The 1,084,070-nt window shown below is 46.0% G+C and overlaps 17 protein-coding genes, 1 long non-coding RNA gene and 2 other non-coding genes across 60 annotated transcripts; 12 read left to right on the forward strand and 8 right to left on the reverse strand.

The window, feature by feature from the left end:
• The first annotated feature begins 4,635 nt into the window (after positions 1-4,635).
• On the forward strand, positions 4,636-50,032 carry HAP1 (huntingtin associated protein 1). Of its 5 annotated transcripts, none has more exons than XM_077917300.1 (16): positions 4,636-4,821; positions 11,006-11,200; positions 28,249-28,325; positions 30,683-30,799; positions 31,891-31,991; positions 33,418-33,526; positions 33,945-34,023; positions 35,414-35,544; positions 36,661-36,735; positions 38,274-38,411; positions 39,262-39,332; positions 40,534-40,761; positions 40,923-41,221; positions 42,994-43,212; positions 44,560-44,662; positions 48,179-50,032. In XM_077917300.1, exons 5-16 carry the CDS (start codon positions 31,918-31,920, stop codon positions 48,639-48,641), a joined length of 1,989 nt encoding a protein of 662 aa, XP_077773426.1. In that variant the 5' UTR covers positions 4,636-4,821; positions 11,006-11,200; positions 28,249-28,325; positions 30,683-30,799; positions 31,891-31,917; the 3' UTR covers positions 48,642-50,032. The 5 variants fall into 5 exon arrangements, 4 of the variants coding, with proteins under 4 accessions (XP_077773426.1, XP_028558451.2, XP_077773427.1 ...); XR_013390416.1 differs by lacking the exons at positions 4,636-4,821; positions 11,006-11,200 and adding exons at positions 16,634-17,267; positions 44,816-44,880 and having other exon boundaries at positions 48,179-48,216; XM_028702618.2 differs by lacking the exons at positions 4,636-4,821; positions 11,006-11,200 and adding an exon at positions 16,630-17,267.
• On the forward strand, positions 29,798-29,879 carry TRNAK-CUU (transfer RNA lysine (anticodon CUU)). The gene has a single exon. It is a non-coding gene; the product is annotated as a tRNA-Lys (tRNA).
• A 4,737-nt stretch (positions 50,033-54,769) lies between the features above and the next one.
• LOC114582073 (Golgi-associated RAB2 interactor protein 4-like) lies at positions 54,770-72,171 on the reverse strand. Its single transcript, XM_077918296.1, has 8 exons — positions 72,150-72,171; positions 71,217-71,380; positions 63,022-63,221; positions 60,183-60,432; positions 58,622-58,934; positions 58,170-58,227; positions 56,612-56,751; positions 54,770-55,271 (listed from the first exon to the last, which is right to left on the reverse strand). Exons 1-8 carry the CDS (start codon positions 72,169-72,171, stop codon positions 55,156-55,158), a joined length of 1,263 nt encoding a protein of 420 aa, XP_077774422.1. The 3' UTR covers positions 54,770-55,155.
• A 57,959-nt stretch (positions 72,172-130,130) lies between these two features.
• CRHR1 (corticotropin releasing hormone receptor 1) lies at positions 130,131-192,498 on the forward strand. 5 transcript variants are annotated; one of them, XM_028703155.2, is made up of 13 exons: positions 130,131-130,249; positions 152,755-152,839; positions 169,023-169,142; positions 174,381-174,466; positions 178,077-178,183; positions 178,489-178,609; positions 179,956-180,109; positions 180,706-180,766; positions 184,279-184,351; positions 188,685-188,770; positions 189,549-189,684; positions 190,438-190,479; positions 191,395-192,498. In XM_028703155.2, exons 1-13 carry the CDS (start codon positions 130,223-130,225, stop codon positions 191,533-191,535), a joined length of 1,239 nt encoding a protein of 412 aa, XP_028558988.1. In that variant the 5' UTR covers positions 130,131-130,222; the 3' UTR covers positions 191,536-192,498. The 5 variants fall into 5 exon arrangements, with proteins under 5 accessions (XP_028558988.1, XP_028558989.1, XP_028558993.1 ...); XM_028703156.2 differs by lacking the exon at positions 190,438-190,479; XM_028703160.2 differs by lacking the exon at positions 152,755-152,839 and having other exon boundaries at positions 130,145-130,249.
• Positions 192,499-194,436: 1,938 nt separating this feature from the next.
• Positions 194,437-209,121, reverse strand: LOC114582256 (uncharacterized). 6 transcript variants are annotated; one of them, XM_028703146.2, is made up of 6 exons: positions 208,913-209,121; positions 206,067-206,183; positions 201,840-201,956; positions 201,229-201,303; positions 199,362-199,616; positions 194,437-197,531 (listed from the first exon to the last, which is right to left on the reverse strand). In XM_028703146.2, the coding sequence occupies exons 3-6, from the start codon at positions 201,871-201,873 to the stop codon at positions 196,018-196,020; spliced, it is 1,878 nt and encodes a 625-aa protein (XP_028558979.2). In that variant the 5' UTR covers positions 201,874-201,956; positions 206,067-206,183; positions 208,913-209,121; the 3' UTR covers positions 194,437-196,017. The 6 variants fall into 6 exon arrangements, with proteins under 6 accessions (XP_028558979.2, XP_028558980.2, XP_077773430.1 ...); XM_028703147.2 differs by lacking the exons at positions 206,067-206,183; positions 208,913-209,121 and adding exons at positions 203,473-203,659; positions 204,453-204,633; XM_077917304.1 differs by lacking the exon at positions 208,913-209,121 and having other exon boundaries at positions 206,067-206,198.
• Positions 209,122-209,273: 152 nt separating this feature from the next.
• SMARCD2 (SWI/SNF related BAF chromatin remodeling complex subunit D2) lies at positions 209,274-238,564 on the forward strand. Of its 2 annotated transcripts, none has more exons than XM_028703150.2 (13): positions 209,274-209,640; positions 222,811-222,998; positions 229,155-229,197; positions 229,784-229,906; positions 230,135-230,254; positions 231,307-231,402; positions 232,374-232,475; positions 233,135-233,296; positions 233,401-233,498; positions 234,445-234,649; positions 235,964-236,086; positions 237,103-237,204; positions 237,608-238,564. In XM_028703150.2, exons 1-13 carry the CDS (start codon positions 209,464-209,466, stop codon positions 237,659-237,661), a joined length of 1,593 nt encoding a protein of 530 aa, XP_028558983.2. In that variant the 5' UTR covers positions 209,274-209,463; the 3' UTR covers positions 237,662-238,564. The 2 variants fall into 2 exon arrangements, with proteins under 2 accessions (XP_028558983.2, XP_028558984.2); XM_028703151.2 differs by having other exon boundaries at positions 209,289-209,640; positions 234,514-234,649.
• Positions 238,565-239,915: 1,351 nt separating this feature from the next.
• Positions 239,916-247,938, reverse strand: PSMC5 (proteasome 26S subunit, ATPase 5). The gene is made up of 12 exons (XM_028703154.2): positions 247,784-247,938; positions 246,548-246,619; positions 245,578-245,647; positions 244,899-244,996; positions 244,119-244,175; positions 243,694-243,924; positions 242,978-243,104; positions 241,840-242,030; positions 241,358-241,456; positions 241,095-241,205; positions 240,558-240,644; positions 239,916-240,071 (listed from the first exon to the last, which is right to left on the reverse strand). The coding sequence occupies exons 1-12, from the start codon at positions 247,829-247,831 to the stop codon at positions 240,018-240,020; spliced, it is 1,245 nt and encodes a 414-aa protein (XP_028558987.1). The 5' UTR covers positions 247,832-247,938; the 3' UTR covers positions 239,916-240,017.
• Positions 247,939-248,486: 548 nt separating this feature from the next.
• FTSJ3 (FtsJ RNA 2'-O-methyltransferase 3) lies at positions 248,487-273,515 on the forward strand. The gene is made up of 21 exons (XM_077917303.1): positions 248,487-248,645; positions 251,559-251,664; positions 253,966-254,012; positions 255,659-255,738; positions 256,348-256,447; positions 257,518-257,712; positions 258,271-258,386; positions 261,917-262,021; positions 262,343-262,443; positions 263,404-263,484; positions 263,597-263,758; positions 264,584-264,719; positions 265,710-265,915; positions 267,171-267,282; positions 267,661-267,754; positions 268,461-268,620; positions 270,217-270,305; positions 271,089-271,191; positions 271,769-271,952; positions 272,122-272,216; positions 272,993-273,515. The coding sequence occupies exons 1-21, from the start codon at positions 248,579-248,581 to the stop codon at positions 273,189-273,191; spliced, it is 2,538 nt and encodes an 845-aa protein (XP_077773429.1). The 5' UTR covers positions 248,487-248,578; the 3' UTR covers positions 273,192-273,515.
• A 15,020-nt stretch (positions 273,516-288,535) lies between these two features.
• Positions 288,536-320,620, reverse strand: PRR29 (proline rich 29). 5 transcript variants are annotated; one of them, XM_077917312.1, is made up of 7 exons: positions 311,975-312,159; positions 310,646-310,716; positions 296,406-296,539; positions 293,411-293,586; positions 292,633-292,728; positions 290,881-290,962; positions 288,536-290,519 (listed from the first exon to the last, which is right to left on the reverse strand). In XM_077917312.1, exons 1-7 carry the CDS (start codon positions 312,056-312,058, stop codon positions 290,365-290,367), a joined length of 798 nt encoding a protein of 265 aa, XP_077773438.1. In that variant the 5' UTR covers positions 312,059-312,159; the 3' UTR covers positions 288,536-290,364. The 5 variants fall into 5 exon arrangements, with proteins under 5 accessions (XP_077773438.1, XP_028559037.2, XP_028559036.2 ...); XM_028703204.2 differs by lacking the exons at positions 310,646-310,716; positions 311,975-312,159 and adding exons at positions 297,855-297,965; positions 302,928-303,034; XM_028703203.2 differs by lacking the exons at positions 310,646-310,716; positions 311,975-312,159 and adding an exon at positions 297,855-302,869.
• A 3,071-nt stretch (positions 320,621-323,691) lies between these two features.
• On the reverse strand, positions 323,692-717,362 carry LOC114581749 (acid-sensing ion channel 2). 4 transcript variants are annotated; one of them, XR_003703390.2, is made up of 11 exons: positions 716,361-717,362; positions 389,396-389,546; positions 362,161-362,288; positions 347,310-347,460; positions 344,389-344,445; positions 343,556-343,709; positions 340,786-340,877; positions 333,788-333,867; positions 329,022-329,090; positions 327,307-327,370; positions 323,692-324,944 (listed from the first exon to the last, which is right to left on the reverse strand). XR_003703390.2 is itself a non-coding variant. In XM_028702285.2 (10 exons), the coding sequence occupies exons 1-10, from the start codon at positions 716,940-716,942 to the stop codon at positions 327,092-327,094; spliced, it is 1,566 nt and encodes a 521-aa protein (XP_028558118.1). In that variant the 5' UTR covers positions 716,943-717,361; the 3' UTR covers positions 326,117-327,091. The 4 variants fall into 4 exon arrangements, 2 of the variants coding, with proteins under 2 accessions (XP_028558118.1, XP_077773433.1); XR_003703389.2 differs by lacking the exon at positions 323,692-324,944 and adding an exon at positions 326,117-327,193; XM_028702285.2 differs by lacking the exons at positions 323,692-324,944; positions 327,307-327,370 and adding an exon at positions 326,117-327,193 and having other exon boundaries at positions 716,361-717,361.
• On the forward strand, positions 623,092-634,759 carry LOC114581750 (uncharacterized). Its single transcript, XM_077917789.1, has 7 exons — positions 623,092-623,216; positions 624,668-624,864; positions 626,176-626,464; positions 626,762-627,069; positions 627,154-627,170; positions 629,502-629,618; positions 634,528-634,759. Exons 1-7 carry the CDS (start codon positions 623,133-623,135, stop codon positions 634,641-634,643), a joined length of 1,128 nt encoding a protein of 375 aa, XP_077773915.1. The 5' UTR covers positions 623,092-623,132; the 3' UTR covers positions 634,644-634,759.
• Positions 717,363-730,191: 12,829 nt separating the features above from the next.
• On the reverse strand, positions 730,192-774,200 carry ATP6V0A1 (ATPase H+ transporting V0 subunit a1). Of its 10 annotated transcripts, none has more exons than XM_028702365.2 (23): positions 774,076-774,200; positions 771,468-771,629; positions 770,690-770,768; positions 769,826-769,923; positions 767,610-767,738; positions 760,433-760,536; positions 758,726-758,852; positions 756,694-756,776; positions 756,457-756,550; positions 753,800-754,012; positions 752,729-752,879; positions 751,035-751,174; positions 750,242-750,399; positions 749,867-749,957; positions 748,786-748,904; positions 748,360-748,573; positions 747,748-747,855; positions 746,822-746,896; positions 744,248-744,355; positions 742,809-742,826; positions 739,590-739,707; positions 738,884-739,055; positions 730,192-731,929 (listed from the first exon to the last, which is right to left on the reverse strand). In XM_028702365.2, the coding sequence occupies exons 2-23, from the start codon at positions 771,582-771,584 to the stop codon at positions 731,836-731,838; spliced, it is 2,610 nt and encodes an 869-aa protein (XP_028558198.1). In that variant the 5' UTR covers positions 771,585-771,629; positions 774,076-774,200; the 3' UTR covers positions 730,192-731,835. The 10 variants fall into 10 exon arrangements, with proteins under 10 accessions (XP_028558198.1, XP_028558202.1, XP_028558197.1 ...); XM_028702369.2 differs by having other exon boundaries at positions 760,433-760,515; positions 774,049-774,190; XM_028702364.2 differs by having other exon boundaries at positions 774,049-774,190.
• A 185-nt stretch (positions 774,201-774,385) lies between these two features.
• CAVIN1 (caveolae associated protein 1) lies at positions 774,386-809,099 on the forward strand. Its single transcript, XM_028702374.2, has 3 exons — positions 774,386-774,528; positions 782,723-783,193; positions 805,977-809,099. Exons 2-3 carry the CDS (start codon positions 782,768-782,770, stop codon positions 806,658-806,660), a joined length of 1,110 nt encoding a protein of 369 aa, XP_028558207.1. The 5' UTR covers positions 774,386-774,528; positions 782,723-782,767; the 3' UTR covers positions 806,661-809,099.
• A 9,820-nt stretch (positions 809,100-818,919) lies between these two features.
• Positions 818,920-860,504, forward strand: STAT3 (signal transducer and activator of transcription 3). 5 transcript variants are annotated; one of them, XM_077917308.1, is made up of 24 exons: positions 818,920-819,046; positions 838,481-838,630; positions 840,791-840,935; positions 841,648-841,746; positions 843,935-844,030; positions 844,161-844,242; positions 845,214-845,308; positions 845,738-845,889; positions 846,326-846,484; positions 846,694-846,786; positions 847,829-847,888; positions 849,268-849,297; positions 850,034-850,127; positions 850,242-850,289; positions 850,760-850,843; positions 851,973-852,071; positions 852,196-852,331; positions 853,442-853,494; positions 853,595-853,689; positions 854,598-854,737; positions 855,751-855,966; positions 856,608-856,650; positions 857,137-857,249; positions 858,185-860,504. In XM_077917308.1, exons 2-24 carry the CDS (start codon positions 838,503-838,505, stop codon positions 858,241-858,243), a joined length of 2,319 nt encoding a protein of 772 aa, XP_077773434.1. In that variant the 5' UTR covers positions 818,920-819,046; positions 838,481-838,502; the 3' UTR covers positions 858,244-860,504. The 5 variants fall into 5 exon arrangements, with proteins under 5 accessions (XP_077773434.1, XP_077773436.1, XP_077773435.1 ...); XM_077917310.1 differs by lacking the exon at positions 818,920-819,046 and adding an exon at positions 824,147-824,266; XM_077917309.1 differs by lacking the exon at positions 818,920-819,046 and adding an exon at positions 827,351-827,527.
• Positions 860,505-892,953: 32,449 nt separating this feature from the next.
• LOC114583662 (signal transducer and activator of transcription 5B) lies at positions 892,954-961,474 on the forward strand. 7 transcript variants are annotated; one of them, XM_077917313.1, is made up of 20 exons: positions 899,546-899,775; positions 906,152-906,193; positions 907,457-907,499; positions 934,964-935,059; positions 941,282-941,419; positions 943,199-943,355; positions 943,536-943,625; positions 943,833-944,007; positions 944,778-944,908; positions 945,010-945,161; positions 947,509-947,664; positions 948,400-948,579; positions 949,815-949,902; positions 950,690-951,112; positions 952,779-952,873; positions 952,980-953,110; positions 955,014-955,169; positions 956,384-956,435; positions 957,444-957,551; positions 958,258-961,474. In XM_077917313.1, exons 5-20 carry the CDS (start codon positions 941,292-941,294, stop codon positions 958,382-958,384), a joined length of 2,349 nt encoding a protein of 782 aa, XP_077773439.1. In that variant the 5' UTR covers positions 899,546-899,775; positions 906,152-906,193; positions 907,457-907,499; positions 934,964-935,059; positions 941,282-941,291; the 3' UTR covers positions 958,385-961,474. The 7 variants fall into 7 exon arrangements, with proteins under 7 accessions (XP_028560811.1, XP_028560813.1, XP_028560810.1 ...); XM_028704978.2 differs by lacking the exons at positions 899,546-899,775; positions 907,457-907,499 and adding an exon at positions 892,954-893,121; XM_028704977.2 differs by lacking the exon at positions 934,964-935,059 and having other exon boundaries at positions 899,545-899,775.
• Positions 961,475-973,342: 11,868 nt separating this feature from the next.
• Positions 973,343-1,008,779, forward strand: LOC114581487 (inactive phospholipase C-like protein 2). Its single transcript, XM_028701665.2, has 6 exons — positions 973,343-973,883; positions 994,462-996,945; positions 1,000,666-1,000,875; positions 1,002,531-1,002,606; positions 1,003,309-1,003,418; positions 1,006,247-1,008,779. The coding sequence occupies exons 1-6, from the start codon at positions 973,650-973,652 to the stop codon at positions 1,006,430-1,006,432; spliced, it is 3,300 nt and encodes a 1,099-aa protein (XP_028557498.2). The 5' UTR covers positions 973,343-973,649; the 3' UTR covers positions 1,006,433-1,008,779.
• Positions 1,008,780-1,008,878: 99 nt separating this feature from the next.
• Positions 1,008,879-1,016,804, forward strand: HCRT (hypocretin neuropeptide precursor). The gene is made up of 2 exons (XM_028701666.2): positions 1,008,879-1,010,600; positions 1,016,152-1,016,804. The coding sequence occupies exons 1-2, from the start codon at positions 1,010,580-1,010,582 to the stop codon at positions 1,016,584-1,016,586; spliced, it is 456 nt and encodes a 151-aa protein (XP_028557499.2). The 5' UTR covers positions 1,008,879-1,010,579; the 3' UTR covers positions 1,016,587-1,016,804.
• Positions 1,016,805-1,023,608: 6,804 nt separating this feature from the next.
• Positions 1,023,609-1,078,148, forward strand: KCNH4 (potassium voltage-gated channel subfamily H member 4). Its single transcript, XM_028702496.2, has 16 exons — positions 1,023,609-1,023,994; positions 1,036,209-1,036,442; positions 1,041,291-1,041,422; positions 1,043,570-1,043,697; positions 1,047,079-1,047,322; positions 1,050,390-1,050,547; positions 1,053,993-1,054,194; positions 1,054,888-1,055,082; positions 1,062,961-1,063,160; positions 1,063,690-1,063,939; positions 1,065,080-1,065,294; positions 1,070,831-1,070,869; positions 1,071,279-1,071,643; positions 1,072,532-1,072,638; positions 1,074,060-1,074,136; positions 1,075,684-1,078,148. The coding sequence occupies exons 1-16, from the start codon at positions 1,023,919-1,023,921 to the stop codon at positions 1,076,215-1,076,217; spliced, it is 3,156 nt and encodes a 1,051-aa protein (XP_028558329.2). The 5' UTR covers positions 1,023,609-1,023,918; the 3' UTR covers positions 1,076,218-1,078,148.
• TRNAI-GAU (transfer RNA isoleucine (anticodon GAU)) lies at positions 1,041,051-1,041,124 on the reverse strand. Its single transcript has one exon. It is a non-coding gene; the product is annotated as a tRNA-Ile (tRNA).
• LOC114581844 (uncharacterized) lies at positions 1,049,463-1,055,709 on the reverse strand. Its single transcript, XR_003703401.2, has 3 exons — positions 1,055,441-1,055,709; positions 1,053,475-1,053,581; positions 1,049,463-1,049,724 (listed from the first exon to the last, which is right to left on the reverse strand). It is a non-coding gene; the product is annotated as an uncharacterized LOC114581844 (long non-coding RNA).
• Positions 1,078,149-1,084,070: the final 5,922 nt, after the last annotated feature.

The following is a 1,084,070-nucleotide window of genomic DNA, read 5'->3' on the forward strand; positions in this document are numbered from 1 at the left end:
TATCTACTTGCACTTTGACATGCTTTCAAACTGCTAGGTTGGCAGGAGCAGGGACCGAACAACGGGAGCTCACCCCATTGCGGGGATTCGAACCGCCGTCCTTCTGATCAGCAAGTCCTAGACTCTGTGGTTTAACCCACAGTGCCACCTGTGTCCCTTAGGGTGAATACATGCCATCAAAGGTGGGACAGGTAAAGGCGGGGTTTTGGATGAAAGACGCTTTGCAGGCACTGACAATCAGCAGGTGGGAGGTGCCTGCAAAGCACTTTGTGCAGCATTTTCCCAAGCACTGCCCACAGGACTTCCCAGGAGTCCACCGGCAGCTCATTGTCAATGCCTGGATAGCGCTGCATGCAAGACTTCTCCCAGGGCTGATAACCTGTAGAATTTTGGTGCTAGGAAGTAGTGCCTGCCTGGTTTTATTTCAGAGCACATGGGGACGAAACAGGCCAACTGATGCCATTGTGACATCAGGTGATTGGCAGCTGGGTGGCCCCACCCAGATGCCAAAGGGTGCCCTGCGGAGGTGTATGGAGATCAGGATCTGGTCCAGGGCTGGCCCAAGACATTTGGCCACCTGAGGCAAACCACAAAATAGTGACTCCCCCTTCCCCAGATTGGGAAGAAGGTATAAGTGAAGACCTACACTGGGAACAAAGTGGGAATTGAATCAACCTTACGTGAAGTTTGAAGTGGGAATCCAAGGCCATTGTGGGGCGAAAAGGGGCCTGCTCTGAATCACACCAGGTGGGTGCAGACCCCAGGAGTCCCTAGAGGGCAGTCCCTGCCATTTGCTCCCTAGGGGTGGGAGGAAACCAGCAGCACCTCCTCTTTGCCAAGAGTTCGCTGTAGAGGCACCATTGTGGGGGCTGCCAAAGAGAAGGCAGATCCAGGCTCCAAGGAGTTTGCCACAGCTGTTGCTGCTACTGCAGCAGTGGGCAGTTCATTCCGTGGAAGCCAGATCTGCTGTCCCTGTGGCTCCTGCTGCCTGAGGCAACCACCTCACCTTGACTCATGGGTGGGCCGGCCCTGATTGAGTCTGCCAGCCAGATCCAATTCCTCACTCGTCGGACTGAGACCTGGGAGACCACCACTCGGCCATGAAGCTCCCTGGGTGACCTTGGGCCAGTTGTCATCTCTCAGCCTAACCTACCTCACAGGATTGTTGTTGAAGATGCAGTGAAGATGCAGCTCCTGTGAAGAAAGGATGGCTGTGCTGTGCCTGCTATTGTGGACTCGACACAGTGGGATATACTCCCAGTAAAAGCACAATATCCCACCCAAGTGTGGAAGGAAGCCCATTGCAAACCCACTTGGTGCTGATGACAGAAGAGCAATTATTCAGTTTGCTCTGGGACCCTGGAAGCACACCAGGACTGGGGACTTAACAGTGTTCGGAATGTGTTGTTTAAGAACCTTGGCTTAGCTGATGGGAAGGCCACCTCTGCAACTGCGAGGGATAAAGGAGAAGGAATTGAAATTCAGCCGAAGTTCTAAGCGGGAGACAGCTGTCTGAGAGCATCTGATAATAACCTACCCTGCTGATGATGCCTTGTGGCTCCAAATGGCAGTCACAAGGCAGACGAGGAAGAGGAGCGGCCGTTGGCTCGGATAATAAACAAACATGATGGGTTGAGGCCTTCGTGCCCTAGGAGAGAGTTTCTGTCAGGGAGTTGCCCTTGTCGTAAAAGGCTCCTTTATTGCGCTTCTCCAAATAAAAACAGAACACGTGAGTTCAGTTGAGTTCTGAGGAGAAAAACTTGGGTTCCCCTTTTGGTTGGCTAGTGGATCTCTTTGCCAGGGGCTTCAAGTTTTGAAATTGGGCCCAGGGGCAAATTGGGAGCCGGTCCAGCTGCTTCGAGACAGGTGAAAACAAATGGAAAGAAGGCAAAGCCCCGACCAGAGAAGAATGGCAGATTAAGTTGATGGATTATGCCGAAATGGCAAAAATGACTGGAAGAATCAGGAAGACTAAAATTTTAATAAGGAATGGGGAAAATTGATAATTCACCATAAAAACCATTGTAAACAGTTAAAATCATTGGTAGAATTGGAATAACACTTGTAGTTTAATGGTGAATTTTGGATATAATGGAGATGTAAAAGATTTGCATTATTATAAAAGATGAAGGAGGAAATTAATAATAGGACCCACAAAGGGGCGGAGAGAAGTCCAGCAGATTCTATGGAATCTTGTCGTATGTTGGATATGTGATTGTAAAATTCTAATCTGAAAACCCCCCCCCAAAAAAAATTATTAAAAAAATTAAAAAGATAGATGGAAACAAAAGATGGGTCTGCGTCATCCGAGGCCCTTCTTTGTGTGTTTCCCCCTTTATGGGAGGTTTGGAGGGGTGGGCAACGCAAGAGCCTTTTCAGTGGTGGCCCCTTGCTTGTGGAGTGCTCTCTCCAGGGAGGCGTGTCTGATGGCATCTTTATTTTTAGGTACCTTTACCTGGGATTCTGGGCCTTTAATTTGAAGGGTGGCATTGTGGCCTTTTATCTGCATAGCTGTGTTTTTGTTTAACCTCGCAAGTAGTTTAGTCCTCAAATCTGCTTGCTCAAGACCCCAGCAAGGAGAGAATGAACGGAATTGGGGGGAGGAAGTGCTAAGGTATGATTTAACTCAGTAGCTGACACTCCACTCTAGATCCTTATTTTGATCTGCATTGTGATGCCTAGCTCTCTGGAGCCTCGTGACCTAGGGAGGAAAGTCCACCTTCCTTCAACCTTGCCACCTGGTACGTGATGTTTTACGCATCTACAACAACCCTCACTCCCACGTCACACCCACAGCTATTTGTGCTATAAATCCAGCGCAAGACCAGCCATAAATCTCCAATGTTGTGCCAGTGTCCAAGCGGGCACGTCCTAGCCAGGAAAGCAACCTCAAACAGCTCATTTTGTTTTGTTCCTATATAAAGAACTGCCAACCTAGTAGTTCGAAAGCATGCCAGTGCAAGTAGATAAATAGGTACCACTGCAGCGGGAAGGTAAACGGCATTTCCGTACGCTCTGGTTTCCGTCACGGTGTTCTGTTGGGCCAGAAGCGTCTCAGTCATGCTGGCCACATGACCCAGAAGCTGTCTGTGGACAAATGCTGGCTCCCTTGGCCTGAAAGTGAGATGAGCGCCACAACCCCATAGTTGCCTTTGACTGGACTGGACTGTCCAGGGGTCCTTTACCTTATTTATATGTATATATATAGAGAGAGAGAGATACCAGGAGCACAATGGAATAGGAAGAACAGGGTGCCCTGCCTTTGGTGCCTTGAAAGTTTATCTTGATGAAATGACAGGGAACCAAGTTGATGTCAAGCTCCCGGTTTATTATTTTTGTCTGGCTGTCTGTCTGTCTGTCTGTTCACCTGTCTTCCATTTAAGGCATTCATTCACTCAAGGGATTCCCCCAGGGATCAGTTCCCCGCTTTGGAGGAATCTCTCTGAGCATTGGAGAGGTCACTTTATTTTGTCTTTGCTAACCACATCAATCAGGGGCTGCGTACAGTCACACCATATATACAATATACATTTTCTCTTCTCCCCCCCCCCCCTGCAAGGCTCCTGGGAACTGTAGTTTGTTCAGTGTGCTGGGAATTGTAGCTCTGTGAGGGGCAAACGATAAGGGCCAGGCAAAAATGTTCCTCTACAACTAGGCCTTTAACTACTTGTGGCCTTTGGGAAGTGAGTGGGATGTTTTTAATGTATTTATCCCCCCTCCATTGGTTTTAAAGTATCTATGTGAATTTTTTTGTTTGTTTGTTAGCTTGCTTGCTTGGTTGTAAGTCACTTTGGGTTGTTCTGGGCAAGGTAAAGTGACTAATAAAATTTAATAAATAATAATACTAATAAAACAACTAGGCAGTTGGTGCAAGAGCGTGGTGCTGATAACACCAAGGTTGCAGGTTCGATCCCTGTATGGGACAGCTGCATATTCCTGCATTGCAGGGGGTTGGACTAGATGATCCTCAGGGTCCCTTCCAACTCTACAATTCTTTAATCTCTAAAAAATCTATGAACTAGAGTTTCCAGAATTCTTTGGTTGGGGGAGGGAGAAATGTGTTTTAAATGTAGGGTTGCCACCTGTACTGCATAATACAGGATTGTCCCGTATTTCAATGTAAAATGCTACGTTTTGTATTGATGCAGTTTTGTCCTGTATTTCAGGTCTCTCTCCCCCCCCCCCCCCCATTTTCAGGCAAGTTAGGGATCTTCTCCAAATGCATGTCTTTGAAAGGGTGTGTGAAAGGTCATGCATTTAAGCTCTGGGTAGCCAAGCACAGACAGATTTGCAGATTTGTGTGTGTGTGTGACAAATTCCTGAGGGGCCATCTTGTTAGGCTGCAATAGATTGCAATGGGTTGCTCTGAAGTCACTTCGGTACAACGCCTCTCAGAACGAGTGCCGGCTCATCCTTCTCCCGGAGTTCAGCGGCGATGGAAATAGGGACATTCCGGGTTCAAATCAGAAGCTGGGATGATAGCTTTCATAATTCTTGGACTGTCCCTGCAAAAACAGGACGCTCGGAGGGTATGCTAACGCTTTTTCTTTACCTTTCCCTAGGTGTGGAGCAGAGGTAGAGTCCTGCACCATTCTCCCTTACCCACACCTGGTACTGTGTGGCGCACGTGACAGCTACATCCTGCCCCCCCACCCCCCGTGACACCAGCCAAACTGGACACATCAGCTTTGGAGCAGGCACAGCCAGGCCGGAGCCTTCCTGATAGTAGCCAGCCCGTTTTCCTCCTCAGCGAAGCACCGGCAGCTTCTGCCTCAACCCCGGATGGGCGACGGAAGCAACATGATGCAACCACCCTCACTGGTGGGTACTGCCAGGGGAGCACGCCTGTATTTTGACAGCCAACCTCTCTTCACAGGGAACTCTGGGAATTGCAGCTCTGTGAGGGGAACAGGGGTCTCCTCACAACGCTTAGCCCCCTTAACAAACTACAGATCCCAGCATTCTTTGTGGGAAGCCATGACTGTTTAAAGTGCTATCAGAGAGTGCTTTTCTTTCCTCAGGGAATTCAGGGAAATGTAGTTCTGGAAGGAGGGCAGCGCTAGAGATGTACAGTAAAGGATTCTTAGAAGCCTGCTGCAATTCTCGGGGTGGGTGGGTGTGTTGGAAGAAGCCTTAGCTGTTAAATGAGTATAAATTCAATATACAGTGGAACCTTGGTTCTCGAAGGGCTTAGTTGATGAACAAATCAGCTCCCAAATGGCAAAAACCTGGAAGTGCTCCGGTTTTCAAACGTCTTTCGGAAGCCAAACATCCAATGCGGCTTCTGATTGAGTGCAGGAAGCTCCTGCAGCCAATTGGAAGCCATGCCTTGGTTTTCAAACGGTTTTGGGAGTCGAACAGACTTCCGAAATGGATTATATTCAAGAATCAAGGTACTACTGTAAAGTTGTATATGCCCTTCAAAAAAGTTCTCAGAATAATTCCTATTTTCCTCACAAGTAATTGAACTGGAATAGTTTATTTTGCATGTGTTCTTATTCAGCGCAATCTTATGCATGTCTACTCAGAAGTAAGTCTCCTTAGGGGTATTCATGTGAAATGTGTTAAGCCACTCCTGTTACATTTGGGGGGGGGATCCTGCTCATTCTTCTTAATGGGGCTCAGGACATTGCTCTGATGGTACCACCGCAGCCAGAAATATTATCTCACACATTATCTCACACATAAAGAGGAAGGTCCGTATTATTATCTTCGCATTGCAAGTTCAGGACTAAGGCTGAGATAACAGCAACTCACCTAAAGTTTATCCTCGGGGTGCAATTTGAGCCAGGGACTTCCTGGTTCACAGCTTGCCCACTTAAACTCTCCACTATGACACAAGCCCTCTTTGGGAATGGAAGGGCATTGCACTATCTTCAATTAAGGAAATGAAACGATGCTTTATGGAAATATGACCTTTCTGCCAACAGCAGGGACAGTCCCAAAGTTGGGGTCCTTATCCTATTTGGCCCATGCACCAACCCAGAAAACCTAGAATCTAACTTGATGCCCACTGGAGAGACCCGTTCCCCCATGGCAGTTTCTATCCACTTGTAAATACGATGGCAACTAACTTAGAAAAAAGACCACCCTAGGCTGCTGCTTTGCCTTTTACAGTAGCTTTATTGACAGCAAGGATGGAGAACCGGAGGCACTCTGGTTCCTGCTGGACTTTTGTCCAATGCTGACCGGCGTTCGTGCCAATTAGGGTTGATTGGAGTTCAACAAAACCTGTAGGTTGAACCCTGTTTTACAGCATGGAGATTGCGTCTTCGCCTTCTGCAGTTTGCAGATCATGGCACAGGAGAAGTGGCTGGCTTAAAAGCAGCTGTAAAAAAAAAAAAAGTTTGCAGCTGTAGATGTAATGCACCAGGAGAGCAAAACAAGAACTGCAGCAAGCAAGAACTCCAGCTCTTATAAGCCACACCCATTTCATAGAATCATAGAATTGTAGAGTTGGAAGGGACTGTGATCGTCATCTAGACCTGCGATGTAGCAATCTTTTGCCCAGCATGGGGCTCAAACCCACAACCCAGAGATTAAGAGTCTTGTGCTCTGCTGACTGAGCCATCCCAGCTTTAAAAGGGACTTTAGAGTTGAGTAGGAATATGGCTTAGGACTGTTTGTAAGGGAGGCAGAATTTAGTGGGTGCAACATTTCCCCTGCACAAAGTTGCAGAGATGGGAAGCCTGTTGAATTTCTACCTGTTAGAGATACAGGAACCTTCCTAGGGTGAAAAAAGAAAGTTGGCAGAGAGAGACAATCCTGCCTGTGGGCATGGGATTCACCAGAAAACTTTGCTCTGGTCCCAGCAGCTGTGGCCGTTCTCAATCTTTGCCACCTTAAAGAAGCCCTGAACAATTTCCTGTAGGAAAGGGAACCCAGATCCTGAGAACAGTCTTCACAAGTACAGGCCTGCAGTTCTCCAGGAGATCAGACTGCGCCACTCCCTGCCAAGATAGCTGGTTTGGCTCCAATCACGCCTAAGTTGGCAACTTCTGATTAAAATGAAATCGAACCATTGTGCCTGGGTGGAGCCGATACGGAAAAAAGGATGTCTGTTTGCCATTGGGACTAGTGCTGGCAAGCCCAATGGGCTGCGCTGAGTCTGTCTTTCAGTTCAAGCTGCCCTGCTTTCCCCAATGAATCATTCTCCACCGGCTGCCGGCTGTTACAATGAGGCTCCCAGGATATGGGACAACTGTGGACCTTCCTTCTGTGTGGATTTCTAAGGTCTCTGTGTAGCAGGAGGAGGTACATGTGGCCCTCCTGATGCTGATGGACTACTGCAGCTCTCATACCTGGGACCGGTTTGACCTACGAGATGGCCTTACCATCATGTGTGCCCACACGACTGCTTCAATCAGCGGAATTGGCACTGCCACTGGTGCTGCATAATACCCGTGCTGCATTGGTAAGAACTTGGTCATTTGGCATGGCAGCACCAGAAGTGTAGGTGGGTTCCCACGAGGCAAGACACAGTGATAACAGCAAGAACCTCTACTTGAACAGAACTGGACAACAGGGGCAAAACAACTGCTTATATACATTTCTGAAGGTCTGGGCTACTCCCACTCCCAACGTGATTGGCTGTCTAAACTTCCAAGCTGCGAATCATGACTCAGAGTTTAAGGGCCAGTGGCAGATTCCCAAATCCTGAAATGTTCTGGGATTGGATATCATGTATCAAATCAGAACACGGGGGCTCAAATTCCTTAGTCCAGACTCAAGCTCAGGCCACTGAATACATAAGAGCACCGACACTTTGGAACTCCCTGCCTATGGATATCAAGCAGGCATCTTCACTGCGCTCTTCTTAGCTGAAAGCATTCTTATTTAGACAAGTCTGCCTAAATGCTTAGAAAGCTGAGTCAATTTATAATCTGCTTTGCTATTTTAACTTTTGTATGTTTTACAGTGTTGTTGCAATTTTTAAAATTGAGTTTATTGTTTTTTCCTTTTTGCAAACCAATTTGAGGTTTTGTTTTTGTTTTTGTTTTAACAATCAAGCAGTGTATAAATTTTATTAAATAAGTAAATGAGCCCTGAAGGTTGCTCATGCTGGCTAGGGTTGAACATTGGTTAAAATCCAGTGGCATTTGGCAGCACACGTGCCTGGTTCTGCCCAACTTTTTGTGGGCCTGCCGCAGCCTTGGGAAGGCCCAACAGGGCCCACCACAGCTGCAGAATATTGAGGGAGCTTGGCCCCCTCCTTGAATTTTTTTGGGGGACTCAGCCCCCCGCCTCCCCCCAATGGCACTCCTGTTTGGCAGGCCTCTATGGTATAGCCACAGGCTCTTGTGGTCCTTCTGCCAAGTGTTAGAACATAGCTCTGCTTTCCGAAAACTGACAAGGTGTAAGGGCAAGGCACCATATACAGTGGTACCTCAGGTTAAGAACTTAATTCGTTCTGGAGGTCCGATCTTAACCTGAAACTGTTCTTAACCTGAGGCACGACTTTAGCTAATGGGGCCTCTGACTGCCGCCGTGCCGCTGCAGCACGATTTTTGTTCTCATCCTAAAGCAAAGTTCTTAACCCGAGGTACTATTTCTGGGTTAGCGGAGTCTGTAACCTGAAGTGTCTGTAACATGAAGCGTCTGTAACCCAAGGTACCACTGTATTTAAAGCGCTATGATACCATGGCTTCCCCCAAAGCATTATGGGAGCTGTGGTTTGTTAAGGGGGCTGAGAGGGTTTTTTGAGGGGAGGTGCCTATTCCCCTCACAGAATTACAATTCTCAGAGTGCTTTCGCAGTCAATCCCTCTTCCAAGGAAACTCTGGGAATTGTAGCTCTGAGGGGAATAGGGATCTTCTCACAGCCTCTCAGTACCCATAACAAGCTACACTTCCCAGGATGCTTTGGGGGAAGCCATGGCTGTTCAAAGTGGTATCATGGAGACATAACTCAGCAAGGCAATCCTGCTGTGATTTACACCCACCCACCCATTTATACCTGAATCCCATACTCCTTGAAGAAAGTTTGAAAACGAAGGCCACTGTTAATCAACTTTCTCTCATGAGCCGAGGAGCTTGGAGGCAGATAATAGCCTTTAAGGGAGCTGGAAGTGGTTTGAGAGAGGCTTGGCTTACCAGTGTGATCAGCAGCCTTCAACTGCGTGATGCCAAGCAGATGGAAGGCACCAGCTGGCATCTGTGGCGGCTGCTGCACAAGGCATCCCTCTCTTCCTGCTGCCTCTTGCTAAACCAGTTTTGCAGCTTTTCGGAACAGTTACAAAACCTTGCAGCAGCTGCTTGACTGAAAACAAGACTGGATGAGCATTCACACACAGGAGCAGCAACTCCTCATTCAAACCAACTTCCGTCCCTCTGGAATAGTTGTTACCTGACTCCGGTTCTCTCCCCCTGAAAACCTCCAATTTCTTTCTTGCCGCATTATCTACCCACATCTGCCCACAAGGAGGCAGCAGTTCTCTTTCAGTAGGAGAGAAAGCAGCGGTTTATTGCTGGTTCAAAGAGGCAAAGAAGCAGAGCTGCTCTCTTTGCAATTGCTAGACATTCTCGAAAAAGGGGATGTGTGTGGCCCTTCTGCACACCCTCACGTTCCAGGTTTCGCAATTACAGAAAATGGGCCGGAATTAGTATTGTATATTTATTACATTGCAGAAAATTCCCTATACCATGCTAATTATTCCAGATCTCGAGCACGTGAGTCAACTCACAAACTGCAAAGGAAGCCAGCTCCCCCACTCACAAACCCCCAAAAGTTCTTAAAAAGAAAAGACCTCCATATTTTTATGGAATGTATGTATGCATTGGGACATGGGCGGCGCTGTGGGTTAAACCAGAGCCTAGGGCTTGCCGATCAGAAGGTCGGCGGTTCGAATCCCCTCAATGAGGTGAGCTCCTGTTGTTCGGTCCCTGCTCCTCCCAACCTAGCAGTTCAAAAGCACGTCAAAGTGCAAGTAGATAAATAGGTACCGCTCCAGTGGGAAGGTAAACGGTGTTTCCGTGCGCTGCTCTGGTTCGCCAGAAGCGGCTTAGTCATGCTGGCCACGTGACCCGGAAGCTGTACGCCAGCTCCCTCGGCCAATAAAGCGAGATGAGCGCCGCAACCTGAGTCGGTCATGACTGGATCTAATGGTCAGGGGTCATGTATGCATTATGTTCATATCTCACCTTTCTTTCAAGGAGCTCAAAGTAGTATCTCCCTCCTTTTCCATTTTATCCTCACACAACAACCCTTCGAGGTAGGTTAAGATAAGCACCTGTGACTGGCCCAAGGCCACCCAGGGAGTTGCACAGCTGAGCGGGGATTTGAACCCTGGTCACCCTAATCTGACACGCTAACCACAACACCACCACACTGGGCTAGATGATTCTGTATGTTCTGCAGAGCCACGGGTGCCCCATACCTGCAGTACGGACTCCCCCGGTTGGATGGTGTTTCCCAGGTAGAATAGCCAGGTGACAGGTTGGGTGGGGAAGGGCAGGGTTCCTGCACACCCCTTTATTTGTTGTGTAGAAAGTGGGGGGGTTAGCAAGTCCCCTTATCCTCTCCCCTCCATCCCTGGCTACCCTAATCCCAGGGCTGATATTTTAATGGAGATATGGGAGCAATCACTTTGGGAAGCAGCAGATTTTGTGGGGCCCTGTCTCATTCCTGCTCCTAATCTGCCTCTCTTTGTACTGGTGAGCTAGTCCAAAACAGGGGTGCATGTGGGAAAGCTCACTTTGGGTGTGTAAATGCTTAAAGCTGGCACTGGGGCCACATATGGTGGTTCTATCTCTGGCAGTGGGGAACCTGTAGCTCTAGCTTGTATCTTGACTACCATCAGGCCTGTGACTGTTGGGATCGGGGAGTCCAGCAGCATCTCAGAGAGTCAAAGGTTCTCCAGGGCAGATCTATCAGACTGGAGCTGATGGGAGTCAGAAACACCTGAACTGCACCGGGTTGGCAAAGGCTCAGAACCAAAGACCCCTTTTCTGTCCTTCCCAAATCCTTTTTAGCCGAAGCCATAATATTTCTTTACTCTTCCCCACAGAGCTCTGCAGTAGCACCAATGTCCCCGAGGTTGAAATCATCAGCCTCCTGGGAGAGCAGCTACCCCTGTACCAACTCCGGGCAGACACCGTGTTTGGGTACGACCACGGCGATTGGATTCACACGCCGCTCATCGCTCTCGACGCTGCCAGCAGCCTCACGCCGCAGCAGACTGAGGAGACCCTGGAGTATTTCTGTAAGTGACCTCCAGGGGAACCGGGACCCTAGGGGGCATATGCACACTGTGGGATAATGTGAACACAGTACCGGATGCAGGCAACTTTTCAGGGTACTGTACACATGATGTCACCCTCTCCATGTCAACCCTGTCCTAGGCTATTTGTCAATCTAAGGCTCATTCTGCTGGAATGGCTATAATTTGTCTGGTGCTGAGAATGCCCTCACTGCCTCCATGTGTATACAGAGTGCTTTCTCAGGTCACTTCCTGGTAGGGCAGACCTACTGGCTCTGCAGAGATGTGCCACTCTCCCTCACCATGTTTAACTCGTCTAAGAATCCAATAGGCAAAAGAGGAAGCAGGATGGTAACTTGGCCACCTCTGCAAAATACAGACATGGTATAGATATGAAGGTCTGTGTATACGTGCATTGAGGCGATAGGAATAGAGAACACGGTTGCACACTAGTCTGAAAACACACCACCCCGTGTGTACAGACAACTCTTGAGAGCCTGTGTGGTGCAGTGGTCAGAGGGTTGGACTAGGACATGGGTAGGCAAACTAAGGCTCGGGGACCAGATCCGGCCCAATCGCCTTCTAAATCTGGCCTGCGGACAGTCCGGGAATCAGCGTACTTTTATATGAGTAGAATATGTGTTTTTATCTAAAATGCATCTCTGGGTTATTTGTGGAGCCTAGGAATGCTTTCATTGTTTTTTCCCCAAAATATAGTCTGGCCCCCCACAAGGTCTGAGGGACAGTGGACTGGCCCCCTGCTGAAATAGTTTGCTGACTAGGATCTGGGTAGACCAGACTTCAAATCCCCACCTGGCTCAAAATTTGGAGAAATGTGCATTTCAAAAGATGGCTGTGTTTTGGTTTGCATATTCTTTTGGTAAAATGCGAATTTGGTTGGTTGGCATTTAAATGTGAACTGAATCAAATTTCTCCCTAAGCCCTAGACACTTTTCAGTCTGGGTTTGGCACTGAAATGGCCTTGCTCACTCTGGCTGATTACCTTTACTGGGAGGGTGTGACCTTGTTGATTCTCCTTGATCCTTCTGTGGCTTAGGGTGCCATTGACCCATGGCATCATCCTGGATCCGATCTGCTGGCTTCCACATATTTTCCACAGGCTTCCAGCTTGTTTCCAGGGCTTTTCAACATCTCTGTGTGTGCAGGCAGCTGTCATCCAGGGATATGGAGTTGAGTGTTGGCAGTACGAAGATGATACCCAACCCTATCTCTCAATTCCACCTGAGTTAGGAAAGGCCATTCAGATGCAGGACCAGTGTCTCAAGGCAGTAATGGGGGCCTGGAGACTGAATCCCAGTGGCTCCTGGATTCAGGAGTTGGGTAGGCAACTTTTTGTGGCTAGAGCTGCACTTCTCCTGAAGAACAGGTGTGCAGCTTGGGGGGGGGGTGCTCCCTGAACAGGTTGGTGGGGAACCCCTTCTCAGGCTGAGGGCCACATACCCTCATGGACAATCTTTTGGAGGCCGCATGCTTAAAAGGTGGGTGGGACTAGAGACAAGACGGGGCATGGCCAGATGAAAAAAATGAGCACAACAATAGCTGTGGCTCTTAGCTTTGTACAGCAGGTGACATCCCAGCTATGAACAACTGAGAGGTTCCTCCCTCTACTTGCCAGCCCCTGCTTTGAGATCTGCAGGAGAGGCACTGCTTGTGGTTCCACCAGTGGGAGCGATCCATAGGGTGGTGGCACATGCCAGGGCCTTTTCTCTGGTGGCCCCTATACGTGGAACTCCCTCCCCGGGGAAGTGTGGTTCTTTCCTCTCCCTGATGGTTTTTAAATGTCAAATAAAAGCATTGCAGTTTATTCAAGCCTCTGGCACGTAGTTTGAAGAATGCGAGTCTACCCAGGTCTGACTGCTAGCTATTGGGCTTATGTTTTTATGCAGTGGATTCTGCTATATAGGTTTTTAACTAATGCTTTATAGTTTTGTTGTGATGGCTGCTTAGGGGTGGGTGGGATAACTTTGTGGGCGGCTCTGAGTTTCCATGGGAGGAAAGGTGAAAACAAGGAAGCCCAACAAATGAATGGATGATATTCACTAACATATGCCTGGTTAATTCCTTTGGCTGGCCTCTGGTTGGCGATTCTGAGAAGAGAACTCTGGGCTAAAATGGTGGTCCAGAAGGAGCTGTTCCTATGTCCTTGCCTGGGAAACTCGTTCTGAGGTGGAAGCGCCCCCTCCAGCTCAAATGAAAGCCAGCTGGACAGCTCTGCTGGTGGCCCTAAATCAGTATCCACCCTACTTACCCTCTGGACAAGGTCACCAAGAGCTAATCGTGTCTTAACAAGGTTAGCCGGGGAGATTTCCGGACTCCTAGAACATCCCTGCTATTTCTGAGTCTGAGCTGCGGCATCTTCTTACTATCAGCTATTAAATACACACACCCCACCACCCTCCTGCTGCTCTGCCCTTCCTGATTCCACAAGGGACTAGGAAATTGCATTAAACGGGGGGAAGGCGCACTCTGAAGGACAATGAACAAGCGGTCCCCCCTTCCCAGCTGTCTAAAGCACTCTCCCCATTCAACAAAGGTGGCCTGCCTTCCTATAAATGGAATCCCAGAAAAGCATATAACAGTAGGTAGGGTTTAGCAATGTGTGCCTGGACTCTGCCACTGTGCTCACATGAATTATATAATTGAAGAGCTGGAAGGGACCTCAAGGGTCATCTAGCCCAACCCCCCCCTGCAATGCAGGAATCTCATTCAGTCATGTGAACAGACTGAAGTGGCACAACCCAGGCATGGATACACATGGGACTCAGCTATACAGCTGCAAATAGAACGTTTTAAGTGTGCTTAAAGTGCATTATACAAATGTGACGCTAGATGGCCAATGGTGAGCTAATGACAAATTCAATATAAATTTTAAACCTTTTTTTTTAATAAAAAAAAGCATTTTCACAGTGGTGGTTTCCCCCCCATGTGTCTAGATTCAGCCACACACCCCTCCCCATCCCTGTCAGGGAAAAGGCTAGAACACTCTGCTACATTACTGTGTGCAAGGACTTTTTTGTATTAGAGGGTTTGTTTGGAGGATACTTTATTTGCTTTCGCAATGACATGATCTCCTACCAGCAGTCTGAAGTAGTACAGCTCAGACACAGACTGCTAGCTGATGCGTTTTATATTGTGGGCCCTGAGACCTGTGAGTACAGGGCGCTATACAAATTTAGGGTAATAAAGAAGGAGTGGGAGGAGGAAGAGGAGGAACGGCTTGAATTGACATTAGCTCCCCATGTAGGAGCCATTGTCTAGGATCAGAAGTTGCCTTCTTACCATTTGGGGGGGCTGTTCACGCAGCACTTTCCACATCCGCACAAGCAGTTTGGGGGACTCGTTCCTTGGGAGTAAACTTGTGGCATGCAGGGAAAACGTGTTGTGTGAACAGCCCTCCACTTACAGGTATGGTCCAGCAGCATAATGAAGATCTGCTCCTTTCTCCAATTGCCGCAGTCACCAGAATTGTCACCGGCTGCCTCCGTTCTGGGAGGGTTCATGTTCTGCTCTTCAGCCGAAGATGTATTGCTGCCCTAGGCCAAAATTACCTTGTTCTTCTCTTTGAGTTATCTTTAGTATGCTGTGTGTTCTTTTTCTGAGTGGGTGGGCGCATTTGAGGCTGTGCATGTGTAGGATCGTGTGCTCGAAAGCATGGCTTGCATTGTGACACCCCCCTCCCCAAACTGAGCTCTCCATCTAATCTCCCTCTCCAAAGATCCCCTGGGTAGCTAAGCAGATTGCACTGTAACCAAAACAGGACAGCTAATTATGGAGGGGGATTACCTGCCTCCTGTGCGCCACTTACCTCTGTCCATATTTGCTTCTATCTATAGCTGTCTCAGCCACACAGGGCCGTCTGCTTCCCTTCTGTGCAGTGCTGGGGAACGGTTGTAGCTCAGCAGGAGAGCATATGCTTGGCATGCAGAAGGTCACAGGTTCAATCCCCAGGGAAGTTTATCTGGCACCTTCATTTTTGATCCCCTCGAAATCCAAACCTCCCTCTAAAACAGAGGGTGGCTAACCCATGGCCCTGGATCCACATATTATGGGACTCCAGCTCACATCTGCCTTAACTAGCAGAGCCCAATAGTCAGGGATTATGGGAGTTGTAGTCCACCAGACACATGGAGAGCCACAGGTGAGCTGCCTCTTCTCTAAAATGCAAACCTTGGTGATGTTGCTGTCTTTCCTGCTGCCCTGTCATTCTCCACAATCCTTGGCAAGAGCTCCCTTCCTCCTCCTTCCAGCAAAAATGTCTTCCATTATTAAAGCCCCTACGTAAATTATTCAGAACTCCCTCGAAACCTTTTCACGCTGCCTGAAATGCCACGTCTGATGGAAGCTCTGCAGCTGCCAAAACCCTACGCTATGCAATATGTAGGTGACCTGGACATAGGGGACTGGTATTGAGCCAACAGAACCATATAAAGTGATAGCAGCAGTACTAGCAGTTCCCCAAGGGTGGGGGAAAACTGATCATGATGGATTACTTTTATATAAAAAGGTGGGGGCGCTTAAATAATTCCTAGCTAACTCCAAAGGCAGATCCTTGGTGAGAGTCTGCCCAGGGTTTGCACAATGGGCTGCAGCGAAGTTGCAGCAACAGGCACACCAGCTTGACATGAAGAGGCTCTTCCTAGAGACCCCCGTTTAACCACTTCTCAAATGCTTAACCTGATCACACTGGGATCCGCTTCAGTCTCCTGTAACTGTCCCTAAAATACATCGCAGGAAAGTCCCAGTCATGCCACACTGAGTTATTTCACTCCCCACAAAGTGCCTATGGAAATCTGATTGCTCTCTTTTTAGAAACTACCCTAGTCCCTCTAATGCAGATAATGAAATCCTTCTCAAGAGGCGCTGCCCGTATGCTGTACTGTTGTTAAGTACCACACCATGCATTCACACCAAAGTTAGGACCACCAACTTTTTTTTGTTTTGTTTTCTCTAGCTCCTTTGCCTTTAACAACAGCCCAAACTGCATGCAGTAGCAGGTGATAATGCTGATCAGTATTCCATTAAAAGATTCCTCCACATACAAGCCCAGGAAGGGCTCAGAGACTGGAAACTACTACCAGATCTCTAGTCCTTGACAATTTCTAGTAAAGGCAGACTGCCAATACCTTATGTGTGTAAACATGCTTACATAAGTCCTCACACCCTTTCCAGCCTCCTTTGCTCAGATGCATGTAACACTAAGACGATTAAATATGGCTATCTATCTATCTATCTATCTATCTATCTATCTATCTATCCTTCCCCTCCCCAATGCATTGTTATGCATGGGGTAAAGAGTCCGACTGATCTATGCTACTGAGTACAAAATCAGCATGTGGTGGTTAGTTTGGGTGAATTGATCCAGAGAGGAAGAAAGCGTGTCCGTGGTGAAATAGCTGAAACCACACCAACCCACACCCTCCCATTCAGAAAAAAATACTGCATAAAGATGGAGCTGGGAGTGGGATAGACCATTCTGCTGCATAACAACAGGGGGAGGATGGCTGCTTCTCCCCCCCCCCGTCCCCCGCCCATTCCCCATTTTCCATTTGCAACTCTACTACCCAAGCCTTCGGTTCTCAGCTAGCAAGCTGCGCCCTTCTGTGCTTTGCGCAGCTCTTTTGACGAGATGCTCTGAGCTGTGCGAATGGTCTATTTTCGCCCCTCCCTCCTGTAGACCCCCCTATTTGTTGAGGCCACAGTGGACTCTTCCCAAGCAGGTGGACAGCAGACTCTATAAATAGGGGTGGGTAGGGGCAAGTAGAGGCTGCATTGCAAAACAGCGCAGGAGGGGAGCGTGGGTTGCGTTTGCTCCGCTTATACACGCGTTTGCAGCCCCTCTGCTTGCTTTGCACAACTGTTTGGCCTCTTGCTGGGAGGAAAGGAAGAGGCGCGTGTCCTCCTGTTAGATTCATGTTGCCCACGGAGGTCGGGGAATTGCTGGTCTCGCAGGGGATGGAATTCTGGACCAGCCCTGCCTCTTACGACGAAGTCAACGGGAACACGGAGCTGGCTGATAACACGGACTTGATATCCCAGGAGCTGGAGGAGGGTAAGAAGGCAGGGGGATAAATGGGAGGTAGGGTTGGGAAGAGAGGGCAGCGCGGGTGCCAGGAATGATATTGCGGTCTCTGACCTTCAGTCTCCTTTGAGCTCCTGAAGATGTTTGTGAACAGACGATCTGACTTGGTGGTGGGGAGATTGCAAAGCATTGTCTCTGGACCCAGATGCTATATGGTAGGGATAGACGATGGGTTTCTGGTGTGTATGTATATATATATAAAAAATCTTCATCCACCTGTGTGCTGAGATGGAACAGAGTTGTTGGAAGGCTTGCCTGTTAGTATTTTACTTACTGGACTTACGCACCACTTTTTTTCTCCCTTTACAAAATGTAAAGCGACTTACAATATAATGCAATGCAAAAATCAAAAGCGAGATGAAACCAAAACAAAAGGAAAACGAAAAACAGTTTAAAAAGCAGGCCAACAAATCCCAGCCACAGAGAGAGAGGCTGCAGTGTCTGGACCCTGCTATAGCTGACTGCAATAGATGCTGGGCAGGTGTGTGTCTGGGAGAAGCTGGCAGTTACTGCCTGTAACCCACTTTTCTTCCAGAAGGTTATCGAGGAAGTGTGACTGTTCTTTCCCGCTTTCTGTAGGGCTGGCATTCCCAACCCCACCCAGGCTCTGCCCCTGTAGCTTCAGCATCCACCTGACACACACTTGCAGGTGTGTGCTTTCTCCACCATTTCGTTGTCACGGCTGAAATAGCCTCCCTGGTTTTGTTCCTGCCTTTCAGGGATGCTCTTGAAGGCCCCAGGAGCGCACCCAGTTTTAAGGGACAAAGCTGGCTCCCAGCTCAGTGGTTTAATCCACTTTGTTGGAGCTTGCCTCTTCAGGCTGAGAAAAGAACCCAGAAGTCCTGACTGACTCTTAGTTTACTCCTCTGAGTCTTGTTTGTTTTATTTAGCATTGCACTTCCATCCCACTTTTCCCACAAGAAGTGCAAGGTGGTGCACGTAGCTCTCCCCCCCCCCCACCTCTGCTTTTAGCCTCGCAACCATCCTGTGAGAGAGATTGTGTAGAGAAACAAGGCCTGGCCCAAGGTCACCCAAGTGGCTGAGTCAGGATTCGAACTCTGGTACCCCAGGTACTGGTTGGACACACTAACCTCTACACTGACACCTTCCTCAGTTGGGAGTAGAGAGAAATCTGGAGTCTGGGATCACCATTGTAGGTAGATGGTCTGTCCTGCCTTTCAACAGGTGAATTAGATCAAATGACCTTTGCAGATTTTTCCATCTTAATTCCCACTTCTTTCTCTTCTCCACCCACCAAAGCGAAGCTGGAAGTGAAACTTCATGATATTTGGAGTTTAAGATCCCATGCAGACAGTTAAACAAAAATTATATGGGTGTGTGGCAATTCATTACTGTTTACTGGCATCTCATAGGGAGGAATGGGGCAAGGCCTGATAGTTTAAAGAGCCCTGGAAGTGTTTTTTTGGAGTGAGGGAGGAGGAGAATAGCTGTTTTCTTCCCCTCAGAGTTGTCTCTCTATTAAACTGACAAAGAAGTGTTCCTATTAGACCCTTGTTTAAATGTAATTAAGCATGGTGATTTTGAGGGGCTGGGTGGTCTCCCTTGTGTGAAAAACAATGAAACGCTTGAGGTGAGCAGAGGGTTCCCTGATCTATAGAGAGAGAAGTTTTGTAAATAAGAGTTTTAATCAACATTTCCTGTAGAAGAATGTTGGCCCTCTAAAAGCAGGGCAATCAAGGACAACAGACTTCGAAAAGGGAGGCGCTCCGTTTTCTGTTAAAAAATAAATGAGGCGTCTGAGGATCTGCACAATCTCTGGGCCTCATATGTTCTTTCATACATCTTTGTATAGGAATAAGACCTGGCTCTGGGAGAAAAATGTATTATGCAGGATTACTTGCCAAGAGAACTGGGGACAGACTGCAGGTTCTTTTCGTTGTTGAATATATACATTTTTTTCTGTGTTCATATAAAAAATTGCCATGTGTGCAATGGGACGCTGCGAGTTCAATAGAGCTGAATTCACATATGCCTCTCTTGATGACTCAGCATTAGATTTTCAGCACCTGCACTTATGGCTGCCTTGTCGGAAAATAAATTATCTTGTGGTTGAAAGGATTCCAGGTGATGGGGGAGCACTGCCTTTGAGGTTTGAAATGCAATGGCTCTTTCCTACATGCAATGCCATAGTTGGGCTATGATCGAACCATTGAACTTGTTTGTGTGAATTTGGCTCCATATTATTTTTTCCATGGGTTTTTTAATGAACTTGGAGGTGTGGGGTAGGAATGTCCACTCGATGAATCATAGGAATGCTCTGCAAAAAGCAGGTGTCCTACCAATCGTGTGGTGGTCCCTGGGCAGGATAAGGTAGACCAGCCTTGCAAATAAGACAAGGAAACTCACTAGTTGAAGTCTTGGGTAATTTGTCTGAATGTGCTGCATTGTTTCCTAGGTATTGTAGTATATCAGCCTTGGTGTGAGCAAGGCCCCTTGCACCTCCAGTAGTTTAGCATCACTGTTAGGTTTTAATAGCTGGCTTCTTTCTTTCAATTGGTGCTGGCTGGGGACAGGTAGAGCAGAAGACAGGGAGAAGGCGGAGCTGGTGCCAATGGGGACTGGTAGGGTGGGAGGCAGGGAGATCAACAGTAGGGGGCGCCAGAGCTAATGCCACCACTCTCTGATTGGTTGCAAGAAAGAAGGCAGTCAGGTAGGGGCTGGCTGAGCCTGAGAGCAAACTCAGGTGGGTGGGGCAGGCTCTCATTCACTCTAATGCACCATCCTTCTCTGCTAATTTGATGGCATGCGTGTGTAAGATTGGTTGCTCTTTTTGTGTGTGTGTAAGATGCCTTGGCATTCTATCTATATCATCTATATATCTCTATATATATATATATATATCTCAGACTACACTGTACTGTTATTATTTTCTAAAACATCATTGGAGACAGTGTCCATGAGATCAGCCAATACGCTCATACCTATGTAGGATCTGGAATATCCACCAATACTTAAATCAACATCCAAACAATTCTGTTCCCAGCTACCTGTTTCCTCCTTTTCCTTGGGGCTTTTGTGTCTCGAGTTGACCTGCTTCGTGGGCCGAGATTTGGGTTGACCGTCTGGCTGCGAAAGGGATCAAGGATGCCTTCTGCCCGCATCCCATTTTGAAGTTTACCTCACGGTAGCTGCCCATTGTTTCATTTATCACTATTAAGCTCCTGGATTAAGGCCTAAATAAAGGCCTTAATCCGAAAGCTCAATAAAGATAAAATAAATACTGATCATTTATCTTCCTTCTGAAGTATTGAGGGGGTATTTTCTCTCCAAGGTATTTGAGGACCGTTACAATGAGAGACAGGAGGACAATATTTCTGTTTTAGTGCTTATTGATTTATTTTTTATATATATAGAAAATGTCGGTTTTATTGCTTTGTCCTGCCCTAAGATTATTTGACAGTGAAGGGAGGGAAGGAAGTTTTGTAAATAAACTAAAATAATGCTGAAACAGAAATTGATTTCCTTTTGGGAAGACCTAGTGGCTGTGTTTTGCTTGATGCTTAGGAATTCTAATTCTGCTTTATGTGGGGTGAGGGAGTCATTTTCCTGCCAGCACACTGACTTTGAGTTTGGGGCTACAGATTTTTCTTTCAGCTTGCCATTCTTAAGCCTATTGAAAGTTTCCTGGCTTGCTTGAAATGTATGGTGTTATGTTATCTTGTGCTGTGTACTATATAGATTATTTGGTGTGATGTATGCGGGGGGTATATGTGTGTGTGTGTGTGTGTGTGGAGGATTTAGCCGGGAGGCAAGACTTGAACTTGTTGATCTGAGCTCTGTGGACCCATTGGAAGCCATATTCCTCCATGGCTGCAAGGATTTCACCTGTTTAAAAGCCTTGATGAAGTGCTTAAAAACAATGTTATTCATTAATCACTTAAACATGCCCTTATTTCAGGCTTGGACAGTTTTCGAAATTCGCCAGGTGCATTTTGCAATTGCCATGGGTCCAAATGTGACCACACGAAAATCTCTGGATGCCTAGAGGACCTGAAATATTTTCCTTGAAGCTTGAACTAGTTTTATTCTGGATTGTTTTGTGTAATGTTTTAATGTGTTGTAAACCACTTTGAGATTTGTTCCTTAAAATATAGAGAGGTATAGAAAGGAAATGAGCAATATTATCAATATTCATCCAGCGGGGAGGGGAATGGCACCTGGACGTTCCATTGTGGCAACTGTAACCTAGGTTTAAGGTAGCATTTGGCGCCTAGCTTACCTATCTGAGTTTCTAGCACTGCTACCTGGTGATGCCAGGGATTGAACATTCCTGCATCCTCCTGCAGACTGAGTTGTGATCTATGGATCACAAGTATTGCCAGCATTCTGGTTCTTGTTCATCAGGTCACTCTTATCTCCCCTGTGCACCAACCCACCAAAAAGGGAGCGACATGTAATATCAAAATTGTTGGGAGCAGACATGTCTGAAAGCTGGGGGTGTACCAATGTTTAGAGTAAATAATGGAAGCTGCCTGATATGTGTAATGAACCACCCTTTGACAACAGGGTGCTCTTGATGCACTAGCTATAATGTGTAGACCAGCCTTTCCGATGGAGGGCGAAAAACGGAAGGCGCAAAGGGAAGCATATTAGTAACGTGCCCCTAAAAACTTCAGTTTTGGAAATCCCACTAGCAACGGTGCTTCACATGCCTTGCACTTAGTAATCCTCACCACACCCCTGCAAAGTAGGTCAATACTGTTTACTTTTAATGTTACGGCTTATAACAGGACTGCCTGATGTGTTTTCAAAGGGAGCATATTTTGTAATGCTAGACCCGGAAAGACTGGAATGTCCGAATCCTTAAAATCTTGGACACTGACTTGTTTCCTATGTTTGTGATACAGAAGTGAAGGAGAGGGTAGAACTGCAAGTCCCTTCTGGCTATGCACGGGAATAGCTAGGTGAACAAGGGCCTTGGGCATCTACGCAGCTGTCTTGTTTATCCCTGCTCTGCTGGAATTCATGCTCCAATTATTTCCAATTATGGCTCACATGGATGATGAGGTGCCAAAGGGAGGGGGTCCCCGTATGGCACGAAGGGGGCTGGGCAGGCAGGGCGGCATGCCGACTGCAGGACCATCATGGCGTCTCCCCGCTGTGCAGACATGCCACTAGGCACGCACGCGAGAAAGAAAGGAGGCGGGGTTAGCCGGCTGGCTTGCTTTAATGGCAGCCGGGCGGGGAAGGACTGGACGTCCCGCCTGGCTGGGTGGGGGAGTGGACAGGGATCATAACCGCTTTGACTGTGGCCCGACTCCATCGCGTAACAGCCTCATCCGAGAAGTGCATAATGGGATTTGATGTCGTCTCCGATAGTTCCAGCTAACCTACTTTCCTTGCGTCAGACGGCTGTGGCTGGGAACAGATAGGCTTAGCTCTGCAGGGCAATGATCTGCAGTTGCTTGAACCCAACAGCGTAAGGGTGAGAAGCCGAGGTGAGCAGGAGGGACTTATTTGGGACCGTGGCTCTGAGTGAAACCTTCAGAGCGTTCTGGATCTCTGGTGTCCCCTTGCTTGGACATTTCTCTGCTCCCTTTATTTCAGACTACAGTGGTACCTCAGGTTACATACGCTTCAGGTTACAGACTCCGCTAACCCAGAAATATTACCTCGGGTTAAGAACTTTGCTTCAGGATGAGAACAGAAATCGTGCTCTGGCAGCGCGGCGGCAGCAGGAGGCACCATTAGCTAAAGTGGTGCTTCAGGTTAAGAACAGTTTCAGGTTAAGAATGGACCTCCGGAATGAATTAAGTACTTAACCCGAGGTATCACTGTATTAGCACAGTGCATAACTCCTGTTGGAACGGTTGCAGGGACAAAAGCCCCCAAGAAGGGCAACGTGGTTTCTGGATCTTGGATCTCTATTCGATCCGGTGGAATGTGAAATATTCTTTCCCCTCACCTACAGCAGATTGTGCTTGAACAAAATGGAAATTTAGAGGCAACTGTTTACAGCTGATTTCCTAGTGGGATGGGTCGTATCTCTGAGGTGGATCACATGGTTTGCCTGAATAAGGTCCCAGGTTGAGCCCTGGTGTTTCCAGGCAAGGCAGCGAATCACTCCTGTCAGTCTGCATAGACAGGAGGTAGCCAATGTGTTTTCCTCCAGATGTGGTTGGACTCCAGCTGCCATAATCCCTAGCCGTTGGTCATGCTGGGAGTCAGGAGACCAACGTCGGCAGGACAAGAGCTATCCTTGATATGGACAATATTGAGGTGGATGGATCAGTGGTTTAACTATGCATAAGGCAGCATCCAAATACAGCCTAGATCTAGGCCCTCAAGCTGCGGTTCCCCTATCAGCTTCATCCAACATGGCCGATGTTAAGTTGTGGGTTGACATAGCAGACGACACAGCGATTTCTCCAAAGCAGCTCTTTATTTGTAAGCTGGAACAGAACTAACTGAGGAGCTCAGTCAGCCTGCTTATACAGAGCTCCAGAACAATGTAACTGTTGCCATTTTCTAAAACTAGCCAATCACTGAATGGCACTTTCGATCCTTCATTTGCATACAAACTATCCAATCACTGAATGTCACTTTCGATCCTTCATTTGCATACAAACTATCCAATCACTGAACGTCACTTTCGATCCTTCATTTGCATAACTATCTACAGTATCCCCCTGCTGGCCCAGGGTGAGAACTTCAGTACATAACAGCCGACATCCAAGAATAATGGAAGTTCTCCGCCTTTGTAGGGAAGGTTTCTCCAGAGTTCCCTAACTACCTACTTCACGCATGACCTTGAGTGCCTTTTAGAAACAAAACAGCTTACTATTGTGCTGAAAATTTTGGAGAACAGGTTGAATCACATTGGATGAAACATTCATCATAAAGGCACTTCAGCCCAACAGAGGCCATGGTGGAAACATATTCTTTTTATTTTCTTCTGACAAACGTATGTTGAATTCTTCCTGTCCCTCATTAACATACATCCACAGAGTGGATAAAAAGCAATGATTTTTTAAAAAAAATTAAGAAAGGATGTTTTTTTGATTTACATCGGGGTTTTTTGATTTACATTGGATTTTAAAAATAAAATGCTTTTGGAGGAAAAATCTTTCTAAAGATAGTTTTCTATTTAAGTTACATTATAGTCCAAAGGCTATTCATCAGGAAATAAGGATTTGTTTTAAGTTTTTCATGTGTGCTAAAACTCAACAAACATTATACATTATACATTTGCTATAACGTTACTGTTTAAATTAAATAAACTGTTTAAATTGTTTTTAAGGAAATGATTATTTTTCTCCTTCCAGTAAAGTACAGCAGAAAAGTTGTCCAAATATAAATATTTAACTTATTAAACCTCACAATAATTTCATAATTATCTGTCAATGTATTTCTAATAGTATAACCGAACCAGCAATTTTTGATATAACTATGAAAACTACTCTAAAAATTTATTATTCCAAAAATGAAACTTTTATCTGGTTGTTTAATATTAAGATTATACCAGCAACAATGAGTCTTTCTGTAAAAGAAAAAGAAAAAAGAATTCAATCAAGTCTTGCTGAGTACTGATTTAAATCGTGATTTAAATCGATTTGATTTCAATCAAACCCACCCTGTACATCCATAAGACGCCACACTTATAGATAACCATTTTGTAATTGACATCCTGTTGTCGGTCCCTTTCAGTGGCTCCGCTGCACAGTTCCTGGCTTTAAGAGGGGAGAGAGGTCACTTCCTTCAGTCTCTTGTATTGAGAGATGTCAGATTTTCCCTTGCAAAGAAAGACCATGAAGCCAACCTCTGTTAAGGAGCCTTGGGCAAAAGGTGTGTGTGGGGAAGTGATGCAAATCTGATTGGAACTGACATTCCCTTAGAGAGAGGCTAAATAGGGCAAGATTGACTCCGTAGAGTAGCTTGTTTGAGCACCGGAAATGTCTCCTTCAATCCCATCTTGGCCTGGCTGTTTTTCCTTTTTTATTCTTTTCCAGCTCGAGACAACATGCATTTCGCTTAGCACCAACACGCTTCTGCTTCTGCTTCGGAACGGGACTTGTCCCTGCCAGGAACCAAATTTAGTAAATGCAATTTATACCATCTACTTGGCCCTTAGGCTAGAGTGGAGCATTTTCACACACTGCATTATAAAAAAAACACCTTTGAAGCATTTCTTGCGTTCTATGTGAATATTGTTAACTGTTGGTTGGAAAGTGGGAAGAGAGCAGTTTATAAATGGAGCGAGTCTTCTGGCCTACGTAGCTGACACTGTTGAGTTTCAGATGTGGGGGAATGAAAAAGGTAATTGTTACCTGGAAAAAGCTTAGGATCTGGAAAATCTGGGTTCAAATTCCGGTACAGTGGTACCTCGGGTTACATATGCTTCAAGTTACATATGCTTCAGGTTACAGACTCTGCTAACCCAGAAATAGTGCTTCAGGTTAAGAACTTTGCTTCAGGATGAGAACAGAAATTGTGCAGTGGCGGCGCGGCGGCAGCAGGAGGCCCCATTAGCTAAAGTGGTGCTTCAGGTTAAGAACAGTTTCAGGTTAAGAACAGACTTCCAGAACAAATTAAGTTCTTAACCTGAGGTACCACTGTAGTCTTGAGGGTTCACTGAGTGGTTTTAAGCAAACAGAGAAAGTGGGAGTGTCTGTGACTGTTACTCCTTGCAGAAAACCGGTTTCTGTAGTGCAAGTTTTTTACAGTTTTTTTAAGATGCATGATTTTGGCTAAAGAGATGGAAATGTGGTTTGGGGTGTGTGTGCTATTATTGTTGTTAAAAAATAATTCAAAGGACAAAATCAACCGTCTAAGTTGAAACAAATGTGACAGCCAGTGCAGCTGGCACAATACAGTACTGGCATAATGCTAGCAGAATGCTTGACTCCGTTGTTTTCACAATAAATTTGTGCGCTAAGCTTTGGGGAGTGTTCCCTCCTCCTGGAATAAAATTATCTCATGGCTGGGTGTGTTCTATGCCAGCACCGAAAAACTACTGATGATGATGATGACTATTATTAACAACAGAATTCAGCATTCTGCAAATCTCCACTTTCATGATTTACCGTAGTTATAAGTCTCTGTCCATAATGGCTGAAAACATATGCTTTGAATAGTATGGGAGGTGCCTGCTGAACAGGGATGGTGATGGTGCAAGGTTCTTAAAAAACTTGTGTCATCGCACAAATTTGCATTATATTTGCATCTGCTTCTTTGTAAGTGTGAATGCAGATTTGGGCTGGATTTCAGACTTGGGGGGGCAGAGGGAACCTCAAACTCTGGCTGTTGTTGTCAGGGCATAGGAGCCAACTCCTAGGGGCTAAGGGGGCTTTGCCCCCACCCAATAAAATATTTGAGGGGGCCGAACCCACCCTAAAGATGATGGGCATTGCCATTCAAATGGTATGTGTGTGTGTGTGCGTGCATCACATCATGTGATCAATTATATGTGGCAGGGCTTACCTGCCCCCCCTCCCCAATATTTTATTCAAGTTGGCACCCTTGTGGCAGGGCTTGCTCTGATGAGCAATAACAGGCTTTTCTGAGCCCAGTGCATTGGATGTGGATTGGGCCCTCAGCCCTGCCTGAAATCTGTTGGCCACAACAGCTTGGGTAGATATCAAAACTTAAACAAGCCTGGGCAAATAAAGATGGCAGATGTCTTGGGGTCTCGCTGGCACTCTGGTATGCAGTATGCCCAGCTGCTCTGTAAGCAAAGGTTTTTTTTTTTAAAGATCATTTGTGTTTGTGTGTGTGTTTTCAGTAGACTTTCTTCTGGTGAAGGGGATAGATAGCTCAGCAGCTGAGCCACTGCTTTGCATGCAGAAGTCTCAGGTCTCAGGTTTAGTCCCTGGCATCTCCAGGTAGGACGCGGATGGCACTGTGGGTTAAACCACAGAGCCTAGGGCTTGCTGATCAGAAGGTCAGCGGTTCAAATCCCCGCGATGGGGTGAGCTCCCGTTGCTCGATCCCTGCTCCTGCCAACCTAGCAGTTTGAAAGCACGTCAAAGTGCCAGTAGATGTATAGGTACCGCTCCGGCAAGAAGGTAAACGGCATTTCTATGCGCTGCTCTGGTTCGCCAGAAGCGGCTTAGTCATGCTGGCCACATGACCCGGAAGCTGTACGCCGGCTCCCTCAGCCAATAAAGCAAGATGAGCGCCGCAACCCCAGACTCGGCCATGACTGGACCTAATGGTCAGGGGTCCCTTTACCTTTACCTTATCTCCAGGTAGGGCTAGGAGAGACCAACCTCTTGCCTACTATCCTGGAGAGGTGCTGCCAGCCAGTGTCCACAGTGCAGAGCTCACTGGAACAATGGTCTGGTTCTGTATAAGGCAGCTTCAGGCTAGAGAGTGAATTAAAGGTGCCTCAAGGCTCACTTTTTTGCAGGAGGGATATAACTGCATTCCCAAACTTCAGGTTTGCACATTTGAAGTGGAATGATGAAGGACTCTCTTGCCCTAGTGCAACAAACCCACTTTAAAAAAATGACCGCACTATTTGCTGCATGGAAATGCTGATGGTGTCTGTGTGTGTGTGTGTGTGTGTGTGTGTGTGAATGTGAATGAACGATTAACTGAAAGACACACAAACACTCCATAAGCAAATTGGGACGAATGCAGGATGAATGTTCATTATCGTGTAACTGCCCTGTATGCATGCTCAGTAAAGGCTGGATATGGTCTGACCTCTCTGTAAGCTATGCACAAAAAACCAGGGTGCATGTTGAACAATCAGGCCATCTTGAGGGGCCCTAAGTTTTGCAAACTTAAGAGGATGCATGCGAAATATGTTTATGTGCATAATTCATACGGACCACAGAATCCAGATTTACTTTGTTTAGGATTTTGCTCTTTGATCTTGACGCTTTGTAGCACGAGGTACACTGCCCTAAGTTGTTCCTGACTTAACAGGATTACTGATGTACAGATGTCAACTAACTCTTTCCCCCCGCCCTCTGTTTTCCCACAGTGCTCTGTTCTGAGCGGGTTAGCAGGATCACTAAGACCTACCATGACATAGATGCCGTCACCAGCCTCCTAGAAGAGGTAACCTTCATTTGCTACTGACTATTTGAAGATCAAACACTGCGCCAAGTCCTGTTCAAGTCATATAGTGGGGTCGGAGAGCTGAAAGAAAAAAAATGCATACATGCATAGAAAAATGATGTATAGATAGTATTTAACTCCAACTAAATTACCGTAGCTAAAATGTATAGAATGAGAAGAGGGACGCGGGTGGTGCTGTGGGTTAAACCACAGAGCCTAGGGCTTACCGATCAGAAGGCCGGCGGTTCGAATCCCCGCAACGGGGTGAGCTCCCGTTGCTCAATCCCTTCTCCTACCAACCTAGCAGTTCAAAAGCACGTCAAAGTGCAAGTAGATAAACAGGTACCACCCTGGTGGGAAGGTAAATGGCGTTTCCGTGCACTGCTTTGGTTCGTCAGAAGCGGCTTAGTCATGCTGGCCACATGACCTGGAAGCTGTACGCCGGCTCCCTTGGCCAGTAAAGCAAGATGAGCGCCACAACCCCAGAGTCGGCCACAACTGGACCTAATGGTCAGGGGTCCCTTTACCCTTTACTTTTATAGAATGAGAAATAAGAATTGTTGGAAAAGTAATGCTAAAGAAGGGGATTTTTACCATATGTGGTGGGCATGCGATAAAGCTGAACTATTTTGGGAAAATATGAGTTAAAAAAAAATGTTTAGTTATACCTTCCCAAAAAACCCTGAAGCATTTCTGTTGGGTATGACAGGAGAGGAAATACCAAAAGTCGACCAGAAATTGTTCATGTATGCCACTACGGCAGCTAGAACTTTATTAGCCCCAAAGTGAAAACAGCAAGAATTACCGACGGTTGAAGAATCGCAGATGAAGATGATGGACTATGCGGAATTGGCAAAGCTGACGGGGAAAATCTGAAACCAGAGTGACCAGGTGTTCCAGAGAGAGTGGAGTAAATAGACAATCATTGTAAACATATAAAGACACTAGCAGGATTGAGATAAACCTCACAATGTTTAATAGAAAGAACCTTCTACATGTGCTTGAAGACTAAAATAATTATGTACTGAGTTGAATAGGATCCAAACTGCAGCAGTCTGATTGGTCCAATATTAAGGGAAAAAGCTAGAATTGAGATGATAACAAATGTGTGGAAATATGATGTAGGTATACAAAAACCAGATGACAGGATGGAGGGAAGTTGAGTGGCTCAGTAGAGCTAAAAAATTGTAAAAGGAAATAAGACGTTATATTAATGTTAAAAATGGAAAACCAATAAAATATATATAAAAAGAAAGAAATCACATCTGGCAATCAATGTGCCCCTTTAGTTTCAGATAGCACATGGGTAGACAAGTCTAAAAAGCCCAGGACACAAATTTTCATATGCCCCCCCCCCCCCCAGCAGCTATGGTGGGTCATTTACCAAAAGTAATGTATTCAGCGTTTGCTCTGGAGGTGTATACTCAATTTTGACCAAACTAAGCCTTCTGATGTATATTTTAATCTAGGAGGCTTAGTGCTCTGACATAGCTCAGTTGGTAGAGCATGAGACTCTTAATCTCAGGGTCGTGGGTTCAAACCCCATACTGGGCAAAATATTCCTGCATTGCAGGGGCTTGGACTACAGGGCCCTCTTGCTCCCTTCCAATGCTACGATTCTACAGCTCAGCCTACCCATGTACTATCTGAAACCCAAGGGGTGCGTTGGTTACTGGAGGTGAAATATATTTGCATTATGTTCAGCTCTCCTACCCCACTGATAGAAGTGATGGCAGTCCCCGATAGATGGATAAAGCCAGCTGGCTATTCAACAGTCAGGAAAAGTCCCCCAAGAAGGATCTTTGTTTGGAGTGGCATGGGCAAGAAGGGAATAATAATAATAATAATAATAATAATAATAATAATAATAATAATAATAAATATTTTTAATCTATACCCCGCCCATCTGGCTGGGCTTCCCCAGCCACTCTGGGTGGCTCTCAACAAAATATTAAAAAGACAATAAAGCATCAAACATTAAAAACTTCCCTAAACAGGGCTGTCTTCAGATGTCTTCTAAAAGCCTGGTAGTTGTTGTTCTCTTTGACATCTGGTGGGAGGGTGTTCCACAGGGAAGGCGCCACTACCGAGAAGGCCCTCTGCCTGGTTCCCTGTAACTTGGCTTCTCGCAGTGAGGAAACCGCCAGAAGGCCCTCGGTGCTGGACCTCAGTGTCCGGGTAGAACGATGGGGGTGGAGACGCTCCTTCAGATATGCTGGACCAAAGAGCTCTTGAAAAGTGGATGTTTCAGAATCAAATTTCAGCAGGCAGCATGGAGCAGGGAAGGGAGAAGGAGGAGGCAAGAAGCCTGCTCTGTTATAACTGCTCCTGGGCTTCCCCCCCCCCCATCCCCACAGAAGGAGCATGACCTGGAGCTAGCCGCCCGCATCGGACAATCGCTACTGAAGCAGAACCGGAGCTTGTCGGAACGCAATGCACTCTTGGAAGAACAGCTTGAATTGGCAAAGGAAGAGGTGAGGAAGCCCCTTCTGGTGCCCGTTGCTGACCAGGGAGGAAGCTGACACTACGTACGCGTACATGAAACACAGGGAGTTTGTTTGCCCCCCCCCCCCACTCGGGTTGGATAGGAAGTGGAGAGATAAGCTGAGGGCTGGGAGAAAAAGTGAGCTGGTAGTGTGTATGGCAGTAAATGCAGGAAGGATGCATGCAGGGAATATTTTTCTGTTGGGTGCATAGGGTACTTCTCAAGCTTGGGTCCCCAGCGGTTGTTGGGACTACAACTCCCATCATCCCTGACCACAGGCCCTGCCAGCTAAGGATGATGGGAGTTGTAGTCCAACAACAGCTGGAGACCCAAGTTTGAGAAAAGCCGGTCTGTGAGCTGCATCCAGCTGAAGTTTATTCAGAATAGGACCACTGAAATTAATGGAGCTAAGTTGGCCGTGTCGGTGGGTCTGCTGTTGAGTAGAACTAGCATTGGTTGCAATGCTGTAATTTATAGCAAGGGCGAGGACCCTCAGGCGTAGAGGCCAAAGGTGAACTCCAGGCCTCTCTCACCAGCCCTTAGGACTCTCCCTAAGGGCCTGCCCCTCACCAACTCTACTTTGCACCCTCCTTGAGTGCTTTCGCTTGGCTGGAATGTGTCCTTGAACTGTAATAAGGCCTCTTGCTTGCCTGGATGGAGAGATGGGTGTCTGTGTATTAAAACTTCTGACTTTGCAGGGCTGGAATGTAGCCTCCTCAAGTTAGGATGTATAGCTCAGTCAGTAGAGCATGGGCCTCTTAATCTGAAGGTTGTGGGTTCAAGTCCCAAGCTGGGCAGAAGATTCCTGTATTAAACAGGGTTTGAACAGATGACCCTTTTAGTCCCCTCTGATTCTTTGCTGTGCTCAGTTTTGCCTCTGACGCCACTGGTGTGCAGTCCCTGGAAAGTTGTCCACAAGGAAATGCAACCTTCTGGGGCTCAAAATGTCCCCCACCTCTGAGCGACTGTATCATCTGAAGTTAAGGGCTAGCAGGGCTTTCAGATTAGAAGGTTTAACTTCTACTTTTTTCTTTCATGGGACCCATTGTGCCTCTTCTCTCTCCCCCTCCCCACTTCAAGATAGCTCAGCTTCGCCATGAGATATCAATGCGGGACGACCTTCTGCACCTGTACACCAACAGCACAGAGGAGAGCGAGCCGACCTCTGCCACCTCCACTCCGTGAGTATCTCAAGCTGGGGTGGAAGGGGAGACCTTCTGCACAAGTCAAACCGTTTAATTTCTGCTGCCGTCCTCCTGGCGAGGCCCTCCGGCGGTCACAGCTGACTGCCCACCCTCCCCATGTAGTGAGACGAATCCAATGTGGGATGAGGAGAAAGAAACACCACCCAAAGTCTTCAGAAATTCTGCAGTGTACACTGTTCATGCCAGCAGATCCAAAAAAATGGCTAGCATCTCCCCTGTGCTGTTCTCTAATTGCATTAAATGCAAAATTAAAACGGGCAGAGCCATCTGTTTGTAACACAGAGCTGTTGTTCTTCGTTTAACCACCAGGTGGTGTGAGAGATGCAATGGCCTTGCGGGCGAGGGGGGAGACGGGAAGAAATACCGTATTTACTGGAATCTAAGGCTCACCTTTTTGGGCCAAATTACTTTGCGCAAACTAAGGTGCGCTTTAGATCCGATGGCACATTTACATTCGCCAGCAAATACTTTCTTTGGATTCAAGGTTCTGAAAATGGAGGTGTGCATGAGATTCGATGGCACATTAGGTAAAGGTAAAGGGACCCCTGACCATTAGGTCCAGTCATGACCGACTCTGGGGTTGCGGCGCTCATCTTGCTTTATTGGCCAAGGGAGCCGGCGTACAGCTTCCAGGTCATGTGGCCAGCATGACTAAGCCGCTTCTGGCAAACCAGAGCAGCGCATGGAAATGCTGTTTACCTTCCCTCCGGAGCGGTACCTATTTATCTACTTGCACTTTGATGTGCTTTTGAACTGCCAGGTTGGCAGGAGCATGTTAGACTCAAGTAAATACAGTACTACAGTTCTCATGGCTGAACTTGAACTTGGGTGTTCCTCGCCCAATAATATCTTTTCTAGCTACATTGCCACTCACCTCAACTCCTGTGTTGTTGCTATTATTATTATTATTACTATTATTAATTTATTTATTATACTGCCCTTTATCAAAAGATCCCAGGGCAGTGTCCAACAATAAAATCACATTACAAAGCACCAATAATATAAAGCACAATAAGAGACAGAATAATAATAACAACAACAACAGCCACCTACTCCCCCAAGCTTTAACAGGCCATAGATTATTTAATGGCTAAAGGCCTGGGTAAAGAGGAATGTTTTTGCCTGGTACCTAAAGACATGTAAAGATGGCTCCAGGTACTCCAACCATCTGCAAAACCCCTCTTTCACCATTCTGTGATTGTATCCAGGCCAGATCCAAGCTAGGAGTAGGCCAACGGAAGACTCTCCAGGTCAGAAGGCCTGGCTCCTGGGCGAGATTGAGCCCTGCAGTACTTCTAGAAATGAAACATTAATTCCAGGAGCCGTCTCAGGCCACTGCTGTCTCCCCTCCCCTCTGCCCTTCTCATGACTACATCTCTCTCTCCCCCCCTCCTCCCCACAGGTTGCGGAGGAATGAATCCGCCCTCTCTTTGCAGCAGTGTTTTCAGTATGACACCCTACAGCAGAAGCTCAAAGGGCTGGAGGAGGAGAACCAGAAACTGCGGACAGAGGTGAGATTCTGAGCTGGGCTGGGCTGCAGGTGTATGTGATGTGTATGTGATTTGTCTTCTCTATCTCATTGTCCGGTGATCAAGGAAAGACACTCGGCACATGCTCAGATGCTTTCGCCCAGTTGTATTACCGAGCTGAAATCCTAGAATCCAAATTGGAACGCAAGAATCATGCAGCGTCTAGCACAGGGTGTATTGCGATTGCTACAACAGGCAGGAAAATCATTAAGTGGTCTGCGAAGACCGCCGGCCATTTTGAAGTGGTCGATGGAGGGGGGCATAAAAAAAGCTCGGGAACCACTGTCTTAGAAGGTTTTAGGTGCATTATCTCCCAGAGCGCTGCTACCTTTTCACAACGTCTTGGTGTAACATAAAGATAACCCCTTAATGTTATATATGTCTGTCTCTTTGAACCCAGGTCACAAGCATTGCCACGGAAACCTCTCAGTATGAGGAACAGGAGCAGAAGCTGATGATCGACTGCGTGGAGCAATTTTGTAGGTTCTTAGTTTGGGACAGGGAGCTTGAAATTAAAGCCCTGTTAATACCAATAGAAGGCTGCTTTCAGGCATAATTCCAGGACTGGAGGGATGATATTGGGGGGGGGGTTCTGGTGGGGTGGGGAGGCAAAGAATAACCCAGTCCTCTGTATCTGCTCTCACCTGCCTCTGCTCTGGAATTAAGTTTTGAAACAGTCCTCTATTATTTGTCTGTGTGTGTGAGAAAGGAGGTGTGGGGGGGGCACATATTTACACATGTGTGTTGCCCTGCCCTCGGAGGGTTGGCAAAGAGGGAGCATTGCTCTTGGTGTAAACAAACAAAAAAAGGTTCCCCATCCCTGCTATACACACTTACCTGGGAGTAAGTCCCCTTGAGCTCAGTGGTCCTGCTTCTGAGTAGATACACATAGGAGCACACAGAAAGAGTTTCCATTAAAACACATTCATGCATTTATGTCCCACCATTTCTCAAAGGAGCACAAGGTGACACACACGACTCTCCCCCTCTTCACTGAATCCCCACGACAACCCTGTGGGGTAGGTTAGGCTGACAGGCAGGGACTGTCTCAGGGTCACATCCTGCAAGCTTTTATTCATGGCTGAGTGGGGATTTGAACTCTGGTCTCCCTGGTCCTAGTCTTAACTGCTACACCACAAAGCATGTGTACAAACTCCAAAAGTGAGGTTCTGATCCCAACCACCTTCTGTGGAAGGAGACAGTTCATACATGTTCCCCCTTTAGTATCATCATAACTGAAAAATACTTGAGGTGTGGGGCATATATGAAAGTAGGTGGCTTTTGACGTGGGAAAGGGTGGCGTAAAATGACCTCTGATTACAGACGTTCCTGACTTTCAGGGATGCTTAAGGAAGGTGTGGCACACGAATAATAATAATAATAATAATAATAATAATAATAATAATAATAATAATAACAACATACCCCACCCACTGGCTGGGTTTTCCCAGCCACTCTGGGCGGCTCCCAACAGAATATTAAAAACACAATAAAACATCAAACATTAAAACTTCCCTAAACAGGGCTGCCTTCAGATGTCTTCTAAAAGTCAGATCGTTGTTTATCTCCTTGACATCTGAGGGCATTCCACAGGGAGGGCACAACTACCGAGAAGGCCCTCTGCCTGGTTCCCTGTAACCTCCCAGTGAGGGAACCACCAGAAGAACCTCGGAGCTGGACCTCTGTGGGACAGAAAACATGTACGGGGGTGGTGGAGGGTGGGTGGAGTGGGCTGGGGTGGCAGAAAGCTTTGCCCCACTTTCTGGTCTGCTGGATCCTGCTGTGGGCATATTGGAAGCTGCGTCCTGGTGCATTGCATGCTGCTGGTGTCTCTTGAGTTGTAATGATCCTGTGTGTCTCTTCCGACAGCGGATGCTAGTCGAGAAGTGGTCCTGCTCTCCGAGGAGCTGGCCCGCAAGACGGAGGACACGGCACGGCAGCAGGAGGAGATCAGCCAGCTGCTGGCACAGATTGTGGAGCTGCAGCAGAAGTGCCGCACGGTAAGCATAAAGCAAAGGGCTGGTTGGGGCCAGAATGGGCACCCAGAAACAAGGCTGCTCCTTTGTGAAGTCAAGGGTGCCTCAGGGAGGTGGGTGTGATACAAGGGAACATTCCTAGCATATCTAGGAAGTCAAGATGAGCAGCCCTGTGTTGCGGTGGATGTGTCAATGTGTTCAGCACTCCCTTTAATTAAAGAAACAACAACCAATTAAACTCTTGGATTATGCCAAAATGGCAAAAGTGACCAGGAAGCTCAGGAAACAAGAAGACCAAATGAATGAATGAATGAATGAATCTTTATTTGCGCCAGCCATCGGCGATGGCAATAAAACAATACAACAGACAAAGAATAGAAATGAAAAGTCAATTATATAAAATACATTTTAGGGTTTTGAATCAATAGTCAAATAGTGGATCTTATTCGGATTGCCCCAGCTAAAAACCTTGCAACTTTTGCTGTCACCTGCTCATCTTGATCTGCCAAGAGAAAGGACACTGTGGCAGTGGCTGGGCGACCTGGAATGGACAATAAAAGAGGGTTGATCTCATTCCTCAAGTCTTTATAAAGAGTACAAGAATACCAAAACTTGTAACAAAGAGTGTGTGGGGAGGGTGGAATTATGGGAGGGTGTGGGGAGGGTGCCTCAGCTCGATTGGGTGTCAAATGTTCCGGCTCCTGAACGATCAAAAACCTGAAGTGAGTGTTCCGGTTTTTGAACATTTTTTTGGAAGCCGAACGTCCGACGCAGCTTCTGATTGGCTGCATGAGCTTCCTGCAGCCAATCGGAAGCCGCGTCTTGGTTTCTGAACATTTTGGAAGTCGAACGGATGTCCGGAACGGATTCCGTCAGACTACCGAGGTACGACTGTACTATGGAGACAATGGAGTGTTACAAAATATGAACTGCTGAATAATATGCAGTTGAAAGGGTTGACAATAGGACCCATGGAGGGGAAGGTGGGAAGTCCAGAGATTCGGAGGGATCTTTAAATATGAATGTGTATGATTGTATTGCCATATTCTTATAATTGTAAAATCATTTTTTTAAAAAACAAAACCCCAAGGGCACTGTGGATGTTCCTGGTGGCAATAACTCTTATCTTTCTTCCTCCAGTATGGTTCAGAAGTGGAGGAGCTGCAGCAGCATCTTGCTGCTGCCAAGGAGGTTCAGCAGCAGCTACGAACAGAGGTTTGTATCCTTGGAGACGGGGGGGGGGGCGGCGGCGGCAGGGGTGGTGTTGGCGGGTGATGGCCGGTTGAATCTGTCCAGTACAGAGAGGAATCTGAACAACAACAAGCAACACGTCAGCTAATAATATACTGGCAATATTTTTATAACGCTATGCTGTTTCAATATTCATAAACAGAAGACATATAATATGTGCCTGGAGTCACAAACTAACAGCAATCAAATAAATGTTCCGTGAATAGGAATGGTAGGATGGTTAAGTCACTGTCAAAGATCACGGAAACGGAGGCAGAATGCCTTTCCCACAGTCAATATCCTACAGACGTCGCAATAGGGTGATCCAAGCACAGCAGCAGGCAGTACAGTTCTTCCAGGATAATGAACTATTTCAATGATAAATCTTCATCAGCAAATTAATAGTCCCCAAAGGTACATCAAATGGCCATGGGTCAGCTATCACTAAAAAGTGTAGTAAGCTGATGTGTTGCTTGTTGTTATTCCGAGTGTCCTGTTTTGCAACACGGGGGATTTTCTTTGGTGTACAGTACAGGGAGTAAGGCAGAGATAGAATTGTAGAGTTGGGAGAGACCACGAGGGTCATTCAGTCCAACCCCCTGCAATGCAGGAATCTTTTTGCTCAATGGGGGGCTGGAAACCATGACCCTGAGATTGAGAGTCTCACACTTTACTGGCTGAGCCACTTCTCAGCTTCTGTTGGAGGAAGTGCGCTTCTGAACACCAGTTGCAGGCAGCCACAGATGGGGCAGACCGCCATTGCACTCATGCACAGCTTGCCATCTTCCCCTAAGTATCTGGCCAGCCATGGTGAGAATGGGATGTTGTTGGACTAGCTGGGTCTTGGGCCTGGTCCAACAGGGCCCTGTATCTGTTTTGTGCCAGCCTGCTTTGGCTCTCCCCACTCACATACATTTCCCAGGGGTTCTCCGACAGAAGGGCATAACTGTTGAACAAGTTTTAATGCCAATAAAGACCTATTGTAATGAAAAAAAGGGGGGGGGTAAAAAGGTCAGGAGATCATCACTGTTGACTGAAATCACAGCAAGTTCAATCACATGTTTTAATTGAACCTGAACATGTAACTGGTGTAATAATAAATAATAATAAAAATAATTTTTTATTTGTATCCCGCCCATCTGGCTGGGTTTCCCCAGCCACTCTGGGCGGCTTCCAACAAAGATTAAAAATACATTAAAATGTCTTCTAAAAGTTTATTTCTTTGACATCTGATGGGAGGGTGTTCCACAGGACAGGCACCACTACCGAGAAGGCCCTCTGCCTGGTTCCTGTAAACTCGCAGTGAGGGAACCGCCAGAAGGCCCTCAGCGCTGGACCTCAGTGTCCAGGTTGAATGATGGGGGTGGAGACGCTCCTTCAGGTATACTGGGCCAGAGTTGCAGCAGAGTTATGCACTGCAAATCAATTGTAGAGTAAAACAAGCTGCACAGGGAGCCCCTAGTTTCTCTTCTCATTGTGGCTTGGCCTGATTAAGATGGGATCCTCTCCTCTTGCACTTTCAGCTCCGAGACCTGCAGGAGAAATACGTGGAGTGTGGGGCAATGTTGCACGAAGCCCAGGAGGAGATGAAAAACCTCCGGAACCGCAGCCTTCCCAACAGCACCATCCACCGTCACAGCTCCCCTACTTTTTTGCCCCTGGTAAGTACAGCGCATTTGGGGGGTGGGGGGGTGGGGGTGGGGCTGGGTCCTGCGTAAAGGAGGAGATATTGGGGAAACAGAATTGGTTTGTAAAAGAGAGCACTCTTGATAGGAGGCAGAGCAGTGGGGATGGCAGAAGGTGGTTTTTTTAGGAGGAGACAAAGAGCATGTCTCCTTATTGGGAACAGCAGCCAGGTTGCTTCCTTCACATTCCAACAGGTGCATTTCAAGCTCCTAGTCCTCAACGAGGGAGGAGGGGAAAGTGGGATAAAATATTTTATTTTTTACCAACCACCAAAACACAAACAGTGAAACCCCCCAGGCGGCTGATACATTGGGTATACATATTCAATAATATACATATTCAATAATATTCAATAATAACATATTCAAATCAACCATATGCACACTTCTATATATCTTAACACTCCTCCCTCCACAAGGTTTATTTAACTTTTAACAATTTTAATTGCCCGCCTCGGGATTTCATTTGAGTCAGGACTGAATTATGGGGATTTGGTTTTTCCTCAATGGGTTCTGTTCCATGAACCATGCTAACAGTGCCTCTGAGCATGCACAGTCCGACCACTAAGCAGCTCCAGCGTGTTTTCCTCACTTCCCCATTCCCCAGTCTGACATTCCTGTCTGGTTTGAACACAGGCACAGAAGCCCCCCCCCCCCCCCCGGTTATAGGTGAGGGTTTTAGCCAGCCCAGTCTGCTCTGCTCTCTGTTCCTACCTCCTGGGGAAGCACAAGTGGAGTAGAATAAAAAGAAAATGATTCTGGGAATTCCCTGGGCATCTTTTACTAGTGAAAGACCACCTGCCCACTGTGACTTTTTCAATTGCAGGATTCCCTGGCTGCAGAGATCAAGGGCACAATGAGAAAGAGCGTGGACAGCTCTGGTTCCTCGGAGTGCAAGTAAGTGGGAAGGGCGCAAGATACCTGGTGTGTGTGTGTGTGTTCGTGTGAGCAAGATAGACCCATAAAAATGAGTGGCGAGAGCAAGAAGCTCTCAAAGGATGGTGTTGTGAATGCAGCACAACCTCTGAGGCCAAACGGGGGAAGAAGGAGGAACCTTTGAATCAGCAGGTGAAATTCAGAATGATGGCAGGGGGAGCGGTCCGTGTTTTGTTAGCCCAAAAATTAGAAAACGAGTGAGGTCCCAACTAAAGAAGAATGGCAACTTAAGCTGACGGAATATGCGCAGCTTGCAGACTTAACATATAGAATAAGAGAACAAGAAGAGCATACGTATAGAGAAGATTGGAAAACATTGATTGAATATATGGGGGCAAATTATGTACACTTGAAAACGTTAGCAGCATTAAGATAATGAATTCAACAGTGTAAGTAAGTTATGATGGATGCAAGAATGGAATGCTGAATGGTATAGTTTCTGTAAAATATGCAGGCATTTATGATATGTAAAACGAACCATGGAAAGAGAAGAAGGGAAGTCATTGATATTTTAAGGATGTAAAAAGGAGTACTTTAAATTGTAAAACAGAAAATTTAATAAAAATATTAAATACGGAATGATGGCAGGGGAGAACCTGTGTGGCTCTCCAGCTGTCCTTGGACTCCATTTCCCATCAGCCCCCCTCAGCAGTCCCTGGTTTAAAAACTTGGGTTGGGGGCAGAGCTAGGGTTAGAAAAGGTAACTCTTGGGGACCAGAGGAGGAGGAACCAGTGCAAAATTTAGGGTGCTGCAAATGGTTCCCCCGCACAGGGCGCTGAGCTGAGGGGGCACAAAATAACAACAACAACAACAACAACATCAGGATTTCCCAAGCTTGGGTCTCCAGCTGCTTTTGGACTACAACTCCCATCATCCCTAGCTAGCAGGACCAGCTGTCAGGGATGATGGGAGTTGTAGTCCAAAAAACAGCTAGGGACCCACGTTTGGGAAATGCTGGCCTATATTAGTATCATGAGAAGATCCATTAAAAAAAACAACTGGACCAAAAGGAATTACTGTGACAAATTAAGAAATATGGGAGGAGGAGGCATGCTAATTTTGTCCTTGCTCCGGGTGCCATATTGCCAGAGTCCTGCCCTGCCATGACCTCCCTTTGTTTCCTGCTACTGACCCAGTCTACGTCTTGTGTGTTGATCTCAGGGGTGTCCGTCGGGTCTTTGAGACGGTGAAGGCTGTGAACCAGGTGGCGAAAGCCAGATCGCGGGCAGAGTCTCCCCTGAGCCTCCCTGTGTACTCTCCCAAATTTTCCTCGCTGGGCTGCAGCCGCCTGAGCACCCCGCGCACCAGCTTCTACGGTTCAGACAGCCCCATTGCCGGAGGCCTGGAGGGGCAGGACGGCCATGCTTCTGAAGGGCCGGACGAAGCGCGGTGAGTCCTGCCGAGACACGGCATAGCCACCTTGCCACAACCTATTTTCAGATGGTAGTTTCCTCGGAGCAGAGACCTGTCTCCTGTACAATGCCACAGGCCTTGGTGGTGGCAGTGATCAGCGTGGCTAATTCCACTCCCTGTTCTGTGGTTTCATTTAGCCGGCGCGAGGCTGGCACACCGGGCACACCCGGCCGGCACGACTTGGAAGCTGCCGTCCGGTGCTTGTCAGCCCGCCAGGAAAGCCACAGCACCGAGCGCTCATTCTTCGAGATGGAGAGGGAAAGCAAGCTGAGGCGGCTGGCGAGGGACGCTGAGGACTCCAGCGGGTTCCTCACGCCCAACGAAAGCATCACGTCCACCGGCACCAACTATTCGGGCAGCTCTGGCGGTTCCGGGTTCTCTCTGGGCTCCTTCTCTTGTTTCCCCGACAAGCTTCAAATCATCAAGCCTCTGGAAGGTCAGTGGGAGACGGCAGTCAAGAACTGAGGGGCAGGGATGCTCCCTTGGAGGGAGGGAGTGATCCGTGGGCACACTTTGGGCTATATTTTGCTGAATTTATTCCGATGCGTCCGTCTGTTGAATTAGCTTGCAAGTGCATAGGGACTGGAAGCATGTGATTGTTTTTAAAAAGTCATTTGGCAGTATTCATTTATTTGTTTATACACTTTAGATACCACTTAGGGTTTAAACAGATCTCTAAGCAGTTTTCAACACAAGCTGAAACATCTTAAATCAGTGGTGGCCAAACTTGGCCCTCCAGCTGTTTTTGGACTAGAACTCCCATCATCCCTAGCTAACAGGACCAGTGGTCAAGGATGATGGGAAATGTGTGGGAGGGAGTGAAATCTAGTTAAAGAATCCCCATCTGGTGCGCCAAGGGGCTGAGGCAGTTCCCCCCCACCATTATTTTTTTAAAGGGGCTGAGCCCCCCAATATTCAGGGGGTGTTTGGCTCGGCCTCCTGGCTCCTCGTGACATTGTGCAATGTTGTGTGCATGATGTCATGCCGTTGCACAGTGTTGCACATGAGCCCCCTCAATCATATTAAGAAGGTGGCGCCTCTGATCCCCATGATCCCTTGCCCTGGAAAAGAGGGAAAGTGAAAACTGGGGTTGCAAGGAAGAAGTGCCTGTCCATTGCTCTGGGATCTGCGTGAGGAAAATCCCCGTTTATGTAGCATCTGTGCAAGAGTATTTCCAGTTTTAATGGGATGGATTGGGGCTTGGGGGAAGATCTGCACCCTCAGCATCAAAAGTGTCAGTACAACTGGCAATTAGTCAGGTCTATGTTTCTATGTTGGGACGCAGGTGGCGCTGTGGGTTAAAGCCTCAGCACCTAGGACTTGCCGATCGAAAGGTCGGCGGTTCGAATCCCTGCGGCGGGGTGCGCTCCTGTCGTTCGGTCCCAGCGCCTGCCAACCTAGCAGTTCGAAAGCAGCTCCGGGTGCAAGTAGATAAATAGGGACCGCTTACTGGCGGGAAGGTAAACGGTGTTCCGTGTGCTGCGCTGGGCTGCCAGAGCAGCGATGTCACGCTGGCCACGTGACCCGGAAGTGTTCTGCGGACAGCACTGGCTCCCGGCCTATAGAGTGAGATGAGCGCACAACCCTAGAGTCTGGCAAGACTGGCCCATACGGGCAGGGGTACCTTTACTTTTTATGTTTCTATGTTAGGGATGCAGGTGGCGCTGTGGGTTAAATCACAGAGCCTAGGACTTGCCGATCAGAAGGTCAGCGGTTTGAATCCCCGCGATGGGGTGATCTCCCGTTGCTCGGTCCCTGCTTCTGCCAACCTAGCAGTTCGAAAGCACGTCAAAGTGCAAGTAGATAAATAGGTACCACTCCGGCGGGAAGGTAAACGGCGTTTCCGTGCGCTGCTCTGGTTCGCCAGAAGCGGCTTAGTCATGCTGGCCACATGACCCGGAAGCTGTACGCCGGCTCCCTCGGCCAATAAAGCGAGATGAGCGCCTCAACCCCAGAGTCGGTCATGACTGGACCTAATGGTCAGGGGTCCCTTTACCCTTTACCTTTATGTTTCTGGCTATTCTCTGGCTCTAAAGATATGGGGTGCAAAACATAACACTAAGGAGCTGGACCAGTCCTGTTGCAAGGTGTTTGATATTCTTGCTTCTGTCCAGCTTTGCTAACCTTGGCCAGCTGACTTTAAATGCAAGTTACTTGGCATAGCTTGCATTCCTGCCTACGTCCCTTTCCCTCCCGGTCTCTCTTTAGGCTCCATGACCCTCCACCACTGGCAGCAGCTAGCCCGACCTCACCTGGCAGGGATCCTGGACCCTCGGCCAGGTGTGCTCACCAAAGATTTCCGGCAGCTTGACACAGACCTGGAGGAGGTCTACAACCTGAATGACCTGGAAGAAGACGATGTGGATGCAGGCTCCTTCCCAGCCCTTGCTACCTCGACACCTGCCAAGGCCAAGGAAAGGCCTAGTGGTGAGTCTGTTGGTTCATTTCTAAACGTTGTGTGCCAGTAGGAAAGCTTGGGGAGTTTCCCGGACAAGTTTCTGTCATATGGCATCCCCATGGTGTGATAACCACAATCTGAGCATATGCGCCAGATCCTAGGGGCTGAGGCACTTTTGACCCCCACAAGGTCCTTTTTTTGAGGGGGGCATTGATCCCCCCTCAGTGTTAAGAGGGCCTTTGGCTCCACCTCCCAGCTCCTTACAACGTCAGGATATTGCATCGGGCCCCCTCAATCATCTTGAGAAGTTGGCGCCTCTGTCCCCGAGTCACACTACTTTTGCTTGAAGTCCGCTGGCAGCCATTTTGTGAACCAACTTTTGAGGTGCTCTGTAACAAATTGGCAGCTGTTGTGTGTGTTTGTGTCTTGCCCTGAACTGCTAGGGGCTCGCAGGCTGGGGGGCTGCTGTTCTAGTGACCCCCAGTTCTGCCAGTCAGTCCCGTCTCCCCTGTCCACTTGGGAGCAGAGATACTACAAACAAAACACCCATATTCCCCCCCCCCCCCCGTGAGGTATACCTAGGTGGTGGTTTGGCAGTCTCGTTTAACTCTTCATGACTCCCTCAGTTTTTAAAAACACGTATGAAGAATAAGTTCCACCACCTCAGGTTTGTGTGTTTTAACGTGATTCCGGAGGTTTCAAAGCTGATGGTTTGATTTCTCCTTAACCACCAAACATTCACAAACCATGAATTTATAACTCCTACTGTTGCCCTTTCTAATTTGAAGGTGGGAGCAAAATAGTATTTGGGGGCACAGACAGTGGGGGGGGGGGGGGAAGAGAAGAGGAAAATTCAGGGAGGATGGGGAAAATACCCTGCTTACGTTGTCAAAAAACCCAGTGTACTTGCAATTTCCTTTCATATTTTTTTTAAATACTTGACAATAACTAGCATAAACATGGGGCAAACAGCCATTGCTAAGACCTGACCTCTGCAAAAGCACCTAGACCTTTGGGTTTGTATTCAGCTTACGTCCCACTCCATTAAAATGGAGATATGAGGACCATTTATTTGAGGGGGTGGGGTCTGTCCTGAATAAAACTTAAGTTGAATACAGCCCACACAGTCCACAAGTTGAGGGTGAGGGATGTCCTTTCCCACAGGAAAAGCATTTCCTGAAAATCACCTCTAACAACATGAAGGGGTTGGGGGTGGGGGCAGAGGGAGAGGGCTTCATCCCTGTCGGCATTTATGAAAAACATCTTCCTCCATACGTCCCCCTTAGATAACCTGGCATTTGTCTCTGTCTGTCTCCACACCCCACCAACACCACCCTGCCCCACTCATTAACCCTCCGTTTTCCTGTCCGTTTCAGTATTTCACTCCGTTAACAATCTGCCCCAGACCCCGCCTACTTTCACCATCACCACCTGTTGCTTCTCGCACCCTAGCAACGAGGTTACCATGGTGACACCCAGGTAAGCATCCTCTGTGGTCCTCCCTTCCGCCAGCTTTCCATCATCCTTTAGCTTCTGCTCCTCTGTCATCGCCGTAAGGAGGATTTCCCTCTGTGTGTGTCTTGTCTGCCATTTTTAACCTGCAATCTCCCTCCCCACCATTTTGGATCCTAGGCACTGCTGACCCCGGTATGGGCATCTCCTGCAGCCCTTGGCGTATTGATGGGGTGGGCTCCGAAGTAAGAAAACTCTTCCCTGCCTCTTTTCTCTCTATCCTACCTGGGGAGAGCTGGGCAAGGAAACCTCCCTCACCCGTTCACTCTCCTTCTTGAGCAATGCTGGCTTGAGGACAAGGGATCCCAAGGCCCACCAGCTAATGCCTGCAGAGGAGGACCAAGGCCTTTATCTAGGAAAATACAGGCACCCAAAAGTGGTCATGTGGCTCATTCTCAGGTGCTGCGGCTCAAACCTGTCTGGAAAGTCCACCTGCGAGACGTTGAGGGTCCTGCCCTTTAATATAAGGCACTGGGGAGGGGGCGTTGATGTTCAGAAGGAAAGGCACTCTGCACATGGTCAGAGGCACACTTGCTCCACATTTCCTGGAGCCCAAGCTGTGGCATCTTAAGAGCAGCTGGGGTTTGAAACCTTTTTGCTGCTGTTGTTGCTCTGATCCACATTAAGCCATAACCTGGAGGAGTCCTTGAACATCACGATGGCTTAAGAAGTCAGAGTGGGCTCCTCCCAGGTGATGTGGAGCCTTGCCTTGAACCAATGTCAAGTCTTGATGTGTCTGATAAAAATATTTCCACGGGACCCTTAGGTCAATCGGCAGCTGCTGCAGCAGCCTTCCCCCTCCACTTGTCTCTCAGCCAGCGGTCTTGTTTTTATGAAGGAGAATGGGAAGTTTCCTGCCCAGGGTTCAGAGAAATCAGAGGTTGAATGAGCTGGCCCTCCCCACCCGAAGGGAATCCAAACCTCCTTATGTGCTCTTTTAGCGATAAAAAAACTCTTGCAGCAGGATTCATTCCCTGTCCCTAGAATTCAGGTTGGCTAATGGCAATAATTTTGAGCAGTACGAGAATAACAGAAAGAAAGAAAAGTGGCAGCCTTATAAACGCCACCTTCAAATACACTCTATTCATATACTAGTTATAGAATCATAGAGTTGGAAGAGGGTCCCCAAGGATCATCTAGTCCAACCCCCTGAAATGCAGGAATCACATTGACCTGTATAACTAGAGAACCTTGTAAGTAACAGCCTTAAGGTTTGTTTGTTTTTTTATAATATTAAAGCCCACATATCATAATATACAATTCCCTTTTTTTAAAAAAACAAGCTGTCCAAAATTAAAAGCCTTTTTAAAGTACCTGTTTAAGAAAATCTCCAGCTTTTTAAAAACAATAATAATAATAATAATAATAATAATAATAATAATAATAATAATAATAATTTTATTATTTATATGCCACCCATCTGATTGGGTTGCCCCAGCCGCTCTGGGCGGCTCCCAACAAAATACTAAGAGCACAATAAAAACATTGACCATTAAAAACTTCCCTGTACAGAGCTGCCTTCAGACAACTTCTAAAAGTCATACAGTTCTGTATCTGTTTGATATCTGGTAGGAGGGGCTGTCCACAGGATAGGGCAGCCCTACTGACTTGTGAATCGACTTCCCTGCCCCAAACCATATGCTACAGGCCGTTGATGACTTATTACCCTTTCTTTCAAGGGTAGTATCCATGCTTCTTCCTCCTCCCCATTTTATCCTTGCAAGAGCCCCATGAGGGTAGGAGAGGCTGAGAGGTAGTGACTGACCCAAGGCCACCCAGCAAGTTTGGTCTAGAACCCCCGTTCTCCCAGCCCAGCACTCCGACCACTGCACCGCACTGCCTTGCTTTGAAGAACACGAAAAGAAGAGGATTTGACGGTGGGGACAGGCAGCTACATTCAGCCACTGGGCGCAGCCACATCTAATTAACCCACTAACCTTTCTCTCTAGCCTTAGCACTAACCCATCTGCTTTGCACAGGTTAAAGGGGCACTAATATTGCGGGGGCAGACCGAAAGGTGGCAGGGGCTGCCTCCCTTACTCCCATTTCCTTGACTGCACAGAGGAGTAGGGAGAAGGGGGTAGGAAGAGGAACAGACAACTAACTAACTTGTGTGTCTGATTTATAACATGAACTTCTGATAACGAGAGCAATGGATGGCAGTGTTTGTGAGCAAAGAAGTTATGACTCAGTGTGTCTCTGTCCTGGTGGTGTTTTCAACCAGCAGGAGGCAGTGTCGCTACCTTGCCTGCCCTTTTCTCCAGTCCCCTAAAAACAGATTCACACATTCAGAATCTCTGGGTTAGTTCAGGCATGGCACCCAGCCCGCTAGCATCTGTAGATGTGCCGCAGGGCCAGCTCAAGGGCAGCTGCCACATCCTGGCGCCTCCCAATGTCATTGTGACTACAACTCCCATCATCCCTGACCACTGGCCGTGCTGATGGGAGTTGGAGTCCAGCAATGCCCGAAAGGGTCCAGGATGGGGAAGGCTGGCGATGGCAGTGCTCGGGCAAGGAAAATCCAGCCGGCACATTGCCCGCCCCGCCCCCCGCTTTGTCTCAGTATTGAGCAACGGGTCACAGTCCATCAGGGTAGGAAGAAGGTGTAGCCCCACTTGTGCCTTTATTGGCACTTCTGGGTTGTTTTGTCGTGCTGATGACCAGAACGAGGGCTATGGGGCTTTCCCCACAGAGATTACAAAGAGAGATTCCACTCTGCACCCAATAGAGAAACATGGCGCATAGTGGCTTTCCATTTTAACCCTGGCAGGTCCAAGCTATGTGGCATCTGCATCTCCCTCTCTGTGCCCTGAAGACGATCGGTGCAAATCCCTACTTCCTGCTGGATTGGGTCCCAATAGATAGATCAAATCCCTCTGGTTCTCAACCTGACCAGGCTTAATGGCAACCCCAAAGTCACAGCCCAAGGCAGCCACATCATGGGGTAGCGTACTGTTGTTCTGTGCCTTCAGTCCCCTTGCGGGATGGAACAGGAATAAATTCAGGAGTCAACTCAAAAGGATTTGCACCACAAACAGCTTGTGATTTTTTGCAAGAAGGTGGCAGGCAGAGAATGCTGCATTCAGATGGAAGTGGCTCCTCTGTTCATTTGATTTAGTTCTGGTCTCTTTTGTGCTCTGAATGGCGACAAACTTGGGGGAAGCTGCCTGTTCTCTGTATGTGTTCTCTTAGCTCAGTCTCTTGGGTTGCCAACTTCCCACATATAGTAGGAGGTTCAGCATTTTCATGGCTCTGCTTGGGGATTTTCTAGTGAGCTGTAATGTCAGCCTGAGCCAACCTGCTTGGCCACCAATGCTGCACATTAAAGAATGCACCTACCGCTGCAGAAGGAAGCTGAACTTGTTCCTGAGCGTCCTATGCATGTCTTTAGTGACTGCAGCTACTCCTGCCTCCAGTCCATGGAACTGAATTTCTCTCCTCTTTTTTTGTTTTTGTCTTTGTGTCCACCCCTTCCTTCTCCAGTCTTTATAATACAGTTGTGCCCTCTTGTGGGTCCGGCACGGGGCTGAGCCCCCCTCACCCTCCCCAGCTCCCCCTGCAGGAAGAGCCCAGCTGTGAAGAGCAGCAGCAGGAGGACCCCCCTCTTGGACTAGTGACTCTGCTGACGGAGCAAGGCATTTCTGCACAGAGAGGGGCAGCCTCAGCCTTGGCCCTCTTCCCCAGAGGCTCAGGCACCCTGTCTTGGCTGTCTCCTCCTTTGGGCTCCCTGTGGCGCTGCCGCTGGGGCGGCCTAGGGGAGTGGGCCTTGGGATCACCTCGGTTGCGGCAGAGGGAGGAGGAGGAGGACAAGCCCAGCATCTTCAGCTTGAACCTGGTGGAGAAGCTGCAGCAGCTGGGGCTGGACAAGGTGGTGAGAAGAGGGGAGGCCTCGTACGCAGCTTCACACCTGCAGGGGCTTCATCGCAGGAAGAGGTGTCTGTCGTGAGGACTCTGCAATTTTTGTTCTGCCCTCCACTGGTGAGACAGAGGGGGCTTCATGCGGACTGCCTCCTGGACAAATCCCAACTGTGATCCTGAAGTTTGGGGTGTGGTTGTGGGGAGGGACCCTGCAGGGCTTGGCAGCAAACAGGGGGTCTGCCAACCACAGTGCCCTGTTGCCATTCTGTCATCTGCTTCCTGTGGATCAGGAAAGTTGGGGAATCATTGTTTCGATGTCTACCCTTGCTGATAAAGCTTTTCACAGCTTCCTTCTGCCTCCATCCTAGGAACCCTGGGCGTTGTGGTTCTGTGGGCCCTTTTTTCTGTGGGGCCCTTTTGCAAAACTGCAATCCCCAATGTACTTTCTCTATGAAGGCTATGGGGCATGGGTAAGAGGAATGATCCCTGTGGAACGAGCTGGCCCAAAGTCCCAAAAGCACACAGCTCCAAGTTATCTTCACGGACCATGACTCTCCCTGCTTCCTGCACTATAGTCACTGCCTTCACTGCTAATTTCCTTAAGAAATGCACACCTTCTCTGTCTCTCTCTGTGTGTAGTGTGTAAAGGCAAGTAGTGGTATAGGCAGGACTTGTGGGAGTAATAGGTTGGGCTTTTTGCATGCATGATGGGCTTGAGAGGGGATGTTTCTGTCCTTTACCTCTCCTGCCAACTTCAATTTTCTTAGCCTCGGGCAAACGCAATAGTTGGGTCTATTTCTCATCTGGATCTGGTGAGGTTTTCTCCATTAAAAGACACTGTCTCAGATCAACGAGGAAAAGGGACAAAGAAAGCTGACTGGGATCCTCTTGTGCCCCCCCCAAAAAATGACACTCCCCTGTGGACCCATTTAGTGCCCCTTCCTTTGCCAACACTTAGCCACCCAGAGCTGGCTTTGTTCACCCCACACCCTGAGCTCCCCTTTTGGGGAGGCAAAGGTCTCCTCTCTTGTGTTGCTGAGAATTCTGCTGCACTTTACTCTCCTCCTCCTCCTCCTCCTCCTCCTCCTTCTCTCACCACTGAAGTTTTTAATATTGCATTGCCCCTGCAACCACAGAATCTGCCTCATGTCTGTTTCGTCCTTACCGGAGCAGGGCAGCTCTGTTTGTCTTCCTCCAAAGCGTCTTCTAACAACAGTTACAGTAATTCTCAGACTTGGGCAGCTGTATGGCTGGTTTCCACAGATTGCTCTGTTGTGGGTCTCCCCCCTTCAGTGGACGTTCGTATTTTCCCATTTATAAATGTTAACTTAAAGTCCCACACCCATTCCTTGCACGCTCCTGTATGTGTTCTGCACACCACTTTGCATAGCCAGCCCCTCATTTTGACACATGCGTATTCCTGTTACGTTCCTGTGTCTCCTTTCGGTGAAATAAACATGGTGTTGCTGTTGCTCCTGATCTCTGTCTCTTGTGGTGTTTGGCCGGTGTACAGTAGCTCTGCTGTTGCCTCTCTCTTTCCTTTTTGCCCACCTCTTCACGACAGCCTGGGCTTGGTTTTCGTAACCAGCTGACTCGCATGGCAAAGCTTCTTTAAAGACCTAAACCGCTACAGGCAATAGGGGTGAGTTAACAGGGTAGTCGGGATGCGGGTGGCGCTGTGGGTTAAAGCCTCAGCGCCCAGGACTTGCCGATCGAAAGGTCGGCGGTTCGAATCCCCGCAGCGGGGTGCGCTCCCGTTGCTCAGTCCCAGCGCCTGCCAACCTAGCAGTTCGAAAGCACCCCCAGGTGCAAGTAGATAAATAGGGACCGCTTACTAGCGGGAAGGTAAACGGCGTTCCGTGTGCTGCGCTGGCTCGCCAGATGCAGCTTGTCACGCTGGCCATGTGACCCGGAAGTGTCTGCGGACAGCGCTGGCCCCCGGCCTATAGAGTGAGATGGGCACACAACCCCAGAGTCTGTCAAGACTGGCCCATATGGGCAGGGGTACCTTTACCTTTTTAACAGGGTAGTCATCAAGGGAGCAGGGAATGAATGAAACTATAGCAACGTTTCCTGATGCCGAATGAAATTGAGGGGCACCAGTGCAAAGAAGGAAGGTGGCACCACTGCGGGGAGCGATTCTGCTTCTGCTTCACATACCATGGTGGTCAAATGGAAAGTAAGGTTATATCTAACTTTCCTAACTTGTGGCTGTTGGATCAATCCATCAACCTCTGATGGATGAGAAGGATTGGGTCTGGCATTACTTTTGCTGTGCATGTGTGCCAGTATCCATACTTGGCAGAGTCACATCTCAACGCAGCTCCTTCCTTGGAAGCGTCTTGGAAGGGGTTGAAGGTACACACAGGAGGCGATAAACACTCATGGATGCCATAAAGATTCAGTCAAGTGTAGAGGTTTACTTGGCAAGCATAAAAGCATATCGGTAGCAAATATATACAGACATTCACCACTGGTCGTGGTCAAGGCATGCTTAGAGTCCAACAAGAGTACAAGACTCACTGCTTCTCTCACCGCAAGGTGCAAGTAAGAGATTCACAGAACCATTGTTATCAGTACTTCCTGTCACACTGCACATGTCCAAAGAACAGTTCCCACAGAAAACGTCCTTGCATAGACAAAACAATCTCAGCCCTCTGCTGCTTCTTGAAATTACTTCTCTGCTCTTCTGTGTTTCTGGAACAAATGGTTCTCTCACACACACACAGAATATCCAACAGTGGCTGTATGTTTCTGTGCAGCCCCCGCCACCTGCTTCAGCCGGTAGGTTTTGTTGACTTCCAACAGGTTTTGTGCTGCCTCTTCGCTTCCTTGTTTCATAACTATTTGGAGCAAGGGTGGGGACCCTGTGCTGCTTCAGGCATCGTGCTCCCTGTCATACACCCATCAGCTCCAGCCAGCCTGGCCAGTGTTGAGGGGTGATGGGGGATGTAGTCCAGCAACAACTGGAAGACCACAGGTCCCCAATTGGTGGGGATAGCCTTAAAATGTTGAATTAGGCTACCATCTCAGAACTGGTATCCTCATGGGGGAGCAAACCAAGTCGTGTAGGTTTTTTGCAGTCTGTGTGTGTATCATACAGAAACAGGACTGGGCTGTGGTCTTGTACATGCACACCAACTGGTGGATAAATCCTGCAGCTTTGGTCCATTTCTGCTAGAGCAGTGTTTCTCAACCTTGGGTCTCTTGCTGTTGTTGGATTACAACTCCCACCATCCCTTAGCTAGTGGGACAAGTGGTCATGGATGATGGGACAGCTTTGGGAAACTGTGTTAGAGGCTGAGTGTCAATGTGTTTAGGGCTATTCCTGGCCTAGAGGCAGTGGGATAAGGGGCTGCAGTTACATGGTTTTTCCACTAGAGGTAGGAATGGGCAAGTGGGAAAAGCTGAAAAGCAAGCAAAAGGGGGAAATGGGAAGTGAAATGGCTTCATCTGACCACCAGGTGGCTGCAGAGATTTGTGGCAAGCGCTGCCTGCATTGTGGAATGTTCCTTCCTTACTCAGTGGTACGTGAATGTCCAGTCCAAATGCTCAGAAACCCCCTTGTTGGATCCCACTTCATGCATTCCAGGTTGAGGTGTGTGTGTTTTAAAATAACTGGTTCTAGAATTCAGCCCTGGGAAGCATTGATTCAAACTAGGCACAAACTAGTACACCTCTGTACATGCACAAGACATTTGAGGATCAGACCAGCCTCCATGCCCTGAGCCACTTGAAATTGGTTTGTAGTAGATGCATGTTAACCCAATTTAAATGCTGCTTGATGCCTTGCGGCTGAGCATGGGCACAGACTGCACTGAGGAGAGTCGGGGCCTGGAAGTTCTGTCCGTGGTGCTGGATCTGTGATGGTGCATCCACAGTCACAAGTCATTTCCTTCACGTGGTTGATTAAAATACGCATATCTTGCCTTTCGGCTCTCATGTCTGTTCAGGGTGTTTCATGTGAAGCTGCCTGTTACTACTCCACAGGGCCTGGGAGCGGCCCACACAGACTTGTCATGGTGGCAAGTTGTCAAGTGTTGAGTATGGGCTCAAGACATTTGCTGGCTGAGCAAAATGGTTGCTGCCTCCGACTCTATTCCATCTACTGAACGAGATGGGCAGTTGACACTTTGGTGATGAGGTAGTGCCCTCCATTACAAGGGTGCATGTAGGACCCATTGCTGTGTACGCCAGCAGAGGGTAGGAGCTCAGGAGATGGCCATTTCTGCCTGCCCCCTCAGGATCCGCTGCTCGAAGCAGTTACCTCATTCCGCCTGATGGTAGGGCTGGCCCTTCCCCACTGCCTGTTGTGCTACAGCAAGGGTAGCCATCTTGGCTGACCCATGTCCACCTGCCAATCACCTAACATTACATATTACATATGCGGGAGGCAGTGGAAGACAGGAGTGCCTGGTGTGCTCTGGTCCATGGGGTCACAAAGAGTCAGACATGACTAAACGACTAAACAACAACAATGGGGCAGGCAGCTACAAAAGCACCTGCCCTGGAGTGGCTGGCTGACAGGTGGGTTGCCCTGCTGTCCACAGGAAGGGAATTACTCGCATGGAGTGCTGCAGACAAATAACAGCCCCTGTATCACCACCTGTCTATTGATGGGGACATCTGGAGAAGGGCATTAGGAGATGAGCTGAATACCTGAGCAGCCTGAAATGGAATCAGGCATCCCTTTATGTACCTGTGTTCCAAATGTTTAGTGTTTTATAGGTAAGCAGACTCTGCCCAGGAGATATTGTAGATGTCCTATCAGCCAAAGCTCTTAAAAAGCATGCTAAGCCACCAAATCTGCTTGGGCCTCAATGACAAACTAGATCTAGAAGCACATTCAAGCTGCACAGCATCCTTTTTCTGGGGAACTTCACCTGGAATTAGGGAATCGCTCACCCCATGAACCACCGTCTTGTCAGGATTTAATTTGTTGACTGGGCCTCAACCAGGCCATTACTTTTTTATTATTATTGTTTCATTGATTTGCACATAAGCCCAAAGTTTAGAAAAGCAAAATAAATAAATATTAATACTTTACTGATAACCCCAAAGAACGGCAACACCAAAATGACAGGTTGGACTTTGGCAAACTTAACTGGATTGACTGTCCTGGAGAGGGAGAAGTGGGTCTTTTTGGTAATTGTTATATATTGGAAATCAGTAAAACTGTATTTTTTTTTGGGGGGGGGGGAGAAATCTCCCAAAGTATAATACAATGTATAATAATATAACAAAAAAGGTCATAAGTATATTGTATGGTTTTTGTAATTGTCAAGGGAGTCAACAAACATTAATAAATAACAGTGTCCCCGGGTGTTTTGAAAAGAATCACATAGTCTAGTCTGTAACTGATTTGGAGGGACCATTCGGCCCACCCACTGCCTTGCTTGACTTACAGTGTCATGCTATAAATACCTCCTCAGAAATGGGGCCTAATCCCAGGTAAGCAGGAGTGGGTAACAAGGAGAGACACAGCTGGCTTGTTGTCAGCATTCTGGTGACACATCACATCTGGACCTAGTTTGTAGTGTCTACCTGGCCCCTACTGAATTGGCCAGGCATGTCTTTTGATGGAAATCAGGCTGGTATAATTCCCATCTGGAGATCCTAATTGTTATGTGAGGAGGGCTGTTAGGTGAGAAGTCCACCTGTTGAGTTTTGTTATTTGGCCGGGTAAAAAATAATAATTTGAAAGGCGATTTGTAATTATCTTCCTTTATGTGGGGGAGTAAAGGGAGGGGGGACCCAAAAAACATTTGTACCTTGAAACGTGCTTTAGGAAGGGCAAATAAGGGTGTTTCTGAGGCAATTTTTACCTCAAAATTCATTTCAGTGCCGTTTCCCAGCATACCTACCTGCCTCTTGGTATAGCACACCCTCGGTGCTTGTGGTTGCAAAGACTCAATTCTAGTGCCTATTCACACACCCACTTTCCTTTTTCAAGCACAATCTCGTCAGAGTGATAATTTCATGGCTTGCCAGGGGTCACAAGCCCCTCTCCATTCTGCCTGAGTTAATTAGCGGACCCCATGGCAGAAAGTGGCAAAATCCATCAGGTGACCTTGGCAAACAGAGGCAGTCGAAAGTTAATGTTCCTGGCACTCCCCTGAGAATTTTAATGAAGGTGGCCCCAAGTGGAGAAATGGAGGGGATCCGGTAATAATTGCCTCTGGCCGCATTGGAACAGGCCAATCCAAAGGTGTGAGGCCTTATTGATTACCAGTGGAGGGATTTTCATCTTGGGGTTCAACAGAAAGGACAGCACGTCCAAGAAGGAAACAATTTAGTCCTGTACAGAGCTTTTGCTCCCTCAGTCTGCTTCTGGCCTCGTCTGGAAGTTTCTTAAGCTAGGCCGGCCCTACCATTTGGCGGTGCTGCAGTTGCAGAGCAGCGACACAGTGTCAGAAAATGGAACTGTCTTTGCTGTTCAGTGTGCCCTGCACCCCCTTAACTTTGACCCTTGCTTCTCATTTCCCTCATACCCACAATGCTTTGCGCTTTTTTGGTGTTCTTTGTTTTTATTATAACCAGTCTCTTTAGTAATGTTGAGGTGGCCAAGAGGCTCCGGAATTTGGGTTCTCCTTTCTCTCCGCTCAGCGTTTCTTTCCTTTGCCCCGGGACCTGGCATCTCGGCTCTTGCTCCTCTTCCGCCTCCCCCAGGAGCAGGATCTGATGAGGGAGATAATCTTGCTGGGCCTCCGGCTTGAACCTGCGGAGGAAACAGGAAAAGGAAGTAGACACATGAGTCCCTGGAGCACAAGGGCCTGCTCATGGACACAGCGTGCAGGCAAACAAGGAAGTGGGAGAGATGGAAAGATCAGGCAGGCAGGGTTAGGAGCCTGAGTTGAAAAAGAGAGACCCATTAACTTAAACTGGGTTAATAGCCATTTCCTCCTCTTAGAGAAATATGGGAATTGTAGTTCTGTGATGGAGAGGAGGGATAGTCTAGGCCTAATCCAGGGATGGGAAGCTTGCAGCCTTCCAGATGATGTTGGTCTCCAGCACCCATCATCTCAAGCCAGCATGGCCTAGTGGGTAGAGAAGTCGGGAGTTGGGGGCCACCAACATCCTCAGCATGTGAGAAGGTCTGAGCTGGTTGCTCCAAGCTCAGACCACATGGCTTTAACAAGCCATTCTTGTGTTCCTATACCACTTGGCTTCTGTAACTAAGCCAGGCTTTCCTTCCTTTGCAACATTTTCTGAATGCTGTGTGGAAGAGCACATGAATCTGACCTTCAGAGAGTTTGTAAGTAAACCATTTTAATGTGGTCTTTTTCTATGCTGGGGGAAGAGGAGACTATTTTGTAACTCACAAGGGCATATATTAAAGGTTCAACAGTCTATATTTCCACGTTTTCCTAGCTGCATATTTTGTGATTTTAAATCTCTGCTGGGGTTCTCCCACCAAATAATAATTGCCCCAAGCCGAGATCTAGGCAGCCATTGAATTCTCCTTTTATACCTATTTCCCCCCCTTGTCACCAACAGGTAGGGCGTAAGGCAGGAGGCCAACAGTAGGGGGAGCTAGAGTCAATGATGGGCAGAGCCAACTAATTCTGGTTTTGCCTCCATCTTCATCCCTGCTGATGTCTATAAGGACAACACTGAAACTAAGGAGGAGGAAGCTGATAGGAAACAGGTTGTAAGTAAGAAGGCAAAAAAATGGAGTCTCGCTGAAGACAGACTGAACATTGAGCGTGGAGGCTCAGCCTCCACTGTGGGGCTTTATAGTGGCCTTTGAAGGGCTGCATGGCACTGGTCTGGCTTAAAGAAGAAGCCTAAGAACAGAGACTTGATATTGCCCATCAGCAGTGGACACCTGGGCAGCAGACTGAACCAGGGGCACTGGTCACACTATGGCGAGATGCATTTCTCTTTAAGCAACCATAATGACAAAACTGTGGCCTGTTTTATCCTCATCTTTGGCAATGCAAGAAGTGGCCATCCTAAGTTCAGAACCTAAGCAGGGCTGGTTATCAGCTAGAGTAGGAAGGTGATTGATAGGAGCCACCAAAGGGCAGAACTGTCAGAACATTTAGCATCTCTTACTTCTCCGGGGAGACTTCCTTCTGCTACTTCTGCTCTTACTGGATTTCCTGAAACGAGAACAGCCCGTCAAGACCACTCCATCCAATGACATCACACAATTCCCTATGGCCACCATGGGAAATTTCCCCAGCTTTGGGTCCCTGGGAAAATTTAGTTACCTTGCAACCTTATTTTTTAGGATGCAAGCAGGCTTGCCTTCAATACCCGCCCCCTCTGGTCTCCTGGTTTCTTAACCCACTAGATGCACGCCCACAACCAGTAACATATGTATACTGGAGGTGAAACCTACCTAAAGGTTGTCCAGACTTCCTTTCACACCATGTTTCCAGGCACAGATCCAAGCTCTAAAGCTCTGTGATGGAAACGGGTGTTCTTCTGCCCTATCGCTTTCCCAGGAAAACCCACATTTTACCACTGAGTTGGAGCAAATGGCAATCAGGTTTTCTGCCAGTTGCAATTTGCTCCAATTCAGCATTAAAATGTGGGTTCTCAGGGCCTGGATAGCTCAGTTGGTGAGAGCATGCATGGTGCTGATAACACCAAAGTTGCAGGTTCGATCCCCATATGGGACAGCTGCAGATTCCTGTATTGCAGGGGGTTGGACTAGATGACCCTTGGGGTCCCTTCCAACTCTACAATTCTATGATTCCATGAAAGCGCCGTGATAACAACTGCTTGGACAGGGAGCTTTAAAGTGCAGGCCTGGGCCTGGAAAGCATGGCACAAAAAGAAGTCCAGATGAACCCTAAGTCCGAAAATCAGTTTCAACATTTGATGTGTTTCAATTTGGGGTGGTTGCAACTCAGCTTTCAGGGGGCCACAAAACAAACAACCCAACTCTGAAATCTGTTTTCCAAATTGCAGAGCTATAACGCTGTTTGTCAAATCCAATACTGAATAGTAATTCTGTTCTAAAAGTTGCGTTTTAGGTGTTAAGACACCCTGGGATCTGTATGTGGAAGGTTGGGATAAAGAAATAATAATAATGAAAATAAAAATAAGCAATAAGCAATAAAATACATTTCACTGTTTGATTAAATAACCAATAGATACTGGTTTGCTAATCCCCAATCGTAGGGTGGCGCTATGGGTTAAACCACAGAGCCTAGGACTTGACGATCAGAAGGTTGGCGCTTCACCCCACAACGGGGTGAGCTCCCATTGCTCAGTCCCAGCTCCTGCCGACCTAGCAGTTCGAAAGCACTTCAAAGTGCAAGTAGATAAATAGGTACCACCCTGGCTGGAAGGTAAATGGTGTTTCCGTGCTCTGGTCGCAGCGTTTCCGTGTGCTGCTCTGGTTCGCCAGAAGCTGCTTAGTCATGCAGGCCACATGACCCGGAAGCTGTACGCCGGCTCCCTCGGCCAATAAAGCAAGATGAGCGCCGCAACCCCAAAGTCGGCGACGACTGGACCTAATGGTCAGGGATCCCTTTACCTTTTTAATCCCCAATCATTCCTAGTCCAACAACATCTCAGAGGCTTATAGGTGCCACCCTTCCCCGTTTACAGGCTGAAATGACTTGCATCTTCCAGGTTCCTAAAGGGTTTGGTTGACTACCAAGTGATGGTGGTGGTTCTCTGTGGTATCCCCTGCAATCTTTTCAGCAACTTTATGGCTGCGTACAAACAGCATACATTTAAAGCATGTGGCTTTCCCTCAAAGAACCCTGGGAGCTGTAGTTTGTGAGGGGTGCTGGGAATTGTAGCTCTGTGAGAGGTAAGTTGCCATTCCCAGGGGGTGCACATGCGTGCCTAGGGAAATGCGCTTTCAATGTCTGCTATGTACACAGCCTCTGTATGGCGCCTGGCCCCAGGGCACTCAAATCAGCTTCACGGTCGAGTGGGGATTTGAAGCCAGGTCTCCCACTGTCCTGGTCTGTTGCTCTGACCACTACACCCCACTGCCTCCCAGTAGTTGCTTGCTCTCTCTCTGCTGCTTTTCAAAACATTGTGTTTGAGCTGGAGTGCTGCAAATTTCAGCTCCCTTAACACTCCTCCCCTCTCCCAAACAAGCCCTAACCCAGTACCTGCTCATCCTAGGGCTCCTCTCAGTCCTCTCGGGCTGACTGCCCTGACTCCTGGTGCTGGGCGGGCGCTCCAATGGCTCTGGCACCCCCAGGTCCTCAAACTCAGTTGTCCTTCCTTCGCTTTCAAATGGAGAAGGGCTGGGGGCTCTGGAGCTGGGCTGGCTCCCCATTGAGAAAACCAGGCTGTGCCTGCTCCTGACGTCCTCTTGGGCAGGGCTGCGAACTTCAGCGGGTGAATAGATACTACGGATGCTCACGGTTTCTTCTAGGTTTAAGGATCTCAGGCTCTGGGGCAGAGAGATGGATCAGGACTGTTGAACGCACCACCAAATAATTCTAACCCTTATCTTCACAATAACCCTGCCAGGTAGGTTCGGCTGAGAACCAGTGGCTGGCTCAAGGGAACCCAGCGAGCTTCGTGGCTTTGGGACTGGAACCCAGGTCTCCCAGGTGCTAGTCCAACACTCTGACCAGTACACCACACTGCCAGGGTCTGGAGTGGGCTGTAGTCTTGGAAGCAAGGTTCAGATGCAACATTTCTGTGCGCACAATTGGCACATGAGGGCCCGCACACTCCTGTCTCTTCCCTTATCATACCTATGGCTATTCCATCACTTGCCATCTACACCAATGGGTGGAGCAGCACAGAAAATATCCCAGGTGTGTGCGTGTGTGTGTGCTGTGTGTGTGTGTGTGTGTGTGTGTGTGTGTGCGTGCGTGCTTTGTGTGTGTGTCCCTTTCCACCAACCATCCCCTCCACCCAGCTTCCGGTATCAATCTGCCGTTTGCTCTTTCTTTAAAAAAGCAGAAATGTTCATACAAATCTGATTTAACAGACTCCTGCAAGAGCTGTAAGAGAAGCAACCTGATTTGGGGGCTGCTTCGTGTTCTTCGTGATATGTGAGTGCATGTACCAAGCTGTTTGTAAATTAAAAGATAACTCCTCTCTCTCTCTCTCTGCCTTCTCTCCAACGGATGTCCAACCAGCTTAAAGCATCCAAGGATCGAATTGTGTTGCTAAGAGGTGGGAGGGGAATCAAATCAGTTCTGAGTGTCTTCTTACTGCTTCTCCCTGTTTTTCCCACCCTAGACCTCTCCCATGAGCTTCCAGCAGCATCAGAGATATTGGTATGGCACAGAAAAAAGGGGACATGGAGAAGGCAGAAGGCAGCAAGGGTAAGGTTACCAGACATCCCCATTTCCCGGGGACAGTCCCCAGATTTACAAATCAGTCCCTTGGCAAAACCCATCTATTTAGTAGTGTTGCCGGATTCATTGGAAAAAATCTGGTAACCTTAAGCAAGGGGGCATGGAGACATGGGGAAGGGCTGTAGCCGAGTAGCAGAGCATCTGAAGAAGGTTCCAGGTTTGATCCGTGGCATCTTCCTGGAGGCCTGGGAGAAACCCCTCTCAGCAATCCTGGATAGCTGCTGCCAGTCTGTGTAGGTAATACTAAGCTAGATAGACCCGTTTCCTGTGCTCATGTTGCCCTGCAAAGTGTCTTGTATAGCGATTACACAATATAAACAGAAGGAGTTGCACACCTGTGGCCTATCGGTCAGGGCCTCCCCAGACCCCCCAGGGTCTTCGCTCTTGCTGTGCAATAGGGGCCCTTGGTCCGAGGGTGGCCGCAGCATGTTGACCACCTTGACCCACAGTTTGAAGACATCTTCTTTCGCGCCAGGCTGGGGGCAGAGCTGCAAGTAGAAGGTGCGGCCGCTCGCCAGCTTGAATCGCAGCTGCTTCTTCTCTGCGTTGTGGAGCGAGATCTTGACAAAATGCAGAGGGATAAGCCTGTAGGCGGTGGAAAAGAAGAATTAGGGGCATGATTCAGTTTGGGCACTGATTCAGCACGTACAAAAACAGCCCCAATTTGGTCCAAACAGCTTCAGAAGGTGTCTGATTCAGTTTGGAGTCCAAAACTGAACCCCAATTAAGAAAGACATGAAGTTTTTGTGCCTCCCAGTTCACTATTAGTGAGGAAAATGAAGAAATGGTTTTAGCCTCTCTCTTGTTCTCTGTTTGGCAGAACTGGATGAACTTTGCAAGCATAGCCTGGATGGATAAATCCCGCCAAATTCTAGACAAATAGGTCCAGGGTTCTTCATCTATTTAAAAAACCAACAAATATTTCTGCACTGTCAGGCTGCTCTCTGCAATCCCTTTCAAGCAGGTGAGCCTTGTCTAGTAGCCGGTAGCCAACAACCATCAAGACCGCTGAGTAAACACCTAGCAAATGATACAAAACCCTCCAGAAATGGTCACGGTGCACATTCAAAGCAGGTGCTTGTAACAATACAAAATTGCCTCTGTTTTTCCTCCCTTTACCATACAAAACTGACAACACACACACACACACACACACACACACACACAGGCACAGCTCCACCTGCCACCTTCCATTCCTAGATGACCTTGGTTGCTCATTAATCAGCATTCATTGTTAGTAGCCAGCCCACCAAGAAGGATTGCAAACCCTTCCAGGAAAAGTTGGCCAAGAGGGGTGGGAGACAGAGAGCCTCTGCCAATCAGTGTAGACAGCCCTGGGCTAGACAGACTAATGGTCTAACTCAGCATGGCAGTTTGCTGTGGACTTGGGGACTGAGGAATCCAAATAGGACAGGAAGCAGAGCTGAATCGAAGCCACGCTCAGTCACGGAAGCTGTCAGCTGTGCCAAAGCTACTAGTCTCCTACCTGCCTGTAGCTGTCTGCCCACGGTCCTTGCCTGCCTTTGAATCTGAGTATTAAATGGGAGCTGTTAAATTAAATCAGTGCTGTTCACCCCACTTCTCCAAGCAGCAAGGATGTTCCAGAGATGCAGTGCTTGCCTGGGTTCAGTTTCCTTTGGAAGGAGGTCACTTGTTGCATTTTTTATTATTATAAATGTACAGGTTGAGCATAGGTGGAGGAGGACCGGACAGCCAAAACTGTCCTCCTCCAGCAAGGCAGTTAGCACCCCAAAGTGCTCCCAGAGTTTACAGCTCAGTTCTCTCTCCCTCACCCCATTCTGTCTCATTCAAAATTTCAGTCTGTAGCCCAAAATGCTTGTCCTGTTCTCCACTCACACATAGCATGCCTGCTACCTTTCACTGGAGGGGGGATGGATAAGGATAGCGCAACTTCTCCAAGCATCACCTAATCACCTTGGACAAGTTTCCCTGTCCAAAAGATGAGCCTGACAACTTTGCTGCAGTACAATGAATCATAGAATTATAGAGTGGGGCGGGACCATGAGGGGCGTCTAGCCCAGGGGTCAGCAAACTTTTTCAGCAGGGGCCAGTCCACTGTCCCTCAGACCTTGTGGGGGGCCGGACTATATATTGGGAAAAAAGAAGGGAAAAAAAGAATGAATTCCTGTGCCCCACAAATAATCCAGAGATGCATTTTAAATAAAAGGACACATTCTACTCATGTAAAAACCCACTGATTCCCGGACCACCTGTGGGCCGGATATAGAAGGCGATTGGGCCGGATAGTCCAACCCCCTGCAATGCAGTAATCTTTTGCCCAATGTGGGGCTCAAACCCACAAATCTCATTAAGAGATTAAGAGTCTCATGCTCTACTGGCTGAGCCATGAGCCGTGATAAAGGACACCACCATCATAATGAGTACCGTACTTTTCCGTGTATAAGACTAGGTATTTTTAAATTTAAAATTATGCTAAAAAGTGGGGGGGTCATCTTATACATGGATAGTGCATAGGTTCCTGCCGTGGCTGTCAGCGGCTATTGGGCGTGTTATTGGTTGCTGCATCAATAGCTGGTGTTGATTGGCTGATGCTGCGGCAATTGGGCAGGTGATTGGCAGCTTCTGCCAGTGAGGGGACAGATGAGAGGTGGATTTTGCGACGTGTGTGGGTGAGCGATTTTAGGCATCCCCCCCAAAAAAAAAACACAACTCTGTGCTATCTCCCCTCGTTTTCTTAAATTGGAGTCCCCAAAAATAGGGGATGTCTTATACACGGAAAAATACAGGGAAAAAATCCAGCAGGTCCCAGGCCACCTCATGACAATTTAAAATTCAGGATTAAAAACAGTTAAAACAAATTTCAGAAGTCATAGTGTGGTCATTTGGGTTCTATCAACCCTATCCTGTCCACCCCCACCCCAAACTCACCCTTGTAAGATTGCCAACCTTTTAAAAAAGGGATTGCGAGAGTCTTCAGTCCAGGAAAAGCTGTGGCGTAACAGGCAGAAATGAACAAGTGAAGCTTTTTTTTACAGCCTAGAGATACCATGAACACTTCACCTATGAGTTTGACCTGTTCAAGTTGCAGCATCTCAATCCATTAAAAATGGTGGCCTGTCTTACGTTACGAAGCCTTGAAAGGCATTGCAGCATCTGCAGGATTTTCTGTATGGAGCTGGGAGCTGGGCTTACCTGGTGAGCTCTAATCCCAGCGACGAGGAAGACTGGCGGAGCAAGGTTTTAAACTTCTGGGGTGTCTCTTCGGGAAGGCAGGTGGGGCGAGCCAGAAGCAGCACATTGGGAACCGTCATGCTGGAGGAGGTGCAAGCAACCCCGACAGTCACGGTCTGGACTTGGTTGTGTACGTCAATCACCTCTCCTCGTTTGTTAATCTGCAGAGAGCAGGAAAGGGCAGTGGCAGATATACAGGGCCTCATTCAACAGAATGAGCAGGCACTGATGGTGTATCACATCGTAAGTCTTTCATAAGACCATCTCAAGAAGGGCGGTGCCTGAGACCTCACTGTGCCACTCAGAATGCTGTTGGCATCAACAGAGCATAAAAGTAAATTCCTGGAATGTTTTGTTTCCTCAGTTTTCTGACAGGCCATCTCAAACAAACTTTATGAAAGCTGCTCAGCCTAAGCAGCCAAATCCCAGTTGTTTTGGGTTGTTCTTGTTTAAATACTGTGTGGAAATCACCATAGAATCTGAATCTTTGGTGGACATGAGTGTTTTAAGAAGTCTAGTTTATGAATGGGATCCAAAGGATTGCTTCAGATATGACCAAAAGACTGGCAATTATGCCCAGTGAAGTTGACCACTTTTAAGCAAGTTGGTGCTTCTCCCATATTACAAACTTTATGAGGAATGGTTGAGGGCGTTGGGTATGTTTAGCCTGGAAAAGAGGAAAATGAGAGGAGATATGATAGTCATCTTCAAATATCTTAAGGATGGAAGAGGGAGCAAGCTTGTTTTCTCCTGCTCTGGAGAGTAGGATTTAAACCAATGAATTCAAGTTACAAAAAAGGAGATTCCGCCTAAACATCAGGAAGAACTGTATTGACAATAAGACTCCCATGAGAGGGGGTGGACTCGCCTTCACCGGAGGTTTTTAAGCAGAGGTTGGAGGGCTATCTGTCACAGATCCTTTAGCTGAGATTCCTGCATAGCTTCACCATTAATTTCTGGGGGGTGGAAGATGTCAGATTGATTGTGTGTCATTTATGCTTTAAGTAACCTTAACATTCAGTATGGCAAGTTCCATTAAAAAAGCGATAGAGGAAAGAAAAACAGCTTTGGACACACTGCTTACTATTGGCATTCTTCAGCAGATATTTGCTGAACAAATAAAATCTTACAGATCAGAGACAAACGAAATGAGGAACGAAATTAAGCCAGAGATGAATGAAATGGGAAAAGGGATCAGAAATGATATAGATGCTCTAGACAACGAAAAACTGGGAAGACTGAGAGATGAAACCATGGCAAAACTAGAAAGAGCAACTATTGAAATGGAAGAACCCACTATACAAGTGTATGGAGAAATGAAGCAACCAAATGATAAAGCTGAGATTTTGGAAAACAAAAATAAAGTTCTAAATGGAGAGATGCGGAGTTATCTGGATAATCTGACATCAATGGAATTGAGAGAGAAAGAGTTCTACCTATGACTTGGAGTGATCCAAGGGGATAAAGCAATTTTTCATTTATTTGTTTTTTGGAAAAAGAATGGAAGAAACACAAGTGGAAGAATCAATACTAAATAAGGCTGGAAGAATATAGCAAATGCAACATGAAGTGGAAACTAAAGATACAGAACTGGGTGTGGACCAATGGATAATAAGAAAAGGATTATGGAATATTATCTCAATATATGATCACAACGGAGAGACTTTTACATGAGCAAATAGGGGAAAGTTTGTCATTAGTTAATAAGGAGTCATGGTTGCTGAAATTGTTGGAGGCAAAGTTGATATGTCTTTCCTACAGAGGAAACCAAAGAGTGCTGCATTCTCAAACCTATTTAGGCTTCTCTTGTAGGCAGGTTTTCAATTAAAGTTTCCACCTGCTTAACAACATATGGAGTGGTCTTAATTTGGAAGCTCTCTTTCCACAAGGAGGATCGGGACAAATTTCAGTGAGTCCTGCCTTCAATTTAATTAATTAATTAATTAATTAATTAATTAAATGTGTTTGAGAAAGAGAGGGGAGCTTCTGAATGTAACAACAAGCCGAAGCTGATATGCTTAAAAAGAAGAAAAATCAGAATAAGGAAATCTAAGCTGTTTTGCAGAAACATAACACAAATTACTCTTGTCCTGCCTGTCAGGCACTCGCTCTGAAGTCTGAAATTGCTGCATAGGATAATAAGGGCCTATAATGACTGCCAGTTAACTGCTTTTACATCTCCGTAAGAACGGGGAAGATAATTTAAGGGAATGTGAGTAACGTGCCACCCTACATTTCACAAATGAAAGCAGGGACACACTTGGAGGAGGAGGACGGCTGTCGCTGAGTGGGTAGAGCACCTGCTTGGCATGCAGAAGGTCCCAGGTTCAGTCCTTGGCATTTCCACATAGGCCTGGGAAAGGCTCCCTGTCTGATACCTCAGAGAGCTGCTGCTAGTTACTATAAATAATAACTACGCGGATGGACCAGTGGTCCGATTTGGTCTATTATTTGATTGATTGATTACCTGCCCTTCACGCTAAGCTCCCAGGGCAAGTTGCGGCATAAAAACACAATATAGAAACAATTCAAAACAACTAGCAACCATAAAAATAAGTTGGGTCTTATTTTGACGCCTCAAGTATCAAAAGCTGAGGTAAAAAGGCACGTCCTTAGCTGTATATAATGACGGTGACGCACCTTTCACACACATTTCTCTGATGAAAATAGAGACATCCTATTTCATCATGATAATTTTACTATTTATACCCTGCCCATCTGACTGGGTTGCCCCAGCCATTCTGGGCGACTTCTAACATATATGAAAGCATACTAAAACATTAAGCATCACAAAGATTCCCTATACCCTATGCCTTCAGGTGGCTCGGGGGTCGGGTAACTCCATACCCTCCAACATTTCTCTGAGGAAAATAGGAACGTCCCAAGGAAAAGTGGAATATTCTGGGATCAAATCAGAAACCAGGACAGCTTCTGTAAATCCAGGACTGCCCCTGGAAAATAAGGTAAAAGGTATAGGACCGCTGGACAGTTAAGTCCAGTCAAAGGCGACTATGGGGTTGCGGCGCTCATCTTGCTTTCAGGTCGAGGGAGCTGGCGTTTGTCCACAGACAGCTTTCTGTGTCATGTGACCAGCATAACTAAACCGCTTCTGGTGCAATGGGACACCATGACAGAAACCAGAGCGCATGGAAACGCCATTTACCTTCCCGCTGCAGCGGTACCTATTTATCTACTTGTACTGGTGTGCTTTCAAACTGCTAGGTTCGAATTTTTGAACCTATTTTCCCTGGAAAATAAGGATATTTGGAGGGTCTGACCTCTGTGGGGAGGGAGTTCCACAGTTTGGGGGCTGCCACAGAGACTATCTTCTCCCAAGCTGCTACTCTCTCCCCACCCCAAGCAAAAGAAATACTAATAGGGCCCCCTCCACCAGTCTCAGCACCCAAGAAGGTCTATAGGGAATGAAGGCCGGAGCCCCCAAAGCAGCTTCGTATCTATAAATTTGCAGCTGCCATATTCCCACACAGAAAGTACCTGAGGTATTGCCACAGCTCTCAACTCTGCATTGGTTTTTCTTTTTCATTTTAAACCCAGCTATATTCAATAACTCTGCAACAGCTGGTTCTACACTAGCTTCTAAAGCAGGGCTTGTTAGTAAACTGATCAAAGCAGTGTCCCTTAAACAAACAAACAAGAACATTTAATCTCCCGTGGATCTGGCCGTGTTAATTGCAGAAGAAATTACAGTCAAACTCATTCAGCGGCAATCTGACAGGTGGTTTTGTGTGTGGCACCGGGGGCAAGTAGTAGCATTTTGTATCCAGGAAGAACTGACTTTGTCATAGCCTGGATCTAAGTCCTATCGTATGATCTAATATTAAAATCACAAAGATGTTGCACTAAGGGGAAAACATCTCATAATTGCTGTTTGTGATAAATGGCTGTGTTTTGTTGTTCAAAACAGGCATCCTCTTTCTGAGCCACAGTTCAAAATGAATTGCATCAAATGCAAAGTGTGAAGTGGGAGACAGTGCGCTCGATGTTGCCTTGGTGTTTGTGAATGTGCGTCTGCAGGCAAGTGCGCTAGGGATATAACTTCTAGAGCTGTGGGGAGGGAGTTCCATAACTTGGGGGGCACCCCAGGGAATGTCTGGTCCTCTGTATATCACACACACCATCCTTCACATCCTGGTTGTGTTGTTCAGCAGGGATGCTGGCAGCACCAGGAAGCAGGAGGGTGGGATTAGGGGCTGCACTGAGGAAGCATAGTCCACAGGCAGATGAGGCTGGTCCATTTGGGTATATGGGGCACTGCCCCCCACCAACCTCAGTCTGGCCAGACACCAGCTGTGTATCAGTTTCTTTCTCCTTAGTCTCAGTGCCGCTACTTGTGGAAGGGTGGAAGAGGGGCAAATATATAATTAGTTGATTCTGCCTCTCATTGGTTCTGGCTCATTAACGCCACCTACTGTTGGTCTCTCCGCCTTCCACCCTATTGGTACCAATGGGCATCAGTCATCGCAGGCTGTGGGTTCCCCACCTAAATTCAACTGGTTTGTCATTCAGGAACAGCAGAAGGTAAAGGGAGGAACAAAAGAGGAACAATGGTTTGCATGGGACAGATGTCAGAATAGGAACCATCCCTAGGATTTAAGAGTCATTTGGGCATCTGTAGTATCAGTTCCTCTGCTGTAGACCACCCCTTCCATAATGTATGTATGATGTACAGGTATTGGGGGGTGGTCTTGGGCTACAGGGTGGCAGTTTCAAAAGGCAGTTTCAAAAGTCTATACAGCAGTACCTTGGGTTAAGAACTTAATTCGTTCTGGAGGTCCATTCTTAACCTGAAACTGTTCTTAACCTGAGACACCACTTTAGCTAATGGGGCCTCCCGCTGCTGCTGCTGCACGATTTCTGTTCTCATCCTGAAGCAAAGTTCTTAACCCAAGGTACTATTTCTGGGTTAGCGGAGTCTGTAACCTGAAGCGTCTGTAACCCGAGGTACCACTGTATAAGAGCTTGCACACCTTTGTTCTGAGTTCCTCCTCCCTCCTGCATGTGGTGAGTGAGGACCCTGTTGCAACAGTTCAAGAAAGATCAGACTTACTAGCTGCTTTGCTTCTCAATATTCTCTGGTTGCCCTCTGTTATTTTCTCCTACCGACAGGGAACCCCCTTACGGACTCTATACAGTGGTACCTCTGGTTAAGAACTTAATTCGTTCTGGAGGTCTGTTCTTAACCTGAAACTGTTCTTAATTTTAGCTAATGGGGGTCTCCCGCTGCTGCCGCCACACGATTTCTTTTCTCATCCTGAAGCAAGTTCTTAACCCGAGGTACTATTTCTGGGTTAGCAGAGTCTGTAACCTGAAGCATCTGTAACCCAAGGTACCACTGTACGGGCTCTTGGGTACCCCATAAGGGAGAAGGAGCAGATTTTGTTTACATCATTGTTAAGACTGCCAACTTTCAAACTCCTCTTGTAAACTATGTTTAACAGTCAATTACCCTACAATAGGTAATCATGCTCACCATCTCCAAGTCTTAAAAAGATTCCCTGGCCGTTTTCTTAAAGTCACGCCCGTGCTAAAAGCTCAGAAGTTGTCTTAGATGTTTGCTTACTTTTTAGAAACTGGTCATTGGGCAAGCCTATTTATTTTCCTGTCAGTTCTCCGTGCAAAGGCAGAAATTCAACCAGTGAAGCCTGGAGAGGCAACAACGAGAGAGACTTCATCCATTCAGGTTCTGCCTGCCCAGCAGCTATTAAAGGCACAGGAGCTGCTGCTGCTGCTTCTGTTGTTTTTAAAGGTGCAGCCTCTGAGGATAAGGAAGGGCTGATAATACTTGCTAAATGATAAATGCCTAATAAAGAACAACCATTTCATGCAGCCTTGAGCCCCAGAATTTCTCCCTTGGAAGACGAGAAGCTGCCTTATAATGAGTCAGACCATTGGTCCGTCTTGCTCAGTATGGTCTACTGTGATTGGCAGAAGTTCTCCAGGGCTAAAGACAAGGGTCTCTCTCAGCCGTCCCTGTCAGGGAGTGAACCTGGCACCTTCTGCATGCCAAGCATGTGCTTCACCACGGAGCTTCATCCCTTCCCCTATTACCTGAGAGATTAAGTCATCAGGAGAGATGGGAAGGGGGGCGGGCCTAGAGTGGCCATCTTCTTCCTCTTCTTTTAACTTGCTCTGTCCCTGTGCTTTTAGGAGCAGCCTGCCAGGAAGGAAATGAAGCAGCTTCGGTTCTTCCTGTCCTTTTTAATCTCAGCGCTCAAGATATGGCTGCATCTGCTACAATTCTGGGCAGAGAAACACCTCACACATTTCCAGGGCAGGCCTGAAGGGCAAAATGGCGCACGCAAGCCCCTTTCCACATATAGAAGCCAAACAGACAAGCAATTTAATACTGAATAATAATAATAATCAGAGCCAGATTAGGACCTTTAGAGCCCTAAGCACTTAAAAGATTTTAGTGCCCCCATATATATCCAACTCAAAGTATAAATAAAATTTAAAAATGTTTTTCAAAATGGGAATAACCCTACAGTAAGATGGAAAATGATTTTTTTAATATGTATGTATACTTCCACTTTATCTATATTTGAATTTTTTTCCTCCTACTTTTTCCTAATTGCAAATTCTTTGATCGGCTCCTCAAAACTAATCTCACATAACTCATCTGCTTCTATACTCAGTAGAGATAAGGCTAGCTGGTCAGCCTTGTCGCATAGTGGTTCTGCTGGGATTTTTTAGTAGGCTTCAATTGAGAAAATGAATGCTCAGCTGAGCAATCTGTGACCATTCATGTTAAAAATCCAGCCATGGAAAATCTCTGTGGCAACCCACTTCCCTTGTTTCCTTAAGCTTGTGCTTATTTTGCCAACCCTAATACCGTATTGGCCCTTATATAAGCTGCACCCAAATATAAGCCACACCTTGAAAATTGGAGGGGGGGAGAAGAAAAAAGAAAAAACACCCGAAAATAAGCCCCTCCATTCCTCGCTGCTCCTGGCTGCATACTGGGGGGGGGGGGCGGGGAGCTGCGCTGTATTGCCGGCAGCCTTTCTCCTTCCTCACTTTCTCCCTTCCTGGTCTTGGGGGAGAGGACAGGGGACTACGCACAGGGTGGGCGCCACTTTGCCACACTGCTGGCGCTGTTTGCCCCGTGCTCCTGGCTGCATACTGTAAGGTTGTGAATATAAGCCGCACTTTAACTTTTATGGTGGGAATTTGGGGAAAAAGTGAAGCTTATATTCAGGCCAATATGGTAATAATAATAATAATAATAATAATAATAATAATAATAATAATAATAATAATAATGCTGGTTGGTTTATTACCTGTCCTTCACCCTCCCTGTGAGGGAGGCTTGCGACAATTTAAAACGCAACTTTAAAAACAGTGTTACCCAGATTACAACCGCAAGTGTAGGGTGGGTCTTAAAACATACATTGCAGGGGTCAGAGGCAAGGGCGGAAGCGAAGACACTTGATTCAGGCAGTGGATCTGAGACTCCCCCCTCCCCTGTCTTTGTACTGCTGCTGTGTTGTGGCCGCGGCCAGCACAGCCACAGGTGTGGTGATGGGGCTGGCAGCAGTGCCGGGGACCTGGATCTGTGGGGTGCGGTGGGTGTTGTGGGGTGGAGATGGCAGCACTGGGGAGGGGGTGGTGTTGGGGCCTTTTGCCTACAGCAGCAAAATGTCTCAGGCTGGCCCTGGTCAAAGGCCGGGATGAAGAGGTGCATCTTCAGAATTTGCCGGAAACTTCTATTGAGAGCCAGCGTGGTGTAGTGGTTAAGAGCAGTAGACTCGTAATCTGGTGAACCGGGTTCGATTCCCTGCTCCTCCACATGCAGCTGCTGGGTGACCTTGGGCCAGTCACACTTCTTTGAAGTCTCTCAGCCCCACTCACCTCACAGAGTGTTGTGGGGGAGGAAGGGAAAGGAGAATGTTAGCCACTTTGAGACTCCTTCAGGTAGTGATAAAGCGGGATATCAAATCCAAACTCTTATTCTCTGCCACCCTCCTATGCCCCACCACTGCTTCTTGCTGCCTCGTATCCTTCAACTGACTCAGGCGTCTCACTTGGCAACAGCAGGGCCCGCTTTCTAGGGAAGAGGTGCCCTTGGGGAAAGGGTGACGAGAACAAAATTCATCTGGCAACCAGAAGGGTTATTTGATCTTGCTGCAAGTTACCTGCACAAAGTCACTTTCCAACATGGGAGCAAGCCTGAGTAAGGCGTATTCCCCTTGACTAAGCTGGCTCTGCAATGGTCCCATCTCCCTGTTGAAAAGTCCTTTGCCGTAGTCGCCTCCCGCTGAGACGCTGGGCAGCTGGGATCTCACCGTCTTCCCTCGTCCTGAACCCACAATGGCGTGCAGTTGGGGGAGAAACAGGGAGGAAGAACCTCTGTGAGTTAGACATGCTAGGTAGGCCAATGACCAGCAGGCGAGACAACTGTGAGCCAGTGTGGTGTAGTGGTTAAGGGACTGGAGTGGGGACCTGCGAGATCAGGGTTCAAATCTCCACTCAGCCATGAAGCTCACTGGGTGACCTGGGCCAGTCACAGCCTAGCCTACCTCATGGTTTGGGTTGTGAGGATAAAATGGAGAGGGTGAGGAACTTAGATTTCAGTTTCACATGCTTGGCTCAGGGGAAAAAATGGGGTTGGGAGAGTGAGGGAAAGCCATCAGCAATCTTACCCACTATTGAACTCAATCTGGGAGAGTGTTTGGGTACAACTGGACACCATTTTGAATCAAGATGGCAGGCGGAACCTTTCAAAACTGCACTGATTTCAACCACTGATTCCATAAGTGCCCACATTTCTTTTTTTAATTCCTGAGGAACATATGGCACTATAATTCCTGAAGGTCATAAAAAATAACTAAGTTCTATTTCTGCCAGAGAGCCCATCTCCAGCTTTCCCAGAAAGAGCTGGTTGATTTCTGGAATGTACTACTGCAGATGACAGGGGGAGGTGCTATCTATGATCCAGCCTGCTAAAAACACCCCCTGCATTCTGTAAATGCAGGTGTAGAGTAACGGCTAAGAGACTGAGCTACCAATAATGAATTTCCCTATTTGATCCCTTCCAATTCTACAATTATATGATTCTATGAACTCACCAGGAGGCCTTAGGAAAGCCATTCTCTCGCTTTGTTTCTTCCAGAGTCCCTTCATCTGCAGTATAGGGAAATAATACTACTTCTTTATCTCACAGGGGCGTTATAAAGATTACAATGAGGAAATTCATGTGCTTTGAACAGCACTGTACAAATGCTAAGTACATGAGGTTGAAGACTCAGTTGTAGTAGCATCCCCCCTCCCTTGTTTATGGAATGCTCCCCCAAGGAGACCTGCCTGGCTCCAACCTTGGGATGGTTTTGAATTTTCATTTTTCTGGGCAGCAACTAATGATTTGGAATTGTTATCATTGTATTGTTCTTTTTTATTGGCTTATAGCCTGCTTTGGGACTTCTTAATGAGAAGCTATATACAAATTTAATAAACCTAAACCTAATAATGAGGGAGATGGGGAGTTTTCAAAAATATGACCTCTTCTCCTGAATCCCAGAATTCTGACATCTCATTCTGAGCTCAGTCATTCTCACCCAGACTCAGTTTCCCTTTGATAAAATAGACTGAAACTATGCACACTGCTTTGAGCTTTTTGGGCGAAATGCAGGATACAGGAGTATTGTTTGGGGGGGGGTGTTCCAGTACTCTCCAGAACTTCTGCTCCACCCCCTTTTAAAAAAGCAAAATATACTTTGCTTTACAGGGCAGATTTCCCTCTGAAACTTTGCCTAAATTTGCATCTAAACTTATAAAGGAGCATATGCACAAATATGGCCCATAGTCCTGTGTCTTGATTTGTTTAAGGATCTTGCAAGGCTCCTGGCAGGATAAACTACTGTTAGTACTGCTAATTGTATAATTTGCATCGATAATAATGCCATCAGCTTCTCAGTTCGAGGTGTTTTGATCACATGACCAAAAGGGGATCCCTCCCTTCTATAAACAGTACACATAACGCATTTCTGTCACTCACTGAGTTCAGCATCTGAGTGGCGATGTGAATGATCAAATACTTTTGCCCCACCTCCCATAACTTCAGACGCAATGAAGTTTTCAATGGAGTTGGTTTGTGCAGGTTCAGCTCTGCTTCATCAAGGATTGTATAATCAAGTGCACACATCAAGTGCACACATACACACCCATGTGAAGGGCCCCTCTGGGAAACTGTAACAAGCAGTGAGTTCTAATATCCTCAAGGGCATGCTGGGAAATGCTCTCTGGTAAGAGAACAAATGTTTGTGCTTGGGATGTCTGTTGACTATTTCAGTAGCCTAGCACCTGTTTTCCCCCATCTCCTGCAACTGTGTACACACCATACATTTAAAACATATGAGCCTCCCCCCTAAAAAAAAACCCACAATAATCATGGGAACTGTAGTTTTTTGGATGTACTATGAAGGGGTAACCTACAGTTCCCACAATTCTTTGAAGAAGTAATGTGCTTTAAATGAGTGGTGTGTATGCAGCCTCAGAGAGAAAGGCCTATCCTTGCCGTTTATTTGTCTCTAGGGAATAGTCACCATTCATAGGACTTTACAGCCTCCCTTATTAGAAGACCATCTCAGGCAACTGCTTGTAGTAGCCTTGGTTATCACCCTCCCTGCCTCTCTCCCAGAATCCCGCCAAAAATCTCTAGGTCTAGGAGTCACTGACCGTCTTTTTGTAGCTTGTAACATAAGGTCTTCAATGTTAACTCCCCACAGCTGCTGCCTCTGTGCTCCCCCCTCCCTTGGCTTGGGGGATGAATGTTGTGATGTCATCATTGCCTCTATGACCTTTTTAGCCCAGGCCTTAATGGGTGGCTGGGGTAAAGAGGAAGGGGTTAGCGGCGAGGAGTCCGTCTCCACTCCCTGGACTGGTAGGTTCAGGATCTGGGCTGGTTCTCTTCATGACATATGGTGCGTATGAACTTAGGAAGTGGCCATATTGGAATCAAACCACTGGTCCATCCAGCTCAATATTGTCAACACTGATTGGCAGCTCTCTGGGGTTCCAGGCAAGGGTATCTCACCACCCCACTTGGAGATGGCAAGGATTGAACCGGGGACCGGCAAGGCAGGTGCTGAGCCTTGGTGGTGCCTTTCCCTCCAACGAAGGCTAGAGTCAAAAAAAGGTAAACAGACTGTGCTGCTGGAAAGCTGCAGCCAACGTGTGGTTTCCCCCTCTTCCCTCCTAGAACCCCAAACTTTTTCAGCTTCCTAGTCCAACCCTCTTCTCTCCCCAGATCCCTTTCCTGCTATGGTGGTGATCAGGTGTGATGGAGGAAGACAGAGCTCCTGTAGCTTTGGCTAGACAAAGGGATGAAAACAGGTGCGGCCTTTATCCCCTCCCACTAGGCAGAATGAGGTCATAGAGTCATAGTCAAAGAATCATAGAGTTGGAAGGGACTACAAGAACCATCTGGTCCAGCCCCCTGCAATGCAGGAATCTTTTGCCCAACAAGATTAAGAGCCTTGTGCTCTACTGCCTGATCTGACTGCTTCAGGCAAATTAGGACCATAGGAAATTACCTGACACTGAGGCTGATCATTGGTTTATCTAGCTGAGTATTCTCTATACCAGGGGTCAGCAAACTTACCGCGCCTTGGCCGGTGTCTCCAGCGCCGATCGCGCGGTGGGCCGGAGGGCAGGGGAGTTCTGGGTCAGAGGAGCACTGGAAATAGCTTGTGCGTATGTGCATGGGCCTCCTCGGACCTGGATGTGCACTGGAAATAACGCTCATGCGCAAATAACGTATGCGCACAAGCTATTTCCAGTGCTCCTCCGACCCAGAAGTGGGTAGCCATGCAGCACAGCGCCAGTAAAAGCGGGTGGCGGCAGTGGGTGTCGTCGTGGACCGGATAAACGAGTCCCTCGGGCGTTATCTGGCCCACGGGCCTTAGTTTGGGGACCCCTGCTCTATACTAATGAGCAGAGGCTCTTCAGATTTGAGCCTTTCCAGGCCTTCCTGGAAATGTCACAGATTGCACCTGGACCTCCTGTATGCAAAGCAAATGGTTTGCCACAGAGCTACAGCCCTTCCTGAAAATGATCTGCGTGATCCTTGCATGTTTGTTTTCCAGCGATGGGGAGAGGAGGGCTTTTCTGTCCAAGGTACTGAAATAACATGGCCAGCCTTGCTGATCTGCCTCAGGCAGCACCTTGGGGCCACCCTGTGCACCTACCCAAATGGCCTTGGAATACCTGTAGATATAGAAACCTGTGCACAACGGGAGATATTGCAAATGGTCTCTGAGAACACCCGCTGTCCTAAGCCAGATGATGCTAAGGAGATCTGAGGAAAGACGGCCTGGGAACTCACAGCCTTGAGGTCCACAATGGAAGCAAGATAAGATAGAGAATTACTAAGTAGAATAATCCTGCTGAAGTTATTTCCTCTTCCTTTAATGTGTGTTCAGATTCCTGAAGTTGAACCACACCAAGAGCAACTTCAGCTGAAATGCAGCATCAGTTCCAATTGCAAATCGCTGCCCCTACCAAATTTCAAGGTGAGTGAAAAGCAGCCTGGGTCACCAAATAGGCAGCAGATTAACTAAGATTGAGCCAAAACCACCCCTCTTCCCTTTTCCAAAAATATACACCCCTTGCAAAAATGGTAACTGCTTTTCTGTTCCTTTGGGGGATTGGGCGGATCAATTTATCTCACTTGGGGTGGGTGTGTTGCCACTTAACTTACTGAGGGCTTATCCACACTTCATTTTGTCCCACTGTTTCCCTCCCCCCACCCAAAGGTGGGGGAAACCACTCTTTAGCACTCAATTGGAGCGGCAATATGGGGTTTTTACCCAGATTGATGTTTACTCTGGTTTAGAGTCAGTGCTAAAGAGTGGGTCTTCCCTTGAAAAGGAGCCAGGCAAGGGGGACGACTGCTCAGAAGCATGCCTAGAAAGAGCAGTTCAAGTGGGAAACTGCTCAGACTCATGCTTTCTAGGCAGAGGATAAGCAGAAGTGTGGATGGGCCCCTAGTCTCTTGTCCGTAAGTTCAGCAGATGGAAAGATGGAGAGGGAGTCTCACATGTGGCTTTACTTCCCAGAATGCCTTGGGAGTGATGGGATGAGACATGGCAGTGCTTCCTAAGCCTTCCAGGAACTGTACCCCGTGGGAAGCAACAAAGAGTGTCTTTTGCTGCTGTTACCAGCTATGGACTTTTTTTTAAAGTTGAAACAAGCAAGGAAAAAATAGATCATGGACTACCTTGATGTTTTGTTTTGTTTTTTGGTTAAATAATTTTTATTTACCTTTACATTTATATCATAGTAATATCCAATAAGGGACACGGGTGGCGCTGTGGGTTAAACCACAGAGCCTAGGACTTGCCGATCAGAAGGTCGGCAGTTCGAATCCCCGCGACGGGGTGAGCTCCCGTTGCTCGGTCCCAGCTCCTGCCAACCTAGCAGTTCGAAAGCACATCAAAAGTGCAAGTAGATAAATAGGTACCGCTCCAGCAGGAAGGTAAATGGCGTTTCCGTGCGCTGCTCTTGTTTGCCAGAAGCGGCTTAGTCATGCTGGCCACATGACCCGGAAGCTGTCTGCGGACAAATGCCGGCTCCCTTGGCCAATAAAGCAAGATGAGCGCCGCAACCCCAGAGTCAGCCACGACTGGACCTAATGGTCAGGGGTCCCTTTACCTTTACTTAATATCGAATAACATAACGTACATTTTCTAAATCCCCCCCACGACTTCCCTCAACTTCCTCTTCTGTTTTTTTTTTAACATATAAATTTCCTTGCTTATTTTGTTAACTCTTGAAATTAAACTTAACTTACATGTTATCATCCTCTTTACATTCTAACATTAATTTATATTTTCTATTGCTATATTTATTTTGTCTATTGTAAGTGTTTACTCAAAACCTCCTAGTGAGTCCAGTTCTTTACATTGTTTCTGTAAATACAGCATGAATGGTTCCCATTCTTTTTTAAAGTCTCTATTGTCTTTGTCTCTTAATCCTTCAGTTAGCTTTGCCATTTCCACATATTCCACCAGTTTTTCTTGCCATTGTTCTTTAGCTGGCATTTCATCGCTTTTCCATCTTTGGGCCAGTAATATTCTAGCCGCTGTTGTCGCATACATGAAAAGTTTCTTCTGATCATGGACTACCTTGTAAAGCTGAGGAAGGTAAGTGAACATTTCAGAAAAATCCCCTCTCCTGATTTTTCAGGAGGGTTTAATTTCTCCCCAATCACCTAATGAATAGTTGAAAACGTCGGTCTTGGAATTTTCAGCACAGCTCTAGTATTAACTATACTCATCAGAGCAGCGCTTCCGCCATGTCGGGTCCCGTGGTTAAACTATTATTGCTGGATAGCAAAAGTCACCGTTCTTGGCCACGAAAATGATTTCAAGCCCCCTCTCCTCAATATGCCTTTGCTTCCCCCACACCTCCTCCTCCTTGCCGGAGTGAGCATCTCATTCTCAGCAGCTAATGAAGAAGAAGAAAAATGCCTTGATAGGAAAATAGTGGAGAGAGAGAGATTGGCAGGCAGAATCTTGAGGAGAGATGTAATTGACCTGGAATTGAAAAGGACGAGCGCTGTCTAGGCGAGGCAATGGGGTGGAGGGAGGCAGATGTGGCTGGTCTGAAAATTATGATACTACAGAAGGCAACAGGGCTGCTCCGAAACTTTTTTTCGAATCAGCCAGGGACAAACAATACTGAAGAGGTATTACGTGACTCTGCAAAGAGATTGCCACTCTTCTCCCCCCCCCCCAAAACCCCACAATGTCTTTGTGGCTTGGCAGGTGCATGACAGGCCGGAATTCAACAGGCAGCACACTAGTCACTGCAGCTGGGAAATCAATGCCTGGGAAAGCATTGCCTGTTGAATTTCAGCCTGTCACAGAGCTTTTAAAAATAACAGATCTTCCATCTGTGTCGGAGAGGGCCAATTCTAATCAATCTGGCTGGTGTGTGGGTGTGCGTTTTGGAGGATATTGGGTGTCTGGTGTTTTTCCTATAACAGGAAATAGAAAAAGGTGGGGTGGAGGGTGGGGGGGAAGGAACCATTTACCTCCCAACATCTATAAGTGGCAGATTTTGTTTATTGTAAGTTAGTTATCACCCTACTTCCTTTTGCTATCTGAAAATGGCACTTATATTGACGCTTTCCCAGCATGCAAATGTATTTAAAAGTAATCAGTTGGTGAAAAAGACAAATTAGTTGACTGAAATTCTTCTTAGTTGGCTGGAAACTCGGTACATATGAAAGGCAGGTGAGCATCCTGTGGTCCATATGCTGGCAGGAACCCCTCGCTTCAATAAGTAGGAGGGTGCAGGGATGGTTAGGAGGGAGCCTTTGACTGCAAAGAAGCGGAGGTGTTTCGAAACGGCAGTTTGAGGCAGTCTGCTGCGGCTCCATCCCTGGTGCACGACCAAGGACGCCTTTCAAGCTGATCCACCTGACACCATGTCAAGCAAAGCAATAGGCAGGAGAGACAGATGAAAGCTAAGGAAGATGTGGGTTGACAGGATGCAATCGACAATTATTAAGCCCCGCTGGAAGATTCCAGAGGGAAACAGGCACAAGGTTGCTGAGAGCTGAGGAGGCCGCTTACCTGTCTCATCTTTCTGTAAAACGGCACATTTGTACAGCCCCCGTCGCTTTTCGCTCTGCAGCCCAGTTGGTTATATCAATTGTGCCAGAAATGTAGTAAATGCTTCAGCTGAAAGGCAGCATTCTTTTCTGCAGAACCTTCCAGGGACTTCTGAGGCAACAGTAAGCTGAGCAATGGCTGCTACGCTTACTTTTCTACTCTTCTAGCTAAGTTTCTGTACACACACACACACACACACAACCCTAACCTCCAGCCATGCAAGCAAGAGATATTGCCATGGTTCAAGGGCACATTCCAGCCAGGCAAAATCGCTTGAGGAATGGGCAAAGCAGGGCCTGTCAGAGGAGCGGCCTGAGGAAAACGGGATGCAAAGAGGTTGAGGGAACATTCTTTCACATGTGGTAGACTTGTAAAAGGGTAAAAGAGTATTAGGAAATAATCCATAATGAATTGAAAAAAATGTTTAAAAGTACTCCCCCCACAAAATTACCCCCAGAGACCTATTTGTTGAGGATAATTCATACTGAAATTCCCAGGTGTCAAAAAAGGTTATTTATGTATGCCACTACTGCGGCCCGTGTTTTGTTAGCCCCAAAAAGGGGAACGAGTGAGAAAAAGAAAATGATTCTGGGAATTCCCTGAGCATCTTTTACTAGTGAAAGACCACCTGTGACTTTTTCAATTGCAGGATTCCCTGGCTGCAGAGATCAAGGGCACGATCAGAAAGAGCGTGGACAGCTCTGGTTCCTCGGAGTGCAAGTAAGTGGGAAGGGCGCAAGATACCTGGTGTGTGTGTTCATGGGTGCAAGATAGACCCATAAAAATGAATGTCGAGAGCAAGAAGCTCTCAGAGAATGGCGTTATGAATGCAGCACAATCCCTGAAGCCAAACAGGGGAAAGAGGAGGAGCCTTTGGATCAGGAGGTGAAATTCAGAATGATGGCAGGGGGAGTGGCTTGTGTTTTGTTAGCCCCGAAAATGGAAAACTAGTGAGGTCCCAACTAAAGAAGAATGACAACTTAAGCTGACAGAATATGCACAGCTTGCAGATTTAACATATAGAATAAGAGAACAAGAAGAGGCCAGGGATTGAATCTGGGACCTTCTGCATGCAAAACAGATGTTCTCTTCCTGAGCTGCGGCCACCCTTCCCTTGAGTGGGGCCCAAGAAGAGGTTTGCATCACAGTCCCCTGCTAAAACTGAGTCGTCCTCTCCCCCACCCCATCCCCTCATTGTTTTACCTGCGCAGGACCTGTTGCTCAAACAATGCCTCCATCGTAACGGGGGTTCCATGCAAAGTCCTTCCTGAAACAGAAAGAGATGAACATTGACATCTCTTACTAAAATGGATTTCTGTCCATTCTTTTAGCAGGGGATTCCATGGATGCCTGCATGGAAACCCCTGCCGAAACATTGGGAGAAAAGTCTTTCACAGTGACTCTGTTGCACACCCCTCCCTGAACCAGTTTGAATCCTGCTCGGTTTGATTGCAGGCTCCTGTTCCTCCCACCCCTCCTGTTCATACTGCCCACCTCACACCAACAAGACCATTTCGGCCTCAGCGGCAGTGGAAGGCAAGGAGGAGGCAGGTGGTGATAGAGCAAAACAGCTAGGGAGCTGCAAAGCCTGTCCTTACAGTTCCTCCATCACTTGGGCCTCTGTCTCTGTCTGCATCTCCCTCCACTCTCTCCCTTCTCATCAGTGTCCAATGCGGCTACAATGGCGAAGCAGCGCTAGGAAATCTGTGGTGATACTGTGCTGGTAAAGTGAACTGCAGTGTGACAACAGTCTTACAGGGCCTCTCCTCCTCCCAGAGGGGAGGGGTTGTGAGCGGGAACAGCTTCCTGCTGGGGCAGGGAGGCGTGCTCGGCTGGAATATGTGTGCTGTGTTGGAGGATTGGGTATGCGCCATCATCTACCCCTCCTCTTTTGGGTATTCCATTAAAGGAATCCGGGAGTCGTGGATCCTGTCTGATGCCCTGCTGGTGGCAAGGGCAATGGCATGACCCCCGGTGACGTCATGGGGGAGCTTCCAGTTGTATTTGCATCAACAAGCTCCTCCCATTGGTTGTGGGGTGGAGTCTGGTATTGCTGTTTCATCCAATGCCTAAGCCAATACTACTCACATGCTGTAACCAATAAAAGTTGTGGCCTAATTTTGCACATTAACCTAAAATAATGTGTCTTTGTGTCTTACTATACTCCTATGCAGGTGGCGGGTCCTCGACTCACAGAGAGAGAGAGAGAGAGAGAGGGAGAGAGATTTCCTATGAGAAATCTCTAAACCATTTAATAGATTTAGACACACACACACACACATTCTGGTAAGGCTGTCTCCATGCATACCATTCCAGCTGCTCTTTGCTGGGTGCGGTCTGTTGGGCAAGAGGGCAACCTCCAAGAGAAGACTGCCCTGGCGCGATTGCCTGCGTTTCCTCTTGGCATCGCATGCTATGCTGCTTCTGAGGTTCCAGCGATACCCTCTGGAGCGGCAAATCAGCAAAAGAGTTGACTTCAGCTTCTGTCCCACAAGATTTAGTGCAGGAGAGTCGCTCTATATTTGTAGGAACAATAACCGTGATATTTATAGGACAAGCCCAGCCAAAATGCTTTGGTTTCTCTTTTTTTCTCTCCCTCTGCTTCCCCTCCCCCCCTTGCTTGGCAGAACTGGAGAATCTCATCTCTCTCCCCATTCCCACGATTCCACCATCAGCTGCTGCAGCTGGCAAAATTTATAACTCCTGAGGAAGTGCAAGCAGCAAGGGGAAGATGAACGGTGTCTTACCTGCCAAGCAAGCTAGCCAAAGGGCTCCATGATTGACTGCCACAGTCAGCTGCCTCTCCCGACTTCGCTCCGCAAGTAATGATCCATCCTAAACATCTGCTGTTGAGCAGCAGGAATCAATGGCACCCGGCCAACATTCTGTGCTTCTGATCATGTGCAGAGTGCATTTCCCTCATTGCTCGGGAATCACAGCTTTTAATCTATTTTATTGTTTAGTAACAATCTATTCTTTTATTTAGGGATGCGGGTGGCGCTGTGGGTTAAACCACAGAGCCTAGGACTTGCCGATCAGAAGGTCGGTGGTTTGAATCCCCGCGACGGTGTGATCTCCCGTTGCTCGGTCCCTGCTCCTGCCAACCTAGCAGTTCGAAAGCACATCAAAGTGCAAGTAGATAAATAGGTACTGCTCCGGTGGGAAGGTAAACGGCGTTTCCGTTCGCTGCTCTGGTTCGCCAGAAGCGGCTTAGTCATGCTGGCCACATGACCCGGAAGCTGTATACCAGCTCCCTCGGCCAATAAAGCGAGATGAGCGCCACAACCTCAGAGTCGGTCACGACTGGACCTAATGGTCAGGGGTCCCTTTACCTTTACCTATTCTTTTATTTATTTTTAAAAAACCAATGTTTTTCAGAAGAAATTCAGGGCGGCCAACAGTCATAAAACAATCCATATTTCAAGCAAATTGCATGTTGAAACAGTAACTCAAAAAACATTTTTGTGATGATAATTGCAATTTAAGAGGCCCAACTAGAGGCGACGCTGAGAGACTTTGTGAGCTCCTTGTGGGATCAGCTCAGATCTCCATAGCCCAATCTGCCCAGATCATGTCTCCATATTTCTGGAGATCCACATTATTATTTTTTTGCCTCAGACGTTTCAGGCAGGTGGTTGCTAGCAAATTTTCAGTCAGAGGAAGGGCTCCTCCGACTGCATAATCCCGAGACTGCTTTGCCTGGGTTAATTAAAACTAAATATAGACCCTGCCGGCTGGGCAAATTGCAAGGGGAGTTTCAAAGTGTCTGAGTATTTCTTCCACCTACTTTCACCTGGAGCAGAGCTCTTTGGGATGCCGTTCAAAAGTGTGAGGGGAGAGAGAGAAAGCAGGGAGAGACTATTCTGGGATGCCTCTGTTCTAAAACAGGGTGGAGGAGAGGAGGGCGGATGCAGAGCCCTGTAGGAATGAAATCATGTTGGCTGGAGAGAACCTCTTGCTGCCTTCATCGGCTAGTCTTCAAATTTGGCCGGGCAAAATCCAGTCCCCTGAGGAATGAGGACTGGCTGGCCTACTGAGGGCAAGGCCTTTCCAGCAATTGCAGCCAGTTAGAACAATGCACACCCTCTCTCCCAAGTGACATTGCTTACTCTCTTTTAGCCCTTAAGAAGGAGGCAAAATCCTTGGCTGATTTACTTGCTTGCTTTAGATTTAGATTTGCTCGCTCTGCCGTTTTGTATAAGCTTGACTTTGATTCAGTTTTAATTAGCACTGTTATTTCATTGTGATATATATTTATCTAATCTTTTAGGACAATTTTATTGCCTCGTGGACCCAGTTTGGGATGCAAAAGCATGATAGGAATGTATTTCAGATTAATTGGCCAATACTGGCGTGCTGTTTGTATCATCAGGTTGTAGATAGCTATGCATCTGATTGCTGCATTTTTAGGCAGGGAATGTGCCTCCCTCCATCAATTGCTTATTGGAGAAGCCCCTTCAATCTTATTTATGACTATCAACCTAGAATTGTTTTTAATGTGTGAGGGTTTTTTTAATGCTCAGTGTTTTATGGTGTTTTTATATATGCTGGAAGCTGCCCAGAGTGGCTGGGGCAGCCCAATCAGATGGACAGCCTATTATTATTATTATTATTATTATTATTATTATTATTATTATTATTAGGTTTTGAGTCTCTTTGAGGTATGCAGCGATTTTTGTAGTTAATATCTTTTAAACAAGTTCCTAATCTCTTCTTTCTTGCATTTCATGTCTTTCTTTAATAAAAAAATATTTTTAGAAAATGTCTATAGAGCTAGAAAGTAGCAAAAGGCCATTTATTCGAAAGGACTACTTGTCCGAAGTGTGAGAGGTGGGGGTGAGCACCCACCCTTAGCCCCGCACAACCTTCAGAAACTGGACAACAGTGTGTCTTGCCAGCACCCAGTGATCAGTAATCTCTGGGCTGGTTGCAGTCATTCAGCAGTGCCGGAAGAATCATTCTGTACCTGCTCAGGCGTAGTCAATATGATGAAGTGGACCCTAGTCCACGAAAGCTTGTGCTATAATAAATCCATCTGTCTTTAAGGTTTCCCCAAGGCTCTTGCTTGTTTTTCCTGTGAAATACTAACAGTGCTGCTCCTCTGGAAATATTACAAGCTTCAGGGCTAAAACTGGGATTATAAACAAACAGATTCTGGACCTGAACACCTGAGCAAATAGAATCCATTCCTTCATCAAAGTTTTCACAGCATGGTTAGAGTTCCCTAAGCTTGATGCTGACCTATCAGTGATACTGTGGTTGATTTTATTATTATTATTTTTATTGCAATGGGGTTGGACTAGATGAACTTCAGCGTTCTTTCTAACCGCACATTTGTAAAATCCTGCTTTTTGCCCTGTAGACTTTCTTGTGGCATGATCAGCTGTCCTGCCGTGTCCTGGAAGGCATGCCTGCAGGTGCAGCACCACGGACAGCTCCGAGTGAGCAACTTGCTCCAGCAAACCCTGGAGTTGGATGGAGGCCTTTTATGCCTCTAGTTTGCCCCTCCCAGACTCCGCCCCTTTCTTGATGATGAATGGAGGGCCTTAAAGGGGCAGGCTGGGGTGTAACACGTCTCTCAGAAAACACCTTCCTAGTTTGTGACAGGCCTACTTGGCAGTGCTTCCCTTGTGTAGAGAGGATTGCTTCCTCAAGAGATTCATATTCTGAGGGTCCAGGTTCTGAAGATCCCAATTTAGGGGTCCCTGGTGCAAGGACCACCAAACCACAAGGTTCTAGAGCTTAGGCCCAGTTGTGATGATGAGCCCATGTTGGTTTCTAGCGCCTCTGCCTCCACTGCCCTTGGGCTGCTGGACTGGATCAGTCAAACCAATCCAGTTTATTGAAATGAACTTGACAGCTATTGAATGCCCTCAGCTAGCTGGCCGACAGTTCAAGGATCTGTTAGAGTTAGTGCTATGAGCTGTTCATCTTATGCTCAGTTGGTACAGATGTGCAAATAAACCATGTGTCACTCTGACAGCATTCTCCTTTTAGAAAAAGGGGGGGGTGATCTCAAAGTTGCTCACTCTCTTTCAGTTGTTTCTTGAGCCACACCTGAGAGTTGGCATCTGGGTATTAGCTACTGGCTCAGATGGGGTTAAAGAGCGCTTGTTGCACTTCATGCAGAAATAGGCAGAGACTATGGTTTGGGCATCTTACATTTATTTTGTATTTTATTTATTCACTGGTTCATTTGCACCATTTTTAATCCTGCTGAAAAGCTGGAAAACTCCCAGAGAGCAGCTTGCATGAGATAACGAACACACAATAAAATCCCTGCCTGCAGGCTTACAGTCAAAAAGGTGTGGCACAAAATGAACAAGGGATGAGGAGGAAAGAGGAAGACAAGCAAACTCAAGCACCGGTTCTTAAATGTACAAAACTGTTCTGAGCACCACCAGGGATGGAAAACCATTCAGGTAGGTAAGGTAAAAAGGTAAAGGACCCCTGGATGGTTAAGTCCAGTCAAAGGCGACTATGGGGTTGTGGTGCTCATCTCGCTTCAGGCTGAGTGAACTGGCCTTTGTCCACAGCAGCTTTCCAGGTCACATGGCCAGCATGACTAAACCACTTCTGGCGCAACAGGACACCAAGACCGGAACCAGAGCACACGGAAATGCCGTTTACCTTCCTGCCACAGCAGTACCTATTTATCTACTTGCACTGGCATGCTTTTGAACTACTAGGTTGGCAGGAGCTGGGACAGAGCAACGGGAGCTCACCCCTTTGCAGGGATTTGAACCGTCACCTTCTGATCGGCAAGCCCAAGAGGCTCAGTTCTTTAGACCACAGCGCCACCCGCATCCCAGTTCAGGTAGAGGAGAAGCCAAATGGAGCAGTTCTTTCAGCAGAACTTGACGGTGTGGTCCAGTACTATAGCCTGAAAGCAGTTTTTGGCTGCCAAATGACAGTGACACACTACAGAACAAATCAGAGACTGTGTGTGTGTCATCCCCCAGTTGCATTTTAAGACTTCCACTCATTCACACCAGATGCTGCTCTGGAAACAAAATCCCCCTTTAAAAATGAGTTCCTATAAGCAGAGGAAAGAAACCCAGGACGCTATTTAAGTAGCATGACCGGGAACCGAACAATACGACACAGTGTAAATTTTCATTATTCTGCTCTGTGTGCAGAATTCATTTGCATCCCCTGCCTTGCTTGCTGCTGGCGGAGGAACAAAAGGGCGGCTTGTAAAAGGAGGCCTCTGTGGCAGGTTTAGCAAAGCTTAATTTAATCCTTTGGTAAGTCAAGGTGGCCTAAGGCTTTGTGTGACAACAGCACAATTAGGGGCGGGGGGAGTCAGATGTCAACCTTGGAGTGGCAAGCATGGAGAGATGAGCCTGAAAAAGATTTGCCTGGTCTGGGGCTTCCTCCTCCTCCGCCTTCTCCTCCGCCTCCTCACTGGAGATCTGCGGCCAAGAGTTCCACTGCTCACGGAGGCAGAGATGCAGGCCAAGGTGATGGATGGAAGCATCCATTCTCCTAGCCTGGCGAGGCAGGCTTTTCCTCTCAAGGGGACGCCTGGGTAATTAGCACTGAATCCTAAGCACTTTTAATTAAACACTAAAGTTCTCTGAGCCATCTGCTTTCGCCACAAATTTGCTCACTAGTCAAGTCGCTGGTAGCAGGGGAGGGATTTGAATTGTTATATTTTTTTTCTTTAGACAGCAAAATCGAGCTTTCTAATTCTCTCCATGTTTAACTGGAGCCACGCTGACTCGCCGGGCCCGGCTTAGACTGGAATATCCAAATGCTAGAGTCTGCTGCTAAAACAAATGAACTCGAGGAGAGCATATGTGAGCATGTGCAGAGTGTACCTTCCCTGTCAGGTCTGGATCCACAACTAGACACTTACATATCTGGGCTGAGAGGCAAGAGATAGTGAGGTGGGGTTCCTGGCAGGCTGAAAAACAGTACTATTGTGGATCTGATATATATATATAATTGGGGTTGACTTTTACAGCCCAACTGTCCGTCAAGGGACTCAGTATCCCCTAAGTCCATTATCGGTCAGAGAAGAATGAAAGGAGCCAGGAATCAGTCAAAGCAAGGCAGATATTTATTTTTCTGTTGCAACAGAGTCCCACTCCCTTCCCCCAACCCAGTGGTCAGCAAACATTTTCAGCAGGGGGCTGGTCCGCTGTCCCTCAGACCTTGGGGGGGGCAGACTATATTTTTTGGGGGAAATGAACGAATTCCTATGCCCCACAAATAACCCAGAGACACATTATAAATAAAAGCACACATTCTACTCATGTAAAAACACCAGGCAGGCCCCACAAATGACCCAGAGATGCATTTTAAATAAAAGGACACATTCTACTCATGTAAAAACATGCTGATTCCTGGACCGTCCACGGGCCGGATTGAGAAGGCGATTGGGCTGGATCCGGCCCCCAGGCCTTAGTTTGCCTACCCATGCCCCAACCGCCTTACAAGGAAGTGGGGACCCAGAACAAAGCTGTTTAACAACTTTTAAAGGCTTTAGAAATTGCCCAACCCCTTAGCCACAGACCACCCGAAAGCATCCTACAAACATTGCAGAAATGGGTTGCACATGTAAATCAGGCAAAGCTCAGAGCTCGGGTTTCTGCAACATGCTTACAAGTTTGTCGCTCAGAGATTTGAACAATACGAGCTCATTGCTTTCCTGGGCTTGCCAGATCATCCTACTGAAATGCTGAATACACAGGTACAGAATCTATTCCCATTGGCTCCCATTCCTACCAAAATGTTTAAGTTTTAACAGGGCTTGAGACATTAGCCATTGTGAAGACTGCTGACTGTGGAAGAATGATTTTAGCAAGAACTTCCTTCTATCTGTTTGAAAGTGGGTCTTCACAGTTCAACTGTCTTCTTCTTCTTTGGCGATCACTCATAGCCAAGTAAGATTGTCTTCCATAAACATGGTTTTAACAGTGAGTCCATAAGTGACTGTGGAGGCCAATTCTGGATCCACACATCCTTCCACAGTGGGGACATCGGTTTCCGGGCGGGAGTTGATCACGGTGAGGGTTTGCCAACGTGCCTTCCTCTTAGCACGTTTCTCCCTTTCGTCCTGAGTTTGAGTGTCTTCAAAGCCCATGGTACCTTTGGTAAAGGTTGTTCTCCAACTGGAGCGCTCGAAGGCCAATGTTTCCCAGTTGTCGGTGTTTATACTACATTTTTAAAGATTTGCCTTGAGGGAGTCTTTAAACCTATTTTGTTGACCACCAGCATTACACTTTCCATTTTTAATTTTGGAATAGAGTAGTTGCTTTAGGCTAAAGATGGCCTTACTTTTGCTCTGTGAACTGTCTTAAGTGTGTCTTTTTCCAGATAATACCCCCCAAATTGTTGAAGGATCAGCTTTCGGGGGGGGTGCTCGGTATGTGTGCGTAAATTGCAAATTACTGCAAAATGTGGAGAGCTGAATTAAAGTTTGGGAAAATGAGAAACAGAGAGAACCAAAATGGACAGCTCCTTCCATCCCTACTCACGAGTGTTCGAATCCTCCTTCCTGTGGGATCCACCTGAAAGTGGGGGCAGGTGGGTGTATGGACGGCACATGTCTAATGTGACACCATCATGAATGTTGCGAGTTTCCTTGCCCCCGGAACCGTTTCATTGGCTGCCACTTGCAGAAGTGGGTGGGTGGGGCAGGTCTCATCGCAGTGATGTCGTGACAACACCTCACTAGCCATTAGGTGGGTGAGAATGAGGAGATGTGGGGCAATGGCTTCCTGTAGTGACCGAGAACATGTAAACCACTGAGGTGGCAGGGATGGGGGCCATAGCTGTCAACTTTTCCCTTTTCTTGCGAGGAATCCTATTCAGAATAAGGGGATTTCCCTTTAAAAAGGGGAAATGTTGACAGCTATGATGGGGGCCGTGAAGCCGTTCGTGCCTCGTCTACATATTGAACTAGCTCCCTTGATGCACAACAAAGAGAACGTGGCCTCTGCTCCTTCCCAGATATGAGAATATAGAGATAATAGTTGTTTGCTTTGTGTTGTCTTTAGTATTCTAGCCCTTGCTCTCTCTCTCTCTCTTTCCCTCTCCGGGCTTCTGTTTTCTCTGCCTTGCCCTGGGAGCTGATCTCTCCAACAATGGGAAGCTGCCCTTGTCTGGCTCCACCAGACAGCATTGTCACTGTGCTAACACCTTCCGGCGTGACCTTTGCATTCTATATTTTTATCGGGATGCGTCTTCATTATCGTGGAAGACGAAAATTGCTATGGTAACTCCTCCAGTGAGCGAAATTTCAGGCACACCCTCCAAGAACACCAGAGCCCTGGCGGATCAGATCGAGGAAGTCTTGTCCAGCCCAGATTCCTGCTTCCAACTCATGGCCAGTCAAATGGGCTTTTCAGACATTAGGTACGGGGTGGGGGGGAAACATCTGCCTGTTGAATTTCTCCTCTTTTGCTTATCAACGTTAGAGGAAAATAATTTGCTTTCCTGGATCAGACAAAGGGCCGCCGTCTCATGACGGGATTCTGGTTCCCATCAGCCCCAGCCAACATGGCCCAATGGTCAGTGATGATGGGAGTTGTAGTCCAGGAGCATCTGGTGAGCCGCAAGTTAGTCACCATCCTTTTAAAGTTTGTTTGATTTGAAATAAACAAGGGCAGCCCTTGGTATGACAAAACGCATCCTTCCGGCTGAAAGTAAGCATCGTGCCTATTCCAGCCCCCAATACACCCACATTTCTCTCTCTTTTCTGCCATAGTTTCACAGCTGCACCTGCTTTAACAATGCTCTATTTTTAATCCATGCGCAACTTCAAATGATAAGCTGTGGAACATGGGAGATAGTACCAGTAAGCTTTGGCTCCATTTCCGCCTGGATATTCTTACGAATATTATGAATATTATGCAAATCAGCACATTGACGTACTGTGCATATCATGCAAATACTATTCGCGTGCCGCCAACATGACATTTACGCAAACTGTTCTGACATCTAAATAGCATTTGACTTTAAATCACCTTATGCTAATGTATAAGATTAAATGCTTACCTTGAAAAGTGTACAGTATTGGTGTGTGTACCACACAAGCTTTAACAAAACAGAGAGAGGAAAGCAAACGTAATAATCTATAAAGTTAAGTTTGCTATGGTGCCATTCACATTCACCACTAATTTTACGGATGCTACCAGTGGCATAGTGTGGGGGGCACAGGGGCGGTTGCCCCGGGCGCAAAATTGTTAGGGCCACAAAATTTCAACACCCAATGCTGCCTCAGTACAGCCTCATGCTTCCATCTGTGGGCTCCGTTGAAAACGGCTTCTCATTAGGGGTGAATATGACTTCTAATAACGTTAATCTATTTAAAGACAATTACGAGAAGTGTTGGTCAGAAGTGAAAAAAGATCTTGAAATTTGGACAAATTTGAAGCTTTCCTTATTGGGTAGAATTGCGGTTATTAAAATGAATGTATTGCCAAGAATGTTGTTTTTGTTTCAGACTTTACAAATTATTGACAAGATGGACTGTTTCAAGAAGTGGCAAAAGGAAATATCTAGATTTGTCTGGCAGGGCAAAAAGCCCAGAATAAAATATAAAATTCTTACCGATACTAAGAACAGAGGGGGGTTTGCCCTGCCGGACTTTAAGTTATATTATGAAGCAGCAGCTTTCTGCTGGCTGAAGGAATGGCTACTTCTTGAGAACACGGACATTCTGGACTTAGAAGGTTTTAACAACGCTTTTGGGTGGCATGCGTATCTATGGTACGATAAGGTTAAAGCTCATAAAGGTTTTAGAAACCATATTGTTAGGAAAGCACTATTTAATGTCTGGACAAGATATAAAGATTGGTTGGAAAATAAGACCCCCAGGTGGCTGTCGTCAATGGAGGCCAAAGCTGTGAAAAAGCTTAATATGCAATCTAAATGGCCGAGATATTCGGAAATTTTGGAACAAGAAGGAGATAGACTGAAATTGCAGAGTTATGAGAAACTTAAGAACAAGGTACAGGACTGGTTACACTACTTGCAGATAAGAGAGGCCTATAATTTGGATAGGAAAAATGGCTTCCAGGTGGAAAAATCAAAGTTAGAAACTGAACTGTTAGAACCCAATGCTAAGATATTGTCGAAAATGTACGATCTGCTGTTGAAATGGAATACTGAGGATGAGACGGTTAAGTCGGCTATGATAAAATGGGCACAAGACATTGGTCATAATATTATGTTTGCTGACTGGGAACAGTTGTGGACCACCGGTATAAAATTTACGGCATGTAATGCCTTAAGAGAAAATATTATGAAAATGATGTATAGGTGGTACATGACACCAGTCAAGCTTGCTAAAATCTATCATCTACCAGATAATAAATGTTGGAAATGCAAAGAGACTGAAGGTACCTTCTTTCACCTTTGGTGGACGTGCCCGAGGATTAAGGTGTTCTGGGAAATGATCTATAATGAACTGAAAAAGGTATTTAAATATACTTTTTTGAAGAAACCAGAGGCCTTTCTCCTGGGCATAGTCGGCCAATTGGTGCCAAAGAAGGATAGAACCTTTTTTATGTATGCTACAGCAGCAGCAAGAATACTCATCGCAAAGCATTGGAAGACGCAAGACCTACCCACCTTGGAAGAATGGCAGATGCAAGTAATAGACTATATGGAACTGGCAGAGATGACCGGCAGAATTCGAGATCAAGGAGAAGAGCAGGTGGAAGAGGACTGGAAGAAGTTTAAGGTTTATCTACAAAGACATTGTAAAATCAATGAGTGTTAAGGGCTTTGAAAATGTAATGAAGGGGTTCTTGCGACCAAGATGAGTAGAATGTAATGGGAAGGATAAAAGTTAGTACGAGTAATTGATGATTTGCTGAATTAACTTTTAAAATAAAAATACAAGAAGGGAAGGTGGGTGGAAGCAAAGAAAATAAGGTACTGAAAGTTACAATGTAAGAAAAAGTTTCTTTTTAGTGTTAATTTTGTATTTTACTTCTTTTTTCTTTTTTCTTTTTTTTCTTTTTTGATGTATGAATTGTAGTTTTTTCTGTTTTTCTGTCTGATGTTTGTCTGATGTTGTTAATGTTTGAAAATTTGAATAAATATTATTCTAAAAAAAGAAAAAAGAAAACGGCTTCTCATTGTGAACCAGGAAGTGACCTTTTCACACAATTGAAGGACTCTCCTCATCTCTGCGGATGCAATTTCCCAGGTGACGCAGATGGCGTTAGGCAGTCGAATGCACATGCGTACTCCATCTGTTTCCCTCCCTCACCCCCCCCCTTCTGTGCAGCCCCAGGCACTGGCAACCCATGCTACACCACTGGTTGTTGCTTGTCAAGTCTAGGAACATGGGACCATACGAAGCTGAGTTATACTGAGTCAGATCATTGGTCCGTCTAGATCATTATTGTCTATTTCAGGCAGGGTCTCTCCCAGACCTACCTGGAGATGCCAGGGATTGAACCCGATACCTTCTGCATGCAAAACAGTTGGCCCACCACTATGCTGCAGCCAGCCTTCCCATGCCAACTGCAAAGCAAAGAGCACATGGGCAGAGTCCATTGCATGAGTCCTTCCCACCTGATCATCATTTGGTTGGGTGAATGGGTAGGATGCATCCAGCACCCACACGGATGAATTGGCCCATGTGGTTCCTGTATTCAGAGCTGCCACAGAGAAGCAACACCTCTGCTGCCAGTCATAACTGGAAGTGAATCCTTTGACTTGACAACAACGCTCTTGCGTGACTGTGATTTCTTTTATTTTGATGGCGTTTTCACTGAAGAACTTCCTGGCGTGTTACATACCCCTGCGGTCTCCCGGTCTGCAGCTCCTCATAACTCCCTGAACCCATCTTGTCTCATGGCAGGTTCCACCTCTGGACCTGAATCCAGCTGATAAATAATTTGCATTGATGAATCCAGGCAGCCTCAATTAATATGTAGCTCTGAATGCAGAGTCACATAGATCAAGCCTGTTCTCCCCTGCATCTTATTAACTGATTGGCTCATGTTTGTTCATTTATTTGTTTTGTTCTCCAAGAGAGAACAATTAAACTTTAATCAGCCTGTTATTAACTTCCAGCACGGAAGACTCTTTGAAAGCTCCACCCGTGGTCATATCTATTAGCCATTATTAAAATACACAGCGAGGCAGATGTGGAGACAGTGATGGCATTTTGCTGCTTTGGAAGAGACTTTGCGAAATAGCCTTTGTAGGCTGTCACAGTCTCACAAATCAATAGGCAAGGAGGGTGGTGCGGGGAGAGGGAACGAATCCCTCCAGGGTTTGGGAACTCTGCGTGAGACATTTCCTGCAGCCTCCAGGCTTGGTGGATGTTACTGAGAGCCTGTACAATTTGCTGAGTAAGAGAGAAGTTAATGTAGTGTTGAATGGGCAATAGATTGCGACCTGCAATCCAAGACTTGGTGTGAGCAAGGGGCTCACCAAGGCTAAGCCCTAAAACTGTGGTCAATGCCAGGGGCTTAGCCTTTGGGTGCTTCCGAGCATGTGCAGAGTGCCTTGGATTTACAGTTGAGTAAAAACAACTGATGCTGGTGGCGCTGTGAGTTAAACCACAAAGCCTAGGACTTGCCAATCAGAAGGTCGGCGGTTCGAATCCCCGTGACGGGGTGAGCTCCCGCTGCTCGGTCCCTGCTCCTGCCAACCTAGCAGTTCCAAGGCACGTCAAAGTGCAAGTAGATAAATAGGTACCGCTCCGGCGGGAAGGTAAACGGCGTTTCCATGCGCTGCTCTGGTTCGCCAGAAGCGGCTTAGTCATGCTGGCCACATGACATGGAAGCTGTACGCCGGCTCCCTCGCCCAATAAAGCGAGATGAGCGCTGCAACCCCAGAGTCAGCCACGACTGGACTGGTCAGGGGTCCCTTTAACTTTACCTAAAAACAACTGATCCTCATCCGCCTTTGGTGGCAGGCACACCACATATTTTAAAGTACGTACCGTCCCCCAAAGAATCATGGGAATTGCAGCTGACCCACCCCCACTCACAGAGCTACAGCTCCCAGCATCCTTAACAAACTACAGCTCCCAAAATTCTTTGGGGGAAGTTATGTGATTTAAATGTAGAGGGTGTGTATGCAGTAGGGAATAGGGACTCAAGGACAGAAGATAATGTGGCTGTCAGACAGGCTTGTGAAAAACTGGAAGTGAGACTGATTGCAGGGCACCATGGGGAAAGAGGAAAAAAGTGGTCATTTTAAACAATGGTCGAGGTTTAAGTAGAATGTGCAGGGGTGACATTGGGAGGGAATGGCAAGGTTTGAGTACAGCAGGAAAGGAGTTGGAAAGGCTCTGTTGCAGTAGCTTTTTGGTGTTAGCTTTTGCGTTGTACCCATCTCTGCTGTTTCTCCTTCCTAAAACTGGTTTGTTTGGGGGTTGTTGTTGTTTTTAAACTCGGGACTCAGCTATACAGCTGCAAATAAAATGTCTGATGTGTGTTTTAAGTGCAATATACAATGTGACACTAAGACGGCGATGGTTAACCTTATGGAAAACGCTTTTTAAAAATAGCATTTGCAGAACATTTTTAATATGTATGTAGATTCCACCTCAGTGTTGGTCCATCCCTGCTTTTCTCAAATTCCTGCTGTTGTTATAAAGCAGCTCTTTTCCTCTCAGTGCTTCCCCACCTCTGCTTTTTTCTGTCATTTGCTTGGGAGTGAGCAACACAGAAATACTTCTTACTATTTCTGAGCAAAGTTGCACCATTAATCACACGAAGGGCTCATTCAGACATCCACTTGTCCCCCCGTTACTCCCCGGGGAAACCCAATCTTTACTGCTGAATTAGAGCAAGCATCCATGGGGTTTTCTGCAAACTGACTTTTGTGCTGATTCAGCACAAAAGAGTGGCTTTTCCCAGGGCAAACAGAAAACTGCTTGGACCCATGCTTTCTGAGCATGGGGTGAGCAGATGTTTGGACGACCCCTTACTAGGGAGTAAGCCCCACCGAACACAGAGCAGCAGGATCATGCATGAAGCGGTGCATCGGATTGTTCCATAAAACATTTGTGCCGAATACCAAAAATACAATTTGCTCGGATGCAGCGGCACAAAGGTGGTGAATATATTTGCTCTTCCAAATATAGATGCGATGAACCACTATTAACAGCTTTCTACGGGATTGCAATTCTGCTCTCTGGCTTCTTCTCCGCTGTCATCTGGGCTGAAGGAAAATGAAAAATTTCCTGGCCCTGGTAAATCCCAAATGGATATATTTTTTTAATCCCAATTTGTCTTGTTCTGCTTTTTGCATCTTCCCTTCTACCCATTGTTGGTTATTCCCCCCCCCCCAACAAACCCTGTCTTGGACAGAGTGACGAGCATCCAAATGGGAAAGAGGAAAATAAGACTTTGAAGGGTGTTTTTTTGGGGGGGGTTACCCTGGCTATTGGTTTCCTAATAAAGTGAGAGAACTGCTGAAGCGTGAAGCAAGGTCGGAAAAGGTCTGTGCTCAGAGGGCTTCTCCCGTCAATTAAGCGGCTTGCAGGGTGGGTAGAGGGGAAACCTCTTAAAATCTTAGCCAGCATGTGATTGGCAGAGGCTAAAACAAGGCTAGTTCCAGTCAGGACCATACACTATGGAAGCTTGATTCTGAGGGCCAAATCAAACATCACACAGGAGAAGATTTCTGAGTGGCTCTTCCCATGTTTTCTTAAAAAAACAAAAGATATTTAAAAGGAGCTGCTATGACCCTGAATTACAGCAGGGTCGTAACATTGGAGGCTGAGAAAATGTTTCCCCAGCCCCATCAGTAGGGTGGCCCCTCATCCACCAGTGTGCCCTCACAGCCAGTATAGTATAGTGGTTAGGGTGTAGAGATCAGCAATCTTTTTCAGCAGGGGGCCGGTCCACTGTTCCTCAGACCTTGTGGGGGGCCGGACTATATATTTTTTTGGGGGGGGGGGGTAATGAACGCATTCCTATGCCCCACAAATAACCCAGAGATGCATTTTAAATAAAAGGACACATTCTACTCATGTAAAAACACACTGATTCCTGGACTGTCCGCGGGCCGGATTTAGAAGGTGATTGGGCCAAATCTGGCCCTCGGGCCTTAGTTTGCCTACCCAAGGTGTAGGACCTGGGAGACCAGGGTTCAAATCCCTGCTTGGCCATGGAGTTCGCTGGGTGACCTTGGGTCAGTCACTAAGGAAAACAAAGGAAATGCGTCACCAAACAAGACAACGAAAGAGGACACCCCTTTGCAGAAAATTGGCATAAAATAGATTTATCTGCAGAGGTGCAAATGTAGAAATAATCTCTTATAATTTAAACAGAACGACATTTCACCATAGTGGAGAAGGCAGGGACCAGGTGGCTTTGGATGAGACAAATTCACAATGGCTATGAGCCGTGGTATCTGAAAGAGCCTGCATGTGTAGAGGCAGTATATCAGCCTTATATTTAAGCACTATGTGGCAAGGACTTGCAGGCAGGCAGGCAAATGGACTGCACAGAGGAAGGATATAATGCTCTTAGTCTCTCCCTTGTCCACCCTCAGCAGGTTAATAAAAAAGATTGCAGTAATATTTATGTCCTTATTTAGAAAGCTGCAGTGCACTGTGGTACTCAGTGCTCCTGTGGATAGTGCAATTCTACAGCTTAGTCACTAGGTGGCAGTTGTTTCCGGGTGGAGTCAGGAGCTTCCTGTGTCTGTTCCCTGCTTGTTTTGAGAGAGACACCATAAAGTTCTTGTCCAGCTTCCTGCCTGGAATGTCCCCCCTGGTCTTCCATGATTTAGAGGCAAACCACAGAGGATGGCTATTGACTTTGTGCCCTGCTGGGAGGCACCTATAGGACTTCTGTTGGGAGGAGAATGTCAGATGAGATGGATCCCTGGGATTGATCCAGCACCTAAGTTCCTAGGCAGTAAGAAAACTGGAACTGGTTATTTTTTAACTCCCACAATTTGAAGGCACATTTGTGATTTAAAGCACCTATTTTGTGCAAGCAGGTAGAACTGGAACCATTAGCATTTTGACAGTCTCTCAGCAGAGGGGAAGGGAGGGTTTGTGATGGCTGCTTGGGGGTGCATAAGAGATGCCTCAATGCGCTGGTTTCCTCCTCATCTCACCAGCAAGCTCCCCCTGGCTGCTCATTTCCCCTCCTCATAAATCCACACACTGACTGATACAGCCAAGCCAATTAACGTTCCAACTTTGGAAATTACCGCTCAGGTTCTACTCCTCCATAGCCTGAGAGCTGGGATTCCTCTCACGGGAAGCACAAACACATAACACACACACACACACACACACACACACACACACCTTTCTCCTTTACAGCTATTTTGACTACAAATAAGCATTTCTAAAACAGACTGGATCTGCAGAGCTCCAATTTGCAATTACGGCTCCCTTGATTTACTGACTTTGGGACTCGCCCTTTTGGAAGCCGCAAAGGCATTTCAATGAATTGCAAATCATGAGTTAGGGCCTGTGGAAGTGGCTTGTCTTCACAATCCTGCCATCTGTGACTTGCACATCATTTTTAAGGTGAAAGGTTAAGCAAGGCTCGAAGTTAGTCCTTTTGAATTCATCAGGCCTTACTCCCAGGTAAATGGGGTTAGGATCGCAGCCTAAGTTTGCTGGACTTCCCATTCCCATTGAGGTCAGCAGAACTTAAGTCACGGTTCGCTTTCCGCATTAATTTCAGTGGGGCCCATGTTCTGCTCATTTAGTCTGCATCCAGCCCACGGAGTTGTGTTTATTTTCCAAAGCAAGTTACTAGCCCTCAAGGAAATGCTTCAATGGCTCCTTGCTTGAGGTCCAAGCCATTGGTCAACTGAAAACTCAGGTTGTATAATGTTCAAGCTGCATAATGGCTTGAACAATAAGCTTTCATTCGACTCCTTACGAAGTTCCCAGTATTTTTTGCCTGGTGTCCTTTCCACACAGAGCCTGGCAAAACGGTTGCACTATTATAGGGCTCGGTTGTGCTGAAGGGACACAACTTAGCTCACGCAGAGACATAAACCCGGAGCTCCAAAGTGGAAGCACTCGTCCGTTGCGGTAGGCTACACAGCCTCACGTGTGCTATGTTTTCTCCCCCTTATTGTCTCTCTCGCTCTGTGCCCTTTTGAAATCCATGCTTTGCGTAACCCGCCCAGGGGCCAAGAGCACAAAGGGCCGTGAAAGGACACTTCCCCTATTGTGTACTCTCACCTTGCTAGCTCCAATCTCTGCCCATGGCAGCAGCTGATTAAGATTTATGCCTCCAAGCTGTCAAGGCAGCGGGGGAATCAAACTGATTGTCCGGGTGAGGATCACAGGAACCCAAACACAAATCCTGCAGCCTTTATCTGACAAGACCCGAGCAGGCCTTTCAATCACTCATCTCTTCAGAAAGACAGTGTTTGGGAGCGTTTGCATGACAATGAGGCAGAGGCTGGTGGAATGCAGAGAAGAGAGGAAAGTGACAGGTCACATTCCACTAGGCCAGAGGGGATTAATCCCCCCCCCATTTATTTTCCATTTTTATTTTGCAACACAAACACACACACTAATAAAAGGGAAAAGGAAATAGAGCGTGAAAAAGAAAAGAAAATATCAAAGGTAAATACAAAAACTTACACTAAACAAATATTAAACAATATGTATATGCGTACAGTGGTACCTCGGGTTAAGAACTTAATTCGTTCTGGAGGTCTGTTCTTAACCTGAAACTGTTCTTAACCTGAGGTACCACGTTAGCTAATGGGGCCTCGTGCCACCGCCGCACGATTTTTGTTCTCATCCTGAAGCAAAGTTCTTAATCCGAGGTACTATTTCTAGGTTAGCGGAGTCTGTAACCTGAAGCGTCTGTAACCTGAAGCGCCTGTAACCTGAGGTACCACTGTATTCCTGTTCTTCTTTTCTTCCAGTTGACTTCCTTCATCCTCAGCGTGGTTCTGTTTTCATCTTTAGTAAACTGTTTCCATCTCATTTCATTTTAACCTTTTTCTTTCTGTTTTTAGCTTTTACCCCATAATTTGTTTTGCAAAAGTTAATCAAAACAGGTCCAAGTATTAATTTGAGGACATTGCTTTTTAAGGTATTCTCTATATTTCCCCCATTTTTCTGGAATTTTTGTTTGTTCTGACCCCCTAATTGCATCTGTCATTCTGGCCAATTCTATGTAATAAAATAATTTATCTTGCCATTTTTTTTTATCGGTGTTACTTCTTTTTTTCAATTTTTGGCAATTAATGTTCTCCCTGCCGCTGTGGCATAAAGAAATATTTTCTTATTTTCCTTCGCTATCTCTATATCCAATATCCCCCAGAGAAAAGCTTCTGTTTTCTTGGCAAAATTTTGTTTGAACACTTTCTTTAGTTCTTCATGTACCATAAGCCAGAAGCCTTTAATTTTATCACACAACCACCAAATATGCAAAAGCGTCTGGAGGGGATTAATCTGAACCACGTCTCTCACCAGAGCACAGGGCAGTTTCCTATGTTCCTGAACAATAATAATAAGAGTGTCTCTGAGCATGTGAAGATTGCTTGCTGCTCACCACTGACAGGGACTCGTGAGGCAGATCCATGGTGGAGCCCCTTGAGTCATAGCTCTGCTGCCATTTTATTGGTTATGCTATTAGTGTCAACTACTAAAACCTAATTGATTGATTTATTACCATAATCCCAGTTCTTCGTGTTACATGTCACATTGTTACACTTTTATTGGGAAGGCAGTTAGGCAGTTCTGAATGCCATATGCTTATTAATGAATCCGACATCACATTTAAAATATAAAAATAGACTTTTTGGCTTCTCCCTGGCTGACCAATGTGAATATTTTTTCCCCAAAGACTTGAAAGAGTTATGGTGTACTCAGTGGTGTCTCCAGAACCAAATATTCCTGCTTTCCGTCCTGCCGCATTCTCTGGTTAAACAGGTGAGTCTTGCCAGGTTTTGTAGCACTTCAAAGCCCTGCAAAATGTGTTTGACCACACACAAGAGCAGCAAAAAAGAGAAGGGGTGTCCGATGCACTGCATGGACTCTAGCACATTAACTTCAAATCTCTGGAAAATTCTTAATCTGCACACAGCCTTCATATTACTGGCAGAATTCCTCTTTCTCGGAAAGAAGGAGGAGGAGTGAAGTGACTGTATTATGCTTCTGCACGAGCGTGCCAAAGCTTACATCTGCCAGAGATACCTCTGAATATTCATGAAGCTGATTCAGCTGCTCACGGCTAGATGGATTTCGATGGATTGGCCTCTGTGGATCCCACTCAGAGGTCCATTGAGATGCACAGCGACTGCTGGCATATAAAGGGTGGAAGCGAAGAGAAAGGAAGTGGCTTCCATGTTTATCCTCAGGCCTACACAAACTTTAGCCACCGTTTGTGTGACCTCTAAAGCTGGGCATTGGGAATTGTAGCCCTCTGGATGTTGTTGGACTCCAACTCCCAGCAGCCCCCAGCCAGCATGGCCAATGGGTCGGGGATGATGGGAGTTGAAGTCTGGTAGGCCACAGGTTCCCCATCCCTGGCCTAAGGACACCTATTCCAAGTCGTGTGAGCTGCCTGTCAACCTGGCTGAAGGGCTTCAAACTGCAAACCAATGGCCTTTAGTGAGCAATTCACATTGGTGTTTTGTTGTTTTTTTAGTTATAATTTATTATATTTTCAGAAATTTCACATATACGTTCCAGTACATGATAGGTTTTTCTTCTGTTTCGTCAACTTCCCATCCCATTTTCCATTTTTTTTTATTTCTTCCACCTTGCAGCACCCTATCTTCTCTCTCTCATATCATTGCAATAACACAATAATCTCTCGTTCCTTCTGTTGCTCGTTGTTTGAATCCTGCTCTTGTGAATTCATCATACTATAATACTTCTATAAATAGTCTGAAAAGAGCTTCCATTCTTCTGCAAAACAATCATCATTAGGTTCTCTTATATTAGCCGTTCGCCTTGCTGATCCCACATGGTCCAGCGATTCACATTGGTTAAGCTACCACAAACACAAATCTGTCCCCATTTTAATTGGCAGTCTTTCGCCATATTATTTAGGCTGGTCGATATAAGGTATCTGAATGTTACCAGCATTTCAAATTAAGAACCTAAGAACTGTCTTCCCGGATGGCACTTGAGGCCCACTTAGTCTAGCATAGTGGTCAAGGATGACCTGTCAGATGCCTCAGGGAAGCAGAAGTGATAGCTGGTGGTGACTACCCTCTGCTGTTTGTCTCCAGTATTTGGTATTCAGAGACTGCCTCTGAACATGGAAGCTCTTTTTAGCTGACTTTTAGCCATGGGTGGACTCTCCCTCCAAGAATTTGTTCCTTTTTTCAGATCTATTATGCATTCCATTATTATTATTATTATTATTATTATTATTATTATTATTATTATTATTATTAAAGCCATCTTAATTAGCAGCCATAGCTACAGACTACTTCAGATCCACCTCAATGGCAGTTCAGGCTGGCTCCATGCAGCTTGGGCCTTCCCCCCCCCCTTCATTGTTCTCTATGGTATGTCCCTCATATGTCAATGGGCCTCCCAGCATGCTTAGCAGCAGCAATCCTCCAATCAGCAGTGGGTGTTGCTATGGGGCATTGTGGGAAATTTCAAATGGTGCCTCTTAGTCACCACTGCCTGGCAGTAGCCTAGAGATGCCCTGTGCCAACACCAGCCTCCCCCGCTCCCGCCTTTGTTTTATTTTTAATTGCCTTCTGCAAGGATCTCACTGGGCTGGACAAACCCTGGGTTGCTGCCTTGCCCTTTGCACAACAGCTGGATCTGCAGAAATCTGAACTTTCTTGCAGTGGGGAGAACAAGCTTCAGCCACCTGCTAATGCCCATGCATCAAGTTGCTGTTAAGGCACAGGAGCAGGGCCAGCAAAAAAGTCTGGCAACCCGTCCCCTTCCATTAGCCTCCTTTTCAGTAATGCTCATGGGTGAGGGGAAAGCTGGCGAGAGTGCAAAGAAACGAGGCTTGCTGCCAGATTTGTAGGCCTATGTACTCTGTGGGACATGATTGCTTCTAGGAAGAGAAGGCAGGAAACTGTGTAATCATCCAAGATCCCTAGAAATCACTAGGGCAGGAATCCAGCCTCCCACATCCTTCCTCTTCTGGGCTGAAAATCTGCTCAGGAGCTGCAGCCCCATCAGGCTGAATAGGAAGAACTGGCTGGGTTGGGGAGAGGGAGTAGCTGAATCACTCAGATAGGGAGTCAGGAGGGTGGGAAGCCTTTGGAAGCAAGGGACTCATATGTCATATAGCTACTCCACTTTTTTATTGTCCCCTGATGTTGCTGGACTACACTTCCCATCAGCCCTTGCCAGCATTGCCAGTGATTTAGGTTGATGGGAGTTGTAGTTCAGCATCATCTGCAGGCTGCCATTTTGGCTAGTCCGGTCAATTTCAGTCCACTCAATTTCTCATTTTCCCCATTATTAAATTCAGTTATCCACCTTTCTGCAGCAATCCATGAATTTTAGTTATTCTTGAAAACTCGCAGCATTTTTTTTTTACAGTGAATTTCTCCTGATAAACAGAGTTTTGTAAGCAATTATAATCTACGTTGATTTTTGCAAGCCATTTCCCCTGTTGCAATGCCTTTTTTGTATGCTATTTTTACTCATATGTGCATTTATGTGCACACTTTACTTCTTTGCACACAGTGCATATGCATTTTGGTACACATTGCCTGGCCGGAGAACTACATTGCAAAATTCGCAGAAGTGCAAATTTCAAAGGATGGCCGTGTTCCAGTTTGCAGAATGTGCACACTTTTCTTCTTTGCACACAGTGCGTATGTGTTTTGGTACACATTACCTGGCTGGACAACTACATTGCAAAATTCGCAGAAGTGCAAATTTCAAAGGATGGCCGCGTTCTGGTTCGTAGATTGTTTCAGAAAGTGTGAATGAGGTCAGTTCACCTTTAAGTGGGAATTGAACTGAATCTCTCCTCTGTCCCTACATGATGAGGAAAGTCCCCCCGCCCCCGTTGGGTTCCTGCCAGCCAACCCATTGAGACATGCAAGGGCCTTTTCAGATGGGTGAGAGAGAATTTTAGCTTACACATAACCTGCTAGAATTGAAGCAGAAGTGAAGCAGATGTGCCCCAGAGATTTCTTTCCTTTGCAGGGGTGGAGGAGTGGAGGTATCTCTGTGGCTGCAACTGATAAGGATAAGGATAAGGCTGTCAGCCTTAATGGGAAGGTGGGCGCTGATCAACCAAGCTTTGCTGAAGTTGTCAGCTGCTAATCGAGTCCCCTGGGGAGGCAGAACTGTTCAGATGTTGGTTGGTGGCAGCATGTAGAAAGCGGGGAGAGACAGAATCAGTAATAACAGGAGAAAGTAGTGTGTCGAGTGCAATGGTACCAATAAGCCAGGGCTTTGCCGCAGAAGCCCAGGGCCCTGCTCAGAATGCAGAATGAACAAGAGCGCCCCCAAATGGCACACTATGGGCAGATCCAGACCATACAAGCAAAGCTCGTTTATTGTCATCATCCCCTCACCGAGCTATGATTCACAGGTGCATTTCCCAAGATTCTTTGGGGAAGTCATGTGCCTCAACCCAGTATACCTGAAGGAGCGTCTCCACCCCCATCGTTCAGCCCGGACACTGAGGTCCAGCTCCAAGAGCCTTCTGGCGGTTCCCTCCCTGTGAGAAGTGAGGTTCCAGGGAACCAGGCAGAGGGCCTTCTCAGTGGTGGCACCCTTCCATCAGATGTCAATGAAATAAACAACTACCTGACTTTTAGAGGACATCTGAAGGCAATCCTGTTTAGGGAAGTTTTTAAAGTTTGATGTTTTATTGTGTTTACCTGGCATTTCCAGGTAGTTCTGGGAGAAAACTCTGCCTGGAATCCTGGAAAGTCACTGCCCAATCGGTGTAGACAACACTGAGCCAGATGGACAAATGGTCTGACTGAGTATAAGGCTCCTGTGTTCCTTCCTAAGTCAGCAAGTGATGTACACCTGGTCTGTGAAGCAGCCTTTAAAAAGCAAGTCTTGGAGAGGGGTGTGGACCCAGACCTGATCTAAGGTGCCCAGGCAGTCAGACAAGCTTCTGTAATGCCTGCTCCTCTACTGAGTGACAGAGGTTGACTCATTCCCTTTGGAACCGAGTTGAAGCTGAGGAGTGAATTTGTGGTAAACTGTTTCAGCGTGTCAAAACAGATTAGTGGAGCTTTTCTGGATAATTCCCCTCCATCAGCTAAATGGCCTCATTTTCAGGAGAAAGCTGACAGAAATCCATGTGCATCTTCAACAATGCTCAGGCTGAAAAGCACAAAGCTGATGCCCCTTTGCACTTCGCCTGTTCCTTGGATTCCTGCTCATCTCTTTAATTTCTTTAATTTCCTCTTCAACCTTTTTGTTCTGGCTGAGGGCCTCTTGTGTGGCTTCCTCCGGGTGCGGGAGGAGGGAGGACTCAGCTAGCTTCTAAATTGAGAGGTGCTGGGGCTCAAATCCTTTCAAAAGCCACATGCTCTGATCCTAAAACCTTTTCGCCACATCCCAGATGAATGAAGCATGTGGCTGATATAACTCAGTAGCAAGGAGAAAGCACAGGGCTGGATGAAGACGTTTTGCTGCCCGAGGAGAAGGCAAGATACCACCACTAATTTATTAAATTGTGCGTGCAATTGTTATATTTGTCTGAGAAGGGATTTGTGGGAAATTGCAGACAAACATAACTATGCATGAGTGCCAGTTAGTGCATGAAGGGGTTAAGACCAGAGAGTCTTGTTCCTAGACTCAGCTAGGTCATGCCTCCTCTTCTCCATGAGAGAGGAAGTGAAGAGGCTTCTCTTCCTGTTCCTCACTCTCTTCACACCATGCAGCTGACCAAGGAAGAAGTGCCTAAGCAAGCTCCAAGCTTAGAGCATGCATTTGAAGCTGTCTTTCTGTATTTTCTACCCAAGAATATTCTGCCGGTGTTCGCCTTGCTGCTACTTTGATAAATGCATGAATCTGACCTTTGGAACATTTTGTAAGTAAAGCATTTTAAGCTTACTTAGCACAGTGTAGTCTGTTTATTGCAAGAGGGGTAGAAAGAGAAGGTCACTGTTTGCAAGCAGTGCAACGACCTGTATGCCTAATGCTATACCTCTGCTTGACTTTTGTGAGTTTAAACTCTGCTACGGGGCCTCTCTCCTGCTGGAGAGTGAGTTTAGCCCTGTGTTTTGAATCTAGGCACCCAGCTGATTCTTTTGTTATTTACTCCTCACATGTGGGTTGTGGGGATTTTTATTCTTCCCACACAAAGCTTAAAGGGGAGATTTCTCTGCAAAGGAGAACAGCATGACTCGCAATACCAGTGCAGAACTGTTCTTCTTCTGAACTAGAACCTTTCCAGCATCTTAAAATTGCAGCCTCTCGGGGAAACCCAAAGACCCATTTAGCTCACAGAGGGGAAATGATCAAGGGAGACATAATTGCCACTTTAATACATTGACAAGGGTGCCTTATGTCACATGATTCACAAGCCTTTCATGACCATCCTCTGCAGTGCTGTTCTTTGAGTCTTCTCCAATCCTCTTATGCCCTTCATAAAATATGTCAATTGGATCTCCAGCTGAGATTTCAAAGGGGTAGGTTTTCTCCCACATCTTGTGCATGCTGTCAGTGCATTGTTGAATGGCCTTTGCTGTCCCTGCAACAGAATCTGCATTCCTGCTGATTCAATGTTTTGCTAAAATCACTGAGCAACCCCCTCTCCCATTAGTGAGGCTGCCCTGGACTTGGCATCACCTGCTTGTGCCATGCATGGTAATTACACCAGTGATGCATTAGGGGTGTCATGTTCTTGGAGAAGTCATGAAATTGGCTTTGGCCGGGTCCAGGGCTCCTAAGTGGAATAATGAGGTTAATAGCTCCCTTTTTTGGCAGCCGCTGGTGCATTTACGCTCCCCCCGCCTCATTCACTGTAGAGGAGGCACTGATAGAACACCAAGAACTTACCAGGAGCTCATCTACATGATATGAGACAGAGCAAAAACCAAGAAAAGGGAGATTCAAAGCTGGGAAGTATCCAGCTATGTGCTTCCTAAGGAAGCCAGGATCACTTTAGAAGTGGAATTACCGTACTTCCTCATTGTGGTTTTGCCTTTCAATCGAGTGCTTTTAGGGGCTCCTCCAGACAGACTTTTTCTCGTGCATTTATGGTTATTTGTGCTCATGATCTCATGTGTGATTCTGCTTTCAATGCTGTTTTGAGCCTGGAAATGTCTCAGGGCAGACACCTTGCTTCGTTTCCTAGTGGTGCCATGTGCTGCAGCTTCCTGCAGAAATCGTGTGATTTTTCATACTGGAAATGTTCTGAGGGTGGTGGTGGTGTTGCTGCCGTTGCCTGCACCTCTTTTGAATCACAATAATGCGGTAAGATTTGAGAAGTGTCGCAGAACAGCTACGGAAGTGGAATGGTGTGTGGGTGCTCCAGGATAAATCCACCGCTAATGCGGTAGGATTGCATCAATGACAAGTTGCAGGAAACACCTGCAGAAACCTAAACTCCATTGGGAGGGGCTCCAGAGCTGGCACAAGTTGGATCCAAGATGGGTAGAGGTAGGAAATGCAGCGCAAGCAGGGGTAGGATCCAGAAATGTACACTATTAAAAAGAAGCCTGCTGTCTTCAACTCGTCAAAAGACCTGCCCTTCCCCTTCATGAGTTTGCTGTTCATTTGTTGCTCTGTGATGATATGAAGACAATTAAATTTAGACTACCCAGCCCAGAATTGCTTGCTTAAATGAAGAAGGAAGCAATTCACTATGAAATATTCCTGCTTCAAGGGCACTCCCACTGATTTCCATAAAACACACAGCGAAGAGCTTCCTGATGGGCTATGCCCTAGGTTTATGCCTCGCAATTTCTAAATATTGTTGTCTTTCTCTCTCAAATTATTCACTACAGCTAATTAAAATCTATTTCTGGTGTCTGTCTGCTGTGTATCTGAAACACCGCTTCTGAACAGAGAGGCAGTGACTTCTGTTTAGAATGATGAGCTTTTGGGATATTTGTTTATTACATTTATATTCCACCTTTCTTTCAAGGTGCTCAAGGAAGCATGCATCGTTCCCCACCACCACCTCCATTTTCTCCTCAAAACAACCCTGTGAGGTAGGTTAGATTGAGAGAGGTGGTCACCCAGTGAGTTTCATGGCCCAGTGGGGGATTTGAACCCTGGTCTCCCTGGTCCTGGATGGACACTCCAACCACTACACCACGCTGGCTCCAGACACATTGGATGATTCGGACACCTCTACAGTATGTATGGTCTAGTTCCAGCTGATGGGATGACAAAACAATACCCACGTGGTGTCATTTTAGATGGGAGGAGTTGAGGTGTCATTATTCACTTGACATTACAATTTTTGCCCACATTTCTGCCTGTGGACACACAAAATGGCTTCCAGTGGCTTCTCCGTCAGTATTATTGGTCTCTAGAATAGAAGAATAGAATTTCCCCAGCCACTCTGGGCAGCTTCCAACAAAGTATTAAAATACAGTCGTCTGTTAAACATTAAAAGCTTCCCTAAACAGGGCTGCCTTCAGATGTCTTCCAAAAGTCTGGTAGTTGTTCTTCTCTTGGACATCTGGTGGGAGGGTATTCCACAGGGCAGGCGCCACTACCGAGAAGGCCCTCTGCCTGGTTCCCTGTAACCTTACTTCTTGCAATGAGGGAACCGCCAGAAGGCCCTTGGCACTGGACCTCAGTATCCGGGCAGAATGATGGGGATGGAGACACTCCTTCAGGTATACTGGACCGAGGCCATTTAGGGCTTTAAAGGTCAACACCAACACTTTGAATTGTGCTGGGAGCCAATGTAGATCTTTCAAGACCGGTGTTATGTGGTCTCGGTGGCCGCTCCCAGTCACCAGTCTAGCTGCTGCATTCTGGCATCTCTGCTTGTCATCCATGGAGATGGGCAGAGGGTCGAAGGAAGCTGAAGAATCTGTCATACCCATCCAGAGAGTGAGGACCAGCCACTCTAAAAAAAATATGCACAGAGCTCTGTGGACTTTAAAATGATGGTGACCCTCTGCCTCAAAGGTGACTTCATGGAGCCCGTGGTTCTTTGTACAAGGTGGACACTACTGTTGACTCATTCATGTCTCACCAGGAGCCACATCAGATGTCACGGCTAAAAGACTCGTGAAAGGGGATGGGTTGAGCTCGGTGCCTGAAATGAATTAAATTGTTTTGCCTGCAAGGAAGGAGGCTCCTTTTGGTTCCAGGAAGCCTTTTTAATGGTTTGTTTATTGTGGCTCCCATCCTCCACAGTTCTATTTGGATCCCTTCCTAAATTAGAGCATTTCATTAAGTTCATTGACAAAGAAACCCATTACTCAGAAGGTGGCAAACAGCAGGGCAACTCGGCATTTTGGAAGAAGGTATTGTAGGAAAAGATGGAGAACGTTTCCTCTTTTGGGGTCTTGAGTGGCACGAGCCATTAATTGGTATCTACTCCCTCCACGGCCTCTGTGGGCCTTTGCCACCTGTGTCCCTCAATGAGCCCACTCTACTTATTGTCATGATGAAAGCAAGAGGAAGTATAGTGCAATGAGTAGTTTGTTCCACTTGGATATATACAGGAGTCCATCTCTTGCCAGGCTCAGTCAACACACATTCAGCTGTTCAGGTAACTAGCAGAGAGAGGCTCAAAAACAAATATTGTTAGCCTCTTTTGCCAGTTCTGGGCACAAATGCTTGTTTGTTCGTGTTTTGTTTCAAAGACACACTTTGAATTCAGTTTGTTAGGTCTTCCAGGTTGAAATTGCTTTGCAATCTTGGTGGTCCCTGTGGGTGACAAGTTGGCCATCTCTGAGCTACAGAATCACTTCTATAGCCCATCTAAGGCAGGCAGGCTGCATTTTATATTAGAAGGTTAGAACATGAGGATTGTTTTCACCAGATCAGCTATCGGACGTATCGTCTGCATTTCAGGAGCAGCTACAAACTTTCCCACGGGGACAAGAGATCCGCAAGCATGATATTTATATCTATCCTAGAAGGAGGGAAGCTATTTCAGCCTGAGGTTCACATTCCCGTTCGAGGCCACTTGCTGTGGGATTTCCAGTCAAAATCACAAATGCATGATTGGCAGACAGTCACATGAAGGGCTGACACTCAGAGTTCCTGAATCAATACAGAAGGGACTGTATGAGGTCACTTCTTTAATGTTTCGGTCGGCATTTCTAACAAAGGAAATAATCCAATGTATTTCCTTCCTGCCTGAGTGCGCTCTCTCTCTCTCTCTCTCTCTCTCTCTCTCTCTCTCTCTCTCTCTCTCCTTTAAGCCAGGAATGTGAGAAGACATACCTGCCTGGGCTCTGCTCAGATCCCAAACTCCGTTTTGGAAACTAATTGTGTATTGTGAAGGCCGGGCTCAGAGCGGCTTACAAGCAATAATAAAATCAAGTTGAATGATTACAACTTAAAAACAAAATTAAAATACAAGATTTAAATATTGAAACATTAAAATATTAAAATGTAGCCTCATTGCAGGAGGAGAAGGAAAGGAAAAAAGAAAGAGAGGGAGAGAATCAAATTGGCTCCAAGCCAAAGGCCAGGCGGAACAACTCAGTCTTACAGGCCCTGAGGAAAGAAATCAGATCCTGCAGGGCCCTGGTCTCATGAGGCAGAGCGTTCCACCAGGCTGGAGCCAGAGTTGAAAAGGCCCTGGCTCTGGTTGAAGCTAATCTAACTTCCTTAGGGCCCGGGACCACTAGGGTGTTGCTATTTATGGACCTTGAGGCTTTCCGTGGGGCATACCGGGAGAGGCGGTCCCGTAGGTACAAGGGTCCTAGATTTTTATTCTTACAGATACATGTGGTTTATTCTTAGCAATGGGGACAGACAAGGAAAAAGGGATACAATATGTAATTGCCTAATTCCTAGCTTTCAGTAAGCTGCAAAAGTGTGTAAGTGTTTTTGCTCTGCTAAAAAGGGCTTCACTGCCTGCTTATTCTCATATTTCTCCCACACACATGGGACGGGAGGTTTAAATGTTAACATTCCATTCAGGCAAAACCACTCAAGGATAATGTGAAGCAAGGTGGGTGATGGGGTGTGGCTGGAGTGGGGATGTGGAAAGGGGACAGTCCCAAGGGCCAGACAGGACAGGAGGGCCATATTTCGCCCCCGCTTCCAGGCCTGAGGTTCCACTTCCCTGTTGTTAGCTCTCAGCATGTGGTGGTCAGAGGGGAAGATTGCTGATGCTGCAGGTGGATGTTCTGACTTTTTGGTACCATCTGCAGTGGTTGATGCACACTGATAGAGCAGAAGGCAGGGAGGCTAACAGTAGGTGGCGCCAGAGCGAAGGACAGGCGGAGCCTCCAGCCCCATCCTCCTTCCTGCTGAGTTCTACAAGGGCAACAACACCGGGACTGAGGAGGAGGAAGCTGCCCTGCACTGGATGTAAGTAAGAAGGCAGGCAGGCAGGTGGGGGCTGACTGTGGGCAGAGAGAGGTTGGTGGGGCAGTGTCCCATTAGCCCTAATGAAGTAGCCCCCACCGGTTGGCACGGCTGATAGCTAGTCACTGATAGACCCATCTTCCATCATGCAGTCATCAGCCACCAGACTGAGCCAATTTCTGCCGGGGCTTCTCATAACATTGGGTGAATAATTTTACTTTAATTATGTATTAGTCTTTTAAAACATTCATGTCCTACCTCTCTTTCAAAATGAACTCAAGGCAGCTCATCGCGAAAAAGGTAAACACAAAGCCGCTGAAAGCATATACAATGCCTGAATTAAAACCACGTAGGACGGAGCCAAGCTCACATTAAGTAGTCAACAGCAAGAACCATTGGTGATAAAATGGGCTATTAAGATCAAGAAGTATATCGTTTTGTTTGCTCTTCCCAGGCTGCCTATCAGTTTCGGTGGATGACTGGAATTTTTTTAAAAAAATTATGAGACAGGAGGCAGAAGGGAGAGAGAGATAGACAGGCAGGGAGAAAGGGAATGTATTTTCCCCACTTTGCTTTCTTGGTGTCACTCATCACTTTTAAAAATTATTCATTGCACTTTGCCGAGGAAGCTCAGATCACTTACATACCACTCCACCCTTTTACCCTCACAACAACCCTGTAATTAATATTATTAATAATAATTTGTACCCCGCCCATCTGACTGGGTTGCCTCAGCCACAATGGGCGGCTTCCAACATATATAAAAACATAATAAAACATTAAACATTAAAAAGCTTCCCTATACAGGGCTGCCTTCAGATGTCTTCTAAAGGTTATATCATCTCCTTGACATGTGATGGGAGGGCGTTCCACAGGGTGGGTGCTACTACCGAGAAGGCCCTCTGCCTGGTTCCCTGTAGCTTCACTTCTTGCAGTGAGAGAACTGCCAGAAGGCCCTTGGAGCTGGATCTCAGTGTCTGGGCTCAACATGGGGGTAGATATGCTCCTTCGGGTAAGGTAGGTTAGATGAAGCTATCATGACTAGTTCTGTCTGAGCACTTTCTTCTTCTGTGCCTTCTTGCCACCTCCACCCCCCCCCCCCCCGTGAAAAAAACACCTCACTTGTTCTTTCTAAGAATAGTCAAATGGCTGTATTGACAGCTGCATCGATCCATTCACAGGATCAGTGAATTAGGCCCAAGCGATGATTACAATGCACTGTAAGGTGTGTGTTTTCCAAGTTACACAACTCTTTCCCAAGCCGGATATTAAAGGTAAGGAGAGAGGATGGGGGGGGGGAGATGTCTCCTTGAAAGAGAACTTTGTTAAATCCTGTGTGCGGTTTATTTCACAAGGCGATAACAGTGGAAACTTCTGCAGTCTTCATTGGATTAAGTCTGTGCCTTGTGCCAAGTTACATATTATATTGTCAGAGTTGCTTGAGGACAAGGAAGCCATGGAGGATTTGCACAACCCTTTGAAAATATAACCACAGCATAACCCTGGGGTGGGGAATACGTGTCCCTGCAGATGTTGCTGGACTCCGACTCCCATCAGCCCCAGCCAACATGGCTATTGGTCGGGGATGATGGGAGTTGTAGTTCAGCAACATCTAGAGGCCCACACCTTGGTTCAGATAATGAACCATTCCTCTAATACCATTTTATCTGCCCGTATTTTACTCTGTACCTTCTCTAAAAGAAGACAGGTTCAATGAAAGAAGGAGTTGCTGGGAAGAGGAGATGGAAAGTCTGAAAGAAATTGAATTCAGACTGTCAGCAGAGAGAAGAACCTAACGGAACTTTAATGCCCTTATCTGCCTCCATACAGGCACAATGTGGCAGCATATCATCGGCAAGGTACGTATTCATTATCAAAGCTCAGCCATCAAACAGACAACTATGTTCCAATTCACATATTATTCCAGGAAGTGCAAATCACGTCAAATTTGCCTCAATGTTAATTGCTGACCAAATGAAAGCCTCAAGCATCCCTAGTTCATGGTAAACAAAATCTGAAGTGGGTTCCCCCCCACACACACACACACATACCTGGTTCATATCTATTCCTCTTAACCACTATGGCAGACAACCCCACTCCCAAATGACTTTGAATATCTTGAAAAGACACTATCTGCTGGGGGGTGGCTCTCTGTACCATCCTGGCTTTGGTGGAGCTAATGGAGGAGAATGCCCTGCTCAAAAGAATCTCTGACCAGTGTTTAATGTCTGCATTGTTGCAGCATTTGTCAGTTCAGCTGAGAATTTAAGAACCAGCCTCCCGCTCCCCTCCCCCATCCCTCTGTATTTTCCTGCATGCAGATAAAATTGACTGCCGTAAAATGTTAGTTCATTGTGGGTGTGAATGTTTTATTTTCACCTCTGCTCCCCATTAATAGCTGCTGATTTTTTAAAAAAAGAGAGAGGGGGAGGAAGGGGGAATGAAAGAGAAAGAAAACCCACTGCCTATGGAACGGGGATGCTGCTAAGCAGGCAGTGGCCTTTGCACGCTCACACACCCCTTTGGTTCTTGCGAGGCGACAACAGCCTCCCATGAATCTCTCCGTTTTGGGGGCTGACGGCCTGACAAATGCCAGCCTCGTAATTAAGCTGCGGGAGACACCGAGAGAATCCGAGATGAGAGGAAACCACAGAGAAAGGGGGAAAGAGGTGGAGGAGGAGGCTGAAATGTTTGTGATTCTTGTTCATCCCATCTTCTCATTGATCCTGGTCCCGTCTACATCCCAGTGTATGACAGCATCTCGTACCACAGGGGAGGGGAACTTTTTCCAGCCCGAGAGCCGCATTCCCTCATTGGTAACCTACCAGGAGCCGCATGCCAGAGGTGGCCAGTGGATGTGGCTCTTTGTTCTTTGCACAATAAGATGCCAGGCAAAAGTCTCAAGCCTGCTGCAGTGAAAGGTTTCAAGGTACAGGCAAGCGGCTCAACGAAAGAGTCAACCTTTCCAGATGGGCAAGAGCTAGGTGGTGGATTCCTCGCACAGTGAAGGGGAAGAGGCGTGGCTCAGTGGGAGTGGGATTTGCATGCAGAAGGTTAAAGTGCAATCCCTGGCATTTCCAGATCGGGCTGGGAGTGCCCCTTGTCTGAATCACTGGAGAGCTGCTGTCAGATGGTGTACTGTAGAACATGCTGAGCGAGATTCAGCTCTCTCTGTTCCGCAACGTCTTCCATACTTTCTGCCACAAGGAGGCACTGGGCAGATCAAGCTGCCTCACTCAAATCAGGAAGAAACACATATTTGCCGAGGCTGCAGGCTACGCTGGCAGCCCACTTAGATTTCTCGAAATTCCAGCAACAACCTGCTTGCAGTCCTTCCTGTTTTGATCCTTGACCCTGTTACGTCTGGTTAGCAATGCTGCACTTCTTATCTTCTGAAAAAGCAGCTGGTGCTCAAACCGGCAGCTGACAGCAAAACAAACAAACAGACCTCCATTTATTCAAAACATTGGGTAAAGTCTGAATGCTTGGATCATTCTGTTTGCAAAAGTTTTTTGTTTTTTGTTTAAAAAGGATAAATAGATAGTAGGGAATGAGCATCAGTTCTGCACGTACCCTGAATGGCAAAGCAAATCAGATTCTCACATTTCTGAATTGGATCATGCCACTAAGAAAGCGTTTCAGATCAAACTGGGCACTCCCAGAGCTTCTGAGTGACTCTCTGGCCTCAGGTGTCAAACACACACAACACACACAGCCCAAAGTCAAGCTGGCTAGATAAACTCTCAAGAGCCCAGGAGGGGGTGGGGAAATGAGTAGTGGGATCTTTTATTTTGATGGACAGGGTTAACTTTTAATCCCAATGAATTATTTCCTCACAGCCCCCAAACACAGCAATTTTGGGGAAGGGATTAAATGTGGTATTTGCTTTGCATGAGAATCTGTGCCTTCCCTTACGCAAGTCAATGGAGACATCTCCATTGTATTCCCCAAAAGTCCATGAATGAGGTGGGGAGGGGATAGAACGCCACCTCCCACCAGTGGCCCCTGGAATAATAGGGTCCATGCTCAGGCAAGGATGTTTGCCACACCCTAGACTTTCCTGTAGATTTATTTTATTTTTCCTTCATTCACTTCCCCTATGAAAATCAAGGGAGATATATCTCTTTCCAAGGAAAAGAGGCTGTCTCCCAAGGGCTAGGGAAGAAGAAATATGCACCCCATCAATAACTCTTGGGGTAGCAGCAGGATGTTTGCTAGGAGAGCCAGTGTGGTGTAGTGGTTAAGAGCGGTAGTCTCGTAATCTGGGGAACCAGGTTCGTGTCTCCGCTCCTCCACATGCAGCTGCTGGGTGACCTTGGGCCAGTCACACTTCTTTGAAGTCTCTCAGCCCCACTCACCTCACAGAGTGTTTGTTGTGGGGGAGGAAGGGAAAGGAGAATGTTAGCCGCTTTGAGACTCCTTAAAGGGAGTGAAAGGCAGGATATCAAATCCAAACTCTTCTTCTTCTCTTCTAGGAGGGACGAATTCATAGTCATTTTCCCACTACCCTCTTTCCCATGCAAGTCAACGGAGAGCTCTCTCTCTCCTAGGGAGAAGAAGCTGTATCCCAAAAAATCTAGGGGGGACACCAACAACCTGGGTCCTGACTGAGGTACATTTCCCCCACCCCAGCAATTCCTTGGGATTCATGGTGTTCCCTTTTACAGCTCTATGATTCTTCCTGTACCCACAATAAAATGGTGAAGTCTGTCTTTGCAGGATAATCACTGTAGCTGCCATTCTGAACTTGGGCAGGCTCCATCTCATCACAAGGGGCAACCATGCCTCGAAATTATATCCAATTGTAGATAAAACCCATTCAAATAAAGCAGCAAATAAATCCAATTCAAATAAAACAACATCAAACTTTAAACCCCTGGATGTACCTGCCTATAACCCAGGAGGCTTAATTCGCTTTAGAAGGACAGCTATAGCTGCAAATTTCAATCAATTCTGTGAAAAGCAAGCGAGGAGTTATAGCATTTTTTTTTAATTCCCCATTATAGTGAATAGAAGATGGGAAGACAGAGCTCCACTTTTTAATAGGTCTAATTCAACCCCAAATAACGTGTTGAATTGGAAAGACACAGGGAGACTCTGAAGCAGAGCAGGCTATTTCTCGAAGCTGCAGATACAGATAGAAGTCAAATCTTCTGGCTAGTGAACACCATAAATATATAGATAAATAGCACAATGCTGATCCCCGTATGGGCACAGCCTGGCACATGGGGAAGTGGGTGCCAATATGTTGAATGGAAACCTCTTTCCCTCTCCCAGCCAGTCCTTGGAACAACTTGGTGCAAGCAATATTCCTTACACTGAGTTCAATAGGGAGGGAGATTTTGATGCCACTGATGCAATAATAGTGTGTTAGCGGTGGATTCATACGGGGCCATCTGCACATCGCTCCACTTGATTGGTGGTTCTTTGGTGCTTCCCCTGTGTTGCTGCATAATTGTTATCTGGAGGGGGCACTCTTGCACATTAGCGTCACAAAGGTGGGGCACAAATAACAACAACAGCCCCAGAACATTTGTGGTATAAAAAGTCATGGGATTTTAGTAGGTCATTGCAAGGCACGTACTTACTGGGAACAAAGCAGTGCTCCCACCCCAAAACCTTGCCAGGTACAACAGGGTACTGAAAGTGGGAATACTGTCACACTAGGTCAGGTGTGCGTGCAGGAGCCAGGCCCTGTGACCAGTAGGGCTTTGCAGGACTGGGGCCTTCCTAAGTTTGTTCTGAGGAGGCAAGGCACAGCCTCACAGGTGAGGCCGATTGGTAACTCACAGCACCTGGTGGCAAGAGCTGGGAAGGGATATAAGGTCAGCATTTCCCTTCGGCTCTTTGCCACAGCAACACGCTTCCTGCCTTGCTGTGTTTGGCTTCTTGATCCTTGAACCTCGGCTACTTGACTCATTGCTTCTTGATCCTCGGACCCCTGACTTTGTAACTCTTTGCTTCCTGACCCTCAGACCCTTGGCATCTTGACTCCCGGCTCTCTGACCCTCAGACTCTTGGCTCCTGACTCCTGGCTTCTGGACACCCATTCCTGCTCCCACCCCGCCATCTTGCCCCCAGTCCTGACGTCCCCTGCTGGGACTTCGATAGCCCGTGAACCGAACAGTGACACAATAACGTCATGCGCACAGTTCATCCTGAATGTCCAATGGAAAGAGTCCCCTCAAGCTTAAAGTGAGAACCTTGATGATGTGAAACTGGGAGAAAGGACACTTTGCAAACAGCTTGTCTCCTGAACACCCCATGGAACTTGAGCACAACGTCAGCATGACTCTTCTCAGAGCTTTCACACATACTTCACCTTAGGACTCAGTCAAAAACACCCAACAGCATCCGCCACCCCACTCCAACAACTGGCCAGTGGAGACAAGGCCAGCACACCTCGTGCAGATAACTAAGGTAAGAGAGCAGCCATACTACGAATCAGGACCACAGAGACCCTTTCATGGGATTTCATCCACTCTCCCAGCTTTGCTACATGTAAATAACAATAGTCTTGTCTGAGCTTCAGTGCTCTACAACAGTGTTTCCCAACCGGTGTTCCGCGGCACACTAGTGTGCCGTGAGACGTTGCCTAGTGTGCCATGGGAGGGAGGCGGGCGAGTCGGGCGGCGAGAGGCGGGGCGGCGGCGGCGAGCACACGCGGGGCGGCGAGCGAGCTCCCTCCCACATCCCATCGCCGCGAATGCAGGCTTTCGCTGAAGCCTGGAGAGCGAGAGGGGTCGGTGCGCACCGACCCCTCTTGCTCTCCAGGCTTAAGGAAGCTATCCCCCCAGCCGCGCAAGCTCCCAGAGCGATGCCAAAGCTGCGAGCACCTTCGCCATCGCTCTCCGACCCGTTCGGGGGGCTGGGGACGGGAGAAGCTCCGGCTTCCCCCGCCCCCAGCCCGCGCAAGGTCCCAGAGCGATGGCGAAGGTGCGCGCACCTTCGCCATCGCTCTCCGACCCGCTCTGGGGGCTGGGGACGGGAGAAGCTCCGGCTTCCCCCGCCCCCAGCCCGCGCAAGGTCCCAGAGCGATGCGGAAGGTGCGCGCACCTTCGCCATCGCTCTCCGACCCGCTCTGGGGGCTGGGGACGGGAGAAGCTCCGGCTTCCCCCGCCCCCAGCCCGTGCAAGGTCCCAGAGCGATGGCGAAGGTGCGCGCACCTTCGCCATCGCTCTCCGACCCGTTCGGGGGGCTGGGGACGGGAGAAGCTCCGGCTTCCCCCGCCCCCAGCCCGCGCAAGGTCCCAGAGCGATGCGGAAGGTGCGCGCACCTTCGCCATTGCTCTCCGACCTGCTCTGGGGGCTGGGGACGGGAGAAGCTCCGGCTTCCCCCGCCCCCAGCCCGCGCAAGGTCCCAGAGCGATGCGGAAGGTGCGCGCACCTTCGCCATCGCTCTCCGACCTGCTCTGGGGGCTGGGGACGGGAGAAGCTCCGGCTTCCCCCGCCCCCAGCCCGCGCAAGGTCCCAGAGCGATGCCGAAGGTGCGCACACCTTCACCATCGCTCTCTGACCTGCTCTGGCGGCTGGGGGCGGGAGAAGCTCCGGCTTCCCCCGCCCCCAGCCCGTGCAAGGTCCCAGAGCGATGCCAAAGGTGCGCACACCTTCGCCATCGCTCTCTGACCTGCTCTGGCGGCTGGGGGCGGGGGAAGCTCGGGCTTCCACCACCCCCAGCTCCTGCAAGCTCCGGGAGCAATGGCAAAGGTGCGCTCACCTTCGCCATCGCTCTCGGACCCTTTCTGGGGGCTGGGGGTGGGGGAAGCTCTGGCTTCCCCCACCTCCAGCCCCGCAAGCTCTGGGAGTGATGGCGAAGGTGCGCTCACCTTTGCCATCGTTCTCGGACCCTTTCTGGGGGCTGGGGGCGGGGGAAGCTCGGGCTTCCCCCACCCCCAGTCCCGCAAGCTCCGGGAGCCACTCTGGCTCCCATTCTGGGGGCTGGGGTCGGGGGAAGCTCGGGCTTCTCCCGCCCCAGCCCCGCGTCTGGGGGGGGGGAATAATTTTTTCCCCTTTATTTCCCCCCCAAAATCTAGGTGCGTCCTATGGGCCGGTGCGTCCTATGGGGCGAAAAATACGGTAGTCAATATAGGCACAGAGTTAATTTTTTAAACATTTTCTAATGGTGGTGTGCCTCGAGATTTTTTTCATGAAACAAGTGTGCCTTTGCCCAAAAAAGGTTGGGAAACACTGCTCTACAATGGGAGATGTTCCCCTCCTCCACCATGCAAATTGCAGACATTGGTTCTCCATCTGGATCAGGGCCATAGCAATGTGGGGAGGATGAAGCCCCTGCTACTTCCCACCACTAGCACCACAATTCGGATCAGTGTCCCTGTGCCTGCAATTTATGTAAAAACACCCTGCCTTTAGATGCAGCTATGTAGCTAATGGAATGTTTGGTTTCCCCTTTTTGTTACTATACTATTTATGACAGTCCCTCCAATTGTGCCCTTAGCCTCATCTTCGCCTGCAACACACACACACACACACACACACACACACACACACTTAGCTTCAGACCTAGCTGCAGGATCCATTCTGCCCTGTTTTCAAGTTTATTGGACACTGCCACTTCACCCCAAAGCTTGTTGGCACTGTTTGCACAATCACTCTCTAGTGTGACTAGTCTTTGACAAAGGCGTTCTGGCATAGTAATTGCAAATATCCACTTGGGAATGCACACTGTCCTCTTGGAAGGAGGGGGGAGGAGAATGCCCACAACAGGAGTCACAGGACAGGGAAATGGACCTGGCATTTGATGTACAGCCTCCCCAGTGATAAAACGAGGGCTGCTTTCCAAGCTGTGTTTTTAATGCCCTTCATAAAAAAGAGAGGGGAAATTCCACTGCACTGGAAACAACTCTTGCAAGCAAAAACAGGACCCAGGGAGCTGGGAGCCTGAAAAGTGAAACTGCACTGTACATGTGAGGAATGAATAGGAGTTGGTAGCAATGAAGGCGGAATCCAATTTAAACAGATTTATACACTGAATTTGATGGTTCTGACCCAATGAAGTGTCTGCTTATGTCTGAGTCACCCATGCACTGTATTAAAGCATTGATCCGCATGCATAATTTTATAAATATGAATACGTAAGTATTTTTATACCATTGCATGTAACATGCATGCATCTGGTTCCTTTAGGAAACCTGGATCATATACATATATAGTATGTGTTTAATATGTTCTTTAAAAAATGCATTTTAACAGAACCTGTTAAAAATTAACCCACTTCTTCTTGAGATCAAGGAGCAAGGTAGGAATTGGGGGGGGGCAACAACCCTGTGCATATACACTCAACATGAAGAGCTTCAGAAAATTCCATCCTTAATCACTGGTTTTGGTTTCGCCTTCATCAACTAGGTTTAATAGCTAGTTTCACAAGTTCTGGTGCAACAGCAGAGGGCAACCTTCCTGCCTCATGTGAAGATAGTGTGAGACCTAAAAGTCTCCTATCCCACACCTACCCATAGACATAACATTAATTTTGATTGCATCATTTGGCCACAATCCCACTTCAAATTCTGGATCCAGAAAAGCCTCATAAAGCACCGCCAAAAATATAATGAAATGCTTGTTATCTCTCTGGGAGACTGGAGCTATCTTGCATCTGATGAAGTGGACTCCCTAGTCCATAAAAGCTTACGCACCCACCATAAATCTGCTCATGTTTGTAATGTTGCACAAGGCTCTTTACAGATCCCCCCCCCCCCTGCAGCAGCCTAAGATGTCTACTCTATGTAGAGTAGTATCAGACACTCATTTGTGGCCAGGGTGTGGAGGAGGAGAATAACCATGAGCACTGTGCTGTCTAGGGCACACCAGATTTCTCAAGCATCCTCTCTGTCCACCACCATTGACGCTTTTTAGCGTTCTAAACTGGGATTCCCAAAGAATAGTCCATTTCAGGACCCTGGAGAGCAACACATTTGCTGCGTGCACATTGCCAGCTTAAAACACAGCTAGGTTGCTCTTTTTCTCAGTTCTGATCCAAACTGGGTTTTGTTTTTGTTTTTTTGGCAGGGGGGGGGTGGACACACGTCAAAATGCAGTATTTCCTAAGAAATAACGGGAAATATATGGGTTATGGCAAATATAAAGGGAATGTACACAGAGCCTTCCTCAAAAGTCTTTCCCGGATAAATGTCCTTTCTTTTTCTTTTTTTGCTGTGATAGCTACCTAACATGCAATTGTTCCACATAGGTTAAATGATATCCCAGATTCCTGTACAAGGGCAAGGGTAACTTTTTAATGTGTGGTGAGGAAGGCAGTACTTTTTTAAAAAAAGTAGATTGTGTATACCAAAACCACAAAAAATTAAGGAATTAAAAAGAAAATAGGGTGTCAAGTGTTCAAAATTATTCTGATAGGTAGAAGGGGGTGTCTTCCTTTAGGTGATGTCATGAACACCTTAAGTACTTCCTGTGCACTTTCTTCATGGCATGCACAATCTCTGAACCTTTTCCAACTCTGAAGTCATTTTTGAAAGACAGATAGAGTGGCAGAAAAGGAGATTCTGACCTCGACAAAGCCCTTAAAAATCACCACCACCACCCCTCCTTCTCTCCTTCTCCTCCTCTCTCAGCTATTTTTTCCTATTCCTTTTATATTTTGAGGTTGGCTGAATTCAGCATGATGCAATGAGGTTTGGGGCATTGGTTTCCCTCTGCTCGTACCTTAAAGACTTGAGGAGGATAGTCTGGCATGAAAGTGACCTCAGGCAGTGCCTCTTTGTAATATCTGAACTCCCCCAATTTGCCACCGTGTGTAAAATTTACTGGTCTGGTAAAAAAGACCTGTCTACCCACCCAGGCAGCCATTAGCTTGGACCTGCAAATGAACAAAGGGAGGGAGGACAACTATTGACGAAACCTCCAGACCTGCAAAGCCAGCCCTGTGAGTCAAGACGTTTTGCAACATTGAGCAACAGCTAGAGCCAAATAAAAATCCATACTGTACCAGACATCAGGAGGGCCCAGAGAATGGTGCGAAGGCTCGTGATAAGACTGAAGCTAAACTAATCTGGTCCTGCCAGCTGCATGGATGTGGGGACTGTACAGGAGCCAGATGTATAATGCTCTGAGCCAAAAAACATGTGGTAAATAAGAAACTAATTGCAAATAGAAAATAAATAATAAATGTTAATAACAAATAAGATGTGCCACAACAGGCATGAATGCGGTTCTGTGCAATGTAAGAACATAAGAAGAGCCAGCAGGATCAGGCCAATGGCCCATCTAGTCCAGCAACCTGTTCTAACATCTGAAGCAATAGGAAAGATTGTGCATCCAAGCATGTGCAGAGTGCATTAGGCTACCACCAGGTAACATGAGAACAGGCCTTTTCTGCAGTGGCTCCCTGTTTGTGGAATGCTCTCCCCAAAGAGGTTCGGCTGACGCCTTCATTATCCACCTTTAGGTGCCAGGCAAAAACATTTATGTATTTTGTGGTTTTTATATTGTAATTTTATGTTGTAAACTGCCCTGAGATCTATGGATGGTGGCATAAATTTAACAGACAGTAATATAATAATAACAACAGCAAGAGGTCAGAGAGTAAAGTTTCCCAGCTGGCTTGAGCCCCAACAAATCAAGGTAGATAATTGAAATATTGAAAATAAACCTCAGCAGCAATCCGCATCACATGAAACAGGAAACTACTAGTTTGTAGTCCAACAATTTGGCTACAGGGAATTTTCATTGCTAGTCTGAAATTGGGCAATCTGTTATTCCCTGGAAGTAAAAGAAAAAGCTACCAACTGAGTCTTCCTGGGGAGATGGAAATGTGGGGATTTGGAGGGTCTTGTTGCGGTTTGCCATTATTTTCTCTGCCTTGTGCTTCTGCCATGCCATTCAGATTGCCTAAATAAAACTGTTCCACACACCACAGTCACTGATGGGCCTTCACACAGTCACTCAACTGCTAATGCAGCCTAGCAGGGCTGTGACCTGGGAGAGCTGGACTGTCAAAATCCACTACAAGGAAGACAAATGGTCTAAAAAGATAGTGGAAGTAACCAAGGTGACCTATTGCATGCTTAAAACACCCCCTTTCCCCTTAAAATCCCCCCAAGACAGTCCTTCCTGCAACCCCAATGGCTTATAGTGGTGCTGAGCTACTCACAGTGATTCGGTTTGTAGAGATCATTTTGAACTGTTAGCTTAACTACTCCAGAGTGTTTGCAATCAAGCCGATGAAAATTTGGTTCACACCTTCGGTTGTAATTATGACGTGAGAAATTCATTCTCTATTAATGCCTCCTAATTACTGCTGGTACAATGGGCTGAGCCATTGAATTGATGCTGATAGATCTCTATGTAACACATCTAGTCAGCTCTCCGGGTGCTATTCAGAATGCAGGAGTGAGGCACATCCCTTGGCTAGAGATCTTGCAAGTGAGGTTAGAATGTCCTTGCTGGCGACAGTTTTGTACCGCAGAAACTATTGTGAATCACAGGGATGCAACTGTACCTTTGAGATCACCTACACAAATCTGCATCTGTAAAGCACATAATCCCACACAAGCCAACCTAGGCCCCCACTTTTTAATAGTCACTTGAAGATTATCTCACACAAAGCTGCCTGTGGTTCAAGCAAGGGACAAATTAATCAAAGGACTGGACTATAGTTTTACTACCCATTAACTATAGTTTTACTACCCACATACTCTTTAAATAACAACAACTTGCACTAGTATAGTATCATTTTTACACTATGACAAGCTGCATCTTGCAACCTCTAGCAAGTGTGCAAATCACATGTGTATATTCTAGTTTGGAAAGGCAAAAAACCCTACCAAGGGAACTGAAATCCCATTTTCTAACTGCATGAAATCTCTCCTCACCTTTCCCTTCATAAATTCCACCAGCCATTGTCTGCATTTTTAAAAAGCCTCCCAGCCATCGAGGGAGAAGATGACCTTTTCTTTAATTGTTTAGGAAGCAGTTAATGATTTTTTTTTGCATTAGGCACTAATGACTTGGAAGATTTTTCTTCAACAGCTTTTGATGGCTGGTGGTTCCTAGGTATGACACGCCCCACCTCCCTGAGTACAGGCTGGAGAGAAGTGGTCCAGCTGTTGGACTCTGGCCAGGGAAGGAGACAAGTGTTTTACAGCTGGAGGCACCAATATTATGATATTTTTTTTTAAGGGAACAGATGATGATCGCCATCATGATATCTTCACATCCATGAACACAAGAAGCTTGCGTTTAAAAGTAGATAGTAAGGTGTTGTTCTAAGGGTGCTGATTTCTGGGCCCAGCACATGCCTGGTCCAAATACAGAATCCACACAGGCTTTTGGAAAACGCCCAGCAGGGTCGATGGCATGATCAAAGTCTCCCTCCTCCATCCCACTCTCGGCTCAATCTGCCGTATGCTGTGCCAAGGAATCCAGAGTTAAGCATGACAAATGGACTGATTTTCCTCATCCTTGGGAGTGTTTTATTTTGCCTCTGCCACCTCTGACAAGTTGCATTTTGCTATAAATCCCCTCAATTAGGCTCCAAAACAGCTCCGCAGTCATTTCCCTGATGTATGGCGATGGAATTAGCTTAATGTCCCTGGCAACCAATTCCTTGACTAAAAATAGTTCTCGAGTGCTTCTTTCCCTACCCCCCACATATCTCTTGCCGCCCCCCCCCCCCCGTCGTCACCAATATTTCACACAAAAAATTGTCATTGAAGACCTCTTCCACCCAGTGAGGAACTGGGAAGGACTGTGAAGGTGCTTCTTGCCGTTGTGCTGCAGGTACCAGATTTAAGGAGCTGAAAGGAAGCGATGGAACTAATCCTTGGCCAAGGAAGGAGTGCCAACCAAACTGGAGGTGTCCAAGCAAGATAAATTCCTGCTCTTTTGCAGTGGAGGCTGGTTCACTGAGGCCAATGGGCCACTGCCTCCCTCCCCTCAAGCTGCCCCCACCTGCCTACCTTCTTCCTTACAACCAATCAGCTGGGTGGCTCTGCCTGCCATTGACTCTGGCTCCCCCTAGTGTTGGTCTCCCTGACTTCTACCCTACCAGCCCCTAATGGGCACCAGCCACCGGTGACCTTTTTCTAAAACCAATGAGCAAATGAGGATAGGAAGGTATGACAGACCAGTCTCTTGCCTGCCTCATTATTACTGCTTCACGTCGCTCAATTCCCCCAAGTGATAGGAAGTTTCAGGGACAGCATTTTGCAAGGGAGGAGGGGTTCTGTGGGAAGTAAGAGGACTGAAGAGATGCATGCTTTTTCCCAGAATATCTGCTGATCTACAGCGTGTGGGGGCAGGTACGCAACCAGACAGTGCCAGACATTTAAAGTGGCATCAGTCATTGTCCCCCAAGAGAAACAGCATGCACACACAGCTGGAGCACACACACCAGAGAAACAGGCTTTTGCTTTTGCAACCTTCCAACTCCGAAATTGCTCAGGTCCACGCTTCGATATCATCCCACCACCACCACCCCAGACACACTTTTGTAGGTAGGCATGAGCATTCCTGGTTCTACAAATATCAACTGGCCAATTTGCAATCAAAGAAGCTATACAAAAGCCTAGAGACGATGTCATCCTGGAACCACATACGAGCTTTTCAGTGGTGTTGTTACATGCATGATCTGCATGCCATGAGAGGGCTTTACTGACTGGGCTCCAGCTCCAATTTTAAGACTGTAGCGCTCTACAGAAATCACTTGCCTGTCCATTTTGTTCCACTTAGATAGCATCGTGTTACAAACAAATGTGCCATCTTTTCTCCCCAAGGAGTGTTAGGAGAATGGCGAGGAAAGTAGGAACAGAGCTGGGGCTACCAAGGGACGAGGGGAACATAAATTAATTCAAATACACAGGCTCCTGGTCTGCTTCTGTTTCACATCTTCATTGTAAAACAAAGACTGCAAATAGGCAACAGCTTCTCAGGAGAGTGGAGGTGGTATGATGGAGGCACAATTACATGTGGCTTGTACACAACCCCTACTGTTTGCTTCTTTTGTTGCAAAATGAATAAATCATTACGTATATGTGCTACAAATAATACTTCACAACTATCCAAAATTTTGATATCATAACTGTCAGGAGCCCAGGCTGCCATCTTGATAACGCAGCACACAAGTCGTAATTAGCTTGAAGATTTATTGCAAAACAAACAATCAGTCTCGGACACTATATCGGAGCTTCCATACCTTACGATTCAGTTGACCCTTCTGAGGAGCACTTCCTGGTTCTGCAGAATATCCTGAACCTATAACCCTTACGTTTCTGGGTTTGTTTCCTGTCTAATACCTTTCCCATACGTCTATTCCTTGGACTCAGGGGATTAATAGCCTCCTCTTCCAGTGAGGAAATGCTACCCCTCCTGCTTTCCAAGCCTGCCTGTGCTTCTTGAGCGAGTTGGCTTCTCTCCATCTCGCTCTCTGCTAACGTCTTATCAACATCCCAATGTCAGGGGGAGTAGACAGCCGACTGCTCTCAGCTGTCTGGCTGCTTTCTAACTCATGCTATGCTTCTCTACTTGAGGCAGATGTGTTCATGACAATAACCTTTTCAAGGGATCCAGAATGGTTTGTCCTACACCAGGGAAACCTGTAGCCCTCCTGTTGTTATTGGAATTCCATTTCCCAGCAGCCCCAGCCAGCAAGCCCAATGGCCAGGGATGATGGGAGTTGTAGTCCCAACGTCTGGTGGAGGATCAGACAGTTCCCACAACTATCATTTACATTCATTTATTTAGTTCTGTTGTTGTCTCTGAGCAAGCTAAGCAGTCTTGCAGATACCTGAAGGACCGCACAACCCTGAACATTCCATTTATCAGCAACAATAGTGGGATGAGTTGGTAAATCACACGCATTGTGTCTGTCATACCTTCAGCATTCTCTCTGGGGGAGGACTTTTTCACAGTCTCTATCACACTTTTAAGGGTGTTGTGGACCCATTAGACCTCCTTCGATTCCCCCTCGTCCATGCGGCGTTCTCCTCCAACTACTACTGACATTCTGCTCCCTAAATCCGGATGTCTCCCATCCTTTGAAAACCCAAATAGCAGAGCTAAAACTCCAGATTTAGGGAGGAGAAAGTGTGGGGACAGCAGTAGTTGGAGAACGCAACATGGACGATGGGGGGGATCGAAGGAGGCCCAAGAGGTTCGTGATCCACATTGAACTGAGTCTGATCAGGCCCTAACACACTGTCCTGCAGAGTGCTTGAAAGGGGCTCAGCAAGACTCAACAATCTCTTGTCGCCAGGGCTTGCTAAACCCCGGCCAAGTGTTCTCTTCTGCAGCTCTTGCAAGGAGCTTTGCAAGCTGGTGGCTGGGTTTTGCCAAGGCCTCTTGCAAAGCCCCAGGCACAGTGCTTTGCATGGCTAGGGCTTGGCATGTGCTACCCACCAGCTGATCCGTGGGTGCCTGCAAATGCCTCTTTAGCTGAGTCACGTCTTTACCTGCCCCACACATTGATGTCATATATGATGTGGGGTGTGGTTTCAGTGAAATGGCTTTGCAAGCCTGCGGGATAGCTCAGTCAGTAGAGCATGAGACTCTTGATCTCAGGGTCACGGGTTCAAGCCCCACATTGGGCAAAAGATTCCTGCATTGAAGGGGGTTGGACTAGATGACCCTTAGGATCCCTTCCAACTCTACAATTCTAGGACACCAAATGGAGAAGCCTGGCAGGGCCTAACTGGGCCCATGGGCTGGGGATTCCCCACATCTGCTCTAAGAGAAAGCTTGCCATCTGTCTCATTTCCTAGAGAAAGGAATGGGCAGCACATTCCTAAAATCCACAGACAGTACAAAACTGAGAGGATTTAGTGAACACTTTAGAGGACAGGAGAAAAAAAATCCCAAGGCAACTTGACACACTTGAAGAGCTGGGCTGACAACTTTAAAATAAAACTGCAAAAGGGTAAATGCACACTTCTGCTCAAGGGGAGGACCAAAACGAGGCTCCAAAACCGGTGCTGAAAATTGAAAGGGGGCTGAGCATGAGCTGACCATGTGATGCTGTAGCAAAAAGGGAGCCTTTTGGTTCAAATTAGTAAATGCAAAAATATCCAACTCTTAGGAGGTAATTTCAGCTCCACACTTAGTAGCTCCAAGAGCACGTTTCATATGTGAAGCTTAAATATGGCCGTGGGCCTTTCTTACGCTATTTACAAGGATGTTTGATAATGTTAATGCGGAAAGAGAGGCATCTGCAGTGCAAAGCAAAAGAGGATCGTATTGCAAAGTGAATGAGGCAAGACCCTCTTTCCTTTAAGCTTCACATGCAAAAAGAATCTACAACCAGACTCCCACCCTGGGAGTCCTCTGTTCAGTTTAAAGGTAAAGGTAAAGGGACCCCTGACCATTAGGTCCAGTCGTGGCCGACTCTGGGGTTGCGGTGCTCATCTCGCTTTATTGGCTGAGGGAGGTGGCGTACAGCTTCTGGGTCATGTGGCCAGCATGACTAAGCCGCTTCTGGCGAATCAGAGCAGCGCACGGAAACGCCGTTTACCTTCCCGCTGGAGCAGTACCTATTTATCTACTTGCACTTTGATGTGCTTTTGAACTGCTAGGTTGGCAGGAGCAGGGACCGAGCAACGGGCGCTCACCCCGTCGCAGGGATTCGAACCGCCAACCTTCTGATCAGCAAGTCCTAGGCTCTGTGGTTTAACCCACAGTGCCACCCGTGTCCCATCCGTGTCTGTTCAGTTTGGGGGGCCCTAATTTAAGGAGAATGTTGCTAAACTGGGAAGAGGAGTTGCAAGGAGATCTACAAGAGACTTGGAGACAAGCCCTATGAGGAAAGGCTTGAAGCAGCAAATTGCAATCTGTGTGACAGGGCACAATAACACACTGTAAGAGAACTGCTCATGTGCCTGCAAAAAGAACTATTTCAATCATATACTGTGGGGATCAAAGTAGCCACTGCCTCTTTGCATGTTTAAGTACTCTGAACTTACTTCCTTCCAATCTTGAGCATGCTCAGATCAGTGACTCATGCAGAAACACAGAGGGCATACTCCTATGAAGGTACATAGCGTTCGATTTTACAAACTAAGCCCTTTCATTCATGGAGGGGGAAACACGCCTCGTTTATCAGACGTTGGGGAAACACTGGCTTCGGTGTGTGTTCAGTCTGGGGGGAGGGGAGTAGGTTCAGGATGTGGGTGACAACGAAAAGTGTGTCCCAAAGTGGAGAGAAATTATTAATGCACCTTATCCTCTAAGACAGGGGAAGGGAGACCTGTAGTCCTTCAGATGTTGCTCGATTCTAACTCACATCAGCCTCAGCCAGCATGGCCAATAGCCAGAGATGGTGGAAATTCTAAAGCACCTTTTAAATGCAATGCTATTCATGTGAAACAGCTAGATAGGCAAGTGCTTTCCCTATTATTTCCCACTTCTGCTCGAAGAACTTGACAGAGAGCAGCAGCTTCAAATTATAGGACTGTAGATTTAAGCCAAATGCCAGGACAAATTTCTTAATAGGGCAGTTCAGCAGTGAACCGATGGCCTTTGAAGCGTCTGGAACCTCCTCTTGAAGGTCTTCTATGGGAAGGTCAAACCATTAAGCAGTGCGTGAAGTAGCCTTGAATGGCAGGTGTTGGGCACCATTAAAACGCACCACACATTGATGTAATTATGATTTTCTTTTTTTAATAGAGACTGTGTGGCTTTAGTCTCAGGTTGGGTTTGAGATCCTACGTTTAATCTTGGATGGTTCATCAGGGATCTTGCCCCAGAGCAGAAAACTGGAACTCGGTGGCCAGCTGAGACTTGGTTCATCTCAAGGCAGATAGGCTGATTTTATTGCACTGGCAACAAGTCCTTCTCTCCCCTTTCGTTATTCTAATTCTGTAGTGGTTCAAGACTGCACTCTGTTTACATCACACACACAAAGACAGGCCCATCAGAGAGAAGCAATGGGGTTGAATGGCTATGATATTATTATTATTAGCCCTAAATGGCCTCAGTCCAGTATACCTGAAGGAGCGTCTCCACCCCATCATTCTGCCCGGACACTGAGGTCCAGCGCCGAGGGCCTTCTGGCGGTTCCCTCACTGTGAGAGGCCAAGTTACAAGGAACCAGGCAGAGGGCCTTCTCGGTAGTGGCACCCGCCCTGTGGAACACCCTCCCACCAGATGTCAAAGAGAAAACAACTACCAGACTTTTAGAAGACATCTGAAGGCAGCCCTGTTTATGGAAGCTTTTATTTAATGTTTAATAGATTATTGTATTTTAATATTCTGTTGGAAGCTGCCCAGAGTGGCTGGGGAAACCCAGCCAAATGGGGTATAAATAATAAATTATTATAATATTATTATTATATGATGGCTTCCTCCCCAAAGGCACAGCCAGGCCACCTCCCCACTCTCCACCTATAGCAAAAATGGGGAACCTGTGGTCCTCCAGGTGTGGTTGGATGCCAACTCCCATCAGCTCCAGCCAGCAGAGCGAAGGGCCAAAGAGGTAGTCCAACAATATCTGGAGAGCACCAGGTTCTCCATCTGTGACCTACAATGTGTGCAGTAAACCGCCAACAGGTGCACGATGGGGAAGGGCTGTAGCTCAGTGACAGAGCATCTGAAGGTCCCAGCTTCAATCGCTGGCATCTCCAGGTAGGGTTGGGGGAGAGAGAGGGGGGGGGAAACCTTGTCTGAAATCCAAGAGCTCCACTGCCCACCAGTTTAGAGACAATGCTCCGCTAGATGGGCCAGCGGTCTGACTCAAGCAGCACCCTTTGTTCCTACGCCTTCAGAACAAATGGGTCCAGGTGAGTCAGGTATGAGCTGGAACTTGAGCAGTTTTACTGGGGCACAGTGGGGTGAAATGAGAGAGACGGTGCTCAAGCCCAAATCAGATGGCGTTCAAAAGCCGGTGGTGGTGGTAGGTGACCGCAGAGCGGTGTCCTGGGCGATGTGAGCATCTTCGCCTCCAGCTCAGGTGTGCGTAGGAGAGGGGGGAGTGTCCCCGCCTGCTTCTTAAACTGCAGGGGCCCTGCAATCTCCTGCTGGGGGGCGGGGAGGAGGCCACCCGAGGCTGCCTGTAGGCAGACCCTTCCCAAGACATGAAGCGGAGGCAGGTGGGGGCGGGGCAGGCCGGGGGAGGAGGCTGCCGCGGCGGCGGCGGCGGCTCGCCTGGCTCTTAGCTTAGTTTGGCTCGGCTGCTGCAGGAGATTTCTGGACTGGACGGGGACGACTTGAGCTGCAGAGCGATGGAAGCCCGGAGCAGGGGGTTGCAGGTAAGAGGCGGGCTGCGGTTTGACCTAGAGTGGGCAGAGAGGGGGGGAGGGTTCTGGATCCCTCCCACTCCCCCTCGATTCAACTTTCCACTCCCCGGGGTACGCTGGTGGTGGTGGTTGGGGGCGTTGAAGTGAAGGGGGTTAGAGGAAAGAGTGGGGATATACACACACCAGACTGGCAAATGTGAGCGGGGTGGGGGGGGGGGGAGAGAAAAGATCCCCTCTTCCTTCTCCTCTTCTTCCTGCCCCTTCTCTTCCTCATTCAGCCTTCCAACCCCGGGGTGGGCAGCGAAACCGGGGGTGAGTTAGGGGTGCTCTGATCCAGTATGGGCAGTGGAGACTGGGAGAGGAAGGGGAGTCTCGCCTCCCTCTCTTTTTAAATTTCCCCTCCCCTTTCTCCCATCTGTGGGTACGGAGTCTGTGTTTGTGTGTTTTGTTGTGTGAAGCCGGGAGCAGAGCCTCTTCCTCCTCTTCCATCACTGCCCCCCCCCCCCCGGCTTTTTTCGCCTCTCTGCTGGAGCGCCTCAAAAAACGCCAGCCCAGCTTTCGAGTCAAAGACTCCCTGGCCAGCTTGCTTGCTTGCTTGTGTGTGAGCAAGTAACCCCAGCCTCTGAGTAACCCATGGAGTAAGCAGGCTGCGGGGCGGAGTGCTGTTCGTGATGGGATCTTTTAAATAAATAAATAAATCCTGGTTAATTAATCTGTGATAACTGCTCCATTACTTAATGATCCCTAACACAGATTAGAATCTCCGCTCAGCCCCACTAAACATGCAATGTCCCTGATTACGAGGAAGGAAGTGTAGTTGAAGCTATCAGGGCAACTGATAGCGCTCTCTCTCTCTGTGAGTGTGTGTGTGAGAGTGTGTAGCTTTCTTCCACACAGACCAAGAAATCTGTATAGCATTGTAGGAAAGGCAAAACCCACGGCAAATTGAAGATTCATATATTGTATTTGGAAACCAGCAATATTACTTTGTACTCTAACCTGATGTCTTTCAGAATTTTGACCTTCAGGAAATGCCTTTTTTCTTCCGCACAGCTTCCAAGGAGCCCTTAAGTGCAAGTTTGTGTGGGTGGGGTGGGGGGACTCTGGGGGAACCTTGTTTCCAACAGAGGAGACAGCCGCAGTACTCAGAGCAGCGCTGGGCAGTTCCATATAGCTGCTCTGTTAATTTCCCATAATGCCCCAGACATAATAGGACTCCAGAGCATTGTGGGAAATTGAAACAGTGGCTAGCCTGGGGTTTGTTTTTTTTAAAGAGGTGTTAACCGTGAACCCTGCTGGAGCACTGGAGGCCTGGCAACTGTGGAAAGCCGGTGGGAGCTGTTCTTCAGTATCTGTTTTATGACCACTACACACTGCCGAGGATTTTGGGGCACATTCTAGCAATTCATAGTCTGGTCAGGTGAGCCTTGCCATGGTTTGTTGGGCCAGAGACTGTTCATAAGTGGTGAACTAAGGGTCTGCCTGCTGGTTGTACGTCGACGGGAAAATTGGCATTGGTGGGCAAGCTGCCCTTCAGCAAAGCAGGGGGTTGGACTAGATGGCCCTTAGGGTCCCTTCCAACTCTACAATGCTATGATTCTACGAAAACTGAGCTACCATTATTGAGTTTCCCACTGAGAAATCCCTGATAGACTTTCAGCAAAGAACGTGAGAGCCACTGCTCTGCTCAGCATTCCATGTGACATGGGTGGTGCTGGAATAATGGGATGCGAGGTTGTGCAACTCTTCAGAAATATCGGGACGGATTGTACCCAATTAAAAAAACAAAACACTACGCATTTGCAAAGGCTCCCTAGCTGGCTTTTGTTTGTGTTGACGATTTGAATATTATATTTTCATACACCTCGGAGCAGTCCCCCCCTCCAGGTCATTGACTGGTGGTCCCAATTTTCGAAGCCTTCCCCTGTAGCAAGTAGCTCGACTCAGCGCATTCTTACGAAATTATTTGCTCTGAGGGCAGCTTTGGGCAGTTCAACAGCTCTCTGCTTGCGGCACGAGGAGGACTAGAGCAGGACCGGTGTCAGGCTTGGGAGGACCCTTGGCAGGGTGCCCCCACCCCACAACCCAACACTTGCACACACAATGAAGGGCAGGCTCCAACCCTGCTTGTGATGGTGACAGCACCTCTGTGCTTTTGCTGCTGCCACTGTTGTGGTGCTCCCTGCCTCAATGCCAAACCCAGGGCAGAGGCACTTTTGAATGGGAGATAAGCTTCACTGCCTTCTATGATGGTCACCTGTCATTGTAAGTTACCCCAAATGGAGTGCCCTGGCAGCTCACAGATCTATGAAATTTTCATGTTTTAGACTACAGATCAACGAAATACAAATCAGGGGTGCCAACTTGAATAAAATATGGGGGGGGGGGTAGATAAGCCCAGCCCTGTGTATTCGATCACAATACACCATTTGAATGGCAATGCCCATCAATGGGGGGGGGGGCAGCCTTCCCAAATATTTTATTGGGAAGGGGCCCGAAGGGACCTTGGCCCCTAGGAGTCGGCTCCTGTGAACCATCCTATAGGCTGGAGCATTACATTTTCGACGACTTAAAAGGGCTGTTGGGAGAGGAGTGTGGCTCCTCTTCAAAAGTGCTGCTACTCCATCCAGAGCTGAAGAATATCCTTGTTGAGAGCAAAAACAGTGGCAGAGAAATCTGTGGCTGCCATTGCCACAAGTGAAACTGGACTCTGACCTGATGGTGGTGATGGGATTTAGGGGAAGTGGGGGGCCCCATCACCAGACCTGTGCCAAGGTCCCTGCAAAATCCGGCATTGGCCCTGCCGCAATCCTCTGTTTGCCACAAATAGATCACAAGGTGCACTGCCGACTGTTGAAAAGCACCTGGGGGTTGGATCAGTGGGGAGGGTGGTGAGTGGCAGCATGACTGGTTCAGGCCAGTGAGGGACCCTTCCAAATTCTTGAGAGCCCTGGCCAGTGACTGATATAGTTGACAGCTGGCACCAGGCATGGACTGACGGTATGCCTTGATAGGTGCAAAGTGTCGGGTGCAAAGTGTTCAAAACAGGAGCCTTGTATTTTATTCCACACTCTGTAATGTCTAGGACAGCTTACCCATGTCATGGCACGGTGGTGTTGTGGTTTCCCCATCCCACATCATTAGTGGGAAAATGCACGACACTGTGACATCCAGTTACAGGGAAATTGTCCTAGGCATTATGGAAAGCAGGGTGGGCAGGGAAGTGGACAAATCGTTGCCATTGCTGGCTGCAACTGTGCATTTAAGCTCACTTGTAGTTTTGGTGTGAGGCACCGTCACAAGCTATGTTAAAAATGCAAAGTCTGAATTGAAATCAAACCAATAGTTTTCACAAAAGGAAAACAAAAGGGCATTTGTGTCAGATAAGCTTAAAACAGAACACCACTGCTGAAATTGGAGCACGTTTCTGCTATGTGATTAGGTATAACTTTACTGCAGGAAAAGGATCTCTCCATCTCTCAAACACATTCATGTTTCCCTGGTGATGGTCGTAGTAGTGGAGGACAATAATAATTGTGGAATAAATACGGGACACAAATTGCAGATGAGGCATGCTATTAGCCACAATGCCCATGTTCCGCCTCCTCTTTTTTTAAAAAAAAAAAATATTAAATTTTCCATTTTAACAATCCAATAAAACCACATTAAAAATATTCCAAATCATAATACAATTCAAAAAAACAATTTTTATATCTTTGGGTGACTTCCCATGCTCTGAAGTTCAGATGAGGCATGCTAGTAGCCACAATGCCCATCTTCCACCTCCTCTGTCTTCTTGTATTCTTATGCTCTTCTGCAGTATTTTCCCCACACCCATGCTCAAGAACATCCATTTCTCCAGAAAATAATGTGTCCTGGGCATGGTTCGAAGTTAGCCAGGCACCAGGTACATTTTGCAACCGGGGATTGGCAGATTGCAAGCACTTTGAGAAGTCTTGGCACCACATGTGGCGATTTGAGACTCCAGAAGAAAATTGCCACCACTGACCACTGAGGGCGCAGGAAGAGAAATGCTTCTATGCCCTGCATGCAAGTGAGATAGCTGGCTGCTCCCTTCCCTTTTCTGCTTTGCCTCCCCACCCCCCAAAAGCATGTGAGTTCAAATCTAGCACAACACTTTACATAACAATAAAATAAAAATATAATATAATTATTATACAGTGGTACCTTGGTTCTAGAACGTCTCTGTTGACAAACATTTCAGAAAACCCAGAAGCACCGTATTTTTCGCCCTATAGGACGCACTTTTTCCCCTCCAAAAATGAAGGGGAAATGTGTGTGCGTCCTATGGGGCGAATGCAGGCTTTCGCTGAAGCGCACCGACCCCTCTCGCTCTCCAGGCTTCACTGACCTCTCCGCAAGCAGTGGGAGCGCTCCCACTGCTTGCGGAGAGTTGCCGGCATGCCGAAGCCTGCACGCACTGAGATCAGCGCGTCCAGGCTTCGCAGATCTCTCCACAAGCAGCGGGAGCCAGCGCTGGGCTCCCACGGCTTGCAGAGAGCTGCCTGTTTGGGGGCTGGGGTCGGGGGAAGCTCCGGCCTCCCCCGCCCCAGCCCCGCGCCTGGGGGGGAAATAATTTTTTCCCCTTTATTTCCCCCCCAAAAAACTAGGTGTGCCTTATGGGACGGTGCGTCCTATAGGGCGAAAAATATGGTAAATGCTTCCGTTTTCGAACATGCCTCAGAAGTCGAATGGCTTCCACTGCGTGTTTTTACATTTTCTCAATTGAATTTGCAGACAGCCCTTTGCACCTCGGTTTTCGAATGTTTTGGAACTCAAACGGTCTTCCAGAATGGATTACGTTTGAGAACCAAGGTACCACTGTAATTAAAATAAAATAAAATAATAATGTCAGCCTTTGTAAATATCAATTATTCAATTGACTTATGGTTTTGGCCACGATTGCAGGGGCCAAGCTCCATTTACGTTTGTGGTGTCCAATTAAGAATTGCTATTAAAAATGTGATATTGACAATGTGTCACTGATGTGAACTGTGTGTTAGTTCATGTGTTTCAAAAATATAAATAGAAAGTATGGCAGAATTGGGGGGAAGAGGGGAAATAATGTGACTAGACATTGTGTTGTGGTGCCCGTAACCTAGGTTCCAGAGGCCAACAGCTTTTCAAACACTGGCCTGGGTCCTGCCACTGTATTAACATCTGGAATCTGGAGCAGCATGGGCAGGGCAGATCCCATGGGTTCTTTCCGCTTGATTGTCAGGCCCTTTCCTGGCTGAGACACAATTGGGCAGAAAGGACCCAAATATTTGGCTCTGGCTATGTGATTGCTGGTATTCATACATATATTGTAACAGCACAAGAAGACTGTTGGGGAAGTGGATCCCACAGTGATGTAAGCATGTGTGAATGGTGTCCCCCTTGTTTGGATGAAGTATAATAGGCTCCACAAACATGGATGGAGCTTCCAAACATTCCTGTGAAGTCATGGGATGAAGTCATAGGAAATGTCACCTCATTGCTTTGCTAACATAGAGAGTTATAGGTGGGTTCCAAAATAGAATTTGTGCCTTTGAACACATTTCCCCACCATATCTCAGTTCTGGAACATATGAATTAACAATGTGCAGAGTGTCTCCCTCTCCCTCTCTCCCTCTGAGTAACCATAGTCTTTGATGTGCCCTGATTCTTCTGGGGTTTAGTGGCGACATCATCCAGGTCAGAGGTATGGCTTTCAAGCAGACCGAAGACCCAGCACCCCTCTCCTTCCTCAAGATGAAAGCAGCAGGCAGCTCCCAATTTCCACAGACGAATTAATGCATTTTGTGGTGTGCATAATCCACACACATCCATTACTCCTTTGAGCAAATATAGTTGGCATAATTTTCCCCAACATATATTCATTCTGAATTCAGACAGGAATTAATGAATCAACAATGGCAGTTATTTTTACACCTTGGGAAAGATACCCTTTTCTGAGGAGAACTTCGAGCCCATCCAGTGCTGTCGAAAGCATGAATATGTGAGAGGATGATTATAGTTTGCAGGCCCCCTTGGCAAAGGAATGTGGCAAAGTGCCTGAAGAAGCCATGAGTCGACTTCAGGTCTTGTGCGGTCAGGTTTTTTTTTAAATAAAAAAGAATAGAATTCCCCCTGTGTTCCACCAATGTGCTTTATGTTTGCAAAAGTACAATGCATACTCAAGACCTCTTACTAGTTTATTTGTATTAAGTAAAAGGTAAAAGGATAAAGGACCCCTGGACGGTTAAGTCCAGTCGAAGACGACTATGGGGTTGCGACGCTTATCTCGCTTTCGGGCCAAGGGAGTCGGCGTTTGTCCACAGACAGCTTTCCGGGTCATGTGGCCAGTATGACTGAACCGCTTCTGGTGCAACGGAACACCGTGATGAAAACCAGATCACACGGAAACGCTGTTTACCTTCCCGCCACCACAGTACCTATTTATCTACTTGCAATGGCATGCTTTCGAACTGCTACGTTGGCAGGAGCTGGGACAGAGCAATGGGAGCTCACCCCGTGGTGGGGATTTGAACTGCCAACTTTCCAATCGGCAAGGCCAAGAGCAGGCATCCCCAAACCCGCCCTCCAGATGTTTTGGGACTACAATTCCCATCATCCCTGACCACTGGTCCTGTTAGCTAGGGATGATGGGAGTTGTAGTCACAAAACATCTGGAGGGCCGAGTTTGGGGGTGCCTGTCCAAGAGGCTCAGTGGTTTAAACCACAGTGCCACCCACGTCCCTCATCTGTATTAAGTGATCCCAAGTGTTCACCCTGGCTTAAGAATGTAGGAAGTACTTTCCTTATCAGATCAGAGAGAAAACCAGAATTATTTGCAAGAATACCCTCAAACAGCAGGCATTAGATAGCCCACCAGAAATTAGCCAATGGTGCACCAAAGTCACTCATCACATGTGTGTATGGCTATTATTTGTACACACAACCCCCCCCCCCCACAACCCAGCTGTTAAAAACTGAATGTGGATCATGGTTGGGAATAGGGACTGGGGCATTTTCAAGGGAAGGTATTATAACAGAAACATAGGAATGTTCATATTCTTCGCGCGCATTATCTCAGAAGTCCTTACCACATCTCTGATAGGTAGATCAATATTTACAAATGCGGCAGATTCAGGGGGCTGAGGCTAACAAAAAAAGAATGGATTCCCTAAGTCCACTGAATGGGTTTTATTCATGGCTGACAGCACAAGATGCTGATTTTAGTGAGATACTGATTTTCACAGATACACACATACTTAAGTGTGGTGCTGTGTAAGGTTAATGAAATGAAAAGGGGGGGTTGAAATACAGATGATGGACTCCAGCTCCCAGCATTCCTGACCACTGGCTGATGGGAGCTGGAGTCCAACAACCTGGTTTTTGCCACTTTGGGGCTCCTTTGGGAGCAAGGAGGGGATATAAATTTAATAAATAGAATTAAGATATCTGGAGGGCCACAGCTATAGTTTCTAAAAGAAATGCTTGAGCTGTAGCATTCTTGTTTGTAGAATTTGGAGTTAACCCGATACATTTTTTTTGTCTTGAGGAAGAAATGTCAAAGTACGGCCCCTCTCCTGCATGTGAGGAAAATCGGCTGCAGAGTTCTCTGTGGAAGTCTAATGGAGAGGAATGAGAGCTGGCCAAGAACGTAGTAGCGGATTCTCCCGCAGGAGTTCAATCTCCCTATCTTTATTAATTTATTGCATAAAATATATTTAAACTGCCCTTCATCCTTATGGAAACCAAGCCGGTATGCAATGGGCATTGTCAAATTCGCTATGCCAAGATAGAACAACTGGATAGCTCAGTTGGTTAGAGCATAGTGCTGATAAAATCAAGGTTGCGGGTTCGATCCCCATATGGGACAGTTGCAGATTCCTGCATTGCAGGGGGTTGGACTAGATGATCCTCAGGGTCCCTTCCAAACGCCACAATCTATGAAATGCACTAGTACAAGGAAAAAAAACCCCACAAATCTGCCAGTAAAACAGATTTTGAAACACCTGTCTTCCCACTCTGCTGACCTTAATGATTCATGGAAAGTCAACTGTGGATAGACTCTGTGCCCTGAGGTCAGACTCCTTTAGTACTGACATTGCTTGTTCTGGTTGCTGTTTGCCTCTCATTCACTGGCAAGCTGTAACTTACGAGCAAATTGATTTATTATTTCCTTTTTACAAAACTACCGTAAATCTCCAGTGCCCTTTTCCCTTGTCGGAAGAAAACTGACAATTCAAAAATGCTCTGAAGCTAACATCTCTCGAACAAGCAGAGCACAGCAGAGCCACAGCTCTGCTTTCCATGTTCAGAAAAACTACAGTGGCTTTTGCCTCCCGGAATATGGGTACTGAATATCCCTCACAGGCTAGTGTAATAATAGCAGTGGGTTGCGAATTACCGGTCTATCCCATCTTAATGCAGGGGAGAAGGGAAGTCTAAAAGATTTACAGTTGTTTTAGAGTCATGGTGATTTGCAGTTAAATGAAACAACTACATCCAGTGATTATAAATCCCTATAACTTTAGACCAGGGATGGAGAACCTGGCTGTTGCCATTCAGAGGTTGATGGACTCTAGATCCTATAAAGTCATGTCCCAGAGTGTGGCTGCTGTCAGCTACTAGGAGCCACAGGTGAGAGCTGAGCGCCACATACTAAATCTTTACAAATAACATCAACCTACCGCTTCCCTCCCAAATCCCTGCTTCTCACTTAAACATATATTGAGTGGTCTCTCATAACACAGTTAACGCTAACCTGTTCCAAATTGTTCAAGGCACAGTTAAGAAAATGCCACCAGCTGTCTGCTTGTTAGCAAAATTACCTCAGGAAGGCTCGCGCCTCACAGTCGTTCTGCTGCCTGACTTCTGAGGGTGGGACTCTGGAGGCAAAAACAGATGCCCAGAATTGCTCTGGAAAGCAGAGGAGAACAGTGCAGTGTCTTCGTCAATAAACATCAGAACTCTTGTCTTCCATAGGTAGTATCCAAACATATGTGAAACTGGGAACAGAAATGCATCATCACTTTTAATATAAGAGCAGACAGGACGACATTTCTATATGTTATGGGTGGGTGTGGACTTAAGAAATGCCCAGAGCCTACATATATACATAGCAGGATTACTGATTACAGTGGTACCTCGGGTTAACTACTTAATTTGTTCTGGAGGTCCGTTATTAACATGAATCTGTTCTTAACCTGAAGCACCACTTTAGCTAATGGGGCCTCCTGCTGCTGCTGCCATGCCGCCGGAGCACGATTTCTGTTCTTATCCTGAAGTAAAGTTCTTAACCTGAGGTACTATTTCTGGGTTAGTGGAGTCTGTAACCTGAAACGCATGTAACCCGAGGTACCTCTGTATATGGAAAGAAGCCAGCATCTATCAGAAACCCTGCTTCTCAGTTGTTCGTGTACACCAGCTTTTGCCAACTTAATGCCCTTCAGACATTTTGGACTACAACTCCCATCAGCCAGTAGGGGTTGATGAGAGTTGTAGTCCCTCCATAACTGGAGGACACCCCCTTGCCTACCACTGAACTACGGCTTGGGTTCACTTGTAGTACTTGCATCATGATGGATAGTGCCCTCTCAAGAACTGTCTCTGCATGTGTGCAGAGAGAATTGTCACCAAAAGACAGGCTAGGGGATGTATAATGAGCCGTTCTGAGGTAATTTTAGTCTGTGGGCAGTCAATGGTACCACAAGACAGCACTCGGGTTGTAGGAGATTTTCAGTGTGGGTTAAACAAGATCAATGGTTTATTGAGAGACATGTGTATTATTTGAGATTGTGTATTGGTGTGTTGTGTTCTTTCATCCTGGTGGAATGTTTGATTTGGGTGGGGCGAACTTGAAGTGTGCACTTTGCATAGCACAGTGACAATAAGCCTGTCTTGAGTAATCAAAACTGTCCAGTGTGGTGTAGTGGTTAAGAGCAGTAGTCTCATAATCTGGGAAACCGGGTTCGAGTCTCCGCTCCTCCACATGCAGCTGCTGGGTGACCTTGGGCCAGTCACACTTCTTTGAAGTCTCTCAGCCCCACTCACCTCACAGAGTGTTTGTTGTGGGGGAGGAAGGGAAAGGAGAATGTTAGCCGCTTTGAGACTCCTTAAAAGGGAGTGAAAGGCGGGATATCAAATCCAAACTCTTCTTCTTCTTCTTCTCATTCTTGGACAGCTGTTTAGCCCAAACATATGGGCTAGCAAGCCAAACTCCTAAACTTTCCCAATTTAATTGGGAGATTGCAGCCCCAAAAGACATTTTTTTTGCACTGTGCTCTTGCATGGGTCTGTTGACGCGCATGGGAGCATGGCCCCAAAAGACACATGTCTTGGAAACTATGGCAAGCATTGGATGCTGCCCCACTGGGGCAAATGGGGCACTGCCCCACCAACCTCTGCCTACTCTCAGCCTGCTCCCACCTGTCTGCTTTCTTATTTACAACGAGTCCAGCAGGCAGCCCTGTCTGTCAACTGCCTCCTCTTTAGTTTGGATGTTGCCTTTGTATAACTCAGTGGGGAGAAGAATGGGGACCAAACTAGAATTAGTTGGTTCTGCCTCTTGTTGGCTCTGGATCCAACTACTGTTGACCTCTCTGCCTTCCTCCCTGCCCTACCCAGGAAGCACCAGTCACTAGTGCAAGCAAGTGAGCACCAAAGAGATCAAAACTTAACTTTGGTGTGAATATGCATAGGATCAGACTGTCAATGTACAAGGAAATATAACTTTTAAAGCTCATGTACAGAGTTACAACAGATGGTCCTATACAGGCACTGTGAATGATGAGAAGTTACCAGGAATTAGCCTCCCTTGGAAGAAGAGATCACTAGAGACTTGCGGGGTTTTATAATATTTGGATAAGCCTGCAATTCAATGCACAATTACTTGGAAGTACTGTAAGCTCCACTGGCCTCAGTGGGACTACTTTCTGGGTAAAGATGCATAAGATTGTACTACTGTTCAGTGTCCAAGTGCTGACTGTTGAAGGACAACTTGAAAGCCCCTCCCTCTCTCTCTGTTTAGGGTTTTATTTTTACCTTTAAACCATATATTGGCTGGACAGCCGTTCAAACAGAGGGGATATCCTCTGCAAGAGACACAGTTTGAATCCCCGCGACAGGGTGAGCTCCCGTTGCTCGGTCCCAGTTCCTGCCAACCCAGCAGTTCGAAAGCACATCAAAGTGCAAGAAGATAAATAGGTACCGCTCCAGCAGGAAGGTAAACGGCATTTCCGTGCGCTGCTCTGGTTCACCAGAAGCAGCTTAGTCATGCTGGCCGCATGACCTGGAAGCTGTCTGCGGACAAATGCCAGCTCCCTCGGCCTATAGAGAGGGATGAGCGCCGCAACCCCAAAGTCGTCCATGACTGGACCTAATGGTCAGGGGTACCTTTACCTTTATCCTCTGCAGAGGACAACACCTGGCCACCCGAATGCTTTCAGATCCCCAGAGTCATTCTCCCCTAAGTTGCTTTTATCATTTAGCTCACACTCTGCCTCTCCTCTTCAGTCTGGAGTCACTTTCCAACGTCAGAAAAATGCTTCTTTAGTTACCTCTCACACAAAGACTTTCCCATCAGCTTCATTCTCTCCATCAGTGGGAGTCATCTTCTGGTAGCTCTCTGGTTCAGAATATTTCAGAAATATCTCCAATAATTTCCCTGCCATTAGCACCATTAAGGAGCCATCAGCAACTCATCTCAAGTCATCATTTGTGCAGTCCTGTAGCTGATTGTGTGTGTGTTTGTTTCTGTGTGAGAGAAAGGCTTGCTGGCCCATTATGCTCCCATGTTGCAGATCTGCAATTTTGGACAAACGCAGCCCAAGATGTCAGATTATTAGAAAAATCTGGAAGCTGGACATGTATACACTTCTACATTGATTGGGGTAGGGACTGTTAGTGTATGTCGTAAAGGAACAGTAGCAAGAAATCTGACTTGCATATGGTCTGAACCACTGAGATTATAAGAAAAAGTGGTACCTGGACTTTTTAGAACCTTTCCCCAGATACCATTTTCTGTTTGGAGCAATATTATTAGCAGTACCAGGAGCAATGATAGTATGTTTATATACTGCTTAATGCCAAAATAGGTTCCTAAACAGTTTACAAAGTGAGGAAGAGGTAAGTGCCCTGAGATCATCTGGCCCAAGCTCTTTCCCTCTTGATCCTGGAGTTGGTAATTAAGGGCTAGGATTTTGGGGAGAGGGGAGGAGAAAAGAACAGCAGACACCATGTATCTCTTTTTACTTCTCTCTTTCTCTTTCTGATGCTGGCATGCAGCTTAGAAACAGTGACCTCTTCTGTGAAAGAAATTATCTTCCAGCAGTAGTGGAAAGAGAGATGAAATGTTGTGGTGGAGGAGGGAATGATTAACAGGGCAAAAACAAGTTATTTGCCTCCCCCTCATTCTTCCTGGAGATTTCTGAACAGTTACAGCTTGCTCACAAGGCGAGCGAGATGCTTAAATGGTGTCTGCACTGCCATCGTGAAAAACGATTTAACATTTTTGCTTCTGAATGCAACGTCCCCTTGTTTTCCCCCATAGGGTGTGCTTCTTTGAGTCTCGCCCACAGTTATATATTTACACATGCTTCTGAGGCATTTCTTTCTATTTGGGAGTCGAGTTAATCCCCTTTTTTGCCTCTGTCCGCCATTTTACTGGGTGGGTGGGCAGAGTTGTTTTAAACTGACACAGGAACAAGTCTTGCAGCGGCTCTCAACCACAGACTCACACATGCCCGCGTATTGTGTTATGCACCTGAATGGGGTTTACGTGGCGCCTAGGGGTTGGGACTGGGAGTCTGGCCCTACCCCTGGTATCAGACGGCTGCCATGGGGTATCTGCTCAGGGAGTGCAGGCATTTGAAAAGGAGCTATCTGCACAGGATCAGCTACCGGTATTCATGCCTAGAAGCTCCAGGTCCACACTCAAATCAAGGGCGTGATGGGGCTCTTCTTCATCAGAGGTTTTTAAACAGAGTTTGGATGACCATCTGTCAGGGACGCTTTAGTTGTCCTTCCTGCATTGCAGTTCTATGAGTCTATGTTGCAAGTGGGGCTAACTCAGTCATGTGACCCTTCATGCATGTAATATACATATGGAGAGGGCTGCACTATTCCTGATTTGTGATTTCCTGAGGCCTCCCTCCGTCTTTCTGTGAACTCAACTCCCAACAACATCCAGTAAGATCACAGTTTTGTTCCAATTGTTTTTTAAAAAGTGAATCACTTCGCAAACTCATGTCCCATTGGAAAGCTGGGGTGTTCCCCCAAATATATAGAAGCCACTGACTGATTTTGGAGGGCTCTGCTCTAGGCTGATGTAAACTCAAGCACCTAAATAACTTAGTAGACAGCATATCATCCTTTGTCTACTGACCTGCACTTGTAAGATACAATACCCCAATCCCACCTCTTCCGCTGTATATTAAAGGCAGCCCAATGCTTTCTTCTTCTTTTTTAACATCTTTATTGAAAGTTCAAAAATTACATAATTATATGTGCACGAAACATGGTGAGACTTAAATTAAAAAGAGAGAAAGAGAAACAGCCCGCGTAGAAGGGAAAATAAAGGGGGGGGACCCAAAACTGTATATTTTACAAGGTTATTATTGTACTTCACCAGATCTTAACCTATTACAGTATTTGTAAGAATGGATTCCAAATATCATTGAATTAGTCCATGGCAAGTCTGCATTTATATGCAAGTTGTTCATATGTTGCGAGTTTGTATAAGTCTTTTTTATTTTTCCATTTTATCGGTATCAGTCTTTTTGCTGTGGTAAGTGTACGGAGAGTCCACTTATACTGCCCTTTTGTAAGGTTCCATGTGCTGGGTATATAATTCAAGAGGATATTTTTGCTCGGTAAATGTAAGGTTGTTCCACACAGTTCTGTTGATGGTATCAGTTACTTTCTGCCAAAAACCTTTCGCTATAGGACAATGGAAAAACATATGTTTTAAAGAAGCATTATCCCTATTGCGTCTCCAACAAGGGGGTCCAGTATATTCTAAATATTATTGTTTTGTTGTATGAGCCTCAATTTAAGATTTAAGCCCAGTGCTTTCTTTGACTCACAACCTGGCCAACCCATCCATGGAAGAACTTCAGAAAGATGGCCTTATCATTCAGGCAGGTTGATGTGGGAGCAAGGAAGATTCTTCTTAGACTTATGAGGATTTACGTTGCTGGGAGCAGCCTTGTGACCAGGAACTGCATGCAGATGAGTGAGTGGGCTGGCAGAGGAACGGAACGTTGTGTCCCAACTCCAACATCCTTCTCTGTTTCCATGCTAGCTCAGAAGGCAGGAAAGTCTCTTCTTCCTCCATGACCAGTGTGGTAATGCAGAGCAGGGTGGGGGGAGTGTGGTGACCTGACCCTCCTCTCCCAGCCCATCTCGTGGAAGTCGGCTTTTTTGTTTGTTTGTTTGCTTGCTTGCTTGCTTGCTTGCTTGCTTGCTTGCTTGCTAGCCTAGTAGACTGATTTTCAGTGCTGGGCATGAAGAAGGAGGAGGCTTCACAGAATCTAAAATGCTCATGGAAACTTCCACAAGTAATAAAACATGCTGACCTCCTCTGCCCTGTACATTTAAGGCAGCGTTATTCCACTTTAAGCAGTCGTGGCTTCCCTCAAAGAACCATGGGAACTGTAGTTTGCTGGACTTTGTTGAGAGACTCCTCTTCCCCTCACAGAGCTACAATTCTCAGAGTTCTCTGGGGACACGGGTCGACTGTAAAATCACACTGGGGCCTGTAGCTCTGTGAGGGCACTAGGGGTCTCCTAGCAACCCTCAACACCCTTAATGAACTACAGTTCCCAGGATTCTTTGGGGAGAGCCATGACTGTTTAAAGATACTGCTTGAAATCTCTGGTGCAGACGAGGCCTTAGTGGGCATCACATTTTTGTATGTGGTGCTCTCTGTGTGCTATCTCTACTTTTTCTACTAGTCCAGAGCACTATCTTTTTAAAAAGAAAGAAAGAAAAGAAAGCTCTTAGGACTAGGACTAAAAGTCTTAATTGCCGTGATTAATTGCAGATTAAAAGTGTGGGCTGTTAATCACAGTAGTACCCCATGAGGTGGGGTGGGGGAAGGAGCTAATGGCAGTGTTGCTAAACAAGCACTATGCATTGCTTGACTGGAGGTTTCCCACACAGTGAATTATTTTCCTGTGCCACTTAGTAAAGAGAAACTCTTCTCTCCACCCTCGCCACTAAATAGCTTGGAAATATCACCTGAACTGAGGCTGCACCACAATACCTTTGAAGCACATTCAAGGCACATTCTTTACCTCAAAGGATTCTGGGCACTGTAGTTTGTTAAGGGTTGCTGGGGGTTGTGACTCTGTGAGGGGTAAACTACATTGCCCAGAATTCTATGAGGGAAAGAATGTGCTTTAAAGATATGGCGTGCCTATGGTACCTGAGATAGTTGTTTGGCATTTCAGGTGAGATACCCACACAGTTGCTCCCAGTACCATTCACCACAAGGAAGCAGCTTAAGGTCCAAATTAATGTGGTAGAAGACAAGGCTCAGTAAAACAGTTCTGGACATAGATACAGACATATACAGATACTTACAAGTGCAAAGTATCTCCGTTGCTCCAAATAAACTGCAGTAATTCAAGATGTAACATGGACAAGTTATACCAACAGACTGACAACTCACAGACAAACTGACGTAGTTGACATACATTAATACCAACAGACTGACAACAGACAAACTGACGGAGTTGACATACATTAATCACAGATATAGTCAGGGTACTCGGCCTTTGACATAGCAACTGGCTTGGCTGACCTTGCACCTGTGATTAGCTCATCCACTGAGTTATTTTCAGCTCATGAATGAAATCAACCCCTTCTCATGTTCATTTATTCCAACAGTAGTGACATATTGATTTTTAAGCAGATAATTAACTAAATAAGCATTTGTTGTGTACAACTATGGGCCAGTGTAGATGGTACAATAAATATGTGGCTGCTGAGAGTGTTTTCTGAATATAGGGAAAGCCAAATGTGTCACTTTCGATTTCTCATATTTCTAATCTTAAATTCAGTCTTCCACATTTCCTCATCAGGTTGCAATTTTATTTTTTTAAAAACCTCTTAAAGATTTATCAGTGTTTAGTCTTTGTTTTCCTAATGTACAGTTGTTTGAATGCAATTTTGTTTAATATACTCATTTTTGCAAAGCAGTTTCCTCTAATGTATGCTATTTTCACTACTATGTGCATTTTTCTGCACACTTTGGTATATGCTTTTTTTTGTACACATTGCTTGGCCAGAGAACTGCACTGCAAAATTTCAAGAAGTGTGAATTTCAATGGATGGTTCTTGTCTACTTGGGAAAGTGCAGATGATGTAGGTTCGCCTTTAAATGCGAACTGAATCAAATTTCTGCCCCATCCCTAGCTGTATATGTATTAGATGTGTATGTGGTCTGTATATCTGTATACATTGTGTGTGCGCGCATGTGCATGCGTGCATATGCTTTGACCACACCCACTGCTACCATGATCCCCAGAGGGTGGTTAATCATCAAATGTGGCCCCAAGGCAGAAAATGTTAGCCATTCCTGTACTAGACATCAATGAGGGAGAGCTAAATTAACTTTTGCCATAGTTTTGCTGGCAGCCATGTGTTTAATATAAAGTGCAAAAACAAGCACCAGATTCTCTGGTGGCCCACTGGAATGCAGAGTTAACCAGGACTATTGGCTGTCTGGCTCTGAAGCGTCCTCTCTGATTGCATGGTTTTCCAAGAGCTGAGGGCGATGAAACAATCGCTGAGACGGTTAGAGCACCAGTGAAGGAAAACTCATTCTGAATCAGACTGAAAATGGGTTAGAGCTCGACGTCGAGCCTACCATGTGGTAATAGCGACAGAGAAGAGGACCTTATTTGCCACCTCTATTGCATCTGCAGAAAACAGCAGGTGGTCTTTCAGGTGGTCCGCAATCTAACAGAACCACCTTCACCATTGGGATCTTGTAAGGACCCCAAGATCTCCTGCAATGATTTTGCAAAGTTTTTTTGCAGATAAAGTTGCTCAGATTCGAAAAGAGGTAGATTCCACAGTGGTAGTGGGGCCAGGGCAGGAGAGTGCTAGAGTCCTGTCTGGTCAAGTTGCATGGGATCAATTCCAATCTGTTACCTCTGAGGATGTGGACAGGCTGCTTGGACGAGTGAAACCGACCACCTGTCTTCTTGTTCCTTGCCCATCCTGGCCCATAAAAGGGAGCTGGGAAGGGCTGGGCGATAGGCTCCGCGGGGTGGTGAATGCCTCCCTCTGTGAGGGAGTCTTCCTAGACCTGCTTAAAGAAGTGGTTATTAAACCGCTTCTTTAAAAACCATCTTTGGACCTGGCCAATATGTCCAACTATCGCCCAGTCTCAAATCTTCCATTCTTGGGCAAGGTGATTGAGCGGGTGGTCGCTGAACAACTCCAGGCATGCTTGGAGGATGCGGATCACTTGGATCCCTTCCAATCAGGATTCAGGCCTCATCATGGGACTGAGACTGCTTTGGTCACCCTAGTCGATGATCTCCGGTGGGCCAGGGACTGAGGTAAAAGCTGTGTTCTGGTCCTGCTGGATCTCTCAACTGCCTATGGCATCCTTCAGGACCATCTAGAAGAGTTGGGAGCTGGGGGCACTGTTATACAGTGGTTCCATTCCTTCCTCCTGGGCCATGTCCAGAAAGTGGTGGTAGGGGGTGAGTGTTCAGACCCCTGGGCTCTCACTTGTGGGGTGCCTCAGGGCTCTGTTCTCTCCCCCATGCTTTTTAACATCTATATGAAGCCACTGGGAGAGATCATCTGGGGGTTTGGGCTAGGCGTTCACCAGTATGCAGGTGATACCCAGTTCTACCTCTCCTTCAAATCTGAACCTGTGAAGGCAGTGAAAGTCCTGTGTAAGTATCTGGAGGCAGTTGGAGGATGGATGGTGGCTAACAGATTGAGGTTGAATCCTGACAAGACAGAAGTACTGTTTTGGGGAAACAGGTGGCGGGCAGGCATGGGGGACTCCCACGTCCTGAATGGGGTAACTGTGCCCCTGAAGGACCAGGTGCACAGCCTGGGAGTCATTTTGGACTCACAGATGTCCATGGAGGTGCAGGTCAATTCTGTGCCCAGAGCAGCTGCCCAGGGTGGCTGGGGAAACCCAGCCAGATAGGTGGGGTATAAATAAAATCATCATCATCTTCATCATCATCAATGGTTGCTACCAAATACTGACAAATACTAACTGCCATTACATGTCAACTGTCATATATTGCCAAGTATCAAATACTGAACAAAAAGCATTGCTTGTAAAAGATAGCACATAAGCAGTGTATATATCCAGCAAATATTCAAATAATCAGACAACAGATGGTGAATATTTGACCTTGAAATTTCGAAAGGAAGAGTTCTGAAAGCATATTTGATTCAGATCCAGATTTAACCCTTTCGTTATTAGAAGATGTCTACACAGTGCACTTAAATCAACAGTTTGGGTATGGAAATAATAGAATTGTAGAGTTGGAAGGGACCCCGAGGGTCATCTAGTCCAACCCCCTGCAATGCAGGAATCTCAACTAAAGCATCCATGACAGATGGCCAACGTCTGCTTAAAAACCTCCAAGGAAGGACAGTCCACCACTTCTCATGGTAGTCTGTTCCACTGTGAAACAACTCTGACTATCACCAGGTTGGGCGCTGCATCCACCAAACTTAATTCCCCCTCCAGGCTCCTTTAGAACATGAATTAGTAGTTCTCTTCAGGAGGTTAAATTTCAAGGGAGAATGTGCTTCCCCCGTAATCCAATTTAATCACCCCAAAGGGGCTGTGAAGGCACAGAGCCCTTTCAGCTTAAGGGATCCCATAGAGAGGGAGAATCAGACCCATTCCCTGACCTCATCCAGTGTGCAACTTATAACACCAACTTTCCTTCTAAAAGCAGAAAGGGAGCTGGCTTTGCCCTAAAGGCCTGTGTGTTTCTGAAGTCTGCTGCCATGCTCTGCCAAGACTCCTTCCAGGGAATTTCAGGTTGTACAATTAAATATGATTTTGTGTTCTTGGAGAACCTGCCTACTCAGAGAAATCTGACTTTCTTTCCCCTCTTTTTTTAACTGTAAGGAAAGTGACCAGGAAATGCACTTGAAAGTATGGAGATAAAAATGTTTGATGTGATGACGTATAACCTCCCCACAAACAATGAATAATACATAATAAACAGGTTGTCTGGAAGTGAACTAAGGTACCCTGGCAGCATGTAAATGTTCAACTCTTGGTGTTGCCATGCTGGGTGCCCTCCTCCCTTTTAATTAAGCGTTAAAGGCCAATTTGTCAGCTGTATTAGGTGACCTGCCACCAGCCTTCTTCAAAGCTTGCTGATTCCTTTTCCTAAACAAGCCCATCACTTTTAATCCCTGTTCATAAGAGCAGAAGGTACTCTACTGCAAAGGCCATTTTAAAAAAAATAGCATTCAGGGGAAGCTCATCATGAATGAGAATTAACTGAGCCATGGATCAGTGAAAAAAAGGACCTGGGGTGGTGTTCTTTTTTGTTTCCAAATTGCTCAAATGAGTTAATAACTTTTCAGATTTATCCTACAGTTTGTGTGGCATACGGATGACACTCCAAAGAAATCAGCTTGCCATTCATGTGCTCACATTTATTCAATCAAACTCTCATGATTATCCATTAGTGGTTCTGTCAGATGAAATAGTGCAGGGGATACAAGTAGGGTTCAACAAGATAATTTAACCCATCATTGCCTCGTCTTCAATTGTTACACCTCCAGAATACGTAAATCTTCATTCTTGGGTTTCATTTGAGCTGGGGCTTCACTCCAGCCCTGGAGCATGTGAAATAGCAATAAGGAGAAGGATGATGAGCTCACAGAGGCTGTATTTGGACATCATGGTTAATGATAGTTTGCTGTAATGGGAATTAACTAGGCTCCTTCCTATACTTGCATGCGCCCCTCAAGGTGTAGATCAGAAGCTTTCACTTCTGATTTCAGTTCAGCAAAGTTTTGGATTAGTCTGAATCCTATATATGGTTAATGTTGACTATGGGTTTTTTTTGTTTTGTTTTTTTAAAAGATGGATTCACTAACCATGGTTGGAAGTTGGCTTCTTTCAAACAAACCATAGTTAAGATCAAGCACAATGTGCTGGGTTCAGTTAATGGGAAATGGAAGCAAAAAATTCCAAACTTCTCCCTGTGGCCATGCTAAAAGAGGAGGGGGAGTACATGAGACTGAAAGGAGCTAGGCATGTTTCCATCACACTACACCGTAGTTTACTGTGTTGCCCAGACACAGCCTGTATATGCTCAGATACCCTCTTTTTCTTTATTTCTGTTTCACATACTCCTGGGCTAAAGCCTGTTTAAACCCATAGTTTATCCTGACATCTAAACACAGGCATTATGTGCTCAGTCTCCCCATTTTCATTATTACTACTTAATACACTCCAGGGCTAAACCATGGTTTATTGTTACCCACTCTGAGACCCCACAGCTAATTCTCCCCTGGCCTCCTCGCTGGCCCAAGTAGGACCAATTCAGCCAGCTAGCCCTAATGCTTATTTCCCCTAAATTGATTTCTGAATTTTGAATTTTATTGTTATTCATGTTTTTATACTGTATTTTAGGCTGCTTTTACAATTAAGTGTTTTAAATTTGTTGTTAGCCACCCTGAGCCCAGTTTTTGAACCGGGAAGGGTGGGGTATAAATAAAAATTATTATTATTATTATTATTATTATTATTATTATTATTATTATTAATTGTGCAGTCCGAATGCAGCTGCATAGACCACAGAGATTACAAGAGAGGGTCTCCTGGTCAAAGGGCATGCATTTCAGAGAGTCTTGAGCTGTGACATCTTTCCTTTTAGAAATCAAATTCTGCCTTTTTAATTCAAAGCATCTCTCCCCCTCTCTCCCAGACATTGTTCTGTTTGGCTGTAAACAGCAGGAAGAATTATTTGCCCAATAAAGTGCGGCAATTATCTTGTAACAAGAGTGTCCAGAGCCCTGTTGGCGAATTCTTCCGAAGCTGCAACCCCATCCATCTTCCTTCTCCAGAGCTGTCAGGGCACTTCCTGACACAGCAATCACATCTTGTTGCAGACACTGAAATGTCTGGACCAACAGTGTACCCTTCTCATCAGCATATATCTGCATGTGTTACTTAGGCTGAAGGAAGGCATCCTTCTTCACATTTGCCTTTCATATGTTATAGCATCTTCAAGGTTTACCCAGAGCAATATAGGTGCCTGCTCACTCCACAAGCAGGTAATTACACTATCAGAGGACAGCGCTTTCATTTTTATTTTTTAATACGATGCGCTATAAACAGGAGCGAAGAAAAGGATGGAAAGATTTCTCCTCCCAGAATCCAGCAGACCTGGCAACCCTACTTACAGCAGGCTGCTATAATCATCTCACACTGCTTGTGACCCTCACTGCAGTTTTGAAAAGGAATATTCATTGAGGGGAGAGATGGCACTTTACAGGCGATCAGTGGGTGATGAAGGAAAATGGATAGAGGAATTCCCATGCTGAAAATACTCTGAATGATCAAATATGTCCCAGGTATAACAGAATATTGGACATTTACATGAGCTTTCCTTGTTAAGTGGGGCCTGCCAAAGAAATTAAAATATGCCAATATATCTGAAGCACATTTAGTACCTTCAGAAACATTAGCTCGTTTGTTTTTTTTTAAGTCACCATTCAGCATTTAAATTACAAGGTCTCCTTTTTGCCAATTTTGAACAATTTGTTTCAGTTTTTCTCACAGTTCTGCTCTCCAAAGTTTGTGCTGGTGGAGTGAAAAACCACATTACTGCAGTCATTCCTACACTCCACTCAGCCTTTCAGAATGAGCTGCCATAGACTCATAACGTTACTGAATTTTAAGAGTTGGAAGCAGCCTCAGAGGTCGTCCAGTCCAGTCCCGTTATTTGTAAGTCACATTTTCCACAAGTGCATTGGATTGGCTCCAAATTAAGTTAGTCGCACTTCAATGCAATCAATTCAACAAGCTAGTCATGACTTAATTTTAAGACCCATTGATTCCAAAGGGAGCAAAGTACAACTAGCTTACAGCACGGTCCTATACATGATTACTCCAAAGTGTGCTCCACTGACTTCTATGGGACTTGCTCACAGGTAAGTTGGTATAGGAATTGCAGCCTTACTCTGGTTCCAATCTACTGCACCCAGAGCAGTTCACAGAAAATAGCAGAAAAGTCATAATCCATAATAACATTTTTAATACCGCTACAACATGACAATTCCAGTTAGCAATTCATTTAAGGCACATCAAAGATTTGAGCATACTAATAAGTCAATTAACAACCTACAGAACCCCTCGATAGAATACATCTGGCAAAGCAGACTGCCTCTCTTCTGGAGGACCTTGCCCCAAAACTATCAATTGAGAGAGGGAATCGGACAGAGATGGTATGAAGACCATTTCCTCCCCTGCAGCCTCACGGCATTAGCCTCTCCTTCTCACACAGGTTATTCTCTTCTGGATCAACCTTGCCGCAGCTTCCATCCAGGATGAACACTGTGAGAACCTTTCTCTGGCCACCAACATCACTGGTAAGTGGGCTCCTGCTATTTGGGTGAACCCCACCACCGAGACCATTCCATTGTAACTATCCAACCTCCCAAAATTTCAACACCTCTTACGTTTTAACGGTACAAATTCTACAAACACCCTCCATATCTCCTCAAAATAATTTCTCCTGCATATTCCCCGTCTTACTTTAATGGCATATGTTAATTTATCACCAATTGCTATACCCCACACCTCTTTACACCACTCTTCCATTTTGTATTCTGCTTGCCTCTTCCACTTCCTAGCTACAATAATACGTGCAGCTGTCAATAAATTTATGAGCAAGTCCTTCATAGCCTGTGAACCTTCCACCCCATCGTAAATTGCTAAAAATGCTAGGTTTTTAATGTTAAGGAAGGGTTGAGGAATGGTTTTGATAACCATATGGCCACATGATGTTCTACTTTTAACGTTCATAATGCGTTACTAAAATATGACACCAGAGGGTCACCATGGACCAGAGCACGCCAGGCACTCGTGTCTTCCACTGCCTCCTGCAGTTTGGTCCAATATAAAAGCCAACAAAGCAACTTTCTATAAACAAACATTATCTTCAAACCTCAAATGCCCCTTTCCTGAAACTTTTCCAACTATAGGTTCCTGGAAGGTTGCCTAATGTCACCCTCAAACTGAAAAAGATTCATTCCGGCAGCAGAAGAGCAAGCCGATCGGGCACCTAGGGTGGCGCGCATGCCCTGCGCCCAGGGCCAAGGCCAGTCGCCTGCGGGGCAGGGCAAGCCGGGGCAGGACGCTCCTTGGGGCCTCCAAGGAGTCTGCCTGCCTCCTTCCACTCAGCCGCCCTACAGCTGAGGCAGGGGCAGCAGGCGGACCATTTGGGGCAGCGCGGAGCCCCCGGGCGCCCAAGCCACCAAGTCACTTCCTGGAGAGACACATGACTCAGGTGCGCTGCAGGCCCCGCGGTGAGTGCCGCCCGGCATTTTGTCACCCCCCTCAGTGGTGACACCCAGGGCGACCGCCCCCACCGCACCCCTCTTCTTCCGCCTCTGCATCCCGGTCCTGATTAGGCTCTAATCCCCTAAAGAGTGGGGAACGAGGCTGATATTGACTCATGAGTGAGGCAGGAGCCATTGTTAGATGAGCCATCTTGGCATCTGAGCATCATGCTTCCTAGCCCTGAGGATAGTTCAGTGATTTGTTTGGAGTGGGGTAGGAGACCCGAAGGACACAGTATGGAAAAACTCCCTTCTCCAGCTTGTGTTTGACAACACTGGGCTTAGAATCATACTAGTCAAGACTCTCCTCCACCCAATCCAGAAATGCCCGGTGTAAATGGCATTCATTAAATTCATATTAATTAACTTGCAAGTTAATTTCCTGCCTAATTAAGGAGCACGCTTTGCCGCAGCTACTCCTTCGTGTGGATTGCATCTGCCAAGTCATTAAATCATACTGAGTAATTTTATAAAGCACGCTCGCACGAAGAGTTTCTGATTTGGGTCATGGGTTAAGTGTAAAGGGAATGGAGAGTGTTCTAGGCTAGGCAGGAGACAGAAAGCGAGACCTGTTTGGCTAGTTGCTCCTCCCCAGGGCCTTATACATCTGTCAGGGCTCCTTTGATAAACACCTGACACCCTCCGTTAAAGGGTAAAGGGACCCCTGACCATTAGGTCCAGTCGTCACCAACTCTGGGGTTGCAGCGCTCATCTCGCTTTATTGGCCGAGGGAGCCGGCGTACAGCTCCCGCGTCATGTGGCCAGCATGACTAAGCCGCTTCTGGCAAACCACAGCAGCGCACAGAAACGCCGTTTACCTTCCCGCCAGAGCAGTACCTATTTATCTACTTGCACTTTGACGTGCTTTCGAACTGCTAGGTTGGCAGGAGCAGGGACTGAGGAACGGGAACTCACCCCGTTGCGGGGATTCGAACCGCCGACCTTCTGATCGGCAAGCCCTAGGCTCTGTGGTTTAACCCACAGTGCCACCCGCGTCCCAGACACCCTCCGTTATAACTGGCCTTTTATCGGATTTGCAGCTGTGGCTCAGCGCTCTCTTCTTTCCTCCTGGAGGCCTCGTGGAAATCCATCACAGGTAGAATAAATGTTTGATGGTGCCCTCTGTTTGAGGACTATCCAGTCAGTTTGAAGATAAGGAACTAGAAAAAGGGAAAGCAGGAGCCTTGAAGTTGCCCATCAGAAGCTGGCAGCAGCTGGTGCCTGCAACCAAGTCGCCCAGTGTCTTCACCGTTATGCTGAGATGTATTGCATTTCTACTGAAATTATAGCAGTTATTTCTAAATCTCCCATCTATGCATATGAATTCTCATGTGCAAATTAAATGCAAATTGGTGGCCTCTTTTCCCCCTCCCCCCACCATTATGGGAGGGGGGTGATAAAAGACCTTCTTCTTTGGCGACGCATTACTGGTCACCCTATTGCTTCTGCTTCAATGGTTCTCTGTCCTGGTATGCAGAGGGGCAAAGGCAACTGGGTAGGGAAGGAAATGGAGCAGGTGAGTCAAATGTTCTCCACCCAAAGGCAGTATTAAAACCCACAGTTTTCAAGCATCACCTAATACAGGTTGAGGGGGCCCCCACTGAATGTGTCTTGCCTAAGGATCCCCAGATTTTTGGAGCCAGCATTGTGGCCAAGGGTCATTTTTCAGAATCTGAAGAATGCCAGAGCCAGTGTGGTGTAATGGTTAGAGCGCTGGGCTTGGACCTGGGAGTCCCAGGGTTTGAATCCCCACTTGGCCATGAAACTCGCTGGTTGACCTTCGGCCAGCCCACCATCTCTAAGAAAATCAGATATAAGAAAGACCACAAGTTGACTGAGGACTGGAAAAAGTTTACGATTTATCTGGAAAACATCTGTGATGAACAGACAACGCTAGTTGGGTTTAAAGAGGCTTTGTGATGATAAAGGGTATTGTAATAGAAATAAGAAGAGAGGATTTATTAACTGGCAATATAATATAAAGAAAATGCGTAACAAATATATGAATATGAGGATTGTGGGAGGAACCGGTGGAAGTCAAAAAGTTGTAATCTGTGAAATGGAAATATGGATATGTTTATTTAATTTGTAAAAGGAAAATTTGCTAAAAAATTTAATTAAAAAAAAGAAAAGAAACTCGCTGGTTGACCTTTGGCCAGCCCACCATCTCTAAGCCTAACCTACCTTACAGGGTTGCTGTGAGGATGAAATGGAGAGGAAGAGAACCACATACACCACTTTGAGATCCTTGGGAGATAAAAGTGATATATACAGTGGTACCTCGGGTTAAGTACTTAATTCGTTCCAGAGGTCCGTTCTTAACCTGAAACTGTTCTTAACCTGAAGCACCACTTTAGCTAATGGGGCCTCCTGCTGCCACTGTAAATGGAATAACTAACTAACACAGGAAGCTAGCTTAGAATGAGTTAGACCATGCATCCCTTTAGCTCAATGTTACCTGCACTGGCTGTCTCCAGGGTTTCTGGCTGGCACTTTCCCCCACTCTACCTGGGCACACCAGTGGATTGAAGCTGAGACCTTCTGCATGCAAAGCCAGTGTGGTGCAGTGGTTAAGAGCAGTAGACTCGGAATCTGGTGAACCGGGTTCACGTCTCCTCCACATGCAGCTGCTGGGTGACCTTGGGCTAGTCACACTTCTCTGAAGTCTCTCAGCCCCACTCACCTCACAGAGTGTTTGTTGTGGGGGAGGAAGGGAAAGGAGAATGTTAGCCGCTTTGAGACTCCCTAGGGTAGTGATAAAGCGGGATATCAAATCCAAACTCCTCCTCCTCCTCTTCTTCTTCTTCTTCTTCTTCTTCTTCTTCTTCTTCTTCTTCTTCTTCGTCTTCTTCTTCCTAACACCAAGCTACAGTCTATCCTAGGATTCCCGGCCCTCTGTGGATACAGGTTCCAACACATGCATCAAAATATGCACAAACATTTTCTTGCTTTTCCTCCTTTGGTTTCAGATCCATTTTACTCACTTACCTATGAGGAGGTGGGGAGGGTGAGGGAGGATAAAACTCTGGATAGTGGCAGCCAACTACATTTTTCTCAGAATAAACTCATTGATGCGAATGGACCTAACTTAGTCCTACTAATTCTTATGAGTCTGCTGTGAGCAAAACTGAGCTGAAGACCAACCAGGGGCATTGCAGGTAGGCAGCCTCCTTAGGCCAGTTCTGTAGAAAGACCAGTGCTGGGGAGGAGAGACAGAGGGAGAGGAGGATGTGTGCTTGCAAAACACCTGGCCAAACGCTGCCACTGGCTGAGGAATCGTGGGCTTGTTTTTGGGGTTGATGGATGGGCCTGACGGATTGCGGATGATAGATGTCTCTGCCAAGCTGCTCATTTACAGGGCTTTGCAAAACTGCTGCCTGAAATTAAGTATTGGCATTTTCAGCAGGTGAGTCAGTCCTGTTTGAAAGAGGCTGCAGGGAGAACCATAAGGTCACCCTTTTCCTGCCCCCATTTCTCCAGACATAATTTACCTCTGGCCTGCCAATGGTCAGCAGGCCTCTCCACATAGACCAACATCATTAGCACTGTCGTGTGGAAGCGGAAGCGTTAGTAACAAATGGTTGGTTAGTAACTTTTCTGACTTTATTTACAAGGCATGCCATAAATGAAACCCTGTATGTAAGTGGCCCCCTTGGCCCTTTCTATCGGCCCATATGGGACCAGCACGGGTGACCGGGCCTGGCGAATATTTAATATTCCTACCTTCATGGCTGTGATTAGTGGGTTGGCCACTTAATTTTATTTTGGTTTTACTGTGATTTTGAGCTGTGTTTTAATCAATTGTTTGATTTTGTGTTTTTAATGTATTATATATTTGGTTTTAGCCGCCCTGAGCCCGGCCTTGGCCAGGGAGGGCGGGGTATAAAATTATTATTTTATTATTATTATTATTATTATTATTATTATTATTATTATTGAAAACCAGGGCTGTGGGTAAATTGTGATTCTGCAGGTGCACATGTAAAAAAATGAGCATAAATCCAGTTTCCTAAGCATCTACTTGCTCTATTAACCCCCCCCCAAAACAAAAACCCCACTGGATGCCATCTTTCATATATATTTTTAACCCCTCTTTAACTTGAAAAGCAAAATACGACACTTTTTGAAACCCATAATACTGCTGGGTCTTAAACTGGTGCAGAACCTCATGTCATCTATTCATTACTTTTTCCTTTTGTGACTTGATTCGTGTTCTCCTTCACACTTTTCCTTATTTACCCCACACAATAGATTCATCTTATCTGAATTCATGTATCAACCCATTTGTATATACCCACCGATCAATGAATACCCAGAAAAAGGAGAAATATATCTGTTTGAGAAAAGGCAACGCTTTTTAAACGCGGCTTGCAAACTCTTCAGACACTGAACACATTATATTAGATTAGTATTAAAGAATGTGTTCGGAGAGGTATGTCTGCTCATTGATAGGATATCAAGATTTGGATCGATGATGGAGGGAGTCACAGCCGCATTGAGGGTGCCCTTGCACCACTCACCTCTGTTGATGTACACAGTTGGATCAAATTTTAGCATCAAAAAGGAGGTGTGCATGAGGGTAGCTAGGGCTCTCCACCCTCCGATATCTTGCTTCCCTACAATCTGTCTTCTATCAGAACCCTGGCACCTCCTTCCGAAAGTCCAAGAAGCTTCTGTCTGGCTAAGAGATGGAGGGGTGATGCCCACATGCATGATGCCAGGACGTCAAGATGTCATACGCCCCCTCCCCAATCTCCCTCGCAAGCTGGCACTTCTGGCCCTACGGAAAATTTCAGCGCACGCCACTGCTGCCAACCTCTCTACCTAATTTATATCTTGGCTTTCCTCTGAAGAGTCTTAGGGTGGAATGCACAGTTCCACAGCAACTGGAGGTCTCAGAGCTGTGAATTTATTTCCCGCACATTTTCAGCCAGGCAGACTCAAGAGGAATGCCTCTTAGCGTGCACAGAAAATCTTCCCAGTAGCAGAAAACCATCTAGACTGAGGATGTTCACAGTCAAAGGATGCAGCTTCCCAGAAAACTCCAGAGCTTCTAAACTAGAGTCATCTGTCCAGTAAATATGTGACAAAATGCTTCCCTCCCCTCTTTGGCTGGGAAAGGAACCTGCCTTCTTGTTTCTCATTTGTTTTCCACCCTAAAGGACCTTTTTCCTTTTGCTTTGGTAGCTGCCGCGTGCCCTTGGGTGCCAGCCGTGATGGATGGCCGCTGCTTTCCCCTGCCATTTGTCATGCCCAAACCTGTAGTGCCAGTGGCTTCTTGGGCTCCTCGTCCATTAATATCCCAGAGAGTGTCTGGGTGATGCACTGTTTGCTTGCCGCTTGCTACACGCCTGCCAAGATTGATACAGCAAAGAAAGCGGCAAGCAGATGGGAAGATGCACAAGCGAGCCAACCCATAATCAAACTGTCCGTCTCATGGCAGAGTGGTGGTGCTGGTGGGAACTATTAGCAAGATGTTCGGCACTGGGGGTCCTAAGTTAAATCAGTGGTGCTGTTACGTAATTTTAGACTCTGGACTTAATGGTGACACTGGTTTTTCCAGTCTTAATTTCACAGGAGCAGCCCCCCCCCCATTAGATGATTGTGTGTTTTATTCCACTAACTTCATAATCAGGTATGCCAACCCTGCTGTGTTTAGGGGCCTTCCTGCTCATTCTGCTGAGTCCTGCTGAGTCCCAGTCCTGCTCTGGTGGCACCACTGAGTTCAGTTAATTGTGGAAGTGCTCCATAACATCAATGGAGGGAAAATAAAGGAGTGCAGCTCTTGAACTTTTTTTAGTGATGGCATTATCTTCCGGAGCGCCAGGGCAAGTGGTTTGATGAGGGAATAAGTTGACCATGAAGCTTTCCACTTTTCTATTATTTATGACAGATTAGCATAGAGAATGAGGGAAACAGCCAAACAGAGGCTAGGCACTTCTTTCCTTTCCTTTGATGGAATCCCTACTTCAGCCACGGAGTTTTAATGATAACCCTTCTTTACAAAACTGTTTGCGTTTCTAATTAAAAGCTAAATGTCGCATTTCAGCTGCCTTAAAATCAGTGTGTTTTACAAGGTGAATCTGTGCTGTCAGAAGCAAGCACCACTGAGTACGTTGCAGCCTACTCCCAGAAAACTATACAATTACATCCAATAATTTTCCCAGGGTATGTACATTTCATTGTTTGTTTGTTTTGTAACAGAAGAAAATCCTTAATAAAAACGAATTAAAAACAAAGCAAAACTATACTCCCAGGAAGCTATATAATTAATTTCATGCTGATCCTAATGAACTGGGTATTGTGCTATGTATTGCTGCTCATGTGTCTGTTTGTAATTATTATTATGTCAACAATTACACTATTTCCCGCCTTCTTTTTGGCATTTCCCTTCCATTGAAATACATTTGAATCAATTGTGTGATTCGTTATGTAATTAATTTTGTTAGTTTCAGCCATAGCAGATAGGTTTTAGCACGAGCCGGGGAGAAGCCGAACAGCAGCAGAAGGCAAACAGTGCTGATTGTGACAAACACAGGACAGCACAGAAACTGCTGCCTCCATACATCTCTAGACACAGGTGACCCAATAGCACATCCCAGCTATGAATTCCTGGACTTCAGAATTTAGCATGACACCACTGCATTGCATTCTACTGGGGCTCTTCAGCAGCTCCTGTTTATATCGGTGGAGGCGGTGTAGCTGAAGTCTTTGTGACTTGTGCCTTGTGTGAGGCCAGCATAATATCCCTAACTCTGGGTTGTGATATCAGGTAGTGAAAGGTGTATTTACTGGAAGTGTCAATGGAGGGTTTTTAAAATCAATCAATCAATCAATCAATCAATCAATCAATCAATCAAGGGGTGTGGGTGGCACTGTGATCTAAACCACAGAGCCTCTTGGGCTTGCCAATCAGAAGGTAGGTGGTTTGAATCCCCGCAACGGAGTGAGCTCCCGTTGCTCTGTCTCAGCTCCTGCCAACCTAGCAGTTCGAAAGTGAAATATACTCAGAGTCAAGAGTGGATTTCATGCTCTTTATTCAGCTCATAGTGATGAGGAGGAATGGAAGTTCCCCCAGAATGTCTGCTTTATATACATTATTTACACAATGGGCCCCACGTGATTGGCTAATTCCGGGATTCTCCTGTAGGCCAATCAAGTTGCGGATTCACTTCCACCTGGAGCTGGATTGGGTGGCTCCTGTGGACCAATCAGACTGCTGCATTCTGAATCCTATTGTTCTAGGACCAATCACTGCTGCATTTTGGATCCTATTCAACTCAGTACATAACAGAAAGCATGCCAAAAGTGCAAGTAGATAAATAGGTAGCGCTGCACTGGGAAGGTAAACAGCATTTCTGTGCACTCTGGCTTCTGTCACGGTGTCCCATTGTGCCAGAAGTGGTTTAGTCATGCTGGCCGCATGACCCAGAAAGATGTCTGTGGACAAACGCCGGCTCCCTTGGCCTGAAAGCGAGATGAGCGTTGCAACCCCATAGTCGCCTTTGATTGGACTTAACTGTCCAGGGGTCCTTTACCTTTTAAAAGAAAGAAAGAAAGAAAGAAAGAAAGAAAGAAAGAAAGAAAGAAAGAAAGAAAGAAAGAATGAAAGAATAATTCTCAGGCTCTATCTGTTAATTGATCCCATTTGCAAACTGTGATTGACATTCATCAGTATGCCTTTGGAGAGGGCCCAGAAGAAAGGGGACAGTCTTAAGTGTGAGGTGACTTGGTATTTTGTAAGCAAAAGCTAGGACCTACCAAGTGGGGGCATGCAATGAAAAGTTGTGATGTGGAATGCTCCAAGGATCCATCCTATCGTGTTCCAGGATACTCCATTACATTCCTCCTGCCTGCTGTTTTTCCATTCCCCTCCCTTGCTGCCAGCACTCTGTGGCCAGTGAAGCATACTTAGTTCCCACTGGGCTGTTTTTATCCCCACACGCAAACACTTTCGGAAGGATTCTAAATAATTTTTTGTACTTCTGCAAATCTTGGGGTTCTTCCAAGCCCAACCTCTTTCTTGTGTATGGATAGTGCCATTCTGACTACATAAGGATCCACACTCAGAGAACTGCATTTCTTTGATATTATTTCCTCGTTCATTGCGCTTGGGAAATTTTGAATATGGAGTCATTCTCCTGTGGTCTTAAATTGCCAAACAGTGTGACTGACAGGCAAGGATGCAAGAAACTCTTCAATTTCAGTTCCCCATGTTTTTCATCATTCCACTCTTAAATTCGGTTCTCCACATCTCTGCAGTATGTTATGATTTATTTATTTTTAAACAATCCTCCTGAAAACTTGTCTGTATTTTACTGTGTGTTTCTTCCAATATGCAGCCTTTTTAATGCGACTTTGACGTTTTTTCAAAAAGTTTCACCTAATACAATGCGCTTTGCATGTAATTTTCACTCCCATGTGCATCTTTCCCCCTAATATTATTCATTTTGTACTTTCTGTTTGGCTGGAGAACTGCCTTGCAAAATTTGGAGAAATGGAAATTTCAAAGGATAGCTGTGTTTTAATTCTCATATTCATGCAAATAAGGTAAAAAAGTAAAGGGATCCCTGACCATTAGGTGCAGTCGTGACCGACTCTGGGGTTGTGGTGCTCATCTCGCTTTATTGGCCGAGGGAGCCGGCGTACAGCTTCTGGGTCATGTGGCAAGCATGACTAAGCCGCTTCTGGCGAACCCTAACCGTTTACCTTCCTGCCGGAGTGGTACCTATTTATCTACTTGCACTTTGACGTGCTTTTGAACTGCTAGGTTGGCAGGAGCAGGGACCGAGCAATGGGAGCTCACCCTGTCGCGGGGATTCGAACCACTGACCTTCTGATTGGCAAGTCCTAGGCTCTGTGGTTCAACCCACAGCGCCACCCACGTCCCTGCAAATAAGGTAGTTTCTCATTAAAATCAAACAACAACAGTTCTCTCGTCCAGCCCTACCAACAAGCTACATGGGTGTGCCGCTGGAAATCAATTAAACTGCTGAGGCTGCAAACAATGTCATGCTTAGCTGAGAGCAAGCCCCAGCAAACTCAGTGGGGCTTGATTCGGAGTAAACATGCATAGGCTTGCTCTGCAAAAGCTGTTGTGGTTCCCAAAGATCCAGAGGTGCAATTAGTTAATTTTTATCACTCTGGACTTTGTGGACTTAATTTTTGTGGCGGCGGGGTGTGTGTGTGTGTCTTTAGATGGTAAATGTGCATTGTTTCACTTATTTCAAAATACAGTGGTACCTTGGGTCTCAAATGCCTTGGTACTCAAACAACTTGGATCCCAAACACTGCAAACCCAGAAGTAAGTGTTCCAGTTTGTGAACTTTTTTCAGAAGCTGAATGTGCTCCATTTTGAGTGTTACGCTTCTGATTTGAATGACACACTTTCATTTTGAGTGCCACACTTCCGTTTTGAGTATTATGCTGAGGTCTGTCTATTTTTGCTATTTATTTTGTGTTTTTGCGGCTCTTTTTGTTTTTGTGACTGTGTGGAACCCAGTTCAGCTACTGATGGATTGTGTGACTGCAATACATTGTTTATTGCTTTCATTTTATGGATCTATGTTCTTGTTAGATAGTAAAATTCATGTTAAATTGCTGTATTAGGGGTTGTTTTTAAAAGTCTGGAACGGATTAATCCATTTTGCATTACTTTCTGTGGGAAAGTGCACCTTGGTTTTGGAATGCTTTGGTTTTAGAACGGACTTCCGGAACGGATTAAGTTTGAGGACCAGGGTACCACTGTATGCTAAGCCAACTCTACTGTCCAGCTGTCCAGCTGGCCTAAAGTTCTGCCCTAATGGCACGACTACTAAGTCTCACTGTGCTTTAATGGGGCTTATCCCCAAATAAAGGTGCCAAAGTTTGCAGCCTAAGTTATACTTGAGACAGGTAGTGCTTGCCTGGACACACAGAGAATTCTTTGCCTACCACAGAAGGTGGTGGTATGGATATATAAATGAAATTAGAGTTCGGAAACACTTTTTACAAAGAAAAGTGCTAGAGAAATGGCTATGAATAAGTTTTTAAAAAATACATCAGGGCTCAGAGCTGTGGTTAATGGTTATTTTTATTCCTTATCGTCTAGCTTTCTTCCAGCAGGATCAGAATCCAATTTTGACAGAGGCAGGCACTCAAAAGCTTTCAAAAGGCACAGGTTCTTTTCCTCCCTGCCACAATGGCCAGTAACGAAATAAACGCAGCAGGGACTTAACTTAAAAACCACAGAGCCGCTTCCAAGTAAAATATAAATGATACACCCATACAATCTGCTTAATGGAACTCTAAGTACAATGAAGTTAAAATGATTTCATGCAAGCTTTATTTCATCCTTTAGCCACAAAGCATTTTACCTCTGTCCTTTTTTTCCTTTTATGGTGTGAAATACAGAAAAGTCGTGGGCATCTGTGACGAGCTGGGCAGGATGTGTATGACAGGCCACGAGAAACATGACATTACTCATCTTTGTTTGTTTTTAAGTGTGCTTCAGCATGTCACATTTGCTTGGAAGGAAAAGCACACCTATCTGGAGCATGCTCCTTGTCTCTGAACCTGTGCCAACTTCCCACCCAAAATTGCACCCACACTCCTCCCAGCAGCCATTTGTCATTGAAGGTGATGATTGCAGTAAAAGTTCAAGGCTAAGAGTTGTTACCCAAATGGGGTTCTGCCCCATGATTTCTAGGCCCATGAGAGTCTTTTTCCTTTCCTCCCACCTGTTTCCCTAGGAAAACCTGCGGTTTACTGCAGAATCGGAACATATGTCAACTCTGAGTCACAATTCGCACCTTGGAAGTTTAGACAGCCAATCAGATTGGGAGTGGGAGTGGCCCAGGCTTTCAGAAATGTATATAAGGAGTTGCTTTGCACCTGTTGTCCAGTTCTGTTAGTTCAATAAAGGTTTTTGCTGTTATCACTGTGTCTTGTCTTGTGGGACCCCACCTACACTTAGTCTAGGTAAAAGCCAAAAGTACATGTTTCTGCTGCTCCCTTTCATTTACATCTTGTAATTGCTATGGATTTCTCTCATGCAAGGTGTGGAGGGATGTCCTTTGCTCTCGGGCACAGGGAAGCCTGTCGGATGACAAGGACAATCAAAGTTGATTAAGTGGGCAATTAGTTGCGGAAGGAAGCCCTGTAACGAATCTGTCTCTAGCCACCAACACGGCATATTGCTTGCAACATGCTCTTTTAAGTAGGAGCAGCTGGTGGAAAGAGAGCTTTCCCCCTAGTGCTGACTTGGTTAAAGCAGGCATCAGTAGCTTCCTGCACCCTCAGGTTGGTGTAGAAGCAGGATTCTTTTAGAGTGTTGCATATATGATTCTTGAGAGTGTTGCAAGTGCTTCAGAAGGACCCAGGTATTGAATGCTAAGCGTGTGTCCTGGCCACTGAGCCTCGGAAGCTACGTAGCTACATAGAAATTTTCCAAGGAAGCAGTTTTGTTAATGATAATTAAGAAGCAAGCCTGCTATCACACGATAATTGTTCTCTTCCAAACAAATGTGTTTTGGACTGGAAACCAGTTAATTTTGAAAGTTTCCTAAAATCGAAGAGCACGGCAGCAGAACAGCTGAAGTATGCATGGGATCTGAAATGAATAATGATTAGATTTTCAACATCCGATAATCCAGCTGTGTATTTGAATATATTCTGGGAGTTGTGTTGCTGTGTTACGAAAAGTGACTTTCCATATTTTTGTGTGTGTGTGTGTGTGTGTGTGTGTGGCTTGCTGCCTAACGAAGGACTACGTGCATTGGGCTGCTCCAAATATCTTGAGTGTGCCTCACATCTACCTATTATGGTGAGAACTGGAGCTAGTTTTTTTTACTTAGGTTGTGCACAAAGAGATTGGAATCCCAGCAGCAGCTGATCTGGCTGGTGCAAAGCATATTAGACTGTGGGTGGTCATGGGGTATAGAATCATAGAGTTGTAGAGTTGGAAGGGATCCCAAGAGTCATCTATTCCACCCCCTTCCAATTCAGGTTATGTTTATCTATAGGCAGAGTGGCCGTAGCTCAGAAGCAAAGCTCATGTTGCATGTAGAAATTCTAAATCTCAGCCCCTAGCATTTCCCACTTAAAAATGGATCTCAAGAGGCAGGACTGGGAGCACCCACTCCCTGATTTAAAAAAGTAGACAGTACTGAGACAGCTGAACTCATCTGGTATGAAACGGTTTCAAGTAGTCACTGTACTTGCATGCTTGCACCCGTCTCTCTTTAATATCTGCTCAAGTGGTGTGTTACATCCATACAGGGATCTGTGCATTCTGACTCGGGTGAATGGAGTGGTAAATCCGATGCCAAAAGAAAAAGATCACCTTCTGCCAGTTGGCTCCTTATGCGTACGCCATTTCGACGGTTAGAAGAAGGAAGGCTCAGAAATAGCTGTGCCAGCCTTCTGTTACCAATTTTGGGCACAGATAATGAATCAAGAGCATGAATGGAAACTGGATAAACCGCTTCTGAATTTGATCCTGCCTACGTACAGGCTGTACTTGAACAACACACAGTCGCATATCTCTTATAAGTGAATCCATCAAATCATTATCAAACTGTATCCTCTTTTTGCCCCTGTTGCAGTGACCTAGCTGGTCTTCCAAAGAAATACATCAAGGGTTTTCCAAGGCTCTGTAATATTATGAAGAGGTCACCTGGGAGGTACCAAAAGGTTAATTTCAACACTTTGATTGAATACCAAATTCCATACAGGGCAGTTTGACTAATTAGTCTTATTCTGAAGGCACACAGGGTGGTCTTGGTCCCCCCTCTTTAGAGATCAGCACAGCTGGGTTGCATTCTGGTTTTGAGGAGTGTGCTCCAAATATATTCACTACTGTCCCTTTGGGAGCAGTGTGGTGAGGTCTGAAAAGATGCTATAAATATGTGGGGATATTAGCAGGGAGACATTCCGGGGAGGGGGGGCTGATGGAGAAAGCATGGCCCCTGGAGAGTTAATTCTCATCTGTGGATATCTTGGCAGAAGGAAGCTCTGCAGACACTTTTTTTCCTGTGCTGGTCCAGGGAGATGGTCTTAGGGTTCTTGGTACCTTAGTACTACTCCAATGCACGGACTCCTGAGTCCAGGTCATTTTGAGTTATGCATGGCTCAGTCTCTGTAGGGTCCAGGGTGAACATTAAGTGGCCCAGGCCCACCCAAGTCAGCATCAAATCATGTTCAATATGCAATCTTGTTGATGCAGCTTCAGGAAATAATATCAAGTTGCTGAACTCTGTACTTCAAATCCTGTTTTCTAAACTCAACAGCATCACACACAAAGACACAATTTGAATTAGTGGGATTTATATCGTGTATCTTTGCAAACAATCTAGGTGTTAGAACACTTCCCCAAATTAATTTCATCTCAGAGGTCTTCACCTCCCTCTCCTTGCTGCCATCAGGCACAGGGTTTTAGGGAAATATTCTTCCGATTCCTTATCTCTGGTATTATGTTTCTTATGAGGATAAGAAAAATCATGGTGGCAAAACAAAACAAATGTGGTGGCCCAAATAGAGATAATTATAGAGAGTTTTGAATCTCTCCACTTTCAAAGCAGGTGAATGGCTCCATGTGGGATGAGGTTCAGAGATGCAATGTTCTTGGCGATGGATTTTATAATTTTATTTAATTTTAAATTTTTTGCTGCTTTGGAGAACTGCCTGTTCTAGGGCACACCAGAGGAGAGGCTGCTGTTTTCAGCATGGTCTTAAGTAATTTGAAGGAGCTAATTCCAGAAGCATTCAGAAATGACTCACTTAATAACAGAGACCACGGGCTAATTAGGTTCAGCATTCCAGAGGGAGGGAAGGAACCACGAAATGACATTTATTAAACAGTAGGACCCGGGTGCTTTCTGCAAATGTGACAAGCTGCATGCTGCCACCCAACCCCTTCCGATGTCAAACCAAACAAGGGGGAAAACATGCGAGGCACAGAAGTTGCGTGGGAAAGCCAATGGAATTCATGGAGTCCTGGAAGAGACCAAAGGCCATGTAGGCCACATTAAACTACCCTCCTCCCTGCTCCAGGTTGCGCCAGCCAGGCTGTCCTGTTCCGCAAGCAGAGAGCAACTGCCCTTCAGAAATGGTGCTGGCAGCAGAGCAAATTGCTCCCAAGATGATTCAAGCAAGGGAGTCAAATCACACACCAGTCAAGTGGCAAACAAACCAAGATTGCCAGTCAATGGATGGAACTTTTCTTCCTAACCCCCAATATGGCAGTCGTCCTGAGCAAGAACAAAATGAAACCTCATCCGCTGAGGGTTGCTTCAAACCCTTCAAACCCTTCTCTGCAGGAGACACTTTCATCTAGGAATTACAAACCCTCCAAGCGTGTGTATTTTCCAGGGACAGTACTTGTTAAGTTGTGGGCGAACATATCAGATGACACAGCGATTCTTCCAAAGCAGCTCTTTATTTGTAAGCTGGAACTGAACTGAACTGAGGAGCTCAGTCAGCCTGCTTATATAGAGCTCCACTAGAATGCAACAGTAACCATTTTCTGTAACTAGCCAATCACTGAACGTCACTTTCGATCCTTCATTTGCATAACTATCTACAGTATACCCCTGCTGGCCCAGGGTGAGAACTTCAGTACATAACAGTACTGGGTTTACAGAAGCCAGCCCGGTTTCTGATTTGATCCCGGAATATCCCGCTTTTCCTTAGAACATCCCTATTTTCATCAGAGAAATGTTGCTCAGTAGGGTCAGCATACGTCCAGACAGAAATCGCTGAAATGAAATGTCTGGGGAAATCGGGCAATGAAAGCTCAACAACTTTGCCAAAAAAAGCTCGACAACTTTTCTGTCTGGATTTTCAGTCTTTGAAATATGGCAACCCTAGTATGTGACCCCTGAGCCAAGGAGATAAGTAAGTGTACAACCTTTAGAAGACATCTGAAGGCAGCCCTGTATAGGGAAGTTTTTAATGTTTAATGTTTAATTATTTTTTATATATGTTGGAAGCTGCCCAGAGTATGGAACGGGACGTCCCTATTTTCACTGGAGAAATGTCAGAGGGTATGTGGTGGTGGTTGTTTCAAATTCTTCTCATTAGATAAGTTCTGCATCCATGCAATTGTCTCAGCTACGCTTCTTTGGCAGTACAATTCTAGCCTACTGGGCCTCTGGATGGGCTTGTAAAAATAAATAAATTATGATGTCATTGTGATTATTTTGCTAATTCCTCTTTGCTTTCTTCCCTGTAGGTCCCCAGTGCTATGCCTTGGTGGATCTGATAGGGACATGTTGGCCTCGCAGTGCAGCAGGGCAGATGGTGGCCCGCCCCTGTCCCGAGTATTTCTTCGGAGTGCGATACAACACTTCAAGTAAGCCGGAAGAGGGTGGGGCTGCAGGCGGGCACCTCGAGATAGACAGATCAGCCTGTTTTCATTCGTGGGCTGGAGATTCGACATGTTGCCTTCAGTTCCTTTAAGCAAAAGTTTGCAAAAAAAAACCTCAGTGGGTTCACATTTTTCCTGCAATTTCTAGACACAGATCCAAGAGGTTTTTCCATTTGTCCCACCACATTCCCCAGGAAAATCTGTGGTTTACTGTTGAATCAGAACAAATGTCAATCAGGTTTACTGCAGATTGATGTTTGTTCCGATTCAGCAGTAACAGAGGGTTTTCCCGGGGAAAGAAGGCGGGACAAAAGAAAAACCCCATGGACCTGCGCCTACAAATGCTGCGACAAAGGGGTGTGTGGATGAGGCCAATGTTGTCTCTTAACAGAGATGTAAGAAAGGGAAGAACCCCAGTGATGATAGTGTCAGAAGCTCAAATTTTGCAGTTAAATGGGGTGATGGTTATGAATCAGAATGACATGTTACCCTTCCAGGATAAGATGCTAATGTCTCTGATACCCATGGTCTTGGGAGATTTTATCTACCAGTGCTAAAAAGGATATTTTGTCATCTTGGCTATTCCTCCTGGAGGGTTTTTTTTTTTTTTTTTTTTTTTAGTGAGGAGCCTTTTTGTGAGGTTGACCAAGTTGAGATTTGCAGAGTTTTGTCCTGGGGGCAATTTTCAAGGCTAGGAAAGTGCCTGCATTTGTTCCACATTACAGTACATTTATCTAAGTAGATAAATAGGTACCGCTCTGGCGGGAAGGTAAACGGCGTTTCCGTGCGCTGCTCTGGTTTGCCAGAAGCGCCTTAGTGTCATGCTGGCCACATGACCCGGAAGCTGTACGCCGGCTCCCTCGGCCAATAAAGCGAGATGAGCGCCGCAACCCCAGAGTCGGTCATGACTGGACCTAATGGTCAGGGGTTCCCTTTACCTTTTACAGTACTGACATAAATGCTGCGTACACATTAGTGGCTTAAAACACAGAGAAAATGCAGGGATGTCTTCACCCAACGTGCATTACATGATTTGTTTTCCCACGCTTGCAAACACACGCCCTACACAAATCCTATTCAATAAAGCTGTTATCGGCACATGCACAACGGTTGCCCCAAATTGTACACACCTCAGCATAACTGCAAAATGAACGTAGCAGATGTTTTCGAATCGGATAGAATCTAGCTTGAGGGAAAGCACATTAAACAGCAGTATTTCTTAAGGAACTACACGATAGATGTGGGTTGTGACTAACATCATGTGCATGCCCCTTCAAATACTAGCAGTGAGAGTGCACAGGAGCCAGAGTAAACCAGAATATGTACACAACCGAAGTCCTCCTTTTTGTTAGCGCCAAACACATAGCCTTGCAGCCGTTTCTAAAAAGAAAGAACCAGACCTTGTGGGGAGTGGGAATGGCCAGGAAGAGAGAAATGGGGGTGAGGAGTGTCATGCCTAACTCCAAAGCAACTCCACGGGAGTGTAACCACTTCGGTTGCACTATGATGTCCAACGGAAGGCAAGAAGTGGGGGCGCCGGATTTTGGCACACTGCACAGGGCGCCACTGAAATTTGAGGTGCCAAGGTCCACCACTGCTTAACCCTTTCCACACCTACTCCCCCCACTGCTCCTGCCGCTCACCGTGGCAGCAGGGTTCAAAATGCATGTTTGAACTGGGGATACCCCTGGTGTGTGTGTGGGGGGGGGTGTCTCGGGCAGGGAAACAGCAAGTACAGAAAGGAGCTCCCTTCTTCCACTCCTCCTGCCCCGTACTTCTGTGTTCTAAAGTTCCACCTTAAAAAATAAAAAAGAGGTCACTGCACTAGTATTAACATGTAACGTGCAAATTGAATCACGGGGATCGTCTATACTGCCTCCTCAGTGCTTGGATTATGCTGACCTCTTTGCAGACTTTTCTGCTTGATTTCCAGCTTCTCAGGAAGAGCCATGGTCCTGTCGCAACGCTGAACATCATACTGGGGAAGAAAGCAGGCCATCTTCCTGCTCTCTTTGGATGGTGTCCTATTTTTCCAGTTCAGTTCTTTTGCACTTTGTTGTGTTGAGCACTGCTAGGAATTGGGGGGGGGGGGGGCAGGGAGCAGGAATAAAAACTGGGAGGGACAAGGGGCCTTGGCAAGCCTCAAGGGTCTGAGGCTGCCATGTTGTCCACTGCCACCATCTTGGCCACCAGCATCACATACCCTCCAACATGTTGTGTCCCAAAACCGGGGCATGTGTCTTCCTGTCTGTGCTCCCTTCGCGAGTCACGTGACCCATGTGAGATCGCAGCCCCCCCAAAGTGCTTTTTCGGTGCGAGATCTCAACACAAAATCATGCGATATCACGGCACCCAAAATGGCCGCCATGCTCTTGTGAGGGGGAGGGAGAAATGGGATGTCCCTATTTTTCCAGGGCACTTGTGGGGTATGGGATCAGGGGTTCAAGTTGGTTTGGGCCTAGTGGCAGGAATACTGCCTGCCACACAATACCTTTGAGTCCAAGCCAAGTCCTTTCCCAACACTGTAGGAGCTAAATGGCAGAGACGGCAGGATGCCTCACCATCCTGCTTATTTGAAGTCTATCCACATTTCACTTGGCTTGCTCTGCCGAAGCAGCTATGGCTTATCACCCTTCCAATCTGACCTGACAGCTTTGATTTGAAATGAGTGGGAATAGCCTCATAGTTTCTGAGGGGATGAACGGCCAGCAATGAAGCTGTCATGTGAGCAAAAACGATCCTGTCACACAGTTTCAACAAAGGTTTAGCTTTCCCCTTTCCCTCCTTTCTCCTGTCAAGAGGGAAAAGCAGTGTGTGCGTCCGTCTGTCCCCCCCCCCCATCTCATTCTCCAGGGGCTAAAGCTTATTAAGACCTTGACTTGCCACGGCCATTCCTATCTTTGCTAAGGTTATCTGCAAGACTCCTGAGGAAAATAAAATGGGCCAAGAAGCTCTGAGGAATTCACCAAAGCTGGGAGAAAAGCTCAACCCCAGGAGCGCAGGCCCAGCACAGATACAAGAATCACCTCAGAAATCTGTCTCAGGTTGTCTCTCTAAGATTCCCTGTCTAAGATTGTGAGTTTAGACAAGGGCTGAAAGCTGAGGGTAGGAGAAATGGCAAGGTGGTGTGAAGATAGACTGCTGGAGATTATGGAGGGTATGATGTCTATGGGACATGCGAGTGTCATGGCAAGATCAAATGCAGAAGAAACTTCCTGTCCTTCTTGCACCGCAATATAAAGGTGTGCAGTTTTTTCACCCTTCCTCCTCACCTTGCCCTCACTTGGGACACTTTGAGTACTTAGGTCGTGTAAAATGCAGTAATTTCTAATGTGGCTATTGTAGTGAAGTGTGTTTTTTCCGGGGGGAAGGCCATCAATAGAGTTCCTTGCCACCCCTTTGCAGCCAGCACAAGTTCATCCCAAAGTATGAACGCAAGGTCAAGGGTGAAGCCAGCAGGCGCAAAATCAATTTTCTCCATCTTATCCATGGTTATGTCACAGGGCAATTGTGTAAGAACTTTGCCCGATTTGAAAACACCCTCTGATTATGTGTAATCCAATTCCGCTGCTGCTCAGACCACCTTTGTCCTAAAGAATACTAGACTGGGCCAAATTACATGTTCTGTATCAACTGTGTTTTTCAAATTGCGTTCTGAAGGGAGCGGGAGGCGCTTTCAGCAGACAATGACTGCAGAAGCATCAAAGACTGACTTGGCTGCGAAAACTCATCAAACATCAGAGGCTGGGCTTTCACATTATCTCAAGAACAATACTTTTCACTGAGTGCACTGCAGCTGAGTGGCTCGAGTTATGAGACACTCAGAGATACATGTGTGTGTGAGCTATAAGTCTTCAGCCTGAATTTGTAACATCTTGTTTTATTGTTTGGGGGGTGGGGCATGATTAAGAAGGAGCTTAATTTGCAAATGGGTCAGTGAGATAATCACAAACGTGTCATTGTCAGCAATTTTATTTCCTTATTGGGTTTTCCATGGAATGGGTAGATCAGGATTATAGGGCGCAGGGATACGGGCTGGAATTTTGAGGCCAACATTGTTGTGTGGACAGTACCAATTTTTTTAAAAAAATCATAGACTTGTAGAGTCATCTAGCCCACCCACTTGCAATGCAGGAACCGCAGCTAAAGAAATAGAATCAAACCTGCATGCATGTGAAGCACTGACCCCGCCATAAACACCCACCTGGAAACATTTAAATACCACAGTTTGACACAGGCAGAGTGTGTCATTCGAAAGCTTAACTTCTGTAACAGGGTGGGGAATCTGTGGCTCTCCAGATGTTGTTGGACCCCAACTCTACAAGTAGCCAGCAAGGCCAATGGCCAGGGATGATGGAAGTTGTAATCTGATAACATCTGGAAGGCCAAAGGTTCCCCTCCCTTGTTCTATAGACTAACAAGATAATCCTCAGCAATGAGGAACCTGTAGCCCTAAACTACATCTCCCAGCATCCTTCACCATTGGCATCACTGGTTGGGCCAGATGAGAGATGGAGTCCAGCGACTCTGTAGAGCAGAAGACACTTAATCTCAGGGTTGTGGGTCCAAGCCCTACGTTGGGCAAAAGATTGCTGAATTACAGGAAGTTGGACCAGATGACCTTCATGGTCCTTTCCAACTCTACGATTCTATGATTCTGTGACTATGTTCCCCACCACCTGCTACGCATGTTTATTCAGAGGCAAATCCCACATTGTTCAGTAGGGCTTCCTTAGTGTTTACAGAACTTCAGGCTGGTTAAAATAAGAAAGCCAGGGATTGTTTTGCTTGTTCTGTCAGCATATCTTGTTCTAGCCCTCTTATTGGATAGAGAGAGGCAACTGAGGCTTCAGGCAACTGATTCCGAGTGTCATGAAATGGCAGCAAATTATTAGTTGTTTGATTTATTATCATTGTACTTTGATAGTCAGGGACAGGGAGAGATTTCTGTGGGACGGTATGGCTCAGGTACGAAAATAACTTGGCTAACCTTGAGTACTTAAGGTTAGACATGCTGACGATTAAGCAGTATACAAATGCCTTAAATATTATAATAATGCCTAATTAAGGGGGTTGGGCAGAGGCGCCATTTGCTGTTGACCTCAGGCAGCCAAATGTCCTGGAGGGCTGGCCACCGCTGCTACTTCAACGAGTCTCTCACATCGCTTGTGTCACACTCCCAGGACCTCTCTCAATCTCTTTGTCTGCATTTTTCTTTTCCAGACAATGTGTACAGAGAATGCTTTGCAAACGGGAGCTGGGCAATCCGTGTGAATTACTCCCAGTGTCAGGAGATCCTCACCGAGGAGGTATGAACTGCCATACATTTCAAGTAGGGCTATCTTTCATTATAAAGTGGCCATACCGTGCCTCACTACCGCCTGAGTAATACAGTCCCTGGGATTTTCTATATAAAGGGCCAGATTAACTTTCACAACTTCCCTCAAAGAAATTGCCCTACTCAAATGTTAGTCCTACTCGGACTCATTGAAATCAAGGAGCATGGCTAACTTGGGTCCATTAATTTCAGTGGCTCTACTCCGAGTAGGGTTACCATTTGATGCAATCCTCTGAGAGTATATCTTTACCTGTGTTCTTATCTTGTGAAGTGCCCTGAGCTCTTAGAATGAAGGGCAGTATATAAACGGAATAAATAAATAAAATTCACCCTGGCTTTTGAAAGTTAAGGTATTTTGCTTCCTGGGATCCCTTTTTTGTTGTTGTTTAATCTCCACACCAGTGTTTCCCAAACTTGGGTCTCCAGCTGCTTTCGGACTACAGTACCCATCATCCCTGACCACTGGTCTTGCTAGCTAAGGATGATGGGCATTGTAGTCCAAAAACAGCTGGAAACCCAAGTTTGGGAAACACTGCTCTAGACTGTTCCATTTTTGTTCAGAACTGTTTTATTTGTCTTCATAATTGTATGACTATATTGTTGTAACCTGCCATGGGACCTCATGATGAAGAGCAAGTAAGAGATCTTATAAACAGAATAAAGTTGAAGCAGAGATTGCACCTGCTGGATTTGTTTTAGCTCTAGAGCTGAATGACCCAAAGTTGGGATACTGATTCTGGTTTTATTGATGCCTTTTAATCTCCATGGATATATCAAGTGATTATGCAAAGGAGGCTTTCCCAATGAACTAAGCTCTACAGATCAGATCTGTCGTCTCCTCTCTCTGCTGCTCTTAATAGTACCCAGAATGTACCACCTTGCCACACCTTATAGTGGGGTCATCTCGGGCTTGCGGTCACCTTCTAAACCTTCTGCTTTGGGTCCCTACTCTCAAGCCTGGCCCATGGATTCTGCCATGGGGCAGAGTGTCACTGCAGCTGCGTAGCAACAGCCAGTGGCTGATGCATATATTTCCTGACTATGCAGCTTGTGTGCGCGCATGTGTGTTTAGTGGAGGGGCACGAGAAGGAGGTGTGCAAGGAGTTTTCATGGTGTAGCCATTATCTGGAAAATCCCAGAAGGCTGTCACTTAATTAGAATTTAGAAAAGGTTCCTGGAAACATGATATATCCACAGCGGCAATTACATTTGACTGTCCCTGGGGGCTTGGGTTGAAGTCGCAGGAGAGGGTGGCTGGATAATTAAATTAGCCAACTGTCTTGCTGTGAAGCTTGCATCCATTCTGTGAATTAGCAATTAATGTGGGGGGTGGGGGTGGAGAGAGAAATAGCTGTGCCCCCCCCCCTTTGTGAGAGGACAATAGCATCTTAAACATCAGAAGGCTGCAAGTTGTTTTTCTCCACATGGTACTCTGTTCCACATCTCTGAGGATCCCTCCTTCTACAACAGGATGGTCCAAGGCACAGCCCAGGGACCACATGTGGCCCTTGAGGCCTGTTTTGGTGGCCCTCAGCAACATTTGACACCCCTGCCCAGTAGTGCTGAGCTTTGGTAAGTGAGTGCTGGGCTTTGGGAAACAGGCATGAGGCTGTGACAGGGTCATAGGGTCCTCCTGCCTCCTTCCCAAATCCTAGTTAGCACTTTCCAAGCTTTGGGAAGTAGATAAGATGGTCTAGGACCCTGACAGAGTCTTGCACCTCCATCCCAAATCATGGTAACCTCACTTAGCCAGCTTTTGAAAGGTGGCATAAAGGCTGGAGGAGGGCACCCAGTTTTGACCTTGCTTCCCCTTCCCCTGGTGCGACAAGGCACTGTGTGGCCTGCAGGTTCCATGTCAAAGTACTCTTGCAGCCCATTTGGCAGGAAAAGGCTGCCCTGTTCTACAAGCACTTTCGTGTGACAAGACATAATGCTGTTAAAGGCTGAATGAATGAATGAATTTGACAGACCAGCCCTGCTGACCAGTCAGCTCCTGGGCTGCTTCCCTTTCCTATATCGCTCCTATCAAGTCCAAATGCGACTCTTAGAAAAACATTGCTGACCCTACAAGTGTCCCTATTTTCCAGGGACGTCCCTGATTTAGAGAAGCCATCCCAGTTTCTGATTTGATGTTCCACTTTTCCTTAAAGGCAAAGGGACCCCTGACCATTAGGTCCAGTCATGACTGACTCTGGGGTTGCGGTGCTAATCTCGCTTTATTGGCCGAGGGAGCTGGCATACAGCTTCAGGATCATGTGGCCAGCAGGACTAAGCCGCTTCTGGCGAACCAGAGCAGCGCATGGAAACGCCGTTTACCTTCCTGCTGGAGGGGTACCTATTTATCTACTTGCACTTTGATGTGCTTTCGAACTGCTAGGTTGGCAGGAGCTGGGACCGAGCAACGGGAGCTCACCCCGTCGCAGGGATTCGAGCCACCGACCTTCTGATCGGCAAGCCCTAGGCTCTGTGGTTTAACCCACAGCGCCACCCGCATCCACTTTTCCTTAGGATGTCCCTATTTTCATTGAAGAAATGTTGGAGGGTATGGAGTTATCCAAGCCCCAAGCCACCTGAAGGCAATCCTGTTTAGGGAAGAGGTTTTTTTTTAAAAAAAAAAAAGTTTAATGCTTTATTATGTTTTTATGTATGTTGGAAGCTGCCCAGAATGGCTGGGGCAACCCAGTAAGATGTGTGGGGTATAAATAATAAAATAATCATTATGGAATGTGACGTCCCTCTTTTCATTGTTGGAGGGTATGGCATTGTCCTCTTCCATCAATCATTGTGCACAGTTCTTCTCAGACCTTCTGATGCTCAGTATCTGTGGAGCTTGCCATTACTTAGTAAAACATATGGGAAGATGGTTCAGGAGTGGCAAAAGGAAGCATCTTATTCCCACACATGTAAAGAATAGGAAGAACAGTAGTAGTTCAGCGGTAGAGCACATGTATTTCATGCAGAAGGTTCCAGATTTCAGTTCTTGGTGTCTCTAAGAAGGCTGGGAAGATGTCTGCCTCCAAAACTATAGAGAGCTGCTGTCAGCCAGTATAGACATTGCTGAGCTATGTGGACCAATGGTTGGGCTCAGTATAAAGCAACTTCTTGAACTGACTACCACTTATGCTGCTCCTTATAAAAGATCATTAGCTAAACCCAGAATAGGAGTAGGAGTAGGAGGAGATCATTTCACAGATGATTTAAAGGTCAACATGACGATAAAGGAGCTAAAGGGACCTGTGGCTCTCATGATGTTGCTAAAAGTCCATTTCCCACCAATTGCAACCAGCGTTGCCCATGCTTAGGACTGATGGGAGTTGTAGTCCAGCAATGCCTAGAGGGCGCCAGATCCCTCCATCTCTGGTTTGAGGAAAGGGAAAGCATTGGATTCAGGGTAATGGCTAAGCAGATTCTGGTTGTTTAATGGAGGCTGCTTCCACCACCGGCTAGTGAAAGAAAGCAAGACTATTGTGGCATTCTCTTTGGAGCATGGTTGAAAAGGTCTGAAGGAATTGGAATACAAATGATAGTTACTATACTATTGTGGCCCAATGCTGAACCTTTTCCTGCCTTTCCCCCTACAGAAGAGAAGCAAGTTGCACTACCATGTTGCTGTCATCATCAACTACCTTGGGCACTGCATTTCCCTGGCAGCACTGATAGCTGCTTTCGTCCTCTTCATGCGCCTGAGGTGAGTCAGGCCAAAGCGCCCACGAGATCATTTGAAGCAGCCCTCGCCTGCCTGCCACTGGCCAGATGTTTACACACTACAGCTCCTGCCAGCACAGCCATGCTAGCTGGGGCTGATGGGAGTTGAAGTCCCAAAAGCATTTGGAGGGTGTGCTAGGCTGGGGAAGGCTGATCTAAAAATTAAAGAGAGGTAGGGGCAAGGCAGTAACATGCGAGGGGAGGGGATCTGCCTTGAGAGTGGGGCAGTTCATCCTTTGGGCTGTTCCTGTGCTGCCATTTTGCACGCTCTTTCCTTTTCTCCTCCAGGAGCATCCGGTGCCTACGAAACATTATCCACTGGAACTTGATCACTGCCTTCATTTTGCGGAACGCCACGTGGTTTGTGGTCCAGCTCACCATGAACCCAGAAGTCCATGAAAGCAATGTGGTAGGTTCTCCTCAACCTGGCTTCAAATCTGGTGCTAGCAATTTGGCTTGGATGCCTGCTGGACTTTGAAAAACAAAACAAAAAAAGCAAGGGGGGTCAAGAAACTTTCCCCATGACCTTTGAGGTCACTGCTTCTTGACCTGTTATATGAAAGTCAAGCCTTGAAAACGTACATCTCTATCAGGGTCTCCAGCTGTCTGTGGACTACAATTTCCAGCATCCCTGACCACTGGTCGTGCTAGATAGGGATGATGGGAGTTGTAGTCCAAAAACAGCTGGAGACCCAGGTTTGGGAAACCCTGATCTATAGTGTATAGCCCTAAGGTATTCTGAGCTGGTGATGATAGGGTTGCCATAATTCAAAAAATAAAAACCAGGACACCCCAAAAGTTGTTGAGCTTCCCCCCCCAAAAAAAATACAAAAAAAACACAATTTCTTGATTGACTTGCCTAAGATCCAGAACAAAATGCTGCCTTTTGGAAATCCCCCCACCCCGACGTCAATTCCTCCTTTGAAATCCTTTGAAATGTATGGAAAAATCCGGACGTATGGCATCCCTAGGTGATGAGGCCTCTGGCGGGGGCTGGAGCTGAGTGGTAGAGCATTTTGCAATATGCAGAAGGCTTCAGGATCACTTCCTGGCTTCTCCAGGTAGGCCTAGGAAGAAATGCTACCAATTAGTATATAGACCAACATGATCGTGATCACTTTGCTTTAGCACCTTGAAAACATTGGCATGTCTTTAAGAGTTTAAAAGAGCCAGCCGACCAGGCCCATAAACCTGTCAGATATTTGCAAGTTAAACTGCAGGTATTTCACCATGACTGGTCCTACAGTAAGACCAAAAATGAAATTCTAATCCACGTATCTCCTTGTTGGATTTGCTGGCAGAAGCCAAGGCAGCCTGGCTGAGGCTGGGTGGAATTGCCGCCCCTAATTTCTAGAGGGTGCCATGTTGCTGAAGGCTGACGCTTACAAGTCTGTTGATCTGAGCTACCCGGCAGCTGAGGTTCAGCTGGGGTCTCCTTTAGTGTGAAAAGGAAGCTGAATTTCCATGAGCTCTAGCATCTTGAGAGTGATGCTGTAGTTTATTTGCAGATGAGTTGAGCTATCTTGCAGTTGGCTTTGCTTCGATCTGAAGGGTTGGGAATTTTAAAGCCGAAGGATGGAGCCTCAGCATCACTGTTTATGAATGTTCAGCCGTTAGCAGGCGAAAGGGGACGATGCTAAACTATTCAGAGTAGCCGTGTCCTCATAGAGGTAGGGTAGGCTTCCTTGTGGCTAGGATTTGCGGGGCTGTTTCCTCTTAATTCATCCATTCTGCCTGTTCTCTCACCACACACAGCCCTGGTGCCGCCTCGTCACAGCTGCCTACAACTACTTCCACGTCACCAATTTCTTCTGGATGTTTGGCGAGGGCTGCTACCTTCACACAGCCATCGTCCTCACCTATTCAACAGACAAGCTGAGGAAATGGATGTTCATCTGCATCGGCTGGTGTGAGTGGCAAGGAGAGGGGTGGCTGCAGCATATCCTGCAGGGTAGCCAGGGCGACAAAGGGATGGTAGAGTACGAGACTCTCCACCTCAAAGTTGTGGGTTCGAGTCCCATGTTGGCCAAAAAATTCAAGGGGGTTGGATTAGACTCAGAACTCCGCTGATGTTCAGGAGTACTTTTTTGTTTATCATGTATACCTTTTCAGAATCTGAAAGCACATTCTGGAGTTCAGCCATAGGGACCCAGTGTGCCTTTGTTATATGCTCAGAGGCACCATCAGGCGTTCTAGTATGGGCAACAGGGCCTGAGGCTGAGCTGCGATGATTCCAGGGGCACAAATTAACCTATGCGCTCTGCAGATGCTCAGAAGCACTCTCATTCTCACTCATTATAGGAGCACTGAGCCCTCACGCAAGAAAAAACAGGCTCTGCGTCTGAGCTTAGGAAATAGCACCGTGATAGTTTCGCTCGGTATGGGTGGGTACCTGAGCTCAGGCCACATATCCCATTTGCTCCCCCAACTACCACAACCCCTTGCCTTAATGCTAGGTCATTCCTCACCGGATGCCCTGAGACCTGTCTTTGCTTTCATCCACAGGCATCCCTTTCCCCATCATCATCGCTTGGGCCATTGGGAAACTCTACTATGACAACGAGAAGTAAGTCAGCCCTAGTCTCTCTCTCTCTCTCCCCCATCCTGCTTTTCTGCTGCTATGGTAATGGCTTCTAGAGCAGGCTTGCACAGCCTTGGAGTGGGTGCTACGGAGGGATCTGGGGGTGGAAGGAGGGAAGCTCTGCTGGCATTTCTCCGCTTTGCACAAAGGCAATCAGGAGCAGACTTGGGGGCGATTTCAGCAGACGAGCAAGAAATCAGGAGTGGCCTTGCTTGCAGGCAAGCAGTGTTCTTCCCCCACTCTGCCAACTACCACCCCAACCGCCCATGAACCAAACAAAAAGCTGTTTACCTGCACCAAGAATGTGGATCAGTGGCTTCCAAACTTTTTGGAGGCCACCGCTCCTTTCGTTCCATAAACTCACCCCCAGGGCCCCCTAACCTATAAAAAGCACTACTCAGAATATTGAAATGCACCACCCACCAAGGGAGATGATAATTCAATGAAATTTGAAACAGTGGCAATTAGTTGCCCGTGCATTCAAAGCCCAATTACTTAGTTTAATTAATCAGCAAAACTGATGAATGCTTGATCCAGTGATACCAGCTTTTCAAAGTCTGATAGTCATTTACGTCTCCAGCACCCCCTGCCACCTTTTGGCACCCTGCTAAGTAATCCTGCCGTCCCCTGGGGGGGGGGTAGTACCATCCACTTTGAGAACCTTGGATGTAGGTGCTTAAATTTCAGGGATATCCTAGTTCCAATGGATAGGATTAGTTCAGGGAATGGAAACCTCTGACCGGTGGGACAGATTAGGCACTTCCCATTAGGCCGATGAGGCTGTTCTGCCAAGCCCACCTGCCCTCCACCTGATGTCACATGTCAGATGTGAGGCAGGTAAAGCAACAGCTGGGCCGAAAAGAAGCCTGTAGGATCAGTGGCACGTGCAAGGATCTGTGTAGAGTGAGTGCCCTGCTTGGCTCTCTCCTAGCGCCAACAGTCAGCTGGTTGTCAGGGCTTCGAGGGCCGTGTATCTGTTGCACTGGCTCCCGGTGGAGTATCGGGTCAGGTTTAAGGTGCTGGTTTTGACCTTTAAAGCCCTTTGTGGCTTAGGGCCCTTGTAGTTATGGGACTGCCTCTCCTGGTGTGCCCCGCAGAGGACCTTAAGGTCCATGAATAATCATAGTTTAGAGGTCCCAGGCCCTAAGGAAGTTAGATTATCCTCCACCAGGGCCAGGGCCTTCTCAGTGATGGCTCCGACCTGGTGGAATGTTCTGTCCCATAAGACCAGGGCCCTGCAGGATTTAACTTCCTTCCGCAGGGCCTGTAAGACAGAGCTATTCTGCCTGGCTTTCAATTTGAACTTAGTCTGATCTTTTATTCCCCTTCCTTCCCTCCCCCTCCCCTTTTTATGAAGATTACCCGCTTTGGGATCCCACAGCTAATTCTCCCCTGGTCTCTTCGCTGGCCCAAATAGTACTAATTTAGTCAGCTAGCCCTGGTGATCATCTAATGTTTATTGGATGGATTTTTCCCCTAAATTGATTTTTGAATTCTGAATTTATTGTTATTCACGTTTTACACTGTATTTTGTGCTGTTCTTTGTTGCATCAATTAAGTGTTTTAAATTTGTTGTTAGCCGCCCTGAGCCTGATTTTCTGAACCGGGAAGAGTATAAATAAAATAATAATAATAATAATAATAATAATAATAATAATAATAATAATTTATTATTTATACCCCACCCATCTGGCTGGGTTTCCCCAGCCACTCTGGGCGGCTTCCAAAAGAATATTAAAATACTGTGATACATCAAACATTAAAAGCTTCCCTAAACAGGGCTGCCTTCAGATGTCTTCTAAAAGTCTGGTAGTTGTTGTTCTCTTTGACAACTGGTGGGAAGGCGTTCCACAGGGAGGGCGCCACTACCGAGAAGGCCCTCGGTAATAATAATTTTATTATTATTATTATTATTACTACTACTACTATTATTATTATCATCATCATCATCATCCACCCAGGGCAAAAGCAACTCACCTGACATGATTATGATGTCAGGTGATTGGCAAGTGGGCGGCCCCTTGTGGGAGTGTTGCAAGCAACTTAGAATCAGGAAAGCAGTGAGGGAATGGAAGGGGATTAACCCACTCTTTTCCCAAGTGCTGCATTTCAAACCCAGCTTGCTCTCCCCACCCACCCCCTGCAGCTACTTTTATAAGAAACAGAATTCTTGAACAAGCTAGAGGTCCCATCCCAAATTTCCTAACATCTCTGTGACCTTTGGCCCTTCGTAGTGGGTTGAGCAGAGGTGAAGGAAGGAACATTCAGCACACTCCTCGATTCTCTGTTCGGTAGCTAGAAAAAGTAGGCTAAAATAGGAAGATTCAGCAAATCCAGACAAATTTGCACAGTTTATGGAGGTAGCAGAATTAAACTACTTGGTGATTTATTTTTTTAAAGTGTAAACACAGCACTGGGCATTGCTAATGAAACACCATCGTGGGAGGTCCCCCCCAGTTAAAGCAGCCTGGGATTTAATGAGAGGGTCTTATGCTTTTCCCTCTGGGCCCTTGATCCTGCTTTCCCAGTGACTTGCTAATGGAGGACATAGCAGCCCCCTGGCAAGTTGCTTCCATGGCCATTAATCACGCAGGCGAGCGGGATTGATTTGGCCTGGCCGCCATTTGCCTTAATTATCAGCCATGGCTTCAAGTAAGTTCTGGCTGTGGCTATGGCTGAAACTAGTCACCCACCCTCTTGTTTGGGGTTCCAAGCCACTTAGAAAGGTCTTCTTGGTGGGTTTTTAAAAAATTGTTCTTTCCCCTGACACCTTTCCCTACCTTTCCCAGCAACTACAGTCTTGAGGGGTGGTGATAGTAACACAGATTATGAGGTTCAAGCTGGGCAATGCAATAAATGCATGGTTTCATGTGTCTTGCTTTTAGAAAGAAAGAAAATAAATAGCAGGAATGAGACAGTGGGCCTGATCAGGGTAGTGGTACCATGCATGGGTAGGGGGTGGTTTCATTTTCTCTCCCAACTCCTCCTTCCCAACTGCACTGGTTTCATTTTCTTCCCCAAAGCTGCTATTTGTTTTGACAGGGAAGCCTGACATTGGTGGTAGCAGCTGTTTCCTTCTGGGAGCAAACAGCAGTATTGGGGTGTAGGGGTGTGGGTGATTATCTTCATTGGGACCATGGCATGGGAGGAAGGGTTAAAAACCACCCCTTCTGACACTTCCTGACATTTACCTATCCCTAAATATGCCGGCTGTTTGTTTTCATCAAATAGATATGTGTGAAATGTGCCGTACGTTTTTCATTTTATCCAGTTTAGGTCATGGTCTTCCAGTCTTGAAGCTCTTCTTCCTTATCCTACATGTGTTAGGAGGAGGTTTTGGCCAAGGAAAAGCACTCTGCCCATGCCCAGAGATGCTCTTTCTTTATTATATCCTGCGTCAGAAATGGATTTAAAGCCTGGACTCTGGTTCAGCTTCAACCGTGGATGAAGTTAAATCCTCACTGTGGTTTCTTTGTGCTCTGCATTCCGAATTACAGGTGCTGGTTTGGAAAACGAGCAGGGATTTATACTGATTACATCTACCAAGGTCCCATGATACTGGTGCTTTTGGTAAGAGCGGAAGTCCCTTCCTTCCCACTCTCAATACGTTTTCGGGGTGCAGTGTGAGGGGTGGAGGCTGCTTTTGTGGCTAAGATGATATAAGAACCAAAGAGGCCAAGACTCCAGTACCTTTTCATAATTGTGCAGAAATAGGAGCTTTGGCAGCAAAAGCTGATCATAGGGGCCGGGCCTGTGGATGGGTGGGTGGGTAAATCTGCACTAAAATTTCCTATTCTACCCAAATACAGTAGCTCTGTCCTTCTCTTGCATCTGATCCTTCTGAAAGTAACCCCCTTGCAGTTCTGCTCTTTTTTGCAGAATGCCTAGGAGGGTCACTTTTTAAATTTATTTTCAGCCAAACTAGATGTGATGCAAGCCGTGCATGAAGTTAAACCAGGCCTGATAGTTTCATCTTCACACATTTTAGATGGGAAGGAACCAGAGGCGTCCTCTTGAACTGAAGATTAGGGGGGCCCAGCAGCATGGCATGCCTGTGACATCACATGCCCAACATGCGCATAGTTGCGAGGAGGTCTTGCCCAGTGCCGCGCAGCTTCAATGCCCACGGTTCCTCCTCTCTCACACTCAGGAGGAGCTTGCCTTTGATGCTGTGCTGGCTCAGCTGTTTGGCCTCCTCTACCCCCTCCTCATTTGCAGGGCTGAGACCCCTGCTAAGGAATATTGAGGGGCATGACGAGAGTCAGCACTCCTGGAAGGGACTCTGAATTTGATCACTGCTTTTTTCACTTATGGTGTGTGTGGGGGGGATATTGGCTCCAAGCATATCTTCCCCTGCAGGTAAAAAAGTTTAAAGGGGACAATTTCCATAAAGGCTGACTCCCTTTGGAATAAAAATTGTCCAAACTGGTAATTATTATTCAAAGCTTTACTAACCAAACTTCTTCAAAAACAGAACAAAAAAATCAATGGTACACCAAAAACGTCGTATAAAGCATGTACATATCCAAGAATATATTCTTAAATATATAATTATAACCAGAGCTGAGATCAGTGCTCTGTCTTTCCCATAGCCTGCATTACACTGCATCCAGCCTGGAGAGGCTTCTTATTACATCCTTCTCTCACTATGCCTGGGAACAAAAGGCAACCGCCTTCAAAATGGCAGATTTGCAATTGAATACCCTAATCATGTGATCTAAAGTTAAACACTCACGTGAGTGCTAGCAGAGAACAACAACAGTTAATTATCAACCCAGCTAGAGGCTGAGAGAGAGCTTCCTTCTAGCTGAGTATACGCCAGTGGAATTTTCCGATGTTACACCCTTAACAACATGCATACAGGCGTTCTGCATTTCAGTGTGTGATTAAACAATTAGCACTCCACACCTAGGGTGGCCTGATGCAAAGGAGGGGACTTGCACCTTTAATAAGTTGCATAGCAAAGGGAATTTTCAGCCGATAGAGCCTATGTGACAAGCTCTACCTGCTGAAATAAACAACCATTAAAGATGCTGGAGGCCCCCATCCCTGTTTTGTATTTGACCACCTGATCCACATCAAATTGAGACATGGTTTTTAAATTTAAAAAATAATAATCCAAAGGTTTCCTGCATCACATCTAATTGGGCTCTTCGTTCCATCTATCCCTCCCACTCTTCCTTTCCTTATTGCTTTTGCCATCTTGGCACAATTTCTATCTTGCGCGAGCTCAACACTACCACCGGCACTGCTACCAACTGAACACAGCACAATTCGCACACCTCCCCTGCCTCCAGCAAATTTGTTAATGATGTTATTTGATGAGGATAATAGCAGCCGCTATCAGGCAGCCTAGGCTGATGCAGAGGCCTGGGGGGGGGGGAGTCGGGGGCGATTTGTCTAGTTAGAGGGCCTGCCACGCCGCCTGAGGAGACTGCTGCCGCCTCTGCCCTCTGGGCAGCCACTTTGTAACGCTTCCTGAATCCTCATGCCTAATTTCCCCCAGGATTAGTACTTCTGGAGGAGGCCAGAGAGCGAAAGAAGGCATGAGGGTTCCTCGCGTGTTATCTGGACAAACGTTAAATCAAAGCAGCCTCTCTCTGGGAGAACTTTCGGTCTGAGCTGGGCTCAATCCCATTCTTCCATCTCGATCTCATTCTCTCTTTGTCAGAGACAAAGTAGGGTCTTCATTACTTCTTCAGAAACCCTGAATCACCTCCCAGCATTCCTTTGTTATGTTAGAAGAGGCCATTATTATTATTTTTTGCCTTTTCTTCATCTTTTTTAAAGCACTCACCTGCTCGCTGCAGGCAATGAGGAACTCCACGTACGTGAGGGGGCTGGTGCAGGAAGGACAGATCCTTCCACCTCTCCCTCTGCTCGTCTGCTTGATAGACAGCAACTTTTGAACAAGCCCACAAAGAGGCTAGCAGCTTGCATTTCCATCTTGGTTGCACAGGAGGGGCGTTCTACGGGCCTCTTAGCAGACTAGTACAGTCATACCTTGGGTTACAGATGCTTCAGGTTGCGTTTTTTCAGGTTATGGACCGCCGAAACCCAGAAATACCGGAACAGGTTACTTCCGGGTTTTGGCGGTCGTGCATGCGCAGAAGCGCTAAATCATGCTTTGCACATGCGCAGAAGTGCCGAATCATAACCCGTGTGTGCACAGACATGGGTTGTGAATGCTGCGGATTGCGAACATGCATCCCGCACGGATCACGTTCGCAACCTGAGCGTCCACCGTAACTTTGGCTTATTGACAAGGCTGGAGTAATACTACAGTGCTTGCTATAATAAAAAGCAAGCCAAATGCATAAAAACACTTCTGAGGGGTTTTGTGGCATTACTATAGAACTCAGAAAGCTCAATTTCATATATAGGTGCGATCCATTTCACATGCTGATCTCACTCCCGAAACACAAACGTAAAAGTGTGTGTGTGCTTTTGTGTGTGTGTGTGTGTGTGTGTGTGTACATATAATCTTGTTATGAAGACATACAGAACATTTTGAGAACTTTCCCAGCAGGGTGTGACAGCATAACCCTAACCATGTCTACTCAGAAGTAAGTCCTGCTGAATTCAGTGGGACTTAAGTCCCAGATAAGTGGGTTTGGGATTCTGTAGGCTTTTAAACCCATAGTGTGAACCTGACTTGAGAAGTGCAAGGTGAGTGAAATGATGGAAATGAGGGCTGCTTCCCAGGTAAAGGAATCCAGTTCTCAAATGTTCCTCCCATGGAAGGAGGTCCTTTAAAAAAAAAAAAGAGCAAGAGATGAATCTCTTGTGACACGCTTCCCCCCTAATTTTTTTCAGCGTTTTGAAAACTGGTTTTAAAAGTGCTGCAGGGATTTCTTGGGAGTGGGGTGGTAACTTATGAGTTGGTGGTGTTGAGGCAATAGTCATTGGGCATCCCCCATACCCAGCTTCTTCCCAGCTCTCTCTGGGGATCTGCAAAACCATTTTTATTTGTCACATCCCCCATCAGGAATATATATATATGGGCTGTCAAGCCCACCCCTGCAACTCTTAAAATGTTAGATCTGTCTTTACTTATTGCTGTGGGCCAAAACAAGAGGGTTCGACAAATACAAAACGCTGCAAGTGGAATGAAATGTCATTGACCTAATTTATCAGCAAAACCATCAATCACATTTGCTTTAACAAACTGCTCTGCAACAAGAAGTAATTCAGCATTTGCTGGCAGGCCAATAAAACAACCCAGCTTGAAATGGGAGGAAATCCTCTACATATCTAATCTTTGCAAACAGTGGACAGTCAAAACTGTAAGGAGAGATGGAGCTTCTGCAGCCAATGAAACAGATTTCAAACGGCCATATACAAATTTCTGTGGCCTGATCAGTAAATAAATTTACTGTACACACCCACCTTGCTTTTCATAAAGGAGCTGGCATATTTTGGGGAAACAGATCAATTATCTGAGAGGATTTATTTTGCATCACATCCAGAATGTGGTTGTCACTATCCCCCACCCCCAACTCCTTATTTCCACTCCTAAAAAGCATTGACTCCGAAGTCCAACTAAGCTCTGAAGACTTTTAAAGCAAGATTAGATTTCAGATTAATATTGTTCTGTCAGATGAAATAATGGCCATTTGTTTTTGCAATACCTGAGAGAGTAGCTCCCCCTAGTGGAAGAGAGAGTAAACCGGACTGGAAATGTTACTTCTGTTGAGATCCATTCAGGTGGTTCTCAAGCGCGGACTGATTTTGAAAACTTGCCCTAGAGAACAGGTGTGCAGGGGCATACTGCGGGGGTTGTGGCCTGCCCCGGGTGCCACCCTGATGGGGGATGTGACAAAATGTCATTTTGCATTGGTGATGGAGGCATTTCTTTATACACTTACTCCACCACTTAATCTCGTTTCTGTGTCTATTCCAGATCAACTTCATCTTTTTATTCAACATTGTCAGAATCCTGATGACGAAGCTTCGGGCCTCGACCACCTCAGAGACAATACAGTACAGGTATCAGTGGAAGAGCACAGGTGGGGAATGGGTGGCCAGAGTTTATGATAGGGGCTATGCTAAACCACTGTTCTGACTCCTCGACTCAAATATATTGTGCAAATTGAGCAGGTTTCTATTATTGCTTTGCAGAATTAATTGATTCTGTTAACTGTTAAGAGTCCTGAAGAGAAGGCCCACTTGCCTTCCCTAGCTACAGAAAGCCCTGCTCATCAGCCCTTTTAACTTTTAAAAGGCAGGAGTCTGGTAACCCAGACGCAGGAAGTAAGGCTCAGGGCTTACTCTGAGCCAGAGGTCAATTCTAGAATTTGCCCTGAACCAGGACCAACCCTCTCCTGCTTGGACTACTGCAATGCACTCTTTGCGGGGCTGCCATTGAAGGTGACTCGGAAACTACAACTAATCCAGAATGCAGCTGTTAGACTGCTGCCTGGGATATATCATTTTCAAGTGTTATTTGTGGAAGGTTCCCTGCAAGCACACTAGGAGAAGTTCTAGCTATCCTTCTATTTGCTGCTATAGAGTCCCATTTGCAGGAAGTGGCTTTGGTGTGTGTGTGTGTGTGTGTGTGTGAGAGAGAGAGAGAGAGAGAGAGAGAGAGAGAGAGAGAGAGAATTCAGGAATGGGATCCTAGCCTCAGTCCACCCTTTGGACTCTACCACCTCATTCCCACTTCATTCTGCTACATGTGTAGATCCAACCCTAACCATTGGCGAGGGGACACTGGGGTGCCAGTCTGGAACTCACTTGGATTTTAAGACTTGTGCTCTTCCTTCAGAAAAGCTGTGAAGGCTACCCTTGTGCTCCTTCCTTTGCTGGGCATTACCTACATGCTTTTCTTTGTCAACCCCGGTGAAGATGAAATATCCCGGGTAGTCTTCATCTACTTCAACTCTGTCTTGGAGTCCTTCCAGGTATGGAAAACCTTGTGGAAACTAGAGCCCAAATGCATTTGGGGTTAAGGGGTGCAAAATCCATACAGAATCTTATAACTCGAAATTGCTTGCAATAACTTCAGTGTATTTATTTTAATGTTGTTTTAAATCACATTATCCCTACCCACTGGCGATCCCAAACTAGGGCTTCTGTTGAACATATATGGGTTTTAGAAAGGGGGGGGGCACCATATTGAGATATCGAAATCGGCAGCATGAAACTTCCTTAAAATTCACTTGCAAGGCTTATCTCCCAAGGGTTGACTTTCATATGGAAAATTTGTAGCAAAAACAAAAAATACTTAAATCTGATTTGGGAATTTGTTTTGTTTTGGCTCTGGTAGAATCACTGCATGCCCAGCTCCAGGGGCCATTTACTAACCTCATCATGTTCCTCCTCTTCTTCCCAGGGCTCTAGGAAACCTGTCTGCATGGTCCAGATCTCAGCATTGTATTTGCAAAGTGATGAGATTGTGCTGTTGAGCATGCAAAGATTTCATTATGTGAAGATTGCATCTCATTCCCCACTCTGTGTCTATTCTCTCCCCCCACCCATCTCCCAAACATCTTGGATTATAAGGCAAGGTTTACAGATCAAAGCATCTGCCACTTGCCTTTTAAAAATGGAAAATAGCCCCATAGGAAGTGCCCACAGGAAACATGGTGCAAAAGGCTGCGGTTATTTCTCTCTTTCCCAAAGCCTGACTATGCTATTCTTTCTTCTCTAATCAGGGCTTTTTTGTCTCTGTCTTCTACTGCTTCCTGAACAGCGAGGTGAGCCAGGGTTGGGGAATGAGTGGGCAGAGATGGGGGAGGCTTGCTGGGTCTCAACTTGCATGCTGCCCAATCTATCATACAGCCTTTTGAAAAAGAGATGAATTGCCAGATCAAGGGGTTGGCACAGGGGCGAGATCAATTACTATGAGCAGACACAAATCATCCCAAAGCAGAGGGTGAAACCTCATGCTTAGGAGAACAGGATGACAGCAGAACTGGTGCTTCTGCATATGAAGCAGTACAAACTGCCTCTTTGTCAAAACATCCCTGCAGGGGAAAGCTCAGGAAAATGACCATGCTACAACGTCTCTCCCTTTGAGCAATTTTTCTATGACCAATCCATTTCAAATTGAAGAATTTTATGTTGCCCCCTCTCTTGCTGCATGTAGGATCAGGTGGAATAGCTCCAGGAAAGTTAAGATTTTACACTGCATGGTGACACTTGCATTTTTAAAGGATTTTTTTTTTTTTACATATTCATCCTTGGCAACCCTATGGAATCAGAGGTGGCCATTAGTCCTGATTAACTCACCAGTAGCCTACTAATATAAAGTACAAGAAGGCTGCTAGTCCTACAGATTCACAGAGGCACCCCTATGCTGTGAATAACTTTGGGAAAGGATATTTTCAGTGTGTACAGCCCCTTCTACCGCCGGGAACAAAACCTCAAAGTTCTTCCACCTGCTGAAGCTTTCCTGTAGATGTACTTGGAACTCCAACTCCCATCAGCCACAGCCAAATGGACAGGGACGATGGGAGTTGTAGTCCAGCAGCACCTGAAAGGCTGCTGGTGGTCCATCCCCCATCCCTTCACAAGCCTTGTTCTCCATTAAATCTGTCACCCCTTTTTAATTGGCAGATTACCCCTTTATTTACAGTACATTTATGGGTATTTGTGGTGTGTCTCCCCAGGTTCGTTCTGCAGTCCGGAAGAGATGGCACCGGTGGCAGGACAAGCACTCCATCCGAGCCAGAGTCGCCAGGGCCATGTCCATCCCCACCTCCCCAACGCGCGTCAGCTTCCATAGCATCAAACAGTCGACAGCTCTCTGAGGCTGCTGCTCTGAACTGTGGGGCCAATACCTTTTGCTGAAGTTGTGGGACAGGACAGGACATGACTTGCCAACTGCAAAAGACAGGATTTTTGTTGCCTCCCCCTCCCGAGTTCCGGCTCAGAAAAGTCCCCGGAGATTGTCGCCTGCATTCTGTTGGCTGAAGCCTCATGTTCTACGTGGCTAGAATTGCAAGTCTCGGGAGGTTCTGGTGGCTCTTAAGCGACAGGAATTTGGAGGCAACAGCCCCAACATCCCGTTCTTCGAAGGTGTGGCTTACTTCACTTTCCCATGCTGTCTGGAGCTCTTTGGTCAATTTGCTAACAGATCGGGGAAAGGGTTATGAAATCACACAAGTGCTGTGGAAAGAGCAGAGGGGTGGGTGGTTCACTTCCAACTAAAAAACAAACAAAACCCTCCACTGGAGTTGATAGATAAGTAAAACCAAAGGAAGAGGTTCTTTTTGGGAACTCCCTAGCTACAAGATGCCGAGTTGGCCATTGACATATTTTACAGGATCTGAATGGTTCAGGAAGGATACATATGTGGCTAATAGCCAAAAAAGAGCCAAAAGCACAAACTCTGAATTCAGGGCTGCCGACTACCTGATCCTGGGGATTGAAAAGAGCACGTGGACATCCCCATCACACCTGCTTGTCACCTTCCTTCGGACATCTCTTTTAACCATTTGTGAGAATGCTGAGCGGGAGCCAACAGTGCCATTCCAGTGTTCTTCCTCATTCCAGCTGCTGCTGCAGCAGCCGCCAAAACAGGAGCTGATGCCTTGTAAATCCTCTGACCTCAGCAAGGCAACCAACCCAGTATTTCCATAGTCTGCTGAATAGTTGTTTTGGTTTGCACCAAACTTATGCCCATGGGAAGCCCCCTTGAGCCCCAAAGTGGAATGAGGGTATTCATGCATTTGTTTTGATATCTCTGAATAAAGACCACCACCATCCCAGTCTCTACTTGCACTTTTCTATTTTTTAAGAATTTTATGTTGGAGAATTGCTCTGAGTCAGGCCCTTTCTCCAACCCAAGGGAACCGAGCAAGGCCTCTGCATATTCTGTAATAAGCACCACACACACGTGTATATGAAACAGCACTGGACACAAAATCCAGCAGCCTGAAAATCTCAGCTTTTTGTTAGTTTTGAGTTTTAAAAGCAAGCTTCTAGCCCTTATACATGTCGAGATAGATCTGAAAATAAAGGAGCATGATATACAAACCAGGTGAGATCTCAGAAGCCAGGGAGCCTGAGAAGAATTCCTGTGCTGAGGAGGAAATGCTTTGTACGCCTTTCCCACGATTAACAAAATATAGGCCAATTTGTATAGCTCATACAGGTCACGGTGCCTGAGAATTCAGGTTGTTGCAAAATTTGGGTTTACTTGATGTAGGAATCTTATTTTGAACACAACATATGGTCTCATGCCAAGTTCCACATTGGAGAGACAATGGATTCATCACAAGCATTTCAGTTGAGGCTCACTGGTCAAACCCTAGATCTACTCATGCCTTTTGTGGGATGTATTTGCTAGGGTGGTTTATCTTGGTGACTGTACTAAGTACCCTTACCAGTGAAGTGCCCAAATCAGCCTTTAGAAATAGCCTAGTTATTTGTTAGTAACTTGGAAGGGAGGAGTATGCGCAAATGAAGCCTTGGTGCTATCAGGAATTGATACTGAATCCCTGCATCAATGGTCCATTACCTAGCTAGACTCTTCTAGGTGGCTGGCAAAAATACCCACTCTGTATCACCCAACTCTATTAAGTTTAAAACAGGCCTGCGTAACGTACGACTCACCAAGCCTAAATTGCAACCTACCAGCAAATCACTAAACTGTTTTTGGTGCCTGTGATTGCAAAACCAGCTTGGATCCTAACTTAAGTCATGTTTTAGTTGCACTGAAATCAATGGACCCAAGTAGGGCCTTGGGTTTCTCCTCCTCCCCTCCCCCTTCAGGTTCTTTCACCATGTCACTAATGAACTAGGTTCAGCTTGGTAGCCACAAGTTGTTTGGACCTGGAATGTTTCTATTACTTTATCAAACCATTCAAATACTATCCCAACTGAATGTAAAACTCCTTTGGCAATACCTATGGGCTAACAGCCTTGCAGCAGCAAAGCCTTGTGTGAATATGTTAAGGAGGGCCGTGAAGAATGACCCACACCCAGTATCTTAAAAAGAATCATCGTTCCTGTACATACACACAGTTCCAACTGTTGGAGGTCTTCTCCCTCTCCGTAGCTAAAAATGCTTTTCCCTCCCCAAGAACCCTGCAAAGCCTAGCTTGATGAGCACCACTTTTTTGCCATATCTGACAGTTCACACTAAAATGCAAATATGTCTGTCAATGCTCTGTCACAGCATTTCCCCACTTTTATAGACCAGTTAAAGGACAGGAGAGAGAACTGAGCCAATCAGAATGGCTTTAGCTAATTGGTGCAGACCTACTCAGAAACTCCTATTTGGATCCACTGGGGATTACTCCCTGATAAGTGGGGTTACGGTTTGCAGCCTAACCTTTTAAACTCTTCCAAAACAATGGAATCCAAGGTACGTGAACAGAACCCAAATTTTCACTTTTTATCAAGCTAGCAATGCCATTCTTGCAGCTGTGCTTAGGACCACTTGTTTCCCTATTCGTGTTTTTAAAACACACATAGGTCATAAAGTGGCAGAAGATGTGCATTACAGCTGCAACTGTAATGACAACTTTGACCCCCCCCCTCAAAAAAAAAGAATGAAAATTGCACAAATTCAAAACGTGACAGATTTTCCCACATCCAGACACTTGTCAAATGGAGGCAAATGACCTTGAACCGAGCAAAACCCGGGTTCTGAGGATCTGTCCTCACCAAACCCGAAATACTTGTACAAAATTCACATTTAAGTCTTGAGAGGTGCAAAATATCTTCTTTGGGGGAAGGGAGTTGCAAAATACTCTATTGGATTCATTTACATCTACAGTTTTGGATTCATCGTTTTTCTGTGTTGGTTAAAGACACTCCATGCTAAGATTTGATAAAACAAAGTTCTACTGTATTAGTCCTAAATCAGTTATTATTAACCCCTCCCTACTCTAGAGCCCTCTGATCCCACCCCTAGCCATGAAACACCAGTCCAAAAGGTACCAGGAATGTACAAGCAACTGGAGAAGTAACACTGGTCTGGTAAACTACCATAGAGCTGGAAACAGTCCTAGAGAGTGGTACAGGCCACGTGGGGTTGAGCCCAACTCAGCAGCGACTTTACCATTCTCACTAGAGCTGGAAAACATATGAGGCTGTAAAAACCAGACTCCCCACCCACCCCCAACTCCGCCATTGTTCTAGTCCACAATTCTGATCAAAGCACATGCCTCCTGCTTCTCCTCCTCCGTCAGCCTGCTTTCTCGGGAGCTAATGGTGAAGGAAGCACTATAGCCCCTTTTGAAGGCACCAGCCGTTTTGTCCCATATTCAACAAGCAGCAACCGAGTTCAAATCCTGACACAACTCAATGGACCATTTCTCTGCTTCTGAACTGCTCTGAAGAATCAGTGAACATCCTCCTTGCTTTTTGGCTTGTTTCTTGCACTGTGGTCCCAGATCTTCCAGGGCTTGGGCCTTGCCATGAAACTTCTTTGCAGGCAGAAGAGAGAAGCACGAGCTGTGTTGGGTCCCACAAACTGCACACACAACCCACTTCCCAGATTATGCCACAGTCAGCATTTTTTTTCTGTGAGAGGGACTCAACAGCATGGCCAAGAGTGCCATCTTGTCTCGGGAACTGGGGCCAAGCACTTGGGAGAAGCCTTGTTGAGCTTTTCTTCCCGCAAAAGGAAACAAAGGCAGTCTGGTCAAGAGAGGCAGTCAGCCAAGAAGACCCAGGGTTAGAGTGTCAGGAGGAGCCTTAATGACATTTACAAAATTATAGGGGGGGGGCGGGGGGGGGATAGGTGACCATGTGCTTGGATGATGTCAGGAGAGCAAGTATCCGTGCATGTTTGTCTCAGAAGTGCATGCCGGTGATCCTACTGTGTCTCGCAAGCAACAATGACGGCTTGCAATGGTTAGCTGCGATCAACCTGGGGTACTTCCCTCCCCAAATCCACAAAGGTAGCCTACCTAACCCCTCTCCCACAGACTTTAAATAAAGAGCCCAGTCAAAAGTCCAGGGAACGCAGCTGACATCTCATCCAAGGTCTTGGCATGCCTACCTTACTCCCTCCATCTCACCCACAGAATCGGGGCCCTACGCAGAACCTAGCAGGCTCCAAGGATGGGGAAAAAAGCAAAAGAAAACCACCAGGCTTCCTAGCAAACAAGGGCTGGGTCCAAAAATACGAGCTACTGCCTGCTGCCTCCCCTGCTCCTTTGGAAACTGGTCTGCCCCTACTGCATCTACCCAGAGCTGGGCCTCTGAGGTTCAACCGAGGAGCCTGCTGGTCGCGAGGGAGTGACAAAGGGCAGGGATACAGGAAGGCTACAGCAAAATCAAAGAGAACTGGAACAGAAGGGGAGGCGGGCGGAGGAGGTCACGGCCCAGGGAAGGCCCAGCGAAGCAGCACCCACAGGACTTCGGCCTGCTGAAAAGACAGGCTCGGATGCTGGTGGGCGTGGGCCCGCAGCATGTGTGTTGGAGCAGGGGCGTGACTCCAGGGCATCGGGCACCCCTTCGTGTTCAAGAAGGGGTGTGGTATCTGCTGCGGAGGGGGCCAGCAGACGGGCACTCTGGTGACGAGAGGCAGTGGTTGCGGCAGGCACGCTGCCGTGGGTGCGCTGGTGGCGTTTGAGGTGCGCCCGGCGAGCAAAGCGCTTCCCGCAGGCTGTGCAGGGGTAGGGGCGCTCCCCGGTGTGAGCACGCTGGTGGATGAGGAGCTCGGAGCGCTGCAGGAAGCGCTTGGCGCAGACCGAGCAGGCGTGGGGGCGCTCCCCGCGGTGCATGCGCCTGTGCTTGCTGAGGTTCGAGCTGACGCTGAAGCGGCGGCCGCACTCCGTGCACACGTAGGGCTGCTCCCCGGAATGTGAGCGCACATGGATGGTGAGGTCGGAGCGCTGCAGGAAGCGCTTGCCGCACTCTCCGCAGCCATAAGGCCGCTCCCCCGAGTGCAGCCGCCGGTGCTTGCTGAGCGCCGAGCGCTGGGTGAACCGCCTCCCGCATTCGCCGCAGGAATAGGGCCGGTCGGGTTCCGGGGGCGGGGACGGGGGTGGAGGTGGCGTGGCCAGCCCCCCACCACACTCCACGCAGCGGCGCGACCGCCGGTGGCGCTCCAGGTGGCAGCCCCAGCGGAAACGGCGCCCGCAGTCACGGCACTGGTGGGGCTTTTCCACTGCGTGGCGCTGCTGGTGCCGCTCTAAGTTGGCGAGGATTCGGAACCGCTTGCCACACTCCTCGCAGCCGTGGGGTTTCCGGGGCTGGGCTGAAACAGAGTTCCCGCCTGGCAGCTGGGTAGTTGCTGCCCCTACAGAGTTCAGAGGCAAGGCAAGAGAAGAGGCGGAGGCAGAATCCAGGACAGGAGCCAAGGCGGAATTTGGAGGTGAGCTGGATCTCTGTGGCGGGACGACAATGGTCCTCCTGCACGGCCCGCAGCGGTGGGGTTTCTCTCCTGCAGGCGGGCGCCGGCGTCTCTGGGTGAAGCGTGGTTTCTGCCACGCCGAGAAGAACTGGGCTCTTTCGCCAAAAGGCGGCCAGAGTCTCGCGGCATCCTGGGAGTCCCGGCTCATACTGTGGAGTGGGCTGCAGCCAACGCTCTCCCGGGGCTCAAGGCCTGCCCCCCATCTCGTTCCCAGAGGGCTCTGCTGGTGGACAAGGCTGTTCTTACACCCTCTGGCGTCCCCATGAAAAATCTTCCCTGAAATGGGTTGCTTTTGCCCTGCCACCAGCCCTGGGCACAAGAGGGGCACCTGCAGCTCATTCGCAACTGGCTTTCTAGACAAGATGGTGGGTGCTTCCAACGTTCCAGCATGTGAGGCCTCTGAGCTGTTCTGCCCACCTGCTTCATCACCTGCTGAGACAGAAAGGTGGATAAATTTCTGCACCTTGGGGCAGGGGGAGAACACAATAATGTCTACAAGGGGGAGCTGAACTCACTCTTCCATATTCCTGAGAAGGTGCTCGTGGTCAGTTTACAGAGTGTGCTGCGTCAGATCACAAGAGAGACTCTGCAGCAGAGTGGATGCTTTGCATGTAAAAGGGCCCATGAAAAAGCCCTCCATCAAAATATCTTGGGTAATAAAGATGTCCAGCAGAGACCCTGAAAACCTGGCACCAACAAAAGACAGGCTGGACCAGGGGTAGGGAACCCTTTTCACCCTGAGGGCCATTTTCCCTTCTAGGGAAGCCTACAGGGGCCAGTTGACAGTGGTTGTCTGGGCCAGAGAAAAACGAGACAGAGCAACAAACACTGATTTTACACTTACTTGTACAGCAAGTAAGTACCTCTGTACCCTGGCTTCTGACACTTGAGATGCCTGTTTTTAGGACCTACATTATTTCTGGGAAGGTAAGAGTTTTTAATATTGTATTTCAATTGTAACCTGCCCTGGGACCTTAGGGTGAAAGGCAGGTGATAAATTATAGTAATAATAGCCTTCTTTCCACACACATCACACCCTGCTCTATCCTTCGTTATTAGAGTTCAAGGATACTTTCAAGCCAGGCAAACACTCTCACGGAGGGTGAAAAGCAGGGCTGGTGACATGTGGGGGCATCCCAGGGGGAAGAGGGGTGGGGTCTGATAGGTCTGTAGGGCTGCATTTGTTCCCATGGCCTGAGGTTCCCCATCCTAGCAGAGATGTGGGTTAAATAGTTTGGTTTGGTATAAGACAGCTCCTTAGGAATGTGTGGAGGCAGTTGGTACATTGGACTCACATCATTTAGACCCCATAGGTTAAAACCAGCCCTTTAAACTGCATTTAACATTAACTGCAACTTTCGCATGGGTGTCCATACCCCTCAGGGCCCAAAGCGCTATCAATAAAGGCATTTTTCCTCCTTCTCCCCACACTGCAGGAGAAGACAGGAATAAGTGATATTTTTGTTCTGAATTATTGTTGGGATTCTGTTTGTTTGCTTAAAAATAAACCAAATCAAAATGTGACCCCAAGGTAGGTTAAAAGTAAACACATTTGCAGTAAATTTGGTGAATCTGAATATATCTGGAAGTTTTCCACTACAGTTGTACCTTGGTTTTCGAACAGCTTAGTTCTCGAATGTTCTGGCTCCCAAATGCCACAAACCCAGAAGTGACTGTTCCGGTTTGCGATCTATTTTTGGAAGCCGAACATCTGACGGGCTTCCATGGCTTCCAATTGGCTGCATGGGCTTCCTGCAGCCAATCAGAAGCCGTCCTTTGGTTTCCGAATGTTTTGGAAGTCGAATGGACTTTCCAGAAGGGATTCCATTCGACTTCCAAGGTACGACTAAGTTGTATTTGGGGGCCGAGATGCTATGCAGAAAAGAAGGGTTTAGGTGGCAGGGAGCGGAAGGATGGGTGTCCAAGGAGAAAGGCTAAGCCAGAAAAAGCTCACACTGTACACGATGGCAGAGGGTTTCGAGCAATTAGTAGGAAGGCAGAGAGAAAGAGAAGAAGCCTGAAGACTATGTAAGCCAGGGAGGCCAAGATGACTGGAGGGGTCAGGAGGGTGGCCCTGAATATCACATTGTGGTTTGAAATAAAAGCAGGCAAATCCTTGACCGCAGATCTTAAAAACAGTTAAGAATTAAATGGTAGTGTCTGATTGCTGCAATGCTCAATCCTGCCTGCCACACCTTTTCAGCTGCCCAGAGCAAGGTGGCCAGGTCTCAGAGCTCCACTTGCCCCAGCTGATGCCCTTACCTCCAAGGCGGGGGCTACGGGTCACCCTTTTGCGCCGCCTGACTCTTCCCTGCTGCTCCTGCTCCTTCACCAGCTCCCTCAGCATCTTCTCCACTTGTGCCTTGCCAACAGTCTGCAGGATCACCCCGAGCTGCCTCCGGAAGTCCGGCAGGATCCCTTCTTCACTCGAGCCGGCTGTAGCTGCTGCTGCCGCTGCTGCTGCCGCCTGCCCCTGCAAAGGTGCCAATTGCCCCTGCTCAGGTTCCATTTCTAGCCCTGGGAAGAGGAAGAGAAACAAAGTGAAAGGAATGCCAGACTCCGCTGTGAACGGAGGGCCCTAGGAGCCCTGTTGCCTATTCTAGGCGTGAGCTAATTTACACGGAGGCAAGGCCTGCGAAACACTGCAGGAGGATTGTGCCCTTGGGACAAATGGTGCGAGTTAAGACAAGACGGCTGTCTTTGTCTGCTCCAGGATTGCTGCGATGGGACAGGCTGTTGGGTCGTCATCCTGGAGACCCAGAGCCGTTCGTGGCAGGGAGGAGACACAGCCAATCAGGAGAGAGTGAGGATGGTAAAGGGAGAATTTGACGGTTTAGCCAAGCAGCTCAGAGGCTCTGCTCTCGCTTGGGGGTGGGGAGGTTACAAAAGGAACAGCAGACTTTGCTGTGAGCGCTTGTCACCACCTGAGTCAGAGTACCCGACAGTTTGTAAATGAGGTTCCATCCTTTCTGCAGTCAGTGTTAGAAACTCAAATAAATAAACTCAAATAAACCAAGGTTACAGTCGCCAAAATGGAATGTCTAGTTGTCATTTTGGGGCAAGACGGCTCTAAAGTCTTATTTTTCCAAAGGATTGACTGGCTGTGATTATCACTTAAACATCTGGTGAGTTCAGATGACAACCTTCAGCTAGATTAAGAACTTTGAGAACTTAAAAGAAGGAAAGTCCACATACATTCCTGTCCCTACCTCTTTTTCTTAATGGTGACATGGACCATTCATAACATAAGAATATTCTTCACAACTGTGAGCAGGGCGGTGGGAGTGGGGTAAGTGAAGATAAGCGGTTAACTGTAATGTTGGTCACTGCTCCTGCTCAGGCGGCACAGAAAAAGCATTTTGGTTCCTGAAATTCATTCTGATTGTGCAGATAAAATATAACAGGATGGGGTACTAGTGTGTGAAAACAGTCCAGATCCAATGATCCCCAGGCACGCACCTCCAGATGGTGGAGATGTCAGGCACCATCCTGGCACCCAGGCATCTTCACTTGGCCGCTAGCCTGGCTAATATCAAACACTGTCTACAACTATTGACAAATTGAAATATTTAGGACCATGATCGGAAGAAACTCATACAGCAGAACACAGGTGGGGAACACCAGGGCCCTTCAGCTCTAGCTGGGCCTTCAGGAATTTCCTCAGGCCACACTACCTCTTCCCAGGCTGCACACCCACCACACCGACCCTCTTTCATGTCCTCTTTGAAAGCTTTTGCCTGGCTGGAATGTGCCCTTGACCTTTAATAACAACTCTTGTTTGCCTGGATGGAGAGATGGGTGTGGGGTGTGTGTGTATAAACTCCTGATTTCTGCATCGCCTGCTGCACACAAAGGTAAGAGTCATATCCGCCGCTCTGTCCGCTTCTGCCTGGCCCCCACCCACTACCGGCATGTGGCCCTCAGAAGGTTGCGACCGTAAGTTTCTGCTGCCCTGCAACGTGGGAGCCAATTCTAGTTTCCTTTTCAGGGCAGTTTGAGAAGGGAAGGCTTACAGCTCACAAGGGAGAAATGAGTTCCACTCTTTTAGGTAGTTGAACAGAGGAAGGATTTGTAGTCCACTCTGTCACCACACACAATTTCTTAAAATCCTCTCAAATAAAGGACTTACCAGGAGCCAAACCTCGGCGCCCTCGGGTCTCTGTGAAGGCAGTTATCCGGGGCCAGCTAATGGCAATTTCTTCCGCTAAGAGGAGAGGAGCAGAAAACAGGTTGATATGCCAAACAAGATACTTCTGGAGGATAAAATGTTTGGCTAGGCAGTGGTCTTTGGATGTTATATAGCAGGGTTTCCCAAACTTGGGTCTCTGGCTATTTTGAAACTACAATTCCTATCATCCCTGACCACTGGTCCTGCTAGCTAGGGATAATGGGAGTTTTAGTCCAAAAACAGCTGGAGACTCAAGTTTGGGAAACCCTGCTATATAGGGGAGAATGTATTGACGTGTATATGGCCTTAAAAATCAGCAGCTCTTTCCCACCGCAAAAAAATGTATATAAACCAACGTGCGGTCCCCACTATTTTGTTGGCGTTCATCTGTCTTGGGAGACAAGGGAAGAGGGCGCCACTGGAGGTAAAGTCAGTGATTGAGGCAAACTGGCATCACGACACAATTTCCATGTGATCACTTGAGATGCCACAGGGCTATTTTTAGTTCTGGGTAGATAAGGTTCGAGTTCAAGTCCGGCGGCACAGACATTTTAAGCAGTGGGATCCCTTACCCAGCGAGATCACTGTTTCATAGCTCTCCTGCATCTCGGCACACACGGGTACTCTCTCACCAGAAATGCCTGGAGTCCTTCTTCTTTCTCTTGGCAAAGGAGGCTCCCGACAAGCACCTAAATAAAAAAAAGAACTGAAGGAGTTTGTGCCATGTCACGTTGTAGAAACCGTTCTACAGCAACCCAGTGTTTTTGATAATCATATCCATGTAGCAATGGGGTGACACTGGAGGGAGCAGGTGGGGCAGAAAGAGAAAATGATGTTGTGAGAGGGGCAAACTGTCGTATTATGAGATGGGGACGGGTCTGATGAAGTGGCTTAGGCATTGCAAAACTTTGGGATTGCATCCTTCTGTACATTTTCTGGGATATGCTGGAAGGGCCCTAATGTGGGTGCTTTCCTCTAGGGAGGTGAATTCTATGGCTGCTTGGTGCCAGGCTTTCTCAAGAGATGAGTCATAATTATGGAACAACATTCCCAGGGAGGGCCACCAAGAAGCAACTCTAATGTTAGTCAAACTCAAGAGCAGACCCGCTGAAATGAATGGGCACCACTTAGCAATCTATTCTAAGTATGACTAACACTGGATTCAGCCATGTCTTATTTCTGTCCCCAGGTTTAAGGCCTGTTTATTCATTTGAACAATTATATTTTTAATTTTGTTGGACAGTGTTTCTAAGCTACTCTGTGGCTTTTAGGTTTTTCTTTTTATAATCACTATACCATTTAAATGGCTCCTGAAGAGTTTTCAGAGCACTTCATTAACCTCTTGGTAATCCACATAACAATCTGGTAATATAAGATCAGCTTCGTTATCCCCATGTTGGAGTTGGGCTGGGGGAAGGACTGAGGCTGAGAGGTAATGGCTTGTTTAAGGGGATCCACTGAGCTAGTGGACAAGGGTAGAGATATAAATTCAAATAAATGACTGCTCAGCATGGGAAACCGGTGACTTTTACTGAGGTGTGTACACCATACAATACACCAAGAGATTTTAAAATGGGAATGGAACTGAAGCAACTAATCAACAAGCTATTATTACACAACTTGTATTGTGGCATCCTTGAGGAAGGACTGGGAAGAGCATGTTACACTTCGTGATGGGATTACACATCTGACCCACCCACATGTGGTTAGATGCTCTTTGTTATATATACAGTGCACTATCTCACTGTACAGCAGTCAAACACTACAAAAGTCTGTGTTGTCTCTGGCTGCAACAGACTGTAAGGTAGCATGAACATGTCCATATATCGCTACAGATTATTAGTCCTTAGAAAATCAGACCAAGGGAATGTTGAAATAAGACACAAAGTAACTGCAGGGAATAAGTTGGTTACCTAAGACTTGTTCTTCGTTGCTTACATTTGTAAAAAAAAATGCCTGTAAAGAAACCTGGGCCACTTTGGACATTACAGTATATCCAACCACGTTTTGTTCACATAATTCCATAATTAATGGACTAAATCATGTCAATTAATTTTTATGGGTCTGCTCTGAGTATGACTAAAACAGGATACAACCCTGTGGTTTTTAGGTATATACCTTAAAAAACACACCCTCAAGTGTACATCTAAAAATCGAAAGTGTCAATGTGATGAACAACTATTTAAAAACACACACATCACACACCTTGTTGTTGAAAAGCTTGGACTGGCCACAGCTCCCTATGGGGGTGGGGTGGAAACCTGGATTTCTGTGTAATGTGCAAAACAGCTCTTCATTTCTCTGTACTGTTAGTACTTTGTGTCCCCAAAACTGTTTGTTTAGTTATATTTTAGATCATGGTTCAAAATCCCCTCCAGTCCAGTTGGCTTGTCTGGCGGTGAAAAAACACATGCACACACAAAGGACAAAATATGAGCAAATGCCAGAGGGCCAGCGGAGTTTGTTTGCAAATATAAATCCTGTTGCATCCTAAAGACAAAACAATTATATTACGGTAACACAAGCTTTCGTGGATTATAAACCACTTCCTCGACTGCATGGAGCGTTATCCCAAAGGGCCCAAGCTAGTGTTAAATGTCTTCCAACTCTCTACGGATACTTAAAAAATAATTTTAAAAATGCAGCGTGGAAACAAAACTACCTCACTATGAGAAGAAGTCCATGCAAAAAGCTGTGGGGTGTTACGGAGGAATCGGGGCAATTCCTGGGGGCGCGGTGGGAGCCGGAGAGAGGGAAAGAAGCCATAAATTATGGGGAGGGACGTACTTTGTTGGGAGGTAGCATCTTTTGAAAATTGAGTAAGGGGGACATGGGCAAATGGGTGCAAAGGTTACAAAAGGCAATCGCAATGAACTGGGCCCTCCTTGCCACCCTTCAAGCTGCCTCTCTTTCCCACATTGCATGAAACATCGCCCCCCGCCCTTCTAAGTCCAGGATCTTCGTGCAATGTCTTAAGTCCTGGAAGCAAAGGGGGAAACGGCTGCATCGAAATGCTGTCACCACCCCGCACCCTCCGCCTCGGGGTCCATCTATGTCCTGCACAGCCTCCATTGTTTCCTCCTTGTGAATCGGACCTTGCAAAGGCGGCGCGGGAGGGTGGGGGCAGAGGAGATCGAAAAGGCCGGGTTGATCTTTTGCACACACCCCCACCCCCGATCATTTACCTGCACCTAGCCAGGGACTGCAACGTGCGGCCTGCCTGAGAATGGTGAAGGCCGATTACAGAGAAATCCTCGCCCCCTTGCAGGGAGCTGGGATGAGAGGGGGGGTCTTAGGGGAAGCAGCTGCAAGCTGCAAAATCCAGGAAGCTCAATTCCACATCCTGGCTAGAGAAAAGAATAAAGAGAGAAAGACCTCCCCTTTCTCCTTCGGCAGCTAAGCAGGCCCTCTTGTGGCTGATGGGGTCTCTCTCCTGCATAAGGGACTCGGTGGCCGACGCTCTCTCTTCCTGCTTCTCAAAGTTTCTGTCCTTTTGGAAACTGGTGGGTTAAGGATTCTACCAAGTCATTTTGTGTTCCACATACTGTATAGATCAGACTCAATGCAACATGTGGATCCGAGTGATCAGGAGCCATGCTGTAGCCGCTTAATCCTTCTACTTCGTAAAAAAACAAATATATCCTCCACAAAAACAAACCCAGTATTGTTCAACCCCTATTTAGGCCGTACATACGTGTTGTTGTTTTAAAATGTACAATGACTCAAATTTAACATATAAAGTATGAAAATATACGAAATATTATTGTTAAAGGACAGTCCCCCATCTTTGGTAGGAATTTCTTATTACAGCGGTACCTCGGGTTACATACGCTTCAGGTTACATACGCTTCAGGTTACAGACTCCGCTAACCCAGAAATAGTGCTTCAGGTTAAGAACTTTCCTTCAGGATGAGAACAGAAATCGTGCTCCGGCAGCGCGGCGGCAGCAGGAGGCCCCATTAGCTAAAGTGGTGCTTCAGGTTAAGAACAGTTTCAGGTTAAGAACGGACCTCCGGAACAAATTAAGTACTTAACCTGAGGTACCACTGTATTCTGGTCCCAAGTTTATCAAGAAATATCTAAAATAGTTAACTTACTGGATAGCTTATCAGCTGGTTAGGAGCATGGTGCTGACAACGCCAAGGCTGCAGGTTCGATCCCCATATGGGGCAGGTGCATAGTCCCACATTGCAGGGGGTTGGACTAAATGATCCTCAATGTCCCGTCCAACTCTACGATTCTATGATTCTACCTGTTCAGGTTTCTCCACAACTGTCATTACTGAACATGCGGACAGATATCACAAAAGCTTGGCACTCTAAAGAACCTTTGACATCCATGCTAGCTGCTGCTGGGATTTCAACAGCCCAGCAACGGAAAACTTTGGAGGGGGGGAATCTACATTTCTCTTTGTGGCATAAGAACTTACGGACTTTGGCTATTGTGGAAAAAAATAACACACCAATTGCAGGTCTCCAGAGAGATTGAAGACCCGGAATGCTTCTACGTCCTCTGACAGGGTTTTATTTCTTATGCTTTGGACATAGATGGCCAACGTGCATCATCTACACCAGCTCAGGAAAAATGGATGTCTTGGTTTATATGTAGTGTGTTACTACTCCCGGCCTCTTTTTTTACATATGTTATGGTGTCATACTCTGCTATTGTACTTTTACGTTGTCGGTAATGGTCATTATGCTTCAATAAAACTTTATTATTATTTTTTAAAGGCTATTGTTAATAGGACAGGGGTACCAGGGTACAGTGGCAGAGCAGGAGGGGCGGGTAGCATTGCATACCTGTCTTCCCAATGTGGAGGCAACCGGCCAGGGATGGTGTCTTGAGACAGTGATGACTCCTCACTTTCAGTTTCTATGGAGTCTCATAGACACCTGGCAGCTTCAGCTCAAAACCTCCTGAAGGAAGGAATGAAAATACGGATACTGTACGTACTGACTTTGAGCCAACGTCACCATCACATTAGGCCACTGCTGAAAGAATTGCACTGCCTGCCAATGACATACTAGGCTAGGTTCAAGATGCCGGTATTGGTGTACAAAACCCTATACAGCCTAGCAGGATACCTAAAAGATTGTCTCATCCTACACATACCACATACCTACACATATCACTGAGTTCTGTAGGAGTGGGCACAGTGCAGATACTATCCTGTCAGGGGCTCCATTCCACATATCAGACAGAACCTACCCTATTGGCTTTTCAATGCCTGCTAAATATGTGGTTTTGCATGCAATTGCTGTGTGTGTGTGTGTGTGTGTGTGTGTGTGTGTGTGTGTGTGTGTGTAGTTTTTTAAAAATGTTTTATATATGTCATAATGCCAGTTGCTTTGAGGACCCTCGCAGGAAGTGATTCATAAATGATATAAATAATAATAGCCAACCTAAAGGCTCTGTAATGTAGGCGGCAGAAACATGGAACACATGTGGGGGTAAATAGAGTCAAACATAATTTTGGAAAGTGAAATTATTTGGACAGGTCAGGGAGGAAAAGTAATGGTTTGAGGATGAAATTGATTGAAAGGGACATGATGAGGGTTTGTTTTTTTTAATGCAGTGAGGCTGTTCCCACCTCTGCCTTGAACTCTGTTCATGACTTTGGACAAGTAACTTCTCTCCATCTAGTCCAGTACTCTGTGTACATCTGGCCACCCTTCCTGTTACTTGCGCTCTGCCATCTGGTAGGTATTCAGATATACAAATATTCCTGAAGGGTGTGGCAAAGGGATCCCAATCTACCACTCCCAGTAAAGCCACAATGTGTGGCAATGTCATAAACTTTATTGACCGGCATCTGGGATGCAGGAATTTGTGAAAGGGAAAGATAGATGTGTGACGCTGTCAACCAGTCACTCTAGCAATGCCTTATCCTGAGCCTTTGACAATGAGAGAAAAGAATGAGTGGTGTTTGGTGTCTCAGCACACCCACATAAGTGAAGGGAGAGACTGCAAGGACTGTGATCATACCCAGAAGAACTCGGTGTGTGCTTATTCAGCTGCCTGTATTTGAGCTGTGACCCCACAAGGCCTAAGTGCTCAGGAGTTTATGGCCAGCAGTGGTTGAAGCAGAGTGCCTGGCCTTTGCCAACAGAGAGCTTCCCTACCTGTGAGGGTGAATGCTTCTCCTCTGTGTAAGAGACATTGCTCCATGCTGTTGGAGGAAAAGTGTTACAGCAATACCGTTCTGACAAGACAATCACATAAGGCAAAGGTGGTCTGGGAGGTAGGGGAGACATTTACATGCAGCTTGCAAGCTTCAGCTCAGCAGGAGCTGACTGCAAATTAGAGCATAGACACTCAGGGTGGATGGGCGTCCTGCCGCTACCCTCTCCCAATCAACCTCCATCTCCAGGGCCCACCCAACATTATATCACCCTAAGTTTCAGGTTTGGGGGCTGAAATCTTAAATAGTTTGGGGTAATCCTGATCTGGCAACCCTAATTAAAATTGCTAATTATATAAAGATATATACTGTATTAGATATAGGCCAAGGCCACTTTGAGTGGGGATTTGAACCTTAGTCTTCCATTCCAGCTCCTAGCCCAACACTCTGACCATACACTACACTGGTTCACAAGGTCATCTGGGTCCTCTGGCCATCTGGGTGGAGGCAGAGAGCAATGAGGAAAAGGGCCTGCTGATGGCATGGTCTCCTCAAAAGGCACTTGCCTGACATCTGCTTTGGCCTTCTTGTTTCCCGAGACAAAAAGAAATGAGTACATGGCACAAAACGACAGGATCATATCCATTCTCAAAACTGAAATGGCCATGTAGAACGTGAAAGACCTACCGTCTTTGTTAGATGCTATTTACCTGTTTTCCAACACCTTATTCAATAAATAATGAAAAGAAACGTGATGAAACACCGGTAGTGGCAGTGAGAACCTTATTGGATGCCTTTCTCGTTTTGCCTCATTGGCACGTTGGCACAGGTGAACAGGTGGGCCCTCCGTTAATATGCCAGGTTGTTTATTTATTAAAAATATAGACTGCCCATTTATCAAAACATCTCAAGGCAGTTTACAGTAAAATCCATTAAAAATACCAAAAAAACCCCACACCAGCAGCCTTAACAGCCAGTACGTTTAACTGCATTACACCAAAGGCTGGCCTCAGTGGTCAGCAAAGGCCTCAGTAAACTGGTAGGTTTTCAACATGCATAGAAACCACATCCTAGTTGGCACATCATGCCTCACACACTACCATGGGCACCAAAACAGAAAAGGCCCTCTATCTGACTGATCCCATGAGATGAGCTTTCACAGGCTCCCCATGACCTTAGTAGCCAGGCAGGTCTGCATGGGAGGTTAAAAAGCAAGTCCCATTTCTGCCACTGGGAATTTCCCAGTGAAGTCAGATGAGAAAACTGCCTGGGGTGGCTCAGGCTTAGCCAACCGGTATCTTGCTGTCAAAAGGATTGAGTATTTGTTTTTATTTTACCTCACACTAATTTGATGGGTGGCAGGGTGACTAAATGGTAGGCTGTCTTTAGGTGCATTCTCATGTGTTTAATGTTTGAAGTTTTATTCTGTTTTTAATGTTCTGTTGAAAGCAGCCCAGAGTGGCTGGGGGAAACCCGGCCAGATGGGTGGGGTAGAAATAATAAATTGTTGTTGTTGTTATTTACTTATTTATTTACTCCCCAGGAAATGTGCCACCGTTCATCTCCCCCAGGCAGTGAAGTGCGAGATTGAAAGAGTTGCTTCCGAAAACACACAATGCTCCAGGGTCGTGCGGTCAGCACACTTTGAAGGCTGAGGAGACCCCCTTCGTAGGCGCACTTTCTTGAGGGCGTGAAGCCCCTCTGGATGCGGAGTTGGGGGGGGGGGGCTCCCATGTGAGAGAAAAAAGGAGAAGCGAGCCCGCCCAGCCCCGCGCGACTGTCTCTCAGGAGGCGGTTGCTCGGTAGTGGCGCCTCGCGCGCAGTGGCCCGAAGGTCCCGAGAGGCGCTTCTCCCGCTCGCTCGCTCGCTCGCTCCCTCCCAGGCTGGGCTCTGGCGGTTGCTTGTGAGGAGGCGGTCCCGGAGGAGGAGCCGGGCAGCTCGTTGAGAGCCGCCCCGCTTCGTCAGCCAGCCAGCCAGCCAGCCAGCCAGCGCCGCTTCCCTTTTTTTCTGTGGGGCGCGCTCCGAGCGCCTGACGGCCGTTGCCTCCTCTGCCGACTTCCTCACTTCGGCTCCCCATGGCCGGCCGCGGGGGGTTTCCTCTCACGCCGCCGCCGCCGCAGCCCGGGGGTCCCCCTCCGGTTGCTTCGGCGGCGCTGTCCACCCTTCCTTCGCCGGCTCCGGGGCTTTTGCGGGGACCCAGCCCGGCCGGGGCCACCCCGTACCGGGCCATGGGGCACGCGCCTCCGTTCCAGGTAAAACAGGGGCGGCGGGGCACGTGCTCGCGCGTGTGTTGTGTGTTGTGTTGTTGCGGGTCGCTCTCGAAAGTGCCGCGGAAGGAGCGCCAGGTAGAGGAGCAAGCACGTGGGGACGTCGGGGTTTCGAGACACGTGAAGAGATCGTGGCAGTTTGTGTGTATGAGAGAGGGAGCAATGCAGGTGGGGGATACACGTGGAATAGCTAACTCCCTGGAAGGGAGACGTTGCCGTTCCAGTAGACGGATATGGGGGTTCGGGGGGGGGCGGCTTGCGGGGAGGAGAAAAGGAATGTGTGAATGGCTGGGTATGACTGAGATCGGTGAGGGCAGCAGGTAAGAAGAGTTTTTATCTAAAAGGCCTCCTGGCAGAAGCGAGTTTAGGAGCTGTGCGTGCGGCTACATGGAGAGGGTCTGGACTGTATTTGGCAGAGACGTCCCAGTGTTGGGGTGGTTGCTGAGTCTGAGAAGTTGGAGCAATATCAGATAGCGTCTGCTGAGACGGAAAGGCATTTGGGGGTTGTGGGAGAGAAGCAACTGTGAAACTTCCGGCTGGAATCTGAGTTTGTACTTTTTTCTTTTCTTTTTCTTTTCTTTCTTCTCCTCCTTTTAAACCCAACATGTTTTGGTCAGGTTTAAGTTGCCTTGTTTAATGTACTGTACTTTTAATGTGTGGTGTGCTTTTAATTTGATATATTCTAGCCAGTTACAGTGGTACCTCAGGTTACATATGCTTCAGGTTACATACGCTTCAGGTTACAGACTCCGCTAACCTAGAAATAGTGCTTCAGGTTAAGAACTTTGTTTCAGGATAAGAACAGAAATCGTGCTCCGGTGGCGCAGCGGCAGCAGGAGGCCCCATTAGCTAAAGTGGTGCTTCAGATTAAGAACTGTTTCAGGTTAAGAACAGACCTCCATAACGAATTAAGTACTTAACCCGAGATACCACTGTAGTTTATGATGGCTTAAGTAGTTCATTTTAAAGTGTTACGTACCCTCAAACTCTCAAAGTGGTGCTTAAAATCTAAACATAAATTGGAGGGGGACGGGTCATTGAAGGAAACTGAGGTTTTAGGTTGACACTCAAAAGTAGGTGTCTCTGAACGGAGGTGGAGAAAGTTTGCCATGCAAACTGAGGGCTTCTCAATGAAATCCTGTGTATGACTCCGGGTGGGATTTAGATTTCCAGCCTGTGAAAGTCTTGTAATGGTTTTGTGCAGCTAGAGGCTTGGATTGTGTGGAGATATAGAAATCGTACAATCAAAATGCTGGTTTTTGTTCTCTAAGCACCAGGTGTCACAACTAGCTATGAAGGCAGAGCTGGTACCTGTTGATTGAGTTTATCAGAACTTGATGTAAAGAGCCACATGGGCTTTCTTAAGCAGGTAAGGAGAAGAGCTTATTTATTGCATTTATATCACACCCTTTTCCCCAAAAAGTACATGGTCCACACACCCCTCCATAATAACCCTGTGAGGTAGGTTAAGCAAGAGGCAATGACTGGCCCAAGGTCACCCAGTGAGCTTCATGACTGAGTGGGATTTGAACCCTAGTCTCTCAGGTCCTAGTCTGATGCTCTTAACCACTACACCACACTGGGTTCCTAGAGTACCTCTGCTATAGGGCAGCTATATAAATTAAGTAGGTAAATAAATATAGGGAAAGCATAATGTCACTTAGAGAAAGATCGGAAATATTTTCCTTGAACCTTGAATTTGTACTTTTTGGCTTGTGGCTCAGTCTGGAGCAGAATTCCCAGCCGCATTCTGCTTTCCCCACCACCCAACCTTTGATTATTAAAGTCTTTGTATATTAGAAGAGTTGTATTCTCAGCAGTTCTTGAAGTAAGGAGATAGTATTACAATCTTAGGTGGCAGACTGGGGAGCGGGGGAGGGAACAATGACACGCAGCAATAATGACAAAGGCGGAGGGACTTCTGGAGGTTAAAAATATTTTGTTGGTTTAGAGAAGCACACTATGGGTACATCTTCAAGACTGACAGATGTAGATCAGTTGTCCCTTAATGCAGCTTAAAGCACTCTCCTGTGCTTCCAAATGGGATGAAAAGAGTGCCAAGAGGGATTTTGTCCCATGCTTTAAAAGCATGCTGCAAGCATAAAAGTAGGGATTTTAGTACATCAAGCCTGTACAATTTCTAAACCACTAATCTAAATGCAGCCCACCAGCCATGCATAGCGGCCCTCCAGAGATTTGCCAAAGTACCTTGTCCTGCTCTGTGCTTTCAACTGCAAGAACTGGTGTGGTGTAGTGAATACCTGCCTGGCGACAGTACATGGGCATGTTGGGGGGGGGTGCATTCAGCTTGGTGGGCCATCAGTTGTGTAGGCCTGTAATATGTGTTAGTTGTTGTTAATACAGAATCAGGAAATGGTAGTTACTGCAGATTAATTTGCCCAAAATACAAAAGTATGGTCCAGGGTGCTCCTTTTATTATTTTTGATGCCCTCCTTTTGGAATTGTGTTAGTCGATTCCATTTTTCAAAAGGCCAGAAAAGACGCCCCAAATCACCCAAGGGAATCAAAATAGCAGCAAATAAAGTAGGAAAACACCATATGGTTCTCTATACAATTTTTTTGCATTACAAATGTGTTGAATAAAACACTTTTTAAAGGGGGAAATTCCTTTACAAATCTTTTCAGTGCTCATGGCTAAAAGATTTCTTCCTATTTGAGATAAGTCAGTAGGACCTGTTCATAAACCACCTAAAAAGGTAAAGACTTGTCATTCAGACAGTCACAGTTTTTGAGGTCGTTTTGATCTGTGCTGTCTTATCTTAGGGGGGAAAATTTGGCTATGATACTAAAAGGAAAATACTGTCTTGTCTTCTATATCAGCACTGTGTGTGTGTTTCACACACAACCACATAAGTGCTTCACAGAGCAATCCTATGCATGTTTAGACAGAATTAAGTCTTACTGATTTTGTTGGGACTTGCTACCTAGAAGGTATGCACAGGATTGCAGCCTTAGTTTGACAGAGTCAGTGTGGGCCACAGGGTCAGTTGGGCTTGGATTAAAAGACCTTGATTTCGGTATTTGCTTCTTCCATTAATTCATTTTGCGGTCTTGGGCAACACACACACACACACACACACACACACACACACACACTGAGCCTTAGCTCCTCTTCTGCAAACTATAAATTGTAGGAGTGAGCACAATACAGTTGGTACAGAATTTAGCAAACTAAGGATGCAATATAAATTTGTAGTAGGCCAACTATTATTTGCTTCATTTTGTTTGAATTATTTTCCTATACTGTAATTACTAGTGGTATTAATAACAAAGGATCTTGTGTCACTTTAAAGACCAACACATTTGTTGTGGTGTAAGGCTAAAAGCTTTCACGTACCGCAGTCTATTTCATAAGATGCATGAAATGCAGTCCTAAAGTGGCAAGCATATCTACCCATGGTTGGCATGGGAGTGAAGTCGATGGAATAAAATGCAAAAAGAGCAGTGACAGTTACCTAAAAGCAAAATAATTGTAGTGACCAATTAACTAGGCAGTGTTTGTGATAACACAGTCATTCTGACATTTGTTAGCTAATTAGCATATACAGTGTGTTCTTTTTTTAAAAAACACAATCTTGAGTCAAGCCCCAGGTGGCAGGATTGAATTGCCTGATAACTCAGAATTCAGCAGTTTCACACTGAACGTTCAAGAATAGCCACCTTAAGGTCAGTTAAAGAGTATTCTGATAGGTTAAAATGTTCTCTAACTGGTTTGTGGATATTGCCATTTCTGATGTTGGATTTGTGTCCCCTTATTTTGTTGAATAGAGATTGAACTGTTAGTCCTGTGTAGAATGCAAAAGAGCATTTGTCCAGACACTTGCAACATGGAGATTTGCATTGAGACTGCAATAATACTCACCCACTGAAATAATAATTTAAAAAAGATTAATGAAGTTGGACTGGTACCCAGGAATAAGACAACCTAAGGCAGCTACTTACCAGCAACACCAGGCCACAGACACAATCACAGGGTCCAGACTCTGCAGCAAACATGCCAATTGTGTCATCATACCTTCCCAGGAAACACTGTTATAGGGCCTAATAATAATCCATAACGTAATAGGTTCATTTATTAGCTCAGCTTCTGATGTGATATATGGCACCAGCTTTTTCAAGTAATGCTCCTCTGAATGTTTATTGCATTCAACGCATTTTGGAGTGGAACTTCCTTCTTCAGGAGCAAACTTAGACAGTTTGAAGCAACTTACACAAATATTGCCGCCTATCTGGCACCAAAGGAACTGTTTCCTTATGGTGCCAGATAGGCACCAATATCTTTGTGTAAGCTGCTTCTGAATGTCTAAGCTTGCTCCTCAAGAAGGAAGTTCCACTCCAAAATGTGTTGACTTAAGGCAGCTTACAGATAAAAACAAGAACCGCTAAAACCATAGAAGAAGCAATGATTAAAAAAACAATTAAACATGGATAGAATCTAAAACTATATACATATATAAAATATATTAAAACTGTAATCTATTAAAACCAAAAGTAATAGTAATAGTGCCTAAAAGTCTGCTAGGCACTTCTGCAAAGATAAGCAGGTATTTGTTTGAAGCAACGTTCATACAAAAGAAAGAAGGAATGGCAGAAATATGCACACAGTACCCCAGTTCATGCATAATGGTAAGCCATTGTAAGAAATAAGCCATGAGTTACTGTGGACAAGCAGTGCAGGTGCTTGCTGCTCTTTTGTTCCTGCTTTGCTCTGCCCTGTCTGCCTCCAGGAGAAACAAACCACAGTGCTTGACTTAGTGTTATGTGTGAACTGACACTCATGGTTGTTTTTTTCCAAACAACCCACAAGTGGAAGCCAAAGTTTGTTCATGGCTCACCACCACCCATGGTTTGTTACTCCTGAACAAACCATAAGTGTCCGGTTCACCTAATGCCAGATGAAGCCTCGTGGTTTGGTTCTGTCAGAGGCAGAATGGGATTGGTTGAGCTAACATGCTCAATCTTTGGGTCAGAAACTTTTGTTCTTAATAGCTTTGTTTTGGAAAAATCCTTGGTACATGAGGATGTTTGTGCGCTTTTAACATTCCTATGATGTGGGGACTAACGGACAACAAAAGTGGATCATCTGAGCCCTTATGGTTGAAAAGATAATTATATTCCAAGGCTGGAAAGATGAATACCCACCACCCATTACTCAGTGGTGTGAAGACCTTACTGCCCTTTCTGCCTTTGAGCATACAGTATATTGTGCCCATTTATATATCATATAAATTGTCTACATTAATATACTGCATTTAGGAATAGTGGATTGTTATTGTGGCGTTGTGTGTTTTCTTTCTGTTATTACTTTTTTAAAAAGAAAGAAAGAAAAAAGAGCAGCAACTGCCAGCAGAGTACTCCTTATGGTAAGCCATGGTTTATTTATTTCTGACCATGGGATAGTGTTGTGTGCTTTTGAGGCCAGTTATATGCTCCAAACTCTACAAGCTGCTTTCAGTTATTGTTGTTTTTACTTAAAAGAGAGAAACACTTTAAACCATGAAGCAATTTAAATTATGTAACATATTGTTTTAATTTTAAAATAATACAGTGTAGATGAAAAAGTATAAAGTGTTTTGATGGAGGAAGAATGACATGGAACGAAAAAGATAGAATAAGAGTTCTGGGGACTTATGAGTAGCATCGGATGACTGAATGAGTTCAAACTAAAGCATTATGGAAGTAAAAAGATAAGGAGTTGCTGAACTTGTGCAGAGCTTGTATAGCAAGATTATTACCTCAGAACACTGAAGGTAAGAACCACGGGGTGGTATCCAGCCAAATCATACCTGGAGCACACCCACTGAAATCAATGGACTTGTGTAATTTCCATACCATTGATGTAAATGGTTCTGTGCTGAGTATAGACTTGTTTGGATATTGCTAATTAGGAACAGCCTTCAAAATGGGTAATCAGGGAAACAAGACCTGCATTTTCAAAAAGGTAGCTCAAAACATTTATGTATGAGTGTTGAGTGGGCCATTTGAGTCTCCAGATGTCCTCTTTTTGATAGAACTGGAGAAAGGTCCATAATGACATGTCTTGACTCCTTGTCTCAACCCTCAAAATAATAATTATACACACACGTGTGTGTGTGTGTGTGTGTGTGTGTGTGTGTGTGTGTGTGCGCGCACAATGTGGATATATTAGACACCTAGGAATGACAGTCCTTCTCTGGAGTTTTCTGCCTCCTTAAAATAAACCATTTTGTGTTGGAGTTCTATTCCTCCCCACTCCCACCGCCCATAAGCCCATTCTGCCCACTCTTCCAGGTCCTAAAGGACCCATGCGTCAGCAGTTGCACATCAATTGGACACATGCAAAATGGTCACCACCTTTACAGGCAAGTAAGAATAGCTCCCCACACCCCACAAACCCTTAAAATCACATTGTCTTTAAGCCCTTATTCGTTTGTAAAAATTGCAGTGCCAGTTCCCTTTTTATGTTATTTATTTCATTCAGAAATAACTTTCTGACTACCAGAGATCATGGGTCCTCCCCCAAGATCATCTGAATCAACACTGGTTGCTGTAAGCTTAACTCCAAGCAAAATCCTAGATATGTCCCAATAACTTTCTTTTGAGAGTATTGAATGAATTTAAGATTTGGGTTTAACTTTTCCTCAAAAAAGCATTTTTCTGTATTATGACACTGCAGTTAGCATTCGGCTTAGATGGCGCTTTTTGTAGTACGCTGTGTGGTCTCCTGATTTTATGCTTGCATCCCATCATAATGTGAATTATTGTGCACGGGATACTGGGGTAAGGGACTGGACTTAATGTTCCAGCCCTATTCTTTTGTAACTGGAACTGGCTTCTCAGCAGTCTCTTCATGCTAGGAAAGTATTAGCAAAGACCAGCAGACAAGCATCCCTAGTAGTTAGAATTTGAGGACATTGGCTTAGTTGTTGCATCAATTTCAGACAATGGGAGGTACACACTTTGTGAATATTGGGTGCATCCTATGTGAGGAGTGCTAGCTTTGCTTTTCAAATGAAGACAGTTTCAAAAGTCTGGTGTGGATTTTTAGCAGCGAGAGAAACTGTGCCTTCAAGTCCCTGCACTTCCTTTGGAGGTGGTAATGCTTCTGTAACAAGGAAGCCGGAAGCAGAAGCAGCCAAGTACAGCAGTTTCAGCAAGTATCAGCCTGATGAACCTGCTATGTTGTGCTTTACAAGCCTCTGACTAGAGGGATGGAGCAGGAAATAAATGTACTACGTGGGATAGGGAAGATGAATTAGTACATGCATTAGGGAACGTTTCTGAAGGCATGGGTGCTTCTTGAAGCCTTTAACAGAGTATTTGCATATTTTCATTATGAGGGCCAGACATATTTTTTAAGTCCCAGCTGAAATTCACAAGATGCAGTTCTGTAAGCAGAATCTTGGAAATGCATTTCCTTGGATGAGTTTTAAATATGACTCAAATGTTTGATACCATACACAAGTGTCTGGTGGGCTAACCTTTTAATGTCAAGTATTTTATTACTCGCTTTTCTCTTCTTTCCTTGGTCTTCCTGCTGTGACTTTGAATTGCATTGAACCTGTGAAAACCGTTAATGGCAACTGAATGCTGACTCACCCGTGTTGCTACTTAAGTAAATGCACAGGGTGGCAATTAGATTAGATGGCAATTATTAGATGGCTAGCAGAATCTCTGGCTGTGGTTTTGTGTTGGTGAAGGACTGAGACTTACCTGCCATGGGACTGGCATGTTATTGCTTTGTAGATGCACCTTCTAAGGAAACTTCAGCATAAACCACTTTGTGTGAAGTTTGTGTTCCGTGTCTTTCACACTTTCTAACAACTTGCAGATGAAAAGAAGAGCTGTCTTGTGTACTAGTAAACTCCCTGTTCTTCCATCAATGATTACATGTTTCAGAGACTAGAGGGAGAAGGGGGCTGAAACCATAAGGACACTCTAGAATTTTTTCACAGGCTTCTTCAACATCATTCCCAAAGACCACACTGTATGAGAGACTTGTACGGAAAATAGAGATTGTCCTCAGTAATCAGGGGCAGTAGTTTTCTTTCTGTGCCTTTTAAATCCTATCTCTTCCCACTTTTTCTCTGTTCAGTGTTTTCAATACTGTAGTTCCTCAGTAGCTGTGCTGTCATATCAGATGCAGAGAGGAGTGGACGAGTGACTTACGGTCAGCTGCAGCCCTATGATTCTGTGGCCAGGAAGGACCACATTCTAAGCTAAGGAAATGGTCCTAAGCATTTGCTGTAATCAGAAACTTGTATAAGAAAGTAGCAGCTCTTTTAAAACTGCAGATGGTTGTCTTAATTCCTTGGGGGAGATGTGGTGGCAATTGAGACCTGCTCCTGTCTGAACTGAGTGTTCCTCTTGGGGGTAAGAAAAAACAGGCTGCAGCTGAACACGTAACTAAGACCGTTGTTTCCCAGTGGATGTTTGTGGTTTTGAACAATAACAAGCAGACAAATATATAAATTGCCTATGTACGTATAATAGCCACATTTAAGCTACCTAGGCAGCTGTGCAGAATAACTTCAAGTCCATAGAATTATAGGAGACCATCAGATTCATCTTCCACAGAACAAGGCAGAATCATCCACACACATCTTGCTATGTGTCAACTCTCACATTCCATATTACAAGGAGAAAACAAATACATTGTAAATGGTTCAAGCAAGTGAGTCACACATTGCTGGGAAAGGTACATATGCGCTGGCACATCCTTTCTCTTACTGTTTCTAGAATTTCATTTGACCTGGGAAGGTTCCCCCTCCCCCAAGTGGCAGCAATTGGAGCCATTTCACACGCTGCACAGTTTGCCACATTATACATTCATTCAGCTTACCTATCCGATGCAGATGTTTGCAAACACATGTTTATCACACTGACACTGTACATGTTTAGATGCACACTTAAAATTTATTGCACATGCCCCTAAAATTGAAATATGTGGAGAGGCTTTTTCCTGCCCGTGACAGAAAACCCATCTGCAAAGTCTTCCCAAGGAAATTCTCTCATTGGTGTGGAGGTATGGGATCTCAGCAGGATTTCACAGAGCGTGACCCTTGTGTACAAATAAGAGAACTTGCTTTTTAAAAGCATGTGGATGATACAAAAGGCATCTGTCATAAATGACCACTTCAGAGGGTCTGGTTGCCTTTAACTATATGAATGTGGGCACTGATGTAGCTGATAAAAGAGGGGGTGAAGAGAGAATGTCGCGTATAAAATGGCACAGCCAAACAACAGCGGAGTAATGAATATTGCTCCATTTGTTTGAAGAATGCTGGGGATTAACTGCACGCCGTCCTTTTCTTCAGCCAAAGTCAACACTGGCCCAGAATATGTAGTAATTGATTAGAGAAAGGAAGGAAGAAATAATTGTGTTGAGGGAGGAGCCTCTTGTTAAGAGGGGCAGTCTGGGAAATTGTGAGGATGCTGGTTATTTATGAGTCTGCTTGCTAGAATTGAACCTCAAAGGTCCTTGGAGGGGTAACTTGGTTGTTCGTAGCATATTAACATGCTTTATAAATCTTTGGTGGTAACGAGTTTATTTAACAGCAAAATAACAGTCCAGAGACTCATAGACCTGTGTACATGCTGCAATTTCTATTTGGGAAATCTGCAAGGAAAGTGATTCCACAATCTCTCTGGGCAACTTATTCTGTCACTGACTTGGTGCTCCTGTAGTTTGGAAGTTTATCTCCAGTTGCAACCTATATCTGCCTTTTGGTGCTTTACAGCCATTGCCACTTGTAGCATCTTCCGTGGATGGCAGTAATCAGCATTTATGTAGCATGTTTCACATACATTATTGTCATAATTTTTATGACAACCTTGTTAAGTAGGCTAATGTTATTAGCATCGCTTTTCGTAGAGTCTACAATACCCCTGTTGTGGATAGAAAGGAGGAAGGGAGCCGAAGCTGAGACCGTGTGGCTTAATCTGACCCACAGAGCGAATTCATGGGCGAGGTGGGATTTAGTTAACTGTGACTCCCTCCTGCCTGACAACGTTTCAGATGCTTGAAAACAGTCAACATATCTCCTTTCATCTTTGTTTCCATAAGTGAGCATACCCATTTCCTCCAGCAGCCTTTCTATGCATGACTTGTCTCCTGCCTGTTCTCGTGCTCATAATGTTCCCTTTGAATGTTTTTCTCCAGTATTCGCTGCTGTGGGCAATCCTTTCACTGTTGGACTTGTATGGTGCTGCCCAACCCCCTTTGCCTGAGTTCTGTTTGGGAGTGGCAGTGGACTAGAGGCTCTGCCTGGGCCTGCTGGGGAGGGATGAAATGTTGCCCTGCTGGCTTGGTGGCTTTGGCAGCTGCGTTAGCTCCTTGGCAGCAGACGCTTGTTTCAGATCCCACAGGGCAAGGGAGTGCAATCCCTTCTGAAGCAGGCTCAAGAGGGCAGGTGTGTATGTGTGCGCATACACAATCAAATGCCCCTCAAAGGACTTAATAAACAAGCCCTCAGCATAGGTAACCTGAGCTAAGTGCAGCTGTGAATCATGGCAGATCCAGTATGTGCTTTTCCAATCAAATTAGCAGTTGCCCCCAGATGTCGGGTTGCTGAATTCAGTCCTAGACAAGCCTTTAATAATTACAAGGGCAGGAGAAATGTGAGCAGTGTAGCTTCTCTTGATAATGAGCTCGACAGTTGGCAGAGTTTCTCCTTTTTATGCAGTTCTGCATAGAACTATTAAGTGTGGAAGAGCCAAGTTTTGTCTGGTGATCCTGGGCCTAGTCCTTGGAGAAATGGCTCCATGGGGTACTGGTGGGAAAGAGTAGCTCAGAGACTTTGCCATTAAAGTTGTGGATGACAACAGGCAAACTTACCTAAATGTTATTATAAGTGCCAGCATTTTTGCTTCTGCTCCTTAAATCATCTGGCACTCCTAGATTGCTGCCTTGCACGACATCTCTGGGAGAAGAAAAGACTTAAGGAGTAAGCCCAAACAAATCTGGAGTGGAGTCCCTAAGGCGGTTTGGATGGTATCTTGTCATCTGGGCAGCCCAGGACCTCCATACACACTGCCTAGGCCAGGCATAGGCAAACTCGGCCCTCCAGATGTTTTGAGACTACAATTCCCATAATCCCAGACCACTGGTCCTGTTAGCTAGGGATGATGGGAGTTGTGGTTCCAAAACATGTGGCGGGCCGAGTTTGCCTATGCCTGGCCTAGGCTGTCCCAGGGAGGTTGCTTCACTACTGCCAACACAGCACAAACAACACGGGAGGCAGCAATTATGAGTTACCAGTCCCTGCAGCCGTAGCAGGCACTGTGATTCTCCAGCAGTTTGACTTCACCCCCGAGGTGCACTCCATTGTCTCTTGAAACAGATGGATGCCAACAAAGTCTTACACAGGGTACAGCATGCAGACAGTGACCTAATTTGCATATAATGCTAGACTAAACCATAGCATAGTGTTATGTGTGAACCCTATCCAGAAGCTATGGTTTGTTTACCACCAGCATACCTTGGTCTGAAGCTATTGCTTGTTGGCTTATGGGACTTTGGTTTGTTTTAATGAAGACTTAGGGTCATGTGCCTCGGTAGAGCAGAAAGTAAAAAAGCTGATCCTCACTAGGTGCAAGAAACAATGGGTGATGATCAAGGCTGGCCAAAATCTGTGGTGGTGAATTACAAAGTTTTGCCAAATGACCCAAGCTTGTTACAAACACCTGATGTGATTCTGCTGTTTGACTTGTGTAACATACAAAAGATCCTGGTGGTATTGTTATCCTCTGTTAGTATGGTTGGCAGTTTCTATTGTGCAAATGTTTCAGGTGAGTTCAAAAAGCTTTGGAATAAGTCTCTGCAATAGTAACTTATAAAGTGCTATAGAAAGTTGAAAGTGCTTTGTGCATGTTCCTGGGATTCCTTAAAGTAGCCATTCAGAGTAGGCCAGTATTACACACATACTACAGGCAGGCTACTGTTGACAATGGTTTGAAATGAGATTTGAACTGGGGTTTTCCTAGTCCACAGCTCAGGCTCTTAGCCAGTATGCTACACCCACAGTGTGTTCATCTCCAGGGGTTCTATGGGAATGTCTAGGCAGTGGAAACCTGTAAAAGAATCTGCAGGGACCTCTCTTGTGCAAGAGGAATAATCTCACTTGTTGGGTAGAGGGGAGGGTCTTGCCTGTAGTTTTTGTGTGGCTTTGGTTCCATGGTAATGTTCTTGGGACACTGGAAAGTGTTAAGGGTGTGAATGTTTGTGGAGGAAAGTTCATCTGAGTGCATTCAAGAATAGTAAAGCATTATAGACTTTTCTCCCCAAGTGGTACCTGAAACTGGAGCTAGGGGGCTGTAGCTTCTTGCACTCACCTTTCCATAACATCCACTAATCCATCATTAGGTGTAAATTTTGTTTTTATCTGATCAAAACAAGTTAATCTGAGATTCTTAAATGTGGGTTAATGACCCAACTGATTATTCATGTTCTTATATTTATAACTGTACCACCACCAGCAGAAAGCCACCAGATGTGCCAGGGGAAGGGGGCTGAGGTTGTTCTTCCCAATAGAAAACCACTTTTGCTCCATTGTCCATGTAGGCCACCAACTTAGATTAGAGGTTAAGAAAGTGTCTGCTTCCGCTTTCATGTCATTCTTTTGAGCACATAGCAGCTGGGCTTGTCTGCTAAATTCAGGAGAGGGTTTCTATACCTCCTCCTATACACAGAAGGATGAATGCTGGAAAGTGCAGCTTCCCCTGGTATATCATGGTGATGTGAAAAATATACCTACCTCAAATGTTTGCCATCTGTACAGTTTTTAACGGCACAAAGTAAATGTGGCAAAGGTAAGTACAGCATTCTTGCAGTCTTCCGTCATTTCTTCTCTTCACACTCGTCTGTACTACAAACTTAAAGCTGGTTTAATTGCCATGGATGCTCTACGAGCTATAGTTTCGTAAGAACTCCATGAACTCTCTTTAAGGTGCCTATCTTTCCTCTCTGTCCGTGATCTACATTCCCAAGCGGTTCTTTGGAATACCATTAAAACAGTTTGCGTTTTTAATGTGCCTCTGCCTGTTGCACTTTGCCCTGCTATGGGAAGTAGAGTGACTTCAGCCAAACTGCTGCCAATGAACTCTGGTGCGTACAGTGCCTAGTTTCCTAGAATGTCTTTTGTTTTCTCTTGTCAGCGCCCTGGGATTCTTCCTGGTGGCCGGATGCCCATGGCAGGATTGCAAGTGGGATCCCCCTCAGGGCCTCTGTATGGATCACCTTCTCCAATGAGACCTGGAATGCCACAGTCCATGATGGATCCGTTCCGGAAGCGCCTGCTTGTTCCACAGACCCAACCGCCTCCATCACTATCCCAAAGGCGAGGGTAAGTGCATATGTGTCTAAGTGATTTGAAGGGGGTGAATGTAGAATATAGGGTGAGACTGTATTGGTATGATTTGCAAATAAGATCAATTTCCTAGCCATCCTGTCTCTACAACATACGTAAAGTAGCCAGCTCCCATTCTTCATTAGACAACTTCCAGTGTCTACACACACACACACACACACACACACACACACACACACACACACTACTTTACCACACCACTGCTTAATATTTTGGGTTTGCGTTCAAGAAGAGAGATTGTTTTATGTCCCTGACCCCCTCCCCTTAATAACCACTAGTAATCCCCTCTCAGTTCATTTTGGAAGTTGATTATATTCCTGGCCATTGTGGTATGCTTTTGAAGTGAGATCCAGAAAAATTTAAGAAATTCCAGGGTGCAAAAGTGTTTCCTTGTTGATTAAACTTGTTAACTGCAGTACAGAGTTTAGAAAGAGCAAAAATACACTTCTCAGCCAGACAAAACAGAAGGGAGTGTGCAGATATTGGCTATTAGCTGACAGGCTGAGCGAATACCAAAAAAATGTGCTATGTTGGAGCTACCAGACCTTTTGGTATCTAGAACAAAGAGGGTTGTTGCAAACCATAAGATGCTGGTGCATATTGAAACACACACAGCAGTGTTATCCACTAGCCATGTGTCAAGATCATGGTGCAGTTTTGGCTAGCTGTTATGAGGTATACAGTGGTGCCTCGCAAGACGAAAATAATCCATTCCGCGAGTCTCTTCGTCTAGCGGTTTTTTCGTCTTGCAAAGCAACCCTATTAGTGGCTTAGCGGATTAGTGCTATTAGCGGCTTAGCGGCTATTAAAGGCTTAGCGGTTAAAAGGCTATTAGCGGCTTTGCGGCTTAGAAAAAGGGGGGGGGAGCGAAAAAAATCGCAAGACTCGCAAGACGTTTCCATCTTGCGAAGCAAGCCCATAGGGAAAATCATCTTGCGAAGCAACTCAAAAATGGGTTTTTTGTCCTGCGAGGCATTCATCTTGCGGGGCACCACTGTATTACTATAATTGTTGGCACCATTCATTCCAACACCTTATATCTACCAGATGGTGGATCTTAACTGAGGCATTATCAGCATTTATACCAAGTGCAGCTCCAGTGGTAAAAATATAGTGCTGATATTACTCTTCACTTCTGCATCCTGGTTTGTCCTCTAAGCCTGACTTGGTCTTGACTTCCAATTTTATTCCTCTGGTCTCTAGGCTCTTGATGGCTTGCTCATCTCTGGTTACTGCCTACAGTTCAGCCCTGGCACTTGCTGACACGCAGCCCAGTTATATGCATATATACTTGGAAGTAAATCCCACTTAGTTCATTGGGACTCTCCCAAATAAGTGTGTGTAGGATTGCAGATTTGGCAGCAGAAGTACAAATGATACGCAGGAGAACCAACAAAATCAAATCTGATTATTTGGGCACCAAACTAACAACCTTTAGAGAACTCTACACGTACCCTCCTCTCCTTCCTTGAACACCTTTTTCTTCTTTTTCTTTCCACTTCTTGCCTTACAGCTTGCAGTTCTTAATTTATTTTTTAACAGAAGCAGGCTTGGAAGTTTTCAGAGAAAGGTGTGTAGGACCCAAAAGGAAAGGATTTAACCCAAGATGTACAAAAGAAAAGAAAAGAAATTATTTCCTGCAGCTTCTATGTACAGTATTATGTTTTATTTGGAACCACTTGGAGAAAATTTAAATATTGAAATAAGAGGCAGTAAAACCAGTAAAATACCTTTAACAGTACAAAAATAGGTAATAATGGCAAGGTTTAAAATGGTCTTGCCCAGATCCTCTAGTCTTCACCAGTGGAACAGTTCTGCTGCTGACAGGAGAGTAGGCAAAAGCTACCACCAGCTGAAGCAGAGCATTTGGGGAAGGAGCAGAGCCGGGATGGAAAAGAATTTGCTGGATTGGGAGCTGGCTCTACTGCCAGTGCATGACTGCAAAGAGCCAGATCCAGGCTTCTTTGCTGCACCAGCTTGGGAGCCAATGTAGCCAAGAGGCTACACATTGGGGCAAAACTACCACCTGAAATAGGTCCAGAAAACCATTCTAATCCAGAGAATCCGAGCTGAACCACCATCACTTGTTCCATAACATTGTTCTAAAAGGCATGTCCCAGGCAAGTAGACAATTTCATAGCTCCAAGGAGAGCTTCTTTTAGGAGTGATTGTAATATAGCCTTGTGAAGAGGACCAGGAACCACACTTTGCACAAAGAGGTGTAAATGGTCAGTCAGATAGGCACAGCTGGCCTCCCTCAGTTAGCTAGAACTAGCAAAATACATCAGGGTTCCAAAGCACAGATCGTTTGTTGGACTGTTGCAAGGATCTTGACTATGAACTCTGCTTACACCCACAGAAATTCATCCAAGCAAGAACAATAAGACGAGACTGAGGGCAGCTTGGCTAGGGGCATTGTCATTAAAGGGGATTACGGATTGGAGTGGATGTGGGAAACTCTGTCTGCTAAATGCTAAGCAAACATATCAATAGCTTACAGAGCAGTCAAGGGTACAGGATAGAAGTCTAGGACTAATTAAACCGCATATTGCTTGGAATGACTCCACTAGACAATACTGAGCCAATGCAATGAAGATGGAGAAGAATGTGTGCTTTGCTGTCCTTGTTGCCACAGAAGGTCCTCATATGGACTGTAATTAGTGCTTTGTCTAACCCAGCTCCAGCCTGTTGTCTTCACCCCTGCTCTACCTTTATCCAGACTCTTAGATTGTCAGCGATACTAAAGAGCAGCATGTTGGGGACAGCAGAGTAACTGAGCATCTCCACAAAAAGCAATTTTTTTGTCGATTTTGGGTAGAACAGACCATTTTGATGAAGCAGCCAAGGATTTCCCCCCACAATTAAAAAAAACCCCAGTTGCTTCTAGAAATAGCAGCGGAGGAGTCCAGCAGTGTCCCACGTTCATTTTGAACAGATTACCCCAGTAGGAATGATACTGGGACTTAATCCTCTACCTGTTCATAATAGCAGCAACTGAGGTGAACCAAAAGATTTAGGGCAATGTTCTTTGTGTGCAAATTGCTTCTCTCCCTGGATGTCCACTTCCCCCGTCCCCTGGATACTGTATGTGACTACTAGTTCCCAGCACTGAAGGGTGGGGTTTCTGAGACATCACGATGTGGTTGGCCTGGGGGCCTTGAATCCACCCAAGTTCTGTTTTCAGTTAGTTAGAACCAAGGTCACTTGCCAGGCCTTTCCAACCCCTTCTAGGCCCCTGATCTATCTTGGAATTGAAGCATGTTTAAAATGGAATGACTCAAAACGAGAGTGAGAAATGCACTAATGACAATCTGAATTCTCTGTGACCTATCTCAGGAACTCTGTACTACACCCCTCTCCTCTAAGCCTAGGGAGACTGCTATGTGCACATTTTCTGCCTTTGTCTTTTAAGCTTAATGTTACTTTGAATAAAGGCAGCCTGGGCTGCCTGCTTTCTTCAAGATAGCCAGCTATTTCTACATACTTGGAAGACTTCTAGGTATGCAGAAGTATGCAAGCTTTGTCAATGAAAGAACATAAAGTTCCCCCTCCCCTGGCGATCAGCCCAGTGTGGACCAAGTATGCTCGTTGGTTTCAAGGAGTCATATAATTTTAGTTGTCAGTTGGAAAGCCAGGGGTGAAGTGAGGGAATTGGCCTTCTTGAACCCTTAACAGCTAACAGTTTTTGGGAGAAAGCTTGAAACTTCTCTTAGGGGGTGGGGATACTTTAGCAGTTTCTTTGCAGGTTCTACTTGTCTCCACCAATTTCCTGACCTGCACACAGTTTTCAAAAGCAATAACTGTGTACTTTCCCAGAAAAAGCTGAAAAACAATATATGTATTTGGTATTTATAGGCTACATTTCCAGTGTTCAGAGTGCTCCTTACAACTTATTTCAGCAATCCTTAAAATAGCCTTGCAAGGTATCCCAGCATTATCCTCCTGTTACAGAAGGGAGAGTGGAAGAAGAGTGACTTGCATAATATTATCAGCTCCCGGTGGTTCCAGATTCTGTGGCTCTTACAGATGTTTTTTTGTTGATGGAAAATCAGATAGCTAAGATTAAGCTGCACCCCATTTGCCCCATTCTCATTATGATATGGGTTTTTGACTCCCTTCACTACTATATCCTCCGCTCCCCTTATATAAGCTACTTCTGCTGAGCTTGACTTTCATCTGTTCTTCTCTCATGCTCCTCACAAGTCCTGCTTGGCCTGATTTTACCAGCTGTTTTTAAAAACAAATGGGATGCAAATGACATTCAGTTTCTTGGCAAGTCCTTCTCAGCCAGCTTAATCCAAGGAAGGAGATGCATAGAGAAACAAGCAGCTGCACACATCTGGCATCCAGGCTTCAGGGGCCATGTTCTGCATGGTGGAAGTGGGGGAGTAAGTCTATTGTCTTGTTGGATTGCCATTTCAGATGCCAGAATATGATCCCTTTGTTAATTTGAGCTCCTTAGCTGTTCCTTTCCTTCTGTGGTGGGCTAAAGGCGCAGTTCTGTTCTGTGGTGCTGCAGGCAGGGTTTCATTTCCCACTGTATGGGTCTGAAACATGCTCTCCCCTGCCTTTCCTTTCCCCCCTTCTTCACCCTCTTGCAGTAGAGGAGAGGTTAATCATTTCCTTTCGAATAACACAACTCTGACAACAGCCACAAAATAAATTGCACACACCCTGAAGCTATTTGCCCTGGAAGGGAAGTTGCTCTTGGTATCTAGGAATTCCCCTCCAAGGAAAAAAATTCAACGTTGGGGGCAGTTTTGTTGGAGCTGCAGTGTGGGTGGTGGGTGGGTGGGAGGTTGAGAGCCCAACTGTGCTATGGTTATGATCCAGATCAGGATGCGGGTGGGAGTAGCAGCAGCTATTCTATTTTTTAAAATAAAAATAAATACACACATGGTGAAATGTGAATGCATTTTTTAAAAAAATAATTTGGCCTGTTACAAAATAGAGTTTAAAATGTGGCAGTGAGTCTTCAAAGAGTTTCTTTCTCACCACGAAAATAATAAATCAGCTGAAATCTGCATACAGCCAAAGCATATGACCCTTGAGGTATTTTTGAGGGAAGGGTAGCACAGGCACCTATTAGGAATATTACAAAAGTCATAATGTTCCCAAAGTTCTAAGTTAGCTGGTTCATAATATGAATTTGAACATCTCAAAATGCTCAGATATATTACTACTCAACATTTTTTCTGACATTCCATTCCATCAAGGAATGTACAATGAGATTCTGCACATGTGCAAAAAGTATGTTTAATGAAATTGAACATTTCACTGAACATCCAAGCAAATCGCACAACCATTGATGGTGGTTTCTGTTCCTTCCATTCTGGGACACTAATATTAGCTCAGACAGAAGTTTTCAACATGCCATGCTCCCCCCCCCCCCCCAATTTTTAAAAAAAGGCAAAGCTGTGGGGAATGGTGTATTATGGGTCCACAAAACACAATGTAGGGAGATTGCCAAGTGATGAGAATAGCGTAGCTATACAGTCCCTGGGTTTATCTGACTAGGCAACAGGAAACACCTCAAACCTGACTGACCTGCTGCTTAAGCAAAGGACCTTTCTTGGCTTGCTAAATCATCCTTCCTGCCTCTGTTTTCCTGATTTTCCCCCTTATTGTGAAGTCAAAAACTATCACCGTTGATGACATAGCTACACATTCTCCTGGAGACAAGCACAGAGATTGATATCAAGTGTATTCTGATCCCCACTCCCTGCACAAATGTTCATCATCTGAGTTTCAGGGTTAAATGCAAATCAGATGCTTTTGCTACTAGAGCTACATATTTTTATTTTTATTTTTACTATTAGAGCTGGTACTGGATCTAGGAAAGAAGATGCATTGAAAATAATTTCCTTTTATGCCAGTTGTTTTCCTTCCTTTGCAAGCCAACTCTGAATCAAGCTGCATGGAGTGTGTTTATCACTATTTTTAAAGCAGGGAAGATGTTTTAGCTGATACAGGTGGAGCTATATTATAGAATTCCCTGGGACACACAAGTAAAATGTTTGAAATTCATTCCAGTTGCGTAGTTTGGGCTTTCCATACATGTGGATATTAGGTACCAGATTCTAGACTGTTTTTGGCCTCTTAACAGCTTGCTTTTTTGCACAATTCTTGCAGGCTCAAAAGGAGGAAGATGGCAGACAAGGTCCTGCCACAGAGGGTAAGTGCTCCTTGTCTGAGAGAGCTCTTGGCCTCAATGAAGGATTCAGGCAGTGGGCACATGTTGTAGAAATGGGTAGAAACAGATTGCAGGGCTCAAGGCCATGACAGCTCTTTCTAGAATAATTATTCGGGTGTGCAGTTTTTTGGAGTGAGCTGTTCCTATGTATTTGTGCAATGGGAGGATAATAAACCCAGTATTTTAGAGGGTGTTGGAAGATTTTGCTGCATATGTCACAGCTGTTCCCACTGGGCTGGCCAATCTTTCAAGAATTCCAGTCAATCAGTCCATTATTACAATTGTTAATCAACTTTAATTTGCAAAGTAATTCACTGATTATCCTCAAAACAATCCTAGAAAGTGATTGTGAGTTGGAAGGATATCGACCCTTTGCTAAAGGGGAATAAAGCTTTATTGTCCCCCTTTCCAAATGATATGCAGAGCAGGGATAGGTAAGTCTTCGTGCTGGGAATGATGGGGAACATGATACAATTCTTGGATAGTTGAACCCTTCTGTCTAATTATTCAGAGGCAAAGGATGTTTGTCTTGATAGAGATGGCATTCTGATAGACTCTGTCTTCACAGATTCGTGAACTAGTCCCAGAGTCTCAGGCCTACATGGATTTACTGGCCTTTGAGCGCAAGCTGGACCAGACTATTGCCCGCAAGAGGATGGAAATCCAGGAGGCAATCAAGAAACCTTTGACGGTGAGGAGGGATGGAAGGAGACTGAGTTAGTCAAGTCCTTCAGGGATGGTGAAAGGATCAATTTCTTTGGGGTGTTCCTTGGCAGTCTGAGGCTTCAGTTATCGAAGCAACTTAGACTGCCATCTCAGGTTGCCTTGGGAAGAAGGACCAGACCTGTGGAAAGGAGTTGGTGTGTGGTTGAATTGATCCCATTGCTGTCCTTAGTGAATGTTTCTCTCCAAACTTCAGCAAAAGCGGAAGCTTCGCATTTACATCTCCAATACCTTTACGCCTGGCAAGGAAGAATCTGAAGGCAGTGAACGCATAGCTTCGTGGGAACTTCGCGTGGAAGGCAAACTCTTAGACGATGTAAGGCTGAAACATCCCTGCTGATAGGTAGCTTTGTGGAAAGTGGCTCATGTAGGCTTCCCTGGAGATCGGTTCAGGGTAAACCCCCTATATCACTCATACATGCACACATGGGCGCACCCAATTATCTCAGCTAGCCAGCTCTGCACCCTCAGCTCTTGTCCATACAGGAGAAGACTCATCTTGTGTGTCTTCCCTTCACCTTGTCCTGCTTGTGCAAACCAAAGGCCTATCTTGCTCAATATCCTGTTTCCCACTGTGGCCAACCAGATGCCTATAGAAAGCGAACAAGCAAACATGGGGGCAACAGAGCTCTCCTGCTGTTGTTTCTCAGCAGGAGTTTCCTGGAACCTGCCCCCTGCCCATTCATTTTTTAAAAATTTCGTCTTTTGTTGACTGCAGTAGCTGATTCCAGGGGCAAGTTACGTATTTTTGTTTGATCATATTTGAGTTCCTTAAGAATTCTTGGGTAGATACTATATGGACCTGATAATTTGCTAATTTTTAATTGTCAATAAGACCTGGAACTTCATCTCTTGATACAGTTATTTGTTTTAGCTCTTCTGACTCCCTTCTGGAAAAGGACAGTTTGATGTTTCCCTTTCAACTTGGCCGCATGTTAGCACCATAAATCCCCACCTCCCAGAGTTTGGATTGGCAAATCTAATTGAAAGGATCCAAATGATCTCATTGCTGAAGAACATAGCAGAAGTGCATTATTTCAGACTCCACAATAATAAGGACTGTTCCTCATTTAACTGGCAACCTTCATGGAATGTAGACTTTATAAAATTCCCAGTTCTTCTAGAGCTTCTTTCTCCCCAGTCTCATAGAAAGGCCCTCATTTTCTTCAGAAAAGCACAGTAACAGTGATGATGTCAGTAGTGGCTGTATCACTCCTAACATTGCGCAAGCTAAATGAAGTCCCTCATTGGCAGAGTTGGCACCGCTTGTTTGTCCTTCACTTTTAGAGATGTGTTTTTGGCAGCGGTGCTGTCTGTGTGCTTCTGGGAAAGGCGGGGCTCAGTTTCTCCTGTGTCTTTCTATCTCAGCCAAGTAAACAGAAGAGGAAGTTCTCATCCTTTTTCAAGAGCTTGGTCATTGAGCTGGACAAAGAGCTGTATGGCCCAGACAACCACCTGGTGGAGGTAGGTGACTTGGTACATGTTTTGTGCTGGGAAATGGGAGGCAGCTCAGAGGAGCGGAAATACACAACTGGGGCTGAGAACAGCGCTGTTGACCGAGAGGGATGATTGGCCTCATTTGCAGATGATTGGTCAGGTCCTGGAATCATAATTGCTGGAGAGAACAGTTTCCAAGGAGGGGTCAGATGGTATTCCTGGATTTGGTATAAGATGAGCTATGTACTGGCATCATGGGGTGGTATCCAGCTAAGTTCTGTTCCCCCCACCAATAACCAGTGTTTATTTCTGTAGAACTTTACATTGCATACAGAATGCTTCCAGTACTGTCTCGGTTATCTTCACTGCAAACCTGTTTGGTAAACTAGGTTCTGTGCTACCTTGGGAGCTTAATGACTGCATCTCCCATGTCCAAACCAACAGTTTACTCACTCACTGTGTGGAACCCTGTGCTAGTATTCTTAGAGAAGCCTTTGCGTATGGTGATCTCCACCACTTCACACAACATAGACACATAATGGCACACTTACTTTAGTTAAAGGTTCCCGAGTGTGTGTGTCTATAAGATTGATATCATGTATACAAATAAAAAAGAACTTTCCTTTAGCACAGGTGCAATTGAAGTGTCTTCAGTACCTTTTTACGCCATTGCTAGAACTGCGATATTTGGCAGTCTCAGTGACTTCATTTAAAGTGCTTTTGGATTAATTGAACAGCATTGGAGAGGCTTGCATGGTTCCTTCAGATACCGGGGATGGAGTAAGGGTAGTGGATAAGGCTAGGCTGTTTCCCATCTGTGTTCTGTTGATATTTGAGATGATAATAGTATAAAAACTTCAGTAACCCCCACCTGATTACAAGAGCAAGGTTAAAACATGAAAACCAACCATTAAAATTTCAGCTACTGCGTGGTAAAATGAACCAGTTTGTTCCCCATGTTTGTTTTGCCCTATCTCATATGGCTTTTTCCCTCTCAGTGGCACCGGATGGCCACAACCCAAGAGACAGATGGCTTCCAAGTCAAGCGCCCGGGCGATGTCAATGTGAAATGCACCCTTCTGCTCATGCTGGATCATCAGGTAACAGGGAACAAGCGCCAGTAGGTGGTGAGAGCAGGCGAGTTGTAGTGCCCTGAAATTATCAGGTTCCCAAGCACATTACTTTCATGGCACAATGCAGCTTTGAGATGGGAGGAGATACAGCAGTACTAGATCAGAAGCTTCTTTCTCCATATTTTATTATCACAAATCGTGTGGCTTTACTTCCTCCAGCTATATGTACAGCTGTTCTCCTTCTTGAGGATACTATAGTATTGTGCTGAATTTGGATTCCTATTAATCTCAGTGCTTGTGATTTAAAAAGTAAGTTTCCAGCGGAAGTACGACTATGAAGATACAACTGAGAATGAGAAGGCACTGGGTTCAGAGGCTGGTGCTCTTGCAGACTTTCTGTTGACTGTAATTCATTTGGAGTATGGAAACAGACTTCCTTTTCATGAATGTTTCTGCTTATGGATTAGAACTGGCGGGTGGGGCGGGTGGTTCGGAGGCCTGGCCAGAGTCCGCCTGGGATGCCCACTTGGCTACAGATTGTCTCTCTCTCTTGATGGTTATTCAAATGGGTCCCATTAATCATTCCTGATTAAGAGATGCAAGCAGGTTGCAACACTCAGATTGGTCTGAGGTTACAGAGGACCCTACTTCAAATGCATATTAACCAGGCAATATTACCCTTGCAGCCTCCCCAATACAAGCTGGATCCCCGTTTGGCTCGCCTTCTGGGCGTTCACACCCAGACTCGGGCCAGCATCATGCAGGCTCTGTGGCTCTACATCAAACACAACAAGCTCCAGGACAGTCATGAGCGAGAGTACATCAACTGCAACCGATACTTTCGCCAGGTCAGTAGATGCACGGCTTGCCTCCCTGCCCCATCGCTCCTTCCTTCCCACCCCACCCTTTGCCTCAGGGCTTATTCATGGCATGCTCTTTTGATCCATTCTAGATCTTCGGCTGTATCCGCATGCGATTCTCTGAGATCCCCATGAAGCTAGCGGGGCTCCTGCAACATCCAGATCCCATTGTTATCAACCATGTGATCAGGTAGGGCTGGCGTGGCAGGAGCTGAAATTGTCAAGCTCTTAATTCAGGGGTGGGAACCTGGGGCTACCGATGTTGGTGGCCTGTAACTCCCATCATTCCTGATCTGTGGCCTTGGTGGCTGGGGCTGATAGAAGATGGAGTCCAGCAACACCTGGAGGGTTTCAGGTCTGAAGAGGCTCCCCATCTGTGCTCTGATTGGTTGTTATCTCTCTCTGGAATGCAGCTTCCATCAGAGTGGGAAAGGGGAGATAATATAATCTCAATCATAGTAATATGTGGAGGGATCCCACCTCTTTCGTGGACAATCATATTTGGCCTTGGGACAAGCCATATGTTTCCTGAGTTCCCATCTGTGAAATGGGAATAATGTTGGCTTGCTTCATAGAACTGTTTGAGAAGATAAACAATAAATATTTATAAAAATTAGTATCAGGGTAGGGTGGAGTATTTCTCTGGGGCTTCTGAAGGAGATGCTGTTGATGTATCTAGGAAGTGATGGAAGCTTCCTGCCAGTGGAGCAGCATATATAAATGTGGGTTTAGTGTGTGCGTGTGTGTCAGAACTAGTTTCAAGCCTAAAAAAGATTAGTTCTTCTGTAGTATCCTTTTGAAAACACTGTGAGGTCCATTTATTTTACTTTCTGAGGTTGATGTGTTTTCCTGCTTATGAAATTTGTTATGATGTTGTTTCTTTGTCTGCTTTAATTTCTATATTATAATTCTTCCTTGAGTCCAGGAAAGGCAACATATGCATACTTCAAATAAATAAAAATATTTTTGGAACATGCTATATTAGTTTCCTTGGATTCATATGTATTTGTGCATCCTAATTTGGGTGTACCCCTGCCATTCAGATTACTCTGTTTCTCCTCTGTTGAAGCCCTCAGGGGCAGTTGGGTATGAGAGAGTCAATTCCTAACCCTAATATTTGTGGGGTGCTGGTGAAGGAACAGCTCTTGGGGAGATGTAGATTCTCAGCCCTCATCCCAGCCTCCTGTCCCTACCCACCCCTCCAGTGTGGACCCTAATGACCAGAAGAAGACTGCCTGTTACGACATTGATGTGGAAGTGGATGACCCCTTGAAGGCCCAAATGAGTAACTTCTTGGCCTCTACTACCAACCAGCAGGAAATTGCCTCCCTGGATGTCAAGGTAGGTCCCTGGTGACCATTGGGGCAGGAAGCAGAATCAAGCATATCACCTTACGTACTTTGGGGGTGCTGTAATGCTCGCCTTGCCCTGCAGGGGCACCCAGCTTATCCCCAAAATATAAGCGGGGGACCTGCTTTCAAGATAGTGTGACATTTACCCATCCAACCTGGCTTTGGCGATCTAAAATTTTGTATTAATTTCAAATTCTGTACTTGCAAAAAACAGTGCAAGTAAAGCAAGGTTGTGCAAGTCGTCCCATTTTTGTTGAGTAGGCTGCATGTCTTGTTTATTGAAGTAGTTTTGTATAAACTGAAATTCTGAATTATTTTTTTTTTTTTTTTTGTATTAGAAAAGCATTGACTCTGTTACACAGCAAGTAGGTAGGATTTGGTCTCTTAAGAGCAGGGGGAATGGGGAGGAACCAGTTGGCAAGCTGTGAAAAGACTGGCATCTGGAGAGTTGGAAGTCTAGGCAGATGGCTGGCTCTCTTCTTGCTGTCTGTAAACAGGTGGGCTAGGAATCTGCATGGCAACCAACAGAACCCATGACAGATTGGTTTCAGAGTATTCAGAACATGGAGTTGATTTTGGGAGTGGGATTTAAACAAGGCTTCTAGCTCTGACAAACAGAGACCAGTGATGGCAGCAGAACATCTCACCTCCAAGACCATCCAGTCCTTACTCTATACATTTTTTCCATATCTTGCTCTCTTCCTCCCACCTTTTTTCTACTTTATCCCATCTGCAAAATTATGCAAACCCATTGCATAATCATTGCTGACTAAGCATGCCAACCTAATTTGCAAAAGTATTGTACTGCAAATAAAAAAAAAAGAAAAGGCAGGGATCCTCATTCTAGAACTCTGGTTATATAGCTTGCTCTAGCCTAAGGGGTTAGTACAAATTACAGTGAACGCACATAGACCTGGGGGTGGGGAGAGACTGTGCCTGAAGGGCTGGCGATTATGGAGGAACAAAGAAAGGAGGGCAAGGCTTGAGAGGAAGTTAAACAATATAGAAAACTAGGCACTTAATCTTTCCAATACTTTGTGTCTATATCTGATACTCCTTTCTCTTTAGGTGTTCCTTCCCTTCCCCAAATTGTCAGGCAACATGAAGCCATTGCTTTATGGTGGGAAGTGCTTCCATTGCTCTTACCTCCAAATGTCATACTTCTGTCTCTACCGCTTTCTTCCCTGTCGCCCTGTGCTGGCCTAAACCTGCAGGCCCCTGAATCAGTAGTCAGGACTTCTTCAGTCTGAGGAGCACTTCTTTTCCTTCATCAAAACCCCCTATATCCTTTATTTACATTTAGATCCATGAAACCATTGAGTCGATCAACCAGCTGAAGACACAGCGAGATTTTATGCTGAGTTTCAGCAACAATCCCCAGGACTTCATCCAGGAGTGGATCAGATCTCAGCAGAGGGACTTGAAGGTAAATTTAGGGACTGGGCTCTGAAGAAACCAGGTAGGGGTGTGCAAAAGGACTATCAGCACAATTCTATGCATGTCTGCCCAGCAGGAATTCCCAGTGAGTTCAATGGAGGTTACCCCCAGGGATGTGTGTGTATAGGATTGTAGCATAAGGGTGTGCATGGTAGTGCTGGGGCTCCTCTTGCCTGACACAGCTTCAGTGCTACAGCTTCTCAGCTTCACATGTTCCCAGACCACTCGCTGCACCCAAAGTCATTCATTTATTTGCATCTTGCTTTTCCACAAGATTGCTCCCAAGGCATCTCATGACATAACAAATGAAGAGCAATAAATAGAATTCAGATATGAACAGTTGCAAATAATCAGTGTTAATATGTAAGCATACTAGTCCATGGAACAGGGGGAAAATGGCCAAATGCAACAGCAAAAGTAAACGCGAGCAAATACAGCCTAGCACAGAAATAAAAATAGCACAAATGCAAGGCCAAAGATCTCTCTGTTCCACAAAAGCAACACTGGGTTCCCATTAAGTTATATACATTGATTTGCAGCCACAATTCCCACTTGTGACCCATGTAGGACAAGACAGTGGGAATGCCCAGGCCTTTGATGTTAGTCTCTCTCCAGGCTCAGCCCAATTCCCTATATGTAAGCCATGTCTAACGTGTTCCCTGTCTTTTGTCCACCTAGTCTACCCCTTCCTCCTCTGCCAGTTAAAAGAATTCAGAAATGTTTTGATTCTTGGAGACTGGCAGAAATGTGCAAAGTAAATCATTGATGTATTCCAGCTGGAGATGTGGTATTTTGAAAAGGCGCGAGAATGCCAAACAGCTGAAACTAAGAGATACCAGTGCCATGTTTGTGAGCATCTCATTGGCCTCTGTTGCGCACATTGCTGGGTTATAGTGACACTCAGCAAGGCAGTTTTAGTAATCTTGCTGCGGTCTCTCTTTTGAAGCTCTCTGAACATTGGCAGCACAGGAAATAGCTTTCCCTTTCCCCCCCATTTTGCTCTAGATCATCACCGACGTGGTTGGGAACCCTGAAGAGGAGAGGCGTGCGGAGTTCTACCAACAACCGTGGATGCAGGAGGCTGTTGGGAGACACATCTTTGCCAAGGTTTAGAGAGGCTATTTCTGCAAAGTGTTTATATGGCATTCCCTATTATTTAAAGTCATGCGGCGTCTTCCCAACCTGGACTTGGCCATGGAGGGAGGATGTTATTTTCAGTCCAGCACATCCCCATACCCCAATAATTGCCTTTCGGGCTTTCTTTTTGCCCCTTCCCTGGATTCCTTTTGTACTGCTGCTTAACAGCTGATCCCAGCAAGTGATCTACAGCCTACACTTGCTCCATTCTTCTCCCATTTACTTTCCTCAGTCATTGTACACCTGAGAATCAGACTCTTGCCCTTGGAGAGCAAGGAAGGCCTCACTGTGCTTCTGCCATGGGAGGCAAAACGTATGCCTAGATGTGCTTATTTGCTCCTGCTCATCACTGTGACCTTCTTGTATCTTCCAGGTTCAGCAGCGCAGACAAGAACTGGAACAAGTGCTTGGCGTTCGCCTTACCTAGCGCTGCCACCTTCAGCACCCCTTCTGCACCTTGTGGTACTTTGGAGTGGACCGGCAGCCAGGCAATGCTTGTCCAAAATCCTCTGCCTCTATCAGGGCTGGGGGAGTTCTGCCCCCATTGTCTCATTTGGGGATGGGGAGAAGCTTATTCAGTATCCACCTGGAGATTATACAAGGCTTAAAACCTCCTTTAGAGAGAAAAGTGAGCTCCTCTCCTTCCTCAGACCCCCCACCCTTTACCCTTCCTATGCGCTTTGCCTCTGGGACACTGGGAATTTTTGAGTTGCCTTCTACCTCTTAGCTGAGTCTCAGCAGCCTCCCTTGCAATGTCGGGTGGCTGCTACTGCTGCTCAATTTTTAACCAAAGCTTCATCCATTCCAAACTGTCAGCCTTGCTTGCTGGCATTTAGTCTTTGCACTATCTCTTTTTTTGGGAGCAGGTTTGGTTTTTTTGTAACGGGAAGTTTGTTGTTAATATGTATTGGTGCCCTTCCTCCCTCTGAAACAGCATGGTTCTGAAGAGGGGTTGGTTTGTTTTGCTGTTCTGTTAATGACAATCAGTTGATATTTCTTCCATGGTTCTCCAGCACGAAGTTTAAAAAGTGAATAGTGGAGACCTGTTCCTCTTCGGTCAGGCCACATGTACTGCAGGAAACATTTGAGGCCACCAGCCAAGGGGAGATTTGCTTGAGCCTTATTGCCACCCCCCACCCCAAGTGCCTTCAGTCCCCAAGCTCCTGGCCCCTCGGCACTTAAATCTAGAATATATCCTCCTTGCTTTCTGGTCCTTCTCTTGAGATGTAGTTGGCCAAGTAGGAGCTGACGGGATGTTCACTCACTATGAACAAGAATGTTACCAGTTTCTATGTTGAATGTTTTCTAATAAAAGTACTCTTAAGCAGCAGCTTGAATTAAGCTTGCCTGATTTCTCTTATGCCCTACAAAAGGAGGCTGCTCTCGAGGAGCAGATGTATCTTTCAGCTGTAGCAGGATGAGGGAACTGTGGTTCACCAGGCGTTGTTGGGCTACAGCACCCATCATCTCTGGCCATGATGGTTAGGGCTGATGCGAATTAGGACGCCAGTGATATCCAATGGGCCACAGCTGCCACACCCTCGCTTTGCTTATGCAAGGTTCACTCCCATGCTATAAGTGAGACACAAGTAACTTATAAGCTCTTACACTCAAGGTCCAGTTGAACAAGTATTACATGGAATACCAAATTCATTGCGAGAATCTCTACAAAGCAGACAAGTTCTGGCTACCACAGTGCGATGATTTTTTCCGTAATTTGAAAATTTCAGACAACCGGTTCTTTGGAGCAGGTCTCCAGCTAATTGCTGCACCCCTACCACCTTTCTGTGCTCTGGCTTTTGGAGGTGGAAGAATGGGGAGTAGGCCTGCTGTTTCACAACAAGCTACTTCTTTAAATTTGCCCACTTTGAAGCACTTGGGAACCTAGTATGCATTACTTTTTTCCAAGATTTCTTTTACGCAGCTTCATTTTAGCACTCAAAATTGTATGTAACAAAATCTAGCTACTGAAAGCCATTTCTTTTTAGCTGTATAGCGGCCTTGTAGTGGTAGCCTGTGGTGCTCCAGATGTTGGACTCCTCCTTTTGAGGCATGCTGGCTGGAGCCAATGAGAACTGCCACTCAACATCTGGAAGGGCACAGGTTCCTCACCCTTGCACACATTTGTCTAAAATGACACTGAATTATAGAAATGGGTGATCTGAGTAACAATCTGAGGCCAGCAAATTTAATCAGTTCACTTTAAAATTTCTCCTGATCGCAGTTTCTAGTTGAGTGCTCCAAAGACAGGCTTCCCTGAACAATAACACTGTTTCATACAGATCATGATAAATCATAATCTCTCAGCGGTTCTCTTTTCATACCAACCCTATAAAGGTTCTAGGACAGAGAATTGATATTTGATGGGTCGAAAGACTCACAAGCCCACGCATCGTGATTTGGGGAAAAGATACACTGGGAAATACCAACACTTAAGGTGTTTAACATAGCATTCAATTAAGAATGGCATTAAAGAGGCTTTTCAAATATAGCTATTTGACCTTGGGCCTTAACAGTGCTTCAACATGTTACCTTCCCACAGTCAGTGGAGTGAAATCTATTGTACCAAAAGACAGGTCTCTGCTTCTGGGAGCTAATTTTCTGTAGAACTGGAGGAATAGATAAGTTTTTAAGCACAAATTTCTGTGCTTTCTTCTCCTTCCTCTATTTACAAGCACAACTGTTAATATTAAGTTTTATTAAGAGGGGGGAAGGACATTGGGGTGTAAAGATTACAGTGGAGAATGAGGTTGAAATTCACTTGCTTGGGTAAGGGCAGCAACTTATTTCCACAGCTTCTTGATAGACATATTCTTCTCACTGTCTTTTTGCATAACCTGCCAAAGAGAAAGAACATTAGAAATAAAGTCAGAAAGGCAAAAAGGCCAGTAGCAGAGATCAAACTTCCAAGCAGTTAAATGGCTACCCGAATTCTACACAATTTAGTAACCTTTTTGTATACTACCTGTTGGACAAGATGAAGTCTCAGCTCCAATCCCACCCTAAATATATGCATTAAACTCTCACTATTCCTTCCATATCCCTCCTACAACAAAAATGGATGTGGGCTTTTCCCCCCTTTTTGTAATGTCTACCCTGCCCTGGAACAAACCACAGGCTTTCTCTGTAGAAAAACAGCCTTAATAAGGTCCCCACTATTACCCACTCCTTCATTTAATCTCTGCAGCACCTTAGGAGAAAGGCAGTTACCTGCAAGCAAGCTCTGACACAAACACTGATGACAAGAGCAACAAAATGCAAATCCCCTACATCTTGGGCTCTTTCCACCCCAAAGAATAGCCCTTCCCTCATAGCCACAATACCTTTGCTACAGCCATCTCGAAGTCTTCTTGAGTTACGTGTACCCGCCTCTCCCTCAACGCGTACATTCCAGCTTCTGTGCACACGCCCTGCAAAACAGATATGTAAGGGACCCACCTGAGCTGCCCCACACAAATGCCAAGAGAATATACAGCTCAGGTAGGCTTGCTTCTGCCCCACCCAAGGATGACAAAATGATAGCCGTCAAAGTGGATGTGTGTGAGATTAGTACATATGACTAGGTACTGAACCTCTCCACTGATGGGAAATGGTTGGTCAGGACAACCCAGGAGTATCAAAATAGTTTGAATGTGTGGGTGCACACACCACCACAAGAGATACAGAAATCCTTGATTTTAAAAATCTTTGTCTGAAGTCGCTTATACTCACTGCTGCAAACTTACAAGCCTCAGAAAGTGTTACCAAGAATTTCTAGCAGGCCTTGATAATCAAATGATCCTTAATGCTGCATGTGGTAGTTAGAGAAGGGGTGCCAAACTTGGGAAGCAGAATTCTCAGACGCAAACTTGCTACTTTACCTTGACCTCAGCCCCTGAAGCCCCTGGCATCAGCTCCGCAATTTTCCGCAAATTAATTCCCCGTGTCAGGTTCATCTTGCGAGAGTGGATCTTCAAGATGTCAAGTCGGGCCTGTGGAGTGACAGGAAGGAGAGGAAGTGACAGTTAAATGACAATGCAGTTTAGCAAACAGGGACATTGGCAGCCAGGGTAAGAGAAGCTATCGAGGGAAAGCCTACTACAGGGAGAAATACAATGGCTGTCTCCCACAAAGTCTCCATTACCTCTTCATTTGGTGGAGGGAATTCAATTTTTCTGTCGATACGCCCAGGACGAAGCAGGGCTGAATCCAAGATGTCTATGCGGTTGGTCGCCATGATGACCTAAACAGGACAAAAATAGCATTTCACTAGAAGCCTATTTGCAGTATTTTAGCTAATAAATACTAGCAGATGCTACATCTATCCCCGCTTCCCATCAACAGACCACAGTAAATGTTCTTCCCCAAGCCACCTATTACTTCTCTTCCTCCTGCAGCCGGAATCCTCTCTGCCTCCTCCTCCACTTCTGCCCCTCTACAGTTATGTACATACGGTTGGTAGCAAGTTTTCATAGGCTTAAGTGCAATCTAGGTTCAAATTATGTATTTCTATGTATGCCAAGAAGAGCAACATTCTTCAAACTTCATCAATTATATGAACTACATTCCTGTGCATAATCCACTGAACGATGGGAAAGTGTTGATTCTGTTCTTTTCACAACATACCTTGATGTTCTTGGTGGCCTCAAAACCATCAAGCTGGTTGAGCAGTTCTAACATGGTGCGCTGGACCTCGCTGTCCCCACCAGAGCCACCCTCCAGACGGGAGGAGCCAATGGAATCAATCTCATCCATGAAGATAATGGAGGGAGCGTGCTCCCGGGCCATGACAAAGAGCTCACGCACCATCCGTGCACCTGCCACCAGGAAACAAGCCAAGATCCTTTAGCAATTACTGTAGATGACCTCGTCCCCCAAACATACAGCCCTATCTAAATATGCTCCCTTACCCCTCTATCAAACACAAACCACCCCGCCAGCCCCATCTCAGAGAGCCTAGTTGCATTTGTTAGAGACGGGTAGAATAGTGCTCAATCAACAGGCATACCCTGGAAAAATTATGACAAAGAGGCAACTTGATCACAGAACTGGAATCTTGTGACCAATTCTGTGCTTGGAGGACAGTAGAACTCCCATTTTCAGGCTCTGCAAAATTGTAAACAGTCTTTTTCAAGTCATCTGCCAAACGGTACAGGCAGCTACCTTTTTCTAGTGGGGAAAGAATACATGGATCCCCAGGTATGGTCTAAGGTACATGAGCTGCCACCTTACTGAAGCTAAGGAGGGCTGGGTCTCGTCAGTGCCTGGATGGTTGGGTCTCCTGAGAATAACATGCACACTGCCTAATAAGGTTTGAATGGAATGCCATGGAGAGATGGACTGGGAAGTCCTAAGAGAAGTGACTTGTAATGGTTAATGTTTTATATATGTACAGTGGAACCTCAGTTTTCGAAATGTAATCCGTTCTGGAAGACCATTCGACTTCCAAAATGTTTAAAACCTGAAAGCGGAAGCCTCAATACAGTAGGGAAACTCAAAATGGAAGCAGCATGGCACATTCAGCTTCCAAAAATTGTTTGGTAACTGAAACAGTTACTTCCGGGTTTTCGGCATTTGAAAGCCGAAACATTCAACTTCTGAGATGCTCGAAAACAGAGGTTTCACTCTATATAAAACTTGTGGGAAATGTATATATATATATTTTAAAGCACACTGCCTTAAATTCCAGGCTAGAATAAGGGAAGGATAAAAATGTGATAAATAATAAAAACTTTCTCTCTCCCATCCACCCCGCCTCACTCACCTTCCCCAATGAACTTCTGCACAAGCTCAGAGCCAGAGACACGGATGAACGTGCAATCAGTGTGGTGAGCCACTGCTCGGGCCAGCAGAGTTTTCCCAGTCCCAGGAGGTCCATACAGCAGCACACCCTGCAATAAGTGTAACATGAGATTAGTATGGGGAGGGAACTAAACCCATTTAGTGGAGAGGAAGAGAAAGGAACTCGTGGCAGCACAGCACGTCCGACAACCTCTCTTGCAGACTGTCTAGTACTTTGATGGTGCCAGCTGGGGCAATGAAACAAAAGGTGTAGAAAATTTGCATCCTTCTGCGGGCTTTTAATACAGAGACCTGCTTTCTACCCACCCTCCATTTGTCGTGGGCATGGAGTCCCAGGAATCTGCCTTATAACAAGACAGACCCTTGGTCTGCCTAGCCCTAGTAGTTGTTTTCCATTCTGAGACAGACTATTTCCCTTGAACTGGAGAGGTCAGGGGCTGAACCTTGGCCTTCTGAATCAAGGCATGTGCTATAGCCTATGCACCCCTCCCTAAGGAAGGCCCAGGAAACAGGGGCGATGGCAAACCGGACTGCTTCTCTTCATGTGGGATGAGTATTTCAATACTTATTTGTAGTTAATGTCAAGTGTGAGTAATCATCTATCCATTTATCTAAAGTCTGGTCTAGTGAGAAAGCGAGGCATGATATGGTGGGGACACCACATCTCTTTTCACTTGCCTTGGGTTGAGCAATGCCCAAAGCTTCAAAAAGCTCTGGATGCTTGACGGGCAGCTCAATCACTTCCTTGATCTCTTTGATCTGCTTGTCAAGGCCGCCAATCATCTCATAAGTGGAGTCTGGCACTTTCTCCACCATCATCAATGAGACCAGGGGGTCCACCTTGTTTGGCAAGATCTTGTGGAGTGTGTAGCTGTCATTCCGCAAGGCAACACGGCAGTTCGGGGTTACCTGTGTGGTATAGAGGTACATGAGACGCATGTTCCACCCTGGGTTTCCCCAGGGGCATTTAAAAGATAGAGCAAACCCAGACACAGGAAAGAAAACAGCAAACATGCAAATCCAACAGAGACATAAATACCACTATTCCCATTCTGGTATTCCCATGTCTGTGGGATACCAGACATGGCCCAGCAAATACTCACATCATTGATGTCTATGTTTTTATCCACGTCAACAACAAACTTGCCTTCAGGATGAACCTGGAATAGAGGGCCAGTTATTACCGTAAGAATCAAACACTTGCAGCATCAATGGCAAAACAAGTCAAGCCAAAGAAATCAACAGTCAACATGGCTAACAGGAAAAATATACCCAATTCCACCCGTATGACAAAGCACTTCTAGCTTACAGTGCAAAACAACTTGAAGATATTATTGAGGAAGATTAATATTGTAAAAACAGATGAGTTTTGGAAGCCACACAGGATTCATTAAGCACCTAGATATCCAATCATTTTTGCTACTTCTGTCCAGAAACAGCAAAGTAACAAGAGAATTGAGTTGTGAACCCTGGTTAAAATTCTCACCTCTACCATGAAGTAATTGGGGGCCTCAGACATGCCACTGTCTTCGAATTTCAACCTTACAGAGCTGTCCTTTTCATGCTGCTCTTCCTCTAAGGAGCTCAGAGCAGCATACATTCATCTCTTCTCAACCCCCATTTTCTGCTCTCAAATTTGTGGGTGCGGAGGCCCGGGTGAAAGATGGCAACTAGCCCAAGATGAACTTCCCAGCCAGGTTGGTATTTGAACCCATGTTCTTCCCAGTCCTAGTTTTAACACTGTGCTTTGAATATTGAAAAGTGCTGTTTAAATGCCAACAGTTATTATTCCCAACTCACAATCATAGCCTGTTTGAAGGACAACCCTCCTCTACACAGAGAGATGTATATATCTGATACACACATGCAGGGGATGACCATACCTTGACAAGCACTTTCTTTTTGTCCATAGCCCTCACCACTTCACCCACGTAGGAACCTTGTTCCTGCAGAAGTTGCAACTCCTCGCGAAGCAGGCGCACTAGGGTGGTCAGAGAAAACAAAACAGCATTAGCATCAGTGGAGAGGAAGTCTCCCAATTCAGCATCATCTTGGACAACTCAGGAACTGCCCCTCCCTAGAGAGGCAACATTTCCAGAAGCAAGGGAGGAAACATTTCTCGGGGGGGGGGGGGGGTTTCATAAAAAGAAATAAGAAAATAAGTAGCATATCTATTTCAGAACAGTAACAAAGCTTAGTTTACCACCTTGAGGAAACAAAATGCTTTATGTACAACTTAGAACACAAAACTTTGCTGCTTTGTATTTAGATTACATTTAAAAGTATTTACATCTCAAGTTATAAATATACCCAGTGTTTGCTATTTTACTTATGAGATTACATAAAGTGGCCACAGATTCTTAACATAAAAGCATTACACTTTATAAAAATATAATCAGTAAAGCAAAGTTGCTTCAAACTAAGGTAGCAAACATATACGGGTTTTTGCCAGTGGGGAAAATGTGGGTGCAGGGTAGAAACAGAAGTTAAAAACAAAAGCCATCAAACCTCTCCCAAAACACAAAAGCAACACTGCAGAGAGCTGAACAACCCGCAACTTACCCTTGGCATTGAGTTCATTCCGCTGTGCCTGCAGCCGTCTGAGATTCTGGCTCTTATCGTTGACTATCAACTTGAAGAAGAAATGGAGAAAGATGACACTTCACGCCAAAATAGCATAGTACCCCGTCAACTAAGGGGGTTTGCTCCCCCTACGCCAGCCACCAGATAATTATTCTCACCGAGATACGAGTTGGAGCACTCTGGCTACTAGCTGGCAAACAAGGGTTGATTGGTAATTGCATTATCTTTTCCTAAGGGGTGGAAAAGCAGCTAGCTCCAAACAGGATGTAAACACTAGAGGCATGTGGTGGTCAGAGTGTTGGATTAAGGTCAAGGAGACTCAGGTTCAACCCCTCACTTTGCTGTGTAGCTCTCCAAGTAAGCTTTGGTCAGTTACTGTCTCAGCCCACCTACCTCACAAGGCAGGAGTGGGGGTGGGGGTGGGGAAGAACCACCATGTAAACTGCCTTAAGCTCACTGAAGGAAAGGTGTAAGAAAAAGGTAGCAAATACACAACTCTCCCCCCACCCACAGTACTGTCGAAGAGATCTCTTTTCCTTCCAAACACCTTCCTTTATGTGTCATGTCTTGCCTTTTACAGTGAAGAAACAGGCATACTCTCTGTGTGTTGAAAGGTATTTGAACAAACACACACACACACACGGCATAGCCCGGCAAACTTTTTGTCAAAACCACATTATAGAATGAATGCCTATCTTCATCCATTAATTATAAACCTGAGAGGAGGGCCTATATCTTGCCCTTAACAAAGGCACTATAGAAATAAAAAAGTGAGCCAATAAAGAGACTGAAGATCATCTAAAGATCCACTAGCCATAGTATGCCCCACATGTTAAAACAACTTTAACTACCTGTGTGTATGAAAGTTGTGTTGTCTGCATTTGAGAAAGGATTTAGAAAGTGAGAACTTATATTGATCCTCCCACTCCAGGAAACAAGAATATCTCACCTGTAGCTCTTCAATCTTGGAGAGGTAATACTGGCGCAGCCCAGTCCCACCTTTGCCTTCATCCAACTCCATCTGCCCGAAAGATTTGGGACAGCAAAGAGAAGAAGAAAGACAGATAAGCTCAAGGAGAAGAGGCACATCTCACCACCCGCCCCCCCCCCCAAGTTAAATTACAGCCCACTACCCAAACCATGAATTGTCACCCCTACCTTACAATTTGCTGTTTCACTCCTCTCCCCAGCCCATAAGCTAGCACACCTACTATTTAGAAACAGGCAACCTTTAACTGTTTAAAATAGGCAGTAACACCCTCTCCAACACCTAGAAGTGACAGCAAGCGAGAACGCCCACCCAGACAGTCTTGCCTGGTGCCATTGTTACATATCTTTAGGTGTCAGGCAAAAAATCATCCCTCTAGTCTACACCAAAGGCCTTTAGGTCTGGTTGAACACTCTATGGCCTTTAAAAAATGTGTTTGTGGGAGGGGGAGCTATGGGCGGCAGTCCTTTTGATGTTTTATTGTGCTACACATTTTGTGTCTTCATCTTGCATGAAACCACCCTGCGATCTTCACGCAAAGAGGGTGGTGGTGGTTGTTTAGTCGTGTCCGACTCTTCGTGACCCCATGGACCAGAGCACGCCAGGCACTCCTTTCTTCCACCGCCTCCCACAGTTTGTACGTTTAATAAATATCACAATCACTAGTACTGGTAACCTTTCACATGACATTACAAGCCACCTCTCCACATTACGTGGACCCTCCCATATTATCATTTTAAGGCAGGCAAAGGAGGACACACCTTCCCCGCTTTCTAACTGTGAACCGCCCTGAGACCCCCGGGTATAGGGCGGTATATAAATTCAATTAATAATAATAACGCAGCTGAGCAGCAACTACACCCACTCAGATTGCCTTCATACCACCAAGCGCCTCTGTCGGATCAGGGGCCCTTTAACGTCAGGCCACCTCCTTCCCCTGTTGCCCCGCCAACATCTCCGTCACTTTCGCAGTTAATCTGCATCCACACACAAACGAACTTCCTTCTCATTCCCCGTTTATACCCCCCCCCCCATTTTTAACGAAAGCCTCTCCGCCATCCCTTCCCCATTTGGCCAGGCAAGTGGCAAACGGACCTCTCTTATCTCTCGCCCACTTTTACAAACAAGACACCCCCGTGAGAACAGTGAGAGAGAGCGGGGGCCGGAGTGACTCAGCACTCGCGGGAACCCGCTTACCTGCTCCGGCCCTTCAACCGCCATTTTCCCCCTCGCCGGTATCCACATTCACTGAAAGGCGCATGCGCTCATTCCATGGCGGAAGCTGCGGGAAGGGAAGGTCGCCTTCCTCCTTCCGGTTGCTTGCCCTCAATCAACATGGCCGACGCTCAAGCGCCCTTCTTGGGAAAAGGAAGCCGTTTCCTCCCCCTCCTTTCCGCTCCAAAGAGATCCGGTCCACAGTAGGTTTAATTGGTCTACTTCCGGTTCTAGATTGCCGGGTTCTGTATGTGGCGGAGCAAGAATTTCCCCCCCTCCATATGACGAGTTCTACGAATCGAGAACCGGAAGCAACGTTTGTTGACACTTCTTGTATTCATATCTCTTAGTTTTATTGTGGCGTTTAGGCGCTGCACATGCGTACATACCCCCTTCCGCCTCAATTCATTTTTGACATACTTTTGCTGCCATGTTGGTAGGGTCCTTAGTACCTTAGATGGAAAAAAGGGGAAATCGAATGACAGTTTGACGTACAGTAGTTGTCTTTCGGATTCCCTATGGTCCCCTAGGAGGTAAAACGGGAGCTCTGCATAGCTTCTTGTCCGTTTGCATTTGGCGAGCGAGGGGGGTGGGGTGGTCCCCTCGACCACACTCTGCCACACTCAAGATGGCTGTGATGATGCCGGCGAACGTAATGATACAAACCGGAAGAGGAAGTGCTACGGGCTACAGGAAGGATCAGATCAAGTTCCGAGCACATGTGCGCGTAGTGGCTGCTTCTCTGCGCCGGAGGGACCCCCAGCTGCTGATTCCAAGATGGGCAAGAAGCCCAAAGTGGGGAAGACCCGAAGGGACAAGTTCTATCACTTGGCCAAGGAGACTGGTGAGAAAATCGGGGTGGAGTTCTGATTTATTTATTTGTTTACTCCCTTAATAAACGACCCCAGTGTATGTCTTGCCCTCATTCCCAGATACACGGGGATAGTTCCTCATCAGAGAGGAAAAGTCACTCTGTGTGGGTTCAGAGACACTCTTTCCCCGCTCTTTGCCCTGTGAGGTAGTTACTATGGCTTAAATCTTGGGCTGGGTTTGATTTGTGAATTAACGGGGGCCCGGGAGGGGGGCGGGTTGAAGTTGAAACTGTTCCACTCCGGGATAGCTGAGTCGATAGAACATGAGACTAATAATAATAATAATAATAATAATAAATAAATAAATAAATAAATAAATCTCAGGGTTGTGTCTTCAAGCCCCACGTTAGGTGAAAGATTCTCGCATTGCAGGGGGTTGACCCTCTTGGTCCCTTCCAACTCTGCAATTCTATGATTCCCTGAGGAGGCAGGGGAGACCTAGCTGTAAGGTTTCTGCTGAGGCTTGGGTAAACAAGTAACCGACTTAAACTTGTGGGATGTAGAATTAGGTTAAAGTTTATATTGGGCATCATCAACCTTTCCAAACCCAGGTTCCACTTTGGGGGACCCATTTCTTAATATTTTACCATATATTAGCAAGGTGGCAGTGTATCTGTTGCAACACATGTCAGATCAGATTCTGACCCACCTGTTGAAGAACCATTGCTTTACATGACTCTTAAGAGGAACTTTATAATGCTTTATAATGCTTAGGTATAACTTGCATATGGGGGGGGGGTTGTGTAATCTTCTTGCAGGGGCAAAATATTATTAATAATAATAATAATAGCAACAACAGTTGACATTTGATAAGTGCTTTCAGATGTTCAAAGTGTTTTAGTTACCATCTTTACAACAGTCCTGTGAGATAAATAAGTGTTATCCCCCATAATGTAAATGGAAGGGATTAAGAGTAATAATAATAATAATAATAATAATAATAATAATAATAATAAGTTTTATTTATATCCCGCCCTCCCCAGCCGAAGCCGGGCTCAGGGCAGCTAACAACAATAAAACAGTACAAAAGTACAGCACAAACAACACTCTAAAATCATTCATTATAAAATTAATTCATTCAGAGGAAGTGGCTTACCTAAGACCACCTTAATGAGTTTATGACAGAGGCAAGATTTGAACTGGGGACTTGCTTCCCGATTCATAGCTTAGTCTCTTTAACCACTACACTATGCTGCTCTTACAATTCAAGATTTGGGTGAGTATCCATTGGGCTTGCTTTAGATACAGTCCTTCTTCAAGGGAAGGACCATAATTCAGTGGCAGAACATAGGCTTTCCATCCAAAGGTCTACACTGACTGACACAAGCACTCCCCAGGGTTCCATCCTTGGCATCTTCAGGGAGGGGTAGGAAAGATGCTTGTGTGAACGATGGACACGACAACACTTTTTCCTCTCACACCATTGGGCCCGCTCTCACTTAGATAAATTGCCCCCACCTCACTGAACAACCCTTTACTCGAAGGTTTCTTTTCCTTTCCTCTTAAAATTCTAGCCCAGCGTATCCTGCGGGGGACCTTTGTATGGGGATATTTAATAAGTAGGAGTCTCAGACAGGTTTTCTTTAAATAAAAATAAAGATTTATTTAAGGCAAGATAGTATGTAACACAATGGATTAAACTTGGGTTACTTCAGGCATACAGTACAATTACACTTTAATTCGTCCTCAGTTTTGCGTTATAGGTTTGGTTCTGGTGATACTTTTCTTTCAGTTATCCACCCCCTTTAGCAATCCTGCTCCTGAGGTACCTTGAGCAATAGACCCAAGGGCTCTCCACACCCCCTCCCTTTACTCGGTTTGGGAGTTTCTTCTTTTCCTAAGAAGAATCTCTCCCCTTCAGACTAGATTTGAGTTCCAGGTAGGCTGTTCCTTTCCAGCTCCTACTTCTCCTGGCTCAACCTCTGCCTCCCAGTAAAATTCTGGTCTATACAATACACTCAGAGGGGAAGTTGTCTTTTTCCAGAACCAACTCTTTCTCGAATTCACTCTTTCTACCTCAACCTGTCTCCCGACCTCTCCAACCTCTAATCCAACCCACTCACTCTACCTCCCACTGTCTCTCAAATCCTCTCCTTTTAAAAACTCCTTCCTGGAACGACAGCCAATCAGAGGCTGCCGTTCATTAACCATTTGCTGGCAGGGAAAGAAACAAAACACCCCACTTTCTTTTGTTTTTGTTCCAACCGATCCAGTAAAACCAACTTTTTCATCACACCCCAGATAGCTGCTTTTTGTCAGTCAGTGTTAATGGAATCAGCCTTTTGAGTCCCAAGACTTTCCTTTTGCACAAACACGCATCTGGGGACCCACTCTTTCAATCTTAACTATTATATTTATACTGTGATAGAGCAGCTGGTGTGGCCTACCTTGTTAAGTTACAACCTAGCAGCAGGTCCCAGCCAGCTGGTTGAGGTTGGGCTAATGATGCGCGAAGGCCGGTTAAAGCGGCTTCCTATATTATCTAGGTTGGGTTAGCTAAATGATATCTGGGCCACATTCTTTTCTGGCTTAAAATTTGAGGCACACTTCACTCTTGCACTATAGGGTATGTATATTGGGTTGATAGTGAAATAGATAGATGATAAATTGTTCTTGATCAGCCCCTGGAACAATGAGCAGCCATTCTCCTTGCATCTGTCCATTAAATACTACTTCCTAGTGGCCCACCCTCATCTTGGCCAAATAAGACAGTGCTCAAGAAAAGGACTTTGCCTTACAGGGTTGTTCTGGGGGTTAATTGGGGAGGGGAAGAACCATGTACGCTACCTCGAGTTCCATGGAGGAAAAGGGGGGATATAAATGCATTGAATGAATGAATGAGGTCTAACTGGGCATGGCATGGCGCTCATGCATCCCTTTTCCAGGATTCCGTTCCCGTTCGTCTTTCAAGCTCATTCAGTTGAACCGCAAATTCCAGTTCCTTCCAAAGTCTCGGGCGCTGCTGGATCTGTGCGCTGCTCCTGGAGGATGGTGAGTGACTGGCAAGCAGGGCAGGGGGCGTGTGGAGGATGTTTTGTTCAGGATTAGAGAAGTCGTGCTACTGACATGTTACTGGTACAGGTCACATATATGAGGCTGTGTGGTTCTGACAGCTTCCGATAAACAACCGTGAAATATGTTCAGTATAGGCCAGTGAAAATGTTGAAATTTCAAGATACTCATTTGCTTTGGTCTTGTGACTTGTGCATGAAAGGATCCCCACTGTGGAGATATTTGGGGAAGTCAAGGTGAAGCGGACTGCCTCTGAGGCTTCAGAACCACCCCAAGGTTTGCAGCTGCCCTCGAGCTGTCCATTAATGAAAAAAAGCACCACCCGGAGAGGAAGTGGGGCTAATTCTGTGAGCGACAACACTGGCATTCAATCAAGAAATGCCTTCACCAAGGCTCCATTTTTTACTTTGAATCACTGTGCTTTTGGGAGGGGTAGAGAAAGGACACCGTCAGAAGCAGAAAACATTTTTAAAGAGAGAAAGCATTTGGTCACCAGGCAATAATATTTATATATTGCTTAATATGCAAAACCCCTAAGCTGTTTACAGAACATGCAGTAAAATAATCTCTCTCTCTCTTTATATATATATATATATATATATAGAATTTTATAGCAAATAATGATACAAATCTCATTCATCATGTTATATACAATTATTCTCCCTCCCCTCCTCTGGACTTCTCTCAACTTCCCCTCTGCTGAGTTACTTAGTTTTATTCATTGTATCCTGCTTTTCCTACATATTTGGTCACCAGCAGCAATAATATTTATATATTGCTTAACACGCAAAACCCCTAAGCTGTTTACAGAACATGCAGTAAAATAACCTTAAAAAGAAAAACGTACATACAATGTTTAAAACAAAAAAATGCAATGACATTAGTAAAAACAGAAGTCATCAATAAAACATTCAGTTAAATTTAATAAATAGCAAAACAAAACAATGCGATGAATGGCAATATTTTAGTCATAACTTCCTATGATCTTCCTTTAATCTTCACTCACCCTGCTGAAATTCCGTTGTGGCAACCATAACCCAGGTTTAAGGCGGCACTTGGCAATTAGCTTATATACCTGAGTTTCTAAAATTGGTCTAGGCATTTCTTGGTCTCCACACCCACCCACCCATTATAATCAGTAGAGAAGACACCCAAAGGCTTTTTTTTTGAAACCACAGTTTTATTAATCTAGATTTTCAAGATAGCCTACAAAATAGAACCATAAAACAGATCAAAAACATCAGAAACAAAAACAATTATTGTAGCAACAGTAAAAATAAAAAAGCAGTAGTTATAAGATCAGTTAATTGATCTTATATCCAAAGGCTTTTGAAAATGAGGCAAGGGTGCCTTGGATTTGAGGTGAAGCACGGCATCTGTCTCAGCCAAGACAAATATTTGCTGTTTTTCTTAAGGGCACAAAATATATTGCATCAGTAGCCTGCCCAACATTTGCTTGCTTTGGTCCAGCCCATCGTACAGAGGAAGGGGCAAGCAGTTGGCTTGATTTCAAGTTGTGCTCTAGATAAAGGGTTCCTGGGAAAATGGACTCTCTTGCCCGGCTCTCCAGTTCTGAGAAGGGCGAGGGCTCTTCCCTGCTGCACTAAGTCTCTTGAGGCTCTCGTCAGGGGCTGCATGCCTGCAGTGGGGCAGAGCCAAAAGTGGTTGGAGCTACCCTTCTTTTATTTCCTTTTCTGCCACCACCTCCTCTCTTCCCACCCAGCATGCTGCAGAAGGAGGGATAGATTGCTAGCTGTCAGTTCAGGTTTCTGGGAAGAGCGGAGGGCTTTTGAAGTTAGGTCCAGGCCTGTAGGTTGACCACCCCTGTCCTGAAGATTCCCTGACTCTTCCTTCGCAGAGCATGTTTTGTAGGCCTGTGTTTGCACAGATTATCAGTAATCTTCGAAACAGCCCTATAGAACAGACTGCACACATGCATCCAGAAGATTGCGCTTGTCTTGTTATAATTAATTTAAGATTTGGACAGAGAGCCTCCTGAGTCAGAACAGCCTGTCTTTAACCACTGTGCAACACTAACTGGCATTCATTTGAGATAAGATTTGATTTTAATTAAGAGCCTCCTGGATTACACCTCACTATTTTTAATCATTACATAATGCTAATTGACATTCAGAAAGTCTTGGTGCTGTGGTAAGAGCAGGAAAGGTTTAGAGTTGCGGAGGCAACTCAGATTTTATCAAATGAACCAGGTTTGTTCTCACTTTTTGGGTGTCATTGTTGACTCGCTCAAAGGTAGACCTGATTCTGTTCTTCCAACAGGTTGCAGGTGGCTTCAAAGTTTATGCCTGTGTCCAGTCTTATAATTGGTAAGTAGCCTTGATGGGGGAAGAAGAGAGCCCTAATCTAGCCTAGCTTCCCATTTCCCAGCCCAGATGTATCTGGGGAGCTCACAAGAAGGGACATGAATCATAGAGTTGTAGAGTTGGATGGAACCCAAAGGGTCATCTAGCCCAACCCTCTGCAACGCAGGAAACTCGGCTGAAGCATCCATGACACATGGCCATCCAACCTCTCTGCCACTGCTGCTCTCCCAGGTGTTCAGAGACACACTGGCTAGAGCCAAGGTAGGGAACCCATGATTCACTCAAAATTAATGGACTGCAACTCCAGCCAGCGTGACCAGTGGTCAGAGATGATGGAAGTTGTAGTTCAGCAGAGCCTGGAGTGCCACAGGTCCCCCACCCCTGCAAGGGAGGGAGGATGTGGGGGGGGGGTGATGTACACAAAAGGATCATGGCTTTTCATTTGCATAGTAAAGAGCATTGTGAACTCCCCGCATACATTCTCTTTTTGCACATCCTCTGTAAGGTAAGTAATATCCCTGACGAGAGGCTGAGAGCAAGGGGCCTGCCTAAAAGGATCCCCACTAAGATTCCTGCATTGCAGGGGGTGGGACTGGATAACCCTTGGGGTCCTGACTCTACAATTCTAGGCTTCTATGTCCATGAAAGAGAGCGCATTTGAAGCAGGTTCGTTTCCTGGTTCAGAGCCATTGTTTCTTAATTGCCAGGTCATGCCAGCTCTCCTGAGCAGGCAAAGGAAGCAGTGGGAGGGGGCTGGGTGTGCACTGAGCAAGTTGCCCTACAGCAGGGCTGGGGAGCCAGGCTTTGGTGGACTCCAGATCCCATCATCCCCCAGCCGGCATGGCCAGGGCCGAGGAGAGTTGTTGCCTTCCTACGACCTGAAGGGCCACAGCTTCTTCATCGCTGCCACAAAGCGTAAAAGGGGTTTCCTGATGCTTCACACGTGAAAGCAAAGCACATTGGTACCTCAGGTCCCAGAGTCGACCCTTTGTTTAGAAGGATTTCTAGCAGAAGGAAAGACCACCTGCGGTAGGGCTTGGGAAGCTGCTGCAAGCCAGAGTGGGCAGCACTGGGCTAGGTGCAGTAGCAGCCCCTGCAGTAGGGCAGAGCAGCTCTCCCAACACAGGTGCCGCTTCTTCCCTGGGTGGGGTGGCAGCAGAATTGGGCGACGTGGCTTCCCCTGGAGGTCTATCTAGAGCAGTGTTTCCCAAACTTGGGTCTCCAGCTGTTTTTTTGGACTACAACTCCCATCATCCCTAGCTAGCAAGACCACTGGTCAGGGTTGATGGGAACTGTGGTCTAAAAGCAGCTGGAGACCCAAGTTTGGGAAACACTGATTGTTGTCCGCTTAGGCATCTTCACATGAAGACACGTGCACATGTACTTATTGATCTGTACAGCCCAGCTGCCATGTGCTCAGACTGCCCTAGTTGAATGTTGCAGCTCAGTGTAAAGCTCAGCTAGGGTGTACACAGATTGCACACACTTTGAATGCGATGCATTAACATCCTCTGTATATAAGGCAGTTTTGCCTGTAATGGGCTGCACTGCAGAAGTTGGGCAGTGAGATTCCTGGCACTGTTTTTTCCCTAAAGAAACTTCTTCCCCCATATTTCCCTCCCTGCTTCCTCCCGTGTCTTTGATTTCAGGGGTTGACCTGGTTCCCATAAAGCCCATTCCCAATGTGGTAACAATGCAGGAAGACATCACCACGGAGAAGTGTCGCCAGGTAACTTGCTCTCTTTTCCCAGTACCTGATTCCCTGTGCAGCTAATTTTAGTCTTCCGTCTCACCTGCCTTTGCCATCCTCATCTCTCATCTGTTTGTTTGGAGAATTTACATACCGGATTTCATGCTCATTTGTTTTTCAGTGAATAAATCCCAGGGCAGGTAGCATTTAAAAATGGAGATAAAAGCATAAAATGCAACAAGGTCTAAAAACACCAGAACAAAATGCCAAGTTAATAAAGCAGCTTGAGACTCTTCTGTGTTCTTGTCTGCTCTCTCTACCTCGCTGTTTCTCTCTCATGCACACCAAGAACATAGCAGAAGAAAAGCCCTGCTTTTTCAGGCCCATGGTCCATCTAGTCCAGCATCCTGTTCTCACAATGACCGACCAGATGCTTGTGGGAACCCTGCGAACAGGATCTGGGTACAATAGCCCTCTTCCCACCTGGCAACTGTGGCTAGGAGCCTTCCTTTCCCAGTGACATCCTGCCCTCTGCAATGAGGCAGAGATGTTTTGTCCTTGGGGAATTCTGTCACGTACTTCTTTGTGTTATACTCAGCTAGGTATTGCCCCGAATTCAGTCTCTTTTTCTCTCTCCCCACCCCCCAGGCCCTACGCAAGGAGCTGAAGACGTGGAAAGTGGATGTTGTGCTGAACGATGGGGCTCCCAACATGGGAGCCAGCTGGGTACATGATGCGTTTTCCCAAGGTGTGGAGCTTTCCTTTCAGGGGTTCTGGGAGGGAGCAGGCGGTCTTCTCGCCGGCGGCACATGCGTGCTCTGTCTCCTGAAGGAGAAGCGGGTGGCTGAGCTGCATATCCAGAGCTGTGTGCATAGAGCGTCCGGCCTGTCAATCACTGTGGGGTTCAGGAGCAACAATGATTCTCGTGCGCACAGGACAGGCCGTGTGAGTCCCAATGTGCATGTAGTGTCAATTTTGCAAGAACCCCCTTGGCCACATCGTCCATCTGCTGCAAAGAAAGTGATATACACATGTAGCCATCAAATCATATAATACACGGTGGAGTTGTGTCCCTGCCTTTGACACCAGTGAGAGCTCAGCCTCAGATGGGACTGTAAAGTCACATTCTTGTGCTGTCCTTCCTTCCCCTGATCTTGGCCGTTGAGAAAGAGAGGCCTGCATCAGAGCATAAGGGGTGTGCCAGAGCATGGGCCTTTTAATCTTGCAGTAGTTTAAAACTCATGCTCTGGCTGCTTCCAGGTTAGACTACTGCAGTTTTGGAACTCCCCCTGGTACACTGGTTGCCCCCTCTCTGTCAGCACTGTCCTTTTTTTGGCTGCCGTCTAAAGGGGCATTTGTCTATTCAATCATTTGGAAGTGAGGTTATGGGACTCTATAGAAAACCGGAGACTGTGTGCGACTTTATTCATCGCTGTGTGCTGCTGTGTGGTCATTGGATAAAGGGTGGCTCAGTCGGTAGAGCACGAGACTCTTAATCCATGAAGTTTAGAAAGCAAGTTAATAATGATAACATTTGGGGCTGCTTTTAAAGATTTATTATTGGCCGGCTGAATGCTAGGCACGCGCATGGCACTTTCAAAGGGTGCTTAAAATAAATTTCTCTTGCAATCCGTACAACAACCCTATAAGGTACATAAGTATTGTTATCCATATGTTGCAAATGATTGCGGGGGGTGGGGCTGAGTGTTTTTGTGCGTAAACATGCTGGTGGATTGGGCTAAACACCAAGTCGGCAGCCCTTGCCACCCATTTCCCTGGCACCGTCTCATTCCCTTTCCCCCTCTGCTCTCCCTTTAGCGAACCTCACGCTGTCGGCGCTGAAACTGGCCTGCGACTTCTTATCCAAGGGCGGCTGGTTCATCAGCAAAGTCTTCCGTTCCCGGGACTACCAGCCCCTCCTGTGGATCTTCCAGCAGCTGTTCCGCAAAGTCCAGGCCACCAAGCCCCAGGCCTCGCGTAATGAGTCTGCCGAGATCTTTGTGGTCTGCCAGGGTGAGCCCACAGAGAGGGGGAAGTGGGTACAAGTCAAACACAGAACAAGATGAGCAGCAGGAGGCTTGGTAGCATCATGGCTTTAGCCCCGCAAACTGCATTGATTGATTGATCATTTCATTTCTGTATTGCTTAATATGTTAAAAACATCTAAGCGGTGTATACAGAAAACCGAAGCGACAACAAATATACTGCAAAACTAATACTGCAAAAATACGCAGTTACATATAATCATATTAGGTTAATACAAAGTTACTAATACCTAGAAATCAATATGTAGTGGTACCCCGGAAGTCAAACGGAATCTGTTCCGGAAGTCTGTTCGACTTCCAAAACGTTCGGAAACCAAGGCACGGCTTCTGATTGGCTGCAGGAAGCTCCTGCAGCCAATTGGAAGCCGCGTCAGACATTTGGCTTCCAAAGAACATTCGCAAACTGGAACACTCACTTCAGGGTTTGCAGCATTTGGGAGTCAAAATGGATGAGTACCAAGGCGTTCAACAACCAAGGTATGACTGTAAATTCATTTTCTCTTCTGCTACCACTTCCCCCCTCCAGGCTATTTGGCCCCAGATAAAATCGACACCAAGTTCTTCGACCCCAAGTTCGCCTTCAAGGAAGTGGAGGTGCAGGCCAAATCCGTCACTGAGCTGGTGTCCCAGAAGAAGCCCAAGGTTAGTGGACAAGCAAAGCTTAAGGAGATCAGTTTATATTTGTTTTGAAATAGCTAACTGGCCAAAACACTGCCTCCAAAGGACCTTTCTCCACCACCTTGCCTTCTCTGATTTTGCTCCAGAATTGCCCTTCTCTGATCTTGCAATAAGGAGCTGCAAAGGAAGTGGAGTAAGGCTGGGCGATATCTGGTTTGCAGCATCGCAGTATATTGATATATTGCAACGTCTGAAATTAGGATGGAGCCATGCAGAAGCACTGGCTGGCTTCGTGTTTTTTCCTGAATGGTGAATTTTGCTGGAGCCCACTCTTGTGATTTGCTGCCGCCCACAGGAGATGGGGGAGAGCTGGGCCAGCAGTTAACAGGGGACGCAGGAATCGAGAGAAGTATTGGCTAGCCTCACGGTTTTCCCCACATTGCGATTTTTGCACAGCACGTACGCACACACCATGATTTGATATATATTGCCAGGTCAAAATTTATAAAACTAGTATCACAATATGGACTTCAAACTGGTTTGGGATGATATATCACCCAGCCCTAGCATGGATTGCTTACAAAGTCCATCTGTCTTGCTTTAGATTTCTACATTGGATACTGACTGCAAATTTCCATGCTTTTGCTTGAGCACAGTGCTAACCTGTGGCTTTGAGGCGTCAGTGGGAACAAAAAAAATCCATAGTTAAACTATGGAAATTACTCCCACAAGAGGCAGTGATTGCCAGCAGCTTGGCTGGTTTTAAAAGAGGATTGGACAAATTCATGGAGGATATAGGGTTATGCTCTACTGCCAAAGTCAAGAGGCAGTTATGCCTCTGAATTCCATTTTCTGGAAACAGTAGGAGGGGATGGTGCTGTTGTGCTCAGTTCCCGATTGTATGTTTCCCACAGGCATACAATTGGATGCTGAGAACAGGTTGCTAGACTAGATGGGTCAGTGGCCTCATCCAGCAAGGTTCTGTTAAAATCCTTGGCACCTGTGGTGGACCTGTTAAAGGGTAAAAGAGTATTGGGAAATAATCCATAATGAATTGGAAAAAATGTTTAAAAATACTTTTCCAAAAAAAACAACACCGAGGGTCCTTTTTGTTGGGGATAATTCAGACAGAAATTCCCAGGTGCCAAAAAGTTATTTATGTATGCCACTACTGCGGCCCGTGTTTTGTTAGCCCCCAAGTGGAAAACGAGCGAGGTCCCAACCAAAGAAGAATTGCAGCTTACCGTATTTTTCGCACTATAGGACGCACTTTTTCCCCTCCAAAAATGAAGGGGAAATGTGTGTGCGTCCTATGGTGCGAATGCAGGCTTTTGCTGAAGCCTGGAGAGCGAGAGGGGTCCGTGCGCACCGACCCCTCTCGCTCTCCAGGCTTCAGGAAGCTATCCCAAGTCTTGCAAGCCCGGCGGGATGTCCCGCGGGCTCGCAAGGCTTGCGGGCAGCAGCCTGCACCCAAAAGCTGGGGACAGCGGGGAGGCGCAGAGCCGCCACCCCGCTATTCCCCGACCTGATCTGGAGGCTGGCGGGGGGAGAAGCAAGCCTGCTTCTCCCCCCCCCCCAGCCCCACAAGCTCGGGGGATAGGGGGATGGCGAAGCGCCGCCATCCCGCTATTCCCCGACCTGATCTGGAGGCTGGGGGTGGGAGGAGCAAGCCTGCTTCTCCCCCCCACCAGCCCCACAACCTCCAGATCAGGTCGGGGAATAGCGGGATGGCGGCGCTCCGCCATCCCGCTATTCCCCGACCTGATCTGGAGGCTGGGGGTGGGAGGAGCAAGCCTGCTTCTCCCCCCCACCCCCAGTCCCACAACTTCCAGATCAGGTCGGGGAATAGCGGGATGGCGGCGCTCCGCCATCCCGCTATTCCCCGACCTGATCTAGAGGCTGGGGGTGGGAGAAGCAAGCCTGCTTCTCCCCCCCCCCCAGCCCCACAACCTCCAGATCAGGTCGGGGAATAGCGGGATGGCGGCGCTCCGCCATCCCGCTATTCCCCGACCTGATCTGGAGGCTGGGGGTGGGAGGAGCAAGCCTGCTTCTCCCCCCCCCCCCAGCCCCACAACCTCCAGATCAGGTCGGGGAATAGCGGGATGGCGGCGCTCCGCCATCCCGCTATTCCCCGACCTGATCTGGAGGCTGGGGGTGGGAGGAGCAAGCCTGCTTCTCCCCCCCCCCCAGCCCCACAACCTCTAGATCAGGTCGGGGAATAGCGGGATGGCGGCGCTCCGCCATCCCGCTATTCCCCGACCTGATCTGGAGGCTGGGGGTGGGAGAAGCAAGCCTGCTTCTCCCCCCCCCCCCCAGCCCCACAACCTCCAGATCAGGTCGTGGAATAGCGGGATGGCGGCGCTCCGCCATCCCGCTATTCCCCGACCTGATCTGGAGGCTGGGGGTGGGAGAAGCAAGCCTGCTTCTCCCCCCCACCAGCCCCACAACCTCCAGGCTTCAGGAGAGCCCCACCGCCAGCCCCACAAGCTCGGGGGACAGCGGGAGAGGCGCAGCGCGCCCTTCCCGCTGTCCCCCGACTTGGCTAGAAGGCTGGCGGGGGGAGAAGCCTGCTCCTCCCCGTTGCCAGCCCCGCAAACTCGGGGGACAGCGGGAGAGGCGCAGCGCGCCTTTCCCGCTGTCCCCCGACTTGTCTAGAAGGCTGGCGGGGGGAGAAGCCTGCTCCTCCCCGTCGCCAGCCCCGCAAACTCGGGAGACAGCGGCAGGGGCGCAGCGCGCCCTTCCCGCTGTCCCCCAACTTGGGTAGAAGGCTGGCCCAGCCCCGCAAACTCGGGGGACAGCGGGAGAGGCGCAGCGCGCCATCCCGCTGTCTCCCGACATGGTTTGGAGGCTGGCGGAAGGCTTCCTCCTCCCCCAGCCCCGCAAGCTCCCAGAGCGATGCCAAAGCTGCGCGCAGCTTCGGCATGGCTCTGGGTCCCGTTCTGGGGGAGGGGGAAGCTCGGGCTTCCCAGCCCCGCGCCTGGCGGGGGGGGGAATAAATTTTTTTGCCTTTATTTCCCCCCCCAAATCTAGGTGCGTCCTATGGACCGGTGCGTCCAATAGTCCGAAAAATACGGTAAGTTGACAAAATCTGCTCAGCTTGCAGACTTAACATATAGAATAAGAGAACAAGAAGAACATACATTTAGAGAAGATTGGAAAATGTTTATTGAATGTATGGGGAGAAATTGTGTACACTTGAAAATGTTGGCAGCATTAAGATAAATTCAACAGTGTAAATAAGTTTTGATGGATGTAATAATGGAATACTGAATAGTTTAGCTTGTGTAAAATATGCAGGCATTTATGATACGAAAAATGAACCATGGAAAGAGAAGAAGGGAAATCATTGATATTTTAAGGATGTTTAAATGATAAGAATGTAAAACAAAATGTAATAAAAATTATATATGAAAGATAAATAAAATCCTTGGCACCAGGAAAGTCAAGAGAAAAAAGAGGTTGAGGTTGAGGTGAGTGGCATGGAGGCGCACGACTAGCCCAAGTCTCTGCTCCATAGTCTGATGGGTTTTCTCCTCATTTTTATCTCCAACTAGGCAGAGGGGTACGAAGATGGCACCACAATTCTTTATAACCGCTGCACACTGACGGACTTCCTGAAGGCCCCCAACCCTGTGGACTTCCTGGCAAAGGCCAGTGAGGTGAGCACCCAGGTGGCCGGGACTGGAAAGTTGCATAGTGTGGGGTGGGGAGGGCTGAATGTTGGCGGCAGCGGCTGGCTCATCAGGGGGGTGGTAGCAGCATTAGACACCAGAGAACCTGGAGGTTTTGAGTTGGAGGGGTTACTAGCTGAAAGAACCTGAAAGGTGCTCCAATCCTGCTGTTGCTTTTGATATCTTGGTATGGCTTCAGTTTGGTTTTCCTGTGTAGGGTAAGCTCCTGAGGAGGCTCATTAACATAGGGCAAAGCCCCTTGGATGGATAATGCGATTGGTGCCTCTCTCATCCCCTTGCCTTTCCTAGATTGTCTTCGACAGCGAAGAGCTGGAACGCCACAGTGCTACCACCGAGGAAGTGCGTCACTGTTGCCGGGACATCCGTGTTCTGGGCCGTAAGGAGCTCCGGTATGTTCCTCCTTTAAGGGTAGGACTTGGGGTGTAGGGAATGGAGGAACAAAGCCCACCTTTTGTTGGAGAGAGAGGTTTTGAAGAGATTCCTAGTCTCCAGCAGAGGAGTTAAACACAATGGCAGTTGCTCCAAAGCACATTAAATCTCGGTTAGATTTGCATCTGCCTTCATCCACCTTTAAGCAAATGTTCCCCATGAGAAAACTTAGGCTAGAATAAATAACAGACACTTGACTTTGCAAATAAGTGAGTGTTTTACTCACAATAGTTTCTCAGTGTTACATGTCTCCGTCCACTGGCAGTGCAGTGAAGATGAAAAAAGGTTCTAAACAATCTTTGAGTTAGCAAAGATGCAGACTTTAAAATCTCATTTCAGAGAGATTCAGTTCCCTTCAGAGAGCCATGGCTTCTTGCTTGTTCCAGTAAGCTGAGAGGAGTGGGGGGGGGCAGAACCAGCTGAGAGCCTGCTAAGCCACACCCACTTGCTACCTGAGCAGGTTCACCCTTTCAGGCGTGCAAGTGTGAGTCAGTAACTGTATATTATGGCATCTTTCACGTCCCAGTCACAAAAGCAGCCGCAGGCCCCCTAAAACTATGGGCAGCAAGAGCATGCAAGCAGCTATGCTAGATCACCACCCATCTAGTTTACCAGGCATTGCCCACATATTTCCAGTTCACACTCATAAAGGCTAGAAACTGTTTTGAAAAATCTAAATTGAATGATGCACCCAGTTCCCATTATGAACTGCTTCTGTACTCCAGCTGAATCGTGGCACAAACACACACCCAGCCCTGGAAACTGGGACAAAAGTAAACAGAGGGGACTTTCTAAATCTCTCACTGAAAGTCCTAGCTCCATAGTAGCTACTGGTCAAGGCCCTGCGATCACCATCAACTGTACCAGAAAATAGGTGGGCAGGCATAGAGTCTGACTGTCGTCTTCTTTGTGTTGCTCAGGGGCCTGCTGAACTGGAGGACAAGGCTGAGGCGCTTCCTTGTCAAGAAGCTGAAAGAGCAAGCCAAGGAAATAGATATCAAGTAAGAGAGGTGGGGAGGGGGCTGGCGACGTTCTGCTTACAGGGCAGCCAGCTATATAGGCTGGAGGAGGAAAGTGGTCTGGATTTGCAAAGCCTCTATTCCCTGTTTTCAGCTTGAGCTCTGGCGAGGAGGGCGAAGGGGAGGACGAACCGCAGACTGAGCGGACGAGTCCAGAGACCCCGAGCAGAGAGGAGCCAGATGAGAAAGAAGAGGAGGAAGAGCTGGAGCTCAAACTGGCAGAACTCAAGGCCCAAGAGATGGCTGAACTGAAGAGGTGGGTGGTTTTTGCAGCCCCAAATTGCCAGCTCCATTTGTGCCTGATGACAAAGGGCTGCAAGGAGGGACGGCGTGGCGTTCCGGAACTTCTGGGGGAAGCTGGTTGACAGGTGGGCGGGGGCTGTGGGAAGCCTGGAATGGAAGAGATGCCACTCATGCACAGGCCACCAGAGAGCAGTGTTAGAAACTCGGATATATAAGCTGGTCACCCTTATGGCTTCTTAAACCAGGGTTACGGTCGCCAAAACGGAATGCCTAGTTGACAGCTCGAAAGTACTATTTTTCAATATGACTTTTTGGAGCCTGAAATTCATTCTGGTTGTGCAGATAAAATATCACAGGATGTGTTGCTACTGTGTGAAAACAGTCAAGATCCAAGGGTCCCCAGGCATACACCTCCAAATGGTGGAGACATCAGGCGCCATCATGGCGCCCAGGCATCTTCACTTGTTCACAAGTGACCGATTGCCAAGTGCGCCTGGGGAATTTCGAACGTTGGCCCAGGGGGTGGGCCATCTTCCTCTTTCTCACTGTTGCCCTTGTAGAACTCCTTGTCAGCCTGGATAGCTCACTTGGTTAGAGCGTGGGGGACAGCTGCAAATTCCTGCATTGCAGGGGGGTGGGACTAGATGATCTTGGAAGTCCCATCCAACTCTACATTTCTATGATTCTATGAACTCATTAGGGGAGGAAAGTAGGGTTAGTTGGCTCTGCCTGCCATTCGCTCCTGCTCCAACTATTACTTGGGCCCTCTGCCTTCCGTCCCAGCCATTCCAACGTTCTCCATCCACCATGTCACCATCTTTTTCTTTGCCAACATCAGGAAGAAACGCAAGATCCTGCGTGAGCGACGGCGGCAGCGAGAGCGCGTTGAGCTCAAGATGGATCTTCCCGGCGTTTCTGTCGCTGATGACGGTGACACCGGCATGTTCTCCCTGCGGGCCATCAGCAAAAGTCAGGTAAGCAGGAAGCGTTGCAAACATGCATTCAAAGTGCGGTCCCTGGAGGATTCGTCTTAGTCCATCTTTCCACCACCTGATGCCCTCCAGATATTCTTTGCCTGCCATTGCCCCCCAGCCAGAAGGAGTGATTGCCTGTTCATTGTTACTGGTAGGTGAGGCCCACTCGGTGGCTCCTGCTCTGAAGGTGGGCAGCGCGGGGGCCTGTGGAAGAGCCTTTTTGGTGGTGGCTCCACAGCTGTCATGTGCCTTTACAGTGTCTTTGTTTTGGCAGCGGGTGGAGACACACCTCTTTCATCAAGCTTCTAGAGGTGTGATGAGTAAAGCCAGTTCTAAGTATGATACAAGTTCCTCCTAATTCACATATCCTGTTGAACTCATATGATGCTTGACCCACCCATGTGCTTGGAGGGAAGTCCATAATTTAGGAGCTGCCATGGAGAATGCCCACTTCGGAGGGCGGTGGGACTACCAAGGGTCCCTCACCCACATTTATAACACCCAAAAGGGTCTGTAAGGATGGATCCTTCAGATATTTGGGTCTTAAGTTTTAATAATTTTGCTATGTTTTAATAATTTTGCTATGCTAATGATTCTGTTTTGTAGCGTCTTGCCCTGTGCCTGTTGCAATGAAGGGCATTATAAAAACGCCTTAATAAAGAAGGAGAACTTCTATCGTTCATATTTGTCTATTTAGTACATTTATATGCTACCAAGGAGCTCCAAGTTGTACGCATGGTTCTTTCTCACCCTACCAAAAAAATATATATACTGTCTCAACAGCCCTGGCGCCCAAGGTCACCTGAGTGGGGGTTCAAAGCCTTGTATCCCTTGTCTTAGTCTGACACTCTAACCATTGCACTACACTGCATAGAGTGAGCAACTTGGAAGAGTGGTAGCAGCTCCCAGCGGTAAGGAGAGCTGCCCTCTAAGATGGTCCCACCTTCCTTTGACACATCCCATACACACCTGTGCCTCTTCCACTTCTAGTTGCTGAATGAGGTTTTCAAGGGAGACATGGCGGCAGCAGATACCTTCGTGGCGACAGCAGCAGGTGCAGACGACGACCTCTCGCTTTCGGAAGGGGGAGACTCCGACGACGACATGTCTCTGGCCAGCGAGCTGGACGAGGAGGAGATGGCGGAGGTTGAGGAGCGGTCAAGGCAGATGAAGCGGGCCCAGGCCCCACAGCTGAGGTATCCAAGGGGGTGGGAAGATGCAAGGCAGGTTGGCTGCAGTAATGAGGTTGGCTTGATGTTCTGGAGGGAGGCAGAGAGAGACGCCGCAGGTGGTCTCCTCACCTGAGCAGCACTAAGCCTGGGGGTGAAAATTACTGCAAGATCATGGCTCCTCTCCCTTCTGTGGAAAAGAAGGATCCGAATGGAGAGAGAGAGAGAGAGCGCAGAAGCCTGGGGGGCTGGAAAATCAGGTGGAATTATTACCTTGAGGATCTGCTTTCTAGAACGATTGCTAGAAGCAGGGGGGGAAAGACACCACAAAATTGCTGACCTTGAAAGCCGAACTGTTATCTATTTGTGATTTTTTTTTAAAAAATGCCTCACTCAAATAGTTAAAGATAAAACTGTACTTGTCAGGTTGGCAACATTTGAACAGCAAGTGTTGTTTACAAGCTCCTCCAAGCAGCATCTCCATGAAGTCCCCTCACCTTCTCAGTCAAGATAGAACTATTGGAAATAACCAAGTAACTGTCGACTCCCAACTGCCACTTCCTTTCCGCAACGTCATTTATTGAATGTGAATGCAACGTACTGGAAGATCATGTATCCCCCTTCTGTGGAAAAGGAGGATCTGAACTCGGAGAGGGAGAAAAAGAAAGGGGGGAGGAGCAGGACAGGAGCTGGGGGGCTGGGCAGTCAGGTGAAGTTACTACCTTGAGGGTCTGCTTTCTAGAACAATTGCTAGAAAGGGGGGGGGGGACACCATAAAAAACTGACGTAGAAAGCCCAGCTTGCCTTTATTCTGCTCCCATCCCTGGAGATAAAGGAATTGTTTTGGTTTCGTTTTTGTTTTATAAGCTGCTTTAAACAGTGTCAGACCATTGCTCCATCTAGCTCAGTATTGTCTACACTGACTGGCAGCAGCTCTGTAGGATTTCAAGCAGGGGACATCCCATCCCCACCTGCCAATGCCGGGGACTGAACCTGCAAATCAAAAGCTCTTGTCAACGAGCTACACCCCTTTCCCTCCAAATGCTCAAGGCAATAGGGTGTGGACAGATATTATTCAGTCGCCCGTTAACCCTCCATATGCCTCTTAGGTGGGATTTCATTATTCCTCCCAAGTGGGAGTTCCTAGTCCTCCAACAGCAGTAGGGATACACCTGTGAGTCCAACCAATCTCCCTCCCACCCATCTCCGGTGGGCTACAGGTGGGTCTTGTGTGTTTCCAGTGCTTCGAGCTCTGCTGGAGTTCTGGCCAATGTGTTTACAGGGTTGCCAAGGAAGAGGAAGAGGAGAGCGCCGAGGCAGAGAACCCACTTTTGGTGGCGCTAGAGAGCAAGGAGGAGCGGCAGGAACATCAAGCGAGTCTGTGGTTTGGCAAGGTGAGCATCTCCTGATAAGGTTCTTTGGCCTCCTCCATGACCAATGACGGCACAGCTCAGGACTGGGTGACCTGTGGCCCCACCCAGTGTTGCTGAACTGCAGCTCCCATAGATCCCTGACAACTGGCCGGGCTTGCTAGGGCTGATGGGAGTTGGGAGTTCAACAACAACATCCGGAGGGTGGCAGCTTCCCCACCCCTTGGTCTAATGGGAACGCTAAGAGCATCATTGTTGGAGTGTCATGTTAGATTGGCTCAGCTTTCAAGATGGGTGCCCTGTAGCTAGAGTAGGCAGCTAGCTATTCCAGGAAGCAGCACCTTGTTTGGGCAAGGGATGCTTCCAGCTGTGCCCTTCACGTTTCTGTTCTCTGCTGTCCAGGAAGCTTTTGCTGGGATTGACGACGATGCTGACGAGGCACTAGAGATTGGGCAGGCGCAAGTTCTGTCCCAGAACCGGGCAGAACCTCCCCCACGTAAGTCACATATTTGAGCCTGAAGGATGGCAAAAATCTATCCGTTCCTTGAGCGACTAAATGCAGACTTCCAGTGCCTGCCGATTTCAGGGGTGACAGCAGAGCTAGCAACTTCTTGAACAGTGGTAGGATTTACATTGCCTTCAGTAACCAGAAGAGCTAATATTAAATCCAGGATTGAAGAAAAGCCTGTGAATATAGGACTGCCAATAAGCCGTTGGTTTTTCACACTCTCACCATATATGAAGGGATTTCATATGCCAAGCTTGGCATCCATGTACACTGGTGGAGGAAAAGGAGTGCGGGGGGAGCGCACCGCAATGCTGGCAAGGTGCCATCGTGGCTGCCCCCTTGTGCACTGCGTGCCCAACTCCCGCAGGCAGCTGCCCCGTGCGCCCACCCCGCCCCCTCAGGCGGCGGGCCATGCCCCCAGGATGCGCGCCATGCCCCTGTGGACAGCACACCCCGCCCCCACGACGCACGCCAGCCCTGCCCCCACCTGCTCTCCACCCCCCCCCCCCCCGGTGCCGGAGCATGAAACTCCGCCACTGTCCATGTATGTGAATCTTGACTCTCGGGGGCTGAGCCTCCTTCTTCGTTCCCCCCCCCCCACACTCACGTTTGCCCCAGGCCAGTTAGTTCAGGATGACTGATGGAAGGCAAGGGAGAGATTTACTCACCCTGTCTGTGGTTTTCTCTTACACAGCCTCCAAAAATACAAAGAGGAAAAAGACGCAGCCCCGGTCTGGTGCTGCGCTCGAGACGACACTTGAGGTAGGCCCAAAGCCTGAAGGTCCTACAGGTGCAGCTGAGGAGAAGGGTTCTGACACGGGGGAGAGTGACAGCAGCGACAGTGATGACGAAAGGTGAAGTCCTTTTAAAATAAATGCATTTTTTTAAAAAATAATTTTTAAATTTTACATCCCACGTGAACATCTTTCAATATACCAACTGCACTGCTCTAGAAGATGAAGTCACATTCCTGTGTTTTAGCCCAAAAAGTCCTTCCGCATATTGTCATGAGATTTTGGTGGACTGCACATACCGTCCTCTATTTCTCTTGTGCTGCTGCTCTAGGTTTCTTTTAAAAAATCACTGTTTTTAAGCGCTCTCTTTCCATTGCACTCTCTTGCTTAATCCCTGTTGCCTCACTTACACAAATCCTTCTTAGAATCACCTTCATCGCCTCCCATGATGTTGCAGCTGAGATCAAAGTAGGATTTTAGTTCTCATGAAATGCATCCAGCTATTAAATCATGCTGTGGCCAAGGATCAGTGGGATTGCTGCTGTTCCCAACTGTCTTCATCTGCTCCTATATTGTTATGTTTGGTTTTGGTATTATTGTGTATTGTGTTTTGAGCTGCCTCTGGGTTATTTTTTACAAGTAAAGGTGAGGTATAAATATTTTCAGTTAAATTGAAAATATATGTCTGTTTAGAGACATCTCCTTAATTTGGTCAGTGAGACTTAGCCGCTCTATGCATTACTTCATTATTTCATTTTTAAGGCTGCCTTACATCTGAGGAGGATTAAACATTGTGCAATGGCACAGCTGGTAAACATTTGGTTCTCTCAGGTTTGACACTCATCATATGCAGCATGTAATAAGATCAGTTACAAAACAGCACAACAGACAGCAGAAGATGAGTTTTAAAACAACACAAAAAGGGGGACACCTACTTCAGAGACCTACTCCTCCGGCCTGGACAGCTAGTTGGAACAAAATGGTCTTCAGTTATTTCTGGAAAGTGCTGATTGTGGGGACCTGTCATATTTCAGCAGTGATGCTGCTCCACAGAACAGCCACACCAAAAGTTACTGTGGAGCAGGCTTCTGATAACCTTGGAGCTGGAAGGAGAAGCTCTCCGGCAGAACACAGTGGCCCACTGGGTAAACAAGGGATGCAGTATTCTCTCAAGGTCCCTCGTCTTAAGATGTACAGGGCTTTACGTGTTAGTACCAAAACCATCTTGACCCAGTGGAGGATCAGCAGCCAGTGCAAATCGCACAAGCGAGGTGTATTATGTGTTGGCAGTAGTTTGTCCCCACAAGCAACCTAGCCACCATATTCTTCACCAGCTGTAGCCTCCAGACCAACCTCAAGGGCAGCCCCACACAGAGTTCATTGCAGTAATCCAGCCTTGAGATTAACAATGCATTCGCAGCTATGTTCAAAGGATCCCAATCCAGCAACAGTGACAGGTCATTAAGAAACACTCCTAGCCTCCAAGGACACTTTAGCCTCCACCTAACAGTGCTGGATTCAGGAGCAGTAGCGTTGGTGGAGATCCCAGAAAAGTAAATCCCAGAGTTCCTGGGAGTTCCTTTCCAGCTGTCCGTGTTGTTTAGATTTTGGTGAGCAGTATGCTTAATGTGACATTTCTAAGGTTTATTTTGGAAGACTTGGATGGGACGTGGGAGCGAAGGCGTCTCATAACTCCCTACTCTTTCCATGTTTCAGGGAGCAGCCAGCCTCACGCAAGGGATCAAAACGGCTCCGGTCAGAGGAAGAGCCAAAAGGCATTGAGGTGGTCCCCATTGACGATCCAGGTGAGGATGAGCCAAGAATGGGGGCTTTCGTATCCTGGTTGCTTCTGTTTCCTCTCTGAACCTCGGAGCTGGAGAAGCCGCCTGGAAGACAGTCTGAAATGTTGTTGTTGCAGCTGCACTCACCCAGCAGTTCGTTTTCTTTCCCCAACAGTTCCCCAAGTGTTAATTTTTGCAGTATACTTGAGCTTCACACAACTTCTGTAAAAAAATGAAGAGATTTAGAGCAGTATACAGCAGTTCTTTCCTGCTGTTTTCATGTGGGACTCATAGAGGAACAGAAGCCCGCATATGCAGAAAGTGCGTAGTGACAGTGTCCAGTGATCTGAATGAAATTTAGGTATGTTTAGCCTGTAGAAAAGGAAGTTTGAGAAGGTGATATCACAGCCATCTTCAAATATGTGAAGATGGACCTTGCTTGTTTTCTGCTGCTACAGAGGGTAGGACCCAGACCAGTGGATTCAAATTGCAGGAAAGGAAACTCCCGTTAATCATTAGGAAGAACTTCTGTGGCAATAATTCAACAGTAGAACAGACTGTTTCAGAATGTGATAAACTTTCCTTCACTGGAAGTTTTTAAACAGAGGTTGTGTGACCTTCTGTTAGGGATTATGCAGTTGCGATTTTTGTATTGCGCGGGGTTGGACTAGATGAGTATCAGGGGTCCCTTCGAGCTCTAGAGTTCTCTGATTCTAGTGCTGTGGGGTGGTTTATCAGTCCCAAAGCCACAGGGAAGACTTAACCCAATATTCCCCACATCTGAATGCAGCCTTTGTCTCTCTGCAGTGAAGCGAGCTCGTATTCTGGACCCTGAGGGCCTGGCACTGGGCTCCGTCATTGCCGCCTCCAAAAAAGCCAAGAGGGATTTGATTGATGACTCTTTCAACAGGTAATGGAGAGTAGGGAGGTGTTGGCAAGCTTCTACGTGTCCCTCATCACCTTTTAACACAGAGATTTGCATGTGAGCATGTGTCGCCACAGAAGTGTGATACTTCAAGACCTTGCACCTAGAGCTGCAGCCTGATGCACAGATGCTCTGTTACACTTTAATTACCAGGGGAGATCACCAGTACATCAGAGCCCCAACTGGAGTGAAAAAGCAGGTGGTACTAAATGCCAAGTAGAAGGTGGACAGTAAAGCCTGATATTTGTAGGGGTAGGAGGGCTCCAACTGCAGCTTTAACTGGAGCCGGCTGATTTGGTCTTGAATTATTTCGGCTGCTTTCACCTGTGAGCAGGTAATCCTGCTGCAATTGGGTCCTCCAGTCATCCCCGATGTGGTAAAGCTGTGAAGAGTCTCTGCAAGAGTGCTTCTTCTGAGAGCTTGCCTCCTTCGAGCTAAGAAGCATGCTTGAAATGTTTCCCCATCCTAAAGAGTGAACTGTGCCTCCAGTTTTAATTTTAGGGAGGAGAGGGAAGCAGGCGCTTGTTTTGATCTGCCTGCTTACTGCTCTTCCTGCTCCCAGATACACCTTCAACGAGGAAGAAGACGAGCTCCCTGAGTGGTTTGTACAGGAAGAGCACCAGCACCGGCGCAAGCCATTGCCCCTGGATAAGCAGACGGTGGAGGAGTACCGCCAGCGCTGGCGCGAGATCAATGCCCGGCCCATCAAGAAAGTGGCAGAGGCCAAAGCCCGCAAGAAGCGGCGGGTAAGCAAGAGAGCAAGCTGCCCATTCACACGCACAGAGTGGGAAACTGCCCTCTCCATCCTTATTGCCTTGACTGGCAGCAGATCTCCAGGTTTATTCCAAACCCCACAGGAACCCTGCTTGCCTGCCCTCTCCCTCAGTGCCCTGACTGCTCTGTCCCTCTCCGCAGATGCTGAAGAAACTGGAGCAGATGAAGAAGAAAGCAGAGTCGGTGGTGAACACCGTGGACATCTCTGAGCGCGAGAAAGCTGCTCAGCTGCGCAGGTAGGTCTTCAGCTTGGCGGGGGGTGCTTCCTGTGGAGAACAGCAGGGTTGCTACATGAATCCCACAGGGCTCACAGAGGGAGATTCTGTTTCCTCTTGAGGTCTGCAGTGTGTAGATATCACAATATTCTTCCAACTGCAGGGAGGGGTGGGGAACCTGAGGCATTTCTAGATGTTGCTAGGTTACAACTCCCATCAGGCCATGCTGGCAGGGCCTGATGGGAGTTGCAGTCCCACAGCAGGGCCGCTAGAGCCACCGTTCCTAACCAATCACAGAGCGGCTTCCGTAGTGTTCCCAAACGAATGAACCACCCAGGCTCTGGGGAAAGCCAGGCCTGCTGTGCTTCAGATGTAGCTAAATCAGTCCCCTTGGAACCTGATAAACTAGTTAGCTTTGTTGGGGCCAGGCTTCTAGGGTCAGATTTCCAGACAGAGACTGGAGAGCTAGCATGGTGCAATGTTAGCAGTCTGGGAACTCAGGAGACCATGGTTTGAATCTCTACTCTGCCATGAAGCCTGCTGGGTGACCCTGGGACACTCACTGTTTCGCAGCGCAAACTTACCTCACAGGATTGTTGTGAGAAGAAGAAAGGGAGGCGTGGCAACCTCCCTGTTTCAGAGGAAAGGTGGGATATGAATTGAATAAGTAAAACAGCAACTAAATAAACATAAGAGACTCTGAAGCAATTGTACAGGGTTCCAAAGAGAAGCCTTTCGCTCATAACTCCCCACTTTCCCTGTGTCTCCCCACCCCCACCCCCCTTCTCCAACAACAGCATTTACAAGAAGGCAGGGATAGGCAAGGAGAAACGGCAGGTGACCTACCTTGTGGCCAAAAAGGGCGCTGGGCGGAAGGTCCGGCGCCCTGCCGGAGTCAAGGGCCACTTCAAAGTGGTGGACAGCCGCCTCAAGAAGGACATGAGAGCCCAGAAACGCAAGGAGCAGAAGTCAAAACACCGGCAGCGGAAGAAGTGAACCATTTTGCCCTGCTGCTTCGTGGTTGCTAAGCTAGCAGGCCTCTTGCCACCCTTGAACATGTCAGGATCTCGAACTGTGCCCCAGGAGTCTCCAAGCAGCAGCTGACCAGGTTTGTTGAGATGTCACATGGAATTCCTGGCACTTGGTTTGGTGGCTGGTGGCGTGAGCTGTATGTGCATTGGGACAACGTTGCCTGGGCTCATTTTCTTGCTATCCTGGCCCACTTGCAGCTCACCAGGCGTGTCTGTGGAGAGGCCTCTTCATGAGTTACCTCCCTTCAAGGTGTCTGCCCCTGGTTATTAAACATTGTTTTCTCATGAACTATTCTCTGGCTGCTTTTATTTTTCTTGTCAGTAGCGCTGACGCTCTTTTAGAGTGGTAGGGTGTTCCTTGTATTGCATCAAAGACAAACATCCCTCTCCCCATTGTTCATAGCTTGGATTGACATTCCCCTGATTGCAGACGTGTGGCACAAGATCCCAGGCTTGTTGGGAGTAGGTTCCTTAATGGATCAAGCTGTTTAGGGCTTTAAAGCAGGCGTGGCCCATTATTACCATAAATCTTTGTTTACATGTCCTTTACTAGCAGGTGCCAGGTCAGGTTATAGGAATTAAAAAACAATTACCGTCCCTGGAATAGGGCGTGCCTGGAAAACAAACGTTTCCGGTGTCAAAGGCCAAGGTAAAAAGGCATGTCTTCAGCACTGTCTGAAAGCTGTATAATGAAGAAGCCAGATTCACCTCTTTGGGGAGGGAATTAACACAATTCTGAGGGGGGGTGGAAATGCCACTTTTAACACTCAGGACAATCTGTAGGCTGTCTTTCAGGTATTTGGGGCCTCCTCTCCTCCAAGAGTTTCCTGTGAAATAGAGTTGATTTGCTAAACCACTGTAGCTCTGTGAACGGAACAGGGTCCTCCGAACAACTCTCAGCAACCTTAACAAACTACAGATCCCATAATTCTTTGGAGGAAGTCATGAATTTTAAAGCGTCATGCTGCTTTAAATGCATACTCCTCCACTGATTAAATTGGAGCATCCTGTTTTTGGGTGCCCAGAAAGATGCATGTCCCTGTTTCCTCCTGGAAAATGTTGGAGGTTATGGAAATGAATGTTGTGAGTGTAGCCCAAGCCTGACACACAGCGATGAATCACATTTTGCCACCAAAAATGTAGCATGATTGACTCATGGAAGCCCATGAAATCCGTCGGCATGAGACAAATATCTATTTCACAATTCACACGTTTACCTGAGCCTTCACAGCCACACTGAAGACTCCTCGCTTGGTGCCTTCTGGTGCATTCTGGGTAAACCCAGACCTTCAGCTGCATAAGAAACAGGCAGAGAAAAACAGCCACAGATTAAAATGTGTCCACAGACCACATCTTTGGAGATCACAGTGCAATGTTACTATTTCCTCACTCTTTCCAGTGTATTTTGGCCTGTCACTCAAGCTGCTAACGGTCTAGCTAGAAACCAGTTAGAAAATATGAGACTGCATCGGGACTGAGGATATGCCTACCCTGAATGCCCTTCTGCCCCCAGGAACAGCTGCAGTTCCTCAGTAGGGCAAAGTCTTTTCTCCTTTGTTCCCTGGGGCGGATGGCTCTAAAGTCACATTCTCCTTATAGTCATGCCTGGCACACATCCTTTCTTTACTCACCCACCTGGCAAAATCCTCTTCCAAATATCTGGTGTGCAGAGCAAAATATTTCACCACCCCAGAGCCCAGGAATCTGCCTTCTACCAGGGAGGATCTCTCCAAGGGCATGGGTACAGAAACTTCCCCACCACCTGCTGCTACTTAAATTAATATTTCTCAGCTGGAGATGCCAGCGGCTGGAGCCATTGTGTTTGCAAAGCATGCACTCTACCCCCACCCCAAGTGATGGCCCCTCCCAGGGGCTGCTGCAGTCTCATAGGGTCCTTTTGACTCCTCTCCCACCAGCCATCCTTTCCCAGCTACTCCCCTCCCAGAGCTGCACCCCTCTCTGCATGTGCTCTCACGTTCTGCTGCAGCAGGGTCCTTGTGATGTGATCCATGGTGTCTCTGGCTGACCTCTTATTACTGTGGTGGACAAAAATGAATTTGGAAAACCACGGGGTGAAGCCGAGTGGGCCCATGTACATCATCTCCTTTTTGGTAAGTATCACACAGCAGTCAGGATATAACTCCGCTATCACTTGGGAAGGAAGAAAGACTTTGTTAATGGGGCTTTTGGGTCCTTTGCATTCTGACACTTTGTGAGAAGGCTTTGTGGCTAGAAATTATTCTTCCTGGATCTTCCCTGCTCCCAACCCATCTTCCTGGACATGTATTCAGCTTTCATAGTGGTGAAATAAATTGTAAACATTGCCATTCTTCCAGTGTTATTTTCCTAGAAAAACAGATGCCGATCTTGCCATGAACACCTCCATGGTTCTCCTAGAATGGCAATTATCTTTTAGTTTGGAAAATCCCCACCACCACCCTGGCACCAATTTGATTTTGAGCTTTAAGCTCACATCTTTTCTTCCTCTCACATGCATGCTGTGCTTCTATCTTGCCTCCTCCCTGACGCTGGAGATGGAGCACAGCAGTGCCAGATCTACAAATTTTGCCACGATGGGCAAAAGTCTATGCTGCCACCTTCCTCACATGCAGGTGGGTCAGAGACGAACCATTCTGTTGCAGACATACAGGCCTCAGGCAGAGCCATAAGCAGCCGTGGGCAGGGCCAGGATGGAAGGATGAGCAACCAATGCCCCTTGAGGACCAGGAGAGGGAGAAATCTGTGGTTAAGATGGTGGGGCGTTGAGGGAGGTGTCCATGAGGGCCTGTCCAGATCTCAGTGATGAAGAAGGAGACAGGGCAACCCTGAGGGGTCCTGGGCTTAGATAAACAAACGGAGGGGGGGTGCCTGTGCTGCAGCACACCCTCCCCTTCCTTCTCCCACACTTCATCTGCATCATAGTCAGGAAGCAGAGCAGGATGTCGCTTGCTGCCTTCCCAACCTACCTCCCAGGACACCCGTCCCTTTGATCTCGGCCTGGATTATGCTCCTGATAAAATTTGCATCTTTTCCAAATAAGTTTCAACGCAAAATTCCGAAAGCGACAGGCTAGCAACATACCCAGAATATCGAGAATGGACTGATGGTTGGCAACAACCATATATGGCACCTTGGTATTCAGATTCTCGGAGCCTCGAGCTATGATCTTGACGCCAAGGAAATGTTTCATTTGCCACATCACAAAGCAAAGAATCCTGCAGGGGGCAGAAAACAGGCAGTCAGGCTGGTCAGTGTGAACAAGGAACACCACGGAACTACATTTATTTGCACGTTCATACCTTGCCGCCTAAGCAAAATAATTGAGGAAGCTTACACTGTGTACAAAATACAATAAAAGAGATGAATTACTGGGAAGAAGGAAATACAATCCCCTCCCTGCCACCTTCAATTATCACAACTCCCACTTTGCTGCTGAATCTCTAGGAAATAGTCCCAGCCCAGAAATGGCTGCTAAAGCTGCTGGTTGTTAGTATCTCACAGACTAAGATAGAGATGGGGACCCTGTGGCTTTTCCTTGTTGCTGGACTCCGAATCCCATCAATCCCAGCTGGTGAGACCAATGGTCAGGGATGCTGGGAGCTGTAGTCCAGCCAGGTCTGAAGGGTTTCAGCTTCCTTACTCCATGTTGTAAGCCACATTCACGCTTACATTTTGAGGGAGGGGGTAGGATTGCCCCCCCCCTTGCCCCTGCATATACCAGTAGGCATATTGTTGCACCCCCATCCCAATCTTACAGCAGAGTGAGATTTCAGGGGTCTCTGCACTTACCCAATCCTTTTGGGATTGAGGTAAAATGGAGACTGTGGTGTCTTTATGATAGATAGTTTATTTGCACATACATACAACCTGAGTTTGGGGAATGGGATTCCCAGCATTTACAGCCCAAGAGAATCTCACGCGTCACACATATGTGCAAAGTCTGTCTCAGACTTTAAAGAGACTTCGGCCATGGCTCTGCGTCTCTCCCTCCCACTTGCAGACTCGAGAGGACGTTTCTTCCCCACCCCCACAATGTGCTCTGATCCCACCATGTTCTCAAGCTTGCAAAACTTTTCCCACCCCAACTGTTCACTTACATCAGCCCCACGGCAATTCTGAAACTATATTGTTTTTGCTAACAAGCCCCCATTTGCGGCTGGCACAGCCTCTGCTTTGCGGAGGTCTGGTCTTTGTTTCTTAATGGCTTATCTCCCAGGGCATTCCCTGGTCGGGGGGGGGGGGGACAAAGCAGGTTTAGCCTGTATTTTTACACTGGTAAATCTAACATCCAATGGTTCACCTTAATACTCAAAGCACTGCTTGAAACCCAGAACCCAAGAATTTAAGGGAGGATCTGTTGGGAGAGTGCTCCGGGCTATCTGCAGCCCCCTGGATCTCCGAGCGTCCCCCAGTGAGCATAGCTCTGGAAAAGGCATCCCCTTCTTCTCCAGGGCGCTCCAGCGACATAAACCAACTTGATTTATGCACACTAGCCTTCTTTCTTGACACAGCAAAAGGAAAGAGGCATCATAGTTCTAAACTACTATTTATTTACAGAATATTTACAGACAACAGCATTATGGCATCTGTTCTCTCCAGCTCCAAGAACAAATAGGTAAAGGTACCCCTGCCCGTACGGGCCAGTTGTGACCGACTCTAGGGTTGCGCGCTCATCTCGCTCAAGAGGCCGGGAGCCGGCGCTGTCCAAAGACACTTCCGGGTCACGTGGCCAGCGTGACGAAGCTGCACTGGCGATCCGGCACCAGTGCCGCACACGGAAACGCCGTTTACCTTCCCACTATAAAGCGGTACCTATTTATCTACTTGCACTTAGGGGTGCTTTCGAACTGCTAGGTGGGCAGGAGCTGGGACCGAACGATGGGAGCTCACCCCGCCGTGAGGATTCGAACCCCCAACCTTACGATCATCAAGTCCTAGGCACAGCACCACCTGAGGGCATCGTAAAAGTGAAGGTAGTTTCACAGACACACACCGGAAGAGAGGTAAGACAGTCTTCCTTTCTCAGGCTCCACTCAGACAGGCGTGTGAAATCTACCAATCACAAAATCAGCATCGGGGAGCTTGAAATTCTAACAGGATCTGGCGCCCAGGAATTCAGGGCACTCATGGCACCCCACAGTAGTATGTATGTCAAGGGTGAGAAGGGCTCTCAGGTGCATAGAACTCCTTTGTGGGAGGGGGATCCTGGGCCAGTTGGGACTACATTTGTGTTTAGGATTTCCATGCACATATGTTTTTACAGGGCAGGGTACTCCACCCAGGCCTCTAACTCCCTTACTTATAATTATGGGGAGGGTGGCTGATATCTTCCCATGGCTTTCTATGCCTTAGGCTGCTGTTTGTGGTTCAGGAGCAAGGCTGTAAACAAAGGTGAAGGCACCAATCCTACATGTGGAACACTCTGAAGTATTGCTGTGGGTTTGTAATACAGATCTCTAAATCAGATTAGTTGCTTGGACGAGAGTGTGAGCACCACAGCATTCAACACTTGTTATTCCCAGGAGCTGGCACTCAGAGACATATTGCCACCCAGTGCTATTTTTATAGAAAAAGAGGTGCCAGATCTCACTATGAACGCCTCTCTTGTTCTCTTATAATGTCAATTGTGCCCACCCAAGAGGTGCCGGAAGTGACCTGTCCCTCTTGTTTGTTAACCGCCTTCCACACATGGCCGTGTCCTTCAGGCACCTTGGACTGCTGCAACATTTGGGCAAATGGTTGGACATGGTAAATCTCAAAACAGACCTTGTTCTCCTGATGTGTTGAGGTCTTACACCAATGGGTTTTCTAGAAGCATTCCAAAGACTCTGCTTGGTGACTTGATCCCCCCGCCCCCCGCAAAGGTCCTTGGTCTCAAAAGGAGGAGAAACTATGTCAGCACTGAGGAGGCAGGTTTAGTCACTTTCTGAAGACTGTCCCTGTTTCCAGGTCTGGTGTAGTGATCAGGTGGGATTGCTATGAGGAATTATAACAAATATAGAGTAAGCCATCTTTGTCAGCAATGAAAGCATTGCGTTGACTGGGTTTAAACTATTTTGATATGATTCTTGATCAATCCACACCTCTGCATCCCTGTTCCATTTCTCTTTCTTGACAAGTCACATACTGCAGGCAGGCATCCTGGGTCATCAAAGATAGTGGGCAGCTTCTTTTAATGTAGCTTTTCTGATATGTTAATCTTAGGATGTTAATCTTAGGGCCAGGAAACAGATCTCACGTGAAGGTGATAATGATCGCTGTCCTCCTGGCCATCCTTATCATGTATATTGCTTGTTTATCACCTCCCGGGGTTGCCAAATGCACTCCTTTTTAGTTCTGTTTTATTTACCCCATGCTTAATTAGTTTTGGTAGTTTAACTTTGTCCTCACGTGGGGTTTGTTGAAATGCTCAGAAGAAATCAGATTGGTTCTTACGAACACTCTGTAAAAAGTTCTTTTGTGAATAAAACGACCTGGGCCGGAGGGTGGAGACACAGATTATTATACGCACCCTTCCCAGAGTCTTGCTGGTTCAAGCCTCTGTGTGTATTCTTATTAATCAGAGTTCAATCCTTCCTTTACTTTGGGAACGCCTCAGTCTGGTCTTGACAAGAAGGATACAAGTATCAACAAGGGTCTCCCATGTGGCTTTAAGGTGCTGCTCTGCAATGGCAGGTCAATGACCAAGAAGACTGGTGCCATCCATTACTTAATCATGGATGGGAGAACTGACCAGGCATGTCAGTCAGTGGATTTTATTGTTTGTAGCCAATGGCCACCACAATACAGTATGAGAAACAAATCATGCAATTACAAAACGAAAGAGATTTCATGCACCAGACCAGGACAAATCTACAATGTCCAAAATTCAAAACATTCCTTCTAGTCAGCATCCCTGGGGTCTGGCACTGGCACTACCTAGAGAGGTTGCCCTTATCTTTCTTGCCATGAGTGTGAATAGTGCCACCCTATGGCTGATGCATTTATCAACATCTGACAGCAGCCATTTAATTTTCAAATAATCTGGTTGACCTTCTAGGGCGATCTGAAAAGGGGAGATAAATTTAGCTCTGAGTGAATCATACAATGGACAATATAAAATATAGTGCACAAGATCTTCAGTAGGCCCTGATCTACATATACAAAAGCACTCTGATTCTGAACTGCCAGGGAGAAAACATCAGATGAAGAGGAAAGCTCCTAGCCTATATAATTGATGTAAAGACTGAATAGGAGTCCTACCAAGATGCAGCCCTGTTTAACTCCCTTTGCTGTTCTAATTGAACCAGATAGAAAACATGTCCTGCCACATTGAATTTTAATATCAGCGTTAGTATAAAGTTGTTTCCCAAGATACATCCCACATGAACAACACATCTTTCAACATACCAACCACACTGCTCTACAAGATGAAGTCACATTCCTGTGACACATATTGTCATGAGATTTCGGTGGATTGCACATGCTGTCCTCTATTTATCTTATGCTGCTGCTCTACGTTTTTATTTTTAAAAAATCTGTTTCTAAGTGCTCTCTTTCCATTGCACTCTCTTGCTTAATCCCTGTTGCCCCACTTACACAAATCCCTCTTAGGATCGCCTTCACCGCCTTCCACACTGTTGCTCTGGATTTCATCAGTACAACTGAGATCAAAGTAGGATTTTAGTTCTGATGAAATGCACTCATCTATTAGACCATGCTGCGACAGCAAGGGAAGGAAATTCCAGCAAAAAGATTTCTCAGGTGTGTCTAGTAACTGCATGGAAGCCCACCTACTGAGAATGGGCAGTGGTCAAGGATCATAGGTATTGTGGGTGGGATTATAATGTGGGATTGCTACTGTTCCTAACTGTCATCATCTGCTGCTATATTGCGTCATTTGGTTTTGGTATTATTATGTATTGTGTTGTGAGCTGCGTCAGGTTTTTTTTTACAAGTAAAGGTGAGGTATAAATATTTTCAGTTAAATTGAAAGTATAGCAGGGGAGTGCTGTCTGTTTAGAAACATGTCCATAATTTGGTCAGTCAGACTTAGTCGCTCTATTCATTATTTCATTTTTTAAATGCTGCCTTACCTCTGAAGGAATCTCAGGACAAAATGGGCAATAGGTGTGCTTGCCGTTAAATGTCCTCATCCTTTTCTTTTCTTTTAAAAACAGCAGTGTGGTGGTAAGAGCCTGGTGAGGACGTCGACAGGACAGAAAGGGGAGTTTAACTCTTCCTTCCCATGATATCGTTGCAACGAAACATCCTTCGCCACTGGCAAAGCTACTATGCCCATGGGAATGATGGCTGTTTGAGAGGAAAAATATGTCAGACAGTAGCAAAGGGAAGAAACGGTTAAACTCCTACCCCCACCCATGCCCTCTTGTCTCTCAGCACCCTCCCCAAGCTGCTACCATTTTTGAAAGTGAATGACGACACTGGCCAATCTCTGCTGTAGAATAAAAATTCTAAACCTGTTAATCCATCCTCTGAAGCACAATTCGAACCCCTCCCTTGATTTTCAGAGGCACTAATAGAAGGATTAAGCACTGCGCTTGGCCAGCATAATCATCTGATGGGTGAGGGTCAAGTGTGCAGGTGATTGCCCTAAATACTTTATCCTGTCCACATCCTCATACAAACCAGAAAGTACATCTGAAACTACTGCTAATGTGGTGTCCAAATTGGAACAGATGTGAGTGATTATTTTTTTTTACCCATGAAGAACTTTGCAATCTGGTCACAGTGGCTTACTGAGTCCTGGGATGCAGGCTACGCTGATGTGCTCCAATTGCATGCATTGCATTTCAATCTGATACCTGCTACATTTCAAAACCTTTGGAGGTAAGTCATAATCAAACACGTACACATGCACATATTTAAATTGGGCTTCAAGGATGGCCAGCTTTTTCTCTCCGCCTTTTAATATCTGCATGACAGGGCATAGCCCTCCTGATGTTGCTAAACTACAACTGCCAGCATCCCTAACTATTGGCCATGTTGGTTAGGATTTATGGGAGTTGGGAATCCAATATCTGGAGGGGCATCCCTGTATTAAGGCATAGAGCCCCTGTCAACATGGTGCTATGGTAGTAGGGACGCGGGTAGCACTGTGGTCTAAACCACTCAGCCTCTTGGGCTTGCCAATCAGTAGGTCGGCGGTTCAAATCCCCACAACGGAGTGAGCTCCCTTGCTCTGTCCCAGCTTCTGCCAACCTAGCAGTTCGAAAGCACACCAATGCAAGCAAGTAGATAAATAGTTACCGCTGTGGTGGGTGGCCCCCTTGGCCTGAAGCAAGATGAGCACTGCACCCCATGGTCGCCTTTGACTGGACTTAATCGTCCAGGGGTCCATTACCTTTTACCTTACCTTTGCTATGGTAGTAGTTTTGTCAGTGTGAGCATTTCAGCTTTCCAGAAGGAACAATTCCCCTTCTTTTACTTCCACACACTTCCTACCCCCTGCCTCCTAGCCAACTTGAGGGACAGGGGAAAGAGACGGGAGGGGGAACTCATTGCACTAGTGGAAGTCCTGCACAGGCTTCTGCTAGCAGGTTTCATTACTTGAATCTAGTCCGATGTGCCCTTGTCCCCCCATACACGATATTAAAACAGCAATTTGTGCACCATAAAAGTGTTCGTTGTGTGATTTATGGCAGTTCTCATGGGATTTTCTGGCTTGATGTGGCAGCTGAAACAAGCTACAGTTTACAAGCCTATACATGTCGAATCAGAAGCAAGCCCTTCTGAGTTCAAGGGGACTTACTCCCAGGTGAAGATAGGATTGCAGCCAGTACTTTCAACCCCCGTCTTCTGTTTTCACCCTCAGCCAGGACACACAACAATGGAGACTGGAGTGCAGGGGGGTGGGAAGATAATTTTTGACGAGGGAAAGGCAATGGGGCAGATTTGTCAGGCGCGCGCAGGCACAGCTTGAAGACTTTACACAGAGAGGAACCCCACGCGGGTTTCCCCACACATAATGTAACAGGCAGGGAGCCAGCTCAGATAGAGAAGTTCCAGGCAGAATGAAAGGAGCATCCACTGATCCCGCTTCCTTCCTCTTCCCTTCCCGCCTCTACCTTCATCTTGCTCCACCTCTACCTTCATCTTGACCCAGTGGAGGATTGGCAGTCAGTGCAAATCGCACAAGCGAGGTGTATTATGTGATGGCAGCACTTTTTCCCCAAAAGCAACCTAGCCACCATATTCTAGCCATGAAGCTTGCTGGGACAGTCACTGTCTCTCAGCCAAACTTACCTCACTGGCTTCTTGTGAGGAGAAGACAGGGAGGCGGGGCAAGCTCCCTATTTCGCAGGAAAGGCGGGATATGAATTGAACAAGTAAAACAGCAGCTCAATAAACCTGAGAGACTCTGGAGCAGTAGGCCAGGGTTCCTTTGGAAATGAAGGTTAGGGGTGGCAGCAAAGTGGTTGATCAGGCAGGTCAAGGGCCCTGTGGTAGGAGTGTTTCTCCTCAAGAGGTGGCAGGATTGGGTTTGAGGAGAGATTCCAAAGAGAAGCCTTTCGCTCATAACTCCCCACTTTCCCTGTGTCTCCCCCCCCCCCTTCTCCAACAACAGCATTTACAAGTAGGCAGGGATAGGCAAGGAGAAACGGCAGGTGACCTACCTTGTGGCCAAAAAGGGCGCTGGGCGGAAGGTCCGGCGCCCTGCCGGAGTCAAGGGCCACTTCAAAGTGGTGGACAGCCGCCTCAAGAAGGACATGAGAGCCCAGAAACGCAAGGAGCAGAAGCCAAAACACCGGCAGCGGAAGAAGTGAACCATTTTGCCCTGCTGCTTCGTGGTTGCTAAGCGAGCAGGCCTCTTGCCACCCTTGAACATGTCAGAATTTCGAACTGCGCCCCAGGAGTCTCCAAGCAGCAGCTGACCAGGTTTGTTGAGATGTCACATGGAATTTCAGAATTCCTGGCACTTGATTTGGTGGCTGGTGGCGTGAACTGTATGTGCATTGGGACAACGTTGCCTGGGCTTATTTTCTTGCTATCCTGGCCCACTTGCAGCTCACCAGGCGTGTCTGTGGAGAGGCCTCTTCATGAGTTACCGCCCTTCAAGGTGTCTGCCCTGCATGTTTGGTTATTAAATTAACTCCGATTAACTATTCTCTGGCTGCTTTTATTTTTATTTTTCTTGTCAGCAGTGCTACAGTAAACTGGGATACTTAACAGATATGGAATCCTTTAACAACAACAAAAGACCTCCAGGCCAGAGCTACGAAACTTTGGTTGAATAGTCAATTACGCAGTGGGCACAGATATATTTCCTTTCAGAGTCATAGGGTGTTCCTTGTATTGCATCAAAGACAAACATCCCTCTCTCCATTGTTCATAGCTTTGATTGACTTTCCCAAAGGACTTTTACAAAGGTGTGGCACAAGATCCCAGGCATGTTGGGAGTAGGTTCCTTAATGGATCAAGCTGTTTAGGGCTTTAAATCAGGGGTGGGGAACCTGTGACCCATTATTATCATAGATCTTTGTTTACATGTCCTTAACCAGCACAAAATCATCACAAAACCAGCACAAAATCATCACAAACACCCTTTTCCAACAACACAAGAGACGACTCTACACATGGACATCACCAGATGGGCAGCATCGAAATCAGATTGATTATATTCTCTGCAGCCAAAGATGGAGAAGCTCTATACAGTCAGCAAAAACAAGACCTGCAGCTGACTGTGGCTCAGATCATCAGCTTCTTATAGCAAAATTAAAGCTTAAACTGAAGAAAGTAGGAAAAACCACTGGGCCGGCAAGATACAATCTAAGGCAAATCCCTTATGAATACACAGTAGAAGTGAGGAACAGGTTTAAGGATTTAGATTTGGTGGACAGAGTGCCTGAAGAACTATGGATGGAGGCTTGTAACATTATACAAGATGCAGCAACTAAAACCATCCCAATGAAAAGGAAATGCAAGAAAGCAAAGTGGCTGTCCAACGAGGCCTTACAAATAGCGGGGGAGAGAAGGCAAGCAAAATGCGAGGGAGATAGTGAAAGATACAGGAAACTGAATGCAGATTTCCAAAGAATAGCAAGCAGAGACAAGAAGGCCTTCTTAAACGAGCAATGCAAAGAAATAGAGGAAAACAATAGAATGGGGAAAACCAGAGATCAATAGAATGGGGAAAACCGGAGATATGAAAGGAACATTTCGTACAAAGATTTCCATAATAAAAGACAAAAGTGGAAAGGACCTAACAGAAGCAGAAGACATCAAGAAGAGGTGGCAAGAATACACAGAGGAACTATACCAGAAAGAAATCGATGTCTCGTATACCCCAGGTAGTGTGGTTGCTGACCTTGAGCCAGACATCCTGGAGAGTGAAGTCAAATCGGCCTTAGAAAGCATTGCTAATAACAAGGCCAGTGGAAGTGATGATATTCCAGCTGAACTATTTAAAATTTTAAAAGATTATGCTGTTAAGGTGCTACACTCAATATGCCAGCAAGTTTGGAAAACTCAGCAGTGGCCAGAGGATTGGAGAAGATCAGTCTACATCCCAATCCCAAAGAAGGGAAGTGCCAAAGAATGCTCCAACTACCGCACAATTGCACTCATTTCACACGCTAGCAAGGTTATGCTTAAAATTCTACAAGGCAGGCTTAAGCAGTATGTGGACCGAGAACTCCCAGAAGTGCAAGCTGGATTTAGAAGAGGCAGAGGAACCAGAGACCAAATTGCAAACATGCGCTGGATTATGGAGAAAGCTAGAGAGTTCCAGAAATACATCTACTTCTGCTTCATTGACTATGCAAAAGCCTTTGACTGTGTCGACCACAGCAAACTTTGGCAAGTTCTTAAAGAAATGGGAGTGCCTGATCACCTCATCTGTCTCCTGAGAAATCTCTATGTGGGACAAGAAGCTACAGTTAGAACTGGATATGGAACAAATGATTGGTTCAAAATTGGGAAAGGAGTAAGGCAAGGCTGTATATTGTCCCCCTGCTTATTTAACTTATATGCAGAATTCATCATGCGAAAGGCTGGGCTGGATGAATCCCAAGCCGGAATTAAGATCGCCGGAAGAAATATCAACAACCTCAGATATGCAGATGACACAACCTTGATGGCAGGAAGTGAGGAGGAATTAAGGTAAAGGTAAAGGTACCCCTGCCCATACGGGCCAGTCTTGACAGACTCTAGGGTTGTGCGCCCATCTCACTCAAGAGGCCGAGGGCCAGCGCTGTCCGGAGACACTTCCGGGTCACGTGGCCAGTGTGACATCGCTTCTCTGGCGAGCCAGAGCCGCACACGGAAACGCCGTTTACCTTCCCGCTAGTAAGCGGTCCCTATTTATCTACTTGCACCTGGGGGTGCTTTCGAACTGCTAGGTTGGCAGGCGCTGGGACCGAGCAACGGGAGCGCACCCCGCCGCGGGGATTCGAACCGCCGACCTTTCGATCGGCAAGCCCTAGGCACTGAGGCTTTTACCCACAGCGCCACCCGTGTCCCCCTGAGGAGGAATTAAATAACCTTTTAATGAGGGTGAAAGAGGAGAGCGCAAAATATGGTTTGAAGCTCAGTGTCAAAAAAACGAAGATCATGGCCACTGGTCCCATCACCTCCTGGCAAATAGAAGGGGAAGAAATGGAGGCAGTGAGAGATTTTACTTTATTGGGCTCCATGATCACTGCAGATGGTGACAGCAGTCACGAAATTAAAAGACGCCTGCTCCTTGGGAGAAAGGCAATGGCAAACCTAGACAGCATCTTAAAAAGTAGAGACATCACCTTGCCAACAAAGGTCCGTATAGTTAAAGCCATGGTCTTCCCAGTAGTGATGTATGGAAGTGAGAGCTGGACCATAAAGAAGGCTGATCGCCGAAGAATTGATGCTTTTGAGTTATGGTGCTGGAGAAGACTCTTGAGAGTCCCATGGACTGCAAGAAGATCAAACGTATCCATTCTTAAGGAAATCAGCCCTGAGTGTTCACTGGAAGGTCAGATCGTGAAGTTGAGGCTCCAATACTTTGGCCATCTCATGAGAAGAGAAGACTCCCTGGAAAAGACCCTGATGTTGGGAAAGATGGAGGGCACAAGGAGAAGGGGACGACAGAGGGCGAGATGGTTGGACAGTGTTCTCGAAGCTACAAACATGAGTCTGACCAAACTGCGGGAGGCAGTGGAAGACAGGAGTGCCTGGCGTGCTCTCCTCCATGGGGTCACGAAGAGTCGGACATGACTAAACGACTAAACAACAACAACTAGCAGGCCCCAGGTCAGGTTATAGCAATTAAAAACTGATTCCACATGCAGATTTTGTACAGTGGTGCCTCGCAAGACGAAATTAATTCGTTCCGCGAGTTTTGTCGTCTTGCGATTTTTTTTCCGTCTTGCGAAGCACGGTGTCGGGAAAGTTTTGGAAAAGCTTCAAAAATCACCAAAGTCTTTAAAAACCTGAAAAAAGGCTACCACACCGTGTTATATGAGTTGCTCCTCGAAGTCAAGTCGCAACTTTATTAACGGTGTTAAGAAAAAGGAAACAAACTTGCAAGACGTTTCCGTCTTGCGAAGCAAGCCCATAGGGAAAATCGTCTTGTGAAGACACAAGACCTACCCACCCTGGAAGAATGGCAGATGAAGGTGATGGACTATATGGAACTGGCGGAAATAACCGGCAGAATCCGAGACCAGGGAGAAGAGTCGGTGGAAGAGGATTGGAAGAAATTTAAAGATTATTTACAGAAACATTGCAAAATTAATGAATGTTAGAATGATGTTGGATTGAAGTTAAGTGGTTTTCAGCAGTAATGTTATAAAGATGTGCAAAAATGGATTGTTAACAGGGGATAATCTAAAGTTATAATATATTAAGATTAAAGATTAGGATAAAAACAAAGAGGGAAAGGATTTGCTGAACCAACTAATTGAACTGGATACAAAAAAGGGAGGTGTGAGGAGGTCTGGGGAACAAGCGAATGAAAGATAAGACACGGAAAGATTGAATTGTTTTTAACTGTTTTTACTTTGTATTGTTTCTTTTTATTTTTGTAATATTTTGAAAACTTTAATAAAAATCTTTTTTTAAAAAAGGGAAAATCGTCTTGTGAAGCAGCTCAAAAAACAAAAAAACCCTTTCGTCTAGCGAGTTTTTTGTCTTGCGAGGCAGTCGTCTTGCGAGGTACCACTGTAGTCTCTGGATGTGCTTCCCAAATTCTCACATCTGCTCTGCATTTGTAGAATAGTTTCACAGCTTTCCCTAGCAGGGATGGTCATACTTGGCACTTCCACCTTGCACTCACTTCATTGGCACCAGACTGAAATCTCCATTGGCATGCAAACTTGGGCAATCTCCTGCCCGTTTGCTTCAGGTTCAAATCCAGACGCCACCTCCCACGCTCAGCTAAGAGATCTTCCGATGAGGGCGCAGCAGGCTTAACCTTGCAGGAAGTTTCAGCCCAGGTCATTCGGGCACCTTGGACTGCTGCAACATCTGGGCAGATGATTGGATGTGGCAAATCTCAAGACAAGTTGTGTTCACCTGATGCATTCAGGTCAAGTCCATAAATAAAGACTGTCGAGCCCATTTGTTAGGATTCTGAAAGAACAAAATCTTATATTGAAGAAAATGTATAATTTATTGTTGGAATGGTAAACCAAAGATGAAGAGGTGAAATGTGTTATGATTAAATGGGCACAAGATTTGGGACACAAGATTCAAATGAAAGACTGGGAAAAATTATGGAAAGTCGATTTAAGATTTACTGCCTGTACAACTTTGAAAGAGAAGTATATGAAAATGATGTAGTGATGTTATTTAACTCCTGTTAAAGTTGCAAAAATGTATACAAGGAGTTCCAATAAGTGCTGGAAGTGTAAAGAGAAAGAAGGTACGTTTTGTCATATGTGGTGGAATTCTAAAGTAATAAAAAAAACCTGGTAAATGACATATAATGATTTGAAGAAGATGTTTAAAAAAACTTTTGTTAAAAAACCAGAAGCATTTCTGTTAGGTATAATAGGACAGGAATTAGCAAAAGAGCGGAAGAAGTTGTTTATGTACGCAACAACGGGGGCTAGGATTCTCCTAGCCCAAAAATGGAAAGATGACAACATACCAATGAAAGAAGAATGGCAAGTCAAACTTATGGAATATGCAGAAATGGCAAAAGTTACAAAAAGAATCAGAAACAATGACAATGAAGATTTTAAAAAAGACTGGGAACCTTTTATGTTGTATTTACAGAAATACTGTAAAGAAATGGACTCACTAGCAGGGTTTGATTAAACACTTACAAGTAAGAAAACAAGTTTAAAGGTCAAGATACAATAATATGGAATGTAATTGAGTGTAAGATGTAATTATGAAAATTTGGTATAAAAATGATAAGAATTTTAGAGCATTCAGATACAAGATCATAAAAACAAGTTAACAATTAAGCAGAAGTAGTAAATATTTAAAGATCCAGAAGGGAAAGTTGAGGGAAGTGATGGAGAGGGTTTTTTTTCTTTTATATGATAAATGTTATATTGTGTTATTTGACTGAATATTAAATTGTAAAACCATATACATATATGAAAGAACAAAATCTGGAGAGAGAAGGACTCCACATCTTGCTCTTTGAAGTTACAGGGCAATACCAGTTCCTGAATATAGGAGAAGGGTTAGGGTGTTGGACTAGGATGTGGAAGACCAGGGTTCAAATCCCAACTTAGTCATGAAGCTCACTGGCTGATCTTGGGCTAGTCACCCGTCTCCCAGCCTAACCTACACCATAGGTTTCTTGTGGAGATAAAAAGGAGAAGGGAAGAATCTTATATATCACATTGAGCTCTTTAGAGGAAAGGTGAGATATTAATGAGAGCTAACAATAATTGCAGAATTGCTGGGCGACAAATCAGAGCAGCCTTTCCAATCCTAGGAATCTCAGCCCAAGGTAGCATGAGTGATTGATTAGTGGAACTATTAGACGTTTCAATAGTGCTGCTAAATAGAATTGTTGTTTCTGTGGGCTGGAGAGATGCCTGGATCCTGTCGTCATATAGCTGAGCCACTACGTGGCCCTGGTCTTAGTTGGGTCTGGGTGGAGTGAGGCGTTTCCTCTGTCCTCGTCTTGTTGGATGGAAGCAAAGTTCTTGTCTAGCTTCCTGGTTGGTGGGTCCTCCCAGGCTTCAATGATAAGGAGGCCCTCACTCTCCGGTATCTTTCTCTAAAACTATGTGCCCATTGATCTCATTGAAAGTATCCAGCATCAGTTTCTGTGTGCTGTCAGCAAGTGCAGGGACTTCTTCTGGCCCAAGGCCTCGTGTTTCTATCTTGGGCAAAATCTGGATGATCCACTTATCTGAAAGTGGCAAGGAGCAACAGAGAGAAAGAGAGACAGTGCAACTTAATTCTATGCGGAAATTGCCTTGTAAAGTCTATGCCTTAAGCAGTGGTCTATACATGGGTATATAAAGGAATAATATTTAAATAAATTTCAGAACAGGTCCAAAATGGCAGTGTTGTACAGAGGTGGAGAAACGAGTGGATAAACACCCCCCTCCCCAGAAATAAGTCATATAATGATTAAGGTGGCAATTTTTATACAGCATTCAAATTCAAATTAAAGCGAGTAGAAAAGGCTTTCAAGCAAAATATACATTCTCACTTCACGTTGAAGTGTATAAACCAAATAAGCAAGACTGTCATTTAGACTCACTCACCTCTACAAAAAAAGGGCCTCTGGCCATCTTTGAGGTTGGGGGGTTGTTGATAATAGGAGGTCACAACAGGGATTATGGGGATCTGTGTAGCAAAAGACAGTGGGAAATTAAGAGACCCAGAAGGCACTAAGCCATGTTTTAACAGGGAAGGTGAACCTACAGGGATGGTCTTGCCTTTCAGAGTATGACTCTTACCTGAGGTGGAACAAGCCTTCTATTTGGGGCTGACCCAACCAGAGCCGGCCCAAGACAGTTTGGTGCATGAGGCAAACCACCAACTGGTGCCCTCAGGGAAGAAGGGGTGAGTGAAGATCAGGCACAGGAGAGGGGTACATAGGAGCTACCTTTGAGGGGCCGATGTCTCTTATTCTCCCAATAAAATATTTGAGGGGCTGCCCTCCTGCAAGTTGACAGACATTGCCATTCAAATGGTGTGTGTGTGTGCGCTTCGTCTTGTAATCAATTATGCTGGGCAAAGTCCCCTGGCCTCCCCCAATATTTTTTTCAAGTTGGCACCCCTGGTGGTTGGGGCGAATAAAGATCTACATTGGGAACAGGGTGGGGAATCAAATCAACCTTACCTGACAGGGGTGAAGTGGGAATCATAGGCCATTGTGGAGGGCAAAGAGGCCTGCTCTGAAGCACTGGGCGGCACACATAATTTCTTCCCTAGGGATTGGAGGAGACCAGCAGCACCTCCTATCTGACAAGAGGCGACATTGCAGGAGGCCACCAAGAAGGCGGCAGATGTCGCCAGAGTTCGAAACTCCCATTGTTCTAGGCACTTTTTGGGACAGGGAATTTCATTCGCGCGAGCAGTTTCTGAACTCTGGGCGCAGTACTGCGTCGAAGATTTCAGATTAAAACTACAGAGTGGAAGGAAAGGACCTTTTTCTGCCTCCCCACTTCCAGCTACTCTCTGAAGACTGGAGAAGAGGCCCTCTTAAGAATATTAGAGGGATGGGCAGGGGAAGGATTAGACCATCTGAAAAATGAACATAATATTTAGCTACAGTGCATTCCTTTTCAGTTTTGTATTCTTGTTATAACAAAAGCGGTTGATGTGTTCCCTGAGGCCAGATCTGCTGCCCCTGTGGATCCTGCCATCTGAGGTGGTCACCTCAACTTGCCTCATGGGTGGGCCGGCCAACCCACCCTCCCCTCCCCCCACAAAATATTGAAATAATGGCATTGAGCCCAACAGAAAGAAATGCCTCCCACTGGCTCTATAAAACAGATAACGGCCAGCTTTATCAACAAAGTTCTTTCTCCTTGCCCTCCTCCACCTCCTCTGAAACTGCAGTTTATAAATTAAGAGCTCCAAGGCACCATGCCAGCCACTCCTGGCAGTATTATGTTTGGGAAACCTAAAATCTCATGACCGCAGAAGTGTCCCGCTAATGCTTATCCCTTCCCTCTCACCCCCAAAGCAGCCCAGGGGTATGAAACTTTATCCTTGCTTTAGGGAGCCTCCATCATTGTTTGTTTGACATTAGCCCTGCCCACTAATCTCCAGCTTGGTGAGCAAAACCCAGCACAGCTATTAGGGTTAGAAAGGGAAAGAGAGAGACTCTCCATTTGGTAGGCATTTTGATAAGTCTCTCAGATCAGAACTGTGACAAATGTTCAGGAATGGTAAACCTGAGTGATGAATCAGGTTTTGCCACCAAAAATGTAGCATGATTGACTCATGGAAGCCCATGAAATCCGCCAGCATGAGACAAATATCTATTTCACAATTCACACGTTTACCTGAGCCTTCACAGCCACACTGAAGACTCCTCGTTTGAAGGGACGTAGTGTGGCCGTCCGGTTCCTGGTGCCTTCTGGGTAAACCCAGACCCTCAGCTGCATAGGAAACGGGCAGAGAAAAATGGCCACAGATTAAAATGTGTCCACAGACCACATCTTTGGAGATCACAGTGCAATGTTACTATTTCCTCACTCTTTCCAGTGTATTTTGGCCTGTCACTCAAGCTGCTAACGGTCTAGCTAGAAACCAGTTAGAAAATATGAGACTGCATCGGGACTGAGGATATGCCTACCCTGAATGCCCTTCTGCCCCCAGGAACGGCTGCAGTTCCTCAGCAGGGCAGACTCTTTTCTCCTTTGTTCCCTGGGGCAGATGGCTCTAAAGCCACATTCTCCTTATAGTCATGCATGGCACACATCCTTTCTTTACTCACCCACCTGGCAAAATCCTCTTCCAAATATCTGGTGTGCAGAGCAAAATATTTCACCACCCCAGTGCCCAGGAATCTGCCTTCTACCAGGGAGGATCTCTCCAAGGGCATGGGTAAAGAAACTTCCCCACCACCTGCTGCTACTTAAATTAATATTTCTCAGCTGGAGAAGCCAGCAGCTGGAGCCATTGTCTTTGCAAAGCATGCACTCTACCCCCACCCCAAGCGATGGCCCCTCCCAGGGGCTGCTGCAGTCTCATAGGGTCCTTTTGACTCCTCTCCCACCAGCCATCCTTTCCCAGCTACTCCCCTCCTAGAGCTGCCCCCTTCTCTGCATGTGCTCTCACGTTCTGCTGCAGCAGGGTCCTTGTGATGTGATCCATGGTGTCTCTGGCTGAGCGCTTATTATTGCGGTCGAGAAGAATGAATTTGCATAGCCAGCAGATGATGCCCATCGGGCCCATGTACTTCAACTCCTTTTTGGAAAGAATCAGACAGCGGTCAGGAAGTACCTCCGCTATTCCTTGGAAAGAAAGAAACACTTTCTAAATGGGGCTTTTGGGGTCACTTGCATTCTGACATGTCATTCCGACATCCCCAGGTGGAGAAGGCTTTGTGGCTAGAAATTATTCTTTCTGAATTTACCCTGCTCCTAACCCACCTTCCTGGACATGCATTCAGCTTTTGTAGGGGAAAAAGGAATTCCAAACATTGTCATTCGCCAGTGCTATTTTCCTATAAAAAGAGGTGCCAGAACTCACCATGTTTTTTCTTATTTGCATGTTTGTTTGTTTATTGTTTAAATAATACAGAAAAAAACAAAACATCAACAAAAAATGAAGAAAAAAAGATTAAAAACAATCCAAAAACACTGAAAACAAATATTACATACTTATCATATAATACTCCCCCCCACCACAGCTTCCCTCCGCCACAATTTGACTTCTTTAAATCTCTATTTCCACATTTATCTTTGCATTCTCCAAATGTATCATTCTTTGTGTTTCTTTTATATCTTCTCTTTTCCAATTCATAGATATACTTTACATTTTTATTCTAGTCATATTAGCATATCTTTCTTAGAACAATATTGTAACATATAATCTTCGAAACATTTCCATTCCTTTTTAAATTTTTGATTTGACTGATATCTTATGATTGAGGTTAGCTTTGCCAATTCTAAATATTCATTTAATTTGCAAATCCACTCCTTTTTTGGGGGCAAGATTTGAGATTTCCATTTAGAAGCAATCACTACCCTGGCTGTCGTAGTTGCATATAGAAAAAAATCTTTTTTTCACTTGCGGTATATCTTTCCCTATCAAGCCTAGGAGATATGCCTCTGGTTTTTTAACAATTGGGATTTTCAACATTTTCTTTAATTCCTCATGTATTACTCCCCAAAATTTCTTAATCTACTCACAACCCCACCACATGTGTACTGTTGTTCCTGCTTCTTTGCCACATTTCCAACAGAGGTTGGATTTCAGTTTATAGATTTTGGCCAGCTTAAATACCACCTGTGGAACATTTTAACAAAATGTTCTTTAATCGTATAAGAGGCGGTAAATAGTATATCTTCTCGCCAGAATTTCTCCCATTGCTCTAAGTATATCATGTGTCTGACATCTTGAGCCCATTTGACCATGGTTTCTTTCACTTCTTCATCCATCAGTTCCCAATCCAATGAAAAAATTATATATTTTAGACAATGTTTTCTTCTTATTATTTTGTAATACTGTGGTGCTCAGTATAGAATCCTGTTTTGCAAAACCTTTTTTAAAATCTGAATTAAATACGCTTCTTAGTTGCAGATATTGCCATCTGTCTGTCACAAATTGTAGTATCTCCTCAAAGGGTTTTATTCTGAGTTTTCATTGATCTTCTTCCAGTAGTTGTCTATATGATGGCCAGTTCGTTCTCATATTAAGTTTTTTCACAGCATGCACCTCTAGGGGCGAAAGCCATCAAGGGGTCTGTGATTCCAGTTGTGATTTATATTTGTTCCAGACCTTAACTAGTGCATCCCTGAGTATGTGATTTGTAAAATCTTTATGGACTTTGGCCTTCTCGTAAGCGAGATAGGCATGCCATCCATGAACACTTCCCTTGTTCTCTTAGAATGGCAATGGTGTTTACCTGATAGATGAACACCTTCTGGCTGAAAAAAAAAGCTCTGCATTCATCTTACTTCCGTAGCACAATGATCAGTGATAATCTGATTCATCTTAATTGAGAATCTAAAAAAACTGAATGACTTTAATGTTTCTGATTTAGGAACACTTAATTTCATGTTTCTAATTTGATTTTGAGCCGTAAGCTCGCATCTCTTGCCTCCTCTCAAATGCATACTGTGCTCCTATCTTGCCTCCTCCCTCCCTGAGGCTGGAGATGGAACGAAACAGGGACAGATCTACAAATTTTGCCACAATGGGCAAAAGCCTATGCTTCCACCTTCCTCTCCTGTTGCAGACATACAGGGCTCAGGTAGAGCCATGAACAGCAGTAGACTGGGCCAGGATGGGAGGATGAGCAACCAGTGCCCCTGGCACGTAGGTGCCAACGTGAACAAAATATCGGGGGGCACCCTCTGCTTTCTCCCCCACTTCTGAAGATCGCACCTTCCTCCGCTGTATGCAACTGGGCGCAGGACTCCCCCACTGCCCACTTGCCTCTTGGCTCCTACCCGTACGCAAGACCTTTCTGTCTGTTCACCTGCCTGCTGCCCGCTTACCTCTCCCGCTGCCCTGGCTCAGATGAGCTTGGAAATAGCAAAAAGCAATGGTAGGACAGCCAGGAAAAGAGGGTGGCCCCTGGCTGCTGGAGAGGTGGCTGCCCAAGAGAGGGATGAGGGCAGGGATGCAGAAATTTGCAGAAAATGGGGGGGGGGGGTGGCTAAATATTTTATTGGGGCGGCTGAAGGGAACAGGACCCCAGAGAGTTGGTGTCTATGCCCCTGGAGGACGGAGAAGAGATTTGTGGTTAAGATGGTGGAGGGTTGATGGAGGTGTGAGGGCCTGTTGATGTCCCAGTGATGAGGAAGAAGGAGGTGGGGTAGCCCTGAGGGAAGCTGGGGTTAGATAAGTGGCTGGGGGGGGGGAGGGAGAAGATGAAGAGTCACTGAGCAGGTCCTGCAGCACACCCTCTCTTTCCTTCTCCCACACTTCATCTGCATCATAGGCAGGAAGCAGAGCAGGGTGTCGCCTTCTGCCCCCCCAACCTGCCCCCCCCAGGACACTCGTCCCTTGAATCTGGGCCTGGATTATGCTCCTAATAAAATTCACATCTTTTCCAAAATACGTTTCAGTGCAAAATTGCGAAAGCCACAGGCTAGCAACATACCCAGAACATCGAGAATGGTCTGATGGTTGGCAACAACCATATACGGCCCCTTGGTATTCAGATTCTCGGAGCCATGAACTATGATCTTGACGCCAAGTAAATATCTGACTTGCCGCATCACGAAGCAAAGAATCCTGCAGGGGGCAGAAAACAGGCAGGCAGTGTGGACAAGGAACTGCATTTATTTGAGTGTTCATACCTTGCCTCCTCAGAAAACTGCTGTGTACAAAATACAATATAAGAGATGAATTACTGGGAAGAAGGAAATACAATCCCCTCCCTGCCACCTTCAATTGTCGCAACTCCCACTTTGCTGTTGAATGCTAAAGCTGCCAGTTGTTAGTCTCTCACAGACTAAGATAGAGATGGGGACCCTGTGGCTTTTCCTTGCTGCTGGACTCCGAATCCCATCAATCCCAGCTGGTGTAACCAATGGTCAGTGATTGTGGGAGCTGTAGTCCAGCACCCCCATGCTGTAACCTTTCGTCACAGGAGAGCTGCTCCAGCTTCTTGATAATTTTGGTTTCCTTTCCAGCCCTTTTTCTATTTTTTCTATTTAAAATTTTTTAACATATAAAACACATACATATGCAGTGGTACCTCGGGTTACATACACTTCAGGTTACAGTCTCCACTAACCCAGAAATAGTACCTTGGGTTAAGAACTTTGCTTCAGGATGAGAACAGAAATTGTGCAGTGGCAGCAGCAGGAGGCCCTATTAGCTAAAGTGGTACTTCAGGTTAAGAACAGTTTCAGGTTAAGAACGGACCTCCGGAACGATTTAAGTACGTAACCAGAGGTACCACTGTACATTTACACAATACACATACACAACACACTCCCTTATTTTCATAACATAAAACATACCTACATTATTCTATATAATACTTACCTATACTGTACATATCAACATACCTACACACTTACCTGCCACGGACACCCACCAAGTGACTTGACTTCCAGCCATTCTTGTTACGCTACTTTATTTTTCCAACTAGCTTAAAATTTATCTTAAAGCCAGCTAGGTGTCCAAATTCATTTATACGTTCTATTGCTCTTGGAATACATTCTATTGGATTTTCAGTAGTGATGATCAAATTGTCCGTGAAGGCTCTTACTTTATACTCCCCCCCCCCCAATCACAATCCCTTTTATATTCTCATCTCTTCTAATTTTATTCATTAATATCTCTAACACCAATATAAAGAGTAAAGGAGATAAAGGGCATCCTTGCCTAGTTCCCTTTCCAGCACTTTTTCTAATTCCACCATAACTTTCTTGACTGGTATCAACCAGAATGGGATACACAGTATTTCAAATGATTATCCTGTTCCCAAGCATCTCTGGCCTGTTTCAAGAGGAACAGGTAGATGTGCCTGGTACCACCTTGTTCCCAGAGATGTGACCATCCCAAAAAGATGCGGGTACAGCCAAGGCTGCCTACTCACTTCAGGTTTTCCACTCTAGACCCCCTGATTAGAGCTACCCAAGGGGGCACTAGGATGCTCATCACTACAATCCAGCCATAGAAAAGCACCATCTTGCAGTAGACATCACTCCTTTGGGAAAAGAAAAGGACCCCAATTAGCAAGACGATGAGTAAAAACAGGGTCCACTCAAACAGCTCCATGATGGTGCCAGATGAAAGCAGAGCAAACGTGGAGATTTGCAGCCTTGAGGAAGGTCAACGAGTGCTTTTATATTCTTAGTGTTGCAACATTCAAAGCAGCTGAACATCCCAGGGTGGAGAAGAGGGATGGCCTTCATATTGATACTGCAAATATCCTAAGTCCAGGGATTTGTGGGAGTGTCATGTACAAGAGTATTGAAAGTATTGGTGTAGGAGGGCCAAAGCACACTGAGTCAGTCTGACTTTGTATCAGGATTTTATCCAGTATTCTGACCAAAGCAATTTGTATTGAGTTTAACATAGTTGCTTAATGGGGTGAATATTTTGCTTTAGAACGTTTGAAAAGCACAGGGTCAGGGACACTTCTGCAATGTTTGGGTCATTTATGACAATCTGGTGTCAGTTTCCAGTGTCTTATAATGATGCAGTGCACAGGAACAGAACTGTAGTCCTGGGCCCTTTGTGGATTTGCTTGAGTATATTACGGAAATGTATGTTTTAGATCTGGCCAGAGGATGCACATCTTTCTGGTTCCTTCATGTAGGGATTAGAGGGGCACTGTTCCTTGCACTGGGACACTTTGTGGTTTGGGCTCATCCAGATTTCCTTTGGCACAGGTCTTGGCTTTAAAAACGCCATGTTGTTGTTTGGTCCTGGGGCTTTGTCCAGGAAAACCTGCACTTTATTGCTGAATCGGAGCAAACAGCAATTGCCGATTGCTCTGATTCAGAGGTAAAGTGCAGGTTTTCCAGGGAAAAGCACGGGAGGGGGGACCCTGCTTGGATAAAATATTTCGGGGGCCCAAGTAAGCGCCGTCCTGAAAATTGATCACATAATGTGCCTGCACACACCATTTTAATGGTGTTGCTGATCAACTTTGGGAAGGTCCAGCCCCCTCAAATATTTTATGGGGGCACATGCGAAGGGACCTTGGCCCCTAGGAGTTGGCTCCTATGTTAGCAACCCAGGAACATTGCCTGAATAGAAGGAATCAGAACACCCAGGCCAATCCTAGACAAGAACCTAAACAGATCTTGGCAAGTGTGTACTCTAAGTGTCCCAAGACCTGAATCTGGTTGTGTGATTTAAAAATAAAAAGGGCGTTGCCCTTTTCCTGCCCTTTTCCCAGCTGTACAATATCATTTTTAAGGTGCTGTGACCAGACCTGGACAGAGTCTATCAAATGTGGTTGCACCATAGATTTGTATCAAGGAATTATGATATTGGCTGTTTTGCTTTCCATCCTTTTCCTTGTTATTCCTACCATGGAATTCACCCATGTATTGGCCATTTGATTATGAGCTGGTTTTTATAAAGTTATATTGTAAGTTGCTTTATACATGGTGCAGATTTTTTTTTTAATATTCATAGGCTACCTTGACTTGATTTTGCATTTACCAGACTATTATTATACATGTAAGCATGGCCATTATAGAGACTTTTCTGTGTTCAAACTGATCAAGAGTTTAGGAGTTGTTCATTTTCACCTGCAATACATTTTAATCAGATTAGATGCATAGCTGAATGTTCCTGAATTTGTTTATCAGAGAATCTGGAGAAACCTGGAGGTGGTAATGTATATCTATAATTAATATGTTGTAATTAAGAACTGCATCCTTTTAAAATGGAATAAGCTTCCCAAATGAAGCTTATAGAGGGCAGTATAGAAAATCAATAAATAATAATGATTAAAAAGTAAAGGTAAAGGACCCCTGACAGTTAAGTCCGGTCGCAGACGACTCTGGGGTTGCCGGTGCTCATCTCGCTTTACAGGCCGAGGGAGCCGGCGTTTCTCTGCAGACAATTTTTCCAGGTCATGTGACCAGCATGACTAAGCCGTTTCTGGCGCAACAGAACACTGAAACCCGAGCAGCACATGGAAACGCCATTTACCTTCCCACCAGAGCGGTACCTATTTATCTACTTGCACTTCTTTGGGGGGGCATGCTTTATATCAGAAGTTTTCAATCTTTTTGAGTCCATGGCTCCCTTAACCAACTACATTATTTCTGCTTAGGATTCCAGTTATGTAAAAGATAAAGTGCGAGATTGGCTACATTATTATCAAATCAGAGAGGTTTTTAATATGGACAAAAAAATAGGCTTCCAGGTGGAAAAATCGAAATTAGAAACAGAATTGTTAGAACCTAAAATTAAGGTACTTTCAAGAATGTATAACTTGCTGTTAAAATGGAACACTCAGGATGAAACGGTCAAATCAGCTATGATTAAGTGGTCGCAAGACATTGGTCATAATATTATGTTTGCTGACTGGGAACGGTTATGGACCACTGGTGTGAAATTTACGGCATGTAATGCCTTAAAAGAAAATATTATGAAAATGATATATAGGTGGTACATGACCCCAGTCAAGCTTGCAAAAGTATATCATTTGCCTGATAATAAATGTTGGAAATGTAAGGAAACTGAGGGAACATTCTTTCACCTTTGGTGGACGTGCCCAAAGGTCAAGGCTTTCTGGGAAATGATCTATAATGAATTGAAAAAGGTATTTAAATATACCTTCCCTAAGAAACCAGAGGCCTTCCTCTTGGGCATTGTCGGCCAAATGGTGTCAAAGAAGGACAGAACTTTCTTTATGTATGCAACAACAGCAGCAAGGATACTCATCGCAAAGCACTGGAAGACACAAGATTTGCCCACTCTGGAAGAATGGCAGATGCAAGTGATAGATTACATGGAATTGGCAGAAATGACTGGCAGAATCCGAGACCTGGGAGAAGAGCTAGTGGAAGAGGATTGGAAGAAATTTAAAGACTACTTGCAAAAACATTGCAAAATGTTTGAATGTTAAAGGATGCAGGATATAAAGATAATATGGCATTAGTGACAAAGCTGAAAGGAATATGTAAAAAATGTTTTATAAGAATAAGGGTGAAAAAGCTAGAATAATATGTCAGATTTAAACAAAATGATATAAAGGGAAAATTGGAGACATAATAGTTGAAATGTATAACATAGAATAAGATCTGAAAGAGGGCAAGGCATTGCTGAATACGATTGTGTAAAAGGGACACAGAAAAGGGAGATGTGAGGAAGTCAGGAAGGAGGGTTATGAAAATAATAAGTAAGAAACTGGATTTTTATGTCTTTTTATGTCTTTTGTCTTTTTTCTTTTTTATGTTTGGTATTGTATTTTTCTGTTTTTACTTGATTGTTATAATGTGTTCTCTTTCTTTTTCTTGTTTTGATTGTGAAGTTTGTTTTACTGTTCAAAATTTCAATAAATATCTTTTAAAAAAGAAAAGAAAAGAAAGGATTCCAGTTATGTCTAAGAATGGAAAATAACATAGCGAAATTGACTTGCGAGGTGGTGTGTGGTTCGATAAGAGATTGAGTGTTTGGGGGGGGGAGGTTCGTTTAATTTCATTGTATATAGGTTGTACAATGACAATAAAGGTATTATTATTATTATATGTCACCCCTTGCTTGCAGAGCTGGCAGCCTCTCACCCCTTTTCGAACACCCTCCCTTGGGGAGAGTCCCCTCAGGCTCCTCTCCCCTCCCCTCTCCTTGGGAGTCCTCCGGGCAGATGCTGCCACCGTCACTGGTCTCTGAGCTGCCTCCCTCCCGTCCGAAATAGAGGTGCCACCCAGAGGTACCATTCGCTTGTGGAGTTTATAACCAGGGCTGCTGCAATAAACAGCTGTACAAGCGTTTGGGAGGCAGAGACATGAGAGGGAATCAGAAGAGGGAGGGAAGGAAAGAGGGACAGAGGCCAGTGTTGCCCATGGCACCCCTGACCATCATTCAAGGCACCCTAGGGTGCCACGGCACACTGGTTGAAAACCACTGCACCAAATTGATGGTATGGTACAAATAATAGGGTTTCTAAAATAATCAGGGAAGGAATTATGCCAGTCCTAAAAAGAGATGTCAATGACAAACATGACAACACATTATGTTGCACACTGTGGTGTTGCGTTGGTCACAAGAAATTCTGTGTGTAAAACTCATTGCAAGTAATACTTCAACACATTTTCTCAATGCTAAGAAATTCAAATAAGAGAAAAACAGCAAAACATAGGTTTTTATTTTCATTGTTGTTGCTGCGGGGGGAGTATGTATTTCTGTAATCAATGTCAGCTCACCAAATGAGAAAGCAAAACATTCAGTACAATAAAATGACATTAACCTATTTATTGCTTTCTTGGAGAAGTCTTTAACTGAAGGGGGGGGGGGAATTCTGAGTCATCTTGCATGTCATACTTCTGGTTGCCTTACTCACGTGTAAAATGCCATTCTGAAAAACATTTCCGGGTAATGAAACTTGGGGAAATTATATTTAAAATGATATAGAATTTGTTAACTTGTATATGGAAATGAAAAATGAGTCTGTAAACTGGGATTGTCATGGAATTACCCAAATTATGTTTTAGCTGCAATAATGTGAAAACTCTAATAAACTATAGATAATGACGGCCACCAGGGATAAATGATAAGGGGTCAGTCAGGGCACAACTTGCCTCAGAAGAGAAACCATATGAGAAAACTAGGTGGGGCTGGAAGTTTATTTATATGCTTACTGACACCCATCTTGAATCATTTCAGGAGAGCCTCCTTGTCTGATGAAGACCACATTATAATAGGATTTAAAATTAATCTCTAAAGCCTATGAAGTCCTACACTTAACAGCTTTTACAATCCTGTTTTCCTCTTGCCTCTGCATTCAGTTCAAACTAGGACTATGAACTAAAGCTTGGACTCAGCACGGAAACCAGGTCGTTCTGGGTGGATCAAGCTTTGGCCAGATAGGATTGAGGCAGCCCAGATCACCCCACCTGAACTGATCCAGGGCTGGCCAAAAGTGGAGTGTTTAGGCAGGAGGGGAGAAGACAAGGCGGGCAGCATCTGTAAGGAATGTACTTACACCACAGGATCTAGCAGCACTTAATCCTCTGCTCACCAGGTGAGTGAAAGATTCAGTCTTTCTCTCTGCACTGCGGTGGGGTGGAGTGGAATGAGAAGCTGTGTCTTCTTTCTGCACGTCCTCCCTGCTAGAGCTCTGGCACCGACTGAAGTTTTTTTTAAAAAAAACCAAAACAAAACACCAACAACTTTAAGCAGTTTTTATTCTGATTGTTTAGTTTTAACTAAGGCTGCATACATGCCATACCTATAAAGCAGGTGAGTTGCTGCAGAGAATCCTGGGGACTGTAGTTTGTTACGTGAATTGTAGCTTTGCGATGGATAAACTATACAGGCCATACGTATAAAGGTAAAAGGTAAAGGGACCCCTGACCATTAGGTCCAGTCGTGGCCGACTCTGGGGTTGCAGCGCTCATCTCGCTTTACTGGCGGAGGGAGCCAGCGTACAGCTTCCGGGTCATGTGGCCAGCATGACTAAGCCACTTCTGGCGAACCAGAGCAGCGCACGGAAACGCCGTTTACCTTCCCGCCAGAGCGGTACCTATTTATCTACTTGCACTTTGACGTGCTTTCAAACTGCTAGGTTGGCAGGAACAGTGACCAAGCAATGGGAGCTCACCCCGTCGCGGGGATTGAAACCGCCGACCTTCTGATCGGCAAGTCCTAGTCTCTGTGATGTATAAAAATAAGAAAGGTTAAATTTGGACGTGACTTGATTTCAGGAAACACACATCGGAAACTTAGAATAATTTTGATCAATAAAAGATTGGGAAGGGACTTTGTGGCCTCTGATGTAATAAATAAGAGAGGAGTGATAATGTATATAAAACCTGAATTAGATCCAAAGCAATTAATTAAAGATGAGCAAGGAAGAATATTGATAATACAGATAACAACACAAGGAGAAATACTATTGCTAATAGGTGTATATGCACCAAATGAGGAAAAAACTGACTTTTATGAGACTTGAAGAAATTCTATTTGAATATATGAATGAAAGGATAATTTTGATGGAAGATGTGAATGGTGTAGCTTCCCTGGAATGCGATAGGACTATAAGAAAAAGCGATACAAAAGAAGGGAAGCTACCCAAGATGACAGACAATTTAAGTCTAATTGATATCTGGGGAGAAAAACACCTACTGAGTCTTTAAGGATCGGGAAAATTAACAACATGGATACAATAGCATCATTTGAACAAAGTATTTAAGAAAGATAGGATACGAGGGTAGGGTGAACAAACATCAAAATTGGAGAGAGATCTGTTGGAATGTAACATAAAAGTGCTGTCTAAAATGTATAAGATACTATTGGAATGGGAGACAAAGGATGAACAAGTAAAATCCTCAATGATACATTGGGCAATAGATATTGGTTATAATATAGATATGGAAGCATGGGAACGATTGTGGAATACAGATATAAAATTTATAGCATGCTATGGTTAAAATTATATGAAAATGTTATATTGATGGTATCTAACACCATGTAAATTGGCAAAAATGTATACAGTGGTACCTCAGGTTAAGTATTTAATTCGTTCCGGAGGTCTGTTCTTAACCTGAAACTGTTCTTAACCTGAAGCACCACTTTAGCTAATGGGGCCTCCCGCTGCTGCCGGCCGCCGGAGCACGATTTCTGTTCTCATCCTGAAGCAAAGTTCTTAATCCGAGGTACTATTTCTGGGTTAGCAGAGTCTGTAACCTGAGGCGTATGTAACCCGAGGTACCACTGTAAATCAAAATCAAATAAGTGTTGGAAATGGAAAGAGAAAATAGACTCTTTTTATCTTGTGGTAAGGTTAAAGCTTACTGGGAAATGATATATAATGAATTGAAAAAGATGTTTAAAACGACGTTTGTGAAAAGACCAGAAACTTTCCTTTTTGGAATTATAGGGATAGAACTACCCAAACTGTATAGAAATTTATTCCTGCATGCGGCAAGAATGTTACTTGCCCAAAAATGGAAAGAAGAAGAAGTCCCGACGAAAGAAGAATGGATACAAAAACTTATGGAATACGCAGAAATGGCGAAACCTACCGGAAAAGTAAGAAATCAAGATAACAAACTTTTTATAAAAGAATGGAAATGGTTTATCAAATACTTACAAATAAACTGTAAAAAGATAAGAACATTGGCAGGATTATTGTAATAACCTGCAGTTTTCTATGAGTATACACTTAAAGTAGATGAATAAATGATTAAGTTATTTTGGAATATGCAGAAAATATAAAAAATAAATTTAAGGAACCGCAGAAAGAGGGGGGAAGGAAGTCGGGTTTCGAAATGTTAAAATTATTGTAAAAAATTATTGAAATGTATAAAATTGAAAATTAAATATATATATATATATTTTTAAAAAAAACCCAGCAGTTTTTATTCTGATTTTTTTAGTTTTAACTAAGGCTGCATACATGCCATACATATAAAGCTGGTGAGTTGCTGCATAGAATCCTGGGGACTGTAGTTTGTAAGGGGAACTGTAGCTTCATAATGGATATACTACAGCTCCCTGGATTTGTGGTGGTGGTGGGTGTAAATGTGTGGTGTGCACCCTACCTTAAAAAAACCAAACGCTTCATTGGATTACCTGTACACTGCTTAGAGACAATTACAGTTAAGCGATGTATACATTGTCAAAGTGAAATAAATAGAACTAAAATAAATATATTAAAGGATCACTACAGCTGCCTGCATATTTGGGGTGGCGATGGGCACTGGGTCACATGGAGCTCCTGAAATTCAATACTGATCACCACATCGCTGAATCGCTGAGTCCAGTCCACCTCATAGGCTAGTTATGAAGATAAAATGGGGAGGATAACCCACACACGCTACCTTGAGCTTCTTGGAAGAATGATATGATTCAGCAACAACAACACCACAATTCACTAGAGCAGGGGTCAGCAAACTGTTTCAGCAGGGGGCCGGTCCACTGTTCCTCAGACCTTGTGGGGGGCCAGACTATATTTTGAATAGAGAGAAAAAGAACAAATTCCTATGCCCCAAATAACCCAGAGATGCATTTTAAATACAGTGGTACCTCGGGTTAAGTACTTAATTCGTTCCGGAGGTCCATTCTTAACCTGAAACTGTTCTTAACCTGAAGCACCACTTTAGCTAATGGGGCCTCCTGCTGCCGCCGCACCGCCAGAGCCCAATTTCTGTTCTTATCCTGAAGCAAAGTTCTTAACCTGAAGCACTATTTCTGGCTTAGTGGAGTGTGTAACCTGAAGCGTATGTAACCTGAAGTGTATGTAACCCGAGGTACCACTGTAAAAGTGCACATTCTAGTCATGTAAAAACACGCTGATTCCCGGACCGTGGGTGGGGTGGATTGAGAAGGCGATTAGGCCGGATTTGGCCCTTGGGCCTTAGTTTGCCTACCCAGGCACTAGAGAGTTGCATGTTGATTTTGAGTTGTCAGCACTCTTTACAACCAGTGCTGGAGGAAGAGGGGGACTCAGGGAACAAGAGCTGCTGGGTTGAATTCAAGGATGGGCTGCTATGGCTCAATGGAGAGTCCCAACCTGTGTCAGGTTTACACACAGGCTGTATGGGCTGTGGCCCTAGGCCTCGTAATCTAGGGGGACTTGGACTCTTGCCAATTTTTTAAAAAAAAAACAACAGGCCGATTTTGCTATCTGGGCCCAGGTCCTTAGTCACGTTAAACATGTATGAGTCTGTGCCTGTACAGCAGTTAGACAGGTGCGTACTTATTGCTTAGAAAAGTTTGTGGAGGCTTTAAAGCTACTCAGAATCAAATGATAAAGTCAGCTATGAAGCAATACAAGGGTTCAGTTCACTGTCTATCATTATAGCACGCCTTCTGAGAGCAACTGAGGATTGATTGACATATCCTTGTGAATCACAGTAATATTTAACTTTCACTTTTTTGTGAAAATAATAATGAGTAAGCAATATGAAAGTGGTGCTAGTAAAAGAAAACAAGAAGAACAGAAGGAAATACTCAAACATTTAAAACTAATCATGTCATATCATATGGCTTCGTACAACAAGCAGAAACAGCCCTATCCAGTCCCTCAGATACAGAACATTTGTGTTTGCAAACAGAAGGAAATCAAGAAGATCACGCTGAGCAGTCTGAGCTAACTGAAGAACAACCAGATTATATACAGAACGCAGCCACCCAAGAACTTCAGAGAGAACTATTGTCAGAAACTTCTGGAGAAAGTGACAATGAAGTGTTAAGACCTACAGCCAAAGAATTCACACAAAGTGCTGAAGGAACATGCCACAAGGTAGTTGTACCAAAAGCAGCAGTTCAAACTCATTAGCATTTTAAAGAATTGGAAAACAAATCAAATGATTTCAGCAAAAATTGTAGCATTGCACACACAAAAATACCAGCTGTCCATGCTACTAGTCATTACAGATACAATACAGTGATACCTCGGGTTACATACGCTTCAGGTTACAGACTCCACTAACCCATAAATAGTGCTTCAGGTTAAGAATTTTGCTTCAGGATGAGAACAGAAATTGTGCTCCGGCGGCGCAGCAGCAGCAGGAGGCCCCATTAGCTAAAGTGGTGCTTCAGGTTAAGAACAGTTTCAGGTTAAGTATGGACCTCCGGAACGAATTAAGTACTTAACCCGAGGTACCACTGTAATGACACAGGCTTATGGGCCACAATGAATAATGAAGAAATATTCTAGATTGAGGAAGGCCCATCGGAATGTCAGCACTGGGACGGACCTTTTAACCTTCAAAGTGAACACACAAAAACTAAGCCAATTTCTGCTCAAATAATTCATTCTCCCTCGAAAGGAAAAGTCTACTGTTCTGTATGCAAACCAAACTTACCCCAACGGCAGCTTTAGCTTGTATTAGATTTGATGCCTGGCATCATACTTATCTTTTTCAACCCCATGGAAATTTTAAAAATCATATGAACTCTTTGCTAAGACACTTAATGAAAAAGCATGGTCAAACGCTCACATAGTAACTCGAAAAGCAAATAAAAGCAGAGCAGGATTACTGGAGGCATGTACTTCAGCAAGTTATTTCAGTGATTTCCCTTTTGGCAGAACATGGCTTGGCATTTAGGGGGGAGATGATGAAACCTTTGGTTCACCAAACAATGGCAAATTTGTTAGATTGCTTGAATTAATTGCCAAATTTGATCCCTTCCTGTGTGCTCACATAAATCAGCATGGAGGCAAAGACTCTGGTCAGTCATCGTACTTATCCAAAACTACATGTGAAGAGGTTATGCAGCTGATGGCTAACACAGTTTGAGAAGCAACACTGAGTGACATCAAACAGGCAGGTTATTTTAGATTATCACTTGATTCAACATCTAATATTTCCCATGTTGATCAACTTGCTGTCATTGTTAGATAATGTTTCTCCTAGTGATGGATTGCCAGTTGAATGCTTTTGGAGTTTTTTTTTAACTTCACACCAGTGAAAGCACAACTGAGCTGATACTGAACTACTTCAGTGAACTTGAAATAGATGCCAGTAAATGTAGAGGACAATCATATGACAATGCAGCCAATATGACCAGAAAGTATAACAGTATTAAACAAAAACATCTGGAAAGGAACACGTTTGTAAAAGTTTATTCCATGTGCTGGACATTTCCTAAATAAGGCCAAGAGGGGTAGGCTGGCACACGTCTGGAATTTCCCTGTGATTTGTCCGCTGTTATTTGTCCGCTGAAAATGGTCAGAATGTTCAGAAATTGGTTAAAATGTCCGGGGAAACCCAGGGAAGTCTTTTTTATTTTTATTTTTTACAAGATGTAGTCCATTGGTCCTCAATTGGTGAGCTGGGACTCACTATAGCAGAAGTGGCTAAACTTTTTTTTGAGCAGAGGGAATGTGGCCATCCCACATTCTGCATGCACATTCACTTGCACACATAACACACAGGACACTTACACACCACACACACACACACACACACACACACACAGGAAATACACAGAAGCTGGATACAAACGTACCATACACACAGCTCCCACTTCAGCTGATCCTTATTTTCACCCCTCCTTAATCATCATTTCTTTTCTTTCTTTTCTTCCTTATTTTGCTGCCGCCAAAATCAGCGCTACCACTTTAAACAGTTATGGCTTCCCATGCACAAAAAAAAATAATAATTCTGAAAACAATAGTTTGTGAAGAGTGCTGAGAATTGTTAGGAGATCCCTATTCCCCCCACAGAGCTATAATTCTCAGAGTGGTTTAGCTGTCAGTCCCTCTTCCCAGGGAACCATGGGAATTGTAGCTCTGTGAGGGGAACTGGGCAGATTTTCCCATCTCCACGTAAGGCATTGGTAGGAACATGGCACCCTCCCATTGGTGATGGACTCCATCTTCCATCAGCCCCAGCCAGCATGGCCAATGATCAGGGATGATGGGAGCTGTAGTCCAACAACATTTGAGGGCACCAGGTTGGCTACCCCTGCCTTACGTTTTGAGGAAGGATGGTTATATAAGTTATTCAGATAACTGGCACTGATCTACAGAGGGCTGTTGCTTGTGGGTTTCCCACAGAGCTTCTGGATGGCTGCTGTGAGAACAGTCCAGGACTAACTGGGCCTTTGGCATGACCCAGCAGGCTATTCTTATGTTCTTAGGATTAACTGCAACTCAGACAAATTGATGAAGTTTATTCCAAATGCACACACTTAGAGGCCTCGATCGAACAAGGGGAGGAATATGCCACCAAGCTATCCATGTCACAGCAGTGCTGTTTGCTCAGTCTCGGATGCTGAAGGGGCAGCCAGGCAGAGTTTGAGGCCTGTGTCTTGTTCTGTAAATGCTTAAGAAGGCCAGACTTTCACCTCACCTCCGTGCCTCAGTGTAGTCATAGTATTCTGAAAGGAGGAACCACTTATGTCAGCCTTGCCAGCGCATAAAGGCAGCCCCAGATCTCCCCCACCCGCCAGATATATTTAATAGCATTGTGAGCTGAGCCATCTTAATCGGGGTCCTAAAACAAAAGAATTGAAATGGACTTTAATGGCCAGGAATGTCTGGCAGGGAATCTCTCTACGGCCCTGGATTGTAGCACCCATCAGGGTTTAGGAAGGTGGCATCCTCCCGCTGGTGGGAGGAGGAAGAGAAACCATTTAGAGCCAATTTAGAAAATTGGGCAATGTTGTTGTTTTTTAAAGGAAGAAAGAACACTGAGCGAGCTGTGAATAAGCCAAATGGAGAAGCAGGGCTGATGGATTGGCCGCCTGCTGTGGAAGTGCCTGTTTGCCTCCACCTAGGCTCTCCTTTTATATATCTGTAGATGAAGCAAATATTATGAAAGTAACTTATTTCCAGTGTTCTGAATCCTGTAATGCTGCTCCAGGACTTTGGGGGAAGCAGGGAACGTGTAGTAGTAGTATTGAACAGGTGGAGTGGGAGGGAATATATTTGTGCAGAGCAGCTGTCCCCAAGTTGGTTTCCTCCAGGCTTTTAAGACTACGACCCCCATCATCCTGTTGGCTATGATGACTGGGGCTGATGGGAGTTGTAGTCAAAACAAAACATGGACGGCACCAGGCTGGGAAAGGATTAGACTAAAATGACATAGGACATTAAGTAGGTGGCAAAGGTGCCATGGAGTCAGCATTAGGATGTCTGGGACAAAGAGATACCAAAAGCCCACTTGCACGGAAAGGCTTGGGAAAATAATAGCATTGGCTGGGGATTTCAGAAACAGATGCTTCAAAGCCTGCAGCACCCACCCTTACCTGAAGCTGGTGGGACATCGGCCATCACAGTTCCAGTGGCGCTTGGTGGTGGGGGTGGAGGGACTGGTTCCCTATTGGGACAAGTCAAGATGGGAGAGTTAGTAAAAACTGGGGTGCAAAAATCTCCACTGGAAATTCTGTGTGCCTCACAGGACTCCTCACAGGAGTGCAAGTAGGAGAATCAGCTTAGCTAATGCTAACCAGGCAGAGGGCCTTTCGGTAGTGGCACCCGCCCTGTGGAACGCCCTCCCACCAGATGTCAAGGAAATAAACAACTATCCTAGTATTAAAGGACATCTGAAGGTAGCCCTGTTTAGGGAAGTTTTTAATGTTTAAAGCTGTACTGTGTTTTTAATATTTGATTGGGAGCCGCCCAGAGTGGCTGGGGAAACCCAGCCAGATGGGCAGGGTATGAATGAATGAATGAATGAATAAATAAATAAATAAATAAATAAACAACAACAACAATAATAATAACAATAACAACAATAATAATAATTACAGATGCCTGCACCCCCAAAGTATTATCTTTTATGTCTTGCTCCCCCCCCCCCCGTCACTTTTCTAGGCCTTATTATGATGGCAGCAAAAATTAAGTTTGGACATGCTTACTAGTTGTCTGGTGAAAATGCTGGAGGCCGAAGGAAGAAGGCCTGCACAGTGCAGGGGTTTCAGGGCTCTACAGACCTCCTTGTCCTTCTCTGGGACTGAAAGAAGGGGGCTAGATCATGAACAAAAGGCCCCATATCCATATCTATGCTATTTATTCAGGCAGTAGAACTTGGATGGGCAGGGTCCTGGCCGTACCATTAGGTGGCCACCGCAGGCAGCTGGTTTTAAGGCAGCAAATGGTTAGTTATTAAATTGATTGTCTGTGTGATTTAACTGCTAGGTAGGGAGAGAGGTTCCTAGTGGGATTTTCTGCCTGACGTGCCAGAATAACCTGGCTGGCTTTGGTACTATGCTCACCTTGACTTTGATGGGTCAGGGGCAAAGCACTATTTGCTGCAAAATCCCTTGGGCTGGCTTTGCCCTGCCTGGTGAGAAGTTGGGAGATATTGGCTACAAACACGACTCCCCCAACAACAAAAAGAATCCTGGGAATTGTAGTTTGGTGCTGGGAATTACAGCTCTGTGAGGTTCATCGTTGTCCCGGAAGTCTTCTGGCGAGTGTCTATTATTATCTCACTACTTGTGCTAATGTTATATTTTTGAATGCAACGTTTGGAGTGTTGAGTTGCAGATATGAACATCTCAGTGAAGATCTGTGCCCCTCCACATTTGACTGTGCTATCCTTTCCTCATAAACCCATCTCCAGCTACACTGACCTGTCTTGCCTCCCCATCAGCTGAAGGTCTGGGCCTACATGGCGAATGGCAGGTTGTTGCTGAACCCGAGATGGAGACTGCCATCCCATGAATGGAAGAATGCTTGGGTAGGGGGCATAATGATGGTGGAACACAAGGGGGGCTGGGTCATCCTCTTCCTCGTCTTCTATCTGCCAAGGGACGTGGGACACCTGCAGGAAAGAGAGGGTGAAAGGCTTGAGAAATGTCCACTGGAATACATCGACCCCACTTTCCTCCTCCAGGGAGACCGGGTATATTTTATCTCTTATGGAGAAGAGTCTTTGGGGCAGAGTTGAAGCAGAAAAAATAAAAGTTAAGCTAACCCTCCACTCTGCTAGGCCTCTGCTCCCAATCCCAGCTTTGATCTCAAGTCCTCCAACCCCATGCTAGATTGTGATAGGGCTGTGTCCGGGGTGCAAGGCAGAAGGATTATTTAGGAAAGGAGAAAATGTCAACCTCTTTTCCCATTTAAAATAGGAACAGATCAGCCTATTTCTGCCCTGTATATCACGTGTTTGCTTGTAATTTCCACATTAGCCTGCATTTTTTAAAGTCCAAATGAAAATTCTTATTTAAATATGTACTTAAATGCATATTTTAGCTCGTTGCATGCAATTCTAAACTTATTTTACTCTAAAACAAACAGGTCAAACACAGTTTAGTTCGTTTATGAACTGAATTGCAAAATTCAGAGAAGTGCAATTTCCAAATTACATTCCAACCTACATATTAGTTTGGTGCAAATTAGGTGGGGTGCAAATTAGGTTCCTTTGCTTAAAAATGTGGACCAACCAAAATTCTCTTCTTCCATTTGTGGAACAGAGCATTTCCCTTCCAGTTACCTACCTGTGCCAGAGATTGGGCTGGGCTGTTTTCAAAGTGCGCCACTGCTGACATGGCCAAGTTGTTCATTATGACTTGGTGCATCTGGGCATTCTGTATCATCATGAGATCCATTAAATCTGCCAGAAAGAAAGGGTGCAATGAATGTTCTGGGCCATAGATGGCACTTTGCAAAGACAAATGGCAGATAAAAGCCTTGTAAATTAGCTGGGCAGTGAAACAATCTCTCCACTTTCAATACAGTGAAGTGTTGGACAGCGAGCTAACCAAGTGAAATTCTACAAACAAGAGAAGTAGCTTAGTTAAGAAGATGCCAATGCTTAGATTATGTGAACTAAGTTAGGAGCTAATATACAGTAGTACCTCGGGTTACATACAGGTTACAATAGGTTACAGACTGCGCTAACCCAGAAATAGTACCTTGGGTTAAGAACTTTGCTTCAGGATGAGATCAGAAATCATGCTCTGGCAGCGTGGCAGCAGCGGGAAGCCCCATTGGCTAAAGTGGTGCTTCAGGTTAAGAACAGTTTCAGGTTAAGAACGGACCTCCGGAATGAATTAAGTACTTAACCTGAGGTAGCACTGTATGGGAATACAATTTCCCTGCAGTTGAAAGAATAAGGGAAGTTGACATCACTCCTTTTTAAGTTTCTCAAACAAGGATTGGGTATATCACAATGACAGATATCTTTGCACATGGCAGTCTAAGCCACAACTCTGGGACTCACAACTGACCCCTGTAAAGTCATAATCAAACTTCAGGTTTTCAGAAGGCCTTGAAAACCCAGTTGAGGCAGGTGGGTGCAGTCTGTGGGGTGATATTTCATCTTGATAGTGTGCTCCTTTTGGTTGGTGGATTTGTAAAACTTGTTTCCTTTCTGGGCTACAGGACCAGCAACAGGCTTCCCTCAGCACAGGCCACCAATGCTGCGGCCCTGAATACACTCTGGCTGCTCCCCCCCCCCCCCCCATGATGTGTCCACATAGTATTTCTTCTTCTGCTCCTGCTATTACGCTGGTGGTAGCAGCAACTCTACTCACCACCTTCACTGCAAATTTAGTTGTAGATCTTTGCCCACAGAACGAAAATTCAGCCAACATTTATATTGCCCATTTAAGGGTCTGAGTTTTTAGAAAGAGTGGGTAGGTGGAGAGGTTGGTGCATTTATTTTTTGCCTTCCAATCTGCTATAAATCCTGTCTTGGGATGCAGATGATTTACATTCAGCCCTGCCTTTCCGGATCCTTGGGGTGGGTGGGTGGGTTTCGGCGCAGAATTTTAAACACTCCTGCTAATGGCAGGCATGGCTTTCTTGTGCTGGGTTTCCTACCTTCCCTGATGTGCCCTGCCTTGCTGGATATCGGAGGAACAGATGTAGCCCAGGGCAATTGCTGGAGAATTGTCACCTCCGGCTGCTGCGGAATCTGAGAATTAATGTCAGAGAAAAGAATCAGTCTGCGCAAATAAATCCTGTCTCTTCTTAGGAGGTCATTCCCCCGCTCCCTCTTGGGCCAGGTTTTCCTCTTTTCTTTTCTTTTCTACCGTCAAGTTACACATTTATTTAATGAGAAGTCTGATGCAAGAGCCAAACTGGGTATGATAGCAAGACAGACATTTTCCTGCAACCAAATGGAGGATGATCTCCAAATCTGATGAGGGCAGCAGTGGGCCGATGGGGTGCTTAAACCTTTCCCCATGGACTGTCTGCTCACTCAATGGCAGAGCACATGATTTGCATGCTATAGGTCCCAAGTTCAATCCCTGACATCTCCGGGTAGGTCTGGGAGAGACCCTGAAATCCTGGGGTGTTGCTGCTAGTCTGTGTAGACAATAGTGAGTTTGATGGGCCAGTCGTTTGACTCAATATAAGGAAGCTTCCTATTTTTCTTTCCTAATAATCCACCCCTCCTGCTGATTTTCTCCTAACATGGGGTGGGAAAACCCTCTGGGTGGGGAAGCACAAGAAGGTGGGTTTTTGATTAGAAAATCAGCCTTGGGAGTAGATTAGCATGCCCTGTTTCCAACTGAATTCCTTTTGGAACATTTGGCGATGGCAGCAACATTTATAAAAGTGCGCACGCGCACGCACACACACACACCAGGAGACACTTCATGTGTCCCCTACATCACCTGCCCCCCTTATCTTCGCGTGTGAGAAGGCCTCCCTTTTGCCAAATACTGGTCTGACTGTGCAAGCAACCCAAGCAGTTGTCTAGGGCAGTGTTTCCCAACCTTGTGCCTCCAGCTGTTTTTGGACTACAATTCCCATCATCCCTTGCCACTGGTCTTGCTAGTCAGGGATGATGGGAGTTGTAGTTCAAAAACAGCTGGAGGCACAAGGTTGGGAAACACTGGTCTAGGGAGGCAATATATCTATTGGCACTAAGTATAGGAGGTTGTGGGGACGCGGGTGGCGCTGTGGGTAAAAGCCTCAGCGCCTAGGGCTTGCCGATCGAAAGGTCGGCGGTTCGAATCCCCGTGGCGGGGTGTGCTCCCGCTGCTCGGTCCCAGCGCCTGCCAACCTAGCAGTTCGAAAGCACCCTCGGGTGCAAGTAGATAAATAGGGACCGCTTACTGGCGGGAAGGTAAACGGCGTTCCGTGTGCTGCGCTGGCTTGCCAGATGCAGCTTGTCACGCTGGCCATGTGACCCGGAAGTGTCTCCGGACAGCGCTGGCCCCCGGCCTATAGAGTGAGATGGGCGCACAACCCTAGAGTCTGTCAAGACTGGCCCGTACGGGCAGGGGTACCTTTACCTTTACCTTTATAGGAGGTTGTGACTCCAAGAGTTGTACTCTGTGCAAGAACACCTTTTACAAAGATTCTGGCCTTGGTTTGCCCTTGGATTCCTCATCCATCCATACAGAAGAGCGTATGGAATGAAGCATAGGCTCTGCTCTGCAACATTTGGGGCGGCTCCAAGCCATACTTTTATGTATCACCCCCCCAAAAATCCCAGGAACTGTAGTTTGTCAAGAACTGCAGCTCTGTTAGAGTGAAACTGCACTTCCTAGGGTTCTTTGGACAAAGTCATGTGCTTTAAATGTGTGTTGAATGAGCTTTAAAATGTACTGTGTGGCTCTCCCCCTTTGCCTAAAGAGGCTGTGTAATCCTATTCCTTGGGGGATTTTCAAGGCAAGGGTGGTGGTGGTGGTGGAACTGTTTTCCCCAACCCCTAATTGCTGTGTGGGGTCAGTTCCCACATGCGAAGTCCAGGGCAGAAGAAGGGAAATTCATTGACAGGATCCAATGAGGCAGTTTGCGGACTGCCTCCCAATTGGGTCATGGGGTTTATCTCTGAGACAGAAGACGGCAGGAGGGTTTAACTGCCAGATGATCCTGCAGAATCCCCTCCAAAGGTAATTAACTTTTTTTATTTTTAAAAAAGCTTCATTAATTTCCTTAGCACAGGGCAACTGACCCAAATGTTTCAATGCCCCAGCAGCACCAGCTCCCCAACCCTCTCTGGTTATTCTTCCAACCTCAATTTGTAGCTGTGGGGATTATTGCAGATTTAGTAATGACATAGCATAAAATAGTCTGTTCCAGAATTTTTAAATTTTGCACCCCGCCCCTGCAGCCAGCATCCTACTGCAACCTAGGGATTATTTTGTGGGATGTGGGGAGGATAAATCAGATCTTTCGGAGTCCCAAGGGATTCTCCTCTCTGCTGCTCATTCAGGGGCGCAACTCTGGCTCCCTCTCGACTCCCCCAGCCTGCAATGATGACTTACTGGTTGCTGAATGAGGTGCACTGGTGGTGAGGCGGTCCCTTGGCCCCTACGATCCATTGCAAGGCCCCGACTGCTTGGTGGCAGCCAAAACAAGCAAGGAAACAAAGCAGGCTGGTTGCTAAGGGAGCTGTGCTCAAACACACTGGCCCTGCCTGCCTGACAGGTGGCTTTTAGTTGTTCAAAAGGTGCCTTGTCAACATAAGCACCACAGGGCTGGGGGCGGGCAGGGGTTGCCCAACAACAAAAATAATGTAGTAATAACCCCACAGTGTTACCACACACATAAAGATTCTAACACCTCTCTGAGGCACATACTTTTGGTGCCTCAGCAACAGTACCAGCTTGAGTGATCACTTTCTTCTATTTTGATTTTAAATTATCGCCTTCCCCATGCAGTAAATACTCTGGGTGTCTCCAGACTGTTGCTGTTTTGTGTGAAAGATTCAAGCACATACCAGAAATTTTGGCTTGTGTGTTTAAAGTGGGTTAAAGGATTCCGTCACTCTACTGCAACAAATCTTTCTTTCTTTTAAAAAAGAGGACTTTTGCAGTTAGGAAAGTGATGGAGAAATGTGCTGAAAAGAACAGTGAGATTTGTAGCCCTGTGAGCTTCGTGGTCTGGTTCTAGTCTGACACTCTAACCACTACACCTTTCTCTCTCTGTCTCTTGTAGCCCTGTATTGGGAAGGAAAGCAAGCATGGAACTACATTTTTGTCCCCAAACTTGGGGTCATGCCAGAGCACCTTCCGGTCTGGCTCTCTGGTGTGACCCTGCTGACTTGCGCCAGACCAAAAAATGGGACCTTCTGGGATGCAAACAGAAGCTGGAATTGGCTTCTGTGATTCCAGGATGTCCCGCTTAAATTGGGACAGTTGTGGGATATGTGTGACCTCTCATTTCCATGAATATTCATCTCCCTCGTTATCACAAACTTCCACGGGATACAAATCATTGTTATGTCCAATGCCAACAACCTCATCAAATGAGGCTCCTGTCATTCTCTTTAGAAGACTGAATGGAAGGAGGGTGGAACAAGCCTCACATACTAAGAAAATTGATGCTTTGTATGTCGGGGGCTGCTGCAGTCAAGAACAATGGGAATGCGACATTTAGGCCATGATGAGGTCAACCCGGAACACGATGTTGTCCTCTTTTCTCAACCTGACATCACGCAAGGCTTTCCTCTGATTATCTGTGGTTTTCATAGGAACAACGAAGGGGGTTTGGGAGAGGAATCTGCAGTGTCAGGCAGCCTTGGGTATTTCATAACAGGATTGCCAAGCAACTGAAAACAAATCAGCTTAGCCAGACAGCAAAACAAGAGAGCAAGGAGATGAGATAGGGAAGGAGATAAGGCTGCTGAGCGTTGCAGCATGGAGCAGACTAGGCATAGGTGAAACTCGCAACCTAGGGCCATCCCCATCTGGCTCCAACACAGAACCCACAAAGACAATCACCCTGCACACTTCAGGTGCCTTCTCCCATGTGAACCTAGGGGCACAGCCCCCTCATACAGTTAAAGCACCTCTAGACCACGGCTTCCCCCAAAGAATTCTGGGAACTGTGGGCGGTCTGCCCCAGGTGTCACCACTGAGGGGGGTGACAAAATGCTGGACGGCACTCACTGTGGGTCCTGCAGCACGCCCGCAGGCTCCACACTGCCCCAAATAGTCTGCCCGTCACCCCCCCCCCTCAGCTGTAGGGCGGCTGAGTGGGAGGAGGCAGGTAGCCTCCTCGGAGGCCCCGCACGCCACCCCAGGTTTGCTCCGCCACTGCTCCTAATGACTCTTGGCACCCTTAACAAACAATTAAGCAATGGGTGTGACTCTTACCTTTAGGCACTAATCTACATTAGAGGCCCACGAAAGCTGCTTTCTGCAGGAACTGGTTCTGCGATAGAGTTCATTGAGCCTGATCTCTACCTGCCCCACACCTGACGCCACATGTCAGGGCTGGGGCAGGTGGGCATGGTCTGGGGGAAAAGAGTCTTGCAGGCCCAGCTGGGACTTGTGCGGGGCCAAATCTGGACCATGAGCTGGAGGCTCCGTTTACTACAACCTACGGCAAAAAGGGGCTAAAATGGTGCCCTCCAGATATTGCTCTACTCCACCTTCCACCAACCTCAATGGTCACAGATAGGAATCACAGTCTAAAGGGTGTTATTGTGGTTATACCTGCTTCTTCCCCTGTTGCGCCATCTGCTTACCTGGTGAAGTGACCTACCTAGATGCTCTCTAAGCCTTTGTTTTGAAGGAGATGGACTAAGAAGCTCTTCCTTCTGCTTCCAGAGTTCCCAGTATGAGCAAGGAGCCCACACATCACCACCATCCATCTCACTCTGCTCACTTCCAGGTCACATAGTGATCCCACCTTTCCAACCTAAGAGGCTCACCCCACAATGAGAACCCAGGCAAAAGCATTGTGATAGCTGCTGACAAGTATAAAAATAATAATAATGGAAGAAGCAAATCATCACAATCCAAAACTGTGGATAGCTCAATCGGTAGAGCACGTTACTCTTAATCTCAAGGTTGTGGGTTTGAGCCCCACGTTGGGCAAGATATTCCTACATTGCAGGGGGTTGGATTAGATGACCCTCAGGGTACCTACCAACTCTGTAATTCTATGAAAAAAGCTAAAGCTGCCTGTACAAATGGTTCTGGACCACCAGGGGGAGCTGTAAGCTTTAGATTTGTAGGCCTAAGTCATTTTCTTTCTTTTTAAATTCCAGGTTGGGATTGTTTGGCCTTTCAAACATACCAAGAGCATCATAGGAACACAGGAAGTTGCCTCATACCAAGTCAGACCATTGGCCTACCTAGCTCATTATTGTCTACATGTATATTCGACCGTTTCACATCCAGGGCTCACTTTTAACCCAAACAGCATATGGGGACCCATTTCTTCATCTTTCACCATATACTTGCAGGGTGGTAGTGCTCCTGTTGTGACCCACCTTCGATTAGGCCATCAGTTGATGACCAGGGGTCTACATACATAGGCTAGCAGCAGCTCTCCGAGGTCTTTCTGGGCCCTACCTGGAGAAGCCCAAGGTACAAAAGGAACCTGCCCATTTTAGCCTCTGACCCCACATGCTGCTAGCTTGTGCCTGCCTCCCCAAAGGGAATGCGGCCCTCAGGTTGAAAAAAGTGCCCCACCATGGCTCTCCATTCTGATCTAAAGGACAGGAATCGAGCCTCTCCGCCTCAAGAGTCTGCCTGCCAGCTCCCAGCATCCGAGAGCTAGTGTGGTGGTTATAGGGGTCAGACAAAGGGGAGGAGAGGCCAGGGTTCAAATCTTTACATGCCCATGAAGCTCACTGGGTGACTTTGGCCCAGTCACAGCCTCTCAGCCTAAGCTGCCTCACAGGGTTGTCGCGAGGAGTAAATGACGAGGGGAGAACCACGTACCTCACTTTGAGCTCGCTGGAGAAAATGTGGGATATAAATGGAATAAATAAATAAGAATAAATACCTATTTTTCGCTCTATAAGACACACTTTTTCACTCCTAAAAAGTAAGGGGAAATGTGTGTGCGTTTTATGGAGCATTTGCAGGCTGCGCAGCTATCCCAAAAGCCAGAACATCTCCCTCTCGCTGTTCTGGCTTCTGGGATTCAGAATAGTTTTTTTTCTTGTTTTCCTCCTCCAAAAACTAGGTGCATCTTATGGTCTGGTGCGTCTTATAGAGCGAAAAATATGGTAAGTATTAGGGAGAAAGGAGGCTTGAGAGACACAAACCTAGGGCAGAAGTGAGGAACTTGTGGTGCACCAGATGTAGCTGGACTCCAACTTCCCTCAGTCTCAGGCAGTGTGGCTCAATGGTCAGGGATGATGGGAGCTGGAGTCCCTCACCATCGGGATGGCCACAGGCTATTAGGCATTAGGGCATTAATTTCTTTGCTGCCAAGGAGAGGTGAACGGAGTCACCTGTTCTGGCCACCACTTCCCGAAAGGCTTGTCTCAACAGGAAAGCTTTACAAAGAGTTAATTAATCCACCCACTCACCCTAGGCTCTGGAACCAGACCAAGAAACCTCGCAACCCCTACGGCTGGCTTGTAACTTACCTAGAGAGTTACTTTGTCTTCTCTGAAAATGAAATGTCTCCCTGAGACAGAGAAAAATGTCCTTGTAACGTCGAATGATTTGGCACAGAGATGGGCCCTGTTGTTGAAAAGGGGCAGGAGATTAATCCAGCCCCGATGGGTACTTCGTTTGCTTTATGATGTCCCATACATCAGTGTCACAAAGGAGCGAGCCGATTAGCTGGACCTCACAGCTTTCTTGAAGCCTAAAGCCTCTTGAAAGACGCAGCAAGAGGATGGAGGGAGCGGGGAGGCAAGTGGGAGCCTTAGATCATGCATGGCCATTAGAAATACAGCGGGCACAGAAACAGAGAGCCAGAAATACAGAAATACGTTGGGCACAGAAACACCACGAAATAGGCAGATTCACACCATACATCCAAAGCACACCCCATGCACATTTAAAGCACGTGACTTCCACCAAAGAATCAGGGGAACTCTAGTTTGATAATTGTTGAGAGCTGTAGCTCTATGAAGGGAAAAGTACAATACCCAGGATTTTTTTTGGGGGGGTGCTTTAAATGTGTGGTGCGGCTCTGCCCAAGAAAGTGAGGGTGACTGACTGCCTCAGGCAGCATAATTTGGGTGAGCTGGGCTGCAGACAGATTGACATGAACCTAGGGAGGCAGTGCACAAATCTCTAGATTGTACCACAAGTCCATCAGCAGGGAGAGGGCAGGGCCAGTCCTATCATTGGGTGGTGGTGCTTGTTGCTTTGGTCTCAGGTACCAAAACGTTTTGGACTAGAAAATAAGACAGGGCAAGCTGTATCCCTTGAAAAGTTGCTGATGCCAGGAGACAAGGAGATTTGAAATAATGGCTTGCTGTGCACTGACTCATCAATAGATCCATGACTGAACTTCTCGTCTTCTCTCCCAGCCCTTCTTCCCTGGTAGACTCCCTCAGAAAGATACTGACAAGCTGAAACATGTGCAGAGGAGGGTGACCATCTCCATTCTGAAGTTCAGCTCTTCGCAGTTCCACACCAGTTTGCAAATTATTTGTTGTTAAAACCCTCATGAAAATTCATCAGCGCATCAGCGTGAATTTCTCCTAAGGTTGCATATGTTTACATGCAATTCTTCTGAGTTCCACACATTTTTGCAAAACCAATTTGCCCTAATGCAATGCATTTTTGTACGTTATTTCGCAAATGTATACGTTTTTTACACACACCTTATCCAAGCATATGCAAATTCGCACACATTGTCCAGCAGGAGAAGCACATTGCAAATTGCGGGTGAAGCAAGGATTTCAAAGGTTGGCTGTGTTTCGGTTCACATATTGTTTTGGAATGTGCAAATTATTACTATTATTATTCATTAGATTTCTAGGCTGCCCTTCATCCAGGGATTGCGGGGCAGTTTACAATATAAAAGCACAAAAATCACAAACAAAGTGATTGCAAAACACTCTGGGAGTGTGGGGAATAGCACTTGCTTTAACACAATGTCTTCTAACCTCCCCACACACAAATCCAAATGAATGCTCATTAAATAGCCCACATTGTCTAATCTCTCTGCAGGCAAATCAGGCTGAATGCTCAGTAAACTGGAAGTGTTTGCAGTTTGCTCTGGAAGTGCATGAAATCTGATGGTTGCAAATCTGTTAATTAGGAATTGAATACCAGTGAGGAAAGTACATGGTCTTGGCCAAGTATACAGTATTGTCCTTGCATAAGGCTCAGCCATGGTCTGGGAGGGCCTCCGTAAACTTCTTGTAATTCACTATCACAAGTAGCTGTAACAGGGGTGAGGGATCCAAGTCTCATCAGCTCTAGCTGGCATGGCCAACAATCAGGGATGATGGGAGCTGGAGTGCAATAACAAGTTAGTCACCCCTGATTTAGATGGCACATCACCCCATGAAGACTAAGTCGAACCTATCTCAAAATCTATGACACATATTCGGCACTGCAATGCAATTAGAGCAGATGCAAACTAAATTTATTGGGCGTGCCAAAAGATAAAGTAATTAATCTCCAAAAGTTCTGCATCTAATAAATCCCTAATTAATTCCTAATATAGAGAAAATGACTTAATTATAATCTTCCCTTTGACCAGGGGTGAGGAACCTTTCTGGCCAGGCAGATCTGCCCCCACTTTTGACAAGTGAGCTGGGTAACCCACCCGTCAAAAGCCCTTTATACAGCACCAACCGCCAGTGGATTGTCGGGCACATGGGAACTGCAGTCCAAGAGGCTCTGTAAAGCAGTAGAACGCTGAGCATAGAACTGGCGAAGATGCTTTCTGTGGGGATCAGCTGCACAACTGACTTCTCCATGGGGAACTTGGTTGGGTATCAACCGATGGGTGAGGATTTCAGTCTTGCTTTTGGAATGGATGGCTATGAGAGAAAGCTCCCCATGAGGAACTTGGTCTTGTAGCTGATCCACCCACCTGATGCCACATGTCAGGTGGGTACGGTTTGGGGAGGCACCCTTTCCTTAGGCCCTCGAGTTGTACTTTTTTTGTCAAGTGAAATCAGCAGCTCCCATGCAGTTTTGGAATAGGATTACTGATAGAATGCCTGTCAGTTATAAATGGGGGGGGGGGGGGGAGAGATACAGAGGCTAATGAGTATCTGGGATATAGCGTGTATGATCAATTTAACTCGTTTTGTCTAGGTCAGGGAGGGAAGGTTGATGACATATTCAATGATGAAAGGAGCACTTTTCTTACATATTGGAACCCTAATGTACAAGATCATATGCATGTTGGGTGCAATTAAATAATTTTAGGGTTTCTTTTTGTTATATATTCATTGTTTTAGGCAGGGTGAAATGATAATAATAAAAAATTGGATGTATAAATATGAATGTCAACAGTAAAGGCAGAGCATGATAAACGCAATAAATACAATATAAACTAAGGCAGGCACCAGGACACAGGCATATGGGGAACACATCTGCCAAAGGAAGTAAATCCTGATGCTTTTATTCTGTGAACTGCCTCGCGACCTGCGGGTATAGGGCAGTATATAAATTTAATAATAATAATAATAATAATAATAATAATAATAATAATAATAATTCCAAGTGCAGTTGCGTAGCCACGAGGGGAAAGAACTTTTATGTGCAGAGGTTCTTTATTATATATTGCTATGTTGCATCTGGGTTTGTTTTTTAAAAGGAGCAAGAAACGGCAATTCATCAAACACTCTTTGGCAAAATCCTACATACCTTCAACAGAGATAAGCAGTTGAAATCCTCTTGGTGGCACCACAGTGTCAATGTTCCACTTTGAATTCACTTGTAAGAGGCCTTTTACAGAAATGACACACCTACCCTTTGGAACAGCCTCCCCCATGAAAAAGCCGTACTACCTTTTTGCCACGTGCTGGAAACATGTTTTGTTCATACAGGCAAAGTGCTGACCACAGACCTTACTTGCACACAACACAGCTCATCAGCTGGGATTGCATACGTATTCCTGCTTTGCTTTGTGTCTTTATACAGATCTATTGTTTTGATTGTGCTTCCTAGTTTTGTGTCACACACAGCTTCAAAACATTAGGTAGTATTTACATAGTTTTCAAATAAATAAATGGAGGTGGCGGGAGGCATTCTTGGTGAAAGGGTGTTTCAGCTTTGCTGAAGCTGCAGGAAACTCTTTAAGGCATGTTGTGTGTAGTTCTTGGGCATGTTTTGCTGAGGTTTAGGGCTTAAGACCTGGAAGCTAATTGTAGCTTGAAAAAAGACCTACTAGATATAGAAATGCTATCCACTTAGGCTGCACATCCTATTCCCTTGCATAGGGGAGAAAGCCTCATTGAACTCAGTGGGGCTTTTGAGTAGACAGGGATGGAATTGCACTGTTCATTTTCCTACTAGCTCTTTTGCAATTGTTAAATTACCTGCATTAGAGAAGCTTGCTCTTTCCACAGCTGGTTAGACACAATGCACAAACCAAATTCATATATACCTATTTCACAAGCCCCTTCTCTTCCACTTTTCCTCTATTCTTCTGGGCATTCTATGAGGAATATGTGTCATCTTTACTAGGAAATTAACTATAGATAATCTACCCACCTTAGCTGCTTCCTGCTGCAATCCTTCCCCCACAATCCTTAAAAGCTGTTCAGGCCAGAGGTCTCTTTGGAAATAGATCAAATAGCCTTTTATTCCTGGAACTGCTCCCTGATACATTGTGCATCTTCCAATGAGTATTTATGATGTGCCAGCACACCTTGTCCCACAATGGCACATTATCTGTAGACTTTCTAGCTTAAGCAACATGAGAGGCAAGCAGTTTTCATTTTGTCCAGACATTCCCTTCTAAACAACTGACCTAAAAGGAAAAGGGAAAAAAGGGGTTTCCTGCATTATTGTGTTGCTTTCTTACTGAAATTCAAACTTCTAATGGAAACCAGAAAAGGACCGTGTGTGTGTGTGTGTGTGTGTGTGTGTGTGTGTGTGTGTTGAACTATTGTTTGGGTTGAAATTGGGTGCTGTCTTTCCATAGCAAATCCTATCATGTTCTGTTTTTTGTTCAAAGAAATCAGATTGGAATGCTCACCAAATACTTCAGAAGCAAGAGCTCATGGGACCACAGAGTTAATCAAAGCATCACACATGAGAAGGGATGTTGTGACACTGGATGCCATCAAACTTCAGTAAGGAAAATGACACTGATCAACACACTAAGAAATCACAGAGCCAACATGATGCCATTCCTAAACAATGGTTGCTGTGTGGTTTCACTGGTTGCGTTTGCACATAACACTAAGCCATGGTTTGTCTCAGCCATGGAAGAAATCACGTGATTTCAAGAAACCACCTGATGTCACAGACAAGCAAACAAGCCACAGCTTGTTGCTATGAACTGTGGTTTATTTTCCAGATGATATTGCCTAGTGCCCCTGTATTTTGGCAAGTATCTGCAATGCAGTGGCACAAACCATGGTTACGCAGAGTTCATGGGTCAGGACAAAAAGTCAAGCTATTGTTAAAACAAGCCATGGTTTGCAAGCTAACAACAAACCATGGCAATTTGTTGCCAGAAAACAAACCATGGTGAGTTTGCTGGACTGGGTCTGGACATTCCAACAAACCACAACATAGCTAAACGAAACTAAGCAACGTAGCTACGACCTGAGATAGCTCAGTTGGCAGGTAGAGCACGAGACACTTAATCTCAGGTTCATGCCCAACGTTGGGCAAAAGATTCCTGCAATTGCAGGAATGACTAGATGACTCTTGTGGTCCCTTCCAACTCTACAGTTCTATGAAACAGGAACAAAGCAGGCCACTGTGTCCGAGTGTAGGGCTGCTCACTTGGTCAGCAATGGATTAAACCCAATTAAAATGTTAAGAGCATGTTGACTAATAGTCTGAACTTCTCTTTTTGGTGTTAAGAAAAACAAAGAATGTCTGCAAAGAGACCCCTCCTCCTTTCTGCAGGTTCCCAGCTCTGGTCAAGCATCCGCGACGGTGCAAATAAACAGATGCAGCACAAACTGGCCCCTTCCACAAGACCACCTTTAATAGAATGAGGAAGCAGGGTAGGTCAGAATGTCGATTGAACACAGCCTCCCCCATGCCCACCCTCAGCCCTGAGACACACATGTTGTATTATTACACACCAATCTGAACAAGACAGAAGCTGTGGCTTACGAGTGCCAATGGGGCTGGTGTGTTTGTGGGTGCCTGTGTGTAGGGGGGGGGCGGTCTGCAGCGGTAAGATGAGGGGAGCCATTTTGTAGCTGAGCCTGCTCACCTTGGTGGCCAGTGACCGGGTCCAAATAAAGGATCTCAAGCAGGGCTCCGAGACCCTTTCACAGATTGAGACGAAGACAAAAGGAACAGTGGCTTTTTGAAGGTTGGTCAGGCCTTTGATTGTTCCTAACTCAGCTTGTGGTGTCATGTAATTGTGAACTCTTGGGCGGGGGGACAGGATGGGATGGGACAGACGGGGAGGGGGAGGGGACGTCTGTGCCGTGGCCTCCTCTTTTGTCGTGGAAAAAAAAGTAACAGCTGTTAAGACACGGCTTGTAAAGAAAGAAGAAAGTGGGGGAGATATTGCCATCAAAAAGACTGGCATGCAGGCTTCTTTTGTACAGTCATTGGCAGTTTATGAAATGACGGTTCCTTGGTTGTCGGATTTGTACAGTTCAAAAAAGAAAACCACAAAAAACCGAGGCGCGGCGTCCGCTGGCGAAGACAACCCTGCCCTGCCCCTTCGCACACCCTCCTCCTCCCCCCCTCCCTACGTGGACAGAGGGACGCGACTGAGTCCAAAGCGCCTCTCGCTGGATTTTGGCAAGAAGAGAAAGAGAAGAGTTGGATGCATAGCAAATTCCTCCGTGGTGGTCCACACCCCAACCCACCCTGTGCGGCGAACCTGAGCAAGATTCCCTGGCTTCCGGGGGTGGGGGGCAGAGGGGGGGGGATAAGAGTTTCTGCCATCTGGATATCCATGGTGCCGAGGGGCTGCTGTCAGCACGCAATCTCGTCCAGCGTGCCCAGGGTCGTCTGCAGGGGGACCGTCACAGTGTGGCTGATGGGATCGGAGTGGTTTGGCAAGGGCTCGCATGTGCTCTGGGGAAGGAGAGAAAGAGAAAGAGAAAGAGAGAGAGAAAGAAAGGAAACGTGGTGTGCAGTGCAGGGGCTAAAGAGACAGTAAGCATAGAAGGGCCTTGTTCAAATCTCACCTCAGTCATGAACTCACTAGGTGGCCTTAGGCAACCAATTCTTCCTTCAGTCTCAGCTCTCCATCTGCAATACGGGGATAACACATTGGCCTACCTTCCAGGGACATTGTAAGGACTGCTGAGACAATGCGTGGGGAGTGCTTGGACCCGACTGAGAAGTGATATACAAATGCTAGGTTTTACTTTAATATCTGCCCTAGGGGCTGGGAGGATCCAATTCCTCATACTATTAAGGCGCCTAGAACTGAAACAGATTAGGAAAAGAAACTTGGAGTGGAGGGAGCTTATGTAAGATTAGCTTCCACATTTGATGAAACAGCTGCACTTGTGATTTTCAAACACTGAATCCAGAGATTCCAAAGCAGCACTGTGACTTTCAGCAAGGCAGTCTAAACCCCCAAAAACAAATCTAGCGGAAATGGTCATGGCAACCATGTATGTGTGTTGTGTGTGTGTGTGTTGTATATGTATATATGTGTTTGTTTGCGTCTGCAACAAATATCGTACTATTAGTGTCAAAATGTACATTAATATTGGACATGAGCCATAAACATGCCTAAAGCCTGTTCATTCCCCTAGAAGTGAGTTAAGCACTTATTTCAATTTATCCATTGAAATAAACAGAACCTCAAAGTAATCAGCTTGTGAGTATTGACGTTTGCACCTTGAAACCATCACGCTTTGAAATCTGAAACAATCGGTTTTGAAATGTGCATTTTGTGTGGGCGTGTGTGTGGTGTCAAATTTGGAAAAGCAAATGTCTTTGGGGGTTTAAACAGCTGCAATCTGAAAATACGCAAGTAAGTCTTACTGAACTCAGAAATATCTCACACTGGGTAAACATGTTCAGTATTCTGCTTTAAACCTGACAGCTCAAACTGAATTATTGGTAAAATTTTAAATCTGAGGGAGCAGAGAATCTGTAAAAATACAGAACACAATCTATCCAAGTTTAAGTGTTGTGCAATACAAGCCAAATAATGTTTATTCCAGGGTTAAGTTCCACTTTGTTCAGTGGGTCTTGTCAGCTAATATGTACAGGATTGCAAATTTAAAGACCCATTGATTTCAGTGGGATGGATTTAAGAACATGGTTCACACTCCATAGAAATATGTGATTAACTCTGGCTGGATCATGTCTGTGATTGATTGATTTACCATATTGGGACCTGCCTTGAGGTAGAAGGTGATATAAAATCCATACACACAAACACACAAACACATGTATTTAGCTATCATCTGCGTTTTAAAAAATGTCAACAAACCAAGATTATTTTGAATTGTGGGAAGGGGCTAAAATAACAACAATCTAAATAAATCATGCACATAGGGCTCTGATGCAAACAGTCCCATCCTCCAGGGTATTCCATAAAAGGTCTAATCTATCTTTTATTTCTGTGGCTAACAACTATTTTGCTCTTGACACAGCATGATGGATGTGTCCTTTTGCTTGTTTAGTTTAAGCTCACAAGGACCTGAAATACCCCAAAGTTTTTGCTCTTCTTTACTTTTCTTGAAAGCCGACAAACTTTCAAAACCCCATCAAGACCAATGAGCCCGTGTCAGGTAAACTCCAGCCTAAAATGCCTCACAGCTTCAGTTCTTACCCACCCACAGAAAGTGAGCATTGCAGGGTAATGAACCAGTCTGGTTTGCGAGGGCTTCTTGTATGCCCTACACCTGCTTTAGGCCCAGGGAATCTCATGCTTACTTACCACATTCTCATCGTGGCTTCCTTCCTCCTCTTCCTGGCCAAGAAGATCTAACAACTTCTCCTTGATCAGCTAAAAGAAATGGGAGAAAGGGGGAGGCTCTTAGTCCCAACAGAACCTTGGCACAGCCCACCCATCCCCAGATGCAGGGAAACTGGTCCTGTTTGCTTTATATGAGACTAATGATTTATTCTGCTTCTGCTAGTCCACGCAGATAGTTCATACCATATTGCGGCTATGGAACTGAGGCTGAAAAAATAGTTGCTCACCTATGGCTACCCAATAAACTTATCAAGGAGGTAATTGTCAAAAACACCCCTGTGCTACATATAGACTTCCAGCCTATATCTCCTTTTACTTTATTTTTTTTAGATTGTTCTCTTTCTCCCCACCCCCTTCTCCTGGTGATGAAATTTTGCTGATTTGCTACGGCTTCCAAGACTCCAGCACATGTGCTGGAACGAGCAAGCATTCCCCCTTTTCTTTGCCTTCTCAGGAGCACGTGTGCCAGGTAAGAGGACCACTGATAAAGCCCCGGCGACATTTTTACAAGTGGCCACTATGGATGGGAGATGGAATAACTTTTGCTGAATCAAGCGGTGGGTCACATTAACCCCATTGTTCAATGCTGTCAGCACTGTAAAACTTGCAGCACCTCTGAGAGGAGTAGCTCTGGCACCAGAAGCCGATTTTCAAAAGTGAGGCATGGAGTGAAACTACAGGAATTTGATCTACACTTTAGAAAATGTAGACACGGGAGAGGAAGGAAGAGAGATGAGAAGGTGCAGGGTCATCACGGTAAGGAGAAGGTTGGTTTTCCCTTCCAACCTTGTTGCCACACAGACCTTTTAATTAAAAAGTGGGTGCCATCCTTTTGCTTAATTTTATGTAGAATCCAGATTGCCGATCCATTTCATTCCAGCATCTCCCATATTGTCCTTGTGTCTGTTTCTAGACCTCATTTGGGGAACTGTATTTTTTTTGTTTAAAAAAAAACCAATTGCAGTGACAGCCTTCTCAGGAGGGACTGGCAAAATGTCATTGAGGCTTCTCAGAGTGTCTGTCCCTTTAATTCCCCCCTTTATATGTTAAAGCTGCTTCTGCCCCTTTAATTAGCGGCTTTCTGTTTACTCACATGGTTGACATTCACCACTTCAATAGCCAATTCTTGTTCCTTTTTTGCGGGAAGAGGGGCAGAAGGGTAATAATGACAGGTTTCTTTTTAACAGCCAGAGCAATTTCACTTTTATTTCTCCCCTTGTTTTATAATTGCAATTGCACCAAAATTAATAATAATAATAATAATAATAATAATAATAATAATAATAATAATAAAAAATAGCTGCAAATAAGCAGAAAGGAGATCCCCTCACTTGAAAGGGGACAGGAACCAGCTAATCAAAAGTTGATTCAGGAATTCAGTCATATGAGTGAACAGGAGAAGTTTAATTAAAGGGGCAGAAGCAGAGAGGATGAAGCCATTTTAAAAGAAAGGGGCAAGGAAGGAGCTATTAACAAAAGAGACTGTTGTAGGATTTTTATAAGGAATACAGGGCTGTTTTAACTGTTTCAATTACGCTTCCAGCTGAAAGGTCCCTACTGTGAAAGCAACCCTTTCCTCAGTTGCTAAAAGCTCTGAGTAAATGCCTTTCTCATTTTCCCATCAACATCAGGACTAGACACTTGCCCCATTTTTTTACAGAAGACAGGTTATATGACAGAAGTGGTGGGCACCACGCTGTGTGCAGAAGGACCATAATCCACGTTCTGTGGCATGACAATGGCTGCCCAGACCTGACTGCCTGGGGAACTGGGAAGCAAGTGTTGCAGGAGCTGAAAGGTGGCGTGCATCGTGCATGGTGGTTGCAGAGCTCATATTTGGCCTGTTTTACTTTAGGTTTTGACACTCGCTCGACCCGAAAGGAATCCCAAAACGTAACTACGCAGTTTTACACAAATAGATGGAAAACCTTCAAAGTCTGTGAGGGTCCCTGGGGGAAGAGAAGGCAAAGGATGACTGCTGGTGGTCTGCATGTGTGAGAGAAGATTCCATGAAGCATGCCTGCTTCTGCCTTCAGCATCTGTGAAAGCTGCTCCATTAGGGAAACTGGGGCACTACCCCACCAGCCCCAGTCTGCCAAAAAATTCACGGAACTGTGCAATTGGAAGGGACCCCAAAGATCCACCCAGTCCAGCCTCCTGCAAGGCAGGAATCCCAGCTATAGAATCCCTGTCAGATGGCCATCCAAATGCTATTAAAAAACCTCCAATGAAGGAGAGGCAGACCCCTCTTGTCTGCCTACTTATTTACACCCAGTCCAGGTGCTGGCCCTGGCTGTCAGCATTGTCCTCCTCTTCGTCTCCCTGTTGCCCTTGTAGAACTCAGCAGGGAGGGTGATGGGGACAAAACTAGAATTTGTTGGCCCTGCCTGGCTCCTCCTACTGCTGGCTGACCCTACCAGTCCCAGTGAACACCAGCCGCCGCTGTTCCCGGTCCACCCCTCGGAAAAAGCTGCTTTAAGGGAGAGGCCTGCTTGTTCCAGAGCACCTAGCCGCACGTGCCGAACTCATGAGCTGGCATCCAGCTGAGCTGAACGAGCCCCCTGGCTAAGTGGCTCTGACAGAACTAGCACACAGCAAAGGTAGCTGGGCAGAGCGTATTTTAAGACAGGGGCCTCACAGGTGATCCTATGCCCAAATTTATCCACATGCAGCTCCCTGTATTTGGAGTTGCGGCACAGCAGGGTAGGCCTTATTTAATTTCAGTTTGTACTATTAAATTCCACTAGGTTGATGGATATGCCTTTATTTGATATAAGTTGTTTATTTTAAAGTTATATTTTTATCACGACATTTTTTTTGTATTGGATCAGATTGTTATAAGGTGTGTGTTCTTTGCTGTTTCTTCAGCTTGTACTGCCTTGTGCATAGTAATATAGAAAAGCAGTATACAAATTAAAAGTACTCTTATTATGCTCACTTTCTCCCCCCCCATTTTTTTTTAAAAAAATTAAAACGAAGATAAAAGAACTACAGTCATACCTTGGATCCCAAACACCTTGCAAGTCGAATGCTTTGGCTCCCGAACGCCGCAAACCTGGAAGTGATTGTTCCGGTTTGTGAACGTTCTTTGGAACCCAAACATCCAACGGGGCTTCTGAGGCTTCCGATTGGCTGCAGGAGATTCCTTCAGCCAATCGGAAGCCAAGATTTGGTTTTTGAATGTTTTGGGAGTCGAACGGACTTCTGGAATGGATTCTGTTCAACTTCCGAGGTACCACTGTACACACAATCAGAGAATCATCTCCAAACAGTCCACAGAGCTTTGTCAAAGCGTATATGCTAAAATCATCACAGTCTTAACAAACACCAGATGATACATAATAACCTCTATTGCTTGGACAATTGCCCACAACTAAAAAGGTATTATGCCCACTTTCTATCTCTATTAATTGAGTGCCCACCTCTGCAATGTGCAGGAGGGTGGCCTGCGGATCACCAAGCCGAGTGAACAAGGAGCAAGGAAGGTGCAAGCAGGAATGAACAATGGATAATGGGGAGCCTCTCCTGTTGCTGCCACTTAAAAAGGGGGGGACAGAGCCAGGCCTAAGGGACTGCCTCCCCCTGCCCTTTACATCTCTCTTGTGTCTTGGTTTCTCTAAGGGCCATGCTAGACATCATGTTTAAATGCATCTTTACATTCAGCTTTCTCTTTAAAAAAAATGCAAATAGAAATTGCTGGGTTATTAGCCAAATAATTACTGGGATTACAGCAAGTGGGATGGGAGTCTATATCCCTCTTCTCTCCTGTTGTGATCCAAAGGAAAATTGTTCACTGAAGCTGCTATTTTCATTGCCCAAAAATCCCCCCACTGGTGGCAGCTGTGCTTTCTTCTTATCTTTGCTATAAGACTGGGACCAAGGGGTGGAGGTGGGAGTTCCTCCCAATGCAAATAGCAGCTTTGAAGAAGCATTTTCTATTAGGGCTGTGGTAGGGGACGAAATGGTTAAATCTCCCCACCACCTACTGCAGTCCTGATAATTATCACACATCCACACCCACACCCACGGAGGCTCATATTTGCATTTAATAAAACATGCAAATATGCATAATGCAAATAAGCATTTAAACAGCACATCTATTTGGGTCATACAATTCTTTAAAATTGTAAATCTGACATTTGAGGGAGCCTAATTTAAGTTTGGGGGCTATTGTTCTGCAGCCCAGATTTATTACTGAGGGTTTGTGTTGCACCCAATTTGGTCCTGATAGCACACAAGACCCAGGCTTTACACTTCTGTAACTTGGTTCACCATTTCTGAGTTTATAGCAGAAACCTGAAATGTGGGTTTGGATTTTGTGCTTCAAGTTTTCAAAATTCATTGCAATCAGGAAATCCCAAGAAATGCAGATAGCAGAATTTCAAATGTATTTTGTCTTGGAAGGAGAAGGCTGGGGAATTCAGGGAATGGATTTTGTAGAGAAAGCTGGGTGGGAACCGAAGGCCAGGAGAGGCAGAGAGAATGAAATGGGGCACTTCACACCACAACATTTTGTTGCAGGCCCCAGTCATTTCTTACGTTTACATGCTGTTCTCTCTCTTTTTAGCCAGAAAAAACCTCGAGGCAGCTTCAAAAGAAAAAGAAAATACAAGGGAGCCAAAGGAAGCTTAAGTATCTGGGCACTTGATGGGGTCAGAGAGGAGGGGCTGGATGGTACCTGGATGCCAGGATTACATATGTCACCACAACAGAGGGCCACAACTTACCTCATAGATGTAGTCAAATATTTCCAGAATGGTGAGGATACTAGCACCAATAAAAAGGCCCATCTGACCTCCAATATCACCTGGAGAAGGGAAAGGAAACCGAAGCAGACGTTTTATCCACACACTATTTATGGGGGTGTAGAGAATAACACAGTTTGGACCTTTTGTAGATCTGTGCTCACCACCTTTTGGGGCAAAACATGCTACCCTCCTTCAAGCAGTCCAGTTCAGGAACAACTGGCTTCCTTGGTTTCCAGCAAAAGCTTCGCAGAATGCGGATTGGCTGGACTTTGCACTATCACAAAACCAGGCTGTTCAGGCACCAAAGCATGTTCAAAGCAGTTCCCCACAAAATCCTGGGAATTGTAGTTTCTCCCTCACAGAGCTATGATTCCTTTTTTTAAAAAATGCATTTAATGTAATTCCTTTTTGGAGGAAGGCAGATGTGTGCATTGAAAATGCTTTAAAGGTCTTGTGTGGCGTTGTCTCAGTGAGCTACTGGGAACAGAGCACATTTGGGCCTCAGAGTACTCTTCAGGCACCAAACAGAAGGGCATTTGCAATATCAGCTCCTGTGGCTGGCAGGCAGTAGCCTCTGAATTGGTCAACACTAGCATCATTCCTGAGATCTTGGGCTCCTGGCTGTATGTGATCAGCAGAACAATATAAGTTGCCTATTATAGTTCAAAGACCCTTCCTCTCTCTCCCTTTCTTTTACAGTGAAGTAAACTTATTTCAAGAAAACTGGCAATTAAATCCTCCCCATTGCCAGTACTGTGGAAACATAAACTAATGATGGAACAATTAGGAGAGGTTATTCAAGGAGGAGTTAGTATGCCATTGATGGCTCCATTCACACTCATCAGGCAGTAATAAAATGGGTTCCACCTGCACACAGGAAGTGTCTAATTAAAAGCACAGCAGCACTTTAAAAAGTCTCAGTAGCACTTCATCTGTCCACACTAAAAGGGGAAATTCTACAATTGTGCTCTATTATAACACACACACCCCAAATCCCACCAGACTAAAACTCTGGTCTTGGGGGTGGGGAAAATCTGAGGACCACACAGAAGAAGAAGAGGAGTTTGGATTTGATATCCCGCCTTTCACTCCCCTTCAGGAGTCTCAAAGCGGCTAACAATCTCCTTTCCCTTCCTCCCCCACAACAAACACTCTGTGAGGTGAGTGGGGCTGATAGACTTCAAAGAAGTGTGACTGGCCCAAGGTCACCCAGCAGCTGCATGTGGAGGAGCGGAGACGCGAACCCAGTTCCCCAGATTACGTGACTACCGCTCTTAACCACTACACCACACTGGCTCTCTGAAAACACCAGAATGCAGCAGAATGACAGGGGCATCCGTATCCTCCATGAAAAGTGAGTGAGTAAAGAATGTCCACTCTGTGTGTGTTTGGTGGGTGGGTGGGAAGTCCGGGCGCAGAAGCTATGTTTGTGGTTGAGGGGCTCTGTTTTGATAGTAGTGGATAGCATAGTGAGGTGGTGGCGTTTACCTGATCCCCCAGCAGATGAGTACCGTATTTTTCGCACGATTGGACGCACCGGACCATAGGACGCACCTAGTTTTTTTGGGGGGAAATAAAGGAAAAAAAATTTCCCTTTATTTCCCCCCCAAAAGCAGGTCAGGGAAACCGAACCAGGTCGAGGAACAGCGGGATAGTGGCGCTGCGCCTCCCTGCTGTCCCCCGAGCTTGTGGGGCTGGCTGATGTCTGCCTAGCGCGCAGGGCGCTCTGCTTCAGGGCACCCCACCCGCCGGGAGGCAGGCTGCTATCCGCAGCGTGGGGAGCCTTGCGGGGAACTCCTGCAAGGCTCTCCACGCAGCGGATGTGTTCCCGAAGCGCCGGGCGCTCTGCTTTCAGGGCGCCCGACGCTCCGGGAAGCAGGCTGCTATCCGCAGCTTGGGGAGCCTTGCGGGGAACTGCTGCAGGGTTCTCCACGCTGCGGATGTATGCCTGGCGCGAGGGGCGCTCTGCTTCAGGGCGCCCCTCGCGCCGGGCGGCAGGCTGCTATCCGCAGCGTGGGGAGCCTTGCGGGGAACTCCTGCAAGGCTCTCCAGGCAGCGGATGTGTTCCCGAAGCGCCGGGCGCTCTGCTTTCAGGGCGCCCGACGCTCCGGGAAGCAGGCTGCTATCCGCAGCTTGGGGAGCCTTGCGGGGAACTGCTGCAGGGCTCCCCAAGCTGCGGGTGTATGCCTGGCGCGAGGGGCGCTCTGCTTCAGGGCGCCCCTCGCGCCGGGCGGCAGGCTGCTATCCGCAGCGTGGGGAGCCTTGCGGGGAACTCCTGCAAGGCTCTCCAGGCAGCGGATGTGTTCCCGAAGCGCCGGGCGCTCTGCTTTCAGGGCGCCCGACGCTCCGGGAAGCAGGCTGCTATCCGCAGCTTGGGGAGCCTTGCGGGGAACTGCTGCAGGGCTCCCCACGCTGCGGATGTATGCCTGGCGCGAGGGGCGCTCTGCTTCAGGGCGCCCCACCCGCCGGGCGGCAGGCTGCTATCCGCAGCTTGGGGAGCCTTGCGGGGAACTGCTGCAGGGCTCTCCACGCTGCGGATGTATGCCTGGCGTTAGGGGCGCTCTGCTTCAGGGCGCCCCTCGCGCCGGGCGGCAGGCTGCTATCCGCAGCGTGGGGAGCCTTGCGGGGAACTCCTGCAAGGCTCTCCACGCAGCGGATGTGTTCCCGAAGCGCCGGGCGCTCTGCTTTCAGGGCACCCGACGCTCCGGGAAGCAGGCTGCTATCCGCAGCTTGGGGAGCCTTGCGGGGAACTGCTGCAGGGCTCCCCAAGCTGCGGGTGTATGCCTGGCGCGAGGGGCGCTCTGCTTCAGGGCGCCCCTCGCGCCGGGCGGCAGGCTGCTATCCGCAGCGTGGGGAGCCTTGCGGGGAACTCCTGCAAGGCTCTCCACGCAGCGGATGTGTTCCCGAAGCGCCGGGCGCTCTGCTTTCAGGGCGCCCAACGCTCCGGGAAGCAGGCTGCTATCCGCAGCTTGGGGAGCCTTGCGGGGAACTGCTGCAGGGCTCCCCAAGCTGCGGGTGTATGCCTGGCGCGAGGGGCGCTCTGCTTCAGGGCGCCCCACCCGCCGGGCGGCAGGCTGCTATCCGCAGCGTGGGGAGCCTTGCGGGGAACTCCTGCAAGGGTCCCCACACTGCGGATGTGTTCCCGAAGCGCCGGGAGCTCTGCTTTCAGGGCGCCCGACGCTCCGGGAAGCAGGCTGCTATCTGCAGCCTAGACACGGCTAGCAGAGCGCTAATCCCGAAGCTTGGGGCATGCGGAGCTCAGCGCGCCCCAAGCTTCTGGGCGCCGGCAAGGTCTCCGCTAGCCGTCTAGCGGAGACCTTGCCGGCACCCAGAAGCTTGGGGCGCGCTCCGCACGCCCCAAGCTTCGGGATTAGCGCAGTGGTCCGCTAGCCCTGGGAGAGCCGCGCGACGTCGCGGGGCTCTCCCAGGGCTAGCGGAGACCTTGCCGGCACCCAGAAGCTTGGGGGCGCTGAGCTCCGCACGCCCCAAGCTTCGGGATTAATGCAGCGCTCCGCTAGCGGTGGGAGAGCTGGGTCTCCCACTGCTAGCGGATAGCTTCCTGAAGCCTGGAGAGCGAGAGGGGTCGGTGCGCACCGACCCCTCTCGCTCTCCAGGCTTCAGCGAAAGCCTGCATTCGCTCCATAGGACGCACACACATTTTCCCTTGCTTTTTAGGAGGGAAAAAGTGCGTCCTATGGTGCGAAAAATACGGTAACTGCTGCTACTGAGAGTTGGAGGGGAGGTTGGCAAAGGGCAAGTGCACTGGTGCAATCAGGTCAGCACTGCCACTGCACTGTCCACCACTGACCCTAAGCCAGCAGGCTGTACCTGTCCTCTCGGATAAAATTACAGATTTGGCAAGGGTGATACGGACTGTCCCTTCTGCAAGCTAAAGCACCCCTACCCGTCAGCTCAGTTCTGATGGCTGAGCTGCTTGGAGAAGAGTTACCAACTTCTCCCAAAACCTACCCTCTGCCTGGAGAAGCATATTGTTTCCTTTCATACTGTCAGTAAACATGTTAAGCATCCATGAGATGCCTTCTTCCTCTCACAGCTTTCTGATGCTAATTTAAATGCAACTTAAAATGGCATTGGCCATTTCAGCTGTAGCACCAGACTGCTGATTGATAAGTACCTCTTACTGAATTCAACAGAGTTTATTTCCAGGAAATCATATACGTACAGGTTTATAGCTTTAATTCTGATGCTATCTGCTATCTGCCCATCCTCTCTGATTCCTTGGTTCTTGGGAACTTTTAGCAATCTCCCACAGCTGTTGCTATTGTTATTAATGATCATTGATTACAATAATTATATTTCTTATATCCCATCCTTCTTCATAGAGATACTAGGGTGGAAAACAATGTTTATAAAATACAGCATAAAAAAATTTAAACCACAATTTACAGTAGCAACAGAATATGACAATCTATATGACAACTGATCCTTGAATGAATATAAGGTGAGAGGCCATTGGAGCAGAACTGGGAAGGTAGTGCCATAGATCTGGTACCATTACCAAGAAGGCCCTGCTGTGTACTGTTATATGCCATCTATGAAGATGATACAAGGATAAAATTCCTTTTGAATTTCTACCTGCCTCGCAGTTATTGTGCTCTTGAAAATCTGGAATCTCTCTTCTATTGGCATTTTTTAAAAATGCAATTGTTATATTTGCTTACTTCTGCTACTCTGATTTAGGTTCTTGTTCAACGTCCATGAAGCATCTAGGGATGAATATGTTATTGAACAGATTATCCTTTCCCTGCCAGTAAAAATCATAGTTGTTCTCTATATAAACTGGTAAGAATCTCTCTGCTTATTGTTCAGAAAGAAAGAAAAGGCTTACATCTCCATGACAACAGGGTATATGCTTAAACGCTGCTTACAAAGGCCTTGGGACAAACAGACAGACATTAAACTCTCCTTTCTTTCATCTAAATAACAGACGGGCTGGATTCTGACTTTGACAAGTCAGGCGAGCCAATAATTCTTCATTGTGATGGATAGAAAGGCAAACTCCTGTCGACAGGGTAGGGGTGGGAGCAGGAGACAAACTGAGGCCACTGGTCTACAACAGAATGGAAATTAACAACCAGGCATACGTGGAGGAAATAAACTCTAATTTAAATTGTCCTAACCTGCTTTCAGATATACATTCTTTCACCTTTTTAAATATTTCTAATTGTTGCTGTTGTTTAGTCGTTTAGTCGCGTCCGACTCTTCGTGACCCCATGGACCAGAGGACGCCAGGCACTTCTGTCTTCCACTGCCTCCCGCAGTTTGGTCAAACTCATGCTGGTAACTTCGAGAACACTGTCCAACCATCTCGTCCTCTGTCATCCCCATCTCCTTGTGCCCTCCATCTTTCCCAACATCAGAGTCTTTTCCAGGGAGTCTTCTCTTCTCATGAGGTGGCCAAAGTATTGGAACCTCAGCTTCAATATCTGTCCTTCCAGTGAGCACTCAGGGCTGATTTCCTTCAGAATAGAGAGGTTTGATCTTCTTGCAGTCCATGGGACTCTCAAGAGTCTCCTCCAGCACCATAATTCAAAAGCATCAATTCTTCGGCGATCAGCCTTCTTTATGGTCCAGCTCTCACTTCCGTACATCACTACTGGGAAAACCATAGCTTTAACTATATGGACCTTTGTTGGCAAGGTGATGTCTCTGCTTTTTAAGATGCTGTCTAGGTTTGTCATTGCTTTTCTTCCAAGAAGCAGGCATCTTTTAATTTTGTGGCTGCTGTCACCATCTGCAGTGATCATGGAGCCCAAGAAAGTAAAATCTCTCACTGCCTCCATTTCTTCCCCTTCTATGTGCCAGGAGGTGATGGGACCAGTGGCCATGATCTTCATTTTTTTGACACTGAGCTTCAAACCATATTTTGCACTCTCCTCTTTCATATTTCTAATTACTGGCGGTAATTCTACACACTAAAGATTTGTTGGCAGAGTGTGAGGAGAATGACACATAGGATTGGGTAGAAGCCTCACTATGCTGGAAAAACAGCAGCTAAGCCACTGTCATGACAGCTACACCTCTGATGGAACATGCCAGGTAGGCTGGCAGTAAACAACATTGCTGGAGCTGTTCTACTGGCAAAGATATGCCAGCAGAGTGACTGAAACAGGGCTTGGGTGACACAGTGCAACACAGGAAGCTGTCTTATACAGAATCAGACCATTTGTCCACACTGACCGGGGATTGAACTTGGGCCCTTGTGCGCCAAAAGGAGACGCCCATATATGTTGGCCCCTATATCCCCTTTGATCCATGAGCAGGCCACATCAACAGCCCAACTTTACACCAGTCCACGGACATGGCACAAAGCATTACCCTCCTGTTGATTTCGATGAGAGGATGGAAAGATGGAAACCTCCACATCGAAGGCCACCACAGTAGAGCATACAGGATGGCTCAATGCCAAATCACACAGCACTCCACCAGTGGCAGAATATAGATGCCACACAGGGAGGCGATAACCCAGGTGGCGACGGGAAGCAGCACAGGACTGCATCTCTCTGGCTGAAGGTTCTTGCATGTGTAATAAGCTCTTTGGGGGGGGGGGAGAATCTGCCGATGGGAAACAGGGAGGAAACAGCGCTTTGCACACAAAGGGAACAATTTGTACAAAACTGATTGGCCTTGCAACCATGCTCTCAGCTGTTCCTTGCTGAGGTTGGCAACTTTATTGTTCCAAGAATGCTGTGGACATGCCTGCAATTGGTATTCAGAGGAAGAATGCCTTTGACCCTGGAAGTAGGATATAGCCATTGTGACTAGTTGCTGGGTGATCTCCCCGCCCCCGTTAAACTCATTTCCCCTCTGCCTCAAATTGCCCACCACCATTGGAATGGAGTTGGGATGAAACCCCCAAATTCCATTCATTTCTCTCTCTCTCTCTCTCTCTCTCTCTCTCTCTCTCTCTCTCTCACACACACACACACACACACACACACACAATTCTTACTTACCAAGTAAAGCTGCCACTTCATATGCTTTCTTCTGCTCAATGGTCTCATAGTTGAGGGCTTCAAAGAATATATCGAGCACAAGAATATTCTCCCTGAGGAGAAAACAAAACAAAACAACACGGGCAGCCAAGAGACAGAATCAAAAGGAAGGAGCCGCATCCGTGAAAACAAATAAGCTTTCTGCTGCCATGGCACGTTTTTGAGTGAGCGGCGATGAGAGAAAACTCATATTCCAAATGGGTAGCCTGAGGGATGTGTTATGCCTGAGCAGGGGGTCAGGCCATCCCAAGGGAAAGAGATATTATGTAATCGGTAGGGAGTCTGTCAACGCGCCTTGCGGCTTCTAGACAACCGCAGCGTACTGCTTTTACTTACACCTCCTCCATCCTCAAGGCTCTTCCCCACCGCCCACCAAAAAATAAATAACAATATTCGGTTGATTAAAAAACATAAGCTGCTTGTAAGCTGCTACACTGCCAGCTCCTTTGGGACTTGAAAACCAAGGCACCAAATATTCCAGATACATTAACATACATAAGAGCCCCACTAGATCTTGACCAGAGGTCCCTCTATAATTCTTTTTTCAACCAGGCACTTCTAGAAGTCTTCTAAGCAGAGCTTGAAGGCAATAACACCCCTCAGCTGCTTCCTTCCTTCCTTCCTTCCACCCACCCACCCCCAAACTGGAATTCAGTGTTGCAGCATCTCTGAACCAGAAAGATCCATATGGCCGTTGTGACTTTTAGCTCCTGACAGACCTCACCTCCTCCACAGATTGATCCAATATGGTTTGTGGGTTGTAGTTCTTTGGGGGTGGTTTTTTTTTTTACATTTTTTTTTGTTTGTTTTCATCTTGTATCTTTAAGCTTGTGAGCTGCCCTGAGATCTATGGATGAAGGGTGGTATACAAATTTAATAAATAATAAAACAAAGTCTCCAGGTAGCTCATAGCAGCGAGTCCCAAAAGATAGATGTGTGTTTTGTGAAGGGGTACCTTAAAAAACAAAACAAAACAGCCCTGCCCTGACAATCTATTAGGAGAAATGTTTCTCTCTAAATTTTCTCCCCACCTTGCGTAATTTTGTAAGCCCCTGTCAAGCACCCCACCGCCCAAATGTATTCCTGGGTTCCCCCTCCCTGCCACTACACTGACCCCTCCAGCTCAACCCCCCCCCCCCAATTTCCAAGTCCTTTCTCATAAGGAAAGTGTTCCAATCCTATGAATATCTTGGTTTCCGTTTTCTGCCCCTTGTCTAACTAGTTTCAGTCAGGAGACACCAGTTGCTCGCAGCTGGTATGCACCATACATTTAACACCTCTCCCCGCCCTACCAGAAACCTGGAAATTGTACTTTACCCCTCACAGAGCTACAGTTCCCAGCACCCTGAACAGACTACAGTTCCCAGGATTCTTCGTGGTAAGGATGTGCTTTAAGTATATGGCATGTACACAGCCATAGTGCAGATTTCTCTTTAGGCCACCTAAGGTTGGCAGTATTCTCCCTTCCACTTTCCGGCTGCTCACTTGCACCGTGTTAAACTAACAGGGCAAAATTCCAGGGGGGCAACATGCACGTAGGTGTGTGTAACTCTAGAACTCCCAGATGTCAGTGCCATCGGCGCTCAGTCCCTATGGTGAGCGTGCAATACCAGCATCCAGTCGGCTGGCCAAGCAGACCACGCCTGAAGAAGCCCAGAGCTCAGAGCTAGCTCCTCAGCCTCAGCAACTTGCCCTGAGTGTAATGACTATGTTTAGCTTCTGTGCCGCTTACCTCGTTGCTGCTTGAATATTGTGGCCTCTGCCTGCCTTTTGACAATGCAACTGCTTCACCAGAAGCTTTCTTAATAGGAATTATAGGTACAGAGAGTCCAAAGGACCAGAAAAGACTGTTCATGTACACAACAACGGCCGCACGGATACTACCAGCCCCGAGATAGAAGGAAGAGACAACCCCGACCAGAGAAGAATGGCAAACCAAGTTGATGGACTATGCCGAAATGGCAAAACTCAACTGGGAAGCTCAGGAATCAAGAAGACAAGATCTTTAAAAAGGAATGGGAAATGTTTATAATTTATATACGAGAGCATTGTAAGCAGGTGAAAACATTGGCAGGATTTTAACCACACTTGTAATGTAACGGAATGTATGGATAATTTAGAAAGACAAAAAAATCAGAGAAGTATTGATATGGGGTTGAAAATATTATCAACAAGACCCATGGAAGGGATGAGGGGCAATTAGGAGATTCAGAGTAATCTTGATTGGATTTTGAATTGGTTTTTGAATTAGGAGATTCAGAGATTAGGAATTAGGAGATTCAGAGTAATCTTGGATTTTGAATTGGTTTTTGTTGTATGTTTATATTTTTAAAAATCAAATAAAAATTTATTTACAAAAAAGGACAATGCAACTGCTTCCAGCCCCTTCTGTTGCTACGTTGGATCTTGACTACTGCCAGCCTTTGACTAGGCGCCCTGCCTGGGCCACTGGAGGGGACGGGCAGCCAGCTCCCTGACTTCCCAAACCCGACAGCCTAGAGACTGACCTAGCTGAGGCCTGGCAATCAATCACCATATACATGGAGTTCCATGTGGAGGAGACCCATTAAAATTACTGGGTGCAAGGCAGTCGCAGCCATTAGCTTCAATGGGTCTACTCTGAGTAGGGCTAACATTGGCTACAACCCTCTGTGTTGGGACACCACAAGCAAGTGCCTCTCCTTGGGCTGCTTAACATCATTCTAGCCCTGACAGAAATGGGCCTACTTACGAGATGTATTTCTCTGACTTGTTGAACTTTTTCTCCAGGTACTTGGCCGAGGTCTTGCTGGGGATCTTCACCATGGAGAGCTCCTTGTTGTAGCGCGTCAAATTGCACGGCATTTGGCACACACAGTAACTGCTGTCCTTTTCACCAAGAACCACTGCAAGGCAAAGTGGGGACCAGACAGATGGGTTATCTGCGGAACTACCAGCTCAGAGATGCAAGCGTAAGGGGAGTTTTTGCTTTACTCGCCATCATCAAGGGTGTGGGAACCTTTTGGACCCAATGGGCCAAACAGCTGTCTGTTCCCCTTCTCACAGGCCAACTCTTGACACGTGGGCAGGACAACTCATCTATCAGTGTCCCTTTGGCAGGTGGCTGCTGGGCGCTTGGGAACCGCAACACAAGGGGCTTTTTGACAGCCCTGTGCTTGGCATGCCTCTTCACCAGCCAGATTCATCTCCTCTCCTGCTTCAGCTTCTGCCTCTAATTCTTGACTTTCCTCTTCCACAGACTCTCCCAAGCTCACTAAGCCCTGCCACCTCTTCAGCTTCCTCCGCCTCCTCCATCCATTCTTCTTCCTCTGACCACTCATCCGCCGTCCCACCACCAATCCCTAGGCTCTGAGGCTTCTTCCGGGGGGGGGGGGTTCGCCAGCTGGTTCCTCCCACCCTTCCTTTGTGTCCAACAAATCCGCGACAAGTTCTGCTTTTTATCCCACTGTTACTAGAACACAGGCCCTGGCTTGAAATGAGATCCTTGGAGGTGGGGGGGGGGGGAGATTAATAATAATTCTGAGAAACTGACAGTGAGAGAATCCTTTGTCCTTCAGAACTTACCTAGCGCAGGCTCTGCACACTCTTTATACTGCTCCGGCGTGCAGAACGGAGCATCTCCTGCACACAAAGAAAATAAAAAACACACAGGGACATTTTTATGCAAACTTTGCAACAGTGAGTTTCTTTCTGACTAGTTTAGGAAACTAGTCCTTGCTTTGTTCTCAACCTGTGGGTCCCCAGATGTTGTTGGACTACAACTCCCATCATCCCTGAGCTCTGGCCTTGCTAGCTAGGGGTGATGGGAGTTGTAGTTCAACAACATCTGGGGACCCACAGATTGAGAAAGGCTGCTTTACAGGGACTGGAATAAGGATTACTGGCTGGGGTTGTTGCCTGTCAGTTCATTTCTGGACCAAATTCAAGGTTCTCACAGTAGCATTCAAAGCCCCAAACAACTCAGGTCCCAAAGATCTAAAAGACCACCTCCTTCCCAGGTGTTAAGATCAGCATAGGGGGTCCTCTTGGTAGTTCCACCTCTCTCAGAAGTCTTTTTTTTTGGGGGGGGGGGTCCCAGGAGAGGGCATTGTCCATGGCAGCCCCTAAGTTTTGGAATTTCCTCTCCATAGGTGCATATGGCACCTTTACTATACAGCTTTCACTATACAGCAGATGCTGAAGATGCGCTTTTTCACCCTGGCCTTTGACATCTGAGATGCGTGTTTTCGGGTCATCGTCCCGTCCCCCCTATTCTTGTGATGGTAATCTGTTTTGACTGATTTTAATCTTGAATTAGAAATTGTTGTGACCTGTCCACCTGCCCCTGCCTGATGCAGGGCAGGTAATAAATCTGGTAAGAGTAATATAGTAAGACTGAGCAGTTACAACAATATATATGGAAACCAAATCCAGTTTTTGATAGTTGGTTGGGACCTGAGAGTTACTACTCCCAGGAGCACCCTCCTTTCAAGTGTCAAGGAGATAAAGAATTACACAACTTTTAGAAGACATCCGAAGGCAGTCCTGTATCTGGAGGTTTTTAATGTATGATGTTTAATTATGTTTGTCGATATGCTGTAAGCCGCCCAGAGTAGCTGGGGAAACCCAGCCAGATGGATGGGGTATAAATAATAAATTTTTTTACTATTATCACTCTGAGAAAACCAAATGACGTAACAAGTTTACTGAGTGATCCTACGCATGCCTATTCAGATGTCATTCCCACTGACTTCAATGGGGCTTACTTCCAAGTAAATGGGCATAGGATCATATAGCTGAAAGCACACAGATTTTTACCAAAATAGTGATGTTGCCAAATTGCCTCCAAAAGTCAAATAAACTGATAAACCAAAAGAGGACTCCTGCTACCAGGAATAAAGGTTCTGTAGCTACTGGGTGCAAGAGCCCTGGCTTTGATTTATTGAAAGCAGGCTTCTCTCACTTTAGTGTAACAGAATGTTTACTTACATTCAAATTGTTTGGGTTTGGATTTTTTTGTTGGTTTGTTTTTTAACTCCTAAGCAATCTATCAGCGCACCAGACCAAGGGACCAGATGGAAGGAGGTAGAACTATCACATCAGTAGCCATCTGTCTGGCAATGTGTGAAATGTTATGTGTGTGAGAGAGTGGTACATGAATTAGTGGCTGAGTACGAGTAGGGTTATTTGTGAAGGAGTGAACGGGGAACAGGTACAGGAAGCAATATCCATGTGTAATAGCATATTTTAAAGTGATCTTCATATGCATTGTCTCAGCAGTTTCTACTGTCTTATCTCAGTGCCCAAAGGCAGGATGCTGAACCCAGTACATTTCTTTCCCCCCAGAGGAGTCTTAGTACATAGAAACACAGCACTGGACATCTATAGTAAGTTATGCACGGAAGGTGGTAGAACAGCACAACTGTAGGCCCTGCTCATCAATTACCTATGGTAGTGATGGAAAGTGTGGTGGTGACCACAAGCGGTTTCTTTCACATATACATTCATCCCAGAAATGGAACATCTTCTTCAAAAGGCTGGTTTAAATCAGGGCATGGTCCAAAATGACACCAAAGCACTAAAAAAGGGCTAGTTCAAAATCAAACCTGAGCAACTTCTGCTGAAAGAGCTCGTCTTCATAAAAGGATAATGTAAACTGAGGTTTGTAATAGAGGACAGGTGTCAGGACTCGAGTCCAAAATCTGGAGCCTTAGAGATGCCAAGGCAGAGATTCAGCCTGTAAGTAAAGGCAAAGGACCCCTGGATGGTTAAGTCCAGTCAAAGGCGACTATGGGGTTGTGGCGTTTGTCCACAGACATTTTCCCTGGTCATGTGGCCAGCATGACTAACCAGCTGCTGGCCCACGGAGACAAATACCAGAGCGCACGGAAACACCGTTTACCTTCCCACAGCAGTGGTACCTATTTATCTACTTGCAATAGTGTGCTTTCGAACTGCTAGGTTGGCAGGAGCTGGGACAGAACAATGGGAGCTCACCCCGTCGCGGGGATTCAAACTGCCGACCTTCCGATCAGCAAGCCCAAGACCATCAAAGTGAGAACAAAAAACTTACACAGCCAGGCCATCAAAGAGGCCTCTTGAGCATCCATAGGCTAGGGATGAGCATGCAGTAAAGAAGATGGTGGCATGTGATTGTGTCAGCCCCCACCTACTTTTGGATCAGGCCCTGCCCACTCCCAAAATGCAGCCCCTGAGAGATTTCTACCCAGGTGATCTGGGCATCAGGTTGCACAAGGTTCTTCACCCCTGAACTAACCCAATAATATCTCAATGATTGGCAGCAGGGGTTCATACAGGGATCTTCCTCAGCCTTACCTGGCAATGACAGGGACTGAACCTGGGGCCTGTTTGTGTGCTCTCCCCCTGACCTATGGCCCTCCTCTTTGCTTCACACCCAGGACTCGGCCCCTTGACAAGAGCCAGCCCTGACACCAGGGGAGAAGCACATGCTGAGGCTGTTTCAAGCTCATCTCTGAATACCTTACCTGGCATGTGGACCATTCTGCAGTTGCAATTTTCCACCACGTAGCGGGTCTCACAATCTATCCTGCACGCAGTGATGCTGTAGATGGGAAAGAAGTCCAGGCCAAAGTCTGAGGAGCGGCACTCACCCCATGGAGGTGGAAGGTACGTCAGCTGCAAGAGAAAGATGGGGGACTCAAGTCAGAATATAGAAGGCTGTCTTTATTTCTTTTTTCTTTTTAACTATGAAGGATAGAGGAGTGTTTCGAAATTGTGTTTTTCTAGTAAACCAATACACCTCCCTCTGATTTTTGTGTGTCCCAGAGAATGATGAATCGAACCATGCAGGAGCAGATGTTTCTATCACCTGAAGGTAGGATTTTGCTTTCTGAGAGTTACACTCCATCTAACCTGTGCAGGCCTTTGGCTATATAGAATCAGTGCTCCCCCCCCCATAAAAAATGTTTAGGGGTACTCTCTTTTTCCTACTCATATTGAAATACTGACCCTCAATGAGGCCAAACTTAGATTCACAAAATGTTTAGGGGTATGCGTCCCCCTGCTCCCTCCCCGAAAAAGGGACTGTATAGAATAAATTGAATTGAACATTGAACCTTCCATGATGACATCATCTCCATCCAACCTTTAAGCAGCCCTCCCCACTTTTATTAATATTTTTTACCTCCTAAAATTATTCTTCAGTTTTGCAACCATAAAACCTCTGTGTTTCTCTACCTAGACCCCTACCCAACAAGGAACATGCTAGGTGTATTGCCTAAGGTAGGAGACTGATCCAGGTAACTTCTGGGATTTATACTTTCCAAAATGGTGGATCAGCCACTGTGTGTATCCCTGTCCCAGCAATCTACAACCTGGCACAATGTTAAACCTGCATGATACCTACTAGAGCCTAAACCATGTAGTCTTACACATGTCTACTCAAAGGCAAGTCCCACTTTCAGTAAGCTTACTCCCAGGAAACCTGCTATAGGATTGCAGCCCTAGCCTGTGATCTCCTACACTCTGTCTAAAGATTGTGACAATTATTATTATTATTATTATTATTATTATTATTATTATTATTATTATTTCCTTCTAAAGCACTGCTTTAAGGTGATTTACACTTAAGATAATTATCAACAATTAAAAACCCATAAACAACACTAAACACCTAACAAGTGGACACTCGTGGTCAAGATCCATTTTTCCAGCTGGGAAAGCCTATCAGAACAAAAATGTCTTAGACTGCTTCCAGAAAGTGCAGGTTGTAGATGCCTGTCATATCTAGACAGGGTTGCTATTCCACAGGCAGCCTTGATAAAAGCCTTGCTCTGAGTCACTGGGGAGTGTGGGGGCTTCTGAGATCTTTGGAACTTGCAGGAGAAACTCTCCCACAGACCAGATTGTTCTACTGGGTGTATAAGGGATAAGGTGTTACCTGAAGTAACCTTTTCTGAGTTCTATATAACACCCACAGGCAGGGTGATATATGGCAACCAGTCTGGGGTAGTGGTTAGAGTGTTGGACTAGGACCTGGAAGACCTGGGCTCAAATCCCCATTCAGCCATGAAGCTTGCTGGGTGACCTTGGACCAGTCACTGCCCCTCAGCCTAGCCTACCCCCAAGGGTTGTTGCTGGGATTAAATAAAGAGGAGAGAACCATGTACGCCACCTTGAACTCCTTTGAGAAAAAGGTGGGATATAAATGCAATAAACAAACAAATAAATGAAATCATCCCCCCCCCCCCCAGCAACCTAACCACCACCTTCTGCACTGGCTCTAGCCTCCAGACCAACTCAAAGGGTAACTCCACAGTGTGTTATTTGTGACTTTAATGTCAGGCTGGCTTTTCAAAATCTCTCTCTCTCCCCCCACTCCACCTTGCAATGCTTAAATGGTGAGCCTGATGAAAGAGAATTTGCTCACTTTTTTTTTTGCAACGTAATGGTTTAACCCATATTAATGGTGTTGCCTGATGGTAGGATTTGAAAAGGAAATAAATTATATAATGTAATCCTCATAAGCTACTATATCAACATGGATCCTGGATTTCAAACGAAGTGTTGTTTTTAAAACACACACTCTCTCACACAGAACTCAGAGGTAGTGCTGAAGTGAGCGTTTACACAAATGTAGATTCAGACTGGGCCCAATGCATTTTGCTGCCTGAAGTGGAACAGGAAATGGCACCCCCCACAAAAAAAGGTCAGGGTGCATACTAAAGATCAGGCAAATTATTTTGGTATTTGATGCAAGAAAAGATCCAGCCCTGGGATTTTTTTGATAAATGGTAGTGGTGCTGGTGGTGGGGATGATAACAACAACAACATCCCATATGCGCCACTCTACACAGAAGTAAAAATATGAACAAAAAATGTGGCAAAGGCCACATCCACACCATACATTAAAATAACACGTAGATTACTTTTAAAAGTCATGGCTTCCCCCAAACAATCCTGGGAATCTTAGGTGGTTAAGGGTGCTGAACTCACAGACCTACTGTGCCCAGTACCCTTGTCAAATTATGCTTCCCAAGATTCTCCATGACTGTTATATTGGTGGAAGAGCACTCTCAATGCATGGTGTGGATGTGAACTCAAAATCTGCTACCTGAGGCAACTGCCTCACTCTGCCTAACAGTTGGGTCGGCATCCTCTCAGCTCCATAAATATGAGAGTTACTTCACCCCCAATTTCTTAAGGGCTAGAACAGCAGCCCTGGGCCAAAGTGGCTGCAATGAGACACCCCCACACTTCTGGTTGGCTCAAGGCTCAAAGCCTGAATTGTTAATGTGGAGTCTCTTCAAGATAGAAGAATCAAGATTTTCTTTACGACAATGACAAAACACCACCGGAGGGCCTCCACACCTCATTTGCGTTTTTCTACCAAGCTAATAGTGTGGCATCTGCCGTCGTTTAGTCATCTGGAGTGGGGAGCGACACCCATATGTTGCAGACGGCATGATAAAGGAGAATAAATAATTGCCATCTTTCCTGACCTCAGCGTCTGCACCAGCCCGGCTTCCACACAAATCTTCTAAGTTGTTTAAATTGCGCTCACAACATAGGTGATGGGATCGGAAATGATGGAATGATCACATATTCAGTTTCTGTGTTTCTCGCTTAGCCAGCCTTGGCTTTGAGCCACGTCGCTTCCGAGCCGGCCCAACGTCTGTGGGGAAGGCGCAGATTGAATGCTTAATTACACCCTCCTCGATGCGCCTTGATTGACAGAGGTGGGAAGAACAAGGAGTTTGCTTTGCTCTTGCAGCGAATGCACTGATGCACATGGCTCCCGGCGCTGGGCTGTGCCCAGGTCTGCACTTGAAGTGTGTATCCTTGGTGCCCCTGAGATCAGTTGCTCCCCGAGCTGGAGTAACAACCTGTCAATCAGGCAAAGGTAAAAGGCCCAGCCAATCCGAATGTTTCATACTGGCTGCCAATCAGAGGGGTTGGTAGTGCAAACCCCTGCTTTCTTCTACTCTATCCTCTCCCTGGGCAAGCAAGAGGTCTTAAGAAGAACATTCCAGCCAGTCAATGATGCAAATTAAGGGTGGTGAGGAGACATGGGCTGGGGAGAGTCCTGAGATTTGGAGGGCAATTTAGCCCCCAGGCATAAGGTTCCCTCACCCTGTTACAGTGGGCCAAACTATCTGTCTCCCTTGACTGGCAGTGGATCTTCAAGGTCTCAGGCAATGAGAGGTCCTTCCTATCACCAACCTACCTACCACTTGGTAGGTAGCCTTCTGAATGAAACAAAGCCCCTACTATTGCTGAGCTACAATTCTGAGTATGTTGGTGGCCAAGCCTCACTGCCTTGGCCCAGCACTTTGGCCGGCCATACCATTAGGTAGAGTTAGGTGGCCACATCAGACAACAAACACAGTGGGGTAGGGAGTGGCAACAAGACAATGGAGGATAGAGTGTATATATCACATGGCCTGTCCTGGGTTTACTTGCTGCATCTAGGTGACATGAAAGACTCTGCTTCAACCCCAATAATGAAGGAAGATTCAACTGGTCAGCTTCAGTGCATGGAAGGGGAGGGCTGCCATCTTGTCCTCTGCAAACACTGTTGGCAAAATATCTTATCCTTGCTGCTAATGGCACTGTGGGTTTGATCACGTCAAGGGCTGCAGCTGGAAAGCATCTGCTTTGCATGCAGAAGGTCTCGAATTCAATCCAAGGCATCTTCACTCAGTGCTGGGAAAGGTTCCTTGCCTGAAACCTGGAGAGGTGCTGCCAGTTTGTGTAGGCAACACTGAGCTAGAAGGGTCAGTGGCCATACATAAGGCAGCTTCTTGTTCTTATCGACCTGATTTGGAAACCTGCTACAGTGGCATTGTGCAAGTGGGAAAGTGTAAGTAATCCTCTCTGCAGAGATAAGCCATTGAGAGGGAGAGGAGCGTCACATCTCAGTTCCCGCAGCCTCCAAGGCAGGCAACTTTTCCTCTGCTGACGGCTATCTACTCAGCTGCTTCCACGGGGAGGGAATCACACTGCCAAGCCCCCAAATAATTACATTGCTTTTGCCATTGTGCTCCGATCAATGGGCCTTGCCATCTCCCTTGTCGTGTCTCAAGCAATCGCATTATCACCCGAGCGTGTCTCCATTAGCAGCATCTTAAACAAGCTTCGCGGAAAGAGAGATGAGGACAGAGAGACACTTCGTTTCCCTCAAAGCCGCTAGCTGAGGCTGAAGTGCTCTGTTCAGGTGGCATTTCAGGTGGTGAGGGGTGTGAGAGCCCTAATGTGCTGGCTGGGGCTCACGGGAGATGCGGTCCAAAACATCTGGGGGGCACCAGGTTGGCAAAGGCTGCCCAGTTCCCAAGGCCCTTTCATTCTCCCTTCTGAAGAATTATACATTCCCACAGCTGGGATGGACAACTGCTCAGTGGGGTCCTTAAAATAATAAGCGATAATAACAAGCTAAATGTGACCTGCAACAAAATGTTGCAGCGCAGAGTGCTGCTGTTCAGGAATGTTAGCCACTTTGTTCCCCATGCTCTGTTCTCCACAAATAGACAGACAGCAGGGCCTTCTAGGGCCACTGAGCACACACAGTCCTCGTGGGACAGTTGTTGAGGTTCATCACACTGTGAATCAATTTTTTAATATATATATTTTTGTGCTTCTGCAAACCTTGAGGCTGTCCGAAGGCTGCTATTATATGTGGGCAGAGTCATTTTGGTTACACAAGCAACGGCACTCACAGCCTGAACATCAGCTGCAGCGGGAAAGACAAGAAACTGCCTTATACTGAGTCAGACTCATTATTCCATCTACCTTAGTGCTGCCAACAGCAGGAGCGCAGAACCTTTGCTCCTTCAGATGTTGCTGAACTACAACTCCCATCAGCTCCAGCATGCATGGCTGATGGCCAGGGATGATGGGGGTTGTCGTTCAACAACCTCAAAAGGGCCAAAGGTTTTCCACGTCTAGTTCATGTTGACTGGCATCAGTTCTGCAGGACTTCCAGCAGGGGTCTCTCCCAGCCACTCCTGGAGATGCCAGAGAAGGAGAACCTGGGACCTTCCGCATGCAATACCACTAAGCTATGAATAATAAAATTATAATTATACAATTACAATTACTTAGCATTTATATGGCCTATCTTAACACGTTCAAAGTGCCTTGCATATGATAAAAAGTAGGTGATAGCCAGTTTGTGGGCCATTGACCAGCCTTGCCGCTTTCTCCGTGGGATCTGGCATCAGACCAGAATGTGACACCCACTGCCCAAAAGGCATCTCCAGCACCTATCAATTCCCCATCACACCAAGTGTCAACCTACTAAATCCAGGACTCACACACACTGTGGAGACACGGCCTGCAAAGCAAACTAACTTCAGGTGACTTAAGAGAGAGACTCTGAAGACACTGCAGCAACTCTATACATTTGTCACTTATTTGGCTTCCCTGGGGGTGAGCTGAGGCAATGAATGAGTGGTTTATTTATTTTTGAATACCGACAGGCAAACAGCAGCCCCTTACTCTGCCCACAAGGGCCCAAGTCCCTGCCTCCCCAAATCTTTCTCGAGATTATCATCCAATCCTATTCCAAAGTCTCAGAGCGGTTTAACATTTAAAAGCAAATTTCAGGAGAGAATAGTACAGGACTTCTATTGTGTTTACATCCTATGTTTTAATTACTGCATTGTTTTAAGAGGACTGTTTTGGTGTGCATTTCCATTATGGAGGCCTATATTTTAATGCTTCTGCAATTATAAATAAATAAATAAATAAATAAATAAATAAAGCAGCAGCAACAACAACAACCCACAGATAAATAAGGCAAAATTTCCCTGTAGAAATAATCCAGTATTAACGTCCCACCTATTCCCAAGTACAACCCCACACTATCTTCTAAGCCCACATTAACATGGACCTTCTCTCACAGTCCTGGTGTCATATCTCTAACACCCCACCCATTTCTGCCCCTCCAGAGCTGAGGCCTTCTCTTTCTCCTTATCAAGTTATCTTAACTGCATGTTGTCCACAAATCTGTGTAATGTGCCTCGATTCTTTCCCCCCCTTTTAATAAGGATGTTCAGCTTTGGGAGAGGGCTACTGGGTTAGGTCTCAGTCCCCGAGTTAGGCTGGGACAAGACCACACAACATGGTCCACTGCAGGCTCAGGTTCACAGCATGATCGCACCAGCAGGTGGCGCTTTGGTCTAAACCATTGAGCCTCTTGAGCTTGCTGATCCTAAGGTCACCAGTTCGAATCCACATGACAGGGCGAGCTCCTGTTGCTTTGTCCCAGCTCCTGCCAACCTAGCAGTTTGAAAGATACCAGCATGAGTCGATAAATAGGTACCGCTGGTGGGAAGGTAAACGGCGTTTCTGTGCACTCTGGCTATTGCCACGGTGTTCCATTGCGCCAGAAGCGGTTTAGTCATGCTGGCCACATGACCCAGAAAGTTGTCCGAGGACAAATGCCAGCTCCCTCGGCCTGAAAGCGGAGATGAACGCCGTACCTCATAGTCGAATTTGACTGGCCTTAACCATCCAGAGGTCCTTTACTTTTTACCTAGCACCAGACAATAACAAGGGTAGTCCCAAGTCAAAGTAAAGCTTAAGGCAGATGTCAGCAGTAGAAAGATCTGTCAGAAGACAGGGCAAAGTCAGACGTAAGGAACTGAATGCTGCTGACCTCAACTGAAGGTTTATAAGGCCTGGGCTCCCAGATTCCATCCCAATTCAGCTGCAGGTGTTTTCCAATAACCTTTTACTGTTGATGAATGCATTTACTCCCAAGGAACCCAAATAGTGTTGTAAATAAAACAAGAATAAACATGTGTTCTTTCACTAAGCAGCTGCCTGAGCCTGGACCTTCTGTAGCTGATTCTCTCCCTCTGGCTTGATCAGAGGCTCCTCTGCCAACAGGTGAGATAGGAAATGGCTTGAGAATGCTTCTGGGACATCTCCTGGAGGCAGGCCTGGTCAGCTCTTCCCCTGGAAAAACCTGGGGTTTTCTGGATCAGTGCTGCAGTTGGGGGGCTCGGTCTGCTCTCCTTGGTCCTCTGGCTCTAGGCAGTCTGTTTCTCCAATGAAGTATGTGCTGTCTTGGGCCGGGACAGGAAAGCTTTCAATTAACAACAATCATGCCTTGGATTAACCTCATTGGCTACCACTGGGCAGGGCTCAGCATGGCAACTATTTTGAGCTGAGAAGTGGTAGTAGTGAGATGGTACTTAACCCTTCCCCCATCCACATTTCTCTGTACCAAGCTACCTTCCACAAGTGACTTTTCCCATCCTCGTGCTCCGTGAAATTCCATATGAGCACCTGCACATAGTGTGCAATAAGCTCCACATCCATACCACCCCCATGAAGAGTGTTCTCCTCACTTTCCCACACCCATTCACAGCACAATATCCGCTTGTTCACAGCACATTAGCTTTTCACCTGAGAGCGCTACTTCTCACCCTCTTCATTACATGCCACCTTTTGTCATGATTTCAAGGTGGTTTAAAAACACCCTCTGTCCTACACATAATACGCAAACGTGTGTTACAGCCCGGAATTCAATTTTTTTGAAAAAGAAAGAAAGAAAATATGCTTCTGGATGCAGCAAGTGAATGTGGAAGAGTGATGCTGCTCTTTCCATGCTCCAAATAGCTTCTGTCTTGCTGCTCTTCTCTCCAACATTTCTACTGCAGTTACGTCCATAGCACATATTTATAGCACAGGCCTTCCCCCAAGGAATCCTGGGAACTGCAGTTTAAGGGTACTGGGAATTGCAGGTCTGTAAGGGGTAAATCACAGTATCCAGGATTATTTGGAGGAAGCCATGTGTTTTAAATGTGTAGCGTGGATGCAGCCTGTATGTTTTCAAGCTGGTGGGAGGAGGAGGGGAACTTGGAAAAAAAAATATTTCAGGTCAGGAATGGGTTAATCACCCTCCCTCCCTGCTTCTCCACTTTCAACTGCCCGCCCCTTCCTGAAGCTGCTTTTTCCAAAAACAGTAACAAGCATCAGGGATCTAATATGCATGTTCTGCATACCACTGTGCAATTAGCTTCTTCACAAGCGGCATGTTTCTACTGTAGCCCATCATTCTTCTCCCCCATAGAGAGTTATGATTCTGATGTCTCTGAACACCAATTGTTGGGAACTGCAGGTGTTGCTGCACTCGTGTCCTGCTTGTGGGCTTCCCATAGGCATCTGGTCAGCCACTGTGAGAGAAGGATGCTGAACCAGGTTCGATCCAGCAGGAGCTTCTCTTATGTTGTTATGGCTTCTGCACGCTGCCATGCCTGGACCACAGAAGGGAGCTGTTTGCCTGTCACGCTCTTCCCTCAAAGTTGCGAGCAGACAGCCTTTGCCTTTTGCTCAGAAGTGAAATAATGGCGAGAAAATTGTGTTCGTTAATGAGACACCGGATGGGATCACACAAGAAGCGTTGCTTCGGCGCTTGTTAAGGCATTCAAAAGCATCCTTCGCGCACCTCTCAGCGTGCCATCCAGGCTGTCATTCTCTGTGGCACAGAGCTATTGGAAGCAAAGCAAGTTCCCTCTTCCTCTCTTCTAAGCATCTCCCAAGGAAGGCAGCTCACGAGGTTCTTTTGAATTTGATCCCTTCACACCTCCTTCTCTATGGGGAATTTAACATAATGTGTCTTGCCAAAATTGGCTTTGCTGCACAGACCAGAGACGGCCGGTTTATACAAGTTGCAGAATCAAAGTGGTGACCGGTTCTTGGATTGAATCACTGCAGGATGCAATGGGGGTTGTGTGCCTGAATGTTCCCCCAACCCAAAATATCTCCCCGCAGATGTAAATATAGCATGTCAGAGAATAGATTTGTGCCCAAGATGTTATTTTTCCATGTACAGATACATTTTTCTTTCTTTCTTCTTTGCAGGATGCCATTCAAACCTGCCCCAACCCAGTACACACCTTGAGATGTATAGTGCGAGAAAACAACATGATTCCATTCTGCCAAGGGTCTAAACCAGGCATAGGCAAACTCGGCCCTCCAGATGTTTTGGGACTACAACTCCCATCATCCCTAGCTAACAGGACCAGTGGTCAGGGATGATGGGAGTTGTAGTCCCCAAACATTTGGAGGGCCGAGTTTGCCTATGCCTGGTCTAAAGAGTTGGAGATGATGGATAATGGAGATGAGGATCACAAAGGAGCTTGAAGCAAATGAAAGGCCTTCTACCCCTGGTGCTGACGCAACACCTGTGGCCTGGCAGATGCTGTTGGACTCCAACTCCTATCAGCCCCAGCCAATACGGCCAATGCTCAGTAATGATGGGAGCTGGAGTCCAGCAATACCTGGAGGGCTACAGCTTCTCCAAAGTGGCCTTGTTAAGAAACATAGGAAGACCCCGCTGGACCAAGCCAGTGGCCCATCTAGCCCAGCATGTGGTTCTCACAGTGGCCAACCAGATGCCTATGCAAGCAGGATTCAAGCACGAGAGCATTGTCCCCTCCCGTGGTTTCCAGCAACTGGTATTCAGAAACACTGCTGCCTCCAAATGTGAGTGGCTGGTAACATCGCTCAGTTTACCCAGCCCTTCCATTGCTGCTGCTTTCCCCAATCCCTGCTTCTCTGCCCTTCATTATGGTTCGTCCTGTGCCCCACAGCATCCTTGTCAGCTGACAGGCAGCTGCTGTTGTCCTTCACTCCTCTTCCACCACTGCTGCTCTTGAGCAAACATGGCAGCTACTCCTCCTTCTCTTTTTCTCACTGTAAGGAAGGGGATCATTCCTCAAAGTGTGGGATGAGGGTGCAGGTGCCCTGGGGAGCCCCACAGGAGCTGGGGAGGTAGAAGCCATTGGGTTAATGGGCTAGTGAGTGGGTGTCTTGCACCCCCCCCCATTATAATCTACCACCCTACTGCTTGAGGGAATTGCCTCAGTTTGCCTAATGGCCCTGAGTCTCCCTCTCTCTATTCATCTAGCGTCCCTCCTCTTTTCTTTCAAGTCCCTCCTATGTAAGGAAGGGGTGATGCCATGACCTTAGACTCAAGACACAGAGTCGGAAGCTGCAGAGTCCCGAGCTAAAGAGCCAGACCAAGTATCTAACCCTGAGCCTGGTGCTGGTGAGCAGAGGTCACCCACCAAGAGTGATGCCAGAGTGAGGCTTTGAACCCTGGTCTACCCACGTCCTGATCTGGCCCTCTGTAACCACTGCCCCACACCAGCTCTCATCTGCCCAATGTAGGCCTTCTGGACCAGAATCCCAATTTCCATTTCTCTCCCCCCCCCCCCAAGAAATCAGCCCGCAGCATCCCAGGATCTTTTCCTTTTTTCCTCAGGCTCTGAACATTCACCAGGACGAGTCTCCGAGGCGCACTTCAGCCATCCTCCCCAATATTGCCACAGCATCTCTAACCTGTTGCTTAATTGAAGCCTCTTAAATTTTTATGGCCAAATTGGCAGAAATGGCTGCTTTAGGGAACATTTCATCTTCTTTAACATGCCTGCCTTTGGCGGAATAACGAGGAGCAATAGAAGAAAGGTTTCCCAAGCCCAGGCGTTCGTTCCTTTTGTAACTGGGGTGGACAGTTTGCATCCCCAACAAAGGATTTGTTTTGTTTTTGAGCAGGAGGCTTTTATCAGCATCCCTCCTTGCTCCAGCTGCTGCACGCCTGACAAAGTCACCTGCAAACGCCTGGAGGCCCTTACAGTTGCTTTTATCAGGCAAGCCCCGTGGGCTGCTTTGCTCGTGGTTTGTGGGTGGTGGGGTAGGAGCACTTAGCAAGGTTTAGCCTTACACACACACACACACACACACACACACACACACACACACACACTGCTCCTCCTGTGTGGAAACTGTTTTGTCCTTTTCTCTCCCCCTCACCCCCTTGTTAGAAGGAATGAGGACAAGCTGTGCCAGGGACAGAGGAAAACAACAGCCTCCCACTGCATGCCAGACGCAGCCCGGACACGACTTGCTCCTCGTTCTGCATGTCCCTGAGCTGGCCATGAGAAGACAGAGAAAGCCAGAAGCCCTTCAACGTGATATAGGTGCTGGAGAGAGTACATTGGAAACTTGGGGGCATTTTCACATGAAGGTTACAGTGGTACCTCGGGTTACAGATGCTTCGGGTTACAGACGCTTCAGGTTACAGACTCCGCTAACGCAGAAATAGTACCGCGGGTTAAGAACTTTGCTTCAGGAAGAGAACAGAAATCGCGTGGCAGCGGGAGGCCCCATTAGCTAAAGTGGTGCTTCAGGTTAAGAACAGTTTCAGGTGAAGAACGGACCTCCAGAACGAATTAAGTTCTTAACCCGAGGTACCACTGCACAGTAGTCTGCACCTACATTTCTTGAATTCATCTTCTGCTACATCATCATCATTAGTATTTCAAACCTGAAAATCTCTTTATAATAAAAATGGATTGGTCAGAATGCTCATTCGTGTCATACGTGCCTCTCTTGTGCTTGCTTCCTCCATGTGATCACATGACCATAAATAATGAGAGGCTCAAAGGCAGGGATGGGGAGCCTGCGGCCCTCCCTAGATGTCAGTGGACTCCAGCTCCCATCATCCCAGATCACCCTGGCTGGGACTGATGGGAGCTGCAGTCCAACAACATCTGGAGCAGGATGGTGCAACACTCAATTTTTTGGCAACATTTGATGCCCCCGCCTCAGGCTGCTTTCCCAAAGCTGGGTAAGTGAAGCGCTGGGCTTTGGGACAGAGGTATGAGGGCTCTGACAGGGTCCTAGAATCCTCCCTCCTCCTTCCCAAAGCCTAATTAGTGCTTTCTCAGGTTGGAAAGAAGGTGGGAGGGCTCTAAGACCCTGCCAGAGCCTCATGTCTCCTTCACAAAGCCCTGTGTGTTGCTTAGCTGGCTTTGGGAAGGCAGCATGAGGGCTGGGGCTGGGGGTGTCAATATTTGGCTTCTTGTCCCCCCCCCTCAACAAGGCAGTGTGGGTTCCATGCCAAAGAGCAGGAAGGTCTTGAGAATTGCAGCTCTGTCAGGGGACTAGGGGTCACAGAAGAATTCTCAGTGGCCTTAAACAACTGCAGTTTCCAGGATTTTTGGGGGGGAGTGAGTTGTGGCTGTTCAAAGTGGTATGATGCTGCTTTAAATGTATACTGAAGAAGGGCCATTTCCTGCAACAGAGTCCAGCTTAAAGCTTTCTCAAACATTCATAGCCTCATCTCCCATTGTCTTTTTCTGGTACCTCTTTCTTCCTTCTCTGCTCTCTTTGCCTGGGAAGCCTCCCCCTTTCCCATATCGGCCAGCCCCTGCACTGCCCCCTGTCCTTGTCCTGCTGTTTCTTCTCCTCCTTCAAGTCCCGTGCCAAAGCCTTTCATGGATCACCTCAGCCCTCCCGCAATCTGCCTCTCCAGCTGCCCTGTGATCCCCACCCCTTTCCCTGTCTTGCAGCTGTGCAGTTTTCATCAATATGGCCATAAAGGTTTCCTCCAAGACAGAGAGGGACGCAACATTTCAACTTGACAGTTTTCACGGCGAATGTAATTGGTCCTAATTGAGACCAGAGTGATCTTACCTGCCCTCCAGACACATATATCCAAATGCTTATTATTAAAAATTTGCATGTGGATGAATGAATAAATGGTGTAGAATTCAACAGAGTCAGTTTCACTCCCTCCCTCTCTGTCTCTATGTGTGACTGGTAAAACAAGTTTAGTGAAGAGGCGGTAACTTTACATTCACAGGTCTTGAGACTCAGAGGTTGGCCGTGGGCCCACAGCACCTAATACTGGGTATATAGGGATAATTATGGGTCATAAGCCCCACTGTTTGCAGGGGAGGACCCTAGTAATATGGCAAGACTCTGGAAGGATCCTAGGCTCTGGAAGGATCCTAGTAAGTGCTTGCTTCCCAAAGCTGAGCAAGCCCTTACTAGGCTTTGAGAAGGAGGCTGGAAGGCCCCCCCCCCCTTGGTTTGGTGCCCTGTGCAAGGGAACCTGTCGCGCTGCCCTCAACCCACATCTGCTGTTTGTAATTGCACATCTGCCTCCGACAATGCACACAGTGGTTGCAAAGTTTGTTAGCACTTCTAAGTAATTTCAGTTCACTGCACTGAATGCTCCACGGTCAGGACAGGACCATTCCTTATCCTCCACTTGAATCGCTGAGCTCTTCTGATGGGGCATGTTTGGTGGTCCCACATGTTCCTCAGGCTTGGCTGGCATTTACCTGGGATGGACCCTTAAGTGTGCTGGGGCTGCCCTGCAGTAGAGCTCCTTGCCACCCTGCTCGCTTTCAGGCATCTTCTGAAAACTGTTTTATTTAGGCAGGCCTCTCAAAGCCAAGATCCTCTGCCAACCAGCTTTTGCTAACATGTCAGATGCTTTTATTGTTGCAACTGTAGTATTGTGTTTTTTAATTTTTCGGATGTATACTGCCTTGTGATATTTTATATGACAGAGTGATCTATAAACATGTAAATAAAAATTTAAAATAAACAAAACAGTTAAACATTTTGCCATCCAAGATGGGAACTCCAAATGACATCCCCTGCTGTTTCAGGGGAGTCGTGCAGAACTTCCTAAAGGATTGTAGTGACTCCCGCTCTGCCTGTTTTATTAAGCATTCATCCTGATTTATTTGCACCAAGTTTACAGGGAAGTTAGATGACAGTCGGGTATTTATCCATTCTGTCTGCGGGGAGGTTAGATGACATTGTATCAATCAAATGTTATCCCACACTTTCAAGTGCATTTCCTGTCATTTTCCTTATTGCAAAAAAAGCCAGATTGTGTGTTTGTGTGTTGCACCAGACCTTCATTTTAAATGTTAATTTTGTTATTGAAACCAGGTTAGCTTATTTCTACTCTTTTACACAGTTTTGCATGGACTGGGATTTTTGTTTTGTTTTGTTTTTTTACTTATTGATATGTGGTTATTTCTTTCTTTAAAAAAGAAAAATTATTCAAAAGTTACAATACAGCATTTTCAATGAATATATCCCCTCCATAGACACCTCTGTGATGATAATGATGATGGCATTAAAATATCCTGTTCTTTCTACGTAATTGTTTCTCATTTGCTTTGAATTGTACAAATATTTGATACACTGTGAGTGGCTTTGGGCACAATTGAGTGGAAAAGTGGCATACAAATAAACTGAGGATGGTGAGGAAGGACAATGAATTGCACAACCTGAATTTGTCGGTGTGTGGTTGAATCCCACCCGAAAACAGCAACAGTTTGGAAGCATTCTAAGTCTCATCAGGCAGACCTCTCCCCCATTTTGCCACTGTCCATGCTACTAAAATATCTCCCACTTCAAGTGGCCGCTTCTCTTTCCCTTATGGATAGTATTCTCTCAAATGGCACCTAACCAAGGCAGCCTCAGCCTCTCCTCTATTTGTGGCCTTAGAAGGAATGACTACAGAATGCGGAAATGTAGGAGAAAAGCAGGACTCACCCTTTGCTCTTGCGTGGCTACAAAAGTCTGGAACCCAGGCGCCACGCCAAACCCAAGTTCCTGAACAAACGGCGGCTCAGACTGACTGTGGATCTGGACTTTGACTCCTGCTTCAAATGTTGTTTCATCTGCAAAAAGAACGAAAAAAATGTTAATTAGTCGGGGACGATCATGTGCTTTCAACACTCAGAAAGGCGGTGAGCTTAATCACTACCATAATTAGCACCCCTGCCATCAGAAATGGCAATATCCAAACTTGTCCAAACAGCAATTTTCCAATCTAAGGAACTTCTTATGTAGCTACTGGCTACATTTCTCCTTACCCTTAGAAATGTGTAATTTTGAGTTATTTCGTCTGTGATAGCCAGAGTCCACATATTCTTGTCCTGTAATGTCTTCCATTTCTGGGCCAAATAAGTTCTAAAGAAGGTTCAAAGTTCTAAATAAGTTCTAAATAAGTTCAAATAAGGGTAAGGAAGACTTGAATCATTTCTGTACCATATTGTGGTGGGATTTCATCTCTTAGGTCTCAAATTCAGATATACAAAACTCTCTTCCCCCATCAAATTGTGAAATCTGGCTTCCATTATGTGTTTTGCTGTTTTTATTTTTCTATATCATCTGCTCTTTATTTATTTGGAAACACAACCTCTGTATTGCTCCTATGTTTTGTAACTTTAGGTTTTGTCATTTATTTGCATTTATTATTTTTTGTTAATAAAATGTTGTTGTTTTTTTACCTTAAAGCTACTATCCTTGAATAAAGGCAAGTCAAAGGGAAGCTGCAGCATGAAACTGTTGAATTACAATTCAAGCAACAGGTTCCATGCTAAAATTTGTTAACTGAGTCGGAAAAGAGGTTTTCTCTCACATCACATGTGTCAGTGCAACCTGGGGTTTCCCCAGCTTACCTTGTAAGTAGCAGAAAGTGAAGTGGAGGAAACCCTGGACACAACAACTTCACACCATGCATCTTTTTCACTAGACATTACCAAGGAAACATGGTTACTAGCCTTCATTCACACATCTTTTTCCCATTCCACCACCACCACCAGTTTGTCTGGTTGGAGCATTAGTCATTCTTCTCAAAACTCACTAAGCTGCGATTTGTACATAAAACTTCCTAAAATTGGTCTCAGCCTTAGCTTTTTGCAGAATTGTGTGTATGTGTGTGTGTGTGTTAGTGTAGATTTCATGTTGTGCTTTTGGATTTGGAGGAACATTCTTTTAATGCCTGCATTAACCTCTCGCAGCCCCCCAAGTTGTTCAGCTGTCTCCCTGCATCGCAGATGGCAGAGTTGTGCAAGCGATGCCACAGTTTCTATTTCACATTCTGGCAACAAAGATCCATGTTTTAAAGAAAACCCTCTTCCAGATCAATGTTTGTTCAAACCCCCTTGACACCCAGCCTGTTTCTCATTTGGATAATTCCAGCAGCGTGCTCACGAAATGCAGCAATGAGCTGGCCATGGTGGTGGGTGGGTGGGTGCGAGTCCTCCGCCACTAAACTTCCTTCTAAAAAGGCTTTTACAGATGTGGCACAGAGGACAGCCTATTAAAACATAACCTTTTCAGACTCTGCCTTTCTGTCTCAAAAGCACAAAAACAGCTCAAAGATAAATAGGACACACACAAAAATAACAATAACACTCCCTTATGTAATGCTAAACAGCCTCCCCAGGAACCTGTTGCTTCTGTGAACACGATCTGCCAGCTGGTGGGATTTCTTTTTTTGGGGGGGGAGGGGAGGCATTCAGTCAATCAGGGGGGGTCAAGCTGATCAGTGACAGCTGGCTTGGAAACTAAGCCCTGTCTGCACAATACTTTTTGCAACTAGGCTGCTCCTTCTCAGTCCGCATGCATTTGTAAAAGGTGATACACCTTTTCACTCAGGTTGGCAAAAGTCTGACTGTTAAGACGCATGGATTTATCATTACAGCTTGCCATCATTATTTTTTCATGGTGTTATTATGGCTCTCCAGTGTGCAAACATATCAATATTAAAGCCCAAGCCCATCCGTTAGCCAGCCGAGGAAAACAGTTGCGAGACATAAGGATGAAGCATAGGAGAGGTCCAAGCAAGGGAAAGGAGAAAACCAGGATGAATGGATGCAGCTGTGAGTGCTTTCCTTCAAATCTGGGATGTGTCAAGGCTTCAGTAAGGGGCCTGTTTCCCCCCTCCGCCACACCAGGATTCAGCCCTGGCACACTTAACAAGATACAGTGGTGCCCCGCAAGACAAATGCCTCGCAAGACGAAAAACTCGCTAGACGAAAGGGTTTTCCGTTTTTTGAGTTGTTCCGCAAGACGAATTTCCCTATGGGCTTGCTTCGCAAGATGAAACGTCTTGCGAGTTCTTGTGAGTTTGTTTCCTTTTTCTTAAAGCCGCTAAGCCGTTAATAGCCGCTAAGCCGCTAATAGCCGCTAAGCCGCTAATAGCCGTGCTTCGCAAGACAAAAAAAACCGCAAGACGAAGAGACTCGCAGAACGGATTAATTTCGTCTTGCGAGGCACCACTGTAAAATTAGCTAACATGCAGAGTGCATTCACTCCACAGCACTGTGAAATTACACCTTAACTCCAAACGTTTTTGGAAATGGGGAGGGGCTTTCACATCACACTGAAATGATGATGCCAACCCCATACTTCCAAGGAAGGTGAAGGGGAGAAGCCAAAAGCAATGCCACCAAGCCTCAATCCAACCGCATTTCAATGCTTCCCTTTCCATCTTTGAGTTGGCAACTGCGGGAAGAAGTCCAGAACTAGGAGAGGGCTCATTTAGATTGTGAGCTTGCCGACAGCAGCCTGGTTATTTTTATTTATGTATGGTGTCTCATAAACACGGGGATCGTTGCAAATGATAAATGACAAAGATGACAATGACAACTTAGTTAACGTCCCAGAAAGACAAAGTGCCAAGTCCCTCGTGAATCTTCCACGCTCTGTTGCTCCCATTTCCTTTCAGTGGTGCTGGTGCAAGAGGAAGAACTTTCCCAAAGGACTGTGCTCTCTTGGGTCAAATCTGCCTCTTGCTCTGCTGCCCTTAGGAGAAGATGTGAGCTGAAATGGAGAAGGCATGTTTCAAGCACACAAAATGTGCCCTCTCCTTTGAAAGTTGTTTTTTCTTTGCACTCCTTTGTGAAAGGAATCGAAGCTGTTCACAAGCGGGCTGGCGCTCTGTCAACCTGATGCCTAGCTGAGGCAGAAGGTGACTGGGGTGTGCATTTGGATGCAGTGATGGCACCAACCTAGATGGCTTTAAAAGAGGATTAGGTGAATTCATGGAGAATTAGACACCCAGCGGCTACTAGCCATGATAGCTATGCTCTGCCTCCACAGTTCAGGGCAGCAATGCTTCTGAATACCAGTTGCTGGAAACCACAGGAGAGGCAGAATGCTCTTGTGCTCAAATCCTGCTTGCAGGTTTCCCATAGGTATCTGGTCAGCTGCTGTGAGAACAGGATGCTGGACTAGATGGGCCACTGTCCTGATCCAGCAGGGCTCTTATGTTCTGAATACATGCATGCATATCTAAATGTGGATGCCACCCATCTTCACAGCATTACTTGCCTAATAGGATTCACACCTTTACCCCCATCGAGCCCCTGCTGGTCATTCAAACTGATGCATGAGCATCAAGGCCAAAGGATTCCCAATCAGTACTGGAAGCCATCAGCACAGCATGACAAAACAAGGAGAGCTGGCCTGGTTGCCTGGACAATGGGGAGGCATTCAACAGGAGGGAAAGGCAACAGGTAGGTTTTCTTTGCCATCAATGATATTATCATACAACTAAATATGTGGCACTTTGAGACATCGTGCTCGCTATGGGAGACCTGATTGGCTGGGATCACACGGTCCAGAAATCCTTTCACGCACAGCTAAAAATGACACTGAAGTAACAGCAGATTGTGAATACAGGCGCTGTGTAAATATGAGCACACAAGAAATAGGCAAAAGGGTAGAGGGCGGTGTTCTTGTCCAGGCAGTGATCTCAGTTGGGTGAGGTTCTAGCATGGGCAGAGGGGGGCTGCAAGGAATGAGTTCAAGTCCTAAGAAGAGGAGCAATGTACAGTCAAGCAACTCCAAGTTCCAGTTCTGGTAAGCCTGTTAGGTTTCAATAAAGCCAAGTTAAGCAAAGAGGAGGTCCGCATCTAGCGAGGCAATATCCAAGCAAAACTGGTAGCATCATGGATAGCTCCACAAGAAGCCCAGGCTGAAGAGTCACATGAGCAGAGATAAGTTGGGTAAAATGTCAGTGAGGCCTTGTAGGGCTTCCAAGACAGAGGACCAGACAGCCATGGGCTGCAGAATCTCTCTTTTTAGAAAAGTAGGTACGGCAAGGGATAGACTCAAAAATCTCCTTTGGAGACCAGTTGGAGACCAATTTGATGTTCACTTAGAAAGAACATATTGGCAGCTGATTTGGGCACATGTGCTACTATCATGGTGGGGAGGATCTGCCACCCTTTTGCATCCTTATTTGCAGCTGGCTGGTCAGCAACTGGGGTGGCAGTAAGGCAACACTGAAAAAACAGGTGGTAGTTGGGGAGGTCAAGGATATAGGTAATAGCATCACTAGACTGCTAGTGTACATAACGCACACATACAACTGGCCCCATCTGCTGTAAGCTAAGAAATTGAAGGCAAGGCCAGCCTTCATCTTCTCTGCTTCAAGCCACTTTGTAAAGTGAAGCTGTGATTCCTGACTCCCTGAGTAACAGAAGGTGTCGCAACTAACTGCATTACGCATGCCAGCTATTTTTAGCTGAGCAGATTGCTCTCACAGCCAAAATCCAGAGGCCATATGCCTCGAGGTGTATTATTAAAAAGCACATTATGTAATATCTAGGACAGGAAAGGTGCTGTCCCTGGAGCCTTATGGAGAACTCACAAACCACAGTAAAAAAAGTCAACCTTGTGGCATCACGCCCATCTTGCCAGAAACCAACATGGCAATTATGGAGACATACAGGGGGGACAGATGGATACCATCTCCCTGAAGTCCTTGACTTGGTGCTGTTGCCCATGAACAGGAGCGTGGGAAGTGTGCTGGGGAAAGGCTTTTCGTCTTTCCATGGGAACACCCCAAGCTCACTGAGAGAAGGCTGATGTGTGAAATGCAACTATGTGATTTTGCATTCTCTTTGCTTCCCGCAAGCCTGGAACTCCCTCCCAGAACGCTCCTTTCAAATCCCCGCCTTAAGACCTACCTCTTCTGTGCATAATCTTTGGCTTAGCCCCTTAACCCCTATCCCCAAATGAAATCCAAGCAAAGCGTAACTGCACAAGCTCTAATGCACCCCGGGGCCACCTGCTTCTCTCCCATTCTCCTTGCCCTGTTGAAATTTGGATTGTAAGCTCCTCGGAGCAGGGAGGGTGCTGTGCCTTTTCAGGTAGGCCAGTTGTGCTGAGCACCTAGTTGTTGAAAGTGTAGTGTCTCAAAGTGCTGAGGTTCAATACAGTGGGTATAATTCAGCCGAAGTTAAGAACTGTGAAGCACCACTGATTTCAACTGGAAAACTAAGCCTAGGCTTAAACTTGCTAAGTTGAAATCAATGGTGCTTGATTTTGCCTGAATTGTGCACACTGTATAGATAAACAAATACTGGATTTCATTTCACAGCTCCTTCAGTGCAGGCACCGGATCTACCGAAAGGTATGTCCCGACAGCTCTTTTGTGTAAACAGGTGCACCATCTAGTCGTCGAATTATGAGGCAACACCACTCAAATGGGCTCCTACTGACTTTTTATGTAATGTGCATCCTAAAACAAATAACCTTTGCCAATATAAGGACTACTTCACTTTAATTTCAGCTCTCCAGCAGATTTGCAAGTCACAAGCAGATGTGGATCTTAAGGCTGTATGGTTTTTCTACAGTTAAGAAGGAGTCCTCTCTAACAACAACAACAGGAACTGAACCAGGGATAGGCAACAAGGTGTCCCCCCCCCCCAAGGCTGTTGGATTTCAAACTACCATTGGTCCCAACAGGGGTGCTAACTTGAATAAAATGGGGTTTTTTTGGAGGGGAAGTCCAGGCAAGACTCTTCCCACATAATCAATCGCAAGATGCAGCGTACACACACCATTTGAATGGCAATGCCCATCAACTTGGGGGTGGGGGGGCTGGTCTACTCAAGTATTTTATTGGGGGGCTGAAGGTATCTTGGCCCATAGCAGTTGGCTCCTATGGTCCCAGCCAGCATGGCTAATGGCCAGGCATGATGGGAGTTGGAGTCCAGCAATTTCTGGAGGGCACCATGTTGGCTATCCTTGATATAGAGCATTTCAAATATATTTCATATGCATATTCTCCCGCCAACCCTGTTAGTTAAGCCAGCCTTAGTGTCCATGTACTGCAAACAGAGGGTTGAGGGAGAAAGGATAAGTGGCTGGATTAAGGCCACTTGGTGAAATTTGAATTTCTAGCTCACAGCCTTAGCTGCTACTCCACACCAGCTCTCATTCCCCAGTGCTGCTTTTGTGAGAGTAGTCGAAACCACAGCACTTGGCTGAGCCTTCCCCTAAACATGTCTGCAAGTTCTGCTACTTCTTCCATCTTACTGCCCCCCTTAAAAAAAAAAAAAAAAAGTAAACGGGTGGAAATCCAGCTTAAAATAAGAATTCTGAAAAGCTCATGTGCTGCAATTTGAATGCTGGTTGGTGCTAAAAACAGAGTGTTTTTTCCGGTTCATTGTGTTTCAGATTTTATTGTGTTGTTGTGCATTTTATTGTTCAGTAAATACTGTATCAATATTTGATTTTTTTTTTATGTACAATGCTCTGGAATCCATGTTTGGATGAAGGAATAGAAATTAAGTTCAGACTAGAAAATTTGAAAAATAAAATAAATAGTTCACTGACTTATTTAGGGGACAGAGCGAACCCCACTGTGTAGATGGCTTCCATCTACATTGGACCCCTGCCAGTCTCTACACATTTGGCTTCTCTCAGCTGGGTCTGTAATGTCTTGGAGCTTTGCGTAGAGATCCTGCACAGTGGTCAGGCAGCAGATTAAGGAGACAGATGGGCTGTCACATATTTTGCGCCTAAAGGGCTAATGTATAACAGAATTTCAATGGACTACGCAAAAAATGTGGTTTTTAAGGAGCAATGCAAGAATGAAAAACTGCATTGTCCAAAACTCACAGGAGAAATGTGAGTACTATACACACAGGAGAAATGTGTGTACTATACACACAAAAATAACGTACGCTGCAAGTCTATGCATATTTACGCAGGAGTCCTATTGAGGTTAATGGGGCTTACTCTCATTGTAACTATAGAGACTGCAGCTGACAAGGTGTCATGTTACAAACATGTTTTCATTAAAACTGAGCATAATCTAGCCACTTACTTCACAGATAAATTGCATCAAAGGGTGGGGATTATGGTAATCACTTACTGTTCAGTTTTGGCCCTTTGGGACACTTTAGCTGCCTGCTGCCCAGATAATTTTGGGATCTTTGTAATGCAGACAACATAAAACGGGGCAGGCAGGGGAGGAGAGAGGGTAGTGGCACCTTTATTAGGACCAATCAAAATGTTATAGGGGCAAGCTTCTGAGTTCTCCAGAACTCATACCCTTCATCAGGCCAGCGGCTAAATAAACTGGCAGAGAAACAGCAGGGACAAAAGGCAGACAGACTGATGCTTGTCACACCCAATGCAAGCATAACTGGATTGGTCTCACCAGGTACAAGCCAGATTGCAGTTGCACCCAGGACTATAGGAACCAACTAGCAATCACAGCAATTCCCCCAGTTTTGAAAATACAAAACCTTGGAGTCACTCACAACTTTGTGACATTGTAGTTAAGACTAATAAAGGGGGTTGTGGGTTTGAATTCAGCCCCACCCTCCCAATAATGGACCAGAGGAGCCACCAATGGTATATGTATTTCCTTAGCTGTCTGTGAAAAGAATTCAAAATGAAATACTGCGCTGTATTGCTTTGCTTTTTACCTAACTTGGAAGATCACCTCCCTCTCTGAAATGCTTCGGTGTGATTCATAGCTTATTCTGTAGAGAACTGGCCTCTTAGTTTTTGAGTAGGACAGGACTTTGCCAGCCAGACAGTTAACATTTGTAAACGTGACACAGACTGCCCTGCCAACCATCTGGACACATAAACAAAAAACCAGGCACAAGTTACCTACTGTACTAGGTACGGTTGGAGATGACGAATCAGGGCTTTAAGCTTTTCTAAACCCACCCGCCACAATCCTGCATTTCTCTGCGACAAAGGCTTGGGCAGAGAAAACCACCCACCAGCTTTCATTCAGCTTTGCAAAGTGGATTCCTTGATGCACAACCTTCACTGCGGCAGCTCCGAAAGTCTTGAAATATTCAACAGTCAAAGACTGATGGGCAACCCAGACTCATTAAGAAGCCAGCTGGAGGTAAATGTCATGCTCAAACGCTGCCCTGCTGTCATCGCTCCTCGGCCCCCTTCCCAAATCTTTCTTGTATTAAAAAACGTTTGTTTTAAAGGTTTTATTGATTTTGTCTTTGTTTTTAATGATGACGGCATCATGTATGTTTGTTTTGAATTGGTTTGTGGCCTTTAGCCATGTTGTACCTATAATTTTATTTGTACAACACTTGGAGAACTTGTGGTTTATATTTTTCAAAAGAAAGAAAGAAAGAAAGAAAGAAAGAAAGAAAGAAAGAAAGAAAGAAAGAAAGAAAGAAAGAAAATCTCTTCTGATTCATTGCTCAGGTGCACACCTGAGGTTGTAGGAACCGTATCAGGGAAAAAGCAGGTACTGCTCTCTCCAAAGACACATGCATGTTCAAAGGTTGGGTGTGTTTGCACCAATACTCATCTTGTTTTATTTCATTTCCCTGTTTACAATCTTAAAAATGTCTACTCAGAAGTACTAAATTCAGTGGCACTTGCTCCCAGATAAGTGGGGTTAGGATTCTTATCTCTCTCAAAACAATTTTCACACAGTTGTCTATCGGTATCCTTCTCACCCCCCAAAATGGCAAATTCAGAGTTTTCTTCTTAATTCAATTAACATAGCATGGTGGTGTGTCCTGCTCTTCTTGGCACCAAAGTTTTAATGTTTTAAGCACGAGGTACATGCAAGCCTGACACTCACCTGTGTTAGGGGTGGGAAACATTTTTAACCCAGGAGCTGCATGCCCTTGTTGCCTACCCTTTGAGGGTCACACAGCAGTGGCGGGCAGGGCCAAATGGTGGGTGGAGCCACAGCTGGCAGTAGGAAGGATCACATTGTCCCACACATACATGCACCACACCTGCATGCAGGATGCAGGTTGTATATTGCAGGAGATTTTGGTTGAGCCATCGCCTCTCAGGCTTCTTATCTAGGAGTGGGAGGCCTACACACGACAGACTTAAATAATTTCCTCTCTCCTGGGAGCCATAGTTCAGTGAGAGCCTAGGGATGTCTAACGGAGAACTTTCATCACCCTGCCAAGATACATTAAAGTGGTGTAAAAATGATGTTTAAGTTATGCCTTGGGAATAATAGCTACCTGTCTTGCAGGATTCTTCCAAGGATGAATGAGTTAATTACTGTAATAGCAGCAGCTCCAAAGCTCTCTGCTTTCAGAGATCCCTTTCAACACTGAAATCTGACTGCTGATAAACTCATGCGCACCGTAGAAAATTCTGGGTGGTTTAAGTCCTTTCAGGTGGAGCGCTGGCCAGGGCCGTTGAACCTCATTACTGCCTCAGCTGAACCACAAAATCACACATGACTTCTTGCCAAATGGTCTGCCCACCCACAAACATTCAAGTGAACCCAGCGGCCACCACATGACTCTGGCATCCGTTGTGGCGATTGCCAATGCTAACACTTCAAAACGTGAGAATATCTCTGATGGATCCAACCAAAAGCCGATCTAGTCCAGCATTCTGCTTCCCACAGTGGCCAAGCAGAAGCCTATGGGAAACCCACAAACAGGAGGTCTCCCCTCCTGCTGTTCCTCCCCCTGGCATAAGGCATTCAGAGGCATACACCTTGAAAGATATCCAGGTAGAAAACTGGGATGAAAACTCTCCATGCCAAAATGATGAGATGGCCGTTAATCTGTGGCAGTCTTCCCCAACCTGTGGCCCTCCAGATGTTGTTGGACTCCAACAGCCCCAGCCAGAGTGACCAATAATCAGGGGGTGATCATTACAGCCACAGCCCAAGGTAAGTTATAAAGTGGAAGCTGTTTCCAGTGATACTCGGAGCTCGCTCGCTATCCAATTCCAAGAGTGATTCCTCGGCATACTCAATAGCCTCCTGCAGCTGTACACTGCCGGGGAAGATAAGCAGTAGTGAGCAAGTTGTCTTTTGGGAAATGGTCATGGCTCAGTGGTAAAGAGTATGCTCTGCATGCAAAAAGGTCCAGGCAAGGCTGGGAGAGATTCTGGCCTGAAACCGCAGAACGCTATTGCCTGGCAGTGTTGGCAATACTGAGCTAGATGAGCCAGTGAAAGCAGCTTCCTATGTACAGTTATTGATTCTCTCACAGATTATTCCCAAGAACCCCCATAATACAGCTGAGCAATCAAATTATGCAGGGACTTTTCTTGGGCTGGCGGTACCAACTACAAGGGAACTTTCCACTTGCTAAGAAACTCCCTAAGCTGCTGCATGAGACGTCCCAAAGTATCAGAGACATGCACTTTAAAATGGCTATGAATATTTGCAGAGGACAGCAGCTGCCAGCCACTCATGGAACATTTTCAGCCACTCATGGCAGCTCTGTGGAAAGATATTCTGGGTCGATAGCTAAAGTAACAGGACTGTCATGTACTTGAAAGGAAATTATCCATAATGAATTGAAAAAGATGTTTAAAAGTACTTCTGCTCCCCCCAAAACAGAGTCCTTTCTGTTGGGAATAATTCAGACGGAAACCCCCAGGTGTCAAAAAAGGTCACTACTGTGGCCCGTGTTTTGTTAGCCCAAAAATAGAAAACGAGCAAGGTCCCAACCAAAGAATGGCAGCTTAAGTTGACAGAATATGCGCAGCTTGCAAACTTAACATATAGAGTAAGAGAACAAGAAGAACGTACATTTAGAGAAGATTATTAAACGTTTACTGAATATATGGAAAATAACTGTACAGCTGAAAATGCTGGCAGCATTAAGATAAATTCAACAGTGTAAATAAGTTTTGATGGATGCAATAATGGAATACCGAATAGTATAGTTTTTGTAAAATATGCAGGGATTTATGATATGTAAAATGAACCATGGAAAGAGAAGAAGGGAAGTCATAGATATCTCAAGGATGTAAAAATGAGTACTTTAAATGTAAAACAGAAAATTCAATAAATATTATATACAAAAGAAAAAGGAAAAAGAAAGGAAAGTTGTAGTGTGTTTCATGGAAGGGGCTGATGGCACTGTTGTTTTTATTGTAGTTGTGTTTTATTATTAATTTTTAAAGTTACCTAAAAATGAAGAACAACTAGTGACCAAAGGAGCAGGACTAGCCATTAGACCAGATGACGCTGCAGCCCATGGATACCCCATGTGCCCTGCTACCTCTGCCATTGGTGGAGAAGTGCGGCTGCCACTGGTGCTGATTTTGGGCAGGATCAGTGCGATCTTGGCTGAAACTGGCACCAGTGGCAGTGCTGCTTCTCCACCAGCAGCAGATGTGCCAGGGGAAGCACATGATGGAAGAGCAGGAGGCAGGAGCAGGAGCAGGTAGGTGGTAGTGGGACGGCGGCAAAGGCAGACAAGGTGGCACTTCCCATTTTGCCTCAAGCAGCAGCACACGATGTGCTGCCCCTGATAAGGAGTTATAGGATTGTAGAGTTAGAAGGGACCCTGAGGGTCTTCTAGTCCAACCCCCTGCAATGCAGAAATCTCAACTAGCTCATGCATGACAGATGGCCAGAAAGTAACCTGTCCATACACTTAGGTGACCCTCCTCTGTTCCATTGCTGCTTGAAGCAAGGCAAGGCAATGAATGGGTAAAAAAGTCTTCTTGCTTACGGAACAATCTCCTGTTTAGGAAAGTTCACCAGCAGCCTACTCTAATGTCCTTTTGGCTCCTAGCAAAGAGCTTTTAATTTCTCCAGATTTAAAAACCTGCAGTGGAAACTGTTTTAATTGCTCCTGTTTTTCTTCTGCTGTCTCACCTAGTGCAGTCTCAATCTTATTTATTATTGGTAATTTGTCGCTGTAGTTTTGGAATTTGCGGCTACGATTTTGTAGGCCACCCTGGAAACGCTTCATGCTGAAGGGCAAAGTTAATACGTTTATAAATTAATTCATAAGAACAGAACTGCATCTTGGACAGTGCTGCTCAGCAGATGGAACTGAACTCATACCAGTGAACTTTCAGCCAGTGAGCTGGCTATTTTGATCATCAAAGTCAGTTCTTCTTGTTCCTCAAAACTCCTTTCCCGCAGCAGCACGTTGCTATTCCTACTCCTAGCCTCTGTATTAGGTTTCCCCCACTATCACTGAGTGCTCTCCCTGCTGCGTTCCCCAGAACACTCCTCCTTTCTGTATTCTGCACCTCCCAACAACTCTACTTTTTCTAGCAAACAATCTCACACTTCTGCTTAGGAAATATTGGGGAATGGTGGAGGTGGGGGATATTGTGCAGGCGAGCATCTATGCCCCAGGGTTGGATTGCAACAGAGAAGCGGACAAGCTGGGGGATGGGCAGCCACCCACTCTAGCATGTAGCTGCTGGCACTTCCCATTACTCTCCCCTGTCGTTTGCGTCGCGGCAACAATGCTTAATTATTCTTGCAGCAAGCTGAATATTTATAGAAGCTCGTATAATATCCATGTAAATAACCAAATCAGCCGGTTATGATTGTTACGGATATAAATACCCACTGCTGGCAGCTTTCAAGATGAGACAGGGAAGATGGATTGCCGCCGGCACATTAGAAGCTTGTTTGGATAAACATTGACATTTGTCAATCTCTCCCTGGGGTCTGAGAATACGTGAAGGGCTTGTGCGGGGTGGAACACCACGGAGGAAGAATCTCAGCAGGCGTTTGCAGCCAGTAGCCAGACCCTCAGCCTCAGTTTTGCTGTCACACTTCTTCTTCCTAGTCCCTACAAACCCACGGTAACCGGATGATGCTTTAGGGTGCTTTCATGTATTATGACCCAAAGACTGCCATCCCTAAGCTCATGTACACAAAACTCAATGGAATTTGCTTCTAAGCAAATATGCTAAGGATCATAGTATAAGAGCATGTTTGAGCACCTCCAGTGCTATATATGGTGTGTGTGTGTGTGTAGGTTGTTAAAGTAGGACAGAAAGTAGAAGAGACACACTTTTAAACTGAGTGTACCATGTAGCCAAATGCACATTACACATCAGAATTACGGATACAGGAAAAGCTAAGGGCAACATGAGCACCAGTGTCCCAAACTGTGAGATTTGTGAATGTAATTAATTTGCACAAAGGGAGGCAATGGAGACTTGTGACTTCTTGGAAACCACACACTGTTATCTGAATTTCCTGACCTCAGATGCCCTGGGTACTAGTTGTGGTTACTCTATGCTGAAGGGAATGCACTCTCAACATGCATAAATACTCTCTCTTCATTATCACTCTACGGATCCAAGGTTTGAATCCTGGAGCGGTAAACAGATTCTGGGGCTTAAGATTTGGTGACCCTCTACATCAAATTAAGCTACGGATGCCAGCTTCCCCACCACCACTCCTGCACAACTGACATTGGCTCCTGAAATTTTAATATACCCCCCTCAGGCAACCTAGGATGAAGCAGCAGAATTCCGGTTGCTAGATCCAGGAGGATAAGCAACAGAAAATGTACATCATCATGCTATGCTTGCAAAGACCTCAGAGGCACCTGGCTGGTTGATGTTGGAGACCAGAATGCTGGACTAGGTGAACCTTTGATTTGATCCAGCAATTCTTGGGAAAATAAGGCGTCTGTTATTCAAGGATGTTGCTTCTTGCACAGTTCTCTCCTCTTTCTCTGCCCCAACCATTCCTTCTCTCCCCCCCCCTTTCTGCCACATTGATTTTCCCTCTCCTTTTTAGTTAGCTGTTCTTTCAGAGCCCCGAAGCACCTTTTCAGAACTTCAGCCGCCTGCCTCTGCGGCTTCCTGCCCCAATGCTGCTGTATGGAGCATTTCCCTGGGCTGTAGGTTACATTTCCTTGGAGCCTGATCATTTCCTCCCTGCTCCTGCCTCCTCAAAGCCTTTTCCCCAGGTCCCTTTCTTGCTGCACCTCACTCCAGTGCAGTGTTAGCTTTGGCTCCCCCCTGTCGGTTTCCTTTCGTAGAGCCGAACAAGATTTTAAGTGATGCAAACAGCCGTCTCCATGGCAGCCCTGCCAGACTCACTCCCCTTACCCCTTTGGGCCAAGAGCCACGGCTGTTCATCACTTGTGTCTTGTGCGCATGCACCAAACAGCAGATCCCATCCACGTTCTCGCCACTTGCCCGCAAGGCACCCTGGGCGAGCTGTCTAGGGCCCCTTTCCCTGCTGCTTCACAGATCCATCATTGTCGCCAAGCCTGCTCTCAGCGGCTCAATCTGAAAAAAAACACTATCAAGAGTCACAAGCCTTGGCACTGCTGAATGTACCAGGAATGTGGCTCCCAACCTCTATTAAGCATCGTCCAACAAAACAAGCCTGGGAACAGAGATTAAAATTTCTGGGAAGAGAGGTGCCAGGGGCCAGGCTCAATTTCGCCAGAGAGACGTGGCAGCTGCCACAACAGCTCTGTTTCCAGAGACTATCTGAGGCACTGGCAGGCTGTGGTTATGCTAGTAGCGAGGATGGGTGTCACAGAACGCGAAAACAATTTGGCCTGGTTCGCACATGCTTGCTTCACCATCTGATTACACTATTAAAGGCATGCCTTGCAGATGTGAACGGGCCATATCGCAGATAGGATTTTCATCAAATGCAATGCTCTTCAATGGAATCATGTTCACAAACATACACACACACATTCAGCCTCAAGTCATAAAAGGTCCAGTAAGGCAGGCCTGGTCTACGCATAAAGAATATGAGATAGCCGAGACAGTCCCAAGGTGGCAAAATGGGACTGTACCACTTCACACTACAGGAGGATGATCACAGTTCACTGCAACAAAAATTCCTTGACTGCTATGCTGATTTTTCATTTGCAATGAGCAAAGATAACCTCTCTCTCCCTCGTTTTGCTGTTGCTGTTTTTGTAAAGTGCAGCGGTTTTTGTACATGGAATAGCATTCACAGTCAAAAGCGGGATCCACCTGATTCCCTGCATGTGTAAGACCAGTTCCAAGTGCAGAGCAAATAAGAGAGGGGCATGCATATTCCAAGCATGCCAAACCTTCAAGTCAGAAGGGTTGCTGATCCACTCTGCACATAGTCTGTGGCATTCATGATGACATACCCAACACTTCAGCTCAAAACAGGTTTTGAGGCTAAGCCCTAATAAGCCTTGGCTGAAATGAGATCCTGCCTCTCACACAAGTGCTACTTATAGCCATGTATTCCTCCCCATCCCCTGCACTTGGAAAAAGCAACTTGTAGGGAAGCAGGCATAAAAGTGCTTCAGGCATATATGCCTTTGTAACACTGAAAAGACCAGATATAAGTCTTCGACCTACAACCCTTCCAAAAATCCCTCCATCTTTGGATGATTTAGCCCTCACTCTGAGTCCTCTGACAGGACAAAGGCAGGGTGATTCTAGATACTCTCGGAATGTTTCCCTTCTACATCCAGTTATGCAATATGTGGTCAAACGGTTCCCCAACTACTGTATATATTTATCTTAAAAGCAGCATCAGAGGCTGCAGTCAAGAACAGAGGAGTGATACTTGGGAGGGTGCTTAAACCCTTTTCTTCACCCTGCTTATCTGCTCAGATTGCCCTCCCCAAACTGCTTTTCTCTCAGGAGAAAAATAACACAGGAGCCATATATTTTACCTTCTCAGAGAAAAGCAGCTTGGGGGATGTTGCTTGCAAGTGGACAAGCAGTAGGTAGGGGAAAGGGTTAAGCAGTTTCACTCCCAGTACTCTCCAACTCATAAATGTGGCTTTCAAAGACTGCTTAGTTGTTGTTTAAATAAAAACTCCTATATGAAACAAAACCCTACCACCCACCTCCAACATACCATTTAGTTTACCCACATTTAAAGAACGTACGGTACATGGCTAGCGGGATCTGTCCAAGGTTCTGATCTGGAGCATGGCAAATCTGGGGGATGATGATAAGTTAGTCGTTCTCAGTGGTACGCTGGCCAAGGTATACCGAATATATTGTGAGCTATGGACTCTAAAGTATCTACCCACAGATCTGCCCCCCCACCCCCTGCATCTCTGCAGTGTTTGATGGGAAAGCAGAATGCAAATTTAATAAATGCGTAACTAAATAGCAGTGAACCATGCAATCAGCTCCAGGACACTGCATCTGACATGCAGCAAAGTTATCAACAGAGAAAGCACATCCAGTTCAGTAACATCCAGAGCAGCAGTTCCCAAACTTATTTTTCCTCATGGACCACTTGAAAATTGCTGAGGGTCTAGGCAGACCACAGAATAATTTTCTTCTGCCTATTGCAGCAACTGTAATGCACTGTGCTAAGTGCTGTATGGTTTTTAATTATAGTTTTAATGCTTCTTTTATTTCTTATATATTGTATTCTATTGTATTACAGTTTGAATCCCATAGAAATAAAACTGCAATACAATAAAATACAATGTAAGAAATAAAAGAAGCAATAAAACTACAACTAAAAATCTATATGAATATTCAGTGTGATGGATGTGTCATCTCCTATCTTCAAGCACAACTCCACAGGCATGCTGTAGTCCACATGAATGAAGCTTGTGGGCAATAGGTAGTATCCAGACAACAATTTGGGAACCCTAGTTCTAGAGAGATTAAGAAGGCAGGTGAGGATGTACTAAAACTATTTAGGTTTCTAAGGGTGGGCAAGAATTAAACATCAATTTTTGGTTGCAAAAAACCCGTTAGTATAAATCTGTGCTCTTTGAACCTGGATCCCCAGATGTTGTTGGACTACAATGCTCATCTTCCCCAGCCAGCTTTATCAATGATCAGGGATGATGGGAGTTGTAGTGAAATGAAATCTGGTGCCCTCAGGTTGAAGATCACTGGTATAAATTGTATCATCATTCTAAGGCAGAGACAAGCCTTTTCTGGAAAGTGTGGGCACGAGTTCAAGTCCTCTGAGGATAAAATACTGCCACTTTTAATGCATGTTGCAATAGAGATGTAGACCTGACTTAAGCCTTGAACAGTTTTTTCTACTTAGACAGGTAAGCAGGCATCTATGCAATACTGCAGCGGCAGGTGGGCTTTAACTTTGCATTCCTGGTCAGCAACTAGTATGGCAATATTGAACCAGTGCCTCAGTACCCACAACCTGAAGTGGCCTGCCTACAAATCCTGTTGCCACAATTGCCAATTTATTCCCACCTCTTTTGCCACTAGGTCTGAAATGTTGTAGAGGAGAGTCAGGGAACATCTCTAAGCGTGATGGATTGGGCCCATGACCTTACATGTTAAGCTTAGCCATTAATGCTGAGGTTTCCCAGGAAGGCCACAAATTCAAGTGGCTGCTGCCACTCATCCCTTCCTTCCTTCTTTTTTAAAAAGAAAACTTCCCTAGGAAACCACAGGAGAATTTCCCAATAGCTTGCCTTTCTGCTAGGTCTGCTGAAGGAAGTTCCACTGCTCTCCAGAAAATATTGTGGTGTCCCAAAGACAACATACCCATAATTAAAACTGAGTGCCACAGCCTGTGGCCTGTGTGGCAGTATGTGTGGGAGTATTTGGCCCGGAAATCCGGTGCTCCAAAATGTTTCTGACACTCGCACTCAGCCGAGCAGAGCAGGCAGCAAAATGGAATCAATGCATGGAAACGCAACGGGCAGGAAAGAAAACAACATTGAAAAATCAAACAGCCCAGGGGAGTTTTCATGCAGAACCCTTTTCTGCTGGGTTTGGCTGCCTCTGGTGAATCGCTAGCTGGCACATCAAGCAGCACCTTTCAATTAGGGATGTGCAGGGAAAGGAAAGAGTGGGAAAGTGAGAGAGAGAGAGAAGAAAGAAATCTTTCAAGTCTGGCATAGTGATGCTGCAATTTCCACTTTCAGGCTTAATAATAGGAGCACAGAAATGTGAGCCGCAGGAGGTAAATGAGCCTCTCCGTTTAGCACTGATATCACCTGGCCATACCTTTCCTCTATCTATGAAGCCTCTTTTTTTTACTGCAAGTCCTTCTCTCTAGGCTTGAGTTCTCAGCAAAGGCATTTCCGAACCACCTTGTTGCCTGACTCTGCCCTGACCCCACCCCAGCTACTCTTTTGCCAGCCCCCGATCTGCCCTATGTATGCTGATGGTGCTACGTAAGTGCTCTGGCTACCATCCAGCAAATCCTATTGCAGCATGATTTCTCCAAAACTTCCCTCATCCCGTTAACACAGTGCAGCTATAATGTACCCAGAAAGGTAGGGAAATCATGGCTGCTTGGCAGCCATTAGCTAAGCAGCTGCGATGTCACAGAATGTTTGCAAACATTCCAAATGCAGACGGGAGTTCTGGAAGCCTTCTTTTAAAATATTAAGGTTGCACTCTTAAGTGAACACCGCAACTCGTAACCTGTGCATAGTGATGACGTAGGAGAGAGCTGCTATCCAATCTGGTAAGAGTCCAGTCAGATGCAAAATATTCCCATTACCAGAAATGAAATAAACTCTCCACTCCATTTGAGTTCCACTGCTTCTTCCTAGGACCCATGAGAGTGATACAGAGCTGCATTTTTTAAAAAAAAATATTATTTAGATAACCTTTTCCTGCCCTGGAATAAGGAAGGATCCCTACTGCTCCCAAGGGAAGTGGAGGGATCCTGAGGCCATAAGGGAAGATTGGTGGAAGAAGGAGTGCCAAGCCAAAGTATGACTCAGTGGAAAGAGGGATCGGCTAAAGGGCAAAACAGCTTTGGTAATGGCTGCATTTGTTCAAGTACACAGGAGAGGCCGTCCCTTGAAGCTGGAACAAATCATTTTCAACGTAATACAATCAAGACAGCTGAAACCCAACTGACCTTTGCAGAACCCTTTGTTCCTAGAGAGATGGCTTTCAGAAGAGGTTTAGACAAATTCGTAGAAGAGAGGTCTATCAGTGACCACTACCTGTCATAGCTAAAATAGGCTTCTGTGTTTAGCAGAAGGCACCTCAGAATACCAGATTGTAGGCGCAAAGTGTAACAAAAAGGGAAAGACTCAGGAGAGCCTCTTACGCCCCTTCCTTGCACACCTGTCTTGCAGAGTAGGCCAATTGTGCTTCCCAAGTATATAGTGGTGTTGCCACCACTTCCTATCGCCCTTCCCGCCCCCTCCAGGCATGAAGAATTTGGAGGAGACTCAAAGCAGTTGCTTTCCAAGGGGCTCTGAGTCAGTCCACCCTGTACTTCTTGAGCCAAACTTCTCCTTTCTGGGATATGTAGGGCTAGCTTCCAGCTGTTTGTCTCACCCTGGAGATCAAAACAGCTTCCTCATTTCCCTGTTAGACCTATCCAGTCTCTCATGTAGAACAGAACTTGGCGCTGGTCTTTCGCAACCCTGATCCTAAACTCCAGCAGTATGAAGCCAAATTGATCTAGACAAGCGAGGATTGCAAGAACCCTGAGGTTGGCAAACACACACACTCCAGACCCCAATGGCCAAGATTTTTTTTAAAAAAACTTTATTTAGAATAGAATCATAGAGTTAGAAGGGACCCTGAGGATCATCTAGTCCAACCCCCTGCAATGAATATGCAGCTGTCCCATAAGGGATTCAAACTTGCAACCTTGGCATTATCAGCACCATGCATAGAAAGAAAGAAAGAAGGCAATCAACAAGGAGAAGACTGAAATCCACTGGAGTTCTGTGGATCCTTTTCTACACTAATAACTTTTTGGCATCCACCTGTCTCTGGAGATACCTGACAGAACATGGGATGTTTTGCACACAAAACATGTACTCTAACACTAAGTTATTGCTCTTTCCCTGCTGATCACCCTCTCCTCTGTGATTTGTAATCCCCTTTTAAAAGCTATCTAAGCCAGGTACCATTACCACGTCTTCCAGAACCAGCAGGGAATTCTTTAAGTCAATTATAAACTGGGTCTGTCTTGAACCTACCAATGATCAATTTCATTGGGTGACTGACCCCAGCTCTTATGAAAGCGGGAACAATTCCCTCTGTCCACTTTCTCCAAACTGCACACACTTTCATAAAACCCTGCTGCGACCTGAGTTTTCTTTATGCTGTGCTTGTGAGCAACGAGAGGCATGCAACTGGCTAACACTGGACTCGACAGATTTAAAAGCAAGTCTCTGAAAGGTCTTCAGTTTGCGGGGAGCCTTGGATAAACCCTTTGCTCAGGGTTGTTTAGTGGGTGGTTCCCTATGGGAGGTTGCCTGCTCTTGATGGGGACTCCCCTGCCCCAGTCCTGCCACTCATCACCTGGCCCAGGACGGGGCCTGATGGGCTCTATAAAGGACTGCTGCCACCACTGCTGCTGCTGGGCAGAGAGGGCTCCATTTTGTTTATTTTTTGGTTTTAGTTTAAATTGCTGTTATTTTTTACCTATGTCATTTTAAACTGTGATATTAATGCTGTATTCTTAGTTTTAGATTTATGTGGAAATTGTTTCCCATTTGGTTGTGTATTTTTTGATGTAGTTTATTTATTGTTTATGACTTTGGTAATTATGTAAATCTTGTCATGCTGTAAACCACCTTGAGCATTGTTTTTTTAACTGTGGAAAGGCGGCATACAAATAAAAAATGATGATGATGTTGGTGGGGCTATACTCTCTATGAATGAGTGGGTACACAGCTTGGGGGTACTTCTGGCTCCTTTACTGAGGCTCAGTTGGCCTTGGTGCCACAGAGTGCCTTCCTTCAGCTTTGGCTGGTGCCCAGCTGCACCCCTATCTGGACAGGGATAGCCTAACTTTTGTCACCTATGCTCTAGTAACCTCTATCTTAGATTGCTGCAACATGTTATATGTAGGGCTGCATCTGAAGACAGTTCTGAAACTTCAGCTGGTGCAGAATTCAGCAGCCACGTTGTTCACCAGGGCAAAATGGGTTAAGCATATCACACCAATCCTGGCCCGACTGCACTGGCTGCCAATTAGATTCAGGAACCATTTTGATTCCCAGCTATCACCCCTAAGTCTCCACCACTGTGGGGTGCTTCCCTCACAGCTCAGTGTTCTGCAACCCTGGGCCCTTAGACTTTGTTAGACAACAAGAGACCATTGGCTATGCTGGCTCAGGATGGTCACAGTTTCAATCCAACATCTGGGCAGCCAAGGTTGAAGAAGACTGGAAGTAGAGTGTGCATTGGAGGATCACTGGTTGGATACGTGTGGGGGCCACATGATGAGGGACAGCCAATGGGGTGCCCTCCAGATGTTGTTGGACTCCAGCTCCTATAATGCCTGACCATTGGCCCATGGTAGCTGGGTCGGATAAGAGTTCAACAACATCTGGGGGACAGCTTACTATCCCTGCCTTAAGTTTAGTGTGGGAGGGGGTGTGCCCACCTGTTCCTCTCCTGCATCGAAGGGCCAACAGCAGGGCAAGTCTTCAACCAGCCCCAAGTGACTCATTTCTGTGGTTGCTGGGCTATTGACAGAAGAGGGGGAACATCCCTGACCTTTTCTCTTTGGGAAAACACAGCTAATTGCCTGTGTTTCTCCATTCATTAGGAAAAGGTCCAAGACGCAACGAGATGAGAAAACATTTGCATGCTCTCCTCTGGGTGACATCTCTTCTTGTCCTCAGTGAAGGTCAAGGGCAACCAGGGTTGGCTTGGAGACAAGCTTTCAAGCTAACACATTCCTCCCCCTCCTCCCCCCAGGGTTTATTTATCCTTCTGGCTGCTGGCACTTTTAAGGATGTTATTCATCCAGTAGGACTTTTTATGTTCCCAGAAACATAAATCAGGAACCTTGTCACTTTTTTACGGCCACGACTAAATATTGCTACCTGGTAATGCAGCCTCTTAACAGCATTTAGAAGAGAGCCACGTCCTTCCTTTTGTAAGGGCTGTTGGCACCTTGGCTGAGGTTGTTTTATGGAGGAGTTTAATAGAGGAGCCCAACATGAAGTCCTACTTAGAAAGGAGGGAGATGCCACAGAGATTTACAAGCTAAAGGGCTAGCTTCTACTGGCAGGGAGAGGTGGAAGACTCCACTCAGTTTACGCAGCAGAGGAGGCAAAGCTATGTGTCTCATATCTGGCAAAGCTATGTGTCTCATATCCACACTAACATACACACACTATCCCAATAAAAATGCTGCATGAAGAAAACAGAGATTCTCTGTAATGGATTAATTATGGAAATTTAGCATCTGTGAACCACTTATCATTGCAAGTTTTGGTCAAGCAAATTAAGGCCCTTGGCTTTCCTCACCTTTCTGGCAATCTCTATATCCTTGCTCATTACACATTACCTTCCTTGAACACCTGAGATGTGTTCACAGCACAGTTCTGTAGGCAAACAACATAGATAGACACATCCATGCCTGTTTTGAAGAATGCCTGGAAAGCCGCAACACTTGTTAAGCAAAGTCCCCCTTGAACACTGATCTTTTGCAATGATACTTGATACCTGCAGTTATATATATACGTCTTTGATTAGAGGGTTGAATATCATCTTGATCTCCCCATGTCTGGTTTTAAGAGGAGGTGGAGAGATACATTGCAATACAATACCTGAAGCCAAATCAACTAGTCTTTGCGTTACTTTTTTTCTAATTTTGCCTGTCATGGAGGAAGTATCGGCCTCATAAGGCAATGAAGGGACGCTCCAAACACTGGAAACAGCATCAGTTGCACTTCTGAGATTTCAGCAGGCATTGCTTACACACTTCTTAGCATATCTGTGCAACCACAGGACTAGAAACTTATGCGTCTTTTTGAGGAAGCAGAGAGCCTTGGGAAACATAATTCTGCCCAATTTGATATATTTGTTGAGGTGGAGATTCACTACGTCAGGGAGGCAAGTAACCCTTTTCAGCAGGAGGGTCATATTTCCTTGAGGGCAACCTTCCAGAGGTGGGTTAGGCAAAGCAGGTGGAGCAACAGATAGGACTGTTACCTTTGCATAGTAGGCTACATTCCAGATGAGCTAAATTCAAGAGATTTCTACAAACACACATATTTCTAAAGCAGTCCTTAGCATTCTTTATCAACAATCCATAAAGTGGACAAATATTATTCTCTCCATTTTGCAGACAGAGGTGGAACATGGACTGCGACTGAGAAAACAGCCCTAAGGTAGGTTAATGGCAGAGGTAAGATTTCAACTGGGACGTTCAAGCCACAAGGAGCTAGCAGACAGTGGGGGTTTTTTGTCACCCGGAAGCCCCAGTAATTTCACTTTTATTCTTTTTTAAACAAAAAAGGGGCTGTATCTAACTAGGTTCTACTCATGCCTAACTGTTGGTAGATATGTCCATTAATTTCAATGAGTTTACAGCAGGGGGGTCCTGATAGGGAACATCTTAGTGCTGCCAATCGCAGTTGGGCTCACTGTCAGCACCGGTCAGCGAGCCCTGCTTGCAAAACAGGAATTGGGAGCTCACCTGAAGCTACCCATTGTTTCTCTGGAGCCACACTCTTACCTATTCCACAAATGACATCACATATGACATCAGGTGTACGGCAGGTAGTTGTGGTTGAGAGAAAATGGCCTCATGGGTCAAATTGAGAGCCATGCCATGCCTGATTAGGCATGGAGGTCAGAGGTTCCCTTCCCCTGAACTACAGTTCCCATCGGCCCCAGCCAGCATAGCCAATGCTTAGGGATAACAGGAGTTATAGCCCAAACCCAGAGGGCATGAGGCTGGGGAGGCCTGCTGTCACTTATGCTTCAGGGAGAGTTTAAATCTGCATCCTTGACCCCTGTTTTCTATCTATGGTCAACTATAAAAATGTTTTTGGGGGGTGGGTGGGTGGGTGGGTGGGTGGGTGGGTGAGGAAGGCCTTAGTTTTTAGATACCAGCCCCTGCCTGATTGGTTTTCATACCAAAAATCCACTTCAGTATTTTTATGCTAATATTTGGACATCCTCGACTCCTTTTTATCTTGTGCGCCAAGAGCCAAATTAAATGTTGCTATGGCAACCAATATAGCTGATCCTCATTATTAGTGTGTGTGTGTTTGGATAGTACCCAACAGGCTCGGCCTGTTTCAAAGCTTTGATATGCTGTTCAGAAGTGGGGCGGGCGGGCCTTTGCAGATGACATCGTATTAACCTTAGAAGACCCAAAAAATAGCGTAAAAGAAGCTTTACAAAAAATTGACGAATTTGGAGCCGTGGCAGGACTTAAGGTAAATAAAAATAAAACCAAAATGTTAGTTAAAAATTTAACAAAGGAAGAAATGATAGATCTAGAAGGAAGGACAGAAATTGCGGTAGCTAAGAAAGTGAAATATCTTGGGATCTGGGTTACAGCTAAGAACATAAATTTATACAAGGATAATTACGATGCCACCTGGAGGATTATAAAGAAAGACATGGAAATTTGGGGGAGGATGAAACTCTCCTTTTTGGGGAGGATAGCTGTTGTTAAAATGAACATTCTGCCCAGAATGTTATTTTTATTCCAAACCATCCCCATACTTAAAGGCCTAAAACAATGTAAAGAGTGGCAGAGAGCCTTAGCAAAGTATATTTGGCAGGGGAAAAGGCCACGGATAAAAATGAAAATTTTGATAGATAAAAAAGAAAGAGGGGGTTTTTCTCTTCCGGACCTAAGTTTATACTATGAAGCGGCTTGTATACTTTGGTTAAAAGATTGGATAAAACTGGAGAATAGAGAGCTACTGGACCTGGAAGGCTTTAATAATCGGTACGGATGGCATTCGTACCTTTGGTATGGGAAAGTGAAAGTCCACAAGAGTTTCTTAGACCATATTTTTAGGGGACCATTATATCAAGCATGGGAAAGGAACAAAAACCTCCTTGAAAGAAAGACCCCATGGTGGATTTCACCAATAGAGGCTTTAACGGTCAAGAAAATAAATATGGAGGAGATAAACGCCACCTATGAAGAAATGTTAAGAAAAACAGACCAAGGGCCCAAACTTAGACCTTATGAAGAAATAAAAAATTTATTCACTGGTTGGCTGCAATACCACCAGGTGAATGATTTGTTAAAAGAGGATAAGAGGAAGGTGGGTTTTGATGATAAAAAATCAAAATTTAATATAGAAGTAATAGAAGGCAAAAACAAAACCCTGTCCAGAATTTATGATATACTATTAGAGTGGTACACAAAGGACGAGGAGGTGAAGGAGGCAATGATTAAATGGGCAATTGACTTTGGTTATAATATTGATTTCGAAAGGTGGATAGAAGTTTGGAATTGTAACATAAAGTTCACAGCATGTATGGCACTGAGAGAAAATATCTGGAAGATGCTATATAGATGGTACCACACCCCTGTGAAATTGGCCAAAATGTATAGATTAAAGGACAAGAGATGCTGGAAATGTGGCGAGGTGGAGGGTGACCTATATCATTTATGGTGGACATGTAAAAAGGTGAAAGGCTTTTGGGAATCAATTTATAATGAACTTAAAAAAATATTTAAGTATACCTTTCCCAAGAGGCCTGAAGCCTTCTTGTTGGGAATGATGGATAAAGAAATTAAAAAGGAAGATAGGACGATATTCCTCTACGCCACCACAGCAGCGAGAATTATGTTGGCACAATATTGGAAAGTGGAAACTATCCCCAACATAAAGGACTGGCAGATTAGAATGGTAAACTATGCTGAGCTTGACAAATTAACAGGTAGAATAAGAGATCAGGATGAACAGGAATTTCTGAAAAATTGGAGCAAATTTTGGAAATATATTGGAATGAATGTTTAAAGTGAACTGACGGGGTTAGAACAATACGACCAGCGAGTGAATTTAAGACTATAGATTGAAAATCAAATACGAAATGGAAGGAGATATTTGATACTTATCAAAAGGATGGAAGGAAGTTCAGATTGTGTGTTTTTCTTTTTTCGGATGAGTGTTTTTTTCTTTTTTTTTCTTTTCTCTTTTCTTTGTAATTTTCTCTTTGTATTTTCTTATATGTCTGTTTTTGTGTATAACTTCAATAAAAATGCATTTAAAAAAAAAAAAAAAACAGAAGTGGGGCGGGCGGGCTGCCCTGAGATATAGATTTGCCTCAGCTGTGGCAATTCTGGCCCTTTAACCTGGCAGGATTCTTTTGCTAAGCCGTGTTCGGAGAATGCTCTCAGGAGAGTCGCCTGCTGGGACTGAGTGCTGGGGAAAGTTCATCGCCTCAGCCTTAAAGAGGTAGCAAGTGCCTGGAGCCGCGGGAAGCGAGTAGGGCCTTCTTCAACAGCAAGCTGCTCAGGCTGAGGAAGGGATGTCAATCTTGGAGAGCCAGAAGCAGACACTCGCATGGGATTGGTCCTCTGTGAACACCTGACTCCCAGGAGCCATAGGCTCAGTCTCCTCCAAGTTGCAGATCTCTCCTCCAAGCCAGGTGCCAAGGCAGGGGTAACCAACACAGAGCCTTCTAGATGTTTCTAGACTACAACTCTCATCACCCTTGACCACTGGCCATGCTGGCTGAGGCTGATGGGAAATGGAGTCCGCCAGCACCTGGAGAGCAGCACATTGGCTTTTCTCGGTGTAAGGAATAGGGGATTGGTGCGTGAGCTGCACAGTGGCCGACATCTTGCCAAATCTTGGTTTGAGCAGCAAAGCCTGCTCTAAAGCAACAAAGGACATGGGAGGGGGCTACCCAAGAAGTTGAACAGTGGCTTAGAAATAAGTGTCTGACAGCCTTGGGACGAATTTGGCAATGAAAGTCTGCTGAATGTGCTTTGGATCTGATAAAAACGCTACCGGCAGGAAGTTAATACAGCAGGGTATGCAGAGGCCCAATAATAAATCCACGAAATTTGATCTTCGTACTGATACAGATGAAGATGTTCCAGAGCTGTCAGACAAGGCCAAGGAACCTGTCATGGCTAGGGGCAGTTCTTTAGGGCCGAAAGGGCACAAAATTGACATGCCTAATTAATGAAGATGGGGACTCAGACCAGTATGTAGATAAAATCCTATTTCTGATCTTGGTGAGCCACATGTGGAGACTTTCCGCAACTGAAGAGTGTGGTAATGTGCTATAAATGAATAAATGGGTAGATGAAGAACCTGACAATCAGACAGGCAAACACAATGAGTCTTCTCCTTACCTGTTTCTCCCCATATTGGCAAGTACTCATCCTGCTGAATGTCCAGCATTATCTCCAGGCCATTGCCTGTCCCACCCTTGAATGTGGTCAACAGAGGATGCCCATCTTCTCCTGAGTTAAACATGTAGCACTTCCCATATTTCGTAAACACCTAAGAAAACACAGAGAGGAAGAAAGATATTCAGTGACACTGTTGGTGGCCTATAGGTCCCAAAAAACCTGATTCTACAAAGAACTGCCTCAGCAATTGATTTGCAGGGGAGGCACCTATATAGCTCCCTTCCAACTCTACAATGACAGTGGTACCTTGGTTTTCGAATGGCTTGGCTTCCGAACAAATAGGCTCCCAAGCGCTGCAAACCCAGAAGTGGGTGTTTCAGTTTGCAAATGTTTTTTGGAAGCCAAATGTCCAACATGGCTTCCGTGGCTTCTGACTGAATGCAGAAAGCTCCTGCAGCCAATCGGAAGCCACGCCTTGGTTTTCGAACGGTTCTGGGAGTCAAACGGACTCCCAGAACGGATTTAGCTTGACAACCAAGGTACTACCACTGTATATGAAAACTGGCTTTAGCCTTGAACAGGAGCACTCTGTGGGTGTGGGTGTGTTACACACAACAACATTTTATCGCAAGTCCCATTTGTGGAGTTTTTACATTCAAGACAGTTTTGCTACACAGTACAGGCATATTTTTCCATCGCTGCTTATTTCTACCTTCTCCCAAATGTACCACCTCTTAAGCATTTCTAAAATCACACCTTCCGCTGGGGCTTCCACGTGTTATTTTCTTTTGTGGAAGGCACTTGACTGAGGTAAACTAATTACTCATGTGTTTCCTCAGCACCATTGATTTGACAGATCCCTTGTGTTTCTGGCGAATCTGTGAACACCTCGGTTATTTCATGAGAAACATCTTTCAAAGTTTGGAGAGTTAGGCAGTGCTATTTTCCTAGAAAAAGAGGTGCCGGAATTCACCATAAATGGTGCCTACCTAAGAGGTTCCAGAATTGAGTTCTGGGTGAAATAAAGCCCTGGGGTTAGGGTTTCTAAAGGAGAGACAAAAAGCAGCAGCAGCAGCAGCAGCAGCAACCAGATCTCTCTACATGGAGGTGCCACTCATACTTGAGTAAAAGGGAGTCTGTCACATAGCACCCTAAAAGACCTCTGGAAGCAGAGAAATCCATCAAAGAAGGAGAGATATGATGTGGCAGCTGCTGCAAGGGGGGGGGCTGAGCTGCTGTAGATACTCTCAGGTCTTTGACCCTGACCCTGCTTCCATCTCAAAAAGGACACACCAGAAACGTGGGAAGCGTCTCAAGCCTGGACGTCACATTTCCACCAGGCTATTGTTTACCTCCCAACAAACAAAACAGCGGCTTATGCTCCTGAACTCCAGAAGCATTCTCCATATCAACACATACGTAACTCTTAATATCCTTTTCAATTGCTGCCTCACCACTCTGCGGAGAAGAGAGTCTGGGGAAGAAGGGAAAGATTTCACAGCACAAAGGGTTGGGTCCTCCTTAACGAGGCTGTTTGCGATTTCCCTCAACCACTGAGACAAAAAAGGCTGTTTAACAAGTCTCCTGGCTTCTCTGGATCCACACCCCAACCAGGCCAAGCCAGAAAGATCCTCTTTGCACACTTTACGTAGCAATTGAGCCCTGCTGCAGCTGAAGCGTTGTTTCCTGCAGTAAATGCATAAAGCGTGAAGGGTAGACTTGTGCCTGAACACTTGGGGGGGGGGGAGAGAGATGCGCTACAGAGCCCCAATTGGCCATGGCTCTTCAGCGCGTGTCCACTATGTGTTTAGCAACGCATGCCTGCCCTTCACGCACAAGTTGCACAAGTTTCCCTTGCAGATTTTTCTCTCAATCTGTTTCTTGTCTGTCAGGGCCATGTGTGTTCTGTGAGATTAAAAAGGAACACCTTCAAAGACCAAAATCCCGCACCAAATATGTTGGATTTTGCCAGTCTGCACTTAGTATGCAAATCAGGCACATCTGCATATTTTTCTTTCTTGGTTTGAAAACATGATTCTACGGTCCTTCACAGTAAACATAATTTATTCTGCTTCACCTAGTGACTAGGTAGGACTGTTAGGATTCTTGCTCCGTGCTTGCAGTCATGGGATTGTTGTCTATCACATGACAGTGTATGTTTTCATTCCAAATAGTGGGAAGTGACAGAGACAGGGTGTTTGGTATTACTGTGTTTCCGTGATGTAGGACTATTGTCCTTTGTTCTTTCTCTTTGCTGTCCGATGAGAAAGAAGAAGGAGCTAAGTCAGAATGCTCCAAGTGTATTATATGTAAATAAACATACCGTATTTTTCTCTCTATTACACGCAGATTTTTTTCTCCTAAAAAGGAAGGGGAAATGTCTGTGCGTGTTATTGAGCGAATGTGGGGGGGCCCTGGAGCTGATTAGGGGAGCGCAGGAACAAAAATCAGCAAAAATCAAATCGTGCGTTGCGTCGGAGAGGGAAACCTGAAAAGAGGAAGTTGCTGCTTTCCTGCATTCTGCCTCAGGGTCTTACTGCCCACCCTCCTCTGTTTTGTTGCTGTGTTTGCTCAAACGGAACAAAGAGCAGGCAAATCCCCTCCCCTCCAGGCAAGCAGAGGGGAAAGCAGAGGTCTTTCCTTCTAATTCCTCTCCGTGCTCCTCGCAGGCAGCCAGAAAACATGCAGGAGAGAGAGAGCTGGCTTCGGTTTGGGGAAACTTTTGCCTTTCTTTCCTCCCTCCCGTTAAATCCCTCTCCTGCATTCTTAGCCAGCTGCTTCTCTGCACACCCCTCTCGTGCTCCTTTTCCCTTCTGTGTTTTTCCTTCCCTCCCCACTTAAAATGTAGTTACAAAGCATGGATCCACATGGATCCTCAGGATCTTTGGATTGGGCCACCCCAAATTCACCATCAGATCACATAGCAGCCTGCCCCCCCAAAATCACACACCCACTGTTGCCTGGGGCTGCAATGGTGCAAAAATGTGGTTAAAAAGCATGGATCCACATGGATCCTCAGGATCTTTGCATTGAGCTACCCCAAATTCACCATCAGATCACATGTCTGTGGCCACAGCATGAAGCACAAAAATGATACATCCACTGTTTCATTCAGAATTTTTTTCCTTGTTTTCCTCCTCTAAAAACGATGTGCATGTTATGGTCAGGTGCGTGTTATAGAGCGAAAAATACGGTAGTTTAGCCAAAATGCTGTGCTACTGAGTTCTGCTACACAAACTGCTAACACTCCGCAGGATCCTAAGTGTGCTAATGCCACTTGGTATCAGTCGCTGGGATGCTTTGGCTGGAGAAAGCTTTAGAAGCTCCCGACCGACCAGGAGGGAGAGAACATGCCAGTCAGGCATGTGTCTCTACCAGGGTCCTACACTTGAGTAGGATGAGCCTAACATGGACAAGGAGTTGTGGGGGGTAGGCACTGAAACTTTATCCCTTGGCCACTGAAATCTTATTCAGCTTTAATGAGAGTATGGGTTTGGAATTGCACACATACCTTCAAGCACACACACACACACACACACACACACACACACACATATGTGCTTGAAAGCTGCTTAAATAAATAATGGCAGACAGAGAAAAGCTGAGATTCTCAAGAAGTCATATTTTATGGTTCCCTGCCTCTCATCCAAAAAGCTGCTGCTTTAGCAAAAAAATACATTATATTCTGATGTATGCTTGATCCAGGAAACCCCATAGATTCCTAGAGAACCCTTTCCAACTTGACTTATCCTACAGCTCTTATAAATCAGTCACAATGTTTTTCTATATATTGCAGAAGATTCTGAGGTCACATACTGGGTTTTAGTCTCTGTTGGGTCCCTGCTGGTCAGGCCTGTTGAACCTAAATGCTGCATTCCACAAACGGACAACAAGCCAGAACATACCCAACACCCCTGTCCCTCCCACCCCGTGGATGGACAAATGTGGAATTTGTCCCCCTATGAGGGGAATAGGGGTCTTTAAACAACTCTCAGCACCCTTAACAAATGATATTTCCCAGGATTCTTTGAGGGGAAGCCATTACTGTTTAAAGTGGTATCATAGCCCTTTACAAGTTTGGTGGAGGTGGAGCCTGTTTTTGTATGATGAGACCACTTGTCGACATTTGCCCAATCCACATTTGTCTCCTATTCCCCTCATAGAGCTACAGTTACTTGAGTGGCTTAATTATCCATCCCTCTTCCCAGGGAACTCCGAGAAGTGAAGCTCTGTGAGGGGGATATGGGCTTAAGGACATCTTTTGTCACGGTCTTTGCTCAAAGACAATAAGGGGATTGAAGATGGCAATTACGAGCATCAGCACTGGATGCTGTGGTGGCACTGAGGATGCTTCCCTCCCTGAAGCGAAAGTGTTACCACAACTCCAGGCTGAGATCTTGAGAAAAAAGCCCACCCCTGGTTTTCCTAACATAGGTTTAGTCTTCATTCTAGGCAATTAGCACTTTGGGAAAACATCCACGACTACAGCGATTTGTTTAATTTACAACCCCATGCATGTCTTAGCTGTTCAGAGCCTGACCGCTAGAATTTCTTCAACTGCTGCCTGAATATTAGCTCCGTATTTCTTTTTAAATACCCACTCAAGCAATGCTAAATTGTGCTGATGGTAGGAGAGGTGATTTAGCACACCTCTAAAGGGCCCTCTATAGCAATCAGCAGTCAAACAAAGCCTTCTGCTGATTTGCTGTTGTGGAAAGCGGCCCCTTGTTTTCCCAGACATCCCAAGTAGGTGAATGCAAGGCTCCTTGCTTTCCAGACATCCCTACAGACTGGATGGGGTGGAGGATGGAGGCTCAACCACTTCTGTTCAGGAACAACCTCACTCATTCTTTCTTTTCTATTCCCTCTCCATTCAGGGAAGAGGAAGTGCAAACATGCCCTGAAAGCACACATCCAGACCAAAAACTCCCTCTGAAGAAGTGGGTATGTAATTTGAAGGCACTTCTGGATCCTTTGCTGTCACTTGAGGCTCTGGTGGCCTCGGTGGCACAGAGTGCCTTCCATCAGCTTTGGCTGGTGTCCCAGCTGCGCCCCTATCTGGACAGGGATAGCCTAACGTCTGTCATCTGTGCTCTGGTAACATCTAGGTTAGATTACTGTAATGTGTTATATGTAGGGCTGTCTCTGAAGAGGGTTCAGAAACTGCAGCTGGTGCAGAATTTGGTGACCAGGTTGCTCACCAGGGCACGATGGTTTGAGCCTGTTACACCAATCCTGGCTTGACTGCACTGGCTGCTGGTTAGTTTCCAGGCCTAATTCAAAGCATTGGTTTTGACTTATAAAGCCTTAAATGGCTCAGGACTACAGTACCTCAAGAACCACCTCTCCCCATATGAACCAACTCAGATCCTGCAATTATCATCTGAGGCCTTTCTTTGTGTGCCTCTTCCACAAGATGTCCAGAGGATGGCAATACAAGAACGGGCAGGGACGCGGACTTATAAAAAATATTGGGGGGGCCCGGGAAAGCTCATGAATAATAAATAAGCTCATGAATATGCAAATAAAGTGGCGCCGCCTCCTCGTGAGCGAATAGGGGAGAGCGTGCTGCGCCTAGCCCCATGGAGTCGGCGCCTATGAGAGAGCCAGAGAGAGAGAGAGAGAGAGAGAGAGAGAGAGAGAGAGCCCGAGAGAGAGCGAGAGAGAGAGAGAGCGCAGCCAAGCCCCCTTCACCGCCTGCCCCCCCCGCCAGCCCCCTCTCCCCTCCTCCCTAGGCGGCAGCTCCGCCATGACCACAAACGGCGGCGGCAGCAGCAGCAGCAGCCGCGCGCGGCCCGGGCTCCCCTCGCCGGCCGCGGGAGCCAAGGCGCGCGATAATTTGCTTAAATTATGTCAGCGGCGCCCGGCAGAGCAGCCCTCTCGGCCACGGCAGCCCGGCTCTCCCAGCCCCCGGGGGCCGCCCTCCTCCCTCGCGCAACCGCAGCGTTCCCGCCCGGGGAGGCGGCGCCCCCAGGAGAGGCGGCAGCAGCAGCCGCGCGCGGCCCGGGCTCCCCTCGCCGGCCGCGGGAGCCAAGGCGCGCGATAATTTTTTTAATTATTGGGGGGGCCGAGCCCCCCCAATAAAATTTTTGAGGGGGCTCGGGCCCCCTCAGGCCCCATGGGGTCGGCGCCTATGAGAACGGGCCTTTTCTGTGGTGGCTTCCTGTTTAGTGAATGCTCTCCCCAAGGAGGCTCACCTGGCTCCTTTATTATATATCTTTAGGTACCAGGCTTTGGCTGATTAAACATTGTATGTTTACATTGTATGTTAGGTAACATTGTATGTTAGGTAACCAGAGCTTTGGCTGATTAAACATTGTATGGCATTTTAACTGTATTTGTGGGAGGCAGGTGATTGGTTTGTTCTTGTTTGTCTATGTATTTTGTGTTTTCTCGTTTGGTACTGCCCTGTGATCTTCAAATGAAGGACAGCATTCTTACTTACTTACTTACTTACTTACTTACTTACTAGATAAGATAGATAAGATAAAATAAGATAAGACGTCCCCCCCCCCTTTCAAATCCAGATGTTTGGCCGGTGGTTATGATTACTCAGAGAGGAAGAAAATGCACTCTGAATTATTTTTTATTTATTAAAATTTATATGACTCTTGTCTTTTGGGTAAAAAAGCCCCCTTTCTCTCTTCGCCACAAATGGCTAGGCAGAAGGTGGAACATGGCAACAGACTGGTGGCCCCAGCTATTCAAGAAGCAGTCGGGGGGGGGGGGGACTGTTTCCTTCTGCTCCAGAAAACCACTGGAGAGCTGGCAGAAAATGGCCCTTCTGGCAGTGGAACAGGCTCTGTTATCCCTCATGAAAGAGTCTGTATTTTACAGCCACTTGTCTGGAGTGCTGGACTAGGTTTCAGGCAAAACAATCTTAATGGCAGCCCACGCCTCTCTTTGCCTCAGGCACTGTCTGAGGCCTTGATGAGCTCTTACTTAAACAAAGCTCGCTTAGTAGGCAACAACATCCTTTCCGACAAAACCCAAAAAGGATCTATAATTGATTCAGACGCAACATCCCATAGTTCCTTGACAAGTCCCCCCAAGGGCCGGTTCAATCACACACACACACACACACACACACACACACACACACCCTGTAAACACACACCCTTCCACAACTTTATGGGCTCTGCTGCTCTCCACATCTCTGACCTCATCATGTCTGTCATGTTCTGGAGATTAAACCTGCCATTTTGAATCCTTGATAATATTGGGCTTGGCAGACATCCCACCCAGCTAGGTCAAAGATAAATACAAACCCAAGCACCGCACTGTGGGGAAATTGACAACTGCGCTTCCTAGAAAAGTCTGTTTTGTGGGGTGGGGGGAAAGACTTTATTACTCCACATCAGCACTTTCTAGCTTTTATGACTGTCAAAGCCAGCCAGCGTACAAGGGCACAGAACAAGGAATAGGGCTGCATAAAACCCCTAAACAACTCTCTTCTAGGAAATTAAACTGGATATATTGAACTGTGGCAAAACAGGTCAGTCACACGTCCTAAACCACTTGTACCCAGAAGACCATGTTAGCTTTGTTCTCATAAAAGTTCTCTTTCACAAGCCCAGTGCTAGTACAGTGCATTGGCCACTATTCAAGGTGCTACTTTTAATCCGCAAAGCCATAAATTTTATGACACAAAGTAAGAGCTAAAACACCTTGGGGACACAAAGATTACCCTAACCGAGGTTTGCTGGAAGAAACCTGAACACTATACTGCAGCTAGAATGCTACTGTATGATGCTGTCGAGCGAAGTGATAACCGTTTGCAGGTTTATACAACTAAGAGCCAGAGGTGTTTATTCAATGACTTCTGGCTGGTGACTACTGGCTACTATATTTATTCCACCTAAATACGTACGAACAGTTCTGCCTATGGAAAGCCCACAAGTAGGACTTCAGCCTTATCCCATCCTGTGGTTTCCAGCAGCTGTTATTCAGAAGCACACTGCCTCCAACTACCGAGTATAGCATTCATTGCTAGTAGCTATTGATAGCCTTATCCTTCATTAAGTTTGTCTAATCCTCTTTTAAAGCTATCGAAGTTGGTGGCCATCACTGCCAATTCCACAGTTTAACCAAGCACTATGTAAAGTAGTACTTTCTTCTGTCTGTCCTCAATCTTCCAGCACCCAACCTCATTGAATGCCCTCAAGTTCCAGTGTTATGAGAGAGGGAAAACAACTATTCTCTATCCACTTTCTCCATGCCATGCACAGTTTCATAACACTTCTATCATGTCACCTCTTACTCACCTTTTCCCTAAACTAAAAAGCCCGAAATACTGCAACCTTTCATCACAGGGGAGTTTATTCACTCCCTTCATCATTTTGGTTGCCATTTTTTGAAACTTTCCCCAACTCTACAATATCCTTTCTGAGGTGAGGCAACCATAATGGTACACAGTATTCAGGGGTGCCATCTGCTAGGGGCTGAACCTTTTGGCCCCCCATACTTTTGAGAAGGGTGCCACTCCTCCCCCCCAAAAGTCCAAAGCCTTCCTGAGGAGGCCAAGCATGGAGCCAAGTGTGGCACGGCTTCAGTCTCCTCCTCCTGCCATGGAAGAGGCTGGAAGCAGCAGGAGAAGGTGCAACCATTGAAGCTGTGCTGCTGCTGTGCTTCCGCTGAGCTCAGCTCTGCCTCTGACATCCTGATTTCACATGTACCACATTGTGACATCACACATGTGATATCATGTGCCGCATGCCACCAGCCCCCCCCCCTTCTTATTTGGAAGCTGGCATGTGTGACTGTTTTCCAAATGCAGTTGCACAATAGATATGTATAATGGCGTTATGGTATCAGCAGAAAACGCAAGGTGAACTGACAGCACCACCATCTCCAGCTTCTGCTGCTAATGCTGATTTGCACAGTGTCCCTCCTTCTCACATCAGAAGGATTTAAGGACAGACTATACAGTATACAAAGTGGGAGCTTTCTATATATGCCCATTCTGGAGCAGAACTGGGGAAGAATAATAAAACTTAAAAGTATATTGGGAACATAGGTGCACTTTGGAAGAAGAGGCATGAAAGGCATGTTTAATTAAGTGGTTTCGTTTTGTTGCTTGCTTGCTTGCCCTCCTTTGTTTCCTAAAAGGATTTATGATCTTTGGGAAATTAGATTACGAGTCCTTTGGGGATAGTAAGGACAAGTCCTTGATGACATTATAGCATCCTGCCCTGAACTAGAGAAGAAGGTAGGCTGCAAGTATAATAAATATACAAGGAGATGTTGAATAGCTGCTCAGATCTTTAGACAGAGACCTGGACTACCTCACATCTGAGGAATAGGAGGATGCTCAGAAGTCTATGCCACCAATCTATTATTTCCAGGCATGAGTGATGCTGAGTTAGGTCTCTGGCTTGACATTTTTGCAGGCTCTTCCTCACAGCAGAGAAGGGAATTGGATCCCTCCTGAGAGAAGACCTGAGCAGGAGGCAGTGTCTGTAACCTATTTGCTAATTGGGGAACCCAGGCCTGGGTCATGGTGCCATTCTGAGCAAGCTACACTTAATCTAACAAGGCGACCTTCTATGGGACTATCGTTTTCTGCCTTCACAAAATGTCAGAGGTCAGAGTGACGGACATTTGCTTAGGGGTTTCTTACAGCAGCCTCTGCTGATCCTCTGCTTTGAGGCTCTTTGCAAACCTGATTGATGGCAAAGACCTTCAAGGGAAAGAGGTTTAACATTTTAAAGAGCAGTTTTATAAACGGATTCAATTATACATGGCCCAGCGTGTGGATGAAATCAAAGCATGCCCACCACGCAGGTCACAGTTTTAATCCAGAAATGTGAGAAGGGGAGGGTTCACCCTGCTTTTCATAAGTTCAAAGATGTCTTGGTTTTGATGAAAACATGGAAGCTATTCAAGAACCAGAGATGGGCTATTGAGAGATCATCCAACCCACGGCCACCACTGATGGTCAGCAAGATTCTGAAGACTTAAAATCAAGCGGATTTCTAAGGGTTGGCTCATACACAACACACACACACACACGTATATACATCAAATGAGTACTGTTCATATGACGAATGGCAGCTGAATGGGTGAACTGATCCCATTTGGAAAAACACTGTGTGTTGAAGTGATGTGAAAAGTTATCTGTGTCATTATTCCTGCAATACTGTATTTACACATACATAAAAGTTAGCCGGTTATATCGTTTCCATCTAGTTGATATATGTTCATGTGTGAAACAGCCCCAAGACAGGACTTTGTAAGCCTGTTTCTTCTACTCTCTGTTCGGCACAGTTGCTTTGCTAGGCTCTTCCAACACTCGTGTTAGGACCATGGCTACATACCGTGCACTACAAAGTAAAAGAATCAAGGTTCAACATTAAGGCATTTCAAGCTTGCCCCAAGAAATACTGAATTTCCTATAACCTGTGTATGTTAAACTGCCAGAAAATGTAGTTATCAGCACCAATAACTGGGAAGATTTGAGATATTATAGTCAAATGAGGACAAATGTGCATTTTGCAAGGAAATATGAAAGCAGGGTTTTTTCCTTTTTTCTGAGAAAGTAATTTCAGTTCTAAAGGAAACCGAAGGGGGGTGGGTTAAGGATTGTCAGGAACAACACAATCTTGCTTTTAAGGAGCTGTAGCCAACAACAGAAGCAACTGGGAAGTCACAGAGAAAACACCTAGTGAGGTACGTATGGTAAAAATTCAACTCTGTCATGATGCTTAAAGAATCTAATTGGGAAGCCATTTTCTTACCTAACTATCTATAGAATTCTAGCAGCTACCTTGCTGAGATTCAAACCAAAGTTTGGGACATCAATAGGTATCAGCAACTCTCCCAATTTTGGTTTCTTAATTTTCCATGCTTTCCATTTCTCCACATTTCCTCATCAGTTTGTGAATTATTTTAACAAGCAAGGCCTCTTGAAGATTCAGCAGCATTTCAGTGCTAATTTATACACACATGCATGTATTTCTGCAAAATATACACATTTTTGCAAAGCAATTTCCCTGGTTTTAATGCATTTTTGTATGCTATTTTCAGTAATATATCCATTTTTTATCCACACTTTACCCAAGTATATGCACTTTTGTACAAGTTCCTTGACAGGAGAACTGAATTGCATATTTTTTATCGAAAGTGCAAATTAGGTAGGGTCGCCTATAAATGTGAACTGAATGAAATTCCTCCCCCATCCCAAGATATAACCAATCATAACTAAGACGGACTCTGCTCGATTTGAAAAGTCCACTAAGAAAGGGTTTTCTCATTTACATGTAGTTCACATCATCCCAGATTATGAGGCCAAAAAGCAATAATTTGAAATGGTACTATATACGGTAAATAAATCAAATTTCTAAGTTATGATTTCTATCAGAGCCAAAAAAAGAAGTACTCTTGAGAGTAGATTAAGGTGGGGGAAATTACACCCAACCTGCTTTATTCAGTCAGTTAAAAGTCAGAATGAAAGAAGAATGACTTGACTAAGCTTCCAAAAGTCACAGGAGGCAACTGCTTGGAGTGTTCTGTTTCATAACCTCAAGCTGCCAGTGACCAGCTCGCGTGCTCCTGCAATGTGCCAAGCTATTAGCCCCATGCTACAAGCGGCTGCTTGCAGTTCAGCCTTCTCAGTTGGCACCTTCCAAAGCCCAGCTGCCAGCGTTCTCCAAGCTGCCACACAGACGACTGTCACACCAAAGGTGATGACGATACCAGACTGTCATCCTTGGAGCTTGGACTTGGTTAGAATTCAACATTTGGGGGCCCAGATCTGAACACCGAGAAGTGCTTTCTACAGCCAAGGCATTGCAAAATGGTAAATCACCCAAATCCAAAATGTAGATTTTCATGGCCTAAGTCAGTGGTTTTCAACCAGTGTGCTGTGGCACCTTGGGGTGCCTTGAAAAATTATCAGGGGTGCCATGGGCAGCACTGGCCTATGTTGCTCTTTCCTTCCATCCTTCCTCTGATTTCCTCTTGCTGTTGGAAATGGACAGACAAGTCCCAGGCCAATGTGGGGCAGTGTGAGGAGGCACCTCTCTTTGGTGGAAAGCAGCTTAGAGACCAGCGGTGGCAACAGCAGCTGCCCCAAGGGCTCCCAAGGAGAGGGGAGAGGAGAGGAGGCTGAATGAACCCTCCACATGGGAGGTCGTTTGAGAAAGGGTGAAAGGCTGTCAGCTCTGCGGGCAAGGGGTGATGTATCTAGGCTCCTGAGCCCCACAAGGGTGCCACAGGAAAAAATGTAGTTGGTCAAGGGAGCTGTGGACTCAAAAAAGTTGAAAACCTTTGGCCTAAGTTTACATCAATTCCCCTCAAATGTTTCGAAATCTGAAGTTGGCACATGACCTCCGATTATCTTTTGACTCTAATCGGCTTCTTTGGCAACCAATCATCTTATCAGGGTAGGCGCTCAGCAACAAACTTTCTTCTGCTAACCCCCTGAATGTGATGGGTGTTGAGAGCTGAGAACACTGCCCTGAATAGCAAACACCTTGAGATTAATCCTTTAAAATGGAGATCAAGTCCATTCTCTTTTTTCAGTGAGCTATTTTCTATGCAAATGAAGTTCCAAGGATCCTGAGCTTGTTCTGTAATTAGTGTCAAGTTAATTAAAAAAGAAAGCCTTTAACAGGTGTTCATTTCACATTTGGTGAAGGGACGTTGAAGCCTGCCCATCACTGCTGCCTGTCTCCCGTACAGATTTGGAAGTGAAAAATGTGGGATGAATTATTACTAGAGCAGTCAAGTACAACATTTTCCTGATGGACACACAGGGGAATGTGGCTCCAGACAGGGACGACTTCCTGTCCTACCTGCTCTGGAGCTTCCTCCCCCTGTGTGTGATCAGGTAGATGGGCGTGACCCTAGCTGACCAGATAAAAGGACTGGCCACGCAACCATCTCTCTCTTAAAAAATTATAACTAAAATTTGTCCTCCAAGAGATAAGCAGCTCAGTCCTGTGGCTGGCTTGGGGGTCTCCTGCTAACCTGGACAGAACGAAGGAGCAGTGGGGAAAGGTCAGTCTCACACAAACCAAAAGTGAATTCCAGAAACCCAGGCAATACAGCAAAGGATTCTGGGACACTCTCAGCATGCGCAGGATGCTTGGTGAGGGCAAAAGCAAAGGGCCACCATGAACTTGCATGCTTCTTTTAACCAGAAACCAGATTGAATGTTGCTGCCCTAGATAGCTGCTTAGTTTGCAAGTATGATTCTGTGAGCCCTGTCAAAAGTCTGGAGCAGGACACCCTTTACCTACAAGGGGGGGGGGGATATCTTTGACACTGGCCTACCAAGACTCTTATTTCTTTATCACTATATAAAAACAGTGCCAGGTGCCAGGAAATGCTGTACAAAATACCATGGGAGCCAGTGACAAAATGGCTGCCATGTGGGCATAGCAAGATTCAAAATGGCTGCCATCCAGGTGTGGCATAACACAAAATGGCTGCCCTATCTAAAAGAGCAGGAAAAAGGGCAAGGTCATGAAAAGGGGTGGAAATTCCCACCCCTCCCCATGAATGAGAAAAAAGACACCGACATAAGTCACCACTGTGCTCACTTCACACAGAGAAAGTATTTGTATCTCTACTCTGTTCAGAACAGAAGAAAGTATGCGTGCTTAATTCTGGCATTCAATGAAATGTGGGCATGTCTGGGGTGGGGTGGGGTGGGGACTTCTTTAATGTAGAAGGAGCCAAGTCATTGCAAACAGGAACCAAGCAGGAAGAGCAAACAGTCTCTTGTGCATTGTGGATTGTAGAGGGGGGACTGGCAGACATGCTGGAGCTCAAGGGCTTCAAGTTGGCAGCGCTGTGCGGTCCTTGACCTGAGGAGCTTACAATCCACATTTCCACAGTGAGGGAGACAATAGGCAAATGGGAGGGATGGGAGGAAAGAAAGAGACGAGAGAAACTGTCTGAACAGCAACAAGGACACTGACTTTTATATACTTTGCTTTCATCCCCAACAAAATAAAACCTAAGGGGTTTAGTCAAAGGCTCCAAAGAAGAGAGGAGTTTAGAGGACAGGCTTTAAAAGAAAGAGGGAGGGAGGGAGAGGTGGTGGTGGTCATGGAAAGTGTTGGCAGGTAAGGGCAAAAGGGTAAGAGTAAGACAAGCCCACAGTAAGCTTTGATGGGAAAGAGAAAGAGGAGTTTCTGCTGGATTCTTCCCACACAGTGCTTTCCCCCCCAGGAAAAATAGGTGCCGGAACTCACCATGAAGTTGTTACAGTAAGTTGCAGGGTGACTTGGGGCAGCCCTGAACAGATGCCAGTTTGACAACAGCTGAATTCACTGCCCACAGAGGTGCTAAAAACTACAGCAAAATTGTGAGATCTTCTGCGCTGTGCAAGATCTCAGGTGAAATCTTCCTGAAAATGGATGCAATATTGCCCTAAATCGGTGCCGCTGCAGGCAAATGGGGCGGGGTGCCTGCAGGACTGCTGCATGGGAGTTTCTGCAACCTCACCCTGCCTAATGGCCCAGCCCCAAATTCACACACCCAGGTATGTATCGTTCTGCCTTTATCCTCACAGCAACCCTGTGAGGTAGTCGAGGCTGGCAGGTGGTGACTTGCCCAAAGTCCATGTAAGCTGCATGAGAATATCACTCTGGCCTTTCTGTGTTAGGCCCAGAGCTTTTTCTCAGCCAGAAATTACAGAAACTCAGTTCCAGCACCTCTCTGGTGGGTGCCATTACCATTCTAAGAGAACGAGGGAGACATTCATGGTGAGTTCCATAACCTTTTTTTCTAGAAAAATAGCACCAATTAGGTCAAACTCTCTCCCTACTGCCACAGCTCAAGCCTTTTGTATCTCCTATAACCCATTCCCTCCCAACAGAGGGGAAGAGGTTTCGGTTAAAGAGTTTGTATGACTGCCTTGATAAAGCGCACCTTGATAAATTGGCACTCTAGGCTGCAAGCAGGAAAATGAAATTCAGCAAAGACAAATGTAAAGTATTACATGCTGGAAAAAGCAGACCAAATATATAAATAGGAAACTGGGGGATAGGACAGGTAGGACAGCAAGGAACTGGCTAGGCTCCAGAATAAGTGAGAAGGATTCAAAGGCTTAGGATTACTCACAAGTTCAGTGTGAGAATCTTGCATTGTAATGCTGCTATGAAAAATACTGTTGGGATTTTGAGGGACAGTGAAGGGAGAAGCTTGGTCGTATGAAAGCTGCCTGTCATACCATCCAGCCCAGCATGATCTTCTACTCTGCCTGTCAGTGGCTCTCCCAAGTTCCCACACAGAAGCCCTTCCCAGCCAAAGCTACTTGAGATCATTTTTAGTTGGAAATGCCAAGAATGAAACCTGGGACCTTCTGCACTGCACTGTCCCTCAGACCTTGTGGAGGGCCGGACTATATTGGGGGGGGGAGAGAACAAATTCCAATGCCCCACAAATAACCCAGTGATGCATTTTAAATAAAAGGACACGTTCTACTCATGTAAAAACACGCCAATTCCAGGACCATCCGCGTGCTGGATTTAGAAGGCGAATGGCCCAGATCTGGGACCTGGGCCTTAGTTTGCCTACCCATGCACTAAGCTATGTCCAGCAGGCAGCAGCCTAGGATGCCAGCAGTAAAATCGTCTTTGATAAAGTAGACTAAAAACTTTTAGTCTGTTTCTGGTTCCTTACGAGAAAACTAGTCCAGGTAGCAAAATAGGCAGGTTAGGAATTGTTCGTTCTCCTTCAGATTAGAAAAACTCATAACCATTCACTGGAGTAAAAAAACAACTGAGAAGCAGCATGCTTAAAGATTCTGCAGCGCATATGAAACTTATGGAACTCATCACCCACAGGATGTCATTACAGGTCCTAGCAGAAGTGGCTTTTTAAAGGAGTAATAGATACATGGAATGCGGGTCTACTAGAAAGCTACAAGCCTTGATAGCGCCTAAAAGCGTCAACTCTATTTCCGCAGATTTTTGCCCCAGCAGGTGCTGGCAGATAACAACAGAGAACAGATATTACCATCATGCACCATTCTCTTTTATGAATTTTCCTTTCCCATCTGGCTGGCTGCTGTCAAACCTGAAGAGGGGCTGCTTTCTCTGACTCAATACTGCAATTCTCATGTTCAAACCCGCCTAATCTCAACTATGGCTGAAGCACAGCGGGGGGGGGGGGGGTGTCATCTGCACTAGGGATATTTTGACCACTGGTGGTCCCAGGTGCTGGATTTGGCCCACAAAACAATTTTATCCTGGGCCACCTTACTAGGTTTTACTTGGAACATGAAAAAAGATTCGCCCACAGTTTCAAGGTGGGAAAAGTGTTTTGTTTTCAGAGACAATTCCCTGTTTCAACATTCTCTATGGCTCAAGCTGTATTGCTGCAGAAGGCCTAAAGATGTTGTCTCCTCTCTGTTCCATATACAGAAGCTGACTAGACCGGCAGCTGACCATTACTTCAATAGTTACGAAATAGCTTCTTGAGGCAGAGGGCTAGCTTGCACGGGAGTGGCAGGACAGATCATGTAGCATACATAGCTCCGTGCTCCAGTAAGGGGGCAGGAATAGCTGACGGGGTTAGGAGGGGGCGGCCACCACTGCTCCCAGCATCTGCCTGAGGTGGTAGCCTCTCTCTACTCAGTGGTGGAGTCAGCTCTGCCCCCTCTCTCTGGACCTTGTATAGAAATCCTAATTGCTAGGTGGTGTTATCCCTATTATACAACTTATTCATTTCTGAAGGGGTCTGGCTGTGTGGCAAAATAACACCATTGTTTGGAAAACAAAGTTATCCCCTTCCCTTCCCTTCCCTACCACAGGTCCACCTAGAAGGCCAGGAACAGGAATACAACCTTTTAATGTTTAAATATTAGCGAGGCTATAAACTTTTAAAAGGCTATTTGTTGCCTTTTATAGCTGAAATAATGTGTTTCTTAAAATCTGGGCCTGAACAAAGCAGTCAGGATTTATTAAAGGTATATTGCAAATACCAGCAAAGCAATGCTACCTCAGCCAAAAGATCGAATATATGCTATATCTTTCTGCCTGCGACATATGTTCTGTTGTCAGAGACCATTATTAAAGAGGAATAATAATGCTTCAGTTCAATCCAGTGCAAAGGCAATTCTTTTTTAAATCAATGGAACTTAAGCACGGGTTAACAATGCTTTCAACTGCACCTTTTAATTACACTTTGAAATGCACAAAATGCAATAAATGTGCATTGCCTCCCTTAGTCATTAAAATCATAGGGCTGGATAGAATTCCTTTAAGCCCAGCTCCGGACTCAATGGGGGGAAAAAGATCTTAGGGGGAGATTCTACAAGTTGGTCTCTTGCTGTTTTCTATCCTTCTTGTTTCCCGGTTAGCTCACCTGCTGAGATACTCGGACCACATTATGCAATATCATTTCTTATCTGCATGATATTTCACTTCCTTCTTCAGAGAAGCTAGACACTATGTGGGGTCCCCCCGCTGCCACCAAATAAACCTCACTCTTTCCTCATTGAAATTGCACTTAGCAATCATTACTCCAGCCCCTCAAAAGCGAAACATAAAAGTATTCATAAACATTCTGTGACATCACAGGAACTCAGCCAATGGGAAAGGCAGACTACACATATATTCAGATTTTGGAGCTATTTCTCCCTCACAATTCTTAAGAATGCCAGAGTTAAAATATAGAGAGTGAATGCTTGCCTTCATTAGCTTTAAAAATTCAGAAGCCACTCCCTCTCCCTTCTCCTTGGGCTGTCTTATTAATATTTAAGAGCTGGCATGAACAGTTCCTGCTGAACAGGCTTTTTCCATTGCTTAGGTTTTTACAGCTCAAATACATCTTGCCAAACAGAAAAGCTTGCCAATTGACAGTGGCACCCACAGCCATACCACAGCCATCCTGAATCATTGCTTGCATTGGCCATTTCCGGCCTCCCCTAATGATGTTGCCCAATCCTTGCTGAGTCAACCAGCCACTGCGGCAATGTACTCTGAGCACTAATTATGCACAAAGATGTAATACTTCTTCCTTTGCCTTTGATGAGTCCTGAGCCTGCTGCCAATCAGTTTCGCCAGATGACCCTGAGTTGAGTTCTCACGCTGAGAGAAAATAGTCTAGGCGACATTCATAATTTTACAAACCTCAAACAACCTTTGCCTCTAATCACCTTTCCTATTATTATAATAAACTGAAAGTCTCAACTTATAAAGCACACAGCTTGAGGCTCTTCACATTCATCAGGGCAGGGTGGAACTGCGGACCTAGTTCCTGAGGAACAGCAGCCTCTCTCAAGGGAAGGCGTGAAGAGGGCAGTGGTGTTGCATGTGCAAGCAGTAGACCTTCAGCTGAACACAATCAGAAGCCTTCATGCAACTGGGAACCCTGAGTCATTAGGGTTCCTGATCATGTGGGCACTTCTATGTGTGTTCATCTGACCACACTGAGAAGCCCCATTCAGCCCTTGGGATGGCGCATGTAGGATAGGAACACTGGAAATGAAGCTGGGACATACACATCTTAGGGAAGCTGTCTATAAATGTGAAAGGTTGTCATTTTTGGTTTCTTTCCTGGAACACTTGGGTAATGGATAATGCCAATGGATAACGTTTTTAGAAAGTAACAAATAAAACCAGGGCATGGGGGGGAGGGGGGCAAAGCAATATTGCAAACAATAAAAAGACAGTTTTTAAAGAGAGCGGTGCTAAATAGGCGGCAGCCCATTCTCCAAGCATCATCAGCTTTATGGCTTCATGGAATATTTGATAATATTTAGCCAGTCAATTGACAAAACTTACCGGCCAATTGACCTATAAGCTTATCTTTGTTTGCATCCAGACTTCCTGAAATTGCCGTAATTTCAGATTGAAGATACTGATTATTTTTTAAAAACCCAACTGTGAATAATGCTGCGATTTGCACAGCGTTGCAGTTTTATATACACTTTACTACCTTGGGAGTGAGTGAACTCTGGTTTGAAGTGACTTCAAGCAGCACATATATACAAGAATAGCCCAACACACACACTCAAGACGTGAAAATCACTTGATAAAAAACCTTCAGTTTTTCATTCCCTATAATTCAAACAGAAGCTGTAAATCTAAACAGTATCTGAATGATTTATTTTTTTTAAAGAGGTGATCTTGCATAGCTCTTTCTAATTTTGGAATAGGTTGTACAGGTTTGCTCAGCAGTACATTGTGCCCCGTATGAATCAGTAAGGATGTGGATGGATTGGTGCCATTCTGGATTGTATCTCTCAGACACTACTATCTCTTTGGCCAGGAACGTATGACCTAGAAGAAATTCCTTCCTTGATCTCTAGGAACATGGGAATAAGCTGCCTTATACCAAGCTGGACAAGTGACCAGACAAGCTCAATACTGTCTATACTGGCTGGTAGCAGCTCTCCAGGGTTTTGCACAGGAGTCATTCCCAGCCCTGCTTGGAGATGCTTAGGCCTGAACCTGCATAAACAGCAGGTGCTCTACCACTGAGTTATGGCCCTTCTTATAAATAATAGCAATCCACGGAGAAAAAGACTGAAGTCATGCAGCATCATAGTCCTTATAAATACATCTGGTCTAAAACAGACCTATTTTTGGTACTCTAATCTCCAATGCAAAGTAGATAGGGATATCACCATAGGGTTGTCAAATGACAGAGTGATGCCCCTTCAAAGAAAAAAATAAAATAAAACCATAGTCAATGGTAGCTTTCAATTTTTAACAGATGTTTGGGCCGTAAGTCATTCTTTTCTGACTAAACCTCTGTGGAGCAATCAGTCAAGCTCTGATCGCAAAACCTCTCCATCAAGTCATTCAAAGGGAAAGTTGCTTGAGGGATGCCTAATCCATGGGACTCAACATCCCATGTGTAGTTCTAGCAGTCATCAACCACCAGAAGAAAGCTGAGTGGTGTGTGTGTATTTTTATCCTCAGTGGTCCATTAGAATGAAGAAAGGGGGTAGAAAATAACAATTCTCCTTGAAATGATTTCATGTTTTTCATTCATTCAAAATCAACCCAAAGAAGACCAACTGGGAAAGCAAATTCATACACACACATGAGCACATGCACAAGGCAGAATACTTACAATGCACTTAAATTAAATTGAGCGAGAAGGGACCAATTTGTAGGAAACAGAAATGCAGTGTTACCACTATGAAGCGAGCTTACGGCTGAAGCCTTTGCAATAGCCAATAAAGCATAGAGGGGGTTTTTTCCTTCCTCTTTCCTTCCTGAAGACTTTCCCCCTTTATTAGTGAATAAGAGAGCCAGGAACTGAATATCTCCCCAAGGGCCAATAAAGCTGCTCTTCTTGGAAGACCTGAAGACTGACTGCGAATTAAAGACTTTGCACGATGTATTACAAGCCTGTGGGTAACATATGGAATCTACTTGGCCTAATCCGCTCTCAAGCTGAGCACAGCATTGATCTGGAAATTTAACAGGCGATCAATAATTAAGGAGATTGGCTTTCCATTTCCTTTCTTCTCCCCCAGAGCATTACCTACCTGAGGATTTTTGGGAAGCTGTGGCAGCATTTTCAGAATTGGGGGGGGGGGGTTTCCATCTCAGCAAAGGACTCACCCACACTTCCGCTTGTCCCATGCCTAGAAAGCACAGGGCAGAGCGGTTTTCCACTCATCACACACTTTCTAGGCATAGAGCTGAGTGGTTTTCTCTTTGCCCAGATGCTTTCCCTGGGAAAACCTGATCTTTAGAGCCGAATTGGAACAAGCACCAATCCATGGAAAACCCAATCAACATTTACTCTGATTCAGCGGTAAAGATTGAGTTTCTCTGGCGGAAGCACTCAAGCACTCTGAAACCTGATCTTTTAACCTTGTTCTGCTTGGGTTCCCTTAGTATCAGCCATTCTTACCAGCAGATATAAAAGCCAGTTCCCAACACCCTGCCCTATTCTAACATGGCCAAGCCCCAAGATGGTTTATGTAGAGAGAGATTGGCTGATTTCTCAGTGGCTCCCACTGAATCCTAAGGGAATAAAAAAGTCATAACGTTAGCGGAGAACTTGCAGCCCTCCAGATGTTGTTGAATTCCAGCTCCCACCAGCACCAGTCATACCAGTCAGCATGACCAATAGTCAGAGATCTTGGGAGTTGTATTTTCTCATATCAACCCTCCTAATAGCAAACTCAGATGATGTGTACTGACAGGAATGGTGCCAAAAGAGAACCACAGAGAAACAGGAGGAAGATATCAGCATGCTGAGGAAACCCTGAGTTTGGTTTCATGGTCCCAGATCAAGAATCCTCAGATATAGCATCTCCTTAAGGGGGGTGGGGAAGGATGCACACCCTAATCATTCCAGCGTACACCTGCAGGCATTGATGCCTGCATCTTGCCCCTGAACTCAAAGCAGAAACCTCTGCCCAAGGTCTTTGTTAGGCCCTGAAAGTTCAATAGGGGTGTGGGGGCTGCTGACACAGATCCCATGATGTGTAAACCGAGGTGTACAAAATGTCTCTGTTCACACCCACACCAGGGTTGTGTTCAGACTGCACACATTCAAGCTTCTTGATGCAATAAGGATAGGCAAACATAATAAAGCTTACCCCTCTTCGTAGGTTAGTGAAACTTGAGCGGTGCAAACACAGGAGAACTAAACTTTGCCAGTGAATGCAAACCGCTTACAGCCACAGTTCAAATATTGGCATTTGTTTCATATTTCCATTTTTTAATAATAATAAAAATGTGTTTCATCCACTGCCAGCCCTACCCAGAGTAGATCTATCAACATTAATGAACTTAAGTCAATCATGTCTGCTAACTTCAATAGGTTTCCTTTGAGGAGGACTAGCACTGGACACAGTCTTATTTTACTTTTTATACCTAAAGTTAAGGCCACTTTACACTTTATTGTAGAGTAGTTGTTTTTACTGGTTGTACACATTCTCTTGCAATCTATCATCTATCTATCTGTCTGTCTGTCTGTCTGTCTGTCTGCCTGCCTGCCTGCCTGCCTGCCTACCTACCTACCTACCTACCTACCTAATCACCAATCTCAAAAATTAGAACTCGATCCCAAATGAATTGAGGGGTGGGTGAGGCAGGCTTGAGCCCTAAAAAGCTGTGAGGACAAACTAAAATTATAAAGTATAGGCTAATTTCCCTGCTTTGCATAATTCATCCCAAATTGAGAATGAAGATTTGCAGCTCCAAGAAGAGGAGGATTCAACCCTGCAAAAACCTCCTCGGCAGTCGTTTTTCTTGTCAGCTATGCTCCCGATTATGGCTCAGCTCCCTAATCCCAAATCTCCCATCAATTTATGCTAAAAATAAATCAGCTCTAAGTACTGACCCAACAAGTTACTGCGAGTCAATTATGTTTTCGCTGATGACAGATTGAGTCTCCCTCTATTCTCCGTTCTGGCTCCTGTGCCGGCAAGCGATTGCTTTGCCCGCTCCAGCTCCCTTTACAAGAAGCGGGGGAGAGAAGCGGGACTCCATTAGCCACCAAGCGATGTACCAGGGAAGCATTACGCTGATTAAATAATTGCAATAATAATAGCTCGTGCACGTAAGGCAATGTTTAAGATGGCAAAAGGTTGCTGCGTTGCTTTTCCCAAGTTGCAACAAGCCTTCAAGGAACCACATCTTCACCGGCAAGGCTTAATTTGACCCAGGCTGCCTTTACTGTAATGTTAAGGGCTCAGCTGGTTGGGGCGCAGATGGCGCTGTGGTCTAAACCACTGAGCCTAGGGCTTGCCGATCAGAAAGTCAGCAGTTCGAATCCCCATGACAGGGTGAGCTACCGTTGCTCGGTCCTAGCTCCTGCCAACCTAGCAGTTCGAAAGCATGTCAAAGTGCAAGTAGATAAATAGGTACCGCTCTGGCAGGAAGGTAAACGTCGTTTCTGTGTGCTGCTCTGGTTTTGCCAGGAAATAATAAAACACAATAATTATGCACAGACCTTACTTCCTTCCAAAGCCACCATTTGGGCATCAGGACCATGGCATAGGGGGCATAAGTTGCTTTACTCCACCATCTCTATGGAACAATGGCCTATTTGCCAGATAATGGCTGCCACCCAAATGGTCCAAATTGAAACAGGAAGCACCAAACTGCCCAGGGACTGGATTCCCTGTGGGCTTGGACCTCCACCACCAGGATAGCACCCAAAGTAGGATATAGCGTGGTAAAAAAAAACCAACCAGCCCACACATCCCTGTGGCAAGACACGCAAACGTTTCAAGATTAAAATCAGTATGTGTTATGTCCTTGGTCTATAAAAAGATGTCACTAATTGTTGTGTTCTTGTTTTTAAATAAAGGTTTAAGTGGTTTAATCGTGTGTCTTCATCTGTGAATCAGGATTCTAATTAATTAGTGAATCGGAATTCTAATTAATGGAGACAGTGGTCACATCCCCACAATACATTTGAAGTGCAATTATACTTTACACTTTAACAGACATGGAGAACCCTGGAACTGTGGTTTGTTAAGGGTGCTGACCTCACAGAGCTACAGTTCTCAGCACCCTTAACAAACCACAGTTCCCAGGGTTCTCCATGACTATTAAAGCAGCATAATAGTGCCTTAAATGCAAGGTGTGGATATTACCAGTGTCCAAGCTGAACAGAATGCCTTAAGGCAGCCATGAGGAACCAGTATCCCTCTATGTTGCTGTGCTACAACTCCCTTCACCCCTCGCAACTGGCCATGCCAGCTGGGACAGAGGGGAGGGGTTCACCATCCCTGATCTGAAGGAGGGGCCATAGCTCAGTGGCTCTGTATCTGCTTTGCATGCAGAAAGGCCTAAATTAAATCCTTGACATCCCTTGTGATCCAGATCTGGTAGCAGGTGAGGGAAGACCTTGAAAGGGACACTGCCAGCCTGAATAGATTATAATTGGCTAGACTGATGAATAGTCGAACCTGACAGGCGGCTCCTGTGTTACTGAAAGACATTCTGACTTTAAAGTGAAGTGAGGAAAGACTGCATTACTTTAAAGGAAAGTTCTGTTCCAAAACACACAAACATTTCCAACATTAATGGGACTGAAATGGGTTTTGAACCAGTTTAAATGCCATGGCTCATAACATCATGTAGTATTTATGAGAGTTTTATTCAGTACCAGTTGAGCTGAGAGCCTGCAGGGGCACCGAGAAAAGCTTGAACACGACTCAGCTTGGAGCTGGGGTTTAGCAGTTTGGAGCTGGGGTTTAATATGGATTAGGAGCTTTCAAGCAGCTGCTATCAGATTTCGAGGAGCTGTCTGAGCTCAACAGAGCACCTAAGTAGCAAAGCAGGCCTACTGAAGGTTCAGTCCCTTAGCTAAGTACCCAAAGGGATTTAAAGGGTCAGAGCCATGCTTTCTTGAAGGCTCCTACTCTGGCCTGTCAGGCAAAGAAGCATCAGACAAAAAAGAGAGAGGGTGTATCTGGTGTGCCAAATCTTGCTTACTCCACACAGGTTACAAAACAGGTGTCTTCACATCTCCATGTCTGGGCCATTAATGCAGGCCTATGAGAGATGCAGGTGGCACTGTGGGTTAAACCACAGAGCCTAGGACTTGCTGACTCAGAAGGTTGGCAGTTCGAATCCCTGTGACGGGGTGAGCTCCCATTGCTCGGTCCCTGCTCCTGCCATCCTAGCAGTTCGAAAGCATGCCAAAGTGCAAGTAGATAAATAGGTACCGCTCCAGCGGGAAGGTAAACGGCGTTTCCGTGCGCTGCTCTGGTTCGCCAGAAGCGGCTTAGTCATGCTGGCCACATGACCCAGAAGCTGTACGCCGGCTCCCTCGGCCAATAAAGCAGGATGAGCGCCGCAACCCCAGAATCGGTCACGACTGGACCTAATGGTCAGGGGTCCCTTTACCTTTACCCTCAGCTTTATTTAGTTTCATTACTTACTCGCAGTCCAAAAGCTCAGGTGGAGTAGCATCTTTATTTTTATTTAGAAATGGTCAGGGGTCCCTTTACCTTTTTTTCAGTTGAGTCCAGAGATGGGGAGCCTGTGGCTGTCCACTAAAGTTGGGAGTAGGATTTCCATTGCCCCCACCCAGCATGGTCAGAAGTCACGGTTGATGGGAGCTGTAGTGAAACAACATCTGGTGGGCCACAGATTCTTTACTCCTGGTCCTAGTTTAGGGAAAGTAACAAAAGTGGGGAGACAGGAGGCTGAGATGTTCGCAGTTAATTCACTGTGCTTGAACACAGTACAACTGGATGCGGAATCTGATTTCCTCTTTCCAGAGACACCTGAAGACCCAGCCTTAGCAGAGTCAGGTGGTCTCTCTTGAACTGGACCCTCAGGTCCTCCCTGAAGCTGCCCAATTGCTTACCCACATCTGCAGATGCTCCATTTGCCTCAGAATTATTCCCTGAGGTGAGGAGTAGGCCATGGCAGGTATTCAGAGCTTTCTTACTGAACCATTGTTGAGTTTCCCTGGAGGGCGAGGGGCAAAGCCCGTGGAAGCCAAGGCTGTTTCAAGCCAGTCTCCTTTTGCAGCCAAGTCAGGCAAAGTTTGAAGCCCTTGTTGTTTACTAAGCAAGGCTGTGTTGACGCTGCAAATTTTGCAGCTAATTCCTTTCTTTCGCAAACAATTTCATCTGAGCAGAGAGGCTGCTGGTGGGGGGATGAGCATGAAAATTGATTTCTCTGCCTGAGCTGTAAGCCCATCAGCAAAGGCATCCGGCAGGCAGGGGAGGGAAGTTCAGGATCAACAGGCAGGCAGCTGCCCATCAAAATGTTGATGGGGTTGGCTTGTCCCTAAAAACACAGATGAAGTAACTGTATGCCTTGGCACTTAAAGAAACCCAGGTTGCAGGAGGTAAGTAGATGGAAGATTCAGACAACCTAGAAACTGCACAGACATCCAGCCTTCAGCCTCACTCTGAAGCTCATTTGCAATCTCCCAGATGTGAGCAAGGCAACCTTAAAGGGGCTCCATTCTCAGAGGTTTGAACCCTATTAGGGATGCTTGAAGAATGCTGCAGGCCCAAACTCCAAAGCAGACTTGCCTGAAAATAGAGCTGCAACCGCTACTGGGAGTGACGGGACTAATAGAGGCTGGTGAGGCAGAAGGCATGGAGACCAAACAGTAGGTGGTGTCAGAGTCAATGACAGGCAGAGACAACTAATCCTGGTTTTGTCCACATCTTCCTCCATGCTGAGCTGTACATGGGTGACAAAGAGACAAAGGCAGAGAAGGAAGCTGACAGTGTTACCCTCCCTGGACTGGTTATTAGTAAGAAGGCAGGCAGGTTGAGAGCAGACTGAGGTTGGCAGGGCAGAGTCCCATTTTATAGGCCAATATCTATTAGATGGGACATGTTTTCTCTGCCTTCCAAATGGCCAAGGGCTGATGGGAGCTGCAGGCCAAGAAAATTTGGAGGGTCAGAGGTTTGCCACTCCTGTCCTTGGAATATCATGCACAATCACAAACAGAGTCTCCCTCTCTTTATTTTAGAGGGTTTGTAGGATCTTTATTGTCCTGCGTAAATGTGGGTGACAGGGTGATGAGCTGGGAGCAGGGTTTTCAAAACAAAATGCAAAAATGACCCTTATACTCATGAGAGGCTCACTGTTTTCCTGAAAATTGGAGGCAGGACTTTCTTGTGGAAGTGCTGGGTGGAAAGGAGTCTGCGCCTGCCAGGCCGGCTGATTGGGAGGGACTGAGAATTTCTCCCCTTCCTGAGCTTGCAAGGCAGGTGTGACCTTTCTAGGGCAGCGCCCTGGCACCACATCAAGTTGAAGAATTTGTTCAGTATCTTATCAGCTCCAGTGTCGCTTCATACACACTGTGTATGATGTGGGTGTGGATGGGGCATATGAGTATCCATCTTTGGTCACAATGTAGTAACTCTTTCTTTGTTATATAAAGGCACTGATTGATACTGAATAAAAATTATACATACATTAATAAAACTATTTAAAAGATGAGTAGGGCTCAGGTGTGCCTTTGCTTCCACATGTAGGTGCAGAGAAGCCTTGTATGTTCAAGAGAGGTCAGTGATTCATTCAGTTTTCTCTCTGATGTAACCAATTAGTGGTCTCATTACCCAGGGCATCACAATGCACCCTCTGTGCTCCCAGCCTCAGCCGAGTGCTGAATTCACCATCACAACACCAGTGAATAAAACAGAAAGGTATTCCCAGTCCAAGCGCAGTTGTGTGGAAAATGTTTTACACCTCAACTGAAGCGGCTGCATTTTTGATCAATTAGTTACACATCCGAGAACGATGCTGCTTTCCTTGGCACCAAGGTGCTTGAGGCTCATTAAAATGGCACCTGCTTTGACAGGAACTCCCAGCTTAGTGAAGGGGGGCACACAAAGACTGCCGTCTCTCCCCGCCCCTCACTCTTTAAAACTCTTCCCCACAGCCCCTCTTCTCTGAAGCAGGAGACTGTGAGAAACGTGCATGCGCAGAAAACACTGCTGTCACCTGATCGCCTCTATGAGGACTCTCAGACAAATATTAAACATGTCATGGGACCTTAAGAGACTCATTCATGTATCACACCTTCCACTGACAACAGCCTACTTCATTGGACGCATCAGAGATGGAGACAAATACACACACACACACACACACACACACACACACACACACACAGACTAGAGACTCATCAAAGATCACTCATAAGCCTACAGCGTTCACTTTTATCTATGACTTGGGGATAAGGAGATTAAAGGGAAAGGAACGGGACATACTCTTTACACATGTTTTGCAACCTGCTCCAAGTTTCTAGGGGCGAAAAGGAAAAGATTTAATACTGGTGCCATATATCTCATTCATTATCGTGATTTTTTATTTTCAGAGTGCAAAATAAATCCTTTGTCAAGCAGCCTAACTATACGGTGTACAGTTAAAAACTAAATCCTCCCATTTTACCAACAGGGACATGAGGCTGAAAGGGGGCTAGGGTTGGGCTGTGAGTTAAAGTTAGTCCATGTAGTTCAGGCATAGGCAAACTCCGGCCCTCCAGATGTTTTGAGACTACAATTCCCATCGTCCCTGATCACTGGTCCTGTTAGCTAGGGATGATGGGAATTGTAGTTCCAAAACAACTGGAGGGCCGGAGTTTGCCTGTGCCTGATGTAGCTGATGGTGATGGTGAATTTTAACCCAGATCTAAGCCCATTTTTTGGACCACCAGGATCAGAGTGTCGCATACAGTGCACAGAGTAAGGAAGAGAGTCAAAAGAGGTACCAGAGCAGTGAAAACAAATGTATACTTTCCTCAGCAATCAACCGCACACTATATACTAGCAGAGAACTTCAGCCCTTCTTGGTACACAAGGGCCCATTGCAAGGGTACCATGGCCTGTATAGCCATAAGAATATAAGAGCCTGCTGGATCATGCAAATGGTCCAAATAGTCCATCATCCTGTTCTCACAGTGGCCAACCAGAAGCCTATGAGAAACCAGCAAGCAGGATTTGAGTGAAAGAGCTCTCTCCCCTCTTGTGGCGTCCATAAACTGGCATTGCTGCCTCTGACTGTGGAGGCACAGCATAGAAGAGGGACATAATGGACATTTCCTGAAAAGTCAGGTTGCACTTTGTGGGAATAGTTGACGGAAATCTGCACAGTGCTGCTCTCTCAAGTCCAAACCAGTTGCAAGCCCAATTTGGAGATCCAGCAATTGGAAACTTTCCTGTGGCACAGTTCCCTGCACACAGAAAGCTAGCACCGTCAGGGAGAAGACTAGGATGGAAAAGAATGCCTGAGGCAGCGAGTTTTTGAATCCTCCACCATTAGCTGCACTCTGAAGCTGTACAGTCCCAGGATGCCTGTGACACATTACTCCTTTGGAACATGAAGAGGAGCTATAAGCATACAGGGAATTGCTTTCACTCTTCATTTTGAAAATTTATCTTCCCTTTAGCTTTATTATTATATTTGTTCCCTTGCTTGCTTGCTATAAACAAGATATATAATATCAATCGATCTTGATCTCCCAGTGAGGGCAGCTGCGGCTGCTGAATTGTGCAGCCTGGGATATGGGGAGCCGATTGCTGGGCCCTGGAGAGTTTGTATATTTGCTTGAGGCGGGGGGAAACTGCAAATGAAATAAAAAACTTAAAAAGAATATCCCATATTTCTACAGAATATTAGAATGCAGGCATGTTAGGAAGAGGCTGGAACTCAGTGGAATGCACATGCATTTGCATGCAGAAGGTCCCGGGTTCAAATCCATGGACATCTTCAGGTAAAAAGGTTAGGCTGCAGGTGATGGCCAATACCATACATAGTTATGCCAGTCAAAATAGACCAGAGATGGGAAGCCTGTGGCACTTCAGGTTTTAGACTACATCTACCCCATTCCTGGCTACTGGTGATGCTGGCTGGGGCTGATGCGATTTGAACAGTATCTGGGAGGGCCACAGGTTGACCATCCACAGAGGAGACAACACAGGGGCACCTATCCCTGTTCCTATGTCATAAGAGCATATACAGGTAGTAGTATATAGAACTGTGGAATTGGCATGCTGTTGCAGCACATTAGAGCTGACATTTATATGGGGGGATGTGTTTTGTACTGTAACTTCAGCATCTGGAAACACTTCCAAAACTGGCATTTTTATTTGCAACAAGTTTCATATTTTGCTTTTGAAATTCACTGTTGAGAGAAATACTGTCGGAAGAACTGAGGGCTGGAGGCTGAGACCTACCTTAGGACTCTGCACACACAGAAGGGAATAGGGAGAGGAAGAGGGAGCTTCCGCACCCATTGGTACTCCCCTAATCAACTCACAATGAGGAGTGGTCTAATGGGCCCCAGCCTTGGGGCAGGGAATCACCCCTATAGTTATGCTGGACTTCTCTTATATTTGTGTTCGTGTGCTGGACCACCAGGACAACCTAAAGACCTCCAAAGCCCAGTACATCTCCAAGAACAATCCTGCCCTGCTCTCCTGCTGCAACTCAAGGGGCTGTGATGGGCCCTTTTTCTGCTGCTGGGCTGGAGAGTCACTCAAATGGTTTTGACCGCTCAACATACAGTAATTACAGACATAGTTTCGAAGCGTGGAGCTGGAGGGAAAGGCAAGGGAGATTTTCTTAGGTAAGAGGTCAAGGCTAAGAGGCCAGCTTCTAAAGCCAGCCATTATTTGTGGGACAGGCCCACCCGTACCATGATTGGCAGGCGTCTGCAGGCTTTTTGATTGGCTCCTGTTGTGGCCACCCATGATGCTTGTCACTGCTTTCCTAAAATTTAAATCTTAAGTCTTTTTTTAAAGCAACTACGTAATAGTCAAGTATCATATTTGCCAACTTGTTTATTGTAACCTTTCTCTCTTTCTAAATGCATCATCACCCACAAACCAGGAAATGTTGTGTTTGGGAAGGAGGGGAAATCCCAATAAAAAGAAGGGGGTTAGAATCAAACTGTTTGCAAGCAAATTCTTATCAGTAGATTTTCCACAGGAATCTTGCCCCCTCATTCATCTCCCGTCTCTTATCAAGTGTCCTCCAACAGTTTTCTCCTTGAAGCACTTGCTAAGAGTGAGTTGTCATACCACATATACATTGTCCGCCTGAAGCTGCCAGAGAGCTGCCTTGCTTCTGCTGATTGGAAGAGGCAAAACTGACAAGCTGGTTGGTTTCAGGCTCCAAGGTTGTTTTAATCTGGCTCAGTAATAACTTGGACCTGACCACTTTGTCAGTTTTGCTCTACAGCTCAGCCTTCTGCTGGGAGCTCTGCCTTCCTCCAACTTGCGTTCTGGCAGCTTAGCCTCGCTGGCTCCCATGGGGCCTAGTGGTCATGGGCTTACATGGGGCTCCCCATGCTGCACATACCCACCCACACACCCCTCCATTGTGCAATGCACGGTGGAGTGCATATGAGATGCCTGCTGAATGGCTGGAAGCCACACACTCAGCAAAGCTTAAGCATATGACGTGGTTCTTGGATCCAGGGCAGTGTGGTGACTGCCTGAACAGAGACTACCTGGATCTACTCTAATGTCTGACCCCTCTCCACCCCTTTTCAATGTGTGCACAGACCAGCAATAACCCAGAACAGTAAACGGAGATAACTACCTTCAAAATATCGCAAAACTAATTTTTCTAGTAATAATGATCGAACGAGCAACGTTCAACAGAATCAATAAAACAACAACTGACGTAATGGAGCCTGGAATGAAGTAGGAGAACTAGAGAAGGAGGTAAACAGATGATCGAGAGGAGGGAATAAACAAGGAACAGATGGTCCCTTTCCTGCCTGGAACCAAGAACTTGGCACCACACATTCTTAACCTTTGTTATGTATTACAGAAAAGGCCCACACCTCAGTGGTACAGCACATGGTTTGAAAGCAGAAGATCCCCATTTCAAATCCAGGACATTTCCATATAGGGTTAGGGAAGATTCTTGCCTGAAAATGTGGAGAGTTGATGCCAGTCAGCACTGACCAGGGATGGGGAACCTGAGGCACTGTGGATGCTGTGGGACTACAATTCCCATCATCCTTGACCACTGGCCATGTTGGCTGGGGCTGATGGCAGTTCCTTAGGAATGGAAGAAGTCAGACCATTGGTCCATCTATTTTAGGATTGTCTATGTCAGAAATGGGGAACCTGTGGTCCTTTAGAGGTTGTTGGACTCCAACTCCCATCAGCACCAGCCAGCATGGCCACTGACCAGGGATGGTGGAAGTTGCAGCCCAGTAGCATCCAGAGGGCCACCAGATCTCTAGCCCTGATTGAAGGCAGAAGTTTTCAACCTTTCCAGCTTTTAGCCCAACCATATGTTTGAGGAACCCACTTCTTAAACGTTCAACCATATATTTGTGTGGAGGTAGTACTGCTATTGTGACCTACCCTAGATTAGACTGTGATGAAGTGTGTCCTGACTAATGTTGGACCAATGATCTAGGCCAGAGTTCCCAAGCTGGTGCCCTCCTAACTCCATTAGACTACAATTCCCATTGCCCCAGCCAGGCTAGAAAATGGTCAGGGATGGTGAGAGTTAGAACACAAACATATTGAGGGTGCCAGGTTGGGGAGGGCTGATCTAATGGAGGCTCTGATCATGAGCCCCCTTCTGCTGCTGCCAGGAGGTACATTTGGGTGGGAAAGGAAAGAGGGCAAATGTCTGGAAAGCTCAAGGCAGGGTCAGCCCGTTACAAATCAGGCTTGAACCCTGAAGGCCCCTTTGCTGATATCCTTTAAAGTGCCATGCATTTTCCTGGAGCTAAATAAACAATGTTGAGCCTCTTTGTTTTCATTTGTCAAAGCCTCTCATGCATTTTTAATTAATTACAGATTTACTGCAGTGCTTCTGGATGTGCTGCATATGTAAGCCGCCAGGATTTCTTCTGTAAAAGGGTTGGGATGATATGAAACTTTTACAAATACAATGAATTAAAACCGAGGTGGGTAACACTGGAGCAAGCGCTCTGTAGAAAAGGACTGGAGCACAGCACATAGCGGCTTCCACCCACATTTGACCCGAAGGCAATCCTTTGCTTCCTGCCCGGGCCGGTTGTATATCCCAAATCAGGGCTTGCATTTCCCCTCCTGCTTCCCACCTCACCCATCAATCAAAGCAGAAGTCGATAAAAGGGGAGGAAGAGGAGCTGTGGGAGGATGAGGCTTGGCAACCACAGGCCCCAAAAGCCAGGTCAGCGGCCACAGACTGCTAGAGTCTGCATTCTGCATAGGAACACAAGAAGCAGCCTTATACAGAGTCAGACCATTAGGCCACCTAGCTCAGCATCTTTGACACTGAACGGCAGAGGCTCTCCAGGGGACACTCCCAGCCCTACCAAAACTGAACCTGGGAGCTTCTGCAAGTGAGGCAGATGCTCTGCCACTGAGCTATGGCCCTTCTGCTGCCAAGGAGAGGGGCAGCTATGGACGGGTCATTGCAAACCACATCAACAGCTGCTGCACCACCTCTTGCCACCTGGCCTGGCCTGCCCCTTACTAGGAAGGTGCAGCTGGCAATGTCCCTAATGCAGGCTCCCCTCTCTCCACCAGGCGCAGGGAGGAGGGTGGCTTGGCAGAGGCCCCTCGTTGGCAGAGATGCTACGAGTTGCTGCCCACCCTGCCAGATCCAGCTATCTGGAGGCAGCTTCTGTGCCAGGGCTCTGATGAGCAAAGCAAGCATTGACAATGGAATCACTGAGCAGCCAGGGATTAATAGGCAGGCTGCCACATCGGAGGGAAGGGCTTCGAACTGAGTCCCAGGTTTTGTGGGCCATCAAGCATGTCGGATACAACTAATGGGTAGGGGTGAAAGTCATGGTTTGAGAAAGGTCTGGCCCTGGGGTGTCTCCTGGCTGACATACAGCAGAATCTTAGGTACACACTCTCTCTCTCTCTCTCTCTCTCTCTCTCTCTCTCTCTCTCGTGTGTGTGTGTGTGTGTGTGTGTGTGTGTGTGTGTCATTCTCAGCCTATCATCAGCACCATATTTTTCTTTTGTGTAGAAGATGCTTACACTGCCCTTCATCAAAACATCTTGATTTTTAAAAGACTTTTGTGCACAGTCCAATATTAATAACGAACAAAGAATATCTGCATAGCAATCAGAGTATTTTGACAATATATTCAGAACCTAAGCTTCTTTCCTTAGCTGTTTGCCCATTTCTCTATAGCAGGCTTCTCCCACCAGCACAGCCATGCTTAGATGCCCTCTAAATGCTTTGGACTGCGATTCCCATCATCCCTTACCATTTACCAGGTTGGCTGGGGCTGATGGGAGTTGGTGTCCAAACCATCTGAAGGGATCATGTTGGGGGCAATCCAGTCCCAGTTCTTCAATGTAATGTGGGTCAATGGGCCAATTTTCCTTGGCTTGCCTCCAATGCCACCCACTTTTGCAATATTTCCTTACAAGAGCTCACCCGCAACCACCCTCCACCAAACCACCTTTGAGTCTTTTCAGGCATTTGCAACAGAAAAAGGAACAACTGCAAAAGCTAGTGAATTGGATGATTTCCAAATATGCCATTTATCCCTGCCCCATGAACCCCTCAACACACATTCCCCACCACCCCTCTCCTTCTTTCACACTTAACTAGAGACAACTGTTACAGCAAATGCACCCTCTGCCTTGCAACACATTTCACCAAACATGAATGTTTTTGCACATACTCTCCCTCATAATATATGCACTTTTGTGTTCTTGGTCTAAAACAAAAACCTGAAACTGCATTGCAAAATTTGGAGAATGTGGGCTCTAACTGAAAACCAAGTTCTGGTCTGCAGAAAAATCCAGGAGTGGTGAATTCGATTGGTTTGCTTTAAAATGTGGTCTAAACAAATCTCTCCGTCATCCGTACTATGTGGGTCTGTCCTATGTGGGTCTCTGTATTTGCCAGCTTCAGGTGGCACTTCCCCATTCCAGAATTCAATCTCTGCCTTGTAAATGTTTCATGGTGCTTGAAAAACACACATCCTGGCTCATGGCACTTGGGAACTAAAAAGCTCCGGTGGCAGCAACACGAGACTACACTAAAAATATCTGTAAAAGCAGACTTGGTTCCCCCACCCACCCCAATTCACTCCCACAGTCTGACTTCGTGTTACAACTCAATCTACAGTTAAAATACAGCCATACATTTTGACTGTGAAGACTGAATGCAACCCTTTGAAGGAAACCTCTCATTCCTCTCCCTTAGTTCAGGGCAAATCTTTCAACTCAGGGTATTTGGATTACTGCTCTTCCTTGCGAGAGCCTGCACCGGCGCTCCGGGAAAAACAGAAAATCTGCCTTTAAAATTATGCAAATCTGACACAACACATGCAAATGCATTCTTTTACATATGCAATGTATATGAATAGTTTGGGCTATATGTGCAATTAGGAGAAACTGGGCAAATCCATCCCAAACAAATTGTCTCTGCTCTTTTGCAGAAGATATAAGGAGTGGCCTCATAAATGAATCGAAGCCTTTGTCCAGAACAGTGGAGGCTGGTCCATTAAAACAAATGGGGCACTGCCTCACCAACCTCAGTTTCCCTTCCTGCAACCCCTTCTGCCTTCTTTACTCATAACTAGTCCAGAGGGTGGCCCTGCCTGTCTGTTTCCTCCTTGTTACCCTCAGTTTTGCCCTACCAAAACCTACTAGCCCCACCTACTCTTGGCCTCTCTTGTCTTCTGCCCCACCTAGAAAGCATGGGTCAAGTGGTTTTCTGTTTGCTCTGCTGCTTTCCTCAGGAAAACCCACTCTTTAGTGGGGATTTGAGACTGGGCCTTAGCAGTTATAGCCCAACAATCTAACCTCTTTACCACACTGCCACACTGCCTCTTATGAAACTTCAGTTTTGCCTGGCGCCCAGCAAGGATATGAAGCCAGGAGCCTGATGACTGCAAATATCAAATAATCATTTGCATGTATGAATAGGCCACCATTCTTGAGCAGCCTCTGTTCATTTCAAGGGGGCATGTGCAGGAGAACTTCCCAGTGGGCCATGCTCCATATTGATTTAATGCAAAGGTTTCCCTGACCTTTGACATACCATTCCCTTGGAGTCACTATGACACCAAGAGGCCCATTCTACTTGGTAGTGAGGCAAACTACACTAGAAAGGAAAATCCATGGGGCGGGGTAGGTGGGTGGGGCTTGACAGCCAATAAGCTGATATGCAACAAGAGACAGAAGGATGGACAGAGGAGAGATTTTTAAAAGCTGAGTGGCTCTTGCAGCTTTATTCCCTCTACAATCAGGGATCTGGGCAGGATCTTCCATACCATCAGGAAGCTGACCATGGCAGCCTACTTGTAAGTAGACTAAAAGCATTATATTATAGAGGATAGGCTAGGATCAGCCCAGTTTTAGAGCCACAGTCCTCTGGCTTATTTTGACCTCCTGACTGCTTTCCTATTACTTCTTATTCCTAATCAAGTTTCACAATCTGACTACTGAAGTACAGTATGTGCAATTGCCGGCCTTAGGAGTCTAGAATCCCCAAGTGTCCAGACTCTAGATGCTTAAAATTCATGTTACTTGAAAGTTTAGGTTCAAAGTTGTAAGAGACCAGCATGTTTTACCAAACCTGGAAGAGACTTGGGAAGTGGGGGCTGCCTTTACACTAGAAGGGGTCTGTCTGGAAAACACAGGGTGTGTTGATCTCAAGAGTTCCTGGTCTTTAGATTTTTTGGGAGGGAGGGGCTGCCAGGGAAATGAGCAAACTGCTTTGATATTGGGGTGGGATAAGGCAGATGCACACCAGCCCTGCTTTCCCCAGCAAGTTATGTGCTGGTTAAGCCAAGGAGTGCATCTCTCCTGGTTCTTTGGACACAATTTTGTCTGGGTTTGCCGTGTGACGTTTTTGGACTGGAGATATCGGAACCAGCCGCCGGTGGTAGACCACGGACAAAACGTGCCTCGCAACACTCAGGAACCGCAATGGGAGGTATTCTTTCCCGAGCTTCGGTGGCCATTCAGTGCCCATTAAGTGTAATTTGAGTTATTAGTTCTACAACACACACCCTGAAAACAAATTGATCTAGGAACTATAAAACATTTAGAACGATGAAAAGCTCTGAAAGAAGCAGAAGATCGCATTTGCATGAAGTGGAGCACTTTGTATAATGAAGCTATTTTCTCTGCTTGTGGTGAATTTGTAGGTATTAATTTTCATTTCTGGCATATAGTAAATCGGAGTCCCCCAAGCACAAAAGAAACAGAAAATTCACCCAAACGCACCTGCAGCTGCCGCTAAGAAAAATGATTCAGATATAGCAGCCATGTGCACCTGCCTCTTTAAGCATGTGCTGGGGCAGGAGAGATTTTGTGCTGGGACCTTTAAATGTTGGTAGCTTAATCAACAAAAGCTGTAGCTTATTCAGTCAGTAGGGAGAAATGTTGCCTTGCTGGAGCAAAGACCTTAGAACACAGGGCACATTTATACCATACATTTAAAGTTCTATGATATCACTTTAAACAGTCATAGTTTCCCTCAAAGAATTCTTCCGAATAAGTGGTGTGTTATGGGTGCTGAGAGTTTTAGGACACCCCTATTTCCCTCCTGGAGTGCTTTAACAATCAATTCCTCTTCACAGGGAGCTTTGGGAACTGTAGCTCAGTGAGGGGAATACGGGTCTCCTAACAACTATCAGCATCTTCAATGAAATATAACTCCCGAAATTCTTTGGGAAAAGCCATGTCTGTTTAATGTGGTATTATATACCCAACATTATCTGGCAGTGATATCATTGAGGTCTGGGTGTGTGTGACTGCTTTCTGATGTTATTGTGGCGCACCCCCCCCCCCAATCCATTACTGTTCTTTTTCAATTATGGCTTTTTGGGATATTTGGGGGAAAGCCACCTCAAGCATATGGAGAGGCAACATGGAAATGCTTTATAAATGGCAAACAAACATGAAGCCACAGCCAATTCTTGGTGTACAGGTGTGCACCTGTATAATATGCACTCCTGCAAATACAATTTTGTCATAATCACACTGTGGTTCCAGGTGTGCATTGAAAAACATTTGGAAGAGGTTATGCATGAAACATCTCTCAGAGGAGGTCAAGGAAGAGGAGAGAGATTGTTCTGAGTGATAATTGCTGTCTCTCTATACACTGAGTGGAAAGGATTTTGACATAATAATCTCTCTCTCTCATGCACACACACTCAAATGGGAGGTCAAATACAACAGACATCCACCATGTTGCAGATTCTATAAGTTTAACAGAATCAGCAAAATGGTATGTGATGGATGACAGTCAGACAGGCCGGGCCTTTTCCTCTCTTTCAGCTGCTTGAGAGAGGGTGCAGAAAATAAGTAAAAAGCAAATGTATACTAGACTAAGTTGGTATGCAGATCACTAAGTGGGGAAAAAATAAGATTATGGGACAGACCATAAGTATTGTGGCTTGCTCCTCAACATCCCAGAGGCTCATAGGGCTTGAGGGGGGCAGGGCTGATGACCCCACAAGAAGGCAGCTTGCTGTTGCACACTTTACTGCCCACAATCCCAGGGGCTTGAGATAGACTGGAAATCTTCTTAGGAGCAAAACTCTTTGGAGAGAAGCACACCGCACCTCTTCAGCAGCCGCTGCCTGCTGCTTTTAATAGAACTGTTAACTTCCCTTGCTAAACTAGGACTGAATATTTTTAATCACGGCGATCTAACTATATTAAGTGTCACATTAAAAAAAATGTGTAATATATTTATGGATGCTACTGGGCTTATCAGAGAGCTGCAGAGAGAGGTTACCAAATGGACGCCAAACGTAATGTAAGCAAGCCACTCCACCCAACTTTCTGCTGATCCTTGAAGGGTCAGGAAGTCCTTCACCCTTACCCACAATTTCATGTTGCAGGGTGACAGCAGGGACATATTTCAGGGTTGTAAGTATTCTGAGATTGCATTAATGCATGAAGAGCATTAACAAAAAAGGAAGGAAGGAAGGAAGGAAGGAAGGAAGGAAGGAAGGAAGGAAGGAAGGAAATTTCTAACCCTGTAAGCTGTAAACACAGACTTGGAAGTGTGTGGACAGGATCTTCAAGGGCAGGCTTCCTCAACCTCAGCCCTCCAGATGTTTTGAGACTACAATTCCCATCATCCCTGATCGCTGGTCCTGCTACCTAGGGATCATGGGAGTTGTAGGCCAAAAACATCTGGAGGGCCGAGGTTGAGGAAGCCTGTTCAAGGGTATGTGCAGATCTTTGCCTCTTTCCAAGATTCCTTCCCTATGGAATTTACTCATGAAAAAGTACTGCATGACCTGCTCGTTGCAAAATCTTCCCTTCCGAAGGTCTTTGGAATGGCACACTGGAGCTTTAGCAAGTATTGAGTATACCAATACCGTTTTATGGCTGGGGTGCTGACTCCTCCATTTGTTTTAGCTCAGGTTTGTAAATACTTTATTTATTTAAAGATTTTTTATTTTTAAAAAAACAACACATCCTACCCATCCATTGTTAAACACTGTGCTCAGAGTGGCTTGCAGTAGGTTAAGAGCCATCACAACACCATATTAAAAATTAACAAAGCCATAAAACACTAAAACCAAAGGCAGGCGCAACAAGCAAAACTCACATAAAAACAAGGCATCAGCTGCTGAAATCTTTATCTTGGGAGGCCAAATGTCTTGAATAGATGTAGGAAGGCTAAGAGAGAGGTAGCCAGGATTAGGGATATTTAAAAAAAAAAAAAACAGTCTTGGCACAACCACATCACTCACTTGGTCACCTGTGGTAAGCATGAATCACCACCAGGTGATGAGACAGAAAACAATTTATATGGTTTTGAAAACCATTTAGCTGTTTCGGTGTTTTTATCTGTACTATTAGGGCAAAAATGAGTAACGCAGGTACATGCAAACAAGCAGTTTTCAAAACATTTGTATGCTAGAACTATTTGCAAGACACAGTTGCAGGCTGTTTTTAGCTATTAAGGTCTCAAATTAGTTTTACTTGGTTTAAAATGCCTTACACTGTATCGTGGCCTGTATTTCAATGAAACTCTAGTAAGCTGCCTTGGAGGTCCAATTATGGACTGAATGGTTAAGAATTCGGGGGGGGGGGGGGATAAACAAATAGCAGAAGCAAAATAAATGGCACAAAATACAGGTGCTTCAGTTGTCAAATTTCAGCACGTTCCAGAATTAAGCCTGCAATGCCACAGAATATGGATCATTGGAGGAATTTAAGATACACCTTTCTTCCCCACCCCCTCAAGCTCTCTATACCAAGGTAGCTTACAACACAGGAAAAAGCACAACTCCTCCAGGACCATTTCAAAGGGACCTAAACCAACAAAAGCAGCCATAATTAAAAAGAGCAGTACAAGAACTAAAGAGAGAGAGAGATAGCTCAGCCATTCATTTCCTAGGAAAGCCTACTGAAATGATACACCTTCTACTCCCCTCCTCCCACATCACTAAAAGCCAGCAAAAATATGACAGATGTTTTCAGACATCACAAGAAAGCAAATCCCACAGCCTCCATCCTATAGCTCTTCATATTTCTTTTACAGATAGGCCTTTTAACCAGGGCATTTCCAAGAGATCTTAGTAATAATAAATATGCGGCATTTGTATTGCACTTTCGAGTTCTCAAAGCACTTCATATACATGATTTATTGGTTTAAAACATTTAGATCCCACCTATTACCACAGTATTCAAAATCTGTAATGAATAATTGAATGTGTGTGTGTGTGTGTGTGTGTGTGTGTGTGTGTGTGTGTATCTAACAACAATCCAGAGAGTCTTAACGGAGTCTGTTAAAAAACACCAGCTTCCTCATTTACCAAAGGCCTGAATAAAAGAAAGCAAATTCCACATTGGCTTGGGAAAGATTAAAAGGAAGGAAGCAGCACACCACCTGCCTGGGGAGGGTGATCTGAGCTCTCCCTCCCCATCGAAAAGGCTCTGCCTCATCAGACATTGAGGCAGTTGGCACAAGGCCTCATTTGAAGAAAGAAGCATGCAGACACATATGGGTGCAAGTTGCCACACACACACAGGATAATCCGCAGATTCTATATATTTTAAAAGTTTGTTTCTAGCGTTTGTAGAACCTGAGATATGAGGTAAACTGTGTATAGGCACCATTCCTCTCATTTCTCACTGCTGCAAAACTAGCCCCCCCCCCCAAAAAAAAAACACCTGGAAAAGTCCCTGTGGACATCCTTGCAGATGGGCAGGACAGTTCCATCTCTTCAGTCACTTGACCACATATTTCCTCATCTTTTCAAGTGGGAAACTCCTAGTCAGCACACAGAACAGATAAAGAGCCTTATACCCACTTAGGCCCCCATCAGCTTTTCACAACAGTACTGTGGCAAACTAAAGAATGTCAAGTACCTGTCCTGCCCAAAACCCATCCGCAGAAAGCTGGCCATTTGTGGGCTGAAAAAATGGGAGCTAGAGCCCTCTCCAGTGTGGGTCACATGGACTGTAGGAGACCCCAAAGGGGCTAAAATCAGAAAGGCGTGGTATGCCCCCAGTATCATAAGTGGCAGTGCAGATGCTACTCATTTCACACCTAGGGACTGACCAGGTCTGATTTTGACCCCTCCTGACCCCAGCTGATCCCTGTGGCTACAGAGAGCCCTTCTGAACCAAGAACAGCAGCAGTCCAGCAAAAACTGGAGAGTTGTAGGGTCCTTACCTTTGCATTATGTGGTTGCAGTGCTCATAACAATCCTGTCAGATAAGCTAGCACGGCTGTCCTCTGGTATTGTAGGTGAGGATCCTGAGTGAGAATGACTTGTTGAAGACCACCAAGGTTATTCAAGACCTGAACCAGGGATGCCCTGATTTGTTGCCCAGTCTCTCAGCCACTACCAGCTCTTCAATACAGACAATTGTGAAAGCCAGTGTGGTGTAGCATTTGCAGTGCTAGACTAGGGCCTTGGAGACCTAGGTTTAAATTCCCACTCAGTCATGAAACACACTGGATGACCTTGGGCCAATCACTGTCTTCTCAATCTAATTTGCCTCATGGGGTTGTTGTGAAGATAAAATAGAGAGGGGAAGAACCATATAAGCCCACCTTGAGCTGCTCAGAGGAACGGTAGAATATAAATATAATAACTTAGTAAGTGTGGCTACCAGGCCACAGAGACTGCAGCCAAGGTACTGGTAGATTTCCCCCCTCCTTTTCCCAACCTGCAATTGTCAGATTGCCTGTCTCAAGGAACCTGCCCCTAAAGCAGGAATGGGGAGCCTGTGGCCCTCCAGATGTGGGGACTACAACTCTCATCATTCCTGACTGCTGGCCATGCTGGCAAGGGTTGATGGGCTCTTGGAGTCCAAAAACATCTGGAAGGCCATAGGCTAAAGCATCTCATATGTGCCTGCACTTGGGAGAAGCTTGAAACGGTTCCAGTCTCCCACACTGTAAAGCCCATCTACATCAATCATACAAATAAGATTCTTAAAGTTACGAAACCCAACCTGCCTATGCTAGTCATTTGCGGTCCTATCAATGACTAAAGAAGAAAATCAGAAAACTGGCAGACTTTCTAATGTACAAAACGTTTCTCTGCCAGGCCACCTGGAGATAATTCCTACTCACGCCACCAGCATTCAAGCAGCAGCTATTGAAGCGCTTGACCTAAACAAGCCCCTGGGTGCTTCTCCAATGTACGTTCGCTCTCTGCTTGTGGGGCACAACAGTCTGAATTGTATGGGGTCAAGGGGGAGCTTGAAGGTGTTGATGGAAGGCAAGGGACCTTCTGGTCCCTTCTGTAATGTTGAGTGTGCGCGCGCGCACATACACACACACGCGCGCACACACACAGCCTCAGAAGAGAAGCTGACATTTTGGAGCAGAGAGAGAGGGCAGATTCAAAAGGGCCGCTGACTGCTCTTGCAGGCAAGGAGAGGGCAACCAGAGCAAAGCGGCTGTCAGATCATTTCCCCTGCGTTTCCCTCTCCCTTGTTTATCTGCAGGATGATGCCGCTAGCAGGAAGCAGGTGCACCAATGCTCATTAGGTGCACCTGTGGCAGATTCTCCCATCTGCTCTGCCTGCCGCCCGCCCCCCACCCTGGCCGCTTCCAGTGGTCTGTTGAGAAGTCATGAAGAAAATAATTGCAGTCCCGGGTGGGGAATCCGGGGGATGGCATAAAGACCGAGCCAAGTATTAAGGCTGAGTGCAACATTTCGTAGTATGTGGCAATGTGGAGGCAGTATGTTTAGTGCTGTTATAACCTCAGCTTAGGGATGCGGGTGGCGCTGTGGGTTAAACCACAGAGCCTAGGACTTGCCGTTCAGAAGGTCGGCGGTTCGAATCCCCACAACGGGGTGAGCTCCCATTGCTTGGGCCCTGCTCCTGCCAACCTAGCAGTTCGAAAGCACGTCAAAGTGCAAGTAGATAAATAGGTACCGCTCCGGCGGGAAGGTAAACGGCATTTCCATGTGCTGCTCTGGTTCGCCAGAAGCGGCTTAGTCATGCTGGCCACAAGACCCGGAAGCTGTACGCCAGCTCCCTCAGCCAATAAAGCAGGATGAGCGCCGCAACCCCAGAATCGGTCACGACTGGACCTAATGGTCAGGGGTCCCTTTACCTTTACCCTCAGCTTTATTTAGTTTCATTACTTACTCGCAGTCCAAAAGCTCAGGTGGAGTAGCATCTTTATTTTTATTTAGAAATGCCCATTAAAAAAACAACCAATCTAGAAACAGCTAACATTAAAACAGATAAGGCAAACTACCCTTGTATAAGCCTAACCCTGCAGACTCAGAATGAGCTCACGTCTTACATATTCTCCAAAAGATGGCAAGGGTCCAAAGGGAAGGGGCTTTATGGTTGATAGGCAGCCCCGGAGAAAGTCCCTTTGTTTCCTTTCCCTAGAAGAGACACATACTGCTTCCAGCTGCTTTGGAGCCTCCAGTTCAGACCCAGAATCAGCTCAATTGGAAGTAAAACCCCATTTGTATTCCCTTATTCCTAGGCAAGCATCTATACAGCCTCAGTCAGCCTAGGCAAATTGAAAAGAGCAGGTTGAACGAATGGGTTGGCTCCAACAACATTAACAAGCTGGCGTGTTTAAAAGCAGGCCTGCCACCTTTTTCTGGCAGGGATCCTCTGCCATTACTAACAGCTGCATGACAGGCAGAAGGTACGGGTGCAGACAAACTGTAACAGGTTGAATTTCTTTGTGCTGATCACAATAGCTCCCTCGGAAACAGAAGCAGCAACCCCAGTTCAAAGGTGTGACTTGAGAGCATCAGCTTAAGACAGGGATGGGGGAACCTGCCCGGATGGCCAATGCCCCACTTACCTTGGGATCAATGGGATCTCATACATGACTAGGACTGCAGTGTTAAACAACAGAGCAAACGCCAAATAGTTAACGGGCTAAAAGATCTTTAAATCGGGTGACAGATAAGCTCCTACAGCCCTGGAGAACGAAGGCAGAGAAATCTATCGCAACAGCCTCCATTGAAGCAACACGAGGAACTATTTATGAAGAGAACACTTCTCCCAGAGAGTCAAGGGGCCTTTTAGATCTTCAGCCACAACAGAGACAATCAATCCTGCCTCTCACGGATGCTCCGCTTGCATCCTTGTTCTGCTCGGCTTTGGCAGGGAACTTGCTCAGGCAGGACTTGTAAGGGCAACTTGCCTCGTAACCCAAGTGGAAGCAGACAAAAGACAAAATCCTCAGTGGCATCTCTCTAAGGAGTCACATTTCTTTTTGGTCTGGAAATGCAACTCGCTCATCTGTGGAAAACTTGGAATTGACAAGAATGAAGCCTGCCTTGATGCCTTTTGCAAGTCAGCTGCAGAACTTCCTGCTCCCTCGGCCCAACCAACAAAACCAACAAAAACTGAAAGATAATTATTTAGGCAGGACTTTGAGGGTCCCCCATAAAAAAAAATGAAGTACTGGATGCAGAAATCAGCTTCCTGGAAACCTAATCTTTCTTTCCTTTCTCTTCCTTTGTTAGAAAGCAAGTTTCTAGACCATATGATTGAAAATATAGACATGAGAGTGTTTGGATAATGCTTGAAACAATGTCAGAAGTCTAAAGGATTTGCCCTTAGGCACTACTTCCCTTTTGAAAAGAATCTCTGCTATATTAAACACTCACTTGGCCTAGCCTTAAGTATTTATCATAACTATTGTTAAACATTTAAATAAATGTTTAATAGATTAACCTCATATTCCCAAATGTTTATTAATAAATAACATCTGGCCTTTCTGAGAGAATGGTAAGCCTCTCTTTTAGTTCTGCTCTAGGTGACTAATTTTAACTGCTGCTAATTTCAACTGATCTCTTGCAGAGCCTACCCTCTAGAACCCTTTTGGCAAACTGTTCAAAGAACAAACTTCATGCCTGAGCAGCTTTTGTTGCTTATCTTCATAGTTACAAGGGGTGGGGGGATGACTTTTCCAGCAGCTCTTGCAAGGAGCTTAGGTGTGATACAATTCATATTTCGCAGCTCTAGCAATGCATGCCTGGTTTATTCATTTTCATCCTTGGTGAGCATGAAGAAACTTCTTGAAAGTTCAATGATAAGTATTCTTTCGATATCTTAAGACAGCTTCTGATGAAAGCTGCAGCCCAACAACATCTGCGGAGGCCACAGGTCCCACAACTCTGTGTAGAGGATGTTATGTGCCATACTTTTTACAAAAAAAATACAATATGGGAAAATATTTTATTTAAAGAAATTGTTTAAAGGGAATGTACGCTCAACACAAGGCTGGAAATGAATAAGGGGCATACTGAGAGGTTAAATTTGTATACACCCACAACTAAAACACTGACTCAAAATATTAGAGAAATGTGACACTACCCAGAGATAAAATGCGTACTAAAGATGGGAGGGAGTGAAAATATGAAGTAGAGGTTAGGGGAAGGGCTGTTGCTCATTGGCAGAGCATCTGCCTTGGATGCTGGAGGTCCCAGGGTCAATGCCTGGCATCTCCAGGTAGGGTTGGGAAGAACTTCCTGAATGCCCAGAGAACCTCTGCCCTTAGTGCAGACAATACTGAGCTATATGGACCAGTGGTTTGACTCAGTGCAAGGCAGCTTCCGACATTCCTATGAACTTGGGAGACATTTGGTAGCCCTATTTCAGGCTTCCCCAACCTGCTGCGGTCCAGATATTTTGACCCACAACTCTTGTTTTTATGCTATCTGATGAGGAGTTGAAGTATCAAAACAGCTGGAGGCTACCAGGTTGCCCTATTCAGTCACTGACAGTGCATCAGTACAGTACATCAGGGATGGGGAATGTGAGGCCCTCTGGATGCTGTTGGAGCCTAACTCTCATCAGCCTCAAGCAGTAGAGCCATTGGCCAATGCGGCCATAGTCCAGCAACATCAGGACCAATTGTATATGCGTCTATGGAGATCTGAGCTCCACTGAGTTCAAATGGGTAGATAGGTATAGGGACCATAGCCTGAGGAACACGCTAGAAATAATTTCAGGAATATAAAATAAAAGCCTATTATTTAAATCGTGACCCAGCCACAACTTCATTAGGACGTGTTAAGCAAAGCATGCAAATAAACAGATTGTGATTTGGTTTTATATCTAATGACAGCTGGTAGGCCGGCAATTGCTTGTAATTAAGGGGAAGGTGGTTCTAGAATTAGCAGAACGGTGCATAAGGGAAATAGTTAAAAAGGACAAGTGTCTTCATGAGCAGAGACAACATGTAGGAGCTACTGAGAAATGGTCTTTTCTCCATTAGTTAAATAATAAGTGGACTTGTACGCACATTTTTTCATTGATTTTTTTTGTATGATTTTTAAAAAAACACCACCAAACATTTGGTAGCAATTAAAAGATGAAACTGAGCAGAACAAATGCAAATTAGGAGATATTAGTTGGTCCTCTGGGCCACCTTCCAATGCAATTTTATTATTCCAGCAGCCTGATCCTATGTGTGTTTACTCAGAAATAAGCCCTGCTGTGTTCAATGGGATTTACACCCAAATAAATGAGCACAGAATTCAAGCCTGTATTTTCTTTTTAAACAACCATTTTTCTGTAGTTAGTACTTGGACAAATCCCCAAATCAGAAGACAGCAGGAACTTTGTAGTAAGTGAAAGTCACACCTCTCCTTCATCATATGAGGTAAAAGAACCTCAGTAAGAGATTATACCCTATGCCGTATGCATATAAGTACGGAAGCAGAGCTTTGTGTATTGTAATTCTGTAGAAGCTGCAAAATAAGACACTGGTCAGAAAATCACTTCCCAAGACCCCAGCTTTCATTTTATAAAAAGCAGGTTTTGGACTACATTTCCCAACAGTCCCAGCAAGCATCCAAAATATCTGGAGGGCACTAAGTTAACATAGAGTGATCTAGCCCATACAGTCCATTCTGGCACTAATAGATGGTACCAGTTATCTCCCAATGACAAGAGATGACTGAACTCAAGATCACCTGGAAGTGCTTTAATACTGCGCTATGATTATTTGCAGATTACCAAAACTTCTAGTGCCCTCTTGTAAAAGAAAGTGTAAAGTAACAAATGCTACCACTCATTACCAGAAAGAAAGAAAGAAAGAAAGAAAGAAAGAAAGAAAGAAAGAAAGGCAATCAATGTTGTTTTTTTGCAAAATATTTCCTTTCCTATTGCAGTAATATAATGATAATAGCAATATACTAGAGTGAGAATGGCCAGGGTGGGGGAATAACAAGTGTGCCCTTAACTTGAAGCCTCAATGATAAAAAATAGACCCTTGTCCTATATTTCAAAGCTTGCAATCCTACCTAAGATTGGGATGGGTGGATGTCTGTGTGTTTTTGAAATACCGGTAAGTGCTGTTCTGATACAATGAAGCCCTGATAGCCCATGAATACTGAGACCAGTTGAGGCTAAACCCTGCTTTGTCCTTTTCACAGAGAGCATCCTTAGCAGGCGGCTAGGGATGCCACAGTAATCTGGCAGGTTTTATATCCAAGACAGAGGCTGCGTTTCCCCTGGTGCTGGGCTATTTTCCAGAGCCCACCTTCTGTTTTTGATTCTGTATTTCTCAGCGTGGGTGGGGAATATCTCTCATGAAAGAAACAAGGCAAGGGTTTTTAGAATGGAGAAGTGCATTCAAAACTGAACCTCCCATAAGCAACCTCCATAGCTGGCGTGTTTTGCAACGCCCATAAAGGCGAGAATTCCTGAAATACTCCATTCAGCTTCCATGGCATGGTCCCTCTTAAACAATATAAGGAAAAGCATTGCGTATAAATGTTTTAGGTAAAGAAAATAATGGCTTAGAAATAAAATAAAGGGATCCTAGAATTGGAAGGGACCACAAGAATCAGCTAGTTCAACCTCCTGCAAGGTAGGAATCTTTTGCCCAACGTGGGGCTCAAACTTACAATCCTGAGAGTCTCATGCTCTTCCAACTGAGCCTTGCACATCTCTGCAGGTGGCACCCCTGAGCTTCCTGACTTGAAACCGCATTTCCCAACCTGCTGCCCTCCATACGTTTTTTGGGAATCTCAAATGATGGGGAATTGGGAGGCAAACAACACCTGGAGGGCACCAGACTGGAGGAAGGCTGCCTTGGAGCATTTGGCCACCAGACTTCTACCTTTTAACACTTCTGGTGGCAGGCAGAGATTCAACAGGCAAAGCCCCCACCCAAATCTGTGAGACATGGTCATGGGAATATTTTCATCCAACAAATTTCCGTCTGACATGGGTCTGTTCAAAGGCACTGGAGCCCTGCTAGGAAACAAATTGATAGCAGCCCTGCAGCAGGCAGAACCCAGCGGCCACTCCCTGCTGGGTAAATTGTCTGGTTTTGACCTCTCTGCCTGCGGATAATTGTCTCTTCCCTGCTGCTTCACACTTCCTCATGGATCTCCCTCTTTCTGGCTGTTCACTTTTTGTCTAGTTAAGCTTCCCAATTAGGAAGCCATCAAACTCTCCCATGTTGTTAAGTGGAAAATATAGACACACACTCACACCATGTTAAGGCTAATTTTCTTCTCTTCCCTGCATCTCCCTAACAACTACACTGATGGTCCTTAAACAAACTCCAAGAGCTGAGCTGGGCAAGACACACCAAAGAGAGGAGGAGTAATGCAGTGTGGATACAGTGTTGAAGTGCAACCACGCAAGGAATGAGGCATCAATATTCTAATAAACATATCCTGTTTATAAATACATTGTGCTGCATTTGGAGAATGGCTGTAACTCAGTGGTAGAGCAACTGCTTTACATGCAGAGGTTTGTAGATTCAGTTCCCAGCATCTCCAGGAAGGACTGGGAGAGTCCTCCGTCTGTGATCCCCAAAAGCCGCTGCCGGTCAGTGCAGGCAGCTCTGAACTAGATGGACCAGTGTTTTGACTCGGTATATAAGGCAGGTCCCTTTGTCATGGATTTAGTTGAGATTCCTGCATTACAGGAGGTTGGACTAGATGACCCTCAGGGTCCCTTCCAACTCTACGATTCTGTGTTCCTAGCCTACAGACTGGAAGGAGCCTAAGTGTATGCACGCACAATTAATCTGTATACAAACACACACTACACCCCCATTGTACACGGTTGGTGGGTCTGGGTCACCAAGGGGTGTGGGCAGGTTTCACTTACAGATTTGTGCACCTGGACTCAGCACTTTTTTCCCCTAAAAGCAAATGTTCGTAATTTACTAAAGTGGGTGAAAGTAAGGACTCAAAATCTGCTGCTTGTCACTGAGTTGGAGAAAACATCGGTCAGGTTTTCCATGGATTGGTGTTTGTTCCAATTGAACAGTAAAGAGCAGGTTTTCTGGGGAAAGCAGCAGGGCAAACAGAAAACCTGCCGATTTGTAAAGTGCGGACGAGCCCTAAAATGTGGACAACGATGGGCTCAACCTGCCCCTGCTCCTAGTGAATGAGGCAGCAGACAGGCCCCAGCTGTGTTCTAAATTACTTCCATGGAAACACTTTAGAATTGCGTCTTAGCATATCTTCCTGGAATTCAGATTCTTGCTCAAGCTAGCAGGTAGAATATGAATGGAGAAGGATCCATGTTACGGATTGGTTACAATACCATCAGTTACATGAAATGTTTAAATTAGATATAAAAAAAGGTTTTTTGGACCAAAGCTCACAATTCGAAAAAGACCTTCTACAAAACAAAGAGAAACTTTTGTCTAAGATGTATAATCTGTTATTAGATTGGGAAACAAAAGATGAGCTTGTTTAAGCCTCAATGATACACTGGGCAATAGCTATAGGACACGACATATGAAATGAAATTTATTACAGTCCCAGGCCAGATTCACATACTGTACTAAGTGAACATAAAACACAATAGAATTAAGTTTGAATTAACAATCAATATAACAATAAACAATATGAATTTGAGGACACAATATAGATTTTACCCTCTTGGAAAAACTCCCAGAGTTTCGGAAGTTTTGGACTTGGAAGTTTACAGCATGTTATTCGTTGAAGGGGAATTATTTGAAAATGATCCACAGATGGTATTTAACTCCGAGTAAACTTACTAAGATGTATAAGACTGAAGCAGATAAGTGCTGGAGATGCAAAGAGGTGGAGGGAACATTCTTTCATATGTGGTGAAAGAAATGATCCATAATGAATTGAAAAAATTGTTTAAAAGTACCTTCCCAAAAACCCCAGAGTCCTTCCTGTTGGGGAGAATTCAGACTGAAATTCCCAGGTGTAAAAAAAGGTTATTTATGTATGCTACTACTGCGGCCCGTGTTTCGTTAGACCAAAAATGGAAAACGATGCGGTCCCAACCAAAGAGGAATAGCAACTTAAGTTGACACAATATGCACAACTTGCAGACTTAACATATAGAATAAGAGAACAAGAAGAACATACTTTTAGAGAAGATTGGAAAACGTTTATTGAATATATGGGAAATAACTGTGTACAGCTGAAAACGCTGGCAGCATTAAGATAAATTCAACAGTGTAAATAAGTTTTGATAGATGCAATAATGGAATACTGAATGGTATAATTTTTGTAAAATACGAAGGGATTTATGATATGTAAAATGAACCATGGAAAGAGAAGAAGGGGAGTTATTGATATCTTAAGGATGTAAAATAAGTATGTTAAATTGTAAAAGAGAAAATCTAATACAAATTTTATATACTGTATATGAATGGAGTATTGTCTAACAGTGTTATGTACACAATGTGCCCCAGTAACTGGCTCAAATTAAGCTCTGGCTCAAAATAAGAACAGGGGATTCTTCTTCTTCTTTGGCAATCACCTGTAACAAGTAAGATGGCCTTCCATGAACACGGTCTTAACGGTGTGTCCATAGGTGACTATGGAGGCCAATTCTGGATCCACACATCCTTCCACAGTGGGGACATAGGTTTCCGGGCAGGAGTTGATCATGGTGAGGGTTTGCCAAGCATGCCTTCCTCTTTGTTCATTTCTCCCTTTCATCCTGAGTTTGAGTGTTTTCAAAGTCCTTCGGTAAAGGCTGTTCTCCAATTGGAGCGCTCATAGGTCAGTGTTTCCCAGTTGTTGGTGTTTATGCTACTTTTTTTTAGATTTGCCTTGAGAGAGTCTTTAAACTTCTTTTACTGACCACCAGCATTACACTTTTCATGTTTAAGTTCGCAACAGAGTAGTTGCTTTGGGAGACAATAATCAGGCATCCAAACAACATCACCAGTCCAACGAAGTTGATGTTGAATAAGCATTACTTTGACACTGTAGTCTTTGCTTCTTCCAGTACACCAACATTAGTTCACCTGTCTTCCCAAGTGATGTGTAAAATTTTTCGGAGACACCGTTGATGGAATCTTTCAAGGAGTTGGAGATGGCATTTAGAAGTGGCCCATGTTTCACAAATGTACAGTGAGGTTGGTAGAACAATAGCTTTGTAAACAAGCATTTTCATCTCCTGCGAATGTCCTGGTCCTCAAACATTCTGCACTTCAATTGGGAGAAAGCTGCACTTGCAGAGCTCAGGTGATGCTGGATTTCAGCATTAATGTCAGCCCTTGTGGAAAGATAACTGCCCAGGTAGGAAAAGTGATTGACGATTTCCAATGTTACACCGTTAAGTTGAATTTGTGGCGCTGCAGAGGGGTTGTTTTGTGCTTGTTGGTACAACACTTTGGGTTTTTTTTGGATGTTGAGCGATAGGCCAAGCTTTTCATAAGCTTCTGCAAAGATATTTAGGATGGTTTGGAAGTCATCCTTTGAATGTGCACACACTACATTGTCATCAGCATGAATGCAATATTGTCTAAAAGTGTTATGTACAAAATGTGCCCAAGTAACTATTTCAAATTAAGCTCTGGCTCAAATTAAGAACAGGGGGTACAGACTGCAGACGCTGTTGGACTCCAAATTCATAGTTGCCCCAGCCGGCAGGCCAGCAGTCAGGGAATGTGGGAGTTGTAGTCTGGTGGGGCACCATGCTGTCTGTCCCTGGCATAGGTCTACAAAAATGAAAGGTAGCCGGGTCAATCCACTAACTGCTGGAAGCCCTCTTCAGCTCAAGGATCGATAGGCATGACACTAAGATATTGAAAATGCAAATCTTGCAAAGAGTTCTAGGTTTGGACTTCAGGCGAGACAGATGTTGCTGCTACTCCGGGACAAATGACTCCAGATTGTGTGCAAAGTTCAAAAGGTGGTACATCCCAGGGCATGATAAATTGGCCTTTACCCATGGGAGGTTTCTATGGCAGGAGAGCTTCCCGGGGGCGGATGCTGTTAGAAAGGAGCGACAGGCACTCTTGGGAAATGTGGAAAGCTTTCATTTATCACCTTATTTACCAAACAAAGAAAAAGGAAGAAGCCCTCTACGTGTCATTCCACGGTAAATAATGCTGAACTGGATGTTAGTTAGCAAATTTATTCCAGAGAGGCAGAGAGAGACTGTTTTCATAATCTGCTTGTTTTTCTGATTTGTATAAAGTCTGTGTGCAGAAGGAAAAATTGGGAGTGGATGAGAAACACGCCCCCTGCCTGCACACATCCCCCTCAGAGTCTGAATCTGGGGGATTAACCAATCACTCTGGTTACAATCAACAAATCAATACAGTGGTACCTCTGGTTACATACTTAATTCGTTCCGGAGGTCCGTTCTTAACCTGAAACTATTCTTAATCTGAAGCACCACTTTAGCTAATGGGGCCTCCTGCTGCTGCCGCGCTGCCAGAGCACGATTTCTGTTCCCATCCTGAAGCAAAGTTCTTAACCCGAGGTACTATTTCTGGGTTAGCGGAGTTTGTAACCTGAAGCATCTGTAACCTGAAGCGTCTGTAACCCGAGGTACCACTGTATAAAGGAGAACATTTGCAGTGGAAGGGGTGAGTGGGAGATTTGAATGCAGATCTTTCCGGCACATCTGTCCATTATGCCTCCAAATCGTTTTCTTAATCCTGCAGGACCAAATGGTGGCTGTTAGGTCCTACTGAAGGGATGGGCAACCTGAGGCACTCCAGATACTGCTGGACTACAACTCCCATAATCCCTGACCATTGATCATGCTAGCTGTGGGTTGCGATTAGGGGAGTGAGAGCCCAACGATCTCTGCAGTGCTGCATTAATCTTTTGTTGTTGTTTTTTTGGTGCAGCGGGGAACTGGTGCAATTTGCTCTCCAGGAGCTTTTGTTCCCAGCCAAAGGCCTTATGAGCATCTCCAATTAGCACACAGTGACCAGAGATCAGCCTCGGTACAAATGTTCATGTTAAAGGCCAGTGGCAGCGAGGCCTGTAAACCTGGCCGCAGGGCTCCAGGGCAGTGCTAAAGAGGCATTTAATTCTAGCTGCGTTGAGCTTGGCACAAGGTCACATCCAGCTCTTGATGAATCAGAGCTGAGACCCAGACTGCTCCCTGCCCCTCGGCAGTTGTCTCTATCGTTCGGTTAATGAAATGGAGCCAACGATGGAGGGGCAAAGCTCACACTCTGCCCTGAAGTGTAGATCACAGAAGTTTCTCAGGTAGCCTCAAAAAGCCTTCTTTCAATCTTAGGACTTTGATCTGTCTAGGAAGTGTACAATTTTAATATTTTTTTTATAAAAAAAGGTTTTGAAAATAGCAGGGGGTGGGTATCCTTCTGTTGTTTTCTCACTCTTTCCCTTAAAAAATGAAAACAGCTACATACATGCTTATATGGAAGAATAAGGAAGCCTTCAACTATTCTATTATTTGATTTGATTTAATATCCGTGTGCTGCAACTCCAACAAACCAGCTGAACTCAAAGCAGCTCACAACAATAACAAATAAGTATATGAGAAGGGCTCTGCTGGATGAGGCCAGTGGCCCATCTAGTCCAGCATCCTGTTCACACAGTGATTTACCAGATGTCCATGGGAAGCTCACAAGCAGAACCTGAGCAGAACAACATTTCTTGCAGTTCCCAGCAACTGGCATTCAGAGGCATAATGCCTCTGGACCATGAAGGCAGAACATCGTAGTCGTGGCAACTGGCCATTGATAGCCTTGTCCAATCCTCTTTTAAAGCCATGCAAGTTGCTGGCCATTAGCACTTCCTGCAGGAGCAAGTTCCATAACAATGCACAGTGTATAAAGGAGTACTTTCTCCTGTCTGTCCCCAGTCTTCCAGCAACCTCATTGAATGCCCACAAGTTCCAGTGCTATGAGAGAGGGAGAACAACTATTCTCTATCCACTTTCTCCATGCCACGCACAATTTTACAACACTTCTATCATGTCACCTCTTACCTTTTCCCTAAACTAAAAAGCCCCAAATACTGCAACCTTTCTTAGGGGAATTTATTCACCCCTTCATCATTTTGTTGCCATTTTCTGAACCTTTTCCCAGCTCTAAAATATCATTTTTGAGGTGAGGCAACCAGGGCTGGATCTAGACATAGCAAAGAAGCGTTTCGGTTAAAAGCGTCGTAACATTTGTATGGGGAATCAGGTTAGCAAAAACGGAACTCCAGGGCACCATCTGGTGTTACAGTATTAGAATGCATAAACAACGCATCTAAAGCGTTTTTTCTTTGCCAGTGTCCCAGAACTGTACAGAGGATTCCAAATGTGTTGCACCATAGATTCGTATGTCTTTCCATAATGTGTAAAATAGCCCAAAGGGCAGATTTTCCAATCAGTTTTTTGCTATGAATATGCTATGCTATGCTATGCTTCTGCATGCTCCCTGTTGTCATCAAATATCTGGATCAAGGGTCCCCAACATGGTGCCATCGAGATGTTGCTGAACTAGTTTCCACAGTGCTGCACCCAATTTGATCTGCCTACACTCGATTTGACTGTGAAAGAGTTAAGAATTCACTTTGCTACCATTAAGGCCTCTTAGGCTATCACAGCTGGATATGTCACAACCTCCCAGTTACTCTGATGAGGAGTGCAGCTCAGGAAATTTGCCGATTTGCAAAATCTGAAAGGCGGGGAGGAGAGAGAAATTATCAGCTCCACCAAAGACTAATGTAACTGCAGGGCACAGTTATTTACTCATGCCCAATGGCATATGTAGGTGCATCTGAAGATTTGCAGGCTGCAATATGGAGATTTTGAATCGTTACATTAATTTATTACAAAGCAGCTAATGAATTCCCTATTGCTTTCCTACTCCAGCTGCTGAAGCAAAGTTGGGGGGAGGGGAAGGCGATTTAAAACGAGAGAAAAGTGAAGCAAAATTGTATTTCCCGGTTTTCCCCCTCCTTCCCAAGCTGTAAATCCTGTTTGAGAATTGCAGCTCATTATATCATAATACGCAGCTCTTCCTAATTGAATAGTGTATGAAAATCAGTGCGCCTGAGAAAGTGTTTGTGAGAGTGTGTTTTCAGGAGATTAGCAACTGCTTTAATTTTTAATTTGTACCTTCTTTCTATTATTATTTGAAAACTCCAAGAACCAAGAGCACTAAATAGGATTTTTGGAGGTTGAATTTCTCTTATTCGGAAAGGAAATTATTAAGAGGTCGGGGGGGGGGGGGAGACCCCACCAAACCAGATTTGGGAGCAGAGGGGTGAGGGAAGAGAGAGAGATTGCGAGTTTCCAAAGCCAAAGCATGAAATTGTATTCTCTGGAGTGGATGATTAAAACAATGTTTTCTCCCCCCTGAACTGTGACAGATAAATAAATGACTAGACCATGTTATTGCTGAATTTTCACACTGAAAATGGGTTCTTACCATCTTCAAAAAACAAAGGTGGAAATGGGGAGCCATAAGCAATGATGCTTCAAGAACCTACATTCAGCCCTGTTGCAAAGTCGCTGCTTTAAAGCCCAAGCTTTAGGAATCAAGCCCATTTTATTAATTTAAGTTTCTAGCCCTCTTCGGTAATGAGAAAAGCAGCAGGAACTGCTTTCAAGTGCCTCTCCCCAAACATGCTTTTTCAGAAATGCCTTTCAGACACCACCCTGCCCTCTCCTTCCCTAATGCTTTACTGCAGGGATAGTCAACATGGTGCCCTCCGAACTCCCACCAGCCCCAGCTTGCATGGCCAGTGGGTGTTGGGACTTGCAGCCCAACAACTTCTGGAGAAGAGGGCCCAATTTTGGCTACCCCTGCCTCACTACTCCCATCTTGACTCTCCTTATCTGACCTTTGGGTCTCATTTGTGGACCACCCCAGACCCCTTCCCCTTCTTGCCTGTGAACACACAGACTGAACTTCCTGAACGCAGCACCCACATGGCTTCTGTATCAGCACAGAGCCTTCCTCACACACGCTCATGTCTTGTCAATTCTTGAAATGCAGAGCCAGTACAAAGAGCTCAAAAGCTGGCAATGTGTCAGGGGTTCTGGAAGTTCGAACCAGCAACCTCAGAGATTGGGGCCTGGCCTTGTGAGTTATAGGGGGCTTTGTGGAATGAGAAATCAGAGCCTTTTACAGGTACAGAATGGAAATGAGGCACACAAAATTGGTCCCTCTGATTTTGGTAGGCAGTAGGGAGCTTCTGAGCTGGCCAGGCCTATCATAAATACTAGAAGAGCATCTCCTCTGGTCAGCAGCCTGCTGCATCTCAATTGCCTAGCTCCTACACCCAGCTGCAGCTCCTAGGGCACAGCCATAGCTCCACAGTAAGGTGCATGATTTGCATCCAAAAGTTCAATCCCTGGTATCTCTAGGTACGGCTGGGAAAGCTTCCTGCTTGAAGCCCTGGAGATCCATTTCCGGTCAGTGGACTGTAGACAATTCTGAGCTTCAGTGACCAACTAGCATGGAATTAGGCAGCTTCCTATGATTCCCTTACCCCTTCCAAAATCCCCTTCAGGGATTCCTGAATAAAAGAATAATTACTTGGCTTGATCGGGTCAATCAAGCCCATCATTATCTCTCAAAGACTGACCAGACAGAAGCCCTTCAGAAGCACAGCAAACCAGAGATTGTCCATTACATGCGTCTAGAATTCCATCATCAAATGTACCCATTCCCTAAAGCCATCTTCTCCAACCTTATGCCCCACCTCCCGATACGTAGAATTATAGAACTGGAAGGGACCGCGAGGCTCATCTAGTCCAACCCCTTGCAATGCAGGAATCTTTTTGCCCAACATGGGGCCCCAAACACACACATTTTTTTTTGTTCTATTGGATTTTAAACTTTTTTCACTTGCCCTAATATCATGCAAGTTAAAGAGTGGGGTAGAAATTTTATAAAATGAATAAAAACTATCTGGAGGGCACCAGCTTGGGGAAGGCTGCCCTGAACAATAGCAGGCCATTTCATTGCGCTTTTATAAAACGAGGAAAAATATGTGGGGAAAGCCTGCTCACAGAAAACAAAAGAAAAACACCAGCAAAGCCACACACGAAATCACAAATCAATTGGATTTGATGGGGAAATACAACTTATTAATATGCAGTGGGGAAGTCATAAATCCTTTCCTTCGGTGGCTCTGGAGCCTTCATGTGTGTTCACATACACAGGAGGAGTTTGCATTGACTTACAAATATTAATTAAGACTCAGTACATCCCTGAGCGGATGCAAGTGGTATTATACACCCCTAATCACACCCATTATGCTCCAGGGCTGTAAATCATTATTTGCAATCTATTCTGGGACCAAAACAAACTGACATAAATTGCACATTCGAAAAACAATGATGAACTCTTCGGTGGTTTTGTTTTCCCCCACTTCTTCCTGACAAGTGTGAGAAAAGTGAGAAGGAGGTCTTTCTTGTGTCATAAAAAAACCTGCAATTCTATCTTTAGAAACTGCAGGGCAGCACATAACTATTCAGGGCCATTTAGTGAACGCACAGCAAACCCCCGCCCCCCATCCTAGCAGTGGGAGGTAAAGTCCATAATTTGTTAGCCAAGAAATCAATAGACCAGATATCAGCTCAGTCACGGAACTCACAGGTGGCTTTAACAAAGACATTACTGTCTCAGCCTTTACCTTTCATTAGAAATTTGGGGGGGCATAATATTGGTCTACCTTCTCAGATTGTTGCACTGACACAGACGTGTCCTTAGTACGGTATTTACTATTCATTTAGCGCCTTTTCAGAGTACTGCCTGTCCTGTACCACGTATCTAAAGCAACAGTGGGTAGAACATATTCTCCTGGTGCACCATGGGTCAATTCCTGGTGGTCTGCCTCTTAGTGGCTGGGATTCTTGCAAAATAATAATAATGATGATGATAATGCTGTGCTGAGTACATTTCGATCTGATCCAGCAAAGGACTTTGGAAGTCCTTACTCTTGAGTTCATGCTCCAGGTCACGTAACAGAGATTAGTTATGCCTTCTTTGTTAAAGAGATCCTATAGACATTATTTATCTACACTTGCACATGCTGGTGGATCATTTCTAGTGCTGAGCAGCAGGGGAGAGGAGAGGAAAGGAACTGGCTAATCCAGAGACTTCATACTATCTACCAATCGTAAGAATCGATGTTGCCCACCCCTACTTGGTCCTGGGTCTGAAGAAAGCTCCAAGGCCTCAGAGCACGCTCCTATAAGTTAGTTTTGCTTCCAAGGCCTTGAGGCTCCTGGTTCAAGGCTGCCTCCCACCCACCACTGGCCAGGCCAAAAGTGGGGGATTCTCCCATTTTGAGCCAAAGCTGCCTGAGTTTGCAGCAGTGTTGTGGCTGGACCTGGTCCACCCTCAGCTTAAGATGGGAAGAGTCTGACCCCTGCAGGGTTGAAGAAGCCCCTATCCCAGCACTGAGATGCAGTCCCAAGAAAAGCGTCACAGAGTGGAAATATCACCCCCCCTTCCTTTGCTATTACCTGCAAGGAGGAAGAACACCGCCACCCGCAATACTTCACCCTGCAGCAAATTAACACAGAAGGTTTCCATCCGATTATTGTTGAACGATCTCCTTACTTGGGAAGTGGATGAAGATGGCATAAAAACAAAAAACCACTTTAGTAGTTATTGACTCTAGAGTCTCAGAAGCTGCCCCATTAATCACGTCTTTTCGCCATGCTTTGCTTCACAAACGGGTAATAAGAAAACAGCGAGACGCCTCCCCAGCCCCCCAATGCAATTTGCGCCTCTTTTCTTGTGCCGTACCAAGTTCATTTGTGGTTGTAATTTTCCCAGCCCTGGGTTGTCACAGGCTCACTTTCCTCACACAGGTCCCTTTAATCAGGGCAACAGAATTGGGGCTTCCAAGAACGCTGCACAAGTTAAAACAGAAAAACGTTTTGTTTTGTTTTGAGCAACAGCTCACAAACAAAAAAATCAATGAATCCAGGAAAAGGACAGACACACCAAAAAATATTATCAGAGAGAAGAAGAGCCAAAACTTACATGAAAGAATTCAGAACTTAACCCTGGTGGCAGCACAGTTTACGCAAGAACTTTGAGAACTCGGTGTTAAAAATAAAATAAACTTCTGCAACAAGGCCTGAAAAGTTGAATTCTGCAAGCTGAATATAAGTTAAGCAAAAGTGCACATTCTCTCTCTGGCTTGCATGTTTTGTTCTGCTTCTACTAATCATGGGCAGAAGCAAAGTGCAGTAATACGAAACACTGAAGTCCTATTCTCCATCACTTAAAGCATTAGTCAGCAAGCGCTACGCACATCCAAAAGGATCTTTACGATTTTAAGGACTAGAAACTTGATTTTTAAAAAATAGAAAGCTGAGATTTCTCAGGGAACCAGATCTCTGCTGCTTTAATGTGCTTCTACAAAACATATTATGTGTACGATGCCAGTCTCGATTATGGGCAAAAGACTGCATGGCGGCGGTGGACGGGAATCACCTTGGGACAGAAGAGGAGGCTTACATTATTAGATATAGTTTGGTGTTTGTAAAACAACACTGTAAGCAGTCTGGAGAATTTTGTACAGAAAAGAAGGACAGAGAGGTGGAAAGGAAGGTTAGTATGTCTTTATCCTGGCTCCTGGTCTGATTAAAGTACTCAGACTTGGATTATGGTTTCCGCCAGAAACTTTAATGATTAGAGCAGTACAGTACATAGGCAGAGCAGAGATCAAAGACATAACAGGTGCAAGGCATGGCTGGACCAGCTAAGAAATTGATGAATGGTTGCCGCGCCCATCATGAAGCAATGGGATGAGCTTGCATGAAGCATCTCTGGAGGTGGGAAGCACATGGAAACTCCTTCTGGTGCACTGACCAGGACGAGACAAAAAGTGATCAGGGAGGAGACAGCAGGAGGGAGAGGGGAGGGGTGACTCATGCAGTGGCAGCGCTGAGGCAGTGGGCTGGAGCAACTGGGTGACAACCCAAGAGATCCCTACCTGGGACCAGGCTGTGCTGGTCCCGGGGGTAAGGTACCGTGAGTGTAGCAGAGTCCACACGAAGAGGGGCGAGGTCTGATGCAGAGAGCCGGGCGGGGAACAGGAACGCTGGAACAGAAGGCTGAGCAGGTAACAGGAACACCGGATGGTCGGGAACAGGAAACCGAGCAGGGAACAGGAGTACCGGATAGTCAGGAACAGGAGGCCGAGCAGGGATCAAGAACACAGGAAGGTCTGAAGCCAACAACGACGTTGCTCCCGCAACCTGGGGCCGGGTTGACTGGGCTTTTATCCTCTTCTAAGGCCAGGGGCGGTCCCGGCCCCCAGGAGCCCCGCCTCCTCTGGCCTTAAGGCGAGCACTCCTCCTGGGGGCAACCAGTTCCCTTCGCCTCTCTGCCCTAAGCCTCTGCAGATCAGGAGAGGCCGAAGGGTTACTGGGCCCTGGAGGAGGCTCACCTGTGGCCACTGAGTCATCAAGCCCCTCTGGGGCCAGAAGGGCTTCACCTGGGGCCAGCTCCTGATGCACTGCCACAGGTGCAGGCTCTTCAGCATCTAGGCCTTGCCCCAGTTCAGCCGGCCCTGGAGGCGGGGACTCCTGTGCAGGCTGGGATTCCTCTGTTTCATCCTCCGAATCGGAATCCCAGGCCATCACACAGGCACTTCATTCATCATCCACATCCCTTCCAGGCTTCTTGGGCACCCCAAGGGGATCTGACATGACCACCCCAGGCCATTGATTCCCTCCCCAAGGTGGTCAACCTCCATCCCACAACCTGATCCAACCAGGCTCTCCAAGTCATCTCCTCAGGGCTCATAACTGCCTTCACAAAATAATAAAAAATCATATCCTTTGAAGATACTTCTGAAGGATTATATGAAGTTGTGTTCTGAAAGGCTACTATCACATTTCAATCTCTCGCTCCCTCTCTCACACACAATGTCCATTCTTTGCTGAAAACACAGGTGGCGGGTTGTTTTTTTTTTTAATAACTTCTGGAACTTTCACATCTCAGCACGATTGAGGCAAAAACTCATCCTCAACCTCCAAGGCAACCCTAAAAGGTTATTGAAAAGCAAGAGCTACTGAGCTGGAAAGAAGTCGCTGATGGAATTCTTCCGGGATCATTCTTAGGAGACTTTGCCTCTCCTGCCGTCATTATAGTCTTTGGCTTTTTTAAAAAAGAAAAATTGAAGCAGGCAACGCTAATGCAATTTTGCTGATGACAGGGCTGGGAAACATTGTCAATAAAAGCAGAGGACTGGATTTTTTTTTAAGGGAAAAAAACACACACAGGAAGAACCAAACGACCTTGTGGATGAGGCTAGAAGCAAAGGGATGAAAATCAATAGTACGAGGTTTAAGGTTCTGCACTCTGAGGCTAATAAAAGCAATAACAACTAAGATGATGAAGGGGTCGGAATGTAAGTCATCAGGAGAAGAGCCTAAAAGTAACAAGCGTGCTTTATTTAAGAGGCCACCGCAAGCAGCACCGAATCCCCATCTTTCCATCTCTCTTCCCTATTGAATGGGCAGAATCGGCTAATGCACCATTAATGCAAAGCTGGAGCGGGGAGCTGGGCAGAGAGAGAAAGAGAGCAGTCTTTAAATTATAATCTGTATTGTGATGAGCTAAATGATGTTGTGGTGGTTGGCAGTGAAGTCTTTGCCAGTGATTGCTTATTTATTTATTTGCTGCTAGCGTGCATATCCGATATTTTTCTCCATGGAGCTCAAGGTGGCTTACCTGGTTCTCTCCCTGCTCATTTATTTAATCCCCACAACCACCCTGTGAGGTAGGTTAGGCGAAGAGGCAGTGACTGGCCCAAGGTCACCCAGTGGGCTTCATGGCCAAGTCTGGTTTTGAACCCCGGTCTCCCAGGTCCTAGTCTGACACTTTAAACGCAACACCACACTGGCTAGGGCAACCCTAATGTTGCACAGAAGCTTGGCAGGCAGAAGAGGCTGCCCCAAAACAGTCAAAAGCAGTGGAGACCCCACTCAACTCACTCTACCCTCAGTCAATCCCCACACTAGTCTATCTTCCTTTTTACGTCCAGTCCGGGTGGGGTGGCCCTGTCTGTCCAAATGTTGCCAGTCTGATCCAAATGATGCTGGTGCAATAAACTAATGTTTCTATTTTTGGTATATTTTTTAATTCTAAACTCTGGCCTGCTTTCTTGGTAATTCCCCCTTGTATAAGGAGGCTTCCAAATGGAATTTTATTGTGGGTTTGGTGCTTCTCATGCACATAAGGGTTTGGGGTTTTGTTTTGTTTTTTCAGTGTCCATAGATCATCATCATCCAAACGCCAACCAAAAATGCCAACCTGGTAAGAGCTGTTCAGCAGTGGAACAAACTACATCAGAAGCTGGTGGAGTCTCCTTTTTGAACACAGGTTGAATGGCCATCTGGATTGCAAGGGGTTGGACTAGAAGACCACTGGGGCCTCTTCCAACTCTACAATTCTATTATTCATGTTTTTAAAAATATACATTTAATCTAGATTTCCTTACTGTGGAAAAGCTAATAAATAAAAATAACCCATTGTGCATCTGCAGTCACACTCTGCTAGAGTGGAAGCTCGTGTTTTTAGTATTCTGCTGGGAGCTGCCCAGAGTGGCTGGGGAAATAATAATAATAAATTATTATTATTGTTATTGTTATCATCATCAATCATCATCATCATCATCTGCACCTTCCTTCTCTCCTTTTAGTTGGTGGTTTTTCATGCCTCTTACCCCCACCTTGGCTTCCATTAGCTCCCCACCCAAGTAAAACCTAGCTGTTTAGTTTTCCCAGGTGTGCAGGCATTATGCCATGGTTCTTCTGCAATATGCAATCTGCCTCTCTCCTATTTCATAGGTTCTTTGAATGAATTCCTACCAGCGCTGAAAACAGGAGCAAGGCCTAGTGTTGGAGACCCTGGTGCAAATCGGGCGATACATTCATTGGAGGCCAGACTGATGCCTCTGTATTCTGCCACCTGAGGCAGTCGTCTCACCTTGCCTCATGGGTGGGCCAGCCAATGGCCACAAGTTATGACAGACGTCCATCTCAAGAGAACATCCCTGCTGGATCAGGCCAAAGGTCCATCTACGCCAACATCCTGTTTTCACAATGGCCAACCAGATGCCCGTGAGAAGTTCATGTCTACTGGCCCACTTCTGATTCCCGGCAACTGGCATTCAGAGGCATAGTGCCTCTGAAAGCAGAGGTAGAACATAGCTATACTGTGACTAGTAGCCATTGATAGCCTGTGGTCTCCAGGAATTTATCTAATCCTATTTTAAAGCTATCCAAGCTGGTGGTCATGCCTTGGAGTTGATGGCCATCTCCACAGGCAGAGGAGATCTGTCCCTAGAGATGCCCAACAGAGGTAGAGGTAGATGATCGGTGTGTCAGGTGCAGGCTAAGGGAGGGCTTAGATCTACAGCCATCCCATTCCCCCTCAAAGAGAGGGGAATCATGGAACTGGTTCTCCCTCCAACTGCCCACAACCACCTTTATGGGTTCCAGGAGGGCTTTGGATCTGGCAGTTCCTCCACCATGGATTCTCCTTCTATTTTCTCTTGCGAAACTCCCTCAAAAAAACTGGCTCAGCACACAACATTCCTCTCTTTTTTGCACTAGGTGAAGGCATTTTTAGTTTACAGCAGTGGTTTCCCCCCTCAAAATATGTTTAGGGGTACTCTCATTTTCCTACTCATATTGAAATACTGCCCCTCAATGAGGCCAAACTTAGATTCACAAAATGTTTAGGGGTCTGTGTACCCCTGCGTCCCCCACAGAAAAAAGCACTGGTTTACGGTAACACTATTTTAAGTTATGTTTGGACTTGATTCCTGTATTTTATCTTGTTTTGTAAACTGCCCTGGAAATGATGCTGAAGGGTGGTATATCATTTTTAAAAAATAAAATAAAATGGGAGAGAGAAACTTGCTATATAGAAAAGGCCTTCTCTCTCTCTCTCTCTCTTTTCTTGTGAAATATTTTAAAACACCAAAAGATGATAGAAACTGAGCTGTAGTAGGAGTAAGCAATTACTTCATAAAAATATATATCTTGATGAGTGATTATGCATTCTATGTTTTTGTGTTGGAAGATGCTTTGTGAGGGCCTGGCCTTAAAATGGCATAAAAATCCTTTAAAAAATGCAAATGTTTAAGAAATTTGTCTTTAAGTGGAAGGTAAATGTTGGAGGGTGGAGAGGAAGAAATTGCTTCAGAATGCTTATTTCTTTTTTAAAAGAGGCATACGTATGCTAAAGCACATCCATATTAATTCTTCAGTTTTAAAATATATATATATATATATATTGAAAAACTAGCAAAAGGAATGCAAGGGGTATTCCTGTACCATGCAGATGATATGGGTGCTAGCCAATAGATGCCCACAAGCCATACACAACTTGTTGACTCAGCCTTCGCTCTCACTTTTTAGGAGGAAGAAATGGCATTCTTCCAGTTCATCTTGGAAGACTCTGCCAAATATCTACAGAACCTGTTTGATTAAAGCCTGCAGGAGGGGGAGGGGAGGAAAGGAGAGGAAATGAAACATTCATGTATATTGCATGCAGTGATGGGGTTATCAAATCACTCCCACTGCTCCAAACACGTTGCATCTCTTTGCTACTGCACTGTGGTGACCCCATCACAGCCAAATCTCTCTCCTGAGGTAGGGGGCAGAGGGAAATGTCTCTTTCTTCTCTAGCTGGGGTGGGGGTGGGGAAGATCTGCTGCAATCATCTCAAAGGAAGGGTCACCTCTCTGTCCCCCCCTCCCCAACTACAATTCTAGAATCCCTTTTTACTTGAAGGCTTCCTGCTCCAGATTTCTCAGGACTGCAATCTGCAACAGCAGCTTTCCCCTGATCTCCAGCACTTCAATAAGGCCTCCTTTGAAGGCAACAACCAGGTATGACGGCAGGAGTAAATTTCAAAGCAACCCAGCTAAATTGGAGCCCCGATCAAACGAAATTTCCACAAAGAGAAACGCAAAACTATTACACGCTGAGTGGAAACCCAATGCATAAATGCAAGATAGGGGAGAAAACTGGCTAGGCTCCAATGCCACCACTGGCTAGGGCTGCTGATGTCGTAGGGATTCAGAGGAAAACCACCACGAGAAACAAGGAACCCCTTGAATTTATTATTTCGGTCACAGACCAGTTCCAGAACCCCACAAGGTTTCAGCAAGACAGAAACCTGGCAGCTGTCCTGGAACATTCCCTGGTTGTTGGAGAGGCAGGTGTGTTTTCCTCTCCCCACTTGTAACTGGATTCCCAAATTAGAACACTCTAGGCTTGGAGCCAAGTTTTGCTTTGACCTTTTAAACTCAGGTACAAAAAGATATCACGGGAAGACAGAGCCGTAGGCGCATCAGGAAAGCTCCTGGGTCTACCCATGTCCATCCTGCAATAGCACACCACTCAGAATAAGCCTGGAAGCTGATCATCTTCAAGGACGGAGGGCCAATAAGACCACACACACTTCCTGGAGCACTGCAGTCCCCCACCAGGTAGGCATGGAGCAGAAATTCAATTCGGTTTGCATTTAAAGACGTATTTGCACAAACTGAAGCACATCTTTCAAAAGAGAGGGAGGGAGGGAGCAAACCCACACTTCTCCAAATTTTGTAATGCGTTTCTCCCCACCCCAGCCAAGTATTATGTATAAGAATACTATCATCAAGCGTGCATAAAACAGCATATGCTGGTATAAATAACATACAGCAATGCATTTTAACAGGGATCATTGCTTTGCAAAAATGCATACTAAGGAAAACGGCACACAAACATGTGTCTATTAGGAAAATTTTGCACTAAAATGTTGGTGAATTTTCATGAGGACTAAAAAAAAAGAAATCACAAACTGATTTGTTCTGAAAAAATGAGAAACTTAGAAAACCTAAACTGACATATTCACACAGGCCATGAGATCAGCCCAGGAGCAGCACCAAGGGTCAAATCAGCCATGACATGAGAGTTCTGTTCCCCATTTCCCTGAGTTGTTGCTGTTTTTTCAATGAAAGGGTGCCATCAAAAGCAAAAGACTAGGAAGGAGGTTGTCAAACTCTTTCCACTCCTGAGTTCGCCTGCTTTGGGGGGGGGGGGGGATCACATTGAAACTGCTGTTCACCTTAAAGGGAAATATATATTCTTTGCCCCCACAAGTAGGGAGGGCACCTGAGGCTGACTTTTAGCAAAGAAACGGCAGCAGGAAGAAGGGATAAGAAGTTCCTTCCTACCATTTCTGATCAAAATGATCACAAACTTCCAAAGGTTGATTCTCATTTTTAAAAAATAAAAAGAGGGAGTATTGAAACTCCATGTCATGTTTAACTTTCACCTTAAGGGCCAAATCAGATGTAACTAGGACAACAACCTCTTTAACACTAATTATGTGGCTGTCCCACTGATTTTAAAGCAAATAACGTTGTGTGTGTCTTAATTTTTGCAACAAAATGTTTAAAAAAACCCACATGAACACTATTCTTTGCAGTTTCCAAATTCAGAGCTAGGCTGGGCGAGAAAAGCGCTTCAAGCAAAGAAGCATTAATGAGGCAAGGCAAGGTTCAGCTGAACTCACCTTACCTGTGTTTTGTTGTAAACACTGAGTTTGCCATCATATTTCAGACATGACTGAAGATGCATTGTTGCCCCATCTTGTCCCTTTATGTCTGTTTAGCTCCTAAGACTATCTGAGTTGAGAGATCTGTTTGCAGGTGATTTGCACTTAGTCTTAACACCTTGTCTTCCCTTCCTGACTCTGTATCCTTGGAACATAGGAAACTGTCCTATTTCAAGTCAGACCATTCGTCCAGCCTTTCTCAACCTGTGGGTCCCCAGATGTTGTTGAACTACAACTCCCATCACCCCTAGCTAGCAAGGCCAGAGCTCAGGAATGATGGGAGTTGTAGTTCAACAACATCTGGGGACCCACAGGTTGAGAACTGCTGGCTCTAGTCTCTAGTTCAACAATGTCTTCAATGGCCATCTTTGGCTCTGCAGGGTTAGAGACAGGGCAAATTCCTTGCCCTACCTGCAGCTGCCGAATTCTGGGACCTTCTGCACACAAAGCAGGTGCTCTACCACCAAGTTACAGCCCTTTACCTAACATAATCCTTGCTCCCTACCTATGCATAACAAAAGCACAACACTTTGCCTCTCCACCGAGTCACAGCTTGGCTTTGACTCGGAAAGGCTGCATTAATGCAAGTATCAGTGTGACCATGGACACAGACCTTTGAATGCTCAAAGCGTTTAACAGCCATTCTACTTCTCTCTCACACAATGGCCTGCTTCATACGTCACACCAAGCCAAATCATGGCTTGAGGCAAATGTGCAGACTCTAAGAGACGAGATCACAGTGCTTTGCTCCTCTCTTTTCATCCCACTGCTTTACTGCACTGATTTGTACCTTGCCTTAGTACTTGGGTGGGGAACCTCTGGCCTGTGGGACATCAGGACTCCTCAGGGGAGTTCATTTTGGCCCATGAGGCCATTTCCTCTTCACCACACAAACCTGCCAATCAGTTGATGCCACTTTCCCTGGCAGGTAATGTTAGCTGATGGGTGGGGTTCATTTCTGCTCTGGCTTCACCCATCAAGGGAACTGATGTACACAGCCAAAGCAATAGGATTTGCATGTGGTTGAATCCTGCTCAGACCCCTGCAGAGACCAGGACAAAAGTCTAGACTCATCAGCTTATGAGCTGAAAGTTCAGGCCTGCTTGGGGCAGCTTCCTGTGGGGAACGCACTGGTGAAGCAGATAGTTCCTCTCCCTGCAGGCCAACTTTAACAGGTGAGTGAAAGCTGCCCCCCCCCATTAGCCACCTGGTGTCATCATGACATCAGGTGACTGACAGGTACGTGTCCCCCACTCCCTTGTCAAAGTTGGCTCACGGTAGTGAGGGGAGATGAAGATCTGGGTCTCCATGCCAAAAATGTTCCCTACTCGTGGCTTACTGTGCTGTTTGAACCTGTGCTCATGATTTAGATCTTTCCTGACTAGCCACAAACTGTAGGCAAAGTTTGCTATATGCTTTATGGCTCGTGGCCTATCTGGGAAAGCTAAACTGAGCCAATTCAGATGACGCACCGGCTAATAGCAACAGAGCAACCAAGGAAAGCCAAAACCAGGGAAAACCACACATCCCGGCAAAACCATGGTTTGGTTTAGCATGATGTGCACACCAAGCCAATGATTTGTAAGGTACACAACAAACACACACACACACACTTTTTTTTTTACAGGCAGGAAGTGTGTCTGGCTCAGTGAGTGAGGCCAGGGCTTAAATAGGGATGTGAAGCCAGGTCATCACTCGCTCTGCTTGTTCCACCATTGTGGCAGAGCGATGTCTGACACAAGAGCTCCCTCCCATCTTGATCAAGAAAGTTGAAAGCCACCCAAGGCTTCAAGGAAGAACAGCAACGGTTACGGAAATGCAGAGAAAAGCGGATGGAACAAGGCACACGGCCAGCCACCACTGCCCTCCAACAGACCAACCCACACAATCCAGGCCTGACCGTGCCACAAGCAGACAGCAGGCGGGCTGCTGGAAAAACAGCACCTGCAGAGCAAACAGTGCCAGGTGACTCAAGGAAGCTATCAGTCACGGCTCTTTTTTCATTAAGAGACAAAGCTCTCGGGTTTCCGAAAGGGGAGGAAGAAACACAGCAAAAACCCAACGCTTATCATTCTCCATCTCTCTCTTCTTTCTGTTCTTTTAATGAACGCTGGAAGACATTTTGCAGGGGAAGCAAAGGAGCTGAGCTCCAGACTTGGAGGCGGCTGAAAAAGTGGAAGCTGAGCATTCCCTCACCCTGGCCTCTCCAGGGTTACTATAACATCATCATAGCCCTGAGGCATAATGGCTACCGCCAAGTTGAGAGTTATGGCTCCCCCTTGAAAGGGAAGAGGGTGGAATTAACAAGCAGGTGCGAAGAAATTGCTTCATTATTCGTTGACCTTGCAAGCGCAGCCTCGCTTGCACCAAATGCTCTCTCCAATAAAACCTGTCGGTATCTAGATTTAGCTACACACAAAGGGGGGGAAATCACAACCTCGCCATGACTGAGAACTGAGGGAAGGTAGCAGGTAGACATGTGGAATTATCACCAGGAACCGGTCGCTTCAGGGTTTATTTTTGTGCCAGGTTCCGCCCAACCCCAGGCCTTGCTCCTGTTTTCAGCACTGGTAGGAATTCATTCAAATAACATGTGAAAGAAAATAGGAGAGAGGCTGCCTCTGAGTATATGCAGAGAGCATATTAAAGAAGAACAATGGCTCAACTCCTGCACACCTGGGTACAGGGAGGAGGGGCCTTCAGATCAGATGACAGAAGGACTTCCAGGCAGGCTCAAGTCTCTGCACTTATCATGTTCAAAGCTAACCAGACCTCACTTTGCTTCTGCCTTTTCTTCCACTCAGGAGCAGCCACCAAGAACACCTCTTCATGTACTTACCTGCAGGATTGTTATCCCGCTCTTTAAAAAAATCTGCAATAAGACAGTTCCTGCCCTCACACTTACAATCTAAAAGACATAAAGAAAAGAGAAAAACAAACAAACTCAGGCACTAAGTTTAATAATGGCTGGCTGGAATGGGAAATAGTTCAAGGAGGAGCAAAAACTTGATGGTTCCTCAGCTGATGTGATGGAGAGGCTCTGCTTTCCTTCTCGTCTTCTGCTACAGCATGATGGATTGAAGAAGACATTGACTAACCAGTGGCTGCTCTTAGCAGACACTTCCACAATCAAAATGGATGCAATGAAGGAGGTGGACCATGGTGGCTTGAACCTGAAGATATGTTATCAAGCTAATGCTGTAGCATTCTGTGTAACTGTAAAGGTTGCATACTTTCACTGATAGCGGGTTCTCTCAAAAGGACCATCTTTGTCTACTTTCTTTTTCTCAGTCTCTGGAGCTAAAACAAGCAAGCAGCAAACACTCACCAAGCAAAGTCGCCGCCCTTTCATACAACTGCGGGAGACAGAAAGACAAGGACTTGCAATGGGGCTCACTGCTTGCTACCGGCATGTTTGGAGATGAAAGAACAGTGGTCTGACATAGGGCACTGCCTTGAGGCCAGAGCAATAGCTCCCCTTGCCTGGTTGGTGCTCTGGGAACAGAGCCGGTCTGTTTCAGAGCCTCCTTACTCCTCAGAATGCTGACCAGAAAGATTGTGCTGGCCACACCCCTTCTGGAAAATCTTAATACTGATCAGCCGCAACTACACATAACTTCCTCATCAGGCACTTTTCCTCATTCCTTGTCTTCTGCATCCATAACCAGTCAATTCACCCTGACCTACGTACGTGGGTGGGTGTAGTTCACTACATTTGTAGGTGTACATCCAAGATTTTTGAAGCATGCTCTTAAAAATGCAGACATGTGTGAACACAGCTAACATATATATCCTATAGGTACACTTCCCAGAGAGCAACAATTGACTACAGTTCCCTGTTGAGCATTTACTGGGTTGGCAAACCCAGGTTTTAGGTTGCGGAATGTATGAAATGGCTCCCAGGGGCTCCTTTTATTTTCACATTTCTCTGCTTGCATTTTAAAAAGCATCTTAGCCAAAGCTCTGAGACTCTGACCTCCTCCTAGTCCCTGCCACAAAGTCTCATTGTTTTCCTGATCTCACAGGCAGGCCCACTGAACCACTACCGAAACCTAGCTTATCCCCATGTGTGACCTTCACATAGGATTTTGTGAAGCAATTTCCAAGCTTGGGACTTCAGCTGAGCTTAAACCTGTATTTCATATGAACAAACTTAAAGCACTACTTGGAAAAAGCAAGATATTGCCTCTCTAACAGGAAAGGGGGACCTGCAGCCTTCTAGATGTTGCTAGACTACAACTCCAATCATCCTTGATCATTAGCTATGCTGTGTGGGGCTGAAGGGAGCTGCAGTCCAATAGCAACTGGAGGGCCACAGGTTCCCCGCCCCAAGTCTGTACCATTCACAGTAAAGTGGTACCTCTAGATCCGGAGCCCCGTTCGCATCTAGAAGCAAACGTAACCAGCGGCGGCACGTCTGCGCACACATGCGTCGCTTTTCGTCGCTTCTGCACATGCGGATGACGTCATTTTGAGTGTCTGCGCATGCGCAAGCAACGAAACCCGGAAGTAACGCGCTCCGTTACTTCCAGGTTGCCACAGAGCGCAACTCAAACATGCTCATCCCGAAGCACATTCAACCCGAGATATGACTGTACTGCACTTAAACACGCTCTCCAGATTTCATGCCTAAAAAAGGATTTTCAGTGATATCCCTTGAGAACTCACCTGTTATCCTTGGCTTTCATTTTTATGTAGGAAGCTGCAGGTGGCACAGAGTATGTTAAGAAGGGGTGAAAAAGGCATTACTCTGATAACCCTCTCATCAACAGAAATACTGTTTAGTCCTCCTTAAAGACTTTTAATCCTGCTTCTACCTCACTGCAATCAGAACAGCAGTTATTTATGGAAGAACAGAAATTCCCCAGTCTCTTTATAAAAAGCATGCAGAGAGGCTAGTGTAAACTAAAGCTGCAGTCCTATAACAAACTGTTACCTGGGAGTAAGCCCCTTTGGAAAACAATGGGGCTTAATTCTGAGCAGATATTGCATTGCACTGATAACAGCAGATAAAAAGACAGAGCTGTGAACCTGTTTAAATATTGTCTCTGTGGTCTTAGGCAAGTCACTTTCTCTTAGCCTCAGCTATCCTGCCCCCCCCCCACCCCACCAAATCTCCAATGTGGGAATAATAACAATCCAATGAGGTGGTCAATTAAGGAACACTTAAATAATATGTGTGAAGGTTTTTGATTATGCCTCCATTGCTGGACTGCCATTCATAGACTCTCACACGCTAACATCTTCATCGAGTGATGCTAAGGATTTGTCAAGCGACCACCTCTGAACCACCTGCTGCTGTGGGGCATTGCAGCTGGCATTAAGAAAACACACATCCTCCACAGTTTGCCTTAAGAAGCACACTTGCTTTACGCAAGGTGAACAAGGTAGGTTTTAAAATGTCAAAGTTAGCAAGCCACCCTAGACAGAGAGAAGCATCCAGCGTTTGCAGCGTGCCTGCCAAATAATTTTTGAAATACGACTCTCCAAGCATAAACATATCCCTACGTTCCAGAAAGCACATCATAAAGCATTAAGTGCCCATTGTTGAAAAGTGATATTCCTCCTAAAATAACCATGTTTCCCTAACTGCTGCAACCACAGCCCAGAAGAGAGCAGACCTATCCAGATTCACACCTAGCACAGCCTCTATTTCAGAGCTGGTTTCAGGTCTCCCTCCACCCACTTGTTGGGGAAAGCCATTTATTCCAACTGCTACTCTGTTCTGCCTAACAGCAATCCTAACCCCACTGAACAGGGAACAAGTCCCACTGAACTTACTTTTGAGTAGGCAGGGTTACAGCTACTGTTAGTTTCTTTTCTCCAGGACTGCTCTTTCCCCATTACAAACCTACACAAGCCTCTCTATATATAGCCTTGTCTCGCCTTCACACATTTCAAGGAATTGAAAGCCCCTCTAACTTCAGGCACTTGTGCACCAAAGAAAATAAAGAAGAAGAGGTGAGAGTGAGGATGGGGCCTTCCTCACCCCACCCCACCCTCCCCCAAAACTCCCAAGGAACTTAGAAAGGGCCTCTCTCTGCCACCCATCTGAACAGAAGCTTATTTCACAAGTCACCACCTTTCTGCAGACACAGTCAGCACCTGTGAACTCCAGCACTGGGTGAAGGGGTCTAACACACCCACAACCTACTTCCATAAAAGGTCAGGATTAGGGTGCTTTCCCCACCTCTTCCCCATCTAAACAGAACCACCCATCTGTAGTTCATTCCCTTAGGGCTACTGTTTTGTTTTCACACTGGCAGGGCAATTAACTGCCCCTCTAAGACCAAAACCTTGTGACAGGAATAAGTTCAAGAGGCATTGCTTTCCTGGTATGAAGTCACAGTGCACGGAGAAAGCTTCACCAGATTAATATCAGGTGTTGTCACGCAGCTGTTTAAGACACAGGGGCCATGCTAGATAAATAGGACTGGAATCCTCTTGTAGTTTCATTGCACTTCGAAACTACAAGAGGATTCCAGTCCATGTGCCAGACAGCTGCCTTGCTTCCAACTCCCCCCCCCCCTTACTTTTAATAACCACTGTCCATGCAGAAATTCAGCAGGTGCTGCACTGGCGGGAGAAGAGTATGCTTTCACCTGCAAGTAGAATGATGAACACATACTTTGGGTCTGCATAAAAGGCGGATCTACACGGATCCTCATGGATCCTCCAGTTTTTTAAAAATAATTCCAACAAATGCAGTGTCAAATCACACCTAGAAGGCACGCCTACAAACTGGACTATAAAAAACGTGGATTCAACAATTTGCCGCGCTGCAGCACCATAAAAACATGGATCCGAGGCACGGATCCTCATGAATTCATATGATTTTTATATTGAAACAAAATAAAAACACCATGCTACTGTAGACCACATCTTAGTCGGTAGGAGGAACCAAAAAAATCACGCATCCACTGTTTCGTGGTGCCGCAATGGCGCAAAAACATGGTTAAAAAACACGGATCCTCATGAATCCTCATGATTTTTGCACTAGATCAGCCCAAACTCACTTTCAAATTACACATCATGTCCAGGGGCACAACATCCACCACAGAAATCACGGATCCATGGCTTCCTGGCCATACCATGGCCCAAAAACGTGGTTTTCAAGAACGGATCCTCATGGATCCTCACACTTTTTGCATTGGGCCAACCCAAACTCACCGTCAAATCACACATCATAGCCAGGGGCACAGCCTACACCACAAAAAACTCAGATCCACGCCTGCCTGGCCACGCCCTAGCCCAAAAACGTGGTTCCGAAGCACGGATCCTCATGAATCCTCATGATTTTTGCACAAGATCAACCCAAAGTCACCATCAGATCAAACATCATGGCCATGGGCACAGCATCCACCACAAAAATCACGAATCCACGGCTTCCTGGCGAAACCGTGGCTCAAAAACGTGGTTTTCAAGAACGGATCTTCATGGATCCACACGCTTTCTGCATTGGGCCAACCCAAACTCACCGTCAAATCACATATCATAATAAGGGGCACAGCCTACACCACAAAAAACTCGGATCCACGCCTGCCTGGCCACGCCCTGGCCCAAAAACGTGGTTCCGAAGCACGGATCCTCATGAATCCTCATGATTTTTGCACTAGATCAGCCCAAAGTCACCATCAGATCAAACATCATGGCCAGCAGCACAGCATGCAACACAAAAATCACGTATCCACGGCTTCCTGGCGAAACCGTGGCCCAAAAACTTGGTTCTGAACCACAGATCCTCATGGATCCTCATGCTTTTTGCATCGGGCCACCCCAAACTCACCGACAAATCACACATCATGTCCAGAGGCACAGCCTGCACCACAGAAATCACGGATCCACGGCTTCTTGACCATACCGTGGCCCAAAAACGTGGTTTTGAAGCACGGATCCTCATGGATCCTCACGCTTTCTGCATTGGGCCAACCCAAACTCACTGTCAAATCACACATCATGCCCAGGGGTACAGATTACACCACAAAAAACTCAGATCCACGGCTTCCTGGCCACTCCAAGGCCCAAAAACGTGGTTCCGAAGCACGGATCCTCATGGATCCTCACGCTTTTTGCATTGGGCCAACCCAAACGCACCATCAAATCACACATCATGTCCAGGGGCACAGCCTGCACCACAAAAAACTCGGATCCACGGCTTCCTGACCATACCGTGGCCCAAAAACGTGGTTTTGAAGCACGGATCCTCATGGATCCTCACGCTTTCTGCATTGGGCCAACCCAAACTCACCGTCAAATCACACATCATGTCCAGGGGCACAGCTTACACCACAAAAAACTCGGATCCACGGCTTCCTGGCCACTCCAAGGCCCAAAAACGTGGTTCCGAAGCACGGATCCTCATGGATCCTCACGCTTTCTGCATCGGGCCACCCCAAACTCACCATCAAATCACACATCATTCCCAGGGGCACAGCCTGCACCACAAAAATCATGGATCCACGGCTTCCTGGCCATACCGTGGCCCAAAAACGTGGTTTTGAAGGTCGGATCTGCACGGATCCTAACGCTTTTTGCATTTGGCCACCCCAAACGCACCGTCAAATCACACATCATGTCCAGGGGCACAGCTTACACCACAAAAAACTCGGATCCACGGCTTCCTGGCCACTCCATGGCCCAAAAACGTGGTTCCAAAGCACGGATCCTCATGGATCCTCACGCTTTTTGCATTGTGCCAACCCAAACTCACTATCAAATCACACATCATTCCCAGGGGCACAGCCTGCACCACAAAAAACTCGGATCCACGGTTATCTGGCAATGCCATGGCCCAAAAACGTGGTTCCGAAGCACGGATCCTCATGGATCCTCACGCTTTTTGCATTGGGCCAACCCAAACTCACCGTCAAATCACACATCATGGCCAGGGGCACAGCCTGCACCACAAAAAACTCGGATCCACGGCTTCCTGGCCATATTGTGGCCCAAAAACGTGGTTCCGAAGCACGGATCCTCATGGATCCTAACGCTTTTTTCATTGGGCCAACCAAAAATCAACGGCAAATCACACATCATTTCCAGGGGCACAGCCTGCACCAGAAAAATCACGGATCCATGGCTTCCTGGCCACTCCATGGCTCAAAAACATGGTTTTGAAGCACGGATCCTCATGGATCATCACACTTTTTGCATTGGGGAACCCCAAATTCACCCTTCATTCACATATCTTGTACATAACCACAGATCTGACCACAAACATCATGGATCTACTGCTTCATGGCCCTGGCCAGATGCTACCCTGGATATATTGGCCAATTTTTAGGTGGGTGTGCTGGGATGGAGGAAACAGTGTCGGCTGAATCTCTATCCTTTAAAGATGGGCGTCCAATGGCTGGGCCAGAATAATTTCAGTTTGGTTTGCCAGCTCCCAGCTCTTCATGGGGTGCAATAGTCACCTGTAGCTGCCATCAGGAGTCCTGGTGTGATCCAGGATGCTTCTGTCTCTATGGAGGCATTGGTCACAAATGTAGCCAAACTGGAATTTTTGAATCTATGTCAGGTTAGGCAATCGGCACTGTACCTGTCCCTTTCCAACCTAGCCATGGTGATCCATGCAGTAGTCACCTGCATACAGTACTAGAGTACTTTAACTTGCTATACACCTGAGCCGGGGAGTGCAGGGTTTAAATATGTGTGTGTGTGTGTGTGTGTGTGTGTGTGTGTGTGTGAGAGAGAGAGAGAGAGAGAGAGATATGCAGGGCTACCCTTGAGACTGCTCCAGAAACTCCAAATGGTCTAAAATGCAGATGCATGAGTTCTTTCTTGGACTTTGTGGAGAGCCCACATTCAGTTGGTTGTTAATCAGCTGGATTGGCTCCAGGTGGAGTATCAAATCAGGTTCAATGTTTTGGTGCTAATCTTTAAAGCCCTAAACAGTCTGTGACCTTTCTTATCTGTGGGAATTATCTTCCAATACACCCCCATGAGTGTGATGCTCATCTAACAGCAACCTACTGGTGGTCCCTGGCCCAAAACCTATCCAGCTGTCCTCAACCAGAGCCAGAGCCTTTTTGGTGGAACACTTTGTCTAATGAGACCAGGGCTCAGTGCAATCTATCTCAGTTCTCTCACTTGTCATGGTGAGTGGGCTTGCACATTCCTATGACCCTTGTGAGTGAAGCCGTTGGGAATCTCGTACTCCCAGCAGGGTCACCCAAGGTGGTAAGGTCAAAGAAAATTAAATATGCTCAGAGTCCTGTAGTGATTTCATGCTCTTTATTGCAGCTTGTAAAACAGTGACTGAATTTCCCCCAAAACCTCAGGCTTTTATATACATTATTTACACAATGAGTCCCGTCTGAATGGCTGGTTCTGCTTCCCTCCTGGAGCCTGATTGGTCTTTCCTGCAAGCCAATCAATTCTTGCATTCTAGGATCCTACTTGCCTATTGTTCTAGGATCCAAGCTTAGTACATAACAGGGAAGGAGCTAGACAAAGAATGAGCCAAGAAGTCCTCAATGGCAGAACAGGCGGGTGATAACAAGCAGTGTGTTACAACGGCTGTGAAGGCGGATGAAGGCTGCATGAGATAGGATCCACCAGTTCGTCGTGACTACTCATGCCATCAGAACAGAGCCCTACTGCGAAGGCTGTGCGTTGGTCAGTGTGCACTGATCTACACACATAAAACAAATTCACGCACAGGCATCTTCCAAAAACCCAACCCAACCCCCCCCAAACCCAACCCCCATGGCGATCACTAAATGGCTACAGGGGCAGGAATGTGAAGCCCCTAGTCATGAACCGACACATGGGCGTTCAGTCGTTCTGACTCAAGGAATAAGGCAGTTGAGCAGCTCAGCAGCTGTATCCATGACTGAGCAGCCCTTTTTAGGATCCACTATTCTCACCCCGAAAAGGAGAAGAGGCTGGAAATGGTGCCCTAAACATAGTATGCCTCCCTTTTTCCCTGACTGGATTACCGCGCCCAGGTGGAATCTCTTTTCCCATAGTTTGAATCTATTATTCTGCATCCTAGTCTCTAGAACAGCAGAAAACAAGCTTGCTCCCTCTTCAACATGACATCCCTTCAAATATTTAAACATGGCTATCATGTCACTCCTTAATCTTCTCTTCTCTAGATTAAACAAATCCAGCTCCCTAAGTCTCTCCTCATAGGGCTTGGATTACAGACCTTTTACATTTTGGTCACCCACCTCTGGACATGTTCCAGCTTGACAATATCCTTCTTCAACTGGACACAGTATTTCAGGTGTGGTCTGACCAACCAGAATAGTGTGGTAGCATTCCTTCACTTGATCTAGACACTATACTCCTATTGATGCAGCCCAGAATTGCATTGGCGTTCTTAGCTGCCACATCACACTGTTGACTCATATTCAGCTTGTGGTCAACTAAGACTCCCAGATCCCTTTCACTGGTACTGTTGTCAAGCCAAGTGTCCCCCACCTGTGCATTTCATTTTTTCTATCCAGGTGTAGTACCTTACATTTCTCCCTATTGAACTCCATATTGTTGGTTTTGGCCCAGCTCTCTAGGCTATTCAGGTCATTTTGAATTCTGACCCTGTCCTCTGGTGTATTAGCAACCTGTCAGGGAACTGACATCAGAGACACGGGAGAAGGAGAGGGTCTCAGACTCTGCAGGTGAAGGTCCTAGCACAAGGGGGAGACTCAGCTCGGTGGAAGGGGAAGGAAATACGCGTTACACCAAGAGTCCAGGAGAGCAATGGGAAGAGGAGGTGGAAGGGCTCCGGGATTCTTCCCTGGAAGTCAGTGAAGAGAGCCCAGGCACTCCGCTACCCACGCCCACCCTGCGCAGGAGACTCCCGCGCAATGAGAGGCGGAGACGATTAGGTGTCAAAAAGCTTTTATGATGAGTTTGGCCTGGCCCAATGCGAAAAGCGTAAGGATCCATGAGGATCCGTGCTTCAAAACTACGTTTTTGGGCCACGGTATGGCCAGGAAGCCGTGGATCTCAGTTTTTTGTGGTCCGGGCTGTGCCGCCGGCGATGATGTGTGATTTGATGGTGAATTTGGGCTGATCTAGTGCAAAAAGCGTGAGGATCCATGAGGATCCGTGCTTCAAAACCACGTTTTTGGGCCACGGTATGACCAGGAAGCCGTGGATCCGTGTTTTTTGTGGTGCAGGCTGTGCCCATGGCTATGACGTGTGATCTGACGGTGAGTTTGGGTTGGCCCAATGCGAAAAGCGTGAGGATCCATGAGGATCCGTGCTTCAAAACCATGTCTTTGGGCCATGCCGTTGCCAGATAACAGTGGACCTGAGTTTTCTGTGCTGCAGGCTGTGCCCCTGGACATGATGTTTGATATGACAGTGAATTTGGGGTGGCCTAATGCAAAAAGCGTTAGGATCTGTGCAGATCCGACCTTCAAAACCACGTTTTTGGGCCATGCCATTGCCAGATAACCGTGGACCTGAGTTTTCTGTGCTGCAGGCTGTGCCCCTGGACATGATGTTTGATATGACAGTGAATTTGGGGTGGCCTAATGCAAAAAGCGTTAGGATCCGTGCAGATCCGACCTTCAAAACCACGTTTTTGGGCCACGGTATGGCCAGGAAGCCGTGGATCCATGATTTTTGTGGTGGATGCTGTGCCCCTGGCCATGATGTTTGATCTGATGGTGACTTTGGGCTGATCTAGTGCAAAAATAATGAGGACCCATGAGGATCCGTGCTTCGAAACCACGTTTTTGGTCCATGGCGTTGCCAGATAACCGTGGATCCGAGTGTTTTGTTGTGTAGGCTGTGCCCCTGGACATGATGTGTGATTTGACGGTGAGTTTAGGGTAGCTCAATGCAAAAAGCGTGAGGATCCATGAGGATCCATCCTTCAAAACCACATTTTCGGGCCATGGATTTACCAGGAAGTCATGGATCCGTGACTTTTGTGGTGTAGGCTGTGCTCCTGGCTATGATGTGTGATTTGACAGTGAGTTTGGGGTGGTCCAATGCAAAAAGCGTGAAGATCCATGAGGATCCGTGGTCCGGAACCACGTTTTTGGGCCACGGTATGGCCAGGAAGCCGTGGATCCGAGTTTTTTGTGGTGGATGCTGTGCCCCTGGCCATGATGTTTGATCTGATAGTGACTTTGGGCTGGTCTTGTGCAAAAATCATGAGGATCCATGAGGATCCATGCTTCGGAACCACGTTTTTGGGCCACGGTATGGCCAGGCAGGTGTGGATCCGAGTTTTTTGGGGTGTAGGCTGTGCCCCAGGCTATGATATGTGATTTGACAGTGAGTTTGTGTTGGCCCAATGCAAAAAGCGTGAGGATCCATGAAGATCCGTGCTTTAAAACCACGTTTTTGGGCCATGGAGTGGCCAGGAAGCCGTGGATCCGAGTTTTTTGTGGTGTAAGCTGTGCCCCTGGACATGATGTGTGATTTGACAGTGAGTTTGGGTTGGCCCAATGCAAAAAGCGTGAGGATCCATGAGGATCCGTTCTTGAAAACCATGTTTTTGGGCCACGGTATGGCCAGGAAGCCGTGGATCCGTGATTTCTGTGGTGGATGCTGTGCCCCTGGACATGATGTGTAATTTGACAGTGAGTTTGGGTTGGCCCAATGCAAAAAGTGTGAGGATCCATGAGGATCCGTGCTTTGGAACCACGTTTTTGGGCCATGGCATTGCCAGATAACCGTGGATCCGAGTTTTTTGTGGTGCAGGCTGTGCCCCTGGGAATGATGTGTGATATGACGGTGAGTTTGGGTTGGTCCAATGCAAAAAGCGTGAGGATCCATGAGGATCCGTGCTTTGGAACCACGTTTTTGGGCCATGGAGTGGCCAGGAAGCCGTGGATCCGAGTTTTTTGTGGTGCAGGCTGTGCCCCTGGGAATGATGTGTGATTTGATAGTGAGTTTGGGTTGGCACAATGCAGAAAGCGTGAGGATCCATGAGGATCCGTGCTTTGGAACCACGTTTTTGGGCCATGGAATGGCCAGGAAGCCGTGGATCCGAGTTTTTTGTGGTGCAGGCTGTGCCCCTGGGAATGATGTGTGATTTGATAGTGAGTTTGGGTTGGCACAATGCAGAAAGCGTGAGGATCCATGAGGATCCGTGCTTTGGAACCACGTTTTTGGGCCATGGAATGGCCAGGAAGCCGTGGATCCGAGTTTTTTGTGGTGTAAGCTGTGCCCCTGGACATGATGTGTGATTTGACGGTGAGTTTGGGCTGATCTAGTGCAAAAATCATAAGGATTCATGAGGATCCGTGCTTCGGAACCACGTTTTTGGGCCAGGGCGTGGCCAGGCAGGTGTGGATCCGAGTTTTTTGTGTTGTAGGCTGTGCCCCTTACTATGATATGTGATTTGACGGTGAGTTTGGGTTGGCCCGATGCAGAAAGCGTGTGGATCCATGAAGATCCGTTCTTGAAAACCATGTTTTTGGGCCACGGTTTCGCCAGGAAGCCGTGGATGCGTGATTTCTGTGGTGGATGTTGTGCCCCTGGACATGATTTGTAATTTGAAAGTGAGTTTGGGCTGATCTAGCGCAAAAATCATGAGGATCCATGAGGATCCGTGTTTTTTAACCATGTTTTTGCGCCCCTGCGCCCCCCCAAAACAGTGGATGCGTGATTTTTTTGATGCTTTCTACAGAGTAAGACATGGTCTACAGTATCATGGTGGTTTTATTTAATTTGAATGAAAAAATCATATGAATTCACGAGGATCCGTGTAGATCCGCCTTTTACCTTTTTCCCATACTTTCAAGAGTTCCCTGCCCCACAGAAAGAGGTAGGGTTAGGACCCCCCCAAAACGGTTTCCAACTTTATGTGTGGGTCAGTTTCAAATTCCACATTGAAGGCTCTGGACAACTGACAACTGCATGAAACTCAACAGGTGCCGCATACCCTCGCATCTCTGTGGCTCAGGAGTCTGGAGCCACACCTGTTGAATTTCTGCCTGCAGCGCCGCTTCTAAAGTTTTTCCTGGCGGAGAGCCGCACACGAGGGCGGGATGCTTCCACTGCCACCCCTGCGGAGCCTCCCCCCCGCCCCCCCCAATACTCACGGCAGAGAAGTTGTGCGGGCCGCACTGCTCGCCGCGGAACTTGCAGGAGAGCAGCATGTCGTCGAGGCGGTGGCCGAGCCGGTCGACGAAGTCCTCGCTGATGCCGCCGAAGTGGCGCGGCGGCAGGAAGAGCCGGAAGTCGGCCAGCTTGGCGAACCAACGCAGGCGCTCGGGCTCGGCGCGCAGCAGCTCGGCCAGCAGCGGCCGCGCCGTCCGGTTGGGGAGCAGCAGGCCGAGCCAGTTGCCGGCGTAGTAGAGGTCGCCCTTGGAGAGGCGCGGGAAGCGCAGCGGGTTGTTGTTGCACAGCGTGACGGCCGGGAAGGCCAGCTGGCGGCTCCACTCGGTGCGCACCGTCGTGTGCGACGGGAAGGCCAGCCAGTGCAGGAGCCGGTTGGACGACCACGCCAGCAGCAAGCCCAGCGAGGCGCCCACGGCCAGCAGCCACAGCGCCCTCCGAGCCGGCGCCGCCCGACGCCAGCGCACCGCCCGCAGTCCCGGCAGCCGCGGCCGCAGCGGGCGCTGCCTGGGCCGCCCCCTCGAGCCCCGCCGCCGCTGCTGCGCCGCCGCCGCCATGCGCGCTCCCCGCCTCCCGAGCCCTCGCAGGGGGGCCAGCCGCGGAGCAGCAGCAGCGGCAGCATCCAGAGGAGGGGCGGCGGGAGCGCCTGGCCGAAGGGGCGGCCGCTCCACTCACTTCAGACTGGCGCCGGCATCGGGGGAGTCCTCGCGACGGCTCAAGGAAGACCGGCGCTCCGGCGCCTCCTCTCCCACCAGCCTTGCCGAGCCGGGTGTTGCTCCCCAGCGCGGCTCATCTCCGCAGATCCAGGCGAGGAGGAGGAGGAGGAGGAGGAGGAGGAGGGAAACGCGGGCGGTGGGGGGGGGGGGGGAGAAGAGAGAAAGGAGGCGGCGCTCAGCTCCGCAGCCGCTGCCCTGGCCACCCCTCCAGCGTCCTGCTCCGATCGCCGAGATGGGGTGGGGGGAGAGGGAGAGAGAATCAAAAGATGGACCGGCAGAGGAAGCGGGGAGAGACGCCAGCCGCGCGCTCCGCCGACGGAGCTGCACCTTGCGCCTGCAGCATATCCAACACCGTAGTTGGCCCGCAAAGATCAGCTTCCCTCCGAGAGGCGACCGAGGATGCGCTACGGCTCCTCCTTCTGGAAGCGGGGGGAGGGAGCGCAGCGGAGGGAGATGCGAGGCGGGGGGGAGGGAGGGAGTCCGCGCGATTAAATCGGCGCAAAGGCACGATTTTTGGTTGCAACTGCCTTCCGGGTTGCACCCTTGAGGTGAGGCGAGGTGAGCAACGGCTCTGAAAAGGCAAAACACCGATTCTTTCCGCCTTGTTTAAACTGTGTGGTGCATCTCGTCAACATCGCACCCACCTCCAGCCTCTGTGGGTGGCAAGGCTGGTAGCGCCTTTCCTAAAAGTTTGTAAAAGGAGTGGGACCCAGGATTCTGGGAGGATAGTCTTGCAATCACAGCTGGGGCCCTCCACAACCATTATCCCAGGTGTGCAATTGCAGGTTCAGGAGAAGTCATTCTATGGAACCGTCAAGGAATTTTGCACATGCTCATAGATGCAATTAGTTCGCATGTTTCTGGTACCAGAAACGCGTTTGGGATGCGATTCAAATTAAGTAATTCCCTGTGGAGCACAACATAAAAATAATAAAATCCCAGAGACTGAACGTTCTGAATGCATAAAACTCCCCTGATGCAGGGCCATCTGTGCCCTAATAAGAGTCAGTCCTTTGAATATCTCTGCCAGTTTCTTGAATATTTGAACACATCTGTCTCTGCACCCCCCTCTGTGGTCTGTTTTTGTATGGTGTTCATTTTGAGAGTTCGCCTTTTGCCGGACAGGGATTAGATTAAGCCCTGCATTCTGCAAATTCTTTAAAACGCACTCTTTGTTTCCTTGAAGGGTTGTGTGTGCACCCGTTGCAGATGAGCTACACAGGAAGGTGCTTTATATCAGATCAGGCTATTTGACCTTCCAACCCAGCAAGGTGTTCTCAGACCAGCATCTGCTCTTCAAGATCTCCAACCAGGAGTCTTCAATCCTTATTAAACTAAAGGTAGCATGGATTGCACCTGGGAGCTTTGGCATTACTTCTTGTGTGAGCGTCATACTCCTGTTGAGACACTTCCATTTCTTTATTTTATGATTCCATATGTTTGAGGGTGGAGTCGTGGCACTGAAAATAGCTGCCAGAGATCAGCTGCGGGTGAGTGCACTGGTTCAACTTCTTAGCACATTAAAAAATAATGATGACAATAAGGGCACACCTGAGCTTTAAAAAATTATGAGCGGGGGGGGGGGATTCTCTCATAACACTAGAATTTGGGGTTATCAAGTGAAACTGATTTAGATGCAGCTTCAGGACAAAGAAAAGGAGGCATTCCTTTCATGCAACACATGCAAGGATAGCTCATTGCAAGCACATGGCTTCCCCCAAAAGGATACTGGGAACTGTAGTTTGCACACACAGCTACAATTTCCAAAAGGAGTGCCAATTTGAATAAAATATTGGGGGGGCAGGTAAGCCCCAGCCCTCATAATCGATCACAAGATGAAGCACATGCACACCATTTGAATGGTAATGCCCATCAACTTTGGGGGACCCGACCCTCTCAAATATTTTATGTGGGGGGCCTGAACAGACCTCAGCCCCTAGGAGTTGGCTCCTATGAGTCCCACCATCTTTAGCAAAGTACCTTTTCCAGCATTCTTTGAGAGATGCCATATGGTTTCCATTTGTTTTAAATGTATGGTGTGGATGTGACCTGTGTCAGCCCCTCATCAAATGGCTCACTACTGGGCTCCTTCCTGCATCAAAGGCTCCTGGCAAGTTTACCTGGTGATGGTGGTAGCAACAGCAGGAAACCACAGCGGAACTACGAATCAGTGCTGGGTAGATAAGAGCCACCATCTTAAATTTCCCACAATGCCCAGAGTGACTCTACATGAAGTGGATTGTGGGAAACTTAAACAGCACTTCTTGAAAGGATTGGCGAGGACAGTTGTCAGCTGTGGCCCATGGTCATGACAGCCACTTAAGGATGCCACATGCTTTTGCCACTTCTGCACCATTGCCTGATGCAACAAGGGCCACTAATTTACAGCTTTAAAAATAAGATTAGACAGATTTATGTAGGAGAAGTGTATCATTCCCTCTAGTTCTGATATTCCGACTATGACTGAGTACTTCTTCAGCCTAACACTTGCACACAACAGGGAGATATTAACAGACACACACACATATATATATCTAGATATATATATAGTATTACAAGCCTTAGGGGCCTTCTGCCCCAAGTCTATTAATATCTCCCTGATGTATGTAGGTGTTAGGCTGAAGAAGTAAAATCACTCAGTCACAGTTGGAATATCAGAACTAGAGGGAACGATAAGCTTCTACATAAATCTGTCTAATCCCATATATATATATGGAGCTGAAAACAGTGGGGGCCTCGAAAACAGTCCAGAAAGTGGCCCAGTGAGAGCTAAGCAGGCTCAGTGGCCACAGAATGTTGACTAACTTGGGGAGAGAGAGAAAGATTGGTGGAATAAAATGCAGTGACTGGAATCCTGAATGGAACATTCCATACTGCAACATTTGGTTGCAGATCCCACTAGTCACTGGCTGTTACACATGATCACTAAAATGGGAACATCCACATTCAAAGGTAGGATGACCGAATAGTGCAGAGATAAGGAACCTGTGTCCCTCTGGATGTTGCTAGACTACAACTCCCATCATTCCCAGCCATTGGCAAGGATGGCTGGTCCTGTTGGGTGTTGCAGTCCAACGACATCTGAAGGGACATAGTTTTTTCCATCCCTGGTATAGTTGAACCTGGGGACAATCAACAGAGTCAGCTCTCTCCATATTCATCATGTGAATTTCCTGGGGGCATCTATAGAAGTGAGATGGTCCAAGTCTGCCTGAGCATCGTAATTGTTCTTTCTAGAAGGTTATAAAACTTTGTCTCTGAAAGCTTCTAAAGATAATCTGCATGTGGATGGTGATACTACTCTGCTGTAAGAAAAAGAAGGATAATAAATAATAAAATGTCATCATCTACTTATATAAAACTATCCAACATATTTGTTTTCCAAATTAAACTGAATTGCTTGGGCTTTAAGGTTACCATATTTTTTTCAATGAATCCAGGGACACTTTTCAACTTTCTACTAAATAGATGGATTTTGTCAGGACACTGATTTGTAAATCTGGGGACTGTCCCTGGGAAATGGGGATGCCTGGTAACCTTAGTTTAGGTGGGCTTCACTGCCACATGCCCAGTATGTGGAAGTGTGCCCCCATTCACTAAGTGGAATTAGTTTTGCGTCGTACCTTCAGTAGGATATGTTAATCTAGTCTGCAATCCTATGTGCATTCACTTAGGACTAAATATCATTTATCCTAGCAGGACTTAAGTTTCTTCCTGATATCCTGTCTATTGAGCATTCATCTTGATTTGCTTGCACAACAATACTTGTGGGGAGGTTAGACACCAGCTATTTATGGATGGTTAGTTTGGATTTGTTTGTGGGGAGGTTAGATGATGTCAGGCATCCATTCATTCTGATTGATTTGCAAGGAGGCTAGATGATGTTGCATCAAGCAAATGTTATCCCACACTTTCCAGTATATTTCCCGTCACTTTCTTATCATAAAAAGGTCAGTTTGGGAGGGGGGAGGAATGGCTTTGTTGCAGAAGAGCTCCAAATCAACTTTAATTATGCAACCTAAATTTGCTGGAATGTGATGGAATCCCATTCAAAAACACTGAACCTTAATGCATCCTTACATTTAAGTAACTCTGTCCAGGGCTGTACTGCCAGCTGACTTCCTACCTCTCAGCCATAAGCCACTTAGGGCACACATTGGAACTGTTGTCAAATTCAGGAGCTCTTGTGCAAGAAACCTGATTCCTCATGAGATCGGAGGAACAGGTAAACACACTGGAAAGCGTGGGGTGACACTCGTTTTGACAAATAAGGATGAATGGTCAATAAACAGGCCATGTGTAAGTGTCCTTACCTTGCAATTTTGTCACTGACCATTCTCAACTAAATGGATTCCATCCACGGATATCAACCTCTTCATAGCAGGTCTCTTCCAGTGCTTTGAGCAGCCACAGGAAAGACAGAAGCTTAGCAGTAGAAGCTTTCAGCATCACTTCATTTGCGTGTGTGTATACACACACACCATACTAAGAAATACTATGCTCTCAGAATTTCTACCTATTCTGCAGCACAGGCTCTGTGCCAGAAAAACAGTTGACAGTTGTAAGTTCCCCAGTCACCTATGGCACCTGCCTAGATACAATGCCTGGCCTTTGGCAAATGGCTAGCCTTTGGTTTTAGTCGTTCCAGTAGTAAAACAAGCACTGCAACAACAATTTTTTTTGCAAACAAAGACACTGTTAACTCATTGTTTTGAATTAATGGTTTTGTTTTCTGATGGCATTTGTTCTGTTTTTTGACTGTTGGCAAATTTTAGTCTCTTTTAAGACTTAAATTTTTTTTTTTAAGAAGTTCACATAAGAAAGGCAGGAATACTGAGGGCAAAAAGTGATATACAATGGACAAATCTTAGAAACACAGGAAGCTGCCTCGCACTGTGTTAGACCACTGGTCCACCTCAGCTCAGGGTTGTCATCACTGACAGACAGCCACTCTCCAGGGTTTCAGACCACGAGATTTCCCCAGCCCTATTTGGAGATGGCAAGGATTGAACCTGGAATCTTCTGAGTCCAAGCAGATGCTCTACCAGTGAGCTGTGGCCCTTTCTCTTTCTGTAGCACTTTAGACTAAGGAGTTTTGCAAATAAATTCTAGCTTCATTACGTACTCACTTGATGGCTTTGGGAAAAGCTCCCCTTGTTTCACAGCCTCATAAACCCTGCATTTAAAATGGGTGCAGCATTAATCTATCTCACAAGAGAAGTCATTTGTTATGTTACAAATGATATAAAAACGATACAAGAGAACAGAAGGATATGCCAATATGAGTTTACTGACGAAGGATAGTATGCATAAAAGAGTTTACTGGCGAACTGAAAGGTTCATAGCAAAAATTGAGGACAAAGTTCCGGTTCACACATGCTTATTTGCCCCTTGATGGCTACATCATCGGGTAAGAGCCTGCATAATGTGTGACACCCAGTGAGAAATCCAACAGCACAGATAGAATTTTCATGCCAGCTTCCATCAATCCTAATGCAACGCTTTTCAGAAGAGTCAATTCAATTTCACACATTCAGCTGCTAGTCATCAAAAGGATTGAAATGCACATGTGAACGGGCCAATGTCGCTTCTTCCACCTCTCCTCCCCTTTCCTTTCTGTGCAAAGACCATGATGCACATTTACTATCTTTCCCCCTGCCAATATAATGGATTCTGCTGTATACAGTCCTCTAGTTCAGCTAACCATCTGCTTTGTATGCTCTTTCCCCACAGGTTTCTTTGATCAATGAGACTGCATTGAACATCATTGCATTGTCTAGTAATCATGTACCAAGGCCTTTCACATCGCTCTCCAGGATTTGCAACACTGGGTAGATATCTTCCCAGTCTTCCTACTCATTAAAGCTTTTGTCATAAGGTTTTGTGGTTTTTTTCTAAGAGGTTTCACTAATCCTAAAAATAACAAAGATGAAAACCCTGGAATTTAGAGCATATGTTGGGGTGCCACTGTTTCTGAATACTTATTCACAGATTCTGGAGGACATCCCAAAGTTTGTCATGCTTTTAATTAAACTAAGTCAAGCTTGCTGTGGAGCATGTGTGAGAACAGTTATTTGGGCAGCCTTAAGACTTCAAAGCCCAGGATGCAGTGTGATTGTAAGGGGGTGGTGGCAGATGGTACCCCCCATGCATTCAACAAACATGTAGGGGGTCAGATTGCAGGACCTCACAGGCTAGCTCCTCCACCATGCCCCGCTGTTGATTGCATGAAGAAGCCAAAGAATAGTGTGGCAACTGAAAAACAAAGCTGGAGACACCTTTATTCGGAAGTGCTTTTACCTGTGATAGAGGCAGTGATAACAAGGCCAGGCTGAAAGTGGATTAAGTAAAATGTCCAGAAAGAGCAAATGAGCCATTTAGTTTGACACTACCGTTGCTCCCTCCAACTCAAAGGGAGCTCAGGGAAAGCTAAGAACAACCTGAAGGGCTTCCTGACTCTCTTGTCTTTCAATCCAGGGCTGTGATCATTAAAAGAAAATCAGAGCTATGAGCGCCCATCGGCAGAGCCCACAGCTCCTTGATTGACTCAGGGCAGCCATCAAATAAATGACCTGGAGGTCCTTGCCTGTACAGGTGGGGTTTGCTTCCCAAGATAAACACTTGGAAAAAGGGAGGAAGGGGACTTCTGAATCACGCTTGTGCAAGGAAGCCCCTGCGTGATCCACTTGCTGATATTCCCTTCTCCTCTTCTGTGACTCCCCACTTGTGAGGCAGGAAGACCGCGAGATGGCTTTTTGCTCCGCAAAGCAGAAACTCTTAAGTAGGTTGCTGCAAACACTGTGATTGTGCCCGAGGCCTAGGAAAATGTGTGCAAAAGCTGTTATTTCAGCAGTTTCGTAGCAGACACACGGGGCTTGTCCCCGGAGAAAAGATTGCAGCAGAACAATCAGAGACAGCAGGTGCCACTTAACTTCCCCACTGGACTACCCAAACATTATCCAAGAGCAGGACATGGGAGGGGTAGAAGCGGACGCTGGAGGACACAGTGCCCTGCAGGATAGGACAAGAAGGCTGCTGGCAGCCCCAGCCACAAAGCTCGAAGAGGCGTTTTGGGAAACAAGGGGAGAGGGGTTTTAGGAAATGACTGCCTACTAGACCTGACCAACATTCCCTCTGCTGCAGAGGTCACATCTAGGGTTTAATCTGAACATGACAGCCTGAGGCTCTACTCTGAAAGGTGAGATGCAGTCAGAAAGAGGTGTGCTTCTGAGTATGTGCAGAGTGTTTCTCCTCCTGCACAGGACGCTTTCCCACGTGTTGATTTACAGCCAGCCAGGAGTTTTAGTACAAAGGAAAAATGGGAGTCTCCCCCTCCAGGCTGATCCAAAACATGCCACATTCCTTGGCTCCTTCTCCCAACCCCTCCACCCTTTGGCATCTTCCCCACTGCCCAAATTTAGATCTTCAGGCTCCTTGAGCAGGAGGAATATATCATTTTAATTTTTCTTTCCTGATGTTCCTGTGCAAAAAATGATGTAAACCAACGGCTCTGCATAAAGAACATCTGTAGCATTCTAAGCCCAAGGTGACTGAGTGAGCATCCTCTTTAGGCAGATTCATGGGCTGAGTCTTGGGATGGGTGAATCAGTCTATGGCTAATCCATGTTACTTTCACATCTGTTCATTCATAAGATTTCCCATCCTGATTCTCTATTGGGGGGGTATTCCCCCCCCCCTCGCAAAATATGTATTTTAAATGTATTGTGATGCTTTCCCAGCAAGAATTGGAAGCTTTTTTTAAAAAAATGCATTAAAAAAACTCATTTTAAACATCATCCTGCCCCCTCACAAAATGCACATTTAAGAAGTGGAGTTTGATGTACATATTTTTTGAGCCACCAGCATTTGAACTCTCTAAATGTTCTATGTTCCATTCTGCCTATTAGCACTGGAGGTGCAGACCAGGACAGTTCACAAAGACTGAATTCCTTCAGTGCCCCTAGCTGAGTCTCAAAAGCCCTCAAGAGTGGAGCCCCTGCGCAGATTTATAGATTGAGCCATTCAGGAAGGCAGGGTGTGTGAAGAACGGCAGGGTGGACCTGGGGCTTAATCTGAGCCAGCTAGAATCCATTTTCAGGAACGTGCCTGAGAATAATATAGATGAATGCCCTTGAGCATACTCAGAGTCCATCTCTCATTTCTCAGAATGGCATTGTCAGGAGGGAAAGCTTCCAAGAAGGTTTGACTGTAGCACTTTTTGTTTTTAACTACCAGTGCAATCCTATACGTCTATTGAGAAATAAGTTCAATGGAGCTTGCTCCCAGGTAAAAGGGTATGGGATTGCTGCCCAGCAGCATAATCCAATACATGCCTACCCAGAACTAAGTTCAATGGGGCCTGCTCCAAGAGAAGTGGTTACAGGTTTGCAGCCTTGTGTGTGCCTGTGGATCCTTTCAGTGGGAACCTTTGGGCCCCAGTTGTCGCTGTACTACAATTCCCATCAGCCCCAGCAAGCATGTCCAGGAATGATGAGAGTTGTAGTTTAGCAACATCTGGAGGCCAAAGGTTTCCTATATCTGTCTTAAGAAAAGGAGAAATGTGGCTGTTTATTTGTACTATCCATGCCACCTGCAATCTCATAATGTTGACTATGGAATTTTGGAATGTAATGAAGATTGATCTTTGTTCCTGCCTGCCGGTCACAAAGGAAGACTCGGAATGTGTAAACAATATCACCTTAAATTTCTGCAGAATTGCAAGGTGGTGACTACACACACTTTCCTAGTATTTTGTTGTGAGTGTTACGAGAGTCTTTTTCTCATAATCCAGCGCCAATTGTTCCCTTGTCCCATTCCTGCCCGTGAAGCCCACATTCATCCCCAGCCTTTATGCCCTTCCGTCTTCTTTCCTTGGCCCTATAATTAATCCAGATTTGTTGTAAATTTGGCTTTTGGGGGAGCATAATGTGTTTACTTGGCAATATAAAACCGGTATATGCAAATGTGATTTATTTTACCATTTATTCTGGTTGCAGAATTGGATCCTTTGAGCATTAAATCTGGAGTTTTAGCAGCTGAGTACTTATTATTTATTACTGTCATTATCATCATCACCATCTCCCTTTCTGTTCGGTTCACAGGACCCTCCGCAGCCAGCATCACAGGAAAGCCACAAAATAAAATCACTACAATAAAAGCCACCCGTAAAATCATAAACACACAATAAAAATCCCAAAGTTATAAAATCAAAAAGGCCAGCAATATAACCCACAAGGTTCCTGAAAGCAAAAGGTCTTTACCATCTTTCTGAAGAAAAAAGAGCCCACCCGGAGGGAATTGAGCCTTGCGGCCTCAAACTGCTCCAGGTTCAGCGTTTGTGGCCAAATATTTCCAATTCTGGTCACCTCATTCAGAAGGAACTACAAAGCATCAAGTGATTGAGATGAGATTGAAGGTTCCGCTGCAGCTTTCTTCCTAGTGTTGCAACTCAGAGAGCCCTATAATAATGCCATTTTGGTCAGAAAGGTAATTGGATAGCAACCACACACCGCTGGGGTCTGTCAGGGGGGCTGTTTCAGATCTCCCAAAGCCCTGACTTTATTAGAAAACATTTTCATCCTTTCTGTATGTGGAGTTGGCTTCCCCTCCTTCCTTCCTTCCTTCCCTCTCTCTCTTTCTTTGTGTGATTGTGTAGATGTTGTCAAAATGGCAGCAGGAAAACTCTCCTGTTTCATTTGCTATTCTTAAAGCAGACAGCCCGCAGCACTAAAAGAGCATTATCCATACTACAGGGAATTGATGTTTTCATTTCCTTTTCTCTGTTTCTCCCACCCCTGCTTTTTTCTTCTGCCTGTATATTTGTTTTCAATGTGTGGCCGTGAACTGAGGGGGGGGGGGGACAGGTGGAAAGCTTGTGGATATGTGTGTGCGCACATAAATAATCCACTCGTGCCCATTGTCAGAAGAAGTGGGGCAAGACTTTGGGCCTTTGATCCTTCTAGGACTGGCACAGGGCTGCCAGCCAGCCAGGACTTTTACAAGCCCAACTAGTAAAACATGTGCTGTTCTGTCGGATAACCATCCGTGTTGAGAATCTGAAGAGGAAGGAAGGAGAACTACAGGTGTGCAAGAGAAAATTGTATTGAGCCCAACTTTTCTTCAGGCCAACCCTGCCATTAGACAGAGTGAGGCAGCTGCCTTGGGCAGCAGATATAGAGTGGGTGGGTAGAAGGGCAGTGGCAGCCAACCCCCTAACCATTCCTCCTGAACCTAATGCGTATTGCTGTGCTGGTGGGTTGTCTCACCTAGCCACTTTCTCCCTGCACAGCACAGACAAATGAAAAAGCCCATTGACTGAGGGAATTGGCGGAGAATCTGTCAGCCCAGGCAGCAGACACTGCATGTCTGCAGCTCTGCTCCCATGACACATAGACACGTGCTGCTGTATGAAAGCATTTTGAAGGGGGAGCAAGAATCTACCAGATTGAGGTGGGCCTTTTTGGTGATGGTTGCAGTGCTATGGAGCATGATCCCTGCTGCAGCACAAGAGGCATCATCTCTTGTAACTTTCAGGGATAGGAGAGATTGTAACCTCCCTTCTTGGGTCAACAGAGTTTTAGCAGAGTCACTAAAGTTGAAAAATGAAAGAAAGGTGGCCTGGCAGCTGGTTCTCTATGCTGGCCTCCATTGAGTTAACAACAACAATAAATGTCAGGATAGGTGGCTGACGGGAATTTTCTATGAGATGGGAGGGGGCATCTGTGGTCCTCCTATCATGTCTGACCACTGCTGGCTGGAAATGACAGGAGTTGAGAGTCCCAACAACTTGTGGATTGTGAGTTTCCACTTTTCTATTCTAGAATGGCTGTGACCTTTGTTTCCTGGACCACTGTATTTCCTTTCAGACTCATGAATGAAAAGAGCCCCACAGTTCATGAACAGTCGCTGCATTTCCACAGCTCTATTTATTTAGCTGTCCCCTCCTTGCAACATGGATTGCCCCTACATATTTTTCCTCTGGTCTCCTCCTGCCTTTCTTCCCTGGTTAACCTATTGCTCTCCATCTTAACTACCCCACAGCTCATTTAAACCTTACTAATACCCTTTGGATGGATCCCTCAGTTTGAATTTGGACTGCCTATCTGTCCTAGAGACCAACGCAGTCCCTCTCTCCAAAGGAGGTTCATCCATTTTGGCAAATGAGGCACTGTCCCACCAACCTCAGCCAGCTCCCACCCACATGTCTTCTTACTTCCAACCAAACCAGTGGGTTACATTGCCTGCCAGTCTCCTCCTCTTCTGCAGTCTCATGGTTGTCCTTTGAGAACTCAGCAGGGATGAGGAGGATGGGGACAAAAGTAGAAGTATCTGTAGTTGGCTCTGCCTGTCATTGATTCCGGCGCCACCTACTGTTGGGCTCCCTGCATTCTGCCCTACCACTCTCAGTGGCCACTGGCCACTACGGCCCATAGGAAACCTGTACTGCATATTACCTATCTTTCTTCCCAATACACAACTTCCATAAGCTCCAACTCTGCAGAGTTTAAAATATCCTCAGGCTGCACCCATGATCCTGCAGGGAGATGTCGGATTCACTGAGGACATGACAGCCACGTTTACAGGCTCCAGTGAATAATAAAACACAAGCTAATGCAAGGGCTAAAACCCTCCGCAATCCCAAATGACAACAGATGTACATTCATCAAAATAAAAATGTCACAGCGCTTAAGGAAAAGAGAATACATTGCCATTTCTAGGAGCATTGGTTCTATATTTCCCATTCTGATATGATACAAATGGTGACCATTTATTTTGAAGCTGGTATTCTAATTGCCTGATGAGCCATAGCTCAGGAGTAGAGCACCGCTTTGCATGCAGAAGATCCTGGGTTCAATCTCTGACACCTGAAGGTAAGTTAAGAAGGGGGGGGGGAGACCCCTGCCTGAGACCCTGAAGAGCTGTTGCTAATCAGTATAGTCGGGGGATAGGAGTCCAGTAGAGATGTCTTGGAGAAGGTGGTCTGATGCTGAGAAGGAATGGGAGAAGATCAGGGAGTTGGAGCTAGATAACTCCAAGGAGAGTCCTAGTGAGATGGAGGAGGAGGAACTGGGACCCCAAGAGGAGTCCTACCCAGAGGAAGGGCCAAGCAGGCTGGGAAGTGGAGATCTGGATGCCAGATAAGGACTGACAAGGCTGTCAGAAGAACACGCCACTTCTCTGATGCTGGATACCCCAAGCCCAATGTCACCAGCTAAAGAGCAGTGTTTGGGGTCCTCTAAGCAGGGAACAGCCATCCCCTTCTGGGGACACATCAGGTGACAAGTCAGATGTTGAGCTGGCTCTGTCTCTGAGGATGGGCACTGTGTTTTAATGTCGTAACCCAACCTGGGACCTTAGGGTGAACGGCAGGTAATAAATGATATAATATATTTAAAAGTCACAGTGGATTTTCCCCTCATAGTTTAAGCCCGATGTCTTCCCAGCTATGGAAAATGAACAATTGGCTTACATACAAATGAATAAAGTACTGATTCAGCCATACAGACTGATCTTTCCCCCATAGGTTGATTTTTATCTATTGATCTTAAATTTGTGCAAGCAGCCTTGCAAAGAGTTCCAAAAGGCAAGTTATAGATATAAAAAATAGGTACATATGCTTGTTCATTCTTCACCTTAAATTTTTATTTTATTTTTTGAATTCCTAGTTCTTTTAAGCATCACAAAGCAACCACAGAGATAGATTTTTGGGTGCTAGCCAGTTGGTGTCAACCATGGGTGGACTTTCTTCACTCAAGCTCCACGGCACTGCGATTTCCTTAAAGATCTTGCTGCTGAATAGAAGCAAGAGTTGCTTGCTTATAAAGCAGTGAAACTACCTCTGCCACCCTCACAGAAGTCTGTTTAAAAGTACCCTCAGAGAATGAATTCTAGTTTTTAAAAAGTCAGCTTCATGGGTTTTATGGGGGGGGGTGTTTGCAGTTCACTTGACATATCTTGATAATGTTTATATATATTTAGAACTTTGACAAAAGCAATCCTATGCATGCCTACTCAAAAGTAAGTTTCACTGTGTTCAGTTGGGTATACTACTAGGTACAGAATTGCAGCCTAAATAATATGGGGCCCAAAATATTCCTATCTAGCTTGTAAATGCTTTTACGATTCTGTGGAGTTGGTACCCAACAGAACAATATTACTGTATATAACATGATGTTGCTTAACCATTAGATTGAATACGTCTATTCTGACTTGGAGATGCATTGTCATGTCTTCTTCCCCCGCCAGCCCCACAATACATCATAAAACTAGTACCCTATTTAGACTGAAAGTCCATACGAATATAATAATACATCTCTAGAAGAGTGCTACAGGAAGGCACAAGGCAAATGAAGCATTAGGGATGTTCATTTGATTTGTAACTAATTAAATTGAATGGAATGGGGCCCATTTGGTTCAACTTTCACTCATTATGAAACTAATACCAAGAGTAATGAAGTGTGCGGGGGAAGGCAGGTATTTTTGTCTGGAATCAGCATCTGATATGGGTGACCACCCCTTGGTTCTTCCAGAATGTCTCAAACACTGCATTGTTCCAGGGCATTCCAATGAGAAAATGGCTGTTGTTTTTTCCCCATCCTCTATTTTCTTCCTCCCAGAATGCCCTGGAACAATACAGTGTCTGAAGCATTCTGGGAAAAGAAAATGGCAGCCAGTTGGAGATGGCAGTAAAAACAAAATAGTAAAAGAAGAGGGGAACTACAGTGAAAGCAAATGTAACAAAAATAAATTTACTTTTAAGCAAATGAGTAATTAAGGAAATGGGTTATTTTTTTAACAAAACAAACAGAATAATAACAGAAAATATGCACAGCAGCACTAAATAAAGCTGCTTTCACAGATTGTTGAGACTGAAAATTAGACGACCCTAGTCAGGTCACTGATGAAAAAACTACAGTCCACTGTGGCTGCCAGCCAACTGTTCTTTTATGGCAAAACCACACATTATGCAACAATCATTGGATCTCCTTCCTTTCTTCCTTTCGTTTTACTGAATTGCTGCTACAAGAAGCTGTCAGTTTGCTCTCAGAAACAATGCAGGGGAATGACATGTTTCCCAATTAAAGACGGCATCCACACTATACCTTTAAAGCACATTCAAAGCACATACTTTCCCTCGGGAGTATTCTGGGCACAGTAGTTTACCCCCACAGAGTAATTCCCAGCAAAGCCTTAATAAACCAACCAGAATTGAAGTGGAACATGTGCTTAACGGTATAGTGTGTTCATAGCCTAACTCAGAAGCAGGAGAAACAGCAGTTTCACAAGGCAGTTTACTGCATGTGGAAATGGTTATAAATACCCTATTCTGCCTCACTGCTGCTAAAAGCAGTCGGGAAGCCCCCCTGTCCCTCAAAATGTGGGGGCACTGCAGTTTTAGGTAAGCCAGGAACCAGAAGCCATTGGACAAGTCAGAAGTCAGGACCAAAAAGCAAATTAAAAACTGATAGGCAAACCAGGAGGCAGGCTCAAGAAGCAAGCCACAACTCACAGCCGAAGAGTAACCAAGGACACAGAGAACATGTCCAAGCTCAGGAAGACCATGTTGCTTAAGTGCAGCTCAGATAGAACAGGAAGCCCTTCACAGTGATGGCTGATGCCTGCTTGGGACTTGTCAGGTGGAAGGCAGGGAGACCAACAGTAGGTAGAGCTAGAGCCAATGACAAGTAGAGCCAACTACTTCTGCGTATGTTCCCATCTTCCTTCCTGCTCAGTTCTACAAAGGCAACACTGAGACTAAGAGGGAGCAAACTGACAGCCAGGGCCATCCCCGGGACTAGTTGTAAGTAAGCGGGTAGGCTGGTGGGGTAGTTCTGTGTTCACCCTAATGACCACCCACAATGGGGCCTTTATATACTCCTTCCTGGATCCTGAAGGCACTTGATTGAGGAAAGCTGCCAGCTGCAATTTGATGGTTCCAACCAACATTTGGCAATCTAAGCACCCACCTGCCAGGTAACCTATAGAATCCCTATAAGGAAGAAATGGGCAACCTGGAACCCTCCAGATGTCAGACACTATCAGCACCAGCCAGCATAATCAGGGATAATGGGAATTGTAGTCCAATAAGATATGGAGGGCTTCCCTTCCTATTCTACGGCAACATCTGTTCATCCTTTGTGATGGCCTAAAATATAACCACTTCCCCCTAGTAATTCTGACAGAGTTCAAATGATGCCAAGGGAGATATTTTGGGACTCAAATAATCTTTAAATTTATCCCAAGAGTCCAAACTGGCTTATCTGTATGGATTGTAAACGGTTTCTGGGGGTCATTTTTGTCAAATTACTCCTAATATTTATAGATTTATTTATAGATTATATAATTAATTTAACTTTTAAAAATTCTTTGCTATCTCCACTGCATTTGCCCTCTCAGCAATGTGCTGGAGCAGGTTGCCATACCTTATTTGACAGACTGTGCAAGTGAAGCATTTCACAGATGAGACTTGAACCCAGGACTCCCAGAATCAAGCCCAATAGTGTGCGGCCCAGAGTGTGCTGGTTTCCTCACACACACTCTCCGCACCTCGGCAAACCACTGTTCCCAAGCTTCTTTTGAGGAAGGCTTGATAGTTAAAAGTTGCATAGCAATTATCTTTGTAGTATATAGATGTGTGCTGATGGTGAGGGTTCATAGAGATATCCTTGGTGATTGTGTTTCAGAGATCTAACGAAGTCTGAGCCCATTTATCTCCCTTGAGCAACGTAAGACCTTTTTTTATTCAGGAAAGCATTCTAGGGCTGGGGTTGATCAAACAACTATTAGTAAAAGTATCTGTGCATGTGTTTAAGAAAGAAGGAAGGAAAGAAATTTTAAAACCTGGTGCAATGGAGCTTTCTGCTCATCAGCTGATGAATGGTGGGCCAAAAGTTCACCACCCCTGCTGTAGCCCCTCTTTTGTATGTGTGTTTCCTTCACATAGGCAGCAATCTAACTGTTTTAAGTTCTGATGTTTACCTGTGTAAAAGAGTGTTTCCCCATTACAACTTGATCAGGGGCATTTGTAATTTTTGAAGGACTCATATCACAAGCTCATGTTCTGCTGGGCCAGAGAGACAGAGTCCTTGGGCAGCTGCAGCTCTGAGGAAGCCGATGTGGGTCCATGGGCACACTGGAACCTATCTCTGTTGAGCTCCAAAGAGACCCCTCTGCTGCCAGAGTCTGATGGCTGGTCCAGGGCATATGTGCACATAAATGATTTCCTAATCCAACTATAAAACTCAACCAGCAGGCTCAGAATCCTGGAGATGCAGATTCAGCTGGAGGAGCGCTATCCATGGTCCTGAGCCTTGATTCCTTCCAAGGTGCTGATTTTTGCTTATCCTTCAGCATTCCTCGGAAGCTGTATAATAAAGGTGCCAGACACACCTCTGTAGGGAGGGAGTCATTCCTGCCTGGAGAATAAGGAACATAAGCCCTCCTTGGTGGTAGGCACCTCTGTGATTCATGACATACACACAATTTTGCTTCAGCTAATTTATATAAATAGTTATTTATATAATGGCAGTCGGCTGTAGTCCCACCAGCACTGTGCTTTGCTTACAGGGTGATTGGGTGCACTGCAGAGTTAAAACAAAGGTTGAAAATGGGAAGGAACAGGAGAGGTAATTCATAGCTCAGCACAGAAGACTTGGGATTTGGACCCCTTTGGGCAGCCCCTAACAAAATCCCAGGACTTGAGTCATCTTCCTGAGGAATCTGCAGGTTGTCTTTGCTTGCCTTCTCTTAGAATCATAGAATCATAGAATCATAGAATCATAGAGTTGGAAGAGACCACAAGGGCCATCGAGTCCAACCCCCTGCCAAGCAGGAAACACCATCAGAGCACTCCTGACATATGGTTGTCAAGCCTCTGCTTAAAGACCTCCAAAGAAGGAGACTCCACCACACTCCTTGGCAGCAAATTCCACTGTCGAACAGCTCTTACTGTCAGGAAGTTCTTCCTAATGTTTAGGTGGTATCTTCTTTCTTGTAGTTTGGATCCATTGCTCCGTGTCCGCTTCTCTGGAGCAGCAGAAAACAGCCTTTCTCCCTCCTCTATGTGACATCCTTTTATATATTTGAACATGGCTATCATATCACCCCTTAACCTCCTCTTCTCCAGGCTAAACATGCCCAGCTCCCTTAGCCGTTCCTCATAAGGCATCATTTCCAGGCCTTTGACCATTTTGGTTGCCCTCCTCTGGACACGTTCCAGTTTGTCAGTGTCCTTCTTGAACTGTGGTGCCCAGAACTGGACACAGTACTCCAGGTGAGGTCTGACCAGAGCAGAATACAGTGGCACTATTACTTCCCTTGATCTAGATGCTATACTCCTATTGATGAGGCCCAGAATTGCATTGGCTTTTTTAGCTGCCGCGTCACACTGTTGGCTCATGTCAAGTTTGTGGTCAACCAAGACTCCTAGATCCTTTTCACATGTACTGCTCTCAAGCCAGGTGTCCCCCATCTTGTATTTGTGCCTCTCATTTTTTTTGCCCAAGTGCAATACTTTACATTTCTCCCTGTTAAAATTCATCTTGTTTGTTTTGGCCCAGTTCTCTAATCTGTCAAGGTCGTTTTGAAGTGTGATCCTGTCCTCTGGGGTGTTAGCCACCCCTCCCAGTTTGGTGTCATCTGCAAATTTGATCAGGATGCCCTTGAGTCCATCATCCAAGTCGTTGATAAAGATGTTGAATAAGACCGGGCCCAAGACAGAACCCTGTGGCACCCCACTAGTCACTCTTCTCCAGGATGAAGAGGAACCATTGATGAGCACCCTTTGGGTTCGGTCAGTCAGCCAGTTACAAATCCACTGAGTGGTAGCATAGTCAAGACCGCATTTTACCAGCTTCTTTACAAGAATATCATGGGGCACCTTGTCAAATGCCTTGCTGAAATCAAGGTAGACTACATCCACTGCGTTCCCTTCATCTACCAGGCTTGTAATTCTGTCAAAAAACGAGATCAGGTTAGTCTGACATGACTTATTTTTCAGAAATCCATGCTGACTATTGGTGATCACAGCATTCCTTTCTAGGTGCTCACAGACTGTTTGCTTAATGATCTGCTCCAGAATCTTCCCTGGTATTGATGTCAGACTGACTGGGCGGTAATTATTTGGGTCCTCTCTTTTCCCCTTTTTGAAAATAGGGACAACATTTGCCCTCCTCCAGTCTGCCGGGACTTCGCCTGTTCTCCAGGAATTCTCAAAGATGACTGCCAGTGGTTCTGAAATCACATCTGCCAGTTCTTTTAATACTCTTGGATGCAGTTCATCTGGCCCTGGAGACTTGAATACATCTAGACTAGCCAAGTATTCTTGTACTATCTCCTTAGTTATTCTGGGCTGTGTTTCCTCTGCTGAATCATTTGCTCCAAATTCTTCAGGTCGGGCATTGTTTTCTTTATCGGAGAAGACTGAGGCAAAGAAGGCATTGAGGAGTTCAGCCCTTTCTGTGTCCCCTGTTTGCATTTCACCATCTTCTCCTCTGAGTGACCCCACGGTTTCTTTGTTCTTCCTTTTGCTACGAACATACCCATAAAAGCCTTTTTTGTTGCTTTTAACCTCTCTAGCAAGCCTGAGTTCATTTTGTGCTTTAGCTTTTCTGACTTTGTGTCTACACGTGCTGGCTATTTGTTTGAATTCCTCTTTGGTGGTTTCCCCCCTTTTCCATTTTTTGTACACATCCTTTTTTAATCTTAACTCAGTTAAAAGTTCTTTAGATAGCCACCCTGGCTTCTTTAGGCACCTTCCATGTTTCCGTCTCATTGGTATTGCCTGAAGTTGTGCTTTTACTATCTCCCTCTTAACAAACTCCCAGCCATCTTGAACTCCCTTTCCTTTTAGTATTACTGTCCATGGGATCTCACCCAGCACTTCCCTAAGCTTTATGAAGTCGGCTTTCTTAAAGTCGAGAAATTGAGTCCTAGTATGCTTGGCTGCTCCTTTCCGCTGTATAGTAAACTTCAGAAGAGCATGATCACTCGCGCCTAATGATCCTTCCACTTCTACCCCACTAACCAGGTCATCAACATTGGTTAGGACCAGATCTAAAATGGCTGTTCCTGTTTGACCTTATGCTCTTGGCTGAGTTTGACATCCAACAAATATCCGGGTAATTGAAGTCCCCCATTACTACTATCTCCCTTCCTTTTGCATGCTTGGCCATCTGTTCCAGGAAGGCATCATCTATGTCCTCCGTTTGGCTTGGGGATCTATAGTAAACTCCCACAATGAGGTCACTGTTATTCTTCTCTCCCTTAATTTTGACCCAAATGCTCTCACTTTGGCTTTGAGGTTCTAAATCTTGGATCTCTTCACAGGTATACACATCCCTGACATATAACGCCACTCCTCCTCCTTTCTTGTCTGGTCTGTTTCTTTGAAATAGATTGTATCCCTCCATTATTACATTCCAATCATGGGATTTATCCCACCAGGTTTCAGTGATTCCTATTATGTCATATTTAGTTTGCTGTACCAGGAGCTCAAGCTCATCTTGTTTATTTCCCATGCTTTGCGCATTAGTGTACAGACATTGAAGTCCATTAATCATTCCCCCGTGTCTCTTATTTAAGGATTTTCTCCTCCCACCACTAGGTCTGCATGCTCTTTGCTCCATTCGGTCTATGACATTTGGATGATCATCTTCATCAATTGATAGACTCCTACCTTCAGGAGCACTGTCTCCCTCCCCCACATTAGTCAGTTTAAAGCCCTCCTGATGAGGTTTCTGAGATTTTTTGCAAAAACATTCCTCCCAACCGTTGTGAGGTGCAGCCCATCGCTTGCCAGAAGTCCATCTTCAAGAAACTGCATTCCGTGATCTAAGAATCCAAACCGTTCCTGTTTGCACCATTTGCGAAGCCAGTTGTTCACTTCCACTATTTTTCCCTCTCTCCCTGGGCCACGTCGTTCAACTGGGAGGACAGATGAGATGACAATTTGTGCATTTAATTGCTTCAATTTCCTGCCCAGAGCCTCGTAATCTCTTTTGATCTTCTGGAGGCTATTGCTTGCAGTGTCATTGGTTCCCACATGAACCAAGAGGAAGGGGTATTTGTCAGTGGGTTTTATGATTCCTTGCAGTCGTTCAGTTACATCTTGGATCTTAGCCCCGGGGAGACAGCACACTTCCCGAGACATCTTGTCAGGCCCACAGATCACTGCTTCTGTTCCCCTCAGTAGGGAATCCCCTATCACCACTACACGCCTCCTCTTAGGTCTGGTCGGGGTTCTTCTGTGAGCTGTCGGTTCCAAGGTCGCCTGGACATTCCCAGAGGACTGCCTTTGCTCCTCGTCTTCATATACCTGATCGACTGTAATGAGGGAGAGATCCTCAAATGGAGTCTGCTCTTCGTCTTCCATGCTAGGGGAAAGGACCTCAAAGCGATTGCGTATTTCTAAACAATCAGAGCGAACCCTGGGCCTCCTACTTCTTTGAGTCACGTTTCTCCATATATCTGGCTCCTGTGTTGGTGAACTAGCCACCTTCTCAGGGGAGTCCCCTGTCTCTTCCTTGGTGGAGACGGTGTGCTCTGTTGCTTCCAAGAAGAGTTCCAGCTCTCTAATTCTTTGGAGCGTAGCTACACGTTCCTCCAGTTGCTGGACTTTGTCTTTTAAGAGGGCAATCAACATGCAATTGCTGCAGGTAAAGCTGCCTGCAACCTTTGGCAAGATGGCAAACATTGCGCAGGAACCACAGGCGACTGCAGCTGTTCCCTCACCCTCCATCTTGGGAACGTGTCGTTGGGGGTGACTACAGTGGTCCTCTGTGGCTTCCAGAAGCTGTCAGGATGCAATACGGGCCACAATCCCAGGAACAGCTTCAACCGACCGGCTAAACCAGGTGAGGATATCTGATGGGTCTCAAATTCTTGGTGGGTTGGGGAATTCTGCTGCAGGTGAAGAAAGGCCCTGTGCTAATGCTGGCAGTCTTTGGCCTGTATAGGCACACCCTGGGTGTTGAGCCTCCAGCCACGGGGGCTGTCTATCATGAAAATGGGTCCTTGGACTGGGAAGATTCACGCAGCCGCTGTCATTGAATTTTGATGGATTGTATCTCAGCTTGTCTGTCAGTCTGACACTGCCTTAATCTGGCCGTCAGGACACGCTTCTGAGGATCCTGATCCTCTTTGTCCTCGCTCCCGATTCTCCTTTCCTTTCCTGCAACATCCACGTGGGTGGGGGGGATTTGATTGAGCCATGGAGCTGCTACAATAAGAGCAGCTGTCCTTTCTTTCATATGGAGTGGTATGTGTTCCATGACAAAAGAGTGGTTGCTTGCAGGCTTTATCTCTATTTCTGCTACAAGAAGATTCAGATCTGTAGGGTGCCTTGGAATCTGAAGCTATAGGTGTTGGTTGCTGAACACCTGTTAAATGCACCACAGGAATTGGGGGAAGTGGCTTTGTGGCTGCTGGTTTTGTTCTGCATGTGTACTTCATTTGGGATCATTTGTCTGCTGCCGTCCATTAATTGGTTCTTTCTGTCCATGGTAAATGGGGGCATCATTGGAAGACAAAGGTGTGATTGATGGGTGGTTGTGGAGTTACCATGAATGCTGAGAGTCTGTTGGAGCTTTCTGCTTTATCTCTTGTTTGAAGTTGCATCATTCTGCTGTCCACATGCATATAACTACACCACACTCATATTATGCCGATCTCAGCAGTTAAAAGCACAACAGCACCAAAAGGCCCACTATGACTATATATTCAGGAGGAAAATGACTTTGTAATAAGCTATTTTAAAATCCTGTGAGCACTACAAGGGGGCAGATGCAAGCACACAGGGAAAGTAGTGTTGGTTCCAAAGCAGCCTTGGCCTCAACAGAACAACAGCAACAACAATAAATCTTCTTCCCCAAAATTTCTTGGCAGTTTTTCCCAGATCAGGCAAAAAATCCAATTAGGCACCCACTTGGAAAGATGTGTGCGACTCAAAGTTCAAATTTCAAACTGAAATTAAGGCAAGAACAGTCAAATTGCCCATGAGTGACCCTCATCCTCTCTCAATGACTAAGCTCTACTAAAGCTCAGGAAATGAGCCGTTTCTCTGCTCTGCATGGTCAAGTTACAACATAAGTTATTTAAGCACCTGAAGTTGTTTTCCTCATTGTTAACTCACACATCATTCAGCGAGAAGGCAGGCTAAAAAAATGTAGTGAAGCTGGAGTCCGAGAATGAAAAGCTCTCGTTTTGGCTCGGTTTGTAAATGAACTCATACATCTGCATCCCGCCATATGCTGAGAAGGTTTCCAGCAGAGAAATCTCTCTGCATTGTCAAATTAACAAATAAAGGATTGCAAACCGTTTGTTACTGTCTGCTGTTCCTCCACACAAGATTTTGCTGTTCTAGCTCATCTCTTTATTATTTTGGAGAGGCTGCGTTTGCAAGAGGGATCCGCTTGTTTAATCAACCTCCAAAGCTTTTTTATGGCTCTATAGACACTGTCATAGGAGAAATCCAGGCTTAATTAAAAAGCTCCTGCAAAATTGTGGGCCTGTTTTTCATTGTCGAAGTCCATGTAATTCCATCTTTCTTGCCTGCTGGTTCAAAGGTGCCTTGAGTGGAGATGAGACATAAAATCCTGGGGATGATGTTCATGCAGTAATGCAAAGAAACAGTCACGGAAGGGAGGAAAACTTGAGGATGCACAGATTACATATTTTCAGGGAATGGAAAGGGCTCCACCCTGGAATGTCTTTCCAGTGATGTATGAAATATCAGGTGCATCTGAGTATGAGAAAAGTGTGACCCTCAGCCCCAGCTGCTGCTTTCAAATCCACTGATGTCTTAAATAATAGTACAGATGAGTGCCTCTGAGCATGAGGAGACTTAATTTGGAACCAACACAGTAATGCACATGCATGTATGAATCAGCCTAAAGAGTAATGAATGAATCAGCCTTGAGCTGCTGCTGTCGGGTGGTGTTAACTGGCTAATTCCCCAGAAACCACCAAAATTAGTTGGGGAGGCAGTTTCCCCCTCCTTTGTGGACTAAATACCCCTCCAAATCCTCTCCCCACCACACACATATACACATCAGTATCCCTACATGCAGGCTCCATGCAAATCAAATCAGCAAGCAGATTATGAAAACAGACTCACTCTCTCACTGCCCTTCTCCCCGAGGAATAAATTTTCCAGCTAACATCCAGCACAGGATTATTTACCACGGAATGACACATAGAATTTTTGTTAAATAAGGTGATAAACAGAAGCTTTCAACACTCCCTAAGATGCCTCAAAAGACTAGAATGTCCACACACTGCATAACATGAACTGCCAATCATAGCCAACAGCATCTGCCCACCCATCCCATGAAGTTGAAGCCTCCTGTGTGAGAAAAAAGGCTTAATATGCCCTGGGATGCACTACTTGCCTTATGAACTCTGCATGCAGTCTCAAAACAGTGACCACGCTTTCTTTGGTGTAGCAAGGATCTTAGTTCACCCTAAGATGAAACCCAGAATTCTGGCAATATTTTGCTTTCCCCAAAGAAAAATAAGAGTTTCAGATTATGATCAGAAATCTCTGCATCATTTTTTTTTAATCCATGTGCTGTTCAGCAGTCATCATGGAAAAAATCTGTGCACAGGACATATTCAGTGATGAAGGGTGGAAATGTTTCCATTGTTAATTATTCAGTGATTTTTTTTGTTTTGTTTCATAAGTTCATTAGTAGCAGTGAATGTATGCCAAACAAATATTAGGCCAGCTTGGCAGTTTCAAAGTTTTTAGATTGTTTATTAAATACAAGTAAAACAAACATGCTAAATCAGATCATTATCTAGGGTATTGGGGGAAATTCAATGCAAACTACGGTAAGTCTTCCCCTTCCAGATTTTCTAGAAAACCCACACCACCAAACATCTAGGGTCTAATCTGGACCAGATTTTCTCCCTTTTAAACCTTTCTGGGGCTCCATAAAGGTCAGGGCACCTTCTAGAGGGCGACCAGAGCATTGCAAAAGGCAAAGCTCGCAATTTGAGGCCAACTACAGTTGCGACTACATGCAAAGAGCTGGTGCTACACATCGACATGCGAAGTGCAAGTAGCTTTAGATTTTACTCAAGCCAGATGCTACAAGGAACATGCGTACACAGACCTCTGGCAATATCTGGAAAGAAGGCCAAGGAGGGCAGAAGCTAAGGGTCAGGGAGCAGAGGAAAGGCAAGTCAACAAGTCGGTAAGTCATAGCTCGCTAACCACCAGCAAATATTTAAGATTAAGGTGAGCTGTAGCAAAAGAGGGGGAATGGCAGAGCAGATGCTTTGCATGTGTTGAGGTCCTTGCTTCAGTCCCTTGTATATGAGGAACTAGCAGTGGTCTAGTTTGGGCACACTCCTGGACTCAGCCCTGAACATGGATGTCCAGGTCTCTGCGGTGGCCAGGAGTGCATTTGCACAGTTAAATTTTGTGTTTATATTTTCAAGACCAGGCCAGGCCAAGGGCATCTGTAACTTTTTATCTGTAAGCCGCCTGAGTTCCTTTCAAGGGAAAAGGTGAGGTATAAATCAATATGATAATGATAATAAAGCTAGTGCAACAGCTGTGCCCATTCTTTGAAATTGTCTGATTTGGCCACAGTTACACACACCTTAGTTACATCCCGTTTGAATTACTGCAATGTGCTCTACATGGGACTGCCTTTGAAAAGTGCTCAGAAACTTCAACTGGCTCAAACAGCTTTCTGACTGCTTTTAAAGAAAGGGCTGGTGCTATGCTGTTTTTTATTGTAATTATTGGTTTGGTTTTAATAGATTTTATATATTTATACAGTTTTAATTCTATCAATGTTTAATTGTTTTTAAATGATTGTTTTCCCTATGTTTTTAGCAGTTCGTATTTTTATCTGTAATCTGCCTTGAGTCCTCTCAGGGGGGAAAGTGGGGTATTAAAAAAGAAAGAAAAAAGATTTCATTGCACTCAAGCTCCCATCAGCTCCAGGCAACATAGCCAGTGGTCAGGAACAAGGAGAGTTATAGTTGCAATGATACCTGAAGTGCTATGAGTTCTCCATTCCTGCCCAGCACTTCTAGCCCAAAGGGAAAGGGGGAAGCAGAGGAACAGAGCTGTGTCAAAGGCCTTAGAAAGCCACTTACACTCAGAGACAGTCCCGGCTTAGATGGACCCAAACGTCTTACTCCATCTCAAGCTGCTTCATCCAGGAAGCATCAGGAAGGAAAGCTCAAGTGTATGCGCTTTCTCTTTCTGCACTATTTGATGTTACATTCAGAAAGGGAGCTCGCATGGCAGGAAGGAAGAAGACATTTCCACATCTGAAGCCAGCACATTCCACACAAGTTTCTTTTGAATGCTACACTGGAAGTCTGATAAAAGGGAGCGCCGCTTGCGTGTGCTTTCTCTCCTGCTGCTTCTTTACAGCAATGAACTTCACATTGTGTTCCAGGGGTCTCTGGGGCTCTTTGGATCTGCTGATCGGGGGTTGATCAATGAGAAGATCAGCAGCAGCAGGCAAACTTCCCTGAAAAGCAGAGTGCAAGAACCACTCCTCAACTCTCTCTGCAGTGAGCAGCAGCCAGAGAACAGTCAGAGTGTTTTAGGTGGTGCTCTCATTTCAGGCCGGGCAACTGTGTGGCTTCACAAGTGTGTGTCATAAAATATATCCCCATAATCCTCTGCAACACGTGGTTTGGGGAAGTGTCTCGGAAAACGATTCAGTTATAGAAAAGGTTTCCCAGAGAGAGAACATTTGATCACCTCTTCTTTAGAGAACCTGATGGCATTCCGAGGGTGATGTAACAAGGAAGAGTCCCTCTGCCACACACACATTCCATGCACAAAAGTTGACCCAGCTGACAGCTGAATCTGAGTTTTGCATGGGTGAAAGGACAGCATCTTCCACCACACCTGAGGGCAGGAGGCTAGCTTAGGGGGTGCATGGCAAGTCACGTGGTGCACACACACACAACTCTGCCCTCCAGCCCCTCACTGCCATTCCCCAGCATCTGCTGCCTGAGGCAGCTACATCACTCTGCCATCCCTGATTCTGCTGCCAAGGACAGCAGAGAAATTTCCAATGTTTTCTAGCCAATGCTAGCCAATGTTGTGAGGTTCCTGCCTGCAAATGCAAAGGCTGACACCAGCGATGCAGCGGCATTTGACCTATGCAAAGCAGAAATCAGAGCCGGGTACAGGGAGGAATGACTGCAAAGAAGCACTGAGAAAGAAAAAGAAGCAGAGCAAAGCTCCATAATCCGCCTGGAGCACTTTACTTGCCTGTGTGTAATTTAAGATGACGTTGGGTTGTTTGTTTGTTTTTAAGTGACTACTTAGGACTGAATTTTGCTTTCTCCAGTTTAGATGCAATTGCCCAGATTCCGCCAACCTCATTCTCACTTGCTCCTCGATTTACATCTGGGCAAAAAGGAGGCCAGGATCTGGCCCATTTCCTCTCTTGCATATTTCAATCAGATTGTAGAGAGAATAATTCCTTAAGAACATGAACTGTTGTCACTCTTTTAAAAAAGTATATCCAACATTAGGGGCAATGCAGCCTTTTTTGAAGCCCAGTTACTATGACGACAGTATGGTGTATATTTGCATACCCTCCAACATTTTTGCAAGAAAAGAAAAGAAATAGGGCTACTTATGGATATTCCTAACACCCCTGTTCCCGTGAATACTTCTATCACCCCTGCTCTCTTCTGCCTGCCAGGTGCTGAATTCATTGATTCTGCATTTATATCCCACCTTTCCTCTAAGAAGCTCAAGGTGGTTCACATGGTTCTCTCCTCCCCACATTAGCCTCACAATTAGCCTGTGATGTAGATTAGGCTGAAAGACAGTAGTTGGCCTAAGGTCACCCAGTGACTGGCAGAGTGGAGATTTGAACCCTGGTCTCCCAGGTCCTAGTCCAACACCCTAACCACTACACCACTACACTGCACTGACTTTACACCCACATTAGCAGCCCATTGGTTCTTACTGCCTTGGCCTGGCCCTGCATACAACCAGGCAGTGCTTGGGGCTTTTGCCTTGGCTACAACCTTGCTGTGACTTTCTGGTCTTGCTCCAAGTACTGATGTTTGTCAGTTCCACTATCCCCTTGCCTGCCTCTCAGTTTACCAGCATCAGGGGATGGTCCAAGGTATTGTGCCACCCAAGAATAGGACAACACCCCACCACCCATTCCACATACAGGAGCTGACTGGAACAGCAGTCAAATCTTACTGCCAAACACTGGTGGTGGGAGATTGTCCTGTCTACCACAAGCTAGATTAGGGAGCTCAGGCAGGTGCTCTGTTCTCCAATACCACTCTCAGTTCCCACCCAGAATTTGCCAACAAAGACCTAAGAGCAAGGCTGGCCCTGACCAGTTTCTTTATCCACTCACCAGCCCTTTTCCACGCTCTCTGCTTTCATTCCCATTCTAGATCCACTGTGATGGAAATAGCCTATATTGGCTGGAATTCTATAGTCTGGCCAACTTAACTTGACCACCTTCACCTTTTCTAAAGATCCAAACCTCTCACTTCCATCCTAAGCAGCCTGTATCTGCTGGGTGTCTGTGTTCAATATCCCAGCTAGGAAACCACTGATGAGTGTAGGAAACCACTGACAAGGCTATCAGTGGTGACTAGCCATAATGACTATGTTCTCTCTCTACTGTAGGAGGCAGTATGAATACCAGTGGTTGGGAATCACAAGTGGGGAGAGTGCTGTTGAACTCAAGACTTGCTTGTGTTTCCCATAGGCATCTGGCTGGCCACTGTGAGAATGGCCAGGATGCTGGACTAGATGCCCCACTGGCCAAATCCAGTAGAGCTCTTCTTATGTCCCACACAAAGAGGCAGGTGTGGATTCTCTGCCTGCCATTCAGGTAGCAGCAACCACTTCCCCTGCATGGTTTTGAAGACTGTCTATTCTTTTAGCCAGTCCTTTCTGCCAATCCCAATGCTAGCAAAGAGGCAACACAAGACTTGGATCTGCCAAGAGCCTCCTCCAGCGTCTTGCCTTGAAAGCTTACCTAGCCAGCAAGAAGCAGAAGGAGTCTCTTGGCAGATCTGAGTCCTGTCTAGCTACTTCAGGCATATAGTTGCCTAGGAATAGCACATGGTTACCTGGGGCTGCCAGTGCCCCAGGTAACCATGTGGCTGACACAATTCTGAAATGACTTAAAAGCAAAGGACTCTTGGGATCACGTCAGTTTTGGGGACACTGCTGGGCAAAACATCTTGTGCCATACAGTGAAGAGAAATAGTATTTGCCTAAGGAATCATGCACTTGTCTGAGATCTTTTGGAAGGTTTTAAGCATTTTCCTCCTTTTTATAGTAGCATGCCAAGGAAATTCCCAGTTTCACAGGGACACCCAGGAAGCTGTATTCAACCAAGTCAGACTATTGGGACATCTTGCTCAGTGTTCGTCACCCTGACTGGTGGAAGTTTTCCAAGATTGCAGATGGGGTCACTTCCAGCTCTACCTGAAGATGCTGGGGGTGGGTATGGGTAGGCTGGGGATTTCCTTAAATAAAATCAATCGCCTTCTGTGCCTTGAGTCCCCCCCCCCCAGCTGGCTGCCTACTCACACTGCCACTACAGCATAAGTACCAGACTAATATGACACCCAGTTAATTTGCGGGCTTTCTTTTTATAGGAGAATGTTAAGGCGTTCTCTGCTGTCCTCATGAACAGCACAGGTGGGTGGCAGACTACAAAAGGCTTTAAAAATGATTTGTTTGGGGAAACACATGGGGGCGCACAGGCAGAATGTTGGGGGGAAGCTAGAAACCTAAATCAGCTAAAAACACGAGAAGCTGCCTTATGCCTAGTTGTAGCAGCTGGGGTGGGGATGGGCAGAGCCACAGAGTTGCCCTCCCATCACAGGCATTGTTGCAGCTTACCTGAGCTGGGGTTGGGTGGGGAAAGGCAGCATCAAGGTCAGGACTGTGTGGATGCATCAGGTTGGTCCAGCTCTTGCATCTGCATGCCCCCAATATTATTCTTGCCCTAGCCTGCCCCAGCCCTGCTCAAGTTGGCTGCAGCAAGGCTGGTGACAGGAGAGATGCTCTTTGGCTTTGCCCCACCACACTGGCCACTGCTAATGCTGAATTAGATCTCTGGTCAAGCTCAAGTCTGTCTACCCTAAAATGCAGTTGTAGTTCCCCAGCTCCACCTAGAAATGCTAAATACTGAACCTGGGACTTTTTTGCATGCAAAGCCCACGGCCTGCTGCTCAGCTATGGCCTAGCCCTCCTTCATGCCCCTCCCCATTATTCTGACACCCCCTCAATTTGTGTGGGTATCACGATCCAGGCTTTTGCCTCTCGGCTGACCTTTACTTGGGCCAGCTCCAGCACTCACTCCAGATTTCCTCCAAATCCTGCAAAGACTCCAGCTCCATTGAGCTTGGCTGCCTGCACCCCAGCACGAATGATAACAAATGCATCACAAATGTTAATTAGTGGTCATGGTGGGTTTCTGGATTCTGTAATGGATGAAGTGCCTCTTTGCCTGAAATTATTTTTAATGAAGTTGGGGGAAACACGTAAGCATTTTGCTGTGTTGTGAAAACATTGCCCACTCACCACTGCAGCTACTTATAATTGTTGTTCCATTCTTATTCGCATAAACATTTTTTGTGGCTGTTTGTCTGAAGCACTGTGTGCAACGGATTGATCGAGGCACGTGACTTGCAGTTCTGCTAGCAGAGAGCTGGCAGCTGCGGGTTTCGTTTAGCGATAATCCTTTCCCTCTGTTAACATAATTGTCTCTTTAAAACAGCTCCCAGTGTGACCCTGAATTAAAGATTATCATCCTAGATTCAGCAAAAGTGGTTTTATTTTATTTTGTTTAGAAGTTTACCAATTATTTAAAAAACAGAAACGAGGGGGAACCTCACAAAGGTGATGCACAATAAGCAAGTAGTTATCACCCTCTCCTCAATTCTTTTTCATCAACAACATTATCATCTAAGCCCACTGACCAGGCACAAAGCTTTGGCTTTATCGTCGACTTTCCCCCTCATCATATTTACTCTGCTACTAAGGCATGCTGCTTCTCCCAACATTGCAAAAATCAGACTTCTTCCTCCTGGGTGTGCCTTCTCTCGCCTCATCTCAGTCTTCTCATCTCCAAAATAGTTCACTTCTGCTGTGTGACATTCCTCCTTAGGTCTCTATGCTGACTTCCTTTTCTGCATCCAGTTCAAACTCCTTAATATATATTCTTAATTTTTAAGTCCTTCTGAACACAGCACCTCCCCCAGCCTCTCTCTGTACCTTTACTTCCCATCATGTCCTTACTGGGATCATAGCTCCTCTAATTCTGTCACCCCTGGCCTCTCAAATCCCTCCTGCTTCCATAAATGAGTTTGCTCACATTCCACTGCTATCTGGCACTCTCTTCCAAAACAAAGGAAAATCGGCTCTGTCAGAAGACCTGGTCAATGAACATTCACCCTGATTTGTTTGCAGGGGTGTTACATCAAAGCAAGTGTCATCCCACACTTTCCACCAATGCATTTTCCTATCATTTCCTTATTGCAAAAATGTGGGGGGGGGGGGCAGGCTTATTGTGCAACACCTTCCAAGGAATTACAACAGACCTCCAAACAAGGGACGGCCCACCAGCCCTCTAGACACTGTCAAACTGCTCTTACCATTATCTTCCTATATACATAAAAAGGCAAGGTTGTTGTCATGCAGCAGTCTACCTGGCTGCTGATTAGGTGTTCTTAAACTTTAAAATATATTAAATAAAACTAACAAAAGCAAAAAAGAATAAAATAATCCTAATATTCAACTGGAATATACAGTGTGCCCCAACTTCCCCATAACTTAAGCCCATTCAATTTAGGTCTGTCCTCCAGGGAAGCAGGGGATAACTGTACACTCCCTGTTACCCTTGCCTCAGTATCCCTTCCCCTTTGTTGTCTCCATATCTAAATTAAGCTTTTAAGATCTGTGGGGCAGGAATCTGCCTTTTGCCTATGTTACGCTGTAAAGCACCAGGTATGCTGAAGATGTAGTGATAATCGAAATTATCTTCACCTAAAAATCATTATGTTCATCTCTGTCAGCACTGCTAATATAGTTTATAATTTACGCCCCACTTCCCCTTTCAACCTTCTAAGAAATGACTGGTGCTGTCAAAGCTCACAGCACCAGGCCACTGTTGGGTGAGTGTGGGTGTGCAGATATCTGTATGCATGTCTGTATCTGTATACACAGAAGGCTCCACTGCACATGAGGATCCATATGTCAGGGTCTATCTGATCACCATGAACTTGGATTTCACATTTGACAAGCCTTTCAATAAACTAAAACAAGCTAGAAAATCCATTGTTAAGGTACACTGCATTCCATTTGCTCAATAATAAACAGGTAATGAACAAATTGACAAACACAGCACAATACAATGAGGCATATATCAGCATTATGCTCCAATTGCCATGGATTTCATCTATCAATTCTGTTCATTTCACTTACCGGTTTTGCCCCTACAAAGACATATGTTTCCTCCGCTATCTAAGCCCTTCCAAGTTTCAGTGCTAAACATGTCCTTGTTTTCTAGGCATTAGTCTAGTCTAGGCTTTCATTTCACTCATGAGATCTAGAAACTTAATGGTGAAATAAGGCTCAACATTTTGGATTCATGTTCTGGTTGCAATTACTGGACATATGGTCAGATTGGACCCTTGTTATGTCTTATTGAATAACTTGGACAAATAAGTTCATTTTTCTCCTAGATGGTTTATTTTGAACCAGCTGGCTACAGGAAAAAAATGTTTTTGCTAGACTTTGGAAATGGTCCTTGCCACCACCTGTAATAGAATGTCTTATTAAAACTCCTGAGATGGGTGAGATGGATAAATTAATAGATTGTGCTTGAAGGAGAAATTAAATACGTTCACCTGTTTCGTTATTTGAAAAATGGAGGCCATTTATAGCTTATTGGATTGTGCATTCTAACTTTGTTTCTTTAGACAGAGAAAGTTACTTGTAATCTTTTCTGTTTCACTCCTATTTTTGTTGAAAATATTTTTAAAAAGAAAATAATCTTGGAGGTGTCAATGGGCCAAGGTGCACAGGGTTTTCCTTTAAACTCCTCTGTGGCATTTTTTACCCTGCTTATCTGTTCACACCAGTTCTGGCATCTCTGTGTCCTAGGAGACAGAGATGAAGTCATTGCTGGCTTACCATCCTATTTACTCTGAAGAAGGCTCTTCACTTATAGAGGAAGGCACCAGGGGCAGCTTCACAACAGGAGAGCTCTGACGAGGGGTTCCAGTGTTACCGGAGAATAACACCCTTCCGCTAACCTGTTTGCCCCATCCCCTGGATCTAGCTCTCGCTCCTCAAAGCTACCAACCCCTTCCTTGGAATACTGACACTTATTGGGTTCCTACCAACACTTTCCCCATCCCACAAGGACCCTCCCCAGGGTCATTCAGCCCCAGCTGTTTGAGCTCCTTCATTCTGGCCTCCTAGTCCATGGCACCTCCATGGAATGTGTGACATGCTGGTACCTCCCTCTAGTTTCGCAGTGGCCCCATTTTGGCTCCATATTTATCGGCACTCCCCTCTTGAGTTTGCTATTAAAGGGAATGGTATTGAATTGATCAAGAGAGAAATCTATATGTACATGGCAGTTTGAAATAGGAGGAAGAAAATAATTCAAAACAAGGGAGGAGACCATAAAAAGTAGCAAATTCCAGATTTCAGTTGTCAACCCATCAGACCCACACAGTCTGGCCCCGAGTGTTATGGTCAAAAACCTAAGGAGTCATTTATTTAAGTCATAACAAAATGTTGTCTGTCACATGTCATCTGCACTGCTGGGCAGACCTTGGTGGTCTTGGGCTTTGTTTAGGCTTTATTTTTAGGAAACTAATTGAATGCCTTTTGAAAGAACCAGCAACAACTTACACCAAAGGACCCAAGGACCTTCTAAGAGAACAACTCCTGTAGGTTCTTTTCTTAACCTTCAGAGCTCACCCAGTTGGGACTGGCAGCTGTGGAGGCTGGTGCTCCCTGGGGCTGGTAGGGGTGGAAAGAAGGGAAGCAGTTGGCAGAGCAAGAGCCAGTGACAGGCGGAGCCAATGAGTTCTAGTTTTGTTTCCTTCCTGAGGGCAACACCAAGACTATGGAAAAGGAAGCTGACAGCAAGACCACTCCTAGATTGGTTGTGAATAAGCAGGCAAGCAGGAGGCAGCTGGTGGAGGGCAAGCTGAGGTTGGTGGGGCAGTGCCCTCATTCACCCTAATGGACAGGAGCGCTGATTGGCAGAAAGGGCTTTTTAGCCAATGAAGCCAAAGAACGAAAATTCAACAATCTTAGAAGATAAGGCTAATCAGGCCTAGGGAGAAGTGACTATATCTGTTCTAAATATATTTGAAAAGTTAACAGTAGTTGCATTGGCCCATAAGAAAAAAGAAATAAAAAATCAGCACTAGGGTTATTGGGGTGATGGCAACTAAAATGTCATAAAATAGTGGGCAGGTTTTCAAGGTCTGATCTGGGGACATCTCAAGTGCTTTTTTGGGTGTTATGCATGTCACACCAAGGACTGCTGGGAAGGAGGAATGTAGAAGGGCTCATACCCTCCCCACTCCATCTTTGGGAATATAAAATCCAGCTGTTAGTCATTTGATTTATGTGACTGCTGACCCATTATGCGACTGCCTGTTTGAGAGGGATTTCCTACACAGGGAACTGAACATACACTTGTGATGGACAGATCTTGGGTCATCCTCCTGAAGATCTTGTGGCCAATCATGGCAGTGTGGTGTTACAACCAATGGGGCCTGGATGGGAAAGTAGCTACATGGTTAGGAGTTTGTTAGGCAGGACAAATCAGTTCCTTACAGAAAGGAAGAGATACCAGGAAGGGGCAAGAGGCATTTTACAGGAAGGATAAAACATACAGCCCTTCTAGGAAGATTAGAAATAGTCTTATAGAGGAGAGTTATAAGTAAAGTTCTTTATTACATCTGTAATGAGGTTTTGACTGAAACTAAGTACTGTGCCTTTGTTAGTGAAACCGATAAGCTTTATCCCTTATAGAGTGCTTGTTAATAAACTTCCATTGTGCCTCATCTTTAATTCATTCCCAGTTCAAGAAATAAGTGGTCAAAGGACCCCCAGACATACACACACACAACAGTAAGAGTCATTGTTGCTGAATTATAGTAAATGCTACCAAACACGTTGAATCTATGAATCCATAGCTGTCCTTACAAGGAGTATCTTAAATTTAAATCACCCAGAGCTTTATTGATGGGAGTTTGCCACAACGCTCTTGCAATCAAACACAGACTGCTTGATCCTGGGGGATGCCAGAGCCAAGGCTTCAGACAAGGGATATGGAGATCAGCCTGAGTGGCTGTTTCTTTTAGAGATCCCCAAAACTTTCATGATCTTCCCACTCCATTTCCCCAAGCTAGTGCAATCACATCAAGGCACACAGCCATGGACACCCAAGTTCAAACTAGCAGGCAGCATAGAGAAATCATCCTTTCTGCTGACACCTGTTATCTTTACCCCTTGTATGAAGGTATGCTAATCAATTGTCACATTTCTTGCATCTTGCTTTGACAAGTGTTGAGCTGCATATGGGGGGGGGGGGTTGACACAAATCATTTTTGCTGACTCCTAAGTGTGACATTTCCCAGACCTGTCAAGCTTTTCCTCTCCTGGTCGCACTGGATAAAAGGGGAGAGGGCTGTTCCCTGTGTTAGGTCAGCTCATATAGAACATCTAAGGGAGAGACCCTTGCTTCTGGCAACAAAGATGGTATTTTGTAAACCTGTCTAGAAGAGAATAATTTTGAACTGTTTTATTTCTTCCTTATTTCTACCTCTTATTTCTCCTGCTTTCTTATATTCATCTTAAAGCAACCTTTCAATTTAGATTCCATGGTTGACCAAGCCCTTTGTCTATCCCAAATTCACCACATTATGCCTAGCTGAACGGTTTTTGCTAAAGGAAAAGGTAAAGCGTATTCACAGATTGGCCTCCCAGCTTCCACACCAGTGACAGTGACCAGCAGGGCTTGCTAACTGTATGCCTCCTTTTAGGGGGCATAAGCAAATTTGTCACATTTCAGCTTCTCTGTTTCTCAAATTTCCACTCTTAAGTTCATTTCTCCATATTTCTCCATTAGTTTGCAATGTTTTGTTTTTTTTAACCAAGCAGCATTTTAGTGAAAATTTATCCATATATCTATATCTATCTGTATCCAATTATGTACACATAGTTTGCAGAACCATTTCCCCTTTCAAAACATTTTTTGTCTGCTGTTTTCAATAATATATGCATTTTTGTGCACACTTTACCCTAGCATGTGCATTTTTGTACGTGTTACTTGGCTGGAGTACTGCACTGCGAAATTCTGAGAAGTGCAAATTAGGTATAAACATGAACTTATCACATTTCTCTCCTTCCATCCTCATCTCAGGTAAATTAAAACAAGCTCACTTCACCAAACTTTACAAATCCAGCTGATTTCCATCAGAGGTAGTTTTTAAAAAGATGAAAATGAAAAATGGATGTTCTCCGGATTCTGTAGGGGACCATGTACCCCAGTTTACAGAGGATAATTCTCTATTGGAAGGGCTATCCAGTCCAGGTCCAGTTTAAAGAACCCTAAGTAGAGAGAGGGGACGCGGGTGGCGCTGTGGGTTAAACCACAGAGCCTAGGACTTGCCAATCAGAAGGTCTGTGGTTCGAATCCCCGCGACGGGGTGAGCTCCCGTTGCTTGGTCCCTGCTCCTGCCAACCTAGCAGTTCCAAAGCACGTCAAAGTGCAAGTAGATTAATAGGTGGGAAGGTAAACGGTGTTTCTGTGCGCTGCTCTGGTTTGCCAGAAGCGGCTTAGTCATGCTGGCCACATGACCCGGAAGCTGTATGCCGGCTCCCTCAGCCAATAAAGCGAGATGAGCGCCGCAACCCCAGAGTCAGCCACGACTGGACCTAATGGTCAGGGGTCCATCAGTGGCCACCTTCGGATACAGCACCATCTCCTGGACAGGTTTTAATAACCAGTTGGAACATGGCCTGGGTAAGACTTATTAGGCATTCGTAGTGATGCTCAACACACAAGAGATCATAATAGTACTTTTCCTTTGCTCTCTGCAGTGAGATAATATTTTTGTTTGCAGACTGTTGCTGTGTGTTTGCTTAGAGCCCCGAGACTCAGGAGGAGAGCACCAAAGACATCCGTTAAATGCTCAGGCAATTGGATGAAGCTTCTTAGTTAAACACTTGAAATGGAGAGAAGCAAATCCTCCAAAAGAAAGCACTCTCTGTTTGGGGTGGGGGAAAACTCATTGCATTTGAATTCTGCTGAGGAATGTGAACAGCCCAACAAATGTTTCAAAGGAGGAAGCTGGCGTTTGAATCTGAGGACACATGCATGAAACACCCTCTGTTGTGTCCTGGTCTGGTGACCTAAGCAACTCTGAAGCAATGGTTTGTGCAGATCCAGATTTGCAAGAGTCTGCCTTAGGGATTGGACATTTCTGTGGGGGCCTGAAGTAGGGGCTTGGACACTTCAGACTCATCAGGAAAGGGCCCCAACTCCGCAGCTGTGCTGGCTGAATAGATACCTGAAGAGTCTTCTTCCTCTGCAGTGGCCTTCCAGATGTTGTTTCACCACAGCTCCCATCAGCCTCAGCCAGCATGGCCAATGGTCAAGGATGATGGGAGTTGGAGGCCAGCAACATCTGGAGGGCCACAGGCATCATCATCCCTGCTCTATTCCAAGTTGCCAGCTGAGAATGCACACCTGGGGAGGTCATCAAATGCAATGGCACCATGTGTACAGCTTCAAACAAGGTTCCTGCTCCTTTTTTCAATCTTGCTAACTCTCAGTGGGAGGGTGCTACAGCTCCTCAGTTTTAGTACTTAGGTGCTTGGCTGAGTCCTCCTGACTGTTTCTGGAGCAATATCTCCTTTGACTGGGAGCTCTCCCAGGTTCTGATAAAACCAGATTGGTTTTGCTACCTGGAATCTACTACTTGCAACCTGCTGCCAGACTAATCCCTCTCCACTTGGCCCCATGCAATCTTTGCTCAGTGCCTTGTGGGCCCTCTGCCCACTCCAGAATAGTTTTCTGGCAAAGGAATCCTCGCCTTGCAAGTTCTCCTTGCGGAACTTTACATTTTAGCTAAGGTGCTGCTGTGGTTCAGCAAACTTAATTTCAATTAACTTGAAAGAGGGCTATAGTCTGTTTACAGAATCTTTATCTTAGCCATGCGTCAACTAAGGTTAATTCATTTGGAAAGTACAGCTTGTTTGCAAGACTTTAGCTATAACCTACTTAGCAGGCCAGTTTCACCAAAGGTACCATGATTTTCTTGCAATGGATCTGAATTATTGCAAAGTGATTTCTTCTCATCGAGAAAGCTCTGCTTTTGTTTAGCTTATCCTAATTCCCACTAAGATTTGCTTGGGAAATCTCTGAGATGGTGGAACTGACCTGAACGAAGTCAGGAAATCATGAGTTGCATGTAGTTGGGAGAGGGAGGAGTCTTAGGGCAGATCCACATATTTTAAACACATTCAGTGCACATTTAAAGCCCAGTATTTCCCTCCAAAGAATCATGGGAACTACAGTTTATTAGGGGTGCTAGAAATAGTAGCACCTCAAGGAGGAAACTACAATGGGAAGACACCATGTGCACTGAATATGCTTTAAATGTGTGGTGTGGCTCTGCCTTTAAAATGAAGGCTGCTGTACACAGTGTGGATGATCTGGCACAACTTCATCAATTTAAGCTTGCTGAAGCATGCCAGTAAAATGGGATGCATATGGATCAGGGCCTCTTCGTGCCTATTTGTTCGATTCAACAGCTTGATATGGATTAAAAGTTGGATTTACATTCTGTTCCATTTGGCACAAGTCATGTAAATGCCAGCAGCATCTGGAACAGGCTGCAATTAGCAAGAAATTATGCACAGGGAGGAGATGTTTCCAAAATCCAGGCAGAGAATGTTTCTGTTTCTCCCGGAATGACAGGGTAGTGTCCGCTCTTTGGGCTGGCAAAAGACTAATGATACTCCCCCCAAAAAGATGTAGGAATAACTCAGGGCAGAAGGCAAACAGGCAGGTTGTCAGTGTGATTCTCCAAGTAATTATAGAATAACACATCTTGAACTATTAGAAAATAATAATAATATCATGTCAGTCTAAGATAGACATTCATAAGATTCTGGGCAAGCGTGGATCATTAGGACAATTTACATGATCCTCCTGCTTCAGGTCAGGTCACTGTTTTTTTCTGCGTTGCTGTACTTGATCAAAGGTAGAACAGTGGACAGAGTATTACACTTGGACTTGGGAGATCTGGATTCAAATTCCCTTCCTTAACTTCAAAGCTCACTACTAAGCCTTTGCCAAGTTACCAGCTCCCAAACTAACATACCTCACTTGATGAAAGGACCGTAGTTCAATGGTAAGAGCATCTGCTTTGCATGTAGCAGGTCTCAGGTTCAATCCCCAACATCTCCAGCTATGGTTGAGGGAAGCCCCTACTTGAAACCCTGAAGAGCTCAGTGTAGACAATACCCACCTCAATCTTTCTGTCTGATATGAATAAATATGGCACTTATAATGAAGTGCATGCTGGTTGCTAATTTCCCCTAGGCAAATTAAATATAACATTGACAGTAATTGTTTATTGATAATTCATCAACAGGTACGGTTGCCATATGTCCTCTTTTTCCAGGACACATTGTCTTTTTCATGGGTATGTAAAATGAGAGTCGTCTTAGCGAACCACAGTTAAAAGCAGAAGTTGGCAAATGTGTCCTCTTTTTTTGCTCTTCGAAATATGGCAACCCTAAGTGCAATTATGTCTCTGGCACATGATTGTCTCCAGTAAAGACCCCGAAATCAACAGTTTGGTGAAGAAGTGTGTAAGATAAGAGGTCATGTGAATGGACATGTGAGCAGATCAGGTATCACCCTGCTTGGGATATTCATCAACCTATTGTGATACACCCCAGTCCTTCAAGTTGGGGCAGGCTATACATTGAACTGCAAACGTAAAATATAACTTTTGTCTGCTCAGAGCAAATGGGATGGGATGGTGGGGAGGGGAGCAATTGCGTGATACTGCAAGTCAGGCCATTTGTTAGGAAGCAAATTGCAACAATTCTGGCGTTTGAGTCATTAACTTGGGAGGCAGCCCACAGCAGGGGGTGCATTTTAAGCAGGCAAACCAAGTCATTTTGGGAGACGTCTCTCTGCAAAGGTTAATATCCTAAATGGACCTTAAATAGCGAATACATAATCAGATGGCATCAAAATGGAAATGCAACCAATGCTGAATTTGTAAGAGAAAATTGGATGTGTTTCATGCAGCCACAGAACGCTTGTTGCACTATGATCATTTGGAAGGCTAAGAGCAGATTCCAAGGGGTTTCCAGAGGTCTCTCACATCCAGATGCTGATCAAGTCCATGTACCTTAGATTCACCAGCGTTACCGGTGTCCCCAGAACGGTGACAGGGTTTATGCAATGTACCGAACACTAATAAATCTGGTTTGACATGCCAAAATAAACCGAAAAGGTGAACTCATTGTCATAACATCATAGTGTTGGAACAGACCCAAAGACCACTTAATCCTACTGCTACTGTACGACAGGGCTAGGCAGACGTCAATTTCCCACCTAAATAAATATAAATCTTTGAGAGACAGAACAAGCAAGCAACACTCAAATCAAGAAAAGGGAATGATACCAAAATAGCCTGCAGAACTCACAGTTCCAAATGATCCAAGTAAGAGAGATTGGTGGACCAGGGCTCTGACTCAGTACAAGTCCTTATGTTCTATGTTCTTTGCTTTCAACGGGAAGGGCTGTAGCTCAGTGGCAAAGCATCTGCCTTACATCCGGAAGGTGACAGGTTCAATCCCTTGCAACTCCAGCTAGAGCTGGGAATGCAACCTTTCTGAAATCCTGGAGAACTGATACCAGGCACTATGAGCAGTACTGGGCAAGATGATTCAGCATGAGGCAGCTTCCTCTGTTCCTAAAACACTGTTGGAGTAGACGTGGGTTTTAAGCAGATGGGTCTGCCGGATGTCATTTGAACCAGCAGTGTCAAACCAAGCAGCCTAGCAGTAGGTCTTCCGCTCTGAAACACCACCCTGGCAGAAGAAGTAGTTGCCAGCCTTCTCTCTACTTGACTGCTCCTTGCCTCCTGATTACAACACCTAACAGTGTTACCCACTCACTACTACTACTACTACTGCTACTACACACACACACACACACACACACACAGAGAGAGAGAGAGAGAGAGAGAGAGAGAGAGAGAGAGAAATTTGAGATATGCATTGAGGTTTGTGCAAAATTTGTTTGAGTTCTGTGCTGTATCAATTTCCGGGGGGGGGGGGGGATATACAATTTTGAGACATCAGAGCCTTTTAGTGCCTTTAAATAAAAGGGCTATTCCCTATGCATTAGCAACAGGCACAGGAGAGCAAGAGAATTAAACGAAAAGCCCTAACGTTAAATTAGTCAGGACTAACTTATAATTAATTTAAGATGAATGGGAACCACTGGGTTAAAGATCTTTTCAAATCATTAGCTGGCAAATTACAGTAAAAAAGAAAGAAAGAAGGTAATTATATGGAGAACACGCATCTGGATCTGAAACTGCCATCCCATTTGGCAAAACACCAGCTGCGTATTGATATAGATCTCGTTCTGTACAATGAGAGAGGGCTTGGGAAAGGTGGCAAAGGCAGAATGGAGCTCACGGTTGGGTGGAAGGAATCCCTCAGCATTGCACTGATTCACCAAATCCCTGTTTTTAATGTTTGATTGCATTTATTATTATTATTATTATTATTATTATTATTATTATTATTATTCTGTTGGGAGCTGCCAGATGGGCAGGATATAAATAATAAATTATTATTATTATTACTTCCATCAGGAGAGTGAGAGCTAGATCACTGGGAGAAAAACAACACTCCTGGTGTTGGTTGTGGGGAGCTAAGGTTGCAACCCGGAGGACTGTGTTGTACTTGTTAAGCTTCCAATGCTGCTGGAGATGAAGCAGCACCCATGTTCTCCTGCTTGTTCCTCTGGTCCTACCGTCTCATCCTGGTGTCCATGCCACAGTCCAGGAGTCTCACCTGCTCCAGCCAAAACTGAGTACAAAATGGCCTTTGGAAATTCCCCACCACATTTAAAGGCAGGGGAACTGGGGGAACCCTTTCACCAATTTTTTGGGAAAACTCTATCAGCTTCACCTCTTACTGCATTGGGGAATTTAAAGGTACACTCCGTTCTCTTGGTTGCAGTGTAAGGACAGGATATGCACATTTCACTCTCTGCAGTTCAAATGCTTATGCTTTTTATCGCTGATTGGCTATGATGACAGTTACAGTGCCATCGGCTTGCAGAGCGTTTGGCAGAGCACAAGAGGACAGCCCACCGCCCCAAGGAGTTTACAATCCAACATTTGAAATACCGTATTTCTCTGTGTATAAGACAATGGGTTTTTTATTTTAAAAATAGGTTTAAAATACAGGCTCATCTTATACACGGGTAGTACAGTGAGGGGTTGGGTGATTGGTTGCAGCCACTAGCAGGATAATCTTAGCGGCAAAAGTGAGGGCAATTGGTGGCGGTGTTAAGGGTTGCTGGTGATTGACTGCCGTTGCAGCAACAGGGTGGTCGATTGGCAGCTGCAGGTGAGCGATTTCTGGCAACCCCCCCCAAAAAAGCTCAACAACTCTGGGCAACCCTCCCCCCAAAATGCTTAACAACTCTTGGCAATCTCCCCCCATTTTCTTAATTTGTAGTCCCCAAAAGCAGGGGGTGTCCTATACATGGGGGCATGTTACACAGGGAAAAATACAGTAGGTAAAAGAACAGAAAAAGGGGAGGGAATTTGGAGTGGAGTAAACAGGGAAGCATCAGGCAGGTGTTTCAGACACATGTACTTTAACTTGGTTACAAGGCTGGTTGTTTTAGAGCAGGGATTGGGGAACCTCTGGCTCTCCCAGTGTTGTTGGACTATAACATCCCTGACTATGGGCCATGCCAGCTGGGACTGATGGGAGTTGAGAGTCTAACAACATATGGAGGGCCACAGGTTCCTCATCCCTGCAGTATGGCATGGTAACTAGGAGACCATGCCAAAGGTTATATCAACCAAATTTCTATCCTGCCTTTTCTCCCCGCCCCCATGATTCCCACACTGGCATCCACCTCTCCACAGTACTATTAAGCATTGAGCCAAGTCTGGTGCACTTTCATTGCAGTATCAGAGTGGATAAAATCAGCACAGAAATCGTACACAGCAGAATAGGTCGTAACATAGTCCACAGAGGCCAGGTTCAAATCCAATAGGATCAGGCCAGTCAAAAATGTCTAATTGGAACATGCGATTGATTATTCAAAACCAGAGCCAGACCAGACAGAAGTCAAAACTCAGGCACAACACAGCAGCCCAAGGTAGGGTTACCAGACGTCCCCGGTTTCCAGGGACAGTCCCTGGATTTGCAAATTTGTCCCCAGACAAATTCTGTCCCCGGAATGTCCCCAGATTTGCAAACCTGTCCCTGGGAAACGTTGCAGCAGCAGCCTCAGCAGCCTGGAGCCAACCTGATAGCACAGTTGGCTCAGGCTGACTTCAGGAGCTGCTCGCTGCCGTGGCACCATTTTTCCTCTCTGGAAAAATGATGTGTCTTGTGCACAACTCAACATATGGGGACTCCCAGAGAGGGGAAATGGCGGGCACCATGACAGCGAGCAACTCCTGAAGCCAGTCAGAGCAAACTGCTACCAGGCTGGCTCTGGGCTGCTGATTGCCACTGCCACCGCCACCGCCAAAGGGGAACCGGGGACGTCCAGTGGTACAGATCTCCTGCCCCTTCCCCCTGATCAGGGGAGGTTCGGGAGTTGCGGGCAGGCAGCCGTTGCCCAGTTTTTTTAAAAAATTGCGCATTTATGTTTCACAGGGTGCGAAGAAGGGCTTTGCACATTTATACAATATGTATGTGTGCTTGGGCCCAGGGTCTTTTGCCTCAGCATCCCCACTACTAACTCCCTGTTGCTACTCAGCTTCAAAAAAAAAAAGGGTCCCCGGATTCATTGAAAAAAATCTGGTAACCATAGTCCAAGGAGATGTGGGCAAAGCAACAGAGCAAATGATATTGCTGACTAGCCTGATAAGAGCCTTGCCTTCTGCTGATGCTCCCAGATGACCTATTTAGTGAGCCTTCATTCTGATAAGTTTACAGGGAGGTTATATGCCATTGCACTGAGCAAGTGTCATCCCACATTTCCCAGTGCATTTTCTCATCTCTCCTTATAGAAAAAGGTCAGGTCTTTGGGGGGAGTGGGTTTGTTCCACAAGACCTCTTGAACAACTATAATTGTGCAACCTGAATTTGTTGGTATGTGACTGAATCCCACTTCCTGCCCCCTCAACATTTGCACACCTGAGGAAGCTGCTTCACTCTGTCTCATAGTATAGCTGGCCCTGCCAGAAAGCTTCCAGCTAGCCATTTTTGGAAACAGGATACTGGACTAGATGGAGTTTTGTTTTGATCCAGTAGGGTTCTTCTGCTGTTATGAGAAAGAGGGAAACTTGTCCCACATGGAAGGAAAAATTCATTTTTCTCAGCATCCTGAAATTGCTCCACTGTAACTTCCTTGCCTTGCATTTTAATGAACACACTTCTTCCCCCTGCTGTAAACCTACCCAAGCTCATACAAAAAAAAAATTTATTGTTGGAACTCCCTGGGTTCATATTCTGAATTTAATTGCATTGGGTGTTTTTTTTCCCTGACGGGAAAAGGAGTCCCCAGAATAACAAAACACTGATTGCACTTTCTGCTTCAAAACTCCTCCACACTGTATTCCCCCACACACAACAAAAAAAATGTGGGGGCTTGGCTGATCAAGTTGGCCAGCTGGGGGAGTGGAAGGGGTGAGACTTAATTTCTAAAAGTAGAAATAAGAAGTCTCAAGCCAGCAAGAAAAGTATCTTAACTAAGAATGGGCAAATGTGTCCATTTCGTTTTCTCTCATTCCTTATTTTTCTAGTCGTGGATTCCAGTTTTCCACATTTCACAATAATTTTTTTAAAACGCCGAAAATTGCATCAGTACTAATTTCTCCTAATGTATACATTTTCTCAAAACAATTTCCCCTAATATAATGCATCTTTGTGTGCTAGTTCCACTGCTTTATGCACTTGCACATACACTCTAGACCAGCAAATTATTATTATTATTATTATTATTATTATTATTATTATTATTTTTATTTATACCCCGCCCATCTGGCTGGGCTTCCCCAGCCACTCTGGGTGGCTTCCAAAAGAATATTAAAATACATCAAACATTAAAAGCTTCCCTAAACAGGGCTGCCTTCAGATGTCTTCTAAAAGCCTGGTAGTTGTTGTTCTCTTTGACATCTGGTGGGAGGGCGTTCCACAGGGAAGGTGCCACTACCGAGAAGGCCCTCTGCCTGGTTCCCTGTAACTTGGTTTCTTGCAGTGAGGGAACCGCCAGAAGGCCCTCGGTGCTGGACCTCAGTGTCCGGGTAGAACGATGGGGGTGTAGACGCTCCTTCAGATATACTGGACCAAGGCCATTTAGGGCTTTAAAGGTCAGCACCAACACTTTGAATTGTGCTCGGAAACGTACTGGGAGCCAATGTAGGTCTTTCAAGACCGGTGTTATGTGGTCTCTGTGGCCGCTCCCAGTCACCAGTCTAGCTGCCGCGTCCTGGATTAGTTGTAGTTTCCAGGTCACCTTCAAAGGTAGCCCCACATAGAGCACATTGCAGTAATCCAAGCGGGAGATAACCAGAGCATGCACCACTCTGGCGAGGCAGTCCGCAGGCAGATAGGGTCTCAGCCTGCGTACCAGATGGAGCTGGTGAACAGCTGCCCTGGACACAGATTTGACCTGTGCCTCCATGGACAGCTGTGAGTCCAAAATGACTCCCAGGCTGTGCACCTGGTCCTTCAGGGGCACAGTTACCCCATTCAGGACCAGGGAATCCTCCACACCTGCCTGCTTCCTGTCCCCCCAAAACAGTACTTCTGTCTTGTCAGGATTCAACCTCAATCTGTTAGCCGCCATCCAACCTCCAATATGCATTTTTGAACACAACACTTGGCTTGAGAACTGCACTGCAAAATTCAGAGATGAGCAGGGTTTTTTTTTTAAGATGTCTGCTTTGGTTTGTGTATCATTTCAGAAAGTGTGAATTAGGTAAATTCATCTGTAGCTGCAAACTGAATTGATTTCTCCCCCAACCCTAGTTTTAGCTATCAACCCCTGCTTTCAGATTCCAGATACATGGTTACCAACAGTGGAAGCATTCTGCACATGTGCAAAGGCACCATGTTTTTATTTATTTTTGAAAACTAAGTTCACCTTACATAAAATCAAAGATATTGGACTGCAAAGGTTGCAACACATAACGCAAGAACAAATAAAATAGAATTACCAGTGGGGAGTCCCTATTATTGTGTAAGTAAAGGTCACAAATTGCAGCCTCTGACTGTGACGATTTGCTATAATAATTGTAAGATATCACTGTGAGTCCATTCTGTCAAAAAATCCAGAACCTTAATTCTATTCTGAACAAACAGGATTGGGGAGATGTATTAATTGTTACAAATTACAGCTTTTCTAGTGTTTTAGGTAGCTCAGAGTACTTAGTCAAAGGAGCATCTTTCTGAAACCTGTTTTGGCCTATTGTGCATTTCACTGCACACATTCAGCTTTGCAAAAGTCTGAAAATTGAACTATACTTTGATTACCGGTACTTGTCAATATACCACTTACCCAAGCATAAACCCACTGAACTCTGAAAAGATAGGTATAGAATTGTCTGCTTGTTGGACACTCCTGCCAGATGAAGAGGGGGCAACTTCTGGGGCTTAGTTCTAGATCAAATGAAGCCTTGATGGAGAGCACCAAAGCCCTCCTTTTAGAGCATGGCTTTGCAAATGACAAGATACCCCTGCTGCAATTTCCTCTTCTGCACAGCTATTAAGGTGATGTTTGACAATCCTTGTAGGCAAAAAGTAATATACGAGGCATAACTGAAACCCCCACCATCAAGTCCACATATCGCAGCTCTGTAAGATAAACAAAATTTTGCACAAGTGCACATTTTGATTAATTCACACACTCCAGAACTAAACATTTACAAATCAGAAGTCAGGGTTGTGCCGAATGTTTGGAGAGAAATATATTTTGGCACAAAGCCCATGAGCAAACTTTGCACATCACAGTCCCTCCAGCGGGTCACACAGTCTTCCTCATAAATGCCTACATCTTATGCAATGGTTCAGAGTGTCTTCACAATTCCAATCATATTCTGCTGTAACATTTAAGAGCATTTAATAAAATAAAAATAGGGTCCTCCCGCACCCAGGAACAAGTGAGTTGTCATATACCTAATCAGATTTGGCTATATGAGGACATCACTGAGGGCAAACAAAGACAACAGCCATTAAGTCATATTCTTTTTTTTTTTTAATATCTTTTTATTAAGTTCTTTTAACACATACAGAAAGAAAAAACAAATACATTCATCAAAGTAAAACAAGAAAAAAATAACTAAGAAAATAGAGAAGACAGAAAAAGAAATACGACACTAAAAACGACGACTTCCTTCCCTACTGATTTCGGGTTCATACTTTCAATGGGTTTGTTATTACTGCTGGTATTGATTTTTGGTATAAGCATCGGAAGTTTTATAACACTCCTGCTATAGTTGGTATGTTTCTAAAATTATCTTCAAAATAAACCATAAGCTTGTCCCAATCCTCTTTTAACTTTGTATTTTTTTGATCCCTAATTCTTTGCGTCATCCTTGCCAGTTCTATAAAATCAAATAATTTTAGTTGCCAATCCTTCACCGTTGGAAGGTTTGTACTTTTCCAGTTTTGCGCGATTAATATTCTGGCCGCTGCTGTTGAGTATTGAAATAAGGTTTTGTCTCTTTCTTGGATTTCTTTCCCAACCATCCCTAGTAAGAAGGCTTCTGGGTCCTTGGGAAATGTGTATCTAAATATCTTTTTTAGCTCATTATATACCTGATCCCAAAAATTTTTTATATCCTCGCATGTCCACCACATATGTATAAAGCTGCCTTCTTTTATTTTACATCTCCAGCAGGCCTTATCTGCAGTTTTATACATCCTGCTTAGTTTTTCTGGAGTCAGGTACCATCTATATACCATCTTTACCAGGTTTTCTCTAATTGCAGCGCTTGCCGTAAATTTTAGTCCCTCATTCCACAATTTTGACCATTTTTTATATTCTATATTATGCCCCAAATCCATCGCCCACTTGACCATAACTTCCTTAATTTCTTCGTCTTTAGTCTCCCATTCCAGTAGTATGTTATACATCTTGGATAATATTTTGGATTTACTTTCAATTATTTCAATCTGAAATTTAGACTTCTTTTCATTCATTCCTGTTTTTTTATCTTCCGTCCATTTTGCATTTATTTGATGATACTGGAGCCAACCCGTCAGTCTCCCCTTTATTTCTTCGTACGGCCTTAACCTCCAACTATCTTGGGATCTTACCAATAGGTCTTCATACGTCAATTTTTGCTCTTCCGTATTTATTTTTTTAATTGATAAGATGTCTGTTGGGGATAACCACCAAGGTGTTTTCCATTCTAATAATTTTTTGTTTCTTTCCCAAACTTCGTACAGGGGACCTCTAATAATGTGATTCGAGAACCCTTTATGTGTCTTTTCTTTATTTGACCAGAGGTAGGCGTGCCAGCCGTGCCTGTTGTCGGCCCCTTCTAAGTCCAACAGATCTTTATTCTCCAAGGTTATCCAGTCTTTGACCCAGCAAAGACAGGCCGCCTCATAATATAATTTTAAGTCAGGTACTGCCAGCCCCCCTCTCTCCTTGCGATCTGTGAGTAGTTTAAATCTAATCCTTGGCCTCCTTCCCTGCCATATGAATCTCGAAAGGGTTTTCTGCCAGTCCTTGAATATTTTGGTCCCTCTGATGACAGGTATGTTTTGAAATAGGAAAAGCATCTTGGGGAGTATGTTCATTTTTATTGCTTCCATCCTGCCCAGCCACGAAAGGTTCACCCTATTCCAGACATCCAGATCTTTTTTTACTTTGTTCCATGTTAGTGTATAATTATCTTCGATTAAATTTATATTTTTGGGTGTTAGCCAAATTCCTAGATATTTTATTTTTTTTGCCACTTTGATTCCATATTGACTTTCTAATCCTTCCTTCCCATCATTTCCTATATTCTTCGTCAACATTTTTGTTTTAGTTTTGTTTAACTTGAAGCCCGAGACTTTACCGTACTCCTCCAATATCTCCAGTGCTTTACCCATGCTTTCTTGCGGTTCTTCGAGGGATAACATCAGGTCGTCCGCGTATGCCTTTAGTTTATATTCTTTAAATCCTATTTTGATCCCTTTTATCTCCGGTTTTGATCTTATTTTATTCGCCAAAATTTCTAGGACCAGAATAAACAAGAGTGGGGAAAGGGGGCATCCCTGCCTCATTCCCTTTTCTATTTTAAACCTATCCGTGATGTTATTGTTTATTACCAATTTGGCATATTGATCTGAATATATTGCCTGTATCCCTTTCAGAAATTCACCCTCGATCCCTGCCTTTTCTATAGATTTTAATAAGAACCGCCAGGAGACGTTATCGAACGCCTTTTCTGCGTCTATAAAGATCAGGGACGCCGGTATGTTATTGTTAACCTCCAGATATTCAATTATGTTTACCACATGCCTCACATTATCCTTCAGGAATCTATTTGGGAGGAAACCCGCTTGGTCTTTATGAATTAGATTTATTAGACATTTTTTCAATCTATTCGCCATAATATCGGCATATATTTTATAATCGTTATTTAGTAGCGATATTGGTCTGTAGTTCTTCATATTCAATTTATCTGTGTCTGGTTTGTGGATTAGTGTTATAAAGGCTTCCCTCCATGACTCGGGTACTTTCCCTCCTCTTAGAATATTATTCATGGTATCACAGAGTATTTGTACGAGTTGGTCTCCCAGAACTTTGTAATATTTTGCCGATAAACCGTCCGGGCCTGGTGCCTTTCCCAGTTTCATTTTTTTTATTGCCCTTTCAACTTCTTCTAAGCTTATAGGTCTGTTTAGTTGAGTTCTTTCTTCTTCTGTGACAGTCTTCCCTGTGCACCTCTCCAGATATTTTTCTATTTGGGTTGAGTCCTCTTCTCCTTTTTTGTACAGCTCTTCATAGAATTGGAGGAAATTTTGTTGTATTCTTTTTGGGTCTGTTATTAATTCTTCTCCTACCATTATTTTATTTATAACATTTTGCTTCTGTCTTTTTCTCAATTGCCAGGCTAGGAATTTCCCTGTTTTGTTCGCCGATTCGAAATATCTCTGCCTCATTGATTTATATATATTTTGGCACAAAGCCCATGAGCAAACTTTGCACATCACAGTCCCTCCAGCGGGTCACACAGTCTTCCTCATAAATGCCTACATCTTATGCAATGGTTCAGAGTGTCTTCACAATTCCAATCATATTCTGCTGTAACATTTAAGAGCATTTAATAAAATAAAAATAGGGTCCTCCCGCACCCAGGAACAAGTGAGTTGTCATATACCTAATCAGATTTGGCTATATGAGGACATGACTGAGGGCAAACAAAGACAAAAGCCATTAAGTCATATTCTTCAGCTCATGTCACCATTATTTGAGTATGTCTGTCACTCCCCTTTTGAAGCAGGCAAGCTATTCATAAATTTCTGGAGACCCCACCATCTCTCTTTTGCATCTGGCCACCCTAATTACAGTGCACTCCTTTAATCAACAATTTAAACAGATCACTGACTAAAATGGATCTAAAGAGTTTGTTGAATTTTTTCTTCTTTTTGAGAGAGTGTTCTATTATTCAGAACACTGAAGACATTTTCCATCTTCTTCAGGTGTTTCCATAAATGATGATAAAGCTACAGTTCTATGTACAGATGCACCATTGTAAGAGAGGTGGAGCAGGGATATTTATTTATTCTCTCCTCTCCCTGAGGTGAATTCTAAAACAACCAAGCAAAATGATTCTGTGTTTTTGTTTACCTGGTTCAGACTTAACAATATTGCTCTAAGAGATTAAGAATGTGTGATGTGCCCAAGCACTCTCTTGCATACTGTATCTAAATGCAATACTTCCAGTGTTCATTAGATAACCATACCTTGTTAAGTCTTGACTGGGAAACTGTTGTTTAAGCTCTGACTGCAAACCAGTATTGCAAACCATAGTTTGATCTTGAACAGCAAGTTCAGATTGTACCCACTACTTAAACCACAGTTTCCAAAGTAAATCTAACAGGAAACCATGGCTTAACAAACCAATGCATTAAGTTGCACAAGAGGAGGAAAGGAAAGGAATGGGCACAGTACTTGTTCTTAGTATAAAGACCATGTTTACTGTATCCAGATTATCTGCATTGGAAACAGGTAATTGCGATGGAACTCAAAAGGACAGGATCTGCCTTTGGAAGGGTACCTAGTGGGTGGCAGCTGTGGCTACACAAGCATCTCCCTCCTCCAATGGAAATGCTTATGAAGCCCACTCCCTAAAAAAAAAAAAAGGTCCCCAGGATTGGAAATGCAGGTGGGAACGTTAAATCTACTTATTTGACATTAATGGTGACAAGACTTGGCATTTGGATGTTTCTGCTTCTAATATATCATTTGAAAGAAGATTCCAATGAATGCAAATATTGAAGTATCTATGCTGTTTTAATCATGTTCACATAATGGGAACAAGGGGTGGGATTTCAGAAACCTTAATCTCTTTCTAGTGGGTTTTCTAAAGTTGGTAAGTGAACACATCATGTGGTTGCTAGGAAACTACAATATTTCTCTTGTCCTGGAGTGGGAGAAACAGGTGTCTTGTGAGCTGAAGGTCATCTGTGCTGGAACAGGGCAGCCACAGGGGCAGCTTTTGGCCACACAGGATTCTATCTGTAGCTCTGAAATCCCAGACAAATGTCCATGTTGTCCAAGAGCTATGTATTACATCACTTGACACAGATCATAGCACTATTAAGAAATAGTCCTTTCATTTCAGCTACTCTTCTCACTGATTATTGCTGCTTTATTTCAGAAGTTTTCCCCCCTATCAAAAGCCAAGGATAAGCATACATACGTATGTAGAAATTAGTGCATTCCATTTTTTTTTTTTTTTTAAAGTGGATAGCCTGCTTGATTCAGAAGAACAGTGGCAGACATATTCAAGTTATGATGCTAAGTGCAGGGTAGGCTCATGCATCAGGTGAAGAATATGAATGGATCTCTCTTTAAATGGTACGTCTGCCTACTTGGCAGTAAGCCACACAGAACCCAGAATAAATAAGGATAGCACTGAGCTGCATGAGGTGTCTTTGGAACACTCTCAAATGCATTTTGAATGCATGTGTGAATATTGTGACTGTGGGACAGGATGCAGGAGTGATTAAAAAACCACTGTTGGTTTTATTCAATGTGGCATTTGCAATTCAAATTACACATTCAGAAATTCCTGATTCATTTCCAGGCACAATTCAAGGTGCTCATAATCACCTTTAAAGCCCTTGATTGCTTAGAAGTAGCACCCCCCAAATGGCACCACGTTGCTTTCAGACAAACCTCCTTAGCACCCACCAAGGCCCCAGGTCCTTTTTTTAAAAAATGATGGGGAGGTTGGCTCTGTGGGGATATATTCTTGGGGTGCCAGTTTTGGGGAAAGTGTTGCCTGATTGTTTTTGCCTATGTTTCGGGGGGAGGAGAAGGGGGAGGGTGTAGGTGTTCTAAACACCACCAGCTGTGTTTTTTATGTGAAATGGGCATTTTGTGGTGCCCATGAGAGTTCCTTAGTTTTCCAAATGTGCTCAAAAAGGTTCAGGAACCTTGGTTTAGGCAGCCTTTCAGATGTTCTGGACTCCAGCTCCTATCAGCCCCAGCTAACATGGCCAATGGCTATGGATGATGGAAGCTGAAATTCAAAACATCTAAAGGGCCCCAGGTTGGGAAAGGCTGGCTTAGGACAGCTTCAAGGACAGCCTCCTTGCATCTGAGTCTATCTGCTCTAGTTCATATTGGAAGGCCCTTTTGTGCATCCGTCTGCCTTCTCAGGTACAGCTGGTGGGGAGACAGGAGAAGGCCTTTCCACTTTTGGTACTCAGTAGGTGGAACTTCCCAAGCCTGGAGGTCCAGTTGTTCCCACTCTGCCAGAGTGTTCCGTCACTGCCTGAAGATGCTTAATTTGTCTGCTGGATAAGGTTTCCTTTGCTTAGCCCTTGATCCATATAGTTTGACATTATAAAGTTGCTGCTATTTACCCTTTATGTATTTATTTGATTAACATGGATTTATTCTTGTTTTTATGGGTATTATTGGGTTTATGGGTTTTGTTGCATAAGCCACCTTGAGTACATTTAGCAGGGGAAAAGTTTTGAGTATAAGTCTTTTAATAAATGACCCTACATAACATATGGGGAAGCTTTGGCCCTTCAAATGCTGTTGGACTCCAAATCCCATCAGTCCCAGCTAGCAAAGTCAATGGTCAGGGATGATGGGAGATGTAGTCCAGTGACCTATGGAAGGCCAGAGGTTCATTTTCTCTTAATATAGTTTTTCTCCCCACCCCCCCTCCCGCCTTACATTTCAGGGTCGCTTAAAGTATATGCAGTTTACACCACACTTATAATCGGTTCTAGAATCAGCATCTGTTGGGAACCAAACACACAGACCTTCCTGTTAAAACTCTTTGTCAGGTAGTGTGGAAAAGGTAGCTAAATTCTCTGCAGTGTGCAGAATCATACTGCAAACACATTACTGTAGTTAATTCACTAGAAGATGCTCTCAAGCCACAGGCAGTCAAGTATTTTGGAAGACACAGAGGGAGGCAATCTTAAAATTGGTGCCGAATGAAGAATTTATTGGACTAAATAAAAATGTCCGGTGTGTTTCAGCATAAGCTTTCCTCAGCACAGAGAATTCTGTATTTTCTGTTTCAGAAAACTACATTGTCTCAAAGTACTGCTTCTCAAAGAAAGACACGCTCTGCCAGGTGTTTAACCAACTAGGAGAGGAGTGTGGGACCCAGAGTTTTCTAGATGCCATTGGACTCCAACTCCCATCACCCCAACCACTGGCCATGCTAGCTGGGGCTGAGGGGAGTTGGACTCCAGCAACATCTGGAGGTCCACAAGTTCTCCAACTCTACTGATATCGTTTAGTAACTAAGAATGCTTTTTAGCAGTCATTGAAGACCAAGAGATGCTTCTTTCAATAAGCATTGATGGTATTCAGTGTCTGGTGCTTACTAGTCATGCCACACACCACACCTTCCTGAGTAAGGGCTGGAGAGAAATTGTTTGGCAAGTAAAATGTAGCTAGGGAAGGAGAACAGCTTGAGGCATTGCTGACTGGCTGGTAAGGAGGAGAGGCGCTCTAAAGAATGACTGGTACGTTTTGAACAATGGAATCAGCAAGGCAAGGCTACCAAAGTACCATGGACAGCTCCGTGCAAGGCACAGGCTTGGTGCCTCCGTACAAGTAAGCTCAGCTGTTGCTTTAGCAGCAGCGCCTGAAGAGGGCAGATTTTAACTGAACATTAGAACATCAGAAGGGCCTTGCTGGATCAGACCAAAGGACCACCCAGTGCAGTATCTTCTTCCTGAACTGGCCAACCAGATCTCTATGGGAAACCCACAAGCAGGACCTGAGTGCAATAGCACTCTCCCTGCTTGTGATTCCCAGCAACTGATATTCAGAGCCGTGCACTGCTAAGGGAGCCAGTTATATCCCTTAAGATACTGAAGCTCAAGCTCCGGATTTCCTGAACTGAGGAAGAGCTAGATGGCCTACAAGCCCACTCCACCTCCAGAATTCTATGTTTAGGCTGAGGTTGCAGCTAGATTTGATCAGCTTCAGGAAAAGGAACAGCTTGATGGCAAAACCGGCCAGCAGAAAGCTTGCATTCTGCAACAGCTACCCCACCTCCAAAAACAGATCCAGGTACAAGCAGCTGGTTACTTTGCCTTGCATGTAAACAGCTCATAAGTATTCAGGAAAGAGACCCAGAGTGGCGGTTAGCGAAGGTCAGCTTTGAGCTTTCATCCACAAGGCACTCAGAGAAACTGAATGCATGTGATTTGTTCAATATGTTCTGGATCTGAGGAATGCTACTTTAATGGTACAATATTTATGATAATCCACTTGTGAAACGAAAGGCTGCCTGCATGGGGGTGGGGAGGCAGACTGGGAAATATTTCCCCCCCCCCCCCGCAATAGCTCTGCTGTGCTGGCTTTTCCTAATAGAGTTTAGCTTTGAAAAGTTCAATCTTTCTATAACGAGAAGATTAATGCCCCTGAAACTTGCACCGGTAGAATGCCAATTCCACCAGAACTGAGGCTAGCAGGTCAGAGCCCTGAGGGAAATGCTAAGGGTCAGCTTATACATTCAGTAGAATAAATGGTAAAGCTTTTTCCAGACAGTACCATTATAGGCAACAAGTGGAGACACCCACACATACTTTTTTGGGAAGCTTTTCCTGGAAAGTAACACTCCACACATTGGGAAAAGGCACACTAGGAGGAAGACTAGGCTAATCCATTGTCTGACATGCAGGAATTTCTACCTATGGAGAGGTTTCAAAAACCCACCGAGGACATTGAAGCATTCAGCCCCTACCCTTTCAGCCTGAAATGGTGGAGTCCAGAGAAAACTTCACTGCAAAATTCTGTAATTGCCCACACAGCCGCAGACAATGAGCATAAGTGGAATGAATTCATTCCATGGTGCTTCTGAATTAAAATGGAGTGGTAGTAGTAAAAGATGTAGCTATAGTTATGTATGATCCACACATGAGAGTTGGGAGGAGAGAGAGAGAGAGAGAGCGTGCCGGCACGTGTAGATAGACTCTGTGCCAGAGTAAGCCAAATTCTGAATCAAGGAAAGCTGAAGGCTCTTCCCAATGACCTGTTTATTCAGCATACATCCTGATTTGCTTGCACAAGGCTTATGTGGTGCATTTCGCTGTCACTTTTCTAACTACAAAGATAGAAGAAGAAGAAGAAGAAGAAGAAGAAGAAGAAGAAGAAGAAGAAGACCTAAGATTCCACTTGGATCTCTCCCATAGAATAGTGACAGCCCGGATGGACCTTAATTCTGTAAGTTGTATATAAATAGGTTGGGTAATTGAAGCAAACATGCACATGCTGGCCAATTTTGCAGACTTTATTCTGCATCTGCTTCACATGCAGACGTAGTGTGATCACCTAAGACACACACAGAGCCCATGGGTTGTATTCACAGGATGATGGAACCTATGCGGAAGCTCATGGAAAGGGTTCCTCTTTGACTCCTATAAAGATAGGGCCTTGAGTCTTGCTTACTGCAAAAGCATCGAAAGAAGAGCTGTTGCTCAGTAGGAGAAAGAGCTCGTGGTTTGTATGTGGAAGGCCCCAGGTTCAACCCATGGCATCTCCAGGTAGGGCTGGAAAAGACCCCTCCTTAAAACCCTGGATACCGGCTGCCAATCAGTGTAGACAATACTGAGCTAGATGGGCCAATAGTCTAACATGGAATAGGGCAGTTTCCTACCTTCCTAAATGTCTAGTTTGGGCAACAAGCGGATCCAAAAAGAATGGATTTCAGCTGCAGGTGGGGAAATCCATGGGAGATGCTTGCAAGGAATTGGAAAGCAGCATCTAGGGACTGTGACAAGCACATGAAAGTCCCAGCCATTGTTGTCCCACTGTGTGTTCCTTGCCTTGCATACATAGCCTTAAGGCAGATCAGCAACTCCTCCTGCCCTTGCTGTAGCAGCAGAGATGACAAACCTGTCACAAACAGTCCCAGCTGTCAGCTGAAGCACATGAGAAAATATGTGTACACAAAGAGTCCATTAATAAATCTGCCTCTGAAATCAAAAGATGGCTTCTAGGTGTGAGAGGAGTGACCGTGCAGAACAGGCTCCCTAGAATGATCACAAGATGAAAGAATCTCCCTTGATTTAAAGCAGAGCCGGCTGCTTTGCTTTCTTGAAGAAAACTGTGTAATCTGAAGCCTCCAGTGTAAATGATTCCCTGTCTCTCTCTACAGTGTGTGTGCTTAAATTCTCTGCAGTGATTAGGGCTCTGCTTCAGAGAGCTTTCTTACATGCATGTGTGATGTACATGTGAGCGTAAAATTGAGTAACATTGCTTTTGCACTTGCCCAAATTGCAGATTCATCACTGTCTGCTTTTAGGCTTGAGAGATATAGCATCTGGGCAGATGACATGAGCCTGTGCTGTGTGCTAGCTGGGTCAGGCACCAATGGCTGGAGACTCCTCAGCCCCTTCCAGACACCTCTCTTCTGGTACATTCATGATTATTTGTGGTCATGATAGAATCAAGATGATTATATCCAGTCCCACTTTTAATACTTTTGTGCCTGCGGACTTTTGGGATGGAACATGCTGCTTTGTTTCCAATCACTGCATGTCCTGTAACATCCTGCTGAAACCCTCTAACTTTTTATACCACGAATGAGCTGGTTTATTGCTTGTCCCACTTTTATTGCTCTAGTGCAAGAGGACCCTTCTAAGATGGCAATAACATGGTGATGTTGAGAAAGCATTGCAGAACAACTAATAAAGCAGAATGATGTGTGGATGGCCCACTATAAACCTAGCAGTAATGCATCAATGGCCTGTTGCAGAACACACCCCAGGGGGAAAACATCACCAGTCTAGAGGGGACTCTGGAAGAAGAGGAAGGGTGGTCAAGCTGGGATCCTGCAAAGGGGTGCTAGATCTCACTGTCAGACCTGAAGTATCAGGGTTTCAAGGCCTCCCAGGGAGGACTAATTTCTCAGAATATAGGGCCAGAATAAACAGAGGAAAGTTATTTGGTAGTGGTGGTGGTGGTGATAAATATGCTTCTCCCTGTACCTGGAGATCTCAAGACAACTTACATAATCAAAAATATTTTAAAAATTCATCTTATTGAACATCCCACCCACCCCGTACATACTTTCTGCCATAAAACTATCCCAAGTGATCACCATAAAACAGCAAGCAGGGCAAATGCATCGGGTAACCCTGGTACTACAGAGACACCACTTTACACCACTTGCAAAAACCATTGTAGGGGGCCACTGAACATGTGAGGAGCTGCTGTAAACAATTGCTACTCCCTGCTGATGGTTCAAAGGCTACCAGGCTCCAATCTTCCTCAGCACTACCTAGTTGACAAAAGGTCCTGGAATTGGCAAACTTTAAAGAACTTATAGGGGATACCAAGAATGATGGATCATGCCAATGATCTCACTTGTCAAGGAGTGGAGAACTTTTTTTTCCCCTGCTGAGAACCACATCCCCTCAGGGGTAATGTCTTAGAGGCCACACGATGGTGGCTTTCTCTCTCTCTACCTCGTCACCACCCCATACTTTCTCATGCACAGAGAACCAGAGCTGCCCCACACTTATTCTTTCTTGCACACACAAACACTCCACCCTTCCATTCATACACACAGATCCATTCATCCATCCACACTAATTCACACTCCACAGCCAATAGGCAAAGCTCCATTGCACCAGAAATCCAAGCCTCTGGAAAACTTCTAATGGGGCATCAGAGTGAGGCTCTTCTCCTGTTTGTCTCCAGCATCTAGTATTGAGGTCTCAGTACATGAAAATCCTATTGAGCTAGCACAGTTAATAGCCACTGACAGACCTATAATTTCCATGAATGTGCATAATCCTTTTTTCTCTTTTTAAAGCCATCCAAGATAATGGACATCAATATATCTTGCAGTGGTGAATCCCATTAATTTAAACCATGTATTGTGCGAGTTCCTTTTGTTAGCTCTGAACCTACTGCAAATCAATTACTTTGGGTGATCCTGACTTCTGAAAGAAAGGGGGAAAGTTTCCTCTATCCCCACCCCCAAGAAACCAAGAAACCCAGCCTCCACTCTCTCTTGCATACACGTGTACATACAGCAATCTTTTTTTCTAAACAGAAAGGTTCAACCTCTCTTTATTCAGAAGGTGTTTCAATACCCTGATTATTTTGGTTGCCCAAATGATCAGGGTGTTGGAGCATCTTCCACTGCTACTCGCAAGGCTGCTAAATGGATGCTTCTGTGTGGTTGCTAGGTGGTGACATTATTTTGGGGGGTTAGTTAAGTATGGGGTGTATGGGGAGGGGTAGTGCCTCTGGTGGAAGACACAATGTGCTACTGCTGGGGTAGTTTGTCCACCTTTGGTCCCCACGCTGCACTCAACTCTCACCTGTGGCTACTAGAAGCTGTCAGCTTGTGACAACAGCCACACCCAGGGAATGGCTTTAACTGCTGGCTAAATCAGGTGAGAGTAGCCAATGGGTCTCAAACTCTTGGTGACTTAGGGATTTCCCTTGCATACAAAGACAGTCTCTGCCAGATGGAGTGGATGAGACCAATAGTAGGTGCAATGGTTAAGAATATGATTTCTGCATGTGGTGTAGAGGGAAGTGAGGGTCAGATGGGGCCCATCAACCTGGGCCATCTAGGAGAAGGAAAACTCTGATCCTATACCTCCACTGCCTTGTGGGATATCTTCAGGAGAAGTAAAGGCTAAGGAGTAATCCCTACACAAATCTGGAGTCCCTAAGACGGTTGGATGGCACATTGCATGCCTCCTTCTGGCAACTCCTGCAGCTAAGCTGGTGCTAAACATATTGCTCTGCTTTCCTTTGGACCACATCAGTAAGGCCAAGATGAGAGTCGTGTCTGGGCAGCCCAGCACCTCCATACACACTGCCCAGGCTTGCGCCCTGGGGAGGTCATTGTCTTTCAAGATGGATGCCAACAGGGAGTGAACTAAGGGAGGGGGTGCAGAAGCACCCCTTCCTGTTGCTCCACTGGAGCTCTGCAATGAGGGGTGGTGCCATCAGGGCAGGACTTTGGCACAGAGGTCCAAGGTCTCACTCAGCTGAATGAGCAGGAGGGACCAACAAACCCAGCAGGACTAGTTTATCTCTTGTTGAAGTAAGCAAAGTAATGCACATTACTATCCATGTTGGAGTCTGCTCAGAAGTGGTTTACAAGATCTGTTCGAGGAATGAGGAACAACCACTAGCCTATAAAGCAATGGTCTTATGGGGAGGGCTGCATTCAGTGACAAGTAACACACATTACCATCTAGAGGCCCCCAATATGACCATTAAGTCCAGGATCTAAAATTACCTCACTACACAACTGTGTATTTCCTGAATAACGTTCTTCATTCTCCAAAGAGGTCCTGTAAACCTTCCACGATCAGACTCCAGCAGAGTCCCATTCCCAGCACAACTGGAGTTCTAAGCCCATTGTCGGAGTAACCGGCGTCTCTGCGACGCAGAGCAGCCGGTGTCTCTGCAAGGGTGTTTGTAGAAACGGCACAGCAGGAGACAAGGAGACAGTCATAGGCATGTCCTCTTATTCTTTATTGATGATCTGCAGGGATGGGAGCAGGGCAGGAGGAGAACCTGATAATGGACAAAACCCAGAACTGCAGGCAAATTAATTAATGATAGATGGATTTGTGACTTGCGAGGTTGGGCACATACGTGGAAAGAGAGTCGCAGAGATTAGGAGGGGGTAAGGGGCAAGGACCTGGAACCAAGCCATTCCTTGCAGTGGCCCAAAAGCTGTCACAGTGAGCTGAATGAAACCGCCTTCCTGTTCCCAGAATGTACATAATGAAGTGTGTGTGTGTGTGTGTGTGTGTGTGTGTGTCAGAGAGAGAGAGAGAGAGCATGGATACCTGCGTGTGTACATGCTTGTATATATGGGCGTGTGCGATAGCCAGATGGCAGAGGAAGGGATGCAGAGGAGAAAATATTTATTGGCATACTGTTAAAGAATCAGTTGCTCATGGGTGGCCAAGCAAGAAGAGGACCGTGTAGGTCACCTCCAATAGAAGCCAAAGATGCCAAAAATGCCATTGTATCCCTCTCTCCCTCCCTCCCTCCCCCACCCTACTCTACACTCTTTTGGTCTACAGACTGGAGAACAAATCAGCATTTATGGCATTTGGATGCAACGTGGATTCAATCAATCTGCTTTAGCCAGGGCTTAAATCTGCACCAAGACCCAGCCTGGGAAATGTTTTCAGCTCCAGAGAAATGCAGAACAACAACAATAATGGCAAGCATATCCTGTGAGTGCATGCATGGGGCAGGACTCAATGGGGGGAGGTCAACCCTGGGGTCATGACCCCAACCATTAGCTTCAAGCAACCATTTAATACAGAGGCAGAGGAGCTAGGTAGGTTAGGAAGACCAAGAGTGCACTCTGTGGAGGTGCTGAGCTCAGAACTGAGCCCCAGCACCAAGCCTAAGCTGCAGCCAGTCGGCCAAGAGCCCCTTGGGAAACAAACCCCCCTAAACTGGGACTCCCAGAGAAAATACTTCCTAAGCGAGATACTTCTGAAGAACCAGACCACTTTACAATTTGGGGGGAGGGAAAGAGGCTCATGTTCCACAGTGCCTGCTAACAGGTGGGTGCAGGTTGAGAGGCCATACAGTTCTAGGCTCCAGGGCACAGGAGAACCCTTTAAGCTTCTCTACTTTTCTGGAGCAATCAGGTAGGGATTGTCTGGCCTAGGGTTGCCATCTAACTCAGTATTGCCTACACAGACCGGCAGCAGCTCTCCAGGGATCTAATGGGATTGAACCTGGGACCTTCTGCATGCACAGCAGGTGCCCTACCACTGAGCTACGGCTTGTCCTTAATAGCACATCTTTGGTCACCACAACATAAAAAACAGATGCAATTCTACATTTCTGGCAGTGCTGTTAACAAACATGTTATCACACTATTCCACACATTTGCCTCTTGCTGTGCTGCAGGAGCCCCGTGCAGAGACAAACCCATCATGGAAATGTACATGCAGAGTTGCCCCAATTTAAGGTGTGATCAATGCATCTTTCTGCCAGTACTTTAATTGCCTAAACTCAGCTGTATTCTTGGGCTTTTGCTGTGGCTCAGTGTCCTAATGAAGGGGGGAAACCTCAATTGCAAAGTGAGTATTTGCAGATGCTAATTGCAAGTGTGTCTTTTTCAGACGTCACTTTGGGGATCCCATGGCGATAGGTTTGCTTTTATGCTAGCAAAGGCTGATTGTGGGAACATGTCTTTTTGCTTAAATTGTAAGAGCACCCCCCCAAAAAAAAGGTTAAGTGCTGTTCAGAGCCACCTCCAGGGCAGAGTACACAACTGTAATTATTTAGTAATTGCGTCTGGCCAGATGTCTGTGTGGGAAGGAAAGAGCTTTCTTTCTGTTCCGAGACAGCCAGGTAAGTATGCGTACAATGCAGAGTTTATTGTCTATGGGGGCTGGAAGATACCCCTACCCCATCTTGCAGTGAGGCCCTAGGATGCAGAAAAAGGAACCATGCCAGAAAAAAAGGTGAAGGAGACAGAGGAGAAAACTGAAGGGTCCAATGCAACCTGTAGAGACAGCAACAGCCTGACTGTGGCAGGCAGCCATGTCTTCCCAACAGGAGACATCAGAGGAGGGAAGCACAAATCTACTGCACAGGAAATGATCCACCCAGCAAGGAGCCAAAGCTACACTCTGCTTGGGATCAGGAGTGTAGTGGCAAATTCAGAAGTGCAAGGTCCCTTCATGAGAGTCACAGCTATGCCTTCTAACAGACACTCGCCCTCACATCCACACCCCTTTCTAAGACTATACAAACTTCTACAGCAATCTTATAAGTGTACAAAAATAATAATTAGGGGTGCATTGTAACAATCAACACATGTGTTGCCTTTCAGCTAGTTCTACTATTTCCTGCGCCTCTTACATGGACAAATGATTTGGGGGTGCTTCAGTATCCTCTTTTGCAATGACTTACATTTTGCTTGAAGTCTCATTGTATGCAGCATAACTTGCAAAGTGTTGCTTTGAAGCACCTTGTGTTCTGAGTGTTCCTAAATGCATGGAGCACACAGCACAACTCCTCCTCAATGATCTTCCTATGTGCCTTCTCCAGAGTGAACCCAGGAGCCAATTCTCAGTGGTTGACTCATCTCCTTTCTTTTCAGTGGCTAAAAATCTCCACATTTCATGCTGATTGTGTGGTTCTAAGATGCTGGAGACAGGGACCCTGCTGCAGAAATAGTAGCTATGTGAACTCACATCACTACACTTCTATTTGGGATTGAAGGCTTAATTGTATAAAGGAGGAGATGGAATAGGACTTGGCAAGCTGCCTATAAGGAGCAAAGGGAAGGAATGGCTGAGGAGGATTTCCTGAGTGCCATTCAGGCTAGAGGATTACCAACCTCCTTCTATTTCAGGCAACCACTTGGGAGGGAAGTTTTAAGAAGGAGCAAATGAGGCACACCTGCCCACCCTGGCACATTGCCACAGTGAAGGATCACATAACTTCATAATCTGACATATTTTGCATACATCCACAAGTGCTGTGCCAGGCCGCAAGTGAAATTTAAAGGCACTTGGAGTTTAAATACATCAGTAGAAGTTGAACTTAATCCTGAATCACTGTTGGAGGAGCACTGCTGGATGAGTGTACTGTACCCTTTATAAAATCACACTCAGTGTGTAGGAAAACAAGAAAGCTGCAGCCCCACAAAGAGGGTATTATGTTAGTCCAGTCTTGAGTTTACCAGAGTGCGGAGTACCACAACTGAGCTATCTCACTTCAGGAAGGGACACAGGTGGCAAGACAGGCAGAGTTGAAAATAGGCACCCCTAGCCACTCAAGTCACCAGGGCCTCAACTGGCTATGCAGGGACAAAGAGCACCACCCACCTATGAACCTGACTCCAGTGGAGTACCATCCAACCCAGAACATGTCATCTAGCCACTCCCCATACCCAAGAGCCAGCAACACAGAACACTTGTACCTTGTCTGGATTCAATTTCAATTTATTTGGCCTATTACCTCCAGGCAGTGGTCCAACACTTGAAACTGCTGGTCCTGATTCAGACAGCATGGAGAGAAGGATGTGTGTATCGTCTGCATACTGATAATACCTCACTCCAAAACCCCTTATGACTCCCCCCAATGGCTTCACATAGATGTTAACTAACTCAGGGATCAAGATCAACCTCTATGGGATACCACAATTAATTCATATGGTTTTCGAGTAATAGTTCCCCATTGCTGCTTTCAGAAAATGGTACTGATAGTAGCAAAACCACTGCCGTGCAGTGCTTGCCACCCAACTCACAGAGCTGCTCCAGGAGGATGCCACATCCATGGTGTCAATAGACACCAAAAGATCAAGGAGAATCAACAGAGTTGCACCCCCCTTGTCACTCTTCCCAACAAAGGTGGTGAACTTGCATATCAAGCAGAAAAATTAGCACACTACTCTTGCTGATTTACCTGTTTACAACATGAAAGGAGCTTTTTTATAGGGAGAGGGTTTCAGCAATTGACTCCCTATTATGCGCACCTGCAGCCCAGCATTCTGCAGCCTCATCCTGCACAACAGTCAGCACAATGGACAGAAGCTTGAGGTCACCTCGAACACAATGCTAATGCACTGAATGGACACACTGATCACACTATATAAATAATAAATAGTCATTTTCAGCTGTGAGTCACCAAGCTCAGAGAGCTCCAGTTATGTGATGCACACACATGTGTGAAATGGCTCTTAAGTCTCTAGGCTGCCGTCGCACACTTTGTCTTTAGCTGCTCATGCAGTTAGTTGTATGCTGGGAATTTAATGTCAATTATAATAGGTGACCTCTTTCCAACTTGGAGATCCTTCACCCGAGGACAAAAAAATCAAGAGGAATGAAAGTTATTCAACTTTTCACCAAAAGCAGAAAAGGCGTTGAGGATATGAAACAACCTACTAGCCAGGGTTAGAGACCGAATAAGGGCCTGTGAGCTAACAACGGACAACCACAGGAAGACGTGTGCAAAGGGACAAGTCCCAGGAGGCAAAGGGGTCACTTCCCAGGCACGCTCTTGAGCAGGTGCTAAAAAAGAAAGTGACTGTGAAATATATTGTCTGGTGGCATTAGGGGGATGTCTGGTGACATGGCTTGCATAGCAAAGAGGAGGAAGAAAGGGCCAAAGTGCTCAGTGATGCCTGAAGACGAGGATGGTTCTCAGGGATGTGGAAGGCAAGCAGATTGGAGGGGCCACATTTAAATGCAAGACTTGCATTGGACTGCCTGTTTCTTTGAATGTTGACAGTGCAAGAACTCCAGCGCTGCCCAGGAAGACTTGGTGTCCTGCTTCCATTAACTCCCAGAAATCCTAAGTCCGTCCTTGCTGCAGTCCATCTAACTGGCTTGTTTCCAGTTGCCTGGCAAACACTGGATGGTTACGTAAGGAAACCACTACCCCATCAGGATCAGCTAGCAGTAGCTGGGAAGTACAGTACTTGTAACTTTATCCCCTATCCCTTCCCAGCAACTGGGACTAGTGTGACACCCATGAGGCCCCCTGTTGAATTGTGGCAAGCAGGAGGGGGAGGATATGGTGACTGCAGATTGCGGACAGATGGTCCATTTGCCCAAAGGGTGGCTCAGCCACAGATTTACTACTAACTTGTGTAAGCCATAAACTAGCTACGAGGGTGCTCTGGTTTGCAGTGCAGATGGGTGTTTTATCACAGAAACATAAAGTCGTGGAAATTCTTAGAGCAACAAGCCTTACTGTTTTATATCTTGCCAGGGTTTCTCTGTGTGCAAAGAAGGGAGAGGGAGAGAAAGGTATGCTCCAGTTGCTCTTTGAAGATGTGTTTGCAGAGAATTCAGGGTACCATTCACAGACCCTCCAGTGCTGACAATGGACAGGGGACATGGAGTTCGACTCAGATTCAAAACCCACAGTGATAACCCCTGTGTGTATTACCTCCTGACTTTTCTGTGGCTTCACCCACTTTGTCATGCTGGTTACAAACAACACATGTGAAGTGTGCAAAAGCCAGGTTTTAAAGACTGTAAGCTGTTCCCACAATCTGTCTTGGCTCTCGCTGGATGAAGCACTTGAACTCGGATTTCAGTTTCTGCCAAAATCTTTCATGCTCAAGTCAGTGCGGTACATGGGGAAGACACCGCCACTGGACTCATAACACAATCCTTTGCCTGGCCAAGTTGACTGACGCTCCCACACCTGGCTGAGCTAAAGCATTAGTAGGTCATATCCCTTCAAGTTCTTTCTGCAAACTCATCCCCTCAGCCCATGTGCCTGAGGGCCTCTCCAGGTATCTTTCTTATTGTGCATTCATGAGGATTTGCCATCATTTTGGTAGAAGGGATAGCTATATGCAGTCCTGCTCTCAACACCGTTTGAACCAAGCATTTTGGGGCAGATAGACTGCTTTGTTTCTAACCAGTGCATATCCTGTAACTTTTTTTTAAATCCCACTTTTGTTGTGCTGTGGTGCAAAGATGCCCCCTCCAGACAGCAACAATGTGAGAACATTGAGAACATATAAGCAACCCTGCTGGATTAAGTTAATGGCCCCTCGAACCCTGCATCCTGCTCTCACTGTGGCCAGCCAGAGGCCTGTGGGAAACCCGTAAGCAGGACCTATGCAAAACAGCACTCTCCCCTCCTGTGGTTTTCAGCAACTGATATTCAGAAGCATTTCTGCCTGTAAACCAGGAGGCAAGAGCATAGCCATCGTGGCTAGCAGTTATCGATTGTCTTGGAAGCATTAAGGAAGCATCACAGAACAACTCATAAAGCAGAGTGATGTGTGGATGGTCCACTATGAATCCTTCATTGCTGCACTATTATTGCATTAATAACATGTTGCAGCATTCACTCAGCAAAAAAACCCAAACAACAACCCACCTGTCGCAAGGGACCCTGAGAACGGCCTCTCATAGCAGCACTCTCAGCCCTGACTACAGTCATATGCGCTGATACAGGGAGGGAGAGAAGCTGACACAGGGAATCTGCACAAGCTTTAATTCAGTTTGGGAGGAAAGAAGAGGCAGAGGATCCCCACATGTGATTGGTCAAGTTGAGGGACTGCACAGCCCCCTTGCCCCAAGGGTCAAGAACTTCTATGAGCCTGAGGACAGCTTTACTAAATCTGTTTATAGATAGCCACTGTTTAAGGACCGAGTAATTTTTTTTTTCATGTCTGCAGCTAGAAATTTATTAACACAATATTGGAAAACAGCTACTAACTTAACTCTGAAGGCATGGTGGGACAGGCTATGGAACATAGCTCTTGGGGAGAAGCTAACAAAGCATCTTGGAGCATTAGAAACACAAAGGCCAAAGGCAATTTTGAAACAATATGGTATTGTGTCTATTCAATACACTAGAAAGAACGTTGTATCCTCTAGCTACGCACGACTCACTCTGGGACAATCTGTTAAAATGGAGAACAGGAGACACTTAAGGTAACTGGTACAATCAACTCTATTAACTATTATATAAGTCTGCTTAATATTTGACTGTATAAATCACATTTCATATGCATGGTATATTTCGGGGGGGGGGAGGTATATAGAGAGATTCTTTGTCATAGGTGTTTTCACAAACAGAAAAATAAAAGGTGGTGGGTTTTTTTTAAGAACTTACATGAGCTGTACTCTGTGGGCTAGCTCTGGGATTGGATAGTTCCCTGGTGGGGTGTTAAAAATCTGCCTTTTGGTAACTTTTGCCTGTCTTGAGCTGTGCCTATGGAGTTGTACAAACAACAGAGAAATGTTTTCCATTTCCTTACCATGTGCTCAGCTTACAGAGCAATCCTATTTGCAATGGGACTTGCTCCCGCATAGAGACATGCCTAGGATTGTGCTGTTCATGTCCTCCCAGAGAACTACTAGTGAAAACTGAAATACATGAGCACTGAAATGAAAACCGAAACAAAGTGAGTCAGATGAAAAACGAATCCAAATGAAAACCAAAATCCACTGAAATGTAGCTTGCCCTTAGCAAGTGCCAGCCCATGAAGTGTCCATGGGCCAAGTTACTTATTGTTATAGGCAGTGCTGCGTGCCTCATCACCAGGTAGCTCTGGGCAAGCTGCTCTTTTTCTCCTTCAGCTCCCATGAATCTTGGTGGAGGGATGATAGCTCAGCGGCAGAGTGCTCGATTTGCAGGCAGGAGACTCCGAGAAAGCTCAGTTCCCCCAGTGCCAAAAGTATTTCAGGTAACAGGTAATGGGAGATGCTTCTGCCTGAGTCCTCAGAGCTTCTGCTAGTCAGAGAAGACTGCACTGGGCTAGATAGCACATATGACTAAAACACATTTACTTAAAAGGCACCCTACCTGTTGTATTAACATATTCACAAGCAGGCCAACAGAAACGCCATTGTTAGGTTTTCTCAGCATCAGCATTGACAGTTTCCTGGGATGAACCTAAATTGCACTGTCAGTCCATGCAAATGTCAGATATTTAGCAAACTCCGGATGCTATTGGATATCTGCAATGTCTCCATCACTCCTTTTACTGCTTTTGTTGCTGCGCATATTCCTCTTTTTAGCTGCAGAAATCTCATTTTTGTTTCCCAGCGATAATGCAAGCTTTAAAAACGACCTCCTCATCAAGCTGTCTTCATGCAGTTTCCTATTCCCTTCTCGTTTCTCTATCATTAAGATGTCACTCGCCTAGTCTTCCATGATGTATATGAGGAAATTAACTTGCTATTTTCCCTTACGGTTTGCCAGTCCAAGTGTCACTCAAACCTGCTCAGGTTGAGATACTTTGGCTGACTTGAGTTCATCAGCAAAGCTACGTCCATGGCTAAGTCTGCTTAGCATAAAATAAAATTTTAAAAAGAAAAATCTGTGCCAGGCAAAATGAAATTTTTCCACATAACCATGAAAATAAAGTTAATGTACACGCTTACTTTTGTATTTTGCATTGTCACACACCCATTTCAGGGAGAAAGGGTGGGGAACTGTAGGGCACTGAAGCTCTACTGTCTACCCAAAACCAAATTGTGAGCTCAACTTTTCATCTGGTTCCTGAAATATTTGTATGCTGGTGTGCTCCCAAGTAGCTTCATAGCCATAAGGGCTAGAGATTCACTTGTGTGCTAAGGGCTGAAACAAGCATGACACACAAGATCCATGGTAAGACTTCCTGATGTTTTCCCCTGCTAACTTTGAAGCACCCACAGAAAGCCCAGTTAGAGCAAGCAGGAGGGGCCTGACAAAGCCTTTTCTTTTGCCACACACTGTTGCCCTGATTTAAATAGAAAGGAGACGAGCACAATACAGTGGTACCTTGGGTTAAGAACTTAATTTGTTCTGGAGGTCTGTTCTTAACGTGAAACTGTTCTTAACCTGAAGCACCACTTTAGCTAATGAGGCCTCCTGCTGCCGCCATGCCGCCACTGCACAATTTCTCTTCTCAACCTGAAGCAAAGTTCTTAATCCGAGGTAATATTTCTGGGTTAGCGGAGTCTGTAACCTGAAGCGTATGTAACCCGAGGTACCACTGTACAATAATTTGTATACCCCCTTTTCTTCTGCTGCAGTTGCAATAGCAATAGCAGCTTTGGCAGTCTAATTCTGTCAAGGAACTAGCAAAGGACCAAACCACGGGTGGGGAACCTCAGGTCTGAGGGCCAAATGCAGCCTCTGCCCCACCTCCCTAACTGCCCCTTGGGTTTCTGTCCAGCCCCTGTTTCCTTCCTCCCTAGGCCACATTTCTCACCAGCCTTGGAGGGCTATTGGAGCACTGCTGCCACCAGCCACAGTCTGCTGTCACCCATCCCTTACTTACCTTTCTATAGAAATTGTAGAGTTGGAAGGTACCACAAGGGTCATCTACTCCAACACCCTATAATGTCCAAAGTAGGGCTCAAACCCACAGTCTTGAGATTAAAAGCCTCATACTCTACTGCCTGCCTACTTACTTAAAGCCCCTCCACGGGGAGGCACTGCTTCCTACTCCTTAATGTCAGTGTGGCCCTCACATCACTCAACAGAGACGAGGATGGGGGCAAAGCCAAAATTACTTGGCTCTGCCTCTCATTGGCTCTAGCTCCCCTTTCTGTCAGGCTCTCTGACTTCCACCCTGCTAGCCCTAACCAGCCGCCACCGCTCCCAACCCTCCTGAGATGCTTTTGCATGCTCTTGAAGTGTGATCAGGCGCCTCGCTAGCCTGGGTGGAGAGAGGTATGCATGAGCGTGCAGATAAGAATGTCTGTTTGAAAACCTTGGTATCGAACAGTGTGGTGTACAGACCTCACTGAAAAGCTAACACACAAGTTACGACTGGCAAGAGGAATAAAACATAAGGACGCTTTTGCTGGAGACAGGCGGAACTTTACTGCCTTCACAAATACAACAGAAAGTAGAAGACCAGTCCCCAGGGTTTATACTAACACATGAATTTCATGACAAATTTGCAGTTAGATAGATACTCCTGCTTGTACAAATGCCTATTATTATTGTATGGGAATTGATATTATCACAAGGGTGAAGATATTTCCAGAGTTGCAACCTTGGCTCTGCTCACTTTTGCCTCTGTCGCCACCCATCACTGTTCCTAAAGGTTGCCCATGAGGGAATGTGGTCCCTGGGATAAACAATTCTCTGCCTGCCCCATTACTCTTATAAATATTGTGACCTGCCAGGCCAGACACAGCCTCTCAGACTTTGATTAGCCTCTATCTATCTGGGGATTGAGAAACAAGAGTTGGGGTATAGAGTCTGCAAGGCCACCACAACACAGTGCTGGAATGTGTGTATGAGTTGTGCAGATGCAGCTTAATTTGCCTTGGATCCAAGAACACTGACTGACTTAGGCGTCTCATAGATCAGAGCAACAAAGGGGGGGGGAGAGAACATTTGGAGAATCTAATTTTGAGGAATGGCGGATGCTGATAACTGTGCAAGGCAGCCCCGGAGCCTCCTGCTGCAAGTGCAGAGCGGTTCTCTTATGCGATTCACTCCAGCACTTTGTCTTGGAGTATTTCAGGAGCCTCTGGTGATGGAGCTTTCAGTGCTTCATGGAAGAGATAACTTCACAGCAATAGATCTCACTGCTGAGGAACTCTCTTGGCTGTTCGCCCTCAATTTTCCTTTGTTATCTCCTTCCCATTATTCTTCACTCTACCGTGGATGCACAATCCTCCCCTCGATCCCTTTCCTTCCTCGGGTGCTGTGCTCCGTGCCTTGCAATGTAGCCAGAACCCGCAAGCATTCTAATTACTCTCCCATCTGTCAGGTGGCAGCAGGATGGGGCCAAGGGAGGGAGGGAGGGGCGAGGCTGTGGGCTTTCATTTCATCTGGGAGAAGGAGGAAGGCAATGGCTAGTTTCAAGAGAGGTGTTCGAAGGATTCAAGCCTGCCCTTCAGCATGGATGCAGGGTATCAGACTTCTGGTCGGCTCCTGTGAGAATAGGATGCTAGACCAGATGGGACATTGACTTGATCCAGCAAGCTCATCTTATGTTCTTTAGCTTTAGAGTTGAGAATGGGCAGAGGCTACCCATTGTTGAGAATGACACTGCATGTTTTTCAGAGGGATTCTTCCTGAACATTGCTTTTACCATCCAGGACTGAGCCCTGAAATTCAGCCCAGGCCCCTGGGTTGAGACTTTCCTCAGATAAAGACTGGGATCCAAATCTGGCTCTCTTAACTCCAGATACATCATGACCCTAAATATGCCAGTGAAACACTTTAAAAAACAACAATAACCAAAATCTCACATTTTAAAGGCTGCTCTTGCACAAAAACCCACACCTATCTGCCTTAAATTTGTCAGGTTCCCCCCCTCCTCTGAAAAGGCAACCAAACCTGCAAATTTAATCCAATTCTGCAAATAAATAGAAAGACAAAAGGCTGTAGCTTATTTGCCACTCTCCATTTTAGTCAATGGACTGACCTGTGAAATGTGGGGCTTTCCAAAGTGGGGCTATGTATGCTTGGAATCCATTTCTGATCCAAATCAAAGTGAGAGGACAGTCTGAACTGGGAAATTACCTATTAAAACAGTGAGATGCTTCTTGCTACAGTTTTTATGTCTGCGTCTCTTCCTTTGACCTTCTTTTACCAACCATCTATTCCATCTCTCTCTCTCTCTCTCTCTCTCTCTCTCTCTCTCTCTCTCACACACACACACACACACACACACACTTTCCAGGCCCCCTGCTCTTAATCAATCAGCAAACCACAGCCACTGATTCTTCACTGGACATCATTAGACCTTTTTCTTGGTTACCCCAAGCCTGCTGCTACTTCCCCACATGTGGGCAATGCCATTTGGTCTACATTTGCACAAGAAGATTTCAATCAGAAACAGAGGAAATGATATACATAAAAGGAGAAAATAGAGACTGAATATGGATAGTTACAGAGAAGAAGGGGACCTCTTAGGGACTAGATAAGCCCTCCCCAACCTAGTGCTCTCCACATATTTTGGACTACAACTCCCATTAGGCCTGGCTAGTGTGGCCAATGGTGAGGGATTATGGGAGATGTAGTCTGGCAACATCTGGAAGACACCAGGTTGGAGAGGCTGGGCTAGAAGGGGAAGAGAGTAGAGAGATAATCTTTTCTCGCTCATCATCAGCTTCTTTGTATGTCGTTTCTCAATGCTCAAAGCAGCTCACAACTTCAGAAGGAATTACATAATAAAATATAGCAAGCTTTCAAAATAATTCACCAACAATTACAAGACAATTACAAGACTTAAATAGCCATATGAATGTTTACAGTTTAATCAAAACATCCCATATTAATAAATAGACACTAAGATTACACAGTCTGCTAATACTCCATCTGTCCCTCTGCCTTGGGCATCAGCAGCTTTTTCAAAACTTCTGAGAAGATGGAATGTTAATAAACACACCACCATAACACCTGAGCCAATGGCTAGGGAAATTTCCTTTTAAACAACCAAAGCCATAGTATCAGAACTGCAAGTCCAAGATGAATCTGACTGTCAGCAGAGCCTCACAGGTCGGAAGCACTTGTTCACACACTGTCTAATTAACTTAAGGAATTCACTGTTGTAAGAGGTGATGATAGCTATTAGCTCGGATGGCTTTTTATAGAGTTATTAGAGACACTCATGGCGGAGAGATTTGTCAAACACTAAGCAGTGATGACTGTTTAATGGAACCTCCACAAGCAAAGGAAGTATGTCTGTTATTGGGGCTAGGATTACCAGCACCATCATGTCCTGCCTGCACTCACATCTCTAAGCACCAGTTCCAGGCAGTCCTGAACCTCTCTTGCTCTAAATTAAGCATCCTCTTCTCAACTTATAGGGGCCAAGCAACATGTTACACATGTAACTGTAGACCAGGGATGCCTTTGTGCAAAGCCACTTCCAGAAAGGGTGATACAAAGCACAGATGGCTGTGGGGAGGCAATTCTTAACCCTTTCCCTGCTCCAAATTATAACAAACAAAAATCCTTAACAAGGTTTTCCATCCATGGAGTTCAAAGCCTTCTGTGGAGACGGGATTTTGAGTGAGGAAAGGGCTATTCACCCCTCCCCATACACTCCACTAGTCCACACGTCAAGCTTCCTCCTTATAGAAGCAGCTTTTCTCTTCAGAAGGGGCTGCTAGGCTGCAGCGCAACCGATAGCTTGGCCCTAGTTTATCAGCGTCCTACAGCGCGACCATTTCTCCCTATCATCCTTCTAGCAAGGCGAATCCTTTCCAGGGGGACAAAACACTCTTAGCCTTCTTAAAATCAGGAATCTCTAAGAGGCTGAAATCTTATCACCCGTATCATCCTCGCACTCAACATCCTGAGAACATGTGACAGGCAGAAAAGCTTCGCACTTCCACCTGGCGTTGGAGGCCATCTTCTTTTGTTTGTTTCAGAAACACAGCAAGGTTATCAGCCAAAAGCTGGAGAGCTGCGCTGATAACCTCTCTCAGATTTATCTCCGTTCCTGAAATAGCAGGCCGGCGGGGTGACGACGGTGCCAGCTGTCATTTTCAATGAAGTACCTGATGACTAGAGAAACCTCACTGTGAAGGAGGCAGCCAATTGCTCCCTGGCTGGGCGTGGAAGTAGGAGAGCAAGCCACATCCTGCAACTGTTAGCCATCTGAACTTTTGGCAAAGCTTCAGATGCCCTGCAGGGAATACAGTCTGCTGTGTGTATACACATACGTACACATGTACACACACACACACACACACACACACACATTTCTGATGTATTTTTATAACAACAGATTGTGGGGTTTATTTATTTCACTTCTTTTTCCTCCCCCCACCACCATATGCTCAACTATTCTGAGTTAGCTGATGAAATATGACTGCCTCCAGAATTCACTTACTGTATATTTACCGCCTGCCCTCGATGTATGTACGGCAGCATGAGTGGAAGGGAATTAAAACTAATCTAGTTAAGTGGCAGGGGGACAGGTTCAGTGCGACGTTCGCAAGATTTGATGCTGCATAAAGGCATGTCGCTCTCAGCTTGAGGCACAGAGGCGAAGTATGACCACCATAAAGGCTACTGATTGATAGAGACTGGCCAGTGGTCTCAAACTCAGCAGAATTTTTCTAAACCACCATCACCGTTTGGCTTCAAAGAAGAGTTAAGACACTTACACATTCACTCATGCACCGAAAAGCATGGGAATGATAAATTCAGGTGCTCACTTTACATTCTGCACCATTTAAATGGCAAATGTGTTTGACTGTCTGAAAGAATGCTCTGTACTGACTGCCAGTTGCCCTAGGACCACAGAGCGGAAAGGAAGCACACTCTTGTCCTAGTGTGTGGATTGGGGGGGTTGTGTGTGCAAGACACCTTGAGGATTGTTCGATGAAAAGGAGGAATAAAAATATTCTAAATTAATCATTCAATGAACGTTTTAAAAATACATCCTCACATGTTGTGCTTGCTTTACCACTTAGGCTGTTTCCAAGCTCGTGTTTGCTCTGCATCCACTGTAATCCCTGGTGCTGGTTTGGGAAGCGAATGTCAACGAATCATAGACTCATAGAGTTGGAAGGGACCATGAGGATCATCTAGTCCAACCCCCTGCAATGATATTTTGCCCAACGTGGGGCTTGAGCGCACAACCCTGAGATTAAGAGTCTCATACTCTGCCAACTGAGCTATCGTTTGTGGTATTTGCTACAATCCATATTTGTCCTCCATGATGTATCCACCCTGTTGTTTCTTATGAAATAAAACCTTCTGGTGCATCTTTTCCTCCCACACTCTGCCCGGCACCAGCTTGGATCTGAATTGAGAAAAAGAATGACCTAGCTTGGTTTTAAGCAGGTATTGTGCACACAGTCATAGCCTCCAAACTTCCCTGAGTCACATGGTCCCATTCCTTCTGCAGCACAAAGATGAACAACATCACAACACTGTGCAGACCTGTGCAGCAGCATCTCATGCAAAAGGACATGCCGCTCACATGCACATATAGCAACATGTCATATACAGATATTGGTAGCAGCATGTCTCATGCAAATACACACAGATGTGGCAATTCCTTTCTCCCTCACTCAGATATGCAGTGCTGCAACCTGCTTGCTCTGGCAATAATCATTTTTCTTTTGGGATGCAGGCTCCACCAAGGGAGCGTCAGCCTGACAAATGCACCATGTTGCACTGACTGCCCTTAGTTCGGGGGCGTAGAAGCTGCAGCTCTCTGGAGGCTGTTGGACTCCGATTCCTATGAGCCCCAGCCAGCATGGTCAATAGTCTGGATGATGGAAGTTGTAGTTCAGCACCCTTGCCTTAGTTGAATGACTAGTCTAAGGGTTTATCCACACTTAGCTTTCCTCCACACTGTCCAGGCATGGTCCATGCTTTAAAGCTCAGTGTCCAAGCACTCTCTCTCTTTGCTCCAGAGCTTTTGCACTTTTCCGCTAAATCAGAGCAAATGGCAATCCTTGGAAAACCCAAGGATTTGATGTGGCTTCAGCTTTAAAGAGCGGGTTTTGGTGGGGAAAGCTCTGGAACGAAAAAAAAGAGTGTTTGGACACCAAGCTTTAAAGTACAGACCTGTGTCTGGAAAGCATGGGGCAAAAGTTCAGTGTAGATAAGCCCTAAATGACGAAAAGCTAAAATTTAAGATACATTTTTAAGTGAGCAGAGAAAAACAGTTACAAACATGGGACGCTGGCTTTTCAATACAAAAAAATAAATAAATAAAAACTGGTATAACTTTGTTATTCTTCTGCAAAATTTACTCAGATTTGGTCACTGTACCCTCCTCATAGGATAAAGCCTTTGCATGGTGTCAGGGGCTCAGGGGCTGAGCCAAAGGGGAAAGAGGAGTTGGAGAGCGAAGGGGAGGAATCTGAGGGGAGCTTAGGAGGGTATGACAGTGACCCGAGAGATTCCATGAGTCTCTCCAGCGAATCAGAAGATTCTCAGAAAGAGGCGCCCAGGGTCAGGGCAAGGGGGGCCAGCGGTGAGTCCCCAAGCGGCAGCTGGAGATCAGGGCCAGCTTCCCTGCCAGAGCGTAGCGGGGGGGAAGAAGCCCACAGATCAGAACCGGCGTCCACTCCAGCAGGGAGAGAGAGAGAGCCAGAACTGACCACGCCTCCGTCGGAGGGTGGAGGGGCGGAGCGGAGATCAGTTCCAGCCAGCCCCTCCGAAGGAGGAAGCAGTGACAGGAGCAGTGTAGCCGTTAGGAGGAAAGTGGCCGGCTGGGCGCGCGCGCCAAGTTCAAATGTGCAGGCGCGCGGGTCAGCAGAAAATCCGGATTGGGAGCCAGGTCCCAAAGCCCGCCGGAGACAGGGGGAGGAGTCAGAGGAATCCGCCTCCGAAGAGTCCAGGAGGGGTGGAACCCCAGGGGGCAGGAGGACCCAGAGGAGAAAAGAGCAGAGGAAGAGGTGGAGCAAAGCTCGGGTGTTAAACTGGTGCAGGGGAGGGGAAGAGTCAGACGGAGCTTCGACGGTCTAGAGTTACAGACGTAGGGATGCGCGCCACGGATGTAAAACCAACAATGAACTTCAATAAAGACTTTTGTATATAAAGAGACACTGGCGTTGGTCCTTTGTGAGCTGGGACCTGAGGCACCCCTGACACATGGATACAGCAAATCCTCTTGATATAGGATGGTCATCAATCATGTATGATTTAGCTGAGATTCCTGCATTGCAGGGGTTGAAATAGATGACCCTCGCAGTCACTTCCAACTCAACAATTCTATGATTCTATCATTCTATGTGTGGGATTTATAATAACAGAATACTGAAAAAGCTACTGGCCTTAACTGCAGAAGTGTAATTACAGTGTGATTAAAACCATAACAGTTTACACCAATAAGAGCACCACTAAAGTGCATTATAAAAACAGTCATGGAGCCTCCCACATCATCCAACCACAATAATGGTTAATATCACAAAAATATCTGGGCAAACAGACCAGTTTCTGCCTGGTGTTGGAATGCCAAAAGCGCCAGTGTGTCGTGGATTGTCTGGATGCGGGGGGGGGGGGGCAGCTAAAGAACTCCCAAGGGAACTCCCAGAGAAAGAAGGCTCAGAGCCAGGGGATTGGGGGTGGGACGATGATGAGTGGTCAGAGGGAGAAGAAGGAGCAGAATGGGAGAAGGAAAGGTTGGAAGCTAAAGAGGTGACAGGGTTTAGTGAGCAGGAAGAGGCAGTGGTAGAGGCAGGGTCAGAGACAGAAGTGGAGGCTGGAGTGGAGGGGGGGCAGGTTGCTGAAGAAGCCAGGGAGTCTCCCACTCCTGCTGCAACCAGCTTCCCTCCTGCCTGGTCTCCCAGAACACACAGAACAATGCAGAGGGTAGAACAAAGGGTGACAAGGCGAAGGAAACTCAGGTTGCTGGGGAAGGACCTCAGGGAGGAGTCTTAGAGAGTCGTGCAACAGTCTCATCGAGGCAAGGCCTACTGGAAAGAGCTGCTGTGATCACTAGGTTGCACTGTTTTGGTTTCTTTGAATAAAGAATTAACTTCACTGACACCAGGTGTTTTATTGCTGACCTGCTCCTGACTCTGGCTTCTGACACAGTGCTTTCAGATGGAGGGCATGTCACAGTGCCACCACAAGAGAAGTACTGCACCTGCAATTCTAAAATAAGAGATAACTTGCTGGAGTCTGGCACTCTTTGCATTCATAGTGGCTCACTCGATGATGATGATGAAGAAGCAGATAAAAAATAAATTGCTTAATAAGCATCCACCAAAATTCAGGTGAAATAGAATCTGCAGACAGATTTTGCCAGGGAAATTCACCCTGAGAAATTTGTTTCTGCTGCATCAGAAATAAATAATAGAGCATGTAGCGGAAAGTCCTTCTACGGCCTGAGGAGTTAACCCTTCATTCTCCGGCAGCAAAGCCCCCTCTCCAGATGAGGACTGTTGGAGGATGGTCACGAGAGAGCTTGTCTTGCTTTCAGACCTGTCACATTCAGTTGAATAAGAATGCAAAGTTTGTTCTTTCTTCCCCCTGCCTCGCCTGTGCGAGGTCAGCAAAGGCCTCTCCATGTTCTCACAGCCTTAAACAGAATTGACTGGCACTGCTGCCAAAACAGGCGGGAGAGTCTCAGCCAGAGATGGATGGTGCATATCAAAGCAACGGCCTGCAAAAAAATATCACTGCGCCGGATCTGTGTCACGCTGCGGAATGACAATGCATGGTTATGACTGCTTTCTAAGCAGAGGATTTGCAAATGTTAGGGCTCGCTGCTCTTCTGCTGCTGATTCACACCTGCGAACAGCAAAATGAAGGTTTTCTGCAGGCTCCCTCATGGCTTCTGACTTGTCCAACACTCTGAGCTTGTCTTCTCCCACCCCCCTCTCTCATTTTTTTAAAAACTTATCATTAGAGGAAACCATAAGACACAGATGCAGATTTGCCTCCAAGGAATTATTCAGGGTTTCAGCACTTGTGAAAGGAAGGCCTTGATGGTGTTAATGAGAGCAAATATCGGTCCCAAGGCACATGACTCAAAGCTACTGTAAGCCACTGTGATAGCACAACAAATAAATGCGAGGTTTGAGTAAACAGTGTCTCAGCTGTCAACACACAAGTTACATCATTCCTGAGCAGTCTTCCCATCTAGTAGGAATGGGCAAACGTTGGAAGATTCAGGATGGATTAATGAAAATACTTCTTTCACACTTCCTTTTTTCACACTTTGCTCCCACAAGAAGCAGTGATGGCCACCAATGTGGATGGCTTTCAAAGAGGCTTAGATACATTCATGGAGGATAAGTAAGGGTCTCAGTGGCTACTAGCCACAATGGCTGTGTACCACTGCCACCGTCAGAGGCATTAAGCCTCTGAATGCCGCTTGGCCACTGTGAGACCAGGGTGCTGGGCCTTTGGTCTGTTCTTATGAGAGGTGGAAATGGAATGAGGCCAGGATGTGTTGGGAGAGGAATGCCTGGTGGATCTAGTGTGATAGATAAGGAAAGATTTTGGCCAAGAAGCAGGTAGCTGGGTATCCACTTCTGGATAGTCCAACACTAAGCTGCAGAAGGCAGTGGAGAAAAGCAACAACATGGCAGAGATGGTGCAAGAGATTTTGCTGACTGGGGCAAAGGACATAATGGAACCCTCTCAGCATTCCATAAAAGAGGCTGACTGGACCAGAAGAGGAATCTAAACTTCAACGCAAGCAATGGGACATTATCCAGCGCCACTCCTGAGGACAGCAGGTTTAGGGGGCATACCGCACCCACAACAGAGGGGAATGTCTGGTTACAACTCTGAGGTGTTAGTTTTCTGTGCCCTGGGAGGGTTTTCATTTATTTACTTGTTTTAAAGTAGGAAGCTGTTCAGACATGCAATACTCCACCCCATCAGCAGCCTGAGGTAGTCTAGCCCAGCAACAAGCATATCATGTGAGGCTAATGATAGTGTAGCTTGGCCCTCTATTATATGGGAACACTTTGTGGGAAATGGAGTCCTGAAGCCCGTGTACATATATTTTTACAACACGGTAAGGTAGTGATGGTGGATTTCTAGCAAAGAGAAAGAAGGGAAGGAGAGGGAGAGAATGTATACATTCATTTCCTCGCCATTTATTACTTTTTCATCAAAATGTAAATCGAGACCCAGGCAAAGGAATCAGATAGATAAGGCTGCAGCGAAGGAGAGACTAAAAGAGGAGATAATTACAAAGTGCCTGGGGAGGGGGGAAAGCCCCTTCCTAATTCTTATTTAATGGCAAAGGGGACCATCCACAGATGTCAATTATACAGAAATGAAAAACTGTCTGGCTTCGCGATCAATCTGCTTCCAGAAGAGGCAAGCAAAACAATTTGCTTCTCGTAGACAAACGCAATAAAATTAAAAAAGGGGGTTGTTGTTAAATCTTTCCAAATAACTGTGCATGTGTGCACGCACAGTTACACATATATACATACACAAGAACAGACAAATCCAATAGTTATATTTACTGAGTAACTGAAAAGAAGCAGGATAATGTGTTAATTTATCAGTCAACCTGATTTGCCTGAAAGTAGGCAAATTCAATTTAAGATAAAGTGGCACTTTTATCAGCTCTGCTCCCACCCCCATGTGAAAAAGCATTTAGATAGCTAGGAAGGCTGGTGCTTACATTGATCCTCTTCCATGGAGAAAGACTGAACATATGACATTGCAGATTGCTTTGCCCTGAGCTAGACCATCAATCCATCTGGCCCAGGGCTGCCCACTCCAGCTGGCAATGAGGTTTCTTTTAAGCCATGCTACTTGAGACCCTTTCAAGTGGAGAAGCCAGAGGTTGATCCTGAAACACCCTTCACACAAAGCCAAGCTAGGATCTGGTCCTGAAGTTATATCCCTCTGGTGCCAGGGGCCAGGGGCCTGGGTGGGCGTGCTCTGAACACACAGCCCCATGAGCACACCATGCAAAAAGGCACAGTTGCTCTGTCACTGTGCAACATCACCAGGCATTCATTCACTGCAATAAGGACTGGTGGACGAATGGTCAAAGTGTTGAAATGGAAATGTCACCCTAGACTATATATATTTAAAGATCCCATGGGTTGTATTCAGCTAGGTCCTACTCATAGTAAATCCACTGAAATGAATAGACCTAATTTTAATCATGTCTATCAATTTCAATGTGTCTACTCTGAGCAGAGCCAGTAGGTAAAAGGTAAAGGACCCTTGATCGGTTAAGTCCAGTCAAAGGCGACTATGGGGTTGCGGCGCTCATATCGCTTTCAGGCCAAGGGAGCCAGCGTTTGTCCACAGACAACTTTCTGGTTCATGTGGCCAGCATGACTAAACTGCTTCTGGCACAACAGGACACCGTGATGGAAACCAGAGCACACGGAAACGCTGTTTACTTTCCCACCACAGTGGTAACTATTTGTCTACTTGCACTGGCGCGCTTTTGAACTGCTAGGTTGGCAGGAGCTAGGACAGAGCAATAGGATCTCACTCTGTCATGGGGATTCAAACTGCCAAACTTCTGATCGGCAAGCCAGAGGCTCAGTGGTTTAGACCACAGCACCACCCACGTTCAGTAGAGCCAGTACTGAGCACTACAATACATTTCTGTTGATGTCATTCTTGCTGCAGTTCCAGAATGGTGAGGTGCGGTCACTCTATACATGCCCGTAGATACTTCATTTGTTGAAGTATAGGTGGGGCAATGATCAGTGCATGGCTAAAGGAGGAAGGGAGTGGGAAGCCATGTCTGTTTAAAGTGGTATCATGGTGCTTTAAATGCATGGAGTGAATGTTGCCGCTGTGTCTCAGCACAGCTGCCTTCTGATGGTGAGCACCTAGCATTGGAAGGTGTTGCTTTGCTGGAAGGGGACCAGACCTCTCCACTGTTCCCTTACTGCAACAGAGTAGGAGAGTCTCTGGTGGGACTGGGTCTTCCAAGAAGCCCCCCAAGTCCAATGATGGCAGTGCCAAATCCTCAATGGGGGTGATGGGGACAATACTGGACCCACAGTCTCATTGGGTAGCAGGGCTTCTAGGGCTGGCCCTGCATCCCCTTCTCCTCCTGTTTCAGAGTCCTCTGCATCATCACCTGACACCCAACACATTAGCCATGCTGGCTGGAGGCTGATGGAGAGGGGAATGATAAGGGGAAAGAAGCCCTGGTGAGGAAAAGATCACACACAAAGCAAACACAGGCTAGAAAATTCTCTTTCCTATGAGCTTCTCAAGCCAGGGCTGGCAAAGTGATTCAGGTGAAGAAGTGGAATGACACCATGTAGAACTGTCTTTCCCAGCCTGATGCCCACCAGATGTTTTGGACTGCATCCCCCATCATCCCTGGCTGCTGGCCATGCTGGCTGAGGCTGTAAATAATAAACCTAGAATCATAGAATCATAGAGTTGGAAGAGACCACAAGGGCCATCGAGTCCAACCCCCTGCCAGGCTGATGGGAGTTGTAATTTATAAGAGCTGTAAGGCACCAAGTTGGGGAAAGTTGATGAAAAGATCAGGTAACATCAGAAAGGAGAAATCTGAGAGTCGGATGCAACTGCTCTGGGGGAAAGGGAAAGGGGAACCTGGTTAGAACAGAATGCATGCTGAATTCACGTGAGCAAAAGATAGTTCCCATTTTGACTACTGTGCCAGAAACAGAAAGCAAATATACCTTCTGTCTCTGCAATGGACTGGCAAAGTTACAATCTACTGCATACGGGGACCGATTATACTTTGGAGAGGAAGCAGGGGAGATGAGCCTACAACCATCTCCTTTATGAGCCTGTGTTATTAACTTCTGTCCCCATCACAGCCTGCTGGTTTCCTTCACATTGCAAATAATCATTTGTGCATTTTAACGATGCTGTTTTGTTTTTGTCTTTGCAATTTCTCATTTTCAGTATTTGGCCAGAGGAGGGGAGGGAGACACGGGAAGGAACATATCCTCCACAATGTCATAATTATAAAATTGGTTTATTAGGCAGCAAGGCACTGATCCTGGGAAATGTGCGGAGAGAGATACTTATTGGGATGACGGCTATTCTCGAAACAGCTCTTTCGATTTATAGAATTTGTTAAGCACTTGAATGCAGAAATGCAGGTGCCTTATAGAGATTAAAAGGAGACAGTTACTACCTGGAGGCTTACCATTTAAGAAGAGGGAAGGGGCATCAAAACAGAAGGGGTAGAGGAAGCAAATCAGTTGAGAAGCAGATGTGTCTTTAAATACCCCTGAAAATGATGTTGGGTGATAAGGGGCAGTAAAGGAAAATGCAGGTAAGCAGGACTAAGGTGGAAATTGTGAAGTTAAAGGGAAGATGGTTGGCAGAGGAACAAAGAGTATGAAGAGGCAGAGACAGCAAACCGAGAGAAGGCAGGTAGAATGGAGATACTTGAAAGGTAATCAGGAAAAGCTTGAGCTGAGCACTGTAGCAGAGTAGACAAAGCCGGCATTGAGGAGTGAGATAATTAACATGATATGCAGAGAAAATTAGATGCCAACAGAACTCAGATTAAAGGGTCTTGAGAAAAGAAATGGGGAGGTTAACAAGCAAGCAAAAAGGTCTGTTTCCAGATAGTATTTTGTGGAGGTCAGAGCAGCCTCCTGCTCATTTTTGGTGTCTAGCCAGGGGAGAGAGAAAGACACAGGAAGGAACTCTGTGACTTCCCAACTTCACAGACACACAGAGCTGGAAGAGGTCTTGAGGGCAATCTAATTAAAGTGGTACCTTGGTTTTCGAATGTAATCCATTCCAGAAGACTGTTCAAGTTCTAAAACATTTGAAAACCGAAAACTCAATAGCCAACAGCTAGGCCTCAGGAACTTGCACTCAGCAGAAGCTGCGTGGCATGTTCGACTTCTGAGGCATGTTCGAAAACTGAAGCATTTACTTCTGCATTTACAGCATTCAAAAACCAAAATGTTCATCAACGGAGACATTCAAAAACCGAGGTACCACTGTATCTATAATCTATATACAGTGGTACCTCGGTTAAGTACTTAATTCATTCCGGAGGTCTGTTCTTAACCTGAAGCACCACTTTAGCTAATGGGGCCTCCTGCTGCCGCCGCACCGCCAGAGCACGATTTCTGTTCTCATCCTGAAGCAAAGTTCTTAACCCGAGGTAATATTTCTGGGTTAGCAGAGTCTGTAACCTGAAGTGTATGTAACCTGAAGCGTATGTAACCCGAGGTACCACTGTATAGTGGTACCTCTGGTTGCAAACGGGATCCATTCCGGAGGCCCGTCCACAACCTGAAAAGAGCGCAACTTGAAGCGCCATATCTGCGCAGGTGCGGGGCGTGATTTGGTCTTGTGCACATGCGCGAAGCACGATTTAGCACTTCTGCCCATGCGCGAGCGGCAAAACCCAGAAGTAACCCTTTCCGGTACTTCCGGGGTGACACAGGACACAACCTGAAAAGACATAACCTGAAGCGTCCATAACACAAGCTATGACTGTACACTAGATACACTGTTTGATGGGAGTTGTTGTCTAAAACATGGAGGGCACCCAGGTTTTAGACAAGATTTCCTAGTCCAGCCTTTCCCAACTTGGGGTCACCAGATGTTGTTGGACTACAATTCCCTTTGTTCCTGACCATTGGCCATGTTGGCTGGGGCTGATGGGAGTTGTTGTTTAACCACATCTGGGGTTGGGAAAGGCTAATCTACTGTATCCCCTAAAATCACTGGCAGATGGCATTTCAGATCTTTTTAAATACCTCCAGGTGAAGAAGACACCCACCCGCTCCTGAGACACTCAGTTCCACTGTTAATCCACTCCTACCATGAGGATGTTTCCCCTAATGTTTAGCTGAGATCAGGTTCCTTGCACTTTCTTCCCATTGGTTTTCGTCCTAAAGACTGGAGCAACAGAGAATGGGCCTGCTCCATCTTGTTGAGTGGGGCATCTTAATGATTCATCACAACTCCAAACTACATTTTATGCACACGGTTGCAATTTGTGTGCTGTTCAGACCAGGTGCTCACTGCAAGCAAACATAGTCATTGGTCTGCAGCTAGGTCTGTGAATGGCAGCATGTACAGAGGCAGCATACCTGAATGTCAGGCGCTGGGGGACAAGCAACAGGCTGCCACTTTCAAACCCCAGCCATGCTTGGCAGCATCTGGCTGACAACTGTTGGAAAAGGGATGTGGGACTAGATGGTCCAGTGTTCTGACCCCACAGGGTTGTTTTATGGCCTTGGGGTCTAGCTACATGTCACGTTAATGGTGTGATTAGCAATCCTGACAAAGGTTTTAAAAAGAATACATTAAAATAATAAAATTAAATGATGCGATGATCATGATCGTGTCATGATGAGTTTTTAAAAAATTAAATACTGGGGTGGTGGATGGGTGGGAATGTGATAGGCATTGCAGTGCATGAGGAAGGGAAATTTGAGTCTCTTCATAAAAATCATCCCCCACCCCTTACATAGCAATTAGCATTAGGGGGAAAAGACTCCCATTGGTGCCAATTAACTCCAATAACAAACTCCAGATTCACTTCTGCAACCAAATACTAATTTTTGTGGGGTAGGGTTAGCCACAGTGGGGGGAGGTAGCAAGGGAAAGGGGGTGCTTATATTAATGCATGAATTGTTCCACTCACCCTCAAATGATTTGCACTTAAGAGGTTTTACCCCCCCCCACACACACACAGCTGGTCTGCTATAGGTAGCTGCAAGTAAGAATGGGCTGCCAATTTGAGTTAAAGAGCCCTGTTTCCTCTCATCCTGCCCTTGTCTGAGAGCTGATCGAAATTTGCTGCCCACCTCCAATTGCTCTGCAGAACCCAACAGCGTGCATAACTTTCTGCGGTTCACCATTGTCTGGATTGGAGCCAGGAAATGTAAGCTGTTTAACACACTAAACTGGGAGTACGTTGTGGCTTTGCAAGCAAGTTTGAGTTGGGAAGTTTCATTTCCCACAACAGCTTCACAGCTGTACGATACACACTCGCAGCATGAACCTCTCCTGAGTTCTTTGGGGTTGAACGAGGTTGCAAGTCTCATGGCAGTGAGTGGAGAACACAGCTCCAAGGGCAGTGGGCTGGTTGCCTTGGTTAGGTGTGGCTGAGATCTGTCCTCTCTGATTCATCAGGTCTCCTTCTATCTCCCGAGAGAAACTATAGATAACGACATGCCTGGATTATTCACCTTAAACTGGCCAAGCTGCTGAAATTCTGATCTCGTCAGTGAGAGCATGGAATTTAACAAGGATGATTTTAAAAGGTCAAGCAACACATAGAAGAATCAAACACACAGGTCCAGATTATTTAGGGGTGGGGCTGATTAGGCATTGACATTTCAGAGAGAAAAAATTAAGTGCCACGCTAGGAAAAACCCTCTGCATGTGATCAGAGAAACTCTTTTTCATTGGCTCTTCTTCTAGTTCCAGTGCCAAGTTTTGTCTCAAACTTAACCCTACACTTGCATCTGATCTAGACAGGGTTCCTGCATGGCTGTCATAAGGCTTCTTGGAACAGAGTGTGGCTTCCTTGGATTGGACTGGGCAAAAGAGAGTGAAAACCCAAACTGGGCAGCTGAGCATATAAGCACAGAATTAAATTCAGCAGGGAGCATGAGAGGGACTGAGGCATTTTCTCACTTGCCATTAAAATAGTGGTGTGTATTTTTTGCCTCTGTAATATCGTTTGAATACAAACATTATTTGGGCCTGGCTTCATGCCTGCTGGGCATAGTCCCATCTTAAGGCATGGTACTGGCTACAGCATTTGACAGGGGCAACGCAACTGCCCTGTAGGTGTCCTCTGGTTTGCTCAGGGAAGGCGAAAAGCTCCCCATGGTAAATGTAGAGGATTGTGTGGCTATTCCGTCGTCTCCAGGGAAGAAAGGGGGTGAGCCAAGGGCTGCCCTGACCTTAAGTGGCCCTACGAAGGCCCGCCCCTGCCGCCAGCCGATTGGCTGGCGCCACAGGGTATGCTAATTGGGGGAATCCCTGTCTCCCGCGAGGCTGACACCAGCCTCGCGAGAGCGAGTGTGGGTGGGTCGTGATCCCACAACCCCCCCTCCTCCTGACGATCGGAAGGGGCATTACAACCCATCTAGAAGAAGAGGAGGAGTTTGGACTTGATGTCCCGCCTTTCACTCCCCTTAAGGAGTTTCAAAGCTGCTAACAATCTCCTTTCCCTTCCTCCCCAACAACAAACACTCTGTGAGGTGAGTGAGGCTGAGAGACTTCAGAGAAGTGTGACTAACCCAAGGTCACCCAGCAGCTTCATGTGGAGGAGCAGGGAAGCGAACCCGGTTCACCAGATTACGAGTCCACCATTCCTAACCACTACACCATGCTGGCTCTCTCTACCTATTAGAGTTTTAAGCAGGAAGTGCCAGAAGAGCTGGCCTCAGGGATGTGCCAGTCAAGTGCTGCAGAAACATCACATTCTGATTCTTCCATGCATAAAATGCACGTTTTGTTTCAAAACAGCCTTCTTCTGCTTTCCATCCTGATTCAAAACCCATTTCTTCACACATGGGCACAAATAACTAGTGAAAGTCTCAAAGATTCTTTTAGTGTCATGGGTGCAAATAACCTTGCACTAAGAAAAGGACAAATGGGTGGAGAATAACTGACAGGTGGCAGCAAACCATCAGAGCAAGGTTTAGGGTAGGGCTGGGGAAACCAGAGGCCCAGAAGCCTCAAGCGGCCCTCAAAGCCTATCTGGCCTTTGGAACTGTCTCTGAGCTACATTGCTGCCAAGACCACAGATGTCACTGCCCATGTTCACTTGAACAGTAAAAAAATGCTTCTTGCTTGACTGGTTAGAGAATGAAGAGAACGGGGTGGTGTGAAATGAATGGAGACCTCTGACTTCTGTATGGCTAAAATGTAGATAGTTCATAGTTTTTCCTGGTAAGGGAGCTAATGGCTTATCTGTAAGGACAGATTCACCCTACAGTCCAGATTTCATTTATTGTCCAGATAATGCTCCATACTGTGATTTCAGATGGCTCACCATGCAAGGCAACCGTTTTTCAGATCTGTGGGTTCCTGGTTCTAGCCCCAGTACCTGCTGATACAAGACAGGTAGCTGAGCTGAAGATCTACTGCACCAGCAACATCTAAGCAGCATGTATAGCGTTTCATAGCTGGCCCTGTATCCAGCCAGCCATTTTTCTGGCTCATTCAAGGCCCCAATTCTGGGTATTGTTAGCTCAAGGGCATTTAGCAAGACAGGAACCCAGGATTCAGCAGGATTTGAAATGGGGACTCTTCCTTGGTAAGTATCCTGAGCTCTCTACCCACACTGTACTGACTGATCCTGACCCCAACATGCAATGGGGCCTGCAATGGAATCCTGCTCTATAGATGCCATCAAGGAAAGGGGTGCCTCCATAGCCCTGCATCTTCCCTGCTCTGCTGGTTTCTATTTGCAGGGAGTTTTGTTTACAAGGGGTAGCATTAAAGAATGTCTCCCCTCACCTGCAGTCTGAAGTGGTACAGCCATTCTTCCACTTCAGCTATTTGATCCTGCAAGTTTTCTGGATCCATAACAGCCCAAGGCAGAACACAGCAGCAAATCACAGGGCTTGGCAGAGGGGGTGTGGGCAGTCAGCTAATTCATAAAGGGTTTGATTATCAGGCTTGCTATATTTTGGATGTGTGTGTCTGCCTCTTCCAACCAGCCAAAGTAAAATCTATCTAAAAGATTCCAAGGCTTGTCAATTTCCAGATAGTTGAAATATGAGCAGTGACTAGGTCAATTGTGGAATAAATGAAAATGTAATATATGTGCCGTTGAATTTCTTTGTGAAAATGAGTCGCTCGCTCAGTTTTAGCCCGTTTAACATAATTGCCCAATTTAGTTCATTAGCCCTGTTTCTACCTAATTGAGGTGGAACAGTATGGAGCTTTCTGAAGCGATTTAGACGCTGCTCCCTGCCCCCTAATTTCAGCAGAATTAGTCCAAGTGCTTATTAAAATGAGACAGTGGTAACGTCATGTCCAGAAGGCACTTTCCTGCAGCATTTGTGGGGCCAATCACCACTCCTTAGCAAGGAGTCTGTGGCTTTAATCAGAGACCTTATGGACTGAGGCTAGTGAGCTACTTGGGGCTGCATCAGCTCAGGCCTCCAAGCCCCCTTCACTGAACAGGGTGGGTGTGAGTGTGACTAGATTCAGATTACATGCCTAGATTCAGGGAGAGTGAGTCTAGCCCAACCACTTTCTTGACATGCTAGTTTTCTAAATGCAGGGCTCCCTCCCCCCCATTTGGAAGCACCCCATCCACAGAGCCCCCACCTACAGTCTGAAATTGTACCATCCATTTCACAGGTTTACCTCATCAGCTGTTTCGAAACATCCAGACCTTGCACAGAACAATTTCCAATTGATGAATACATCCCGCTGCAACCCGCTTACAGCAAAGGGGAAATAAGGCAAAATCATTTGCTGCTGGGTGATTCACCCAGTTCTGTTAATTAAATGACTCATCCAATTCCCCTTGCTTTTATTGCCCCAATGGCTCATGCCTTGGACATGGGAGGTTAATACTAGCCCTAATCATCCAGAGGAAATAATAGATTTTGTAATGATGGCCGGCAACCTCGAGCAGCAGTTTTATGAAATGAAATGGTGTGCATGTGTATATGTTAGGAAGAGAGTGCTATTCAAAGGAACTCAAAAGACAGGAGAGCACAGACACACTGTCTTTTCAGTGGAAAATCTTTGTGGGGAGAAAGAAAAAGAGATTGTATCAATGACAAATATTCCTGAAGACATCAAAGTGATCCTCCCACTTCTCTCCCCCACCTCCTTATCACATCAGGGGCTGCTTCTCCACTTCAACTTCAGTCCAGGGGCAGCTCATTCTGGCCAGCAAGAAAGCTACCTTCTCGCTACTTGCTGTTTTGCAGAAAACTAGGTGACTGAAAGATGAATTGCCAAAAGGTCCCAGTGGTCAGAGGGGGCAGGTTGATACTGTCAGAGCAAGAAAGGGACAGTCTCAGGAGCAGGGCCTGGTTGAGCTCTTCATCTCCACAAAGTCATGTTGGATGAAAGGCAGTGTTCAGAACTTGATATAGGCCACAGAATATGAAGGTAAGCCGATTTTGTTAAAAGTAGAATTCACGACAATTTCAGCCTGCCTTCTCTCTCTCGCTTTTCCTCTTTGGGCAAAAAAAATATGTCCAGCCTTAACTTGGCGGGGTGGGGACTGGAGACTTCAAAAGCGTTTATTGCACAGCCTGAATACATAATTTGCCTGGTGGAGAATTAAATGGAACTGTAAGGGAATGGGTGCAAGTTCTACCTCGGCTGCACTGGAACCTGGAATACAAAGGGAGTGATGCTTCAGCAAAGAAAAATAGCTAATGCTATTCTAGACTGCATCAATGGAAGTTTAATGTTCAGATGAAGGGAAGAAATAGTCCCGCTCTACTTTGCCTTGGTCAGACCACACCTGGAATAATGTATCCAGTTCTGGGTGCCACAATTTAAGAAGGATATTGACAAGCATGAACATGTGCAGAGGAATGCAACCAAGATGATCAAGGGTCTGGAAAACAAAGCCTTATGAGGAATGGTTGAGGGAGTTATGATAGCCATTTTCAAATATCTACAGGCCTGTTACATGGAGGATGGGCAAGCTTGTTTCTTCCTGCTCTAGAGGGTAGGACCAGAACCAATGCATTCAAGTCACAAGACAGTAGATTCCAACTAAACATCAAGAAGAAGTTTCTGACAGTAAGAGTTATTTGACAGTGGAATGGTCTCCCTTGGAAGGTGGCTGACTCTTATTCCTTGGAGGCTTTTAAGTGGAGGTTGGATGATCATCTGTCATGTATGCTTTAGTTGAGATTCCTGCAGCGCATCAGGACTCACCAAGTGGGTGGCTCAGTTCGGGGGCGGCTCGGGGGCCATTTAAATGACCCCCACCAGCCGCTTGTGGTCCATGGGACACAGGTTGCCGACCCCTGGACTAGATTATCCTTGGGGTCCCTTCCAACTCCACAATTCTATTATCCTAAGGTGTCAGGAAAGGGCCTTTACTCAGGGCCTGTAGCAGGCAACCTTCAGGCCCCTTATCTCTGGCATCAGTTGTACTCCAGACAAACAGACAGGTTTCCAAAAGTCAATGGTGCATTCTAGTTCTGAGTGCTGTCAGCTGCTCAATGGAGAGACACAAAGACCTTAAAGAAACCCTCTTTCTCTTAGGGGATGCGGGTGGCGCTGTGGGTAAAACCTCAGTGCCTTCGACTTGCCAATCGTGGTGGTACATAACCCCAGTCAAGCTAGCAAAAATTTATCACTTGCCCGATAATAAATGCTGGAAATGTAATGAGACTGAAGGTACTTTCTATCACCTGTGGTGGACCTGCCCAAAGATAAAGGCCTTCTGGGAAATGATCTATAATGAAATTAAGAAAGTTCTTAAAAGAACTTTTCCTAAGAAACCAGAGGCTTTTCTCTTGGGTATGGTGGGCCAATTGGTGTCAAAGAAGGATAGGACATTTTTTATGTATGCTACCACAGCAGCAAGGATTCTTCTAGCAAAATATTGGAAAACACAGGAACTACCCACTCTGGAAGAATGGCAGACGAAGGTGATTGACTATATGGGACTGGCGGAGATGACTGGCAGAATCCGTGACCAGGGGAAGGAGACAGTGGAAGAAGATTGGAAGAAGTTCAAGATATATCTTAAAAACTGTTGTAAAATTGAGGAATGTTAAGATGTCAGGGGAATGAGATAAAGAAGTGCAGCTGTACTAATAAGTTAAGGAAGAAATTAGAAGAAGTGATCTGAATAATTAGTTAAATGGAGGAGTTGCTGAAGAAATTTAAAAGCAAGGATGCAGAAAAGGGGAGGTATGGGGAAGTCCTAGAAACAAGGTTTATGAAAATAAGGGGATGAAATTATACATGTTTATATGTTTGTATGTTTCTGTATTGTGTATTGTTTGTTTTTATTTTGTGTTTGGAAAATTAATTAAAAAATTATTTTTTTTAAAAAAAAGGACTTGCCAATCGTATGGTCTGCGGTTCGAATCCCCGCAGCGGGGTGAGCTCCCGTCGTTCGGTCCCAGCTCCTGCCCACCTAGCAGTTCGAAAGCACCCTTAAGTGCAAGTAGATAAATAGGTACCGCTGTATAGCGGGACGGTAAACGGCGTTTCCGTGCGCTGCGCTGGTGCTGGCTCGCCAGTGCAGCTTAGTCACGCTGGCCACGTGACCCGGAAGTGTCTTCGGACAGCGCTGGCTCCCAGCCTCTTAAGTGAGATGAGCGCACAACCCTAGAAGCGGACACGACTGGCCCGTACGGGCAGGGGTACCTTTACCTTTACCTAATCTAAACAACTGACCTATTATGTAACAATACAGGCTCTGGCTGCATTCATTTGGGAGTTTATTCCATTTTCCTGATGTTTCCCTAACTGTTAATTTCTGAATTACACCTGAGCTTTCACACAACATAAAACCCGCTTCAGATAAACTAATGGAATGCTGTGCATATTTAGTGCTCATTTCTGTGTTATTTGCTTCCAGGGAAAAAAACTGTCTACAGCCTCCATAACCCCAAAAAATGGTGGCGTAAAGTGATAAATTTTGGGATGAAATATCAGCATCCAGTTATTTCCCGCTGCTTTCATGGGGGAACAGAAACACACATTTTTGGAAGGGGTGGGGGAGTAGCAATGTTGTCCAATGACATCTGTTGTTGTGTCACAATATGCCCATTGCTGTGAATGAAATTTAGCATGCCATGGCAGTATATTGATCAGAAAGCCGCAGTTCCATAATGTATCAGGTTAGTAAATAGGACAGATGAGCTAGCATTATAACAAACTACGGTGGTACCTCGGGTTACATACGATTCAGGTTACATACGCTTCAGGTTACAGACTCTGCTAACCCAGAAATAGTACCTTGGGTTAAGAACTTTGCTTCAGGATGAGAACAGAAATCGGGCTCCGGCGGCGCAGCAGGAGTGGGAGGCCCCATTAGCTAAAATGCTGCTTCAGGTTAAGAACAGCTTCAGGTTAAGAACGGACCTCCAGAACGAATTAAGTACTTAACCCGAGGTACCACTGTAACACAATATTCCCCACGTCTGAATGTACTCTGCCTTTTCTTATCCTGAATCCCACTGCATCTATCCTGTCCGATATTTGCCCTCTAACTTGTCTGTGACTGTATGTCCTGGTTCTGATTCTCTTTCTCTGATACCTAATCTCCATCTTGTACATGACCCAAGCCTCCTGTCACTGGACCCCAAACCAGAGGCTACAGTATCACCAGGTGAGGTGACAAATCAGATTCCCAGCTCTGAGTCTGATGCTGGTTTTTCAGGGTCCTCTGAACCCAAGGCTGACAGGTGAGAGCCCACTGAATTAGACCCTCCAGCACCAGTGTTTGAAATGAATATTTTAGGCTGTCTTTTAAACCACTGATGTATCTTTTCCTCTAGTAAGTGGCATATAAACTTTGCTAAATAAATAAAATAAAAAATTAAGGGAAGGCAGTGTGGCGAAGAAGACCTTTTTCACCACACTGCCTCCCCTCTCTTCCGTAAATTCCTTTTGGGGGCTCCCTGTCCACTCCCACAGCCTGCACAAACTTCTTGCCCTTGCTGTCAATTCACCCACAGCCTTGCCCATCATTGTCTCACTGTCCTTATTTCCCCAAAACATCCCTTCCTGAAACCTTCTCTAGTCCAGTTCCACCACTGTGGCCATCCAATGTACTCTTGCTACCTGAAGCGACTCTGCCCATTTCCCTTTGCTTCTCCTTATACATGAAATTCTCTCCAATCATACTTCTGTGCGACCACCTTCCTCATTGCCTTTCCTTTCCACAAAAGGTAAAAAAAATATTGTGATCATCCCTTATTTGTATAGCAATTTTTGAAATTTGAATTCAAAATATCAAATTTTAAAATTTATATTTTAAAAATTCCACACCCCAAATGGCTAAATCTCAAATCTAAAACCACCCAACGCCCGTAAGCAGGAATGTTTGCTAAAAATTGGAGAGAATGTTACTTTAATTGGAATGTTTTGCCCAAGAATATTGAATCTGCTGGCAAAACTCCCCCTCTCTTAAATTTAATCACTGCAATGCGTTGCGCCAAGGCAAACCTCTCTCCTTCCTGGGCTCTGCACTCACAGCACGGTGCCACGCGATAGATAAGCATGTTGCATATCCCGTTTGCCTGGCTTTTAATTAAGCTGTCAGGCTGAAACAGAAATATCTCCTGGGAGGTGAGCAAGCGCTTCATGGCCATTTAATTTTTGTTTAGGATTTAAAACTCAAGCCTGTCCTGGTTGAAATTAACAAGAAGATTCCTGCTCACTGTCACTCTCAGTGATGAGATACTAATCACACGCCTTAATGAGAATGAAGAGTGTGGGGAGGCGGGAGGAAGAGAGAGAATCAAAGAGCTACATTTCACAGTATGATGTGGTTTCATTTCATTTCTTAGAGTTGTGAGGTTGTGGCAGGACTTGGCACCAAACTAGCAACACTCCGCTTGAAGAAGTGTTCTGTATTGGGCTTAATCTGGGGCAAACTTACCACTGAAACCCATTTTCAGTGATGGAGCTCAGCCCTGAAACCTGAGGGTTTTTCATCAGGGTGACTGCTGCTTGGAGCATGTGCATAATTTAATATGATTCCAGGGCCCATGACTGCTCAACTTAGGAACACTGGTTTAATGCATTAATTGAAATGTGTGTAATAATAATAATAATAATAATAATAATGACAACAACAACAACAATAATAATAATAGATGCATGTGTAGAGAGCAGCTCCTTTCTACTTAGGGAATCGGGGAGGATGGTCACATCTACATCATACATTTATTATTATTATTCTTTGACAATCACTCGTAGCTGAGTAAGATTGTCTTCCATAAACACGGTTTTAACAATGAGTCCGTAAGTGACTGTGGAGGCCAATTCTGGATCCACACATCCTTCCACAGTGGGGACATTGGTTTCCGTGGGGGATTTGATCACGGTGTGGATTTGCCAAGCGTGCCTTCCTCTTAGCACGTTTCTCCCTTGCGTCCTGAGTTCGAGTGTTTTCAAAGCCCATGACACCTTTGGTAAAGGCTGTTCTCCAACATTTAAAGTACTCTGCATAGGCGCCGACCCCATGGGGCCTGAGGGGGCCCGAGCCCCCTCAAAAATTTTATTGGGGGGGCTCGGCCCCCCCAATAATTAAAAAAATTATCGCGCGCCTTGGCTCCCGCGGCCGGCGAGGGGAGCCCGGGCCGCGCGCGACTGCTGCTGCCGCCTCTCCTGGGGGCGCCGCCTCCCCGGGCGGGAACGCTGCGGTTGCGCGAGGGAGGAGGGCGGCCCCCGGGGGCTGGGAGAGCCGGGCTGCCGTGGCCGAGAGGGCTGCTCTGCCGGGCGCCGCTGACATAATTTAAGCAAATTATCGCGCGCCTTGGCTCCCGCGGCCGGCGAGGGGAGCCCGGGCCGCGCGCGGCTGCTGCTGCTGCCGCCGCCGTTTGTGGTCATGGCGGAGCTGCCGCCTAGGGAGGAGGGGAGAGGGGGCTGGCGGGGGGGCAGGCGGTGAAGGGGGCTTGGCTGCGCTCTCTCTCTCTCTCGCTCTCTCTCGGGCTCTCTCTCTCTCTCTCTCTCTCTGGCTCTCTCATAGGCGCCGACTCCATGGGGCTAGGCGCAGCACGCTCTCCCCTATTCGCTCACGAGGAGGCGGCGCCACTTTATTTGCATATTCATGAGCTTATTTATTATTCATGAGCTTTCCCGGGCCCCCCCAATATTTTTTATAAGTCCGCGTCCCTGGTACTCTGACACCACTTAAACAGTCGTGGAGAATCCTGGGAACGGTAGTTGAGGGCACTGTAGGTCTGTGAGGTCAGCAGCTTTAAGAAACTACAATTCCCAATATTTTGGGGAGAACTCACAACTGTCAAAGTGGTGTGAGAGTGATTTAGATGCGTGGTGTGGATGTGACCAGTGACTTGCAGGCAGACACCTCTGAAATGAAGCAATGTTCCTTCTTGGATGGCCAAGTGTGCTACGCTACTGAGGACAGTCCTCTATTTGAAGGACCTTCAAGCAACAATCCTTTGTCCAGTCTTAGTCTGCCTTAAAGATAAAAAAGGAAGTCTGAATCTATTGAAGCGGCTTTTCAACAGTTAAAACCTGGACAGCAGACTGAGCAGAAACACAGCAAGACATCTGATCACAGCCTCCCATGCCATGGCAAGATATACTGCATTTCAATTTAAATTGTGGCAACTACTTCTAAATTTGCATCTATACATATAAAGCTTGGATGTGCAAATCTTATGCAGATCTGTATCCTCTGTTCTTTTTTTTGGGGGGGGGGGTGGCAAAAAGGTTAAGTGGCCACCCTGCCACCTTCTCTTGCTTTCCCTGCTAGTTATTACTAAAGCATCAAGCTTGCTGCAGTTTTTGTTATCAGTGTCCTGCAGGTTACATGATGCATTGACAGGCTACAAATTGATGAGTCGACAAGTGGGAGTGAGGAGATCATACACCACAAGGACACAAATCATGACATGAGAAGTTTACTCCCTTCTTCCCTGCAACTTCACTTCATGAGCACATGGGCTGAGGAAAAAATGTCTGCCAAACACTAGAATTCTGGGAAAGATTATGTTACTCACAAATATGTGTTTAAAAGCCCTAATTTGTCTGTTTGTTGAATGGAAAGCAGTCTCTGGGGAAGCCAGCAACACGTTTACTGAGCGTTCATCCTGATTTGTGTACAGGGAGGTGAAACAGCACCAGTTATTTATTGCACATTTGTCCTGATTTGGTTGTGGGGAGGCTAGATTATGTGGCATTGAGCAAATGTTATCCCACACTTTCCATAGCATTTTTCATCACTTTCCTTATCACAAGAAGTCCGGTCTTTGGGGGAAGTAGACCTGTTGCACTCCCAAACAATGCAATTGCGCAACTGGAATTTGCCTGTAAGAACTCATCCACACTTCTGTTTGCCCTGCAGCTTTCCTCTGGGAAAACCCATGGATTGGTGATGAATCAGAACAAATGGCAACTGGATTTTCCGCAGATTGCCATTTGTTCCAATTTAGTGCTAAATAGAGGGTTTTCCAAGGGCAAGCAGTGGTGCAAAGGCAAAACTGCTAGGACATGTGCCTGGGAAGCATGGGATAAGCAGAGGTGTAGATGTGCTCTTACAGGCTAATTCAGGTTGCATAATTGTAATTGTTTGGGAGTGAAATAAATCTACTTCCTCAAAACACTGAACTTTTTGTGATAAGGAAAGTAACGGAAAATGACCAAATCCCACTGAAAAGTGTCCTATGACTGTGAATGAAGAATTATTGGGGGTGGGGGGTGGGGAGGTGATATTTAACTTTTTCCCTACCACAATTTACTTAATTGCCTTATTTCTGATGGGTGAGAAGACTGCGGGGAGTGGAGAAGACTCCTTTTTTTAGGTATCACAAGGCCCAGAATTCTACTAGTGCATTCCTTTCCCCCTCTGTCTAGATCTTGGCAGCTCAAAGCCTGAGTTCTGATTGAATAACTGCATCTTTTTGTTTACATGGCCAATTAGGGCCAAATTAATGAAGCATCAAGTGGGAAGAACACAACTTGCTCTCTCGCTGTAGTAGCAGCTCAGTACGCCCAGATTGCATATTTCTTTGGATTTTAGCCCCATTAAAAGTCAGTGGGACTTGCTTCAAGTAAACATGCTTACGACTGAGATGTTAGTTGAGTGTCTATCTGAACTGGGCTCAGGTAAGTCACAAACTCCATGCCTCTCCTAGGCAGCCCCAATGTAGTCATGAAATGGCCACCTCTGAATATACACAGCCACAAAGCCCAACCAGGTGCCCTCCAGCAGAGGTGGATTTAGGGGAGTGTGGCTGCTTCAGTCGCACTGGGCACAGAGCTGCAGGGAGGCATTATAACTATGATGTAGAATGGATGACGAGAGGCAGGGAGTGCCAGATTTTGGTGTTGCATAGGGCACTGCTGAAATTTGAGACCCCAAGGTCCACCACTGCATCCAGATCTTGCTGGATTACAACTCTGATCATCCCTGACCGTTGGTTGGAGCGTTGGCACAGTTTGGGGCTGAGCAGGGTTTTTTGGAGGTTAGTGGGTGGCCCTCCTTGAGCACACTCACCTCCTCTTCCCTGCCACTGTTACCACTCTCCATTCTCTTTCTCCCTCCTTGGGTGCAATCCGCACTACCTCTCAGATAAAGGGAGAGAGAACAAGGCATGCAGAAGTTATTGCTGCTCTCCCCACTCACTGCTTGCTTACGCAGAGAAGCCAGGTGAACAGGCAATAATACTGACAGGAGGAGGAGCAACAACAGGGAAAAAGGCTCCACGGACTGGCAGAGCCCTTGGCCCCATAATGGGGTTTGGTCCTCAGCAGCTGACCAATGATGCCAACCTCTGACACCAGCCCCAGTTTAAAGGCCAAGGCGGGGGAATCTCTGAAAGAGTCTGAACTCCCTGCTAGCTGCCTTTTGGAACTTCTGATGTGAATTCAATACCTGACAGTTGGCAAAGAAGTGCCTGCAAATCCAATGCATCTGGCTTTGTGTGTTCTGCAGGCTTTTCATGCCTCCTTCCGATTAAGTTCCCCGTTAATCTACTGAGCCATTATTATGTTCAGAAAAGAAAAGCACAATTAAGGTGGTTTAAACAATGCAAACAAAAGGGGAGAGAGATCCCCCAGCCCTTGCAGGCAGGGAAGTGAGGCAAAATGCCTAGGGTGATGCCGCAATGGCAAGCCATGACATATACCACATTTAATTAATGCCTTTAAATAGGTGTGTATGGAAACTGTAGCTGGAGGATTCTGGAGCCCAGAACAGCTGGAATGAAATGGGAGAAGGAGAAGGAGAAGGAGAAGGAGAAGGAGAAGGAGAAGGAGAAGGAGAAGGAGAAGGAGTCATCAAGAGAGATTCTCCCAGCTTAGATTTCCTTCCAAAAGCTCTCCTAAATCAGATTTTTGCTTTGTATTTTTACCCTCAACTATCTCAGTTATGGGTGCTGTTCGGTGATTTGGGGCTTTAGGACACAACCCTATATCTAAGAGGCCTCAGCTTTGAGGTAAAGACTTCCTGTATTGGGATTTCTGCTAGGGTGTGGTGGAAGCCTCGCTACACCAGCAGAACCTGAGATGCAACAGCATTGAAACAAGGCAGGAGGAACCCTCCACTGATGAAGATATGTCAGCACTGCAGGACAGCCAGAATGGAGTGGACTCATGGAAAGGTAGCAGAGAAGAGCAGCATAGTTATGTCACAGGCCCTGTATTCCCCGGTTTATGGTGGAATTTGACAACAGCCCCAGAGGGAGAAAATATTAAGACAGCAGCCCTCTTGTTGACAGCTACCCAACCCAAGTCACCATGACAAAGCATACATCATGGTAGAACTCAACATCTATTAATAGCAATATTAAACAATAGTAGTAATAATAACAACTATCATTATTAAATTTATATACTTCTTACATGCCAAAATGCCTTCTAAGCAGTTTACAAGTCTAATCACAGCACATCACCAAACCCCACAAAGTGAGACTCACAGGACACATGGCTTATGGGACTTTGCCCTCAGGGTCTACACACAAAGGAGGAACTTTGATGGTGGGAAATAGAGAGGAAAGACCCATTTCTTCTCCCCCAACCTGTCCTCCATTTCAGGGTGGCCATTTGTTTCCCCCGCTATGATGAGATATATTGTATTTTTATGTGAATTCTAGAAATTATTTGTACGCCTCTATCTATACATATAGGGACGCGGGTGGTGCTGTGGGTAAAAGCCTCAGCGCCTAGGGCTTGCCGATCGAAAGGTCGGCGGTTCGAATCCCCGCGGCGGGGTGCGCTTCCGTTGCTCGGTCCCAGCGCCTGCCAACCTAGCAGTTCAAAAGCACCCCCAGGTGCAAATAGATAAATAGGGACCGCTTACTGGCGGGAAGGTAAACGGCGTTTCCGTGTGCTGCGCTGGCTAACCAGATGCAGCTTTGTCACGCTGGCCACGTGACCCGGAAGTGTCTCCGGACAGCGCTGGCCCCTGGCCTCTTAAGTGACATGGGCGCACAACCCCAGAGTCTGTTAAGACTGGCCCGTACGGGCAAGGGTACCTTTACCTTTATCTATACATATAAATTAGCATGTGCAGATTTCATTCAAATCTTCTCAACTTTTGGGGTACTGCATTTCTTCTTCTTCTTCTTTTGGTGATGTGCAAGTATCCCCCTGACATTTACATAGTCTTAATCTGACCCAGGGGTGAATAAACTTGGGGCTTGGGGGATCAACTTTGTTTACTAGAAGTCCTTGGGAGTTCTGTCACCTAGAGCAGCCTTCCCCAACCTGGTGCCCTCCAGATGTTTTGGATTGTAAGACCCATCATCCCTGACCATTGCCTATGCTGGGCTCTTGCGAGTTGGAGTTCAAAACACTGGGAGGGCACCATGTGTGGAAAGGCTGACATAAATACAGATGCAAAATAGAATTAATTGGTTGATGGCGGATAAAATTAAGGCGCAAGGTGCCTCAGAACATACACACCACTCTGGAATCTGATTTCAGTCCCAGAACGAGTTCATTTTCCTTTCACATGATGATCTACTCCTGGTTTTCCTCCAAGCTTCCTTTCTTCAGCTGTCTAATTTAGGGAGTAAAAACCTCCTTCATTGTCACGACTCTTAAACAAGTGGAAGTCAGAAACGTTTGTTGATGTACTGCGTATCACCCAGATCCTTAGATCAAGATCTACCTCCCCTCCCCCCGCCCCGGCATCCCTGGCAGCTCTCTTTTCCAGCATTCTGGACCAGCCTGTTCCGTTAGGGCAAATGAAGCGCTGCCCCATCAACCTCAGTCTGCCCACAGTCAGCCCTCACCTGCCTGCCTTTCTAATTAACAACCAGCCCAAGTGGACTGATCCTGCTTGTCAGCTTCTCCCCTCTGCTTTAGTCTCAGTGTTGCCCTTTGAGAACTCAGGAAGGAGGAGAACAGGGACAAAACCAGAATGAGTTGGTTCTGCCTGCCATTGGCTCTGGCTCTACCTGATGTTGAAGTCCCTGCCTTCTGCCCCACCAGTCTCAGTGAGCACCAGACCCCACTGCTCTGGAGTCTGGAAGGTCCCTGGAGTACCTGACCCCACCGCAGGCAATTAGGCATTGGGTTTATATAGTCTGTATAACTTACTTTGTTGTTTGAAAGATTTGAAAACAGCTTTTTTTTTAAGGGGTTGGTGGAACCAGTAGCCCACCAGCTGTAGTTGGACTACCTCTCCCACCATCCCTGACTACTGACCATGATAGGTGGGGCAGATGAGACCTGGAGTGCAACAACATCTGAAGGGCGGTAAGCTCTCCATTCCGCTTGTTAAAAGTAACCTTATACTGAGTCAGACACAATGATTTATCTTGGCTACTCCTGTCAACAGGCCTTGCTACTCAAACCTCAGCAGTGGAACGGCTTGAAGGTGAAAGCTGTCCTCACCACACCACCCGCACTGAAGCATGCCAGGTGTTTTAATTCATTAAACTCTAAGGAGGTCCAGGACAAAACATGCATGGAAGAGTCTGCATCATTAGCAGCAAAAGAAGAGCTTCGCTCAGGGTGTTTTATCTCCCTGGCGAAACACTCTGAGACTGGGCTAATGAGGCAGTGACATGCCGACAGCGCGATGGGAAAGGTGACATGCAGAGAGCCAGGGAGATAAAACAGGTCAGCAGAAGACAGGGAAGGACCACAAGTTCATCTGACGCACACTCCCTGCCCAGAAGCAAGACCACCCACCCGCTACTGATCTCCCTTCACAGATTAAGCTGTATTGATAATCCAATTACCCAAAATGCCACAGGCACAGAGTGGGTGTATTGAAAAAAAGTTGTGGTGTTTGGAGAGAGAGAGAGAGAGAGAGAGAGAGAGAGAGAGAGAGAGAGATGGATTCCTCCCTCCAAGTTTTGAAAAAGTTTGGATGTCAAGGGCTATTCACCCAAGAAATGGCAAAACTTTCCATCCCACTAGGCCAGGGACAGGGAACCTGATGCCTGACAGAGGTTGCCAGACTCTAACTCCCATCAGCCTCAAACAGGATGGTGGCCGTTGTAGTCCAATAATACCTGGAAGACCACAGGTTCTGCACCATGGCTCTAGTGGTAGTCATTCAGGGTGCCTTCCCTGCAGGTTGCTTTCCCATCGAGGCTTATTTCTTGGTGGTCAAACAGTCAGTTATTTATTATATTTATTGAAATTTGTATCTCTAAATGCATTTTGTATTTCTATATGCGTTGAATTGTGGTAGCCTGCTGCTCTAAGCAGTAAAGATTTGGCTGGCCCTCCACAGTGAATCAAGCCCCGCCCTTAGCAAACAAAACAGAGCATTACAAAGAGCAGAGTGGATCAGCCTCTCTCTCTATATTCATCCTCCTCTGTTGGTCTTGGAAACCTGCCTGGAAGGAAGGGGCGGGGGGAGAGACAACCCCAAACATTTCTACCATGTAAGCTGAGGCCGCAAACCTGGTAACATCCACTGGATTGAGGTGTCATGGTATAAAACTTAATCTACCAACAAGAAACGTAGTCTACCATAAAAGCAACAGCGCCGGTGGCAGATATACAAAACCACGGGCGCCCCGTGGGATGATTTAATGTTCTACAAACAGGGAAGCGGCAAGCCTGTGCTCTGCCACAATGCGCGGGGTGACAAGGGCCATGATTACACTGCAGCCAGCCAGGCGGAGAAACACACAAAATGCACGTCCAACTGCAACAAGCAAGGCCCCTTGTTTTCTAAAGAGCTAAATGCAGTTCTTGGAACTAATACGAGGAGGTTGCGTTTCTGATGTGGGGGCTATGAGGACGCAGGAAGGAAATCCAGCACTAGGCTGGATTCGCTGAACCCAGTGCAAAATTGTACTGTGATGACTACCCAATATCTCAACCAATATTTCTATGTTTCTCAATATACTTTCTTAAGGCCAGAACATTATTTCCTTAAAGTGGGGAACGTTTTTCAGTGCAAGGGCCTCACTCTTTTGTGAACAGCCTTCTGGGGGTGTATGTGTGCATGCCAGTGGTGGGTGGAGCCAAGGGCCACATTCACACCATTCATTTAAAGTGCAGATACCACTTTAAGCAGCCATGGCTTCCCCCAAAGGGTTCTGGGAGCTGTAGCTTGTTAAGGGTTATGAGAGTTGTTAGGAGACACAAACCCCTTTTCCCCTCCAATCCCTTGTCATAGGAAACTCTGGGAATTGTAGCTCTGGGAGGGGAATAGAGGGTCTCCTGAGCTCCTTGGAGGAAACAATATAAAATGTGTACTGTTTCAGCACAAGGAAGTTGCACAGAATTCCCCATTCATGACATATTTACTTCCACTTGGTAAAACTAGGGCAGGGTGTGAATTTTTATTAAGACTAGTAAATTATTGCTATTATTGTTATTACCACTATGTTCTGGTAAAAAGCCCTCCCAGGGAAGCTTGCATAAGAATGTAACAGGAATACATAGGAAGAATCCATTCAGCTCAATATTGTCTACACTGATTGGCAGCAGCTTCCCAGGGTTTCAGGCAGGGAGCATTCCCAGCCCGACCTGGAGATGCAAGGGATCAACCGAACCTGGGACCTTCTGCATGCAAAGCAAATGCTCTACCACTGAGCTACAATCCTTAGGTATCATCAGACTATAAAAATACAATATCAGTAACATGCTGTCACTTAGGACAGTAGTTAGAAAGATCTCAAAGTTCACCACCAAACAGTCCACAAAATTTCTGTAAGGGTAGTCATGCTAGCCTGCTTCAACAAAAATAAGGCTCCTTAAAGGTAAATGCTACAATCCTGCACATTTTTGCCTGGGAGCAAATGCCGCTGAACTTGGGAGCTTACTTCTGAGAAGACATACATACTTTGCGCTGTAACAAATTTATTATGCATAATATTTTTTTGTGGACAATATCTGACCACGTGTATTGCCCACTTACATTTGATTACATGGATTGCGGTCCACAAATGTGGATGCCATAATAAACTGCAGTCCATAAAATATCTCTGTGTGGCCATCTTTTACCCAGAGGATGAGACTGAATGAAAGGAGAACTTATTTATGATGAGGAGAGCTGCTGTGGTTTATATGAAATAGAAACTGCATTTATGAGCGAAATACCAATATTGATGTTTCCAGAGACATTTCTAAAGTGCGAGAGATTAACGCCTTCTAGATCAATAGGAATATATGCAGCGTCGGGGCTTTGCTCTGTCGAGTTGTGGTGTGTGGATTTGAAAGCAAACAGGAAAGGTGGCCAGACATATTTGCCCTCGTTTCTCCCACCTCCCACTTCCAGAACAGTTAAAGAGCTTAGCCATGTTGCCTCTGCAAAGCATACCCCCAGCCACATTCTCTCTCATCATCTACACAGATGAAGCTCTATATCAGACACATTTGTGGAATAGGCTGCATATCCACCATACTTTTAAAGCACAGCCTCAAAGAATCCAAGGAATTGTAGTTTGTTAAGTGTGCTGGGAATTGTAGCTTTGTGGTGGGTAAACTACACTTCCCAATATTCTTTTTTGGGGAGTGCTCTGCTTCAGATGTATGGCTTGTACACAACCACAGATACAGAAGGGTCCTTGTATGTGGGCAGAGAAAAGTAGGCTTCCTAATAACAGAAAGCAGGACAATTAATATATAATGTAATGTAAAAGCTATACAAAAATCACAATATATTGTTATCAAATACAGTTCATTTGCAGGGGGAGGGGACCCAAAACCTTGTACTCCTTCATAGTTTATTAGCCCTCACAATACCACATCAAGGCTGGTAACATGAGCTGGACATCAGATCTGCTTTGTATGCTCTGTAGTTTTCCACGATTAATTCTTTCTCAAAAACCATGTCAGGCTATTAATGAGCTGTGTTCCAAATCTGCTTTTGATATTCCATACGTCTACTTTCCTGTGGCTCCACTTCAACATAGAATACTTTGTTATATTAATTAGTCTCCTATTTATTGCCAGCTAGCTCCCTGCTTTGTTAATTCTGGTTTATAGCCTAGGGAACCCTATTTTTCGCTAACATTATTTCCTTTCAAAGGAAAGGGAATGCCTCACCTCAGAAGTCTGTCAAGGAAAACAGGATGTGGATCAAGCAGATTAAGGATGAAGACAAACAGACATGGCTCGAGTGGTGCACTCATTGTGGTTCCATGCTCACCCTTTATGGACAGATGTGCAAATTTCCAAAATGAATCAAACTGTTTCCCCCAGATTCTAGGAGAAACTGGCTGCACAGTGTGCCTATTGGTTGGCCCTTGTGGCAATCACAAATCCAATCCAACCCACCCACCCAACAAAACAATGTTTTTAAGGGCTCGTCCACGCTTTACTTGCCCCATGCCTAGAAAGCACAGGGCCAAGTGGTTTTCTGTTCATCGCACTACTTTCTCAGGGAAAACCCACTCTTTACCGCTGAATTGGGTCAAACATCAGTCTGCATGACACCCAACTGATGCTCTGATTCAGTGGTAAAGAGCAGGTTTTCTGGGGGGGGGGAGTGGTGGGGCAAAGGGACGTGTGGATGAGCCTAATTCACCCACCCCAATGGACTGCCTTTTTTTTTTAAATGAATGTTCAAGTGGGTGAACATTCCAATGCCAATTAAAACAAGGCTCATGAAAGCAAAAAGCCTACCCAAATATTGGGGATGGAGTGGAAAACCATGCCCGAGTCGCAAGCAAGTACATACAGTGGAACCTCGGGTTACGTACCGTCCTCCTTACAAACGCTTCGGATAATGAGCTCCGCTAACCTGTAAATAGAAGCTCCTGGTTGCGAACTTTGCCCCAGGATGCGAGTGGAAGTTGCACAGCGGTGGCGCAGCAGCAGCGGGAGGCCCCATTAGCAAAAGTGCGCCTCATGTTAAGAACGGTTTCAGGTTAAGAACGGGCCTCCGGAATGAATTTAGTTCATAACCAGAGGTACCACTGTATGTGAAACAGCCACAGAAGTCAGAGCCAAGCAGAGCTTGCCCCACAGCCAAAAAACCTGCAGCAGTTCTTGGGGGGAAGTACATTTGTCCTTATCCTAAGGCAGATAAGAACTCGCAGTCAGCAGGGAAATCAAGGAAACATAAAGCACAAACCAATTCCTACAACCTCACTGAGGGAAATTTCCCCCTAGTAGATATGAGTACATTTGTTATACTTTACAGCAGGGGGGGGGGGGGAGGCAACATTTTTGGCCATCCTTGGCCAACCCTTCAGGAGACAGTATGCCAGCGGTGGGTGTGCCCACTCACACTGCTGGGTGCACACACAATGGACACTGGCACAAACCTCTCTAGCACTTAATGCATTTTTAATTATTAGTATTTTTGCTGCCACAAGCAAAATCGGTGAGGTCTTAGGTGGGTAGGGGTTTAGGAAAAACTGCTACAAAGACCAGATTGAGCACTCAAAGTGGTGGGTTTTTCCAGGGGGTACTCAAGGGTACCAGCGCCTCTTTTTGTTGTAAAAAGTGTGGCACTTACTGTAACAACTTCATGGTGAGTACCGGCACCTATTTTTCGGGGGGGGGGGCAGGAGAAGCACTGGTTACCCCTTGCTCTAGATTTAAATGCCTGGCCTTGAGGGGAACAGAGAAGGGCCTATTCACCCCTAAGGCTGTTGCATTCTCAAATAAATCAATAAATTGTGTGCTTACTTGGTAATAGCACTCTGCAGATGTTCAGAGACATTTTCCCCTTTATTATTATTTCCCAGGATCCAGTGTTGGGGCATTGCATTGGAAATAACTTCTACAAGTAAGCTATTCCAAGAACTGGCTCAGATCCAGCCCTCTGGGGACAACTGTTCTCCAAGACTTGCTAGGGATGCTTTTTCACTTAAGCCTGGATGTGAAGGGGCTGATCTTGCTTAATGGAGATGGACAAATACAGTTGGACATAACTCAGGGGTGGAGCATCTGCTTCGAATAGAGGGCTACTGTCTGTACTGAATTAGATGGATCACTGTTCTGACTTGGTGCTAGAAAGCTTTCTAGGTTCCTAATAATGAACTGCCCCACCAACCCCAGTCTACATTCCCACATTCCTGCTTACCACCATCCCAAGGAGTGGAGCTGCCTGCCAGCGTCAGCCTCCTTATTCTCAGTGTTGCTGTTTCAGAACACAGCATGGGATGGGGACTGAACTAGAACCAGTTGGCTTCCACCGGTCATTACTCTGGCTCCACCTACTGTTGACCTCCCCACCTTACACCCTACTAACCCCAATAGGTACCAGCAACTACTACAATGCACACTGGGGTTTCCCCATTTCCTGCTGTTTGTAATTTGTTTGTACAAGGCATTTATTTGTATTTGTGTTTGATAGCAGCACCTATCCCTTTTCTTTCTTCCATCCTCTCTCCACCCGGTCTCCAACTGTGTCCTCCTCTGTAAAAATGCAGTTAGTAAACTCAGTGATATAAACAGAAAGACAGTGTGTAGATTTGGGAGGTGGGCTAGATAGGTTTTTTTGATCTTGTCTAGCTTTATGATTCTGCATTTGAGGGCTTGAGCCCCGGCATTGGGGTGGGTGAGTGGGTGGGGGGAAGGATTACAGCCTTGGTGAGATCCCTGATCAAATTAAGCCCTCTGGAGAAAGGCATCCTGATTCACAAAGAATCGAGAAGGAATGAAGATCAACATTTTCTCTTCTGGCTTTCCCCGAACTGACACCACAAGGGAGGGAGGGAAGCAGTGGGGAAGAAGAAAAAGAGGAGGAGGAGCTGAATTCATTTTCTTATGTCTCAGAGATGGGCCTGTGGGTAAGACTGACAGCTTTAATCTTCTCTTTTCTCTTCACTGCCTTCGTTTTCTTGCCCTCTTTTTCACTGGGGATAAAATAGGATTAGAAGTTGCTGTGAAATCTCGCAAAAAAAGGGAAGAAAAGGGCTGTTGGCGGGATGGACCAGGAAAGCACAAGCAAGCTTCACATTGTTGATTGCAACAGCATCTGCAGAATGGATAATGTGGGTGAGGGTGGTTGGCTCCCTAATATTCAGGTTTCTCTAGTGGGGAGGGAGGGGTTTGCTACCACCCTACTACTGTGCCAAGTAGGGTGAAAGCAGATCCACTAGACTAGTCAGGATGCTTGGCATTTCTGTGCATGTTTAATTGCTTCCAACCTAGAAGTACAGTGCCTGGGTTATGTTTAAACCCTGGACTGAAATGATGGGGGAAACCCACTCTGTAGATGGTTAGGTACAGTATTTCACTTCTTCAAATGGCCTGACAAGGACCCGCACTCCACAAAGGTTCACAGCCACACCATACTTGTAAAGCACTTGAACAACCCAAATAATCCTGGGAACTGTAGTTTGTTAAGAGTGCTGGGAATTGTAGCTCTGTGAGGGGTCTCATCTGCATTTTATTAAGTGTCTCCAGGGCTCCGTCCAAGTCACTGTCCATAACCTCCAAAGCCCTATACAGCTTGAACTCTTTTTTCTTCCCTTTCTCCAGTTGCAGCCTTGGAAATTGATTATGTATTCCCTACTATAATGGTATTTATATATTTGTTTTGATTTTTCATGTTGTAGATGTATTGTGTTATGGAGTACATAGGTGTTGTATGTTATAATCCACTCTAGGTCTTCTGACAAAGGATGATATACATACATAATCACAGTCTCCCCAGCACACCCCCACAACTGTGGCACCCTGCCATTTTAAACAATAAGCACCTATCTGGCTCTCAATCTACATGGATAGATAGATAGGCAGGCAGGCAGGCAGGCAGGCAGGCAGGCAAGAAGGCAGGCAGGCAGATAAGCATCAATTTGATGGGTGGGAGAGGAGTACTTTTGGCAGGAAGGAAGGGGTCCCTCTTCTCATCCTCTACATTCCAGCTGTGCCTTCCTTGCCCCCATGCTCAGAATTTTTCCTCTCCTGCTCCCATGAGCAGCTCACATCCTGCATCCTGCATTGAGGAGGATGTTCCTGTTAGCACCAAGGGCAGTGAATTATGTCACCACATAAGGTGACTGAGCAGGAGGGAAATGGCAGCAACAGCACCTCTAGCAGGGACACCCTTAGGGCGTAGTCAGCAACTGATTCATAGGAAGGGTAGTCTAAGGAGAGGAGGAGGGCAGTGTCAGTCAGTCCAACTGCTGCAGACGCTACTACTTTCCTACACTTCGCTTGCTTGCTTGCTTGCTTGCTTGCTTGCTTGCTTGCTTATTTGTTTCTCTATTTGGAGGTAAGTTTTTTTATCCCTATCTTCAGCAAAAAAAAAAAAAGGGGGGGGCTGCCAGATATATTTTTGCAAATAAGATCACATCCACACCATGTGTTGAAAGCAGTCTTATTCACATTAGCACTCATGGAGAATCCTAGGAACTGTTATTTGTTAAAGGTGCTGGGAATGGTAGGTCTGTGAGTTCAGCACCCTTAACAAAGTACAGTTCCCAGGATTCTTGGGGGATGGGGAGCCATGCCTATTAAAGTGGTATAAAAGTGAATCGTAGAATTGTAGATTTGGAAGGGATCCCAAGGGTCATTTAGTTCAACCCCCTGCAATGCAGGTATGCCAACTAACGCATCCATGACAGATGGCCATCCAATCTCTGCGTAATACAGGCTTTCAATATGTGGTATAGATGTGATCTATTATGCAATATATATTGCATCACTGAATTCAAAATGTGTTCTGCCAGCCCTGCTGCATTTGGAGCAACACTTGCTCATTTTGCTGAGTGCGGCCATCGACGTCTGTCTCAAAGCCCTACCCTGAAGGCACCACGGCTACCTAGACCATTTTCATCAGTGATGCCCTGAATGGCTTCTGGTCTCTGGCACACACATCTCCTAAGCTAAAAAGGGGGAGATTTGCATTTACTTGTCCCGACTCCTGGCCCTGAAGTTCTTTCCCTCTCCCTATTGACCTTGCTACTTGATCCAGGGTGAAATCTAAAGCCACAAAACCCAGGATAGAGACTGTTAACATGTTCACTCATGCCAGGCACATCCACATCCGATATATGGTAAAAGCAAACTCATTACAATGCTTCATAATAACTACCATGCTTGAAGGTTTGTGCTTGTAGATGTATATCATACTGCGTTGTGCTTGTAGATTTATATCTTTCTTATGTTAGGGTGTTTGTAAATTCTTAATCCAGCAATCTTCTATTTTGCTTAGCTTGCTGGTACAGGAGTTGGCATCCTGGAAGGTCTTGCTTGGGAAAATATTGCTTAGGTTTTGAAAAGCTGCCCTGAAGTTGCTGGCAAAGGAGGAGCTAAAGTATTTCAAGGAGCTTGGATTTGCTACATAGCCGCTCAGGCTTTTGAAAGCTTACCTTAATTAATTAATGACCTAGCTTAGAAAACTTTTGTGAACATGAAAGCAATTGAAAAGAACATCTCCATCTATGGGATCAGATCCTAAAGTGGAAAGGAAGGACAGTGGATTTTGTGTAAATAGGTAACTTTAATATGCAAGATGGCAAAGAGCAATTTCTCACTTGCAGGATAGTTCTACCAAGTTTGCTATATCCGGCTCCTGAAAATGAATGCAGAATTAGAGCCTTTCTCAATGAAGTCTTTCTAAATGATCAGTGTATAGGTCAAGAAATATGTAGCTGCTGCTCCTTTGTAATGTGAGCTGCATGCATCTTCGCATACCTTTGCTTCAAGGATACTGCAAGGATTCCTTAGCACTCAAAAGGAAACATATTGTTCTGAGGAGAATTCAATTATTTCTCTAACTAGTAGGGACATTGCAACATGGGATGCTGTGTTGAATACTGGGGTTTGCACACATGTCACAGGCACCTATTGAACAGTACCTGTGGCATCGCCAGTGACATAACTCTCCATACCTTGTGCCAGTGATTGGCTTGAAAAGAAGTGGGTCTGAAGCTGACTGGAGCCCTATTCCCACTTTACTCATGTGTGGGGTATTAGTGTGCATACTTTGAAGTAGGACCACACTTTTAGACCCACCCTTGACACCATGTATTCTCCTGCTACAACCGTGTGTTATGTGCAGTTGTCTGTAGAGAACCCTGAGGGCGCAATCTCCTGTTGACATTTAGGAGCTCTGCATGATGGGGACATCCAGTTTTGGAGGAATCCAGGTTGTATGGAGCCCCCCTACATGAACAATTGCACACAACATGTGCTGCTGCAGAGAGAAGATACACTAGGGGCAGGACGAAAACTGCAGCCCAGCTCCAAGGTAAACATGGCAATGCTCTACATGTGAATAATGTGAGAACAGGGCTTTTGTCTCAAGACAAAGTGTGGAGAAGCTCCTTGACAGCTTCAATGCCAACAGTCTGAAACAGGATTAGCTAACTTGGAGACTAGACTACAACTCACATCATCCTTGATCATTGGTTATGCTGGCAAGAGTTGATGGGGATTGCAGCCCAGATCAGTGGTCTAAGGCCTGATCTACACACACAACAGAATGAGGCTCTAACTGCTTAAAATAAGCATACTAAGGCTCAAGCTTACCTAGAAGTTGTACTCCTGAAATTAAGATCTATAGAGGCTGCACAGTAGCAGCACAGGACACTCAGTACATTCTTAGACACACTCTTGACATATGTGTTCCTGAGCTAAACAGGTTCTGGTGCTATACATCACTGAAACTCAAAATATTACCTCATACATTCCCCCCCTCACCAAAAAACAAAATTTAAAAAATCATTTGATCATCCTCTCTTCTCCCCAAACATGGTGAGGAGAGATTAATATTCCAATTAGAAATGCAATATCAATGGAGGAGATTCACATATACATGTGGAAGTGGAAGTTTTCAGCAGTGTGGACTGACTAGCACCTGCCTACAAGCCTCTAACATGCCCTAACAAAGGATCTTTCAGTTTTCATCCAGATCAGATGGGTTCAGACCATTCACCCACAGGACAGTTCCTGGCATTTCAAAATTGATCGCCTGCTGTTTGCAGACAAATTAGAAGGGTAATCGACGAACAAAAGGAATGCCAATGAGCTCAGCATAAACACTCAGCTCTTTTCAGGCCTGGATAGATCTGTTCACAACCCATTTCTGCTGAAATATTTTTAAGCCAAGGTGGTTCCATTCACTTCAATGGAACACTGGTGTTTTAAAGATCAAGAGTTTTGGCTCAACTGGGTTGTGGACGGGCTGGATGGGTGTTAATCAGGACCAGCAAAAGATGTTTTGGTGCCTGTCAAATGGCCCCACCCATACAGAGGATAATTTTTCCTCTGCAAGCCTCCAAGTTCTATTATCCTCGTTTTCAGCTCCCAGGAAAACTGTTTCCAGAAGGAAGTGCTCTACAGGCCAGAACTGTCTCCTGTCTCACTGTCAATAACAGTGTTTAAAACCTCCAAGCTGGGTGGATCATGGTACCCTGCCTCATGGTAGGGGCTGCTTCAAGAATGGAAGTGGATCTCTTATTTGTATAAGCAATGGACTTTAGGGCTGGGATTTCGACAGGGAGATCATCAGGCAACATTGTCTTTGTAGACTTGCTTAACTTTTCTTCCCTAAATAGCATTACACCTCCATACTGATTTGTTTGCTGATTTGGAATCCCTCCCATCACTCCATCTGCCAAAATGGAAGGGTGAAATTCAGTCCCAGACTCTTCAGAGGCAGATATCAGAAGCAGAATTTAGTCCCACACCTCCTGTATCCCATAGAGGTATGCAGAGGTTGAAACACAGATGCTTAGCAATGAGAACTGAAATGGACACCATCTTCTTAGCCCTTCATCCATAACATTCCTTCTCTCCCACCAATAGTTCTGTGAATATATTAATGCCAAAATAAATCATTCACCTGCTCTAATCCTCCCCAGAACCCACCACTGCCGATTGTGCTGTCAGTCACATGTTATAAGTTTTGTATTTGATATCTGGCATTCTCCATTCAAGAACTGACATTTGACAGAAGGTAGCTGTGCTGTCATTTCAATACACCTCTATCAAACTGCTTCCCTAATTGGCAGGTGAAAGCTGAGTTTTAGGAGGCTAAAAGACTGAGGCCTGGAGGAACTGCAATTCCCCCACATCTTTGCTGTATGAAAAATCACAATTCTAAAGTAACACATGGGGGGGGGGGGACATAGCCTTTCTAGGATGTCTGAGCATTGGGGCAAAGTACAATAAAACACAGTTCTACGACACTGAGAAATTAGCCAGTCTAGGAATCCTGCGAGGCCCATACTCTATGGCAAAAGCCTCAGGTATATGCAGTGCATGTGATGCCTGCATTTCCCCCCCTCATTATGCACTCTGGGTGCCCTTTATCCCTAAAGTGCAAGGTCTGGAGCAAAGAAGAGTCTTCCACGAGTGGCACATATTATAAGAATTCTAAGGTGTCAGAAATAAAATGAATGTTCATAAGTGCACAAGGTAAATACACAGACATAAGTACCTGAACCACGTGTCTGAAACAGTACAGGAGAGCAATCCTCAAAGGGTTTCAACAGATAATTGGACACTGCTATCCCAATAGCCTATTGAGGGTGAAAGAGGAGAGTGCAAAATATGGTCTGAAGCTCAACATCAAAAAAGCGAAGATCATGGCCACTGGTCCCATCACCTCCTGGCACATAGAAGGGGAAGAAATGGAGGCAGTGAGAGATTTTACTTTCTTGGGCTCCATGATCACTGCAGATGGTGACAGCAGCCACGAAATTAAAAGACGCCTGCTTCTTGGGAGAAAAGCAATGACAAACCTAGACAGCATCTTAAAAAGTAGAGACATCACCTTGCCAACAAAGGTCCGTATAGTAAATGCTATGGTTTTCCCAGTAGTGATGTATGGAAGTGAGAGCTGGACCATAAAGAAGGCTGATCGCCAAAGAATTGATGCTTTTGAATTATGGTGCTGGAGGAGACTCTTGAGAGTCCCATGGACTGCAAGAAGAACAAACCTATCCATTCTTAAGGAAATCAGCCCTGAGTGCTCACTGGAAGGACAGATCCTGAAGCTGAGGCTCCAATACTTTGGCCACCTCATGAGAAGAGAAGACTCCCTGGAAAAGACGCTGATGTTGGGAAAGATGGAGGGCACAAGGAGAAGGGGATGAGGAGAAGGGCAGTGGAAGACAGGAGTGCCTGGCGTGCTCTGGTCCATGGGGTCACGAAGAGTCGGACACGACTAAATGACTAAACAACAACAACATCCCAATAGCCATCCCTGAGCAACCAGACTCCATTCCCTAAGGGCCAAACTACCAATGAAATTATTCTTACAATCAGCAGCTTTGTGAAAAATTTTCAAACAAGTAAACAGCAAGGGAGGGGTATGGGTGTGCATGTGGGTGTGGGTGGCTGTGCATTCTGGATCTTGACCATAATAGAGGACAGAACGGGGGGGAGCATTGCCACCATTGTCATGATCTCAGTCCAGTGCTGGGTATTGTCCATCATCCCACCTGCTATTTATATCAGGAGCAAAGACCCTCATTCAGCCTCAGGAGAGCAGGCAATCCTACTACCTCTGTACTTTCAATAGCTAACGTGGCAGTAAACAAAGTTCAACAGGAACAGGTTTTTCCATGCATGGAGAGGCAGCCACCCCTACTGAATTTCTGCCTTTTACTCAGCTATAAATGAGACAGAAGCCGTACTGAAGGGAAAGATGGTAACCTGCCTGAGTACGCTTTGACCAATCAGTCTCTCACAACAGCCATATCCCACTTTGCAAAGTTGTTAATGAAAGTAAAGAACAGAATGGCACTTTGTGTGTGGAAGAATGCCGAGGAACTTGTAAAAACAATTTATTATATGTTCCTCATTTCTGTTGCTTCTATCCCATAGCCACAGCAGGAGGCTCTTTAATTACAGGGATTAAAGTCATCGCTGAGAACGCAACTGCTAATCAAACACTAAACAATATTAATGAGCCTGGCAAGATGCCCAGAATGCGGTTTAAACTGAAGGGTAGTGGGGCAGTTTCTACCAGGGGGCCTGGAATTAAATATGGCAGCTGAATGAACTGGCTTCCTGTCTCTGTGAGTACTCTGTGTGGGAAACTGTAGTCAAATATAACTAGCAAGCTTGGGGCTAGTTAATGCATGAAGGGGTTAAGACCACAGAATTGTATTCCTAGACTCAGGTCATGACCCCTCACCTCTGATGAAGAAGGAAGTGAAGCTTCTTTCTTCATTCTCTTCCACCATATGAAACCACTCAGGCAACACGCCTGGGCTTGACTGCTTCAAACCCAGACTGTGTGGTCAAAAATATTTTTCTGTATTTTGTAAACTCAATATTTCTACCTGTTTTCTTCTTGCTGCTACATGGAATAATGCATCAATCGGACCTTTGAAGTTTGTAAGTACAGTAAAACATTTCAACTTACTAAATGGTGTGGTCTATTCATTGCAGGAGGGATAGAAGGGAAGTGGTGTAAGTAGACTGGAATGGGATATTTGAAAGGTCTAACAGCCTATTATTCTCATACTTCTAGGGACCCTCACTTGCTGGAGTGTGTGTTTAGCCCCAAGCTTTGGATCTAGGGATCCAGTCAGTTCTTTTATTTATTACCCCACATGGGTGATCTATATCTGTTTTTCTCCCCACACTCCGTCCATTGACTCTTATAGCTGTATTGTAAATCTAAGACGGACCTGCCCAATGGTGTTGCATTCCTGGGATTGTGATATTTCAGAACCCAGGAATGTGTATTTGGAATGTTCTCTCATGTTTAAAAAACAACAGCAAACCCAGTCCTCCACACATATGAAAAATTAGCATGGGGGAAGGCTAACCTACAAGCCTTATTCCTGAAACGTTAGCATTCTGTGGGCAGGGAATTTTTACTGTGTGGAGGAACCAAATGCGCAGAACCCATTCACTCTCTGAAATGGTATCACCCCAGTAGAAAGGTTGTATGTACCATGTGCTCTTTCTGAACATGTAGCTTGACCTTAAGACTTGCTGTGCCAGGGAATAGAAACAGGGGCTTGATTTTCCACAAATGCATCTCTTTGATTTTGAAATTAAATGTATTATATTTGCTTTACTTTTATCATGGGTCAACCAACAGGGACTTGTGGGCTAATAGGAAGAGGCCAAGAAATCAAATCCCCCTTTTTGATATTAACAAATGATGGCAGGCAAGCAGGATCTTTGAGCAGCAGTCTCCTGGTATCAACAAGGTCTTGCTCCTTGCATCTGTACTGTTTTGCCTGTTTCATTCTACCTTGAATTGTGCAGGGGAAGGAAGCAGGGATGAAAGCTGTAAGGTGGATCTTAACATGAACCTCGGCTGCTCTTTCCCCTAAAACCTGTCCATGTTGCAACTCTATCCTAGAAACATGAAAACTTTCTACAGACCAGAGTGTCTCTAAGTATGTTCTGTCTTTCTTTCATTGTGGTCAACCATATGACCAATTTGCCTACTGTACTTAGGAGAGATGCATCTAACCCAGGGCTGGCTAACCTGTGGCCCTCTAGATGTCGTTGGACTACAACTCCCATCATCCTTGACCCCGGCTATGCTGGCTGGGGCTAATGGAGTCTGACACCTCTTCTAGCCCCAGGAGTGTGTGTGTGTGTATGTATGAATCAGGACTGAACCCCATCACCCCCTTTAGAAATTAAATAGTGCTGTGCAGTAGGAAAGGTGATTGGGCTGTTTAAAAACTGTGCAGCACATTCTCTCCTTGCTGTGCAATCAGGAGGTATCTTGTTCAAGCCCTGAGGTGCCTACAATTCACAGCAAACCAATTCAGCCAAGTGCCAGAATTTCAGATTTGCAGCGCAGACCATGCCAGGTTCCTACATGTCCCTCTGCAACACTTGGGCCTTCTGACCACAAACATCCTTTAGTTCGCTTGTAGAGCTGGGAGGGATTAAAGGAGATAAGAATGTAAGAACTGCTGTGCTGGAGAAATCAAAAGCTCCATCTAACCCAGCACGCAGTCCCCAGCAGTGGCCAGTCACGAGCCAATGAGAAGTTCACAAGAAAAGCCTGATGGAGAAAACCACTCTCTTTCCCACCCCCATTTATCCTGAGCATCTGTTCATCAGAAGTATTCAGCCTCTGAGCCTGGACAGTCTATTCTTAGCTATTATGGCTAATAGCTATTACTAGACATATCCTACATGAATCTGTCCAATCCTTTTAAAAGCCATCTGTGCTTATGGCAATGAATGCTGCAACTTTGTTGTGTGTTGCGTGGGTGGGGGGGGAAATATTGCCTTTTGTTTGTCCTGTACCTGCTGCCAATCCATATCACTGGAAGGCATTGAGTTTTAGCACTTTAAGAGAGACTTTCACTTTTGAGGACGGAGTGGCCAGACTCTAAATGAGGCCACACCACGGACTTACATAATCACACCTAATACTTGCCTCTTTATTTTGAGTTCCTTCCCTAATCTTTCATACTGAAATGGATTTGCCTTTTGAACTGCTGCAGCGTCCAGAGCTAATGTTCCTGGTAAGATTTTTACAGTGGCACCTCTGCTCCCACACTGCCTCTGCTCTGCTTGAATATTTATGCCACCAGGGGTGCATTCAGACATGGTGAATATTATGTTAGTCTTCCTGATTTTAATGCCAGTGGTTCTGTCCTGTTCCTTTCACACTGCCTGTACCTGTTGCATTATGGAGCTGTGGCTTTCTGACCAACATATTGGCATGTCACACTAAATTTAATTCGCACCAAAGGACATTGTTGGACAACATCCTTAATCCCTCACCCTTTCCACTTCTGTTTCCCCATGAAAACAGAATCATATGCTGGTATACCACATCATATTTCATCAATTCACTTCTGAAATTTTCTGGGTGGATAGGGTTGCAAGCAGATTATTTCTGGAAACAATTAACATGGAATGAGTGCTAAGCTTCAACTATATTCCACTATATTTCCAGCTTTTACATTGTGTGAAAGCTAAAATATAATACAGAAATTATCAGTTAGTAAAACAGAATAAATTACCATGTGAATGCAGCTGAAGGATCTTTAAATGTATGGTGTGGACATTGGCAAATTGGGTGAGAGTTTGCAGGACCCAGGTAAAAGTTGCACAGTTCAGCTTTCTGGGAATTTATCATTTTTTAAATCAGAGGCTCTGCACACATCAGGCACATTCAAAGCACACACAGCCAAGAATTCTGGGAACAGCACTTTACAGACTTACAATTCCCATAATCCTTAGGAAGCTACAATTCCCTGGATTCGTGGCAGGAGGGGAGCTTGAATGTGCTTTTAAAGTATGGTATATATGTGGCCAAAGATCAAACGCAGATCAAATTTCGAAACCATGTGAGCTGTTGTGCAAATTTGCGTAATTGCAAGAATTAGCTTTGTTGTTACCATATTTGGACTACCTTGTTGCAAAACAATGATTTATTTAAAAATCCACCACATTGTATATTTACAAGGATTTGCAATGGTTAAAGCAGCAACTTCAGCACCCCTGCATCCTGCACAAGACTTAGCACATATTCGGCACAGTATGAATGCTAACTAGGCACATGGAAAACCTAATGAAGAATGCTATTCTGCAGGTCCCTTTGCTTATTCTGAGTGGCGGGCTTCAACAGGAAAATCCAGTTACCACTCTGAAGTTGCACAAGGTTTGGCTTGCATGTCAGCTTATTAATTATCAATTTCTCACTGTCAAATGACCCCCTTTCACACATGTGCGTTTTGTTCGCAGTTGCAGCACATAATGGGTTTTGCTGTTCTGAGGCTGCGTAAGCAGTCAGCTGTCCTCAGACGTGTGTGTTTTGGTGATGACAAGAACACCCTGTGAGAAGAAACAGGAAAGGAAGGCAGGCAAAAAAGTACCTCCTGCTTCAGTGGAACTGTCCTGTCTCTGTGAGAAAGAGCAGGAGAGTGAGGGAGGTGAGTGAAGCCAAAGAGCCAGCAGAAGGGTCATCCCAGTCTGCTCTTGCTTCAGCTGACTGTCTCCTTTCCCCACAAGACCATCTCCCAGCAACTGCCCTGTGCAAAGGAATATCAGATGTGGGCTTCTCCTCCAGTGGGACTAGTCTTTTTTTAAGGTGTGTGGTTCTTGGTTTATCCGTTTTATATAATAAATCTTCCAAGTCTGAGAGTGGGATAGAAGCCTATTAAATAAATAAACAAACAAATACAGATTTACACAATAAAGCATTAAAACATCATGAGATCGGTTGGTTTGGCTCCTGGACAGGCATATATAGCTTTCACAAGAATGTAGATGGTTAGGCACAAGAGAGTTGGAATATCACGAGTTCCCTGCAGATTTCTTAGGAATACATAATTCATGTTCATGTAAGTGTGATTCATTGAAATTGAGGCATGAATACCAGAATTTTTGGATCAGCATTCAGAAGTGAAGAGTTTCAGTATTCAACCAGGCAGGTGTGAGGGTGGAAGTTTCTGAATTATGGGAGCAAACTAAAAGAAGTAATAGGAAGAGAGCAGTCTTGACATGAAACTGCAATGGCTTTTGACCAATGTATAGTTGAACAATGGGGTTAGGGAACAAAGTTGCCTAGCATCTCTTTCCAACCACTGAGACAAGTCCCAATAAACATTATACCCAAAATGGGACTTTTGAGAAACACGAAGAAAGCATCAGCATGTTTGGAAGAACCCCAAAGTTTGCAGAAGCAGGAAAATACTAAAGAGACAAAAATCCCACCCCTTCTCCAAACAGCCCAATACAAACTGAGTATTCTCAGTATCCATGGAAGGACTGTTGGCATATCATAAAAAAGAAAACCACTGGGGAAATGGAATGGAATACCCTGAAAGAAGGTGTGACTAGCTGGCTGGCTTGAACACCCAAAAGAACTCCATACTGCAACCATTTGTTCCAGGTCCCATTAGTAATTGTTCCTATATTGCAGATGGAGGCTGAGAGAACAGCAACTTGAACAAGGTCACTTCCTGTTGGTAGGATCCACACGACCTGATTTCAGTGGGATCACAGCATGACTAACACAACCCAACTTCAGGTATTCAAAATCAGAAGTAGGTATACCTGTAATGGTGGCCTGTGGGGATGAGCATGGCTAGCTTTGCTCCCTCTTTGCCATTCCTGTAGCCCTCTATTAATTGTAGGGTGAACTTGTGAATTGTATTCCTGGAGGCTCCCTAACCATTTTAGAACCCTAGAAAATCAGGATTCTAAAATGTGCATAAGTACAGGATGCACCTTCTAAACTCACGGAGTGGGAAGGAGATGGTGACTGAGGTGGTGTGGGAGCTATTGCACTCCCCCTCCCAAGGTTACCCCTCCCCTTGCATATTTAACTCCAATTCAAAACAACTGAAGGTTGCTGTTGTTGTTTTAAGGGATTCAACCCTATGTGAAATTCGAACCAGATACTTTCTAGCTATCAGATCACAGCCTTTATAGGCTCCTCCAGACAACCTCTTTATTGAGCATTCATCCTGATTTGCTTGTACAAAGCTTACATGGAAGTTAGACTATGTCCAGTCCTTATTGAGCATTTGTTCTGATTTATCTGCGGGTGGTTATACAACAATGAGCATTCTTCCTGATTGGCTTGTGTGGTGGCTATACATCTTCCTATTAATCATTCATTGATCTCACCTTTTTCAATACCCTATCCCCTATCACTTTCCTAACCAGGAAAAGTCAGTTTTGTGTATGTATAATGTGCATTTGTTGTTCAAGGGCAACAGAGCACTTTAATCCACTTTAACTGCACAAAGCCAAATTTACAGAACGCCCACCAATTTCTTCTGCAAAATATTGACAGTCTGGATGCAACCTATTGACAGCTGTCAGGCATGTCTTCTGAGGATAATATTGAGCTAGACCTGAGCATAGCTGCACCTTCTTCCTTGACATGCTCTTCAACCTCATAACTGAGCAGGGATCCCTTCAATCAAAATCCAGGCCCTCCCTGTCCGCTTCCTCAGTCTAAAGCACTGAGCCCCTTGGGTTTGCTGATTGGAAGGTCAGTGGTTCAAATCTGTGTGGCGGGGTGAGCTCCTGTTGCTCTCTCCCAGCTTCTGCCAACCTAGCAGTTCAAAAGCACACCAGTGCAAGTAGATAATAGGTACCACTGCAGCGGGAAGATGGTGTTTCCATGCACTCTGGCTTCTGTCATGGTATTCTGTTGTGCCAGAAGCTGTTTAGTCATGCTGGCCACATGACCCAGACAAACAGCAGCTCCCTCGGCCTGAAGTGAGATGAGCGCCACACCCCATAGTCGCCTTTGACTGGACTTAACTGTCCAGGGGTCCTTTACCTTTACCTTACCCTCGCCTTGGTTTTAGTGTAGAACTCATTGGCTCTGGCTCCACCTACTGTTAGCCCCCTATCTTACACCCTGTGATGGCCTGGGAATCCGATTCAGAGGCTAAACCGGAGGAATCCCAGCCTGCACAGGAGTCCCCGCCTCCAGGGCCGGCTGAACTGGGGCAGGGCCTTGATTCTGAAGCGCCTGCACCTGTGCCGGATCCTCAGGAGCAGGCACCAGGTGAATCCACTCTGGCTCCGGAGCTGCTTGAGGACTCAGTGCCTACAGGTGAGTCTCCCCCTGGGTCCAGTAACCCTTCAGCCTCTCCTGAACTGCAGAGGCTCAGGGCAGAGAGGCGAAGGGAACTGGTTTCTCCCAGGAGGAGTGCTCGCCTTAAGGCCAGGAGAGGCGGGTCTCCTGGGGGCCGGGACCGCCCCTGGCCTCAGAGAAGATAAAGGCCAGTCAGCCCGGTCCCAGGTTGCGGGAGCAACGTTGTTGAAGAGCTGTTTCGGCCGGCATCCAGTCCTGTTCCCCCAGAGTTCCTGTCCTTGCCCGGCTTCTCGCTGTGGACCCCGCTTCGCCCGAGGAGGACTGTCTGCCGACCCTCAACTCAGGTCCTGGACCTCGCTTCACGGTAACCTCCCCCCTGGACCAGCACACACCCTTTGAGCCGCTACTGCTGCCTCTCCCCTACAAGGGAGTTTTGATGCTAAGTGGTGTTCAGAACTGCCATCCTCTAAAAGCACAAGACAAACATTGTACCATATCAGGCCAGGCCCCTTATGCCTTCAAGCCTTTCCTTCAATTTGTTGCAAAATTAAAGAAGTGCCAAAACTAACATTCCCAACCTTGTAGAATTGTGGACACAAAAAGTCCATTAATCCTGGAGTACTCCAAAAGACATTATTTTTAGAAAATCATTTTCTTTTCTTTTTTTCTTTTTTTTTCTTCTTTTTGTTCCCTTCATTCCCAGCAGGCAGTGAGAGGAAAGTCTTGTTCAGGCTGATAGCTTGTGTCAGCTGTAGTGACTCAGGAAGGCAGGTGGATGTCTGCTAAATGCTGCAGGGCTTGGGGTTTGCTCCAAGCAGAGGCAGGGACTGTGCAATGCAGGAGGTGAATAAATAATTCAGGACTTAAGAAAACAGGATTTGCCATGTTCCTCCAGACCAAAGAGCCATCTAAGCTCAGCAGTCCATCTCTGACACTGGCAAGCCAGGTACCTGAGGCTGAGCAAAGTAAACAAGCAAGGCTTGATGGATGGTGAGATCTATCCCTTGTTAGCAGCATCTGGTAGTCAGAGGCCTCAGAACATGGTGGTTCTGACTCTGTATGGCTTCCTGGGAAACCTTCTGCAGGCCACATGCAAATGGTGAGTGGAGCTACAGGCGGAAGTGGACAGGACAATGAATGTAAAGTTTACTTGTGTATAGTAAGCTGGATTTGCTCACCTCTCTAGCCTCCATCCAGACAAACAAGAAGCATTGTTAGAGTTCACGGGCACATCCCAACAAGGTAAAAAGTTCAAAGAGGGTGCAAAGCAGGGTCAGTGAGGGGTATGGCCTGGAAAAAAATCCAAAGGGCCAGACAGGGAGGCCTGAAGGGCCACATTTGCACACACACCCAAACTGAGGTTCCTCACCCCTGGTAAAACGGAGCTTTTTCTAACCATTTCCTCTAAGGGTTGCTAATGGAAAGGGTGATTTGGAGGGTCTCTACAACCTCTCCCCTTGCTGTTCCTTAGTCACTCATTAAAGAGAGAGAGAACTCCATTTGGGGCAAAGATGTAGCTCAGTGGTAGAGTTCAATTCCCGGCATCTCCAAGGCAAGGCAGAGAAAGCAGGTCCTCTGCCTGAAATCCTGGAGCGTCCCACCCATTAATATGCAGACAAGATTGAGCTAGATGAGCCCAACAGTCTGAACTGGTATTATGCAGCTTCCTGTGTTCCTATTCATTTCCCAGTTCTCTTAGGATGGTGTGGAGAGGTACACTGCACAGGTTCAGAGGCACTCTCATTTTTAAAAGTTGGCAGGCCTATTGCTATCTTGGAGTGAATAAATAAGAGCCGTTTGCAGTTGCTGCCCTCTGAGCCTCCCTTCCGTACCAGATTCTCTATTCCAATTTTTCCCTTAATGTCTTTCATGATGGCTTAACTAATCTTGCAGGCTGCTTTGCTGCACACAGCTTGGAACAATCGAGCTAATCGCTTCACTGCTGCACATGATATTTTCCCAATCTGATTTCAAAGGAAATGCTATTGATCACTCCTGTCCCGCCAAGACCTCTGGGTGCACTGCTGTACTGGAGAGCTGCTTTGCATTCTGCATGGGCTTGTGCAGCACAGAGTCAGCAAGGAGGGAGGAATTAATCCCACCGTGTGCAGAAAAAGGACTGTGGGTTAGCCTGGGTAAACCACAGAGCCAAAACAGATCTTATATTTGAAGATAGGTCATAGCAGGTTGCTTCTTCACCAGCATTAGGAGCTCCTGGCTCCCAATAATTTACACAACAGATGTAAACATAGGGCTAGCTGTCAGTCTTGTTTCTGCCCCCCCCCCCATGCTTTAGGTAGACTGTTCCCATCCCTTTTCTACTCTCCCAGTGCATTAAGATACTCAGGTGAGGCTGCAAGAGAGGTGCATTATGCATCCACAAAGGACAGGGTCTTTTCAGTGGTGGTGCCCTAAGTTTGAAACACTCTCTTGAAAAAATAAGTCTGGTGCCAACATGATATACTCTTCAGCTTCAGGTTAAGACATCTTTATGTGTGTAGGCTTTCTGAATTCACCATATTGCCTTAGCTGGTTGAATATGTTCTTGTTTATTATTTCAAAGATTGTATTAATGTTGTTTTGATTTCCCCCACCACTACACCGTGATAATATTATGTTAACATTTTGTTGCTCTTGTGCCTCTTGCATTTCAGTTCTAAGATTCTGTGAATAAACCCTGTAGAAAAGACCTAGCTGGAAGCCTACCCATGCAGAAGAAGGAAGCCTTAAATCTACTACTCTGTGACAAAACACTGCATCCTAATGTTCTTGTTACAAATATGATTTGAATGAAGGCAAATATTAAAGTATCTATGCTGGCTCAATTGTGTTCACATAATGGGGACAAGGGGTGGGGATTTCAGCAACCTTAATCTCTTTCTTATGGGTTTGGCAGGTAAAAACATGCTGTGGTTGCTAGGATACTTATCTCCTGCGCTGAAGTAGCAGAAACAGGTGGCTATGAGCTGAAGGTCATCTGTGCTGAAGGAGGGCAGCTGGGGGCAGCCTGCACACAGGCTTCCCTTTACAGGCCTGGCATCCTGGACAAATGTCCGTGTTGTCCAACGACCTAGCCAAGAGCTATGTTCTAAATTGCTTGTTCCCCCTTGATAGCTATCATGGCCCTGTTAAAAGTCAGTCCTTTCATTTCAGCTCTTCTTCTAGCAGATTAATTAAGTTTTATTCAAACACTATCTGCTCCGTGCCTTCATTATGGAAGAAATGGCTATCTGGTGGGTCCCCTCGCAATCAATGGCCTTCGGGTAATGTTGCTTAATGGCACTGTGGCCAAGAGAAAATCAATAGCAGACTAATATCTGGTGGGTCCGTGATGAAAGGGAGCAGATGTGAAATTCCAAAGAGCTGAGAAGAGATTTGTAAAAGGAAAGTTCATATGGCTGGGAGAAGATTCCATATACACTAACATAAGCTTCTAATGGAGTCTGATAAGCAAAGAAGAATAGGCTGCATGTTAGGAAAATTAAGGCTGACTTCAAGAAATGTGTCTTAATGTCAGGATTAGTCGAACTCAGGCATAGGCAAACTCGGCCCTCCAGATGTTTTGGGACTACAACTCCCATCATCCGTGACCACTGGTCCTGTTAGCTAGGGATGATGGGAGTTGTAGTCCCAAAACATCTGGAGGGCCAAGTTTGCCTATGCCTAGTCAAACTCAATCACCATCATCCATGTGGTTTGTTTTTTTAAAAAAAATAACTTTCACAGAGTTCCATCTCACTTTAATGCAGCCTTCCCCAACCTGGTGCCCTCCAGATGTTGTCAAGACATCTGGAGGGCACCCAGTTGGGGGAGACTGCTTTAGTGTTGTACCAAGAAACAGAACCCAGGATCATGCTGTGCCTGAGATTGCCAACAGTGTGCCTTTGGGTGCATCAGCATCCTTGAGGACTTATCCTGGCATCCATGAATCCTCTGAAATCCTGCCCCCTTAGGTCATGAGGTGGTGAGGGTAGCTACATCTCCCCTTCCTTGAAGGGGAATGCTGCCCCCCCCCCACTTCTTCTTACAGTTCTAAGTGGTTTTCAAGGCTCAGATTGGCACCCAAGCTGAAGAGCCTTGAAAAGAACATGGAGGTGAAAGAGGAAGTGCAAAAACATGATGCTTCCTCCTACTTCAGCTCTGTGTGATCACAGCTGAACAGAAATCAGAGCTATCAAGAGGGAGGGAGGAGAGAAAGAAGAGCCAGCTGGGAGGAAAGCAGATAAAATTGGGTGCTGCAGGAGGTGAGGTAAAGAGAGGGGAAGAACAGAGTGCCAGGAGGAGAAGAATGGGAATGTGAGAATGAGTTGCTGGAGTGAGAGAAAGTGTATGTATGCATGCATGCATGCACGCACGCACGTGCACACACACACACACACACACACACACAGTGGAGGAAGTAAAATGGATCCTCCTGAAATTGCTTAGTTTTTTTCATGGTTTCCACCCTCCCCTGCCAATTGCCAACAGATCAGAGATCACATCTGTCTCCATTGACTGACCCATCAAAATTGTGGATACAATGGTTTACTTCAGTGTCACAAAAAACATGGACTGTGGGATCCTCATTCTTTTTAATAGTTTTTTTTGGGGGGGTTATAAAAAACAATAACCCCTTTTTAACAGAAATCCCAAGATATACAATGAAAAGACAGCATAAGATTACAAAGTCAGATGTCTAAAGCATAGGATATGATTTAACCTAGAACAACAACATCTAGACGTCTATGAAAGTTCTGTGGGAGATTAACAGCCAGACCCTACAAATGCATATTCTTGCTAGTTAGCATGAAAAGGGGCTACCACAGAGCTGTACTGCTGATAGTCAGATACTCAGCCCACAGAAATACAATTGGTAGAGAGGGCTCTGTGTGATGTTATTTCTCCCTCCTCTCTTGGAGAGGAAGGAACATAGAGTACTTCCTGTTCTTCTCTCTCTTCCGTTGACCAGTGTTGGATGCAGATAGGCCTCTGCTTGTTTAATCTCAGGCAGGTGCCTGAAGTTGGTTATACTGTAAATATAAGTATTTTGCCTGCATAGTTTTTACCGCTGCCTTTGCTGTGAACCAATGCATGATTATAAAGTACGGTAAGTAAATTTTAATTTTAAACTTGCTTTGCGAGTTGTTGCCTGATTCTTTAAGTGGGATAAGAAGGGAGAAGCCAGTGTACTTTGTAGCTAGACTTGCTCAAAAGGAGGCTTTGCAGCCTAATTGCTATGCATTAATTTTGCTGCGAAGGATGGGACTTTGAAACTCTGTTCAACCCACACATGTGGGAGACTAGAGGGATAAATTTCAATTAATATATCCTCTTTTACCCATTAAAGCCCATCCCACAAGTTCAGAATTGTTTTTCTTATTTGTGTACAAAGAAAATACAACTAGCTAAAGGTCAGAGACACAAAGGCTCATGTACAACTGGCTGGTACTGTTAATAAAACAAAACATAGATCCTCGTATTTTTTTACATGATATTCTCTCATATAATAGGCCACTTCTGGTTCCAGGGACTACAGATGTGTTCTTGTGAGTAGTTAGCAGTTTTGTTATTGTCCTATGTAAAAATAATGAAGATCCATAAGGAACTGCAACTTGGATTGATGTTTTTCTGGTGCTGACAAGCATTGCATCTTTAATTTTAACTGAGCAGTCTACCAATGTAAAACTCTATTTGATTATGGTTTTAGGAGACTCTATGTAAAACCATGCAAATTCAAGAAGATCCATTTTAATTCTACTGGATTTGGAGGAGAGAGACCCGAAGAGGAAGAGAGAGGCTGTATACACACCACACATTTAAAGCGCATGAGTTTCCCCAAAGAACCCAGGATACCGTAGTTTGGTTACAATTCCAAGCACCCTTAACAAACCAGTTTCCAGGATTCTTTGGGGAAAGCCATGTGCTTTAAATGTGTGGGGTGTGTGCAGATGGGGGAAAGCTGTGTAATCTCGCAGTGTTGTAAAGCCCACCCACAACTGGGTCTGGCCTTGTCCACTACACCTAAAGGGAATATGACCCTCAACAACTCTGTATTAGGGCTTTCTCTGCTGCTGCAGCGTGTCTGCAAAATTCCCTCCCCAGGGATGCCTGCCTGCCCACCTTGTGGCTTGAGCATCAGTGAGCTGTGGAGCAGTTTAAATTGCCAGTCATGTTTCAGATAGTGTTGCTAGTTGTTGTTTTTCAAGAGAGAGTGGGTGCTTTTATTGTATATATCATGCATTCTAGAATTGTGAGCTACTTTGAAGGGGCAGACATCAGGGCTGAGAAAAGTGGGCTATATATGGCACTTGACTATCTACACCTGCCAAGGCAAAGTGAGAATTTCTTCCCAAACTGCTGCCAAGCCACACTGTGGAGCTTAGCGTCCCTCCATCGATCCATAGCTCACAAAGTCAAATGAAGTCTGGCCTCAATTGAGTTGTGCTGCCCTCTGAGCAGAATCAAATCTCTCACCTGTCTTTGAGTGTCATTCGTCTCTATAGAAATGGGGCAGTGACCGTGAGCCCCTTCAAAAGCACATTCCTCTCCCTTCCCTTTGAATGGCCCAGGATGCACCTCTCATCTTAAAAAGGAAAAGCCCAAGAAAGGGCCTCCCAAGTATTTAGGGGAGGTGGAAGAGAAGAGAGCAGGAATTCACAGTTTCTTCTCTTCTTCTGTCTTAGTGAGAGAAACCAAGATGGAACATCCTGCTTTGACAGCTGCTGTGATGATAATTAGTTAATGTGTCTTAAGTGCTTTGAAGTTCTAAATTGTCATGTGAGTAATTCTTTACTTTATTAGTTCAGCAAAGAGGCATGGAGGAGCGAATACTATTTACAAACATACACGAGGTTTTTTCCTCCTCTGTAGAAATTGGGGAGGGAGGCCATGAAATGGGAGGTAACTTTTGTGGGTTGGGGGAAAACAACCCTGGCTTGAAAGTGTGGCCCCAATGCTGTTGAAAGGGGGAGACAATGGCTTGAGGAGAAGCAGCCTAGCAGAAGCCGACTGCTCCATCAAAGTGACAACAGTCCTTCTCCTCAGAAGCGAGGATGTCGTCGATATTGTCAGCTGACCAGGTGTGTTCTCTAGGCTCATTATGAAATGGTTTGTTCCAAGGTGCTGGCTTTAACTATTAAAGGAACAAATCAAGGGGAAAGTTGTCAAAGTGTCCCAAATTTTTCATTATTTCCCAGTGCATTTTTGAAACAATACATTCTTTCCTCACAGTTATATAATATTATCTAATTATTTTGTTTATGAATCACCTATGAGGCATCCCAAAGTGATTTACAATATAACAAAAACATACAAAACAGTTACACATATAAAAACTGTTATATATGGATATAAAAACAGTTAAGACAACTGCGTGTGTAAAAATAGTTTTAAAAGACCAATTATCTATCTATATATTTGTACTCATCGGTCGTCATGCAGTAGTTTGCATGGCTGCCAGCAGATGGCACTTGCCTGCAAACTACAGGTGACAATAAGAGGAGGAAGTGGTGGTGATTACGATGAAGTACTGCTGAAGAAGGAGAAGCTTTAGAGCTGCCACTGCTCAACAGGGAGGAGGAAGGTAAAGTACCCGGGCCAACTCTTCATCCTGATCAGCCATAATGGCACTAGCAGCAGCTGATCCCACCATCAATTCTGGCTGACTTTCTCCTCACTATGCCACTTCTCCTGCTTGGTCATAGCAGTAGGCAGCAGCAGCGACCAGTCAGGAATAAGAGTCAGCTCAAGCAAGGTGGCAGCAATGGAGAACAAGGGAGGCTGTGTGTGGAGATGGGGGAAAGTGAGTTACCGTATATTTGTAGGATTGGGGTGATATACAAATACCTTAAATGTATAAATAAAAGAGCAATCACCATGCAATTGGATACTGGTCAAGAAGAGGAGATATTTAAATATTTAAGAAAGGGGTGAAGCAGTTTTTCGAGCCCAATGGCAACATTCTGGGGTGGAGGTGTTGCATTCCAGTGGTGGGTGTGGCCAGAGGCAAAAGGTGGGCAGAGCAATTGATATGACTCTGATCTTTATAAAACAGATTACATTCTAGCTGTAGAAAACTCAAGTGGTTTCTACTACTTACATATACTCTTCTCTCCATCAGCCAAGCAATAGGCATTCTCACATAGGTCAAGTATATGTTCCAGCCAGGCAAAAGCACTTGAGGAGAGCATGGAGCAGGACAAATGAGAGGCATGGCCTGGGGAGACGGGTTGTGGCCTGGGGAGAGTCATGAGAGCTGGAGAGAGAATAGAGGGCTGCATTTGGCCCAGGGCCTAAGACTGCCAACCTATACGGCTTAAAAATGGGCAAGCCAAGTAATATTTTTCCGGAGCTCAACTGGTTGCTTTGCAATTTGAGCCCAGGCAGGGGAAGGGTGCTGTTTAACCCCCTTACCTCAGTCAGTCAGAGGCCTAAGTGGGAGCACCGAACCAAAAATCTTGTATTGCCTTCACACCCTTCTACACCCCCCAGAATTCCCTTTAAGAAAAATGCTTAGCTCGACTGACACATATAATTATCTGATTAATATATCTGCTTACTAATTGCAAGTCTGGCTTACAGTTAGCAGCAGGGTTTGTGTGTGTGTGTGTGTGTGTGTGTGTGTGTGTGTGTGTGTTTGTGTGTGTGTATGTAAGCGCCTCTACATGAGCACTCATGTTTTCCAAACTTCAGAAAGCTAAGGCAAACTTTCCCCCCTCTAATAAATGTGGAGGCATGCTAGTGGATTACTTCTGAATAGCTTTTATTACTCAAAGAATGTTTAAGAATAAAAATTACCTGCCCACAGAGGAGGTCCCCACCTCCATTTTTCTGCATGAATCAGTGTTCTTCCTGATTGCAAAGCAGGTAACACCAGAGCAATGACTAATGCAGAGAATCAACAGGCAAACTCCTCTGGGAGAAGTTGATTTGCTAGGGCTGAGATAGTGCAGTGGTACAGCACAGGTTTAGAATGCGAAAGATCCCAGGGGCAATCCCCATCATCTCCAGGTAAGGTTGTGAAATACCCCCAAAAGAAACTCTGGAGAACAGTGCAGATAATGCTGAGTGCTGCTGAAGTCTGACAAGCAATAAGGTGACTTTTCTCCACCCACTGGAGATTTATTTGAAGGAGACAAAACCATAAGAGTGTGAACTGCACAAAGACTGCAGGGGGCAGCCTCCTCCTATCGGTGGTTACTTTGATCTCATGGGAGGCTTCCTTCCTTCCTTTCATTTATTTATTGCGGCAAACCAGCAGTTCTCTTGTGGCATGTCGGTTGTGATGAGACACACAGTTTGGGAATTTTTGACAAAGGTAAATAAATGACAGAGCAGAGAATCAGGATAAAACTGTTGTCAAATATTTCAGCTTCTGTCTTTGGGATTTCCATACTTGGAAATAATTCCAGCAAAAGAACACTCACATTCTAAAACATTACAAACAGGTCAAAACAGGTATGCCTGGTGCCAGTAAGGAACTTATGCACTGCCCATCTCCAGTACTCTGACAAAATAGAAATACATCACCAAAGGTGTGTGTGTGTGGGGGGGGAGATTTACATAAAATTTGCATGTGCTAATGTATGTGTGTGCATATTACAAATTCAGAAATAATTACTATAATTTGAATAGAAATCTAATATATCTCACTATCATGGAGAAGGCTGTGACTAGCGATGTCAGAGAATTCTGATGGAAACAGAAATTGCCAGTGTTCACTTAATTGTCTCATGTCCAAAGAGACAATACCCCATTTGGTATTTGCTGCTACTGTTGTTCTCAGCCTGCAAACTATGTGTAATTGATGTGTGTCTCCCCCCCCCCCCCAATTTAAATTGCATTTCCATTGCATTGTAATGAATGGTGTGGAAATAATTACATCATTAATTACATTCAATGTGTAACTTGCATAAATTATACAAGTAATTATATAAACTACATTAAATAGAGGACAGTGGGATGGATAACATGGTATATGGTGGCAACCAAAGTGCAGCAGAACAGAAACAGTGCAGATTATGACGAAGACAAGCTTGGAACGGAAATCACTGCCTTCCAACATCTATAGCTGTAACTTGGCAACCTGCTGTGTGCCAGCTGCTGCCCAGGTCCTGACTGCTGACTCTAGGGCCCCTGCTGCTCTCCCTTCTAGGCTCGGACTGAACAATCCTTCAAACAAAGAACCATCCTCTCTAAAGTAGGACAAATGGCTACCCTAGGTGTCAGGTGCCATGGTCCTGAGCAGCAGCCAGAAATGTTGACACAGTCGGGGAGGAACCAGCTGGATCAGGGAGGCAAAAGGTGCAAGCAACAGAGGGGATGAACCCAGAACTCGGTCCTGACACTGAGTGAGAGCTTGTCAGCTTGGATTCCCTTGAGCCAAATTGGGACCTTTGGAGACTGCACCCCTTTAGCCAGAGTCCCTTGAGGAACCACCATTCCCTTAACAACAAGGTCCTCATGCTTCCCAGTGCCTGATTACTAGTGCAGGCAATGCAGCTAGTGGAATCTGGCTGAAGTGTGATGGAGTGCTGGGGCTCCAGGCCAGCAGACTACCTCTTTAAGTCTCTCTGATGTTTCTGGCCTAGTTACATACATGCATACTTCATTTTATTTGTATGCTGTTTTTCCTTAGTTCAAACCATGTTCAAGGCAGCTTACAACATGAAGAAACCCCATAATTATATACATAACAAAAGTAGTCATTGAGAATAAATAAGACATCAAAAAGTACACGACCAAATTAAACAATATTTCAGGACTCACAGGCTAGACGGCCTAGTTCTCCCTTGAAGTGGCAAACCTTTGTCTGGGTTATAACACTTCAAAGTGCATTGGAGGCAAGGGTTCCCAAAGGCAGGGAAAGTTTCCCGCCTCCCCAGGTGAAAGGTGAATCCCCCAGTTCCCAGATTTACTTTTAAAATAAAGAGTACCTTTCTAACATTTGTAGATCCTGAGAGATGAGGTAAAATGCACAGTGCACAATGTCTCTCTCCCTCTCTCTTGGTGAGAAACCAGCCCACTTCCCCCCGCTCCCCGCTCAAAAAGGGTTCTTGCAAACAGACATGAATTGGGGGCTTACACAATAGGGCAAAAGAGCCCTGGTGGATGAGACCAGTCGGGCCTCCAACCCAGCGTCCTGTTTGCAGCCAGAGGCATCTGAGAAGTCCACAAGAAGGAAAGGAAAGCAATATCCCTTTTCGATTACTATGGCTTTCAAGCAACTATATTCAGTGGTGCCTCTGGACCTGAAGACTGTATGTATCCATATTTTTGTATGGAGGAGCATGAGCGAATGCTTCTCCAAACGACCTCCCTACCCGCCCACTGTAAAGTCTCTAGATAAAAACTAGCATGCTGGGAAGAAACATGCCTTCTCCTTACATACTAGCATTTTCTGTGCAGGGATCTTGTATTCTCAGTGTAGGGAGCAACATTCACTCCTCCAGTTCTCTGAAATGTTCCAGCCCAGACACTGGAATGCCACCTCTGTGAAAAATAGGACCTCAGAAAGAGAGGACTTATGGCCTCACTTAAAGTGAAACTCTCGCAAAATCCCCTACAGTCAGATTGGCAGCATTCCTCCCAGACACCCACACCTACACCAAGCCTTCTACCTTTACAGACTGCTGTCCTAGTTAGCCACTCCAAAGCTTGCCTACTGCTAAGACTGGTCCTAATAACATGCCAACAGTGGGAGGTTACTCACTACAGCTGCATTTCATTAAAATGGACAACTCCAGGCCCCATTCCAGCTACGTCTGTCTAGAGTACATATCTGGCAGTCAACGCACGCATTCTGGACTTACTTCTGGACAAATGACTGAGCGGAATGTGTCCCTTGGACACTAAAGGACAATTGGAAAATAACAGCAGCAACAATAATAAATATTAATAATCAACAGTCAAAGCTAAGAACTAATGGACTGCTAGCTCAATGTAGCAATAAAAGAAGCGACGGTGCCATTAAGTCAAATTACACCTGCTATAAATAATTCCAGCACTACTGCTCAAATGTGGGGGGGGGGGGAGGAACCTTTATGGAATATCACTGCTGTTTTAATTAAGAAGAACAGCTCTTCTACAGGAGGACAATCTACGACAGGTTAATTAAAATGTTATTTGTTAAAAAGCCCATTTATGGTCTCCTCCTGAAATTGCTTGGCTCACTTCCTTTTTCCACAATGCACAGTATGCAATGCCAGTTATTCTTCTGATCAGTTGTATAGCAAATCTGTCCACCTCTCTGATAGCTCAGTAGGAATCAAGTAGCGGTTGCACTATATAACCAGGGACGTACCAAACTATGGGAGAGGGGGAGGAGACATGTTTTGTAAACGTTTTCATGACCCCGGAAAAAACAACTCCCATCTTAAGCTATTGGAGTGAGTGCTACCAATGGCAATAAAATATTCACATGACATCATCAACTCACAGCATGTGCATGCACACACCCAAAGTGGAAAGTAGAAGAAGCAGGGTTACAAATGGTGATAAATCTACTGAAGGCAGCCCAAGTAGCTGTTGATCTTTGTTGGAAAATTGCCTTTATTGGAACAGGTCCCCCCACCCAAGGTACACATTGTAGCTAAATAACAAATTTTATAAAAGGCAGAGAAGGGCATCTTAAAGAGAATCTTTGCTCAGAGATGATCTGCATCCATTAAGTTTTGGAACAATACAGTTCAGAGCAATAACTGCACAACAAATTTTGAGGTGCTGAACATGAATATGACAATGAAAACACAAAATTGGCTACTGTTTCTTAGGGATCCACAATAGTTTATTATATAATTGAAGAAAACATACATATGGCATGTACCAGTAAAAGCCAGCTTCTACATCTGACACCACTTTGCCTGTTGCTTGTATAGCTGCTGTGGATCATCTCTGGTGAGCATCTAACAGTATTCGGCCAACAGGGAGGTGGATTGCTTTCCCTGGAATTGTTTCAATATCCTGATGAAAACGTTCACCATGCTTATCACTAACCATACCACAGTTGTCATGGAAGAAATCCAAGTGGGAATGAAGAAAGTGGATCTTTAACATGTTCCTTGTAGCTTTCTGCCCCATACATTCCTCAGGAAATCAGTTGACAGCAGACGAAATGCATCCCAAGCTTATTTCTCATCACCCTGAATCAGGTTTTCAGACATCTTGTCTTTGAAGAACTTGTGGATCTGAGGACCCACAAAAACTCCCTCTTTAATTTTCACTTCGCTGAGTTGAGGGAATTTGTCAGCCAGGTACTTGAAAGCTGATCCAGTCCAGTCCATGGCTTTTACAAAGTTTTTCACTAGACTGAGTTTGAGGTGTTGGATAGCAGCAGGGCAGTAGTGGGATACTGTGTGTTTCTGCCAGTGCTGGGTGTTACACATTCTTCTCTCTGACCTTCAGAAATTTCCTCTGAGGCCAGTCTCTTTTCACGTAGTGCAAAGTCTTTCCTCGGCTGCCCTATTCACATAAGAAACAGCAGTACTTCATATATTCCAGCTGCAGACCCATCAACACTGTCACTGCCTTCAAGTCACTACAGAAATGCCAGCCAAACTTGCTGGATTGAGGACAGACTAACAGCTGTTTTAGGTTGTCATAGATTTCTTTCATGTAGACAGTATGTCTGACTGGAATGGATGGAAGTCTGTTTCCATTATGCAGCAACACCACCTTGAGACTGAATTTCGAGGAATCTGTGAATAGTCACCATTCTTGCTAGTTATGTGTGATTCCGGGGACATTCATCAGGCCATCTACATTGTAGCAGAACACAAAGTCACCTTTCTTTCTGAAGTAAGGTGCAAACTGCTCATGACAGGCATGAAAAGAAGTCACCCAAATACTTTCCTTAAGAAGATTCCATTGTTGAAGTCTCGATTCCAGTAACTCCTCTTTGGCCTTGGACAGCTCTATATCATGAACAAGATCATTCAATTCTTCTTCTGTAAAAATGTCTGGTACAGATGACTCACTGTGGCAGACGTATGGATCATCAGGAGACACAGAAGGCGGAGGAGAACCCAACATCAGTTTGCAGTGCAAGCACAAGTTTACCACCTCAATGAGAAGTAGGCATGGGGAGACATCTATGCCATATATAGAAAAACACAGGATCTAGGCTACTAAAATTTCTTCCCACCTCTCCCTAACCTCAGCCACTGCTGTGTAGGATTGTGGGCCCTGCTATACATTTCAAATTCTTCCCCCCTCCTCTTCTTATAATTATTGGTTTGGGAAGGAAGGAAGGAAGGAAGGAAGGAAGGAAGGAAGGAAGGAAGGAATCCCAAAGCACCCTAAGAAAAACCTGAGTCTCAAGGCTCCAACTAACTAACCATTCTTCGCCTTGTCATCTGGGTCCCCATGCTCCCCATTGCTGGATGACCAGCACAAACAATAAGACAAGGGGGCAATGATGGGGGAAAGATGGAGCACTGGACTCCAGGTTACTCCCATCACTTCCAATGAAAAGAGGCGGGACCTAAAACAATAGCCTGGGCATGAAGGCATGGAAAGCCTCATTTTGCACTCCAGAGCTTCAAAACAAATTGCTCATCTAGAACTCTCCAAGGTCCTACAACTCCAACCTTAGCTACTAGAGTGACTGCATTGTCCTTGGGTCAGGAGCAGGAGAGCTCTGGGGGCTCCTGCTGGAAGTCAGAATGGAACAGAGACTCATGCATGTGCATTTCTTCATACTCTGTGTCCATCTTCTCTTCTCTCTCATACACTTGTCTGGGCCCATGCAATGCCCACTGCAAAGATCAGAAGGGGTATCCATAGCCAGAATTATCACACAAATAGTGGAGTTTAAAAGACTGTGGTTCACGCTGTGTGTGTGTGTGTGAGAGAGAGAGAGAGAGAGAGAGAGAAATTCCATGACTTAATTTGATTCCCTCCCTTTCATTCACCCCCTCCCCAACTTAAGATGATGGTAAGTGTCCTAAAAGGTTATCCAAAGCTGGCTTTCAATTTGCAAATAAAATAAAGAAGTAATTATCTGTGAATAATTTGCTTCGGGTGGGCGCAGCCACCACAAAGCTCCTCGTGGAAGAAAGCTTGGGGGAAATTGGGCATGAAGATGTCAATTCCTGCACCACCAACACTCCCCCAGGATCACTTCAGCCATGAAGGAACAGTCTCACTTTTCACAGAAGGATCTGGGGAAATGGGGGTAGGGTGGGACTCTGGGTTGCAGGTTGTGTTGTGTTGTGCTGTCTGTCACTTTGGTTCCCTGAGATAATTAAGGCAAAGAGTATGCACTGCCCTTTGCCCCTGCCATTTGGGGGGGGGGGGTGCAGATTGGAGGGGAGGATGAGGTTATTCTGACACCCAGGTTTTTGCAAAGGCAGGGGATGCCTATCTTCAAAACAACCACTTTCTTACTGTGTCTCTCCCTCCCCCACCATTTAGGCTTCTTAGATATCTGCATACAGGGCCACACTTCCCAAATAGAGGGGGTGAGAAGTGTGTGTATGGAAGGGGGTAGGGAAGAGTGGGGTTCTGGGGAGCAAGGGGGGAAGCCTAGAAATAATATGTGGTTGTTAAAACAATTAAATCCTAAACATCTGCCTGGCTGTGAACCACCATAGAAACGTATGCCTTGCTTTGTGTTTTTCCTCATCTAGCCAAGACACAAGCACCCATCAGTAAGATAGAGTGTTTATACAAGCCCCATAAATAAATAAGCAGGACAAATCCTAATAATACTTTTATTTCTCTGTTTCAACAACTAATTGTTGAGTGGGGAGAATCATCTTAGGTCTCTGTTGTGCAAGCAACATGCTTTAATGAATCTCTCTTTGTTTTCCGAAGATTAATAATTAAAACCATGAATACTTGTGTTGTGTTCCTAAGGAGGACGCTTGAGTGGGAGGCTTAGCCAGGAATCAGATGCTGTTGCTGGGGGCAAAGGTCAGAAAGGAGGAAAACATTTGGAAGAGGCAGCCTGATCTCCTGCCAGTCCTACCCTGAGACCTCCTTGGGCTGGAATGGATATTGGGTACTTATGGGGTCAATTGATGGACAAACGAGTAGATTATGTGGGGAGATACCTGAACAGTTTTCAGACCTTTCATGACTGACTGATTGTAACAGAAAATGAGCCATGAGAAGGGATGGCAGGAAAGAGGGACTACTTAACCCTTTTTCTTCCCGTGGTTTATCATCTCAAAATTGCCCTCCTCAAGCTTTGCTTCTCATCACAGCAAACAAGTTATGAGGGAAGTAGGTGGGGAGAGACATTTTGAGTGAGAAAAGGGTTAAGCAGCCTTGGCCTCCCACTGCTCTTGGCCCCTGATCACAGCCTTCAGTGCTGCTTTTCAGATTAAACAACAGCAACAGCAGGCTGTTCACAAGCTTCCCCTATAATCAGGCCCTGAGGCTTTTGCTGTAAGTTGCATGTTTGCATCATGTCTCTGCTTCAAGGGAGAAAAGAGATGGGCTGAGAGATCACATACAAGACAGCTTGAAAACGATGCAGACAGACTGCAATCTATTTTTTAACCATTTATTCTGCCTTTTTTGAGTTTTTGAGCATTATGTTCCATTCCTAAAAAAATCTGTGAGTTTGGTTAGATCTGTAACTTGTTGTTTTTTTGTTGTTTGTTTGTTTTTAGCTATATGGTTGCAAAGCCTAAGAACCTGCATGACAGCCATGGGCCATCATTGTCATATTCTTGTATAAATCAATGAACCAAACCAAAGCCTCCATCGCCATCTTGATAGTCTCTAGTGGCAACATTCAAGGCACCTGGAGTTAGACCTAGGGATTGACTGGCAGGTTTGCTTATTTGCATGCCTGTCTTGTTCCTTGATAAAGAGGTGTGGGTGGGTGACAAAAAGTGGGGGGGGGTACAGGTAAGGAGAAGTGAACCTTCCCCTCCCATGCTGCAGTCCTTTCTCCCAGCCTGGCTCCAAAACTAGAAAAGAACAATAGAATTAATGGAATCTTCTAGGAAATCCATAACTGGAGCATTCCCAACAGATGGCTGCCCACAAGCCTCTGTTAAACAGAGCCTATTTGACCTCCAGTGAAAGAGAGCCTGCCATCCCACTAGGAAATTGATTCTATGGTTGAACTGGCACTATATGCAAAGAGGGCAGGCAAAAACAACAACAGGGCCCTACCCCAGTCAGACTGTCCCCTCCCTTCACAGGGTCAACATTACATTATTATAGTATTTTAGAACACTCTCTCTCTCCTGTTCCCAAAGTGACCAGCCAGATGGCTATGGGAAGCACTCAGACAGGATCTGAGCGCAACAGCACTCTCCCCTCCTGCTGCTTCCAGCCACTGTATTTCAGAAGCATTACTGCCTCCAACTGTGCAAGCAGACCATATCCATCAAGGCTGGTAGCCACTGATAGCCATATCCTCCATTAATTTGTCTAATCTCTTTCGAAGCTATCCAACTTGGCGGGCATCACTACCTCTTGAAGGTGCGAATTCCAGAGTTCTGCTATATACTGTCAGGAGCTCAAGTCTGGTGTAGGTCAGCAATGAAACAACAAAGCACTCAGTGTCAGTGAAGTTAACTCTTTATTCAAAGAAACAAACACAGTTCAGTCCTAGTGGTCACAGCAACTCTTCCCAGTAGGTCTTGTCCCAATGAAGCAGTTGTGAGGACTGAAGGTCCCTGCCTTTCCACCACTCTCTAAGGCTCTTCCCTCAGGTCCTTCCCACAGCAGTCTAAGGCTTTGTCATTTTGCCTCTCATTGCTCTGCCCTCTTCATTTTTCTGGGTGTTCTGGAAGACCAGGAGGGAGGGGAGCTGCTTGCAGCAGGAAGAGGAGGCTCCATGGATTCTTCAGCAGCCTGCCTCATCTCTGTCTCCTGACTCCCCTCCTCTCCTGCTTCTGGCGCCTCCCACCATTCCTCTGTGTCCAGCCAGTCCATGACATATTGGGGTGTAAGTGGAATTTTCTTTTATTTGTCCTGAATCTTCAAACATACAGCTTCCTTGAATGTCCATGAGTTGTAATGTTATCCACTTTCTTCATGCCATGCCTGATTTTATAAACTTCTATCATGTCACCTTTTACTCGATGGTTTCTCTAAACTGTAAAGCCTGTTGTTACCTTTCCTGATAGGGGAATGGTTCCAGTCCCTTGATCATTCCCGTTGCCATTTCCTGAACCTTTCCCAACTCTACAATATCTCATTTGAGGAAGTTGCACATTAGACCATTATATTCTGAACCAAAGAATGACAGGGGCTACTGGCTTAAACATATTTGGTTAGAAAGCTCAGAGAGAGTTCAAAGAGAATAAAATAAAATAAAAAACGTGACTGACATCTGAAACTATTAAAGGATTAGCACACTTTGACCCTATTCAGATTTCTTAGGCAAGATAATGGCAAAATTAAAAAGTGGAGTAATGAGGAGAGGATAAAAAAGCAGGCAGCAGGGGGGCAATAGGGAACAAATTGTTAGGAAATATAAACATTAATGATTATCACAGAGTCTCAGAGGAGAAGCGACTGAGAGAAAGACTGAGCCAAACAATCAGAGCAGGCATCATCTCTTTCCAACAGGGATCTCAGACTATAGGTCCCCACAAATCTATTCACCAGAGATCTCTCATCTGTGAAGTTTATGCTTTAGGACTCAGTTTCTCACAACACACACACATGCTGCACCCCAACTAGGGTCTCTACTACACTACGTGGTTTCTGGTGTAAAAACAATTTTTCCCCAGCGGCGAGATCAATCTGTGCTGTTCTTATAAAAGCCGATTAATTCTGTGGGCAGGAAACTCACTGCATGCTCCCCAGCAAGGATAATGACAGCAAATTGAAGAGCATAATGGAAAGAAGGGGCACTTTTCTCCAGGCCACACTGCTGGTTGGTGATTAACTTGATGGTCCATTACCACAAGGAAAGGTCTCACTGGGTCAGATAGTCTCATTCCTCATGCAACAGAGCAGCAACAAGACAGTACAGTATTGAGAGGTTGGTATTCTGGGTTAAAAAATAGGGCCTGGGAGTTGGGAATACCATTGTCAGTAATTAGTTCAAAGTTCACCCTCCAGTCTAGAAGCTCTCCTTAATTCATCCCAGATATGCATAAAGGCTGGCAGTTCCCAGTACCCTGCACATGCTCAGCTGACCTTTCATGCACATTTACTTTTTGGAGAGAGGCAATCCTTGAGGTATTGAGGTCCTGAGCCATTTAAGGCTTTACAGGTCAAAACCAGCACTTTGAATTTGGCCTGGAAACTTTGCAGCCTGGCCCGGATCGGTGTAATATGCTCAAACCGTCTTGTCCCAGTGAGCAACTGGCTGCCAGATTCTGCACCAGTGGTTTGGGTTCAAGGCCCACACCCCAGTCAAGGACCCACTATCAGTCCTAGTGCTGCTCCTCTTCCTTGCTATGCCTTCCAGATCCACACCATCTATTTAAAGCAGACTAAATCCCCATTTAAAGTGCATGGCTTCCTGCAAAGAATCCTGGGAACGGTAGCTTGTTAAGGGTACTGGGAACTGAAGCTTTGTGAAGGTGGAAAGTACAGCCATGCACTTTAAATAGGTGTTAACAAGTGAGGAGGTAATGAGAAGAGCACCAACCACTGCATACCTTGTCCAATCTCTCTCCTAGGGCAGTAGCAGTATGTACTGGGCCTAGAGAGGGAGAAAGGGAGGCAAATGAATGGACTGCATCAACAGTGCCAAGAAAGAGGAAGTGGGTGCACACAGGGAGAGCAACCCGCTAAAATCAACTGTTCAAGAGTCCTGGAAACAGCACTGGTGCCAATGTTCACAGTGACAATTTAATCTCTTTAAATCTTGCCAACGAGGAAAGGCCAATGGGTTATCCCAGCATTGGGACAAGGGAGCTGCCCCAGGCTGAGAGTGACCAAGAGTGTGTGCTGGGGAGAGAGAGAGGTATGTCTCACAATCGCGTAAGAAGAAAGATGTTCACAGTGACAATTTAATCTCCTTATTATGTATTCAAAGACCCAAATATTTGAGATGTCTGGAATATCTGAAACATATCTAAAATATGCTATGCAACCCAATACCCAATACCTTCCAATATGAAAGGTACCTAAATGTTGGTTAAAATGAATAAATAAACAAATTAAAATTTGTAACAACAGCCAGACAGGATAGGTTTGATCAGGGGAGACTTCCTTTTGTGTTTTTGCAGCCAGGAGGAGAAATCTAGCTACCACCCACAGAAACCTCTGTGAAGTGTGACAGGGCAGACAGAAATGTCCATAAGCATACAATGGGCCTGTGCCGCATCCAGGCATGGCCCCCTGATGGGAGCCCGCTATCCCCATGTGCTTACAGAACAGTCTCTCTCCAACACATGAGGAACTGGTTCTCATTTCAATTCCCTCCCCTTTTTGAACCAGGCATTTCAACAAAGGATGCCGTATGATTGGTTTCGCCCGCTCTTTTCTTTCTACACCGCAAGGCTTTCTGCATTCCCCAAGCAACAAGTCCCTTGATTATCAGCTCCGCAGAAAGGCCATGTTTCCAGGAGCTTTTCATGCAGAGCATGAGGCGCAACTGTTAAGTGGTGCTTTGTATTCCGTGCAGACACGCGGCTGTAGGATGTTGGCGCTGAAGGGAAGCATTTGATCTCTACAGAGGGCCCAGCAGGCAAGGAGCTTCTAATTATAAAGGTGGTGTTTGCAGGCAGGCCAGGAAATATTGGGGTGGTGCAGGGGGCATTCAGAGCTTGCCAAGCCAACTCCTCCCAGGGCACATTTTCCCCCTCAGCACGAACCTGCTGGGGACCAGCTGTCCCCATTGGGTTTGTTCTTCTTGAATCGTACACTTGGAAAGTAGAAAAACTACTCTTTCATGCATGGGGTGGGTGGAGCTCGGAGTGTGTGGCGCACAGGCCAGTGGGGACAGGTGTAAATGCCACCCTCCACATCTCCTTGATTACACCAAGGCAGGGCAGACAACAGGCAATGTGGGGGGAAACCCAACAAACGTCACAGAGCACTTTTAAATCCCATTGACTTGAAATGGTGATTTAAAGCACAAGTTTAAATGTGTCTTCTTTAAATGCATGAGGCTTAAAGGGGCTTAACTTTGACCCATAGTCATTCATTTATAAAGTTACTTGTGGGCATGTGGAGGGAGGGGGCTTGTGTGTTGCAATGATTTCTGGGAGTTTTACACACAGTTACATTGCACCATGTTTGAATCTCTGCCAGGGAGGGTCAGGCCACTGTGCATCAAAGGTGGAAGACAGGATTTGGCCTCAATGCTAGAGAGCCCCAAAATGCTGGGCTTCATTTTCTCCAATGGGAGTGAAAGGTTGCCATGCACTGATGTGGGAGAATATAAAGAGGAAGCATTTGGAGCAATGTTAGAAACTGAGATATGAAAACTAGGAGCTAAATGGCACCTTAAACCTAGGTTATGGGCGCAACAATGGAATGTCTAAGCACACTTTTTTAAATAACAAGAACACAAAGCTGAAAATGAATGCACTGCAGCTAAAATATTATGTTCATTTTTCACACGGTATAGTCCTTCCCCTGCCCACCCTCCTAATATTCTTAAGAGGGTCTCTTCTCCAGTCTTCAGAGAGTAGTTGGAATTGGCAGGAAAAGATCCTCATTTCCTTCCACTTTGCAGTTTTAATATGAAATCTTAGGCACAGTACTGCACCCAGAGCTCAGAAACTGCTTGCGCTAATGAAACTCCGTCACAAAGTGCGCCTAGAACAATGGGAGTTTCGAACACTGATTTGGAGATGTCACTGGGATGGTAGTTAAGCTTGTTCTCTGCACCCAGTGGCCCAATCCCACAGGGCTTATACCTTTTCTCACATCTGCTTATATAAGCTTCTGTTATATAAGCTTCTGCCTCCTATCTCTGCATATGCTTATCCTCCATTTAGTTTCTTGGTCACAGTAACGTGTCACAGAACTTCGGGCACTGTTGCATCCCTCCATCTCTCTCTCTCTCTCTCTCTCTCTCTCTCTCTCTCTCTCCACCAATCTGTTTATGCATCTTCCCCAGCGCAATCCTCCAATAATCCTGTACAGGCTTGGATACAAGGCCATGCTAAAACAGTCAGTCTAAATCTTTCAAGGCTTTACGCAGGAAGGATGTGCACTCATGTTCACACTGATCAACTATACTGTGAAGCTTTCATCAACTAGATTGAGGGGGAGGGCAGTGTTTTCTGTGATAGTTTACCCTTATGTATTCATTTTTACGATATTTATATACAGCTTTGCAGGTCAATTTTACAAAACGACTTACATAAAAGGATTAAAGTGATAGGCATACACTGGAATTATATAATAGGTCAGCAAATATAAGATGTGGACGGGTGACCCTGCAAAGGGTTGTGTTCAAAAAGCCCTACTCAAGAATAGACACACCAAAAGTATGTACCCTAACTTAGTCGTGTATGGCTCTACTCTGAGTGGAGCTAACGTTGACTAGCGCCCAAAGCCTGTAGTTTGGAACCAGAATATGACATGTGTAAAGGTAAAGGTAAAGGTAAAGGTACCCCTGCCCGTATGGGCCAGTCTTGACAGACTCTAGGGTTGTGCACCCATCTCACTCAGGAGGCCGGGGGCCAGCGCTGTCCGGAGACACTTCCGGGTCACGTGGCCAGCGTGACAAAGCTGCATCTGGCGAGCCAGCGCAGCACACGGAAACGCCGTTTACCTTCCCACTAGTAAGCGGTCCCTATTTATCTACTTGCACCCGGGGGTGCTTTCGAACTGCTAGGTTGGCAGGCGCTGGGACCGAACAACGGGAGCGCACCCCGCCGCGGGGATTCGAACCGCCGACCTTTCGATCGGCAAGCCCTAGGCGCTGAGGCTTTTACCCACAGCGCCACCCGCGTCCCATATATGACATGTGTAGTGCTGTCCAAAGTGCTGCAGAGAACATAGAAAGAGACCATCTGCCCATCTGGATGGTTTAATCATCTCTCCTTTGGCTTCAGGTTGCAACTGAGAGTTGAACTGGTATTTTTGATCATAGTCTGAGCTGTATCACACCTCCCTTGCCCGCCCACTATAGCCTCTATCACCCTCTCATGCCCCCAACTGCTGCATGCCAAGAGCCAGAGAGTACTTAATAGCAGGCAAATTACAGATAGGCTAACGATGCAGTTGAGGTGAAGGGTAACTGTTGTATATTGATCTGGCTAATGAGGCGGAAATGAAAAATTACAGTCGTTCAGACTATTTATGCATTAAGTACCTTCTGCCCTAAAGGGAGTCCAGCTTTGCCCGTAGCTCACCCTTCCCATGCTCTTCAAGGTGGTAGTGCTCCTCTGAGGAGTTCTATATCTACTGGTTTTATTGGAGCACAGTGAGATCAGGAACACTTTCCCTCTTAAATAGTGGCGTATGCTTTGACACTGAAGGCAGGTGGTTGAAGAGGAAAGAGGCATACAACAATTATTCTGCAGCACTGAAAAATTTCTCTGCACATAATCAGAAGAACTCTCAAATTATTGCTTCCAGTGCAGAGCTTTGACAATTAAAACAGTTTATGTGTCCAAGCCATGAAGAAGCACAGGTTCCCCATCTTTGAGCTCCTAGGGCATGAACAGAGAATTCCCAGTAGCAGGTCCATGACAGGGCAATTCCTTTATCTTGAAGGTTCGCCAACATTCATCTGAACATCTTTTCAAGAAAAGCTGTGAGGCTTTCTTGTTTGGACTAGGGTTAATGCCTTGAGTTAAACAGGAGCCAGGTTTTATTGGTCACTGTCCCTCTTTCAAGGAGCTCAAGCCGTGCAGTTATGCCATGTTATTCTCACAACATTCCTGTGAGGTAGATTATGCTGAGAGTTATGCTGAGACTTTTTGAAAAATGCACCAGAAAAAAAGAAATAAAAATGTACCAACAACTGGTTATTTTAGCTTGACAGGGTTGTTGTTGGGTTTTTTTGGGTTTTTTTTTTAATGTTGTAGCAGCCTTAGAGATGAAGCAGATCAAAAATTTAGACAGGAAACAAGAGGTTCAGCAGTAAAGGCTCAGTGCATCTTGGCTCAAATTCATCCCTGTGCTCCCAATCAATATATAACAGCATGGTGCTTCTACAAAGAAACCCTGCTTGGGTTTTTCTCAAGAGCGCTTTGCACTCGCAATCCAGGATTGCATCTTACAGTTTATTTGGAGCAATAAAATGATCGTCTGGGAAATTTATAACGCAACAATTTTTAGAATGAGTGCAAAACCTCTTGGAGAAGCATTCTTGTGCACTGACAGCAAATTATCTATCATCTATCTATCTATATCCATCTATCTATCATCTACAAAACTGTATTAGTTTTTAAACAGAGATGGAGAACCTGTGTCCCTCCAGATGTTTCTGAACTACTACTCCCATCATCCCCAATTGTTGGCTATGCTGGCTGGAGCTGATAGGACTTAGAGATCAATAAGAGCTACCCAATCCTAGGTTTAAAATGTGGCACTGCAGTACAGCCTAGTGAGCTATGAACCAGGAAATCCTAGATCAAAATTGACATCACTCAGGAACATACTCAGTAAGCTGGGACAAGGAACCATTTCAGTCATAGCATCTTCAATACATTAGGGTAATACTAACATGAGGGTAATACTAATACTAATTTCACATCATCTTTGCGAGAATTACTAATTATTAGAAATACTAAGATCTGATCATTTGGTTAAGTTATTTCTCACGGCCATTTGTGGCCTCTCTGTAGCAGCAAGATAAAGATCCCTTATTTGTATTGACCATATTTAGCATTGCTGTGGACATTGCTAATGCAGTTAATAAACCTAAAGGGATCATAAATAAATGGAAAGAGGCCATCGCCTAGCAGAGCACATGTTCTGGATTCAGGTCACAGGTCCAATCTCGAACATCTGCAGTTTCCAAAAAGAAAAGGTTATCCGGTAGTATGGCTGGAAGAGACCCCTGTCTGAAACCCTGGCCAGTTGGGAGTTGATAGCACTGGACTAGGAATAGGGGTGGGAAACCTGTGGCCTTCCAGATGCTGCTGCACTCTAGCTCCCATCAGCCCTAGCCACTATGATCAATTGTTGATGGTTAGTGGGAGTTGTATGGGGTGTTAGGGGAAGGGTGGTATCTCTGGTGGGGAACACATTGTGTTCCTTCTGGTGTGGTTTGTCCACCTTGGGTCTCCACCCTGTACTCAGTTCTCATTTGTGGCTCCTAGAAGCTGTCAGCACGTAACAGTGGCTACACCTGGGAACAGCTTCAACTGGCTGGCTAAACCAAGTGAGGGTAGTCGATGGGTCTCAAATCCTTGGTGAGTTAGGGACTTCCCCCGCATGTGAAGACAGGCTCAGTAAACTGAGGGGATGAGAATAATGGTCCAATAATGGTGGGTCCAATGGTCAAGAAGGCAGTTTCTGCATATGCTGTAGAAGGAAGTGAGGGACAGGTAGGGCTCACCAACCTGGGAAGGTAGCCCATCTAAAAGAAAGAAAACTGATGCTAAACCTCCACTGCCTTGTGGGACATCTTCGGGAGATGCCCTGACTCTGCTCTGGCTAGATGAAGGATAGCCATGTGGTGCCCTCAATACATTTGTACTACAACTCCCACCAGTCACAATCAGCATGGGCAACGGTCAAGAATTATAGGTGTTGTAGTCCAGCAACATCTGGAGGTCATCACGTTGACTATGCCTGCACTGAATGCTGCTGCCTGGCCGCTGACCTCATTGTCCTCCCCCCACTCAATAAAATGAGCAAACATAGTCATGTCATTTAAATAGAGCCTTTCAAGTGTTCAGGCAGCACCCTCGTGTGGCTAAAAGGAACAAGAGGTAAGCCTCATGATTCTCTCTAGTGCTTGCAACAAGCTCAATGGCACTGAGACATGAAGCTCTAATCACACCTTCTCAGAAAAGACAGCACAGAGTTTGAAATAGGTGCAGAAAGGAGCAGCCAGAATAATGAAAGGGTTGGAGAATCTTTCCCTTCCAGAAAATAGTAAAGCTTCAGGAGCTATAGATCAGAATAATTTTTTAAAAGACAAGCAAGTGGGAGGCATGTTATGGAGAGAGTGGATGGGGGGAGAATTATTCTCCCCCTTTCCATGATTGAACTTAGGTCCACCCCGTTAAGGTGCTTGGCAGTAGGCTCAAGCAAGGCACAAGCAACACATAACAAAGGAGATTTGGCTGGTTTTCCGGCTACTGGGGAAAAAAGGATGGTTTCGATGGGTCTTTGGTTTGGATAAAATGCAATATACTCCATTTCTTGATTCACTGTCACTACACCATACGGTTAAACTAGTCACCTCTCTGTCCATTTCAAGAATGGGGAATTGAGGCTAAGGGGGCCACTGACTGGATCCCTTCCTCACCCCAAAGCAACAGCAGACTGGTGATCAATAAAGCCAAAGCCTCCACCTTGCAGCCCATAATTTAGGAAGCTGCTGTGGTGCAAGCAAGTGAATGCCTGGGGTTGCCCTACTCTTCTCTCAGTCTGAGGCAGCAGTGGCTATAGGGAGTAGGGTGGAGAGGGGCAGGGAAGTAGTAATTTTGGCAGGTCCTACTTGTCATAAAAAGGTGAAAAAATCTGCACTTTCCAAACTCCCACTTTCTACACAACTCTTAAGATTCAGGAGACCTGTCCCCCGCTAATTTGCATCTGCAGGGCTGGGACCTGCCTGCCTCTCCTTATAGAAAGCATTCCAAAAAGCTGAGGCCATCACTGAGAAAGCCCTTTTATAACCACAACCAACTGCATCTCCAAAGCCATATTTTAGCTGCTACTTCCCATGGCTTGTGATCAGAAAGGAGGACTCATATAGGAGCTGAACTTGAATCTTGCACCTCTGAACTCAGACCTGATCAACAGGATCCTACCAGGAATTCCAAAAGTGTGAACTCTATTATCATTATTTATTTATATCCCACCTTTCCCCCCGATGTGATTCAAAGCAGTTTGATGGGACTCAATCTTGTTGGAACAGGATCTTGCCTTAATTTTAAAATTATTAACACCTTACATTGGTTTTTTTACCATTTTAATATAATTATTTTATATTTCTCATTTAAAAAAATGGCATTGTTTTTAATTCTTTATTTAATAGTATACTTAACATACTATATTGTGTTTTATGTGGTCTGTTTTCTTCCTACCTTCTCTACGGGTTATTACACACACACACACACACACACACACACACACACACACACAGGGGGATCTAAAGTTTGTATCAAACTTTATATCATTTATCACTGGATTTTAAGCTTTGTCATCTACATCCTGCTGGACAGCAGTCTGAGTTCAAAGCTCTGCTCAGCCACTGATTTACATAGATTAATTATTTTATACGATCTCTCTGACCCACTTCGTCACCTGTAAACCAGGTGAGCAATGATTGGGCTAAAGAAGCAATAGAGACATCAGTGATGTCATAAAACACCTGCCAGTGTGACAGAAGAGGAGGCTCTGAATAACAGAATCTGATAGACAAGAAGATAACATGAGTAGAGTGAGCACAGGTAAGTGTCTGGGGTGTGAGACAGGGTAAAAGTTTAAGAGTTTAAAATAAAAGAATTGCTGGGCCTCAGATCTTTGTAGAAGCTGTGTCTGCTTGTCTGGAGGTCCTTCCCCTAATCCCAGGACTATGGTACCCAGTTGTGATTATTCAGAGGTTAACAAAGGCCATTTGCATTTTCACAGAGGCACTCTGTTCTATTCTCAAGGTTCTAGGTCTGAGCCCAGGTATTTAAAACAGATTCCAAGGTGAACCCCCAGTGAAGCTAGACTCTAAGAAAGGAGAAGCTAATATCAAGCAAGGGTTTCAGATGCTGCTGGTTACAACAACAGTGCTGTGTAGTGGTTAGTGTGTTGGACTAGTGGGGTTCAAATCCCCACCAGCTATGAAGCTCACTGGATGACCTTAGGCCAGTTGCTCACCCTCAGTCTAACCTACCTCACAGGGCTGTTGTGAGGATAAAATGGGGAGAACTATTTACACCACCTTGAGTGCCTTAGAGGAAAGGTTGAATATAAATGGCAATGGTGATGATGATGATGATACAATTCCATCATCCCTGGCCATTGGCCATGCTTGCCATAGCTGATGAGAGCAGAAGTTCAACAGCATCTGGGGGCACAGTGTTAGCTATTCCTGGCCTACCAGATTCCAGAGTTTGCAGTAAAAAATTATCTTTTAAACCCACTAAAATGAAGCTTTTTTAGTGCCAGCAAAGGGCTTGTAATCTATACCCACTGCTCCCAAAGATCATATTAGTACTAGAGTCAAATAACAGGCAAAAGGTTCAGTCCCTTCCACAAAGGCAAAAGGGATAATGGTATAGTGGTGATAGCTTTGGACCAGGTTCGAATCCCAGCTCAGCCATGGATCTCACTGGATAGCCCTAGGCAAAATGCTCGCTCTCTCTCTCTCTCTCTCTCTCTCTCTCTCTCTCTCTCTCTCTCTCTTTGTGTGTGTGTGTGTATCCCCTCCCCCCACCCCAACCTTCCCCAACTACTATAATTAACAGGCTGTATTTATAAAGCAATATTGAACACTAATGGTCATTCCTTCTAGCCAGAGGATCCTGGAGTTTCTAGTTATTTTGAGGAGGTCTAGAGATTTCTGACCATAAAGAACACTGAGAACTAGAACTACAATCCCTTTGATTCTGGGGGTGGGGTTAGAATGGCATGCAATGCAGATATGCTCATTATGTTGCTATTAGGATAAAATATGTCCTGTCTTTCAGTCAAAGACATCTCAAGCTGGATAACATTAAAAGCAATCATGTAATCATTAAAAGGACAGCAGCATAAAATCACAAGGGGCACAGTAAAAAGACCGTCAATAATATTAAAATTAGCAGCACAGCCAACAAAAAACAGTTTCACTTCTATTAGTAGTAGTAGTAGCAGCAGCAGCAGCAGCAGTAGTAGTAGTAGTAGTAGTAGTAGTAGTAGTAGTAGTATACCGCCCTTCATCCATAGATCTCATGGCAGTTCACAGCATAAAAATACAGGATAAGACAAAATACATAATAAAAACAAGAACAGAACAAAATAATAACCCCCCTCCCCTTCTAGCCCAAGTGTGTGTTGGAAGAATCAGGTCTTTGCAGCTAGCTGAAAGCAGGCCCAGTGTGTCAGCAGGCGACATCCTTGGGCAGCTACTAAGAGCCTGATGATGATGATGCCACTCTCCAGGACCCCCTTTTTCCAGCTCTCAAACTAGCACTGAGTGGTAATTAGTGTAATTGCCCTCAATGCTGTGGAGGGATGCGAGGACCTCAGAGCATTGTGGGCAATGACTATTACGGCAGCTGCCTGTAGGGTGGCCAGGTCTCCTACCTTACAGAGGACAGCCGTCTATTCGAAGGACTGTCAGAGGAAATATCTGGCCTAAGTCCTGTTTAAAGCTAAAGGAGGAGGAGGAGGGAGCTGGCAGGGAGGGGCGCCATTGTGTCCCTGACCTCTCAGCAGCAGTCGCTGCCTCTTTTCAGGAGGGGGCGGAGGGCAAGCTGGCACTCTGCCCTCATTTGTTGTCTGTTTTGAGGATACATAAACGGCCACCCCAATGTTAATCAGAATGCCAAATTCCTCCTCCTCTGGGAAGCCTTCCCATCCACCCGTGTCTGGTGGGAATTCATGGCGGGGGGGGGGAGGTTGCTGACTGTAAGGAAGAGAAAGGAGGAGGGTGCACACTAGACCCCACCACCACCACTTCTGTGAAGCAGCTGTGAAGAGAGGCAGAGTGCTCCAGGGAGGGCTACCTAGGCAAACTTAAAGGGCTCGTCCTTCTTCTGTTTGTGGATTTCTAGTCACAGGTTCAAAAGTTCCTTTTTTTGTCCTGCCATTTTCTCCGGGAAACCCTACGGTTTAGTGCTGAATCAAAAAAAAAAAGTTGGGTTTTCTGCAGATTGACGTTTGTTCCAATTCACTGGTAAACAGTGGGGTTTCCCAGGGAAAGTGGCACGACAAACAACAACAACAACAACAACAACAACAACAACAACAACACCACACTATTGGACCCGTGACTAGAAATCATGGGACAAACGGAAGTGTGAGTGAGTCCTGAGAAGGCCCTGTATCACATACCTGTCATTGTGTACCTCCAATGGAAGTGTGGTACAGCTTTCAGCACTAATGTGACTACCTTGGCAGGTTTGCATGGAAGGAGGTGGTTCTTAAGGTATGCTGCCTGGTCCCAAACTGTTTAGCGCTGGAGTGAGGAACCTTTTGCAACCTGAGGGCCAAACTCCCTTATGGGCAACCTCCTGGGGGCCACATGGCAGGGATGGGCAGGGCCAGAGGAAGAAGCGGGCAGAGCAACAGGTGTGACTCTTAGCTTTGTACAGCCAAAGCCAAAGGTTTCTACCTACAACCACATCCTGCACATCTCTCTCCATCAGTGCAAGTACATATTCCAGCCGGGCTGGGTGGGTGGTACAACTAAAGGAAGTGTGGGGAACATTTGCCCCTCCAGGGCCCACCATCCCTGGCCATTTGCTGGGGCTGATGGGAGTTGCAGTTTAGCAATATTTGGGAGAGTCACAGGTTCCACATCTCCACACTAATGGAAGGCACAGAGCAGAGCCATTTAAGGGTGCAGCCTGGAAAGGGGTGTGGTTGAATAAGAGTCCCACGGGACAAACAGAGAGGCCTAGAGAGGACTGATTTCAAGGGTGAGGTTCCAAATCCCTGGTTTAGGTGCTCTAAAGGTTTGAAGCTAGCACTGGATTTGGCCTGGAATTAAAATAGTATGTTGGTATAATATTCAATTTACACTGCTTCTGAGCCCTGTTGTATCCCTCTGAAGCAAGATAGGCTTAGAGGGGGGTGCTTTTGATTCCTACCATAACAACAGGGTAAATAAGCCCTCTTCCCACAAAACTTTGCTCTTTTCTTTGATTTTGAATATGAAGCATTCACCACCCTAGCAAGAGCAAAAGGCTACATTTTGAAGCTGAAAAGCTTTCATCGCCTCTACAAATACCAAACTTTGCACAGGGAAACTTGAATCTGAAAACCAGGGGTGGTAGGCACATTGAAACTAAATGAGCATGACCAAGTGGGGGACCTTCGATTTCAATGGGCCTACGCTGAGTAAAACTTAGTTGACTACTACGACAGATGCTTAGAAAAGTTTGGCCCCATTTCTCAGTTTAATCTTTGCTGTTTTCCAAGATGCCAGGCACAGAAGCAAGCCATGGGAAAACCTTTTTCACCAGGAAAATGGGGCCCCTCCAGCGCCAGCTGCGCCAGGGGGAATATGGAATGTTCCAGTTTTCCCCCATGTTTGAAAGTGACTTTATCCAGGTAAGCCCCTGGGAGGTTTGGTGCGGGTGTAGGAGGCAGGAATCTAAACAGGCACAAAGGAGAGGTGCAGGCCAGCAAGGCTAGGTAAATGGTTTCATTCCTAAAATGATAGGTTCCGGGGCCTTAAAAGTTCTGCTCTTGGCTAGTGTATCATTATTCCAAGGGAGCCAACATGGCACGCTGCAGGGGTTGTTGGACTACAACTCCCCTCAGCTCCAGCCAGCATGGCCGATGATGATGGGTGTTATACTCCAACATCTGGAGGGCTCCAGTTTGGCTACCCCTGAATTATTATCCACACATCACAGATTAGTTGTGATTGGTTGTTTGGGATTAGTTCAAGCCTGCATGATTTGTGACGCATCAGGCAAATGCAGCTCACCACCGATAGGCACTTGGTAACATTCTACCATTTTTTCTGTTCCAAGCTACCAGCCCATGTCTGTTGATGGATTTTGAGGCAATTATGTTAAATACCAACTTGTACCCTTTGGGGTTAAGTCGTTCATATATATATTTCAACCTTCATAGCTGGAAGAATGTCAGAAGGAAATTATATTCAGTTTATATATTCACTAGATTCTCCACAAATACAGTGAGTTCAATCCAGACTTAGTTGCACTTAGGTCCCACTGAAATCTCATATGCAATACATATGATACTGTAAGGGTGATATTTAACTAACTTTTACTCAGAGGACACCCATTGAAAGGAATGGATTTAAGTTAGTCATGTTCATTAATTTCAGTGGATAAGAACATAAGAAGAGCCTACTGGATTAGGCCAGTGGCCCATCTAGCACAATATCCTGTTCTCACAGCGGCCAACCAGTTGCCTGTGGGAAACCTGCAAGCAAGACCTGAGCTCAAGAGCACTCTCCCCTCCTGTGGTTTCCAGCAACTGGTATTCAGAATCATTTACTGTCTCCAACCGAAGAGCGTAGACAACATAGCTAGTAGCCATTTACAGTCTTATCCTCTGTGAATTTATCTAATCCTCTTTTTAAAACTGTCTAAGCTACTGGCCATCACTACCTCCTGTGGGAGCAAATTCTATAGTTTTAACTATGCAAGGCATGAAGAAGTGCTTTTTTTTTGTCTGTCCTGAATCTATACTGCTTAAAAATTAGTTGACTATCACCCAATGAAAATAAAATTTTAAAGGGCAGGCAGCAAAGGAAAGTACATGTAATTTCCACTGCAGGTTAGTCCCTCTCCAAGCACAAACACTAGCAATAAGGATTCATCCAGACTTCCCCAACCTAGTGCCCTCCAGATGTTTTTCTACTGCAATTCCCATCATCCCCACCAACAGCATGGTCAACCATCTGAAATTATTGCAGTTGTGTTACAAAACATCTAGAGGGGCACTAAGTTGGGGGAGACTGGTTGAGATACTGTCCATTTTTAGAAGGCGGTAAACTGTGTGTTAAGTCTATCTTGTACCCTCAGATCAGCAAACAAGGTGGCCCAGTTGAGATCCACAACCAGGAGCATATTGTGACTCTTGGCATTACCTCTACAAGCCCTGTCCTGCTGATCCCAAATGTGCTGCTCCTGGCACGGCCCATTGCCCCATCTGAAGAGCACACTACAAAGGCGAAAAGCATCTTCCACCGTCACCCACCACCAAGATATGAGCTAACCAGGTGAGTCTTTCTGCAGCGGCATCAGGGGCATTCCCCGGTGACAATATCCCATGCTCAGTGAATTTCCATAGCACATCGCAGGAAGCAAGGGAAGTAGGGCTTAATTTGAGTCACAGGTTTCTATGGCTCAGCCCTGGAACCTAGATTCACCTGTTCTGGTTGTTCTGTATTTGCCCAAATGGCTTTAGTGGGAACGGTGTGTCCTCATCACCAGCAAACCTGTGGCTGAATAGGAGGATATTGTGGGGATGCCTCCCTGCTTGAAATGCCAACAGCCATGTGCTTTGAGGATGATTGTTTTTGTAAAAGGTTGATGGCAAAAATTCCAGTTATCATTGTACTAGCATGACTTCAACATGAAAAGGATGGTGGCAAAAGCAGACTCTTTTTTTCCCTGTACAGCAAGCACTGGAGGTTTGTTCTTCCTAGAACTTTTGCTTCGTTGGTGAAATCACAGATGAGTGAAGAGTAAGCCCCAGGTTCCTCCCTATCCTTTTGGCAGCTGAGAAACTAACCCCAGAGTAAGGCTAACTTGAGGGGAGGAATTGGTATTTGCATCCTAATGCAAATTCTGTGAAGACAACTCCATGAAATCGCACAACATTGGGCTTTTCAAAATGTATACAGTGGTACCTCGGGTTAAGAACTTAATTCATTCTGGAGGTCCGTTCTTAACTTGAAACTATTCTTAACCTGAGGTACTTCATTAGCTAATGGGGCCTCCCGCTGCTGCTGTGTTGCTGCCGTGTGATTTCTGTTCTTATCCTGAAGCAAAGTTCTTAACCCGAGGTGCTATTTCTGGGTTAGCGGAGTCTGTAACCTGAAGCGTATGTAACCTGAAGTGTCTGTAACCTGAGGTACCACTGTATGAGCAAGCTTATAACAAGTATTTCAAACTACTAGTCCACATGATTCATCCTCCCTGCTATTAAAGATACAAATGAATAAATTATCTTGGATTGGAAAGAGTACACATAGAAACATAGGAAATCGCTTTGTACAGATTCATATCAACAGTCCATCTAGCCCAGTATTGTCGATATTGACTGGCACCAGCTCTCCGGGGTTTCACACAGAAAACACTCCCAGCCCTGCCTGGAGATGACCAAGGATTGAACCTGGGACCTTCTGCAAGCCAAGCAGATGCTCTGCTGCTGAGCTACTGAGACAGAGCATCTGCTTTCTTACAGATTAACTTTCATTGCTTTCTTCCTTACAGATGATCATTTCAGTGGTGCAGAACAGTAAGCTGCAGTTTTTAAAGCCTTAACTGTTCCCAATCTCACTCCCGTAACACACACACCTATGCAGGTTATTCCCTTTGCGTTACGTCAAGATCAGCATCCACAATGCAGAGAAAAAGCAGCTGCGGTTCAAGCTGGTGAGTGGCCGCACCTTCTACCTCCAGCTGTGTGAGTCAGACAAGCGAGGTGATCTCTTTGATGCCTGGGTCAGGATTGTCCAAATGCTGCGGCCGCCCTCCGAAGAAAACCTTGATGAGCATCCGAAGAAGAAGAAAGGGAAGAAGCCCAAAAGCCTGAAACCCAGTTCGTCAGCTCCATCACTGCCTCTCAAAGGCAAAGTGAAGAACGCTCTCAAGGTCAGTAAGCTCTGGCCCCTGGGAATTGGTGGGGAACAGAATGGGAAGAAGAGGGAAATGGAGCAGGCCTTATATATCTGGGTTTGCATCCTGGGGAAGAGTGGGTTAAGGATGAGCCCTGTACCTGTGTCTCAGGTGGGACATCAAGGGCTTCAAAGCCCAACATCCTGCTGCCTAGCTGATGGTTTAGAGAACTGGAGCAATATCTGTACATGGAGGGTGGGATTTGGATCTGAAAGTCATGACTCTTTGGTCATCTTTCTCCCTGGCTGAATGCCCCATTCTCCATTTCCTCAGAGTTCATCTCCTAAACATGCATCTTCAGGAAAGCGCAATTGGAATATTCACACTGCCACCAAAATGGCCAGTGCCCAGGAATTTGAGACCAAGAAAACAAGTGAGCCAATCATATCTTCAGACAGCTCGGGCAGCCTCCAGCCTCTAACACCAGCACTGCCTTCCAGATCAGAGAACACACTCACAAAGGATCCTGAACTGCCTCTAGAGGCCCAGGAGCTGGCTGAGAAGTCAGAAAAGGAGGCCGCTGAATTGAGTCCCAACCGGAAGAGCTACGTTGGCGAGAAAAGTGGCTCCCAGACTAAGAGGTATCAAGAGGGATAGCTTGCGTGGCCCCAGGGGGAGGGCATAGCTGGGAAAGTTGTGCAGTCTCTCATCTTTCTCCGGACCAGTCCTACCATTGGGAAGAGTAAGGCAGTGTCTTCTGAGGGCTGGGAGGTGGGATCAGCAGCATCAGCCCCCTGGCCATTCCAATCTGATGGAAGACAGAGTTGTGTACACCGCCTAAACTAGCCTGTCAATCTCAACGGTGGTGGAGGATACTGTTACAAGTGTTGAAGAAAGATTCAACCTGCCTCTATACTTGGGGAATTGGGCGTGGGCTGCACAACTTTGTCCTTTGCCTCAGGCAGAAAAATGTCTTGGGCTGACCCTGCTTAGAAAATACTGGGGAGGCTTCTGGGGAAGTTGCTATTGTTGCATGGGGGATATACTACTTCCATGGTCTCCCTTCCTCAATCATTAACATGATGACTGGAGTCATTCCATTAGAACAAGGATGGGCATCATCATGGCCTCCAGATGACAGTAGACTCCATCCCCCAGCCCAGATTGTCTGGAACCACAGAGCATCAGGATTCCCAGAGGAACTCCCAGGATTCCCAGCCCACACCCTGCCTGAGGAGGCTGAAATTTTGAAGGACCCAGCAACCTCCCAAAAAACCCACCCTAGCTCTGGACCTGCCACTATCACCCTTGAGGTGCCAGAAGCAGAGAACACACTGAAGCTCAGCATGTACACTATTTAATTACAAGGGAGAGGGCTTTCCTCTACCCTCCTCAATTACAGAATCCCCTCCAAAAAGATGCTCCCCAGGTGCCTATGTTGCAACCCTTTCAGCAGAAACGTCCAAGTTTTACCTTATTCTTAACCATGCTCAACTTTAAAATGTTAAGGAAAAGAACTGTATCAAGTTTATGTAACAAAAAAATAATTTTATCCCACTCATAAGAGTCAGGGTAAAAATATTAAAGCAAGCATTCTTATCACCTTTATAAAGGCAAAATGCCCATTAAAGCATATGGAAATGAGTGTTCCTTAATAACAATTTGGCCAAAAGCTTTTCAACAGAGCCTTCTTCAGTGGCCTGATATTTGCTTAGGCTTTGATGTAGAGGAACTTCATTCCTGAAATGAGAACAAGTTGAATCTAAACGCAAGACACTTACCTCCCCTCAATTTCTCATTTTAGTGTTATCATCAGGAAATAATAATAATGTTGGGAGACATCAATAAGCCATAAAAGCGCAGAGCTGTGTGCTCTTTTCAGAGCCAGGCAAAAGCATTTCTGTTCACCCAGGGATTATAAACTGCTACAGCTTGGTCTTGTTTTTGTCACTTTTTTTTTTTTAAAGAGGATTGTATTCTTATATTGCTGCTGATTATGTTATGATATAAATGGATTGTGTGCCAGCCTGAAATCCGAATAGGTTGGTGATATTCAAATGTTTCAAACAAACAAACAAAGGGCTCATCCACACTTCCATTTGTGCCGTGCTTTCTAGACACAGGTCTTCATCTTCAAGAGCACTTTTTCTTTTGCTCCACCACTGCCCCTTTGAAAACCTGCTCTTTAATGCCAAATAGGAACAAACAGCAATTCCGGTTTTCTGCAGATTGTTGTTCGCTCCAATTCAGAGGTAAAGAGCAAGTTTTCGTAAGGAAAGCATCAAGGCAAAAAAAAAGGAAAAAAAAAGCAAGCACTCGGACATGGTGCTTTTCAAAGCTTTATAACGTGGGACTGTGCCTAGACACAAAAGGAAGTCTGGATGAGCCCAAATACTTCAGAGGAAGAGGCAAGCAGTGGTATGAACTGCAGATCAGGATCCTGCTGAGTTACCAGGAAGAAGCATGGTAGCCAAGTCTAATATAACGCTCTTCAGTCTCCATTGGATAGCTCCTGGTACAGTATCTTTGATTGAACAGCTCCTTCACCAGGCCCTTGCAAATTCAGCTACTGATGGACAGTGCCCTAGCTGCTCCAGCTCACCACACACTGGACCTGCTTTCACAGCTCAGATACTGCTGGACAGCTCCCTGGCTAATACTGGTCTCCTTGCTCAAATATCTAGTCATGCTGCTTGGGTCTTCCCCTCAGAGTTTGGGGTTGGTGGGACGCAGGATATGATGGTGCCCTGACACAGGTGAGTGTCCTGAAACACTTATAGGTGGAGGGATGGAGAGCTTGGCAGCTCAGCGGTAGCAGATGGAGTAGTTATGGCCTCAAATCTTTTTTAGCTTGAATAAGGTGCAGTACAAATAGAAAACCAACAGAAAGTTAATTTGTTTTCTTTTTCTATCTCAGGTTAACATGGAGACGTGGCTCAATGGCATTTTTATTTTTTTTACTGTCATGTGCACAATCTTATGTTAAATATTTGTGGCAGAGAGGAGAGAGAGAGCGCTTTGGGCAACTGTACAGGAGTGCATGCATGTTTGTGCATCTTATTTCACTGTGCAGACAGAAATTGGGGGATGGTCTTATGGAGTCAAACAACATGGGTTTCTAATGAGGGGCACTGTTTTTATTTCAGAAAATCTGACATAAAAAGCCATCGAAGCAGCTCAGGAGAGAAAGGTAGGAGAGATGTCTGCACCATCGAAAAAAATCCCACTTCTCTGTGACTTCCCCACCTATCCAACCCCAGTGCAAACACACAGACAGACTGCCTGGGCAACAACCACCACATACTGTATGGTCAGAGCTAAGAGAGGACCAGGCTTTGGGAAGGAGGTGCGAAGCTCTGGCAGGGTCCTAGAGTCCTCACATCTCCTTCACAAAGCTAGGAAAGGACTAACTAGGCTTTAGGAATGAGGCAGGATGATTCTAGGACCCCATCAGAGCTCTTACGGCTCCTTCCCAAAGCCCAGCACCTTGCTCACCTGGCTTTGGGAAGACAGTGCAAGGGCTGAGAGGGCGGCATCAAATGATGCTGAGGGCTGCCCAAAAAAAAGGCCTTGAGGGCTGCATGCAGCTCACATTTTGCTCAGTTTCAGCTGATGTGCCAGCTGCAGCCTCTTCTAGAGAAAGCTCATCTTGCCACAGTTTCTATTTTATTTTTTAATTCATTTAGAGCATTTGTACCCCACTCTTCGGCCAAAAAGGCTCCCAGGGTGGCTCCTATACAGTCATTTAAATGGTTTATATACAATCAATTAGTCATTGCCTGCAAGCTTACACTCTATGTATTTATTTATTTTTTAAAAACCTTACAAGGAGAGAAGGAGGAGGAGAAAAATTCAGGCACCATTTCTTAACCAGTACTTCTTTTAACACAGAATCAGTGCAGGGGCAGGATGTTTCTGCTGGTCTTTCAGCAGAGCTGATGGAATGAGTCCCACTTCCCATCTCTTCCGCTGATGGAATGACTGCTGCCAGGTGACAACTAAGGGAAAAAGGAGGCTTGACAGAGCTGGTATTCGGTTGCTTTAAGACTAGAGTACTGTACTGTGCTTTATGTGGAGCTGCCCTTGAAACACATTCAGAAACTGCATAGGCACATAGGAAGCTGCTGTATACCAAGGCAGTCTATTGATCCATCTAGCTCAATCTCTCCAGGGTTTCTTTCCCAGTCCTACCTGGAAATACTAAGGACTGGACCAGGGACATTTCACATGTGTGGAAATGTGCTCTGTCACTGAGCTACATTCATTTAAGCAGTGCTTTTTTTAAAAAACCAAAACCAATAACCAGCTTGTGAAAGAAAAATCTCTGACCATTAGCTAACACACTAGATTCCAGAAGCACCCTGTTTGTCCACTATGCTATACAAATGCAATACTGCAGCAACATTTTAAACATATATTTAAACTCGCTCTCTGAATGCCCTACCCACTCTGAGAAGGCTGCATTAACCCCTCTGCTCTGTCACGGGCTTCTATTCCTGCAACAATCCGTCTGTTTCTCCCTGAGCCGTATATTCATTCTTCCTTTCCTCCATTTATCCTCTGCCGCCGTGCCTCTCTCTTCCATATTTGTTCCTTTTTTTAGCAGAAATGGCCCAAGGCATTTTGGTGTCTGAGGCAGAAAATCAAAATGGCACCTCTCGTAATGAAAATAATTGGCAATTTTCTCCCCCTTAATGGTGCTCCAAAAGCTGCTGCCTCGCCCTGCCTAATGGGAGAGCTAGCCCCGCTTTATAGCAGCCTTCATCTTTCCTGCCTTCCCTCCACATGCCTACCTCCCTTCATGTGTAATGATCAGCATTTCTCACCCAAGTATCATTTGCTTCCAGACCCAAACGAAGGATCTGTGCACTACCACGAAAAACTCTCGATGGCCTGGGCCCTGCCTGCATTAAATAAATTCTTCTTCCATGTGTCCATCCTGCCCCTGGACGTGAGAACCTTCCCAGTCCGCGCCCCCCCCCCCCCATTTTCTGAAATAATGTCTGTGAGGAAGCAGAAAAGTACTTTGCGGGAGGAGAACCTCCACTTTGGAACTTCCCAACCAGAGGAGCATGCCCAGGGGCTTCATGGCTGGACTTTCAGAGACATGTGCATCTCGGCAACTTTTAAAAGACACTGTGGTAGCTCTTACTGGGTTGGCCCTCTGCAATTTTATTATTTATATAGTTTATTTATCACATTGATAAGTCGTTTTTCCTCCAAGAAACTCAAGGTGGCATGTATAGTTCTCCCCCCCCCCCCAACAACCCAGTGACATAGGTTGGGCTGAGAGACTGTGATTGGGCCAAGGCCACCCAGTGAGCTTCATGGCTTAGTGGGGATTTGAACGCTGGTCTCCTAGGTCCTAGTCCAACACTCTAAGCCCTACACCATTCTGGCTCTCTTTTAAGTGTATTTCTAGGCTGCATGTTTTCTAAACTTTCTTTTTCAAGGCTCTGATTGCAATTACTTACTTAATAACTACACACACACACACACACACACACACAGCACCAATAGCTAGCATTCCCTAAGTAGTGCACAATGCAATTTAAATGCCATAACCCATTAAAGCAACAACAAGCAAAACAAAAGCAATCACAATTGAAATAAGTGTTAAAAACCACCAGCAGCAAGTCATAAAAGCAGCATTTTTAAAAAACATTAGAATAATTTTTAAGAATTTCTAAACACCTGGGGAAATAATAATTTTTAAAAGCCCTTCGCGTAGCATTAAAAGAAACCCCCATAATGAGGGCATTAAGCCCAGCCTTTCCTTGAATGACTGGGAGCAAGACAGCCTAGAAATGGTTAGCACATACACACACCCCTCCTCCATTTAGTCTTTACCTTAATGAAGAGGGAGAAAAGCAACACAGTGGCAGAGCACAGACCTCCCCCTCAACACACACCCCACCCCATTTTTTTGCACACAAGTCTAGGGCAGCTTTGGCTAAAGGCTCTTGAATGTGAATGGGCCCTTCCTTGCAAACAGAGAGAGAGAGCCCTTGCCAGTCAGAGAGAATCAGAACAAGCTTCTCCTCATTCTTTGTCTCAGGGGCTCAATGCTAGTCATGGGCAGGGTCAGAGCAAAAAAATAAGTAGGGCACAGCCAAAGGTGGGTGGAATCATCCGCTTTCCTCTCTCTTTCTTTGCCATCAGTTGTTTAGTCGTTTAGTCATGTCCAACTCTTCGTGACCCCATGGACCAGAGCACGCCAGGCACTCCTGTCTTCCACTGCCTCCCACAGTTTGGTCAAACTCATGCTGGCAGCTTCGAGAACACTGTCCAACCATCTCGTCCTCTGTCGTCCCCTTCTCCTTGTGCCCTCCATCTTTCCCAACATCAGGGTCTTTTCCAGGGAGTCTTCTCTTCTCATGAGGTGGCCAAAGTCTTGGAGCCTCAGCTTCAGGATCTGTCCTTCCAGTGAGCACTCAAGGCTGATTTCCTTAAGAATGGATAGGTTTGATCTTATTGCAGTCCATGGGACTCTCAAGAGCCTCCTCCAGCACCATAATTCAAAAGCATCAATTCTTTGGTGATCAGCCTTCTTTATGGTCCAGCTCTCACTTCCATACATCACTACTGGAAAAACCATAGCTTTAACTATACAGACCTTTGTTGGCAAGGTGATGTCTCTGCTTTTTAAGATGCTGACATCATCTTTACTCTCTCTCTTTAAACTCCTTGTGTGTGTCCCCCTGCACTTCCTCTGTCTTTTGCTCCCCCCTCCCATTTTTCCTCCTTGCCACACATTCAAAATTAGGCCAAGGACCATATGTAAACAGACCCAGGCATGGGTGTGGGGGGTGTGGTCCGCCCCACGTGTCATCCCTGGGGGGGATGACGTCGCCACGCTGCCCCCCCCCCCCGGGATGCTTGCCGTGCGCCACTCTGGGTGCTGGAGCAGCTAGAGTTCCACCTCTGGGCCCAGGGCCACATCAAGCCCCCATGCAGAGTAGAAAGTAACACACCAGACAGAGCAATGATACAGTTTGCTATGCGGCAGCTTTGCGCACCACATACTTCTCTCTCTCATGCTATCGGGCTGCAGGGCAGAGGGAGAGAAAGTGAACAATAGGGCTCTTCCACCATCTCTGCTGACAGGCCAGCTGCCTTTGGTCCTCCCCCAGTTGCCACCTACCAGCAGCCAGTTCATCAGGTTACCTGAACTATAATACTTATTCATTTGTTCTTTTACACCCCACCTTTCTTTCAATGAGCTCAAGTTGGCGTGCATGGCTCTCCCCCTCCCCATATTATCCCCCATGAGGTAGATTAAGCTGAGAGATGTTGGTTGGCCCAAGGTCACCTAGTGAGCTTCATAGCCAAGTGGTGATTTGAACCCTTGTCTCCCAGGTCCTAGTCCAACACCCTAACCACTATGCCATACTGTCATTCATTATCAGTCATTAATTCCTGCTGGTAATTAAAAGAACTATAACTTTAAGAACTGGTACCAGAGATTGTTTCTAGACAACCTGTTTGTTGAGCAATCATTCTGATTTGTTTGCAGGGAGATTAGACAATGTTGGTTATTTAATGAGCATTTCTTATCATTTGTTTGTGGGGAGGTTAGATTGCATTGCATAAAAAATAATAAAAGTTATCTTGCCCTTACACTTTTCGGTACATTTTCCTATCACTTTCCTTATCACAAAGAAATCTGAACTTTTTGGGAAGTGGGTTTGTTCCACAAGACCTCCCAATCAACTAAAACTGCACAATCCGATTTTGCTGGTATGTGATTGAATCTCACCCAAAAATAGCCACAGTCTAGAAGCACCCTGAGCTTGCATTTCTCCTCTCCTGCACACCCTTCGCCCGCCCCTTCCCTCTTTCCTTATGTGTCTCACTTCTGGTTTTGTAAGTGACTGCGAGAAACCTATTTGACTAAATGATCATGGTATAAAAACACTTTACCTGCATAAGTATATCACTTCCCTCCTCTTCCACATGTATCCATCTCTCACACAATATGCTTTTATCCACCCGGACATCATCTCCCTGCCATCAGTCCTATCCATTCACCTCTCAGCCTCCTCTGGCTCAGTCACATCTTCCTGGACCTGACTTTCAGTTCTTTGGTTTTTCATCAGGCAGGAAGCCGAGCAAAATTGTCTCCCTCATCAGATCCTGCTCCTGGGGAGGCACAAGGAAGGACAAGCGGAGTGCCAGAGCCAGGGCCAGAGGGAGGAAACGCAGAGGGGAGTGAAACCAGGAGCTAGAACTAAGAGGTGACAAGAAGAACTACAGAGGTTGGAGACTGAACGAGAAGTTACTGAATGATGTGGAAATAAAACAAAAGGCTCAAGAATTGCTAAAGGAATTATTTGAAATTAACATGGCACAAAATACGGATACTGTATTAGAATAATATGGGACACCAGTAAGGCCTTCATATGAGGATTTTATATCCAACAAAATATATTACAAAAAAGAATTAGAGAAGCAAAGTTAAATCAAATTAGACAAGAAATTGAAAGGAAAGAGAAAACATTAGCGAAATCTCCCAAAGATAAAATAGCAAACCAAAATATTAAATTATTACAATTACAACTCTCAGCATTATTAAATAAAGAAATAGAGAACAATGTTTTATGGATGAGGCAAAAAATTTTCGAATTAGCCATTAAGCCCGGGAAATTGCTGGCATGGCAACTAAAAAAGAAACAGAAGGAAATGCAAATTAATAAACTATTACAAAATGGGAAATTAATAGATACTGAAGAGGATATAACCAAATCTTTCCTAGATTATTTTAGAAACCTCTATAAGGCAGGGCCGGAGGCTGAGCATGAAATTATAAGTTATTTCCAAGGGAAAGAAATCCCTAAAATCAATGAAGAAAAAGTAGACCAACTTAATGCACCAATTACTAGAATGGAATTGCATCAAGTAATTTCAAATCTAAAATTGGGCAAATTGCCAGGCCCAGATGGTCTCTCGTCAATGCATTACAAAATATTAGAGGAGATTATAGCTATACAATTCCAAAATATGATGAATAAAGTAATTCAGGATGGAAAGACCCCAGAGACTTGGCAGGATGCAAACATAGTGCTGATCCATAAACAAGGTTCCCCTCACGAGTCAGTAAGACGTTATAGACCAATATCATTGTTAAACAATAATTACAAAATATTTATGGGAATCTTGGCCAACAGATTAAAATTACATCTAAAAGATATTATAAATCAAGACCAAGCGGGTTTCTTACCAAATAGACATATGAAAACCAATATGAGAGTTGTAATTGATTTAATTTAATATCTGGAATTAAAACCTAGCAAAAAAGCTGCTTTCATGCTAATAGACACAGAGAAAGCTTTTGACAACTTCTCTTGGGGTTTTTTACAGAAAGTTTTGGATGAATCTAAGATGGGAGAAAGGTACACCAGAGGTATAAAAGTGATATATCAGAAACAACAAGCCTGTCTCATAATTAATGGAGGGAAGTCAAAACATTTCTCAATCGAAAAAGGGATGAGACAAGGCTGCCCCCTATTTCCTCCTCTATTTATATTAACCCTGGAGGTTCTAAATTTGGAACTGAGAAGAGAACCATAAATAAGAGGAATTACAACTGGCAAAAAGGAATTTAAGCTGAGGTCCTTTGCGGATGACATAATTTTAACATTGCAAAATCCTGGAAAAAGTATTCCTAAAGCAATAGAGAAAATAGCAGAATTTGGTAAGGTCTCTGGTTTCAAATTAAATAAAACTAAAACTAAAATCATGGTAAATATGTTGGAACAAGAGCAAAAGGATTTGCAAACTCAGTCAGGTCTACAAATTGTGAAAAAAGCAAAGTATTTAGGTACAGTATTGATATAACAATGAGAAATCTTAATCTATTTGATAATAATTATAATTTTTTTTGGGAAAGAAGTGAAGAAAAATTTAGAGACATGGAATAGGTTGAAACTATCATTTTTAGGTAGAATCTCTATAATCAAAATGAATATTTTACCTAAGATGTTGTATCCTTTTCAAATGTTACCAATAATTGAAAGAGTATCATGTTTTGAAGACTGGAGGAAGGATTTGTTAAGATTCATTTGGCAGGGCAAGAAACCATGTATAAAATATAAATTATTAACGGACAAGAAAGAAAGAGTGGAGTCTTGCCCTGCCAAATCTGAAACTATATTATGAGGCGGAATGCCTAATTTGGGTAAAAGATTGGATAACATTGGAGAGAACAGCATCTTAGATCTAGAGAGCCACTGTAACAGATTCGGATGGCATGCCTATCTCAGTTATAATAAAGCTAAAGTACACAGCCGGTTGACCAGTCACATTCTTAGAAATGCTTTATTTAAAGTCTGGACCAGATATCAACCATTATTAGAGCCACAAACTCCTTGGTGGTTATACCCGCTGGAAGCACATGCTGTGAAAAAACTGAACATGGAAAGACACTGGCCCTCGTATAGACAGTTGATAACAGAAGACCAAGGCCAATTAAAGTTAAAATCATTTGGGGAGCTAAGGCAACATGTATCTGATTGGCTCCAATATCATCAGTTGAATAATGTCTTTAAATCAGATATCAAAAGAGTTTTTTGGTAAAAAAGATTCAAAAATTCCAATCAATGTTATTAAAAAATAACAAGAAACTTCTATCAAAAATGTATGATTTCCTATTGGAGTGGGACTTGAAGGATGAATTTGTAAAGGAGGTGCAGATAAAATAGGCCCAAGACATCGGCAGGACTATCTATTTAGAAAAGTGGAAGAAGCTATGGCAAGTAGATATTAACTTTACAGCCTGCTAATCTGTTAAAGAAAACTTTATAAAAATGTTCTTTAGGTGGTACATGACACCAACCAAACTCGCAAAAATTTACAAACTAAAGTTCAACTTATGTTGGAAATGCAGAAAAACTGAAGGAACAATGATCCACACTTGGTGGAGTTGTGAAAAGATTTAAAGCTTCTGGTGTATAATACATGATGAGTTAAAAAAAATGCTCAGGACTTCCATAGAAAAAAAACTAAGCTAAGTGAATACATAGAGTTGGCAAAACTAACAGCAGCCATAAGATCCCAAACAAATCACAATTTAAAACTAGAATGGAATTGTTTTGAAGATTACATGTAAAAATACTGTTCTAAAAAAAATGTTAATATGCTTAGATTAAATATATAAAGTAGATGTGAGAAGATGAATATATGCCTACTAAGTGTAGATTAAGTAAGTAGGTAAAGCAAAGATGAAAATGAAAACAGGAATGGTTGTAAGAGATGAAGATTCTTAGAAATGCAATGAAACAATCAAATTAAAATTTAAGGAACTCGAGCTGTGGTGGAGGGAGGTCACGGGGTGGGTAAGGTGTCTTGTTTGAGTTTGTAGGGACTATATGTATTATATGTATATTTGTGTTAATTGTTTTGAGATGCATTTGTGTTATTTGTATGTATTATTATTTTTCTCAATAATTTTTTTTTAAAAAAAATACTTTTTTTTTTCAAAAAAGGAAGGACAAGCGGAGTGCCAGAGCCCGGGCCAGAGGGAGGAAACGCAGGGGGGAGTGAAACCAGGAGCTATAGGCACAAAGGGCAGGAGTTTCTGCCCCACCTGAAATTCTAAATGTAATAAAGATGTTGGTTGGTTATAGACAGTGTCTTTATCTGACATTTGTGCATGCCTGAAATGTCTCTAGTCTAGTATGTTATTCATTAGCCTTCTGTATCATGACGAACCATCACCCTGACAATGTAAACTACACCCTTACTAGTATCAGGCCCATATATTGAGGTTACAACTCACACTTTGCCCTTTCCAAGGCCTCTCTGGTTGTTAGGTCAGGACAATCTCATCCTCTGTCACCACCACACACTCCCCTTTGCAAGGCCTCTGGTTAATGAGTCAATTACACTCTTACCCATGCCTGCAACATAACTGATTTTCCTGGCGGCTGGCTCCCCCCCCCCCCCTTCTCTCATTGCTTCAGGCCCACAGTTCAAAGACATGCCTTCTGATCAACTCTAATCTGAACCAACTGCACAGTGACGCACACACCCTCTATTAAATGGTATTATTAGATTAATGCTTATAAGAAGAGGAAGAGCAAAAAGGGGTCCACATGTTCTAACCAACCAATTATTTCTAGTAGACTTCAAGAAAACTTTTGGTGTTTTTCACATCCTGCTCTGAAGAGGCAAAGGGTTGTATATCTAAGATGTATTCAAGAGGAGACCCACTGAAATGAATGGACCTAAGCAGTGCGATTTTTCTAGAAAATATGGTGCTGGAACTCACCGTGAACCTTGTTCTCTTATAATGACGATGGCACCACCTGAGAAGTGCCAGAACTGAGCTCCAGCAAGTTCCAGCTGAAAAAAGCCCTGATTGCCATATTTGTGGACCCCTCTTGGAGAATGCTGACAGTGGTAAGGATTATCATCAGTATAACTGGATGTATATTCCTGTGCTCTACATCCTGGCAGCTAGTGCTTAAAAATGGCCAAAACATGACCTCTTGCCTAGAAGTCCTGCCCCCATAACCTTGGTTATGTATGGCTGACTATGGCTACTCGCCAATGGGGAAGGGAGACATTCTGCACATACTCAAAAGCACTCTTTTATTTATTGGTGGGTTCTTGTAGTTGTCTTGCTGGGCTGTGTATGTAATAAAAGGGAGCCAAGGCATCCTCTTTTATCTGTCCCCGTGTCAGTTTCAGTTTGTTTGTTAGCTTTTCTCTTTACTTTCTTTAGTGCATCACATGTTCCAGCCACTGAGAAAAGGCTCCAAGGCCTGGTGTATCCAAGGTAAAGAATACTTTCTGTGCATGTGATCAGAAGCACTTCCCTTTATCATTCCTTTCCAGACCCTTGCAGCACACACCTTCTCCTATTCCTCAGCTCAGTTTGAGATTCTACGCCAACCCACCAGCCAAACCAACTTTCCATTTATTCCAGAGCAGTGTCATCACAGCACAGAGGTCTGTTGCTGCTCATCCATTGACTGGAATATCTGTCAAAAATGCATGATTTCACAGATGCTCAGCCTGTGGGATACAAGGGTGGGGTTTGCAAGCAGGTGACAGAAGATTTTAGCCGTTTTATGTGCTCAAAGTCAAAGTAGGATAATGGTGTACCACGACAGGGGCTTAGAAACAAAATTAGTAACTCACCATGTTACTCAACATTTTCAGGTTTCTGAGCACCACTTCAAATCTTACACATTTCAGACAGAAAGCACTTGTTTTGCTTAAGGCATGAAAATTACATCATACATGATAATTGCACCTGTGTTTCCATTAATTATATTGTAAACTGCCCTGTGATCTTTGGATAAAGAATGGTAAATAAATTTAATAAATAACAATAATAACAACTGCCCAGATTTACAGATGTACTTCATGAATCCTCCCTCACCCTCTCCATGCAAATGCTTTCCATTAGACTTTAAAAAATCCCCACTGCTTTGAACACAAATTGAAACAAATTGAATACAGAGAATGCAAATACTTCGTGCTTCAGTGAATGATAAACATATCTGCATGCTCTACTATGTAACTAGTAATGAAATCTCCTGACAGGTTAGTGTATTAATCAATTTTCAATCAATGCACCACTCTGCTTACAAAATAGACAAAAATGTGCTGTGCATGTTACGCTAGTCCCCCAGACCTAAACTTTATTTAATGCATTTATAATGCAGTCTTCCATCAAGGAGTTATAGGTTATTTCACAGCAACCCTGTGCAGTGCCTTAGACCGAGACCACCAATATCTCCTGGTAAACTTCACAGCTGAATATGAACAGTGTTTACCCTAAAGGCTAGGAAGAAGGTAAAATAACTTTCATTGACCCAGCTGAGGCAGGCTTCTTGAGTTTCATACTCATCCAGCAGAATGGAAGCAGCAGTCTGGTACAAACAGAACAAGGGAGTGAGAAGAACATTGTCATTGCTGATCACGGGCTAGTTACAAAGCTGGAACAATAATGGGCTTTGTACAAAGTGACCAAATATGTTACTGACAAAGAGCATATTCCTAAACATTCGACACCCGCAATCTGCATTCTGGACCCAACCTCCATCCTCTGCTACTCTGTGCTGGATATTGCACTTCCAGACTTCTCTGGGCTTCTCTCTGTATAGAGTTCCCCATGTTGAGGCATATAGCCTACCCTCCCAAGCTCACAGCAATGCCATGGTTGGCTCTGCAAAAGGAGACATGTTGCTAAAACATGTAAAACCCTCCCCTTTACAAATATCCTTGTGGATAATGAAAATAAGCCAAGAGAAGACATGCAAAACTGCCACCCTAGGTGGGCTTTCTGTTAGCATTGCCATTTACATCACATATGACCCAGGTTCTCTCTCTCTACAGTTCTGTATGTGCACACACTATAGGTTTAAAGCATATTCGAAACACAAGCTACCCCTCAAAAAATTCTGAGCACTATAGTTTACCCCTTAAATACTTACAGTTCCCAGTAACCCTTAGCAAACTTTTATAAACCTCTTCAGTTGTTCTCTGGTCCCTTTCTGCCATCTAGTGGAGGACAGAAGTAAAGCATATCTCTCCCCCTCCTCCCGCACACAGACACACACACACACAAATCTGGTGCACTGAGTGATGCTGTTTACTTCCTGCTGCTAAGTCCTTGGGATAACCTTTCCCCCTCCATCTGCTCAGTCCTAAGGAAGGACTAGATATGGGATGTTTGGACTGACAGCTACCTCAAACCAAATCTGGAAGCTGCCAAGAAGAGGAACAGCTGATAATGCCCACATAAACTTATGTCGGGCAGGGAGGACTGCAGCAATAAATGGGAATTGTTATAGAAAGCACATCTGTCACTGGAATCTGTGCCTTGCTGCTGCAGACTTAGATTTGTAGTAACATAAATCCTGAGGCCCAAGAAATGGAATAGGAGCCTTGTAAATTCATAGCCGAGTTCAAATTCAATGCTGGCACTGGAGTTTAGGTTTTGAACAAAGGGCGCGAGCGTCCTGATTTTGCAGGAACTGAGTTGTAACAAATTCAAATTTTGGCTCCAAACTATGACTTCTACCAGATATTTCTATTTTTAAAAAATCAATTGTGACTTTTAGAATTGGAAAATTCGTCCTCATTTTGATATTTTGCTTTATGTCTACTGACTGGATAGTAAAATCTCTCTCTGTGGATTTGCATAGGATTTGGATTGCTAGGATGGCTAGTGAAAGAACAAACAGGATACACACTGTGTGTGTGTGTGTGTGTGTGTGTGTGTGTGTGTGTGTACGTGCCTTCCAAATTGTTGCTCAATCACCTTCTCCAATAGGATGTTTCAAGATCCTGATTCCTGATGGAGCCAGTTTTCTAAGGACCCTTTAAGAAAAGAATAAGCAGCGAGGTAGCAAATGGTAGCAACAGTTTAGGTGCGCTGTGTCCTTGTTTCATTTTTCACAGCAATTGCCTTGAAATAACAATCCCTTAGCTCAGCTGGAAGCTAAAATAAAATGGAAAGTGAGGATAAGTGCCCCTGGATATTTGGTCAACCTTAGAAGATAAGCCACTATGGAAATAACAGGAATTATTATCTTGGAGAAGCAGAGGAGGAGAAAATTTATGATTCACTGCAAGTACACAGTGTCATGAGAATGATCCCAGCAAGGAGATATAACCAAAATACTCCAGGATTTCCAGCTCATGTAAAGAATTCCAGATGACTTGTATTGAATCAACAATGTTGAATAGCCCTGCTTTTTTGCATATATGCCTGCATATGCAGATCGTGATAAGGTTCAGGCTCTCAACCTCATTCGCTTGCTGCATTTCTTATTGGCCAAACAGTGGCATACATGGAGTGAAATGGGGAGGGGGGGGCACACCAGATCGGCAAAAGGAGCTGGGCTGTCGCATCTCCTCAGTCTGGCTCGCTGACTGTGCCACGGGCAAACAAGCAAGGCTGTCACTGTGGATCACCATCAGCCCTGCTCCACAGATGTGCGAGATCTTCTCAGCAGCTGACCTGAAAACTGCCCGATGATCAAGACAACCCTCACCCCACGCTCCTTTAAGGTACCACGCTCTTGGTCTACATCACCCCTCACATACCACTGCTGCCTTTGCCATGTCACACAACTCTGCAACACACGTAGGCTGCGGCTTTATGCTGCTGTCCCCAAAGCTGTGCTCATGTGGCAATTCCCAACCAAAGGTGTTCAATTGGCTGGTTTTTATAGACGTCCTACCTGCTACCTCTTTCTCCCTCTCCATTCTCCCCTCCCTGAACCCAAGATGACCAAGGGATGCTTTTTCCAAGACCCAACTAGGGAGTAATGCATCTCCCATTTGAAAGGATGTTGGACAAGGTTTGAGGGGGCAGGGGCAGAGAGACATGATACGCCACCAACCTTGGCCATTCTGGCACAAAAGGAGCGCTCTTGCAAAGACAGCCATCCCTTCTCCTAGGATCAGAATGGCAGAAGTTCAACAAACTACCTGGTACTATTACATGGGCAAGGGCTACGTCCTACCTCCAGTGGCAGAGGATGTATGGCTGTGTGTACCAGTTGTTGGGAATTGGAAGTGGGGAAAGTGCTACTGTGCTCAGGTCACCTGCTGTGCCATGGGCATCTGATTGGACACTGTGAGAACAAGATGCTGGACTTGATAGGCCACTGGCCTGATCCAGCAGGGCACTCCTTAAGGAAGCAGGAGTCATAAAGTTTAACTCTTTCAATATCTGGGAAGGCAACTGCTACATGTCCCCATCCCTTAAATTAAGAACTGCAGATCAGTCAACGTTGTTTGCAGATCAGAGATGATGTTTGCAGATGACGCAGTCCTGATTGTGCAAGGAAGCTCTACAGAGTCTCATCAACCATTTTGCCCAAGCCTGCATGGAGATTGATCTTATCAGCCTGACGAAAACAAACATCCTGGCTCAGGATATCAGTCAGCACTCCACACATTAGCATTGGTGACCACATGCTTGAGGTGACGATTTCGTCTACCTGGGCTCCACCATAATCAGCAACCTCTCCATCAACACTAAGCTGGACAAACTTATTGGCAAGGCAGTTACAGCAATGGCTTGCCTCTCCAATAAGGTGTCTGGAAATGTGATGCTAACAACCAATACCAAGATGAAGGTCTTCCAGGCTTGTGTGCTCAGCATGCTGCTTTATGGTAAGTGAGAAAAGAACGACTTACCGTACATCCTCCAGGAGTGATGCCTCAATGCTTTCCACATGTGCCCTAGATCAGGCCCTCCTCTAAGTTGGAGGAGACAGATGAGTAACCTTCCCAAAGCTGATGGCTTTCAAGTGTCAGGAGTGTGTGCAGGAGCCGGGCCCTGTGACCAGTAGGGCTTCGCAGGACCGGGGCCTTCCTAAGTTTGTTCTGAAGAGGCAAGGTGCGGCCGCACAGGTGAGGCCACTTGGTAACTCGCTGCACCTGGTGGCTAGAGCCGGGAAGGGATATAAGGTCAGCATTTCCCTTTGGCTCTTTGCCACAGCAACACGCTTCCTGTGTTTGGCTTCTTGCTTCCTGATCCTCGGAGTTTGGCTTCTTGACTCCTTGCTTCTCGACCCTCGACTTCATGGCTCCTTGGTTCTCGACCCTCGGGCCCTTGACTTCGTGACTCCCTGCTTCCTGACCCTCGGATCCCTGGCTTCTGGACTCTCATTCATGCTTCCACCTCGCCATCTTGCCCGGTCCCAACGTCCTCAGCTGGAACTTCAATCGCCCGTAGACCGGACCATTACATCAAGTTCCAGAGAGATCTCCCACAGCCCCTGAGATAACATCAGCTACCCATCTTGAGCTATTAGCTAGTCATCTGTTTAAAACAAAAAGTGGCCAATAAGAATGGGAAGACTGCCTTGTTGGATGAAACCAAAGGTCCACCAGTCCAGTATTTTGTGGCCAACTGTGGCAAGCTGCTGGGAAGCTCACAAACAGGCCTCCTCATTTGTCTGCAGCATCTGATACTCAGGGGTATATTGCCTCTTTACATGGAGCTTCCTTTCAGCTGGCATGCCTGATTCAAGCAAGCAAGCCAAAATGCAGAATAAATGCAAAGAGTGTGAGGAACCACCAACTTTTCTGATGAAGTCTAGGCACTCAAACTGCACCCTGATGCATTCCTCGGCAAGATGTTCTGCATACAAAAGCTGACTGCTGCATTTCAAGGACATAAATATGAACAGCTTAAGCAAGTGAGCCAAGCTACACTCAGAAAGGTTGTTGAACAGTTTTTTCTAATTTGCTTACTCAAAGTTTATGCAATGGTTAGACTACACTCTGTCTTTGTCTGATTTGTTTATAGAGAGGTTATTCAACAATGAATAGTCTTCCCAATTTACTTGAGGGATGCCAATGCGTCGTCTTGTTAATCATTCCAGTCACCCCAAACATTTCAGTGCATTTCCCCATAACATTCCAAGCTGCATAAAATCTGGGTTTTCTTAAGTAGGTTTGTTGTGCTTGGGTGACACAGCACTTTAATCCACTTTAATTGTGCATATCTAAATTACTGATGTGTACTTGAATCCCTTCTGCAAAATACTAACAATCTGGAGGCACCCTCCCTATTTTGACCATGCGGCTTATTTACACTACGTTTTGCTTCTTGCTTGCCTAAGACTGTGCATATAAACAATATGTTTGAAAACACATAAATCATACAGGTTCACTCTTCATAGATTTGGGAAAGGCTGCATCATTCAGTATATACACTCCCAAGTTTGATGCACTGCAATGTGTGAAAATCCCCTTAGTGTAAAGCGAAAAACTATTCAGAGTTTTCTAATGCTATGTGGGGGAGCCAGCCACCCCTCAAGCCATGTCTGGAACTGGTGGGAACCATAGCGCTCTGAAGGCCTAGTGAATTAGCTAATCCTGTTTTCAATCAAAACCCAATTGTTAAGCTGCTCCAGTTCTGTATCCCTGGTCAGCATCCCTGATCTGTCACCATGGAAACCAAGCATCCCTGTATCTGAGCCACCAAAAACTCATTCCATGCTAAGACTTAAAAGTGGAGTGGTGGTGAGGACTTTTAAATTCTCTGCATCTAAATGCCCAGCTAAAACGTTTTCCCAGGGCACTTTAGCCCTATCACACACACCTGCTCCCGGCTCCTGCTGAGGCTGTGCTTAGAATTAAAACCCATCACCTTTCTAAATCCAACTGACATGAATTTAAATCAAGATCATGTGTTACTGCAGCCATCTCAAACACCTGCTTGGGAATGATGAATGTCTGGGGAAATGCCCTTTGTCAGCAGTGCAAATGTTTTCAGTCGCTCTGCAAAAAGCCCATTATAAACTATATAAACATTTCCAGCTTTGTAACTATCCCATTATCATCAATGAAAATGCTCTTCTCAACACAGCTTGCTCTGTGTACATTGGGGAACTGCTGCCTTTCCATCCTGTGAAATTAAGAGTTCTACAGAAATCCAGTGCCTGAATATTCCTATGCCAGAGTTGAGGAACCTCAGGCCTGGGGCTCAAATGCAGCTCTCTAAAGTCTGGGGACTTCACCCACCCCACACTCTCTCCCCACTGGCCCTGTTTCACCCCTCCCCTTTTTTCTTTCTTTTTTTTCTTTTTTGTCTGGCTGGAATGTTTCCTTGAACCCTGATAAATGCCTCCTGCTTGCTTGGCTGGAGAATAGAGAGGGGTGTGTGAGCATGTGTAGGAACCAGCCTCCTGCGCGAAGATAAAACCTGCATCTGTTGCTCTGCCTTTAGTCACATGCCCACCACTACCATGTGGCCCATGAAGGTTGCCTGGTATGGAATGTGGCCCTTGACCTAATCTTGTCCTACGTCGGCTAATGTTGAGCCAATAATAAAAATATGGTTACAGATCAGTGCAGTACCTTCAGCTACCATCTTTTAAGCTATTGTCAATGGATATGCTAGCAGGAGCAACAGCTGGAGCAAAACAAAATCAAGGGTCAGGCTTTAAGTAGAGCTGAGGAAACTGTGGCCCTCCAGATGTTTCTGGACTGAGCTCCCACCAGCCCCATCCAACATGGTCAATGGTCAGAGATGATGGAAGTTGTAGTCTAGCAACATCTCAAGGGTCACAGGTTCCCCATACCTGCTTGAAGGACTGATAGTCATGTCAGAAAAATCCTTCCTAAAACATTCACAGAATTATGGATGGCGGAAAACACTAAATGCTCTTAACTCTTCTCACAGAGAAGCATAAAATGCACTAGGAGCCAGCCAGCCAGGCTGCTTTGCCTTCAAGTTCACATTCTGCTATTGAGGCACAATATGGGCCATGGGTAAATCATTCTCTCATTCTTGGACCATCTGCTGGAAAAATGCCATGATATTGACTGACCAAACTAGGTTTATTCATTAATTAACGTGTTTCTATTCCATCCTTCCCTAAAGTGATTAGCAATTAAGATGATAAAGATCCACACTATACATTGATACGGTTCTTGTAAAACGAATAAGAGAAAGATTACTACAGCTTAAAAATACAAAATAACAGTCATAATAAATTAATCATCAGAAAACTAGCAGAACCACTGAACAGTAATTTGTCTTGCATATCCTCATAAGCTAGCTGAATTAAAACAAGTCTTGTCTGATGCTGAAATCATAGAATCGCAGAGTTGGAAAGGACTCCCAAGGCTCATCTATTCCAACCCCCTGCAATGCAGGAATCACAGCTAAATAATCCCTGACAGATGGCCATCCAACCTCAGTTTAAAAACCTCCAATGAAGGAGAATCCATCACCTTCTGGGGTATTCCATTCCACTGTCAAACAGCTCTTATCGTCAGAAAGTTCTTCCCAATGTTTAGCTGTAATCTCCTTTCATGAATTTTGAATCTATTGGTTCAAGTCCTATCCTCCAGAGCAGCAGAAAATAATCTGGCTCCATCTTCCATGTGACAGCCCTTCAGTTATTTGCATATTACCTCTTAGTTCTCTCTTCGCCAGGCTAAACATGCCCAATCCCTCAACCATCAGCAAGAAGGAAACAGAGCAAAAGTCCCAGTGAAGAGAGTTCCACAATCTAATCTTGGTACCACAGCTGAAAATGCTCTGCCCTGAGTTAACTACCAATTCATCATAAGTCAGATAATGGGGGTGAGTTTAGGAAGAGAGATAGAAACATGGAGTTAGGCCTCTGAGGAATATCTTACTATACAAGCAGGTTAATATGGGAGAAAGCAGTCCTTATAGCATCTCCTTTGTAAAGGTAAAAAGGTAAAGGACCCCTAGACGGTTAAGTCCAGTCAAAGGCAACTATGGGGTTGCGGTGCTCATCTCGCTTTCAGGCCAAGGGAGCCGGCGTTTGTCCACAGACAGCTTTCTGGGTCATGTGGCCAGCATGACTAAACCGCTTCTGGCACAATGGAACACCGTGACGGAAACCAGAGCGCACAGAAACGCCGTTTACCTTCCTGCCACAGCGGTACCTATTTATCTACTTGCACTGGCATGCTTTCGAACTGCTAGGTTGGCAGGAGCTGGTGCAGGAGCAGGGAGCTCACCCTGTCACAGGAATTCAAACAGCTAATCTTCTGATCAGTAAGCCCAAGAGGCTCAGTTGTTTAGACCACAGTGCCACCCGCGTCCCTTTGCATCTCCTTTGTATTCACCCCTTCATCCATAAGAAACGGATTCTAGTAATTCTCAGAGCGCTTTAATTATAATCTCCAGTCACATTCTCAGTATATTCATACTGACTCTCTCTTCTTCCTCTGCCCCTCTTTCTCCTCCACTACTGGATGCTGCCAAGAACGAACATCTAAAAACCCAAACTCGTAATTAACAGAATGCAATGAACTCCTAGGCCTAGCCTACTTAGAGCAATTAAGGTTGCAGCCAGAACTCTGAATCAGAAACCAATTGAAAGCCAGCAAAGGATTGTGATTTCAACAAGACACAAAGTATAAACTGTTGCAAAATACACACATGTAACTCCACTGTATGTTCTGTAAGCATGGATATACTGTATTCCTGCCTGCCACTGGAGACCCCCATATGCTCTATTTGGGGATGTCTTTGAAAACAACTGGGAAACTTCAATTGGCTCAGAATGCAGCCCTAAAGAGGTAGGCTCTGGGGACTCTTCCCTGCCTCTCTTGCCCACTCAGCCACTTCAGTTAGCCTTAGATGGTTTAACTGGGCACCTGGAGAAGACAGCGTCTTTGAGCATGTCGCAACATGCATGACCCTCTCATCCCAGGATGTAGAACTGGGAAGGTCTCTCTCTTACAGAACCATCAAGAGCCAGGCACATCGCCTGAAGCTTTCCCCCCCCTCCTACAGCCGCTTCCAAAACAGCTTGCTGCAACTTGTCAATTTCAAAGCAGTGCTTCATGCTATTAATCTGCAACGGCATTATAGCGCACGGCACATTGTTTGTCTCGCCCAAGCTATCCTTTGGAGAGAGATGTGCCGGGTAATTGCTGCCCTCATCGATCAATGTGGAGATCTTTAAATATGCAGGAGGTTAGTTTATGCATTCAGACTTCAATTTCTGCAGAGCACAGAGATGATAATAATAATATTCAAAAAGCTGAAGGGATTCTTGTCATGCATTTAAGCTTTCCTCCAACTTTGCAGGTCTCAGCCAATGGCACGGGCAAAAAAGAAAAAGCTTTTACTTTGGACAACACTCTGGACCACAGAACTATGCCAGATCACACCCTGGGTCTTGAACCAGAAGCCTTGAACAGGGCCAGCCCTCCCATAAGGCTTGGTGAGGCAGTTGCCTCAGGCAGCAGGCTGAGAACAGCTGGGAGGGGTGGCAGATCCAGGCCTGCAAGGAGTGTGTCACTTGACACCTCCTGTGCTTGCTACCTGTTGTCTCCTCCTCTACCCCCCTGCCACCAGCTCCTCCTCTACCACTGGAGATGACTCCTCTGCCTCCTTCTCCATCACCCCCCACAGCCTCCTTTTTCCTTCCCCACCACCTTCAACACACTGGGGCTTCCTTGGGTATCCTCAGGTGGTAGAAGTTGTAGTGGCAGCTGGGCGAAGAGGAGTTGTAATCAGTGGTGGTGGTGGCAAGGGGCCACAGAGGTGGAGGAGTCTATGTGAAGCTTTGTCCTGGGCCAGCCCTAGCCTTGAGACTCTAGTCTGGGACCTAGCCTAGACAGCTACTCTCAGCTCACTCTTTAGGGATGGGAAACCTGTGCCTCTCCGGCTGTTTTTGGACTCCAACCATATCAGCCCAAGCTAGCATGGTCATTGGTGAGGGAAGATGGGAGCTGCAGTGCAACAACATCTGGAGGAGAACAAATGGAAGGCAGAATGGAAGGCAAAATGAAGCCTGATCTGGAACAAGCAGAAGGTTCCTGGTGAGGGGTGTCAGTATCCAGTGCAAAACAGATCTTAAACATAGGCAGCCTACAGTGTGTTAACGTTATTTTGTAAAAGAGGGGTATAACATAAATAGTAATTTTAGCACAATTAAGTTACTACTAATAACATAAAATTCATTCTATAGTGTTTTCTATAGTGTTAGTTATCTCAGGAGTTTTGCTGTTGAGGAGGAACATTCTGCTCCTTCCTCACAAGGAAGCCAAGGCTGCAATCCTGTACCCATTTCCCTGGGAGTAAACCCTACTAAAACACAGAGACTTACTGCTGAGTAGACGTGTAGACCATCCTATTGTAAATTAACTACAGAGTGAATTCTTAATTACTCCCTGGACTTCAGATACTTGTTGTATAGTAGCGTTTGCAGAAAATAGCTTGAAGGGAGTTACCTGATCTCAGATGAAACCACCAGAAGAAAGATGCATCTTGGTTATTAGGAAGAATGAGAGGGCAAAAGAGGAATCCAGTAGGTCTTTAGAACTATAGAAAAGTGCACTAAAGAGTAGGGGGGGGAACAGCTCTTTAGGGCCCCAGGGATTCCAAAGGCCTTGTGTCCAAATACCTCACTCATTCATCCATTCTGGCTCCACTTATTGGCTAAAAACACTGAAAGGTGAAAGAAGTCTGGGTACCTTAGAAGGGGTATGTACACATTTTGCTTCATAACTTTAATTCTAGTAGGGCTTGTCAAGATGGCAATCCTATGCCCACTTACGGTACTTTTCCCCCTTTTTAAAAAATGAAAGCTCAGAGTCTGCCCACCTTTGCAGCCATGGGTCCTGATGCAATTGCACTACCTGCCCTGTTCTGAATCCAGCCATGTGCTGAAGAACCCCAGAGTTTGAGACTCATTTGATTTGATGCTTTTTGCTCATTCCAGCTATAGCCAGCAGAGGCTTTTTGCACAGCCAGACCAAAAGCAGAACAGCAGACTTGTCTGTGCAAAGCCCCAATAATCTTTATTGTTATTTAAATCAGCATCAAATCAGCTTTGGCCACCCCCTTTGCCTGCCCTGCTGCTGGAGCACGGCTAATGGTATTACAACAGATTGGGCACCCTGGTAAAAAGCAGCAGCAGCCGCCACTGCTGGAAGCTAGCAGACGAGGAGCTGTCAAATGGAATAATGCAATTTCCTGGCACGAACGCACACTGGAGTCTTGTTCTTCTGTTTATTGCGCGAGGAAAGGCAGCAGCAGTGCTGGGAGAGAACTAGCATTTGCACCTGATGGAATCCCAGCGTCCACCTTAGCATAATTGATTAAATTGTTGCTCCTTTCCTTTTGGACTTTTCGTCATTTCCATCCCAGCATTGCCTGTTCAGTCATTCTAAGATCAGCAGGACAAAATTCTGTCCTATTACATGAAACATATGCAGCAACCAGAAAACCCAATAGGCTGGTTTTGTTGCTTCATTACTGTATACCTGGGTCTGATTTACACACACACACACACACACACACACACACACACACACACACAGTGAAACATTTGCATGTGTCAACAGACAGTTAAAGACATAACACCACAAACAGAACTTTCAAATCAACGGATGCTGTTTGATGGAGGCAGTTCACAGTTGTTGGTAATCAAGGCTGGCAATGAATGAACATGATTTGATTTCTCTGGTGCCAAATCTATGAACTGACTCTTGATGATTAGCAGCTCAACACATGACAAGGAACATAGGAAGCAAGCTGTCATGTATCAAGTCAGACCATTTGATATCTAACTCACTATACAATTGACAGGCAGCAGCTCTCCAGAGATTCGTGTGGGGAGCCACTCCCAGCCCCACCTAGAGATGCCAGGGATTGAACCAGGGACCTTTTGAATTTGAAGTATGTCTGCTGAGCCAGGGCCCTTCCCTGTGTGATCCTGGACTGGTCCCTGGAGTGCACTCAGTTAATATCCATGTCCACACCACCAATTTAAAGCTAGTTTCACTGTTGCAACACCCAATCACAGAAGATTGGCTAATTCCTACTAAAGGAGAGGGGGCGGTGAGGGAAGAGAAAGTCTGCTGGAAAACTTTGCCACCTGCCCAAGAAACCCTGTTCCATAATAACCACATAGGCAAAGGTTGGACTTACTTAGTGACAAGGTAAAACACCACACACGTGACCAGAGGCATTTTTCCTTATTGGTTCACATGTTGCGTTATATATTTATGTACTGTATCATACATATTTCTATCCACTTTGAAACCAGAACAGCTTAAGCCACAAATCCTTCCATTAGGAAGCTCGATCTAAAGGCCAAACAGCAGCCAAGTCGGGAGTTGGGGCCTTGTGGCTGCTTTCCCCCCGTAAAACAATAGCAGCCAGACACATTTAAGACCATGCATGAAAAGCACATGGCCTCTCCCAAAGAATCCTGGGAATTGTTTATCCCTAACACAGCTGCAATTCCCAGCAGCCTGAACAAACTACAGTTGCTGGGATTCTTGGGGGGAAGACATGTGCTTCTATCATCTATCTATCTATCTATCTATCTATCTATCTATCTATCTATCTATCTATTTTGCTTTGAGATCCCACCTTTTCTTCCAAGGAACTCAAGGTGGCATACATGGTTCTCTGCCTCCTTGTTTAATCCCCACAACAACCCTGTGAGGTAGGTTAGGCTGAAAGGCAGTGACCGGCCCAAGTTCACCTAGTGAGCTTCACAGCTGAGTGGGGATTGAACTCTGGTCTCCCAAATCCTAAACACTATACACCACTGTTGTTGTAATTCAGCAGCATCCAGAAACTCATGCCTGCCGTTAGCTTCTGCTTTATTGGAGTCTAGCTCCCCCAGGGAGGTGCATCCTGGTCAGCTAGGGATTTAAATGTGCTTTAAATGTACGGTGTAGATGTGATGTGCAACTGACGCCAGGGACCGTTTGGACATACGTACATTTGGGGGAAGGGGCAGTAATTAAACCTTATGATGGAGGTGACTATGTCCTGAAATACGTCCTCTCTTAAGGTCAGCCTTAATACCCATTGCAAATTCACTCAACAGGCTTTGACTCACCAGCTGATGTGCCGGATGTGAGGAGCTGTGTGCAAAAGAATGAAAGGTTATTATAGCCAGAAATATGTTTGTAAAGGAAGATACATTTAAGATAAGTTGGGTCATTTATCTTTCTTTCCCAGCAGAGGTGCATCTCTGTGCAAAATGCTGAATAAGAAGCAAGATGAGAATGACACTAAGCTCGTGCCATGTTGTGCCTGGGAGGAAAGGGGACTGTGCTGGAGACAAGGGGGCACAAATACATCATACATAATTGATTCAACAAATGTCGCCTCTTTCTATCTCACAGCCACTCCATATAAGACACATAAAGGGAAAGCATGAAGGGGTGGGGGGAGAAAAGAACAGCAAAGGCATGTTTAGCTTAGGAAAAGAAGATCAAACTAGGCCAGTTTACAAAGGCACAAAAGGCTTTGAAAACCGATATTTGCTAGGGCTGCTGAGGAAGGACCACAAAGCACATGAATCCCTTCCTCCTCCTTCTTTTCTCTCTCTCTTTTAGTAACTCTTCCCCTCAATTCTTCAATAAAATAAAAAAATGCAAAAAATACACAACAAATAAAAACTTTTTTAAAAAGAAGATGTTGCTATTGCACATGCAAAATGTGTAGGTGCTCAAGAGAAATTAGTGTAAGAGCATAAAGGTTTGCAGAGTCATATGTCGAAGGTATCTATGCCACCATTGGGGGCCACTCTCCACTTGTGCCATAAACAAATAATTAGAAAGCATTAGGTTGAGACAGATTGTGCCAATTTCAGCTGCTATGTTTTGTCTTTTTTCCTATGCAAAAAGCAACCTCACATTCCAGACCCCAGCCACCATACCAGCCTTCTCCAGCCTGGAGCCCTTCATATGTTTGGGGCTACAATCCCCATCAGCCTGACCCATGGGCAGAGATTATGGGTGTCACAGTCCAAAGCAACTAGAAAGCACACAGATCCACACCATACATTCGCTGCACATTTAAAGTCCCTAGCTTCCCCCAAAGAACCATGGGAACTTTAGTTTTCCTCCTCGACAAGCTACAATTCCCAGCACCCTTAACAAACTACAGTTCCCGGGATTAGGGAAAACTAGGTGTGTTGAATGTGTTTTAATGGCATGGTGCAGGGATTCAGAGGCAAAGGGGTCATAGGGATTATGGGTCAGTGGTTTCCTGCCTCAGGGACTCCTCAGGTCCCAAGCAGGCCCATATGAGGAAGATCATGCAGATCTTGCAGATCATGCAGAGGAAAATAGATTTAGTGCCTCATTCTACCCTGAGGCTAGGGGTTCACTACCCTCCAGATTCCAACATCTCAGCACACACCCAAAGTTCATTGCAAGCTCCCAGCAGAGAATACAAAGGGTGACTCTAGACAGGGGTGGTGCGTCCCATTTCACTGCTTGAAGCAAGACAGGAAATGCCATTCTGCCCTGCCACCCCTGCCGAAGTGTGAAGTGGCAGCTGTGACAGTAGGTTCCAGCAAAATGTGGCCAGAGGCCATACAGTGGTACCTTGGGTTAAGAACTTAATTTGTTCTGGAGGTCTGTTCTTAACCTGAAGCTGTTCTTAACCTGAAGCACCACCATAGCTAATGGGGCCTCCTGCTGCCGCTGTGGCGCCACTGCGCAATTTCTGTTCTCATCCTGAAGGAAAGTTCTTAACCCAAGGTAACCCTGGGTTAGCGGAGTCTGTAACCTGAAGCGTCTGTAACCTGAAGCATCTATAACCTGAGGTACCACTGTACAGTGAAGCTGGTGTCCACAGTTCTAAGCCTTTATATTTCTGTTCACTCCCAGCTAAAGGGCAGGAATTGGGCATTCAGTACACCTACTGTGCTTTTTAGCTCCTCGGGCTCTTATTGATACAATAACCTTCTTCTATGGGTGCTGCATCTGGTTCTGCATAGCCTGATTCAGCCCTAACTTTCTGGAATTCTACTCGGGACTGGATCCCAGGATCAGTCTTCTTCAGGCCATATTCAGTGATCACAGACTCACTGCTTGGGCAGAATGGAACACCAGCACAAGGCAAGGCCAAAGGAACTAATCCAGGAATTGAAGTTTGAGTGCCGTGAATGGATGGCAGTTGGCACAGAGAAAAGCAAGCTGATCTGACTCATGGAGGATGATGGTCACGGATGATCTCCAGTGCAACCTGTGCAGAAAAATTGCTGTGCCTGGCACTAATTACTGACCATGGATTGTGATTTGGATTTCTCGTCTCAAGTCCTCCAAATGTTTTCTGACAATATAACAGCCTTTTCGCTTGCTCGCTTTGTTTTTGCCATCTTCTCTCGCTCAGCCAAAATATGCATGAATGAGAACATTTGAACCTTTTAATTGAAACTATCAATTGAGAACAAGCAGCGCAGTCATAACCATCCAAAATGCAAATAGGCAGATGGATTTTCGATGGAAATCATCTGCTTGAGGCCAGGAAAAGATAACCAAGAATAGATTTTTGCCTGGGGTTTTGCAGACCCCAGAAAGGCCAATGCAACTACTCCATCCAGCCCCTTAACATAAGAACTCCCATCCAGCCCTCTCTGTCAACCCACACAATCCAAATAAGAACACAAAAAGAGCTGGATCAAACCAAAGACCCATTTAGTCCAGCATTCTTCCCTAGGATTGCCAGACCTCCAGGGCTGACCTGAAGTCTTCAGGCCTGCGTGCCATCCTCCAGGCGGCAGGTGGAGTGCTTAATTCTGCAATAATTCCTAAAAAAAAATTAATAAGGAGGCTGTGCATGCAGTTTTCAAGCTTCAGTCTGGCAGAAGCCAACTGCAAATTTTAGCATAGACTCTTTGGGGGTGGGGGTCTTCCTTCTCCTCAGCTCCCTCCTCCCCTCCCAATTAACCTCCACATCCAGGACGCAGAGGCCAACTGCAAATTTTAGCATAGACTCTTTGGGGGGGGGGGGTCTTCCTCCTCCTCAGCTCCCTCCTCCCCTCCCAATTAACCTAAACAACCAGGACAAAATGGTTGGAAGGAGCACTGAAGAAAAAAAAGAGTTTTGTTGGGCTTGGGGTGGAGAAGGTTACGAGACGGTTATGAGCATGTATGCATGTCTGGTTGTGAGGTGAAGGGCTGCAGAAACAATTTCATGCTTGATGACATCACTAGGGTCCACCCCCTGTGACATCACCAGGGGGCTCTTCCAGGTCTCAGGTTTTGGCCCTGATATCTTAGGATCTGGGATGTTTCTGACCTGGCAACCGTAGACTTCCCTCACTGTCCATCCAGATGCCTATGGGAAGCCTACCAGGAGGATGTGAGCTCAATAGCTCTTTCCCACCTCAACAGCTAATAGTCAGAGTTACACTGCCATCAAAGTTGTGGTAGCAAATGCTATAGTTTAGCTACATATTGTGTAAAGAATTACTTCCGTTCATCTGTACTGAATCTCCCATCATTCAGCTTCATTAAAGGTAAAGGTAAAGGGACCCCTGATCATTGGTGTGTGTTTTTATTGGGTTATTGTTTTTTGTGTGATTTTAAATGTTGTGGTGTTGTTTGTGAACCGCCCTGCGACCTCCCAGTATAGGTAAAGGTAAAGGGACCCCTGACCATTAGGTCCAGTCGTGGCTGACTCTGGGGTTGTGGCGCTCATCTCACTTTATTGGCCAAGGGAGCCGGCGTACAGCTTCTGGGTCATGTGGCCAGCATGACAAAGCCGCTTCTGGCGAACCACAGCAGCGCACGGAAACACTGTTTACCTTCTCGCCGGAGCGGTACCTATTTATCTACTTGCACTTTGACGTGCTTTCGAACTGCTAGGTTGGCAGGAGCAGGGACTAAGCAACGGTAGCTCACCCCATCGCAGGGATTCGAACCGCCAATCTTCTGATCGGCAAGTCCTAGGCTCTGTGGTTTAACCGACAGCGCCACCCACTTCCCTCAGCTTCATTGGATGACCCCATATCCAAGCATTACCCCTGAGAGAGAAACTTCTCCCTGCCCACTTTCACTATGTGTTATCTTGTATGCACACCTCTATCATGGTCCCCCTTGCTTTTTTCTAAACTAAATACCCCCAAACATTCATACTTTCTTCATAAGAGGGTTGCTCCAGCATGTTGATTAGGTTGCTTGCCCTTTTCTGCTCCTTTTCCAGCTCTACGGTGTTCTTTTTGAGGTGTGCTGACCTCAACTGTACACGCCATTGCAAATGTGGCAAAACCATGGACTTTTATGATATTATTATGATATTGCCATCAGTGTGTCCCTAGGAGAAAGCCATGGACAAGCCATTCACAGATCAAACATTATTATTATTATTATTATTATTATTATTATTACTACTACATTTATGTCCCATCTTTCCTTTAAGGAGCTCAAGGTGGTGTCCATGTTTTTCCCTCTTTTCATTTCACAGCCCTGTGAGGTTGTTGTTGTTGTTTAGTCGTTTAGTCGTGTCCGACTCTTCGTGACCCCATGGACCAGAGCACGCCAGGCACCTCTGTCCTCCACTACCTCCCGCAGTTTGGTCAAACTCATGCTGGTAACCTCGAAAACACTATCCAACCATCTTGTCCTCTGTCGCCCCCTTCTCCTTGTGCCCTCCATCTTTCCCAGCATCAGTGTCTTCTCCAGGGAGTCTTCTCTTCTCATGAGGTGGCCAAAGTACTGGAGCCTCAGCTTCACGATCTGTCCTTCTAGTGAGCACTCAGGTCTGATTTCCTTAAGAATGGATGCATTTGATCTTCTTGCCGTCCATGGGACTCTCAAGAGTCTTCTCCAGCACCATAATTCAAAAGCATCAATTCTTCGGCGATCAGCCTTCTTGATGGTCCAGCTCTCACTTCCATACATCACTACTGGGAAGACCATGGCTTTAACTATACGGACCTTTGTTGGCAAAGTGACATCTCTACTTCTCAAGATGCTGTCTAGGCCTGTCATTGCCCTTCTCCCAAGAAGCAGGCGTCTTTTAATTTCGTAGGCTAGGCTAGATGCTTACTGGCCCAAAGTCACCCTGTGAGTTTCATGGCTGATTGGGGAATTGAACCCCAGCCTCTCAGGTCCTGGTCTAACACTCTGACCACTGCATCAAAGGATTTAATAGGATTCAAGCAAGCATGACTTGCCACATACTAAAGGGGACAAACACTACCCACTATCATTGCTCAAGCAGTCTGTGGGCAAAATTCCTTTCAGGCCTCTGCTGTGGAGACCACCAAGGCTATTGTGATAGCCATCTCTTATCTTGATTGCTCGCTAATGGGCACTGATGGTCAGCTGATTTCAAGAGCTGCCTAAAGATGTTTCCTCAAATATTGTCAGTGGCTAGAAAATGTTTCTTGAATGAGCACAGATACATGGTGGCTAGCTACAGAATAACTGGTTGTTTTTTATATCATTTGAAAAATTATGTAACTTATTTTTGATGCTTGCTTTTATTAGCATTTTTAATGAATAATTCATATTGCTTCTGTAAACCACTTAGAGATCATTTGCTTGAATAAGGGTGTGTTTTTTGTAAAATCACATTAATTAAGTAATTAATTAGCTGTTGTTACAGTAATATCCCATCTTTACTTCAATAAGATCCCTATTTTATTTTCACAACCTTTTGAGGTCGAGTTCATGTCCACCAGGAGCCATGTGCATTCAGTATTGCGAGCCCAATTTTGTGCAACTCCCTTCTGGTTGAAATCAGACAGGCCTCTTACCTGTTGAATATCTGGCACCTACCAAAAACCTTTTAAAATTATAGTTCCAGCAGGCATTTTATAGGTTGTGGTTATTTACCTTTTCTATATTTTATTTCTTGTACTCTGCTTTGAGATTAGTGTAGCTAAGTGGTATATAATTTTTTTAGAGAAATACACAAGTTAGGCCAAGATATGGTTAGGGGCTCAAAGTTCCCCAGAGCTCTCAAGGGTCTCTCAGTCCAACTCTCTAACCTATGGGTAGGCAAACTAAGGCACCGGGGCCGAATCCGGCCCAATCGCCTTCTCAATCCATTCAAGAATCCAGCCCGCGGACAGTCTGGGAATCAGCGTGTTTTTACATGAGTAGAATGTGTCCTTTTATTTAAAATGCATCTCTGGGTTATTTGTGGGGCATAGGAATTCGTTCATTATTTTTTTCCAGAATATAGTCTGGTCCCCCCACAAGGTCTGAGGGACAGTGGACCGGCCCCCTACTGAAAAAGTTTGCTGACCCCTGCTCTAACCACTATACCCTAATGCCTTCATAGGAGATTGAGAAATAGCAGTTTGGAAGTTAAGCTGTAGCCGGTAAAGTGGGAATGACTCAAGTTTTTAAGCTGGGTGGGAAAAGGCGCTTTTGAGGGTTCACACTGGATACACCTTGCTTTTTGGGAAAGTGATGCAGCTTTTTACTGACTGGCACTAGACAGTGTACCAGACTGTGTGGGCGTCTGCCTGCTCAACACATGTGTTTATGAATAAATAGATTTGGAAGAGCACCGTAAGGCTCCAGTGCTCTCTCGCCTCCCAAAGGAACACACACTGTGCAGGGTCTGCTGCTGGAATAATCACCTACTGCTGGGTGAAATGGGAAGCTACCCCCTCAAAACACACACATAAATGAAGGAACAATAAAGACCATGCCTATCTGAGATTTCGACAAGGACTAGAACCTCCAGACACTTTTTATATGAGTTGGCATTCCTTTATGACTTATACAGCAGAACCATCATTTTCAAGATAACTTTAGTCACAAGCCAGGCAAATAAGGAACTATAAATAATGATCCGATAAAGCTGGTAGTCTGTACTTGGACTTTGTTATCTTGTGCAACTACACATTCTTCATGCCTATTTTATAGTTTTGTTTTTCACCTTTTAATTTTTGTCTGTTGTTATAACTGTTCTCTCTGTTTTATATACATTATAAAATGAAATAATGATTTTAAAAATTTAGTAGTAATAATAATAATAATAATAATAATAATAATAATAATAATAATATAAAGACTGTGCCTCTGACCATGTGCAGGGGAACTAATCCAATCCCCATTGAGCATAAGGGAAAGGCCTTCTAGGTTAGAATGTGCAGTTTCTGTGCAGATCAGATCCTCACCCCCACAAACTAGCCTTTTGTCACTCACACTCTGATGTAAAAATAAAATAAAAAATCAAGTAGAGGAAGAATAAAATGAAGTTATTGTTCTTCAGGAACAGAATTTGCCTCGCATTTATATTCACGGGAGCTCCCACCTTGCAGTGTCTGGCCAATATCGGAACATTATGGCTCCAGCTTCAGTGAAGCCATAAATAGAGCACAATTTTTAGCAGCTTTGGATGAAAGGGCCATTTGCTAGGAGTGTCTCCTGAAACAACTCCTCCTCACTAGGAGGGTGCAGGGCAATCATGAAAGTGAGCAAGTAAAGGACAGAAAACTGGAGTAAAGTTGAGAGAGATAGAGAGAACCATCAAGGGAGGTGGTGAGGGTGCTAAAAAGAGAAAGGGAACCCTGCCCTCTGCCCTGAAACAGGGATAGAGAGCCAGATAGAGTTGGACTACAGCTCCCATCATCCCTTGCCACTGACCATGTTGGCCAAGCTGGTGCTTCCACCAGTGCGTCTTCACCGCAATAACCCAGCTACTACCATTCTACCTCCCAGTAAGTAGCAGTGATGCAACTGACTGGAGATCAGGTGAGTACTGCTGACCAAGCACACCATCTGTTTCGGAGGGCAACACTACCAACGGGGGATGGAGAAACCTGTGGGTGTCAAAGCTTCTGAAAAAAGCTGGCACTTTGGCTGAGAAAGGTCCCTCACTCCGGGTCCTAGATGGAAGCCATGTTTCTCTATTCTAAGGGCTTATCGTCCCGCTCTTTAGCGTTTGATCGGGGCAAATGGCAATAGGTGTGTGTTCTGCTTTAGAGATAAAGAGCAGGTTTCTTCTAGGAAAGGAGCAGACCAAGAGGAAAAGCACTTAGACCTGTGATTTTCTAGGCACGGGACAAGTGAAAGTGCCGACGAGCCCTTAGTATGGGGTAGACACAGGCTGCAGTTGCTCACTGGTGATAAAAAGACACACTGCATATGTTCAGATTTACTCCATGTAGTAGCACCAGCTTTCCTCAGAAATATCAGCCGTCCTCCTCCATATCTCACATCTCAGCATACTGCAAACGGAACTTTTAGAAGGTTTGCTGAATAAGATGAATTTGTCTGCAGCATAGTTAAGCCATAATAATTATGTGAGTATAAACATATGCAGATTACCTCCCTCTCCTCATTATTGCTGAATGAATGCTTGGGGCCATAAGTACTATTTAAAAACAAGATAGCTAATCATATTCATTCACACACACATAAATATACACACATATATACACATATGCACACAGAGACATTTTCTATACATTAGCCTGGATGATCATCATTGCCCTTAAACAAACTGATTCTCAAGAAACTGTCTGTGCATGGGAATGGAGAAGGCAGGCGGAGTATATTAATTTTAAAAAATGGTTATACACTGATTGCTTGTGTGATGCTCTGCTAATTGCACTGAGGCAAGATTTATCTTGGAGAAAGGTACTCAATCTTCACTAGCCAAACAGATGCAGAAAGTATTTTATTGAGTTCTGCGTTCACAGCTGTCAGAAAGTCAATTAATTTTTGCCAGGGGCATTGCTCATAGAGAGGTCTTTCTGAATGTCAGAGGAGGGACAGGGGCCTGTGAACAGATAATCCTTAAAAGTACAAAGTGTGTCAAACTGGGCTCTTCTCCTGTTAGCCTCTGCACTGGTATGGAAGCCACTGCTGTGCTACTCTTTCCCAAGCCACTTAAGTTAATATGAGAAGCCCCATACCATTCGAAGCTCCCCACACCAACATCCACTCCTGGAAAAATGGGTTAAAACTGATTCCTCCTACAAAGTCTTCTCAAATTAACCAAGTGACATGGGAAGGAATGGTGCTGCTGCGGTTCCCCTCATTCCACCATGACCAATACCAGGCCAGTCTCACAATATCAGTGGTAGCTGGTGCCCATTGTGGCTGGTAAGGCAGAAGGCCAATAGTAGGTGGAGTCCGAGCCAATGACAGACAGAGCCACCCCTGATGGTTCTAAGAAAAGAGAGAATCAAGTAGGAGCAGGCTGAGTTTAGTGCAGCAGTGTCCCATTCAGCCTAATGGACCAGCCTCAACTATGGGATTATCACACACCAGCACCCCACAAGCATCACAGGGTGGGAGTAGCACTAACAGGGTGCTCCCTGCCAAATATAACACCCAGGCAGGCTTGTATGGGAGGACATGCTACTTCAGATATTTGGGGACCAAGTCATTTCAGGCTCTGTATATCAATGTATAGGCCATAGTGGGGCACATAATATGCCATGACCCATATAAAAAGCATTACTTAAAAAAAGCCCCTGCTACACTGCAGATAAGCTTCGTGTGACACTATCTGCCTTGCTTCAGCATCACACCCTAACACAAGCTGGGTCTAGCAGAAACTTAGGTTCCTGCACTATCTCCTCTTCTACAATGTCAATGTGAGGCCTTGGACACTTCCCATCAAATTATCCTCTATTTCCCATCTCCAAAAGGTGAATACCCTTAAGAGGAACAAAATAAAATTTAAGCACTTTGCCAGTGATCTGGAAATAATGAGTGCCATAAAAATGGCTGAGTGATACAGTCAGAAGGCAAATACAGTTAGATTTTAAAATCCACAATACAACAACTATGGCATGGTTTATTGCCCAAGTTCCTCTTACAGATCAGAACAGGTTAGCAGATAAGTACCCAAGGATTAGTCAAATGGACATTTTCATGATTGAAAAGGCAAGCTACACAGGGAAGGATACTAGGGTGTTTCCAACACATCAATTCTAGGGGAAAGCATGTTGGAATTTGCAGGTGCAGCTCAGTTATTTTGAAAAGAGGAGTTTAAAGTTCAGTGCCAAGAGCAAAAATTACAACCATGTATTTATGTATATTCCATGATAATGCATTGGCTTTACTGTTGGGTACAGAATTCAGCATCCTTATAATCTCAGCATTAATGTCGAGCACATCCAGACTGGTAGTTTTTGTTTTGCAACATGTCACTGAAGCAATATTAGTGCACTAGCATTGGATTTATACTGGAGCATCCAATGCCACCACATGACTGCTTATCTAGGGCTGCCAAATTTTGAAGAGCAAACAGGACACATTTGCTGACTTCTACTTTTAACTATGGACCGCTACAACGACTCTCATCTTACCCATAGAGGCTAGTGGCGCGGGGCCCCAGGGCACCAAGTTCTGGAGGGCACCAGGGAAGAGGCGGAGGCTGGACGTGGTGCCACCCGAGATCAGCTCACCGCCCTCACCCGCCTCCGCCATGCCGCGCCAAAGCAGCACTGCGCCCAGAGCCTCTGTCTGCCATGGCCACCATGGCACAAAGCGGCCAGCTGAGCCGGGAGGTGCCGCGTCCAGCCTCTGCTTCTTCCCCGCTGGAGGAGCCGCCCTCCAGCCGCTACCCGCCTCCTCCAGCCCCGCCAGCAGCGCCGTCCTCCCTAAAAAAAGGTTGACAACTCTGGGAAACGGGGAGGGGGGCAGGGGGAGCTTTGCACCACAGCGCCGGATATGCTTAAGATGGCCCTGACTTTCATTTTACATACCCATGAAATAGAGGACATGTCCTTGAAAAAGAGGGCATATGGCAACCCTATAATTGGGCCAAAAGATCGAAACAAAGCCCATAACGTTTGTGGTAAAAAAATGTTACAGGATTTCAGCAGGGAGCTACAGGCATGCAACCAACAGGAAATGAAGTACATACAATTACAAACCTCAAAAATTTTGCAGGCACAAACGTTACTGAAAGCAGTAGGGCTAGGCGATATCAACTTTTCAACATCACAAATTAATACACACCATACTTTATATGCTAAGTAACATACTCATAGGGACGCGGGTGGCGCTGTGGGTAAAACCTCAGTGCCTAGGACTTGCTGATTGTAAGGTCGGCGGTTCGAATCTCCGCGGCGGGGTGAGCTCCCGTCGTTCGGTTCCAGCTCCTGCCCACCTAGCAGTTCGAAAGCACCCCTAAGTGCAAGTAGATAAATAGGTACCGCTTTATAGCGGGAAAGTAAACGGCATTTCCGTGTGCGGCACTGGTGCTGGCTTGCCAGTTGCAGCTTCGTCACGCTGGCCACGTGACCTAGAAGTGTCTTCGGACGGCGCCGGCTCCCGGCCTCTTGAGCGAGATGAGCGTGCAACCCTAGAGTCGGTCACGACTGGCCCGTACGGGCAGGGGTACCTTTACTAACATACTAATAGCATATTCACAGTTTTATATGCTATTGGGTAAGGCTTGGCCAAGGTACTGATTTTTCCCATTTTCCTCTTACTTTCTACACTCCATTCCTCCCTCCTCTTTACAGCTGGGTCTATATCCCAGGGTGATGGAAAGATCAGAAGGTTCTCAATCTGTGCCCCTGGAATACAAAGGATATTATCAACACAGCCAAGCTGTTTCCATGAATTTCCTCCAAAAGTTGCTCACTCGGTTCAATATATTGGAGAGGCAGACACTCCTTGAATTTGAAAAACATTAATCCACCTGTGAGAGTCTCATAAGAATAGTCTGCAGAAGAAATGAGAGCTAAATTATATCCAAATAGTATCAGTATTGTACTAATGTAAGTTTTCAACCAGATACAAAAAGAGCAATAAATACTGCAGATCACTGGGCAAACCATCTGTTTCAACGAAAAGTATTTTTTAAAGATCCTGCAAATGAATCATAACTTCTAATTCCTTGGGGGGTCTGGGGAGTTTCTTATCAGATTCCAGCTTGTAATGTTATTATAACTCCACTGACCCAAGGAAACCATATAATGGAGTTGTAATAGTATTTCAGACAGCTTGTTTTGTATACTGAAGCACAGATGGAAACGAGAAGTAGTTTTCCTATAAAAGAAGATTCACCAAGGTGGAAGGATTACAATACACAATGATCTTGGAAAGACTAGCACACTTCATCATTCAAGCTGGAATCTGGTAAGATGCCTCACTCACACACCTGGCCCCACATACCCAAAGAATTAGAAGATATTGTTCATATACTGGAATTTACAAAAGACTCTTGGTTGAAACAGATGTTTTACAGGCATCCCATGCTATTCATTGTTATTTCTGTATATGGTTGAGAACTTGTATTAGTACAATACAATGCATTTAGCCATAATATGAGTCTCTCCATCTGTGGCAGAGAATTTTGGATTTTTGGCAGTCCAAGAAGTTCCATGATTTGCCCACTATGAATGGGCCAGAAAAAATAAGATAATCCCAGTGGACAAGGGGTGATATTTTGGTGCTTGCATGAAACCTTACCCCTGTGACCCTCTCCTTCAGTAGGAAAGGTGGAATAAAATGGGGAAAAGAGACAAATATGAGTAATTCTGTATATATATATTAGTCTGCCCTTCATGAAACATGTCTTCATTACTTTCCCCACACTTCCAAGTTGTTTTCTATGTTTTTGTACATCTCTGACAGCTTTGATAGGGTTAGATACCACCTGTATTGCATCTTTATCATGTTTTCTTTCATGTTATAACATGCCGTAAACTTCAACCTGCCCTTCATGAAACAAATGATCCTAGGGCAGAGTACATTGAATATAAAATCATACTATCAAAACAATAATTTCAATAAACACAGCAAAGTAATTCCAATAAAGGCAGTGAGTAAAGCAATATAAAATCAATCAGTATAACCTATACTCAAATATCAGTGACTCAATGCATCAATAAAAGCCTGAATAAAGAGGGATTTTTGTTAGCTGCTGCTAAAATGTTGGAGCCAACCAGATTTCAAGAGTAAGGGCTTATCAAAGCTGGGGAGCTACCACTAAGAAGGCCCTTTCATGAGCTGTAGCGATACAAATGTGAATCAGAAATGGTCTAATAAGTATAGCATCCTTAGCACCATCTTAATGGCTGAGTAACCAGATTATTTCCCCCCCAGGCATTTAATTCTGATTTTAAACAAAACATGGAATGGTTTAACTGAGCAGAATGTCAAGTATACTCTTGCAGCATGAAGCTTCAGATTGTTGCTTCTTGGACTCTGGCACCTTCCTGTCCCTTGGGCACAACGGGTGTTCTGTGCACAAGGCAGGAGAGCTGGACTAGGTGGCCCCCCTGAGGATTCTGCAGCTGCTAAAATTCTATGATGAAATTCTATCTCTTCGCTTCAGCAAAGCCGCTCCTTGTCTATCAAGGGCAATTAAACAGAGCTCTCTGAGGCTCTTTTGGAAGGATTTCATTGTTAACAAGCAGATAATAATTCCTTTGTTCATTCCTCCAAGTCTTTGAATATTTGTTCTCGGCTCATCCTTTGCGTAGTAGAGAAATGAGAGTTCTTTGCTCTGCTGGAGGATGAGAGCTCTGGGGGGTGGGGGGGAAGGTGGAGGGAGGACTACGTGGAAGCTTAGCTTAAAGAAAGTGGCACTGGCTCTTGATTAGGAAAATGCTTTCAAACAGGCCTGACTCACCAAGCTCAAAAAAGCCCATCAGGTAAGCATGGCATAGGAAACTGCCATATAAGATCATTGGCCCACCTTGCTCAGTACTGTCTACACTGACTGGCAGCAGCAGCTCTTCAGGGTTTCAGGCAGGAGTCTCTCCTCAGCCCTACTTGGAGATGCCAGGGATTGAAGCTGCAGACTTGTACATGCAAGGCAGATGGTCTACCACTGAATTATGACCCTTCCCTCAACACAGCAGCTTCTCAAGACACCTCTTTTTTTTCTTCTTACCCAGAGCTACAAAGGGATGCAGATTTGTTTGTTAAGCACTGGGCAGATCACAGCGGCCTGTTTCACAATTACTACTAAACCAGGGGTGGGGAACCTCCAGCCTGCAAGCCAGTCTTGGCCTGCCAATTTGGCCTGTGACACCTTTTCCTCCAAACCACGCCCACTCCCCTTTCAGCTGACAGTGGTGTCAGGTGATGAGCAGGATGACAGGTTTTAATCCTGCATTGGCAGGGAACAGGATCGCAAAGCCAAAACAGCAGGATTTCATTCCCCACTCATCAGCTAATTAATGGGGCTTAAAGCACTTCTCAAGAAGCAGTCTAGACCCTGTTATCATCATCTGAGGCCCTTCTTCATGTTCCTCCTCCACAAGAGGACCAGAGGGCAGCAACACAAGAAAAGACCTTTTCTGCAGTGGCTCTCCACTTGTGAAAATAAGAGAAAATGCATCACCAAAGAAAGAGAGCAAAGTATGCATGTATGCAAATTTAGAAATCAGCACTATAATTTGAATAGAAACCCAATACACCTGTAAAGCAATGGGTCAGTGCGTCTGGCTGTTAAGCAGAAGGTTGTCGGTTGAAGCCCACCCAGGAACACACTGCACAGGATTCCTGTATTGCAGTGGGTTGGACTACGTGACCCTCAAAGTGCCTTCTAACTCTACAATTCTATGATCTCATAATAATGGTGAAGACTGTGATCAGGTGACCTGCTCTGTGCTTGCTCAGTCTGATGCCAGGACTATGTTAACTGTGGTGGGCAAAGTCAAGGCCCCAGCTTGCTCTCCCAGCTGACGGTTATCTTTAAACCAAATTTGGACTGGGCAGGCCTTCACAAGGAGAACTCCTTCAAACAGAGAACTGCCCTTTGGCAGCCCTGCAGATAAGAAGGCTGTCCATAGCTGCTCTATGCTCCTTTGTCGTCCCTTTCCTCCTCCTCCTCCACTCAAATTAAGTTTGTTTCTCAAATCACAGTTTCTCAATCACAGTTTCACAAATCACAGTTTCTCACTAATGTCAGAACTTGGAGAGTGAGTTTTCAGAAACTAGGAGACTAAAGATAGGTGCACAAAAGGAAAAAAGAAAGAAGGGAGCTGACAATAAACCATGGCTCATAGGTGTGTGGAACCTTTGGCCCTCCAGCTCACATCATCCCTCGCCACTGGTCCTGCTTGCTGGGGGTGATGGGAGCTGTGGTTCAGTAACATCTGGAGGGCCAAAGGTTCCCTACTCCTGGTTTATTGGATCAGGATCATTACATCTAAACAAGGCCTCTGTGTGTGCTTCAGGCACAGAAAGGAACAAGGGTATGCAACACCAGCACTGATGATTGGCAGAAAGAAGCCTAGATTTTGTTACAGACATCCACATTTCATTTTAAATAAATATTTTCAGAGAAAATGTTAGGAAGGGTGAAAGGAGAAGCCAGGAAGTGGGGGGGGGGGAACTAATGGGGGACCATATGAAACGTTCCAAACTGCCAAGAAGTATTTCTGTTTCTTCCCCTGTTAGAGGATTGTACAAGCAGCACAGATCAGTCCAACCTAGGGTTAAATTAAAATCAGCAGAAAAACAGCAGGCATGGAAAGGATTGAACACACACACACACACCCCTACCCCTTCTGTTTTTCTGTATTTCCCCCTCCTAAAGCTGCTTTGCCATAAACAAAAGGGCCATAAGGGCAGGGGTTGGCAGAAGGTAAATTGGGGTGATTTGTAGTAGATCAGTAACTTCCAGCGGTTTAACAACGGCATGAACAAAAAGGGCTCCCATGCCTACCTGTTCCAAGAAAATTAGGTAGCTGAAATAAAGAAAGTTTGCACATAAAGGACAAACCAGGATGTCATTTGTGCATGGGAGGACTGTGAGATAGTTCTGGTCCCCCCAGCACTTAGTGTGTGTTCAGAGGCATCTTGGTCATTACGGTAATTCTAAGTATGGAGGTCCCCCTGTGCCAAGGTTCTGCATCTGGCTCTGGCTGGTGGATCTCAAGGTTCTAGTAAGAACATAAGAAGAGCCTCGCTGGATCAGGCCACTGGCCCATCTCGTCCAGCATTACTGTTCTCACAGTGGCCGACCTGATGCCCATGGGAAGCTCACAAGCATGACCTGAGTGCAACAGCACTCTCCCCTCCCGCTCGGAACCACAGCATAGAGGAAGAGCAAAAAAGAAGAAGAAGTAGGTCCATTGAGCCTGAAGTCTGACCACCTTTGCTACAGGGATTTTAAAAAACACAGTTTAGCCCTGGGAGGGCCTGCTGTGAGCCCTACAAACTTCAGGGGAGCCTCTGGCTGTACAAACAAGCCTATTAACTAACTGCCCATTGATCAGTAGGCCACTAAACAGGATAGTATTTGGTTTATGAAAATATTCTATCTGATACTTTGATTTTTTTTAAAAAGCCACTCCTGCTTATCTCTCCCTCATCTCCCTCCTCCACATCCCTCAGTCACATGCGATCACTCTCCCCAAAAACAAAATTGCATCCTGAGCTGATTTGTTCAGGTCCTTTTCACTAATTTGCATTCCCTCCCTTGGCACAGGGAGCTGAACTCATCACAGCCTTCCCTCCTACTTTACAAACGCATCCCCCACAGTGACAAAGCAGTCAGATATGTTCAAGGGATTGCAGGCTATAAAGGCAACCCTGTTAGAGAGGCCAAGGATGGCTCCTGCAAATTATACGGCAGAGGCTTGCTACAAATCAATGGCTGATTAGGTCTGGGATTTGGATCCGGAAAGCTCCTATTTGAACACTGATGAGAAATGGCCCGTGCGACATGAGAAACAACCATCCTTTCTCTCCAGCTCTGAGCAGCTTTGGAGGCATGATGGAGAATGCACTAACAGCTTGGCTAGATCAGCCTAGCATAGCGTGGAAAAATCATTTGATACACACTGGGTGGAACTGACTCATTAATGGGGAGTTCGTCAGGTTACATCCCCATGTAGCTGCACAAGGGAGGCTTTGTATCCTAATTACAAGGAAGCTGAAGCCAGTGTAATTAAGTAGAGATAATCCCATGGAGATAGAAAACCACTGGAATAACACACAACTCTGTACTTCTAATTCCCAGTTGAAAGCTGCCACTTCCAGAGCAGCAGTACAGTATAGAGAGGAGGGACCACTTGACCCCAGCATGTTTTGTGTATTTGCCTGACACAAGATTATGGTACTTTGCACATAGGGGTCCATTCAGTGTAGTGATCAGCCACCAAAGTTGACACCTCATTGATTGGTGACATCTGCCTTTTTCCCCTCTAGAGGAGGAATGAGGTTCCTCCAGACCTCCAAATATTGTTGGACCCCACTTCCCATCAGCCACAGCCAACATGGTCAGGGAAGATGAGAATTATAGTCCATTATGATTTGGTGCGGGACGCGGGTGGCGCTGTGGGTAAAACCTCAGCGCCTAGGACTTGCCGATCGCATGGTCGGCGGGTCGAATCCCCGCGGCGGGGTGAGCTCCCGTCATTCGGTCCCAGCTCCTGCCCACCTAGCAGTTCAAAAGCACAATTAAGTGCAAGTAGATAAATAGGTACCGCTTTCTAGCAGGAAGGTAAACGGCGTTCCGTGTGCTGCTCTGGTGCCGGTTTGCCGGAGCAGCTTCGTCACGCTGGCCACGTGACCCGGAAGTGTCTGCGGACAGCGCTGGCTCCCGGCCTATAGAGTGAGATGAGCGCACAACCCTAGAGTCTGTCAAGACTGGCCCGTACGGGCAGGGGTACCTTTACCTTTACCTTATCATTTGGTGCACCAATGTTTTGCCACCACTGCCCTAAAGGTCACAAAATCAAGGATTTAAAACAAACAAAGTCTTGCCAATAGTCACTTGCCGGTTCACGTGAGGTGAAAAAGGTCACTCCAGAGTGACCTTCTAAATAAGCACCTATGATTTGGAAATTACTTATTGGTTTATTGTGCATAAAGCACTGGCAGTGTGCATGGGGCCATAACAGCTGCGGCAGACAGGACAGTACATGACCCTGCCCCAAGGAAGTTACAATTTCACTTTCAACAATACCCTTTCCTAGAGAGAAATACATGTAAGAGGATTGGGTTGAATGTAAAGGCTCAGGAGGGGAAAAAAAGCCCCCCGTCCTTCAAGTGCTACAAACAATTAAGGTAAGAACTGGTGGGCGGGTTGACTAAAAAAAATTGTAAACGTCTTTTATAAGGCTGGTTCACACCAAGAACCTAACAGGTTGCAACACACTGTCTTGTTCACAGTCTATATCTGTAGACTGTGCCCACAGTTCTGGATGCCACAATTTAAGAAGGGCAAGCTGGAACATGTGCAGATGAGGGCAACGATGATGATCCAGGGTCTGGAAACCAAGCCTTATGAGGAACAGTTGAGGGAGTTGAATAGGTTTAGCCTGGTAAAGAGGAGACTGAGAGGAGATATGATAGCCATCTTCAAATATCTAAAGGGCTATCACATAGAGGATGGAGTAAAATTGTTTTCTCCTGTTCCAGAGGCTAGGACCTGAGCCAATGGCTTTATACAAGAAAGGAGATTCCAGCTACATATCAGGAAGACCTTTCTGACAGTAAGAGCTGTTTGACAGTGGAGCAGACTCCCATGAGAGGTGATGGACTTTCAATCCTTGGACGTTTTTAAGTTGAGGTTGGGTGGCCGCCTGTCATGTATGATCTAGCTAAGATTCCTGAATTGCAGGGGGCTGGACTCTCAAAGTTCCTTCCAACTCTACATTTTGTTTTGTTTTATGTTTGAAAGATTTTCATGAATAACAATGGTAAAGACAATGTCTCTGTTTTCAATTCATAGAGTCCTTTCTACAGGTCAGTTATATTCAGTGTGAGACACTGCTGTCATAGGCATTGTGAGGTTGTGGGGAGAGAGAAGGGGGAGAAAGAAGGGGGTACAGTGGTACCTCGGGTTAAATATTTAATTCGTTCCAGAGGTCCGTTCTTAACCCGAAACTGTTCTTAACCTGAAGCACCACTTTAGCTAATGGGGCCTCCTGCTGCCGCCGCCCCGCCAGAGCACGATTTCTGTTCTCATCCTGAAGCAAAGTTCTTAACCCGAGGTACTATTTCGGGTTAGCGGAGTCTGTAACCTGAAGCATCTGTAACCCAAGGTATCACTGTATAATGGTACGTGCAGAGTTTAGTGTCTGTGTCACGTGGGTAGGTTTTGTTTATTTGTTTTTGTTGGTGGCATGAGGGAGCCCAGAGCATGGTTGGTTGCATTCCGTTGATTGCAGTGAGCTTTGATTTGAGTGACCAAGTCTACAATTCTATGATACAATGATTCTAACCCTGCAAAGGAACGTCCAAGGTACACCTTGGTCACTGGACTGGTTAGGGGGTAGGCCTCCTCCCATTAGCCTTTCTGGCTTAGTACTGTCTACACTGACTGCTAGTGGCTCTCCAGACAGGGGTCTCCTCTCCCAGCCCCACCTGCAGATGCCAAACAATGAACTTGGGACCTTCCACATGCAAAGAAGATGCTCTACCACTGAGCTATGTCTCTTTCCCAGCGGTAGTGCCATCATCAGGGGGTGCATATGATATGGAGTAAGTGTACTTCTCTCCTGTGCCACCCATATCCAACCCACAACCGGTGTGTTCGGACAGTGTATGTGAAATGGTGAAAGAGTAGTGAGGCTTCCAAGATCTCCTGCTGCTCCTCAGCAGATATAACCTGAGCACAATAGTGCTCAATTAAACAACTTTTCCTCTTTCTTTTAATAGAATTTTCCCTCCATGCAACCACTTTCTTAATACATCTTATTCCAAAATTCTTTTTGTCTCAAGATCTAAATTTATTCTCATTTGCTGCGACAGGGTTCTTAAAGAGCAGCCACACAGCTTGCACAATTTTTTTTTTACTTAAGGTATTCATTTTTAATTTTCTTTTCAGCCAGCTTCATCAGTTTTGCTGTGTTCCTGTTTTGAAGGGAATTAAAATGAGAAATGAAGCAGCAGGTGTGTGTGTGTGTGTGTGTGTGTGTGTAAGTAAATAAGTAAAGAAAACAACTCTACACAGCAGGAGACCATGAAATAGGCAAACTATTTTCAGAACCTCAGTATTTCAGAAAAACAGCACAAAATCCAGCAAGAAATTTCTCTTACACAAGCCCTATGAAAGTCAATGATGCTTGAGCAAGAGAACTTCTCTCTGGATTGTCCCCATGATCTGCACCTTCTTCCGCACCTTATGTGATGCTAACAGCAATTAATACAGTCCTCTTATTACTATTAGCCACAGGCGTCATCCCCAATTCCCTGAAGCAAAAGAATTTAAAAATCACATATCAAAATCTACATATCATAACTGAGAGCACTGCAACAGATTGTGATCTTGGAAAATTATTGCATAGCATAAAAGGTAAAGGTAAAGGTACCCCTGCCCGTACGGGCCAGTCTTGCCAGACTCTAGGGTTGTGCGCTCATCTCACTCTATAGGCCGGGAGCCAGCGCTGTCTGCAGACACTTCCGGGTCACGTGGCCAGCGTGACAAAGCTGCATCTGGCGAGCCAGCGCAGCACACGGAACGCCGTTTACCTTCCCGCTGGTAAGGGGTCCCTATTTATCTACTTGCACCCGGGGGTGCTTTCGAACTGCTAGGTTGGCAGGCGCTGGGACCGAACGACGGGAGTGCACCCGCCGCGGGGATTCGAACCGCCGACCATGCAATCGGCAAGTCCTAGGCACTGAGGTTTTACCCACAGCGCCACCCGCGTCCCATTGCATAGCATAGCAGATCCTAAAGCTGCCTGGGATATCAGAACTCCCTCTTCTTCCTGAGCAAGCACTGGAGCTCTCACGAAGAAGGAAAACAGCAATACTTAATATTTATTTACCATATTTTATCATAATCCTTACAACAGCCCTATAAGGCAGGGCAGTATTGTTGTCCCCATACTGCCTGCCTGGAAAGCCAGCTGTTTTACATTCCTTTGCCTGAGCAGCACTTGGATACTTTTAACTCTAAATTAGCAACTTCACTTCTAAATAAGGGATGTCTCCTGAACAACCCCAGCTCTCAAAGCTCAATCTTTATAGCCACCATACAACAGTAGTGCTAATCAGAAGTGCTTTCCCTGCAGGAAGTCCTAAGAAAGATAAAATGTGTGCTCCTTAAATAATGAAACCCAATACACAAGGTGAGTCATTTTGCTGGGGATTCTGACATACACTTCACTGGGGCAGAGGGAAAAGGTGGATATTTTGGTGATGCTATTAAAAATGGCATTCACACGGAGGGCTTTTCTCAGAAACTGGATGCGCCATAAAAACTCAACAAAATTTAATTTCAGTGCTAGATCTCAGCTGTGCAGCTGCTGAAATATTGAAAGTATATATCTGAGCAGGTGAGGAGTGCAGCTATTTATCTGAGGCAGTGCAATCTCCTTTTAATGGCAGGGCTCACACTAGGAACATATGAAGCAATAAGGAAGGAGTGCCTTTGAGCATGTGCAAACTATATTTTCCTAAAGACTGAGGAAAGCTCCTTGCTAGATTTGAGATGAGGGGACAAATTCTTCTGAGTGTGAAACATCTATTTGGGCTTGACTCATAACGCCTCAGTTTTAAAAATGCAGGTGGTGTTCTAACTCCCAGGAGCACAAAACCCAACACAGAGAGCAGTAAAAAACAACCACCCCAGCATTCTATCCAAAGCAAAGGGAAAAGGCACCAAGCTTAAATCTCTACAATGCAAAGGTTGAATTGCAAAATGTCTTTTAAAGTGTAAGGCTTTGATCCTGGTACATGTGGGAGTAATTATAGGGCATGTGCCCCTGAGCATGCTCAAAGTGCACTAATCACTAAGAAACCAGCAGAATGCCAAACACACTTAGAATTAGGAGGTAAGATTTGCAGGAGAAAGCAGGTGGTTTCAGACGGACTCCAGTCCCAGCACCTCCCATTTCAAAAAACTATGCACTGATTACAGAAAAAGCCAGTTTCCTGAGCCTCCTGCTAAATTCAAGGATGTTCCTGCAACACAGAAATCCAGCTGTTTCTGTACCGTGTGTTCTTTGCTATCATGTTATCCAAAGCTGCCCAGTATCATTAGAGGTGAAGCATACAAAGAGACACAAGCAATACCATGTGGTTCTTATTACCACGAAGACCATGGGTAGGCAAACTAAAGCCCAGGGGCCGGTTGTGGCCCAATCGCCTTCTCAATCCAGCCCACGGATGGTCTGGGAATCAGCATGTTTTTACATGAGTAGAATGTGTCCTTTTATTTAAAATGCATCTCTGGGTTATTTCTGGGGCCTGCCTGGTGTTTTTCCATGGGTAGAATGTGTGTTTTTATGTAAAATGCATCTCTGGGTTATTTGTGGGGCATATAAATTCATTCATTTTTTCTTCTTCAAAATATAGTCCAACCCCCACACGGTCTGAGGGACAGTGGACCGGCCCCCTGCTGAAAAAGTTTGCTGACGCCTGACAAAGACAGAGCAACACAGCTCCTCCCCCTGGAATGTGGGGATGAACATTCCTACTGGGGTGCGGGCACCAAGCAGCGCGCACACACACACACACACACACACACACAGGAAAAATGTTCTATTCAGACTAGCATGCTTTTATCCCTTGGTAGCTGACAGGGGCATTTCCTGGAGGTCAGCAGTTAAGGCAAGCTTCATTTGTGCTCAGCAACTAGTGACTCCTATTAAGAGGGATGTTCATCTCCTTCAGCCAACTTTGATCCACTTTCCTTCCTTTCCCCTGCTCAGATCCTCCTGCAAAAGAAATGCACTGGGAGAACCGGCAACACTAACAACAAGCCTTCTAATTAAGGATCGTCTGAGAGGAAGGCTAAAAACTCTGCACACTCTAAGAGGCACTCTCTTATTTCCTGTTTCATGCAGGTTCCTGAGTTTTATAGTTACCTAGTGAGTTAAATTATTGTTGGCAACCAATTATTGATCTTACATTAGAGTTTCTAGCAATGGAGGCTGGTTCATTAAGGGTTCTGCCTCACCAACCCTCAGCAACTCTGTCTACCCTCAGCCAGTGTCCACCTGCCTGCCTTCTTATTTACATCCAGGCCAGGTGGGGTGGCCCTGGCTGTCATCTTCCTCTTCCTCCTCCTTAGTCTCAGTTGTGCCCCTTTTAGAACTCAGCAGATAGGAGGATAGAGACAAAATTAGAATTAGTTAACCCCTGCCACTCATTGGTTCTAGCTCCTCCTACTGTTCATCTCACTGCATTCTGCCCTACCAGTCTCAATTGGCACCCTCCACCATTGGTTTCTAGTGTTGCCACTGAAATTCACCAGAAGCAAAATTCAGACTGAGTCATGGGGGCTCCTTAAAATTCAGCATGTTGTCTAGCATTCTTCCCCCCACCCACTCCCACCCTTGAAATCTGTAACAATTTTGACAAATCCTGCTAGGGATCACAAGTAGGAAAAGTGATGCTACGTTCATGTCCATTTTGTGGACTTCCCACAGAGATCTGGTTGGTCACTGTGTGCAGGGCCTTGCAGAGCCAGGCAGAGGCCCGGGCCAGATAGATAATGTGGCCCTCCCTTTATTTTACCCTAGGGATAACTGAAGTCTTATAAATAAGTAAGTATATAAATAATTTCCACAAAAGTTATGAATATACCCCCTTTGGAATCGGAGGCCCGGGCCAAGTGTCTGGGCCTGACTGTGAACTAGTTGGGCCCCTGACTAGTTGGGCCCCTGATCCAGCAAGGCATATTCTTAAACTAGCTAGGACTTTTTTAAAATATAAAAAAAAGCAGGAGGGGGATGGCTCAGCCCAGAAATTGTTTTCAGTGCTTCATTCCTTTTGAACATCGGAGCACATTTCTCCCTTAAGTGTAGGAGCTGCCACTTCACTCAGGTTTTGAAAACCTGGTACAAAAACAGGCAGGTGATTAGTTTCCTGGCAGCAGTTCCTTCTCTCCCTTTCTTTTCAGCTCTTTCTGTACCTCTGTCATCCTTCCGCATCTTAAAAGCGAAGGCTTGTTTTTAAGCAACATGCTTGATATGAGGAAGTTTTGTTGCTAGGAGATATTCACAAATTCAGGGTTTACTTTTATGTGCGCGTGTGAGTGTGTGTTTCTTTCCTGCTCAGCCTGAAACAAGCACACACAGAGGAAATGTTGCGTCTGGCTGTGAAATTGGATCTGAGGTTTGAAATTGCAGGAGAGAAACATCCATGAGAGTCTGCTACGGATTTTGGCAGGCAGTGAACCAAGCATGCTCCATAAAAATAGAAGAAGACGCAAAGAGAATGGGATCAGTTTACCTCGGAGTTGACTGCCAGAGTACATTACTTGGAGGTGCAACAGTCCCATGTGTGGTGCCTGGAACCATTTGTGAGGATTAGTAGCAGCACACAGGGGTAGCTTGTCTACCAGGAGGGGTGTATTTGCTTCATACAGTGCATTTGCAAGGTGTTTACCAGCTCTGTCAATGGTGAAATGGACAATTGGTTTGCATGCATGTCACCTCAGTTGTTTAACCACCAAGACATAACGGATGGTCACAGGATGCCTAAGCTCATAGCATTCCTCCCTCCCCTCAATTAATTATACCTAGTTTAAAATCTAATATTACAGATGGATCTTGCTATAAACCAATGCTCATCAGAGATATGCTCCCAGCCCATTTTCAATACTAGGGCTTAGCTGGAAAATAAGACGAGAATATCTCAGAGCATCCTCTGTCCCTACATGCTGAATAATTGCAGCTGCCCCTTGCACAACTGAGATTATTTATTTATTTCCAATATCTTTAAACTGCCACAAACGGGGCAAAAAACAAATACAAACATACCAAAAATACAATACACTAAACAATAAAATATCATTCATACCATCAGAGGCATATGAAGGCCAGTGAAAACAAGCCAAACAGACTATGAAACCTATTTTAAACTTTTAAGTGCCTGAGCAAATGACCACGTTTGTAACTGGTACTGAAACAATTGCAGTGTCACCATCAATCTTACTCCCAAAGGGAAAGGTGTTCCATAAATGAGGCACCACCACAAAGAAAGCACTTTTCTCAAGGATCATGGAAAATACCCCCCCCCCCCAAAAAAAAAGATTTCAGAAATTGGCAAATTGATAAAGGTCCTTCAGATACTTGGGTCTCAAGCTGTTTAAAGCTTCAAATATCAGAACCAGCACCTTGAACTGAGTTCAACAGGGAATATGCAACCAACACAAATCTTTCAAAATTGGTGTACTATGATTCAATCTGGCTGAACCAGTCAATATTCTGGCAGCTGTATTTTGTACTAATTTAATTTGTTGGGTCATCTGCAAGGCAGCCCCGCATAAACACATTACAGTAATCAAATTGGGAAATTACCAGATCATAGATCACTGTGGCACGACAATCCCTGTCCAGGAACAGTTGTAGCTGGCAAACCAGCTGAAGCTAATAAAAGGCACTCCACATCACCAAAACCATTTGGGCTTCCAGTGACACTACTGGGTCCAGGAGTACCTCCCAAGATATATATCTGTTTTTTGGGGGGGGCTGAAACTCCAGCCAGAACAGACTGCATACCCAATTCCTGGGCATGGGAACTGCCTGCACACAGTGCCTCTGCCTTGTCAAGATTCATCCTCAACTTACTGGCCATCTAGTCCATTATTGAATCCAGACATTGGTTCAGCCTCACCTTATTCTGATGACACAAAGAAACAGAGCTGAATGACCCCACCCCAAACACTCTGATGACACCCCCCAGCAGGTTCGAATAGATATTAAAGAACATGAAAGACCATCTTGTTCCAGGGCTCCATGTCACAAGTGTCATGGAAATATGCTGAACTCTTCCCTCCCTACTCTGCACCTAATTCATACTACTTTTTGGAACTGACTCTGCAGGTAGGAGAACCACCACATCACCATGGCCCCAACTCCTATCCTACAGAGTCAATCCAGCACAATATCATGTTCACCACCAACAACAGTTATATCAGCAGCTATTAGCCATGATATCCATATCTATATCCAATCCTGCTTGCTACAGCAAATATTAACAGAAGAGGGCTGTTGCTTCCCAAAGGCAACTCTGCTGGAAACAGAATGTTGGACTACGAAGGATCTTCAGACTGATCTTGGGCAGCTTTCCCTTATATTCTAAGTATATAAAACGGGGGTATAGTGGAGGGGGAAGGTAGAGGAGCACTGGTCTGGGACTTTGTTTCAGAGCAGAAATTATGATGTCATCTGCAGGAGCGTCACTGTAATTTCCAGGCAAGTGAATGAGCAAGAGGCTTTCCGGCTTGTTTACAACAAATTAACATAAGGAAAGTCAACATAATTGATGAAATGATCACACAGAGGCTTGATGCTTCTTTCTTTTTTTTGAAATGGTTCCTTTTTCCAGCTATTTAAATGGTGACCTTTCTTTGTAAGATTGTTTGTGCTGCAAATTAAAAAGTTTGCATTTAAGCTGGCTGAATGTGTTTTGCGAAAAATCAGAGTATCTTCCAAGCTGAATCTATGCAGTCAGAACTAAGTAGCACCTAGTTCAATGGAGCTCAATCTCCCAGGGAAACTATGTGCCTGGGATTGCAGTCATGTTGATCCTAATAAATTAGGCATTATGCCATGCTCTTTGGTCAATGAGCATATGTGTGTATAACAATGAATTAACATAGCAGACTGCATTTTGGGTCTCTCCTTGGGGACATGGCATTGGGATGAGCTCCTGCACTGCGAGATTAACCACTACACAACTGATGTGAAATTGATAGAGAGCAACACAGAGCAGGGATCAGATAAAGCTTCTCAGGTTTCCCCTGTCTCTCTCAGAATCTGCATTACTGCAGAAGCCAGGCTTGCCCCAAGCAACTTTGGGTTTTCTTAAACGCTCACAGCAGGGACATAGAATCTCAGGCCCAGGGTCCAAATGCGGCCCTCCAAACCTCCCTACCTGGTCCTCAGGATTCTCCCTAGGCCACACCATCCCTTTCCCAGCTACATCTGCTACTGGCCCTGCTTCATGGCCTCCTTGAGTACTTTTGCTTGTCTGGGAATGACTCTTGCTTTTCTGGATGGGGGACAGAGAAGGCTATGTGATAGTGGGTAATGTCAAGAACACTCCCCAGCCACGTGAATGCACAAGGCAGATAGTTAACTCTTTATTGTCAAAGCTGACAGTCATTTCTATGGCTCTGAATACCCATGCACGCGTCTAGCGTCTCTAGGCAGCTATTCCCAGGTCCTCACTCTATGGAGCACTTGCAGCAACAGGGGGAGGGGGGTTGCAGCCGAAGTCTTGGAAATTATTTGCCGTGGGGCTATCAGACTTCTTGTGATCCGTACCAGATGGAGGCAGTTGCTACGACAACCGCTAGAATCTATCCTCTCTGCAGCAGCCTATGTTCCTTTCAATGGAATGGCTTTGAGGCTCCACAGGCCAAGCCCAGAGGGCAGAGGTGAGACACATTGGGTGCCTGTATCTCTCGACTGTCTTGTGTGGAGTATGACGTAAGACTCTGATGACATCATGTTGTCATCAGAGTCTTAAACAGTTTAGCCAATGATTACAGCAGAGGAATAGCAGACTCTTGGCTGTCACAGAAACACAGCTGGAAATTCCCTAGCACAAACATACCCTCCAACGTTTCCTAGATAAAAATAGGTAATCAATGTTTTCCATGAAGGACGCATCTGCACATTAGGTTAACACTGTTCTCAAACTGCTTCTTTCTTCCACTTTTCATTTATTTTACAAACTGTTTCGGCCCCACTGGTGCAGTGCAGAGCATTTATCACTTATCAAGATACTGCCCTATACCATGTCATATAACAGGTCCAGTGACTCTCCAGGGCGTCATTTAAGGGGCCATTCCCAGTTCTACTGCCTGAGATCTTTTTTGGCACCTTTGGCAGGCAAAAAGATGCCTCTACCCACTGAATGATGGCATCTCTGCTTGCTTCAAAGCACGCCTGCCCACATGCCCTGTGGCCAAATGGATGTTGCTAGCCCAATACATTTTGCAGCCATGAACAGCGGTATCTGAAAGGCAAGCCCCAGAATCTATAGCAGAGGATGTTGGGGGGGGGGCTCACCTCTCAAATCACATGCTATTTTAGCACTCTTAAAAATACTGTAAACCCCTTCCCCCCCCCAAAAAAAACAACAAATTGCCACTCACACTGCAAAAAATAGATTCAAGTAATTGCTGCTTTTTGTACTACCAGAGATAGTGCCTCTGTGGCTTCTCCATCCCAACATGCCTGTCACCTTTTGCAGAAAGTCACAAGCTTCGCCTAATTAGCCAGCAAAGGAATTCCTCCATTATCATCTTAAGACTGAAAACAAATAGCAGCATGAGCTCTGTACCATGCCCTCTCCTAGAAAGACTGTGGGTTGTTGTTGTTTTTTAAACATCCAGTCAAAGAAATAATTCTATACAACTTGAACACACATTGCATATAGCCATCAGGAAATGAAGAATATGGGTCAAATTATAGACGCATTTCTCATGTCTTGTTAATTTTTTTAAAGTGCAATTGCGAGGGGAGGGTAATCAACCAGTGCATGAGAATGGTTAAGCTTTTCTCTACACTGTGGTCTCACTGAAAATCCCCTCCCAGCTGCTATTTGCTCTGGGAGGGAAGCTGTCATTGACGCCAAAGGCAGCTTCCTTATCAAGGGAAATAGAAGCTTAGGTGGTAGCAACTTTCAACAGGGCCACAGTGTGAGGTCACAGTGTGAGGCCACTTGTGCCCAAAACATGCCAACTTAAAAAAGCTTTTGCATGCCACTCCCATGTTAAAATGCTCATGCAGTTTAGATTCTAGCCTGTAATGAGAACCGCAAGAGCCACCATTTGGTGGCCATTGTTAGTTTCATTATTAACTGCACTGAAATCAGCAGGGAAATGGGGAGCCCTGAGAAGTCTGAATTTAGATCTGATTCCACTTTTAATTACAGAAATGGAACTATTCAAGTGTGAGTGTGTACAAAATCAGGCATCCTAGTTATGTTATATTTATTTTGGTTAAAAAAAAAAGGCAGCAAGTTTCTGGTTCTAATGGTTCTAAAGACAGGCCTGAAAAGTATGCGGGCAAAATCCTGATGAAATTAGAGTAGCTCAATAAGCTGGAGATTTTGGGAGCAGGAAGCTGAGTAGTTATGAAATTGGGCTCCTGCACCTTACATAACTCCTTCCCGATAACTAACAGGAGGAGAATCAATTATGCAAAGTAAGCAAAAATGTGTGCACATTTGTTAAGATTATCATTTACACAGTTGCAGATTCCAGTTATTCTTGGCACATCATGGTTTTTTTCCTGAAGCACTGAGCACACACAACCCTGTTTATATTACAGCCAACTGGTAATATAATTTCTGTATTTACAAACTGAAACAAGATTGAGGAGGCTCTTTGATGGCTGCCAGTGCAATAAGCTTCCCCCGCAGTCTCTTTCAAGCGACTCAAAGCTCTGTTATGGAACTGAGCTGCCAAGGCTATCCCCATCCCTGCCTCTTGCCAAACAATCCCACAGAGTTTGGCTCTGTGGCACACAACAAAACTAGTCTGGATCACTGAGGGCAGGCAGGCTAGTGAATCTTCAGTTGGGCACATGCACATCCATGTTTAACATGACACTGTGGTCATGGAAACCACCCGTCATGTTAGGATTCTGCTAGAGTTGAAAGAATGTTGGACTGTGGAAATTTTCCAAGTGGAACTTGCATGTAAAAATATGATTATATATCCTCCTACTTTGATTCATCCATGCCCTCCCCACTCCCAGCATTCCCATTCATGCATTGTGCAAACTGGATTTGGGAGGTAAGAATGCAGTTCAAAAGCTAGGGTTTGTGTTACAAAAGGGGGTGGGAGGGAGCTTAAAATGCTATTAGTATCCCTCAAAGTCATTAAGAAAAGAAAGCAAAGTTTAAAATCCTACTGCAGTAGCTCAGCGGCATTTTGCACTTCAGCTGAAATGCCAATGTCTAAGACTTTCTTGGCTGTGTACACACCATACACCATACATTGCTTCTCAGCTGGCTAAAAACAAGGGGGAGGGGAATACCATGCACTGTAGTTTATCCCTCACAGAGCTACAATTCCCAGCAACCATTAACAAGCTACAGTTCCAAGGATTATTCAGAGTGAGGGAATGAGTTTTAAATGTATGTTGGGTACATAGCCTCTGTAAAGGTAAAGGGACCCCTGACCATTAGGTCCAGTCGCGGATGACTCTGGGGTTGCGGCGCTCATCTTGCTTTATTGGCCGAGGGAGCCAGCGTACAGTTTCTGGGTCATGTGGCCAGCACGACTAAGCTGCTTCTGGCGAACCAGAGCAGCGCACGGAAACTATTTATCTACTTGCACTTTGACGTGCTTTCGAACTGCTAGGTTGGCAGGAGAAGGGACCGAGCAACAGGAGCTCACCCCATTGCAGGGATTCAAACTAGGCTCTGTGGTTTAACCCACAGCGCCACCTGCGTCCTTAGCCTCTGTATCTACCTTCAAGTTAATTCATGCCATCATTTTGACACAGTGTCTGGATCATCTGGGATTTGGCCTAGAAAACATCTGGTCTGAGGAACAACATCTGGCCTGTGCCCCACTGCCCCTTCTGTTGAAGAACATGAAGCGACAGAGTGGACGAGGAAGAACTGTGTGTGTGTGTATAAACTTAACAGTGTATAGTTTAACACTGTTAAGTTCATACAAACACATTCCACACCCCCATTACTCTATCTTTCTCTCTATTTGTTGGTTGCTACTTTGTTAATATTAATATTGGTTTATAGATTATAAACGCTGCATTTTTTAATAATACAACATGACTTTTGCTTTAATTGTGATGTTTAGCATATATTTAGTTATTGCTTTGTTAACAGTGTTTTATAGGTTGTAATTGTTTCACTGATGATTTGTTATTTGTTTTATGTAATTTATGATGTATGCGTGATGTTCTACCATCTTATTAGTATTTATTGTTTATAAGCTACTTCGGGATTCGTCTGAATGAAAAGCGGCATAGAAATATAATAAATCAAATCAAATCAAATGAGGAAGGAGCAGTAATCGTTCTCCCAGATCCCAGCATAGTTGCACCACTCCTCTTCCATCACCACCTCCATTGGTTCCTCCTGACCTGGTCTGGCTACAAATACTTCAGGGTTAAGGCCTGATTCTTTGCCCAGGCCGCAGCCATTGTTTACTATGGCTTTCTAATTTTGACACAGGCATTAATATTCATCCCCTGCCTTCCCAGCTCCCCATCCCAGACTGCCCAGTGTGGTAAAGTAAATAGTGTTGAGACTTGGAGTGGGGGAAGATGGGTTCAAATCCTTACTCCATCATGAACAGGGTGACATTAGGCCAACCACTATGCCAAAATACCAGCACACTTTCTCATCAGATGGAAAAAGGGCCCCAAGCCTTGAAACGGGCAGGGAGCACAGTGCATGCCAGTATGCCGCCTCACAGGTCACAGTTTTCTGCTTCTGGGTTCAGGTAGCTGCAAACAGATTTTTTCCAGAATCAAGTAACATGGAAATGGGATCTAGATTTGCGCTATATTCCATTCCTTTCCATTAGTATTCTGGAAGTGACTTTTACATAATGTAAAAGCTCAGATTTAATCCGCAAAATAACAGTTAGGGAAACGTCAGGGAAGCAGAATAAACTGCAGTGTGAATGCAGCCTCAGTAGGCGGCACCTTCCTGTGCTCTTAACAGAAGATGGTAACTTCAGAGATATGACTAGATTTTTAATAATAAGAATGCCTTATTATAACACACTGTAACAATCTGACCATTAATGGGTTAAAAGTAGAAACTCTTATTATGGGCTACAATAAGACTCAGCCCATTAACCATTTTTCTTTTTATTTAGTGTATTCCACCTATAAATGGCATCATATCCCACAATACAGTCTCATTTATATTGTTACATGTGGCCATCCGATAACAAGGTATTCCTATAAAAAAATAGGATTTTTTAAAAAAACAAACCAATAATGCTTAAAAAGACCCTGCAAATATTCACATCATTCAAAATGTATGAACAATTAAATTTTAAAATCTAAGAGGTCATTGAGAAAAATGCAGGGAATGAAAGGTGTTTGCTAAAAGACAAAGCTAGCCATAAAACTCTATAGTTTGATAGGGAAGTATCTTCCCCACTCAACGAGTTCTGTCATAAATGGTACAGACAACCAACTCAGCAAGTCCTTACTGTGGGGAAACTGTATTGCTTGGATAAAGCATCCCAGGGCCCCTCCAGGCTGGTGTTTTATTGTGGCTGGATTCAGCAACATGTTCTAGACACAATAACAGTGCATTAGTGGTGGATTTTATTCTGCTTTTGTTTGTTCTGCAAAGGCATCCCCAGTGTTACCACATGATTGCTGTTCAGAGATGCTATAGTATAGCAAAAACAGGATAAAAATAAAGCAAAGCATTTGTGGCATAAAAAGTTGCAGGATTCCAGCAGGAAGTTACAGAATACGTGCACTGACTGGAAATGCAAACGCCCCCAAAATTTTTGCAGGTAAAAACAGTACTGAAAACAGAATTGTGTGTGACCACCCTGAGAGCATAACGAGCACAAATCATCAGGAACCACAATAAAAAGGATGTCTGGAGGGTAGCACACTTTGGCAGGAGAAAAATCTCAACACTTTCATCAACACAGAGAATGAAACAAATTCAATGTAGAAAACCTTACCACCCAGCAAATAAATTGCCTGTTGGCCAATGACGTCTTCTCTCACACAAATATATTTTAATCATTGCCTATCACTAAAAATGACATTTGCATTCATGGTGTCCAGATTAGTAAGAGTCAACACCCAGTTGGAAAAAAATGGCTCTCTTCTGCTTTCTATTCCTCACAAACAACCTTCATACATGATTGCAAATAACAAAGGAGAAACTCAAAGGCATTTGTATTTCTGACAACATCATTAATCATCCAAAAACTAAGTGACAGGAAGAAGGTTTTGCTCGATGGGCCTTGAACTTGTAGCATTCTCTAGGCTCACATCCAAGAACCAGTCCAAGCCCTCTTCACCTTCAGCCTTTTCATGTCTGGCAAGCTGAAACACTGGCCTCCAAGCGGCAATACAGAAACCTAGCCAGCAGCTGATGTGCCTGAATCAGCAAAAGCAAACAGAACATAAAGCCACATGTTGAAAGACATTTATTAAACTGATTTCCCCCTTTATCCAGACCCAAGAATTTGGAGAGCATCCTTTGAAATTCCAGTGGTGGAGCTCTGTGTTGAAGAAAATGAAGCATTTCTTATTACACAAAATAAAACTCATAGAACATATTGCCACAACATCTTGAATGGCCACTAGCACAAATAAGCAATGGATTAATACCTTTTTTGATTTTCAACTACAGTCATAATAACCAAAAGAATAATCTTCATGGTCATAAACAGGATATCTCCGACATTTCTGATAACCAAATGTTGGGAGAGCATATGGTATACAGGAGTATCTCTCTCTCTCTCAATCTCTCTCTCTCTCTCTCTGCAAGATGGCAGAGGATGGAAACTATTATCATGAACTAAGGTCCCTTTTGGGACACGGGTGGCGCTGTGGGTAGTGCCTAGGGCTTGCCGATCGCATGGTCGGCGGTTCGAATCCCCGCGGCGGGGTGAGCTCCCGTCTTTCGGTCTCAGCTCCTGCCCACCTAGCAGTTCGAAAGCACCCTTAAAGTGCAAGTAGATAAATAGGTACCGCTTTATAGCAGGAAGGTAAACGGCGTTTCCGTGTGCTGCGCTGGTGCTGGCTCGCCAGAGCAGCTTTGTCACGCTGGCCACGTGACCCGGAAGTGTCTCCGGACAGCACTGGCCCCCGGCCTCTTAAGTGAGATGGGCGCACAACCCTAGAGTCGGACACGACTGGCCCGTACGGGCAGGGGTACCTTTACCTTTTTAAGGTCCCTTTGGAATCTGATTGCCTAAAGTTGGGACAAGGGATGTGTGAGGGGATGGACTACTAGCCTGACCCAGCAAGCAATACATACTGCGGGTGGAGAATACCATTTGTTAATTCTCCACTATGTTAAAAATTCATTGAGAACAAAAAAATCAACATAGTAAGCAAAGGACTAACTTAGACCATACCTCCCCGATGTGTTTGTTTTTTGTTCAAAGGGGGAAGAAATCCATGGCATTTAGAAATGGCAACAACCCACCCACCACAGTCTGAATTGGTTTGGTCTACCAGCTCGATTATTGTCCCATCTTATTACACTGCATGTGTAGACTAGGCCTCTAAAACAAAGCAAGGAGTGTGGCTCTGTATCTTGGTGCTGACTCAGTTCTCAATAGGTACCACTGAGTCCCATGGAACAAAATTAACAGACAGCACTGTGAGACACAGCTGTCACTGAAGCCACACCTCATCCAAAACATGAGAGTCTCCCAGAGTAGCGGGATGCTTTAGCCATCCCCTCAGTAATGTCTCTATGTGCACCACCCAGGACTTTCTCCCATGTCTGTGGAGGTCTTCAACCACATCACTTTAAATATTCATATTGCTTTTTTTAATTGTATGCTATTGCTTCTTTCATTCAAATCAAAGAATCAATAAAAATACTATCAAAACCTGGACAGCATGAAGCACAGCACATCACAGTGCAATTCACTTGCCACAGCAGGCAGAAAAATGGTTAAGTGTTCCGCCAAGACTCTCCGCAATTTTCAAATGGATCTGGGTGTGTGGAGAGTTTGGGAAACACTTAGAGTAGAGTATTGCCCTTGAGGGCAATATAATGGCTGGGACAAATAATAACTACAACCCCCTGACAGCCTCTGGTGAAACGCAATCCACACCCACAAGATCTCTGCAATAAACATAACCATCCCCTCCACATCATTATTATGGGTATGTCTAATAACCACAAACAGCAATGGAAAAGGTGAGCTATACATGGAACAAACAAATAAATAACCACAATTTTTAAAGACTCCTTTGGGGTTTTTCCCTGAAACATTAGTCCCTTGTACGCTATATTTCATTATCCACAATAAATCCACACCCCTGAACATATTAATGATGGAGGGATTTATTCTCAAAGACCCAAACAAAATCTAAACCATGACATTTATGTGCAAAATGGGAGACTCACTCTTCAAACAACAGCAGCCTCCGTTCCAGTCGTAAAGCCCAAACACTCTACACTGGTGCTGGCAGAGTGACATTGTGGCCATAAATCTCCCATCATTAGAGACTCTTTGCTTCTCATTTACAGCAACAAGTGCTCAAGGGCCATAAATCCCTATCCTCTTTTCTGAAAAGGCCCATTTGAGATGCTTCAGTGAGGCCGGGATTATTCACCAACAACTTGGCTTCCTTAGAGAAAATGTGACGGTCAATCTTGAAAAGGGAATAAGAGCAGTTAGTTACTACCAGCCATTCCCCTACACAAGATCAGTATGAGAACAGACAACCTCATTTTCCCAACAGAATCACTGGGTTGGGTGAAAACAAGTCACTGGAGTGGGGGGGGGGGTTATAGCTCAGTTGCTGAGCGCGTGAGTTGCATGCAGATGATCCCAGGTTTCAACCTCTGGCATTTCCAAGTAGGACTAGGAAAAAGACCTGTCTGAAATGCTGGAGAACTGCTGCCAGCCAGTGCAGCCAATACTAAGCTAGATGGACCAACAGTCTTGCTTAGTACAGGTATAACTCAGCATAAGGGATAAGGTACCTTCCTAAGTGTGGGTTACCAGGTAAAACGTACCTGCGTTATTGAAACTAAGCCAGTGTGGGCTTGATAAGTTTCTCAGAAATAAAGTGGGGCCTCAAGTAAGTATTCTCTACTTTCCAAGGAAGAGCAAGATATAAATAGAATGCATCGCCTGAAGCTGTGTTACTGGATTTTAAAACATGTAAATAGCAGGTGCTATTTAACACACTATATTGAAAATAAAACTGCCAATATCATCTTCCCTAAGCACCTCCCCCACCAATACCCTGCCACTACCAGACTATGGCATTCCTATACATAATATTGTATATATCTTGCTATATAATAAAGTTGGAAGGCTGTCATTACACTGCAATAGGCAGCCATGGCAACTCTGTGACAACAGAACAACAGAAAGGCAAGCAGTACAGGTGGCAAACAGCCCAGGCAAGTTGTTTAAAGGAGTGGGGAGGTGCTCAAAACCTTTGGTGAGACAATACTGGGAATTCTGTGTACAGTTCTGGCCACCTCACCTCAAAAAGGAAATTGTAGAATTGGAAAAGGTTCAGAAAATGGCAACCAAAATAATCAAGAAGTTGGAAGAAGTCCCCCTATGAGGAAAGATTATAACATTTAAGGCTGTTTAGTTTACACAAAAAGTGAGTAAGGGGGGGCATGATAGGTTTATGCTGTGGAGAAGCAGATATGTTTTTCTCCCTCTCTCAAATAACGCTAGAACACAGAGCCATTCAATGAAGCTGAATGTTGGAAGATTCAGGACAAAATACTTTTTCGCATAGGCAGTGATGGGCACCAGCTTCTCTGTCCACTTTCTCCATCCTTGTTCTTCTCCCAGTTAGTCTGAGTTAGCTTCAGTACGTCAAACAAACTGTTTGTTACTTGGTAAAAGTGGGTTGGAAAAGGGAATGGTGGAAATGCAGGTTTAGCCTTATATTTTATTAAGAATTTGTTATATGTATAAACTGATGAGGAAACAATAGAAGTTGATTTAAAGGGGGGGGGAGAGCTTCTCCTGACTGGCATCAAGCTCCCCCTCCCCACAAGTGTTGCTACTCAACATGCTATTTTCCACCATGAAGAATCATTTAAGAAAGAAAACATGACTTTAGGAAGAAGACTCCATGGTCAGAAGTTTGCCCTCCTTCCATAAAAAAATTGCAAGTTGTGTACCCCTGAAGGTAACTACAGTGCAGGCAACATTGCATTGAGGCAGCTCCCCCAAAACAAAATCACAGAATCATAGAATTGTGGAGTTGGAAGGGATCATGAGGTCAACTAGTCCAACCCTCTGCACTGCAGGACTCTTTTGCCCAGAACCCATGACCCTGGGACGAAGAATCTTATGTTCTACTGACTGAGCTATCAAGAGGATAGTAATAACCCTGACAGAAGTACCTAACGCCAGTAGCCTTTAGTTAAGTCAGCATAGGGAAGCATACAAAACTGGGCTATGGAGCAAGGTAGATTTAGTGTTTTATTATTTATTTTTACTTTATAATAAAAATCTTAGCATGATTTTCAGGAACTGCTTGTCATTCCACTGGCATAAACAAACACCCACCTTGATCTAAATCAGGCTGACACCCAGGAAACTGCCTCAAGCCTTACTCACTGACAAAGCAACTTTGTGGAGAGGCGGGAGAAACAAGGGAACAGAATGTGGAGGTGTCAAAACTAGGGGAAAGGGTTGTGAACTCAACGATAGGAGGATGGAGTTGGAAATATATCTAGACACCTGGAGAGGGTCCTCCTCAAAGAAGCCCCAGGCATTTGCTTGGAAGCTCACAACACTTGGGCTAAAAAGATCCCATTAATTCACAGTTTCCTTACATTTGCTTAACTGCCTTAAATGTTTGCCCTAAAGATATTAAATTGTTGCTGCAGGGGGAAAGAATACTGGCTTTCCCTTTTGGGAAGCAGAGAATGCCAGCTGGAATAATAAAAGCAAGACAAAGGAAGGGAACTTTAAATTAATCTTGGGACTAATTACTGAAGCATTTGAAAGGCACATTCCAAAAGTTATCTGGGCTGCAATTAAGAGCTGCTCTAAGCTGCTTCCCGCTTCAGACTATGCTGTCATGCTGCACAATAGGAATAATAATAGCATTTACCATTTGTATGACACTTTGAACTCTCTAAACTTTAGTCTAAAGTGAATCACATATATTATCTCAGTAATCCTTACAATGGAGCTATAAGGAAGCCCTGCATTACTATATTATTATTCCCATACTGTGCATAAGGGTCTGAGGCAGAGATATCTTTGTTTGCCTAAGGCAACCTAGTGAGTTCATGGCAGAGGCAGGATTTAGCTTCCCATTTTAATGGGTGCTTCCTGGTTTCTAGTTCTGCTTGTCAGTCACTAGTGCAATAAGAACACACTCCCTCCTCCCTTCTCTCGTGCATCTTAATGGAAAACTTCCAGGTTTCATAAACCACAATTTCCCATGATGTCCAAATCCAGGAAACTGTGGTTTAAACTATTGATTACAAACTAGCACAGTTTAATCCGGGTTTTCAAGCCAAGATGACAGTCAGAGTTCAAAGCATAGTTCAGATAAAGAGATTGTGGTTTAACAGACCCTAGATGTCTCAAAGTGACATAGATGCACAATGGAGGAGAGAAGGGAAGAGGAGGAAGTTATGTGGGCAGAATTCATCAGACTGATATTACTACATTTGAATTGGGTCTAACTCTCAGGAGTTATTCCAAGTCTCTTTTCCAAAGACAGAAGGAACCTCCATGCCTGCCCAAAGGAAAGGAAATTTTAAGGGCTGCCACTATACATTTAAAGCACACAACTCCTGCCAGAGGATCATGGGAACTATATTTTGTTAAGTGTGCTGGGAATTGTACATTACTTTTCCCAAAACTATCCCCATGTGCTTTAAACGTACTTTAAATGCACAGCGTAGATGTAATGAAGTATAGACCTCCATCCATGTATGGTGCCTCACAAGGGACTTTCACATATCACCTGTTTTTGCTGCCTACCTGGGACTGGATTGGGGAAAAGGAGTAGTGAGTAACTGCCAGGCCACAATGTATGACTGCTGGGCTGTGTTCCACTTGGGGGGGGTCACAAATTCTGCAGGTCTCAGTAAACACAGCTGAGCAGTTTGGTCCACAAGGCTGCACGATGTACGTGGGGCCAACAAGGCCTAGCTCCCTGGAAGTTGGTATCCACAAGGAGGGATTGCATTGGTCCCCGTGCCACACATCCTTGCAAGCAGTTAGCAAAGCTTCACAACCTTCTCATGACAGCAGTTCCTTTAGGAAGCCTGTATTGTCAAAGGGTAGGAAATGTTTCAACAGCAAGAGGCCAAACTGAAGGCAAATCAGGACTTCCCTTGCCTGCAAAGATGCTTCTGCAGCCTGCCTCTGAGCTTTGGGGAGCTTTAAAATCCATCTTTAGTTTTTTCCTTGACTGAACATATGCCAAGGAAAAAAACACCCAAAAAACACTTTTCAGCCTTGAGATACAGAATGAAAAATTAATCCCCAATAGAAGACAAATTTCCCTCACTGCTCTCTCTCACTCTCTTCCTTTCTCTCTTCTAGGTTTAACAAGGGTTTGAAAGTTTTTTCTCTCCCCCCCCCCGCGTGCCCCCGCATTGCTGATGCTCAGCCTGAGTGAACCATTTAAAATCCTGCATCCTGCCGTTGTTCAGCAATTCCATGAACCTGAGTTGTAATGTAATCTTGTGGACCTTAATTGTTGAGCTGTGAAACACAGATTAATAGCATCTTAAGGGAGTTCTCCTCAAGGGTAGAGGGGGGGGGCAGATGTCAAGCTCTTGTATATTGAATTCCAAGCATTTTGCCAGAGCTAAGGCAGCAAGATACCAGACACATTTTATTTTTACATGGGCCAGTTCATGGATAATACCAAGGATTGACAGTGAATTGTGATAGCAATGCTGCAAGCAATGGCTGCTCCATGAATTTATAGTGGGTTGCTCATAACCTCAAAAATCATTAGAATTTTGGCTGGCAACTTCAGATCAATGTGAAATTCACCTTCGCTTCATTTGAACCTGGGTAGCTCACTTTCCTGGCCTTGTGCTGCTCTTTCCCTATCCACCCCCCTTCTTACCCATAACTCTGATCCTTCTTCACCTTACAACTCAGTGGTACTTTATTTCCTTGAACTCCGAGTTTCCACCATCACACACATCCTTCCATATCAGGGTGGAAGGGAGTAAATAAAAGGATGGATCTCTAAAATAAAGTCACAGCAAGATTATTATGCAGAGAAACGTAGAGGAGTAGGCATTGCATTCTCCAGAGAAAAGCACTAAAAGGACCTGGGGACAGAGACACTGTGCCACTTGTTTTCCTAAGTAATGTACACAGCTGAAATGCAGCAAGTCCAAAGCCCACGTGTTCTTATCCATGATGACAGCCACCATTAAGGGGAAATTACGCCACAAGAAAGGCAGTGATCAGTAGGTCTATATTTCTGGAAAAGATTGGAAAGCAGAGCAAGGACATTGGATAAGGACCAAGGTGTTGGCTTCAGGTGCTGCAGTTGATGCAGAAATACAAGTTGTCTCAAGAGTGTCTTTGAGCAACCTGCAAAATTTTGTAGTCTGGACTAGGGAGTCAAGATGGAAGCCCCACACTCTGATTGTTGTATTTGGCCAGTGAAAGGACTATTGGCTTTTTCTAGACAGTGGGGTTTCCAACTGTGGGGATAGCTTTGCAGAAAGCTCCTCAAGGCACTCCTGATCCTCAGAGGAGTCTACAGTCCAGTCATCAGAAGCTGGTGACAGAGGTGTTTCCTCAGCATTCAGTGTTGAGATGTGGGCTCCACTGCCAACAGATTCACATGGGAAGAGGATCTGCTGTTGTTGGTGCACTTGGCTTCTAAGGATTTCTGGTCCAGAGCCATAACACCAGCAAGCAGCCTGATACAAAATATGATCTTTCCAACTTATGCAATAATTCAGCACCACAGACAGCAGCATTTCATACACCCAGCCTGCCTTGGGAGGCCGTGTCCCCTCTTCCAAGTTCTTTTTGCAAGCTGAATCCTGAAGCTGGGTTGGGTGACTATGACTCAGTTGCAGAAGATCCAAATATTTTCTCTCTTGCTAGCTTGACTATTACCTTTTGTGGGGAAATCACATTTGCTAAGCATTCATACCACAATATTTGGTCACTGGGAAAATGCAATCTTTCCGTTTCCCCAGCATTCAAGGCATGCTTTGTTGCTGCAAATTTAGATCTGACAGTTTGTTCCATCCTCTTTTCCAAACCAGTACAGCTGCATGTTGTGCTGTTTTCCAATATAAACTTATCAACCAGCTAGGATTTTACTAGTTCATTACAATATACGCTTTATCAGGCAATGGGGTCTGAAAAGCTCATAAATCTCAGATCCTGACAGATGCTGTCCCCCAAACCATCCTGGTTTTGCACCACTTTCACCTGCCTTGCTGCTCATACCCACCTAGGCGACTCAGAGAGCCGGTATCAAACCAAAGGATGCTGCCTAATACTGAGTCAGACCGATATGCCCTCTTGCTTAGTATTGTTGACACTTACTAGCAGCAGTTCTCCATGATTTCAGACAGGTTGCATTCCCAGCCCTACCTGGATATCCTGGGGACCGTCTGCCTGCAAAGCAGATGCTCTACCACTGAGTTAAAGCCCTTCCCCAGTAACTGGAAACCCTATTCTGAGCATTGGTTTAGGAGAGTCATGAACAAGTTACCAAACCAGTAAGGCTACCACTAGCAACTGGAACCTCTGGGAGGCTAAGGAAGAGAAGTCACCATCAGTGTCCTCCCTGGGGCTTCCCTTTTTCTACTGCCAGCCTCCTTTGGAGGACAGATGAAGAGACCAACACTGATTTATCTAGTGGCCTGGTAAGAAGACTTTACTCCCTCTGTTTACTGTCGGTTAAGTCCAGAGCAAAATGAAAGCTATGCATTAAGTGTAGGTTATTTATTTGTTATATATAATTTATTCTGTATTTGTTGAATTGTTGGTTTTTTTCCTATTTGAAGACATTGCTGTGTTTTGTCAGTGGGTGTGTCCCCCCCCCCCAAAAAAAATTGTATTTTGATGGTAATTGTGAATGTTTGTGGTAAACTGCTGTGGGCACGGCACACTGTGGGAAAGCAGCATGTGAATAGAAAAAAAATAAACCTAAGTAGTTTCAGCAGGAAAGGAGAAGAGAATTGAAGTGAATTAGAAAAATCAGCACAGCAGCCAACTCCTGCTATTCAAACCCATTAGGGAAGTTGGCTGGGTATTGGTAAGTGCTTGGAACGATCTCGTTTGGTTCAGTGAATTTCACTAAATTAGTTCAAAAATATCTGAACTACCCATGAAAGTAGTTCCCATAGCTGCTGCATGAACTGAATGTGAATTAAGTTTGGGGGTAAAATGATGAACGATTTCTTTTTTAAAAAATATTTTATTAAGTTTTCTTTCAGATATTCAGAAATTTACAGAATAAAAAGTTGAAAGTAAAAGTAAGAAAAGAAAGTATACATAAATTCCAACTTTCCAAAATACTTTAACAATTCCAATCGGACTTCCCCACATCTTCCGAATTCTGCGTTCTTTGCAATTGTAACATCAGCAATTTGTTACCTTATTTCATGTCTTACTGTATCTTTCAAATACTATGTTTCCAAATTTAAAATACTGTATCTCAGTTATTTGTACCCTATAAATAAACATAGTATGGTTACTTCATGTTGTCTACCTCATCTTTCTTATGACTTAATTTCCAATTCACCTATTCAAGTTGCTGAAGCAAAAGTTTCCTAATCGTACCCATTCTTAACATTCATACAACTTATAATGTTTTTGCAGATAGTCCCTAAATTTTTTCCAGTCCTCCTCCATTGTTTCTTCTCCCAAATCACGGATTCTGCCAGTCATTTCAGCCAGTTCCATGTAATCCATCAACTGCGTCTGCCATTCTTCCAGCGTGGGTAAATCTGGTGTCTTCCAGTGCTTTGCAATGAGAATTCTTGCTGCTGTAGTTGCATACATAAACAAAGTTCTATCCTTCTTTAACACTTTCTGGTCCACCATGCCCAGAAGGAAGGCCTCTGGTTTCTTGGGAAAGGTATACCTAAATACCTTTTTTAGCTCATTGTGTATCATTTCCCAGAAGGCCTTCACTTTTGGGCAGGTCCACCAGAGGTGAAAGAATGTCCCTTCAGCCTCCTTACATTTCCAGCATTTATTGTCAGACAAATGGTATATCTTAGCAAGCTTGACTGGGGTTGTGTACCACCGGTATATCATTTTCATAATGTTTTCCTTCAAGGCATTACATGCCGTGAACTTCATTCCGGTGTTCCATAACCTTTCCCAGTCCTCAAACATAATGTTATGCCCAATGTCCTGCGCCCACTTTATCATGGCAGATTTTACTGTCTCATCCTGTGTATTCCATTTAAGCAGCAAGTTGTACATTCTAGAAAGTATCTTAGTCTTTGGTTCTAACAGTTCCGTCTCTAATTTCGATTTTTCCACCTGGAAACCAACTTTTTTATCTATTTTAAACACCTCTTGAATTTGAGCATAATGTAACCAGTCTCGCACCTTATTTTTTAATTTCTCCTGGCTCTGCAGCCTCCAATTGTCTCCAATTTTTTCAATTATTTCCCAATATTTCGGCCAGTAGGCCTCCATGTTGGGTCTTTTTCGAGCCTTGGCCTCCATCGGTGATAGCCACCTCGGGGTCTTGCCCTCTAGCAAGTCTTTGTATTTCATCCAGACCATGAATAATGCTTTTCTGACAATATGGTTTTTAAACAATTTGTGAGCTTTAACCTTGTCGTACCACAAATATGCATGCCAACCAAAGGCATTGTCAAACCCTTCCAGATCTAGGACATCAGTGTTCTCCAACAAAAACCAATCCTTCAACCAGCAGAAGGCTGCAGATTCATAATACAACCTCAAGTCTGGCAGGGCAAACCCCCCTCTTTCTTTCGAGTCAGTTAGTATTTTAAACTTTATTCGGGGCTTTTTGCCCTGCCAGACAAATTTGGAGATATCCTTCTGCCACTTTCCAAAACATTCCACTCTGTCCACAATCTGTAGGGCTTGGAACAAAAATAACATTTTCGGCAATACATTCATTTTTATAGCTGCAATTCAACCCAACAAGGAAAGTTTCAGTCTTGACCAAATTTCCAAATCTTTTTTGATTTCTACCCAACATTTTTCATAATTGTCTTTGAATAAATTCAGATTTTTAGAGGACAAATGAACCCCCAGGTATTTCACTTTTTTAACCACACTTAATCCTGTCTCTCTCTGAAACCCATCCGTTTCTGTAGATGTCAAATTTTTAGCCAAAACCTTAGTTTTTTGCTTGTTCAACTTAAATCCCGCCACCCGACCAAATTCCTGAATCAGTTCTAACACTCTTTTTGTACTAGATTCTGGCTCCTGTAATGTTAAAACCAGGTCATCTGCAAATGCCTTCAGTTTATATTGTTTCACTCCGACCTGTATTCCTTGTACCGTCCGGTCCTCCCTAATCATGTTCAAAAGCACCTCCAGGACTGAAATAAATAAAAGAGGGGATAAGGGGCACCCCTGTCGTGTCCCTTTTTCAATTTTAAACTCCTCTGTCACCACATTGTTCACTATCAGTTTTGCTTTCTGCTCTGAATAGATTGCTTCTATTCCATTTTCAAACCCCCGTCCCACTCCCATCCCTTCCAAATTTTTCTTCATAAACATCCAAGAAATGTTGTCAAAGGCCTTCTCCGCATCAATAAAGATTAACACTGCTCTCGTATTGATATTTGTTTGTAAAAGTTCCAAAATATCAATAATGTTCCTAGTGTTATCAAACAAATGCCTACCAGGGAGAAAGCCAGCCTGGTCCTTATGAATTACTTCATTCAAAACTTTTTTAAGTCTACTTGCCAGGATATCTGCAAAAAATTTGTAATCCACATTTAGGAGTGAGATGGGACGGTAGTTTTTAAGTTGAGTCTTTTCAGTTTCCACTTTAGGAATCAATGTGATGAAAGCTTCTTTCCACATGATGAACGATTTCTTATTCATCTTCAAATTAATTCTCTTGCATGTGGTGTTTGGTTTTTTTGTATGTTTTTAGACTCTTTGGGCCTTTACAGCTGAAAGATCATAATTGTTGGAAGGGGGCCTAAATTAAGCAACCCACATCCGTGTGTGTGTGTGTGTGTGTGTGTGTGTGTGTGTTTTAATGTTCTCTTACTTTATACTCCAGGATAGCACCTTGTCACATTCTAAATGCTGAGAATTTTTTTTTGCAAAGCTCATTTGGGTAAACATTTGAATTGAAATGTGAGCCAAACTAGTTTGTTTTCTAAAGGGCCAAACTATTATTCTATGAGTCTACAAACTGGAATTAGTAGAGGGTTTTTTCATATTGAAACAGAACCAGTTCCTTTAAAAAAGAAGAAGAGCTCCCCAAATTCTGGTACTGGTGGTGCTGGCCAAAGGTGCAGCCCCACTTTAGTGGCAGCACTCAGCCTCTTTTCCTTTGCTTATCCTGACAGAAAGCTGCCTCTGCTGGCTGGTTGAAGGGGCAGCTGCATTTCGTGACATGCCAGATGCCTCGTTTAGATCTTCTTCCTGCTTCCAGGCCATCAGCCTGATAAGTACAGGCTGGGACACAACACTTGGAAGAGCCTGTCAGTGGGGTTGATGTGGTGGAGAAGGGGCGTCTCAGGCTGCATTAGAGAGAAGACTCCCTCCCGGGCATGCCATCCTTTCTGCTGCAAACCCACCTCCTTCGGCTCCCTGTCAAGGAGATAGCAACTTGGATTTCAGAAATAGCCTTGCTGTTTTGCTTATGGGTAGTTTTTTGTTGTTGTTTTTTTAGAAAAAAAGGGTGTGGGTATCCTGCATAGTAGGCCCTGCCCACCCCCTGCCAACAGCTATTATGAACCCCTCCCCTGTCCCAGTGGTCCACAAGATCCAGCCCCCTGCAGCTCCCTACAATTCTATCACGGTGTTCAAATGTCAAGACTGCCTTCAAGCCATTAAGACGTAAAGCTGTTAATAATACTCACTTATGTATTCAAGCTTCGCAAGCCCAAGAACGACATACAAATTCAGGCAGCCAGGAGGACTAATAGCTATGACACCCACCCATCAATGTGCACACTGACAGGGAACAGAACCAATATTTCAGCCCCACAGCGCCAAGCTGCCTGGAAGCTGTACATCAGGCGGTACTCAGATGCATTTTAATTCCTAGCCTTTTGGCATAAGCCTGTTTGCGGCGGCGGCGGTGGGGGTGTGTTTTGTTTTTGTTAAGTGGTTCTGTATAGCTCATGAGCAGCCAAGAGCCTAGATAGAAGTTGGCTTTATGTATGCAAAAATATAATGAAATGATAGTACACAGAGACGGAGCATAAGGCAAGGCAAATGGGCTTCCTAACAGAGTGTCTACATGGAGACTTCGTGGATGGGTTTCATTTGACACTCAGAACCTTCTTATATTCATGGAGGATAAACTATCAATGGCTATTAGTCATGACGGCTATATACTACCTCCAGAATCAGAGGCAGCATTCCTCTTGATACAGGTTACCAGGGAGAGGACAGGATGCTGTGCTAGACAAACCTTTCGACTCATGCAGCTGGGCTCTTATGTACTTATAGTAATAATTACACGAGAGCATAATAATACATGATGTTATTAAAATGCATAATATCATACATAATCTCTTATGTACTTAAAAGGCATAATTATTGTTCTGTACTTATTGTGCTCTTATGCACTGATTATGCTGTTATGTACATATGGTCTTAGGTACTTAGACCACATAAGGCTGATTGTTAAAAACACAGAATGCTTAGGGATAAGAAACTCATAGGGTGGTTAATGAGTAGGAAAACCAAATTACATTAATGTCTGTGAGTGAACTGGGGATTTTAATGTACATTAACATTTGTGGCCACAGAACCAATAAAACTTTTGTGCACAAATGAATGTGAGGTACCTGATATCTTGTGTAGAAACAAGATGCAGGCAAGCGTCCAATAATACACCAACCACAATTATACTGGGCAAACTCTGTGGGTCTCTTGATTCACGCTCAAGACATGGAAACCCTGGCTTTACAGCCGTGGAAGAGAGCTCATGGTGAAAGGACACCAATTTTTATTTTATTTTTTTGGGAGGGGGAGAGAAGAGCTGTGAAATGTCACTGCCTTGGGCCCATGCACATTGCCGAGCCTTCTCCTCGCAAAGGTTGCCATGGAAACACACCTCACCCATATCTAGGCCTGAACTTGTGCTCCCGGCGTCCTATTAAGCCTTCCCTTGGGGTTTGGTAGCCTGGGAAATTAATTCCTGCATCTGAGGGGAAGCTCAGGGCTGCTGAAAAGGTTACAGTAACCAGCTGAGATTGGTTGGTAGTGTGGTGCCCATTTGCTTGATTTCTAAAATGGAAGGCCCACAAATTTAAATTCCACAAAGAAACTGGATTCTTTTCACATAGGAACACAGGAAGCTGTTTTACACTGAGTCGCATCTTTGGTCCATGTAGCGCACTACTGCCTACACTGACTGGCAGCATCTCTACAGGGTTTCAAGCAAGGAACTCTCCCAGATGCTCTGGGAGGAAGCAAGGAACTCTCAAAGCAGACGCTCTGTCACTGAGTTCATAGAATCATAGAATCATAGAATCATAGAGTTGGAAGAGACCACAAGGGCCATCGAGTCCAACCCCCTGCCAAGCAGGAAACACCATCAGAGCACTCCTGACATATGGTTGTCAAGCCTCTGCTTAAAGACCTCCAAAGAAGGAGACTCCACCACACTCCTTGGCAGCAAATTCCACTGTCGAACAGCTCTTACTGTCAGGAAGTTCTTCCTAATGTTTAGGTGGAATCTTCTTTCTTGTAGTTTGGATCCATTGCTCCGTGTCCGCTTCTCTGGAGCAGCAGAAAACAGCCTTTCTCCCTCCTCTATGTGACATCCTTTTATATATTTGAACATGGCTATCATATCACCCCTTAACCTCCTCTTCTCCAGGCTAAACATGCTCAGCTCTCTTAGCCGTTCCTCATAAGGCATCATTTCCAGGCCTTTGACCATTTTGGTTGCCCTCCTCTGGACACGTTCCAGTTTGTCAGTGTCCTTCTTGAGTTGCAGACCTTCATCTTCACATCTTATTCCAAATTTTCAGGGGGTTGGGTGCTTACTTATTAATAAAAACAAGATACACTAAGCGTATACCAGAAAGGTGCTATTTGTTGCCTTATGAAGTTGCAGGCTGAGCTCTGGGATCAAAAACAAAAACATGGAGGAAACTCAGGAGTTGTTTTCTGCAACTCTGTCCAGGAAACAAGCCCTGATGGACTCATGCCAGGAAGAGGGGGAAATAGGTGGAAACTGAATGCCTTAGAAACAACCTGAAGCAGCAACATGTCAGGGCCTTGATGGAGCAAATTATGACAGTAACAGAGGCAAGAGGAGACAATGGTTCACGGTGACTGGACCAGCTGGCACCAAACGGATCAGATGTTATTAGCATATGTAAACACCAGTTAGCACAGGAATATTTGCATATGCCAACTCCCCCAACCCAACCCAAGAGAGGATTAAGCTGTATGATCATTTAGATGGAAATGACTTGTAAAGTAAACAGATCTTGGTCCGTGTGGATTTGAAGCGTCTTGATACTCCATAGTTAAGCTGTATGAAGCTGTGCCATAATTGCTAGCTCAAAGTAAATGGATTCAGCTTTGAACTGTGAGTGCTAATCCATCCAGGGCAAGTGACCTCTCCGAGCTTCTCTCTTTTTAAGGATCACAGTGCTGAAAGGGACCAAAAGATAATCAAGTCCAAACCCCTAGCATGAATATTCACACACTATCCACCACACTCAAGGCAGAGGCTACAGGATGCCACCAGCAGAGAACTGTTGCACCACACAGATTCTCGAGTGAATGAACCAATCTAGGTAGTACTGGAAAAAGTAAAAGTAAGGCAGAGCCATTTAATTCAAAGCAAGTAAGCTAAACCACATTGTATATAAGAAGTTAATCCCCCCCCCCCAAAAAAACCTGTTCCTCTTCACATACCCTCTCTCATGATATAATGGCTAGTTCCATGGAAACTTGTTGTGATCAACACTGCATCTATGTGCTCAGAGGCACACTTCTCTCCAGCTGACCAGCATGTGCTGAGAAAACTGCCCCACAAAATTATTGCAAAAAGGATTTATTAGATGTTGGCTTCTGTGGAGAGGCATTTTAGTGAATGGATATTCTTGAGTTCTGCTGCCTGGCTGGCAGCAAAGTAAATTCAGAGTACGGGGTCAAACTCCTTATTCATATAAATAAAAGTTACACAACATGTATTTCCACCTTCTACCCTCCCCAAATCTAGCCACTACTTTCCCCATCATTGTTTCATTTGGGGGAGGGGACAGGCACCAACCTAGAGAAGTACATTCTCCCTCTGCCCTCAGCCTGGGATACAGTGTAGAAAAGAAATTAATGGTCTATAGTGCCCTTTGGGCAGGTGATAGGAGATGAGAATAGCAGACTGTTAATTCATGGCTATTGAACCTTACTGTAATGCAACCTTCTCTTTGGCTTCTTGCAAATGTCAAGAGAAGGGTGACACAAGAACCAATCTGTGGGCACTGGGCTGAGGCAGAGCACACAAGGGTCCTTCAGCCAAATCAAAGCCTTTCTGAGAGATGCATGGGAGGGGCCCATATTCATGTCCAGATCCTGTCGGAATAGAACATTCTTTTAAAATCTCTTCTCTAGCACTTGCAAAACAAATGCTTTGCAATCCTTGTATCACTATGCTCACTATGAACTTGTTATCACATCCATCTAGAATAGCTCAGTTGGTAGAGCATGAGACTCTTAATCTCAGGGTTGTGGGTTCAAGCCCCATGTTGGGCAAAAGATTCCTTCACTACAGGGTGTTGGATTAGATGACCCCCATGGTCCCTTCAACTATATGAGTCTATGATAGATGGGAAATCAAGTCCAAGAAAGAATCTGACTTGCATAGATAATGCCTGATTAAATATCAGAAGGTGAACTATTCATATTTGTCAAGCTTAGAAAGAGTCCATGAGGTAAGTAGAACTACTATCCACAAAGAGACCATGCTAGTTCTAGTGTATATATTTTATTTTTTGCTTAAGTCTCGACCCAGTTGACCCTGGTGACTGAGAAGAGAAATATTTTGCTGCTGAAGTGATCATGGGAAGGAGTAATGTCACCTCCAGACAACTATTCTATACTGCCACATTATCCACTCAACCCTGTCCTCGTTTGACTCCACCCAGTCCTTTGTTTCTGTTCTTGCCATATGTCCTCCTCTCCACATTTCTTTTAATGGAAATTAGTTGCACTACGATGGACTACCACCCTGCATGCTCTTTAGAATAAACTATAGTACTATATCACCCTGGCTGGGATTCAGCAAGATTAAGCCCCAATTTGTAAAGCTTCCCAAAGTTATGGAGAAATACCCCCCTCTTTCCAAAAAAAATATGTTAAATTTGGAGTTTGTGAGGTCTTCCTGCCTTGTCCCCAACCCCATGCAGTTCACTCCCCACATGGCTTTGTCATGTATAATGAGATAAGAATCCAATGTCTTTGTTCAGACCAGGTCTCTCCATGGAGACCATGGAGACCATGGAGAGACCTGGTCTGAACATGGAGACCAGGTTTCTCCATGGAGACCATGGAGAGACCTGGTCTGAACATGGAGACCAGGTTTCTCCATGGAGACAAAGCCATTTTTCACCTTCTCACCCCTTGCTTTTCCCTGTAAGACCTATTGCAGTCGTTAAGAGTCGTCAACAGGCTCATCACAGCTATCTGCCAATCACCCATTCCCACCACCCTTCTGAGTAATACCCCTCCCCACCTTCTCACTATATAGAAGGATCTGGCAACTTCTGTTTCAGTGTATCTGAAGAAGTGTGCATGCACACGAAAGCTCATACCAAGAACTAACTTAGTTGGTCTTTAAGGTGCTACTGGAAGGAATTTTTTTTGTTTTGATTATTTATGTTTTCCAGTAGTATCCCTACAATGATTCTACATCTTATTTCTTTCTTTTGCTTTAGATGTTATTGAAAATAATTTGAAAAGTAGCACTCTAGTGTACTTTCCTTAAATACAAAAGGCCACAGTCATTTGGCATGGTGCTCAAGACAGCTGGAGGATACCATGAAAACCAAAAACTACAACCCCCATCCCCCAATATTTAACAGCTTGCTCTAATAACTGTTCACTTCCCCTACAATGGTAGGTATAAACAAAACATTTGTGTCCTACATCTGTTACTTAACAGAATCCATAGAAGGAAAGGTTGAAAAAGATTATCTAGTTAACAAAATATAAATTAAGACTTTTTGTGATGTGATCCTCAAGCAAATTCTTTCCCCCAAATCCCATTCAGCTCAATTTAATGACTTCAAGAGTGCTAATGCTGCAAGCATTGGTCCTGCTGTGACTTGCAAACTAGGGAGTTTCCTGGCTACTACTATTTTGTGGGTGGGATTCAATCACACACCAGCAAATTCAGGTTGCACAGTAAAAGTGGATTTGGTGCTCTTGTGCAACAAACCCACTTCCCTCCCCAGCCCCCAAAAAACTGAACTTTTTGCAGCAAGGAAAGGGACAGGAAAGTGCACTGGAAAGTGTTGGATAACAATTGCTTGTTGAAAGATATAACCTCCTCACAAACAAATCTCAATGAATGCTCCATAAACAGCCAATATCGTACGTATAACCTCCCACAAACATCACGCAAACCAATCCAGAATGAATGCTCGACAGGCAGTTAGTTTGGAAGCTGGTGGTGGTTTCAGGATGGAATAGTGGAAGCACACATACTTCTCAAAATTGAATCTTTCGCACTAACCAGTTTTCACACAGTTGTGTTAGTTGATGTCACTGGCACCTCACAGTCTGAAGGGCTGACACAGTCCTAGAGGTAAATCAGGGAACTGCCTGGGGCACCAGAATAGCCAGGGGCTCTTGTCTCAGCTATGTTAATGTCTTGGAGACAGAACTGGATTGATCAAGTTTTCTAACGCATGCTTATATGTGAAGTGAATTGTCTAAAGTATGTTAGCTGATGGTGCTTAGAATTTAATCCAAATCTGTGGAGTAGAGTGGTATGATCAGTGCTATTTTTCTAGAAAAAGAGGTGCCAGAACTCACCATGAACGCCTTCCTTGTTCTCTTATAATGGCAATGGCGCCCACCTGAGAGGTGCCGGAACTGAATTCCAGTGAGTTCTGACTGAAAAAAAGCCCTGGGTATGATGGTCCAATTATTGAAGTTAAAAACAAAAATAACATCCCATGCCCATTTGATGTTTTACGGTTATGCTGCTCAGCCTACAGTAAGTCGCAGGGGAGGGGAGGATTTTAATTGACCTAGGGCAACAAAAACCCTTCAGCTGTCCCTCAGAGTCTATACTCAATAACGCAGCACAGCCTAGCATGATCTTTATGCCTGGTAGTTCCAGCGCATAAAAACGACCGCCTCACATCTTGCTTCCGAGTCCCTTAGCAACAGTTATTTAGACAAACAATTTGCAACACCTTCTGTACTGTCCCATCTTGTGAGCCAGATTTCTCTCCCCCACCCCTCTAAGTCTGCACATGTTGGCACGTTTGAGCAGCTTCATAAAAACCAGTATTCCTCCACGTTAAAAAAAACAACAGCAGCATGCAGGCTGTGGGTACAGAGTCATTGTACCATAGCACATACTCACCCTGGTTTTTGTTCAGCAGACACACATACAGTGAGAACAGTACATACATCAAAAAACCTGAGTGTCCTCTGAAAGCCCTGCTCCTTAATACGAAAGTGGCAGCTCTGTATGCACTTTTGTTTGTACACTGGCGTCAGAAGCCGCAAACACCATAAAGTGTGACTTAGAAATGTTTGCAGACACACACAGAGGGACATGCACTAGACACGCACCAAGGAGCCCTGATTGCATTCATCCCCCTTGCCTGTGTCCACTTATGTGTCTCTTATCAACATTTTTCTGAGTTTCACATCTAATGAGTTTCACGCTGAACATCAGCATGCATGTGGCAAATGCTCTCAGTGCATTATTTATCAAATAGCCCCAAATGCTACAGATTGTTTTGGGCTGCAGGAGTGCAGAACAAGCATATAGGCACAACGAGTCTCTGACAACCTGGAGCAAATCTACCTGATAAATAGCTGAACTAGTTCATAAGACAAGGAAAAGATCCTCTGGACCTGCTAGAAAGCGTCCCTTGAGGAGGGCTCCTGCCTGCCTGACGCCATAGCTGGCATTATCTGCAGCCTGCATTTAAATGCACTGCAGCAGATCTGCAGTCCTGTCCTCTAATACAGCAAAAGATGAAATCCCAAAGTATTTTCAAATAAATCTAGCAGTTAGAGACCAGTTTTTCTGGTTTGGATCTGTTACGTTCCAGTGCTTAATTTGATGTCATGCTCAAGGATGGGCAATAGCACATCATGATATAGACAACAGCTGTAATTTTCCCCATGACTATATATCATAGCTGGTGATGCCACCTTTCTCCTGTAGCATGTAGCTGGGCTCACTTGCCAGAGTCACTTACTTTGCAGACTGTACCTGCTCTCCCTGTTTGAGGTACACTTTGGTCTCCATAAGCTGTTATGTGGATGGATACTCCTGTTTTTGTGTGCTAGGGGTTAGCTAAATAACATCCTGAGGCCTTAAAATTTCCGCACTGCATTTCATGCAGCTCCACAGTAATACTTTAATTCACCAAAGAGCAAAAAGATCTTAAATCCATCATTCCTCCCCTTGTTTCAGTCCATGTGCTTATTTCTTAGAAGAACCTATACTCCAAGCCATGTTATCGGTTCTACACAGTGAGTGGCTATTGTTACATGTGCTTGATATCTGGAAAGGCACAGATCTCTTCACTTAAAAGGAAAGGGCGACTGCTTGACTTCATTGCTATAGTTACTATGAAGTGTGTGTGTGTGTGTGTGTGTGTGTGTATTTATATATATATATAAACACAACAAACAGTCTTAAAATACACTTCTTTTCTTTTTCTCCCACTTTTTTGCAACTTAGTCTACAATATATCTAAAAGGAGACCATTGAAGTTTGCTGAGAATCTTGTCACATTCATCAAAATCTCTTCCTCACTCACCTCATCCTGAAGTCTGATCTGACATATCTAAATCTCAATTGAAACGTTCGGTTTGAAATTGTGTCACAGAAAAGTACTTTTTATTTAACATATTTGATCCAATATACAGAACTACGAGAATACGGTATTCCAATACTCTCCAGGCACAAAGTACTCATCTTCCAAGCCACATTGCAATTACTTTACAATCAATGTCCCCATCACTGATCGCAAATAATCCTGCTTCTACCTTGTACTTTTTTCTTCACTACTAAGTATTCACTTCCCCTACACAAGACTACGTGGTCAGGCTTCACAATAAAAGGGCATGGATCACAATCATTTAGCATCTACCTGAACATGTTGAAAACAAAGAAGGCTTTGTTTTTACCCCACTAAAAAAATGGACTGGCAGGAACTGAGGCTGCTTATGTAGGAAATAGAAGTGCGACTCCTCCCCCCTAAGGATGGACAAATCTATCAGTTTCTCAATTTCTCATTTTTCCAACCTTAAGTTCTGTTTGCCCTGTTTCCACACACTTTTTGCTCCTGGCCCCAATCATCACTGGCATGTGGCCCCCCAGAAGGGAATGTGGCCTTTAGGCTGGAAAAGGCTCCTCAGCCCTATCTGATTGGTTCAGGAAATGTGAATTAGGTAGGTTTGCTTGCATTAAAATGTGAACTGAATGAATTTCTTCCTCATCCCTATTCTAGATGGGAGGAGCTGCAGCAGATCTAGCTTTCTAAGAGCTGAATTATAGCGCAGCTCCAAACTTAAAATGTATGGTGTGGAGGTGACCTTTATCTGGTCCTTACTTCAGCTTGACAGGAGACGGGACTGACACAGCCCCCGCAAATCAATCCAAGCCAGATGAAAGGAAAGTGTGCTGCCCACAGAAAGAGTCTGCAAAGCAAACAGTCCCCAGTGTCACCAGCTAGGAAGCCTAGCCACAGAGGACACTCGTCACTAAACATATTCAAAGTCACTAATCTGAACAGGGGTGGTGGTAGTAGGCTATTTTCTGACACCATATAAATGTATGATCAATCAGATCCTGAATGGGAAAGAAAAAACAATATGCAAGGCTACATTATATGAGGCTGTGTACACGCCATGCCTTTAAAGCATATTCAAAGCTCATTCTTTCCTTCAAAGAATTCTGGGCACTGTGGTTTGCTAAAAGTTGCTGGGAGTTGTAACTCTGCTACCTATATTGGATGCAAGTCTCAAGGGCCAATGCAAATCAACCTTAGAAAAACCCAAACACCAATGGGTTTGTCCCCACGACAGGCTTTCTGGGTCTGACGTGTCTCCCACAAGAGGAGGGCAATCCCTACCTAGGAGCTCACACGCAAAAGGCACCTGCCTTTCTGTTCGACACCTTCAAGGACATGCTGCTGCTGCTGCCAGGAATAGAGTCCATCAAATATTCATAAAGCCCAGCTCCACTCCCAAGCCAACTTCGGCAATCAGGATTGACCCAGAATAGATTCACAGGCAGCAACCTTGTCTTCCTCTCAGCAGATAAACTACATACACTTTCTCAACCCAGTGCCAGGTTTGACCTCCAGGAGATTCTTTTGAAGACAGCTCCAGTCCACAAGTAAAGGTTTAGGACATCACGCCACCTGGACTGGGAACTGTGGTTAATCAGAACTATGATTAGGTCCAAACAAGCTAACTTCAAACCACAATTGCTGAAGCTGTTATACAGGCAACTTTCATTTTGCACGTGTTTAAAGCATGCATGGTCACACATGTGCGTGCCATTTGCAGTGTACATTGTACATGGTTCTCCCTTCATTTTATCCTCACATTGTGAGGTAGGCTAGGCTGAAAACCAGTGATAAGACCCAGTGAGCTCCATGGGTGTGGGCATTCAAACCCTAGTCTCCCAGGTCCTAATCTGACACGCTAACCATTACACCACACTGAGTTCCTCCCCAGAGCAAACAGAAACATGGTGGACAGTATTCAGGATCAGCAGCACCCCCACCCACCCAAGGTTGCTATTTACCAAAAAGAAGAAACAAAGACACGAGCCTATCACATTATTAACATATCTAATTTGTCATTTAATACCTTATTTTATAGTTGAGGCAAATTTTAGCTCTGGAGTACATCCTAATGGGAGGGGCTCATTCAAAGGATATGTTTCGCTTTGGAGTGTGGAAGAAATAAGATTCATGGCCTTGAAGGCACATCAGGCAGCAGGGCTGATCAACATCAGGGACCCAATGTATGTTGCCCTGAGCCCCATCACAGAAGAAGAGTGTGATATAAATTAAATAAGTAGGTTGCTCTTCCAGACAACCTGTTAATTGAGCATTCACTCTGATTTGGTTGCTGAGAGGTTTGACAACCTGATATTGAATGAGCATTCATCCTGATTTGCCCTTGTGTTAAGCAAGTGTTATCTCACACTTTCCAATGCTTTCCCCCTTCACTTCCCTTATCACAAAAAGCCTGATTTTTTAGAGAAGCAGGTTTGTTGCACAAGGTTTCCAAATCAGCTTTAATTGCAAGACCTGTATTTACTAGGATATAACTGAATCCCACCCCAAAACAGCGACAGCCTGGAAGCACGCCAAGTTAAGCCAGTAAATTAAATAAAGTCACTAGGTTTGAGTGTGTTGTCGCTTGCACAAGACTTACTTCATAATAAGCATGTTTAGGATTTACTGTGCCCATTAAGTAGATATGAGTGTTGTTTTTTATATGCATTGGAGGGCAAAACTATCCCCAGTCCACCTATACCAGGCTTCCTCAACCTCGGCCCTTCAGGTGTTTTGAGACTACAATTCCCATCATCCCTGACCACTGGTCCTACTAGCTAGGGATCATGGGAGTTGTAGGCCAAAAATATCTGGAGGGCCGAGGTTGAGGAAGCCTGACCTATACTCACCTATATCCAATGGACACTGGGAAACACAAGCCAGCAGGATGTTCTCCTGCACAAGCCCTACTGCAAGTGCAAACCGTCATTCATTTAATCCCAAATATGGTTAGTGCAGGATGACGTCCTGAGATGCACTGTGCTCTTGGTGGCTTTCTTTGCATGGCCTCTGTGCAAAACTGCAGGAAAACCACAACGTGAGTCAGCTGGGAAGAATGGCAAATTGTAAAGCATGCTCATGTTTATTCAGTTGCAATTCATCCTCATTGTTTTGACGGGACACAAATTCATTTGTTATTCACAGGAATGGCACAAACGCTCCATCAGCATTCGCCGTTAGTTAATAGCCACTTAGGGTACCGATTTTCATGTAAGCTCTTCTAGCAGACACTATGAAAGGCTTCATTTGTACATCACAGGACACTTCCTTCCCCCATCAAGAACTGGACAAGCTCTTTGAGGCACTGCATCTCTACCTGTTCACAAAGAATCATGGGTGCTTTGATTTTGTGACCACCCTTAAAAAAAAAAAAGCATGTACAGTATCTGGAATTTGGGTTGCCAACTTTTTTTAAGCTCCTGTGTTTTAACAGGAACTTAATAAGCAAGAATTACCAGGTGCTCATCTCTATACTGTTAAAAACTTTACCGGTTGATTTTTTGGAAGAGCAAGTTACCATTAAATGCACAGGAGCAGGTCTATTCATTTCCCTAATCAGTTGGCAATCTTGGGAGTTCACATTTAGGATTTTCTTTGGCCTTCTAATATATCCCAAGGCGTGGGGGGGAGGGGAGACAGTGACTCAGTTTGATGACCTACAAATAGCACAACTGCAATGCAAAGCACCACCAGACCCCAATAGGCTGTGGCTCAGCATGGTCCATCTCATCCACTCCTCTCTTATTCCAAATTTCTCAGCTCTGAGCAATAGTCCTGCTTGGGAGAGGCTTCCTTTAACTACCACATCCTTTAACTACCACATCTCCCCATTCTAGGTCTACTCACACCGGCTGTCGGCAGAGAAATACAGGCAAGCTGTCTGACAGTGACACCAGTATGAGGAAGTCACACAGTAAGTGCCTGGTTGTGGCCTAAGCTCCTAGCCCCCCATAGTTCCCTTATTGTTTATTTATTGGTAGTACATTTATATTCCACCTTTTGTCCAAAGAGCTCTAGGTGGTGCACACTCTTCGCCCATTTTATTCCCACAACCACCCTGTGAGACGGGTTAGGCTGAGTCACAGTGACTGGTCACCCAATGGGCTTCATGGCTGCGTAGGGATTTGAAGCGTGGTCTTCCAAGTCCTAGTCCAGCACTCTAACTACTACATCAGATGGGCTACATGTTATGGGGGAGCCATTAAAGCAGAAGAAGAGGGTGCAGTAGAGGCTTTTAAGAGATGTTATCTTATTTGCAGGCAGGCAAAAGCACCTTGTGGACAATTCAGAGCAGGGCTCCAGGAAGGGTATGGACTGGAAGCAGGGGAAGGGAAGAGTCTTGAAGTCCGGATAAAGATTGCGGAGGACTGCATTTGGTCCCCAGTTTTGAGGTTTGCCCACCTCTGAAGGGATGTGGGGCCATCAATGGTTAATAACCACTACAACAGTGACCTGCAACACAATTTTGCCAAGGTGTGGCGTGCTCCTCTTCAGGGTTCCAGCCAGCTAGCCATGTTCTTTTCCAGTATTCTCCATTCGACCCATCCTGTTTCTCTTTCTGTTTTCTAGTTTCCGTTCCCCCAACAGTCAATGAGAATTCCTTGCCCACTGTTATTGGGTTATTTTGGATTCCTCCCCACCTCCCATTTAAGATTTCCCCTGTAAAGTTTTTTTGTACTTCTATCAAGGTTCCCTCAACCCAAACCTATTGACATGCATGGATTGGTACTGTTCTGGCTGTGGAAGGACCAGCACTTGCCTGGGAATTCAGGAAACAGAGGAAATGGCAGCTAAACTGAACTTCCATGTTCAGAGTCAATATATCTCCAAGTACCAGGTGTTATGAGCAGAAAAACAGGGTGAGCCGTCACCTTCAGGTCCCTTCTTACAGCCATCCAGAAGCATTTCACAGTTGCTATTGGAAGCGGAATGCTGGACTCAGTCTGATCCAGCAAGGCCATTATTCTGAAATAACCTCTCGCTGATTAGTTGAGTCTTATTGATATGGCTTATTAAGGCAGCTTCCCATCTGTTTTTGTTGTTGCTTCCACAGCAAATTAACACCAATTTGCACAGAAAGCTATGGTGGGCGGCAGCACATTGAACGGCAAAAGGGCCGTGCATATAAGTGCCTCTCCTAAACCAGTTCCATTGCAGCTCTTTGTAAACACGCTCAGCACCTCAATGGGAGAGTTTCCTGGCGCAGAGACTGAGAGATTGCAGAAGAAACCTCACCCACCCACTCAAAATCAATTGGGTATAGAGCACACTTGAGTGGAAGGACAGTCACAATTTCTGTTTCTTTCCAAGAGGGCTCCCAGGCCATGTGCAGCCATGAAAAGTAGAGCAGAGCATTCACCACACCAACCTCAACATCCTCCTCCCCTCCAAGGCCCAGCTCCTGCCCCTATCCTGTCAGTTCAAAACAATCCCTCCCACATGCAGACATATACACCCTGCAATTTAGCTTTCGTAGGATAGCCTTGCAAGTGTTGATTCCCAGGCAATCGCACTGCATCCTGTCCATATGTTACAGCAGCCAATTAGCATGCATGCTTGTTCTGGAAATCCATGAGATATAAAGTTTGGAGACCAGACTGAAACCTATGGTTTAAACTGGCCTTTCTGCTTGGTGATATAAAACGACAATTCAAATCCAAGACATAAAACCATCACCTTGATTTACATCAGTCTATTTACCTTGTTTTGTTTGCGCAGAATCGGGGTTAAGTTGTCAAAGGTTGGGTATACATATTTCAAGGGAACATGATAAAATTTCATTCTGCTTTCCACCAAGTTGTTCTTGTGTGTGCTACTTTTGGTTCACTCTCTTGAGGGGTATTCACACGCAGGCACACCTCTCAGAAGCTCTTTGTTTTAAGATGCTACAGCTGAAGCAAAATTTGTGCTTCCAACACCCTTTCAACACCCTGTCATATTCAAGATCAGCATGAATGTGGACAGCTGTTGGGGGTCATGAATAAAAATGCTGGTATTTTTCACATGCATAGTTGAAGAGGTTGCTTTGTGCCTACCCTCCTTTCACTATTTGTTCACACCTACACACACATACCTACCCCTTCTCTTTCCAGGAGGCAAGATTTCGTTTACCTCCACTAAGACCCAGAGAGGCACAGGCATGCACTCGTGTTAGGGAAAGCAGCCCTATACTATGGAAAGCAACAATGGATTAGGGGCAGGAGAAGCAGGATCAGACAGACAGAAAGCAAGCAAGCTAAGTTTAAGGAGCAAGACTTAGATTCACTGCAAGCAGCAATCCAAGACTGGAAAAGTTGTGAGATGCAATCAAGTAGTTCTAAACAGCACCTGTGGATCTGCTGGTTAGCAGCCTCTTCCTCCTAGTATATGTATAATGCTTGAGCATGTGCTGTACAATTCCTCTGTTATGCTGGCCTCTCCATCCCCACTCCACCCCCACTTACTGTATCTCTCAATATCCAAAGTTAGATTGCAAGCTCTTTGGGGACAGGGGCCTATTTTCATCACTAGCAGGGCTGTTCAAGTAGTCTTGGTCTCTGAACCTGCCCTCACCCCCAGAACCTACTTAATGCAGTCTCACATATAAGCCAACAAAAGTCACTAGCCTACAGATATTTGAGAGCTACACTGCCTAGACACGTAATCATTGATAGCAGGGGGAAAGAAAACTTCTACAAAGCTACCTTATTATTAAGTCAGATCGTTGGTGCATCTAACAGCATTGTCTACACAGAATGGCAGTTGTTTTCTCAGACCTCAGCCCTGCTGCATAAGATCCTTTTAATTGGCAACGCTGAGGATTGAACCTGGGATTTTCTGCATGCAAAACATGTGCTCAACCACTGAACCACAGGCTCTCTCTCTCTAAAGCAGCTTTCTCCAACCTGATGCCCTCTAGATGCTTTGGACTACAACTCCCATCAGCCCCAGCCAGCTTCCCTGCCTACTGGTGTTTTGTACTCACCAGAGGCAAGCAGGCACCTCACTATTTACAAGGTAACCCTAACACAGAAACACACACTGATCCAGATAGCTTCTTGGAAATTTGCCACAATAGTTTCTTAAAGGGAAAATGCTGTGTATGCTAATTCTCCCAAATACACACACACCCCTACACAACTACTCCACAAATTTAAAAGCTCCTGCAACCACCCTCTCCAAACAAGCTTTGGGGGTGGGGGTGGGGGTAGGAATGCTATAGAATGTGTGAATTCTATCGGAGCATCATGAATGATGAACCCTTTCCCCTTTCTGGATGACAATCAAGGTTCTCACAAATTCTTTCATCAGGTTTAGAGTGGTTTCCTTCAGTGAGTTCCCGTCAATCAGACCAAACTTTCAATCCTGGGAGTTTGCTCCTAGCACACATCCAATATCTGTGGTTTAGCATTCCCAGGCATCAGGAAAGTTTAACATTAGAATCTGTGTGTGTGTGTGTGTGTGTGTGTGTGTGTGTGTACACGTACATAGCACCACCACCCCAAACATCAATAACAATTGAGAGCTGGTGTGGTGCAGAAACTAAAAGTCTGAGTTAGAGACCAAGAAGTTTCCAGTGTGAATCTCCCTTCTGTCATTATCGTACTACATGACCTTCCAGTGTTTCTCAAGCATAGGTCCCTGTTGGACTACAATTCCCATCATCCAGCTAGCTAGGGATGATGGCAGTTGTTGTCCAACAAAAGCTGGGGACCCCAGTTTGAGAAACAAGCAAAGGGATGGCCCTGCCACACAGAAGCACGAAGAGACTTGCTTCAGGTGGCTTGGTGGGGTGAGTGAGTAGAGAAAAAGGAAGGCAGGAACTGTGTCTGAACAGTGCAACAAGACTTTGTAAAATACTGCCCATGCGGGGGAGATGGGCATTTGGAGTCAACCTCCAACAGCAAAATGCTTTTGCCTGGTACTGCATGGGGATCATAAAACTGACCTACCATACAGGATTGTTGTAAGGATTCTAAACAATATAATGTACACGAAGTGCTTATGGCTGTATTCACTATACATTTAAAGGCCCATGGCTCCCCCCCCCCAAAAAAAAAATCCTGGGAAGTGTAACCCACACCTCTCAGCAACCTACAATTCCCAGCACCCTTAACAAATTACAGATGCCAGGATTCTTTGGGGTAAGTAATATGCAGGTGTGTACACATTTTTAAAAGTGACATGAATTGTAATTAATTGATGCCCCAGTCCCTAGCCTTGTTGCAACCCACCAGCACCCACTTGAGTGCAACACTCTAACCTGCAACTTCCCTCAGAGGAAACTAGTTCCTTTCCATGTGAGCCCTCATCCAGGTCCCAACCAGGAGAAGAAAGGTTTGGTAGGTAAATAAACTTACCAATTTACTTTTTTTTCCCTAGCCCTACTCCTGGGGGTGGGCTAGGGGGTTCATAACAGTTTGAGAAAGAGAAAGGAAGTGGGTGAAGCATCTCCCACCCTGCAGTGCCAACCTAGCATTGCTCCATTTCCCCACCTTGGGCTGCTGCTGTTGAAGACAGAGAAGCAGGTTGGGGTGAAGCAGTCACCCTAGAGGACAAGAAGTTTGCTGAGCAGTAGCATACAGGAGGATATTATGCTACACATGTTCAAACTCCCACCCACTTCTATGCCCTGATGTTGTCATCTTATCTTTCTGGCCTGGCTCCAGTGTCTTTAATGACAACTAGTAACAAAGACACAATAAAGCAAGTCAATTCACACCACTCTCCTTTCCAAGCTGGGAAAAGCTTCACTGAGATTAATGTCTATGTTTCCAGTTGCTGTTCAAAGCATACAAGCAGGGTCAAAAAACTGGATCACACGTGCATGTTGTTCCCTTGATGGCACTGTACCCTATGGCTTGGCATGGGAACGTGTGAACCAACTCCACTGAAAAGCACTGTGTTGGATGAGATACATGTGAACATGAATCTTCTATCTGCTGTGACTCATGCATGCACATATACACAAGCCACAGTCATAAAATGAGAAAAATGCATGTGTAAATGGTTCTGGGGGGAAATCAGGCAATCCTATTATCCACCACACAACAGCCACAGAAAAAAAGTTGCAACAGGCCAGAACCACCAGGAAGTGACAGTCTTCCTTATCTCATTGCGCCCCTTGCCACCCATCAGCCATAGATCTCTCTGTTTCCCCTAGGGCCAGGAGCAGCTCAGTGGTAGGACACATACTTGGTTCAATCCTCAGTTTCTCCAGTAGAAGCATCCCATGCAGGTGGGCTGAGAAAGACCAGTGATGTGGAACTTGTGGCCCTCCAGCTATTGCTGTCTCCCAGCTCCCATAAGTCTCAACCACTAAGGCCAGTGATTATAGGAGCTGGAATCCAACAGCATCTGGAGGACCACATGTTCCCATTCGTACTGGAACATGAAATCTTGGATGACTGCTACCAGCACAGAGAGCATTTAGATTAGATGGACCAACAGGCTGACTCTGTCCAATACAGTTTTGTACCTTGATCTGAACCATTATCAGCAAGAATGCACAGTGTCATTTCAACACTAGTTTGCTGCCAAGCACCATCCATTGGCCACTGATCTCTACATCTTCCATAAAGCTATGAATACAATCCTTCTCCCCACCCCTCCTGTCCCATACTTCCAGGAACTGCATCAACCAACCACTAGAGCAGGGATGTGGCCCTCCAAAGGTTTGATGGACTCCCATTCCCATCAGCCCCAGCAAGCATGGTCAGAGGTAAGGGATAATGGGAGTTACAGTCCATAAACATTTGGAGGGCCACAGGTCCCCCAACCCTGCACTAGAGAAAGTAGAAACCTTATCAGGCATTACATCCTTAAGCCTTACACTCTTCAAAACCCGAAAAGCCCATTGGCCACAAGAATAGCAGACAAACCTGCTTCAGTTCAAGACAGCTGGGTCACCAAGATATATCAGCCAGGGTCTCCAACAGAGATACCCAATTTTCACTTCTTGGGTTGTCCCCATTGTTTCCACTAATGCCAAAAGGAAAACAAAACTCTTGTTTGTACTCACAGTTGTGAAGTTCTTCTCGCCACACTCCTGCCCCCGGAACTTGCAGTATAACAACATCTCCTTCATGTCATGGCCCACACGTCCCATGAACTCACTCATGCTGAAGACTTTGGCTCGGTGATGCTGGAAGTTGGCCTTCTCTCGCAAGATGGCCAGGACTGCTGGGTCAGCGAGATGAGGGTGAAGGACCTGGAGATTGACATCCAACAAGGCCAATAGGTCGCCAGCATGGTACAGGTCATTGGTAGTGAGGCGGGAGAAGCGGAACCCGTTGAGGTTGCAGATGGTAACAGCTGGGAAGACCAGGCTGTGGGCAACGACCTCATCCACTCTGGTGACATGCTGGTAGGAGAAGTAGTAGACCAGCCGCTCGGAGCTCTCCACCAGGAGGAGGCCCAGGGAAGCCACAAACACTAGAGCCCACAGGGCCCGCCGCACAGTCATAGGTCCATAGACAAAGATGTGGCGGATTCCATGGAGGGTTGAGGTGTTGGCAAAGATCTGGAGGCTGGAGGGCTGGAGGCTCCCCAGGCTTCCCTCGCTGGTGCTCTCCTTTAAATCCATGGAGAAAGGATTGGTCATGAAGGTGCCACTTCCCTCCTCTGACTGCAGCCAGTTTCTCGTGCGCTCCAGCTTTCCCTCATGGGGTGAAAGAGGCAACAGAAGCAGCCAGCAAGCAGGGCAGCTGCATGTGAGTGTTTGGGTGGCAGTGGGGAAGGTGCTTGCTGCGTGCTCTCCCCAGCAGCCTGGCAGGGACAGTGTGTGTGGGGAGGGGGGGTAAAATGTTTATTTAAAATCCATTGCAACTCTACCGCTTGATTTCCTCGCTGCGATAAGGAGGGCTGGTTTTATTTAGGGAGACACCAAGGTGATGTGGAAGAGATGTGGGTGGGAAGGCAAGGAGCAGCCAATGGAAACAAAGCCCTCCCCCTTCCCTTTCTCTCTCTCTCTCTCTCTCACACACACACACACAGAGCTAGTGATGAGATTACCAGTGTGTGAGAGTGTGTGTGTGTGTGTGTGTGTGTGTGGTGTGTGCGCATTTAAAGGGGAGCAGTCCAAGCTGCTTGCAACCCATCCGCTAAATAAGTCCGAGCTGCTTGCAACCTATCAGCTAATGTTTTATGTGGAAAGATGCTGCTGCCTGCCTCTGGAGCCAACACACTGCAGAACAGAGCAAGGTTCTTGAAGGAGCGGGAGGACTAATACCACCACCGCCCCCACTCCCTGCTGATGATTTTCCGGGCTGCTGGATTCCAGCATCCATCTCCTCTCTTCCCTTCTCAGGCTGCGTCCCCTACCCATGTCTTTTAGTCTGGGAGCTCCTCAGAGATGAAGCCAAGAGGACGACAGACAAAACTCGCAGGACAAAGGGCTGAACATGACCAGGCCTTCGTGTCATAGCAGAGCATCTGGGGAAGATTTGACAGCTGTACCCCCAGTAGTTGCTGGTGCAATGAAGGAAAAACAGCCAGGGCTGAGCTCCAATGATGCCTGCCAAGAAGGATTCGCCGGAGAACGCACTGGCCGCAGCAAATAAGTTTGCCTCTTTTTTTGCCCTTTAATGTTTGCCATCTGTCTTGACAGGGTACCATCGGCTCCATGAACCACCACACTTCCCTCCTTCCTCATCTGATCCCAGGCTGACAAACTGCAGGAAAGAAGAGTTTATCATCAGGGTATGTTACAATGCCAGCCACACTGATTCTAATTTCTTATAAAGCTAATTCTATGTTACAGGGAAAAGGAGTAAGTGTCCAGAATTTAATGAAAGCTAAGCCACATTTTTGTCAGTGTCTTAAAACTCAGAGATAGACAAGTAAATGGCAACAGCGTCTTAAATGTGTTTATCAGTATACACTTGTGTGTGTTCGTGCGTGCATGTGCGGGGAGGGGGAGAAAGAGATTTACCACATTAATTAGAGACTGAGAGCATCCGTATGTGAATGCCAATATTTGGCAACCTTCACTGTAATATGTGTACACACACTGTTTTAGCCAAAGTTAAGCACTTTAGGGCTGCAGTCTTCAGTGCACATACCTTCAAGTAAGTCCCATTGAATTAATTGGTACTTCTGAGCAGAAATCCTTAGGATTTCTCTGTAAGCAGATGAACTAGGGAGCAAGTCCCACTGAATACAGTGAGGGTTAACGTCTGAGAAAACATGCATAGGATTGTGCTGTTATTCCCATTCATTTCAATGGGAGGATTAGGCACATAATTAAGCCTTGCCTATAGGAATGAATGAGACGTCAAAATGCTTAGCTTTAACTGGATCGTGCTCATGAAATATTGCAAAAAAGAGAGGGAAAAAAGAGAGAAACGTTTACTTTTCTGTCATATTTGTACCCCAGACTTAATCCAAGGACCTCAAGTCAGCATATGTGGGGTTCTTCTACAACCACAACAATCACGTGAGGTAGGTTTTAGGATGTCAGAAGGTGACTAGCCCTAGGTCAATCCTGTGAGCTTTGTGGCTGAACAGGGATTTGAACCTAGGACTTTTCCGCTCAAAGCCTAACACTTGATTCACTACACCATGGCTGCAATCCTAACCATGCTACTTGGAAGTAAGTCTCATTGAGGTCAATGGGACCTGTTTCTAGGTAAGTGGGGTTAGGATTGCAGCCTTGCTCCTCTATGAAAATGCAGAATAAGCACATGTGGGTGAGTGAATATATTTTAAATGAGTGTCTAGTTATGTGGACAAAAGAACTACTTCCAACCTCCACAGTCAGTGGCAGTTTAACTCATTATTACTTATCTGCTGCAGATACTGATACCTATTTTCAACTTTCCCTCCACCCTCTCAGCTTCGCAAAACATTTATCAATTTTTACAATTCCTTGCAGAAGTATTTTATCAAGCACTTTTATTTTCTCTGATTTTATATCACGCACTTGAACATGCACATACAAATTTCATAGCAGCGTATAAAGGGGTCACATGAGCAGATTTTACATGTCTTGTAGTCCACTTTTATGCATGTCAACCTGAAAATAAATTTCACTTAGATAATGTGGCTTGTTTATTTATTTATTTATTCATTGAATTTATATATCGACCTATAGCCGGATGTCTCAGGGCGGTTCACAGAACGAAATCGGTTATTGGCTTAGTCCCAAGTGTGCACAGGATACCAACTTTAAATTTTGAAAAAGCACCAGCAGGACACACCATGGGGTGGGGAAGTGAAAAAATAATTATCTGAGGGCTATAATGCTTACATGCATGCATACCGAAACAAAACATATTCAGGGTTGCACCAGATGTGGAAGAAGATTCAGAGCAAGAAGCCAAAGTATGACCATTGGTATTCCCACAATTTTTATTTTTATTTTATTGTGAGCACAGGAGGAACAAGATTTACCACCACAGCAGGTAAGTCTGTGTGTTCCAGTAGTGGCTGGCACCTGTTAGGGCTGATAGGGTGGAAGGGAGGGAGCCCAGCAGCAGGTGGCACCAGAGCAAATGACAGGCAGAGCCAACTAATTCTAGCTTTGCCTCCATCCTCTTCCCTGCTGAGTTTTACAAGATAAACGAGAGGAAGCTGGCACAACCAATGCCACCCCCTGCACTGAATATTAGTAAGAAGGCAGGCAGGTGGGTGCTGGCTGACAATGGTGGAGCAGTGCCCCATTCACCCAGATGCACCAACTACCATTGCCAGTGTGTACCTGGTCTCCAGCAAGCAGACGACCAGTTGAATGTTCCTCTTCTGCTCCCTCCCCCTCCCCACCACTGCATTTTGCCTGAATGGCAGCAGAGATGAATCAGCTGGCAAGAGATGCGCATGTGTTCCTTTGCTACCCTAACAGCTAATACTTAGAGGGCCATTAGCTTACCAAGAGGCTGGCCTGGCTATTCCAACAACTGAATCCTCCATTAGATCTTAAGTCTTGCTGGATCCAGGAATTACAACAAGATTGCTTCTGCTAACAGCCTGCATAGGTGCTGCTTCTGGCCGTATTCAGTAACCCTTGCTTTCTAGGGCTCAGTTTATGCAAGAAAAGTCAAATGAAACAAAAAAAGCAAGGGGGACCTAGAAAATCCTGCCCCCTCCCCTTCATTGGCTAATGCATTGGGGAAGCATGGTCTTCACTTCTTCTTACACCTAACAATCATGCCACTATTGTTGCTTTAATTGGCAGAAATTGTTCCTAGAAAAGTAGAGGGCTTGAATTCTCGCTCGATAATATTTGGTCTTATTTCTTTATTCATTACTACTTGTATATATGATGTGATTATCATAATTATTATATATTATCTTTAATAAAATATTCTGTGTTAAAAATGCTTTTTCAAAAAGAACAGCGCTCACATAATGTTAAGGAAAAGAAAAGGTTACGGAGAGGCTTACTAGAAATGGAATTCACAAGCCTCAGTCTCTCCAATCTTAGCCAAATCACGAAGCCTCCTGCAACCTCCACCTCCCTTAATTCATAGAATCATAGAATCATAGAGTTGGAATAGACCACAAGGGCCATCGAGTCCAACCCCCTGCCAAGCAGGAAACACCATCAGAGCACTCCTGACATATGGTTGTCAAGCCTCTGCTTAAAGACCTCCAAAGAAGGAGACTCCACCACACTCCTTGGCAGCAAATTCCACTGTCGAACAGCTCTTACTGTCAGCAAGTTCTTCCTAATGTTTAGGTGGAATCGTCTTTCTTGTAGTTTGGATCCATTGCTCCGTGTCAAACATTAAGACTCCGTGTCAAACATTAAGACTAGGAGCTGCAAGTCTCTAGTTCATATCTCATCCCAACTAGGCTGCTGCTACCTCCCATACCTGACATCTATAACATAGAGGAAATAACCACTCTAGCCTCCTTAACAAGACATTGCAAGGCTGTGACACTCTATACCTTTAAAGCACATTTGAGTTCAGCACACACACCCCTCAAATAATTCTGGGCACAGTAGTTTGCTAAGGGTTGCTGGGAATTGTAACTGTAAGAGGTAAACTACAAGGACCAGATATATTTTTTTTGAGGGAAATAAATGTGCATCTTTCTCATAGCAGACCTTGTGAGGATAAGCAGCTTTTGAAATTAAAATCAAAAATTGGTAATCTGGGCCCAGTGTAGGGCAGTCAAATGTAAATGAACAACAAAGAGATAAAGTCAGAGGAAAAAATTAATAAATATATCAGCAAACAGTAGAAACAAAAACAGGCAAATATGATAGGCAAATCCTCCGATAATTATAGGACAAGTTTTCCAGGACTAAAACGCATTTCATACTTTTTTTCAATCAACTGAAAATACATATGAATAGCAACTGAAGACTCCTTGGTGTCTCAGTTTTCTTGCAGATTTTCTCTTCATTCAGGAGAGCACCAATATACTATAAACTTTGAAAACAGCTTCACCAACTATATGAAGTAGAATATATAATGCAAGACCACCACATATAATATACTGTAGTTAAAGATGCCTGTTGATTTCTGTTAGGTGCTACCATGCATCTGAATACAAACACCAGAGTAGTAATTTTGAATTAATGCAATATAGAAAATTAGAACATACAGTCATGGGAAAAAGAAAGTGCACCCTATTTGAATTCTGTGGTTTTACATATCAGGACAGCAATCATTTGTTCCTTAAAAGGCATAACGAATTAGCATTTAATTTTTCACACATGGCTTTTCCATTTTGGCTTTATTTCTGTTAAATAAATCACAACACAGTGTAATATGCCATGCCTCATTGTTCACCTGAGATTGTATTTACCTAATTTTAAGACCTGCTACAGAACAGAGGGTTGTTATCATGTCTTCATATGTAAAACCACAGAATTCTAAGATGGTGCACTTTCTTTTTCCCCATGACTGTATGAAATTACATTACGGCAAAAAAAAAATAAAAAAATAACCGAAAAAAACCCACACCTCACATGCTTACCTTCAAAGATGAAATCTAAAGCTGTGGCACATTTTCTTTCCTCAACGTAAGTGAAGGCATAAACAGTACTCACTTCAAAAACCCCAAACTGAGGCCTTCTATGGGAGTGAAATTATCTACTCATGAGTTATCACAGCTTAACAGGTGACTCCTCAACTTTAATGAGGAACTAGCCTTAAAATACAATTAAAGAAACACGTGTGATAACCTGCCTAACAAGGTCCTAGTAGCAGCTACTGTTATGGTCTTCGGTCGTGCCTGAACCCACCTACACAATTCCCAGAGTAGCTGAATAATCAATCCCTCTTGTCAGGAAACTTTGGGAATTGACACTTGAGGAGAACATTCCTAAAAACTATCAGCACCCTTAGCAAACTACAGTTCCCAGGATTCTTTAGAGAAAGTCATGCCTGATTAAAGCGGCATGTTTCTGCTTTAAATATATTGCAAAGATGGGGCCTGAGGCCTTCCTGCAATCTGAGGCACAAGAGGCAAGGCCTTTTTCCTCAGAGGCACTAGAGAAATTTACCTGTTGCTCGCATTCCAAAAAGGCAGTTAAAACCTCTTTCTTTCAGAAGGTTTTTTTTTTAAATGGGATTTGCTGCCACTGCTCTGAAATGTTTTATAATTCTTCCAGAGCCTCAGTTTTAGTTTGACTTGGACCTTTCGGGATAAAGTGTTTTAATTTCTGCCTGTCACTGTAACGCAAAATCCCGCCTTCGGCATTTTTTACAAGAAGTCAGGATACAAATGCTGTGAATAAACAGACAAGCAAACAGACGGTAATGAAGAGATTATACTTCAGAAGCTACATGAAAGAACATATATCTTGTTCTGGAAGCCTGGAGCCAGTGGCCACAATCTGACACCCACACAATAAATGCCCTCCCTTCACAGGCCTGGTTTACATCACTAGGAATTATGCTTGGGGAAATAAATAGGAAATTCAAGTGCGGGGAGAGTGGAGGGTTGCTACTGCAGAACGTGATCACAAGATGGCGGCAAAGAATTAAAATTGGGAAATACATATGCCTTTGCGAAATGTCTGGGGCCTGTGTTTATTAGTTTAAACGTGAAGTCTGGGTAGTGACCAGTTGCTATGCTGGAGGAGGAGAAATGGCGAACAAAGTGTCCAGTTGCCTAAAAGCTCTGACTGGTTGAGAGACAAAGAAGCTAAAGGTATTAATTTACAGGACAGAGGGGAGGGGAGAAATTTAGTTGACTAGCCTTGTTAGAATTCAGTTGGGCAGGTTTCCTCCCCTTCAATACAGACTTTAAATCCCTGAAGCAAGAGAGCATAGGGCTATACTTAGAGAGGGCTCCTCTACATGGCCCTCACAAATGCTTGTTTGCAACCAGGGAATAATTTCGGCCATGCCATCTTCCCCAGTTTTTATCTTGCATTCGTAATATTCCAACACACAGTTGACATTCAGCCAAAATTTTACGTAGGCCTCTGAATGTTATTCTCTCGATAGGAGCTTCTTCTTTTAGTCGGAATTCACCAAAACTCAGTTCCGGCACCTCTCAGGTGGGCGCCATTGCCATTGTAAGAGAACAAGGGAGGCGTTCGTGGTGTTTTCCGGCACCTCTTTTTCTAGAAAAATAGCACTGCTCTTGATAAATAAATATACTGTGGTACCTCTGGTTACGTACTTAATTCGTTCCGGAGGTCCGTTCTTAACCTGAAACTGTTCTTAACCTGAAGCACCACTTTAGCTAATGGGGCCTCCTGCTGCTGCTGCGCCGCCGGAGCACGATTTCTGTTCTCATCCTGAAGCAAAGTTCTTAACCCGAGGTAATATTTCTGGGTTAGCGGAGTCTGTAACCTGAAGCATATGTAACCTGAAGCGTATGTAACCCGAGGTACCACTGTACAGCTCAAGTGTCAAAAGTCAGGGTAAAGAGGTACGTCTTCAGCATTCTCCATAGGCTATTATAATGAAGGCGACAGGCACATCTCTAATATGAGCACCATTGGTGCCAACTTCCTGGGTTCCCAAGCACCCCCAAAATTCCACATGAAGGGGCTGGGCACCCACAAATTTTGGTGCCAGGGCCTTGCACACTGCATAGCACCCACGGCCCCTGGCACCCATGGTCACGGGGCCAAGTTGGCACTCCTGATGAGCACTTGTGAGTTGGGCCCAGAAACAAAATGGCAACCAGCAAAGCTGTTTTAAAACAGGGGGTATGTGAGATCCAAACAGAACCCTTGCCAGTAATCTGACTGCTGCAATTTGGACCAGTCGAAGTTCCTGAATTGTCATCAAGGGCAGCCCCGCATAGAGCCCATTGCAGCAATCCATTCTGGAAGATACCAGAGCATATCTGGAAGATATTTAGGATGGTTTGGAGGTTAATGTGATGTATATCCTGTATTCAGGGACATGGGTGGTGCTGTGGGTTAAACCACAGAGCCTAGGACTTGCCGATCAGAAGGTCGGCGGTTCAAATCCCTGTGATGGGGTGAGCTCCCGTTGCTTTGTCCCAGCTCCTGCCAACCTAGAAGTTCGAAAGCACGTCAAAGTGCAGGTAGATAAATAGGTACCACTCCAGCGGGAAGGTAAACAGCGTTTCCGTGCGCTGCTCTGGTTCGCCAGAAGCAGCTTAGTCATGCTGGCCACATGACCCGGAAGCTGTACGCGAGATGAGCACCACAACCCCAGAGTTGGCCACGACTGGACCTAATGGTCAGGGGTCCCTTTACCTTTACCTATCCTGTATTCAATCATAAATCCACAGATGTGCCACGGATCACCTGCATGAAGTTCATTACCACTGGGGTTCCATGGACCACAGTTTGGGAACTCCTGCTTTAGGAGGTTCAGACACTGTTTGCTTTTATGGTGTGCTAGAAACATTGTTCGATTTGTGATTCTTACTTTGCAAATGCTACCCAATATTTGAGGTAGCAGTCTTACATTCTATCAGTGTTATTTATGGATGTACTGTGTTTTTATCCAGCTTTTCAGACAATTATCATCTCCAGAAACAGCTCACATCAGTTAAAAAGAGAGAGGTACAGACCCTGCCATCAGGCATGCAAACAAAAAAAGACCACACGGACAAGGAAAGGGATCTGGAGGGAAAAGGCAGAGGAGCCATCAAGGCCCCCTCCAGATATCCTTTTTATCACCAGCAAATTTATTACCCACCCTTCACCAGCAGGTTCCAGGGCAGGTTACAACAATATAAAATAGCAAACAGTACAAACCGATTACAATCACAGGAATAGGGCAGGCCCTAAAAACAGACATCTCAGGTGCCAAAGGCCAGTTTTCATGGTGCATTATTATTCATGCTCATGATGGTATCAGGGCAAGTTATTCATGGTCCCACTTTCAGTACTGTTTGTACAGACAAACCTTTTTGGAGCTGACACACTGCTTTGTTTCAAAGCAGTGCATGCCCCTGTAACACCTTGGTGACACCCTGTGATTTTTGTATACCACAAATTTCCACTTTTGTTGCTCTATAGTCCCCTTCTACCCGGCAATAATACAGCAACACTGAGAAAGCACCCCAGACCAACTTACAAAACAGAAGGATGTGCGGACTGTCCGGTCTAAATCTACCACAATGCACTATTACTGCATCAATGCCATGTTGCAGAATACATGCTTCATTTTAAAAATAAGAATAATCCAACCAGCTTGGAGGGACTGCAACTCTTTAAGGTCAAGACAAATTGGTGAGCTAGGCTGATTATCTCATGCTGGTGGCTCTTTTTCCTGTTGCTAATGGATGAAAGCAGAGTACTCTCCCCCCTTACTTCTTCAGTAGGCGCTTGTGTTCTTTCTGGGTGAGTTTTCTACAGCTGCTGCTTCTTTGGCCAATGGATGGGACAAGGTTAGCCTCTCCCTTGCCTTTATGTTTATTCCTGGGAAGCAGAGGGTGCAGCGTCACCAAGGAGCTAGACCCCCTGGCCAATGGCCAGATCCAGAATGTGCTTCCCTGCTACTCTCCAGTCCCAGGCCTTACTGTTATAGGCTGCAGTCTTTACACTTACAGACTACAAGTCAGGCAAGCAAACTCATTCTCCCAAGTTCTGATACTGAGGTAGGCAAAACAGCACAATCCATACACACACACAAAAGGGGGGGGGGTTCGCAGCAGGTTTAAGGGAACCACAAAGTTTGCAGAAGTTTAAAATAAATCATAAAAGGGTGAAAACTTGAAAAAAACACCATAGTGATTGTAATATACTGTTTTTTAAAAATCATTATGGTTATTTATATTTGAATATAAAAAAATATAAGAAGTAAAACCCTAAACACAGTCCAATGAGGACTGAGACTTTCAGTGGGCACAAAATGTTGATGGATTGCTGGGGAAAAGGGAGATGGAATGGAGTCTCCTGGGGGGGGGGGAGGATAGTGAGCTTGATTGAATCCTGAATAGGAATGCTCCACACTGCCAACCTTTTGCCGAAAGTCCCATTTGTAAGAATAATACTGGGGATTTAGACAGTGCAACACAGGTCAGTTTCAGTATCTTTGTATAAGAAGTGCTTAGCGGGAGGCTGAGATAATATTTGCTCACTAGGTCAAGATAACCTGGGGCCAGTCACTACCTCGCAGGCTAACCTACTTCATAGGCTTGTTGTAAGGATAAAGGAAAAGGGTATGTATGTCGCTTTGAGGTCCTTGGAGGAAAGATGATATGTAAATATACTTATTTGCTCAAGGATACCTAGGTACTTGATGGCAGAGGTGACATTTGAACAGTGAACTTCCCAATTCTTAATTCAAACTTTGAGCTGATACGCTATAAAAGCTCACAGCTGGAACCACTTTTTAAAAAATAATAAACTTGGTGAGAAAAAGCATCACTTCATGATCCTACGGTACAAGATTCAACATGTTTCCTTTGGAATAAATATCAGGCCTATTGGGTTTAATTGTACTCTGGACCCAGTTACAATGTCACGTGGGGAAACTGATATACTTTACCAGAGCCCAGAATTCAAGGTAGGGTGGTATCAAAAATATTGGCTGCAAACCTCTTATCAACTTGGGGCAGGGCAGGGGCAGAAGAGAAGAGAAAGTAGGCTAAGTTGCAAATCGTGCATGAGGATGTTTGTCCCAGCTTTTCTATATCTATAAGGGTGGCCTGATGCTGTCAGATTTGCTGGAGCCAATGAGAAGGAGTGTTGAAACATTTCCCAGAGTCCCTTTATTCCTGCTGGTATTTCCTATGCAGGGCAGAAGGAAACAGCAATTCCTCATAACCAGCAAGGCATTGTTTGGGAAGAAGGCATATGAAAGTTTGCACAGGCCCCAAATAAGTTGTGATATTCAACTTCAATGATTACAGAGAGACGCCTATTCAACACACTTGTCTGTACATTGTTGCTTGGACCAGAACCCCAGTCTGGTACCTGACTTCAAATGCAGCGCCACAGTCACCTGCCGTTTCATCAGAATAGCACCACAGGCAGTTTCTCCAATCACAGGATCAAGGTGCAGCTGCCGTACAATTATTTCTTCTCGGAATTTGCTCCAAATTTACAGCAAGTAACTGGCCCGTAATGGAGTGCTCTTGACTCTGACTGCAAACGTTGCCAGGGGAGAAAGAAAATAAAGTGCTGTTGCTTTGACTTACCAGCAGAGACAGTGAAGCACCAGGATCATGAGCAGTGGAGGGCAGGGTGAAGACAATTCAATATTAAAAGCAGAAATGAGGAACCTGTGGCCCTCCAGGTGTTGTCAGACTCCTAACTCCCATCAGCCCCAGCCAGCACAGGTAATAGTCAGGGATTATGGGACTTGAAGTCCAGGAATATTTGAAGGGCTGCAGGCTCCACCATCCTGTCTTTAAAGGAACACAGAAAAAAGGGGGGTATACAGCAAACTCATAGAGCCTTTGGCCAAAGGAAGTTGCACAGTACCTCTATTCCAAAAGAGGATGGGTCAAGTCTGACCACCAGATAAATTTGGGGGTGGGATGACAGTGTGTGGAACCCACTAGGGAGGAAAGGGAAACCAAGAAAAGCCTGGCTCAGAGTCTTTTCCAGCTCTCACCAAAAATGCCAGAGCATTCAACCATCATGTCTCATATCCCTTCTCGCCTACACTCTGATTGTGCCAGCTGTCACCCAGATATTTATACCCACTGCCCCCAGCTGTGACTTTCTTCTCTAAAAAGTGCTAAGAGTTCAAACTTTCACAGAAACCTTGCTTCCTCTTTCTGTTGCAAAAAGCAGAAGTGCACATTCGCTGTGGTTAGGCATTCAGAGATGTTCTGATGTGATGCATTTTCAAGCATTAATCTCTCACTTTCCTTATAGTGACAAAGCTATCACCAGCCTTAGAAGGGATTTGCATTCTATGACTTCCAACCAGTGCCCTTTTTCCACCTCCCCCCACCCCAAGGGAGTGTCTCTCAATCACTCTTTAAATCCCAGCATGCACATGTGTAACTTGAGATCTTATCCGCAAAGCATCTTGCTCATCTTTTATTTATTTAGGACCATCGGTGTGCATGGTTTTTCACAGAGGCCAAAGAGTCCCCTGGTACCTTAAAAGAACATGCAAATTTAATGGTGGCAGAAGTCACATAAGGGAAGGAGGAGCATGCAAACCTGAGGTTTGCTGCAGCTCATTTGCAGCTATTACAAACAGTATGAACCATTGTGACTGAACAGCAACATCATTTGCACTGAAAAATAAGAATCATGTGCACATTTGGCATGCTTGGAAGAGGCTAGGCAAAAACCTATCCCAGATGTGCTAGTTTTCAATGCACAAGGGAGTTTTGTTTGCCTGGAAGGAACATAGGTCTGTGCCGACACAATCGACCCGCTCCTCTCATATCCCATGGGGCTCTTCTCCCCAGGCACTGTGTAACAGATCCAGAAGACATTTGTGAAGCACTGCAGAACTTTTGCAGAGAAAAAAGGATAGCACATGCTGCTCTACCCCTCTCCCAGCCCACTTAATGTTTCTTCTCATAATAAGGATGGATCCATTGACAACAGGAAGCTCCCTGCCCTGAATTCTGAGTGAGCATGGTTAGGATTGTGCTGTAAAGACACTAAACATACGGCCCTTTGCAGGCTGTGTGCAATTTTAGGGAAGAAGTGAGCCATTCTGGAGCAACTATAGCCATGCACTGCAAAACACAGAAGGGAAAACTTCCCCACAAGAAGCTGACATGACACAGCTGTCAAGGGTGGTTTATAGTGCTGGCTGCAATGTAAAAGGTAATGGACATTTCAAGTATCAGCACAAGTTTTGCAGTAGCTGTGAGACAAATAGTAACTTGCTTCCTTCATTTCTCCAAGGAAGCTTGTGCTGTTGAGGAATTACCCTAAACCCAGTTATGCCAATGGGAGGGCAAGGGCATATCTTCCACCTGCATCATGGAGAAGGCAGCAAGCTCTGGAGTTTCTCTGGTATAAAACAGGATGTAGAGCCTTTTCTGTGGTCTTAGGCCTACCTGAAAGACCACCCACAGGAGACAGCAAGCCCAGCTGTGTGGATTCTGGGATTCCTTGGAAACCATGTGGTATTGAGCAAACATTCAGCTTTTTGGAAATTAGAGGGTGTTCCCCTCCACTTCTTCTTTTTTTAAAAGGAAGTTTTCAGCTCTTGTAGCTGCAAATATTTGTTGGGAGTTCCACAAGCCAAAGGGGAGGCTGAAAAAGCTTGCCCACGCAGTCGCTGGCTGTAGGCAGGACTTTGCCTCTCCCATCAGCAACACAACCGGAAGCATGCAAAGTGGCAGAAATGTGGAATACACCCTGCAAATTATGAGAGGCAATTCCATCTGCATCATTCATACCAACCCCAGAATTCAGTTTTTAGACTGCATGGGTGCAATATTTATTAGTTGACACAGCCCAGCCAACCACCTTCCGTTAATCCTCCCCACTCCAGAAGAAGAAGACCAGGACAAAGAAGACCAGGACACACAGGAGATGAGATGAACTAGTTTAATAGACACAGTGATTGACTGATGAGGACCAGCGGGGGGAGGGAATACTTCACTTGTCCAAAACAGCAACAGTAAACACAATGACCGGTTGCTCTCTATTTCACACATACACATGGCAGCACCTGATACTTCAGTCTCTACTCAAGAGCAAATAAGGGATTAGCACCTGCCCATAAAGTTGCCACACCAGTTCCAGTGCTCTTGCCTTTAGTGCGCGACACAGGTGGCCTCATACTGAGACACTTCTAGAACAGTGCATGCTTAAGTCACACAAATACACACGAATCATATAAATACTCAGCATACAGAGGCACAGAAAGCCCAGCCTCTTTCCTATGGCAAAGGGAAGGCAGATGCTGCCCGCCCTTGGGAGATTCCTATTTTCCTAGGGAAGCCCACCCTAAAATACACAAGGGCTGCTGTGGATGGCTTTTACAAATGCTCAGTAGTAATCGGGGTGTGCAGGTTTCCCCACCCTGCTTCTTCTTTCCATCTAGTAATGTCAGGGTTACATAGGAGCTTCCTGGAGGTGAAAGACCCTCAGTTTCCTTGGAACAAAACAAGCCATTCAGAGTTGCAGGCAGGGTGAGTCAAAGTTTCCTTATTAACTAATCCTGCAGAGCCAGGCACAGGTCGGCTCTGCAATGGGGCAGGCAAGCAAACTCCCTCCCTCCCTCGCCGGCCTGCTCTTGTCCAGGGAAGGACAGTTCCAAAAACATCCAGTTGTAATGCCGTGGGGGGGGGGTCACCTTTCCCAAAGAATCCTTTGCTTTCAGTCAGAGTTTCCTAGAGGATTACGCCCACACACAGAGGGGCGAGGCAGAGAAGAGGGGACAAAATGTAGCTTACAAGCAGTAGAGCAAGAGCAATGAGAGGGGGAGGGAATAGCAGCCAATGCTCTGCTCAGAGGTCAAGCTAGGACGTGTGGCAGGCGCAGGTGGGGTGGCAGCTCTCTTGCCTGTCATGTGTGTTGCCTTTTAAGCAATTTTATGATGGCAATCTAACTGAGCGTATGGCAGAGCAAAAGTGCCAGTAAAAGAGGAAAATCTGCCCCCAGCAAATCGCTGGATAGGCATAAAGCTGGAATACAACTTTTGCACAGGGCAAATCTGGGACTTGTTGCTAGTAGTCCAGTGTGCTGCTCTAGAGGTCAGGAGAGATAAGTGTGTGTGGTTGGGCTGAGGAATAATGGCCCCTCTGGCAAGACAATTTGCCAGAAGAAGCTTATACAAGGTTCTAGTCCTGTGTGTTCTTGAACTGCACTTGACTTTCTGGTACCAAACTGAGCAGCTAACATGCTTGTTATTAACAGGCTGCAGGTGGTTAGGATGTGCTCCTCCGTGGTAGTCTCTGTCTGTGCAACTTGAAGGACACTGCCCCACCCCAGGACCTGCCAAGGTGATTACAGGAGCAATATTTTCTTATGATTCTTATGTTTTTCCTATTAGTCCCTTTCTCTTTTGAGTGGGGTTCTCATGAGAAAAGCAAGATATTGTCACACTAGCAGCTCGACTACACAACAGGAGAGCTATACAACTTCAGATTTATCACACACAGGTAAACACAAACACATGCAGGAGGGAGCCAAGGTTTACTGCCACACATCCATCCAACTGGTCTCAAGAGGATCATTCATCAAATCTTCCATCACGGATGTTGTCAAATGAGAAAGGGAGGAACTTGAACCCGGCGCCCATGTAGAACTTGTTCTGAAATTCCACCCTAGTGAGAAACAAAAAAAGGAACACAAGAAGCAAACAACCATCAGCTCAGGAGGCATGTCGAAGAATTTCAAGATTCAAAAGTGGCAGTGACCTTATCCTTTCTATGGCATTCATGTTTTACTACTGCAATGTACCGTTTCAGATATCCCAATTCCCTGTCCAAGTTTAAACCCACAGCCCCCCTCCCGGTTGCCTTTGCAGAAGGTTCAAATTGCAGCAAATGTGAGTGGGTATCAGTGCAAGGACTCAGGCATGCAAGCGATAACAGCGCTCTATGCCCAAACGTAGGAATGGGGAACCTCAGGTCTGGTGACTGAATACAGGCCCCTGTATCCATCCCTCTGGACTCTCACTGGCCCTGCTCCACGCCTCTCTCAAGCACTTCTGGGTGGCTGGGATGTGTCCTTAAAGTGGATCCGGCAAAAGGCCCATCTAGTCCAGCCCCCTGTTCTCACAGTGGTTAACCCCATGCCCATGCGGAGCCCCAAAGCAGGACCTGAGCGCAACAGCACTCTATGCACTCGTGAGTCCAAGAAGCGGGCATTCAGGGAGTGCAATATCTCTGACAATGGAGGAAAAACACAATCATTGTGGTTATGTCTATCTCTGCTAAATCATGTGTCTAGGAGGCTCAGGGCAAGGGGCACACCTGGACTGAATGCCCAACACAGCACTACTTTAGACTCTCTCCTCTGCATCTGGTTTAGCATCACAACAGGAAACCAGGCACCGAAGCAGCTTCCATGGATATACCCCAGAAGAACCGTGAGTGACAACCCCTGCAAGAACAGGCTCTTTAGAATTCTGGACTGTCAGCGATGCAGAATCCTATTCCTCATCTCTGAGGTAAGGATGATTTGATGGTTCAGAATTCCAAAGAGCATTTTGCATCCTCCCAGATGATTTTCCTGAAATTCCCAGGGGTGACCAGTTAGACACCCACCTCAGAACCAGCCAAGATTCTAGTGCGCGCAACACACACACACACACACACACACACACACAGAGAGAGAGAGAGAGAGAGTGCACGCTTCATGTGGTATATAACGCATTTGTATTCCATCATCCTCCAAATTGTTCAGGGCAATACATGGAGATTATCATATTTTATCCTCGCCATCCACTATGAGGCAGCCTAGGCTGAAATCTAGTCACTGATCATAATGCATCATGGATGAGAGGGGTTTGAACAGAGGTCTCCCAAGGCTTCTTTCAAATAAACCACAGTTACTCTTATAAAAACACAACAGGGGTATAGCACAACATGGCAGAGGTACCCGGGTTCCCCCTCCCAGTTCTTGCAAGGCCTTCAGGGTTGTATCTGCACCAGAGAACTTTGCAAGTATGTCACATTCTCCCAGTGGTGACTTTGTGGAAGGCCACTACCTAGATATCAAACCAAAGTCTTAGGTTCACCCAGCCAAGTCAGGGTCACTGTTATCATGTCTTCCCTAACCTATGAGGTTCCCCTCAAAAAGAAAAGGGAAGGGAACTATTCAAGTTGATTAGGCTTTGATACATTTCACAAAGTGGAACAAAAATCTTCCATTTTGGCAAAAAAGCTAAAGACTCAGTACTGAAATCCCATACAAAAAGCAAGATCACAGGTCGTTTCAGATCTGTGTAGCTCACCTCAGCTGTACTCCAAAAACTATTCTAAATGCCCATCTAAGCCATGGCAAGCGAGACATCTTTCTTTTGAACCAGAGCGGTCTGGAGCCCCTCTTCTTCCATCACCAACTTCAGGGTGCCACAGGGAAACACCAGAGAAAGGAACGGAGGCCTGCATTCCAGGATCAGTTTGTTTCTTTTGCTGTTTTGCCGTTTCCACTAATGAACTCAAAATGTAAAGGGAATGGTACTGGAAGGCTGCCCAATCATAAACAGGCACCAAACATGGAAAGAAAAACCCCATGATTCATTAAGAAAACAAACCCCGTGCTCTTCTCTTGGCTCTGTGGTGAGAAACATTTTCCATCCCCTTCATCTGCCAGATACAGAAAAAAACGGAGTACGAGTTGATTTGCTGCCGCTGCTCCTCTAGGGTGGAATGTTTCAAGTGCAGGATTCTTTTTAAAGACTAACATCCATCTTGCAAGCCCAAATACACCAGAGAACACAGAGAAACTTCATTTAACTCAGGGGCAGTGAGAAGGCATAATGGATCAAGCAAACTCTCATACACCTTTGCAAGCAAGTGCAACAGCTTCCCCCAAAAGGCAAAAGGCACAGATGGAATTTGTCAGCTACCAATATGAACTGGCCTTCTCTCTCTTTGCAAAATCTCCAATTTCACGATTCGCCTGCCAAACCCACACGAGCAAAATCATTGCGCACAGAAGACTAGTGCATCAGGGCAAAGGTTATGCTAGAGCTCTTCTTCCTGATACACCACCTTTCTACGTGCAGAGATTTGTGCATGTTAAGAAGGAGCGCTCAGTCACGTGAGCCACCCGCCCGCAGCCTGAAGCGATATATCCCAGACGCAAGCAAAATGCAGCCTCTGATAAGCTAAGAAGGGGAAACCATTGCAGAGCGAAAGGGCAGAGGATTGCAACAGCCCACCACCACCTCCGCTCTCTTTGCCCCCGCCAGCATGCCCACGTCGCTTGGACGGCGAACAGCTCCCCCCTGACTGAGAATACCAGTTGCGCTGCCAGACCGCCAAGCATTCCCAGCATATCCAGGGTGTGCCAGCTGCACTTACAGACTGGAAACAGCTGCGCGCTCTGCTCCTCTCCACTTGTTTCACTAATTGGCAGGGACACGGGACTAGTGGGAGGGAGGGGCGGCCATATTTCAAGCCTTTTTTAAAAGAAGTTAGCGAGTTTCAAGACTCATGTCTCTGGCGACAGGCATTGCGTGATCAAGAGGCAGGCAAGAAATTTGTGGTTCACATCCAAAGGGGTGGGGTGGGGGAGCTCCTCGGTCTCAGTTTCACTGTTCTCCAATGGACACGCAGCAATTCAGCCCAGGAACTTTATGAATTGCCAGCCGTCGGGTCCAGGGAACACAGTGTCTGGAAACATTACCTTCCACATGCCCCAAGTAGCGGCGTGGAAAGCGGCTGGAAGGGGCTCCCATTCGCAGGAATAGATGGTGGACGGAGAAATTGCAGGTGGTCAGGAACAAAAAAGTCCCACTTTCCCACCCTCCTGGGCAAGAGGAGGAGATGGGTAGCACCGAGTCAAAAGATTGCAACCCCAGAAGGCCTTGCATGATTTCAAGAGAGGAGCTGGTGATAGTATCCTGCTGCTAGACAAGAGCACACATACTTGGAGGTCCCCTCCCTTCTTAGAAGACTGCAGGAGCAGAGGAACACAATCCCTCTCCCCTTATGAGTTCAGCTCAGATTCTACTAAGACCTGTATCAAATTAAGTGTATACACACGGAGACACACACAGTTCCACAGAACATCCTCCCTCAACGGAATGTTCCGCTCCTTCCAGCCATGGAATGTGTAGCTCCCCATTGGCACCTAATTACCTGAGCCTCCTTCCCCCGCCCCCCAACCTCCTGGCCCAGCCATCTGGAGCTAAGGTGGTTCCTTGCTTTTAGCCAAAGATCTCGCCCTCTCCAACTGGAACAAGTCTCGCCTCCTGTGCATCGTGCAGCGCCGGCCAACTGGATAACTTTCATTCTGTTTTCCTGGCCTCAGTTATCTTTTTTGGAACTCAGTTCCCTAAGGCTGAAGGGTTCTACTGCATGCCAGTTATTAAGACACAGAAAAGCAGAGAGAAGAGGACTGCATTGCTATCGCTCTCTTTTCCATTCCATTAATTTTACGCCCAAGGTGTAGGGAAACTCCCATTCCAGCTGTGCATCAATCCCCGGAGCACATCTCCATTCTGCCCTCCATCTCAGCCCTCCTAAGGTCTCAGGTGGCAAGACAATGAACCCCAACATGCCTTTGGCTGCAAGCTAAATGTCAAAAGGGCCCTTTGTGCAGCTAAGGGGGTAGAGCGTGATCAGCCAATGGCACTGGCAGTGAAATACACACTTGCTTCCCACACAGCCACGGAGATAAGGAAGCCCCCGCTTTGCAAAACTATTTGTTTTTCAGCCGAGGCAACCATCTGCTTGGAATGTACTGCTGCCTGAAAAGTTACGAGATAAACCCATCCCAGCCGGGAGTGGCCAGGCTGAGGAAGGAGAGATGGAAAGCATTTTTTCCAGCAGGAAAGAAGATTCACTGTTCTTCCTCCCCAGCAAAGGGTGACACACCCTCAGCTTTTGAATTCTAAGAGGAAGCAACAAGGCTATGCGGTAAAGCAAATCGTTTGCATGCAGATGGTTCAAGGTGCAATCCTTGGCATCACCAAATCAGATGGGTTCCAGGTTAACAGAGCTCGACATGGGAACTTGGGAGGGTTGGTGCCAGTGGAAGAACTGGGCTGGATGAACCAATGGTCTGACTCAGTATAAAGACCATTTGCTGAGGCCAACAAAATCTGCCAAGTCTCCTCCCTCCACTCTACCTTCCATATGTGCGTGTCACCACCTTGCAGATTCCAGAAGAGATGCAGGAGCTGCAAGTTCCACATCTTAGCACTGAATTTAGTCACCTCAGCAGTCAAACTCCCTAATTTATTCCCCCCCTTAAAGAACTTTGCCATCTGCCTTTTTAAAAAAATGCACATGCACAACAGATCGAAAACAGCTCATTATAATTTTCTAATGGAGTCGTTACCCCCAATGGAAGTGGATTTTGCAATCTGGAAAGGTATTTATATTTGAGGAGCAGAAGGTTAATTATTTTGCACCTCTAAATAACCTAGGTGCAATTTTTCACCCTTTGCGAAAACCTTGCTGAGAATGGTTTGGCTGCAGCTCATCACCGGCTATCCAAATTATGATCAACTGATGCAACAGGGAACCTCTCCTCCACCCCCCACCCCCACCCCCCACACAAACACACACTCCAGCCATTTGCTCTGTACTGATAGAAAACAGCACCTTGAAAGAACTCCAAAGCCGTCTCTCTGGCTTTCTCCTCAAAGTTTTCAGTTAAGAGTCACTCAAATCAGCAGTGGGGATTCCTGTACACTCCCAGATATTGACAGCAACTCCTGCCCTACAGCAGAATGACTCAACCGCTCCTATCTCCAGACACAGCTGGCCCCTGCTGGAAGCTTATTTGTTTTGAACTTGGCACAGAGAAGAAAAGGCTGGGCCAGGACAGCAATCCCTGGCCCCTAGCACAAGATCAAGATAACGGCTGATGTCATGATTGCTTGGGGTGCAGCTGCTATTGTTCTGCTAAGATGGGCTTTCCTGACAAGGAATGGAGCCCAGTCAAACCAGCCACTGAAACCTGAAGTAGGGTCATGAAAACAAACGTCACAAGCCAGGCCTACCGAGAGCAGGAGTTAAAGCTGGGTTAGGAAAAATCAAGCTGGATTCTGGAGGGAGCCTACAGCTCTAAAATGTAAGAAAACTGCTACTGCACATGGAAGTGTTGACACAACATGGTCATCATCATCATTCATCAACGGCATACGAACTTACTATATGTGTCCATTCATTTAAGTTTACACTATTCTGCTTCTACAGCAAAATGATCCCAGAGGCTGAAGCACTTTCTGCAAGAGTTGGGAATTTTTAGTAGTTTAGTTTAGTTTAGTTTAGTTTAGTTTAGTTTAGTTTAGTTTAGTTTAGTTTAGTTTAGTTTAGAAAAAGGGACAGGGTGGTTTATGAAATCATGGTGTATAGATAGTGAATATTCTTTTTATAATGTTGAGATATACCGGGCACCCATTAGTTGTACTTTCCAGAAACAACTGAAGACATTTTTGTTCTGACAAGCTTTTCCAGCTGGATGTAAAGATATCTGCCTTGGGTTTAAAGAACAAAACAAGATGAACGGCCATCTTCAGTTTTGTCTACTGTACTGTCCTTAAAACTATTCTAGCTGTTTGAATGTGCCTGCAAATGGATCTTAGTTCTGATCCAGTAGTGCTATGCCTATGATCTTAGTGGATGGCATGGAAGACTTTGCATGCCATCCTTTTTGCAAACTACAGCAGTTTTCTATGGGCAGCTCCTGGGATCCAAAGTGCTGGCGAGGTTTATGCAAGGGTCTTGCTTGTTAGCTGACCAAAAAGGGACTCCTTCAGATTTGGTTTGAGACCAGCCAGTTTAAACCCCCAATTGAACCTATCTGCAGGTAAAGAACTCTCTCACTCATTCATGCTTTGCAGTGCACATTGTCCACTCTTTAAGTTGATGATGTCGGCAGCACAGCTAACCCCAGCCTCAATCTAGTCTATATGCACTTGTGTGATTGTCATAACTTAGGGAACAAGCTGCGCTATCATAATGATTAAGGTTTTAAATGATAATTTTAGGTTATATGTTAGTGACGAAGTTTTAATTTATATATTTTTAAACTGTTGCTATATCTGTATTGTCCCTGTTATACCTAATTGCAAATTCAAATGTATCCCTATCGTGTTTTATGACTTTCTTGATATTGTATGTGGGCTGGAACTGGTCTGTGACTGAAATAATAAAATACATTCATTCATTCTATATGCACTAGATATTGCACATTTGAGGACTTGCAGGTCTATCCTGCAAGTAGTTAAAATGCAGGAGGGACACCCCCTTTGAACTTAATGCCTAGAAAAGCCCCCAAAAAGTAAGCTGATGATTGCCAAGGAAAAAGCACAATCAGAACAAATAACCATGCATCTGAGAAATATGGATATTAGCTTGACTAGACCTGAACAAATAAAGCTGTCCTCTCTCCAGCCTAAACCTGAGTTCATCTGTCCAGAAATGTCTACTCTGACTTCCAGCACCTCTCCCAGGGTTCAGACAGGAGCACTTCCCAGCCATGCTTCTTGAGATACTTTAAGTAGAGATGACAGGGATCGAACATGATGCAAACTTTGTACCCACTGTGCTTTTGTTTGTTTGCAGTGCAGAGATGTACCAGATGACACTTACCAGTGCAAGCGGAGGGCATGCAGGAAAGCAGAGAGGCCCTCCATGATCAGCAAGATGGCCACTGTCAGGGTGGCAAAGGCAGCAAACACGAAGAACATGCCAAACCCACCAGCCAAGCTCTTTGCGCTGAGGCCCACACGCATCACCATGGACCAGAGGACCTCAGAAAGCTCTGTGATGAGAAAGACAGGAAGAATGATCACCGATCAGCAAGGGCCACAGCTCTGGAGAAGAGGGATTGCATGCCTGCCTTCACTCTAGCTGCTCCTTTTTGGAGGGCAGTGCCCACCGCTCTAATAAAAGTGAGATTTCGGAAGCTGGATGAGTTCCCAAAGTGAGCTGTGCTCCTAAATCACACCCCAGACCAATTTTCCTTTTAAGAAAAAGCAAAGCCTCCTCCAAATTCTGCACTCTGTGGACATTTCAAACTCATTCTCACAAGCTACCCAATGCTCCCCTTCAAAGAATTCAGAAGATTTCAATAAGAATTATGGGTGGGCAAAGAAAGATACTGGGCAGAGAGGAGACTCCTACATAGTCTTCTAGCCCTCTCTACATGACACGACCTTGAATGAGAGTACACAAAAGTCATTGGCTACTACCACAGGAAAAAGGGCTTGTGACACCTTCCCCCTATTCTCACAGCTCAGATTTCCCCTTCCTCATCCCTGGACTCAAAAGAGCCAGCCATGGTGAAGCTACTCACGTGCATGCGCCAGGCTAAGCGCCCAGAGGCGAAGGTATGATGCTGTGTTGGAGATGCAGCCCAGGCAGTATTCGATGGTATGGATGGCCTGGTGAACAGCCGTGTCCCCAAAGTCAAACTGCAAGAGGAAGTAATAAAGCCAGGTCTGAGCAGTGGGCAGAGCGTGCAGCAATGACTAGACAGCTAGAAAGCAGGAACAGCAGCAGCAACAGCAACTAACTCTATTGCAAGGGCACTCAAAGCTCACAGCTAGAATGCTGGCCGGACTATTTCCCTCTCTGGTCACCAGGACTTGGGAGGATCACTTGCCCAACACAACTCAAAACTGCAGGACACTCAGCACCATTAAAATGTACAAGTGTTCAATGGCTTGTTCAGATCTAAGACTCAAGTTGAATGTTCCTCAGTCATGCCCTTCTTGGCGGCAAACTGAAAGCTAAGATTTGGTAGCTGGATCAGGCACAGACAGCAGGAGTCACTCTATCCATGCGTCTATGGCAGAATCCTTATTTGCCAGGCATTAATAGGCACTCAAGTGGCCTTGGAACCCAGAAGTGACAGACTGCAAGGGAAATGGAGTTAATTATGAACAACTAATGTCGGCATACAATCCGGCAAGGCTCACATTTCCATTACAAAACGGTGCCAGACAGGACCTTGCTTGCCTCTGCTGAGATTTGGTTAAGCCTGCTGTCCCCTCTTGCTTGCCACCCTGTCATCCCCCCACTGTCCCCAAATCCTCTTAGGAAATGCTGCTTAAGTCACTGTGGCGAAGGTTTGAATAACAACTAGGAGGAGGAGAAGTGACCAGAGAGAGATAAAGTGTTGCAAAATCAAAGTTGTGAAAAATCCCATCTTATTATTTTTGTCTGCCACATCTCAGAATCTCTGGAGTCTTCTAGCAATCAAACGGACTACACCCAGCTAAAGCTGCCAAGTTCCAAAACTGTTCCAAGATAAAGGTGAACTGAGCGCTCTCTCATTCCCCTCCAGTATCCAGCACAGCAAACATTTCAGACTGAGGAAGGCAAGCTACTTGTTAACATTTAGGCCTCAAGCTTTGTAACCAAGAAACAAAAATTCTTAGCAAAAGCTGCCCTGATGAGAGTGTGACAAGCAAGCTATGAAATTACTAGACTCCAGGGATGCACATGCTCTGCATCAAAATGATCCAAATTTGCTTGGCCTCCTTTTGGCATAATCGAGTTTGATGGGTTCCCACCCCCATCCCCACTATAATTATATAACTGATCCTGGTTTTGCTAGTCATGCTGGGGGGGGGGGAGGGGGGGAGGGCAGGACGACAAGAAATGGTAGCAGGCAATGAATCCCCACCTACAATAAGCAGGGCAGTTTATTCAGCCACCCCCCCCCCCCCGGCTTCTGACATTTCAGTAGGCATTTGCCCATAAACGTTCAGGCATACCATCACAGTGAAGAGGTCTAGGAATGTGTTAGGGGGCGGGGGGAGAAGAGGAGTGCAAGTGAAAGCTGACGTTTTCAGGCGGCTGAATTCTGTGCCCAAAGCCTCATTCTGCACTCCATCAGAACTGCAGGACACTGTGCCCTGCCAATCTACAACATGTATTTGAAGGACAAGCAACAAAGCACAATCCAGTAAGAGCTGGCAGGTGATTGAAAGGATGGCTGCAGCAGCAGAAGATGGATAAACCAACATTAAAATTATAAGCAATATTCCAGTTCTTTCGATGCACTGCTTACTCTGTTAATTTTCATACTTTTGCAGCCTGGCAACAGACCCCTCAGGACCGCACTGCTCAGCATTTCCATGGCTATTGTACAAAGGCAATGGGGGCAATTCAAGCGTTGCTCTTTTCCTATGCAGAACCTTCTGGGCCCATCCAGCATTTCCCATCACTGCATTGATATCCATTATCAGAGCCTCTTATCAACTGACTGTGATGTGGAGGTTGCTGCATTTTCTCTTGGCAGAGGCACAAAGATAAAATGTCTATTTTTAACTTCTGCTATCGTTGGCTGCCAGGGAGGTGGCTCTCCACAAAAGCTAGATGAAGTGACAGGTCATTCATAAAGAAGTCAAAGCAAGGAGCAAATATGCTGTGGAATCCCAGTCCACTAACTCCCCCTTTTACTGGTGGACCTGTTGACTTTGAGTAGGTGGCTAGTGAACATTAACACCCCACCTGAAGACTGGCATCCGTCACTCCTTATCTGAATGTTTATCAACTGATTGGCTCAATTTGCACAGAACAATAAACCAACTTGGGGAGAACGCAGCTGGAGTGGCGATCACCATCATTTTGCACCTTCTCTGCACTGCTGTGAGCTAAGCCACAGTTTGGCTCAGTGTGTTGTCTGAACACAGGCTTGTGGTTTGTCTTCTCTAGAAAAACCACAAGCTGTAAAACCAACAAACCTTGATGATAGCTTGTGGCTTGTCTAGAATGGCACGAACCACATGTCCAGGCTCTGATGACACTCAGGCCAAACCTGCAGTAACAAGAGGATGGGAGCAGAAGCAAAGTGACTGTGATATCCTCTTCTGGAACCTGCACGCTCAAGTGTTAGCTCAACCATAGGTCAATGCCAGGTGGGGTGGGTCCGTCCCCCCAGCAACTGTAACAAAACTAACCTCAGTGTGTCTGCAGTCAGCTCTCTCAATGAGCTCTTGCATGAACAGTCCAACGAGTGATCCTGTTGTAAAGTCTTGCCAGAATTTTCAGGAAACGGCAATGGGAATAAACAAAAGACCCAGGAGAGCAGGCCCCAGGGATATTGGAAATTTGGCAATTAAGGGGCACGCTGGAGTTCAGGGGATGGAGGAAGTTGGCTTTTTAAAATAAAGGTACAAACATGTCCACGTCCCGTTCCAAAGGCTTCCGCTACTTTTGGGATTCTGTTCTACAAATTATTGAGGTGCACAGGTTGTGCACATAACAGTGACGAATATGCAACCCACACCACAAAGGTAAGGCAGTGGGTCCCCATTAAGCACATGCAGCTGTTCAAACAAACATGCCTTTTGTTTTTAAATGAATATGAAGCTGTTTTCTATGGAAACGGGTATTAATGACCTCTGATTACAAGAAGGAGCCATCACAAAATGAGATGCTATGAAAAGATGAAGAAAGAATTTCAAGTCACAGATGCAAATATGCCTAATTCTACAAAATGGTTTACACTGATGGGAACAATGATCTGGATAAAGACAGACAGAGAAACTGGCTACAGGCTTACCACCTCCTCCACGGCAGGCTTGAAAACACAAGGGAATATTTGGTTTGGTCATGCATCATTTGATAACACAAGAGCATATCCTCTTTCAGTGCAATATCCTAAAATGCAACTGTGCTCTATCATTGCTGTTGCTGCATTCCACTTCATTTTGCATTGGTAACAACTGTGACATCTCCCCAAGGGAGAGAAGGCCAAGACTGATTTGCCAAACCATCAGCTCTCAGTTTCAGCCCTATCATCACAATTTGAGGGATATTAGTCTAGTTTTACAGTGCTTCTTGTGTACCAGTTGTGAAAAACTCTGAAAGCTTGTAGTGTACCAAGCATTGTAGGGGTGTGTGTGTCAAAGCTCAAAGTTAAGAGCACATACTCTGCATGCATTAAGAACCCGCATTTAATCCCTGGCATCTCCAAGGGATTCTCCAAAGGATCTCAGGAAGTAGAGCTAGGAAAGACTTCCTAACACTCTGGAGAGACACTGTCAATCAAAAGTAGACAGCACTAAGGCTAGGTGGAACAGTCTGATTCAAGATATGGCAGGTTCATACATTTGCACCAATGGCAATGCCTATTCTCAGAACTTAAAACTGCTTTCCAGCAAGAAACCCTGAGAATGCTCATTTTATATGAAGGCTAAAACCTCTGTTAGGACAGCAGCCCTCAGGACAGGCCAATACCCATTACACTGCTCAACTGGCTTACATTTTGAACTGCCACATCACCAACTATAACCAGAGATCCTGTATGCTTGAGTTTATATTAATGTTTCAGGGGTCTAAGCCATCTCAGTAAGATTGCCTTGTACACAAAGGTAGCGTACAAGGATGCCCTCTTCAAACAGACAAGAGTCTGCACTGCTAAGATGCACCTCCCACCACCCTGAGACTCCCACCTAGAAAAATCGGAAGACCTTCTCCCATGCAGACAAGCAAACTGAATGGAAGAACCCTCGTTCAGTTCTCTTTGAAACAAGGGCAGCAGTGATGCAGCCCATTCAGAGGTTTCCCATGGGGAAGCGAGGAGATTGTAACAGACCCTCACATCTGACCTGAAGTCTTTACTACCCGCCTTGAAAGGGACCCCCGTCCACCACAAACTATTGAGAACTTAAGACACAGCCTCAGCTTATTACAACCACCTTTTGAAGGGGGCTGCCCACAGGTTTTTCCAAGTGCCAGAACAAAGATACTACAGGAAGTGTTCCCAAGTGTCAAATTGAGCTTCCCTAGTCTTAAGAAAAACAGTTACTGGGGCAACACAGTTTCCAAGCAGTCTGCTTTGGCTAGTTTGAGTAAATGTCAGCTGCAAGAGAGGGTAAATAGATACAGGCCTGGCCTGATCTGGTAATATATGTAAGGAGAGTCATAAAAGGTCCACCCCTTCTTGTAACATCTCCCAAATGAAAGTTTGTTGTACAAAGAAAGAACGGGAGGTCTTACCTCCTCCCCCTCCTCCGAATGGGTTGAGAGCTGGTCGTGCTGTATTATCTCTGCATCTTCTTCAGTTGGGCCATTGCCCACACGGATCCCACCAAAATTGAGTGTCCCCTAAAGCAGACAACAGAGGAGAAAACAAGAGGAGACACACAATCGGTTCATGTTTTAGTATGGAATTGGCATGCAGGGCCATTAGCAGAACTGGCCCTACCATATGAGAGAGAGAGAGAGAGAGAGAGAGAGAGAGAGAGAGAGAGAGACAGACTTGCCTCAGGTAACAAATTATGGGTACCGGTACAACAAATTATGGGTTTCCAGCACTTCTGAGCATCAAGAACTGAGCAATTTGTTAAAGTGTTTTGGCTACTAAACATGCTTTGGTCTGTTTTCCAGGGCTCCTCCTTCTTCAGAACAGCCTAAGCTTGTTCTGCTACGAATCCAAAGGCAGCAAAAGCTGGCGCAACAACATTAGTCTAAAGTAGAGAGCTTACCATACACTGGACCTCTCAAAATGGGAAACTAGGGGTTAGGGGCTGGAGGGGTGGGGAGAGAGGAGAAGTGAGAGGAGAGCCAGGAATCAAGAATCTCAAATGCTTAAAAAAAAAAAAAAAAAGGCTGTATGTTTGCAACATCAGCAAGAACTCTCACAATATTCCCTAGGGAAAGATGCAATCAGTGGCCTATGAAATAAATCATCTGTTAGCAAGTGAAGAAATGGATGCAAAGCCTCCTGAACTCTGCAGCTGGGTATGGTTGACACTGTCTGGCTCTTCGACAACACAAGCAGGGAAGACCAGACCTGTCCTTACATGGGGAGGCCTGGCCAGGCCAAGTCACTCCTTTTTGGGGCATACATTCAGCCATTTGAGACTCTCCAATGTCTGCAGCCTCCATCAGATGCTAGGAAGGAATACATTAATAACTAGATTGTTCTTAAAGGCAACTTACTTTGATAAATCCATAAGGGATTCTTTGTAATGTAGATTAATCAGGTTTTTTTTTTTAAAAAAAAAGAACATAGATCTGTCTGTGTGTACACCCTTTGCTGCAAGAAATAGATTTGATATATTCTATAAAAAAATTGGCAAAAAGGAAACCCATATTGTTTCTAAGTCTAATGGGACATACTGTGGAATCTGCAGGCTGCAGAGCACCTGACCACTAGAAACCCTCGCCCTAGCGATATTCCCATCCCATTGGCTTCCGATTTCACAGATAGTTACTTGAAAGTCAAATGGGACGCCCATACTCAGAGGCAGTATACCTCTGAATACCAGATGTTGAGAAGGTTATCAGCTTCAGGTTCAAGCATGCCAGCTCCAAAAGGCATCTGGAAAGAATGCTGGGCTAATGGGCTTTCTGGTCCTATGTTCTTCAACCCGCCTTTGTAGCCTTGAGGGTTAAAACCATTTCCCACATGAAAGCAAGAAATTCTCAAGTTACCAGATTTTGCATGAGCAGCAAATTCCATGTTCTCGCAGCAAGACTGTAGAACACACAACTTTTTTTGCCGGGTTAACTGCTAAATACCACGCCCACTTTCACAGCACTAATCACGTGCTTTGTTCCAAAAACCTGGCATGCCATTCAAATGACTACAGAAGAAATGCAAACAGCTGTTTTGCTCTCCAGCAATCGTCGGTAGGTAGGCTACAACTGTCACAACGGCACAGAGAGTTGTGGGTGCAATTAAGAACAGCACTGAAGTGGGCAGACAGCAACTCACTGCACTGCCACAAGGATTCCCAAAGTGACCATTAGCTAGCAGGCAGCAAGAAACTGGTGAAGGCCAGAGACGTAAAACTCAGAAGGGATGGCATTGCTGAGGAGACACCACCAATTATGGCACTCTGAAAACATGGGATGCAAATTAAAAACATACTCGAGAGACAAAAATCCTGGGGAGGACTGTGAAGAAAGGGAGGGGAGGAAAGCCACAGAAGTGGCAGCTATGCAAAAGCCAAGGGCCTTGGCATCTAGAAAGAGGGGGCTTCCCCCCACATACACACACTAGGGCGAAGAATCTCTTTGTGCTGCAACCGTGGTTTTCAAACTGTGTGCCCCAGGAACTCTGAAGTTCCTTAGACACTTAGCAGGAGTTCCACAATTAACATTTATAACGACAAGGAAGCTGCCCATAGGGCAGCTTTGTCCATCCTTGCCAATTTCCCCTGCAGTGCGCGTCCACAGAGGAGAGTTGGGCGCATCCCAAGACATGCGCACATACAACTCAGTTTATGAAGAACGGCGGCTGGCCCCAACAAACCTGGACAGCACTCCAAGGAAATGAGGGCAGCACACCCATGAGCACTGCCTAGAGTCCTCTGCCAAGCACAACTGCAGGAGACCCTTGGCATACACACCAAAGTTTGAAATCCAACCACATTATACGGTTGCGTTGTGTCCCCTGAGCACGTGAGTGTAGGGTTTGGAAAGAATGAGATTTCTTGGAACGTATCTTTCCGAGGAAAGGGCCGCTGTGCCGTTCCTCCTCCTCGGGGCAGATACTTTCCAAGGCCCCTGGGCACCTCCCGTTCTCGCCATGTGCATCCTTTTGGCATCCTTTAATCCACTCACTGTTGCAGCCGCCGCTGCCTCTACTGCCTGCGGACTCTGGGCTGGGCTGACAGGGGGTTCCACGGGCTGCCCTTCCTGATAGCGAATGGAAGGAAAGAAAAGGGGAAAAGGAGGAGAAAAACAAAGAGAAAAGAAGGGAGACGAATGGAGGGGTCATGGGGAGATGAGATGGTCAGAGAAGGAAGAGGGAGCGTCTTTAACCGAGCTGCAATTTGAAGGGCTGTTGCATCTTTAACAGCTTGCCACAAGAACACCACAGCCGCCACGTCTCTGGAGAATCACAGCAGCAGGTTGGTGTCCTTAAAAGCTTAACGTCACCAGCTGCACGACGGGTTTTAGGACTAAACCATTCTGAATGTCTCTGCTGATGGAAGGCTATTTTCCTCCAGCAGAACCACACCAGTTCCACACTCCCAAGTGGCTGCTTGAGCTCATGCTCCCTTGAGCAGCAACGTCTCCCTCTACATGGGCAAATCTCTTCTGAAACCAAATGGGAGATTCAAAAGCCTCTTTTGTGAAATAGGGGCCGGATGGTCAAAAGAAAGGGTTGTTTTTTTTTAATCCCAGTGGGTTGGGGCACACTTAAAGCAGCTCTGTGGATCCCAGCCATGGGTGGCAAATGCATGCATATGAACCAGGATTTCGGATGGATCCAGAAAGCGACCAGTGGTCATGAGAGATGCTGCCTGTTTGCTAAATTACAGCTGTGCCTCTGCCTGCAAGCAGGATTTAAACTGCAATCCTAAACCTGAAAGTAAGTCGCAATGATTCCAGTACGTTTTCATTCTAAGAAAGTATGCTTAGGACTGAAGTGCTAACAGAGCTTCATCTGGATGCAGATCTCCGTCGCAGAAATCCAGACTAAGCCTCTAGTATCTGAACAAATAAGACCTACAAAGGAAAGAGGGAAAAACAGATTCACCCACCAAGTGCTTTCTTCGCAAGTACTGCTGGCGAAGGACCAGAGGTTTGGCAACCAGCATCCACGGCACACACAGCAATGCTACCACAACCAGGAAGCACTGGAGCCCTTTCTGTGGGGGACAGAGATGAGGGAGTGAGATTATCACCAACAGGCAAGCACATCCAGTTCCCTAAGCCCTCCTGCCTGTGTTTGAGTGAAGAACCCTTTCAGATTCTTTCAGGAGAACTTGCCCACACTTCCCTGTTGCCACAGGGTCTAGAAACTTGCTCTTACATCAAAACTCGTATTCTAAAATTGCATAAATGCTAGCAGATACAGATGTGTGTGCTCCTGCACAAACCTCACAACAAATGGGAGCTTCTGCATGTTTTCATGTGGTTTGCAAAGGAGTAGTTCTTGCTGAAATGCCAAGGTTGCAGGTTCTATCCCCATACGGGACAGCTGCATATTTCTGCACTGAAGGGGGTTGAACTAGATGATCCTCAGGATCCTTTCCAATTCTATGATTCTTGCCCCTCCCAGCTCAGCAGTAGATTCCCCCCCACACTTAAAGCCAGAACAAGGAAGGCGCTGCTGTCTGCAAAACAGCTCTTGCCCTCACCAAACCACTTACCTGTCCTTTATAAAGCATCTTTTCTTTAGGATCATAGGAGAAGAGAAACATGTTGATGAAGTGGATGAGAAGACTTGGTGCATCCATGGAGTTCTTAGCATCGTAGGCTGTCCACTTATAGAAAATGAGGATGACCAGATAGCCAAACAGCGATGTCATGAAGACTATTTCAGGGATAAACCCGAGGTAGATGTTCAGAGGTTTCTTAAAGTAGCTAGAGGATATGCAAAGAAGGAATTTAAGACCCTGCCTTCAATCAACGGATACAAGAGATATGTCTCCAACCCTGGAGAGCTGCTGCCAGTCAGTGCAGACCGTACTGTGCTAGGCACACCAAAGGTCTGGGCTCAGTATAAGGCAGCTTTCTATGGTCCTGCATCTTCTCAGCCTGTCTACTGACTATGAAACTAAAATGAGCACACTCACATGTGATTGAGCAGACTGAGAGAGACGCCAAAGACCATGTGGATGATGCCCAGAATGACAGACATCTTCATCTTGAAGGAGTTGAGGAAGGTCAGCTTGTTGGTGGCGATATTCCAGATCTAGTGCAAAATGCAAAGACCCAAGGGTGTTTAGAACCAAGGAAGAGGACAAGCAGTGAAACAGCTAAGTACACCCAGACCCATAATATCCTCAGTAACACCCAAAATAATCTGCTCTCTGTAGGAACATTCCTTTTACTTTATAAAGCATCCTTGAGGCCAAGCATGACGTGGTGTGTCTTTTATTTTTAAAAATGTTAACCATGTGGTCATGGCTACAGGAACAACTTTAAGACAGTTTCTGTGAAAGGCTTTGAGTGTAAAGGATACTCCAAGGATCTGGGTGGATCTCCCTCCCCTGTGTTCTCCACATAATTGAAAGCCTGCCTGTCCCCACTGTGAACTTTGGTTTCAACCTTACTGCCCCCTAATATACCCTGATGTCAGACTACACAATTTGCACTTTAGGGGTGAGTAACTTCAAGGGCATTTCCGTTCCACAGCAGTAGCATGCTACATTTGACTCTAGTGAATCTGCCTTTCATGCAGAAGGTCCCAGGTTCTCAAGCTGCAGTTTCTCTAGGTAGGGCTAGGAGAAATTCCTGTCTGAAACCCTGGAGAGCTGCTGCCAGTCAATGTAGGCAGTACTAAGATAGACCAACCAATGGTCTGACTCTGCATGAGGCAGCTTCCTATGTATTTAATTTGTGAGACAGAGCTGTTCTATAGAAAGAGGTACTAGAGTAATTCAGGACTGTAGTGCTTCAGTCTTTTTTAAAAATACTCTCCTACGTAAAGAGCTCCCTTCATAAAGCAACATCAGAAGGGGAACAGTTCAGCACAGCCTCCTCCCTGGTGTACTAAGCTTACTGTATGCAGGGAGTCCTTTACACGGTGGCTTCCCAAAAAGAGACTTAAGAGGAAGTGGCACAGTTCAGAATTCTACCACCCTGATTAACATTTGCTGTTCAAGAAACAAACAGCTCTACTCGTGAACAGTAGCTGCAAGCAGGTGCTCTTACCGGATCTATGCCAAAGGGGTATGCCCCGCCGAAGACACCCTCAATGGCAGGATTTAGCTGAAGGCTAGGATATTCCTTGAGAAGATCTTCTCTGTGGGCAAGAGAGCAGAAAGCTATAAACAAAGAATGACTGGAGGAGTACAACACAGGCACAATAGTGGAACGCATCTTCGGCACAGCTGGGGGGCAGGGGAGGCGGGGTGGAAAACAGCTCTGGTTCTTTAGTTCCACACAGAGAATGCGCTAGTCACACAGGAAGTGCTGCAGCATCCCTGTCATGTCCTCCTCTTCCCACCCACCCCTCCTGCATTAGCACACTGTTCAGAGCGAGCATTTCACAGGCCTTCCTTGTGCCTGAGTATCTCATCAACTTACGTCCAGTTGGATTTCAGGAACATTGGCCGGACGCTCCAGGATGAGCCAAACATATTGAGAGACTTTGAGAAGCAGTCGTTATAGATCAGGCCGGTATAAATGGAGAAAGAACCCATCAGGAGAATGATGTAGCGGCCGCAGAAAATGGTGCTGAACATCTGGCCAGTAAACAAGTTAAGAGAAGGAGAATTTGGGGGTGGAGGCACGGCGGGGGGAGAGAGAGATAAAAAATATGAGTTGCATAATCAAGACATTGTTGTCTCCCCACCGCTGTCACCCCTTGGAGAAGGACACTGTGACCAAAGACAAGGGAACACCTTATTCCAGGGCTTGAGGGGCCACAGGTCTGATCCAGACGGACAGAGACTTACTGAAAACGCCTGCCTGCTCTGCCCAGGGAAAGGAGGCAGAAAAACACCAGAAAGTGCAAAGTTTCTTTCTTCAAATTTGAATGCCAAACAAGTTCCCAATAGATGTGACTAAATTAAGTGAAGCTTATTTGCACCCCTGCCATTCTCGACACCAAATTCTAGTACATCTCAAAGCTTACTAGCCTTATGGCAGCATGTGAAGCTTTTCTCTGGACGCTTATTAAAGGCTGCAAAAGTCGCAACTCTGCCAGGAAAGGACCTCGCTAATTCTTGCTATTCTCTAGATTACAATGAATTCTTCATATTGAAGATGGAATCAAATACTTTGCAAGGAGCCGGAGACCGATCTTCCACTTTTGCTTTCATTCCCAACCCCACACCCTGCCCAAATTGGGGTGGGTGTGTGTGTTTGCCGTCAATACCTCGTTGTCGCTCTTCTGTGACAGGATACGGCTCTCCCGGATCACCATCCACACACCAAACAGCGTCATGAGAATTCCGTGGCCGACATCCCCAAACATCACAGCAAACAGGAACGGGAAGGTGATGATAGTGTATGGAGCTGGGGGGGATGCAAGTGAAGGTAAGTGCATGATGGACAACGCAGCCCATCCCTTGGGAGAGGCAGCTGTCCCTGGACCAGTTCTGGACTGCTAGCCCTATGGACTCCTTATATGAGCTGGCTTAGCGCATTCTGAAAATCCACTGCCTCACTGGCAATTTGTTTAGGCGGTAAACGCAATGAATACTAGAAACCTGGGCAAATATCAACCATATCCTTAGATATATCAAAGTGGATAATATTATACTGTGTAGTAGACTGCTATATGCACCTTAGTACAGTTGTTCTGCTCAGGCTACTACTATGTCTTCTTTTCATTCCACTCAGGGCTGTAGGATGCTACTTGGCCATTCTGCTGAACTCTGCGCAACTGACTCGGAAGACTAGACATTCTCTCTTTCACAAGCCTATGCTGCCCTGAAGAAAAAAGCCACCACTCATCCAGCTTTACAATATTTCACAGAAGTCCTTGTGTAAGGAAATGAGCTTCACACTCATTTAAATTGGATTAAAAAGTAAGCCGACATATCAGCTCACTCATTTCCCCTTCTCGGTGCTCAGATTCCTCTCTAACAGAGCCTTCTTTCTCTCTGACCAAAAAAACCCCCAACCCTTGTCCTTCTGCTCTACAGAAGTTGCTTAGTTTTCATGAAGGAGATGCTGCATTAAGCTAGCAAAGGAGCAATTCTGCTTCTGAGGTAAGGGAAATTAACTAGCTTGGGATAAGACAATGTATTTCAAACCTAATTATTTTTCAAATGCTAACATATCCTGTATGAACTAGCACAGCTGCCTATTTCCCCAAGAAAGTATTTAATAACTTCATGGAGATGTCGTTTAACAATAAATGTTAGACAGGGCAAGTGAGAGCTACAACAAAATACTGCAGTGTGAAGTGTTCCTATTCAGGGTTCCAGCCATCCACATCCTTTTCCAATTCTCTGTTTTACCCTGCCAGCCAGCATTATGTACCTATTGTGCAGGCTCAGCCCTCAATTAACTGTTGGAATTTTTTGTGGGGTAGGGGGATCCCCTAAATATTTTTCCTACTTTTACAAATCTCAACTTTCCCATGAGCCTGCTGATACCTCCCCTTTCTATTTTATTTATTAATTTATTAATCACCTTCTACACATGCCTCAAGAAGATTGACAAGCATACCTTAAAATGGCGTAAAGTTTTGTGTCTTTTTTATTATTCATTATACTTCCCATTCTCCCTCTGAGCTGAGAAGCTGAGAAGCAGTTTACATGGGGTTCCTGGCGGCCTCCCATCCAAACACATGCCTCCTTGGCTTCCTTAGTTCTATATGGATTTGGTTCACTATGTTCATAAATCTGTTTAGTTTCTGAGGGTGGTGGTGGTGGTGAAGAGATCTATGCTGCAGTCTTATTTGCTAAGAGTCAACCCTCCCACACCCCAAGCAACATCAGTTCCTCTCCACACAGGGTTATGCAGATGCACAAGCCAGAGAGAACAAACAGATCAAGCTTCTTCAACAATTTATCAGGTGCTAGAAGGAAAGGCTGCTTTTGGTAGGCCAGACGCCATTACCTGGATTGATCTCACGATAGGTTCCAATGCCATAGGCATCTACGATGTTCTGAAACCCAGCGGTGAACTTGTTTGTCTTGTTGTATGTGGGTGGCGTCTGGTTGGTCTGCATCCTATTCAGGATGGAGGGGACAGTAGATCCACTGTGCTCCTGTTACACACAAACACACTGGAGGTTAGCTTGTTGTGGAGCAGAAACCAAGATCCACTTATCACCACACACTTTTCGTTATCATTTAGAAAGCTCTTGTAGGTTACTACTCTGCAGGCTCCCTGAACAGCTGCGTTTTGTTTCCGACGGATGCAAATTACATGATCAGGCATGTTTCCAAAGGCAAGAGAGATCGCACCGGATTAGCTTCTGAGCCTCTAACAGCAAATCAATTAATGTATTCCAGTCCTTCTCCCAGTCAAGTGCCTTAAGGCAGGAAGGTGTGCGTGTATTAAAATGTCCTGTGCATTATGTGAAAACAAACAGCGCGTCAGACGAGCTTTTAAAACCCAGTGGGGAAAAATCTACTCGTCACCATCCAAAGGAGTCCAGAACTAGAAGAATTCAGTTGTCCTAACGCTACAGAGTCAGAAAGGGGATCCAAGCTGTGGGTGTATCTTTGTTATAGGCTAAAAATTCTAGGCGAGTCTCTTCCCTTCAGAAAGAAGTGAGGAATCTGGGCCAAAGGCCGTGTTTGTTTTCAAAGTCAGACAGATTTCAAATGAGTGCACTGTGCTCTTCTCCCGTTTAGAGGGTGGAGACAAAAAGGGGAAGAAATAAATTGCCACTGAAATATCCACACAAATATCAGAGTTGGAGAAGAAGCACGTTTGTCAAGGCCAGAGCAGTACTTTGTGTCCACACACGAAACTAGCCACGGCTATTCTGCAGTCCTGTTTAGACTCAGGACACCTGTATCCAAAAACCAAGAGTCTTTTGGGGAAAGCAGCAGATTTTGCTTCCAAGACCAATGGGATTCCCCCCATGTTTTGCCTATAAAGATGCTTTCACTGGAAGTGTGCACCAGCAGTGTTTTCAGGGCATAGCAGTAGAGCCAGAGTGGTATGAATTGTACTTACTGTGCCCCGCCTGAGGGCGAACTGGATGGAGTCAAGGTCAGCAACAGGACACCAGACTTCGGCAATGAGACATTTCTGGGTCACATCAATGTTGCAGAGGTTCAGGGTGTGGTAGATGGCCTTCATCTTGCGCACCTTTATGAACCAGACACGGACGTTCTTGGCAGCAGCCTGCAGGACCCTCTGTCGGTGATCCTCGGTTTGGTTCAGCACCTGAAGGGGAAGAGGGATCATGTCACATAAGGCCAGGCTCAAGAGATGCTGAACCGCATTCCAACACTGTCTAATTCTGAGAGTTCTGCTGTAACAGAAGATACAGGAAGCCTGGAACAAAGACTGTGGTTGTGTATAGTACAGATTTTGCATCCAGAAAACAAGGAATTACGTGCTCCAATTAAAATAAATGCAATTACCCATAGTCTTAACGTGCAATGTTTGTTCTGCTTTGCATTAACCAAGGAAAGATGAGACTCAAATGGGGCGTTCATCATTCTCTACCCTATCATCTATGGAAATTTTACTTAGCCCACTCTAGCTTGAGACTTCACATATTTTCAGATCCTATTTTTGCAGCCACTTTATATCTTCCCTCCCCCCCCACCTCCCCCAGATGTTTTTTTGTTGTGCAGCAGACAACCATGTCCATGCCTCCATGGTACAATCCCACAAATCCCTTCCAGCCCAAGAACAACAAGATGTTTAGCTGAAGGCAGAGGGCGGGAATGATAACTACGCAGTGGTGAGGAAGACTGAAAAACGGGGGTGGACAGGACCACCCCTGCTCACGAGCTCTGCAGTTCCAACCGTGTTGTTGCAGTTACATATGCTACATATTCCACAGCATCCCTGCCGAGTACGCCAAAAGAACAAATTGCTTGCATTCCCAGTAAGAGAATGTTCACCCCTGCCCCACCTCTGCTGGCATTTGGTAGGAAAAATGCAGCATGGGGGGGTGGGGAGAGACTGTGTGGGGAGTTTCTCAACTTTGGCAGATTTCTTGTGAAAAAGACCAGATTGCTTCAAAACTTTACATCTGAAAAATGACCATATACACAGAATAGGTCTATTGAAAAGACTAAAACAATATAACCACTCTGGAAGCTATAGCATGGCCAGCTTCTGACAGTACCCATAAACCAACAAATGACCACAAATAGTGCTTTACAGGGGGATAAACAGACCTGCATTTGTTATCTCCACAAGAAGTGCAGCCCATTGCCTCAGGGCAATGGCTGAGCCCAAAGTACTGTGTCAAATTCTACCTTTTTTTTTATTTATTTCACGGAAAGGATCTTCAGTAGGGCCTTTGCTAAAGAAAAATATGTTGAGGCAGAAGAGGGGCTCTGCAAGACTAGGATATCTCAGGTTAAGTTAGCTCCTTGAATTGGGCCAAGAAGCTAGCCAGCAAAGTTAATGGCTAGAGACAAAGGCAGCCCCTGAATGCAAAATAGCCAGTAAGCAGATGGCTTGGCAGTCTTCGAAGGTTACTTTCTGAAATCATCCAGAGAAACCAAAAGCAACTCAAGGCTGGCAGTGAACGCCCTCTAGAAGATCCAAATCAAGTAACGAGATGTGGTGACTTACAGTGCCAAAAACCTCCAAGGTCTAAGAGAATCAGCAAGTAGAAATTCGCCCTGCCAATTCCCAGGAGGAGATAGTCTACAAAGGCTACCAAAGTTGCATACCCAGCCAGGGAAGCAGATTGAAATGACTTAGTAAAGGATGTCTCATTCAGGGAAGCTTAGTCAGCTGTCACAAGGAACACTGGAAAAGTATTGGGACCAGGTTACCTAAAGGACCTTCTTCATCCATATGATCTTGCCTGTGTATTGAGATCAAGTAGGTTGGACAGGCACACAAAAGCATTTTCATTGACCCCACCTTTATGCATTCTTTACTCACTAAGATCGGCATTAATGTTTTTATGCAGGATTTTTAAAAACCATCTATACCACCTTGCTTTTTTCCTGTTGGTGGTATTACAGTGCTGAAATTGAAATTATTTTGAATCATGTATACCTGGAGCTCCTTAAATAGATGTTTTTATTTTACCTATTTTTATTATTGTTTACTATTGTAAGCAGCCTTGTGAGGGTGTCTACCCTGAGATATGGCCTAAAAACACTTCATTAAGGAAATAGTTATAGCCTTAGGGGGGGGGGGGTTGGACCAGAGCCAACATGTCAAAAGTAGGGAATGGTTGCTTAACTGGACCGTTACTGGGAAGAAGGAATGGTGTGTGTTCTTTGATTTGCTTGATGCCCAACGCTCACATATAATTCCTGCGATGCTACTTGAGCATGTGAACTTCACAAGTGCAGCACAGAAGCTTGCCGACAGAAGGAGGGACAGTTTGCCCCTCTTGTCCAGTAAAGAAATGTACACTGACAGCAGCCACAGCCTAAAAGGCACTGGAAAACAGGCGCAACAGGAGGGTGCTTAAAGCCACACCTGATTCTAGGGACACCTGGCCGTTAGCTTTCACAGCCAAATTATCTGTCCGCTTAGATCAATGAACACCACACACCCCTATTAGAGTATACAATTGAAGATAAACTTCCCTGAGGGTAGCAAACCACAAAAGGGAACAATTCAGAGCTCAGGAGGAGCATCAAGGGGAAAAACCTGATTGTTTCCCACCCCCACATAATTCATACCATCTGAAGGTCATCGATCCTGGTGTTGACTCCAGCAGCCATTTCCTTCCTTTCCTGTGGAGTTTCTGGACAGGGGTAGAGAGACGCCCGGAATCTGAAAGGCACACAGTCTGCTCAGTGACAAAGTGACAACACAGCTAACATGATGGAGTGCTCACCACTTGAAAGCCAGCTCTACATGAATTTGGAATGAGCTGCTTGAACTCCAAGAACCTCCCGTATTTCCAACTTGCTTACCCTTCACAGATCTTCTTGACTCGGTTTTTCAGCTGGTCACCTTGGAAGAAAATAATGAACACCGACTTGTGCACATAGTCCCCCTAGAAGAGAAGGGGGAAAACCAATGCAGAGAGAAGCCTTCAAAAAACAGCAGAAAAAGCTTCTGGGGTTAGGCCTTCAAAACCTTTAACACTAATATGGAGCCATTTCCTGGGTCTCAACTACACACACACACACCCAAGCAGCCTGCCAACATCTGTAGCATTAGGGAGCCTTTCAAAATGTATCCAGTTCCACCTCAGACCCTGCAAGGCTCTCATACGTGTTCCAGGGAGAGGCTACCAAGTAAACTCATTGTGCTTTTGCAGAATAATTGAGGGGGGCAGGGGAGGAGGAGAAGCAGAGATTAATAACCCTATCTAATTAAGCTTGGCTGGTATAAAGAGGAATTGCAATGTAACCAGAGAACCCAGGCAGATAAGCCTAGCAGCTGAACAAGGACGTGATCTGCAGTAAACAAGCAGAAGGAAAAGGAGTAAATGGAAAGGAACTGATGTATGCGGTGGACTTTAGAGTCCAAACCCTTGAACTCTCCGGGGAGGCCAGGAGTGCATTCTTCAGGCAGCTGGCTGGGCTCAGATAGCGACTTCCCCCCCTTCCTGCATTTGTTCAAGAACAAGACACCGGGCTACCTCCATTAGGAAACTTTTGTGCAGCCTTGATGAGAATAGGGGCATTGAGTGGGTGCAACCTTGTTGTCCGTTACACTTTCCTCTGCTAAGGATGAAGGCAGCTGATTGCTATGATTCCGACTGCCTTCTCTAAGACAAAGACATTCTGAATCCTAAGCTGGGACTGTGCTTTAAAAATATATATCCCACCCCACAAACAGCTGGTTTCTGCAGCATATACAGACATGCAAATGAAGGAAAAATGAAAAGAGTTGCTTATTTTGGACATTAGCGGACAGGTGGTAGGAACAAAATAAACCTTGGCTAGGGGCTTCAAACTGTGTTATGGGGGGGAAGAGAAACCTCTTTTCTGCCTCTCACGCACCCATCTAAACTGTGTTATGGGGGGAAGAGAAACCTCTTTTCTGCCTCTCACGCACCCATCTAAACTGTGTTATGGGGGGAAGAGAAACCTCTTTTCTGCCTCTCACGCACCCATCTAAACTTTTCACAAATCCTAATTTCACCTTCATTGTAACTGGTGTTTGGTTTCTCAAACAAGACACCCAAGAGTCAAGCCTGCCTGGAAGCATTTCCCAAGACTTAGGGTAACCCCTGAGCCCAAACTCTAGAGTAGCTGGCATTATTCAAGCTCCATACTACTTACTATCTCATAATAATAATAATAATAATAATAATAATAATAATAATAATAATAATAATTTATTTCTACCCCGCCCATCTGGCTGGGTACCATTATTTGTCCTCACTACTAACCCTGTTGATACCGTTAGTTGTTTAAGTTAACAAAAACAGGTCCATATGTGTCATTTAACGGTGCGTTTCAGGATCCGTTTTGATTACATTTTAAAACATGTGACAAATTTAAATATTACAGCACACCTACGTTAGAATATGCAAACATGTACTTAAATCAAGTCTATCCAATATTTAGAGAGCATTTGGTTTTTGAGCTCATTCATCTAGCTTAATGTTCTTCTTTAGTAGACTAAAACCATACATAGCAAAAACTTCAACTGAGAATATCTTTTTAAGGATATTGACTTAAAACTCTTTTGAGGATGTATTTGAGGGTACTGAGATAAAAGGTGACTTCTATAAGTGAATTGTTAAGCTGTCAAAAGAAAAGACCACTTTTAAAATTTCACGATCCTACACCTCCCCATAATGAGGGCATTATCAAATGGCTTCAAAGCAAGAATGCAGTTATATTTCCGATCCAATTAAAATATGACTTCTCCCTGATCCACAATAGAAGTCAAGCTTTTGTTAAGAAGAACACACTGTAAGAAGTTATGCTGCAAGCTTTCATCTCGACAGCCCACAGCAGCCTGCGGCTGCAAAAGCAGTCCTTATACCGTCACAGGGTCCTCCAGCGGATTTTCAATTTCAGCCTGACGCAAGAAGACATTTCCACGACACACCCTCCACAGCATCCGCTCAAAGGTAGGGATCCGCTCACGATTGATCACACCAGCCACAAATCTGAACACAATGGAAGTCACACAAAAATAAAAGAAATTAGTACGCATTCAGCAATGTTCTGTTCAGTGCAGGACCTGGAAGACACACAGACAGATACTGTAAAGGCAACAGAAAGCAAGAGAGGGACCCAACATCAACGGTTTGGTGAATATGAAAGGGAAACAAGCCACTGTCTATGCAATTTTATTTTTTAAAAAAGGTAGGATTCAAACTCTGTTTCTTCCAGCATTAAGAACTACCTGACTTTTAGAAAACATCTGAAGGCAGCCCTGTTTAGGGAAGTTTTTAATGTTTGATTCTATTTTTAATATTCTGTTGGGAGCATTATTATTATTATTATTATGAAGCCACTTTTGCTCTTTTGTGCTGTGCCTATAGAAAGGCTTGACACACTGTGGCTAAGGAAGCAGAACTATGGTTTGGCATGACATATAAACTGGCAACCCTTGTTTCATAATTGACCAGCAAAGCAGGATGGGGAACCGTGCTTTGAGGTGGATTTGTGAATCATGATTTGCGATGTGATGTCTGAATTGACCAGCTATAGGTTACAGTCTACTCCCAAAGACTGCTACACCAAGGAGAGAGGCATAATCTTATGGCACTGAGTGTTGAAACAAAGGAAAAACAAAAGCAGCCAAGCACTCTACACACCACATAGTATACCTGCTGTATGTTCGGAACCTCAAACCATTATGGGTTCTAGATAGTTAGTTCAAAGCGTGATTGACATTAACATCTGAGCTGAGGCAAAAATTAGCAAATGTTATAGAAATAAGACCTAAAGAAGCTACATTCTCAAAGAGCTGGAAGTCTGCTGCAGGACACTATTTGTTAAAATGGCCCATTTAACAACGATTCATTCTTCAGCAATTATATAAAAAAACTAAGATGCACCACAGAAAATAAAACAAGTGAATATCAAGTGCAATACTAGATGAAATCAAACATGAGAATGGAAGCTGAACAAAATTCATGCAGACAGAAACACATAGGATTGTCATTTTGCCTGAATTTTGCATGCTAATAGAAGGACAAATTTAGTAGATCTTTAACTGAAAATCATTATTTCCATGTCAACCTTTCAGAATCTGAACAAAATCCACTATTGTGTAAATCTAGAACTCTGTTTATCAATTGTTGGTGCACATAAAAGGCATCCATAGCAGCTGTCAAGGCTATCCAAATATCAAAGCAGCACTACAAGGAGATAGAGTGAAGAGTGAAAACTGATAAGCTGCAGAAATTCTACATTATCTGCACAGCCTGGGGCCAATATTTATTCAGTTCTTTACATTTCCAAAAACACAAAAGTGGAACTGCTGTCACTTAACTGCTTTTCTGTCAACAATCTGGCACAAGATGCATCCTGTTCAATCAGATCTAGTACTGAGCAACTTAATTCAGACTCAGCTAAATAATATTAACACCAAGAAATAGCTTGCTCTCCTCCAAGGAATCAAGAATAGTATGGAAGAATGCAAACCCAAGTCCTACGGCCTTAACCAATCATGCCTGATGCGCAGAAGAGATCCTACAGAACACAACCGACGCTGCTGAAAAATGAAAGTTGCACGTACCCTAACCGTAGCGGGGTTCCTCTTCCCAGTTCACTCGGCTCCAGCAGAGACGAAGACTCCTCCAACAGGTCGGGATCCGCCATCTGCTGATGATGCAATTCAGCCTGAATTCACAAATCAATTAACATCTAATGAAACTAGTTAGTGGCATGCAGGGGGATGAGGAACCAGGAGATGGATGGAGAGAAGCAAAGAAATACCAAAGGAGGAAAAAATGAAAGAAGAGAAGGCTCTAGGAGGATGTGAAGAAAAGGTGAGCAAGGCATCTCCACAAAGCCAACAGAAGGAGAGCGACATGATGCTTGCGAAACACAGAACTTCCAAGCTGGACATAAAAACTGCAAGTTAAGCTCCGAAGAAATATGGTGGGAAATGGGCAATCCCTCATTCAAGCCTCTGCAGACTTTTGAAAAAGGAGTCACCCCCCCTTTAAATGCCACCATGAACTATGCAGCTGCTCTGTACTCTAGTACAAGCTATCAGCCTCAGCAAAGATGCTCCAGGCTCAATAGAGAGAAGCGAACATGTACATAGAAGTTGGAAGAAAGGCAAGAGGTTGTCTGGCCAAGAACTGGATGATATATACCAGCTTCCTCAAACTTGGGTCTCCAGCTCTTGTTGGACTACAATTCCCATCACCCTACCTATCAACCAGCAGTTGTGGATGATGGGAATTATAGTCCAACTGGAGACTCAAGTTTGGGAAACACTGCTATATACACAGGGCTGTGTATACTATGAACCTTAGAGAGAAGATAACAAAATATCAAAATTCTGCTATAAAGTAAACCATGTTCTACACTAAACAAAGTTAAGTGTCAGTGGGCTATGATTAAGCAAACTAAAGTGCCTACCTACTTGTACTGTAATTTATTCTGCTTCTTTTACTAACGGGGAATAGCAAGAGTTACGTAGGGCACTGAAGCTCAGTCCTGGAAAGCCTCCCAGCCCCTGTTCAATTTTCTGTGATTTCAGCAGGCATTTCCTATGTATTTTTCCTGCCTAGTTTCATGGCCAGAGGGGTATAAACCTTTGCTTTATTTATTTATTTATTTACTTACTTACTTATTTAATAAAATGTATATACTGCTTGATTGGAAAAAGAAACCTCAAAGTGGTTTACGAAAGATGAAACAGTAAAGTCAAGAAAAATTTACAACCCTACTTTAAAACATAGGTAAAGGTAAAAGGTAAAGGTACCCCTGCCCGTACGGGCCAGTCTTGCCAGACTCTGGGGTTGTGCGCCCATCTCACTTAAGAGGCCGGGGGCCAGCGCTGTCCGGAGACACTTCCGGGTCACGTGGCCAGCGTGTCAAAGCTGCATCTGGCGAGCCAGCGCAGCACACGGAAACGCCGTTTACCTTCCCGCCAGTAAGCGGTCCCTATTTATCTACTTGCACCCAGGGGTGCTTTTGAACTGCTAGGTTGGCAGGCGCTGGGACCGAGCAACGGGAGCGCACCCCGCCGCGGGGATTCGAACCGCCGACCTTTCGATCGGCAAGCCCTAGGCGCTGAGGCTTTTACCCACAGCGCCACCCGCGTCCCTTAGTTTAAAACATACAAACGTTTAAAGTACTAAAACATATTTAAGATTGCTTTAAGAAATATGTGGATTTTAGGGTGCTTATACCCAACACCAGGGCCTAAAAAATTGAACCAGAATTCTGCAAGCTGAATCAGAACTTAGGCAAATCATCATAATATTCTATTATGAATGATTTATTATGAAATGTGATTGCTCTGTCCAATTTATTCTGCTTTTGCTATCTGTACGTGGCGAAGAACATGGAAGACCCAGCGACAAATAATAGAAATCTCATTAGCAGTCCTCACTGGCTTCCGAGATTTCAGCAGGATTCGCCCACACACTTCCAAGAATACTCAGTCATAATGGCTAGAAAAGGGCTTTTATTATTTCTTTTTATTTCAATATGATCAAGAAGCCAGGTTCTAAAGTTACAGCATAATCTTGTCTTATACCAAGTTCTGTGCTTCTTGTACAGAACATACACAGCCCCGATTTATTTGACCAGACTGTCCTTGCAGGAAGATCTGAAGAGGAACAAGATAATTTTATATCCCCCAAATGCAAATAACTTGCTACTTCTGCACCTTGGGTGAACCCCACAAAAGGGACTTTTGACACCCTTTCCCCCCTGCATGCTTTATTTCGAACAAAGCATGCATGACTTAGAACATTTGTACACATTTGTTTATTATTTAATTTCTTTTATGAATTGTTTCCTCTAAAACATCTTTTTAGCTCTTCATCTTTTTAGCTGGAATTCACGACTTAATCATTTCCCCCTGTAACCTGCTGGCTAAGACTTAATGGAAACTTAACTTGCGCAAGCGCTCATGTTATAGCTCAGGAAGGATGTTGATGCTACACCCTCAGAGGCAGCATTAACATGACAAAACAGTCAAAATCATTTCCACCTTGACACAGCCCATACGGTAAAGAAACCACTGGGAGAAAAGAAGCAGATGTAGCTTTAAAATAAGACATCACCTTTCAACATGCATGCAAGGGGCTCCTGCAAATGAGGGGCATGAGAATCCGAAGACACACATATCAGACCAAGCAACTGGCCATGAGTACAGACCACAGTCCAGCAGCACAGGGAGACTGATTTGCTATTCAGAACGCAAAGGGGCTCCTAAGATATCCCCCGAAAGCACAAGCTTTCGGCAACAGGGTAATAAGGTAGGAGCGTGCTGAAATATGCTCCCCTGGTCTTCCAATTCCTTCTCTGATCTATAGCAGGAATGTTGAACTTGTGACCTCTCCAGATAATATTAGATGACAACTCTCATCATCCATGCCCACTGACCATGCTGATGAGAGTCCAACAACATCTGAAGGGCCACAGGTTCCCCATCCAATATCCACAGTCACAATACTTCAAGGAGGAGAGGACAGAGAGTAAAGAAAGAGCAATGAGTGGAGGGACGCCCTGTTCCCCATCCTTTGGACCTCCGGGGAAACTCAACAAACTTGCTGCGCCTGGAACTGGGTGTGAAGAGGACAGCTGAATGGTCACAGCTGTGGGCAGCTTGAGGAAGTACTATCCACCTTGGCTTCCCATTAAGAGTCTAGAGTGAGAGACTAGGGTGCTATCTTCCCCTATCTATTTCATTCTACATGTAGCAAAACAGATGTGTGGGGTAAGTCCCACGTAAGAAATGCGTAGGCAGGATTCACATGATATCCTGGCAGAAAGCAGTATCATGCGAACTAGCCTTAATTCTTCCATTTTCAACTCTCCAATTCATGATACCGTTTCACAAAAGATAATTTGCTTTCAAGGCCTCTTTGCTCCCTCCTAAATCTCCCCTCGTTGTGCCTACCACCATGCTGAAGTCCCCTGCCTGACTGTTCAAGGAATGCAACAAAGAAAGCAGGAAATAAAATGCCAGCATACTCTATAAAACACAGCTCCTCCAACATACGTACATGGAGAACACAAATGGCTGGGGGTTTTTTAAAGCGAAAGATCTTGAACTGCATTTGCAAGTACAAAAATGTTTATTTCTATTGTACAAGTCCTCCAATTATGTTACAGGGAGCCTCCCCGTGCAAAGGAGGGAAAATGGAAGTCAGCAAGGGGCAGGGAGGTAGAGACTTGCTTCAAACCTTGTGCCACCCTTGCCATCAACTTGATGACAATGTCTTAGCTTTTGTTTATTGTTTGGGAGGGCCAAGCTCAGACCCAGTGATAGTTCCTCCTAAAGAGGATTGAATTGTATCAGCATCTCTTATACCAACAAGCAGCAACCATCCCACAACTTGAAGAAGAAAGGCACAATCAGAAAGCTTTCCTACAAGAGCGTCCTTTTTATGGCATTTTATGTTTTATTGTACTTGGGTATTACTTTTACACCACCTTAGTATTTTTCTTTTAATATGAGAGGCACTCTATAAATACTTTAGCTGTTGTCCAGGGTGTGCAGCTCAAGGTCTTTCTGCAATGGATATACAAAATATCACACACACACACACACACACACACACACGCCCTTGAGCAAATGACAAGAGTAAACACAGATACAGTTTTCACAGTCCGCAACAACTGCAGCAGGGACCACCAAAAGGAGGAACAGATGACAGATGGAGAATGAGAACTAAGGAATGAAGATGATGACAGAAAAGAAAGAATCCAGAGGAAAGAGATGGAAACTGCATGCCATTAACCATTACTTTTCCAGTCTTCTTCCAGTCTACTCTGGGGCACTTATGGTTAATAGATCCAGAGATATTTCTCCAGTTCTTACTGTTCTTCACAAAGCAAAAATATGAAGACCGAGAAAAGAATCACCATTTTAGCAGAATCAAAACCATTGCGTCCTTTTTCATAGGCAAGAAATGGCTTCGCTGGCATTGTGGTCCCATTCGTTAATTGTCGGGCCCCATCTTCCCTCCTGCAGCTCCCACAACTGAATTCAGGGTCCACAGATCAAAGACTTGCCTTGCAAACCATTTCTTGCTCTCAAATTATGAATATTTCACAAACTCCCCCAAAGTTTTACAAAGTCTTCAAATGTTGAACTGCAGCAGCAAGTTTCTCAGTGGTTTAGAAAAAAAGATGATTGAGCAACAGCTCTGTTGTGCCACCTTAAAAACCGCTCTCTAAATTTGAATCACTGACATGACCATCATCTATTTATGTGAAGCTCTTTCAAAGAACAAACATGAAGCAACTCATGACTCTGAGGAAACTACATTTCAGTGGAAAGTTACACAGTACATACTATTCACCGTGCCCTGCTTAGTCTAAACAGTTGCTCAGATGGGTCCACAATCCTAAAAACATTAAAAAGAGACTTTGTAGAGGCAACTGCACCATTCAGCAAGCACTACTATTCATTATACCGTTTAGATTTTGAAGCTGAAAAGCAGTGAAGGCCTAGCTCTCTTAAGCAGCAGAAGACGTGGCCAAACCTGTGTCTGGAATGTACCACTTCAGACCACAGGTGGAGTTCCAGTGATGGGATGTTCCACCACACAAAATATCCTGTATGCAGAAAGCAGGCGTGCTGCTTAGAAGGGATTGTTCTTTTATATGAAGAAGCACACCATCATGTGATCCTGCTGTAAATGTTCACATTTACGCTTCGTATTTAGTACAAGTAAGCACTTGGAAGAACTGCAACTCCAGCAATGCCCAAGTGGGAAAACTTGGAAAAAACATTTGCTGGACAATGTACTGAAAACAAAAGTTCAGCTGTGGTAAAGGGCACAAATCAAAATCATCACATAACTGATCTAAACTCAATGTCAGGTAGCTGGTGTTGTGCAGTCCAACATAAGGTTGCTCTTCAGCTGGTGTGACACTTAAGTTGGCCATCAAACAACACACAAAGCTCAACATTTACACACATAGATGCAGGTTGCCGAGCCAAAGTAAAATTAACCAGCACTTGTTGCACCAAGATTGGATGCTTCCCCAAACACTACATGTTCAAGTGTTTTTCCACAACTGTGAAGGGTCAGGAACTTCATTTTTATTTCAGAGGCGGAAGTTGAGCATATATCCACTTAATCCTAGCTGTCACATTTCTAAGTGCTCCAGCTGCTTCAAGTATTTCTTGAGGACCATTTCAGCACTGCACCTCAGATGGAACAAGCTGTCCATGCAGCCCCCTGCCTTAGTGCTAGGTGGATGGTTAACAGCAAAGGATCATATCAGAAACGTTAGACAAGCCCTATCACCATGGTCAGCAATTAATTTTTACCAGAGGCCACATTTGTACGGTAATTAAGCTAGGTTATGGCCATTGATGCTCCTGAGAAAAAAGCAATTTTTTGCTTATATATTTGCTTATCCTGTGCAATTTACTCTCAACATTCTGAGATTTCACCAGACACTGCTTTCAATCCTACCTTGGCACCCTTAACAGGCACTCAGTTTAAAATATACATGAGCCAAGGTTCTCAGGATGCTGAATGTCACATTCAATACCAAATTCCACACGTAGATGGCAGCTGCAAAACCCAAAGCACAACTCATGTGTGTGTGTGTGTCCAGGAGGCACCACCCCAACAGACCACAGCTTACAAACTGCTTTTCAACATTTGAAGACAAAGAGCTTAGACCCATTATTGATCATATTCCCCAAGCACCCACATTATCATCCACAAAGCAAGAGCAGAGGCAGCAAAAAACGTGTTATTGTTTTTCAAAGAAGGAAAGCAAGGTCCCATTTTGTTTACCTAACAGATCCATTTTTCTCTGAGTGTTGAATTAGAGAGAGGGTAGCACTACTGGACCACAGGTTTCAGACCTCTACCAGGGCTCCAGCTATCCAAGTTGAACATGAAATATCATGATCTGTTGCAAAAAGCCTCTTAATTGAGTCAGTAACTCTACAGTCTGGGGAACATAAATCTAAACGTGTTCAGTGCCATCATATCACCACCTGGAAGCACAGACCTTTTTAAAGCATTTGTTTGGATTTGCTAGTGACATTCATTTAATGATGTGTCAAAAATAGTTGCTGATCCAGATTTTTTAACTTTTGCCACTTTCTCTACTACCCTTCCTAAATGACTAACAGGACTAGAAAAATCCTAGCCAACTGGCTGCCCAAATGCCTAGAAATCTGAAGGGCACAAGCAGCAAGTCTGAAACACAACAGGGACTCCCAGCCTGACACCTAGGTAAGGCTCAGATTGTGCAAAGCTCTTGGTGACCTGCTCTAACATTGTGCTATTCAAAAGAGGGAGACAGATCACTGTGCATCCATACTTTTCTTTCCGGTCTAGCTAGCAGAAATGAGGCTGGAAATATCCTAGCATCCAGCTTTCCTTATTACTGAAACTTTGATCCTAGCAACTGGGAATCTAGATAGGTGCTCTGCTTTCCAAGCCCTTTTCCATCATGCCCCCAGGAATCTTTCGGGGGTTCTACATGATCAAAGGTTTATACACCATTCTGACAAGTGTCAGAGGAATATTTTACCTAGACATGAACATTGCACATAATGTAAGCCATGGGGTGGCTAGCTCGTATGTTTGCATGAATAATGGAAAACAACTTGTAGAAGTTTCTCGAAATCAAGGGGAGGCACTGCTGCCCAAAACTGCAACTTAAACAAGCGTTCTCAAGAAGAAAAGTGGAAGGTTGTGATGAGCTGGCCCAGCTGCATAAGAAGCAAAAACATCCGATATTCTGACCTCGTCAAAAAACTGCTGAGTTTTGCGCAGTATAAATTTTAATTCCGTCAGCTCCAGGAAGTTCCTTTTCAGGGCTTCCTGGTTGGTATTAATCTCTTTGAGCTCATTTTCAATCTTCTCAAAGTTTGCCTGCAGAAAAAAGAGAAGTAAGGAGAAAGTGAGTTGATTATTAGCTGTCAATATGCTGTAGTAGACGCATCTTTTCCTCGATGTATAAACTGTCAGTTCCTTTAATCTCTCTATTGCCAAATTCAAATCCTATGCTATAATAGAGATAATCTTCTACATTAAAGAACTATTATTTTTACCTTTTACAGCCAGAGATGCCCTTGAACAAATTATATAAATCAGTAACTAAACTGTCATTGGCTGATGCATTTATGATTCCCTTTATTGGAAAACTAGAGCAGTGTTTCCCAACCTTTTTTGGGCAAAGGCACACTTGATTGATGAAAAAAATATCGAGGCACACCACCATTACAGCCCCGTGACGTCAGCGCGCAGCGTCACGCCGGGAGGGACGCACGAAAGTGTAAGTTTCAATTTTTTCCCCTCCCCCTTGCCGGGGAACCTCCAAGCTTTGGGGGTGGGGGGGGAGGAGGCAGCAAAGCGAGGGACTGAGGGACTCCTCCAACTCCTCCTCCTGCTCGTCCACGGCCGGGTAGAGCCGCTTGAGGCGCCGCTTGAGCTCCTTCTCCTGCTCGTTCAGGGCCGGGTCGCCGCCATGAGCGGAGGCGGCGTGGGGGACCCCGCAGGTCAGGGCGAGTCGGCTCGTCAGCTGCCACGACAGGAGCAGGGCGGGCGGCGAGGGGGTGGCTGGGTGGGGGAGATCCCCCTCGGATCTGCTCCCTCTCAGGCTCGGTCGGCGCTGTCACGAAGCGAGACGAGGCTGGAAGGCGCCGCTCTCCTCCTCCCTCCGCAGCAAGCGTGGCCTGGCGCGAATCAAATCGCCGCTCCTGTCCCGTGCGCTCAGGTGGGCAGCTCCAAAGGGGCGCCCGCGTGCGCCGGCTTGGGGTGGCTGCCCAAGCGCCTTCTCTCTCTCGCCTCCTCCCACGAGTTCGGGGTCAGCCTCCCGCTCCTCCTCCGCTTCCTCCTGCCAGCCGCCGGGGTCTTTGGTCGCCGCAGCCTCCCGTCCAAGAAGCACCTTCGCCCAGGCAAGGACGCGCGCGGAGCTGGCGAGCGCCGAGGGGTGGGGCTTTCGCGCCCGCCTCCCGAACCAGGAGGGCCGGGTCGCCGCCGTGAGGGAAGGGCGCCGGGGCGCTGCTGCTGCTGCTGCCGCCGCCGCTCCCAGCAGGCATGGGCCCAGCTGAGGCGGCGGCGGCTGTTGTGGTGGTGGTGGCGATAGCGGGCGGAGGAGGGGGGGGCGGCGGCGGGGCCGAGGTGGCCGGCGGCGGCGGGGGAGGCGGCGGCGGGTGGAGCAGGAGGGCGGCCGAGGCCAGTGAGGGAGTAGGGTTGCCCGGGGCTTGAGGAGCCGTCGCCGGGAGTTGCTGCTGCTGCTGTTGTTGCTGCTGCCCGGACATGCCGGCCTCCTCCTCGTCCGCTGTCTCGCGCTCCTCCCTTTTGCGCGCGCTGCCCCGCCGCCGCCCCATTGGCCGGGTCCTGTCAGCTGATCCTGTGTTATTTCCTGTGTGTGTGTGTGAGGGGAGAATGGAGAGAGAAACCTCGGCACCGCCACCGCGGAGCCGCCCCCGGCTCGACGCGGATCCTCGCCGCCGCCGCCCTGCCTCTCGCCACCCGACTCGCCCGCCTCCCTCCCACGGCACACCAGGCAAGGTCTCGCGGCACATTAGTGTGCCGCGGAACACCGGTTGGGAAACACTGAACTAGAGACCTATAAAAGCTGGGCTCCCATCAAGGCTGTTTGGATGATTGCTTATGAAGTCATGAACAAGTCCTGGAGCAAAACACTTTATTCCCTCATCCCCTATTGTGCACCACCTTCAGAACAAAGACCATGGCTAGTATTAAACCAGAGTTCTTTGTTAATATCTGGACTAAGGAACTCTGGCCTAACCATGGTTAACAAACCAGGAAAATATGTCAGAGTCTTCCCCCAGACTTTTCTGTAAAACTCTATTCAGCAACCAGTTCTAGCTATTTCCTCTGCAATCTGATTTTCCCACTCAATATTTCACTTTTCACAGCCCTGTATCAAGAGAAATAAGCCTTGCAAAACCCCAAGGTGCTATGATTTTACAAGCCACAGTGTTATTTACCTCCAAATCAATCATGTCTCGGGGGAACGGCACCTCTGGATTCTCGCCGGTGTCTGTGATGGGAATGTTGGCCTTCTTAATCTCCTTTTCCACAAACCCTAAAAAGGGGGAGAACTGCAATGAGGGGATGATTTAAGAAGAGCATGTAATATCATATACGTGAGAGAAGGCCTCATGGATCTGCATACCTCCCTTGTGCAACTGATCGTCTGATGCCCCATTCCACCAGACCACACAAACACCTCCACTATGAACATCTCTTCTCACTTAAATAATCTACAAAATGATAGTTTAAAAATCACAGGTCAAAGAAAGTAGATTACTACCATATAATTTTTTTGTTCTGATTTCATGATAGTAGAATGGATGCAGCATGCCTTAATAAGTAACAATTGCTTGAGGACTAGATAATCACATGTCACTCTCCCCAGACCTATACTAAGGAATTTTGACCTTATGGGTTCATTTCCACACAATAAGGACATCTTATACTTTTGCTAGCTGCTACTGGAATCTATTTTCCTTCTATTTTATCTGTTATGCTGCTAACTATCATGTCACGTTATATATCATATTCTCGTGGTTTGGATCCTGTTCTAATTTCTGCAACAATGTACAATATGCAGATTATTTAGCATAGCCACAGAAATCTGGGGAGAGGTTTAAAGCATCCCAGACTGATTTAGCCCCATCAGCCTATGCCAGGCATAGGCAAACTCGGCCCTCCAGATGTTTTGGGACTACAACTCCCATCATCCCTAGCTAACAGGAACAGTGGTCAGGGATGATGGCAATTGTAGTTCCAAACATCTGGAGTTTGCCTATGCCTGGCCTATGTACATGCAAGAGAAAGCAATGACATACTAAGTTTCCTGTCCATCTCTTCACACCTCCGGACTTCATTGACAAATTTACGCTGGAACACATTCACATCAGGGTTTAGCTGTCAATAAGAACAAAACATAATTTCTATCACATGTGTGCAATGACTGAAAACCAGTTGCTGCCCGTCTCCAAACCCTTCTGTACCATTAACTATATTGGTGTGATGTCACAGAAAGCTCATGAACATTTTAACTGTTCAAAGAGAAAATGCAAAGGATTGCTACCTGATCATTAAAAGGTCTATAAAGAGCCCATTTGTTGGTTCCACCACCCTCAGAAGTTCAGAGAGCAGTGGCAGCCCAGGAGAGGGCATTCTCTGCAGCAGCCCCTTTGTTATAGAATTACCTATCTACAGTGGTGAACCTGGCACCTTCACTGTATGATTTTTGTTGTATGCTGCAGACATACCTCTTTCGCCTGGCCTTTGACACTTGAAATATTTTCAGGACCCATCCTATTCTTGTGATTGTAATTTGTTTCACACTGTTTCTAATACTTTATTTTTAAATTGCTGTAACCTGTACTAGGACCTTATGATGAAGGCAAGCATGAAATTGAATACTTGATCATTGTAGGGCACGGAACAATCACTCACAACAAAAGGCAGCAACATTGATAGTTAATACCTTCACAGAATCCAAAGATGCTTCAGTTATATCCTAGTATGGGGGGGGGGGGGGGACCCTTGAGCATAGGTAACAGTTGTCACAAACAGCAACACAATAAATTGTGTGGACCAACAGGGCCAGATACATACATCTCGAAACTGGACCTTCCCAAGTTCTCCCAGTTCACTGACACAGCAATAGGCTGCTTCAGACTGAAGGAAAAGTTGCGCAAGGGTCATTTCTTCACTCCGGAAGAGCTCCCCCATAGTGAGAGAGAACAGGCAGGCAAACTAGGGTGAGAATCCTTTTGCCTTTAAGAGAAAGAAAAAGGAGGATAAATGTAAGACTCACCAGAAAGGTATCAATTCTGTTATCTACCTTTTGGGGTACATGGAAGGCATATATTGTAGATTAATTTATATATCTCTCACGGAGATTGAAAACTAGGACTGGAACACCTCAAACTGAATAAGAGAAGAGCATAAAAATTCTGAAAATATTATGTAAGGATTGTAAAAAAGGAAAGCCTACTCCATGGTGTCTCATTTTTATGTGCCACACACAACTAACCCCTACTATGCAGCACTCTGAATTTCACCTTTCAGTTCCAGCTAATGCTTCATGACCAGCTGCCCATCATGTGGCACCTCTGCAAGCTGCTGCCCCAGAAACACAAGCAGCAGCCTATCAGCTGACAGCCATCTCCAGGGAAAAACTGTTACATAGCACTGCAGCAGATTTAGCTGGTTGCATAGGGATTCAGAGCTTATTTTTACTAAGGGATGGGAGAACATCCGGATGTCATAGTCCACAGGGATTATCCAGTGAAAGTAAAGTCTCATTGGTTTTGCAGTCTCCTCAGTCATGCTGATAAAACAGAAAGTGAGCCACTAATGTCAGGCTTGAGACATAAATGCCACATCAGAATGATATGGGCCTAATCAGAGTCCAGAAATATTTCAATTTATTAACATATAAATGCAGATTTTTTTAAAAAAAAGTGAATCATTTTTTGATCTGCTTGGAAAGTCTTTTTCAAACAGTTGAGGCAAAACACTATGTAGAGATTTATCCAGTCCATACTTTTGTCTTGCTTGCTACTGGTGCTGTAAGCATTTAATGCATCAATGATTGGAATGGTGTTGCTACTGTCCACTTGGTTTTTGATCAGTGGGCAAAAGAGAGAGGTAATTGGGAAATACATGTGAAAATATAGCTTGCTATAATATAGTATAGATCAGAGTTTCCCAAACTGTGCGTCGGTTGCAGTGTGTAGGTGTGTTGCACAAACGGTCCCCACACTCCAACCAGAGCTGGAAAGGAGTTAGCTTAATCTCCAATTTGCTAGTAAAACTGAATTACTGTGTTGTGAAATGATGCATGTCTAAAAAGTGTGTCACCAACATGAAAAGTTTTGAAAGCTCTGACATAACTAATTCAATGAAAATAACACACGGACGCTACTGCTCACTGATGGCTGAGCAGCAAGAGTTAAAAATCAACAGACATTATCCATGCTGAATGCTAACAATTACTGAGACTAGGAGCCTTTCCAAAAAATAAACTACAAATTAACTCTGGCATCTTACTCCAATAAGCCACTCAACAAGAGATGGGGGCATTGCAAGGGCACCACAGCAGCAGTATGACTGAACTTTGAGCTTATCTGCCCAAATGCCTGACAAATTTGTAAGGCCCAACTCCAAGAAAAGTTGCAATTATTATTTTATACAAGCTAAGGTGCAGCAACCGAATCAAATGTCATGCTTGATTACATGCTTTCACGTCAGAAGGGTAGCATTAATGTATTAATAAAGTTAGTAAGTGCTGGATGACAGGAATCTAAAGAATCCTTAAGACTAGAATCCCCATTTCAATTTATTGTCTCTTGAGCTCCCCCACCTCAGTTTTTTTAAAGTGAAGTACATTCTTTCCCCTTTGCAGAACTCTCCATTCTTGTAACTGACTTTAATGCATCTCTTTGATGTGCCAGAGCCCATTTTCACTCAACCCCATCAAAACTTGGGCAATTTCTTTTTATTTCACCCCCTTAGTGAGCAGGAATGTGCCTTCCATCTTCTTATACCTAACACAAAGGCAGGAAGCTGCTGTCACCCCACATTACAACATGAACAGCGACCCCCATCCCTCCCTAAAGAGGGAACAGATGACAAACAGCAGGAGACATCTACTTCTCAGAAACAAATGGGTTAGCAAGTGGCTCCTCCATCACCATCCCATCATCTTATCCATTCAGCGCCGCCTGCCCACAAGAGGGCAACGCCCCAGGTATCACTCCCAGCATGAAACCGGCCTCCTCCCCACACTCTTAAACGTCCCCACAGGTTCTGGAGAGATCCCTCTCCTCCTTCTCAAAGGCACCCATGGGAGAAACCAGCTCGCCCCCTGGGGCGCTCCTGAAACCCAATGACACCCCCACACATTCAAATATAATACCTTCTGCTTCCCCCTCCCACAAGGGGACCTTGGATTAGGCGACCTACCCGCCTAAACTGACCCACCAACGCAGCCGGGCTGCCCCTTGTCTCCCCTCACTGGCCCTCAGCGGAGTATCACGCGCCCCACTCCCACAACCGCAGAGGACAGGGCAGACCCTTTCCCTCCTCCACTAGGCCCCGCGCTCTCCCATGACGCATTGCGTTGCTTCCCCGTATTAACCGCCTTTCAACGCCCCCCGCCGCGCCGCCTCCCCCACCCCCCGCCCCGCACCTTGGAAAGGGCTTCGCCGACGCAGACCTTTAAACGCCGCACCAAAAACAAGCCGCAGCACCTGCTCCGACAAAGCGGCAACCAACCCACCCCCCACCAGCTTCCGCTGATGACGCCACTGCGTAGGTGCGCGGCGCCCGCCTTCCCTTCTTCCGCCCGGCCGGGTGGTGTTGCTTAGCAACAGGGCCCGCGCCGGCGTGGTGCGTTCGGGCAAGGTTCGCTGGTTTGCCTGCCTTAAGTGGCCGCCATTTTGGCGACCGCTTTCGTAAATCGCGGCGTGCCATGGCCGGTGACGTCACGCCCTGGGTTTTTTGTGATCGTGGCGGTTGAAAGGGTTCGCCTCAGAAAATGATTTCTTTACCCCCACCCCACCCTCTTCATGTGACTGATGTATCTCGAAGGGTGTGTGCCTGGAACACAAATGGATTCAAGTTACAAGAAAGGAGATTCCGAGTCAGCATCAAGACGTGCTTTCTGAGAGTAAGAGCTGTTCGACAGTGGAACAGACTCCCACGAGAGATGGTGGACACACTCCTTCCTTCCTTCCTTCCTTCCTTCCTTCCTTCATGGGAGATTTTAAAGCAGAGGTTGGATGGCTGTCTGTCATGTATGATCTAGTTGAGATTCCCGCATTGCAGGAATTTAGACCTGCAGGATCCTTCCCAACTCTACAATCCTATGATTCTCATTGATTCATAATTATCAGGGCTGTTACCTGGTAAGAGATTAGTTGTACAGTGGTACCTCAGGTTAAGTACTTAATTCGTTCCGGAGGTCCGTACTTAACCTGAAACTGTTCTTAACCTGAAGCACCACTTTACCTAATGGGGCCTCCTGCTGCTGCCACGCCACCAGAGCATGATTTCTGTTCTCATCCTGAAGCAAAGTTCTTAACCCGAGGTAATATTTCTGGGTTAGCGGAATATGTAACCTGAAGCGTATGTAACCCGAGGTACCACTGTGCTGAGTTTCAGCTGATTAATTAGAGATCCAGGCTTTTTTTTTTTTTTTTTTTTTTTTGCGTTAACTAAGTGGCCAATTCACTAAACATTGCCGTCCTACTAAATTCTTTATAGCGTAAAGAAAAGTAGGAAAGTCCCAAAAACATGTGCATCATTGTAAATCGTACTGGGGCTCTGAGGTGGGGGGAAAAGGAGGATAGTGTAAGAACTTGAAAGGGCAAAGGAAAACGACTGCCACAATGTTTAGGGAGATCTGAAGTAATTTCCCTGTGAGGAAAAGCTACAATGTTCGGGAGCTTTTTTGGTTTAGAAAATAGCAGATTAGAAGTGTTACGGAAAAATCTAGGTGGCTTATGCTGTGGAGAAAGTGTTCAGGGAGAAAATCTCCTCATATTAGAATGTAGAGTTTTAACAACAGAATCCAATGAAACGGAGCGGTGGGAGCTTCAGGACAGAGAAACGCACACTTCTTGACCGCAAGGTATAGTGATTGCTGCTGACTTGGGTGGTTTTAAAGGGGGGACTGGACAAGATAAGGCTATACATTTGCCTACTAGTCATGATGACTATATTGCTCCCAGAATTGGAGGCAGTGTTCCACTAAACACCAGTTACTGGGAAGAATTCATATCCTTGTTGATTTCCCATAGGCAGGGCCGGCCCACTCATGAGGCAAGGTGAGGTGACCACCTCAGGCAGCAGGATTCACTGGAGCAGCAGATCCCACTGTTGAGCTTTCTCCCCCCCCCCCTTCCTGCCCTTCTTCTTGATATGGCCCTTCTTCCCTCCTTCCTTGGCAGGGAAGGGGGTGCCATTTTGGGATCTGCCTTGGGTGCCAAAATGTATTGAGTCAGCCATGCCCATCAGTATACCGTCATACCTTGGGTTGAAGTTGCTTCGGGTTGTGCTCCACGGCGACCCGGAAGTAACGGAACACGTTACTTCCGGGTTTCACCGCATGCGCAGACGGTCAAAATGATGTCACGCACATGCACGGAAGAGGTGAATTGCGCATGTGCAGATGCGCAGACGCGGGTTGCATTCGCTTCTGGATGTGAACGGGGCTCCGGAACGGATCCCGTTCGTATCCAGAGGTACCACTGTACAGTGGTTCCTTGGTTCTCGAATGGCTTAGTTGTCGAACAAATTGGATCCCGAACACCATAAACCCAGAATTAAGTGTTCCAGTTTGCAAATGTTTTTCGGAAGCTGAACATCCGCTTGAGTGCAGGAAGCTTCTGCAGCCAATCGGATGTTGCGCCTTGGTTTTCGAACTGTTTTGGGAATCAAATCGACTCCCGGAACGGATTAAGTTTGAGAACCAAGGTACCACTGTATTGGTAGTTTTACGATAAGTGAAGAGAGCAATAAATATAAAGTGTTTGGTCTGCTGCAGCAGGTATCTTCCTAATGATAAGGTTAACTCTGTCTCTTGATGCTGTACAGCTCAGGTTTTAATTCTCGCCCCCCCCCCCATTTTGCCACCATTTCCCTCCAGTCTTATCAATCGTTTGGCATCAAAAGGAGGCCATGTCCTTCTCCTGGTGAGTCCGTACAGGCCCCCAACCAGAAATAATAAGAATATTTATATAGCATGGCTCAGATGCAAAGCTACTGCACAATCATCTGGTTAGTCTCCTGCATAAAAAGCTCGTGTTTCCTGTGGGGAATTGGGTAACATAGGCCTTGTTAAGGTGCAGGACAGAAATCCCCCCCCCGGGAGAAACTATGGAAGCTGTAAAAGTGAGGGAAGTCCACAGAGACGGAATGCAATACAGAAAGGAACAAAAGATCACTTAATTTTCTGTGCATTTGGAGATGCCTGAAGACCTGTAGGCAAAAGGACTTCTTTGTGCTGTGAGTAGAATTTATTTTTATTACTCTTTTTGTCCTCATGGTTGCTTTTGTTCATTGGGGGGCATGGTGCCTAACAGCAGTACAGTGAGGAGAAATTAGTAGGTGCAGCTTCTCCAGCCCTTCCTCGTGAGCAAAGCTTTGTTGGTTGAATTTCTGCCTGTCATGAACCTGCAAAGGGTACAGAGTTTCTGTCAAAGAAAAGCTTTAAATATTTTTTTGTATCTTAGATTTTTATCCAGCTGCTTCTCAGAGGAGTTTAGGGTAATAATGTGCACTGTGTGTGTGTTTCTCCCCAAACCTGTGAAATAGGTTAGGTTGAAAGTATTACGAGGTCAAGATTACTCAATGAGCTTTGGGGTTTAGCAGACTTTAAACCCAATTCTCTCCAGACCTAGTTGTATACTTAGTACACTATAACCTTTGGAGAGGGAAGGGTTTTGGGTTTTTTTGTAATGCTTGCACATTAAGGCATAAACATCTAAAGTTCTCATCCAACAGTGTTTTGTGGTGTGTGTTTTTTTGTAAAAATACTGCAGCCTTCTAATCAGCAATGAGACTTCTAGAGCTTTTTGTAAACATTCTGTACTTTGACAAACATTTTAAAGTCCATACATTTTCCTCATATAGTGGCTCACGTCCAAAACAGCACAAAACTCTAACCGTTTTGGAGCATCTCTGAAGCAGATGTCATATGAGTAATATGGGCAAATGCCCTTGCTTTGCTCCTGCTTGAAATAGAGACTTTTCATGCAAAACTGACTCATCACCCTCAAACACTGGAAACATTTGTTTTTCCTCTGCTCAGGCGTGCCTTGGGAAATATTTTTCTATAAAATGGTCTGCTATTTTCAACATATGGCAAAAAAAAAACAAAAAACAGGAGGGGCCATTGTTTCCACTTTATGAACGATGTGTGGGATAATGTGATAAAAATGAAATTGTTCACTTGAGGGTGGGGGATGCTGGTCAATTGACTGCCAGCAAATCTCCTGTGTAGTTTAGAATGCTCTTTGGTATGGAAACAGCTCTCCTGGCTCAGGCAGGTTTTAATGGGCATTTCGAAGGACTGAATTTGAGACTGCCTGCTTGCAAATGCAACTGAAGTACCCATGAGCTGTGGTCAGGAGGTTGGAGAATGCTGCTGAGTTATCTGGGTACACGAGGATAGCGACTGAATTTCTAATGTATTCCTCTGCATGCTTGATGAAAGCATTGTGATGGGAAAAACAAAGGCATGCAGACTATGCTGCTCCCTACATCTCCACCCCTGAATAAGAATAATCCAGGAAGTTTTGCCAAATGCAGCTTGCAAAATGTTGGTGTGTTTGTGTGCATGCTTTTCTGTTTGTCTCCAATGTCATGCCAGTCAGGCAATCTTTATTTGTATACAACCATAGGTCATTAAAAAGCAAAGCCTGAATTAGACAACCAGCAACAGAGATATATAAATAACCTTCCTAAAAATATTCATGCGTTATTTTACGGTTCAAGAAAACAAGGCATCATGGTTAGAAATATGAACAGATTTGCCAAAGAGCAGCAAAATGATCAGCTTATATTCAGTGACCTTGCTCGCATTCGTATCGCAAGAGATGTGACAGTCTGGAAAAAACGTGGTGGTGGAGGGTTTGTTCCATTGTTTCTGGGTCCCCACATCTCGAGGCCTGGCTACTCAAATAACGCCAACTTATAGGTAACTTATTTGGCTAGTTCTGATACCAAAAACAACTTTTTTAAAGCTTCTGTTAATCTAGGTGTACTTTTTAATGATCTAGGTAAAGGTAAAGGTACCCCTGCCCGTACGGGCCAGTCTTGACAGACTCTAGGGTTGTGCGCCCATCTCACTCAAGAGGCCGGGGGCCAGCGCTGTCCGGAGACACTTCCGGGTCACGTGGCCAGCGTGACATCGCTGCTCTGGCGAGCCAGAGCTGCACACGGAAACGCTGTTTACCTTCCCGCTAGTAAGCGGTCCCTATTTATCTACTTGCACCCAGGGCTGCTTTCGAACTGCTAGGTTGGCAGGCGCTGGGACCGAACAACGGGAGCGCACCCCGCCGCGGGGATTCGAACCGCCGACCTTTCGATCGGCAAGCCCTAGGCGCTGAGGCTTTTACCCACAGCGCCACCCGCGTCCCTAATATGATCTACCTGTATGGTTTTATCCAGTAATGATCTACCTGTATGGTTTTATCCAGTAATGGATAAAAATGTGGAAGGATCAGAATTCAGGGATAGAGCACATGTTTCGCATTCAGAAGATTCTAGAGTCAGTCCCTGGCATTTTCAGGTAGGGCTGTCCCTGCCAATCGGTGCAAACAATATTGAGCTAGATGGGTCAATAAACTTGCTCCATATTAGGCAGTATTCTCTGTTCACAAAGGATATATGGAACAATGTTCACCTAAACTGTATTTAGGCCATGTACACATAACTGCTGATTGATTAAGGCTTGAGAATCTTCTATCATGTTTCTATCAAGATGTGCCACTGCTTGAAATCACAATTGGATGAGAATAGAAAACTGCCTAGTATTAATACATGAAACTACGTTTACTGAATGATTTTATGCAAGCAGATAATACCATGTGGCAAAGCAAATAGTTTGAATGGTTCTCAGTTTTAAACAGGAGCATTTAACAGAAGGATTTTATTTTCTTAGCACTTTAGTCCACAGTTTTCTACACCTCAGGAGACAATCGTACTCCAAAATTAATGCTGTTGGAGTTCGATCTATTTCTTGAAATGCTGACAACTGCAGCATATGAAAGCTGTTTATTTCAACTTCAAGCAAGTAAACGTTCCACTGAGAATTTGAGGGAGGGGGTAATTATCTGGCAATTTCTGTAATTGCAGCCAATAAAGAATGAATGCCAGGCCTGCCTCCATTCTCAGTACAGCAGCTGGTACACTGCCTGGTAAACATAAGAGTTGTTGGAAATTTATTCTGGATTACGTCGAGAGTACATAGATTCTGTAGACTCAACATCTGTAGCATATATATAATTGGAACTGTAGTCAGTCTCAGAAATCTCAATACTTGAGAGCACCAAATTTATTCCATTTCTTTTTGAAAAAGCCAGATGCCATGTAAGCAAACCAGCAAGCCCAAATGAAAGCTCAAATTTCTCTCCTGTCAAATGACTGCACACCATATGAATCCCTCGGGCCTCATCATTGCCATCCCCATGCAGGGCACCAGATTGCAGGGCACTAGATCGTTGAGGAGGCATTGGATCAGGCATAGGCAAACTCCGGCCCTCCAGATGTTTGGGACTACAATTCCCATCATCCCTGACCACTGGTCCTATCAGCCAGGGATGGTGGGAATTGTAGTCCCAAAAAATCTGGAGGGCCGGAGTTTGCCTATGCCTGCATTGGATGCACAAAGGGAAAGCATTCTATATGTGATCAGAAGCTCTTCGGTCTTAGTTATGTTTTCGAAAGTATTTTTTCCTTGTGAGGGTGCAGGAGAAGAGTGCATACTTGGAGCTACTCAGTCCTACATGCCAGAATAGTTATAAAGAAAAGGTCACAAGTATTCAGCAGTTACGACTTGTACAGTACAGTAGTTACATTTTCTGTGGGGGAGTTGGGAGAGTTGGCATGGAGTTCTGTAAAACTTCAAGGACCTAGAGGCAGTAATTTCTGCAGACAGCATAACTTCCTCTGACTTTAGTTACCATTCCAAAGTGTGTGTTGGTCTTTGGTCAGATGCCAGCCATAGGTGAGGTGCATCATTCTGCTGAGATGTGCAGCAGAAACAGTGATTATGAAGTTATTTGCTTTGAGCATGGTGCCTCGGGTGTTTTGTCCAGATTTAAAATCAAATGAGGCTGTGTTGAGATATTCCCCAGTAGGGTTGTTCTCACCATTGTGGTGGCCAGAGGACTGACCCATGCTAGGGTTTGTTGACAGCAGCAGTTCATTCTATCTGATATCTGTTGTGGAGCTGGGATGCGGACCTGGAACCTAATGTGCAATGGGTAGGTGCTTGCTGTATTGTACTTATGCTGTCCTATGCTACACTGACTGTGCACATAGCAGTTTACATAAGGGAACCCAGCAAGCTTCATAGTAGCTGACTAAGGATGTGAACTTTGGATTCCCCACATCCAAGCCCTATGCTGTGACACTGCACTGTCACCAGCTCTCACATTTTGTTGTCTCCTAAGGAGAGGCTAAGGTGCAGAACACCAAGATACGTAGATAGGACCAAAAAAAACACCCAGCTTTATCAGATTCGCTTGCAAAACAGCTAATACTGTTATTTTGCTTCACACTGGGATACTATTACTGTATATGCTGGAAGTTAGGTTTTTCCCCATGAAAGGGCCTATTCCTTTCTTGATTATTTGGAACAGACATTGGTATTTTCTTCCCTTTGGTTATACCACAGAAAGGCAAAATTAGAAGCTGATGCCAGGAAGATGTTGCCCTTTCTTCAAGCCTATTGCATGTGCCTACTTCTGTTCCTTAAAAAAAAAAATTTACTTTGCTGATATATTTTTATTATTTTATTTTATGCCCCTTGGGAGGCTTTTGCCAAAAGGCAAACTGGCTCAAACTTTATGGAACAAAGGTGGTTTATGAATGTAATTAATACATAATAATCTACATTTAAAAATAAAAACAGGGCCTGCCGCCTTCATTGACTGCATCAGAAAACAGCCAGAATCATCCTTAGATAGGCCCTTTGCATCGGATTCACAATCAGGATTTGATTTTTCACACTGCAGAATATGGCAACTGTTGCTTATGGGCATGGGTAGGCAAACTAAGGCCCAGGGGCCAGAACCAGCCCAATCGCTTTCTAAATGCGGCCCGTGGACAGTCCAGGAATCAGTGTGTTTTTACATGAGTAGAATGTGTGCTTTTATCTAAAATGCATCTCTGGGTTATTTGTGGGGCATAGGAATTCGTTCATTATTAATTTTTTTCGAAATATAGTCCAGCCCCCCCCCCCCAAGGTCTGAGGGACAGTGGACCAGCCCCCTGCTGAAAAAGTTTGCTGACCCCTGTTTATGGGCATGGTTGCCACCTGCAGCAGATAGTGTGCTCCTGATCTTCCCTTGCCTACTCCCTCCGCATTATATACCAAATAACTCTCCTTTTAATTCAGATTGGGTTTCTGAAGTGCATCTGAGCTGAATGTGCCTGCTCTTGCGATCACATCTCTGCAGTATAAATGTGCTCACTAACACAGCCAGTTGCGCTTGGTGAGTGATCCAAGCCACACGTGCCCTAAACTGTCACTCTGTGACTTTAAAAGGAAACGCTCAACTTTGTGCAGGTCTGGCTGAAGACAGGGATCCCTTTGGGTTTGTCCCAGCCACACTTAAACATTTGCAGTTCTGTTCAGGGCTGTCAGTTTCTCATCAGCAGCTTTGCACAGAGCTTGTTTTGTTTTGTCCCCTGCCGCCACCGCCCTGGATTCCCCAGAAATCTTGCTAGGAATCCCTGCCTTCGTCCTGTCTATTAAAATCAGAGGCTGTTGAAGTTTGGAGCGCTGCATTCCTCTGCGAGTGAGCGAGCGAGCGAGCGAACCCTGCCTGTGCTCGCATGCTAAAGCCGTTGCCTCCTCTCCAACTATTTTAATCATTTCAGAAAAAAAGGGGTGGGTCTGCCAGGCATTTGGCAAGAGGCTCCTTTCCTCCAGTTGAGGTGGAGTCAGCCAATGGCCTGGAAGCTTGGAAAATTTTGCAGGACAGTTTCTCCGGACAGCTTTGCAAGGGTTGTGCCATTTCAATTGAAGCACACATCCACACACTGCGCTCTTGGCTTCTGGCTCGCCTCCCAGATCTGAGAGATCTCAGATTCAGCCTCGCCTTCTCTCTCTCTCTCTCTTGTCCCTGCAGTGTCAAACTTCTCCAGGCTCTGCTAGTCAGGACTCCTGAGCAACCATGGCAGACACCACCCTCCAGATCGTCGAGCAGCCAACAGTCTCTGAGGCCTCGGAGGAGCCAGCAGGTGAGACCGAAGAACCCATCAAATCTGACCAGATCAATGGTGTTATGGTTCTTACCCTTCTGGACAAGATCATCGGAGCTGTTGATCAGATTCAGCTGACCCAGAGTCAGCTGGAGGAAAGGCAGCAGGAGATGGATGGGGTGGTGTCCAGCATCCAAGGGGAGCTCGCTAAGCTCACGAAGGCCCACTCCACCACCAGTAATACGGTCAACAAGATGTTGGAGAAGGTCCGCAAGGTCAGTGTCAACGTCAAAACTGTCCGGCAGAACCTGGAGAAGCAAGCTGGCCAAATCAAGAAGCTGGAATCTAATGAGGCAGAGCTGCTGAAGCGCAGGAACTTCAAAGTCATGATCTACCAGGTAAGGCACCTTTCGATCTCTTCTGCTTGTGTCTTTTTCAGTTGGTGCATAAGACCGTCCAGCATGATGGCGCCTCTTGCCTTCTATATGGGGCTTCCCAAGATTCCCATGCTACAACACGCCATATATAGGATATTCAGGACTTGCGTCATCACTGGAATCCTAAAGAGAACAAATGTATTGCCCAAGATTTCACGAAGATTCCAGAGTTTGCCTTAAATGCTACACCAGTGCAAACTTTGCAGGAATTTGCCAAAGAACCGTAGAGGGAGCCAGGGGTGGGGTGGGGGGAATAACCTGTTGTCTCGTGGCAGTAGAAAGCCAACCAGTGTCCTTAAAGCTACAAAGCCTGGAAATCCTTTTTTCGGTTTGTAAAATGTGCTTATTGGGGCAATCATTTGGGAAAGTAATCTGCACATTTTCACTGTTGTCTATTAGAGAAGTAGCATTGCAGGGAGCACACTCCTACTCTGCGAGTTTGGTGCTAAGTCAGAGCTCTCTGTCCCTTGGGTTTGTGCTTGCTACTTTCCCTGCAAAAGTAAATCTGATGCAGTGTGGGTTACAGATTCTTTTGGCCCTGACCTTTCAGGCCCTGGAGCTTTTTCACCACTTCAGTGAGAGGTTGCTTTGTTCTGCTGTTTGCAGTCCTCTTTCTAACACGTTTGCTGGCTAGCCTTACAGACCTCCTAATATCAAACAGTTCAGAATAGGCAGCTCTGAACCATGCTTCCTATTCTGTGGTGGTCTGGCCTTTAATACCTGTGTTGGAGGAGAAGTGGGACATTATGAGATAGGTTGCCCTGTCCTGTAAGGACAAACACACACACACACACACACACACACACACACACACACACACACACACACGGCTTAGGACAGAAAACCTGCAAAAATGTAGCTGCGTTTCTTACTATCGCAACATGAAAGGGGATCTAGTTATGTCTGGTTGAGGAATCTGGCAAGTAGCTGACGGATATAGCCCTCTGATTCACGGCTTGAGCATTCTCAATTATATCATGCCTCAAAGGCGGGAATACTCCAGTATATAAGGGTTATGAACACCACCAAACCAGATTTATAAATACACTTTATCGGAAGCCTTGTAGATTATGCTGAGGGAATTTCAGGCCCCACCAGTAGGAAAATTGTGCAGGAGTGAGGAGAGAGAAATGGAACATGCAGCAGCCAACGGAGGAGTGAATAGAAAGGAAAATCTGTCTGTGCTGTTTTACTTTTCAGGGCATTTTGCAAATATGAACACAGATACTATTTTGGTTGAGATATTTCCTCTCCCCTTTCACTGGAGTCTAAACAGTTATGAGGCGGTGGCAAAATGCTTTTGGGTTTTTGTGAAAACCAGATCAGCAACCTGATCTTGAATAGGTTCTTGAACAGTGGAGCCTGGGGTTCCAAGTTGTGAAGGTGCAGGGATAGTAAACTTTGGACTCCGTAAAGCACCTTTAGGGTCTGGTTCCCCTAGAATGAACTCAATAGGGAACATGGGTGTGGTTCTGTTAGATGTTGGGTGCAGTATAGTGGTTAAGGGAATGAGCTAGGAGCTAGTTCAAATTGCACCTCATCCCTGGGGGAACTAGGTGACAATGCACAGGTTACAAACCTTCAGACCTGCCTCTGTCATATGGGAATAATAATATTAACTTGTAGTAGAGGATGGTTCTTAAGAATTTCTCAGAGAGCCCTGTGTGCAATAGAGAACTCCCATCAAAAGTGCTATATATACTATATATATACTAAGACTGCAGCCCTATGTGTCCTTACCTGGAACTTGAAGTGAATTACCTTAAACTCAGTGGCAGTTGTTTCTGTCTAAGCCTGCATAGAATTGGTTTAGCATTGGCATTATAATGTTATTTTCTCAGTGAATACCAGATACTGATCAGATATAAAGGAGGTAAATTTCTCAGGCCATGCAGATAATGGGTTTTCCACCCAACTTGCCATTTTTCCTTTGGCCATTCAAGATATTCAAGGACATCCCAGTAAGCTGACATGTCTTGAATCACAAAAAAGATAAATAAAATGTAAGGGGTCCTACAAATGTTGGTCCATAAGAAAAATCCCAAAATCCACACTTACTGAAGTGATTATTGAGTGATCCTGGTATCATACTACTAGACCAAATAGTATCTTCATTTTTTTATGATGATTGTGTTATTTTCTCATTTCTACCTCATAGTTGGAGACAACAGGGATTTTCTTGTTTTGGGGGACAATGGGAGGCATGATAAGGATAGAACCACTGGAAAGCCATAAGCCATGCAGATGGAAGCCATTAGTGCCTTTCCTTCTACCTCCACAAAGCAGCATTCCTTATATGCAGCTGCAATGCTGCCTACTATTTCTATTTGATATGTATTAGATTTTATATCTCACTTTTCCTACAATGGGTTCAGAGCAGCATGTTAACCTCACAACAATCTTGTGATGTAAGAGAGGCTCACAGTGGAAACCTGCTGGCAAGCTCTGACGTCTCATTGAGTTCCACAGGGCTTACTCTGAGGACAGCTTGTATAGGATTGCAGTGTGAGGGATGGTGACTTGCTGCAGCCACTCAGAGAGCTTAATGACTGAGCTAAGGACCTGAATCCAGGATTTCCATTTCCAGATATTACACTCTAGCCAGGGCCCCACCATGTTGGCTATCAGTAGGAGTAGCCACCTCATAGTTGCCCATTGTGGAGTGTTGGCATTTTCCAGCGGCTGAACCATTGGCTGAAATATTGTGAGTCTGGAGTTCATATCCCAGCATTGCCCTTAAGAGTCACATGCATATAGTCTCATGTAAACATCCTTTGTTAACTTATATTTGAAATGGGAATAATGATGGCCAACCCTGCAGGCCTACAGTAATAATGAAGGAAATGTAGTGATGGCACAGGGTTGTGGTGGTGCGAAAATGAAATTAGAATCACGAAGGACTTCTGTACGCCATAAAGGGCTGCAGGAACAATGATTAAATGCTGCCCTTTGAAGCAAATAGAGAGCAAGCGCTTCCCTCACACATAGCCCCATAACACAGTGATTAATCACAATGGACTGTAGGGGGCCTAGGAAAAGCTGGCGGTGTATATACCAGAACCTTGCCCTGTTGCAACAACTTTTCAAACAATGGGAGAAAATAGATTTGCTTTCAAAGGGGGATTTTTTCTCACTGAGGTCAGCCTGTACTGTTGCTGTGGATGCTTCTGGCACTGTTTGTTTTGTTTCAGAATTACTCTTGTCTTGCACGCTGAACAGAGCTTGCCATCTGGGGCGAGAATTGGGTTGCGCTGCTAAAATACTAACATACCCTGTCCTGCAGCTATAGGACTAACACTCTGAAAACTCTCTATGCTTTTGATTCTAGCTTTCAGAGAATCCTATCTAGGATGACTGAGTGGGGTGGAGGTGGGGCACTATATGAATACTGGGGAATGGGGTGGCAGAGCAAGTTTGGTGTGCCATGATTTGGGTGAATTATTACTATCAACCACATCAGAGGCGGATGATTTCCTCAGAACTTATTAAAGCAGCTGCTTGCACGGGTGTGACTGTGAACACTGCAGGACGCACTTTCGTTGTTGCTTCATGCCCTCGTCAGAATTAGCAGATCAACATGCACCAAGCTCATGCGGCCTGAGTATGGCCTGGTGTTTGCTAAGGCTACTTGAGTACAGGGAGTGAGGACTGGCAGGTAGGAGTGCCAAGGTCTGCCCTCTACTTCTACTGTGTTCTGTCACCATCGCTTTGCTTGTCTCCAAGGCCCAGGCCATCTGACCTTGCCTACACAACTCACACTGCAGCTGACAATGATTCTGTTAAAAAAATAAGAGTCTGAAGCATGTTAGGCAATACCTAGAGTACAGTAGACAGTGCTGAGGAGCCTTTCTTTAAAAACTTTGAAATAACTGCTTTCTACATTTGGGCATTTTAATGCATTACACACTCAGGCCTGAGAGTCAAATGCTGGCTGGTTCTTCGAATTCTCCTTAGGCCACAGCCCTCACTGGCTCTGTTTTGCACCCCAAATATTTAAATATTTTTGCCTGGCTGTAACATGTCCTTCAACTCTGATAATGCCTCTTGCTGGCCTGGATGGGGAATAGAGGAGATTTGTGTGATGGGTGTGTAGAAACCAGCCTAGCATACGAAGGTGAAATGTAAATTTGTTCTTCTGCCACTTTTGCCTCTGATTCTGCCCACCATTGCCACCTGGCCCTTGTTCAGAAGGGAATGTGGCCCTCATGCTGAAAGTGTTTACCCCACGTCTGTAATTACACAATAGCAGACCCTGGTTTACCACTGAACGCAAGTTTGGCATTCATGTTTTTGGCACAATACGTCTTTGCAGAATCTTTACAATTTGAAGGGTGCACACTTAAAACATTGTAGATAATACTCCAAAATGCAATGTGTGAATTGCTCCTTTGTGAAAATAGAATCAGGGTGTGGCATTTGTTCTGGATTTATTCAATCTGGAATGAGTAGGTGGTGTTATGAGTACCTCTTGTGCTGACTCCTTGGAAATGCTGCTTGTTTTTCTGCCTGGGCCATTTGGAATTCCAGATCATTCACAGTCATTGACTCCTGTCTTTGGTAGTGCTGTTTAGATGCCAATGAGACGGAATTATTTTTCCACATCTTTCCGTTATTCCTTGCTTCTCCTCCCTCTGTGTGTGATGGTGGTAGTAGCATCCTTGGCTTACAGTAAAACAGAGGGGCTGACCCCCTGCTCACTTTTTAAAGGCAGTGGTGGGAGCTTAAGGCAAATAGGAGAAAGAGTTTGTCTTTCTAGATCTCTGTCTACATGTCCTATTTGTTCCGGCCACATGTAATCTGACAGTTGTACTTAACAAACATTCCTATGACTTTGGCAAGAATGCCGAAGCAGCTTTCTTTGGTGTAAACACAAAAGTGTAGGTGGGTGAGGGAATGACTTTCTCTGCAAGACGATTGCCATGAATCAAGAGGAAGAGAGAACAATATGGGCTGCTGAAAACCCATCCTTGATCATCAGAAGCTGCACCCCAAGTCTCCCTTTGGCTGTGAACTACTGTCGGGCTGCCGGCACCTCTTCAAACTTTCCAGCAGAACCACAAGGTAGACAAAATTCTTGGAGATTTTCAGGGTTCTCTTATCTACGCCGTGTATTGAATTCATACACACAACCTTGATGACAGTCATTCTTTACTCCTGTATGCAAGCCCTTCATCTGTTCTGATATATTTACTTCCACACCAATTCCACAAGAGAAGAAGATGGTTCTTCATTTGTCCTATATGCAACAGGAGCAAAACTGCAGAGAGAATCCATGATTTGGCCCAACCTGCATATGGACTCTGTGATATACATGTGCACCCATGCTCACACACTCAGGCATGTGGTTTGCAGTGTCAAAGGCTACCTCACCCCACCTATTCTCCCCTCCTCACTTTGGAGTTTACTGTAACACGGCAGCCTCTCTTTGTCAGAAGAACAACTGCAACTCCTGGATGCTGCAACGTGCTTTTGACGAATGAGTTTTTGTCCTTCGGTCGTAAAAATCCATCCCAGTTAGAGCCGCAGAAGGCCCTATAAGGCCATGGCTGAGCCCTCTCCTGGGAGCCAGCTGTGGGATTGTTCTATCTATTTTCGGACTCACTCATGGCCTCGAAGCTGCAGTTCCCCAGTGACACCCAGAGAATTCAGCTTCATGGTTCCCATCGGCGCCATTTAAACAGCAGTATCTCATGATAATCTTTGGCTGCTAGCAAAAAAAGGTTACTTTTTCAAATTTCTAAATGAAGAAAAAGCTCTGTATCTAGATGCATAGCGTTGTTTCTCTGCCCACGTAGAATGCAGAATCTGAAGGATTTATTATTAACATGTTGCTGCTCTTGCTGTTTATTTTAAAGCAACTGAGGCTGGAAACATGGCCTTGTTGGAATGCTGTTTGCATTGTCGAAACAGATTGTGCGGTGCAGCAATAAATTGGCTCAGAACAAGGCAGCTTGATGGAAGGAAGCAACATTTCCCATTGGTATTCAAGATAAGATAAAGTTGGGAAGAGGATAAAAGTGGGGCATGGTGCCATAGTGGTACCTAAGTTGTAACGACAGCTACAACAATAATAGTACTTGTGGGCCCACAGAAATAAATGCAGCACACTTTTCAATTGGAAGTAATTACATCTCATTCCAGCCATGAAAAAAGTTGTATCTTTTGGCAAACTTTAGACATCAAAAGGGCTTGCTATCAATCTCAATGAAATATTTATGGAGCCATTTTATTTCTATCCTCTCAATCAGCATTGTTTATTGAGTTGCAAATTCAGCAGCCCTTCCTGGAGAACAAGGCAAGTCAAGAAAGCCTTTACACGAAGGATGGGGGCACTGTGGCCCTCTAAATGTGGTTTGACAACATCTCCCATAATCCCTGACAACTGTCCATGGCGCCTGAGGCTGATGGGACCTGGAGTCTAGCAACATCTTGAGGGCTATAGGTTCCATAGCCATGTTTTACTGAACCAGTTTCCTTTGGAGTCCAGAGCACTGGGACCATACGGTAGCTTCGTACACTTTTTCTCTTTCAACAAATGTACAAGCTGAGTAGGCTTTGCATAGGCACAGGCAATTGGTGCTAATTCCAAAGCAATAGAAGTCTAGCACCCCTAATCCCTGGAGGAAAGAGCACAGCACAGTAATAGTGTATTTTGCATGTTCAGTCCCCAGCATATGCAAGCAGAGCTGGGAAAGATTCCTGTCTCCATCCCCGGAGAGTTGCTAAGGCAATTCCCTGTGTCCCTGAAAACAGCTCTTTCACCAAATCAAAAAGTTATTTTACTTTGCCATGCCTTTTGCAACCACTGCCATGCAAAACTGATTTTCAGCCCCACCACAATTTTAGAATTGGGTGTGACATGACTTTAGACAAAGAGCAGCTGCACTATCCATTAAGCAGGCACCTATTGTTTGACATCAACTGACAGGTTATAACAAGAGAAAGAGGAGCAAGAGAGAGCACGCACATGCACACGCTCTTCACTGTGCTCTTCGGCTATAATACAGTTTGGGACAGTGAGAATTCATCACACTGAGGCTTTACTCATGGGTTTAGCGCCATGATTTATGTGAGATGGAGAAATGGGGAAGCAAAATGCACCAAAAGTAGAGAAAAGAACAAGTGAAGAAAAGCCATTTGGGGAAGACATTTGTTACCGGAGGAAATGGGCAGTCCAAAAAGTACTTTTGCATAAAAACAGACTTCCCTGAAAAGTTTTATTCTAGGTGCATTTGTTACAAAAGGGAACCAAGCCTACCTGTGGTTCCTTTTCAGGCTCCGGAGTAAATTCCAAACCTGACAATGCCTGCAAAACAGAACAAAGACCAGAGCAGGAGGCTTTTGTTGATTTTGTATCATGTCAGGGGAAGGAAAAGCAGATTAAACATTTAGAACAGAATGCCACAGGATGTTTAGTCTGCACCTTGAGGCAGATATGGCTTAGGTTGGGGCGTGTGTGTCTTACTCCACCTTCTGCAGGCTGTCTGGTTGTGAGTTATGGATAGCTTCAGGGAGAAGGAGAAAGGAACTCCGGAATCAGTCAATTGACCTGTTTGCATTGAAAGATGGCATAGGCATTTGAAGCAGAAAGTGCATTAATTTTCAGAAGGAAATAAAAGTTATTTTTCAGTTGCAAGTTTTTAGGGTTGCAGCACAACCTCTTTCCTTTTTATCCCCAAGACCCTCCCTGCCCCTCTAAACAACCTTCAGTATCTGACAGATAAAAGCAGGCACATATGTGGTCAGGTGAAATGAGAAAAAGAGTAGCATTTACTTCAGTAATGAGGAAGGAAGGCACTTAATAACGGAACATAGGAAATTCTGAAAAATATCAAATCACAGGAAGGGATGCCTCTTGTTTTTGCAGCCTGCAAAAATCAGGGTGGGGTTCTTAAGCACCCGACAGGCCATAACTCATTGGTGGTGGGTTTGTGGTTACCTTGGGTGAATCACAAGTTGTTCAGACCTGGAATAGAAAGTCACCTGTGGCAAGTAAGAACGGTCCACAGCGAGACAAGAAAGGAAGCTTTGATTTCTTTGTGGGCTGAAAATGCCTATTAACATAGGTGTGTGAGAGCAGGGGCCTGTTACTTTTTTGGGGGATGAGGGAATTCTTTGCCCAGCTGCTATGGGCGCCTTTGCTTGCGCAACATCCCTGCTGCCGTGATATTGACTTGGCCTGTGCCTGGCGGCTGTGGCTGTGCTTACCAAGAAGCCTTTGGATCCCTCGATGGTGCCCACTGATCATTCCTTTTCCTCATCTTAGCCCAAGAGCATCCATGGACCGTCGCCGGAGAGCATGCCCTTTGGCCTTTCACCGGAGAGCATGCCCTTTTTGGAAGACAGTGAGCCTTCTGAGCCTTCGGAAGAGACTTTGCCTTCTGAGAATGGGCCCTGGCCCCAACCAGCGCAGGATGAGAAGGGAGGCAGTCACTCTGGCCCAATGGAGGCAAAGCCATCCACGGATCATACTGAGCCCCTTCTCCTGAGACTCTGAAAGCAGCTGACCAGGCCCCTGCGTAACGGCTACTGGCCTCATTGAGACCCAGGGCCCTGCTCCTTCTGCTTGCAGAGGTGTCCTGGTTCATTTTAGCTTCTTGGTAGACCAGAGGGCAGGGCGGGAGGCTTCTGCTTTAACCGTTGTGTGCCTTTTTGCTGTGTTTGCCTAGCTGCCTCCGGAAGGGAAGGAGAAAAGCAGAGCAGGATACTCAGAGCTCTTGGGTGCTATGCACTGTTCAGTTTGTAATGCAGCTTATTGGGAGAAAGGGGGGAAGAGAGGAGGGCCACAAGCCCCCACCCTTGGCCCCCACCAACTTTAGCCTAATCATGGCTTCCCATAGCCTTCTCTTAACAATTATAGGGCTCTCACAAAAGATCCCTCTGGTACCCCCCCCCCCATTTTTCTTACTATAAAGCAGTATAAATATGAAATAATTATTATTATTATTATTATTATTATTATTATTATTATTATTATTAAATTAATTAATTAATTAATTTTGAGCACTGTTTGATAGTCTTGAACAAGGTTCAGCTTCTCCTGGTGCTTTAGCTTATCTTTCCTTGAAAGTGGGAAGGAGTCTGCAGCCATTTTGAAGCTCAGTGGGAGCGGATTTCGGGCATGAGGAATTCAGAGTAAGATCCAAAGGGCTGCTCATGGATACAATCAAAGATTGCATTGCTCCTTCTTTTTATGATGATTATTTTTATTCCTCATACATGTAGAAATGATAACGATCAAAACAATGCAACTAAAGAACTAGGTTTCAATCAACAAAAGCCGGACACACCCTCTTTCCTCAAATGAATATGTGCTTTTTCTTGCATGCATAGCCTATAGTTGGCTACAAATGTAGATGCTCCTGAGAAATAATTCTATGTGGTCTAAAACCCAGGGTGGAGATTCCTCTCTCTCCACACCACCTGACTGGCACCATTCCTTTGAGGAATTGTTGTGCTTTTCATCCCACTGAGCTGAACACAAGGGTATATTATATCTTCTTGTCCTCCAGAAACACCCTCTCAGGTCCTCTAGAGCTTCTTTTCTCCTTCCCCCCATAACATGTTCCTTAACAACACCATCTGCTTAACTGCTTGGTTTGGCTACTGCAATCTTAGGAAGCTGGCAGAAGATGAACTAACAGGTACAAGCAGTTTGAGAATGGCCACAAGCTCTGGACACTCCAAGTAGACATTTCCCTGAGGTCAGTGCATGGGAAGGGGTCCGAGTGTTGGTGCCGCCTTGCTTCATGTGTGCTTTGAGCCTGGCAACAGGGTCTACCTGCTGTATGTTAGCTGGCAAGTGACGTTTTCGAATCTGCCTCACTGTCATGCAAACTAGCTTGCCCTGGCAAGGTGGCACATCTTGGCAGAGTCCTGCCCAAATCAATGTGTGTGCCAAGGGGTCACGTAAATGGAAATCAGCTCCTCTAAGTTTTTGGACAGCATCAAATTCAAGAGGTAGCAAAATTAAAACTGGACAAATCATGGGTCTTCTGAAAATCTAAAGTGCATTCTTCAGGGATTGTTTTGGGTCCTGAGTATGAAATAATAATGTATATTTGGCAGCCTTTGTACTTGAGCAAAAGGTTTGAATGAAAGTAATGCTCCTCTTTAACTCAGCTCCACAAAATAAATATTTCATGGGATTTTGAGAGACATCTCTACAAGGTTTTTTTCTTTTTTCTAATCCACGGATGGGTAATCCCACCCCAGAACTATTCTGGTTCCCTAAGAATACCATATTTGAAATACTGTGTGTTGGAGTTGGACTGCTAGTTCCTATTGAAATCATTGGGACAGATTGGGCATGTCTTAATGTAAGGCCATTGATTTCAGTGGGAACTAAGCTAACAAACTTTATCTGGAACCTGCTATGTGTGTATGTGTGTGTGCATCAGCCTTCCCTACCTTGGTGCCCACCATAAATTTTGGACTCCAAAGCTGAGCCATCCAGCTGTCAAAATTTAAACTGTTGGCTCCTAAGAGCAGAGGCCTGTTTCCTATAACTTAGGTTGCCTTGCACAATAACAGTGACTGGAACCATAATAGTAATCCAGCAAGAAGTTCTCCTGAGCAAGCTCTTGTGAAGCTCCCGAGCTTATGCACGAGAATATTCTGCATTGTACCTTTTATCTTTGCTGTGCAGAAGTCAGCTACTATAGCTTTTGTTGGTCTTTTTTTAAAAGAATGTTCTGTTCAAAGCTCAAAATAGGCCCAGCTTCTTGTCCAAAGAAAGGTTTGGGGGCCCAAGATCTCTTGCAGCATTTTAACGAACTCCTATTATTAAATCAGCTTTGTAAACAAACCCACAAAAAGTTACTAGTCTGTTTCTATTTATTTTAAAAACCCCTTACTAGCCTGCTGGGGACACACAGAGGAAGCTGAAAAGAGCTCTGCCCCTCCTGCAGCTGTCCACTGCATTTTTATGGGGTGTATGGAAAAGGAGGGCATCTCCCCTTTGCCAGCCTACTTGGTGTCTGTGCTGAGCCCAGAGGAGAGAAAGGGTGTGCCATTCTGCCTCAACCAGCCCACTCATTGCGCTTCATCAAATTCCATGCCTTTGTCTGCATGCAGCTCCTTGTCACTTATCGCTAGCAGCCAGCAAGTGTTTAAATACAAGGGTGTATTAACTGTAGGTGTGGCCTGCTGTTTTCACACTCAACGACTAGGAATCCTTGTGTTAGCATTTGCGTTCCCTGAAAGCAGGGCCCATACTGAGGCTGACCCCATACAGGTAAAAGAGTGGGCTGTTCTTCAGGGGCGTGACACCACTGTGACTTTTGACAGATGCATATCAAGCAGAAATTCACCCAGATAGGGCTCTTTTTAGCCTTGAGGTCTAGCAATGGGAAAAGGAGGATCCCGTTGAACCTCAAGCCCGCTGTGCAGCTGTTAAAGGCATATAGAGCCCACGTCAGGTGCAGCAAAGCTGGCAACTGTGTGCTGGATGGACATCCCACATTCCATTTGGCGAAAAGAATGAGCAACCTCATATATGCTGTTTCTGGGCAGGTCATCTTGGTAAACTGGAGCGTTTCCTGACCTACGGCTACATTTGCTGCTAGGAAATAAATTTATCATCTGCCTGATCCCAGTTGTAGGCTTGTTCCAGTTTGGAATTTTAGCTGTCCAACCACACCCTCACTGAGAGCGGAACACAGACTTCAGATGCTTCTGTAGAGTGAAGAGCCTCATTATTTTCCTGGCTGGGCATAGGAGGCCCCCTCCTGGCGTATATGTTTCAAATTCCTGCCTTAATCTCTCCCTCCTGAAGCCGCACCTAGCGGGCAAGGCCAGGGAGAGAGGAGGGAGGATATGGAACAATGAAGTGCTTTGCTGTGACTAAGAAGTACAGAATTCACACTCGGCTCCTTTGGAGGCTGGAGAGGAGCCAGGCTCCCAAGCAGATTTCTGTTGCTTCCAAATGCACATTTAAGAAGTCTCCCATACTCTGCTGGCCTGGGATGGGCAAGAGAAGAGGTAGGCAGATGGATAGCTAGATTGTCAGGGTGATGAGATCTGTGTCTGTCTAATCTTCATCAAGATTTTAATCTGGAGAAGAGATTGGCCAATGAGGAGCTTGCTTTGGTCCCAGAAAATTGTTTTTTGTGTGTGTAGTATTCGCCCTTGGGTTGGATAAAAATGCCTACTATTTATCACCGTTGTTGTTCTAGTAGAGAATTTATGGGCTGCCCAAGCTTCCAGGGCAGCACATAGGTAAAAGAATAAAACATTACAATAACATTATCTCTCCAGGATGTGTTTCTGTTTCTAGGGGTGATACCTTTCCCCTACACTGCATGTGCTATATTTTCTTTCTGGGAAAATCAACTTTCCGTTTGGATGAAAGAATGGATGGCAAACTATAAATAAAGTGGTTTTCTTTCCTGCACCCTCCAGAGAACAGCACATCTGTTGTTGCTGCGATTGTAGTGTAGAACCTGGTTGTATCAAATGTCACAGGCATAAGTTTGATATTTGTGGCAGCAAGCAGTGCCACTCTCCCACAGTCCCATCTGCAAACCTTGTGCCATTTTTTTTTAAAAAAAGTTTGTATTTTCATTCATTCAGGATGCAGTCATATGCCTACTAATTTAGTAGGCATTACCCAACAGCATTTCTGAGTAAACATTGAGAGAATTGAACTACAATACTGTGCATGCATGCTTAGAGTAAGCCCAAGTGAGCTCTATGTAACTTGATTAAAACTACATAAGGAAAGTAATGCAGCCGAGGTGGAATCCTAAACATGCTTCCTGGGAAGTAAAGGCCAAAGTTGAATTTGCACAGTAGATGTAACAGTGCCCTGATTTTCTTTTTAAAATTAAAAGCATCTATAAAGGTACCCCTGCCCGTACGGGCCAGTCTTGACAGACTCTAGGGTTGTGCGCCCATCTCACTTAAGAGGCCGGGGGCCAGCGCTGTCCGGAGACACTTCCGGGTCACGTGGCCAGCGTGACAAAGCTGCACCTGGCGAGCCAGCACAGCACACGGAAATGCCGTTTACCTTCCCGCCAGTAAGTGGTCCCTATTTATCTACTTGCACCCGGGGGTGCTTTCGAACTGCTAGGTTGGCAGGCGCTGGGACCGAACAACGGGAGCGCACCCCGCCGCGGGGATTCGAACCGCCGACCTTTCGATCGGCAAGCCCTAGGCGCTGAGGCTTTTACCCACAGCGCCACCCGCGTCCCAAAAGCATCTATAGAAAGTGGCAAATTTGATCTGAGTAATTTAGGATGGGGAAAGGTGCATAACATTTAACCCTCCAGCTGTTTTTGCACTCAGAATACCCTCTCCCCCAGCTGCTGTTCCCACAAAGGATATACAGTATTTGGCATACCAATTTACACTTTGTTTAGTTTTGGTTTACAAATGAAATAGGGATGAAAGTAGGGGAAAATGGATAATAGCTTTTGCTTATTAAATTTTAAGTTATCTTAAACTTCAGGTTTTGGGAAATGCATATTGATTAATTGGGTCTAAATCAAGCAGTGGGTGGTATTCAACTAAGTTTCACTCTGAGTAGACCCATTGAAATTAGTCATATTCATTAATTTCAGAGCAAAACCTAGCTGGATACCATCCAATAAATAAAACCCTTTCGATCAGTTGACAGCTCATTTTACAGGTCAAGCAGTACAGCAATGCACCAGTCCAGCATAGGAGCTGCTTTTTTTTTTAAAGGAAGGAATGGTGAACACAAGCAATGTTACTTCTCCACCAAATTTGTGCCATGCCATTCTTTGACCCTTTTCTTTCCCATCCATTATTATTTGGAAGCTGAACACTCCCCCTCTTCAGTGCCAGAGTGCACAACAACCCTGGTTCTTTATTTTTCTTTCTCCCCCCCCCCCCCTAATAAATGGCAATACAACAATTTTCCCCCTCTCAGCTCCACACAAAAACTATTACAGGTAGATTTGGTATCACACTGTTGTCCTCAAATGGAGACTTAGGACACCATCACACAAAGGATGGAGACAGACAAAAAACAGCATCCCACAGCTATGGTACAAGTCTGGCTTTGCAACTAAAACGACAGATGTGAATACAGTCGAACCTCCATTTACGTAACCCTCTGGTTACATAAACTTCAGGATGCGTGCATGGTAATCTTGCAAGTATTTTACCAGGTTTCGCCCGCACATGCATGCACAGAAGCTGTCCTCAGATTGCAGAAACCTTGGGATCCGAACGGATCTCCGGAACAGATCCCGTCCGCAACCGGAGGTACCACTGTATACAGTTCAGGCAACTCTTTGCTTTTTATTTTATATTTAAAGTTCATGCATTTACCTATTCATTCATGGCACTGACTCTTTTTTATTTTTCAAAAAGGAAACTTCTTTTTAAAGTACAGAAAATGGTTGGTGGGGGAGTTTATTGGTGGCATCACTGAAGGTCCAATTTTGCAGAGCTGTGACATACCCCCCCCCCCCAGACCATGATACTGTAGGAGAATATGCACATTTGGCTCGATCTCATTGAGGACCCAAGTGCTTTGAAAACATCATTTTCTTGACCCAAAGTTTAAAATATGGTAGTGATGTAAGTTCACTGGCTGTCTGGATAAGCCCATATTTATTTGGAGCTTGAAACCATGCCCCTTCCCTTCTCTTGAAGCCTGAATTGGGCTGACGGTGCCGTTGTTCTTGCTTCTCTCATGCAACCGTGCTCTCAGGCCTTTAGCTGTTCCCTACGCCTCCGCCACCCCCGGTTTCGTAACGCCAGGCCCCACCAGGCTGGGAACATCACTCGTCTTTGTGTCTTGTTGGCCTTTTATACATGAAGGGGAGTGTTTATATGTGTTGTAGCAACCAGGCGGTTTGAGTGTGCCCATAAAGACTGCTGGATCAGTGACTCACTGCTCAGGAACGTGGACTTGGATGGGGAACATATGGAGGGGGAAGCAGGAAGGAAAGCTGTCCTGTGGAGCTCGCAAGTTGGGAGGGAGCGATACACAGCTGAGCCCTTCTACTTTGCCTCCTTGCAGCTCCCATAAAGGTGTACCCAGCCTTCCCAGGACCTGGAAATTAAGGACTTTGGAGTGCACAAGCCAGACTCCCCTCCTTCCTTTCTGTGTGCAGCAGAAAGCAGAGGTGGGGTAGTGAGGGTCTGCAACAGCACTCCCTTTTGTGTCTATATTGTTTCCAGGACAAAGGAGCCAATTTGCTCTTCCTTGTTCCTCCCAGTAGATTCTAGTCCCCTTTTGTGCCTTTGGTTGTGTATGCACACAAACAGCATCCTTGGTTGCTAATTTTCAAAGTGTGCTCTTGCCAGGGAATCCTGGGTTCCTCTTCCTCAGGAGCGAATAAGTTTCCTCAGTGGGGACATCACTATCGGCAGGTAAGCTTCCCTAAAAGGCAGCCAGCCCATCTACTCCCAAGCTTCATCTCAATGCATAGCCATAGGGGAAATGTTGGATGCATTCCAGGGCACAGTCTCAGGTCATACAAGGTAACGGCTATGAGACCCAATCCAGGCCCCATGTGAACTAAGTACAAGCCCTGGAACAGGCCTCAATTTCCTTCTGCAGTGCGCTGAGGGTTTCATGGCATACATGCAGAGGTTCCTCATGTGGAAAGGGTACCCTGATGGCAAAACATTTACAGTGTTACCTCAGGTTACATACGCTTCAGGTTACAGACTCCGCTAACCCAGAAATAGTACCTCGGGTTAAGAACTTTGCTTCAGGATGAGAACAGAAATCGTGCAGCGGCAGTGCAGCGGCAGCAGCAGGAGGCCCCATTAGCTAAAGTGGTGCTTCAGGTTAAGAACGGTTTCAGGTTAAGAACGGACCTCTGGAACAAATTAAGTATGTAACCAGAGGTACCACTCTATTGTTTCCAAGTGGCAGGCTGTGTGTCTTACTCAAAGTTGTTGGTGGACTGACTGGGAGGGTTCCAGACTGCCACTTTGCAGGCCATGCCATGCTAGACCCTTTGCCTGGCAAGCCCATCCTTTTTTTGGTCAATTTTACTGCTAAAGGGCAAGGAGTCGTTTTGAAACCACTGCAGAACCGAAATGGACTAAGCCAGGAATTGCTTGACCAAAACTAGCTAGAGCCTCTCTTCAACACATCTGCTTGTCATTTGTATCATCATCATCTTCATTAAATTTGCATCCTTAGATCTCAGGGTGGTTCACAGCATAAAAATACAAGATAAAACACAGTCTAGGGTGCTCATGGATGCACTCATGTCAAGTGTGCCTCCACTCATAATCCAGTGTGGACTGTACCAACTGTTCCCAGAGCATATTGGGGAGGGGGCGTGGCAGGGGGGGCCAGACTATTTCAAACATACCATCAGAGGTGTTTGGGGTTTTTTGAGAGAAAATTCTCTCTCTAAACCCCCCCCCCGACTGTGCTGCTTCCGGTGATCCACCCCTTTTCCTCCCCCTTCTACCACAGATTTAAATATGGTAGTACAGTAAGCCCCACCTGTTCGTGCCAGTTTTGAGAATACTTCCGTTGCGTTGTTGTGTTAGAATCATAGAATTGTAGAGTTGGAAGGGACTATGAGGGTCATCTAGTCCAACCCCCTGCAGTGCAAATATTTTGTCCAACATGGGGCTTGAACACATGACCCTGAGATTAAGAGTCTCGTGCTCTACTGACTATGTGCCCTCTCCAGTTTTTGTTTGTATGCACACTGGCAGTGGGATAAGTCTGTATATTCTTGCATACTTTGTTGAATGCTGAGTACTGTGGCTGCTGTTGGTCATAGCTCACTTCCATTTAAGTTTAAACAGTAGAGCTTGACGGATGGTCTTGAAACTTGCAGGTTTGAAACCTTGAGGACTTGAAACCTGCAGCTCTTTAAAAGAACAAAAGCTGAGAATCAGGATTCTGCTCTGCATGGCAGACCATGTTCCATGATTTGTGGTGTAGTAGTTCATCATGTGTGCCATAAGCCGGGGGGCAGTCAAGACGGGACCTACGTGCAACAGAGGGGGTGTTTGGAACTCGCCCTTCCTTGCACAAATGTTGTAAAGCCAAGGAGCTGATAAGGATCAGAGCCGTCCGGATATGGCCGGCTTCCAGGTGTAGCTATGCCACTCTGGAGAGGGGGGCAGCTTTTGTTCAGGCTGTCATTGTGTGACTTCCGGGGGAAGGAAGTGATTCCTGGTGTTGCTGGTCCAGCGGTGGCCAGAGTCTCTGGGAGACGAGGAATTGCCCTTGCAGGTGTTGTTGTGGAGAAAATGACTGCCCTTGCTGGATTTGGGGGCTGGGGGGTGGTGGGATATCCTGATTCCGAAGAACCACCCTTTCCCCCCAGAGGCCACATGTGAAGTTTGTCCCAGATTTGCAGACTGTATTACTAAAGCAGATGTTGGCCCTGCGTTGCCAGTAAAAGACTGGAAAACCAGGGCAGCTTGTGTCAGTAAACAGCAGAGGGTTTGGGTTAGAAAAATCATTTCTGCTCTGTTTGATTGCAGAATGGGTGCTCTCAGTGCCAGAAACTGAGAATCCAAGAATCACAGTTTCCATTGTTGTTGTATGATGGGGGTTTTCTTTACCAGCCTTTGCTAAAACCTGGTACTCTCCGATGGTTTTGGAATATAACTCCCATAAGTCGCTGCCAGCACAGCCATTCTGTACAGTTCGGCACTGGACCTGGTTTTTCTCAGGCATTACACTGCTTGTCTGGCAAACACGGGTCACCTGCAAACCTTAAAACAGCAATATCTGCCTGAAACCTGACAAGGACAACACTAAAAGTACCACCATATCCAAAAACAGTTTGTCAGAGCATGTTGACCTGGGTAAGAAGGACTGCTGTAGTCATGCCAGATAGATTATTTGAGATGTTATCGCAATAACAACAGCCCTATGAGGTAGACAAGTGTTTTTATCGCTTTGTTGGGGCTGAAAGTTCATGGCTTACTTACAGCCACCAGCTGAACCCATGCATAAGAGAAAAAAGGTCTGAACTCCTAGTTCAACACATTCTGTTATCACTATGCTACTTAAATAGCCAAAGTCCACGTTAGAACCAGATTCTGTTCTCATTGGGAAAGCAACCAGCCCAATCCTCTGGATGCCTGTAAAATGGGTGTCACTGTAGCCACATACACACTGTTGAAAGTTACTCTAGGTCTAGGATATTTGACCAGTGATGCTAATGCCCTACTGTTGCCTCCTTTCTTTCAGTGAAGATCCTCAGAGGATTGCCTTGTGCAGAAAGGCTTCTACCATGACGGCCCCTTTAAGGAGGCCCCAGTCCTCCTTTCCAGGAGACAGTCAGGCCAGCTGAAAAGAAGAGCAGAGTAGGGAGCAGCTGGCACCACCAAGACCTAAGGGCTCTTGGAGCTCAGAAGTTTAAATAGCCAAGAGGTAGTAATCAGGAGAGGAAGAAGTCTGGCTTGATGGAGAAGGAAAGAGAGGAGCAGGCCTGAGGGACAGCCATCTCTAGTATCCAGTGCAATTTCTTTCTTGGCCAGGGCATGGGGGACCTGACAAGAGGCTCTCCCTACCACCCTAGTACTCTTGGTAGAGGATATTGGGGAACCTGGCCATTTGAGTGCCCATTGGGTGTCCTTAGAAGGCACCAACAAGAGGACTGATCCCTTCCCTATATCCCATAGCTATGGGAAAGGGGCTATTGGGGTGCCCCACACCCCACAAACTAGAAATAACCTATTGTGAACCACCCAAGATGATTGGGACTGGGGTGAACTCCTGGTGTCTACAGCAGATATCATTGGAGAGGACCCAGGCATGGAGAAATGTGAGAGAACTTTCTGAGAAGGTTTTGGTATTGCTTTGATAGTTTGTAAAAATTTGGGACTGTATTACCCAGGAAAAGGTGTGTGAGATTGGGGGCCTTAGCTTGCAGCAAGGGCCGCAGCTCAATCCATCTGGAGCTGCTGCACTTTGCTTGCTTTGCCTTGAGTTAGGACTCATGTTTGAGCATATTCACCCATAGACTGTGGGACATTCAATGTGCCGGTCCCTTTGGGCAATGTAGCTCTGTCCCAGCTTAATACCTGCAGGGCCTTGTATGGTATACCATGCAGCACCTCAGTTGCATTGTCTGCCACACCAGTGCAGCTCTCTGGACGTTTTGCTGTATTGATGCAACCCCACAAATCGTAAGCTTTTCTTTGTCACGTTTGGACCCTTTCCTTCCTCTGAGGAGCTCAAGGTGGCTACCTAGGGCTATCTCATTTTATTATTGTAACCAACGTGTGAGGTTGTGAGACAATGACTTGCCCCATGCAAGCCAGTGGTCTTCACAGATACGTGAGGATTTTCAGCTTGGTCTTTTTCTAACCCGTCAAGGCTGCATTCTAGCTACTGCTGCAAAACAAAGAAGCCTAAACCAGTCTGTTGAAACGCTGCCGTTAGTCACGTTTCTTGAAAGGGTGGTGACCAGAAATGACTTCTTAAAAAATCATTTATAAAGCAATCATAGCAGCATTACGGTGTAATAGCACTATACTTCTCTTTCATTTAAAAACAGTATAGCTGGGAAAGCATTTTTGCACTGATTAAAAGATTGATTAAAAAATAAACGGGGTCATAAAGTGGCCTAAACCACAAGGGCTATAGTGGATGCGTGCTGAACTTCAGTTGTGAACCGCCCTGTGGTCTTTTGATGAAGGGTGGTATACAAATTTAATAAAGAAGTAAAATGGTCTCACCCACCACTGCTATATTGTACCCACTGTGTTCCAAATAGCATGGCAACTGAAAACTCAGTTGCAGCTCTCATAGTAGCTTACAGCAAAGGAGAAGTTTGGGGTCAGTATGTAGGAGTCATAACACCCTTCAACTGCCAGAGAAGACCGTAATACACCAGTTTTTAAAATTTGTAATATCCTAATTCATTATTTTCGGCATTATAGCAATCAGATAGTGTGAATGTCTGACGGCTTAAAGAATGAAACAGACAAATTACCAGCGCCTAACTAGGAATTCCAAGCAGGATAAGAGTTTGCTCCGTTCAGGAATTCCCTCTGCAAAAGGCAGGGGCAAAGGACAGTTTGGGCTTTTGCTGGACAGACTTGAGGGGGGTCTTAAAAATGTTCAAGTTTCCCAAAATCACAAGGTTCTTCATCAGGCAGAAAAGTTTTCTGCGTGGGAAGCTGGAATTGTCAGTGTTCCGTCGCCTTTCCTCCTGTGCCTCATTCCCCGTTTTCCCTTGGGCTTGGCTCGTGACTTTTCCCAGCAATTCCCTACCTCCCTCCCCCCCCCCCGCTCCTCTACTTTTCAAATAGTACCATTCCAGGAGTCATAAATCTGCCTATCTTTCAGGCCCAGTCCCAACGCTGTGTACGGTGGTGGCTATTTCCAGCGTGTCCCAAGAATGCCAAGCGGGGGATGCACGCTATGTGCTGCTTGGGTGAAAACCAATATCGGTTCCAATCTGCCCCCTCCTCACCCACATGCCTGCCTGCACGCTTTCCTTCTGCATGCAGGCACACCATGGCTGGGCCGGGCTCTGTTCAGAGAGGAACAAGAAGTTGAATTAACAGCAGAAGGCTTGGTCTAATTCTGATCTGAGGTGACATCCCAATATCTAGGAGGCACCACTTCAAACTGTCCTTGTGGGGGGGGGGGGCAGCAGAGGATAACATAATTGTGAGTTGCTTCATACCAAAAAATCTTCCCATCTAGAAGATCGGCATGTCCAGGAGACCAAGCTAGAACCTTTCCCCCTGAGTTTACTGCATAAAGGGATTATTATTCTTTGCATGGTAGAGTGTACATGTCTTGGGAGCCCCCACCCTGAAATGGTACAGTCCTGACTTAGGATGACCAATGCAGTGAGAACAGGTCTGTCTGCAGCTAGGAAAGTGATGGGGAAATGCACTGGAAAGCATGGATTGAACAGATGGTTAATGGGAAGATGTGTATACTCCACAACAAGCAAATCAGGGTGAATGCTCATTGTCATATAAATGTCCCTCAAACAAATCAGAACAAGTGCAAGCAAATCAGAGTGAATGCCCAATAAACAGGTTGTCTAGAGGAGCCCATTACTATTCAGAGCCTATTACTGAATTACAGTATTTCCTAATCATAGCATCCCACTTTCCTTTTTTTGCTGCTTTGGGCAAGTGCCATATCAGACTATAGCACCAGAGGGCAGCCTTGACTTTCAGCATTTTTTTTCAGGCAAGTGCCACAAACTTAATATATTAGTCATGGTGTCGTTCTCCACTATGAACAAATTTCTGACAACAACAATAACTTAGTGTAACTTAAAGCAAAGTACATATGCTTTGAAATAGTCACATACTCTTCTCCTGCATAGGCCTGCCTCTATTTCACCTCCTTTCTCTGTTGTTTCCCTGTGCTTATTATGGATTGTAGCTTCCATGATGCAGGGACCTGTTGTGTCTGTTTTCTTAAAGTGTCAAGGACATAGATGGTGATAGACATATTTAACAATAATGCGGAGGAGGTGGAAGAGGCTTATGGGGTGTGTAGTTTTGCTGCTCTTAGCCACTCTCAAAAGTTGATTATAGTTCCTTATTTTAACAATTCCCCCCTAACTTTACTGCACCTTAGTAGCTCATAATCCAATTATAGGCTGTCTGCTCACACTGTGAACTATCAGTCCTCATGCAGCACATCAACCACGAATTATAGTCCAATCAGGATTATGAAAGTGTCTGCTTTTGCAGCATGCCTGAGAAAACAACAACATAAACTGGTGAGGGTTTATGTCCAACAGGGCATACAACGCAATATAAATTGGCTTGGTAGAGCTTGTGCCCCCCAAAATTGTACGTTGGAAATAAAGGAAGCTCTAAAAAATGTTCACAAAATGTCACATGATGAGATGGATGTTTTCCCAAATGCTGCCACAAACAATAAGCAGTAAGTACCCATAAAACTTGTGCAATCACATTCTTCACAGCTCTGAACAGTAACAATATATGTGGGAGAGATAATTATAGTTTTGCCATGGTCAAAATACTGCATTGGACTGCTCTGAAAATGTGGTGCCTTAAAGGGAGAAAGTCCTTTAGTGGTGGGGCCAGTGCTAGGTTGGAGAAGGTTTCTGCAAGGTGGGCTTCTTCCACATAGACAGACCCTACAGTTAGGCAGCGAGAAACAGCCTCAGGCAGCAGCAGTCCCTCCACTATTCTCAGTGAATCTCCTAAACCAGGTTTAGGGGACTCTTGGCCTTCCAGATGTTGCTGAACTAAAAGTCCCATCAGCCTCAACAAGCATGGCCAACAGCCAAGAATTATGGGAGTTGTAAGTTCAACAACATCTGGAGGGCCAAAGGTTCCCCACATCTGCCCTAAACTAGCCTGCCACCATTAGGTTCAGTGGAGGCTGTTGTCCCATCACCAGTGTGGAAATGATTCAATTGCCAGTGCAGGACATGGAATGAGGGGCATCACTGTCTCCTTTGCCCCATTCAAGGTATGGGCCCTGCAGCCCAAGAATGCAGCAGTTGCCCCAGCCACCTGCCAGAATTGGCCCAGATAAACTTCTGGTCACAGGAGCTAAAAGGTTTCTGTACCCCTGGTCTACACTGATCGGCAATAGCTCTACAGAGTTTCAGGTAGGAGATGTTCCCAGCTTTAGCTGGAGATGCTGGGAATTGAACCTGGGACCTTCTGAGCTTCAGCCCTTCCTCAAGAGAGAAGAGACACTTATTAGTTGATGTAGGGAAGAATTAAAGACGCCTTCAGTGGGGATTGCTTTCTCACCACAGCACAGGGAATGGGGCAGCCAGCAATAAGAATCTCATGATTTCATTCTTGTGTCTTGCAGGATGAGGTGAAGCTGCCAACCAAGCTGAGCATTAGTAAGTCTTTGAAAGAGACAGAAAAAGAAGGGGAAGAGGTCGTGGTGGATGAGGAGCATCCTGAAGAGGAACATATTGAGCTCTCCTCAGACGAAGAGGTGGAGGTGGAAGAGATTATTGAGGAGTCACGGGCAGAACGCATTAAGAGGAGCGGTATGAGGAAAGTGGATGACTTCAAGAAGGCCTTCTCCAAAGAGAAGATGGAGAAGACCAAGCTGAAGACCAGAGAGAACCTGGAAAAGACCAAGGTGAGGACCAGGGAGAACCTGGAGAAGACCAAGCAGAACCTGGAGAAGACCCGACACAACCTGGAGAAGAGGATGAACAAGTTGGGCACCAAGATTGTCACCAATGAGCGCAGGGAGAAGATGAAGACCTCCCGGGAGAAGCTGAAGAAGTCCTTCACCCCCGACCACGTGGTCTATGCACGCTCCAAGACAGCTGTCTACAAAGTACCACCTTTCACGTTCCATGTCAAGAAGATCCGAGAGGGGGAGGTGGAAGTGAAGGCCACTGAGATGGTGGAGGTTGGTGGCGATGAGGCAGAGAACACAGATCTTATGAGGGGTGAGAGCCCTGAGATGAGCACCCTTTTGCATATTAATGAAGAGGCGGACACGATGCTGGCAGACAAGAGTGACAGCGAGTGAGGCTAGAGTGGCATTGGAAGACCATCAAGAGCTGACCATGTAATCTTTCACGTTTCCCCTTTTTGGCCTCACATGGGTGTGCACTCACACACACAATATATATATATAGATCTTGCAGCCCCACCCCCCCAAATGCGGCACGAAGGTGCATTTTTGTATATTTCTGTTTCAGCATATAGAGCACAGGACTTCATAGCAATCCATCAAACACCATTCCTACGACCGAGAGCTTGCTTTGCCTGCCAGCCTGCTGTGGCAACACCCCTCGCCCACCCACCCCAAGGTGCTATCAGCAAAGCAATCCATTTGCATGCCCAAGAAGCATGCTGCCTCTTACCTATTCTCCTTGGGGCTCAAGAATGCTTCCAGGGACCAGAAGACAAGATTAGATGGACAGAAGGAAAAGCAGCATGGTGCAGAACCGAAAGAAGAAAGGGTTTGGCACAGTACTTTACTGAACTGGGGGAGGAAAAGTGACTGAGGAGGGATGCAAATGTAATGCCATGCGATGGTGCAAGAGGGAGGTCTGTGCACCCCGCAAACCATTTTTCAAGAGATTATTTTTTATGCAGTCACACTCTTAAGGGCCTTATATTTGCACACATGAAAGAACAGCAGCTGCTGCTGTGCACGCTGGAAGGAGGAGAGGAGAGGAAAAGTGTCGAGGCAGGGTCCCCTCCAAGCTATTTGGGCTGTTCGCTGAGTCTGGCCAGGAGCCACGCTTGCAACATGGCTCCAGTGGTCAGTGCTCATTTTCTGGGTTAGGGCATGGTGGGGAGTGGCAGACCAGTAGGTGTGGCTGTGAAAGAGGACAGAGAGCACAGAGAAAAGATGGATTGTGAGTCTTTGGCTGCAAGTAAAGTGTTAATAGCAAGAGCCAAGAGGAAACTCTTGTCCAGTCAGCCAGCCACCTTAACCCCTGTCCCTGAGCTGGATCCTGCGCACTGAAGATGGCTTTCTGCAGTGCCTGGGTTTCAGGTCAACATCTGTACCTTCCTGCTAGGCTGACTTGCAGCAGCCCATTTTTAACTTGGGCACTGCTTTTTGGGTGCTCTCCAGTGGGGTACCCATATGGGTTTGCTGTCGCTATATTGACTGAACTTGCTGCTTGGGGAGGGCTGTGGGGAGGGGGCGTTCAGTGACCCAAGACGTCTTCGTTGTGTGGGTAAGGTGCTTCTCAGCAAACTCCCCACACTTCCTTATAGCTACCTCTTTGGGCTTTTCTTTTAAAGTTTGTGGGTGAGCCTGAAGCCTCACTTTTTTCCCAAGCACCACCAAAAAGAGGCTTCTTTCCAGGGTGTTCAACACATGCAGCTGCCTACACACACACATCTCTGGTCCACCAATTCATGAAGTGGTTGAGCAGCCCCCTCTTCCCCACCTCCTGCTATGATTCTCCCCTGTGGGATCAAGGAGGGAAAGTCGGCAGCATGCTCAGTCCCAGCAGCAAACTCTGCCAGGGTTCCCTTGGCAGTGGTGCCAACAGAGCAAGATTTTGGGGCAGACATCTTAGCAGATTGAGCAGGTGGCCCCCCAAACCTAGCAAAGGCAGCTTCATCGTATTTTGAAACAAGTAATGCACATTGCCACCTGCAGCAATGAAGTAGTAATGCATTGCCATATAAGCTAAAAGGCCGATAAGGCCATTAAGTCCAGAGCCTAAAACAACCCACCAGTGACACTGTACCTCCACCATTCCATGCCCAGCATTTCCACCACAACCTATACCAATGCTGCCTGCTCTAGCAACTCAGCCAGTAGCTTGGCTGAGCCACCCATAGCCCAGTAAGGAGGTAGAGGGGTGTGTGTGTGTGTATAGGGATGTTCTTACTCAACCATGGAGTGTGCAAGCTCCCACCACACTAGAGTTTCCAGTGAGCCTTTCTGTTCTTGTTACGTTGCTGTGGATCTTGCGTCCGGGAGAAGACAGGAGTGCCCAGAGTACCAGATATGCTTGGACTTTTCTTAAGGCCATCACACATAGGGCAGAGACCACACACCACTCTGGGGAGAGAGCAAGGGGCAGGGGGAGGGTTGTGCCAAGCTGCTGCATTGTTCCTTTTCTAAGACTGCATCCTGGTGAGCAGCATGACTAATAAACTTCCTTTTCTAAAAGAACAGGTGTGAGGTGTTTGCAAGGGGCAGGGGGGAGAGCGGCATCAGGCAGGTCACTCAGGCAGGTGCAGCGCAGCACCAAGCCACACACATTAAGGGGACTTCCAGGCTCGCTTTGTTTCAGGTGGGATTCAGTCTCTGCCAAATTCAGGTTGTGCAGCGAAAGCCGACCTGCTGCTCTTGCTAATCATACTTTGTGCGCCGTAAGGAAAGCGACGGGAAAACACACTGGAAAGTGGGATAGTGGTTTCTTGACACAATATTGTATAACGTCACTGCAAACAAATTAGAATGAATGCTCAATAAATAGCCAACATCGTCTCACCTCCCTGCAGACTTTGTGCACACAAATCAGAACGAATGCTCAATAATTGGGGTGTCTGAAAGAAAGCATGATTATTATTTTTTATTCTTTACCGAAAGGACACATTAAGGCAGTACCTTTAACAGGCCAAACTTGCAGAGTAGGTGTGCAAGGTTTAAAGTTCTCCAGAACTCTTCATAGCAAGCAAAACTGGGGGATGGGCACTATTGCTGAAACCATGGAACCTGTATTTAGTATGTGAATTGGGGGGGTGGGGGTCAAGTGTCCTTAACAGTGCCATTTTTTAATTTTGAAGGGAAAGCAGCCAGTTGGAAGCTGTTGCTAGGGCGGACAGGCAGACTAAATCGCAACCTCACCTCCCTTTCTGTGTCCTGAGAAGAGGCTGGATAGGTAGAAGAGGGCTTCTAGGTAAGAAGACACAGAGGGTGGCACTGCTTTCCAGCTTGCTCCTCGTTCCTCTTAGCATCACCCTTTAGGAACTTGGTTGGGAGGCGAATGGAGGCAAAACTAGAATTAGCTGGCTCTGACTCTACTTCCTTTTGTCTCTGCCTTCTGCCCTACTGGTCCCAATGGACACTTATCAGCGCTGGATGAGAGCTGTAGTCCAGCAACTCCTGGAGGGCACCATGTTGGCTAACCTTGCCCTGGGCAGTGCAGCATAGATAGCTGGTTGCAGATGAAGCAGCCACGTTGTTCTCTCACATGCTCACCTGCATTCTCCTGGGTGAAGCAATGATGGAAATTCACTGCTGCAAGCCTAATACCTCCTGTTATGCCACTCAAAGGAGGATAGGTAACAGAAGAAAGAAGTTGTTCCTGCCTCAGCATGATGGCACCAAGATTGGTTGCTATCACCCCACTGCCTGTGATTGCAACGCTTTACCTGTTTGTGCACATTCTCTTTGGGTGGCACAGCAGGGTCATGAAGAGGGAGCAGGCAAAAGGAGCAGCCTCTGCATGCTCACTTACCCTCTCTCACTCCGTGGCATGATGGAGACAGTTGAATTCACTGGGCCCAGTCCCCGTGCCGCCTAGTAAGGTAAAGGATCCCTGGATGGTTAAGTCCAGTCAAAGGCAACCATGGCGTGTTGCGCTCATATCGCTTCAGGCCAAGGGAGCTGGCGTTTGTCCACAGACAGCTTTCTGGGTCGTGACCAGCAGGACTAAACCGCTTCTGGCACAATGGGATGTCGTAATGAGTGCCAGTACACGGAAACACCATTTACCTTCCCAGCACAGCGGTGCCTATTTGTCTACTTGCACTGGTGTGCTTTCGAACGGCTAGTAGGGGAGTGGCAACCTCTTTTCTAGGCTCTGTTGCAGGGCATAGGATGGCCGAGGATTATCTGAGCACCTCTTTTTACACCACCACCAACTGCAGATTGGCTGCTTTTCTTTCAAACAAAAAGCATCACTTTTCAGTATGCCCCTTTTAAAATAGTGTTGTTTGTCCCTACACAAGGCAAGCCAGGAGACACCACTCAGAACTATTTCCACCCAAGTACCTTAGTCAGGATCTGAAAGTGTGAATTCCATTTTCCCCTCCAGGTGGCAGCAGCTCCCCTTCAGGTAGGAGCATTAAAAAACAAAACAAAACAAAAAAAACCCAGAAGGGCACTGCCATTGCTGGAACACTGATACAGTCCATGTTTGTCAGCCAACTAGTTTCTTAGAGCCCCCAGACATCAGCGGAAGATTAAGGCCTCTGCTCTGCTCACAAACTCGATAGGAAAGAAGCCTAGCTGGATGTCATCAGCACCATTCTTCCCCTCCTGGGGAATCTTCGCCTACCCATTTGATCCCATTGGGGAGCATCCAGTGCTAATCCTACTCAAAGTAGACCCGCTGAAATGAATGAGCACGACCAACTTAGGGCCATTCATTCCAATGGGTCTACTTTGAGTAAGACTGGCACTGGATACGCTTTGCGCAGAAGAGGTCGGGTTTAAAACCAGGTAAGTTTGAAACATCCCACTGGTTTGTTCAGTAAGAGTTGCACAGCTGCCTCCTTCAACAACCAGGGGGGTTATGTGCACCCTTTCGAGGTGATAAGGTACGGGACCAGTGCTTTGACCTATAAAGCAAATAGTACCTTGGGGTGGGGCAATTCCAATCAGGAGAATGGCAGAGGGGAAAAGGTTAAACTACTCATCCATTAGCACCACGACACCAGTTCAAATTTGAGGGGTGGGGAACCAGCATTTAAAAATTGCATATCAGATTATGGATCTCCTACTGTTCTGCCTAGTTGTGCCTTTATTTGTGCCAATGGTGCAGGCTTAAACGCGCCCTTCCCATCACCCCCAAACAGCTGGCTTTGGCTTAGACCTAGCTGAATCTCTGGAAGTAGCAGGGCCGGCCCAGGATGTTTTGTCACTTGAGGCAAAACAGAAAAAGCCCTCCTCTGCCCACCGCCCCACAGTTGCTGAATGGAGGCAGCTTACAGAAGCCCTGGCAGGCTGAAGGTGGCAGGTAGAGGAAGAGGTGGGAACCAAGCACAGAAGGAGGTGGGTGGCATGCTCCCCAGGGCCTGGATCTGCTGCCCCTCCCAGCTGTCCCCAGCCTGCCACCCAAGATGATTGCCTCATCAAACCTCCTGGGTAGGCCAGTCCTGGGAAGTAGCCAGCGACTAATTCCCTGCTGGATGCAACATTCAACAGGAGGTTCTTGGCAAAGCCATCACTGATCCCACAGCACATCATCATCTGTTGGGACTTGCCGGGAAGAGGTGAAGGGGCTTTTCCAGAGTTGGCCCCTCCTCGCTCTGTAAGTGGCCCCAGTGACATGGAACACAGATGGTGACAGAATGAGTGGGTGGGTGATTGATACATTACTTTGGAACTCCAGAATGGAGTCCTCCGTTGAGCAATGAATAAGGACAAAAAGATAATGCCAAAATTCCACAGCTGCTCGCTTCTATCTGTAAATATGGATTTCCCATTCTTCTGACTTTGTGCTTTTCACTTCAAGAAAGAAAGAAAGGAAGGAAGGAAGGAAGGAAGGAAGGAAGGAAGGAAGGAAGGAAGGAAGGAAGGGGTGTCCTTATTCTTGAGTTTCCTTTGATGTTACTGAGCATGATGTGAAATGGTAAGGGACTGGGCTGATTTACCCACCCATATCAAGGCTGAGTCAGAAGTACCACAAGAGACTCCACAGATCTTTGGCAGCTGGAAAGGACAGATAACTACAAGCAAGTCTTCACTGGAACAGAGGGAAAGGAAAGGAAAATCTTCTGGGTGGTATACAACCAGCTTTTCTCAGAGTAGACTCAATGAAACATGTCCACGACTAACTTAAGTCCATTAATTTAAGTGGGTCTGCTTTCAGTGAAAATTAGATGAATACAACCGTCTGCACAGATAAGCATTTGCGTGGGATTCGCAGGGGAGAAGACAAAAGGGCAAGGCAGACCACAGCAGAAGACCTTTTATAAGATCAAAGCACAATAACCACAAGTTTCAACTGTCACTGCGGCATTTATTGACTTGAAAGCAAAGGTCATCATCGCCCAGTGACATCACAGCATATGTGGGTAACTCCGAAAAGATTTCAGATTACCACAAAAGGCCTGTTAAGAAATAAAGAAAGACATTTCACAAAATGGTTTGCTCAAAATAGGTGGGTACCACAACAAGGTGTTGCAACAGACCGTACACACTTGCTTTCCCCCCACAATCCCCAGCCACAACACCTAACAATGCTGTCATATCGTTTACATATCTAAGCCAACCCCAGGAGCACCAGATCTTACCCAAGTCTGTAAAGCCTCTGAAACCACTAACAAGATCTGACCGGAATCCTTCTTGGGGTGGCTCATTAAGTGCAACTGGGGGAAAATGTTGCAGGGCAGAGTGAGCCTGATCCAAATTTCTGCCAGCCAGTCAGCTAGTCATGCTCTTTCCCAGGAAACTACATTCCATCCCCCTCCCCCGCCCCCAAAAAGCAAGGTGCTATTCCCGGGCTATAGAGCATGCTCAGTCTTCATTGGTCTGTTTTGGGTCCCCCTCCTTTTTAGGGGTTTTGTCCCCAGTTGTTTTGTTTGTTTGTTGGGGGGATAGTTTTGAAATCTTGGCTTTTCTGTGAACCTGCTGATACCTCCCCTTGTGTGCAGATGGAGCCATTTTGACCACACAAGGATCCATAAATGATAATAAAACATATTGGCTGCCCACAACCGCGAGTCTCCCAGAATTCTATTCTACCTGGCATTCAGATATGCCATAGGCATGAACTTAAAGCATAGTTGCATAAAAGCACTCCACAATGAGTGGCTTGCTAAGGTTTTCGAAAAGATCATTGCTGGCCGTGGGTTCATACGATTACCGCTGCAAGCTCCTCAAAAATGATACAGCAGCCATGTCCAACTGAGAATCCTTGCCACAGGTGGTCTCTATCAAAACATTTCACAGTCTGGCTGGTCCACATTCAGCTGTTAATCCACTTTCCCCACATTCAGATTTAGACTGGAATAGTCCATGCCTGCAGCTATTTGATTTGGCATATGTGAAGCAGCTTCAGTACCCATCCCCTTTTGTTTGTGTCCCTGCCTTCTAATTTATTAACTCTGTTATGCCAGTTAAGTACTGTACCCAAGGCCGGATTTAGGTTTGATGAGGCCCAAAGCTACTGAAGGAAATGGAGCCCTTTATATGTCCAGCTGTCCTTTGTCAACAACAAATTGTCGCTGTTTTTTGTGTTGAATATATGTTATATGGTAATTTATGGACCTAATAGGTATCTAAAGCCATTTGCACATGTTGCCATGCAACCAGTCCATGCAGGCACCCTATATATAGAAATGAGCAAATCAGTGATATTTTAGGGAGCAGGCTAGCACCGGAGCCCATTACTGTACTTACATCATAGGAGCCTACACAGCACAAGCACTGTTGCGGTATATATAGGATTTATTTTGTTTTTTATCTAATATTTTGGAAATGTACATCCAGGTTTTTTTCCCTTTAAATTTTTTGGGGGGCCCCAAGAGAGTGGGGCCCTAAGCTATGGCTTGTTTAGCTTATACGTAAATCCGGCACTGACTGTACCAACAGGGCATGCACGCAGATAGCTTTTTAAATTAAAAAAAAAACCACACACACAACCCTCACCTAAGAAGTGTGCAAAAGCGCAGTCAGCCAACTGTAAATGTGCTTATGCAGTTTTCTGGCTTCATGCAAATCAGAGGGTCAAAGGAAAGCTGGATAAGAAATGAACACACTGATGAAGCAGTGGTTGTGGAAAGCAGAGTAGAAGAAAGTGGTAATTTATCCATCCACCCCCTAAAAAACAAAACAAATTGTATGCAACCTTGAGTAGAGAGGTTTGGAGCCCCATCTCCCCCAACTTATTGGATTAGAATTGACAGGGGTCTGCATTCAGATGGGTGTTGCTTGATGGTAATGCCATTTAGACAATGCAAATTAAATGGAAATGCAAACAGCTGCCAATACACAGTAAACTCCAGTGTGGACGAGCCCTCGGACTCTACTCTGGTTAACATGTCTACACTCACTTCATATTAATCAGGGCTTAAATTGCATAACCCAGCTGAGCAGCCCACCAAGAAAAAACTAGCTTAGCCAGTGCACTTCACGGCTGTAGAATGATTTCTTTCAGGGTCTGCTGCTATCTATAGGATTGTGCCCCACCCACCCACCCACCCATGCAACAGAGTCACTGTGTCCCCAACAGCTGCAGGAGTTGCAGCACTTCAAAAAAGTGCCACTTTGCAGCATGAAGGTGCCACAATGGTGAATACATTTATTCTTTCCTATCATCAATCCTGGATTTGTATGAAGCTAGAGTGCACATATGATCTGGCTGTTGGGACCAGCTGTGAACTATTTTGACCAACTGTCACAGCCAAACTATACAGGATACTGGAAAATAAGTGATCAAATCTTGCACCCTTTAAAAAAAAATATTATTTTTGTCAAAACACAAAGCAACTGTGTGGTGTGCGCGCATTTGTTTGTGCATGAGAGAATTGAATCAAATAATCCAGTTGGGGCAGCAGCACCCAGCTCTTTCCACCATGCTGTTTTCCTGATCTTAAAGAGCCTTTTCGCCCACCTTGGATACCAGTCCAACGTTGGAAATCATATAGGTACCTTTGCAGTTGCCAGTAGTTTGTGGGAGATTTAGAGCAGGGAAGCAGCACAGTAGAATGGGTTAATCGCTCCATCCCTCAGCATCATGTCTTAATCCAATTCGTACTTCTCTCCAAAACTTTTTCAAACTAAAACTTTTATTCCTGGATTTCCCAGCAGCTCACTGGTTTATCTCTCAGTGGGCTGCTAAACCCGGGCCTGTGGATTCTTATATACAAATAATAATAATCCTGCACATTGATCCGTAGCATGTCAGGGAGAAGGCTAGGCTGGCAGTTAACCCAGTTAGTTGTGTCACAGCCTGATCATTGACTTGAGGTAACATGGAGTCAGTTATTTTCACTGGTGGTACCAGTGTTATGGAATGCCCTCCCTGGTGAAATACAAGAGGTTCCATAAGTATTGGCATTCTGCTGGCTCTTTAAAACATGCCTGTTGAAGTAAGCCTTCCTCTGATTTCCTGGTCTGTTTTTTTAATAGACTTGTTTATGATATATTTTAATTAGGGATGTTTTTCTACTTTGATCTTACTGTTTTACTATGATTGACAACTTGTTATTTTGCTGCTGGCTTTTTCTGCTTGGGAAATGCATTGACACTTCTTCTCAAGATGAAAGGCAGTGTATGTAGGAGGGAAATTAACCTGACCTGTGTGTGAGTAATTAACAAAATAATCAGCTGGGTACCTACGGTACATTCAAAACATAGGGCTTTGCACACCCCTCCAGCAGGAGAGAGCCCTCAACAGAATTAAAAACAATCTCAGAGTTTAACAGCAGTATTGCTAGTAGGTTGCTAAACCTTTTTGCATATCCCATTTAGTGTACTTTAAAACGCCTGCCCCCTCTCTCTACCCATGTAGCAATGAACAGACCACATACAGTTCAGTAAGTTTTAAATGCTTAACTTACTAAATCCAAAGGTCCAATTCATGTGATATTTCATGCAGCAGCAAAAAGAACACAGGCAGATTACTTTTGAGTGCAAAATACAGCATATAGTTTCAAACATTAGTCCTGGTTGATTACATGGCACGGAGAGAGGTGAGGCACAGAAAGAGAAGCAGCTTCACTTCCTTCCTCATGGAGGTAAGGGGCATGACCTAGCTGAGTCTAAGAACTCTGTGGTTTTAAACCCTTCATGCACCAACTAGTATGTATGCATAGATATGTTTGACTGTATTTCCCACAGTATATAAATTATTTTAATAACAACAATCCAGTTTCCTTTGTTGTTTTTGTGTCATGTATGAAATACTTCAGTAACAAAAACGGGTTTCAGAAATTGTTGGTTTGTAAGCCAATCAATAAAACGAGTTTCACAAAACAGAGAAACACACAAAAAAGAGGAAATTGGCACAACAGGGACAGAGGTGAACAAGTGAGCTTTCCAACATCCTCTGTTACGCAATGCAGAACTCATTAATCCAGACCAGGGGTAGGCAACCTAAGGCCCGTGGGCCGGATGCAGCCCAATCACCTTCTCAATCTGGCCCATGGACGGTCAGTGAATCAGCGTGTTTTTACATGAGTAGAATGCGTCCTTTTATTTAAAATGCACCTCTGGGTTATTTGTGGGGCATAGGAATTCATTCATTTTTTTTCAAAATATAGTCCCACATGGTCTGAGGGACGGTGGAACGGCCCACGGCTGAAAAAGGTTGCTGACCCCTGACCCAGACCAAACGTGTGTTTCCTTCTGGTGTACGCACCACCTGTGCACTAACAGCAGCCTTCCCTTCCCAGGGTCAGCTGCAGAGGTCACACAGCACCTTGGGAGGACTGGCTAATGCCAACCACTAACACACCTCAAGGAGGTTTGGGACTTTCTGCTTCGTGCCATACCACCTGCAACTCATACAGGGACAGACTCAAAGGGCAAGGTAGCTCAGGTCAGAAGCTAAACACTCATTTCCCATGAAAGTCAAAGGGTGATGATTATCATTACATAACAAAAAATTAAATGAAAAGACAACAACAAATTACCAAGCCCAAATTACCAATTGCTGGTTTTGACTTTTAAAGTCCTAACCAGCTTGGACCTGAGCTATTTACTGGACCACCCACACCTATACCAACCAGCCCACACCTTAAGATCTGCTTCAGAGGTTCTCCTGGTATGCCCACTACATAAATCAGTAATGAGGGTAGCCATGAGAAGTCCTCTTGGTGGCCTGCCTCATCTCTATGGAACAATGTCCTATAGGACTGACACCAAACCTCCATGCTGCAGGCTTTTCAGGAGCCCTGACACGACTTACCTGATTGGTTTCCAGGAATGATATTCAATATGCAGATGACACCGAGCTCCATCTCTCTGTCCCATTTGACTCAGGAAAGGCTATAGAGGTGTTAGACCGACACCTGGAGGTGGCAATGGGCTGGGGGGGGGACCTAAGAGGGGAATAAAAATTTCCCCTTAACAGCCCAATGAGCACTGCAGACAGGACAGAGCCTTCCACTGCACCTGTGGGCAGCAGGTTAGCAGAGCACGGTTGGCCAATATGGTATCCTCCAGATGATGTGGGACTACAACTCCCATCAACCCCAACCAGTATGGCTAATAGTAAGGAAAGATGGTAGTCGGAGTACAACAACATCTAGAGGACAACACACTGACTACTCCTGACAGATGCATTCAGTGTATTCTTTCTGCTGCCTGCTGAAGACATTATTATTTAGGCAAACCTTACTCAGATGTTTGGAAAGTTTATACGGGTTTTAATTTGTTTTCAGTCTATTATGGTTTTAACTTTGTGTATGGCGTAAATTATAGCTGTAAAAGTTTTTAGTGATGATTTTGTTTTTAGTCTTTTTTTTGTAAGCCACTTTCTTTTTCCTACAACCAAGGGGTGTATAAAATTTGTGAAATAAAAATAAATAAGGAAGGGCGCAGATAACACCACAGCTGTGTCCTCTCACCACCTCACTGCCACTTCCTGCCTCCCAGGATCTGCTGTCTAAGGCAACCACCTCACTCTGTCTAATGGTAGAACCAGCTGTGGCAGCTACTCATGCAAATACCAGCCTCCTCCTCCTTCTTGCTCACTTGCCATTTATTTCTGTGTGCCACACACAGTGGAGGGGCTGGGTGCCAGTAACTCCTATCTCTCCCCCGCCCCAATACCTACTGCTCCAACAAGAGAGAAGTCAAGCAAAGAGGTAGGGGAGAGTCTGGGCCAAAGGACCAGCGGATGGAGGCTCCTTGCAACTAGGCACTCGCCCAGTGCTTCCTGGCAGGAGTAGGCAGAGACAGCAGCTGCTGTGGCTTCCTCCTGTCAAGACTCTCTGTCAGCACTGGGAGAGGAAAGGCGAGCTCGACTTCTCTTTGCTGAGCAGGGCAGGGCAGGGCAGAGGGCTGAGCCCACTAGGGGGAGGTGACCAAGCAACCCCCCACCCCACCCTACCCTACAAGCAGCCCTGCAGCATCCCCGCTGAGAGCTCCTTCCCCCGCCCACTGGGGCTGAAGCGAAGCCTCCCTCCCGCTCAGGAGAAAGACAACAGCGGCGGCGGCGACGTCACGCTCTGCCCGGAACTCAGCTGGGTTTCCAGCAGAGCAGCGGGAGGAGGAAGCTAGGCGTGGAACAGCCGGATGAATAATGAAAGCCGAGGCCCGCGCTGATTGGCTACCAGAGGCGCCTCCCGGCGAAGGGACCCGCGGAGCTCGCCGGCGATTGGTCGGCGGCGGAGAATGTCGGCAACTCGGGGCGCGCGGGCGAGAGGGAGGGGGCGGGGTCAGGCTCGCAGCCAGCAGCTGGGGCAGGGCTAAGAGCGCGGCGACGGGAAGAGGCCGGATCGGTCCCAGCGGTGGGCAAGGGGCGCCGGGCGGTCTGCAAGGTAGGCCGGGAGGCACCGGGGGCGGGGGCCGCCGGGCGTGCCGGAGCCTTGCTTTGGGGCGGGAGGGCTCAGCCGCGGCTCAGGTAGAGGTTACCTCTAAGCATGTGCAGAGTGCCCGCTCCATCCGCCGCTTGAAGGGTGACAGCTGGGGGCGAGGCGCTGCTCCGAGGAACAACTGCTTCCCCTGGGGAATCAAGGGCCAAGTGGGCAGGAATTCTTTAGTCAGGTTGGGGTCGGCGAGCGGCTAGCAAAGAGCAAGTTGTGGGGAGGAAGAGGCTGAGAAGTGGCTCATCTTGGGTGCGGGGAAGAGGTGGATGCTGGTGGTGGTCTGCTTTATCCTGCCAGCTATGAGCCTTGGAAGGAGGTGGTGGGTCATGGGAGCCTCTTGAAGGATCCGGGAAGTCTGCCGTCATGTATATAGTTTCTTTGGAGGGGTGTGCGTGTGTATGTGTTAATGCGCGTTCGGTTTCCTAGACTTCGGATTAACTCAATGTGTTGGGTCTGTCGGCGGAGATGTTTGCTCTCTCTGCTCCCTCCAAAAAGTGTGAGGGGTCTGCTCGCGCCCCTGATATGTTATTGCCCCTGAAGTATTTATTAGGTACACTTTGTAGGCCCTCCCCCAATGGCGGGGAGCGTCTGGAGAGACGCGGAAAAGGGAATAATTGTAGGGCTGTTGCGGGTGGGTTGGAAACCCCATGCTGTTCCCTCAACTACAAGGAAAACGACTGCTGAAAGCGAGGGTCCCATCTGCACTATGAATTTAAAGCGGTTTTGTACCGCTTTAAGCAGTCATGGTCGCCCCCCCCCCCCGCCCAAGCATCCTGGAAAGTGGAAGAGGACTTAAGAGGCTTAAAAGTTGTGAGGAGAGTTGAGCGTCAATTCCGGGAATTTCCTGGGAAGAAGGATTGATTGTTAAACCTCTCTGAGATTGTGAGCTGAATGTGTATGTGAGGGGGGAGGGGTGTTTCATGACAACTCTCAGCACACTTATAAACTACAGTTCCCAGGATGCTTTGGGGGGGATGAAACAGAGGATGGTTTAAGGCTTTTTAAAAAACTGCTTTGAGGTTTTTTGTTTTTTTAATCAAGTCGTGTATTTATTTTATGAAATAAGTAAAATAAAGTGCTGTGATACTGCTTTAAAAGTACAGTATAGTGAAGATGGGGGTCTAGGGCAGTATGGCAGCTGTCACCTATGCAGAGCTAGCTGATATGGTGTTATCTAGGGTGCATTGTTCTTGGTTCTTCCTATCATTCAACAAGGAAGGGCTGGGGCCTGGCTTGACATCCACATGCCTCATTTTTGTGGGGGGCAGTATCCCTGTTGCTGGAAGTTATCAGTTGGGAAATCCCCATTTTTATCTCTCTCTTCTCTCACCCCACCCCGGCATCACTTCTTTATCTGGCTATACAAACACAGTGTCCCTGAACGTGAGTCTTCATAAAAATCAGATTTAAAAACAAAGCAGAACTGGAGCCAGCCTCCCAAACGGCTGTGGGAGATTCTGACCTGGTTTCGTAGTGAAGTGATGTTTTGCAAGGTTGACCCCCTTCTCACTGACTTATTCTGTTGCCTTCTAAATTGGACGCTGTTGGGTAGCAAAAAAAAAACCTCCACTAAACTTTAAAAAAAGGCTGACAGGAAGCTTCTGTTTGCACAAGTGTCTCAATAGGCCAAGTGTGGGGGAGGTTGCGTTATGGTGCAAAAACAGCTCTGCTGCAAAGCTGGCCAGTCCAAGGGTTACGATCTGGCAATTTCCCTCGATGTTTACCTTTCTGTTTCAGAAGGAAGGCCTTCGCTACTTTCGAGGTACTTCAGCTTTTGCTCTGGATTGCATTGCCAGGTTTCGATGGGGATAGGAGGTCCTTGGCTGCTTCCAAGGTTGCCTGGGATGCCTGCTGGAACTTGCAAATTCCCAAATTATCCTTAAGAAGCTTCTAGCAATAATTTAAGAATGTGCTCCTTCACCAGAGCATTCAGATCTCTCAGGGGGGTTCTTGCATGGCTAGGGAAGTGGCTGAAGAAGAAGCTTGCTCTTTTGACTGTGGGTTGCACAGGCAGGTTTTTCCCCATTACAGTGGTACCTTGGGTTAAGTACTTAATTCTTTCCGGAGGTCCGTACTTAACCTGAAACTGTTCTTAACCTGAAGCACCACTTTAGCTAATGGGGCCTCCTGCTGCCGCCACAGCACAATTTCTGTTCTTAACCTGAAGCACTATTTCTGGGTTAGCGGAGTCTGTAACCTGAAGCGTAGGTAACCTGAGGTACCACTGTAGTTTATCTGACCCAGGGATTCATTGTATAGACATTACAATGGCTATTTAATTGAGGGAGCAGGGTAAGCAATGATCACTGTCTCCTGCCTATGGCAAGGTGCTTGCTTTCTTAACAAGGGATGGGGAACCTGTAGTATTTAAGAAGTCTGTTGGCTCCAAGCTCTATCATCATCCTGGACCATTGACCACGCTAGCTGGGGCTGATGGGAGTTGTAGTCCAACAGACCCTGGAGGGCCACTGTCCCTGGTTTAGGCATTGGGGCATATTTCTGCTCCTGTCCTCCAGGATAACCACAGAAAATGGAAGTGAAGAGCAGCAGCATAGACTAAGATCTTGCAAAGAAGCGGGAATGTCCTGCTGTTTTCAACTGAACTGGGCACTTAAAAGATGCAGTAATGTTGTATACCCTCCAACATTTTCCCAATGAAAATAGGGACACCCTATTCCATAATAATAATAATAATAATAATAATAATAATAATTTATTTATACCCCACCCATCTGACTGGGTTGCCCCAGCCACTCTGCGCGACTTCCAATATATATATAAATGTTTTAAAACTTCCCTATACAGGGCTGCCTTCAGATGTCTTGTAAATAGGTTGTATAGTTACTTATCTCCTTGACTTAGGGGTCGCATACCCTCCAACATTTCTCCTATGAAAATAGGGATGTCCTAAGGAAATGTGGGTCATTCCAGGATCAAATCAGAAACCAGGTCGGCTTCTGTAAATCTGGGACTGTCCCCGGAAAAAAGGGACACTTGGAGGGTCTGATATTGATGTTCCAGTGCCCTGACTTCCATGATGTTGACTGTGAGGTGTTTGCTGAGAACCAGTATTCTTTCTCTGTCTCTTTCTCCCCCGCTTCCCCACCCCCCTCTGGTTTGCAGTAAGTCAGTTTTATGATTCCTGGCTGACTCCTGCTGCTGCTGCTGTTCTCCCAGCTGGCGTCTCCAATGTCAAAACCACAGTGCAGTGTTTGTCTCTGGCCTGTGTTTATAGAAGCAAGGTGCGAAAGAAGAGACATCTTATACAGGAGCTTGGTTATAAAGATCAGGACAGCTATTCTGTAAGCGTAATAATCCATCATGATCCAGCACAAAGCCCTTGGCTACGTGGAACAAATGAAACTTGTTAAAGGTCACACATGCAAAACAACTTTGCTTTCATTTTAATTCTTTCCCCAAAATAAATGGAAATGGGAGCATTTATTCGACTGGGGGTGGGGGGACTACACTCAATGTGTCAAATCTGGCTTTTAATAGTCTGACACAGTCTGCCAGCTATTAAGAACTGGTCCTGCTTGGAAGTCGGGATTTCTGATGAGTCCTTTGTCAGAGGCATATATGTTGTAGTAAAGTGAGGCCCTTAGTTAAACCAAAAGCTTTTGCTCCATATGTCTTGTGATAATCCTGCAGACAGGTATTGAAATGAAATTTTGTGCCTATGTTCAGGACATACTTCTGCATCTTAAGTTTAAATCCCATGCTGTTTTGTCTTTTTTAAAATGCACATGTATAAAATCCAGCAAAATAATATATCTTTACAATAATTAAATTTATCTTAGACCAGTGGTTCCTTATTAGGGGTCCGAGGACCCATAGAATGCATCCAGGGAGTCCATAGCCCCATCCCTTACCTACCCCCAACTATTTTTTTGTATTTTTTGCATAGTAATATCACAAATTTTATTGTCTGTTTTAGTGCTGTATGATTTTTGTTTTGTAATACATTTTTATTAGTTTTCAATTACAGTCCCATAATAACCTCATTATAACAATAGCAATTTTAATACAACTATTAATACAAATAATTAAAATACTGAATTACCGGTATATAATTTAGTTAAAGTGGCTCTCCGCGTGCTAGATTTGATGGTTTGATAATTTTCTTTATTTCTGCGTTCCAAAATCTTATCAGGTTAAATTACATTCTGGTCACAATAAAAATCCCTTATACAACAACGGCAGTATTAATAACTTTTATTCGCACATTATTGGCACATTAAATAATTTATAAAACTGCAAGGGAGGAACTCAAACTATAGCCTTGTTCTTCCTGTGTGTGGCAATTATTTTGTCCATGGTGTTTCTTCCTGTCCTGTTCAGAGGAGGGTTGCTGAATCATAAATGTGGAAAAGAAAACTTTAAATAAACTGTAGGCTCCCCCCCCCCAGTCTTTTGCACCAAATGAAGTCTTATCTCAAGTTCAAACCTTAAATCCTTGCAGTTGGTTTGTTCCACCGTTTGTGATCTTATCTCTTCTAGCACATGCCTGTACTTTAGTCCAAATTAAGCTCTAATTAACAGGAGAACCTCTGCTTCTTAATGGCAACATCGGAGGGTTTTCAGCAGGCGAAGTGCTTTTGCACTCGGCACCTCCCTGGCCCCTGCATTCCATGCACTGCTTTATTCTACCTAACTTGTAGAGTTGGAGAGTGCCTTGTAGCCCACACACACCCTGTACCATGCAGGACATTCAGAGCTAGAGCGCCCCATATCTCAGGTGGCACAGTGGGTCAGTATGCTTCGCTCTTAACCAGAAGGTTGGTGGTTCGAGCCCACCCAGGGACAACTGTGGGCAGGATTCCTGCATCGCAGGGTGTTGGGCTTGGTAAATCTATGGGTACCTCCCAATCATACAGTTCTCTTATTCTATGAATAGGTGACTGCCCAGCCGCTGATTGAAGATCTCAGGCTGACAGGCCAGGAGAGGACATTTTCTGTGGCAGCTCCTCATCTGTAGAACTTCCTTCCCCACAGAGGTGTGTCTGGCACCTTCAACATGGAGCTTTTGGTGAATGCTGAAGACATGCCTCTTCACTGTGGCTTTTGACACTTGATGTCTTATTTTTTGGGACGTGGATGGCGCTGTGGTCTAAACCACTGAGCCTGGGGATTGCCGATCAGAAGAGCGGCGGTTTGAATCCCTGCAACAGGGTGAGCTCCCATTGCTCGATCCCAGCTCCTGCCAACCTAGCAGTTCGAAAGCACGTCAAAGTTCAAGTAGATAAATAGGTACCACTCCGGCAGGAAGGTAAACGGCTTTTCCGTGCGCTGCTCTGGTTTCGCCAGAAGTGGCTTAGTCATGCTGGCCACATGACCTGGAAAAACTGTCTGCAGACAGACGTCTGCTCCCTCGGCAAGTAAAGCGAGATGAGCACCCCAACCCAAGAGTCATTCGCAACTGGACTTAACTGTCAGGGGTCCTTTACCTTTACCCTTTTATGTCTTATTTTTAGGACCCAGCTTGCTTCTGCGATTGTTGGTGGTTTTGAACTGCTTTTAATAATAATAATAATAATACCCCATCTGGCTGAGTTTCCCCAGCCACTCTGGGCGGCTCCCAATTGAGTGTTAAAACAATACAGCATTAAATATTAAAAACTTCCCTAAACAGTGCTGCCTTCAGATGTCTTTTAAAGATAAGATAGCTGCTTATTTCCATCACATCTGATGGGAGGGCGTTCCACAGGGCGGGCGCCACTACCAAGAAGGCCCTCTGTCTGGTTCCCTGTAACCTCACTTCTCGCAAAGAGGGAACCGCCAGAAGGCCCTCAATGCTGGATCTCAATGTTGTGCAATACTGTGTTTTAACATCAGTATTGCATTTTAATTGTTGTACCTTGGCCTGGCACCTTAGGGTGAAGAGTGGGTAATAAATTGTAATATTTGTAATATTTATGATAATATCTCCAGAGAGAGAGAGAGAGAGAGCCCGCCCACCTGCCAGGCAACAGTTTCCAGCATCAAACTGATCTTATCATGAAGAACCTTTTAATGTTCATCCAAAATCTAATCCTGCCCGTTGGGGCGGAGAGAAGAAGGCTTTGTCATAGTACTCCTTCATTACCTGAAGGGATTTCACGCTGCAGCCACCACACCCCTCAAGTCTTGGCTTCTCCAGAATAGATATCCAGGTCTGTAGCATCTTCTTTGACAATATGTCAGTATTTAGTTTGCATTCTGAGTTTCCCAGGGTGCTCAGAAAGGCGTGTCATAACGTTTCTCACAGAAACGGCGAGAATCCCAGAGTCCATCGCTTCAAATGAGTAGAGAAGTGTCATTCAACTAGGAGAAGCAGAAAGTTCAGTGGCTGTCTTTATTTCGAAACAAATGCTTTGAGTTTTCTTTGCTTGTTGTGGTTCTCCCAGCACTTTGCTTTTAGTGGTTCCCTAGCCATGTGCACAGGAAACGTTTCTCAAAGTGAGAAGTGGCCAGTGCATTCAAAGCTGCATTATCTTCCTCCACGTGCAGAAGTGCTTTCAATTGTTTCTTGGTGTATCTGGTTTCTGCGCTTTCTCTCTCTCTCTCTCTCTCTCCCTCTCTCTCTCTCTCTCTCTCTCTTCTCTCTCTCTCTCTGTGTGTGTGTGTTTTAAGCCTATGAAGAGTCCTGCTGCAGCAGGCCAATGGCCCATCCTGTTGAACGGCCTATTGTATCTCAACCGCTTGAAGAAAAGCATATGGCAAGTTGACAGATGAGATCCCTGCAGATTCAGATTATTAACAACCATGTGCAGAAAGTTCACAGGGCCTGTAACTACTGTTAGAAGTGGTGTTTATCTTGGGGACCCCATCTTTATGGACACCTTCTAGCTCACTGGCCTCGTTTGCTTATATAGTGGTACCTTGGAAGTTGGACGGAATCCGTTCCAGAAGTCTCTTTGACTTCCAAAACGTTCGGAAACCAAGGCGCGGCTCCAGCAGCCAATCGGAAGCCCCGTCGGACATTGGGTTCCAAAGAACGTTTGCAAACTGGAACACTCACTTCTGGGTTTGTAGCGTTCGGGAGCTAAAACATTCGACTCGCAAGGCATTTGGGATCCAAGGTACAACTGTAATGCTAAGCCCAAACCATAGCTTAGTGGAGGAGGAGTTTGGATTTGATATCCCGCTTTATCGCTACCCGAAGGAGTCTCAAAGCGGCTAACATTCTCCTTTCCCTTCCTCCCCCACAACAAACACTCTGTGAGGTGAGTGGGGCTGAGAGACTTCAGAGAAGTGTGAATAGCCCAAGGTCACCCAGCAGCTGCATGTGGAGGAGCGGAGACGCGAACCCGGTTCCCCAGATTACGAATCTACCGCTCTTAACCACTACACCACACTGGCCCCTGCCAGTGAGCAATTGCAGCCACTTCACTACCCTCCACCCAACAGTACTGCCGCTGAACTACCTGGCTGGACTAAGCCATTATTTGGCTTAGTGTGTCATCCAAACCAGCAGTCATGGTTTGTCTCCTCCAAGCAAACCATGGGCAGTTAACTAAGTACAAACCTTGGAGCCACTTGGGTTCACATAGAGCTCTGAGCCAAATCACGGCTTTGCTCTGGGTAGCCTGACAGCATCAGAATCAGGGGAGGAGTGAAGCAGTCAGCTTTTTCCCTAGGCACCTGTACCTATGCATGTTCTTGCTGTCTTACATCCAAACCAGACAAGGCACAAATTTCATGCATATATTAAAAAACAAAACAAAAAACAAAACATGGCAAGTCAAGTGTCTTAATTGCGCTTTTAGATTTTAATAGTTTTTCTTTGATACGGTATTTTAATAGTTGTATTTGTTTTGTGAGCCACTCGGAGAATTTATATTATGGATTGGCTATGTGCCACCAGCCTTTCCCCAACCTCCCAGTACTTTGCACTACAAATCGCATCAGCCTCAGCCGGCTGGGGAAATCCTGCTTCTTTAAAATCTTTCTCTCGGCCCAGCTTGGCTTTCATGCAAGCATGATGAGTCTGCTGTTTGCAATGGGGAATCAAAAGCATTTCCTGATCCACTGTGCATACTGCTGGCTTCTTTCACTTTCCATTCATGGTTTGAAAAAAGAAGACAGCTCTGAATTGTGCCATGGTGGTGGTGGTTCTTTGAGACCGAAATGTCTACCCTCTCCCTTGCCTGCCGCCGACTTATTTCAAATGATTCTTGACCCTCAGGAAACTGAAAGATTGGAAAGATTGGAACAGACAAATAACAGTTCTTTCCTCCCGGGCTTCATAGCTAGCTTCCAAATGACCTGTGCGTGGAACAAATCCGAAGGCAACTTCCTTGTCTCTGGGGCAGTTCCCAGCAGAGTCTGCCTCTTGCGTTTCCCGTAAGCCCCTTTCCTGCTTTCCAAGGGAGTTGCTGGAGGCTGCCTTTGGGGGCGAATGAGAACAGAGATTGAGAATTCATCCCGTGCTTACCGGTCAAGACTGTAAAGGTACAGTGTTGTTGGGGGGGGGGGGATGTGCCCTGTGAGTTTTGTTTCATTTCGTGCTCTGAGGGGGCTTTTTAAATGTGGGTGAAAGTAAACGTGACTTGGTGAATGTGGAAGGTTTGCCAAAAGTCTGTCTGTTCTGCAGATGTGACGGAATGAGGTGCTGGCGTGAATCGCACCACAGCAAAGAGCTGGTGGGGGATTACTTTTTTCTTTTTTAAAGCTATCTCATTTTAATTCTGGACGACCTGTCTTCCATTGTAAAGGCCTTTGGCTATATACAATAAAATTTATTTAAATGGAAATATTTTAATTCCGTAACTGGAAAACTAGAACTGAAAAATGGATGTGCTAGTTTGTTTACTTCCTAGGAGGTGCGCGTGGAGGAGCATCCGTTTGGTGTAATGGTGAGAGTGTCTGACTAAGACTTGGGAGACCAGGGTTCAAACCTCCACTCAGCTATGAAGCTCACTGGGGAACCTTGGGCCAAACACTCCCTTTTAGTATAACAGTTTAAATGAAGAGGATGAAAACTTAGGGTTGGCATACGTCCGGAATATCCCGGACTTATCCAGAATACTGCAGTCGAAAGCAGTGTCTGGGTGGAAATCACTAAAAATGTTCGGGAAAATCCAGATGTATGGCAACCTGTGTTGGCAGTGTCATTTTTTTGCTATTTTCCTTAAAAAATAGGGCAAAAACTTGTTTGTTTGTTTGTTTGTTTGCCTAAAAAGCTCAACAAACTATGTATGCCACCTAGAACTCTTTGGAGGAAAGGTGGGATAGAAATGCAGTGAGATTAACAAACAGCAGGAAAACCCAGCAAAAAGAGCTTTTAAGCACTCTGCCTTGCATACCAGGCTCTGGGAGACACTCACCTGGAGCTCCAGAGCTTACACAAGACCTTTCCAGGGCCTGGTAAGCTCTCCACCTTGCATGTGTTTAATTTGTGTGATGGGTGTGCTGGCCAGCCGCCAAGTGCATAAAATTGTGATCACACAACTTTCGAGTCAATTTAGAAGATTTATAAGCCGCTTAATCTAAGAGCTCTCTAAAGTGGTGTACAAATAAAATGTAGCTAACCCAGCTAAAATCTGCAAAACAGTTAAAAAACAAACGCACATAAAATAATTATTAAAGCACAGATAAAGCCAGACAAACAGATTATGGGTAACTGAAATAATGTATCTTGTTAAACAGCCAAGGCCAGCCAAAATCTGTTGGCATCTTAATACAAACAAACAAATGAAGTTACTTGTTATTTGCGTAGCATCTTTTTTTGCAATTCAGCAGATTAATTAGTTTATGGGGGGTTGACGATGGCTTCTGTCCAGAACAGATGCAAGCAATTTACTCTGTGGCTGATACTTGCAAATTAGGCAAGAATTATTTTGTCACTCCAGACCCACAAATGCAAAATGTGGCCTTTCATGGGCGTTTGAGAATAGCAGCTCTTTTTAAGTCAGTTACCTGCCTGCATAAATTGAAACCAGGGGACACTTACCGAAACCATGACCTGTCAAATAATTTTCCAAGCAATGCTGCCGTTTCACGAATGCGGATGTGTTAAGGGCATTTTGTCACTTGGATACGTGCCAAGTGATCCTGTATCATCTTATCTTGTCACCTCTGCTCATTTTAATTTGTAATTTGACAGGAGGAGCAGGCTAGCCAAAATGAAATCATCACTGCAAAAAACTGCTGTACTGGAGGAAGTAATTGCATAATTGCCTTATGTTGCGCTTTTTTACAAGTATTCAAAATGCCACACACACACACACATTGTTTCTCTACAATCCTGTGGGGTTTTTAAAATGTATGTTGGCCTCTCTCTTTTTCTTTTCTCCCCTGTGTTTCTCTGAAAAGCAAGAGGTTGAGCTGTTGGCTCAGTCCCAAATGTGATTTATTTGAGCCAATAATTGTTAGTGCTACTATGAACTCTTAACAGCACCTTAAAACTCCTCCCTGTTCTTGTAACTCTGGACTTTTTGCATATCTTCTATACAGTAATTAGTAATTTCTTGGGATTGTTTTTTCCCCCTGAGAATGAAGGCTACAACCACACACAGGCTGGGTTTTTCAGATTTTTTGATGCTGCAGAGAGAGAAAGAGAACAGGAATCAAGACTTTTCTATGAAAGAAAAATATTTATGTATACGTATATGTGTACACACACACACAATGTCCTATCAATTGCTCCCTTACATTCTCTATATCTGTGAATTATATTCCTATACTGTATTTACTCATTGTCAGAGCCTGTAATCTCAGGAAGGGACCACAGACCAGCGGCACCCACTGCCCCTGTTTCTTAGCCTGGCATCACTCAAACTGGAGTGGTGTAATTGTTAGTGTTGGACTATGACCTGGGAGACCAGGGTTCAAATCCCCACAGAGTCATGGAACTCACTGGGTGACCTTGGGTCAATCACCGCCTCTCAGCCTAACCTACCTCACAGGGTTGTTGTGGGGAATAAATGGGCGACACTGGTGTGTCCCCTTGAGCTCCTTGGAGAGCTTTCTGACTGCAACAATAAAATACGGTAAATATGCTCCAGCCTGCCATATTTTTTAATTGAAGCGTGGGTTATATATTCATAAATAAATTTAAAATAAATTTTAAAATCTGGAGAAAAAACCTACATTGGGCAGCTGAGATTTCCTCTCCCCCCACCCCACCCCACTGCCAATTTAGGAAGGAATATCTGATGGAACAAAATATCAGAACAGACTTTAAAATGATCTCAGAATTCTCAGCTTTTTAAAAAGCCCTTTGCATGCCAGCTCTTTTGTGACTGTCCCCTGCACATCCTCTAACCCAACCACGTGTGTGTGTGCAGGGGTGATGCTCAGGCTTTTGTGAACCAGGTGGTTCATTATACTTCATTTACCACCTCCTTAAGAAACATTTTTAAGAGTGTCACAGCAGAATATTTCCCCCTTCTTTCCCCATATGGTCCTATCCCAGGACTTCCAGCATGTGGCCTCCATGCATCTCTCCCACCCCCAAAAATCCCACAAGCTTCTATTATGTCCTGCATTTACCATGCTCCTCTGCCTGTTTCCACAGTGAGCTGTTGCAACAACATACAGCTGCACAATGGAGGCTGTTCCATGAGGGCGGATAGGGCATTGCCCCCCCCCCAACTTCTCAGCTGGCCCTCACCTGCCTGTCTTCTTACTTGCAGTCAGTGGGTGGCTGTGCTTGACATGGGCTATGTCAGGCATAGGCAAACTCCGGCCCTCCAGATGTTTGGGACTACAATTCCCATCATCCCTAGCAAACATGACAGTGGTTAGGGATGATGGGAATTGTAGTCCCAAACATCTGGAGGGCCAGAGTTTGCCCATGCCTGGGCTGTGTCTACTGCTGGTCTCCCTGCCTTCCAGCCAACAAGTCCCAGTGGGCAGTAATACCTACCACGGGACCCAGACTTCGTGGGAATGTTACCAGGACGAGGTCCGCCTCCCCTTTCCAGGCTGACTTTAACTGCCACAGAGGAGAAAGACGTCTTTAGAAATCTGAACTCGGGAGAACTCTGGCTGGCGTCCTCTTGTGAGATTCTCCGTGTGGGGAATGTGGATGGTACAGAGACTATATATATGTATTCCTGGGGAGGAAGGATTGTGGCTTCCTCGGTAGTGCATCTGCTTGGCCTTTACAAGGTGTCAGGTTGAATCCCTGGCATTTCCAGTTAAAAAGGGGGAAACAGGTGCCCTGGAAAGCTGCTGCCAGTCAGAGTGGACAATACCAGGCTAGATCCACAGGTATTCTGAACTAGAATTAGGTACAGAGAACCCTGCCCCCTCCCGTTTCTCTTCTTTCATGGAACTCAAGGTGGCATATGTGGGGCTCCTCAGTTGTCTCCCATCCAGGCACAGGCCAGATGCTCAAATTTTGCTTAGCTTTAGCAAGGCAGCTGTATCATTTACCCTCAAGCCATGCCCTGAGACCTGCCTATGTTTTCCCACTACAGTGGTACCTCGGGTTAAGTACTTAATTCGTTACGGAGGTCCGTTCTTAACATGAAACTGTTCTTAACCTGAAGCACCACTTTAGCTAATGGGGCCTCCTGCTGCTGCTGCGCCGCCAGAGCACGATTTCTGTTCTCATCCTGAAGCAAAGTTCTTAACCTGAGGTACTATTTCTGGGTTAGCGGAGTCTGTAACCTGAAGCGTATGTAACCCGAGGTACCACTGTACAGAGAAGCTTCGGTATGGGCTTCCCACCTAATGCGGCCTCCCTTTGAAAACAAGACGAGGTTTGTTACCTCACCAAATTTTGCTCCGTTATTCTGAAGTGTGAGGTAAAAAGAGTTAAATACACACACTTGGAACATTTTATGTCTTTTTGGGTAAGGAGCCAGGGGCACAAGCCTGTTTGCTTAGCTCCTGGGAAATCTCCGGTCCAGATTCCACCTCGACCATCAAGCTTTCAGAAATAATAACGCTGACCTAACTTGTTGAGAAACTGAGAGAAAATATGTTGGGCTCTTTGCACACTTGAAGTGAGCTCCATATATGCTAAATACAGAGCATAGTGGTTAAGAGTGTGGTACTTGGACCTGGGGGACTTGGGTTCAAATCCTCACTCGGCCACGAAGCTCACTGAGTGACCTTGGGCCAGTCACTGCCTCTCAGCCTCACCTACCTCACAGGGTTGTTGTGGGGTTTAAATGAGGAGACTGCAAGTTGAGCCTTGAACAACGCTTCAGTTTGTCATCACTTATAACGGAGGTGCTCCATTTGAAGGTGCCTGTCAGGCACCTTTTCCAAAAATAAGTTATCTTTTGTGTTATGAAACAGAGTGCCCCACCCCCACCCCACCCCATTACACTCTGATTTCCCATTTATTTTTCAAACTGACACTCTTAACAAATTTTGCAGCAACAGTACTGGCTTTGGTTTTCCCTTCAATTTAAAAGAACATCCTCAAAAATAGATAAACTTTTGCAAACCTCTGTGTGCCCACAAACTTTATATTTCCCTCTTGCTTCCTAGTGGCCCCATTTTGGCTCCATCCACCATGGGGTGATTCCTGATTAGTATCCTGGGGCAGCTGTTTGGTCACTCACTTTTTGTGTTGATTGACAGTGCTGGCTGTCAATGAGGCAGTGCCATTTAGGAATACACACCCACATTTCTGCATATATCTTTTCAGTACCTATACACATAGACCTGTATCCTCCCCACCCCACCCCACCCCCAGTGTTTCTCTAAACTCTTTTCATTGTTGTCTGGCTATGTGTGTCAGTCCACAATTAGTTTTGTCTTTGATTTGTTTTATTTGCACTTTGGGTGATGGTAGTGGGCGGCTTCTTTAATCAGCTTGCAGAAGAGAAATGGAAAGTTGTTGCAGGACTACTTGAGCTGCCTGCCATGCAAAGCGGAAGAGAGAACTGTGTTGCCTGTGTGTCTTGATGACAAAATTCTTTCCAGGCCTCAGACTTAGAGGGTTTGGTGCTGTGTCTTTTGCTTGACCTTTAATAATAATAATAATAATAATAATAATAATAATAATAATAATAAAAATTATTTATACTTCACCCATCTGGCTGGGTTTCCCCAGCCACTCTGGGCGGCTCCCAACAGAATTAAAAGCACAATAAAACACCAAACATTAAAAACTTTCCTAAACAGGGCTGCTTTCAGATGTCTTCTAAAAGTCAGATAGTTGTTTCATTTCCTTGACATCTGATGGGAGGACGTTCCACAGGGCGGGCGCCACTACCAAGAAGGCCCTCTGCCTGGTTCCCTGTAAACTCACATCTCACAGTGAGCGAACCACCAGAAGGCCCTCGGAGGTGGACCTCAGTGTCCGGCCTGAATTATGGGGGTGGAGACACTCCTTCAGGCATACTGGGCTGAGGCCGTTTATGGCTTTAAAGGTCAGCACCAACACTTTGAATTGTGCTCAGAAACATACTGGGAGCCAATGTAGGTCTTTCAGGACTGGTGTTATGTGGTCTTTACAGCTACTCCCAGTCACCAGTTTAGCTGGTGGTTAGCATGGCTTCCTAAAGGTTGTGGCATGGCTTGCTTTGAGGAGTCCTCTCTGCTGCTTACTTTCTGCAACATGCGTCTCTTTTTAGGGTACATGGAGATGAGTCTAGTATTCTGATTGTGGAGTTTGAGTGAGAGGGTGAATAGGAACACATGAGCTCTCTTGCTCTCAGTCAGTTGTGATTCCAGTTTAAGCGCTATTGCGACTTCCAGGCATATAAAAGTTGGGCATATGTTGTACACTTAAAAACTGACACGCAAAAACCTGCCAAGAGTCGGAGGACAATGTGTGGTATAAATGTTCTTTTTATTTTCACACATACAAGAAAGAGGTAGGAGGGAACGCCACCAGTGACATACCACAAATATTAAAAATAGCTCTGGGTGAAAAATGTTCTGCTACCAAAACAGGGGTGGAACAGAAAGCTGTCCAAAACGGAACATATATTGGCAGCCTCCGTGAAACTCCATAGCATCTGTCAAAGGAATTGGAAAAAAATCGTTATAGAGGTCACCTAAACAATTTGATAACACTTTATCATGGTTTCCCAATCTGGTGCCTTCCAAGGATGGTATTCAGTTAGGTTTTACTCAGAGTAGACCTGTTGTAATTAATGCACCTAACTGAGTCATGTTCCATCAGTTTCAGTGGGTAATTTGAATGAAATTAGTTGACTACCACCCTGTAAATTTTGGATTACCAACTCCAGTCATTCCTAAGCGTTAGCCATTTTGAGTGGGTTTGGTAATAGTTGGGAGTCTGGAGATTGGAGGAAAAGCTATGTTAGGCTGAGATCTCTATCAGGCCTAGCAGTTCAGGCTCACCTTTTATTACTCCAGTAATTCCAGAGGTCAAGCATTTGGTATTTCCCTAGTGGAGCTCACTGCAACTCTGCTCTTCATCACAGTTGGTTTGCCAAATATTTGCTTGTTCCGCATGTGTCATGATCTTGGTTTTCTTCTGCACCTCCTGTGTGCTGCCTTGGCTTGTTTCCTTCGTTAGAGGGAAGTGGCTGCTGGATGCAGCAAATCTGATTTGCACTGGGAGGAAGGGAACCTGCTTGCTGCATTAGGACAAAGGGACAGTCCCTAATCACTAAGAAACCACTAAAAACAAAAGTCCCAATTTATGAAAGAGAGGCCTGTGAGTGGATATTAGCCTTGGTAAACCAAATGGAGACTCCATGAAAAGAGGCAATGTACCGTATTTTTCGCTCTATAAGACGCACCAGACCACAAGATGCACCTAGTTTTTGGAGGAGGAAAGCAAGAAAAAAAATATTCTGAATCTCAGAAGCCAGAACAGCAAGAGGGATCACTGCCCAGTGAAAGCAGCAATCCCTCTTGCTGTTCTGGCTTTTGGGATAGCTGCACAGCCTGCATTCGCTCCATAAGACGCACACACATTTCCCCTTACTTTTTAGGAGGGAAAAAGTGATTGTTGGTAGCCTGGAACAGGGCATGACTGTTACATTCTGCTCAATCCATGCGCTTCCTATGGCATCTGGCTGGTCACTCTTGAAAATGAGCGTTGAGCTAAGTGGCCTGACCCAGCAAAGGAATTTTTGCAGTGCACACCTGTATATTTGTACAGTGGTACCTCGGGTTACATATGCTTCAGGTTACATACGCTTCAGGTTACACACTCCACTAAGCCAGAAATAGTGCTTCAGGTTAAGAACTTTGCTTCAGGATAAGAACAGAAATTGGGCTGTGGCGGCTCGGTGGCAGCAGGGGCCCCATTAGTTAAAGTGGTGCTTCAGGTTAAGAACAGTTTCAGTTTAAGAACGGACCTCCAGAACGAATTAAGTACTTAACCCGAGGTACCACTGTATTCAGAAGTATGTCCACTTTAAATTCAGTGGGGATTACTCCCAGGAAAGTGGATATGAGATTGCAGCCTAAGTCATCTTGCATGCAGGAAAGCAGGAGGGGTGGAGAGTATCAAGATTGTTCGTACATCTGGCTGTGGATTATTGTTAGCTTTTCCCACCTTGTACAGTGGTACCTCTGGTTACGAACTTAATTCGTTCCGTAGGTCCATTCTTAACCTGAAACCTTTCTTAACCTGAGGCGCGCTTTCACTAATGGGGCCTCCCACCGTCGTCATGCAATTTCTGTTCTCATCCTGGGGCAAAGTTCATGCTACTTCCAGATTAGTGGAGTTTGTAACCTGAAGCGTTTGTAACCCAAAGCGTTTGTAACCCGAAGTACCACTGTATGTCTATTATTATTATTAATTGAATTTATATACCACCCTATACCTGGAGGTCTCAGGGCGGTTCACAGATGTTGTAAACAAAAATTGCCCTTTTCTCTTATGGGGTATCCAAGAGCCCATATAGAGTCCTTACATAGGTTCTCTATTGGTAGGAGAAAATAACAGAGGCCAACCAGAGAATATTGAGAAGCAAAGCAGCTAGTAAGCTTGATCTTTATTGATCAGTTGCAACAGGGTGTTCCCCTTACCCGCAGGAGAGAGGAGGAACCCAGAAAAATGGCGTGCAAGGCCTTATAAAGACTTTTGAAATTGCCACCCTGTAGATCAAGACCACCCCCAGAAACATCATACATCACAGAAGGGGTGTAACCTAAGACCACCCCTCAGATACATCATACCTACATCACAAAAAAGGCGGTCTTAAAACAGAAATCTGAATGTCGTTGTTTATCTCCTGTCTGGCAGGTTACTTGATTGGATTGCCTGGGTAGCCTGGCCAATCTTTTGTAATGATAAATACTTAGTTCCTGAGCCATGTCACAGGCTCACACCCTATTCAAACACAGACATACCCTTAAGACAGGATTTGTGAAGGAAAAGACAATGGGGAGGCTTTTCCATTTTCCTTTGACCTTGCAAAAAAAAACATTTGGTCAGTTTGGGACAGCTTGGGAATCAAAATGGTTCCAGGTCGGTCTTCCTGTGCTGATCTATGGATGTGCTTGGTTGGTAAACTAATGAACATTTTAACATATATCTAAGGCCTCAAAATTCCTATCACACAGAAAAGATCAACATAAAAAACACCATATATATAAACAAAATAAAAACAACAACCCATTAACACCCCCTGCTTTGTACATTGTATAAACAAAGCAACATGTAGAGGCAGCCTCCAGAATTTTGCACTGATAGTTCTGTGCTAAAGAAAGTGAATTCTGGGATGCAAATAATCAGATGTGTTCATCATTTAGGATTATTTATCTTACTGTTGTTTTTCTTACCCTGCCTCTCACCTCAGAGTCCCAGGGTGCGTTGCAACAATTTAAATATACAATATTTAAAATCGGAGCAAACGGAAACAAATTTGTTTTACAAAGCTATTCTGCTTCTTTTAGTCTCCGAAGAAAGGAAGAAAAATTTAAGAACAAGAAAAAGAACAGTATAGGGAGAAGCAAAGGTGGCTCGAGGCAACCATTTTGCCTCCCTGTTGTTAATTGTGGAGGAGTCAGGATTCCTTGCCGATCTCCCCCACTTGGGTCAGCAGAGTTATTTGTGCAGCTGCAGTAAAATCTGCACTGACTCTGAGATTCCAACTGAAAATGAATGAAGGGGCTGCAGCAGTTGTGTGGAATGTTTAAGCCACTTTTGAAGATCAAAGCTGAGGTGCTGATACACGGCTGATATATTATCTAGGCAGACACTTCTTAAAGACAGACAGTAATTTTCCGTTTCTCGGAGGCTCGCATGGCTTCTTTCTGTTGTTAGCTTCAGATTTGCGCACCAGATAGCTATATCAGATACAACATAGTACAAATTAAGATCATGCCCTGCTTCTGGGGAAACGTATACCATATCTGTGGTAATTACTTCACAGACATTAGCAGCGAGAAGAATAGGAAAGGAAGGAGAATGCAACAAGACCATAGTTAATGTATAAATCCGCACACTCCCACCACCACTAAGAAAACCCCTACCAAGCTCTGGTCTGAAGTAAAGATTAAGCAGGACGTCATGGTGATGCGTTAAGAAGCCATGGTTTCGGTTTCGTACTGTCATTGAACTAATCATCCTGAGCGACTAGGATAGGGGAGGGGCACCTTTTTCTACCTGGAAGTTTTTTGCAGAACCTTCCAGGAGCCACAAGCCAGAAGTGGGTGTTTCTAAGACAAAAGTGGTTAGAAACAATGGAAGGGACTTTTATCTTGATACAGTAGAGCAGACTTCCTCAACCTCCACCCTCCAGATGTTTTGAGACTACAGTTCCCATCATCCCTGACTACTGGTCCTGCTAGCTAGGGATCATGGGAGTTATAGGCCAAAAAAACATCTGAAGGGCCGAGGTTGAGGAAGCCTGCAGTAGAGGCTATCTACCAATCACAAAAGTCTTACACACATCTCCCTTTCCATGCTCCATCAAAACAAGGAAGAGATATAGTGGTGCCTCAGGTTACATACGCTTCAGGTTACAGACTCCGCTAACCCAGAAATAGTGCTTCAGGTTAAGAACTTTGCTTCAGGATGAGAACAGATATTGCACGGTGGTGGCGCAGCAGCAGCGGGAGGCCCCATTAGCTAAAGTGGTGCTTCAGGTTAAGAACAGTTTCAGGTTAAGAACAGACCTCCGGAACGAATTAAGTACTTAACTAGAGGTACCACTGTATTGTCATTGTGCAAGGACCCATTCTGGCAGGGGAAAGCATGAGGGGGCGTGGCCAGGAAGAGTCCCAAGGACCGGTGAGAGGGGCTACATTTAGCCCCCACAGGCCCAAGTTTCCCCACACCTAAACTCTGAGGGGAAAAACTGGATGTAGTTTAACTTGACATGAAAAAATGCATTTATGAATCACTAATAGGAATGTCTGTCTATTTAGTTATTTATTTAGAAACCCTTTGTTTAGGCTGGTTTGCAATTGCATTTACGACTTTTAAAGGAAGTGTTCCATCTTGGTGGAAATAGCCTGGTGCAGCAACTTGCTTATAAAAAAGAAAAATGTTCTGTGTGTTCCTAGGTTTCCAGATTCAGTGGCCAAGATGGCACAGTGGAACCAGCTGCAGCAGCTGGACACCCGGTATTTGGAGCAGCTCCACCAGCTCTACAGCGACAGCTTTCCGATGGAGCTGCGGCAGTTCCTTGCGCCCTGGATAGAGAGCCAGGACTGGTGAGCCATTGCACTTTTCTCAGTATTTGTTCCTGTGTGGCACTGTGGGTTAAACCACAGAGCCTAGGACTTGCTGATCAGAAGGTCGGCGGTTCGAATCCCCGCGACGGGGTGAGCTCCCGTTGCTCGATCCCTGCTCCTGCCAACCTAGCAGTTCGAAAGCATGTCAAAGTGCAAGTAGATAAATAGGTACCGCTCCAGCGGGAAGGTAAACGACATTTCCGTGCGCTGCTCTGGTTCACCAGAAGCGGCTTAGTCATGCTGGCCACATGACCCAGAAGCTGTACGCCGGCTCCCTCGCCCAATAAAGCGAGATGAGCGCCGCAACCCCAGAGTCGGCCATGACTGGACCTAATGGTCAGGGGTCCCTTTACCTTTACCTTTACACCCACACAGAGAAATTGACTGGCTGGCTTTGAGTGAGATCCTTTCCTAATGCCAGAGCTCTGCAAATCAACATAGGAAAAATTAAAAGGGGGTGCTCTGATGGAAACGAATTTTGTTGCACAGTAAAATGCCATTCTTTAATTGGTTGATCCAGGGGTGCTCAGCCTCTCTCTTCTTGGAGACCCAGAGCATGGCCATGCATGTATTGCACTATGCAAACTGACCCCCATATGCATGATCAAGCTAAGAGGCTTTTTAGTGGTGGAGGGTCACCATTGAAGCAAGGTCCCAATCTCTATAGAGTCTTAGTGCTTCCCAGTCAGTATGAAAGAGGGAGCTTTTCAGCCACTGAGAAGAAGTCTTCTCTCACTTTGTGCTGATTGGAGCCAATCAGAGTGAAAAGAGAGAAATCAGCCATGAGGATTAGCTCCTAGGGTCACTCTGGAGGAAGCTGAGGTCACTGAGGAGGAGTTGTGCTGTTTGCTCCATGATGTAATATGAAAGTGTGGAGTTACCGGTATTTCTTCCTTGCAATCTTTCTTCCTTGCATTTTTTTTTAAACACCAACTTGAACAAAATTTTGCAGAGAGACATTGAGGGCCAGGCAAAACTGCTCTGGGGATTGAACCTAACCTACAGGCTGCTGGTTTAATGATCTAGATCAAGGGTGGAGAATCTTTGACCCTCCAGATGCTGTTGGGATTCCCAATTCCCATCAAGCCCAGCCAGCACGATCAATGGCCAGGGATGATGAGAGTTGGAATCCAACAATATCATGGGGGGAGACACACACACAAGCTCCTAATCCCTGATCTAAATGCTCAAACCATCATGACCTTCCAGTTGGCATCCTGTAAATTCTTTATTATGATAAAGCAATGTGGCTTATAGCTGAAATCCTGAGATTTCCAAGAACCTTCACTTTGTGGGCGTATTCTCTTCAGCGAGAGTTTGCTCTTGATTACGTTCTTGCAAGACTTGCTGGAAATTCCCAGAAACTTTTTGCCTCTTGAAAAGCATACAGAAGCTTCCTGATATTAATTGTGCTTCCTGTTTCTAATGGAAGAAGTGGCATTCGTGGAATGAAACCAAGAGGAGATTCCTGGCCTCCGGAATTGCCTCCTCCATTTCCAACATTGTGACTGAGAGGTGCTGTTGCTTAGGAAGCCAAAGCTTGGATTAGTGTCCAGAAGTACAAAAAACACTTTGGGGAGCGGGGGAATATAAAGATGTGAGTGTTGATACCCCAAACCAGCCCAATGAGGACCTGAGAATGCTGGCTGGTTGGGGCATAGGAGGATGGGAATCCCACTCTGATGCCATTTTAGACCGTCATGACTTCTCCTAAATAATTCTGGGAGCTGTAGTTCATTAGAGAGTTGTTAGGAGCCTTTGTTCCCCACCCAGAGCTACAATTACCAGGGTTCCCTGTGAAGGGGGACTGATTGCTAAACCATTCTGAGAATCATACAGAATTGTAGAGCTGAAAGGGGCCCTGAGGATCATTTTGTCCACCCCCTGCAATCTAGGAATATGCAGCTGTCCCGTAACAGGGATCGAACCTGCAACTTTGACATGATGAGAACCAATGGAAATATCCAGAATTGTAGCTCTGTGGCTTGACTGTGTTAAAGTAGTATAATAGCACTTCAAATGTGTGGTGCGGACGTGGCCTGGTGTGTAGAGGGAGCACTTGGCACTGCAGTGTTGTTGTTTTTTGTCATTCTCCGGGCGCTGTTTTCGTTAAGCTTTGTTTCCTTCTGATCTGTACAGGGCCTATGCTGCCAGCAAGGAGTCCCACGCCACGTTGGTGTTCCACAACCTCCTGGGTGAAATTGACCAGCAGTACAGCCGCTTCTTACAGGAATCCAATGTCCTCTATCAGCACAACCTGCGCCGGATCAAGCAGTTCCTGCAGGTGGGAGCAGCTGGCAGGTCCTGGGTTTGGGAGGGTCTTGTGTTTTGTGGGCACCTGCACCCCCCAAAAAAAGTGCCAACCCAAGTCATAAAACTCGGGAGATGGAAGTGTCTGGGAATGATGGTGTTCAATCCACTCTTGACAGGAGGCAGTGATGAAGGTCACCAACTTAGATGGCGTCAAAAGAGGATTGGACAGAGCCATAGAGGAGAGAGCAAGTGATGGCTACTAAGTTGGATTTATAGGAACTATTGCAAACTATTTGAAAGAGTAGGAAGGCGGGAGAGCGTTGAATTTTGTCCTTGCACAGAGCGTCGCTGAAATTTGCAAGGCCAAATTTGATGGAATGGTTTGATGGTTTAGGGAACTCTTAATAGCACAGATTAAAGAGAGATGTTGAGCCCTGAACTTTGGGAGCAATGCCCACGACAGGCTTATTTTAGCTTTTACGATGACATCCTGTTGGACATAAATTCTCGGCTGCTCATGCTGGGCGCCCAGCATATATTTTCACCTGCTGCCCTGAATCTGAAACCAGCACGTAACACTTCTTTTACGTGCTCCCATAGAAGAAGTGCCTAACTGCCCCGTCGCTGCATTCCTCCAAATCAAGGCTGGGTTTCTTACGAAAAGCTTGGCATCTTCACCTAGGTTTTGCTCTCTGTGTGTGGCGGTCATTCATTCCGTTCCCATTCCTCTTCCTCTCTTACAGAGCAGGTATCTGGAGAAGCCCATGGAGATTGCCCGCATTGTGGCCCGCTGCCTCTGGGAGGAGAACAGGCTGTTGCAGACAGCAGCCACAGCAGCCCAGGTGAGAGGATGCTGTCGGGAGCAGCTTGTCCCACTGTTGCCATCAGTTCCTGTAAGGGACTCGCCAGCCGCGTGGGTGTTTAGAACACGAGCCAAGCAGTGAATCACATTGACGGCTCTTGGTGCAAATACACCGTAATCAGTGCATCCTCCTGTGTCCATATGCTGCTACTGCTGTTTGCAGCAGGGAGGGAGAAACCTGGGACCCTCCAAAAGTTGTTGGGAGTATGGCACACACACCATCCATTGAACATGCTGGCGGGGGCTGACGGGAATTGGGAGGCCCAACCCGTTCCCTGTCCTTGGGTTATAAGGGGTAAAAAGCTTGATGGACGGGACTTTCCTTTGATGTTTCTTCCAAAGCCTACACCTTTGCATGCCAGGAAGCAGTGCCTCGCAGCTAGGGTAGCACACACCACCTAAAACGGGTCCCTGCACGCTTTTGCCTCGGTTGCCGCAACACGCCTTGAGCTTTTCCCTTGTCAATATTTCTTTTCTGCATTCGGGTTTGAAATGCAGCCATTTTTTAATTCTGTGGCTGGAACGGTTGAAAGGCAGCGTGGTCTTGCAGGTGTTGGCCCCCCAGGGTGAATCATTCAGCACAGTATTTCCTTTTGCCATGAGACAAGCCTGTGCAGCTGTATGCTACTGAGCAGAGCAAATGGCTCGCTGGCCTGTGCCAGCTTGAAGCTTCACCATGGGGGTGGGGGGGGGGTGGGAGGAAGCAGCACCAAAAGAGCTCCTGCACTGACATTATCCTCTTTCCTTGAGTGAGCACACTCAGAGGTGAGTGAGTGCAAGTGGCCAATGCTAGGCAGCTCTGGGTGTTCAGTCAACACACCCACACCCTGTGGCTTCTTGTTCACCCTTTTTTATTATGCAGCTCAGCTGTTTTCTCCTAGGCAAAGTCAAAGAGGTCTTTAAATGCCATCCCCAGCACTCATCAGGATTTTTTCTGTGGACACCTCAGGGCTTACTCTGATTTGCTAATGTCTCAGTCTGGATCAGAATGTATTTACCATGTGATAGTCTCTCCCAGGTTTGCTCTTCTTAAAAAGAATAAAAGAAATTGCAGCCGTGAAGGGCCTCAGTCTGGATCAAGGCAACAGCAGGGCAGCAGGAGGCTGGCTTTCCCTCCTTCTCATTTGCTGTTTTCTCCAGAAGGTGTAATTTGCTGCAGTGGCCCCTTCAGAAGCAAATAGCAGGGGTTTGGGGGAGGAGGGGGGAGGAAGGGTGCTTACAGTATGAAAACGGCACAGGCGGAAATGTCAGGTGTTCCTTTGCTGTGTGTCGTCATCCCAATCTGTGTTGGGGAACGGAACTCCCTGCAGATGCAGGTTGAAATATGCATGAAAAGGTAGGATAGATGCTTAATAAAAGGAACCCCCTGCCTGTCTCATACCATGGGTCAGAGAGAAGCCCTTTGCCAGATACAGGGGCAATGTTGGTGGAACCAACACTGCTAGCACTTCCACCTCTGCTTAACTCCCAGCGTGTCCCCTGTTTTGACAAGACGTGACAAAACGCTGGCTAGACAATTCCACAGACACCCCCCAGGGGAAAACGCTGCCACCTCTAAACTGACTGGCTTGTTGCGGTGTTTAGGAATGAGGCAGGTGCCAAGGCATGCTGCCTGATTGCTCCTGCTTTGCACCTTCCTGGCAGGAACGGGGATAGGTGAGCCAGGATGCTTCCTGCTAATGCCCAAATGTTTGGTTTGGTTTGATTTGATGACCCGAAGCCATGTTCAGTTGTTGATTTGTGGCTTGTGTGGGAACAAAAATTCAACCAGTCCCAGATTCGGATGTAGCAGGAAACCACAGAGCCTCCAGGGGGTTTTTATCCTGTTCACACTGGGGAGGAGCAAGGGAGGACCAACCTGATAGCATGTACCCGGCAAAGGGACACACAGCTCAGTGGATGAGTAGGCGATCCAAGCTCTGGCAGGGCTGGGAATGTCCCTTGCTTGAAATCCAGGAGAGCCATTGCCAGTCAGGCAGGCGATACCGAGCCAGGTGGACCGGTGACCAGAGCTCAACGTTCACATGTGTGTTCCTGATAAGTCACAGTAGGCCAGAAAGTCTGGTTTATTACATTTATACTCGGCCAAAACTGATTTATGAACTTCTTTTATATGACTTTAAATCTCTTAATGTCTTATCTCTCTCCTCCTCCCCGTTTTAATACAGCAAGGTGGGCAGGCAAACCACCCTACAGCTGCTGTGGTGACGGAGAAGCAACAGATGCTGGAGCAACACTTGCAAGATGTCAGAAAAAGAGTGCAGGTAGGTGGGAGAGCTGCTCTCTCTCTCTCTCTCTCTCTCTCTCTCTCTCTCTCTCTTGCTCCAAAGTTTCAAGCTTGCCTAGAGTTTGTGACTCCTCCCCAACCTCCTATTCCTTGGCTTTTTCTTGCAGGACTTGGAGCAAAAGATGAAAGTGGTGGAAAACCTCCAGGATGACTTTGACTTCAACTACAAGACCTTGAAGAGTCAAGGCGGTAGGTGGGAGCTTGCTGGGGAAAAGGGGATAACAGCTTTTCCATCGCGGCAAATTCATGGATGGGGAGATGCCCTTCTGTCCTCATCCTTTGGGGAGCAAGGGTGCTCGTGCAGCCCAGGCGCTTAACTTTCCTTTTAGATCAGGGGAGCTTCTGGCCTGCAGACTTCACGAGGCATGCCTGGCCTCAGCATTGGGTCTGCCAGGGCATTTCTGCCAAGCCACAGTCACTCCCGATGTCGGGTTGCGGGGCAGGTAAGGATGCACTGAGCCAAAAGGGGCTTGCAAAGCCCTCTACGCAGCGCTCCAAAATACACGCCAGCGAACTGATAGCCGGGCATCACACTTTCACGTGAGCTCTGCAACTTTGGGTGGGCAAACGTCATTCACCTGACACCATCACACACCTGTCACACTTGGCATGCAGAGGGTGGGTGGGTGAAGATAATAATCTGGCCTGCTGGCCAGATCCAGTTCACCACCCCTGTGAACCTTGTAGACTGGCTGCAGTTCTCACCAGGAACATGATGCCCATCATCTCCCGAATCTGTCCTACATGGGGCTGCTGAAGAGGAACAGGATGCCCAAATGCCTAAAGAGGAATTAGGCCAGCCTTTCTTAATCTGGTGCCCCTCCACCTGTTGCTTTAGATCAGGCATAGGCAAATTTGGCCCTCCAGATGTTTTCGGACTACAATCCCCATCATCCCTGACCACTGGTCCTGTTAGCTAGGGATCATGGGAGTTGTAGTCTCAAAACACCTGGAGGGCCGAGTTTGCCTATGCCTGCTTTAGACTATAGCTCCCACCATCCCTGGCCGTTGGGCCATGTTGGCTGGGACAGGTGGGAGCTGGGAGTCCCCAACAGCATCTGAATTAGGCTGACCAAAACAGGTGTGCAGAGGGGAAGAACTAAGAAACTCCAGGAGCCTCTGACATGTTTCCCTGCCCCTCTCCCGCTGCTTTTCTTTAGACATGCAGGACCTGAACGGGAACAACCAGTCGGTGACGCGGCAGAAGATGCAGCAGCTGGAGCAGATGCTGACAGCCCTGGATCAGATGCGGAGGGTAAGTAAGGGCGGCTCCTCCCCAACACCAAAAAACCCCACCTGAACTGCTATCGACTAAGGTGGAATGATGGGGGGTATGCCTGGTTTTGCAGCAAGTGGCCCGGGAGAAAAGCATCCAGCTTTAGCATGGAGCTTCCTCCATGCTGAACATTGATGCTTATAACATTGCCTTTCTGTCTCTAAGAGGGACGAGTCACACACCCATGATTATTTAACTCCTCGTCTCTTGGCCAGGTGACTTGCTGCTGAATGTGCGAGCTGGCTCCATTTCAGACAACAACATTTCAGATTTCCTTACTTGATGCAAAAGTCTCCTCCTCTGTTGTTCACCGTTATCATACATGAAAACCATGCAGAGGCAAGTTTGCATGTAGACAGGGGAAGCGGAATGGCGGCCTAAACATTGCTTATTTCCTTCCTCACCTAGGGGATTGTGAGCGAGCTGGCTGGGCTCTTGTCGGCCATGGAGTACGTGCAGAAGACGCTGGTTGACGACGAGTTGGCTGACTGGAAGAGGAGGCAGCAGATCGCATGCATCGGTGGCCCACCCAACATCTGCCTTGACCGCCTAGAGAACTGGTGAGAGCCGAGGGCCCTTGACTGCCTACTACCTTTCCAAGGCTTACAAAGCGAGAATCTGGTTGAGAGTGGATTGTCCTTACTTTAATACACCTCAAAGCAGAGGAGGGTGTTAGGAGCCACAGAGCAGCATTGACCTAATGTGGAGGACAGAACAGGCCGGGCAAAGACCAAATTCGGCCCTCCAGTTCTCTCTGTCTGGCCCTTGGACAGGCTGGTGCCTGTCAGAGCAAATACTGGGCTTAGCTGAGCCATAGTGGTCCTCGCTTGCATAGATTTGGATGGAACATGGCACCGGTGAGGTTTCCCAAAGGGGAGCGCACAGCTATTCAAAAGCATTATCAAGGCAATGTCCAGTTAACACAGTAGTGTTGTTTTCTTTTTAAGACACGTGTGTGCGCGTGCATGTAGCTCACTTTCTTCTCCCTCGCCGCAGGATCACGTCCCTTGCCGAGTCGCAGCTTCAGACCCGCCAGCAGATCAAGAAGCTCGAGGAGCTCCAGCAGAAGGTCTCCTACAAGGGCGACCCCATCGTTCAGCACCGGCCCTTGCTGGAGGAGCGCATCGTGGAGCTATTCAGGAACCTCATGAAGAGGTATGTTGGCCTGCTGCCCTTTGCGTGTATGGGAAAGGTGCCATCCCCTGAGGCTACGGGGTGGGATGCTGCTGCCGAGAGCATGTTCATCTGGGAACCTTCTGCTGAACCAGCACCCAATTCCCACCACTGACTTCTCTTTCTCTCTCTCTCTCTCTCTCTCTCTCTCTCTCTCTCTCTCTCTCTCACCACCCCCACCCCGCCCACAGTGCATTTGTGGTGGAGCGCCAGCCCTGTATGCCAATGCACCCGGATCGCCCACTGGTTATCAAAACTGGAGTACAGTTCACGACAAAAGTGCGGTGAGTTGTTGGTGTTGTGTGTGCATACATTATATAGGGCGGAGGGTCAGCTATATGTTGCTGAATCTTGCAAGGCTTAGGGCAGATAAAATAAAGTAGTTCTTTACGTGGCCCATAGTCAAACTGTGGAACGCCCGAAGGAAGCAGTGATATGCCACCAACTTGGATGGCTTTAACAGAGGGTTGGGCAAACTCATGGAGGAGGAGAGGGCTGTCAATCTAGCTAGGATGGCTGCGCTCTGCTTTCCACGCTTGGAGGCAGCAGTATTTCTGAATACCAGTTGCTGGAAACCACAGGAGGGGAGAGTGGCTCTTGTGCTCGAGTCCTCCGTGCGGGTTTCCTCTTAGGGTATCTTGTCAGCCACTGTGAGAACGGGGTGCTGGACTAGATGGGCCATTGACCTGATCCAGCAGGCTGTTCTGATGTTCTGCGTACCTTCTACACTTAAAATTCTGCGCCAGAAAAGAGGCATTCTGCAACAGTATAAATTATGCAGATTTTGCATATATGTGCTTGGCTTTTCAAATTTTAATCTACTTCTAGGCTTGGGGAGAGGGGCAAAGTGGGAAAAGGACAGGGAACCCCACGTGCTGTCGGGAATCCTTCTCAGCCTCTCTTTCTTTCCTCCCTACCCACAACCGCCTCCCATTCCAGCTTCTGAGGCTTAAAGTGGGCAATACCCACATATTTTCAAGTTTGTTGGTGCAGCCTAGAAACTTGTTTTTTGTCCCCTCTTCCCCAAAAAAGGTGTAGATGGGATTCTCAGGCACAGTGCGATTGAGCATCACCGTGGTGATATATTGAAGCTCTCTTGTCTGAAAAGCATCTGTACACAGTGAAACTAGTTTCAATGAACATGGACTATGTTCTACTTGTTAACCTGGTTCCCCTTCCAAGGGGCAGCAGCTGCCCAGCTGGTCCCCCCCCCAAAAAAACCCCAACCATTTGGAGCATATGAATAGCATATGAGGGATACGGGTGCATGGAGAAAGGTTGAGATTTGTGTTTTTGGAAGCTAACTTGAAGTTTTGACTTCTGCAGGTTACTGGTTAAATTTCCTGAGCTGAACTACCAGCTGAAAATCAAAGTTTGCATTGACAAGTAGGTCTGGACCCTTTCCGTGAACAAACTTGAGGGCAGGGATTGTGGGCAGAGGTTCCTTTAAATATATATGACTGACTTTCTGGTTCACGCTGGCCAAACCATGGCTTAGTACTGGCTCCTGGGGGTTGGGTAGATAATGATTTCTTTGCTCCACCTCTGATTCTGCTATGCCGCTGTGAGCTGAGCCTTGGTTTGCCTGATTGTTTCACTCGGATCCATTCTTATGGTTTGTCCCATTTCAGACCATGAGCTGTAACAAAGGTTTGTCCTTGGATCTTTTGCAGCTCATGATTTGCCCCTGGGCTCTTTATAGTTCGGAGTTTATTCAGAGGAGAGAAACCACCAGCCCCAGTCGGAACAGCGCGCTTAAGCCAAAACTATGTCTTAATTCGTAGCAGTGCCAGAGGAAGAGCACAGTGACCACAGCTTCCTATGTAGGAACACCTTGGTACGGAGCCAGCTCTCCCTGCCCATCCTGAAAAAGGGATCAGTTCTTCTGATCCCAAAGTGTGGCAATGATCTTTCCTGGAAGGGGAGGAGAGGCACAGCCCAAACCTGTAAAGCTTGTCTGCTGCTGCAGCAGCTTGAGAGGCCTTTGCAAATATTATTCCTTTAATTATTATGAATATTGATTTGGCTCAGGTTTTGGGTTTTGATCTTCAGCCTGCCTAACCACATTCCCTTAAAAGTAGGGAGGAAGCCCTTTCTTTTCATCTCTGCCCCACAGAGCCCCAAGACCTCCCCCCCCTCCAAATGCAGGGGTGAATAAATCTCTGGCCCCTCCACTTGGACCCCAGCGCCTGCAAGCTTGGCCAGTAATCGGGGGGTGACAGGGATTTGTAGTCCACCAAGAAGCGGAGAGGGCCTCAGGCTAGCCACCCCTGCTCTAATACCTTCCAGTGATGGCATTGTTGTTGTTGTTGTTATTATTATGCTGACTTCTCTGCCAAACACCCTGTCCCTCCTGCTGCAGGGGGTAGGTGGAATTTAGGGCTGGTCAAGCGGTGTGCACACACTACAGGTGCTGAGCCAAGGGGGGGGGCAGCCGTTTCAAAGCCCAGTAAGTTGGGCACTGGGCGTTGGACCTCTCACCTCCTTCTCAAAGCCTAGATAGCACTTTCCCAGTTTGGGAAGGAGGTCAGAGGGCTCTTGGACCCTGTCAGAGCCTCACGCTTCCTTCCCAAAGCCGGAAGCCTCCTTACCTGCCTTTGGGAAGGCAGTTCGAGGTGGGGTGTGTGGGTGTGCCAGCTTTTTGCCTGACACAGGGCCCCATAGCACCCAAGATGGGAGCTGCTGCAAGCCCTTTCTGATTGCTGTGTACCGCAGCCGAATCTGAACGCGCCGATTTGACTCTCTTGCTCTTTTTCCTCTCACAGGGATTCCGGTGAAGTTGCTGCCCTCCGGGGGTAAGTTAAAGGCACTGCGCCCTGTGGCTTCCTCTCTGCTGAGATGCATCTCATGGTTTGCAGGCAGCTGCACTTTTGTTTGGGAGGAGGAGGGCAGGATCATTTCATTAGAAGTAAAATAATTTTATTTTAAATCATTATATTCAGATACTCAATCGCCTTTTAGGGTACAATGGCGCCCCATCACCACCACGTTCAAGGCAATAGCTGTAAAAAGCAAGGCAAAACAATCATCCAGTTAAAACCCATTAAAACCGAGCACTTAAGAAAAAGCAGACCGAAATAAAAATCAACATTTTGTTGGGGGAAATAGCTGGGAAAATGCTGTTTCCAAAGGCTTGCAAAGAAGGGGACCACTCGTGTTTTCTGGGGTGGGGTGCAGCTGCAGAATCTGCTTCCGCAAAATGACCACAAACTTGGATGGCTTTAATAAAAGGAGGGTTAGGCAAAATCAGGGAAGATGAGGGCGGTCAGGGGCTTGTATGTGCCAGAGACAGGATGTCCCTGAACACCGGTTTAGCTGGGAATTGCATTTTGGGGAGAGTGCTCTAGTGCTTGAAAGCTGCTTGCAGCCTCCGGCTGGCCGTAGTGAGTACGGGTCACTGGTCTGATCCAGGGCAGCTGCTCTTTACATTCTAACAGATGGGGTTGGTGATGGTTAATAATGGTGTTTTAAATGCTAAAACTCACTCAAGACACTCCCCCCATTTTTTCCCCTCCCGCTTTGCCCATCAAGGTCCCGGAAGTTTAACATCCTGGGCACAAACACCAAAGTGATGAATATGGAGGAGTCCAACAATGGGAGCCTCTCTGCAGAGTTCAAGCACCTGGTGAGCGACACAGCATCTCTCCCCTCCCTTGCCCCCCAAAACATTCCCTGGAAGCACAGTGTGTCTAATTTATCTCCTTTTTTTATCTCTCTCCCCCTCTCCCCCCAATCACAGACACTGCGGGAACAGAGGTGTGGTAATGGCGGAAGAGCAAACTGCGACGTGAGTGACCCAATGCAGCACTGCTGGTGTAAAATGAAATGTTTGAGAGCAGGAGTAGTTACTTCTCTTGCTCCACTGGGAAGTGCTAGTGGCAGAAATCTCTGTTCCGGGGATGTCCCTTCTCTCTCCCCCCCCCCCCAAACACCCTCATTCCTCTAGGTTTTCTAAACCATGCCCCTAAATTGTTTACAGACAAGTTATCTCTTGTGAAAGAAAAAGACCAACCCTTGGGAATGGGGAAGTGGTCTCTTTTAGGTTTGACTTTAGGGAAGATCAGTCCTGTGAGCACCTTTTCAAAGGCTGATTCCTTTGTTTGTCTCTCTGCTTAAGCCTAGCTCAGCAGAACTAAAAACGAAACCAAAATTGCAAGTTGCTGCTGTGTTTTTTCCAAAGGGACAAAAAAAAAAAAAAAATACCCTAGAGAAATATTTATTATCTTCCCCCGCATTTACTCTCCACTTCCTCCTCAGGCCTCCCTCATCGTCACGGAAGAGCTCCATCTCATCACCTTTGAGACAGAAGTTTACCACCAAGGCCTGAAGATTGACTTAGAGGTGAGCCCTGGTTGTGCTGATTCCCCACAGTCCACCCACTTTACAGGGGTGTGGCGTGTGTGGGTTTGTGTTACAGTTGCACTGGGAATCTACCTTGCCAGAAACCTTCTTTTGTAGTCCTGGTGTGGGTTTCTTGTTGGGAGTTTGCATTGAGCAGAATGCAGGAAAGAAACCATATCAGTACACTACAACCTACAATTTGCATCCGCAACGATGCTCAAGGGTAGCAGCTTCCAGAAAAATGGAGAGGGGAGGAAACTGACAACTCCTATTTTGATGGAGGATGCAGAGCTGTTTCCATATTTCCTTTCCTGCTCCCTCTTTCGAAATAAGTGGAACAGCCCGTTCATGAGCTGCCATTGACCAGAATCAGAGCATTTGCCCAGTTAGCTCAGCATTCCCTGCACTAAGAATGTGATGTTCTCCAGATGGCTGTTGAACCACAACTTCCATCAGCACCAGGCAGCATGGCAAATGGTCAGGGATCATGGGAGTTCAAGTGTGAAGCATCTGGAGAGTTGGCTGCCCCTGGTCTACACCAACTGGCAGTGTCTCCCCCAGGGTTTCAGGCAAGGAGTCCTTCTCAGCCCTATCAGGAGATGCCAGGAATTGATCCTGGGACCTTCTGCATGCAATGCAACTGCTGCACCCCTGAGCTGTTGGTCATCGCACTATGCATTGGAATACTTGCGATGGCTCCAAATTAAGGTGTTGCCTTGTATCCAAAACGTGGACCCCAAATCTTGAAAACCTAGACTGACAACATCCATGAAAAAGAACTCAGAAAAACGGAACAGACTGAAACAATGATGGCAAACTCTAGACATAGAGTCTCTTGTTGAGTCTCTTAAACCTAACTGCTTGTTGCATGCCTTCTTCCACCTCCCTTTTCCCTTATGGCCATACCAGCATTTCCAGCTTGCTTCACCGCAAGAGTTGGAAAGGGGTCCCACGAGTCTCCCTACCTGAAGACAATTAACTTGATAACGATGCATAAGGTCTAGAAACTTGGTGGTTTGGACTGCTGTGAAGCAGGAGCCCGGGGGTGTTTCCTGTTGCCCAGCAGAGACCTGAAAAAGAGAGAGGCTAGTCTGTGTGCTCAAGAGCTGCTGTCTTTCCTTCCCTGTAGACCCATTCCCTCCCTGTGGTGGTGATCTCCAACATTTGCCAGATGCCCAACGCCTGGGCGTCCATCTTGTGGTACAACATGCTGACAAACAACCCCAAGGTACGTTGAATTTCCCAAACCTTGCATGGACAAAAGAGAGGGCGAGAGCAGGAGGGTGTTTTACTTGTTTTTCGTCTGGGTGTGTTGTTTGTTCCTGATTGTGACCGAGTCCCTCTCTTGGCAGAACGTCAACTTCTTCACCAAACCACCCATTGGCACTTGGGACCAGGTGGCCGAAGTGCTCAGCTGGCAGTTCTCCTCCACCACCAAGCGAGGCCTCAGCATAGAGCAGCTGACAACACTGGCAGAGAAACTGCTTGGTAACTTAACAAGCTCCTCCCCTTCTTATACGTGGGCCAACGGCAGGAAACCTTGGTCAGCAGTGCAAGGGCCACATGCCCTTCCAGGCAACTTTCCGGGGGCCACTTTGCCAGGGGTGGACAGGGCCGGAAGCAGAAACAAATGTGGATGTTACCATTGTCCCGTAAGCTTCCACCTCGGAACACGCCCCTCTCTGCTCTCCTGTCCAGGCAACCAGCAAACATTATCAAACTTTGGCAGCACTTTCTCGTCAGGCAAAAACACTCAAGGAGTGTGAAGCAGATCCTGTGAGGGTTGTGGCCTTGGGGGAAGTCCAGAGAGGCCTGGAGGGGCATGAGGTTCCCCATCCCTGATGTGGGTCATAAGGAGTTGCTGTCTTCCCATCTGAGCTACCTAGCCTAGGGGTATTGGCTCTTAACTGGGAGAGGAGCCTTGCCCAGGTGCACAACCAGAAATCCCTTTTTAGCTGTGGGATTCAAACTTGGGACCAAAGCATGTGCAAAAAGTGTTGGCATGTGGAATGCCAGGAAGCCAAAATATCAAATATTCAAGTTGGCGTCAGTTTAGAAAAGCCCGGGCAAGCCTTTTAAGAATAGCGTGTGTGTTAAACTCCCCCCCCCCCCCCAGTGTGCTTCCTTTTAAAAATGCCTTTCTTCCAAGGAGCACGAGGTGACAGACATGTGGATGTTTGTACACACACACACACACACACACACACACACTCACACACACACTTATCCTCACAAAAACCTTGTGAAGTAGGTTAGGCTAAGAAGCAGCAACTGGCCCAAGATCCCCAGTGTACTTTGTGGCTGACAGGGGTGCCAACTTGAACAAAATATGGGGGGTGGGCAAGTAGGCCCCCTCCTCATAATCAATCACATGATGCAGTGCACACATACCATTTGAATGGCAATGCCCAACAACTTTAGGGGTGCAGCCCCCTCAAATGGGGGCTGAAGGGGCCTTGGCCTCTATGCATTGGCTCCTATGGTGGCTGAGGAGTGGGAATGGGTGGGATTTGAACCTGGCCCTGCTAGGCCCTCACCTGAGGCTCAGACCACTACACCAGCTCTCTGTAATGACTTTTCTTCCCTCTCACTCTACAGGCCCTGGCGTCAATTACTCCGGATGTCAGATAACATGGGCAAAGTTCTGCAAGGTAGGGGCTTCTGTAAAGCTTAGGTGTGGCCTTGGGTGGGGCCCAAGGTGCGCCTGCCATTTTGTTCATGCGGGGGCAACCTTTGTTTTTACCACTGCAGGAGAACATGGCAGGCAAAGGATTCTCTTTCTGGGTCTGGCTGGACAACATCATCGACCTGGTGAAGAAGTACATCTTGGCCCTGTGGAACGAAGGGTGAGCATCTGCCAGAGACGTCACCGCAGTTGCCAGCATCTCTCTCTCCCCAAGAGGCCACTCTGCCTATCCAGTAAACAAAAGAAGCCCTAACAAGTTGGAGAGCAGGGATGGGGGACATGTGGCCCTATAGTGGCTGTTGGGCTCCCAGCTCCCAGTATTCCTGATGGGAACATAGGAAGCTGCCTTACACAGTCGTTCCTCGGAAGTCGAACGGAATCCGTTCCGGAAGTCCGTTTGACTTCCAAAATGTTCGGAAACCAAGGTGCGGCTTCTGATTGGCTGCAGGAAGCTCCTGCAGCCAATCGGGAGCTGCAGAAGCCCGATTGGACTTCGGCTTCCAAAAATAGTTCGCAAACCGGAACAGTCACTTCTGGGTTTGCGGCGTTCAGGAACCAAAGCGTTGAGAGCTAAACTGTTCAAAAACGAAGGTACGATTGTACTGAGTCAGACCATTAGTTCATCTTGTTGTCTACACATGGAGAGGCAGTGGATTTCCAGGAAGGGGCCTCTCTTCCCAGTGCTACCTGGAGATTGAATCTGGGACCTTCTGCATGCAAAACAGATGCTGTGCCCACGGCCCTGTAGATCAGGGTTTCCCAAACTTGGGTCTCCGGCTGCTTTTGGACTACAACCCCCATCATCCCTAGCTAGCAGGACCTGTGGTCAGGGATGATGGGAACTGTAGTCCGAAAACAGCTGGAGACCCAAGTTCGGGAAACCCCGCTGTATGTGATGCTGAATTGGGGCTGATAGGAATCCACCCTTACCTGGAGGGATGCAGACTCCCCATCCCTGTGCTAACCTTCCAGTGGAACTTCTTGGTGGCTCCTGACGTTTGGCTTGGTGGGCCAAGGGAAAGGAAAGGAAGCCAATAAAAACCTCATATTTCCTTTCTTCCTCCTCAGGTACATCATGGGATTCATCAGCAAGGAGCGGGAGAGAGCGATCCTGAGCACAAAGCCCCCCGGCACCTTCCTGTTGCGATTCAGTGAGAGCAGCAAGGAGGGTGGGATCACCTTCACCTGGGTGGAGAAGGACATCAGCGGTAAGGAATGCCACTGCAGCTGCCTTATGCTTAGGGCTGAAGCCAGATCTTCCTTTTTATCTATTAATTACGTTTGCCTATGTGTAAAAGCTGCGTTCTTCTCAAGCCCGTTTTCCTTTTTCGGATGATGCACGCACGTATCGTAGCAGGCGAGAAAAGGACACATTCTTCCTTGGAAAGAAAGGCCTCTGTGCTACCAGCAGTTTTTGTTAGCGCTCGTATTAAAAATCGTGTTTTTAACAAGATCTGCCCTGTTAATTGGGTGCAGCTTTTTAGCCAATTAACCGTTTTTAGAACCCGGTTAATTGCTCACACATTGCAGCCCTGCTTATACCAAATCCGGGTAAATCTCAGAGTACTTGGTCCTGACTGTTGTGCCAGTCAATGAAGGAATGAAGAACGCTGCCTTATACAGAGTCAGAGCTTTGGTCCATCTAGCTCAGTGATGTCTACACTGACTGGCAGTGGCGCTCCAGGTACGTCAGGTGGAGGATGTTCTCAGCCCTACCTGGAGATGGCGAGAATTGGACCTGGGACCTTCTGCACACAAAGCAGATGCTCTACCGTTGAGCTATGGCCCTTCCCTCTTACGCAAAGGTCTTTCTCAGCCCTGCAGAGATTCTTTAATCATTGGGATGGCATAGATTGAGCCTACAGCATTCTGCAGGCAAAGTATATGCTCTGATCCTAAATTACCTGATACTGACACCTTACTTCTTGCAGAAGTTGTACCAGTCATCAGTTGCACACTCCTAAGTAGCATTAATGGACATTCAGTGACACCATAGCAGCTCAGCCAATGGCATGGGGACAGGCCCATGAATGATGGTCAGTGTTTAGTCTGTCTTGTGATTTAATTATTTTTTTTTAACTACCTTGATTTGGTGAAGCTTTGCTGTTGATGTGACTCTGGCTCGCTTCGTTTGAGCAAGAAATTGTGCTCCTTTTCATGCTATCCTTGCAAATAACAACTGTCCCCTTTGATCAAATCTCTTGTTTACCCTTTGCCGTAGGGAAGACACAAATCCAGTCGGTGGAGCCGTACACCAAGCAACAGCTCAACAGCATGTCGTTTGCTGAGATTATCATGGGCTATAAGATCATGGATGCCACCAACATCCTGGTCTCCCCCCTTGTCTACTTGTATCCTGATATCCCCAAGGAGGAGGCTTTTGGAAAATACTGCCGCCCTGAGAGCCAGGAGCATCCCGAAGTCACTGACCCAGGTAGTTGTTGGCTTTCCGCGCTTGCTCCAGCCCTTTGGTTCTCCACTTTACAGGGACATTTTTGGATTTTGGCTTTCTCCACAAAAAGGTCTCACGCTGCTAATAAATGTGACTAGCATCCTCTACCACCCTCTCCAATATGCAGCGGGCTTGGCTTGGTTATTTTGATTACATCCCCAGCTCTTCCTTTTGTGACCATAACGGGTTGGTGAAAAAAGCGAACAGATAGGAAGCCAGGAAAAAAGCCCATATGAATTGTTGCCAATTGTCATTGTTGCCTGAAGTCTGACTTGCAGCTTTTTAAAAACTAAAAAGGAGTGAAGGCAAGAACTTTTTCAAACTGAAGTTTGGCATGTCCACTGTGAGTTTTATATTGTTTGCTGATGCTTATGGAAGCAATATGCACATTGCTAGCGGTTAAGAAGCCCCAAAAACAGCTGCAGCAGCAGCACCACCCCCTCTGGCTCCTACCATAGTTTTGGGGCAATTCTCAGTTCCCCTCTTTTCCCCCTCTCGCACCTTCAAATCCTCTCTATGGAGAGGGTTTCAGAGTCATAGCATATTGAAGAGGAGACGTCCCTGCTGCTCTTCGGCACACACCAGCTTATCAAATACCTTCTCCTCTTTCCCCACTCCAAAAACAGGTGCTGCTCCATATCTGAAGACCAAGTTCATCTGTGTGACCCCGTGAGTATTTCCCTGTTTGAAAGGGTTGGGTGGGACTCCAGAGGTCCTGCACAGCAATTAGCTGGGGCTTGCTGAGAAGCTGAGCTCCCTCCCGCACCTGTGCTTTGGAAACAAGAGGTCTCTCTTCAGAAACAGCTGAAGCACAGGTGAAAAAGTGCCCAGGGAGGAAGTGGTTCAATCCACCAACCACCACGCCACTGCACCCGGTGCACAAGTGAGGAACAAAATCCCGCAGGCACCTCCTATAAAGCATAGAGAGAGAAGGAGGGATCAAAGTTACTAACACACACAGCCACACACGTATGCATAAAGATATAGGTTGGGTTTTATCTCGTTGAGAGTCAAAGCTCTGTACTTCATGGTGCAGAGCAGAGTTTGGTGGTTCTGGAGACCTTGGGGCTTTTACAACTTATAACTTGTACTTCTCTTCTGTACCCTCTCCTCTTTTTCTCTACCCCCCCCCCACTCCCCACATGTCTTTCCCAGAACCACTTGCAGTAGTACTATTGAACTGCCTATGTCACCCCGCACCCTCGAATCTCTGATCCATTTTGGCAGTAATGGTGAGGGAGCAGAGGGGAACGCCAGTGGCCAGTTTGGTGAGTGTGTGGTCCGCAGTGCTGTTTTCTTTGGTGGAAGGGGGCGGGCTCTGCTCGCGTGCATCTCATTACGGAAAGGACAGGCCGAGGCTGCATCCAGACTGCCCTCTAGAAGCAGGTTACTGAAACTTGAGCTTTCAACCCTTGTCAACGTAGATTCCACAAGTCCGAGCGCCTCTGATTTCAGTGGATCGTGAGCAAGCATCGTTCTCACACACACACACCCTCCTCCCCCTCCCTCTCCTCCTGCAGCTTAATTCATTACCTTCCTGTTTTAATCAAACCACAGTTTCTTGTTGCGTCCAACCCAGAGAACTATTGTCTGAGCACTCCCTTTGAACTAGAGTTGCAAACCACAATTTGATCCCGGCCAGAAAGGATTCCTCCAATGGTTGTGTTGTTGTTGGGGGCTGCACTGCATTCTGTGCTGCCTCCCAAGAGCTCCACAGCAGTGGTGGGTGGGAGAGGACAAAGGGACGAGTGCGGATTTTTACCTTTGTGGAGGAGGCTAGTTCCTACGCCCACTCCATCCAGGTCAGCAAGTGGTGTTATTAGAGTTCAAGGACATGTTACAGTCATGCAAAAATATTTGGGATGCAAAGCATAGCCATCAAGGGGTATGTCCTGTGGAAAGGGGAGAGGGGGAGAGATAAGAGAAGCCATATCTGACCCTCAGGCCCAAAGTTCTCCAGCCCGGCTTTAAAGACAGTCTTTGCAAGCATAAGGCTAGAAGCTTGCAGATATCAAGGAACGGAATTCTACAGTTTGTTTTGCTTATGCATGTCATTGAGGAATATGCAGAACCTTGAGCGTGCTGCAGGCTGTGAATCTCCTCTTTCCAGGACACGTTGAACCATCTCTGACATTGGCAGGGATCCCTGCTGCTGCAGCAACTGGATCACATCCATTCAACTCTCTTTCCGTATCTCCCACAGAGTCCTTGCAAGTCTTCGACATGGAGATGGCCGCTGAGAGCGCCAACTCTCCCATGTGATTGGACTCCTCCTGGGCAGCTGATCGGTTCTGCATTTCCCTGGCACAAGAAACACCTTCTTCTTCTTCTTGCATTGTCGGATGAGCCCAATTGGCACTCAATCTCTGCCTCAGCTGGAGACGTTTGATTGTGGGTCCGTCTTGAGCCGCTTTCGAATACACCATCGCAGGCAGCTCCTTGCCTGAGCTTGCGTGACTGGAGGGAAAGCCCTGCTTAATTTTAGATGGGCTTTCCCTCCCAGAAGAAGAAAAAAAAAGTTCTCCCTCATGTATAAAAGCTACTTGTATAAGGGGTGTTTCTGTTTGTCTTCGCTAGACCAAGTGCCTCTTCATGTCCACATAGCTGGCCTCCTGTACATGTTTGCTGCATGCCGCAAAAGGCTGCTTGTGCAGCTCACGCCAACTTCCAAGGTTTTTACCCAGTCTATTTGACAAGCCGTGTTGTCAAGTGTAGGCAGGAGGGGAAGGAAGAAGAAATTGTGGGGGTATCATTCTTACATATTGGTGTGATTTTTTTCTGTTTCATTGCCCACATTAAAGCTCCATTTCCCTCCCTCCCACTGGCCCACCTCTGCTTTTTTTAAAAAAAAAACTTGCCAAATGATGCGAAGGCGAACGTAGGCCTAGCACAGCAGCCCTTCAAGGTAAGATACCTGTGTTCCCCAGGGCTAGAGAAATGCCAGGGGCATTGGACACCTGTGCACACTTTGCACTTGGTTGCCAGCTCCGGAAATTTCTATTTTTAAAATAACTTTTCTTCCACCAGCTTTTGGCTAATTCCAATTTTACAGATAGGGAACGAAGGTTGTTAGAATTATGTGCTCACCGTTAATGGAGCGATCCATGGTGGAAGTGGGGAATTTGACCCAGGTCACCCAAATTATCACTCAGTTCCCTCCCTCCCTCCCTCCCTCCCTCTCTCTCTCTCTCTCTCTCTCTCTCTCTCTTCTTAGGCAGGGCTTCAGGTCATTGGGGACTGCGGAGAGCTCTTCTCTTTGGTTCTTAAGCCCACATGAGGCAACCAAGCTGAGTCAAGAGCTCAACTGCTAGATTCACACTTGGAGATTTGTTCACTCCGGTTATCTTTCTTTTTTTTAATTATTATTTATTGCACTTTTATCCTGCCCTTCCTTGAAGGAGCCCTGGGCAGCATGCAAACCTCCGCCCCTTCCTTTCCCCTCATCCTGTTATCCTCTCAACAACCTTGCGGTGTAGGTTAGGGATGAGAAGGATTCCTCCTGTGAGGTAGATTAGGCAGCAATAGGCCTGAGCTTTCTGGCTAAGTCAGGCTTTGCACCTGGGTCTCCTGATTCTAGCCACTGCACTCTCATCTTAGCTGTTGCGTTAGGAGCAAAGAGGCAAAAAAACCCGTTCCTGCCAGCGTCTCTCCTCTCCTCTCCCACCCCAAACCGCGCTTTGTTTGGCTTGCCCATTTCCTATGCTTTCCCGTTTTTTAATACTCTCGGCTGTAATATTTTTTATTACTATCTTCCCAATCATTCTCTCCACCTTCTGGGGCTTAAGCCTGAGCTGTACCTGGCGCTAGTCGGCTGTTGCTTGCCTGAGTTAACAATTGACAGTCTGGCATAGGAAAACTAGAACTCAGATGCTGATAATCTAGTTGTAAATCTCAGCTGTTGGGCTTGTGTGAGTTCATAGAACCGTAGCCTTGTAGAGATGGGCGGGAACCCAAAGGAGTGAGGAATCACAGCTACAGATTCCTGCTTTGCAGGGGGTTTGGATTAGGTGACCCTTAAGGTCCCTTTCAGCTCTGCAATTGCCCAATGGGCTCTCCCGGTGCCGAGAGAGAATGATGCAACAAGTATTTTCCAGTATTACTTAGAGGCGTTGTCTAAACAGGAGGCATTTCATGGTCAGAGCTGTCGGACTGATCTCTTTCCCTACACCAGACTTCCTCAACCTGGAATGCTGGCTGGGGCTCATGGGAGTTGTAGTTCAGCAACCTTTGGAGGGAAAAGCAGACCCTTGCTGTTAAGAAGAGAACTTGCCTCCTTCAGAAATGTCAAGCCTTAGAAAGTGTTCCAACTAGTGCAAAGCTGCCCTCATTCCAAAATAGCTTATGTACCCCAAATTCTTAGTACCGAGCTTCACCACCGCCAAAAATTTCCTATTTTTTTCCTCTATAGCTAACTGCTCCCCAGAGCGTAAATATCTCAATAGTATGTTTTGTATATTTTATTGCTGTATCTACAGGCTTTAAACTTTCTCTTAAATAAATAAATAAATGTCCTTAACACCACATTTCTCTGCTGGAGATGAAGCATTGGGTACTTGGTGTGTTTGTTGAGCTGAGAAAGCAGAGTGGCTTGTGTATGTATGTATGTGTGTGTGTGTGAGAGAGAGTCTGTTTGAAAGCAATTTGACTTGGAGATGAGATGAGTTGGATCTTTTGTCCAAATGCATAGATGAGGGGCTGGGTTTTTTTCTGTGCTGTGGGGCCAAAACTGTATTGAGGTGATGAGTGGAACCCTGTCTGCAGTTACCTGGATGTAAGTCCCATTGAAATTGCCAGGGTTTACTTCAGAGTAGTTGTATAAACAAGATTGAACTATTTGGTGCAGGTGTTAAGTTTTGTTCGTTTAACTATGTTTCTACCTCACCCCATTAACTTTTTACTTTTTAAAGGTGGTGGGGTTTTTTTTGGAAGAAGTATAAATGAGATTTTTTTTAAAGTGCTTTAGGTACACTTTTAGTAAGTTTTTTTTTGTGCGTGTGCAGAAGATTTAGGGCACATCCACACCACAGACTTAAACTGATTTAACAGCCACTCCCTCTTCCCAGGGAACTCTGGCGATTTTAGTTGTGTGAAGGAGATCAGAGATGGGGGGGGGGGAGATTAGGAGACCTCCCAAACAACTAAACTGTGCAGCCTGTATTTGTTGCTATGGGACTGAATCCCTCCTGAAAATAGCATCGGTCTGGAAGCACCCAGGATCCCACCCTTGTGTTTGTTGTATCATACTTGAAAAGGATGCCTCAAGTTTTTCATGCTGAAGCTATTCATGCATCCTGCTAGGTAGGGTCTCAAGTGCTAGTCCATAAATAGGCAAACAGAGGTTACTAACTTGGGGGGGGGGGGCTGTTGGCACATTTGGAATTGTGAGACAGTGCTATGGGTACCATTCCCTCTGGTTATTTCTCTTTTCCTAATCCCACCCCTGGGTCATTCTGTCCCAGGTATACTGATGAAATACACACACACACACAAAATTTTTCCTTGGGGGAGGGGACAGGTAAAAGATGGATCCAGCAGTATAGTAGTGAGGAACCTTCTTTGGCCCAGATCTTTATCTCCCCTCCAGCACCATGGACCAACTTTGATATTTGAGGCTGCACAGGTCTGAATACAGCACTGTAGCATGGGGCAAGGTACATGGGTTCTTGGGGGCAAAGAAAGAAACAGGAGGGTATCATTGATTCTTCCTGAAGGCATCTAGTTTGCAGGTGTTTGTGTTTGCTTGTCTGGAGATTTGCAGGTGGCCACTACTGGGGTGGGGGGTGGGGAGCGGGGAGCAGATAACCTGTAATGGGGAAGTGTCACAGTTGTTTGGTGGCTATGATGCAAAAAGTAGAAAAGGCTCGATAGATTCATCATCATCATCATCATCATCATTTGTTATTTGTACTGTGCCCATCTGACTGGGTTGCCCCAGCCATGCTGGGCAGCTTTCAACAGAATATAAAAATACAACAAATAGAAAGGATGTCTGGGCCCCCCCCCCTAAGGTGTGATCTGATAAGGAGTGAAGCCCCAGTCTGGTTTATTATAAGTGTCTCCTTATAATAAACCATTTTCCCACCCCGATTTCCCAAGCTGTCATTGCCCATCATTTCTGATCTAGCAAAGCTGGAGAGGAACAAATTTTGTAAAACCACTATTTTTGGAAGAGGTGAAGTGCTGCTCCCGTGTGGAGAGCTGGAATCACTGCAGCTATAATTCTGCGGTTGCTTCGAGGCAGACTGTTTTGTCAAGCTTTAAGGATGGGCAAATCTCTTCTGTTTTCGGTTCCTCATTTTTTCAACCTTAACATTCAGTTCTTCATGTTTGCATATCAGTCTGTGATTTACTTATTTTTAAAGAACAGCCCTTGTGAAAATTCTTCAGCATTTCACTTCCCCATCATTTTCCTTACTCCCCCAAAACCTGATTTTCTGGGGAAGATGTGTATCCTGTCTGTCAAGAGCTGGTACCATAAATAAATCACATAAAGTAAACTTTTTATTAGAAGAAACAAGATCAGCTCAAGAGCACCAGCCCAATGGGCACAGTAGCTCTTATCAGTAGGTCTTGCCCCTATGAGGCAGTTGTAGGGGCAGTTGTAGGGGCTGGAGGTCCCTGCCTTCCCACAGCTGCCTAAATCGCCCCCTTCCAGGTTCTTCCAAGCAACCTGAGACTAGCCCTGCAAATCTGTGTATGTTCCTCCCTCTTCATACCGCTTCTGGTCTTGGGAGCCAAGTGGGGAGGGGAGATTGTTGCAGCAAGACCCTGGCTCCTTCAGCAGCCTGACTTATCTCTGCCTTTTGCCCTGCAGCCTCCGCTTCTGTCTCTGATTCTAGACTTCTTTCTGCCACAGACTCCCCCTGCTCACCAAGCCCTGTTACCTTTTCAGCTTCTGACACCTGCTCCTCTCAGTCTTCTTCCTCTGACCACTCATTGTTGTCCCGCCACCAACTCCCTGACTCTTAGCCTTCTTCCCTTCGGGGTTCCCCAGCTGGTGCCTCCCACCATTCCTCTTTGTCTAGCCAGTCAATGACATCACCCTCTGCAAACCAGTCTGGTCTCGTCTTCCCTGAAGCAGGGTGGGAGCTCTGTCCAGACAGTCCTGGGGAAAGATTAAGCATTAGGCTGTTCTTCTTCCTCGTGCTGAATGAGTTTAATACAACTGCTATTGCAACTGAGCTTTAGCCACAAATGTGACCCGCACACCTAATAGTAGGAGGATGCAAAGCAAGGCAAGGAGCCCTTATCACTGCATACATGCCGCTCCCCAGATAAACCCTAAGGCGCCTGGGTTAGATGCAGAGAGGCTGGCAGAAGGGACCCCTGTTGCTGGTAATTTGTCACGAAAGCTACTCTTGCACAGAGGGAAGATGCCCTCCCATGCATAGTTCAGAAATGGCAATATCCAAAAGACTGCGGGGGAACTGTTCAACCTTCCCAGGACACTCTGGAAATGACCTTAAAAGCAGCAATCCTGGAGCAAAGGTCCTTGCTATGTGAAACCAGCGCTGGCATTGGTGGATTGAAATGCAACCGAGGACTCTTAACACATTATATGCCAGTTACCAATGCCAGGGTGTCTGTGTCATCAAAAACTGCTTTGTGAATTACCACTGCTCAGTAGGTAGTCACCATTGGCTGTGCTTTTCTGCATTTTAACTTCACTTTTTATATTCCTGTGCACCCAGACATCTGTTTATGTATCTGCAATTTGGGATAAGGCTTCGTACATCTGATGAGGTGGACTGTCTGTAGCACATAAAAGAGGACAGCATAATAAGTCTGCTAGTTTTCAAGGTGCCTCAAGACCCGTTTGTTGTTTTCTCTTCAAAAATGGCATTCCAGGGGGAAAGTAGGGCTAGCTGCCTCTGAGACTGGGAACAACCAAAGCCTATCCCTGTCCCTTCCCCCAGCCTTCTGTTCTCTTATTTACAAAGTTCACGATCTCCGTACAGACAACAAGGAATCTGAGGGAGCAGCATCAGTAATGAAAGGATTAACTGATTGCAGGGCTGGAGGCTGCAGGAGGCTGTCCCTCTGTCACACACACACACACACACACACACACACACACTGATAAGTAGCGCAGATGTCTAAGGTGAAGCTGGTGCAGAATGCTGCAGCAAAATTGCTGAAGGAGGTGCCCTGCCTGTGCTGAAAGAGCTGCATTGGCTGCTGATGTACCACTAGGCCCGGTTTAAGGTATTCCTATGGGCATGTAATGGCATGATCAATTTAGGGCCTCCAGGATCCCACTGCCTTGCATACTGCTGCCTGGTCACTTTGATCCTCAGGAGTGACATTTCCTGAGGTTCATCTTGTATCCACTCAGAACAGGGCCTTGAGTGTGGTGGCACCTGCCCTTTGGAATGCACTTCCAGTAAATAGCAGGAAGGAAGGCACCTACTGGAATTTTGACACCTGCTTATAACTCACCCTTGTTAGTGTACTGCAGACTTGAAATGATCCTTGCATAGTTTTGCCCCTAGCAACAAGTTTTCTCCCAACAACAGGTCTTCCCCCAGCAACAGGTTTTCCTTAGCAACATACTTATTAATTAGACAGACTCCAAAGGGGAGAGAAGTGATGTGGCTGTTACTTTGCCCAGATGGCTAAAGAGCAAAGAGGAGAAATAATTATCTGTTACATAGTTTTACTTTATTTTCCTCAGACCAGTAGTTGTATAAGTTGAAGTAATTATTCAATAAACAATTTAAGCCAGTGGTTTTTAATCAGTGTGCCATGACACCCTGGGGTGCCTTGAAGGATGGTCAGGGTGCCATGGGCAACACTGGCCTCTGTCCCTCTTTTCTTCCCTCCCTCTGATGCCTTCTTGTGTCTCTGCCTCCCAAGGGCATGTATGGCTCTTTGTTGCAGCAGCCCTGGCTACAAGCTCCCCAGGTGAATGGTGCCTTTGGGGCTGGTCAGGGGATGCTGGTTGCCAGGAGCTGAGGTGGCCTCGGACTAAGCAAGCAAGTGGGTGAGGGAGCCCAGCTAGCCAGTCCACCAGCCCTTGCTGTTGGGAATGGACAGACGAGTCCCAGGCCGCTGTGGGACACTGTGAGAAGGCACCTCTCTTTGGGGCAGGGAGAGCAGCTCAGGGACCAGGGTGGCATCTGTAGCTGCCCAAAGGTGGTGAGAGGAGGCTGAGGGAACACTTAACAATGGAAGATGTTCAAAAAAGGATGAGAGGCTGCCAGCTCTGCAAGCAAGGGGTGACACAACTGGGCTCCTGAGCCTCACAAGGGGGCCGCAGAAAACATGTAGTTGATCAAGGGAGCTTTTAAACAGAACTGGAATGGGTGAAGAGTTTATTCCCATGTGGGAATTCACCAACAGATGAGCTGAACTGAGATAGAAGATTCTGGAAGACTTTCTGGGTGACTCAGCTGACTGAAAAAAGAACCCGCAAATGATTGGCATAGTGCTCTGGCAACCCTGCTCACCCATGCTTCCCCCCAAGGAGTGATCTAGCTATGTTGAAATATTAAATCTGATTTTTCTGGTGCATTTTGTATTTGTTTTATGGATGTAATTTTATTGCTGTTCGCTGCCATGATATTATTATTTTTCTTAATCTGGGAATTTTGACTGATTGAATGAATGAGGGTGCTACTCCCTCAGTAGTGCGCAATTTGCTGGGGCACAGGCCATTTACTTCCTGGGGTATGGTGGTAATGTCTGACAAGGAGCCATCCTCTCCCTGAGGGCCCAACTCATAGGAGCCAGAGGACAAGAGCCCATTTCACTCACTTTGCCAATTGCTACATTTCCCACATCACCAGAATAGTATGCAGAGATGGACAGCAGCCCAGCTGCAGCGAATCCCACATTGTTCAGAATGATTACCCAAGGCTTGAGTTGCAGTGAAAGTCTTAGGCCATGGCCATCTCTGGCTATCTGAGGGAGCCATTTTGGAAAACAATTCTCGGAAGAGAACACCCTGGGGCTCACTGTGTTCCTTCCCACATCCAGGTTTCCCGCTCTGAGCTGCTCCCAGGCATTGGTGCCTGAGGTAGAAAATGTACAAACGGCAGCTTTCCTCAACTAACTGACGCAGGGCCCAATCCACTAGGGCATTCCCACCCACACACTGCATTGGAATGAATAGGAGTTATGCGAAAGCTCCTTAGTGCCCTTAGGCCATATTCACACCATAGTTTAAAGGCACTGTGGTACTACTTTAAACAGTGAAAGCTTCCCACACAGAATTCTGGGAACTGTAGTTTAAGGGTACTGAGAGTTATTAGGAGGGAGACCTGCTATTCCCCTGCCAGGACTACACTTATCAGAGGGTGGGGTGTAACAATCACTGCCTCTTTACAGGGAACTCTGGGAACAGCAGTTCTGTGAGGGGAATAGGCCTTTTCTAACAACTCTCAGTACCTTTAACAAACTGCAGCTCTCGGGATGCTTTGGCAGAAGCCATGGCTATTTAAAGTTGCATGGGAATGCTTTACACGTAAGGTATGAATGTGGGCTTAAGTCCTTTCAATGGGGCTTGTGCAGGAAGAACGCCCCAGCCCATTGCATCCCACAGGTCCAAACTGCCCGCTACAATGCCCTCACCTGAGGCCACCTGAGGGAGAAGCTGCCTTGATTCACTGCTGCCTTTGCCTTCCTGCTACAGTGGCCAAGGTGGCCTAGTTCACAGAGGGCAGTCCTCTATGTAACGGAAGCCCCTATGGAAGCGCTGCCCTGGTTCACGTCCAGCTTAATGATAAAGAACGCTAAGAAGGGAAGGAAGAGCAAGAAAAGGCTTTGAAGTTGACCGTCATTCGTTAGCCTCTGGCGAGTAGAGTAGGTCACCAGCTTACAGTCTTCCCCACTATGGTAAGATGTATTGTATTTCTATTTTTATTATACTAATGATTTCAAAGTTGGCATCTAAACGTGTAAATTAACACACACAAATGCTAGGCACGTCTCTGTCCTCTTTTGTGGCCTTTGTTTTTCTCTTTGTTCATATTTTTGTTCTGTTCGGCTGATAGGTAAATGGTCTTTTGATTAGAGACCAGATCAGATTGTTCCAGCTGATCTGGACAACCACTTCTGTCCCAGAGACAGCGGCCCTGTTTCCAAGTAAAGCTGCCGGAGTATATCCAAACTGGTAAGCACAAAATGGCATGGATAAGGCAGGCAGAGAAAACCTGGTCTTCCTCTCTCGTAACGCTAGAACTTGTGGACATCCAGGGAAGCTGACTGTTGGGAGATTCAGGATAGATAAAATAAAGTAACTTTTCATGCATCGCATGGTTAAACTCAGGGTTGGGTTAAACCCCTGTGGATCCCCCTAGGCAGTTGAAATTTCAGGGGCCTCCCCTCGTAAATTATCTCCTAATACGTTTTGTAATTTTCTTTCAAGATCAAATCAATATGATTTTGATCTGTTGTCACGGAGCCCCTAAAAGGCATGAGGGCCCATGGGCCAGTGCCTACTCTGCCTATTTGGTAATCCAACACTGGTTAAACTGTGGAACATGCTGCCACTGGAGGCAGTGATGACCACCAACTTTAATGGCCTTAAAAGAGGATGAGACAAATTCATGCAGGATAATGCTATGTCATTCCTATATGGAAAAAGGTGGCAACCCCGTTTAGCCAACAAATAGAGCGCCAGAGTTTAGCAACAGCTTTAAAAACAAAACAAGCAAGTCTTTGCTTTTGCTTCTTTTCTTCTTCTCCTTTCTTGTTATTCCCACATGCAAAATCCATCTGGTGACTCCACTTTGCATCTCACAGAGTATTTAAGACGCTTCTGGTTACAGTTATTCTCAACTAAATCCAGGCGGTAAATGCTAAATGGGTCTGGGACTCTGCCAAAAACAAACAAACAAAAAAGAAACCAGCTTCCGAAACCAGCTTTTCCCAAACAGCCCCACCTTCGCTGTGTTAACCAGTCACCCACGCTCTTGGATCTTTTCCATGACCCAGCTGAGGAAAAAGGATGGATTTCTCAGGACTAGACCTAAACGGCTTGGAAACTCACCAAGCACATTTCGTTGGACACTTGAATGTATTGTGCAATTTCCTAGGGCATTGTGCAATTTCAGCACTGCTGTTTGCCCAGATATACATGGATGGTTTAGATTTCACACAGTGAAAGAGACAAAGCCCAGGGGAAAGGGTGAGCTGTTCTATTTCCATTTTCTTGAGACCCTCCTGCCCCCATCTCATGAGTTCCTGGTTGCCATGGACCTCAGCCTTCCAAGAGATGGGCTGGAGTCTTTCTTTCAGGCACAAATGATAGCATACTAGCTAGGGAAGGGCTGTGGCTCAGTGGCATAGTGCTTTTCTATGCCAAAAGTCCCAAGTTCAATCCCTGGCATCTCCAGGAAGGGCTGGGAAAGACTGCTCACAGTCAGCGTAGACTGCTAGGAACATAGGAAGTTGCCTTATAACCACCTGTGATGGGTACATGGTACATGTGTCCATGTGTCCATGAAACTATTCCTGCATTGCAGGGGGTTGGATTAGATGACCCTCGTGGTCCCTTCCAACTTTGCAATCCTATGATTCTATGAAATATACATCAGCTTGTTGTAGATTCCACAGCTTGTCTACATCTCTCTTTGACTGGAACTTCAGCTGTTACATGGTGACCTAAGTCCTTCCCATGAATGTTAGCGGTTCTCTTCTTTGGCAATCACTCATAGCTAAGTAACATTGTCTTCCATGAACACGGTCTCAACAGTGAGTCCATAAGTGACTGTGATGGGCCAATTTTAGATCCACACATCCTTCCACAATAGGGACATAGGTTTCCGGGTGGGAGTTGATCACAGTGAGGGTTTGCCAAACGTGCCCTGAGCCCGGCCTTGGCTGGGGAGGGCGGGGTATAAATAAAACTTATTATTATTATTATTAACTTGTTTCTCCTTTTCACCCTGAGCTCATGCTTCTTCAAAGTCCATGACACCTTTGGTAAAGGCTGCTCTCCAACTGGAGTGCTTGCAGGCCAGTGTTTCCCAGTTATCAGTGCTTATGTTACATTTTTTTAGATTTGCCTTGAGAGTGTCTTTAAACCTCTTTTGTTATCAACTGGTATTTCGCTTTCCATTCTTGAGTTGGAAATAGAGTAGTTGCTTTGGAAGACAATATTCAGGCATCTGCACAACATGACCAATCCAACAAAGTTGACGTTGAAGAATCATTGCTTCAACATTGGTGATCTTTGCTTCTTCCAGTACACTGATATTACAGTGGTACCTCGGGTTAAGAACTTAATTCATTCTGGAGGTCCGTTCTTAACCTGAAACTGTTCTTAACCTGAGGTACCACTTTAGCTAATGGGGCCTCCTACTGCCACTGCGCCGCTGGAGCATGATTTCTGTTCTCATCCTGAAGCAAAGTTCTTAACCCAAGGTAATATTTCTGGGTTAGCAGAGTCTGTAACCTGAAGTGTTACTATTGGTAGGATGGAACGCAAGGAAACCAGGCAGTGTCATGATATGATGGGACTTGCGACATGGCGGGTCATGATGTCAGGACATGACATTTTGATGGTGTGTCATGTTATGACATCATGTGCTGTGTCACAACTTGGCGTGTCACGCCATGGCGGGTGTCACACCATGGTGGGTCGTGATGTGACAGGTCGTGACATCATGACATGGTGTGCTGTGGCATTGTGACATGTTGTGTTGTGATGTGTTGTGCTGTCATGACGTGACATGACACGTGATGTGATGTGATGTTACATTACGTTACGTTACATTACATTTTATTTTTTTAAAAAAAGCAAAATCTAGCATAAAACAAAACAATAATGGAAAGCAGGTGTGAAATATCTGCACCACCAGCCTGTCCAGTGTGGACAAGCAAAACACTCTTGAGACCTTTCAGGGCTCTTGTGCCTTTAACAAAGAGAATCCTGTTTGCCCTATTTTGTAGCTTTCTGTGGGTTCAGGCTGAGTGATAAATAGCAGTGAATACCCTCTTGCCTCCTGAACTGCTCCTGCTAATTTCCCCAATTTCAGTTTCTGTTACCGTGGGAGGATGAAAGGCTTTAATTGCTGAGTTTCTCTTCCTCTCCGCCCCCCTTTTTTCTGAAGAAATGCCATTTTTCTGTTAAATAATGGAAAGAAAAGGCAATGCAAATAAATTAGTAATTAAAGTCACCCCCACAGAACAAAAGCGGACTGGGAGGCAATTAAGAGAGGTTATTCAAGGGGCAATTAAGGGGCAATTCTTCATGCATCCCTGACCATTGCTCAATATATTAATATAAAACATAAGAGGAGCCCTGCTGGATGAGACCAAAAGCCCTTCTAGTGCAGGATCCCACCATGGCCAACAAGAGATGACTGTGGGAAAGCCTGAGCATGAGCACAAGAACACTCTCCCCTCCATAATTTTTCTGATCAGATGCATAGGTGCCAGCTCCTAGGATCTGAAGCATTTTGGGCCTCCTCAATGTTGTTTTTGAGGGGGCCGCACATCATTTGTCAGGGCAAACATGGAGACGGGCCTGGAGTGATGTCTGTGTTTTTCAGAAGATGGCGCCTTTGCTCAGAAGTAAGCCCTTCTGGGTTCAATAGGGCTTTCTTTCAGGTAACCAGATATAGGACTGCAGCATCAGTCTATCCCGAAGAGGCAATTTTTGAAAATAGTTGTGTGTTTTTTTAAGGCTCAGAAACAGCTTCTAGTGTGGGTTCAGCTATCTGCAAAGGCTTCACCACAACCATTGTTTTCGACCTTCAACCTTGCCCTCCTTATTTTCTTTGAGCAGATAAAAAATGAAGAACTAAAGTTGCGATTACATTAGAAGCTGGGTTAATGTTAAAGATAGTAAATATATATCAAATATATATCAAAGTACAGTAGAAGAAGAGTATATTAAAGAATATGTCAATATCAGAGAAGAACTGAGTCATATGGGTGGGAAATAATTATATGGTAAATAAAGAAAGCTCATCGTTCTATAAATCTCTCTCGTTGATTATTTGACGTTTGCCTCTAATATGTCAATGTCAACTAGAGCAATTTCCCATATTTTCTGTAACCTTTCTTTTAAAGATGAGTTTGGGGAATAAATTGGGAATAAATTGTATACCTGCTTTTAATATAGAAGAGCAGTTTTAGGACTTCCTTAAGTTATTGTATCCTGTCATTTCCTGTAGTGTGTTTAAGACCAATGTCTGATTTTCATTTTTACACTTCCACAAAAATGTGTAGATAATCCGCTCTTCATTTCCTATGCCTCCAACAAAACAAACCAAACTGGTATATCTTGTTTAATTGATAAGATGTAAGGACCACTGATAAACAGACTTGAAAAAAATCTCTCCTAGATTTGTGCTTATTTCTATTTTCGGTATTTATTTTCAAAAATCTAAGTCCATTCTGTTTGTACTATAGTCATGTTACTGTTTCTCAAATCCCCCTGCATTTTGTTTTATATAGGGTTGTCAGTTGATCAGTCTTTATATTGGAAAGGAAGAGGCATATTCTTCACTTACCACCCCCACCCCCGTCACCTTGGATTATCACTAACTATTATGTTTTCAAACGTGGTGTTTTGCAGTCCATATCTTTCATTTGCTCTATGCCAAAATCAAAGATATTGGAAGAGTGGAGGTCTTATTTGATTTAATGAAATGGTAGCTTGGTCTAGTGAAACTACCATATTTTTCTGTGTATAAGACTAGGGTTTTTAAACCAAAAAATAAGGTTTAACATTGGGGCTCGTCTTATACGCAGGTAGTGCTGAGAGGTGTTTTCTTAATTTGGAGTTCCCCCAAATAGAGGGTGTCTTATATATGGGGGCATCTTATACACGGAAAAATACGGTATATAGCCATGTTTTAGCCAGTTGGCTAAATCTAAATGCATTATCTTTAGTTGAGGCCAAATTAATTAATTTACCACTGAATGTAGTTGCTTGTCTGTGAAGTGATTTATTAATCTGGAGATCACGGGGTTATGACAGAGACAGTTTCTTATATTATTCCATACTTTTCAAAACAAGATTTCATTGAGGAAAGGCATGTGGGTGGAGAAATAAGCAGAGAAATTTGTATCATTTAGTAAAATCCATTTCATACTTGGATTTTCTTTCCTTCACTACAGCTTTCGCCAGTGGCCCCTGGTGTTGTTCAGGCAGGGAAATGGAAGCAAAATAATCTGAACTAAGTACAAGGCCACAAGGCAACAGTCAAACAGAAAAAACTTGGCAGTCTGTGAGTTGGCTGCCTATCATCCTCGGTACAGAAAGCAAAAATGTGGGGTGGGGTGAGGGAAAGATGCTCCTCACCTTTCCCACATTTCTTGGAAGAATGCTAGTAAATTGAAAAAGTTCATCACATGGTGCTCGCTTCGGCAGCACATATACTAAAATTGGAACGATACAGAAAAAGTTCATCACATGAGCTAACCAGGGATTCATATTCACACTGTACGTATACACACTATACGGTTGTACCTTGGAAGTCGAACGGAATCCATTACGGAAGTCCATTCAACTTCCAAAATGTTTGGAAACCAAAGCGTGGCTTCTGATTGGCTTGCAGGAAGTTCCTGCAGCCAATCGGAAGCCACAGAAGCCCCATTGGACGTTCGGGTTCCAAAGAACATTCAAACTGGAACAGTCACTTCTGGCTTTGCAGCGTTCAGGAACCAAGACGCCTGAGTACCAAGGTGTTCGGGATCCAAGGTACAACTGTATCTGTGTGTGCTTTCACCAAGGCTTTGCGCAAATTTGTTGTAGGGTAGGTGGGTTGGAGGGGAGCACACACTTTGGAATTCCCTGCCAATTGACATCAGGAAGGCACCTGAACTCAGTATTTTCGGGGCCTGCTAAAAACATTTTTGTTTAGGCATAGATGGGCTTCTAGAATTTGGATATGTGTTTTTATCTGGTTTTTAACTTTCCAGTGGTTTTTAATTATTTTTGAAGGTTTTAGAACATAGTTTTTAACTCTCTCTCTCTTTTTTACTGGTAATTTCATTGTATTCATTTTATATGTTGCTTTGGGGGTTTTTCACAATTAAGTGGTGTATACAATTTTATGGCAGTGGGGGCAGGGAGATATACAGAACTCTCAAGTAACTCCTCAACCCAACCTAACCCATTTTAGCCAGATCCTGCCCTGCTGTGATCTTCTAAAATATTGGCTACATGGACCACTCAGGTCACATTGAAATCCAAACTCTGGACCCAGGGTCTTTGTGCCAGTCTATAAACTCCCCACTGACAATCTTATGGGATAACTAGCGTCATATAACCAACATGCTTTAGTCTATTTAAAGCATGAAGGGGTTAATACCATAGAGTCAGCTGTCCTGCCAGGCTTAGCTATGTCCTCATCTTGGGAGGAACTAGGTAATCAAGCCTTGGTTCTCCCAGTCTACATGTGAACTCTGGCATATAAGGAGCTCTGAGCTGCTGCCTCCAGCTGCATGGCTTTAGCAAGCCTCTGTTGAGTTCCAATGCCAACAGTCTAGGAACAATTATCACTTTCTGGCAAAGCCAAGTTATATTGGCTGTGCAACATTCTGACTGATTTATGGAAAAGCACATGAACCTGACTTTTGAAGAGTTTGAAAGTAAACCAATTTTTAACTTGCCAAACACATGGTTTTTTTCCCCTATGCTGGAGGAAGAGGGATGTTTTAGAACTCACAAGGGCATATTTTGAAGGTCTAGCAGCCTATATTTCCATGCTTTACTTGCTGCATATTTTGTTATTTTAAATATCTACAGAGGTTTTTCACCAAAGAGTACTGGTCCCAAGCTTGAATCCTGGCATCCAGAAATTTTTCTTTTGGTATCTACCTATTTTTCTTTTGCACCAACTAATCTCACAAATATTCTTCGCCAGTGAGGCTCCTGAATGACTGTGTCTGGTGGGAGAGGGATTGGCAAAGGTTACCCTGGCAACTGGTCACATCAGCCAGCGGGTGACAAGTACACTGAGCCTCAGGCAGGCTGTGCTTTCTGTATAGCCGGAATTAGGAGCTTCACCTAGTGAAGCGGGGAGGCAGCTGTTCAGTTAGTCACCATTTGCCTACAGCCAGAAAACCATCAATTCCCTTTGTTAGCACCTGCTTTCCCCGCAATGGATTAACTGGGGGAAGAGGTGCAAAATGGTCTCACTTCCTCCAAAGTAGCCTGCAGGAAAGTTTAGCTAAGGCAGAGCCCATCCTGTCAGTACCTCAGCCTAATGTAGATTGTGAATCCTATGCAACTGAGATTTCAGTTCAGTTCATATGTAGCTCTCCTGTTTGTAGCTGAAGGAGTATCTCCAGATTTAGAGAGGAAAACGTGTATGGGGGAAGGACGTGGGTGGTGCTGTGGTCTAAACCATTGAGCCTCTTGAGCTTGCTGATTGGAAGGTCGGCGGTTTGAATCCCTGTGACGGGGGTAAGCTCCCGTTGTTCTGTCCCAGGTTCTGCCAACCTAGCAGTTCAAAAGCATGCCAGTGCAGTTGGAAACATGCGGTGGAAAGGTAAACAGCATTTCCGTGCGCTCTGGCACTCGTCACGGTCCTCTGTGCGCCAGTGGAGGTTTAGTCATGCTGGCCACACGACCTGGAAAACTGTCTGTGGACAAATGCTGGCTCCCTCGGCCTGAAAGCAAGATGAGCACTGCAACCCCCTAGTCGCCTTTGACGGGACTTAACCATCCAGGGGTCCTTTACCTTTAGCTTAGTCGGAGGAGAACACTGCATGCACAAACCCGCTCACCCTTTTCGTGCGATGGCATTGCAGGACGGAGGAGGCTTCACTGGGGCCCTGATGAGGGAATTCAAACTGGCTCTGGCCTGCTCCCTGCTTTGGCAAATGGGGCTGCAGGCCATGGCTTGGACTGTGCTGGGGGCACAGCCGATGGAACCAACGGTGGGCTTCCCTCGGATCCACCCCCTTGCTCATTTAAGCAGCCAGCACCTGGGGCTCAGCCTGTTTGTTTCTGCGCTGGGTTTCCCCACCCACCTACCCTTGGTTTAAGCTGATAGTCAATGACGTTGTTGTGGCTACGGTGGTCGCTGTCGTTTAAGGGGCCCGGTAGGAATTTGCCCACCTGGCTAATTGGCACTGACCTGGTGGTTTTGCCTATCTCATAGTGATTGTCACAACTGGTTGGGCATTGGGGCAATCCTTTGTTTTAGATGGAGAGGAGGCTGTAGTCTTCGCCTGCCCCTCCAAATGCTGGGGTATCCCGTTAAACGGATCTGGGGGGAGTGGCCATGTCCGTGTGCCCAGGTGGGGCCAGGCACTCCCCCAAACGGCAGTCCCTGTGGGGGTCACCCTAATGGATGTAAGTCTTAGGAACCCCCGCCTGGACTGACCACGCCGGAAGTATTTAGATTGCCCCTTGCCCAAACCAAACCTCTTTCATCTGTATTCAATAAAGTTGTGGCCTGTTTTGACCCCAAACCAGTTTCTTTGGTCTCTTTGTTATTTGGGTTGGGGTATGGGAAGTCTGATGCCTGGTCCTGCAAGTGGGAATTAAAGGAGGCCCATCCCTCTCTTGCTCCCAATCCCTGAACCAACAGGGAAGCTTGCAAGCCAAGGGTCCTCCCAGCCTGATCGCTGCTGCTCTTCACCATCTCCAGCATCATAATATGGGCTGAGGTGGCAGTGAGTCCTTCTGAGTCTAGTATAACTACTGGATCCTCCTAATTTCACTGCCCAGTGCAACTAATGGCTTCTGCTGGCTCTTCTTTCTGGTCAACGTTTTTTTACTTGGTGCAGGTGCAACTGGTACAGACTGCCTGAACCCACTGAGCTGCTGGACTTGATTGCTAGAAAGGTTTCACAGAGGACCACAGGGGCCTGGTGTTGGGTATCATAAGCTGCTTGCCTTTTTCCAAAGTCTGATTCCCCTCCCTGCCTTTTCTTCAGCTGAAGTGAGCGCTTAAGAAAAAGTTCTTTATAAATAGAGTGCAACATTGGTTGTTGAACGTAATCTGTTCCGGAAGACCGTTACACTTCTGAAACGTTCAACAACAGAGGTGCAAAGGGCTGTCAGCAATTTCCATTGAGAAAACTGAAAAACATGCAACGGAAGCCATTTGACTTACGAGGCACATTAAAAAATGGAAGCATTTACTTTTGGGTTTTCGGCGTTTGGGTTTGGAAATGTTTGGCTTCCAAGATGCTCGAAAACTGAGGTTCCACTGTAATGTAAAGTGGAAAAGCTAAAGTATCACTCTTACTGTTACTGCACATGCAGCCCACGGCCTCACCCATACCATATTCCCATTTTACAGATTGTGAGGAATAAGACTGAGGGGGATGCAACTTGCCCCAAAGCCATACCATGCTAGGGTACATCTTTTCACCCCATTAATATGGCCAAGCTGATTCTGCTGGTTTAGACTTGGTGATTGGCAGGTGGCCACAGATTCTCTTGTCATGATGGGAAGCCAGAAAGTAAAAAGAATGGAACGGACACCGTTGTTGTCTTTGCAATCTGGGGCATTCCAACAATGCAGCAAAACAGGCCCTATAACATGGTGGTGGTGAAATAAGGACATGGGTGTGACATGTCTGAGAAAGCTCATGTTCTCCAATACTCTGTTTTTCCCAAGTCCAAAACAATATGATGTGGGAGAGATGAATGACCGGAGCTCTCAGTTTTATTTTGTATATAAAATTCAGGTGTGCCTCCCACATTCAGGTGCAAAATAAGAATGCATTTGTTTACTCAGGCTTTGGGCTTCTGCAGGAAGAAAGGGTGGGGGCGTGGGAAATACAAAAATGAAACTAAATAAAATAAATGTGCAAAGTGCACTTTTTTATCTAATCAAAATTGTACCCCCAGGCATCTCTGTCCCATGGAGGGAAAAATAAAGAAATATTGGATTATTTTGATTAGGAAAACACTGCAGGGGAAAGCCCCCCCCCCCCACACTGCTAACAAGAATTAAAGAAACTCCTTCTCCTCTGATTGCATCTCATTTAAAAAGCAGAGTCCAGAGATCCAGTGACATATCCCCAGTTTCATTTGGCTCACAGTTTTTGTTTCTCACCTTTGTGACGTTGCTAAGGACTCAGCTATACAGCTGCAAATAAAAAGCTTTACGTGTGTTGTAAAGTGCATTATACAAATGTGACACTAGACGGCGATGATGAGCTATGGCAAATTCAATATATATTTTCAAACGTTTTCTTAAAAAAGCATTTTCACATTTTTTTAATATGTGTCTAGATTCCACCTAACTTTAACATTATCAGTGCTTTTTTTTTTTTTTTAAGTATATAATCGGCAGAAAGATTGCCAACAGGTCAGCAATGTTATCTGTGCTATTTCTAAAGCCTTTCCTTAGTTTTCCTAAAAAGCAAATAGCCACCCTAGGCCATCCGGCTCCAAACAAGAATTGTGCAGCAGCTGGAGTCTCAGAACTGAAACGCACTTGATGGAAGCAGCAAAAGGCAGTGGCAACAGCAGTGTCCGTGGCATGACCCCCGTTCCAGATTCCACCCAGGGGGCTCTATGTAATAATAAGGGCAGCGGGGCGCTGGAAGAGAAAGCATATCACTCAGGCTTGGATCCTCAGGCAGTCTGCGGCACAGCTGGGACGTAAACGGCTTAGTGCATTCACAAAAAACGTGTTTGGCAGCAGGAAGAAGTGGGAGCATTCAAGGAGGCTCATTCTCTTTCTCTCTCTCTGCCTGCCCCCACTGTCTCATCTCTTGACTAAAGAGGTGGTTGTGCTTTAGAGGGTAATTGCAGGTACCGTTTAGAGGGAGAAGGGTTACCATGAAAACTGTCCACTTTAGTGCTTCCGATGCTGAATGAGAAGGGGACAGCTTTCTTGGAAATCAATTAGAGATCATCAGCACCCTGCGGTCATGTAACGTAGCTTGTCTTCTGCATTTCACGAGCCTTTTGGGAGTGTTTGCCTTGCCATGGCTGCGTTTTAGGCCCGCGTTTATGTGAAATGGTACTTTTAAAAACAGAGCAGAGGGCGGGAGGATACAGGTTTTGCCACCAGAACGTTAGAGAGGAGTTGTGGCAAACATCTGCCTGAGCCACACACATGGAAGGCTACTTTCAAAGGTTCTGGTATGATGTATCCCATCAAATAATCTTTTCTCTGTTCCAGACCCTCCAAGTGTCCCTATTTTTCAGGGACGTCCCTGAGTTAGAGAAGCCATCCCGGTTTCTGATTTGATCCTGGAATGTCCCACTTTTCCCTAGGATGTCCCTATTTTCATTGGAGAAATGTTGGGAGCTATGGAGTTATCCGACCCCCGGGTCGTCTGAAGGCAATCCTGTATAGGTAATTTTATTTAATGTTTAATGTTTCATTTTGTTGTTTAGATATGTTGGAAGCTGCCCAGAATGGCTGGGGCAACCCAGTAAGATGTGTGAGGTATAAATAGTAAAATTATAATTATGGAATGGGATGTCCCTATTTTCATTGGAGACATGTTGGAGGGTATGTTTTTCTACTACAATTAAAATGCAGTTGGTTACTGGTATTTTGCCAGGCGCTGTAAAGAGCCACACAAACAAGTTGCAATGCAGGGTATTTTGCAGAACGGCCACGGCTCCTTGCATCCCAAGAAATGCATTTTTCATATTCAGGGGTCCTAAAATGTACGCATATTTTTTATTTTTGCCATACAAGATATGTAGCTGTAGGTATCAACCTCTAAGGCTCTGTGAAGCTCAGGACCAGGTTACTTGAGAGACCATGAGAAATCCCTCATATACAAACTGTGTTCCGTGGGAGAATTTCTCCTGCAAGTTCCAAAGACCTCAGAGGTCTACTCCAAGGTAACTTGAAGCAAGGCTTTTAGAGTTCATCTCTTTGTTCTGCCATTTCTGCTCACCTATCTGTTCTGCCATTTCTAGACATGGGCATGAGAGGTTTTGCTTTCATTCCTCCACTTTCCCTGGGGAAAACCTGCTGTGTGCTGCTGAATCAGAATAAATGTCAATTGGGTTTTCCGCAGATTGGTGTTCCAATTCAGCAGTAAACAACAGGTTTTACCAGGGGAAAGGACAAAAGAAGAATCTCTCAGACCCATGCTTTGAAATCACAGGATAAAATGGAAGAAATCATGGGACAAATGGAAGTGTGCCTGAGCCCTGATTTGTGTGGCTTCCTCGGTTCTGTGGACCAGCATTTCCGTCAGGATATGACAGGTGTCCACTACCTGCACACTTTCCGGAAACTAACATAGACATGTTTCACATAAGCTCTCCCAGCTGTGTGACTAGGTCTCTACTATGGGTGTCTCATTTTAATTGTTTTTCCAATTCATTTGTTGTTATTTTCTGTGTTGTTTTCAATGACTTATTCTTAGCTGTCTTGTCACACAGCGTGCACACTATGTTTTTAAGCACATTAAAACACAAACACACACTTTCCCTCAAAGAATTATGGGCACTATAATTTACCCCATCACAGAGGAAAAATTCCCAGCAACACTTTAGCAAGCCACAGTGCCCAGAATTCTTTCAGGGCGGAAAATGTGCTTTTAAGGTATAATGTGTACACAGCCATTGTGTACATCATCGTGAGCAGTATCTGTGGAAAGTGATGAATAAGTATCACCAGTGCTTTTTTTCTGGGGGTACGCAGGGGTACGCATACCTGTAAACATTTTGTGACTCTTTGTACTTTTGTCCACTTACTGTATGTATTTACTTACTTACTTACTTACTTACTTACTGACTGTACTTTGGTCCACTTACTGTATGTATTTACTTACTTACTTACTTACTTACTGACTGTACTTTGGTCCACTTACTGTATGTATTTATGTTGGCCATGCAAGAACCTGCTGCCTGGATGCAGATGTAGCTTTGAGCTATGCCAGCAACTACCGGTAGTCCTCAAAATGCAGGAAGTGTTGCACTGCTGCTATATTTTAAAAAACAAAACGCATGCATGCAGCTGGAGGAATATGTGTTAGGGCAGCAGATTGTGCTCCAGGAACCAGGCCAAAGGGGACCAAAGGTTCCCGGTCTAATAAGGAGGGGGGCGAGTCCCTGAGACAATCCCATCCAGTGACTACGCAGGGACAGAATGTACTGGACGTTTGGTAACAGGAGCTTCCCAGTTCTCCCCCCACCCTGCCCCCGCAGAGTACTACACTTAGCAAAGGATGAGGAAGTCGCACAAGTGATTTTCTGGCTCATTAGCAGGTTGAAGGGTCAATGGCCCAGCCAGACTCTCACATCACATGTTCATCAGTTCATTATTTGCAGATTAACCTTTTCTGAACTGCCTTGGTGCATCTAGCAGCCAGAGGCGTATCTAGGCTGGCCACGTGGGGGAATTATTATTATTATTATTATTATTATTATTATTATTATTATTAATACCCCACCCATCTGGCTGGGTTTCCCCAGCCACTCTGGGCAGCTTACAACATATCTAAAAACATAATAAAAACATAAGTCCTTGAAAACTTCCCTAAACAGGGCTGCCTTCAGATGTCTTCTAAAAGCCAGATAGTTGTTTATTTCCTTTACATCTGATTGGGGGGGGGGCGTTCCACAGGGTGGGCGCCACTACCGAGAAGGCCCTCTGCCTGGTTCCCGGTAACTTCGCTTCTTGCAGTGAGAGAACCAGTAGAAGGCCCTCAGAGAAGGACCTCAGTGTCCAGGCTGAGCGATGGAGGTGGAGACAAAAGTTGCATCTCTCCACTCTGGCTCGGAGTAGCAAGGAGCCCTTCTGCATGTTGCTCTGGGCATGTGCCAATACAGCTCCTTGCTAGGTACACCTCAGCCAGCAAGCCCCTTGTATTCACAGGAGGGTGACAGCCCCACAGCCTGTCTAGATGCTGGAAAGTGCATGTGGAGGAGAGACATAGCAATTCTGCCTCAGTGTTGCACTAGCATTAGCCACATCAGCCTTGCCAACCTGGTGCCCAGCCAGTTAGGGCTGATAGGAGTTGTACTCCAAAATATTTAGAGGGCACCAGGTGGCCAAAGACTACATGAAATGGTATCTCTATCCACATAATGGTGGAGGCGGATGAGGGCCTGGGTACCCAAGGTTGAGAAAGAGTGGAACACACACACACACACACACACACACACACACACACACACACACACACACAATTTGGAATTCCAACTGATTCTTGGTGGGATCTTGAAGGATTCTTTCAAATCTGGAAAATAATTATGAGGTGGAATTCTAGAAAGACGCTGTTCTGTGAAAAATAATTGTTTTTGCAGTTGTGTGTGTGTGTCCCCCCCCTATTTTCCCCAAAGCATCTGGTAGCACATGCATCGCTTTCCTACCGCTGTTTCTGTCTTTCCATAGGTACGCATAAGTCCTCTGAACTGTGCAGAAGTCAGTCCAGAATAATGACAGCAGCTCCTGTGAGTTCTGGCTCAAGCTTCTCCCATTTCTCTGTTCTCTGATGCAAGGGAAACTGAATACTGTGGTAAGGTGTCTATGTTTCAAATGCGTGACATGAAATTGTGTCCGTTCTCCTCTCTCTTCCTTCCCACAGAGAAACGCAGTTTCTGTACGTAGGATGCAGAAAAAGCGATTATATCATTACTGTAGGTATTATTGGTAGTAATCGTTTCTCTACCATACACACTTTTTAAAACTGCTTCTCAGCACTTTTGTCATTTTGACAGTAATTGCTGCTACTAATAGTGAAAGTCCTTACCATATTATTTCTAATTATGTAATGCGCTCAAAAAAACAGGTGGTGAAATGGCCATCACTTTCATCTGTTTCCACACACACAAAGTTCCTGGTATACAATTGGTGGGTGCTCCACAACGGTGATGGGGAACATGCAGCCTTCAGCAGCATCTGGGTTGGCCGAAGGTACCCCATTAGTGAAGATGGGTACAGATTCAGCCCTGTTTCTGTAGGTTATAGCTAACCCATGAAGCTTCTTAGTTGACCCACAGAGTAACACATGTGCACTGTGTGTTCTAATGATTGATGTTTTGGTCTGCACCCAAAACAGATGTGTGCATTTGCTGCATTGTAGTCATGTACAGAGTCGACCCCCTTCTCCCCCCCTCCCCAGCAATCTACTTCTCCTTCAAAACGTAAACAGGTACTGCTGCAACACAGCCAAAGGTGACATGAGCATGACTGGAGAACATACAGTCATACCTCGGGATAAATACAGTTCAGGTTGAGCGCTTTTGGGTTGCGCTCCGCGGCGACCCGGAAGTAACGGAGCGCGTTACTTCCGGGTTTCGCCGCTCGTGCATGTGCAGACGGTCAAAATGACCTCATGCGCATGTGCGGAAGCGACGAAACGCGACCTGCACATGCGCAGATGCACTTGTCGCGTCTTACGTTCCGTTCAGGATGTGAACGGGGCTCCGGAACGGATCCCGTTCATATCCCGAGGTACCACTGTATAACACATTTTGACAAAGAAGCGCAGGACAGATTGGATTTTTGGTGTGCTTGAGGTGTTCCTGCAGCAGTTAAAGGAGGAATCTTTGAGAACAGTTACTGATCATAGGAAATAAATGGAAGAGTCCCTCCAATGTGTGGGCAGAGTTAGTTCAGCCTTGCGGGAGTTTCTTCCTGTGTTGAAGGAAGATGCTTTAGAATGGAAGGAGGATGTGGGGGGGAGTATCCATTCTGTGGGTGAAAATGATGTCGTGCTTCATGCTCTTGTTAAAGGGGGCATCAGGGTTAACTCAGGCCCCCAAAAACCAAAAAAGTGGGCAGCCACCATTGTAAGTGCAGACATACTTGCAACTAGTACAGGATCACAACCAACCAGGTTGTGAACCATGACATGCAGTGCAGTCTCCATCCAAATGACAAGAGACTTGCCAATAAAAAAGATAGCGGTGAGAATATTCCTGCAATAATAACAGTTGCCAACCCATTGTGTGCCAAAAGAGGGTAATTACAGTGGCAGCAATGCTATGAGTGTCGATAAGATAAAGAAAATTATTCTAAATACTATGTGTTCTTGTGGGGCCAATAAAGGAAGGCAAGCATGGGAGAGTTTTACAGTGTGAAACTGTAAATCTCTGGCTTGCAGAACTCCACCTTGCATCCGCAACCTTGCTGCAATGTACAACTCATGCACTTAAGCCTCCTGCAAGAGGCAGACTGTAAGTACAGTAATTGGGTTCAGCCAGTCACTTATAAGGTGGTGCCGTCCAGTTAAAAACACAAGGAGAATAGGACAAAGTATGCTTTTGAGAACTTGAGTGATGTCCACAGTTCTGCTGGTGGTGTTGATTTTAGCTGTGCAAACTCATAATGAAAAGGAGATGTTTCAAAATTAAGATGTTTCTTTTATTATTTGTTTCATTTTTTTCCCTCTTGGTTGCATTTAGTACAAAAAAAGGATATTTGCAGACAAAAAATAAACTCTGATACTAAAATGTAAACTTCTCTATCCATCAAAAATTTCCACAGGAGTTGAAGCTTTCCATTCTAAAACTAAGGTCTCTGTTTCAGCACAGAAATCCACATAATCACGTGTTTATTTTTTATTTTATTTTTTGGTAAAAGGAAAGGAAAATTTAAAAGGGAATTTCAGGTATACGCCTTTGCTGTTCGTTTGCAAACTGAGAGTTGGCAGGCTCCCAGCACTCAGTGAACTGTACTGCAAAGAAACAGCAAAAGTTGGCAGTGATTCAACACAGAAAAAGAATAAAATCTCTGTTCAATGCACACCTTTTAAAGAAAGAGAAGAAAAAGGGTCAAAAATAAGCTTTCCTCAAATATCGATGCTTGCTAACATGACATAGAGCTGGTAAGCATTTCCTGCATTTTAAAATTAAAGCCTCTGTTACTTGGCACCACCTGTGGAACACGTTTAAATAAAAAGTAACATTATTAACACTGCAGTACATTGTCAAGCTTGAGATAAGACAAGTAACATTAAATAATTCCTGCATCTGCTGAAATTATCTGTCCTTCTTGAACATAACCTTGAATCTTCAAGATTTCCAGCTCTTTGCACAGCTCTAATATGTCCTTCTTGCGGAGTCCTTGAATTCAAATGCCTTCATCATTATGTTACAATGAAAGTCAGTTAATGGCTATTGTTTGTAAACTATAGCCCAGCTTGTAAAGTTACATCTCTGGTGATTCCCACAGTTTCCCACTTTATTCATTTCCCTCTCTATCCCCACCATGCTTGCAAGAACCCTTCGATTGTCCACGTTTGACTTTGGCTGCCTGTTACAGGTCCTGTCTGCACAGCTATGTCAAGTGATCTGTTCTGTAGCCCATGGTTTTGATAATCTAACATTAACATAGAATACATAGCACTTTACAGTTCTTATACTTTACATGTCTAACACTGTGACATACATGGGAAGGACCCACGTGCAGTAAATTAGTACACTTTGCGGAGCATAAAATCCTCAGCTTCCTCTTAGAGGGCACTCACATACAAACCTGCATTTCCATTCAGTTCAGCATCCTCTTCACCCAAGTCAGAATTGTTCTCCTCTTTCTCGCCTGCTTCCTCTGCCTCATCATTTCCCTGCTCTTCCTCTAGAAGGTCCTCCTTATCTTCCTGGTGTTCATGGATGGTGATATTGTCTGAAACAAGTTGCATGGGTGAAAGAACAGAGCAAAACTTAAGACTGGCCAATTGAGTCTTATTTGTGGATTACAAAACCCAGATGGCACAAATGCTGCGTGAAAATAAATGCAAAACTCTCGTTATAAAGCTTGTGTCTGATTGAAAGAGTTTTGTGGCACCATAAAAAGACCAATAGATTTATTACGGCAGGAGCACCTACGTCATTCATGTGTTATGGGTATAGGGTTAGTAGGTATATGAGTATGAATTATACAAGTTACTCATACATGACGTATATGAGTTGCATGTGGTTGGAGACAGGGGGAGATCAGATGGAAATTATTGTTCTTGCTGCTGTTGACTGATGTATTTTCAGGATGGGGGTTTTCTCTTCTCCCAGTACAGTTCAGCTAGCTAGGTAGCTTATGTTCCAAAGGCTGGTGGTTCCCTGCAGCAGGAGAAGTAGTATTTTCTCCTCAACCCTGCTCTCTCAACAATGGTGATTTTCAAAGACAATTTATACCAATGGCTACTTGTTGCACTCTTTTTGTTAATGGAACCTACCGGTATGTGACAAAGCTCACAACTTTTGCTAGTTCAGAGTGATGCATGGTTACTTCCCCTGGTTGGGTTGAATTCAGCAATGTTTACTTCTGTGTTTTTGTTCTTTACTCTTGTTCACTCAGTTACCAAATTTTAGTTTATGCAAACTTGCTGTGCAAAGTGCACACTTCTGGAAGTAATTTCATAGTACTTAAAAAACAACAACCAGATGTGGTATGCTTTATTGAATCAAAAAAGCAGTTCTGAAACTGCAGAGTCTTGAAATCATGGCAGTTGTTTCATGAATAATCATTTTCAAGGACAGCTCTCCCCTCTCTAAAATGAATGTTTCAGTTGTCTGTTCCCAACAGCTGCAGTCTTGAACACTTTGAGCTTTGAGCTTGTGCTCAGAGTATATGATTGTGGTGGGTTCCAATTCCAATTCCGAAATGGCAAACTTGCTGCAAGGACCCTGGGATCGCATAGCCACAAATCAGTTGGCACAGTACACTGGGAAGCCCGTTTGTTTTGTGGGGCACCTGGAAAAGATTAATCCATCTGGGAAATTTTTCTTCCTATCTGATGGAGAAGCGGGGGAAATGCAACTGTGGAACTGAACACACCTCTTGAAGAAGAGATCTCTGGGATCATTGAAGCAGTAGGAAGAGATACAAATCAAGTACTGTAAACGTCATGTGTGCGTCATATACCCAGTTCAGAGAAGATAAAAATGCATTTTACTTAGCACTATATAATGAAGCTCTGAAAATCATCCATGAATTCCCTGTGTACTACCCTTTTAGTACTAATGCATGATTGGTACTTTTCATTACAACTTCAGAGTGGACAATTTGGTGATCCTTACTGAACAGAACTATTCGAGAATCTCAGTATGAAACAATATTGCTTAAAATGTACTTTGGACAGTCTGCTATGCCTGAAATATAGTACAGACTCCAGAAGTTCATACATTTGTATCCTAAATGGTGATGCTATCCTGAGGGCAAAAAACCCCCTGTGTCTAGTGAGATACAATATTTCTCAATAGATAAGCATTTTAATGTTTGTTAAGCTGTCACTCGGGTAACCACCTTAGGTAAATACACAACACGGTGCTTATACTTTTATTTTATTTTTAGGTGATCTTCTACACAAGTATCAGGGAAATCAGTGTATTATATAAAATGCAAACTATCTTAATATTGATGGCATCTAAAGTAAAAAGTGTTTGGTTTTATTCTAAGACTTAATTGGAGCTTTAGTCCCCTTACCCAACCAGCATATTATAACAGTTCAACAATAAACACCATTTTATTTATCATATATGAATATATATGATTGTGGTGATCAGCAGATGGCTGCTTTGTAATACAGTGCTGGAAGGGGTATGTTTGTGAAAAATATAATAGAATCATAGAATTGTAGAGTTGGAAGGGACTACGAGGGTCATCTAGTCCAGCCCCCTGCAAATTCAAATGCAGGAATCTTTTGCCCAATCCCACAACCCTGATCAAGAGTTTCATGCTTTACCAACCGATAATCCACCAACCTTGCCCATCTTGGCTGCTCCCAGTATTATCGTAAAGCAGTCTGAAAACTTCAGATGACAACATTTCTGTAAGACTTGTCAACTTTTTTTAAAAAAACACACAACGAAAAAAATACCGTATTTTTCGCTCTATAAGACGCACCAGACCACACGATGCACCTAGTTTTTGGAGGAGGAAAACAAGAAAAAAAATATTCAGAATCTCAGAAGCCAGAACAGCAAGAGGGATCGCTGTGCAGTGAAAACAGCAATCCCTCTTGCTGTTCTGGCTTCTGGGATAGCTGCGCAGCCTGCATTCGCTCCATAAGACGCACACACATTTCCCCTTACTTTTTAGGAGGGAAAAAGTGAGTCTTATAGAGCAAAAAATATGGTAATTGTAGATCAGTGCACGTTACAAAAGGGTTACGTTACGCCACAGATATTGGGTAACTGATACACTTGGCAGGGATAGAGCGCAGCCCAACTTCAGTCCCACCCAAAGTGTGCTGCCTTCTCGGAAGTGGTTGGCGCCGGAGTCTCAGCTACGACTGAAAGTGAAAGTATAGGAGGAAACTCCCTGGAGGGAGCCCAAAAGCACTGAAGCGCAGGCAACTGCTCTGAATATTGTTTCCTGCGAAGAGTCTGCGTCAGAGCACACAGGATTCATGGAAGCTGCTTTCAGAAAGAGAAAAGGCACTGGCTGCCACCTTGGTGTAGCCCCTTCTGCCTCTCTTTCTCCAGAGACAGAGACGCAGCCACTGTTTTCATGATTCTGCTCACCCTATCATTCTATCGGCTGTGGTTTTCAGAGAAGTTCTAAGGCGCATTCTCTGAACGTTCCTAATAGTAATAGTAGAACTTTCTGTTTGTTAATCATTTCGGTAGTACCTCTCAGTCTGCAAAGTGCTTTCAACACTTTTTCTTTCAAGCCTCCTTGCGGGGCGGGGGGTGGGGGCAAGGATCGCTCAGAGTTTCAGCATCACACACCCATGGCAGAACACCAGTCCAGGCAAATACTTAGTCATTTCTCTCTCTCTCTCTCTCTCTCTCTCTCTCTCCCCAGCAAGTGTCTTTGACTGCTGGTTACTATTTGCCCTCCTGGCTTCCCTTTCATGAGGTAGGCAGAAGAGGACCTACGAAAACTGCAAAAAGGATTGCCGTGAACTTGTTTAAGGTCCTGAAAGAGTTCATAATGGTCCAGGAATTCCTGGAAGGTCAAAGGTCGGGCCCATCCAGTGTTGCTCCTGCTAGACTTACAGTATTAGTTGCTTGTTGCCTAAAAATTCCACAGCTGACTTAAATTTAAAAACGTAAACATCAATACATCATGCCATAGAAAGATTCCTGTAAAATGTTAATACTTTCATATGCCTATAAGTCATTAATACACATGCATACATACACAACACACACATGTCCATGAATACCCACATTTATATCTACAACAAACAAGCACCCACAAACACCCATCATAACAGCCCACAGGAAGCCTTGGCAGCACGTGAACAGTAGAATCATAGAATTGTAGAGTTGGAAGGGACCCTGGGAGTCATCTAGTCCAACCCCCTGCAGGAATCTTTTTGCCCAACGTGAGGCTCGAACCCACAGCTTTGAGATTTAAGAGTCTTGGGCTCTTAAACAAAATCAGGTGCGGGGGAGGCAAGTCTCTACCTGGCCCTGAAAAGATGGCAACAATGGTCTCAGCTGGACATCACTGGGGAGAGCATTCTGCAGGTGTAGAAACACGACTGAAAAGGCCCAAGGGAGAGGCATGGGCAATGGTCAAGGGCAATGGGAGTTGTGGTTCAGCAGCATCTGGAAGCTCACAAGACTACAGTGGTACCTCAGGTTACAGACGCTTCAGGTTACAGACACTTCAGGTTACAGAGTCCGCTAACCCAGAAATAGTACCTCAGGTTAAGAACTTTGCTTCAGGATGAGAACAGAAATCGCACGGCGGCAGCGGGAGGCCCCATTAGCTAAAGTGGCACCTCAGGTTAAGAACAGTTTCAGGTTAAGGATGGACCTCTGGATTGAATTAAGTTCTTAACCCAAGGTACCACTGTATAGCTCTCTCATTATCCCCTTTCTATTTTTAAACAAGGGTAGGGCAAGAAGAGCAGCTCAACACCAGAATGAAACCCTTGTCCTGACCCACAACAGAAAAGATTACTGGGAAAAACGTAAACACCCCCCCCCCCCCCAATCTAGTTATCTGTGCTTCTGTTGCAGGGATAGCACATAATCCCCATGCAATATTTTGCGTCAGGGGAAATATATGTTTCCCCAGAGCTGTTTGGGTAGTTGTTATGTATACAGAGGGTGGGGCATGACTCTTGGGCAACTATTGGGTAAGGCCTATGACATCACTAGCAAAGGAGCAACAGCATACTGACTTGGAACCTTTCCACTCCCTGTGTAAACATGTGGGGCTGTTTATGGGTACTGAAGGGTGATAGCAAACCATTCTGCACATACTCAGAGGCACTCTTTCCACCATTACTTTGCTTGTTCCATAAGGTGTCCCTAAGGACTTCCTTTTGTGCCAGACTTCTAGGCACAGGTCTGGGCTTTAAAGCTTTGTGCCCAAGTGGGGCATTTTTAATGTTTTACTGTTGAGTCGGCGCAAATAGGGTTTTTCATGTGGACGTGTTAGGACACATGGTGCTACAGTGCAGTCTGCATAGCCACCCAAAACAGAACATTATATAGTAATGGGTCTGGGGAACAAAATGGATTGGAGAGAAGAGGAAGAGGATATATTGGCCTTCCTACTGGCCATTCAGACCCACTGGATCTAGCCAGCTTCCTAGCTGCCATCCTATCTATTAAAAAGCGGTCAGCCAGATCCCATATGGTTGATTGCTGATACAGTTTAGAGCAATGAAAGCTGGGAGAGAAGAAAAGAGAAGAGAAAAAGCTGTCTGCCAATTTTGAGTAAGAGGTACCAAGTCAAATCACAAATTTTAATAATAATAATAATAATAATAATAATAATAATAATAATAATAATTTATTATTTATACCCCGCCCATCTGGCTGGGTTTCCCCAGTCGCTCTGGGCGGCTTCCAACTGAATATTAAAAACAGTGCAGCATCAGACATTAAAAACTTCCCTAAAGAGGGCTGCATTCAGTTGTCTTTTAAAAGTAAAATAGTTGTTTATTGCTTTGACATCTGCTGGGAGGGCGTTCCACAGGGCAGGCGCCACTACTGAGAAGGCCCTCTGCCTGGTTCCCTGTAACCTTACTTCTCGCAATGAGGGAACCGCCAGAAGGCCCTCGGCGCTGGATCTCAGTGTCCGGGCTGAACGATGGGGGTGGAGACGCTCCTTCAGGTATACAGGACCGAGGCCGTTTAGGGCTTTAAAGGTCAGCACCAACACTTTGAATTGTGCTCGGAAACGTACTGGGAGCCTGTAGGAATACTGTACTGTATGTTTCCTTTTTGCAATGAGCTATTGGCTATTAGTAATGTTGAACTGGGTGTGATGTGCTTTCAATGTTCTTTGTGTGTGTTTGTGTGTGTGTGTGTGTGTGTGTGTGTGTGTGTGTGTGTGTGTACAGTTGATGGCTCTTGGCTAAGTAATAAAGCCTTTTACTTTATTCCAGAGCTGAACTCTAGTACTGAAAACAGGGGTGAACTCTAGTGATCCTGGCTGAGATTAAATCTTGAAGTTATCGCCATGGGCAGAAGGAAAGCAACTTGCTGCTCTCAGGGAGAACAGAAGCATTTGTCTTCATTATTCATCTGCATAATCCTGGCAGCATAAGCATTAGTTACCGTTATAAGTTATTGCAATGTTTGCCACTGAGTACTTTCCCAAAACTGATAATTATTTTAACTTGTTAAAATGGTAAACCTTACAGCAGTGAGTTCTACAGATGAGTAAGCCTCTTCCCCCTAGCTATGTCTGTTGTGGGCGTTATATTTCTTTGAAGGACTCCTTGCTCTTGCAAGTTGGAGAGAAACTGATACACAAGCCATCCGACTACAGTATAACAAACCAAATTATTGCATAGTTCCGACAAGTGACACATTCTGCAGCCATGAAACATCTGGTGCTTACCCTGTTCTCAACCAGAAACCAATATATCAGAAACAGGGAGTGCAGGAAGAATTTGAAACTTGGCCAGAATTCTTGAAAATGTAGTTCATCAGCTAACTGCCCTATGCTTTGGGTTCTTTCAGCATTAACAAGATTTTGGTACAGTGTCTAAGTAGGGCCTTGATTTTGTTATACAAAGTGTAGGTGCCTTTTCTTCTTGCTCAAAAGAACTCTGTGTGCCTTAAGGAGGCTCCACAAATGATGGCAACCTCCCTTTATATACTACAGTCGTACCAATATGATCCTGAGCCAAGTTAAGTGGGTGGTGTTCAACTAAGTTTTATGTGGAGTAGATCCATTTGAATTAATGGACTAAGGCCCGTTAATTTCAATAAGCCTGCTCGAAAACTTAGTTGAATATGTCTGCTGTTAGCATACAAAGCCCTAAACAATTTGGTACCAGGGTATCTAAGGAATCACATTCTCCACATCTTTGCCAAGCTGCTACGGTCAACTGTGGGAGAAGGCTGCCTTGTTTTTGCCACATGATGTGCCAGAGGTTTGCTCTGTGACTATTTGGAACATAGCCTTTAGTGTAGCAGTGCCAGCGCTGTGGAACATGTTTCACTTCGAAATCAGACAAACACCGACAATCTGTACTTTTAATTATGTTCTAGAAATGAAAAGGGGGGGGGGGGGAATTATAGCTGCAGGTCTTTCACCAAGCATGAACCTGCTCACTTCTAGGAATTTGTTGGCAGTTTTCGATTAAAATGATTTCATCTGTTTTATAATATTTTATTATTGCATTTCTTGCAATACTTAATTTTTATAGTTTTTGATTGTATCTCTGGCGGGTTTAATGTTGCAAGCTGCTCTGTGAAGACTTTTCTTTTTCTTTTTTTGGTTTGCAAAGCAGTGCTTAAGTTCCGAAATATAGAAAGAACCAAAAGCACTACAGAAAACCTCTCCTTCTAGCTTTCCAAAACCTCTAATCTGTATCTTTCAAATAAGCAAACTAATCTCAGCAGCTAACAAATCTGATAATATAAAGAGGCATGTGGAAGTAAAATAAAAACTGGCAATAAACCTGGCTGTTGCTGATATCTGGAACAAATGCTTTTAGAAGCATGAAAAAGAAGAAGAGTTTGGATTTGATATCCCGCTTTATCACTCCCTTTCAGGAGTCTCAAAGCGGCTAACATTCTCCTTTCCCTTCCTCCCCCACAACAAACACTCTGTGAGGTGAGTGGGGCTGAGAGACTTCAAAGAAGTGTGACTGGCCCAAGGTCACCCAGCAGCTGCATGTGGAGGAGCGGAGACGAGAACCTGGTTCCCCAGATTACGAGACTACCGCTCTTAACCACTACACCACATGAAAAGTGCAAGGCTATAGCAAACTCCAAGCAAGCACAGTGTCAATGAACACAAAAATCCAGGGAGCTCAAATTCGGAGAAAACACATTGTGCAAGAAATGGGAGATGTGCAAAAGACCACTCTTTTCATTATCACTTCATTTATCCCATACGGTAGCTGAATCCAGGCATTAAGTCCATGTTCCAAGCCTGAGCTCTTAGCTCAAATTATCCCTGGCCCACAGCTGAGAATGTAAAGGCACTTGCCTTTAACACAAGAGCTCGCTGTGCTTCCACTGAAGTGTCCAGCTTTCTGGTGGCGTGTGACACTTTGGGTGAGGGAGCTAAGGGAAGTCTGGCTGGCTCCTGCTATTTGAATGTCATTTGGATTATCTGAGGGTTGTGCAACAGTGGAATGGAATAGCAATGATCCATATGGCCAGTCAAATGTTGTAATGGATGAGGCTGTGTTTTAATTGCTGTTCCCTGCTTTGGTGGCCATTTGGGCTGTAATGGGTACATAAATAGACTTTCACAGCAGCAGCAATAAATTTGCACGGGATGAGGTTAAAAGCATTAAATCTACAGCATGGGTAAGGACTACTGTGAAAACTAATCAAGGGAGATTGAGGCAGTAGCTCACCTCTGGGTCTCTTGGTGGTCATCATGTTGTAATACTGTACAGTGGTACCTCGGGTTACAGACGCTTCAGGTTACAGACTCCGCTAACCCAGAAATAATACCTCGGGTTAAGAACTTTGCTTCAGGATGGGAACAGAAATCGTGCAGCAGCGGCACAACAGCAGTGGAAGGCCCCATTAGCTAAAGTGGTGCTTCAGGTTAAGAACAGACCTCCAGAACGAATTAAGTTCTTAACCTGAGGTACCACTGTATACGGTTACTGCCTCACACTTGCGTGCATTAAAAGGGTTAACCCGAGCCCTGAGGTCATATTACCAGTGGGTGTGGTTGAGCAGGCTCCTAGCAGCCTCTGCTCCCTCATTTTTCTCAGGAAGGAGCTACACGGCCAATGACTCCCAGCTGCAAGAAAAGCCAAGTGAACTGAATCTCTCCAAAAGGGAGATTTTGAAGCCTGCATCTTTGCTAACCCACAGATTGCATTATCCTTTTGCAAGGAAATCAACTACTTGTTTTGGAACCTTTTAACTTCTTTGTTTTACTGCCAATGAATGGAGGCTTGTTTGATGTAAGTTCTGGAATATTGTGAGTAAAATTTTTGCTTATTTGTGGAAAGCGTAAGTGTCTGCTATTGATTCTAGCTGAAGTATTTTTGTAAAGGTGGATGAGGGTAAATGCAAAATCTAACCAAGTTTAAGTGTGCTTGGAGCAATCACCATTGTGCCAACTCAGCTACTACTAGAGAGTAAGAATCTCTCCTCCAAACCTCTCTCTCCAACATAGCTCACATCATCCACTTGCAGGGCAGGAAGAGGCTGCAGAACTGGTTTTACTGCTCTGGGAGCTTGGCAGAGCCCCCCCCCCCCAATGTATCTTCAGTGTTTTAGGACCCCTACAGATGACCTGTTTATTGAGCAGTAGAAATAAATATATCGTCCAGTAGCACCTTAGAGACCAACTAAGTTTGTTCTTAGTATGAGCTTTCGTGTGCATGCCCACGAACATTCATCCTGATTTGCTTGTTGGGAGCTTAGATTACATCAGGTCTTTATTGAGCATTATTACTTCTGTTGTGCCCATATATAAGACAATGAGCATTCATCCTGATTTACTCGTGGGGTGTTTATACATCTTCCCGTTGCTAATTTATTGCACACTTTTCAATGACTCCCCCCCCCCATCAATTTCCAGACTGCAAAAAGTCCGTATTATTATTAATCATTGGTTTTTTATGTACAAAGCTCTTTAATCCACTTTAGCTGTGTAAACTGAAAGTTAAAGTATGCACTTGAATCTCTCCTGCAAAATATGGACAGTCTGGAGGCACCAGGAGCTGGTGCATCCCAGTGAGTGGGTTACTGTACAAGTACCCAACCTACTGTGAGAGCTAGGAAGCAGAGGAAGCAATCATGCTGGTAAAAGGGCTTCAAGACCAATAGAGCTGGAAAGCAATGCAGTAATACCAGGGAGGTGAGAGAGTGCTCCTGTTTTATTAAGCTGGCTGGAAGACGCTGCAGGGGTTCTTCTGTCTGCCTGCTTTCTGCCCTTCTATAATCCCTGCTTAATTATATATCTCTGTTTTCTTTTATTGAATGTTTTTCTCTCCTTCTTCCTTTCCAAATGTTGGTAAATTGGAAGACTTCTCCCTCCCCTGCTTTTTGAGGAAGATGCCATTTGAATGCTGCTGCCAATAGAGACCATTCAGATTGCACAATTGGTTTGAAACTCTTGCACACTGAACCCACTTCCCAAAACAATCAGGCTGTGTACACACTCCTGTTTACTCTTGCATCCAGTGTGCTCCCACTACAGATTTGGAAAGCGGTGTACACATGACATTAGCAACAGTCTGTATCTATCCTGAATCTGCCCTGTTGTTTCTTACGAAGTACCATGCATTGGTGCATTTCCCTTGCAAACCAGCTTCGATTCAAAATGAGAAAAAGAATGAACTAGGTGAATTTTAAGTCAGCAATATGTGCACACAGCTACAGGCGTTTTTTTTTAATAATAAGGGAAGTGACAGGAACATGCACTAAAAGGTTTGGGGGAAAGCTTGTTTGCCACATCGTATAACTGCCCCACAAACAAAGAATAAATAATGCTCATTATGTAGCCGACATTGTCTAATCTCCCTGCAAACGTTGCACAAACAAATCAGGATGATTCTAAATAGGTCGTCTGCAAGCAATCTGGGTGGAGTGAAACAGAATAGCAGATGGTTGGCTTGGTTTACAATGCATAGGAGGCAAGGATGAGAGGATTCAAAGGGGGCCTATGGATGACAGAAGGGGCCAGTGCCAAATAAATAATGTGTGTGTTAAGAGACAATTTGTACTGGTAACTGAAGTTGGGGTGGTTTGGGCTCAGTTCCTGTATTTGAGCAAGTTGACCGATTGTGGAGGCAGTTCTGCTTGATAGACCATTAGTGTGGTGGCATATTGGTGATTCGGATGACAGCACCACTACCCATTTACCGTATTTTTCCGTGTATAAGACAATGCTTTTTGCTTTAAAAAAAATTAGGCAAGAATTGGGTGTCGTCTTATACACGGATAGTGAATGCAGAGGGGGACGTGCGATTAATAGCAGCAAGCAGGAGATTGGCAGCTGCGATTGGGCGGGTGATTGGTGGCTGTGGCAAGGCCTGCCTGCGATTGGCTGTGGCTGTGGCAATTGGGCAGGCAATTGGTGGCTGCGGCAAGTGGGCGGGTGGGCTGTTGGTGGCGGCAAGCAGGCAGACAATTGGTGGCTGTGGCGAGGTGTGCGATCGGCAGTGATTGTGGCAAGTGATCAGCAGTGGCGGGCAGGCGGGTGAGCGATTGGCAGAAGCTAAACATCTTAATTTCGGGTTAAAAAAATAGGGGTCGTCTTATACATGGGGACGTCTTATACACGGAAAAATATGGTATTCACCTGAGTGCTCTTAAAATAGCATCCGCTATTGAAATAAATACTGCCAGAAGTTGAAGAGTGGTGTGATGACTGTTACATGGGTTGCATACGCATCATACATTTAGAATGTAAATCCCCCACCCCAAGAGTCCTGGGAACTGTAATTTAGCCTCTGACAGAGCTATAGTTCTTAGCACTCTTAATAAACCACAGTTCCCTGGATTCTTTGGGGAAAGTCATATGCTTTGAATGTGCTTCAGATGTGCAGTGTGTATGAAGCCAAAAAGACTCGCTAGCAGGACACTTTGTTGAATGGGAGGTTGGGGTTCTTTGGTCAGCCATCTCCTTCTCAAAGGAGTCATCCAGAAAGACCAGGGTGCCACAATCATTGTAATGACATTTACTGCACAACAATAAAAGTTTGAAGGAGGTACACAAAGCCTGAGAAACTGGTGTGTGTGAGAAGAGTAATTGCTATGTAGATTTGAAAAAAAGGGGGGGAGTGGAGGAATCTATGGCTGTGTACATATTACTGTTTACCCCAGCTCCACAGTGCTCCCTCTGCTGCTGTTTGAATCTATGCACACATGACATCAGCCACAATCCATATCTATTTTGTATTGTCTCAAGAAATATCATACCCTCCAAGATTTCTCCGATGAAAATAGGAACGTCCCATTCCATAATGATAATTTTACTATTTATACCCCCACAACATCTTACTAGGTTGCCCCAGCCACTCTGGGCAGCTTCAAACATCTATTTAAAAAAACCAACCACAATAAAACATTAAACATTATTTTTTAAAAAGCTTCCCTATACAGGATTGCCTTCAGACGACTCAGGGGTTGGATAACTCCATACCCTCCAACATTTCTCCAATTAAAATAGGGACATCCTAAAAAAAAGTGGGACATTCCAGGATCAAATCAGAAACCTGGGTGGCTTCTCTAAATCAGGGACGTCCCTGAAAAATATGGACACTTGGAGAGTCTGAAATATTGCTGTTCGATCTGTTTCCCCTCAAAGCAGCTTCCATCCAGTTTCAGTCCACATTCACTTTGTGGTTAAAAACTAAGGTGTGTACATTTGAGATAGCCATGGGTTGCAGGCCTGTGGAAACCAAACAGGTAATGCACCATCTGGGGTGTGTGTAGCAACATGCAAATGTGCCTTGAAGCGCAGCAGAGGGCGAAATGACTTTTCTGAGTTCTAAGCCACTAATATGCACATAGCCAATGCTGCATGTGGAAATTGGCGAAGATCTGAGATGAATTCCAACACGGGATGAATTCCTTTTTACAGGTGGGGTGGGGAGAATAACGTGAAATGTTCCCTGAAGGAAGGTTTCTGTATTAGGATAATTTGTTCGGGTTCTGGAAGAGTTTGTGTAACAATAGGAACCAGAGATATCCTCATGTTCCTATTCAGATGGATGACTGATTATCTCATAATCCCTGATCTTGCTGACTGTGGCTGATGTGAGTTGGAGTCCAACAACATCTGGAGGGCCAGAGGTCCCCAACTCCTGTGATAATGGGTTGGAGAATGATTAAGTTAGGTGTGGGGGACAGCAGGCATATCTAAGGTTGCTCCTTCCTGACTTGTGAAGGGGGAAACCCCGGAGAGTGTGGCAAAGTGTTCATTCCCAAGCCCCCTTTCCGAAGTAAAGTGGGTTATGGGATGCAGGGGGAAGGCTAAGGAAACTGAAAGTTAAGGCTAAAGTATATGTTACAGAAGTGCTTTCACACTTTTTTTTTCTCATGAGGGACTGAATTAGACTTTAGTGCAGAGCTTTCCAAACAGTGTGTCATGACATGTTAATGTGTCAGCTGCAGTGTGTAGGTTTGTAATGCGAACCCTCCGCACACTTCTCACAGGGCTGGAAAGGGGTTAGTTTAACCTCCAGTTTGCTAGTAAAACTGAACTACTGTGTCGTGAAATGATGCATGTCTAAAAAGTGTGTCACCAACATGAAAACTTTGAAAAGTTCTGCCTTAGTATTAAACCTTTTACCCTTGTACTATTTTCTCCATGAACCCTTCACCCACACCTGAAGCACATAGGTTAGTAAAAACATTTTTGCCTTTTGTGTGTGGTGTGTGTGTGTGATTAATGGAGTGAAGAGTGAGCTCCAATTAGGATGTAGTAGGAAATTTTCATTGCAAAAATGGTGCAAAGGTAATAGATTAGCCCCTATTTGGCATTTCACCAATATTTGCAAAAACTTTATAGAGATGGAGATGTCCTTGTTGTAATTTATGGCTTATGCAGAAGCATAATTTCTAGTTCTGAAGAAAGCCCAAGAAACTTGACACTTGAGAATGAAGATTCTGAATTGACAATCTGCTTCCTTTCTTACTGTTCTTTTCAGAAGCAGAGTCTTTACTACCACCCACCATTTCTGCTATATGTTTTTATGCTTTTTATTTTTGATAGCTTAATGATATTTTAAATTTTATTTACAATTGTAAATTGTAACACATTAGAGGTTTTTTATACTCAGGCAACAACATAAACCAGGAAGAGAATTTGGGGGGGGGGTAGAGCTGTAAGATTTAAAGGCATGTCTGAGGTGTGTACCCATGTCCCCAGTTTGTTGTTATTAATAATGGTACCATGTTTCAACAGAGTAACTAGGCAGTCCCTGATGATAAGAATTTACAAGCTAAAATTTGCCACAGGGGAGGCAATTCATAGAAACAAGAAAAAATACAAGAAAAATGTGTTCAATTGTTCATTTACATTAGGATGAGGAATTGATGGCACAGTTTGCATGTAATGCTAAGCAGAAACCATGGCTGAGTGTGAACAAGTACGCAGATAATGCAAAAACTGCAGCCAGCTGTTCTGTTGCCACTTCATTAGCCAAAGCCAAGCCATAGTTTGGCTTAACATTACTGTACATCTGAACCTAGGCTTGTGGTTTCTTTCTCCAAGCAAACCATGAGCTGTATTCAATGCTTGTTCTTGGCTTACTGCTTATGGTTTTAGGGGAGACAAACCACAATCCTGGATTTGGACACGAAACCAAACCACTGCTTAGCTTTGGGTAGTGCAGCAGTAGCAAGACCAGGAGATGAGCAAAGTGACAACAGTCTTTGAGCACCTGCATGCCTACTCATTCATGCTCAGCCATGGTTTGTCTTGGCATTATGCACAAACCATTTGGTTTGATCACAGTTCCCATCATCCTTGACCATTGGCCATGCTGGCTAGGTCTGCTGAGAGCTGGAAACTTGGCCAGTTATATGTTCCAGATGAAGAATAAGGATGTGTATGCTGTTTCAAAGGCTTCATGGAAAATGTCACTTTTGAGGAAAGCTGTGCAAGGAGAGCGGGGCAAGGGTATCCTCGCTCAAGTGTTTGGGGTGGGAATTCCAGCTTACAGGGAGCAGCAAGGGAGAGGGGAGGGAAAGAGGGCGGAAGAAGAGCCACAGCATTTTGCGGTAGTTGCGCTGTTGTGCCTTGCAATGAAAAACCACTTTAGATAATTGCAGAGGGATGGAAGGTGCAATAACTGGCATGGACTCGTGTGTTTCTGTGAGGAGAGCATGGGCGTAGCCAGGATTTCTGTTAAAGGGGGGGGGGGAGTTGTTGAGCTTGTTTTGGGAGATCGCCCAAAAGCTTGTTGAGCTTTTTTTGGGGGGAGATCATGGATAGTAATCCCTCCCTCCCGAAAGAAGGACATTACCGGGGCAGGATTCTACCTCACTGAATTAATGCTTTTCAATTCATTTTTGAGGATTTAGGGGGAGAGTGGAGGACAGTGAACAAGGGTCGTCTCGCCTCTGGAGCAGTGGGCCAAACTGCATGCTCATAGTGCAGGGGCTGCTCTGGTCTAAGGCGGCTTGTAGTTGTTGTTTTTGGCGCACTTTTGAGGGAGCTCAGAGAAGGAGCGCCCCGCTTCTGTGAGGAACCGTGTGCATGTGTGACAGTGACACGCGCCTATGGCGGGAGGGACGAGGAGGCGGCGGCGGAGAGGCGACCCCAAACTCTTCTTCCGTACATAACGCGGTGGGAGGGGGTGGGGAAGGCCGAGGGGCGTTTCGCCTGGCAGCTCCGCGGCGCCTGCCCCCGCTTTCGGGCGGGAAGGAAGGCGGGTCTGGCGAGGAGCGAGCGAGGGACGGAGCGCAGGAGGCGGGCCCCGCCGAGGCAGGAAGGGCTGTGGCTGGAGCTGGGGCTGTGACGGGGCTGGCAGGGCTGTGCGGGGCCGAGCGAAGGCCCGGAGTCGGCGCACGGAAAGGGACGAAGGAGACGAGGGGACTTTGCGCGCACAGCAGCAGCGAGCCGGGAAGCCGAGCCGGGCTGGGCCGCGGCGGCCCAGGTAAGGGGGGGTGTCCACCGGGGCAGGAGGGAAGCGCGTGCGAAACACACGCACACGGCGCCCGTTTCACACGTTCACTCCCCCCCCCCCTCTTTACGCGGGTGGCGGGGAGAGAGGTGACGTGTGACGGTGGTTTCTTTTTTGGAGTTAAAAGCTCCTGGGAACCGCCGTTTTGTACAGTTCCACACACACATTATGCGTTGTTTAGATTAGGCAGCCTTGCATCGGGAAGTTTTTTTTAATGCTCGGCATTTCGTTGTGCTTTTTATATGTGCTGGAAGCCGCCCAGAGTGGCTGGCCGGGTATGAATAACAAAATTATTATTATATTGTGTTTGTGTTTAAGCAGGGACATGCAAAGCGTGTCACGTGTACCCCGTGGAACTGCGAATAAACGCGCGCGCCGTGAACCCGTGTCCCTGGCCGTGTTTGTGCGCGCGCTGGGTGGCGTCCGTTCAGATGCGCGTGTTGTTGTAATGTGGGGTGGCACATGGGTCTAACACCTCAGCCTCTCCTTGTGGGGTAAATACATTTCGGTAAATAAATACTTGCGGCCGTGTGACACGTGCCGTTGTTGAAACCCACCCCCACCCCCTCCTCTCCCCGCGGCAGTGGGTGGGTGTGTTTGTGTTGCGAAGAAGATAAGGACTGCAGGGTATTTTGCTACCAGCGGCTATTAAGAAATGGCAGTAAGGGCAAGGATAGTATTAAAAAGTTATGCGTGCATCAGATCCTGCATATATGAGGAGAGAGAGAGAGGTGCAGGGAATGCCTTTCCGTTGCTTCTGTGCAAGGTAGATTTCCTGTGTTTCATTGCTATATAAGAGGTGCTAGGATCTTGAACCCGAGTTGAAATTGTACCGCCTGCCCTGCAGGTCCTCCTTCCTCATCCTTTCAGAGCGACAGCAAAGCACTCTGCGTATGCTCAGAAGTATGATCTTGCTCACAACTGCCATGGTAGATTTCCCCCCTGAAAATAGGTTTCCAGGGTAAGCTCCGATTCAGAATAAAATCCTGGGTATATTGGTTTGCTTTTTTATTATTTAACCAACCCTATATGGCAACTAGCCCGCCTTTAACACAGGCACTTCACATGGATGACCACGACTACCCAGGGCTGTGTTAGTTTAAGTGGTCTATTTTGCTTTTTTGCTTTCCCTGCTGAGCTGTAAACAGCATGTGCTGGAGGTGGGGGGAGTGTTTACTTTCTAGCAGAAGAAGCAATAAATCTGCCATGCCGTTTCCCCTCCCTGCCGCTTCCCGAACGTTGCTGCACACAGTTTCAAAGCAATGTCATTGGTGCCTGGGCTATCTGCTGCCATGTATCGCTCCATGTTTGCCACAGGTTGTTGATTCTGATAGCATTGCCTTCTGGAGAAAATGTGGGGGTTGGGGGTCTGAGAGTCAAGGTCCTAATTCAAGAAGCCCAAACTCCCTCTGTAGCAGAGCTGTTTTTTCTGGTGGAATGGTTGTCATGGTGCACGTAGACGTTTTCTTTGCCATAATCATGAGATGACTCCACTGGTGAATCAAATGCTTAAACCATGTGCATCATATTGAACCACTCGCAACTTTCCTGACGAAACTAGCTGAACAGAAATTTTCTCTGAAATGCATAACTTTCTCAGTGTCCTTACAAAATTTCTTTTCTATTGGACAACTTCTGTATGTGAGTGTTGAGAGCACTGCACCACATTTCATCCACTGTAATAATATATATTGAATTTATCTAATTTAGAGCATTTTTACTCTGCAAAAAAGGCTCCCAGAGTGGCTTACATGCAAACAAAACAAGTTTAACAATCTGAAAAACACACACAACATGTAAGAGATTTTCTCAGCCATGTATCTAATATTTATTTACTTAAATACAAAACTCAAAACAAACTTATAAATTACAACACATTGAAATAAATGTCAGTTAAGAAGGACAAATAAAAATAACTTTGCCTGTTGCAGAAAACATAATAATTTTGGGGAGAGAATCCTATGATAAATGAGGCACCACAATTGAAAAGGGTGTCTGCCACTTATCTCAGATGGTGGAGATGCCTAGTGGTGCGAGTCTCCAAAGGTCACCTCAATACATGGACAGGTTGAACCAGGGACAAGCATTACTTCAGGCACCTAGGTCCCAAAATATGCAAGGATGTAAAACAGTTTTGTATTTGAGCCATAAAGGACCTTGACCATTAGGTCCAGTCGTGACCGACTCTGGGGTTGCGGCGCTCATCTCGCTTTATTGGCTAGGGAGCCGGCGTACAGCTTCCGGGTCATGTGGCCAGCATGACTAAGCTGCTTCTGGTGAACCAGAGCAGCGCACGGAAACGCTGTTTACCTTCCTGCCAGAGCGGTACCTATTTATCTACTTGCACTTTGACGTGCTTTCGAACTGCTATGTTGGCAGGAGTAGGGACCGTCGCAGGGATTCGAACCACTGACCTTGTGATCGGCAAGTCCCAGGCTCTGTGGTTTAACCCACAGCGCTAGGCGACCAGAAATTCTATGCAGGTGAGTAAGGGAGCTAGTGGATGAGGGAGAAATTGCTCCATCCCGCTTTTGATACCCTGCTTGGTTTCTTTGCCAGCTGTGAAAGAAGGGAAGTCCTTTTCTATGAGATCAGCATGGAAATACAGAGGGCTGGTGAAGAAGGGTTGGATCATTTTGACCATCCAGATGTCCATTTCATTGAAGGCATTATTATTATTATTATTATTATTATTATTATTATTATGTTAAGAAGCTAGAAGCCTGTTTTTCCATGGAGAATAGGACTTCCCATCTTCCATGGCCAGCATGGAAATGCAACATGCTAGTCTTTATTGCAGGCTAGTAAGAGAGTTTGCTGGCTGGTAATTTTTGTTGGGTTACTTCCAAGACTACACTGGTTAGCAGTTAGTTTCCATGCTCAATTCTAATCGCTGTTTTTGACTTTTTTTACGCATCTTAGGATCTCAGTACCTCAAGGACTGCCTCTTCTCACATGAACCAACCCAGACCCTGTGTTCAGCATCTGAAGCTCTTCTCTATGTGCCTCCTGGTGACATGAGAATGGGCCTTTTCAGTTGTGGCTCTTCTAGAATGCTTTCCCCGGGGAGGCATGCTTGGCACCATCACTGTCTAGTTTAGATGCCTGGCAAAAAAAACTTTCGTTGGGTTATTTACAAAACTGAGTTAAGGGAAATCACCAGCACCTTGAATTACACTTGGAAGCAGATTGCATCTAAGGACTGGAATAATATATTCATTTGTAATTAGCAATCTAGTAACTATTCTGAAACAACAGCAGTTTCTGAACAGCTTTTAATGGCAGGCAGTCCTGTGTGCAGTTAATTGCAGTAGCCAATCTATTTAGCAGAGCATAACTAATACAGTACAGCTAAAATAATTGTGGCCAGACTACAAGAACTAATTTATTGGGTTAATTCTGTTGCGTGTGTTTGGCGTTAAAACGGTTATTATGTATTTCTATGGTGCTTTTCTGTGGACAAGTTGTATTTAACTTTGCAGCAGCCTCTTGAGACATGTTTAGGCTGTAAGACAGCTGTAGGCAACCTAAGGCCCGTGGGCCGGATGCGACCCAATCGCCTTCTCAATCTGGCCCGCGGACGGTCCGGGAATCAGTGTGTTTTTACATGAGTAGAATGTGTGCTTTTATTTAAAATGCATCTCTGGGTTATTTGCAGGGCATAGGAATTCATTCACACCCCCCCCCCCCAATATAGTCCGGCCCACCGCATGGTCTGAGGGAAGGTGGACCGGCCCATGGCTGAAAAAGGTTGCTGACCCCTGCTGTAAGAAAATGACACTCTTGATAGATTCGCAGTAAGGAATGGATTTTGCCTTAGGCCAGATTGCATGGTGACCTTGGAAGTTTCCTCTGCTGTATTCGACTTGACTGCCTCTTGCGAATCACCTTCACCTATTAGCTCTCTGTAAGCTACTACTTAGGGACGTGGGTGGCGCTGTGGGTTAAACCACAGAGCCTAGGACTTGCTGATCAGAAGGTGGGTGGTTCAAATCCCCGCGACGGGATGAGCTCCCGTTGCTTTGTCCCAGCTCCTGCCAACCTAGCAGTTCAAAAGCACGTCAAAGTGCAAGTAGATAAATAGGTACCGCTCCGGTGGGAAGGTAAATGGCGTTTCCGTGCGCTGCTCTGGTTCACCAGAAGTGGCTTAGTCATGCTGGCCACATGACCCGGAAGCTGTCTGCAGACAAACGCCGGCTCCCTCGGTCAATAAAGCCAGATGAGCACCGCAACTCCAGAGTCGGTCATGACTGGACCTAATGGTCAGGGGTCCCTTTACCTTTAAGCTACTACTGTAGTGTACCTTCACAGAAGGTTCCTTCCTACATTGAGAAGCAGTGTGGTGTCAAGGCTAGAGCAGTTGGGCTTTGATGTCGAAGCCCAGTTCATGTCTATACTCAGCTGTGAGCCTCCCATCCCAAACAACTGATTGGCACTATATCTGGTTATCTTACTGGGATGACGCACGCTAGCATAGCTGAAATGTGGCAACAATCTCTCAAGCTAACCTACTGGACAGGATTGTTGTAATGATAAGGTGAGGTATCACTTGACATCTACCCTTTTGAGTTCACTTCAGGGAGGGACAAGATGCAAATATGACTAATCATGTATAGGTTATAGATATGCATAGATAATGTGTGGGTATGATAAAAATAAATAACTATCAATAGTTTGATGGGTACGTTGTCTACTCTTCGCTGCATCTTGCATGACAGACAAACAGAAGCAGGAGTGGGTGATGACACTGGGGATTTGCTTTTGTCTCTGCAGCTGTTACTGTTTATTGATATAGAACAAAGGATTTAAATTTACAGAGGGCCAATACTTGCTCCATATCATGGATACTAGGACAGTCTCATCTGGGGTACCTGGAATTCTATCCCTAGTTACAGTCCAATTGCATTCTCTTATAAAGCAGAGCACACGTGGCTGAATTGTTCTTGCCCCCCCCCCCCATATGGGCACTTTCTTCTTTCTGTCATAGTGGTGGGCAGTTACTAGTAAAACATGAATGCTTCATGGCAGAACGAGAGTTTTGCACATGAATCCTAAATGTTCCACTGCACTATACAGACAATTCTTACGGCACATTTCTCTTTAGGGCAGATATCAAGCTCTAAAGGCTTTTATACCAGCCGGCTGCTAAGTTGATCCCACCTGTTGTTAAATGGGCAGTTTACAGCTTTTGTTGCTAATTCATTATGAAGTGCAATTGATACGGATTTCACATAGTTGCTTTCGGGTTGAGATTTTGCTGCATGGCAGGCTCAAATTCAACTGATACAGCGTTTGCTATCTCTCTATATACGTGGATAATTCAATCTCCCCACCCCACCCCATATTGCTATCTAAGCATTTAAAAGAGGGCATCCCTTTGTTTATTTCCCCAGGACAGTGGGGCTGTGGAGCAATTACTCTTTTATCTAATGGGCTGTGTGTTTTGGAATTATGTTGTTGTTCAATACAGTGAAGCAAAGGGCAATAGAAATAGCCCAGTTTACACCATGAGAATACTTGGCTGCCTGTGTGGGATAAGCACTTCCTTCAGATCAGGTATCTAGGGTGAATAAACTGTAGTTCTTTACCAGAGTGCAGAATTGTAGGGGGGAAAATAGAAAGTTAGACACCCTGGACATTTGCCTACTGACTGCATTGTGTGGTTTGATTTGTTTGCACGAGACGTATGGAGATGTTTGTTCCACAGGTTCCTTTTTCAGTGCTAACACATGTTCTCGGCTTGAAGCCTTGTAATAGGCTGTTACCTCTACTGCATGGTTGATCTTCTAAATAGCTGGTAGGAGAATAACTTGCTGGTGGATGAGCAGATGACTTCCAGTCCCTTCCCATTTAATGATTTCACAGTTCTAGCATAGAAATGACGTGGGGCTAATACAGTTTTCATGGCTGCTATTGCTTCATTTATATGCCACTTTTCTTAAGCAGCACACAGTGTTAGTTATACAGGGCCATCTTTTCATTATGTTAATAGTACGATTTTTGAAGCCCCCCTAAAGTGTTAGGTAGCTATAACTTGGCCTCATGAAAAAGTCTAGCAGGGTTAGCTTGCCTTGACTTTTGCAGAGAGAAAGGGAGCTCAGCTTGCAATCAGAAGTATTCACAAGGCCAAACTCCATCTGCCTGCTGCCTGCAGGGGCTCTGGGAAATTTGCCATGCTGTATTTGTGTGTGTGTGTGTGTGTGTGTGTGTGTATGTGTGTGTGTAGTAATCAAGGAGCTATAGGCATGCTTAATAAATGTATAGCTAAGTTTTATTTAGAGTACACTATGTGCCTACAAGAGTCCACATATTTTTATTTTGTAGTAATTTTGTTTCCTATCTTTTGCAGTGCTTTTCAAGAGCTCCAGTTGAGGGTGAGGAACCAGTGGAGGTAGGTCCTATAGAAATCCAAACTTTAATAATCTACGTTTACATAATTTCTGTTGTGCTGCTTGTGCTTCTCCTGTTTTTTAAAAAACCTTCCCCTGGTTTTGTTTCATTCTTTATCCAAGATCTATGCAACACCAAGTGAGAGTAAAGTTTCCCCTAGTGTGGAGTATGACCACATACAGAAATGCAAGACAAGTGGCAAGCCTTTATAAAGTGTTTGACCAAGCACTTATGAAAGCAAAGTAAACCGTAAAACTGTTCTTGCTTATATGCTTGTTGACCCTTTCAAAATAATTCTGATATAAACTAGAAACATTTAGCCAGTGCCACATGTTAGATCAAAGAGCGATGTGAAATCCAGCCCACTATTTCTCCACCTCTTTGGCCTGTAGTCTCAAAATTTTCTGAAATCCTTAGCCTCACCATTCTCTTCCTGCCAACACTGTCCAAGCCCCTCCTATATTTAGGTTGTTCTCTCTTCCTCCTTTTTCTGTGGGCATTGGTCTTCTCCATCTGATCTTCCCTAAAGTTCCTGCTTCTCACCCACTACGTTCTGGAACTTTCCGTCTCAGAAGCTGCACTATTTTCCCTTCCTTGCAGACGCATTCTCATTCTGAGCAGTTAGAATGAGTGAATAGAAACCATCAGCTTACTGAGCAGTGAATGTGGGAAAGTTTGCCCATTTCTTATGTGCAGCAGCACATACAACTGTGGCTGGCTTTGTCTTATTCTGTGGTTGCTGTTGCTCTGCCCTTAGTTACGGACTAGTTCTGTTCTGTTGCCATGGAGTGGAAGGCCTGCCCCTCCATGCATTGCTACCGTGTTTTATCACTATTTATTGGGGAAGTTTAGGGAAGTAGGTAGGTTATTTGTTCTTACAGTCTTAAAACTTTATTCACACTGATAATTGTGTTGTTTCAAAGAGGTCAGTAAGATTTTTCCACCCTCTTTGGAGTGGTTCTCTCTCTCTCTCTCAGGAAAAACCCCACAAACTTTTTACAAAATTTCTGTCTGTGAAGCCCATTGTTGTGTAGCTTTTAATCCTGTGAAACTGCCTATTGAGTGTAACATAACACCTTAAAATCAAGATTAATCACGTATGGATTGTACACATTGCACCCCAGCCCCTTGTCATACAACTCACACAGAACTATGACTTCTGAGATATAACTAAAAGAACCCTCAGATCTGACTTTTATGGGGTTAAATTTGGAACCTCTAATTATGGACAGAAGTAAGACTTTTCTTTCCTGATCCTTTTTAGTTTTTGCCCAGGATATTCCAGCAGTAAACAACCTGCAAATAATGTGAGTAGGAGTATTATTTATGTATTAAAAAGCATTCTTACACAAAACACAAAAAACAAAAAGAGATTATTTAAAGATGTGTCACAGAACTAAACATATTTTAAGTATTTCAAAATATATAAACAACACTTGGAAAAAGAATTTTCAAGTCTCAAGGGCAAATTACACACAGTGATAAAGACATAGTTTGGCATTGCATGAATCTTTTTTAAAAAACTTACATATAGCAGCTGTAGGGGGTGATATGGAGGGGTTGATATGGCTCCCAACATTTACCAAGTATTACATAGCAGAGAAAGATTGCTCCTTATTTTGCTTAATACAGACAACCATGAAATGCCATGATAGAAAAACATTTGCTAAATTGTCTGTCCGTAGTGTTCTCTGACATTGCACAAAAACTCAGCAAATGATTCGGGGGACTTGCAGGCTGGAAACAGGTGCTAGACGTGTTTTGGTTTCTCAAATCCATCAATACACACATACATACCTATCTGTTTCATGTGACGGTTTTCTCTTTCAGAGGGCATACTGTATGGCTTCTAACATGGAATGGCCATCCTCCATGTATCTCCATTTCTATCCTTCATAACAGTTTCTGCCAATCTCATCAGGTTTGTTGTATTTCCCAAGGAGTTCACGTGAGGAGAGGAAGCTGGTATTCTTGCAAGTGGAGATGCCAGCCAGGGAGGAGAGTCAGAACATAAAGCATAGTGGGGTATTTTATGAGTGATGAATAATAAAAGGAATAGTGCTGCAAAAAACCTGCTCTTTGGGTGGGAAGCTTTAGTCTTGGCTTTTATCCAGAGATCTCCCTGCTCACATACAGCCCCTAAACATATTTACAAAACTTCTCTGTTAAAAAAAAGTGTGTTCCCCATACTTTTCAGTTTGGGTAGAGCAAACTGAAAATGTTCTTAGGTTTTAGAATTAAAACCTGAAATTTGCCCTCCCCACAGAATCATGTGCTTATTTGAAACCTGGTCTTCCTCTACACCAAACTGGGGTTGTGTATGATTTTGTAGTCAGCTGTACAAGCTATGAGTCTGGTCCAGGAATAAAGCAGGATGAAGACTGTGTTTCGAGAAACAAAGTGTGGGATGCAACTTGCATACATAGTCCCTAGCAGTAACGGTGGTAGTGCTGCTGTCAGACACCCAGCTCAGTGGCTTGCCAATCTTTCAACTTTGGTGGAGCTGTTTTTACATCGTCCTCTACTGAGGAACCCTTCTAAAGCTTTTCTACAACACAGTTTGAAAACCAATAGCTTAGTCCAACAATTTCAAAGCTAGGACCACTCCTTTAACTGCAGTCTTCAACAATGAGACCCTTTTTTTTAAAGCAACACATGGCTGTTGTTTTGCGTCTTCCTTTAGAGCAGGTTTGATGGATTTCCTTTAGTGGTGAATTTCAACTTCCATTCTGGCCATGCTTGCTGGGGCTAATGGGAGTTGGAGTCCAGCAACATCTGGAAGACCACAGGTTCCCCATATTTGCTTTAGGGTAACCAGATAATGTAGAATGGAAACCAGGACTCCTATCCCTTTAATATTATGCAGAAGAGGGGGGCTTTAAGCAGCTTGTTATGTAGAGATAAGAAAAGTTATCAAAACATCTATACAGCTATACAGGTGCTGTTTTCCTTATTTAAATACCCACCCACCCTCAGATCCTAAAGATAACCCAGATTTGAGAGTGCAGCCAAGAATGTAAATTGGGAAAACAGCACAGAAGAGTTAAATACCCCACAGCTCCACTTCTCTGATGAAATTCTGACACACACCTCTTGAATGTGGTTGCTTTTCAGTAAAAATGCAAATGTTGGGAGATCAAGTTGCAGATGCCCTGCGCAGTGTAGCTTTGCCCTCAGATTTAAAGTTTGCAAAGTTGTTTTACATTCTTTGACACACTCTCATTCATCATTATTGAATTTGATTGGAATTTACAAGTGGAACTTGCAGCAAAAGATGACTCAGAAACTTCAACTGATCCAAAATGCAAACAGCCTGTTTACTGGCTGGCGTTCCATTTAGAACTCGCATAAGCTCTGTGTTAAAACAAACTGCATTGTTTGCAGTTTCTTTCCTTGACCCAATTCAAGGTACCGATACTTACTTTGATGTTTAAAGCCATTCTCCAACTTTTGGAACCTTTTCAGAGTTTGGGTTTTTTTGCTCTTGTGTGTGGCGAGGGGTTCTTTTCCTTTTCTTTTACATTGACTGTTGATTATATGTTTGTGTTCTAGAGTGTCTTAGGTTATTGTTAAGGAAGGACACTTGTGTCTTCCTTAGAACAAATCTTTTTTTTTTTAAAAGATATTTATTCAAAATTTTTGACATTTAACACCCAACACATATAAACCCTTCCCCAACAATACAATAAACAAACAAAAAAGAAAAAACATAATAAAACATACAAAAGAAGGGAAAAAAATACAACATTAAAATCAGATTCTTAATATTCAAACTTTCTTCGCTTTTTTGGACTTCCTCACGCCTTTCGTTCCTGTTTCCAAATTTATAAAATTCTGAACAGCAAATTATCACCTTGTTTCAATTACTTATTTGTATTTTTCCAATATTATGTCTCTAAATCTAGGTTTATTTACCAAAGGCTTGAATATTCAATTTAGGCATAATATTAACTAAAGAATTAACTTTTTGTCAAATTTCACCTATTCTCAGATTCTTTTCAACTAGCTTGCTGATGCCATATTTATTTTTATTCTTGCATCCTTCTTAACATTCATACAAGTTGCAATGTTTTTGTAAATAGTCCTTAAATTTCTTCCAATCCTCTTCCACTGCTTCTTCTCCCAGATCGCGGATTCTGCCAGTCATTTCTGCTATTTGCATATAGTCTATCAGTTGCATTTGCCACTTCCTTAGAACAAATCTTTTGTGCTTGGTACTTAACTGCTTTATTATTGAAAAATTTAATAGAAATCAGGCCATTCACTATGACAGCCCTTAAATTGTGGAATTCTCTTCCCAAAGAGGTGTGTACTTTCTTCACCTTATAGCTGTCATTGGATGTTGAAGTCATACCCTCACTGTATTTTCTTATTTAAAATTGCATTGGTTTCTTACTTAAATTCTTATATCTCATTTTAAATTGTATCACTGTATTGTTTTAACCTGCCCTGGGACCTTGTGGTGAAAAGCGGGATAGAAATCCTGTTTACAGTTACTATTATTTATTCCATTTATATCCTGCCCTTCCTCCAGAAGTCCAGGGCAGCAACAGAAAATGCAGTGTGGTGTACTATTGTTGAGGATTCCTGCCATTTCATTCTCCCTGCTCCCAAACAGCCAGTCAGCATTTCGTGCCCATTGTCAAGTTTTGGTTTTATCCCACCTAAAAATATTTTGTATCTCTACAAACCTTGGGGTTTTTACCAAACTTGCATGGGATGTGCCATAAGCAAATGATATACAGTCTGAACTTTGGAAATGGAAGGAATTATGATGCATAGCGTAGGCAGAGATGGATATGCTTTGCAGTTCTCTTACTGTTGGTTTATATCTTGTAGAGTTGTGCTGCTGTGTATTTCTGGAGAGAGTGGGTGTTACTCAGCCACGTCTTACTCAGAGTAGACCTATTGAAATGAATGAACCTAACTTAGTCTACTCTGAGTGAAACTTAGTGGAATACCACCCATTGTCTATGGGCTGCAGTAAAGATGTGAGCACATGGGGAAAATTCCTCCCAGGGTTTTTGGGGGGGCGTGGGGTGTTTTCCTCAAGGGAAATTTGAGGGGTTCTCCCATTCCCTCCTCAAATCTTCAGATCTCTGGACGGTAGGAGAATTTGGTCTCTCCTGGTTGATGGTACTGCTTGCGGCATCGTGGAAAGTTCATTTCAGAACTTACTTTATTTACTTCAAGTTCCTTTGACATGATACACTGTGGAGTTTCCTGCTTATAGTTCATTTTGATCTGGGTAGTGCATATTCTGTACAGGTGACTCTCAACTTACGCTGGGGTTACGTTCTGGGGGTAGCACGTAAAGCCAAAATCACATACACTCAAAACGCAATGGATTCAATGGTGGGTGGGATTGCGAAAGACTTCCCCCCCCCCCCAGACGTCCGCCCCCTTTTTATTATTATGCCAAGTGCATAAAGCTGTACTTCCACCATCAGACCATCTGCTGCTAGATGGTATCTGTTTTAGACACAGAATTCAGTATCCTATAAATCTCAGTGATAAACTTGAAAAGTAATGATCAGTAGTGAAATCTCAAAAGACCCAAATCTCCTGTGGTCCTGGAGACTTTTAGATGCCCTACATGGTTTCTTGCCCTTTTCAATGGCCATTAGAACAAGTAGGCAAATAGGCCTGTGAGCACATTTGCATAAATTATTTAAGTTGTAGATTTTGGGTTGCTTTTGTGCAGAATTTGGATATTCCCTGTGAAATTTATGCAGATCTGGGGTATGTGTATGTATGTTGAACTGACATGAGAGCCCATACCTCACATCTATAACAGCTAGCAATGTTCTCTAACACAAGTACAGTTGGTTTTTGAACAGATTCGTTCTCGAATGTTTTGGCTCCCGAATGCCACAAACCTGGAAATGACTGTTCCGGTTTGCGAACTATTTTTGGAAGTCGAATGTCCGACTAGGCTTCCTTCAGTCAATCAGAAGCCACGCTTTGGTTTCTGAACGTTTTGGAACTCGAATGGACTTCTGGAACAGATTCCGTTTGACTTCCAAGGTACGACTGTAATGTTTTAGATGCTGTGTAGAGCACAGAACTAGCATTATTTTTGCTTGGAAAGCTCCCAGTCTACATTTGATGGGCAGCACAAGGTTTTTTTTGGGGGGGGGGGAGATTATAAATTGAGAGATGTATCCATTTGCCTTATACTGAGCCCGAACACCGGACTATCTAGTCCAGTATTTTTTCCTCTGACTGTCAACAATTCCCCAGCATCTTTGGTAGATTCCCCCCCCCCGCCGCCTCTTGTTCCAGAGAGCCTTTAATGATAAAATTGTATGTAAATGACTGAAACAAACAAAAACACTCAGAGATGGGTAATCTGCAGCTCTCCAGATGTTATTGGACAACAGTTTATCTCTTTCTGTTGGCCATGAAAGTTGGGAGTCCAACAACATATGGAGGCCACAAGCTTCTCATCTCTGCTTTAACTGGAGATGGCAGGGATTCTGAACTTTAGTTCTTATGAATGCAAAGCATGCTTTCTGCTACCAGAGGCAGGTTAAGTATACAGTGGCCCAAACTCCCATTATTCTAGGCACATTTTACAACATGGAATTTCATTAGCGTGACCAGTTTCTGAGCTCTGGGCGCAGTACTGCACCTAAGATTTCATATTAAAACTGCAAAGTGGAAGAAAAGGAGGACCTTTTTCTGCCTCCCCACTTCCAGCTACTCCCTGAAGATTGGAGAAGAGACCCTTTTAAGAATATTAGGGAGGTGGGCAGGAGAAGGACTAGATCATGCCAAAAATGAACATAATATTTCAGCTGCAGTTCATTCATTTTCAGCTTTGTATTGTTATGCAAAAAAAGTGCACCCAGGCATTCCATTGTTGCTCCCATAACCTAGGTTTATTTAGCTCCTCGCTTTCATGTCTCAGTTTCTAACACTGCTCGGGAAAGGTTTTACCTGAAGGAAGAAACTTATTGGGCCAACATGAGGCATAGAAGAGGCATATATCATAAGGCATGAAGGTGATGGGGGGGGGGGGAAGGAACGTATCATATTAGCCTTCCCCAATCTGGTGCCCTTCAGATGTTGTTGAACTCCCAATCTGCATCAGCCTTATCTAGCATGGCCAGTGATCTGGAATGCTGGGAGTTGTGGTCCAAAATGACTAGAGGGCACCAGTTGGCAGAGGCTGTCATATGTGGCCACAGGCATGAGCCTTACTTCCCAAGACTCTGGAGACCACAGATCAGGAGTGGGGAACACGTACCTCTGCAGAGATTGCTGGACTAGGATTCTGTTATTCTATGACTACAACTTCCATTATCTCTTGACTGTCAGCCACCCTGGCTGGGACTGTTGGGAGCAACAGGTATGATGAAAGATCACAGCTTCCCCATCCCTGCCATAGATAATTCTGTTTTGCAGGTAGGGGGAGCGACCATTACTTTAAAATTCCCTGTCATTGGAAAGATGGTTACTGCTCTCCTGTGAGTGTTAAAATGCTGAGGGAATTGTTGTTCTTGCCTCTTCAAACTCGGCGTAGGAAGTAGAACAACACAGCCTCCCAAATTATTATATCGCAGTGTGGGGCCCAATTTGACTTGGCTTGAGAAGGCAATAGGCATTTTCTGTTGTAATTGTATGTTCTTTGAAAAAATGTTCTCATTATAAAAAACTATACATGGTAATGCTATGTTTGTATTTTAATACTTTCTTTCATTATTTCCTAGCTTGCTTCTGGGTTTAAAATAGCTAAAGAAACTAATTTTAAGTACCTTAGAAACCTGCAGCTGAACACTTGGTTGGTTATTTCCATTTGATATGTGATCTTCAGCCTTTGTCTTTTCCCTTTTCCACAGCTCCTAGCTTAAAAGTTTTTTTGTCCTTATACTTTTCCCTTTTGCCAACAACTTGGAGCCCCTCTTGTGCTTAGGCTGCACAAGCTATTTCACCCTAGTCCCTCACTCTGCTTAGCTGTTCTTTATCTCAGTCTTCTGTCTCCACACTTTCAAATGTTTTCAATTTCTTTTGCTCAGCCTACTGCCTTTTTTTCTTCAGTTGTGTGGCTTCTGGCCTCCTTATATCTTCCCAGAATTCTGTCTCCTTCCTTCCTGCTGACAGCACATAGTTCCACCTGTCCTTTCGCCCTTCGTTATCTCTTTTTCCCAAACAAGCTAACTTTTCACTTCCACCCACAGCAAGCCCTATTATTTGTCAACATTCTGTTTCTGACACTCACTGAACAGTTAGAATGTTTGTGAACATCTCATGATAGTGCAGAACCATTGGCCAGGGGCAGAAAGCCTGTAGGTGACAGGACAGGAGACAGACAAAGCACCATTTTGTGCCTATTTATAGTTACCAATCTATCAGTAACAAGCTCAAGATTTGACAGCTGATAGGTGGAGAGGGAAACTAGGGTATAAGAGCTCAAATGAGTCAGATAATGGGTCTCATTGTCAAGGTTATAAATGCAAACAATAACCTGAGGTGACCAAGGGAAGGGTATGTCTGGGGTGTGTGTGGAAACACTCTAGGATGCTGGCTAGATGGGTATTTAGAGACATGGGTATTTAGAGGGACAGGGACTTGGAGGAAGGCTGACTAGCTGGAGCAGAGATGGGGCACCTGTGTACAACCCACACCAGTCCTAGCCATCATGCCCAGTGGTCAGCGATGAAGGAAGTTGTAGTCCAACAATGTATTGTAACCCACAGGTCCCCTCCCTAACCTTGAGGATGGAAATGACTTACTGCAAGTGATTTATGAGCTGTACTAATGTGCAAAACATTTTAGAAGGGAAGCATTACTAAACATACAAAGGGCCTGAAGACAGAAAAGCCTTCGTTTAGTTGGTGCAGGGAGCTGGCTTCAGGATAAAACAATAAGAATAAATCTTTCTGCAAACTTTGGTTTGCTGAAACAGACTCTTTAAAAATTGTTGTGGAAATCTTTTTCTTTCTCCCCTCTTTTCTGAATATACAATGTATTCAACTATGTTTTTCATGCAATAATGTCTTTCTTCAGTTTTTGACCAACATTTAACTAGTCAAATTTTCTGTGCCTGCTTACTGTAATGAATTTGGACCTTGACAGCACTTAGCCCAATCTCTTTACTTTGCTAGAGAGGGTGTGGATATGAGGCTTTAAAAATGTACCTACTTGAGATCAACTTCGTTTCTCATTTTAACAAGGAGGAGCCTGTTCATAAAGTATGGAGAAACAGTGGGTTTGTTTATGTTTTTGGACTCTTAACTCCTTTCAGCCAGCTTCAGCCAATATAGAAGAAGAAGAGTTTGGATTTGATATCCCGCCTTTCAATCCCTTTAAGGAGTCTCAAAGCGGCTAACATTCTCCTTTCCCTTCCTCCCCCACAACAAACACTCTGTGAGGTGAGTGGGGCTGAGAGACTTCAAAGAAGTGTGACTGGCCCAAGGTCACCCAGCAGCTGCATGTGGGGGAGCAGAGACGTGAACCCAGTTCCCCAGATTACAAGACTACCGCTCTTAACCACTACACCACACTGGCTCTCATATAGTCAATGGTCAAGTGTATTGGAAGTTGTAGTTTAGCAACATCTGGAGGGCCCCAGGTTCCCCAGGACTTCTCTAGTTTGTGACCTCATTTGTATGGGGTCTTCCCCCATATAGGTAGTCTCAGTGGCGTGCCCCTGATTGATTGTTTTCCTTTACTGGTATACTATCTTAATTCAGGGATGGAGGACCCGTGGCCTTGCAGATGTTGGATCTACAATTCCCACCAACTCCCAAACCATTGTCTATGCTGGCTGGAGCTGATGGGAGTGATTCCAACAGCATATGGAGGGCCACAGATACTCCTTTCTTATGCACAGTGAAATCCTATGCGTGTCTACTTGGATGTAAGCTCCGTTGAATTCACTGGAGCTTTACTGCCAGGAAAATGATATTTGGTTTCAACTTTAATTACCGTTTGCAAATGGTATGATGTGAAGGAAATGTATTAGAAGTGTGGGAATCGCACTGATGTCTCTCTGTGTATGTATGTATGTACGTATATATATATATATCTCCCGTGTGTGGGTGCCAGTGAGTTAAATTTCAGTTGTGTGTGGTTTTAAGAGCGTGGGGCAGACAAGCTCAGAAATCCAGACGCATGAGAAGTTGTTCCATTCCTGCTTGGTACTGTTTTTGTTAGAAGAATCTACTCTGGCTAATACTTCAAAAACACATTGCTCAGCTACCAGTGTGAACATTAGCAAAGTGATATGGCAATATGGAAAGAAGGCAGAGTACAGGAATGTTGATTTGAGCCTCTGGCCTGCCGCTTTCCAGATCTTAGTCTTGTCTACACAGATGGATTTCTGTGTATTTTCTTCAAAGTTGCTCCTCGGAAAGTCTCTCTGCTACCCACTATGTGGCTTTTACAGGATTTGCCCCTGCTATCATTTCTATCCAGGTACAGGCATCCCCCTGTTTGCGCGGGAGTTATGCCCAGAGGCACCACGTGTGTCAGTGAAATTGCATGTAATTGAAAACCCATTGAAAAGGCTTGCAAACACCCTGTTCTGTCCCCGTCCTGCCCTTTTAGTGACGTTTCAGTGATGACTTTATGACATTTCTGGATCACTCCTGGGATCAGAGTGGTGCGTGTGTACACGATCGATCATACATAAATTGGGGGGGGGGGGCCTGCCTGTATGACTTTCCTGCATCTGATCAAATTAACCCTTGCTCCAGGAATACTCACCAAGAAACTTTGTTGCTTAGCTGGAGTAGGAAATGGTTCTCCCACACCCCCAGCCAAGGTATATAGGAGCCAAGGGCAGCTGAGTTATTTTGGCACCTGAGGCAGCAGATCCCACAAGTGCCTCTTCCACCTCATTGGCAGTAAAAATGCAACAAGAGTAGGGAAGCTGTGGATCTTCAGATGTAGTTGGACTCCAACTCTCATCAGTCCCAGCCAGCAAGACCAGTTGTCAAGGGTGATTAGGAGTTGGGAGTCCAGCAACGTTTGGAGGGTCAAAGGTGTTTCACTCCTGAGACATGGCAATTAAAGATTCCTGGGTTGCAGGGGGTTGGACCAGATAATCCTCTTGGTCTTTTCCAACTTTACAGTGCTATGATTCTATGAGTCTAATAATTTGCTGCCCCTTTTTGACACACCGAATCAGCTGCCTAAGGTGGTCATGTCACTCTGCCCAATATTAGGAAGCTTCCAGTATGTACGCTATGCACGGTCATCCACACCTTGTTGTGACTTCTCTCCATGATAAAGGTTTTGTGTTCACAGAACTCAAGTTTTGCCCTTAGCAGTTCTCCAGGCAGAGGTCAATTGCATTTGCTGTAAATGAGCATTGAAGTATTTGTGTATGCCAGGGATTTCCCATGTGTGTGTCTTCGTGTAATAACAAAACTTGAACTGCTTTTATCAGGAAATTTTTCACTTCCATGTCCGGGGCTTGACTATCATTGTCATAGCGTGGGTGGGAGGGTATTTTTTGTAACTGAGTTCTGCTCAGTACAGAAATATTCATTTGACTCTGTGGCTTCCGAGCTGGGCAGTAATTCCTTCTGATTTTTAGTTGCCTCCAGAGATGGCCTGAGTAATGTATTGTGTTGAAACCAAATGCGGGAAAAGGAAAATAATGAGAAAACCAGACACTTGGAGCCTTTGCTCCAGAAGTTTCCATTAAGACAACATTCTTGAGTGGGAATATGCAGGAATGAATGGTTTTCCTCTTTTCCAATGTTGTTTAATCAGTATTAATGATGTTTTACAGAAAGCAATTTTTCAAATTGTTTCCTTGAAAATTAACAATACTGGCATTTAGTTTATGCTGCTTTAACTTTTCTAACCCTCCCTACACTTTCCCCCAATCCATTTATAGCCCCGGGGGGGGGGGGGGATAAAATGTGTGCAGGTGTGTTTGAGGGTATCTAAGAGAGAGTTGCTTAGCAAGAGAGAGTTAAGTATTGTGGTGTGCTTTCACGAAAAGCTTGGTTACTTGCGCCAGGGCAGGCATGAACATCTGCTAGTTGATAGAAGGTGCGTTGCCTTTAACTGTTCTTCCCTGCTGTGCTGGGGGTGGCTCTTTGTGAGCACCACTTCCTAGATGATATGGCTGGGCTCAAGCTGCTGATAAAACAGGATTCACCCATCTGACTGGCCCAGACAGTGGAACAGCAAGTGCCCTCTGTTTGCTTGCAAAACCCCAAAGGAGCTATTTAATCTGCTACCTTGGCTGTGCATATTCCCCAGTTGTATGTACAGCCTACTCTTTGACATTTGTGTCTTTGGCAAAGTAGGTCGGTTTCCCAACTCAATGATAACAGTTTCCCACTCTGCAATGTTGTAATCTTGCTGTAACATGGTCACGGATTGGTCTTGCCTCATACAATTGTCGGTAAGTTTGGCAGACACGCTTTTTCTCTCCTCTCTCTCTCTCTCTCTCTCTCAACAGTCTCACATTCATGCTTGTTAGTAGCAAAGTTGCTTTAGGTGAACTCTTGTGATGTCTTGGATGGTAGAGAGTATTTGCTCCATTTAAAAAAACTGTACATTACTTTCATGTTTAGCACCCTATTGTTGATTTGGAGAGCTGGGTGTTTTTCATGCTTGCCCAGTGCTATCTGTTGAATGGCATACGGAAAGCCAATGAAATGTTTGCCTATTTTTGTATCTTACACAAACAAGCAGTATGCTCCAAACCAATTCAGAATAGCTGTGCTGTTTTTGAAAATTAAATAAAGCTGTGACCTTCCCTGACTGCCAAGCTTGCGTGTTTGGTGACGTCTCAGGCTGCAGGCTCCGGCTGCGCTCATTATGTTCTCCTTTTGCATCCCTTCATCATCAGCAGTCCTTTTGTGCTCATGAGAACGGCAAGGAGTGCTTTCAGATGGCAACAAAGGTCACCATTTGTTTTGGGTGTCGCAGATTGTGACAGTCCTGTCTTCATGGCTCTCCTTTCCTCTTTGCACAAGAAACCAAGAGGGCTTGAAAGAGGACAACACAAGGGTGTTTTTGATTACTTTAACTGCTGTTTCCTCCCCTTCAGAGCCCTACCTAAGTTAACTCTTTTCTCCCCCCAGTCGCTGAAAGTGCATTTGTTGCAAACTGATTTTTGTTGTGGGTGGAACAGGGTGCCAAAGGAGTCCCATTTACCCAGCAGTTGTGCTACATAACTGCGAGGATAGGAAAAGTGTCGCTGTGGAAAGCCAGATACCTTTCTGCCCACCCCCTCGCCAGGACACTCCCACACTCAAAGCAGGATGCTGCCCTGCAGACTATACAAGCCGCGTACTGATTGCGCAACGATTCCTGTCAGTGTGGTGGGGGGGCTGCAACGTGGGCTGAAACAGTCATGTTGCCAAGCTGCTCCCTCCCTGCTGGGTTAAAAAAGGCTGAATCACACACTGATCTAGTGATTTCTTTTCTATATGCAAGAAAAGAATATTTTATTGCAGATATGCATGTACACATGTTATGTGTCCTAACTGCTTTTACTATCAACATTTAAGTTAAAGGTAAAGGGACCCCTGACCATTAGGTCCAGTCATGACCAACTCTGGGGTTGCGGCGCTCATCTTGCTTTATTGGCCGAGGGAGCCGGCTTCCAGCTTCCGGGTCATGTGGCCAGCATGACTAAGCCGCTTCTGGCGAACCAGAGCAGTGCACGGAAACGTCGTTTACCTTCCCGCCGGAGCGGTACCTATTTATCTACTTGCACTTTGATGTGCTTTGGAACTGCTAGGTTGGCAGGAGCAGGGACCGAGCAACGGGAGCTCACCCCGTCGCGGGGATTCGAACTGCTGACCTTCTAATCGGCAAGTCCTAGGCTCTGTGGTTTAACCCACAGCACCACCCGCGTCCCTCCTGTCAACATTTAATGTCCACAAATCCTTCTTTTTTCTCCCCGGTGACAACACTACTGGGGAAAGGGGTTTCCTTTTTTTGTGACTTTCTTTTGCTCTCTGCAGACTAGCAGCAGTCTTGACATTTCCTTACTTAGCGAAATGTTTGCTAAAGAAGGAGCCACATGGATGATCATTTCTTCCTTCCATTGCTCCATGCCTCCAACTCTCCACCTTCGGGCTTCACTTTTCACTTCTGTTTATTGGGTTTCTGACTGATGCGCCCATTGATACGGGAACTCCTGCAATGTGGGCCCCCTCCCCTCACTGCCAAGGGTAACATGAGAGACCTTCACCTCTGTGAATGGAGCCTACAATGCAGCTTCTCACCATGCCAACATCTTAGAACTGAGTCAAGGCTGAAGTGGTTAGGAGTTACTATAAGCCTTTCCCACATGGACTGGGACTTGTCGCAGTATGCTTTTGGCATATGAAGGAACAGCACTTCCATACTGCGAGGAAGCAGGCTTTAGCGGCTCTCACAAAGAGGTGAGAAAGGACCACAAATGATGGATATTCGAGAGCCACAAACTGTCAGGGAGATGGCCCCAATGAACCCTTGGTCTCATGTTACAGAGGCTAGGAACTATTTTTTGGGTGGTTACCTGCCTATATGGCAAGCAGGTTTTCTTTGATCAGGTTGTGCTTGTGGGCCTTCCCAGAGGCATCCGGTGAGCCACTGTAGGAAACGGGATGCTCATCGCTGAACATCTTGTTTGCCTAGTAGCCATAAAATATTTTTTTTTAAAATTCCCATCCCACATGCATTTGCCATATAAAACAAATATTTGAAAACCTTCTTACGACCTGCAGTGGACTAGCTTAGTGGAGGTCAGCTGGCAATGAATTCCAGAGTCATGGGGCTACCAGGGGAAAAGATTCTGCCGCAGGTCTGGAAAATACGTTTTTGTTCCCTGCGTGTTGCTTTTGGCATTATTTTAGGAGCTGGTGCTCCTGCACAGTCTGGATAGGTTTTACACATTTCTATACACTGACATCAAACGCCAAGGAAGCAAGGTGCCTGGGATTTTCCCAGCTCTCTGGCACTGTTTCCCAGACCTCCTACGCAAAAGCCAGATAGCTTTGAACTTGCACAAGCACTAGCCCATTAGTGTGACCTTACGGGGTTTAAATTGTCTGCATCAAGTGTTGCTGGTTTTTTAAAAGAGTGTTCAACTTGCATTTGCTCTGTTGTTTTTTAAGAGTTGCATGATACAGAAAACATTTGTCATAGCTGAGACGGAAGGCCTTCCAAGTTTGTTTGAACCTAGAATGCTCCTCCCGTCTTGCACTTATTAAATATTCGGAAACGCTGGGATCTTTGCCTTCTGTCAGTATTTGCAAAATGACACATTTTTAAGTGTATGTGTGCAGACAGATGCTGCTTTATCCAGAGTGATTTGTTCTTATGTTAGAGATTAAGGGCAGGTTTAACCTGGAATCTCCCAGTCGGATTAAGGTTTCGTTGGCCTCTCATCACGGGAGATAGCAAAAATACCTTTCCCCTTCTGAGGCTTGAGCCCTGGAGTTTAGTGAAGCAGCTGCTCTAGCTGGCAGCATTTGGAATTGTAAACATCTCTTTTTGATGCTGTTTGGCCCAAGAGCATTTACAGAAGTGACACTGTTTTCGGATGTGAGGGGATAGCTCATAACATTGTCTTTTAAGGCCAGTAATTTCCTAGGGTTGGAAGGGAGTATATGGGTCTTCAAGCCCAGTATCTTGACACAAGGAGGAATCCCACCTAAAACAAATCTCAATGCACAATTTTTTCCCATTTTTTTATGGGTGTAAGGGGCAGACAGATGGTTTTTTCCTTGAGGTGTTAGTTTCGATTGAGGAGGTATGTAATTTTTCCCCTAGGCACTGAAAATGCTGCTTTTTATTCATAATTTGCAGCTTCCCCCTTCTGCTAGCACATGAGTAGGGAAACTAAGGCCCGGGGGCCGGATCTGGCCCAATTGCCTTCTAAATCCGGCCCGCGGACAGTCCAGGAATTAGCGTGTTTTTACATTAGTAGAATGTGTCCTTTTATTTAAAATGCATCTCTGGGTTATTTGTGGGGCATAGGAATCTCTTCATCCCCCCCCCCCAAAAAATAGCCTGGACCCCCCACAAGGTCTTAGGGACAGTGGACCGGCCCCCTGCTGAAAAAGTTTGCTGACCCCTGTGCTAGCACTTCAGGTACAATTATTAGCCCAGTCTGGAATGTGACGGTCTGGGTGCCTCATGAATCTGTTGGGTATCCTACCCAGGTCCATGGCATTTTGTGCCAGTTTTACGATTTTAGGATTGCTATTTTTCAGTCACTTGGCAACACATTGCTCCTTTGCTATACCTCTCAAGGATGGTAAAACTCAAAACAGCCGCTAATAAATTTATATTTTGCAAACACCATGATGCTTCTGCTTTCTATCCCCAATATGGAGAAAAGGGCCAGAAGGTCAGTGGTTAGAGCCACCTGTTTTGGATGAAGAAGGTTGCAAAGTGGCTTCCTGGCACCTCCATTTTAAATGTACAGGTAGCAAGTGATGGGAAGAAGAAGAAGAAGAAGAGTTTGGATTTGATATCCCGCCTTTCACTCCCCTTCAGGAGTCTCAAAGCGGCTAACATTCTCCTTTCCCTTCCTCCCCCACAACAAACACTCTGTGAGGTGAGTGAGGCTGAGAGACTTCAGAGAAGTGTGACTAGCCCAAGGTCACCCAGCAGCTGCATGTGGAGGAGCGGGGAAGCGAACCCGGTTCCCCAGATTACGAGTCTACCACTCTTAACCACTACACTACACTGGCTCTCCAGTGGAAATCTCTGCCAGAGAGCCACTGTCAGATTAGACAATTCTGGGCTAGATGGATCAGTCTGAAATTCACCTTCATATGTTCATAAGGCCCCATTGTTTTGTGAGCCTTTTGCTTTTAAGTTTTATTTTCAGAAAGTTCTGAAAACTCTGTGCTCCCTGTTCTCCCTGCTGGCCCAGTTTCTTCAAGTATATATTGTTTCCTTGAGACACATAGCTTGACTTGTTTGCATGAATCATGCGGAAGTATTGCACTGCAGACATCTATTGATCTTTCAGGGCAAGCAATTATGACTGAGGACAAGTTCTGAAAAAAACCCACAAAAAACTGTGGGCCATTTGAGAATAGCCAAGAGTGCTTCTGGATCACTTAATAAACATTTCTTCCTCTGCATATGAAGCAGACCTGTAATTCATGGTTTTAATAGCCATATGAATGTGCTTCTGAGTTACATGTGCAGAAAAATAAAATAATGTTTTTTCTGCACCAGCTTCAGTGTCAAGACTAACACAAGTATTATGAAAATGTTGAGCCCTAGACCATGACCTTGTTAGCCTGTTTGATAATTTGACCCTGGTTAAAACAGCCTCAGTCAGCACCATCAGGGACAATGTGGTCATCCGTCGGGTACAAATATTTTCAGCTGTTGCTTAACCATTCTGTTGACTGCCTGAATGGAACTTTCAAACCGCAGTTTGAGATTCTCTTGTCCAGATTAAGGTGGTTGTTGTTTTTTAACTGAAATACATTTTGTTTGTTCAATCTAAGTTGCCTTGAGAGAGCTTTGCCCTAAAAGGCCTCCTAAAATAAATAGAAACAAAAACTTAGGATCTCTTTCAGCTCCCTGATTCTGTCAGTCTTGATAGAACAGTCCCTAAAGGTGTGTCCTCTCTAGGGCTGGACAATATCTGATTTTAAACATTACGATGTATCACCAGCAAAATATAACGATTTCTTGATATGTCGTGATATATATTGATGGTGGCGGAGAACCTTGCCGGGCCTCCCTGTGGTGGTGGAGGGGCTTAAAATGTAAAGAAGTAGTAGATTTAATAAAAATATTAAATAAACTTCCATATAATATCTTTAATATATTTTCAGCTACTTTGTTGTTTGTTGTTTAGTCGTTTAGTCGTGTCCGACTCTTCGTGACCCCATGGACCAGAGCACGCCAGGCACCTCTGTCCTCCACTACCTCCTGCAGTTTGGTCAAACTCATGCTGGTAACCTCGAAAACACCATCCAACCATCTCGTCCTCTGTCGCCCCCTTCTCCTTGTGCCCTCCATCTTTCCCAGCATCAGTGTCTTCTCCAGGGAGTCTTCTCTTCTCATGAGGTGGCCAAAGTACTGGAGCCTCAGCTTCACGATCTGTCCTTCCAGTGAGCACTCAGGGCTGATTTCCTTAAGAATGGATGCGTTTGATCTTCTTGCAGTCCATGGGACTCTCAAGAGTCTTCTCCAGCACCATAATTCAAAAGCATCAATTCTTCAGCGATCAGCCTTCTTTATGGTCCAGCTCTCACTTCCATACATCACTACTGGGAAAACCATGGCTTTAACTATACGGACAGCTACTTTAAGGGTAGTTTAAGTGATTTACTAGTCAAGTTGCATCTTCTTCCCCACTCAGAGATCTAAGTGGAATCTGTACATGCATAAGCCCCACTGAGTTCAACTAAACTTAACTTTTACTTTCCTGGGAGTAAGCCTCATTGAATTCAGTAGTACTTGCTTGTGAGTAGGCACACATTTGCTTGCACTGCTTACCGAAAAACACCCTCCCCATCATTTTCACATAGTACCTAACCTCCCATTGTTCAGCATTAGGCAGCCAGCTAAATCTTCTCCCCTCCATCCCCCCCACAGAAGGCCCCCCCAAAGCCCTCATCTCACCAATCTCTCCCTTTTTATCAAAGAGAGGGAGGGAGGTCAAGCAAGCAAAAGGAGAGCAAAAAAAGCTGGAAATATTGGTGCTTGCAAAATATCTGCAAAGTATCCATTCAGCTGAGCTATCCCTCTGGGAAGCTGTTAAATATCCACCTTCACAGGTATACAGTCCTACCTCCACTTAAAAAAGGTAAAGGTACCCCTGCCCATACGGGCCAGTCTTGACAGACTCTAGGGTTGTGCGCCCATCTCACTCAAGAGGCCGGGGGCCAGCGCTGTCCGGAGACACTTCCGGGTCATGTGGCCAGCGTGACAAAGCTGCATCTGGCGAGCCAGCGCAGCACACGGAATGCCGTTTACCTTCCCGCTGGTAAGCGGTCCCTATTTATCTACTTGCACCCGGGGGTGCTTTCGAACTGCTAGGTTGGCAGGCGCTGGGACTGAGCAGCGGGAGTGCACCCCGCTGCGGGGATTCGAACCGCCGACCTTTCGATCGGCAAGCCCTAGGCGCTGAGGCTTTTACCCACAGCGCCACCCGCGTCCCTACCTCCACTTACTGGTTACGTAAACTTCGGGATACATAAGCGGCAAACCCGGAAGTAAATTTCCAGTTTTTTGCTGCATGCGCAGAAGTGGTAGACTGCTTTTGCGCATGCACAGAAGCACTCTACCACTGTGCGTGCATGCGCAGAATTGGTCACTCCGGTTGCGGAACCCTCGGGATCTGACCAGAGCGCTGGAATGGATCCTGTCCACAACCGGACAGGTACCACTGTATTGCCTTGTTGAAACTGCTTATCACAATGTTATTTCAGTACCAGTTTACTACACAGCCCTAGTCCTCTCACAAGGAAGACGGGAGAGCATCTGGAAAAGACATGCCTTGGAAAACACACTAGGCGTGGTTCAAAATGCACGCTTGCCATTCAGCTTCCCAGAAGGTTGTTGAATATGTGCATATGAGAAGCATGTGGATTGTGAATACTCTGAAGCAAAGGTCCAAATCTAATGGCCACTTCTCCATATACTCATTTTGAGAACATTTGTAATGGGTGGAAAATAGAGAACTGAGAAATTAGCATTGCTGTGAACTCCCCTGCTCTTCTGAAGGCAGGCCTTATCTAATACACTGATATATCTCTTCAGTTAATTGTTGGTGTCTAGTGGCTCTTATTTCACAATCTTTCATGTTTCTAGTTGCTCTTGTTTAGAGGGCATCTATCACTCCATTGTAAAGCTTAGAGATTGACAGGGTGCGGCTTCCACAATCTATCATTCTCCAAGCTTCCCTCTCCTGTTCCGTCTTGCATTTTATTTATTGCTATGGATTGGAAGAAATAATTTTTGAACTTGCATAGTTGTGCCGGGGGGGGGGGGGGGGAGAGAAAAGCTATAACTAAAACTCATGTAAACCTGATGCAGATTTTTAGTTCCTTCTGTCAAAAAATAAAATAAAAAAATACCTCAGAAGGTATCGCTTTGTACAGTCTTTCAGCAGGCTATTCCAGTAAGAAGTTTTCCTGGCTGTTAAGAATTAGAATTCAGCATTTCTCTTTGTTGCTTATAGTTGGCGTACTGTTGCTGGAGAGCCTGGGCTGTTCCTGAGGCCTTTCCCTTCCTCGGCCTCATAAATGTAAAAAAATATATGTGTGTGTGTTTTTTCTTTGGAACCTTCTCTCCCCCTGAAATGTGTCACTTTCTTTCAAGTTCTTTCTGTCTGACCCAAGCTTGTGGTAGGCTGCACTCTGATAGAGCTTGGTGCCCTCTTTATTTAGCAGGAGCTATTATGGGCTACATATTGGCTACTAATCCTCCAGGTTATGACTGTCTTAAGTCCTCTTAATTTTTGAAGGATGGTGCAGCGTGCAGATAACAACTGGGTCAGGACAGCTGGAGAGAGATTTTCATAGTCTGGGGCTGTGCTGTGGGAAGGAATAAATCTCTGCCAAAAATTAAATACGAATATATTTGTAGTCTGTGTTGTGTACAGATGTACAAGGGTTGTGGCTTAGTGCTTTTCCACAATGTTCTTATGATGAAGGGCTCAAGGGCTTGGTGTGTGTTAGTTGTTTTGTTATTAAGACTAAAAGGTGGGGAAATAATTGGTTTATTGACATGAATGAAGGGAGGCATTCTTTTTCCCACTGTCTCGTAATACTGGAATAACTAATGATTGTCAGAAAGTTGAGGACTGGCAAAAGGGAATAATTCACTCATGCAAAACTCTGGCAAACTTATTGAAATTGTTCACTTCTGGAGGGTAATGGACTCTAGAGGACACTTGAGGCTCCTTAGGAGTTTCTGCTTGGTATGGCTGGCGCTCTTATTTGAACCGTAGTTAAAGGAGTTTGATGTCCTTCAGATGTTGTGGGCTCCAACTCCCATTATTCCTGACTACTTGCCGTGTTGACTAATGGAAGTTGCAGTCTAGAACATATGGAGGGTGCTACATAGGCTATCCCTGCCCTAGCCAAACGGTTGGATGGGGAGGTGGCCTGGACATTTGATGCAATAGAACCTGAACATTCTTGCAGGGTCCAATTGGCACCTTGTTTTACCAGAGAGCTAGGGACAATGAAACAGGAAGGTTGATAGCATGAGGCATTAAACTTAATGTGAATACAGTTGAACACAGCTGAGAGGGTATGATTTTGCCTACTGTATTGTGAACTGCCCTGAGATCTGTGGAGAAATAAATAAAACAAACAAACAAACAAACAAACAAACTCTGGGGAAATGATGGCAGTATACAATACTTTGCCACCATTGCATTCTTAGTGTGTCACCCACAGGAGTGTTTCCAAGACATTTGGGGCATACTTGGTCTTAGCCCACAGCTCTCACAAGCATGCTGTTTTTGCAAGACACTTCACTTAAAAAATTGCTTGAATCCAGTTGAAAACTGCAAATGCAATACTGTATATCGTGCAGTAAAGTTAATGAATACAACAAGGGCATAAAGTAATCTGATCCCGTTTTAAGGGAATGAATGCTATTGTGGCCTGAGGATATGGGCAAGGCGCATGGAGGGGGTGCCTACCCAACCCATCATGGCTGATGATCCCAGGGAGGGTGTTGCCTTTCTGGAAGCAGGGTATGATTAATGCCTCCCTTGAACAAGGCTGCTCCTGAAGAAATTCTTCTGCATTTCAGGAGTGTAATAAGCTGGTCACATATACTCCCTTTTGGGGCAAGGGTGGTAGCAGGCAACTCCGGGAATTATTGATTTGACTGATTTCCTGGACACATGCCAGTATGGCTTCAGGTTTCAGGCTTGGTTTTGGCACAAAAACGGCATCGGTCACCTTGCTGGATGCTGGGAGGAGTGCAGCCCGGATAATTCCCCTGCACCTCTCAATTCCTTTCGATGCCATTGACCTACAGTGCCCTTCTGGGTAGATTCTCAAAGAGTTGATGGCATGGAGTTTTGGTGATCCCTCCCCTATTTGGTTGGAGTAATTGCTTATTATTGGCTCTTTCGTAGCCACATTGGTTGTGCTGGGCCTTGCAGAGTTTATGTTGTGAGGTCCCACCTTCTTCTCCCATGCCGTGTAACATCTGCATGAAACTGTTGAATGCAGTGGGGTGAGATGTCATCAGTATTCACAATACAGTACAAGCAACTCTGCATTTCTCATTTGTATCTGAATCAGGAGGTGGTGGAAGTGCTGAACCTGGAGCCTGAAATTTGTAGTGGGCAGGATCAGGGCTAATAAACTGAAGCTCTGTCCTGAGAAGGTGGGTGTGTTATGGACAGAGGTGCTTCATTTGTTTTAGGAGATGGTGTTAAGGCATTTCTGGACAGGACCATACTCCTCTGGAAGACTATGGTTTCTCGTTTAGGGGACACTTCTGGATCCAGCTTTGTCACCAGAAGTCCAGCTGGTGGGTCTTTCATCAGCTGAGACTGGTGGGCCAGCTGCCTTCTCTCTTGGACACGAGAGCCTCTTGGACACTGTTTGCATTATACCTGAGGCTACCATTTTGGAAACCTGCTGGAAACTTCAGTTAGTATAAAATACAGGTGCTAAGTTGCTGACTTGAGTTTTGGGAGCACATTATTCTAGTGTTTATAAAACTCTACCAGCTTCCAGTTTGTGCTGATAGTTGTTTGCCACATCCAGTAGGGAGCCTTCATTACATCAGGCCTGGGTACATCTTTAATTGAATATGTTTATACTGACAGGGCAGCATGCATAGAGATTAGGGTCCCCCATGGTTTTCTAACAAAGCAGCTTGCTGCTGCTGTTTTTCCTGGCAAAATTACTATAAGCAAAATTGCTTACATTCAGAGTACTTGTCAAGTTATTGCTTCCTTATTAACCCCTGGCTGTTTCCTGCTGTCCCTGCCCCCCCCCCCATCAAATTATGTCCTAGTAAGTTGTAGAAATCCACTATGGACTGCATAAAATGCTATTGTGGCTGATGAAACTGCACTTCATAGCCTACATACAGATGGACTAGATTGTGCCTTCAGCAAATTCATGCACATTTGCAAACAGTTATTTTGCTTCTGCAAATCATATAGTAAAGTAAGGGGCTGCAGGGCACTGAAGCTCCACTTCCTGAATGCTCAAAATCCTGTTCTGCATCTCTGTTCTGGCTCTCGGATCTCACTAGGCATTGGCTTTACACAGGCATTTGAAGCCTGTTCTGGCAGTCATAAGGGTAAGAAACATATTATTATTGTTGTTGTTGTTGTTGTTGTTGTTATATTTTTAAAAAGCAAGCTCAGGTTCCTGGGGTGCTGAATTCTGCACCTGTTACCCAATTCTGTGTTTTTGTTCAGTTTGTGTGGAATTGCATAATATTCATAAAATGGACTACCAGTTTGCTTATGAAGACAAGGAAGAATGCCATCTACAGTGAGCTTACCTGTCCAATCTCCTCCTCTTCGTCTTTGGTGATCACTTGTAGCTGAGTAAGATTTTCTTCCATGAACACGTTCTTCATGGTGTGTCTGTGGAAGCCAATTCTGGATCCATACGCCCTTTCACAGTGGGAACATAAGTTTCCAGGCGAGAATTGATCACGGTGAAGATTTGCCAAACGTGCCTTCCTCTTAGCTTGTTTTCCCCTTTCATCCTGAGTTCATGTTTCTTCAAAGTCCTATACACCTTTGGTAAAGGCTGTTCTCCAATTGGAGCGCTCGCAGGCCAGTGTTCCCCAATTTTCTGTGCTTATACTTCATTTTTTAAATATTTGCCTTGAGACAGTTTCTTTAAACCTCTTTTGTTATCCACCAGTATTTCGCTTTCCATTCTTAAGTCGGGAATAGAGTAGTTGCTTTGGAAGACAATAATCAGGCATCTGAACCACATGACCAGTCCAACAAAGTTCATGTTCAATAAGCTTAATCGAGGAGGCTTTCATTTATCCTGCCTGCATGAGATGAATGTGCAGCTAGAATACAGAAGAGAGTTTTCTCTGGGGTGAAATCTAGATTAATTATTTTAGTTTTTAAATTATACCTCATCTTTCCTCCAAGGAGGCGCACATGGTTCTACCCCAACCCATTTTATCATCAAGTAAGGCCGAGATGCAGTAACTAGCCCAAGACCACCCAGTGAGCTTTTATGTGGCTGAAGTTGAGACTTGGAACACAGGTCTACCAAGTCCTAGACTGATACTCTTAACCACCTTGGCTCTCATTTACATAGCTGCTCAGAGATTTCTGTATGGTGCCCTTCTTAATGATTTTAACATCTGTTATATTATCAGTCACTCTGTTTCCATTATTATTTTTTAGTGTGTGTGTTCCATTTTAAATTGTTCAATGTTTTCTACTTTGAGCATCTCGGATAGAAAGGTGGTGGATACATTTGCTAAAATATATAAACAAACACCAAAGATTTGCATTCCTCTTTCTGGTTCATTTGCAAACCTTCCAGGTTGTGGTGATCATTCAAGTCACATTCTTAAAACTTTGTGGGGGAATGAAATCGCGTAGCTGGAATCGTATCTCAGCTAAGTTAGTCTGCTTAAGTTACCCAGTGGAGTCGAGTCTTTGTGTACAGATGAACTGACTAATAAGGATGAAGTTCACAACTTTCAGAGATTTGACCAAGTGCCCTCCAGCTTTGTTGGAACTGATCCTGATCCTTAGGGACTGGTGGTTTGAAAAGCCTCTTCAGGGTTTGCTTTCGAAAAAGCCTCTTCAGATGCACTGGGCCTTTTGCCTTTCTTCAAAAAAAACAAAAGAACTTTACAATTTGTGCAGCAATGGGTTTGTAGACCCTGTGCATGTTTCTCCTATGGATAACTGCCTTTGTCTGTCCTTATTAGTCAACTAAAGCTAGGTACTTCAGATGGTGTCCTCCATTTTTTTATTATCTAAGCAGGGGTAGCAAACATGAGTGTCCTCCATTGTGGTTGTCCACGCTGACCAGGGGAGATGGGAGTCCAATAACCACATTGGCTACATCAATAGTAATTGGCTTTTAGAGAAATGATGCTGTAAGGAAACCTATCCAGCCCCTCTGAAAATTCTCTTAATGGGGTTGGCTGTTCTATGGGGAAATGAGACACAGGGGAATGCCAAAAATCATGCGGAATTATCACCCATAAGAGAGAGCTCCACTCAGGTTATTCATTTATCTGTAACACACACAAAACCCTCTTGCCACAACCCACCCAATTCTGGTCTGTTCCCCACAACCATCAGAAGAGTCTTTTGCCGGATTCAGAAGGCTGCCAGGGGACACAGGAGACACGAAAGTAATCTGCCTACCACCTGCATATCTCTGGATCCAAGCCCAGGTCTATTTCTCTTGAACCGAAGGGCATCCCTGCTCACCAGGATGGCTATGTGAAGTAACAAAATCTGCATTTTCTTGGATTTGTTTTGGGGGCGGGTTTCCCTTGGTTGCACAGTACCCAGGGTAACTCTTGTTTATCCCTATGTTTTGAAGTTGCTCTGTATTTGAACTGAATCCAGTCTTCTGTTACAACGAATCCAGAAGTTCCTAGTATGGTGCATTTGTCTCCCAGGCAGTACAAGCATGTGGGTGAATGTTTCTGTTAAACGTTGAGTGGGAGGAAGCTGGTTTACTAGAGGCAGCTGATTTTCTGGAAGGAAATTGCGTCTTCCTGTCAGGGGGCAGCTGGAGAAGCAGCAGCAGCAGCAGCAAGAACTGGGGCCCAGGTTGCTTCTATGAGGCTCGTTTCTCACAGCCATCTAGCACAGGCTTGCAAACTTAAGACCCACTAATGTAACCCGCTATCCTGCCTAAAAGGTAAAGGTAAAGGTACCCCTGCCCGTACGGGCCAGTCTTGACAGACCCTAGGGTTGTGCGCCCATCTCACTCAAGAGGCCGGGAGCCAGCGCTGTCTTGAGACACTTCCGGGTCACGTGGCCAGCGTGACAAAGCTGCATCTGGCGAGCCAGCGCAGCACACGGAAACGCCGTTTACCTTCCCGCCAGTAAGCGGTCCCTATTTATCTACTTGCACCCAAGGGTGCTTTCGAACTGCTAGGTTGGCAGGCACTGGGACCGAACAACGGGAGTGCACCCCACTGCGGGGATTCGAACCACCGACCTTTCGATCGGCAAGCCCTAGGCGCTGAGGCTTTTACCCACAGCGCCACCCGCGTCCCCGCTATCCTGCCTACTGCTCAACAAATCTTCAGTTTTTCCAGTCCTAGACAGCCATAGAACCAGGAAAGGGTGGCATAAGGGGGGTGGGGCAGTTTGAACCAGGGAGGCTTCCTATTTCACCTGTGCCCAATTTCATAGGCAGGGCTTCCAATCAACTGGGGGTTTTCTGTACCTTAAAAGGGTCGATCTTCGCTAGCTTAGATCAGTGTCTTTGCACTGTTTATACCTCCCACTCCAAGTCACCACACAGCACACATTGTCTGCCTGTGTGCAACTTAAGGCTGGCACACGTTTTTATATTTTCTCACCCCCATCTCCATGCAGGAGGGCTACTACTTTGCATAGAAAAAACATGGCTGTGGTTCTGGCATTTCTGTGGCTTTTTTTTTTAAAGGTGATTAGAAATGTACTTGTTCATGTGCGGGTTGGTTCTGAATTAACTGGATTCAGGCAAAAATTGTGGCAAACCACTGGGGCACAGAGGGCTAGCTTATATGACAACAATTGTAGATGAACTATTGGCATATAATGCCTACCTTACTAGCTATTAGGGCTGTGACAGTTCTCCCCATATAAAAGTGCCTGTGGAACAGGATGGCTTTTAATCATGTACTAGTCTTGTTGGGGTTTCTAAGCCCTGACACATTTTCAATATAGATCACTCTTCCCGATACATGGACCGATTGCTGAGTTCTCTACGGGGTAATGAGGACTTTCCTTTGGCGTAGGTTGTTGTTTTTGGTAATGCTCCAATATTAAAAGCTTCATTTCGTTTTCCTGTTTTTTGCAGTTTGGAGTCACTTTGTGGCTCGTGACTCAAGGCTCGCTACTTTTGCTTTCAGTGACTGCTGTGAATTGGCGTAACTGAACAACTTGGTGTGTGTGGTTTTCCCCCAGCATAGCGTTCCCAGAGAGTTTCCAGCCCAGACTCACATTTGCTTCCACAGCATATTAGGCATGGGTTTCCCCTATGACAGTAGCAGTATGAGAGGGCTAACAATTACATTGTACATGTGAAAGGTGGAGAAACCTGTGGCTGAGGAGACTGGGAAGGAAGGTTATCAGAATGGCCTGCCCCCATGGTATTCAGCAGGGGTCAGCAAACTTTTTCAGCAGGGGGCCAGAACAGTGGACTGGCCCCCTGCTGAAAAAGTTTGCTGACCCCTGCTGAATACCATGGGAGGCTGGACTATATTTTTTTTGGGGGGGGGACCCAAAAACGATGCAAGAGCACCACAAGCCCCAGTGGCTGCTTACCTGTGTCTTGCGAGTGGCAGAGGCTGCTGGTGGGGGCGGTGGGATGATGAGTGGTGCGCAAAAGGGCTCTGGAGAGGGGCTACTTAAAATGGCGGCCGCACAAGCGTTGCTGCTGCTGGCACCAACAAAGCCCAACCCCCTTCCTCCTTTAGGCAGGGCGGGGAGAAGCCAGAAGGAGGTGCCACTGCCGTGGGAGGGAGAGGGAAAGAATGTGCACGCTGGTGATCCACGCGGCGATTCCCAGACCGTCCATGGGCCGGATCCAGAAGGCAATTGGGCCTGATCCGGCCCATGGGCCTTAGTTCGCCTACCCATGGTGTTCAGTCACTGGTACTCCAGGGGCAAACCTGTGGGCAAGATACAGTTGCGAAGCAAGGTAAAGAGCCTGCTTGCTACCCTTTTTGGGTGTCCCCAATTGTCAAGCTGTGTGTGGTGACTGACAAGGAGCGCCGGGGAGACTGTATATCTAACAAGCATTGAAAGAGCTGAGCCAGAACCGAAACAATTACCACCGTTATCTAATGTATAATGTATATCTGATGGTATCATATAGAAATGGAATCGGATGACAAGACAGCAGTGGTATAGGTGCAACCATATCTCAACTCTGGGTATATCTGCATGTGCCACATTCTTTTATTTTTATTTTTGCAAACGTGCCGTTTAAAGCCCAGCAGTCATGGGAGGATGTGGATTTGGATGGTCAAGCACAGAAAACCCAAGAGGGTTCTTTCAGTTCTCTTTCACATGTGGCCTTCGTACAATTAATGAGCTGGGTATCACACTTCACTGAGTGTGTTTTCCTTCACATCATGACAAAAGTACTAAACCTGTCAGAAGCTGAGGAGCACTATAATGGCCCAGAAGTTTTATTTTTCTTCTCCAAGGATCAGGACGTTGGCAAGCTCAGTCTTGATCCTGCAACAACTGAGTGGATTTTACTTCTTTCTTAACCTTGCTTTGGAATCTCTTCTTAATTTGAACATGCTTTTAAAAATTAGTAGGTTTTTGTTTTTGTTTTTAACTGATCTTGCCCTGCTTCTGTCAGACCCTACTGCAGCCCCTCTTCCTCCTTGGGAGTAGCTATCTTCCTTCCCCTTTGTCTTGCGGTCATGATGCTCCCTCTAACGCAGAGCTTTCCAAACCATGTGTCGCGACATGTTAGTGTTTCGGCTGTAGTGTGTAGGTGTGTCATGCAAATGCTCTTGGCATTGGAAAACGGTTAGTTTAAACTCTGGTTTGCTAGTAAAACTGAATTACTGTGTCGTGAAATGATGCATGCCTTAAAAAACGTGTATCACCGATATGAAAACTTTGGAAAGCTCTGCTCTAATGCTTTTATTCTCTTCATCTTTGCAGGGCGTTGGACTAGATGACCCTCGAGGTCCCTTCCAACTCTACAATTCTATGATCTTGTCAATTCCCTGTTCTCCAGCCTTCACATCAAGAGGCAAGGTGGGAACACTACTGTTGCTATTGTAGGCCTTGCTTAATAGAGTGCATGGGATTTGCTTCTGTAATTGGTGGGTGGTTGGCTTTGTAGAGGCAAGGGGGTGATGGTGATGCATGATGCGTGGAAAAAAAGGTGACATGCTGAAGTTAGCAGCACGTGGTGCAAATCATTTGGTGATCTGCAGCAGTGACTATCAAAAGTATGAGCTGTATGTCCTTTTCAGTTCCTGTGCCATTGCTGTTGGATTCTGGGGTATTTTTTAATATGGTGAAATTGTATACAGTAAAAAGTCTGTATTTCCAAGGCAGGCAATAGGTCGTTTACCAGATGTTTCTTTATCCCCCCCCCAATGAAGTTAGAATCTGACATTTTTTTAAAAGGGGGGGGAGGTGGGCAGAGCATTCCTACAGAGCTGAAAGGGGAGGAAAAGGCTATGGCATTGGAAGTACCACTTTCTAATCCTTACCAGGCTCATAACTTGCTAGGGAAAAACTTGGAATAAGTCGCTTTTTGCATTCCATCAAATGATGCCTGTTCCTGGAGTAGTGTAGTTTCTCTCTCATATTGGGGCATTTCAGAGCAACGAGAAGGCTTGGAGTTTCCATCTCTTCCATCCATACCTTCACAGATCTATTATGTGGTCTTCAATAATTGCTTTCAGAGCGGTATATATGTAACATAAAATAGGATAGATAAAATAAAACATGTATCAAGAAATTGCACCAAGCAGTTAGTAAAATTAGAATAAAATGATCTCAGAAATAGCATTCCTGAGCAAATAAAAAGATGTTTAGCTAAGGCGGGTGTGTGTGATAATGGCATAAGGCAGACTTCTCTGGGAGTTTTCTGGGGTGCCACAACTGGAAAGGTCTTGTCTCCTGTACTTGCCCACCTCACTTTAGATGGTGAGCATGGAGCAGGGTCTCCAAGGGAAATATAAATGGCCAGGCAGGTCCATGTAGGAACTAGGAACATGGATAAATTTATTTTCCAGGGGGCTGTATGTCATGCACAGCGGAGAGTAAAGTTCAGAGTTCATCTTCTTTTGGGCAGAATGCGTTCACAGCACTGCAGCTACATGCAAAGTATGCCTAAAGAAGGCAGAGAAACATTTGCTTCGTTTACCATTTGCACCCTGTTGATACAGTGGAAGCAGAGGTGTGTCACACTAGTCGGTCATTTCACATTTGTCAGTCCAGCTTGTTCTATCCCAGGCTGCCCTTTGGCATGAAAGGCACTTGCATTTTTAAAATTTCTGAACTAGCGGTAGTATGTCGTGTGCTTCTGTGGCCAGTAATTGCCCAGTTTGTTCTCTCTCGCTCTCTTAGACAAACACACACACTGCACCTCCTTTCTAGTTACCATTGCATCATCTCCTAGGATTCCAGCCACTGAATCTGGCCTGTCAGGCTTTGGATCCGAACGAGACAGAGCAGAGCTTTGCTTTTATTTAAACAGGCCTTTCCGCCCCCCGCCCCCCATCTGTCCTTCCTATGCTTGCATTTGTTATTCCTGCTATAAAGTGCACACACCAACTTGAATACCCAACAGCCCAAAATAAACTGCCATGCTTGAGTGCTGCCCAGGGCCGAAATAGAAGCTGGCACTAACTTGTAGTGGTTGGGAAGTCTCACTGCCCAAAATAGCACCCATAGATCTAGTGGTAGAGCTGAGTCTATCATCACACTCTTGTTCTTGTGGGTTAGGTGTCTGACTGTAAGTGAGCTCCCAGGATCTGCAGAAGAATGGGGTTGTTGGAGTAGACCAAACAGCCCATTCCCCCAGTGTTATTCTTCTAAGAGCAGCCCTGCAAAGTCTGTAACTTTGCTCTGCCCTTCCTCCCATCCTCCCCACTCTGGCACCTGATATTGATGCACACTGCCTTTGTACAAGGGTGTTTCATTTAGCTGTCACAGCTTCATAGCTTACGGATAAACTTGACCTCTGTGAATTTGCATGATCCCATTTCTTAAAATCTCAGGGCATTCAAAGAACACATGGGAGGAAAAGAAGTGTTGTGGGGCCAAGCATACCAGCCCTGCTTCCCCCCACCCAACTTCCTCATTGGTTCTACCTCCAGCCATCATGCATTGTGTGGGGAAGTCTGAGGGGGGCTTTTTTTGCATGTTTGGCTGAACACACTTCAAATCCTCTCTGTGATTGGGAACCCTGATAGTGCACAGGGGAGAGGATTCTACTAAGTGTGTTCAGCTGAAAACGTGAAGAATCCTCCTTCGGATTATCAGCTTCTATACGGGCCATAAGGGACGCGGGTGGCGCTGTGGGTTAAACCACTGAGCCTAGGGCTTGCTGATCAGAAGGTCGGCGGTTCGAATCTCCATGACGGGGTGAGCTCCCGTTGCTTGGTCCCAGCTCCTACCAACCTAGCAGTTTGAAAGCACATCAAAGTGCAAGTAGATAAATAGGTACCGCTCCGGCGGGAAGGTAAAAGGCGTTTCCGTGCACTGCTCTGGTTTGCCAGAAGCGGCTTAGTCCTGCTGGCCACATGACCCGGAAGCTGTACGCCGGCTCCCTCGGCCCATAAAGCGAGATGAGCGCCGCAACCCTAGAGTTGTCTGCGACTGGACCTAATGGTCAGGGGTCCCTTTACCTTTATACGGGCCATAGCTCAGTGGTAGAGCATTATCTTTTCATTTGAAAGGCCTTGGGTTCAATCCCCAGCATCTCCCGGCGGGTCTGAAACCCTTGACAGCCCCTGCTGGTCGTTGTAGGCATTACTGAGCCAGTTGCACCAGTGGTCTGACTTTGTGTAAGGCAATGTTCTGTGTTCATTCATTCTCTAGCCAGTGCTCCTATGAAGGGTAGAGGTGGAGCTGGTGGGGGGACAAGGCAGAGCAGCTTGACACAAGTGGCTCTGCAGCCTCTCCACACTTTCTTCCTCCATATGTCCTTCAAACGCCCAAGTTAGGCTCTTGCGGTAACGAATTCCATTAAAGTTGATTATGCGTTGTATGAAGGAGTACTTCTTTTTCTATCCAATCGATCAATGTCAAGATGACATCCCAAGTGTTAGAGAGAAAGAGATTTTCCTCCATCTGTTCCCCCACCCCACCCCAGTGTTTAGAATTTTGTAAACCTCTTATAATGTCATTGCTAAACTACACTAGTATTAATCAGCTTTAAACTCGTATGGATTTTTTTATTTATTTGTACTTGTTCATAATATTGCAAGGGCACAAACCCAATTCTCCTTCATGCCGGATTGCACATAGGTCTCCCTCTGCCCAGACCTGCTGGCCTCTGCCTGTGTGTGGGAGCGATGCCAGTGCCACTTTTCTGGCACACAGCTCCCGCTTCCTCCTGTTGAACATGGCGAGAAGGTATGGAAGTACTGTCATCAGGACTCCCGCAGCTAGCAGAGGGACCCAGGATGGGTTGTTGCAGTGAGGAGCTGAGCTCAATGGTCCTACAGCCATCATGTGATGGCACTGGGCCCAATTCAGGCCCAGTCACTGCACCAGGTCCAGGCAGCTGCAGTGATTTGCCTGCCCACTTCCCCACATATCTTCCACCCCAGCTGGTGTGTGCGGAAGGCTGCAAATGCAGAGGTGACGCAGCCACTCTGTTAAGCCATGCTGAGCAGCCTCTGGGGTTTGCATAAGAAGAAGCCCTGCTGAATCCAGCCATCTAGCCTAGCATTTTGTTCTTGTAGTGCCTAGCCAGGTGCCTCTGGGAAACCTTGCAAACGGGACTGAAGCACCAGGTCACTCTCACATCCTAGAGTTTTCAGCAAACTGGTATTCAGAAGCATATAACCACGGAGGCAGAACTTGACTTTCTAAGCCACTTCGCCAAGGCTCCTTGCTTTGAAAAGTGAGGTATAAGTACGCTGAATGAGGAAACACAATGGGAGAACTATAATCGGTCTCCCGCTGTACGGGGTTCTTTTTGCTAAATGCAACCACAGTGGGGGCGGTAATTTGTTTGGGAAAGTTTTTCCATTCCATAGAATGAACAGTGGGCAACAATAACAACTTGGCGAGGGTGGTGGTTTAGATCAATAAATGGTGAAAGGAAAGCTTAACACGTATCCTTGCCCAATCATATTAGCAGGCTCTCCATGCCTGCATTTATTAAAAACCACACAGGTGTTCCCATTAAGAGATTGCTCATGCGTGAATTTCCAAATGAAAAGTGCTGTTTGTCCTTCAGTTGCCTTCCTACCCACCCACCCCAAGCTAAAAAGCCTCGAAACGCTTCATTTGCTGCCCACTAGCTCAGGGGTCCCCAGTCTAGCCAAGGGCCATACTGGGACATCTAAAAATCTGTTACAAGCACCGCAAAGTGCCAATTTCATAGAATAAAAGTTGGTGATGAACCCCCCCCCCCCCCAACAGGATAAACACATACATCCCATATCAATAGAAAACAGACTAAAAAAAGCAGGCAGACAAACAAGGCAAAAAATAAATCCTCAATTAAGAGTAAACATAAAATTGGGCAGGACAGGGGTCATTGGCAAGCAATATGGGGGTGTCTGATAGTGCTGTAGTGCCCACAAGTGCAACACTGGGGATCCCAGCACTGGGTCCTACATCTCGGTGTTCCTTCCTGTTTCCTGAGTGCTGGAGAAAGAAGAACATTCCCATTGTTGGCATGAGTACAATGACAATGCCACCAGTCAGGCAGGCACTTCTGCCACAAGCAAATTCAGTGGATTCCTCTGGGGCCACACAAAAAAAGCACTTAGAGAGTGGTGATTCTGGCCCATGAGCCCATTCTGAGAGAAGGTGCCCTTACTGTTCTTTTAGATGTCAATAGAGATTTTTAAAAACACAAATCAAGGTGAATGCAAATTGCCAGCTTCATTTGCCTTAGCTTCGGAGTTCAGCCCCGGAATATGTAAAGTTGTAACCAACAGAGTGCCTAAGTATGAGCATAGTCATACACACATATGCCACTTGCCCCATTGAGGAGCCGCAATAACCTTCCACAGATCTCAAATTAGGGAGAAGGAATTTTCACACCAGAGGCCTCATAGCTTCAAAGTAGCCTTGATTCCTGCATTGCAGGGGGTTGGACTAGATGATCCTCAGCTTGCCTTCCAACTCTATGACCTCTGACACATTTCGGTTTCAGAATTTGAGCGAGCCATTCACTTTTTGAGGAAGTTATTTCTCCCCCTCTGGTTTCCCTCTGCAGCTCTCTCCAAACTTGCAAGCAGTGGGTGTTTCCACTTCCTTTCCAACAGCTTTCAATGGCGGAAGGATTTTCCCAACAAAACGTGTTAAGAAACACCAGCAATTATCTTTTCTGGCTGAAAAAAACTAATTCATGGCCCTTGTCAGATATTTCCCTGCCCCCCTCATTGCCAGTGCTCAGTATGGGGCGATGTGAAGTAACAATAAAGGGAGGTATATCTGGTTTGTGCAAAGTACTTTTAATGGCCACAGCCTGCTTCCTCCCCTTAGGCACAACCTAATTCTACATCCTGACCTACCTCGCAAAGTCACCTGCCATATGCTACCGGACAGTACCTCCTAGCTTCAACGATCTACCCACTGAGGACCAAGCTACACATTACACTATTCAAAAGTGGGCGTAATGCTGCTGCTTTTACTTGGAAGGAAGTGCATTTGAAGTGTGGGGCCCTGATTGGGAGATGTGTAGGCAGCTGGTTTTCTGCCATAAAGTCATGTCTCCTGGCTGCTTTTGTGCCGAAAGGTGGTGTTTGGAAGTTTGAGCCTCAGGAGACCTACGTAAAGCTTCTGTCCCAGCACTTTATACTGTGTTGAGGTCCTTTGTCACACTGATCCCAATAAACCTGGTAGGAGGAGAATAGTTGATAATTCCCATTTTACAGATAAGGAAGGAGGCAGGAAGGTCTTGTTTCCCAAGCCACTTTATAAGATTGCTCATTTTAAGCCTGGAATTTCATTGCTGCAATCCTCTTAATTAAAGCTTGCCCTACTACACCCATACCCTCTCTCATCTCTTCTTAATCCGTCCTTTGGAAAGAAGGGTAGAGGATTAAGATACAACAAACAGTGCAGTATTTCCAAAAGAATCCAGGTATGTCAAGTGTTTGCTCTTGAGTTATATGAGGAAGACGTCCTTGATGTGTCTGGCTTTGTTACTATAATTGGAAGGTCTCCAGCCACTGGAGGTTGGGGTGATTTGAGTATACGCAGCCTTGAGTGTGCATGTGTCAGAAGCTCTATGCATGGCGTCCCCTTCTTTTAACAAGTCTCTCTCCCTGTCAGGTCCTGAGCCATGGCGGTGTGGATTCAAGCGCAGCAACTCCAGGGGGATGCCCTGCGGCAGATGCAGGCCCTGTATGGGCAGCACTTTCCCATCGAGGTCCGCCATTACCTCTCGCAGTGGATTGAGAGCCAGCCATGGTAGGTGAGCGCGAGGCCTGGCTGTCCAGGACCATCTTCAGCCTTGCAGAGGAATGTGGTGGGGTGGGATACTGGCAAATCCTCTGGTTCACACCACTGGCAGCATGCCTTGGCTTTCCAGGCCTGATCCATATGCCTCCCAAGTGTCCCTGATTCGTCCCAACTTATAAAGCACTTACACATCTTTCAGTCACCAGTTTTTCCTTCTGAATCTGCTTGAAGTAGTACCTCACAGCTGCTGGAGATGGTTGGTGGTACCTACCTAACCAGTAATCGCCACTGGTACCCCTCTTTCAGTTTTCCTGTTCTTTTTGGAAGTGTGCCACTGTTGGGCAGTCAGCTTCCTTTCAGAACATTTCTTTACCCTAGAGCAGCCCTTTTGAGTGCCATAGAGCCAGGCCTCTCCAGACATCCTTTTTCTTGTGCATTCATGGTTCTCATGATAGTTTTAGGGCAGTTGTACACAACTCTGCTTTCTGTTACTGTTTGTGCCTCCAACAAAAGTTTGGTGCAGACATCCTGCTTCGTTTTCCAATCAGTGCATGACCTGTGACCTCCTACTGAAGTCCTGTTACTGTTTAGACCAAAGGTGTTCCAGTTTATTTTATTGTCCTGCTTTTGCAGTTCTGTGGCACAAAGGTGGCCCTCTAGACAGCAATAATGTGGTAACAGTGGAGAAGCATTAGGGAACAACTAATAAAGCAGAATTATGCGTGGACGGTGGCACAAAGGTGGCCCTCTAGACAGCAATAATGTGGTAACAGTGGAGAAGCATTAGGGAACAACTAATAAAGCAGAATTATGCGTGGACGGTCCAGTCTAAATTCTCCACTGGTGCAGTATTATAGCATCCATGACATATTACAGGACACACACACACAAAACACCCCATGAATTTGGAGGGGCCCTAACTGATAACTGCTACTTCCACCTTGCAATCACAGCTTTCCATAGCATACAGTTTCCTTTCACGGCTTCTGAGTTTTTGTTTCTTCATCCACTTAGCATGTGAACAGACTTAGCATTATTTCAGTGGGTGGGACTGCTCCAGAAAGGCACTTGCCATCTCTGTTCCAACAATTTTCTCTCTATGGATGGATCTGATTGGCTAGTGCGTGTCGCATCACCAACCCACTTCTTCCCTACCGCAGAGTAGTTCTGCAACTATTTTAAAATAGATTGTGCCTTTTGTTTTAAGTGATGGATATTTCAGTTAAACAGATGTACGTGCAGCATTTAAAAATAATAGGTTAAAAAAATACCCAGACAGTCTGGTGGAAGTATTCAAGGAAGGATAAGACTGATGGCTAAACCAGCATTCAGTTTGATTACATATATATATACATGTGCCATGTACGTTTCAAAGGTGGCAGGATGCTGAGAATGCCTTGCAGGAGGGGAAAAACCTTACTGTTCCTTTTTAGTGTTGTATTTTTATATACATTGAATTGCCCTTTTTATCAGAGTGATAAGTGGAAAAACTTGTATACGCTTTCAAATCCCTTCCTTTGAATGATACATAAATTTAAATTTAGTTCAGTGATTGTAAGAAATCAAGGGGGGTTGTAGTTCTTTAAAATAAATTAACACAATTAACACAAGTCATGGGTTTGCTGCATGACAGAGGATTTCTGTCCTAGTTTGAAAGTCTGGAGGTGGTGCGGTTTTCTCCCTCTTACCTTCTGAGGTTTTGGATAAGGCAGATAATGGTTGGCAGGTGTGCAAGGGCTGCTCTCTGGGATTGTCAAATGTACACCTGGTCTGTACCCCAACTGGTAGGGACTCCATCGACCCGGAAAACCCCCAGGAGGGTGCCAAGGCCACGCAGTTGTTGGAGGGACTGATCCAGGAGCTGCAGAAGAAAGCGGACCACCAGGTGGGCGAGGACGGCTTCCTTCTGAAGATCAAACTGGGCCACTATGCCACCCAGCTGCAGGTGGGTTCCAGTGGCTTGTCTGTCGGTGATGGGAAGGGAGGGCAATATGGAGGGCAGCAGAGAGAAGCTGCACTCAGGATTCCTCATGGGTGAATGGGCTGTGGAGCTACTAGCTGATCCTCCTGACTTGTTCTACCCCCAACACTTCAGCCTGTTTGTTCTCTCTCTCTTTCTTTACAGAATACGTACGAACGCTGCCCTATGGAACTGGTGCGCTGCATCAGACACATCCTTTACCATGAGCAGCGCCTGGTGCGAGAGGCTACCGATGTGAGTAGGATGAAGGGCTGCATCCAATGCTGTTCTACTCAGGGCAGATGAATAACTTAAGTTCATTGTTTTTAAAGGGTGTGCTCTTGAATAGAGCTAAGTTGTGTGTTGCAACTCATAGTCTTGGGAAGGGTGCCTGTTTCCCATGCCCTGGTCTAGCAGTTCTGCTCTGCCTGTGGCAATAACCTTCTCTCCTTTCACCTGTAGAGTCCCTCGCCAGCTAGCAATCTGGCCGATGCCCTGTCTCAGAAGCACCTGCAAATCAACCAGACCTTTGAGGAGCTGCGCCTTGTTACTCAGGACACTGAGAACCAGCTGAAGAGGCTTCAGCAGACGCAGGAGTACTTCATCATCCAGTACCAAGAAAGCCATCGCGTACAAGGTGTGTGTATGTGGTAGAGGAGGCAAGTAGTAAGTCACTCTGCAAAGCTGAAGGGAGGGCTGTAATGTGCTCTACATGCAGAATGTCCCAGATTCAATCCCTGGCATCTCAAGATATTGTTCTGAAACAAAGGAGAACCACCAACAGTATAAGGGTGGCCAGTCCTGAGCTTAGACGGACCAACAGTCTGACTTGGGATCTTCTTCTTCTTTGACAATCACTCGTAGCTTAGTAAGATTGTCTTCCATGAACACGGTTATAACAGTGAGTCTGTAAGGGACTGTGGAGGCCAATTCTGGATCCACACGTCCTTCCACAATGGGGACATAGGTTTCTGGGTGGGAGTTGATCATGGTGAGGGTTTGCCAATCGTGCCTTCCTCTTAGTGCATTTCTCCCTTTCGTCCTGAGTTCAAGCATCTGCAAAACCCATGATACCTTTGGTAAAGGCTGTTCTCCAGTTGGAGCGCTCGCAGGCCAGTGTTTCACTGTTGTCTGTGTTTATACTACATTTTTAAAGATTTGCCTTGAGAGAGTCTTTGAACCTCTTTTTGTTGTCCACCAGCATTACGCTTTCCATTTTTAAGTTCGGAATAGAGTTGTTGCTGCTTTGGAAGACAATAATTAGGCATCTGCGCAACATGACCCCATGTCCCTAGCCTTATCTGTTGAAGCATAGAGCGATAAGCAGCTGAGGAGACAGGCCTGGCAGGTGGGGATGATGAGGGAGACCCAGGAGGGAGCCTAATACTCTCTCCTTTCCCTTCCCAGCCCAGTTTGCTCAGCTAGCCCAGCTCAACCCCCAGGAGCGCATGGCCCGCGAGTCTACTTTGCAGCAGAGGAAGGTATCGCTGGAAGCTTGGCTGACCCGCGAGGCACAGACACTGCAGCAGTATCGTGTGGTGAGCTCTACCATCTCCAGCCCTGGCCAGACTTCCTTCTGTATACACCGGTGTTGCGCTAAGCAACTCCTCTATGCATGTCTCCTCTTCTTCCTTCACAGGAGCTGGCTGAAAAGCACCAGCAGACGCTTTCACTGCTCCGCAAGCAACAAACCATTATCTTGGACGACGAGCTGATTCAGTGGAAGAGGCGGCAACAGTTAGCGGGGAATGGTGGGCCCCCTGAGGGCCCTTTGGATGGCTTGCAGGCTTGGTAGGTGATGGGTGAGGAGGGAACCAGGGTGGTGGTGAGAGGGGGAACGGGGCTTCCCAACTAGTTCCGCACTTAACGAATGGTGATGGGGGAAGGCTTAATGTAAGATGCACGCTTTTTAAGTGTTGGGGGTCCAGTCTTAGGAATGCAAGGTAAAAACTGAGAAGAGAGCTTCTTTGAGCTGTGTGCAGAGGGCACTGAGTTACAGTAGAGAAGGCTGTGAGAAGTCTGCACCAGAATAAATCAAAACTCAGTCCCAAGGTACCGGTAATACAAATTATTTAACATTGAAAGCTGAAATATGCAAATTTTAAGTAAGACAAGGCAAAGTGCTATGCTGCCCCCCAACCTTTGCCATCTCTCTGGCATCTTGAGAGTTACCTGACACAGGTTTCGAGAAAATCTTCAAAGCCACAAGGGCTGGAAACATACTTTTGAAAATTAAGAAAGGAAAGCTTGAGATGTTTAGCAATTTATATGCTGTAGCTTTTCTGTGCTTCTGCAGAATTGCTTCATATACAGAGCCCTGATCAGAGCCTGAATATGTGCAGCTCTGAGATAAGGGTGGGAGGCTTACAGGTTACATCAGATGGAGTGATTTCAGGCAGAGCAGAACTACTGCATGAGCTATTTAGCAAACCAAGAACTGGATCTAGGGTGAAGGGCATGGCAGATTCTGGAAATGTACGTAGGCAGGCATTGGACTAACTCTCTTTTCCCTTGTGAGGCTTTCCCCTCAGTAAGTTGCCCCCTCCTAATGCCACAGTGGAGGAATTTCAAGGAAGGAGGTGGAATATGTAATCCCTTCCCAAGTGGCTCTCTACATACATCAAGCAGATTGCAGCATTAATCATTTAAAAACAAAAAACAGCAGCAGCAACAGTGTTGCAGCACTGGCAGCAGCAACAAAATGCTGCCAGCTGCGCCGCTCTAGATGCTGAATCCATAACAGCTCTGACCAGGGACTGAACTTTCACATCCTGATAGTGACAAGAGCTACTGCTTACATTGCAAACAAAGCACTTCTTTCAGCTGAACTTGGGAGCTGCTAAATGCAGCCCCTTACTCCCCAAATATTTCTTGGAGAATTCTGCAAGATTACAACTTCTTCCCCGCTTTGTGTTCAGCATATGTATGAGACAGCAGGTTGAGATCATCTGGAGACATGTTGGTGCTGTTCATGTGCTAATGACATTCATCTTTGTCCTGTGGCATCCTGCACTCTCAGTTTCAGCTTAAATGTATTGTTGATACAGCAGTTAGCCTTTACAAGGCCACACAACAACAAAAATCGGAGTTGTGTCATATCAAATAAACACCACAATTAAAATTGCATACAGTTAATAAGTTAGGGGACGCGGGTGGCGCTGTGGGTAAAACCTCAGCGCCTAGGACTTGCCGATCGTCAGGTCAGCGGTTCGAATCCCCGCGGCGGGGTGCGCTCCCGCTGCTCGGTCCCAGCGCCTGCCAACCTAGCAGTTCGAAAGCACCCCCAGGTGCAAGTAGATAAATAGGGACCGCTTACTAGCGGGAAGGTAAACGGCGTTTCCGTGTGCGGCTCTGGCTCGCTAGATGCAGCTTGTCACGCTGGCCACGTGACCCGGAAGTGTCTGCAGACAGCGCTGGCTCCCGGCCTATAGAGTGAGATGAGCGCACAACCCTAGAGTCTGTCAAGACTGGCCCGTACGGGCAGGGGTACCTTTACCTTTTTAATAAAACAATTTGGCATCACAAGTTTATATGGATATCATTTGAAATCCAATACATCATTAGTGCAAAGCTTACTCAATATGCTACCATAGTTGAAGACTGGATACGAGTGAACTGGCTGAAACCTAAATCCAGACAAGATCAAAGTAATTATAGGTGGGGCTGTGACTGGTGGGGAAGGAGTTGCACCTTTTCACAGGGGAATCTGTTCCCTTCCCACTGTCATTGGACTGCAACTCCCATCAGCCCCAGATAGCATCGCCAGTGGTCAAGGATGATGGGAGTTGTAGCTGAGCCACAGATTACTTACACACACACACACAATCTCAAGTTACTGCAGCACTATGAGTGTTTTTCAACCAAGTCCTACTCTGAGTAGACTCATGGGAATTAATGAACCTAAGTGAGTCATGTCCATTAACTTCAGTGGCTCTACTCTACATAGTGTTGAATACACAATGCTCACTTTCAAACTTTTGGGAGCCTGCATGTGCTGAAGTGTCCTAAGCAAAGTTGTAGGTAGGCTGTATTGGCAGTGATCTAGACATCATCTGAAAGTGCTATCTGGATTGAGCCCGTCTCACTTCTGGCGTCCTGCCCGCCCCCATGCTCCTAAACCAGCTTCTTCTTTCTGTAGGTGTGAGAAGCTAGCTGAGATCATCTGCCAGAACCGCCAGCAAGTGCGCCGTGTTGAACATCTGTGTCAGCAGCTGCCCATTCCAGGGCCCAATGAAGAGATGTTGGCTGACATCAACACCACCGTCACAGACATAATTTCTGCCCTGGTGACTAGGTAATTTGAGCGGTGGTGGGGACATTCTTGCTGAAAGAAGGGAAAATCTTGTGTGGGAGAGTCATCGAGGTGTGGATGGACTTTTGTTTGTTCAGAGATGTGGGGTCATTCCATCTAATAATACACAGCAAGGTATATTAATTGAAATTTATTAAAAATAGAACGGTACATACAACAAATCATTAGCATTCAGAACCAGTTGCATAAGCAATATTTATTTGTTTTAAACACATGTATAGCCCACCTTTCCACAATAGAGTGCAAGGTAGCTAATGTAAATATATAAACTGATTCAGATTTTAAAAAAAGCATGCTATAAACAAATTTTAAAAATTGAAATAGATTGCAGTGACAACTAAAAATGTAAGCAGCATATTATAATGCATGTATGCAGTTTATACACTCACATAAAAAAAATTCCAAGCCAGATATTTCAAGCCAGTGTGAGTTTTCTCTTGTATATATCGTGTGGGTTCCTCATTTTATTTGCAAAAAATGTATGGTGTTCACTGTGGGCTTGAACTGCAAAGACTTACTTTCCTGTATCATGCAAATGTGCCCTCACTGCTTTCTCCACATCTGGAATTTCAACTTTTTACAACCATGATGGAAAGAGCATGGACATAAATGAGTAATAGCAGCTAGTTAGCTATGTAAATTATTTCCTTTGCAACGTCCTGTGTTGTTGTTTTTTCGCAAATAGTTCCTCCTTCTATTTCTCCCTTCCCTCCACAGTACATTTATTATTGAAAAGCAGCCTCCCCAGGTGCTGAAGACCCAGACCAAGTTTGCAGCCACAGTGAGGCTGCTGGTTGGTGGAAAGTTAAATGTCCACATGAACCCCCCACAGGTGAAGGCCACCATCATCAGCGAGCAGCAGGCCAAAGCCCTTCTGAAGAATGAGAGCACCCGCAAGTATGTGTAACCCTCACACACCTCATGTGAGTGATTTCGCTAGGTTAGGACAGACACTTGTGCTCATCCTAAGCCATGGAGCGCGAAGGATGGGAGCTGTATTTCAGTACATAGTTTAATTCTGTTAAGAAAGTAGAAGAAGTGGAAAATATTAGCAGGGGAGTTAGTAGAGGGAATGTTTTCACTCTTTCCATACAAGAGCAGGGGGAGGGATTCTTAGGCCATAGCCCTTGCCAGACTTGCTCCATATCCTTGAAAGGTGTTTTTTGCCTGGCTGGAACATGTCATTGTACAGTGGTACCTCTGGTTAAGAACTTAATTCGTTCTGGAAGTCCGTTCTTAACCTGAGGTACCACTTTAGCTAATGGGGCCTCCCGCTGCCGCCGCGCCGCCACCGTCCAATTTCTGTTCTCATCCTGAAGCAAAGTTCTTAACCCAAGGTACTATTTCTGGGTTAGCAGAGTCTGTAACCTGAAGCGTCTGCAATCTGAAGCGTCTGTAACCTGAGGTACCACTGTACTCTGATAATGCATCTTGCTTGCCTGGAAGGAGGCTAGAGAGGAGAGTATGTGCAGAAACTAGGCAGAATTTGCATTTTTGCTCTGCCCATTTTTGCATCTGGCCCTGTCCACCACTGCCATGTGGCCCCCAGAACGTTGCCTGCCCAGAAGGAAATATGGTCCCTGGGCTGGAAAAAAAAAAGTGTCTCACACCTGTGCAAGTTGTTCAGGAACTAAGAGATGTAAATCTTGGCCAGTGTGTGAAATTCATCCTACCCCTCAGTCCATAGAACTTTAGCAGCTTCCTTTCCTGACTGCTCCCTTGCTGCTATCATGGCTCTTGGGCTCTTATGTGTTGTTTTTCTTCCAGTCAAGCAGCCTTTTCACATCCTCTACCATTGTGTTGCAAAAGGCTTTCTTCTTGGAATCTAACATGCTGGCAAACTTTTTTGTGGCATGGCAGCAGCCTTCCCCCAAGGCTGGCCATGAAAGGTCACAAGGCAAAAAGTGACAATTCCATTTAAGCCCGTTCAGAATACATGTGCACGTTTGCATGCATTTGTTTGTAAAATTTAACCTAATGTTAAAAAATAAATAGATCAAGATTTTTGTTGAAGCAATGAAAAGCTATGTCAGCAGGGTCGTCCTGGTGCAGAAATGTAGATGGGAAGATATTAAACTGCCTGTGGTGCACTGGCTTATATTCTGCTAACTACCGTTGGTTTATTTTGGCAGTGAGAGCAGCGGCGATATCTTGAACAACTGCTGTGTGATGGAATATCACCAGGCGACTGGTACTCTGAGCGCTCATTTCCGTAACATGGTAAGACAAAGATGCCTGCACTGATTCCCACCCAGCCCGCTTTTATTTTTCCTACCAAGGGTCTGTTATTAATCCTCCTGATTCTGAGAGAGGAAAAATGAGCCATATATGGAGCCAAAAGCCAGGGCCAAGATGGAGCCTTGAATGGAGGGACTCCCTTGTACCTGTCCTCCCTGTCCCTGCTCTCTGGTTTTCAGACCTTTTGCCAGGGTTATAAAGTGGCCCCATCCAATTCCCAATTCTAGTGTGACGAGCTTTGGTAAAAATGCCAAAATCTGCATCTGAAACTCTCCAGGTAGACCGAAATACGCTGTGTGTATTTCCCTCCACAAGGGCTTGCCGATCGAAAGGTCGGCGGTTCGAATCCCCGCGGCGGGGTGCGCTCCCGTTGTTCAGTCCCAGCGCCTGCCCACCTAGCAGTTCGAAAGCACTCTTAAGTGCAAGTAGATAAATAGGGACCGCTTACTAGCGGGAAGGTAAACGGCGTTTCCGTGTGCTGCTCTGGCTCGCCAGAGCAGCGATGTCACGCTGGCCACGTGACCCGGAAGTGTCTCCGGACAGCGCTGGCCCCCGGCCTCTTGAGTGAGATGGGCGCACAACCCCAGAGTCTGTCAAGACTGACCCGTACGGGCAGGGGTACCTTTACCTTTACCTTTATGGCATAGCTTTCTCCTACCACTATCTGCAAGCGATGGCTATCACTTCTAGGGCCTTGACAGCCTGTGCTCTGTTTTTCTCCACCTCCCCCCGCTGCTGTGCTTGCCTCTCCCATGGCACCTCTCCACAGTCCTTGAAGCGGATCAAGCGCTCTGACCGACGCGGCGCCGAGTCAGTGACCGAGGAGAAGTTCACCATCCTCTTTGAATCCCAGTTCAGCGTTGGCGGCAACGAGTTGGTCTTCCAGGTGAAGACGCTGTCCCTGCCTGTGGTGGTGATTGTGCACGGCAGCCAGGACAACAATGCCACGGCCACGGTGCTGTGGGACAACGCTTTCGCAGAGCCGGGCCGTGTGCCCTTCGCCGTGCCCGACAAGGTGATGTGGTCGCAGCTGTGCGAGGCCCTCAACATGAAGTTCAAATCGGAGGTCCAGAGCAGCCGAGGTCTCACCAAGGAAAACCTGCTCTTCTTGGCCCAGAAACTGTTCAATAGCAACATGAACCTCTTAGAAGACTACAACAGCATGGCTGTTTCCTGGGCCCAGTTCAACAGGGTAAGGGTGTGTGAGTGTGTGCTCTACAGTCATACCTTGGGAGTCGAACAGAATCCGTTCTAGAAGTCCATTCGACTTCTAAAACGTTCAAAAACCAAATCGCAGCTTCTGATTGGCTGCAGGAAGCTCCTGCAGCCAATCAGAAGCTGCGGAAGCCCTGTCAGAGGTTCAGGTTCCAAAAGAACGTTCGCAAACTGGAACCATCACTTCCGGGGTTGTAGCATTCAGGAGCCAAAACATACAGGTTCCAAGGCCTTCGACAACCAAGGTATGACTGTAGTTGGGAATTGGTTAGTAACTAGACTTGCTGGCTAACCATTTTGAGGATAGGGCGCAACGTACCATGGCCTATAGGCCTTCTCCCATCACCGCAGCTCACCCCACCCCACCTGGACTTATATTTCATTCCATATCTATGCCTCTTTTTCTCACTTCTTCCCCTCCCTGCTGTCTGAAACACTTCATTCTGGTGCAGGAGGAAGGAAAGCTTGGGTTGGCAACAGTACCATTTAGGGCCAGCCTTGTTAGGGGCGGCCAGTTTTGCGATCCAATCAGTAAGGGAGAATTGGAAAGAAGACATTTCTCTACGTGAACCCTACGTGACAATAGGCCTGTGCCAATATTCATTTACAGTCATACCTCGTGTTACGTTTGCTTCACGTTGTGGCTTTTCAGGTTACGAACACGGCAAACCCGGAAGTGTTTACTTCCAGGTACGCCGCATGTGCAGAAGCTATCTGCACCCTTCGCGCATGCGCAGTAGCGGTGCTCACAGATTTTTTGGGGTTCAAACAGCACCCCGAAACAGATTGCATTCGTATGTAGAGGTACCACTGTACTGGCATTTGTGTCAAGCAACTTTCCTCAGTCTGGGAATGATGGGAGTGGTCGTCTAAAACATCAAGAAGGCACCAGTTTGGGAAAGGCTTGTATAAAACTAGGCCGTCGGTTTATTAAAGAAACTTCAATCCATCTAACTGCTTTACTTTGAACCAGCTTATTAACAAATACACATTGTGGTATCTTTATACAGGTTCCACAATTCACTCTAGGCATATATGTAGGTAGGGTTTTCTGTGCACACACATAAAGCGTACCAAAGGTTTTTGGGGACTTCTGATCCTGGATCTTGGTCAGAAGTCTTTAGGACATTCTCTGGGCCACACCAGGATGTTTCCTCACTTGCTCTGTGTGTAAACTGACTTGACTTGAGATGGTAGTTTAGAAGGCAATTAATAAAATAAATTTTTTTTAAAAAAAACACCTAAAAAAACAAGTTTGGTCCAAATGAATCCTGCTCAGCCTTGGGTTCCCTTGGTAACACAGGGCAAGTCATTCTTTCTCTGTCCCTAATCAGTGAAAGGAGCTCATGAGAACCTTTTGGGTGAAAAAATGAGTTGAGATTGCATTGTCTTTTGACAAGAAGTGCTATAGTGACAGCTGGTCATCATCAAGGCACATACCAAAGACAAAAGTGTCTCTCAACTGATGGCTAGTTCTCCCCATAACTTGTGATAGTGGCAAGTCTTATTTGGATAAGGATTTACTTTATGTAAACCATTAGTTTAGGATCCAAGGAAACCTAAAAAGCTTCCAGCTGTTTTACAAGACGCCAGGGTGACTGAGAAACAGGCAGGAATGTTGATCTTTCTTTCTCTTTAACCAGGAGAACCTCCCAGGACGAAATTACACATTCTGGCAGTGGTTTGATGGAGTGATGGAAGTCCTGAAGAAACACTTGAAACCTCACTGGAATGATGGGTGAGATTCCCCCATCCTTTTGCTGCCTTTACTGGCTTTTACAGGCTGCAATAGCCACATCTTACCTTTTTGTAGTCTGACTTCTCTCTCTCCCCTCTCTTTCCAGGGCTATTCTAGGTTTTGTCAACAAGCAGCAAGCCCACAACCTGCTAATCAACAAGCCAGATGGAACTTTCCTTTTGAGGTTTAGTGACTCTGAGATTGGAGGTATCACAATCGCCTGGAGGTTTGACAACAGTGAGTTCGGTTTTTTGGCAGAAGAAATACTGCATTTTGTCCTTGCCTGCTCTGAGAGTATTGAATCAAAAAATCGTTGCAAACAGCAGTTAACTGTTTACCATTAACAGCACACTATTATTGTCTCTGGGGTTCTAGGTAACATTGGCTAATATAGCTTTAAGTTTATAGCTGTAGTTTATTGCATTCCATTTGTCATGTTGCGCATTAACTTGGCCCTTCTCCGTCAGAATTGCTGGCTTATAATTGCATCTAGTTTCACTTCCTGTCCTGTATGTTCCTATTAGCTGGGTTAGATGTGACTATGTTATGTGTGAAATCTTATTTACTTTCTTTGCTATTTATATTTTTATTCTGCCGTTCATCGAATTGAGCCAGGGCAGGTTACGTAAAATACCACAATTTAAAACAAGATACAATTCATTATAACCACGTGTTAAAACCACAAAACTAAACGAAATCACAAGCACTGCAAAACAAGAGTGCAGCAATTCAGCAGGATGGAGTGGGGAGGAATCCACTCACTTAAAAGCCTGGGTAAAGTGATGCAGCTTGACCTCAGATCAAAAACTGTACAACAGTAATGCAAGATGCACCAGGGGGGCATTCCATAACTTGGGGGACACCACAGAAAAGGCCCTCTCACATGCCCAAACCACACAAAGTGGTGTTACTGCTTACAGAGTCTCCCTTGTCAATGTTAGCATCTCAATAGATTGATATAAGAGGAGCTGGTTCTTCAGGTATTTGTGGCCCAAGTCATTTTGGGTTTTTTATATCAATACCAACACCTTAAATTGGGCTTGGTAGGAACTGGCAACCATTGTAGGTTCTTTCAAGACTGGTGTAATATGAGCCCGACTAGAAGCTTAGCTGCTGTGTTATACACCACTTGTAGCTTCTGAACCATCATCAAGGGCTGCATAATCAAGGGACGTGGGTGGCGCTGTGGTGTAAACCACTGAGCCTAGGGCTTGCCAATTGGAAGGCCGGCGGTTCAAATCCCTGTGACAGGGTGAGCTCCTGTTGTTTGGTCCCAGCTCCTGCAGGAAGGTAAACGGCGTTTCCGTGCGCTGCTCTGGTTTCGCCAGAAGCGGCTTAGTCATGCTGGCCACATGACCCGGAAGCTGTACCCCGGGTCCCTCGGCCAGTAAAGTGAGATGAGCGCTGCAACCCCAGAGTTGTTCGCGACTGGACTTAACTCTCAGAGGTCCTTTACCTTTACCTTTAGAAGCTTAGCTGCTATGTTATACACCACTTGTAGCTTCTGAACCATCATCAAGGGCTGCACCACATAGAGTGCACTGTAGTAGTCTAATTTGTAAGCTATCAGAGCATGCATCACTTTGGCTGACTTACCTATCTCAGGAAGGCGAGTAGCTGAGGGACCAGGCAGAGCTGGAAAAAGTCACTCATACCTGATTTGCTGAAGCAGTGATGTTTTGTAGTAGTCATAAATGTGTCTATTTATTTATAAAATTTCTAACCTGCCCTTCACCATAAGGTCCCAGGGCAGCTCACCACAATATAATATGTGGTTATTTTTTTTAAAAAAGATGAAACCATTACAATTATAAGACAAGTGAAATGGTTACAGATAGTGTGAAGCAGTATAGAGTCAGCAAAAGAGGAGGTCCCACAGAATAAACTTACCTAAAGTGTCACAGGCCAGGGTGAAAAGGTCCTCTTCAGCATATGGTGAAAGCTATACAGATGCACCTCTGTGAGAAGGGAACTCCACAAAGGAGCTGCCATACAAAAAGCCCTCTGGCAGGCTTCCTCTCCCTGCAATTCTGAGTAGGTGTTTTGCTTTTATTTGGGGATTTGTATTTATTTCTGGTTGGTCAGCAGAGCTGCTTGTTTTGTTTCCGCTGCTGAGTTATGATGCTCTTGTGTCTTACAGCTGATAGAATGTTCTGGAACCTGATGCCCTTCACCACTCGTGACTTCTCCATCCGCACCCTGGCAGACCGTCTTGGGGACCTCCCATACCTCCTCTATGTGTATCCTGACCGTCCCAAGGAAGAGGTCTTCTCCAAATACTACATGCCAGTCCTTTGTAGGTTTTGCAGCACCAAGAGAAAACTGACCTGATCTCTTCAGGCATGGTCTATTCCCACTCTCACATCTAATCACAGACAGACTTCTTCTGCATGCCTCTGGCAAGGGAGCCTAAGCAATGGTTACATTCAGCTGCAAGTCTCTCGTTTCCCCCCCTCTGGAATTTGTGTGATCTGTGTTGCACTGTTGTATGTGCAACATTTTTTTCTTTAGGGCAGCCTTTCTCAACCTTGGGTCCCCAGATACTGCCGGACTCCCTGTTAGCTAGGGATGATGGGAGTTGTAGTCTAACAACATCTGGGAACCCGAGGTTGAGAGAGGCTACTTTAGGGGGATATATAGAAATGACTGTAATGTTTAGCCAGGTACATAGCATAGGTCAGAAATGACTCTGAGAAGAAGCAAAAGGAAAGGGAGAAGAAAGTGGGTGGCGCTAGACTTGGATTGTGTAGAGGCTGAGAATATGGAATTGCAGGTGAAAATGATTTATTGGGAAAATGTCTTTGTGATGAATGGGGCTCCAGGAGAGAACAAGGTGTCTTTAAAAACAAAAACAAAACAAAACATGTTTGGCAGCTGTTCTTGCAGACAGAATAGCCAAGTTGCCAGAAATTAGAAAAGCTCAAAAACAGGATAAAGCATGCTAGGAAGGGATATAGGTGAGGTTTAATCTTGCCTTCTCCATGGGCCAGAGGGGTTTCCCCTGGTATGCATGACCAAGTGTATGATAGCCTTTTCAGTATAGTCCTCCCTGCAAACTGCATTTTCCTTGACTTTGGGATACAAGATGGGTGGCAGCTTAGGGGTAGGGGGTATATTTTCCTTTGTGGCACCTACCCTTTGGAATGCTTTTCCAGCTGAAATCAATCAGGTGCCATCACTATTCAGCTTCAAGCAGTTGATGCAAAACTGTACAATAGTTTTATTTTTTGCTGTCGCAGTTCTGCATTCTATTTACGCTGCTGGGATTTGTTAAATGAGTTGTATATCAACACATTTCTTTGAGAGCACATTTACTGTTTGTTAGCCACGTTTAGTCTCTTTGGAGAAATAGGCAGGATAGGAAGACAATAAAACAAAGCAAAACAAGAGGAACAAGGAACACCAAATGGTTTCAATTTGTTCATCTATTTGCATAGAGCTGATTGGACAAGATGCTTGCATGCCCTATGTAATAACTCAGTGCCTCCCCCTCTTTTTTCCCTTTTGCAGCAAAGACAGGGGATGGGTATGTGAAGCCGCTGATCAAGCAAGTTGTGCCAGAGTGAGTACCATGGCTCTTTAAAGGCTCTTTTTTAAAAACGGAAGGAAATATAAATATTTGGGGTGGGAAGCAGATGTATTCTCTCCTATGGCTGCCATCTCTCCTCATTAGCCCTCAACCAAGAGTTCTGGCCACTGCCCTGTCTCCAAACATGGGTTGATGGCTTCTTCATTTGGATCTGTGTTTCTAGAAACCTGAAGTAAGCTAAATGTGTCTGGGTCTGTATCTTGCCAGCGCTATCCCCAAGGGAAAGAATGGGTAGGAAATGGACATGGTTGAGGACTCGTGGCTTTCACAGTCAGGGTTGTCTCTCTCTCCACAAACCCCCTCCCACTGCGATGGGCCTTTCCTTTTTAGTTTATTTTCTTGGCAGCTACGTCTGCTCCCTGTTTGACCAGCTTCCAGTTGTGATGTGAGGGAGGGATTTTGACTTCTTCAGATACTGACAGTCATTGGGGGATGGTCCTTAAAACACAGGGCATGGAAGGCATGCAGGGAACAGGAAACGGAACTCCTGGAATGAATGAATGAATGAATGAATGAATGAATGAATGGCAGTGGGTAGAAGGCAGGAGAGTATAAGCTAATTGGGACAGATATGCCGTTGCTGCTGAGGGAAGGGCGAAGGATTGCTAACAAAGCAGGATAGAGGCTGGGAAGACATATGCTAAGACAGAGGTGATCCTCATTTGTCTATACAGTGGTACCTCGGGTTACATACACTTCAGGTTACAGACTCCACTAACCCAGAAATAATACACTGGGTTAAGAACTTTGCTTCAGGATGAGAACAGAAATTGCGCGGCGGCAGCAGCAGGAGGCCCCATTAGCTAAAGTGGTGCTTCAGGTTAAGAACAGTTTCAGGTTAAGAACGGATCTCTGGAATGAATTAAGTACATAACCAGAGGTACCACTGTATCAAGTGGTGGATTTAGGTGCCCAATGCAATGGGCAAAAGGTCCCTTGGGCATATGAGATTATTACCAATGCGGACCCCATCTGTTGCAGGTTTGCCACTACATCTGGAGACTCTACAGCTGGAGGGCCTACCTACATGGATCAAGCTTCCTCCCCAGCTGTCTGCCATCAGTCCCTGTACAACACTTATCCAACAAAGTAAGTAAGGCTGGGTGGGTGGGATATTCAGGAGGGGGCTCTCCATTGCAAGTGGGTTCTGCTTCATGGCCCTTCACCCTGCTCTTCAGCAAACCTGTTATTATTCAGCGTTGTATTTAATAACTTGCTTGGTAACTATGGGCAACCAAAAATTCCATACAGGAGAGTGAGTGGGCTGGCAGGTTTCTCTGTTCTTCCTCTCCCAGGCCACTCTGTTTCTATACTGACAACAGAGGAAGGAAAGCCTGTCCCTCCTTCACCAGTAGAGGGCATTTTAATAAACAAAACAAAAAAAACCCCAGGCTGCTAAGAGGCTAATTGCTAGCCGCGAAAGAAGAGGATTCTCCGTCTCCTTGGCCAACATAGAAACATGGGTTACTAGCCTCTTACCAAACCAGTAAAATAAAAAAATTGCAGGCTGGTAATTTTTGTTGGCTTATTTACAGGGCAGCTGCCATTGGTGTAAGTTCTGCATAATCTTCTGTTTAAACCCAAGTTAACTCTTCTGGCTTCCCCCAAACAAGCCAGAGGACTGTAATTTTCTGAGGGTGTTGAAAAGTTGGCTTGAAAACCACAGCTCCTTCACAGATAGTTCCCTGCATTTTCAGAAGCAGAGAAGCTACTCTCCCAACCCGTCTCCACACCTACATACACCCCTACACCTGCAGCCCACCTGACCTATACTGCTCCTTTCTCTCTGTCTCAGCCCCGACTCCGTGCTGGACCCAGAAGCGGACTATGACCTGGATGACTCGATGGACGTGGCGCGGCATGTGGAAGAGCTGCTGAGGCGCCCCATGGACAGCCAGTGGATTTCGCATGCCCAGTCATGACCATGCCGCCTCCCCTGGAGAGACCGTGTAGAGACTGTGAAAAATGGGGGGTGCTGCCGTTAGGGAGTACAGCTGCTGTGTGTGTCTGTGTTTGGAGAGGGGGTGCATTTCCTCACCCCGTAGTGAGGGCAAGCCTGCCCTGCACTGACTGGGGTGTGGGGGCTGTTCCTGAGAGGCAATGGACCTTGTCTCTCCCCTTTCGCACGTGCAAAAGGCAGTGGAGTGTATCGCTTGGCTTTCCCATCTGCTCGGCTTTTCTCGGGCCTTCTGCTTTGGCGCACTGCCTCCTTCTGCCAAGCTGCCATATGATTTGCGTTGGGGATCATTCCCTCCCCTCCTCCCAGGATTCCACACACTGCCACGTCCCTTTGCCCAGGAGCCTTTGGGCTGAGCTGTGGAGGAGAGTAGGCCTTATTTGAAGTATTTGTCTTTTGTAATCTTTTTATGTGTCTGACATTTCTTTTCTCGGCTGCACCCAGGATAAACGGGTGTGTGCGTGCACCTGCCTGCCTGCCTCTGACCTGTGTTTCCCGGGTGCACACGCGTGTGGGCAGCAGCATTCTGTGCAAGAGACCCTGACTCAGTGGGAGCGCTGCTTCTATTCGGACCCCTTTGTAGTAGCCCACTCTTACCAGGTCCCTCTGGGTTGATAGAACCCTCTGGAGTCGCTCTGTCGCCTCACCCCAACGCCATTCTTTTTGCCTTGTCGCAAGATAGTCGCTTACCTCTTGGCTCCTGCATCATTTAGTACCTTTTGGCTTTTGATGTGCCCAACTTTCTGCTCCCAGGTATCACAAGTTCAGCAGATCGCTGAGGGGTGGTGATGGTGGTGGTGTTCTTAAATAAGTTGCAAGTGGAAGTGCAGGAATTAGAATCAGAAACAGTGTTTCCCCTGTTAGGATTAGGGGTGGCACGGGAAGAAGGCCCCTGGATTTCATTGCTGGGTTTCGAGGGAAAAAAGGGAAGCCTTCAGTGGAGATTTCTAGATGCATGGACAAAGCCTGCCCAATCTCTTCCTTTCTTCTTCTGATCCCCCAGCTTCCCACCCTTCCATTTGGCTGAACAACTGGGAAGAACAGCTCCCTCCAAACATTATTTTTTTTTACTAACCGGTAAAGCTCAGACTAACTTCAACACCGAAGTTATAGCTTTCTCACATACGTATCTGCGGAACAGGTAATTTGTTAGGAGGAAGGATTCAGTCTCCGATCTAACAGCTACCATATTTTTCCTGGCATCGACAAAACAAGTGTACAGTGAGAGGTTGTCCTGTTCACTTTTTAAAATCCAGACTTCCCTTTGAGGTGACACAGCTCTTGAATGGTGCTCAAATGGTTAGAATACATCTCCCATCAACAGCAGGCAAATGGAAAAGCCAAATCTTATTCAAGCTCCCGGGGATACAGCCTAAACTTGCTGTGAGGACTCTGCTAAAGAATTTTAAAGACTGCTTATATTAAAATCTGAAAAGTACAGGTATGTGTGTGTGTGTTTCCACCATTTTCAGGTGGCAGGATCACCTAGTGTTAAGAGCTGCCTTACACCAGTTCAGCCTCTTCGTCAATCTAGCACAGTATCGGCAGCTCTGATTGGCAGCAGCTCTCAGGGTCTCCAGCAGAAGATTCTCCCATTAAAGGCTAGGGATTGAATCTGCAACTTGGTACAAGTTGTGCATGTGCTCTGCCACCAAGTTATGGACTGACCCTGATCAGATTCCAAATTCCAGAAACCATTTTGAAATCTTTTGTATTGTAGTGTGTGGATATGGGGCTGGGGGGGGGGGGATACGCTAATGTCCATAGTGGAAGGGGAAACATTGGGTGGGTAGGGGGAGATAGAAGACTCCTTTTGCCACCGTTCTGAAAACCTGGACTTTTGTTTAACCTTCTGCTCAGGAGCCCTTCCACAGAGGAGAGGTGCAGAACCTACCTCCTGTGGCAGATTAAGGGTTTCATCAGTGTGGGAGACTGGCAGTTCTCAATCAACCCATGGGGCTTATCCATTAGGAAGTTCTGTGGAGAACTTGCCCAATGGATGATTCTCCCTGTTGGTCAGTGTGGGAGATGGGGTGCAATGTACATTTTCTACACTGAGACACAATCATGTCCTGGGCCTGACGCATTTCTTGGACATAGGGAAGAGCTGCCGCTTAGCGGTAGAGCAGATTCTGTGCACACCGAAGGCTGCAGGTCCAACTTCCTTGCGTCTTCAGGTGAAGACAACCCCACACACCCACTTGAAACCCTGACAAGCCACTGCCAATCCGTGTAGATGTTAATGAGCTAGATGAACCCAATGGTCTATGATTCGGAATAAATAAGCTTTCTGTGTTCCTAAATTGTACGTGACACAAGGCAAGGTATCACGTTTAAGTAAGGTGACTGCTTATGTGAAATGAGTACATACGCTTTAAAATCCTTGTAATAGACTGAAGGCTGGCAAAGAAAAGTTACAGGAGCTTTGTATGTCAATCCAGCTTCAGGTTGGAACGTAAACAGTGATCAACAGTCTAGCACAGAACGTTGTGATAACTTCCTGTTTCTCTTTCCCTTTGCACAGGGCACTGTGATCCGCTAGGCAGTTATCCTGTGGGGCTTGTACAGGAGAGCACAGTGTTTCCATTCATTTCCGTGGAAACTGCACACAAATACCTGGTGGATTGTGCCTGTCCCATTTTCTCTAGTGAGGCCAGGCCCGTCCAAGCAACAGCTGCAAATGTTACTAGTATTTTCGGGGTGGGGTGGGGGAAAGCACCATAAAAAACACAACTATTGCACTATTTTAAATAGTTATTTTGCCAAAACTATGAAGAGTTTTGATGGAAAATATATATAAAAAATATTTTTTTTTCTGCTAATATATCACTCTGAAAAGTGAAGTCATAGGAGCAACTGATTTTTTATTATTATTAAATTTGGGGGAAACGGGAGAACTCAAGGGATATAGATTTAAATGCCTTTTAGGTTTTATTTGGAACAAAAGACACTTTTTATGTGGAAAATACATATTTTGATGAAATATTAATGTTTTGAAAGATGTTCTCTAGCCCTGTGCTACTAATAAAGTGTTGTCTGCAATTTTGCAGGGGAATTAATGGCCAGTGTGTGTTTTTTGGTTAACAATGGCCACTGTGGTCAGGGGAGTAAGGTTTGTGAGTGTGTAGGGAGCTTTTACAGTTTTAACAGTGAGTAGATGGAAGAAATCTCTCTGTTTTAGGGAACAGAGAACAAGAACGTAACAACTTTGGGGTTTGATTGCACAGGGATGTAGAGCGGGCTGTCGATCACTTCTGTCTTTATCGCCCAATGTTTAGACACTGGAGTAGGGTGGAGCCAGTGAAGTTAATTGCACAAGGAAGGAAATCTCTGGAAAGGGCTAAAATGTAAGGTATTTTATTAAAACCAGCTGATTCCTAGGTTTTTGTTTGTTTGTTTGTTTGTTTTGAATCATTAGCAAGGCATCTATGAATTTCAAAAAGTGCTAGAGGCTGATTCAAATAAATGTACTTGTCTTTTATGTGTTGAAAAGGAGACTGGTCATTGTGTCTTCATCCCAGTGTATTTTGCTACAACCTTTAACCTTTTGAACTGGGAGCACAAAGTTAATCTTAACTGATCTGCATAGTGCTTCCCGACTATTCATTTTAAGGCTCTCCCATACTCCCATGCCTCGTTACCACTGACTGATGATGATGATGTAGTGCCTCTGTTGGGGGGACATCCCGCGCTCCTTCTGTCCCCTTTTGGTCCCCACCTTTCACTCAGCTCTCACCTGTGGCTCCTAGAAGCTGTCAGCACGCGGCAGCTTCTTGTATTCAACAAAACACAAAGGTGTGGGAGGATACAATGAACAAACAAATCCAACCCGGCTAGCAGTCAGTGTGAAAGGGAACACGGGTATCTACAAGCAGTTGAGGTGCTTCCAGGGTGGATGATGGCATTTACCCAGGAAACCTCCAAAGAACCAAATCACGTTGCTCCTACAGGTACTCCCTGACACCCTGCTTTCCCTTGCCCCATGCAAGTGAATGGAAGAAGATGCTGTAAAACACACTCAAGGTCATAGGAAGCTGCTTTATGCCTGGTCAGAACTGTCGTCCACCTAGCTCAGTATTGATACCGACGGCGGCAAACAGCTCTCCAGTGTTTCAGGTAGAGGACATTCCCAGCCCTACTTGGAGATGCCAGAGATTGACCCAGGAAACATGCTTGCAAAGCAGGTGCTCTCCCACAAAGCCATGCCCATCCCTGGCCCTAATGATCTGCAGTGAGGCAGTTATGCCTGCCTTCTCCTTGAGGACGAGTAGCTGAATCCCTCTCGGATTTTTTTCCATCCCAGGCAGCTGCCTATCCTCTCAACTAAGCTGGTCCTACTTGCATATGTAGATGAGAGTGTTGGATCACTCCAAGGAAAGGAGTAATCTATGGGAAGGATCTTGCAAGCTTTGCAACTCCACTTAATAAGGCAAAGTGGCAGGTGATGGTAAAACTCACTCTCTCGCTGACTCCTGCTGCTTGGGTTACTTGGACAAATAGTTTGGCCTTTGGAAGCAGAGGTCCATGGCCTCACTCAGCAGAAAGGGCCTAAGTATAGCAGAGCTGTCTTACTGCATTTTGGAATAAGCGGGATTATGCATGCCATCAAAAGCACCCTAATCTCCAAGACCATTTAAGTCTAAGGTCTAAAATGACCCAAGTTATACAACTGCAAAACAAACAAGGGCCCATACATATCTTGGCTTAATGTAGATTGTGAACCCCTTGTGCCTCCTTTAGTTCCCCTCCTTTAGTTGGGTGTTCTCCAACTACTGCTGTTTCACACTTTCTCCTTCCTGAATAGAGAGATTCCCTGTGCTTTGAAAACATGAATGAGAGAGAGCTACATAAGTTGAATCTCCGGATTTCCAATTAGGAACAAAGCAGTAAGTCCTCCTCAAAAGATCAAAAGATGCAAAAGTGGGATTGCCTATGACTGCCCTGTTAGCATCGTGAGCACAAATAATCATGAATGCACTATGAGAAGGGTATATGCAGGGCTCTATTCCCACTCCACCCTGGACACTTTGCTGTTACCTGTTCTGGATTAAGCACAACGCGGCCACCAGAGGGTGCTCGGAAATCAAGTTTTTCAGCTTGGAAAAGGTGAATGTGGCCAAATTGCACCTAGGGTCTTCCCTTGGCTCTTACATTCAGAAGGGATATTTCCATCCAGTTCTGCTGTTCTGTGCATAGAGCCAACTTCTAAGGGCCAAGGGGGCTTCGGCCCTCTATTAACATATTTGAGTTAATAGGGCTACCCCCCCAAGTTGATGGGCATTGCCATTCAAATGGTGTGTGTGCTCAATGGGCTCAGTTATGTGGTGTAAGGCTTACCTGGTCCCCCCAGTATTTGTATTCAAGTTGGCACCCCTGATTCTGTGTGAGTAAAAAGCCCACATTAAGCCCCATCTGAAATCGTCCCACTGGAGAGTGTAAAGTATGCCTGCATTCTCCGAAAAGAGGTTAGGATGGATTTGCAGGTAGGCCTCCAAATCACGAATCTGTCCCCTTAAAAGGAAAAGCCAACTCTGGCCCTTTGGCAGGATTCTACCCATCCATTACCCCTTTGTTCAACAGCTGTGGAACAGAGCAATTCAACAGATGGAAGTTTCCACATCACTGCAGGGGAAAGGCTTGTCTGTTCAACTGTCTCCTTTCCTGCAACTGTAGGGGTGGGAACCTGTGGCCCGCCATGTGTTGCTGGACTACAACTCCCACCATTCCTGGCCAAGCTGGCTGGGGCTGATGGGGTTTAGAGTCCTACACAGTCTGGAGGGCCACACCTGGTTTAAAGTGCAGGAAATGTGCCCTGGGTGGGGAGTGTTAATCCCCTTTAATCTATTTGCCTAGGAACTTGGGGGGGCATCTCCCAATAAACATAACTTCTTTTCCTGACCTATTCCCCTGCTCTTCCTTCTCTTGCACAGCATTCATTTCGCTTTCTTATCATTTCAATGCGCCCGTCAGCATTGCACAGAAGCAGGGCCACTTGCAGCACTGTTTTGAGAGATCTGATCCTCTGCATATAGAAGCTAGAATCAGCCTACGGCTTTATATGGCTCAATTCCCAAACTTGACTCACATTCACACCAGACATTTAAAGCAGTATCATACCACTTTATAACAGTCATGGCTTCCCCAAATAGTAGTTTCTTAAGGGTGCGGGCCTACAATTTCCAGTACCCTTACCAACTACAGTTCCCAATATTCTCCTTGACCGTATAAGAGTGCTTTAAACATATGGTGTGGGTGTGACTTTACTTTTCAACTTTAAGGCTGATCCAGAGAATGTATCTGAAGCAATGAGACAGAGCCCTGGGAAAGCACAGTGCCTTTTCTCTGCACAACGGAACCATAACCTGACCCCAGAGGCGTGGGGGTGGGAGAGCTTTTCAGCTCAAAGTCTGTGGCTTTCAGGCTGATCTGAGACTTGGGACTTCTCCTTTTAGTACTGCCCGTTCCAAAATGCCTCTTAAGCTGACTGTGTTCTGCTTTGGTTTAGGAAAAATAGGAACGATTGTGTATCTGCGTGTGTGTTTAAAAGATGAAGCACAAGGAAGCGGGATTATCTCTTTTGCTTTGTGGCTACGAATGAATCTCCTTTAATCCCCATTAAGAGATTTGTGTGTGTGATTGGAGGCCGACTTTCCGTTTTGATTTTCTTTTTTTAAAAAAAAATATTTTGCAGTACTGTATAACTTTGGTTCCTGGCAAAGCCTCTTTGAATATGGAGTCACTTCCATGGCTGGCTGGGACCAGCTGGTTTCCGTGGACACATGCAGGCTTCAAGCGAAGAGGCTAGGCCTTCCTGTGGAGGGAACCTACTGTGGGGACAGCTGCTGCCCAGAGATGGGGAGGACGGGGGCTGCTAGCATTTGGAGCTGAATGCTGGAAGAAGCTGAACCAAGGCAGGATCCCCGGTGAAGGAGCACAGTTTCCCTTGTTACAGTCACACGGAAGCTCTGCATTTAAGAAAACCAGAAAGCTAATACTCACTACAGGAAATACACACATTGATGGGAAAGATCCCTGAGGTGGAGATGATCTTGCATCTCAAGAGAAGAGAGCGCCAAAGTAAGCCTGCTCTCAAGAGAGGAATGAAGGAATAGGAGGGAAGCAGGAAGTGAGGAAGCAATCCTGAGAGTATCAAGCTAACACTGAATTAAGGGCCATGCAGGTAAGCACAAGAAGGACAGCCTAGGAAGCTTGGAGGTACCCTTTCTCGTGCAGATGCGTCAGCCTACAGTGCAATCTGAGTTGCGCAAGGACAGCATCCAGTGCTTTAGCTGTTTTCTTCCACTTGACAGTTTCTTCCCTGGCCAAGGTTTCAACTTCTTCCCATGATGTTGGTTTGGGAATGTCATCTTCCCTTGCAAAGTGATGCTGGCATGCTTCTGGGCAAGCTGAGCATCCTCGTGCAAGCTCTGCTGCCCCTTCCGGCTGTGCATCTTCCTCTGGAACTGCACCCACCTCGCCTCCCAGCATTGCCACAGCCTTTGTTGCCCGCCATGCTGCAAACCAACACTTCTGGTTCACCTTCTTTGATAGCCTCTTGCTGAAGGGCGTTCCTTCCAGTTGGTGTGAGCTCTCACTGATTTTCTCCATCTTGGAGTGGAGAACTCAGTATCCCTTTGTGTTTTTTGTGTGGAGTATCCTGCTAGCGTTCCTTCTAATGCAGAAACATCAACCTATAGTGGAAGCTGAGTTGCATCCTGACACTTCCAACAGGGGCAACCACAGTGCAGCCAGGAATCCTAGATCTGAAAGTGCCTCTCCGTCTAGGTGGGCAGACTTCAGACTTCTCAGATCTAATCTGGGTTGTTGCTGTTTTACAAGAACCTCAAAAATCTACCAAGCAGAGCAAAGGGCAAAAGACATATAGGCTGCATACACTCCATACATTCAAAGTGCATTATTATCCACAGGGACGCGGGTGGCGCTGTGGGGGATGCGGGTGGCGCTGTGGGTAAAAGCCTCAGCGCCTAGGGCTTGCCGATCGAAAGGTCGGCGGTTCGAATCCCCGCGGCGGGGTGCGCTCCCGTTGCTCGGTCCCAGTGCCTGCCAACCTAGCAGTTCGAAAGCACTCCCAGGTGCAAGTAGATAAATAGGGACTGCTTACTAGCGGGCAGGTAAACGGCGTTTCCGTGTGCGGCTCTGGCTCGCCAGAGCAGCGATGTCACGCTGGCCACGTGACCCGGAAGTGTCTCTGGACAGCGCTGGCCCCCGGCCTCTTGAGTGAGATGGGCGCACAACCCTAGAGTCTGTCAAGACTGGCCCGTACGGGCAGGGGTACCTTTACTTTACCTTTTATTATCCACAGGGAATCTTAGGGTCCATAGGTTGCTAAGAATTGTAGCGCTCAGTTGAGTTCTCCATAAATCCCTCTGCAGGGGTCTGTATACCTGTATAAAAATCTCTCAAATGGTAGATCTTGGAATTGTTTAAAAGCTGCACTATCAAATTGCCTATCTGCGCTGGAAAAGTCTGGGTGGGGCTGCAGGGGTATGAGTGGGGCGAGACCTGGCATCACACTTCCTTTATGCCTCTTCCATACCTGGAGGGCTGCCAGCAGTGAAGTATGAGACCACTTTAAATTATCCTTGATATAGGAAAATTGGGGGTGGTTGGCTTTTGCTGCCCAACTCCCCAAGGGACTGAGTCCCCTAAGTCCATGATCGGTCAGAGATGAATGGATGGAGGCATGGTGCAATGAAAGCAAGGCAGATCTTTATTATTCTGTTGCAAGGAGGCAAGAGAGACCCAGAACCAAGAAGAAGCATCTCTTTTAAGGGTTTGCATTTTGGTGTGCAGAAGAAGGAGGACATCCCCTCTACAAACATCACACATAAGATGGGGTTACTGCAGCTCAGGCAGACGGAGGTGTGACATTCCTGAGGATTTAGCAAGTTTTACATAGTTCCAGACACAGTTTACACAAAACATTAGCATTTGATAAGACAATCAGGATGCCCTGTCAGACATTCCTCAATGCTGAGAATTTGGGCAAACAATGACAATTAATACAAAGGAGGTTCATAGATAGAGGAGAGGAATCTTTTCAGGTACTTCCCCTGATTGGTATCTGCCTGCCTGTTCTCAGCCAAGGGGGATTAAGGAAGCAGAGGAAATATTTAGAGTCTTCTGGGAGAGCCAAGATGGCTTTTGGATTGCTCTCCTGTACTATTTTAGACATGTGGTTTATATGCTTATGTATGTGTGTTTACCTTGTGCAATTATCAACATTTATTCTATATTTGAGACCTTAGAATACCTGTAACATCCTCAACATATTTTTGACGTACGGTAATGCAGCCATTTTGTGACTAGTGCCTTTGGCACTCTCAAAATTCAAAAGGTACCTACTAGTCCGAAAAGGCTGACAGCTCCTGTTTTTGTTTGGAGGATAGATAAATTTGCTGCTCATTTGGGTACATGGGGTTAGGACTGCAGCCTTAGTCTCTAAATCCATATTCAATGCCTGAGAAGCCTGGGAAAAACAACAACTTCTTTAAGATTAGGTACCAGGCCAGAGGGGTGGGAGCAGTTTAGTAAAACAAACTGCAGCACACAATCCCATCCAGAGCTTTAGAACTACTGGCCCCAAATAAGAAGTAAATACAAACACAGCTTTCAAAACAACAAAAATTACACACACATCCTTTTTAAAAAGTATTTCAAAAGCCTCTGGAAAAACAGATGCCGTTTCCAGAGCACGTGAAACATAGCCCCCAAGACGTTTACAAAGAAAATAGGTTTCCCCCACTACCTTCAACAGAAAGCAAACAACAAACCACCTTTCCAAACGCTGCTTTCTCCTATCGACCAGTGAAAGGAGAGGAAAAGAGGAACGAAGGAATTACTTAGTTGGAAATAAAGTCGTTTGCTGGTTGCCTAAAGAGCCCTTGGCAGCCACCTTAGTGACAGGCTGTCTGGCGGGAGTTTCAAAGGTGCCTTCTCGCAAAGTCTCCCAGGCGCAATTAGGCTTGATTGTTAGCCTGGGGAGGGGGCTATGGCTCAGGTGATTGACAGGTGACTTCGGGTGATGCCCGAAGTGGGCGTGGTTTAGAGAAAGGCCAAACTAGAACCCAAGATTCACCCACAGGCTGGAGGCCCTGCCCACTACCTCGGATGCAAATTCTGGTCATGTGCAAAGTGTGTTTCTCCAACTTGCCTGCCTCATCCAGCTCTATGTGCATCTGGAATTAGGGGGCAGGCAGAGTTTTAGGGTCAGAGGAAGCTTCCTTTCCATGCAGGGCCACACCACTTATCCAAAGTCCAGGGCTTAGGTTTCAAACAGCTGGGTCATTTTAGATTCTGGCCTTAATGATCTCAAATGGCAATGTATATTCATTTACTTAAAATGGTCTTCAGATGATGCCGTGTATTGTTTTGCTTCAAATTGTGGAAAGCCACCAGCCCTCCTGCTCATTCTGCTGGATGCAGCCTGGATTTCTGCCCCAAAGCCCTGCCTCGCTGCCAGTGCCAGTAGATTAAGGCGGAATTGGAGGCTGACATCTCTAAGCACTTTCCTTTGGGCCTCCCAGCACCTCGTCAGAAATTCATCACTCCCATCTGTTCCTAGTCATCACTTCACATCTCTAGTGTGCTAGGTTCTGTACAAAATGTGCCATTGTTTAGGACCATCTTGTTGCCAGCAGTGAATCGTGCAGGATATGCACAGCTTCAGTGCTGTTTTCGAAAGGATGCTGTGGACGTACTGCTGTGTTGTTGTGCAGCAAAGCAGAGAAATAGCTTTCATCCTAGCTAGCCTGTTGTTGGGGACAATGGGCATTTAAAGGGCAATTAGGGTATCCTTTTTGGCCCAAGCTGCATCGAAACATTCCTGGAGTTCACACTCACCTGCAGAATGAAAGAAGGATGGCAAAACGAAGACCAGTTTTCTTGGCAAGGAGTCCCGCGAGGAGAGCTAAAGGACAACAGCTGAAGAGTTGGTTCAAGAATCCTGCTGAACTTATGATGTTACTTTAAGACTAGTACTGTCTACCTCAGTCTGAACCCTGGTAAGGCCTGTTCTAGGCTGCCCATTTGTGAATAAACAAATGATTACAAAACAAAAGCCTTCTTGCAAACAAAAAATCATCTTGCAAATGCTACCATGAACTTAATCATTAATGTAATGGATACTGGAAACAACAACAATAATAAATGTACTGTGGTGCATTTAAAAGGCTGCTTAATAATGATAAAAAAATAAAAAATTCCTTCCAGTAGCACCTTAGAGACCAACTAAGTTAGTTATTGGTATGAGCTTTCGTGTGCATGCACACTTCTTCATATACTTCCAGATGCTGGAAGGAATTTGTTTATTTTGTTTCAACTACGGCAGACCAACAGGCTACCTACCTGTCATTACCTGTCACACTGTCATTGTGGCACATAAGGAGATTTATCTTGTATAGGCAACCATGAATTTTAACAATTGTTATTTAATATTTTATCGCATAAACCTTTAAAAAGACAAAGTCTTTCTGCAAAGGAAACTTTTTCTTGAAACCAGGAACTTCATTAATTTCCATACCAACATCCCTTCCCTCTGCTCAATAAATGGGGACCAGAAAGCAATATGGAAAATGGGCAATAATCTCTTCCCTACCAACAATATCATCCCATCCTCTGCCCTTTTCTGCATGGACATGCAAGTAGACGCTGGCCTTGGTGCTTTGATGCCAGCAGCTGGTGCTCAGCAGGGCCAGGTAGGGGGTTCCTTCTGCTCCACACTAATTGCTACCCCACTACTAAGGCCAGCATCTTTCACGAGTGCTGGTCTGGGTAGCTGGAGCCTTGCAAAGCTGCACTGCCAATTATAGAGCGCCCAACCTCCAGGATCTCATTAACGCTGCTCTAGCTCTCTGAATGATCAATGGAGAGTCAGGGATAGCAGCCCTTCTAAGCCAGGTGCAGAGTGGGGCGGGGGGCGGGCGTGTTAGCTGCAACAGGCAATTTTTTTCATCCTGAAATTGCTGGGAACCAGCTGCTCTGGAAAACAATTGGATCATTCTGGATTAGATGAGGCAGTTATTGGGGGATGATCACAGCAGCTTCTGACATCCAGTCTAGGAGTCAGTGCTGAGTTCTAACATGTTGACAACGAAACAATGTCCCCTTGCTGTGAACCAGAGTGGGTTTTTTTAATAATAAAATTTACACCATTTTGATGTAATTGCAGGCAAGAACATGGCACCAGATTTGGCCTCTCTTGTCCCAATCAGCTATTTTGAGTTGGTTCATGGTGAGCTTGCCTCTGCCATGTACTTTTCACCTCTAAGCTACTTACCTGAGAGATTAATTTGTCACCCCAACTTTTCTCTGAAGATCTCTAGGCAGCATATGAAGGGTTAATTTAATTTATCACAACAGCCCAGTGAGGTAGAGTAGGCTGAGAGAGATTAACTTTTTTAACCATCACAGGGAGACAAGGATTTGAAGTGAAGTCTTCCCATTCCCAATCAAACACTCAATATTATCCTACTCTAGATTCTTGTAGAGAGTTGTCTCTGTTACGCTGGGCTGCCTGGTTACCTGTGGTAAGAGCTATCTCAAGGCAACCAATATAAGAAGTTTTTTTTGGGGGGGGGGGGTTGGCACACTACAAAATAATTTGTTGATGGTCTTTTTTTCTTGTAGGTCACTGGTACACTCTAAGTGGCTGACATTAGGATGCCTCAGTAAGTAGACCGCTAACATTTTATGGTCTAGTAACTGGATTTATTTGCAAGTTTGTTCCCTCTGGTAACGATTAAGTGATTTATCACATTGGAATGGTTATTATAAAAGAGTGACTTTCCCACAAATGGTATGTAGTTTTTAAAAATAACAACACACACACACACACACACACACACACACACACAAATAAACTTCCAGAATCAACAAGTGCATAAAATCCTAAAAGCAAATTTCCATGTCACAAAGAATTTTTTCTTGGGCTTGACCCAATGGATGGATTGGAGATGGAATGGAAACACAGACACAGTGGTATAAAAAGGGTAAGAGAGAATCAATAGTTATGTTTAGTTTCAGTGGTTCATTTAGGTAAATTTGGATGCTGGACTTACCCATGGTCTCACTGGTGGTGGTGAGGAGGCCTTTAAGAGAGTGATATGTATTGCTTCACCTACTTCAGAATATAGCAAAATCAGTTGGGGGCGGGGGAGGGCCTTCATGTTCATTCTGCTGGACATCTGCCCCAAATCCTGCTCTTACGGTGCCACTGTTCGAATGGCGCTTCTTGGCACAGAGAACAAAATCCAGTAGCAGCCACAGTCAGTTGACTTAATATCAACAGTTAAAAACAACCAGCTATGACAAAGCAGTGAGTATATATATATATTTAAAAAGGCCTGGAGAACAGAAAATTATTAGCCTGGCACTGAAAAGGGTAATGGAGGCACCTGACAAGCTTTTCTAGAGAGAGCACTGCACTATCAGGGGGCCACCACTGAAGAGGCCTTCTTCTTGTAGGCACCTTCCAAGCTTGAGGTTGAAGGGTCAGTTGCACAAGGGCCTCCACTGACAACCCCTAAGGGATATTTTAATCCTCCAACTGCCGTCATATTCTCAATATAATACCCCCACCAAATAAATTGCTATTTGTCCCAAAAGGGGGGGGGGGAGTGAAGGTACCCATCCCATCTTCTGCCATTAGGCAGTTAGCTGCTCTGGGGTGTAATGACATGAAAGGGCCATTAAAAAACATACAAGAAAAAAACACCCACATAAAGCTTTCTCCAGTACCACCATTCTAATCTGATTCACAACCTATTGCAGTAAATAACTTTTTGTTAATAAAAAAATAAGCATGGTGGGTACTGATCATAGATCTCCCACATCTCATTTTGTTTGACCATCAGCCTAATTTACAGGGTTGTGGAAAGCATAGGGAAGGAAAAATCAGGCACATTCCCTATCCAGCAAGGGTGGGATAGATGTACAGTGGTACCTCAGGTTAAGTACTTAATTCGTTCCGGAGGTCCGTTCTTATCCTGAAGCACCACTTTAGCTAATGGGGCCTCCTGCTGCCACCGCACCGCCGGAGCATGATTTCTGTTCTTATCCTGAAGCAAAGTTCTTAACCTGAAGCACTATTTCTAGGTTAGCGGAGTCTGTAACCTGAAACGTATGTAACCTGAAGCATATGTAACTCGAGGTACCACTGTATATAAATAGGGTCTCAAAGCCTACTTGGTAACAGTCCTGTGACCAGGAGGACCTGATGGTTAGATAGGGTCGAATGCATAATGGGTTGGGGTGGCTGGATTCAGTTAGGTAATGTTAGGCTCTGGACTTCATGGCATTGGGTGAGGGGATCTTACGGTGCTAATTACCTCAGTGCACGCAGACACCATACATTTAAAGCGTATGTATTTCCCGCCCTCAACGAATCCTGGGAACTGTAGTCTGCCCCCTCACAGAGCTACAATTCCCAACGCTCTCTGCAAACTACAGTTCCCTGGATCCTTTGGGCGGCGGGCTTTAACTGTGGGCTGTGTTGATGCAGCCGTTTTTGAAAACGTGGCGAGGTCCTGCTGAGTGGGAGCTGCCCTTTTCCCGCCAAGCCCCGTTTTGATGGCAACGCGCGCGGGTGGGTGTCCGGCTGCGCCTTCGAGGAGGCTTATCCACGCAGGCACTGAAGCCATAACAATCACGGGCAGGCGGCTGAACGTGTGAACGGAGAAAAGCCCTGCATTTGCGTCCCTTGCATTAACCCTGCCGCCGCGGGATCCAACAGGCGGGAGCGGGGTGCCGAGCAGCCCTCCGGGGTGAGCTCCAGGCCCTCCCGAGCGCAGCACGCGCAGGGGCGAATTCTCTCCTTTGATTGCAGCGCCGGCAAGAGGAAAAAAAGGTTCCGGGGCTCCGAAGAGCGCCTTGGCGGGAGGAGGGGCGCGGGGGAGGAGGAGCCAGCGGGGCGCGCGGTTGCGCGGGTCTCTCGCTCGTGGGGCCGCGCCGCGGTTTGGGGTAGGGGCTGTGCTGCGCCTGGCCCCGCCCCAGCCGTCCCACCATCCCTCCACCCCCGGCGGCGGCAGCGGCAGCGTCTGCTCGCTTGCTCGCTGTGTCCCTCCTTCCTGCCTTCCCCGGCAAAGGGGAGCCGGCATTGCCAAGCCGGGGGTCAGAGGCGCGCGCCAAAAGGCGTGCAAGCGCCGCTGGGGCAGGAGCTGAGGACCCCGTCTGGGCCGGGCCGGTGCGGCTGCTGGGAGCCCCGCGGGGGGATGGCGGACGGAGCCCCCGGCGGTCCCCCCTCGGGCTCGCCCCGGCCCGGGCCCCCCCGCGCCCCGCAAAAAGAAGGACCTGCAGCCGCCGCCGCTACCGCCGCAGGAGCCCCCGGCGACCTGAGTCCGCTGCGCTCCGGTTCCGGAGGCTCCGCTTGCAGCAGCCGCGACAACTCGGCCGAGAGGGACCCCCCCGGCCTGGCCAGGACCGCCCCCGCCGCCGGCATCATGAAGGTGGGTGCTGCTCGCTCGGCTTCCACCCTCCTTGTACCGCCCTCCGACTCCCTTGGCACGTGTGTGTAAGGTTCGTTCCCCCCACCCCATTTAATCTGGAATCCCCGCAGGGGTTTCCCAGCTCCCCCTCCTTAAGAAATCCTTACTGAGCCCCATAACAGCGGCAGCTAATCACCTCTTTTCTCCTGTCGCCGCCACCGCGTGCCACCATTTCTGTCCTCATCTGACCTTCTAAATCTAACCTAGGGATCCAGGAGAGATTCCAAACGCAGCAGCTTTGCCTTGCCTTCTCCGCGCCGAGAGCGCCCCCGCAAGGAGCATCCCCCCGCCCCGCTTCAGTGCCACCCCCCTTCCAACTTCATCCCTTTTCAGAAACAACAGGTGCTGGGGTTCCTGCTTGGGGTTTTTCACTGGCAACAGAGAAAGGCACTCTGCATATACCCAGAGGTGCTCTGATCTTCATTGTAGTTTGAGACCTTCAAGGCTGAGATGTGTGACGTTGAAAACTGATTCAGGGCTTCAGAGTAAGCTGGTCTCCTCTGGAGACGCCCCCCCCCCCCATACTCCAGATCATCAGCCTGGTCAGCCTTCACCTTTGTAAATCCACACTGAAGTTGGAGCTTCTGACCTTTGTCAATGGCTCCCACAAAAGGAAACATTTGAGCCCCTATACCAGCAACAACAAAAACAGCTTTCCAACTCCGTACATGTGAATCTTTTTTTTGCTTTCATAAGGAGGCATATTCAAAACTCACTTTATGCAGACCCACTTGGTACAAAGCGCTAAGACAAACCAAGGATTAGTGTGAATGAGTGAACATGCAGGTTCTCAGAGCAAAGAGCACAGCTGCTGCCACTGTGCTACCTGGGTATGCATGGGTATTTCTGGAATGTGTGACCTGGTTCCACGGAATAACTTCATGTCTGAAGCAACATGCATGTTGCATCTACAGTGTCCTCATAGGCAGTGGCCCATCTGCACAGGCAGGTTATTTCTAAAATGTTGCAGCCATAAAATGTATATGGATGTAAAAGGTAAAGGGACCCCTGACCATTAGGTCCAGTCGCAGACGACTCTGGGGTTGCGGCGCTCATCTCGCTTTATTGGCCGAGGGAGCCAGCATGACTAAGCCGCTTCTGGCGAACCAGAGCAGCGCACGGAAATGCCGTTTACCTTCCTGCCGGAGTGTTACCTATTTATCTACTTGCACTTTGACGTGCTTTCAAACTGCTAGGTTGGCAGGAGCAGGGACCGAGCAACGGGAGCTCACCCTGTCGCGGGGATTTGAACTGCCACCTTCTGATCGGCAAGTCCTAGGCTCTGTGGTTTAACCCACAGCACCACCTGCGTCCCGTTTATGGATGAGAGAGGACCAAAAGTGGCACAAATGGTAGATTTTCTCCCAACTTTGGTCTGCTTCATTCATTCCCCTACATCACTTGGTTACTGCATGCTTGTATCAGTAGCCGTCGGCCATCCTTCCCCAATCTGGTGCCCTCCATATGATGTGTACTACAACTCACTTCAGTCCGAGTGGGAACTGCAGTGCTAACAGCTATGGGAGGTCAGTCTTATGGAGTACCCAGGGCACCTAGTCATCCTTCTTGTGGATGACAGTCTCTTTTTCCTCATCTGCAGGGGGGCTCCTGGCTGGGTTTCCAAATGCAGGTAACAAAAGGGGCAGTGTTAGAAACTCAGATATATAAGCTAATAGCGGTTTGCAACACATTAAAACCTCAAATAAAACAATCCAGAATAAAAACAAAATTCAAGCTTAAAAAAAATAGGTTCTTCTCTAAGTGACATTTTGCTTTCCTCATATTTATTTACCTACTTAATTTATAGAGCTTCCCAATAGCAGAAGAACTCTGGGAAGCCAGTGTGGTGTAGTGGTTAGAGCAGGGGTCAGTAAACATTTTCAGCAGGGGACTCAGCAGCACTGTCCCTCAGACCTTGTGGGTGGCCGGACTATATATATATTTCTTTGGGGGGGAACGAACAAATTCCTATGCCCCACCAATAACCCAGAGATGCATTTTAAATAAAAGGACACATTCTACTCATGTAAAAACACGCTGATTTCTGGACCATCCGCGGGCCGGATTTAGAAGGCAATTGAGCCGGATCTGGCCCACAGGCCTTAGGTTGCCGTGGGTTAGAGTGTCAGGCGAGGACTGGGGAGAACAAAGTTCAAATCCCCACTCAGTCATGAATCTCACTGGGTGACCTTGGGCCAGTCACTGCCTGTTAGCTTAACCTACCTCACAGGGTCATTGTAGGGATTAACTGAGAAGGGGGGAGTAAACTATGTACTCCATGGAGAAAAAGGTGAAATATAAATGCAATAAATAATCTCTTCTGCTTACTCTCTTAAGAAAGCTGGAGGGGCTAGCCAGATGGAGACTTCAGTCACCAGCCTGGCCTCCAGAGATCTCCATGTGGTCGCAGTTGAACCTGTGCCAGTCGCAAAATGCTCCTGGTGCCTGGCTAATTTCTAACACTGAAAAAGGGGAGCCGAATCAGTATTTCTAAGCAGAGCCTCTTCCCCCTGGAACATAGGAATCTGCCGTATTCTGAGTCAGACCCCAGCTCTGCGCTGTCTGGCAGTGGCTCTCTAAGGTGTTAGGCAGGATTCTCTCCTAGCCCTACCTGGAGATGCCAGGCTTTGAACCAGGGACCTTCTGCATGCAAGGCAGACGCCTTACCTCTAAGCTACGGCCTTTCCCTAAAGAGCCTGCAGTAGTAACTTCCCACCCCCCACCCCTAGTTTTGGTCGAAGTTTGCACAAAAATCCTAGGAGGGTGTCTCTGACATTTTCCACAATGGACATAAAGGTCCAGTCCAGGCATAGGCAAACTCTGCCCTCCAGATGTTTTGGGACTACAACTCCCATCACCCCTAGCTAACAGGACTAGTGGTCAGGGATGATGGGAGTTGTAGTCCCAAAACATCTGGAGGGCAGAGTTTACCTATGCCTGGCCCAGTCCCTGTTGCAAACCAAGGCTGGCCAGATCACTGTGTCACATTGGCCGCAACATTTGCATGTAAACGAAGCTCCCGCTTGTCAGTTGAGCCCGGTTGTTCTCTACTATTGGCTGTGCACATGCTGTATATTCAAAGCACATTTAAAGCCCTCTCCGCCTGTCCAAAACAGAAGAAGAAACCTGGGAAATGGAAGCCTGTCAAGGGTGCTGCAAATGGCAACTCTTTTTGAAGGGTAATTACAGTTCCTAGGATTCTTTGGAAGCAGGGAGGGAATATGCTTGAAGTTCATGGCGCATATGTAGCTACAAGCGGCGCCAGCTCTTTCACTCCCTTCCCCGGCTGAGTTCCTTCACCAGGCTGAGATCCTTGAACTGGAGCAAGCAGAAAGGTACACACACAGCAGATCGTTGCTGATCGCTCCTGCAAATGAGCCAAGCCTCATGTCGCACGGGGCGGGGCGAGGGGGAGAGCCAATAAGCTTGTTAGTGCATGTATCCTTGGAAGGATGTTGCTGTCATCTCCCCCACCCCTCCATCATCGCCTGCTGTGAAGGGGTTCTCGGGTTCCCTTGGGTTATTTATGTCTTGTTTACCAGAATCCAAATGGCCAAGGCCATTCCTTGGCCTGGAGGATCCAAGGAAACAGAATCACGTGGTCACTTGTTCGGCTGTGACGTGACCTTCCTTGTGCTGCTGCTTTCGTGACAGAAATATTTGGGGGCCCTCTGGAAATGGCAACTTCCTTGGGCATTAGAGAAGGCGAAGGGTAGGAAGATTAAGGGCGGTAGGGCCACAGATGCCACGTGGATTGTTGTTGTTGTTTTTAATAGCCAGTTGGGCCGCTCCATATGAAAAGCTTAATTTGAGATGGCTGAATTTGAGCGGCTGCCCATGGTGGCTACGCTCTCTGAATGCCTGTTGCTGGGAATGCTGGACGAAGACAGCACTCACCTGCCGGCTGCATTTGCAGGGTTATGAACAGCTGAATCTAGTTATAGTTTTATTTTTTATTTATTAAATTTGTATGCCGCCCTTCATCCGAAGACCGCATTGTAGTTCACAGCATGGAAGTACAAAATGAGAACATAAATAGCAAAATGAAAACAAACCAATAACCTTCTCCACGAGAAGCCTGGAGGGTGGCAACCCTAGAATGGGCCTTTTCTGCAGTGGCTCCCTGTTTGTGGAATGCTCCCCCCAGGGAGGTTTGGCTGGTGCCTTCATTATATACCTTTAGGCACCAGGCGAAAACATTCTTCTACCATGCCTTTGGCTGATTGACATCCAATGCCCTTTTAAATGAGTTGTGGGAGGGGGCATTATTGATTTGTTTTTGTTCTTATTTTTATTATGTACTTTGTGTTGTGAACTGCCCTACGGATGGTCGGTGGAAGAAGATTGGAAGAAATTTAAAGACTATTTACAGAAATACTGCAAAATTAATGAATGTTAGAATGATGTTGGATTGAAGTAAAGTGGTTTTCAGCAGTAATGTTATAAAGATGTGTAAAAATGGATTGTTAACAGGGGATAATCTAAAGTTATAATATATTAAGATTAAAGATTAGGATAAAAATAAAGAGGGAAAGGATTTGCTGAACCAACTAATTGAACTGGATACAAAAAAGGGAGGTGTGAGGAGGTCCGGGGAACAGGCAAATGAAAAATAAGACATGAAAAGACCGAACTGTTTTTAACTGTTTTTATTTTGTATTTTTTCTTTTTCTTTTTTCTTTTTGTAATACTTTGAAAACCTTAATAAAAATCTTTTTTTAAAAAAGAAAGAACTGCCCTACGGATGCAGGGCAGTACAGTGGTACCTCGAGTTACAGACACTTCAGGTTACAGACGCTTCAGGTTACAGACTCTGCTAACCCAGAAATAGTACCCCAGGTTAAGAACTTTACCTCAGGATGAGAACAGAAATTGTGCGGTGGTGATGCAGCGGCAGTGGGAAGCCCCATTAGCTAAAGTGGTACCTCAGGTTAAGAACAGTTTCAGGTTAAGAACGGACCTCCAGAACGAATTAAGTTCTTAACCCGAGGTACCACTGCATACAAATGTAATTAATTAATAACACCAATCCCTCTTCCACAAACACATTTAAAGCCTGGTTATAGAGAAATGTTTTCACTTACAAATGTTTTGTAATGAAGGCACCAGGCAAACTTCTCTGGGGAGAGCATTTTTTAATTCAGCATTGCTCCTGGGCATTGTGGGAAATTTGAAAGGAATCTCGTTGCAGCCGCTGGCACTGCTTAGAGTTCTGGGTTGGACTTTCCCCCCTCCTAAAGGGATCCCCAATGCAGTTGTCAATTATGGGCTCTGCCCTAATGCCAGCCCTGAGAAGGCGCCTCTCTCAGCACAAAAGTCACTATAGTTGGCCAGCCTACATGCACCTGAGATTGGTGGGAGAACTTTCAAGTCAAGCAGCGTGTGACTTTCAGGCACACTTGAGTCCCAGCACCTCTCATCTTGGGATGGGGCAAAAGCGCTCCATGTTATATTGTGGTGCCAGTCCTCACGTAGCCAAAACTCATGCCCAAGGGCGAAGTGCCAGCAGGCTTGGGGTGTGGGGACCTCAAGTTATGCAGAAGTGCATACAAAATATTTAGGGAGAAAAACTCTTGAGTGGTGGTGAGACCCCAAAGCAGCTAAGCCTTTTTTAAAGGAAAAAGGGGAGGAGGACATGGCTGGCTTGAAGGTCAGGAGAACGTTACCCCATAATGTTTTGTTGCAGGACTCACCTGACGTTATTTTTTCACATGTTCCAGGATTGGGTTTTGGCTCTGGAAATGGGTTCTGAGAATGAGTTTTTTGGGAGGTGGGATCCTGGCTGCACCCCATCTCCCCTTAGGTAGTCTGCATGCCTGTGGAAGGGAACCCATAAGGTCTGTGTCTTTAATCCTCAATGATGAGATGCTGTTGGTGTGAACAAGTCTAATGTTATAGCTATCTGCTGAGTCGGATGGTTCTGCGTCGTGTGTAGTATTTTCTTGCTCAACACTTTGGGCGCCTAGACCAAAAAGCAGCATAGAAAGAAACTGTTGGTGATAGTTCATGTAGCCCAGTCTTGAAACTGAAATAAATGGGGGGGGGTGAGGTTGAGAATGCTCTCGAGCAAATTTTATTTATCCAGACTTTTTATGTGGGGGGTGGGCAGGAAGGGGAAGAAAATAAGTATATATGTTCTAATCGAAGATGCATGCATTGCAGCATTTACAATTATGCTTTTGAGAAGTCTTGTGGCAGAAAAGAAAAAAATAATTTGTGCAAAATATTGAAATTGCCTAAGGTAAGCAGGGCTCCCCCTGCCCCCCAGCCAGAACTCAGTTCCGGCACCTCTCAGGTGGGCACCATTGCCATTATAAGAGAACAAGGGATGGTGAGTTTCAGCACCTCTTTTTCTAGAAAAATAGCACTGCAGTTACAAGGGTGGCCGAATGCATAAGGGCAGGCATGTCCAAAGTCCGTTTCCGGGACCTAATCCTTGGCTTGCTGGTCAATTTAATCCAGCCCCCATGGCAGTATATGTCCTGGGGTAAAATCCTAAAAACAGCTTCAATCCCAAAAAGAAGCTCAACAACTTTGGGCTAAAATTAAAGGTCAACAACTTCTAAGAAAAGGCCAACAAATTTGGTCGGCCCCCACGGCCCTTCACTTCATCAAATCTGGCCCTCTTTGAAAAAAGTTTGGACACCACTGCATCAGGGGGACAGGGTTCCTACTACTTTAACAGTTGCGTACACTGGCTAAAATTTCCTCTTCTGCACAACTCTTAAAGGTGCAGGAGTCCTGTTCTCCTTTTGCAGCTGGCCACCCTAATACTTAATACCTAAAAATGCATTGACAATATTTAAGTTTGAATAGAGCCATACAAAGCTGCCACCGGTCTGTCTAACCACCAGCCGTGTACTCTGACTGGTAGTGACTTTCCCAGGTCTCAAGCAGAGATCCCTGCTTCACGGTATCATTTAAACTAGTGATCTTGTCAGATTTCATGCATTCGCAGTGTGAGCTGTGTTTCTTGAGTGTCACTCAAATTACTATTTCAAAATGAAATTTGCAACGCTGGCACTCAAAACTCTGCTGCATTTGGGTGGAGTTTGGGGTTCTGCATCTGCTTAGGGCAGCCAGATTTTTAAAAAGAAAGAATTGGGTACATGGGGGCTCCTGTGCTTTTAATATTTGCATGGAATAGGGAATTTCAGCAGTTGGTGCATTTTGACTATTAAAGATGCAATAACCTAGCTTTCTTTTGCCTCTGACCAGTCACCAGAGATCTGCTGCTTACTTTGACTGGCAGCAGCTGTTTGGCAGCGTGTGCAGAGCATCATCCCCAGCCCGTGAAATCAACTTCGAAAGTGACCTTATTCCCAGGACTGGCTAGTTGTCTCATGTGTCCCAATGTTCATGGAAACGTAGAGTTGGAAGGGACAAGGGCCATCCATTCCAACCCTCCGCAATGCAGAAATCTTTTGCCCAACCTGGGACTTGAACCCGCAACCCTGAGATGAAGCGTCTCAGAAACAGTACCAACTGAGCTATGTTGGTGTTGTTTGCTCTTGACGGGCAGCAGCTCTCTTAGGAAACTAGGCGAAGAGCCGTTCTTGTCACCCGCTCTCTTAATCCTTTTAAAGGTAAAGGTAAAGGGACCCCTGACCATTAGGTCCAGTCATGGCTGACTCTGGGGTTGTGGTGCTCATCTCGCTTTACTGGCCGAGGGAGCCGGCATACAGCTTCTGGGTCATGTGGCCAGCATGACTAAGCCACTTCTGGCGAACCAGAGCAGCACATGGAAACGCCGTTTGCCTTCCCGCCGGAGCGGTACCTATTTATCTACTTGCACATTGACGTGCTTTCGAACTGCTAGGTTGGCAGGAGCAGGGACCGAGCAGCGGGAGCTCACCCCGTTGCAGGGATTCGAACCACCAACCTTCTGATCGGCAAGTCCTAGGCTCTGTGGTTTAACCCACAACGCCACCCACATCCCTTGACCCTTTTAACCGAGGGTCAAACCTGGTGGCTTCTGCCTGCAAAACACCTCCTCTGCTGCTGAGGCTCAGGTCCCTCCCAGAATCCTTTGCACTGGAGACTTTCCTGCATGGCAGTGGTAGGGCTGAGCCGTAGCAAACACCATGTGCCAAAAACCTCGAGGTGTGACTCTGCTCCAGGTGTCCCATCTTGATATTACTGACTCCCCCCTGCTCCCCCCTTTATTTCCCCCATCTATAGGGCATGAACCTCAGTGTGGGCGTTTACTGCGGGGTTCTGATGGAGGTGCCCTTGGTAGGTGTGTGTTTCTAAAAGCGGCCTTTTAAATGTTTTTGCGTCACGGTTGTTCATCTCCAGAATAGGTTGCTGTCACCCGAGACCCGCCTCCTTGCTCCGCGCAGCCTATTTTAAGCACTGATTGCTCCAGTGCTATTAATACAGGGTGTGTGGGCTGCGTTCCAGCCCCTCTGCCACCCCCAGCTTGTTAGGCCTTTCTCATGCACCTTGGAGGAGAAGGAATTCGCTTGCCCTGCAGTCGGGAGCGTGCTTTGAAAAGGCTAAATGGATCTCATGCACAGAGTGCAGGTGACGGAACAGGCTTACCATTCCTCCAGTGGCCTTTCTAAAGAAAAAAAATCACCTGGGGGTTTGGGTGTGTGTGGATTGAGGCACACTCCCTGGGATGTGCCCATGGCAGTGATAGAATACATTGTTTTTTGCAAGTGCACAAGGGTAGGGCGTTGGAGGCCAGGGGAAGTTCTGGAAAGGCACAGCAAGAAGTGCCAAAGCTCTGTTACCTTGGCAGCTAAACTCATGGATTCCTGAGACCTGGTATGGGGCAAGGGCATGGCTAGGGAAATAAAATCTCTGTTTGGCTACGCAGCCCACTAGTCGACCTTGGGATAGTTTCCCGCTAGCTTTAACAGTGTTGTTGTGATGATGGAGTGGGTTAATTCCCTCTGTATGTGGCCTGAGTGGGACTCTGTATGTGGGACGCCGGTGGCGCTGTGGGTTAAACCCCAGAGCCTAGGGCTTGCCGATCAGAAGGTTGGTGGTTCGAATCCCCGCAACGGGGTGAGCTCCCGTTGCTCGGTCCCTGCTCCTGCCAACCTAGAAGTTCGAAAGCACGTCAAAGTGCAAGTAGATAAATAGGTACCGCTCTGGCGGGAAGGTAAACGGCATTTCCATGCGCTGCTCTGGTTCGCCAGAAGCGGCTTAGTCATGCTGGCCACATGACCCGGAAGCCGTACGCCGGCTCCCTCGGCCAATAAAGCGAGATGAGCTCTGCAACCCCAGAGTCAGCCACGACTGGACCCTTTACCTTTTTCTGTGGCCTGAGTGCTGTGGACGGTGGCTTGGGTACAAATTTGACCAATCTGAAAGGGGTGAGAAAAGATCGGGAACGCCAACTCATTGGCCTATGTGATCCAAGCTACAGTGAAGCATAGAGCAAGTGTACTGCAAAGGCTCCCCTTCCCCTCCCCATCTTTGAGGTGTACAATGAGTTCTTAGTCTTTCCATTTCACAGATAGGAAAACTGAGGCTGAAAGATAGCACCCTCCTTTGAGGTCACCCAGAATTGGGCTTTGAACTCTGGTCTCCAAGTTTCATCCTGCGTTTTTAGAGAGTGTAAGAGGACATGTCTCTGCCCTAAGGAACGTACAATCTAAAATTTGACACAGAGGAAAACAACAGGGCAGTAGAAGGGAAATGAAGGCAAGGTAAACAGAGAAGAAATATGCATTTAGACTTCTGTTGCTAATTTAGTTGCACAGTAGGGCACGGGAACAGAAAGGTGTTCTAGATAAGGTAGTTCAGGATCCTTTTGAAAGGCGCACACAAAGGCCATCTTTGTCAAGTACTGGAGGGGGGAAAGTGTTGCCCATTTATGGGCAGTCCCCCCTCCCTCCATGAGCACTTGTCTGTGTACCTCCATTATTCAGGTGTAATGCATGGATAGAACTAATTAAACAAATGGCCAAAAATAAAACAAAAATGCTTCCTTTTTCATTGTCGTCACCACACTGACTGACTGACGCAGGTTACATCTGCCTCTAAGTGACAGCTGAAGAAGTCCTGGTGCAGAAATCACACCCACCCCCTTCATCTGTTGCAGAGGAAACACAGACCACGTGTCCACTGCCAAAGGATGCAGCTCTCTGGGGCAGGGGATGGGGGGGGGGGAGAGAATGCACCATCTGACCCCAATCCAGTGCCCTCCAGATGTTTTGGACTTCAAGCTTCCATCAGCGGTAGCTATAGCCCAAAACATCTGGAGAGTCACAGATTGGAGAAAGCTAGGACGGACAGAGGCTGCACTTCAGAGAGAATTCGCAGGTGCCTAAAAATGTGTTTTGGTTATCTAACATGAATGCAGCTCCTCCAGTCTCTGGCTGAGCCCTCAATCAATTTTCAAATGAGCCTTTGGCATGGGATACATTCTGCCAAGGGGGGAAAGTTCCCCCCGGCGGATCTGAGAGGCTGCAGTGGGATGTGGGGAGGAGGCGATGGCTGGTGCAGTGCTGCAATTCCTTTTCTGATTTCCACCTGCCTGGCTAGAGATTCAGTTGGCTGCCCATCTGTTGTTCAGCTATTTATTGATAATCTTTTTGCTCGGGTTTTTTGGTACCCTGACCAGGCTGCCCCGGAGGAGGGATGCAGATGGGGATGAGAATGAGCTTTTAGCAAGGAAGGTGCGAATTCCACCCCCTCCCCACAAAAAATTTCATTAGCAAATTAATTCCACTTGGACAGCAAAGCAGCTCATTGGGACTTTTGAGATTAGGGCCTGGCAGGACGCGTTTTAATCACTGGAGGTTAATGGACCAAGAAAGCAAATAATCTTCTGGTGCCAGAGGGCTATTCGCGGGGTGGGAGGGGGGAAAGGAGTCTGCCCAGTTTGGCAACTGGATCCACCACAGCAACTGGGGAAGGCTGGAAAGCTTTCTTCAGAATCTTAGTTCATTCTGTGCTGCAGTCTTTGCTGGCGTCGTTTTGGTCTTGCTGTCCTGGTACTAATAGGATCTTCCTAGTGAGGCAGCAATAAAACTGCTAGCACATTCGCAAAGCTAAGCAGGGTCCGGTATGGTTTCAAATTGGATGGGAGACCGTGCGTTGAGATTCCTGTATTGCAAGGGGGTTGGACTAAATGACCCTCAAGGTCCCTTCCAGCTCTTCAAGTCTATGATTCTGTGAACATGCAGAGCTGCCTAAGACTGACCTTCTCCAACGTGGACCTCATCTGCACTATAAAGAGCTATCATACCACTTTAAGCAGATATGGTTTTCCCCAAAGCTTCATGGGAACTGTAGTTAGCTAAGGGTGCTGGGAGTTGTTGGAAGGCTCGTATTTCCAAACCCCAGAAATCCTTGGGAAGAGGGATGGATTGTTCAACCACTCTGAGAAATTCCGGACATTCGCTTTGTACATGCTCAGAGCCATTCTCTCCCCTCCTTTGGAGGTTCTGGCTTGAGGTCTGGTGCTCTGATGAGCCAAGGAATGCAGATGTGACTTTTGGCCAACAAGGCAGTGCTTGAGAGTCGCCTGTGCAAGGGGAACATTTCACACTCTGAAATGAGAAGAGCCTAAATTAAGCCCTGCCTAACTGGCGCTGGGCAGCCCTACAGCCTGCTTTATTAAGGGAGTCATTCCTTCTTTCCTTCCTTCCTGGCTTTGCGTTCCTATTTTATTCTCCATGTCCCCAAGCCAAAACACCTGTTCGGATTCCAAAGGCAGGAAAAGTTATTCTTCTAGTACAAACTTCCTGAGGAGGTCCAGATCCGGCCCTTCAGCTGTGCCTTATAGGGAGGAAGTGCATCTCATGCTGGGAAGAGGTTTAGTCAGTTTCTGAGTCCCTTCCCTGGTGCGCTCCCCCCCCCCGCCCCCCTTGCCGCAGCCTGGTGTCCATCTGCTTACCGCATTAAAGAGAGAGAAGCGGAGCCTCTTGCAAACATTTGCGCCATTCAAAGCAACCTGAGACACCATCTGGGGCTGCTTTTGGGAGGGGGACGTTCAAAGATATTCATAGCTGTTGATCCCACAGAGAGAAAGCTAGAGGGAGAAGCGCTTTATATGGCTGTTGGTCCACCAGCACTAGATGTGACACTTTGCAGAGCAACACAAGCAAATACACAGACAGAAGTACTTGTGCTAAGGCGAGGGGTAGGCCCATGACCTGAATGCGGCCCTCACAGTCTCTCTGGCCGGCCCTTGGGACTCTTCCTAGGCCACACCTCTCCCTGACCTTGCTTGACCCGCTCCTTGAGTGTCGTCATCAGCTGATGAGCAGGGATTAAAGCACTTCTTAAAAGTGCTGTTTGAAGCAGCTTGTGGGCTTCTGCCAGCGGGCGTGAGGCTGTTTAAAGTGGTGTGGTACTGCTTTAAATGTATAATGTGTGTTGGGTAGTGGTTTTGGTCCAGGACTAGGGAGAACTCAGCTTAAACCCACAGTTGTCCCTAAATCTCCTTGGGGGCCCAAGCCCCTGCCCCTACCCTGCAAAAATAGAGGCTGAATTCTGCTCAGTGGGGTAGGCAAGCTACCCAATAATAGTACCTTTTTCTTGTCTAAATTCAGTGTCAAGTTTACCCAGTTCATTACAGTGCCCAGGTATTGATTCAGATTACACAATGCCTCACTTTGATTTCATGAAAAGGAGAGGTAGAGCCACAGGCCACCTGCATCTCCAGAATGGCACAGTAGTCCATACCTCCAGATAGCATCCGACTGTGATTTCATACATATGTTAAACAGCATAGGGCAGAGGTCGCCAACCTTGGCCATGGGCACATTTTGATTTTTGAGTAAACGCTGTGTGTGGGTGCCGCCACCCTTTCTGGTTGCTTTTCTCCCCGCTCCTCCTCCTCTGGATCAGTCCCCCATCCCCAAAGAAAGTGCTTATACAAAGACCTCACTTTCCCGAGGAACTGACAGAGCAGAATTAAGCTGAGCCGCAAAAAGGACATAAGAGTTGAAAGAAGTAAGCAAGAACATCATTCTTCCAACTTCCTCCTCCTATTCTGTGTACAGTGGTACCTCGGGTTACATACACTTCAGGTTACATATGCTTCAGGTTACAGACTCCGCTAACCCAAAAATATTACCTCGGGGTAAGAACTTTGCTTCAGGATGAGAACAGAAATCGTGCTCTGGCAGCGGGAGGCCCCATTAGCTAAAGTGGTACCTCAGGTTAAGAACAGTTTCAGGTTAAGAACGGACCTCTGGAACGAGTTAAGTACTTAACCCGAGGTACCACTGTACTTCTCAAGGGAGGGAAAATGTAACTATCTCTGATCACGGCCAAGGACGCAATGGGAGGGAGGCCTCAATGGCTTTGTGAGTGCCAGGGGAAGACTTCCAGGGTGCCAGGGGATCCTGGGCACTGTTTTGGTGAGCCATGAAATAGGGAATATATAGGGAACCCAATTGCCTAGCTGCAAAGGGGCAGAGCGCTGACCTTGCCAGCACCACATTCTGGAATCAGCCATCCAATAGGAGCAGAATCACTGAGGTCACTCCAGCCCCCAGCCCAGACAGCCTAACCAGTTGGATACCATGTAGTACAGAAAGGCTTGTAAGAGATACAGGAGAATCAATATGATCACTGTCCTCCTCCTCTCAGCAAAGGTCATCCCCCAGGGCAACCGAGGCAGTTTCCATTCCAAAACCAGGCCTGAAGCCCAGTTGAAATGGATCTAGAAAATCAGTTTCATCCAAGAGTACCTGGAGCTGGCCGGTGACAATCTTGCTCAAGCACTGTGCCCAGAAAGGGGATGTTGGCAACTGGTCTGCAGTTTTTATTTTCTGGGTCCAGGCTAGGTTTATTCATAGCTCCTGGCCCTTCTCCAGGCAATCTGGATCGAAGCGTGCAAAATAAGAGATTATGGAAATCGTTCCGATTTGCATAATTACGCAGGTTGCAGAACCTAGCTTTTCTTGCTGCAGAATTGGGATTTCCTAGGCAGAGATTTTCCTTTTTTCTTTTTTTTAGTTTAGAGTACCCAAAGCTCTAAATATAACTTAATGCATGCCTAGCCAAAACCAAACATCACTTCTTACTGCAAATCTATGAGGCACTGTTTGCTTGTTTATTGCAGAACCCAGGCTGTTGTGACAGCTTAGGCTAAGGAAGAAGGGAAGCATTGAGCTGGGGTATTAGTTGTAGCGGGAAGGAGGCAGAGGACTGAGAACCATGCATGGGACAGAAAAAAGCTCTTTTATCCAGCAATGGGGCTGTTTCCCTCCCTGTTTCCTCCTCTGGTTTCTAAAACCTCAGTGTCCTCAGCCTCTGTGTTTTCATAACCTTGCTTAAGATGAAGAATAGTGAGCCACATGGTAACCTTGGACTCTGCGATGTTCGGACACTCTGTTATAAACTCACAGCTACTCCCCACGGCTACTCCTCTCTGAATGTTACAGAACCTTTGGGCAAACACACAGTCCTCTGGGAAGTTCTCCCGTGCAAAAACTCCATTGGAACAAACAAGCAGCTCTCGTTCATTTTGGTGGGACTCAGATAGGACAGCCTAGTCACAATACAGCTCGTCATTTATGTACAAAAGGCGCCTTTTTTAATTTACAGGGTTTCATTCATTAGATTTTGAATATTTCGTGTACAAAAAGAAAAGCGACAAACCACAAGAGACAAACACATACATGTGCAAATGCAGTAAACAACAATAAAGGAAATAATTCTTTTTGCAACAAACAATTGTGGATAGAGGAGCACGAAGTGGGATTTGACTATTGGTCCAAACTTGTCTGCTGCCCATTGCTTAAGCAAACAAGACTGTGCAGGGGCCCCATATCTCCGAAAATATTCTATTCTTTTCCCACTTGGGGAAGGTAACTTTCTCACAAGTGGCTGGGTTGGGTCATGCCTTCCGTCCATTGTTTGCTTGGGGGAAGAGTATCTTCCCTTCCTTAGCCACCAGGAGTGCCAGCAATAGGCAGTCAGCATTCCAAAGGGTTGGTACCCTATTCAACAAGTTGTTGACATCTTTGAAACTTGGGTGGGGGGTCCAAAACCACCTTTATGTGGTTGGTTGCCTCTGAACAATACTTTCCTGTCCTTGACATCCTTTTCTGGAAGAGGAATTGTCGGGTCCAGTACACTGGCATCGGGTCCAGTAGACTCTAAAGCAGCGGTTCTCAACCTGTGGGTCCCCAGATGTTGTTGAACTACAACTCCCATCATCCCTGAGCTCTGGCCTTGCTAGCTAGGGGTGATGGGAGTTGTAGTTCAACAACATCTGGGGACCCACAGGTTGAGAAAGGCTGCTCTAAAGGCAGTTTTGTTGTTGTACTTCAGTCGGACTTACTTCGGAGTAAACATGCATAAGACTGCTCCAAGAGTCATTCATTTAGAATGCAGATTCCAAATGCTTGTAAGAGTTGGACTGAGATATTATAATCATGAACATAAGAAGAGCCAACCAATTGATTATTATGATTATAATATAATACGTATTGTAATAAATAATAACTCCTTCTCCTACTAAATGTACCCTAAGTGGATACTGCGTAACCACGAGTCTCCTGTTTTAATGGCTGCGTCATTTTAATTGGATTATTCTCTTGTGCATTTTAATTACGGATATTCTTATTTTAACGTCTGTGTAATTGGCTTTTTATATTTTGTAAACCACTTATTGGCACTAAGCAGCATATAAACAAATTAATAAGAGTATTTCCCGGAAGATCTTGCTCCTTCTGTCATTAAGACGGAGCTGCCTGACGTGCATTTCCCCCCTCTTCTTTCTTTTTTCAAAATCCATTGCTTTTGTAAGGCCCTCTCTGTTTCGCCTGAAGAAGGATGCTGCACAAGCTGTGAGGTCATGTATTTTCATACACAAGTGAAACATAAGGAAGGCCACTAAGGTCTGGCTGAACCCAAAGAGTACTCACTAGTGGTTCCTCATCCTTTCAGGAAAACGTGAACAAGTGGGGTGCCGCAGGGTTCTTTCCTGAGCCCATTATTGTTCAATGTCTTTATAAACAACGTGGATGAAGGGATTGAGGGCATGCTCATCAGATTTGTTGACGACCTCAAACTGGGAGGGGTAGCCAGTGCTGCTAAAGTCAGAATAGAACTGGGTCTCCACTAACAAATCCCCACAGAAATCTACTACAGTCGTTCCTTGGATCTCAAACAGCTTAGTTGCCGAACATTTTGGCTCCCGAATGATCGAAAACCGGAAGTGAGTGTTCTGGTTGCGAACTATTTTTGGAAGCCGAAAGTCCGATGGGGCTTCTGATTGGCTGCAGGACCTTCCTGCAGCCAATCAGAAGCTGTGCTTTGGGTTCCGAACGTTTTTGAAGTTGAATGGACTTCCGGAACAGATTCTGTTTGACCTCCAAGGTACGACTGTACAGTGTCCCTGACAGGTGGCATTGGCAGGCAATCCACCTTCTACTTTAAAAACCTCTTAGTGAAGGGGAGGTCAGCTCCCTTCCAAGGCAATCTCTTCCACTGTGGGAAAGCTCAAGTCACCAGGATATTCTTCCTAATGCTTAGTCTGGATCCCTTTTCTTTTAATTTGAGCCCACAGGCTGGGTCCTACCCTCTAGAGCAGGCATGGCCAAACTTGGCCCTCCAGCTGTTTTGGGACTACAATTCCCATCATCCCTGACCACTGATCCTGTTAGTTAGGGATGATGGGAGCTGTAGTCCCAAAACAGCTGGAGGGCCAAGTTTGGCCATGCCTGCTCTAGAGCGACAGGACACAAATGGGCTCATTGCCATCCATCCATCTGTCCTCCGTAAACTTGTCGTTGAAAGGTTGGCAGAACATGCCCAATTGCTTTAGATTTAGCACGAGGCAGATTCATAGAAGACCATGTCATAGGAAGAAGCTGCCTTCATCCTGCTATTCAGACCACATATGCAACATAAAGCACTAGGATTGCATTTTGAGCTGCCATGGTTTCCCCCAAAGAATCCTATGGCTGTTGCAGACATCGCCTCGGGTGCCTTTCCCAGACACACCAGGAGACAGCAGGCATTGAACCTGGGGCCTTCTGCATTCAAAGCATGTGCTCTGCCATTGAGTTATGCACTCTACCTTATCCTTAGCTTGCAATGAAGGGGTTGCCTGAGATCTTGGAAGCCGTTAATAAAATTAGGTTGAGAGACTGACAGGTGAGACTCAGGTGTGTGAGATCTGGCTGTCAATACTTAACTTATGGATGATGTTCTCTTGGCAAGGAGGGAATTCTGGACTTCACATGCTCCAGGAATGAACCGCTGGCACTGAGAACAGGTTCTAGTGTCTAAAATCGGTTGGACTCATTCTTTTGTGTTCAGGCCAGGAACTTTGACCCCCGTTTGCCCCCAAACTCCGCATCTCACCTTTTCCCTCCCACGCCCTCCTGCAGCTGCCGAAACCCAATAATGACTTTGAATAAACATCTCCCGCTCCATCCCAATCTTCTGATCTGTGTCAATTTAGGAACCATCAATTTCCCCTCCTTCCTGTGGTAACCGTAGAGACGGTACATTATGTAACTTTGATGTCTGACTCATCTCCACCCCCTCGCTGTCGATTTTTGTCTCTGCCCAGCTCAGGGTGGTAACCATCCTCCCCTACGTTCTTCGGATCTGGGACCCGCCTGCATCTCCGCGTGGCCCAGGAAAGTAAAAAATGAGGTGTCAGCCTCCATAGAGTTCCTATGGCAGGGCATTGAGTAATAATAATAATAATAATAATAATAATAATAATAATAATAATTTATTATTTATACCCCGCCCATCTGGCTGAGCCTCCCCAGCCACTCTGGGCGGCTTCCAATCGAGTGTTAAAAACAATACAGCATTAAATATTAAAAACTTCCCTGTACAGTGCTGCCTTCAGATGTCTTTTAAAGATAGGATAGCTGCTTATTTCCTTCACAACTGAAGGGAGGGCATTCCACAGGGCGGGCGCCACTACCGAGAAGGCCCTCTGTCTGGTTCCCTGTAACCTCACTTCTCGCAATGAGGGAACCGCCAGAAGGCCCTTGGCACTGGGTCTCAGGATCCGGGCAGAACGATGGGGGTGGAGACGCTCCTTCAGGTATACAGGACCTGGAAACGTCTCAGGGGCAGCCAGGTCCTGAGAACCCCATTCCTTCCTGCTCAGTTGCTTTCTGTGGCTCTTGCCAAGGGAGTGACATGCAAGGAAAAGGTCCCTATGTGCGGGGTGGGTGATGGGTGGGCTCAAAGCCCTCAAGTTCCAAGGTCAGACCTTATAACCTGGAACTGCTTCTCTGCACCAAAGCACCACCCAGCGACAGTCCTATTAGGACTGTCAAGATTGCCTCTGATCCCGTGCAGAGTTACTTTCCCTTGCTGCTGAGCTGACAGCTCTGCCCACAGTGCATTTATGACTGTGCTTCTCCTCCACATTTATTTTGCCTCCAGGTTGGCAACTGTGGTGGTGATGATGATACCTCTCAGGTTACCTTTCTTGTCCTGGCTCTCGGCCTACACATAGCCTTTCAGGCATGTCTTCACAACCATAAGGGCCGGTGAAAGAAGAGGGGATGTCAGCTATGGTTCTGGTTTGAAAGAAACCCAGTTGTATCCGTCCAAGGCAAGGACACAACTACAGTGGTACCTTGGGTTACAAACACCTCGGGTTACAGACTCCGCTAACCTGGAAGTAGTACCTCAGGTTAAGAACTTTACCTCAGGATGAGAACAGAAATCGCCCGCTGGCGGCGTGGCAGCAGCGGGAGGCCCCATTAGCTAAAGTGGTACCTCAGGTTAAGAACGGTTTCAGGTTAAGAACGGACCTCCGGAACGAATTAAGTTCTTAACCCGAGGTACCACTATATAGATTCCTCGGGTGTTTCTGGTACAGTGGTACCTCGGGTTACATATGCTTCAGGTTACATACGCTTCAGGTTACAGACTCCGCTAACCCAGTAATAGTGCTTCAGGTTAAGAACTTTGCTATCCGCAAAGCCTGCCGCCCAGCGCGCCCTGAAGCAGAGCGCCCCTCGCACCGGGCAGACATCGGCTAGCCCCACAAGCTCGGGGGACAGCGGGGAGGCGCAGCGCCGCCATCCCGCTGTTCCCCGACCTGGTTTTGGGGGAGAAATAAAGGAAAACATTTTTTCCTTTATTTCCCCCCCAAAAAACTAGGTGCGTCCTATGGGACGAAAAGTACGGTATTTGTTTGGAAGCAAATCACACTAAGTTTAATGGGAATTGCTCACCAGCAAGTGTGTTTGGGATTGCAGCTTTTAACCCTGTTGAGAAATTAGCTTTTGTGGGGGATGCTGCTGACATCCCTGTAGTTTTTGCCATTTTGTAGACCCAAGGGAGCCAACTGGGGCGCAGAGGGCGATGTGTTAGCCAAGTAATTGGTCAAGGCCTTCAGAACATGGTTTAAGCAAGCATCTTCATGGGAAATAGATTTAAACATTTTTGCACTGTACCTCCAGTTAATTGCATTTGTGAATTCCCAGCATGTTTGCCTGCCTCTTCCCTCTTCCATCCTCTGCTATTCTTCCCCCTTTCTTATCCCACCCCCCATCAGGAAGCATTGTGGGTGGGGGGGGGTGAGGGAACAGGGGAAGGAAAGAATCAACAGAATGGTCGGATGTAACTATTTTTAGCATTGGGGGTTTGGCTCAGAGTTCCTGGAGCCAGTTTGGTCTTATCTGGCCCCTACACCGGGGCTGGAGGATGGGGAGCGGAGAGCTACGTTTTCAGAGTTCAGGTCAAGCCTGATCATTTTAGGAGAATGGTTCATCCCTGACCTTCCAGCTGTGACTGGTTGGTCTTTGGTTCCTGGAAGCTGAACAAAATAGTTCAACAACAACAACACCCACCTATGTGTCAAGGGTCCTGCCGTCCCCTGTTGTGTAGATGCTTCCCAAAGTTTTTTTCCTTCAGCCCTTGTTTCTTCAGCATCCCCCATCTTACAAACCCTTCATTTTTCCTTCAGGTCCTCCACCCATCCTTTCTCAGGACACAAGCCTGGGCAGTGTGTATGGAGGTCCTGGGCTGCCTAGATGGCAAGACACCCCCCCACACACACTCTCTCTCGGTCTCATTGGTCCAAAGGAGAGCAGAGCAATACGTTTAGCACCAGCAGGAAGCGAACAAGGCGCCATCCAACCATTGCTTAGGGACTCGGCTTCGGATTTGTGTAGGGTTTACTACTGAGCCTTTTCTTCTCCCCCAAGGCAGTGGGGCTTTAGGATCAGGGTTTTCCTCCTTCTCCTAGATGGGCTGCCTTCCCAGGTTCACGAGCCCCATCTGCCCCTAAATGCAATGAATACAAATAAAACAAAACAACAAGTGGCCTTGCCGTGGGCAAACAGGATTCAGGCCTGGGCTGCCACAGCCATTTTAGCTGAGGCTTATGGGAGTGCAGCAACAGCTGGAGGGCACCTGGTTAGGAAAGGTTGTTCTGGGCTGTGGACTTCATGGTCGTCTTCACATACTTCCATATATGGTAAGCCAACCCTGCTATGTTTCCGGGTGTGTGGGGCGCCCTCTATTTTGCAGAATGGGGGCCCTGTATGTCTGCCCTAACTCAAAAGCCCTGGCCTGAATCCCGCTGTACCCCTGACTCCTCTTGTCTTGTTCCTCCTTTCCCTTCTCCTAGGACGGGTCCCGCCAGCGCCCCCTGCAACACAAGAAGAAGACGGTCTCCTTCAGCACCATGCCCAGCAACCGCAAGCTCAGCAGCACCGCCGCCTGCATCTCCTTCATGCTGGAGGGCTGCGAGATGAAGAAAGTGCGCTCCAACTCCCGCATGTACAGCCGGTTCTTCGTGCTGGACCCGGACTTGCGCTTCATGCACTGGGAGCCTTCCAAGAAAGACTCCGAGAAGGCCAAGATTGAAATCAAGTCGGTCAAGGAGGTGCGAGTTGGGAAGAAGACGCCGGTGCTGCGCTCCAACGGCCTCTCGGACCAGTTCCCGGATGAATGCGCCTTCTCGATCATCTACGGGGAAAACTACGAGTCCCTGGACCTGGTGGCCGGCTCTGTTGACGTGGTGAACGCCTGGGTGATGGGGCTGCGGTACTTGGCCTCCTATGGGAAGCACACCCTGGAGGGGGCTCCCGAGACCAGCCACCCGAACCCCCGCACTTCCTGGATCGCTTCCGTCTTCGACATCGCAGATCTGGAGAAGGAAGGCCGGATCCCGGTTTCCCGCGCCGTGCAGCTCATCCGGGCCCTCAACCCTGGCATGAAGACGTCCACCATAGAGCTGAAGTTCAAGGAGCTCCAGAAAGCGGCCAGTGAGCGGCTCGGGGAGGAGGTGGGCTGCGAGGTCTTCGTGGAGGCCTACTGCGAGCTGTGCACCAGGCCGGAGGTCTTCTTCCTCTTGGTCCAATTCTCCAGCAACAAGGAGTACATGGGCCTGAAGGACCTCATGAGCTTCTTGGAGGCCGAGCAGGGCATGGAGGGTGTGACAGAGGAGATGTGCCTGGAGATCGTCCGGAAATATGAGCCTTCCAAGGAAGGCCGGGAAAGGGGCTACTTGGCCATTGACGGCTTCACTCGCTACCTCCTCTCCGCCGACTGCGACATCTTCGACCCCCAGCACCGCAAGGTGTGCCAGGACATGACCCAGCCGTTGTCCCACTACTTCATTAGCTCCGCACACGGAGCGTGCCTGGCTGAGGACAGCTGCTTCTGGGGCGGCTCCACTTCGGACATTGGGGGCTATGTGGCGGCGCTCAAGGCCGGCTGCCGCAGCCTGGAGCTTGTGGTCTGTGACGGCTCGTCTGGGGAGCCAGTAGTTGGTGCTGGCACCCGCTTGGCCTTCTCTAGAGTGGTGGGTGCAGTTGCTGAGCACGCCTTTGAGGCCTCGGACTTCCCGCTCATCTTGTGCCTCTCGGTGCGTTGCTGCATCGCCCAGCAGCACCTGGTGGCCGAGCACCTGAGGAAGACATTTGGGGACAAGCTGTACCTGGTGCCTCCGAACCCCAGCGAGTCCTACCTCCCCTCCCCGGAAAAGCTCAAGAACTGCATCCTCATCAAGAGCCGGAAGCTGCTCCCCAGCTGCCAGGCCAGCGAGGGGGACGTGTCAGATGATGAGGAGACCCTGGAGCTCAGCCTGCCTCTCAGTGAGGAGGACCGAGAGCGGCCGCGTTGCCGGCGGGCCTTGTGCCGTGAGCTCTCGGACCTGGTGAGCCTGTGCCAGGCGGTGTCCTTCCAGGGCTTCGAGGCCTCTCGGCGGAACCAGTGCTATTGGGAAACCTGCTCCTTCAGCGAGGTGGAGGCCGGGCGCTACGCCAATGAAGAACCGGAGGATTTTGTGGAGTACAACAAGCGCTTCCTCTCCCGGGTCTACCCTAGCCCCATGCGCATTGACGCCAGCAACATGAACCCCCAGGACTTCTGGAAGTGCGGCTGCCAGATGGTGGCCATGAACTACCAGACGCCAGGCCTCATGATGGACTTGAACGCTGGCTGGTTCCGCCAGAACGGGGGCTGCGGCTATGTCCTCCGGCCGGCCATCATGCGCGAGGAAGTGTCCTACTTCAGCGCAAACACCCGGGACACCTTGCCGGGCATCTCGGCCCAGCTCCTGCACCTCAAGGTGATCAGTGGCCAGAATCTGCCCAAACCCAAGGGCTCCGGGGCCAAGGGTGACGTGGTGGAGCCGTACGTTTGTGCCGAGATGCACGGCATCCCCGCCGACTGTGCCGAGAAACGCACCAAGACGGTGCTGCAGAGTGGAGACAACCCTGTCTTTGAGGAGACCCTGGAGTTCCAGGTGAACCTCCCAGAGCTGGCAATTCTGAGATTCATGGTGCTCGATGACGACTACATCGGGGATGAGTTCATCGCGCAGTACACAATCCCTTTCGAGTGCCTCCAGGTGGGGTACCGCCACGTGCCCCTCCAGTCCCTGGCTGGCGAGCCCCTCGCCAACACCACCTTGTTTGTCCATGTTGCCATCACCAACCGGCGAGGCGGAGGCAAAGCGCACCGGAGGGGGCTCTCGGGACGCAAGGGCCGGCGCATGCGGGAGTACACCTCCACCAAGGCCACGGGCATTAAGGCTATTGACGAGGTGTTCCGCACTGCCACTCAGCCACTGCGGGAGGCCACAGACCTGCGGGAGAACATGCAGGTACCCAGGTAGTGGGAGATGGGGCATGGGGCCTTCTGAGCTTGGCTTGCAGGTCTTAGAGATGGGGAGGAGGAGGGTGTCTGAATTGTCTGAATGCCATATGGGGTACAGTCGTACCTCGGCTCCCGAACACCTTGGGAGTCGAACGTTCCGGCTCCCGAATGACTGGAAACCAGAAGTGAGTGTTCCAGTTTTCGGACATTATTTTGGAAGCCAAACGTCCGATGGGGCTTCTGCAGCTTCTGATTTGCTGCAGGAGCTTCCTGCAGCAAATCAGAAGCTGTGCTTTGAAAGCTGAATGTTTCAGAAGTTGAATAGACTTCCGGAACAGATTCAGTATGACTTCCGAGGAATGGGTTTAGGCACAAGGAGGGCATATATTATTTTGTTATTATCTTTGCTCTTGTGAGTGAGATCAGCAGAGTACCATCCTTTGCAGTTTTAAATTTGGAAGCTAAGACGTAGCTGATTTAACCCTCTAGAAACAATAATCCAGGATGCTTTAGGCAGACTGGATTTTCCCTGATATTACCTCTTTCTCCACTTTAAAAATAACAAGTGCACACACATTGTTTTGTGAAGAAGTACAAGTAGTAGTTACTTACATAATCTAGGTCTTGAAGCACCAGTTACTGTAGCAAAATGAAGGCAGGTTTATAACTACTATATAAGTTACAAAAATACAAAATATAAGTTCAAAATGGTGTCTGAGCTGCAGAGCTCAGACACATACATGGAGTTGGCTTGGAAGCATGAAGAAGAAAAAGAGAGGTGCCCTGGCAGGAGGGAATTATGTCCTGTTACAGCTTCCTGCCTAGGCAGGCAAAAGAAGTGATCTCACAGAGTTTTCTCTAGCAAATTTTACAGGAAAGCTCTGTGAGCCTAAGCTTCTTCATGCACTTATCTGGCAAAACATGAATTGTTGGTTTGATTGCAATAATGTCCCACAGGCCTCCACTTCCACTCCAGCAGGAGATCGCCATTTTGTAGGGGGTGCCAGGAATTATTGGAAGAGCCCTGTAAACCCTAGTGTCAGGTCTGGTTCAAAGGCAGGTCGGCACTCAAGAAGCAGAGACAATCAGAAAAGCTAATCAGTCGTATCCTTTGCCTGAAACCCTGGAGAGCTGCTTCTAGTCAGTGTAGACAATGCTAAGCTAGAGAGACCAGTGGTCTAATTCGGCATAAGGCCGAATTATGTGTCCCTATGATATAACAAATCTCGCTTCCACCTGCCTTCGCTTTGTAGCCGTCACAGCCATGAACAGCTGGAGAGCCCTCTGGTCTCTCTAATCCCCCCATTGCCTTCTCTGCCAAGTGCGAAGCTGCCACTCTCACCCTCCCCATTTGCAACAGAAAAAGCTGGCTTGATTCAACAAAGCAGCACCTCCCCATCCCGGCTGTGTTTTCCTCTGGGCTGCTCCGGCCAAGCACAAACAAGCAGCAGTAGTTTTCTCCTTCCCAAAGCATTGGAGAAGGCAAGGGAAAATGGGATGTGAGCGCTTGGAGATGCAGAATGGCCATGTGTCTTGCTTTACAGAGGGCAGTACTCTATTTCAGGGCTGGCTGTCTATCATCTATCTGTCTGTCTGTCTATAGTATCTCTATCTATCTATCATCTATCTATCTATCATCTATCTATCATCTATCTATCTATCATCTATCTATCTATCTATCTATCATCTATCTATCTATCATCTATCTATCTATCTATCAATCAATCACCTATCTATCTACAGTATCTATATCTATCTATCATCTATCTATCTATCTATCATCTATCTATCTATCTATCTATCTATCATCTATCTATCTATCTATCTATCTATCAATCAATCAATCACCTATCTATCTACAGTATCTATATCTATCTATCATCTATCTATCATCTATCTATCTATCTATCATCTATCTATCATCTATCTATCTATCTATCTATCTATCTATCTATCTATCTATCTAATCTATCTATCATCTATCTATCATCTATCTATCTATCTATCATCTATCATCTATCTATCTATCTATCTATCTATCTATCTATCATCTATCTATCATCTATCTATCTATCATCTATATCTATCTATCTATCTATCTATCTATCTATCTATCTATCTATCATCTATCATCTACAGTATCAATCAATCAATCATCTAGCTCGAGGGCCACACTCACCTTTAGCCAATCCTCTGGGGGCCACACTCTTACACACATACACAGAGAGAGAGACAGAGAGAGAGCATACAAACACTCACAGGTCACACAGGTTGTGCAGATCAGCTGGTGGAAGTGAGGTTTATTTTCCCCTCTCTGCTCTTCCAAGGGTTGCTCTGGGGAGAAGGTTGTTTGCAACTTCATCAGGACCCTGAACTCCCCTCACCCCATGCTCCGTCTACCTCCCCCCCCCCATATTGTTTCCTCTTCCAAAATCAGTGGAGTCTTGGAAATGGATTAGAATTTACCTGGAGACCTGGATCAGGCCTGCAAATTGAGGTTTTCCTCTCTTGCTCTGTCTGAAGGGGTGGCAGAGGACACTCCTCTTTGGTCCTTCTTCTGGATGATAAAAGAACCCTAAGAAGGGAGAACCAGTAGAGGTGGAGGCGCTTGGCATTGCCCATCAACAGTTGGCAACACCTGGGCAGCAGGCAGAGCGGACATACAGCACATCACCTGGGCACAGTCTCCTCCAATACAGTGACATGTATCATGTTTCTGTTTTGCATCTACACAATATAAATTAGCATGTGCAAATTTGATGCAAACCTGCAATCCTCTTTTTTGAGGGTGGGGATGTGTTGGAGAGGCTGTCCAGCTATCTCTGACTCAGCATTCCTCCTAAAGAGGAGAACGTGTGAATGCATTTAAAATAATGAGCTGTAAACCAGGAATCTGCCTCTTCCCGCCCCTCACCTAACCACCATTCACACTCAATTTCCACCCAGAGTTCCCTTATTCAAGACTAGTATGAGGGGCAATTAAGACAACTTAGCCGGAGTGCTTTGAGCAGTTCGGAAATCTCCACAAAGTGAAATGCTAAGTATCATTCTGATTGCTGCTAATGTCCACAGCCTTGCCCATATCTTCTTAGAATCTAGAACTGTAGAGTTGGAAGGGACCCCAAGGACCATCTAGTCCAGTCCCCGGCAATACAGGAACCCTGCTCACAGCCATCCTTGGGTGGGCTTGAACCAGCAGCCTTCTGGTTAACAGCCAGATGCACTGCCCCACTGTGCCACCTGAGATCTTATGCCCGTTATAAAGGCTGTGAGAAAAGCGACCGAGGGAAAGCAGCAAGCCCAAAGCCATAGGATGAAACTCAGTGCTGCTAGGTACATCTTTAAGTCCCAGCTACAGGTTTGCCCCCTGCGCCTGCTGGCTTAGAACGGGATTGGCAGGGGCCCCCCACATTCCCATCATGAATAGCACCCCATGCCGTGCTTACAGTGAGCCTCTTTCCTTCCCCAAAGCTAGGAGCTGGGGAGAAAAGTGAGGGGCAGGCCCCACAGTTGCTCTGAGTGCCTCCGAAGCTTTTTGCTACCACATCCACCCCCAGAAAAGAGTCAATGACCACCAAAAGTTTTGCTCCCTCTGGGTCGTTTTTTTTGGGGGGGGGGCAGGGACCTGTAGTCCAAGAGAGCAGCCAGAAATGTATGGGGCAGGGGGGCCCATGGCCTCCTGGCATGTTGACATTCCCCATCCCTCACCCTCTTTTCCTTCCCCTAGAATGCTCTGGTCTCCTTCAAGGAATTGTGTGGCCTGACGCCGGCAGCCAACATCAAGCAGTGCATCTTAAAGCTGGCCACTTGGCTGCAGCCCAGCGAGAAGGAGAGCCCCCCAGCCGTCACCCTCAACCTGGGCGAGGAATACCCCTCCATGGAGGCCCAGGGGCCGGTCCCAGAGCTCCTGCGGAAAGTGCTTGCTGCCTACGACACTGTGAGTGTAAACTGGTGGGTGGGTGGGTTGAGGCGGGGGGGTGGGGTGGGTGGACCCTGGGCCTTTGCCAGGGTTATCAGCTGTTGTTTCCTTTCCATAACAGGGTTGGTCCCTCTTTTCTGATCTCCTGGTTTTGTTTCGAGGCCCAGCAAAAATATCAATTTGGGGTGGGGTGGGGCACACATTTGTGGTGCAAATCTTAACCAAGGGCTCCTGCCCCCGCTATCCCTGTTCTCTCAGTGCAGCACACATTCACCTTGAGACTCAGATGGAAGAGAGAGTCAATAATGCGCAGCTCTTTAGGCAGCAGCCAAGACTAGGCCCAGTTATGGGGCCTGCACCATAGAGATACAGGGATAGAGTGGCCATCCCTGCACATGCACCAAGTTGTGCCAGTTAATGGGCCTCATTTCCACGTATAAAGCTTATGTGGAGTTTTAGGTTCTCCTGTGTTGTTTACCCTCCCAAGTGCATGATCAAAATGGAAGAGAGTCACTTCTCTAATGGGTATGAGCATCTCTCCCCACCCTGGCCCATGTAGGTTTTGTTACATTACAATCCTGCCTGGAGCAAGAGCTCCTTTAGCATTGTGTGAAAACTCCCTTCCTATTCTGTCCTCTAGGGGATTTTAGTACAGTGGTACCTTGGATCTCAAACACCTTGGCTCCCGAATAAATTGGCCCTTGAACGTTCGGAACTCAGAAGTGAGTGTTCCGGTTTTGGAACATTCTTTCGGAAGCCGAACATCCGACAAGGCTTCTGCGGCTTCCAATTGGCTGCAGGAGCTTCCTACAGCCAATCAGAAGCCACGCTTTGGTTTCTGAACGTTTTGGAAGTTGAACGGACTTCGGGAACAGATTCCTTCTGACTTCCAAGGTACAACTGTACCAGACCTGGCGCCAGCACATGGCATCATCAGCCAGCTGCTGGGGCCCTGGCAGCAGGGCCAGCCCTACTATTAGGCATGCCAAGCCTCTTGTCTTGAGTGGCAGATTGGTTGTGCTACTCAAGCCAATCCAATATGCACCTGCGCCGTTCAGGTGCTCTGTGGCCAAGCTGGTACTGTGCTTCACTGCTTCAGCCCCTGCCTCCAGCAGCTTCCTGGATAGCTGATTACTGGTAGATTCATAGAATCGTCGAGTCCAACCCCTTCAATGCATGGATGTTTTGCCCGATGTGGGACTCCAACCCATGACTCTGAGATTAAGAGTCTCATGCTGTACCAACTGAGCTATCTGCCAGGCTCTTTTGTTTGAAGTGCAGCAACTCATAGATCTTTTCTTGGGCAATGCTCATGATAGGCATAAGACCTCCTGATGTGGATTGGGCCTATAGCAAAGGGCTAAAGACACTCCCCACACTAGACTCCAGATCTGGATTGGCGCTTAAGGGCAGAGGCATATGACTAACATAACGTGCTCTTGGGCCCTAGCAGCTAGAACTGCAAAGACTTTGTCACAGTGAGAAAGAGTAGCGCATAGAGGAGGCCTGGAATTTGTGCAATTACTATCTATCTGTACACACTATCTATCTGTACACACTATCTGTGCATAGTGGGGCCAAGGGCCTCTTGTAAGGTGGGGTGCTTTGCAGGCTTGCTCAGCCCCCACCCCACTAACCACACCTTCTCTCTCTTTTACTTTCCCCGCCATCAGATGATCCAAACAGGCCGCACGCTAATTGAGTCAGCCGATGCCGTTCACGCCAAGATTATTCAGGTGCAACAGGCAGGTAGGCAGCGGAGGATCTGCTATGAAACTAACGAAACTTAAAGCTTCAGGGACCCTAATCTCAGAAGGGCCCCAAAAGCACGCTTAGTCCACATTGCTTTTTTTTTAAATGGGTCTAGTCTATGCGATTTGAGTCACACGACTCAAATCAATTGATTTATTGTGGTATATACCGTATTTTTCGCTCTGTAAGACGCACCAGACCATAAGACGCACCTAGTTTTTGGAGGAGGAAAACAAGAAAAAAAATATTCTGAATCTCAGAAGCCAGAACAACAAGAGGGATCGTTGCACAGCGATCCCTCTTGCTGTTCTGGCTTCTAGGATAGCTGTGCAGCCTGCATTTGCTCCATAAGACGCACACACATTTCCCCTTACTTTTTAGGAGGGAAAAAGTGAGTCTTATAGAGCAAAAAATACGGTATTTCAATAATCCCCAAGTTTTGAGAGTCAGTTGCACTGTTTTCTGTGCACATAGATGGGCAACTATTTTGGAGTGCTCTGAAAGGGTTTCTCAAACCGCTTTGAAAAACCCGCAAAAGCTGATGACCAGGTGCCATAGTGGGGTGAACGCACAGCCACCTTTGACCCTTGGGGTGGGGGTGTGCTCTTCCAGCCTTCAGGAGTGCAGTCCTACCTTGTCCAGAAAGCAGCAGTCCTGTGACAGGTTGTCTCCTTTGCCTCCCTTTCCACATTTATCCAGGGATGGGGTTTCACAAGGAGCTGCACCGTTTGGAGGCCAAGGAAGGCCTGAAAGGGCGGAAGCTGCAGAAAGCTCTGGAGAGTTTTGCCTGGAACATCACTGTCCTGAAGGTAATTAGGAGCAGCACTTGCTGCGAGGTAGGATTTTCTGGGACAGGGTCTCAGGGCCAGGACTTCAGCCACAGGATGTGAGAAAAGAGAAGTTTGAGCATGCAGAAATCCCCAGTCAGCCAAAAAGCTCGCTGGGGGACCTTGGGGCAGCCATTACCTCTCAGCCTAACCTATTATTATTATTATTGTTATTATTACTATTATTAATTACCCTGCCCATCTCTGGGTTGTCCCAGTCACTCTGGGCAGCTTCCAACATAATATAAAAACACAAAAACATCAAGCATAAAAAACTTCCCAATACAGGGCTGCCTTCAGGTGTCTTCAGAAAGTGGTATCATTGTTTATCTCTTTGACATCTGATAGGAGGATGTTCCACAGGGCAGGTGCGATTACTCAGAATGCCCTCTACTTGGTTCCCTGTAACTTCTCTCGCAGTCAGGGAACTGCCAAAAGACCCTCAGAGCTGGACCTCAGTGTCCGAGCTGAATGAAGGGGGTGGAGATGCTCCTTCAGGTATACAGGGCCAAGGCTGTTTAGGGCATTAAAGGTCAGCACCAACACTTTGAATTGTGCTTGGAAACGTACTGGGAGCCAGTGGATTAGATGTAGTTTCTGAGTCACTTTCTGTGTAGAGCGCAGTGGTCCAAGCGGGAGATAAACCAGAGCAGGGACCTATTGCCCAGGCGGGGTTCTAAGGATAAAATGGGGAAAGGGAGAACCGTGTACTCTAAGCTTTTTGAAGGAAAGGTAGACCATAACAAATAAGTAAACAAAATACTATTGCCCTGCGGACGTTTTCTTCCTGGGAGATTTTTGCTGGGCTCGCAGCATTCAGGAAACGTAATGATCTCTCCCTCCCCATGCATTTCAAGCTGCAGCTCTAGGTTTTTTTTGGGGGGGGGAGGTGTCAAAAGCATTTGTGCATTGAATGCCACGTTGTGTTTGGTTGGGCCGCAGACTTTCTAAAGAATCTAAAGTGTCTGTGGTCCGGTGGTGAGCAGGCACTGCCACCTGGTGGGCGCTGCATGTTCCATGTCCTTGCATCTTGATCAGCTGTTGCTGTTTTGAAAAACACAAGGGCTGCTTAGAGCTGTGCTTTCCTTCAGTTGCTTTGGTTAAAAGGGGATGCTGATGGCTTCTCTCCAGACGGCTTCCTTGCTGCTGATTTCCCCCAGTGCATGACATTGTTGCTTAAAATCCAATGGTTCTGTGGTAGAGCAATCTGCTCTGCACACTGACAGTATTATTATTATTATTATTATTATTATTATTATTATTATTATTATTATTATTATTTTCCCAGAGCTTTAACACATCTTTGATTACCACCACCCTTTCTAATACATATGAACTTCCCCTCCATCCCTTCATGGTTTCCTTATTTCCCCTTATCTTGCTGCATATTATACCTAACACCCCTCTTCAGCTTAGCTTAATATCTAGATGGTTCTTCACTGCCGTTCACAGTTCAAATCCTACTTGCAAACTTATCTGACTTTTATATTTCTTCGTATATTCTGTGAAAGGGTTCCACTCCTCCCTTAACACTGACTTCTCCTGGTCTCTTAATTTTTGTTAGAGACTAAGAGTCGTAGAATCAAAGAATTGTAGAGTCGGAAGGGACCCTGAGGATTCTAGCCCAACCCACTACAAGGCAGGAATATGCAACTGTCTCATGCAGGGACCAAACCTGCAACCTTGGCATTATCAACAATATACTCGTAACCAACTGAGCTATCCAGGTCCCACAATCAATCCCTGGCATCTCCAGGTGGAACAAGGAATATCCCCCTGTCTGAAACCCTGGAGAGGCAAAGCCAGTCAGTGTAGACAGTACTAGCCTAGGTGGACCAATGTTCTGACTTGGTATAAGGAAGCTTCCTATGCCACTAGGTTGGTCTTATGCTCTGATTTCTGCTAATGTTATGACTGTGTGTGTGTTGCAAATAAAATGGGCAGCTTTTTGTTTAAGTTTATTTGCACTTTTCTCATTAAAGCAGTGTAAGAAAAGCAAAAGCAGTTGAACTAAGTCTCTGTTGTAATGGCTGAAGTCTTTGTTGTGTCAGAATGGGAGAAAGATTTGCCCCTTTACCAAAATGTGTCAACAAAGGAAAATATATTTTTTTAAAAAAACAGGTTGAGATAAACTTTAATAATAATAATAATAATAATAATAATAATAATAATAATAATAATATTTATACCCTGCCCATCTGGGCGGCTGCCAACAAAACATTAAAATACAATAGTCTATTAAACATTAAAAGCTTTCCTAAACAGGGCTGCCTTCAGATGTCTTCTAAAAGTCTGGTGGTTGTTTTTCTCTTTGACATCTGGTGGGAGGGCGTTCCACAGGGCGGGTGCCACTACCGAGAAGGCCCTCTGCCTGGTTCCCTGTAACTTGGCTTCTCGCAGTGAGGCAACCGCCAGAAGGCCCTCGGCGCTGGATCTCAGTGTCCAGGCAGAATGATGGGGGTGGAGACGCTCCTTCAGGTATACTGGACTGAGGCCGCTACAACTTGAGTTTGCAACACGTATAGAACCAGTATGATTCGTTCTCTTCATTCGTATTATTTTTTAACAACTCCTTTTGCATACGATGGGCACCTTTTGTGTTTATTTCAGTGACGTTGCCCACCAATAATACAATGTAGGCAAGTTGGCTTCCTCCCTCCCCAAAAGGAGAATTATTAAGCAGCTGAATTTGTCAGGTTACCTTCCACACTGTAGTTTGCCGTTGGACCTCTGTGTGTGTGTTTTTCGTTTTCTTTCCTTGACTCTGTGACGACCTTTCATCACCTCTTCAACTCTTCCGTCGCCCACAGGGCCAGGCCGACCTACTGAAACACTCTAAGGCAGAGGCGCTTGACACACTCTGGCAGATCCACAACGCCGCACAGTCCTGTGGCATCGGCCGGAATGGCGCCGCCTCCCCCGACCTCTTCCGTGGCCGAGCTCTTCTCGATCCCATCCCAGAAACCGAAGGAGGCAGCGACACCGGATCTTGCTGACTCGGAGTGGCCCTGAGACCTAGGGAGGGCAGCGGACTTATGGACAAACACAGAGACTCGGGATGAAGCGTGGCGGATTTCTATTTTTATTTTTAAAAAATCGACACGAAGCACAGTTTTGTCTCCAGCGTGGGGAAGTAGCTTGAGGTTCTCGCCAGTCAACTTCCAAGTCACTATGCGCGTAACAACTGGGGCTCTCTTTTCCTAAACAGGGTGACCAACCCCAGACAGCAGATTTCGGATGGCAGTGACAAACAGATTTGACCGTAACCTGTGGGAAAACCTCTCCTGCACCAGCCTCTTTGGTCATTCCACATTGAAGACGTGCAGCTTCCCCCAAAGAATCCTGGGAACTCTAGTTTGTTAAGGGTGCTGGCAATTGCAGCTCTGGTAGGGGCAAACTGCAGTCCCCAAGACTTTGAGGGAAGCCACATGCTCTACATGTATGGTGTTGATGTGATCACTGAAACAAACAGGAGCCTCCATGTTCCTTGGGCTGCTCCCATTCTTTTTACTGAGGCTCCCGCGAAAAACCAGCATCAGCAGAGGCCTCTTCATTCATTGGACCAATAACCAAGCCTGGCCCAGAAGCTTTTCTATAGGGGCTCAGATAGGTGTCAGCTGAGCTGCTGTGGCCCATCAGTGTAAAGAGGTGGTTGTTCGGCTGGCCTTCTGCAGTCAAGTCATTTTACTGCCGGAGGCAGAGCAGCGAATGTCAGCTGCTGCCCGAGCTGAGTTGAGCAGTAGCCAAAGCTAGTCAAGTACTGTTGTTTTCTTTGGCACCTGAGCCAGAAATTCCCACATGACTCTCTCCCCCTCCCTGTCAGTGAAAATACAACCATCATAAATCAAACAATCTGCTGTCCTTTTCCTGACACCTGAAATCAGCTCAGGTGGCTGCTCAGTGGTAGGGCCGGCCCTGCTGGAATTTCATCCTTTTGGACGGAGGCGGGTGGCACCTCAGAGGCTGAATCCCCTGCCTGACATTTCTTGAGGTCTTGGGTCAAGGTCTGCTAGAAGCACAAGGCCCTAAGAGCTGTGCATAGGATCACCTCTGATCCTATGTAGCGCCCCCTGTTGGTGAGCTGGAATGTTATTTGACATGTTATTTGCCATTGACATGTTATTTGGGTTGGGACTAAAATAAAAACAGCTTCTCTTTCTCTCCGCCCTTGGAACTAAATTCACTAGCAAGAGGAAGGCCAAACTCAGATTTTGGGTACAGGGCCCCCTGGGAATTGAGTGGCTCACAGCTGCAGAGCAAGGCTTGTAGCTGTGGGGCGCTGGAAGAGACTCCCTCAGGAGGTGTGGTGGGCTCCCTGCTGGTAGTATTTAAGCAGAGGGCCAACTGTCAGGGATGCTGTGACACTGAGATTCCAGGATTGCTGGGGTGGTCTGAATGACCTCCAGGTTGCCTCCTTCCAACTTGAAATATTATACAGTTCTGTTGTCTGCTGGACACAGATCTTCCTCAGGGCAAGGTGGCAGTGGGGAGGGAGAGGGCTAGAAGATATCTCGGTATGTCTTGTTCTCCCCCACCATTCTTTGAGACTCCTGGTTAGAGCTGAAAGGACAGGGAGGAGTCGATCAATTTCCTTTATTCGACCGATAGTCAGAAATAAAACATTACACAATAATTATAAACTATAACATCATAGGGGTACATAAATAAGGTAGGGCCACAGTACTAGACCTCTCACAGATAACCCACAGGACAGGGAGGACTACATCTCAAACTTTCCTCTCTAGAATCTGGTTGTAAAACTTCAAATGGTTGTATCAAGTTAAGTCACACTCAGAGTGGATCCACTGAAATCAACAGAATTAATTGAAGCGTTCCAGTTGATTTCTGTGGGTCTACTTTGAGTATGATGTAGCTGGATGCAACCCAAATTTTATCCTCTCCTGACTGGATCCCCCCCCCATTGTTCCCAAGTTATGGAATATTGTTGGATTCAGGGTCGTGGGGTTTGTTTGTTTGTTGGCCAAAAAGAAAGCAAGGCTATAAGATTGTAAATCTAACAAGAAGATCATACCATCTTGAAAAATAACACGCAGACCTTAAAGCTTGAGTTTTCAAAGTGTCCCCTAAATTCACATTTGAAAACGTTGAAATTTGAAATATTTTGCCAGTCTCACAGATATTTGTGCAATGGTGTCTTCTGGTTCCTTACATTGATCTCTCTCTCACTTATCCTTGTTTTTGGGGTGTTGCTGAGTGGGGGGGGGCATAGACTGATGATTCCCCAGCTGGGCCCTGTTCCCCTCATGCCAGACCTGGAAGGCTTCCTCTAGGATTGTGAGCGATGGATTCTCTTGATAATAAAACCTGAGCTTCTCTTCTGTTCTTTCTGTCTCTTTTAATCATGCCCTCACAGCACTTGGAGAAAAGCAATGGGGGCAAGGAAAATAGTGAGAGAAAGGGCTCAGCATTCCCTCCGCACCCACCACTTCCCTCTCTTTAAAATTTCTGATAAACATTTATCTCCTGGTAACTCAGGTGTCTACCAAGCAGAATCTGTGTCCTCTAGTACATGGGTCAGGCATGCTGCAATTGTGCCTGGATATACCCCCTGTTTCCATACTATCTCTTATCAGGATCAGTGCTTTTGGGATCTCTCTTTGAGGGACATCTTACCTCTCGTCACATCTCCCCATTGATGAATTTGCAACTTCCAAACATACCTGAATCTTGCTCAGTGTGGGTATGGCTTCTAGTACAATAAGACTTAGAGTGGGGGGCAGGCGAGACTGGATCTGGCCAGTGGGCCAGATTCCTGATTCCACACGGGTCAACTATGATGGGTGGGTGAGACTGCCCTCCTCTGCTCAAAGGAGCTTGCCAAAACTACCAGTCTGCTGATCGGCAATGATAGTGATCCCTGCTAGCTACAGTGCAGCTGATCCCAGTTGTTGCTACAAGTCCCATTTGCAAAGGAACAATTGAGAGCTCGCTTTAAGCACCCAATAGTTTCCCTGAGGTCTCCCCTTTCCCTGCTCCACACCTGATATTATGTATGAATTCTGATGTGGGGCAGTTGGACATGGTTTGGGAGAAACAGTTGTGTGGTCAAAATGGGGGCCTGTACTAGGCTTCATGAGGCCTGCAGGCCAGAGGTTCCCCACCTCTGCCTTAAACAGATGCAGAAAGTTAATGGGGCTACTTGAAATGGAGAGGAACGTAGAATGGGATTGCCTGCTTTTTCCCCTCAGAGGATTCCTGTACCGTTAAGAGCAGCCTGAGACACAACAGTTTAGTCTACAAATCTCACTTTGGCTTCATGTTCCCTGAAAGTCCCATGTGAGGCCTCTCTTCTTCCGAGAGCTGGGGGGTGGGGTGGTGGTGGCATCCTGCAACCCCCGGGCCAAATTTGGCCTCCCTGTTTGCTCTGTGAGGCTTCTTCAGGCAAACCTCCCCACCTGCCCTACACCTGACGTCATACAGGTAAGGGTGGAGTTTAGCTGAAAGGGACTTTGGTGCCTGCGCATCACTTCTAAGCCACCACCAACCAGGAATTGGATTCCTCACCTCTGGGCTAGGCTAGGAGGATGGGTGACATTGGGGTGCTGCACCCCCTGAAACCCAAGTACTGGTGTTGTGTACGCGTGCGGATTGGGGGTGCCATATTCTCTGAGGCATGTGCCCCGTGTGGAAGGAAGTGTGCCAATGCCACGTGCCAGCGAAAAGGGCACCGCTAGCTTCTGGCTCCATGTTTTTGAGGTAATTAGCCTAATGGGCCCATGCTAACAAGTGCGGCTCCTCTCATTATCTCGGCCTAGCCGTTGGCTGCCTTTGTGGCTCGTAAGCGGCTGTCCGGTTCCTCAGACGTCCGTGGGTTCATTACTGGAGAGGGAACGACAAAGGCGGGTGGATGTCTTGGCTGGTCTCCAAGAGACGGGGTACAAAAGGATCCTTCCTCTCTTTTCTGATCCTCTGAGGGGTCGGTGGGGAGACGGTTATTTTTGGCATTGCCATTGGAGAGGATGTGTTTGTCTGTGTCACGTATCATGGGAGCAAGTGAGGTACCTGGGGCCTACGTAGAAAATGGCCCTATAAATTGACCGCTTCCTCCAGCTTTTCCTTACAGCATCACCCCTGGAAGGTCATGACACAAGCCAACTTGTCGCTTTGAAGACAACCAAGATTATGGAGAGCCAGAAGATTAAGGTAACTGCCCTATCACACTCTCTAGATGGGCAAACCTGGGGGGGTGGGGTGGCGGCAGCACAATGTTGAGCTGGAGATGCAAATCTGGGTTGTCCTGTTCCTCTCTAGTTGGGCCAAGCCTTGGAAGATAACATGAATCTGGAGTGAAGCTTCCTTCCTTAGAAGGAAGTCAGTAGATCGATGTACAAAACCAGTTAAAAATAGAGGACTCGATTTCAAACTTGAGTGTCACGGAAGAGTGCTGTGGAGCTCAGAAGCTTCCATCAAGCTAATGGTGCAATAGAAGACACCATCTTGTCACCAATGTGAGGTTTCCCCCTCATGATTTTCTACTACTGCTGTTGGAGAGTATTAGGAGCTGCATGGAAAATTAAAGAAAAGCAATGCTACTTTCCCCAGTGGACTTCAGACTAGTTTAAAGGGATGGGATGGAGGGGAGGTCCAGGTTGGGAAAATGGGTAAAAGGGACAGGTTATTGGAGTAAAAAAACAGGGGAAGTTTGGATGGTTTCAAGAAGGACTTTGTGAGGGTGGTGGTCTCTGGTAGCTTGCACTATGGGACAGAGAAAGGGGAAATGCCCTGGGTGTAGAGAGGGGAAGCAGTAGGGGTAGTGGGATGGAAGAAAAGCAACAAAATGGGAGCACAACCAGTGTGCTTGAGTGGAACAGGTGTGAGAGAACAAGGATGTGCTGTAAATAAGAATCGCCGGTCCACCGGTCGAGTACTTCATCTCTCAACAGCGGCTGATCCGATGCATCTACGGTATGAAGTTCACAAATGGTCATGAAGACAAAAGCTCTCTGTGGACTGTCGTCAGCATCTGATTCAGTGAGGTTTACTGGTTCTGAGCATGAGATCCCATTTCTCATGGCTACTAGCTGTTGACAGACCTCTCGTCCATTGGCGGGGGGGGGGGGGGGGAGAGCTATAGCTAAGCAGCAGAGCATATGCTTTTTCATGCAAAAGGTCCCAGGTTCAGTTTAAAAAGAACCCCTTTTGGCGATAAAATTCCATCGGTGGCTTACACATCGTTCTGTGTGATTCGTTTCATTTCATCTGTCCTCAATGGCTGCCAGTCACTAGGTGAGCTTGTGTTTTCATATTGTGCGTAAGGGATAATGGACACTTTCTCACACTGTCTATAATTTTATCATATATTTGCAGTTGGCTTATTTAGTATTAACAAGCCCCAAACAGGTTACAGTGAGACCGAATCTGTGTTTGTTCACAGGTAAGCCCTGTCGATTTATGGGATTTAACCCTTTCCTCCCTCTGGTTGTCCTGAGGAAAGTTTCTCTTCCTATGGTGCGATTTTCCTTTAGGGATAAATCCTACATTGCTGTGTGTGCGTGCGGCCGGGTGTGTGTGTGTGCATTTTCAATGCAAATCCAAGCTTCAGAGGAAGTATATTCCTCTGATCTGCAAAGTGGGAAAGGAGGGCTGCATTCTCTTGATATGCCTGCTGAAATCCCAATAAATATTTTCTCGGACAGCTGGTGCAATTTGCATTTAAAAAAATAAATAAATAAACCTGCACAACATTGGTAAATTCAAAGACACATTGGACATCATGTTTAGCTTGGCCCTTAATGACTTAAGATCAGAAAACCTGACATCCACTTCCACAGGCAGAGGCAATATGACTCCAAATGCCATTTCCTGGGAATCGTGGGCAGGTGGGAAAAGTGCGGTTGAGCTCAGACGCTGCTTTCGGACTTCCCCTAAGTACTTGGTTGGCCACTGAGTACAGGATGCTAGACCTTTGACCTGGCTTGGGAGTGACATTATGTTACGATGCTCTCAAAACCAAAGTTTAAAATTGGACAGAATGGCTGCCCAATGATCTGATTTAAAAGTGTTTGTAATTTGTATGTGGGGAACACTGCAGCTGCGAGTGATGACATACGTACTTAGTTACTTAAATAATATATAACCCACTTATAATTGTTCATTTTTCACTGAGTGGGAGAACATCAGTGCAGCATAGTGGTCAGAGGGCTGGACTTGGGACCTGGAAGACCAGGGTTCAAATCTCCACTCGGCCATGAAGCCCACTGGGTGACCTTGGGCCTAGTCACTGCCTCTCAGCCTAACCTACCTCACAGGGTCATTGTGAGGAAGAAGAAGAGGAGTTTGGACTTGATGTCCTGCCTTTCACTCCCCTTAAGGAGTCTCAAAGTGGATAACAATCTCCTTTCCCTTCCTCCCCCACAACAAACACTCTGTGAGGTGAGTGAGGCTGAGAGACTCCAGAGCAGTGTGAGTAGCCCAAGGTCACCCAGCAGCTGCATGTGGAGGAGCAGGGAAGCGAACCTGGTTGACCAGATTACGAGACTACCGCTCTTAACCACTACCTCACACTGGATTAAATGAAGAGAGGAAGATGAACCATATACGCCACCTTGAGCTCCATGGAGGAAAAGGTGGATATAAATGCAATGAAGAAAGAAAAATAAAATAATATTTCAATACGACTTACGAGTAAAAAATACGATAGGCTACCAACGGAACTGCATCAGAGCTCTCACTTCGATTTGAGTGGCTGGTGCTCCGTGGGGCTGGTAGGGTGCAAGATAGGGAGGCCAACAGTAGGGGGAGCCAGAGCCAAGGGCAGGCACAATCTGCTTGTTTTAGTTTCATCCCAGTCCTCTTCTCCCCTGCTGATTACTACAAAGGCAACACAGACTAAGGAGAAGAGGAGGGGGGGAGATGTCAAGGCAGTGCCACCCCCGGTAAGAAGGCAGGCAGGTGGGCGCTGGATGAGGGCAGACTGAGGCTGGTGGGGCAGTGCCCCATTTGCCCTAAGAAGTCCTGCCTCCATTGCTCGATCTGTTGTCTCTTTGCTAAATGTATGTTTCCCCAGAAAAAAACTTTGGATAATTGAAGTGACCCATTATGGCAACGTTTTCATCTCTGGCTGCCCCCTTGCTGTCTTTCTGCATCTCAAAGATCACCATCAAGAGTTTGCATCCAGGCAGGGGGGAGGATTATAATAACATCCCTACCACTCTACTGCTTATGTTTGCTTGTTATTTCTGCAGAGACTGACTCTCTGAAGAGGTTTGTTTCCTTAAGAGATTTCTGGTTTATTGGACTCTGTGCCCTCTTTCATGAACAGAGCGCTACTCCCACCTGCAAGCACGACTTGCCTTGCCCTCTCTGTAACACATGATATGCAGGGGTAATTGCAGTCTACTGATTCTGCTTGATAGACCGGGCTTCTGATATGCTCATTATATCTGCATTCTCTTTTAGCGCCAGGCAAAAAAAATCCCTCCTCTGAAGCTTGTATTTGCATTGGGAGGAAATCTCCCATTGGCACCAAGATGATACTATTTGCATTAAAAAACAGCAGCAGCAACCACCCCGACCATTAAATGCAAAGACACGTTTTCACTTAGTTTGGCCCTCAGATGCTAATTTGTAGCTGCCTATGAAAGTTATCCCAGTTGATGGCTCAGTGCAGGCAGTAAAATCTATGGAGCAGATAACTTGGTGCTAATTCACCTAATCTTTGCTTTCAGGCTTTTCGCATTAGTAGCTAAACCTTATATATTGCTTCCCTTTTTAAATGCCGCATGTGTATAATATTTTCTATGACCCTTGTTGGACTTTCTGATTTGCATTCATTCATTTTTATGTTTTGTTACCAGCTTCTATTCAGCCCCCGCTTTGAGGGTATTTGAATATTTAGAGCATCATCTCAGAGGGATGAGTCCTCAAGAAAAGAATAGTGCCTCTTAATTTCCCCTAGTTTTAAAGCCGCTCTGCAATCTTGTTGTGTTTTGAAATGCCAAAAGCCTTGTTCAGCTTTAGTTCAAGTGATGCCTGTCTCTTCAGTACTGGCTCCCCTTGTCCAGGGACTACCAAATCCAAATTTCAGAGGGCTTCTCTAAGCCTTCTTATTGAGAGTTTGCTCTGATTTGCTTGCCCAAAGATTGCAGAGAGATTAAACTATGCCTGGTCTTCATTTAGCTTTGTTCTGATGTGTTTGTGGGATAGTTTTATGACAATGAGCATTCGTCCTGATTTGTTTCTGTGTGGGGGTGTTCCTGTGTCTTCCCATTAATCATTAATCCATCCTGCACCCTAAAATACCGTATTTTTTGCTCTATAGGACGCACCGGACCATAGGACGCACTGGACCATAGGAGGGGGAGAACAGGAAAAAAAATTCTCCCCCTCTCTGCTCAGCGCCCCTTCAGCGAAGCGGCAGGAGAAACGGAGCCCCTTCCATTTCTCCGCCCCCCCTCACTCAAGGGGTGCTGCACAGAGAGGGAAAACTGTGCAGCGCCTTTCCAGCGAAGCGAAGCCTGGAGAGCAAGAGTGATCGGTGTGCACTGACCCCTCTCTCTCTCCAGGCTTCAGACGGCTATCCGCAAGCCTTCGGAGTGCAGCAGGAATTCCCTGTGCTCTGTGGGGTTCAGGCGGCTTCGCGTTGCTATCGCTGAAGCCAAGGAGCCTGCATTCGCTCCATAGGACGCACACACATTTCCCCTTCATTTTTGGAGGGGGAAAAGTGCGTCCTATAGAGCGAAAAATACGGTACATGGTTTTGGGCACCATGAGTGCCCTCCTCCCAAAAAGTGTCTTTGGGCTCTGTGCTGTCACATGGGTCATGTGATTTGTGCAGGAGCACAGACAGGAAGACACATGTCTCAGTTTTGGGACTCAGCATGTTGGAGGGTACGGTTTAGGAAGCTGACTTGTACCAAGTCAGACCATTGGACCACCTAGTTCAGTATTGTCTTCACTGACTGGCAGCAGCAGCTCTCCGGGATTTCAGATGGGATGGTGCTGGGATTGAACCTGGGGACTTTAGGGTGCAAAGTTAATGTTCTGCCAATGAACTCATAGAAGTGCAGCTGAGAGGGGATTTAAAGAAAGTTAAAGAAACTTTCATACATGTTTGCAGTAAGGTGGGTTTTTTGGGGGGGGGAGTACCCTCATTTCTGGCATTATAATATGTATTTAATTTCCTTAAGGGTTGCTATTTTTAATACACGTTTACAGTCATGTTAACCTCCCCCAAAAATAGCACTGTTATTCTAAAACTCTCTATCATCACAGACGAGAAAAAAAGTTTAATTAGGAGAACCCTAATGAAAATGTGGCAAATTCCAATGCATGCTTTCCCCCAAGCCAAAGTATAATTTAAACTTATTTGGCTATTCCTACCCACCTCATAGTTCTGGTTTGATGATTAAGCTGCCTTCTGGGAAGGGGGCATGACTGGCTCAAGACATTTTGCAAAGCAGTACCCAAGGCCACCCAAGTTATTTTGACACCTGAGGCAGAAAAATCCTACAAGCACTTCTTCCTCCCTGCCCCCGGCAATAAAAATATAACAATTAATTATAATTATGATGCATGAAGTTGCTAACAATTTGCTAATTCTTCACAGCCATGCCAAAATCTGCTGCTCAAGGCTGCTGCCCCACTCTGCCTAATGTTAGAACCGGCCTGGCTGCGGCTGCTGTTAGGTTTACTCTGGAGGTTCAAATCTTCCTCTCATACTGAAAATTGCTGACTCATCTTCATACCCCTCCAGGTCCAGAGAGCCACCTTGCTGCTCCTCTTCTCCTTGCTCTGCTCCACCGCCGTGACCAAGCAAGCCGTGCCAGACTGCTGCCGTCAAAAGAGCTGCTCGTGCCACCTCTTTGAGCTGCTGCATGGCACGGGCAACCACGCTGCCGGCATCCTCACCCTTGGCAAACGGAGCAGCGCCACAGCCACCACCAAGGCCTTCCAGAGCCGGCTCTATCAACTCCTGCACAGTTCAGAGAACCAGGCCGCTGGGATCCTCACCATGGGCAAACGAGCAAGTGGATTGGGGTTGGGAAACACAGAGGATGTGCCTGGCAGCAACCGAGTAACGCCAGCGCCATACTCTGCAGGGCCTGATCCAGCCATGGGCTGCCTAGCACCCCTTGAGAGGGACTTGCCACCTGGCCCAAAGATGGGTGCTTCAGACACCATTTACTAAGGCTGTGCGTATGTCTCAGCAGGGGGGTGAAATTGCAAGAAGCCACCTGAGCACCTTCTGCTTTCTATCATCGCCGCTGTCATCTGTCCTTTAATGCCAGGCAGCTGCTAGGTGCTGTCCCGGAGGTGGCAGCGACACGGTCCTTCCCCTTGTGTAAATAGCTCTTTTCAAACTTCTGTCAACCTCACGCTCCTCTTGTGTTCTTTTCCAAATAAAGCCGGCTAATGTGTTCATTGCCGTTCTGTTGGTTTCCGTGTGAGAGAGATGCTGCCAGCGTGAAGAACGGAAGGATGCCCTTTATGGATCAAATTGAGCATCTATCTAGTCCAGGAGTAGGAAACATTCAGACTGGGAGTGGATGGGCTGAATGTGGCCCTCCAGGCCTCTCCAGCTGGCCCTTGGGACTCTCACCAGGCCACATCTATCCCTAGGCCACAGCCTCTCACCACCCATGTAGCAGCCCCTGTTTGCCTGGCTAGGATGTGTCTTTGAGCTGCAGTTATGCCTTGTGGCTGTCTGGATGGAGGATGGAGACACGTGTGTGTGTGTGTGTGTGTGTGTGTGTGTGTGTGTGTGTGTGTGTAGAAACTTCTTGCTTTTGTGTGGTTGTGCATTGGTTGTGCACTTTTTGTTGAGATTTGATTAGATGCTAGGAGAGGCTATATTTATTAGATATTTTCCTTCCTTCCTCCCGTTTGTGAGAGTTTAGCAGAGTGCCACTCCTTTGCAGCTTAAAAAGGAAGCTTAGATTTAGCCTTTTAGTGTTAATAATCCAGGATGCTTTAAGGCAGACTGGATTTTCCTGACATTGGCCCTCCAGATGTTGCTGAACTCCAACTCCCGTCATCCATGGCCACTGGTCATGCTCGCTGGGAATGATGGGAGTTGTAGTTCAGCAACATGTGGTTGCCAAAGGTTCCCTACAGCAGAGCTATAAATCTGAAAAGCTGTGACTGAAACCTCGCCTGTCATCAACTCACTAGCTCATCCTAGAGAAGCCTCATTGTCCCCCCCCCCCCAACCTCCCCAATCTGCAATGTTTATAATAACCCTGACCCACCTTACAGGGTTGTTGTAGTGATTGCTTCAAGATAATACTTTTAACATTTTGAAGAGCTGTATCCATGCTGAATCATATTGTTTGTTATTATCAAAGGACTCTGCTCACTGACTGATTTCCACCTGAGATCAGACATGCAAAGTACTGTATGCTTTGAACTCTCCCTTCCCAAATGTGAACAGCATCAAAGGTACTTGCCAGAGCTCTCCTCTTATCAGGCACCTCAAACGCTCCTTGATGCTCATCAGCATCACGGCTTGCAAAGCTGCTGTTGGCTGCTCTCACTGGCAGAGAAAGTGCTGGTGATTCCTTTGCCTTCCTGTGTGAGAGAAAAATGGTGTGTGGCTTATCTCAGTGGTAGAACATCTGCTTTGCTTGCAGAAGGTCTCAGGTTTAGTCCCTGGCATCTCTGGGCTAGAGAGACAAATAGCCTGACTCTGTATGAGGCAGGTGTGTGTAGCTTATGGCCCTCTGGATGTTGCTGAACTAAAACGCCCATCATCCCTGGCCATTGGCCATGCTTGCTGGGGCTGGTGGGAGTTGGAGTTCAGCAACATCCGGACGACCAAAGTTTCCTCACTCCTGATTTAAGGCATCTCCTTCCTTTACCTTCCTATAGGTCCTAGGACATCGAGGACCTCCAGAACTAGAGACAGGCTGGTGGGTGGACAGCTGTTTTTGAGTAGGTGTTTCTCATGCTCAAGAGATGAATGTTCACTATTTGAAAAGAACAACCCCACTAAGATCAGATATTATTATACATACCCTCCAACATTTCTCTGGTGAAAATAGGGACATCCTATTCTATTATTAGAGGGACGCGGGTGGCACTGTGGGTTAAGCCACAGAGCCTAGGACTTCCCGATCAGAAGGTCAGTGGTTCGCTTCTATCACCTTTGGTGGACCTGTCCGAAGATTAAGGCTTTCTGGGAAATGATCTATAATGAAATTTTAAAAGTTCTGAAGAGAACCTTTATTAAAAAACCAGAAGCCTTTCTCTTGGGTATGGTGGGCCAAATGGTGCCAAAGAAGGATAGGACATTTTTTATGTATGCCACAACAGCAGCAAGAATCCTTCTAGCAAAGTATTGGAAGACACAAGATTTACCCACGTTGGAAGAATGGCAGACGAAGGTGATCGACTATATGGGACTGGCAGAGATGACTGGCAGAATTCGAGACCGGGGGAAAGAGGCGGTGGATGAAGATTGGAACAAATTTAAAGTTTATCTTAAAAACTGTTGTAATTTGGAAAATTAGGGGATCAGGGTAATAAGAGATAAAGAACTACAGTTGTTTTAATAACTTATGGAAGTTAAATTTATGAAATATAAATAAGTTTATTACGAAAGGGTTGCTGAAAAATCTTGAAATAAGAATGCAGAAAAGGGGTGGTACGGGGAAGTCGATTTTGTGTTTGTTTATGTTTTTGCTTTGTTCCTTTTTTATTTATGAAAAATTAATAAAAATTTATTAAAAAAAACACACAGAAGGTCAGTGGTTCGAATCGCCGCGACGGGGTGAGCTCCCATTGCTCGGTCCCTGCTCCTGCCAACCTAGCAGTTCGAAAGCACGTCAAGTGCAAGTAGATAAATAGGTACCGCTCTGGCAGGAAGGTAAACGTGCACTGCTCTGGTTTGCCAGAAGCGGCTTAGTCATGCTGGCCACATGATCCGGAAGCTGTACGTCGGCTCCCTCGGCCAATAAAGCGAGATGAGTGCCGCAACCCCAGAGTCGGTCACGACTGGACCTAACGGTCAGGGGTCCCTTTACCTTTTTATTCTATTATTATTATTTTTATTGTTATTGTAATACCCCACCCATCTGACTGGGTTGCCCCAGCCACTTTGGGTGGCTTCCAACATATATAAAAACATCATTAAACATTTTAAAACTTCCCTAGACAGGGCTGCCTTCAGATGTCACATAACTCCATACCCTCCAACATTTCTCCAATGAAAATAGAGACTTCCTAAGGAAAAGCGGGACATTCTGGGATCAAATCAGAAACCGGGACGACTTCTGTAAATCTGGGACTGTCCCTGGAAAATAGGGACACTTGGAGGGTCTGAATTATCCTGGTGACCTTCATCTGGACATGTTACAGAGATTATCATGGCACAACAGAAGGAGAAAGTAGTAGCATGTATATATAGCTCATCTAATTTGGGGCAGGCCTGTATTCTCCTGAGCTACAGCATTATTGCCTATCTAGACAATGGTCTGGGGGCTGGAACTGCATTTTACCAAATGACTAAACCCAAGGGTTGCCATACATCTAGGGGGGCACTTCACTAAACCCAGCCCTGACTCCTCTCAATTTTAGTCAATTTATCCCTGCTCCCCACCTTCTAAAAAACCTAAGAGGGGTCATCACCAAAAAAGTAAAGAGGGTCACCAGACTCTCTAATACCCAATACAGTGGTACCTCGGGTTACAGACACTTCAGGTTACAGACTCTGCTAACCAGAAACAGTACCTCAGGTTAAGAACTTTGCTTCAGGATGAGAACAGAAATCGTGCTCCGGTGGCACGACGGCAGCGGGAAGCCCCATTAGCTAAAGTGGTACCTCAGGTTAAGAACAGTTTCAGGTTAAGAACGGACCTCCAGAATGAATTAAGTTCTTAACCCGAGGTACCACTGTAATAATTCAAGCATCAAACATGGGTGGATCTGAATAGACCAAGAATGGGGAAGCTAAGCCCTGTCCCCACATGTTAGACTACAGCTCCCATCATGCCTGAACACTGGCCATGCTGGCTGGGGCTGATGGGAGCTAAACAGCAAATTGAAGGCCACAGGTTCCCTGTTGCTGGGATAAGACAGCATGAATAAACAAGGCCATGCACAGCTGGAGACCACTGGGCCGCCCTCAGGCAGGCACAGAGACACAACTGGAGAGGTTCGGGTAAGGGGGGGGCTATGAGGGCCTTTGAATTAGGGGTAGGGGGTCTCAAACCATATCACACCCACATAGCCTTCTGGAACGGTAGCTCAGGAGCTGTCACAAAATGTTGGCTGCAGGTCAGGGACTTGGGTCACATTCTGGACTTGGGAAACAGTGTTTGCTTCACTTGAGAGCTAGGACAGGGCAGTCTGGGCTTTAAAATCCCTTCTTTTAAAAGCCTTCTGATGCTCCCCACCTGGGCCTTCTTTTGTAGCGTGTGAGGGCTGTGAGAAGCTGAGTGTGCTTTGAGGAGTGTGCAAGGCTTGAAACTGAAGGGAAAGTGTCAGGAAACTGCGGTTTAAATGAGCTCAGGAGTAAATTACTTGAGGCGACTTTTCCAGCCAGATTCGATCTCAAGGCCTGTACTTGCCTACCCCTTTATTAAAGTCTACAGTCAGAGGCAGCTCTTTGGGGTGGAACTGAGACAGTTCCTCTTCTAACTGCTTATTTCCTTGGCCGCTGGGAACCTGCCTAGGACAATAAGAGTTCTTCCATCACTACCTGGGTTGAACCAGAAGCACTTGCCAAAGGTGTTTTGGTTTTTTTTAAAGCCAATGTCATTCTCTTAGAAAGTACTACTTTAATCACCTTTGATGCTCCATAATAGGCTGCTCTGCCCTAATGGGCCAGGAGCATAACCTCATCTGGGATAACCTATCTATTAAACAGATGCTTCTATCCATCCATCACTGTCTGGCCCTATGTCCATGCTGTTTGGGCAAATTCACTGGCTTGGCATTGGTCGGCAGCCAGGGGGCAGTGTTGGCAAAGAAAGCTGGCAGCTCCGGCTGCAACGAATCTCTTTGTTTGGGCGATTCTTTTGTGTGTTGTGTTAGGGCTTCATCTCTCAAAAAAGGAAAGGTTAGGCGCTCTTTGTTTGTACACAGCCTGACCTCTGGAACTTGTAACCCCCTACCTTTTAGGGGCTCTTTGTGTTTAGCAGTAAGGGGAGGACACTTCGCATGTGCTCAGCGGTACTCTGTTCTTTACTGCTTCACACACTGCATGACTGAGCCTTGACACAAATTAAGTTCTGGGTGAATCTAAATTGCCCCACCTGAAATTATTCTCTTTCTCTGCCTTCCTCCATTACGAGCAAAACTTTGCACATGCTCAGAGGTATTCTCTTCTTTATTTCTCCACACATTACCGAGCTGAGCCCTTACACAACTTAATCTCAATCAAGACACCTGAAATTCAATCAGGTGTGAATCTCACTCAATCAAGACACCTGAAATTCTTCTCTGTCTTCCTCCAAAACACCTCCACTATCCTCAATGCTGCTAATTAAGAAGTTGATCATTTTAACAAGCAAGGAGCTGGAGTTCAACACTACTTGAAAGTCACTCCTTTGATCCTCGAACAGCTGCTGCACAAATCTCAGCTTCATTAAAGGGCCAGGAATTATTATGATTACCGTAATATTGTTTATTAAACAATATTAAAAGATCTCAGGGTGGTTCACAGAATAAAATACAAGATAAAACACAAGTAAATAATCAAGACAACAAAACAAAAGGTTGCAGCAAAAGAATTTGTTCACGTCCAGACATACTTTCATATGCATTATCTGGGGCTGAATCCCAACAAGAAAAAATAGCTAGGGCGGCCATATCTCAAGCTAAACTCTGATTCTTCTTGGGTTTATTAATCTGTTTAGGTCCAACTCCACCTCATTGCCAATTTTCACCTTGATTTTGCCTTCTGAACCAATTAATGTGAAATATTGGGGACTCTCCTTTGACCAAATGCTGTACACAAAGGTAGTGTAATGGGGTCACTCTTCAGCATGTAAGGTTCAGAATTAAGCCCTGGCTCAGAGCCAGGTTGAGAATTCTGCATGTGGCCAAAGGCACTCTCTTCTTAACTGTAGCCCCTCACCTGTGGTTGAGAAATACCCTTCAGGGTAGGGAGGTTGTTGGACTCTTGACTCGTATCAGCCCCAGCCAGCTTGGGCAATGCACAGGGATAATAGGAGTTGTAGTCCAGAGGCATCCGGAAGCTGGCAGGTTCCCAATCCCTGCTACGTGGAAGGAGACAAACGGAAAGGAGAGGGCAAGTATCCTTCCAGTTTAGCAGGTATACAAGAACATGACTACAATTGCAAAGATCCAGAGGGCTGGCAACCCCTGTTGCAGCAAAATCATAGGCTCAACAGCGGAAAGGTGCCTTAAAGGACACATAGTCCTGCCCCTTGTACAGGGAAATCTGCTGCTACAGCATCCCTGAGAAGTGACCCTCCAGCTTCTGCTTGAAAACTCCTATCCAAGAGTCTGCTAGCACATTAAAGTTGAACAGATTATATGGTGGTGTAAGCCATTTGCTGATCGGCTGAGTCCACTCCGGTAGGAAGGGCTGAGGGCCAAAGTACCATAAGGAGCACCTGCTCGCACACCAACCTGCCTAAGGTGCAACATCAACAAAAGGAGGGAGAAACTTCTTCTCTAAGCCATGGCTTCCCAGTGGCGACATTCCTTCCCCAGAGAGACCCACCTGGAGCCAACACCTGTACTCTTTCAGTACTGGGCAAAGACATTATTTGAATTCCCTCAGGGGAATTAAAAAAAAAGGGATTTTTTAAAAATGTGCATTTTTTTCTGTTTGCTATAGTTTTATGTAGGCATCATTTTGCTTTCCTGAATTGTCCTGGGCATAGCAGCCAAATATTTGAGGGAGTCGTCCCTCCCCCCATGTTGATAGGCATTGCCTGATCTTGTGATCAGGCTTACCTACCCCCCCCCCCCCAATATTTTATTCAAGTTGGAAGAGGAAGGGAAGGGAGAAAGAGAGGAAAGGAGGGAGGGAAAACTCACATTTGTGTGTGTCTGTGGAGTACAGAAGTTTAAGAGTCTCCCCTCAGTTTTTTCCCGCGTCCCTCACACTAGGCCTAGGACTGCGCCCGTTCGGACAAGGCCGGGCCTTTTTAGGCGCCAATTGTGTTTGTGCGTGTGCGCGCGCGCGCGTGTCTGCGATCTGGGCGGGATCCCTCCGGATCCCTCCTCTCCCCTCTCCCCAGCGCTGCTCGGCGCTAATTGTACGGCTGGGATTAGCAGGAGGGAGCTGACAGCCGGGAGAGAGGGAGGGAGGCAGGGAGACAGCGAGGGAGGCTCGGGCAGCTGCCTCGCCTCGCCCTGCGCCTGCAGCCCCGGCCGGGATGCCGCGCAGCAGCGCCCTGCCTGAGCCGCGCGGCGGTGGCGGCGGCGGAGCCGGAGGAAGAAGAAGAGGAGGAGGAGACGCCTAGGCGCCCCGCGCCCGCTCCGCCGCCACCTTCACACGCGCACCCTCCCCGCGGGGGCGGCGGGGGGCGCCCATGGTGCCGCCGCCATGCCGGTGATGAAAGGCTTGCTGGCGCCGCAGAACACCTTCCTGGACAACATCGCCAACAGGTTCGATGGGACACGTAAGTGGCCTCGGGGACGCCGCGGGGGGAAGAGTCTCGCGGACACGAATCCACGCCCGGTCCGTGGGACTGAACGGGGTATGTTGTGGGATCGGGGGGTCGAGTCAGCCTCTCCTCCACCCTCTCTCCTCACCAACAGCCCCCTCTCTCCTCTTCTCTTCTCCTCTCCTTCTCCTCCACCTAAAAGTTCTTCTCTCCCGAAGATGGAAGTGCCCTGACGCCCCAGGGACATAGCTGTCAACTTTTCCCTTTTCTTGCGAGGAATCCTATTCGGAATAAGGGAACTTCCCTTAAAAAAAGGAAGACGTTGACAGCTATGCCCAGGGGTGGGCGCTTGACTCTTGGGGCGGCTGAGAAAGGGGTCGCCTTTCTGCCTTGTTTCTCTTTCTGCCCCGCGGTCCTAAATCTGGGGTGGAGGGGGGGTGCAGAATCAGTATTATCTGCCCCTAACGAAACCCACCCACCCCTTCCCTGCCTGCCTCTCTCTCCCCACCCCCCTGCCCCAAGCCCGCTTTGTGTTGGGTCTCTCGAGTCCCCCCCCCCCCACTTTGCATCTCCAGAGTTAACAAAGACAGACGCTCTTTGTCTCTGCACAGACAGCACCCACTGGAGATCGAGAAGATCGGGATGGGTGGGTTGATCTCTCTCGTTTCCCGATCGCCCAGGGACTGAGACCCTCTATTATTTAAGGGGAATACACTGTTTGGGTCTCTGCTGCTGCTGCCCACCTCTCCCCATCTTCTGATGTTTAGCTGCGCCACCAACTCCGGTCTTGTTCAGCCCTCGCAGGCTTCCTTAGGAGAGTTATCAGACTTTCCTTTGTGCACGTGTGAAAGAAGACCGGGTGCGGCGGAGCAGCTTCACCAAGGGTGTCTGTAGGCTAGGCAGCCGGGAGGGAAGAGTCGCCTGCCCGCAAGTGCTCAGTCTCGGGCATGCCTTACTGGGCTCCGCAACATGCCGTAGGGATACCTAGAGGAGAGTTCCTCTGAGCATGTGCGAAAGGGTTTTCTCTCCCTTTCTCACCCTTAGGGAGACTCCTCACGCGTCTGGGGTTAGAAGTTTTCTTCGCCCCTCTTTTTTCTCCCTCCTTCATTGTCTCCCCTGAGATCGGCGTTTAGATTGGAAGCTCCTCGCGGCAGACACCTGCCTTGCTTGCTTTTGCGGGGGGACGGGGACGACGACAATATTTATATTGATGGTGAGACCACAATAGCGAGCAGGAAATCAGGGCTGTACATAAGGGAGCATGAGTTGCATGCATTGCTACTTTTCGGAAACTTTTTCGACACGGTGCCTCTCTATGCGTGTGGCTAGGAAAACCTTTCCCTTCCCGATCTCCTAGAGGCAAAGTGAAGCGAGGGCTGTGGAATTTGGGGTGCTTTTAAGGGCATCCGACAAGGGGGGGCAGGCAGTTCTCTTGCGCGAAGCCCACTGAGCTGCGCGATCCCTGTTCAGCCCGTCCCTGGGCACCTCCCGATTTCTACTTGAACACATTTATTCGTTTATTACATTTGAGCCCCATCATTCTTCCAAAGAGCTGAGGGTGATACAAATGGCCTTTCCATAGTATCTTCACAACAACCCTGTGAGTTAGGCTGAGCTGAACGTGTCCGTGTAACTGGCCCGGGGTCACCCCGTGAGCATCGTGTCTGCAGTGGTGCAGAAAGACTTCGGAGTGGAAGTCGCCCCCCCCCCCCCATACAGCGCAATGAGCGGAAGGACCACACTCTTTAGACTGGATTACCATTCAAAGTGAGGGGCATCGCTTCGCCTTTAAGTCTAGAGTTTTAAATTAACTACCTAACTGCATCACTGTTTGCTCCAGGACTCACCCAGACCCAGTCAGAAGCTCTTTGGAATGCCAGGAGAACTAAGCCTATGGAGCCATAAGAAGGAGCAACCCTGAGCATGTGCAAAGAGCCTTTACCAAACAACCACAGTGTGCCCACCCTCCTGTGTGCTAGGAAGGAACCCCAGCGTTTCTCCTTTTAAAAATGAAGCTAGGCTCGGTCAGAAGGAAGGCGTGCTTGCTGCAGCAAACAGTGACTCTCTGCCCACGTGCAGAGTTCTTTTTCACCTTCACCCGTGAGAGAGAAAAAACCCACATACAGCTAGTTAAAAGGGAGAAAAGGCTGGGGGCATCTGTCGAGGATTCTTTAGCTGTAATTCCCTGCATTACAGGGGCTGGACTAAATGATCCTTGGGTTCTCCTCCAGCTCTACGATTCTATGGCACTTTCCAGGTGAGACCGAAAAGGGAAGAGGGAGCGAGCCAGAGGATGGGAAAGTCCTCCTTCTCAATCCCAGAGAAATTCTTGCGGGTCGAAGGAGGCTGCGTGCGCTGGGCGCAATCTGAAATGCATTCTACCCTCGCTCGAAGTGCCCTATGTGACTGTCGGTTCCTGATTTATTGTATTACAGTATTGTAGGGTTAGAAGGGACACCCGCTCCCACCGGGGTTATGTAGTCCAACTTAGACATTCAGCCTAGTTTCCGGGGCTGGAGACGCAGTGGTGCGGTCAGGGCAGGACTGGGAAGGCAGACGTCCAGAGCCCCACTCAGCAGAATGAGGCGGGGGTGGCCCCCAAACGCAGCACGGCTTGGATTACCGTCTAAAGAGGGGCAGTTGGATAAGACCATTAAGCCCGGAATCTAAAATTACCTAACTGCACTACGGCTGGGGTGTCGGTGCCAATTAAACTCGGCTCGATCTCCCTCCCTCTCTTAGACACACATGCCACACTCGCTTTCACTCTCACTCTCACTACCTGCTTAGCCCTGCGGGAGGGAAAAGGATACATGGGTGGGGACGGAAGGTGTAGTAATCGTATGTGTGTGTATTTAAAAAAACAACAACCCACAAACAACAACTAAAATGCCATATTGTGGCTCGAGGATTTTCTCTTTAAGAGGATTCCGGTCGTGGGGGGTGGGGGTGGGGGAGGAGGAGGATTTAAATGCTTCCAGAAAGATCAATGAAAACTAATTTAGCATTTTCCTTTGGGGATGTCCGGGAGAAGCTTTCGTAATGAGCGCTCCCCGCCCCCCCCCCCCGCGCCAGCAGCGCTCCCCTTATTCCTAGGGGAGCCACAGCGAGCTGGCGCACAATACCTGAGAATAGAAGTTTCTGCAGAACGCTTGAGGAAGGGGGAAGGAGAAGAGGGGAACGCCCTTTCCCTGTACGCCCATCTCTACCCATGTTCCCGGTGATATAAAACGGGATTAAACCCAATATCGTTCTCCTGAGGCTGGGGACACGCGCTTCTCTGAGATTTAAGCGAGTCTCCAATATCAGCCAATTCCCCCCCTCCCCCCAGTTTTGTTTACCATCTAGTCCGATGAAGCGTTCTGGAGAACTGGAAAGCTTACATACCATTTTGTAACATTTTGGCTGGCCTATTTCTTTTTTCTTTTTTAAGCCCTGTTGTGGATTTAGGAATCTCGTTTGCGAGCCCCTTAGTTATCCGGGTTGTTGTTGTTGTTGTTTTAAGCGCGCCACGCGTCAAGGAATTCCGCGTTGCTCTCGGTAGGCAGGACGCTAGATCAGCACTTCGGACAGCTCCTGAACTCCTCCTTGGAAGCTTAGACCGCGGCTGCTTCTGACGCCCTTGTGGCGCAAGGAAAAAGAGCCAAATCAGTGAAGTCCAACTCTCCTTACTAGATAGGCGCTTACTAGAAGCAGCTGGTTATATTGGAGGCAGGGAATCCGCTTCAAAACTGTGAAGAGACAAGGCTCACCCTTTCTGTCTTGAAGCCCCTTATGCCCAAATCTCAGAATTGTGGGCTTTTTGTGGCGATTGCTCAGCTGTGAGAGAAATCACTCTGCAAGTTCTCAGAGGCACCTATCTATCTTACATCACACGTCCGCTTGGCTAACGTCACGCCAAGCACAAAAAGCAATTATCAAGAGCATCCCTGAGCATGTACAGGATGTAATCAAGTCACAGCAGTCAGTACCCCAGACATCTAAGCTTGGGCGGGGAGGAGTGCGGTAGGGTTATCCAATTTTGGAAGCAAGCATGTTGTGGGAGCCAGGACTTTTGTGTTCCTTCCTCTTCCAGGAGGGGTCTGATGTCTGAGAACCAGTGGTGGTGCAGTGGTGTTGGACTAGGACCTGAGAGACCAGGGTTTGATTCCTGGGTGACCTAGGGCCAGTCATTACTTCTCAGCCTAACCTACTTTACAGGGTTGTTGTGGGGGTTAAGTGAGGGGGAAACAATGGAAATCACTTTTGAGCTTGCTGAAGAAAAAGGTGGACTATAAATGCGATAACTACATAAAATAAAATAAATATTGACATAGCACAAGGGGAGCTGGGAAGCAGGACTCCCAGTTTCCGTCACCAGCTTGTGCAAGCTGTGCTGCTCAGTGGTTACAGTAGAAGATGCAGGAAGTCACTCTGGAGTTACACTCTTCAGATGTAATCGGGGAACCCTCTCACGGATCACGCTTGGCTGCAGCATGTTCCACGAGGCTTTTAACTGGGAGATTAACATCAAATCTACAGAGCCACAATTCCCCATCGCTTGCAAAGCTCATTCATCCTTTGGCTCAATTGCTTTGGATTTTCAATTCACATCATTCCTTACCTCCCACATGAATGGCTGAAGTTGGATTATCCCCATCGCAGCAACCTCATGTCCTCACGTCCATCACTGTGTGTTTTGGAGGCAGACTGGCTTGCCTGCATCTCTGAGCCCCATTCTGAACAGGGCTCTGTCTTTCTGAGGGAGTTCCGCCGATGGTAGCAAGCAGGCATGTGAGTTCTAGTGCAAAGGAGATGAAGGAAATGCTATACTGGAAGATACTTAGGTTGGTGTGGGTGTAAGCAAGCTTCTGAGTTCCACAGAACTGTTCGTCACTCTGAACAGGAATCCACAGGACTATGCACCAAAAGCTCTTTGAAGGAAGTGCGGTGTACAAGTGTAAAAAGTAAATTCAGCTGACGTTAAAGAACATTTCATTGTGGGTGGACCCCTAGCATCTAAAATGAAGAGAGAAAATGAGTGGATGTTATGCGTAAGAATGGAAGTGTGATGTGCTGGTATGTATGAGTGCTTGTATGCGGGTGTCTGTCTGTGTAATGGCCTTGCACTGGCGTGCGGCCCCCAAAAGAAAACCCACAAAGGAACACAGACCTTGGGCTGAAAAAGAGTTATCTTACTCTGTTCTAAGCCCACCCAACCTATTTCTCCAGCCTCCTTCTCCCTGTTTTTCTCAATCCTTAATCTGCAGCCTGCTGTTAACTGGACCCCAAGCACATGCAAACTCATATGCACACTCCTTCATCTCATTAGCACTTTTTTCAACAACCTCAATGGCAGGGGTAGGCAACCTAAGGCCCGTGGACCAGATGCGGCCCAATCGCCTTCTCAATCCGGGCCACGGACGGTCCGGGAATCAGCGTGTTTTTACATGAGTAGAATGTGTGCTTTTATTTAAAATACATCTCTGGGTTATTTGTGGGGCATAGGAATTTGTTCACCCCCCCCCCAATATAGTTCACATGGTCTGAGGGCTGGTGGACCGGCCCACTGCTGAAAAAGGTTGCTGACCCCTGCTCAACAGGGTCAAAACCCCACACTTTGGGGAAATCCTGAGCCGTGACTGCTTATAGGCCTCCTGCCAATAAAATATACAACACAAGCAAAAAAAGGGAAGAAAATGAATGACTAATGAGGCACCATTAATGGAACTTTCTAGCCTTAATTTAGCAGTGCCTAGTCTACATCTTTGCTTTCAAATTAACTGGCAAAGGAGTAGCACCGATTACATTATTGATAGTATTTTGCATGCATATCTTAGATTTTTGTGGTGTTTTGCAGACACTCTTTTTTTTTTTAGGTTTGCTGTTGTTTCTGTTTAATTTATTGTTTGTTGTTTTGAAAATCAAAGTAAAAAAAGATATGCACATTTAGTCGGACCTTTGCTGCTGGTCTCCCACAACCTTCCAGTATGGAATAGATTACTTTAGTGCAGAGTTGGGGAAACCGCTGCCTTCAGATATGGCCAAACTCAAACACCAGTCATACCTGACCATTGCCTATACTGGCTGGGGCTGATGGGAGTTGGAGGTCAACAAACTCCAAAGCACCATAGGTTTCCTGCCGCTGCTGTAGAGTGTGGAGGGGCTTGGTTTTATGAAGTTCTAATATCTCATGCATTTCCTCCCCTCACTACCCAGCAAGACTGCATTTGGCTCCTTTTGCTTTTGCCCTTCCCAGTCCCTTAGTAAAATCAGAGCTTCCTAGTAAAATCTGAGCTGAAAAGGCAGCCTGCATAAGTATTTGAATAGATCTGCGCTGATAAAACAACTTTTGGACTGCTCCCAAATCATACTTCCAGGCTGGTGGGAGGCTCTTCTCCTGAGCTTCTCTTCTGCTGATGCTCCATCTAAAAGTTCATTTGTGTCCTCTCAGGGTGGGCAGCTTACAGGATGTGGTTCCAGCCAGCCGGCCAGCCTGAGGGAGAGCTGCTCAGAACCGCGGAGAGTGCACATTTTAATACACAGCCCTTCTAAGCAGCCCCCTAATCCTGCATCCTAGAAGCCAAAAACTGGACTTAGCTACAGATGCAAACTATTTTTCACACACACATACACTCACACACACACACAAGCCCCTCCCAAGTTAATCCAAGCAGTGACCTGAGGTGACCGAGAGTTAAACAATTGGGTTGGGGTAGGGGGATGAGAAAGCTCTCAAGCCAGGCGGGGTGGCGGGTGGGGGAGGCCACAAACTGAAGTCCTGGTCAACTGGGCCTTTATCCCGTTGTCTCCAAAGGCAATTCTGGTTCATAATGAAAAAGAGATCAAGGCTCGACGATGCCTGTAAGTCATACTCACCCACCCCAGCCCTCGGCTGTAAAGCTTGGATGTTCAGTAAGGAGGACAAAGCACTCTGCATATGTGCAGAGGCACGTCAATCCTTGTTTCGATAGGCCACAGGTAGGCTGGTGTTGGGGGCTGAAAGCCCTGAACAACTTGGGTCCAGGTCACCTTGGGGACTGCCTGAGCCCTTATATCCCAACTTGATCAGGGTTTCCTCAAACTTGGGTCCCCAACTGTTGTTGGACTACAATTCCCATCATCCCTAGCTAGCAGGACCAGTGGTCAAGCATGATGGGAACTGTAGTCCAAAAACTTCTGGTCACCCAAGTTTAGGAAACCCTGTATTAGATCATCTGGAGGAGCACTGTTAGCTGTTCCCCATCATACAGAGGCCTGACTGGCTTCAGCTAGAAGTTGGGCATTTTGTTTTACTGGTCCCATGCTGTGGAATGGTGTTCCAGCACCTTCGCTTTTGACAGACCTATTCCGTTGTTAAAGTTTTTCAAGGCGAGCCAGTCACTTTCACGACTATTTTGCATTGTTATTCGGATATCTTATGTTTCACTACACTTGCACCTAATTTTATACAATGCTTTTTTCATATGTTATATGAGTTGGCAGTATATAAATATATTTTTAATATATTTTTAAAAAATCATGTCCCAAAGCTGAATACCAGTATAGAAAATGGGACGGAGAGCTGTGTCCTGCTCAAATAAAGCCCTGGTGTGATAGTAGCAAAACTGAATTTCTCCCATTAAAGCCATTACAGCATTAAGCATTTATGTGCCACTGGTTCTAGACATTCTCCAGCTCTGAGCTGCTTCAAGGCATTTTAATGTCTGAGGCAGAAAATTAAAGTCTCGCCCCCAACACACACACCACAAAATCTACAGGCCAGATCTTCTGCAGAAGCTTCATTGAAATAAACTGTGCAGGACTGCCTACCATGTCCTTGTTTGGCTCCTGTTCATTCCAGTGCCGCTTGTGCAAGAATACTTTCTGGTGGATTAATCAACCACAGGTCATATATACCTGTTTCCCACTCTGTTGCCCTGAATTGTGCCCCATATCCACCCCTTGAGGATGCCACCTCATCTCGATTCAGATCACCTGGAGAGATTTGCTTCAGAGGCAATTTTCGCAGCATGGCCAGGATTGATCTGGAGGGAAGGGGACATTGGGACCTTATGCATCAGGGTTGGATTTCATAGCTCTTCCACGGTTCTTGGCCCTCTCTGAGGACACAGACTTGGGCGCCATTTGAGGGGTAACACTTTGACCTTGCTGGATGGAAATCCGTAGCCCAAATGTCCAATTTGGCACCTTCTCCGCCGAGGGCCATCTGTCTGCCTTGGGGCCGTGCCAAGGAGCAAGGTGGCAACATCCTGATCAACACTCTGCAAAGCATCTAATCAAACAGGCAGGGAGAGCCGGTCGGAAGGCAGAATGTGCCGCCGCCTCAGTATCCTCCACCGGCAACCCCTTGCGCAAGGATCAGGAAAGCCATGCAGCGAAGGAAGCAAAAATAGATTGTGCCATGCAGGGGCTGATAAGCCTTCCTTTCTCAAGAGCACCCCAGGAAATACAGGCCTGTGGCAGACTCAGGAAAATGTTACAGTTCTGGCAGCAGTGCAAAAAAATCCAAGGGTGTGGGTGACATCCCTCCACCCAGTTTTTATCTTTTACTAGGGATGCTTTTTATGGTCTCTCTTGCCCATCCTCAGCTGACTCAGCCGTGGCCCCCTCCCAGAATTTGTCTCCCTCCACCTCACCCTCTTTATCCCCCAACTCCTGCTGTTCTCTCTTGGACAAGGCTGTGTGTGTGTGTGTGTGTGTGTGTGCATTCCGTGCATCTGCAATCATACCATACGGTTTGGTTTTGCTTCTTCAAAAAAGCAAGTTTCTAGCCCCTTTTGATGCATCAAAACAAGTGAGTAGTGCCTGGCGAGTTCTTAGAAACGGAGAGGGTTGCAGCTGAGCAAAACTCCCATTTTTTGTAGGGAAGGTGCCTCGGTTATTTGTATAATCTCCTGTTCCAGATGCAAACTATATGTTATTTAAAATAGATGCACATTTGCCTGACTAAGCGCGGCAGCTTCCCCTTTGGCAAATTTTGCCTCACAGCCTTAACATTTAACCCTCATGTTCAGGGAGGGAGGGGGGAAAGGGAAAGGATCTCTCCCAGAACTCCCCCCACCCCACATGTAATAACACGAGTTCACTCATTATCCCGATTTCTCTTCAAGGCTTTTGACAGGGATCAAGTCAGCTTAGGGCAGATCTCTTCCCACCATCAGCACCTCAGGGGACAGGTGTGTCTTTGGTCCTAGCAGTTGCTGAGTCTCTGGGAAGCAAAGTGCATCGTCAGCCTTCAGATCCAGAGTGATTTGTGTTAGGAGGAGGGGCGGGAAGGGAGCACGCACAATGTCTGGTTTTGGAGATGGAACAGGGAATCGTCAGGAAGGAGAACTTAAGGGTAGCTCTACCATGAGGTCCCCACCCTCACCAACAAATTGCATATTTCCCCAGGAGGGAATCTGCCAGGGGTGCAAGAGAACTTCCCATGCGATTGTGTTCCATGGGTCAAATTTGCTACCCCTGAACAGTGTTGGAAGTCTTATTCTCTGCTCCACCTTTTGCCTGTTTGTAGCATCACATCTGCTAGAAATCAAAGTGACTTTGCAATATCTCTGCTGAAATTTGCAACAGCGATGAAGATTGTTTCTAACAGGGTGAATGGCCATTGCAGTAAAACCATAGCCCATCCTCTGTTGCAGCCTCCATTTCAATTTTTTCGCTTGTAAGCTCTTTGCAGCACGGTGCTGTCCTCTTATATTTTGCAGTGTCCACCCTGCATACTGAGGACACTACGTCTAGAAATGGCAGCTTGGAGGCCTTTAGCAAAGATGTGCATTTTGCCACATTGTTGGTGCCCAGATGGGATTCCCAGGCAGTGGGTGGCGTATGCGTGGCAATTGCAGTATTTCATTCAGAGCGGGGCAAATGCCGTTTTAATTTCCCACAATGCCTCTGGCGCAACACCCTCCCAAGGCCTTGTGGGAAATTACAACAGCAGCCAGTGGGCAGTGCTGAGAGTGCCTTTTAAAAAGAGGATCTAGGGTGGGTTTCAGCAGTGGGCCCCGCAGGGTGCTGGGGGTCCTGGCGGCTGCCCAAGGGTCCTGCATGCTGGTGCCAGGCCTGGAGCACAACATCACGAAAAAGCAGAGATACCGAAGGCCCAAGGTAAACAAAGGAGATTTAGCCAGCCTTCAGAAGGCCCTCAGAGACAGAAGTGAGCGCACACACAAGCAAACCTCCCTAGACAAGGAGTTCCTTCCACTTGGTCGGTGGCATAACAACAACAGCCCTGATTCTTACCTTGCAACAGGGAAACACAAAGCAGGAGAGGTTTTTTTTGCCTTCTGCCTCTGATCTTCCTATGGAAAGAGGCCCACAGTGAAATTGCAGGGTTGGGCATCATGTCTAGCAAATTGGCACCTTGTTTAGTGTTGCAATGGGCTTTGACGGGTGTTCACAGGTTAGCTAGTACCCGTGTACAAGTTGTCTCTACCTTCATGAGGAAGAAGGCTTGTTTGCAAGTTGTGCTGAACACAGGCACAAACTGCCTGCGCACTTGTGCAGGTGTTTGTGGGAAAGTGGGACGCCTGATTTGTATAGCTCTGCTATTGGGTACCCAGGCGGTGCATGCATTGAACATCGAACACTGTATGTGACTAACTGTATGAGCATATAGCTCAGCTATTTGTGTACCCATATACAGTGGCACCTCGGGTTATGAACTTAATTTGTTCCGGAGGTCCGTTCTTAACCTGAAACCGTTCTTAACCCAAGGTGCGCTTTCGCTAATGGGGCTGCTGCTGCTGCTGCTGCTGCGCCACCAGTGCATGATTTCTGTTCTCAGCCTGGGGCAAAGTTTGCAATCCAAGGTCCTACTTCTGGGATAGTGGAGTTTGTAACCCGAAGTGTTTGTAACCCGAGGTACCACTGTACTCAGTATGTACGCCAAATGTAATGTGTGAACACACCTAAAGTCCGAAGGCAGTGCTTGTTTTATTTTTAGAAAGAGAAGTCATGTATGGGAGCCCTGACATGTGCCCTGGAGAGATGTTCAGCTCTTTAATGCTAACGTTGTGGGAAGCGGGTTGCGCTTTTCTCAATTATGTAATATTACTTCATATTGACTTGAGGACAGGCAATCATTCTTAAAAAGGTTGACAGCGGTTTGAGAGAGGCTTTACTCTGTATGTGTGTACCAGGAATGGGGAAAATGTGGCCCTCCATTGTCAGGCTGTAATTCCCACCAGCCCTAACTAACATGGCCAACAGCCAGAGATGATAGGAGTTGTAGTCCAAAACAACACCTGGAGGACCACAAGTTCTCCATACCGTGTGTGTGTGTGCGCGCGCACACACACACACTCTTCTTTGATGGAACTGTCTCCTCTGGTCAGTCAGACAGGTTTTTCAGGCTTTGAAAAAGTACCAAAACCTGACAAACCTAAAGCAGGGTTTCCCAAACTTGGGTCTCCAGCTGTTTTTGGACTACAGTTCCCATCATCCCTGACCACTGGTCCTGCTAGCTAGGGATGATGGGAGTTGTAGTCCAAGAACAGCTGGAAACCCAAGTTTGGGAAGCCCACCTAAAAGCAAAAGTGGGAGAAGCACAGATTCCATAAACAGCAATCTCAAAGTTACCTTCGACCACCAGGGAATAAAAAGCCTATTGTCTGCCTCCAGCTTCTGCTACTTCAAAGAAGAAGCTTGGCCAATGATGGGGTGCTCAAGGGGCTTACTAAAAGAAAGAGAGCTTGGCTGCAGAATCAACCACATCTGCATGAAGTCTTTGTCCTGGTTATACCACTGAAGGAGGCATTCCCTAAATCGGGCTTGCCCGTTCAGGCCAGCCTTCACCCAGCTGGTGTTTTCCAGTTGGACTAAATCTCCCATTGACTCCAGCCAACATGACTGCCTGGTTGATGGGAGCTGTAGCCCACCAGCTGGAGGGCACCAGCTTGGCGAAGTCTGGAGGAGAGGGCTGTCAAGGGTTACTAGCCATGATGGCTATGTTCTGCTTCCACAGCAAAAAGGCAGCAATACTTCTGAAAACCAGTTGCTGGGAACCAACGGAGAGGTTAGTGCTCTTGTGTTCGAATCCTGCTTGCAGGCTTCCCACGGGCATCTGGTTGACCGCTGTGGGAAAAGGATGCTGGGATAGATGAGCCATTGGCCTGACCCAGCAGGCTCTTCTTAAGTCCTCAACTCCGATTTAGGCTGTGAAATCAGCACCCGAATTCCTTCTCCCCTGCCCACCTGCCAATGCTGGTGTAACAACTCAGGGTCTCCCTTCTCCACCCACTTGCAGATAGCAACTTCCTGCTGGCCAACGCTCAGGTGCACCGCGGCTTCCCCATCGTCTACTGCTCTGACGGATTCTGCGACCTTACTGGCTTCGCCCGGACAGAAGTCATGCAGAAGAACTGCAGCTGCCGCTTCCTCTATGGCAGCGAGACCTGCGAAGCCGTCCTGCAGCGCATCGAGAAAGTGCTGGAGGGGAAGCAGGAGTACCAGGCCGAAGTCTGCTTTTACAAGAAGAGTGGTGAGTTTGGGGGAGCCCCCTGGGGGGACTCCCTTCCCCTCCCGGCATCGCAGGCTTTTTGTATGCTGCTGGGCCTAATTCAAGGTGCTAACGTTAACATATTAGCAGCTTGGGAGCTAGTCATTTGCTGGAGCACCTCTAGCCATGTGAGCCAGCTTGGATCTGGAGATTGGCCAGCAACTGGGGTGTGGGAAGCTTGCTTGCAGTCCTGTGGATGAATGGAAATGACTCCACAGGGACATGGAGCAGGATGTAGGGACCTCCCTGCTTTTCACCCTCCTGGAGTGTTTTTGCCTGGCTGCAATGCGTGCCCTTGGGCTCTGACCGTACTTCTTCCTTGCCTGGTTAGAGGATAGAGAGGGTTGTGTGAGTGTGAAGAAACTAGAAGCCTGCTTAGTGAGCAGGAAGTTTAGTGAGCAGTAGTTTAGTGAGCAGGAAGAGTCTGTGGCAGTGAGCAGTCCAGAATCAGAGGCAGAATCAGAGGCTGAAGAGGAGCAGGGTCAAGAGGCAGCGATGAGTCAGGCTGGTGAAGAAACCAGGGGGGTCTCCTCCTCCTGCTGCAACCGGCTCCTCTCCCTCTTGGTCTCCCAAGACCAGAAGTGGTATGAAGAGATAGAGGCAGAGACAGGCTTGTTGGCCTAGTCTCAGATTGCTTGGAAAGGACCCAAGGAAGGAGGACTCTTAGGGAACTGTGGGTATGGGGGGGGGGACACTTCAGTCCCCATAACTGCTTTATTGGGGCAGGGTCTACTTGGAAGAGTTGCAGTGCTCACTAGGCCTGGCCTCCTGACCTGTTTGTTTCTTTGAATACAGTGGTATCTTGGTTCTCAAATGCCTTGGTACTCAAACGCCTTGGTTCTCAAATGCTGAAAACCCGAAAGTAAGTGTTCCGGTTTCTGAATGTCTTTTGAAAGCTGAATGTTCACTGGGGCTGCCGGCTATTGTTTCTGGGGCACCTGCACCAATCAGAAGCTGTGCCTTGGTTTTCAAACATTTCGGAAGTCAAACGAACTTCCAGAACGGATTAAGTTTGGTGCTTTTGTTTTAGCTTTTTATTTTGCGTTTTTGTTTTTGAGGCTTTTTCAGTTAATTTGTTTTTGTGACTGTGTGAAACCCAGTTTAGCTACTGATTGTGTGACTGTGGAAATGGATCAAAGCCCCCCATCCAAACAATAACTATCATCAGTGCAAATAAGAAAAACAATTAATTTTAATTTTTGTCATCTACAATACTGTTTTATAGTACAGTACATTGATTATTAGGAGGGATGTGGGTGGTGCTGTGGTCTAAACCACAGAGCCTAGGGCTTGCAGATCAGAAGGTCGGCGGTTCGAATCCCAGTGACGGGGTGAGCTCCTGTTGCTCGGTCCCTGCTCCTGCCAACCTAGCAGTTCGAAAGCAAGTCACAGTGCAAGTAGATAAATAGGTACCGATCCGGCGGGAAGGTAAACGGCATTTCCATGTGCAGCTCTGGTTCGCCAGAAGCGACTTAGTCATGCTGGCCGCATGAACCGGAAGCTGTACGCCGGCTCCCTCGGCCAGTAAAGCGAGATGAGCGTGGCAAACCCAGAGTAGTCAGCAACTGGACCTAATGGTCAGGGGTCCCTTTACCTTTACATTGATGGTTGCTTTCATTTTATGTATCAATGGTCTCATTAGATAGTAGAATTCATATTAAATTGCTGTTTTAGGGGTTGTTTTTAAAAGTCTGGAACGGATTAATCCATTTTGCATTACTTTCTATGGGAAAGTGTGCCTTGGTTTTGGAACGCTCTGGCTTTGGAACAGACTTCCGGAATGGATTAAGTTTGAGAACCAAGGTATCACTGTAAAGAGCTAAGTGCACTGACGCTGTGTGAGGCATTGTCAACCTGTTCCTGACAACTGCTCCTGACACCTGCTCACTGGCCCATGGAATGTTGTCCAAAAGGAAATGTGGCCCCTGGTGTGAAAAATGCCCCTGCCCTGGAGGCATGGGCTACATGGACACTGTCGGGATTTTCCTTTGTGGTTAGGACACTTCACATCCTGAACCATTGGTGACTCTGCTGAGGTTGCATCAGTGCCGGCCCCTTTTCTTATAGTGCTTGGTTGACGGTAATGGTTTGTTTTTTATTGCTGTGGCCATAATGTCTTGGGCCAGCCCTGGTCAGGCTTAAAAGAGTGTGAAATCTAAAAAAGCCAGAGTTGGGCTAAGCACAATTTAAGCTCAGGGTCTGAGGGTTGCTGGGCATCACTGGTGGGGAAGAGTGCTGCTTCGTTCAGATCCTGCTCCCCGGCTTCCCATAGGCAGCTGATTGGTCCCTGTGAGAACAGGCTGCTGGACTAGCTGGGTTTTTCTTAGGCTGTTAATTTATTCTTAGAATAGGCTGGTTTGTGTCATTTATACACATTGTAGAATTTGGGTTTCTTTGGTACAGATTGATGAAGTGCTGTTGGCGCATAGCGGACAATGCTGGGGTCCTGGGCTCTCTGGGGAGCCCAAGGGAAATAATGTGTCCAGAGAGACACTCGCGTCCTCAGTGAGGGGTGGGCATCTCATAGCTCCAGGGTTCCATTGGCATTTCCCCCCTAGACATGGTTTAAGATGCTGGGCTGTTGTTGTTTTTCAGCAACAAACCCCTTAACACAGCTGCTGCCCATCCTGTTTCAGTGACTGAAGTGAAATGGGAAGGTTCTGCCCTGCTGCCAAAGCCTTGTTTACCGGGGTTGTATGGCTGCTGCGGCAGCGGCTTCTGGTTTCCAGCGAGATCTCGTGGAACTCTCGTGAGATCTTGCTGGAAGCCACTGCCACGTCTTCAATGTCAGTGCCAGCAGGGGGTTGAAGGGGCATGCATGGCAGCTCCAGAGAAGTGGCTTCTGGGTAGATGTGGCAAGAGCCTCATAAGATCTCATGAGAGCTTTGTGAGATCTTTCCAGGACCCAGGACCCGCCACCATAGCTTCTTCTCTGGTGGCGCTGGCAGCAGGCGATCTGTTGGGGGTCAGATCTCCCACCGTCGTGGATCTTGCCACCGAAGCAGACTGCTTCATATTGCCTGGTTAAAACAGCTTGAGCTTGGCAAACTTCTGAAACTACCTCCACATTTAGCTCTTCCTAATCTTTCAGGTGCGAAGAGTGTGGTGCTTGTTCTAGATGCTACATTTGGAGTGCGTGGGGATATGGAGAGATGGAGAGTTGTTTTTTTATGGCAGCCCTTTTCTCTCTCTAAACCTGGGTTCTGTGAGGTTGTCAGCTGCCCGCCACCAGATAATAAATAACAGCTTTCTCAGCTGCTGAAGGCTAGAGACTAGGCCATCACGTAACCTATCGCTTGCAGTGTTATGGCTAGATGTCAAATACCAATGGACAAATGGCAGTGTACAAGAACCATACCTCCATTCTAGAAAAGATGTGAGTCGCACTCACAGGGAAATATTAATATTATTATTACGTTTTACCTATATTTACTTAAGCAAATAAGGCTTAGCTGCCGCTGCATTTTAAAAAACAACAACGATCCTCCTAAAATAGCCCAAACAGAAGAAAAGAGAGGTCATTCTCAAGCAGCTGCCAAAGGATGTATTTATAAAAATTAATCATCCAGCACATTTCAACAAATGTCCTCATCAGAAGAATATCAAAAAGTAAAACTAGTGTAAGAACCATATCACCAGGGTAGAAAAGATCTGAATAGCCCTGATGAAATGGGTATTATTAGTAGTTTCTAGTTTTATCCCTCTTGCGCTCTCATGGTTTCTTGTACAAATGCTATTCTAATCTGCTAGAATGGTGTTGCTGTTTTTACGCTGATCATACAGCTTTTTGGCTATTGATATTTACTGTCACTTCTTGGAAGCATTTGTTCAGATGTGTTGTGGCGTTCACTGATTCTCTTTCACCATCAGTTTGAGACTTGAGTGTTAACTTTTTAAAGCTGCTACTGCACCATATAGTCCATGGGTAGGCAAACTAAGGCCTGGGGGCTGAATCCGGCCCAATCGTCTTCTAAATCCGGACTTTGGACAGTCCAGCAATCAGCATGTTTTTACATGAGTAGAATGTGTCCTTTTATTTAAAATGCATCTCTGGGTTATATGTGGGGCATAGGAATGCTTTCATTATTTTTTTCAAAATATAGTCCAGCCCCCCACAAGGTCTGAGGGACAGTGGACTGGCCGCCTGCTGAAAAAGTTTGTTGACCCCTGATAGTCCCTCTCAAGCCCAGGCACCAGATGTGCGATTGCTACACCTTCCTCCTCAACCTCGTTTGGGTCAGATCATAGCAGCTGTGATCAAGCCAATACGAGGGCATTTCTATAGGGTTGGTGTCCTTTTTTGTTTTAGAAAGCACCTTTGAGCATGTGCAAAGTATCTTCCTGTGCCCACTGCCAAGAAGGATACAATTTATTCCCCCTCCCCCCAAAAAAACTTGGACAGAGTGCCTTTGAGCATGTGCAGGCTGCTTTTTCCTTGTAAGAAGAAGCATCCAAAGCGTAGAACCATTCTAAGCTGATCACGGGCAGTTTAAGCATGAAGGCACGTTTGAAGGAAACCACCAGGAAGAAATTAATAGAATCATAGAATTGAAGAGTTGGAAGGGTCCCTGCAATGTGGGAATCTGCAGCTGTCCCATACAGGGATCGAACCTGCAACCTTGGCGTTATCAGCACCACACTCTAACCAACTGAGCTATCCAGGCAAAATTCCGTGGGGTTGGTTCTGGTTGAAGCTGCTGAAGCTTCAGATACTCCTGAGGATGCAAGGGAGGTGTTTGCGGGGATTGCAGATGAGCGTGGCAGGGGCTGTTGTCGTTCCTCCTTGGTGCAGATGGTGATGCTGCTCTGTCCCTTTTCTCCCTGGTGCAGGAACAGCCTTCTGGTGCCTGCTGGACATCGTACCTATCAAGAACGAGAAAGGCGAGGTGGTCCTTTTTCTCTTCTCCTTCAAGGACATCACCGAGAGCCATGGAAAGAGCCAGTCGAGTGAAAAGAAGGAGGGTGAGGCCTTGGTGGGGGAGGCAGGCTGGGCTCCAGAAACAGGGTCACGAGACCCAGGATACAACAGATGGGTGGGGCGGCAGTGCTCCTTGGCAGAAGAACACACCAAGCGAGGGGTACGCCTCAAGAGAGCAGCAGTTGGCTCCCAGCTGGTTTGGGCATCTCCTTCCCCACTCTGCAAGGCTTGTCTGGGATGTGTGCATGCAAATATCCCTCTCAAAGGGAAAGGCATTGTCTATGCCTGCACCAAGGGACGCAGGTGGTGCTGTGGGTTAAACCACTGAGCCTAGGACTTGCCAATCAGAAGGTCGGTGGTTTGAATCCCCGCGACGGGGTGAGTTCCCGTTGCTCAGTCCCTGCTCCTGCCAACCTAGCAGCTCAAAAGCACGTCAAAGTGCAAGTAGATAAATAGGTACCGCTCCAGCGGGAAGGTAAACGGTGTTTCCGTGCGCTGCTCTGGTTCGCCAGAAGCGGCTTAGTCATGCTGGCCACATAACCCAGAACCTGTACGCCGGCTCCCTCGGCCAATAAAGCGAGATGGGCGCCGCAGCCCCAGAGTCTGCCACGATTGAACCTAATGGTCAGGGGTCCCTTTACCTTTATGCCTGCACAGGAGATGCTCACCCCCTTTCAGCAAGAACCTGCGGCCTTCCCAGTATTGTTGGAACTCCAGCTGCCAGCAGTCTAGTTGCATGGTCCTTGGTGATGGGTGATGGGAGCTGTGGTCCCCGTCCTCGTTCCAGGTTCTGCCTCTGCTTTGAGAGGCAACTGTCGCTGGGAATCGCAAGTGGGGAAAGAGTTGCTGTTGCAGTCAGGGTCCCCCAGGCATCTGATGGTTGGCCGTTGCTCAAACTGCTGCCGGAAAGAATTCCCATGAATAGAAAGTAGGAAGACCCTTTTGGAAGGCTGCTTGAGGTTCCTGTGAGGTTTTCTTTCATCACTGTTGGACTGAGAGCAAGCTGTGGAAGCGTTTGTTTGGATTAGCTGAGGAAGACTCCATGGGGTTAGAAGAGCAGCTGTTCTTAGATTAAGGTCATCACTATCCTTACATCCAGAGATGTTCCATCACTACAGAACAGGGCGGGTAATTCTTTGACCAAAATAGCTTCGGGAAAGATTTTTTTTAAAAAAATAATTATCATTCTATTCTGACCATTTCTTTACCGCTTAATATGAAAACGTATTTCCAAGCAATGTGCAGAAACAACAACAAATTTAGAAAAAGGGCACGATAAAACCATCCATATTGATATCAGTTCTTTCTTCTTGTAAACGCAGCTCCCTGCACAACAACTTTCGACCTCCACTCATTCATCCTGGCTCTCAGCCAGGGCCCAAACAAACTCACAGATCACATGCACCCCCCCCCAAAAAAAATCAAAATATCTCACAGTGAAGAGGGCATTCCTGGAACGTTCTCTATCACTCTAGGCTTGCTTTTAAGGTTGATGGAGATTCTTCAGGTTGCCCATAGCTGCATCCTATATAGGTGCATCCACACACCTGGTTCCAGGCTACAGAAGGTTTAGTTTGGTGAGTTTCCTGGGGGGGGGGGGGAAGCAAAGGATGACGAACAGGACACCCCTCCATTCACAGGCCTTTGTCTGGCCTCTCCACACCTCTCCTCTTCCACCTGCTTTACTGTGTCATCATGACAGGACTCTGTGTCCCAACAGAATGAGCTGGAGGTGATATCACATGCTGGCTCACTGCTTGTTGCATCTAGCATGTTGCATTCAGAGTGACGTAATTAGACTTTCTGTCATTAACAGCCTGTTGGACAGAATCAGCCCACAAGGTTCCATCTAGCTCTTTTCCTATGGTTCGAGACCTGCAGCCAACCTAGCACTTTGCTTTCGAAACTACCTTGCTTATGAGTACCCAAGAGCTGACAGGTTAGTCAACACTCCACAGAATCGCATCCAGAGTTTGCCCCAAAGAGGCAACTAACTGCCACTTTTGTTTCCCACCCCAACCACACATATGATTCTGAGGTCAGCATTTCAGCTTGGAGCCTGAGAAGCAGGAAGGAAAGCCAAGGGGGATGGATACAGCACGGCAATGTCAGAATCCACATAAAACAAGGTGTTCCCTCTCTCAGATGGGAATTTTGAGCCTGACCTGTCCCACTCTTTCTCTTCTTCCAGAAAAGCACCGCTGTAAGAAGGCAGGGAGCTCCCATCTGCGGGCAGCCAGGAGGCAAGGCCGCACAGCCTTGCACCACCTCGCCAGCCAATTCAGCAAGAAGGAACGGACAGAGATGAAGATCAACAGCGTAAAGATGATTTGCTTGTTTTGCCTTTTAAGGAGGGGGTGGTGGTGACTGGTTGAACCTTGCGGCCCTAACTATGTAACTGTCTGCATACTGGCAGGCATACACAAAGGCCTTGCTCAAACACCTTATTCTGAGAGGCCATTGTTCCGTTCTGAACGAGGGACCTCTTAAGGATGGGTGTGCACGGAAAAGACTGAGACCACAACGCCATACATTTAAAGCACTATGTTGCCGCGGCTTCCCCCAGAGAATTATGGGAGCTGTAGTTTGCTAAGGGTGCTTGAGAGTTTCTTAGGAGACCCCCCCCCCCCATTCTCCTCACAGGGCAACCATTCCCAGAGTTCCCTGGGAAGACGGACTGACTGCTAAACTACTCTGGAAATTGTAACTCTGGGAAGGGAATAGCTTCCCACCCTCTTCATGTTCTCCTCACAACAACCCTGTGAGGTAGGTTAGGCTGAGAGGCAGTGCCTGGCCCAAGGTCATCCAGTGAGGTTCACGGCTGAGTGGGAATTTGAACTCTGGTCTCCCAGGCCCTAGTCTGACACTCTAACCTCTACACCATGGTGTATTCTATAGTGCAAGGCTGCCCCTCCAGGTCACAATGGTGCAGTTGCGTTGAGGAAGCATTGCACAATAGCCACTGTTATTATTGCGTCGATTGCAATAGTGCACTCTCACGAAAAACACCGTTCTGGACAGGGGCCCTTAGAGGCTTAAAAAAATATTATTTGGATTAACTGGTGGTGTTGTGGGGTTATTCACGTGCTCTCTCTTAGCAGAGCGAAAAACCCCAGAGATGTGCAGCCCACAGATATGATTTTGGGCAGCCGCCAGTGGCTTGCAGTGTTAATAGCATTAAGCCCATCACTTTGAAGGCCATTAATGCCTTTGCTGAGGGTCACCCTGCGAGGCAGCTCTGCGATTTCTCCCAGCAGTGAGTGCAACCCAACAGGCTCGTTTCCTCAAGACTCAGAGCAGCCAAGAGCAGCCCAGGCAGAGCAAAACGAGGCAAGGACTGCCCACCGCCTGATTTGGGGCCTTGTGGAGTTTGTTAGAGATTCCAACTAACCATCAGGAAGAACTTTCTGGCAGTAAGAGCTGTTCCACAGCGGAACAGACTCCCACGATTGGGGGTGGACTCTCCTTCCATGGAGGTTTTTAAGCAGAGGTTGGATGGCCACCTGCCATGGATACTTTAGCTGAGATCCCTGCATTGCAGGGGGTTGGACTAGATTATGTTTACCAGATTTTTTTCAATGAATCCGGGGACACTTTTTTTTTTGAAGCTGAGTAGCAACAGGGAGTCAGTAGTGGGGATGGTGAGGCAAAAGACCCTGGGCCCAAGCGCACATGCATATTGTATAAAGGTGCAAAGCCCTTCTTTCACACCCTGTGAAACATAAATGCGCACAGTTTTTTAAAAACTGGGCAACGGTGCGTCACCCGCCCATAACTCTTGAGCCTTCCCTGATCTCATGCCCCCTTCCCCCTTTGTTTTGACAGATCAGGGGAGGCTCGGGAGTTGCAGGTGGGCGGCCGTTGCCTAGGAGGGGTGCAAGGCGTGCACTTTCTCTGCCAGGCAAGGTGCAAAGCCTTGTTCATCCCCCAACAGAACTACAGTTCCCAGTATTGGGGGGGGGGTATATTTTAAATGTATGGCATCTGCTCAGTCTTAGTGTATTTCAAGACTCTTTATTTCGTTGCATAAGCAGCTCAGGCAATGGTCTTCTGCTTTGGGGAGAGAGGCCTGTTTGATTTGTGGCTTGTTCTGATTTTGAAACCAGTCGTCGGGTTTTTAAGCTCGTTCCTAGATTGTTTATGCAAGAGCTGTTTGCTTGATTTTGCTGTAGGACTTGGTGAAGCTTGTTACCTGTGCATATTGGGGTGGGGTGGGGGGGTGGGGTTGGCAGTAGCTGCAAAAGCCAACCCTATTGCGAGTCCACCCCTTCCCAGCCAAGACCTCTGTTCTTTTCCTCTGATGCTCTATATGCCTTGACAGCTGTTCCCCATGCCCCCTCCTGCCAATGACCCAACGCCAGTGCAGATTAAAGGGCTTTGGTCTGTTTGAGGGAAGGAGGGTGGTAGTGGTTGGGGGCTGGCGGTCTGCAGGGGAGACAGTGTTGAACAGCAGCCACAGCAGCTGCTCTTGCAAACCATACAATCCAGATACAGGCTGGGTCAAAACAAACCCCTTCCCTGCCATGAGCAAATCCAGAGACTTTACTTAACACAAAGCTGATAATGGTTGCCAAGCCTTGCAGGAGTCTGGCTTCCTATTCCTCATCCACACTTGGGATGGAGTGTGTGTGTGTGTGTGTGTGTGTGTGTGTGTGTGTGTGTGTCCGCCCTAAGGAGCTTTTTTGTGTGTGTTAGGGGGAATATGCCTACAAACAAAGTGATCCCAAAGGGATCGCAGAGGATTATTCCAATGGGTAAAGACAGTGCCAAGTACTGTATAGTGGGAAGGCACAAAGCCCCCTTGCCTTCTGATTTCCAGAACTGGCTACTATTTGGAAAGCAAAGCAGTAAGAGAAGACAGAATTTTGTACAATACAGTCGTACATTGGAAGTTGAACGGAATCCGTTCCGGAAGTCCATTCGACTTCCAAAACATTCGGAAACCCAAGCGTGGCTTCTTATTGGCTGCAGGAAGCTCCTACAGCCAATTGGAAGCCACGGAAGCACTGTCAGACATTCAGCTTCCAAAGAACATTTGCAAACCGGAACACTCATTTCCGCTTTGCGGCATTCGGGAGCCAAAATGTCCGAGTACCAAGGCGTTTGGGATCCAAGGTACGACTGTAGCTTGTGATCTGCACTGCTGGCATTCTTTTGGCGTTGCTCAAGGCTTCTCTGTGTCTCTCTGACGCAGGCATAGATCACAAGTCCCAACTGAGGGTGGGGACCCATCATCATTTTCTTCTTTTGTCTCAAGGTTGTAGGGTAGTGGCTGTTGTTTTTTAAGGGGAGGAAGGGTTGGGAGGGAACATACAGAGGAGTTGTGAATTTGGTGCTGGTGATAATATGGGTCCCCTATTCCAAGTTGTGATTAAAAGTAGGCCCTGAGCTTCCAAACCACATACATAGATTCCACCTCACCTCCCACAGCTATTTAGCTGATCGGATTTCCAGGATAGCTAAACGAAGCCTCCATGTGCAGAGGCAGTGTATCAGCCATTGTCCAACCTGCAGGGCTCACGGCCTCAATGAGTTGCACTGATTCTGGAGCCCATGCCCACTACTAGCACACAGCCCCCAAAGGGATGCCTGCAAGGGGAATGTAACCCATGGGTGATGAAGGTCTTGTCACTACCTGCGTGGCACCAAGGGAAGGTCCGGGGTGCTCAAAAGAGGTTTCTTGTTTCCTGCGCCCTCCAGAACGTCTTTGAGAACAAGCCCTCCGTGCCAGAGTACAAAGTGGCCTCGGTGCAGAAATCACGCTTCATCCTCCTCCACTACAGCATCTTCAAGGCCCTGTGGGACTGGCTCATCCTCCTGGCCACTTTCTATGTGGCCGTGACCGTTCCGTACAACGTCTGCTTCACCGACACGGAGGATAGCTTGGCGGCCGCCCGCAGCACCATCGTCAGCGACATCGTTGTCGAGATGCTCTTCATCGTTGGTGAGGACTGCAAAGCTGTGCTTTACCCGGGTGCCATTGGGTTGGGGCTGCTGCTGGTGGGCAATACGGGTGATCTAGATGTGAGTGGTGCTGTGGGTTAAACCACAGAGCCTAGGACTTGCCGATCAGAAGGTCAGCGGTTCAAATCCCCGCAATGGGGTGAGCTCCCGTTGCTCGATCCCTGCTCCTGCCAACCTAGCAGTTCGAAAGCACGTCAAAGTGCAAGTAGATAAATAGGTGGGAAGGTATTTCCTTCTCTGGTGGGAAGGTAAACGGCGTTTCTGTGCGCTGCTCTGGTTCGCCAGAAGCGGCTTAGTCATGCTGGCCACATGACCCGGAAGCTGTCTGCGGACAAACGCCGGCTACCTCAGCCTATAGAGCGAGATGAGCACCGCAACCCCAGAGTCGTCCGTGACTGGGCCTAATGGTCAGGGGTCCCTTAACCTTTACCTTAGCTCAGGTGAAACCTGCACAGGGATGTGAAGTGGGTGTCAAACAACGCTGCAGTAGAGGTGCCCTTCATTGCAGTCTCTGTTAGCCACACTGCCTTTCTAAGGCAGTGCATACACACCATACATTTAAAATCCCCCCCCCTGGAATCCTGGGAACTGTAGTTTGCTACAGGTGCTAGGCATTGTAGCTCTGTGAGAGGTGAACTACAGTTCCCAGGATTCTCTGGGGTCTTTTCGAATGTAAGATGTGTGCGTAGTCTAAGGATATACAACAAACGTGAACTTTTCACCACTGACGGTATTGAGGCTTCAGCGCCAAGCCAGGTTTTTTTTACTCCTTCTGTACCTGCTTTAACATCCAGCCTGATTAAGAGTTCGGTTGAACGCAAAAGCTTGCTTGTTGTTTTCTGACATTTTGGTTGGTCTAAGAAAGGGACTGTGGGAATTTTCTACATGACAGTTTTTGGTTTATTATGATTACGATTATTATCCATAGGTTATATATATAGTATTTCTGTCTGAGCCATACGTGGTTCTTCCCCTCTCCATTTTACCCACACGGCAACACTGTGAGGTAGGTTAGGCCTAGAGACAGTGTCTAGCCCAAGGTCACTTAGTGAACCTCATGGCTGAGTGGGGATTTGAACTCTGGTCTCCCAGGTTTTATCCCAGTACCCTAACCACTGCACCACACTTCCATTTGTTCTGTGCCTAGAAAACATGGGTCTGAGCAGTTTTCCACTTGACCTGCACTTTCTAGGCATGTGTCCAAGTGGTTTTCCCCTTGCCTCACACCCCCCCCCCCCCGGGGAAAACTCACTCTTTAAGTGCTAAATTCTGAATTGCTCTAATTGAGCGTCAAAAAGCGGTTTTCCCTTGGGGAAAGCATCAGAACAAGTGTGGATAAGTCCCGGGCCTCAACTCTTTGCCATGCATGCTAGCACAACGTACCTCTTCCTCCATTTAACTGATTTGGAGGGTTTCACTCTGAGAAAAGCTTATTAATTTGGCATGCAGAAAATGCCCAGATTATGACGTCATTGACGCTGCTGTGAAATGAAGTGCTGGTGCTTTGTCCCTGCTCCCCTAAACTACCACAGGTGTCAAAGTTCATGTAACAAATATGATGCAAAATAAAGAAAATGCTTAATTTTCAACGACCCTCAATTGTTATTAAATTATGGCATGTTTCCTCTTCCGTTTACAACAATTACAAGGCAATTACTGTCATGTCTGTTCAGAAGTGATTCCCCACTGAATTAAATGGGGCTCACTCCATTTATAGCCAGGATTGGGAACATGTGGCCTTCCAGATATTGCTGGACTACAATTCCTATTATTACTCCTATAACTATTACTATTACTAGTAGTAGTAGTAGTAGTAGTAGTAGTAGTATTTCTATACCACCCTTCATCCGAAGTTGACAAGGCAATTTACAATATAAACACAAAAATACATACCACCAGCAGCAGCTGAATCAGCTGAACAAATCCTCTTGCCTACTAATATCCTTTTTGCAATTTTCAAGTTGTCAAAGAACAGCCCTGACCATTGGTTATTCTGGATGGGGATTCTGAGAACATCCAAAGGAGTTCCCTTCCCTGGGGTGTGGGGATGCAGTAGACTTGCCTCCGAGGTGTTAGATGAGATGCCACATATCTACATGGGTTTAGTGAGGGGGTAGGTCAGGAACAGTAGCCTCCTTGCAGCTTTTCATTGGCTCCATATTGGCAGCATAACACAGTAGAATACATTCAGCTATACTGGATACTGGTGGGCAGGCAAGGAGAAAATTGGGACTGTGCCACTCTTAGATTTCTACTAATCACACCTGGTACATGCCTGGCTTCCCCCAGTGAATTCTGGGAATCATAGTTCGTGGCGCTACTGCGAATACTGTGTTAGAGAATCTCAGGCACCTTCACAAATCTGCAAGTTTCCAAAGTGACCTGATGGGGAGAGATAGAGGGTGACTCAAAATGGATTTCGATGTGCAGCAGAATTGATATTTCGATGTGTCCTCAGGTATTATTAATTGTGATTAATAGATGGTAGGGAAGTGCTAGCCCTCCAGAGGTTGCTGAACTACAACTCCCATCATCCCTTGGCCATTGACCATGGTGGCTGAGGCTGATGGGAGTTGTAGTTCATCAGAATCTAGAGGGTTCCCCACACCTGTACTAGATGCTAGGGAGAAAAAACTCTGGAGGACTATCTCCAGCTTGCTGCTCTGCTTGTGAACTTCCTTTGGAGGCAGAGTCTGGGGTTGTATGGCCCTTTCGCTTGATGCAGGACAGCTGTGGGGAACCTTTTGCCTGCCAGATGTTCCTGAACTATGACTCCCACCAGCCACTGGCCAGGGATGATGAGAGTTGTAGTTCAGGAACATCTGGCAGGCAAAAGGTTCCCTACACCTGAACTGGGAAGAGATCTAGGTATGCCTTTGTGTTGTTGTTGTTAAGGTGTGACGTTGTGCTTTCACGTTTGATTTGACATAAGGCTTCCACGTGTCTCTCTTCATGTGGAAGACGTGGCCTTGTCACTGCCTGGGTTGGGGGACGTGACCAGGAGCACACATATGGTTTGTGAACTTACTGCCCCTTTTTTCTGATAGACATTATTCTGAACTTCCGCACCACGTACGTCAGCCAGTCGGGCCAGGTGGTCTATGACACCCGTTCCATCTGCCTCCACTATGTGGCGACTTGGTTCTTTGTGGACTTGATTGCAGCCTTGCCCTTTGACCTCCTCTATGCCTTCAACGTCCCTGTGGTGAGTCTGCCTTTAAACCTGCCCCTCTGAATCAGCAAGAGGTGAACGCTGAGAAGGGCCTCGGGCCTTTTCGGCTGGAATTGCTGAGCAGCCTCTTTCTAAAAAGAGAGGCCTGCCTGGAGGTGCCGCCCTCTGAACTGCCTGATCTGAAGCAGGTCCCTTCTGCTCTTGCAAGGAGGAATGTGCTCATTACAAGAAGTGATTTGCACATGATGAAGCGCCACAGAAATGATAGGCAGCTTCAAGAAATGCCCCACGCATCATCACCCCTAATGGGTGCAAGGTGACTTGGCCACCGAGTAGTGACAGAAGATAACTTTGCACATCCTCAGCGGCACAGTTATTATAATAACAATGGTAAAAACATAATTTTATAGCACTTTATTATCTCAACAGATCTCACAGTGATTTTATAGGGTAGGTCAGTATTATTTTTATAAGTATTACCTGCAAAAAAAAATAGTGGCAATATAGAGTGCTCCTTTTCAGGGCTCCAACCCTTCTGAAAGATATGCCATTCCTTTCCCCCTCACCACTGACTTTCTACACACACACACACACACACACACACACACACACACACACACACACGTCAGTAGCTGATTTCAGAGTGGCTCCAAATTTGGTTTTTAAATCAACTAAATCAGGGGTGTGGAAGAGCCCGTAGCACTCCACACTTCAATTCCCATCATTCCTGACCACTGGCCTTGCAGGCTGGGGATGATGGGAGCTGGAGTCCAGTACCACCTTGAGCGCTACAGGCTCTCCATCTCTGAACTAAATGAAGCCTGTTCTCTCTGCCCTGCTGCAAGGTTCCTCCTGTAGCTAATCCCACACCCTGCCTCTGCTGCTTCGTGCTATTGGATGCACCTTTATTTCTTAGCCTCGGTTTCCCGGGGGGCTCATTAAGCAGCTTGACGAAGTGTCTCATGCTAACATGAGACCTTCGACTAATGAGGAAGCTTATGCAGTTGCTAGCCAGCCATTGCTTTCTCCTGGCAGCGTGCTGAGCAAATGGAGGTCACTAGGTTTGAACTCCTTGCTTCCTAATTTAATCTTGTCAGATTCCACCTGCTTTTCAAAGTAACTTTGACTTCACCTCAGTCCTGCAATAGTGGGAGTTTGAACCAAGACCTCCAGAGACCCGGCAAAGGGCAACTCCTCCATTCTCAGAACTGTTATAATCAGCTTCTGAAATAAGAACTAACTGCAGAACCCAAGGCTGTGTGCACACGATACTTTTAAAGCACATTTGAATCACATTCTTTCCCTCAAAGAATTCTGGGCACCTTAATCTACCCTCACAGAGTTACAATTCCCAGAAACCCTTAACAAACTACAGTGCCCAGAATTCTTTGAGGGATCGAATATGCTTTGAATGTGCTTTAAAGTCATAGTATGTGTACACAGCCTTAGCCTGCTTTGAAGTCACAAAATCTAAATTCTGGAAGTGCAGTGGGGGCTGGCTGTGGCTACTCAGTTGTGATGGGGATCCACTTTGCATGTGAACAAAGGAACTTTGTCTTGGTACAACCATTCTTCATGTGATTTAAGCTCTGGAAAATTTGCACAATTTGGGGGTTAGATGAGGTGAAGGGCATCTTTCTCAGGTCCCTCCTGTAAGCCCCAGTTACCTTAATCTTTGTTCTCAATCTCCAATCACAGCCATAGCTCAATGGCAGAATAAGATTTCAGATTTAATGCCCACTACCAGCACCTCTTAATTTAAAGGACTAAGAAGAATAAGACTAGGGAAAGACGCTTGTCGTGGGTGTTGGGAAAGAGTCCATCTGCGGACTATGATTTATTTGTTTATTCCATTTATAGCCCCCAAGGAAAAAAACCTTTCTTCCCCACCCATTTATCCGCATATCAGCCCTATGATGTAAGCCAGGCTGAGTTGTAGCAATTGGCCCATGATCACACATTCAGCTTCAGGTCTAAATGCATGGTATGTTAATGCTGTGATGAGCAATCACATTGCAGGCTTTCTAAAATAAAATATCAGGTACGGGGAGTGGGATAGTCAATGTCACTGCAGTACAAGAGCAAGTTGAATCCTTTCTTCCCCACCTAGCCATAATAATGGGGGGGGGGGGAGTACTGCAGAAATCAGTATTGGCACCGATGGGAGTCCTGCCCTCCTAATACTAATTTCCATTGGAGTGGTGTGAGGCTTGCCAAGATCATAGCTGGGGAGGAAAGGCTTAAACCTCCCTCCCCTGTGTGCTGTGCTGTCGATGACTACCCCCACCTCCAGCCACTTGCCTTGCCTGTCTGTCTATCTATCTATCTATCTATCTATCTATCTATCTATCTATCTATCTATCTATTTTAAAAAAGAAAACTCTAACCATGTTGTTACTATGAAGTACAATTAAGCCCAGAGAGGGGATCTGAACCTAGGTCTCTGCAGTTCTAGTCTAACACTGTTACCCACACTTGCCCACACAAGAATTGCCCAATGCAGGAATAATCTGATAAACAGTGGAAAATTGCGTTCCACTCAGGGTCACAGATGATTTGTTTTGGTGTTTTTAGGTGGGTGGATCAATCGTCACTTTCTGCTACTCCCCTTTCCACACCCACTGCTTCCTCAATGCTCTCGGGTTCCCCCCCCCCCCCAGCCATGCTCGTAATTATTTGTGGGGCACTCCTAAACGGAGTGTGGCTTTTTATATTCCTTTCGATCCCTCAGATTTGCAACACACACACACACTGCCCCAGAAAACTGCATGTTAAAAATTGCATGCTGAAATTTTGCAGTTGCCCGAGTGTGTGCATTTGCACACTTCTTGGATGGGATTTAAAAACAAAAAGGAAAAGACAAGGTTCCTGTGAAGCTGAGTGCATGCCCTGTCACAGTACTTAGTTGGCCTAATAGGATAAACAAATTAGAAGGCAAAGACAAACACAAAAGGGAGCACCTGGTATAATCAGCAGGAAAGATCAAACTTGCTCCTTGTATACAAATCCAGGTTCCTTCCAACTGTGGACTACTCCAGTAGATAAGTTACCACTCTTGCTTAATAGTCTAACAGACAAAAAGCAAGGTTTTATTTAGTTAGTAGCTAAGTTTATATCCCACCCTTGCTCCCAAAGGAGTCCTGTGTGGCAAACATAGCAGTGGCCAAACAATACAATTAAAAAAAAATATTTTAAACAATTAAATACATCTAAAAGCACGTAAAACCATCTCAAACTAATAATTTCAAGGATGTCATGGACAGTATCTTTCAGTCATCAAATGCCTGGGTAAACAGGGATGCTTTTAAATTCCTCCTGAAAGTTAATAGTGAGGGAAGGAGACACACCTCACCAGGGAGAGCATTCTGTAAACAGGGAGCCACCACTGAGAAGGCCCCGTCACAAGTCAATGCCAACCGAGGAGCATGTAATGTCCATGACCCACTCTGATTTATTTTTCTCCCTTCTCCTTCCCCAGACCTATCTGGTGCACCTGCTGAAGACAGTGCGCCTCCTGCGCCTGCTCCATCTCCTCCAAAAGTTGGACCGCTATTCTCAGTACAGTGCTATGGTCCTGACTTTGCTCATGTCCATGTTCGCCCTCCTGGCCCATTGGATGGCCTGCATCTGGTATGTCATCGGCCGGCAGGAGAGCAACGATCCAGTGACCTGGGACATTGGTGAGCTTAAGGAACGACTGGGCAGCCCTCCTCGTGGAAACCCTGAGTGTGTGGCTCAGGATGGCGCTACATGCGTCTCCTTGTGGGAACCTATAGCAAGGCTGCTGTGCATTCTGGGAAAGGAGTGGGCACTGAGCCACAGGGCTTAAACAAACACACTTTCTTTTCTACTCCTTGGGCAACCTTTGAAGAAGAAGAAAATAACATAGATCTGCATGTTTACAGCATGGTTCAGTTTGACCCAGCAGAAAGCTGATGTTGGAAGGGACAGATGGGCTAGTGTCTGTAACACCACCAACACCTCCTCTTCCCCCAATCTCTGGATCAGTTTTCTAACTTTTAAGCAAATGTTTACATTTTCAAACATGAATGCATAAGCCAGGGGAATGGAGCCTATTGGCCTCCATGTTTTGTTGGACTCCAACTCCCTTCATCACTGACTACTGGCTATGCTGACTGGGTCTGATGGGAGTTGGAGTCCAACAAAACATGGAGGGCCACATATTCCACATCCGTGCTTTGGCAGACTGGTGAGGGCAATGCTGGCTTCTGGGATTCTGTGGGAGCTTTTTCTGAGAAACTCTCTGGGGTGAGCAGGAAGGCCCTGGTATCTGCATCATATGCTCCTTTCTCTGATAGCGGGATGCAGTCTGACCCACTGCAACAGGATTAACCCTTCACTGTGCCCTGCAGGCTGGCTCCACGAACTGGGCAAGCGGATCGAGGCCCCGTACATCAACAGTTCTGTGGGAGGACCCTCCATCCGCAGCGCCTACATCGCTTCCCTCTACTTCACCCTCAGCAGCCTGACCAGCGTGGGCTTTGGCAACGTGTGCGCCAACACGGACGCCGAGAAAATCTTCTCCATCTGCACCATGCTCATTGGTGGTAAGTCCATCACAGGCAGGGCTGCATATCTCTCGTAACAACAAGTGCACCGGGGGGGGGGGGAGCGTAGGGTTTTGGCGCTGGTGTCTAGCATCCAAATAAACCTGGTTTCCATTTTGCCAGAAAGCAAGTTTCTAGTCCTTATCGTTCGCAAATGTGGGCAGGGCCTAGCGAAGTCTTGAAAGACAAGGTTGAGATGGGGGACTGCTAGACAGGATATTTTCACATGCTAAAAGTAGGGCACGTGTTTGGTGCAGAGTGCTTTGCCCCTCCTAAAGATAAACAGAAGTAGGATAAATTAGGCAACAACAACAAGCCCACTACCACCCACTACCATGCAATGCAACATTTGGGCTACCTGGGTGGGGCTTTGAGTGGGGCTTTGAGTGATGCTGTTAGTTGACCAGAGTCCAGGGATCGATGTGAGGGTGTGATCTTCACCTTGTAGCCTTTGGTATGCATGTGGTGCCTTTTTGAAATGGTTTGAGAGGTGAGCTTCGATAGTTAAGACTTGGGGCTTATCCACACTTAGCTTTCCTCTGCTCTTTCCAGGCATGGTCCATGCTTTAAAGCTCCGTTTCTGAGTACACTTTTCTCCCTCTAGAGCTTTCCCTGCAAAAACCTGCTTTTTAACAAATGGCAATCCACAGAAAACCCAAATTGCCAATTGCTCCAATTGAGCACTAAAAAGCAGGTTTTCATGGGGAAACCTCTTGGGGGTGAGGTGGGAGACCATGCTTGGACACAGAGCTTGAAAGCACAGACTTGTGCCTGGAAAGAGCAGGGCAAAAGTTAAGCATGGATAAGCCTTCAGAGACTCTTGTGCCGGCAACTCATTATATGTCTCTGGTCTGTTGATCTCTCTCTTTCATCCTCAGTTCCTCCCATCTGTAAAATGGACATAAAAGAAACAAGTGTAATTCAGAAAATGAGAGGTGCAGGGGGCACATGCCTGTCACTCAGCTGATGTCAGCTGGTCAGCAGGTGGGCATGGTTTTGGGGGGGAAATGGCCTTATGGGCCAAATTAGGGTCCCAAGATTGGCCCACAGGTGGGAGGTTCTCCACCCCTGGTTTAGAGGTCACAAAGCAGACTGTGTGGCACTCTAAGTTGTCCTCTGGCAGAGCAGCTGGGATGGCTGCTGCCCCATAGTTTTCTGACATGCCTAGGAACACAGGAAGGCTGCCTTGCATTGAGCCAGACCAATAATCTATTTAGCCCATTGTTGCCTAGACTGACAGAAAGCTGCTCTCCAGGATTAGAAGGCAGGGAGCATCTCCTAGCCCTACCTGGAGATGCTGAGGATTGAACCTAAGATGCTTCAGCACTGAGCTACAGCCCTTCCCCTCCTGCCTAATGATAGGGCTGGCCCTGATACCAGACCTGAAAAGGAATTAAGTCCTGGGAATATGCTACGGCCGCCCTATTCCAAGTGCTGCTTGGGTGATCATGAGAAGGAGATGGAAGTCAGAGAGGCCTCCCCAGAAGGAAGCGCTGTAGTCATAAAGTGACTTTTGTTATGGTCCCATAGACTGGCTAAATGCATGTTCAGGTCACATCAAAGACAAAAATATTTTAGATAACCTAAACGGCTGCACTTTAGAACAGGAGATGAGGAGATTACTCTCCTTTGAGAGTAAAGCAGGAAGAATGAGAAATAGAGGGGGTGGGTGGTTTATTACTTTTGTCCAATTTTAAATTTTTGTTTCTAAATTTATCATAATGCTCTCATAGGGCAGTCCAGGGAGGGGGAATTCCAGGCTCAGAAATAATTGGCCCATCTAAGCTTTATTAGCAGTGATAAAACCTCCAGGCTCAAAAGCAGTCTACTTCTGGAATACTAGCCATTCTGGATAAGCAACAGAGGAAAAACTTTTTTTTGAAAAATTTTTAGTTTAATTTAGTTTAGTTTAGTTTAGTTTATTACATTACATTTATATCCTGCCTTCTTCTCTGGAGAATTCAAAATGGCATACAGACTTCTCCCCATCTTTGTTTTATTCCCACAACAAGCTGTTAGATAGGTTAGACTGAAAGACAGTGACTTGCCCAAAGTCACCAGTGAGCATCGTGGCTGAGCTGAGATTTGAACCCTGATCTCTCAAGTTTCTGAGCACAATTCAACATGTTGTTGCTAACCTTTAAAACCCTAAACGGCCTTGTCCTTGTATACCTGAAGTAGCGTCTCTGTCCCCCGTCGTTCAGCCTGATGTCCAGCTCTGACGGTCTTCTGGCAGTTCCCTCACTTCTGGCAGTTCCCTTACAGGGAACAAGGCAGAGGGACTTCCAGATAGTGGCACCCACCCTGTGGAACACCCTCCCATTAGATGTCAAAGAGATAAACAATTATATGACTTTCTGAAGACATCTGAAGGCAGCTCCGTATAGGGAAGTTTTTAATATTTAATGTTTTACCATATTGGCCTGAATATAAGCCACACTTTTTTTTCTAAATTCTGACCATGAAAAGTTAAAGTGCGGCTTAATTTCATGACCTTACAAAAATTGGCTTTTATGATATTGCCGCTGAAACAGACATATGGTCAAACGGAACGAGTGTGAGTGCCTGCAAAATTTTAAGGGAGCAGCTTATATGTGGGTATTGTCTTTTATTCCTCCCCCCTCCTTGAATTTTAAAGGTGCAGCTTATATTTGGGTGTGGTTTATATTCGGGCCAATATGGCTGAAATATACTCAGAGTCGCAAAGTGATTTCATGCTCTTTATTCAGCTCATAGTGGTGAGGAGGAATGAATGAATGCCTGAGGGGTCTGCTTTATATACATTATTTACACAATGGGCTGCACATGATTGGCTAATTCTGGAATTCTACTGTAAGCCAATCAGGTTGTGGATTCACTTCTATCTGGAGCATGATTGGGTGGTTCCTGCCAACCAATCATACTGCTGCATTGTTCTAAGACCAATCAGACTGCTGCATTCTGAATCCTATTGTCCTAGGACCAATCAGACTGCTGCCTTTTGGATCCTATTGTTCTAGGACCAATCAGACTGCTGCAGTTTGGATCCTATTCAATTCAGTACATAACACCCCTCCCCTCTAAGTTCCAGTCCTGCCCGGGAGGTTGCATTCATAGTCCTCAAGGTATGCCGGCGGCCTACGTGTGCGTTGCGGCCTGGGGTGTTCCCTGGTCTGGGGTTCAGGTTCTGGCTCGCGTTCCAAGGATGCTGGCTGTGATGGGGCTGTTTGGTCTGGTGCAACCTGCTCGCTCAGTCGTAGTTCTGGTTCCGGTGTCCTTTCGGCCTCACGGGTCCTCTCTGTATTTACTGATTCTGCCTCTCCTGCTTGCCCTTGCTGCTCTATGGGCCTCACTGCCTCACTGTTCCCTTGGGACTCCTTTGACCTGTCCTCCTCCTCCTGGTTTTCTCCCGGGAATCGTCGCCGTATCTGGTCACAGTGGCGGCGCCAGCATTGCCACCCATCTGTTAGCACCTCGTACGACACGGGGCCAGTGACCCTGGTGACTGTGGCGGGTACCCATGCAGGGCCTGCCCCAAAATTCTTTGCATACACTGGGTCCTGGGCCTCGAAGGTCCGGGGGTTCCTGCCTTCCCCCACCCCTACCTCATCCTGAGCTCTATCGGGGTGAAGGCGGTCCAATCTGATTGCAAGGCGCCGACCCATTAGTAGTTCAGCGGGGCTCCGGCCAGTCGTTGAGCTGGGGGTGCTGTGCTGTGCTAGAAGGAATGTGGCAAGGCGGTACTCCCAATCCCCTTGCGTCATGCGGCGAAGGGTGTCCTTGGTGGTCCGCACCATGCGTTCTGCTTGGCCATTGGTGGCCGGGTGGAATGGCGCTGAACGGATGTGGCGGATGGCGTTCTGCGCTGTGAAGGTTTGGAATTCTCCTGACGTAAATGCAGTCCCGTTGTCTGAGACGAGAGTGTCAGGGAGCCCGTGGGTTGCAAACAGCCTGCGTAGTACCCGGATGGCTGCGGACGTAGAAGTGGACGGTACCAGTGCGACTTCCAGCCATTTGGTGTAGGAGTCCACCACTATGAAGAATGTTTTCCCCTGAAAGGGGCCAGCGAAGTCCACATGCAGGCGTGACCATGGTGCTCGGGCGGACTCCCAGGACTGGACTGGGGCCCTTGGGGGATCTGGGCGGGATTCTTGGCAGGCCTGGCAGTGTTTGACCCAGGCCTCTATCTCTCCGTCGATCCCCGGCCACCACACATAACTCCTGGCTAGGGCTTTCATTCTTACTACCCCTGGGTGTGTCTCGTGTAGGGCTGTGAGGACCCTTTTGCGGAGGGGCTGGGGAACAACGACCCTGCTTCCCCATAACAGGCACCCCTTGTGGGCTGACAGTTCATGTTTGCGGGTTGTGTAGCCGGCGAATTCTGGCCCGGGGCTGCTGCTGGGCCATCCCCTCCACACCCAGTCCAGGACCCGGGAGATGACCCTATCTTTCTTGGAATGGTGTGCGACTTCTTGTGCCTGAATGGGGCGGTCGGGAAGCAGCTCCAGGCTCATAACCTCTTGTGCAGGTGCTGGGTCGGGGCCTGTTTCCGGTAGTGGTAGCCTGCTGAGGACGTCCGCATGGCCCATCGCCTTCCCAGGGCGGTGAATCAGTGCATACTGGTAGCTGGCAAGGAAAATTGACCACCTGAGGGCGCGAGGAGACAGCACTTGGGGGGTCTGCTTTTCGGGGGTAAACAAGCCAAGCAACGGCTTGTGGTCAGTCACCACGGTGAAGGGCCGCCCGTACAAGAAATCATGGAATTTTTTTACTCCCTTCACGATTGCCAGACCCTCCTTGTCGATTTGCGAGTAGTTCCGCTCGGTTTCGTTGAGTGTCTGGGAAAAGTATGCCACCGGTACCTCTCTTCCACCCGGGAGTTGGTGTCCCAGGACAGCGCCAATGCCATAGGGTGAGGCGTCACATGCTAGCACCACCGGCAGCCTCTTGTCGAAGTGTGCCAAGACCGAGTTTGAGACAAGCAAGTCCTTGACTGCCTGGAATGCGGCCTCCTGACGCTGGCCCCACACCCAAGGGGCCCGCTTGTCCAGGAGTCTGTGTAGGGGCTCCGCTACCGCCGCCTTGTGGGGAAGGAAGGAATGGTAAAAGTTCAATAGTCCCAAGAAGGCCTGAAGTTCAGTCTTGTTCTTGGGCGCTGGGGCATCACAAATGGCCCGTACCTTGTCCCCAGTCGGGTGGACCCCTTCTGCGTCCACCATAAATCCCAGAAAGTCCACCTGAGGCACTCCTAGTAGACATTTTTCCCGCTTCACCTTGAGACCCGCCGTCTGGAAACGGTGCAGAACGGTGCGGAGGCGGTCCTCAAACTCCTCTGGTGTGGGCCCAGCAATCAACACATCATCGAAGAAGGGGGTGACACCAGGAATCCCTTTAAGGAGAGAGTCCATTAGATTCTGGAATATGCCTGGTGCCACGCTGACCCCGAATTGCAGCCGCTTTACCCTGAACGCTCCTCTGTGCGTCACAATCGTCTGTGCCTCTGCTGTAGCCTCATCTACTGGCAGCTGTTGATATGCTTGGGCCAAGTCCAGCTTGCCAAAAATTTTCGACCCAGCCAGGGTGGCAAGGACATGGCTGACCACTGGCACTGGGTATGCATGGGCCGTGAGGGCCTTGTTTATGGTACATTTGTAGTCTGCGCAGATGCGTACCGAACCATTAGGCTTGACGGGTGTGACGATTGGGGTTTCCCAGGGGGCATTAGGCACCGGCTCCAGCACTCCTTGCTCCACGAGTCGGTCCAATTCCTCATCTATACGGGGTTTCAGGGCGAACGGGACCCGGCGGGCCTTGAGCCTGACCGGTCGTACTGCGGGGTCAAGCTGTAGAGCAATGGGGGGCCCCGTATACTGTCCCAATTTCCCATCGAAAACCCCCGGAAATTCCTTGCATATGGCGTCCACGTCCACTTGTAAGCTCATGTGGTTCACCCCGGTGATGGCTAGCCCCAGTGGTCCAAACCATGCCAATCCCAGTAAGCTAATGTAGGGGCCCTTGACCACAAGCAAGTCCAGTTGCCGCGTCCGCCCTCGGTATTGCACCCTGAAGGTCCCCACCCCCATTGTGGGGACCTTACGTTTCTGGAAGTCCCGGAGGGTGAATGGGGCTGGCCTGAGTTTGGGACCCCCAGTAGGACACAGTTTCCTTAAGGTCCTTGCCGAGATTATGGATAGAGTTGAACCCGTGTCAAGCTCCATGCGGCATGGGCCCCCCTCTATCTGTACCTCTACATAAATTTTCTCTACGTTGGGGTGGGGCAACTGGTATACCTGGAAGTCCGTGAGCTCCGTTGAGTTGCCTTGGTGCGTTGGGCCCCGGGACCTGGGGCTCTTGGATTGGTCATCTGATGCCTGGCGTCGGGTGGGCCGAGCCCGACACACCCGGGCGATGTGTCCCAATTTTCTGCACTGCCTGCACTCTGCGTTGCGGAAATGGCAGGTCCTCCTCTTGTGACTTTCTCCACAGCTTGTGCAGTTCCCTCCTTCTCGTCGAGGCAGCTGTGGTATGTGGGCTGCTTGAGTGCGCTGCTGTACTCTGTGCACCTCCTCCCTGTCGGATCCTGAGTCGTCGGTGAGGTCTTCATGGTGGACCCTCGGTTGGGATGGCTGGCTCGGCCGTACCTCTTGCGTTGACCTCTCGGCAGCTTCCGTTGCCAGGGCCTCCTCCAGAGCGACCTGGAACGTTAGGTTCTTCTTAGCGTAGAGGCGTCGTTGCAGCTTCTCATCCTTCAGGCCACCGACGAGGCGGTCACGAAGCATGTTCTCCAGCTCTGAGAAGTTGCAGAACCGGGCAGCTTGGCGGAGAGAGGTCACAAACCCAGTTATGGTTTCCCCAGGGGCTTGCCGCTTTGCGTAGAAGGCATTTCGACAAGCCACCACTGAGGGCTGTGGCGAAAAGTGCCCCTTCAGCTGTTCCATTATTGTTTTGTATGGAACAGTAGCGACGTCTTCAGGTGCAAGGAGAGCCCGGGCGATTTCAAACGTCTCCTCTCCGCAGACACTGAAGAATATTGCCCTCTTCTTGGCGTCTTCTGCATCGGTGACCCCTTTGGCTTCTAGGAGGAAGGTGAAATGGGAGGCGTACGCTTCCCAGTCTCCAGATGCTGGGTTGAACGGCGAGAAGCTGCTGTCGGTTGCCATTCTGAGTTCCTTGTGTCCCGGAGCTGAAGCCTGGATACACGGTGCGAGGCAGCGGTGCGGCAGGTGGCGGTGCTGCGGTGCTGTGTGTGGCAGTCAGCTCAGCGGGATCCCATCCTCGTCGCCAGTGAAATATACTCAGAGTCGCAAAGTGATTTCATGCTCTTTATTCAGCTCATAGTGGTGAGGAGGAATGAATGAATGCCTGAGGGGTCTGCTTTATATACATTATTTACACAATGGGCTGCACATGAATGGCTAATTCTGGAATTCTACTGTAAGCCAATCAGGTTGTGGATTCACTTCTATCTGGAGCATGATTGGGTGGTTCCTGCCAACCAATCATACTGCTGCATTGTTCTAAGACCAATCAGACTGCTGCATTCTGAATCCTATTGTCCTAGGACCAATCAGACTGCTGCCTTTTGGATCCTATTGTTCTAGGACCAATCAGACTGCTGCAGTTTGGATCCTATTCAATTCAGTACATAACAATGGTATTATGTTTTTATTTTATGCTGGAAGCCGCCCAAAGTGCCTGAGGCAACCCAGTCAGATGAGTGGGGTACGAATAATAAAATCATCATCATCATAATCAGTATTATTATTATTAGTCCTTGTCCAGCACCTTAACCACTACTCCACACTGACTTGTGTTCCATCTGTTGGGAACAGGATGCCAATCTAGATAGGCTAAGAGAGATCTTCTTCTCTCATGCCCCTTTCCTCTTCTCTGCCCCAGCTTTGATGCATGCCGTGGTCTTTGGCAACGTGACAGCTATCATCCAGCGCATGTACTCGCGGCGCTCCCTCTATCACACCCGCATGAAGGATCTCAAGGACTTCATCCGCGTCCACCGCCTGCCCCAGCAACTCAAGCAGCGCATGCTGGAGTACTTTCAAACCACGTGGTCTGTCAACAACGGCATTGATGCCAATGAGGTAAGGGCAGCTCGCTCCCTGTCAGTTTTAGGCTGGATTCCTATGCCCCCTTATTATAGAATAAGCACAACTGAACTGAATGAAACTGACTTCTGACCAGATGTTCACTATTAACTCCCTTCTAAGGGTCACAATGATTTGGGAGATTCCCCCCCAAAATCTGACTTTTTGCAGTAAGGAAAGTGATGGGGAAATATACTAGGAAAGTGTGAAATAACGAATATTTGAGATGAGGTCGTCTAACCTCCCAACAAACAAAACAGAATGGATAATTAGCCAATATTGTCTAAATTTTCTGCAAACTTTGTGAATACAAATCAGGAAGGGTGCTCAATGGAACAGGTCATCTGGACACGGCCTTAGGGTCTGGGGCTGAAGAGCACTCCTACATAAAGGAGGATAAAATGAAACAGGTTATGAGAGGAGCCTGGGGGTCAGACCCCAGCCCATTTGTGATTTGTGGGGGCACAGTGGACTCCAATTGCACCAAATCCCATGCTGACGCTCCCTGCTCCTCCTTTCCCTTCAGCTCCTGCGGGACTTCCCAGATGAACTACGAGCGGACATTGCCATGCACTTGAACAAGGACATTTTGCAGCTGCCGCTCTTTGAGAGTGCCAGCCGCGGCTGCCTGCGCGCCCTTTCCCTGCACATCAAGACATCCTTCTGCGCCCCTGGGGAATATCTCCTCCGCCAGGGAGACGCCCTGCAAGCAAATTACTTTGTCTGCTCAGGCTCCCTTGAAGTCCTTAAGGACAACATTGTACTGGCCATTTTAGGTAAGACTCTGGGAGAGCCGCAAAGTGCAATCTGTGTCTCTTTGGGGATGCGGGGGTGGTCTCTGTATTAGGGTGAGGCTGGGGCCACAAATAGGCTCTGTGTTGGGGCTAGGGCAAAAATCAGTTTTGTTTGCATTTTTATGAGAAACTACCTGATCTGTGCTTCTCAAACTAATACATGAAATCTGCACTTCTCCAAATTTTGTGATGCAGTTCTCTGGTCAAGCAGTTTGTAAAACAATGTGTATGTTAGGGGGAAATGTGCACAGATATGCATATATTGGTGAAACTAACTGCAAAAATTCATTATGTTAGAGGAACTTGCTTGCAAAAATGTGTACATTAGACAAAACTGCATACAAAAATACATTTATTATAAGAAATTTGCACTAAAATGCTGATTGATTTTCTTAAGGATTTCTGTTAAACCTGCAAATTGCTGAGGAAACGTGGAAAACTGAATTTAAGATATGAAAACTGAGAAACAGAGGGCAGATCCACACCAGGAAGTACATTCAACAGATATTTAAAGTGCATGGCTTCCCCCAAAGAATTGTGGGAAGTGTAGTTTCACCCTCAAAGAGATACAATTCCCAGCAAACTACAGCTCCCGTGATTCTTTGGGAGAGGCCACATGCATTAAATGTGCTTTAAATGTATAGCATGGATCAGCCCCAAGATAAACCAAAATTGACAAATTAATCCATTCCTGACCATTAGCAGTGCTGGCCAGGGCTGATGGAGAGTTGGAGACAAACAACACCTGGAGGTCCACAAGTTCCCTGCTCTATATTAATCCTGCTTTGGAATACGCCATTGGCATAAAGAGCTGGGCAGCTGAGGGCTGAAGCCCAGCAGGCAACAGCTCTTGGTTTGATGACAGAAAAATCCAGGTTCCTGCTGTCCAGTCCAGAGACATGTTACTGACACAAGGTACACCCCTTGTGAGCTATAAAAGGCTCTGAGACCTCAAAGCACACACAGCTCACTAGGCTAGTCCCAGCCTCAACCCCGGCCCATGGGACTCCCTGTTCGAGCCCCTCCATCAGAAGATGGGGGAGAGATGAGGGAACACACTAGTGGCCTCCCTGCTTCCAACTCCGTTCAGGCGCTCCCCAAATCCTGACTCATCTTCCTTAGGTAAAGGGGACCTCATTGGGGCTGACCTGCCCAATAAAGACCAAGTAATCAAGACCAATGCAGACGTCAAGGCGCTGACCTACTGCGACCTCCAGTACATCAGCCTGCGTGGGCTCTTCGAGGTGCTGGAGCTGTACCCCGAATATTCTGCCAAGTTCATGGCCGACATCCACCAGGACCTCACCTTCAACTTGCGGGAGGGCAGCGAGATTGAGGTAGGGGTGTTTGTGTGCTGCAGGTGACCCTGATCCCTCCTATCCTGCCCCCTTTCTACCTGTACTTTTTTTTTTTTTTGACCATTTGACCACACAGGGCCAGTTCCCACCAGACCCTTCCCCTTCCCCAGGAATCATTCACATCCCCTGCTAAAGACACCACATCCACCATCATCACTCCCAGACCATGGGAATCCATGTTTCCAGTGCTTCCGACACCATCAGCACCCTTCCACCATTTGCATCTTGCCACTTTCCCTGAGTAGGCAGAGAGAGAGAGAGAGAGACTAGGGCCACGTTTATCATGTGGCTTGTCCTGGGTGAAAAGCTCTTTTTTTAAAAATAAATTGCCAGCATGGAAAGGAGGCCCCATCTGGATTAAGAGCCTAGCAGGAAGCAAAGGGTTAAATCTGCCCTAGCCCCTGCCATCATACAACAGGAGCGTGTGTGCTGTCAGTCTGTGAAAGAAACAGCAGTCAAGGGCAAATGATGTGAAAAGCATCCCATCCAGTCTGACCTATTTCCCCCACCTGTTCCCCAGATAGGAACATAGGAAACTGCCTTATACTAAGCCAGACCGACAAGCCATTGAGCTCAGTGTTGTCTACACTGACTGGCAGCAACTCTGCAGGGTTTCAGACAGGGTTCTCCACCAGCCCTACCTGGAGGGGCCATGGATCAAACTTGGGAACTGAGTAAAGCAGGGGCTCAACCATTGAGCTGTGGCTTTTCAGACAGAGACAGGCAACTGTTTCTGTGGCGTTTTAAGCATCTGTTCCCAAGATCTCTGCACACTCATGCCTTTTGCGCCGCTGTTGCCTCTTGTCAAACATATCTTGCATGTTTCTGAAGTGCTATACACAGCACAGACGATAGCATCCTCATTTCTGCAAAACGGGGGGGAAAGCCTCTTCTGGGTGTGTGTGTTTTCAGAGGGGAGAGTGCCAGAGGCATTTGTGGGGCTGTCTCCCTGGGAAACTCTTATTTACAGATGTTCAGGTGGAGGAGGGGTTATGGCAGGGCCTACACAGCTTGACTGCCCCTCTCTCCCATCCCCACTTGAATGCAGCCTTGCACCATACCTTGCCAGGTCCTCAACATGGCTGCAGGCCTAGGCAGGCAAAGAGTTCAGGAGCTTAACAATGACCCTAGGGGGCCACCATACGTGACTGGTGGCAGGCCAGTACTACCATGCAAGGAAGGAAGGGGAAGTGGTCTTCTTCATTCAGTCGGTAGACCGTGAGACTTTTAATTTCAGGGTCATGGGTTCAAGCCCTGAATTTGGCATCACACACTGTTCCACCTGCATTGCAGGGAGTTGAACTAGATGACCCTTGTGGTACCTTCCAACTCTACCATTCTATGATTCTATAAGGCACTGTTGTGGTGGGATATAAAAGCAGGAATTGGGGTTTGAATGGTGCAGCAGGATTTTTTAAAGCAAGGATGGTCAACCTGTGTCTCCTTGGATATTCTTGAACTCCAGCTTTAATCAGCCCCAGCCAGCAAGGCCAGTGGTCAGTGTTGATGGGGTTTTTAATCGAACAACATCTGGAGGGCCACAGATTATCTAGGCCTGTTTTAAAGTGTTACCTGCAGCAGTGTGTGTGTTTGCGAGTCCTTCTTTTGGGCAGCAAAATGCCACATGTTGGCATTGGCTGGCTTCATAAGTCTAGGTTATACAATTAGCAACCTATACAGTGATAGCAACCCCAAACAAGGCTTTCCCCAAGTGGGGCTGATGTATTCAGTGATTGCATTTAAGCACATGAATTGGTATACAGACACAGAATTCGACATTCTATGAACAACAGCCTGCTTCTTTTCAAATGGCAAATTTCAGCCTGTTGTCACTGCAAAGAGAAGCTTGAAAGTGTGTGAATAATGGTAAAATCTCAGAAACTGGGGGGGAAGAGGTGGGACTTCAGAGCCCTGAATAGCTACATACTTGGCCATAATAGAAGCAGAATAAAAGCTGCAAACTCATCAAATACATGCCAATATCTGCACAACTGAAGCAGGTGGTAGAATTTTACCTGCAAGGTTTATTGCACACAGCCCAAAGCCAAATCTAACTGTCCCTCTCATTGGAGCACCTCATGTCGCTAGAACAGAGCTCAAAACTCAGTTATTTGCAGGACGCTTTTAAAGTATGGCATGTTGAGGTCTGAAAAGACTCCTTTGCAGAAGGAGAATGGTCCAGTCATTCAATAGGAATCATGCTCATTGAACACTGCAAAAGAGAACAAGAGCTCTCATGGATCAAAGCAAATGCCTAGCCAGTCCTGCATCCCATTCCCCACAGTGGCCAATCAGATGCCTCCAGGACAAGAGCGCCATAGCTGTCTCCTGCCCTTGTTCCCTAGCAACTGGCATTTGGAGGCACGGCGCCTCTGATCCCGGAGGTAGCATAAAGCCAGCATGAGGGGTGCAATATAAATTCATTCAGTTTGTATTAATTCACCCTTCCTGAATTAATATGCACACTCCTCTGAAATTTGCACTTGCCTAAAGTTTGCGCTGCAGTGCTCCAGCCAAAGAACGCATAGCAAAATGGGCCTGTTAGTGAAAAGTGCACACACAAATGCACAGTGCTGAAAAAATGTACCAAAATGTGTCCTATTATGGGGAAAGTCTTGCAAAAATGCAGTGCACACCCACCCTACCCTTGAGTGTTAAGAAGACTTTTGCCTCTTCTTAAATGCAGGGAGGTTCGACAAGTTGGATCGTTCCTTCTGCTGACTCCTTGTTATCAAGCTTGCAGAAAATAGCAGCAGTTATTTTTGCCAAGCTTTCTCCCCACAGATTTTTTGAAAAAGGGTTGAGGGTTTTAAAAAACTGCTTTCATTTTTAATGAAGGAAACAATATCTTTTCTGCTCTCAATATCTCTTATATCGATATCTCAATATAAGATTCCCCATCCCTGGCCTCTCCCAAATGTGCTTCTCCTGAGGTGCCACCAAAGCTCAAGAATCCTATACGGAACAGAGATATCTTGGATGTGTTTGTATTGGCAGTGAGGTCAAGAAAGGAGAGTGAGGACAGTGGAGCCATGAGGCAGAATATGACCGCTACCTCAAGCAGTAGATACTGGAGGCAGTGGGAGCTTCAGTGAAGGGTTGAAGGCCAAAACTGGACACATGGCTGGCCCTGAATCCCTGCCTGCCAACCTTCTGCCCTCAGTGTAGAAGTATGCTTCATCTGCCAGCCCAGTTGACCTCTATATGTGAAGGTGGGGTCCCTTGCCTCAGGCAGCAAAATGTCTTAGACAGATCCTGGGAGCTTCCCCACCACCACCAAATATTGGTCGCTAACTGAAACCCACCACCAACAGTCTAAAACTTGAAAGACCTATGAGTCCTGGTGTGCATGAATTGAAGTTGCTATTTAAGCCACAGCTTCCCTTCCCTCTCTTCTGCCTGAGGGCCAAAGCAGACATCTTTTCTTTGCCTGAAAAATAGCTCTCTCAGTGTATGTGTATATAAACTGATTTGGACCAGGGCTGGGCAGCTGGGCGTGGGGATTTGTGGGAATTAGAGTCTAGTTCCCATTTGCAGAGTGTGTGGAAGACAGCCCTGGGTGATTAGACCCTTTAATTTGTTCTCTTTCTTTCCCTCCTATAAAAACTAGACACTCCCTTTTAAAGTTTAAAAGAACATGCTGTATAACTTAGTGTGCTTTGCAGTTGCAGATCAAATGTACAATGCAGGTGGGTGTTTCTTAAGTAGCTAAAACATCTTACATAGATTAAACTGTTACAGACTAGCTAACATTTACAGACTCAGAAGCAGACAGCAGCACAACAAAGATGCTGCTCTGTTAAGACTGTTCAGCTAACTGCCATAACTGAACCAACTGCCATAACTGCCACAGAGCGTATGACAGTTCTACTGCTCTTGCAATTAACCCTTTACATATGCAATTTGGATGCCAACATCCCATAGAATTAAACCCCTCTTTTCCACTGTTTCCCCAATGGAAACCACTCATCACTCCAAAGTTGCTGTTAGCTACAAGCAGTGGGGGGGAAAGGCAGGTGCAGTACAAGTTCCTGTCTCTCGCTCCCCCTCCTCCCCGTGGTTAATAATATCTTCAGTGAGGGAGTGGAGAGGATTTAAATAAGTAAACAGTGCCGAAGAATAGGTTGACCACCCTCCCCTCTGTACCATGGCTCTGATCCCACTTGCCCACCTGTTTACTAAGCCACAAGTCCAAGGGAGGTTTATTTTTAAGAGCTGTTAAACATGAACAACTGCTGACTGCATCGCTCAGTCACTCATTTTAGGCTGAGGCCACATCGCCTCCCCTTACTTTCCGTTTCCTCTGCTGTTAGACTTCACACCTCCCAGGAAGCAGTGCTTCAACTCTTGTCATATATGAACATTGCTGTAACTAAGAACAGAATGTAGCATCCCCCATAAGGTGTTTTTAAGCAAGAGAAAATACGCCTAGAGGCAACAGCGGCTGGTGCCCATTGCACCCATTGCAAGCAGAACCAACAACAGGCAGAGCCAACTCATTCCAGTTTTGCCCCCATCCTCTCCTCCGATAGTTCACCCTTGGTTCAATGTACCAGGTCACTTCCTCCCCGCTGCATTTCTCCTCCTGTTTGTGTCCTCCTCTGTCTACAGTTTCCCCTCGGCTGAACTTACCCACCTACCCACCCTGCTGATTGTGATGGTGGTTTTTGTCCACTAGGACCAAGACCGTGACCAGCCAGTAAACGCCCGTAGGCTCTCCAACAGCCGTCGGATGGTAACATGCTTTGGGCACTACCGGCCTGGGCTACATTCGAACCAGTGACCTAGAGGTGAAAGGTCGTGTGCCCACCCCGCCTCCCGATACAATCCTGCCCTCCCTCACCCACCGCCACACCTCATTGCTCCCATCTGTCATCACAATGCCCACCCCCATTCCCCTGAACTTTCTCCCCCTATCCCTGTCTGCCCTCCTGACACTTTGCTGTAGCACATGGAAGTTTGTCCATCCCTAGAATGGTGTGGGTGGTGGAGTGCAAATAGATAGAAAGGGCGCATCATGAGCAGAGGAGGAAAATATAGGCAGAATGAAGACGGGTGGAATGAATGTGCATGGGAAAAAGAGGAGAGATGGACTCTAATCTGCCTTGTGTGTATTCAGTAGAGCATGGGGGTTCTCTGCATATGTTGTAATGGACACACATGAGGGAGGCAGAACCTTCCATCACAAGCTTCATTCTGCCAAAGTCTTGCCATGATGGCTGGTCTCCAGGGACTATGGGCACAGCAAATACCAGTTGCTGGCACCCACAGGAGAGGAGTGTGCTCTAGCTCCTACTCAAAACAATGCATGGTTGTCAGTTTGTGCCAAGATGCTGCAGGAGACGCTTCCTAGAGGGGCCAGAACCAAGGTGAAATGGCATCTGTCTCTTCAGCTTTTGGTTGGGTGGTCGTCAGTCTCACAACCAAGAATGGTCAGCTTTGAGGCAACAACCCTGATAGACTCTGAAAGAGCTACCCAGTCTTTGTTTGATTGTGTTGTTGTTTTCCTTTCTAGGGACTTCTCCGATTCTCCAGGTCCCCACGTTTATCCCAGGTAACTTTTTTGCTGCAGAAACAGAAGGGCACAGGGCTGGGAGAAATTGCATTGATTACAGCCAACATGAAATTGGCTGGGTGGGTGGGATCTCAGGAAGCAAAAAATTAAAATTAAATAAAAATCTTAACTTTGTTCGTAAGTTGCTTGCAAAAACTTGAGTTTGTACTCTCCTATTTTTCCCCCCCTACCCCTGAAAGCCTGAGGGCTAAGAGCATTTTCACCCTGGCTTGCGGTGCAAATATGAACTAGTTTGAAATGCTTATTTGCATGACAAATTGATACCCTCCACCTAAACAATGATTAGATGGTCACACATCTAAGTTTCTTAAATGTGATTTAAGCCTCACCTATAAGAAAGCTGCCTTTCCATCTTCTGAATCTTCTTCCTTCCTTCCCTCTTGTTTAGCCTCACCTTGAAAGTGGTGCTGCCCCCGAGAAGCCCCTGCCCTCCATCCAGGAGTATGGCGAGGACTCTGAGGACTTCTTCCAGCCCTCGCCAGCCACCATCACCCGCCGCAAACTCCTCTTGCCCAACCTTAACAGCCCCGTGAGGCGCGGCTCCTTCAGCAGCCTGCTAGGAGATGACCTGCGCCAGTTCTCCGCCCTGCGGCGAAATTGTCGCTCCCCAGCCCACTGCAACCGAGGCCGTAGCCCCTCTCCGCAGTGTCGCCGGGAGGTGCAGCTCTCCGATGAGGGCAGCACTGGCCGGAAACCTGGCAAGCTCCTCATTCCCTCCCTCATGAACTACGGAACCCCAAACCTCAGCCCCAGGTAAGGGTCCTCATTGCGTTCCTGAATAGCCACAGCAGACAAACGGATTTGGCTCGTGGGGTATGATCCGCTGGGAAGTTCTCCTGGGAAAGCCTCAATAAAATGAATAGGATACGTTCAAAAAGGAAGCAGTGGTTTCCTGTAGCTTCTTTCCATTTAACTTAGATTTAGGTTGGAGAACTTCCTAGCACTGGGGTGTCAGGGAGCTGTCAACAAGCCAGGACATCAACAGGGCAGGCGCACACACAGAAGGCATGGAATATGATTAGCTTTTTATTAGCAGAAAAACAACAACACAGCAATGTCCTTGGTTCGTCTCAACTCAACGAAGACTTTGCTGAAACTAAGCTCTAGCCATGCCCCTCCCCTCTAGCCTCTCACTCTGGATCCTCCCAAGCAGGGGGTGAGCTCCTCCTGTGGGCCTGTCTGGCACTCCTCAAGCAGAGAGTCAGAGTGGGAGAAGAGTCAGCAGGACTGGGACTGTCTGCATGCATGCTGTGACTCTCAGATTCTAATCCTGTCCCGGAAGGCCCTCCTCCTGACCCACCGTGATCTCTCAAGTCTCCTGCTTCTATCAGCTCCCAGCTTATCCTTTCTGCTGACTGCTCCTCAGTGTCCCACCACCAGGCTCCAGGTTCTAAGGTGTCATCTTCAGAGCCCTCCCTGGAGAGTTCTTGGGAGTCAGGCACCCACCACTCCTCCACATCCATCCGGCCCCTGACAGTGGGGGGTCTGTTTTCCATCCAGTGCTCCATTTCCTCAGAAGGATAGACTGCCCCTGAATATGGAGGTTCTAAATTTGATATTCAATCACCACTGCTTGACCCTGTCTTACCACTTTTTGACTGCACCCCGCCGCATAAACTAATCTGTCTCCCACCTCCCTAGAGTCGTGGATGGAATTGAAGATGACGGTGGCGCATCAGAGACACAAACCTTTAGTTTCAATGTGGATCAGCCCATGCAGAGCTCGGCGCAGGAGCCTCCAGTGTCAGGTAGCGATGGCAACGGAGGAGATGGGTCCTTCCACCTGCCTTAGAGAGCAAGAAGCCACTTAGCCGTCAACCATTCAATGCTCATTAAAGAAATGCCTCGCACACTATTGAGCAAGCAGATTCAGCCCTCTGTTGAGCATCAAGGCTCATTAGTGAGCCATCAAGTTAAGACTGGCCATCTCTTCAGCTGACCCGCCATAATAGTATTTCTCTTAAAATAGTTAGCATGTGACAGCTCACTCAAATGAGTTGGGAACCATGAGATGTTGCAGAATGGCTAGGTCTAAGGCCCCTCCAGTTTTGTGGCTGGATTTCCTAACAGGCTAGAGTGGGGAGGGTAAAAAGAGCCAAGGGGAGGGGAAGCCCACATGATACTCTCCGGTTGTTATTGGACTCCAACCATCCCCAATTGTGGGCCATGGTGCCTGAGGATGATGGGAGCCATAGTTCAATGACATCTGGAAGGCCCCATGTTAGCTGCCACTGAGCTAACTGCTTCTGTGGGGGCTTCATTTCTATATGGCTAGATCTTGACCCCCATCTTGTGACTAGAGGAAGTAAAATGAAATATAATAAGTAAACTTGTGCAATTGACATAGGTTGCAGCAGTCAGCTTTTCTCGGGACAGAATTAGGCCAGGTTCTCCCCTCCCCGAAGTGATAAAGCTAGGTTTGGACTATACCACTTTTGACTGCAGGTGGTGACTCACATGGCTGAATGGGGCTTCTTTGCTCCCACAGGTCCCCCTGCAGGCAGGAAATTGTATGGCAGGGGAAAGGGAAAGGCCAGGTGCCTTCTCCGCAACATGCACTTCTTTATGAATGGCTTCTGCCCACATTGTAATATGTAATATCCTATGCACCCCTGAAATCTATATCTGACATGGTATAGTCCAAATGCAGGCTTACCACTTTGGTGAGAAGTAGTTCTTTGTTCTAGCAGTACTGAAGCTTCATTATTTAAAAATAACTATTTTAGAACAAAATATGCACAGTTCAGGTTTTAGGGCGACAGTGGGGAACCTCAGTTCCAGGGGTCTGATGTGGCCCTCAGTACCTCTCTGTGTGGCCCTCACTCCTCAATGGCCTTGCTTTACACCCTCCTTGAATATTTTTGCCCAGCTGGAATGTGTCCTTGGATAATGCCTCTTGCCTGCCTGGATAGAGAGGAGGCTGTGCAGAAACTAGCCTGTTTCAAAAAGCGAACATTTATATTCATTACTCTGCCCAGTTTTGCCTCTGGCCCCACCCACCACCCTTGGGCTACCAAAGGTCACCCTCCCTTTTTAGGGGTTTGCTCCAATGTGATGACCCCTTGCTCATACAAGCACAGTGTCAGAGGATCGGGCAGAAGGCAAACTGCTGCAAGTATTTCCTCTAACCCTCTCATCTCCCCCTCCCACCCCTTGAATTTCCTTGCAGGGACGGAGCAAGCCAACCCTGTGTCAACTGCAGAAGCTGATGAGGTAAAGCAGAACATCCGAAGGCTGAATCAAGAGGTAGGAAGCAGCAGGGCCTTATTTGATTTGATTTGTGAGTCACTAGGGCGCAGTCCGGTTAGGACGCGGGTGGCGCTGTGGGCAAAAGCCTCAGCGCCTAGGGCTTCCCGATCGAAAGGTCGGCGGTTCGAATCCCCGCGGCGGGGTGCGCTCCCGTTGCTCGGTCCCAGCGCCTGCCAACCTAGCAGTTCGAAAGCACCCCCGGGTGCAAGTAGATAAATAGGGACCGCTTACCAGCGGGAAGGTAAACGGCGTTCCGTGTGCTGCGCTGGCTCGCCAGATACAGCTTTGTCACGCTGGCCATGTGACCCGGAAGTGTCTCCGGACAGTGCTGGCCCCCGGCCTCTTAAGTGAGATGGGCGCACAACCCTAGAGTCTGGCAAGACTGGCCCGTACGGGCAGGGGTACCTTTTAGGGCGCAGTCCTGGCATCAGTTTTCCCTGCCGGGGCTGTGTCCTGTGTTTAAAATGCTTCTGAGCATGGGCAAAGTGCATTTGCCTTACCACCAAGTAAGCACAGCACGCCCTCATACATCAAGGACTAGGGGAAACTCTAGATCAGGAGGTGATGTTTGCAGATGTCTCTTTCACCCTGAAAACTAAGCGGGGTGGGGAGATGCATAGCTGCAGATCACCACTAGCTGCAAATACCAGGTTAGTTTAGTTTAGTTTGTTTGTTTGGCTCGACTGCATTTTTTCCTGCCCCCACCCCCCACCCATGGGGGAAGGAAAGGGATGAGGGGGTTGATTTTTCTGTGCATCCGTGGTGTTGGCGTTTCTGACTCAGGGTGTCAGGGTTTAAAATTAGCACCGGGTTGGTGACAATTTCATAGCAACAAAGCCAGCCTTCTCTTTCTTCTTCTCCTCTCTCTCCCCCCAGCCTCACCCCACAAAACAAGTTGCCTGTGTGTTCTGCTCCTCATTCTTCATAGGAGCCCATCTCAGGCAGAGCTTTTTTTACACACGCACACACTCCCCGCCCCAATGTCCTGGCTCCTCCCCTTTCCCCAGCTGCTACATAAAAGCCTCAAAGACTCTGAAACAGATCGGATCAGAAATAAGAGGCCCACAGCCAGTAGCCGTGTCTTTCTGTGTGGACACATGGAGGGATCAGGCCCTTGTAGAGGGCATTCTCAGCACCAAATGGATTATAGTCATTGCAGCAGAATGAACTTCAGATTAACAAATAGTGTGGGACAGGAGCAGCATGGGGATGATGTGGACCACCTCAGAAAGCTGCTTGCATTGATGCACATTATCACACAGTGCATACATGCTCATCATGAGGATGTAGTGGGTAGTGTGCAGGACTAGGACCTGGCGAGACCAGGGTTCACATACCCACTTAGCCATAAAACTCACTGGGTGACGTTGGCACTTTCTCACAGCTTAAGTTGCCTCACAGCGTTTATGTAGGGATAAAATGAGGACGATGTATGCCGCCTTGGAGGAAAGGTGGCATATAAATCAAATAAATAAGCAGGCATGACACTTTCAACGTGCTCTATATAAATGCTAGGTATTGATTCTTTTTCTGGTTTCCCCCAGATCAACAACCTGAACCGGGAAGTCTCCCAACTCAGTCGAGAGCTGCAGCATCTGATGAGCCTCCTTCAGAGTCAGCTTGCCATCCAGCCTTCCTACGCCCCTGCCGCGAGCTGCCCTCACAACTGTGGCCAGACCTCGCCTTCCCCGCCTCCCACCAGCAGGCTGCCTTCATCCCAGAGCATGCCGCCCCTCGGCCTCCCGGCCTCCTCGAGCGCAGACTTTTCAGCCTTCACCAACTCCCTGCCTTCTTCTGCCTCGTGCATAGAGCACTTGGGACCCGGGGAGCAGAGGGGTTCCACTTCCTGTGGCCCCACGAGCCCCACATACCAATACCACTCCCTATGGGCGGACACGGGACACGGAAGCCACCACTGTGGCCAGGCAGCCAAGGGGACTTCTTCCCGGTCGAGTTCACCCACGCCGTGCCCCCTTAGCTCTCTCTCCCCAAGGAACTCTTTCTCCACTTGTTCGGGGCAGGGCTGCCCGCCACCAGCACGCTGCCACTTCCGGTCAAGCTCAGAGACCTTTCACTGATGCCAAGTAGCCTCCTGTCACCTAACCTTCTTCCTGATGGTTGCTGAGGGCTCAGGACTCTGCAGAGAAGCCAAGCAAGCTGGGCCCCAAGATTTGGCTTGTTGGTTGTTTATTTTGTTCTTTTGTAACCAGTAGATATATTTTTTAAAATTTCTCCATGTGGGAGGCAACTATTCCCATGAGAGCTGAAATGAAGTGAAATTTTGGATTCCAGATTTAAGTGAACATTTGGGTTTTCAACATTGTTTTTAAAAGGCATTTTTAAAAGAAAAAAACACAGGCAGCTGAATCGTGAATCTTGCTGGTGCATTTTGAAGGCAGCGGCTGTGTTTGTATACCATGCTTTGCATTGTCCCAAGAAGCTGAACACATTATGATTCAGCACTTAATCCATAGCTTCCTGCTACGTGCAAACTTGGAAATTCTGGCCAATGGCTTTGAAACAAGCCAGTATATCAAACCAGCTTCAAATCATGGCTTCAAGTCCAGCTTGCTTTGAAGCTGTGAACCAGGGATGGGGAAGATGTGGCTGGACTATAACTCCCATCATCCCCAAGCACTGGCTGTGCTATCTGGGGCTGATGGGAGTTAGTGTTGTTGGACTCCAACAGGGTCACAGGTTTGGCCCATCAGCATGGGATGATGGGAATTGTGGTCCAAAACATCTGGGAGGCAGCAGGCTGGGGAAGTCTGTCTAAATTTAACAGCATCAAACGGCATGTTGCAATATATTGTTGCACACCACCTTAATCTCCAAGCAGTGCGAGATTCCAGTGATTCTAGGTGCTCACCCAGAGTTCGTGTTTCCTTTTGGGAATGAGGCACAGCGGAGACTGTGGTGTCATAACTCTTAATGACCCATCACCCAGGCAATGATTACCTGATCACAGGAAACTAGCCTGGCTTATATTTTAACACTTGCTGGTCCAAGGGTTAGAATGGCTCTGGCACCCAGTTTAGCTTTCCAAGCTTTGATTAAATTCTAACACTTACTGGATCTAGGAACGCAGAGGAGTCTGGCACCTGCAAATTCATAACACTAAATATGCAGATGCACAAGGCTGATTCAAATCATTTTGGTGCTACAGAGGGAAAGTAGGCAGGTACCTTTCCTCCTGTGAGTTAATAAGAGCACAATCTATCAGGAAGTTCATATGTGCAAGCCTCAATGAAATGAATGGGAGCTGTGCAAGAGCAATAGTTCTAAATAACACCCTAGCTTGGTGGCAGAGCACTTGCTTGCATGCAAAAGGTCCCCGCTTCAATTTCTGGCATCTCCAGGTAGGTCCAGGAAAGGCTCCTGGAGACCTGCTGCCGGCCAGTGTAGACAATACTGGACTAATGGTCTGATTTGGGATAAGGCAGCTTCCTATCATCCTGTTTCAGTTAAGCTTGCACAGGAGAATTTCCATTAGAAGTTATCCTACAGGTTGGCTCTGCCCATCTCCCACTCTGCCACATTTAATGAGGCTCAGATTCCATTATTTGTAGCAGACACCCCATGACAGGGTTCTGGAGCAGAATATATGTGCATATTTCTTCAAGCAGGAACATGTTAGGAGCAAACAACTAGAGAATTTTTCTTCAAATTTATTTCATCTTTACTTTTTTCTTTCCTCCCCCTAAAACCTTCAGAGTCAGTGTACACACTGTACTTTTAATGCACACTGGAAGCACATTTCCCCCCTCCAAAAATTCCCCCTCCAAGCTTATCCCTCTCAGAGTTACAATTCCTAGCAGTCCTTAACAGACTACAGTGTGTACACAGCCTTTTCTCTGATCACTGATTGCTTTTCAATCCTGCCGCAGGGCCAACCCCCCTCTACTAAATTATTGTTTTATTTCTTTTACTATTTATGGTGAAAAGGGGTGCAGGAGGGGGATATGTTATCCTTCCGTGAAATGTCTGACAAATTAAAGAATTTGTTTTTTCTATTCTGTTCTAGCAGTTCCTGATGGCTGGGGGTGGGGGTAATCTAAAAAGAAAGAAAGAAAGAAAGAAAGAAAGAAAGAAAGAAAGAAAGAAAGAAAGAAAGAGGAGAGAGACCTCTGGGTAAAAACTGCAGCATTTGTCCTCTTTTTTCCAATCTAAAGAACGTAGATTGACTGACTTTCTCTAATTAGCCAATCTCTTTCTTGTCCTCCCTGGAGGCTAATATATCCTGACAGCTTGAACCATTTCCGGCTGCAAAACCTGGTTCTTTATTTCTAAGCCCAAAGGTGTCAAAGCTCAATCAGTGCCTACAAAAAAGGATACTCCAATACAGAACTTTAAAGCATGCAGGGACTGTGGCTGGAAAGAGCTATAAGTGTGGATCAGTCCTGCTGTGTTTTTCCACAGACAGCCTTTGATCCGAAAGGGCAACTTAAGCCAGATTCATCTGACTGTTAAGCTGAGGTGTGTACACTTGAGACAGCCATTGCACTTGTGCGGATGACAGCGTATGAACAGGAGTTAGAAGGGGGGTTTGGTGGTGGTTGGGAACCAAACAGGTAATGTGCATCGGATGAAGACACCCTCTGATGTGTAGCACAGCATGCAAATGCAACATGAAACGCAGCCAGGGTGAGGGATGATCTATAGCCTCGGTCTGCATGCATGTGCTATGACAGCACACACATTGGATCAGACTGATATCCCATTCCATTCAACTGCTTGCAACAGGGCTCTGTTGAGACTTACGGTAATTTTTGTTCAATTGTGTCCCAATGGTTGATTATAATTCATCACTGCTTACTTTTCAGAAGCACTTGACATAAATTACCATGAATTAACTCAATGCAACCAATCATTTTTTAAAAAAAACAATAATAAAAACACAATAAAATTTTTTGACCACCTTTTAAAAAAATTGATAGGCTGACTTAAACTATCAGAACTGATGCAATCTAGTCTCCAAGAGAGCTATGAGTCAGGAAGGTTGTGGTTTAATCCTTACCTTCTGCCTACCCTGAACTTTCTGGATGGTCTTCGGCAGGGCCGTCTTTAGCATATGTGCTGCTGGGGTGCAAAGATCTGCCCAGCGCCCACCCCACCCCAATTTGGGGAGGGGCAGGTCAAAGTTGTTGAGCTTTTAAGGAGGGGAACAGCGATAAACGCTAACATGAAAGGAGGAAAGCGGCAGCGATAACTCCGTCTTCCTTTTTTGCGATCATGTGAAAATGAAAGACACCACTGGGGGGGGGGCAGATACATCCCGGTCGACCGGTTAGACATCCCTGAGGTAGATAGTTAAGAGCTTAGGCGGCTTCAGCAATGGGCGCCTGGCACCCCCCAGAATTCCGCACCCAGGTGCCCCACACCCCTGGGTGAAGACGGCCATTCTCCAGCTGATGCTCAGCACCCTCTCCCTAATCTGCAACATGGAAGTGATAAAACTGATCTACCTTAAGCATAGGTTCCCTATATTTGGGGGCCCTTGGGCACATTTGCAAACTGGAGAAACTGGTGGACACCACATACACACCACGATCAAGCACAAAGCACAGCCTATTCTATCAGCCACAAGAATACTAGTTTCAAACCTAATTTCAGCTTGTGGACAGTTGGAAGAATGGAGCCCTATAGCATTTGGGAAAGCCTCTGTAGGTGTCCATGGGCAGCATGTTGGTGACCTCTTAAGGCTATTGTGAGGATTGCAACAATAGAATGCATGTTCTGAACACTCAGGAAACATCGTATATGTTAAGTATTACTACTAAGTGCTTCAAGGTACAGCTAAATAGCAAAAGTTTAACAATGTGACAGGTTATTTTTTATGAAATCCTTGAAGGCCTTCAGTACAAGGTAAAAACCCTGATCCTCCAGGATTCGTAATTGCACACAGAGCTTGCTTGAGTAGGACAGGCTCCTGCTGCAAAATTACCGGTAATTCCCTTGTAAATGATAATTTTGTGTAGGGGGTGGAGGAGAAGTTAATAGTGCTTCAGCCTCACCCCACAATGCTTTACAGCAGTACTGGCTCACCCAGTCAGCTGCCAGTCTGATATAGAGAAGTGATGTACATTGATATATGAGCCAAGGTTTGGCATGAAAAAGCTCCCCACCCACAATTGGTATTGGCCAATTGGATTCTTCATTCACTCACACAAATACACACTCCTGAACTGCTTGGGATTGCGCCACAGGGAAGCAGCGGGTGGAAGCTGAGGAAGTCTTTCTTTACATTAGCAAAACAGGGAATCAATTTTAGAAAACACCTTTGGCACACAAATCAATAGAAGCCCAACAGAGTGGTGTCAACAAACTGAAAGTCCCACTCTCTGTAGCATCACAAAGCTGAAAGTCTGGATGTATTTATTTAAAAATCATAACCGCTTTTCACACCGTAGGTCTCAAAGTGGCTTACAAACAATAAGAGATAACGGTGCAATCTTCTCCCTCCTCTTGTGGAATCCCACTCTTGGAGAGTCTTCTCAGAAGTAAGCCCCATTAGGCCCAGTGGGACTTACTCCCAGGTAAGTGTGCGCATGGCACACCCTCCAACATTTCTCTGATGAAAATAGGGGCATCCTATTCCATAATAATAATAATTTTATTATTTATACCCCACCCATCTGACTGGGTTGCCCCAGCCATTCTGGGCAGCTTCCAATATATATAAAAACATTAAACATTTAAAAACTTCCCTATACAGGGCTGCCTTCAGAGGTCTTCTAAAGGTTGTGTAGTTACTTATCTCTTTGGCTCGGGGGTTGCATAACTCCATACCCTCCAACATTTCTCTGATAAAAATAGGGGCATCCTAAGGAAAAACAGGACATTCTGGGATCAAATCAGAAACCAGGGCAGCTTCTGTAAATCTGGGACTATCCCTGGAAAATAAGGACACTTGGAGGGTCTGATGTGGTATTCTTCAGAACAAAACGTCAAGGACATAGCTACACAAAACCTCCGCATTGTTCCACCCAATCTCTTCTCAGTTCCTCAAAACAATTTGTTCTGCTGCAGCATCTCAGTTAAACTTGCATTTATCTGGAAGATAAGCCCCTGGGTTCCAATAGGACTCATTTCCAAGTGGGTTTGCTTAAGGGCGTAATGTATCCTTGGAGTTCTGCTTGTTTAAACCAATTGCCATCCTGAGAAAAGTCTTCACATCACTGTTGTTCTACGCAGCAAATGTCAACTACTGTTACATAGAATGTAAGGCCTGGCCTGCTCTGGACCAATAAATTAGTCTGGCCTCCATTTGTGTGAACCAATCCAAAATGCCTTCACATGAAGCCTTATGTGCTGTGCTAAGACCTCCAGCTAGCTGGCAGTATGAAACTGATTGCTGATTTTTAGAAAGAGGAACTGAAATGTGCTTCGGAATACACAACTGGTCATTGCAAATGTTCTAACATGGGAGATGACGGTGATGGTACGCATGTGATGTCCTGCCTGCTAAATCCTAGATTTCAGGGAGTAAGCTTTTTTGTGATCATTTCCTAGCAAAGGAAATAACCCTCTGTCTGCTTTTCAGTAAATGTGTGTGCTCTCACTGAAGATGGTGTATTCTGCATATGCACAGAGTCACTTCTTTTCCAGGACACTGAAAAGAGATTCCACCTCTCTGACCTGCAGACTGGTGATCTGAAGGGTGGCAGGCTGTTCTTTTGCAGACTCTTGTGCATGGCAGACTCTTAGCTGATTTTGCCTCAGTTCTGAGGGTTTATATATGACATCACACAGGGATATCACAAGATATAAATCCTGAGGAGGAACTAGCAGCATCTGCTAAACAGAAACTCCCAACATTTCTGCACTCATCCCTCTTTCTTCCTTGTTTGAGTAGGTACCATTGTAACCCTGCCTAGCTAAGCATCTTGGATTGCAGGTTTGTTGCTACGGCAACTGTTGCCACTGCTTTGGTGGTCACTACTGCGTTGCATAGAGACTGGGTCGGAAGTGAGTGTGGGGTGGCAGGGCAAATGTCCCACTGCAGCCTTCCTTCCTCATGTCCCTCATGCCAGGCCCCTTGATTACCTTTTCCCTGGGATTCGGTCCTGTTGTCATGATGGGGCCCATGTCTCCTAGCAACCAGTAGCACAGCTGCCTCCACCTTGACAACGCTGCCCTGCTTTCTTTCCTAATAAGACCTGAAGGGGCATTTCATCACCTACCCCGGAGAATGGACTCTGCGCAGTTAGGTGACGACAACAGCTTGCTATGACCCAACCCACCAGCAGTTTTCCAAAGGGATGATAAGCTGGATGTAAACACAAGTTTGTTTGTTTGTTTGAAAAAAAACCGTGTGTCTGTATGTTTTTGTTGTTTTTTTTTTTTTTAATCAAGAGGAAATCATGCCTCTGATTATGTGCAATGGACCTTTCACCTCCCAGCAGGTAGTCACTATATCCTTGGAAAGGGGCAGGGGTGGGGGAGAGAGAGCGTCTAGGTCAGAAGGTATGGCAAGATGGCTAAAGCCTCAGCACCTCCTAGTTTGGATATAATAGAGGGAAATGTGTTTGCCTGTCTGCTTTTCCTTGGCCTGAGGCGTCCTCTACTGGTCGGTTACAACCTAGCACCCATGAGGACTCTGTAAACGCTTACTAATAATCCTTTTTCGTGGGTGATGTAAACCCATGTGAGCACTGCCCTCCCCCATTAATCTATTTTTTTATAACCTGCTTCATTGGCAGTATATTAGGAACAGGGCGCGCACAAGTCATTTCACTGCTGAGGCAAAAGGACTAGATGATGCTCTGTTGAGTTGTACAGAAGTTGAGCAACTCGGTCACTTCCACACCATATATTTAAAAGCACATGCGTTCCCCACCGCAGAACCCTGGAAAATGTAGGTTACCTCTCACAAAGCTACAATTCCCAGCTCCCTGAACAAACTGGAGTTCCCAGGATTCTTTGAGGGAAGCCATGTGCTTTCTGTGTGTGGTGTGGGTATGGCCAGCAGTCAGCACCCTCCACACCTGAGAACAGCAGTCTAGTTTAAAGGGCGAGGGTTGTCCTGAAAATGATGGTTCATTTGTGTATGTAAGAAAGGAATGCACTGAAAGTACTCACCAGCCTGGGAAGAAAGGGAGACATGCATAGCACTGTCACTTTCTGCTTCCATTTGAATAGGAAAGAACCCATCATAGGCTTTCCAGGCACTTGCAACATACAAACGGAAGGAAGGGGGAAAGATTAGTTGTGCCCTGTGCCTCTCAGCACACAGAAAAGAACAAGAGTATCCCTGCTGGATGAGGCCAATGGCCCTCTAGTCCAGCATCCTGTTCTCACAGCAGTCAACCAGATGCCTGTGGGAAACCAGAAACCAGAACTTCTCAAGAGCCCTCTCCTCTCCCATTGTTTCCAGCAACTGCTATTCAGAAGCATCCCCGTCTCCAGCTGTGGAGGGCAGAAGCATAGCCATCATGGATAGGAAGCCACCAAGAGCCCTCTCCTCCATGAATTTGTCCAATGCTTTTTTAAAAGCCACCCGAATAGGCATCCATCACTGCCTCCTAGGGGAGCAAGTTTGCACTAAGGGAGTCATAATTTTTAAAGAAAATAACATTTTGATTAATGATACAAACAATTTACCCAAGTAAAATAACAAAAACCAACACCAGGGTATGTGTGCGTGAAATTAAAAGTGACGTCTTCAAAGAATCTGAGAATATCTTCAAATAAGAATTGCGTTTGCAGCCCGCTCCTGTGCAAGTTTACTCCTTCAATGCATGACCCTCAGAGACTTTAGCTATTGTTACTACTGCTGAATTTCTGGTTCTATCACTAACCTCTTGGAAAGTCGAGGTGATTTTTAAAAATCCGTTTCAGCATGTTAACTTTTGTATGTTTAAAAATAGGCTTGTGTTTTTAAATGGACTTTACTGTTTTTATCTTTCGCAAACCCCTTTGACGTAGCTTT

This window comes from Podarcis muralis, chromosome 13, assembly GCF_964188315.1.
Source record: "Podarcis muralis chromosome 13, rPodMur119.hap1.1, whole genome shotgun sequence".
In the NCBI taxonomy this organism is placed as follows: domain Eukaryota; kingdom Metazoa; phylum Chordata; class Lepidosauria; order Squamata; family Lacertidae; genus Podarcis; species Podarcis muralis.

Bases quoted from the DNA above. Each gene is read 5' to 3' on its own strand.
- CAVIN1 (XM_028702374.2), top strand. From the start codon at position 782,768: ATGGCAGACACCACCCTCCAGATCGTCGAGCAGCCAACAGTCTCTGAG. The intron at 783,194-805,976 runs GTAAGGCACCTT...TGTGTCTTGCAG, and splicing joins TCAAAGTCATGATCTACCAG to GATGAGGTGAAGCTGCCAAC.
- LOC114581749 (XM_028702285.2), bottom strand. From the start codon at position 716,942: ATGACCAATCCTTTCTCCATGGATTTAAAGGAGAGCACCAGCGAGGGA. The intron at 389,547-716,360 runs GTGAGTACAAAC...GTGTTTTCTTAG, and splicing joins GCGAGAAGAACTTCACAACT to GTGTTTACGAAATATGGGAA. The intron at 329,091-333,787 runs GTAAGTTGTGGC...CATTTCTTTTAG, and splicing joins TATTTGACTACATCTATGAG to CTGATCAAGGAGAAGTTGTT.
- HAP1 (XM_028702618.2), top strand. From the start codon at position 17,129: ATGTTGCCCACGGAGGTCGGGGAATTGCTGGTCTCGCAGGGGATGGAA. The intron at 28,326-30,682 runs GTAACCTTCATT...CCATCCCCACAG, and splicing joins TCACCAGCCTCCTAGAAGAG to AAGGAGCATGACCTGGAGCT. The intron at 43,213-44,559 runs GTGAGTCTGTTG...TGTCCGTTTCAG, and splicing joins GGCCAAGGAAAGGCCTAGTG to TATTTCACTCCGTTAACAAT.
- CRHR1 (XM_028703155.2), top strand. From the start codon at position 130,223: ATGGAAGCCCGGAGCAGGGGGTTGCAG. The intron at 169,143-174,380 runs GTAAGCCGGAAG...TTTCTTTTCCAG, and splicing joins AGTGCGATACAACACTTCAA to ACAATGTGTACAGAGAATGC. The intron at 188,771-189,548 runs GTATCAGTGGAA...CTCTTCCTTCAG, and splicing joins TCAGAGACAATACAGTACAG to AAAAGCTGTGAAGGCTACCC.
- LOC114582256 (XM_028703146.2), bottom strand. From the start codon at position 201,873: ATGCAGGAGAGCTATGAAACAGTGATCTCGCTGG. The intron at 201,304-201,839 runs GTAAGGGATCCC...CTCTCCTCTTAG, and splicing joins TGAAACAGTGATCTCGCTGG to CGGAAGAAATTGCCATTAGC. The intron at 197,532-199,361 runs GTAAGGGCATCA...TTTCTGTCTCAG, and splicing joins CCGTAGCCCCCGCCTTGGAG to CAGGTGATGAAGCAGGTGGG.
- SMARCD2 (XM_028703150.2), top strand. From the start codon at position 209,464: ATGGCCGGCCGCGGGGGGTTTCCTCTCACGCCGCCGCCGCCGCAGCCC. The intron at 209,641-222,810 runs GTAAAACAGGGG...TTCTCTTGTCAG, and splicing joins GGCACGCGCCTCCGTTCCAG to CGCCCTGGGATTCTTCCTGG. The intron at 231,403-232,373 runs GTAGGTGACTTG...TTTCCCTCTCAG, and splicing joins CAGACAACCACCTGGTGGAG to TGGCACCGGATGGCCACAAC.
- FTSJ3 (XM_077917303.1), top strand. From the start codon at position 248,579: ATGGGCAAGAAGCCCAAAGTGGGGAAGACCCGAAGGGACAAGTTCTAT. The intron at 251,665-253,965 runs GTGAGTGACTGG...TTCTTCCAACAG, and splicing joins TGCGCTGCTCCTGGAGGATG to GTTGCAGGTGGCTTCAAAGT. The intron at 262,022-262,342 runs GTGAGCACCCAG...TGCCTTTCCTAG, and splicing joins TCCTGGCAAAGGCCAGTGAG to ATTGTCTTCGACAGCGAAGA.
- LOC114581487 (XM_028701665.2), top strand. From the start codon at position 973,650: ATGGCGGACGGAGCCCCCGGCGGTCCCCCCTCGGGCTCGCCCCGGCCC. The intron at 996,946-1,000,665 runs GTACCCAGGTAG...TCCTTCCCCTAG, and splicing joins ACCTGCGGGAGAACATGCAG to AATGCTCTGGTCTCCTTCAA. The intron at 1,000,876-1,002,530 runs GTGAGTGTAAAC...CCCCGCCATCAG, and splicing joins TGCTTGCTGCCTACGACACT to ATGATCCAAACAGGCCGCAC.
- PSMC5 (XM_028703154.2), bottom strand. From the start codon at position 247,831: ATGTGGATACCGGCGAGGGGGAAAATGGCGGTTGAAGGGCCGGAGCAG. The intron at 244,997-245,577 runs GTAAGTTGCGGG...TGACCACCCTAG, and splicing joins GAATGAACTCAATGCCAAGG to TGCGCCTGCTTCGCGAGGAG. The intron at 241,457-241,839 runs GTATGTTGTGAA...TGTCCTGTTTAG, and splicing joins AGGCCACCAAGAACATCAAG to GTCATCATGGCGACCAACCG.
- STAT3 (XM_077917308.1), top strand. From the start codon at position 838,503: ATGGCACAGTGGAACCAGCTGCAGCAGCTGGACACCCGGTATTTGGAG. The intron at 845,890-846,325 runs GTGAGAGCCGAG...CCCTCGCCGCAG, and splicing joins CTTGACCGCCTAGAGAACTG to GATCACGTCCCTTGCCGAGT. The intron at 850,290-850,759 runs GTGAGTGACCCA...CTTCCTCCTCAG, and splicing joins GCGGAAGAGCAAACTGCGAC to GCCTCCCTCATCGTCACGGA.
- LOC114583662 (XM_028704978.2), top strand. From the start codon at position 941,292: ATGGCGGTGTGGATTCAAGCGCAGCAACTCCAGGGGGATGCCCTGCGG. The intron at 955,170-956,383 runs GTAGGTTTTGCA...TCCCTTTTGCAG, and splicing joins ATACTACATGCCAGTCCTTT to CAAAGACAGGGGATGGGTAT. The intron at 957,552-958,257 runs GTAAGTAAGGCT...TCTCTGTCTCAG, and splicing joins TACAACACTTATCCAACAAA to CCCCGACTCCGTGCTGGACC.
- LOC114581750 (XM_077917789.1), top strand. From the start codon at position 623,133: ATGGGGCCCCTCCAGCGCCAGCTGCGCCAGGGGGAATATGGAATGTTC. The intron at 623,217-624,667 runs GTAAGCCCCTGG...TTGTACCCTCAG, and splicing joins TTGAAAGTGACTTTATCCAG to ATCAGCAAACAAGGTGGCCC. The intron at 624,865-626,175 runs GTGAGTCTTTCT...ACACCTATGCAG, and splicing joins CCAAGATATGAGCTAACCAG to GTTATTCCCTTTGCGTTACG.
- LOC114582073 (XM_077918296.1), bottom strand. From the start codon at position 72,171: ATGGCTTTCCTAAGGCCTCCTG. The intron at 71,381-72,149 runs GTGAGTTCATAG...TTGTGGGTTCAG, and splicing joins GGCTTTCCTAAGGCCTCCTG to GACGAGGGAAGACGGTGAGA. The intron at 58,228-58,621 runs GTTTGGGAGAGG...GTTTGTACGCAG, and splicing joins CAGGTACTGGGTTAGGGCTT to CCATAAAGTTGCTGAAAAGA.
- PRR29 (XM_028703203.2), bottom strand. From the start codon at position 298,036: ATGGAGCTGTTTGAGTGGACCCTGTTTTTACTCATCGTCTTGCTAATT. The intron at 290,963-292,632 runs GTAAACGTGTGA...TTTGCTACACAG, and splicing joins GTGTGGCTGTGAAGGCTCAG to ATCCCCATAATCCCTGTTGT. The intron at 290,520-290,880 runs GTGAGTGAGTCT...TGCCACTTTCAG, and splicing joins GAGGCCCTTTTTTTGTAGAG to ATAAGTGGATCATCCAGATT.
- KCNH4 (XM_028702496.2), top strand. From the start codon at position 1,023,919: ATGCCGGTGATGAAAGGCTTGCTGGCGCCGCAGAACACCTTCCTGGAC. The intron at 1,047,323-1,050,389 runs GTGAGGACTGCA...TTTTTCTGATAG, and splicing joins CGAGATGCTCTTCATCGTTG to ACATTATTCTGAACTTCCGC. The intron at 1,054,195-1,054,887 runs GTGAGCTTAAGG...TGTGCCCTGCAG, and splicing joins TCCAGTGACCTGGGACATTG to GCTGGCTCCACGAACTGGGC.
- ATP6V0A1 (XM_028702365.2), bottom strand. From the start codon at position 771,584: ATGGGGGAGCTCTTCCGGAGTGAAGAAATGACCCTTGCGCAACTTTTC. The intron at 767,739-769,825 runs GTAAATAACACT...TTTTTTCTGCAG, and splicing joins GAGACATGATTGATTTGGAG to GCAAACTTTGAGAAGATTGA. The intron at 739,056-739,589 runs GTGAGTAGCTTC...TTCTCATCACAG, and splicing joins GCTTAGCCTGGCGCATGCAC to AGCTTTCTGAGGTCCTCTGG.
- HCRT (XM_028701666.2), top strand. From the start codon at position 1,010,580: ATGGAGAGCCAGAAGATTAAG. The intron at 1,010,601-1,016,151 runs GTAACTGCCCTA...ATACCCCTCCAG, and splicing joins TGGAGAGCCAGAAGATTAAG to GTCCAGAGAGCCACCTTGCT.